The following is a 1,073,327-nucleotide window of genomic DNA, read 5'->3' as shown; positions in this document are numbered from 1 at the left end:
ATTATTATTGGTCTAATACTAAAAAACGTATCTGTAAATTGTAAGCTTGTAAAGAAAAAAAAGGTTTTCCTTATTTTTTACTATCACTATGATCACTACGAATGCTGCATTCGTATCCCACATGTAGCATCGTAGGTAGAGAAAAACAAAAGGGTAAAAACACTCCTTACAATATTTAAGAAAATGAAAGAATCTTTGTGGAACTTTCGATCGATTTTTTTTTCGATATAGGTATATCTCTATAATTGAGCTTAATTCCCTGTGAGATATTTTATCAGATTGGAACTGGGTTTTTCTCTTCTTTTTGTAGTAGAGTAGGCAGAGGGAAACGTTAGCGTTAAGACACACAATTTTCAAGACTTTCTGAATTGAGTAGCGGAACTAAACGCCACTGGAAACCTGGTTAAGTGGGAACTGGATTAGTAAGAAACCTTTGTTGTTGAGGATTCCAGAGTTATTGGTCATCAAATTACCTCTGATAATGGAATTTTCGAACTTACGTTCATTTTATTTTTTATCTCTATGATTGAGACTTCTCTTCCTCTTCTCTCCTTAATTCCTTATAGGTATATTTGAGACATTTTATCAGGTTGGAACAGATCTCAATACGTCTGTTTATAAACAATTGAATATGTAAGTGGGGGAATCTGTGAATGAGACAACTATAATTTTGAAAGTGGCTAATTGGAAAGCTGGTTAAATGAAAACCTCTTTAAATATTACAAAATTTTTGATCCCTATTAACCAAGTTTGACTGTTAATTGGGAGTAGTTCATCAATTCACTGAGTTAGAAATCGAACTTAAAATCACTACTTTAGAGTCAGACGCTATGACACTGTGCCACAACGACCTCTATAAAAATACATTAAAAAATTTAAAAAATGGGAACCTTCTTATCTATATATATATAAAATCGAAAGGTCACTCACTCATCACGAAATCTCAGTAACTACATGTGCTAGGAATCTCAAATTTTGCATAGGAGTTACTTATAGGATGTAGGTGCTCGCTAAGACGGGAATTTGCAATATTCGACTCTTAAGGGGTGGTTTTGTGGTTGAAAGTTTGTATGAAACTTCGTTACTACAAATGCTAGGAGTCTCAAATATTGCATGGACGTCACTTATAGGACGTAGGTACTCATGGAGAAATTAATAATAACGTAGTTCACGCAGGCGAAGCCGCGGGTGGGCCGCTAGTAATATAATATAACATACACCTAAATTTTAAGAAGACAATGAATACCTATTTGTACTTTGCCTATAGGTCTAGGGTAAAACTAGGATAGTTGCCATAGTGGGATAATTGCCATGATTTTGATTATACTGTATTAGGGACTTACACACGCATTTTGTATGAAATTAACTCCAAATATAAATCTATAACGATTTTTCCTATGGAATTCCTATGAAATCATACTCTTATTTATAACTACAGGTATCTAAAACTGTACATTATTTTCATACAAAATGCAATAAAATCGACAGGGCGAGGAGAACATAAACGCCTGTATCTTTTGATTGCATCTACTTGGAAGCTTATTTTTTCTGTTCTCCAAGGACCGTAGACCTAAATATTTGTTATTAATTTCAACTTGACACCTTTACGCCCTCTCAAGATAAGAGATGGACAATAAAGTAATTCTATAAGGGTTCCCTTTTCTTACTTTTGAGGTACGGAACCCTAAAAATAAGGTCTTCACATTAACAAATCGATAAAAACCTAAAAAAATATATTTTTGTAAAATGTACAAAGTAAAACGAGAAAATATGATAAATATGTAACATTTAAAAAAGCAATGCCTGCAGAATTCGTAAGAAAGTGGGGAACGGAGTGTTTTAACACTAGGTTCCCTCTACCTACCCCGCTGTGTGCGGGATACAGCGTGAAGCTGATTTAATTTATTTTTTTATTTAACAAAATATCTATATGTAATTTTAAATATACTTTTAGTAATTTAATTTTCTCTCCGCTATATTTAAATCTAAACATAGATAGATAGGTAGGCAGTGTGCGCTGTCGTTCTAAAGGCCGCAGGTGTTTCGGGCGTAACAACGATTGGTCGCTATGAACAAAATGAAACTTAATTTCTATTGAATAGTTTGTTTATGCACTTACTATATAAACTGAAAATTGTTTTTTTATTAATATATCGTGTTAATATGATGTAACCTGAAAACCTGTTTTTTTTTTAATGGAATTATTAGTTAAATAATATAGATTTTTCTTTAATTTGAATTTTGGATAATTATAGTATAATACAACAATTTTTTAAATTAATCTACACAAAAAAAACCTTTTTTTTATATAAATCTTTAAAATCACAAAAAGTGATTTTGTAGCAGGTGCTACTAGATTTTTCTACTATTTTTTTCTTCCACTCTTTCTTGTAGACTTAATAACAATATAAAAACTAGAAAAAACATTTCAATCACCATGAGTAAAGATCAAATGAAAAAGTTTTAAATAATTTGTATATTTTGCTATAATAAAAAATATCATTAGGTAGTGGAGCACCGTTTGATATAAACTGGGGGCATGATTTTACCTACATAAATTATTTTCATTTTTGGCTCTGATAAGTACGGTGTTTAATTCCGCCATACAATACGCAATATACCTTTTGAGAAGGAAATAATGTGAACCTGGTAAAATCACTCAAGTAGATCAGGTTACAATATTGATTTATGTTAAAGTTAAACTTATGATACGAAGCAGAATTAACATAAATTGTTAGCTATGAAAAAAAAACATAAATATAGCCATAATGACAGTTCAACACAACAGTGGGGAACGGAGTGTCTTAACGCTAGGCTCCCTCTGCCTACCCATGAAGCAACATGCGAGATAAACTGTAAAGCTGAAAAAATATAGGTAGATATATTTAAAAACTTTAAAGTAACTTTTACGATTAAATTCAAATAATATCTAAGTAATATAAATTATTTTGATTCATAATACTAGGTTTTGCTACAAAAAAGTACTCTTTTATCCCCCTAATTTTCGAGATATTGCATGTTGAGTAGCGGAACTCAAGTCCGCGTCTTGTCTTGTAACCGACACGACAGCGACAAGTGAAAAATTATTCTCTCGCGTGAGAATTGAACCTATAACCGTCGCTTTTACAGTCTCACCATACTTTTCTATAATATAATACTTAAGTAAAATTATAAAAATAATCATAAGATTAAATAATTAGTATTGAATTCGTATTCGTTACACAAAAGCTAAAGCTAAAAATTAGCACCAAAACCTATATGTACCTATATTCTATAGTAGTTTTTAGACGCACCCTTGCTCGCCCACTGCATTCCGACGGACGCTTCACTGACAGCCGCTATCGATTTTAACGCGAAAACATTGGAGTCTAAATACGAATATAACTGCCTTTTTTTAATATTTTTATTATAAAAATAATTCTTAATTTAATTTTATGTAGGTATATAGATAAATAACATGTTCATAGATTATTTCCTTCAATATTAAATTTTATTCGTAATTTATATTTCCTCTAGATGAGAACATAGTTTCAGAAGTCCTCGTAAGTAGAGTCTGAGCGTAACTCAACGCCGGGCTAACAATTTTTATTTAAATTATACAATAAACTAAATGTCTTATGAAATTTTAACTTTTTAATATAAATACATTAAAATTAACAAAAGAAAAAGGGCACCCACTACCGCATTTAACTAAAACTGCTTACAATTTTACTGAAGAAAGATCATAGTAAAAAAATGTAAGAATTACAAAAAAAAGTATAGAAAACTCGTATCACCTATAGTTGTCATTCATAGTTCCTTGTCTGTCTCCCGTCATCTGTCATCCAATATTATTCATCCGTCGTTATTAGTTAACGGAGGACGGACGACTGGATGTTCGTTAGGTATAGGTACCTGAAGTTCGTGATATTCTAGATTTCACATTTTATAAGTTATTTCTTTTTTAACCAATTAATAAATATCCTTTCGGTGGTCTCCATACTACAACTAAGTATAAAAGTAAACTATTTCACGCCGTTCTAGAAATTGTAAAAATCCCTCTTACACTACATTCTGATACAAAAAAGGCAAAAATTCACTATTTTTATTTTACTTTGTAAATTTACTTTAATGTGTCAAAATTATTTACTCTATGAATATTTCTTTTTAATAAGTAGCAACATTCTTATTTTTTAAGCTTCAATGTTGAGGGGCGGAACTAAACACCGGGCTTTTCCCTTAGTACCTACGAGTGAAGAAATGAAAATATTCATAAAAAATAATTCATTCTCCAATTGAAATTCGAACCCACGGCCATCGACTTGCAATCACACGCTGCCTCTACACCGCGACGAGCTCAATAAATACATTCATTTATTATCAACTTAATTATTTCTCAAAAACAAATATTTCCTTACTATTTTAGAACACAAAATTATTTGCCCATCACGTGGCATCAGCCACCACAATATCCTGTAAAGACGAGTGCCCATAAACTTCCCCCTGTAATTTTAACTCAAAGTGCCCCATAAACTTATTGGCAATTCTTCCTAACTCTTACAGATTGGTTTCGTGATGAAGATGGGACAAGTTACGACGTTCCTGGGTACTTACTTTGTATGAAAATTGAGATTGCAGCGAATTTTAATGGTGTTGTATATGGAAAATGTCTTGTAATTTTTATTTTTTGAGTAGAAATAGTTAGAAATTAGAATAATCTTAAATTAGAGTAAAAATGCAAAATAAATTGTTTGTTCATCTTATCATACAGATATCATAGGAACTAAATATTAAAAGGGGGTATTAACATATTAAAAGGGGGTATTAACGGGGGTATTAGGTATTAACAAAATATATAATCCATAATTAATAATTTAAACAATAAAATTATTTTTAAGGAACATTTTTAAATTAAAATATAACTAACTAAAAACGCTTTAAAGTTTCTTCTTTTGTTTAAAAATTATTTAACTCTTAATATTTTTACGATTTCTTTTTCAACATACCTATAGTTTAGAAAACGTCAACTCCGTTTTTTTAGCTTTACCCAGTATCCTGCACATAGCAGAGTAGGCAGAGGGAACCTGCTAACCTAGTGCTAAGATACTCTGTTGCCACTAACACTTCCATTCTCAATTTTTCGCCGATTCTGAAGGCATCACCTGTAGAGTTACGTAACTCAACGCCGCGCTTTACCTCGTTACCAGATCGAGGAAATGAAAATACTAAATTTCCTCCTATACATTGTATTATGAAAGTTAACTCAATTTAAACTAAACAAGCACTTAAAAGAATATTGCAACAGTACAGAGTTATTTCACAATACACAAACAAACACACACCTATAAAAAAACATTAAAAAAAACCAAGCACCACCTTCGGAGCCATATCCTCACCTTGTAACGACATAACGTAAGGAGCTAACTTCATTTTTATAGGCACACCTTTAAACAACTTTGAATATGGGTCTTTTTATTAGGCGATTTGATTGAAACAATCCAATTTCAACCTTATTATATATGAAATAAGATCTAATATTAACGTAACTGTAATAACATTTGAATGTCACCGATAGATAAAAACTTTAGACGTTTTCAATGAAAAAATGATGTAACTCAAAACAATGGAAATTGTAATTTAAACTTATAAAATATGAACAAAAGGTTTATTTTGCATTGTATTAGATATTGCACTAACCATTTACTTACTTGCCCAAGTTGAAAGTCTGGCGTATTCTGTTTTAGAATCACGGTATGTCCTTTTGATGTGTTGGGCTAAAGTATTCTCCTCTTATTTATAATGTCGGGATAAACCTATAGTCCGTTTATGGGGCCAGTGTTAGCGCGAAAACGAATTGGAATTTTTTTTATCTGTTGTTTTATTTTAAAAGCCAAGTTGTAAAATAGTCGTATTGTAAGATGCATTAACGACGATAATTTTGGTTTATATTGGAGATTTGCATTGGGATAAGCGAATATGAGGTTAAAATGTAGGAAGCCTTCGTGGTATAGTGGTACATGCGCGTGACTGTAATCAGGATGATTGTGGATTCGATTCCTACCCGGAGAATGAATTATAATTTATTAATAGATATTGTTATTTCCTATAGTAGAGAACGGACTGTCTTAAAACTAGGTTCCCTCTGCCAGCCCTGCTGTAGACTTTAGGCTTTAGCGAGGGCTTAGACTAGCTGTGAACAAATATGTTTGTGTAAAATTATTTATCAAGGTCAATTATTTCTTAGTAAAATTTCTGGAGCCCACCCCAGACTATACGGGATGCATAGATGACCTGGCTCTCCCCTAATCCTACGCACATGAGTAAACGCAATCTAAGTTTGTAAATATTTTTTTCGCATACATTGATGTTTGACTTTCCATTTCTAACTTTTAAGGTACGGAACCCTAGAGGGTTGTAAATGTCATGAGAATTAGCTAAAAAATTCATAATGAATCATTTAAAAGAATCTTAAAACTAAACGAAAAGCAAAGACAAAGGAAGTAAAAAGGGGGGTAATAATCCTCAAAATAAGTATAAGTGTACTTTGTAACGAAATAAGTTTCAAAAGAACCAGAGGCTTGCGGTTTTTTCCTTTCAACCTTACTGCTCACAAATCGCTTTGTTGGAAGTTTGTTCAAAACATAAATATGCATTTATTAAAAGTCTTTTAAGTTCGCTCTCTTATAGACTAGTGGACCCGTACGCGGCTACGCCCGCTTGAACTATACGAATATTTATTAAATATATTTATGAAATTATTTTTCAGTTTTCAATAGAGAGATGCGTTAAGCAAGCTCATTTTGGGCGACGTTTTCTAACAACAAACTTTGCAAATCGTTGCTTAGCAACGGTCGCTAAGCGACGGTTGTTATTAACATGGCGGAATAAATTGCATGTCAAATTAATAATTATTTTAATATATTGGTATATATCGAAAATATTACAAATATGAGAAAAAAAATATCCTATGTTCATCCCTAGACCCTCAAGTATCTCTATATGAGTACTATGAGTTTATCACAATTAAATTAGCGGTTTGGTCCTGATTGCGTAAATGACAGACAGACAGACAGAGTTACTTTCGAATGTATAACATAGGTATGGATAGTCGAAATTAATTATAAGTACATATAGGAATTCAAATTGAAATATACAGGTATAATTGGATTTAAATCATATACCAACAATATTTAACAGCGACCAAATGAAAATAAATTCCATTCATTCTATCTATCTACTTGGTGATGGAACCCATAACTATTGCGTTTAAAATCGAACGCTCTTCCACTGCGCCCCTACGGCACCACCAGTATTATTAAATGTATGTATGAAAGAGGCCGTCATGGCACAGGGGCAGAAGCGTGCGACGGTTATGGGTTCATTAAGAATTGAAAGTGGAGAACAGAGTGCCTCCACAATAGGTTCCTAGGTTAACTTTGACTACCCTGCTTTGTGCGGGATACAGAGTAAAACTGAAAAAAAAATGTATTTTATTTAATCAAGACATCTTTGTGGCATTTGAATTCGTAACCAATGATTTTTACAATGTGGTTCATTAATTGTATGTAAGAAGTTATACGTACACTTGTACAAATATTTGGATTTCTTTTATAATGGATTCGTTGTTGATAATTTTAAAGTCATAATGAAAAATTCTAAATCATTAAGAAGTACTTACGTCATTTTATACGTCGTTTCAGTTCAAATTCAATTCAATATTGTTTATTTTTAATGTACCTATATTTATTTTTTTAACTTAACTGAACAAAAATATAAAAAGATTCAAATAGGACTATTTTATAGATTTTAACGTGATACTTTTGTAATCTACTATTTAAGAAAATGTACAAAAAATTTAACGCAGCGGGATTTGAACCAGCGCCTCTTGGACACCTTCCAAATTTTTATATGTTTTCTTAATAAATATTTTTTTTCCTGCGTGTGGAATAACACTTTAAAAATATTTAAAAAAAATAATAATCTATTTTCAATAGTTTTGGAGACACACATGGTAAACAGCATAACTCAACGCCGAACTATACCAAATAAGACTAAGTCAAAAATAAATATCTGAAATACATTATAAATAAGCATTTCCTTTGAGTAAGAATCAAACCTACATACATTTCTAAAAAAAAATATTTCAAATTTGTTTCTTTAGCAAATGTACTAACAGATTTGAACCTAATTGTACTTAGGTACAAGTAACTCAATCATGAGTGCGGTGAAGTTCACCATACGAGTATCTGTGCAACGTCGGCTCGCTCCAGTCGAGGTTTATGTCAGTTGGTGACTAATTCATAATGCTTGCAGATATGCTGTCACTTATATTAAAAAAAGTGATTAAAAAAAATATTTGCGACGTGACATTAGCGTGTTATATATAATATAAAAATGAAGCCACCGTGACACAGAGCGTGCTCGTAAATGAGACGACCGTAGGTTCGATTTCCCCTCGGGAGGATAATTTTATTTCATCTTCTCAGGTAACAAGGCAAGACGCAATATTTGGAAATTTGGCGCTAACTGTGAAAGCAACTGGTTGTCGGTTCGATCCCCACTCGAGGAAATGAAATATTTATTTAATTTATATTTTCTTCGCTCTGGTGTCGAGGCAAAGCGCGGCGTTACGTTCTCCCTCTCAACACTCAATACCTCCAGAATTCGAAGGTAAATGGGGAACGGAATGTCTTAACACTCTCTAGGTTCCCTCTACCTACCCTGCTATGTGCGGGATACAGCGTGAAGCTGATAAAAAAAAACAAAACTAAACACAGCTTAGCTAACCTAAGTTTGTTAGCTACTCGCATACAACGACCCCAACTCCGCACCAACGAATCAACGAAACAAAAAGCCCATCCTCCACATCATTATTCATAAATACAAATTAAAAAAAAAAATCACCCATTAATCGACACGTTCCGACCTTGACACTGGCACCATAAAGTTATTACGTCCATTAACCCCGGCCGAATCAATAACTCATTACTCTTTTATTTCGGTTGCCGTTTAAAAATAACGTTTTTTTTTTTCCGCGTCCGCCGGCCCCAATTATTGGGTGAAGGTTGGATGCCAATTATGACGTCACAGCGCCACGTAATACGCCTGTTAATGTATTTTTATTTATCGAGAGTGTGTGATTATTGATTGGTTGGTACGTTTATAGTGGTGGTTAATGAATTGGGGGGGCGTTGATACGTTGAGACAATTGAGGATTGTACATGTTGACAGGAACGGCTCGCGGGTTGTCGCTGTCAACGGGCGGTGCGTACGGTTGGTATTGGGTCCATCAAGTTCTATGCTGCTTAGTTTGTGAATACAACTCGGTTTTAATATATTTTGCTTTAAAACTAAAGTTATGTGTGTTTTTGGGTAAAGACTTTAAATCAGCTTCGAAGCCTCGATGGCCTCATAGATTGTATTTATAGCATAATGTCAAAAGAGTCTCCCAAAGGGTCTGGTCAAGAAATTATTATTTCAATTATTAAAGGAAAATAATTAAAGAAATCAATTGTTATCGCATTACTTGTTCAATTTATATTTCCAGTCTAATTTTTATTCGTTGCATATCTTACTGGTACGATGGAGTCTTGGCCAACTTTGTAGGCATTTGTCCACGTTGATATCCTGCATATGCAGGATAGACAGAGGGAACCTGGGAACCTACTTCTAAGTCACTAACGGTCCTCAATTTCCGATGATATCTGGAGGCATTGCGTGTTGGGTGGCGGAATTCAAAGGCGCATTTATAAATATAAATGCGCCTTTGAATTCAATTGCAATTGCAGATGCACCAGAGCGAAAAAATGAAAATATTAAATATTACACTTCCATGAGCGGGAGTTGTACCCACACCTGTCGCGCTTGCAGTCACACGCTTGTGCTCCTCATAAAATCGACTGGTTGCGGGATCGATTTCCATTCCATTAGATTTCGATTAAATTCTCTCTCTCTGATGTCAAGGCGAAAGTCGCAGCAGCTCAACACACAGTGCCTCCAAAATTCGGCGGAAAGTGGAGAACGGATTGTCTCTTAACACTAGGTTCCCTCTGCCAGTCTGCCTACCCTGCTGTGTGCGGGATAAAGCGTGAAGCTGATAAAAACAAAGTTATACATCAAAATGACACATACGCTACAATTTACAACCACAGCGTATTATAAATATTTTGTATAATTTGACTATAATATAACAATAAGATTTAGCGGGCGAAGCCGCCCATAGGCCCCTAGTAAAATAATTATAATTACTGAAGCAAAGCTCGAACGACATGACGAAATATTTCATCACTACGTTTTCGCTTTTTTTTTTAAATAGCAACATAAACAGATTATTATACCTAAGTAGATCTAATATTTAGTCTAATTTAAAAACATACCTTACTTTAAAATCCTTTAGTCAGTCCTAAATTCAGCATCCGTGTGAAGACATCCTGCTTTAATTCACTATTTCAGCCTGTCAAATACAAATATGAGAAAAAATTGGTTAGTTAGTTACTTAGTAGAGTGGGCAGTGTTTGGTTGTAGACAAGATGATAGTAGATTCGATCCCCATTTGGGGCAACGAATTGTTCCATTTTCCCGCTCTAGTAAGCCGTTTTACACGCAATATAGGAGACATTTGGACGGAAAGTGTAGAGCAGAGTATGACGTATGTATGGGATATACCAAAAAACTAGAAAATAAAGGATTTGAAGCCAGTCCTTCCTATGAACAATTTAAACCGGTTGAGTTCTCAATTTAGAAAGATCTTGATATATATAATTTGTTATTCGATTATAGTCCCTATCGGTTTAATATAAGATATACATTTGCTTGAAAAAATAAGTGTTATTTAGTTATTATAACTAGCATATAGCTTTTGTTAATCTAATTAGATTTATATAATATATTTATTTTGACATATTTCTGAAATTTTACGAAGCAGCTTGAAAGAAAACTTTACCTAATGTAGATGAATCTCTTAACGTTTCTCCGTTCTCCACTTTTAATGACAATACAACCAAATTTACTACTGGTTTGTTTATCTCCAGGGTAGAAAGCACCTTTATCATAAATATGTATTTTTATATGCATATTACGCAATCTTAAAATAAGATACAAAAAATCATATTAGTTATTAGTAAATCACTAATAATAAGAATTCTCCTGACATAATAACCTAATTTAAAACGTCAAAAATAAGAAACGAAACTGTCAGCTGTCAAAACTTATTAAAAAAAAAGTTATACTTACACCAACAAAAAAAAACACTTAAACACTAAAGCACCAAATCACTTGCACCATAACACTATTGCACTAAAATATTATTTAAAAAAATATATATTTAATCCTACTTATACTAAATTATTCCAAAAAATGGTAATTTTTATTTTCTTTTAAACTTTTTGAACTAAAATTTTGACGTAGCGAGCTCGGCCCGCTCCCTCGACGTTCGGCAAGGAACTCGTCTTAAGGGCGAAAAGACGTTACGTTGGACCCTTCGATCCCCTTCGTTGAATTTGTATTGTGATAAACGAATGTTGTCTAATGGCAGTTGGATTTAAAAAAAAAAAATGTATGGAGTTTTATATTAAGCTATACTTGATATTAGAAAATATAAAGGAAAGTATTGCCTTTATACATGTCTGTGGTATAAGATTTGCTCTTTTCTAATAAAAGGTAATATATTATTTCCTTTTTTTTAAATTATATTATAGAATTTTGACATACCTATTTAAGGTACTCATTTTAAACAAACAAATTATATGTGTTAACACAAATTATATAATAATTTTATATATAATATTTAAAATAATCAACATTTTAAAAATAAACATAAAAAGTTACATTTAATATTAAAAAAAAATAAGTGATAGAGGCGACGGCGAGAATTTTAAAATGCGTGTATGGTATTTAGATGAGCAATGTTAATCAAAAATAGTTTTTATTTCTATTGAAATGAAGTTAAAATTCCAAAAACTAATAAAATCCAGGTGAAATTATAAAAAATGTTTATTTTGAAGGGCTAAGCTTTCTTCGCGAACACTACTGTTGTTTGAATATAATACGACAATTGGTACAGGGAAGTACTCACAAAGTCATTAAACTATTTTTTCGAATTTCGAATCACTTGTGGCTTCTTAGTGTGAACGTTGACGCATATTTCCATCTCCTCGTTCAACAACTCATTGGTAACGAGACAAAGTACGGCGTTGAGTTCTATCACTTAACACGCCATGTCAAGGAACAGTTTGTCTTTAAACTAGGTACCCTCCGCCTATCTTATTGTATGCCAGTACAAATAGAGTAAAATACAGCGTGAAGCAAAAAAATAAATTTGCTAAGTGATAAAGAGAAGAAAAGAAATAAAAAAAAGAATATTGTTGTTCAGTCTGGCTATCTTGTTTATATCGTAGGCTGTCAATCAGTATTACATAGATTTGGTTTAATGAAGATATTTGAATGTTGACCATATCTGTTTTATTTTTTCCCATCCTTTGCATTTATTATTGTAGATTGTGAAAATATAGTGTTAAAAGAATATCAAAATTGTTTACTCTAGTGAGACTGTATTCTAGTGAGGGTGGACTTAAATCCAAACACACATGTCTTCGAATGACGATCATAAATATTTATTATTTATCATATATCTAAGTAATCAATAAATAATTTATGCACTTGTTTTACCTACTTCTTACTTCTAATATAATATAACCTTTAACGAGGCTTAAACGAATATAATTTCTCATTTTCCATAATTCATTTTCAATAACTCTGTAAACTTAAGTACATCCCTGCGCTAGGAAGTAATGCACGGTGGCTTATTTTTAACGGTCATATCGACGCACGCGCCGTTAAGTATTTAAAAAAATATTCTGGTTAATCTTATTAAACGTCTTTCCCAAATTATGCAATATTAAAAGTATTTTTTTTTATAATAACATTTAAATTCAAGTAAATACAATTAAGCTTAATCTTGTAAATGTTGTGTCATTATCGCAAATTTAAAGGTGCGGCGTTGTGTTCCGCCATTCAAAACGCAATGAATAAAGAATTGGTCGGAGAATAGGGGCTTTAAGTGTCTTAATAGGAACGAAATGTCTTAACACTAGGTTGCTAAGTTCCCTCTGCCTACCATAAATTTATAAATGTTTGAAATAAAAATATTAAATTATAAATTAATAAAGAAATCATTTACTTTTGTATATCCATGATTGATTAAATCTTCTGGTACGCCGTATTTTGTGATAATGTGGCAGTTGGTTCAAATTCAACCAAAACTTGTACCTACTTCAAATATAATAATTTTCTTTGCACCTTAGATAATAAAAATGAACCTATAAATACAAAAAAAAATCAATAACTTATATTTTTTAAAAAATCTATATATTACATTTCGTATGAACTAAATTTTCAATTAAAATTTGAAAAAAAAAAACAAGATTTCTCTAATTATTATTACTTATAATTAATTTGTACGTTAAACAATTTGAAAATTTGAAATAACGGTCATCGAAACAGATGCGCACGCGCATAACGCACGTCTAAGACGTGTGCTGGACACACGAACGGAAGTTACTTATTTCCATAAATGTATTAACGGGTTGCCATATAATTAACTTTTGTATTGCAAATTAAATCTAAAATACTTAGCTTTAAGGTCGCAAATATTTTATTGTATAGAATTTATTTTTTTAATTACACAAAACTTCAATTGTCAACTTTATAATTGTAGTAATAAGGTACATTTTAACATTTTGAAATACATTTTGAAACGTGTCCTGCGCACGCGCCGTCTTGGGCTATGATCACAAGAAAGTAACAGGATGCTTCTTAACGCAAGGGTGACAACCCTAAGACGCTTAAAATAATAGATATGAAAATAAGCAGACTTTACCTTTTGCGTTTTTGTATACTTACTTAAAATTATTGTTGTTACAATTTAAATACTTAGCAAGCCTTAAAAAATAATATTTGAGTATTATAATTCTCTTAAAATGCTTAAAATATTAAAATACATGATAAATTTAAAGTTATTCTTTATTAAAATAAATACTTTTTACCTTTAGAAAAAAAATTACTTGAAATCTAGATATAATACCTGTGTTTACCTACTATTAAATTATAATTTCTTAGTACAAATTCTATATATTACTAGCACACTCATTGACATGCACAATACAAAATTACCTTTGCAAAGTGCATTTCAATTTTCATAAGTCTATATTGCCTATATTGTCAAATATTTATTTTTTATTTTATTAGCATTACTCCGTTTTCCACATATATCAGGGTACACAGATGAAACATAGGCCTAAGACACTCCGTTCCCTATTTTTCGCTGAATTCATTGCATGTTGACTGGCTGATCTCAACACCGTCTCAATTACTCTCCGAACCAAAGATTTCCTCGAGTGGCAATCGAACCCATAACCTGTAGCATTTATAGTTACACGCTTTGCCATCCTTGCCTCAAGACGGGCTTCTTTGATGAATTTGAGAAATAAAATTTATTATATATATATATTTATATATATTTCGCTGACTAAGTTAGCAAATGGAAGTACAACTTCAATTAATTGCTTTGTCAAACTAAGGCGTCCAAATGTTACATCGACAGTATCTTAGCGCGCACTGGTGACTTTTGTCACGGTGACAATAAACTTTTTGTCACTGACATGTCACCATACTTTTCGCCACTGCGCGCACTTGCGATGACAGTGACGAAATTTTTTACATTTGATAAAATGGATCTCGAAGAGATGGTTGTCTGTGCACTTATATTAAGAAATAGAAAAAAAAGCAAGTGTACAAAATATTGGCTTTCAACTTTTCATTTGTCATAGAGCAATGGCCTCAACTCAATTTCGTCAATCAGTATTGTCATTGTCTATTTCATCTTCATGAAAACACACGTTTTGCCTTGGTGATGAACTTGACGCAATTATTGACATAAAAATTCTGTGCTGCAATGCAACACGCTGCTGTTTCATGTTTATGCGGAAGACGACTAGTATGGAAACCGCAAGGGGGAGGTGACATTTAGTTGCTAATGCGCGCACGGGCATACAAATCTATGGACGCGGTGACAGTTGCGTCACCGGCGTGTTGCCGGCCTCCGCGGACTAAAAGTCACCCAATTGTCACGTATCCAAATGCGCGCACCTTCATTTAGTGTAATGTACACGGTGACAGTCGCGCAACAGTCACGGTGACAAAAATCACTAGTGCGCGCTATACCTATAACGATTTGCCAACTAAACGCTGTCTTGTTAAGTTAAGACTGTTAGAAACTTTGCAAAGTGTCGGTTAAAATTAATTGAATTAAGATCTAGTTTTACTTGTTTCATAACTTTTTTTAGGGTTAAAGAAAACAAAAGTACTTATATATATTCATATATTTTAATGGATTATTATATATTTAAATGAATAAAAAACAAATTACAATCTAAACTCAAAGAGTTACAGCCAGCTGAAAAATATATAATTTTTATGTTTGCTAGCTTAAACCTTTATCTTGATTCTATTACATTTGGTGCAACAATGACCCATTTTTCACTTAAAAATTTACTTGTATATTAAGTATTACTTGTAAATTTCAGAGTAAAGCCATAAAATACATACAATATATCAATAATACTATACATTATTAGTTTACATTAAATAAAATAAAATAGTATGAATGTTGAGTAAAAAAATTCATCCAGTGCATCCTATCGCTATTTAGGTCATACAAAGACTTTTGTTTTAGCTTTACATAAAAAATAGGTATTTTTTTGTATATGAAACAATTGTTTTTAAATGTCAATAAATTTAATAGTCAATATTCATTCGTATTTAATGTAAACTACAAGTTAAATGATTTCTCTAGGGATGTTAGATAGGACTAATTTTGTTAGAAAATAATTAAATTCATGAACTAATCCGATACCTTTATAATAATATATCTAGTATACTTAACAAATGACTAAATACTAAAAAAATCAGCTTCACGCTGTAGCACGCTGTGGCAGCAGGATAGGCAGAGGGAACCTAGTGTTAAGACACTCCGTTCCCCATTTTCCGTCGAATTCTGGATGCATTGCGTGTTGAGTGGCGGAATTCAACGCTGGGTTTTATAGAAAGTAGAAATATAAATTTAAATAATTGACCTCGATTGAGAATCGAACCCATAACCTGTCGTGTTTACCTTCTCAATTTGTTCTCCTGCGCCAAGACAAATAAGAACATTATTAAGTTTTTGACCTCTTTTTTTCTAAAAACTGTTGAAGTGACTCATAAAGCTGACAATTCATTAGCACCGCCTGTCATTAGACCTGCTGTCACTTGTAAACCTTTCCAATTCTTTTAATAGTTTTACGAAATATCATCATAGTAAACTATTATCAACATTATTTTCATATAATTTAAGTTCATTTTTAAGTACATAATATATTATTTTTGAAAACGTTAAACAAACATCTGTGAGCCTCATCTAAGGTTAATTGATAATAAAGCGAGCTCTTTCGAAAGTGATAAACCTGTCATGGAAACTATTATTTTTTTTAAATTTAATCCTTAATTTTTTTTTTTTTTTTTTTTTTTGATTTATTGAGGTAAACTAACAATATCACAATAAGATAATTTATATATAATATAATTTATACATATAATAATTGTGAAATCAACATCGTTTACCCTAGATATAATAAATAAGTTTTAAAAGTTGAGAGTCGATTGTACATTATAATTCTGTAGTTTATTAAGTGTCATCATACAGTTCCTCAAATAGCAGTCTTTTGTAAACGCTTACAGTATTTGCAAAGATGTCGATATGGCTAAAGTTGCTGTTGTAGGAATTTAATGTGTGCTGAATGGGTGCACGTAGGCCTGCATTAGTACGAGTCGTTCGTGTGGCAAAAACATGATGGGTGGAACGACAGGCCCGCCTATATGATCTAGTAGGCACTCCATAGCTTATACTATTCACAATATCAGAGCAATCGTATCTGTTATGGCAAATGTCATATAAAAACATAGCTTGCATTTGTATTCTCCTAGACTTTAACTCTAAAAGATTATATTTCTGCAGTAATTGATAGTATGGTTTATAATTACGACAGGATTTATAGTGCATGCAACGCAAGAACTTCTTTTGCACTCTCTCCAGGCGGTCTGAGTATTTGTTATATAACGGATCCCAAATACACACACCATGCTCCAATTGTGAACGGATCAAGGTTTTATAGAGATGTAGGTATGTGCTTGGACGGACGAAGTCATTACTAGCTCTCATAACAAACCCATACATCTTGTAGGCCTTACTACATATGTTATCAACATGTGCATCCAGTGTCAGAATTTAAAAAAATATATTGAAAAAAATAAAGATTATTATTCTATTGACGCTTCAAGTTTGTATTTCCTTGCTCTTGTAATACGGCAAGGCACGACGTTGAGTATCTTCACTTAACACGCAGAATTTGTCTGTAGAATTCGGCTGAAAGTGGGAAACGGAAGATTCTTCTTTAAGAATTCCCTTTGGAACGGAATATCTTAACACTAGGTTCCCACGTTTCTTTTTGTCTACCCTGCTATGTACGGGATACGGCGTGAAACAAAAAAACATCACTCTCGTGTTAGTAGTGTGTGACGTCACTTTACCCAACTTCTCTGCTCAGTAATTATTATACTAAAAGTAGCTGTAAGTTCATTATTGCATGTCTTTTATCATCTTTCATAGACAATAGGGGACACTGAAATTGAAACTAAAATAAATACAATAAATAAATAAATAAACAAACAGACAAACCCACAAGTGGACAATATTTTTTTTAATAATTATTTTGAGTCCTATTATAATGATAAATACCTTCTATACCTACTAAATTTTCTCATATGTCTTGAATGTACAGACAGCGATCTGTTACAATTTTATTATCTATATATATAAAATCGAATCGGTCACTCACTCATCACGAAATCTCAGAAACTACATGTGCTAGGAATCTCAAATTTTGCATAGGAGTTATTTATAGGACGTAGGTGCTCGCTAAGACGGGAATTTGTAATATCGCGATTTCTAAGGGGTTGTTTTTGGGGTTGAAAGTTTGTATGAAACTTCGTTACTACAAATGCTAGGAGTCTCAAATTTTGCATGGTCGTCACTTGTAGGACGTAGGTACTCATGGAGACAGAAATTAATAACAACGTAGTTCACGCAGGCGAAGATGCGGGCGGGCCCCTAGTATGTAAATAGGAATAAACATTAAATACTTTTTTTATATATATAAAAATCCGTCAAATGAAAGGCTCTCGTGTTTAGCAAAATAAAATATTATTATGAAAGTACGCAGAAACATTTTATTTCCAATATTTTGTTAATATCTGTTAGCGTTAACGAATGTTGAAATCTATTTAATCAATTTTAGTATTCGCTTTTGCTTTGCTCCTATACCTACATTTTATAATGATATTTTTAATTCATTTTATTTACAGAAATTTAAATAAAAATGAAAATTAAAAAACTAAACTAAAAACTTTAAAACATAGTGCTTAATGTCCTAAGACATTCCATTCCATATTTTTCGCCGAATTCTGGAGGCATTTCGCTTTGATTAACGCCGTTCTTTAACTCGACACGAGAGCAAAGAAATGAAAATATTAAATATTTAATTTCTTTGAGTAATAACTGGTAATCGAACCCGTAATGTGTTGCTTTTGTGCTCCCGCAGGACTGGACTTTTAGGAAATAAGTTGTTATTATTATTTAATAAACATTTTATTATTAGATTTTTTTAATCTTCGTTAACTATAAATCAGAGAACGCTTAATTAAGGTAAGCTAAGATACACTGAGGGTAACTTTATGAGGGAAGAACGGCGTTACAATATTTACTGACCTTTTCAAACATTGGAGGAATTGAGACAAATCTTTGCTTGGCCACGGAGAGTGTTTGAACACTGTTAAGTGTCTCAATAATGGTGATATTGAAGATTCTTTAGGAATTCCGGTGAAAAAAATTGTTGTCATAATTAACTACTTACTACTGCAATAGATATTGATGCTATATCAATCATTTTAAACTTCACCCTGTATTACACACACAGCAGAGTAGACAGAGGGAGCTAGTGTTGAAACTCTCCGTTCCCCTCTTTCCACCGATATTTGGAGGCATTGCGTGTTGAGATGCTTTACCTCGACACCAGAGCGAAGAAATGAAAAAAATAATTTCAATAAATATTTTATTTCCTCGAGTGGGGATCGAACCCACACCCAGTTGATTTTACAGTAACACTTTGTGCTCCTGCGCCATGACTGGCCTATATTATGGGGCTACGTGAAAAGATGCTACCTTCTATTCATGCATATAGCAATATGCGTGAAGAAAGGAGAAAGTATATCAGTAACTTATTAGGTTATTTTCTTTTTAATCTCGTAGATTACTTTGAATTTTATCTGAAGGAAAATAAAAGATGTAGTCATTAGATTTTAAAGATTGTTTATTAAAAATAAAAATATATTTTTAAAAGTAATACAGATCCTAAATAAGTATTTAAAGAAAATAAAGCTGAAAATTTTGTTCGACGTTTCCAAGCTGAACCTAGTTTGTCATAGCTGGCTATAGTACTTTACATGTTCCATCTCCTCTTTTCGTTTTTCAATTTCTTCTTTTTTCTTAGTGCTCACATTTGCACACCAAGGTAGGCGCAGGGAACCTAGTGCTAAGACACTACGTACCCCATTTTCCCCCGAATTCTTGAGACATTAAGTGTTGAGTAGAGGAATTAAGCGCGGCGTTTTACCTCGACAATGGCGTCGACGAAAAAATGAAAATATTAAATATTTCATTCTCTCAAGAGGGAATCAAACCCATAACCTATCGTGTCTACAGTAACATACTCGTGTCCCTATGCCACGACTGGCCTCAAATAATATATTATAATAAAAAATATATTCATTATCATTTTTCGTGGTTCATTGTTAAATAATGTTAACGAAGAAAAAAATAAAACGGGAAAGAAAAAAGTAAATAGAAAGAGAATTCGTCAATTTTACTTTTTTTTTTTCATAAAAAAGTCATCAAAATTGTCATTATTTAACAACGAACCACCTGACTTCTTGTTTTGTATTGAAACGTCTTAATCAAACATCTGTTTCTATAGGTTGCTCTAATAACCCTATTTTTTCCTTTATTTTGTTCATTTGTTTAAAGAAGACATTAAAGCGTTGTAATGGATTAATTTGAATTTGAAGAGACCATCATGGCCCAGGGGCACAAGGGAACCCACCACCGCGACGGTGGTGGGTTCTATCCCCACTCGGGGAAATGAGATATTTATTTAAATGTATATTTACATTTCTTCGCTCTGGTGGCGAGACAAAGTGCGGCGTTAAGTTCCGCTGCTCTACACGGAATGTCTCCAGAATTCGGCAGAAAATGGGGAACACAAGTATTTTAATACTAAGTTCGAAGGTTCCCTCTACCTATCCTGCTATGTGAGGGATAAAAAACGCGACTTTAGTATGCGATATTACTAAAGTTGCATTTAAGTAGGTTATCTCCCTCTATGCTTCAACAGATGTTTAAAACTAAAAAAAGTATAATATAAGACTTACCTACTTAATTGACATACCCTATGACTATATCCTGAAAAGTGTGGATTCGATTTCCATTCAAAGGAATTGATTAATTTTATTTCGCCGAAGACAAAACGCGATGTTGATTGCGGTACTAAACGTCGCGCTTTACCACGATACCAAAATCGAATCCACAACCTGTCGAGCTTACAGTCACACATTTGAGCCCATGAGCCATGAGCCCATGACTGGATTAAAATTGTAAGACCGATCAATATTATAACGCAATAAACATACAAGTTGATATTGCTCTTAAATAACACCAGGCGCATTATATACAAAAGCAGTTAACAAATTGTAATTTTTTTTAAATACTTAACAACTTTTAATATTTTTATTTTTATTTTTCCACTCGTTTCTATATTTTTTTACTAAATTCACCTAGCTGGGTCACTTAAATATTTCACAAATTTTATTTCTTTATCAAATAAGTAAGAAGATGCTAAAAATGAATACAATGAATAGTGTTTGATGGGAATGAAGAGAATGCTCTGAAATAATATCAGGCGCATTATATATAGCAATTTAAAGATATTTTGAAGATATATTTTTTTACTGTAGGCTATAAACTCATCTAAAGTTTATTAAAAAAATCTATAAAAATAATTTAAAAAACCTATATTTAAAAAGTTAATTGTACGTAAGTATATAAATTGTATATTTTACCTATCTACCTATTAAATAACAATTACTTAGGTATACCTAATAAATAATTATTATAATAAATGACACAACATCTACTTACATAAGAGTTATTTTTAGTCAATATTTTGATATTTATTAGTTTTTTTGTTCATTTCACTATAGCATCGGAGTTTTAGTTTTTTTTTATTTGTATGAGATTAAAAGAAAAAAAAACTAAAAAGAAAAATATATTAAGTTTTTAATATACTAGTAATTACATTTAAGATTGGTTTACTGTCACTGTCACTTTTTATTTATTTTTGTAACGATATTCTGGCAGAAGTACTTTGTTAAAAAGAAATAAATTGTACACAACTACGCATGTAGCGGTGTATCCATATAGGCCACCATTATACATGTTTTAACTATTTGTATTCTACTATATTATTATTTATATAAAAAAAACCCAATTTTTTATCGATAAAAAGTTGGGTTTTTAAAAGTTTGGTTTAAATATATAGTGCGTGTAAATTAAAGATTTACACGCACTATATATTATACGTATGTTTCTACCTATATAAAAAACAAAATTAAATCAGCTTCACGCTGTATCCATCTGTCCCCCCATCCATTCCCCATTTCTATCGAATTCTGAAGGGATTGCGTGTTAAGTGGCGGAACTCAACGCTGCGCTTTGCCTTGACAAAAGAGCAAAGAAATGAACATGTGGATTTAAATTAATTAGGTTAAAAATTAAATTTTATTATTATAGACGCGATAACTATTGAATCAGTTTTTACATTCGTCGGCTTCGATCAATTATTGAACTTCGTCAGTCAAAAAAAAAACCGAATGGGTAGGTATATCTATATATATAAAATCGAAAGGTCACTCACTCATCACGATATCTCAGAAACTACATGTGCTAGGAATCTCAAATTTTGCATAGGAGTTATTTATAGGACGTAGGTGTTCGCTAAGACGGGAATTTGCAATATTCGATTTCTAAGGGGTTGTTTTTGGGGTCGAAAGTTTGTATGAAACTTCGTTACTACAAATGCTAGGAGTCTCAAATTTTGCATAGACGTCACTAGGACGTAGTCATAGAGACAGAAATTAATAATAACATAGTTGACGCGGGTGAAACCGCGAGCGGGCCGCTAGTAATCTATATAAATAAGTATTTCTCTTAATCTTTTAAAAGTCCGTGCAAAAAGTCAAAGTAAAAAAACTGTCGTATTTACAGTCACACGTTTGTGAAAAAGAATAAGATAGATAAAGAAAAAGATAGATAAAGAAAAAGATAGATTTTACAATGTCTATGTTTATATTACCTGTATTGTAGGTATAGATGTGATATACTACTTACAAAGAAAAACGATGCCAAAAAAAACAAATAGGACCAAATGACTTCGAATTTCGACGAAAATCGTTGTTTTCAAAATCAATTGCTTATATACTGAATGAATATAATATAATAAAAGAAAACTGTTTAAACATACATCGATAATCATACAAAATAAATAAATAGAAAACAATACATAATTATAATAATTGTAATAAAATTAAGCTTTTGTTATAATAACAAATGGTGATATCTCAATAAAATTAATGACATATACATTCAGATGTTGCTTTTATATTTATTTTTTTGTATTATTAAAAGAAAATGATTACTTTGCCAATGAAGAACAGCCTGTTATCGGAGTTGTTAATACTTGAACTATTATGTAGGTGGTCGTGAGTTTATTTATCACTACATTATGGGGAACGGAGTGTTTTAACACTAAGTTCCCACTGCCTAACCTGATGTATGCGGGTGTTGATTGTTACCTACATTATGCAATAGAATCACTCACACCAATATAGTAAATTAACAGTAGGGAAGTCAGAGGGAACCTAGTTTTAAGAAACGCCGAAAATTTTCCGCCGATTGATGAAGCAATTATTACAAGTGGATAAAATTCAGTTTCTTAGATTTTATTGCTTAGTTACAGTTTCAACTCGTATTAGTATAGGTTGAGGTAAAATAGGCAGAAGAGACATAGCAATAAGTCGTCTTATTTATATTTTTTAAAAATTTTATGATAAATGTCGTAAAATCTGTTTCCCAAGTTAGAAGAACTTGTAGTTATAAACCGCTGTTTACATTTTTTTTCAGCATCACGCTGTATTCCGCATATATAGCAGAGTAATTAGAGGGAACGTAGCTCCGGCTCCTAATTCATTCCGTTCTTCACTTTCCGCCTAATTTTTGAGGCATTGCCTTGTTACTAGAATGAATTAACGATTCATTCCCCAGAGTGGGTATCACATCCAGAACCCTTGCCTTTTGGATACATAATAGAAAACGTTAAAATTAAATACAAACATTGAACCTTAAGAAAATCCTAATTCTATCTCTAATCCTGTTCCTTTTATTATACCATAGGAATAAATATTTCTCTCCCGTATGACGGAGTCCAGCGGAACATTCTATCTATATACGTAGGTTAGGTAGGCTACCAATGTCATAGTACCGTTGCTAAATTTTTCCTAGAATTTCCTTTTTTAATTTAATCGGCTATACATATTTCAAGATATATACCAAAAATGTACATAACATATCCCGATAGAGATATAGCGTGAAGCAAGGTTAAAAACTTATTACTTAACACTTACTATTTACTTTAAAATAATAAGGATTATCACAACATTTAATTGACTAAAATATTTTGTATAAGGGAGGTTTGGAAATTATAATAAGCAAGACGAAAGAAAGAAAAAAATTTAACGTTTTTCGTATTTTTTCTTTCAATTTGAGTTTGTGAAAATTTTTCAAATAATAGATAAGCTATATTTTTTATGTTCCATAAACTAAGAATTGGACAGAACTGAAAAGATCTATCATCCATTCTTATAGCATTATAACACTGAGTTGTTCTGATAATTTAGCTGTAATTATCATAATTTATATTAAAAAAATATATTTTAATCATGATATTCGTCGATCGTTTCATTAAATATCAAAATGAAATTATTGTATGGTACGGTAGACATGTATATTCTAAAAAAAGTTGTACACATTGTGTTGAAACTCTTACATAAATATTATTTCATAATAAGAGACATGGAGAAAAAGAGAAAATTTAAAAAAATCTCAGTTACTATCTTATTTCAATCTATTTAGATAGAAAAAGATAGAAACATAATTTAAGGGATATTTTTGTCAAATATAACGATTAAATATACTGTAAAACAAATAATATGTGCAAAACCACAATGTCTTAATCAATATACAATTACATAGTATTGTTTTGAACCGCCAGGTAAACTAGGTATTGTTATAATTAAAACACCTTATTTACTTTATATAAATGTAAATATTATACTAAGCAAAGAAAATAGGTTTTCATAGTTTCGTACGTCAAAGCTTAAGAGATAATTTGAGTATAAATGCAGCCAAAAAATTGATTTCAGTATCAGTTCGGGTCCTACTCTCAAAGCAACATGAGAGTCGCAACCTTCGTGATCTTGTGCTGTGCACTGCAGGTAAGTCCTCCTTTTCTCCTTCCTTCTCTCTTTCAAGAGTATGAAAAAGTTTAATTTTAAGTTGTAGTACAAACTATATAATTTTGTTACAGTATGTATCTGCATCTGCATCTTCTCTAGATAATGATTTGATGAATATGCTAATGGATGCAAATGCATTTCAAACCAGAAATGTAAGTACAAGCGACGAATTTGATGTAGACCCAACTGGAAATTTAATCGAAAGATCAACAACACGAAAAGAATTGTCAAGGAGTGGCGAAAAATTCAGCAGCGACGCCAACGATGACGTCGAAGTCCGAACAATTGTCATTAAAAAAGACAAATTCGGAAACGAAAGAATATATGAAGAAGATGTTGTTATAAAGAAGGTTCCTGGAGGTTCTGCTGCATCATCCAGTTCAAGTTCAAGTGCTTCAAGTGCTGCAAGCTCTGCAGGCGCAGGATACCGAGGATCTGCTGGGTATGGACAATCTGGATTCAACGGAGTTGGTCGTGGTGTTGGCCAAAGGGACGTTGTTGTTGTCAATGAAAGAGGACTAGGATCAGGTTCTTCGAGCGCCGCTAGCTCATCAAGCGCTAGCTCAGCTGGAGCAAACAATGGATTTGGTTACGGCGCCGGATCTGGATTAAGTGGTGCACGAGCTAATGCAGGTGGAGCTGGTGGATACGGACCATCTGGACTCTACGGACCGTACGGAAACCAGGGACCAAACGTTGTCGTTCTTAACGAAGGTGGATCATTGTCAGGTTCATCGGCGTCTGCTGCGGCCTCATCTGCTAGTGGTGCTGGATCATCTGGCGCCCAAGGACTCGGATATGGACCATCTGGACTCTACGGACCATACGGAAACCAAGGACCAGACGTCGTCATTCTTAACGAAGGTGGATCATCGTCAGGTTCATCTGCATCTGCTTCGGCTTCATCTGCCAGTGGTGCTGGATCATCTGGCAACCAAGGACTCGGCTATGGTTCTGGCCTCGGTGGTGCAGGACTTGGAGGTGCATCTGGACTCCTCGGACAATACGGATCGCTAGGAGGACTCAGTTCTGGTGCTGCCGAAGCTGAAGCTGCTGCCGCAGCCGCTGCAGGTGCCGCTGGAGCAGGAGGATTATACGGCCCAGGATCACTCGGAGGCTATGGAGTCAGACGTGGTCCCAATGGACGTCTCGTCGTTGTCAACGAAGAAGGATCTGGATCAAGCTCTTCGAGCGCCGCCAGTTCCTCAAGCGCAAGCTCAGCCGGAGGCAACAATGGATATAATTATGGTGCCGGATCTCTACTTGGAGGACTAGGCGGTGCCGAAGCAGGAGCTGCAGGTGCTAGTGCTGCTGGAGCTGGTGGATACGGACCATCTGGCCTCTACGGACCATACGGAAACCAAGGACCAAACGTTGTCGTTCTTAACGAAGGTGGATCATCGTCAGGTTCATCGGCGTCTGCTTCGTCCTCATCTGCTAGTGGTGCTGGATCATCTGGCGCCCAAGGACTCGGATACGGACCATCTGGACTCTACGGACCTTACGGAAACCAAGGACCAGACGTTGTCGTTCTTAACGAAGGTGGATCATCGTCAGGTTCATCGGCGTCTGCTGCGGCTTCATCTGCCAGTGGTGCTGGATCATCTGGCAACCAAGGACTCGGCTATGGTTCTGGCCTCGGTGGTGCAGGACTTGGAGGTGCATCTGGACTCCTCGGACAATACGGCTCGCTAGGAGGACTCAGTTCTGGTGCTGCCGAAGCTGAAGCTGCTGCCGCAGCCGCTGCAGGTGCCGCTGGAGCAGGAGGACTATACGGCCCAGGATCACTCGGAGGCTATGGAGTCAGACGTGGTCCCAATGGACGTCTCGTCGTTGTCAACGAAGAAGGATCTGGATCAAGCTCTTCGAGCGCCGCCAGTTCCTCAAGCGCAAGCTCAGCCGGAGGCAACAATGGATATAATTATGGTGCCGGATCTCTACTTGGAGGACTAGGCGGTGCCGAAGCAGGAGCCGCAGGTGCTAGTGCTGCTGGAGCTGGTGGATACGGACCATCTGGCCTCTACGGACCATACGGAAACCAAGGACCAGACGTTGTCATTCTTAACGAAGGTGGATCATCGTCAAGTTCATCGGCGTCTGCTTCGTCCTCATCTGCTAGTGGTGCTGGATCATCTGGCGCCCAAGGACTCGGATACGGACCATCTGGACTCTACGGACCTTACGGAAACCAAGGACCAGACGTTGTCGTTCTTAACGAAGGTGGATCATCGTCAGGTTCATCGGCGTCTGCTGCGGCTTCATCTGCCAGTGGTGCTGGATCATCTGGCAACCAAGGACTCGGCTATGGTTCTGGCCTCGGTGGTGCAGGACTTGGAGGTGCATCTGGACTCCTTGGACAATACGGCTCGCTAGGAGGACTCAGTTCTGGTGCTGCCGAAGCTGAAGCTGCTGCCGCAGCCGCTGCAGGTGCCGCTGGAGCAGGAGGACTATACGGCCCAGGATCACTCGGAGGCTATGGAGTCAGACGTGGTCCCAATGGACGTCTCGTCGTTGTCAACGAAGAAGGATCTGGATCAAGCTCTTCGAGCGCCGCCAGTTCCTCAAGCGCAAGCTCAGCCGGAGGCAACAATGGATATAATTATGGTGCCGGATCTCTACTTGGAGGACTAGGCGGTGCCGAAGCAGGAGCCGCAGGTGCTAGTGCTGCTGGAGCTGGTGGATACGGACCATCTGGCCTCTACGGACCATACGGAAACCAAGGACCAAACGTTGTCGTTCTTAACGAAGGTGGATCATCGTCAGGTTCATCGGCGTCTGCTTCGTCCTCATCTGCTAGTGGTGCTGGATCATCTGGCGCCCAAGGACTCGGATACGGACCATCTGGACTCTACGGACCTTACGGAAACCAAGGACCAGACGTTGTCGTTCTTAACGAAGGTGGATCATCGTCAGGTTCATCGGCGTCTGCTGCGGCTTCATCTGCCAGTGGTGCTGGATCATCTGGCAACCAAGGACTCGGCTATGGTTCTGGCCTCGGTGGTGCAGGACTTGGAGGTGCATCTGGACTCCTCGGACAATACGGATCGCTAGGAGGACTCAGTTCTGGTGCTGCCGAAGCTGAAGCTGCTGCCGCAGCCGCTGCAGGTGCCGCTGGAGCAGGAGGATTATACGGCCCAGGATCACTCGGAGGCTATGGAGTCAGACGTGGTCCCAATGGACGTCTCGTCGTTGTCAACGAAGAAGGATCTGGATCAAGCTCTTCGAGCGCCGCCAGTTCCTCAAGCGCAAGCTCAGCCGGAGGCAACAATGGATATAATTATGGTGCCGGATCTCTACTTGGAGGACTAGGCGGTGCCGAAGCAGGAGCTGCAGGTGCTAGTGCTGCTGGAGCTGGTGGATACGGACCATCTGGCCTCTACGGACCATACGGAAACCAAGGACCAAACGTTGTCGTTCTTAACGAAGGTGGATCATCGTCAGGTTCATCGGCGTCTGCTTCGTCCTCATCTGCTAGTGGTGCTGGATCATCTGGCGCCCAAGGACTCGGATACGGACCATCTGGACTCTACGGACCTTACGGAAACCAAGGACCAGACGTTGTCGTTCTTAACGAAGGTGGATCATCGTCAGGTTCATCGGCGTCTGCTGCGGCTTCATCTGCCAGTGGTGCTGGATCATCTGGCAACCAAGGACTCGGCTATGGTTCTGGCCTCGGTGGTGCAGGACTTGGAGGTGCATCTGGACTCCTCGGACAATACGGCTCGCTAGGAGGACTCAGTTCTGGTGCTGCCGAAGCTGAAGCTGCTGCCGCAGCCGCTGCAGGTGCCGCTGGAGCAGGAGGACTATACGGCCCAGGATCACTCGGAGGCTATGGAGTCAGACGTGGTCCCAATGGACGTCTCGTCGTTGTCAACGAAGAAGGATCTGGATCAAGCTCTTCGAGCGCCGCCAGTTCCTCAAGCGCAAGCTCAGCCGGAGGCAACAATGGATATAATTATGGTGCCGGATCTCTACTTGGAGGACTAGGCGGTGCCGAAGCAGGAGCCGCAGGTGCTAGTGCTGCTGGAGCTGGTGGATACGGACCATCTGGCCTCTACGGACCATACGGAAACCAAGGACCAGACGTTGTCATTCTTAACGAAGGTGGATCATCGTCAAGTTCATCGGCGTCTGCTTCGTCCTCATCTGCTAGTGGTGCTGGATCATCTGGCGCCCAAGGACTCGGATACGGACCATCTGGACTCTACGGACCTTACGGAAACCAAGGACCAGACGTTGTCGTTCTTAACGAAGGTGGATCATCGTCAGGTTCTTCGGCGTCTGCTGCGGCTTCATCTGCCAGTGGTGCTGGATCATCTGGCAACCAAGGACTCGGCTATGGTTCTGGCCTCGGTGGTGCAGGACTTGGAGGTGCATCTGGACTCCTTGGACAATACGGATCGCTAGGAGGACTCAGTTCTGGTGCTGCCGAAGCTGAAGCTGCTGCCGCAGCCGCTGCAGGTGCCGCTGGAGCAGGAGGACTATACGGCCCAGGATCACTCGGAGGCTATGGAATCAGACGTGGTCCCAATGGACGTCTCGTCGTTGTCAACGAAGAAGGATCTGGATCAAGCTCTTCGAGCGCCGCCAGTTCCTCAAGCGCAAGTTCAGCCGGAGGCAACAATGGATATAATTATGGTGCCGGATCTCTACTTGGAGGACTAGGCGGTGCCGAAGCAGGAGCCGCAGGTGCTAGTGCTGCTGGAGCTGGTGGATACGGACCATCTGGCCTCTACGGACCATACGGAAACCAAGGACCAAACGTTGTCGTTCTTAACGAAGGTGGATCATCGTCAGGTTCATCGGCGTCTGCTTCGTCCTCATCTGCTAGTGGTGCTGGATCATCTGGCGCCCAAGGACTCGGATACGGACCATCTGGACTCTACGGACCTTACGGAAACCAAGGACCAGACGTTGTCGTTCTTAACGAAGGTGGATCATCGTCAGGTTCATCGGCGTCTGCTGCGGCTTCATCTGCCAGTGGTGCTGGATCATCTGGCAACCAAGGACTCGGCTATGGTTCTGGCCTCGGTGGTGCAGGACTTGGAGGTGCATCTGGACTCCTCGGACAATACGGATCGCTAGGAGGACTCAGTTCTGGTGCTGCCGAAGCTGAAGCTGCTGCCGCAGCCGCTGCAGGTGCCGCTGGAGCAGGAGGATTATACGGCCCAGGATCACTCGGAGGCTATGGAGTCAGACGTGGTCCCAATGGACGTCTCGTCGTTGTCAACGAAGAAGGATCTGGATCAAGCTCTTCGAGCGCCGCCAGTTCCTCAAGCGCAAGCTCAGCCGGAGGCAACAATGGATATAATTATGGTGCCGGATCTCTACTTAGAGGACTAGGCGGTGCCGAAGCAGGAGCCGCAGGTGCTAGTGCTGCTGAAGCTGGTGGATACGGACCATCTGGCCTCTACGGACCATACGGAAACCAAGGACCAAACGTTGTCGTTCTTAACGAAGGTGGATCATCGTCAGGTTCATCGGCGTCTGCTTCGTCCTCATCTGCTAGTGGTGCTGGATCATCTGGCGCCCAAGGACTCGGATACGGACCATCTGGACTCTACGGACCTTACGGAAACCAAGGACCAGACGTTGTCGTTCTTAACGAAGGTGGATCATCGTCAAGTTCATCGGCGTCTGCTTCGTCCTCATCTGCTAGTGGTGCTGGATCATCTGGCGCCCAAGGACTCGGCTATGGTTCTGGCCTCGGTGGTGCAGGACTTGGAGGTGCATCTGGACTCCTCGGACAATACGGCTCGCTAGGAGGACTCAGTTCTGGTGCTGCCGAAGCTGAAGCTGCTGCCGCAGCCGCTGCAGGTGCCGCTGGAGCAGGAGGACTATACGGCCCAGGATCACTCGGAGGCTATGGAGTCAGACGTGGTCCCAATGGACGTCTCGTCGTTGTCAACGAAGAAGGATCTGGATCAAGCTCTTCGAGCGCCGCCAGTTCCTCAAGCGCAAGCTCAGCCGGAGGCAACAATGGATATAATTATGGTGCCGGATCTCTACTTGGAGGACTAGGCGGTGCCGAAGCAGGAGCCGCAGGTGCTAGTGCTGCTGGAGCTGGTGGATACGGACCATCTGGCCTCTACGGACCATACGGAAACCAAGGACCAAACGTTGTCGTTCTTAACGAAGGTGGATCATCGTCAGGTTCATCTGCGTCTGCTTCGTCCTCATCTGCTAGTGGTGCTGGATCATCTGGCGCCCAAGGACTCGGATACGGACCATCTGGACTCTACGGACCTTACGGAAACCAAGGACCAGACGTTGTCGTTCTTAACGAAGGTGGATCATCGTCAGGTTCATCGGCGTCTGCTGCGGCTTCATCTGCCAGTGGTGCTGGATCATCTGGCAACCAAGGACTCGGCTATGGTTCTGGTCTCGGTGGTGCAGGACTTGGAGGTGCATCTGGACTCCTCGGACAATACGGCTCGCTAGGAGGACTCAGTTCTGGTGCTGCCGAAGCTGAAGCTGCTGCCGCAGCCGCTGCAGGTGCCGCTGGAGCAGGAGGACTATACGGCCCAGGATCACTCGGAGGCTATGGAGTCAGACGTGGTCCCAATGGACGTCTCGTCGTTGTCAACGAAGAAGGATCTGGATCAAGCTCTTCAAGCGCCGCCAGTTCCTCAAGCGCAAGCTCAGCCGGAGGCAACAATGGATATAATTATGGTGCCGGATCTCTACTTGGAGGACTAGGCGGTGCCGAAGCAGGAGCCGCAGGTGCTAGTGCTGCTGGAGCTGGTGGATACGGACCATCTGGCCTCTACGGACCATACGGAAACCAAGGACCAAACGTTGTCGTTCTTAACGAAGGTGGATCATCATCAGGTTCATCGGCGTCTGCTTCGTCCTCATCTGCTAGTGGTGCTGGATCATCTGGCGCCCAAGGACTCGGATACGGACCATCTGGACTCTACGGACCTTACGGAAACCAAGGACCAGACGTTGTCGTTCTTAACCAAGGTGGATCATCGTCAGGTTCATCGGCGTCTGCTGCGGCTTCATCTGCCAGTGGTGCTGGATCATCTGGCAACCAAGGACTCGGCTATGGTTCTGGCCTCGGTGGTGCAGGATTTGGAGGTGCATCTGGACTCCTCGGACAATACGGCTCGCTAGGAGGACTCAGTTCTGGTGCTGCCGAAGCTGAAGCTGCTGCCGCAGCCGCTGCAGGTGCCGCTGGAGCAGGAGGACTATACGGCCCAGGATCACTCGGAGGCTATGGAGTCAGACGTGGTCCCAATGGACGTCTCGTCGTTGTCAACGAAGAAGGATCTGGATCAAGCTCTTCGAGCGCCGCCAGTTCCTCAAGCGCAAGCTCAGCCGGAGGCAACAATGGATATAATTATGGTGCCGGATCTCTACTTGGAGGACTAGACGGTGCCGAAGCAGGAGCCGCAGGTGCTAGTGCTGCTGGAGCTGGTGGATACGGACCATCTGGCCTCTACGGACCATACGGAAACCAAGGACCAAACGTTGTCGTTCTTAACGAAGGTGGATCATCGTCAGGTTCATCTGCGTCTGCTTCGTCCTCATCTGCTAGTGGTGCTGGATCATCTGGCGCCCAAGGACTCGGATACGGACCATCTGGACTCTACGGACCTTACGGAAACCAAGGACCAGACGTTGTCGTTCTTAACGAAGGTGGATCATCGTCAGGTTCATCGGCGTCTGCTGCGGCTTCATCTGCCAGTGGTGCTGGATCATCTGGCAACCAAGGACTCGGCTATGGTTCTGGTCTCGGTGGTGCAGGACTTGGAGGTGCATCTGGACTCCTCGGACAATACGGCTCGCTAGGAGGACTCAGTTCTGGTGCTGCCGAAGCTGAAGCTGCTGCCGCAGCCGCTGCAGGTGCCGCTGGAGCAGGAGGACTATACGGCCCAGGATCACTCGGAGGCTATGGAGTCAGACGTGGTCCCAATGGACGTCTCGTCGTTGTCAACGAAGAAGGATCTGGATCAAGCTCTTCGAGCGCCGCCAGTTCCTCAAGCGCAAGCTCAGCCGGAGGCAACAATGGATATAATTATGGTGCCGGATCTCTACTTGGAGGACTAGGCGGTGCCGAAGCAGGAGCCGCAGGTGCTAGTGCTGCTGGAGCTGGTGGATACGGACCATCTGGCCTCTATGGACCATACGGAAACCAAGGACCAAACGTTGTCGTTCTTAACGAAGGTGGATCATCATCAGGTTCATCGGCGTCTGCTTCGTCCTCATCTGCTAGTGGTGCTGGATCATCTGGCGCCCAAGGACTCGGATACGGACCATCTGGACTCTACGGACCTTACGGAAACCAAGGACCAGACGTTGTAGTTCTTAACGAAGGTGGATCATCGTCAGGTTCATCGGCGTCTGCTGCGGCTTCATCTGCCAGTGGTGCTGGATCATCTGGCAACCAAGGACTCGGCTATGGTTATGGTCTCGGTGGTGCAGGACTTGGAGGTGCATCTGGACTCCTCGGACAATACGGCTCGCTAGGAGGACTCAGTTCTGGTGCTGCCGAAGCTGAAGCTGCTGCCGCAGCCGCTGCAGGTGCCGCTGGAGCAGGAGGACTATACGGCCCAGGATCACTCGGAGGCTATGGAGTCAGACGTGGTCCCAATGGACGTCTCGTCGTTGTCAACGAAGAAGGATCTGGATCAAGCTCTTCGAGCGCCGCCAGTTCCTCAAGCGTAAGCTCAGCCGGAGGCAACAATGGATATAATTATGGTGCCGGATCTCTACTTGGAGGACTAGGCGGTGCCGAAGCTGGAGCCGCAGGTGCTAGTGCTGCTGGAGCTGGTGGATACGGACCATCTGGCCTCTACGGACCATACGGAAACCAAGGACCAAACGTTGTCGTTCTTAACGAAGGTGGATCATCGTCAGGTTCGTCGGCGTCTGCTTCGTCCTCATCTGCTAGTGGTGCTGGATCATCTGGCGCCCAAGGACTCGGATACGGACCATCTGGACTCTACGGACCATACGGAAACCAAGGACCAAACGTTGTCGTTCTTAACGAAGGTGGATCATCGTCAGGTTCATCGGCGTCTGCTTCGTCCTCATCTGCTAGTGGTGCTGGATCATCTGGCGCCCAAGGACTCGGATACGGACCATCTGGACTCTACGGACCTTACGGAAACCAAGGACCAGACGTTGTCGTTCTTAACGAAGGTGGATCATCGTCAGGTTCATCGGCGTCTGCTGCGGCTTCATCTGCCAGTGGTGCTGGATCATCTGGCAACCAAGGACTCGGCTATGGTTCTGGTCTCGGTGGTGCAGGACTTGGAGGTGCATCTGGACTCCTCGGACAATACGGCTCGCTAGGAGGACTCAGTTCTGGTGCTGCCGAAGCTGAAGCTGCTGCCGCAGCCGCTGCAGGTGCCGCTGGAGTAGGAGGACTATACGGCCCAGGATCACTCGGAGGCTATGGAGTCAGACGTGGTCCCAATGGACGTCTCTTCGTTGTCAACGAAGAAGGATCTGGATCAAGCTCTTCGAGCGCCGCCAGTTCCTCAAGCGCAAGCTCAGCCGGAGGCAACAATGGATATAATTATGGTGCCGGATCTCTACTTGGAGAACTAGGCGGTGCCGAAGCTGGAGCCGCAGGTGCTAGTGCTGCTGGAGCTGGTGGATACGGACCATCTGGCCTCTACGGACCATACGGAAACCAAGGACCAAACGTTGTCGTTCTTAACGAAGGTGGATCATCGTCAGGTTCATCGGCGTCTGCTTCGTCCTCATCTGCTAGTGGTGCTGGATCATCTGGCGCCCAAGGACTCGGATACGGACCATCTGGACTCTACGGACCTTACGGAAACCAAGGACCAGACGTTGTCATTCTTAACGAAGGTGGATCATCGTCAAGTTCATCGGCGTCTGCTGCGGCTTCATCTGCCAGTGGTGCTGGATCATCTGGCAACCAAGGACTCGGCTATGGTTCTGGCCTCGGTGGTGCAGGACTTGGAGGTGCATCTGGACTCCTCGGACAATACGGATCGCTAGGAGGACTCAGTTCTGGTGCTGCTGAAGCTGAAGCTGCTGCCGAAGCCGCTGCAGGTGCCGCTGGAGCAGGAGGATTATACGGCCCAGGATCACTCGGAGGCTATGGAGTCAGACGTGGTCCCAATGGACGTCTCGTCGTTGTCAACGAAGAAGGATCTGGATCAAGCTCTTCGAGCGCCGCCAGTTCCTCAAGCGCAAGCTCAGCCGGAGGCAACAATGGATATAATTATGGTGCTGGATCTCTACTTGGAGGACTAGGCGGTGCCGAAGCAGGAGCCGCAGGTGCTAGTGCTGCTGGAGCTGGTGGATACGGACCATCTGGCCTCTACGGACCATACGGAAACCAAGGACCAAACGTTGTCGTTCTTAACGAAGGTGGATCATCGTCAGGTTCATCGGCGTCGGCTTCGTCCTCATCTGCTAGTGGTGCTGGATCATCTGGCGCCCAAGGACTCGGATACGGACCATCTGGACTCTATGGACCTTACGGAAACCAAGGACCAGACGTTGTCGTTCTTAACGAAGGTGGATCATCGTCAGGTTCATCGGCGTCTGCTGCGGCTTCATCTGCCAGTGGTGCTGGATCATCTGGCAACCAAGGACTCGGCTATGGTTCTGGCCTCGGTGGTGCAGGACTTGGAGGTGCATCTGGACTCCTCGGACAATACGGATCGCTAGGAGGACTCAGTTCTGGTGCTGCCGAAGCTGAAGCTGCTGCCGCAGCCGCTGCAGGTGCCGCTGGAGCAGGAGGATTATACGGCCCAGGATCACTCGGAGGCTATGGAGTCAGACGTGGTCCCAATGGACGTCTCGTCGTTGTCAACGAAGAAGGATCTGGATCAAGCTCTTCGAGCGCCGCCAGTTCCTCAAGCGCAAGCTCAGCCGGAGGCAACAATGGATATAATTATGGTGCCGGATCTCTACTTGGAGGACTAGGCGGTGCCGAAGCAGGAGCCGCAGGTGCTAGTGCTGCTGGAGCTGGTGGATACGGACCATCTGGCCTCTACGGACCATACGGAAACCAAGGACCAAACGTTGTCGTTCTTAACGAAGGTGGATCATCGTCAGGTTCATCGGCGTCTGCTTCGTCCTCATCTGCTAGTGGTGCTGGATCATCTGGCGCCCAAGGACTCGGATACGGACCATCTGGACTCTACGGACCTTACGGAAACCAAGGACCAGACGTTGTCGTTCTTAACGAAGGTGGATCATCGTCAGGTTCATCGGCGTCTGCTGCGGCTTCATCTGCCAGTGATGCTGGATCATCTGGCAACCAAGGACTCGGCTATGGTTCTGGCCTCGGTGGTGCAGGACTTGGAGGTGCATCTGGACTCCTCGGACAATACGGCTCGCTAGGAGGACTCAGTTCTGGTGCTGCCGAAGCTGAAGCTGCTGCCGCAGCCGCTGCAGGTGCCGCTGGAGCAGGAGGATTATACGGCCCAGGATCACTCGGAGGCTATGGAGTCAGACGTGGTCCCAATGGACGTCTCGTCGATATCAACGAAGGAGGATCTGGATCAAGCGCTTCGAGCGCCGCCAGTTCCTCAAGCGCAAGCTCAGCCGGAGGCAACAATGGATATAATTATGGTGCCGGATCTCTACTTGGAGGACTAGGCGGTGCCGAAGCAGGAGCCGCAGGTGCTAGTGCTGCTGGAGCTGGTGGATACGGACCATCTGGCCGCTACGGACCATACGGAAACCAAGGACCAAACGTTGTCGTTCTTAACGAAGGTGGATCATCGTCAGGTTCATCGGCGTCTGCTTCGTCCCAATCTGCTAGTGGTGCTGGATCATCTGGCGCCCAAGGACTCGGATACGGACCATCTGGACTCTACGGACCTTACGGAAACCAAGAACCAGACGTTGTCATTCTTAACGAAGGTGGATCATCGTCAGGTTCGTCGGCGTCTGCTGCGGCTTCATCTGCCAGTGGTGCTGGATCATCTGGCGCCCAAGGATTTGGATACGGACCATCTGGACTTTACGGACCTTACGGAAATCAAGGACCAAGTGTCGTTGTTATCAATGAAGATGATTCTGGATCCTCAGCTTCAGCTTCTTCAAGTGTCTCAGCACCTGCAAATAATGCAGTATCCCTTTACGAATATGGCCCACAACTTCTTGCGCCTCCAGTTAACCAAGGGCCTTCAGTGGTTATAATTAACGAAGGTAGTTCAAATTCTGGTGCTGCTTCTTCCAGTGCAGCCGCTGTTTCAGCCGCATCTTATGGTCAAGGAAGAGGTCGTGTACGTCAAGCTTGTCAACTAAGACGTAGCCAATACTCTGTGAGAATTGGTAGAAAAGGTCAACTTTGCTCTTCATGTTAAATAAATAAATGTTTAAATTTCTACTTTTACAAGGATGAACCTTGTACTTTACGAAAATAAATTCTTGCATCATATTTTATATTTTTATTTGTTTACTTTACCTCATTAATTAAATTGCATAGAATAAAAAATTATTTATAAATGTTTTATTATACATATTCATTCTATTATACTCTCAGTTTAAAATATATACAAATATATACTTACTAGCGGACGTGCGCAGCTTCGCTTGCATAATTAGGGGTGAATTCTAGAAAACCATGAAACACATGTTCAATTAAATATTTTTAAGAGTCTGAATTTCAAATTTTATAAAATGTGCCGATTTTTAAAAAAATCTATACAAACTATCAACCCCAAATTTGCACCCTTAGGGGGAGAATTCTAGAAAACGATGAAACACGTGTTTTTATACTTTTAAAAATCTAAATTTCAAATTTTATAAAAATCGGTGCCGATTAATAAATATTCCCTCGAGTGGGGATCGACCCCACAACCGTCGTGGTACAGTCACATTCTTGTGTCACTGCACCACGACGGCCCCACTAACTCCTCACAATATTCTAAACTAATGTAGAAATCTAAATAAAGTTGATCGTTGTTAAACTAGTTTGCTTGACCCTTGAACACCTGAACTGACCCCAAATTATTCAAGTTACAACAAAAGTAAATGTAAATTAACACAAATTTATGTGAGAAATATAAGATAACTGTTGACCCTTAAGATGTTTTTGAAATGCATTTAGAGCCAGACTCTGTAACGATGGACATCTAAGCAACTGTGATGTAATTTTTTTTTGAGACAAGAAATAAAAGTGTTCTGGATAAACAAAAATCGTAAAGTGTCATTACAGTGGATGTTTTAACTAAATGGTGAGTCAATTTTTTTTATGTTTTTATTACTGTCGGTTAATTGTTATTCAGTGGTTAAGTATAATTATAAGTAATTAATTAAAAAAAAAAACTAATAAAAGAAGATAAATATATATTTGCCATAAGAAACTATATATAATATTTTCTAAAACTTGCGCTGTAATTGTAAACCGTTTTATTTTTTTCTTTTAATTTTTTCATCAATGTATTAGTCTTAACTATTCTCGTAGTACCATTACTACAGGACGTAACAAGTTACTTCGACAGAAAGCATTAACCGAGGTTAACCATTAAAAATTAATGTAAAACTATCTTTTAGGTTAATTATAATTATTTTAATACATTTTCTCCAATATGCCCTTCACTTTAGTTTCGACCTCGGCCACTGTCCACAGATTTCCAAATCCTACCTCTCTATCCGGACATGTATAAGGAATTAGCCATTAGGGTGGGTCGCAAAAATCATCACGAAAAAACTAAAATGGCCGCGCACTGATCGTCATGGTGGGCATTTTATATGTTCGTTCTCTAACACAGGCGCAATAGTCAGCGATGACGCGATGGGGTGTACCCCTTCACTATCGCTTAACTACACCCACACTAGCCCCGTGTCCAGTGTAAGCTGGCCCCACTCTGCCCCCTGTGTCCTTTAAGCCCCGTATCGAACCCGTAGAAGCGTCCCACAGCGACGTCCCCAGTTAAATTGGCCGCGTTGAACTATCCGCACACATTTGAAGCGAGGGGAGTACGTGGTAGGCATAAAATTCGGAAATATAGGTACATAGGCGTTGTACTCCTCCTCTGAGAACCGCAAATGAGATCGTACTCGAAGTGGAACGAATGCACGATTTTGCCGCATTTATTTTGCCTGTTTCCGCGTTTATTCGCACAATCGATTATTTGACAACGGCTATTGCATCACCGCGTTAACGCTAAAAAGCTTTGGGGCATTCGCTTTGTGCTAGACATGCGTGAAGAGTTGCTGTTGATTATCATATTCATTATGGATAGTTTGTTTTTGTAATAAAAGAAACATGCTATATTGACCACTTGGAGTCAAGATATCGTGGTTATTTTCCTTTTACAATATTTCGTACACAATTGCGAAAGAAGGGCTGTTATTGTTTGTCAAACAACTGAATACTACTTGGGTATATTAGGTTATTTGGATTCAAACAATTATAAAAGAGAGTATTTAAAATATTAAATCTGTCTGGATTTGCTGTAATAATATAAAGAACAGATAAGACATTACACATTTATTTTCCTTTAAGCTAAAACCACAGCAGCAACCGTAAAACAAAACGCGAAATGTTACGTTACATAAACTAGTAGCGATTTTTGGCGCAGTTCTCAATATATCACGTCGGTTGCAGAACGTCACGCGTAACGCACACACCCGCGCGCACACACACACGCGCCGCGTCATCGTCAAGCAGTATGATGTATGGTTGAAAAAACAACAAAAAAACTAAAAAAAAAAAAACATTTTTGAAGGTTCCCTGTGTTTTTTATCAAAGATTTATCACTCAAAGGTCAAAATATATTGAAGTAAACAAAACTATTGTGCGTGACGAGTGTGCGTTAGTTCTATAACTTATTTGGTTTATTGGGGTATAAAGGTAAATTAGAATATATTTTCGCACAAAAACATGGTTATTTATCATATTCAGGAGAAGCAGGTTGAAATCTATGAAAGATCTGTTCAGTTGCTATATTATCGTTTTTAAATTTATATTGTACATACGTACTGAACAAAATTGGGTTTTGCAATTCTGTCGTTCAATATATGTATCTGAGAATGTCATAATGCCAAATTAATAAGTAGAATTTAATAACTATTTAGTGTAAAAACTCTGCTAAAAAACCAGAGATTTTAGAAATATATTTGGATTTTTTATTATGAAATAGCATAATATAGATTTTAGAGAAAATATTATTTATAACTACGTGCAGAATAAATGAAATGGCGTAAGACTCCCACAAGTTACATTAAAAAGAAAAAAAATATTCATAATAATAAGCAACAGATATCAAACAAATCTCTAACACCATAAGAGCATAACCTTCATTTACACTCTTTACAGTACCAAATTGAGCAAACATCGAAACAATTGGCGGTATTGGTTAGAAGTTTTTTTTTGTCGACAGTACCCCCCGACGGGTATTTCCCGAAGTGTGAGCGCGCCGCGTTATTAGTTCGCCGGGCACCGACTGGATAGGTTTTCACAATTTTGAGTCGACTCGCACAATGCTATGTCATTTTCTATGATTAATAGCGTCGCGTCAGTACGTTTATGGATATAGTTCAATGTAGATTAAGTTCGGATGAATTTTATCTGTGCTTAACGTTGTGTTATTGCTTGGATTAATTTAATGGGAATATATTATATTTTAATATAAATTATAATTATTATATAATAAGGTGTCTAGGTTTTTTGGTATATTGTAATTATTATTTATAATGTTATTATGAAGGAATAAAGGTGGAAATGTACTATTAAGTTTCACATATGTGTGTTATTTTATTATGGATCAAACACACATAGATATTTAAATGAATAGGGACGAGTTTTAAAGCTATAACCTCCGAAGTAATTGTATGAAAATATTTTATTTTATAGTAATGTTTTTCCTATTTAACTCCACACAAACATTCAACACCATTTATAATTAAAAAACTAAACTTTTAATTAAAATATACAAAATGAACGCGATCTATAATGCGCTAACTCATGTGCAGTTAATATATAAACATCAAATTTCCACAAAGCGTACGTGGATGCCATGCTAAAAAGCTTGATAGGCCTAAAAACGTGAATTTCGGCCATCATTCCACACCCCCCTTTTTGTGGGAGGGGGGTGTATGCACTATGCCCCAGCGGCACTTGACGACCACGATGCTAGAATATTAATGTTCGCACCTAATTGAATATTTCTGACTTATCGATTTTTTTACAAAGGTATCTATCTATCTATCTATCTATCCATCTATCCTCGCGAAGTCTATATCGAGAAGTTATTTAAAAAATCATATTTGGAATAAAAGATCTTTTGTCGGTCTGTGCCAGTTAATTATGCAGAAGGTTCTATTTTACGTAGCTTGTGACTGTCACACGAATAATTGACGCGCCTTGGCTTATTGAATTATTATAATAAATGAAATTATTATTATAATAAATGAGGATGAAATATTATTATAGAAAGAATTTACTTTTTCGTTTGTTAGCTGATATACATTAATTTACAGATATTTTTTATATTTTCTTGATTTACAACATTTTACCTAATAATATATTTAGTAGCTTAGAGTTTAGTTGTAGTTTAATTATAATATTTATCTTAAATTGCATTTATATTAGGAATAGAAAAATCAACTTATTTTTTTTTAACTAAATTTTATTTTACTTTAGATTCTTTAATTTTAAATTATTAATTTAATTTTAGTATATTCAACAATAGCCTCAACTATTTAGACATCTTCCTAAAACTTACCATCTAGATATCTAATTCCATTTAAACAACCAATATCCAAACTCTAATTAGTGTCCTTTAAATTAATTCCCCAATCGTAAATAACCGGACCCCAGCAATGTTATCTTAACAAATTGACGCCACCCGGTTAGAGGGAGACAAAAACGGTTCAAATTTTACAATTTTGCGCGAGTGTTTAGTACTGTTTATAGAGCGTGGGGGTTTCATAGTGCGGGGGAAAAGGATAAGGAGAAACCCCTTAGATATCTATATCTATCTATCTATATATATAGGGGTGTCGACCCTCAAGATACGGATCGGTGGCTGTGTGCGAACCCCCTGTGACGATGTTTAGAAAGCTTTTGTGATATAATGGCGTAGATGCTCAGCTACAATACATCCTTTGCATATTTTGTCGTTGAATCTAAAATAAATCCTTTGTGATTTTGGAAGTTTGGTAATCTTATATATGTAGATTGTAGATGTTGAAATAAAAATAGTGGCGTTTTTAGTTCATTATTTATCTATATATATAAAATCGAAAGGTCACTCGCTCATCACGAAATCTACTCGAAACTACAAGTGCTAGGAATCTCAAATTTTGCATAGGAGTTACTTATAGGACGTAAGTGCTCGCTAAGACGGGAATTTGCAATATTCGACTTCTAAGGGGTTGTTTTTGGGATCGAAAGTCTGTAGGAAACTTCGTTACTACAAATGCTAGGAGTCTCAAATTTTGCATAGACGTCACTAGAACGTAGTCATGGAAACAGAAATTGATAATAACATAGTTCACGCGGGTGAAACCGCGAGCGGGCCGCTAGTTTATTATAAACTTGCATTGTAATTAGTGAACTTAAATAATCAAAGATAACTGTAAATTGCGTTTTTCAAGTAAGACAAAGCATGGCCTTGAGTTCTGCTACTCAACACGTCTCTAAAAAAATTCGCCAGGAAAATGGGCAACGGAGATATTTAACGATAACTCTAGGTTCCCTCTGCCTACCCTGCCATATGTGTTTGAAGTTAAGAAAAATGACTTCAAAATTGTATTTGAATTCATACTCCTTACCCAGCAAACATTCCACTGCACCCCAATAGACTAGGAGAGAAATATTAAAGACATTTCTTTGTCCCGTCAAATCGAATGTGTTTATCTCTGTGATCCCGCCGTTAGTACGGTCCGGCCGCTCGGCGACAGCCCGATTTCATATTCCATTTTACTTCAATGATAAGATTAAAGTATGTAATTTCTTGTCGGAATGAGGGCGGAGAGTTTTGTTTACGCACTAGATGGTGGATAGGGCTGGTGAGTTGAGGAGTTATGTGGAAATTAAGTTATATTAGACGTATGATTCGTATTGAGTAAATATTCTTTTTTTTCTGTTTCACGTCGTATTTCGTAGTTGGGTAGGCAGAGCAAGCTTGGTGTTTAGACACTCCGCTCTCCACTTTCCGGCAAATTCTGGAGGCATAGCGTGGCCACTATCTTTACAGATTACAAGCCAATATGACCAAAAGAAAAGGCCATTATTCTAGTGCATTATAAATTCTTGAAATTTCTTTAAAATTACAATTAAAATAATAAAAATTACAATTAAAACAATAAAAATTATAATATACTGACAATAATAAATAATATTGCTTTTCTTTAAAAGCCGTTTCGTGTGAGGATGGATGTTTGTTTAATTTGAATTATACGGAAAAAACTACTAAACAGATTTAGATTAAACTTTACAGAAATATACGAGTTCATACATCAGAATAACACAATTTCAAAATGTATTTTAAGATTTTGTATAGTTTGACTATAAAATAACAATAAGCTTAAGCGGGCGAAGCCACATAACTCGATAGTTAATGAAAATAATTGCTATTCATCTATCATCTGTCTAAAATTATATTTATTCCGAGATCCTACCTGCATCTACTAAATAATATTCTAAAACATACGAGAAATACAAAATGGCAACCCTTTCGTCAATCGTAATAAGAAGCGCCCCCGACTCGCCGCAGACCGCGCGTCCTATAATAAAACCCACCCCACCCCTAAGATGACGCCCAGTATATTGGACAATTTTCATTCGGACGAAATTCGTGACTCGCTTAGCAATTCACTTCCAATATGTTTTCTGTCTGTGATATATAATTAGTGATTTGGAAAATTAGATTAACTTTACCTATATAGACCGGTTTCTTTCAATTTGCGTAATCTTTAAATTTATCCTACAGATTTTACCAACATACAGACAGAATAGATATATGTATCTACAATCCAAATACCTGTTGCCAGCCTGCTCTAGGCAGAAGGAATTTAGTGTTAAGGCACTCCGTTCTCCACTTTCCGCCGTTTTTTTCGAGACATTGCGTGTTATTTACTGTAGATGGCCATTTAAGTGATTAACTATGTGTACATATTCCTTAATGCCATTATTGCTAGTAATTTGTGAAAGTTAAATAAAATTCAGCAACTACCTCTACATACCTACTCTTAGTTACCTAATATAATATTCTGCTTGGACTTACAAAGATTACAAGTAAAATACTAAAATTGATTATGTCATGTTTAAATTACCAACTCTTCCAGTTTCCAATAGTCTTGTTTGAGAGTCCAGAAAAAAGTGTGAATTAATTTTAGTTTGACACAAATCTACATAATTTTGAACTAATTAGACATTAGTATCATAGATACTAGTCCGACGGGATATATCTTTTTATGTACTTTATTTATTTTCGGGGAAACTGCTGACAAAAAAAAATATTTAAAAAATCCAATATAATTTATGTGGGTACCTACAATAACATACAATAAGCGATCAAATTATCTTAATTAAAAATCAACATTTCCAAACATTTTAATATTTAGATAATAAGACAGAAAAAAAATCTTTACTTATTTTGTTTTTTGATTCACAAATAAAGCTTAACTTAAGCTATAAAGCTTAAGATTCCATCTTTCATACACAATTCGAAATATTTAATAACCTTTCATTTTCTAAATTCATGAATCAGCAAACCCTCGCTAATTATGGCCGTAACGGCATGACAAACGAAAACTAACCCCACATAATCTTTCCAAGGGTCCCTCACGCACACAGCTTCGCGATTTTCTTTCCACCCCCCCCCTTTTTGCCCCCCGTAAGTCACCCTTAAGATCAATGGTGGGGTAACTTTGCGATAACGTAGGCCCTGTCCAAAATAAAGGGTGCTTTGTGCGTCTCAGATGGGTTGAACTTTGGGTCTTGTTTTGACGGGTTTTATAATTAATTTGCTAGTTTCAGACCTCACTTTAACAAGGGAGGGAAATTTATTCTAATGAATTTCTCGTGTGCGAATTTCTGATGAGATGTATTTTATATGTATAACGTTTCTAGTTATTTAATGGAAGATTTCACTCAAACAAATATTTTTATGGCTATGTAATTTAATAGCTATTTACTGAAAGTCATATTTACCATTTACATGCTTGCCGATGGGATGACTATGGTTTTTCGCTTATAGCATTTGTTCCAATGTAATTTTCTATGTTTCCGTTTGCGTAGTTCGATTAGTTTAACAAATTAAGCAGACTTTTAATCAAAATCTACAAAGGACGTAGAAATAAAAATTATTTTTCAAATTTGACACAGAAAGAAGTTAGTAGTGTATCACTGTCTTTTTTCTTTATTTTTCCTTTTGGATGTAGCACGGAATGTAGGCGACGATATCTAATATTCAATCTATCAATTGAATAATTTGAAATGCGTTTGATATTGATTAACCATTGAATAATTTAAATATATACTATATATTAGTGTTCTACATAATTTTCGAAATGAAAAACCTCGAATGGAGATCGAATCCACTACCGCGGCGTTACAGTCTCACCTTTGCGCCCCTGCGTCACGACGGCGTGTAGAAATAACGTTGAAATTACATAATTATCAAAGTAAATATCAGTGAGAAAAACTCTTAGTTAATACTGGTCTCTTTTGCTAAAATAAATAAATAGCGTACTGTTTCTAATATCACTGTGTAAATATTCTGAAATTAAACACTAGCCAATCTAAACAATCGTTAGTAAGTTTAAACGATGTATGTTACTTCATGGGTTAAAGTAAATACTAGGTTTTATGTTTAATCTTAATTTTCATAGATGCGACTCATTTTTAGTGAAATATTAGTTAAATATTTTGTATTTTTTTTAAGTTGTTTATATAAAAGAAATTATAAGAGACTAGCGGCCCACTCGCGGTTTCACCCGCGTGAACTATGTTATTATTAATTTCTGTCTCCATGGCTACGTCCTAGTGACGTCTATGCAAAATTTGAAACTCCTAGCATTTGTAGTAACGAAGTTTCATACAAACTTTCTACCCCAAAAGCAACCCCTTAGAAGTCGAATATTGCAAATTCCCGTCTTAGCGAGCACCTACGTCCTATAAGTAACTCCTATGCAAAATTTGAGATTCCTAGCACTTGTAGTTTCTGAGGTTTCGTGATGAGTGAGTGACCTTTCGATTTTATATATATAGATTTGGAGCTGTATAATACAGCCATTATCAAATAAATAGTAATTCGTAATATAAAAACTCATAGATTTTCATAGTGTAAATAATATTACCTTTTTTTTATTAGCTATACACTGTATGTGTGTGGATATAGGGTAGGCATAGGGAACCTAATGTTAAAACATTTCGTTCCCCATTTTACGTCGAATTTTTCGAGGGAAAAAGTGGGGAACGGAGTCGCTTAACGCTAGATTTCCTCTGCCTATCCTGCTACATGGGGGATACAGCGTGAAGCTGAAAAGAAAAGCTTATTAGATGCATAAATTCAATTAGCTATAGATATTATTGCATATAAAAGAATTTAGCTCTATTAGACGTCATAGACGGACTGTAGGCAAGAAAACGAAGACCTATAGAATACTACGGCTTTGTCTCAACAGCCAATGGTGATTGTCTTAGGTGGTTCATTACTAGCACCACTCCCACTTCAATTCTCTTTCAATATTATACTTGTATGTGTTGAAAGAGATACGTTTATTGTTGGAATGAAATCATTGATTTCTATTAATGATTGCTTTGAAAGCTATAACTTTAGTATTGTATTTGTTCTAAAGGTTTTAAGAAATAAGTAACTTGATATTTATAAAAATATAATAAGTTAGAATAGTATAAAATATTACCTATATGAAAATTTGAAATATTTGAAACATATATATATTTTTTTTTATTTTGAACTTTGATAATATCAATTAGTATATTATCTTACAGTGCTTTTGGGACAGTTGTTTAAGTTAACAATTACAACGGTTTCATTCATTTCAAGAGCCTATCGTTCCAACATTGGCTTAAACAGTGGTTTATAGCGATCCATCAGCTTTACGCTGTATTCCGCACACAGAAGGGTAGGCAGAGGGAACCTAGTGTTACTCCGTTCCCCACTTTGCGCCGAGTTCTTGAGGCATTGCGTGTTGATTGGCGGAACTTAACGCCGCGCTTTGCGTAGACACCAGAGCAAAGAAATGAAAATACAAATTTAAAAAAAATCTTTCATTTTCTCGATTGGGATCGAACTCACAACCAGTCGATCTTACTGCGCTATGACTAGCCTTAATTCTTCAGTTTTTTTATACAAAATATATAACATAAAATTATAATAATTATATAAATAACAAAACAACTAGTATATACTTTGACACAAGTAACCTTTATCAGTGCTTATTCGCCAGAGGAACTTTTCCAATTACGGACTCCGTCAAGTGACCTCCCCAACCCTCTGGACCGCACAAAGAAGTTTTAATTGCTAGCCTTCGTTTTAGCAACTCAGTGCGAACACTATTTAGAGCCTTGTGTTACAATGTGCTTAAATTTTAGAGATTTATTCATATAATATAGTTATTATATGTTATATGTAAAATTGGAATTACTTTTGGGGAATATAATTATATATTATAATAGGAATTTTATTATGTTTGTTACAAAGAATATGAAATTGTTTTTTTCTTATAATCAAATTTAGATATTTTAACTAAAAGCATTAATATATGCGTACATTTAATAATTTAGTAGTAAAACATAGATGTTAAATATCCATATTATATTAGTTCTACCGTTACATTATGTAAATAATATAAAAAAATCAGCTTCACGCTGTATCACGCACACAGCAGGGTATGTAGAGAGAACCTAGTGTTAAGGCACTCCGTTCTCCACTTTCCGTTAAATTAAAACATGTAAATTAAATCAATTCGGCAACTAAAAGTAAAACGTACACCCGCGCCTTATATACATAAGGCGTGGGTATGTCTAATTTCATTCTGAGAAGGGTCGTGAAAACTAATTTTAGTTAGGAAACCAAATAACGTGATAGTAAGGGAGGGTTTTGTTTCCCTCGCAAACAACAACTAGCTATGAAAAGGTATGTACAGTTTAAAATTTAATTATCATTGGACTGGTGCCGTCTGTATGTGGAAATGAATTTAGCTTATTTTCTATAACTATTACGAATTAGGATATATTATAATTTGGGGATCTTAGTGCAGTGGTATAGCAGTCACCATTGAATATATATATGATGGTTTTGGGTTCTATACTCGCTTAGAAAACTTTAAAACGGAATGTTTTACTTACAATATTTTTTTCTCTATTCTTGTTGCACCGTATGGAATTTTAATTTCACTTATCGTTATGTCTTATTGTAAGAAATCACTATTTTCCAAAAATGTCTACTTCAATATCCATGTTGGCAATGTCACTGGCCGCCGGTTTAATAGCAACGCAACCAATTTTTTTTATTGTTGATAAAAACACTTTAATTATAAGATATTAATATAAGTCTGTCTACTTATAAGAATTAATATAAAATAAATAAAAAAAGAAACCAATTTATTAACGTTTATTAACATACTGAAATGAAATTAATGAAACAAATACTAACACATAAAATAAACAAAGAAATAAGAAAGGCAAAAGAAATAGGGCTCATCGAATAGGAGACCTGTCCGACCACATCGCCGGTTTTTCAGCCTCATCCTTCAATATTCATTCTCACATGCATGCTTACTCGTACAAGCCTTTCTAAATCTCATTCAAATGTCGAAATATCTTTCTTATTGGAATTTGTTATTGACTAGTCACTATTAGAATCAATATATAAATATTAAAAATCTAAAATATCCTGAGAAATCACATCTGGTTCACCAATTGTACCAAAATGTATACCAAATAGTAAATACGTTACCAAAATTACCATTACAGACAGTGCCATTCTTTACGAAGGGTCCAGATGGAGGGTCATCTTAATTTTACTGTATTAGCAAGTCTTGCGTCCCTAGGCCATTAATCGCGAGGGTCCCTGGGTCAGCGACCCCGAATTAAGATGAGGAGATAGGGTGAAGGCGATCGTTACTTCCCCATCTCGACCTAAGCCATTGCATTAGATTTAATAGAAATAGAAATTTTACTTAAGTAGGTATTTGCTTATAAATTACTGTTTTCATGGAATCAATTTTGTTCTATAATTGTTTTGATGTGACTGTTTAGACTGATTATAATGAGAATTTGGAAATTTTATAATTTTATACATTATAGCGGTAGTAGATTGATATTTTCAAAAAACTAAATACGCATTGCCTCCAGAATTCGTCGAAAAATGGGGAACAGAGTGTCTTAACGCTAGGTTCCCTCTACCTCTCCTGCTGTTAATAGTCGATTAACATTTATCAGACGAATATACATACCTAATTTCATGTTTATTTAGATATACTAAATATTTTTAAGCTATAAAATATAATATTTAATATATGTTTAATATAAAAAGTCTTTATCATCACAAGTTGGAAACAGAATCACGTCCAGAATAAATGGAGCTCGAAAGGTACATAATGCGGGCAAGGTAAATAACGTGAGACCATCGCTATCCAACTTTATAAATTACTTTCTCAGATAGCGTGCTCCTTAGAATAGGGTGTTTTGGAAGGGATAATCGAATATAGTGTTTTTTTTTTGTTTTCACGCTGTATCCCGCATATATAGAGGCAGAGGGAACCTGGTGTTAAGATTTTGATCTCTAATTTCCTTTCGACTTTGATCCCCACTGGGCTAAGACGATTATATATCATTATTAGTCGTTATCTTTATATTAGGTAAAAATAAAAATCAAATAAATCAGCCACTAAAAACGAGCCAATAGAGTTAACGAGTTTGTTTGGTTGAGCGCTCTAATCTCAGGAACTACTACTTCTAGGTTGAAAGAAAAAAAACATTTCTGTTTAGTGAAGAAGCCTTATTAGGTTGATTTGATTGATTTGATCGCATACAACGTAGAGCTGTTCGAATCAGTAAGGACCCAGTAAGCTGTGAAAGGCTTGACACTTTGGCTCTGCGTAGAGACGTCTCCTCGCTGTGCGTTCTCTATCGCATTTATCATGGTGAGTGTTCTGAAGAACTGTTTGACCTGTTACCTGCCGCCGAATTCTCTAACCGCACAGCACGTCACAAACTTAAATATCATCCACACCATCTGGATACGTGGCACTCCACTACTGTGCGGTTTCGTAGAAATTTCCTTCCACGCGCCACCGAACTGTGGAACGGTCTACCCGCGGCAGTGTTTCCAGGTTGGTACGATATGGGTACCTTTAAAAAGCGCGTCTATCTCCACTTCAAAGGCCGGCAACGCACCTGTAGCTCCTCTGGTGCTGCACGGGGTCGTGGGCGGCGGTGATCACCATCAGGTGACCTTAACGCTCGTTTGCCTTGCCCTTTTACCATAAAAAAAAAAGGTCGAAATGAAAAAATATTTTTATCTATTTCGTATCTATGTAAAATGTGTGCGAAGCCGTAGGCAATAGCTAGAGATTTACATAATAAAGATAAAAAATTAAATTTGATGCCATCTTTAGTTTATTTTTCTTTATAGAAACGTTGCCGCACTGGACGGAGCATGTTTAAATGAATAGTTGAACATTTGTACTGAAAGGTGCAATATTCTCAGGCATGCCATATTTATATATTATTATAGAGATATTATTATTTTAATATTATGAAATTATTATTACGAATATTTTTTTTTGTTGGCGTCTCATAATAAACGGAGAGTGAAGAATATCTAATGATAATTAGTTATTTACGGATATGTGAAGATGAGGAACTTATAGTAGGTAGTTAATTTTAACGTAAGGAGCTTTATATTTTTTCCAGAAGAGTTAAGTATAGAAAAAAAATAATTTTACACTATAATATTAAATTTCTGAAAATCACAAAATTCAAGCCAGATCTGTAATATTCCTTTGAAAGTTATGGTAATAATGTAAATTAAAATATTTAATGGCACCTAGAAATATATAGCAATTTTATCAAAAAAAAAATGTGAGAAACTCATTCCTTTAACAGTAACCTTAGGTTCCTTCTGTGTACCCTGATATATGCAGGGCACAGTATGAAGGTATAGAATTAAAAGTTGTAATTTAATTATGTTTTTTATAAATAATTTATTTTAATAATAGCATTTCAATTATTAATTTTGATAAAATACCATCATGTAACACCAGTAGGTAATACTGTGGTGGGCGGTGCAAAGCTATTCGAGTTCCATCCGCCCAGCATCCACATAGAAACCTTTGTATATTTCAGCAGTTTGCTAAAATATATTTTACTTATATTTAATCCTTATATTTTTTATGTAAAAATTGTCACGTTATTAAATAATTAGCTTTATTATTTGTATACACTTAAAAATAAAATAGAATAGCCTTTTTCATTAAACTGGTACACGATTTTTTTTTCTCATATGAATAGACGCAAAATAAAAACATTATATATGAATAATCTACAGCCATACCTTAAATTAGATACCTGGATAATTACCAGAATTTGGAGTAGGAAAGGAATGACCCATAAAAAAAATAATTTCTATAAAAACCCAGCGAACACCAACACTACCCAAATATATATATAGAGACGAACTCTACATTAGTTCGAAAACTAAATATAATATGCTATGCATAATGGAGAACTCCACCGCGGCAGTCAGCGCTAGTTTCTTACTTCGTCGGACTTTTCCAACTCATTTGCATTCAAAAGCAGATAACGCTGATGCGCTGATACGAGCCGGCATACCTTTGTGGTTTCTATATAGTCTAGAAAGTTGTAGCTCCAGTTCCGCTAGAGTGCCAGCAGTTGCCAACTTTTACTTGAAGTTGGCGTAATGCTGCGGCAAAAAGCGCTCACGCTAGGTTTAACAATTACCTAAGCAGCCCCGTAAAGTTTTGTGAGTTTGTTTATTCCGTTTTTGAGCTCATAGTACGTGGGTAGATACGTACATTGTTCAAAACTAATGTATGTGTTACTAGTGTAAAATATGTTTTGTACGATTTCAAAGAACTATTTATATAATAGGTACCACATAAAACAGGGAAGGCAGAGGGAACCTATCGTTAGGTTACATTACACTCCGTTCCCCATTTTCCGCCGAATTCTGGAAGTGCCTATAAAATTCGGCAGAAAACGGGTGTTGAGTGGTGAACGGAACGCCACGCTTGCCTAGACCCTAGAGCGAAGAAATGGAAATATAAATTATAATTTTTAATAAATATTTCATTTCCTCGAGTGAGCATCGAATTCACAACCAGACGCGATTACAGTGACACACTTGAGCTCCTGCGCCATAACTAGCCTCTTCTTTATACAGGATGTCCCAGGAGTCTGTCACGATTGGTCTATCACCTGGTTTCGTTTTATCGTTGACTCCTGGGACACCCTGTATATATTTAATTATATTGTTTTATACAATACAAATACAAAATTAGCTTGATAATCAATACACGAACTCGTGATGCCTATGTACGTATATTGTATGTAAAATCTAAGTTACTAAGAACATAGTACTAACAGTGCTGCGAGTATGTGAGCATAATATGCAAATAAATCGGTTGTCGGCGTTGCATTAGGTAAGGACGATTAAAACTGCCGGAACACACTATGTTTTCAATTACGAAAGGCTCGCGAGATATTCGTTTGGAATAGGGTTGCCTCTTCCTAGTTCATCTTAAATCTTATTTTCTAAGAAAATGTTATTTTTGTAGGACGTGAGTGTAAATATCTTATGATATCTTCAGAGCAGCAATTACAACTTAATAATAATTATATAAAATTTTTGTAATATTAAAATGTTGAAGTCTTTGTTATATTTGTCTGGTGAAAAGTATATTATCATTATAACATCTGTTCAGCTTCATGCTGTACCCCGCATATAACACAGTACACAGAGGGAACCTTGTATTAAGGCACCCCATTTCCCATTTTCCGCCGAAGTTTTCCGCTTTTTGATCCTCATCATCAAAATCATCAATCTCTTAAAATCAATTTCACGTTATATACTGCACACGGCAGGATAGGCAGTAGTGAACTTTGTGCTAAAATACTCCGTTACCAAAAAGCATTGCGTGTTGAGGGGCGAAACTTAACGCCGCGTTTTGCCTCGACACCAAAGCAAATAAATGTAAATATACATTTAAAACCAATTTAGGGAAATCTAAAACTAATTTTTAAACAATATAAATTCTTATAAATCTCCACCAGCCCTGCGTACCACGCGGCACATGACTCGCGTGCCTTCGCCTCCATTCCATAGCGCCTCGCGCCATTCAACACCATTTCGCACCTTTCCCCAAACATTTGCTCGTCTAAGGCGGACCTGGTGGCTTTAAATCATCATATTCTAGTCGTGTACGGAGAATTCGTTTAGAATTTCTATTGAAAATCTGATTGTTTGAATTTTTTTTTAGAATTTAAAATGTAAATCACATAAAAGTAGGTATTTTATAAGATATATAAGTTATTGTGGATTTTTAATAAGTTTTATTATCTACGTATTTATGTAGATATTTCATTGGAAATTAATTATTTGTTCTAAAAAATTGTTTAGCCATATTTATTTTAGTATCTAGCTTCCATTATAACTATCATGTAGAGAGTAATGGATATGTAATATCGTCAATTTTTTGATAAAATTATTAATTCCTTTTCTTTCTTTCTGTTAATAGTTTCTTCATATTTTTCTTTCGGTTAGTAAGACGAATAAACATATATCGTTTTTTTTTTCATTTATTTATATACCACACAAGAAAAAATATAGAATACTTATATAATATTAACAGAAACATTTATACGAAGGATAATAACTTGTTATTTGTTATTTTTACATAACTATTGTAAACGTGACTGGTTGTGGCTTCGATTTCCAAGCGCGGCGTTGAGTTTCACCATTTGACATGCAATACCTGCCGTATTTAGTGAGAAATAGGGAACGGAAGTGTCTTAATGGGAACAATGTGTCTAAACACTAAGTTCTGAGGTTCCCTCTGTCTATAAAAATATAACAAAGTAAGCTTTGGAACTTATCGAGGAGTTTTATATTAATCTTACGCACACAGAGAGAGGATCTAAAGATAAGAGTGAAGGGTTGGGTAAGGATATGGCAATAATGAATCCGGGACTCACAATTAAATGGGGGAAGTTCGTACGGATGATCTTAGAGGAGTAATCTAAGGGTTGAAGGGCTGGGGGTGGGTTGAGTACATAGTACAGTACCTATTTAAATATATTCGGTCTTTTTTCTTTTTCTATAGAACTAAATGAATGTGTAATTGATTAATTTTGTAAGCGAATAAATTCATGTTTTAAGCTACACGCTGTATCCCGCGCATATCAGGATAGACAGAGGGAACCTGGGAACCTGGGACCCTCAGGACTTTCCGCTGCCCATTTTCTGCCGAATTCTTATGAAATTCAATGCCGAGCCTTTTGGCCTTTTTATAAAAGCGAAGAAATAAAAATACAAATTATTTCGTTTCTCCGAGAGGGATCGAACCCACTACGGTTACAGTATCATGCTTGTGCCATAACGACCTATTGCCAATATAAAACTTAAAATAATATTTTTTGTATACAAATAAACGTAATATTCCTTTAAAACCGAGGTATCTTTATATGTAAGGTACTAGGGGGTGGACGAGGGTATGTCAAATAAGGGTGGTTGAACATATTATCTCTCTCTATATAAAACGAGGTTATTTGCGCCGTCGACAATTTCTTGTGTTGTCTAGGGAATACTAAGGGTACATAGAAATTTGGTTGCTTATTAAATTCTGCCTATTTTCTTATAGCTCTAATAATTTTCTCGTTTATATGTTTTTCTAGGCATCGCCCGCTTTAAAATCTGAAATGGAAAACTGTTTTTCCGTTTTCGCAGGTATTTTTTGCAAACTGCGAACGGAGTGTCTTAACACTTATTTCTCTATCTCTGTCAACCCTATCATATACAAATAATATAAATAATGATTAAGAAGATGATATTATAAGAAACTTAGAAACAGTTTAGGGACTTGGTTCAATAGAATAGCGAGATTTTGGCTTACTTTTGAGTGTACAGTCGACGATACAAGATAAAAGCTAAAACGTTAAAAGCATGAGGCCCCCTCGAAGGGTACGTTCAATGTGATTGATGAATAGATAGAATGAAAAGAGAATACCGTCAATTTGCCTAGAGTTTGTGCCTTAATGTTCTGCGCCTATTTCGTCAAAAATAATAAATGGATTATTCGGATGGAGATATAGACAGATTGTGGGTTCAATTTCCACTCGAGAAAATGATCTCACTTAATATTTTCTTTTGCTCGCTAAAAAAAATAAAATTAAAAATAAACATTTAATTATTTACTTTTCATTGTTACTTTATTTTATTGTTACATATTACGAGTTACGAGCTTTAAATGCTCGAAAAATTAATACTAATTTATTACCTAAAATAATAATGTAACATGCGGTATACATAGGAAAATATATTGAGGTCTACCACCAGACCTATACTATATATGAAACTATACTTAACTAAAACAAAACAAACTTAAACAAAAACAAACAAAATTCCCAATAACCATAACAATACCACCAATATGGAATACCAGTACAAGCATACACACACACGAAGGCTACACCAGTACTATCCTAGACACTCGCTTCATTGGAAGTTCACTGATCCACTGAGTCGACCGTTCTGAGATCAAAAGATGCGCCATGTACCAGTGATGCTGCCCACGGCTGCACTGGTTACTTTGTATTGCATTGTATTGAATTTATGTCTGGGTACAGATATGCAATTCTAGTTTTGTGTGTAAATTTCATATGTTTTTGTAGTAGAGAAGTGTTTGGGTTCGATTTTTCGAGTGATAAATAAGATTGAATGCTTTTAAGATAACGCAGAGTTGGGTTCCGCTGCTAAACACTCATATAACAATCAGAAACTAGTCTTAACACTCGGTTCTACTTGGTCCGCCATTCTGGTGAGACGTGTGCTTATTTTTTATCTGGCTAAGGCTAACATAGCAAGATGGTAACAATGTATGGTTAATGATATTCCAATAATATCTTAATAGATTCAATTCGTTTATTTGATAATTGTAAAACATCCCGCTTATATTGATATTTCTTAAAACTGTTCTCATTATAGCATCTAAATATGTATAAACTACATATATAAGTTTATAATCATAAACACTTATAATATTGTAGCCACACGCTTTATCCCGCAAATAGCATAGTAGGCAGAAATAATATCACGACATTTCATTCCGCTTTCACGCTAATTCGAGAATGCGTGTTTAAATCAACATTACGTCTTACCAAAGCGGGTAAATAAAAATAATTTATCCATCCATCCATTTTCATCCCCTAATATTAAAAAGACGCTATTCCGTTGTGCTCCTATGTAATATTATCATCTTTTTTTTTCATAATTAATGAATATTAAAAAAAGAAAAATCATATTCAAATTAATAGACAGCAGCGAGGTGACAGAGGCTTCCGCTTCAATGGCGCCGCAAACACCAATGAACCGAGTTCAACGAGATCAAAGACAAGGTGTTCAACGATACGGAGACTTTTATTGTTATTTCTTTCGTAACCTACCTACTTTATCGACTTGTAAATATTAGATAACTGATTTTAATATTTAAAAAAAAAACACATTAAAACAATTTTGATAAAAATCAATTATCATTATCTAAAAGAAAACAATTGAATTTTTTTAAAAAAATATATCTATATATACAAAACATAAGCAATATTTACTGGTATTAATTAAAAGTGGCAACATGGAGATGGGAATCCATTCCACTTGACGCTGTCCTTTTGCATCATTTCCTCTCCACTGAGATCCAATCAATTTTAACCGTCGACAAGACGTCATTTGCTCGTGTCGTCCACAAGTTACTCAGTTGCCTTCATATTTATTTTCGTATGTCATGTTTCGTTTGTAAAAGCCATTTTTTTTCTGTAATTTATTAGGCAGGTATTAGGTATCCTCATGTCCTTATAATTCGTTAAGGTATCCTAATGTTTTTGGTTCAGACGCATGTTAATATGTATGAAAACTCTACCTATAGATGAAAAGAGGTAGGGGTAAGTACTAATTAATGATGGAAATATATTGGAAAACATTTTAACATAATGACGCTTATTCAATTTAGTTAGAATTCACCGCTTCGCGTCTAATATCTATTCTGTACCTGTAAGTCAATAAATATCTGTATTTATTGGCTTATAAGTACAGAACAGATATTAAATGATTTGTCACTATCATACTTTACAAGATTCAAGTGATGTAAAGAATTGAAATATTACGAAAAAGACCTAAAATAAATAAAGTACTATTACTACTAAAAACCTTCAATCTAAATCCACATAAAATTGAGTAAAAAAAAACAAAAAAATATCCAAGATGGCGCTATGATGGATAACGCTAAGCCATGATTACTAGCTAAAACCATCCGGATCAATACACGGCGCAAAACTTAAATTCGTCCCCCCAAGAAGAAGGCAGGCCAAATTCGTATGTTAATACACCCCCACCCCTTATACTTGCACCCTCCGCCCCGCCCGAGGGAACGGACCGAACTATTATAAAGGGTAGCACGAAAGTTAGATTAATGATGTTAGGAGCTGACCAACGTACACCCTGTAGAACGTTAGAAGTTGGGTTTTATGTTCCTAATGATCTAATAATAGATTTTTGGTTTTACTAAAATATGTTTCTGTTAATATGTTTATGTTTATATGATAGTTAGAATAATAAACGAAAGTAATATTTGTTTTGAGATTTTTGTTAAATAATGAATATGTAACTATTCTTAGTCAATTAATAATACATACATTCCATTTTTAGTATGTTTCCCAATACTAGAATAGAGAGCTCTCTCTTTGTCTCTAATCTGTGCGTTTAAAAGATAAAAATTGAAATACCAATCAAAATACAGCCAAAAACCAACTGTTGCTTTCATAACACTTAAGCCAATTAATAAAATCTCATATTTCTTACTCTTAAATAAAAAAAATTAAAATATCCATCTAATCTCATCCCAGTACCCTGCGTCTGTACAGTTTCTATCGAGGCTCGGCGGTAAAGTGTGGACGATCTAACTTTGCCTTACATACACACACAGACGTGCACACGTACGTATATACTATAGTATAGTATAGTACGTGACGACGCCGCGGGCCATAATGTTTAGTTCACATAGGATTAGATGCTTAGTCCTCACACAAAGGCAGATTTGTGAAAGAAGTCAGTATTAGAATTATTATTTATCTGTGCTATTTTTTTTTTAATTGGAACTGTCATTTTGTATTGACAGTTTCTACAGATTAGAAAGTTATGTCAGATTTATTAATGTGTCAAATTATATTTTTTTTAATAATAATTTAAGCACAAATATGTGTTGGTTGTGTGTTTTTGTGTAGTATAATATATCATATATAATGTATTTAAAATATAAAAGAGAATAATTAATTTTAAGGTTTTACTTTGTACTTTATGAATACAAAATTATAACCATAATTAACGAACTTCACGATTAATACTAAATTGGCTATTAAATTATTGATACCAAATTACTTTATGAACTTACAATGAAACATTTAATATATTTCTTGTATAGCAAATAAATATATTTACGAATTACGAATAAAATGTATATGTGTGCAAAGCTCACACATGTGAAGCATCTCAAGTGAGCTGCCTTCACTACTACCAACATATGAATTCAAGCAGTCCGTTACAGAGTACGCTCAAAATTTAGATGAATCATTTTATTTAATCTGTGCTAATATTAAACAATAAATGATATTTTTTTTACATATTTATTTCCTTTACAAGAATACAACTTAAATGAAATGAAATATGTTTTTTATAATTTTTTTTATATTAAATATTTCTAATACAATTGATTCTATTTTCAAAATATTTAAAGGATCTCCTAACATTATTATAATAATAACAACCAGTTAAACGTTAAAGATCAACGGTCAAGTCAAAGGGCCAGAGCAGTGGCAAGGTCAGCGCATGCGTGATTGTGGGAACGACGACACATTATAATTTGAATCGAACTCTGACCGATCTCACGGCAACCGGTTGATCTACCAAAGGATTCTTCATCTCCCCAAATAAATTAATTCACTTTATTGTATTTTTGTAAATTTATGAAAATTTTATACTTGACTGTCTTAGAAAAGTTTCGATTCTTGTCAGCTTTTGTAAAGTTTCTCACGATTTATACGGATGTGATTGAAATATTTAAATTTTATAGAATATTAATTTTATATGAAACAGTTGCTTTTTTTGGACTTCTTAAAATAAATTAAACCATTATTTCATAAAATTTCGATTACTTCTATCTAAATTATATTTTATATTTTTTTACTTATTTATTATTTTATTTAAAAAATTAATTCCAAAAATAAATACAACCATTACCGCGTACACCGTTAAATAGAAGTATTATGAATATGATAGATGGATAAAATTCGTACCAATGCAATAATTATCTGCAATCTGCAATTTTGCACATGCACTATGAAAGACCGCGTCCGCCCACATTACGCGGGTCCCAAAACTACACTCACACATATACCAACAAATTTATACCAACTTTGTCGGGTTCCCCTGTGTGTCCCCCACTCCCCCCACATGTTCATCACGATGTATACGAATTTTGAATATTATGCGCACGAAATTCTAATCGCATTTACGTCTTGGACGAGACGTTGACAGCGATTTCGGCGTAGTTAATAATACATATTTTATATTATATAGGGAGGGCCCTAAATTCTTCGTTTTAGCTAACGGATAATCGAATCGAAAGAGGGCGACGTAAATCGGTTTATTGCGGATTTCGTCAGTTAACGCCAATTATTTGGTGAGGTTTTAGGGAAACGATTTTTTAAATCAATTACAAGAAGATGAAATATGCTTATAAGGTAATGGTAAAAAAGTAGGAGTTAAATTAACAAATTAAATTAATATATTTATTAAATTTTCATATACCTAGTATAGCTATGCCTTTTGTTTGCATTAACATTTCGCGTTTGTTCGGCGCTAAACTATTTATTTAACGTCAAACTAGAATTAGAATCTTTGAATTACATGTAAATGCTTCTACTTAATTAAAAATATCAGCATTTCTAACGGTTTCTACCCCTATTGAATTCGTCAAAACCGACATTTTAATTTAAGAACCTAATATATATTTCTATAGCACATTTTTTTTAATTTTTACCTATATATTTTGTTTTTAATAATACACAGATTAAATATGTAATTTTATTTTTATATTAATATCAGCTGGCAACTCCATACGTAGGATACTAGCTGCGGTGAAATCTATCTGTCTGATAGTTTATCACACGGCTTAAAAGCAGTTGCATCAAGATTGCATTCGATATTCAAAAAACGTATACCTATTTACGTTAATATATTAATAATATGAGTAATAATACCTACGTGTTTTTATTTACTTATTTTTATTGTCACTTAAATGAATTTGGTATACGAAAGGTTAAATTAAGGCAAACCTATAACATTTTAGGTACATCACTATGTTCTTTATTTAAAAAATTTAAGATATACTTTGAACGTGTAATGTCAGAAATAATATCGATTAGAATAGATTAGAAATAGCGAGAAAAAATCGATTTTGAATATTATAAACAAGTGGGAACCTACTGGATTTCATCTAATTTCAAATTTTATGTCTGTTTGTAACTCGTTACATGCAGAACACATGAACTTTTAGTTCCAACTAAAATACTGCACTAAACGTGATTAAAAAGTTAAACAATTATCCTAGCATAGTCTAGACGTTTTAATATAAGAATAAATCATTGCTTGGAACTATCTTCGTCATCTAATTAACTTTATTGTTTAGAAAATTCCATTATACAAATATATTTATATCTCAAGAGTATTCTAACGTGTCGTTTATAAAAAAAAACATAAATTCCCGTCGGCGACTTATTCTGTGAATAATACTCGTATCTATTATATATATTTTTTTATTTTTTTTATATGAATAGATATAATTACTTCAGCATTTAGTTTTCTGGGATAGATCAAAAATTAAAATTCATTGGAATCAATTCCATCGTTGGTTATTTTTGATTGATTTTAATGCTGTGTCTAAATCTTAAAAAAATTATAATATTTTTATTTGCGTTTCAGAGATAGCCGCGTTACAAGGACGACTATTGCAGGAAAATGTGGTTCCTAAATAGAAAATAAACGTAAAGTAAGTTATATTAACAATTTGAACTACCTAGCTATTGATAAATTATTATATTTGAAAGAAATCTTTTCTTATGTTATAGTGAAGGAGTAAAAGGCTAGTTATTCCGTCACAATGAAGTGAAACGGTATTAAACTTAAGCGCGATGATATATATACATTGAATTATTTTAATTTTCCCGTTCTGGTAAGCACAGTACGAGTGGCGTTGAGTTGCGCTGTATCTTGAATTCGGGTGGAAAGCCCAAAGTAAGGTCGTCGTTTCGCAGGAGCACTAGGGTGCGACTGTTAACGTAGTTTTGGTTTCGATTCCCCCTGGAGCCCACACGAAATGCTTTAAGAATTAAAAGGAAATTGGGGAAAGAATGTATCTTAATGTAGAACAGAGTTTCTTAATACTGGGTTCCCTCTGCCTATCCTGCTAATTGCGGGATATAACAAGAAGTTAAAGAAAATAATTAAGCCAAAACATTATATCCGCTTTACCTACTTACAATAAGCGGAATAAAACTTGAAGCTAAAAAAAATAAAAAAATACATATGTTACTTATCTGTCATTCATATATTCAGGGGACCTTGTATAAACAAGATTTGTTTAACCGTTACTTCTTTTACTCGCTTAGGGCTTCAATATCTCAATGGGATGAATTTTTATTTGGTTACAAATATTTTTCCAGTCCAGTTAAATAAAGTTCGTCGTGAGACTAAAAGCGGTTAAAAGATATTTTCATTTTTTTAGCTTTACGCTGTATCCGTATATAGTAAGGGAAAATAGGGGAAAACTAGTGTTAAGAGACTCTTTTCCTACTATTTCCCCAAATTTCCGAAACGTTCGCGTTCGCGAATAGTATGTACCTAGTAGTGGGGAAGTTAATTATTTGGGGAAGCTAATTATTTTTATTTCTTCGATCTGACACCAAAATGAATCGTGGGGTTCAGTTCCGTTGCTCAATATAAAATGTCTTGAACGGAACGTGTAGAACGGAGTGTTTTAACACTAGTGGTAATTTTCGTACCTTCCTCCTATATAAGGATTTCTGTGTGGTGCTAAAGAAACAAAAACATATAATTACATTATTGTTCTAAGTTAATTTACTTGTGATTACAGATATAACGAGCCTCAAGTCCTACGTCGACGTCATCCGTTAAATCCTGTTGTCTTGCACTCTAAACATGTTTTCAAAGTAAGTCCTATAAAGCTTAAATGAATTTTAATAATTTATTAATTGAATTTATTTTCATTATATTCTACACAAAGAAATGGTTCATGAAAAATTATTTGGAAAATGCTTTACTAATGTTTTTTTATTAAAATGTTGGCTTCACTCTTTTATTTTTTCGTTGTCCCCGTCTCTGATATTTGTGTATTAATAAAGATATAATTATAATATGATATGATATATTTTATTAATTCTTTTGAAAGGTACCTATAGCAGAAATCTTTATAATTCTATTAATTATTATGTATTATAAAGTATATTAACAAATACCTTTAATAATGTTGCACTGGGGCACAAGCGAGCTACTGTTAACACGATAGGTTGTGAGTTCGATTCCCAACTCGAGAAAATGAAACATCCTCCAGAATTTGGCGGAAAGTGAGGAGCTGAGGAAAAAGACACCGTTAATAATATCTATATTTAATTTAACGTTTCAGATGCTGTCCTCATCAAAGAAAGTTAGCGTGAACTCTACAAAACTGTAAGCATTCCCGTACCTCTTGGCTTCCATCGCCATGTGCATACGCTTAAGCTTTCTGCCTATGCGCTTTCTACGTATTTACTTGGAATAAACACTGTTTTTTTTATAACAAATAGTACAAAAAATGTAATTTAATTTTTGAATCTTAAAATATACTAGAAAACTTAAATTGTTTAAATATAATAAATTGTCGTTATTTCTTATTGTGTATTAGTATTAAAAATAAAAAAATAGGAACTTATTTTCTGATCAAATAAATCATTATTATAGAAACGGTACAGCTACCTTTTCATATTGAAATAAAAATATAAAAATTATCAAAAAAATAATAACATGACGAAAAGATATATTATTTAAATGTGTAATATAAAGTTTTATTTACTAATCTGTGGAAAACGGAGATTAGAATGATTTAACACTATATTCCACAGACTATATTGAGACGTTATATAATAATTATTATATTCTAATACAATTAGTAATATGTAATTTAATAGTGGTAGGTAATTTTCAATCTATCACCAATCATTGAGGTCACTCGTGGCGTTGGGACAGAAGCGTGGGTCTGTAAACGCAAGATTATGGGTTCGATTCCCACTCGAGGTAATGAAATATTTACCTACTATTTTCGTTTTCCTTGCTCTGGTACCGGGGAAAAGGGCAGCGTTGAGTTCTACCAATCAACACGAAATGCCTCCAGAATTTGGCGGAAAATGGAAAATGTCTGCCTTAGGAATCTTTTAATAATCTACGACAAATATTAAAAAACTTCTTAATTTAAAGTTTAGTATAACAAATTATAACATAATATAATAAAAATTTTATTAAATTAAAAAGTTGTTTTATTTGCGACCGCCGCTACAAGCGCACTTGCAGGGCTTGCTTACCGCTTGTTTCCTTAAAAGCTAAGGCTGCGAAGTGAGGTTTTTAACTCTTCTTATTAAGTCACCTTTCACCTTTCATAAACACCTATTTGTTTTAAAGAAATATATATTTTTGAACTATGCATAGAATAAAGTAGAGGTAAGATTTAAATAAGATTAACATTAACTCTACAAAAAATTTGTAATAACTGCGAGAAGCTAAATAATAAAAAAAAAAACTATAATCTACAATATATTCTATAATTTGCTTTAGATTTTTTTTTAAGTAAGCATTAAGTAAAATATTTAAAATATTGACGGTATAGGTATTACCTCTTAGATGAATAGTTACTAAAGTTTGTATTATATTCCGAATTGAGCCATATTAAGAAAAAAATATTTTATTATAGTTACTAATTGATTGTTATAAATAAAATATGCAAAATCTATTTGGTTTTGTTGGGCGTTCGTTTTACTGTTTTTCGTCATTTGTTTAATGGCATAATTAATCTAAATTATTTCCAGTAATGACGCTAGGCTCATTAGTGCGTTAAACAAAGCTAGCCGACCGAGGCGCCACCACGCCATTGGTGCGCCATTTAATAACTAAAAAGTTTGGGAAAAAAATGCGCTAACAACGGCATCTCTTAGCGGCGGCGGGAGTTTTTTCCGCGTCGGTCATAACACCCGGCCACGTGCATTTGTTTTGGTTGAGTTTTTTTGCTGAAAAAAAGATAGCATACATAAAGCTCACCTCGTCGTAGGTGCGCCAAGCAAAATGGTCGTTTTTTTCTTCTCTTTTCAGCCATCTGTCCGTCCTTTTCGGTCAAAAATGCGATCGTTATTTTCTGTTCCGGTGCGAGTGTGTGCGTTGGTGGTGGTCGCTGAAGATATACGCCATGGGAATCCAATGCAATATCAACTCTATATCAACGAATGATGATAACATTTAGTGTGGCACCCGAATTGTCTTACGTCTAATGGTCGGCGGAGAAAAAATAGAAATATAGGAGGCACGGCGTGCACGATAAAGAGAGCGGGAGTCGTTAACGATTCTGCGCCGGAAAGTTGCGCAGATTGCGTTTTTGGTGCTTTTTTTGGGGGCACCACCTCACACCAACGGGTGTTTTTTGCGCCTGTCTTTTTCTCTCACGCAGTCTCATTGCCTGAACTGGTGTGCGGCCGTGGTGGCGGTGTGCGTGTGTGCCGGGGGCAAGCACCTAGTACTAGATTTTTGCGTGCAAACGTCCTAGATAGCTGATCGCGTATATAGCCACGGTATATAATGAGATGTCACCGCTATGGACCGAGTAAATAAAGCTATGCAATAAACCGGGCAGGTTGCTATTCACATTGATTAATCACAGGCTTACATAATTGTTCTATATAAAAATATATTCAACCAAATAGAGAGTGCATTTTGGTAAAATAAAACCGAATGAAGCTGAACTATTAAAAGCATTTAGATAATTTTTGTTTGGTACAACTGCCGGCTTAATGAAATAGCGATTTGTTTAATCAAACGGATGGACGTATTCGTACTCAGACATTAATTATCATTAAACTTTTATAAAGCGATTGGTGTTTATTTGCTACTATTAGATGGGCTCTGCCGCATGCTTTTTTCCTTTTTTGTTTTTTTTTTTTATTGTTGATAGGCAAGCATTTGTCCGCAATCTCACCTGGTGGTAAGTGACGATGCGGACGATGGTGGAGCATGCTTGCCTAGGTAGTACCTATTCACTCGTTCCTTAAATAGGGCCAGGTTATACTTAACGGGGAACAGTTCAGCAGTTCTCGTTCGTAAAGGTTTGCAATGAAATATTTAAGTGACTGTACCTGTATTAAATGGCTTTTGTATTTTATATGTAAATGATTTGATATAATAGCATTTTTTTTGGGCTTTATGCTATTGTATGGGGAAGTAGATATTAATTATTAGACAAGTATTTACAAAGTAAAGATATTAGGGCAGTTGTTCAAAAGGCATTAAGCAGCGCTATCTGTGTCTTAAGAATTTTCTATAAAGTTATAAATTCTTGGGGGGAAATTTGACAATCTACGACGTTAGGTTCTTATAGCTAACTAATTACTTATAAATTTTTTTATGTACATACATATAGAATAAAATTTACTGTCTCGACGTCTGACTGTAAGCAAGACGTTCATGGGTGCGATCAACATTCACGGAATTTTATTTTCTTTATTTTCTCGCTCTCGACAGACAAAGTATGGCGTTAAGCTTTACCACGATAAGTAATATCTCAATATTCAGTGGGAAAGTGGACGGCAAAATATCTTGATACTAGTTCACCGTTTATTAAAGATAATGCTTAGAAATATTTTTTATTTGAAAAAAATGTATAAATAATGTTTTATATCTGTAATATATGTGAGATAATTTTTTTTATGAAACTTTATATCTTCTCTTTAAAATAGTGATAGCTAGTAATAGCTTATTCTATGATTATGCATTCGATAGTTACTTAAAATGATTAATAAAATACAATTGCAAATATTTTATAAAATCGAGATTTCTTGAAAATTTTTTTATTCGCTCTTGTTTCACACATTATATTTGATACTATTTATATACAGTTACAATATTTCAATGCTAAACTTTCCTCAATTACTGTCTCCTATCGGATATATCGGCGTGCTGTGTTTTTACGGTTATTTTTAAATAGAACCGGAAAAGATCTGAGCGTCTACCACAATCGTCAATTGGAAACAAAGTCAAATGACATTCCCTTAAGTACAGTGACATCTATGAATGTAAAATGTATATTTCGAAAAAAATTTTGTAACATAAATACGTAAGTTTTATTGTATATTATTGTAATAAAATTATATATTTGTTATTTAATTTCTTTTACTGCTTGAGCTACTATACTATAAATATTTCTCAGTTTCCTTAAAGTTGTACGTTTGCAAGCTTGTCTCGCTTAGCCATATTCAGGCTTGTTTCTTCAAAAATATGGGCTTAAAATAAATTCTCTTCATCTTTAAATTTGGGTTCAGCAATATCTAAAAAAATATTTGTTTATAAATTCTTACTAGCTATTTTGTTATTCACAGTAACCAATAAAAAAGAAATGGAGTCTTTCTCTTAAATTCTGTACACCATATAATAATTATGAAAGTATTAAAAAATTACATAGACATAAAAATCAGGTCAATCAGGCTTTTGTTTAATAAAATTCTGAAAACAAAATACTTTTTATTCGCAAAATATTTATAGCGCCGTAGCGCCATCTATGATGAATAAAGAGAGCCAACACTACTAACTATATACTATGAGAAAAAATATATTATACAAAATATTTTATTTCATATTTTTTTATACTCTAATGACAAAAACATGTTTTAAATACGAAAATAAATGTATTTAGGCGAATATCGACTCGCAAGTGGTGACATCTGTGAGTGAGTAGCGTAAACCATACGTAGCCATTTCTAAATTCATCTCTAACTGTTTAGAAAATCGAAATTGTCGCTTACAAAAGAACATATTATTGTCTTAGTATTCTTTTTAAACATACTTATTATATAATGAATATATGTTAAAAATTAGTAAATCCTACTGTAATATTATTATTATTGTGAAAGTTGAGTTTGGAGGTTTGTTTCACTTTCACGCAAAAATTACTGAACAGATTTAGGTGAAACTTTATAGTAATATAATTTAAACATCAGAATAACATATAATAAGCTATAATTTATGTAATTTTTTTTTATTATTTGGCTATATTAAAACAATAAGTATAGCAGGCGAAGCCGTGTTCGTGTGAAAAAATAAACTTAAATATATTTTGTCCAATTGGGATTAAAAATGATTTAAAAATCTAAATCAAATCAGCTTCACGCTGTATCCCGCACGTAGCATAGGCAGCGGGAACCTCGTTCTAAAACACTCAGCGTGATACTAAAAAAATATTTGAAATATTTGATACACTTTAGTATTAAAATTATAGTTAACTGCAATTTTTCTTAATAAAGTGATAATACGGATATTTTTTAAAATTGTATTTTTGGTTTTTTTTCAACATATTTAGTAATTATCTTCAAGTGTATTTTTTTATTGGCTAGCACTCATTTCAAAGTAACGGATTTTAAATAGTGAGTGATTTTTTTTTTCTATATTTCTTTATTTATTTTCTAACTAAGTATATTTATTATTTATTTTTAGTTTTAATTTAAAATTATTGTTGGTTGATTAAGTGTCCACTGCTGAATGCCTGTCTTCGAAATACTTTTACAATTTTAACAATTTCGCCTTTCTATCTTTTCTGTTAGAATTTTGAGAAATCCTCTCTTAATGCTCCTCTACACTTCCTAACATAGCTATATGCCACATTTCAAGTTTCTAAGTCCTGTAGTTTCGTCTGTGCGTTGTCTGTCAGTCATTCAAAAACGAAAGATTTTCATATTAGGTATATGTAGTTTAAGAATAAATTATAAGATACGAAATTATTTAGGAATTTAGTAAATAATTATATATACGTACAATACGAAGAAACTTTATCTTATTGTTCAACAGTCAAACTTTTCATCAGTATTACATAGATGTAATTATAATTTTATATTTTTATAGTTTTTAATAAGTGTAAAACAAAAAATAAACGTTATTACCAATATTTATAGGATTTAAATTCTGTATAAAATTTTAAAACGTATCGAAAATTCAATGTTTTTAATCCTTAGTAAGTGAATACCTGAAATCTACTTCAATAACTCATAAAACAAAAAACAAATATATTTAATATTTAAAAATTAATAATATTTTTTTCTTATGTATTTCCCACACCACTAAAATATGATCAGAATATGGCGGGATAAAGTTTCTGATAGCCTTACGTACTAGAAAATCTCAGCTTTTAGGCTGAGGGGTCTTTAGCAGTGCTGCAGCATCACTAACTATGGGTCAGTCTATCAACTTCCATAATCTTCTCTTCCTGAAGCAGTATGAAGACGAAGAAGTGTAGTCTAAATATATCAGGTGAATGAAGTAGCTAATATGGACGTTATCTAAGTGTCTTAAGTGACGAATTGAAAATAATTTCAATTTTAATAGCATTATTACATTGATTTCAACGAATATCTCGCACTTGTTACTCGAATTCGTAGAAATGGAGAAATAAGTCCAAAGCCTAATTATTTTGTATTATTTTATTAAAATAAAGAAATAATTAAAACTTGGAGTTGTTTTTATAATAATTTTGTTTTCATATACTAACTAAGTAGCTGCTTGTAGCCTCAAGCTTTTTCGAAGCTTTTTCGGGAACCCAATTTTCGAAAGGAGAAATGAAAGTAATCTGAATTTTATCATTCCCTCTGCTCCAAAGCGGTTTTTTGGGCTAAATCAGTAAAAAATATGGAAAAAATTTTAGCCATAACACCTTAGAATTGGGCAATAAACAGTAAATAAACAAATTAACTTTATGAAATTAGTCGATCATTAAATTTATGATGGACATGCGACGCATTAGTACGCCGGAGGCGAGGAGTCCACGCCCACCCGGCCATTAGGGGCCAGTCTTGTTTTTGTAAATACTATATTTATACTATATTTTGGTATATTTGCTAATTACGGACTAAAAATATTTTTTGTTTTATTTTTTTGCATTTTGTGGAAGATGAAGGGAACGTAGTGCTGTGCCATGCCATTCTTTCGTTTCCAATCGTTTTAAAGATGGTCCTAGTTCTTTACCAAATAAAAATCGGAATAACTCGAGTCAAAGAATTTAAAATAATGCTATGAATATATTTATTAACGTTTTTTTTTAATTTAATGTGGAAAATAAATAAAAAACAATGTACCAATGAATTGATTTTTATTTTATCAACTTCACGCTGTATCTCGCACACAGCAGGGTAGGGAGAAAGAACGTAGTGTTAAGACACTCACTTTCTGCCGATTATGATATAAAAAAATAAAGTAACACACTCAAAATCGACGAAATAATGTATACAAATATATTATTCAAAATTTAAATTAAAAGTGGTAGTTAAAAAAATAAAATTTAAATTGTTTTACATCAACAAACTGTTTTGAGAAATATATTAATTATATTAAAAAGTTACTTTTATTTGGATATTGTAGGAGAGACCTTTAGTCTAAACCTACCTAGTTAGTCTCTACCCTAGGTAAGGTAGTGATCGATCTCTACCTGAGTTCCTTTGACCTAAGCACTTGAGCATTTGCAAACTCTGTGATCTTTCACCAACAAGATATATAATTATCTTTTACATACGTATTTTGAAAATTTAATTTCAAATACCAATGCTTTATAGTAAAGGTACTTTTATAATAAAAATAAGAATTAATATATATTTTTTTAACTTTCTCATAGTAAGCCATCTCCATAGCAATTATTAATCTAATATAAACAAAATAAACTCAGAAAATGTTTTAAAAATAAACATTTTTTAGAAGGAGAATAGATATTTAAACACTATTTAGTGATAATTATTTCTCTTTATTTATGACATTTCAAGTAAAATAATTTTAAGAAAATTTAATTGGAGCCTATAATTATCGCATACTTCAGATCAGTCGGATATCTTCCTCAGAATTTTAACCAAATTTTTTTTTGTTTGAAATAAAATAAAAACTTACCTAAGAAAAAATCGTAGCTAAAGTTAAGAAAGTTTGACAATTTTTTACTAAACTGCATTTTTGTATTTTTTTTACACTTATAATATGTAAGTCACTGATCTTCAACTCCCAGCTGAAAAATGTTTCTAGATACACTCTTATTCATATGTAAATAAGGTAATTAGGTATGAGAAAAATAAAGTAAGCACTCAAGTACATAATCCGAATTTAGATTCCAACCCAGTACCCTAGGCCATAATAATACATCATCGCACCCATGCATATTTTATTTATTTAAAATATAATATAGATGAACAATAAAATATACCTACACATTTTCATTTGCATATTTAAATTATTCATCAACTAATATCAATCTACCAATCGCATTCTAGATATGGAATTGAATAAGTATATAATAGCGTTCTATAAAAGAATGGCACCCCTATATAAATAGTCAACCCCTATCTAGGCGCCTAGACAAGGGACTGTTTGTTTGAGTTTGGATTTTGAGCTGTATTGTCTAGTCCAAAGAGTACAATTTACAGTAGGTACATTTTCTTTATATAGATTTTTCTATTGTATGTATTTTAACTCTCTTATATAATGTACAAGACACTTTTAGAGTGCACTTGTACGTTTAAAACAGTTAACATCGGACTTTTCTTTTCCATTTATTTAAATACATTTAAAAATATTTTTTTGTATGTAAATATATGTTGAATTTATTGTCAAACAAGTAAACATGTGTTTTTTTTTTAAATATCGTCTCTACGCCTGTCTCTACTTGTGCAAAATAAACCTGAAGTGTACTATTTCAGAAACTGATTTTGTATATTCTAGTCAAACTCTTGACTCAACTTCATGTAATATGAATTTACATAAAAAAAATACAGTCGAATTGATAACCTCTTTTTCTTACAAAAGTCGGATAAAAATAGGTAGAGTCTATTGTGGCTTACGTAGAAAGGTCAGATATTGAAATACTTATAATGTAATAATTCTGACGTTATTATTAATTAACAATCATTTTTAATACTTTTTTTTAATTAATTATAAAACAAAAATGAAGACAAAAAATGTATTTTTATTGCATTTGTAAAAGAAGTGTCTGCTTAATCTACATACGTATCTAAAATAAATGAAACTAATCTTATTTATTGAAATTTATTTATTGTCATATAATACCATGAAATAGTTATACATAGGTACATTAGTTACGAATAAAAATTCAAAGTATGTCTTTGCAAAGATTACGATAAGATTACAAAAATCAAGTAGATTTTCCAATTTTCCAATGCATCTAGATAACATAAAAAACTGAATTTACAATATTAATTTTAATTTTAAACAGGTGTATTAAAAAAATTTAGTTTATTTTCCATATATAATAGATACATAAATATAGGTATGAATTCTTGAAATATAGATATTTAATGAATTAATTACTGGATGATTCCTAGTTTTAATGTAGGTACGAACAGGAAAAGGTTTTCCAGTGACATTTAAAAAAGGCAATTACATAAAAGAGTTCAATAAAGCTTTAGAAATTTTAGTTTTTTTTATATACCTAAACAATTTTTTTTCTTATAATATGTAGTTATATAAAAATTTAACACCATTTCTATCTTGTACACAATGAAATTCTCATCATTTTTTTTTCTCATTTTAGGTAAAGCACAGCGAGTTTAATTATCTTGAATGTGAATGTAACCATAGAATGCATAAGTTAAAAACATTAAAAGTAAAATATTTAAAACGTTGAATACGTTAGCATAACACAAGGCTGTGAAAATGTTTATCATTCGCGCGCAAAACTAAATTCCTCTAGGATTTGGAGACATTTTAATATTTCACTATTTAGTTTAGATTATCTTAGGTGTTATTTAAACAATGCTGGGAAAATAGTTTTCATTTAGATTTTTAAAATTCTTATTCATTTGCATAGTTTTACGGATTTAGTTGAAAAACTGTTTGTATTTCTAAAACCTAAAGACACCTAAATTTCAGCTTTATATGAAATATTACAATAAATTAAAAAATCGACTTTGTATGCACATTAACATTGACGGCGATCCCATACGGGGGGAAAAAGGAAAATTTTTAATCTATGCTATTTGCGACATCGGGGCCAGCGATAAAGCACCGTTCCATTTCTATTACACAGTTTTACCCCACAGATATTAATAATATATCACCATATAAGAAATCTCTTCCCTACGAGGGTGGGACCGCTAAATGTGCCGCGCCGATCCCTGTGCGCCAAAATAGAAAAAACAACGAATTTACACCCCAAACAAAAAAGAACTTTGTTTTCTCTGACTAAAGTATATTTTCCCCTAAATTTAAATCTCTACTTAATCACCGCTGTCTCCCACATAATACGTATGTATTATACTCGGACTTAGGCATTTTTTTTAGCAAAAAGGTCGCTTGTGACGCCTCGCGGATTCAAGATGGCGGCGTTTCGCAGCACGCTTTTTTGTTATAATTACTAACCTTTCGCAAAAAATGTCGTTTGAATTTTAAAAATTCTGTTTTCCACGTTACGCTGTTTTATGTTTTATAATTTTCAAGAAGAAACTTTATATGGAATTAGGCCAAATAACATTCACAGATAAAAAAATGGCTGCGCAGAAAAGAAAATTACTTTTAAGTATTTCGGACAATTGTAATCTAGTAAGTATATTGCGAATAGTAATCTATTTTAGTTTGTATTGTAAAAGTTGATATTTTGTAAGTGTGAACAATAAAAGTGTAAGTTGATATTAAAGAAATAAACATTTTAAGTCATATCTAAAATCAATATTTAGCAGCTGTTTTGAAAATGTATTTTTAATTCCCATTTAGTCCCATAGACATCCGATACATTATCGATTTTGGGAAAATCAAATAAACTTGTTTACTGATTGAACATAGGTTTGTGATACTTCCGGGTATCGGTAATAGGATGTATCGGCGGCAATATTGGTTTAAGAATCCGAGTATAGTTTTTTTTTTTTTAATTTAAACATAGAACAGAGTCTTTTAAGGACGTTTTCATAATATTGACAAAATTACTGCTTTCATTTGTTAATAAATTTGTAAAGACTGAAAAAAAGCCTTTGAATGTGTTTATTTTAGAAATTGTGCATGATTCTTAATAAATATGAAAATTATGATTTAGATTTTGGTATTTGAAGTTGTAATTGAAAAGTATACTATAAATTTTAGAATTTTAGAGATCTAAGCTCATTAAGTACTGATTTTACATAGTTATATAAATATTTTATTATAAAATCGAAAAACATATTCATTCATTATTTAGTAGTAAACGACAAATCGATTCAAAACTAAGAGTAAACACAAAAGTCATACGTCATAGGTCCGCTCTCATACCGCACTCGGCCGAAGTGGCTGAATCAATGCACAGCAAGGACTTGGACGCGATCGGTCTACTATAACTTGGAAATGGAAAGAGAGGACTATTAAAAAAAATGGAAACTGACTCAATTAAAAAATAACAGGAATCATCTGGAAATTTAATAATTATTTGTACTGACTGAATTGTTTTGAAATTGTGATTAATATTAATTGCCCCGTCAATTATTTATGACAACTATTGATTTTTTTAATATTTAGTTAGCAAAAATGGTGTTGCCATGTTACAAAATCACACGTCTAATAAAAATAATATCTTAAAATTAATTTACTTGTAGATCATTTTCCAGTTATCCCTTTCTTTCTTGCTCACGATAGTATTCCCGCGTATCCCGTTTCCCGTTCCGTACGTCGTCGCCGAATTACCGCATCGATGTTCGGGCGTCGAGCAGCAAATATTGAGTTGTCTTTTTACAAAGCGCCCGTGGCCGAGTTAGAGGTTATTGTTCCGTTTTCGAAACCCGCCATTTTTTTTCCTTTGCCCAATGGATGCCAGTCAATGAATCGGTTTCGCGCCATTTCTGAAACAAAAGAGGTTGTATTTGAAACTTGAAAGTTTGATGGATTGTTTATCGATTCTTCCGTGACTTTGGAAATTGATTTATTCGATTCTTTTATGGTTTAACATTTTAGTTTTAAGTGAGTTACTTTTGATAAGGTAATTTAGCATAATATCTAATTGTTAATTGAGCTTTAAGTCGGTTTTTAAGTTCCATAACAGTAATGTTGATTTTTTTATTTGTCGTTTAATAAATCTAGAGACTTAAGTTTTTCAGGGAATTATATTTAAGTATTTTCTTTTTAGACTACTGACTTGCTAAGAGACAATTGTCGATTCTAACGCGGAACAAATATTAGTAAGTTTAAAATATCATAATTTAGAATCTGTGTAGTCATTTTACCTCTTGATATACAACATTACGAGAAACATGCATAGTAAATTCTAAATGAGTCAAAATTACATTAATTTCTCACAACCAAACCCCAATTTAGAGACAACACAAAAATTCTATTCACAAGATTATAGGAATGAACATCAAACCAGACGAAAAAAAAGCAACAACAAAAAACGAAAACACTGTCTACAGCCTACGTATAAATAAATGAAGACCAATCCAGGACGGGGCCCAGTACAGTATGTACTATACTAGTGTAGTCAAGTCTAAAAAGTACGAAGTTCCGAACAACAATTGTCTCGTACGGATTGTTGTTATTTTGCGTATCCGTTGGCCATATGGCGTGCGCGCCTCGAATATAAATAAACAATTTAGCAGTGGTTTCCTTCCTTCTCATCGAACTTTTAAAAACAAATGTTAACTATTTTTGCGAATATAATATACTAGCGGCCCGCTCGCGGTTTTACCCGCGTGAACTATGTTATTATTAATTTCTGTCTCCATGAGTACCTATAAGTGATGTCCATGTAAAATTTGAGACTCCTAGCATTTGTAGTAACGTAGTTTCATACAAACTTTCGACCCGAAAAACAACCCCTTAGAAGTCGAATATTACAAATTCCCGTCTTAGCGAGCACCTACGTCCTATAAGTAACTACTATGCAAAATTTGAGATTCCTAGCACATATAGTTTCTGAGATTTCGTGATGAGTGAGTGACCTTTCGATTTTATATATATAGATATATAATATATATAGAGTTGCTAATTCCTATTTGATTAAACTTTGTTGCTTTGCTCTTAGTAGGTATATGAAGACAGATAGATGGTAGGTATAATTATTATTTAGGTATATTAAATGTTACTGTAAACTCGATTGGTTGTAGGTTCGATTCCCACTCGATGAAATAAAATATTTAATACTTTAATTTTTTCACTCTGGTGTCACTTATCACGGAATGCCTTCAGATTTCGTCTTAACACTATACTCTCTACTACTACCTCTGCCTACCCTGGTGTATGCGGGATACGGAGTTATTATTTACTTTCTATATTATTATTAACCGTAGGTATCTAAGTTTATTACAATGACAGACAAAAAAAATAATTTAAAGCAAAATTTAATTTAAATTATATTGATAATATTTAAATTATTTTCATTTTCCAGTTCAGTTTAGACAGAAAAATTGAGTAGAAAGTGGGGAAAGGAATGTTTTAACACTTTTCACTTTACAGGTTACCTTTGCCTACACTGATATGCAAGAAAAACGCGTGAAACGAAAAAAAATAGGTACTTACCAGTAGGTGTGTTTTAGACAGCACGAAAACTCACTTAGTTAATTTAAACAGAAATTATGAAATGAAATACAACCATAACTGATATTAAAATATTTTTAAAAATTTAACATTTATTTGTTTTATAAGTACTATTAGCAGAAACTAAAACGAATTGGTCAAAGAAACGTTTACAACTACATGGTTGCGAAGATATCGACCGAATGGAATAGCTTACTATCGACCGCGAATTTAAATCATCCCCACTAATATCTGGTGATCCAGCTCTTAATCAACATAATGATATGAAAATAAACTGTATATAGTATAAAATAAGAGTTAAAAAGTTTTATCAATTATTGTTAAGCAGTTAAACAGGTTTAGAGATTTGCATCGTACGTACATAATGTAGGTAAATAGCTTGCAGCATCCTCGTTGCATGATCGAGCTCGGACGAACCCCTCTTTTTGCTTCGTTTTAATTTTTTAATAAGCCATGTACTTATAAGTTAAATGGTATGTATGGTATTATGGTTTTTGTTATTTTAAGAGTTTTTTTTATTAACAGTTATTGTATATAATTGAATAGGAATCGTGAGATTTATTTTTTCTTAAATCATGTTTTTAATAGATGAAAAAAAAGAGAGAGATCGCTAAGTGTAATAATAATTGTAGCAAATGCTTGCTTATATTTAATAGTCGTATATAATAAAATTTATTGCAAAAAATAAAATATACTTACCAGAAATTTATTTTATAATTTCATTGAAATATCTAATAACTAGATCTTTATTATAGTAATAATTAAAAAGATATAAGTAGGTATATAATACGATTTCTTTTAATAAAAATATAGATTCTAAAATGTCTCTGTCACTAAGAAAACCATATCAATAACTAAATATATACAAACAAAGAAAATTATTTACCGAATCGAGTTAGATAAAATGCTGAGTTGCCTTTACAAAAAAATATAGGTAATGCCGTAATAAGCATAATATCAGCAGTGATTCATCACTAAGTACTCTACAAAATGTGACTTTAAGATATATTTTTAGAAAATGTAGGTATACTCCTTTTTGACGTAGCGGGACTCGAATCCGCTTCTCTTTTAAAGCGTTTGAGTCCAACCGTGGACTTGAACTAAGCGAGGGATTGTAAATGCGACCTGTTGCGGATTCGAATCCTAATTAAGGAAATCAAATATTTAATATTTTCATTTCTTTGCTCTGGTAACGATGCAGGGCGCGCTCAACTGGTGTGTTGACTCCAGAATTTGGCGGAAAGTTATTAACGGAAATATCTTAATGAGAACGGAGTGCCTTAACACTATTATCTCAAGGTAGGTATTATTATCTCATATTCCCTCTGCCTGCCCTGCTAAGTGCGATATAGACCTTTTATCAATTTAAATAATTATTTCGAAGCTTTTATTTTTTACGATAGTCATTTAATTCTCAATTTATTTGATTCTCATAAACACAGTTTGTTTTTGAATATTGTTAATGAAAAATAACTTAAATTATATATTCGATGAATAACTATCTAATATATCCATACCTATATTATAAATTCGAAAGTAACTCTGTCTGTCTGTCTGTCTTTTACGCAACCAGGGCCAAACCGCTAATTTAATTGTGACAAAATACTCTCATATAGAGATACTTGAGGGTCTCGGGATGAACATAGTATACTTTTTTTTCTCATATTTGTAATATTATCGATATATACCAATATACTAAAATACTTATTAATTTGATATGTTATTTATTCCGCTATGTTAATAACAACCGTCGCTATGCGACCGTTGCTAAGCAACGATTTGCAAAGTTTGTTTTTAGAAAACGTCAACCAAAATGAGCTTGCTTAACGCATCTCTCTATTGAAAACTGAAAATAATTTCATAAATATATTTAATAAATATTCGTATAGTTCAAGCGGGCGTAGCCGCTTTCGGGTCCACTAGTTGACAAAATAAAAACCAGTTAAAATTACAATAACACATTCCTAACAACCATATTGCAAAACGAAGCTGCAACACTTTGCACCTCATTCACAATACAAAACCCGTTCCTATCCATATCAATATAATAATATCGGTTAAATGAAACAGGTTTTTTATTATGCAACGATGAATTAAATTTTGCAAGCGCAGGTATACGGAATGCTAACTTCGAGCTGCTAACGGGTTGGATCGCGACTCGATAAACAACTTCTTTGTTACTCTACCGGATTGTATTGATGACAATGAGGGTTTTGTATTGCAATTTTACTTGGCAGCTGCATTTTTGTATGTTTATTACTTTAAGTAATGCTATACATTTCTGTCTTTTTTTTGTCATTTGAAATTATCGTAGATTTTAATTATTAGTCAACCATTACGAAAAGTCTAAAATAAATTAAATATAAGAAGATTTTAACTAATTTTAACGTTCAAAACAAACTGCTAAAACCTTCTAGAAAAACATACAAGATATAAAATAATCCCAAAGATACCAAATGGGGAAAACATACAAAAACCCATATAATAGAAGCGTATAGACAAATAAAAGAAAAACGCCAGGATGAACTGCACGAATAACAGTATGACTTCGTAGTCTACTAAGATAACGCTCGCCGGGCGAAATATAAAAGACTTATCAAAACAATCTACAGCGCACTAAATCACTGTATATAAGGGGAAAAGGACCCATGTACTCGCAAACGGACAAAATAAATGTTTTTATTATATAACTCGCTTTTTCTCGGAGGCTTGTTCAGCACTAGATAATATCAAATAGACTTTACATCTACAAAAATAAGTTAGCAAATTCAACGTTGAAATTTCTCCCGTTCTTTAAAATAAGATGATTTTTTAAAATGAAGTGTATTTTTATAGGAGTAGGGGTTATTTTTCATATCCAGGGGGTAACCAGTTAGCGAGGTTTTGTGTACAGATATTATAAGGGCTGGTGCAAAATTTTAAGTAGAGATTTTGAGCCCGGCAGTTGGTAGATTCCAACGCCTCGTAATTAGAGGTGCGCGTTAGTTTTCTATGCGTTTTTTTTTTAAGTTTCCCCCTTTTCCGTGTTGCCTTTGTGGAAGGTAAAAATAGCTCATTTATATTTTGAATGAATCGAGTGCAAATAGAGTAAATGGAGCTAACGTTTTCATTTACTTTGTTCTTCTTAATATTTATGTAAATAATATGTATGTTTATACAGATTAAGGGGTTTGTTTGTCACTGATTTTTTTTATTATCATATTGTTTTAAAGCTTAATATATATAATTAATATACCTATACGTTTGTACGTATATTACTATATTAAATTAAATGTGTAATGAGTATATAATGTCTAAAAAAAGAAAAATCCGAACATATGTATTGTATCATCATGTCACGATTTTACACAAATTTGAAACGGTCCAAAAGTATAGCATATTTTTTTTATGGTGCTACTATATTTTTTTGGTCTGTCTTCTTTTTTTTTCTATCTATATAATAATCAGGCATTTTTTTTAAAGAAATTACCTCAAAAACGACGAAACAGATTTGGTAAGGCTCACCAATGCAAAACTACACTATGGGCGAGTAGGTAATTTATGCATTAATTATACAAATATCGATAATTTTATACGATGTATAGAAAACGGCTAGGTATGCTTAATTTGCGTGCGCTGCTGTAGCTTTTAATAGTATAAAAAAATATAATAGTTAGTATATACTCAACTAACGATCAAAATGCGGATTCGCCCGCTTAAAGTTATTGATAAAAATTATAGCCAAAATCGATACAAAAATTCAAACTCATGTTTTCTCATACATACGCTAAAGCTATGTAAGGTTCCAGCTAAATCTGTTTAATAGATTTTGCGTGAAAATTTGATAAAAAAACAACTTTTGTCAGGCAGAGGGAATCTTGGAACCTAGTGTTGAGACACTCCGTTCCAATTAAGACTATTCCGTTCTTCGCTTACCGCCGAATTCTGGAGGCATTGCGTGTTGAGTGGCGGAACTGAACGCCACGTTTTACTCGTTATCAGAGCGAGGAAATGAAAATTTTTGATATTTCATTACCTCGCATGGGAGTGAGTATCGAACCCACAACCTGTCTCAATTAGGCACGTTTGTGCCTCAGCTCTACGACCCCAAAATTAATATAAATTTATTAAAGTACAAAAATTCCATATTCCATAGGTATAAGATTTCCATATTTCTTTTAGATTACACCTTCAAAACTAAAAAGTAAAAACACTAACTACGTAAAACGTATTAGAATAAATTACAAAATACCTACATATAAAGTATAATTTTAATTAAAACCAGTATATACAAACATATATAAATGTATGTAATAATTGCGGCCATTACCATTCACTCTAATGCGACCTTAAGCTCAGCCGTTGAATTGTAATTGGAAGACTCGTAAAGGGGTCGGAGGGTCCGGAAAAGGGGGCGAAACGGGTAAAAAAGGGGGGGGACGTTGAAAATGTATGGAAATGACGCACCGCCATTTCCCTGTTTTTGTATTTGATTATCCTTTCAAGACAATATTTCGCGGGTCCGGAAATTAATGAAGGCAATTTATGCGACACAGAGAGCGGCCGGTCGGTTTTATTTAAATAACTTTTGTTTTTTTTTTTTTTACTTTTTTCCATTTTTTTTCTCACCCCCGGGCTTGGGAACCTTTTGTAATTGGGGCGGGGGTGTTGCGTGGATTATATTCTGAGGTTAGAATTAATGAATTTATACTTTTTGTTGATAAGTACGGTTTAGGTGGTTATGTGCTGACTGCCTCTGCTTATACGATGGTCGATAAACCAGCTGTTGTCGATAATTATATTTATTTTACAAACAAATAAATATATATGGAGAAAGGAGTGGAGAAGGAGGAGCACTAGCTTCCCTCTTCCTACCCCGCTTTGTGCGGTATACAGTGTAAAGCTGATTTTAAATACTTTTTTTAATATCATTTTTAATGTATGTTTCATACATTTAAAAAGATGAAGATTACTTATATTTAACTGTTTTAATTTGCAATAGTCGATCTAAAAAGACATTTAGATAAAATTTTGCTATGTGCATTTCTTTTTGGATATTCAAAGAATCGTACCAAAAAAATTCATAAGCTAACGTCGGTAGGTTGCCATAACATAATTTGTTTAAACTTATTTTTTTATTTTCAGCTTGTGGCCATGTCTTGTATGTTTCGCCATGGTGTGGACACCAGAGCGAAGAAATAAAAATATTAAATATTTATATTTTATTTAGAAAAAAAAAACAAAATTAATTTAATTCTAAAATAGCAAAATTTAATATAGGTACACTATGAATAGTAAAAATCTCAATAATTTCCAAATTAGTTACCATATAAAAAAACTTACAAATTCAGAATATTTTTCCAAAAAATAATATTTTCCTTATACAGCAAGGAGGGGAGAGTGGGAGAGTTGTACCTACGACAGTAATACGACTGTATTCGTATGCCGAAATCGTTTCAGCTCCTAAACAAACAGAACGCTCATTGGCCAGTGTTTGTCCCCCACTTAATTAATTTTCTCATTTTCTACAACCGCTGTTTATATTAGGCATCCTTTGTTACGTTCATTTTGTATTTCTTGTATTTGTGTTTTTGGGAAAACTGACGTAAAAAAAAAATATTTCTAAGACTAATTATTTAAATTTATTTTTTCTTACTGTCTACTATGTTTCTTACTAATTATCTAAATTTTAAATTTAGTTAATGGAAGGAAATTAGCTAAAAAGTATGAGAAACGCAGTAGTTTCATATCAAAATTCGGTATAAAAAAATCAAATCAGATGTTTCCCGCATTCAGCAAGTTAGGCAGAGGGAACCTATTATAAAGAAACTCCGTTCCCCACTTTTCGCCGAATTTTGGAGCTGCTTATTGAGCAGTGTGAAACACCGCGCTTTGCCTCGACGAAGAACGACCAGAGCGAAGACATGAAAATTTTAAATATTTCATTTCCTCGAGTGGGGATCGAATCCTTAACCAGTTGCATTTACAGTCACACTTAGTGCCCCTGCGCCGTGAGTGGCCTCAAAAATTGTATACGATTCATTTAAATGGTTCTCTGTGGCATACATTATGAAAACTAATTTCCTGCTACACTTAACAAAAGTAAAATTTTAATTGAAATTATCACAATTTTTTATTTTATTTTATAAAATACACTATAATTAGGACCCTTACAACCCACGACACCTATCACAAATTAGGCACACGCACTTTCATAGCAATTTGTCACAAAAAGTTGGCAACCCCCTAACGCTGGCGTCATTTATTATCCAACCCCTACCTCCCCCTACCTCCCCCTACCGGCCCTCAAGGGCCAGTAATTTTACCTTCAAAGCCTTTGCGGGCATGCGTAATGACTAACGACGTGACGTAAATCGTAGGGATTTACCCCTTATCCCGCCGAGTATACTTGTATTATCTCCCGCGTATACTGCTAGCAATTGATATCTAGATATAAGTCACTCAGCAAATGGAAATGGAAAGGAATGTCATTTTAGTAAAGCCTTGGATAATGGTTAACTGTAAATTGGTTTCAAGAAAATGGATGGAATTTTATAGAAGCCAGTTGTGCCGTAGGGGTATAAGCGTGTGACAGTAAACGTGACAGGGTGTGGGTTCGATTCTCATTAGAGGAAATTAAATATTTATATATATTTTAATTTTTGTACTCTGGTCTCGAGGCAAAGAGCATTGTATTCCGCCACTCAACACGCAATGCCTCCAAAATTCGGCGGAATGTGAGGAACGGAGTGCCTTAACTAATAGGTTCCCTCTGCCTACCCTGCTGTGTGCGGGATACAGCGTGAAGCTGATTTTTTTTTAATGTAAAATAACAACAAAAATATATTTTACAACAGTAATTATACCTTATTAAAAAAAAACCTATCTAAATATCTGAAACGCCCGCAAATCACCTAACTTACGCAAAACCGTGCATTTACATAATGACTTCATATCACACGAGGGAGTCGCCGCCCGAATTTTAATGTTGCAATTTTTACACGCAACGCCCTGTTTATACTATCTTTGTAAGTAAATATAGCTCGCGGCGTTCGTGTTTTAGAACCTATATGGGAAATTTCCCATTTTACAGTCGATAATTTTGATTTGACTATAAATTTTATGTTCAAAAGCATTTTGTTTTGCTTTTCGTATCTACATTTTTGATACCTATTACTTAGCTATTATAAAATAAAAGCTTTTAAATTATTTAGAAAATATTTGTCTAATGTTGTCAAATGTAAGCACTTACACAGAAGTCGACGGCGTATATAATCGTTCTAGTATGTATATTATTGAAATTCTATTTTTTTTTAATTTGGCAAATATCTAGTAGAATCAATTCAGAAAATTGCCTTCGAAATTCGGCGGAAAGTGGGGACTGGTTATGAGAACTAACGTGTTCATGGGAACGGAGTGTCTTAACGCTAGGTTCCCAAGTTCTCTGTACTAAAAACATGTAGGTAATTACATAATATTTGTATATCTTGCTTAAGATGAGTTTAAGGTTGCATTAAAATAAATCTAAAAAACATTACCTAATCCCGTTAAAACAAATGATTCCATATAACACACCGTAAAAAATACAATAATAAAAACTAAGCAATACAAATGAAAGATTGGAATAAATTCCAATAGAAGCCGTTAACGTGGCACAGCGGAATGACTCTATTAAGTAGTCTGAAAGAAAACCGCTAATAAATTGCACCTTTTGTCTCCCATGTAGATACACGTTCCTACATGTTCCCCCATAGACCGATGCTTACGGTTGCGCTTCTCATGCATTTAAAATGTATGCAGCTTTATAGCTAAATGATTGTTTGAATGAAATAAGTAGGTATTGAAATTATGTACATTTGTATATATATATAGATATATTTATTTGAAAATAATTTATTGAAATTGATACCAGAGCAAAGAAATGAAAATATAAATGTAAATAAATTATATAATTTACTCGAGTAGGGATCGAACCCTACGATGATGATGTAACTTTAAAAACTCAAATTGGAATGATAAAAAAAAATAAAAAAATAAGCGTCGTTGAGTTCTGCCACTCAACACACAATGCCTCCAGAATTCGGCAGAAAGTGGGGAACGGAAGTGTCTTAACACTAGGTTCCTTCTGCCTACCTTGTTGTGTGCGGGATACAGCGTGAAGCAGGAATGTTCTTTAATATTAATAATATTTGAAAAAGTAGGTACTATATTGATTGCCATGCTGTAAGTTAAGTAACGAAACAGTTTGGTGAAATAGAGGCCAGTCATGGCGCAGGGAGCACATAAGCGATCGACTGTGGGTTCGATTTCCACTTGAGGAATGATTCATTTAATGATTTCATTTCAACGCTCTAGCAACGAGGCGACGCATAGAGTACTCGAACTTAAAACGTAGAGCCTCCAAAATTCGGCGGGAGATGAAAGTGTCTTAATGGGAATGAAGTTTCTTAACACTAGGTTCCCAGGTTCCCCTCTGCTCACCCTACTACGTGCGAGATGAAGCGTGAAGCACAAAAAATCTATTCAAATAAAATAAAAGCCACATGACGCAGCTAGAATGTATCTGACTAAACGTGATATGCGTGCGTCAAATTCCACTAGTGACAATTTGGTTTTTTTTCTCCTTTGACGTTGTATCTCGTACAAACTAGGGTAGGCAGAGAGATTCATTCGCAGACGAATCTCCGTTTTCCGCCTGAATTCGAGATATTGCGTGTTAATGAGGGCTAAACTTAACGCTGCGCTGTCCTTCTATAGAGTGGAAATAAAAGTTTAGGATCCCCCCAGTTAGGATCGTATTTATACCACCATGGATAATTTATCTAAATTTTAGGTATAAACTTTTATTTTGTAATTTAGTTAAACATTGTTTCTTATATGTTATAAGTAGATGACAACTCTATAGGCCGAAAGCCCTTATTCTCTCTACAAGTCTCTCAAATATATATAAATAAATAGAAAAAAAGTTCAAAATACACCAGCAAGCCTAATTTCTTTAAAAACCATATCTACATAAAATGCGTGGCCAAAACATATGTACATGCTTAGTCCGTCGGTTTCACGTAAATGGAATATTCATAAAGTACCCTATTTACAGCCTCGTGAAGGGCCACATAAAAATTTAGAGGCAAAAAGCGTACCCTTCAGGCGTGCTCCTGGGATGGGCCTGAAGTTTGTAATTGAATTTTTGCCTGGAGCCGCAGAGGGTGTCCCTGCTTAATTTGCCGTGCTCGGGAAAAGGGTTGCTTCGTTTGGTATAAGTGAAAACGTTTTAAAATATAATATATATATATTTTTCCATATTTTAAAGTCCTTATTGGAATTTTAAAAGTCAAATCTTTATATATTTTTTTTAGGTTCACGTTATATAGGTATCCTGTAGGGTAGGGTAATCCTGCATCCTACATAGCAGGGTAGGCATAGGGAGTATGGAGCTAGCATTAAGAACCCTATTTAAATTACATTTTTTATCTTCACATTTAATGACAAGAGGCTCGATTGAAAAATCACCTCTAATAAAGAAGATATAAATGAACTACCTACTTACGCTACGCTTTTACCGTCTACAATGTTTATCCTGTTGTATGAAACTATTATTATTAATAAATAATATAGAAATGTATAGAAATATTTAATTTCTTGTAACATGGACCAAACGGAAAGGCGCAGTTTGTATTGTTGTAATCAAAAAGAAATATTCCCTTTTTTCCCGAATAAGGGTTATGGGGGGGTCTAATTTTTTTCGTTACCTACGTGGTAAAATTTTATTTAGAATTTCCGAATTACATAAAAGGTCGACAAATGGGATTTGCAGAGAAGAACCCTATTGGTTTTTATATGCCTATAGATATATTTTTCGTTTTTTTAATTGTGAAATAAGGTGAGATCATAATATTAAAAATTACACAAACAACTTATGGCTGTTTGTTATATTTAGTAATTTTCCTGAAAACAATATTTTTTTAAATAAATATTCGCATATAAAGTATCCGTAATAAAACAAGTGATCTAATATTAATTTATAGTATTACTAGTGGGCCCGGACGCGGCTACGCCCGCGATTATATAAGCCTAAATAATTAAAATAAGTAAAAAAATAATAATAAGTGGAGATTTATTATTAGAAAAAATATCTGAGACATCTCCTTAATTATGTATTAGAATGTTGTACAGTAAACTACAATTTCCATCTAGATAAAATGCTAAAAGTGACTATTATATTTATTTTCATTAGGATTAATATCAAATTATAGAACACATATAATTTTTGTTAATGTATACAAATCTATATCGGCGCGCGCCATGTATGCATTAAGCAAACTCACTTTGGGTGACGTTTTCTTAAAACAACAAACTTTGCAAGCCATTGCTTAGCAACGCGTAGCGACGATTGTTATCAACATGGCGGAATAAATTGCATGACAAATTAATTATTTTAATATACTGGTATATATCGAAAATTACAAATATGAGAAAAAAATTATCCTATGTTCATCCCGAGACCCTCAAGTATCTCTCTATGAGTATTTTATCACAATTAAATTAGCGGTTTGGGCCTGATTGCGTAAAAGACAGACAGACAGACAGACAGACAGACAGAGTTACTTTCGATTTTATAATATAGGTATGGATATACACCCTTTACAATCCTATTTATATTTTTAAAACGAAAATTGAAATCTTTATTCATATTGTAATTGTGACGCGACGGTTGTGGGTTCGATCCCCACTCGAAGAAGTGAAATATTTATTAACGTTTACATTTCCATTTTCTTCGCTCTGGTGTCGAGGCAAAGCGCGGCGTTGAGTTCTGCCACTCAACACGCAATGCCTCCAGAAATCGGCAGAAAGTGGGGAACAACTTAAAATAAAAATTTCATAACTAAAACAAAACTATCTAAAATATATGCTATTTCATAGAATTTATTTACTATTAAAAAGAAAATCTTATAAACTAACCATTCTTTTACTATTTCACAGTAAATTGGATTAAAGTTGCGAACAAAACTAACAATACTCGCTTAACCTAATAGGCTTCTTTATTGACTTAAGGCGGGTACAGACTAACAATAGTTGTGTGAAGAGTCCATTAGTCTTCGAACAACGTTTATATTAGAAGTGGTATCGTACTTAAAATACAATATTACCCTATATTTAGTCCAAAATGTGTATAAAAAGTATATTTTTTCGTTAATGGTGGAAAAAAATCTTGAAAATGTTAATAATGTTATATATTTTATATAATTACTAGCGGCCCGCTCGCGGCTTCGCCTGCGTGAACTATGTTATTATTAATTTCTGTCTCCATGAGTACCTAAGTCCTATAAGTGACGTCCATGGAAAATTTGAGACTCCTAGCATTTGTAGTAACGAAGTTTCATACAAACTTTCAACCCCAAAAACAACCCCTTAGAAGTCGAATATTGCAAATTCCCGTCTTAGCGAGCACCTACGTCCTATAAGTAACTCCTATGCAAAATTAGAGATTCCTAGCACTTGTAGTTTCTGAGATTTTGTGATGAGTGAGTGACCTTTCGATTTTATATATAGACTAGCGGCCCGCTCGCGGTTTCACCCGCGTGAACTATGTTCTTTATTAATTTCTGTCTCCATGGCTACGTCCTAGTGACGTCTATGCAAAATTTGAGACTCCTAGCATTTAGTAACGAATGACAAAGACAAATGTCATTAGTAACGAAGTTTCATACAAACTTTCAACCCCAAAAACAACCCCTTAGAAGTTGAATATTACAAATTCCCGTCTTAGCGAGCACCTACGTCCTATAAGTAACTCCTATGCAAAATTTGAGATTTCTAGCATGTAGTTTCTGAGATTTCGTGATGAGTGAGTGACCTTTCGATTTTATATATATAGATAGATTATCTTTCAATATGATGTATTTTGTTTTTCTTTTAATATACCTATAGTTACGTTTGCCTTAATGGATCGTAGGAGGAGTGTCTTAGCACTAGGTTTCCTCTTACCGTGCTATATACGGGCTACAAGATAAAATAAAACTCATTATCAGATTTAATTTCATAATAATATTATTACAAAAACTGATTGCCAAAAAAGATAGCACTTGTTAAATAATAATTTTATTAGAAAAACTTAAAAATACCACTTAATAAAATATATTTGTTAAAAAACCTCACCTTTTTAAGTCCTTCCATAATATTTGTTCTCAGGCATATGAGTCTATTTACCGTGAGTTACGTTTGCTCAAGGCTTTCACCGTGGCTAATTAAATAGAAACTTCTCGTGCCCTTTTAGTAATGGGTTTGTATAAAAATATAGTAAAATATAGAAAAATGCTGTATTTTTCAAGTCTTTTTAAGATGTCTTTCACACTGTAGCCGTCATGGCGCAGCAGCTTAAGGGTGTGTTACTGTAACCATCGTTTGTGGGTTCGATCCCCACATCAACTTTTAGCACGTTCTTCTCATCTTCCTAAACAAAAGTAAACAAAGGAGTGACGTACTATCTGTTTGCTTTGTACCTATTGATATTAATAATTCTTTTTACATATTATATTCTTATTTTTTATATTACAAAAAACCGTCGTGGCGTAGCAGCACAAGAGTGTGACTGTAACGCGACGGTTGAGGGTTCGACTCCCACTCGAGGAAGTGAAATACTTATTTACGTTTATATTTCCATTTATTCGTTCTGGTGTTGAGGCAAAGCGTGGCGTTTAGTTCTGCCACTCAACACGTAGTGCCTTCAGAATTCGGCAGAAAGTGGGGAACGGAGTGTCTTAACAGTAGGTTCCCTCTGCTTGCCTGCTGTGTGCGGGATACAGCGTGAAGCAGATTCTTGATTAAAAAATATAATACATAAAAGTCTATAACCCCCAAAAAAACAAGCTTAAAAGACATCTTTTAATTTTTGAAGGTTCAAAACCAACGCCAAAAAAACGTGACAAGCATAATTATTTCTATATCACCAAAAAAAAACCGTCACTCAAACAATCTTACAGTACGCACAAACCGACCCAACTCACAATATGTCGTTGCCCTTTGCTTCAACACCAACCATTTTACGAAGACCCTGGCTGCCATAGCCAAGTGCAGGGAATCCCATAAAAAAATAGGCAGGAAAAAGAGCGGAGAGATCAGGAGAGAATGGTCGCTTTTCCCGCTCAGCGAGCGTCATATGACAGATGATTATCTACGGCCAACGTCAAAGTGAATAATTGGGCTTTAGAGCGCCAGGCTATATTTTAGTATGGATATTTTTTTTTCTATAATTTTATGCAGTAGGTACTTTGTTATCGTTTGAATAAATTATTCTGTTGTTTTATAGCTTTTGTTTTAGTTTTAAATAATTTTTTAGTTTAGATTAAAAAACACTTTCGTAGAGACTCTTTGTGTTTGTAACATGCGTAAAATATTTTAAAATATGTTTAATATTATAAATTATTTTATTAAATTTGTTGATAAGTTTTTATTTGGATTTAATGTTATTTTATTTCGTCAAATACTAATTAATATTTTGAATTGATTATTTCAATATAATTGTTATGCTAGCTGAAACAAACATACCGTAAAAACGTAGATATGAACATAATTATTTTTTTTTGTCTTTTGTACATTGTTAGGCGGGTGTCCCTCAAAACACGTAAGTATTTTTTTTTCTAACTTCATGCAGGATAAGCAGGGGGGGGCTTAGTATTAAGACCTCCTCCTCACTTTCTGCCGAATTCTTGAGGCATTACATAATGAATGGCAAAACTCTACGCTGCGCTCTACCCCAACACCAGAACAAATAAATGAAAATATTAAATATTTCATTTCCACAATTGGAGATAGAGCCCACGACCTGTCGCTTCTACGGGCACAAGCTTGCCTTCGCCACGACTGGCCTCTATCATTCTAGTAATTAGACATTCAAATAAATCTTTCTTTGATGTTAGAAAATATCTACCTCCATTCCACACAGCACGCGATTCATTAAGAATTCGTTTGTTTTCAAAGCTAACCCTAAACATAAAACGAAATCCAAAAATCCCATGTTTTATAACGAACTGCTAATACGAAACAACATAAGCGGAGAGAAAAATTAAAAACGCCCCGTAATTAATTCTACAAACACAAAGGGCCCCACGTACCCAGTACTCGTTCGGGTATATACAGCCTTAGGGTGGAATCATAAACCACATCGAATTACTGGTATATCAAAGAGGGATGCTCAAGAAAGATGGACGGAACCGTGCCTACAAAAACCTCCCCCTCCCCTTATTTCCCCAAGTGGCGTCACCCGCGGCTCGCGTAGGGCGGCCGCACGCACATGCGTATTTGAATCTCGCCCCAGTAATACCTAAGCCTTCCATTTTGTTTTTGCGCAGTCATTTCGATTTTTTTTTCTTTTTTTTTCGTCTATTTTTTAGTTCTCTCCAGACAACTGTTTTAATAGGCTCCTGGAATTGAAAACTTAATTACTAACTTTTTATCTGAAAGTTTTCCTACCTTTGCGCAGGCTTGAATAAATTAGAAAATCTAATTTTCCTTTGTTTACCTTCGAGTTTATATTGTATTTATTTAAAAGTAGGATAATTGAATTTCTTTGCAAATGTACTGTAATCATGTGTTTTACGATTGTAAAAACAATTGTTTTAATTTAATATTAAGTAATTACTTTTCAATAACTTCTGCAATTATTAATTACCTTTTAATATTTCGACAGTAAAAAATTGGTATACGTTTTACTGTTTTAATTAATTTCTTTCCTGGCAATTTTTCAAACCCTAATATTATATAGCTATAGGTATAGCTTTACAAAAAAAAATATGATTTATGTACATATTGACTCATATCTACAACATTCACAAGAACTGACTGGCTCTCTTATACTAAAAAAAATTATAAAGTAAAAACGAATTTATAACTTCAAAAACTCCGTCATTGACCTAATCTGTAAAGCAAAAAACATATTTTATATATTAAAAAATATTTAATATTTGTTTAAGTAAAAATATTTTTATATTTTATTATTTTATTTAAGTAAAAATATGATGTAAGTATTTTTTTTATTTACATTAATTTACTTCATTATATATTTCAGGTTTCAACATGTCGCTGTCGCTATTAGAAGAAATATCCTAAAGTCTACGTGAAGTTTAACAAGGTAAAGGAATAAAATATTTTCTTAAAAGGAATAATTTTGATACTCTTAATAAAATAAATATATGGGAGTAAAATATATTTTACCATTTATATATTTAAATATACTAACTTCAAAGTTATTTAACTAAAAATAGTTTTCCAGTTTTAAAATGAATAATTAATTCCTCCATATTAATATTTAAATTGAATATCGAAAAGGAATAGGAGGTCGTGATGTGAAACGTTTGATTGTAAGCGAGGCAGTTATAAATTCGATTCCCACTCAGGAGAATGAGTAATTTTCATTTCCACGTTCTGGTAGCAAGAAAGAACCAGCCTTCAGATCCTTCACTCGAGATCTCTTCACGCAGTTTCTTGAAAATAAGACGGAATCCCTCTACCAAACCTGCTATATGCGGGATACAGCAACACGCACGCTGGAAAAAAGATTTTACTTTACATTAAAAATAATACTACTACTTTACTTCCTTCCATAAACAGCAAAATACATATAATATAATCTGTATACCCAATTACCCTGCACAAATAGATCCATCCTTTACCCAAAAAAAAAAACAATAAGCCCCATCCTATTTACTTACTACAGATGGCGTAGCCTTGCAGAAGCAGAGCCATTTTATTGCAAATTTTTAACACAGGTTCACCCAAAAGGGAACCTTATTTCTATATTAATAAGGAATACCAAGATATTGGTTAAACGACTAAATTATAGCAGTCTTTGTCAGCCTGAAGCTGTAATCCATCATAGTGACATTTCTATTTATCTTGATGAGGCCCACACTTCCGATACTGATGACCCTTTGTTTTTACTGGGGACAGGTACGAGGTAATACCTTCCGATTTTTTGGGCTCCCGCGAGTTAAATGGCGATACCTGTTTTTTATATATATATATATGTAGATACGCGTACATGTGCGTAGATACGCATATTGTAACGTTAAAATCAGTGCAGGCTTTAGATAAAGGCTTTACAAAATAAATGAACATTTTTTAGAGTTTTATTAAGTATTTGGATATCTAAATAATCATGGGAATAACTATTACGTATTTAGTACAAAATGAACGCTAAAACCAAACAATTTTAGCTTCTGGTATTAATTACTTAAAGTCTATAAAATTTATAAGATTCTATAATGATTGTCGAAAAACTACAAATTTAATAAACATATATAAAATATACTATTTTGTTTGGTCGCTTTTTTTCTAACTATTTGATAAAACAGTTAGGTACATGAATAGCAAAATGCTCTATTTTGGAACGAAGTTCCTTACGGCAGGCTTGGAAGGGATAGGGATTTCGCTGCGTGAACGAACTGAAAAAATGTGATAGTAAAACCGTAAGAAAAATGCGTGGAATAAAACCGTTAAATGAGACGTGCGCAGGCGCGACAGTCGCATACACAGGACATATTTTGTTATTTTAGTTGATAATTTGAATAACGATGTTTTTTTATTTTAAGTAATTTATTATTTCCTAAAATACTGAATTTCCTAAATACTTTCTTATACTTAAATAAAAACTAATCAGCAAAATTTACACTTTCATTTACACATTACATCTTACACATTTCACATTAATATTTTATTTTTATTAATATTGATTAAACTTGAGGGTAGATTAATGTTACGCTATGCAGAACACTAGACATGGCTCAAAGAAACCTTATATTTTTAGTCCTTCGTATGCGGTCCCACAGTCATCACATTTATATTAATGTTATAATAGTTCTCCTTTTTCCATATTTAGTGTTAACATAATGATCATATACCTTAATATACCAGACCATATTATATTTAGTTAATTTCATCTTAGACCTGGAATGTTCACATTCAAATCCAAATATAATTAAATAAAAGCTTTGAAAAAGGTTTGCCAATTTTGTATTATATAACATGAACGATATATTAAATCCCATTAAAATATTTCATTTATTTTTATTAATTAAGAATTATATCGATATAATGCTATGAAAATTAAAGTCCCTTAATTTTTTAATTACAGGAAAAGCAACTTTCTGACGCCTTGCCGTTTAAAACAAAGGAAGCCGCAAAAAATAAACAAATGGTGATGGTTTCTAAGTCATAATAGACCTGCTGAAGAAATCGATGAGGATGGTGAGCATATAAGAAGTTTTTTTTTCAAGCTTTATCCCGTACATAGCAGGGTAGAAAGAGACAACCAGGAAACGTAGTGTTAAGGATATTCCATTTCCATTAAGACAATTCCGTTCACAATTTTCTGCTTAATCCTAAAAGCATTGAGTGTTGAGTAGCGGAACCTAACACTGCGCTTTGCCTCGTTACAGAGCGAGGAATTGAAAATATTAAATATTTAATTTCTTCTACTGGGAATCGAACCCACAAAAAAATCTATATATTATTTATTCTGTTTCTGTTAATATAATTCATATAAAACGAAATATTGTCGATACATCGATGATTTACAATTTAACCGGCTCGTAAAATTCAAAATGTATGAATGAAAAACAAATTGACAAAACTAATAAATCTATTTCGATTCGTTCAAAAAAGGTTCAAAGAAAGTCACAAATTGACGTTGCGCGAGTAAATATGGGGGTTGCCGGATGGAAACGGAAATACGGCTGTATCGAAACATCGTATTACAGAACAAACAGAAGTGTCAATCTATGGTGAAAGTTTGCTCTGGCTGCTTTTACTGACTTCGCTTAAGTGGTTTAGAGGCATATGTGTGCTCTATGAAAGGCTAACTGTGCGTGAGATTAAAAATCTAATAAAATTAGTTATTTCATTTTACATTTTTAAGTATAAATGTAGAACAAAATATTGAAAAGATCCCTTTGGTGGACAAGGATTTAGATATTCAGTGGCTAGGGCTACTGAGTGAGGAGCCTCCTTAAAATTCGCGCTGTCTTAAGCGATACTGCCTGCTGCATCCGGATTTGATCCATCATTCAATGTTAGTAGTAGTTAGTGGTTTTTCACTATTAAGCATAAATATATGTCACTTAAAAGTTAACGCAAAAAAATGCAATGCTGCAATGTTGAATGCAATTCTGCTTTTTGTTTTGTTTCTTAATTTGTGTAAAAACCTTAAGTTATATAGGAACATTATATGAAAATAAACTTATTGGCGGGCAGGCAAACGATAGATACCGAAGGAATATTATAATTTCAATATCTGACTGTTAAGTACACGTAATACAAATAATAGATAATAATTAACGTTTAGATATTTGGTTAAAGTCCATACTTATTTTCACCTTCTTTAATAAAGTAAATTCAATTTTTGCTTGTCTGATATGTTAATGTAGAATAAACCTCATAGTAATATTATAAATGTGAGTATACGTTTGTTTGTTACGCTTTCAGGCCAAAATTACTTAGCCGGTTATCATGAAACTTTGTATACATATTCTTATAGGCATAAAAGAGGACATAGAGATATTTTTTATTAACACACGATATATCGCAATTGCAATTTTCCTCATACATTTATTGACCGAGGCACGCAGATATGAGTGTTGCGGGAACATAACGTCAGATGCAAACTTTATAATTCCAGTCTTAATCAAAGCCTTTCTATCTGGTGGTCTTTGTTTGAAGCCAGGCCTCGTGTTCCATTCAAAAGCACCATAGGTCGCCAGAACAATGGATTTTATTACCGCACTATCAAGACAAATGAGAAATAGACTATATCCCTATTTACCTCTGTCTGACCCTCTGCCCTCCCGCAAAAGTGGCGCCTTCTTTCATCCAATCTGTTGCGTTTAAACGAATATAACTCATAATATCAAAGTGTTAAAAGTAAAAATTGCTAACGCAAATCGTTCAGTTCAAAACTCCGAGCCGTTTCTTTTACAATGTGAATGTCAACACATAGGATTATGTATTTTATTTTCATTGCAAAAAAGAGATATTTCGCGTGGCGGTACGTTTCGCAGTGACGCCATTTTGAATTGATACTGGCGGTCAAAATTTATTGCGCATAAATGTACCTCTGGCTAACCCGGGAGTTAGAGGGGGTGGGAGTAGGCTTAAAAATCAGGGTGGGGGACGAGGGGAACGTTTTTAGCGTTCGCAGCGTCGGCCTATTCGGGTGTTGATGGGTGGCAGGGACGAAATTAAAAAAAAAACTTTTTTTTTTTTTTTTTCTTTTAATACGTTAATGATAACCAAACAAATATTTAACCTGGTGGTTAACAGAAAGTTGTGTTTTCAGCTTTCAGCATTTTGCTGAGAGATCTGACTTCACTATTTATGAGCTCACCTGTTGATCTATAGATTTAGACAGATTTATTACTACGTCTATGGCTCAAAATATATTATCCTATTATGTATTAACCCAAGCTTATAGACTTCTTAGATACTGAAAGAAATAAGCTTATTAAAAGGTTGAATACTTACATAAAGTATCTTAATTATTAATAAATTTTTGTTATTATGTATACATTGTCATTGGACATTTAATTGCGATAGTTACAAATTGGATTTCTTTTTAAAATTATTTGCATTTCTCCGCCCTAGTAAATAAACAAAAAAACAAAAAGTGACGTTGAGTGTCCCCATTCAATACACAATATTTTGAATTTGGGTGGAAATAAGCAAAAATATACTTATATTTAGGCTACAAACATAAGTATAATATCAACACTACCTTCTAGGTATAAAGGTAATATTGATAGGAAATTGAGTAAGTACGAAACTTATACCCAACGTCACATTTTCTATAAAAAATTGTTATAATAATATAAAAAGCCATATTGTGCTGTCAATACATCTAAATAATCTAATAACTACTTCAAAAAGTATCGAAAATATACATTACAATCACAATTAATAAAACAATACAAAAATAAAATAAGCCAATCAATTTAAACACCAACATGGTCAAACTTTAGACAACAGAAAAAAAAATAGAAAAAAAAACCCGTCTAATATTTTTAAAAACATAATCCGTCCCTGCGGCGCGTTTAACCCGCACCCTCTCGACCTCTACGCACGTCTCACTCGCACAAACTCCAAAAAGAACTTTCCATCGCGTTCCACCCTTTGCTTAAATTATTTTGCCCCCCCACCTAGGAGGATTGGGCATATCTCTACTAAATTCTATTATATAAAAACAATACGTATTACCGTTGTATTATGGCTGCGTTTAGCTCCGCCGCAGATAGATGAGCGCAAATTTCTCTAAAGTACCAGGTTCTTATCTGTTCGCCCATTAGATAAGGAATTAACTTTTATTTAGTAAAAAAATGGTAGAACCCCTAATGTGATGGGGTAAGATTGTTTTTTGAGTGGAATCCAAAACGAAGGTTGGCCTTTTTCAAGTTGAATTGCCAGACGAGAAGTGAGTGTAAAGGCGGTGAACATTAAAATGGCTCATGGTTTGAGTTAGGGTGGAAGGTGGAGTAGGGGGTGGAGTAAGGAAGGGATGAGTGTAGTCTGCTTACATTGATGTCGAAGACGCATAACTCGAACTGCTCTCGTTGGAGAAAGTCCTTGTAAAGGATACTATGCCGAAATATGTAATGAAACAAATATTTAGAAGAATTTTACAAATTGTAAAGCAATTGTAGAAATCATTTGAGGACGTCTTAGTGTAGCTGATGGTTGTGGGTTCGATTCCCACTCGGGGCAATGAACTTTTGTTACTTTCAATTCCTCGCTCTGATAACAACGGAAAGCGGAGAACAGAGTGCTTAACAGGTTAGGTTCCCTTTGTATATCCTGCTTTTTGTAAAAAATAGCGGGATACAAAAAAATATTTAATCTATATTTTTATACTAATGTATTATTGTATTCTAACAATAATATACCTATATACATACATACAAACAAACAACTAATTCCAACAAATTAATTTATTTGCAAACCCACTCTACCGTTAAATTAGGCATATTTTTAGACATTTCCTATAAACTCTCGATTCGCGTTAAATGTCACGGCAATAAATAGACAATTGATTATGGTTTGAAAATGGCGTGTTTTATGTGAATTTTGTGCAATTATAAAATTTGCTATAAATTAGAGGCAGCTGTTCACGGTAACTAAATTGCGCGGTCGGCATCCAAAAACCCACTCATACAATGCGTAATTAAGTTGAGTTTTCGACTATTTATAAAAAAGATACTAAAAATTTTGAAAAAAAATCTGGTCTGAAATTAATACTTTAATATAATAAATAAAATAAAAAGTAACGCAAGATATAACATTCCAAATATACTTGACAACAAATAAAAGAAATTGCCAATAAAAGTGTTTCCTTGAAATTAAGAAAATTATTGATTCTAAACACAGAATATCTATAATACATACCTATTATAGATTTTATGTGTTGACAATCGGTAATTAATCTGACAGTCAATGCAAGGGTTGTGGGTTCGATGCCTAGTCGAGGGAATGAATTAATTTCATCCTTGCTCTGGTAACAAGATATAGCGCGACGTTCAGTGTCGCCACTCAACACAGTATATCTCTGCTATGATATACTGGAAAAAGTGTAAAATTGCTTTTTTTGAGTAGATAATTTTAATATCTTGATATGAAAAATAAAAAAATACATTACAATTATATCCAAAATTAAAAGTAACTATATATTAAAAAATTCTAAATTCGTTCACGTCCCCAATCAATTATATACATATCAAATAATAAAATCTACAAATTTACCAATATACACTCATTTGATTACGGCAGCACCCTGCAGGCGTATTTTAAAATAAAACTAACAATTTCAATAGAAAAACGTTAAAATCAATCACTTTAACATCCTGACTGAGTCCATTACTTAAAACCGGTAAAAAAACGTCGGTGTGAATCGGCCTCGCCAATTGCTAAAAATGAATGTATCACAGCCCTACATAATACCTGTGCTGTAGGTACCCGGTAGGTGTATAATTAATTTATTTACCTATACTAATGCAACTACTGACTGCCCCTGCCTCTAATCAGGGGAATGGTTCTACCTGGTATACATGTGTGGCGTTTAGTTCCGTCACTCAACACGTAATGTCTTGAAAATTGGGCGGAAAATGGGGAACGGAATGTCTTAACATTTATTTTCATTATAACTAATCCTCTACTATATGATAGAATGGATGGGATTTGCCTTTTGTATTAATTCGTCTATAAAACTAGTTGTAATATATTTATTTGTATAGATTTATAACTGACTCTACTCTATAGCACAATTGAGCTATTCTTAATTAAGTCCTAAATCCTAACTTCTTAATTCTTGTTAGATAAATTGTGGCGATTAGTTACGCCACTTATAACAGAATTTCTATTGAGGCAGTCTATTTCATACTGGCAAAGTACAGTATGGGTTCACGATTATGAAGAAAAAATATTTTCTTCATAACGACCAAAAATAGTGATGAATTATGAATATGTGAAATAAAATAAAGGAGAGTTTTGTTATAAACTCAAATCTGTCGAAAAATTGTACAAACTCTCCATTCATGTTATGTTTCACAAATATATTTACCGATTAATTAATCAATGTAATACAACTCACAGAACAGCCACTCGATTCTATAATCAGCATAAAAACTCCTTTTAAATCGATTAAAGAGCAAAGAAATTCCGCATCGAGACAATTAAGTTGGCGCATCAGATTACAAAATACCGGGTATTATCATATTACATTATACCAGGTATTATAAAATTACATTATACCGGGTATTTATAATGGAGGTAGAACAAAATGGAACAAACCTCTAACGGTATCAGATGGGTGTAATTTTTCATTACATTACCATTGGATAGTCATGCGCGAGTGAAGATAAGCGGAGTCGGACCGTCCCCCCGTACCACGTGACTGTGAAGCTGGGTAGCTGTCGTTTGAAACATGTTTTGAGACCTGGATTTCCTTGTAATTTTTTTTTATTAATGTCGTCTTATTTCTTTTTAATATTCTCTAGAGTTATTGTAGATAGCGCCTAGGGTTAAGATAGATAATAGATTTGTTTTTTTTTTAGTTTATTGATATTATTATGTATTAATATCTCCTCCTTTTTCTCTTTTCTTTTTTTCATAGAGAACATAATAAAGATCATATTTTATAAAAAAGTGTTTTTATAAGTATTGTTTATTTAATTGTTTTTCTAGAATACAATGTTTAACGTGACGTACTCTTTACTCGTATAAAATAATTTCAAGTCTAAATTAAATATATGTCCATGACTCTGTTCTATAACATACAAGTACGCTTAAAGAATATTTACTTAAACTTTTATTATATATTAAACGTATAATAAAAATATATTAAACGTATAATAAAAAAGTATAAAAAAAAACAAATAAAAATAATTCTTTTGTTTAGCCAATTCGTAACTTGGTAGAGAGGATTGCGGGTGTAGAGTTCCCTTAGGAAATTAATAGTCGAGTTTCTGGATGGTTTCTGGGACCCTTCCGATGAGGACGGACGGGTTCACGCCTCTTCCGTTAGGTGGCGCTGTCAACCATTTTTTTAAGACAAAAAATGCTATAATTTTTAACAGAATTTATAATATTAAGTTGTTTAATTAGAAACTTTTTCTTGATTTATTTAAATAATCGTATCGCTGAGCTTAATAATTATTATAATTATTATTATTTATTATATTATAAACTGCGATATTTCATATTTTCATTTACTCGCTCTAACAACACGGTAAAGCGCGGCGATTGCCACGCGAAACCCAATGACTCCAGAATTTGGCGAAAAGTGGGGAACAGAAGTGTCTTAAGATTAGGTTCCCAAGTTCCCTCTACTTACCCTGATAAGTGCGAGATACAGCGTGAAGCTAAAAAAAAATATTAATTACTTTGTAGCACATTTTACTTAATTAGTTAGTCTTCTAAAGTCTTAACTAAATAAATAAAAATATTAATATAATTTCTCAACGTTTCTAATATTAACAATTCAGTAACTAGCATATCTAAATACTAAACGCTTTATTACAAAAGTAAAATTCGCTTTGGAGATTGCTATAATTGAAGCTGGCAACATTCTAACAGCGGACTAACTGCAAAAGTTAAATATTAACGTCAAACAGCAAAATAACTACAGAATTAATATTTAGAAATATACAAAATTTTGGAATATTACTTCCAACTCGAATATGAAATTTGCGCTTCTAGTTTATACCTAGAAATGATTTTGATGCCTTTTAGAGGTTACATCGAATTTGTACTGAAAATATTAATTGCGTGCACTCAATCGAGCAATACATGTGTAGCTTTTAAAATGATTTTGACTAAAATTTGTAACGACTATGTGCAATTACTATACAATTCTATTTACATTAAGTGAAAATTTGACTACCGAAATATTCGGTTTTGGTAACATTTTTCATATTTTTTATATGAATAATTACTATAGATGGAAAACTATCGATATTTTTTATATTAACAAAATATTATTTCGTTATTTTCAAATATCATCGCAACATAAAAAAATAGTGACCAGACATTATACATCGAAACCAAAAACTTATTAACACCCTTTTAAAGTTACGCCCTTGCTCCACAAAGTAATTAAGATTATTAAGTTAAAAAAGCTCAATCATAAAAAAGATAATTTAATCTATGTTCCTAGATTTATTAATTCTAAATTCTATATTGAAAAATAACTCTATAAACTCTCTGTTCTACCAAAATAGCTGCCTCTACATACCTTTTAAAACATAAAACAACCTTAAAGCTTCTACTACTAGAGTTCTAAACTATTAAAATATATAGTTATTCATATAGGCTAGACGCACTCAATTAGAAAGTTGCGTCTAAAGTTAAAACCACCCATATATATCCATTAGGCGCAAAATATGAGGAAAGTGCAAAGTTAGACAGCGCTATCCTTTGGTGGCTATAATTTATATGGAAGCAACTTCTGCGGTGTACTGTCCACAGAAAAGCTCAAGAGGACTGTTTAGTTGGTCATGTTAATATGGCGGTGTGAAATTAGATATATCCTTTTGTACGTGCTCTATTTTGTAAATATGCTTTTTTCAGCTTAACATAGCAGGGTAGGCATAGGGAACCTCGGAACCTAGTGTTAAGATATTTCTATTCCTCATTTTTCACCGAATTCTGGTAGCATTGCATTTTAAGTGGCGTAACTCAACAATGCTTTAAGTAGTTTGTTTGTTGTGCACTCACTAACGACAGCTAAACCTTAAAAAAGGAATTTCAAGTAGGTAAGGAATTAATTTAATTATAAATTTATGAAATTAAAGTTGTCGGATACTTACTACTAGAAATGTTTTTAAAGATGAATCCAATTATAAAATTATAAGAAAACTTGTTGTAAATGACATGTTATAAGTATAAATATATGGTTCTAGAGCTTTGTGGTGCTGTGGGCAAGTGTCTAAAGGAGAGAACGTAGTATTTCGACACTAGATCTCTTTACCTACCCTGCTAAATGTAAATTAAAGCGTGAAAAATACAGATAAGCAAATATATTAATTCCTATAATTATTTTATATTTTTAAAAGTGTCTTATAAGATTCCAATACCAATAAGATTTTATTTGCTATCGCTACACAACCATTGCTTGAGTGTACGGCAAGCGGTAATTTTACAAAAGTTTAAATTCTCAGTTATATTAAATTGGTTTTCTCTATTTTATATAGTAATGTAATTATATATTTCCCTATATTTTATTAATTAATTTAAAATATTATGCTATATGTGGATATTATCTAAGTAAGTTCTAAAGAGAGCAGCTATCTACTAATTAAAACTTTTCTTAATAATTCTTTAAGAATATGCTAACACATATTATTTTAGTGTTTCCCCTTAAAAATGTATATTTTAATATAATTGTCACAGTTTGTCTCATGTTCAGTAAAATCGAGTACCTTCCTAGTTACCTAAACTGTAGATGTGAGTTTCACTACATAGATTTTGCCTTGAACTTTAATTTATTTATGTTAAAAATTTTACTAAATGATTTATTTATTTTAAAATATAATAAAAACTTCAAAAAACCCTGATCTTCCATTATTTTTTATAAAAAATACACAAATTGAAACTCCCTTAATTGTGTTAATATTTATTAAAATTTGAATTTTATGTATAATGAAGGCAAGTATAATAAACCCAAAGGACCTCGCCCGTAGTCCGTAGTCCTTGAAATAACAAAAACAATTCCTTTCTAAAAACATGTAAAAACCCAAAGGCTAAAAAGTTGTCCTTATTTGAATTTTCATTAAAACTTTCTCCCGTCAGGAACAAAGAACATTTATATTAAAAAAGTCGGACCGCGGCCAGATAAATATCAGTAGTCTCGAGAGCGAACCCAAAATTTAACTTCGCACAATGAGCTTATATATAACAGAAGTGACACATAGGTAGAGGAAATTAAATTAATTTTGCCAGAGTAATTCTTAAAATAAAATAGTAATTTTCATTCGGTGCCTTGGATTAAGTAAATAAACAGAAAGTACCCAATTACCATCTTTACCTCCAGACACGCTTCACAGGTTCCTTTTTTTTTTTTGCAAAAAAAAACATTTGTCCGCTATCTCACCTCGTGAGAAGTGACGATGCGAACGAAGGTGGAGCATGCTGTGCTGCTGGTTCTTCAGGACTTACTAATTCTATTAAGTTTTATATAACTCAAGGTGTAAAATTCCATCCATTTATTATAAGCAACAAGGCAATTGTGTTCCGCCATTCAACAGGCAATGCCTCAGTAATGCTATATGCGTTATACTGCGGAAAGAAAAAAAAATATAATAATTAAATAAAATGTCGTTATATTCTTCTATTATCTTCTATATCTATCAGTAAAAATCCATATTAGTTGATCAAACGTCGAAGTAAACCCTATAACATTCATATTATAACTCTTAAAATGCTTATTAATAAACATTAACCAGAATTTAAACGTCATTTTCTCCTTATTTAAAAGTGCAGGTTAATACAAACTGGCCAGTCTACATTGTATATAGTCTCTCCAGCTCCCAACTCATTACGAGCGGAACCACAAGACCGTTCCAACTTCCATCGCTTCCACTCCTAGTGCCACCAATCACACCTAAGAGCAGAGTACAAAATGTTACAGTTACAACTTTATTATAATTTTTTCATCCTTAATTGGGGGTACCGTAACCCAGTGGGGGCGTTTAACTGTAAACGAGATGGTTGTAGGTTCGACTCCAGCTCAGAAGAACGATTTTTTTAGTTTCTCTATCTGCCAAGACAAAAAGCGGCGTTAAATTCCACTATTTAACATTCAATGTCTGGAATTTGAGTTGAAAGTGGTGATACAGTACCATGTTAATAGTATCTCTCCGTTTACCCTGCTATTTGCGGGATAAAAAGTGAAAGTGAAGCTGATTTTTCTGAATTTGTATGTATATCTCATTTAAATTTAATTTATTTCATACGTTTTCTGAGGTAGACAAATGGAAATAGGTGACTTATGAGTCGGTTTGCTATTTCTCGTAGTTAAAAATATCATTCAACTAAATTTTATTTCCAATTTTGTACAACCGGATTAGGAAAATGCCCATATTAATATTTAACGACTCTACAACAAATTAAGTACAGAAATATACAACCAATATACTATATCTAAATCTGCATACAAAAGTACCTACCTATAGATCATCATCATCATCATCATCATCATCATCATCATCAGCCTATCCTCGTCCACTGCTGTAGGCCTCTCCAATACCTATAGATAGGTATACTATATGTATTTGCATTACATACAAATATATATGAAATGTCTTTAGTAGTGCCATTCGAATCCAATCTCCATACATTGGGGTGTTGATTGACGATCACAATCTGCTAATTAAATTGCTCACCCCTTGTAATTCCTCAGATTTAAGATGACGTTCCATGTTTCCGGTGGAATTGGTATTAGAATTACCTTCGTCTGTTTTGATATTGTAAATGAAAGATGTTTTAATGTATTTACATTTATAGTATTCTCACGTAGAACCTTTTAGAGGGTATGTTTCTAGCTATAAGTAGTGTCGACTCACTCCGTTCTATTTAAACTATTCTATAAAAAAAAGGCAGGGGGAACCTAGTGTTAAGGCTTTTGCCTTGGTGCCAGGACAAACACATGAAAATATTAATAAATAATAATTCATTCCCCCGAGTGGAGATCGAACTGACAATCGTCACGTTACATTCACACCATTGAGCCTATATACAATTAATATAATAGTAGTATTACATAACCTACCTACTTCAAAATCTAATATAAAAACCGTAGGTATCTACATAAAAGTTCGAAGGACCACAAAAGAGAACATAATTTAGTTAATTAATCAGGAGTACTACAGGCCCACTTCATTAAAATGTGTTGACGTAGACCAAATAAAGAGGGTAGTATTTGCTGAGGCTCCTCAGGCATGAGTAAATACGAGGAATACATAATGATCCCATTTTGTATGCTTACTTTCATGCTTTTGAATTGGGTCTGAGAGGTCCTTGAAGGGATGGGTTTTCTATAGTTATTTTCTATAGTCTTTTTTATCAGTAACAGAAGAATCTTTTTAGGTTTTTGTATTTTGCTAGGAGAAGAGAAGTTATTGGTAAAATATGTCATGATAAATTGGAGAATTTAATATTAAATATTTTATTTCCTCGAGTGAGACTCGAACACCCGTGCACCACGACTGGACTGAAATAATATTTCACTAAATGTGTGTGTTGTGTGTTCATCTCAATATTATGGGGTACTAATGTCAACAGACGAGAGGTCTGACCAAATATGAAGATGTCAAATATTTGGTAACAGCTTTCTCTTTATAAATGAAACACAAATGTTCTTTATTAAATTATATATTAGAAATATGATATGTACATACGTACAATATGTGTTTTTGTATGTGTTAGCTATTTACTATACCAGAGTAGGTATTTTTTTAAAAGTTAAATATTAAGTAAAAGCTAAAACAAAAACATGATTATCAAATAAAATTAAAAATAAATTACATTTAAGCACACACTCACTAAACAAATGTGATATCGGTTGGAATTTGGGAAAATTCATAAAATTAAGTACCCCTTGAACCTTTTCGCTCGCAAAATTAAAATTCTCAAACCATTCGCTCTTGGAAAAAGATATATTAGGGTGTTCTTTCATCTTCCCTCCGGGCTAGCCTTAGTCGTTTGTGGGGTAAGGTGGGCAACAGCCATGTGTTCCATAAGACGTATGACATAAAGGCGAAAATGGTTTAATTTGTATGTTTTTGCGTTGCCCACCGTACGCGGGGTAATACGAAACTGCGGCAGTTATTTATGGTCCTCACGGGTACGCTCAAGTACCCGGTGATCGAACTTTTATATAAGAAGAATGTGAAATGGACTTTTTTAGTATTGAGTTAAATAGTGCTTATGTATGTAAAGTATAATATATAAAGTTTTATATTATATGCTTTTCGATATGTCTTTTATACTGGTTCTTTGGTATCATCATCATCATCATCAACAGCCATCTTTTGTCCACTGTTGGACATAGGCCTTTCCCAATTCTCGCCACCACACTCGAACCTCAGCTTTTCGGACCCATCCGCTTCCTGTCTTTGGTATGGTGATGTGGAATGGTCATAGGTTCAAATTCATATTAGATCCATTTCCATAAGTCAAATGAAAACAACTTAAATATAATCAATAATCATTCCTCCTAATAGAAATAGAGTCCACAACAGAAACGGAGAGGTCAATTATTAGCAGAATGCTGGGTAATATTAATAAATATACAAAATATATACCTATTATTATTTTTCTCTCTTAACACTAATCACACAATTATACAAAAATAGACGAGTAGGCAGAGAACAGAGAACAGAGAACAGAGACCTAGTGTTAAGATATTCCGTTTTCCACTTTTCGCCGAAACTCGAGTGTTGTGTGTCGAGTGGAAAATGGAAATAAATATTTGCCCCAGGTACAGTACAGTATCGAATTATAATTTTATAATTGTATTGGAATTTGGGAAAATATACGTGTTAAAGATACTGTGAAAAGTAAATAATTTAATTAATAACAAATTATTACTATTTGAGATAATTTATTTACTAAAGTAAAAGCCATAGGCGAACCATTTACAATCAATAAACCCGTTCAGAATACTAAACATTTTCACGCTTGTAATATAATCTAAACCTAATTTGTATTTAACTAAGCTCGTTTAAATTGTTCTATATTATACATTGATATTTATTTTTCAACATCATGGAGTCGGGTAAGCAGATGAGCACAGTGATAAGACACTCCGCCACCCATTTTTTTTATTTTAAACCTTCACGCTGTTTCCCGCACACAGTGCCTACCCTAGGCAGAAGGTACCTAGGGTACCTAGTGTCTTAACAGCATTTGGGGAACGTGCATTATATAATTAAAAGATATTATTTTGCTATATTAAAGAAATAATAAAATTAAATTATTATTAAAAAAGCAGACAAAGTGAAACACTTGCGTGTTTGTAGGTCCAACAAAATGTGTCGCTAAATTAACGTAGGTACCTACTGGTCTTTGTGAAAAAGTTCATATGCGACCTCGACGTTTTGACGAGCTCGACTTTAAAAATGGCACTAATTCTGTACATTTTATAGGTTACTCGCGGAACTATATATTTTAATATTAAATATTAATCTGTATTTAATGATTGTTTTGTTTATTATTATATAATGAGTAATTAAAATATAATTTTATAAAAAAAAATATGAGCACTTGTAGTGCCTAACGGAGTGTCTCAACACTAGGTTCCCTCTGCTCACAACGATGATATCCATTAAAATAACAAATCGAGGTGGGGAGGCACAAGTGTGTGACTATAACGACGACGGTTGTAGGTTGTATTCCTACTCGAGGGAATAAATTAATATTTTTTAATATTTTTATTTCTTCGCTCTGGTACTAAAGCATAAGCGTGAGTTTCGCAACTCAACACACAATAGGTACCTCAAATTCGACGAAAAGTAGAAAACTGAGTGTCTTAACACTAAGTTCTCTCTGCCCTCCTATATACGGGATAACGCGTGAAGCTAAAAAAAAATTGACAAACCGTTATCGCCGTTGCTTTGCACCTTAAAAAAGTAGCCATGAGGTGGCACATAATACCTCAATAACGTTGTGATTGTGACAACGAATGCGAGGCTTTTTTCATACTACCCACATAACTTGCACGATCAGCTGAAATATAGCTGGTTTTATAAGATTATACTTTATGAGGTTTTACTTAATTATGTATTTGTTTATTTTGTTTTTTAGTACTACCGTAGTCGTACCTTGTATTTTCGAGGTGTTGTTTTTGTATTAGTTGATTGTAAGTAGTCGTAAGTCAACCCTAGTCTAGTACTAGCTAGTCTATAAAATGTTTAAGATCGTTAGAAAAATATAAATATTACATACTTCACTAAGGGGAATGAAATATTTCACATTTTCATTTACTACGTAACCAGGCAAAGCCTGGCGTTGAGTTCTGCCGATCAACATGCGATGCCTCAAGAATTCGGCGGAAAGTGAGTTTCCTCTGTTTACCCTGCTGTGTGCGGAATACAGTGTGAAGCTGAAAGCTTGGAATACCAAGAGATAATTGAAAATTATTTCCATAATGCTCCATCTGCAAACATGACCATATATAAATAGCTATTTCATAATTTTGATCCCAACTTTATTCAAATCCAAATATATTTCACGAACATGTCTGACATGAATTGTGGCAACGAGGGATAATTGATAATTTCCGTTACGAAAGGCTTTTTCGTAGACAAAAGGAATGCCAAACAAACAAAGGGATCCGCACGACGACAGGTTCCGTCAGGGTACCTCTCGTAATATGCTAATTATAACTCCGAATAAACCATCTTCTACTAAATTTAGTAAAGGGTTTATCCCTTATAATACATACATACATCATTATATTATAATTAGGTTTTTACGTAGATTCAACACCGCGCTTTGACTCGTTACTAGAACGAAGATATTAAAAACATAAATATTTAATTTCCTCGAGTAGGAATCGAACCCATGACCTGTTCCCCAAGGCAATGGGGAACGGAAGTGTGTTAAAAGGAACGGAATGTCTTAAGACTAGGTTCTCAGGTTCCCTATGCCTGTGAGGGATACAGCAAAAAGCTAAAAAAAAAGTCCCCTAAATCACCACAAACAAACACTATTCAACTAACAACTATTTTAACACCACTTTACATATATATAAAATATACTAAAATGTAGGTAGTTATATAAAACAAGAGGGTAGAAACGATTTATTTTCAATCTGTCTCGCATGTTCCGCGGCTCCTAATGAGGCCAGAGGACAGTTTCAATTACGCAGCTGCTTTTTGTCCAGATGGACTTGTCAGGCGGGATTGCTTAGTTCACCCGCTTCAGCCTGCCGCTTGTCTGGGTTTAAACGTGTTTATATACAAACATTCTTAGCTATAGCTATTTAAAATACCTATTTCTATGAAAGATTTTCAGTTCACGTTATATCTCACATATAATAAACAATAAGAACATAGAGTTGAGACACTCCGTTCATTAATTTCTGTCCGAATTCCACACATTTATGTTGGAAAGAAGAGAGCAACTCAACGTTGCTCTTTGATAAAAAGAAAGAGTCTCTTTAATCTAAGTCTTCGAAAAGATAACTTAACTTAACTGTATAGAATTTAATCTTTGTCTATTAGGTACATTAAAATTTATTGTCGATATATAAATAAATATTATATTTTTTATTAATAAAATAAATTAACATTAATATCTTATTGGAAACTATACGTAATTATTTTTCCTATTAGAATACCGTCATAGTAGTATAAAAGTGTCTTATTGTGAATTTATCTTTAAGCAAAAGGCAAATCAATAAAAACAAAGAAAATTCTTCCACCAGGAAAGGGGAAATGGAAATTAAGCTATATATAATCTTTTCCCCGAATAAAAATTGAACTCGTAACCACCGTGTTCACAGTCAAATGCTGTTCCACTCCACCACGACCACCTCTTTTTTCATTGCAAATATAAAACCCAAATACCTATAAACTTTTAGAAACCCTCAATTTGCTTGGCCAAGCAAAACCCTGAAAGGTTTAAGATGAATAAATACCCTTTATTTGTACTACGCTGCGTCCAATTAAATCTATTCTCGTATAATCTAGACCATCTGAGCCCGGGGCGGTAAACCTAAATTATGTAGGAGGGTTCCTATGAGACGAGGTGACTTTTTGCCATATAAAATTCTTAAATGTCGGGATTCTTTTCTTTGAACATTAAAATTAATAGAATATTTCAATTCTTTTTAATAGCGGTGAGTTCTGCATATTGCTTTCAAAATTAGGAGAAACGTGGAGAACGGAGTGTCTAAACACTAGCTTCCCAGGTTTCTTCTACCTACCGTGCTTTGTGTGGGATATAACTTGAAGATAAAAAAATGTAAAAAAATTGTAAAAGACTATTGTTAAATAAAACGTCAATATATAAGGTCGTCGTGATACAGTAGCACAAACGTCATTGTAAATGGTTGTCGTTTCTATTCCCACTAGGGAGAATTAAATATATTTTTTTTATTTATTTTAACTAAACACTACAGACACGTGGCCCGTTCGTTTTTTACTATTTTCATATCATCGCTCTGTCAACAACGCAAAGCTCGGTGCTGAGTTACGCAACACAACAAGTTTCCGGAATTTGTCGAAGCTGGAAAGCGGAATGTTTTAACACTAACTCTTATCTGGCTACCCTGTTATATACAAGATACTGCGTGAAACTGAATAAATAATAATTTAAATTTAAAAAAATATTTTTAAGCCAACTTTCAGGCAAAACCTCTCATGCAATTAATATATCTTTCCTCTGATGCTGCAAGAACGTTAAGTCTCCGTTAAGACGTGAATAAATACACTCTATTTATCCTGTGGACCATCCAATTTAATCTGTTCGTGTAATCTAGAAGCATCTGAGCTCCGGCTGTGTGCTCGTAGTAAATTATTTATGGTGAAGCTTTGTTACGTTTTCCTTTTTTTAATAATTTAAGAATAAATTTATTGTTTACGTGTTTAAATTAAAATTAATTAAACAAAATTATTTTCTGTACAATATTTAAGAAAAACTCATTTTAGACGCTGTTCTCAAATTATTACAGAAAACGAAAATATTTCTTTCCCGCGAGAAAAATCGAATGCGAGAGACTGCTATTTAATTAATTACAGTATGTGCAAGTACTATTCAAAATAAAAAATTAAGATTATCATAAATTAATCGATTTTTAATATACTTATAAATAAACTAAATTGTTACAAATATTAATTTTAACTTCCTACCAATTAACTGTTAATATACGACCTGTAAAAGCATAATAATTGATATTAAAATATTTCAATACACTAGTAATTATTAAACATAATTCTATTCAATTGCTTTAATATATTAAAATTATGATAAGGACCAAATCCGAATTAGAATATCAATATACGTCAGCCGTCAGTTCGTCTGTCCGTAAATATTTAAGGTGCCTCTCTGAGACACATTTGTATGTATATTTAGTTCCGCACGTCGACCTAACTAATATTTTATTCACTTCTTTAATATAGGTATACTAGTACAATTATATTAGTAACTTTCTTCTTTGAGTTTTACTCTATTCTTAGTTTATTATATCAGTAATAGCAATAATTATTTAAAATCATAAATACGACATAACACGTGGCTTCACGCTGTTTCCCTTATTTAGCATGGTAGGCAGAGAAAAAATGCTAAAACACTCCGTACCCCATTTCTGCCGCTTGGAGCATTGCGTGTTAAGTGGCGGATTTCGCTGCGATCCCAGGTTAATTTTATTTATATTTAAAAATATTTTGATTCATCCACACTGAATAGATAAAATGCCAGCCCAAATTCGCCATCTAATGTCATAAAATGCGCGAAAATATTAAATTTTGTCCTATGTCTATAAATAATAATATTCTAAGAATTAAAATAACGAATGCACGCAATATGCGTATTTTAAAAAGATTATAAACAGAAAAATATTCTGTCTTTTGTTACCTGTTCTATACTGCAGTCTGTCGCAGTAGTAGCATAAAAATTTAAATCTGCCTTAAGTTTAAACCGTGCTTTATTCCAAGCTTATCCTTAGATATTGTAAAATGTTATAAATACTGGACATATTTCATTTCAGAAGACGGAGCTTACCATAATAGATTAGGGCGCAACTGCAGAAAAAATATACCTACATCAAGAACAACTTCAATAATTCAGCGGAAAATAGGGAACGGAGTGTTTTAGCACTAGGTTCCCTCTGCCTATTCCTGTGTACGGAATATAGCTTGAAGATGATTATAAGAGTTTATTACATAGTAAATAATAAAAAAAATAAGCACACTTATATTTTTTTATTGTATACGAGAACTTCACATTAGTTAAACATTCCACTCGATGCATAAATTGATAAATATCTACAGGCACAAAAAATGACATAGCTATCATGCGAAATAATCCTTTAATACAAAAAGTTCTAATAAATAAAAACTATATGTAATAAAGTAATACGGTTATTTTTTCCAAATATAAAATCTAGTAAAAAGACGAAGGATACTCTGTTTCACACTTCCTGTCTAATTTTTTGAGAAATTATTTGTCTATATATTACACGAAACCGGAGAGACTACCCTCTATTTTTTTGCATTATATTGAAAATGAAAGAAAACCATTTTAAAAGCCAACTCTCATACTATAGGATATTCTTATGAAAGCAGAATATATTCGCAACGTTAATCCTTCTGTACGCTTCGTTATAATACTTACCTTACTTTACATTGTTGTTAAACGGAAAATATAACTAAAACGATGCTTGCGTTTAAAGATAAACGTATTACTTATCTTATTAGATTCTTTTTCTTATACGAATAATTAAAATGTAAAATGAGTTTATAAATATTATATATGAGTTAGGTATAGACTCATAGGACTATATGCTAAATACATATTAATATTTATAGGCATACTAGTGGACCCGAACGCGGCTACGCCCGCTTGAACTAGGTATACGAATATTTATTAAATATATTTATGAAATTATTTTTAGTTTTTAATAGAGAGATGCGTTAAGCAAGATCATTTGAGGTGACGTTTTCTAACAACAAACTTTGCAAATCGTTGCTTAGCAACGACAGTTGTTATTAACATGGCGTGCATGTTAAATTTATAAGTATTTTAATATATTGGTACATATCGAAAATATTACAAATATGAGAAAAAAAAGTATCCTATGTTCATCCCGAAACCCTCAAGTATCTCTATATGAGTATTTTATCACAATTAAATTAGCGGTTTGGCCCTGATTGCGTAAAAGACAGACAGACAGTTACTTTCGAATTAAATAAAATATATAGTTTAATTCACTAAGTTTTAGATAACTGAAACGTATATTCTAGTATCTATTTACGTGATTCCTCCTAGCGCACTGAGATGCAGTTTATTTAGAATTTGACAGATCGCGGCCCGCCCCCTACGCTGTGACGATTCCACACAGCATAGACTTTCAAGTAAATAAAATAAACAAAAGAAAATTATAATTTATTCTTTTCTCTACTATAAATTGTATGTTTACTTCAGTATTGAATGGGGAACGACTTAACACTAGGTTCCCTCTGCCTACCCTCCTGTGTGCGGGATACAGCGTGAATTTGATTTTATTTTACTTCAATATATCTTATGTTATTTATATTTTATATAAAAAGCACCTATATGAGTAAAAAAAAGAAAAAAAAACTTATTATAACTTTATAGGTACCCTATAGGTATCTTACAGGCACTTCAATCACCTTTCACTAACTAAATACATTCACAAAATAAAACCAACAAAATTAGATAAGCCGTCGTAGCGCATTAGTTCAGATTCCTTAAAAAAATACTTTAGTTATAGGTTGTATCCCACTTGGAGAAATGCATTATTTTCATTCCCATCATAAAAATCAACACAGAGTGTCTCAACACTATATTCTTCTATCCACCATCTAACACAACACAAAAAAAAACACCAAAACTATCAACATGCCGTATCTATTACAACTAGAAGCCCCCCGCCTAAGCTTTTAGACTTGCACCGCTGGCTTCTAAACTTTAACCCTTAATCAAATATTGGGAAATTATTTCCCACATGCCACTACTGTAATTTTTTTGTTTTATTTCGTTTTTGGCAACTCTAATCAGTACCAACCTTAGGGAAAAATAATCGTACAGAATTTTTTAATTTTATTAATTTGCAACATTTTGTCTTAAGGCGCGAACTGTCATTGTATGTCAATGTCAAAAACACAGTTTGAAATATTTTGTGAAAAAACCGGTTCAAACGGAAGATTTAAAAGTTTTTGAAGAAAAAAAATCTGGTAAGTGCATAAACACAATAATATTGTAAACTAGATTTGTTTTCTGAATGTTTCTTACGGTTTTTGGGCTCGCAGCATTGATATTTGTTGTATTTTCTTAGGTTTAATTATGTGGGAAATTATTTCCCATTGTTTGTTCCTGCATTTGAAAAATACCAATTTCTATATATACAATAAATAATTTGTCTGTTGCACTATATAAGTACCTAAACAGGTATAGTTACTTATAATTTTATCTAACTTACACAACATTGTCAGCGAGTAACTCATATATGGAGCTTTCTCGAGAGTTATGACTGCGATTGAGTGATTTCTCACTTGATTTTTATAACTATTATATTTTAGAACTATTTGTACTGCTCAGACTACCAAGTTAGTTTAGACTTCCTTTTATTTGTTTTAGATATTTAAATATGGACGCTAAAAAGTTACAAAAAGATCTAACAAAGAAAAAATTGGAAGAGGTGGTGCAAAATTTAGACAACTTGTCTGATTTATCAGCCTCAGATTCTGAAGATGACTCATGCTATGTCAATAGCATTCATTCTCCATCCGATACTTACCTCAATCAGCTTGACGATAACCTAATTGAACAACGTCTTGAATATATCTTCGGCTTCGAATCGAATGAAGATAAACAAGAAACGCCTACTATACAAGCCCAACAGATTTCAACGGATGCCTTACTGACAGCCTTAGGAGAAACATCTCATATCACAAACTCACCAACAACAGACAGTCCTTTGCTAACTTACTTAGATACAGAAAATGACGAATGTAATATACAACTTCAAGACATTCACGCATTTGAAGTTCAGCAAGACTTAATAAATGTCATTGACGTTCCCATGGAAGAGTTTTTGGCAGATGATGAACAGACTGAAACTAACAACGAAATACGCAGAGATCGTTCTAAGCCAAGAGTATGGGAGACAAAATCCGAAACCCATGATATTCCCGTTTTTGAAAAACGTTTTAAACCCAAGGCGAATGACACGCACAAAACTTCACCACTAAGTATTTTTGAACGGCTTTTTCCTGATGAACTGATTGTTATAATTGTGGAACAAACAAATAGATACGCATATCAGAAAAATAGCAACAATTGGCAACCAGTAACTCAACAAGATATTAAGGCGTATCTAGGAGTTTTAATCCTCATGGGCTTAAATCCTCTGCCGGACATGGAACTGTACTGGTCTTCAGATCCTTTTTGTTACAACAAGGAAATTGCCCAGGTTTTCCCAATCACAAGATTTAAAAAAATTACGGAAAATCTCCACTTAAATGATAATGAAATGGAACCACCAAGAGGCTCTTCTGAATACGACAAATTATATAAACTGAGACCCCTCCTCACAGAACTGAACAAGGTTTATCAGAGAGAAGCATTTAATTCTGAAGTACAATCAATTGATGAATGTATGGTGAAGTTTAAAGGTCGAAGTTCGTTAAAGCAATATATGCCGAAAAAGCCCATCAAGAGAGGATTTAAAGTCTGGGCAAGGTGCGATGCAAAAACCGGGTACTTCTACCAATTTGAAGTTTATACTGGAAAAGGCGACAGCACGGAAAATGAAGGATTAGGATACAATGTTGTCATGAAACTCTGCAGTAGTGTACCAAAAAATACTTTAGTCGCATTTGATAACTTTTTTACAAGTTGTAATCTTATGGAAGATCTTTATGATAAAAAGATTTATGCAGTAGGGACAGTCAGATGCAATAGAAAAGATCTACCTGATATAATAAAGAAAAAGCAACCAAAACCATTGCGATTGGAAAAACATCAGTTTGCAGCTGTTACTGCAGAGCCAATCACAGCCATTAAATGGCTTGATACGAAAGAAGTCGCTATACTTACGACAGCCCATCAGCCACTAGATACAATGCTTGTAAAGAGGACCCAAAAGGATGGTTCTAGAGCAGACATTCTTTGCCCGAAAGCAATTGCTTCGTATACACTTAGCATGGGTGGAGTTGATCTATTCGATCATTTTAGATCATCGTATCCAATAAGCCGTAAATCACGAAAATACTGGATGAGACTTTTCTTTTTTTTGTTCGATGCATCCATAATAAATGCATATATTACCTACAACTATACACATGTTGCGACCCTTCACGGACACCGAGAATTTAGGTTACGCTTAGCACGTGCCCTAATAGATAATCACACAACACGGAAAGGTAAAGCACAAACAGGTGTACTTTTTAAAAAAGATAAGAAAGGGGGTAGGTTTGGCGTGCCAGACGAAATTCGTTTATTGAATGTGGGCATACACTTGCCAGAAGAGACTAATACTTACAAAAGGTGTCGCTTTTGCAGTACCAAACAGAAAGAACAGAGAACAAAAATACAATGTTCCGCCTGTGGAGTAGCTTTGTGTGCTAAAAATTGCTTCAAAACCTTTCACACTGTTCCACCTCAATAATATTATTTTTCTTAGTAATTAAGTTTCAGTTTATATTAAAACTATATATCATTCCTAACGTTGTTGTTTCATTTTATAACTTTATTCACTCATATTACAGTATTTTTTTCAATTTTATTATATAAGACAAAAAAGAAACAAGTAAAGTAGGAGCAACTTACATGTATAGAACTTGTAGTAAAAATATATCAAAAGTTGAGAGCTATTCCGGATAATGGGAAATAATTTCCCACTTAATTATATTTTGCTTTGAAATACCGGATACTGGGAAATAATTTCCCACTGCAAAACCCCCATTTCCCCCCTTTTTATAAAAAAAAGGAGTTGTTTTTCGAAATCTACGGCACCCACTTACCTAAAAGCCGTGACCAGATTTCAAATTACTCGAAAAATAAAGTTTGTTTGATTAAGGGTTAAGCCCGCCTCATATATAATTCCGGGGCAAGCTTTTGTTCCGGTGGGAAATAGCCGAGAGTTTCATATTAAATAATTTACCGATTTACCGAACCAACCGACGGTCTTAAATCCGTTAGTTAGATTCAACTATTAGATACATATTATTATAATTAAATTAGTTTTGATTTAGATCCTAGTTAACTGATTACCGATGAAGTGGTTAAATTGGGTGTTAAAGCTAATTTGCATGATTTAGGTGGTAAATGTCATTTGATTTGATGTTTGTGGTTGGGGTTTCTAATATAGTTTTAGAAACTTTTTATTTAGAAGTCATTTTTTTACTTTTTAGTGAGTTTATTTCTTTTATGTTTATTTTTGTGAGAATTATTGATGTAGGTACATGTATTAATCTGAAAGAAAAAAGTTTAAACCTGATATAAATAATATTTTTCTTTCTTTTTCACTCTCGTATTTGAAATTAATACGAAAATTGCTATTAAGTTTAAGTTAAGTAAATTAGTCAATGTAACAAGATAAAGCGTTAATATATCGAAATGTAGAAACGGAGTGTCTTAACTCTTAACACAAGGTTCCTTCTGCTGTAAGAAACAAACTTACCCATACTTTTTTCAATTTGATTTCATATCGTTTTTTATTAAGCAGTTTTAGCATTCTAATCTAAAAAAAAATATTATTCGGCTGTAACTAAATTTAGATTCTAATAAGAATATTTGAACCAACATTCTATTCTATATAAAGTGCATATTTGCATAATTACTCTAAGTAAATTAATTTGGGCAGTAGTTTGTGAGCCTTACATAGTAGATATGCAATCGACAACTAAGCAGTTTTCAAAATATATTTTCAGATATCATCTTCTATTATAAAGATTTAGATAGTTTACATAAAAGTTTTTTTAAGGAAAATATTTTAATTAGGTATATTTATGTTTACGTAGACATTGCTTATTGTACGGCATTCTTACTACAACAAGCAAATGAAAACAATTTATTTCCACAAAAGGGAATCGAACTCACAACCGTTCCCTTTACAATAAAAAGGTATACCACGCCTCATACTAATTGTTAAATTCGAAAGAAAATACATTAAAATCATCGTAGCAAGCTGGCAAGACTAAGTGCGGCGTTGATCTCACATGAACGCGGTTTAGGGGAAAATGAAGTGTCGTAACCTTATATTCTCTTTACTGTGTGAAACTGCAATAAAATAGAAATAAATTAAATCAGCTTCACGCGGTATCCCGCACACAGCAGGGTAGGTAGAGGGAACCTATTGTTAAGATGTCTCCGTTCCCCACTTTCTGCCGAATTACGTGTAGAGTGGCAGAACTTAACGCTGCACTTTGCAAAAGCACCAGAGCGAAGAAATGAAAATATAAATTTAAACAAATATTCCATCTCCTCGAGTGGGAATCGAACCCAATCAGTTTTACAGTAACACTCTGTGCCCCTACTACGCCACGACTGGCCTCATAATAAAATATTATTATTTTAGATATAAGCAGTTTTAATTCTAAATCATATATACATTCTAAAATTAGACGAAATCCAGAAAACATTTAGGTACAGTTCAGTCAGCAATTAATTCGTTATACAAACAGTATCTAGTCGGCCCAATTATTCCTAACTCGAACTTAGCCAAAAATGTAAACCGGTGCTTCAGCCTCGATTGAATCAATTTAAACTTCCCAAATTTCATCTGAGGGCCGCTGGTTCCTCCCTAATTATACCTACGGAAGGACCGACCGTAAAGAGACAAATTTAAATTTGCTACGAAAATTTTAAATCGCAAAACAATTTTGAAGCTTAACTTTATAAATATAAGGTATGTTTTAGTGAATTTTATATAATTTTATAAGTACTTTTAAATTTGTCGAGGCACAATCATCTGGGGTGGGGTATAAGGGTATCCAAAATGGCGTCGGTAAGATTTCCGTTCGGTTATATTAATTAAATCTTCGTAATTTATGAGTGGATTGTGCCATGTGTTTTTGATGAGATTTATGGTTTTTGTAATATCAATTTTATATTAGACGGCTTAGATTATATAGGTAAGTATGTATATTTATTTTAAGGCATTCTGAAATATTATGATTAAATTATCTGTAAAACACAGCGTTTAGTTCCACCACTCACCACGTGAAGCCTCCAGAATTCAGCATAAAGGGGGAAACGGATTGTCTTAACACAAGGTTCCCTCTGCCTACCTTGCTGTGTGCGGGATACAGCGTAAAGCTGAAAAAAACTGTTTTCTTAACGAAACATTCATTAATAAAAAGATAAAATTAAAAGTGTTTATTTCTACAAATACGAATCAGTACTACTTAATTAGGTATGTACGGGAATATTCCTTCTGTTTATTTCTTGTATTTATTTTTTATTCATATAAATTAAATTAAAAAACCTAACATAATCATTATTTTAAAAAAAACATTCTACTTACTGCGATGCCTAGTAACATTTTATACGTTTACCCTTATAATGTGCTTACCTAACCCAACCTCTTCGGCCCGGCCGGTATAAAAAATTAGGGCAACCCTCCACCCCGTGATAATTCACCGCGCACGTGCGACCCTTGAGAAAAATAGCTGGTAAAAGAGACAAGATTTAAATCGCCCCAGTTTTAGGGTTGTGTTGGGACGAACGATATAAAAAAAGTACTATGTAAAAATATATGTTGATTAGATACCATCTGTATTCCTTTTTTGCTTAAAAAATAAGTTTTATAAATAAAGCAACCGAAAAAATTTCAAATTGGTAAAAATCACTGAAAATAGTGTATTTTTTGGCAATTTTTAACATACAGACATACGGTATGTCTTACGAGAAAAAAATCTCGCAAAGCTGAGAACATTATCTGAGGGAGTCTCGTCTTAAGATATTGAGATCACCCATTTCTGCCCAATTTTCTAGATTTTACAATAGATTATCGTCATTCAACACTACAATTTTTTAACCCAAACGAAAAAACTTACAAAAAAACAAAAAAAAAAATAATTTGCCCTAATATAGCAGAAAGTAACCGCCCTTATGGCGTTGTTAATCTAGCCAAATGTACCGAACCCAGGACCGTTTGATGTTTTATCTCGCAGGGTTCACAAAAACTTTGTTTATTTAATCCCAACGCGTGGATAGGCATTGGGCTTTTGAACTGTTATGCGAAGCTTTTCTATAACGTTAAAGGTAAATCGTTTTGAAATTTTAAATGATTGAACTGATTTTTTTCATGGATTGAGATAGCCTTGTCGTGTGGTCTGGTCAGGTTTATAGTATTTGATAAACTTTCAATATAAAAAGTTAAAACATACTATAAACTTAAAAGAAAATGTTAACAAGTAAGAAAGTTGCCGTACATAGCAGAGTTAGGCAGAGAGAACCTGGGAGCCAGTGTTAAGACACTTCCTCCGCTCTCCTTCCGTTCCCCACTTTCAGGTGAATTGACTCAATACCACGCTTTGCCTCGTCACCAAAGAGAAAAAATAAAAATATTAAATATTCCATATTCCCGAAAGGGAATCAAACTCACAAGAGTCACTTTTACATTCGCATCCTTCTCTCTCTCTCTCTCGCCTCTATACCACGACGGCCTCTGGCTTTACGAAAGAAAATATCAATATTTTATTATTATCTATAATTTAGATATTTATTCAATTTTACATGTCTTACAAGAAATTATTATAATAGCCTACAAGTACATTAAGTGGGTACCTACTAAATCAAATTTGATCGCGTACCCCAACTCCAAGGTAAGAGGCATCGAAGATGTCAGGTGTCTGATACACGAGCAGTTGAAGTGATCCAATCTGCCCCCTTATTATCATTTGCTGTAATTGGTGTGTATGTATGTACGTTCACACATATCTATTAAATGTGACAAAATGGAAGCAAAACATATGTACCAACTTAAGCAGACACTAAAAAGTCGAAAATAATATTTTCTTTATGATGCTTAAACTAATTAACTTTTTAAATTATTGTCTTTTTTATTCGTATATCTATACCGATTTATATTTATTCACACGTGAAACGTCAACTTTGCACCAATTTACGAAAATTGTGCGGAAAGAATAGAATTAAATTTGGCACAGTTATAGATTGTTAAAGAGAAAGAGTGTCTACACTCTTTCTGACCATATATTTTTTAAATATATGTAGAAATAAATTTTATAAATTAATAAAATAATAAAAACAACACACAGTGCTTAGTCTTTACGGTCCCGTACCCCCCCATATACTATATATACCTACTGAAATAACAAAAACTTGTAAATGTAACATATATACGACAACAATAGTATCGTAAACAAATAAATAAAAGCGCAAATGGATTTAAAGTGCATAGTCCACGGAAGATGCTCCTCTGCTGCCATTTTGTGCCATAACACTCAGCCGTTTGATTGTCAATTCGTCGGGCTGTTTCGTCGTTTTTTGAACATAACTCCTAACCTTTGGAATTTTTTTATTCTTATTATTTCAATCTCATAGACTATAATATATCTTATATTCTATATTCTACTCTAATCAAATAAATAAAAAAAAAACATTTTTTTAACAGCTTCACGCAGAGGGAGCCATGTTAAGTTAACACTCTGCTCCCCACTTTTCGCCTAATTTCAACTAAAAGAGTTGAGGTCCACCACTCAACACGCACTTAGAATTCAGGGAAGTAAGGTTCAGAAATGTCGTAATGGTAATTGAGTTTCTTAACATTTCATTCCCAAGTTCCCTCCGCCTACCTTACTATATGCGGGATACTAAATAGAAAACAGAATAAAAAAATTAAAAACATAGATAAAATTTATATTATATATATTTATATTATATATAATATATATACCTACCTACTAATACGAATACTATATAACAACAATCTTTTTTATCATCGCAATCTCGACGTCGTCGTAATACAATTGTATTACGTACCATATTTGTTATACCTTTCTATTATATTGCAAATTATACCTTTTTTCCTTTTTTTCCTTTTATTTTCCTTTTATATCTACAAACGTTGATTATCACGGCGTGCAATTCCCAAAACGGAAGCCCTTTTGTTATTGTCAAATTAGCCAATCCTCAAGATAACAAAAACATCCCTTTATTTCAAGGGACAAAGCCCTTTATTGACGAGCGAAATTTATACAGGGTGTTTAGGCTGGGTTTTACTATCTTCCCCCTTATATAATCCAGGGTGGGGGGGCGTTTGTACGACGGTAATTGTGGTCTTCACCCTTTACAGAATTTAGAGGTTCATACGAAAGATAGCTGTTGTGCAAATTAACTTTTTTTTGTGTTAGAATTTTATGTTTTTTTTACGTTTTTAGAATATTAATGTTTTGTAATATTAAACATATAAGCGTTCATATAAGCGAAATTTATTACTTAAGTAGATTTAATATCTATATTATTTCTTATTAGAAAATCCAAGCAATGTTCTCATGTCGGTTAGGAGGGTTATGTGCGTGCATTGCAATGAAACCAGGATGAATATAGAAATCAAAGTGTCTTGACACTATTTTTTCTTTGCATACCACACAGGAATCCGTGAAGCTGTTACAATCATTTTATATGACAAACTCCACATATATTCGAAAATCTAAATTCCTTATACTGTAAAAGTGTTTATTTAAATTTATATTTTCATTTCTCTTCTCTGGTGTCGAGGTAAAGCACGTTTAACACGCTATGTCTCCAGCATTCAGTAAAAATGGGGAACGGAGTCTCTTAACACTAGGTTCCCTCTGCCGTGTGCGGGATACAGCGTAAAGCTGATATATAGTTATACTGTAAAAGTAAGCAGATATAATACACCATCCTTAAAAAGTAAACAAAATATAACTGTACTAAGCATAAAAATACAAAAACAGAGGTTTTTATGGAAGACATAAAACACACTTCCAACGTGGCAAGGGTAAGGGGTAGGTTTTACTATCTGTATGTAATGAGGGTGGGATTAGAAGGGTTCGTCTTGCAAACGGCTTTGCGTGCCAGCCCGCGGGCGGCGGCGATTTGTCCCTAGCTGCCCCCGCAGTACCCGAGGTGGTTGTCAAACTTTTTCTTTAGGGAGAATGAAAGTTAATATTTTTTAGTAAAAAAAAATAAAATTCATTTACTAATTTTAGAATTTTGTAAGTTTTATACCAGATAGAGATAGAGAAAAAAAGATTTTTTTCAGCTTCATATTATAACCTATTATAACACTATTACCATAATCCGAACCCCGCCATATGCCAAATTTTCGAAATAATGCATATCGAATGCGGAATTGAACGCTGCAAAATATTTTTTATAATCAAATTTATCAATATTAAACAATAAAAAAAACACCACAACTTTGAGAAGCCCAATAAAAACGCGTGTTTACGTCGTAAAAGGTGGTTGAGGGAGGACGGCCCTTGTGACGCGCGATACATACATACATACCCCGTATAGCGTATAGCAATCTGAATAGAAATTTCCATTTTATATTCATATACCTATGTTCTCTTAGCAAAAATGTATGTTATAATATAAAGAAAATATTGAATACAATTATTGTTTGAATACAAATATATGTTTTACTTTGAGACTATCGTGATACAGTATCTGACTATAAAGACGATGGTAGTGGGTTCGATTCACACTCAGAGAGATGAATTACTCGTATTTTCATTTCTTACAATATGAAAATTCAATTATTTGTTAATTATCTAATTAAATAATTAGTCAAGTAACTTACATATTCTATTATACAGTCTACAATATATCACAATGCTAGCTAAAAGACCGCTACGAATAAATTAAAGTAAGCCACAGGCGGGCAGTATTTCTTCTCGGGAAAATAAGGAAAAATCTGTCTGTATAAACTACTTGCGTCCAACAATCCCCTAGAGTTTTTCCCTATACTATCTCCATATAGGTACTTGGTAGGGGATGGAATTAACAAGAAAAGAATTGTATAATAAATGTATAAAACTTTTCGAGGTTAATTTATTAAAAATCAGCTTCACGCTGTATCACGCTCACAGCGGAGTAACCTGAGGGAACCTTATGTTAAGACACTCCGTTCTCCATTTTTTTTACATTTATTACCTAAGTGTAGTTGTAATTTTATTTTTTTGAAATGACTAGCTTCTTCCGTAATCTTTCCGTTAGATCTAATCTCTCTATATATCACTGCAACCACTGTATCATAGTACAGTAAACAGTGTTTGTAGATTCATTCGTGTAAAAGGTAATTTTACACACAATTACATATTGGTAATTATATAGAAATAAATCTAATATATATAAAATATAGGATGACAGACGTAAATTTTATGGAACACTAATAGTACCTTATTTTATAATAAAAAATTCGCAATTTTTTTTATATAAATTGGCAAAAAAACTATATAAATATTTAAAGGAATATTCTACGACAAAGACTTTAATTCGTTCCGTACGTACAGATGTCCCTCGAGCTTGGTATCTAAATATAAAATGAAATTACAACTGTCCTCAACAAATAAAGTATTTGTTGTAAACGTATTCATTCTTCAAGATTTTTTTAATAAATTAATAAAGTAATAATAGGGCGTTCTGGCACAGGGGCACAAGCGTGCGACTATGGCGAGACAAATTATGAGTTTGATTCCCAGCCGAGGAAAGGAAATATTTAATGTTGTCATTTCCAAGCTCTTGTTTTATTTCAGCTTCATTATTTCATACCCTCGAGTGGGAATCGAACCCACAAACTGTCGTATTAACAGTCGCTCGCTACGCCCTAACTGGCCTTCTTCACTTTAGAATATATATTTAAATATCTTTTTGTTATATGTAAGTCAAAATATAACGCGTGCCTGACAAAGGTCACAAGCTATAAAAAAGCAGGTCAAACTCGTCCCTATTATCTAACCCTTATACCAATTTAAACTATAGTTATTATGAATGAAGAACTAGTCTTAACAAAAAAAAGCCAAACCAACCAAAACTCTCCAAGACCATTACACAAAACATACCATTCGCAGCCAAGTCAACTATTTTAAAATCTCTCTCTCCCATTTAAAAATCACCACAAAAAACAACCGATAAACGGTTCCCAACGAAAAAAAGGCTGTTTAAATCGACAATTTTATATGCGAACATATTTAAAATCATGAGTTCTCATTGTGAAAGTGATAATGACATTGGGAATTAAATCGCGATGCATCCGTCCCATTGACGGCGAGCGCTCGGAGCGAAAAAAAAAAAAACCCAACAACACGCTGTCCCAATAAAAACGTAAAATTGCCGACACTGACATTATCCTATTACGTCATCATTCCATTCCATTCATGAAAACGATTCGCGAAAAAACAATCGCATCGGAACACGTGTTAAACGGCGCCATTAAACTGCGGCGGGAAAAATATTAATTATTAATTAACACGGCGGTTCCGAATTAAAATATTTTTATTGACGCCGAAAACGCGGGAAGCTGCGAGTTAATTCGTGGCCGCGGTGGCATTGTTTGCGGGCTGCGTGCATGGGAAACAAGTGGAAATAAAAAAATACAGACAAACGGGTGGGGAAATAAAAAAAATGGCGGATCGCGTGAAGCACGCCGTGATTTAAAAATAAAAAATGTCGGTCCGTAATGAAATCGAAAGGCGGTTCGTCGATAGCCATTGGGAAAAAGGTAAAAGAAGTGCGACACTTTCACGCGTGAGGATTTTGGCTTTTTTGGCATCGGGCGTGGGCAGGACGCGCCCGCAAAGGGGTTTGTGTTTTATAAGGTTAATAAGAAACACGGACGACCCAGTGTTACAGTAAAAATCCATGGGAAAACATAGAACAACAAAAAAGATCCAACCATACCCCAACTTTAGTGATTTGTCTATGAAGTATGAACACCTCACGTTTTACATACAATACATTTAGCGTTTTCTATAATTTGTATCCCGCATATTGCAGGGTAGACAGAGGGAACCTAGTGCTCTGACTCTCCGTTGTCCATTTCCACACTGAATCCTAGAAGCATTGTGTGTTGAATGGCGGAACTGAACGGTGCTTTACTATACCAGAGTAAAAAAAACGAAAATATTAAGTATATCATTTCTTCGAGCGGGAATCGAAGTCACAACCTGTCGCATTTACAATCACACTTAGTGCCGCTACGCCACTTTAGGCTTCAGCAGGGAAGCTCAATCATACATATAATTCATTTTACATTACAAAAACCTCCAAAACTCCATTAGGATTTCTCCTTTAAAACTCACCAAGTAATCGGCAATTAATTTTTATTAAAATACTAATTAACAGTGGGCGACGGGACGCTCTAAATTACCCGCTTTACTCAGTTTAAAGGCTTAGGCTGCTCGCCAAAAAATATTCTTCCAAAACACTCCATTAATAATCATTTCTCCCTCTTCTCTCCTAATTCTTTGTAAAGCGTGAAATTTCAGTTGATTATGTAAACGAGTAATCCGACAGCCTTTGTTTAATGCTGACATTTGTTACCAAGTAGGTATTTTTATCGTTATTATCAGGTTCGTGCTGTACATATCCCGCATGTAGGTGGGTAGGCAGAGGGCACCTAGTGGTACTTCAAATTCCCGCGATTTTTTGAGGCATTGCGTATTTACTTGCCTTGTTATCAGAGCAAAGAAATGAAAATAATAATAAAATAAATTCCCCCGAGTAGGAATCGAAACCACAACCATTGCGCCACAGCTTAAGTCTTTTTGTGTTAAAAATAACGATAGTGCAATATACATAAATGTATAAAACAATTAAAACAATAAAAGAAACGCTACGCTAGTATAATACTAATTTGTTAAATAATTAAAAATTGACCTCTTGGGACTCACACAAGACAAGAGCCAACACATAAAGGGTACCTTTGATGAATTTGTTATTCCTGAACCTCAAGTAAGACTCGCTCGCAATCACAGTTATATATAAAAATGTATAGATATTATTACAAGCCCAATTTTGTCACCCCCAAAAAGTACAAAAAAAAAACAATATTAGCCTTATTAACATAAAAAATAAGTAAAAACTGCATCGGTCCAATGCTTCCTCGTGTTTAACGAACGAACAAACAAAGATCGCTTCATAATTATAAAGTAATAGGATTTAGAAGCATATACCTACGACTAAATATACGTAGGTACAACTCACACAGTAAAAGCCCGTCCGAAATTTCAGCTATTATGGCCTAATGAAAATACGAATTTAAAGGAAAAATTTGAAAAGGGACTCATTATATTTCAGCACCCTCAACCTAATATAATAACCCACCCACGCCTGCCGGAGTCATAAAGGGGGTCCCTTCAAAATATTCTTTCAACAAATTCACCTTCGTCCCTTTGGAACAAAAAAGAAAACGCTGCATCACGATCGTTTTTAATTTCAACCCCTAACGACGCCATTGGGGTATTTTACGTCGGCCATTAGGCTTCCACTATCTGGGGCGTGCATCTTGCGTTAAATGAGCGGGAAAGTACCTTAAATGTTTCTACTTGAAGCTTTTTTAGATTTCCATATAGGATCGTTTTATTTGAAAGGAAATTTATTTGCAGATTTTGGTGTGGTGGTTTATCTTACTAATATTATTAATGTGATTTTTTGTGGGGATGGGTGGATGTTTGTACCACTTTAACCCAAGAAATATATTTAGATAACATATATTTATATGTAAATAACGCATAGGCAACTATTTATGGGGCAACTTGGGGCACTTTGTCAAAAATTATATATATTCAATATTTTTTAAAACAATATTTCTGTCGGCAAAGCATTCGCTTCATTCCATAACATTATATTTTTTTATGTCAAATTTATTCACAAGCATGGCAACATTTTCTCACGAAAGCTACATTAGGCAGTTTATTCGTCGGCATCTACATATTAATATTAATACCACGATTTGCATGCCCCTTCATTTTCTCCCCTTTGAATATATACAGACGTACGGAAAAACCTTCGAAATGACGGACACGCGGGTAATGGCGCGGGAAAAATTACGACTGAACTCTCCGCCCGTGAAAATTAAGCGGAATGACTTGCCGAAAATGGCGAAAATACCAAGTTCTTGCTTAATTAGTGTAAGTTGGAAAAAAATGGCCGACGAAACGTTCGCTCCGTTGCGAGTCCACATTAAAATTCCTTTTCATGTTATTTTAGATTTTAAAATTAAGTTGTTTTAGATGAATTTCACAGTATATTTCAATTTAAAAAATATATATAAATTTAGGCTCAAAATTATATTATTAGCCCCGTCGTGAAGGGCACAAGCGTGTATGCGTTACGACTCTAAACGTGACAGGTCGTAGGTTCAAAGTCTGGTTCTAATCTAATATCGAGGCTATGAATTCCGCCACTCAACACGCAATGCCTCCAATAACAAATCGCTGAATTCAGCGGAAAGCGGAGAGCGGAGTGTCTTAACACTAGGTTCCATAACGTATATGTTCAACTAAGTTATATATGTACAAAGTAATTAATTTGTTTTATTTGTAATATAAAGTTATATAAAGTAGTATAATAAAGTTGAAAGGCTGATGGATGGATGGATGGATGGATTTGTAAAATGTTTGTTGAGTATAATGTTAAAGCAGATATTTTAGATATTGTATTGGAAGAGCGGGGTCTTCAAATACAGGCATTACTTGCTTAAAGGGATATCTCTGTAACAATTATTTCTATGTAAAGTCTGTTGAACAAATAAAGTAATTTTTTTTATATATATCTACTTAAAAATATACTATTAAATAACATAATTTACGAGTAAATTCTATTTAAAATCTTCCTATCAAAATATTCCACATTTCCACCTAACGGGCTTCCCCAAAACAAACATCCATAATAAATTACAAGCGATCTTTTGCTTAATGACTAGTAAACAAGCCGGATCGACTCAGATAGGCAAATGAGCCTTCGATTATTTGCCCCTAACTCCGCTATTTACAGATTCCGCCTACACTAATTGATATAAACGCTATTTTATATATTTTTGATAAATGAGATTCAATGTATTAAATAGACATTTTATCAAGGAAAATTTTAAGCTTCTGCAATCGTTTTAAAAAAGCTCAAATAATAAGCGCTTACAGCGTTGAGCTACACCACTAAACTAGAATTCGGCGGAAGGTGGTAAGGGAAAGTCTTGTAATGATTACAGAGTGTGTTGACACTAAGTTAACTCTGATTACCTTGCTATGTGCGGGATACAGCGGGAACCTAAAAAAAAGACAAGTACTAGGAGGTATTATAATTTTTAATTACCTATATAATGTACACGAAAGCTACCTTTTTCAAGGTAAATCTCATAGCAAAAAAATATCCAATAATTTCCAAAGATACGCCTAACGGTTGTATGTCGTTCCGTATAATTTGGGCGTAAAATTTACATGTGTCGACTTAACTCGTCCCTGGAGTGATTGATGACGATCGGGAAATTATATTAGCGGGGCCGGTGGAAAACCGACCGTTTTCACACCCATCCCCATATATTGGGTGGAACACCCCATATATATATATATTCAGTTAGATTACGTAAGGTATATAACCATAGGTAGTAAGTAGTAGGTAGAAAGATAAAAAAAAAGAAAATGAAATTATTTTCACGCTGTATCCCGCACATTGCAGAGTACGAAAAGGGAACCTAATGTTAAGACACTCCGTTTCCCACTTTCCACAGAATTCTCAATATAGAATAGAGCGAAGAATTAGAAATATAGATTTAAATAAATATTTCAGGAAAAGATTCGTACTATTTTTCAATTCAATGATTCTAAAATTCGGCGGAAAGTTGGGGACCCATGTGTCTTAATAGAAAACGCAGTGTGTTAACACTAGGTTCCCACATCCCTGCTACCTATCCTGCTATATACGGGATACAGCGTGAAACAAAAACAAACAAGTGTTTTAAACACGGATATTTAAGTTTAGATTTCGCTATTTGTTGTTACAAATTTCATACAAATTCAAGCATTATTCCACACCGGATCTTATAATTAATAACTTTCGAAGCGTAATATGACAGCAATTAGCTCCAGGAAATTGGTCAATGAAGCTCCCCGTTATATTGTGACCTTATATTACCATCACACCGCTTAGACACGATAAATACTTAATGTTTAAATTACATTGCTGGTTTCGTTCAGTTAATTTTGTCTATTATAATAAATAAACTGCAATGTACTTCGAACTGAACTATACAGTGTTGTTTAGAAATGAACCTATTCCACGATTTAGGTGATTATTAATACGTATTGGTCGGGCCTAGAATTCCTATTTTGTAGGGATAGCATGAAAACTTGTAAATTAATGATTTAATTTTAATAACGCGATATTTTGCTAAATAATTCAGTGCAATAAATAAAAAATTAATAGTAGCTAAAGCTATCGTATTTTTTTTTCAAATATAATAATAAATACTTATAAAAGTTTGTGAGGATAGACGTTTGTTTCATTTTCACGCAAAAACTACTGCACAGATTTAGATGGAACTTTTTGAAGTAAACTGTAACGTTTTATAATTTTAAGAGATTGGATAGCTACATTTTGCATGGTAAAAATATAAAGACATATCAATTATTTCTTTAAAAACTCACTTAAGTATGTTGTAACGGACTTAAAAATATTTGACAATTAATATTAAATTACACTAAAAGCTTGGACCGATATCTTCGTGATGCAGCCGGATTATAATTAATTGTAGGTTCAATTCCCACTCGGGAGAATGAATATTTTCATTTTCTCTGTCTGGTACACTAGAGTTTCGGCTGAACAAAGTTCTGCTGAATTCAGCCACTCAAAACGCATTGCCTCAAAAATTAAACGGAAATCGGGAACGGAACATTATCTCTGCCTATCCTGCTTAGTGCAGATTAGCGTGAAACTAAAGAAAAACTAGAATATAGGTACATTAAAAAAAACAATATTAATTAATCACATAGGAAATACACTTACAAGTTATATCAACAAACAATTTAATGCCCAAAAAAATTTTTTTGCGCCCAGTACATACTGTCAAATTGCTAATTCCCTCGACTTCGACATACTGTCACACACAAAGGTCACTTTCACTAGACGCTACATCGCTTACAATGCACGTTGCAAATTATATTGTTTGCGGTAACGCATACATTATTCCAACTAAACAAGAACATGGACACTTAGCACTGGATGAAGATGAAGAGGTATTCTATTAAAGGAAATTGGATTTCTGGTGTTTAGTGTTGGATTATAGTTGGAATATGGGAGATAGGAATACTTATTTGATTTCTGAGTTAAGTTCATCAATATTGTTTGGACGTCGTCGTTATTTAGTAGGGCTTGGATATGAGTTCGATTCCCTTGTTGAGCTTCGCCACTTTATACGCAATGAGAACTGAGTGTTTTCACATTAGGTTCTCATTGCTAATTCTCTATTCTCTTCTATTCTCTCTCAAACTGTGTAACTGAAAAAAAAATGTAAGAGAATTTAAAAAATAAACTCATTTACAACACTAAAATAGACAAAAAAAGCCAGCTAGTTGGCACACATACCTAATATAAAATTTTAAAAAAAAATACATTCGAATTGATAACCTCCTTTTCCTACAGAAGTCGGTTAAAAATTAAAATCGTACTTACTGTTCTAATTCTTCTTTTAAAAAAAAATATGAGAGAGCGATTTTTTTAAGCATCCATTTTCATATCCTACTTAGAATATTCTTTCTAAATTTCCATATATTCCACAAAATATTCCAATACCATTAAAAGACATTCCATTTCGACCCAGATACGAGTATGTAGAGCAACAATTTCTTAGGCACACCACCTGTTGCGTCCTCGTAGTAGCTTATATAGTAGCCTAGGCTATGTGCTAAATGCATTCACTCAACCGACACGATACTCTCTGACCTAGACTTGCCTGTGCCTTCGACCGCGAAACAATGGCCTAGGGTTTGTTATATGTATAGTATCAACTAATCTTATGAGCTAGTCTTTATTTATTTATTTAATATATAAAAGTTATATTTAATATCTTTTATCTTATCATTTATTCTGAATTGATTCGGAATATTCGTAATATTCCGCACAGCTGAGTGGGTTTATATTTCGATGTTGTTATATTTTTATGTATAATAAATTGTTATGTGTTATTTACATTATTAACTAAGCTAAGTAACGTTTTTTGTTAAAACGAGCTGAAAGTTATTTTAAATATAAAATAGGTTTAAAAATGCATTAACAATAACTACTAAATAGGCTTTTAACTTATATTTTATGCATTGACCCTCAGTTTTAGTAGAGGTTTTAAATTTTAATGTTAATTTTAGAAAATTGTGTGGCGCGATAAAATGAAAATATATTCTTTTAACACGCTGTATCCCGCACATAGCAGGGTAGAGAAATGCTAGGAAATGCTGTGCCAATGGGGAACGAAAGTATTTGATTAGTATTTTAGCTAATCCTGATTTAAGCAGGAAAAACAGCGTTTATAGTGCCTAATTTCTAACTAGATAAATATGAAATAACTACCCAGATAAATTTTATTCCACCAAGATTAAATAATATAAATTGATTTCTGAAATATTTTAATTAACGATAGTAATAAGTAATTTTTTCCTAAATAGTAAATAGTATTTACTATATATGTAGTAAATATATTTTTAAATGTATTTACTAAATACATTTAAAAATATATATATTACAATCGAAAGAAATTTCTATCCCCAACTTTAAAGTCCCCTAATCAAAATCACAGACAAACTACTACCAAACTGACGTCCATCAACCGATTGTACCATAACAATAACCCAAATATCAGTAAACCATTATTTGATAGAATATTCCAAATATTACCGGTAAAATGGCCTACATTAGGTACTAAATACCTAAACACTATGCATTGCGGTACCGTCTAAGCCTCAACATACACATAATATTATATAGCGCCATCAGGTCAAACACCACTCTCGCTATCGGCCTAGGTATTTGTATTAGCTAGGTCAAGGACACGCTTTCCCTGTCTTTGATTAATGCATTTACTATGGTATAGTGGTCTTGTATCTACTATAGTAGGCCAGTTGTGGCGTAGGGGTCTCTATTCGAGGAAATGATATTTTTTAATAATTTCTTTATTTCTTAGCTCTGGTTTTTCTGGCTCTTGGCTTCACAATGTCTCCAGAATTCGGAGGAAACTAAATGGAGTGTCTTAACACTAAGTTCCACTTTCAAGTTCCTACTCTCTACCCTGTTGTGTGCGGATACTACCTGATACGGATGCTAGTCTGTTGGCATTTGATTACTGGTTCTTTATGTGTTCCAAAAAAACATTTGTTGTTGGCATTAGTCCCGGCTTTTATTAGCAGCCTTTTTGTCACTGCCTTCCAATGCAACCTACTCCACTTCTTTAAGAAGGCACTTTCTTTCGACATAGTTCCTAGGCTGGCATGCTACTAAACTATATGATCTCAGGCGATGCTCCTGGAGCTTATTCGCTTCTTACTAGCTTATATAAGAAACCCAAGACGCCCTTCTCACTCTTTATGTTGCACATCCACCTCAAGATTTTCATTTCCTTGACGTGACGCTCCTGAGAGTGCCTAGATAGTGCTGACCAGCACTCGCAGCCGTATAAAAGAACTGTTCGTAGGATACTCTTGACTATTAGCCCCCTGAGCTTGGGCGGCATCCAGCGAGAGCAGATCACGTCATTTGACTCAAGTAGCGTTTATGGCTGGAGGTACTTATAAAACTTAAACTAGAAAGATTAAATAAAATATAGTTTTCTAATGGTAACCTGTAATTTATTCTTTAAATATATATTTTTTTTATTAAATATAAATACTTGATCTTATTTAACATTATATCTAAAAACAACCACCTACATTAGACACCCACATCAAAAATCCATAATCCCATTAAGCCAGCACTAAATCCAACAAATACCTACAAAAGGGCGACCATTAAAGAAAATGATACATATATCGCAGCATTATCGAGCGTACCAAAGTTTCGGTAGCCTAGCAACGGCTAACCCTTCAGAAGCCGCGAGCTTACTTTGCGGGGGAGAGGGCCCTGTTTTTCGGCATTGATCCGGGGCCCCCACCGCGCTTGCGTAAACGAAAAACGTAGCGAGGAAAAGCAAGGTCACGTCACTACAAGTCCTTTTTTCAAATGCGAATATTGAATGGAGAATCATAGCGTTCGGAAGCTGTTGCTTCATTTTCTGTCTGACTCTGGGCCTGAGTTCAGTGGGACAGTGCTTGGTGGTGGAGGTCGATTATATTGGATGTATATAGAATTTATTGGTTATATTTATATATGTTTATCTTTATATAGGTCTTTACGCATGTCTTGAAATGAAATGAAAAATCAAAGGAATTCTAAGCTACTAGAAGATCTTCTTTTAATATAGTACAGAAGTTATAGGAAACATAATATTTAGACATTCCGCCACTTCTAGGGCCCTCCACAGATTCCCTAATTTCATGGATTTTGCGTGTTGAGTAACAAAACTCAAGTCTACTTTCTCTTGTTACTAGAAGCAGAAAAAAATGAAAATACCTCATTGCTCCTAGTAGGAACATCCATTGTGTTCAATGTAAGACGCTGTCACACTTCCACGACGGCAAATTGTAATAGCAATAGTTCTAATAAATCATTTCAAATAAACTTATTTAAAACCTACAATATATATAAATAGTAAGACGATAACAAAACATAAGTAAAGATAAGTTGGTACATATTACAGTAGCCTACCTATGTTTGAAAATTTTTAGTTATGAACAAATTGAAGACAAAAAAAATACATAAAAATAACATACCTATCGTTATTTCCTGTTAATTTTAAATATGTAAATAACAAAAAAAATAATGATGTGTTAATGTTCCAACATTGAAAAATGAACACCATTCAATATTCGCAATTTTTGCATATTATTCGTGTATAATAAAAAATTATATAATAAAAATAATTCTGGAGCGAAATTGCGTGTGGCAGAACTCAAAGCCGCGCTTAGCCTCTACACCAGAGCGAAGTATTTAATCTCTTCGAGTGGGGATCGAACCCACAATCAGTCGGTTTTACTACGACTGGCTTCTTACCTATGTAGGTAGGGAGTAAATATAATAAATATATAATAAATTGTATTTAAAACAATTGAATAATATAATTCAGCAGAACATAATCAATTTTAACAATGCGATGTCGATAGTCCGCTCAAACCAATTCAAAAACAAATTATCTAATAAATTAACTTACGTCAGTGTGAAACAAGTGGAAAGGAATCGCAAACTAATCGCTTTACCGATTCAATTTGTTAGCGGTAACTATCGGTTTTCCCTCATTTTGCGGGAATAAAATCATTTCTTTCACGTTAATTAAGTATATTATGGATATCTTAAGAAAAATTACCAAATAGGTACGCCAATACTTTAAAATTCTAATGATGAGATGAGTCTAAAAAAACGAAGATGAATATTTACGTGGTTTTTTATGTTAAATATGAAACATACGTTACCAAAAATTTCATTTCAATAAAATCTTTTTTTAAAACCTATATCCCTTATATTTTTCACCTACCAATATCAAATACATATTTTCTTATTTTATCTTTATATTCATTAAAAATAGTCTTGAAAACGAATAAAATTTGTAAACGCCAACAAATACCTATATGATTGTATTACTGAAAAATATGTTTTAAATATTAATCTAACTAACCCGCGAATAGCGTTTAACCCTCAGACCGTTAACCTTTACATGCGATGATAAAGAGCATAATTTTACAAAGAGATCAAAAGCATCTTCAACAACAATAACTCTTTTTTTCTCCCTTCTCTCTCTTTTTTCTCATCGCTTGCAACCGCCAAAAAAATCACGTTACAAGTTTCGCAGACGAAAATCCAAAACAAATATATATTTCAGGGTGATTCTACTTTGTGATGCAAATAAAATAATTTAAAAGTAAACTGGACCTTCTTTAATATGGTAATTTAATAATTAAATATGCTAAGAACAGGTGAGGTCAAAAGGGTTAAGAAAGTCGCGCTAGTTATAATTGCTAATGTGTTCTTCATTCTCACGGATTTTTGATGAATATGCAAGACAAGACTTGGCTGGGGGGTGTCAGCGATTCTCATTTTATGCTGCGAATACAGAATTTCTTAGAAATTCAATTGGAAACTCTTTATTTTTATGATAATTATTGAATTTCTTTTAATTTATAATATGTTATAAGCGTTTTAAATGTAATATAAGTAGATGTCTTCCTTCAGATTTCGCTCGGAAGAATTTTTACTTAAATAATAAATATATGAATCGCTATATTGTAATTGGTTGTAATATGTTACATGCAAATAAATGTCTACATGTAGAAACATGTACATAATTAGGTATATATTCTTGTAAAATATATAATTCTTGCTTCCTTTGTTTGCATCAGTACCTACCTACTTTGAATTTATTACCTTTCCATATCGACTTCTATGAATTTCGAGAAATAATTATAGTCCATTTGTCTTTGAGTTTGTACTAAAATATATTTTTTTTATAATATTAATTTTGTGTAATTTACGTACATTTGCCTATAATTTTGTACTTTTATAAGAAGATACATTCCAACATAAATCTAATAAGAACACCCTTCACTAGCTCTAAATTTGCTTATTTATGCAAACTTATTCAAAAAATCTTTTCTCATGTAACATAGAGGTCAAAAATCTTCCCCTTATCTTGTAGGGGTCACTAAATATGAATATTCGTTGAACAGGTATCGCTGACCCTTGACCCCCCATTCTCACGGTTGACCCTCACAAGTTAAAGCTCATCTTGCTTTTCTTTGTCAGAAATTAAAAGATCCCTTCTTTAATTTGTCTCGAAGATTTTAAATGTAACAAGGGATGATGAATTTAGCATTCCTCGTTTGGACTTTTTTGAATTTGTAATCGGAATAGTAATTTGAAAAATGTTTTAATAATTGTGTTTCTTGTTCCTGTAATAGTGTTTTTTTTTATATAAATATTACAAAAATATTTTGGTATGCCCATATAGAAAAGCTATATCAAAACTTCTAACGAATCAAATCGAATATGTAATAGGTGTAAAAATATAACAAAAACAATTATTAAAGTAATTTCAATTATTTATTTAGTCTTATTAAGTTATAACTTTTCTTTAACTTCGTTCTAACTTTTTCAGGTTTACGCTTTATCCCGAATATTGCAGAATAAGCATGCAGGTACTTATTTCCTATGAAGCCAGTCGTGGTGCAGGGGCGCAAGGAAGGAAGTGTCTTAATGGGAACGTGACGTTCACTCTATCTACCCTGTTCTCTGCGGGTTACAGCGTGAAGCTATAAAAAAAATCGCATGTATAGGTACTAGTGTATGCATCTAGTTTTAAAACTCTCCTTTCACTTTTCGCGACACTGTATTAAACGGCAGATCTCAACGCCGTTGATACTTCGTCTACCAGAACGTACGGTACAAAATAAGAAAGTATTTTTTATGAAATTTCGAGATCTAACCGCGTAGATTTATTCTGCGTTCAAATATCGCTCGGAAAAAAGAAGGAATCGGGTTTGCTTGACCGTGTTAGAAAAAAAGTGCAAGGATTGCGTTGCCGAATTTTACTCTCGATTTTGATGAAAAAATTGCTTTTATTATGTTGAAGTTATTTTCTAGGTTTTTAATGTCAATGAATTTCTGTTTCTTATAATAATGTGCTTATAATCTGAATCGTTTAGACATTAGGCCTACCTAAGCTACCTACCATTAGTACCGGTAATTTTATAATTTTTATTAGTATGTGTTACTTTTTATTATTTTCGATATACCTACTTGTTACCTATGTAGGTAAATATTTACATTAATATAATATTTGAATAATGCTCTCGGAAGAATAAGTAGATAGATAGGTATCTACGTTGTTTTTTTTATAATATAAAAATAATTTAAATCTATAGAGACTTTTAAATCTGAAGAGTTGAACTTAATATATCTTTTAATACTTTAATATTCAAAACTTCTATTTTTTTAAACGTATACTCTAATTCTAATTAAAATTTCATTTTATCGCATCGAATAATAATTTTATTAATAAAAACTTAATTCAGTTCCACTCTTTAAATAAAATTTAGAAGCATTAAATTAAGTTTTCTTATTTAAAACGTATAAAAAAAGGTTATTCGATGTTTTTATATACCTACATTAAGTAGAGACGTTAAAACACCAACCCTCTCTAAATGTAACAAGATTGAAGAAAGCAAAAGAAAACATGCAATAGCGGACGGAAAAGAAAATGAAAACGAAAAAAACACAAACATACCTGTCGCTGAAAAAAGCTGCACAAAAATTAAATGAACAAGATGTGATTATGTTACGATAAAAGTAAAAAAAAAGATAAAAACTACCAGACTGTATGGGGAAGTACCTATAGACGAAGTAACTTTACGCCTTTCCCCACTTAGCAGAGAAAGGAGAAGCAACTAGTGTCGAGACACTCTTTTTTACGCATTTCGACAAAATCTGAGCCGATTAATTTCGAGTGGCGGAACCCAACGCTGTGTTTTTTTATTATCTTACGTGATCCGGTGGTAAAATAATTTATTATTTGACGTTTAAAAATGAAGCTACATGCCTACATAATTTCTTATTTTGAAAAAGAAATACTTTGACTGAGAACAGCGTTGCCTCCTCGTATTTATACTGACTCTCCTAATAAGAAGAACACACAAAGAGCTATACTTACCAATACATTCTCTCTGCATTCTCCACAAAATATAGAAAGTAAAAAAACTTAAATGTTTTTTGTTCATAAGTGTAGGTATCAGTATATTTTTCTATAACTTTTAAAAAACGAATTGATAGAATAGCTACTGCGTAAAATATTTCCTAAAGAGGGTTCCTATTTTTCTTAGTTTGTAGTAAAATTTTTGCCTGATATTGTTGTCTTATAAAAATGTCTAATGGTACCTAACACAGAAAAAAAGGATTTTAAAATTTCATTAAATCTAATCAAATCAACTTCACGTTATCGGTAGGATAGGCAGCAGGGTAGTGATAAGACACTCCGTCCTCCACTTTCCGCCGAAATTTTCGAGGTGTTGCGTGATGAAAAGTTTTTTACTTAGATAGAACATATTTATTTTTTTGTCGTTGAATATATCCTTGTACCTAAATTGTAGTAAGCGGCTAAGTAAAAGAGGATTTTTTTTTTTAATTTTAATTCCTTTTTACAATGATAATCAAAATTCGTGGTAGACTTGACGAATTTATAAAATACACCTTCAAATCGATTTTGTGAGTTTACAATTGAACTTATATTTATCCTACGAAATAACGAAAAATTCAATAAAAAAATTAAACTTAAATACTTTTCCAACAACATAACATACGATCCTATAATGATTAATACCTTTATTAACCGCCATTACGATTACTTAATGCGCCATTATTTAAATCATATTACAAAACGTATAAAATGGACAAACATAAAAGTAAATCAAGTTTATATTATACGAGTATTCCTATTCAAAACACCGAATTATAATTAACTTAGCATATTTTTAGTTGTTGTTGCGGTCCACAACACAATTTAAAATGCAGCGAAAATTTTCAATTAATACCAAACTCATTATAATCATTAGCAAAGCTATCGGGTTTTCATTAAAAATTTCAATTCATAATTTTCAACGACAAAATTGTGAAATAATTTTTGGCCATAATTATCTCATATATCGTTGGGGCTAAGTACTCCAAAAACCGTGATTAAACATTCTACACCACTATTCATTATATATACTATACTATACTATACTGTGCTATACTATGCTGTAGCTAGATATAGATATATCTATACGAATGGGGTATAATAACACCCCCTAAACGTTACACGCACGGCCGTCGCCTCCCCAAACGCAAAATTTTTCTCCCCCACAAGATAAAGACCAAATAAAAAAAGAAAACGCGAAAAATATTGCCGTCCTTTTTGCGTTTGAACGAAACGCGTACGTGGGAACGGTGCGACGTCTAACCCACGAACGACTCACGACTACTTGGGCCCCGCCCGAGACGGTGGCCTCTATCCGTCTCTTTCGCTTTTTCACACTTTTCATGTGAATCGTACAAGTGTGAAATGTCGTACGTCCACTCAAAATTGCAAATCAATTTCAACTTTATTTTTATTTTGATAAGGTTAATAGTTAATTGTTTGGGTGTATCGTCAGAAAATATTTTAGAACGAAAGCATTCCAGAATGGAAGTCCCTCTCGCTCGCAAAAAAGCAAGCTGTATAGGCGCGGGGGGAGGGCGAGGGGGCGATAGTGGCGGCCATGTTGCCTCCGACGGCGGGCGAAGACTGGTATTAATTTCGGCTTAATTCACTCGTCAATTTTAAACAATTTTTTTTTGTATAGTTGTTGATTTGAAATTAGAGATATTTAATGATTTTTTTATATATATTTTTTGTATGAGCTATTTCCTGTAGTTGATTTTTTTTAGATGATTTATACGTTGCTTGCACAATGTTGCTTGTCATGCACAAATTACGACTATTTAAGTTGTACTAACTGTTATTATCTTTAAAATTTTCAATTGTGATACAGTTAACTAAAATCATAGATAAGATTGATTTAATAAATATATGTAGATCTGGTTTCGTCGACATACTATAATAGATATAAATATTTTATAGGTATATGACAAAAATGAAATAAATGAAAAATTATATTTGGACTTGTACTTATTAGTTAAATTTAGATTTGATAATATTTTATGTCTGTGCCCACCCCATAAATCTTGCTAACAAAAAATTTGCCCCGGAAAATTAAAAAAAGATCTACATTAAAATTATTTCAACATATCTCAATTTAAAAATTGCTTACAAGCAAGCAAATGATTTTGTTGTTTTTTTGTACTTGCTTGTAAAAATATAGATAAATTAATAGATACCTTTCAAATAAACGATAAGCTATGTGGACAATGAACATATAGAAAGAATTAAGCTATTTATATACTAAAGTTTTTTTTCAGGGTCCATGCATTACGTAGAGTAGGAACTAAAAATGGAATTCATAATCTTTATTTTAGATTAAACTCCTAAGGACGTTGCTTACTAGCATATATTATCAAACAATAAAGAACTCGGTTAAAAATCTTAGAAACAACAATATTTTAGATATTTAGGTAAGTATTTTTTTTTCTAGTGTCAATCGATCTTACAACTATCATTATAGAACTATAGTCAGACTTTACAAAAGTAAAGGCGTAACTTTTTTCATTCATCTAAATGATATAAGCTTTGCCTTTGTAAAATATACCTAAATTAAATGCTCCTAGTCCTATCGAAGATAATGAAAAAATAAAGATCATAAAAAGTCCTATCAAAGATGAAATGTAAGTTTTTGGCTTCTGAGTAGGAATACGAGGAGACATGTGGTCCGTGCCCACCCCAGAATAGTATTGTGCCCACCCCACAAATTTTACTAACGAAAAGTTTCGCTGAAAAATTTTAAAACAATCTGATCAAAGCTGAAGTCCAACCCCTCTAGATAATATCTTTAAATAGGTCCTTGGTTCTGGGTCAAATGTACATATAAAAATATAAATATGTTGAAATGTATTCAAATATGAAGCAAGTTTTTCATCTATATATGTAAAAGTACATAAGTTAGAATCAATTAAAAACATAAAAAAAATGTAGTAATTTAAATATTGTAATGTTTTTTTTTTAATGAAATAAGTAAAACAATTTTTAGGCAACACATAAGTAGTTATTTTCTTTTTAGACCCTTTTTATTTAAAAGCAGAAATAGTAAAATTTAACAAAATATATAAATAATATATCTAGCTATATAATATAATTATAACATTAATAATGTGCCTATAAAAAATATAGTTTTGAGATATTTGGTAACGTACGAATTTCTTTGAACTAGCGTATAAGCGCCATCTATTATCGAGTAGATACAACAAAAGTTTTAATTTATTCAAATAGTAGTTTTAAATGTAGTTTAATTTGAATTATTGCATTAAATAAAATATTGTTAAAAAATTTAAGAAACAATAAACTCGGTATTTTTCATTTTAACTTTTGAAGTATAAATGTAAAATGAAAATATTATACTTGTATAATAACTTTAAAAACATCTATTCTATACCAATTATTTGATTATATAGTTAAATATTGAAAATATTTGCAAATACTAATTATAATAATTTATAAAACAATGTAAATATAATACTTTTTTTACTACTCCCCGATAGATGGAGTAAGCTAATGAGCAATCTAATACGATAAAATATCTTATAAGAAATAAATACATTCAACGAAAGTGACAAGTGAAAGTAGTAAATTGCTAAAATTTATAAATATAAAAAATAACAATAATTATAAGTACTTTATTACATTATTTTATACATTTCTAGATAAATAATAACCTAAGCAATAAGAACATATATACATATATACTTAAAAATCTGTCTTTTTCCAGATTAATTATTAAAATATTTTTTATTAATACACAAAATAAAATAGCTTTTGACCTAAGTATCTTATGAAATATAAGCATACACGTTAAACCTTTGTATATAGGTACTTAGGTATTATTACACCGATATATTTAATATAATTCTATTCATAATCTTTCTGAGTAGCAAATTGACTCTACTCGATTACACTATTCGCTTAAACCATAATATCTCAAAAAACTTAAATACAACCATATTTCTTGAAACATAGAGCCCAAAATTAATTAATCAAGATTTAGACTACTTTGCATATGGCGAACGAAATTCACATTAAAACGAACAAAACGGGTAATTCGGACCCAATCGAATTATTTTCAACGAATGTCACCGGAGTGGTATGAAGACGCTCTTGAAGCAATTAGAGGGGGTTGCCGCCCCCAACCCCTTATTATTTGACTGAATCATCTTCACCCTCTCCTGATGAAGATATGCAAATGAGGTCCCCAAAGCTCGATGTGTACTGTTGCAAAATTTTTGTTAAATAAGAAATGTGTTTTGTAAATATCTTTACACCTAATAGGGTATGTAAAAAAATTTTTAAATATACCTATTTTCTTGTCATCGATTTTTAATAAACATATAAATAACTAAATACACATACCTATAAACATTTATAAAAAGGATAAATAGGTGTCATTTTTAATTTCTATTTACATATAAGTAGGTTAGGTATTCTGAAAAAAATATATAATATTGAGTTTTGACCAATAGGATACAGAATAATGCTTAATTCTTTTTCATCTACTTTCAACAAATTAAAAATTAAATACCAAGAGCAAGCTGTCTTGAGGCAGTGCCACAGGGTCCGACTGCAAATACGAAAGTTACGTGTTCGATTCCCACTAGAGGGAAAGGGTATTTCTTTGATCTGGTAACTCAACACGTTATCTTCATCAATCAACATGTTTCTAATATTATGCGCTGACTCCTCACTTTCCGCCGAATTCTGGATATTTCATTTCCTTCACTAGAAAACGAAAACGCAACCAGTCGTGCTTACAAGATTGACTGACCTTAGTCTTATATATTAACCTTAATTTCCAATTTCTTAATTAAATAAATTCTTATCATAAAATATAGGTATATAAAATACTTACAAAAACACAACTACCCTACATCTTCCCATCACTATACAACTACCTACATACAACACTACATACCATCAGTATCGGCAAAGCAACCCCATCACAAAGTATTAGATAATCGCTCAATTAATCACGTACAGGCGACTACCCACCGCCCCCTCTGGCCTCTATAGCCTCTGTAGCCTCTATAGCCTCTATAGCCTGGAAAGTTACAGCGAAAAAAATTACACGTCGATAGGCCTAGACACTATGAACGGTATACCTATAGACATATAAAAGTAGGTACTGGTTTTACGAGACAGTCTCGTAGGGTAAAAAATTAATATAATAGTATATAGTATAGAAGTGTAACTGTAAACGTGAGTTGTGGAGTTCGATCCCAGTCGAAACGAAATATTTATTTAAATTTATATTTTCATTTTTTTTGCAATGATATCGAGCCAAAGATTTAGATGTGTTCCGCCCCTTAACATGTAATACCTCCAGAATTCGGTAGAATATGGAGAACGGAGTGTCATAACACTAGGTTTCTACCCTACCCTGTTAGGTGCGGGATACGGCGTGTTTATTAAAAAAAATAGGTAGAGTTCAGATCAGAAAATAACTTTTTTATTTTCCCGCTTTTCTATTATAATAATAAATTATGAATGCTTTGATGTCTATTTATTATATATTAAATAATTAATATGCTTGGTGGTTTAAGTGTAACACACCCTATATTATTAGAAACTAGTCCAACCTTTTCCAACGTCGGTTCTCGTTAGAAAACAGAAAGAATAGTATTATAAATAAAAAAATAGTTTTTCATATAGTAAGGTAGAGAGAACCTGCTATTAAGACACTGTTCCAATTCTCCGTATAGTTATTGAGACACTGCGTGTTGAATAGCGTAACTCAACGCCACGTTTTATCTTGTTATTAGAGCGAGGAAAAGGGAATATCTCATTCGCCCGAGTGGGAATTGAACCCACGACTGTCTTATTTGCCGTTACGCCATATATTTCTTTATATAATGAATATATAAATTTGCTATCGTTATTTATTTGAATCTAAGACCGCCACGTGCGATATTCAAAAACTTAATTCAACAAACTCAATATTGAGAACCTCACTGGGGAGTGGGGATGACAGAGATAGTACTGAAACTTATTTGTATCGTTACTGAATTACATCCTAAAGGCAGCGGAAGCATTAATATAGAACTCTAGGTGGTTATCGATTCGATTTTTATTCAGCTTCACGCTTGTAGCAGGCTAGTGTAAAAACACTCCGCTCTCCACTTTTCTCTGAATTCTGAAGGCATTACGTGTTGAAGCTGCGCACTGCCTCCACACCGAAGAAACGAAAATATTAAATATTTCACTTCCTCGTATATTAATCGAACCCACTACCTGTCGTTTTATAGCCACACGCTTGTGCTCCTGCATATAAGTTCAAATAGCTGAAAACATCAAGGGTTATGTAAATATCTACAAATACTATAGAAAATCATGTTAGTCGACTTTCTGGCAAGGTTTCGTCCCGACCGCCAGGCTTTTGGGCATTTTATCCAAGGCAGTATGTAACACTTAAGCCGGGAACCCGCCCATCTATCCACCCCCGGGCACCCACGTAGCGAAGATCATTATCTAGTAGGAGAAAGTTAGGAGGAATCCAGTTACCCTCCTCCTCCCCCGGGCCTTAACTTGTTATAACCAGTTTAGACCAGTTCGGCTTAATTGCGCACCTGCGATACAAGACAAACTCCTGGTTGGACTTACACTGTGGTACGTTGTTTATGTTATATTTCATAATTTTCTCGATACAGTCTAATGAGTTATTATTTGGTAAATATATTGCTTCTTTATACTGAAAACGTAACATTGGGACTGAAAGAAACTATTTAATTCAAAGAAGCCTGTCTAGGCGCACTGTCACAAGTGTTTGACTGTATATCCGACTAGGTGTGGGTTCGATAACCACTCAAGGAAAAGAAATAGCGGATGGACGACTGTCCGAAATCAGGATGATTGACCTCTATGAGAGAGGACGTTCAGCAGTGTATGGCGATAGACTGAGACGAAAAGAAAGAAATTAGTACATATTTGTATAAATATATTTATGAATATACCTATTAAGTTAATATCGTTAATACACTACAGACTTTTTACATTTTTTTGATAAAGTTTAGTGGTTATAACAGAATTTTTTCTATAAGAAAATTCATATAATTACAAAACTTTTATTCTGAGATAGTGTTCGGTCATAACGGTATTATGGGCCTCTGGTGCTAGCAGAGTTCATAATATTTTTGTTTCAGCTTCAGGCTGTATCCCGCATGTAGCAAAATGGACAGAGGGTCAGAGAGGCCCAGTGTTAAGACACTCCGTTCCCAACTTTCCACCGAATTCTGGAGGCATTGCATGTTAAATAGCGAACTCGACGCAGCGCTTAGCCTCGAGACCTGACTAAAAAAAAAATTAAATACATTTCCCCGATTGGGAATCGAACCCGCAACCTATCGCGTTTAAAATCACATGCTTCTTAAAACAATAATTATATATAACACCATAAGGTTACACAGCTTGACAGAATGGCAAGTAAGGTGTAAGATAAAAATGTGTCGTTAGGCAGAAATAGCTAAGACCCCTCTCACGCATAAGCTGGCAACGAGGTCGCCCACGCACCGGTCCACGCAACACGCACCCCGTGTCATTCAACTTAATACCAAGATGCCTACGCTTTATCTAAACTTATATGGTGTGACGATGTTTTATTTAAGGGTATGCGCGGCGTTAAGTTCCGCCTTGTACTTTTCAAATGCAATGTCTCGGATTTGGGAAGAATTAGAGGATTGGGTTTTAGACAGGATAGGCTCAGGTATATATATATTCAATTGATGACATATAAGACCTAGTGAGAAAACACTCTGTTCTTCACATTCCTTCAGTGCGTGGGGTGAAAAAGGGGAAATTGCTTTTTATATCTGTGAAGACACCAAAAATAAACGCAATACTTGTGACTTCAAAATGTACTTCCTTGAAATGTATTTATAGAATTGTCTCATTAGAAGTGAAAAGTAGAAATTTTCCACGTGTATTAAAAAGGAGAAAAGGAGAGGACAAGGAGAAGGCATCTACTTAAAAAGGAGAAGACAATAAAAATAAAAAAGTTCATATTTTACGCCCTTTAATACAAAATAAGTACTAGTCAAACCGTAGTCGCTCATTAATTTAGGTATATTTTGTAGAAGCTACAGAAACTAGCCTTTATAGATCCCATACGTGGAGGAAGTCTGACATGGCCATGTTATTAATCACCAAGTAATCGACCCTACGCCCGAACTACGCATAAAACGCGAGCGCGCCCATATAGTGTTTATTTGAATATGCCTTAGGCACGGGACAAGTAGGGGGTGGTCTAAGCGGTTTTGAAACCGCTTTTAAGTCAGATTAAGATTAAAATAAAGAAAGATGTCGCGTTTTTTATGCCATTGTATACTCTCTGACTGTCCTATGAAATTAAAATGCTTAAATATAACGAAAAGCTGTGTAACCAGGTTTAAAATTGGTCTTGTAACAAACTAAACCTATTATAATTCGTATAAGTATTTTCATGAGGCCAGTAATAGCGCAGGTAGTGGGTTCAATTCCCATTGGAAGAAATTCAATATTTAATATTTTCATTCCTCGTTCAGGTTAGGAGACAAAGCACATCGTTGAGTACTTACCGTCACTGAACTCACAATGCCTCCAGAATGTGGCGGAAAATGAGGAACAGCGTGGTTTAATAATAGGTTCCCTTAGTCCACCCTGCTATGGGACACAGCGAGCGAAAAACGCAATCAGTCTATAAATTGTAAATCAAGGAGTAATTTGTACGGTATGATAGTAAAGTACCGTTATGGTAATTACATCGTAGGTTTAATTGCCTAGCTAAGGCAGATTTCAGTTAGGCCCAAGGCGTTTCATATTTAACCCTTAGAGTCTGCTATCTAAAATGCATTCAAATATTAATATTTAGGATTTTGTAAACAGTTTGTTGTTATTTGATATTTTTTTAGATATCCATAATAATAAGGATAGATATTGCATTATTTATTATTGTTTTTTTTTATAATTGGTAGGTTAATGGTGGCTGGCTGGTTACAAGTTATTCGAATATTTAAAATACGAACGCCAGTCGTAACGACTGACCTAAAATTAATTACTGGACTAATTATATTAAATACTGTCTTATTTTTATTGGCTTGCCTTTTTTCCCTTTTTCAGCATTCTTTTACCATATCCCGTACACAGTAGGACAGACAGACAGAGCCTTTGTCTTGTTTCCAGGGGAATCGAACATTGGCATTGGGAATCGAACGTACACCCTTAATTTTTATATCTACGATATAGGGTAAAACCCGGATAGTTGCCACACTTTTTGAAAAAGCTCTTTTGTTAGAAATGTATACCACTACATTACCTATTCAATATGTGTTCTTAAACATAGTATATTAATCTTCTAACTTAGCCAATTTTTTCAAATATAAATATTATTAATTTTGAGTACAGCCCGTTTTACGTGGCCTCTAAAAAGGGGGATAGTTGCCTACTATGGCGGATACTAGCCTAACGTTAAAAATGGTTCGGGGGATACTTGCCTGTCTATTTTTTTTTCAAATAAAAACGAACTTATATTAATTTAAGTAAGCATTTTTTGTTATTGAACCACAATCTTTCATTAAGGATTAATCAAAGTCAATATAATTATAAAATTACAACAAAATAGACTCCAAAATAATAATTAAATATTACTATTTATTTTAAAGGTAGAACAACAATAAAAATAAGAATTAACTTTGGCATAGCATCTATTAAATAAGTATTCAGTTCTAATTACTTACTGAGATCCTTTATAGTTATTACCTAAACAACACTTAAAAGTACTAAGGTTTTAAAATTTTAAATTTGACCATGTAATTTTTTAATTTAAAAAAATAATTAAATATTAGTATTTATCTTAAATATTAAAAATAATTATGGGAATAACTTTGGCATTAGTATTGATTATTACCAGAAGCCAAGGTTTTCAATTTTCCACATCTCATGCAATGGTTTTTGAATGTTGTACAAGTTTCATGCAACCAAATTCGACACATCTCACATTGTATCCAATCTGATTTTGATTTAGTTAAATTATAATTTTCAAAACATTCTACACAATAATTATCAATTTTAACTTCTTTGTTGGTATTTCATTTCTTTGAATTTGCTAATTGATATTGTTATTTTGAATTTCTTAAGGTTCGAGAGGATATGCCATAAATCCGGGATATTTCGTTGATACTTTTTTGTTTTTTATTTAGATCTTCGAATGCAAGTGCTAAGCTATCTTCTGTCCAGCTGATGTGGCGCGGCACCACGCTTGGCTTTCGTTTATACTTGCGAGGCATTTTGCTGTTGAGAATTTATTTTATTTAAGATAAACTATAGTAAAGCCCAATAAAAATATCACCAAGAAAAAAAGCTAAAACCAAATGAAAAAAATAACTAAGAAAAAAATCTGTTTGCTCGTTAAAATGTGTAGTTACGGATAGTTGCCCCAGGGCAACAATCCGCAAAAGACAGTAAGGCAACTATCCTTTTTGATACGGATACTTGCCCTTTTTATTTACAAAATAAATAAAACATATTTAACAACAAAACGTTTATTACAGTGCAATTTAAACTCTAATGCAATCAAAGAAATAATTATTTTACTGAAACCGCAATTAGTTATAATTATATTTAACGGAGATTACTTGCCAATATAATTCTGACGCTCGTCAAAGTATCGTCGCGGAAGATTTTTACTCACACGGACAAAACTCGTGCACCTACTTCGACAGCTGATGCGGCACCGAGTCCTACGCGGGGGACGCTTCTTATTATGATCAAAAAGAAACACTGTAAACACGTCTAACATAGAGCATTTGAAACTGAGGCAAGTATCCGTCCGAGGCAACTATCCGGGTTTTACCCTATATATATATATATATATATATATATATATATATATATATATATATATATACGTACGTACGTCTGTTACAATATATAAATATATGAATACGAGTATGTGCAGTAAAGATGCAATATAAGACCGTCACGGAAGACGATTTGCAAGCGGAAATGAAGTGAACAGTATAGGGAGTGACACGAGGTTGTTTCCTTTCCATTCGTCTGTAACATGTATAATTTCTATATACGAGTATATATATATAAAATTTTAACATTTCTATTCTTAGTATAATAGATATAAAATTATAATGTTTTTTTTTCAAATATATAGTTTTGTAAGCATTTACATTTTATAAGGTAGGTACATTTACATTTTATAAGGTAGGTACATTTACATTTTATAAGGTAGGTACATTTACATTTTATAAGGTAGGTACATTTTTTTGGCTCTACGGACGTTTTTGGTCCGTTCTTTTATCTGTTCTTTTATTGACATTTTCGCAAATCCTTTTTATTTTTAAATCATAATAAAATATTTAAGGAGGGATGGGTGAGCCTCCCTGCTTTTTTTCACTTTTTAGTTTTTGTTTGGAAAGCTGAGGTCCTTGCAGAGGTTATGTCCAATGTTCGTTCCTTCTTATTTTTCTCGTAAGTTTGTTGTGTCCAGTTTTGTTGCGAGCACGTTATCGCCTCTTTGTCTCGGACTTATGAGAGATAGCCCGTTTTACCTAGGTTATAAGTTCGCGTATTGGTTTCTTAAGATTAAAAATAAAAAAATAAGCTAATATTATAGGTATATAAACAACAAAATAATTGTAAATTTTAAAGATTATTTTTACTTTAAATAGAGGCAAAAAGCTCAGTAATCATTTTCAATTACTATTTTTAGACAATACTGTTTATGAATGATATAAAAATAAATAAGAACTAAACATATAAAAATATAAAGATGGTATTATACATCTGCGACTTTTTACAACCTCGTGAAACATTATAATACTCCAATTTACACAGAAACATTCATCTCATTCTTGACTTAAACCCGCAGTCATTGCGTTTATTTTGTCAATTTCAGCTTGTACCAATACAGCTTACCAATAAAATCTAAAACACCGAATAAATTACAAAAATTAACACTAAATATCTAATTATCAAAATGCTCAAATATATTTAACCCTTAAATTCCGTTACGTTCTCACAGAACCTCATCTCAATGTCAATCCCACGACACGAGTTCAATGTTAAAGTGACCAGGTCAACCAAGAGTTCATGTTAAGAGAACAGGGGATGCTGCAGCATCAAATTTTGTATGCACACCTTTTAACAAACAAGTTACTTAAGCTAAAGTTGAAAAATTAATTTAATTCAATTTCGACTTTAATACAACGACATAGAGACTACTAAGATTTTCCAAAGAGTCATTTCAACTTTACTCGCCCCTAATTTAAGGTAAAAACCGGTACTTACAATAAAAATTAACATTAGCATAGCTCCTTGACCGGAATAAAACTGGACACTTATCAATATTTATGAAATCTTTATTGGTAATTTGTTGGAAATGTAGTTAGTTAGTTAGTTTATACAGAAATGTGGTGGTGACGACACGGGTCTAAAAGACCCATCAGTGTTTCTATATTCTGCAATGATGTGAAGGTTAGTGATTTTATTTTATATAATTGTAAACACTCTGTACAAAATGTTAATACTAAGTAAGAACTATAATATTACTTTCTTATTGAACCCGCGTTTCTTGGAAAGCATCCACTTACTGGAGTACTGACCAACTGAGCCATGTGGGCTTATCGAGCTACGTCTAAATTCTTATCCTCTTATTTTAACCGATTTTTGTTTTTAGCATGTGAGTAGGGAAATTTTTATCAATTTTTGGAACAAAAAGGTTTTTCCTAAGAATGATCCTTACGTATAGTTACGTTTAAATAATGATTTTTATGTTCTAAAACATATTTTTTCCTAGTGTGTAAATAAATAATAACACTTAAAAATCTTTAAAAAAAAGATATTACAATGTTTGGTAGATAATTATGTATATCTATATAATTGACTGATATCAGTAAAAATTCTATTCTGGCGCTAATTTTGTACTAAATTAACATTTTAGTAGGTACATTTATTAAATAATGAAAAAATGTTAGGTATATTTTTACCTAATAGAACTAATTTTTAAATTTACCTAGACGGACTAAGTAAATCTATCCTAAATATACATATATGTACATTCTTTACATTAGTATACAAACTGTGCAGTCGTAAACTTAACCTTTTCTAACCTAACCTACAAAACTCAAATTCAAAATACTAGAACAATGACTACATTCTTTGAAAAATACACCCAAAAAAACCACAAAATATTACTCTAACTCAATAAAAAAGGACTAAAAAAAGAACATGTCAGCCAGCATCATAAATAAACATGACTCCAGCAAGGAGTATATAGTAGTTCCGAACTCATCAAACCCTAGATGAAGGGTTGAACTAAAACTATCAATAAATCGATAAGCGTCGCGCGGGCCAGCCGGCTCATCACTAATTTACAATTTTATGGCTTGTGGGAACGGCACCACTCCATTAGACCCGCCCGACCCGGGGGAGGATAGGGAAAAAAGTTAAAGAAACTTTCTTTTCTGTATTTATTTGTGTATTTTATTAAGCTTATTAAACTAGATGCAGAAAAGTCTTTGATTAAGGTAGCGTTTACTTTCTTATATGTTTTCTATAAAATCAGCTATACTTATGGTTCTAAAGTGGTGTAAAAGTCATCTTTATTCCAATACCCAGATCGATGGAAATTTAAATGTAATAATAAATAATTGTAATAAAATGCTAATAAATGTAGGTAAATGTAGTAAATAAATGTTACGCACTATTTTAGTTTCAAATATTACTTAGTCACTTATAATTTTTTAACATTATTTTTATATGTTAGTTACAAGGCGGAGCACAAAATCATCAATTACTTTATTCCCTTATGTAGATGCGTCTTAAAACTATAAATTAAATTCCACATTGTAAGCTATTATTCTTGCATTAGCTCTAACCAAAAACTGGATTAAATTAAAAATATATATTTAAAATATTATTACAATATTTAATAATTATTTTATTTGCAAACCGTACTCGTCCACGCCTCCCTACAAGAAACGCGTGCAAAGGAGAAAGGCGAAAACTGAGACAGGGAGGGAGGGGGCGATCTTTAAGATACGTCGCCATGGCAACCCTTACTTTCATCCCACACATATATATTACTCAGTTAGGACTACATGATGCTGATTTTTGTTATTTAATGTTAATTTTAAGAAATTAAAAAATATTTCTAAGTTTTAAACATCGGTAGAGCGTAAAGCGTAATATTAACATAGTTGTTTTTTTGCTGGGAACAAAAAGATTGATAAATTAATTGTGTGTTAAGACACTGTTTCTTATTATCTGCCGGATTCTAGGGGAAATGCGTGTTGAGAGGCGAACAAGCAACTTTTCTGATTTAAAAAAAAAAATCTGCGGAATATGGACGGAAGTGTCATAGCACTGGATTTTCAGATTTCCTTAGCCTATCCTACCATGACCGGGATACACCGTACAACTTAAAAGCAAAAAAAAAACCAATTATTATAAACGATTATTAAAAAGTTCTGACCTTGCCTCTAATATAATTACTATAGAATAATTAACCCATGTAGCCCCACCCTAATACCGGCATCACACACACAGCAACACCGTGTACCAACACGCGGTATTAGGAGAATTCAACCCAACCCCGAAGTTTCTGTTATTAAGCAAATGCTTTGTAAACATTTTGGGTACACCTTTAGTTTGAATGGCCGGGTGATAAGTTTTAAGCTTAGATTTGGGCGTTTACTCTACACATTTTGCTAAGGGAACCATGTAAATATATATATATATATAAAGTCTTATATACACTTTGGAACTATTATCGTTGCGTAGCTATGACGTGACGTACTGTTAGTTCTAAATTTCAGTTTAAGTTATACATTTATAGTGGTTATGTTCATATTTTTAAATTGTCAAAAGGAAAACTCGGAAGCCTTATAAGATCAATTTGATATCCAGTAGTCCGTTTGTTTAAAACAAACATTTTTGGGAGTTCTCAATCAAAATGTAACAATTTCATCACTAGAATTTAAAAGATTTATATTAAGAACTTTAAACCTCCATTCGCTTAAAATTAATTTCAAGTACATAGGTGATATAACATGGTTTTCTTGGTTTTGGAAGGTTTTACTAAAATGTCACTAGAAATCATATTTTTCTACTTACAGTTTTATTATACAAAAGAATTTTACATTTTTAAATATTATATAATTAATAAAAAAAAATAGTCTTCCGAGGGTGGCTAGGGCTCCAGAGAGAGGAACCTCACTACTCCTCCGTCGAAATAATATTTTTCTCTTTATTATGTTACAAAAGATAAGTGAATTGGCTAAGTATGTATGTAGAAATAACTTAATAAAGACATTCCGCTTCTTTTGTCCTATCGTTATTAAGAATATCGCATTTTGGAACTTTAATCCTTCATTGCTACGTAAATAGATATAACACCACAAGGTTTTTTATAGGTATATATATATTTTAATAATTATTATTATCATTATTTTATTTTTATTCGAGTTCGTCGTGGCACAGAGGTTTGTGGGTTTGAATTATTATTTATTTATATTTTCAATCCGTCGCTTGAGTTCCGCCACTGAACTCCTCCTCCGCCTCAAAAAAATCAGCGAAAAGTGAGGAACGGAGTATCTTAAGACTAGGTTCCCTGCCTTCCCTTCCCTTGCCTGTTATATACGTGATACGGCGTGAACCTGGTAAAAAAAAAAAGATTAAAAAAACAACAATTTAAGTATTCCACAAGTAATGAAGTGAACCAGAGCTGCATTCGAGAGAAGCGTGCGTGCTATGCGGCTTGCCGGGCAGAAGTTCGCGACAAATTGCTCGACCGCTAACGACTTCTACTAACTACCATAGCTGATAATGTAGCCGGCTATTTATAAACTTGCCTTTGACTGCCAAATTTATATAATTTAATACTAGTAACAAACACCTTAATGTGATTGAAATTAATTAATCGATTTTTATTAAACAAAGTTGGTAATACAAGTTTGAGGCCAGTCGTGGGGCATCGAACGATCGGATCGATTCCCAGGCGAGAAAAAGAAATATTTTTTATTTTCATTTAATTGCGTGGGAATGCCTCCAGAAATTGGCGCTATGCCTCCAGTTTTCGGTGGAAAGTGAGGAGCGTCTTAACATGCGGGATGTAACCTAAAGATGGATAATAAAATACAAGTTACAATATACCTAGATGATTTTTATTATGATGCAATTGAAAAAAGCTTTTTGTTAGAACACTTTGTTCTACACTTAACATTAATTTTAGAAACATTGGAGTGACGTGTTGGGTGTTGAAACTAAATGCCGCCGATATATTTTGTTCATATTCTTTAAGCAATAACTATTACATAATAAAAATACATTAAATCATAATTTCTCACAATATTTTAATATTAACTAATGTTAATATTCCAGATAATACATCAAATTTAACCAAAATGACTATGTACATTAATTCCACTATCCACCCCTTTATAATAAGTTTCTCATCGACCTACACCCGAGCTTAAAGGCTCCTTATTTCACCCCCCACCCCCCTTGGCCCCCCGAAGACATATTTCATCAGCAAACTCCTCCTTAACTACAGTCCGCCCAACTTCGAGTAATATTTCACATGTAAATAATATACAAGATACGTGACCGTAACTACTGTTTTGCCTCAGGATGCCCAGCAATTTGCGAATATTTGCCAATAATTTTGCCAGTTTTATGGAGTTTGCCAAATTGATCGCTTAATTGTAGCTAGTAAGATTGATGGTGACACCGAAAAGTAGAACTAAATTTGTGATTGTTCTATTTTATTATATGAATTTAGGTTGATATTAGTTTATATTGTAGCATAGTTTTTTTAAGGTTGGATTCTCGTAAAAAATGAATGTGTTAATATTAGTAATCGTCTCTTATTTATAAATATAATAAATCATAAAACCAGTATAGATAAGTATAATGTAAATGTGATATTGCATTAATTAAAATTAATGTCGCTTTTAGACAAGCATGCATAGTATTAACGAAGATGGTGCAGCTATGTAAAAATTAATTTACTCGGCCTAAATAAACGTCGGTTCTTAAATTAGCCAAATTTTAAAAAGATTAAGTATTAAGTATTTATTACAGACAAAAAACAATGTATTTAAACTTTACAGTTTCCTCATTTTTCGCCGAACGTAGGCTCTCTTTGTGTCATTTCCAGAGTCAAAATCGACTTCGAACTTGACATTGGAATCAAACTCACAACTTCTGTCACTGTGCTATGACCAGCCTGATCTCCACAAAAAAATCTATATAGAACATAAATCAAGAATAATTAATTGTACGTGTAATTTATTCTTACCATTATATGAAATTTTTATACCTTTTAAAATCAAACCATAGATAGGTAGGCATATAGTAATTAGATATAACATTAAAATATTTCATTATACCCCATTTCTACGATCATAAAATCTAATTTAAGTTTACAAAATAGATATAACACAAATGAAGCCAGGTTAGATTGACGTAGGAGCTAATAAGCGGGGGGCGGGTTAGAAGGCGGTCGAAAAGACCCCCAGTTTTGAGAAGCGGGCAGGGGTGAACTGATAAGAGGGCGAGGGGGTAAGACCTATATTGTTTAACAAGTAATATTCAGATTGTTTGAATTTGTATAAACTAAATATTCTATGTAATATTCTGGAGTTATTGATTTTTGGAGCTAGCGTTATTAATATTCAGTTTCTATATTAATATATTATTTATATGTTTTAGAATAAATTTTAGTTTTGTTTAATATAAATTATGTAATCATAGGTACTTTATAAAAAATAGCCTTAGATATTCTAAGGCTTTTTTAGACGTTTTTTCACATACGGTAGTATGTACTAAAAGTATTTTCAATTATATTTATGCATCGTTCAATAAGGCAGCCAAATTCCAGCTACAACACTGAGGCACCATCATGACAAAAAATGCTTACTATATACTATGATATATGATGACTTTAATTATTATAATATTGAAGATTTGATCGTCTCTTATATTATTACATATTTTTTTGGAAATACTTATATAAAAGTACAAAAAACTCAGTAAACCGTTTTCCGAACGATGAAAATAACCTAAAAATATAACATCCACGGTTGATTAACTAGTAGTCCTAAAACAAACTTTAGCCCTAAAGAACTGGTAGTAGAAAAATCAATACCCTGAAAGCTCATCTTGTTCAAGTAGGAACTAAAGGGACAAATGACCTAATTTCAAGGAGTACCTATAGCGGCCCTCCAACAACCTTCGCTCGCGTGAGTGGCAACTGCCCTAGCGCGTTAACAGATGAAACTATAATTTAATTCTTTATTCTTCACTAGAGACCCGCTCGCGGCTTCGCCCGCTTGAACGATTTGGCTATTAATTTAATTTTCTTATATTAATGTCATGTCAAAAACAATATCTAAGTATACCTATATTATTTAAAAGTAAATTTTCAGTTCAATAAAACAGTTATTTATAGCAATTTTGCCGAATAACATGTTTAATACGAACATAGAATTATAAGCGGAGCTTGGCAAAATACAATACTGAACTGCAATTAAATCGGTTAAGCTATTTCTGAGATATATGTGAACAAATGCACAGACAAACAGGCAAAATATTTGAAAATCATCATTTTTCATTTCATAACGGTATTAAATGCCACCAATAATATCCCACAGATATATAGAATATACTCGTAATATTTTCAGACCTTATATTTCAAATTCTTCACGAAACTATTCCTTTAGAATATACGACTACATTTCCCTTCCCAGTGAAACCCTAAAGAATGACAGCAATCTTGCTGTAATCGTGTCCAGACGTCCCAAAGCATCGCCTCATTTACCACTTTATTACATTAGTACATAGACATACATACGTAGGTAACAGCTTCACGCTTTTTCCTGCATAGCAAAATAAATAGAAAAAGTAGTGCTAAGACACTCCTTTTCAATCGAATTCAAGACATTGCGGTTTGAGTGTTTCTTTGTTTTGTCCCAGCGGGAATATGAATTTATTTATTAAATCTATAACCCTGTATAACCAGTCGTGGCGCAAGTGCACAAAGTGTGCCTATAAACGCGACAGGTCGTGAGTTCAGTTCAAAAGTGAAATATCTAAGTTTCACATTTCTACGCTCGGATGTCAAGGCAAGCGCGGCGTTAAGCTACGCCACTCAACACGCAATGCCTCCAAAATTCTGCATGTGGAATACAATGTGACGCTAAAAAATCTATAACCCTCGAACTTACTAACAGACGCTGTTCCACTGCGAGACGAGTGTCTATAGCTATTATATATACATATATATAAGTGTATATTGTAAGTCCGTCGGGTGTTTTCATTAAAACTTGCATACGATACGCCATGTAGCGCGGTTATCGGCGCATCCGTATAGTTTCGGCTTGTTTTGTTTTGTTGGTAATGTACTATTGCGTGTTTAAATAGAAATATTTAAGCTGTGGCAATAAAATCGATGTTGGCGCGCCTGTATTGTCTATGTCTAACTATATTTTCTAGTATGTTGGTACTATTGTTCAATTAAATCCTATTATGGTAGTGAAATAACTTTAATTATTTCAAATATTGAATATCGATGATCGGTTTAGCCTTTTATTTTTAAAAATATATAAAAAAAACTATTTTCTATTATATATGCTTTTACACCTGCCTTGCAAACAATAATTCAATATTATTGCTTATAAATAATAATTTAACACAAGAAAATATATTTTATCTTAGCAAGATTAGAAAAAATACTTATATATAATTCCATTACAATTGGGCGATGGTCTGGTATGTGGTACTGGCTTTCCTCTGCCTAATATACTGCATGAATTAAAATAGTCTAATTTAATATTAATCTGTATTTACTTCTAAATAAATACTATAAATAAAGTTTCCATTTTTTCATCTTTCAATCAATTTCCATCTCCATAACTACTCCATCACTGAAAGAAAAATTATATTCTACGAGAAAACAGACCATTCCCACACAAATACATAACAAACCTCCAAGCAAAAGACCAGTTCCAAGATAGGAGACAACTAAGATATATGCAGCATATGCTAGGTATTATTTCTATTTGTAAAGCGGTTTCTAACAAGAGTAATGTTCTCAACTTGCAACTTGCATGCCATTATGGCTCTCGCGGTTGATGTATCGCGAACTATTACTTTGAAACTTTGTGAAAAGCTCATCTCACAGCTGCCTCTAGTTACTGGTTAAGTATGTGGAGGGTGGAGGTATAATTATTAAGTTATTTATTATAATAACTTAAAGCCTGGAAAATATATTTTTAATCTATTATAAATTAACAGCTTCACGCTATATCCCACATACACCAGGGTAGGCAGAGGGAACCTAGTGTTAAGACATTCCGTTCCCCACTTTCTGCCTTATTCTGGAGGTATTGCGTGTTAAAATAAATATTTCATCTCCTCCAGTGGGGATCGAACCCACAACCAGTCGGTTTTACAGCCACACTCTGTTCCCCTGCGCCACGACTGGCCTTATTAAATTAGATTTTAGTAATAGAAGTTTTCTTCTATGAATACCGTGGGGGAACCTAGTGCTAATACACTCCGTTCCCCACTTTCCGCCCAATTTCGGAAGCATTGCATGTTGATTGGCAGAATTCAACGCCGCGCTTTACCTTTGCTTTGAGAAATATTTATTATCTATATGTTTTAATATAATAGATATATAAAAAAATTAAAATGTTACTGAAAACTATTTCAGGGAAATCATAACCTTGGTTGGCGATCCCCCTAGTTTATGAGATATGGCGCTCTCGACTGAAGGCACGCTGTAATAAAATCTTACCGTCAACGCTTTATGAATATTGTTTTGGCGCTATGAACGATAAGATGCACTAAAATACTCACTTTATGTATGTATATTGCTTAAGTCTAGTACTTTAGTGCTTTTGGCGTAAGCGTTTAGGTTATAACTTGTTTTAATCGTAAATGTAAGAAATTTAATTCGTGGCGTCCGTCATGACGTAGCGGGACAAAGGTGTGACTGTAATACGACGGTTGTGGGTTCGATTCGACGGATGTATGGTATAGTTAAACCAAAAAAGGTTTTTTAAAAAATGATAAAAAACAAAAAAAAACCCAACAAATCTTCTTCTTCTTCCTGGCATTAATCCCGGCTATTACCAGGGTCTGCCTTCCTACTCAACCTACTCCACTTTGCACGGTCTTTTGCTTCCTCAGTGGTTAGACCATTGGCTCTCATGTCCTGCATCACGACATCTAACCGGCGCTTCCTTGGGCGACCGGGAGGTCGCGCCCCAGGAACTGGTATAGCAAGGCACTTGCGTCCGACATAGTTCTTAGGCCGGCGCGTAACGTGGCCAACCAACTCAGGCGAAGCTCTTGGAGCTTATCCGCTACGTCACGGACCCCAAGACTACCTCGAATGAATGTGTTGCGTATGCATAAAAAACCCAACAAATATACCCTGTAATCTATACATAGCTACATACATACATATCTATACTAAATATTTTATACCTACATCGTTAATTACAAATAACCTAAAACTGTTTACGTAAGTAACAGAAATTAAAGTGGATCAAAACCTTTTACATAAGGGCCTTCGGAAAAGCAGATTTATATTACGACCCAACTAAGATCATAAAACTATACTGTAGGTACCACCGACCCGAGTATTAATAACAACATTTATCATAACCCAGCCCCACCCCCCAACCCCCCATCTTTGTAAGAACCCGCTGCGTTCGCCCAAACAACTTCTGACAACGAAAACTATTCAAACACTCGTGGCTAACATCGCAACTTGTACGGCGTCGTTCTTAACTCGCTCGCTCCGACGATGGCTCTAGAAAATTGGAAAATTTCACTTTTCTAACCTATTCTGTGCTTTGTGCTGCTTTAAATATGGCTTATATTTGGGTAGCACTTTTCTATGATTACGTTATTATAGTTCAATCTGAAAAGAGCTCTATTTTTATTGTAATAGAGTTAATAGTGTCTCATCACTAGATAGAGCAATTCGCCGGAAGGGTTGAGTCGTAAGGAAGTTCGACGATTATGTTTAGTCAGCGCTGCCAGTGTAATGGAAAGGAAGTAGGTTCGGGGCCTGTAAGATGCGGTCGCAAGGCGGGCCCGTTAGTCTCTGTGGGGGGTTATTTGTTCGCTTCGCTTCTAAGGTCGAAACTGCGGGTTAGATTTAAATTTCGCACCGGTGTTTGTCCTAAATGTCCTCAGTAGCTTGATGAGGTGCCTCTTTACTCTAAATTGAAGTGGTCGGTAAATTGTTTTCAATTTAACGTGAACCAAGTCTAAAAGAGGGTGACAAAGAAATACCTCAAAATTTCGTCTCATTACAAAAGGGGCTTCGTTTCAGATATTTGAGATGTTATGCTTATGTTTGAGAATCCTTAAAGGTTTAGGGAGAATATTATTAATTATTGTTTATTTTATTATTATTGTTTTATATTGTTTGTTTGCATGTAATACTTAGATAAATGTATGGTATTAATTTATTCTGAATATGAATATTTTTAATATAGTTGCTCGTTAGATTTTATATATAGAATCACAATCAGCTTCACGCTATATCCCGAATAAAATAGGGTAGCTACCTAGGGGCAGAGGGAACCTAGTGTTAAAACACTCTTTTACTCGAAAAAAGCGGGAAAGCGTGAGGCTAAAAAAACATAAGTATAATAAAAGCATGTAGTACTACCTATAAGTATATTTATGAAATTTACGCTACGTGTTATGTTCTTATTGTAAATTAATAAGAAATTATTTATCGAATTTTCCGGTCATTTACATAAGAGTACCTAATATATGAATACAATTTGAATTTTAAACCAAAAAGTAAGCGTTATAAAATGATCAACTAAGATGTACTTAGTTACAAGCAAAACAGCTCCTTATATGGTGTTATTTTACATTATTCTAACAAAAGCCTATATATATATATATATATAGGCTTTTGTTAGAATCTTAAATATATAAAGCCTATATATATATAGGCTTTTGTTGTTTTGTTTTCTTTTGTTATATATATGAAATAAATTATTTCATAACTAAATAATCTATATCGATCGCGTCCCAACCCGAAGAAACCTCGTGGACGACGATTAAGCTAAATTGCTGCAAAATTTATCCCACACTAGGTTAGCTCTAAATTTCTTATTTACTGTGGTCACTGCCGTCTGAGCTAACAAACCGTCCAACTTCTGTCTTTGAACGCAGCGATCGTTACAAGCACTCAAGGCACAAGATCCGGTCTCATTAGTAGCTTAAGAAATATATATTTCATATAGGGAATATGTATACTATAAAAAATATTAAAGTAGTCATTTAGCACAGGGGTACAATGGTGTGACTGCTAGACGGCGGTTGTAAGTTCGATGTCCACTCGAGGGAATGAATTACTATTTATTAATATATTCATTTCTTCGCTCTTGTCCCAGCCCGGTGTTGAGTTCCGCCACTCAACACTCAATGCCTCGAAAAATTAGGCGGAAAATGGGAAACCGTTAAGCTGAAGTAAGTAACGTAAAACAAACGTAATATCACTATTACAAAAAAATATAGATAAAAAAAGAAAAAGAAAAACTAAAGTACATTTTTTCATAGATACATTATATTGATAGCTACATTAGAAAATTGAAACGAAGTAAGATTCCTGTAACCCTTTTCTCGTCTAACCAGGTACACGCGACCCTGCGGTCACCTACCTACTGACCCTGTGACCTATACGGTCATTCGTTTTTATTGTGAAGTGTCAGTTCTCATGATCTCTAAATATATATTTTTTTATACGAGCATTAATGTTAAAATTCCAAAAACTCCTATTACTTCTTACTAGTAGTCAAAATTTTTTTTGATTCTATATTCCGCATATAGCAGGGTAGGCAGAGGAAATATATAAACCTAGTATTAAAACTCTTCGTTCCAATTAAGACACTTCCGATCTCCACTTTTCGCCACACTCTAAAGGCATTGCTTGTTAAATGGCGGAACTCAGCTTGACACCAGAGCGAAGATGTGAAAATATTGAATATTTAATTTCTTCAAGTAGAAATCGAACCCATAAAAAATCTAAGCTATATATGTATAAAATTTCATAAAAAATATAATATGTTTAGTATAAAAATATGACAATAATAAAAAAATAACATTAATATTTTATTTTACGAAACATTTCTTTAGACGTTCTTTGTCCAACACAAAATCTCATCTCTAACGGTCCGATGACCTAAGGTCATAGGAACCATTCACTCCTCGCGCTCTCACGGACCATCTCAGCATCTTTTAGGGTTAAATCTATGAAATCCTGTTTCTACACAAAAGGATGAGACGCTGTATTACTAGTTAGATTATTATTTAAGTAGTTTAAGCTTTCATCTTACTTTTATAATATGTTTACTTAGATTATTAGAAAAAATCAAATTTCAAATCATTATAATAAGTATAATCTATCTATATATATAAAATCGAAAGGTCACTCACTCATCACGAAATCTCAGAAACTAAAAGTGCTAGGAATCTCAAATTTTGCATAGGAGTTATTTATAGGACGTAGGTGCTCGCTAAGACGGGAATTTGCAATATTCGACTTCTAAGGGGTTGTTTTTGGGGTCGAAAGTTTGTATGAAACTTCGTTACTACAAATGCTAGGAGTCTCAAATTTTGCATAGACGTCACTAGGACGTAGTCATGGAGACAGAAATTAATAATAACATAGTTCACGCGGGTGAAACCGCGAGCGGGCCGCTAGTATTTTATAAATGCTATAAAAGTTGTTCTTTTGTAACGTTTCTCATAGAATATTAAAACTACTTAGGATATTAAAAGTTATATGCATATAAGAAGCTCTATTATCCTCAACATATATATGTATATAGTTCTTAATGAAATTATACAGTACATAGCCGATAAGACACGGCCGAGGGGGGAACGAATGTCCGCGCGTGTGGGTTGAGGCGTACGTGAAGACGGCGGACGAAGACGTGCTTATATCGGACGAAGTTGTTTTTACCAACTTTATTATATGTGGAATAGAAATTTATAGGGTTATTTTTGTTTTTGTTTTGTAAGGAAATAATTGCATGACTAAAGTGATCTGTTATGTATGTAACGGATGTAATGTCCTACATCGTATAATAGTATTTTATATACAGTGCTAGAGCTAGGGTTAATCTGTTAACACGAACTTCCAACTGAAATTTTTGTGCTATGTTTAAATTACCTCTGTTCTTCATGAAAAGTCCTTGAGATAAAAAAAAAACTAATTTAAAATTATATTTTGTTGCAGATTATCAATGGAAATAGTTATGGAGCTACCAGTCGCCAACACCATTGTGGTGTTAACGGTATACCGCATTCAAAATTCACAAGAAGTTTAATTTTACATAATATGATATCGATTCACAATTGCAAGACTTCTACTTCAAGGCAAATATTTCTTCAATTCAACAGTTAAATTCAAATTAGAAATAACTATTCCGTATAAAGTTTCAGTACTGAAGCAAAGAAGATTACACAAAAAGTTATATTTAACGAGCAAATCTTATAAAGTCTAAAATATAATAATAATGAAACCCAAATAATATAAACAGTAATATCAGCTAACACTACATACATCTGAGTCCATTTGGGTAGAGTGCGGGCGACTTTCGTGAGGGTGAAAGCAGTTTGAAAGTCGGGTCGGTATTGATCGAGTGTCTTGCCCCCGCCCCCGCCCCGCCGCCGCCCAAACCTAAGGATACTTATCTTATAACCGATTTACAGCTCCATGTTATATATGTTATGTTAGATAGACATATTTAGTGTTGGGACTTTTAGAATTTAATCTTTTTTTTTTATTATAGTTTTCCTATTAGTAATGCTTTTGGAGTATCTTTTTTATATCTTATGTAACATTTTTTTTTTTTTTTGCGTTATTGATTTATTGTATTTTTTAATATTCTAAAATATTTATGATTATAGAAATAATATGTATGAAGGTAAACGGCTTTATCAAATCTTTAAACTTGAAAATATTATACGAATTTGGAAGACATAGTTCGGACAATGTTATTAAATAATTAGACATTTCAATAAATGATAAACTAGGATAACTTTAAAACCGATATTTCATAGAACTAATTTAATAAACAAAAACGTAAACAAAAGTTATAAAAAAGTCTACAAAAAAGTTATGAATTACAATATCTAAAAAAAATACCTTATAAAACATACAATATATAATATATAGGAATATCGGGGTCATTACCTCAATAAATAGTGATGAAACTAACGCGAAACCAGCCCTATCGCCGAAGAGCTGACACCTGAGGCCAGCCCTACTAAAATTGAGTGCCTCGCACTGCCTTATTCTGATTATACCTAAATCACACGTGTATGGTATAATCCTAATGAATAATAAATAGAATTGAACAGCTCAAGCTTTTAAATTATCTGGTTATAGCTTACGTAATATTATTAAAACTAATGTAGGACTATTGGACTATTGAACTAATGTACCTATTTACTAAATTATAACATTTTCTTTAAATTTTCGATTTCTCCATGTATTCACAAAATAAATAATGGAGAAAAATCACAAATTGCTATATATTTCTTTACATAATATCATTAAATTCTTGAACTTACAAATGAAAAAGAAACAAATCTACGCTTTACACTTTTTTTTAACTTAATCTGCGGACAAACATATTAACACACAAACACACACATTAAAATTAAAATTTCTGTTTCTTTTATTATCTAAATAAATAAATAAATATAAAAAGTAAAAAAAAAACCGTGATATCTATGTTTTTCTTGTCCAAATAAAAAAAGAAAGTACAGTCAGAATAGGCGTACGTAACGCGACACTGTCGTGCGCGCTCGTCTTACTTCCACTTGATTAATGTGTGTACTGTACACGCTAATTACCACTAGAGGAGACATAGATAGCCATTATTGTTATTTAATACGAAACGATTACTTAAAATTTAAAATATTTAATATTTTCTATACTAATATTAACAAAGAAATGAGATATATTCAAAGGATAATTATTGATAGTAATATAACTAACTTAACGATTATTTTTGCTTCTCATAATTGTAGGTATATGGTATATTTAAATATATCATTAAGGAACCAGCTGATATATAAAATTAACTCTATATGATAGATAGATACTTAAAAAAAATCAGCATCACGTTGTATTCCGCATAGAGCATGATAGGACTTAGGATCTAGTGTTAAAACACTCCGTTCTCCACTTTCCCCCGAATTTTTCTTCATAGATACTTTTTCACCTAAAAAAGCCTCAGCTAAAAACTAAAACGAATAGAATAAAAAAAATACATAATAAACTTTAAAATCCAATCGCTCAATTGCAATACAACAAACTAATTTCCTTAAAACGCTTTCGAATTTCCCAGCGTCCAATCGTCGAAAGGTTCCATTTCACGCCGTCCGGCATAATTAATGGACATCCTACAAAGTGGGTATTAAGAAGTGGAAGGGAGTAGATCGATACGGTCTCCACACTTTAGGTTCCTTGCGGGGGCGTACTGTCCGGTTTTCGTTGCGGTTCCCACAGGGGTGTTTCTTCTTTCGTTCCTTGGCGGCCTCCACCCCCCACCTCCTGACCACGGCCAGTTATTAAAGAACTTCCAGAGCACATTGCGTGATGTAGCCAACCCCTATTTATTATAAGGGGCGCGGAACGTGGGGGATCAGTTAACGCTGGCACAGTTTATATCTTCTTCCATTCCTTAGGGGGTGGGGGTTGGGGTGTGTTGTATATGTGTGAGTGGGGCTCCTCAACTTTAAGATTGTTAGAGGGGTCGCAATCAGAACTAGCTAGTGCTTTTCATTAGAAGAGATGGTTATCGCTGTTGTACGTGTTTTGTTTGACGAAAACGTTCGTTTGTTTGTTTTGTTCTCTTTGTTTAAGAGTTTCCTCGAGCGTGACTTTAATAATAAGTTGCAACTACCGCCTTCAATGTATCTATCTATAGGCGATTCCGTTTATATAATGATTTAATTCTACAAGTTACATATCAAATTATACGTATGAAATAAATATAATAATTTTTGTAATTTTCTATTCCAATTTTTATAACGAAATCCCGAAATACCTTTCTTATTGTCGCACATTTCTCAAAAATAGTAAGTCAGCTTTTTTGAAAGATATCCATATTTTATTGTAAACGCAACAGGTTGTGGGTTCGATTTCCATCCGATATAATTAAATATTTATTATTTTCATTTTTCTCTCCGGTGTATAAGAAAAGCGCAGCGTTAAGTTTTGCCACTCAACACTCAATTCCATTAGAATTCGGTGGATAGTGGGAAGTTAAAGACAAGGTTCCCTCCACCTACCCTGTTATATGCGTGATACAGCGTGCACCTGACAGAAAATCAATATTTTAGATGTAATACATAATAGGAACATCATTCTAGCTGTAATAAAACCCAATGATAAAAACAACCAAATTCCCATATGACCAATACAATTTTAATATTAATAGATAATAATAACACTTGTGGCCGTTGTGTTTCAGTGGCACAAGGTGTAACTGTAACGCTACGGTTGTGGATTCGATCCCCACTCGAGGAAGTGAACAACTCAACAAGCAATTCCTCTAGAATTCGGCGAAAAGTGGGGAAAAGAATGTCTTAACATTAGGTTGCCTCTGCATACCCGTGTGTGCGGGATACAGCGTGAAGCGTGATAAAATACTATTAATAATATTAATAACACTTATAAACGTGCCCGTAATATCTTACCCCAGACTGCACAATATAAATCCCTAAGCCTCTAGGAACTCTCACTTAGTATGCAGCATCACACAGACTTACTTCTTTAATCTCGAGCTGCCGGGAACGACGCAACACACGTGATGAGAGAACCAATTATGAAGAATATTCTAGAATATTATTCAATAAACACCGTCTAGACAGGTCTTTGGATAAATAATAACATTAGAAGATAAGTTAAGTTTGCTTGTTTAAACAAATTCTCTTAGTTTCACACGGTCGCAATTCGAAATAATAATATTTTAGTTGGTAAAGATTTGTTTTCTTTTGCTTAATTTCTCACACACAATAGGTAAGACAGAGGGAACCTAGTGTTAAAACACTGTGTTCCAATATATGGCCGTAAATTACTACAATCTAATTAATAATCACTTTCTTGTTGTTTATTTAAACTTGGACAAAAAAATAAAAAAACAATAATAAATAAAACCCTAAAAATTACTTCAAAACTTTTATTTTTTTATTTATTTCACGTATGGTCTTATATACCTAATTTTATCCATTATCGTTTTTTATATAATTTCAATAACAAAGTGACGCAACTCAATGCATTTTATTAACTAGCTAAATTTTTTATATATTTATTAGTTATTATAATTTTTTATAATATAATTTTTTTAAAATAATAAGCATTCTCTGGATAGGAAATCGAACTCAAAATCATAGTTTGTACACTTACACGTGTAATCACAAACGACTAATGTAAATAGTATTAGTGCCTAATAAAAATATAAAATCTAAATATATAATCTAATTTCTAAAAAATTCAAATCTAATAAAAATATATTCGCCGTTGCATTTAAAATGAATATACGTAACTTATTTTAAAAATGGAAGCCATTAAGCATACTACGTAAGTTAACGCGATTTTAATAATTTAAATGAATAAAGAAATCTTCCATTCCTAAAGTTTCCAGCTTCATTTCCTAAAGAAAAGAAAAATCCACGCTCGTAAGTAAAACTGTAGGGGAAAATAATTTTAACACATCCGACTTAAGTAGGGCTGTCGCTGCGTCGTTCTTAAAATAACAATCATATGAATATACTTAAACAATGGCTTATATTTAATTTTTGTGTATTAAAATTTATCGAAAAAGATCAAAATAATTTTTTATCTTCATTTTTATATTCATATGGCTAATTAATATAATAAAATTTTAAGTAATCTTATTATCATTGTCATTACAACCTCTTCTAAGTCCAGCTTTGGATATGAACCTTTTGGTCGAAATCGAATCTTGTCCTTTTTCACGTTGTCGTCTTTCCATCTCATAGGTCTTTCTCGCGGACTAGTCGAGGTCTCTTATTTATTCGTTTAGGTCCACTTATTTAATCATTATTTTTAATTATCTTACATTTTTTTCAAAAATTAGGCTGTTATAACCCTACGGTCATTTTGTTGGTCGAATGCTAAAGCGGCGGAAAGAGATTTGCATTAAATTGTCTTCTTGTAAGGCTCCGTTCTGCGTCTAACTTTTTTTTTTACGTTCGCCACTTTTCACGCTCGCGGAAAAATTATGTAAATTATTATTCAATTTCATTTTATATACCTACTTTTATCTTATTATTTTATTAAAAATGTGCTTCTTTTACTAAAACTGTAAATATTTTTATTAAAATATTATCAATATGTGTATTTTTTATATACCAACAGAAGGAATATTGGAAACAAAACAAATCTTTTATAGATAGATAATAAATTCAACGATACGAAAATACTCATCCAAAAGGAATAAAATGCGATCTCAGGCGAGCGATCTCAACTAAATACTCTCACGTAAATCGAATAGCCCGAAGTCCAACAATAAAGCCGTCCTCTAATAAAGAAATTCCGGTTCGTCACAAACATTACTACGTAACGCCACGGCCATGGAAATCTACAAGTATCCCGCGCGAAATCGTAAACGACCGAGCGGGTTGAATACAAAACAGCCACCCAACCCCTAACCCCTACCCGTCTTCGAACCCTTCTTCCTTAATGGGTAACAAAGACACCCCTCTTACGGTCGAATGTGTTTGTGTTTTAACTGTGTGTGCGTTTAGTTTCGTTATCGCTGTGTGAGTTGAAATATCTGATATTAAATTTCGGGCCTATATCAATATTCGCTGGCTGTTTATAATGAATCGTTAGTTTCGTGAATCATCACTTTTTAAGTCGGTTCTTGGAAATTAGCGCAATTTCATATATATTACATTATATGCCAGATTTCTATACAAAATTGTTAAAGCGTAAAGTCGCTGTCTTACTTTATGATGGTTAAAACAGTTACGACGGAACTCCATTTTGAAGGCTTCAAGCTACAATGTGAATATAATTTAAATGTATAAAGGAACTGATTTTCTTTTAGAAAAAGTTATCTTAAAAAGCTGAAAATATCATTAACCACTAACTTCTTATTATATAAAGCGAATAAAGGATTAGATCAAATATTAATTAAATAAAAAAATAAATAGAAACTGCAACTATACTTAACTTTTTTTCATAAATTTTTTATACAAAAAAAAATACTCATAGGTATATTTAACACGTAAAAATTCTATTACACTTCGGATATGAAAATATTGTACAAAACGAATAAATTAGAACAATACATTTTTAAAATAGTTTTATTATTTTATTTTTTTGATGATGCCAATACCATTTAGGATACAAAATACAATATAAATTCGGATATATAACATTTTTTTTTACTGTTTCAGTTATATTTTTTTCATGGAGCTATTTTCCTCATAGATATTTAACGCTACTTCGGAGTTTGTAGATTCGATATCTACTGAATGTGCTATTTCGAATTCTACTAAGTCTTACATAACTAATGTAAACGCGACTTCGCCCGCTTAAATTCATCCATTTATATTATATTTTATTTTATATATCTCTTTTCGGTTTTTTCGTGACAAAGAAGAACAAAGAATTAGAACAATCACAAACTTTCAGATTTATAATACCTATTAATAATATAGGATTGGACATCATAATATATTCAAATCCAAAAATATATAAATAAAAATTTCATTAATATAATTCAAAAACTAAAACTAAATTTATCCCAAAAGTATTTTATAATATGTTTTCTTCAGCTTTCATCAAGCACTAATTACGATAAACGGTAAAATAACAAATTCCGAACGCTTAACGGCGGCAAGAAAAACCAGCAATGGCGTCGCGACGCCACTTTGCGGTGTGCGCGAGAAAGTGTGAAAAGTTGCTTTTTTTGCTTTTTTTTATTATTATATGTTTCATCTTTAGTAGAGGAAAAGTAAATAAAATGTTTTTACGTTACTGACATTGATAATTTTCTTTTATAGATAGATCATTGTGCTCAATTTTCGTACTAATTTACACTGTTACATTAGATCCATTATAATGGAAAAAATATTAAAGGACGTACGTACCTACATAAGAGATATTAATAGTAAAATACCAAACCAAAAAATACAGAAAATATATTATATAATATAAATTATTAAATATTTTTTAATACCTTGTATTATCGTGCATATCTACGTGTTCCATTAAATAGCATTGGAGTCAAATGTTCATTTATACTTAATTAACGTTAATTTAATATACATCTAACCTGATTCGGATATTTGCCCCTAAATACTACAGTTCCAAATTCAAATAAACTTTTGACATATTATGTATTTTACTCAATTTTGGCTGTATATTATTTTCCATAGGGAACTTATATATACGATTTTTAACAGATTTTAAATATTACATTATATAAAAAAAATGCTAAAATTATTTGAAATTTTAACACGCACCAATATATCGTATGAATGAAAAATTAACCTAACCCTTTTAACGCCGCCATATTAGCATAATGATGCCGGACGTCGGAAGAGACGGACATAAATCAGATGCCCCGCGAATTCGCAAAACCTTATAATATAAGGACAGACAATGCAATTTTTTATTAATGCTAATTTATTGGTGGGTGGGTACCTACAACAAAATAATTGTTTAATTGAAACCTCTCGTGTTTAGTGATAAAGGTCCAAAACATACTCATGGATATGTAACACATACGACTTTTATATTTCAAATTATTTGTTTACCGTCACGGCGTATCCGGCACGCACGCGGTAGGCAAAGGGAACCTAGTGTTTAGGCACTACGTTTCCCATTAAATTCTGTAGGCATTGCGTCTTAAGTGATAGAACCAATCGCGCTTTCCCTCGACATCAGAGCAAAGAAATGAAATTATGAAATATGTAATTTCCTCGGGTGTAATGGTGTATAAGTGGTAATCGAACCCAGAACCTGACGCGTCTACAGTTACATGCTTGCGCCACAACTAATTACCTATAATGAAATAAGGATAATTTTAATTACGCGTTCATGAATACTTAGTTAACAAGAAAAATCCAAGCTTTACCAAACTAAAGGTTCACTAAGCGAATATTAACCTTAATAGGGATCGGTAACCGCATTAGTGTTTAGCAGGTCATGGCTGCACAGATAATGCCTAACATTCTACAAAAATAAAACACTACTACAAAATAATATGTAACACTAAACTCAACCTTATTACAAGTAAATAAATGCTACAGATAAAAAATAAATATAGATCTATTTAGGACAGGTCCGTTCAGTAATTTTCTTTCGAACGCTTCATTGGCGCGAAAAATTGCGTTTTTCAAAGGAGTGTTGCCTAGTCTGTGGAAGATTGACCGCCATTTTGAACAATTGACACAATTAGAAGCGGGAAGCTAGAACTAATAATAATAATATATAAATATTTTTTAATACGTTATCCTTCATTTTTTTCTAATATAATGACTGTAATAAAAGATGCATCAGAAATACAGAAGTTTAAATATTAACAAAATATATTTGTCGAGAAATGTAAATGAAAATGGATACAAGAATATAAAAATAATTAACAATATAAGATACGAAAATTAATGTTTTAGGCTATCTGTATATATAATTTTTTAAATAAATAGAATTTAAAAATTAATTATTCCAATAATGAAAGGCTTTTTTAACAAGAAAATAGTGTATTTTTTTCAAATATAATTAATTGCGTTTTATCCTCCTTTATTTCTGTAGTTTCTATTTTTATTTTTGTATAAAGTACAATCTTATATTTGAAAATGTAAAAGTAATTAATAAATAATAAAATAATTAGGTAATGTTTAAACCTAGTGAAAGGCCTCAGTAGCACCATCTTTGATTGAATAGCTTAATAAAAAGCTTACAGCCACTAGATGATAGAGGTCAGTATCAAAAAAATTTAACAATACCGCTTTTCGACGCAACGTCTCTGCTGTTGCATTTAGTAGCGCCCTCTAGTGTGGAGTAGAATATCTAAAATAAAACTAATATCTAACAAATTAAAAAAAAATGTTTTAGTTGAAATATTTACAGGTATACATATAAAGGTACAACTTACTGATATAGAATTTGGCATTAAATAAACAAAAAAACATATATTTTATTTTTAAAAAAATGGCTTCACGTTGTATCCCGCACATAGCAGAGTAAAAAAACATTCCAATCAAATATTTTATTTAAGTAAACAATAATACTAGCCTATAAGACGAGTAACTAAAATTTGACTATTAAATAATATTAGAATAATTATTACGAAGAAACACAATCAAATAAATCATAATAAATATATTTTAGCTAATATTAGTATTAGCTTTATGTTTGTATAATACCTAATTTCAATATCATTTAGCACAAATTACGAGTAGGTACGATTATACGAACATTTTGAAAACTATTTAGTTTGTTAATTGTGAATACTATCGGAAAAAAATAAAATCTAAAAGTTAAGCAAACTTAAGTCATTAGTAACTATAACACTTATAATAATTTTTAAAAATCCTTGTCCTTATAATCTACTTTATCTTATTAGCTTATTAAAAAAAACATTTTGGGACCAATTGCTGTCATACTCAACTGCACGTCAAACCTTCAAATTAAAGAGGTACTAGGTAGATTCAATTATCAAACATAAAATAAAAATTGTATATTCTATTAAAAATTGAGTATAACTTAAAAATGTGGAAATAAATCTCATATCTCATTAGAATGACAAACAAACATACAGCTGCTGGACCGGTCCTCACCCTTATGGATGGTCCACGTATTCTGTTTCAAACCTATAATAATTGTATCCTCTGATATGCTTATTTAAATTTTTACGTTTTTATATTGAAATTCAAATAAGTATATTTTTTAAAAAAAAAATCAGTTACGTAAATTTTTTTGAGAGAAGGTTACGCGGTAAATGCTCAATTAAATTAAAATAATTTTTAATTCAGATAAAACCATTTTTTTTGTTTGAAAAATATAATTATTTAACATTTAGTTCTTATTTAGTTTAATTAGTATTAATTGACGTAATTATAAATAAATTAAGGTTTGTTTCATTTCATTTTGGGAAAAGAACATTAAATGATTAAGTTTGTTTATTCATTGGTTTTTCTAAAAAAAAGGGAACAAATTTAATCGCTAGTTCTAAATTTAAGTAAGTATAAATATCTATATGTATGTTTAATTACTGAAAATGTATAAAATAAGAAAAAAGTAATTAAGCATTGCACGTGCAAATTCTTCATTCAGAAATATATTCATTTAGCGGTTTAACACAAAACAAACATCGAAAGTGACACTCGAAAATAAAAAGATCGCAGAGTACTGTCGGCAAAAACTTACGGTATAGCAGCTATAATGTTAAATACCAAATTTGTGTCTTAAATGTATTTATAATATAAATAACTAGTAATTAAGTATGTGAATTGTGATTTAAATAAATATTCAATATGTATAAAAGTTTTTTATTTACTAATAACATAAACCTACGTTTTCTGTGTTTGGATTCAATATTATATAGTTATAAGTCTCACATAAAACTTTTTTCCCGTAATCCCGTATATCCCGTATATACCAGAGGGAGCATATAGCAGAGGGATCTAGTGTTTAGACACTCTGTTCCTCATTTTCCTCCGAGTTCTAGAGACATTGCATGTTGAGTAGCGGAAATCAAAACTACGCTCTTGCCGTGCGATACTAGAGCGTAGAAATGAAAATGTTACCTAATAAATAATAATTCATTCCCTCGAGTGGGAATCAAACTCACAACCATCGCGCTTATCTATCTATCTATGCGCCACAACGGCTCCAAAAAAGGTAAATACATATTCAAATAAAACGACTGAAATATAAATAGAAATTTTAAAACATTTTTGTTTCTTTTATAGTTCACTTCAAAAACAAAAAATAATTTTCAACCTCAAAAAATGGAAGTTCACTTTTCATACCAACGGTACCTGTTGAGCGCGCCTCTTCGTTTTTGTGAGCTCGCTCGTACTAAAAATCAAATAAATCAAAACATAACCGATCACAAAGGTATAAACCAGTTCGGCACCAGGACACAGCATCCGCGGCATCTGGACTCGCCTCACAAAGCTTTGAAAAGACAAAGTCTAGTTTAGGCAACCGGTTCTTTTGATATCCAGCTATTTGGGTCATCAACGGTCAGATCTTTCATGGAGAGTACGGCTTTGGTTAGTATCGTGCAGTTTTTATTGGGAGATGTTCGTTTAATTATTCGTATTTGGTGGTTTTTGTTTTTTCAGTGTAAAATTTTAGTGTTTGAAAATCATATAATTTTCTCTTCATGAAGAAGATAATGGAGATACTTAACTGTCGCTATGTCGTTCTCTTGGTATTGGAAGAAAAGGCTTAAGAAATTGTAATAATATTATGTTAATATAGGCTTCATTTAGATATGTAAAGGTAAGATTTTATATTTTAACTGTATGCATTATTTAACTTTTGAGGTAAGTCGTAGCGCAGAGGCACTAATATGCGACTTTTGATGCAGCTGTTTATGGGTTCGATTCCCACTCGAGGAAATGAAAGGTATATTTTTATTTATTCGGTCTGGTGTCAAGGTAAAGCGCGCTCCGCCGCTCAACACGTGAGAAACGGAGAATCTCAACAGTAACGTCTCTACGCCTACCCTGCGTTTTGCGGGATCCAGCGTGAAGTTGAAGAAATATAATTTTTGCTATAAAAGTATCTATTTTGAATGTAGCAAAAAAATATATTTAATTCATGTAACATACTAATAAAATGAAAGGTACGCGACCTAAAATTATTATTGCAAACCGAAGCCCATTCGTGAACCCTGAACACTCACTCATATACAACATTAAGCCCAAAAAAAAAACGCAAACTTTACCAATCGTACCTAAGCACAGCAATTCGAGTATCGATTTTGGGATCCCCTTTCTCCTATTATTATTTTTTTACATAAAGAAAATATAAGGAGGAGTTTTGCAAGGGCGTAGGGCCCCTCAGGAGTCGCGCCGGCGGTGTGCGTGAGCTGAGAGTAGTGCGGTGCGGGAGTGTGCGGGTTTGAGACGATCGACGGAGTCCGCGCGGAATAGGGGGTGATTTGTAGGTGGATAACCTGGTCTTAGTAGTTTTTGGGTTATGCGAATTAGTATATCTTTTCATTTGAATTAAGACATTTAACACGATTAACTAGTAACTGTAGGATAGATAGGTTGTGTTCAATCCCCATTTGAGGAAATTAAAATATTTAATATTTTTATTTGGTGTCGGCGTTAAGTTCCGCCACCCAACACGCAATGCCTCCAGGATTCGGCGGAAAATGAAGAACAGTGTGAGGATAAGTTAAGTTAAGGTGACACTAGGTTCCCTTTAGGGAAAAACGCAGTGATCTCGTTCTGCAAGAATGGAGAGTTTAACAGGAGCTATTTTTGATATGCATTCTCTCATTATGTGACATTATTTAGTCTTTTTTTCTTGACGGATCAACTAATTAGTGGAAATTGATGGTGTCATTTTAATCGAATCCTGTGACCATCGGCTTGTGGTAGAGTTTTTGGTGTAATTGGACTCTATCGCAACCATTTACACTATTATCATCGAATTTAACTAGTTAATTTATTTATTTAAGCTTAATGGTGTATCCCATTGTAGCAGAGTAGATAAAGGAACCCTAGTGTTGAGGCACTCCGCTTCACAATTCTGGAGGTCGAATTGCGGCGGAGTACAACTCAAGTGGGAATCGAACTCACACGATTGTGCTCCTGCACCACGACTAGCCTGACTAATCCAACCAGCTTGCTATAAAATTTAAACCATCAAAGACCTTCAGTCACTGTATAAGAAACGAGGGGCCGAAGAAAGCATCTCTTAGCGTCTCCCCTTCTTGCACGCACACGCACACTACTATTTCTGTTTAAAAAAATACTATACACACATACACAGACGCAGCTATCAATAGATTCATTAGACGCATTTCTTTGATACGGCCGTGCTTTTAGCGAGGTCCCAACAAGGTTTCGAATAGGTTCCCTTAAAATATGTACAGGCGACTGTGGACCCTATTTCTATATTATAATATGGGACGATGTTATTTAAATGAAAGTAAAATTGTTTTGGTTGAGACGTAATTGCGTCTTTTTCTGGATATTTTTTTTCTTTACCCTCTCGCAAGGGCTCGAAATGGAAACCCTGTCGAGATCCGTTTGATGTGCGTCTTATAAGAATAAACGATGGGGGTTCGGTTTTTTTGGAATATTAATATACTTGTTGGTATATAGATTATATAATACATTTTTTTCTTGTTTTTATAATTTAGATGGTAAGTGCTAAGGCGTATGAAAGCTTAAAATGACTTTCATGACAGCACTCAAGACTGGCGATTTAATGGTAGCAACAAAATTAGACATGTCTAGCCATGAAACATATATAATGTGTACATTTTCAATGAGTGAGTGTTCAGACACTCCGCTCCCCGCTCTTCGCTGAATGGAGGCAATGCGTTCAATCAACTCAGCGCTTTGCCTTGACACCAAAACAAAGAAATGACAATATTAAATATCTCATTTCCTCGCATGGGAATCGAACCCATAACCGTCGCGACTACCCTCTATATATTATAAAGTAAAAATTGAGTAAATACATCATTAATTCATTATTACCTATTTACTACCCACTAACCAACTGCAAAAGAAAGGGCCACAATAGTACGTGCTAACCGCATAGATAAGAAGCTTAAATCCTCCCTTAATGTTTAGCTTTATGAGACTATATAGAATCTCTAATGATGTAGAGCATTTTATTATCTTTAAAAAATATTTTCTTTTATTATAAAATATAAAAAAGATAGATAAGTAAACACCTAAGGTTTTTATGTAATTATAATATCTATCTTTACATATATTTATGTAAAATGTCACGAAATTATGTAACGTGTATGTAAAATGAAAACGAACGATTATAATAAGTAATTAACAAATTTGTATAATAATTTGAAATTATATGATTCAACGAAGGCATATAAATCATATAATTAAGTATAGACGTAAAATAAGATCTGGTAATATTAAATATTACATTGTCACGAGTGGGATTCGAACTTACATCCTGTCACGTTTACCAGTCACACGCTTGAGCCCTTGCGTCACGTCTAGCTTATTTTATATAATACAGAATAAAGCTTATACTTTTAATTTAACGACTACATATAAATTAATAATATTAAAGCTTATATTTATTTCAAGGCTTAATAGTAGAGAACTTATAAGCAAACGACTAAGATAGTGTCCGATAATTGTTAGTTAACGTTCCAAACGTTTATAAAATAAGATTTTATATTACGAAAAAGAAGCATTTTAACCTTTTAAGAAAATCAAAGGCATTTTATACGGGATGCATCGTATACTGTAGATATAGTTGATCGATTTCAAAATTAGAATTTGATAAACCACTGCTCGCCGGGAATCCGGGGGAGAAACCACCAGTAGGCATAGGTACATAAATATTAATCATCGTTATTTATGAGAAACTAGAATATTTTGTTTATGATAATATCGCCCCCATTATGTTATTCTTGTCTATGCTTGAAAAAGAGCATAATTTATTTGCTTCACATACTTATCTGTAAAATTTTACAGTAAGCTATTTCTATGAAGAAAATTAATAATGTAATAAATTGTTATTGTTTGCGTATATAAAAGCCCCAAAGCTAACAATTGACGCAATTGAAGAATGTTAAGTAAATTTTTATTTTCCTGTATTGATTTAACAGCGCTTTAATTCTCCAATTATTTTATAGAATTTAGAAGGTGCGTAAATATTTTAAAAACAAAAAAAAGCCAGTGATGGCACAGACAAACACGACGATTGTGTGTTTGTCCGATTCTCACGCAGAGAAATGAAATATTTAATATTTAACGTGGCAAAGCGCGGCGTTGAAATCCACCACTCAACAGGCAATGCCTCGAGAATGCGACGAAAAGCGGGGAACGGAAGGTTCCCAGGTTTCCCTGCTATGTCCGGAAAACAGCGAAAAGCTAAAAAAACCATTAAAAATTTCATAATTATAATTTCTACATAATTTATTAATATCATATCATAAGTAGGTAGTTATCGTCTATACAGATTATGCTTCAATTTAATTATCTGTCCCCTCATCACGGTGTACTGGATACATCGGAGCCAGTCTCCACTGGACCGGCGGCGACCTGCTGAGACGACTTACTTACTTGGACGTTTGTGTGTGGGACAAACAGACAAAACGATTAATAGAAAATTTAAATAATGTTATTTATTTTAATATTTTTTAGGATATTTAAACGTTTTTGGCGGTTTCTTTCTTTTGATACGTAATGAAAATACATTTTTACCGGTCAATTTCCTTCTTGTGTTTTCCATACAACGTGACATTGGAGAAATGAATTGTGCTCAACTGGCACCGTTGAAACGCCATACCTATATCAAACTAATTAACGCTTCCAATATTATATTTAATTATTTATCCAATTACCCAATATATACCTACTTAGTCACACTACTTACTTCGCTGAGTCAACACATTCCGCTCTCTCGAAAATTTTGGCAGAAAGTAGGGACAGTCCCTAGTTTTCCCTACTGGTACCTACGTACCAGACAATTTAAAATAAATTATGTGACTGTAAGCTAAAAATTACCTCTAAAGTTATACTGAGAACCCAAATAATATATATTTCATATTAATATTTTTGTTTATTTCATTTTGCATTTCACAATAGCAAACCCCTTATAACTTAAAACTATAAAATTATTTATGTCACTGAAACAGTAAAATATATGCACTATTACAGCTACGTCAGTTTATGTACAGAATGTCAGGTATAGATTTATAATATACACGTATTATTTTGAATCGAATATTATATCCACTTGGGTTATAGACTTACATCGTAGACTACCACAAATAAAAAAGGGTCCTTTAAAGGAACTGATTTTAGGCGGCTTTACCTAGACAGCGTCGTCCAGTGCTTATCTAGAATTTAAAGTTTTTCATGCAATTCTTCAATAGCAATTTCAATATTTCTTTATTATCCTATTTAAATTTAAATTACGTGAAAAAAATCTACGGCGATAGTTATTAAGGGTTGGCGGAGTGACCACGTTCACAGACCATAATCAACGTCCAAGACTCGCGCCCCTGAGATTCTAAAACACGAAATTTTTTCCTCTTTCCACCATCAAATTCAGCAATGGCATAGTATTCACAGCATTACATACTCTACTTTTATCATACTTCAAATTTATTTATTTCCCTATTTAAATATTTATAGATATAAATAACTAAAGTAAATAATTTTTGAGACCGTCGTGGCCCAGAGGCACACGGGTGTTACAGTAACGCGACGGTTGTGGGTTCTATCCCTATTCTAGGGAATGAATTTTTATTTATTAATATTTTATAGCACCAAGCATTCTATAGCACCAAGACAAAAACGCGGCGTAACTCAACGCCGCTAAAGACAAACTTTAATTAATTGATACATAATTTAAATTAACATATAGAGATCCTTGTAAGTAATCAATCTCGACAAATTTCCGTCGTCTTGATGGTGGTGGATGTGATTAGGGGCGCAATCACAGCACGGTGAAGTGTTTCCGGCGGAAGCGCCGCCCCCCGCCCCTTGGTCGCGGGCCCGACTACCCCGGCAGTACTGATAACTGATTACTTATATGTTATGGAATTTAATATATTTATTTAGTACAAAAATCTATGATTTATGTTGTTTTTGTTTGTTTCATTATTTGTTTAAAGAATTAAAAAAAAAATCATTATATTTTTATGTTTATGTTATATACTTAATTTTATGTTTATATTTTTTTCTGTTCTCATTCTTTATTTATTATAAAATGTTTATGCTAATTAGTTGTGATTAAAAATATACTTTATATGAGTTTCTAAACAAAAAAAAGGCTCTCTCATTTAAAAAATAAAAAAAAGCTAATTCGCCCAACGTGGGGCTCGAACCCACGACCCTGAGATTAAGAGTCTCATGCTCTACCGACTGAGCTAGCCGGGCTGGTATATAATTTAGTTAATGCACCAACTGTTTACAAGTTCATTATTATTAAATTCACTTGAAATTACATAAAGGAGTCTAATATACTTAATTAACTATTTTGAAATTATAAAATTATTACTAAATTATAAAACTTTGATCTTTTTTAAGAAATTGAAAAAAAAAAATAACTGTCAAGGGTTACTTGCAGTCATTTGTGAATATTATGTTCTATATTATGTTCTAAATATCATAAATTATTCATTATTTGAGAAATATAGAGCTAAAAATATTTAAATAAATATTATATAAAGAAATAATATTATAACAGAATAAATATTAAAATAAATTTCAATACTTAACGACGAAATATAAAACTTGTTGTAGAAATAAATGTTAATTGATGGTGGAGAGAATTGAGATTAAGATTTTAATTAGAAATTGTTTAAAATATTGCAAATTTTACTGAACAAATCCATGCTTTAAACAAAATTTTACCTATCAATGAAATTTTAAGAGTTTCATATCTACTATTTTTCAAAATTAACTCTTCTTTTAGGGACCTCCATTGCTATCATTGCAGTCCACATCGTTCTAAGTACTTAAACGTCCACCCAGAGCTCGTAAAACAAATTAGTTCGTCTGCTACGACTACGAGACAAGACGTTCAACATATATATATATCTATATATTCGTATACAACTGTACCATCACGCTGTTATGAATAGAGGGGTCCTCTCTCCGAATTGAGGGTTCACTTGCAAGAAGCTTTCGTGGTATATATCCCTGTACTTATTACGAACGTATAAAACAAAGTCTTTAATGGTTCTTTAAAGTAGATTATTATTTTCTAATTTTATTTTCTAACAATAAAAATGGAGACAACCGAGGATCCTACTTTTAGAGTTGACAACATTTACAAAATTTAAGCTGCCTACTAAGGTAGGTAGTTATTTAAAATGGGTATAATAACTCAAAATAATTAGAATTTATTTTTAAACTGCCTCTGTTTAACTATACAAATTAATAATACATTAAAAAGATGATAGTGCTTCTCAATTGGTCAACTTTTTGAATAACTGGAACATTGTAAAATAAATAGAATCAATAATATAATAACTAACTTTAAAAAAATTAACAAAAGTTAACAATGAATTTTTTAAAGTTTAAATTACTAAATATATCTAGTATTTTATAAGAACTTCCCTTTAGGGTGACCCATATCGTCCCATGCTAAGTAAATGGACATCCTTTCATCAAGAGCTTGTAAGACAAATTAGTTTGTGTTCGATAGACGTATGACATCTTAGTTGAGGGTTGAGGATTGAGGGTTCCTCATATATTTACCTAAAGTAATATTATGCTAACTGTAATGCCATATGTTTTTTTTAAAGTAAGCTAAGATTTTCGTAAAACTTAAAATTATTATTTTAACTAATTAAGTTTTTTTGGAGGAAGGTACTCCGAGTCAGATTGTATGGTGAATGTAGGAAAATGAGTTTTGCTGTCGTATTTTTATTTTATTTATATGTCCCGTAAAATGTTGCATGTACCTAATAGGGAACTAAAAAATTAAAATATAAACATTATTTTGAGTAAGAACAATTTTAACCATTATGTTCCTTTTTGAACTTCACGTGTATCCCACACATAGCAGGGTAAGGCAGAACCTGGTAAGCCGGTGAGCGTCGAATTCTGAAGGCATTGCGTGTTGAGTGGCGGAACTTAACGCCGCACTTTGCTTTTTTACCAGAGCGATCAAATTAAAATACAAAATATATTATTTTCTCGAGTAAGAATCGAACCTGTCGCGTTTACACGCTTACACCTCAAACATTATGTAGGTATTTACTAATATTATATAATTTATTATTTTACAGAAAAACTAAATAAAATCCAACCAAATCGTCTAATTTAATATTGATTATATAAAACACGAGGTACCTATCTATCCCTTGTCGATGTCCAAGCTAATTCTCATCAGCGACGCTCGGGCGGTGACCACGTGACCGGCCTTGTAAAATTAATTTCATTATTTATAGAGAACTGTCAGATACCAGTTACCAGCTATACTTGCGTCTGTTTTGTTCTTATAAAATTAAAAAATAATCCATTGATATTCGAGTTATTTAATTTATATTTTCTTGAAAAATTACTTATATGTCGTCGTTGTGCAAGGGTACAAACGTGTGACTGTAACGCGAAGGTTATAGGTTCGATTCCCACTCGGAAAATGAATTATTATTTATTAATTTTCATTTCTTTGCTCTGGTATCAAGGCAAAAGAGCGTTGAGTTTCGACACTCAGCACGCATTGCCTTGAAAATTCGACGAAAAGTGCAGAACGTAGAGTCCTTACACAAAGTTCCCTCTGCCTACCGTAATGTGGATACTCCGTTACGGTAAAAAAAGATACGATAAGCACACAGAAATATAACTTATCTCTACTCTAATTCCCACAAATATTTATGTGACTTTTTAAACGTAATTGCACCCACAATCGATAATTACTTAAGCAAGTTCGTTGTGAACTAAATAATTAATTAAAATACGAAATTCTTCGTAAAATTTCAAAATAATTTTATGTAAAATAACTGTAAGTAGATATTATTTGAGGTATCTTCAATCGGTTAGTTTAGCACATACCTATACATTTGCAAAATTGTAGATTTGCAAATTAAGCACATTATTAAGAGCGAGGAAACTTAACAACTAAGTAATACATTCTATTCTCAAGTGTACGCAGGAAACGGATCCTGGAGCCATTGTAGTGGCGGAAGTAGCGAAGACATCCTCTGTGCTATAAATTAGTCGTTTTGGCATTGCATCGCTTATTTTTTATCTTATAAGTTGTAGAAGAAAAAAATATTCATATTGATTTTAATACTTATTTTCTTACTTAATTTCTTTTTGTCTTTCATGTTAAGTATAGCATAATAATTCAGTATTTGATGAAATGAGAAAAATAGATATATGTAGATTAAAGGTGTAACTTACTAAATATATAATATTGTAAGAAACTATTGTAAATATTAAATAAAGTGGGAAAGGTAATGAATTAAAACAAGGTTTCAAAGGTTTTCAAAGGGAATTATCTAGCAGTCTAATAACAATATGCGGTTTCAAAGAATTCATCGGACAGAGTGACGTTCGCAATCCTTTTCTATCGGTCGCCGTTGACAGCCCATAAAGGTGCCAGCCAGTAATTAGAGTCGTCCTTATATATCCTCTATGGTCATTATTTCTAACAATATAGATAATCGTTATAAAAAAAATAAATATCTTCAAAAAAATCCACAGAAACAATTTCATACAAATCCTAATAAAATTTGGTAATTTCTTTCAATTCAATAAACAAACAATTGAAAAGAACGCTCGAGGCTGTTTGGCGCCGACGAACGGCTGGAAAGTTCTTAACTTCATCGAATTTCTAATAATTCACCATCATTTACATAAGGAAAAGATAAAGACAAGACGCGGTCGCCATTTTATATTTTTGCTTTAGAATTTCGAGGGGTGATGGCAGGGGAACCCGGGGTCCCCAGATTATAGGCGGACCGTGTCGGTACGAATTTATAGCCCGTTCAACTTTCAAATCATTGAACGAATTTCGTATTAGGGTTTTTTCTTCCCCTTTATAGAAAATATAACAATGGAATAGTGTTGTTACGTTTAGTTATATTTGTTATAGTGGCTTGATAGTTTTCTATTTTAAAATCTTGTTATTTAAATATGAATTAAATATAATAATTCTTTTTTATTTTTATTTTTAGCAAAGTGAAGTTTCATATTAACAACAACAATTAGTAGAATTTGGATTTCTTACTTCTTAAATAAGGCGGTCAATTAAGCTTGTAGTTTGAGCCAATTAAGTTATAGGTTTTATATTATCCCACTACGAAGAAATTTTTACGATTGGTGCAACTTTTATTGTGTCTTGTACGATCGATTTAATGCACCGATTGTGACCGTAAACGCGAGAGTCTGTGGGTTCGATTTCCACGCGAGAAAATGTAATATTATGTTATCATTTTTTTCGGTGGTGGTGTCGAGACATAACCCGACGTTGGGTTCGGCCACTCAACACACAGAAACGACCACTCAACAAAAGAACACGGCAGAAAGTGGAGTGTTTTAACACTATGCTTCCTCTGCCTACCCTAATACATGCTGGAAAAAAATATACCTACATTGAAAATATAACCACACAGTCCACACCACAATTCATAATAAATTTAATTCACTAGAGAAGACTAATTCCTTAACTTGTCAACGATTATACCGATAAAGTTATCGATATAAACTAAGTTTGGAATATTGCTTAGAGCATACAATTGAAGACAAACTATAAATCTCCCGCAAATTGTGCAAACTATTTGTCCAATAAATCGACAAGTTGCCAACTTGCCAAGACCGGACTTACGTTCCAAGAAAGTATTTAACTTGTACGGACGCTTATTGACCGTCTAGTGATGGGACGATATCGTAAGAACTAACGATATTTATATTTGATCGATTAAAATAAAAAAAATATGGTGATATTTATTGAATAATTAATAGTTATAAATATATAATTTATTATTATTTTTATAGTATTAACTTTTATTACTATCATACCTATTTAATATATCCGGAAGTATTAGAAAACCGAAACGTCAACAAAGATATTTTCGATTTATGTTAACATCACTTAATTATGAAAATTATGTTTCAGGTGGCATCCCAACACTAGCATAATAGAGGCTGTTGTTCAAGTTAAAGCGTTTAAGCTGAAACAGTGGACTTACTACCTGAGACGGCAAAACTTGCCCCGCCGTATCGGATACAACTATATACACTATGTTATAACTAGAATTAAAATAATTATATTATAAATAAAATTAATTTATAGACTTTTAATTTATTATGAGGCCAGCAGATGAGGGCCTATCGTGTAACTAAGCGTTGTGGATTCGATTCCCACTCGAGGAAGCGAAATATTTTCATTTCTTCACTCTGGTGTCGAGGTAAAGCACGGGTAGAGCTCCGCTACTCTACACTCAATGCTTTCAGAATTCGTCGGACAATAGAAAGCGGAGTGTCTTAACACACTACTCTACTACGTGCGTGATACAGCGTGAAGCTGACTATTAACTTTTTTAATTTCTATCTCTGCTGTAAGTAATCACTACATACCTAAGTGATAAGGTAGATTTTGTATACAGTATTATTTATAAAAATATAATATGTTTAATTTTTCTTTTATTTGTAATTTTTATGTTTTGTATTTAATAAAGATTTTTATCTATCTCCCTATGTTTTATTAACCAAGATAATTTTATTGTATAAAATAAAATATACAGACTTTGATATGACAAATGGTATGAATATTTCTAGTTTTTAAAACAGCAATAGTTTAATGTTAAATTTCAATTTTCTAAGACCAGTACCATACATTTTTTTATCACATATAAACTAATTCACATATAATAGGAAGTACCTACCCAGTACCTACTCACATATAAAAAATCTTATATATTAAAAAGTAAAAAATAACTTATTTTAAATATACCAACAATTTCTCGTAGTATAAAACTTTGCGGAACAATTAAGCTGGGCTTGCACGACGCCGATGTGAACAACATGTCCAAGTATTAATAACTTAAGACTTCCCAACTCTTAACAATTCTGGTACAGCCCTGTATACTGGTACCTACGTAATAGCTACCTGCATAAACTACGCTACGGTGCTGGTGTCTCGTATCGTGGAAATACATATATTCATATGGATATTTTTTAGTTTTATATTTTATGTTGAGCCCAGTCATAGTGTATGTGTGTAACTGTAATGCGGGTTCGATTCCCACTCGAGGAAATGAAATATTTAATATTTGTGACACTGGGGCATTAACGTTTAACTTTAAACACGACAGGTTTTGACTTATATTCCCTCTCGATTAAATGAAATATTTTCATTTCTTCAACGGCGCGGCGTTTAGTCCCGCCACTCAACACTCAATGTCTCCAGAATTCAGAGGAAAATGGGGAGTGGAGTGTCTTAACACAAAACTCCCTTTGCCTATCCTCATCAAGCAGAAGAAGGAGAAAGCTGAGAATCCTCATCCTCAGAAGCTCATCAACATGAATCTGAATAAAAATAATATTTATGTTTATTATTTCGCTTTTTTAATTAAATAAGAATTATTAAGATAATATTTTCTATAATAACAATTTTTTTAGATATTATTAAAATTGGGAACGTAGTATCTTAACATTAGGTTCCCAGGTTCCTTCTGCCTACCGTGCTATGTGCGGGATACAGAGTAAAGCTTTAAAATGTATATATAATATATTATTAGCGATGCATTTAAGATTGTGGATTCGAATTCCACATATTTAGCATAGAAAAAGCGAAGGAAGTAAGGAATATTACTATATTTTATCTATCTATATAGGAAATGTGATAAAAAATAATATTTAATATTTTTATTATGTGGCTGAAACATTATAATACGCGGCGTTTGGCGTTCCATTCTCTATGAATACCTCGCTAGGCGTGAAGCGTGAAGCTAAAAAAGAATTATTTTTTAAAAAAAAATTGAGTTTATACTTAAAATGGTTAAGTTTTAAAAATAAATATGAGGGAAAAATGGTTAAATCTGTTTTTGAACTCTGACTATTTTTTATTGAGATTTACGCAACGGATTCGTTTGTACATCTAAGTACTAGCTTTAACATGCGGCTTCGTCCGCGATCCAATATGGTTCCGCGCTAAATAGACATTACTAAGGTAATTCTTAACAAAAAAATATTTTTCAATTCGAACCAGTAGTTCCGGAGATTATCGTGTTCTACCAAACAAACCCTTCACCTTTATAATAATTGTATAGATAAGTTAATAGAAACTTACAATTTTACTACTGTATGTGTATTTTCATGTCTTCGCTCTGGTGATGAGATCAAGCGCGGCGTTGAGTTTCGCCACTCAACACGCAAACACTTTGCGTTAACACTTAACGCTAGGTTCCCTCTGCCTACCCTACTGTGTGCGGGATATAGCGTGAAGCTAGGCCATTCAGTTTCTTTAGACCGAACAGAGGAAGTTAAAAAAATGATTCTACGTTTAGAGTGAAGTGATATAGGTATCATTTATACATATAAATGTATCACATTTATTGATATAAACATTTTCATAATTTTTCAATTAATTATTTGAACTATAAGTACCTAGAATACCTACAACTTAGATCTGTTATGCTTATTAATAACAATTTCAAAATCGTTCAAGTACGTAAATGCGCAACGCGGCCCATCCGATATAGATTCCTAATCAAAGATGCGGGTTGCAGGAATCTTAGCAAATTAGAAGGGGAGCCGTTACTTAGGGCTGACTCTGTGGAATTTGTTCACATATAACAATATTTATATGACTAGAATTTATTAAAGCTATATTCATATATCGTCATCGATATGCCATATAAATATTGTGAAATGAAAAGTTTTATATACTACAAGCGGCTAGGTATTAATAATAACGTTATAGTTAATTCATAATTTAAAAAAAGCTTAATTTTTAATTTCAAATGTATTTTTATGGTGTTCTTTCTTCATCTTCACCTAGTTAAATCGTCCCAGGAGCCATGTTAAGTTCTGAAGGGTTCTGGCTAACCATCAGGACCCATACATTTTGCAAAAAATGATTTGTTTACATACTCATATATGGATTGAAAAACTATTTCAATTGTTAAATTGTTTAGTATTAGTTTTGACAAAATTCCCAAAATTGTTGGGTGTGTATTTTATTTATTTTTAGTTTTTCTTCAGTTATTTTTATTAATTTTTGTTATTCGTGTTATGATAACCCTTACTGGAGGAGAATAACAAGGTCACATAGGGACGTCTTAAGTGGACACCGCTAATGTCCCGCACAAAGAGCCTTTGCCTCGTGTGTCTACGTAAGTTATATCGACGACTATGCTACGATAAATTTGTAATAAATTTACATGGATTATATGGTATTTCCTTATATATATTTTTTGTATATTTAATTTAATTATGTAGTATGTATAGTACTTATGAAAAATACAGCTTATAGTTTTAAATTAAAAGTGCTTACTTAAAAATATATATTTATTCAATATTTACCTTTTTTATTCGCAAAGATCTGTTAAAAAGGTTTTTGGCGTTGTGATTACTTTTAAAACATTTAGAAGTAATTATTTTTAATGTAAATGGTCCTAAATCCTAAAGTACAGCGACTCGACAACGACGAAATTAAAATTAACGGCCTTAAAATGTAATACAATAAATACAATAAATATTTTAGAATATTAAAAATAATTACAATTTTAGCAAAAAAACAATGCAATAAGTCTGATCCCAAAATTATAAAATAAATAACTTATTTAAAAAAAGATATCTAAACATGATTCAAAGTGACATCTAGCGTGCGATAGAAACATTAATGAAATTATAAGCGCCATCTATTCGCGAATAGTAAAATATATATAGTAGTGCCATCTCGTAGTGAGAAGATATACTAAATTATTTAAAAATAAAATGTTTAATAAATATTTGTCATTGAAGTATGCGAAACAAAGCAATTTTTAATAATATTAAATATAAAAACACATACTTTGAAATAAACGCTACAGCATATAAAAAAAAGAAGTAATTCCTCTTTTGATAAAAGAAGAGAATTTTCTTTGTCAGATTTTGACATTTCTTCTTAAATGTCGTACCTATATTTAATTAAGAAGTTGTCGAATTAAGCATTTTGTATATAATATGTTTAGATGGAGATTTATTCGATTTGTAAGTTTACCGTTTTAAATACACTAGGTTCCCAATTATTATTATTATATTCCCAAAATATATATATTTATACATACTCCTATTTTATGATTGACATATAGATTTCAGAATATAAACTGCTAAGGAAATATTCAAACTATAGAAGTACATTGCAAAGCAGTCAACGTTGGCCCCAGCAGTTAAAAACTAGGTAGGTAGTAGGTTCTCAATATTTTAAATAATACATTTTTTATATGGATATAAGAAAAAATGTTAATAGAGTTCAGATATAGAGAATAGCTACTAATAGTAATTTGCTAGTTTAGCATGGTGGGTTTAAGTTCAACATGAAGAAACGCTTAGATAATCAAGAATTTGCATACATTTAATAAATTATAGTAGGTATAGTTTTTAAACGACCAAATTAGAATAAGTGAGAAGCCAATATCCGTCGCCCTCAGAGTTTTATTTTAATAAAAATAAATACATTTACTAATATTCTTTAATTATCTGCTAAATTAAAAAATATTAACAATTTAGTGATAAATTTGTAATAAAAATACGTATTTATTTCAACAGATATAACCGCAACAATCATCTTTTAGTTTTAAGACGTGACATGGTTGTGTACTTAAGACGACAAAATATAAGTACAAATGCTATTAACTTCGCCGTTGAAGAAGTGAAAGCCCCCACATTTCCCGATTCCATTAGCAGTGGTGACATTAAGTAAGTTATTTTTTTTTTCTATTTTTTTAAATAAATATTTAAGCTGTTCTGTTCTGTTCTTTCTAATATGGCGTTCCGAGCGTGCCAGTTGAGCACAAAATCACTTCGCCAGTGTCACGTTGAATGGAGAACTCACGAAAGAGGTTGTACGGTAAAAAAAGAGAAATAATATTACACAACAGAAAAATGCATGTTTTTAAGAGTGGTCCAGTTAAAATACTGCCTTCACCTATAACAGTACAAAAAAATATATATATATACAATATATAAACAAGAGGGTTAGTAATCTAAATCTAAACTAAAATCTATACTATTATTTTACAAAAATGTTAGTTTACAGTTTAATTTTGTTATTCTTAATATATTTACATAAAAATTTACATAACGGACTAAACACAAACATTAACAAACACTGAACATTAAGGAGGCGGGGAACTTTATAAGGAAGGATGTCATTTAAGCTGTTTTCTACGACTGTCAAGCTGTCATCTTCTATGCATGCAAAATTTTGCATCTTCTATTTATAAACGCAATCGAATTTGCTACCACCAACGTAAGACGTTATCACATTATTCTTTCGGTTTACAGTTATGTACGAGTATGTTTATTATTTTGCCATAGGTACCTATACCATTTTATTTATTTGCTATAACATAAAGTATTTTACTTACTTTTAGATTAATAAAAAAAGAAGGTGACGCTGTCGCAACAGATGAAGTGGTGTTAGAGATAGAAACGGACAAGACAGCCTTGCCAGTCATGTCGCCGGGCGACGGCAAAATTGTCAAATTATTTGTAAAGGATGGACAAGCTGTCAAATCTCAACAAGTTCTCTTTCAGGTTATTTAGCAAATATTTATAAGTATTTATTATTTTTTACTTGAGGCCAGTCTTTTGTTTATTATATATTAATATTTTCATTTCTTTACTCGCACCAAGGAAGGCAAAAGCGGACGTTAAGGTACCCAATACAGCAGAAAGCTAACTTTTTTTAAGCCCCGCTGTCCCAGTGGGTTAGCTAGAGAGAGAGAGAGAGATGAGCACCAAACGCTACGGTAGTATGGAGGACGTAGCTTTCATTTTTATATACGGAATCGCAATAAGATTTTATTAAAATAATTGTCACCTAATTATTATATCGCTTAGATTAAAGTTTAATATGTACGAATCAATTAACAAAAAAAACATTAGGTCGACGTAACGGGAGTGGCTCCTGCCAAAGCTGCAGCACCCGCACCAGCAGCTCCTGCGCCGCCCGCCCCTGCCCCCGCACCCGCCCCCGTCCCCGCCGCGGCGCCAGCGACACCCGCCGTAGCTAAAGCTGCACCTGCTAAAGCTACAGCTGTACAGACCGTCGCCAAGAAACCAACTCCTGCCGCTGCTTTAGTAAGGAAATAACGTCTATTTCAAGTGAATTGTTGTAGAAATATTAAAAATTGCTATATTTGTTGTGTTTTCTCATGGTATTTTTTAAGCTATATAGAAATATGTTCTGTTTACATTTTTTATTTTATTATTATTTTAGGCATATTTATATACCTATCATTGCATACTTTGATAAGAAATTTCAAAACTGGTGTATGCGGGTAGCAAGGTAGGCTGGGGGAACCTAGTGTTGAGACATTCCGTTTCCCACTATATTTATGGTTGATTAAATATTTATTTGTAAACCACCACCAGGCTACACAAAGAATTGGCGATCCAACAAAAACAATAGGCGGCACGCGCACAGAATTAGCAGTTCCCATGAATAGAATGCGGAAACGCATCGCCGAAAGACTGAAAGAAGCGCAAAACACAACTGCCATGTTGACAACGTTTAACGAATGTGATATGAGGTTTAAGGCATTTATTTTTATTTTCACCAAAGCCCTTCTCCTGCTTTGAAGCCAGTCCTCAACACTCCATTGCCCATTTTCTGCCGAATTTTGGAGGCTTCGCGTTTTAAGTGGAGAGCCAGAGCGAAGAAAACGGGAATATTAAATATTTCATTTCTTCGAATGGAAATCGAATCCACAACCTGCCGCGTTTACAATCACTAAAATCCTTGCGCCACGACTGGCCTCAAATTTATATACATATATATGTCCCATTTCACCTACAATCTCAATATACAAAGCAGTTTTTAAAATGAAAGTATAAAAATAATCAATCTCTTGCAGCAAGTTGATGGCTTTCCGAAAAGCGAACTTAGATACATTCACCAAGAAATACGGCGTGAAACTGTCGTTTATGTCGCCATTTTTAAAAGCGTCCGCTAACGCACTTACAGACCAGCCGGTCGTCAACGGTGTTATAGTCGATGGAAATATTATTTACAGGTAATCACATTTTAATATAAATGAGCTTTTTCGCATCGAAGCCATAATAGCGCAGCGTCAACGTTTGAGTTTAAATACGATGCTTGTAGGTTCGATTTCCACTAAGGGCATTAGAATATGTCCATTTTTCGACTCTGTAAGACACACTCAACACCCAGTATCTCGAAATCGGACGGAGAGTATAGGATAGAGTGGCTTGACACTACGTTACACCGCCTGCCCTGCAGGATATAGCATGAAGCTATCATAAGCACGACCACTCCCTTAAATCATAACATATAGCTTGTCGATAATAGAGTCAGAGTATCAAACACCAACAAATTAGTCTAAAATAACTTGACGCTATTTGAACCAGACAATACGTTTTGGTAAACGGAGTGTCCTAAAACTAGCTTCTCTCTGCCTATCCCGCAGTATTCGGGATAGCGTGAAGTTGATGTTTTTTTTAATACGTTTCAAAGTTATCTTTCACATCTCAGTTTTTATATCGCCCGGCCAATGCTCTCACGGATCAGGCGATCAACAGCGTTATAGCGTACCATTGTTTACAGGTAATGGGCGCGTGATGCCATTACTTCTAGGACATAGATTTTACACGGCGACTTGTCTCACCCCACCCGGACTACCCCATGCCACCCCCCACCCCCACTTTATGGCGTTCACTCGTTTTGTGTCAAGAAAAATAAAAAATGTTTTTATTGCCATTTACTATTTTATTAAGTTCGCGAATATAGAGCGTCTTTTAAAAGAATTAATGAAACCTTACTGACGTATCTCTCTGTTTTTACTTATGATTCTCTAGACAACACAATGACAGTAAACAACCTAAAATTCATTTCTCTAATAAGTTCTTAATAATAAAATAGTTATTAAATAGATATATGTGATTCCATCCATCCATCCATCCATCCATCAGCCTTTCAACGTCCATACAACGCTGAACATACATCCTCCCCTAATTCTCGCCACTCCTTCCTTCCTTTATATGTGATTAAATGTTATTTATTAAGTGTAATCACACCAACAGAGACTACGTAGACATTGCCGTGGCGGTGGCCACTCCCAAGGGCTTGGTGACTCCCATAGTGCGCAACGTCCACGCCATGGATTTCCCGCAAATTGAGCTATCGATATCATCACTAGCGGACAAAGCGAGGAAAGGTAATTTTGCACTTCTTAATATTGTGTTTTTCCATGTAGCCGCATTTACAGAGAAGAAAGAGGAGATGTATGACTCTCCATTTTTAATTATCCCCCCAGCATTGTGACATTACGTGGTTAGTAGCAAAACTCAACGCCGCGCTTTGTCTCGACACCAGAGCGAAGAAATGAAAATGTTAAATATTTTTTATCCTGGAGCAAAAATCTAATCCACATACCAATCCCACCCACATCTTTTTCCGTCGAATTCGAATCCCCACCCACCATAAAAGTTTTCCAGGCAGACTAACACCGGGGGACATGCAAGGCGGCACTTTCACCATCAGCAACGGCGGCGTGTTCGGCTCGCTGCTCTCTATGCCGATCATCAACATGCCGCAGTCCGCGATACTGGGCATGCACGCGATTGTGCAGCGACCCGTCGCCGTTCAGGGGAAGGTGGGTTTGTGTGGATGTTGATGTGGTGTGTATGATTGAACGCTTTTGTGTGTAGTGTGTGTGTGTGTTTTTTTTCTTCTTTAATATATCTGTCATGGGTAGATCTTGATTTGGATGACGTTTGATTCTGTTCTCTATTTAAAATATTGACAGTTGTATAAGTTATACCTTTTTTTTTAGATTCTCAATAAATACACATGGCAAGGATAGGTAACCTGTGAATATAGTGTTAAGACACTTCGTTTTCCCGCATTCACTTTCCGCTGAACTCTTGAGGCATTGGGTGTTGAGTGGCGGAACCGACGCGTTTTACCTTGCTACCAGAACGAAGAAATGAAAATATTTAATATTTCATTCCCCCTAATGGGAATCGAACTCTCAACCATCACAACAGTCACACGCTTGTGCACACCACTACGAGCTAGTATTATTTTTAATCTTCTTAAACTTTTTCTTAAAATCGCAACCAAAGCGATAAAATGATACTGAACATCACACACGCACCCCACGTAAGCGTTTAAGTAGGTATATAGACATTTTACAATGAAAAGCGACTTTCTTTAAATAAACATTACGACGAGGGTTGGTTCCTTCCATGCTCATTTAATACGCACAAATGCACTTAGCACGCCCTCGCGATAGTTCTCTAACCTATCCGTTGAATCCCATTTGATTTCCGAGTTCACCTCGCCGCACCCGCCCCTTGCATTTATATGCTAGCTGCGCTCTGTGGTGCTGTTTTTTTATTAAACATATTATTTCTATAAAACGTTAGTAATATATAGATATTTTTCTTTTTTTAATTAGGTATGCACTATTTACTCTGTTTTCATGGAATTGTCTGTAAATTTGGCTGAAAGAGGAGTTACAGTGTCAAAACAACTTTTTTTCCCCTGCTATATGCAGAAAAACATATATAGATTAAAGAGAACCTAGTGGTGTACGTTACTGACTTTTTGACTATAGCTGCTAGATCTGTAAGGCTCCATTAAATCTATAAATCTAACTCTACCTCCTTTAAATCAAGGAGACACCAAGGTTTCTTATAAAAATATGTAGTCCAAATATTTTCTCAAGTTCATAACCATCATAATTAACAAGTCATTTGAACTATACCTAAATGGGTAATAAATAAATAAAATATTTTAAATATTAACATTTGCAATAAATAATAATTTTCAGTAGGTATTTAAAATATTATACAGATAGGTAGGCGTATGGTCCATTTTATTCTTCTTTTGCTACTTAATTTAATATCTTAATATAAATTTTAAATGTGTCCTTTTTTAAATGCAGGTTGAAATACGGCCAATGATGTATTTAGCCCTATCATACGACCACAGACTTATCGATGGTCGTGAAGCTGTTCTATTTCTGAGGAAAGTAAAATCAGGAGTTGAAGACCCAACATCTATTCTTGCTGGAATCTAAATGATATATCTAATATGTAATTTTATTTAAATAAATAATGCTTTTTTTATTATAATTATTTTTTGGTTATTTCGTTATGCGAATTGGATGCCTTTCTGAAATTATTATAATAAAATAATATTAAGGTATTTTTTCATTAAAAGACGGCAAGAAACGTACATCAACTTCTTTTGATTTTACTTGGCAACTATTTCTTATTAATTTATAGTGAACATATTAGAAATTTGACCTTATAGTAGGACTCTTGTCCCCACAAGACGCACGCACGGGTGTACGCACTCGAGCCTACAAAAATAAAATTGTTTTTAGATTGAAACGAAATCATGTTATTTGGAAAAACTGCTTAATTCTAAAAAATATTGATATAAAAGCTCAAGCACTGGTAATTATTATTTATCAACATAATTATGTATTAGTTGCCAGATTTTCTTTTTCGGTTAAAAGCGCGATTTTTTCGCCAAAAACAGGACATAAAAATAAAATAATTAGGATTTAATTTATGGTTTATTCATTTTTTAGCGATTTTGGATATTTCTATAAAATAATTATAATAATTTATAATACATTTGTTTATATAAATGTAAATAAATTTCTTGTAAGACTTAAATGAAAATTGTTATTTACACATAGATTTAAGCAGAACACGTGTTCGTTTTTAAACATTTCATAGGATACCCTAAAACTTGCTAATTAACTTTTTTGATTAATTTCTATTAATTATAAAATAAAAATTAATATTAAGAATGATATTTTTATTATCCTAAAGTGATGTTTTTACAAATAATAACATAGGTAATAATACCGTTCAGTTCAAATTTCCCGGGATAATCGACTTTATGAAACAGATAAAAAAATGTGATTTATGGTTGATCATTTCCATATAACATAATAATCATTTATAATATAATTATATGTATATAAATGTTAACATAAATTGAAGAATGCTAAAAATATTTATAACTATTATAAATAATTTCTATAATAAACAAATAAAATGGTTACTTTTGACATTAGTTCATTCTGCCTATTCTATCTGTTTGTTTTTAAACATTCAGAATACAGGACTGAATTGATCCAATTTGTTTGTTTTGTTGTGATAAAATTTGATGTTATTGCTAAAAACATTATAAAAATATTTAATAAGTGCGAATACATTTATGTAAATCTCATATATGTGTTATAATATGAAGTGAACTTGACAAGATGCGGCGAGGTCATGCAGGAATTGATGGATGGCGCAATGAAAATCCAAGACATTTCAAGTCTTGGAGTAGCAAAAGTTCCCACTTTAGAAGCTCCAGAAACTATAGGTTATTAGATTCGCCTGGGTAAGTGGCAATTATTAATGTAAATTAACTTGAAAATCGAGCATCACTGATTAATTTATGTCAAAATGAAAAAGTGCTTACCCACACATTTTGTTATTTTGTCAATTACATGCAATGATTAGCTATTAGAAGTATATTATTTGCAAAGTTTTGCATTATTTCCAATTACATTTGGCTTGTTTAATATACAGAACCGATATTATATTATTTTCAGATTCCCGCCACCAATTTCAAGGTCATTACGACCACCGTACCATCCTCATTCCGAAAATCAAGATCAAAATATATCTGAAAATATAGAAAGAAATAGACATAGAATTAACAAACTCAATAGATATAATGATCATCATGAACCATATCAAAAACCTCACCAACAAGGTGAAAGACAGATGTTACCGATGATACAACAATCCAGGTTTAGTAATGACCACAGAAACAATTTTCAAGATACCACAATCAATCATCAATTTTATGATGATAGCTGTATACATATTAATAGCATGGGTGATGTAGACCATCGGCATTTTAATAGTCATCAAAGGGAAAGTTACAGACATCCTCCTTTCTCAAATCCCTGGGCTCCAGAAACTAACATACAACAGCCTATTGAGAGACCTCACAATAAACCTCATAATTTAGATAAAGAGACTTATACAGGACATAGACCACCAGCTTCTGATCACTATGGATGCAATCCAACTCATTCATTTTCTACAATTGATAACTCTCGTACATTTAGTCGGTCAGTAGATGACACTGTTGATATAGTAAGAAAAAGATTACTAAACCGCAATGAACCTCAGAACACAAAAAAATATAATGATAGTCAAAACAGTAGTAATGTGGATAATCAAGGGTTATCTGAGAGAGGTGATTGCTTACCAAATAGTCAACAAGAGCCTGCCAAAAAAAGATATCAAAAACAAAAGCACACTGCCAAAACTAATTGTGCTAAAATCAAAAACAAAATTGTGCACCAACTCTTTAAAATGGATAAGGAGAAGATTCACAAGCTCATGGATAATCCAAATTCTTCACATAAATTTGAATATGCTATTAGTAGTCTGATAACTGAGTCTCAGAATAGCTTTAATAGACACCTAAGGTCAACAGCTGAAAAATCTCTTTGCAGTACAAAGGCAGAGTTTATAGAAAATGATAATAACACTATATACGAGGATACTTTTTTGAAACAAATGCAATGTATACTTGATCCCCAAGATACAGTATTTCTGGAAGACATAAAACCAATTGTAATGGCAGAGTTAACTAAGGTTTTGCAAATTGATGAATTTGAACAAAAGCTTAGTATAAGCGAAGATGACTCTTCATATCCAAATCAAGAAGAACTTCATAACTACAACCAATATGTAAAACAACAAACAATATGTAAACAATATTTAGATAAAGAAGCTAGCTATGAAGAATATTCCCAAAGCTCCTTTTCACAAAGTTTGTCACACACACAAAGACGCAAGAGTTCAGATGGTGTTTCCGGCAATTATGTTTCATACGAACGTAATGAACAGACTTATGATGTATCTGATAAACCATATTTTCATAGAAGGGCAAGAAGTAAAAGTTATAATTATAGTGCCGAAGTGAGTACTTCCTCTGAACACGATTTTTACAGTACTGTTGAGAATGAAGATACTGAAAATGTCAATAAAACCTCCTTACAACCACAATATTTCAACAATGTCGAAGAACAAATATCTGAAGAGGATGATCCATTTGCAGAATTAGATCAGCAATATCATGTGGCCGTTGATCATGACTTTATAGAAAATGATGACATTTCTATTCCTAATCAAAGTATTATAAGTAATGTTACCTCAAATATTACCAACAAAAATTTAAAGTTAGAACCACAGTCACCTGATAAAAATTCTAGAATCATGGTTGATATTATAGACAGTCAACTACAAGACACAGCTAAGTCACCTGTAAAATCATATATTACAGTAAGTACCACAAGTCCCCCGGAAAAGACAAAAGATAACAGTAGTTTACAGAATACACAAGTACTCTCAAATCTTAATTCCACTATGCTAGTACAAGATAAAGATATTAATAGTGTACACGAAGACACAAGTGAAAAAAAGAATACTGAGCCTAAACATATAACTAAAAATAACGAAAATACAGACAATCTAACAAATACACTAAAATCTTTAACAACTACTAACTCGCGTAAGAGATCTATTGAACAGAGACCATCTCATCGAAAGGAGAAAAGAAAGAAATTAGAATCATGTCAATCTGATTCAAACAAGCAAGATTACGCTTCTAAAACCTCGGAAAAATGTGAAACGTCAAAGTCCATACTTCATCCATGTTTTCCTAAGGAAGAGAATAAAAATTCATATAAAGATAATAAAAAAGTCACCACTATTGATAAGCATTATACAGAAAAACATGTTAAGAGAAAAGAAACCCCTAAAAAGGCAACTGATACTAATAAACGAAAAGATTCCACATCCAGTCAAACCACTAGTCCTATTGACAATAATTCTAATATTAGTAATCAAACTCCTTCAAAGTCAGAAATTAAAACTAAACTTAAAACAATTGATATGTTTACTGAACAACCACGAAAAATAAGTATACATCATGCTCATAGAAATACCGCACCAACGCCAACTACCACTATAACACCGAAAGCTCCTCTTGACAAAGCAAATAAGGAGAAAAAACCATCCTCAAAGCAAATCGTGAAAAGACATGTCGCTGTACAAGTTTTAAGAAAATGTCCCACAAAAGAGACACAAACTGAAGAGAAGAAAATTTTTCACAAAGCAATACAAACAGATTTAATCATTCCTGATAAACCAGATAGGAAGTCAAATGACGCATTTGAAAGAATGAAAGAAATCGATTTGGAAATACAAGTTTTATTGCAAGAGAAATTTAAATTATACAATTCAATAGAAAGTAAGGAGACTAGTGTCAATTCAATGCAAACATTAGGAATGACAGTATTAAATGTAGATCCATTTGATGAAGAAAATGAAATTGTATCAGATGTGTTAACTGAGGATACTATTGTTGATGATTTGACGAGTTTGCCTGAAGAAGAACTTGAGAAAATAGCACTAGAAAGTGTTAGTGAAGACCAAATCAGAGAATCCCCAACGATACAAAAAAGAAGTCGTCGTAAAATTTCGAGAAATGAGTCTGTTAAATCAGGAAGTCCTGCGTCCATTGGGAGAAGGAAAATCAAAAAACATAAGTCCCCAAATATATCTTTGATAGAACAAATAATTACTGATGATAGGCCCCTAGAAGATATTATATCTCTAGATGACTTAGAAGTACCTCAACCAAAAATAAAAACTAAAATCCAAAAGAAACAAGTTAGAAAGAAAAAAGATTCCCATAGTGTTGAAAAATGTACTAATAACACTAACATTCAATTGAAAGATTGTTCTGTCGTTTTATTAAGGCTCGGTCGTAGAGATTTTTTGAAATATTTACGTTCTAATAAACTCGAGAACAATACAAATGAAATAAATATAGAACCGAAAGTTGATGAAAGCATCGTAAACATGTTGGAAATTTCTGACCAATTGCCAATTAAACATGATGTTGCTTTCGTAGATGAAATTGTAAATGATTTGCATCTTGATATGCTCGATGTATCAGAGGACATAGTAGTGGGAGATAACTGCGAAGTCAAATGTGTGGAAGATAAGGAAGTCATTGAGTCTGTACCTGTTTCAATAAGCGAAGAAATAATATTAGATAACAGTCAGTCGTCAATGGAAGAGGTCATGGCGATTGCGAGTCAGTGTGAAGAATGCAAAGTATATGATTACTCTGCAGATGAAAACTTGCGTCGTGATTCTCTTGTGGTGTCAGGTAATGCTGATGCAGTTCTCGCTATAGAGGTTAGTACAAGCTTGGGATATAATTGAAGTATAACTTGTAAAGAACCATTTAAAAATATATAAAGATTTTTTTAGCTGACACTATATCCTCGTTGTGACAGGTTGGGCAAAGGCAACCTAGTGTTAAAATATTCCTTCCTCACTTACCGCTAAACATTGCTGAATGGCGAAACTCAACGCCACACTGTCAAGAAATAAAAATTATGTATTCCGCCTCTTGGAAACTACCTCAAATAAAATATATTTTACTGTATGTATTTTTGTCTATAAAATGTAAAATACAAAATTTCATTTATTTCAGTGCGTGGAAACCAACTTCCTAGCTGCCTGTGTAGACGGCAACGTCTATTACTTTAATAGTGAAGGCCAACTCATAACAACGTTGCGAGGTTCTAATCTCGCTGTCACATGTTTGACCATTGTCAAGGAAAAACATGGAACCACTGTGTACACTGGGTCTCTGGATTCTCGAATACGATATTATGATTTAGAGGTGAAACTTTTATATTATTTTATACTTCAAATATATGAATATAAAATTTTTGATATTTTTCCTAAAGATGTTAATGCTGTAAATAAAAAATATTTATTTCTTTTCAGATATGAAAGCTAACATTACATTAAAATAAAATATTAAATTTACAACAAATTGTTATTTTAATAAAATATCAACATTTAACAAATTTGCCTCTGTTTTTCAGACTGGCTTAGAAAAGGGACCCGAGTGCAATGTTTTAAGTCCAATACAAACAATGGATAGGGCATGGGATACGGTGTTTGTTGGTACAAGGACAGGATTTGTACTACAATTTGAATGCAAGGTATGATCATTTCAAGTATTTGGTTTATGCTTTATAATATATTCTTATTGGCTAATCATTTTATAACTAAAACAAAAAGAATTTTTAAAGGTATTGAATATTTTAATATTTTATATGAAGAGAAGGATATAACAAAACTAAGTTATGTTATATGTTTTTGAAAAACCAACTATGATTACTTCTCATTGCTAAGCTATAATCTATAATCTGCATCGAAATTCTTAAAATTTATTAGTACAAGTCAAGCTACCTTAGAATATTCATATATTTTTTATCCTTGCTATGTAATAAAACTTCATTAATGTTAAAATACCTCCACATTATTTTTTAATTTAAATCTAATAATGATTTGTTAGAATAAAACAGATTTAGTTATTCACAATACCATTTTAACATTTTTTTTTTGTTTTTTTATTCTTACAGAACAACATGTTAATACCAGTTAGTTCAGTAAAATTCTCAGACCAGAACATTTTAGCTCTAAGAGCCATGAAGGAAGGGCCCCGTAAAGTACTCTTAGTGGCAGCCAGATCGGAAAATGTCACAATAAAAGATGCACAAACTGGTCTCCTACTGAGGACATTGGCCGGACCTAAAATGACAGTATATACACTGCTATATGAAGACGGCAAAGTGTATTGTGGGACAAGCAGCAGTCAAATACATGTTTTTGATTATACTGTGAGTATACTAAAATATAGTAATATTTTTGTTGTTTTAGTAAGTAGTAGTAGATGTAGTGTAATTTCCGCTTAATTAATAAGCATAATTACATCGCATATAATATGCATATGTATATTTTAACTACTACATAATTATTCACAACATAAATTCCAAAATATGAGTATGTAAACTTTCAAAACACTGCTTTACTAAAATTATATAATGTTATACCTGAGAAAAACCATAATAAGACAAAGAAATGTTTTCACATATCCTTCTCAGTTTCATGCTTATATCCTGCATATAACATTGAAGGCAGAGATAGCCTATTGTTGAAATGTTCCATTCACCATTTTCTAATTTAGGATTGTACATAGAGAGAACCTAGTGTCAAGTCAAATCTCTCTACAGAGGAAGAATTGTTTTCAAATATATTTTAGTTTTTTGTCAATTATAATATTTATATTGTTATTTTAATCTCAAGAGTGGCTCCCACGTTGGTACACACGAGGGTGGTAAAGGCGCAGTGTGCCTGCGCGCTAGTGGTGGGCTGCTATTCGCAGGATGCTACGATGGCTGCGTCTATGTCTACAAAGAGGGTGAGGGCCAGCCCTTCGCTCAGATACGAGGGCCCAGCCTTATGTTGCTCTCGTTGGCTATTGTTGGCAGTAAGGTATGTAATAAATCTTTTATCTTTGTATATGTGTATTTGTTATTTATGTATTTAATACTGTTCATATTATATCCATTATATCCCTATCCATTATTTATTATACAGAGTTTTTACTATTATTATATATTCAATATTTAATTGGGCCATATAGTTTTAAATATTTAAATATAATTTTTGTGTGCTTACAATCAGTTGTACATAAGTGAAAAAAAGTATAATATTCTACTATCTCAATAAACATGTTACATAGAGTTTATTTATTATTATCTTACTTACTGCATAGTTCATGTTAAATATACCAGCGAGGAGTATATATATATATATATATATATATATATTAGTATTTCTTGTTACAGATTATTGCTGGCTACAAAGACAGAAGTTTATATATGTGGAAGATACCTCTATGTATTTTACAAGAGATGATACTATAAGTTCTACAAAAACGTGTAGTTTACGCACCATGAGTTGTTTTGATTATATTTTATCACTAAGTGTTTAGATTTTTCCTACATCATGTATATATTACTAAGAAATAAATAATATAAATGGGTTATCTATTTGTTTTGTTCGAAATAAATTTACCTCTATTGTTTATAATTAAATTATATTTAGACATAATTCGTCTTTTTGAAATAATATAGGTAAGATAATAAGTACCACCTACCACCTACCAGAGATTCATTACTATATTGTATACATCAGTGTATGTACATCTTCATTCAATAATTGGATAAATTATTTACATATGGAAATCCATAGTCTTTGAAATATTATTATACAACAAATAAACTACAATAAAATATATAATGATCAAATATTATAATCATTTTAATCTAGTTCAATATATTTGTGTAACTTAGGAATTAACTATACTGAAGAGATAAACTTCAAGATAACATACAATTATGAACGAATATAGTGTTTTACATAAATATATAAATATAAATATACTTATAATAAATATACTTATAATAAATATACTAGTAGTTTATTTATTATAAGTAAATATATGTCTAATATTTCCATTTTCAATGGTTTGATATTTTAAATATCAAGTTCTCTCTATATCACTAAATAATTAATTATAATAAATCATGTTTTAAATATATATATTTTTTTAGTATCTCGAAAATAATCTTTTATTGACTCTACACTCTCTACTACTTTAAAAAATTTAAACATATATTTTTTTGTTCGTTTACATATTTGAATAAATATTGATGATAATTTATTTTAAAACATTGCCATTTCAGAACGTAATTCATTTTTGCCAAGTGGCACTCCTGCCATATAGTGAATTTCTGACTTACGTCAGTGTGGGTGTCTTAGTGTCGGCGGCCATTATTCTACGTATAATATTATAATTTTTTTGTGTTTTGCGCTGTACTATATTCGAAACAAAGAACTTTACTAAATTCTACAAACTTTTGTTCATCATCATTGTGATTATAACACTATTATAGTACATAATGAATCCCGAATAGTAAGTATTTTTATATATTGTTATATGTGAAACAAGGATGGGCAGAATTTCTTTTCAATTTTTGCATGTTAATTTACTGATAGAGTATCTTGATAACTTTTAGTAATAATAGAAACAAGATACTTTAGACTCATTTAAATATATTGAAAATTACGTTACTATAAAATCGAACGGTGACTCATTACAATCTTAGTACCAACAGAATCGAAACGTAATCATGAAAATCTGTGTGAAGGGTGTTCTTACGATCTTGCTTTTCACTTCCGCCAATGTAAAAAAACAAATACCACGCATTATGTATAACTTTATGTTTATTTTATTCTATATTTTGTCTTCTTTGTTTAGTAAGACAAAGATACGCCTCCAACGAGGTCGAAGATTTACGCGTGTTTATCGTTTTGTACTTTATTGACGTTAATTGTGCACTAGCATCAGATGAGATTTACAGTAATTAATGTCATTGTTTTTAGCGATTACCTCTTTAAGCTGCTGTTGATTGGTGACTCTGGTGTAGGAAAATCATGCCTTCTACTCAGATTTGCTGATGATACATATACAGAGAGTTATATCAGCACCATCGGAGTCGATTTTAAAATTAGGACTTTAGATTTAGATGGCAAAACAATAAAATTACAAATATGGGACACAGCAGGACAAGAGAGATTTAGAACGATAACATCATCTTACTATAGAGGCGCACATGGAATCATTATTGTTTATGATTGCACAGACCAGGTAATGTTTACATATTTATCTAGATCATAGTATGCTTGTATGGCTAAATTGTTTTATTTTATTATTGGTTTTACATCTTGTAAAACATAGTTTGTAGTAGTGATTACAGTATCTTTACTGTAATTACTTCTACAATGTTGAATACCATTTTTAAGCTTCTTTCAGTTTTACAAACAATAAAACATAACATAATTAATAATATGAAAATAATATAACATTTTTTTTTTAATTGTACATTTTGTGTAGTGCTGTCAATTGAAACTCATCTATATTATGAAGTGGCTATCATTGTTTTTGTTTATACCTTAACAGTAATTGGGATTTCTTTAGCTTCATGCCATATATACTAAGATAGGCAGGGGTATACTGGGAACCTAGTAGACACCTCATTTCTCAGTTCCGGCATTCCATGTTAAGTAGTGGAACTCAAAACCACCGTAATAAAGATACTCTATAGTCTGTCTATATTATAGGTTTTTTAAAACAATATCATTAGAAATAAAACTAGTTAACATTCATCTCACATAATGTTAATGAACTGACAAATAAGTTGCAATCAATGTCAAGGTGATTAAAGCACTCTATTGAGTATGTACTTATTCTATAAAAAGAAAATGATAGAACTAAACAACAAATGTTTGACTGTAAATTTATTGGCTGTGTGTTTAATTCTCCTTAAAACTTAGAAAATGAAATAATTTTCATTTCCTTTAGTAAAGCAAAGTAAAGTGCACACAATACACCTCCTGCCTCAAATGAAACAAGAAGCAGCAGCATTTTTTTTCCATAAAAATGTCAAATATTTTAATTGCTTGCTTGTCTAAATTAATTAAAAATGTAAAATATTTTAAACTTGTTTTTTTTATGTTTTACAATTTATTCAGATTTAACCACATATGCAACTTAAAGAGCTTATATTCATCACACACACACTAACATCTGAATTATGAATCTTTTGTTATTATTAGCATGAATTATTTTTAAATATTTTATAGTCATAGTTAATAATATAATATTGAATACACAAAGAACTAAACAAAAATTTACTCGCACTACATTCAATGTGTCTCCCTATTTATAAAGCTTAATAAAATAAAATCTAGGTAAATGAAATTACTCATAAAATAATAGATTAATAAATTGCTATTTAACTCTTTGTTATTATATCATAAAGGAAACAAACAAATAAAATGTATATATAATATAAAAAAATAATGAAAAAACATGTTCTTTTATTTCCACAGGATTCATTCAGTAATGTCAAACAGTGGCTGGAGGAGATAGATCGTTATGCGTGTGACAATGTGAACAAGCTGCTAGTAGGCAACAAGAGTGATCTTACCACAAAGAAAGTTGTTGACTACTCTACTGCTAAGGTAAGAGAAGAAACTAAACTTTATGAATTTCCATAGGTACAATCGGATACATGCAAGAATAGGTTTTGGATACCTACATTGTTGTGGGTCCCACTTAAGGGAATGAAATATTTAATATTTACAACTTTTTTTGTCATGGTGTCGAAACAAAGCGCCTGAGTTCCGCCACTCATAACGCCATGCTTCCAGAATTTGAAGGAAAGTGGGAAACTGAGTGTCTTTATACTGGACTCTCTCTGCCTACACCGCTGTATGTGGAATACAGCTGAAGTAGAAAAATGAGAACACCACCGCTCAGCACCTCGCCATTCTGCTTCAAACAAAATCACAACACTAAAGTAACATTTAGCACGTTATTTACCCCCACATACTATATATATGATATAAAGTGACGCCGAATATGATATAAAGATGCACGCCTGCAACGCGCGAATTTTGACTCGTATGTTCACAATCTTCATAAACTATTTTTTAGATTAATTTAGTATTCTATGGATTTGCTGTGCAGGTGTATGAAGGCGTTGTTGCAGGCTATCCACATTTGTCTCTCTAAACCAATTATTTTTTGCATTATACATTGTTAATCACTATAATTTCTAAAAATATTGATTATAATTTTTTTTATTCTTCTATCAGAGCTTCCCCCCTTCAATGTTTGGTTTAATTAATTTCTTAGATAAGAAAGTGCAGTGCTCTGCATCTTTGTTTACTATGTGTTATCAAAGTTTATAACAAAAAATCGGTTGTGAACATAAATTCTTGCAATAGGTTAGCTTTTCTTAATTCAACTTGGATCAATGCCAAGATCACTAAATATTTCAAGTATGATGGTAGTATTTAGAAGCTGTATAAATGATGTTTGTTTTATTGTGAGATTTTCATATTGTGGCGCAGTTAGACGCCGCCGGTACATTTTGTGCATCAGCACAATGTTTATTGATTCAAATCCCACTTGGGGGATTATTTATTATAATGTTTTCTCACTCTTAAACTTACCACCCACATTTAAAATTATGAATATTAATATCTCCATTGACATGTATAAAGTATATAATGCTTTGGCATACATTATAATTTTGAACATTTTAGGCACCTTAAATATTATAAACATTATTTTCAATATTGCTAAATAAGGCTACTCTTGTCATGAATTATTGACTCATCAAGTTATACACACACAGATCTAATGTATTTTTTTCTTTACATTCTTATGGTTAGTATTAAAATATCTGTTGCAATGTGGGCGTCAGTACGATACACTTTTATATTAATAGATATGTTTATTTTATGACATATAAAAAAATAGGTTCAGTCACAAATTATCTCCTATTTGCACATAGTGTTTATAGATTCGATTGTTATTTCGTAGAAAGTAATAAGTATACATTTAAAAACATATATATTTTTTATTGATATTATGTATACTATATATTACATTTTTTTTGTCCCCCAACAGCAATATGCAGAACAGCTGGCCATACCGTTCTTGGAGACATCAGCCAAGAACTCCACCAACGTGGAACAAGCGTTCATGACGATGGCGGCGGAGATCAAGGCGAGGGTGGGGCCGCCGTCCGCGGGTGCAGCGCCCGCCGGCGCCGCCGTCAAGATAGACCAGGGCCGCCCCATCGACACCGGCAAGTCGTCGTGCTGCTGAATGTGTTATACGGTGGGTGGGTCTTAGTGCCTTAGCTTGTGTGTTGATTGTATTATTTGTGATGTTTGTGGTGACAACCCTGTATTACGTCATGCGTTAGGTTGGATGAAGGGATTGGAGGGGTGACGTGGTATGACAATCCAAAATATTCTTTATTCAAATAGGCAATTATTATAAGCAGTTTTGAATCGTCGAATGAACATATGAACAAAAAGCTACCACCTCCTCCTCCTCCAGAACTCCTCGATCCCAGAGTGAGGAAATGATTTGAATGATTATTTAATTTCCTCGTGTAGGGATCGAGCACACAACCAGTCATGGTCATAGTCACACACTTATGCCCATGCGCCACTACGGCCTCTGTAATATTTTAATTCGTTATTACAGGCGTGAAGAAAACAATTTTATGAATTGTTTGTTTAATTAAGGTTTTTTGCTACACTCATATCTGTAATCATTGATGAGAATTATATAGCATCATCATATATATATCTATATAGTCATTCATTACTTCGCTCTGGTAACAAAGGAAAAGCGCGGCGTTGAATTCCACCACCTAATATATAATGCCTAGAAAATCGACGGAAAGAGAGGAATGAAGTGTCTTCACAATAGGTTCCCTCTACCTACCCAACTGCATGCTTGAGTTTGAAAAAAACGCAGTAATCATGGTAATTAGCAAATATATATATTTAATTTCCAGGGTGGCGGCGTGCAGCAGTCGTGGCGGGAACCCGCACCCAGCTGTTAAAATGCAATTACCACAAATTCATGATCGCATCCTTATTATATTATAAACAAATAAATAAATAAATGATATATAGTGCCGAGTGGCGAATGTTAAGCTAACTCCCTTAAGTTGCTATCGTCGAGGTGAAATGGATGGATGTATGTTTATACGTGTTTATATATATATAATGGATAATATTGAATATTGTAGATTTAATTTTGTGCTGTACTCCAAAATAACATCTAAGTTTGGATATGAGTTTTATATGGTATGATATAAAGTAAAATGGCGGCCCGTGTCGGATTAATAATTTAGTTAATTTCTATTTATTTTATCATTATTTATTGATGTCTATTTTTAAACTTTATTTTCCTGAATGTTTTTACAATTCTGTTAATTACGTTATGTTTTTTTCATTTTCATATGAAGTCGTGAGACATTATTTAATTGTTATCTTAAACAGCATGCACATTTACAATATAAAAAACTCGGGCTGCCATTTTTAATACGGATTGCTAACTCATAATTTCAGTCCATTTCAAGTAGGCTAATTTCTCTATTAGTTTGCTTTTAGCGTTATACTTTCAAACGTCACCGAGGTACTAATTCGTTTTAATATTCGTCTGCACTGGGTGTTATTCCATATTATATTGATATATTATTATTATTTTTTTAATTTTAACGCGTACTGGGGTTGTGCTGTTCGAAATTTTGTGTTGAAACTTCTCATTGATTGTATCTCGTAGTTTTTTAACACAAAATTGTAGATATAGCAACTTGGCCTTAGTGTTTAGACAGATGTATAGAGTAATGTAGTCGGTTCAGATCAAGCGGGAACATAGAGTATTAAAATATTTGTGTTGTTTGACATCGGATTGTCACTGTCACTTTGACATGAGCACAAGATAAATAAATAAATAAGATATAGGCATATTACCATAATTTCTTTCAAAATTTACTGCATCATATCATTCTTGTGTTTTCTACTATACGTGACACTGGCAGATTACTTTGCGCCAGTCATCGCAAAATCAGGCCATTAAAAAAAAAACAAACAGACAAACTTCTTATAGATGTTGAGAGATGTATATTAGCTAGATCTCCTTTTAACATGCATTCTCTTATTGTGTAATATTATCTCTTTTTTACCTTACAATGTATAATGTGATTTGTGTTAAATTGGCATGCTCAAATTGCTATAACAGGGGAAGTTATTTGGGCTGAAACTATTAATATTTTTAGCCTATATAATAGTGACATTTAATTTATTTTGTTTGAAACTTTTTCCCGTAACGTTTCGTTTTCCTTCCAAATATCATTTCACGCAATCCGATGTCAAATAATATTTTCAATAGTTCAGTGTTTTAAGTATCACTCACATCTCTAGCTCGTAGCTAACATGCAAAAACACAATGTTAGTAATATTTAAATTAATATTATGGTTCATACTAAATCTTATTAATGTTGACCATTTTAAATATATTTTCTATATATACTATAGTGATTAAAATTAAGCAATAATAAAACTAATACAATTATAGGAGCTCAAGTTTTAAATAAAAGACATGTGTGTTTCAAATCTTTATATTGGGTGAGTTAATTTCGAGTTGGTATTTAAAACATTGGACCTTTTGATTTTATTGTTTCTATAATATGAAACTTACTCAAGTATGTCGTTATTTTTATACTATTACTGAAGTTAAGTTTACTTAATCGATCCGCTAACCCACTGTAATTCTGTATTGAGGGTTTCTTAGAAATTAAAACAGTATGCTATTTAATGATGTTTCATTTTATATCCTTCTTTAGTTCTCTTTTATTGTAGGAAAAAGGTGGATATGGAAGTGTCTTAACACTAGGTTCCCGGGTTCCTTCTACCTACCCTGGTACTGATGCTAGGCGTGTTACAAACGTGAAAAAAACTATATGATATGATTACTATTAGTATTCTTTTTTTTCGTAGTATTCGTCAACAGCAGCATCTCATCATGTATTCATAGTCATGGCAAAGGCCGTGCAAGTTGAGCGGACATTGAAGGAACTCTGGACACTGTACCGGCAGGTTATCTGAAAGTTGACATTTTAAGTTACAATTTACAAAAATATTTTTTATTTTGTTAAAATTTAATATCGACTATTCTGCTGAAAATAAGGAATGGGGTGTTGAAACATTAACATCCCTCTACCTTCCTGGCTAAATGCAGGATGTAAGTTAACAATTTTTTTTTTTTATACATTGTGATAGATGTGTTTTCATTTTCTAGATAATTTAACTATTTATTAATAATTGCTCCGATCATGTATATTCTTATATTTAGTTTTAAATTTAAGTTTCACCACAAAAAATATATTTAAAGGTTCAATAAAATTAATCGAAACGACTTATAACTGTTTCTTACGTCATGCATCAATTAGAATTTGCATAGCGTTACTTTGACGTAAATTGTTTGCACATTTATTTTCCATATTAAGTGGGACAAATAAAGAGAACATATTGTTGAGAGTTTCGATAAGACTCCGAATCCACTTCAAAACTACGACATACATTCATTCCGCTTCACTGAATTTTACACAGTACTTTGATCAACCAGACCGGAGAATAAAAGATTTAAAGAAAAAAACGTCCCCCCGACTCGGAATCAAACTCGCAACCACTGCATAGGTACAGATAAACTTGTTTCCACTGAGCCACACGTGTTAAGATATTATAATAATGCTACCAAGTCAAAAAAAATAAATTGATTCACTAATTTAATAAAAGTATATCATGTTAGTTCTACCAAGCCCATAAGCGCAGCCACAGCAATAACCGTGTATGATGGCCTCGTCGTCGTCACAGCCCAGCGGCGGACAGCCGTTGCACCATTGACCTATTCCTATCCATGGCATGTTCCCTAAAATAAAATAGAAAAAATCTCATAAAAGATAATTTAAAAAATTGAGGCTTGATATGTATCTATATATAATTACTTACATCTTGGGGCCTTTTTAACTCCATTTGCACCTGCATCGGACGACGGAAAAAACAAACTATACGACATGTTTATAAAAGTTATAATAAAGAAACAAATAAATAATATTCTTTTCAGAGAAAGCATTTTAACAAATGTGTTAAAGTTTGTGTCCTGCCTGTTTTATACGTATAGATTGGCTGGTACGGTAAAAATGGCCTAACTTATATTTTTTAATATTTTTTTGTATTTCATAGCATAATTTCATGGAGTAAGTTCGTACCTGCAACAATAATTTAGATTTTCTCTTTTCTTAATTTTTATGCAAAAAGTCAAAACTTATTTTATAACTGATATTATACATATAATGAAAAACTAATAAAATATTTTGGGTTATACATTATTTTTTATGGTAGGTTAGTAAAGTAAATCTAAATAGTACAACTAATTAGTCGTAGGTCATTGCCATAAGATAATTATTGAATATTTCTGTTATGACATAATTTACTGCAACTCCGTGGTAGTCTCAAAAGAAAAGTTATTATAGTGCAGGATTCAAAATTGAAAATAATTATTTTATTAAAATTTTATGTGTGAGAGTTTGAGATTAATTTGAGACATTGACTGCTACATCTAATTTAATCACGCTGTATTCCGCACACAGCAGGGTAGTCAGAGGGAACTTAGTGTTAAGACACTCCGATCTCCACTTTCCGCCGAACTCTAGAGGTGGAGTAGCGGAACTGTACGCCGCGCTTTTTCCTCAATACCAGAGCAAAGAAATGAAAATATAAATTTTAAATAAATATTTCGTTTCCTCGAGTGGGGATCGAAGCCACAACCAGTCGGTTTACAGTCGCACTTTGTGCCGCTGCGCCATAACTGGCCTCTAAATTAGTACATTGACTGCTACATCAAAGGTAGTAAATTTGATCGTCGTCTAAAACGACTGAAATTGATATATTGTTATTGTATAGAAAAAAAATAAAATTATATATTAATTTAAAATCAACATCTTAAAAAGCATATCAAGTAGACTAATAACAGTAGTATCTAATTGTGATAGCAGACAATTTTCAATTTAATAAAAAAAACACATAAATTGATAAAACATTTACTCCCAAAGGAATTTTGGCAACAAACTTATAAATAATATATAAATTATAGAGCATATAATTGCAAAAAGTTAGTAAACAAAAAATCAATAGATGGCGTTTGAGCTGTCAATATAAATAAATGAGATCAAAAATAATATCACAGATATAAATGCAAGTGCATCACTACCCTTATTATATTAATAATAATAATTCTTGTGCTTTTATAACTTACTACAATACTATTTTAAATTATTAATAAACACATTATTAGTAATGACTAGAGTTGTTATACATAAATTGTATCCTTATAATGAACATGGCCTAACTCAAAATTTCTATAACTTTAGATATTTAGAATATTTTTAGGTAAGTCTTGTTCATTGTATGAGTATTATTTTATCTTTTATATTAATTTGGCAAATAAGCTATTATGCTTTGAAATTTTATCTAAATATTAAAAATGTATAAAAGTTTTGGCAAAACTGTTCATGACTACTTAAAATCTAGTATCAGTAACATTTTGCTACATAACTAATTTCTGTTAATTTGGCATATTTCATTTGTAATAAAATTTAGTTTTTACTAAATATATTTATTACATACGTTAGTGGGTTCAATTCACTGAGGGAAAGAAAACAAAGCGTGGTTGTAAGATCCGCTACTCAACAGGTAATATTTGTAGAAAAGTAGGGAACAGGATATCTTATTGTGCATGACACCGTGTGAAGCTAAAAAAAGATCTGATATGTACTAGATTATTTTAAATAGCAAATTTAAATGGAGGCTGGGGGGACGAGTGTCATTTGGTCACTGAGCACTGAACATAGTTCCCCATTTAGACACAGCGTATTGAGTGGCTAAACTCAACTTCGCCTTAGTCTTGTTACCAGAACGAGGTAATAAAATGTTACCTCGAGTAAGAATCGAACGCACAATACTCGCGTTTACTCACATTGTGCCTGCGATACCATTAAACGATATAAAAATATTTAAGTTAAATGAATACTCATAATCCAAGCCAAATAACGACTCAATAAATTTTACACCTATACTTCTTTGTACAAAAACAATTTGTTTTTAGATTTTTTTTTTACTTTAAATTATTTTCTTCGTAAGTAAACAATGCGCAAAAGTTAGACGTGTCTATTAATGTAAGTATCTGCATGGCTGTCTGTGCCATCGTAGATTTAATTTTTTTTGTTTGAAAAATGATTTAATAGTGTTCTGAGCCATGATTCAATAGAATATAATTGTTTGTTTTCAGCTCTTTTTTTAGTTCTTTGTTTACTTTTTAGAGTTCATGTCGGGGTTTATTTATAATTATGGATTATTTGGAACAATATCAAATGCTAACGTTAGAATAGAAGAGGTAGAGTATAAACATCAGCTCATAGACAATACTTTGGCACTTCTTTCGGATATCTAGCTTAATATAATAATATATTTTCATTTAAATGTGACTTAAAAATCATGTTCCATGCTTTTTTATTTTTGGAACTTAAAATAAAATAGAAAATATATATATCGTTTTTTTTCTATCTAAACGACTTATTTTGGTACTAAGATCAAACTTCGAAATTTAGAATTTTGATAAATAATATTTAAAAAAAATCATTTTCATGAATGATACAAAAAATATTAAAATATGCTTTTAAGTCGAGTGCTAATTGCCAACCTATAAGTAATATTCAGTCATAAAAATATGTTTGATCATATATTGTAAAGTAAATAGGTTATGTAACCAATATAGTATGTATAAAATAACATTAAAAAAAAGATAAATTTGAGCGAAAACAGTAACTTATAACTAACTTATAATTATAATGAGATTTTTTTCAGAACATACTTGTTTAAAAAAAATGTCTTGACTAGTAACCAGTTTTAACAAAGAATAACAAACCAGTCAACACTTCTTTCTTTTCTATTAAAAAAAGAATATTAAACCGATGCCCTCTCAGCCAGTTCAGTGGTAAGAGATACACGATTGTTGATAGCGCGTAGAGGCCTCGTCGGTGCTGGGAGCAGTGCGCCCTCACATTGCTTGTTGCCGAGGCAATTACACGAACAGACCTATTATATAAGGAATTAATAAAATATTTTTGCAATTTTATGTTGCGGTTATATGATTTTTTTATTTAAAATTGTAATTATATTATGAGCATATTATGTATGTATGAGGCTTTCATATGATATAATAATTGCAGTACTATCAGTATCATTATACAGTTTGTATACTGTATAAGGCTAATTACATATTTTAAACTTAAATAATAAATAAATCAGCTTAATGCCGTATCCCGCACAAAGCAGGAATTCCCACTTGAGGAAATACAATATTTGTATACATTTATATTTTCATTTCATCGCGCAGGTGTCGACGCAAAGCGTGGCTCTGAGTTCCGCGACTATACACGAAATGCCTCCAGAATTTAGTGGAAAGTGGGAACGGAGTGTCTCAACCCTAGGTTCCCTGTGCCTACCCTACTGTGTGTAGGATACAGCGTGAAGCTGGTTTAATTTTTTTTTTAATTCATACATACAGACGCTTGGTCGTCGTGCGAGCGCTGTCGGCCGGCTAACGGATGTCCGTCGATAGCTAGATTTGTTCTAGAACCATCTTTATCTTCATCTCGAGCGTTTTCTTCAGCTTGCCTGTTAATTTATTATTACAATATTATGACAGTATTTTAATAAATATTCTCACGTAAGTTGATCATTTATTACTTTATAATATAAGAGTACATGCCAACATTCAAATTTATTTTAATTATTTTAAGTATAGACCGTCTACTCTAATATCGAACTTACAAACAAGTATGCAAATAATGTAATCACAATTGTACCAAAACCATAATTCTTTAAAAATAATATTTGAGTAATTAATATGACTATTAACAAACGGAAAATTGTAAAAATCTCCCTACTGACATGCTAACATTAAAACTAATTTGCAGCAAGCATATAATACTGATGTAGCTCGATTAGAATAAAACTCTAAAACTGCTAGAACTCCTTGAACTATTTCCAAGCGCAAGTTCGAGTTGCCATACCATTAAATCTGTATATACTAAATTCTAAATATATTTAAATTCTTAATATACACCTTCAAAGATTGTTACCATACAAACAATGGTACTTTTTTCCCTTATATAATAAATTCTTAATTCTCTTAGAATATAATATACTTACATAGTCATAAATCTTAAAACTAGCAAATTGATACTAGCAGCGACTACCGCGAGGCCAAATAGAATGAACACAAGACTCAATGCAACATAGCCAGGTTTACTTGTTAATGCTTGATCATTCTGGAAGAAAAAACTACACATAGTAACTTAACTTAACTTCACGCAGAATCCCTAGCGGGGTAGTCAGAGAGAACGGAGCGCCAAACGCTACGGTCTCTACATACCTTTTTCGCCACGTCCACTGTCATCAACCTCTTCATACATGCCTTACTTTGATACTGTGTTCTCGAAGGTCAACCGAGGTCTCCCCCTACCTCTCTTACCACTCACTTTTCCATCATAAATCTTTACACTTAGTATATTCTCTCACACATAGTATATTAATTATTATCATTAAATTCAATTATTAAAATAAAACAAATCAAAATTAAGGTTAGTTAGTAGTGGCTCTGGTGCACAAGCATGCGATTGTGAGTTCGATTTCCAGTTGAGGCAATAGAATATTGAATATTTTCATCTCTTCACTCTCGTAATGAGGCAAAGGGCGGTAGAGTTCGGCCACCCAACACACAAGGCCTCCAAAAATTGACGGAAAATGGGGAACGGAATTGTCTTAATGAGAACCCTGTGTCTTAACACTAGTTTCCCAGATTCCCTCTACCTACGTCACTATGTGCGAGATACATGTGGGCTAGAGAAAACCATACCTCTTCTTATTTTATTTTTAACACTAGATATCTCCGCCTATCAAAAATTTAACCATAAAAATAAATTACCTGCAACGCTACATAGTCTCCAAAGCCGATAGTTGTAAGTGTCACAAAGCAGTAGTAGAAACTATCAAAGTAGCTCCAACCTTCATAGCGAGAAAATACTGCAGCACCTTCAAAATTTTATGTTTTAATAACTATTTAAGTATACTTTACTTTTTTTATACTATACTTAACTTAAATGCATAGTCAATTTTGTTATGACACAATAATATTAAGACATTTATGGCGCAGCAACACAGCATCTGACTGTAAACACAAAGATTGTGGGCTGTGTTGTGGTTTTTTTCTCTCTGGCAATAAAGCAAAGTGCAGCATTGAGTTCCGCCACTCAAAACATATTTTCTCGCGAATTGTGTAGAAAGGGGAAAATGAAATATAAGGTGTGTGTGTATATTTAAAAAAAGCTTAGAATATTTACACACCTACCAGTTGTAATTATAATGGATGACAACATTCCCGTTGCAAACATAAGATTCATTTCCGTAGCCTCTGTTTCATCACAGCGGAGGTAGCATTTAGCCCGCCTTATAACAACTGAAGCAAACTTGTTCAGTCTCTCACCAATACTTTGAAACATGACTAGGCCAAGAGGAATGCCTACCTGGAAGCCAGTGATGAATATACATATGTGACATATATTTTAATAAATATTAGTTATAACATTTAAATTCAAAGTTTTCTAGGAATATTTGGAAATAATGGTCAACATAAGCTTCCTTCCAGCTTCTCCCCCCCTCACAGAATATGTAGCGACAAGCTTATTAATAAAAAAATTTAAAGACTCAGGAAATAAAATTAATATATCTAACAAACTTACCATAGCATATGCCATACAAAATGCTTTACCACCAACTGTGACTGGTGTAGAATGACCATATCCTATCATAGCCAAAACAACAGTAGCGAAGTAAAATGCACCAGCAAATTTCCACTGAGGGCCAGCTTTATGGGGCTTATTCTCAATTATAACTATTTCAATCATATGATAATCTTCTGGTGATATATTATATTTACGAACTAGACCATTTTTCATATCTGAAAAGTTATAAGTTATACAAGAAGTTTAAATATTTAATGGTAATATAAGAGACTAATATATTGAATGTTCTCTAAGACTGATGTATTTAATAAAACCTCTATTTAAAAATATTAATTATGAAAAATGTAAATTATTTTGGGCAATATTGTAGAGAGAATATTACTGCGTCTAATTTATAGTATAATAAAACAAATTGTTTAGTCAATTGACGAAATAATGTAACATGGTGAATTAAAAATCGCATAAAACAAATATTTTTCATTTCTTTTATAGAATGAGGACTCTTACCTGACAAAACTTCCCATCTTTTACTTTCAGTGTCTGATTCCAATGCATCAAATACTGCAGCTCCAATCAACAAATATGTAAAAGTACAAACAACAAGTGATAAAGTACGAACATTTTGTCTTTTCATTATAAAGTTTAAAATTTTCCTTAATAAATTTGTATTTATGAACAAGTATAAATGTATATTTTATTTATCGCACCGCTTTTTGATATTAATAATTTAGTTTTATTTTATAATACTGTTTAAGATGTGAAAAGTTAACAATTTTTATCTAACTTAAGTAATACAACGACAATTCTTGTATATTTGTATAATTTTAAATTATCGATTTACTTTTCTAATTTGGCACAGCAATTAAAATATAATAACATAATAATTTAGCTAAATAAACAGCCGAATATTAATAGTATGACAGTTCCTCTATTGTCTATTGGTCTATCACATAGATGTCTATGGCCACAGAACACATTTACTTGTCTATGGCTTTCTTCATATATTTTTATACAGTATAGTCTATACTATAGTGTCTATAGTCTAGAACTCTAGTGTAGAGTGCTTGGCACAGAACACCTATACCATTATATAAAGATACAAAGGCACAGAGCCACAGGGCACAGTTTTTACATCCTTATAATTAGAGGAGCTTAAACAATCAATTCAGTTCTTTAATTACTCGTACCGTACGATATGGACAGACACAGTATGGCGAGGCATTCTGAGAAAGTTAAAAACAAAGTTCTTCCGGACGTGGTGGCAACACTGCATATAATTTCAAATGGCAAATGTCATTTCATTATTGACAGTTGACGCTGACAGTTCTCTTCACCGTGTTCCGTGTTCGATTTCCGGCGAGCAATAAAACTGCTCTAAGAATACTCTAATAATTTATAAAATATCTAAATTCCTATTACACCATGAAAATAGTTTGTAGTAAAACAAACCCGCCACTTGGTAAAATAAGTTTCTCTTTTAAATTATTCTATGTATAGTTACGAAATGAAAAATCTTAATATAGCATTTTCCAATATATTTCAGGCGGATTATTTGCTTCTGAACTCTACAGAGCAGAGGCTAAAAATATAGAAATTATATGGGGCGGAGAATCTTCAATAACTCTTCCAAACTCTAAAAAATCTGTGCCATATGGAACTAGTAATGATTTGATAAGAATTGTGGAAAATTGTTTTAATAAATCTGTCAGTCCTCTTCAAAGAGTTACAATGAACCACTGGCTGTCTTTTAGTCTGATTTTTGATGAAGAAATTCCTAAGTCCCTTGAATATCTGGACAAAATATTAGGACCATTAACCTATTTAGTTGGTGAATCATTATCTGCGTCTGATTTAGCAGTTTTTAGCATTCTCCATGGTAAATACAACAAGTGTTATTGTGATATTATTGTGCCACAGTCAGTAATTTTTTTACACAATAATCAGAACATTAACATCATATTTATTTTTTTATATTCACATTTTGTTTCAGCATCCAACAAATTTAAAGAGATTTCTAAAACAAAATCCTTTAAAAATATCTCTCGGTGGATGAAGCTTGTGCAAGCACAGGAACCAGTTGCCAAATTACTAAGGGCATTGCCTGCTGACATAGTTGAAAATATATCCATAGCTTCATCAAGGTAATTAATAATGTGTTAATAATATTTTTTAAAATGTAAGATGATACAATTTAATTTGAGGCTGCTGTGAAAGCATAGGGTACCATTTGACCATGGCATAGCTGTGACTTACAATGGTTGAGGGTTTGATTCCCATTCAGGTGAATGAATTATTTTCATTTTATTCTTCTGGCAACAAGACAATGTGTGCTATTGAGTCAAACTCTCATCTCTCTCAAAGAAGAAAAAGAATGATAGCAGATAGACAGATTAAGCTAAGAATAATATGTTTAATTAAAAAGTAAGTGTGTATTATAAATTCTTATTATTTAATTATACACCTTTTATATGCTTTAGGAGATCACCACCAGCAACTAAAGAAGCAGGGTCCCGCCTTCAAGAGGGAAAGTTTGTTGAATTACCTCATGCTGAACATGGCAAAGTGGTTGTTCGCTTTCCACCTGAAGCATCAGGGTATTTAGCAATTTAAATACTATATAAAATAAAAAAACATCAATATTTATATCTAACATTCAATAATAAATATAAATAAATAACTGTTATATATATTTTTAATTTATATAGATTTCTTCATATTGGTCATGCTAAAGCAGCTCTTCTAAATCAATATTATCAACAAGCTTTTGAGGGAAAATTAATCATGAGGTTTGATGATACCAACCCCGCCAAGGAGAATGCTGAGTTTGAAAAGGTATGAAACAAAAAAACTACATAATACTTTCAGTTATTACAATATTTTGTTAACAATTAATAAAATAAGCATGTTTTTCAAATAACAAGGCAAAGTGACTCTAGTGTCCAGAGATTCTATTACCTAGTTTCTAGCTAATTTTGAGAATTGTGTGTTGATGAGGTGCAGAATTTAAAGGAACTCTGAAATGTTAAAGTGAACCCACAACCATCAAATTTGCAGTTAGAAACCCACATTTTCCTATTAAATCTTAATCTATAAAATATTATATTATATTTCATTGTGATGTTCCCAGCATGCCAGTAAATAATTCTCTTACTTTTACATCTGTAAAATAATTATATTTATTTCATAATAGGTGATTCTAGAAGATGTTAAGATGTTAGAAATCAAGCCGGACTTGTTTACTCATACATCTCAATATTTTGACCTGATGCTTGAACTTTGTGAGAAACTCATTAAGGAGGGCAAAGCATTTGTTGATGATACTCCCGCTGAGCAGATGAAGGCTGAAAGAGAGCAAAAAGAAGAAAGCAAGAATAGAAATAACTGTATGTCCATATTGTTATTCTTTTTTTATTTTTATTTTGTTTTTATAGTTGCGGAATTCCACGCCGCCTATTTATAAATATAAAATTTGAACAATGTTTATGGTTATAAGTGAGAATGAACTACGTCGTAAGTTGGGGGCCAACAACCTCTGTTTGACGAATTTTCAATATTTATGTAAAACAAGTAAACAAAAAAATTATAATAATATTTTTACCTTTAAACACTATTTAATATTTTTACATATGGCAGCTGTTGAAAAGAATCTTCAGTTGTGGGAAGAGATGAAGAAGGGCAGTGATGTTGGTATTCAAAATTGTGTCAGAGCTAAAATTGATATGCAATCACCCAATGGATGCTTGAGAGATCCCACAATATACAGGTGCAAGCCTGAGTCTCATCCGAGGACTGGGAATAAATATAAGTAAGTATTACATTTAAATCCTCTTTTTTTATTTAAATATTTTTTCAAGAAAAAGATTGAACGTAAAGGTTCTTGCATTCAACATGCAATGGATTGAATCCTTTTCCCTCTTTACCACGAGCTAACACTAACTTTGCGAACTTTGCTAACATATTTTCAACTCACATATAATATTTACTTTCAGAGTATATCCAACATATGATTTTGCTTGTCCCATAGTTGATTCTATTGAAGGTGTTACCCATGTTTTGAGAACCATGGAATATCATGACAGGGACCCTCAGTTCTACTGGTTTATAGATGCTTTGGGATTGCGGAAACCATACATTTGGGAGTATAGCAGGTTATTACACTTTTAATATAATATTATTTATTTTTAAGATTATTTATAGACTGAGATCTGACCGTTGATTCCTGCATATATGAGTTTTCTTAATTAAACCTATATTAATGAGTAATACATGATTAGTAGAACAGATTACACCTGGGTTGCCTGGAAGAATCCTGCCGCAATCACCTTTAATTATATTTTTTCCTAACTCGTTTTTGGAGAAAATTGCACCCATACGTTTTTTATATGAATCGCACATCATTTGAAAGATAATCGCATAAGGAATTGGAAAATTAAGGGTTGCCAGCTCTCAGTCTGCCGCAAGTCTAGGGTTGCCTGGTTTAAACATGTCACTGAATGTTAATAATTTGCACTCATGTGTTTTTTTAATGAATTATATATCAAATTAAAGCTCATTTTTTTCTGAACACTATAAAACAGGGTTGCCTGGAAAATTCTTGCCGCAAACAGGGGTTGCCAGCGTTTGAAATATTTTATTCCGGTTCCGTTTGACTATGAGAATAGACGATGAAATGCGCGGTCTGCCTTATGTTTCAATGTAAAATATTATATAATAGAAGGTCAATCTTAAAATCAATGTTTATTCTAATTGTTCACCTATTAAATGATGATTTTAATCATATTAAGTACACGCAGAAAACTATTTAAAGATGAAATCATTCTTATTTTTCAAGTAAAATAATAATCCATAATTTTGAGTCTTAGCAAAATATATTTTATAAATAATAATATTTAGTTAAATAACCCTTTTAAAACAACTAAATTATCTAATTAAGTAAATGTTTACAAATGTCGATCTACTATAAGGTATTAATTACAACATGTTTCCTTAATACAATGAGAGGTGACAATTTTTGCGTATATTATTATTATTATTTAAGAAAATATGGAAAATTACATTTCAATAAACAATCTCTCTCTCTCTTCGCCCTCTGCTTGTTTGATTTGACAACGCCGTCCGTATCCGTAGAAAGAACTATGGCGCCCATATTTTTGGTTCGAATATTTACGTTTTTGCAAAGTTAATGAAAACTATTCAACTAATAAAAATTATTAAAAAATATAGATAAAAAATTGTCGCTAGCAAGAACTTGTCCGTCTATGCTGATAGTTTTTAAGGCATTTAGGTCTGAAAGAATTTTTCTTATAATTATAATAAAGCGTAATCACTCACTCACGTCCCTAACTTAGTGTAATCAAAACTGAGGCAACTCCCACGGCCACAATTGTCTACTATTTATTATATATTGTCTATTTTATTAAACTATATAATATTAAACATTAAAGTAAGTAAGTTTAACAGTAACGTTTTGCATTAGAAAATAATTAAAAAATACTTCTTTATATTTTTGTTTTAAAACAATGAACTTTTTGTAACACTATCAATGATAACCGTGCATTGTGTCACTATTTAAAAAAATGTCACTGTATTTAAAATTCATTTTTTGGCGAAACAATAACATAATTTTACACTTTTGGAGAGATTCCTCGTTAAATTCTACCACATTTTCACTCCTGCCGCACAAAAAACACATCTTCATTTTTGTCAAGTAAAAACGCCTTTACTCCAAAACGAAAGGTAAGTAACTAAGTAATATGCTCAAAAACAACTCATTTGGCCATCTGCACTTTTATTGCATTTAGAAACAATACATCTTCGAAAATAATTTTATTGCATTTGGTTTGCTTTGTTTCGCGCCGCAAAATGTTTATCTATAGTAAAAAATAGCCAACTAATTGATATTTGCCGACTCTTGGTCATAAACCGTAAATAGCGTTTATTAGTCGGCATTACTGTCGGATTTTCTTCGAATTTATTTTGCTAACTTAGTTTTGTTTATTATAATTCTATTATATATATTTCTTTCCTATGCAAATTATTAAAAATTACGTGAGAAAAAAAATTGCGGCAAGCGTTGTCAAATCAAACAAGTAGAGGACGAAGAGAGAGAGAGAGAGAGAGAGAGAGAGTTCATTGAAATGTATTTTTCAATATAATTAATAAAATAATATCCGCAATAATGGTCACCCTTCATTATATAAAGGGAACATGATGTATATGTATGTATATTAATAGTTTATAGTAGATCGATATTTGTAAACATTTATTTAATTAGATAATTTAATTGTTTCAAAATGGTAGTCTAAATTAATAAATAAATATTAGTATTTAGAAAATAGATCTTGCAAAGACTCAATATTATAGATTCATTATTTTACTTGAAAAATAAAGATAATTTCTTCTGCCCCATGACCTTTAAATAGTTTTCTGCGTGTACTTAATATGATTAAAATCATCATTTAACAGGTGAACAATTAGAATAAACATTGATTTTAAGATTGACCTTCTATTATATAATATTTTACTTTAAAACATAAGGCAGACCGCGCATTTCATCGTCTATTCTCATAGTCAAACGGAACCAGAATAAAATATTTCAAACGCTGGCAACCTCTGTTTGCGGCAGGAATTTTCCAGGCAACCCTGTTTTATAGTGTTCAGAAAAAAATAAGCTTTAATTTGATATATAATTCATTAAAAAAACACATGAGTGCAAATTATTAACATTTAGTGATATGTTTAAACCAGGCAACTCTAGACTTGCGGCAGACTGAGAGCTGGCAACCCTTAATTTTCCAATTCCTTATGTGATTATTTTTCAAATGATGTGCGATTCATATAAAAAACGTATGGGTGCAATTTTCTCCAAAAACGAGTTACGAAAAAATGTAATTAAAGGTGATTGCGGCAGGATTCTTCCAGGCAACCCTGGTGTAATCTGTTCTACTAATCATGTATTATCTATATATATAAAAGGACTTGTCCTCACTGACTGAGGTAAGACGCACGCACAGCCGTAACCGCTGTGCGTAGATATGTGAAATTTGGACAAAAGTTTACTTTCGTAATCTGGACATCCACTAAGAAGGGATTTTGAAAAATTTTAACCCTAAAGGGGTGAAATAGGGGTTCATGGTTTTCTAGAATTCACCCCCTAAGGGTGCAAATAAGGGGTTGAAAGTTTGTATGGGAAAATTCTTAAATCGCCACCGATTTTTATAAAATTTGATATTTAGACTCTTAAAAATATTTAATTGAACATATGTTTTATGGTTTTCTACAATTCACCCCCTAAGGGTGCAAATAAGGGGTTGAAAGTTTGTATGGAAAAATCTTTAAATCGCCACCGATTTTTATAAAATTTGAAATTTAGACTCTTAAAAAAAAATTAATTGAACACATGTTTCATGGGTTATTAGAATTCACCCTTAAATACGCAAGCGAAGCTGCGCGCGTCCGCTAGTTCATTAATATAGGTTTAATTAAGAAAACTCGTATATGCAGGATTCAACGGCCGGATCTCAGGGTATTATGATTATAATTATATGTGTGTCATAAGATAAAATAGTATATTTTTTTGTATATTTGGAGAATAAATTGAAAAAATTATTAAATTTTATTCCTAATAAATAATCTATAATATGGGTTACTTTATATTTAAACGGAATTGAAATAAATTTACTGTTTACTTTATTTATAGACTGAGTATGACTAACACAGTGCTGTCAAAGAGGAAGCTAACTTGGTTTGTGGAGCAAGGTCATGTTGATGGATGGTAAGTAAGATTTTTAACACTAGATTCCTTCCTTTAACACTAGATTACCACTCCCTACCCTGAGTATACGAGTTACAGCGTGAGGGTAAAAAAAATAATATAAAACAAATGGTTTAATCTTTCAGGGATGACCCCCGCATGCCCACAGTTCGCGGTGTTCTACGCCGCGGCATGACGGTAGAGGGGCTCCGCCAGTTCATACAGGCGCAGGGCTCCAGTCGCTCCGTCGTGTTCATGGAGTGGGACAAGATATGGGCTATTAATAAGAAGGTATCAATCTTTAAGAATATTAAGCTAGTTACGTAAAAGTATTGTTCATTTAAATGTCCACGTGGAGTTAATAAGATTAAGAAAGATAATTATTATTACAACATATAAGAAGAAAAGCCATATTGGCAACCTTTTTAATGTCAAAATATTCTTTATGCCACTCACACGCAATGCTTCTAGAACTCGGCAGAAAGTGGGGAATGGAGTGTCTTACCTTTTTTTTTAAATATTTCAGGTTATCGACCCTATAGCTCCTAGATACACAGCTTTGGAATCAAACCCAGTACCAGTCAATCTAAAAGGCGCTATGCCTGTTAGCTCTTTCCAAGTAGCTTTGCATCCAAAGAATGCAGATGTGGGACAAAAAACTGTGTGGGTCTCTAAGAAATTACTCATAGATCAAAATGATGCGAAAATTTTGAAGGAAGGAGAGAATGCCACGTTCATTAACTATGGGAATATTTTGATTGATAAAATTCACAAGTATGTATCTATTAATTTTGTTTTATATGTTGTGGTAAGTATTTTTTTAAATTTTAAATTAAAAAGAAACTGTGTGCTAAATCCTTAAAATACCTATAAAGGTATAAATGTGTCAATCTTTTTTTGTCAGCTTCACGCTTTGTTTTAATTAAAGCAGCATAGGCAGAGAAAATCGACCTCGAATTGAGTCAAGACAGTAAGTTTTATATTTTACTCCCACTAACCCCCTCAGCTCTGCCCAACTGCCTCATTTTTATTAATAGATTTTGTTTTGTTTAAGGAATTATTTTAGTCAGTGGTGAAGCGAGTGATTCTAAACGCGTTTGTTATGGGTTCGATTTCCACTTGAGAGAATTAATAATTTTCAGTTTCACCTAATGTCTCGGAAATATGTCAGAAAGTGTAGTCAGTGTGTTTTACTAGGTTCTATACTCTGCTATATGATGTATATACCTGAAAAAGGAACCCAAATTATTATAATATTTTGTTATAGGGCTCCAGATGGCACAGTGACAAGTGTAGATGCATCGTCCAATCTAGACAATAAAGACTACAAAAAGACATTAAAACTAACATGGCTCGCCGATTCTCCTCAATCACCCATGGTGGAGACATATTGCGTTTACTTTGATCATATAATTTCCAAACCACTGCTTGGAAAGGATGAAGACTTCAAGAAGTATATCGGACACAAAACTAGAGTGAGTTATGGCATTTTAAAGTATATATAATGCTACGAAATATAATACATAGACAAATTATAATCAATCTCAAAAATAAAAAAATATTATCTTTTTGACACTTTCGAAACGCCATAAATAAGAAACTGAACTTATTAGTTTTATATGTAATATACATACACATGTACCACCTCTAAAAAGTATGATTACTATAATTACATTACATACATTTACAGTGGGAAATCCCCATGTTGGGTGAACCGGAGTTGAACAACGTGAAAGTGGGTGATATAGTACAGTTGCAGCGTAGAGGTTTTTTCAGGGTGGATGTAGCACCTGCACCACCATCCCTTCATACATCTAAATCAACCCCACTCATACTATTCCATGTACCTGATGGTCATACAAAGGAAATGCCTGGACAGGTTAGTGGAATTTATATCCTTTTTTTGGCTCATGCTGTATTACGACCGTAGTCGCGTAGGCAGAGGGAACCTGGAGTGTTAAGACACTTCCGTTCTTCCGTTCTGTCTTTCCGTTCTTGAGGTATTGCTTGTTGAGTGACTGAATTAAGGAACTGAAGGATTACCCACAATTAAGTAGGAATCAAACAAATAACCGTCGCGCTTAAAGTGGCATGCTTGCGCCCCTCGGCCAATCGCCCTCGGAAAGAATTCTTTTCTTTATTTTCATATGTATTTCATAGGTAAACAGAATCTAGTGCCTAGACACCAATTTCAGCCAGGATCCCAAATATTGTGTTAAGCACACAACACATTGTGGAACTAAGAATAGTAAATAAGTATAGTTTATTCGCTTTAAGTCTACATCGAACTCAGAACCATAGCATTTACCTACCCACTGTGTTACACTCCACAATGATGTCAAGTGACATTTTAATATATGGCGGAACGTAACCACGCCATCAAATCCAAATGATCCAAGAAGAACCTAGTTAGATATTCCATTATCAATTTACTGCTTAATATAGAGATATTTTATACTAGATATTTTAGACTAACGCCGCACTTTGTCTTGAGTGTGGAAATAAAATATTTTATTTTTAAACATTATTTGGAGAGCCCGTCATGTGTATAGTAAGATCACCGAGTCGCTGCCGCCGTGGATTAGAAGTAGATGATAATTAAATAGCAGTTGATTATTAGAATAATTCGTTTATATTTTTAAAATTTAGTTGGTTGCATAATTTGATTTAATTTTTTTTTGTTTTTGATGGCCACAACTCGTCGACCGTACTTTATATTGTTACTCGGATATTTTCGGCCTGTGACTCAATGGTGACGGAAAATAAAAAAATATTTGTTACAATTATACCTTTACATGTTCAAAAGAAAATAGTCACTTATGCAAAATGATCTAAGTATTAAATTATTTGAATTGGTTCAATCATCTATTGAGTAAATTTCAGAAAAATGTGTCTGTGAGAAATTGAATCCATAGCAGTGTGCAAATAATTGCCAACTTTCCTTTTTTTTGAAAATTTCTTTTATTAGAATAATTCTTTTATTAAGGATATATAAAACTGATATTAAAAAATAAATAAAACACTTATGAACAAAAATAAATGTTTTTATTACAAATTCTTATTTCCTATTAACAACTAATAACTATATTATAAACTATTATAACATTAAATAGTTTATTGTAATTTTTACAACTACAGTTGTTATAAGCACAATAAACTATGTAATAGTACATATATTTTTTGATTATTAACTACTACCGTACATATACTTTTTTAAACGAGATCTAATAACTAACTAGGGGGAGAAAAAATCTCTACTACCCAACAAAAAAAATCCTGTTAGTCGTACATGTTATAAATAAAAGGGTTAGCGAATACAAATTCGATAGTTAGCCTTCTCTTCGGATGAAGCACAATAATTTTTTGTAATAAATTTACAAATGAATATATTTTTTGTGTGTCATATTTTCTTTGATTTTTCGTTTTTAATGGTGCCCAGTGTTCAAAATAAGCATCACTAACGGTTCTATATAATTTGTCGGTTTTGTTAAAATTACGTATCATTCCTTGTGCTCCCTGGAATAAAATGTTAAATTATTAATAACCCAATATTTTATAATCTAATTTATTATACAGATGGAAGTGTCAGCGAACCATTTACGTAAACAGCATATAGGGTAAAATAGTTCAAACCCATACCTAAAGAAATTAATCAAGATGCCTCTGTTTGGAACTTGTTGTAGGACTTTTTTTCACGATTCACGATTTTGTGGGACGCATTACGCGAAGATACCAATAACGTAAACACTTACTACTACAAAAACACTACCAAAAGTAAACAACTTTGAACTTTATCGCCAATACCTACGCCTCGATTTCGGAATGAGGCGTGTGCAGCAGCGTCCCTTTGATAGGTTGATAGGTTGCTGAACTTTAGTGCATTATATGCTTGGAACAAAAATAATAAAAAATCCGAGACGTCACGACTCAGCGGACGCACTGTAGATGTCATAAAATAATTATAAATGGTAGAATCACCTTTTTACGAAAACCAAATGTTTGGGTAATTCGGTCTCCAATAAAGTATTGGGCGCCAAAACGTGATACGGTTATCATATCAGGCGGCATATTTCCCAAAGTTGACATTTGCTGATATAATATATGCGCATTGTTATATCCAGAAAATAATGTTCTCCCTGTAACCATTTCATGTAGAACCAAGCCAGTTGACCATACGTCAATACTAAAATCCGCTGAATATCCCAAAATGACTTCCGGAGCCCGATACTCCAATGTACCAATATTTTGTGTTATACAAGCTTGTCCATTATAATATGCCTGGTCAAAACCACACAATTTTAATTTATCATTTGAGCAGTTTAACAATATATGACTTGGTTTTATATCTGAAATAATTTTATAAAATTATATTAAAATAATTTAGTAGTTTGAAAAACTAAAGATTTTATTTAGACTTAGGTTATGCATAAAAGGTAAATTTTTTACTTCTATGATATCAACTCATCATCTGACTAATCACTACAGTTGTGGGCTCGATGCCAACTCAAGGAATGAATTATGATAATGGTATGATAACTCAATGAATTATTTCATAAATTCCACCTCTACCAGTTGTCTCGAAATTTGTGGGGGTTCTTCAACCTATCCTGCGAGAAGGTATAAACATTGATAATAATACATTTTATAGTACCTGAGTGAACTATATTATTATTTCTTAACAGCATAAGAGCTGATATTAGTTGTCTAGCAAGGTCTTGGACAATGTTTAAATTAAGAGGTTTACTGGACTCGTAAATGACTTTTTTTAAATTGTTTGGGTAAAATTCCATTACAAGACAATCATGTTTTTCCATTGTAAAAAAGCCATGAAGAAATATACAGAACAAATTCTCTTTAGGAATGTCAGATTGAATTTGTTTTAGCATCATTCTCTTTTCAATTCCCCTTTTATAGTTTTTATGTGTTGTTAAACTAAAAACAATATATTTTTATTATGTATTATTCAATTAGTAAAGGTTTATAAAAAATGTTAAACTAATATAAATAATAGTAAATATAAATATTGTATTGTAGCGCCTTTAAACACAACGACTGTTGATGATTCTATTCCAACTTGAGGGAATGAATTATTTAAATTAAATATTTATTAAATTAATTATTTTTTTCCATTACGTTAAAAAGACTGCGGACGTCCAGTTACGCCGCTCAACACGCTCTGTCTTGAAAATATGCCGACCTCTGGTTACTCTACTATAAGCAGAGGTGAAGTTAAAATAGAACATAAAAAAAATATTTTAAAATAATTTACTTTAACATTTTAATTGCATATTCTTCTCCTGCTAAATTTTCACACTTGAAGATCTTTGAATATTGACCATAATGGATGATTGAAAGAACAGAACATTTCATATGTAAAATTTTCAATATAGATTTTTCTAAAGTAGCTAGCAATATATCATCTCTATTTCGTATAATGATTTGAGCAGAAAGTTTCTTGCTTTCATCAATACTTTTGAGCTCAGTCTTAAAATTGTCTCCTGTATGTAATTCACAAAGTTTATTATTTAAGGCAGATATATTATTTTTGGAACTATGCATGTCTTTATTTTCTGCTTCAACGCTTGTTAAATTATTGTTTATTTTAGCTTTGACACATGTCGTTTTTAATTTATTATTGGGCACCAAGGTAACATTTACTTTAATTCTAATACAGTTCTCTAAGTCATTATTTAAATCATAGTTAGAACTTTTTATATTAGCTGCTGGATATTCTGTAAACTTAAATGAAAGTGTTGAATTTACATCTTTGTTTAGTGTCAACACTTTTGTTTCAATATTATTCATTAATTTTTCGACAGGAGTACTAACTTTATTTTTATCTTTCTTTTGATTATCTTTCATCAATTTTGAAAAACCTAATTCATTACCTTCTGTATTTGTATGATTATTAGCAGTATGATTTATTGTAGTACATTTTTGTTCAAACATTTTAATATTTGATATATTATCTAATTTTACATCCCTTTTAGTGATACTTGTTCCTTTTACTTTGTTATGATTTTCTGAATTATTGTGCATGCCGTCAGATTTTGGCAAACATGATACAATTTCATCAATATTGAAATCATCAAGAAAACTTATATCAACATATTTCGGTGGTTGTTTTATCTGCCAAAAGCATATAAAGATTATATATATATCTCATGACATTAAGAAACCCATTTCGTTCTTATTGCTAACACAAAGACATATATGAAGTGGTGGAATGCAAAGTGCTATGTTGCACTAAAGATAGGATTTTTTTTTAAAACGTGAATCCATATAAGAAAATAATCTATAAAAATAAAAAAATAAATTTATGCACAAAATAAATAAATAAAAACCTTATACCACATCCTCTCACTCTCACTCAGGCACAATCTCATAATAACAAAGAGAGATCATGTCACACTAGAGCCTAATTGTTGCATAATTATTTCCTTCAACAGTCTAATTATAAAATTTTTCTTGCGGGGATTGATTGTTTGTATTATAAAAAATATATACTATAAATAAATATATACACTGCACTATCTGGTCTTTCCCGCTACTTTGCACTTATCCACTTCCACGGGTTGCCTGGACATCTCTTCCAGAGATAATTCTACCATTGTGTATGTCTTTTCACAATGTATGTTTTATTATGTGCTAATTTGGTGCAATAAAGAATCTTATATTTCTATTTCTTTACTTTGGTGTTGAGGCAAAGCGTCTTGAGTTCTGCCACTAAACATGAAATGCCTCCAAATTTCGGTAGAAAATGGGGAACGGAGTGTCTTAACACTAGGTTCCCTGTGCCTACTCTACTGTGTGCGGGATACAGCATGAAGTTGATTTATTTTTATTTATGTTAAGCACTATACATATAGTTTACATCATGTTTTTTTTTTCACTATACATGTGATCACAGATACTAAGGGTATTTACAACTTATACACAATTCTTGTGTTCATTTTATATACCCAGTGAAGCCGGCTTTAGAAGGTAAAAGCAAATAGTTTCACAAAAAATAAACTTTTTCACGCTAAAAATATTTGATTGAGCTACTTACCGGTGAACCATCAATTTTAGCTCTTTTAGATGGTGGTGTAGGTATAATAACAGTTGGTTGTATTTGTATATTAGGACTTTTATAATGAGAAATATAATCCTGAAATAACAACATGGATGACAATTCGTAAATTTATAATTATATTATGTTGTCATGTTTCACATGTTTTTAATTGCATGAACCTGATTAGAGATGAATTACAAAAATTAAATTAAAATAAATTTAACATTATTTTTCCACTTGTTTGTATAAATTTTTAAATCAAAAGCCAAAGCTAATTATTAAATGATGCTAAAATGGCTTGTTTTGAAAAGTATTAAGATAGGTAATACTTCAATGCAAAATTTTTGAAAAACCTTGTTTTAAAGAATGTAAATATCGCTCTAAATAATGAAACGTTAATATTTAGTGCTTACCTTCGGCATTTTTGCTATGCGTCGATGTTAGTCCGATAAAATATTTTTAAAGTTCTGCTTATAATTAATTAAGTATATGTGTAGATGTGCCGTAAATGTTATAGCTTAATTTTAAATAGCATCTTATATTAAACACTATATGTGGAAAGCTATATTGCATTACTTTTGATATATTTTAAAGTTTTTGTTTAACGATCTATTTGAATTGACTTGACAATCTTGACACTTGTATTTGACGTTTTAGTATTTATGTATTACTATTTTTTTTAAACAAAAAGTAAGCGTTTAGATTTTGAGGCAATTTAGAGAAAAAAAAATATTTAAGTTATTTTAGTATTGTGCATAAAATATTAATTAATATAAATAAAAGATAAAAATTATTTCTTTCTTGATATGTAAGATTGTTTTTACTACAAATAATATATGTACGAGATATACATACCTCGTATGTTATAGAACAATCAGACCAAATTTAAGTTTAGAAATTAGATCTTATATACGTGATAGGTGAGACATTAAGAAACAGTGTAATATTATTTATGTAATTTAGCAACGTCTTATCGTAAAACGTTAGGTTTAGTCTACGTATTCATTCTTTGAAATGTGATATATGAGACTTTTGAATTGTGCTTATCTCTGTTGCCAAATGGATATAGTAGGTATCCTACTTGAAACTTTTAATCAATTCTATTAATTTAATATAATATTTGCTTTACCAGAGCGAGGAAATGAAAATAATATACTGAAAAATAATTCATTGCGTTTATCCCCTGATCTTGGATTGAACTTACGGCCTTCATTATTCCTTGCTTTGATTCGGTCTATTATGGTTCTACACCAGAAATTCCTCTGAAAACTAATTTATATATCGACTGAAAATGTCATATATCATTTTCATATTACACATCACATATGCGTATATCTTATAGTTCCTTTATAATCTAGAATCATTATCAAAAGAATATTAAATTGAAGCTAAAATCGGTTCATAGCCATCGTGGCACAGGGGCACAAGCATACGACTGTAAACACGACAGGTTATCGATTTCCAAGTGAGGAAATTAAATATTTCGTGTTTCCATTGCATCAATCTGGTAACAAAGCACAAGCGCGGCGTTGAGTTCCACCACACAATGTCTACCGAATTCGGCGGAAAGTGGGGGACGGTGTATAAATGGAAACGGAGTGTCTCAATACAAGATTCCCAAGTTTGCACTGCCAACCCTGCTCTGGATACAGTGTGAAGCTAAAAAAAGTTATATCTAGGTATATAAAATATTTTGTTCGACAAACATGTTACAAAATAATTATTAAATCGGAAAACTTTAGTTTTCCATGTATACATATTTTCTTTTAACTGATAATGCTATTAGAACAAGGAAGAAATTCAAATTAGTAAACAAATAATTGTAGAGTTCAAGCGGGCGAAGTTATAAGAAAATTTTAATGAAATAATAAAATTTAAAGTAGTAAAATAGTTTCTTGATTAAAACTAAAAAGAGGTTTTACTTAGCATCAATAAATAAATAAATAAATTTCATGATATAAAAAGATTGAGGCAGATTCGGTGATACAGTATGTTATGGTATAAAGTGAAAGTAATACAAAGTAACACGTAGCGAATCACGCCACCTCACATCTAAAATCAGTCCACTCGTTATTGTTTTGGTTAATAGGTGTGTTTCCTAGTTTTTTTTTTATAAAATTAAATAAAAAAATATTGTGAACATTTTTTTAAATTACTGTAATTGTAATACAGATATGGGTGATAATGAGTCTAAATACTACGAACATTTAATTTATATAATTCTGACAACTTAATTCTTGAGAAGGTAAAACGTGACATATGTTATATTATTATTATATTACAACGTATTATAGTAAAAAAGTAAAGTAAATATTTATAGCTTTCCTTATATGGAATCTATTTGACACCATTGTGGCTCAGTGTCAAATATCTGAGTGTATCTTCATAATGCTCAGTCGTTTGGTTCAAATCCTGCTGCGTGATAATTTTATAATTACTTATTTAATATTATTCTTTTATTTCGAAGACGTAGATTCTTTACACAATGCCTCTAAATATCCTACATATATGATATTTCTGTTTCCGAATATTTTTTGCTACAATTAAGTTATCTATTATTTATTTTATGTACCTAACATTTTTATAATTTTTATAATTTAGAAAAATTAAGTGTGTGTATAAAAATTATAATATAATATCGTTAAAAAATAAGATATATCCCTAAAATCTAAAGTATAGATACATAGGGAAATTTATAAATTTTAATCATTTCATAAATTTAATCATATTATTTGTTATAGCATAAACTTATCTATACATATATTTTGATTTAAGCCAAAATCAGTGCAAGCACAAGTCTCGCAAGACAAACCTACCGCAGTTCCTGCAGCAGGAAAGGACGTCACCAAGGTGATAGAAGCCATCACCAACCAAGGTGATATAGTACGCTCATTAAAATCTGCGAAGGCCGATAACAATATCATAGAGGACGCTGTTAAAGTGCTGTTGGCTCTCAAAGCTGAATATAAGGCGATTGCTGGCAAAGTAAGTAAAAATGTTTTACTTAAAAAAGAACAAAAATTAAATCGGCCTTATTTTCCGCCACACTTTTCGAGTTGAGTTCACATTGCGGGTTGAGTGACGGAGCTCAACGCCGGGTATTTCCCTTGGTACATGAGCGAAGAAATCAAAATATTAATAAACTAGCGGACGCGCGCAGCTTCGCTTGCTTAATTAGGGGTGAATTCTAGAAAACCATGAAAAATGTGTTTAATTAAATACTTTTAAGAGTCTTAATTTCAAATTTTTACAAAGATCGGTGGCGATTTAAAGATTTTTCCATACAAATTTTCAACCTCTTATTTGCACCCTTAGGGGGAAAATTCTAGAAAACGATGAAACACGCATTCAATTAAATACTTTTAAAAATCTAAATTTCAAATTTTATAATAATCGGTGCCGATTTCAATTTTTTTCCATACAAACTTACAACCCTTATTTAACCCCTTTAGGGTTAAAATTTTTCAAAATCCCTTCTTAGTGGATGTCCAGATTACGAAAGTAAACATCTGTCCAAATTTCATGTTTCTACGCACAGCGGTTACGGCTGTGTAACTCGAGTGGGTATTAAACCCACAACCGTCACGTTATAGTCACATACTTGTGCTCCTAGTCCACGACGACCTCATGTTTATATTTATGTTTTACTTAGATTTCTCTATAAATGTCATGGTTTCTCTATGTGTTTAGATTGGAAATTTTTAGGGATATGTTTCCCCGGTCTGCTTAAGCGGATAAAAATAACTATCTTAAATTTTAACTTATAACCATTCTATATAGTTCTTGATTGAATTACTTTTGCAACAAATACAGTTCTTCAAATCTATTATTTAACAAAAATAATTATAGCCTTGGGCTCCACCTCGATTGCCATCACCGGAGAAATCTCCCACACTGTACAAACTTATAAGTGACCAAGGAGACGTAGTTCGTGAACTTAAAGCGACCAAAGCCGAAATATCTAAAATCGACGAAGCAGTCAAAATCTTACTTGATTTGAAGACTAAATATAATATTATCACGGGAAAGGTATTAGATAGTATTAGAAGAAGCTTGCTCTTCTCGATTTAGTAAATAAATAGAAGTAAAATGTAGTTTTATTTTAGCATTTTCGGTAAACACTGTAGATATTGGGCATGTTAAATAGGTGATTTTAAGTGAGTTTGCGTAAGATATGCGCTTAAGTATAGATTTTTTTTACAACTGTTTTTTTAGGTGCACAAGTAGTATTTTTATATATATTTTTTGTAACGAAACCTTTTATGATTTTATTGCCTTTTTCTGAATTATGAAATTTATCAATCAGAAAAGACGTATGAGTTTTGAATATTTTTAAGTACTTACCCCACAATTAGATTAGCAAAATCTTAAATTCCTACAAAATATTTTTAAAAAATGGACATGTCTTTTGGAAATCATCCAAAAGATGTCGGTATCTGACGAAATTATATACGAATTTAAGGGCATTCATTCATTATATTATACCACCATTCATTATACCACCCAAAGCCACTAATTTCCACTTATAAAAATATTGGACTGGAAACCGCCTGCTGCAGCCCCGAAACCATCAAAGTCAGATATTTCAAAATTGAATGGGGAAATCATTAAACAAGACGACGAGCTCAAATCTCTTAAAGCTGCCAATGCTGGTAAAGACAAGATTGACTCCGCGATCAAAATATTGTCCAATTTGAAAGCTCAATATAAGAACGCTACGGGAAAGGTATTTTTTAAACTCTAACTACATAAAATAAGACTGTAATATGGTTTTTGTATTTAAGTATATGCGGAAATCTAATCGTTTTAGTTGCTATTTTGACATGATATTATTTTTTTTTAAATTTAATTTACGATGGTAAAATATATAGGTGTTGCCCACTCAAATGTTTTAAAACAGTAAAATATGTAATAAAAATTTTATAAATTTAATGTCAAGTAAGTACATTTTTAATACAATTGTAATTATATTTATTATTATTATATTAATTGTAATTATAATTAATTACTTGCAATCGTATCGACAATATTCGCTATTGCTAATTACTGTTTAATTTTTGTAAATGTTGCTAGTCACATTTAATTCTACTATAAATAAAAATAAATCACGTAACCGTCTAGTGAATTATAAGCGGACATAAACTTTGTCTAAAATCGCACAATTAGTCGTTGGACAATCACACAAGTTTTATTATATTATTCTATATTAGATACTTTCTTTTCTATCATCATACATCGAAATTGTTGGACGGATTGAAAATGAAATAAGCTTTAAGTAAATATATTATATTGTTTTACTATGTAATAATAAAATATGAGGTAAAGTAAACATTTCGTCAAAATTATATGGGCAGCTGTGTAAATATGATAATCGATCGGCAATTGTCTCATTTGTAATTGTTCGTTCTTCTGTAAAGCTATCTAATAATACTAAGTTTTCATATATTTTTTTATAAGTGCTAATCTTATGAATAATATTTTATATTTATTATATTTAGTACCAGGTAAGAGAAGAAAAGAAATATTCTTTTATTCGTGATTGGGGCGGAGCTTAACTCGCGGCAAAATACTTTTCCAGCGCCCCTCAGGCAAACACGAATATTTGGCGCCCCTTTATGAGCGGCTCCCGGGGCATGATACACCCCCCATCCCCCCCCCCAATACGCCACTGACTAAGATTGCTCTTATTGTTTCTTATATAAGAAAATATAAACAGACTGATATCGGTTATATCGATATATATATAAATATATAGAATTAACCGAGACTGGTATTATAGTGTGAAACGATCTTGCCCCGTCATGTATCCTAACTTACCCTAACGTACCATAATTAAATAATAAATATATTCGATTTAATAGTTTGCTTTCTTTAACAAAGGTACTCGATAATGAAAATGAATATCTTTCAACTAGCTTCATACTATACCCTTAGAACAGATAATATTTTTTACTATACGCTATTATTTATGCTGTTATTTTAAATGTTTTAATATTTTTATTATTTTTTCATTAGGATTGGAAGTCACAGGCCCAGTCCCAATCATCCCAGCTACCACCATCAAGTTCTACACAAACGAGTGATGATGCTAAAATAGCTGAGCTCCTTAACCAAATCGCCGCTCAAGGGGACAAAGTGAGGCAGATAAAGGCAGCTAAGGTGGACAAGAGTGTTGTTGATGTTGAGGTTAGTTTATGTTTTATTGTTTATATAAAAAAATTAAATTAAATTAGCTTCAGCAGGAAAACTATTAGACAAGGATATATAAATTTAAGATTATTGTAATATAAATAAAATCATCAAAATTAAGTGCCAAGAAAATAGTTAATTTTACTTTTATCAATTAGATTTTTTTTTTATTTTATATAGTAAAGAAATGTATTACCACTATAAATGTGTTATAATATTTTAGGTGAAAAACTTATTGAATCTGAAAGCTCAATATAAATCTATCGCTGGAACGGACTGGTCTCCAAAAGTTGCTCCCCCAAAAGCACCTGCACCAACTAAAGAGGTAATTTAAATAAACAATTAAAAATACTATGTTCTATTTGACATATAAAAAACAGTTCTTTAAATTTTCAACTATTACATTTTTTTATATTTTGTTAGTGGTAGATAATGCAGGGAGCATTATGTGATCAATTTTAACTTATATATAATTTTATATTGACCTTATTAGTGAAATCATTTTAAAGAAATATTAAGTGTTCCAAATAAAGAATTAAAAAAAGTTAAATTACTTTTTTTTGCAATAAATTTATTTAGATTTTACTTAGAAATTTATGTGTTCTCTAGGTACAGCCAGCAATGAGTGGGAAGGGTGATGCCATCGCGGCCGAGGTCGCTAAGCAAGGGGAAGTCGTAAGGGACCTTAAATCTAAAAAAGCAGATAAGGTGCGTTTTTATACATTAGTTGTATTATAGGCCAGTCTCAGTCAGAAAGCGTCTAAGATCTGGAAATTATATAAACTGTCCTGGATATATTTTGTTATATTAAATCTTTTATTTATGTATGGTTATATAATATATTTCAAATAATATTCATATTATTTATATTGGGTGTATAAATTGTTTTAAAAAATATATATTTATTAATTTATAAAAACAACATATTCAAGGCGGCAATCGACGTCGAAGTAAAGAAACTTCTAGAATTAAAAGCTAAATATCAAGCCGAGACTGGAACTCCTTATGCAGCACCAACTCAGCCAAGAGAGAGTAAACCCAAGGAGAAGCCCAAGGAGAAGCCCAAGGAGAAGAAAGAGAAACCAAAGGAAGTTAAAAAGGAAAGCAAGCCTAAAGAGCAGGTAGAAACATATTTATATTTAATACTTTCTTATTAAAAAGAATACATTGAGGCCGTCGTGGCGCAGGCTGTGGGTTCGATCCCCACTCGAGGAAACCGAATATTTACCTAAATGAATATTTCCGTTTTTTCGCTCTGATATCGAGGCAAAAGCGCACCGTTGAGTTCCGCCACTCAACACGCAATGCGTCCAGAATTCGGATTCGGAAAGTGGAGAACGGAGTGTCTTAACACCGTGTTCCCTCCGTCTACCCTGTTGTGTGCGCGATACAGCGTGAAGCTAAATAAAAATTAACATTCCAGTCACCAAAGCCAGCTAAAGAAGATTCGTCGTCGGGCGTAAAGAAAGTAACACGATTAGGACTGGAAGCATGCAAGGAAACTGATTTACCGGAATGGTACTCACAAGTTATTACTAAATGTAAGTCAAATTTAACTATATTTCTAAACGTAAGTCATATTTAATTATATTTTTAGTTTATATACAAGGCCGTCGCCATTGTATCGCAGTGAAACAGTGTCCCTTTCAAAGCTCTAGTAGAGAAAGAGCGGCGTTGAGTCACTCTACAAAAAATATCGAGACAAAAAATGTGGTCTTCAATATGGAGTTTTTCTTAATTTCAAAGCTCTAGTAGAGAAAGAGCGGCGTTGAGTCACTCTACAAGAAATGTCTCGACATTTGGGTAAAGCGGGAAACATAGCTTGCTGTGCGGGAAAAAGCGTGAAGCTATTTTTTTATGGTCCAACATTTTTCAAATTATATTCACACATTAAGAAATATAACATACACAAACATAAAAAAAATATTCAAGTTGAAATTTGTTGTATTTTTTTTATATATTCACTATTACTTCTGATTATATTTTATCTGTTAGTATGACAAAACGCGGCGTTGAATTCCGCTAATGTTAGTTTTATATATTAATTATCTTACAATCAAATAAAAAGTTAACTATATATTTTTGATCATAATAACATGTATGATTTTCACGATTATTACACATTTTTACTGGAATCCGGATAGATCGCGTAAATTTTAGCACTTTACAATAGTCTGTGGTAAAAAGTTCTATTTTAAAAAACAAACACTAATTATATCAAAATACTTTCATATTACAGCTGAAATGATAGACTACTACGACATCTCCGGATGTTACATCCTACGCCCCTGGTCGTATAGCATCTGGGACGTTATTAGGAAGTTCCTTAGTAAAAACTTCAGGAAATTGGGAGTCAAAGATGGATACTTCCCTATATTTGTGTCAAAGGTATGGTTTTTTTTCTTTGTATTTTTGAATTAAATTAAGTACAGGCTTTCGTGGCGCAGCAGCGTCCGACTATAAACGTAAACGCTACTTTATTGTTTTACACTCATTGTTTCGAAAGTTGGGCTAACAGGTTAACATTAAGTTCCCTCTACATACATGCAGGATACAGCGTGAACCATAATTTTAATATAATTAAAACTTCACAGGCAGCACTAGAACGTGAAAAGACCCACATAGCCGACTTCGCACCAGAAGTAGCCTGGGTGACCCACTCTGGTTCCTCAGAATTGGCGGAGCACATCGCCATCAGACCCACCTCTGAGACCGTCATGTATCCAGCGTACGCCAAGTGGATACAGAGCCACAGGGACCTCCCGTATAAGCTTAACCAGTGGAACAATGTTGTGGTTAGTTTAGTTTATTAGTAACCGAAATGCGGCTTCGCCCGCTTAAACTTATACAGTCAAATTATATATTTTTTTAATGTAAATTGCTACTTTTGTGTTATTCTGATGTATAGTAGTATTGGTACTATAAAGTTTAAAATAAATCGGTCTAGTAGTTTTCTTGTGATTTATAATATTAGTACGATTTGTATGTATAATAGCTGTGATGCATTTGGGCGGCTGAGTGTAAACGCAAGGAATTTAATATACTAAGTATATTTAAATAATATAGTAAATATTAAGACCGTTATGGTGCAGTGACATCGCGTGTATGATTGTTAGTTCGATATCCACTCGGGAGAATGAACTTTTACTCGTATTTATATGTTAAGAAAAAATGTTTAGTGGTGCAACTTGCAATGAAATTTTCAAATTAAAATAAACGTCATATGGTTTCGATTTCTTCTTGCAATTTTTTAAAGCTTATATTTTCCGTTATTAATTTAGAGGTGGGAGTTTAAGCAGCCGCAGCCGTTCTTGCGGACTCGCGAGTTCCTCTGGCAGGAAGGACACACAGCCTTCCGTACTAAAGAGGAAGCGGATGAGGAAGTCCTGCAGATATTAGGTACGTCAAAATATGTTCAGGTTTTTTATTATAATTTTTATTTTGTTTATTTGAATGCTATTATCGGACTTCTTATTTTGTCTGTATTTCTCAATAATCAAACCGAGATTGTTTCTTAATATCTTCAAGACTTTGTTGTCTCTCTAATGTAAACTGCTCTCTGATGACATTGAAGTCGACGAAATATTGTTGTGATTCTGATAGCATTCAACCTCTTGATTTTACGACAATCTTCTAGAATTAATAACAAAATTTTATACACAACCATTCTTTTTTGCTTTGCTTGCTGGAAAAAGCATTTCCCAATATTCTAGCAAGATCAGTAATATTTTTTTTGTTCATTGCAATTACTAATTTGAAATATTTTCACAGAGCTATACGCCCGAGTGTACGAGGAGCTGCTGGCGGTGCCCGTAATCAAGGGGCGCAAGACGGAGAAGGAGAAGTTCGCAGGCGGAGATTACACCACTACCGTAGAGGCCTACATACCCGCTAGTGGGAGGGGCATACAGGTAGTTTGACGTTATGATACTTCGAAATATATAGTGTTGATTGAATAAACAGTCTATTAATTAAGTTATTTTTGGGATAAATAATTAGCGCAAATCACCTAATTTCGTCGTCAATCGTCTTTAATTTTTTTCACCTTCACGCTGTATACCGCATATAGCTGGGTAAGCAGAAGGAACCTGATTTTCAGACTCAAGTTCCTCATTTTCCGCCAAATTTTCACGACGTTGCATACTTAGTGACGGACTCAATGCTGCCTTATGTCTTCTTACCAGTATGAAGAAGAAATGAAAATATAATAAACATCGTATAGTTGAAAGTAGTCGGAGTTAATACCGCGTGTCTTAAAAACCAAACATCTTCGGTCGTTTTCTAGAATACCTAACAACAGAGTGTCTTCACACTAAGTTATCTTTGCCTTCTTACTATTATTAAAAAATAATTTTATTTGTTTGCAAATTTAAATATTTTAAAATCTAATATAACCAAAAACCGTAATCCTTTAAATTCGCTTATAATTTAAAAAAGTTTCTTTTTTAATCAGTTGAAATATTTTTTATAACATTCAGGGCGCGACCAGTCATCACCTCGGCATGAACTTCTCTAAAATGTTTGAAATAGTATACGACGATCCCGACACGCAGGAGAAGAAGTACGTCTTCCAGAATTCATGGGGTTTAACCACTAGAACTATAGGTATGCACTTTGTTTTTTAAAATATCTCTGACTTGACTTTATTGTTTTAAATCTGAGGATGACTCAAGGATTTTATTAGTTTTTTCACATGCAGGTTTTCTGGTCTTTCACTTCTTTCTTTTTAAAAATACCATTCTACATAATATTAAGTATATTATGTAGAATGATATCTAACAAAATATTTATAATAATTGTAATAAAAATATATTTAAAAAAAATTATGGCACATTTTGGAATGTGCACGTTTGGATATGTGTGCCATCACGTCCACTACATCGCAGCGGACGAGCTTTTTTTAAATTGGGTCCTAGTATAGCAATATAGACTATATTTTATTCTAAGACATATGTATATAACATAAAAAAATAATATATCCTATACTTTATTAATAACCAGGTGTGATGGTCCTCGTCCACGGTGACAACCGCGGTCTCGTCCTTCCTCCAAGAGTCGCAGACATCCAAACCATAGTGGTCCCTTGCGGTATAACAGCTTCCAGCAGTGCGGACGAACGTAAAAGCCTAATAGACTCCTGTAAGCAGCTGGTAGAAGAGTTGGAAGCAGGTGGCATAAGGGCTGACGGTGATTATAGGGATAATTACTCGCCGGGATGGAAGTTCAACCATTGGGAACTTAAGGTGAGGTTTATTTCTTAAAGGATAGGCAGAAAAAATATTGCCTTGGCAGTAATTTAGTTTGTTCATGGCGGAAATTGTAGTAGCGAAATTCAAGTGATTACGTTACGTTTCCACCTATTTAGAAAAACGTAAGTCTTATAGACTTTTGTTAATTGTTAGTGTAAAATATGGAGGCAGCTGAAATAATGGCGATAAGAGATTGTAAAGACAATTACTTGGAAGTAATTGTCGGGTTGGAAGTTCCACCATTTGAAGCTTTTGGTTAATTTTTATATCTGAGTTTTGTTACAGTGAACATAGTTTTATGTATTACAGCTTTTTTTTATGTTGAACTTTGTTTTAATCGCTACATTTTTACAGTACAATACAATATTACATACAAAATTAATTTGTATATAAAGGAGTGACAATAAACTTTGATACACAGGGTGTGCCAATCCGCGTAGAACTAGGCCCCAAAGATATGGCGAAGGGCGAAGTAGTCGCAGTGAGACGTCTCACCGGAGAGAAGATTACTCTAAAACGAGGAGTTGCACCTGCACAGCTCCTGGATTTGCTTGAGAAGACACACCAGGATATGTTGGATAAGTGTGTATTTGTTTTCCTCTTTTTACTCGATTGCGCAACGCAAAGTGGCGTATTGTGTTTATCAACTTATGGCCGCCCTGAAGTTAACTATAGCTGTGCAGACTTGATTTTAGGATTTTTTCTTACAATTGAATATTTTTTTTCCGAGCGCACAATGCATAAAAGCTTAAAAAACATAGATTTACGACGGCCACAACTCGTCGACCGTACTCTATGTATTTCTTTGTTTGTTTCTTTTCTTCCTATTAATATTATTGAGCGAAGCGAGCGGAACGCTCTACTGGAGACTTTTTACACTCTTTGTCACCAATAGGCTCCCAAACGGTTTAACCGATTGAGATGAAAATTTTCAAATATATAGATATGACCACGATGACACCACACATGTAGATGGTTTTAGGCGAATAAAAATCTAAAAATTAAAAAAATCATTTCTCGCTTCGTTCAACATGTGATCACTACCGGGATTTAGCGAGCGCAGCGGGTCAAAATTGAGGTCCGGTTCGCGTCCCTAATTTAAAATGACTCCAGAATTCGGCATGAAATGGAGATCGGAGTGTTTTAATACTAGGTTCCCTCTGCCTACCCTGCTATGTGCGGGATACAGCGAAATTTAAAAAAAAAGAATTAACATGACTTTGTTTTGTCCTTAGAGCAAGTAAAGAAAGGGATGAACGATTATCACTTGTGACTAAGTGGGAGGACTTTATAGATGCATTGGAAAGGAAGCATATTCTTCTAGCGCCATTCTGTGGAGAAATACCTTGCGAGGACAGCATTAAGAATGACAGTGCAAGGTAGTTATTATCTATACATTATTATTTCATATTGCTGTCCTTTAATGAAGAAACAATTATTATTTCCTATTTTTATAAATCAAGTTATTTATTATTTATTTATAATATTTTCATTAAAAATATAATAATAATTATAGGTTATACATGTTATTTAAATAAAATATGGATTAATAAACAAAACTTATGTAAGTACATGTACTCTCGCGCTTTATTAAAAATAATATATTTCTTATCGGTAAATATTTATTATAGAACTGAAGATGATCCATCAACTGAAGTTAAAGGGCCAGCTATGGGTGCGAAGTCACTGTGTATTCCTTTCGAGCCCCCTCGGCAATTGAATGCTGAAGACAAGTGTATCCACCCAGCATGCAGCAAAAAACCTAAATATATCACATTATTTGGCAGAAGTTATTAAACTTCCGTGTTACTTACTTAAATGTTAAAACTTTTATAAACTTTCAATTTTTTCACAAAATAAATTATTGAATACTGTATAAATAGTTTTGTTTTTATTTTATTTAATCCTGACAAGTGTAGCCAGATTGTAAACATTGAAGTTGGATAGTAACTATAACATATCTCTTATTTACTGTATACACCTCCTTCTTGTGTACTCTATACAATGTAACATTGGCAAAGTGATATGTGCTCAACTGGCATGATTGGAACGCCATAATCAAAAAACAAGCCCTAATTTACTACCTATATTAGATAGAAGCTATTAAATTTCTTAATTAAATACTTAAATTTTTTTTTTTTTTTAATTAAGTTTAGGTTATTGCATGGTAGGCAAAGAGAACCAAGTGTTATATTTTATTCCCAGCTTTTTGCTTGAATTTTATACTCTGCAGATAGAGCAGAGAAATGAAAATAATTCAGCCTCTCAAAAGTCCCACTACTTCTTAAACCTTCTTCTTCTTCTTACTTCTCAATTACCTTAATATTATTTTTCATAATTGATGTCAGAATAATAAAACCTGATTTATTATATTTTATATAGAATATTTTTATTAAAATATTATTTACACAATAAAATATAAATATATCTTTTCCTAATAATAATTAATCATCATCAAAGTCGCTGTCAGGATATCTGCTTTGTCCTCTTTGTTCAATGTTATTTAATTCATCTTCAAGTAATTTTATTCTTTTTTTCTTTGAATTTAAAACTTGAACAAATTTTCCATACAAATTATCTTCTATTGTGTTCTTTATATCTATAAGGTTTTCAAATTGTCTTTTATATTGTAGCAGCTGATTATTTACTGAATCAATTTCTTTATTACAAATTTCTATAGAAGATTGAAGTGTTTCGTTTTCATTCAATAAATAGTCTATCAAGGTATCTTTGGTCACTGTACCTACATCCTTTCGTAACATTACATACCCATGTATTAAAAAACCTTTAGAAAGTTTCCTTTTCCAAATAAATTTTGATACATTCGTATTATTTTTATCGAGTGTAAAATCAACTATATAAGTTTGTTCTTTCCTTTTTAAAGCAGCTATTACGTTAGCGAAATATTCTTCTTCATTTTCATCTAAACTTTCACCAAATGTTTTTGCCGCGTCGCGTGTAAAATTTCCGGACCAACTTTGGTTTTGGCTTAAAATTTCTATACTAAATAATTCAGTTTTATTTTGTGTACAATTAATCTTAGCATAGTATAATTCATCATTAATATTGAATTTAGTTACAAATATGTGTTCATTATTGATATTCATACTTAATGTAAAACATTAATTAATTCAACCTCTTGGTTTTCGTTTTACAAAATTAGTGTAAGTCAAATATAAAACAAATCAAACAGAACATTTGAACTTTGATTTTTTTTAGGTTTTCAAAAAAAATTAACATTTGTTTATCTCTAATTCTCTACATCTACAAGTCTACACGTAATTCCAATTTGTCAACATTACTCATTGACATAATGTACCACAGAGCACAGACATAGTATAACATGAACATTCTTTGCGTATATATCTTCTGTGGGCATAAGTGATGAGAAAATATATAAAAGGTAATTAAAATATTAAAAACCCTTCTAAGTCATTATATAATTCATACTGATAATTAAGCAATCTTAAATTTAAATTACTATAAAATTTATAACTATTTTTACCACCGTCTATATTTTCTTAGATACTAAGTACGATACTATTTAAAAAATAAATCATGGCATTGCCGTCTTTGTGACATTTGAGTTTGACATTTAATTGACATTCACACATTTATTTATTTATGTTGTGTGCTGAATTAAAACTTGAATTTTGAGGTTATAAATTTATAAGGACAGAAATAATTAAGTGCAAGTATATTTATTTTTCCGAAAATGGATAGTAGTGATGAAAGTTCTAAAACAGATACCGAGATAAATGAAGATGCAGAACGAGTAAGTGATATAAATTATAATATACAAAATTAGTAAATGAAAATATTCATATGTTTTAGTGTTATTATGTATATAATTAAAAGTACTACGTTTTTGTTATTATAGATAGAAATTAAACAGGAATTATCAAGCTTGTCGTTTGAGGATCTGCAGAAGTTAAAAGAAAAAATTGGTGCTAAAGTGTACAAGGAAGTTATATTTGGTAAAAGTGAGAAAGTACAAAATGAGAAAAAAGTTTTCAGAAGAGAAAACAAGAACAGACCAAGAGAGATGAGTTCCAAGAAACCTGTATCTATGTTGCAAGATATTGTTCCTGTTAAAAAGAAAGAGACCCGTGATCCTAGGTATTTATACTTTAGTATGAATCATGTTACAATGGGATTGCATCTTACTGCAATTCATAATTTCTGAAATAGTTATGTACCTAGATTCTCTTTTTAATACTTTTAGTTAAAAAAAATATATAAAAGTTTTTTTGAAAATGATGATGTTAAATATTTAATTTCCTGGAATGGGAAAAGCACTAGGTGTCACATTTACAGTTGCTTTTTGTGCCCATGTGTCACAACAGCCTGTACATAAATACAATATATTGAGTACCTGTTATACATCTTATATTGAAAGTTTTGTTACATATATACATACTGATCTCTGAATAAATTATTTTAATGAATACTTTCAGATTTGACCCATTATGTGGTACATTTGATAAGAAAGAATTTTCTGAAAATTATGGTTTCTTATCTAATATACGAACAAATGACATAAAAGCAATTCGGGCAGAATTGAAAGAAACAAATGATCCAGAAAAAGAAATAAAATTACGAAGATTATTGCAGAGATTAAATGACAAAGAAAAAGCTAACAAGAAAAAGAAATTAGAAAGAGAGAAACAAGCAAAAATGAAACTAGAGGTGGAGGATGAATTTAGACATGGCAGACAACCATACTTTAAAAATAAATGTAAGTATAGAATATAATTTTAAATATTTAACAAATTTAACTTTATGATGAAAAAGTTTGTACTCGACTCACAAATATGGCACTAAAAATTCAGGTGAGTGTTGCACTCGACGCTTAACAAATATAGTGTATATACATGGGTATTGTTTCACTAGATTCAACTATGTTATAATATAATAATAATACTTTCAGAATAATATGATTTCTATGTATAAGTTAATCATAATTTATCAGAAAAGGTATTTCTAATAGCAATGAGATTATGATTACAGATTAATTAATGATCATTAATAAGTAATTATTATTAAATATAATTACTTTCATGATTGAAAACTACACAATTTAATCATAATCCTTGGTCATTAATATAATTACATTTTACTCAATTCTGGTCTAGATTATATAATATTTGTTATAGTTATGAAAAAAACATATTTTGTACTAAAATATTTATTGTTTTACTACAGCTGAATCACGAGTTGAGTCTCTTGTGAAACAATATGAAGAATTAAAGAAGGAAGGTACAGGTCGTATTCAGAGACATCTTAAACGCAGACAGCAAAAAATCAAAAAGAAATCTTTCAAGACTCCTTTAAGTGTTGATTAAAATAAGTTATTATAATATAGAGTTTTTGTTTTTATCAATTACTATCGTCTTATAGATTATATATTGTTAACAGTACCACTTATTTGCACATTATAAAAAAATATAAAATAATAAGGGCAGAAAAGATCTTGAAAAGGACACGAAATTACGAGCATGCATGTTGCAGAGATTCAATGATTAGGAAAAATTTACATAAGTTTTCATACCAAAGAGTAATGGATCATAATAATTTTGCTTTTAATTTTTTTCCTGCTGCATCTTTCTCTTGCAGTAATAAAAACAATGTATTTGAAGGACTAAGCTGCATTTTTTTATAATACAAACTAATACTTGCAATTGCTCACAAGTTGCAACTTTGCTTTCTTATATACAATATTCTGAATTGAATGCAAAAATGCAATAATTCTTTAGCATAATGGATATGAAAATAATTCTTACTTTACACACAGGCATAATAATAAAAAAAAAAATTTATAGTCTCAAAAATTTATATTATATCTAATGTTTTTAACAGATGTAGATAAATATCTATAGGTATTAATGACTATTTTGTAAAATATCACTTCAACGTTGTATTGAATAAGTTCAACAAGCAGCCGAGTCCCCAAGGTCTGTCGATGTAGTAAATGTGGATGGTCACAAGACCGGGTTTGTCGGCCAATTTATACAGGCACTGGGGTCCATGAGGTACGATAGCCTAAAAGAAAAAAAAAATATTTTCATTTAAATATAAATACGCATAGGCTTTATTTAGTTAGTTTGATTTGTTGTATAAGGTATTTTCATAAGTTAACATTAAGATATAAAAATACTTAGGCAACGAGCGCTGTAAATTATCCTCAATATTAAGCATAATATGTTTACCTGGACTGCTAGCCTGGGTGGTCTCTCAAACCAGTTGCGTACGCCGGACTTAATGGGAAGCACTCCGTAGATGATAAGTCCAGTTCCGATCATCTCCTGGGTGTGCACTAACGGGAACCATGGGTACAGGGTGTTCGCCGCGCATGGGAGCTCAGCCGTCATGTTGTAGTAGTAGTGACGACCTACATATTGAAAAAATTATATTAAAAGCCGTCGTGGCGCAGCGCACAAGGGTGTGACTGTTATATTTCCATTTCTTCGCTCTGGTGTCGAGGTAAATCGTGGCGTTGAGTTGAAAGTGGAGAACGGAGTGTCTAAACACGCCTACCTTCTGCCTACCCTGTTGTGTGCGGAATACAGCGTGAAGCTGATTTATTGTTTTATTTTTTAGTTAATCCAAATAGCACTCGATTAAATTATAATAATAAATATTTTTTAGATTCAATTTTAAATCACACGTGTGACCGAGTCATTAATTAAGAAACGAGAATAATTAATAATAAGATTTAGAATAGGAGAAACGCATAGGGAATGAGAAAATGATAATAATTGATATAAAATGTTTACCCATCCATGGAATGCAGGCTTGCTTGGTGTAGATGGTCTTTTCGATTTCGCTCTGTTTGTCGTTTATGCGGTCGAGTTTTCCATTGAAACCATTGACCCAGACAGCGTGCTCTTGTAACAGCTTATTTTCGTTATAGCTAGCGCGACGTTGCTCGGCGCTCAACTGGAGGTACTCTAAATAAAGGATAAATAAAGAATAGTTCTTTGATATTCTGTTTTAAGTTGTGAGGCCAATCGTGGCGCCAAAAAATGAGTGACAAAAAACGCAACTGGTTGAGGGTTCTATCCCACTCGAGGAAATGAAATATTGATTTACCTAAGCTTATATTTTCATTTCTTCGCTCTGGTGTTAGGTTAGGTGCTCAACACGCAATACCACCACATTTTGGCGGAAAGTGCGAAAGTCTTAAAACTTCGTTCCCTCTATCTATACTGCTGTGTGCGGGATACAGTGAAAAGTTGATTTAATTTTTTTTTTTAAGTTATTGTAGTTCTATGTACTTGTCTTTACTTATTAATTATAATTAAACTAACCCTCAGAGACATAGAATTGATGAATAGCCCAGTATTTGATAACGGCACCGCTGCGGGGTGCGGGTACCCATTCGTAGAATCCTTGTACATTCCAGTCGTAGACAGCATCGGTGAACTCGTCTTGACGGACCTGAACAATTAAAATATAAATATATAACACATCCCATTTTCCCAACCGTAAAATATATTCAAAATGTTTGAAAAATGCTGAATTATATCTAGTCGGATTAACATGGGAAGGTTGCATTGGATTATAATTAATTGTTTGGTACTATAATTGCATTGTATTTTTCTGAAATAGCGAAACTCCAATATTTTTGCTTCTAACCCTTACAGAAAGAGAGTTACGGAGTAACAGCTCTTAACGTTAAAGTTTCTATTTTATGTAGCTGTTGAAGATATCGTTATGAAATTTAAAGTGCTTTGAAATAAAAATAAGCTTATACCTATAAGCCATTTCGAAATATTAATGACAAAAAAAATCGGCGGTGGAAAGTGGGGAACAGAGTGTGAGTGAATTAAACTCCCTTTGCCTGAGCATATTGTACTTACAGCGATTTGTAACCCAGCGGGAAAACCGTTGTCATCGTAGTATCCACAGACGGCGCGGTCAGGTGGACAGAGTAGGACGAGGGAAGCGCGAGGTCCAGGAATTCGTTCTGTAAGAGTCCATCTCTCTTGGACAGCGTCCCTCATGTTAAAGGGGATTTCATAGAAGAAGTTGGAACCCACTCCGAGCCCAACATCGAACCGGACTGTAAAATAATTGAATATATTAATTTCGTTCCTTTTTATCTGATAACTATTATTTTACTATAATTTATAAAATAAAAATTAAAAGTAACAAAGAAACAGAACAGCGTACCTCGTATTGCCGGCTTGTGAGCAGAGACTGTAACAAATAAAATAAAAATAATTTAAAAATAATATTGTAATAAAATAAATAATAATGTTATTTTCAATTGCGTTATTTTCAATAATACAATACAATGCCAAGGATAGATGAAGATTATTACAATTAAATTGATACAATCTTACCGCATGCTAGAGCAAGCCCGAGGAAGACCAGTAACCCCTTCATGGTTGGATTGTCGTGACTGTGTAGGTAATTACCTCAAAATACCTATTTATATTATTTTCCATTCGTAACTCTTATCGTTAAAAGATATTTCATAGGAATCTGCTTAATCCGAAGATAGCAATTGATTATAATAATAATTAATAAGTATTTATGATTTAATATCCGTTGAACCGTAAAAATGTTGAGAAGCTTCAACATTTTCTCATGTGTATTTGTTTGTGTGTATGTGTGTGTGTATTATGCAATAATTATATAATATTTTTTTTCACAAAATTTAATGGCGTCGAAAAGCCGCCATGTCTGATTTTTTTACCTTTTTTTTACTCTTCGCACATCTTAAGATACTTACTTACATAAAGTAAAGTATTTAAAATAAAAAGAAATTTGTAAATTACGAAGTTATTTATTTAATACTATTTATGTCTCCTTTTTATTTAAAAGGTATTTTAAAAAGCCTAAAATGTAATGTAATTTTACAAAAACGATTTAATTTTTAGACTTCTAGCCTGAGCTATTAAGGATCTTTTTCGTATAATCCCATAAGGTGGACGAGTAGCGTTCTCCATTTAATATAAGCCTGCTAAGGACTCCGGCAGGTTTGGCTGAGTCTCCATCCCTAGAAATTACAATCATATAATATTGATTTTATTACATATTTTTCATAAGTTCATATTACATTCAGAGAATCCTTATTTTAAAATAAATAAAGGTTTTTGGATGAGTTGGATTTTGGATTTGAAATAAAGGTTTTTGGATTACGGGGAATACGTAAAAAACATTCTTCACCTTCAAAGTAAATAAATAATTACCGGCATTTGATATCCCAGGGGTTGTCGATATAATAGATATGAAGGCTGAGGACCGGGTGATTTTCAGCCAGCTTGTAAAGACACTCTGGTGCAAAGGGCACTGTCATCTAAATATAAAAAAATGATTATATTTATTATCACAATTTTAAATATTTATTATGACTTAGCGGGCCCCGCGCGGCATCGCCCGCTTCTTATTTGTTTAATATAATTAATATTATTTAAGTTATTGATTATTATGTACGGGCAATCTGTTAGTTATTGTATTCTTTTGAGATTTCATTTCATTTTGCTCGCAACTGTTGTCATATTAAATAGAAAAATGTTTAATTATTTCATATCTATCTAGGTATGCGAGCAAGACAATCGCGGTTTGAAGTTCCAGAAGTTCCAGATTTTCATTTTTTATATATCAATAGATGATATTTATCATGCTCAACAACTATTTTGAGTAATATAAAATAATCTGGTGCCCACCATAGATATATACCCAGTGCCGGTTTTAGCACTACCGGCGCCCCCTAACTACATTTCAATAATATACAAAAAAAGGGAATGGGTACAACGAAATAACCATCTATTTAAAAAAAAAAAATAACTTCTAGCCTTTCTATCTGCGAACTCTTTTATTAGGCATTCAAAGTCTATGTTTTCTGTAATTTTATTTTCAAAGTTGTTAAGATCACTTTGTCTTTTTTTAGATATCAAAGACGACGATGACTTCGTTTTTTTTTTTTAGATCTTAGACCATTTTAAAGGGCATCAAGTCCCCTAAGCCGCACCGGGCAGCAAATACCCTAGCTACGCCACTGCAGCGAGGAGACATCTTTGCGCAAAGCGCCCTAAACGGGCGTCTACGGCGCCCTTTTTATCCGGCGCCCCTGTGCGGTCGCCCAGCCTCGCCCTACCCCAACGCCGCTAGTGTATATACCTACTAACAAAAAATCTGCCAAAAAACATAATTTGTGCATATTATATTTGAAACTACATACCCCCAATGGCTATTATATATACTAGGTCACATACTTATCAACATCAATTATATATATTTCTAGTTGTTGGTTTCCATTCGACCGCAGCTATCAGATAGGGCATTATTTTTGTATTTAATCAATTGCCACAAGGAATTATGTAATGTATCTTCGTAATGAAATATGTATAATTTTTGTGCATCATTTGATCGATTGTAAATCGTACATAACAACAAAACTTTTTTAGTATCTTTTTTCATGTTTTTTTAAAAATAATATTGTTGTTTTATATTATAATTTTAGATAAGGTTATCTAGATGTAGGACGTTGTGTGGTCGTACACACTATGGTTTTGGTTCGATTCCTCCTCTTTATATTTAGGTATATATTAATATACGATTATTTATGAATATAGAAAATATCTACTCATTGCTGCAAATCAATTTTTGGAAAATATCTTGTAATCGCTCCAAGATAAAGATTTGATTGCCGAAAACGATTCAGATAAAATATCTTAGCATTTTTCCATTACATCAGGTTTCTTGGTGGAAGAAGGGCTTATTTTAGTATGCAAATTGCCACACAAGTAGATTATCTTTATTGTTGTTTTTAAATTTCCGTACCTCTGCAATTGTCCGCCCGTTGTAAACCTCGAACCAGTCTCTGCCTTTAGGAGGTTTTGTTAGCTTGCCAAAGATTTGGAAGCCGACGCCGACGAGATATCTATATATAAAAATGAAATCTATCACTTTATTCATTTTCTTTATATTTTAAAGAAAATAAATAAAGTGATAGTTTCAGTGGTGTAGTAAAAGTAAAAGTAAAGCAAAATTAGTTAATATTAATATTACATGTCACTACAATGAAACATTAGTAATGTTAATATTTCATATTTTATTTTCATTTAATATTTTCCTTTTTTTTCTATGATGTCGAGGGAAAGCGCAACTTAACACATGAGGCTTCCAGAATCCGGCGGAAAATTGGGAACTGTGTGTCTTACGCACGTATACGGATATAAAGAATCTGAAGGAGCAAATACACGTAAGCATCAAGTTATAAGATTCTTTATTGCACTAAATAACACACATAATAAAACATACATTAAGAAAAGACATACACAACGGTGGACTTATCTCTAGAAGAGATCTCTTCCAGTCAACCCGTGGAAGTGGATAAGTGCAAAGTAACGGGAAAGACAAGATAGTGCAGGGAAATTGAGAAAGACAAAAACAAAAAAAATCATAAAATAAAACTAATAGTAATAATAAATATAAGAAAATAAATAATTAGGCATGACATACACATAAATAAACATAAATATAGTTATACAAAATAAATAATAACATCTAAATATAAATACATATATACTATATAATAAATACATATTCTTAGTAGTAGTTACCCTTTCGTGGTGACCGCAAACCATGGGAGTAGGGTGTCACAAGATTTTTCGCGAGTCATATTGTAGTGATAGTGAATACCTGAAAATAACAAAATTATTTGTGTAGGTCAGATATACGAAGACTAAAAGATAATCGTTTACCATATATAATATTGTTAGCATATTCGTGTCAATGTGGGTAGTTTTAGTTAAAAAAGACAATAAAAGCAGTGGAATTGTGTCAAATGGGCACAGTTGCTTGTAGAAAGCCCTGATTGGAAAGTATCTAGTGTGTAGTGTTGTTCATGAGTGATGCATGTCACTTATTGTAATTACGTGGAACCTCTGTCCGAGTACGTTGGAAACATATAGACGGTATGTGTTTTTAACAATATAATAATTTTATTTATGAGATAGCAGAATGGAGGTTTCTTCTTTTTCCAATTGCCGCTCATTTTAGAAACTGTGGTAAATGGTAGAATCTAACGGCACATTTTCTTTTGAAGAAATGAAAATTATTTATTTTTTGAGACCAGTCGTGGCGCAGAGGCAAAAAGTGGGATCGTAAAACTGGTTGTGGGTATCGATTTCCACTCCAGGACATGAAATATTTATTTAAATTTGTATTTCTATTTCTTCGCTCCAATATCGAGGCAAAGCGCGGCCTTGATTCCGCCATTCAACCTACAATGCCTCCAGAATTATGCGGAAAGTGGGGAACGGAGTATCTTAGCACTAGGTTCCCTGTGCCTACCCTGTAGTGTGTACCCTACCCGGGATACAGCGTAAAGCTGATTTGGTAGTTAGGGAAGTGGTATTTTTCAACAACATTTAAACATTTATTTATATTTGATTTTTAAATCATATTTATGTATGTACGAAAGAAAATAATAAAACATGGCTCTAAATTTAATTACATTTTGGACATTGATAACATTGAACGTTTAGGTGGTTATCAATTGACATAATTAATAATATTGATTTCATACAAAACATGTTTATATTATAGTTATTATCAACTAACTATATACACAGATATGCTGGTTCACATGTTTTTATATGATGATTATGATACGTGGTATTGTATTAGATCTTTATCTATGAACAATTTCCTTTGATTATCATATTTGCTAGTCTGTTGTTTTTTTATGCCAACGTATTTATCTTCCTTAATTTTATTGATGAGGCCAGTCGTGGTGCAGGGACAAAATGTTTGACTGTAAACGCGACTGGTTGTAGGTTCGATTCCCATTCAAGGAAATGTTAAATTTATATTTTAATTTCTTCGCTCTGGTATCGAGAGAAAACACGGCGTTGAGTTATGCTACTCAATCGCCTCCAAAACATGCCTCCAGAATTCGGCGGTAAATGGGGAACAGAGTACCTAACAGCGTGTGCGGTAGTGCGACCGGGATACATCGTGAAGATGTTTTAATTATTTTATTTTAACTTTACTAAAGATATTTTATGGCTAATAAGAACGTAGTTCATACCCATGTTAGGAACGCAATTCTGTTTCTTGAACAGAGTTGTGTTCAGCTCAGCTTCAGTGCTTGGAATACGCATAAGCTGGCCATCGAGATCATTAACCCAAACACCACCATCTTGTAAAGTAGCGCCGTTCTCGACTTGGGGACCAGCACCCGCTTTTAGAGACTCTGGAATAAATTTATTAAATGCTTAATATCTATATATTTAAAATCGAAAGGTCACTCACTCATCACGAAATCTCAGTAATTACAAGTGCTAGGAATCTCAAATTTTGCATAGGAGTTACTTATAGGACGTAGGTGCTCGCTAAGACGGGAATTTGCAATATTCGATTTCTAAGGTGTTGTTTTTGGGATCGAAAGTAAGTAGGAAACTTCGTTACTACAAATGCTAGAAGTCTCAAATATTGCATAGACGTCACTAGGACGTAGTCATGGAGACAGAAATTAATAATAACGTAGTTCACGCGGGCGAAGTCGCGAGCGCGCCGCTAGCCTAAGTATAAATATATATTTAATAACGTTTAATCTTATATTTAAGACACAGATTACCTTCAGATACAAAATATTGTGTGATCGACCAATAATCTCGTCCGGGTTCTCCGTCTGTGGATGGTACACTCCATTTGACGAATCTCTGTTCAGGCTTGAACGATGGGCTTATTAGCTCGTCAACAGGAAACTAAAAAATATTTTATTTTATCAGTACTGTACTGTAAAGTAAATTGTTTTGAAATGTATTATCATTGCAAAAATGATTAACCTAAACTGTGGATTAATCCTAACTCTACATTGAAACATGGACTTAGATCCTGAGAGAGCCTGCTGAACTGTTCCCCGACAAGTATAACCTGGCCCTTTTTAAAGAACGAGTGAATAGGTACTACCTAGGCAAGCATGCTCCACCTTCGTTCGCATCGTCACTTACCACCAGGTGGGATAGCGGACAAATGCTTGCCTATCAACAATAAAAAAAAAAGATCATAATATATTTTTTAAGTAAAAAGTAAAATCTATTATTGAATAACAAAAGACATATTCCACTCAACACGCAATGCCTTAAGAATTCGCCGGAAAGAGGAGAACGGAGTGTCTACCCTGCTGTGTGCGGGATACAGCGTGAAGCTGATTTAAAAGAAATACTTTACAGAGATCTTTCTCTATAGCATACATTTGTAGAACTAAAATACTGTGATTTTTGTTCGGCCTTCGACCCTATCATCTCGTTAATTTAAATAAATTAGATAAACGACTGCATTGTGAGCTTGTGGTCGTTGACGAAAGTATTAAATTGCTGTTTCGTGTGCTATGTACATATGACGCTTGTAATAATGTCAATCTGAGACCAAATCTTCCAGTTAACTAGAAGAACTATGAACTGGAACAATGGAAGATGATTATACGTTTTCCGAACAAGTATTTTCCTTATCTAAGTTACTTAACATTTTTAAAAAGTAATGAAAGATTTTTTTATTATTTCCTTCAAAAATACGTTAAACATTTTATTACTATCTTTAAGTATATTTATTTTATTTTTTTAATCGACCTTTATACGATTATCGCGTGATTTTTTGAATGAAATCGCATTAATTTAATTGTAATATGACAAATCTAAAATTAAATACGGAGGTATCTACTGATTAATTATTTGTTTTTAAATAATTAATATACGAATATACTTCAGTTCTATAAACAAATAATGAGGTTTATTTCTAAATCTGCAAAGCTTCGATAAATTAATTATATTTTCAATAGTCCTATATAAGTTGACATAAAACATATGACCTAATTCATTTCACGAACTTGCCCTGCCTTTGAAAACTATTTACAATTTATCTTTTAAAAACTATTCATGCTTTTATAATTACTATTCTATTCAATTAATTTCATATAATTTTAATCAATAGGTACATACTGATGTCAAGTCTGCACACTTTTCTAATCTTTAATTGTTTACGCGAACTACTTCTAAGCAGACCTAAATATTTAATATCAAAGTTCACATAGTTGTTATCGGTGTATTAGTCTTAACACGCATTCCACATTTCATAAATAAAACTTATCTATAATAAAACCACAAAGACATGTAATTTTTTTTTTTTTTTTTAGCATTTAATATCGTAAAAGGTGAACATAGTCAAAGCTCACTTATTTTTTCAATAGAGTAGTAGAAACTGTAGTAACTTCTCAACTCTTTTATAATAACTGGTTATCTAATTTTTTCCTTATTTTTTCTCTACAAAGTACAAACTTTAATAAAAAAATATTTTAAGAAACAAAAACCCCGACTGCATAAAACTAAAAGTAAAAGAGCAAATATCTATATTTCAACTTTCTCATTGTATTATTCTTATTTTTATACGGTAATGATAATTATGATAAATTTTTTTTAAATCCTCGTATTGACCTCTTGAATTTGATACCCATATTATTAGAAAACAAAAAAAAAATCACTAAGTCCAATAGTTTCTCACAGCCGCTATTATTTTTTTTAACGTCACCTATCTGAGAACACTTGAGCTGCTAAAACGAATATAACGATAGCTTAATTATGTAAATCCGTTCAGAGGTTCTGGAGATATGAGGTAATAGAGAATATTACATACATACATACAAGATACTCGCAAAAAACATAACCCTTCCTTAGCAGTCGGGAAAAAGCTTAAGTGCATAAGACAAGATACGAGTATATTTTATTTTTAGTATGTACGTCAATTGAATGATAATATAATTATAATTAATTATTCACTTGTTGTCTTTAAAGATTATCTTATATCTTCTGCCCTGATAAAAATAACGAAGTATAAATCCATCCATACCTATATTATAAATTCGAAAGTAACTTTGTCTGTCTGTCTGTCTTTTACGCAATCAGGGGCAAACCGCTAATTTAATTGTGATAAAATACTCATATAGCGATACTTGAGGGTCTCGGGATGAACATAGGATACTTTTTTTCTCATATTTGTAATATTTTCGATATATATCAATATATTAAAATACTTATTTATTTGTCATGCAATTTATTCGGCCATGTTAATAACAACCGCCGTTGCTAAGCAACGATTTGGAAAGTTTGTTGTTAGAAAACGTCACCCAAAATGAGCTTGCTCAACGCATCTGAACACTGAAAAAAATTTCATAAATATATTTAATAAATATTCATATAGTTCAAGCGGGCGTAGCCGCGTTCGGGTCCACTAGTAAATATTTATTTTTTTGTCCGTTTCACGCTGCATCACGCGTGAAGCGGGGTAAGTGGAGTGTCTCCTACTTTCAGCCGAATTCTAGAGGTATTGCATGTTTTGTGGCGGAACTCAACGCCGCGTTTTGCCTGGACACCAGAAATTCGCAAGCTGTTGCGTTTACAGCTTGTGAACGCGACAGCTCTGCGCCACGACTGGTCTCAATTTTATTTGGTATATATTTTAAATAGTGTAATTGTTAGCTTCACGCTGTATCCCGCACATAGCTGGCATCATAAAATTAAATACATACAGCGAGTTGTAGACCAGCAACGAAGCCGGAAGGATCATACAGAGGGCACACTGCTCTTCCAAGAGGACAGTACAGCCTAAGTTCTTCGAGAGGTCCCGGAGGTCGCTCCGTTCTTCTCCACCCTTCACTTTCAGCAGCGGCAATCGTCCGAGGAATTTTAAAGAAATATTCCTTGTCAGCCAAAGCGTCTGTCCATCCGAATTTCACTGTTGGTATTTAATTATTATTAAGCAATACATTAATGTAGATATATGTATTATTAATGTAAAGATATGAACTTAAAGGAAGAAAAGAATTCAACCTTTTTTGAACGGTCAAATTAAGTATTCATGCGTTATAAAATATATGTCCAAGATTTCTTTTTATCTTGCTGGCTTTTGTATATTAATTGCGTAGTTTTACCATTCAAGAAACGTATTTTTAGGGTTCCATGCCTCAAAAGATGAAACCGGAACTCAATAAATATAAGATCACTTCGTCATCAGTCTGTCTGTCTGTAAAATATTAATAAATACAGGTATATGATTTCCTGGAGCATAGACAAAAATGAACTTCTAAGTCATCGCAGTATAAAGATACTAGAATTGATTTCTTGATTTTTTAAAATTTTAAGTATTATCTTATAGTGTACTTTCCTCGGACTTAGAATTATGAAATTTGGCAAAAAGTAGCAACTTAGAGTAGAAATTAAGGAAAAAAACCGGATAAGCGGGAGTCAGGTTCGCCCACCGAGGGTTCCGTACAAAAATGGGATGTCCCGAGCTTTTTCTGAAATTTAAGCTTAGCTTAGACAAGGCTCTGGGCCTTGTCATCTGATACCTCACTTGAACTAGCGGTTTTAATACGAAATTTTCCTACCCTTTTAATGTTATTATGTTTTAGAATTTAACTACTAATATTAATATTCATAATATTTTTTCCTGAACTATTACTATATACTATACTTATTGATGCTAGTTGCCAAATTTCATAATTACAATTTAGAACTTACTAAGAACCCCCCGATGAGCGAATTCGACTCGTACTAGATTGCATTTTAAAATTTTTATAATGTCAAAAGTTAATGGAATAAAAATATTAAAGGATTTTACGAGTTGCTTTAAAAATTATTTGTTGTTATTTATTTGTCTTTTATAGTTTCTTTTAACTGGGAATTAAATTTTACGTTATAAATTATAGTGCATATATATTAATTTTATATTATAATAAAATTAATTTTAATTATGTTTTTCAGACATAATTAAATTATTCATACATGAATATATTCAAATAATAATTAACCCGCAAAACAAACAATGTGAAAGTTCATTCCTATGGAGATTTATAGTTACCTTGGTAAAGTTTTGTAGTTTTTAATATTTAAATGTTCGAGAACAGACAAGCTTAGTAAAATTTATGTATGAAATATATTATGGACATTTTGGGCTTTTTATATAAGCTTTATTTCTTCTCTTTGTATGAAAAGTAAAAAATGAACTATTATTATAAACTATTATTATTAATAAACTTAAACAATTTATTGCGTCAGTTAGTAGTGAAAAGGGACCTATAATGTATTAAATTAATCTGTCGCAAGGTTATTGTACATTAAAAATCAAAATATAAGAATTACTTTAATTGCTTACTTAACAAACAAGGAAGGTTTTTAAAAAAAATAAAAGCATTTAGTGTGGTGTTTCAAATCATTTTGATATTTTTTAATAAGTGTTACGTTTCATTTAAAAAAACAGTTATATTTAATAGTCTGTGTCCGTTATAATATTAATTAATTATTAAACTATATTTTAGTAGATGCTTACAATAAAAAAAAACATTTTGTTAAGTATCTACTTTACCTCTCAGTCCACTGTACTGGATACCTGAAATAAAAAAAAATCGTTTATTTAAATAATATTATGAAAATATAATTTTAATATCATTTACAATACTTTTATTAAATTAGCGAATTATTTTTACATTTTTAAATATAAATTATTATAAAAAAAAAAGATACATTTAAAAATATAAAAAAACCACTCTTCCGAGGGCGGGACAAGGGTCCAAGCCATCGGTGGCTAGGGCTCCAGAGAGAGGAACCTCCGCACAATACGTGCCGTCTCAAGTAATACTGCCTTCTGTATCCGGTTCTTGATCCAACAGCTAAGCGATAGCCTCTTAATATTATTATTATTTATTATATATACCTATTAATGGTTGAAAATTTTAATTATTTTTAAAATAAGTATGTAACAACATTGAATATGCACTATTTTTCTTCATATTATGGAAGTCCATTTACAAAAATGATGCTTCACGCTGTTTCCCACATCAAGCTGGCAGGTAACACTTCGATCTTCACTTTCTGTCTAATATTCAAGATATTGTGTGACATCATTGACAGAACACGACGCTGCGAGAATCGAACCACAACCATCGTGTTTATAGTCAGGCACTGTGCCGCTGCGCCAAAACGACCTCAAGTAATTTTAAGATATCTCATAATAGAAGAAATTCCAGTTTATTATTTATCAATGTGGCGTCATGTAAAACGATTTATTAAGATATAATAGATTGGCTTTTTGATCAACATATTATATATATTACTAGTGGACCCGAACGCGGCTACGCCCGCTTGAACTATACGAATATTTATTAAATATATTTATGAAATTATTTTCAGTATTCAATAGAGAGATGCGTTATGCAAGCTCATTTTGGGTGACGTTTTCTAACAATAAACTTTGCAAATCGTTGCTTAGCAACATCGCATAGCGATGGTTGTTATTGACATGGCAGAATAATTTGCATGTCAAATTAATAAGTATTTTAATATATTGGTATATATCGAAAATATTACAAATATGAGAAAAAAAGTATCCTATGTTCATCCCGAGACCCTCAAGTATCTCTATGAGTATTTTATTACAATTAAATTAGCGGTTTGGCCCTGATTGCGTAAGAGACAGACAGACAGACAGACAGAGTTACTTTCGAATTTATAATATAGGTATGGATAGTTGCCATCTATAACACCATTTTCATTAACATCTTTGACACTTATGACCCCTGCTACGTTACTTCCATTTACCGGTTTTTTTTAAATGATGCTAGCGAAGTAATTTTATAAAATCATCGGGACGTATTCTAAGCTTTTTTTTTTAAATATCTATCACTTAAGGCCAATCATGGCGTGGGGCCACCAATGTGTTCCTGTAAACGCGACTGGTTGTAGGTTCGATCCCCACTCGAGGATATGAAATATTTATTTAAATTTATATTTTCATTTCTTTTTTTCTGGTGTTGAGGCAAAGTGCGGCGTTGAGTTAAGCCACTTAACACGCATTGCCTCCAGAATTCGGTGAAAAATGAGCACTAGGTTCCGATGACACTCGCATTAATATAAAATCATTTTATTAAAAAAATCAACCAGTTTATTAATATAAAATCTGGTTATTATTATTATAGGTCACAAGTTAAGTAGGAATTCTGATAAGCACTCATGATTTTTGTATATGAATGTTTGTTTATGTATCTAATAGACATGATAAGACATTGGTGAATAATAAAAAGTCTCCTCACGACTACTTCAAAGTACATAGGTATATAGTTTGAATAGAAATAGTAAAACACGACACCGCTCATACAAAAGTCTACCACAAACATATATATATATATAAAAGAAAGCACGAATATTATTATATTATTATTATTATTAATAACAATAATATTAACAAATGACTGAGAAAACAATGAAACGTATATAAAGCACATCGAGTGGCAAACGTCGACTGTTACTTGATATATACTTAAATAAATTAAAATATTGAAATATATAAATGACATATATTAACTTAACTATAAATATAAATAATAGTTCTCTACAGACATATATGTACTATTTAATATTGATGTCACCACGCAGGTAGGGAGACCCTCTGAATGTAAACGCACTGGTTGTGGGTTCGATTCCACTCGAGCATGAATTATTTTTAACTCTACGCTTTGATAAGCATGGCGTAGAGCTCTGCCACTTAATACACAATGTCTCGAATTTGCTAGCAAAGTGGAGAGCGGAGTGCCTTAGTACCAAATTCTCAATTTTCAATATATAAACATAATAAATAAATAGAATAATAAATAAATCAGTAATATTGCTTTAAACATTTTTGTTATTTATTTACATTCAGTTAAAACTTACAAGCTTAAAACGTCTTATCTTGTTCACCTTATTTTCTTATTTATCTAAAAATTTTAATGGACCGATTGTATGTGGAGAGTTAAGACAATTTGTATTTAAGTCTTTACTATGATAAAGTAAACTATTTTAGTCGTTATCTGTCTTTTTATTATGTTTAAGCTAAAATTATGTTCTTTTATTTTTTCACTTGTATTTTTATACCTTTTCTCAACCGGTTTCTTAAAATATTGAAGGTAGGATTGTGATTGACATTGAACTCACAAATTACACTAAGGTTAAGTATTCAATAATACTGGATTTCTTTTTTTTATATGTATTCTATAATTGTGTATATTTATCTTTCTTATTACCGGTCAATTTCCTTCGTGTGTTTTCCATACAACGTGACATTGGCGAAATGAATTGTGCTCAACTGGCACGCTCGAAACGCCATATATCAAGAATTCAATTCAATTCAGTATTCAATAATAATCAATTATTCAACGTTAGATTTCATTTTATAAAAAAATATATTTTACTTACAAATAAATGTTATTTCACTGAATTTGCTCCACAAAATTAGTTTCTATTCTCCTAATAGAGACGCGTCGTACATAAAATAAAATTAAATACAAATAAAAAAATACATACCACATGCCGTTGAAACGACCACCAAAAACGATAAAAGTTCTTTCATTTTTAAATATTATTAATTTTGTTGAACGTAAGCTTCCTTTAAAGACTGAAAGGAAACCGGCCAGATTCGAGACGGACAGACAACTGCGGTACGTTCTCAATAGAAGTAATTTAAAAGGCGATTGTAAGTCTCGGCCTCGCGACTATTTTGTGTTTGAGTTACTTAAAAAACCATTAGTGGTCAAAGTATGTAGATATATAAAAATTGAAGTTCTGGAACACCTGATGAACAACAGCTGGCGGTAGATCTAAATAATAAGAAATAATGAAATCCCACTTTAACAAATATTGTTAAGCGTGGTCAGCATTTTCATTTGATATTTAAAATTGAAGATCTGGAACATCTGATGAACAACCATAACAGCTTAGCTAAACTACAAGAGATAATAAAATGCCGCCTTAACAAATTTTGTTAAGCGTAATGAGAGTTTTGCATGTACATATTATATAAATAAAATTGAAATGTCCGTTCGTAATTTCCAAATAACTGTGTTTTTTAGGGTTTCTTTTCTCCTTTTTTCCTTAAAAGGCACGTTTTTAAGGAAAAAAGAAGTATAATAAGTATAAAGAGATATCGTGTTGAAATTCAAACAAAAAACCTAAATCTACGACTTTATCTAAGTTCTGGTTTTTTTTTCAGGCTAAATATTATAGACTTACATATATTCAGCTGAAAAATTAAGAGTTCTCGCTTCTCAGCATGATATTAACATTTTTTAAATTTATTTTCTTGTCTCAACAAATTAAATTGATATTCTTCAACAAAATTGAATTTTCAACTCTCCTTTGCTGGCATTTTTATACGAGTTCTGGTTTTGTAATAAGTTCTTTATAATAGAACTGTTCATATTTTGTAAGAAAACGAAGAGTTCCTGCGTCGTAGCATAGTTTTATATATTTTTATTTACGATTCGAACAAAGAAGTTCCCTTATGCAAAAAATATATTAATATATTAAGAAGTACAATCTTTCTATTATCAATTTATTAAAACTTAAGCTAACTTAACTTAGCTTAAAACAAGTGCGCCTTATAAAATCAATTAGCAAATTGAATATTTATCTGCAGTATTATTTGCTGCTATTATTTATAGTATTCCGAAAGCAAACATTATGACTAGAGCCAAACCAGTCCAAACCTTCGTTGTTTTATAAAGCTTAAAAGTTTCTGCGCGCATATTGTTCATTGTTATATGAACACCGGCAAGTACTATTAGGGAATGCGGATTTTCGATGGTGGCTACTTTGGCTGTTATTAGGTAACTAAGATGCAAAAAATTGTACCTAACTTTCGTTAAATTATAAAGCTCAATTTTTTATATTTTCTTGGGAATAAAGACAAAGATCCAAAACATTGTTTTAATCCCCTGCCAGACACCTCTAAACTGTAATAAATTAATATTTAATAGTTGAATAAAAAACAAGAACAATTTATTAATAATTTTAATTAACTAATATGTAAAAAGTAGTTCCCTCAGCCTACTCTCGTTAATTTAAATTTATAGGCTTTTTCCTTGAATTATAGAAAAGTTATATTTAGGATTGCGTTTTTTAGAGGACGCAATTTAATTAATATTGTTCATGTGGGTTGGTCAGTAACAAAATTAAAAAAAATAAAATGGTATATACATATGTATATTTACAGTGTTATCTATATCTTTGTATTTTTTGTCATAATTTCCGTATATAAGCAGACAGATAGTGTAATCATTTAAATCTTCGTAATTTTTATTAGTCATCGATCTACTGAAAATTATTGATAAAAAAAGAGTTACAGTTGTTTTAGTATTTTTTTAACATGTTTATTAGTTATTTTTTTCAAATATATTAGTTCGAAAATATTCTATAATATATTTATTGAAATAGACAGTTGAGTGCCCAAGGTCTGCTGATGTAGTAGATGTGGAGAGTGATAAGTCCAGGGTTGTCAGCCAGTTCATACAGACATTGTGGTCCATGAGGTACGATTGCCTAAACATAAACAAAATATTTATTTATTGTACTATAAATATGAAAATATACACGAATATTAATATATGTTGTATAACAAAAAAGGTCATTTGGTATACTTTTTAGACTTCTAATAAAATAAAGGCCTCAGTAAATCGCTCACTGAGGGTACCAATTTCATAATTGGAAGTATAACTTATAAAAGTTCACTAATTTAATTTTGTATGAAATAAGCTACGAATATAAGCTGTGATATTTTTTTTCTATGAAATACCTATAAATGTACACCTTTCGGATTTTTCCATTTTTTGTATTGTAAATTCTTTCTCACTTTGTGTCAAAGTACTCCACAGATTTTGCTTACGCGGCGAATTTCATACAAAAATTAGCAAAACAATGCAATGAAATGCTCTTTCCTGAATATTTGATATTATTTTAAGCTTGATACCTCAACGCGACCTCAAGTTAAACAGTCTTGACAGACGAATAGACGGACTTTAAAGGGATCCTATAAAGTGCCATTCTTTTGTTAGAAGTACGAAAACTTAAAAAATAACAAATTATCCCTTAAATAAATATAACCAGTACAAGATTTCTCTACTAGGTAAGTACTCTCATATTTAAATAAATATAGGTTTACCTGAACTGCTACCTTGGACGGTCTCTCGAACCAGTTACGTTGACCTTCCTTGATTGGGAGCTTTCCGTAGATGATGAGTCCAGTTCCAATCATTTCTCGGTTGTGCACTAACGGGAACCACGGGTATAGGGTATCAGCTGCACACGGCAGTTGTGCGGTCATGTTATAGTAGTAGTGGCGACCTATGCACATAAACATTCAAAGTTATATTTAAAATCTTTAGGATGGCTTGAGAAAAAAATTAAAAAAGAAATATACATTGACAATTGTTATAAAAATGAGATATATTATATTAAGTTTCATAAATTGACACTAAAAGAGAGAAAAATACTCTTATTTTATATACTCTAGTTTCTAAAAAACCATATAAATATTCTTACCCATCCAAAGAATACAAGATTGTTCCGTGTAGATGCTCTCGGCGATTTCGCTTCGTTTGTCGTTGATGCGGTCGAGTTGTCCATTGAAACCATTAACCCAAACAGAGTGCTCTTGTAACAGTTTCTTGTCATTGTAGCTATTGCGACGTTGCTCAGCAGTCATCTGTAGGTAAGCTAATGAAAAAAATTAGTTTATCTATACTAATATAATAAAGCGGAAGAGTTTGTTTGTTTGTTTGAACGCTAAGATCTCTGGATCTACTGGTCCGATTTAATGTGTTTTTGTTTTGTATGAAAGCTGCATTCTTCAGAAGTGCTATAGGCTATATAATATTACATTACACATATAAACTAATAAATTAAAATATTTTCTAATTTGACATGCAATTTATTCTGCCATGTTAATAACAACCGTCGTTGCTAAGCAACGGTTTGCAAAGTTTCTTTGTTGTTTTAAGAAAACGTCACCCAAAATGAAATTATATTTTGATATTCATTCTTATAAAAATAAATATATTATATAATATTTAATAAATATTCTTATAGTTCAAGCAGGCGTAGCCGCGTCCGGGTCAACTAGTACTAATATAATAAAGCGGAAGAGTTTGTTTGAACGCTAAGATCTCTGGAACTACTGGTCCGATTTACTATGTTTTTGTTTTGTATGAAAGCTGCATTCTTCAGAAGTGCTATAGGCTATATATCATTACATTATACATATAAACTAATATATTTTAAAGTAATTTCTAATTTGACATGCAATTTATTCTGCCATGTTAATAACAACCGTCGCAACCGTTACCGCGACATTTTGATATTCATCCTTATGAAAATAAATATTATAGTCTACTTTTAGCATTTTATCTAGATTGAAATTATAGTTTACTGTAAAACATTCTAACAAATAATTGAGGAGATGTCACTGATTCGAAATATCCTAGCTTACGGGCGGCACAGTATGACCGACGCGAAAATATTCTTAAAGTTCAAGCAGGCGTAGCCGCGTCCGGGTCCACTAGTTTCTTTATACAATTGATAAAAATATATTTACTTTTAATATAACGTAATTATTAATCACAACCAGTTTTAATTTAACCAGTACTAATTTCTAATCTCATTATATATTGTAGATACTTTAAGGTATTCTGGTGCTCTTCTATCTATATGTGCCTAATAATTAAACATACCCTCAGAGACGAAGAACTGCTGAATGGCCCAGTATTTGACATATGGACCGCTTCTTGGTTTGGGTTCCCATTCGTAGAATCCTTGTACTGACCAGTCGTAGATGGCGTCGGTGAACTCGTCTTGACGCACCTAAATATTTTCAAATGACTCAATTTAATAATTATAAATGATATATGAAAAGAAAGAAAGACATAAAAGGTAAGTAATTAGCAATTAGTAGATTTATTTTTCTTGCTAATTTTGTCAATATATCCATTAATACTACAATGATGTTAATGCATGAAATATGCTAATAAATGCATGTAAAGTTATTGGAAAATAATAATTAAAAAGAGCTGATAGTGTTACAGGTAAAGTACTGAGAGATTCGAAATAAGCAGATTGACCTTAAAAAAATTACTTACTGCAACTTGTAAGCCAGCTACGTAGCCGTTGTCGTCGTAGTATGCACAGACGGCGCGGTCAGCTGGACAGAATAGGATGAGAGGTGCGCGAGCTCCAGGAACACGTTCAGTAAGAGTCCATCTCTGTTGGACCGCGGCCCTCATATTATAGGGAATTTCAAAGAAGAAGCTGGAGCCTACCCCAAGTCCAATATCAAACCGCACTGGAATAAATATTTTTAACTATCAAAGACCTTTTAATTTAAAGAATCATTAAGCATGTTTTTTTATAACTGATTTTTAAAAAAAACACTTCAAAGAAAAATGGAAAGTAAGAGACATAACTGCCTAGTGCGTACATACCTCGTAGTCCAGGGTCGTGGGCAGTGGCTGAAAAAAAAAAAAAAATATTTAAAAAATATTATTTATTAAATTATATTTAAAAATATAAAAATATTATTTTTGATCATTGTTTTATGTTTTTCATGTATCTATTTGTACTAAAATTACAAATAAAAACATACATTTTGTACATACCATTCTAATCTGTTGTGTTATTTTATTTATTTTACACAAAAAATAAAAAACTAAGTAATGTAAAATATCAATTAAAATTTGTTTTTATAAGAATATAGTTCGATATTTTAATTAAGTTTATGAAAATAATGTAAGTAATTAATAAAGTAAATTAATTAATTTCATATATATATATATATATATATATATATATATATATATGTGTATACATGTATTAATTATTTTATTATTAGTATAAAAATAATTGGTATTAAATAAATAATAATTAACAATCTCACCGCAAGCCAAGACAACCCCGAGGAAGACCAGTAAATCTCTCATGTTTGGTTGGTACTGTGATTATGTTGAAATTAATTTTGCTATTTATCGTACTTTATATATCCGTCTTATCATATTTTCCTGTAGGATTTTAGGTAAGCTGAAGATTGTAGATTTGATAAAAACTAATAACTTTTAGTCGCTGATATATATAGAAGGAAAACAAGAAACGTAATCTATACCTAACAGTGTGTGTTATTGTGTGCTAATTAAAAATGTACCTAATATGGTTTTTCCAAATCTTTAGAATACGATAATATATTCTAGATACGTAGGTATATACTTTTCAAATTAAATTGTTAGTGAGAGTTTTTACGGTTCCGTAACTTTTAAGGAAAAAAGGAGCCCTTATAAGATCATTTTGTTTTTGCGTCCGTCTGTCTGCCTATCTATAATACATACATACAAGCATACCTAAGATAAAGAGCCTTTATCTTAGGTATGCTTGGAGATATTCAAACCAAATACATAGATCTACGGCCCTATAATTTCCTGAAAAAAAAATATTTCTACATTTGCTTAAATATAGCGAAAACCTCGAATTTCGACACTATAAAAGGAATTACATTAATAGACCTAGAATTATGAAATTTTGCAGCAGCAGCAGCATTATTAGTGGTAGGTAAATCTCTGTTTTTAACCTTTGAACCGTTAATTGAAGCTTTATTGTTTAAGATATGTTTGTTATCATTAGGTGCAAAGGGGGAACCAATATGATAAGTAATATCTGTAGATATCTCATATAAGAGGATTATAATTAATTCTGTAATCTAAGATATTTCGAAGATGACTAATCAGAAAGTTATACATTATATTATAAGTATCAAGTACCCATTCAATAAATTATTATAACTTTCAATTATTATATTTATTAATTTGAATTTTATTTTTTAATTGAATCATTATCTCAACATTAAAGAAAAATTGTCGATAGCAACGATAATTAATAACGTGATCAATAGGTTAGGCCGCCGTGGCTCAGCGGCACAAGGGTGTGACTGTAATTTTATTTTAATTTTAAATTCTTTTTACTATAATTAAATTGTATTTATTTATTTATTTTAATTTTAAATCCTGTGCAATAAGCACGAAATATATAAAAAATGAAAGAAAATGAAATTGTACTTCCCGTTGATATATCATCGTGACATTAGTACGGAACCCTCGCCTCGGTCTGCGGATCCGACTCACATTTGACCAGTTTTTTTAATATAAATTCTGATTATTATTATTATAGATGACAAGTTAATAATAAAAAGTCTACTCACGACCACTTTAAAGTACATATATAGTTTGAATAGGAACAGTAAATCACGACACAGCTTATACAAACATATATATAAAAGAGAACACGACAAATACAACAGTATTAAGAAATGACTGAGAAAACAATGGAATAAAGCATAAAATATGCCGTCGACAATGTCAAGGTCGAATCACCCCACGTATCCAACTCTACGCTTTGATAAGCATGGCGTTGAGCTCTGCCACTTAATATGCTATGTCTCGAATTTGCTAGCAAAGTGAACAGCGGAGTGTTTTAGTACTAAATTCTTAATGCCTACTCAATGTATAAATAATATAAAAAATAAACACATGCATTGCTTAAAACATTTTTGTTATTTATTTACCTTATTGTATCTTATCTTATTTTCTCATGTACTTCAAAAAATTAAATAAACTGATTGTATGTGGATAGTCAAGGCAATTTTTATTTAATCCTTTACTACGATTAAGTAAACAATTTTAGTTGTTATATAATATTAAAGGAATATTGAAGGGACTTTTAGGATTGTGGTAGACAAAATGCACAAAAGTTAAATATTAAAACAATAATCAACTTTTCAACGTTAGATTTCATTTTATAAAAAAAAATATATTTTATTTACAAATAAGTGTTATGTCACTGAATTTCCTCCAAAAAATGAGTGTCTATTCTCCTAATAGAGACGCGTCGTACATAAAATAAAATTAAATACAAAATAAAAAAATACATACCACATGCCGTTGAAACGACCACCAAAAACAATAAAAGTTCTTTCATTTTTAAATATTATTAATTTTGTTGAACGTAAGCTTCCTTTAAAGGCTGAAAGGAAACCGGCCAGATTCGAGACGGACAGACAACTGCGGTACGTTCTCAATAGAAATAATTTACAAGGCGGTGTTTAAATTACTGAAAGAACCATTGCATAGTGGTCAAAGTATGTAGATATATAAAGATCTAAATTATAAGAAAAAAATCCACTTTAACAAATATTGTTAAATTGTAAATTAATATTTAATATAATTTAATATTTCATTAATAAAAATTAAATAATATTTAAAAATTGAAGATCTGGAACATCTGATGAACAACCATAACAGCTTAGCTAAACTATAAGAGATAATAAAATGTCGCCTTAACAAATTTTGTTAAGCGTAATGAGAATTTTGCATCTACATATATAAATAAAATCGTAATTTCCAAATAACTGTGTTTTTTTGGGTTCCGTGCCTTTTAAGGAAAAAAAGGAACCCTTATAAGATTACTTTGTTGTCCGTCTGTCTGTATATCTGTTAAGACCCTTTATGTCAGGGACGCTTGGAGATATCGAGTTTAAATTCAAACCAAAAGCCTAGATCTACGATTTTATCGGAGTTCTGGTCTTTTTTCAGGTTACATATCATAGACCTACATAATTTATATTCTGCTGAAAAATTATAAGCATCAGCTTCTCAGCATGATATTAACATTTTTAAAAATTTATTCTTTGGTCTCAACAAATTAAATTGATATTCTTTAACAAATCGAATTTTCAATTATGGTTTGCTGGCATTTTTATATGGTTAAATTTTCTTATCGGCCAGTAGATGTAGAAGTACTCAACAATAAATGCTAAAATATAAACAAAATCTATATATATAAAATCGAAAAGTCACTCACTCATCACGAAATCTCAGAAACTACATGTGCTAGGAATCTGAAATTTTGCATAGGAGTCACTTATAGGACGTAGGTGCTCGCTAAGAAGGGAATTTGCAATATTCGACTTCTAAGGGGTTGTTTTTGGGGTTGAAAGTTTGTATGAAACTTCGTTACTACAAATGCTAGGAGTGTCAAATTTTCAGATCACTTATAGGAAGTAGGTATTCATGGAAACAGATATTAATAATAACGTAGTTCACGCAGGCGAAGCCGCGGTCGGACCGCTAGTATTCGTATATTTATAATAGAATATGTAAAATTGACGAGACGAAATCAATGTTCCACAGTGAAAGGCGCCGAACAGGCGTTCTTATAACGACTTGGCTGCAAACCTATTGGTAAGTGATGGGATTTATATTTGCTGTGATATAAAATATACCAGCGAAATTTAAATGGAAACGAGAGATTGGAAGACTCCATCCATCCTCCATTACACGATTATGAGTGAAACTACTATTATTTTTCCAATCTCTAAAGTCATTCATTCACTCACACTCAAAGTCAAATCATTGTAATTAAACGCCACGAATTATTCGTGGCGTTTAATTACAATGATTTAAGAAAAAAACGGAGTAACCTACCAGCCAGGCTCTGTCTACTTAGCTGAGCTATAAGCAACACATAGCTTTCTAGCTCCACATACTGTCGAGCTAAAAGTATTTTAAGAACTGATGAAATTTAATATTAGGTTTACTTTCAGTAAAGCAAATAGTAGAAAATGTTATAGATGCTTTCAAAATACAACGATAAAACCTTATGTATTATTTTTCGCGAAATACCCTCAATGTGCTCTTCTAATTTGTGTGGTAGAGAAAAAAAGCAAGTAACAAAAGTTCATTTCCACGAGGAATCGAACCCATATACAATGCAGTTTGATGAAGACATGATACCACTAAGCCTTGATGGCGCAGGCATGGCAGTGGTACAGCGTCAGCCATGAATTTATTCCCAAAGTTTTGTTTATTTAGAGATATCTGATTTGCGAAAGGGAGAAAAAGATTACAGGCGTTTTCTTGTCAAATATAAATTGAATTACGCTGAATTATGTCGCCCATAGGAAGGTTATCAGAGGGAATCTAGTATTAAGCATTGCATGTTGAGTGGCGAAACTGAACGCCGCGCTTTGCCTCTTTGTCACAGCGACGTTATGACATTATACAGACAAATATTTATTACATTTTTCTCGAGTGGGAATCGAACCAACTACTTGTCGTAGCTAGAACAAACAAACCACTAATAATCCATAGGTAATAATCCGTCGGCATTATGGCACTGAATTAGAAGCGATATTAATTTCCGTAGCTTACCCGGAATGCCACAACCTTTCACAACATTAGCGTTATAGTTGACTCAGCCTAATGAGGTGTGTTCATACTGTTGGTACATGTTATATGAAATTTATTTCGTATTATAAAAAAATATATTATTTTAAATTTATTTAAATTTGTTTCTTTTCATTTTTTTCAATATGTTAAAAAAAATTGTGTCAGTTGTGACGAAGGGGGCACAAGCGTGTGAGTGTAAGAAACAGGTTGTGGTTTGGAAATAAAATGTTTAATATTTTTCATTTCGCTCTGGTATTGAGGCAAATAGCAGCGTTGAGTTTCGCGAATTAATACGCAATGCCATCAGATTTCGGCGGAAAGTGAGGAGGATACGAGATAGATACCTACAGCATGAAGTAGAAAAAAAATGGGACCATTCGGGAAGCACTACCTTTCAATTAAAAAAAAATTATCAAAATCGGTTCACCCATTCAAAAATTATAAGGTAACAAACATAAAAAAAAATACAGTTGAATCGATAACCTCCTTTTCTTACAGAAGTCGGTTAAAAACAGATTGGCACAGCGGAGCAGTGTCTGGCCGTAAAACGTGATTTTGTAGTCTGGACTCGTTGTTGAGGAAATCTTCACTTCATCTCTGCAAGTCATCCCGCGGCGTTGAAATCCACCACACGACACTACACAAAGTAGAGAATGGCTAATTTTCATAATAGATTATCCTGCTGCATGTAGAATAAAGAGTGAAACTGTAAATAATTTTAAACCAATATTTTAATATGTTGACTCTACGTCTGCGTCTTTAGTATATGCAAAATTATAAATAGTTCAAGCGAAAGCCAATTAAGCTATACGTTCACATTCCACTATGAAATTTCATACATATACTTGGTTGTTATAAATTTTGTTACTTATACTCAAATAATATTTGTTTATAAGCAATAAAGATGTATTGGTATATGTAATATAAATATATCAACCAGGCAAAGTATAGAAAGACATTACAATTAGAATAACACGTTATACATAATTATAATAAATTATATAAATCAAACATTATCTATTTACTTTGGTAGCGAAACTCAACACACAGTGCCTCTAAATATGGCGGAAATGTGGAACGGAGTATTTTAAACTTTTAACAATAGGTTCCCTGTGCCTAACATAACCGAAGGCTTTCCAGACATTTCCAAGTATGTAATAAAAATTATAATAACAAATAAATAGTGCCTCTTGTTTTATCATCTTGCAAATTCCTTATAAAACGAGGCTAATGTTAGGGATAGCTTATTTTTTTATGTTTGCGAACCGGTGGTAGCTTTTTGTTCATATGTTCATTCGACGATTCAAAATTGCTTATTATAAGTTTATTTGAATAAAGAATATTTTGAATTTTGATTTTTTTTTTATTTATGAGGGTTTGAGGTCCATGATCGCGGCACGCATAATATTAGACTTACAACATACGGATGATGGAACAGGATTTTGGATGACAATGACATTATCATTGTCATCGAAAGTCCTGTTCCATCTGAAGGTTCTTAAGATTTCTACTTTAAACTCAAGCAACTGTTATGTCGAAACTTTTCGTATAGGTGCGCTAATTGGATATGACAAAAAAGCTAACACAATGTTTTTATGCGCAATCAAATGAAATACATATACGAAAATAATAATACATTTTCAATAAATATACTTGTATATGATATTATTTAAGATTATTTAAATATTAAATAAATATTCGTTCAGTTGAAGCGGGCGAAGTCGCGACGGGGTCGCTAGTTTTTTTTGAAATTAGATAATTAAACAAATAACTTTTTCCTGTTAATATCTGACTACTTTTCTACAATTGTTAAATATCTTGTATAATTAAAAAAAAACTCCAAAAAAAAAGAAATTGTATTGCAGAATACTAATATACTAATAATATCCTGTTAATAGTATTCAAGTATTACTCAATTTGCCCATGCAGCCAGGGAACACCCATTGCCCAATGTCGTTCATTCATTGTTCGCTACGTTCCATCTCACAAGGTCTGTATCGCAATCGTAGTCGTGACACTATTACTAAGTCCGGTGTGTTTCCCCGTTAAAATTTTTGTTATTTTTTATAAATATTTTTATTATTATATGTTTTTGTCTTTTAGGGTTCCGTACCTCTTAAAGAAAAAAGCAACCCTTATAAGATCAGTTTATTGTTTGTCAGTCAAGGTAATGGTAACGAAGTTCCTCACTCTGGTAACGAAACAAAACGCGGCGTTGAGTTCCCCCACTCAACACGCAATGACTCCAGAATTCATCAGACAGTGCAGAACGGAAGTGTCTTAACGAGAATGAAGTGCCTTAACACTAGGTTCCCTCTTGCAATCTAGCTTTGTGCGGGATACAGCGTGAAGCTAAAACAATACAGGGAACCCACTGCAGGGTAGACACAGTTTACCTCATATTTAATTATAATCTAGGTACTGTAAATTTCCTTCGCTTTTACACAAAAGGGTTCGTGCAAATACATTTTGTTTGTAATTTGTATATAGAGCAAAAAATGGTTTGCTTTTTAATTAAAAGGACCTTATTTCTCAGGTAAAGACAATCCTAATTTCGCTAATTTTATTACGTGACTCAACGTACTAGCTATCTTATTTAAGGAAAAAAAACCGTAAAAGCATTTTTTTTTATTTAATATTTTTTTATTTTAACCTTATTATTTTTAAATTATCTAAATTCAAGCTTTTTTTAAAATTGTAATATTTTTTCTTATTTAGCTATAATGTTGCTATTATTAATTTTTTTCTTAATAGCATGACGTGGAATTCCAACCAGTCTCCCTGATTGATAGGTGTTAGTGGTGAGGAAATTACAACGCCCTAAATAGAGGACGCGTCATAGAACAGAAGATTTGCAAAGAGAAAGCAAAGTTACGTGTAAAACACAAAAGAACCTTTAAAACAAATGTACATTTTTAGCTTTAGCTCCATCCTGTATCCCGCATATAGTAGGGTATGTGTTAAGACACTCCGCTCCCCACTTTTCGTTGAATTCTGGAGGCATTGTGTTGAATGGCGGATTTCAACGCCGCGCCTTGCGCAACAAAATGAAAATATCAAATAATTCATTTCTCCGCGTGGGCATCAATCCTACAATGTCATACGTTCGACGCTGGCACAACTTGGCAACGACGTGTGACTTTAACGCAGCGGTTGTGGATTCGGTTTTACTCAGGGAAATAAATTATTACTTATTAATATTCTTCGTTCTAGCACCAAGGCAAAAAGCCAGGCACCGAGTTCAGCTACTCAACACGCAGTGCCCTGCCGAAAAATTTGGCAAAAACTGGGGAACAGAGTGTCTTAACCACTAGGTTCTCTTCGTCTACCGTGCTATGTGCGGGAAAGAGCGTGAAGCTGATAAAAAATATTTAAATACTTAGCAGTACGATGTTATATAAGAATAATTAAGGAAAAGTTTAAAATTCAATAATTAAAAATCTTACATTTTTACTAACTATAAAAGAAATTTAGATTTTTTATACAATGATGCTATTTCCAATGAATTTAGCATTGCAGATGAGTCAGCTTGTAGGGCTACCCGCAAGCTATCAGGGTCAAACCGCGGCTAAGCGTTTAAGCATAGATTATAGACTATCTGGTTTATATACCTAGAGGTTATTGGCCGGCTAGACCTACCGGATTAGTGGCTCTGACCATTTAGCCTGTGGTCGTGAGTTCAGTACCCCAGCACCTGATATAGGTGTTATCCTCGCGTTACAAATTAAGTTATTTATGTCCATGCCGCGGAAGTATTGTAAATTAACATTTACTAAAGCAAATTATTTATATATAATATTGTTTTTCTTTAGTTTCACGCAGTATCCCTCACATAACAGAAGGAACCTGGGAATCTAGTGTTAAGACATTTCGCTTCCCATTGGGGCACTTCCGTTCCCCACTTTACGCATAATTCTTGAGGCAATGCATGTTGAGTAGCAGAACTCAACGCCGCGCGTTGTTTCGTTATCAGAGCGAAAATATAAAATAGGTATTGAATTTACAATTAAATTAAATTTAAAATAGGTATTAGTTTTAAAAGTGAAACATATAGAAATGTAGTGCGGGTTTAAAAAAATATATATACTATATTCAGTGGCGAAACTGAAAGATGCATCTTGCCACGACCCCAGAGAGAAGAAATGAAAAAAGTAAATAAGTAATTTCCTCGAATGGGAATCGAACCTGCAACCTGTCGCCTTACACACGCTAGTGGCCCTGCGCCGACTGGCCTCAACCAAACATGTAATTACATACTGATTTGAAATATTTTGTAACTCTTTGCAAAACACATTCTTCCTGATTTACATAATTTTTTTACATAAGCAATGTTTATATTACGGAATACTTTAATAATTATTCTGAAGGGTAGAAAGTAGATATTTACATAATGTTTTTGCCTTGTCTTGTATTTGTATGTATACTTAGTTGTATCTTAGGTAACTTATGTTTAATTTTTTCTTTAATTTAAAATTTTTATATATATTTTTTATTTTTAATTGCGTTTGTTAAATAATAAAAGAGTTAGCTTTAAAGTGAGATTTTGTTCTGATTGCGGCTACGTTTGTATAAATTTGGAAAGTTAATATATTTAAAGTTTAAATAAAGGATACATTATTAAGGCTATGTAATAAACCAGTATAAAATTTAGCGGTTAAATTAATTCATTTTTAGACTTATATTAAGTCTAAAAATGCCTCTTTCAACCAATTTTCGAAATATTACATATTGACAGAATTTGTACCATATTTTTGTCTTCTCACTACAGAGAGGAAATAATAATAAAGTCGACGATTTCTAATTGCGTCTAGTATTTTTAAACTGAAAATATTGGAAGTAATGTTTTATTTATTGTTATTAGTTTTTTAGCTTTACCTGCGGGATGCGTATAGTGAGGTAGGCGAAGGGAACCTAGTTTTAAGATACCCCATGCCGCCGATTTTTCGAGAGGTTGTGTGTCGAGTGGCAGAACTCAACGCCGCGCTGCGTCTTGTTACCAGAGCGAAAAATATAAAAAAATATATATAATTATAAGTAATTTCCCCGAATGGGAATCGAACCCACAATCGTCGCGTTTACAGTCACACGCTTATACAACTGCACCACGAGGGCTTCAAAATTAGTTATACACTCAAAAAATGTACTGAAAAAAAAATCACCAATATATTTTTTAATCATAAAGTTTTATATAAACAACTCTTGTTAAAAGGTTCGTTTTAGTATAATAGATAATAGTGAAACAGGAAAAGTTTTTCTGCCGGTGCATGCTTGGACGAAGTTCTGTGAAGTTGAGCGTAATCACTATTCACGAATATTAAAATACATGTAACATGTAGATATACGTGTAACATGTAGATCTACGTGTGTAAGGAAATCAAACACCTCGAGGCTTTTACAGAACTTATATTTCTTCCAGGGCTAAATAACATTAGGCTTGTACAATTTATATCACAGGACTTTTACAGAACTTATACTTCTTCCAGGGCTAGATACCATTAGGCTTGTACAATGTATATCTTGAATTATAATACAATATTTTATTCTAGAGGACCACTTTCCTCTTCAGCTCCAAATCTAATAATGCGCATCAGAATTTTCAACACATCAAGCGTCGCATTAGTTCTATGTATAAATTTTCAAATATATCTTTTTATTAAACAAAGAGGTTGATTTACATTTTTCTATAACAAATTATCGTAAATATAAAAACTATTTATATAAAATCATTACATTCGGCCATCCGACTTCGTGCAATCTCCCGATGCACGACTACTCACAAAAACAGTACAAATCAACAATGTATTATTATAAACTCATTACATTCGGTCGATTACAAATAATATATGTATTGATATTGCCGTAGCCTACTTGACATCACTAGTTTCAACAAATATACAACTAAGTAATTAAATCATTGCGTCTTATGGAGCTAGTACAATCATATTATAACAAAATGCGCAATAGATACTAGACTTAACATATAATTTACAAAAAATAATTACTTTTGAGACCAGAAGACTTTTGGAGTTCTCTCAGAAGTTTAACCATATGTACATATAACGAAATTGTAACTTATCGCTGCGTGGAAGAAATACGAGAAAATCTATCAATAAATAAAACATGTTTTGTTAAAATGTTGTCTGTCGGTTTTGTCGGTTTATGTGTCCCTGCGTTTGTCTTTACGCATATCCTGAGATTATGAACACTTTAAACATTTTTAGTAATAAAAGTTGAGCAAGTAAAGAAATATGTAGTATAAAGTTTAGTTTCAACTTAAAGTAACATCAATAATCATACACACAAATATAAATATTATGTTCTAATGTCCACTGGCTACATGTTTGTTTATCTCTACGTATATTGCACTCTTTACGTACATACTATTTAAAGTTTATTTCTTGCTGTTACCTATTATTATCTGTCAGTTCCGTTATTGAACTTTAATTTCACTCTTAAATATATAAAATAACTAGCGGACGCGCGCAGATTCGCTTGCGTATTTAGGGGGTGAATTCCAATAACCCATGAAACATGTGTTCAATGAAATATTTTTAAGAGTCTAAATTTAAAATTTTATAAAAATCAGTGGCGATTTAAAGATTTTTCCATACAAACTTTCAACCCCTTATATGCACCCTTAGGGGGAGAATTCTAGAAAACCATGAAATACGTGTTTAATTAAATACTTTTAAAAATCTAAATTTCAAATTTTATTAAAATCGGTGCCGATTTAATTTTTTTTCCATACAAATTTTGAACCCCTATTTCACCCCTATAGGATTAAAATTTTTCAAAATCCCTTCTTAGTGGATGTCCAGATTACGAAAGTAAACATCTGTCCAAATTTCACTTTTCTACCATCAGCGGGTACGGCTGTGCGTGCGTCTTACCTCAGTCAGTGAGGACAAGTCCTTTTATATATATAGATAAGGATAGCGTATTTATATCTGAAACTCCGCTAAAATTACAAATATCCTACGAAATACTTTATTGTCCATCATCAAATAAAGTGTAGTAAAAGAAAATGCTTCACATAAGAAAATGCACAGCAGGCGGCCTTATCGCTCTAAGCGATCTCTGCCAGGCTACCTTAAGGTGCACTCGGAAGTGTATGTCAATCGGTAGCCTACCGCTGCTTTATATCCTTATACACATACGTAATATATCCTATTATATTGTATAGAATTATTAATTATAATAAAATATAATTTCTAATGTCAACAAATATATATAAATACGGTCACGTTAATTTGTAAAGAAAAGGATACAAAAACTTAAATATGTCTAGGTCTAGGTCTTGGTATAAGGATACCTAGGAAATATTATTAAGCAATTTTAATTAACACAATAGATGTATGTTGATAAGTATGTAAAAACAATCCATAACAGTACGTTCAGAAAAGTAAAAGGATCAACGATATTACAGAGCCAAGTAGTGTGCATCTAGCTGGGCTTATAATGTTTGGATTGAGAACGTTACATTCGATAGGAATACAGCGTCGAGCTATTGGCATCATCAAAAATAAATATATATAATAACAATTTTGCAGTTGAGTTATAACAATTACTTCACATACATACTCATAATAAAATCGTAAGAGGTTCGGTCTTTACTTGAAAAATATTAAAAAAAAAAAAAAAAAAATGTTATTAACCTAATAGAACCCAAAACAATTATTTTTGAATTTTTGTTTATTTGTCCGTTTGTCTGTGCGTTTGTTATCTCAGAATCGACTTAACCGATTTAAATGCGGTTTTCACTATTGGGTTCTGGCAAGCTCCCGAAAACATATAGGGTTTATTTTATTACAATCGGTTCATAAACAAAAAAAATAAAAGTTATGCCAATTTAAAGTATTTAGTTCGACAAATTTGCTAATTGCCGTAACAGTTATTTTATACAAGTGTTTTACTGAACTGACTGAATCTTTAGTTTTCAATTCCTTTATTAATATTTCTATTTCAGGCGGGCGTAGCCCCGGACGGGCCCACTAGTAGTAAATAAATTCTTATGTAATGTAAAGAATAACCTCATGAGAAACACTATAACGATTTTACAAAGTTATTTTTTTATTTTAAAATCATCCAATATGAGAATTCCAATTTTAATTAAGTAGAACAACATGTTCCCTGAACTATTCAAGACCGACCTAAACACAACAATCCCTAACCATGCCACGGAACGACATGCAAGGAGAGTTGGCTGTGGCTGAAATATTCGAAACGATCATCTGTTGAACTATATTTACATAAAATTCATTTAAACCATCAAATATTCTTTGCGTTGTAAAATTTACTCGTTAAAGAACCGATTCCGAAAATTCCTCAAATTTTTGCAATTGAAATTTACTGAATTTAGGTAAAAAAATACATATATATATATCAAGGACGAGTAATTTCGACGGCTAAATCAAATTTTAAAAACTATGATTTATATAAATAAAAAATATTTTTCCGTATTATTTCTTAACGTATACACAATGCTACAAAAACTATTTTTTTAGTCCTATGTAACTTCCCTAGTAATTCCCTAAAAAATATTTCTTTTGAGATACTTTAATTTTTATAAATAAATTTAGAAATCTTTATTGCCCATTTACGCTTAATGACTAGAATTGGTTTATGAATAAAAACGTTATGTTAATATGAAGCACGTTTGTAAGACAAAATTGCTGCAAAATAACTTATTGAATCGGCTAAAAATGTAATTTTCAACGTATAAACATTGTTTCTAAGTCTACGTTGACGATGCGGTCCCAGAACGAAAATACACTAAATTGTGACCACCATGTTGTCATAAGGGGAACAAAATCGCGTTTAAATAACTACGTACGTAGCAGTTATTATTATTTACAGTTACCAGCAAACAAATTGCGATCTTTTACGAGCTACCAATTGTTAAAGTTTCGTAAGAGAGTAAACATCTATCTTCGTGACAAATTTGACTAAGACAAGGTAAGCAACAAACGCGGAACGGCATATTTTAATGCAGTAAAATCTCATCTACAACTAGAGCACTAACGCCTGGATAGTCATCAGATGAATTTTCAAAAGGTAAGTAAACCCCTGGACAGAGGTCCAAGAGAGGTGAAGAGAAACTAACAAGTTTACTAGTCTTAGTTTACATGTCTATTAAATTTATGAGCTTAAGAAATGCAGATATTGACACTTGCTCTATGTGCGTTTCAATTCGCTACCATAAAGAAAATGGCAGAATACATAAATATACATTTTGTACTAAATAATATGTTTTGGAACTGGAGAAAAATATATATAAAGACAATATACTACCTTTTTAAACAGCGTTTAAATAGTGCGATAAAATAGTGAATACGTGTGAATACAAAACCAACGTAAGAAGATAATAATTGCTATAAGGGTCATAATCAGAAAAGTGGACATTTTCGAATTCGTAACGTAACTGATAAGTAACAACACTGATAATGTTTGTTACGAAACTGATGATATAAGGCATTATACACAACAAAGTAAGGATATTATACGAATAAAACTACTGTTGTTTTTATTTAATGAGACACAAATTAAAATTTTAAAGATTCAATCGTTGAATTAACAGATTATAAATGTAAGAAAACATAACAAAGTGACAATATTAACAATATAATAATGCTAGTTCGTAACGTAATAAACTTCTATTTCTAGTTAGAGATCACAAAGTTAATGATAAAATTAAATCCACTTTAAAATATATCAAAATTTGAGTCGTTATCACGGGAATTAAGTTTAATTCTTTGTAAGTGTTTATTCCGCATATCTTCATATTTAATAGTATTGGTTTTTTTAAGACGTTCTCTATATCATTTATGTGTTTCAGCATTTGACATAGGAGCCATGACGCTTACTGAAAATAAAAAAATATTTATCAATAGATATTTAATAATATTTGTTTATTGTTTAGATCTTTAACAACGCTAGTGCAGAACGTATTTGTTTTTAAATAAAAGCTTCACCCACTTGAACTACATATTTATTAATTCACTATCTCCAGAGAAAAAAATAGTAATTACAAAATCACAACTAATTTCAGGAAGAATAAAAAAATATTTTTAACTAAATCGGTTAAGCCGTTTCTGAGATAAGCGTGCACAAACACATTAGACAAACAAGCAAACAGGCAAAAAACTTAAAAATCATTATTTTTGGTTACTTTACGTTATCAAAAGTCACCAATTATTTTTTTCATTTGCCAGCAATTTTTTTTTATATACATATCTTCCGATGGTAACGTAATTATGAACTAGGCTTCATATTTTCTCAGTTTCGTTACGTAACGAAATATAACGCAATTGAGAATAAAGTCTGAGAAATTCTAACCTTTTTAAATATTTGCTCATAAGCCACGTGTTGCATGTGTAAGCACTGAAGTTCTTTTTTGAGATTTTGTGAAAAGAAGCAAATAACATAAACAAGAAAACGAAATTATAGAATACTTACCAAAATAAAAGCCGTTTATAACCCTGAGATGTAATTTTACATATTCCCTCTAAACCATTTGAACCCCTCAACTGCTGCGAGAACACTACTTGTTGTAGCTACGACAGCACTGACTTTTAGAATTATGGTGCCACAATAAAAACTAATATTAAACACCATCCAAAATAATTGCATTCATAATTTAATTGTACGTTACTAGCCCTGAGTAACAAAAAAGATAATATTTTGGGACAAATTTACTTAATTCATATATATTATTTATTAAATAATATATCAATAAAAGTACTTTTGTTTAATATTTTGCATAAAGTAAAGTAATATAAACATATCTGAAATCAAATAAAACCATAAACATTCGTAACAAATCAATTTTTAAAAAGTAAAGTAGTGAATGGGACACGAAAAATTGTATGGAAGCATTTTGAAAAGTTTTTTGCAACTAACAAAAAATACTATTAATAGCTATAATACATTTAAAATATTACAAAAATCTTTAAGTTAATAAGTAAATTTATCGTAAATGGCAAAATATTTAAATTATCTTTAAAATTGTATTTTTAAAACGCATTCCAAGAAGCGGGACAAGAAAAGACACAAAATGTACACTTTTTCTGATTATGACCCATAAATCAAAGCAGACTGGATAACGCTAAAAGACAACAAAGTGAGATGATTCATTAATTGTGACTGTCGTTTCTCTAATTTACACATAATTTGCAACGTCTGTACATATTGTAATTATGCTAATAATAAAATTGTAACGTGTGTATGCTAATAAACTCTTATGTACATAGAAACAAATTTAATTAATTTATTCCAATCACCCCAACCCGATATATAACTATATACTGGAAATAAAAAATGTCGAAACTTGTAGGTGGTACTACACTGGTGGCAGAACCTAATGCTGTGACTTTGTTATCGTGTTTCTATTTATCTTGTTTAATATATTTGTTGCCACAATAATTGATACATAAAAAATATATATCTTTCAATATATAAAATTTTGAACTAGCAGACCAAACTAACACTGTTATGACCTATGATATTTATGACACTGACGGTACCTGATCCTGATCCTGATCCTAATCCTGACCCGATGCCCGAGTGAGACTAATTTTCTACTTTTAATGCATGATATCTGAGATAAATCAATAAATCTTCTGGTTTTTTTACATTTCTAATAGGTTTATCGAGTATCCTAATACAGAAAATAGCTTTTTTCTTTCGTTTTAACCAGATCTAAAAGTAAAGCTAAGGGTAATTTATTACAGAAATATTGATGTATATTTTTTTATTGTCTAGTATTAGCTTTCATTTCTTTGAGAAACTGATCATAATTTCGCTCAAAGCACTTTATTAAACTTTTTGTAGATACGAATTATTTCCTCACAAGACCCATTATAAACAAACGAGCAAAATTTATACACTCATTTACTTATGTAAGCCAATTTTCTATATGTCACACAAACTGCGGAATTACATTTAAATGTGATCTATTAACTTTTATAATACCAGTAACTAAAGTTTAACTTTAATTCTTATCTATTATACAGAAAATTATAAATCTAAACATTGCTTTTGTATACCAGTAAAAAGTTCCTTTGCTTGTCTTTATGTCACCGAAGCGCTTTATCACATCAGATGAACCGCTCATCAGAAGATGTAAATCACTCCTACGGCCGCGAAGATCTCGAAGTTTTGCATTTTCGATAAATTCCTTTTTTTTTTGTTTGTCATTGCCATCATTCCACTGGGTGGTTCCTCTAGGGTGCGTCTCAGCATCCGACTCCATTTCCCTCAAATTAATGCAACAAATGTCATTAAAAACTAATAATTTTAATAAATTAATTGGTGTATTTATAAATTATCAATTCAAAAGCATTCTCTTTTAAATGTCATTCAAAAAATATTTAAAATGGATCGTCAAAATGTCAATAAATAAATCAGAATCAATCAAAAGAAAAAAAAATACTAAAATAATCAATATTAATAAACAAACATAATAATTTAAGCATACATTACTTACAAAGACTACTACACACTATGCCTGACTGCCGCAATCATCAGTCACGAGCAGGCGCTTACTTAATGTTTTACTTTACTACTACGCCCGACATACCGAGGCCACCACCAGCCTCGAGCAAGCAGGCTCTTACTCTAAATACATAATATCAATCATCAATCTTCGGCACGCTGACCGATAATTCATCTACGGTACGCTGACCGTTAATTCATCTATGGTATTCTAACCATTCTTCTGTGGCACGCTGACCACTAATTCATCTATGGTATTCTAACCATTCTTCTGTGGCACGCTGACCACTAATTCATCTATGGTATTCTAACCATTCTTCTGTGGCACGCTGACCACTAATTCATCTATGGTATTCTAACCATTCTTCTGTGGCACGCTGACCACTAATTCATCTATGGTATTCTAACCATTCTTCTGTGGCACGCTGACCACTAATTCATCTATGGTATTCTAACCATTCTTCTGTGGCACGCTGACCACTAATTCATCTATGGTATTCTAACCATTCTTCTGTGGCACGCTGACCACTAATTCATCTATGGTATTCTAACCATTCTTCTGTGGCACGCTGACCACTAATTCATCTATGGTATTCTAACCATTCTTCTGTGGCACGCTGACCACTAATTCATCTATGGTATTCTAACCATTCTTCTGTGGCACGCTGACCACTAATTCATCTACGGCATCCTTAGCCGTGTATCAATCTTTATACTATTCTATAAAATATACTTAATCTTCATACTATTCTAATAAAATATATTTCATCATCACACTATTCTACAAAATATACTTCATCATCACACTATTCTATAAAATATACTTTATCTTCATACTATTCTAATAAAATGCATAATAACTCTTAAAGTGACTAAATTTTCAATCAAAAGCTCTCCGATCAATAATATCTACAAAAGCTAGCAGTGGAAAACTTGATTTCCATGTTTTTGTTGTACGTACCTCACTTTGGGGCTGAATCTGATCCCGCTTCTGAATTGTAAGGAAATCAAACACCTCGAGGCTTTTACAGAACTTATATTTCTTCCAGGGCTAAATAACATTAGGCTTGTACAATTTATATCACAGGACTTTTACAGAACTTATACTTCTTCCAGGGCTAGATACCATTAGGCTTGTACAATGTATATCTTGAATTATAATACAATATTTTATTCTAGAGGACCACTTTCCTCTTCAGCTCCAAATCTAATAATGCGTATCAGAATTTTCAACACATCAAGCGTCGCATTAGTTCTATGTATAAATTTTCAAATATATCTTTTTATTAAACAAAGAGGTTGATTTACATTTTTCTATAACAAATTATCGTAAATATAAAAACTATTTATATAAAATCATTACACGTGTAACATGTACATTTCCTTAATTCTCATACAACGTAGAAACTATTTTATTTGTTTTTTTTCAGTTTCACCCGGTGTCCCTCACAGTGTAGGCTGAGGACGTCTAGTGTTGAGACACTCTCTTCCCACTTTCCGCTGAATACTGGAGGCAGTGCATAGACGTAGAAATAAGGGTCCAGGTAGGCCGTGCCCACCCCAGAATATTCAGATGCCCAACTTAGAAATTTAAAAAAAAATCAAATGTTTGCAGTATCAGTGCTCTATAATATATACGTATTAAATTATGTTTTTTTAACCTTTTATCTCACGGTTGCCTGAATAGAGCATAATTTATTTTAATTTACAATATAAATTATAACTACCCGAAATATAAACACAAAGTTGTTGAAAATAATTCAAGTCAACACATTACTTTAATCTACATTTACTAGGTTTTTTTAGGTTAACAATAAAATTGGCAAAATCTATCGTGGTACTCGAGTAGCTCGTGAAAGAATGTCATTGATAAATTATCTACGGCGGTAAGATCACTAGGGCTTCATCAATTCATGTCGCGGTCAAGCCTATATGGGTAGACAGAATAGAATTGAATTTTGTCGAAGCAATTAATTGAATAAGAAATTGCAATTATTTATATTAAATTCATTAAAAAAAAACTATTGTAGTATAATCTGGGTTTGCTATTTCGTGTAGATGATAGTTGGTTTCAATCTCTATTTCGTTTTTTTTTATGTGGCTAGATAAAATGCAAAGTAAAGATATAATGAAAAATTTTGAAAGAATAAGCGAAATAATTTAACCGTAGTGACATTTTCCTAGGTACTCCCCTCTGATATAGCACAGGTGGCAGAGTTCCCTTGGGAATCTAGTGTTAAGATACTATTTCCCCATTAAAACTCTCCCGGTCCCCACTTTCTGTCGAATTCTGGAGACATAGGATATTGAGTGGCCGAACTCGATGCTGCGCTTTACCTGGTTACTATAGCAAAAAAACGAAAATATTAAACAATTCATTTCTTCGAGTGAGAATCGAACCCCCAAAGTGTCGCTTATCACGCACGCTTGTCCTTAATCTGACCTCAGAAATAGTTGGTAGAGGGACAATATCCAATGGAACCTCTCGGTAGTATTGACCGTATTTCACTTGTCCCATTTGATAATAGCGTGGCGCGTCGGTAAGTACCGCCTTCTAAAAGGTATTGTGTATTTGTTATTGGAACGGATAGAGTACCTATAGCAATTAGTCTTTAGACCACCCTTGTTTATATGTAATCTGACAAACGATAATTGTAGGTTCTATTCCTATTTAAGGATATGTTTATATTTAAAACTAGCGGCCCGCTCGCGGTTTCACCCGCGTGAACTATGTTATTATTAATTTCTGTCTCCATGACTACGTCCTAGTGACGTCTATGCAAAATTTGAGGCTCCTAGCATTTGTAGTAACGAAGTTTCATACAAAATTACAACCCCAAAAACAACCTCTTGGAAGTCGAATATTGCAAATTCCCGTCTTAGCGAGCACCTACGACCTATAAATGACTACTATGCAAAATTTGAGATTCCTAGCACTTGTAGTTTCTGAGATTTCGTGATGAGTGAGTGACCTTTCGATTTTATATATATAGATATAGATGCTTTATTATGAATGTAGGTTAGTTTTAATAATGTTCTTTATTTCCGCAACATGAGAAGCCTATTCAATTTTTAAGTAGGCCTTGTCTTTTTATATGTTAGGTATTTGATTGTATGCATAAATAAATAAATATTAAATATCTAATTTAGTAAAAAAATTAAATATAATAATGAATATCTTTTTCATCAGAGCAGGGGCACAAAAGCGTGACTGTGAACGGAACAGGTTTTGGGTTCGATTCCGCTTGGGGAAATTAAATATTAACTATTATCATTTTTTCGCTCTGATGTCGAGGCAAAGCACGGTGTTGAGTTCCACTCATAAGAAATATACGTTGTCTTAATGTTCCCAGGTTCCCTCTGCTTACATGGGGATATGAGAAATTAAAAATAAAAATAAAAAAAGTCTTATATATACAAATAGAACAAAGATAGATATATCCAAATACAAAACCAAATTATAGTCATACAAATATTACAATCAAGTAAATTTGACTAAATATATCTAAAACGTATATCAGTGACAATGACCCATTCACCATATAATACCGCAAACCGGATCCAGGACATGGAGGTGAGCGGCTCTTGCAATTTCTCCACGTACCGCTTAGCTTCTCGATTTCCTTGGAAAATGTTGCGTTATTCTTCGTCATGTCTAACGTCATTCGTTGATTAATTTTTGTTTTGTATTTAATAAAATTTATTTATATTTTAAAATAAAAAAAAATAAGAATATAAAGATATACAAATAACAATATATAGAGATAAAAATTTAAAAATTACTTATTGCTTGCAAAAAAATGTATGCGGGTAATTATAATTTTATAAGCCTTGAAATAATTTTCATAGAAAAAAAACATACATTTTTCACATAGTTTATAAGTATAACAAATAAAAGAAAATGTGTACTAATTTTACTATCGCAAAGGTAATTTAGGCCAGTCGTGGCGCAAAGGCTCAAGCATGTGACTGTCAATGCGACAGGTTGTGAGTTCGATTCCCACTCAATGAATGATATATTTAATATTTTCATTTCTTCTCTCTGACGAAACAAAACGAAGCGTTAAGTTCCGCCACTCAATACGCAATGCCTCCAGAATTCGTTGGAAAGTGGGGAGCGGAGAGTCTTAACACTAGGTTCCCTTTGGTTCCTTACAAACAATAAAACATTTGAATACTTAAATATTTATTACTTTGCAAGGGTAATTAACCGCCATTCAGTTCTTTGAAGTAAGTATATTTAATATTGTATAATAGTTTTATTGTGTAACATTAACGAGGGCAAGGATAAAATTACCGCAATTATAATGCGTGTAAAATTATTATAAAAGGATGGCAAATTTGCAATGTAATTATTGGTTTTATATTATATGTAGGCCGTTGTGCCTGCAAATATTATGATGGTTCTAGGTTCGATGCCCATTCGGGGGATTGACTTATTTTCATTCTCTAACTCTGGTGCGCGGCATGTTCAAAAATTGAGCGGCATGTGGAGAGCGAACGGAGTGTCTTATCACTAGGTTCCCTCTACCCAGCCATTGTATGCAGGATACAGCGTAAAGTACGTACTACACTATATACCTACACTTCTTAGAAATGCATACATAAACGAAAATTTAAGAGAATTCATACACAAAACATAGCTTTTATTATGCATAATTTCTTTACATAAAATTTAATATTCCATATCTCACTTTTAAACGGAATTTCATAAATCCTTTGTTGTCATACTTCTCGGTCATAGCCATTTACAATCCAAATTTCCGCCCGTCCAGTGGTCTGTACTGCACCTGACAGGCAGATCAGCGACCTGTGGCACTACATACCTTTGAGAGTACTAAAACCGGAATATTACAACTCTATTTTACTGAAAAATAAACTTACATATAGTTTTCTGGTCGCGCCGCATAGACATAAGCGTGTGACTCTAAACGGGAAAGATTGTGGGTTCGATTCCCACTTTAGGAATATTAATATTTTCATTTCTTCGCTCTGGTGTAGAGGCAAAACGTGGCGTTCGCGGTTCTGCCACTATAAACGCAGTGCTTCCAGAATTCACCGAAAAGTGGAGAGCGGAGTGTCTTAACAATAATTTTACTCTGCCAGCTGTATGGGGGATATGAAAAAAAATAATTATATTACAAAACATAGGAAAATCTAAAAATATAACGACAAAAATAAATCCTTACAGTATAATATATTTCAGGTATATTTTATCGAAATCTCCAAGGAACAGGGATTCGCGTGGGTTTGCGATTTTCTCAACGAAATAATTTTTCAAGATAAAAACGTGGCAAAAGGTTTAGCCGTAAAATTGTTCATCTTGTGAAGCATAACGCTAAATTAACTCTTTTGATATTAAATACATTACTTGTTATTAATTTTGTAAGCTTTGTAAAAGCTTTTATATAAGAGATTTAATTTCAGTTCAAAAAATAAGCGATTATTTTTGCTAGACACATAAATAGAATTCGTAAATTAACTAATGTAGGCCGTCATGGCGCAGCTGCTAAGTACTATAAGTCCGATTGTAGGTTCGATCCCCATTCCTTTTCTTCCTACTAGTAACAAAATAATTATTATAATGCTAATTTATAATTAGCGGAGAGTAGGGAACGGAGTGTCTTAACGCTAACTTCTAGATATATGCGGAGTACATTGTGAAGCTAAAAAGTTTAAAATAAAGCACAGCTTTTAAAATCTATATATATATACACTTCAATATATTACACTTCAAAACAACAACCCAAAACACTAGAAAAGCTATATTTTTTAATCTTATTTCCAAACAACCGGTCCGGTCACTTTCCATGTCACCTAACATCACTGAATGAGTCACTTGTGAATTTTTTTTTATAATTCGGGTGCTTTCTCCCACACCTGCCGATCACGGATACCACTTTCCACTGGAAATGGGAGCAACGTTTCGCATGGCCTTGTTCCACCGCGAGCTCTGGCCAGTCTTCGTCAGCCTGTTGGACGGATATACCGTGTTGGCAGAGCTCGTGGTCGGCGCGAAAATAAACGCGAGTGTTGTGCTGTGCTGTGAAAATTGTTTTGGATATCAACAAATCTGGAGCCTAACGTCTTTTTCCTAAGGTTTGTGCTTAAAATGTTATTTATTTTATTCTATATTCATATGAATATTGTAGGAGATTTCGCTGTAAGTAAAAAAATGTGAAAGTCCAACGAGATATGTTAGTTTTTTTTCGCAATGGTCACGCCAGCTGCCTTGATTGTGTAGTATGATTTATGGCGTTACTTTATAACGTGTATTTTATTAATGTACGGCTGAGGCGACGTTTTCGATACTTTCTTATTAGAAAACTTTCTCATATTTGCCTGTGATGATATTACAGGTCCATTTATCGTTTAGTTTCTAAAAATCTCTATATGGAAGTAAAAGCAAGGTAACATATTCGAATTTAGTAAGAGGATTTTTGTTTAAACGTACACAATATTTTTTTTTATTTTGGAAATATAGCGACTAATAATGTCATTAATTTAAATCCCTGTAGCTCTATCTTGGAATAAAAAAATAATTAAACGTATATTTAGATAAATATTTTCCCTTCAAGTTTCAAACAAAGGTATATGCTTTTAACTGAGCCCTTTATTCAATACTTGGAGCCTGACAAAGGATAAATAATTTCTGCTTACCCTTTTATATTGTTTTTTCATATACTCTACATATTTCCCCCCTTTTTTTAATGGATACTAATACTGGAGACTTCAGTCAATCAGGATAAAAATAAGGATATAGACGAGTTGAATATCAACATTACTTGAAAGTATGCAATTTACTATTGAAAGTCAAGTACATAAAGTAAATAAATATAAGTACTGTTTAAGCAGGTTTTAGTTTGCCCTATAATTACTTGGTGGCGTGTCCACAACGAAGGTCAAGAAATATAAGCATTGTAATATTATAGTATATAATATTCACAATTGAAATATTTTTTTATAATTTATATTTGCAAGCAACGATCAAATAGCTAAAATCGTTATTGGGAAAAAAAACAAATGTTTTATTTCTTTTTATAAATAATAAAAGATCAACCACAAAATATTCTGTTTTCATTTATAATATTCATTTTTCAAAATCAGCTTCACGCTGTATCCCGCATTCAGCAGGTTAGGCAGAGGGAACCTAGTGTTAAGACACTCTGTCCCCCACTTTCTGCCTAATTCTGGAGGCATTGCGTGTTGAGTGGCAGAACTCAACGCCGCGTTTTGCCTCGACACCAGAGCGAAGAAATGGAAATATAAACGTAAATAAATATTTCAATTCCTCGAGTGGGATCGAACCCACAACCGTCGCGTTGCAGTCATACCCTTGTACCGCTGCGCCACGACGACCTCAATATTTATTTTTTCATATTAATTTTTCTTTAATATTGTCTTCTATCATTCTAAATATGCTTAACCTTCCTTACAGCCAAAAAGTTACGACGACAAAATTAAACGATAAAATGACATTACAAACTAACTGACATTAAACCAATGACTAATGCGACTTAAGATAGGCGGATAGCTTTAATCGAGAGAAGATCTACAGTAAATCAAACTAAGTAATCTTCCAATTAGGTTGTTAATCCTGATATTACTTAACTTAGCTTTGACGTAACTTAATGCTTTTCTAATTTATGTTTAATTATACAATATTTATTAATAGTTGTATAACTTGTATATCACGTAATTAAGGGGATTTGGGATAAAACGAAGATTGTAGATTCAAATTCCAAGTATGGGGGATGTATATTATAAAATATAAATGATATAAATCATAGAAGATATATATATATATATAATTCATTAATAAAATATGAAAAGACAAGGCTCACTAATTTTAGTTTTGTATAGGTAAAATACATTGAAGGAACATTTTGACTAAATATTGAATACAAGTTAAATTTACCAGTTGAGTAACTGGGTAACTGAAATGCAAATCCGTAGCTACAATAAAGCTCGGATGGTTCTAGCTTCTAAATATCAGATAAACCCCACTACCACATATCTCCAATCCAAAATTTACAAGCATCTGTTTTGTATTGATCGTACTACACAGATGCTAATGGACCATAGAATATGTTAATGTATTAATATTTTAGTATTGATATATGTAAATAAATTTCCTTATATAGTTCCTATAATATTTATGTATATTTATGTTTATTTCATAGTTATTTAAATAAAAATGTGCGTTTCCACATTATTGTCTTAATGGGAACGCAGTGTCCTAACACTAGGTTCTCCTCCTTCTCCTTTGCCGCACGGTAGGCAAATGTGTTCAAGATATAGCGTAAAGCTAAAAATAATAATATATATATTACATTAAAAAATATCTGAATAAAAAAACTTTGGTAATTATTTATATAATTTACTTTTTATAAAAAAATAATTATAAACTATATAGTTTTTTTTTTCGTTTATTACTTATTTTTCATATTTGCTTATTTATTTTTTGTATAAATATATATTGTATAATTAAACAATTAAATTATTTTTTTAACTTGCCAAATATAAAATACCTAGCAAATTATACATAACAACCTTATTTCGATCACAATATTATACAGAAATCCATTGAGTAATTTCTTTAGAAGATAATCCAAAAGCATTGCGAAAGGATCTACAGAAAGGACAAAGGATCGTTCCAAAGAATTTATCCCTTAGGAAATTGCTAATTACATTGAATTCGGGACACGTCATACCTTTGTAAACAACTTTTCGTAATAAGTTTTTCTTAATTAATGGCCGACATTTTATTATTTATGGCTGGAAGAAAGTTATTTTATGCGGAGCATTCGTTATTTTTACTTAAAATTGAAAAGGCTCATATTTTTTTGTTAATATTGATATATTAGGTTAACATCTTTGTTGCGTGAGATGAGGAAAATTTTAATGTTTTGAGGTATAATGAAATATTGAAATTTAACTGTCCAAGGCTGTTATAGAAATTGTAATTGATATATCATTCTCCCCAGTTTACAAATTGACTATGCTTAATTAATTCACCTTCATTTATCATGATTATTATTTTATCTCCTCACAGGCAACCACTTAGTGCTTGCCTTTCTTCAGGGACAGAGTACCCTCTTCCCTACCCAACTGGTGTCGCTGTTAAATAAGGGCTAACAGCATTAACCTCATGTTCTAATTAATAAAAGAACCTTTTATGCTGCATTTTTTGATTAATCTAGACTTTAGCATATCTTTCATACAATACTTTTCTATTTCCTCGTCTAAAAAAAGAATTATGAGTTCATTCTCAACAAATATTTAATCAGAAAATCTTTATAAAATTTTTATTTAGTCTTGCTATTAGACGTCTAGATAATTCTATATTTAGATGACCTGGATCATTCGATAATTTAAATTTATAAAAATGAAATCAGGAATGAGATGAGAAATTGTGCCTTTGTAAGATAGAACGACGTAATAAGTCATATTCTGGCAACATTGTTATCTCTTTATATACAGAATAAATCTCTAAAGAATACTTCTATTGCGATACGCTTGCAGAGATTTATTATATATTTATTAAAGCGAATAAGCCCAATATGCTTACATTCGATATTGGTTCTTTTTAAAAGCTTTTATTTTTTTCCTTTCACGATATAAAACGATATTCTGTTTAGTTATTATATTCTTTCGAGATAATCCAAATAATGAGAATTCGAGGCCTTCGTGGTTGTGGGTTCGATCCTCACTCGAGGAGAGGCCTTCAAAAATTTGATAGAAAGTGGGGAACGCAGTGTCTTAACTCTAGATTCATCCTGCCTACCATGCTGCAAGCAGGGTACAACGTAAAGCTGATTTAATTATTTTCTTTCTTTACTTACATATCTCTAGTATTATTTAGCATTAAACTTGACTTCTTAGTGATTTTGAATACATTTATTCCAGAAATATACATATAACAATATCAATAAAAATATACTCATTAAAATTAAAATATACTTTTCTAGACGAAATAAATATATGTATTTTTATATCAAACTAAGAATATTTCACTTGTCTGAATAAAATGACTGATAATAAATGGTTCCATATTTCCTTTTTGGTAGACAAAGATAGATTGAGGGTACTAGAGTCAGCTCTCGGCACTCATTACCAGTTCCAGTAAGTAAATGTTCTCCAAGAAAAATTACGGAACGAAAACAAAAACCACTCAGAGCAACCAAAGGCTGTTGACTTTGTCGATCAACTCAAACTGTTTTACTTTCAATTGAATTTGAATTCACTTAATCGCGTTTATATTTTTTTATTTTCGTTAAGTGGAAAATATCGAATTGTATTCAGAATATTTTTTTTAGAAATGTATTAAAAATTGAACATAGCTGGATTTGAACCCGCTTCTCTTGGAATCCGTCTAAGCGCTCTGAGCACTAAGTCGTACGCTCTCATCTCCCTCCCTACAAACACAAACAACATAAATAAATTGCAACAAGTGAATAAGAATTTCTACGCAGTTTAACAAGAACGTATGACTTAGTGGTCGAAGTGCTTGGACGGCTTCCAAGAGGCGCGGATTCTAAAAAACCAAATTAAATACTATCTTTAAATTTAAAGATAGTATTTAATTTGGTTTCATTAAAATCATTACTAAAATTATCAATCCACCTATCAAGAACATATGTAAGTAGAAAGTATGTTAAATAAAAAAAAACAAACGTTTTACCGTTTTTAACCGACTTCTGTAAGAAAAGGAGGTTATCAATTCGACTGTATTTTTTTATTAATAACGAACGACATTTTTATTAATAATCCTAACTAAGATTGAGCTTAAATAAAAATAGTCGAATTTTTGCGCTTGATCTTTTGCCTCTACACGAATTTTCAATTCAGCTTTTTAAATTTCAAAAGTAGACTATTTAAATAGTGAAAAGTGAATAACAGAAAGCTAAGTATACAGAAGTTTCCTTATTGCGCTATTTCATGGCAGAGATTTGAAATTGTTTCATATTTTTCTGTTTGAAGAATATTTATGGCTTTTTTAAAAAGGAATTTTATATTAAATTTATCTGTTTTTATATTAAATTATTCTGTTAGTGGTGGGACAATGGGAGATGTGTGTACGATTCTCACTCGGGAAAATGAATTATTACTTATTAATATTTCCATTTCTTCGTTCTGGTAAGACAAAGCGCGGGAACGATTTTCGCCACCCACACGTAGTCTCGAGAATTCGATGGATAATGGAGAACGGAGTGTCTTACCACTAGGTTCTCTCTCACCTATATGCGGTATACAGCGTGAAGTTCATAAAAAATAATAAAAATTACAGTTAACTAAATTATAAGTGCTTCTACACGTGTTGATAGTTTTACTTTATTTATTATTTTCGTTCGACGCGTGTACGTAATTCAAGTTCGTATGCATTTACAGTGAAGCCCTCTTTTTGCTCTCTATTGATAAATACTCCAATAGCCAATGCGAGAGCTAGCTCAAAGCTTTTACGAGGGTTTTTTCGTTGAATTTTTAAAACTGGATTGAGTGTATGGGTAAACTGAAAACACGAGTAAATAATCTAACAAAACTCACTCAAACTGAATATGTTGAACTGTGTAAGAAAAAAATATTAAAAACTTAAGTAAAATAAATTTTAAGTTGTTCTACATGTTTCATTTAAATATATTCAGTTATTGTATTCGCTTTTCTTTAAATGACATGAATTAAAAATCCTTCCAACTGCTTGGCAGGGGAAGGTCTCCTGCCAAGTAAATATTTTTCTTTTAATTATTCTTCTTATTCAATATAATAGATAAATTAATTTTCTATCGAATTATTAAACAAATAGCTTTAAAAATATTAAAGTCGCGCGACTTTACGTACAATTCTCATTTATTTCGACAAAGTTTTATCAAATCAATTTTTCATTCCAAAGACTACGTTCGGGGAAAGTTTGCGGTAACTTGCAGGCGTTCAATTAAGTGCTTGTTCTAGTTTGAAAATAAATTAGCAAATTGAATTGAAAATCTTTTTTCTTATTTCTAATCAGTGTAATGCAGTTTATAAGCAATTACTTTGATTAAAAGTTTTTTTTTATAGTGGCAAACTTAATCAGCTGCCAAGTTACTATTTAAAAGATTTATTTAGTAGAAAATTAGATTTTTTTTGTCATGCTGCACCTCTATTGGTTATGTTAACTATCATTTGACACGTTTAGTCAAAAGAATGTCAGAACTGTACCATATAGGCGTCAATTTAGTCTTGAAATTAATATAGTAAAAATATAATTTATTATTTAATAAAATATAATATTAGAATGAAGAATGTCAGCTCTACGCTGTATCCCGCATACAGCAGGATAGGCAAAGGGAACCTAGTGGTAAGATACTCCGTTCCCCACTTTCTGCCGGATTCTGGAGGCATTGCGTATTGAGTTGCAGAACTTAAGAAGAAGAGCGAATTAATGGAAATATATACGTAAATAAATATTTCAATGAAATGAAGAAAGCAAATTCATATACTCTTTTGAAACAATTGTTTTAATTTTAAAATACCTCTAAACTTGCATTGGACGTTCAACATACGTAATAGCGTGGTGTAAGAAGACCTGACTCAGACTGGGTTGTGTTGTTAGTGACACACTAAAGTATTGCAAATTGAAAGTATTTAGTAGATACGTGGTATTGCGTAATATTTAATCTTGAAATTCATCTTTACAACCAGCCATTTCTTTATTTTGGAATTGCTTGCCTTGGCTTATTCATAATTTATTGTTCTTTTAAATTCAATCGTAGAAATCAAGTAAAACCATATTGAAAAATATTTGTTATGTAAATCACTATGGCTATGGCGGCTGCAATAGCATGCAAATACCTATTTTTTTATTTACTGCTGCTATTTTCTTTTTGTACAGAAAATAATATTGAAAATGCCTTATAATAAGGAAAATTCAATTAGCATAGGTTTGAGGAATATTCTTCAGAATCAAAATCAATTTACATGTTAACTTGACTTCACGAAACACTACAATTATCATCTTCTAAAGTAGTTTTCAATGTATTTGAGCTTTGCAAAGTTTTCAAATACTAAGAAATAATAAATGAACAGTACACAAGGCACACGTTTCGTCGAAGTCTAAACAATCTATATCACAATGCACTGCCTATTCGATTTAGTGGCATGTAGCTGATAGAGTTCGTGTATTGTTTTAAACGTTTCTTAAGTTTATAATAAGTAAGATTTTTAATCTTAAGAGATTTTTTTTAACTTATTCGGACAATGTTTTACGGTGATATAATTAATTTAGTGTTTTTATAAAAAGTTAAGAAAAACATTACATTTTTCAAAAAAATATAATATATTATATATTAAAACCAGATTTAAATATCGAAATATTAAATATATCTGTAATAAGGATGACGGTTCCAAGACAAATCCTCGCCAGATTAATAATGGTAAGCTCATTTGATCACCAAATGCTGTATAGATACAGATCTCACCATCTATATACCCTAATACTATAGCAATAAAGACCATATTGCAATAAAAATACATAAAATGGCCACTCGTGATAGCATAATATCACGTTGATAAATGGAATTGTGGCTTCGAACGACGTGCGATTTACTCTGGAATTTCTGGAAATGAAGTAATTAAACATTTAGAAGGAATCCAGATACTAATGGCACTCATTTAACGTATATTCTATTCGTATCCACTTGGGTATCATGGCACTGTCATTAAACGCAGTAATGATTATAGGAAAATATGCACATTTATTTTTTCTTTTCGTTTCTCGAACTGGCATTAATGAAAATTTGTTTTTCTTTTTTAATTTTAATTAATGCTGTCAATTATAAGTATAAGTTTTAATAATATGTTTTTTTTATAAATCTAACTAAGAAGATAAATATAGTTTATGATTATTTATTTGTAAATATATCTTTTTAAAATGGAAGGCATAAAACAAATGTAACTTGTCTAAAATAAAAAAAAATAGAATTTGTAATTTTTTTTGGTGTTCCAAATATAAAACCATTCATAGTAAAATCGTTACTTCTGCCAATATGTTTGACGTTTATATGTATGTGGATTCTTTTATTATCCATTGATATTCCATTGAATTGTATAAAATAAGAATAAATAAAAAATAGTAAGTCGTTTCACTATTACCACTGCTATAGAATATTACATTTTCTTTGTTACAGCTTTCACAGAGAGTACCTCTTGTCCCAGAAACGGTTACAATGCACAATTGCACATTTATATACAAATATATATTTTATTTTTTTTATTTTATTTAGAACAACCTAGTGTTAATTCCGTTTCCAGTAGGCCACTTCCATTCCAAACTTTCCACCGAATTTTTAAATGAAAAAATAAAACCTTTCCTCGAGTGGGAATCGAACCCATGTCGCATTTAGTCATACGCTTGTTCCTAGCACCACAACTGGTTTCATATAGATATATCTATATAAATACATGTATATATAAATACACATATATCAATTATAATGAAGCCAATTACTCTATACGGATTAAACTAAACTCGTATTAAATAATTGCGGTGCAATAAGTAAATTGAACATAAAGTATATGACATCAAATCTGTTAATTAATTAAATAAATGCAACTGCAGCTTCACGCTGTATCCCGCACTCATAAGTTTTCGCGTGTTTAGTAGCGGAACTTAACGCCGCGCTTTTCCCCTTTTTTGTGCCCCTGTGTTACGACTGGTATCATTAATTCACTTTTATAATATTAATATATTTTATATATATATATATATATATGTATAAATTAACTTAGTATAGAATATCATAGAGACATTATCAACGACCTGAATATAAAGAGACACGTGGCGTGGGAATCGGTATATAAGACTTGCATTGTTCGTGTTGTCTTGTACCAGCATTGTTATCTTTGATACGCCCACGATTTGTCACATCCGTTATAGATAAATGGGATTTGAGTTATTTTATTTTTAGATTTAGTTCAATTTTCAATTCTATGCTATTATTTATTCTATATTTTAGGCTATACGTGGGTATAGGATAGGGCCACGTAAAAACTAAAGAGAAACTAAAAAACTAAAAAGATAATATTACTATTTTTTTCTTTTTTTACTCGATTGTATAACTAATGTTCTTATAATTAAAACAAAAAGCATTTTCAAGTTTGGCTAATGCTTAACGAGGCCTATCTGTTTATTTAACTAAGCTTTTGAGATCTTGTCCGGTGAGAAAGGGTCTCACGAAACGGCCCTACTTAATATTCCTTTGTTCTAAGTTTATATACTTTGCACAATATTGGGACGTGAGAGAAATAATTAATTAGGTTGTATAATTATTAAAAGTTTTTATAACGTGTATAGTATATTGATATAAAATGAATATATATTAGAGCTATATAGACATATCTCACAGTTGCAGCCATACATATGTATATCAATTACTTATTTACCTGATATTAAACCGATACAAATAAATAAATTATACAATTTAATTGCAATTATACACTAATTGACATATCTGAGTGCGACTGCTAAATCAACACCAATGTATTGATAAGAAATAACAAGATCTTCGACCTCGTCAGAGTGCAATTGGAGCTTTCGTTAGTACCTTCATTGCTGCTAACAAGAACAAGAGTTTTCGTAGTATTTCCTTATACAGGTATTTTAATACCAGCTTCATGCTATATCCCAGCAGGGTAGGCAGAGGGAACCTAGTGTTAAGACACTCCGTTCCTGACTTTTCACCAATTTTTCGAGGCATTATTCAGTGGCGGAACTTAACGCCAGGCTTTTGCCTTGTTGCCAGAGCAAAAATATGAAAAAAATATTAAATAATAATTAATTCCCTCGTGTAAGGATCGAACCCACATCCATTGCGTTACAGTCAAACTCTTGTGCCCCTGGGCCACGGTGCCTTTAGGTATTTTACCAGAATATATATTTATATAAAGTAAAGCAAAATAAGGAACTATCTAATGGAATTAGTACAAAACTGAATCGCGTGTTTCTAGTCTATTGAAACCTGATGAAATCGGTCAAGGTAGAGATATCTATTATAGGTTTTTTTTTTTTGAAAAAAGAAATATTGTTTTAAACAGATTTTATTATTAATATTTCATAGGTTAAAGTACTATTTTGTACGGTGGAAAATGGGGAACGGAAGTGTCTCAACGGGAACTGAGTGTCTTAGCACAAGTTTAGCAAGTACTTTTAATCATGAAAAACAAGTAAGAGCTTATCCTAACACACTGTGAATTCTTTTTAGTTAAATTAGATTAAATTAAATTTAGTTATACAGTTAGTTATACGATATTGAGTTCTCGAATCATATCCAAAATCGGATTAAAAATAAAAGACAGCGTGTATTGACAGCGTGATAGCCTAGTGTGTGCGGGATAAAACGTGAAGCTTAATTTAGAACATCTGCTTACATTTCATCCTAGTCCTACTGGGCTATGACAATATGTATAATTGTATAAGTTGTCATAATAAGAGCTTTTTCTCTACTTTTAAGCTCCCTGAAAAAATAAAAAATATAATAAATATAGAAAACAACAGAAACCCAATGGACTGTTTTTATATCAGCCATTAATTTTGTACGCTCCAGCGAGTAATTAATTGACGAAAACATTTCAATGGCCGTTATTGAACAAAGTTTATTATGTAAATTATATTAAAGTTTAAATTTTGTACGACGCGACGCGGCGATGGTGTGTTCAATATATTACTTATATTGTAATTTTTCATAAGCCAGGCCAGTAATGGCGCAACGGCACAAATGTGTGACTGTAAACACGGCTGATTGTGGGTTCGATTCCCACTCGAGGAAATTAAACATTTATTTAAATGTATATTTTCATTTCTTTGTTCTGGTGTCGAAGCTAAGCGTGAAATTGAACCAATTAACAGGCAATGACTCCAAAATTCGGTGCAAAACGGGAAATACGGGAAAACTGGGAGTGTCTGCACACTAGATTCCCTCCACCAGGTGTATGCGGGATACAGAGAATTTTTTTACAAGGTAAAATTGTTTAAGTAAAATCAATTTACATGTTAACTTGACTTCACGAAACACTACAATTATCATCTTCTAAAGTAGTTTTCAATGTATTTGAGCTTTGCAAAGTTTTCAAATACTAAGAAATAATAAATGAACAGTACACAAGGCACACGTTTCGTCGAAGTCTAAACAATCTATATCACAATGCACTGCCTATTCGATTTAGTGGCATGTAGCTGATAGAGTTCGTGTATTGTTTTAAACGTTTCTTAAGTTTATAATAAGTAAGATTTTTAATCTTAAGAGATTTTTTTTAACTTATTCGGACAATGTTTTACGGTGATATAATTAATTTAGTGTTTTTATAAAAAGTTAAGAAAAACATTACATTTTTCAAAAAAATATAATATATTATATATTAAAACCAGATTTAAATATCGAAATATTAAATATATCTGTAATAAGGATGACGGTTCCAAGACAAATCCTCGCCAGATTAATAATGGTAAGCTCATTTGATCACCAAATGCTGTATAGATACAGATCTCACCATCTATATACCCTAATACTATAGCAATAAAGACCATATTGCAATAAAAATACATAAAATGGCCACTCGTGATAGCATAATATCACGTTGATAAATGGAATTGTGGCTTCGAACGACGTGCGATTTACTCTGGAATTTCTGGAAATGAAGTAATTAAACATTTAGAAGGAATCCAGATACTAATGGCACTCATTTAACGTATATTCTATTCGTATCCACTTGGGTATCATGGCACTGTCATTAAACGCAGTAATGATTATAGGAAAATATGCACATTTATTTTTTCTTTTCGTTTCTCGAACTGGCATTAATGAAAATTTGTTTTTCTTTTTTAATTTTAATTAATGCTGTCAATTATAAGTATAAGTTTTAATAATATGTTTTTTTTATAAATCTAACTAAGAAGATAAATATAGTTTATGATTATTTATTTGTAAATATATCTTTTTAAAATGGAAGGCATAAAACAAATGTAACTTGTCTAAAATAAAAAAAAATAGAATTTGTAATTTTTTTTGGTGTTCCAAATATAAAACCATTCATAGTAAAATCGTTACTTCTGCCAATATGTTTGACGTTTATATGTATGTGGATTCTTTTATTATCCATTGATATTCCATTGAATTGTATAAAATAAGAATAAATAAAAAATAGTAAGTCGTTTCACTATTACCACTGCTATAGAATATTACATTTTCTTTGTTACAGCTTTCACAGAGAGTACCTCTTGTCCCAGAAACGGTTACAATGCACAATTGCACATTTATATACAAATATATATTTTATTTTTTTTATTTTATTTAGAACAACCTAGTGTTAATTCCGTTTCCAGTAGGCCACTTCCATTCCAAACTTTCCACCGAATTTTTAAATGAAAAAATAAAACCTTTCCTCGAGTGGGAATCGAACCCATGTCGCATTTAGTCATACGCTTGTTCCTAGCACCACAACTGGTTTCATATAGATATATCTATATAAATACATGTATATATAAATACACATATATCAATTATAATGAAGCCAATTACTCTATACGGATTAAACTAAACTCGTATTAAATAATTGCGGTGCAATAAGTAAATTGAACATAAAGTATATGACATCAAATCTGTTAATTAATTAAATAAATGCAACTGCAGCTTCACGCTGTATCCCGCACTCATAAGTTTTCGCGTGTTTAGTAGCGGAACTTAACGCCGCGCTTTTCCCCTTTTTTGTGCCCCTGTGTTACGACTGGTATCATTAATTCACTTTTATAATATTAATATATTTTATATATATATATATATGTATAAATTAACTTAGTATAGAATATCATAGAGACATTATCAACGACCTGAATATAAAGAGACACGTGGCGTGGGAATCGGTATATAAGACTTGCATTGTTCGTGTTGTCTTGTACCAGCATTGTTATCTTTGATACGCCCACGATTTGTCACATCCGTTATAGATAAATGGGATTTGAGTTATTTTATTTTTAGATTTAGTTCAATTTTCAATTCTATGCTATTATTTATTCTATATTTTAGGCTATACGTGGGTATAGGATAGGGCCACGTAAAAACTAAAGAGAAACTAAAAAACTAAAAAGATAATATTACTATTTTTTTCTTTTTTTACTCGATTGTATAACTAATGTTCTTATAATTAAAACAAAAAGCATTTTCAAGTTTGGCTAATGCTTAACGAGGCCTATCTGTTTATTTAACTAAGCTTTTGAGATCTTGTCCGGTGAGAAAGGGTCTCACGAAACGGCCCTACTTAATATTCCTTTGTTCTAAGTTTATATACTTTGCACAATATTGGGACGTGAGAGAAATAATTAATTAGGTTGTATAATTATTAAAAGTTTTTATAACGTGTATAGTATATTGATATAAAATGAATATATATTAGAGCTATATAGACATATCTCACAGTTGCAGCCATACATATGTATATCAATTACTTATTTACCTGATATTAAACCGATACAAATAAATAAATTATACAATTTAATTGCAATTATACACTAATTGACATATCTGAGTGCGACTGCTAAATCAACACCAATGTATTGATAAGAAATAACAAGATCTTCGACCTCGTCAGAGTGCAATTGGAGCTTTCGTTAGTACCTTCATTGCTGCTAACAAGAACAAGAGTTTTCGTAGTATTTCCTTATACAGGTATTTTAATACCAGCTTCATGCTATATCCCAGCAGGGTAGGCAGAGGGAACCTAGTGTTAAGACACTCCGTTCCTGACTTTTCACCAATTTTTCGAGGCATTATTCAGTGGCGGAACTTAACGCCAGGCTTTTGCCTTGTTGCCAGAGCAAAAATATGAAAAAAATATTAAATAATAATTAATTCCCTCGTGTAAGGATCGAACCCACATCCATTGCGTTACAGTCAAACTCTTGTGCCCCTGGGCCACGGTGCCTTTAGGTATTTTACCAGAATATATATTTATATAAAGTAAAGCAAAATAAGGAACTATCTAATGGAATTAGTACAAAACTGAATCGCGTGTTTCTAGTCTATTGAAACCTGATGAAATCGGTCAAGGTAGAGATATCTATTATAGGTTTTTTTTTTTTGAAAAAAGAAATATTGTTTTAAACAGATTTTATTATTAATATTTCATAGGTTAAAGTACTATTTTGTACGGTGGAAAATGGGGAACGGAAGTGTCTCAACGGGAACTGAGTGTCTTAGCACAAGTTTAGCAAGTACTTTTAATCATGAAAAACAAGTAAGAGCTTATCCTAACACACTGTGAATTCTTTTTAGTTAAATTAGATTAAATTAAATTTAGTTATACAGTTAGTTATACGATATTGAGTTCTCGAATCATATCCAAAATCGGATTAAAAATAAAAGACAGCGTGTATTGACAGCGTGATAGCCTAGTGTGTGCGGGATAAAACGTGAAGCTTAATTTAGAACATCTGCTTACATTTCATCCTAGTCCTACTGGGCTATGACAATATGTATAATTGTATAAGTTGTCATAATAAGAGCTTTTTCTCTACTTTTAAGCTCCCTGAAAAAATAAAAAATATAATAAATATAGAAAACAACAGAAACCCAATGGACTGTTTTTATATCAGCCATTAATTTTGTACGCTCCAGCGAGTAATTAATTGACGAAAACATTTCAATGGCCGTTATTGAACAAAGTTTATTATGTAAATTATATTAAAGTTTAAATTTTGTACGACGCGACGCGGCGATGGTGTGTTCAATATATTACTTATATTGTAATTTTTCATAAGCCAGGCCAGTAATGGCGCAACGGCACAAATGTGTGACTGTAAACACGGCTGATTGTGGGTTCGATTCCCACTCGAGGAAATTAAACATTTATTTAAATGTATATTTTCATTTCTTTGTTCTGGTGTCGAAGCTAAGCGTGAAATTGAACCAATTAACAGGCAATGACTCCAAAATTCGGTGCAAAACGGGAAATACGGGAAAACTGGGAGTGTCTGCACACTAGATTCCCTCCACCAGGTGTATGCGGGATACAGAGAATTTTTTTACAAGGTAAAATTGTTTAAGTAAACATAATATTTTTAATCTTTATTTTTACCAAATGTACAAAATATTATCATAAAATTTTTAAAATAAATTGAAATATGAGGAAAAAATGTAAATTTGACGTAAAAAGGCTTACTTTCGTGGTGAACAGCGCGAGCGTCGTGTTGCCGTTGCGTGGTCGCGTAAAACATAACTCACATTTCTGTCGCGAAACAGGTTTTAGCGAACTAATGGGCTTATGTTTTTATTTCTTTTGAAGAAAACCTCCAAATGTCTGTTAAACTTTTATGAAAAAATATGAACGTATATACGAACATATACCTAAATATATGTATATAAATATATACCAAAAATAATAGCCCAAATTATAATAAGAATATTTGTAAATAGCTTCGCTGTGTGGCGATGTTTTTTTTTAATTCGATGAAAAATGGAGAAGGGAGTGTCTTAACACTAGATTCCCAGGTTACCCACGCGTGTAAAATTGTACTTAAGGTACAAAAGCTTATCAGCTTATTATTACTTACTAAGTTATACATATAAACAATAAATCTGTCCTGACCTTTGGTTGTCGTAAATTTACTTTAGACATTAACTCCTAAACTATCGCGTGAGACAGCGACATGAATCCATGGCGTTTGTTCAATGTAGGGTTCACATAATTTAACTCTAACTCTAGGTATGGGAAATGGTTATAATTATTTACAACTATTTTATTATTATTATTTTATAGAATAATTTTGTTTTATTTATTCTACAGATTTATAACACTAAGCTTATTAATAACTAGCGACCCGCTCGCGGTTTCACCCGCATGAACTATGTTGTTATTAATTTCTCTTTTCTTCTCTTATTTATTGTTTCTGTCTCCATGACTACGTCCTAGTGACGTTATGCAAAATTTGAGACTCCTAGCATTTGTAGTAACGAAGTTTCATACAAACTTTCGACCCCAAAAACAACCCCTTAGAAGTCGAATATTGCAAATTCCGGTCTTAACGGGCAAAAGTCTTAGCGGGCACCTACGTCCTATAAGTAACTCCTATGCAAAATTTCAGATTCCTAGCACATGTAGTTTCTGAGATTTCGTGATGAGTGAGTGACCTTTCGATTTTATATATAGATATGGAATAATGAAACACGCTCATTTCACTTGTAAGGAAAAAAGTAGGTTATCATTTTCGATAATAATTTTAGAACATTTCGGAAATATCTGAAGTAAACGCAACAAGCGTGAAAACGCAACAGGTTGTATGGTAGTGTCTTAATGGGAACGGAGTGTCTTTATAGTAGTTCCCAGGTACCCTCTACCTATTCTGCTATCTGCGTCGTACTGCGTGAAAAGAAGTGAATAAGATTAAAAATATGCATTACATATTAAATTAATCTAGCAAATGTAAGAAATATTGTGGTAACCCTATCTGTAATCAAAGGAAAAGTAGCAAGAAGTCAGCTACGAACTTTGGTGCCCGCTACCCGACGGGACTCCGTTATTTCTTGCTGCTATAATTTACTGAAACTTGTAACAGCTAAATGATTAAAACCATAACATATATATCAACTTTTTAGTTAGAAAACCTATTTGGTGTTTGGAATTAGTTGACTATTAAATATAGATTTCACAATAGCTAAGAGCTAGAATGCACCCCTATATAATACAATACATTAAACCCCTAAAAATTCTGTTCCAATGCAAGGTTTGTAATTCATACTGGATGATTTAGGAACTAAAGCTGAATTAAAGCGCTTTCCGGAGCAGATATCCTTTATTTATCTAAAATCAGCTTCACGCAGTATCCCGCACACAGCAGGATAAGCAGAGGAAACCTAGTGTAAAGACTCACCGTTCCTCATTTTCCAAAATTCTGAAGGGATTGCGTGTTGAGTGGCGGAATTTAATGCAACGTTTTATTTCGACACCAGAGCGAAGAAATGAAAATATAAATTTAAATAAATATATCATTCCCTCGAGTGGGGATCGAACCCCCAACCAGTCGCGTTAACAGTCATTCCCTTACACCCCTAAGCCATGAATGGCCTGCACTTACCTATCTTCTTTTCAAATTAGTCAAGATTTACGTTGTTCATTCAACTTTGTCGCTCTCTCTGTCGTATGGAGATGAGAACGCCAGTAATGCACATTTCAATGCACATAAAATTATGATGAGTTCTTATAATTGTATAAATTATTTTTAATGCCTCTACATACTATGGTTGTCATGGCAAAGTGGTATGAGGTCTGAAATTAAATACAATGGTTATAGGTTCGATCTCCATTCAAGAGAATGATTAAATTTATTATTACTTCCCCGTTGTGATGTAAGAACATAAATTTTAACAAAAAAAAATACTGAGACTAAAATGTTTGGGAAAAGAAACAAATGAGACTTTAAATACAAAATTATGTTAAGGACGTTAGAAAATAGGTTTCTAAGTAACCTAATCTACCATAAATGATCTAGATTCGTAGGTAATGCTAATTGATACATTAAAAGCAGGTCACATTTTCACACCAGCTCATATGACTGTATTCGATCCATACAGGAATGTAATTAGAAACATTCATCGTACGTTCCTGCTGCACCAATTTGTCCTTAATTAAGAAAGAAAGAAGAGAAGCTAAATCGCACTTTTTTCTATGACAGACAGAGAGAACAAGAAATCACCAAGTGGTCTCAGGTTTTCATTTTCCGCCCGAAATTACAGTATTGCGTGTTGAGTGGCGGTACTCAACGCTGTACTATGTTTAATCCAGAGCTGGGAGATGAAAGTAATTGACTCTCACACTCTCTCTATAATTCGAATTATGTCACGATAGTCACTTTAAATATATTTTTAAAATATTAAGCATGACTTGAAAATGTATTTGTATGAGGAAATTGATATAAAATTTTAGTTGTATTTTAGTTGTAATGTACAATTCTAAGGATTTGGACTAAATGGATACAAGGCTGTTGAGGATTCAATCTAAGAATTGAATTCACAGTAGCATTTATATGAATTCAGAAATATTTATCTTAATTTATATTTTATTCAGTTCGTTAGTTCAAAGTACTCGTATAGATACTTAAGTGGGTATGCATGTTCCATATACGAGTGGAGTGCAGTAGTAGGGTGATAGTAAAACGTGCTTGTTAGAGAACTTTACGACAGTTCAACTATAATAACAAAAACAGTTCATATATAATAGCTACCTACCATTTTGAATTCCTAATTAATTAGTTTTATTAAAGATAAAATAATAGTATAGATTAATAGAATAGAATATACTTTATTGCACACATAAAAGAAATATATAGAAAGAACAGCATAAATAAAAATAAAAGAAAAACACGTATACAAAGGCTATTTTATTATATGCCTATACTTATTAAATTTTATTTATACTTTTTTAGTTTATACATAAAATTTAAAATTTAATTTGACGTTTCTCACTTCATGGATAATATTACAGGTCTAAGGAGTAATTTATTATTTCATATCATTATGAGTAGGTATTTGTCAATGCCATTAAAAAAAATCAGCTTCACGCTGTATCCCGCACACAGCAGGGTAGGCTGAGGGAACCTAGTGTTAAGACACTCCGTTGCCCACTTTCTAACTTTTCTTTCCTTCGAATTCTGGAGGCATATATAATGTAATGTATAGTATTTTTAAATAAAATCAGTAAATGACTTCACATATCTGTTAATTAAGCTACCAGGCTATTAATAATAAAAAAAGTATTTAATAATAAATATTGAAACTTCTACTTTGACATTTATTTGAATGGAAACTCACTATCACGCTTTCACTATACCAAATGAAATGCAACTTGCGTCTGCAACTGCCTTGTGTACAGTGCGAATATGCCAGAAATGTTTGCCTTTAATACAGCTAAAACGTATTGCAAGAGAAGAATTAACGAAAACCTTTGAAAGGTCTTCACGGTGGATCCATGTGGTCTGGTTCCACATACATCATGTTTCAAAAATCTATATATATAAAAGGACTTGTCCTCACTGACTGAGGTAAGACGCACGCACAGCCGTAACCGCTGTGCGTAGAAACGTGAAACTTGGACAGATGTTTACTTTCATAATCTGGACATCCACTAAGAAGGGATTTTGAAAAATTTTAACCCTAAAGGGGTGAAATAGGGGTTGAAAGTTTGTATGGAGTTCTTTTTTAAATCAGCACCGATTTTTATAAAATTTTAAATTCAGACTCTTAAAATATTTTATTGAACATGTGTTTCATGGTTTATTAGAATTCACCCTTAAGGGTGCAAATTAGCAGGTGAAGCTGCGCGCGTCCACTAGTTGTAATATAAATACATATGTAATTGTAGCGATTTCATTTTAGAAATCCAATGCTGTTGTCACGATCTTTACTCCTGTAAATAAATTATTTTCATTTACCAGTACTCAGTATACAAGAACCGACACTAGGTTCCCTCTGTCTACCCTGCTATTGTATTACAAATTTAAAAGATTTATTTATTGTGAAAATAATAGTATGAAACTATAATAAATAAGCAAAGCTGAAATATGGAGCTAATCCATCATATTATCAGTTTTGTTATTATATACAAATTCTAAAACATAGTATATCATCTATTTTGAAAGATTTTGGTGAAAGGCGAATCTAGGAGATTTCTTATACTTATAAGTAATTTTAGAAACTACTCTGGCTTCTAAAACATTATAAGTTAGTGTTTTCAGACTGGTTTCCCTCGTATCCGTGTGGCCTACTGACCTGGAGAAACAAGCTTGCATATCAGATTACAGCTATCCGGTTTCTATACGTTATTGGTGGAAAATGTAATAAATAGGGCCTTTAATTTAAACTATTTATAAGTTAAATACACAATGTATTTACTATTTCCATTTTCCTTTTCTTGTAGAGTGTTGGGTGGCGGAATTTAAAGATTCATTTTTTTCTTTTTGGACTTGTAGAGCGGAAATTTATCAACATTCATTATATTTATTTCTTACTTGATATCTTACGAAGGAGGCCTATAAATAAAATAAACTGTAAAGCAAAAAAAAAATGTCTCTAGATTTACTCTATCTATATATAGAAACGGATGGGTCCAAAGAACTGAGGATCGAGTGTGGTGGCGAGAATTGGGGAAGGCCTATGTCCAGCAGTGAACAAAAGATGGCTGTTGATGATGATGATGATGATGATATATAGAAAGCCAGACTTTTAAAATTCGTTGAATTTGAAGTATTTTTATGTAATTTAATTTTTTAACCACTACCTACGCTCATTATTGGAAATATATTTTTATATTAGACTAGCGGACGCGCGCAGCTTCGCCTGCTTATTGCTTAGGGGTAAATTCTAATAAACCATGAAACACGTGTTCAATGAAACATTTTTAAGAGCCTCAATTTCAAATTTTATAAAAATCGGTGTCGATTTAAATTTTTCCATACAAACTTTCAACCCCTATTTCACCCCTTTAGAGTTCAAATTTTTCAAAATCCCTTCTTAGCGAATGTCCAGATTACGAAAGTAAACATCTGTCCAAATTTCACGTTTCTACCATCAGCAGTTACGGCTGTGCGTGCGTCTTACCTCAGTCAGTGAGGACAAGTCCTTTTATATATTATATAGATACTGGCTACTGCATTCGCTTCATAAACTTGAACTAAAACAGTTTCAACTTTCAAACAGTATCAAATAACTCTCTAAAAGCTATTGGGTATTTTGAAATTTTTCAGTTCTTTGTTAGGATAAAAGCTCAATATCATGAAATATATACTGTATGGGTATTTACATAAATATTTTAACAGCTTGTTACGTCTAATGTATTCACTGGCCGCCGTCCAAGGACTCCTTTGTCCACTTTTTGGCGTTTGTTGTATGGTAAACGGATATGGAAAAGAAAACTATAAAGATATACAAGAAAAGTTTTAAAATATATTGCTTATGCTTGCAGAATTAATATATGGATATTGTTTTTTTTTTTCTTTTGACAAAATTTAAATAATTTTTGTGCCATTCCGTAAATTGTAACTCGAAATTATTAAGTATGATTATTTGGAGCAGAATCGTTAATTTTGTCAAAATGGCGGACACACATAAAAATTAAAAGACATTTTACTTATTATCTTATTTATTAAGTTAAGTCATTTAGAGGTCAGTCATGGCGCAGGGGCCCAAAATGTGCCTGTAAACGTGACAAGTTGTTAATTTGATTCCCACTCGAAGAAACGAAATATTTAATATTTTAATTTCTTTGTTCTGATGTCAAGGCAAACCGCGGCTTTGAGTTACGCCTCCAGAACTTGTGGAAAGTGGAGAGTGGAGTGTCTCAACTATAGAATACCGCGTGAAGCTGAAAAAAAATATTTCCGCTTGTTGCGGAAAAACTAGTTATAAAGTAACGGGTGACAGTTTTTCCCCTCATATGTCACAACCAGATAAAAATCTTTAACAAAAGGGTCTTTGCCCGTGCCCGTGTCAGCGTCAAAATCACAACAATCTTGACAATAGAAGAGTTCTTTATAATATGTACGCCACATCTGAGGCAAGATTTATATTATTTTATATATATACATTTTTCATTTAAGATGCTGATGCTTAGGCATGTATATAAATTATTTTATTGAGGTTTTACTGTATTTATTTCAAACAGGTTTGAAATAATTCATTCATTTTTAAAGAAAAAATTAAGCCGAATTAGAATATTGCACCACTACGCTAAAAACCTTAGCAACCTTTATTTTTAATAATTATTATAATTTTTTTAAGAAAATTTAACAAAAAAAAAATATAAAATATTTTTAGTGACAACCAAGAACCATCTTTGTGCTTTTCACATTCATTTCAAAGGAATACAAATTAGAAATACCAAATAGAACTAAAAAAAGGAAAAGAATAAAGTACAGAGAAATGAAAAGTGTACGTTGGGGATGACATCCACGTATTATAAAAATTTATAACCGACCCAATTCCGAGTCGCGTGTCGTGTGCTGTTCGCCATTATGCAAGATAATGTGTTTTTTCCAAATTTGCGGTTCAGTTATAATTTGTAGAGCTGCATGGACACAGGAGGGGGAGGGGGTCAGTGCCCACCCCAGAAATTTTGGTAACAAAAAATTTGCCCCAAAAATAAAAAAAAACATATCTGGGCATAAATAAAATAAAATGATAATAATATGTATTTACTTCTAAAATAAAATAGAATATCATATTAAAAAACCTTTTTTTAAGGAAAGCAACCATTTAGCAATGCTGAATCTCTAGTCTTACTCAAGTTGTGCTTAATTACAGTGCGGTGTGCGCTTTGCATAGCAGCCATTGCTTAAATTAATAAATTTACCCAACTAACACTATCTAGCTTCTAGATTCGAGAGGATTTATTTTGCTTTGAATAAACCAAATATCAGCTTCACGCTGTACATAGAGATGTCAGAGAGAACGTAGTGTTAAAATACTCCGTTGCCCATTTTCCGTCGAATTCTGGAGGCATTGTGTGTGTTAAGTGGTGGAATTCTACGGCAAGCTTTGCCTCGACAGTAAAACGAAGAAATCAAAATATTCATAAAAACAATTCCCCCGAGTGGGAATCGAACCCACAATCGCCCTAGTGGAAATCGAACCCATAGTCGCTTGGCACTGAGCCACAACGGCCTCACGCATACTTACTGACTGACTTGCATTTGTCAAGCTTGAAAAAGATAATAATGAAAACACGAAAAGAAAACAATCACTTTTTAAAAAATACACCTTATCACTTAGGTCCCCTCTGTTTATCCTGCTATTAACGGGTTAGAGTGTGATAAAAACACTGTAATAGACTGAAGAAAATCCAAAATGAGATATTGGTCCTACGAATTGTTTTAATATTTCATCGATATCTATTTTCATTTTATAAAAAAAACCTTTTATTGTTATTGGACGCCGTTGGGAAAAGTATATTTATCAAATAGTGTGGGACGGAAATTTGATTCCAGCGAACGTTATATGTTTATACTTATATTACAAATGGAGATATGCAGTGGAACAACTCACTGTTTTAGGCTTGATCCCCACTTGGTTGATCCCCACTTGATACGATTATATTGTCTTAGCGCGGCGTTAAGCTCCGCTAATTAATACGTAATATTTCCAATATTGGGCGGTACAAGGGGTTTTCAATGTCTTAAGCTCACCCTATATGCAGGTTACAATGTTAAACTAAAAAATATTGCGATTTACGATTAAAAAGTTTGTTTGTTTTTACCTATTCTCCAATATATTATGAAACTACGTTTTAAATTGGTTATTAACTTCTAGGTAAAATATTACGGAACTGCTCTACATCGCTATTAGTAAATGGCTTTAACTAAATTGCTTGCTCATACATTTATATATTATAACTTAAAGGCTGTCCTGGTGCGTAGACGCTACGTTTGTGGGTTTGATTCTCATTCAGGGGGATCAATTAATGTAACTTTGTCGCTCGTGTAAGTCCCAAAATTGGACGATGTATGGGAAACGGTATGTCTTAAAACTAGGTTCCCTAAATCTACTCTGCTATATGGGGATATAAAAAAATATTTAAATGAAAATAAAAAATAATATTATATTTTTTTCGATTTAAAGACCCTACTTAAGTCATGCAACACTATATTCGTAGAGCTTCTTTCTCCTTTAAGATTCGAACTCGCAACTATCGCATGCAGTTAGTTAGAACTGCACCACGATAGAGTCAATAGAGAGAAAAGTAATTTGTACACCAAATTGCGATATAAGCTATTGTATTTGGCTTTTCAATTAACCACTAAAAGTGCAATTAAATTTCGTTATTTAACTATATAATAGATTATTGTTTTATTTAGTTATTATTATATTTTATTTACACTAGAAGCCTCGCAATTACACTAATTGAGAAAGTATTTAGTGATATATTTCTCTATTTCTAAGCCTTTTTTCTTAGATACAAACATTGTTCGGTACAATGAACATGTTTTAAATATTTCTTCATTATATTTTTTAAATTGTGGCTGTGAACGCGACCAGTGGTGGGTTCGATTCTCACTCGAGGAAATCAAATATTTATTTTTTTTTGCTTTTAAGTCGAGGCAAAGCGCAATGAGCCACTCAACATGCAATGCATCCAGAAATCGGTGGAATTTGAGTAGCGGAGTGCCTTAACACTAGGATCCCTCTGCCTTCCGTGGGATACAGTGTGAAGCTAATTATTATAAAAAAGCAATAAAAGCATCGTAAATCATACATAATATAAAATCGTAATTCCTAATAACGTAATATTATATTCCTAGAACAGTTATAACCTATACATTTGATATAGCGATGGACCGCACGACCAGACCACAGTACCGTGGTAACGGTCTGGTCTACTGGTCCAGTCTGTCTTGAAACCAGTGCAAGACGCTAAGGAGAGCGTATCCAACTAACCATATATTTTACTGATAAACATTTTTATTTTATTTATAAGTAAACATGTATTAATAATAGGATTTATGAGCATAAGGTTATGAAGTAACTTTTTTGTGAGGTTGTTTAAAAATGTTTTTTTGAACGTAGCGGGATTTGAAGTTTTTGGAAACCGTCCAAAAGACACTGGGAAAAGAGAGAAGGTTCTCAAGAGGCGCGCACACAAATATAAATTACTAGGTTCAAAATTTTTATAAATAAAAAAAAAGGATTTTTCTACTACCACTCAACTCGCAATGCATTACGAATTCGGCGGAAAGTGGAGAACGAAGTATCTTACTGCGTTACGGATGTATCTTGACACCAGTATCTCATGTCCCCTGCCCCTATATACCCTGCTAGATGCGATATACAATTGAAGCTAAAAAAATAAATATAAAAATTAGTTTTTACAAGATACAAGATATCTATATAAGATATAAAAGATAAGATATCTCACTTAATTTGAATCTAGTTTCTCTAATATAGAGCAATGTACCCACATTGTACCGCTGACAGCACATCTCAGGCCCAATATAACCGCACAACACTAACCGTATTGCAAGCGAAGGTTGACCGACCCCTATTATTTTTATAGCTACATAAAAAAAACGAATTGGCTTCACGCTGCATTCCCTTCAAAACAGAGCAAGGCAGAGGGAACCTAGTGTTAAGACACTACGTTCCTCACTTTCCCCGAATTCTGGAGACAATGATACGGAACTCTAGCCACGCTTTGCCTCGACATCAGAACGAACAAATGAAAATATAAATTGAATTTATTTATTTTTTTGAGTGGAGATAGAACCCCCAACTAGTCTCGTTAACAGTCACACTTTGTGCCCCTAACGCCACGATTGGTCTCGACGGGACTTTATAGCTACATTTGCTTAATAAAACGAGGGTAAAGTGTTTGCGGGTTGGATGCCATTCTGAAGAGATAAATTTTTAAGTATTCGCACTTAAATTTTCTCGCAACTACCGCTGTTCTGCTGTGCTATAAAATTATTATAATTTGAATCTACAGTTACGTACTTAAATAGACAGATGAATTAGTTATAAAGCTTGATCATTAAATAGTTTTGTATTTTAGAGGCCATAATCAAATAATTAAACTAAAGAATTTTATTATAAAAATATTTAGACAGGATTTTTTTTTCTTTGCAGGTAAATGTTGCTTCTGGAACAAAAATACTACGTATATCAAAAAGTAGAACGATATTAAAACACCAAAGAGCTCTTATCCCAAACAAGTAAGTGCCTTAAATAATTTGCAGCAATATTTAAATTATAATTATAGTAAATATGCAAACGGAATATAAATGTGTCAATGATCCATGTAGATCGCTGTGGTAGTAAACGAGCTTTATAATTACAATGGAAATTAACAATTTATCTTATACTTATACTGCGTTATAAAAATATATCGATATGTATGTATGTATGTATGTTTCCTTTTTTTAGTTTCACCCAGGCACGTAGCGGAGTAGGCAGTGGGAACCTGGGTTAGTGTTAAGGCACTCTGTTCCCAATAATACACTTCCATTCCCCGAATTCTCGTGTTATTGAGTGTTGAGAGGCGGCACTCATAGCCTTGATTTTTCTTACTTTTCTAAACAGAACATGTATCTATTTTAAAAAAGCTTTTCAAGTAAATTGACAAACTTAAGTTTCCGGCCTTTTGCCCTTATTTTGTAAAAAAATAAACTCAACTGAGCCTGAGCTTATACAAAATTGAAATGTTCATTAGAAACTGTCCAATATCACATCTAAGGTGAAATAAGAAAAAAATAAATATTATTTGTAAATTAAATAGACACCAAATTTTATAGAACGTAAAGTATATTAACTAAGAAATACATATTTAATAATAAAAGATAGAAAGAAAAAGGAAAATTTACAACTTTACTATTTACTCAGTACAACAGTTATAACGAGTAATTTTCCCAGCGCATCAATGGACAGGTCGTCGACCCCGTAACGGATGCGCACAACAAATGAAATCATAGTTGCGCGTGCGCCTAATTTGTACGTAATTCCCCAGTAGGTACATATATATAATAGTTTTGGTTCAATAATTTCATTATTATTGTTGTTTTATAGTATAATATATGCAATTAATATTATAATTTCTTTTTTTTTCGTTTATTTGTTCGACGTCACATTTTTTATGTTTTTGTGGGGCTTAAATAACGTAGTTGCCTAAATATTTTTTATTAATGAAAATACATCTTTTTATTCTAAGTTTTTTTAATTAAATAAAGCACGACTATATATAGTAAAACATATTTTTCTGCGCGATTAAAAGATTTCTAAATAAAAAGGCATAAATAATGAAATTTGTTAAAACTAGAAGAAAAATACTTTAAACTCTAATAGCATGAAGTTGTCCATTACGTAATCGACTCACGGTCAAACCACTTTCACTGGAGACACATTTTAGAAGGAACAATGTGATAGAATAGATATAAAAATAGAAGTTAGAAAAGAGGTTAAAACCTTTGCTTGGTGCAAGACTACGGAACCGGGTCAAGCACTGCAACTGAAGACGTTGATTGTTACCGTCGAGACTCTTCATATGAGAAGGTGCATATCGCCCGAGGAGCCCTTCAATTTTAATGTGTTGGCTACCTACTTTGGAAAACTGTCAACTTATATGAAATACTAAATAGATTTCAAAAGTTATAGTTACTGACATCAACTGAATCATCAATTTAATTAACTATTAATGTCTTTAAGCTCTGGTATTATTTGGGCTCTTCTAAAGGCCTTTGTGTTGCGGTATTAGCGGTTAACTGTGGTTAACCTAACTGTAGATTGTCAAGTTTGGTTTAAGCTATCCTACTATCATTACATAAATTATCAGCGTAATTTAAAAGGAAAAATATAAAACATATTTCAAGGTTCCGTATACATTTGGGATTAAGTCCTAAAAAATAAAAGCCTTAAGGTATCAGTGAGTCATGTGAAAGTGCTCTGACTAAGATAAGCTTGAATTTCGGAAACTGCTTGAGCAGCTTGAGCTCGGACATCCAATTTTTGTACGGAACCGTCGGTGGGCGAGCTCGATTCGAGCTTGTCCGGTTTTTTTATGTCGGATTCGAGATGTAATATTACATTTACGGCAATGTTATTTATATTAAAAAAAGTTTTCACAATCACAATTTCTTTTCGTATGCTGCTTTTATTAAATATACTTAAATCTATCTATTAGTTTTAACTATAAATAAAAAAATGAAGTTAAAATAAGTTATGAAATATGCGGATATTTTAGTTAGAAATGGACGAAATATTGCCCAAGACAAAAATTGTGTTATATCGAGAAAAGTCTCGAAGAAGCCTCTCAAGACAAAATGTATGCAGGACAAAGGATTCCAACAACAAGGAATTTCTATTCGCAAACCCTCAGGGACCGAACCCTTTGTTAGCAAACAAACACAAACTCGGTACTAAATGGTCGACATATTGTATTATAGGACGCAAGAAGGAAATTGATATTTGGTTTGAAGGCTATATTGCCAAATATAAATGACAAAGAAATGTGTAATAATTTTTAAATTTTGTTTTTCTCATGGCAAGTTTAAATTTAAATTTTAATCACTATTCTATATTTAATATGATCTTGGATTAAAGAAATGTAATGTAAAATTATTTTCTTAATTAAAATTATGTAGGTTCACTACTATCTTCACGCTGTGTCACTGAAGTAATATAGCCAGAGGGAATTTGGTTCTAATACACTCCGTTCCCATAAAAACACTTCCGGTCTCCACTTTCCGCCTATTTCTGGAGGCATTACTTATTGGCGGAACTCAATTTCGTGCTGCCTCGTTACCAAAGCAAGTAAATTAAAATATAAAATATTTATTTATTTTTTAGCATTAAGCTAAGTTAAATATTTCATTTCCTCGACTGGGAATCGAACCCACAACCCGTCGCGCTTACAGTCGCACGCTTGTGCTCCTGGCCCCTATTAAGTGGAGACAAAATCTTTTTTGCTTTCAAAATATGTTAAATAATTATTTATACTTATAAAATGTAATCTGGTTTACCCGAAACGTCCCATAAATATTAAATGGGTGAACGCACCCACTCACACCTCGAGAGCTAATTTAAAATAAAATGTACTGGTAGGTATTGCCTGCTTGCAACTTCTATTTATATTTGTGCAACAGACTAAAGGTGAATAGTTCAATTGCAGTGCAGAAAATATAAAAAAATACCCGATTGCATAAAAAATAGAACAGTAAAAATAAATATTTTATAATTTTGTCAAGAGTAATTCTCAACAGATCAAAATTTATAGATTTTTATAAAATTGGGAGAGAAAAGAGAGCTCTTTTATAAGATTAATTATTTAGAGAATTGATTCCGATCCAAAACAAGGAATATCGTAAGATATTAGTTATTTATAATATGTATATATTTTATAAAAAAAATGTCCTCCATTTAATACATTTTCATTTATAAAGGGTTTAAAATGAGAAAAAACCAACATTTCTTATCTCTTTCGCTACATTAATATCAAAAATCGTCACTATAATCGCCCTCTCTAAACTTGCGTTTTCACTCGCCTGTATGCGTCAAGTGAAAGTATTTTGTCTGTGAACGTTGATTATTATTTATATTATAATAACTTATTATAATATATCATTAAATTAAATTGCCTAGACAATTTCAGGCAAAATTTTGTAAGACGGCGTCGTTATGGCGAAGGGGCACACGCTTGCGACTGATTGTGGGTTCCCTTAAATATTTTATTTTAAATTACTCAACACTGAATGCCTCCAGAATTCGGCAGTCAAAAAGAAATATCTTAACATCAGGTTCTCTCTGCGTACCCTGCTGTGTACGGAATATAGCGCGAAGCCAATAAAATAAATATAAATTAATATAATATTTTTTATACTTTAACAATATCTGAGTTAAAAGTCAGTAAAGACATCACTCAAAAGGTTGGGTGGGAAGGGGGTGGGTCCGAAGAGCTGAGGATCGAGTGTGGTAACGGGAATTGGGGCAGGCCTATGTCCAGCAGTGGACAATCGATGGCTGTCGATGATGATGATGATGATGACGAAAGACATCACTAGCTTATTGTTAGTTCTAGAGTCTTCGTTGCTCTTCTTTTGTTTTAAAATTAGTCTGTTGTTTTCTTTGTTTAGTTGAAGTATAATATATTGTGAAAGAAATTAGTTGAGGAGCAATAACCTCAACGTTTTAAGAAAATTATTCGCAAAAATATATTTGTATTATACAAATGTATAAGTTTCATACAGAAAAAAAATTGTGACCAATTATTCTGATTTTCCACTTTTATGTAATATACTATGATAACACTTTTTTTTAGTTCCACACCGTATCTCGCATATAGCAGGGTAGGCAGTGGGAACCTGGTACCCTAATATTAAGACATTTTCGTTCCCCACTTTTGCACATTGCGTGTTAAATGGCAAAACTCAACGGCACGCCTTCTTCACTGAAAAAAAATGAAATATTTCATTTTCTCGAGTGGGAATCGAACCCACGCCCTGTCTTATTTACAGTCACACGCTCATTCCCCTGCACCACCAGTGGCTCCATCTATTTTTATGATGTATGCAAATACATATATTATTTACACAAGAGATTCCCTGAATAGAATATATATAGTGTTATTTTACATTTAGCGCTTATAGCGGTTTGGCACGCAAGGTAAGCTTTGATCCAGAGGTCGAGGAATTTAAGACGTGCCTTTCCCTGGCAAAGGCTTACACCAATAAAGGACATTTACAACTCTAATAAAATTTAGAGTCGAGCTCTACGCGTTCTGAATGTTTCTCCTGAGGCTGTAGATCGAATGTCCTTTTCGAAACGAGAGGAATGAGTAAATTGGTATATTATGTTTCTTACTACAGTATTTACATTTGTTTATTTATGAGTATTTCGATTCTAAATTGGATAAATACAGATTCATATCACTGCTTCTCCTTTTTCTTTGTCACTCTTCTCTTAATGGTGAAATGATAAAAATAGTTAAAATACAAATAGCTTTATATAGCTTTGTAAGCGTTATTCCATGTTTAGGAAAAAACTAATTTTTAGAACTTTTTACAAACATTTAACCGTAGCGGAACTTGAACCCGCGCCTCGCGAACGTATCTTGCCAGAACATTTCCTTTTTTTAATATTCATTCTGTGTAAAACCATGGCAAAATGATAATTGTAAAAATAGCATAAATATCTATTAAATACACTAAAATATTTTAAAGTTTAATCCACCTATAAATCTCTAAGTAGTAGGTAACTACCGCTATGAATTTTAATATCAAAACTGTCAACTCGCATAGTTGGTAAAATATTGACACAATAACACCCTTCGTGCCTAGAACTCCGTAGAGTGTATTATCGAGCTTGTATATTTTATATTCGATAAATACCAAATATTTTGTATTAAATTTAATATTAAGCTTGCTTACATTAAATATTTAACTCGCAATGCTATCTTTATATCATGTGTTAAGGTATTTATTTGATAAAAATCGTTTTTTATAGCGTCCTATTACATAGCAGGGTAGATAAGGGGAACCTGGGAACCTAGTGTTAAGACATTCGGTAAATGTTGATGTATATTGAGTGATGGAACTCAACGTCACGCTTTGCCTTGTTACCAAAACGGAGAAATTCAAATAAATAAATATATTTTTTTCCTTAAGTGGGAATCGAGCCCACAAACCGTCGCGTTACAGCCGCACGCTTGTGTCCCTGCACCACAACTGGCCTCTAGCGTACCTTTTAAAAAGTGAAAATAAGTGAGCGATTTAATTTCCTGTATTTTTTTAAAAATTGACAATGACAATACGTGTGCACCATATAACGACATAATGTAATAACTAACTAAGTAACTCACCCAGCCGGAAAACAAAAAAACTTTTAACATGATTTTGTTAAAAGATGTTTTTAGAACTAAATAAAATTAAACGAGTCCATCGTGGAACGCAACAGGTTGTAGGTTCGATTTTCACTCGAGGAAATGAAATGATTCTTGGCTCTGGTACGAAGGTTTTGCCTTGGTTAAATGAGCATGAATATAGCAAAAGAAAGTTAATTACTAATGATTCCCCACCCATTTTTAACTAGACTCGCATTAATACATGTAATATGAAAATTATATATAAAACATATGTGAATGAGGGGTAATGAGAACAGAGACAAAGTGCTCTTTTATAGTAGAAGTACTCTTTTATTTATTCATATAGGCACTTATATAGTATACCTATACACTGATTCAGAAGCGCACTAATTACTAAGTAGGTAAAATTGCTTTAATTATTTATTATATTTGCTTTAGTATTTTTTTACATGAAATATATATTTAATTTTTATTTTGTTATTAGCTTTACGCAATTATAGCAGGGTACGTGTCGAATCGCGGAACTCATCGCCGCCTTTCGCCTTCCTCAAAGCGCAGAAAGAAACTATTAAATATTTAATTTCTTCGAATGGGAATCGAACCCACAATTTTACAGGCCTCAAAGTATTAGCTAAAGAACTAGGGAAAAGATAATATTTAAAAAAAAATATATAATAAGCATTCCTCTTTTTAACATTCCTCATATAATCGACGATAGTCGAACAACCAAAGTCTGAGACAGTGAAAAGTCGTATATTTTATTTCTTTCTCTGAATACCGAATGCGAATCTTTACGCTTAATCAATTATGACATGGTTCTACACTTTTCTTTTATTATCTTTTGCTTGAGTGTCGTAATATAATAATAACTTTAATTATTTATTTTTATATTCTTTTCCATTCTCCGAATACAATCGGTAAGATTTTTTATTGTTGCGAAAAGTTAATAGCCCACAATTAAATGTAAAATAAATTAACCGCCGGGTGAAAATATCAATATAATAATATTATTTAAATAAATAGGTATGTGTGGGAAAGAAAGAAAGAAAGAAGAAAGTAGAAGTAAAATATAAAGCTCTCCTTCATTTGACATCCCACAATAGTTTATAGAGAGATAGAAAGGAGAGAGATAGAAGTTTAAATATTTAGGATCATATATATCCTTCCACGCTTCTCCTAAGCGTTTTTTTTTTTTAAATTTAGTACTGTATCCCTCAAGTAGCAGGGAACCTGGTACGTACCTGCCGCGGAACCTGAGAACTTGGAGTTAAAATACACTCTGGTCATCACGTAATGTTGACTGAGTCGGCGTTGAGAGGCGTAACTCAACGCTATACCAACTTATTCTTATTTTGGCGTTAAAATAGATGCCCACACTTCCATTCATTAATACAATAATGAATAGGATAGCTTCAGCTTGTTTGTAAATATTTGTATGATGATGCATCAGGTATTCGATGTGGTCATGCTTAAGAATAGCAAATGTTTAGAATTTTGTGTAAGGTATTTTGTTATCTTGAAGGTCTAATTGGATTTATTTTGTTTATTTGTAGGTACTAAGAACACGCTTCGGTCGAATGCCTTTTTATTTATATTATTATAACTATATATGTTAGGCCGTCGTGACGCAGTGGCGCAAGCGTGTGACAAATGCGACTGTTAAGGATTCGATTCCCATTTCCCATCAACTCGTAATTATGCTTTAAGAATTTCAACGGTCGGTCACATAATATTTGTCTATATTAGTAAAAATACGAAGTAAAGACCCTTAGATTTAATTTGGCTTTGTCTATATTTTCATTACTTTTTATAGAGAAACAAACAGCTTCGAGATTTGACTGATGTTTGCAGGGTATTCATTTTATAATTATACTTATATCATTTTCTATATTTAAATAATATATGTAGTTTAATGTGTATCATTATGTATATATTATATAGTAAACGAAACGCTCTGGTTCGAGACCAGTCGTAGAGGGTTTAATTCAAATGAGATTGAAATGCCTAATGAATATTTGATTCCCTTGCTCTTCCTCGCTTTGCCTTGCTACCAGAAGCAAGACAAAGCGCGGCGTTGAGTTCCGCAATTCAACACGCCACGCCTCGGAAGTTTGGAGGAAAATAGAAGCCAGAGTGTCTTAACACTAAATTCCTTCTGCCAATGCAGCAAGCATACTTTTGCAAAAAAAAAAACCATTTCTTTACTGTCTTTTTTGTCTTAATTTAAATTTGGCTAAAAAATGTAAAAGTTTCAAATATGAGTATGTATTTAAGTAATACAGCTGTTAGATGCGGATTGCGCCAGAGAAATCGTGAAAGCGCTCGGTCAGTCCCAATGACCCCCCGCTTGTGTTTTGTTTGTCACGAACCACTTTCCCTTATCAATTATAGTCTTCGTTGCTTTTATTATTTAATATTTTCACTAAAATACAATTCAGTGCGCCATTCGTGGCGTATAGTGTTAAGACACTCCATTCCACACCTTCCGCCGAATTTTTAAGGCATTACATGTTTAGCGTGTTGGCGGGATCGAACCCATAACCGTCGCGTTACAGTAACACGTTTGTATCCCTGTGCCATGATAGTCTCAAATTATAATATTTACCTTGTAAATAAACATTTTGTCAACTATTATCATAATTGAAATCTTCAAACAATTCTATTAAGAATTTAAACTAGTATTGTATGCTGCTCTCTAAACTATAAACTCTAAGAAGTAAGTAGCTGTAGGTACCTCGTCACTTAACAAACAAATGGGATTTCACCAAAGGTCATATATTGGCTCATCGCCCATTATATGTAGAAATGAAAGCCAAAACTAACCAGTCAAACGTGAGTCGATCGTTCGTTTGCCTTTAGTATATGTATGTAGTCATTTATCAAAAGAATATTTTTAGGCATACGAAAATAAACTCGTATAATTTTAAATGATCTTAATGGTAATTACATATATGTATAAGCAATGTCAATTTATTCAAATTGTAATATGAATTAAAAATGATAAAATACACAGTGTTTTAAATTAGAAAGAAGTGGAGAACGGAGTGTCTTAAAAGAGGGTTCACTCTGCATTCCTTATTATTTGCACAATGAAGCGTGAAATTGAAAGTAAATACTAAAAAATAACTCTAAAAAAATTAAAAAATAATAAATATTTTCTTGGCGTTTTTTAGAACCTTTAATAAATATTATAACTTTTATAAAATGTCATTCCATTCTTTTAATAAAATATTTCATATAGCTATGTTATATAATATCTGTGCAAATATATTTAGAAGGCTTGTTTTCGTCCGAAGCAAACAAAAGATCCTAAATGAACTCCACTAACCCTTGGAAATTTATGATTTCTTTTTACTACGAGTAAATGACAAGACCATTCTGGCAGAGTAAAAAACTCATTTTCAGTTTATTGTTGCTGTTGTTTCGTTTTCATTTATAATCTGTAATTCCTCCAAGATAATTAGAAAAAACCTTTTAAAAAAAATTAAAAAAATCATTTACTATATGGAGGCCAGTCGTGGTGGACTACAAAGTGTAAACGCGACAGTGTGGATTCCATTCCCGATTTGAGAAAATTAAATATTTAATATTTTCAATTTCTCCGCTCTCATGTAGGTAGAGCGAGGTAGAGCGCAGCGTTGAGTTACGCCGCTCGACATACAGTGTCTACAGAATTCGGCGAAAAAATTGAGAAGGGTGTGCCTTAAAACTTAAAACACTAAATTACCTCTGCAGTGCTGTGTAGATTAGACAAACTGTTTATAATATAATAGTTTTGTCACGAAATTCAATAACAATAAAAATTTACATACAATACTGTACAATATAGAATCAACTCCTATAAAGTAAATAAAGTAGCTATAGTAGATACGAACATTGACAATATTGTTATTGAATCCAGATTGGTTTTCTCGAGGAAAATATTATATAAATAATCTTATTTTCTCCTCCTCATCAATCTAAGTTCAGAGCTTATCTTGAATGGGAAAAGCTTATATATAATGTTATATATAATAAGCTTATATATAATTTGCTTAGAAATATTGTTTATACGAGCGCTTACTGGAAATAAATGAAATCAAAATGGAACGCTGTCGATATTTTGTGCTTACTTGTTTGCCATATGTTTTTTGGTATATATAATAACTAGCGGCCCGCCCGCGGCTTCGCCTGCGTGAATTACGTTATTATTAATTTCTGTCTCCATGAGTACTTACGTCCTATAAGTGACGTCCTTGCAAAATTTGAGACTCCTAGCATTTATAGTAACGAAGTTTCATACAAACTTTCAACCCCAAAAACAACCCCTTAGAAGTCGAATATTGCAAATTCCCGTCTTAGCGAGCACCTACGTCCTATAAATAACTCCTATGCAAAATTTCAGATTCCTAGCACTTGTAGTTTCTGAGATTTCGTGATGAGTGAGTGACTTTTCGATTTTATATATGTATATAGATATAGATAAGAATATCTAAATTTTTAATTTTTAAATACAATGGAGAAAAGAAAATTTTAATAACATAATTTTATAAGTCATTGGACCTAAGTTTTTTTACCGGGAAACCAGTGAAATCAACTACCACAACTGACTGCTCATTTATAGTGTTAGTGTCTATTTGTTCGTAGTTTTGTATTCTATAGAAGCATTCACTTTCTAAATGAGACTGTTGACACTTGCCAATGTAGGTCAACGAAGTGAGCTTTTTAGATTCTATATAAGATTTTACTTATTTTTCTTAAGTGAATTTATCTTATTTATATGATATATATGAATATAATTTGATTTTTCTTATTCATTGGATGAATGGATTAAACATAGACACCGGAAAGCGAAAAATGGAGTGTAATGATAGTAGGTTAAAACATTCAGTTCTTCACGTTTTACCCGAATTTGGGATATAGCATTATTTACCAAGTTCACGCTGTATCCCGCAGCAGGGTAGGCAGAGGAAACCTAGTGTTAAGACCTTCGCTCCCCACTTTCTGCCGAATTCTGGAGGCATTGCGTATTGAGTGGCAAAACTCAAAATATAGTGTGTTAAGTGGCGTGAAAGAGGGGAAATGAAAATAATTCAATTCAAACCTTCGAGTGGACCATCTCCACTCGAAGGGAATGAATTATTTTTGAAATATTTTTTTATTTTTTGAAATATTTAGCCCACGACTAACAGTCTGACTCTGGATATTCACGAAGAAAAAAATACAAATTTACAATTTTTTTATAGATTAAGTTGACTGTAACCTTAAATTGAATATTGAATACTAAATAATTAATGACTTAAAATATGAATTATAAACTAAATTTTTCAACATAGAATTCACAAGTCCATTTACAATTTTATACATATTTAAGAATATAATATTCTTCTATATATTAATATAATATTGTAGATTTCAAGATAACAAAGAAGATAAATGGCTTTTAAGTTACTCTTATAGCTCTAGCAAAGTTTAGAACTACAGAAGCCATTATCTAAAGTAACATATTACCCACATTAAACATTGTTTCGAAATAATTAAATTACATACTACGTTATGTACGTTGTAGAAAATATCTAATAAACATATAATACATTTTTATTATTATAATTAATTCCTATAAATATATTAGAATAATTAAATTGTTATAATTAAGTCGTCGCAGTCGTGGATCACAGACAGGTTGTGGGTAGGATTTCCACTCGAGGAAATTAAATATTTAATATTTTTTCGCTCTGGTGTGGTGGCAAAGCACAGCGTTAAGTTCCGCCACGCAACAAGCAATGCCTCCAGAATTCGGCGGAAAATGGGGAACGAAATCTCTTAACACTAAGTCCCCCTTTTTTTTTTGTGACGCTGGGAAATGCTTTTAAGCAGACCATCCGTCCGCAGGACAAATGTGTTCTACGGACAGATGGTATTGTGGGACTCATCGTGAGCAATACGATACTACCCACTAAAACCCAGCGGAAACCTCACCACTTAAATTGGGACGCCGCAGGATCACTCGTGTATGCTACTACGACGCCTCAGCAGTAGGCCCGCCTACCACCTTGGGGTGCCTGAGGGTTCCTTCTGAAGCACCCGCAACCTCGATGATCGAGTGTACAAAGCCGTGGTGCTGTGGATCCCATGCGGAACGCTCGACCAAAGTATGATGCGCTGAGTCCACGGGTGCATTACACTCATGGCATTTCGGCGACATCTCCCGACGTGCAATCTGGAACACTTAGCCCCTCTGCCAACCCTATTGTGTGCGGGATACAGCGTGAAGCTGATTATAATTATAATGATGAAATAGAACATAATACAAGACTTAAAAATATTACTATATGTAATGCATAATTAATTCGTGAATATAATGAAAACTTAAATAATAATATTTTAAAATCACACACACGTCGTTACATACATACATACACGTATCCGCGTACATACTCGTACCTACATGTATTTAGAAAGAAATGCAACTTTCTTTAGAAGCCGACGCATCGCCTTTCACTCGACACACTCAGCCTTACGTCACTCGCTTCGTCACTACGCTAGAGTTCACTCACTTTGGAACTTAAAATTATAATAAGGTTTAACACCCACCTGGATAAGCGAGATGGGAGGGCTTTTTTTATTTATTAATAGACATACTACTTGAGTTTGCTGAGTTGATTCGTACTACAGTAAGTTAATATTTTATTATTAATATGTCAAAAAGTTAAGAACAAGGAAAGAAATAATATAATTAGAAATAAACCATCTTTTAACTGTGTACCATATCAATCGTTTTGCATAATATACTTTAAATAAATGCATGCTCTTATAATTTATATGTTATATAAATACTAATACATGTATATGTATTATCAACTAAATAGGAAAGAACTTTAACTTATACTCCATACATTACAAAGAGACAGAATTTTCATATGGAGTTTAACTTTACGTATCAGCTTCACGCTGTATCCCACACAGCAGGGTAGGCAGAGCGAAACCTAGTGTTAATACACTCCGTTCCCCACTTTCTCCTGAATTCTGGAGGCATTGCGTGTTGAGTAGCAGAACTCAACGCCCCGCTTTGCCTCGACACCAGAGCGAAGAAATGGAAATATAAATGTTAATAAATATTTACTTATAATGCTGTGAATTCATCTGTGCCTTTTTTCTCTTATATCTAACTACCTATAAGTAAATATTCATAAACTAAATTGAATTAAAAAATACATATTTTCACATCTTCCATTGAATAAATACTTAAAAAGCCTCAAGCTGTTTACATTTGACCACGCAGCCTCTTACGTCACGCTGTCTTTAAGAACCCTGCTGCGTTCAGTCACTCGAAATTCCAACCGAGACCGAGATCTCGAAAATTATTGGAGATATTTCAACAACTTTTAATGTCTTTATGTCATAAATGAGATATTTTAACAACTTTTAATGTCTTTATATCGTAGTGTGGGGTATGTTATTGTATCTAATAACAGTTTTAGACTCTCCTGATAACGAAGACCATTGTTAACGAATATCTCAATTTTGTTTTACTTGTATGTTATTTTTTAAAGTGCAATAAAATATATATATATCTACCTACTGATAAGAAAATTTATTTTCTTTTATTCTATTTAGTTTGCTTTAAGCGTGATAGCCACCGCTACGTAAGAGTATTGCACCATTATGTGTTAGGTAACGTACATTTATTATTAGATGAGACTGCCTATGTACTTTAGTAATACTTAAATATATAGAATATGCTTAAATAGATTATTTTCAAACGCAATATATGCATAAAACACCTTTTATAATTTTTGTATTAAACGAGTTTGCACATCTTTGTTTACATGAACTTCAAAACGTGAAATCCCTTTTTTTACAATTCCCGTAGGAATTTCAAGAAATGTTCTCTTAGTGCTCTTCTATATTCTTCTAGAAACCTACATATGAAATTTTAGAACAAAGCAATGTCCAGATTGAGATATATTACTCCAAGAAAACATTCCCAAAGAATTGTACAATTAATTAATGTTACTTTCATAACATTCATATATTTTTCATATTGTTTTTCAAAAATCAGAATTAGTTCGTTAAATAAAACAAAGGAATAGGCACTATTTAATATTAAACAGAATATCTTATTTAAATAAGAAATAACAATTTCTCTAAACATAAACTCTCAAAGGCATTACAAATTAAATTAAAACACGTGTATATATATATATATGACAATTAAAAACATGAGATAATGTAATTCATGTATCGGGTTCAGGGACCTATAGCATATAATTACATATATAGTACATAATGAAGGAGAAAGCGGAATTAGCATGACAATGTGCCGCTAACGTTGCGTAATAGCTCTTCGTTGAAATGATAAGAAAACAATAACGTCATTTTGTATGGAATGCTTATACGGAGGCGGAGGCGGAAGGAGATGTCGTTTTTTTTTAATTATTGTGTTTATATTACATTGTTTATATCAAATCAGCCTGCTTGGGTCCACTGCTGGACATAGGCCTCCCCCAGGGTGCGCCAGAGCTCCCGATCCTCCGCCTTCTGCATCCAGTCGAAGTCTTCTTCTGGTCGTCATTACATTATTTAATATATGTTAATTAAAGTTTCGACAGTTTCCTGGAATAATGCAAAGGAAGGTTGGGGACACCCGCTCTGGTAAGGTAAGGCGTTGAGTTCCTCCATTCAAAATGGAATGCCTCCTGAAATCGGCGAAAAGAGGAGAACGGACTGTCTCTAGGTTCCCTCTACCTTCCGTATTACATCCGGAATACAAAAATACATTTTAATGCAACTACCATATTAACTAACTTAACCAGAAACTTCAAGGAAATGAATACTGTAATAGTATTGCTAATCATCGTGTTTCGTTGTGTAATTTAAAAAAAAATGTAATTATTACTCAACCAAAGCCGATGTAAGTACCTCCTACTATATACATACTTCTACAAGGCTAGTGTCTACTTGCATTTGGATGTGGGGCTCCGACAGTCATAATAATGATTCACGTTCACTCGAGGTGAATTTAAAATATAAAATAGAGGCCACGACTGGCCTCACTGGCCAGGGGCATAAAATGTGATTGCAAATGATAGGTTGTGGGTTCGATATCCAGTTGAGGAAATAAAATAATTAATATTTTCATTTTCTTCGCTTTGGTGTCGAGGCAAAGCGCGGTGTTGAATTTCGCCACTCAATAGACAATAAATCCAGAATTTAGCCGTGAATGGGGAACGTAGTGTCTTAACACTAGGTTCCCTCAGTCTACACTGTTGTATGCGGGATAGGTACAGCGTGATTCTATAGTATAATTATTGTTTATATGAAATACAATATCAATAATTAACTGATAATTGCTATCAGATATGCTGGTAAACTTTATAACAAGAATTAATTCAACAAGTAATTTAGCTTTCTACAAAAGTATTTGTATTTGCCGACTTGCGACGGTTGGCGAAAGTTTTTAAACATATATGAGATAAACTTATTTTTTTGTTTGATTTCAAAATATTATATTTAAAGTTTATTCGCTAAGGAGAGATCTATATTTTGTATGAATAAAAAAATTTTTCATGAAATAGTGAAACATATCCTACTAAACGTCAAGGGTGTAGGAATGGTTGGGGCCGGGTTGCCCGTGCCCACCCCAGAAATTTTACTATAAATTTGCCCTGAAAATTAAAAAAAAAACATTTACCCAAAAGTGCAAGTACCCCAGAAAATGTTTCTAGATACGCCCTTGCATAACATCAACACAAATAAATATTTTTAATGTTATAAATTGTTATCTTCTTATTTAGATAAATTTAAACATTTACATGTAGATAACTTTATCTTTATATATTATTATAATATTATAAAAAGTTGTAACTTTAATTTTTTTTCTTTATTTACAGAACTCCAAAGTGTAATGCAACGATGGCGACGAGTGCGGTGAGGGTGGCGCTGCTCTGCGCGTGCCTGTTATTCATACAAGGTAATATTTTTTTTATTTTTATCGTAACACGCCGTGTTTGCTGAACAAACACGGCGTGCCTGCCAAAAGTGTATACGAATATTGAAAATATTGTCTTTTTTTTTATTTACGCTTCCAGTATTACTAGACAACACTAGATATCATGTAACAACTTTTAAAAATGCGGTCAATATGAAAAAACTTAATTGGTATATTCAAAAAAAAAAAGATCTAATAAACAAATTATAAAGGTGGCGTTAGCTATAAAATTATAATAAACATTTAATTAATACCTTTGATAACAAAAGTTACATATTACCTACCTACTGACAGACGTCCTGATCTTGGGGGGACGTCTCGATTTTTAGCCATATTTTAAATATTTAGAGCGGGACAGACGTCTCTTTTCGTGAATTATTGCAAGCACTTTGAAAATTCTTTTTTTTTATAACTTTATTTTTTTATAAATTACTAAAAATTCCAAAAATTCCAAGTCTACATTTATTCTTTAATTTGCAGCAAGCGCTGAGCTGAGAGGGAGGTGTCCGGCCGAAGACGCGGCTTGCCCGCCTCGATCCAGACCCTGCAACGACGATGATGACTGTGGAGAACAAATATGTTGCAATACTTCTTGTGGTCGAACCTGTGTAGAGCCACTATATACAGGTATGATTATTATTTAGTTCCATATACCGTATATAGCAGGGTATGGAGAGAGATTCTCCACTTTTCGCTTAATATTCAAGGCATCCTGTGTTGAGTGACGGTACTCAACACCGCGCTTTACCTTGTTACTAGAGCGAAGAAATGAAAATATTAATAAATAACAATTCATTCCCTCGAATGGGAATCAAACCTTCAACCATCACGTTTACAAGCCATTAAATTTCCAAACACCTGTAGCTCTATTCTAGAAACCACAAATACGGCCAGATTATATTAAAATACATATATAAATATAAATTATAATAACACCTCTTTCTCATTCCACGTATTCCACATAAGATCTTACGCAAATTTATTCCAAGCACTGTTCGGTCATGGCTGCTTCGTGTAAGATTCCCTCGCGTACCACGTAGGTACCGTTGGCTTCGTACTGATAGTCTAAATCTAAATAAGTATTGTAGAATAAAAAGATTTCGCTAAGCTTAGATATAATTTATAATCTGTTTCTTTAGAGGCTAGCGGCAAAGGTGTGACAGTAAACGCAGGTTGCAGGTCCGATGCCCACTCTAGTAAATTAAATATTAAATATTTCAATTTGTTCGCTCTGGTGATGTGCAAAGCGCAGTTAAGTTTCTCCATTCAACACTCAGTGGCTCCATAATTCAGCGAATAAGCAAGGAAGGCAAAGAATTGTGAAATTTACTTTTTATTTTAATAATTAATTCAACCATAGATACCTCAAAATTAAAATGTATGTTACATTGAATATTGGAACCTATTAATTTATATTATCTTTTTCTCCATTACTATTATATAAAGAAAAAAATAATAAAAATATACACATTTTACTAAGTTAGTATATTAGTTGAATAAATTATTTTTTTTTTAGGTTGCGAAAATATAAAGCTATCGTCAGAACGAATATCTCGAGCGTTGGCAGCTGAGAACACCAGGAGTGGGCGTGGTGTTCGATCCCTTAGATCACCAAGATGTAGAACCACTGACGGCGAATTTGAAGAAGTCCAATGTGACAACGAGATAGTGAGCTCGTGCTGGTGTGTTGATCCTACAGGGTTTGAGGTAATTTAAGTAATTAATATTCGTTTGTTACTTAGTTCTACTTTGATACAATTGTATTTGACAGTATTTGACTATATTAGAAATAAGTGCAAATTCGATTCCCGCCGAGGGAATTGCCATACTTAAAACAATTTAGTATTGCCTGTCAGGTAATATAAATTAAGGTATTGCATAACGCCAGCGTTAACTGGCCGCGAGTAAAGACAACTCACAGTACAATGTTTTAAAAGCATTGAATATAAAAAAATTACAATACTGATCAAGTCACTTTTTTTCTTCCATAATTATAATAACATTAAAAAATCATAGGTTCCCGGCACTCGAGCACCAGCGGCAGGTCTCGTGAACTGCACTAGAATCGCTGCCTGTGCAGCCCACACATGCCGAATGCTCTGCCCCCTGGGCTTTGAGCTGGACGGCCGTGGCTGTCCTGTGTGCAAGTGCAGAGATCCTTGCTCTGGAGTTACTTGTCCTGGACATCTGTCTTGTCAGCTGGAAGAAACACCTTGTTTAAGACCACCTTGTCCACCTGTACCAACTTGTAAGTATATTTTTAGGAAATCAAAATCTTACAGTCAAAATTGTTAATTTTGGATTATATGTTATTATCTATACATATAAACATTAAGACAACATATTGAAAATCCCCCTCAATAATTATTTTGTAAATATATTCATGCGCCATTTTTATTGTTTCATTATTATGTATGGATTATAAATTGAAGTTCACGTTAAATTATTCACGATTCCCAAAATAGAATGTCAAATTTACTGAATATAAACCAGGCACTAACACTATGCATACTTCATTTACTAACGAGTAATCAATCATTCAGATAACAACGTTAATATTATCAAACTTAACCAAAAATTAGGGAACGGAGTGTCTTAGCACTAGGTTCCCTCTGCCGACCCTGCTGTACGGGAAACATCGTGAAGCTGATTAATTTTTTTATGAAAAATTTGGAATAGAATCTAAATCTTCTAAATTCTAAAAAATCTAAATCTAAATTTTAAATCTAAATCTAAATCTTCTAAATTTTTTCTACAAAAAAATAATAATTTCTAGGTAAACGAGGACGAAGTCTTCAAAATATATGTCCAGTAGGAGAACCTCTACTAATATCGGAGACCAGCCGTCCGTTCCTTTGCGGAACTGACCCTGGGAAACCAAACTGCCCTCCTCTGTATAGGTGTCTGGTCGAATCAGGTATGAATTAATGTTATTATTAGTAAGAATTATTGTTTCATAGCCCATTGTTTATTGAACTACTTGACTTGCAAAACGTATCGTGAAGACACAATGACATATTAATATGAATATAAACAATACAGTATATAACAATAGCATTGGAATGTTTTTTTATATAAATAATTTCAATTTTATATTTTCATTTTTAATATTTTCATTTCTTCGCTCTGGTATCGAGTTCACACCCTAATATACTGCTAATATATATATAGGAAATTATACTTTTTAAGATCCTTTTATAAAAAGAAATAATAACTAAGTTTTTATTACAGGAAACGACTACGGTGTCTGCTGTCCTGCGTCACTAGAACTTCAAAAGGCTGGTACTTGTCCAGCTCCTTCCACATCAGATCTTGACTGCGGAACACCCTGCGCTCATGACCTGGAATGTCCTTCAATGTTGAAATGCTGTGACGGTGGCGAGTGTGGAAGACACTGCTCTCTACCACATAACGTTACAATGTGCACGCAACAGAAGATGCTGGCTGAACTCCTCGTGATCAGCGAAAAAGAAGGCAGAGGATACATACCACAATGCACTAACGACGGTGCCTTCGAATATAAACAGTGTTCGAGAAACGGATTAGTTTGTTGGTATGTATACTTCGCGGGTAGTGTTTAGTTTGATAATTTTGGTATGAAGTTAATATAGATATTTTACCTATTTTACCAGAGCAATATTATACATTCTAGTATTTTCTTTTGTTCATAATATTTGTATAGGTATACGTATTATTTGCTATATTTGAAAAATGTTTACACATTAGATGTCAATCCCGGAAGTGACGGACATAAAAAATTAAGCGCCATTTTGATAAATGGGGATTTCCTTATCACAGTCAGACGAAATATGTTGGGTAGTGTCATTAATGCCTGGAAAAACAAAGTGGACATTTTGAAAACTTATAAAATATATTTATTATTTAATAATTAAAAAATGAGATAATAGTTTTAAATTTATGTAAAATAAAAATAAGTGTAACGTTGCGTGACAAAGTAAATTACCTCACCGCAATGAACCGCAACTCGATTTCCTCAATGAAATAGTGTACGATATAACGATAACTTTATCATTATCTTATTTAAAAAAAAAACACTTTAAAAATATAGTAAAATCAGATATTTTATAATAAAAAACTCATATGTCTTATCATTTTTTAAATGTAATAAATTACATATTTTACCTTACTTTAGAATATCATTCGATTATTTACATATCATTCGATTATTCGATTATTCGAGAATATATGATTGAGAATCGAGTCATTAGTAACTTTCATTTCAACCGACCGAGCGCAACGAGATCCGGTTGAGTAAGCACTTACAAACAGTGTAAAGAGGGTATCAATGTAAATTAAAAAATCTGCACTTACGTACTGGCTTATTGTTGTTGTTGTGTCAATAAATGATAAATGTATTTTAAGGAAAATAATTAGACTTTCTCCTTTTCTGGAATAAAAACAAATGCTTTTTAGCTTTACTTTGTAGCAGGTCGCATACCGCGGATAAGTGTTAAGGCCCTACTTTCCACAGAATTCTGGAAGTATTTTGTGTTGAGTGGCGCATCTCAACACTGTGGTTTGCCCCGACGCCAGAGCGAAAAAATGAAAATATTAAATATTTCATTTTCTCGAATAGGAATCGAACCTGTCGAGTTTGTGACTGCACAACGCTACAACTGGCCTGCATAATGTTTCTAAGGACTTTGACTAGCTGACGTGTTCCCGCTGAAAACCAAATGTCCTTTCCTTATTTGTAAGCTTATTTAAACCAGTATTAAAAATACCAACAGGTGCGTAGATACAGATGGAAACAAACTCCGTGGATCAATGGGGCCCGCGGCATCAGTCCAGTGCACCTTAGCACGACCAACCAGATCTGGAGCCAGGAGTCTGTCTTCGTGTGCTACAGCATTATGTGCTGGTGTCTGCGAATATGGTTATAGGATAGGAGGTGATGGATGTCCCACGTGTGAGTGCGATGACCCTTGCGCCGGCTTCCCTTGCAAGGATGGAGAGGAGTGTATAAGAGTTAAAGACGCAGAATGTTCTGGAGAACTGTGTACAGGATATCCTGTGTGTAAGTATTTATTACGTGTTTTTTTTTTTTTTTGCAGCCTCTCGTCTTTTTTTACAAAACAAATTTGTATCTAGACCGTCTGTAGTTTTTGCCTAAATTCAAAATAGACATATTTTATTATTATTTTTTAATCTTACACAGAAATCGGTAATACATTGCAAATGTCAATATTTTACTATAATGATAGATTATACGTAACCAAAAAGTCGAAAGATTATTAGTGTTACAACTCTCTTCTTACTTACGCCTAAACTATTTACATCATTATGATCATATTTGTAAAACAAACACTATTATAATACTCTGAAACGTGGAACATGTTTAAACCAACTGACCTGATTACTCCATACCGGTATTAGTTATACTGTATGGGGGAAACTCTTAAGGCTTTGTGTAACAAGGTATATTAAAGTTAGGAGTTACTTGTTTAACGGTAACTTGTTGTTTGTGCCAAATTTATGTACGTAAATACTGAAATATTATATATGTTAAATTAGCTTCAATTTTTTTTTGTACTCTACACAAAATAGGGTAGGCAGAGGTAAGCTAGTGTTCAGACACTCCGTTCCCCATTTTCCGCAGAATTCGCGAAGCATTGCGTGTTGGGTGGCGGACCTCTACGCCGCGGTTTGTCTCGATACCACAGTGAAGAAATTAAATATTTCATTTATCTAATAGGAATCGAGCACATAACTAGTTGCGTTCACAATAACGTCCTCAAATCATGTATAAATAATTTTATATAATAATTCTAGCATGGCGGCGCACCCTGTAAGTACCCGCATGCACGCAATTACGGATTTTATCTCTAGTCGTAGGAATTTTATATATAATCACAAAAATGTGTTTCCTCCATAACGTTATGCAAAGCAGATCGACGCGATTCTACAAAAATGCGCGTAATATGTAAAGATAAAAAAATATTATATTGCATATCCCTTTTCGAGGCCGTCATGACGCAGTGGCATAGTGTGACTAATAGGGACGATTGTAGATCGATTGCTAATCGGAGGAATTAATTATTATTTATTAATATTTTTATGATACATACAAACGACATGGCTCCAGAATTCGGCGGAAAATGGGGAATGGAGTGTCTTAACACTAGGTTCTCTCTGCTTAAACTGCCATAACCGCGATACAGGATGAAGATGAAATAAATCCCTCTTTAAAAAACGTGCCCAACAAAAATATAAATATATTTATGAATGCATGTAATAAACATACATTATATTTTCAGAAGTAATTTATTTATTATAAATAAATTTAATTATTAGTATAAAGTCAGTATTAACTAAAACATTATAATTTCAGGTCGGCCTAAAATTTCCTACGATAATCCGTGCGAAGAAGGCGTTCCAGCGACAGACGATGATGGTTCAGTACTAACTTGCGACTCCACACAAGACTGTCCAAACGCCCACATTTGTGCGAGGTCGCGGCGCAGCAACGCCGTGTGTTGTCCTGATCCAGGCTATGGAGATAATTCTACTGAAGCTGATATTATGGAGGTTTGAAAGAAATTATTTTTTTCGCTTTACGCTATATCCCGCGTGTAGCAGGGTAGGCAGGGGGAGCCTTGTGTTAAGACACTCCGCTTCCCCCTTTCAACCGAAGTCTGGAAGCATCAGAGTGTGACGCCACACTTTGCCTCGACACCAGAGCGAAGAAATGAAAATATTAAATATTTTATTTCCTCAAATATCAATGGAACCCATATACGAAATTTCAGCTCAATCGGTTAAAGATATTTATTTCAAAATTGAGCTCAAAGATTCCACCCGAACTAACATACATACATTGCAAGTTAAATAAAAGCTTTTATAAAACAATATCAATTGAATAGATTTTCTTATAAACTAAAAGCAACACCTCTACCTACTTCACCCGCAAAATGTAGAAATTGAATTGTAAAGAAAATACTAAAGATTTTCTAATTTATTACAGATAAACTTTGAATCGTGTGAAACGGAAGTGGAAGCAGTATGCAATGTGAACACGACTGCTTCCTGCCCCGAGGGTGTTTGTGAGGAAGGATTGGTGTGCTGTTCCACATCAGGCTGCGGCCCCGTCTGCGTGGACGCTGCTAAAATACGTCTACAAACTGACAGAGTTGATGACACACCAACGAGTAAATATATTTTCAATACCAAGCTTATTTGGATATTTTATATTTATTTTTTAAATTTGAAAAAATTGTCAGATTAGACATATGTGACATGATTGTGACACATTGCGTATTGTTTTTATTATTATCATATTACATTTATCCATTAGTGTGCGAATACCTCCGAGATTTCGATGAGAAGATGGAAGGCACTGTCGATGGTATGAAGCTTGCGCTACCAGCACCGTCCTGTAACCCCGACGGCGCCTTCATGACACAGCAGTGCGCCAACGGGCGATGCTGGTGTGTCGACTCCTTTGGCACTGAAATACCTGATACAAGCACTAATAATGTGTCTAGCATAGATTGTGATAAGTAAGTGTTATTTGAAACTTCATTTAATAAATTATAAGGAAGCAATGTATTTAGAATAGACTTTGATTCCAAGAAACAATTAAACGTGGCATTGCCACTACTGCCAAATAAAATATCCACTCCATGTGGTACTGTCCATTTTTTGGGACAGATTCCGGACATCAGCATATACTCAGTAAATTTATGAATAAGAACTCAATATTTGGTCTTTAAATTTTCCAGACTCCGTTCACAACTATCTTGTCTAGAACTAACATGTCGTATGGGCTGCGACTACGGTTTCGAACTGGGTACCAACCGCTGCCCGACCTGCAAGTGCCGCGACCCCTGCGCCGGCGTCACGTGCCCCACTGGGCGGGCGTGCGCACTTGTAGATGTTGCGTGCGATGCTGATTACTGTCCTCCTGTGCCTGCTTGTAAGTTGATATTATTTTTCCAGGGTAGACAGGTAGCCTAATGTTGCCCGCTTTCATTATTTACGCTAAATTCTGGAGGCATTGTGTGTTGAATGGCGGAACTCTACGTAGCGCTATACTTCGACACCAGAGCGAAGAAATGAAAACATAAATTATTTCTTTTCTTGTCTAACAAAAACGTGCTAAAGATCACAACAATCATTTTTATATTTCGTAAATATAATAAATCAATAATATAACATTTCAGGTCTGCCACAAAAAACTGGACAATGTCCATATCTGGTGCCATGGACGGGTGCGTGCGAATGGGCGTGTCGTAGTGACGCGGAGTGCGGCGCTGCAAGAAGATGCTGCGCCACTGGGTGCGGTACCGCTTGTACTGATGTTGTCCACCAGACAGCTTGTCAGCAACGCAGGTGAGTTAGATATAGCTAGCTGATGATTTTAGGAGTTAAAGTGGAAATTAAATCATATAGTCAAGAATACATGCGTGACTAAGGACAGTAGCTACAAAGAAGATCAAGTTTAATTAGTCTAAACATAAACAGTAATACTCGATATTATCAATATTAGCTACGAATTTACAAGAATAAGCAATTACTAAATACTTCCATAAAAAGTCATAATACATATAGACTAAAATCAAATATACATTAATGTGTTTTTCCAGAGCCCTAGCTTTACACACGGCAGCAGAGAGTGGAAGCCCACCATCTTGGAGTTGGGTACCAAGCTGCAAGGAGGACGGCACTTACGAAAACATACAATGTCAAGGAAACAAAAAGTGCTGGTGTGTTGACTCTGCTGGCAATGAAGTAAGTTAAATTTGTTATTGTTATAAATTATTGAAATTATAGATCTTATTAATTACATCCTTCATTAAAAGTTCATCTATATCTTATTATGTTTATTTTCTTTAGATTCCGGGAACAAGAACAAACACTACTCAACCAACGTGCGATGCTCCGTCTCCATGTCCAGATCCTGACTGTGACGAAGAGATTTGTCCCCATGGCCCTAAATTGGACGAAAAAGGTTGCCCTACATGCAACTGTAAGGATCCTTGTGCAGATGCAAAATGTAGAGACGATGAAACTTGTGAACTGGTTCCTTTGGATTGTGAGGTTAGTATTTATGCTTAAAGCATTAGTATCTGTTTATATTGAAGATTTGAGGCGTATACTTCATAGAATTACTTTTTCAGAACAATGTCTCTATTGATACGCGTAGATTATTGAAATATTATTTTGACTTCAATAACATAAAAACATATTTAATATGTGATAATCGAGTATTTTGAAATTACTGTAATCAATAGACATTATATTTTTCATTCCAGGGAGAATTCTGCCCTCCACTGGCCCGGTGCTCTCCGTCCCCACAATGTCCCGATGGGGAGCCTTTACAAGCCCCAGACGGCTCCGGTGCGTTGCTGTGCGGGCCGAGCGCCGCCGCCTGCCCATCTACGCACGCGTGCCGCTTCGCACCACATGACTCTAAGCCGTCTGTGTGCTGCCCTAAGCCTAGTTAGTGACAAAACTTATATTCACGTAATTTTATTTATATTTTGAATTCTTCGCTCTGGCGTCGAAGCAAAGCGCGGCGTTTAGTTCCGCCACTCATGCAATACCTCCAAAATTCCGAGTATCGAGTACCGAGTATCTTAACAGACTACCTACTAAGTGCGCAAAGCTACCGCTAACGCTACTACTACCTAATTCTGCCTATCCTGCTATGTGCAGGAGGAAGAAGCTGATTTGATATTTTACGTTATTATTTAGGACTAAAAACTTAACATACTTCTAATATTTTGTAATATTTAATATAAAACAAATCCCACAGGAACAGTCTGTTTAGAGAGTAAAGACGAGGGCGAGTGCCCGAACAGCGAAGGTCTGAACGCGACGCGGTGGCACTTCAACCACGAGCGCAACCGGTGCGAGCGCTTCCGCTACCACGCCTGCTCCGGCAACCACAACAACTTCCGCACTAAGGAGGAATGCAACACTGTGTGTCCAGGTAAGAAATGTTATAATAATATTGTTTTATAACTAGCTTTCGTCAAATGGCGATAACTAAAAGTTGTATTAACTAAATAAATAATAACTTAAAAAGGGGCAGTCGTGCCGCAGTGGCACAAGCGCGTGACCGTAAACGTGACGGTTGTAGTTTCGATTCTTATTCGGGAGAATGAATTATTATTTATTAATATTTGTATTTCCTTGCTTTGGTAACAAGACAAAGCGTGGCGTTGTGTTCCGCCGTTCACCACGCAATACCTCGAAATTCAGCAGAAAGTGAGTAATAGGGTGTCTAGTATTCAGACAGTTCCCTCTGCTTACCCTGCTATATGCGGTATACACCGAACCTGCTATATGCGGGAAGCTGAAGAAGAACAACAATAAAAACTATAGGCATACATAAAGAATTTCTTCTATATAAATGCGTATAAATTTCTGATCCTTTGTAAGGCATAATATTATATTTCTTCCAAGGTATACTGTTAAAGCTTTATAAAATTGTAGTTAGCCCAATATTAATGAGAAATGACTTAATTATTTAAAGAAAATATTCATTAAGTAAATAGAAATCATCACAATATTAAAAAAATAATATTCGACACACTAACTCTAAATATATTACGAATATTTTACAATTATATTTTTAACAGTTAAAAACGAATTGGACTACAAGGAGAAACAGAAGACCCAAAAGAGATTGAAAATATCTGAAGGCATGACTTTTCTAATGTTTCCACCATATCATGTGGCTAATATATTGAATTTATACAGGATGTTTGATATGCATCATTTTGTTCTAACTTATATGATTTCATTAATATAATGCACGCTGTATCATATTCACATATGTCATTGTGCACAATTGTTATATATTCATTATATTACTTTAAAGTCATAAATAAATATGTGCCTCCATATTGTATAATACAGATAATAAAAGCATGCATTAAGATTGTCATAGATACTATAAAAACATTTTTAGGCTAACTGTACCATTTTGACAGATATTTTTTAAAATATAAAACTTGTGTAATATTTAATTTTATGGAAGCATACCTATAATTTGGAAATTAATAAATGTCATTGACTTCTTATTTTCTCTAGTTCTAAGTCCATGCGAAAGACTTCGCGAGAAGAACGAGGCGGCGGCGCTGAAATACGGGAAAGGCACATTCATTCCAAAATGCGACGCGAGTGGCGCCTGGGAGCCAGTACAATGCATGTCTCATATAGGTATAGTATGCAGTATATTCATTTATATAATATATCAGCGTAGACAAAGAGGACACTAGGAGGGCTCATGATACTCAATAGAGTAGAAATGCGGAGAATACTCCGCTGTTCTTCAGATTCTTTTGGGACTCGCCGCAGTTTTTCCTACCAGAGTATACGATAAAAATAATTTATTCCTCCGAGTGGTAATTAAATCTACAACCATCTCGTGTACAGTTAGATGATGAACCACTATACCACTTTGGCCTCTTATCTATATTATCAATGATATAATAATAATAATAATACTTTATTGCACATGAAAATAAAAAAAAAGAAATACATATGAAATTTACACAAAAAAAAGAAAAGAAAAAGAAGGATACATAGAAACTTATTTAGGTACTTAAATTAACATGTGCAATGGCGGCCTTATCACTGCAAGTGATCTCTTACAGGCAACCATTAAAAGTGCAGGACTTATGCAAGAAATTATAGTAAGGCGCAAAAAGTATTACTTAAGAGAGTAAAAAATAAATAAATAATTAAATAAAATAAATAATATATATATATATATATACAGGGTGGAAGAGGCAGCGCTCCTTTTACTGAAACTGCATATAGGGTAAAATATTTCAAACCCAAAATAAAAAAAATTATCAAGGTACCTCAACGGTTTGGACGTAGGATTTTTTTTTCATTTCACGATTTTTATCCATACCTGTATTTCGTGTCACGCACACATACGTATGCGACGTTCCTGCTGTGACAGGTAAGTGTGTGCGTGCCTATGTTATACTTTACAAATGGCGTTTTATTTTAAAACGATAATTTTATTATTTATTTTGTTTGAAAAAAAAACTTTTTCATTTTTGAGAATTATTTTTTTTCCGAATTATATTAGGCTTTTATAGAGTAGTTAAAACTGTGGTTTCATTTAAAGTGGCGCTGACAATTCCACCCTGTATATATATATATTTATTTAATAAACATACATACAAATATAAAAACATATACACACAAATACATACATACAGATAAATACATACCATACATACATACACACAAACATACATACATATTAAAATAATATCTTAATTAGTACCTGGTTTTATGACAGAGAGTTACTTAGAACCATTAATAATAATTCTTAAAAGGCGTCAGTAACGCTACTTGTCGAATATTATTATTTTCTTAGATACATTTCTTTGATAAGATAATATTTATTTATCTTTGTTTTATAAAACAGATGTCTGTTGGTGTGTGAGTGCCCGCGGAGAACCGCAGAAGGGTTCGCTGGTGCGCGGCGCCAAGCCCACCTGCAACTTTAGACAGGCCAGGAAGTGGGTGCGACGCGACCCCCTCGACGAAAAGGCGAGAGCTGATGAAGGTATGGAATACTAACTGTATAGAACATATTTTGAAATCTTTAGTTGTAATTTAGAATAACAGCTATGTTGCTGGATTTCGCTAAGGAGAACATTTAGGCATCACTTAGCCTCGGTTTAAGAGCATATACATAATATGTTCAAATTTTAAAACTGGCTGTAGAATCTTATCGTCTTTAAATAAACAAAAATCTTGAGCTTGCTAGGTATATGCACTCATATATTTACTTAGTTGTACGATATGTATATGCATGAGAATAATACTATTTAATTGTAACTTAATATGTGGGCCATGTTATTTATTTTTCAGTTTTACTTGTATTATAACATCTTATATTATAATTTCTTTTTAAAGTACTTGAAGAGCTCATCAGGCAAATGACAGCGTATAGAATAGATGATTTCGAAGAAGAAGATGACTTTGACAGTATCGAAGTAGAGGATGAACATCGCGCTGGTGAGCCAGTCTCCACCGAGATGTCCTCCAGTGAAGATAGTTCAGTACTCGCTGAAGTGGTAGAGCCGAGGCTAGTCGAAACTACGAGAAGAAAAACAATCCCAATTGAAATTATAGAAAGAAGAAATTATAAAACCAAATGCCAGTTGTTGCAAGAAGAAACGGATAACGGTAATATATTATGATCGGTACCTGTTTTATATTAATAACGATGCATCTAGTGCTTTGAGAAGTATTTGATTTGAAGGAAAATTGTGTTAATATTTAATTATATTTTTTAATGTTCCCGCTATGATTAGTTAAAGGCCGTGGCGCAACTATGGAACTACCCAAAATACCTCTTCCTTAAAATGGTTGAATATTTTTTCCAACTCCCATAAAAGATACAGTATACATTAGATACTTCTTTCAGTCACAAAGTATTACATAACATTATATTTCCAGGCGGCGAGGGGTACAGGCCGCGTTGCTTGCCAGACGGGTCGTTCTCCCCGCGGCAGTGCGGGCGCGCACGCTGCTGGTGCGTGGACGCGGCGGGGCAGGCACGGCCCGCCTCCACCATGCACGGGGACTGTGGTATGTATAAGAGATTTAATAAAAGGGAAAGGTTGTGGGTTGGATTCCCATTTGATGAAAAGAAATCTTAAATATTTTCATTTCTTCGCTCTAGCAAAAAGGCAAAGGCTGATGTTGAGTTCGCAATGCTTCCAGAATTCGACGAAAATTGAGAAATGGAAGTGTATTTATAAGAACAGAGTGTCTTAACACTTTGTTCCTAGATTCCCTCAGCCTAACCTAACCTGCTATATACGGGGCTACAGCGTGAAGGTTTTTACTCACGATAATATCAAACAATACTCTGACTCACAGAGGTGACCCACGTCGAATCCGCACTCCTCGAGCTAGAACTGATCGGTGTCGACCAAACCATCGGAGACAAAGCCCAAGCCTTGCTGACTTCACGTCTCCACGCTCTCGGTGCCAATGTACCTGTCACTGTCAGCAAGGACAAGGAAGTGGTTAAGCTACGGGCTGTGCTGTCTGGTCCGAGGTCGGCTGATTTGGTGTATCAGCTTGAAACTCAGGTATTTATATACTTCGATTTAATATGTAATTGCCCAATAATTTTTACTATATAGGTGCAATTGATTGTAAATATTTTTTCCTTATTGAATTAAAATATAATGATTAAAGAGCTTTATCTTTATATTATTGTATACTTTTCCTCTCTGTCTATCCTACTATGTGCGGGATACAACAAATATTTCCAGTATATTTATCATTTAAAGTTTTTTTTAATTAGTTTGTCTAAATGTACCAGTTAGTCTAAAATCAGATGCAAGGAACTTAGTCATCTATATTAATTATTTATTAGAAAATAACATATTATTTTTAAATGTGATTATTTTAGATCGATATATCATTATAACTTAAATGTAATTTAAAATGAAGGTCAAAAAAGAAAAGCTATCCGGCGCAACCAGATCCGAGGAGGGTGTGCTCGGCGCTGACGTCATCCGAAGCGAGTACCGCCTCGTGGCGCCCGCGCCCGCCGTGCAGAGGGAGATTGTTAGTGAATCTACAGTAAGTTATTACTTATAAGTTATAGTTAAGTTATATAAAATTTTTTAAATGTGTTACTGGCGGCTTCGCCTGCTTGAACTACAAAAAATAATTTAAGTTGCTAATCTGCGTTACTTTCGTTTTCTAATAATTATAAAATTTTAATTTTTTTTTATAATAATTTATATTTAAAAATGTAAAATTGATTCACTATTATATATTATTTATATAAATAATTTAATAAAAGTATATTCTGTATAAAATTTTAAAAGCAATATCTATACCTGTATTGAAATGTAAAGTTGAATTTAATTTAATGTAACAGTTATTTATAGCAACTTATAATTAACAAAACGATATTCTTTAAAATAATAAAATTGTTATTTTTTTATAAACCGATTGTAATAAATTGGTTAAACCGTTTCTGAGATTAGCGTAAACCAACACACAGAGAAACGGATAAACAATAATATTGAAGTAAAATATTAATGGTATTAATGGTAAACCTGGTCACTAACAGAAGTACAGCTAAGTTTTAGTACTTAATAGGTTCCCATTTTACTCCTTGGGTACGGAGACCTAAATAACATAATCTTTATATAAATTACAATAAATTTCAATTTTGTCTACAGGTGTCTGCAGCCACGTCTTATCACACCGCTTTAATAGTCCTCGCGGCCACATCAGCCTTCATTATCAGCGTGCTCTGCGTATTAGTTATGTTGTACCGAGCACGGCTTCAAAGAGAACCTCATAAGGCTGAAAGGTTCCTGCCTGCTGCTCCACCAGTCTACGTGTTATCCGCTGATGAGAAGGCGGAATTGGCCAGGGTCCTACATGCTCCTCCTCCACCCGTGCCGCCGAATGATGATCATACGAGAGTGTAAAGAACTTAGAAATTAGAAGAGAAGAGCATCTAATGAGAAATTATAAAGCAGGAATATTAAAGAAAGTAATTAAACGAATTTTAACATAACTAACTCCAAGAATTTCCCAAGAATCGAAACAATTTTTCTAAAATACGTTAATAAAATAATAATATTACAACATTATTAAAATTGTACTTGCTAGTTAACAGTACCATGAAATTGTAAATTAGTAGATTTACCTATACATACAATTCTATATCTTTAATATTGTTAAAAATGTGATGTTTTCAGAGAGGTCTTACAATAATATTTTATTTATGTAAATGTTAGCGTGAGTTGACGGAATAATATTTTATAAGAGTAACTTAAAAATTATCTTCCAATAATAAAGCTAGTTGAAGAGTTTTATAAAATATCAATATAAGCATGTTTGGATTAAGGATACATCAAAATTTTCAATTATTACACTCTTTTAATAACAATTCATAATAACTGAAACCTTAACCAAACTGGTGACACCAACTTCAGTAGGGTTGACGATCTAAGATCGATTAATCGAAGAATCGGTTTTACAGGTCAAAAATGTCCATCTTTTAAATCGATATGTAATACTGAATCGATATCACATTCTTGAATATCTGACCTTATTCGGAAAGCACCATCCCTACATCACGGTGTCCAAAAAGATATGATAGCAAATTTGAAACGATCGGATACGTGTTCATGAAAATTTTAAAAAGAAGCCTAATATTTTAGCTATTATAATAGGGTCCAAATGGCTAGAATCTCGTGATGTTTTTTAAAAGATAAATTAATCGACTATCCTATATATATGAAACTTAGACTTGACTATGTAATCAACTTTGCCTTAATGAATTTAACTAAAATTTCATAATTATATATGTTTTAAATATTCCATTGTCCTAATGAACACATTATCCAACTGCACAATCGATTATACATACTCGTAGGAATTTTACACGATTAGAATGTATTGTTACATGTTATTATTTTGTAATATACATTAATATTGAAATAAATGTTTTCTGAAAAGAATAACAATTTCTATTTATCTTGGTAGTAAGTAATCTTAGTTTTAAAAAAGCGCAGTGGCGTGCGTCGGTTTAAGCGACGAACGCCTATACGCACTTTTAGTTCCTTTCATCGAGTTGCGCTCTTCAAAACTAACAGTACTGAATATTATGTATAGTTTATATGTCTAAACATTTGAAAGAGTGTAACTCGATATAGAACTAATCTAGTCTCTTATACATTCAATATATCCTTCAGATTGTCATACATTCCCTTTTTCTATTGTATATACACATTCCATTAAATTTCACTTATATTGTACTTATACTTTCATAGAAATAATGTAATTAATGGCACCTACATCAAGAGTTTAACTGCTTATGTTTTATACTTATCAGTATGAGTACATTTTTAATTAGTTTTTTTGTTCGTGTTATATTTATAGAAATAAAAATTTAATTACATACATGTAAAAATAAATATGTCATTTTATATATCTTTGTTTCAATGGTTTATATTTAAATAAAAAAAAGAAAACTATTCTTTATTAACACTTTTATATCTTCATTAATCATATTTTTTATTCTATTATCCTTGATTTTACGTTGGTCCACACAAAATGCAGGTAATACAAATTTAAGATTAATACATTTTTCAGGGTAAAGTTAAAAATTAATGTAATTACTTAATTTATAACATTCATCATTATCATTTTTAAACATTATAACATTCAGAAGCACAGACAAAGAATAGATTTTTATAAATCATTTCCAAATCTAATACTGTAGATTCAAATTTTAACACATCCCAAGAATCTTGTATGCAAAATTTTAGTTTTATAAGCCGATCATTTTTAGTTGTACGTCGTCTGACAGTTACTCAGCGAGCTACCGTCGTGGTGTAAAGGAAAAGTGTGTGAATATGAAAGCAATGGTTGTGGGCACGATACGATCATTATATTCAACCTTAGTTTTTTGTCTAATTTTTATTTTATAATAAGATTTTCACTAGAAGAAATGAAATATTGAATATTTTCATTTCTTTGTTCTGGTGTCGAGGCGCAGTGCAACGTTGAGTCCGCCACTCAACACGCAATGCTTCCAGGGTTTAGGGGAAAATGGTAACGGCGTGTCTTATCACTGGATTCCTTCCACCTTTCACCTCTATGCGGGATATAGTGTGAAGCAAAAAAATTTAATTAAGTATAAGCTATATATAATCAACACTTATTGATCTAAATCATTAATAAAATACAAGAAATTAGTAATAGTAGTCTAGTCCGGCACAATTAGTATAAAAAATTTTTTTTTTTTTTAGTGTATTAGGCACTTTCGTTGACAGCACGTTAATTTAATTTTATAATACTGGATACTTTTATACAATTATTTAATACAAGTATCCGATTGTAGGCAAAAATTATAGAATCTATGTCACGTAGTTAACTGACAAATAAAAAACCAAACGTGACGTTAGAGTTGACAGTCGCAAGGGCCGGCCCAGATAGGAATTATTTCAGAATCAGAATGAATCAAGAAGGCGTACTTGCTTGTTGCGCCGTTTGCAATCAGCAAACACATCGAAGATGCGGTCGGTGTCTTAACGTTTATTATTGTAATACAGAACACCAACGACAAGACTGGAAAAGACATAAAAGTGAATGTGCACCAAAGTTACAAAAACAGAGTTCGCGAAAAGATAAAGTTGTTGAACAGTCCTCTATAGAAGAAAAAGAATTAAAGATAAGAAACGAAGAAGATATTAAAATATCACTTAATAGCAAAGAAGATATATTGCAAGCAGGAAGTGAATTAAGACGATTAAAAAAATCTAAAAAGAAAATTACGAATAAGGAGGGTAGTGATATTGTTAATGATAATAAAAATACCTCGCAATCTGTAGATAGCGTTGCTCAAATTGTTAATGCTTCTGGTGCTAAGGGTAATTTAAAAGACAAAAGTGTATTTTCAAGTGTTGTATATAGTAATAAAGACATTGCAAAAATAAGTGCCATAACCCATGAGGGATCTTCAGAACAGCAAATTTTAAGTGAAAAAGCGCAGCAACTTAATTCAGTTGACTTTGAAGCTGCAAGTACGTCTAATTTACTGAAAGAAGTAAACAGAACAGATGTAAAAATGCCTGCAATACCTAGTGAACAACCTACTAGAATGAAAGAATATCCAGAGGCAATTCTTAAAGGAAGTGGAGCACCTTATAATAATTATTTTATGGACACAAGTGATCCTAATTATAATATTTGTCAAAGAGTGATCAGAGACATGACACAATATGGTGTTTGTGTATTGAACAATTTTTTGGGTAAAGAGCGAGGACTCTTAGTGTTAAAAGAAGTTCTAGATATGTATCGATCAGGCATATTCAAAGTAAGTAATTTCTTATTAAAAATGCTCAGGCAAAGAAATAACCTACTTAATATTTAGATAAGGTATTACTTTTTTAATCTATTAGCCATCTTTGTAGGTTACTTAATAATAGTAAATAATATTTACATATATGTATAAAAAAATATAGGTCAATTACAATACTGATCTTACATATTAGAATAATATGTAACATATTTATACTGACAAAAATTTATAAGTCTATATAAAAGTATTTTTTTATTAAGTATCTAAGATAACATTCTTACTTTATAATTATTTAAATAAATAGCATAAGATGTTTACTAATAATAAAATTTCATAATGTAAACATCTAAAAAAATTATAACAGACACTAAAAACAAATTACTATAGAGTAGTTAGTTTATAATAGCACAGCAAAAATAATTGTTAATAATTTAATATGCATAATAGTTGTGAGTTTAAAGAGTTATTTTCTTCCATAACTTTTGCAAAAGCGGCAAGTGTTGAGTTCTGTCACTCAACAGCCCATACTTTGAATTTGGTCCCAAAGTGTTCTGTGCTTTTTTTTACACCAGATCAAGTATAAAGCTGAATATTTAATATGTTGATATTATAAATTGGGTCTAAAGAAATATATACTAAACTTACAATAAATATAAATAAACTTTGAAAATATGGTGCTAAACTACTTTTACTCATATTTACTATATTCTTAAACTTAAATATAACAAGTAATATCAATTCTTTATTTGAATTGGTCAAAATTATCTCTGTTCACCATAACTAAATAGTAAGGAAGCAAACCTAAATATTAGGCAATTGCACTTGCAATGCTTACCTCACAGCTGTTACTTAACATTTTGCTGGTTTGCTTGTAGTTGGTACTTGTTTAAACCACTTTTAGTTTACAACTTAAATATCATTATTTTTTTGTATAGATTTACTCTGTATCCCCGTATTAAGATTAGGATCCTGGTAAGGAATATATTGTGAAGAAATTCTGTATCCCCCTGTCCACCCAATTTTTGTGTTTCATGAGACTGTGTGTTAAATAGGGGAACTCAGCTTGGTCTTATTACCATGACAAGGAAAAAATATTCATTCCCCTATATGAGAATCTATCCCACAACACACCTTATGCTTCTTAGCTAAAAATATTTCAACTTTTCTTTAATTTATCCATATTTAGTAAATAAAGATAACCAAAAATTATTAATTCTGATTGAAGTTATGGAAGTCAAACTTAAAATCATAAGTAATTTTAATTTTTTTCTTTTAAAATTATGCTATTTATTAATATTAATGAAGCTTCTCCATTAATATTCATTTATAAAAATATGAACACCATAAATCTATTTGTTTAACACTTGGATATGAATTATCTCTATTAATCTGCATATTAAATCAAAACATATGTATTAAATTCCAAAATATAAGCTTTCAAATTAATAATTTAATCTTGGATGTTAATATTATTTTCTTCATTGCCAAATATTTTATTACATTAGAATTTTTGTTTATTGAAGCACAGAGGATTTGTATTAAATCATTAATTTTTACAATTTCTGCCTGTTACAGTAGAATTCACCTCCATGTTTTAGCTAATTAAAGTGGGAAAATAAAAATATTTCAAAATATAACCATATATTCCAGCTGTGATTAAACTATTAGAAGTATGTACATTGTGGGACACTTCCCACTGCACCCCCATGTCTATCCACTCTAACAACAAGACTTTAAGGATGGTCTCCAAAGAGAAGCAGGTTCAAATCCCGCTACATCATATTTTTATATATTTTCTTAAGTAATGTTACTTTATTTACATTAATAAGTATTAAATTACACTTCATATATACAATTTGTTATGTTATTGAGGTGAAACACTCAATGTGCTTACAACATTCTTCAGGCAGGTCAACTAGTATCAAATCCGGGCAGTACGGAAGCTCAGACGATACGCAGCGACCGCATCACCTGGATCGACGGGAAAGAACAACAGTGTTACCATATAGGGCAACTTATTAGTCAGGTATGTACCTACCATCGTATTAGAAAAATTGATAAATATTTTGATTTCTTCGCTGTGGCACCAAGGTCACCAAGGCGTTGAGTTCCGCGAAAATGGAAAACGGAGTTTCTTAACACTAGGTTCCCTCTGCCTTGACTGACGGATATGGCGTGACGCTAATATAAAAAAAATTAAAAAATTTCTCAAAATTCGGAAAAGGCATAAATAATTTAATAAATATAAATAAAATTAGTTTTATCTCCGATGGATTACAAAAAATATGATTTTTAAAATTACTTATGTATTTTTCGAGTATTTTTTCATTGTGTTCAGTATCAGTATTCATTATATTAATTAATTTTCGATTTTGTATATAGATTTATCAAAATTATAAGATTATCAAAAACTACGAGAACGTTTCGATTACAAACAAACGGATTCTACAAATCAATGAAATTCTTGATTACCTACTTAATTATTAATGGCATAATGTTTATTCTAGTTGTATTATTAAAAATATTTACCAGTTGCAATTTTAATAATATATGTAATTCACGTTAATTCATGAATTCACTCTATTAAATTATTTACATTTTGTTAAATAACCGTAGTAGTTATGTACCAACCTTTAAAGAGAAACCATACCTAGGGCAAATAACAGGACCTATTCAATTTCTATTTGTAACTGTAAATCATTGGAGGTGCCGATCTCATTAATTCGGCGAGCCTCTCGCGAATCCGGCGTAACGTTTTCTAATGCTACTTGGAGTACGGTCAGCAAAACATGATCGCTGGGAAGTTAGCTGTAGATGGCTGCGTAGATTTAGGTTTTTAGGATTTTTCCCTACTTTTGATTATTTTCTTTCCGAGTGTACTATGCGTAAAAGTTTAGAAAGTGTAATTTCAGGGTGGCTACACTTTTTACACAGACCTCCTATTTAAAGCTAACCTAAAAAAATAATATATATTTATATAAAAGAATTAATTTTTTAACCAAACTTCATTACATCACATGAAACGTTCATTTATTTATTCTTGTATGTTAACACTATAAAAAAACCTTTTTTTGTCAGTACTACACCGTTATTTTTAATTTTTTGTTTGAAAACTGCAAAAAATATCTAAAAGAAAAGGTTTCATTGTTTTTAAAAACATTATTCAAATGTAGATATTGGCATTTGGCACTAAATTAAAATACCAATAATGTGATATACACATACCAGACTTAAGATAACAGTATCGTAAAAGATGATTACAATAAATAGCTCTATATCGATACAGCGACGCCGGAAAGGATTGGTTTGTAATTGACCGTGTAGAAATATTTATCCTCGGACGTCATACTATCTAAATTCATTTTTATTATATATTTCATCTTTATTTCACTTCTTCTTCTTTGTCGTTTCACTCTTGACAGAGCGGTCGTGGTCGGACTGAGTGGCGCACCATCAACCTTTAAAAAGGACGACCGCGACCTTCCTTCCTTAAAAATAAATGAAATGAATATCTATAAATTTCTTATAAAATTCAATTTTCATTTCAAGTGAAATTATTTTTTCAAACAGTTAAAAGAACACAAAAAGGCATGGACGATCAATCTACGTAATGTTTTAGTTAATAATAATAAAAAAAACCTAACTAACTAAAAGACTTGCTAAGTAAGTTAGATTTTTCTATCTTCGTACGACTAAATTTACCTATATCTGTATAACAAAAGATGTAAAATACACTATAAATTTTCAAGATAGCCAATAGACAATTAATTACAGTAGCAAGGGAAACCCAATCATATAAATAATCATATAAGAATCGATAACACGAAAGCTACCATTATAATATCTATGTCAGTTATATTTGGTATATTTTCGCATTAGATTATACAATTCTAACGCACGGCCCTCTGCCCTTTCACGAGAGGCAGACGTGACCGACATCACACCATCGGTTCTAACTAAACCGAACGTAGGGCTTTGTATAAGGGACATCAAAAAATTAACCGCAGGTATAGTACGCTCGACAAGTCGTGGCCGCTTAGAACTTACAAATAAATAAATCAGCTTCACGCTGAATCCAGTACACAGCAGGGTAGGCAGAGGGAACCTTGTGTTAAGACACTCCTCAAACCAGACCTCACTTTCCACCGAATTTTGGAGGCATTGCGTGTTGAGTGGCGGAATATAAATTTAAAATAAATATTTCATTTCCTTGAGTGGGGATCGAACCCACAACCAGTCGGTTTATAGTCACACTTTGTGCCCCTGCTCCACAAATGTAGACAGATATAGGCTTCGCAATTTGATTGTAGATTTTTTCTTACTTTTGCATATTTTTTTATAAGAGTAAATATTGCGCTTAAGATTAAAATAGAAAAACCTTTCAGTTCAGGGTGGCCACAACTTGTTGACCGTACTGTAACCTATGTATAGTTGTACCATTTATGACAGTATTGTAATATATGTGTAATGTGGGAAACGATATGGTCACGTACACACTACGTACCATTAAAGGAAATAGTAAAATATATTTTTTTATGGAAACTAACAATTGACCAAGAAGTTTTTATTTTAAAAGGAAAACCATCGATTGCAAACATGTCTTCGTTGTAATTTAATTATATAGCTGAATTACTTATGTTGGAAAATTGAGCCAAAACTGACTGACCTAAATCCCTCAATATCCTTATCTTTGCCCTATTTACGAGCCCTTGGTATACCGTAGCATCTTTTGCTGGTTTTGTGAAAATTCTAATAATATTTACTTCACTTCTTCTCTTAAATAATGAATAATAAGTAATCATTTATTTATCTGAGCACGAAATTTCTCGTTTATAATGTATTTAAATCATATACGAAATTAATTTAAAGTTATTTTCACTTCGCACTTTTTAGAAAAAGAAGATATTAGATTAAAAAAAAAACGATATTTTAATCTTTACATAATTCATATATTATTAATTCAATAATAATTTTCAGGTTGACAGTATAATCTTAACAGCGAACAAGATGGCCAATAACGGCAAGATGGGCAACTACATCATCAATGGAAGAACGAAGGTACGCTTTTTGTATTTAATTTGTTGGAAATGTATGAAGTTATTAGCTGTGTTATTAGCTGTGTTAGCTGTGTTAGCGTATAAATTTGGAAGTAGAACATATATGAAAAAAGTTGAAAATCTTTAGCAGAATAATATTGTAAATAATTGTTTTCGCATGTATTCTAAGAAAAGTTACTTTATTTCTGGAGGCCACAAGCCTGTGACTGTAAGCGCGGCAGATTAGATCAGAGAAACATCTAATGTATTCATTTCGATCTGGTGTCGAGACAAAGCGCGGCGTTAAATCTCGACCAATGCCTCCAGAATCCACGGAAAATGGGGATTTAATATTTTATTTTTTCCAACACAAAATAATAAGCAAAATCTACGAAACAAGAAACAGGAAGCGTCAGCATGAATTTTTTGATTGTATTGAAACTTATCTATTGCGATTTAACATATGGACCGAATTCGGCGAAAAGTGTGGTGCGAGAGTGTTTTACCCAGTCTCCCTCTACCCTACCCTACTATATGTAGCATACAATGTAAATATGAAAAAATATATTAAAAATTCACTATTGTGGAACGATGTAGTCTGACATCAGGCGCTAGTGTAGCGATACTAAAGACATTAAAGCGATTTTACCGTTAAACCATAAAAGCGCAAGTTTTTTTTAAATCAAATTTATTCAAAACAAAAATCTATTATAGACTTACTACTAGAACATTATCACTTTTGTGTAATAAAAAAAATATATGCATAAAGTTGTAAGACAAATCTTATATATATTGTAGAATCTGAGGAAACGGAAATGTTAATCTTAGAGAATGCCACGGCTGTCATCTGCTTTTGTAACTGTATGTGGGTAATAGGGACGGCGGCGTGTGGCAACTCGCAACACATACGTTAAATGTGACGTGAAGGGCGAAGGCCTATTATTCGATTGTTGTGAGCGGACAAAGCTAAGCTTAAGTCATTTACTTAGGAGATATAATTATACTGATTGTGTTCGAATATTTTTTCATTGATTTTGCTTAAAAATTGTATTAGAAAGATTTATTTTCCGATGTTTTAAATGTCTTCGTTAAATTTAGAAAATAAAAATATGGATAAAAATATATGAGGCCGTCGCTCGTGGCACTGGGGCACAAGGGTGACTGTAACGCGACGGTTGTGGGTTCGATTCGATCCCCACTTGATGGAATAAATGATCATTTCTTAATATATTCATTTCTACGCTTTGACACCAAGGCAAAAATTCGGCGTTGAGTTCTCCCACTCGAAAAAATTCGGCGGAAAGTGGGGAACGGAATGTGTTAACACAAGGTTATCTGTATGCGGGATACAGCGGGAAGCCGATTTAATTTAAAAAAAAAATAGTGTCATAATATAAAACCCCCATGTGTCTGTTTCCTAAAGGATCAATACATAAGTAAATAAAAAGGTTATCGTACCAACGGTGCCCGGAGTCCGAAATGAATGAAATGTCTCCTAGAACTCTACTACTCGCGTTAGATATAAACATCGATTAATTTTATATATATAGATGTGACTCACTCTATGAATGATGTTTCTGTTTACACATACATATGTATGTTGATGTGTTTAAAAATACATTTCTTAGGTTTTTTATAACACATTCAATAACTAAAAGAGAATAATTATTTATTATTACGTATTTTATTAAGATGAAGTGTACTGGGTGAATACAAAAGCATTATAAATTATTGTTTTTTTATGTACCTACTCATTACCTTTTCTATCTACGTTGGCTATAAAATGTCGTCATTGACTAAAAAAATATATTTTTAATCGATGACGAGATTATTAAAAGCAGTTTTTTTTAACAAAATATAAACTTTTCTAGAGTAAATTATATTTTAAATTTAATTATTCATTTTAAATTTAATTTTGATGTCATCATTGCACTTTGTTTATTCTAATTTAGTTATCTCTATATATGTATTTATTTTATGTATTTTGTCTGAACTGGGGAAATACTACCTTAATAAGCTTAATAGTCGAGCGATGACAAAAATAGGTTTGTATGTGAAAAAAGTGCTGGAGAAAAAACCTTATATTTTGTTGAAAAAATATGTTGCCACTGATGTCATTGACTAAAAATAATTAAGAGAGGAAGAAATGAGGAGATCCGGAATAATAATAAAAAAATCTTTTATTTTAAAATAATTAATTGATGTAAACACTTAGTGGTTAATTGATCTCGCAAGTCTATTGTCACTTCAAACACGCGCGGTTAACGAGCCGTATAGCGTGTTACATTAATGGACTTGGCGATTTGAATATGAAAATTAATCCATATTTAACCTCAAGTTCGTTGTTGTATGACCACACGTATAAAATATAATGTTTTTATATTAATAAGTTTTTTTTTACTAAAATTATTATTTTGGTGATTAAAATGTTTAAGATATTGCATACACTCACAATTCGGCGTATGACGACCCTACGAGGTAACTTTCAAGGGCGCTACGGTTTCGTCTTATATTCATTTAATTAAAAAAAAAATAACAAATGCCTACTAGTGTATTATATTTTCACATATTTTATATTATATGTATTACAAAATTAAACCATAAACTTGATATGGAGTACTATTTCAATCATAATAATCGACTAATATTTCTCGTATTTAACATTTACATCGAATATATCATCCGGATCGTGTACTAGATAACAGTTGCGAGTTCAAACCCACGCCCCGTCGGCAATCCTACAGTCTATACATAGAATGGCGCCGGGCGCCTCTACAAAGGCGAATTCGCGATCGTTGCCAACGTTTCTATTACGTTCGTTATCAGTGGCGAATATCGCTGATAAGGGCGTACGGTGCGCATGCGCAGCTCGCTCGACGGCGTACGTGATCGGCGGCAGGCGCGCTGCGGGCGGCGCGGGGCCGGGGAGGAGGGCCGCGGGGGAACGGAGCGCGGGGCGGGTGTGGTGGTAAACACTGGCGTCGCAACGCGCCCCGTGTTTACAAACGCTACGAAGTACGAAGTACGAAGCGTCACTATACAGCAGGATGTTTGTAGAGACTATTTTGAAAATATTTGTTTTTTTTTCTTCTTTTGTAATGTTTGATTGTATATATTTCTTCGTGTACTTATTTTAAGTTTTGAAAAACATTTTTAAGTTGACTTTTACTCGTACACAAGGTAAACTAGTTTCTTTTTGAAAAGAACAAAGTACTCTCGTATCAGTACATTGCCATGTAAAGTATGCAGGAAATCCCCTTTCTATTTTAATTTGACTTTGACTTTAACGTAAAACCGTCATTATACAAACATGATCTCTGCGTACATTAACCGAATTTTGTTTTTGTTGAACGCTTGCCAATAAACAAAGCTTTAATAAACAATACTAAAAAACATAGTTGTAATTTTAAGCAATGTATCTACTACTGTTTGAGACTTATCATAAATTCTAAAACATTTATATTATTTAAAACATTTACGACAACGGTAAACAATGGTAATACTTACTTGTGAAGAAAAATATAATATATTAAAATTCTTAAAAAAACGTTTACCAGGTAAAAAGTGCGCTTAAAGAGGTTCCCTCGAAGACACGGTTTAAAATTTTGTTATTGACTAATATTCTAAAATTGCTCAGCTTTATCCTACCTAACAAAATAAATATAACATTCATTCGATAACTTTAACTATTAGAACAATCGTTGGAGATATCTACAAGCTATTACCTAATATTTTGATGTATTATTAGGAACGATGACTGTCGGCCATGACACATTTCTAAGGCAATGCAGGTGGCATATCTACAGAACGCCCTCAATATTTTGATAACCGTAACCGTTTGTGTTGTTCATTCATATATTCGAACCAGGTTACACACATCTGTGTTCTAATTTCATAAAGTTCTTGGAAGGGACTTCTGTTTCTTTTATTTTTCTGTTAGAAAATGGATTTCAGATGTTTTTGCTGGTATTCATAATGCTTTCTGTCTGTTGCAACTATTTGTTACAGACCTTTTACTTTACGCTTTACAATGACTTTATATTGTACAATGAAGTTATTGCAGCTGCAAGGGAAATTTAAATTAAAAAATACAAGGCAAAAGACCAATTTCAATAAAGTTAAAAAATAATGGTAAAAAAAATATACTCTACATCTTCTACTTGTGTCAATTAATATGGGAATATATTAGTAAATTAAGGATTCATGTATTAATTTTAAATTATACTCATATGGACATCTATGTTATAAATAAATTGTAGTTTAATTTTATTATGTGCAAAGTTAGTTATTTTTTATTCAATACATTATAATAGAAAACAGATTTTTTCATTATAAAAAATATATTATTAGTTCCAAATGATCTAGTGTTATTATGCGCCAAGAGTCGTAACAGCAGCGTGTCCTCACATTAGGTTCCCCAGGTCCAGGCCCAGGTTCCCTCTAAAAAAATTCTATTAAATTAAAATATCTTCAAATTTTATTAGCTAAAGACCTCCTACAGTTTCAAAACAAAGCGCTAAATGCACGCACGTGCCACTAAATGCGGAAACGCATATCGCACTGACCAAGTGCATCTCACACAAGCCTGTCACATGACCGTGAAGGACGTAGAAAATACTATTACATGTTAAATTAACCTTATGTTTTACTCTATAAGGTTGACTTTTCAATAAAGTTATATCAGGTTGACTTTAGTATTTGGAACACGCTGTATATAGACCTTATGGTTATGAAAATAAAGTTCCATTTCCACTAAATACTATATTTTGCGGTTACCAATAACGTCACTCCTAGATGCAGATTTGAACCGTGTTTGTTTATTTATACAAACAATAAATAATAATAAACGGTTAATATTGTCTATAAAGTTTATATTATTTTAAGAAAATATAGCAATCTATTTTTATTTTTATATCTTGCGATTTTAAGAATAAATTTGAGGCCCTTATGGTGCAGTGAGGGACAGGGTCTGACTGCATATGCGATGGTTGTGGGTTCGCTGCCCACTCGATGGAATTGATTACTTTCAAAGTGAAAGTGGGAAATCAGTGTCTTGGCACTCCTTTTACATTATATTTTTTTCTGATTTTATCAACATATTACGTAATTTTGAAAATATTTATGATAGATTGCAAGCAAAATATATGCACTATTGATAAACAAATTTAATTTAATTTAATTGGTGGCTAGAAGATAACCTATAATATTTTTTAAGATAATATTTTAAAATGACCAATCGATTGCTTTAGAACTATACCTTTAGTACCTAATGAAGTGGTGCCATTATTTACAACTATTTAAAAACAAAAAGAGAATTCAGTTTTGGTTATGAAGAAAACTTATTCTAATATTTATGACTCCACACCTTATACAGGTCTTATGTAAACGAGATGATAAACATCACACCTGCACGGAACACGTCATGTTCCTTCGTAACTACTTGCTGGGTTTTATTAGAATTAGGTAAAGCATTTACTGCGCTGCTCTTAGCAGTCTAAGATAATATTTAAATTTCCAATAACCTTAAAAATAGCAATTAGTCCTTGAAATAGAAAAATAATTATAGTAAATTATTGCGTAACGTTTTTTTATTATTTGTTACTCGTGGAACGTACTTTTAGGTATGTTATAAATTTCTTTTTAATTATTAAAATACATAAAAAGAATGCTCTAGGCTATGAACCAGATTTATGTGTCTATATAGATTTATTTCTTTTGTTTATGTATATCATCATGGGCATAAAATAGGGAGAGGATCGGGCGTTCATGCGCACGCCAAAATTGTTACTATATTGGAAAAAAAAAAGACCAGGCTCTCCTGGAAAATATTTATAGATACGCCCATGTATGAATAACATTAAAATAGTCCAATTATTCCAGGAATGTGCCTACTTGACTTTATTTTAAAATATACTAAATATATATGCTCATTCCAGTATTGCCATCAAATATATTAGACAAAATGTGTACTTATTTAATTTGTATTTATACTTTGAAATACCCTACCCAAATAAATACTAGTCTTATTTTACAAAGAGTTCCTCCACATGCCAAAAACAAAAAGAATATATAAGTAAATATTTGAAATGCATAAATGTAAACAAATAAATAAGGAAAATTGCACCTAAAACCCTCGAAGTAAAGTAATAGAATTACTAAATATGTGCCAATCAATTACTTCCATAGGTGCATTCGAGTATGTCACATTAGAGCTCGTTGCACTCAGGGGATTTCCCTAGTGTAAAAGGCAAAGAGCAGGAAAACTATTTTAACATAAGAATGTTGTTCAATGTGAAATCTTTTTAGTTTTTATGAAAATTAACATATCATCGGCTTAGAGTGTACCTGCTAAATCCGGTTCTTTTTTCGTTAGGTACGCATATATTTTTATTATATTCAAAAGTGTGAAAATAATACACAATCGACCTTTATTGTATTTCCCGTAATGGAGGAAATTGTAAGCACCAAAGTAGTTTTTTAAGAATATATTTTCATTGTCCTGATAGTTTACTTAATAGGCTCTTTGCAGGTTTACACTCTTAAGGGTTGGATTATGTATTACCCTCTGATAGGTTTATGTGTGTGTGCGTGCCTTACAAATGGCGTTTTATTTTACAGCGATAATGTTATTATTTATTTTGTTTCAAAAAAAAAAGTTTCATTTTTGGAAGATTTTTTTCTTAAATTGTTTTTTTTTATTTAGTTTTATAGAGTACTTAAAACTGTGGTTTCATTTAATGTGTTGCTCACACTTCCACTCCGTATACTATACAAAATATTGATAATTCAGTGATAATAATTCAATTCATGAAAATATGTAATTTTTCATCAATAATTTCTTATGACGTTATCACGTAAAACTATCACCCGTAAACCGACTTTATAGACATATAGTTATAACACCTTATTGTTCTATAAAAGTTTAAAGTTTGCGACATGATACGAAACCTATATAGTACGCAGAGGGAACCTAGTGTTCCGCCGGATTATTCCAGGTGTCGAGTGGCGGTACTCAACGCCGGGCTTTCGCCCTGGTGCCAGAGCGAAGAAATGGAAATATTAATAAATAATAATTTACTGCCTCGAGTGTCCTTGTGAGAAAAATATAGAAATTATTTATCTACGATTTTGTTTAAACACTCATAGATAGATATTTGCGACGTTTGGCGAAGGAGGCCCGTAATCTTTTACGTGCTCGATTCATTAACATTCCAACGACAAGAGTTCTAGTTTATGAAGTAAATATTGAATCACGTATATTTCTATTTCGTTATCTACATTACTGATTACTTGCATATTTGGTTAAATCGATAGATTAGCTTTTATATTATTTTCTTTTGCTTTTTTCTCTGCTTCACTGTGTATTCCGTAGCAGGGTAGGCAAAAATAGCCTAGTGTTCAGACACTCAGCTCTTCACTTTCCGCCGATTTCTGGAAGGATTGCTCGATTATCTTTTATATTTATTGATAAGTAAGCATTTAGAAAACATGTTTGGATTTTCAATTACTGAAATAATGCGTAGAAATTTTGCTAATAATCGTAATAATTTAAGCTGTACGGTATTCAAATGTTTAATTTTCTATATATTACTTTACGTTAAACAAAAAAAAATAGACTCAGTGCAAATCTGCAAATTAAAAAATATCTTCATAATTAACTGTATCCTGCCTTTGTTTTGCAACATATATAATTACATAATAGCTTTACATGTATAGTGCGTGTTTAGTTTATAAGTTTTTTCCAAAGGAAGGGCATTTATTGTAATTTCTTGGTTGCTTTAGTATTTAGCTCATTATTTTTCTGGAATATGAACGCACAATATATTAATATATACGTATATCTATCACATTTTCTCCAGTAGACAGAGAAAACTTTATACTCTCACTTCGTCACTACATCCCCAACAACGACGTGACATGTTAAATTACGGATTTCAACGCCGCACCTTACATACTTTTATGATTTTCTAGTACTAGTTTATTTAATAATTAATAATTATAATGATTGTTCCAGGCCATGGTAGCGTGTTACCCGGGCTCGGGCAGTCACTACGTGAAGCACGTCGACAACCCCAACAAAGACGGACGCTGTATCACCGCTATATATTATTTGAATCTCAACTGGGACGTCAAGAGGTGCGGCGGTCTGCTCAGGTATAAATTTGTATAATTTTTTATGTTTTAGAAATTCTAGTAGTAAATGTGAGTTCGTATTAGTTTCTTCCATATATTTATACATTTAAATACACTAAATTAAGAATTAACTGAAGTCAATACAAAATTGTGTCGATTGTTTAGAAAATACTATATTTAAGACTATTTAAAATTAAAAATTAATAAAGAATCTTAAAAAAATAATAATCATTGAATTTCCAGGGTGTTCCCAGAAGGCACAAATCAAGTGGCCGACATAGCGCCCATTTTCGACAGGATGCTCTTCTTCTGGTCAGACAGAAGAAATCCTCACGAGGTACAACCGGCATACGAGACTAGGTAAATGTGAATTTTATTAATAGAAGTCATAACCTCAACATAAAAATTATATTCATTATTCAGCTTCACACTGTATCCCGTACACAGAAGGGTATACAGAGACAACCTATTATTAAGGCATCCCGTTCCCTACTTTATGCCTAATTCTGAAGGAGTTGAGTGTTGAGTGGCCGCCGCTATTGACTCGACACCAGAGTAAAGAAATGAAAATAGTGTTTTAACACTAGGTTCCCTCTGCCTACCTTGCTATATATGAGATACAGTGTGAAGCTGAAAAAAATAATATCCATTTATGATGTTGACACTACAAACGTTGTTTATGTTTAAGTACAGTTGTTTTTAAATATTTCACCAATATGTTCCTTTTTGAAAAATTGGATAATTATTTGTAATTCATATTAAATAAGTATTATAATTCGTGTCATTACAGATACGCTATCACGTTGTGGTATTTTGATGCGCAAGAAAGAGAAGAGGCTGTTAGAAAATTCAGTAAGTATTTTGTTAATTATTGTATTTATTATAGCGCATTTTCCCATTTTGGAACAGGCGGCGAATTTTTATCAACTTATATAATCTGTTATCCTATATTTTTGAAGATAACCTAGACGGAATGGCTTATACAAACTTATACAATCGAATAGGCCAGTTTTCTAAATAATATATTAAAAGTTATTACACTCCAATGCTCAACAAACAAATACGATATAATGAAATGAATAACTGAAACTTCAAACTCATTTTACAGTAAGTTTTTCTTGTATTATATTTAATCAATACAAGAAAAGAAGTCAGTCAGTTGTGGATTCGATCCCCACCGAGAAAAAGAAATATTTATTAAAATTTATATTTCCATTTCTTCGCTCTGGTGCCAAGGCAAAGTTCGGCGTTGAAATCCAATTCCTCAAAAATACTTAACCCAAGGTTCCTTCTGCCTACCCTGCTGCGTGCGGGATACAGCGTGAAGCTGATAATAAATTTACTAACTCTATAATCTCGCCAACAGAACGTGGCCAGCCTTCATCGAGCAAGTGATGCGAGCATCAATCGCTAGAATCTAGCGATCCTATTAGTTATTATATAAGATAATAAATAATTAGTTCTTACATATACTTTTGATAACAGAAAAACAAAGTTAATTATTTCAAAAACTTTTATTAAAAAAAAATTAATTAAAAAAGACGATTATTAAAAGAAGATTATTAATTAAAAAAAAAAAAAGACATTTTATATTTCCGTTGTTCATTATTTAGCGTTATCAAAGCATATGTAAGAACTATATGTATAATTTTAAGTATATTAAATACAAAAACGGTTTTTAAAATAATAAAAATAATATATTTCGACGATTTCTGATTCTGAATTCTAATTAAAAGTTTAAAAATTTAATCTAGGCCGGTTGTGTGCGACCATTTTAGTTTAAATTTAGTATAAATGACTTTTCATATAAAAATATATATATTTGTATATCAATGTCCTCGCGACAAAGAGTCATAGCGTAAGAATATATTTTTTTTTATTGTAATTTTTTTTGTGCTATTTTTTAAGTATTATGTTTGTTACTTTCACCCTATGATTCTAAGTTAAGTCACTTTGCTGGGTTTTTTTTTACTTTATTGTTATTAATCTGTTTCCATAATATTTCTTTTAACATAATGCTCAAGCAATTCTTTTTTTTTTCAATTAAAAAATATATAAATAATTTCTTTAAAATTGTTAAATTTTATTTACTCTGTCAATTTAGTTTTCTGTTACAATCAATTTCACATCAGCAGGTGGCTTTAAAACTTAAGACTGAAACTATCAATTCAAATATCTAGATTTTCAATGTATAGATATATTTATTGTTATATTTATTTATTTTTTCCTTGTAAATAACCGAAATATAGTTTACTCAATATTTTTATCCGCTAAGGCTCAAAGCCAGTATTCTCTTAGAATAAATACATAATATGAAATTTAGTTGTTATATATTTTTAATTACGCGAGTATACTTTTATTACGTAAAGCAACTCGATTTTTTTAGAAATAATAGTAAAATATCTTGAATATCTCTAATTATGTTCCAACATAGAATTAATTTTGAGGAATTAATATTTAATTCCATTGAATTAGTGTCACAAATTGACGATATCAGCCATTCTGCTAATGTTTTAGTGCGATTTGTATAATATTTATAATATTATTATATTCAAAAGCCATCAACATAATTATGTTAGTTATTTCTTTATGAATGCTAACGATTATAAGGACGTTCGTGAAATTAAAGATGAGATGCTGAAAACGGTACAATATTACAGTGTAAGGGCGAAAAACACAAGTATCTTAATTTTAAAATATTGTTTAATATTTTTCCGTTTCTTTCTAACTAACACTGAATATCTTGAATATCTCAATAAATTGTAAATAATAACAAAATGATAGTAAAAAATCTATATGGCTTAATTTACTATTAAAAGCAAATAGTTTTCATATTATTTTAATATGAACGAGCTTTGAACTGTTTTTTGTATATTAAACCATTTAAAAATAATTATATTTACCTGTCGTGTGTGAAAATATTGTATTGAATTTTATACATAGTAATAGTTATGTTAAGATACTATATTCCTAATTTAGTTTTTTTTTTATTCGTAAGTTGGCTTTATCGTAAAGCGTCTTTATTTTGTGATTCTATAGCTTGTTATGAACATTGTGAAATATAGTGTTGTCCCACGATTATGTTTATTTATTAGCTTAAAACGAATATAACGTTGTTCAAGTCATATAATAAGTTGTGGACAAACCTGGTATTAAATTTTACTTTTCATATGTGTGCTTTTATTTATTTTCTTTGTATTACAGCCATATTTTTGAATTTTTATTAAATCTAGATGGAGGCTATCGTGGCGCAGGGGCACTAGCGTGTGACTATAACGTGATGGTTCAGGAGTGAGGGTTCGATTCTCACTTGAAGGAATGATTTATTATTTAATAATTTTATAATATGTTCAATTCTTCGCTCTGGTACCAGGGCAAATAAAATGCCTCGAAAATTCGGTGGAAAGTGGGGAAACAGAGTGTCTTAACACTAGGTTCCCTCTACGTGCCCTCCTTTATGCAGGAAATAGCTTGAAGCTGATAAAAATCTAGGTTATCTAATAACATATGGTCTATTTAATATTCAAATTGAACAACATATATTATTCAATCAGTTATATTTTTATTTTTTGAATGCCTCCTCCTCCTCGAACTTCTTTGATTCATGAAAATAAGGGAGGACTACTATGTAATAGAAGCCAGGTAATAAAGGGAATGACTTTCTAGATGCTTCCTTTACCTACCTTGTGATAAAAAAAACATTAAATACAGTACAGTAAAATGATAATCAAGTAGTATTAATAATGTATGTGAAATAGCATACCGGCCAACCGATACATATTAAAAAAATAAACAGTCAACAAGACTTGCATATGTCACTTATATAATTTGATAGCATATTTTTTTACATTTTTATATCCTTTTATTTTTGATATAAATATATTTTATAAATGAGTTTTTGTTACAAGAAGTTCGGCAGTGGGGATGAAAGTTGGGGTCATGTGAGCGACATCAACCGTTTACTGGAGAGGACTAGTTACGATGTACTATTTATTCTATCTTTAACTTCTATTTAGAATTCTAAACTAACTGTTTTAAATCGATAAAGAGTGGAGAACTAAGTAATCTGTAAGTGGGATCCTTCCTTTGTTGGTTGGTTGGTTCTTTGGATGAACAGAATGAACCCAAGAATCTCGACGAGTGTTCCTAGATGACTGACTGTCACTTTTAGTATAAAATAATTATTTTTGATAATGGTATATCAATCGAGTAAATATGTTTAAAAATGTTGATATGAATTATTTTAGTAAAATTTATTTATCTTTTTCCTTTCAGTGTTTAATTTCACAGAATAAGGCACGATTTCTTGGCTGAAATTTCTAATGATATATGATTTTGTTTAATTTTAATTTATTTCGCTAACGTAACATATTATGTACATTCTTATTTCTTACATTTACTTAACTGTAGAGTAAATATCCTAGATTCTATAAAAATTTTAACTCTTGGAAAGCGTTCAAGATTGTTGGATAAATATGCTTATTTAAAAATTTTATACTTTTTTAACACCAGTATTTTTTTTATTTCAGAAGATAAATAACCTAATAATAATAATTAATTCATTAATAATTTCTAAATCTTTCTAGAGTGAATTCGATGAGGGCCCAAACAGGTAGGTATTTAAATCATACATAAATACGTTTTCTTTTTATATTTAGTCGGAGGTTTATTTTCCTGTTTATTGACAGCCTGCCGTATTTCAAAGCGTGTCTGTTCGCTGCCATACTGGAGGATACCTTGACACAACTGAAAATACTAGGTAATTTTTAAGTTAATTATCTAACGTCGGTAAGAAGTTTATTGCTAATTATAAATTGTAGGTGAGCCGTTTTATTTATGACTTCATAATCTCTTCGTTGGCAATGCCTTTATTCTATGAAAAATAAATCGAATTAAGAGAAAAAAACTCTATAATTGAGATTGCAAACGCGACAGATTGTGCCGCAGTGCCTCCAAAATTTGGCGGAAAATGGGGAAGTGTATTAATGGGAATGGAGTATCTTAAGATTAGGTTCCTCCAGGGTAGGCAAAGGGGACCTCTATTTGCCTTCTATGTGGTGCAACATGCAGGATACAGACCAAACCTAAAAAAATGGGAACCCATTGCATTTACAATTACACTTCATTTGGGCCATGATGGCATTAATAATTAATTATTAAGAAAGTAAGTAGTCCACAGACGGAAAAAAGGAATCTGTGTAACTAACACGACAGCTGATTGCACATACATACCTTGTTTACATTCCTTGGAAATATTAATCTATCACGGTAATCAATTAGCTCTGCTATAAATCACATATTAATCGCTGCATACTGTTATTTATTAAAGAAAATTAGTTAAAACGACAAGAAACAACTTTAAATAATTAAATTATGGCGATATCAATATTTGTCATATATATTGTTTTTCTTTTACTTAAGTTATTGCCGAACGCTACGTATCTACTTATTTTCCATCCCATATTTTACATTCCACCTCCACTTCCCTCCGTCTGGCGTGTTGGGTGGCGGTCCCCAACGCCGCATTCGTCGCCACTTGACACCAGCTCTGACGTAATGCTGCGCGTCGCCTTGGGGGGACATCCTATCAGTATGCTCTCTCGAGGTGCACGTGGCGAATGGAACTTTCCAGCCCTCATAAAAGCTGGCAGGGTCGCTGCGGGCAAGCTTTTTATCGCGGACCCCCCTTTTTTATTTACTAAAATACATTTGCAAGTTCAATTTCAGTCGAATGTAATCCGGAATTGAGCAAATGCAGAGCGATGTCAGACATGACATCATTGCTCGCAAACAAGTATGGAGTTGAAGAAGAAGCTGAGAAAGACGAGCTGGAGGGTATAGATCCTAAAAATTTGGACTGCATGGAATATTCACTTCGAAAAATGCAGCGGGACAGGTAAAAACATTACCCATAGGTTTTATTAATTTTTTTGAGGAACCCTTATAAGATCAATTTATTTCTTCTAATCTTCTAATTCAACACAATTAAAAGATACAATCGTTTATGCATGGTTTTTGCTGTATTTTGTATGAAATTGGCCGCGCAATCAAAACCTTTTCTATTGTAGGAATTTGGTGCGGCAAGCGTTAAACGAAACGTATTCAAATCTTTCAATGGGCCGAAAATTCGAACCTTTGACTCAACTTGTCGATGATATCGAGAGTAAATACAAGCGCCTAAACGATCTCAGGGAAGAAGAATCTAAATATAAAATGTAAGATCATTATGATGTTTACAAAATAGGTAATATTTTTTTACCAATTATATATTTTGTTCATTTATATACTTCTAAATAACTACTTATCTGTCTGTAAATCTGATCCGCTTGAGTTTTGTTTTTTATCATTTTTGTGCCAGTGCGTTCCTATTAAGACACTTCGGTTCCCCAATTTCCGCCAAATTCTGGAGGCATTGCGTGTTGCTTGGCGGAAAACATTAAATATTTTATTTTCTCAAGTGGAAATCGAAGCCACGCTTGTACCCTTGCACCACGACTGGCCTCTTGAATCTGTATTTATTTAAAATAAAATATCTTTATTTATACAATTTAAAATGTACGATCCGCTCAGATCCAGCCGTGAAGCGTACCGCCATCTTCGCCAACATCGAAGTCATATTAAAACCGTCACCTACGACACTACTGCTGAAATTGAACGTCTAAAGTCATATCTCGAAGTGAGTAATTTGCAATATTAGGTATATGGGCAACGTCAAAAGTAACAAAAATGATTTTGCTACCAGAATATTTGGCATTTTTTACGATGTTATTCTTTTTGGTTAACATTCTTTTAGCTTCACAGCAGCAGGTTAGGCAGAGAGAACCTGGGAACCCATTGTTAAGATGCTCCGTCCCTTTTAAAACAATTCCGTTTCCCACTTATCCGCAGAACTTTGGAGGCATTAGGGGTAGACTGAGGTGGCATTCGCCATCGACTTAATTGCTCGAACTATCCGGTTAAATAAGAATTAAATCTTATATCCTTAATGTTTCTATTTTAAGGACGCCGAGCTGATTTGCGAGAGTCGAAGCCGCTACGTCGGCAACTGGCAGCGGTCTCGTGCAGAACAACAGTTGCAATTCATATCCAATAAAGAGACGACACCCATTGAAAATATTGAACATTTCAAAATTAAATTCGACCAAGAACAACGTGTTCACACTGAAATTGAAATTTTGATTAACATTAAGATTAATGTTAGTGATTTAATTAAACTACTAGTAAGGTAATCTGTAATTAATATTTTAATTAATTCGCTCTGGTGTAGAGGTAAAGCGCGGCGTTGAGTTCTGCGACTCAACAAGCAATACTAGGTACTAGAATTCGGCGGGAAGTGGGTAGCAGAGTGTCTTAACACTAGGCTCCCTCTGCCTACCCTTCTACATACGAGACACAGCGTCAATCTGAAGAAAAAATTATAGCGAACACGAAAATTGTTTGAGTATTATTTTTTATACATTAACTTTTAATAATAGGAAACTCTTGAAGAAATACAAGAATGGATGAAAAAATATGATACAGATATGGAGGGTCTGGATTTGAAGATACAACTCAAGAAGAGTGAGTATCATGACATGTATGACAAACGCGTGGAATTGGAAGAAACCGTAAGACTTTTGTTCGAACTTTATTTACTTATTTATGCTTTCAGGATATGTGATATGTGCGGGCACAAAGCATAGTAGGCAGAGGGTACCTGGAAAACTAGTGTTAAGACACTCTGCTGTCATTAACACTTCCGTTTCCTTCTTTCAGCCGGATTCTGGAGGCAGAAGCGTGGCGTTAAGGCCCTTTTGATTTGGACACCAGAAGTGAGAATTTCCTCGATTGGGAATAGAACCCGATGACACGTTTCCAGCATTTGCATCACGACTGGCCTCGACGTAGCCACATAATTTAATTTAATTTAAAATATTTTTAGTAAACTCCACTAATATTATTATAATTTCTCAGATTAAGAAGCATGCAGATTTGATAGTGAATTGGAAAACATTTAAAGAAAAGCGGGAAGCAATGCGACTTTATAGAGTAAAAATGAATAACGCAGCCATAATTGTCCAAGCTTGGTGGCGTGGTCTACTCGTGAGGAGGCAACTAGGACCCTATAAAGTGGGTAAAAAGAAGGGGAAAAAGCGCTAGAGAGAAGAAAATGAAATAGACTTTTACAATTTTTGACAAATTTTATTTTTTGTAATAAATTTTAAAAATATATAAAATTTAATTTTTTTTTTATTTGTTTGTTGTACAGTAATCTATAGGTGCTATAATAAAACGGTAAAAAAATATGTCTGTACATTAAATGTATATAATTATTTGCGAAAAAACGAAGAATATAGATTTTTTGAATTAATTGTCTGTCTGTTTGTACATATGTATTCTCTTAATTTTTTGTCGGGTACTTGTTCAACTAAAAAAACCGTCATTCAAATCGATCCAGTGTTTAGTGCAGAATTGAAGAAGCGCGTGTGGGTGAAAGAATTCAAGTGTATTTGATTTTGAAGACTTCATGTATCTAGTAGAACCGTAGTGATGCAGCTAAACTATAAGAAATAAGCTATAAGCTAAACTATAAGAAATAAGCAATAATAAGGTCTAAGACCCGTATTTATAAACAGCTCTCCACTCGGAGATCTATTTTGAGATGCCGTTTTCTTTCATAAATTGAATAAAAAATAAATTTTAAATTTGAACCTACACCTATAATATTTGTGCACCAGAAAACAACACAGAGATAACATTCTAAAAATGTAAAATAATTCTTTGAATTGAAAAATGTGTCAGAAAATTTCGTACTGGCAGTATTGGAGTAAAAATAATATGTTAGTGACAAGTACATATAAATCAATCATTGCCTACATATAATATGTCACGCGTGGACGCTGTTGAGGAGGTAAAGTTTTCTGGAAATATATTTGTTTTATTTTTTTATACAATATAACACATTAAACCTAAACCTAAAATATACTAGGATCCCCCACATCGTGTGCATGGCGGGTGGAGCTGAGCGAAGCTATGTTGCGCAAAATTTTACGAAATTTTGCCAAATTTTCTGTTTAGTCCGCAAGCGCTGGGTTAGGCTAGTCAATTCAATCGGAGCTGGTGAATTTCAAAACGTTCCACAGCTTAACTCTATGGGACACATTTTGACCATTTACTAAAAAACTACAATTACAATTATCACCAAATTACTTCGCTGGGATCAGCGTCTCGTCCACAACGTTGCTGCAAAATCTCCAAACTGTAGGTTTAACGGTCTAGGAGGAGTAGCATTACAACGAAACACACTTGACCAATAAAAAATTAGATAGATTCTCATGATATTATATAATAACATCTACCGTTACATACTGTATCGATTACTAGAAACAGTTTAATAAAATAGTGAAAACTTGCATGGAGTCTGAGCTAACGGTAGTAGTTTGAAACGTCGACATAAATAAATTCCCTCTAAAATGACATTTTGTCCTCTCAATATTAATAATTGTAGAACTAGTGATGTACGAATTATTTGTCGATTACTTAATATAATTTTAGAATTCATTTAAATTTACTCCTCAGCAAGTCTCTTGTGAAAATGAATATGAAGATGCACAAGATATATGGTATATTATTTTAATTATTCTAATTGTTTTAATTTATGATTAATTATTAATCATGACCATTTTTTAGTTTACCGTTTTTGCAATCTTCATTATTTGCTACTATTTTGGAAGATACTATAATTGAAATGCGGATACTGGGTAAATTATAAATTTAAACGTATATCTTATTAAATTATGAATTTCACATCATAGTCTTTTCTATTTGATTTCAATTCTATTTTAGTTGAATGTAATAACGAAATGCGTATCACTAAGATTATGTCAGATATGGCTTTACTTTTATCCCTGAAGTATAGTATCGCCCAGCCTAGTGTAAAAGATGAATTGGACGATATAGACCCCCACAAACTGGGTTGCAATGAATACAAACTAAACAAACTTGATAAAGATAGGTCAAATTTATATTCATTAATAAACAATTTTGAACATGTTTCATTATGGATATTTTTAAATTTATTTTTACTTCTAATACTTTTTCAGGATATTAGTTCTTTCAACGTTTGTATCTGCCTATAAAGATATGATTAAATATCGTAAATACAGACAATTACAGGCGACTGTAGATAATTTTGTCAACATCAATAGGTATAAAATTGAAATTTTTGAAGAAGAAGCAAAAAATAGAACGTAAGAGAAGAAAATATATCAAAGTACATTATTATTACAAGTTATATAAACTAACATAACATTTTAATATAAATTTTTAACTATAAATTAATATATCGCCATTACTCTCTACTCCTAAATTTTTATTATTGTTAATGAAAGTGCGTTTAATATTTTGAATATTTAAGCATATTATTACCTGCATTACCTGCAAATTTTTTACACTTATAGCGTACGCCGAGAACTTAACAAGCAACTAAGACAGCAACGTAATCATGTTAAGTCAGTGATTTATGATACTGATGCTACAATAGAAGAACTCCGAAGCAAAGCAGAAGTTTGTATAAACAAGCTAAAGCATATCTACATAAAAACGTACAAAACATTATGAAATTTATTCTCTGATTTAAGGATGCTACGTTGAACGCAGAAATCCGTAGTCGCTACGTTGGCCAATGGCAAATATCTCGTTCTGAACAACTTTATCAAACTATACTAGATAAAGAATCTATCCCGTCCGGTATTATCGAATACTTTAAACAAAGGGCCGATAGTGAACAAAGAGTACATTCGGAGATAGAAGTCTTAATAAATATTGCTATCAATGTTTAGTACTTTATTTTCCGCATTTCATTTTTATAATGAATTTATGTAATGCAATTCAATTATTATTTTTTTTTCAATTTTATTATTGCATTGACAGGAAACTCTAGACAAAGTAGATAAATGGATGACTAAATATGATAAAGATATGGAAGGTATTGATTTAAAAATACAAATAAAAAAGAATGAATATCAAAATACTCTTGATAAAAGAATTGGTTTAGAAAATACGGTAAGATAATATGTTATACGTAGATTAAATCGTTATAGATTAATAAACTAATAATTATTTTGCCGTTTTCAGAAAGAAAATCACGATAGATTAATAAAAGAGTGGATACAATTCAAAGAAGAACGTGAAAAGTTACGCCAATATAAAGAAAAAATGACGAAATCTGCTGTAGTAGTCCAAGCATGGTGGCGTGGAATATTAGTACGACGTCAATTAGGTCCTTATAAAGTAGCAAAAAAGAAGCCTGCTAAGAAAAAATAGTAAAAGTGCGTTTAATCTTATGTTGAATAAAATAAATTATTCTCTTCAGTCAGAATTTTAATTATACTTAAGATACATATTTTAACTTTAATAATACAACTTATTAATTTTGTTAATAGTTTTTCTACTAATATCTCAGGAAAAAATTGCATCAGTACAAAAATATATAACTATAATATATAAATAATACAATTTTAAATCATCTTCGAAAAGAGTACTAGTGTGCATCAAATCAACGTCATCAAAGTCAAAAATATTGGGTTTTTTGTTTACACATTTTAATAGACAAAAGTGGGAGGTGTTCATTTTAAAATCAACCTCTAAAATCCTCCAATGAAGAAATTTTTACATACAATATAATGGACAGACAGATCTCTTTACCTCTATCTATTTATTTATTATTTGTTACATATTTTTTGCTGTTGCTAATTTATGTTACTGTGATTATTTACTTGTATGTTTCTAAGTTCAATTTTAAAGTATCAATACAGTTGTGTCAATCTAATAGTAAAATAAAAGGAAACCAAAAATTAACCAACATTAACGTAAAGGCACAACACTATGCGTCTAAACGAAACGTCAGTTAACTCTAAGCTGTCACGTGACCTTCCTAACCAATCGCAGTGCCTCTTGAAATACACAAAACCGATTTGGTGATAAAACTGTAAATTAAACTCAGATTATTTTATAAAATATTATACTAATAAAAATAAAGAGAGCAAAATTATTAAATATAGATTTAAATACAACAGCGTGAGTGAGTTCGGTAGTGATTTACAAAAAAACGGTACTTTAGTTTTGCGGCGTTTGCCGATGTCCGATACGCTTCACTCGCGAGTAGTAAGCTATGCCATGCCATGTCAATTCGTTTATGGTATGCGGTTCTGCATAATTTGAGTGTGTAAAGTCGTTGTTTAATTGTGAACTCTAATAAATATAGGTGTTGTGAGAGTTTTAGTGACGGAAATTATTCAGAGAGAGGAGACAATGAAGACTAAAAGTGATAAAAATAAGAACGGCGATAGTGATCCTGAGGTAAGTTTTGTAATTTGCCATATTATCTTACTAACTTCTTATAATAGTAGTAGCTTAAGATTTTTTATGTTAGGTAAACTTTTCTGAAATGAAATTAGTTCTTATAATATTGTGTTACTTATTAAGTAAGATTTAATTTTTCACTTGATATTAGATATTGTTTTGACAGTTGGCCTACAATATATTTTTTCGATTTATCGAGGTCGTTATACGATAAAATAATGATAATCCATTTATTTTATATATTATGTTGACAAATCATATGATTTGGCAAACTTTCGTTTATCCACATAAATATTATTGCCACAATTAGTACTTTTTAATATGTGCCTACCATTATAAACAATGTTTATCTTAAATTACAATATAATGTGGAACAGTTTGTGACATGTGTTTTAAGATTAAATTATTAAAAAGATTTGTAACCTTCTTGGTATTCACCTAAAGAAAACCTGCTATAAAGAGTGGGGATGTATATTGTTACATCACAATGTTGATAAGCAAAAACATTTTTAATGATAATAAGACCCCTATAGTGAATACAAAAAGTAATTTTATTTATTACTTATCATTGTAATGCTAAGATTAAATGTAAATATAAAGCTGAAAACAGTTTCTCAAGCAAAGATGAAGATGAGAGCTTGTCTTATATAAAACATGTAATTTAAACACTAAAACTATTACATTGTATTTGTAATATTCTCTAGGACCACAGTAACTAAAATATAAATACAACACATAATATATGTATATTTGGTAAAATTTATTTTTTAACCTTTTGTACAAAATTGCATATATTGAATTACATTTTCCTATGCCGGTCTTGTAAAATGTTGTTTGTAGTCATTACCAAATGTTATATTTCTTGAAAAATAATAAACAATTATTATTTTACTGAATTCGAGGTTAATATTGTTTTTATTGCAGTAACCCAATTAACTGGGCTAGTTATTGTTGATTTTGAATAATTAAATAGCATAATCAAATAAGTGAAAAAAAAGAATTTGGTTTATTACAAATTTATGTAGAAGAGAAAAAACACCATAGTATTAATGGTTTCACCACACAGATGCCCAACATGTTGCAAGGAGGAGCTTGGAGCAGTGCCTTGGACTTGCAACCCAATAGTAGGCTTAAAGAGTCCCTTTTTCAAATACATACTAATGTTGATATCAAGACTAGCTTGGTACTCTTGTATGATTTCCAAGCTCCTCTTGATATTTCAAATTTTAAAATGATAAGTGACTCCACAATCTTGCATATTGCAGTGCAAAAGGAATCTTTTGTTTGGCACACACTCCACGCCTCAAATCTTTCACACATGTACTTCTGGTAAGAGGATAGAGGATATAAAAATAATTCAGTCCCCTGAATGAAATTTGAACTGAAAGCAACTCAATCAACTCTCACTGTCAAGTCCACCACACAGCGCTAATACGGCCTCAACTTTTCATATGATCTTACTAATGCCGTCTCAGAAATTATTTCTACAAAATAATTTATGTAATAAATAATTTATTTAAAATTATTTATGATTCGTCTAGACAGGCCGAGAACATGCTACAGAAACCTAAATCTATTTATTTATGTTCATGTTTATCTATTGTTACAAGATTTTTTATAACGCATCACACTGTGTGTATCCCGTACACGGCAGGGTAGGGAGAATGAACCTAGTGACTCAAGACACTGTTATCCCGGAGACATTGCCTATTGAGTGGCAGAACTGAACCCTGAAATTTGCCTCAAGACCATGAGGGAAAAAAAAAGAAATATGAATCATTTCTTTTCCTCAAGTGGCAATGAAACCAACAATTTTTCATGTTTACACTTACATTTTGCATCCTTGTGCTATGGCTGACCTCAAATTCTATAAGTTTACCTATTTATGTCATCTACTATAATATTGTATATATTAAGTGCCCTTAGTTGTCCAGATAATTGTGTCTCCACTGTTTTACATTTATTAATCATAATTTGAATTTTCTATTTTATACAAAAGTATAAATTTATTAAATATGATTATTAACAAAGTCTCACTCCAAGTTTAAATAATGCCAGCAGCATCTGATCATCAGATCTGACTGACAATTTTTAATTTTTATTAATAAGTGAATATCAATATAATATTATTCTTATTTTAATCAAAAAATATTTTTAAAAAATGCATTAAAAGCAATGTGAATACCTTAAAAAAATTGTAAATTGTACTGTGGTTTAGACATATCATATTTACAAGGTAATTTATCAATGCACTACTAGATAGAGGGATACTCATATTATCATTTTCATAATATTTTCATTTAAAAAATTGCACTAGGAATGTTACATTACATTAAATTGCTTTTATTAATTTCTTCACCAATATCTATCTATTAACGTAAGAAAATTGAATAACATTTGTTTCACCTATTTTTAGCTGTATAATAAACTTGAAAAATTGCACAGACCTAATGAAAAGAAATATTTTATTTAATCGTGTTTCTTTCAGTTTATTTTCTAAATTAATGTACTATTTGTAATAGTATTTGTTATTGCAATTATTATTATTTAAAGTACAAATTGTAATATAAAGATTTTTCTCATTTTTTATCAAATCAGAAATTCAGCATTAAATTAAATGTGTTACCTGAGTTATTGAAGAATTTTTTTATATAATAAACCTTATGTCTCGGAAATAGAGTTGGGCATTAATGCTAATGTCAATATTGTAATTAAGCTTACGATTGCGAGTGCCGCACTAGCATCTAATTGAACAAATTACATCAAGCCATTACATCTCCTTTCCAAAAAACAATAAAGTCTAATTTGGCGTGATGCAATTTGATGTGTTGTTATAAATGTTGTTATTTGTATGGATTTGGCACCGCTCTCTATTCCGATACACACAGTTTGTATACGCGCGCTACGAACACCGGGCGGTGTTTGAACTGTGTTACGTAGTTTTTTTTTTTTTTTTTCAAGTTTATACGCAATTTCCGTTCGAAACCCGGTTTTTTTTTTTTAGTTTTGACAGGTGATTTCACCTTTTGTGTAATGTTCGCGAAGGTTTTTGTTTGTTTGTTTTTTTTTTGTAATTTTTGGCAAACGTCTGGAATTTGTTTTTTTTTAAATGTGGTAAACAGAAAATTATAAATAACTCTTTGGAAATCTTGGCCCAACCCTTTGAAACAAGGTCATGTTCTCAATAGGTACCTAAAGTTAAAAAAATAAACATTGTTTTTGTTTTCTATAAGGAAATAGGTAATTAAGTAAAAGATTGTTTACTTATTTTTTTGCGAAAGCCCATGTTTGATGTTTTGTGCGATAAATGCGTCGCAAATATTTTAACGTTGATAGAACTAAGTTTTTGTTATCAAGGCTTTATTTATTGAACAAATAAACTGAATTTCTTTTCTTTGTTATCACGCATCTTCACGTTTTCTTTTGGGTAGGCATAGAAGATCTAGTGTTGATACTCTATTTTCCGGTATTTATGTATTGCATATTAGGTAGTGCCACCATGCCACCAACTTAATATTGGATAAACAACTTGAATATTTTAAAATATAAACATTTTCTGAAGTAGATTTCGAACTTGTGATAATATTGCATACAATTAGACTGGATACACTACAATGGCGTCAACTGACCTTCTAAATTTAAAGACATCTTTGTCCACGTAAAATTAACATATTATAATTATGATAAATATTTAATAATATAAAGTTACAAAAGTGTTAAGTATGCTTAAATTTATTTGTAAAACCTTGTAAATATAACAAGTAAAGTAAATCGCTCATTTTCTTTCTTTTTCTAATATTTTATGGATGGATTAAAATATATCTTGAGGTTATCTTGGCGCAGGAGCACCAACGTGTGCCTGCGGCAAGATAAGTGGGGAGCGGAGTGTATTAACACTACCACGGTTCATGCGGGAAAATATAAATATTATATACCTTATATCTTTTAACATCGCCCAAAATTAAATGAAAAGGCAAAGCTAACACGTTTCTGCCGTATAACACACACGTCTTACAGCTGTCAATTTAACAAATTACGTGAAAACCTGTATGAAAGTAGTGAATTATCACTTGATAATTTTAATATGAAGTAAAAGGTGTTATGAAACCGTTACAATTTGCGGTCATATATTTTTTGCGGTTTTTTTTACGTTACTAAGTATAATTTGAACATATATATTAATTGCCTATAATTAGAGTTATTTTTCAGATTCTTAAATTATAATTTCCTGTATAAGATATGAAAAATATTTGAGTAATATATACAGTGGCTGTATAAAAGCAAATATTTCCTACTTTTATGTGTATGTATGCCAATACATTTCAATAAACTAAACAGATTGTTTTTATGCGGTTTACTACGGTGACTTTATTTTCCTGTCTACATTTTATCCTTAGTCTTCGTTACAGGCTATGTTAATAAAACTCGTATTTTTAGAAAAAATATTTCCTATATCAAATATTTGTTACATATTTTTCCCTTATTATGTCGATATCGCACTAATCGGTCGTGTATCCTGCACACAACACAGGGGCAGGGAACAGAGGGAACCTAGTGTTAAGACACTCCGTCCCCCATTTTCTGCCGATTAATTAAAGCTTGTCTTCGTTTTGTTTTGGGCGTCGTACATTAATTATATAGAAATGATAATTACTTATTTTTACTTTTTTTTAAAGTGCATAACACTGTATTCATGTTATAGACGCTGTTGTAATATTCGTGGGGAATATAGAAATGCTTATTTCAATGCTACAGTTCTAAATCTGTTTATTATATATCCTGTAACACTTGTACGGAAGCGTAGAGATGTTCACATATTACCTGTATAATAGAAAAGAGAATAATAGTTTTATAATTTCTTAAAAAGTAATGGATTTTATTTTTCTATTTTTCATTCTACCCTCAACACGCTATGCCTCCAGAATGCGGCAGAAAGTGGGGAACGGAGTGTCTTAACACTAGGTTCCCTCTGCCTACCCTGCTGTGTGCGGGATACAGCGTGAAGCTGATTTATTTTATTCTACCAATCAGTCGGATCAAATACCCTGAGATCCGGCCGTTGAATCCTGCATATACGAGTTTTCTTAATTAAAGCTATATTAATGAATAATACATGATTAGTAGAACAGATTACACCTGGGTTGCCTGGAAGAATCCTGCCGCAATCACCTTTAATTACATTTTTTCGTAACTCGTTTTTGGAGAAAATTGCACCAATACGTTTTTTATATGAATCGCACATCATTTGAAAGATAATCCTATAAGGAATTGGAAAATTAAGGGTTGCCAGCTCTCAGTCTGCCGCAAGTCTAGGGTTGCCTGGTTTAAACATGTCACTAAATGTTAATAATTTGCACTCATGTGTTTTTTTAATGAATTATATATCAAATTAAAGCTTATTTTTTTCTGAACACTATAAAACAGGGTTGCCTGGAAAATTCCTGCCGCAAACAGGGGTTGCCAGCGTTTCAAATATTTTATTCCGGTTCCGTTTGACTATGACAATAGACGATGAAATGCGCGGTCTGCCTTATGTTTTAAAGTAAAATATTATATAATAGAAGGTCAGTCTTAAAATCAATGTTTATTCTAATTGTTCACCTGTTAAATGATGATTTTAATCACATTAAGTACACGCAGAAAACTATTTAAAGATCATAGGGCAGAAGAAATCATCCTTATTTTTCAAGTAAAATAATGAATCTATAATATTGAGTCTTTGCAAAATCTATTTTCTAAATACTAATATTTATTTATTAATTTAAATTACCATTTTGAAACAATTAAATTATCTAATTAAATAAATGTTTACAAATATCGATCCTCTATAAACTATTAATATACATACATATACATTATTATAATGAAGGGTGACCATTATTGCGGATATTTTTTTAATTAATTATATTGAAAAATACATTTCAATGAACTCTCTCTCTCTCTATCTTCGTCCTCTACTTGTTTGATTTGATTTGATTTGATTTTTTCTCACGCAATTTTTAATAATTTGCATAGGAAAGAAATATATATAATAGAATTATAATAAACAAAACTAAGTTAGCAAAATAAATTCGAAGAAAATCCGACAGTAATGCCGACTAATAAACGCTATTTACGGTTTATGACCAAGAGTCGGCAAATATCAATTAGTTGGCTATTTTTTACTATAGATAAACATTTTGTGGCGCGATACAAAGCAAACCAAATGCAATAAAATTATTTTCGAAGATGTATTGTTTCTAAATGCAATGAAAGTGCAGATGGCCAAATGAGTTGGTTTTGAGCATATTACTTAGTTACTTACCTTTCGTTTTGGAGTAAAGACGTTTTTACTTGATAAAAATGATGGATGTGTTTTTTGTGCGGCAGGAGTGAAAATGTAATAGAATTTAACAAGGAATCTCTCCAAAAGTGTAAAATTATGTTATTGTTTCGCCAAAAAATGAATTTTAAATACAGTGACATTTTTTTAAATAGTGACACAATGCATAGTTATCATTTACAGTATTACAAAAAGTTCCTTGTTTTAAAACCAAAATATAAAGAAGTATTTTTTAATTATTTTCTAATGCAAAACGTAAGTATACTTTAATATTTAATATTATATAGTTTAATAAAATGTAGACAATTGTGGCCGTGGGAGTTGCCTCAGTTTTGATTATACTAAGTTAGGGACGTTAGTGAGTGATTACGCTTTATTATAATTATAAGAACAATTCTTTCAGACCTAAATACCTTAAAAACTATCAGCATAGACGGAGAAGTTCTTGCTAGCGACATTTTTTTATCTATATTTTTTAATAGTTTTTATTACTTGAATAGTTTTCATTTACTTTGCAAAAACGTAAATATTTGTACCAAAAAGATAGGCGCCATAGTTCTTTCTAGGGATACGGACGGCGTTGTCAAATCAAACAAGCAGAGGGCGAAAAGAGAGAGAGATTGCTTATTGAAATGTAATTTTCCACATTTTCTTAATTAATAAAAAAAATATCCGCGATAATTGTCACCTCTCATTATATTAAGGAAACATGTTGTAATTAATACCTTATAGTAGATCGATATTTGTAAACATTTACTTAATTAGATAATTTAGTTGTTTTAAAAGGGTTATTTAACTAAATATTATTATTTATAAAATAAATTTTGCGAAGACTCAATATTATGGATTATTATTTTACTTGAAAAATAGGAATGATTTCATCTTTAAATAGTTTTCTGCGTGTACTTAATGTGATTAAAATCATCATTTAACAGGTGAACAATTAGAATAAACATTGATTTTAAGACTGACCTTCTATTATATAATATTTTACTTTAAAACATAAGGCAGACCGCGCATTTCATCGTCTATTGTCATAGTCAAACGGAACCGGAATAAAATATTTGAAACGCTGGCAACCCCTGTTTGCGGCAGGAATTTTCCAGGCAACCCTGTTTTATAGTGTTCAGAAAAAAATAAGCTTTAATTTGATATATAATTCATTAAAAAAACACATGAGTGCAAATTTTTAACATTTAGTGACATGTTTAAACCAGGCAACCCTAGACTTGCGGCAGACTGAGAGCTGGCAACCCTTAATTTTCCAATTCCTTATGGGATTATCTTTCAAATGATGTGCGATTCATATAAAAAACGTATTGGTGCAATTTTCTCCAAAAACGAGTTACGAAAAAATGTAATTAAAGGTGATTGCGGCAGGATTCTTCCAGGCAACCCAGGTGTAATCTGTTCTACTAATCATGTATTATTCATTAATATAGGTTTAATTAAGAAAGCTCGTATATGCAGGATTCAACGACCGGATCCCAGTCTAAAACGAGATTGTCGTAAACAAAAAACGCCTCTGTTGTTCTTGTTAGTCTTGTTTGTAAATCAATACCGAATAAAGGGCGAGATACCAGAGTTTTCTGTGTAGGTAATTCTATTTTAGACCTAGGAAATGTAATATGTTGTAAACATATAGAAAAGTAAGCATATATCTGTAAATAGTTGTCGAGGCAAAGCGCGGCGTTGAGTGCCGTCATTCTACACGCAATATACGTTTAGGGAAAAATGAATAATGTAGTGTCTTAACACTAGCTTAGCTAGCTTAACATCTGCCTACCCTGCTGTGTGCGAGATACAGCGTGAACTTATTTTTTTTTTATATTTGGCGCAGTTTGAGGTAAATTAAATTAATTAAATTAACCAAAGCAAAGTTTGTACAAATATAGGATATTCGCCGTCTAGGGTGTAATGTTAAAACCATTGCATAACGCAGTATCTACTCATATTATAGGCGGTGTTGTAATATTCGTGAAAAAAAAATAGTATTGCTCATTACACTGCCCCATCTGTGTTACATCCTGTAACACTTGTACGGAAACGTAGTGATGTTCCTATATTACATATTTGTTTAATAGAAACAAAAGTAATTTGAAAAAAAAAGTGTCCGTCGTGGCGCGGCGGCACAAAAGTGTGATTGAACGCTACGGTTGTGAGTTCGATCCCCACTCGTGGAAGTGAAATATTTATTTACGTTTATATTTCCATTTTTTCGCTCTGTTATCGAGGCAAAGCGCGGCGTTGAGTTCTGCCACTCAACACACAATGCCTCCAGATTTCGGCAGAAAGTGGGGAACGGAGTGTCTTAACACTAGGTTCCCTCTGCCTACAGCAGGGTAGGCGGGTGAGCGGGATACAGCATGAAGCTGATTGACACCTTGACACCTTTTTAGGTGTCAAAATCATAATTCTTTATCTAAAACTAAATCAGCTTATTTTATATATTATTTTAGCGATGAAAGCCTTCGCCTCAATTTACATAATATCGTGTATCTATAAAAACTTACAGCTTTCACTTGTTTAACTTGAAAAGTGACGTGTTGAATAATGTAACGATCTTCCATATATAGAAAAAGAAATGTTCTCCGTCTAAAAAAATATAGTTGGCAGTGGTGGCGCATCATTACATGCTTTCACTGTAACGTGGGCGGGGGTTTCAATGGCGTTGCTGCGTATGCGCAGTTCAGGTCATCTGCTCTATTTTGAGCTTACGTTTTTAGATATTGCATTATTGTCTTAACTAGCGACCCGTTCGCGGCTTCGCCCGCTTGAACTAGGTAATTATTAGTTTACTAATCTGCGTTACTTTCCTTTTTTTTTTAAATATTGATTTAAAAACATTATCTAGTTAAACTTATATTGATAAGTGAGGTTTCAGCTAATTTAATAAAACAGTTGTTTATTATGTTCTAAAAACTACATTAAATCAGTTAAGTCGTTTCTGAGATTAGCATGAACCAACGCACAGACAAAAAAATTAAAAATATTTGTGTATTCTTATAGGTATATCTTAAATGTACAGACACCGATCCATTACAATTTTGTTATAAGTATAATTATGTTGATTAAAATATCTACTTTATGTAAAGATTTCTGGAGATATGCTTGCTTACAATACAAAAAAAAATACTATTTTTAATTTTTTCGTATTACAAATTTACTATTAAAAATCCAAGGTCTTACTCTAAAATAGAGGCATATAAATATAATTTCTTGCTTATCACAAGAGTGCAACTATGTGCTCGCATAGTATAGTAGTCGCAAGTTAAATACTATTAAATGTATTTAAATAGGTGTTATCGTACAGTACCTAAAATACCTAAATAGAAGACTGCGTTCCCTTGAATAAACACAAAAGCGGAGAAATGAAAAAATAAATAAATTAGTTTCACGCTGTATCCCGAATACAGCAGAGGGTAGGCAGAAGGAACTTAGTGTTAAAACACTCCGTTTCAAATTTTCCCAATTTTTTTGAGGCAGTACGTGTTGAGTGGCGAAACTCAACGCCGGGCTTTTCCCTTGGTACGCGAAGAAATGTAAGCATTAAATGTTTCATTTGAACACATTTCAACCTCGAATGGCAATCGAACCCCCAACAGTCATACGCTAGTATACCTGCGCCACCACTAGCTTCAAGCAGTTTGATATTAAAGATAAATTGAGCAAATACTCAATTTCTTTGGCCGCACATATTCCATAGGAAATATCAGGTCGTTCGAAGTCTCCGACTTGATGGTTTATAATTTTAGCAAATTTTTACGGCAATGATGTCAGTCCTAGTTTTTACGTTGTAAATAACCGAGATAATCTTGGTTTGTTAAATCAAACCGCCAACAAGTTAAGCTTCCTATCTAATATTAGTTGATTTTACGACAGGTAACTGGTAGGTAACAGATATTATAATTATAATATTTTTCTTGTTTTTATAATTTATTCCTTTCTATTTAAGGAGTTTTGTATTTTATATATGAAATATTATTATATAATCAGTTCTTGAGAGATAAATGTTCGGTTTAGTTAATTTAGGAATTTAACAAATATTAATAATGACTGTATCAAATAAATAGAATGAAGTACTCTCTAACTCGTTTTATTAATACTTGTCCTTATAATAAAAAAATAGTATGTCCCATATACTATAGTGAACTCTTGGTTTTCTTGTGATTCTGTTGTTATGGTTGTTCTTTCTCACGTCTCTTAATAATTTTGTAAAATGAAGAAACGAACATCACTAAGATATTGAATGATTTAGTAAAAATAAAATAAGTAAAAAGAGTATATGTAAAAATTACATTTTTCGTTCAAAGTTGAAGCAGACGCCTGCATTCTCGAGTAAATAAACTGGGGTGACGTTTCTAACCATCCCACAATCTAATTTTATATGATACTATCGCAATTTTTAGTATCTACCGAAATATCCTGTAGACTGTGCGTCTATACAGCTTTTATTCAAACATAATTGCAGAAAAGAGCTGGAGCGACGCGAACCAGTGAATCTTATTGTGTTATCTGTGATGATAGAATTTGCAAAATTATGACTGTTTTTAAGGATTCTGTGTGTTAGTGCTAATAAGTGATAGTGATAAAGTGAAGGATTTTCAAATAAAAGTGGGTCTTGCAGAGCTAAGCTAAGATGCTAGCCTCTGCCGCTTCAGCTAGTCTCACTCGCCATTCCTTGTCCACGATGTTCCAGAAACGGCGTTCTGTGGACAGACCGCTTATTATGGTGAGTTGAGTGTGTGTGGATTCAATTTTAAAAATAAATCAGGTTCACCCTAGATTCCGCCCACAGCAGGGTAAGCAGAGAAAACCTAGTGTTAAAACCCTCCGTTTTCCACTTTCCGCTGAATTCTGGAGACATTGCGTTAGATAAATTATTAAATTTTAAAATAAAATTCAATATATGCATACGTTTTATTTAATTTTATTTGTTGCTACTATAAAGATAACATTTCAAGATAATATCATTAAGTTAGTTAGCAATCTCGTTAACTAAATAGCGACATAAAACTAATAATAATTTAGAACAGGTACAGGCTATCAACTTCTATTGTATTTGTAATTATTAAAAGATGTTGAAATTGTTTGACTAAATTGTTAGTTTTCTTTTCAAAGGTCAAAGGAGATTCGATTATGCGGCCCTCATTTTTACGCATTACGGATTATTCGGATTACTTAATCCTGTGTATATTCATTAAAAAACTAATTTAAGAAACATTTATATACCAACGTTTGTATATAATTATGTATATATTATTTTAAACGTCTTCGTGTACAAACATTCGATTATCCGGATATATTATAGGTACGAATTATACGAATACGAATTACTTAATATGGTCAATTGAGTTTCTACTTTAGATATAAATAAAAGTTATAGGTATATACATTGAATGTATATTTTTTAACAAGTTATGACATCACACACTCTTCACTTTATAATTTTTTCTCATCTAAATCAAATGAAAATAGTTCCGACACTCAACACGCAATGCCTCAAAAATTCGGCGGGTGAGGAGAGATGAGTGGGGAACGGAAGTGTCTTAAGATTCCCAGATTCCCTTTTTCTATCCTGCTACGTGCGGGATACAGCGTGAAGCTAGAAAAAATAGTAACATAATACGAGTTTCAATATGCACGGCTTACTTATATTAATTTCGTATTGTATTGAAAACAAGCGTAATATCGACTTACGTACACCGCAAACGTCCTTCACACATTAGTAACAGCCATTATAGTTGTTTCTTAGCATCCTCAAATATAATTTACATATACGAGTGACTATTATTATTTCTGCCTTATCTATCATTAAAATACAGAAGTTGTTAAAAGTCAGTTTATGTATGTAAACTGGAATAAACGTTGTATACAAGTATACTGAAATTAAATTAATTAATTTGTTTATTTAATACTTTATTACATAAACATGATTTAACACAAAGTAAAAAAAACGTTTACTTATTAAACGTTTATTTTTTTATGTTTATATTTCCATTTTGTTCGCTATGGTGTCGAGGCAGAGCGCGGTTCCCTCTGCCTATCCTGCTGTGTGCGGGTTACAGCGTGAAGCTGATTTAATTTTAATTTAAAAACAAAAACCGGAAACAAAAGGTTATCGGTGTAAAGGCGGCCTTATCACCACTCTGATCTCTTCTAGCCAACTTAATTTAGTATAACTTATTATTATTGTTAATATTTTCTTTGTCTTAAGTTGATAGAGATAATAGACGTAGAGATTCTATATTATACTTTAATTTCCTTTAACAAAATTAACTCCCCTTAACGCGAAATGGAATTTGAATCTCTGGTTTAAATTAAGTGTTTTTTTAATTGGGGTAAATACATATCATTGGTTACCCTGGGAACCTCGAGTTGAGACGCTCCATTCCCATTTAAAATACTTTTGTTCCGTAAATGACTCCTAAAAGGTCCCACCCCTATTCATATCTATATATAATAAAAGAATATTGATATTTTTGTTTATTTTACATTTACTTGATAGATTTAAAGTAAATCTTGTTTAAAACCGTTTAAAATGTGACCTACTCGTGACTATAATGTGAATCCTAGAAACGGGAAACGTAACTGTCCATTGGCTAGAAGCTAGAACGTATAATTATGCGCGAGCAACTTTACGAGTTAATGGTATTTAATAAAATTTAATTTATATATTCTATTTCCTTATTTTGTGAGGCAAGTCAAGTGGCGCAAGGACCCAAGTGAGTAACTCGTAGTGGGTTCGACCCCCGAACCCCGATCGATCGAAATGGAAATATTAATTTAAGCAAATGTTTACATCTCTTTGAGTGGGGATCGAACCCACAACCAGTCGATTTTACAGTCACACCTTGTGCATCTGCGCCACGATTGGCTTCAACTTGCTACTCTTAATAATAATATTTAAAAAAAGAAATCTCACAAAAAGACTTGACTTTTTTTCTGCTTCATGCTATATCCCGCATATAGCAGGTTGGGCAGAGGTGAGCTAGTTTAAACTTTACCTTTTTACCAAAGCAAAGATATGGAAATATTGATAAATGATAATTCATTCCCTCGGGCGGGAATCGAACCACTGCTGGCGACGGACTTAAAAACTTAAATGTAATTTTTAAATTTTGTATTTTGTTTGGCACTTGGAACGTACAGTTTTGGTTTTTCCTAATTTAGGTGTGTTATCTATATATGTATATTTCATATTTGTATTGTATATATATATACATAAAAATACTAAGAATACGCTGTGGCTTTTGTAAGGAATCACATGGTAACCTTGTCTCACTTAGAAGTCGTGTAAGAAACGACGCTAATTGATTTGTCAACATTATAAAGATGTAGTGCTCGGAGAGCATGAAATTGTTATAGTATCTTAAATAGATTTAAAGATTTGCTTATTTTATTATGTTAATTTTGGTCCATTTCCACTCCATTTTGGGTTTTTCTTAACACTTTAAAGATGATAATTTGTACTAACAAATGATCGTTTCTATCAAACTTAGGCCATTATAAATTTATCCATGAATGAAAACGGCATCTCAAGATCGATCTCAGACTTGAGAGCGATTTGATGACCAGACGTGGCGCAGCGTGCAACTGTAACGAGAAAGGTTTAGGGTTCGATTCCCACTCGAAGAAATGAAATATTTAGTAGTTTTATTTCCTCGCTCTGGTTACGAGCGCCACTGAACACGCAATGCCTTCAGAATTTGGCGAAAAGTTGCTTTGTGAGCGAAGCTAAAAAAAAACATGAATATTAATTACTAATACTTTCAACTAAAACTACAGAAGGTAGAAGTATTCTAACACGTCCTAATATTTTTACTTTATACAAACATGTCTAACAGCTGTTTGGTTATTCAAGGTTAACTTCGAGCCATTATCATTAAATGTAACACAACATTTAGTTTTATACGATTAAACTTTTCACTCAGTAATTAAAAGAATATTTGGTCATTGTTTCTGTTAATAGCACCACATAAACCTTGACTTGGCCTTCCTATGTATGAAGAACTGGAGTTTTATATCTAATGTCATCTATTTTTCATACAAAATTTGTTTGTATTTTTGAATTATTTTATATTACCGATATAATAGACTGCATCTTTAGAAAGTCACGTATAAATGTTGAATTACGTTGCCTAACACCTGCCGGAAAAAAATACCTTGGCTCTACTAGTCCCAGTCTGTGGCGGTTGAGGTCGAGCATCATGAGGTTTTAGTGGGTGGTGTGGAAGGCCTAAATCCAAGAGTCCCACATAACCAGCTCGAGTCCCTGGGTGGACTCAGGTGGCATAACCGTAAAAGGGTTTCCTCAGGATAAAAAAAGGTTGCTCAACACGCGTAAATCTTTAAAATATACCTGTTATCTTAAAATATATTATTTTAAATCGTCCAACAAAATATATGTTAATATTCTATATAGAACAATATATCTGTATTTCTGCCTGTCCTCCCATAAGAATAATACTATAACTACGTTTCATACATACAAATGTATGACAGATTGCAACCAGAGTTCCGTGATGAGGCCACCGATGGCGTGTCTAAAAATAGCTGACCGTTAATGTCGTACCAATGGTTCCCGCTACTCTGTTCTATTGACATTGAATAGGTTTTGATCCGCCCGCTTTCAACGTGACGTCACCTGACCTACTTGACTCGCTTCTGGCGTCCACTTCACTTCCTGAGAGAATAGGAGGAGTTGTGAGGACTCTTCTATACGTGTGGTCGCACCTGTATATTATAGTAGTTTACTTATGTTTCAGGCAACCTAGTTTTAAGACACTTCATTCCCCATTTTCCACCGAATTCTGGAGGCGTATTGAGGGCGGAACTCAATCTCGTTTAGTCTCGACACAAGAGCGAAGAAATGATAATATAAAATAAAATTATTATTTTATTTCCTTTAGTGGAGATTGAACTCACAACCGATCTCGTTTACAATGACATTTGTGCCCCTCCGTCACGGTATATAGCAGTTATTCACATTAAATTGAAATCCAAGTTATTTTTTTTTCTCTTATTTGTTTCAGAGTCGCTCAGAAAAACCTTCATTGGGCACGAGACCACCACCACCAGCAGCTATAGTCCCAAAATCGGCTGACGGTCCTCGTCCTCCCGGGTGGAACGGTCAGCCGCGACGGCACGGTTCTAGCCGCTTCAATGTTCACCACCATAACCAAGAGCTTGTTAAACTACCGCCAATTAAAGGTGAGTTAAAAAAAATATATTTAAAAAAACAAGAACCCCTACTGCATAAAACTAAAAAGAAAATAAACAAGCCCAATAGTTTATTAACAGTCGAGACCTATAAATAATTCTTCAATCAATAAGATAAAAATAATATTAAAAACATCACTAGAGAATTTTTATCCAATCAATGTGACAGTAGGAGCTCATAATGAGACCTCTTCAACAGAGTAGTAGGGGCTCGTTCATGTGATTAACCTGCTTATTCACGCTGCATACCGCACATAGCAGGCTAGGCGGAGGGAACTTGGGAACATAGTGCGAAGGCACTCCGTTCTCATAAACACACATTTATACGATATTTTAACTATCCTATATCCTATCCTATCCTATCCTATCCTATATCTTATAAAACAAAGTCGCTTTTCGTGTCTGTCTGTTGTTTCTAACTCTTCTTCTTCTAAACCACCCAACGGATTTTATTGCGGTTTTCACCATTAGGTCGAGTATTTTTCGTAGAAGGTTTATATATAGTTTATTATTTGTACATTCTTATGTAAATTAACATAAATACGAAAAATATGAATAAAGTCCTACCCGCTGAGACACTTTCGCGCATGCGCTGCTTTAATGGTAAGTACTACATGAAAAAAATGTACTGGAGTATTGTTCCTCTCAATGAGATCTACAAAAAAGTCCGCGAGAGCATATTTTTATCTTTTAAGGATAACGTGTAGTGATCATATTTCTGTCTAAAAATAATAATTTCAATATATTTTTTATTGTGAGGGATATTTTTCCATAATGGTATTAATCCTTATCCTTTAAAATACTTTATTAATTTTCTACGTTAAACGAAGATAAAATTTGCGTTTTACACAATTTCGAAATTGCGAATAGTTTAAGAGAAAAACGCATTTAATTGTTGACACTTCAGCAGTATCGACTCAAGTTTTACTTATCCCTTACTCTCAGCATATAAATAAGTATATTAGTTACGTTGGCCATTTAATGTAGATCAAAACTGTCTTTACTGTTTTTCATTTTAATAAGTACTTTAGAAGTTGTTACAATATCAAAAAATCCTTGCTGCGAAACGGCTCGCCACTCGCCATGCGTCCGCCGCGCCGGCCTGCCTTACACGCATCAGTGGTTCAGTGGTAGAATGCTCGCCTGCCACGCGGGCGGCCCGTGTTTGATTCCCGGCCGATGCATTCTATTTAATTTTCCTCACAGGCAGCCACGTAGTGCTTGCTTTTCATCAGGGACAGAATACCCTCTTCAGCATTAACCACAAGTTTGCACGTATTGGATAATTAGAGTTGAATGTATTATTTTAGCGCGATATATTTTTTGTAGTAGTTATTAGTAGGTAGGCTTTTGTTTATAATTTCTTCCGTTTAAAAATAGTCATTTAACTATCTAAAAATAGTCATTTAAATATATTTTAATAAGTACTTGAAAAGATTAGTAGCACAGATTTAATTAATTTTCACATTATATTAAGTGCTTTGCAAACATACATTATATGAATAATCCAGTAGTAAAAGCGGGCGAAGCCGCAAGGGGGTCGCTAGTTAGTAGATATGTTAAAAACATTTGAAACAAAATTTTCAAAGTCCCAACAGCAACGAGCAATGAACTGTAATATTTTATCTTGCTAAGCAATAAATATCTTCGCTTTTAATCTAAGTTCCTGTGCCAACATTAATCTTAAACTGCTTTTATTTATAAAAACCAGTAGTTATTTTAACAAAGCATTTTACACGAAGCTTTTAACCGCTTTTTAAACTATTGAGACGATTGAGACGCCGTAAACGAGATGGTAGTCGGTTCAATCCCCACTTGGGGAAATTATTATATTTCAATTATTTTAATATCCATTATTTTTTGAGTATTAGACGTAAAGTTTGGGTGCTTAGTGTCTTAACACTATGTTCGTCCTGCCTACCCACAATGCTATACGTTTGTCAAGATTGACAGGGATTTTGTAGTTGGTAGCAACGGTTCTCTTATATGCTAAATATGTTTTGTCAAGCTGCGAGTTCGCTTTGGTTATAGGAATATTATTATTTAAATTCTAATATTACTACAACCAAAGTAAAACATAGAATTTAATTAGTCTTCTTATCTGCGCTGTGGAGTGACTCTACCCGCCGTTTATCTTCAAATGTCCAAACAAAGCTTTATAAACTTTGTGTTGTGCTTCTTAATTTTCTGTTTTTAAAAGCTTCATAAAAATAATATTACTTTTCTATTTTTCTAATTACCTTTCTAAGGTGTAAATTCCGGAAATGGAGGCTTTAAAGTGCAAGTTCATTTGATTTGATATTTTGTGTCCACCTGTCTTATATTTCTTATATTAGCAACACAGTATAGCGGAACTTAACGCCGTACTTTGCCTCGACACCAAAGCCAAGAAATGAAAATATAAATTTAAATAAATATTTCATTCCACTACGGCTCTTCTGGCCTCAAGAAAAAATTTTTTTCAATATTTTTCATTTTAAGATAGATACCTTTAAAAACGTATTACGTACTTTACACAAGATAGATAAGAGCTGGTCATGCAAAAATATTCAAAGTAACCTTTCAGAGTGTTTGAAAGAAACTTAGAATTTTATTTTTCCTTTTCAGTTTTCACGCGGCCTAGATACAGATACTTGTAAAACATAATGTTGACATTCACTTTTTCTCATCGTCCCATATACCTCAATTTCTTTCCTTAGAAAGAATTGATTAAAAAATTCTCAAATATACTGGCAAGACTACATTAGTCAATTGAAAAGACAGTTTTAATGAAGATTTAAGTCTTGTCGCTTTAATACTTTCATACAACTCAAAATTTTAAATATTAGGCTTTACTAATATGGTTAATTTAACTTTCTAAATCTTTGAACAACGTATGTCACCCTATAATAATAAATGATTATATATGTTTTTTTTCTTTACGCTCATGTATCTCCCAAATAATAGTTACAGTAGGTATACGAAAATTGCGTGAAAAGTAAGCGGAGAGCACCTAAGTTTGGACATTCCGTTCTCCACTTTCCATCTGATTGTCATTCAAAACCAATCATTGCGTATACGGTTAGATGGTTTTCCTTCGCGCCACTATGACGTCATAGGTTATTTACTTCTATAATTTTGTTTTGGATTCTACAGGTTTCTTTTATTTATTTATTATGACAAGCGGTTTGCTGCCTTTATAACTGAAGATGTGGTCAATTACAATTGTAGACTATTAACATACAGACTATTGACATAAAGCTTTAGAATCTTATTATATTCCTACGTTACGTTTATTATCCTTTGACTGGTTTAACATAAAACTATCTTAGATACCCTTACGTAAGGGGTTTGTTTACTGAAAATCCTTTTATGCATGACTCAGGATATTTCAAGCCCATAGACGATCGATTGTCTAATCAAGGGGGAAGTGAATACCGTCTGCCGCGGGAACGTTCCCCTTGTCTGCGGGCTCACGCCATGAAAATCGTCCAGACAATTTTTTTGACTTCCCCGAAAATGTTTCTATTGTAGGGTTGAAGTTGTTTTTGGTTACGGTTACTACGGCTATTATACTTTAGTGTTATTATTTGCTATTGATACATTTTTTTGTTTCTTTTTATGAGTTGATAGTTCTTAGCGACAAACAGGAAACGATGTTTGGTGTTAAAACGTATAAATTATATTTACTCGTATTTATTTCTATTATCGCTTATCCTTTAAATTATTTCTTTATGCACAATGCGTTTCTATATTGACATAAACATGCAAATCCTTAAAAGCGATAGTTTTTGTGTTATAATTGACCAAATCGAAACTTCCGCAAGCCTAGTCGTGAGTGATGTACGGTCGGGGCGGGCGGGCGGTCCTTGCGCGCGCAGGCGGGCGAGGGTGCGCGGGGCGGGCGCGGGCCGCGGCACGGGGCACGGCAGTCCGGCCGCCCCCGCAACTCGCCCCGGTCCCGGCGCCGCCGGCTCCCGCTCGGATGCCGCTGCCGGCCGCCGCCTGCGATGGTCCACGCCGGGCCGGCCGCGCGCGCTATGTTCGCCGCCGCTGAGGCCAAGCCGCGCCGCGCCGTCTCGCCACTCGGGATCCCCAAGTCGCCCTCGTTCCATTCCGGCTTGGACCTCGTCGCCAACCAGTGTGCCAAGCGATCAGAGAGTGTATCCGACGTAGCACGCGCCTTCCGCGTTGCCCTCTTCGGCATGGAGGCCCCGGGGCCCCAGAAGGCGCCCTCGCCGCCGGACGCGCGCTCGCCGCCACCCGCCGCGCCCGTCGCCACTGTCGCCGTGTCCCCCGAGCGCCCGCCGGCCCCCAATGCCGATAAAGAGAGTCTAATGGTGCAGTTGCCGCTGCTCAAAGGTTCGACTACTGATGTAAAAAACATATTGTGGCTTCAGTACCAGTGTATGAATGAACCCATACAGTAAAGTTAAGGAACGATATAGCGTTCACGATTTTATCGACCACGTAGACTTTAAGATGTTTTTTCATTATAAATTTTATATTAACCCAACAAATTCATTTCCACATTTATCGGTATAGAAATATTTAGTTGACGAGATGAACAATGCTGAACGGCACAAGTGCCGCAGAAATATATCGACCGTAGTGGCCGTCGCTGGTGACCGACTCCATTAATAAGTATATAGCATGGGAAATGAAATGTGACGTGCTTCACCCTATAACATATTTATATATATTTATTATTCGTGCAGTACTATTTCTGTACCGAATTTGCAAATAAATTAGTATATAATTCTTATCTGATGCGTAGAGAACCTGTGTGTGATCACCTGAATTGAGATCACCTGCCTCTTATAGCGAGAGTTGTTTAAGTTCAGATTATGTTTGTTTGTCTGTCTAGATCGGGATTACATCTTTACCATATCAACGACTAAGAAAATAAATTTGGATTTTACGTTATTATGTTTGCTTGTTGAAGAGTTAAATGTAATAATGCTAACTAACAAACTAACTACGAATATTCTCATAGGTTTTTTTAGTATGCTAAAAAAGTTATATTATAGTCTAAGATTACCCGATTTACGATACAATATTATATATTTTTGTCTAATTAAAGTATGCTAAGAAAATAGAGTTCGTCTGATGATTCGTCTCACTGCACGAAGATCAGCTTCACGCTCTACCTCGCACATAGCAGGGTAGGTAGAGGGAACCTAGTGTTAACACACTCCGTTCTCTATTTTCTGGCCAATTCTGGAGGCATTGCCTGTCGAGTAAAAGAACTCAACGCAGCGCTTTGTCTCGACACCAGAACGAAGAAATGGAAATATAAATTTATAATAAATATTTCGATTCCTCGAGTGGGGATCGAACCCACAACCTGTCGGTTTACAGGCACACTTTGTGTCCCTGCGCCACGGCTGGCCTACCTACAGATAAATTTATATAGGCATATAACTTTTGTACATTTTGTAGAGTTTCGAATAGAAGTTACACTGCAACAAGTAGGTATCTAGTTAAGGTACCAGATTGGCTAAGTGAGTAAAGAATAATTTCAACTTCGACCGGATATACAATGCTTGGTACAATATTATAACAATGATTTTATATTGCACATAATAATAATCTATTTTTATTGTTAGCTAAAACATTTATATTGTGAATTATTTGCACGAGATTTTCATATTTATTATTATTATCATACCTCGTAAAGTTAACTCGCCTGAAGTTATAGTAGAAACAAATCGTCGTGATTACATTTCCCGTTATTTTAATATTGAATATAAAAATAACGCACAGCCCTTGCCCGTATCCTAGCAGGGTAGGCAGATGGAACTTTGAAATCTATTTCCATTAAGACACTTCCGTTCCTCACTTTCCGCCGAATTCTGGAGGCATTGCTTGTTTATTGGTGTTACCAGACCGACACCGAACCCTCTACCGTTTACCGTATAAACACGACAGGTTGTGGGGCTGATTCCTACTGGAGGAAATGGAATATTTAATAATTTCATTTCTTCATTCTGGTGTTGAGTACCACCCCTCGACACACAGTATCTCCAGAAATCGACGGAAAATGTAAAGCGGAGTGTCTTGACACTAGGGGGTCCCTCTGCCCTGAAAAAAAATTTAAAACACCTATTTAATTACAGTATTCGTTTCTTACCAGATGCACCGGCGGCAGAGCGAGAGCAGCTGTTCGTGCGGAAGCTGCAACAATGTTGTTTACTCTTCGACTTTGCGGACGAACCGCTGTCGGACCTCAAATGGAAGGAGGTGAAGCGCGCCGCGCTGCTGGAGATGGTCGAGTATGTGACCGCTCAGCGCGGCGTCATCACGGAGGCTATATATCCGGAGGCTGTCAGTATGGTATGTTCCAGAGGATCTCAAAAACTAAATGTCTTTACTTTATTGGAAAAATATAGTGTACTGTGATTTATAAAATAGTAATCTATATATATAAAAGGACTTGTCCTCACTGACTGAGGTAAGACGCACGCACAGCCGTAACCGCTGATGGTAGAAACGTTAAATTTGGACAAAAGTTTACTTTCGTAATCTGGACATCCACTAAGAAGGGATTTTGAAAAATTTTAACCCTAAAGGGGTGAAATAGGGGTTCAAAGTTTGTATGGAAAAAAATTTTAATCGGCACCGATTTTTATAAAATTTGAAATTTAGATTTTTAAAAGTATTTAATTGAACACGTGTTTCATCGTTTTCTAGAATTCTCCCCCTAAGGGTGCAAATAAGGGGTTGAAAGTTTGTATGGGAAAATTCTTAAATCGCCACCGATTTTTATAAAATTTGATATTTAGACTCTTAAAAATTGAACAAATGTTTTATGGGTTATTAGAATTCACCCTTAAATACGCATGCGAAGCTGCGCGCGTCCGCTAGTTAATATATATATATGCTCTATGTAAAATATGTTATAGGTATATAATTCAACTAAAAAATTATGTTACCTATCGAGGGGAGGTTATTGAGAATATTCTAATAGTAAATCGACATTAATAAATATTAGGGAATATTCAAATGTTCAAAGATGCGCCCATGACGTCGTAGTTGAAAAAGGGTAATTATTTTATGCTCTTTGAATATGTATGCCTGCATAATCTTTTTCCTGCAGCATTTCATCAACGTAAAGTGTTTAAATTTAAATACCTCGTCGGGGCTCTCGAGAGCGCCGTAAATGTAAGAGATTTTAATTTCTACCTTTATAACATACCTACATACTATCTATGTCCTATTGAGTTTTACTTTTTGGGGTAATACTTCACATTTCGCCGGTCCTTAGGTATAGTATCGAAAGTAAAAATTGTAAATTTCCTTTATTGATCTTTGGAAATACGTATAAAGGGTATTTTAATTTGGGAAAATGTCATAAAAACTTCTCAATGTCAGAAATGTCATTAATAGTTCAAAAGAGCAGTAAAAATAATTGCGACTTTTCACTTTTGATTCTTTACGTAGGTAGGGAGAGGGGCCATCCATTTGTTCAACACATATAAAGCCAAGTTAATATTTGTTCACGTGACTGAAGCAGCTACAATGTGGCCTAATTCACTTTACGCATTTATAAATGCGTATACATATATACGGAGATTATTGGAAAAGCTTGCGTCGACAGCGTGCACTCACAGCCGGCATTGGCTTTGACCCACTTACGTGCCTGCAAAGTGTTTGCCTAACATTGAGACAAAAATAAGAATACCACTCATTCGATATGCTTAATATTATATTTTGAAATTTAATTCTGTAAGCTAAGTAAGTACAAATAACGCGCGGCGTTTAGTGCCGCCGTTCAACACACAATGTCTCCAGAATTCGGAGGAAAATGGGGATTGGAATGTTTTAACATTAGGTTCCCTCTGTCCTGCTATGACCTGCTATGTGGCAAACAGCGTGATGCTAAAAAAATGTGCAAATAAAAAATAGCAACGCAAATATTCATTCTTGCGATACAATTTAGAAGATGTTCGACTTCTAACTACCATAACTGGTCTTGCTTTCCTTTTCCTTAGTAATACGTACTAAAAAGTTGTAACATTTGTACGCTTTCATCCACAGTTTGCCATAAATTTATTCCGGACATTACCGCCATCATCAAATCCAAACGGTGCCGAGTTCGACCCTGAAGAGGATGAACCTACACTGGAAGCTGCGTGGCCCCATCTCCAGCTCGTCTACGAACTGTTCCTCAGGCTACTCGAGTCTCCCGACTTTCAGCCCAATATTGCAAAGAAATATATCGACCAAAAATTCGTTTTGCAGGTATTCTCTTTTTTATCTTTTTAAGTATATTTAAATATGTATATGCTATCGCGAGTATTATACTATATGTAAACACGTTAGTTAACTTACACACGCTAATGGCCGTCTATTGACAAATTATTTTCAACGGCTTTGTATGTATAAGATATCTTTGCATTATACTCTATCATCGTGATAATAAACAAGCGTTTATACCAGAAGTTTCGTTTTTGATGAGTGAAAGTTTCACTGAAGCCCGTCGGTTTGGTAAATAATACTTGAAAATAAATTGAGTCTGCAGCCATCTTTTATAGCAATTAAAAAGTTTACTTAATTCGTTTAATTTGAAAGAGGTTAAATTAATACTAAAATCAATAACATCTGAAATTGATATATATCAAATCCTAGATCTGTATTTATAAATCCTATTCATAGATATGTAATTTATGAATTAAAACGGCATCTCAAGATCCCTCTCAGACTTGAAAGCGATTTTTAAATAAATTAAAAAAAGTTTGTGTCACAAAATTAAGCCTTTATTCGCAACCTTTAATACTTTGCCGTTTGCTGATAGAGGTAAAGCCTGGATATTACCATAAATTAAAACTCTATACTAACTGATATCTATTTCCAATAACAAGAAATAGTTCAAATTTAATACAACTTTCATCACCCCACTCGAATCGAGCTACACACCTAACGTAATACAATGGCGCTGACACTTCGCGAGTCGTTCGGCAAATATCGATTATATTCGATATTAATAAAATCGATTTGTACTTGTATGTATGTACTTTAACGGGTTAGGAGGTGTGTGCTGTTGTCACGTTGGTACTCGGTTGACCTTGACCCTACTGAATGATTTAAGGCACACTCGCTTCTTTATGTCTTTTTAATACCTTCGCTACTGCCCCCTATACTTTATGGATACTAAAATGTTTACTTTTTCGCGATCTTCGTTCGGAAATATCTGTTTGTCACCTTGTCTCGGTCATTTTTAGTTATATTTTAATGTTGATTAACGAATAAATTGCTTGATAGAAATCCATTTTTGTATATATTATTTTACTAGTGGACGCGCGCAGCTTCGCCCGCTTATTACCCTTGGGTGAATTCTAATAAACCGTGAAACACGTGTTTGATGAAATATTTTTAAGAGTCTGAGTTTTAATTATATTATATTATTATAATAATCTAATAATTATAACTTATTTAAATTATTTGACAGTGTGTGTCTCGAATAGTGTGAAATAACCAGATAAAAAGCCTCTCCTCGAATCACTCTATCCTCCATTACAAATGTAACAAGTTGTAACAAACAGACGAACCCCAATAAGCTAATGGGGATTCGTTTGACACGCCCGCCGTGCGTCATTCATTAACAAAGTCTGTCCGTCCTTCATTACGTAAACAAACTGTAGAGTCGAGTAGAGTAGCATTAGGGGGAACCCAATTCCCCCTAATGCAATTATACTTCCTAATTCGTCCAAATAATGTTTTGAAAGATTAATTAGTAGCGAACATTTGTTTATTATTTTCCATTGAATTAAATTAAAACTAGATCTGTTTTTGAAGCTAGTCAACCAGCCAGAAGTCAGTCGACAGGTTGTGGGTTCGATTTCCACTCGAGAAATGAAGTATTTAATATTTTCATTTTCTTCGCTCTGGTGACGAAGCAAACCGCGGTGTTGAATTCCGCCATTCAACGCGCCAGAATTCGGCGGAAATCTATAATCATTTAGAATTAAATTTTTATTTGAATGAAAGGATGATATATAAGTAAATACTTTAAAGATATATCTAGGTCTTTTAAGCCTCACCATGAATTATGGCTTCCTATACTCTTGTAGTGTTGTTTTATACAGGCGTGATAGTTACTATCGCGCGAACGTGTGATTGCTGTATTAAATAAAATTTTTGATTGTTTTCGTCCCTTTTATTTCTATATTTTTATCATCTCTTTAATCGCGATGTATTTCTTATTATCTCGCATCTTATATTTGATTTCAGTGTTAAATTGAAATAGGCTGTTATAAAATGAAATAAAAATCCCACAATGGTAGACCTAGTATTAAAAAGAAGAAGAGGTCAGTCGTGTTGCAGGGACGCAAGCGTGTGACTTTAAATGCGACAGATTATGGATTCGATTCCCGCTTGATAATACATTTAATGATACATTTTAAATTATATCAAAATGAAAATTAAATCTATACACGTTTAAAAGAATTGCCTTTAGCACCGTTGTTTTCTTAACTATTTTGTATATTTAATTTATAGGCTTTGATAGCAAAAACAAACAAAATATTGATAAAGACGTCAGTGTGAACGAACTTTGAGACATGCGCATTGTGTATTAAATATTATTTAATTATAACATGGAACCTCTTGTTTCTAAGCTCTGTAACTATTTTCTCTGTTGTATCGTTTTGTATTGGATACTTCTATGCGTATTTATTTATTTTTTTATCCGCGAATTCGGCGGAAAATTGGGAGTTGAAATTCTTTAAACTAAACTGAAAAAAAAATAACTTGTTCCCATAACATAAAACCGTTCCTCGGACGAATGAAACATATTATTTTGGCAGTATTTATGGGATGAATAATTAATTATAGACTAAAAGCAATATTATATTTTGAGAATATTTAATTTTTTTTGTGAAATCAATTAGTGAAATCTCTAGTATATTTTAGTTTATTTAAATAATCTGTCTTAATTTGCTCGCGAAACAAAAGGAAATTATGATAAAATTTATGCATATGGGACCCTTTATTATTATCCCTTACTTGACCTTTAAAGGGACACGTTAATAACATTATGTAACCTACACTTATAAAATTCATAAAATCAATAGTTATAGGAGTACTTTATGTTTAAAAGAAAAGTTAGGCCCGTATATTTATAAATCGCTCTCAAATCTCAGATTTATCCTATCAGAGTTTATTCTACTGTATTATATGAAATAATGCTAATATAATATTGTTTCCTTACAGTTATTAGAATTATTTGACACAGAAGACCCGCGAGAACGTGACTTTCTGAAGACGACTCTGCACAGGATATACGGGAAGTTCTTAGTTCTGCGCGCCTACATACGGAAACAGATTAATAACGTGTTTTATAGGTAAGTGTGTGAGCGGATACAGGGTGAGAGACCGTTGTGACGCAGCGGCACAAGGGTGTGACTGTAACGCGACGATTGTGGGTTCGATCCTCAGTCGAGGAAGTGAAAATTTCAGTTCACAAAAAGAAACAAAAGAAAAAATAAGTCGGGTTTGCCCATCGGGGGTTCCGTACAAAAATTGAATGTCTCGAGCTTTTTCTGAAATCTTGCTCAGTGAAAAATGCTGAAATCAAGCTTAGCTTAGCCAGAGCTTCTTTCATCTGATACTTAACTTGAACTAGCGGCTTTCCTACCAATTTTTTTTTTTTAAATACGGAACCCTAAAAACAGCACATTAATAGTTGTTAGAACGACATAGGTAGGTACTAGAACGTTAGCATATCCATATGCGTGACTCGCTAACGATTCTACATTAACCAACCGTTTTGACCGAGACCTTGATATTTTTCCGTCTCCTAATGTCATATAATTAAGTAAATCGTTCACATTATATACGTAAGCCTTTATATTTCGTAAAACAAATGGTGGTATATGTCGTGACCGCTAATTATAATACCACAATCATTAAGATTGATATGTGAAGAATATTCTTAATAGTAACTTCTTGAATATAACCTATATTCAGTTTAGTTATGTAAATTAAAATGTTATTTAGAAAATTTATCTTTATAATTTAGTGAAAATAATCCTTTGTGGTTTTGTTTTTCTCGTATGTCTCTTACATTTCGCATTGTTAAAAAAAGACATGAGAAAACACAAATTTTGATTTTTTGTCTTCAATCCAGAATGAAAGGACAACTATGTCAAGATTAAATATAAATAACTACATAGAAAATTAAGGGAATTACATTATTAATTTATTACCCATAAAAAAATATTAATAATGCTCGTATAATACACTAAACTACTAACTCGTTCCCCCCACTGGTCCAGAAGGAGACTGAACTCAAACACAATTACTTTAGAATGGCATTTAATAAACCTCACGAAGGTACCCCATTGTCAGTATTTAAACAGTTCTATCTTGAGTAGGTATTGATTGAATTTCCACAAGCGCACTCGGAAAAGTTGAGTGTACTTGAAAATTTTCCAGTTGCGTACAACATTTTACGTAATAATAGAAATGTTTCAAAACGAATGCTCGTTTTGTGTTCGAATTTTCTAGTACCTGTGTAATTGTGTTAGGATTTCAAATTCTACATATTTAGGAAATATTGTGGAAAGTGTTGTAATTATCTATTAAGGTCGCTTAAAATTGATAGTTTTATTTAGATAGAATATATCTATAAGTGCGGTGTTGAGTTTCGCCACTCAACAAGCAATCCCTGGAAAAAATTGGCAGAAATTTGATTTTGACTTTGTGCCAGAGAAAAGAAATTAAAATATTAATAAAAAAATAATTTATTCCCCCGAGTTTGGAGTGAACCCATAAACGTCGCGAGTCACACCCTTCTGCCCCTAAAATATTTTTATTTTGAAAATGATATAATCTAAAACTTGTATTAATCTTGTCATAGGTTCATATATGAGACAGAACATCACAACGGTATAGCGGAACTGCTGGAGATCCTTGGTTCCATCATTAATGGCTTTGCGTTGCCACTGAAAGAAGAACACAAATTATTCTTATTAAAGGTATATATAATTTTCTGATACATATTTTAATAAACTAACATGTACAGATAATGGTTTTGAATATTTTTTTTTCAAAAATGAAATATTTTCTGAAAAGAATTTTTTATATAGGTGCTGCTACCACTGCATAAAGTGAAGTCACTCTCTGTATATCATCCACAATTAGCATATTGTGTGGTACAGTTCTTAGAAAAGGACCCCTCACTTACACAACCCGTGATCAGGTTAGAATTGAGATATATTACTCTATAGATACTTAATTTATATTTTATATTAAAAAAATTGAAGCCAGTCGCGGCGCAGGTGCACAAGGGTGTGAGGTAAACGCGACAGCTTGTGGAGTTCGATCCCCACCCGAAAAAATATATATTTAATGTTTTCATTGCTTCGGTGTTGATTTCCTTCACTCGACACCTCTAGAATTCGGAGAGCGGAATGTCTTAAAACTACCTCTGCCTACTCTGCTACATGCGAAATATAGCGTGAAGAATAAAATCAAATTTTAAATTTGTTTTTAATTTTAATAATTACCCAAAAAGCTTGAACTTTGAACTTTTTTTACCAACAATATAATATTGACAAAAAAGATACTTAAATATTGCAACGCTTAAAACTAATCATTCATACATTATATGTATCTTTATTCAACGTTATTTTACAGAGCATTATTAAAATATTGGCCCAAAACGCACTCGCCCAAGGAGGTAATGTTCCTCAACGAGATGGAGGAAATCCTCGACGTGATCGAGCCAGCGGAGTTCCAGAAGATCATGGACCCACTGTTCAGACAATTAGCCAAATGTGTATCTAGTCCACATTTTCAGGTGAAAAATTATATCTTTATAATTTATATTTAATATCTTTTATAGTGTTTCAAAACAAATAAGTTAGAGGTTTCTTCCAATCACCCTATTAAAGCAGGTGAAAGCGAAAATTGATATAATTAGGTTCACCCACTACTTTAAATAATAATAATGTGCTTTTTTTAAATTGTTTTAAGTATTCGGCACAATAACATCATCTAAATACATATACATATATAGAACTGACTTATGAAGTGCCAGCAGTCATCATTAAAATCTCATTTAGGCTCAATTTAATCTAACTCAACTTTTATTACTAAAGAATGTTCTATTACAACAAAAAACATGAACACCTTATTTTCGAAGTCAGTCGTGCCGCCACTTAACATGTATATCTTGGAAAATTCACGCAAAGTGGGGAAAGGAATGTCCGAACACTAAGTTCTAGGATACACCGTGAAGCTGAAAAAAAATGTCTTTTATATAAATATTAATTGCTCATATATGTTCCAATCCAACAGGTGGCAGAACGTGCGTTATACTACTGGAATAACGAGTATATAATGTCACTTATATCTGACAACGCGACCCACATCCTGCCAATCATGTTCCCGTCCCTATACCGGAACACGAAGAGTCATTGGAATAAAACCATACACGGCCTGGTCTACAACGCACTCAAGCTGTTCATGGAGATGAATCAGAAGCTGTTCGATGAGTGCACGCAGCAGTACAAGCAGGAGAAGCAAAAGTGAGTGCTTTTGTGTTTGAAACTTTTTTTGTATGTATTTTATTTTCTATGATGTAGCTTTGTCCTGGTGGTATGACTTATGGTAGCGCTGTAATTTCCCGAGGTATATTAGACACTGATCGCGGGTTACATCGACACGTTTAATGTGAAAATGTTAGGTTTAAAGAAGTTTCTTTTCGTTACTTAAAATTTATAAATCAATGATATTTCTTACTCTTTTACACAGTTACGTTACAAACTCATATTTAAAAACTAACATCATTACCGAATCAACAGAGAACGCGAAAGGTTAATGCAGCGCGAGGAGCTGTGGCAGCAGCTGGAGGCACGCGCAGCCGCCAACCCCGCGCACCGCGCCCTTCCGCGCGCGCCCCCTCACGCTGCGCCCCCCGCCGCCCCAAATGCGCCCGCGCCCGACATGGCGCTGCCCCGCCTAGACGCGGAAACCATGGAGGTAGGCCCGCCAGCACGTTTTAAAAGCAGAATGTTAAAAGAATATGAAAAGCAAAACTAACGACGTCACAACATCTCCTTCCTTATATGGCATTGCTGAGACCATTCTAATGTGCCTGCACGTCTTGAATATGGAGTATTAATAGAGAAAGAGGTCAGTCGTAGAGCAGTGTTAAATATACGTCGTATTTACATTTCAAAGAGTGTCTGCCCATCATCAGTTTTTTTTTATTATTATAATCTTGATGTGGTTTGGCATTTGGCATCAATTCCTCCGACCATACTTCTAATTCAGGAAACCTTAAATTATACATTACTGGTGAAACATCGATAAAAGTAAAAATATGGCTTTTTTTTTATTTATCATATTTAAACTCACAATCATGATATATTTGTAATTTTGAGAAGAGAACACATCAATTTCCATTGGTTTAATTTTTTTTTAAGAAGTTTTATGTGGACAACAAATATTATTACTTTCACTTATAAACTAATAGTATAAATTTATACTTAAACTAAACTAAATTTAATATTTAACTTTATAACAAATATGACTCCATAATATTACAGGCGAGGAAACAAAACTACAACGCGAGCAAACCCCTACTAAGGAAGAAATCAGAGTTGCCCGCAGACTCGTCGACAGTTAAAGCTCTTATAGAACACAAGCGAGCTGACCCCTACCTTCCCACGCCGCCCGACGCCGACCAGTGCTAGCACCACTAACTCCTACCTCCCCCCTTTTACCCCACTCCCCTTTCTGTCATCTCTACTACTCCCACTCTATATCTCTTTTATCCTCTATCTCCCCTCTGACTCGTGTGATCGTGCGTAGCTAAACAAGTGATATATAACCTTGTATTTTATACGGGAAATAGTTAGTTATTAATGTGTTTCAATACATTTTAAATAATATATTATATATATGTACTTATATAAACTAAATTAAGCGTCTATCTATATTTAAATGTACAAAATGGCTATATCGATTTTGATGTTGAATATAATAGAGGTGGATTTACATATATATGGTAACTCTGTTAAATGATTGTCGTACTCGACCATACGTTGTTGTTCAAAGTAATTAATTATTATTGAAAATGTTCAAGTTTTAATATAAATAATGACAAAGTCCATCCGTGTTGAGCTAAAACTGTGTATGTCAATCGTTTATTAGACTGTATATTACTTGCCTTAAACTATATTTCTTTAATATTATTTATTTTTTACAATATGTGCAATTTTCAACCATTATGCTAAAATAATTTTAAATAGAAAACAGCGCCTATTCTTTCTATCGTACTGGTTATGAGATTTTTTATTTATAATGTGAACACAAATTAGCTGATTTCCCGTTATATTTGATAAATGTTAAACAAAATGGCGTCCGCCAAAACAAAGACTTTACCCGGACTTGACTATTTGATGTAAATGAGACGATAAATCAAGCTTATTTATTGTAGTTTAATAGATTTTGATACACTTGTGACACTTAGTTGAAATATTCATATAAATTTTCAAATGAAATTAATGTCATCACAACAATAAGTAAGTTTGATTTAAACAAATGTATTATTAGTAATTATTAATTACTATCTTTAGTTGTATACAGAAATTAAAGAAAAATTAAATATCCTGTTAGATTGTGTTTCTGATTTTTTTTTAGTATTACTATATAACAGTATTCCTTCATTTACATATTATAATCAATAATCAACAGTTAATATAAAACGCACATTCACGTACAATTCATTTTTAATCCACCATTTTAGTTTAATTTCCTCTTTTTTTCTACATTTTCTTTAATTTTTACTGAATCTTTTAAAGTTTCATCAGTATTCAAAAACGTAATCTAACAGAATAATATTATTATCTGTCGCCCTCGATGTATGTTAATGTTAAGTAGTCGAAGCACTGCTTTAGAAATAAATTAATGTGTTTAACCTCACCATGTAAAAAATTACATATTCTAATAATATAGTGTATCACAGAATCACCCACTATTTCAAATTTAGTTAGCAGGGGTGTTATGAGGTAACGGTAACGGATACTATCGAATATCCAACATAAAAATAAAAGTTTCGATACTTTAACGAGTTTATAACTAACAGGTTTTTTTTTGTTTTGTCTGCACTAGCGCTTAGTACCGCCAAAAAATTTACAACAAATTATTAATAACAGATTCTTTAAATAATAGATTGTCCAAAAATCTAATATTCTTAAACGAAATTATCACATACAATTTTATATCTGTAAGCAAAATCAAAACCGTATATATATGTATTTTTATTATGTCCAGAATGTTGGTGGTTCTTAAGTATCCAGATCCGAAATGTTACGTCCATAACATTCCTGCTTTGTAGTTTGTGCTTTATTTTGGCGCTAATGGTTTTAACTATTCGTAATTGATGATTGACGAAATTCAATTTTTTGAATTATGTAACTTTGTGAAGAAATGCGTTTATATTTATATAGCTTTATAGGAAAATGTAAAACATTATAGAAATGTTGATTGTAATCCTAGACTCATGTCTATATTCCTTTAGAAGTAATTAAAATGTAAATACTATAATGAAAAATGTAAAACCTGCTTAATAGAAGAAAAAATACTAAGTTTCTCTTAAACCTTACGTCTCTTGACGCTGATTACTTTTCTCTAGTAGTTTATTTCTTTAAATATTTTTTTTATATAATATTTGAAACAATTATACATCTTAACATTTCTATTTGAAAGATAAAGCTACTTTAAACCATTTTTGTAATATAGCTGGTCTATTTATAAAAATGAAATGGTCGAATGTACATGTATTTCTTTACTAAGTAACAAAAAAAAATTATATCAAATAAAAACATCTACAGCGAAATGGACGCTAAAGTGAAGTGAAGTGCATTGTGTATGTAATATAATTTAGATGATATTTAAAGTAACGCTCGACGTACGGACATGTCGAAATTATTTACTATAGTTATGTTACTCAATGTCTAATTATGTAATTTATTACTTGTACTGTACACGTTTCTATGGCGGGATCACTTTAGTTATTTAATGTCTGTCCTCTGTTTAATGTTTTTTTTTTGCTTAGTTTTAAAAATGGAACATTTAAACGTAGTCAAATTTAATCTATATTATATTTTTATAATACAATTAGTCAAGAGTGTTTGTAAAATTTTAAATTATAATTTTGAATTATGAATGCATTTTTGTGTTTATTTTGTTGTTATATGATTAAAACTTTTAAATATATGATGATTCCAATAAATAATCATGTTTTTTATATTTTTTTCTCATTATATTTTTTTACAGCAGTTTTTTTCTATATCTTTTACACAAAATTTAAATGGGACAGACTTGATATAAATCGTAGGAAATTAACATCGTTAAGTTACTATATCTATAATGTAAACAAGTATTTTATAATTACTTAAAGGTGGGGCACGGTTTTTGCATTTGTGTTGTATTTTTAATGTTATTTGTTTTGTTGTATGTGTAGTGCCAAAGGTGTTTATTTTGTAGCCATGTTGCAAGCCATCAGCTGTTAATTTTTCAAAGCACCAACCAATTATTATATATTATATGAAATTATGTAAAATTATAATGTAAATGTATGAATAACGACCGGGTGAGTGCTTGGAAACACTTATTAATAATAAAATATTTATATGTATGTATCATTTGCACGTGTAGTTTAGATTTCGACGAATGTTTACATGAAATATGGACTGAAAATTGGATAAATATATATATCATTGGTTTAAAGTAATATGATTGTCACACATATTTCAAATGACATTAAATTGAAGTAAAGCTGAACGTGTGACCACCGCCACCATCGACCATCGATTATATAAATTTATTGTATAAGTTATATAACTAAGTATATATATATATATAAATATGGATTAGTGAATTTTGCTTCTGGAAGGCGAATGTGCAATTTTATAAGAAAAATCGTTGTGAGCGAGGGTGGCTGTCGTCCGACGTCCGACTGACTGCGACTGACATGTTAGCGATCATTTGCGATGCTGTTCAACAAATTGATAAATTTTGTATAAATATTTATAACGATAATGTAACTGTTGAAAGAAATATTGTAACAGATTGTAAGGTGCTTATGATTATCGTTATAATACAAAGTTGTGCATATAGCTCAGTTGTTTTATTCACCTTTAAACAACACCGAAAACGTAATAAAATATGTGTCCTAAAAACAAAAGCAGCAATATCCATTTTTTTTTAAATTTATTATAAATGTAATCTGTTAGTGTAGCCGCTACACTACATACTACAGTTATAGTTACCTTTAAAAAAAAATGCAATCAGGGAGACTTGGATCCGTTGGAGACGCCACATACATTGGTCGTCCCAGACCAAGTCGTTAGAATGTCGATTCTAAGTCGTGGACAAGAATTTCAACAAGCTCTTTTCAGCTTATACTCCAGAATATCTTAACGCATTTGCACTACATCTTGTAGTTTTGTAACTTAGATCATATATTAAACAGTCAATCGTTTTTTTTTCTATTTACATCATATTGTTAACTTAGCTTCACGCTTTATGCCTAACGGGTTAGTCAGAGAGAAATACGGTAAATAAAACGGTCAATAGGGTCATACAAAATTTTCTAAAAATTGTGTATAGATATAAAATATATAAAATCACTTATTTTTCAATTAAGTCAGCAAATAATTAGTGAAGTTGCGTTAATTCACACCTTACAGTCGATTTCGATAATTCAAATTGATTTGACTGCTTAACATAATTATGCATTTGACACACCGACTTAATTTTTCCACAATTTTTAAAGTTCATTACCATTATATTGTATTTTACATTGAACGAGTGACTTATTCAAATCTTAATATTTTGTGACACTTGTTCTTACCTCGCAATAGGTTTGTCGACTGCATAATTTTAATTTTTATTCTTATACGCACACTACACTTACACTGCTGCAACTGCTATAGCCTCGATCCTCATCAGACATCATCAGACATCGATGCTTTGCTGAATTGACGTCTCGTCGCACGTCGACCATAAATACAGAATAACATACGTATCAGTAAAATATTGATTGCATAATTTTTAAATACCGCCATGATAATATCTACTATCAAATTCGTAAATTGATATAAATTTTAATTGAGGGTATATTAGAATAGATTTATTCAAATTATTTAGTAAACTTACAAAAATAACACGATATTTACAAAATAATCTCTGCCTAGCCTGCGTTCCACGGTCAGAGAGTAGCCCTAACCACGCGTCTCACAGGCTAAGTTACTTTCTCTATCTATCTTTACGGGTGCCGTTTGCCCGATGTGTTATTCCCCACAAATGACAATTTCTATGTACTATGTACTTAATGTATGTAAAATAACTAACTATGTATGTAAAATAACAATCAAAAGATTAAAAACTGATTTCTGTTCAATTCAAATTGGCTAAGAGATACGCTGAGAGTATATTAAAAAAAAATCTTAATTCTAATAAAAAATAAAACAAAACAATTAGTAATAAACAAAATAAAACAACTAATTGATAATTAAAACTATTTATTATTATTTATAAATACACATTGTATACCAGACTCATGTTATATATAACTACAAGAATTAATTTATAATTTCTTAATCATCTGTTAACATCCACTTGAATGAAATTATCAGAATACACTATTAAATTGAACCTAAACTTTATTTAATGTACACATTTATTTACTTAATATTTAAATAATAATTCATATCAATATTTTATTCGTTTTTTATTTTTATTTTATCTGACATTTCACTCAGTGTGGATTTAAAAGACGTTATAATAGCATTTATATAAATATAGTTATATATACACTTATACTTCATTAAAAAGAAAAGTAATTCTCAATCTCTTACAACACTTAGAATCATTGTTTCTTATGAAACTTGTTGTTTAAGACTTGACGTAAGCCACAGGCCTACAGCACCATATAAATACTTTATATATAAAATATACAAGAAAAAAAAAGAAAAGGTCGTATATAAACTATAAATACGTATTTTTTCTTTTCAGCTTCACGATGTATCCCGCACATAGTAGAGTAGGCAGGGGGAACCTAGTGCTAAAACACTTGCCCACAAATGGACAAGATAAAATGGGCACTCAACACGTAATGCCTCGACACGACACGACTTACGTGTTGAGTGGTGGAACTCAACTCCTTTTTGCCTTGGTACCAGAGCGAAGAAATGAAAATATGATTAAATAATAATTCATTCTGTCGAGTGGGAATCGAACCCACAACCGTCACGATACGGTCACACGCCTTTATTAAAACATTTTAATGAAATTTCTGAATTAAAATATTAAGATTGCAGGGTTCTAGTAATCAGTCCAAGCGCTCTTACCATTAAAAATATGCCCTCAAATATTACCTAAAAAAATTCATACTATTTTTTATACATTACAATAAGTTCACTTAATAGAAAAAACAGTCTGTTTAATTTTAAATTAAAATAATATTATATTAACCGTAGTTTTTATGATGAAGTCGACTGAAAGTAGCAAAGTTTGCGACCAATTATAGAACATGAAACATTTAACAATACTTTCACTTAACACGACATTAAAATTTAAATATAATTAATTAAATGTAAGATAAACAATATCTCAATTATATTGTTATCAATTGAATAAAAGAGAAATATTTGTAAGAAACTTGAAACGATCACAAAGTGCGAAATATGTCTATAAGACGTACTCCATTCTTATACAAAACGTATAAGAATGGAGCATGTAGGTACTAAAATACTAAATTTTAAGCACTACTATAATATATTGCATTTTTAACTTACTTCTAGAAAAAAAATGATCACTAGCCAATCAATACAAAATGATACGTTTACATTAGGCCTTGATAAATAATAGGAATGCAAATAATATTACAAAACACGTAAATTACTTTAAACAATACCTAACCTTCAGATATACCAAAGTGGAGCAAGGCTTTATATAATGACTACTGTTGATTTTGAGTTAACAATCAAATTAATGTTTAACAAATTAAGAATAAATAAGAAAATTTGGATTTTATATATTTTTATATTTAATTATAAATTACAATACATCTTCACATTGTATCACAGATACATGTAGTAAGGGAGAAGAGGGAACCTAGTGTTACGACAGTCCGTTGTTGCTCGACCAAAGCAAAAATGAAAATCATTCATTACCCCAAGTGGGAATCGAACCCACCACCTCTGCAATTACAGTCAGATGCTACATCAAGTAAATTTATGTTTTAAAAATTAAGAACAAGTACAAATATAAGACATTTCATATTTTTTTAATAATAAATGTCAGCATTTCTTTACAATTCCAAATATATAAATGTGTGTTTTCTATTAAATAGCAAATTAAATTATTTTAGAGCAGGCTGGTAATTAAAAAGAAAAAAGAAGTATAATTTAATGCCATAATTGATAAGCACTATTTTCATCACGTTATCGACTACAGAAATAACAATAACAATTTAAAAAATATATAATAACTAAAAAAAAGATTTTTTAGTAATAATACTAGAAGTGAAGCGAAACGTCGATTAATTTCAATACCATATTACATAGCTTCATTTATTTTACAACATTAACTAGCTAACTAGCCATATTATAAAGTACAAAATTTTTTATACTTTTCTAATTTATAAAATAATATATTTATATCACTTTACACAATTATGAACATTCGTTTGCAATAATTTCTTATATGTTTATGTCAATACATACCTACTTAACTCTTACGAATGAAATTTAGTAGCATATGAACTTTTTAGTTAAATAAAATAAGTAAGTAATAAGTAATTCAAACTAAGTCACGTATTTATATACCGCTCTCAATTCTGAGAGTGATCTTGAGATGCCGTCATTTATAAATGAAATCGGCATCTCAAGGTACAAGTGAAGCGACGCGACGGGCAATGATTAAACAAAGCGTGCTTGAATTTAATTTGAAGTAAATGAAAAATACTACTATTTTTTATTTTGCATTAATATGCAAAATAAAAAAAATATAATATAATTATTTTGAAAATAATTATATTAATAGAAAATATAATTATTTTCAAACTATAAACTTATTTAGCAGTTTTAGATAAGTTTATAAAACAGTTTATGTTGTATGAGTATATAGATGTATTAAAAAAAATTAAGTGAAGTGAAAAACTTACTTTTAAACATTTTTTATGGATAAAACCAAGAAAATAAGTAATTATTCCAGACAATACAATTTTCTAGGATAGAAATTACATATTCTCTTTACTTTGCTGAACTAATCGTTTATCTAGTAGAAGCATTTATTTAATCTAATACAGTGGCGTAGCTAGGGGGGTGCGAGCGGTGCGGACGCACCGGGCATCAAAAGGAAAAGGGGCATCAAAGTCGACGATCACTTTGTTTTTTTCTTTGTTTTTAGACCTTAGACCATTTTAAAGGGCATCAAGTCCTCTAAGCCGCACCGGGCATCAAAAGGAAAGGGGCATCAACGTCGACGATCACTTTGTTTTTTTTCCGACCTTAGACCATTTTAAAGGGCATCAGTCTACTAAGCCGCACCGGGCAGCAAATACCCTAGCTACGCCACTGATCTAATATGGATTTTGATTTGGGTATAAAATGCATTTTTATGTCAAATATGAGTGAAAGTCTTAAAAATTTGAGGTATTCTTTATAACTTTAATGCCTATATCTAGTAGATAAGTAGTTTTATTTATTGCTTTTAAGTCCTATAACAGTGTACAATATTATAAGTTTCATGTCACTTTGCGTTTTATATTATGTTATTCTTATATCATGTAAAAAACATGTTTTGGGCACAAACATTGATTTAATTTAGCGTTTGTAAGTCGAGGTATTTTATGTATTTTTGTTTCATTAATTCCACGCTCTGATCTGGCATTTGTATGGTAAGTTTAAGTTCATATTCAGATTTCATCTTAGACACGGAAACGAAACGACATTCCATAGTTAGCTGTAAAGAAAATTAAAGCACATATTGTATATTTTTTCCAGGGCAATATGTCTCTATGTAAATATATAAGTTAGCATTTCATTTTGTGCCTATCGCGTTGCAGGGTAAGGAGCTGGGATAGGGTCCTTATGACATAAGTATAGTTTTGAAGTGGCCCAATTTAAATGCGCAATAACGCTTAACGATTATCTTTCCAAGTGGACAATGCGCAAAACCTCAAGTAACTTCAGAGCGACTACGACTTGTCGTCCCTACTGCACTCGTACACGGTAGGTATACATACAGGGGGCTACTTCCCGCGGTCGCGCTGCAGCAGCTGCAGGCGGTCGTGTTGGCGCGCGATGTGCTCATTCAGCGCCGCCACGTGCTCCGTCAGCACGCCCAGCTGCTGCTCGTAGTTGCGCGACGTCGACTGCAGCTCCTCTTCCTGCACGCACCAATTAAATATACTAATTATATATGTACAAGGTTGACATATATGGATTTAGGTAACAAAGCTAATACATCAGACTTACATATAAGACTACAATTTCTGTAAAGATTTTGTATGATTTGACCAACTATGTTTAATACAGTGTTAATTATCCGAACGTCGATTAGCTCAAATGCCTGAGTTAAAAATAACCATAGTAGGAGGGTAACATATTTTCACACACACACACATATGTGAAACCACACTCACACATGTTAACATACACACATGCAGATAACATCAATATATTATGTAAGTTAGTAAATATAAATCAACTGATTTTTTTTTTTTTAAATAGGAACCCCTATTAATTTTAAAAATAGAAAAATAATACACAGGGACTGATTCTACAAGGGGGTAGCAAGAATTGTCAAGTCCACGAAAAATATTTGTGGACATCTGTTAATTTACTTTATAATAATATTATCACTAATAATTCTAGAATACTTAAGAGATATGCTCACCAGCCTGCTGATTATGTCGTGTTTACTCTGAATAGTTTGTTCGTCGGCTTCCTTCTCGCGCTCCATTTCCTCGAAACGTTGTCCAAGCATCTCACACTGGAAGCAAAATTGGGATGACCAGGTTTTTATCAGAAATAAAAGAAAGACAATTTTGATTCACTGACTTTTAAACAGTTTCACGCTGTATCACTTAAAGGGTAAGCAGAGAGAGTCAGTCTATTCCCTACTTTCTGCTAAATTTTATAAGTAGATATATATATTTAGATAAGTTATAGTTATGTTATATATATATAGTTTGCTAAGTGGTGGAATACAATGCCACAATATCTTGTTAACATCGCATGGAAATGAAAACAACATTTATTCCTCTGAATGGGAATCAAACTCTCAACCCTCGCCGGCCTCAATGGCATTTTTAATAATATTATTATTTATGTCATAAATATACATTATAAAAAACAAACCTCTTTAAGATAATGTTCAGTCTTGCTCTTCATAGCGTCTCTTTGGCCACTTAGCTCCGTGACCTTGGCTCGATAGTAGGCGTGGAGGCGATCCTCGCGCTCCTCCAACTCCTTGCTGAGGAGGAACGGCACTTCCAGACTGCCGAGCAACCCTGTAATACGGCCTTCTGCATCTAGGCAAAAAAATATATTATAATTTATTATTTGTTTCAATGTGTCTTTTTTAGCTTCACACTGTACCTCTAGTGGGGTAGGACAGATAAACAGATGAGATGAGATGCGTTTAGCTCTTTTTTATTTTCTATAATTCAAGAATATGTTCTTAAAATTATTTATATGGGTATGATGATATATTTTTCAACCTAGAATTTAGTATTTAAATAATCTGCACTTTACTGTAATCTCAATGTCGGTGTTATTATTAATTATTTTAAATAAAAATAGTTTTTTTTAATGGTATAATGATACATGAATGAAAGGAATGTTTCAAATTAAAGATAACTGTATCTGCGCCACTATAGTTACTTTTCTACCGCGAGCGGAGAGATATCATTAAGGACTACGTTGAAGTTGCAACGTGCGTTGAACTTTCCACCAGTAAATAGTTTTAGAGAACGCGAAGAAATTACAAAATACAAAACTTGTTGTTGGTGGATATGTAAACGACAAAATAACTATAAAATTGAAACAACTACTTCAAAACATTCTTCCGCTTTATAATATTAATATACATTTTACATAAAAATATGATCTCATACATGTTTACCTTTAGTTTAGGCGGAATGTCTAGTGTTAAAACATTCCGTTCTCCATTTTCCACCGAATTTTGGAGGCATAGCGTGTTGAACGGTGGAACTGAACATAATAATATTTCAAAAAAATAACTAATTTTGAAACATACCAATAGAAGTTTCACTGAAGCAGTTAAAGTCACCAGAGTCGTGAGTGTCTCCCCTTTTCTTTTGAGCTGCCGCTACATATTTACTTAGTTCTAACTTAAGACTTTCGTTTTCCATTCCTAATAGTTCATACTCCATCCTCAGTTTTTGGTTTTCCTATGAAGAGAATAAGATACAAAACTATAATGTTAGCAGTCATGTTTGTTTAGGCCAGTCATGGCGCAGTCGTATAAGCAAGCGACTGTAAACGCGTCATATTGTGGGTTCGAATCTCATTGCAGGAATTGAAATATTTAATATCTTCATGTTCTTACACAATATTTTGCCATTACTATTATCAGTATGTATTATCAATAAATGCTATTATTAGTTATCTACTAAAAGTCATTAGTGTTTTAATATATTAATAAAAGCAACAAAATAACTAATTTAATTTAAATTTACTTATTAACATCATAAAAGTATTGAGTGATGAAAATCAATGCCTTTGTGTTGATACCACAGTGAGTAAAAAATTTTTTTTTTTTTTTTTTTTTTTCTGTGCTGAATTTACAATCAGTTCTTTACTTTTAGCAAATGTGTTGTATGCTGTTGGCTTTTAAAGGCGTGACTCCAATAAGCCATCTACCTTATAGTATTATCTTTTTTTTTTTTTTACTTGTTTTTTTTTTTTTTTTTTTGTTAAAGTATATCACTTCTTTTTAATCTTTTAGCATAACTTCGCGTTATAAGGGCAGATGCAAGGTCATTAGGATGCCTTCCCAATCGGTCTCGATATTTACTGTTGTGTTTTATTATTTCATACGCGACAGTATCCATCTTGAGGTTTTCATGGATTTCCTTGTTGGTAACAAACCACGGTACATGGCTGATTGTTCGCAGTATGAAGTTTTGTACCCTCTGAATTATCGTGATATTGGATTTACAAGCACTTCCCCAGAGTTGTATCCCATAGAGCCAAATAGGCTTCAGTACAACATTGTATATAAGAAGCTTATTGTCCAGGCTCAGTTTGCTGTTACGCCCTAGTATCCAATGGAGGTTTTTATATCGGATATTAAGTTCACACCTCTTTGTTTCAACGTGATTCCTCCATGTCAGGCGACGATCGAGATGAAGACCCAAATACCTGACGCTGTCGTGATGCGAGAGTGTAGTATTTTCCAATTTTACTGGTGGACAGTTTCCTTTTTTTAGGGCGAAAGTGACCTGGACAGATTTGCTAGCACTTGCTTTTATCTTCCAGTTATTCAGCCATGTTGAGATTTTATCCAGGCTTCCCTGTAGAATCTTTGATGCAATAACTGGATCTTTGTGACTGACTAGTACTGCAGTATCGTCAGCAAATGTCGCCGTTGTGACTCCTTCAGCCTGCGGAAGGTCTGAGGTATACAGTATGTATAGTAGCGGTCCCAAAACTGACCCCTGGGGTACACCAGCTTTTATTTGGAAAAAGGATGATTTTGCATCCGCTTCTTTCACTTGGAACATCCTGTCTTCAAGGTAAGATTTCAATATGGTATAGTACTGATGTGGCAAGTTACTCTTCAGTTTAAGCAGAAGACCCCTATGCCAAACCTTGTCAAAGGCTTGTTGAATATCGAGGAACACAGAGGAACAGTATTGTTTTTCCTCGAGGCTTTTACGGATTTTGTCATATACTCTGTGCACTTGTTCGATGGTGGAGTGCTTTAGTCTGAAGCCAAATTGGTGGTCGGGTATTACATTTTCATTGTTTAGAATGGGCAGTATTCTATGCATCAGTAACTTTTCCAGAACCTTAGAGAGTATGGGGAGCAGACTTATAGGCCTATAAGATGATACTTCATAAGGATCTTTTCCAGTCTTATAAATCATAATGATTTGAGAGATTTTCCAGGCCAGAGGAAAATACTGGACCCGCAGTACAGCATTAAACAAAGACGTCATAAATACAACAGCTTTTCGTGGTAGTTGCTTTAGTATTTCCTTTGTAATAAGATCATATCCAGGTGCTTTCTTGTCTTTAAGTGTGGTAATTACTCTCCATACTTCACGCACTTTAACGGGACGAGGTGGTGGTGTCATTTGGAAGTCTTGTAGGAGCACTTCGTCTATATGTCGCTCATTCTCAGAGCTTCCTCCCGGATTCGGAGAAAATACTTGTTCCAAGTGTTTAGCATAAGCATCTACCTTTTCCTGGGATGTACGTGCCCATCCCGAGCAAGTTTTTAGCGGGAATTTGGTACTTTGTGGCTTGCTATAGTTTTTTGTGAACTTCCACAAGGAGTATTTGTTTGACGCAGAGGGCGATAACGATTCCAGTTGGTATTCCAGCGTATCATCGTGCCACCTCTGCAACATCTCTTTCAGGTGTAACGCAGCTGTATTGAATATGGTTTTGTCTGCCTCCGCTCCACTCTGGTGCCAAATCCTCCTTAACCTACGTTTATTTAGTAATGCATGTTTAATGGCCAGTGGGTAATTTGAATGCCTGTTGTCCGGTTTGGGTTCAGGAGTATTGATCCAGCAAGCTGTTTGAATAAGTTCTGTAATATACCTAGCTGCATCTTCTATGTTATCTGGAGTTTTCATGGGCACATTCAACTGAATGTTGCTCTCTATATAATCCCTAAAGGATTCCCAGTCAGTCTGTCGGTTGGTTAACTTTTCTGTTTCTTCAAGTTCTATAAGGAATGAGCTCATTGTTAGAAGAACAGGAGTGTGGTCAGACGAACTATCATAGCATGATTCCGGTTTCAGGTAGTGTTTGGATAGACCTTTTGCAACGAAGAAGTCAAGAAGGTCAGGTTTTCTTTTGGGGTCTGTGGGCCAGTATGTGGGCTCGCAAGCAGACAATACTAGTAAATTATTATTGTCTGTGCTTAATTTAAGTTGTCGTCCTCTAGTCGTGGTAAGTCTGGAACCCCAGTCAATGTGTTTTGCGTTCCAGTCTCCACCTGTCACAAAACGATTTCCAAGATGTTTGAAGTAGTCTGTCCACATGTCCTCCTTTATGTTATGTCTCGGGGGACAATATGCTGCTGAGAAGTTAATGTGACCCTTGCCATCTTCCACAGAAATAGTTGCGGCTTGTATATGGGCTGTCTTGTATTCTGGGATGAGGTGATGTTTAACATTCTTTTTCACAATTACTGCTGCTCCACCATGTGCTAGATCATCAGGATGATTAGTCATATAGCATTCGCAGTCCTTAAATTTTAAGTTTGTATTACTTTTGGCATGTGTTTCGGATACGAGAAGTATATCAATTTTGTGTTCAACCATAAGTAATTCAACTTCTAGTTTGTGAGCTGTTAAGCCATTCACGTTCCAGGTAGCTACTCTGTAGGTGTTCATTTTGTTAGCCGGTCAACGAGCCTGACTATGAGTTCCATTAGGGTGCTCATTTGTTGTAGGATTTGCTCAAACTTATCGTTTTGTCTTCTGAGAATTTCTTCGATATTAGGAATCATCTGTTGTTGTGTGTTTTCATAGGTACTATCCGTTTGTGTCTTATTAATTTTACAGATGTTTGCATATGTCTCTGATATAGATTTTGTTTTTATGGTGTTATCAATAGGTGTCACTTTATCGGTTATAGGCTTCTCAGTTCTTAACGGCTCTTTTGGTGGTTGTTTCTGATGTTTAAATCTTTTATTAAGAATTTCTCTGTAAACATCACAACCCTTATAATTCGCAGGATGGGGTCCATTACAGAGGGCGCACGTCGCAGGTGTGTTTCGGTCCTTTTTGGGACATTGAGAAGTCTTGTGTGACTGTCCACATTTTACGCATCTGTAAGGACGCATACAATAGTTCTTGAGTGCCCGTATTGTTGACAGCGCTGGCATTGTACAACTGTGGTTTTCTTCCTGGGGTCTTCTATCACAACAGCCTGGTGATGAATGTATTTTAGTTCCTTTATTGCCTTATTTTTGGGTCCAGGTAAAAGGTTGACAAAGAATGTAGAAGTGGGCTTTTTGTCAGGACCAAATTTGACATTTATAATTTCACCAGACACTACGTTGCCAGTGTTTTTTTCGATATCAAGCTTTATTTCTTCAAGTGGCGTTGAGTGATGAAGATTTCGTATGACCACTCTGTAGCACCTTTGATCTTTTCGGTTAAATGTGTGTCCTATTAAACCATTGTCTCTGATTGTTGATAATATTTCCTTATAGATGTTAATATCAGTGCAGTGTATTCTCAGTTGATTTTTATTTACGATCTTATAAGTATATTCCTCTTCTTTTGCAACTACACTGAGCAATTCAGTCAGTTTGTTAATATCATCAACACCATATAGGATGATTGGTGGTGGTTTAGATGGCCGTTTTACTTTCGGTCCTGCATTCTCCACTTGGTCTACGGGTAGTGTGTTGAATCTATTGCTTGTATGTAGCTTATCAGGAGAAGGTGTTGGGGAACTTTTTTTTCGTTTTTTATTTCGGTTTACAGGTACTCTTTGCCATGCTGGCGGTTGAGTTTCTGGCTGTAAAGTTGTTGCACTAGTATCAAGTGTACTATGGTTGAGGGTGAGATCTTCATCTAGATGACTACCTAGCGAGTGACTTCTAGGTCTTGTAAACAGGGACGGGTGGAAAGCCTGTTGGACCATCTTCCGTTTAATAAAAAAATAATAATCAATTCCCCATAGTGGCAATCGTTTTCACGATCGCCGACCACGTTTTATTTATATGTTTCACTTTTTGAAACTTTAAAAGCTTTATACAATAATAATTACATTAAAAAATATTAACAAAAATAAAAAAATACCTTTTCTAAAGTGTGTGCCTTAGTGCTAAGTTGCTCATTTATATGCAAATCATCTACAGAACTAAGCGCATCTTCACTACCCACCTAAAAAATAAGAAAATAATGTATTTATTAAAGGCATCAGCTCCAGTGCCAAAGATAATACAGAATAACTAACTGAACATAACACCGTGGTTTGTCTCCTAGACTGGGGAAATGATAGTTATTTGTTCTCTTGAGTGGGGATTGAACCCACTACCATTGCATTTACGATCAGATGCTGTCTGACTGCACCACAATATTTTATAACTTTTATTAACAGTATTATTATAACATATCAACAGTTATCCACTGTGAAAGTCATTAGTGTGAAAAAAACCACAAAAAATTATATATATAAAATATTTATAGTTCTGTCTTCTAAAATACTTATATCATTATAATATGAATTTAAAAAGTTACCAGACTGCCTGCTTCTGAAAAGAAATCTCCATTGCAGCTAGCAGCTTGACTGCTAGTGTGAGGCTTCGGAGCACCTATTTTTTGAGTCTCCTCTAAAGAAAATTGAAGTTCTTGATTTTTATTTTTTAATTTTGCAATTTCACATTTGTATTTGCTTTCACTTTCACTTATATGTTTTTTGTAATCTTCTATAGATGCTTGTAATTGTGACACTTCAAATGTTTTATCTGAAAGCTAATATAAGATATTAAATTATATTCAGCATTGCCAAAAATATAAGTAATCCTCTGATAACACTTTTTCATATTACGTTATTTCACCTGCTAGTATAATATGGGTTTTATATGATGAGGGGACTCCCCACATTATATTTCTGTACTGTAAGATTTATAATGAAACAGTTTTTAGAATTATTTCATAATTTAAAATTTTACTGTATAAGCTAAAAACTGTATTTCAGTTACATATGCATACAATTTTATTTAAAATGTTCTTACTTTGACTTTAATAAAACACACACATTTTGTTCATAACAAAGATTTCTCTTAACATTAGATTCGTACCATAATGACAAAAATTAAATGTGAATCATTCATACAAATGCATTATATGTATATAGTATCACATAGTATTCTTGCTTATAACGCAGGACCAATCTGTTGTGTTGTACAGAAATAGCATATTTAGTATTTGTTACTCCTTACTTGTGATGCATACTGAGCATTTTCAATAATTTTCTTTTGTAATTCCTCCTGCAAAAGACCTGAATCTAATGAAGGTATACTGCTGGCTGCTGCTTGTTTGTCTTCACTTTTACTTTTCGATTTTTTTGTCATTTTAGTCTGTAAACATAAAGGACATTATTTTAGTTGAAAATAAATCTAATTAGATTTAGACTTTAAAATGTAATGGAAGACCTAGTAATATTAAGCATATCATAGTTTTGTTAAACTTACTTGGAAAGCATCAAGTTCATCTTGAAGGACGGAAACGCGTCGCGTCAACTGCTGATTTCTGAAGGTTAAAGAATCTATCTCTAATTCTCCTTTCCGTAAAGTTTTTTCTTTATCTTTCAACAGTTCCCGCAACTCATTCGATTTAGCTTGTTCGTCTAAAACTCCCTTTTTTAATACCTTTACGTGAACCCTCAACTGTAAACGGAAACAATAAATTTGCTGCAATTGCCGATACGACAACTTAATTTAAAAATAAACATACTACCTTAGAATACTCAGATGCTAATTTCTGATATTTGGCCTGTATGTCTCCAGAAGGTAGACCTTCCATGACTAGATTTCAAGAGTTCATAACTCTTTCTTTGTAACAAAATTGTTTATTTATCGAATTTAGTACCGTAATGAACACCCACTTTACAGTAAAAATGACAAATAATTTTGACGTCTAACAACTGTTTGACAATAAAAAAAAATACACGTTAAGATACTTGTACAAGCATATTAGCCATTATAAGTTATATTTTAATTGACTACGTACGGTAATATTAAAATTAATTCAATTAATTTTAAATACTAACGAAAAAAAAGTAAGCGTAACTTAAAAATAATTAAAAGATATTCAGCAAAGGACGGAAGCAGATAAATTATCTACTTTTCCAAATTAATTTACTTTTGTCTTTTCATTATATTGTGCATCAAAATTATTATTATTATAAATAATTATTGGAGAAATTGCCGTTAATAGCAAAATATTTACTAATAACCACAAGTATGCTTTATCTAAATATAACTGTATAAAAGTTAATTAAATGTTCAATATTAAAAAAACGATTTAGCATCATATATCATATGGAAGCCATAGAAGCAAACATTCAACTAATTGCAATTTAGATACTAAAAATGGTACTGTACCGTACTTTATAATTGGTATATTTTTAGAAAATTATGGTAATTATTAATTAGCAGAAATGGTATCCCCCCGATATTTAAATTACTCTGGCAACTCTGCCTCTGTTGATGTGTCGTGATTATCTGAACTAAAATATCAATATTTTGGAATTTATGAAAGAAAAACTATAATAACGAACTTATATTCCGTACTTATATACAAAATAACTTATTTTATAAATCTATGTTCAAGACATGGACGACAGGTAAGGTTCTGAGTCACAATTTAACAATGTATCGCAACAGGTAAAGACTAAGTCAGAACAAAGTAAATTATGATGAAACTATATAAATAATCCACAGGAACATGGACTCGGGCAGCTCCACATATACAGACGCCTCAAGCGACCATTCCAAGAGTATTGTACACATAGACGTTGATTGTTTTTACGCTCAGGTAGAGATGGTACGGAAACCTGAACTGCGATCCCTTCCACTTGGAATCCAACAGAAAAACATTGTTGTGACCAGTAATTACGAAGCTAGAAAGTACGGCGTGCGAAAGTGCATGCTCATTTCCGACGCGTTAAAAATTTGTCCAAACTTGAAACTAGTTAATGGAGAGGATTTACACGATTACAGAGCGGCGTCAAACAAAATATTTGCTCTACTTCAAACTTGGAAATGTCCAGTTGAAAAGTTAGGTATGGATGAAAACTTTATAGATGTCACAAATTTAGTACAAGAAAAGTTTAAAAGTATGAAAGGTACAAGCATCACACTTACTGGTAATGTGTATTGTGAACCAAATGTGGAGTGTCATTGTGGGTGTCATACGAAATTAAAAATAGCATCACAAATAGCTAGTGAAATGAGGAACAAAATATATGATGAATTAGGTTTTACAACATGTGCTGGAGTGGCACATAATAAACTATTAGCTAAACTTATCTGTCCTTTAAATAAGCCCAATGATCAAACAACTATTTATCCTGAGCATGGTGCCAATTTTATGGCTACTTTACAAAGTGTTCGGTCAATACCCAGTATTGGGTCAAAGACTACAGAGGCATTAATTTCACAGAATATAATTACAGTAAGTAACTTACAAGAAGTGTCTGTAGATGTTTTAAAGAAACATTTCAGTGGTGATATGGCTGTTAGATTAAAAACTTTAAGTGTAGGGGAAGATAACACTCCAGTAAAGCAAACAGGTCGGCCCCAGAGCATAGGGTTAGAAGATAGCTTTAAGACAGTCAGTGTGAAAAGTGAAGTTGAAGAAAAGTTTACAGCACTTTTACAAAGACTGCTAATACTAGTTAAGGAAGATGGACGCATTCCAGTTTCACTTAGAGTTACATTAAGGAAAAAAGATGTGAAGAGATTGAGCAGTCATAGAGAATCTAGACAATGTCAAGTATCACCGTCTATTTTTACAATAAATAATGGTACACTGACAGTTACAGAAGCAGGGCAGCAAAAACTCATGAGTATAATAATGAGGTTGTTTAACAAACTAATTGACTTGTCAAAACCATTCCATTTAACTTTAGTAGGTTTGGCATTCACTAAGTTTCAAGAGCGCATGTCAGGCAGAAGTTCTATAGTAAACTATTTAATGAATGATATTTCTGTTCAGTCAGTTCTTAACATACAAAATGATTGTGATACATCAGCCTCTTCCATGGACTATTCAGCTGCTTCTCCAAGTAGTAGTACGACCACAGATCTTTCTGATGGTGAAGTGGAGCCATCACCTAAAAAGCCTAAAAAAGTTAATTGGATAGCTAAAAGAAGGTGTTTGTCTAAAGAAGAGGTTGCTTCACCTAGTAAGCTTAAAGTAGGAGAACTCAGACTTAATTCAAAAGAGTTAGAAAAAGTATCTGAATTAAGACTGAGTTCGAGAGATAGATCTCTTACTCCAAGAGCCAGTCCTGCAAAAGATACTCTGTCAGACACCTCTGACACTATGAAGGATAGTGCAGAGGCTGGCAACTGTGACGGCTGTCCAAGTTATGTGGACAAGGAAGTTTTTAAAGCCCTTCCAAATGAGATGCAACAGGAACTCAAAGCCATGTGGAAGAATCCCTCCAGTTCAGAGGTCACCAGAAGTAGCCCTCGAAACTTGAACAAAGCAAAATCAAACTCAATTTTGAAATATTTTGTTCCACACAAATAGTATTAGTAAGATTTTATCTTGTTAAATAATTTAAGTGATAAGTGAATGGTTTCTATTTTTTCAAATCATACAATTTTTATTCTGCTGATCAAATACATGTTTATGTTATAAATATACACCTTTCATTTGTACCTTGGAGGGAAATTAGACATAAGTGAGGCTATACAACTGGGCATATCATTTAATAATTATATTTTTTACAGCATTTGTAACCATAGTAGATAAATCTGATAGCTTGTGCACATTATTAACATTCACCAATAGACTCTGTGCTAATCTAGCGTAGGAAACAACATCTACATTTAGTTGTAATCTGATTTTGTCCCCGTCAGTGATTCCAGTACTCTCGCTACTCTGCTGGGAAGACAAATCGCGAATTTGTTTTAATCTCCTCAAAGACTCCTCTGTTTTCTGTACTGACACTAATACATCTTCAACATACTTATAATATCTAAAAAAAAGATTGCATTTCATAAAATTAACTTATAATACTATTAACATAATTAAATAAAATTAACTTATGATACTATTAACATAATGCAGTATACAATTATATATACTTACGAAACCGTCATAACATTGAATAAAGACTCATAAATTTCAATCAAAAATGAATTATCTAGTCTTTGAGCTGCATTCTCATTAAATTCTGTAATAGTTCTTGTAATCACTTCTATGTAAGTACATGGCTTAGAGGGTATACTACGATTTGTTTTTCTATAAAGCCTTGGTATATCACTAACTTGTTTTAGTTGTACATTTATAAATTCAAACAATTCATTAACTATACTTTCACATATTTTGATTTTTGTCTCTTGTAATAGATTTTCTGTAGGTTTTAAACTCTCTTTCAGAATCCCTCTACTTTTATTATGAAGCACCTTACTTTCAATATGTTCTAAAAGTTTTGGCAATCGTTGGATTAGAATTGAACTATCCACATATAAATTTATACTATTATCAATTAAATTTTTATTGACACCAGTCAATTCCAATTTTGATGTAGAAGTCTGTTGAAAAATAAGAAATTAGTTAACAAAATAATCTTTTAAAAAAACTTTCATACTTTTATTTTATAGTTTTATCCCACTTAAAAGACGGGCTTACCCTTATACTGATGCTTGTGATCCAAGTTGCATATCTCGACAGTAACTGAAGTGACAACTTCCAGAACTTGTGAGTCAAAGCTTCAATATAAATACCATCTAACCAACAATCCTGGAGAGCTTTCCAACATTTGAATGTTTCCAATAAAATAAAGCCATCATTACTTTGCACTGTAGGATTTTTTTTGAGGGAAGCTTCAAAACCACCTGAGAATAACAATTTTGTAGTTTGAATAAACTTTTTGAGATTGGGACTTTTACATAATATAATTAAAACTCTCTACATAACCATAAGTACTTTATTGATAGCACTTCACTTTTGTTATATTAGGTATATTTGATAACTTACTTCTAGCTTAAGAACTCAATTAAACAATTACTTAAATAATTTATGAATATGACATACCAGCAATTTCCTGAAATCTTATCTGGAAATATACAGGCAAGTTCCATCTTCTGAGAAAACTCTTATATTCTGGTGTGGCATGTAAAAGTTTAATGGTCTCCTCTCCAGAGCAATAACTTTCTAAATTCTTGATAAATTGCATACTCTCACTATACCTTGTAAAAAATAACTGTGGATTTCCAGGTGCAAAAATGGAAGCTAAGTTGACCTCTAAACGATTTTCTACTTCACTCCAAAAACAGTTCACCAAAAATCTATATTGTTTTGCAAGAAATGTCAATTTGGAATGTTGAGTTGCATTTAAGAGCAATTTTAGTTTATAATTTAGTAGAGATAGTACATTGTTGTATATACCTTCTAGGCCATCTTTACTTCTCTGCAAGGCAGGTTCATTAATAATATCTTGGAGCAGAGGTGCCACTGCCTGTTTCTTTATCAGCATTTCAGTTTGAGCTACTCTACCTAATGTGTTTAAAGCTATCAATGCCTTTATGAGATATTCTTCATTGTTATCATTCCAAAATTGAAAGAGCAATTCATTAAGTGTTTGAACCAATTTACCACCTATATCATTGTATTTTTTCTTTTGTTCTTCCTTAACAAGACTGTCACACTTTGATATAGAAAATTTTAACTGATTATATTGTGTTGCTGCCCTGTCAGCAATAATAATTTGCTCTTGCCTACTCTTATCAGAAATATCATTTAAAACATTTTCTAGGGTTGTCAAGCAGTTGAGTGTTTGGCTGTAATACTTTAATATTTTCTTCTTTTTTATGAGGGAATGTCGCTGGCTGAGCCATAAAGATAATTCTTTCATAGCATCTTCTAAGCACTGTTTTACACCCTAAAAAATGCATATATTTACTAACATATTTCTAAAATTACTTGAGACCAGTGTGACAGTATCTGACTATATATGCAATGTTTGTGGTTTCATTTCTCACTCAGAGAATTCATTATATTAAATAATAAATTATAAGAAATATATATTTTAATTTTCTGCTCTGAAATAGTGCAAAGTTTAGTTCTGCCATTTTGTCTTGAATTCAGCAGAAAGCAGCAAACAAAGTGTCTTGACATTAGGTTCTTGACCCAGCCTACTCTGTTATGAGTTAAAGGGTAAAACTAAAGAAAAATTTAAAAACTTACTAAAACTTCCTCATTTAATTGACCCAATGGCACCTGAATGTTTACAATGGCCTTATCAAATCCAATAAGTGTAGCGCATAAGTTCACAAAATTGGCATAATCCTTGTTTATTAATTCAATCATAGCTAATCTAAGGACTTTTAAATATATTCCTAAGTCATCTCGCATTGTTTCCAGAGACGCTACATTTTGATGATCGACCAAAAAACTATCCACCGAAAAGTTTGTCTGTAATTTTAAATATAAGTAGTAGGTCATATAATTAAGCAATAAATAATAATTTTAGATGTGATAAATGCTGAAAAAAGAGACAATTACCTTTACGAAGTCATTGCGGTCAAAACACAAGCCCTTGGGCGCTGGAGGCAATGTGAAGTCAACTGTTTCGTTACTCATGATAACAAATATTACTTTTAAGGCACCATAATTAACAAAAACAGTTAAAAAATATATTTATCTATTGAAATCGGCCCTAAACTCTGCATTCATTTTGACATTTACTGACGTCATTCTGACACATTACACGTCAGATGCAGTTCGGATATCGTACTAATGGATAATGGATGTAATTTTTTTTAAAAACCTAAAACTAAGTAATGACACCATTTTTAAATGACCGTGATGCAAGAATATTATAATTTCTATCATATTAAATTGTAAATATAATCTAGGTATGGTATAGTAAAAAATAATATAGAAAAACTATCTATTTTACTAACTAGTATCGAAAATATATTTGATTTATTTGATGTTTTCGTTCGTTAATCTTTTTATAACAAAAAATCTTTTTATAAAAAATATAGTCTTTTTATTTTTTAACAGAATAACAAAGCTACTTAAATACATAATCATATTTACGTAAACAACTCTAATCAACCACTTAAAAAGGGTTACAGTAAATTATCTTTCAATAACATATAAACGCCATCAATTAGGGTATTATTTAAATTGTGCTAATTATGTGACTGTAAAACAATAAATACAGTTTTGTTAACAATTCTCTCATGATTAAAGTTTCCCCGTCCAAACAAGTACTAGCTCATTTTTATAATAAAAATGAAAGTTTTAAAATCAGAAGACTTATATTTAAATAGGGCAAAATTTGTTATGAAATATTTAGGTGTTTGGGTACCAGCAAAAAATGAAACTGTAGCATCTAAATGTTATAGATTATTCATGATGTCTTTACAATATTTATTTTTACTTTTTCAAATAATTTACATTATTTTAGTTTGGGGAGATTTAGAAGCAGTTTCGCAAGCTTCTTATTTATTGTTTACACAAGCCTGCTTATGTTTCAAAATTACAGTTCTACAGATAAATATGGATATGCTTAAAGACTTGCTGAGAAGAATGAATGACAAAATATTTTTTCCGGACTCAAAAGAACATGAAAGGTCTTATTATATGTACCTACCGAAATTTACGTGTAGACAGTTAGGCACTACAATACTGTCACCAGCTCAACACTGATCTTGTGACGAAGTGGCCGAGCCTGCAGGGGACGCCATTACCGGCCTCTGCTTCCTCTCAAGCATTTTATTCAGGCACAGAGTAGCCCTCTTTCCAACCCACCATGTGACGACGTAAAAACCAGTAGAGCTAACAGCATTAACTTCAAGTTCAAAAATAAAAATTACTAATGATTTGAGGTCACCGCTATAAAATGTAGCACACACTACACTCCTTTCATAATTATTCCTATCCTCCTTATAAAATTTGATATTCCAGGATTTTAAAATTGCAAGCAAAACGTATAAAAAGGTTGCTATTGGCATTCATGATAAGCTCTCAAACGACTTGTGGGTTATGGGCACTGAAACCGTTGTTTGATGACGCTGGTAATCGCAAATTTCCTTTCGATATGTGGTAAGTGGAATGGATAATTTACATTTGTACATAAATTTTAGGTATTTTCATAATGTTTATTTATAGAGCTTATGGGCGTACGAATAATGGGGGCCGAGTGGCCCGTGCCCCCGCTGCTCACACCCGGAAATTTTACTAACAACCAATTCGCCCCAAACAAAAAAAAAAAACAACAACAACGAACATAAGTATCTGTTGAAAACTAAATTCCAGACCACCAACCCCCCAGAAAATATCTCTAGATACGCCAATGCAAAAAAATTAGCCGTTTTAAGCATCTTTTCATTTCAGGATGCCTGTGAGCCCTGAGTTTTCGCCACAGTACGAGTTGGGTTACGTTTTCCAATTACTCACTATTTGTATGAGCGCATATATGTATTTTGGGGTGGACAGTGTCGTATTGTCCATGGTGATTTTTGGTTGCGCACAACTTGATATCATAAAGGATAAAGTTTTAAATGTAATAATAACATTTTGGTTGTTAATTAACACAGGTAAATATCTGGACTAAATATTAATAAATAATTACGTTTTAGATCGGTTTCGTTGATGTGAAAGGCCGAGATAGCATGGAAAAGAAAACAATCATAGCAGAAAATAATACAAAATTGATAAACTGCATTAGACAACATCAAGCCGTCGTGTTGTAAGTTTCGTACCAACCTATGGTTATGCTAATAATATTCATAGTATTGTGAGGAGGTTCCTCTCTCTGGAGCCCTAGCCACCGACGGCATGGACCCTTGTCCCGCCCTCAGAAGAGTATTTTTTTATATTTTTAAATGTATTTTTATAACATTTTATATTTAAAAATGTAAAATTCTATTCTCTTGTTTAATAAAAGTTTATGAAGGTTCAGCTACCCTACATGCCTGAGGTAATTTATTGTGTAAAAAATGAATGTGTATGAATCTGAATGAATGCATTGCCAGACGTCCCGATGGAAGGTCCATTTGTCTGTTTAAACTTAAGTAAAGCATTAGCAAATTGAGTTCTTAAATCCCCCAAATTTAGGCGAAAAGTTTGCCATTTGAGGGACATAACAGGAAATTAAAAAAATGTCATAATATAAATAACAAAATGAACAAATAACATACAAATTTCATACACACTAGATCTTTAAAGTATTTATTAATTTTGTTAGATTTACAGAGCTCATAGAAAACGCCTACCATACATTTTTATTATTTCAACTTGTTGGAAGCGTTGGACTCATTTGTATGTCTGCATTGCGCATATTAGTGGTAAGTGTATTAGTAAACTGTTATATTACCTGCTTACTCGTTTTTTGGAAAAGAGATTGAGAGTGACTGGGTTCGATCCCCCTCGAGGAGATGAAATATTTATTTCAATTTATATTTCCATTTCTTCTCTATGGTGTCGAGGTAAAAGCGCGGCGTTGAGTTCCGCCGCAACACGGAATGCCCCTAGAATGGAGAACTGAGTGTCTTAGCTCTAGGTTCCCTCTGCCTACCCTGCTGTGTGCGGGATACAGTGTGAAGCTGATTTTTTTATCAGGTGGACTGGCGCAGTATGCAGTTCTTCTCTATTCTTACATATTTATCGGTTATGATAAGCCAACTGTTTGTTTGCTGCTGGTGTGGTCACGAGCTCACTGCTACGGTATTTATATACATACTATTTTATTTTTTCACATCCATTGTCCAAAAAGCTTTGTGTTCATTTTCTTGAAAACCTACAAGGAACTTAAAAGAAGGCCTCATGGAACATTTAAATATATATTTTTTTTAATTTTTAGAGTGAAGAACTACATACAGTGTTGTACAAATGCGCATGGCATGACCAGGATCTGAAGTTTAAGCGCACTTTACTGTTCGCCATGCTGCGCATGAATCGTCCGTTGGTCTTGCGCGCAGGACATTACATTTCCTTGTCCAGGCAGACGTTTGTGTCGGTTAGTTCTGTTTTATAATATTTAAAAAATATCCTTGTACCCATAGTCGTTTAACTACGGCCGGAATAGCGGAAAAATAACATCTCAAGAGGCTATCCTTTTCAAATTCAGAAACTCTATCGACGGGAGCTGGACCTATTTCCTAAAAAAAATTGAGTCCAAAAAAACCCAACAGTTACAATTAGTTTCCAAAAAATCATAATGTCTTAAATATCTATTGAACATGTTGAAATCGTTGATCATACATTTATACGTATGGGGCCTGGGGGTCAAAAGTATGAAGATCACCCACCACCCGTGGGCTGACACGTAGATTACATCCCACATACACATCTAGGTATTAAATATAATGAGGCAGATTACAAATTGCACTTATTATATTTAAACTTTGACCATATATTCCTTTGACCAAATATTTCTTTTGTTTCAGATACTTAGAATGTCATATTCATACTTCGCAGTTCTAAATCAGACAAAATAAAAAACGCATTAAATTAGTATTTAATGCGTTAAAAATGTACATAAATATATAGAAAATAACACTACGAATATAGTAATGTATAGATTTAAACACTAATAGTACAATTGAAGCTTACAATTAAATATCAATTTTCACTCGCGATAATTTGCACCTTACCCTAAGTTGGTAAACAAAATGAATTAAGGTTTTCACTTCTGCTAATTGTTAGAAGTTGACAATATATTAAGATACATGGTGTTCTAAATATATCTTACTTAAACATAGCAAAAATTTTATATAAAATATATATGGGTCATAATCAGAAAAAGTGCACATTTTGTGTCTTTTCTTGTCCCGCTACTTTGAATGCGTTTTAAAAATACAATTTTAAAGATAATTTAAATATTTTGCCATTTAAGATAAATTTACTTATTAACTTAAAGATTTTTGTAATATCTTAAATGTATTAAGGCTAATAATAGTATTTTTGTTAGTTGCAAAAAACTTTTCAAAATGCTTCCATACAATTTTTCGTGTCCCATTCACCACTTTACTTTTTAAAAATTGGTTTGTTACGAATATTTATGGTTTTATTTGATTTCAGATATGTTTATATTACTTTACTTTATGCATAATATTAAATAGAACTACTTTTATTGATACATTATTTAATAAATAATATATATTAATTAACTAAATTTGTCCCAAAATATTGTCTTTTCGTTACTCAGGGCTAGTAACGTACAATTAAATTATGAACGCAATTATTTTGAATGGTGTTTAATATTATTCTTTATTGTGGCACCATTATTCTAAAAGTCAATGCTGTCGTAGCTACAACCAGTAGTGTTCTCGCAGCAGTTGAGGGGTTCAAATGTTTTAAAGGGAATGCGTAAAATTACATCTCAGGGTTATAAACGGCTTTTATTTTGGTAAGTATTCTATAATTTGGTTTTCTTGTTTATGTTATTTGCTTCTTTTTACAAAATCTCAAAAAAGAACGTCAGTGCTTGCACATGCAACACGTGGCTTATGAGCAAATATTTAAAAAGGTTAGAATTTCTCAGACTTCATTCTCAATTTCGTTATATTTCGTTACGTAACGAAACTGAGAAAATATGAAGCCTAGTTCACAATTACGGTACCAATGTTTTCTTATATATGTTTATAATAAAATTTTATCGAACCGGTGCTTGTATATGGAAGATATGTATATAAGAAAAAAAAATTGCTGGCATATGAAAAAAAATATTAGTGACTTTTCATAACGTAAAGTAACCAAAAATAATGATTTTTAAGTTTTTTTGCTTGTTTGCTTGTTTGTCTATGTGTTTGTGCACGCTAATCTCAGAAACAGCTGAACCGATTTAGTTAAAATTTATTTTTATTCTTTCTGAAATTAGTTGTGATTTTGTGATTATTATTTTTTGATATATATTTTTGTATTTTCAGTAAGCGTAAGCTCCTATGTCAAATGCTGAAACAAATGCTTTTTTTTTTAGATATAGAGAACGTCTTAAAAAGACCAATCCTATTAAATATGAAGATATGCGGAATAAACACTTACAAAGCATTAAACTTAATTCCAATGATAACGACTCAAATTTTGATATATTTTAAAGTGAATTTAATTTTATCATTAACTTTGTGATCTCTAACTAGAAATATAAGTTTATTACGTTACGAACTAGCATTATTATATTGTTAATATTCTCACTTTGTTATGTTTTCTTCTTACATTTATAATCTGTTAATTCAACGATTGAACCTTTAAAATTTTGATCTGTGTCTCATTAAATAAAAAAAACAATAGTTTTATTCATATAATATCGTTATTTTGTTGTGTATAATGCCTTATGTCATCAGTTTCGTAACAAACATTATCAGTGTTGTTACTTATCAGTTACGTTACGAATTCGAAAATGTCCACTTTTTTGATTATGACCCATATGTACCTACATTAAGTAGTACCTAAGCTAATTCTGTAGTTGAATACGGGCTATTCTGAAGTGGACTCGGACAATCAACCTATGCCTCTTCACCATTCTACGCAATTGGATAGAGCAATTTAAAACCATATCTTCTTCTTCTTCTTCCTGGCATTAATCCCGGCTATTACCAGGGTCTGCCTTCCTACTTACCCTACTCCACTTTGCACGATCTTTTGCGTCCTCGGTGGTTAGACCATTGGCTCTCATGTCCTGCATCACGACATCCAACCAGCGCTTCCTTGGGCGTCCGGGAGGTCACACCCCAGGAACTAGTATAGCAAGGCACTTGCGTCCGACATAGTTCTTAGGCCGGCGCGTAACGTGGCCAAACCATCTCAAGCGACGCTCTTGGAGCTTATCCGCTACGTCACGGACCCCAAGACTACCTCGAATGAATGTGTTGCGTATGCGGTCAGACCGCGTTACGCCGCACATCCACCTCAGCATCTTCATTTCCGTGACGTGAAGCTCCAGAGTGTGCCGAGATAGTGCTGGCCAACATTCGCTGCCGTATAAAAGAACCGGTCGGACGATGCTCTTGTATATCAGCCCCTTGAGCTTGGGCGGTATTCTACGGTCGCAGACCACACCAGTGACCTCCCGCCATTTGGCCCAGGCAGTGCTTATCCGGCCATGGACATCGTGGTCGATGCCTCCAGACTCGTGCATAACGGATCCAAGGTACCTGAACTTCTCCGACTTAACGGCTGGCTCAGGACCTATAAGGATGGTGCTCGAGTCCCGGCTCCCGCAGGCCATGTACTCTGTCTTCGACACATTTAGTTTAAGACCGCCGTTCTCAAGCGTACCCTTCCAGAGGTTCACTTTACGCTCCAGCGTCAGTCGGTTCTCAGCAATGAGTGCTATGTCGTCGGCATACATCATCAGCCATGGAGGCTGGTCTTGGATGTGAGCCGAGATGATGAGATGTATCAAGCACTACATTGAACAAGAACGGACTAAGAGCCGAGCCCTGGTGAACCCCCACTGTAATCGGGAAGGGTCTAGTGTCGCCAACAGCAGTCCTAACCATAGAAGCGGAATCGTGGTACATGCCTCTGATAATCTCAATATAGGCCTCAGGGATCCCTTTGGATCGCAATGCCCACCAGATACACTGACGAGGCACACAGTCAAAGGCCTTCTGCAGATCTAAAAAGGCCACGTGCAGAGCTCTCCTTTTTTCCCTGTATGCTTCCATCAAAGTTCTGAGGGCGAAAATGGCGTCCATGGTGCCCGATCCTGGCTGAAATCCATATTGAGACTCAGAGACAGTACACTCTCGGCGGAGCCTGAGGTCGATCATGCGCTCGAAGAGCTTCATGGTATGACTCATAAGCTTAATGCCCCTATAACTACCACAATCTTGAACACTGCCCCTTCCCTTGTAAATAGGGGTAATAAAGCTAAGCCGCCACTGATGCGGCATCTTACCAGTGTTCAAGATATGGTTAAAAAGGTCAGTAAGCATGAGCACACCAAGAGAGCTCAACGATTTCCACGCTTCGATCGGAATGTCGTCAGGTCCCACCGCTTTTCCGTTCTTCATGCGTCGAAGGCAATTACGTGTTTCGTCAAGGGTTATTGGGGCAATAAGTCCGAGGTTAGGCGGTGGGTCGTGATGAAGACTGCATGGGTGCTGAGTATTCAGCAACTCCTGGAAGTAGCTTCTCCACCTCTCCTTCACAGAGTCATGATTACAGAGCAGCGTACCCTGGGAATCTCTGACGCAAAGACATTTTGCGATATCCTGCGTCACTTTATCCCGGGAACGTGCCAGTTTGTAAATGAGCTTCTGCCCCTCCACAGTTTCAAGTTTATCATACAATGGTGACAAACTCTCACTGCGGGCTCTGGCTACAGCTCTTTTACTGGCACGTTTAGCTACTGTGTACTCCAGTCTGTCTTCAGGAGAGTTGGATTCCTGCCACTTCTTAAAGGCAGCCTTCTTTTCACGAGTCACCTCCTGGACCTCGTCATTCCACCACCATGTCTCCTTGTCGATGACACGTCCTCCCCTAGAAACACCAAGAACTCGCCTGCCTGCCGCAATGATTGCCGACTGAGCCCGATCCCAAGCATCCTGAGCAGTCTCGGTGTTAGTCGAAAGATTATGACTTTTCACCTCTGCCAGGAAGTCGGTCTGCATCGGTCCATTCAGCAACCACCACTTGATCCGAGGCCTACGTTTCTCGGCTACTTTCTTCTTCGGAGTGACGTTAAAGTCCATGACAAGAAGACGATGTTGGGCCGTTAGGCTTTCGCCTGGAATGACCTTACAGTTAGTTACCCTGCCCATATGACACCGTCTGGTCAATAAGTAGTCTATTTGAGTTGAGTGGGACCCGCACTTATACGTGATAAGGTGCTGAGAACTCTTTTGGAAGAACGTATTCACGACGGCCAGATCAGACGCAATACAGGTTCTTAGAATGTTTTCTCCCTCTGCATTGCGAAGAACATGCCCAAAACCACCGTGAACACGCTCATACGGCTCAGCAGCCCTACCGACGTGCCCGTTCAAGTCCCCCCCAACTAAGACCACTTCGGTACACGGCACAGCAAGTAGCACCCCTTCATACTGCTCCCAGAATGTCTCCTTTTCGGCCGCGCTACATCCCGCCTGGGGAGCATAGGCACTGATTAAATTTGTGATGACGCCCTCAATCAGTACCCTCACTCGCATCAAGCGGTCGGAGCGACGGTCAACTTCAAGGAGCCCATTCTGAAGCTCTTCAGAAAGCACTACCGCTACACCGTTTCTACCCGAAGGTGACCCAGTGTATATAAGCCGGTAACCCTGTCCGATGTTACGGGACTTATTGCCCTTCCAGCGTGTTTCCTGGAGGAAGGCACACTGGACCCGACGTCTCATGAGTACATCTGCGAGTTCCCTGCATCGTCCGGTCAGAGAGCCAATATTCCACGTTGCAAAGCGGAATTTCCTTCTGGGTACTAGCGTCTTTAGCCGTACCCGTACATGACACGGTAGCCCTTGCCCAATTGTCGCAGGTGTAGGGCGATGTGCCTGCGCGTCGTTTTGCGGCGACGCCCTAACCGTACCCAGTCTGTTGTTTTGTCGGTCCATATAAGTGGCGGTTGGCGGTTTTAAATGGAGCGACTGCCGTCTGACCTCCAAAACCCCTTTGTGGGGAAAAACCGAGGAAGGGAGAGGAAAATAGAAGGGGTAGGATAGGTAGAAGGAGGGAGCTAAGGGAAGGAGGGGGGGAGTTAGGACACCATTCTTACGGACTGGATGAGGATGTAAGAGTGGCGGCTCGAGGATCCGGGGTCGCGTACCCGTATGCCCACAAACAAATATCGGACAGATATTAGTCAGGACATCCTCTGGAGAAACAATTTAAAACCATATCACAGTAATATAATTAATTTAAATGGGCGAGGTCGTCGTGGTGCAACGTGGTGTGGTGGTCGGTTGTGCTGTGGTTGAGGAAAACGCAATACTTACATCAACAATTCGATAGAAAGTGGGAAACGGATGGTCTTAACACTCGGTTCCCAGGTACAGGTAGCTTCTGCCTATCGTTATATGCAGGATACAGAATGTACCAAAATATTTACTAATAATATAAATATAATACATGTAAATAATTGAACTACGCTATTACAATACAAATAACATTATTTTTCAAACCAAACATCCTGTACATTACAGTAGAACTTAAGTCTTAACTAACATAAAATAATGATGAATAAACATAGCTTAAATAGCCAATACTTGGTCAATAATCGTCGTTTCAAAATGAAAGGCAACATTGAAATATTTCTCAGCACCCCAAAGAGAATTTTGATTTGGCTATCAATATGGTTGCGAATTGGAGACCATGTTATTCTCCATCAACTAAAGCAAGCTATAGTTTTATTCACGCAATATTCCTTTTTGCTATTTGAATTGATCTACATAATAGTGGTGTGGGGAGATCTCGATGAAGTCTCGGAGGCGTCTTACTTATTCTTCACGCAGGCTTCAGTATGTTATAAAGTTGCAGTTTTTGTTATAAATAAAAATAAGTTAAAAAAGCTACTTGAATTTATGGTGGTTGACATTTTTGCATCGCAATCCACAGTTCATGATGGGTACGTGAAAAACAAATAATTCACATATTACCAATACTTTTAATCTTGTAATATACAAGATTCAACATTCTGAACACACATGCACTGATGCTATTGATGATGCTGTTATAACGCACTGTTCGCGAGTTCAAATCTTTGTCTCAGTATATTATATGATTTTTTAGACATTTGTAATGTGGGCTAAACTATAAAGTTTATATTATTATATTAATATCTATATATAAATAAAATCGAAAGGTCACTCACTCATCACGAAATCTCAGAAACTACAAGTGCTAGGAATCTCAAATTTTGCATAGGAGTTACTTATAGGACGTAGGTGCTCGCTAAGACGGGAATTGGCAATATTCGACTTCTAAGGGGTTGTTTTTGGGGTCGAAAGCTTGTATGAAACTTCGTTACTACAAATGCTAGGAGTCTCAAATTTGGCATAGACGTCACTAAGACGTACTCATGAAGACAGAAATTAATAATAACATAGTTCACGCGGGTGAAACCGCGAGCGGGCCGCTAGTATAAAATAAAATAATCATTTAATTATTTTTTACTAAATTATTTACTAGGAAGGTAGGTACATATAACAAATTATATTCAAAAGAAATGGAGCTTTCATTTTGTAATTCATTTTTTATTTTTAAATCACTTTTAAAAACTCATTAAAAATTCTCAGGATATTGTTAGCAAATGCTCGAAGAGTGAAAAGGCTATGCGGACTTTTCTTGCTAAGTGCATGCATGACGTGTACTTTATGGGCTATAATGCCGTGGTTTGATGAAGCAGACACCAGGTCATTTCCTTTTAAAATATGGTAAGCATTTTAACTTTTCATCTAGTAGTAGAAATTCGACAATATATTGTGTATTAATCAATCAAATTTCAGTATATTAGTAATTTAAAAAAAACGATGTCGTATTTAATATTTTCATTTCTTCATTCTGACAAAGGCACGCACGCACGTTTCGCCACTCATCACGGTATGCATCCAGAATTTGGCATAAAATGAAGAACGGAGTATCCTAACACTAGGTTCCCTCACTCATTCACATTGTTTTTTCAGGATGCCTGTGTCCCAACATATATTTACTCAATATATGATAGGATATTTGTACCAGATAATAAGTGTGTATATAAGCGCTTTGCTGTTCTTCGCGGTAGACAGCACGACGCTATCAATGATTATATTTGGATGCGCCCAAATAGAAATCATTATTGATAAGATAAAAAAGGTAATATATAATATTCTTATCTTATTCTTCTTTCTAAATATAATATTCTTTATTGTATTTACAATAAAATAATGTTATGTTTGGGCCAGCCGTGGCGCAGCGGCAGAAGTGTGTGACTGGTTGTCGGTTCGATCCCCACTCAAGAAAATTAAATATTTATTTAATTTTATATAAGTATTACAGTTTTTACTTTGGTAGAGTACAATTTTTAGTTAAATATTTACATATTTTTATTTGTCAATTAATTCAATTTTATGGCAATTTTTATGTTTGTTGTAACAATATTACTTCATAATAAAAAAGCTTGCTTTTTATTTTAATGGTAGGTACATAAATAATATCTACTCATTGATTTTGAAATATAGATATGTAGATAACCTAGTTAAAAATTAATTAACTATACCTAAGTAGAATTATATATTATTAAATTAATTACTTAGATAATAAACACACAGTACTTGCCCAAATTATGTAGCTTATGACTTTTACAGCTAAAAAGCGTTCCAAAGTCAGCAAAATTAAATCACAATTTACAGAAGAAAATGATTAACGACAACGATAAATTATTTAAGGAATGTATCTATCAGCATCAACAAGTCATCAGGTATTTTGTATCATTGACTTAAGTATAATATCTCTATATCAATACCTATTCAAATCTCTTTTAAAAAGAAATACCTTTACTTATTTTATAAGTAACTGTATTGCATATATGCAAAATCTCAAAAGCCAAAATCGACATACCTTACCAATTTTCATAAAACATAACTGAGAACTACCGATATAAACGAGGCTTTCGATTAAAAAAACCGCATTCAAATCGGTTCATTCATTCAGTAGCTATGGGTCCACGACAGACACACAGACAGGTCAAACATATCAGCAAATGTTTCAGGTTTATAGAGCTGCTTGAGAACACATACCACGCGAACATATTTTTCCAGTTGAGCGGAACTGTCGCCATCATCTGCATCATTGGACTGCGCATTTCAATAGTAATTAATTAGATACATTTGTAAATAAATTATAACAGAGTGACGTGAAAATGTAAACGCGACGGTCGTGGATTTGTGTCCCACTTGGTGAAATAAAATATTTAATATGAAAATATTCTCGCGGAAATTTCTCCGCCATGGCGTGGCGTTGAGTTCCGCCACCAAGCACGCAATACCTCTAGAATTCGGCGGAAAATGGAGAACAGTCTTAACACTAGGTTCCGTTTAGGATATAATGTGAATCTAAGTTTTAATAAATCTTTACATAAGTATAAAGGAAAATAAAATTATATATAACGCAAATCTTTCCATTTAACAGACCGAGCCTGACAGCGTACAGTTTTATTCAATGGTAAATTACATGGTGACGATGATGTCTCAGCTGCTCCTGTACTGTTGGTGTGGCAATGAACTCACCACTAAAGTAAATTTATTATTATTTATATTTAAATAGCTCCTATAGAGATAAAAGTAAACTTTTATTTATTAAGACCAAAATAAAACGAATTAGATTCTACTATCAAGTTATGTTTAGGAGATAACAGTACACTACAAATAGGAAACTTACCAACAGCTTGAACTGAACTATTTGAATGAAAAATATAAAATAATAAGGTACCTAAATTTAATTGACGCCAGTCGTGGTGCAGGGGCACAAAGTGTGAATGTAAATGCAACAGGTTGTGGGTTCGATTTCCACTCGAGGAAATAAAATATTTAATATTTTCATTTCTTTGCTCTGGTATTGAGGTCACACGCTTATGACTCTACAATTCGGCGGAAAGGGGGGGAGCGGAGTGTCTTAACATTAGGTTTCCTCTCTGCCTACTTCGCTGTGTGAGGCGAATACAGCGTGAAGCTGAAAAAAACTTTAAAAAGATTTTAATATTTTAATGTTTTTTTAAAGAAAAACATAAAACTATTGAAAGTATATATGTATTTCAGAGCGAAGATTTACGGGAGTGGATTTATCAATGCCCGTGGTACGAACAAGACTCCAAATTCAGAAGTTCCATCGTTATCGCGATGGATTGTATGAAAAGACCCATTATTTTTAGAGCCGGCCATTACATTCCACTCTCGCGGCCTACTTTTGTGTCGGTGAGTGCTTTACTCTTCACAGATCTTTCTTTTCACTTTAAACATAAACGTTTGTATGTAGCTTTTATTAACTTTATATATGAATTAAACTAAAAGATTTGGAGACATTCAGACTCCTTTTCCATAGAAGGAACATTTTAATAAAAGTAGCATTTTGTATGTAATGCATTTTCTATTATAATTCTCGTTTTGACACCTGTATTTTTATGTTTATGCCAGCCATCAACCCCATAGGGATGACCACAGAACACATTTACTGGGGATGACTGTTAACAGCCATATAATGAAAGTGTTGCCAGCAAAATTAATAACTCCTGATTGAATTATTGAGAAGGTATCACTTTTTCGTTTTAATATTGTTTTTTATTTTCAGGTACTGCGCATGTCGTATTCATATTTTGCAGTGCTTAATCAAGCTAACAAATAGCCTCTTTTTTCTATTTTCAAATCCCTTTTATAATTTATTAAATTATTAGAAAGTCTTATAAAATGTACATAATAGTTTTAGAAAGAATTTAATAATGTCTAGCATATAGCTACAAGTAAAACCATATGATTTATACAATTTTTGTATCTTAAATACCCACAAGTCGTATATTAGGTATATTGTACGTGGGTAGATAGATACAACACTATTATCTACTTCATTATTTGCACCAACTGACTAATAACACGGATTATTTGTTTTTGTTGATAAATATGTTGATTGCTTTTGAATATTATATACTTTTTTTTTAAATAGTTTTCCCGTTCCCGGCTTTTCTTTCGCTTTCTTTTTTCTCTGGTGTCGAGGCCAAGGTGCGGCGTTGAGTTTTCCCACTCAGTACGAAATAGCTCCAGAATTAGACAGAAAGTGGGGGACGGAGTGTCTTAACACTAAGTTCCCTCTGCCTGCTGTGTTCGGGATACAGCGTGAATCTAGTTTAATAACAAGCGACATACCATTGAATGCCATATCCTTTTTTCTTTTAATAGGATTTTTAATAATATTTAATTTTATATAGTTAATAAAATAATATTATTGTTCTATAGGATTATAAATAAAACATCCCAAATCACAAATTAATGGTTTTATTCATAGGTAAACCGTGTATCACATATGCGTTGTGTAGTACATTCACGACATTTTAGGCAAAAGTGTTTAGTTTATGAAAAATTATGAAAAAATACACATTTTGTAACACTCAACGACGCTTAACTAATAATAGATTTAGTCAAGTCAGTAAATTCGTGCGCTTAAATTAAATAAAGACGAGCGTGAAGAAACAACCATGTTTTAGAATCTCCTATCACATCCCACACCACCTGGCACCAGGTTTATGCTACAATTAATATTTTTAATTAAGTTTTGACAGACAAAAACGAAAAAGGCACAAAGCGATTCTGAGAACAAAGCGGAAGCGATCCATTTAAATGTGTTATCTCACAGCCAGATATTATACACTCACAGCCACACTTGATGTACATACGTTTTACATCATCAGTTAATTGTAGCATAAACAGATCTCGTGCCAAGCAAAAATAATCTAAGTAAACAATCATACCACTCGCGTTGTTTCTATCAAAATTTTACAACCACTTTTCAACCCAAACAACGTCCCCATCTCTTGGAAAACAACGCACACGCGTGTGAAGTTTCCCAAAAAGAATTTACTACCCTTTAGAATAAAACCTTAACAAATACCCTCAATACTTAATATTAAAGAAAGAATAGACTCGACACATACGGGTATTATTTTATTAAAATATGGTAACAATCAGTCGCATATCGTTACTTATTTAGAAGCTCAGAGTAAATGATATCGGCCGTCCATAAACCAAACAAATATCACCAACAAAATCTTAGAGATTATTAAAAGGTTCTAAATAAAAATGTAAGCGGCGTGATGGTATGTGGGCGGCCATTTTGAAATTTGATCGATTGTTATAATTATTTTGTAAAAATGCGTAAAGCAAATTAAGGCATGGTGTTATTATCATCTATATCACAGCGGTGCATAATTTCGAGATATAGATTTCGAAACAATTACAAATGAATAAAATTATAATTAAAAATTCAACACTTTGCAGAAGTGTTTATTATGATTGATGCCATAATAAAATTAGAATTAGTTTAAATTCCATAATAATTATTAATAACAAAAAAAACAATAACATAGATATAGCGAGAAAATTTATACATATAAATGTATTTTGCTAAAATATAATACTAAAGAAAAAATACTTTTGCACAATTAATACAACGAAGCGATTACACGGTATTTACGTACATCATATACATAAACCTATATATTATTAAAAATCTGCGTATTTGCGTTTAAGATAGATTAAGAATATTAAAATGCAGTAACAAATTCTTATGCGTAATTCTATATAAAAATTCATAATTACTTAGAAAAGCTTTAAAAAATTCAAGCACAACCGAATGCTTACATAAAATAATTCCATCACAACACTGAAAATTTTAAAATACATAATTTATACACAATATTTTTGCACGAGTACCCATAAGCCTTTAAAAAGTTTAATTAAACAATTGTTTTAATAAATCAATTTCGAATTTCATGTACCCATATTTTCTTAAGAGACTTAACAATAAGAAATTGTAAACGCTGTAGCATCGTTAGAAAAATACACGATTAGAATTTAAAATTAATTTATACGATATATATAATACAAATATAAAAGTTATAGAAAAACGTGTCAGACAGATTCCTTTGTTAGAAAGAAAAAAAAAATCAAGGTAAAATTGATACAAGAAAAACTTTTTAAGCATAAAGTAATATATAATTAATGTCTACAGATAATTAATTCATACATTTTCTTAATATAGATAGCTAAGAAACAAAGTTAATATTCGTTTGTATATAGTAAAATAGAATAAAGCATAACATATTCTGCATCTACATACAACTGCACTACAGAAGTCGCTGTCATTCTTACTATAGAATAATCTAAGTATTACTAGAGAAAATTAACTACATTAGCTAGCGTATGGGATATTTTAAGAGTAAATAGTATCTAATTGCTATAAAAATGCTAATCAGATAAACTAAATGCTGATAATAAATAATTTAGTGTAAAACGGTACTTTGTTAATATTCCAAAAAGGTTACTTAACGAGCGAGTAAATACTATTTAATCTTAATTTCAATCGGGCCTTGGATTTTGTGTAATAAAATAAATAGGATATTGGTATAATTATTATTATACAAAATTAATTGTAAGCAGTACAATTAACTACTTGAAATAAAATTATTTAAAAAATTAAAACAAACAATAAATTAGAACTGTGACCTTATGATATATAGAATTTTATTCCATGGCCCGAATATATGGACCACAGGCTAAACATAAGAACTTCCTAAAAGTAAAAAATACAATTTTATGCGAATAAAAAATTTATTCCATTTATCTACAAGTTCATATTGTATCTTTAACCTGTAGTGGGAAATCATCCCGCCTGATTAATGGCACTATGTCGAAACTACGAATAATTGTATGGTCCAGTATTCGATATTAGCCCAATAATATTTTTAGAGCAAAGATATATAATATATAATTATAAATATAATTACAACAAGAAACTATGAAAATATATATTTTATTTGACCACAGAACCCAAATTGCAAATAGATAACACAATTTTGAGCAAATAATTATTCCATTTTCAGCTAAGTCAATGTAAACTAGCTACCCGTTTATGTCTTTTAATAACCATCGTTTATAATAATAATAACCATCTATTCATAAGATTCGCAGCAAATTTGATATAATTTTATAAAAAATGTCAACACAATGGCAAGAATTCTATAATAAAAATAATAAAAAGAAATAATAATCAATAATCAACAGAATTAGAATAATTGCAACAACAACAAAATTAAAATGGATCGTTTTCTATAATAATGATGTAAGGCGCACGATTGACTTGATAAATTATTTAAGCTGATTATAGTATTTTTTAATTCATATTCGTTGCCACAGAGCACTTTTGACATTAATTAATTGATATTAATATATTTACATATTTTTTTTAGAAATTTCGAGACAATCGCACGACCCCACATAAGTATATATTCTACGAAAATATCATGAATCTACTCTAGGGATATTAATTTATCTACATCCAACACACTAACTATTCGACGATCCAAGACTTTTAGAGAAAAGATTAAATTTCATTTTGATTGATTCTCAATAATTAATTGCATATTTAATATAATAAATATAATTAAAAAAAATATTAAACAGAAAAGAATTTATTCATATTCAATGGATCATCGATATGTACTAAAATAAATATTATTAAAAATATTGTAAATTTCAATAAGCGACGTCCACTGCAACACAAGTTCATACACGTACGTTGAGGTACTAATTGTTAAACGGTAAACACATATTTGTACAACATTTCCAGTTTTCCACTACGATACGTAGAACAAAGTCGTGTGTGAAAATAACAATGTCTGAAAGTTTATATAAAAAGTTATTTTAAAATACTTAAATCTAGAAGAAATGAGCTGTTCTGTGTTTTGTCATTTTAAACCCGACTCTGTTCTAGCTAGGGTACGTTTGTTCAGTAGTTTGATCTCTTTTTTAAAATAAAAGTTTATTCATATCCAATTTTTTATAATAAATACATTATAACAATTTTATTCTTATTTAAATCAAAAAACAATAAGCCTCCATTGGCCTGGTTTGCAAGATGTCTTTAAAAATTCCGGTTTAAAACAATATTCTAGGTATTTTATAACATACCTCTTAAGCTTTCGGGAAAATCAGTTCAAAGACGCCAGAAGCACAAGCGTAACATCATGAGGACGTAAATTTACAACGACTCATTCCTAGGTTCCTTTCAAATGGACGGGTTTAAAACTTAAATGTTACCCGATTCAATGAGGAAGTGTGAAGTGCGTAAGCGTTCTCCTTACATCTAAAACATTGAAAGCAACTTCTAAATTGATTCGGGTCACATTCGCCACTGTGTGGGGCGTTAAGAGATCAAATATTATTAATACATATTTAAGAATATTATAATACGGCCACACTGCTATACTTGGCAACTACCGTCAAAACCTGATTGTTTGACTAGATGGGTTAGAAATACATTCTTACGACACATTACAACAAAATACATAAAATAGATAACATCAAAACACTCCACCTTGTCAGTGTTTACATAATACATTGGAATTTCAATGGGAAAGTATGGAGATTTGAGCGATATATAAAATTTCTGGAATAATTTCATTACAATGAAAATTAAATCGATCCTTTTAATTTTCATATTAATACATTACGTGTTCCTTATTAATATTGACTCACCACAATTATTGTTATCCAGTCACCTGGAAAGAAATGTGCCAAATTAGGAACAATATGTAAGTATAAAATACATGCTCACGGAAAAGGCGAGACTTACTCAACCAATGAAACTAAATAATATGATGTTACCCCGGCGAGAAACAGTATCTGGAAACTGAAACTGTCAGAGTGTCTGGAAATGCCTTTAGACAAGAAGGTCACATGGAGAGAACACAAAAAGGCTGAAGGAGAACTGGAATTTCGGAAACTTGGAGTATGTATTGTAATGGCTTACCTGTATATAAAGTTCAAACGCCGAGCTCGCCGTACTGCACGGACCACTTCTCGTAGGCGACGAGGCTGTGTGGAGAGACGGAGGGCCGGATGCGCTTCAGCGCGTCCATGAAGTCCTGGTACGTGATGCTGCGCACCAGGGACAGGTCTAAACACTTCACCTCCTCTGGATCCAGCTCTGTTAGAGAGTTATATATTATATATACATGTATGAATAAATTAATCTAGAATATTATAATATTAGAGTACAAATAGTTAATATGATAAATTCTATTATGAAATATAAGAAAGGTCATAGTTTTTGTAATTTCATTGCCATACGATTGTATTACTTTATAATAGCTTAATATAATTAAAAGAAAAAAAATACAAATATTAAAAAGTGACTTTTATAGACAAAAATAGAACGAGATATATCCCTTTCTCGTTCTGGGAAGGTCTGGGGATGTTTTTTGAGAATGAACTTGCAGATCGACAACGTTTAACAGTATTTTTTTAGGTACGTTATTGGTATTTACTAGTAACTGCGTCACATGTGATACAGTACGGATAAAAATCGTGAAATGAAAAAAAATCCTATGTCTAAACCGTATGATTAGGCAGCAGGGTAAAATATTTTACCCTACATGCTGCTCTCTTAAAGGAGTGCAGACCGGTGTAGTTGTGTTATTGAGCGTATATTTCATATTATATGTGAATGGTTCACCTCGTATAGGGCCGAGCGCGGCGTCACGGCACAGTGCGGTGAGGTCGCTGCCGGAGTAACCGTCAGTGAGCGCTGCCAGCCGCGCCAGCTCCCCATCCCGCAGCTCGGAGGCAGCCGCCCCTCGTGCCAGCACGCGACGGAGCAGAGCGCCGCGCGTGGCCGCGTCCGGTAGCGACACGTAAACGCGCTTGGGGAAGCGGCGCAGCGCCGCCTCGTCCAGCTCCTGGGGCCGGTTGGTGGCCGCCATGACGATGAGGCGGTCGGCCCCGGCGGCCGGCAGACCGTCGAACTCCACCAGGAACTCAGTCTTGAGGCGGCGCGACGCCTCGTGCTCGCTCGAGGAGCGCTCGCACAATAACGAGTCTACTTCGTCCACGAATATTATTGAGGGCTGGAGGAGAGTTGTCGTATTTTAATTGGTGTGAGCGTTGGAATTGTAAATGTGCTGTATTTCAACACGGACCGGACTTTGATTCACCATTAGCGAGTAAATGAAACTAGTTCGCTCTTTCGAGTCCACTCTGAACCGTCCATATTCGTCCGGAACGAATCCATCGACCTCCAGGTCAAACCCATAATTTTTAAAAACAACTATCTATATATTAATAGCTATATGCACAAACTTAAACACCAAACAGGCAGATTATTAAAGAATGTTTCGTTCTTTTGATTATTTATATGCCTAGTGTACAATACGAAAAAGTTCAATAAACTTCACTTTAGACCGGCCACAACTCATCGACAGTACTGTAACTATATAAAATGAAATATTCACCTGCAATTCCCTCGCCACTTGAAACAGTGCTCGTACCATCTTCTCGCCGTCGCCCACATACTTGCTGGTCAACGTTGCCGCTGATATAGAGAAAAATGTCGCAGAACACTCCGCGGCCACGCATCGTGCTAATAAAGTTTTACCTGTAAAATGTTCATTAAATTTATTAATATTGTATACATTACTATGATTCAAATTGAAGAATATTTTTTAAATGCAGCTAGTCTTTTCTCATTTCTATAGAATAACATAAATTTCACAACAGTTTTATTTATGTACGACAACGTCAAATATATTTTCTTATTTTATATTTTTTATGTTATAGAGTAGAATCAATTAATCTTCATTTTAGCTCGAGTTAAGTTAAGTTACTTAGATTCAACTCGTGCATAAAACATTTTAAGAGGAAAATAAAATGTTTGGTACATTTTAAGCATTCTTCTTTAATAAAAAAAACATATTTATTTAATTTACATAAACATTTATATTTATAAAGTTGATATAAAATTAAAGTTACCATTTCCAGGTGGTCCAAATAGCAGCAGTCCTTTAGCTGGCGATCTGAGTCCGGTGAACAGTTCAGGCCGCAGAGATGGCAGTACGACCATCTCTTGTAGCGCTTGTTTGGCGGCCTAAAATTATAAGAATATAAAGTTCATTAATACTGAATCTATAATGAGAATAACATTTCTAGATTTCTCATTTACAGATTGTGGGAAGAGAAAAAATTGAGTTCTCTTTAAATTATAAGTGAAAATTATAAAGTAACTATACATTAAAACACTATAATATAAATAATTGTATCTAATACTTATAGTGAAAAAATAATGATAAAATAATTATTAATATCTAAAAAACACCATAGAAGTAATAAGGTGACTTACATCTTGACCTGCAATATCATCCCAATGAACCTTCGGCCCTCCCTCTATAATCTCGTCCAGAATAAGCTGAACTAGTTTCGGATCAACGCCGCGCACTGCCAGCGCCGGCTGCGGCGTTCTACTACGCGTGGGCGTTCCTCTCTGAGAGCCTCCCGACACCGCTCGCCGCACCGGCGATCCGTTCACTGGTACCTGATACGCGCTCTATACGTGAGAAGAGTGTGTTAATGTATGGGCAATGGTTAGTGAAGCTGATGTTGACGGTATTAAAAAATATATTATTTGTTTATGTTAGAGACATTTTTTTTTATTTTGCGTATTTTTATAAGCTTTAATAAATAAATGGGGAACGGAGTGTCTTAGCACTAGGTTCCTTTTGCCTACTCTGTGCGTGGAATACAGCGTAAAGTTGATTTGATTTTTTTCATTTTTTTTTAATAAATTATTTAAACCACTTGGAACATTATATTAAGCATTATTTATTTTCATTTTTTATATGTTTAACGACTGTAATTATAACAGTGTTTAGTAATTCAGGTCCTTACAATACATACTTGTTAATTTTTATGAATACACTTCATATTTATTAAATTAGTTTACATTTAACAATGAGAGGTGAGTGACATGCCAATCGGTTAGTGAATGATTTTTATTCATTATTCTTAAAATAAAAATGTTAATATTACATAGTTGGAAAAAATGCTATAGTACATATTTTTTAAATGTCAATAAAAGACCAAGGCCCTTTATAAAAAATACATATCTATGAACGAAAACAACATCTTAAGATCGATCTCTGGCTAGAGTGATTTATAAGATAAACAAATTTAAAGCAACAAAGAAAATACTTAAAAAACATATTTATCTAATTTTATAATAGCGACTGACTTGAGACAAACACCCTGAGTCTAATGCTAAATTCGTAGTATGTGAATCGTGACTCATACTACGTAATAAGTACTAAATTTGGATTCCTACTATACACATTAAACACTGCGTAAGGGATAAAGGGTTGGAACGCACCCACTTTCAAGAAAAAAATATAATTTAACATTTCTATGTCAGTCTCCATTAGTCATTTTAGGTTTCTTTACAGGCAATTAATTTAGGCAAACGTTTTTTTACGATCAGCCAAAAATATATGCATAGTATGAATTTCCGAGATTAGCGTGCACAGATAAACAAACATTTAAAAAAACATTATTTTTGCTTTTATTACCTGAAATGCCGCCAATAAATGAGAATATGTGTACATAAATATATTTTCATTTAATATAATATAGAAGAATTTAGTTTTATATAAATCAGTTCATAAAACGATTCTAACCCACGCCTTGCGAAAATCTAAAAATGTATTAAAAGCTTTAATATCATCCACATCAAAGCTCTTATGTTGGCGATAAGTCGTAAATACCTCCTTTATTGGAAAGATGGAGGAACGACCCCACACAAAGACCCCCACACACTTAACTTTGACCCCCAACTGGCGTTGAATAAACAAGAACTCTACTTTTAACGAGAACTATTTAATTAGTTTGACACAGCACTAGAGGTATCGTGCCAAATGAGTTCGAAAAGCTTTCTGAATTTACACTTTAATGTCATGGATACAGTACGATATTTTATCGTTAAATTAAATTATCTAAGTTTTATATTTCAGAATTTATAACTTAATTTTAAGCATTTAAATGCAAAAATGTAATAAGTTTAAATTTATGTTTTTACTCTTTTTGAGGCCGTCGTGGCGCAGTGCATGCATGTGCCTGTAAGTGCGACGATTGTGGGTTCGATTCCCACTCAAGGTAATGAATTATTTAATATGAGAATACTAAAAAATTCATTCTCTTTTCTCGTTTTTGTATAGTGCGGCGTTGAGTTCCGCCACTCAATGCCTCGAGCGGCGGAAAGAAAGAAACGGAGAGTCTTAACACTAGGTTCCCACTGCCCACTCTGCTATATACAACATGAAGCTAAAAAATCTATATATCTATAATAAATTTTTTTTAATCATATGCAATACCTTTAAATCGCCGATATATTACAAAGCCAAAAGACTTTTTTGAACGAAAGTAACTCTGAACTTTCACTTTAATCGACACGAATAGATAGTGGAGGACTTGCACAACATTTTTAATAATAATATTATGGCGCAAGATATATATTTATTAAGAAAGGACCTATAGAGAAAAAAGAAAACGTAACTAAAATTTTACCATTATGTTAAAATTACCTAAAACAATTCAATACTTTAAATGCATTTACTATATTTTACTTTTAAATGTCAATATATTATACTAGTAACTTACAGATAGCTGACGTTTCACTGCAGGCGGTGTAGACGCAGGTTTCATGGGATATCGACTGTAGCCACCGTTAGTACTGTTCGGTTGGGAGGACGATCTTCCCATGGACCTTGGCAGCGTCTGAGACTTCATCAAGGGTCCTCCACCACTGGGAACCCTCCGACCGGCTGTCGTTAACTTGCGTCCTGCCACTGTAGAAAAGTTTACGTTAAATATAAAAGTTAACTATTGCTATTTCAGTATAGTTAACGTCGTGTAGTATTTGAGACGTCTCATTACACATGCAATCGAGCATGCTTAGTAATTTTAACTGGCGACACCTTTTGTATTATTAATATAATAATTTAGATTTTTGTTATTTTCAAAAGCTAAAATTTTCCTGTTGATAAAATAATCTATGGTGACATTAATATGAAAGTATATAAAAAATCTTTTTATATTATTATAAATACACCCATAAAGGTAAATCCACACTCTGATATTTACAATTCGATAAACCTTGAAAACAATTAAGTGGAGTATGACCTCAATTTGTCTCAAAATTTTATATTGCAGCAACACTATAAGGCTGAATTGATTAAAAATTAATAAAAGTCAATCAAAGATAAAAATAATTAATTAAAACAATTTGCGAGACCAGCGGAGCCAAGATCACTCTTTCTATTTCCGACGTCGACATTTGCATTGGCCGCTGCAACTGGCAGGCCTACAATACTTTAAATACTTTATATAATACGAATATAAAATTATGATAAAATTTGAAGCGAAATTTTAATAAATGAAGCGCAGGATTTTTACTGTTATCAATTGAGTACAGGCCCACGCTATGGAGATGAATCATTAAAAAAATCCAATAAATGATATCGTATTTCTCTTTTCATTGACATGAATTTTAATTAAAAACAACGACATCGCAATCACAATTGGGAAGTATTTTAATTGAAACGGTCAGTGGTTGCGGGTTCATTTACTATATGGGATAATAGAATTTGCAACTGGTTCGTGATTTTCTAAAAAAAAGAGATTTAAAAAAAAAGAAAGAGAAATCTCTTGGTTTCTCCGCCTACACCATTAAAACATATATATAAAGAGATAAAAAATTAAATCCTATAGCTATACTATAAAATCAATACAAAAAGCAAGTAGGAACGAGGCGTTCGTTTGAATTTCTCATTTTATATTAAACAGTTGTTAATAATTGATTAGCTGTGGCGCGGTGCAGTCTCGACTGATGAAGATTTGCATTTCGGTCAAACAAAGAGGGCGAGCCGAATTGATTTTACTATAATAACTATTCTATTAGACTAAATGCCAGAAGGCAGAATTAGAGAAACTATTTATATAAATCAGTAGATATAAAATATGAATATAAATAAAAATATCAAATCAGGTTCACGCTGTATCCCGCATATAAAAGGGTAGGCAGAGGGAACCTAGTGTTAAGCCACTCCTTTCTCCACTTTTCGCGGAATTTTTCGAAGCATTGCGTGTTGGGGCGGATTGGATTGGGGCGGTTTTTTGGCCATGATGCCAGAACGAAGAAATTAAAATATTAATAATAATAATTCATTCTCCCGAGTGGGCATCGAACCCACAACCGTCGCGTTACAGTTACACCCTTGTGCCTCTGCGTAACGACGACCTCAATATGTTAACTCTCTGAACAATATGTTAATATTTTAATATTCATATATTCAAGGTTAGGTAAGAATATTAGTTTTAAATTGTTTCAATCTTTTGTAATCTCAATAATAGATAAAATATTCGTGCATTGATATACAAAATAAAATTGTTTAATAGATAGATTAAAAAAGGACATTTTTTTTTATTTGCATTAATAATCAACTTTTTTGTATAATCAATTATGTAAAAATAAAACAAACATAGGAAAAGAAAATAATTACAATATTAATTATATTTATACCTAAACAATTATTATTATAACTCAAATTTGAGTAATATTTGCCTTTAAAAATGGAAAAACCTTCTAATTTAATTAAAAAAGAAAAAAGTTGATCAATTACTAAAAGTTAAAAACTTTTTATACGGCCATTCTGCATCGATTGAACGGTTGAACGAATAAATATATTGACAACGACAGTAGCAACAGAAAATATAGACTACTTGACTTATATATTATGTATAGCGTGTCGAAGAGACCTTGCGGTTCTCCCACGCCTAGGTATCTACTAGGTACCTACTTGTAACTTTGAAATGGCTGACGGGTACCTCAATCGAGAGCAGGCAAGTTTTAATCTGCACTCCGAGATGCATAACAGTGCCTAGAAGCCCTATTGACATTTTTTGCACGACTTTCAGAAAAGCTATACAAATCTATACAAAGCTATAGTCTATAGTGTTAGATGAGTATTATAAAGCACTTTTGAGACTTTGAAATCACGATTTAGACGAAATTTCGTGATTGCTTTCGCTGGTAAATGTATGGCGTGAATTAGAAGGTAAAATGGTGATGTTTATTTTTAATTCCATTTAAGTCTTAATGTATCAGAGCTCTTTCAAATCTTTTTTTGTCATTAAAATGGATTGGATAGATAATTTTTAGATTTTAAGCAATAATTTATTGACTTAACATTAACGACGTTAAATCGATAAATTATTTAAATTTATAATCGGAATTGAAATTGGAACATCAGAAAAAGAAAACGAGAGCGTTGTGACGCAGGCACATAAAGTGTGACTGTAAACGCGACCGGCTGTGGGTTCGATTCACCCAAAATGAAATATTTAAATTATATTTTTATATTTCCATTTTTTCGTTGAGTTCCGCCATTGTCTCCAGAATTCAGAGGAAAATAGGGAACGCAGTCTTAACACTAGGTTCCCTCTGCCTTCCCTGCTGTCTGCGTGATAAACAGCGTGACATATAAAAAAGAAAAGAAAACATCCTTAAACTGCATACATACATGGTTATATCACAAGTTTTACCTTTAAATATGTCGCCTTGTAAACGTTATCTGTAACGCGATCAAATAATGTAAAAAAACGTTACGAAATTGGGACGCAAATTGTCAGGCACACCTTCGTGCAAAATAAAAAGATTAAATAACATATCGCCCGAGACCTAAATTTCTCCGTTCTTAATAAAATCCACCCACGATGGTTTATGTTGTAATAAAAGATGGCGGGATTTTCGGTGTTCAACTATGCGATGCAAAACCGCAATCTTAAAAGCAGAATTGTTATCGATTATCGATTATTTTAATAGATTATATTTTTATTTTATTATAGTTTAAAGTTGTATTTTTAGGTTAGGTTTAAGGCTAATCCTATGCATTAATTCAAAATAAATAAGTAATTCAATATTACTTTTGCTCGTTTAATATGTAACTCACTAGCAAATAGCTTACATCAAAGAAACAATATATTAGTATTCAACATCGATTTATCTACTGCTAAGCTCACGCATATCATAAATACGATTTTCTTATGTAAAAATGTTTATTATCCTTTATATTCACCTTTTTTTAGCTTTTATATGGAAAAGTTGCCCAAAGATTGTGAAAAGTCATATAGCATACTGAAAGTTTAAATTCAAGCCATCTTTTTGAAAGTTATAATTTATCGTACCAAATACTGTAATTTTTTTTAATAAAACCACGCAAGTTCAAGTTGGGGTAGCGCACGAAAGGTTCCGTAACATTATTTTTTAAAAATCATCGTCAATCAAAGGCAAACAATCACCTTTATTGTTTGGGAGCTCCACTTAAATATTTGTTTTATTTTAATAATTTATTTTTAAAGTGAATTTATAACTAGTTAACTAACGGAGGCGGTTAACGTTCTTAAAAACAAGATAAAAACACATATCGTCTATATGTTTCTAAATTATTCAGCTAGAGACTCTACATAATGTATCACGTAAAACGAGCAAATACCACCATATTTACAAACAACAAACTTAGTTATTGAGAATTTCAACTGTCTAACTATCACGATTCGTGAGATACAAACTCGTGTCAGACGGAAGGACCAACAAACCGACGAACGGACAGCAGTTTTAGAAATGGAGTCCCGTAACTCTTTTGGTACGGAACCCTAAAAATTTTATTACTTTTAGAAAGCTACAAGAAAATCATAAAAGATAAATACTTATAAGGAAATATAACATTACAATACTAAACGATTCGTAAATGTTACAAGTTTCTGTTGATCATTCAACTCTTAATAAGTAAGTGTTATTTAAAAATGAAAATTACTAAAATACACAGTAATTTGAGTTTTTGGCACTATATAAGTAAGATTATTTGATTCATCCCAGAATCTTAAATCTACGCATTAAAAATATAATAACATTAAATATATTTCCCTTTAGAAGATGAGTTCTAATGTCTTTACTAGATCCTGTTTAGCTTCTATAATTTTTGATCTTATATAATAATAAGAGCAGACGTGTAGTTCGTATAGGTATATACATATCTATAACATGCGATGTGTATTACGTATTAGAGCTTTACTATGTATCCCACACATAGCAGGGTAGATATAGAAAACCTAGTATTTAGACACTCCGTTCTCCATTTTGTAGAGTGGAATAACTCACCGCCGCGCCTTTGTCTCTCTACACCACAGTGAAGAAATGGAACTACGAGTATTTAATATTCTCGAGTGGGAATCGAACCAATAACCTGTCACGTTTACAGTCACACGCTTGTGCTAACGCCTGGCCTCTACCTACAACGATTCATGAAAAATTTGTACCTAATAGAATAATGTTAAACATATTATAACTTAACTGAACGGTTAGACAAAACAAGGACAAAAGACTTATGTAAAAGAAAAACAGCTTTTTACGTAAAATTATATGTAAATACAATAATAATATAAAATATTATTTATATTAGAACATCGTGAGGAAATAAGGGATTTATCTTGTTTCATTTATAGAATTCAGTCAACAGCGACAAGCAAATACTCTTACATATTTGTTTATTTAAATCCTTCGCAAACATTAATGAACATATTTGTTGAAGCGAAAATAAAATAACGAGGTTGTTGAGCTCGAATATTATATTAATTTGGAATAAAAATCTAAAAGTCTGCTTTTCATATCCAAAAAGCGCTTGAAAGGTCTTCAAACCTTTCCCTTTGTGCGAGTCTGTCAGACGGCGCTGTTTTTCTTTTACGTCTCTTTTTTCGTACAATACCCTTTTTAATGAAAAATAATGAAAACACTGAAAGTTTTCTCGGATAATTTCAGTATGAGCTGTCTTCTATTAAGCTTCTTTAGGATTTCGTGCTTCTAAAGGTAAAAACGGAACTCTTACAGGATCATATAATTATTTCACTGAGGCCACAAATAATCGATATGGGTGGCACAAAATTATTAATCGAATATTATTCGTACGCGTACCGCACTAAGCCACTACTGAACAGATTTGGATAAAACATTAAAATAATACAGCTTATAAATCAGAATAACAGATAGGCTTAAGTTAATAATTTATTGAATTCGGCTATAACGTAACAATAAGTTTAAGCGGGCGAAGCCGCGTCTGGGGCGATAGTTTTATATAAAACGTCAAACTGGCTGAAACAAAAATTATTGTGCAAGTATCATCTCAATTGCAATTTTAAAAATTATGGACTTTACGCTTAATTATAGGGCAGGTGATGTGTATAAGGCGAGTATGTAATCACCTGTATGACATTTATGTCTTTTCCATATAATCAATCATTCGTTTGCGTGCGTCTCCAATAAAGATGTATAAGTAGTCGTGTGAAATAATTAAGATAATGTATGTCAGATAAAATCTTATTTTTCCCTAAAGGTTACACTTGCTATGTAATCTTTAGGTAGGGCTGGGTTCGATTATTTTCGGAAATATTTCGTAGGATATAAATTTTACTTAACAAAAAAAGTTTGTAACTTTCGAGACAGTTTTTAGTTAGTTTAAAAGTCGTTACAGGTATAGCCCCAAGGTTTTCTCTAAAAAAAAACATTTTGTACTTATAAGCAAGTTCAAATACGGTATCTAATCAAACTTTTAAGTAGTATGCAAAAAACCTATTGCACGTTTCAACGAAAAAAGAAATAATACTGCCTACTATAGTATTTATAGTATAGTCCGAACTAAGAGATTCTCTACTTTTTATTTGATCAACACACAGTTGAAGTTAAATATAAACTAAATCATAATATATATTTGTTAAAGTTTCCGAAAAACCTAGTTCTATTTTCGAGTTACTTCTGTTAAATTATAATATGTGCACTAAATACGAATAGAAATGTAAGTATATTGAATGTATGTAGGTCCCATTCGTATAGCCAGGTGAACCAGCTGGGTGGCGCCTGGCCATCCGTAACGTGAGCCCATTGTGGGAATACAAGTCAAACGGAAACGGATCGCTCGTTGAGTATCCGCTTCATCGCTTTCTCCGTACTTTAGTTAGAATTTAATTCTCATACAAAAATAAAAAACAATCATCTTCACACTTTGCCCCGCACACAGTAGGGTAAGCAGAGGGAACCTAGTGTTAAGACATTCCGCTCTCCACTTTCCATCCAATTTACCGAGGCATTGCGCATTGATTAGCGGAACTCAACGCCGGGCTTTTGCGTCGGTGCCAGATCGAAGAAATTAAAATATTAATAAATAATAATTCATTCTCCCGTGCCGATCGATCCCACAACCGTCGCGTTAGTCACACCACTGGACCACAATGGCCTCGCAAATAAAATACCTAGCAGGAAAACGTGGAATTGTAAAAATAACCATCGATTAATTTCACCCGTAACTTCAAACTTTAAAGGGTTCAAGTACGATTTCAAAAGATTGTTTAAAAAGAAATAAAATAATTTAAACCTGACCTCGTACAAAGAAGCAAGCTCTTTGAAAATTTAATATAAGAACGTAAAAAACGTAAAACGTCACCGTAATTGAATCTTGAAGTGTAAAATGTATGTGTAGAGAGTTTCTACGTTTTTTTTCCTTATAAATGAAGATTTTTTCTTTAAGCCAAACCCTGGCGTAAAGCGTAATGAATCATGTAGAAAACGTCCTTTCATTTCTAGAAGGTTTTTTTGCTTCAAAAGCTAAATAAATGCTTATGCTGAAGCTATACTTAGAATATGAGTCGTAAAGTTATACGAATGACTGAAACTTGAGTAAGCTAGGCCGTTACAAACATGGCTATTTTGAGCAACAATCGAACGATATATGGGTTAGTTTGTATCAATTTATGTTATTTGAGGGTTGTCGTGGCGCAGGGGCACAATGTCTACCAGTAAACGTGACTGGATGTGGGTTCGATCCCCACTCGGAGTATCTTAACACTAGATTCCTTCTGCCTACCTCTTGTGTGCGGGATACAGCGTGAAGTTGATTTATATTTATATATATTTTCATTATTTTTAATGTGGCTTTGCAACATATTCAAGAAAACAATGTCTTTCTCCAGTTGACATTTTGAATTTTTAAAATTAATTAAAAGCAAGGCAAACTGCTAATTTTAGGCTTTGAAGTTTATCTGCCCTTGGTTTTGCCGTGATATTTCCAAGTAATTTAATTTTGGGAACCTCCATTAATTGCGGAAGCATATTAAAATTTTAACACCAGCTTCGGCATTTTAATATATATTTTTTTACCTTTACGCTAAATCTCACGTATAGCATTGTGGCCAGAGGAAACCTATGTGAACTTAGCGTTTAGACACTTTCGTTCTATACTTTATTTGGATTTAATTTCTTAGAAGACAAGCAAACAATTTTATGTATATGTATTAAGATTATTTAAGTTAAAGCGTCATTGACATTACGAATGACTACATTTGTTTAGAAAATTTCTTTTTGTATACATATATATTTTATTTGTACAAATATAAAACGTGAAATATCGGCAAAACATGATACGCACTATTCGATGTAATTCTGACCGTGTATTCGGAAATGACGTATTTCTACATCGGCTCGTATGACAAACGTACAAAGGTACGCTATTAGGGACGAGGGTGTGTTCAATGATATTTTAACTATAATAAGCCTTCGACTTTGCTTTTAATTACATTGTTTGAAGTAAAAAAAATCCGTTATTTAACTTATTGGAATTACGAAAATTATTAAAGAGACGTAAATTTAAAAACTATTAAAAACTAATCTAAAAAATGTCAATCATGGAACGCAATATAATGAAAGCATTTTTAAACGAAAATTATTTGAAAAAAATATAAAACCAACTAGTTCCAAGAATACCTCATCAAGAATAGTTGAAAATAAAATACAAAATGTCAGTATTCCTCATCTTGCTTCTAATGTATAATACCTATATTCACAGCATTCAGTAAACAAGGTTGCATACAACTGGCTCTGCATGCTAAACCGACTATAAAATGACGCATCTGCAATTTCAATGAGTACTATCTTTTGTTTGAAAACAAAAGCCGCTACAAGTTCGTATTTAGTGCTCTTTTTAAAATCCTTCCTGCTGAGGTTTTTAATTAATCTCTCCTTGGAAATATATTTTCAACTAGTACTTTCAACCTTGTTTTATATCTACTATGAATTATTTAATGAATAGAAAATATGTTCTAATTTAAATATATGACTTTTGATCACACACATTGTGATTTTGGTTTTTGATGTAATATATTAAGTTAGTAATGTTAAATCTATTAATATTTGTGAATGAATTTTCAATGCAATGTTGTATGAAGTATTTACTTTGTACAAAGTAAACATGCACATATTAATTATAATGGACTGGTTATGGAATCATATTTTAAATTCCTTTTTTTATATTCATCCATTGCACATGCCCATATATGTAAACCTTATTACTTACTACTTTAATAACATTAACAAACATAAATGGTTCCAATTAACTAGTTTTAAAGATTAATTAATATGTTTAAGATATATGTAAATTAAACACTTATCTCTATACAAAACTAGAAATAATGATTGTGTCACACAGAAAGCAAAAAAACAAATTTTGCAAGCACAGTGAACCCACATGCAAACATTGCTATAAAACATTCCAATTGTCAACCTGATGTTTTTCTGTTAATAAATTTGGGGTTAAGTGAAATTCATGAGATTTTCCAAAAACTTTGCAGTAGGTTATGTCAAACGAAGCAAAGCAATTGTGGTATTCTACCTTCGTTTGGTGGCTTCGTTTGACCACTGTTACTTTCTGTATGTGCTAGTAGCGTTGTCTTGGACTTCTCTAAGGGCCTTCGTGTCTTAAGAGGAGATTCCGTAGGTTTTTTGTCATTTCGTTCAGGCTCACTCTCTACGCCCAACTTACTGAGGGCGACTAGGTTGGCTACATTGAGGGACAACATTTACTTTATTAAACCTTAAAATTATAAGAGTACTGTGTGTTTTATGATAAGTATTTATCATGAGAAGGAAACAGGGAAGCTCATCATGCCATAAACAGCCAAATTCAGTTGTACAATCAAAATCACAATATAAACTAAGAAGGCTGAAAATAAAATGTAGCAGTGTAAACAATGAACGCATACTAACTAAATAAATATATAGATAAAATTTTACCAAGAAAATGCAATCGGTCCTTAGCCATGCCTAGGTTGGTTTTCATTTTATCGTGAAGTCTTTGCGCCCGTTGCCAGGCATCTCCACGTCCCCCCCAGCAGTCAACAGCAATACCACGTTCCAGTTCATAAATACCTTTCTTGTACAGTTCTATTGCTAGTTCTTTTTGTCCTGTATTAATAAATATACCTACTTACTGATCTAATGTAAAAAGGCTAATCTAAGCCTATTATTATACATAAAACTAAAAAAAGCTAACAACTATTATTTTTGCTATTATAAAAATACAACACAGTTAATTATAACAAAAAGAACAGAGATCTCTACATAGCAAGTCTTACCTTCATTTTCTTCATCGATCTTCAGCGCCTTTGAAATATATTCGAAAGCTTTTCTGTGATGATGTTTCTGTTTAGCCAAGAGTGGATCTCCTGGACCCACATTGTTTACATATGACATCTCCTCACTGTTTGCGATCTCCGTAGACACAACACCGTCCTTTACAACCACTTCTAAGTTACATTCACCGTTTTTACGAGGCCTATGAATAAAACGATGGGACGCCGAATACAAATATTTGAAAATAATAAATAACTGGTATAAAATAGACCTCAGTAAATTAAAAAGAATAATAATGGGAAACGAAACCACATAAAGATTTCTTTTATGAACAGAAGGTTGCGAATCATTTCGCAACGCTGAACCCTTCGCTATGTCTGCATCAGTCTTCTTGGATTTTCGGTTCGGGGACCTAGTAGTTTTTCGCGGTAAACGACCACCATTGAAATCGTCACCGGAAACCATCAAGAACACTTAAGTCCCACCTGGTTCAAAACCAAAAAGCCATATACTTTACAACAAAGACACGCGCGGTTATTATTCTACTTATTAATCTAAAAACAGCAAGAGTACATGGTGATGACTGAAGAGTTATTGACATTTTTGACAACTGCATTAGCCAGTGGTAAGCAGTAAAAATAAAAGTGTTGTTGTTTTATAATCATACCACAGAAACCTAAGAAGGTTTATTAAAAAAATACGAAATTTTTATTTTATTTACGTAACAAATTCTTAAAATAGATATAATCATAAGATAAAATACAGTTTCATAAATATTTAATATAATTGGTATTTAAGTATTGTGTCTGTTTTCAGTTCCCTAGTGATGTATCAAAATCAAAAAAAAGACGAAATCATTGTTAAATCGATAAAAACTTTTTATAAATGGCAGACATTGTGGAATTTACAAAGTGGGGAAGTTAATCTATTAGAATTCATAGTCAGATTTTTAAAGATAAAGTCAACATTGACTAAAATTATAATGGTTGGCTACAGATACATAATTAAATTTAATAAAGCTCTGAACGTATTTATAAAATTGATCGATTTCTTTGACAACTCGATTTGATCGGACCAAGAAGAGCATACCTAGTTGCCACTTGGTACTACGAGTTTTTTGACATTTATGATGTGACAAAGGCAAAGTATTACAGCATTTTGACAATTTTTGCCGAATAACCTCGTTTAAAGTATTTTTTGGGAAAGAATTGCCTCAATAAACAATTATAAAATAAATAATTTAAAGTGTAAGACTATATAGGTAACCATTATTTATTACTACTTACAGACTATATTCACAATACTTTATTCAAATAAATTACTTGCCTAAATATCAATTTTTGTTTATGTATTTAATCTATAATATTTTGTGTGCTTTGCAGCATAAACCATGACAGAAGAACAAGTAGAAAACCTGACTATTAATGAAGAAGATGATGTGGTTGATCCATGGAATGTAGCTGGAAAGTCACAAACTGGAATTGATTATGATAAATTAATAAGTAAGTATTTTAATAAGTACAGATAGCAATAAACACATATAATTATAGTATTATAATTCCTACAATAATATTTTAATATACTATTTACAGAAAGGTTTGGAAGTCAGAAAATTGATGATGAAGTTATTGCAAAATTTGAAAGAGTTACAGGGAAAAAAGGTTTGTTGTTGCATTAAGGAAAAAAATACTAATATATACTAATTATAAATATCTCCATTCTAATTGCTAATACATGGTAACTTCCAGCTCACCATTTCCTCAGACGCGGCATATTCTTCTCTCATAGAGACATTCACAGCATTTTAAATCTGGTAGAATCAGGTAAAAAATTCTACTTATATACTGGAAGAGGACCATCATCTGACAGTATGCACATTGGTCATATGATACCTTTCATGTTTACAAAGTGAGTTTACTATATAAACATATTTTTTATTAAATTTGGACTTGCAATAACTATTATTTAATATAAAGGCTACTCAGGTAATTTTATCTCATTTGATTGAATATTGAATTTACATACTATTTGAAATATACTCAATACTTATGTAACAGAAATGATAGAAATTATTGATTCATTTTGTAATAATATTTTTAATTTTCTTAGAATCATTTTCAATGTCATTTGTACCTACATAAACATTGGTATTGATGAATGATTTCTCTTATGTTTATTTTTATTATTCATGTAATTAAAATTTAGAAAGGGAAGGTCAGCTATTTAATCAGAAAGCTGACCAAAGAATTTGTGTTTGGTGTATGACTGTGTTGTTACAAGCCTAAATTAAATGTGTTAATGTTTACATATGTAATTAAATTTCAGATGGCTACAGGAAGTTTTCAATGTTCCATTAATCATTCAGCTTACTGATGATGAGAAAGTTATGTGGCGTGACATTAAAATAGAAGATGCCAGGCAGATGGCTTATAATAATGCTAAAGATATAATTGCTGTTGGATTTGACCCCTCAAACACATTCATTTTTAATGATCTAGATTTTATTGGGTAAGTGTGTTGAATGTTAGTAATAGACAAGTAATATTTTTAAAGTTTAAAACCATATTTTAAACAATAAAAATTTGCTTTAATAGTAAAAATATAAAGGTTTACTCATACCTTGAGGCTTAGTGAGACAGTGTCTGACTGTGGGTTCTATTCTACTCTGAGGGTAGATAAATATAATCTTAACATGAAAATTGGGCAGAGAATGCCCAAATTCTTAACACTAGGTTCCCCCTGCCTACCCTGTTATATAAAAAGTGTGGAGGTACTCTTTTATTTTTAATTAATTTATTTATTTCTAGCCAGTGTCCAGCATTCTACCAAAATATGTTGCGGATACAGAGATGTGTAACCTTTAACCAAGTGAAAGGGATTTTTGGATTTGGTGACTCTGATGTGATTGGTAAAATAACCTTCCCCTCCATTGAAGCTGCACCTGCCTTCTCTACAACATTTCCATTCATATTTGAAAATAAAATTGTAAGTACTGTGATTATATTTCCAATTATATTTTACTTAAGTTTGTTAATCAGTTTGGAAAGGTGACTTAATGAAGAGTGTTCTTAGCCATCATTCATCAGATCTCTCTAGTTGTTTGTTTACATTTTAGTGTCAGGAGTTTTACATTATATATTATTATTAATATGCGCGACGGTTGTAGATTCCACTTGGATCGGGGATTTCCATTTGAGAGAATAGTCATTATTTCCATTTTCTTTTCCCCTCTCCTCTCTGCAACACGACAAGCGCTGCGCTGGCTACCGCCTCTCAATATGCCATGTCTCGAAACAAGCGGACAGTTGGGAACTGAGTGTCGAATAATAGGTTTCATCTATCCCCCGCTATATGCGTGATCCACTCCGAGAGAATAAAAATATTATACCATACAACAATATTTACCACTTGTTTTTTTTTCAGGTTCCCTGCTTAGTACCATGCGCTATAGACCAAGACCCATACTTCCGTATGACTAGAGACGTCGCGGCGCGTCTCAAGTTGCCCAAGCCAGCATTGTTACATGCTACCTTCCTACCAGCGTTACAAGGGGCTCAGAACAAAATGTCAGCTAGTGATCCTAATGCGTCTATATTTTTGAATGATACTCCTAAGCAGATTAAGAATAAGGTCAGTAAGTTAAATTAAAGTAACTATAAATGATTTTCTTCTTTTTTTTTTCCATACATACCAGGGTAGGCAGAGGAAACCTAGTCTCAGGACACTCCGTTTCCTTCTTTCAGCTGATTTTTCGAGACATTGTGTGTCAAGGGCAGAACTCAATGCTTTGCTTTGCCTTGTTACCAGAGTGAAGAAATGAGAATATTAATAAATAATAATTCATGGTCCCGAATGGGAATCCACCACGGAATGTAAACATTCATACGTTTTTACTACTGCGCCACGACGGCCTTTAAAAAAACAAAGATTTAAAATTATATGTATATCTTAAATAGATAAACAAGTACGCGTTTTCGGGCGGACAAGCTACTGTTGAAGAGCACAGGGAAAAGGGAGGCAACTCTGATGTTGATATCTCGTTCAAGTACTTAACGTTCTTCTTAGAAGATGATGACCGTTTGGCAGAGGTAAAATTATACTTTGATTATTTAAAATTATTTCTTATTTTGTATAAAAATAAAAATATCTATATTTTCATCTCAATATTTAGTAAGTATCTCAATATTGATATGGAAAGTTACGTTTTTTTTCAAGCATTACAAGTTGAATTGAAGTAAAAAATCTATGAATGAATGAAAGATTTAAACAATTCGCAAAATTTAGATTTGCAGGAACATAAAATATTATACGCTGCCGTCTCAACGCCGCGCTTTGTCTTGTTACCGGAATTAGTAAATGAAAATAATTCATCTACTTGGGTTGGAATCGAACCTATATCATTTCATTTATGCGGAGTCGCGACGCTGTGTCGCTGCACCAAGAGGGACCACAGAAATATATTTAATAGTGTCAATCTAAACCTGCAAACAGGCATTGTACATTTTCTATTGCAATTAGAAGAATTGAGGTTTCTAACAAAAGCTTTATTTGCTTAAAAAAGATCTCTGTCTGTCTGTTTTAGTAATAAAGTATTTTTATTTTAAGCAATATTCTGTACTAAATATTCTCATTCCTTAAACATTGATTACCTTTTTGTTACAGATAAAGAAATTATACGAATCTGGTGGAATGTTATCAGGGGAGATGAAGAAAATCGCTATAGATACTATCACACCAATTATCCAAGATTATCAGGCTCGAAGGGCCAAAGTCACCGATGACGTCATGAAACAGTTCTTCGCGATACGGAAACTTGATTTTTAATTTCTATTTATTTTATTTATATTAAGTTTAAATGACAAACTGATTATAGGAATCGAAGGTTTCAAGAAGGAATTAAAGTTATCACAAATATATTTTTTTATTCTGCTTTGTATACATCAACTGCTAAATTAGTAACAACGTATTTATGCAATAAATACTCTTTTTCAACCCAACATAAATATAGTTTTGGTCAAAGAGTACACATATTGAGGTACATTAGCACGATGGTATTGGGTTCGATCCCATTCGTGGGAATAAGAGATTAAGCGCGTCGTTGTCTCCCAAAACCGAAAATACAATGTCTGAAATTCAGACAGAAGAGAGTGCCAGGCACTAGGTTCCCTCTGCCTACCTTGCTGTATAAGGGATACTTTTCTGTTTTTTCAGCTTTCTACCTTTTAAAAAGTCACTTAAAATTACTAACAATGTACATGGAATATTAATTTATTCATAAATAAAAAAAAAGTTTTGTTTTATAACACACACAAGTCTAAAAATAAATAAACATGACTAAGTCAAGAAAAAGTACAAAAAATATTTTCGAAGATGTTTTTATTTTAAATAAAATAATGTCATCAACTTTAATATTATATATAATGTTCCAACTGTTAAGACGATTTTGGAGCTCATTTAATTTTTGCAATACTACATCTAATTGTAAAATCTTTCCTTAATAAAATGATATATAATACTTGTATATAATACTTCCTTCCTACTAATATTATGTTAATGGATGCTTGTTCCACTATCATAAAAACTACTGAACGGATTTAGATATAACTTGACAGTAATATATAGCTTATCAGTATAACATATATACTACAATTTATAATTTGGCTATAATATAACAAATATTTTAAGCGGGCGAAGCCGCGTTGTGGTCGCTAGCTAAATATGTCTAAAAAATCTATTATTTAACAATAATCTATATTATATCGGAAGGTAAACATTCTAAACTGTGACTCCATACAGTTTTTTATTATGAAAAAAGAATAAATAAGAACATGAAAAATTAAATGAATAGTAACTGTAATCATAATGTAAGAGTTAATAAACATGTGCATTTCTAAGTATTATAAGTGTTATTGTCGCTTTGTTTATATAATTATTATTTTTTTTTAAATAAAAAAGACAACTTTTAAATTATTTTAAGCATTATCTGAGTAAGCATTTAATTACATAGTGACCTCATCTTTACAAGTGTTTCTTTTGTATTTTTTTTTAACTTAATATAACTGTCAATTCATATGTAAAGTATTAAAATTGTATTTTAAAGATCTCAACTTACAGCATTCAGATATTTCAATAGATTTTATTTTAAAGTTGAATTATTATTCTGAGATATGAAAATTATTATTTTATTTCTTTGCACCAAAAGATGATTGTCTTTAAAGCTTTTTTTTAACATATAGTTATTTATAAAGTATATAATTGTCATACAATATGCAATTGTTTTATTGTCCTTTGTACATACAAGAGATTTCTGTAAGGCCTTATTTGTACGGCTGTGCTTAAAGCGTAAAGTATTTATTTTTGGCGAATAAATTGCAATTAAACTGTGAAAGTAATACGTTTTTTCATTTCTTATCTCCGATTTCCTTCTACCATCTTTTCCATTAACTATTAAAATACTTTTTTATTTAATTCCACACCATATTATAAAATAATCACCAAAGCAGTTATACGATAATAAAAAGAATTCTGTTTGTTTATTGAAAAGAAAAAAAAAACAAGTTTATTCAAATTTTATATTAAGCCGAATACGAAACAAATAGATCGTAACAATACAAAAAAGACAACTTTTCGAACACTAAGAAATACACTTGTGTACACAATACCGACTTTGATCGTATATACATGACAATAGAGCACCAGAGTGGATGACACAGTTACACCTCACAACAGGTAGCTGTTGCACGAAATAAGTGATATTTTGGATATTATATTAATATTTCATAGGAAAATTGTGATTTTAAAGACATTTGTTAAAAGATTTAATCAATATCTTCACCAGTTCAAGCAAAACTAAGCTTATGCATTGTTAAGTTCAATAAAGGGCTTCAATAAAGATGTACAGTCAAGCATATGAAGACGACACTCCATTACCATTGATAACCAGCTACACAATCATCAAAGAGACAGAAATAGAAGATAAGAGGGATTCAGAAGATCGTGTGATATTAGAAATAGGGCGGCAAGATGAGAAGCCGCGGGAGGAACATACCTTTTCCCATAAAAAGTACGATAAGACGATATCACACCATAGATCGTACGTTCTGGAGGATTATTCGGAACCACGTAGACTTACGTATTTTAGACCTCAGGAACTTCAATCGTCACATGAAGGTTAGTAACTTTAGAAACTGTAGGTACTTACTTATTGTATTTGTTCTAACAGGAAGCTTATAAGAATTTACAGAGCGGCGTGGTCGTTGTACCGAAAAACCTTAGAACTTCTAAAAAATAAATAGAAAAGAAAAGCTTATAAGAATTGTTATTTTAAAAAATGATAGTTAAATCTACGGAGTTACAGTACGTACAACAAGACTAAAACTATATGAAATATTGATATATTAAGATATTTTGGTGCACGCACCATACTACATTTTTGTAAAACTTTTCTCTAAATAAAAATAAAACAAATGTATATTTTTCAATATAGGGGTGAGGTATATGGATAGATTAGAAGATTACAGAGAAATAAATGTGTTGGACGCGGTGTCGAGGTCCCCTTTAGAGTATTCCCAGGAGTCTCAGGACACTGCCAAGTTTTCTGACGACCCAGAAGACGGTTCGTTGAATTGGAAAGAAAGAGCGTTGCAATTGGAAAAAGGTAGGAGTTATATTAAAAATTTTTCATGTATGAAGAACTTTGATATAAAATTGGTTGAAAAAGAATAAAATTTACAGATTAAAAAAATTTAAGTTTATAAAACTCTATATTTCGCATTTAACATGGCAGGTAGTATTTTAAACTTCGTTTACCACTTTACGCCGAATTCTGGAGGACTTAACACCGCGCTTTACCTAGACACGAGAGCGAAAAAGTGAAAATATTACATATTCCATTTCCTCGAGAGGAAATTGAACCGACAACCCGTCACAGGCTTGTGCGCCTGCGCTACAAATGGCCTCATTGCATTCAATATTATTTATTATTTTTCTCAGAATATAAAAAGACAGCCTGTGACAGAGAGAGGACACGTATGAGAGATATGAATCGCGCCTTCGACTTACTTCGCTCTAAGCTACCAGTTACGAAACCCTCTAAGAAGAAATATTCTAAAATTGAATGTCTTCGGTATGAACTTTTAAATCTACCTAAGTTAAATATTTGGTCGAAAGTTATAAAATAGATACTAAACTAAAGATCTTATAATCTTAATCTATATATATAAAATCGAAAGGTCACTCACTCATCACGAAATCTCAGAAACAACAAGTGCTAGGAATCTAAAATTTTGCATAGGAGTTACTTATAGGATGTAGGTGCTCGCTAAGACGGGAATTTGCAATATTCGACTTCTAAGGGGTTGTTTTTGGGGTCGAAAGTTAGTGTGAAACTTCGTTACTACAAATGCTAGGAGTCTCAAATTTTGCATAGACGTCACTAGGACGTAGTCATGGAGATAGAAATTAATAATAACATAGTTCACGCGGGTGAAACCGCGAGGGCCGCTAGTATATTATATTTGTCTCACGGACAGCCTCCGTTAAGAGAGAATCTAAGTAAAATTTTTAATTGTTTATTAATTGTTTCATATTTTTGACACATTTAGAGACATTGCGACGTCTGTGACAAAATATATTGCAGCGATTCCTTTAGAGATTCCGAAAGCATTGCAAATTGAAAGGCAGAACTCAACGCCGCGCTTTACCTCGTTGCCAGAGTGAAGAAATGAAAATAATAAATAGTTCATTTATTCGAGTGGAAATCGAAACCACAACTTGCCGCGTTTACAGTCACACGCTTGCCCCTCCACCTCGACTGGCGTCGACAAAATTAGATAGTTTATTTTTTTATGATTTTCAATATTATTATATTATATTTAAAAATTGACTCATCTTTATAATATAAAAAAATAACTTTCATTTCAGGATAGCAATTTGTTACATACGTCATCTAGAGTATATGCTAGCGGAAGGCTCGAACGACGACAGCACTGGTTTCTTTGATCCTCAAGTTACAGAACTACGCCGAAGACAAAAATATTGATATATTTAATAAATACATTTGCAGATAAAAGAAAGATAATTTAAATTTATTTTCATATACAATTAAATAAAATATTTAATATCACGCATACCGCAGGGAGGGCAGAGGGGACCTACCCCGAACCCACCACGAACGGTGAGTTACGAGACGCCGTTTGAGGAGAATTTTCAACACATTGTATGTTGCTTGGTTGAAGTCAATGCCGCGCTTTGACTCTTTCTCTGTTACCAGAGCGGAGAAATGAAAATAATAAATATTTCATTCCCCCGAGTAGGAATCGAAGCCACACCCATAGCGTTAAGAATGACACGCTTGCAACACTGCGCCACCTAATTACCTACTAAAATATAATAACTGAAATACTGAATCTGCTTTTTATAAAATATTTTTAATATTTTTTTTACAAAATGTATATAAAACTTAACAAAACATTATATATTTAGTATATACAGTGGACAAGCCTGTATACTTTTTGAATCGATATTTTTATGCTTTAACCGGATTTTTTCCTAATTTTCCTCTCCTTGTCAAGTTCAGCTTGTCGTCTCTCGAGAGCTTTTAGATAATCGATATATGCGCACTTCACTATTAGCGGGATTTTCACGACACCTAAAAAAAACCTTTTTCTAGATTCATTTATTTTGTTAAACTATTATTTTTATACTTTTATAATAAAGTACTGCATAAATACAATTACAGTTAAAGTCCGTATTTAACTGTAAGCTCGATGGCGCTATCAAGTTCGCGATGGTCGCGAGTTCGATCCCTATTCAGAGCAAATAATTATTTTTAAGCTGCACGAGAAAGCACGACGTCGATGTCATCCTTTTGAAAATAAATGCTTCGATTTCGTGTGAAAAGTGGAGAACAGAGGGTCTTGGCATTAGATTTTCACCTACCTAAACTGAAAAGAGTAATTGAACGAATTATAATAATTCTTCCATTTGCTACTATTTTAATTGGTAAATAATTAAATTATACCTGAAAATGATGTAGTTACGAAGCTTTTATACATCGAATAAAGTGGTGCAACGAGACTCTCACTTGACTCTTTTCTCTGCAATATAACATTTTGTTGTATTAGTTAGCAAGAAGCATATTATATTTCATTTTTCAATTTTTTAAGTAAATTACTTATCGAGAGGCAAACTAAATGCCATTTTAAATGTAATTCATATAAGCACATAAATAAATAAAAAATAATAAAAAAAAATCTTACTGATAACATATATAAAATCAAAACAAAAACTAAATTTACAGAGCTCAGAAAATTTTAACAAAATCTAAAGGCTTTTTGCCTATTGTGCTCTAAAAGCTCACAACTTTTAAGCTTTTTAGAGCAGAGTAGGCAAAAAGAACTTGAGAACTTAGTGATAAGACACTTCGATCTCATTAGGACACTTCCATTCCTCAATTTCCGCCGAATTTTTGAGGCCTTGCGTTGCGGAACTCAACGCTGCGTTTTACCTAGTTATCAGAGCCAGAAAAAGGAAATAATATTAAATATTTCATTCCCTCAAATGATAATCAAACCTACTACCTCTCGTTTTATAGTAGCACGCCCTTGCCCCACGACGGCCTACTTATTTACAAATTAACAAGAAAATACTAAAAAAATTCTTTTACTAAAATAAAATCCACAATAAAAAAAAAATCGCACACCCACAGATAAAAAACAGCGCTAATAATAAAATTAACACAGATAATAAAATAAAATTACGCGCCATCACGCTGCCTTATCACCGAGATTGACACTGTCAATGATATGACCCAATTATACTAGGGAGTTATCAACGTCAAGGAGGGCACTTCCTGCGTTCAAGGGTTTCGTTCGCGCCAAAACGTGACCATGTCATGGCATGTCTATTTTGTACTGTACGTGGGAGGAGGGAGGGTCAAGGCGAATTAACGGAAAATAGAAAAATGTTCGTTTATTTTTAGAGAGATAATAAATATAATTTAAATGTAATTAATTATATATATGTATATATTGATGAGACGATGAGGCGCAAGGGTACAAACGTGTGACTGTAAACGCGACAGGTTGTGGGTTTGATCCCCATTTGTAGAAATGAAACATTTTCTTTTCTTTGTAGAGGCAAAGCGCGGCGTAGTGTCCCGCCACTGAACATGGCTCCAGAATTGCTCCAGCAAAGTGGTGAGCGGAGTGCCTTAGAGTGTACTAGACTAGTGTCTTAGACTCTCTCTGTCTACCCTCCTACAATGTGAAGCTAAAAAAATATCTCAAGCGTATATAGTTAATAGAGCCAAATTTCGTTCGCTAACTATAGATAATTCCTATAGAATAAATAAATAGAGTACAAAATTTATATGAAATATTATTTTTTTTGACAAAAAAACTCATTATTAAAATGCCTAAACATTGGTTTATAAAACAATCTCACCTACTTCTTAAGCCAAAGTACATCTCCATACGGAATACTGCAGAAGGAATGCAACAAATATGGAATGAATGAATACAATGTGCTGGTATGACGTCCCTCGTATGCAGCCTACGTGAAGTTACTAGGGCGGCATGAGTTGTGCAGGTGTATAATAAATAGGGTTGATACGTCTTATCTATAGTATACATTTACTATTGAATTTATTTTTTATTATGTATCATGGGTAAGCAAAAATCTCACTAGTGATGTGTGATTGGGATTCTAGTACTAAATGTAAGAGAGAGCTCTTATTTTCAACGTTTGATTACGAAACGAAATTGAATATATTAAAACTAAAAATTATAATTAATAAAAATAAATATTATTTTTATATTTATTTAATTACTCTCTCTACTTAATTTACAATATAATTTTTGACCCTACATTTTAATTGTAAACGAAATTAAATAAATATCTCCAATGAATACTGTGGCAATCCTAACAGCGAATACGGGGTAACCTCTACAACCAGTGTGGTTGGTGGAGGTAGCGTACAACTAGCGTAGCAACTAGGCCCACAGAAGCACGCAATACAAAATAAAGTATAGTACGTTCAACAAGTCGTGGCGTCATCCTGAAGCTAGCTGTAAGTGACTGCCCTAATTAGATTTTATGAATTTATTTAATTTTGTGATATTTTCTTTCCGAGTGACCAATACGCAAAAATTTATTAAAATCTAAACCTAACTACAAAGCGGCCACAATTTATTGATCGTACTACACAATAACAATATCAAATTCATGCCTGAGTTACTCCTCAAGTCCTCAAATAGCTAAAATAACTAATAAGTAAAACCAGTTTGCAAAATGCCTTTGCTAGGGGAGGACGTAACCGGAGCGTGCCCGAGCGCACGACGAACACTAACATTGGACATAGTCAGCTACAATGTACCAGGATATCAGACGGCGGTAGGAGATCTTTCGCGACACTCGTGCCCACGCATTCGGCCTTTGGCCCGCACTCGAGGGAGGACGTTTCGCGTTGGCCGTTGTGGACAACGACGAGCGTTCGGCATTGGACAGTTAGGGACCATAAGTACCAGGATAATATCGACGCGTAGGAGTTTCCAAGGCTCTCTTGAATCTTTACAACGTTTCGATACATGGAAGCAATCAATTGTTTCAGCAATAACACAAATGTACACATTTTTTTTGGCAAAAAAAAAATTAAATTATGACATATTTTTAATAAATTTTGTTTACTAAGTATTATTTAATCATAATCATTTTACACTATTTCCATATGAATATTAGTATACATCTAGTAACATACATATATGAAAAAGAAATTTATAAAAACAATTATATATGCGGAATGTGTCAATTCATATCGTCGGCGTTAGTACCCTGTGATTGCAATTATTGTAAAAAATTGCCGTAAAAATTATAGTTCCCCTAGTATAGAGGGATTCTATTTAGTGATAAAACAGTATTATATAGTACTTTTTCCAAGTATTGACATCACTTTTTACTGTCTACTGTAAAAACGTCTTCACACACAAATGTAGCAATGCCCGACATAAAAATTTTATCAATTAAAATGGCGCAATCGCCCAGTGATAACGTTTATGCTATTCATTTTATTCATGTGTTCAATTTGCGCTCTTTAAAACAGAGCTTAAACAATATGAATGAAAATTTTATATGCTTTGTAATGTTTCAAAATTGAAGTTAGTGGTACTAGTACTTTAGTTTTTTATTTAATATTAATAAGATATAATAATAATATTATAATATAATTTAATATATAGCACTTGATAAACGTTTTTTGTAATAATTATTTTTAAACTTATATAATTAATAGATTTTATTAATATTAATTCATGAATAAGTTAAAACAATAAAACTAATTTAACTATGGATAGCACACAACTATAATATGAAATACTCAAGAAATAATTTCATAATACTAAAAATAAAAAACCCCATGAAATTTTAAACCTCCCATAGAGAATCTCCATACAAATAGTTCAGAATCCAGACAAATAAAAAAAAATGTTCTTTCAATGGAGCCAAGTTCGACAGGGTTGCTATGGTAACGAACTGAGCCGGTTATTCAACAGAACAACTGGTGACGTAACTATGAATACTAGGACAGCATGAGGCTGCAGCAGATGTGTTTACCAAAGTGGGGTTGTAAATTGCAATAAACGTACAAAGAATAACGAACTCTATCCAAAGTATATAAGATATAATTTCATTTGGCTGAAAGTGTACTTACTATGACGTTACCACACTGATCGAAGGTAGGCGGCCGTCTAGTGTTGATACTGCGAATGTACTCCTGCCACCGGTGGATACACTCAGTGACGTCGCGCTGGTCGCCCCACACTCCTTGCGTGTACGTGAAGTACACTGCGCCTACCAGGATACCAGCCTGGGGAAGGAGATTCGCTTATTACTCGACTAGTTACTAATAGCGATGAAATGCTAAGGAGGTTTTAGTTAATGTTGTAATAAACAGTTTCCAATGTACATACTAAAAATTAAATCAGCTTCACGCTGCATATACATAGGGAACATAGTGTTATGACACTCTGTTAGGTTGTGTTAAGGGACGAAACTCAACTCAACTGCCGGACTTCTCCCTAGGTGCCAGAGCGAAGAAATGACAATGACAGACAGGAGCACAAGTGTGTTACTCTAAACGCGACTTGTTGTGGGTTTGATTCCCACTTGAGGAAATGAAATATTTATTTACGTTTATATTTCCATTTCTTCGCTGTGGTGTCGAGGCAAAGTTCGTTCTTCGTTGAGTTCTGCCACTCAACACGCAATGCCTCCAGACATTGGCGGAAAATGGGGAACGGAATCTTATAACACTAAGCTCCCTCTACCTACCCTGCTGTATACGGAATACAACGTAAAGCTGATATTTAATAATTCCCTCAAGTGGGGATCGAACCCACCACCTGCCCCACTACGGCCCCTAATTCTAATCTACTAACTAATGCCACTCACTTTAACAGCGTACATCAACTTGCCGTGGGCATAGTGCGGCACTTTTGTCGCCCATTGCGCTGTCTTGCCGCTCTTTCTTAGTTTATACTCTTCTTTGTCGCATACTTTTATACAAGTTGGATGCACAGGCAGTTCTGGGAGAAAATAAAAATAATTTTAAATTAGTTTTATGGTTTTTGTTAATGCTGTTAGACCTATTGGCTTTTACAGCGTCACCAGGGGTGGAGGGAGGAAATGCAACCACTATGTGGCTGCCTGTGAGGAAGTCGACGACTGTAAGGGCGCCTGCGAGACTCGAACCTCGAACCTTGAACTCGAACCTTGCGGCCGTCGAGAGGACTGGTTGTTTTATGGTAATAAATAATCTGTATCACTCAGTCATAAATATTCTAAGTCCAAGTGGGCTAAATCTATAATAAAATGTAAATGATCGCTGTCTGTAGGTACACGAGAGATACATGAGAAGTTCTGTTTATGAGGACATCTACCAATGTAGTGGAAATAGAAGTAGAGAAGAGTTTTATCTGTTAGTTTGTGCTATTGTGCACGCCAGTCTGAATTGGCTAAAACTTTAGTTTTCAATTTATAGATATAGTCTTTAAACTAATAATGTTATTAGAATACGAAAGCAATCCAGATTAATAAATAATTAAAAAGCAGTAAAACAAATATAAAACTCCATTTGGTTGGGTTTTTAGAGTAAATTGAACCCACTGCACAAAAAGCTCGTTTCGTTAACCACTATCAAATTACCACGAAGTAACTACGATAATGTAATCAATATAGTCAAACAATAATAGTCCTTATTTCGCACTCCATAAAGACACTTACAAGCAATTGTGAATCTAAACCACGTAGCCTCCATACTAAATGTAGTAAGTACCAAAAGTCAACGAACGAGAAAGAGAGCGAAATTTGGGGGAACACGGATCGTTACATAATTTGTAATAGTCACCAGGACGACATAGCTGTTGAGGAGGTTTGTAAGTGCTGTACTCCTGTAACACGTTTGTACGTGTAAGCTGGAGGGAAAGAGATGACCATCTCTTGTAACTTTAACAATGTGGCATTATTAGGTTGACGTGGTCTTTCTTATTAAACTTCGTGTTTTGCTTTGTTTACAAACAAACTTACAATTTATCTTTTTATGTAAATATATGGTATTTAGATTAACTAGCGACCCAAAAGCGGCTTCGCCCGCTAAGTCTTATTTAAACTATATTACTTTTGATGTATAAGCTTCATTACTGTAAAGTTTAATTTAATGTTGTTCAGTAGTTTTTATTTGTTCCTCAAATACACATATATTTTCACAAATTTTCACAATTACAATATTAGTAAAAACTAAGATATGCGTTGTATCTCAATAAGAACGTGTATGCACGCGAAGTACATGGGTTCGAACTTGTGAAGGCTTGGAGTTTGGAAGAATGTTTTAAGCTTTTCGGACGTGCCAGTTGAGCTCATTTTCAAGAAGGAGTTTTCCTCTTTTCTTTGATTACGACGTTCCGATTATGCCAGTTGAGCATAATCCCCTCGCTAATGACACGAAGCGTCACGTTTTATGCAAAATATATGAAGGAGAATGAAAAGAATCAAAATTAGATTGTGAAGTCATAATTTACAAGGCTTTTTTCTGTTAAGCACCCTGCTTAAAGATAACAACAATGTAAATAATAAATGTTATTACAATTGAGACTTTATTATTTTATTTTAGAGGATTATAAGTATAAAGAGAAAAATAACTTAAAAAAGCAACTTGCTTTATAAATAGTTACAAAGTATGTATCGTGTAAGTGGGGAACGGAGTGTCTTAACACTAGGTTCCCTCTGCCTACTCTGCTGTGTGCGGGATACAGCGTGAAGCTGACTTTGAGTGTCCAATAAATATTATCATAATTATGTAAATGGAAGAACTAGAAGCGTTCTATAGTAAAAATTAACCTGGTACACGAGGACAGTAAACTTTATGAGCTGGGCTGCATTTATCATACATTTGCATGTCTGGTTTTGGATGGCTGACGTGTTTCGCCAGGTTGATGGTGCGGCACGCATCGCACCTTACGCGATCAGGATTTAGATTTTCACACATTTTTCACAACTAATTTCTGTATAAGCTCTAAAAAATATTGCTATTTTATCCTATAACATTTTTAACATCAATTTTGACATTTAATATTAATTTTTCTTTCATGTATTTCTTTTAATGACAGAAGATTTTTTTTTTGTGTAAAATAACTTATAACTACCTCCTTTTTATAGTCCATACAATTTCGTGTCGTTTAAAATCATTTATACGCGAACAGGACAGGTAAGAATGTAATTTACATATTTTAACATCGATTGAGATAAATGAATAAATTTTTAAGTGCATTCTTCTTTGTGTGTTTTCTATTGGACCTTGGCGAAGTGCTGAACTAGCACGTTGTTTTTTTTATAAGTGTTGTATAAAGCAAAGCATAAAAAATTGTATCGATTTTATAATTTTATTTGAAAAAAACAATTTAAAATAGCTTTACTTACGTAAAGGCATAAATGCCAATTCAAGTCAACAATTATATCTACAAATGTGAATTCCATTCAGTATTGTTGAATGTTAGCAAATGATACTAGGACCGGACGATGCTCATAGTATGAGCCATTAACATTCATACATTATAATCATTTAACTGTTATACTATAATTGCAATTAATAAAACTTTTTTTTAATCAACTTCACACTGTATCCTGCGCACAGCAGGCAAAGGGAACCTAGTGTTAACCACTCCCTCCACCATTTTCCGCAGATTTTTTCGTAACATGACGATTTGAGTGAATATTAAAACTCACAGTTAATAATAATATATTTTTTTTACAATTTTATTAATAAAAAAACGACATAGTAGTCTAAGCACACAGTACAGTAGTATTACAACGGATGTCAGCGATATGCCCACGCAGCGAAGCATCCGTTCGTTGCGCAAACCAGTGCTTCCGCGCTTCGCTATCCTAGTAACGTTGTAATTGCGAAATTTTGCCAAAATTTTTGGGTACCTTTTAGCTAGGATTGAATTGAGTAATTATTATGAAATAAGCGGATAACTGATTGGGTATAATGGGTATAATTTATATTGAAGATATATGAATATCAGGAGAAAAAAATAAGAGGTTCTTTTAGAATGATGTTCTCATTTATTCCAACGTGTTTTTCTATGTATTGTAATATTTGATTTCTATGATTCAGTTTAGAAGCCAAAAATATATTTATAAGAAAATATCTTAGTCGCTGCGAGCAGGCAGACGTTCAGTTTTGCATATGTCCGTATAACTTCAAAGTCGTAGAATATAATATTGTTATACTATTCCTTATCATTTAACTTGTAATTGATGGATGTTTTGAGTTTGACTGACACCTTATCTGTGCATCCCTTGACGTAATATGTACAATATATTTATTATGTACCTATGCCTATATTATTAATATTTTAATAATATAAATATTTTTTAGTAACTTCAGTCACCAAATGTAGAGCAACTTGTAATATTAAAAAAATATAATAATACTAAAATAATAATTATTTATTGTATGAATATTATAAAAATCTAATAATAATTAAAATCTATACGTGTTTCCTTTCATAATTAATAATCAGGTTAAGCAAAACGTCCCAATTTTTATATAACAAATTATTTTTGCTTATCACAAGGAAGTGGGCTCTAATTAAAATGAATAATAATAATTATTTAAAAATTTAAAATATCGTCATTATATGATTTATGACCAGCTAATTATTAAAGCGTACCACCAACCTTTAAAAAGGACGACCACGACCGAGGGGGTTGACAGAGGTGTCAAGAGCGAAACGACAAAGAAGAAGAAGAAGAAGAATTATTAAAGCTTATTATATTTCCTCATAAAAATCTTTAAATCACAGTCATATTGTTATGCCACTCACCAATTAATAAGTGCAGTAATTACATAGTATTTCGAATAACATATATAACGTATATGTTATAAAATATTAAAAAATACTACAAACTACATATATAAATATAAAAAAATATTAATTAATACTATGAAGTATAACCAGGACCACTCGTGGCGCAAGGGCAAAAGCGCGTGACTGCAAAAGCGACAGGTGGGATTGATTTCGACTCGAGGAAATTAAATATTTATTTTCATTTCTTCGCTCTGATATCGAGGCAAAGCGCAGCAGCGCTATACTACCAGAAATCGGCACAAAATGGGTAATGGATACAGCATGAAGTGAAAAACTAAGATAAATAAAAAAAAATCTAAGCAAAAGACAAAATCGCAATACCTAACATACCTATGAGACAAATAAAAAGCTCGACAAAGCTCATCAGCTCGACAGACCCATTGAAGATTCGCTTTTCATGAATGGCGTGGTGGGGGTTAAGCTACGATGCGCGCGCGCCGGAGGCTATCCTTCAGTTCAGTAGAAACCGCCGCGTGTGAGCTCTACGCTCTCTCTCACGCTGGAGTGCGGGAAATTCAAAATATTAAAATATATATTGATTTTTTTTTTAATGTATTTTTGATCTTATTGGACATTGCCCTAGACAGTGCTTGCAACTAGTGTTGTGTTGTATGTGAGATTATTTACGTGTTCTACGGGTATGTTGTAAGATGGGGATTTCGAGCTTAAGGTAAGGTTTTATAGTTCTAAATGATCATTCTAATTATATATATTAATTAATATATTAAGTATTTGGTAGAATATTTTTTAGGTTACTTTTTTATATTTTGCGTTGATTTACTCTTTTATTAAATAAATTTAAATATTCTTATAAGAATTTTATAAGGTAGGTAATAAATATCTATGATATTATATGGTGTTCGGTATTTTACGAAAACGAAGGTTCACTATTTGAAAAAAATACAATTGTTTAAAAAAGCTATGCCATAGTTGTATTCGGAAAAAAATATAATTAAAAATAAATTTCACGATAATTTTAAAAGTATACCTACTCAGTTTCCCCGAATAATTTTATATGTCTTTATTTCAAACTAGGTTTAAAATGTAAAAATTGTTTTCTATCAATTGAAAGGATTTGCCAGCAAATGTCTAAAGGCGTTTTTTCCTTTTATTTCTTTTAATATTCATTTTATTTGTATCATTTTTAAAACATTTTTTTAAATTTAAAGCTTCTTTTATTTTATTTTTTTTTTCATTTATTTTAGTACTTTAAGAATAACATTTTAATATTATGCATAATATATTACAAAGAAAAGTTATAAAATAGGTATATAGAATTTTTATATAAGTAAATACCATTGATGATGGGATGCAAACCTGGACAACTTAACTTATCTTGATATGATATACATTTGCATTAAAATTAAAGGTCGTAGGACTTTATATCTCTAGACGTAAGAAAAGTATAAAGATAGCGCTTTATCGCTAATGGAAAAATAATTAAGCTTCATTAAAACTTGAAATGAGACACTATTTTTAGCAGTATTTGTTCTGGAGTTTAGCTTTGAACAGATATGTTCCTGTAAACGTTTTTTTTCATCTCTGCCCCCCCTATTTCTAAGCCTTATACTTGTGCCGTATAATGGAATTATTTTAAATCCTAATATAACATATTTTGCAAAAGTAAGTAGTTGCAACGTTATAAGCCATTTGTATTTAATAGTCTATAATCTATATATTATTGTCCTAAAATATGTATTTAAATAAAACGTCAACGAACTTTTAGCGCCATTTAATAATGGACCAAAGGAGGCAATCCCGGTCAATTGCCATGCTTACGTGTACGAATAGAATATATTTTATTTATTATTTACAAATAATCAACATTTTCTCCATAATTTTAAAACAGCAAAATGTCATATATGTACTGTAAAATTTTTGAAAAATATATATATATACAGAAATATATTAGCACACGTCTGCTTGTCTTTTGTTTCAAAATTCCCAACTTTTTGCTAACGATCAACAAGACGACGAAAGCTCGAAAGCTTCGCAAATTGGAGCGACTGTCATGTCAATCCTGATCGCGGTGCGGTGTCGGTGAAAGAGGGGGAAGGAGCCCTCCCCCCCTCCAAACTGGATCGGCCCTTAAAAAAGACCAGGTTTAAAACTAAGCCTATTGTTCCTTTTATCCGTCATCCGACAGTGAAATTCTCTGCCTTCATGCATAAATTCAATACAATCTTTCGCTACTGCCTCGTATAATTAAACGGTTAGCAGATTTAGATAAGGGATGAAAGATTTAAGGTAATATCACAGCTATTCCTTCAGAATTAGGGGTTTTAGTTGAATGGTTACAAATGTCAAATGAAGTTCTTGCGAACTAGCTTTAGGATTTTGTGCACGCGATTTCTTTGAAAACTCTCTTACAACTTGTCTATGGTTTTTTTTATTTGTCCCGGACTGTAATTTAGAATGTAAGTTTGTGGAGCGTATTAAGTGTTACATTATATCGTTCTTGTAATTTTTATGCTTAAATAACTATAATTAGATTTTTTTGTTGTATTTAGGCTTTAATAAGTTATTTTAAAAAATTGTTATGCTTATACAATAGAGGGGAATGGAGTGTCTTAACACTAGGTTCCCTCTGCCTACCCTGCTATGTGCGGGATGTCTACTGGTAAAAGAATTATCCTATTTTGTTTATCGAATAAATAATAACGATAAGACATAACATTTAAAATAATATACACCTGCATTAAAAATTGATATAACCTGGCTCTATATACCAAGTTCTTTCCATTTCCTGGTTAGTCATTAACTAACTTCAAAAAAGCAACAAGCCCTCAATTCGATTGTATTTTATCTCAACGTTTTTTCGCGGTATTTTATTTCAACAGATATTGTATAATATATATAAAAAAAACTAAACTGTACCTCTTAAATAAAAAATAATATGGCAATATTAAAAAAAACCATGCATAGATAATCTATAATTTAACATTATTGAATATTTTTTATTGAATAGCCTTGAATATATAAGTATAATAAAATTCTATACGAAACACTAAATATTATTTAAAATTAATTTATAGACATTTGTTTTTAATAAAACAATTTTTTATAGCTTAATTCAAAATTACAACTGGCAATAAACCCCTATTCTCTATATTTTAAGCATTTGCGAAGTCATTAGAACGAATTAGGTCATTCTTCGCAACGTCAAATAACGATTTAACCGTGGTTTACTGCCATTGTGTCACATCGACCAAATTGTATTGTATTTTAAACTAAAATAGACATTTAACTAAATAAGTTCAAAGTTTAGATAGTAATTGGTTAGTTAAATAAATTTAAAGCCAGAAGTGGCGCAGAGGCATAAAGTGTGCCTGCATTCGCGACTGGTTGTGGGTTCGATCCCCACTCGAGGAAATGAATAATTATTAGAATTTATATTTCCATTTCATCGCTCTGGTGTCGAGGCAAAGCGCGGCGTTGAGTTTCGCCACTCAATACGAAAAATGCCTTGAAAAATTCAGGGGAAAGTGAGGAACAGAGTGTATTAACACTAGGTTCCCTCTGCCTACCCTGCTGTATGTGGTATACAGCGCGAAGCTAATTTAATTTAATTTAAATTTAAATAAACACCGTGGGATCTCAAAGTAATTGGCCAACAAGTGTTTTAAGAAGTTCTCGTTAAACAAACGAGACCTAGACTCAATGTAATCGTGCGTCTGAAAGCGAGTCTAGTGCTTACGAGGCTCTTAGCGTTTATGTGCTCCTGGTACTTGTAGGTATAAAATAAGACCTAGGTCTAGACTTAGACGCGGCGCTCTAGACGTTTTTAAGACTTATTTTGTATGTCTTTATAAATTTATTAGTTCTTTTTTTAGCTTTATATATATTTTTTAATTTGGAATAAAAATATATTTTATCTATATTACCCTTTATAAGCTTGCCATTTTATTGATAAGATAATTAGTAAACGATTTTAAAATGTTAATTCTAATTTATTCTTATTAGAATTAAAAGTTGAGATAATTATTGTTTTAAATGATTAAATTTAAACGAAAAATAATATTTAACCAATAAAATGAATAGCAAAAATTTTAATAAAGGATTTAAGAAAAAAAAAATTAAAGAAGACCCTTTATTTATCTGTGCACAAAATATTTTATTTTAAAATTTTTTAAAGTTATAATCCCGGATATACTTTGTCGAGCTTCTTGTAATGGGAATATATCATCGAGATTTTCCGCATCAGTTCCCGGTACCGTTCAACCATAACCGAATTAGTTTTAAAAAGAATTTTACGAACATGGCTTCAATATGGCATGGACTTGGATAAACATAGCAACGAGATACGAAAACAGATTTTTGCTGGAGGATGTAAAGTTTATTTTCTTTATGATTTTAATATTAACGTTTGCACAGATTTTGAGTTTTTATGTTGACGTCATTCTTTGCTCAAAGTATATACTTTTTTTTAGGTTCACGCGGTAACCCGTATATAGTATGAGGGAGCCGAATGTTAAGACACTTCGTTTCCCATTATCCGCCGAATTCTGGAGCCATTCAAATGAAAATATTAAATATTTTATTAATGAAATTAATGTATTAAATATTTTATTTTCTTGAGTGGGAATCGAATATACGACCTGTCGCATTTGCTGTTACACGCTTGTGCCTCTACGCCACGGCTAACCTTACTCTATAGCTATAATATTTGTTTTGTTTATTATAGTTTTTTTCTTATAATATTTTATTTACAAACTCAAATAATTTTCAAGCTTATTAAGTTAATACAGAAAATTACGTAACGAGGAAAAGTCGTTAGTACATAATATATTACGCTGTAGCTTACAGCCGATCATTAAAATATTATCGTCGGCAAATTTTACATACTAGCTAGCGACCCACTCGCGGTTTCGCCCGCTTGAACTGCAAAATATTTTTTTACGAATCTTAAATATTTTTTTTTGAGGCAAGCCGTTTATCGTAGTCGTTCATTTATTTAAATTTATATTTCTATTTCTTCGTTCTGGTGTCGAGGCAAAGCGCGTCGTTGAGTTCCGCTACTCATTACGTAATGCCTTAACATTGTATCCCGCACATAGCAGAATAGGCAGAGGGAATCTAGTGTTAAGGCCCTCCGTCCTCCACTTTCGTATTTTAAATATATATTCTATAGTTGTATATTACCTATAATAAGATATTTGTATGTTTATAATAAACTGGATATAGATGCATCAATTACCAGGTAGATTGACCGCCTACGTTCAATAGAATCTAAATCGGTCAAGGTTGTATCCAACGTGTAAGCGCTCAGGTAAGACCTGTTTGTTATTGGGGAGAAATTGCCCAATACCAATAAGGAATAATCGCCTCAAATTATAATATTTTCATATATTACTCAATCTACGTTGCCGTACTGCGTTGATAAATAATATAAATGAACTAGTAGTGTTTAGTAGTGATAGAGATTTAAATAGTGATATTTTCCATCTTTTATGTAAGAATGTCTGTATATCTGTATTTATTTTAATAAATTGTGAATCCATACATGTAGGTAGGAATAAGGGTCGTGGACGTTAGCTTTAAAACAATTTTTTAATAGTAAAGTTTCGGGGTGGACATATAATTATTCTGGAGTAGGCTTAGATCACTCGGCCCCATCTATTCCTACACCCATGCTAGCATTTTCATCTTTCCTCCAAGAAATCTCTCTCTCCATAGTTTTCCAATATCTGGAATATGTATTTTAAAGACTTCTCATAACTTCCTATTTACATTACAATTTTTATTTATTTTGTTATATAAATATTAAATTATTTTAACAGAAATAGTTGTAATACTCCAAGGTAAGCTTCACGGTACGTCTTCTAATGTAATGTTTGTCGAAGAAAGTTATTACATACGGAAAGCAATTGTGAGCGTGAAAGCGTTAACATCGATGGCCAGTCTTCATAGGTGTTACTATACTCGTATACTCGTCTCGTATATGTATGTATGTTTGTGTATTCGTTGTTAGCTTTGCAACAGGACATTTTAGTGTTTTACCATATTTGCGCGAAATTTGTTGACTAGGGTCAAATGTTAACATTTTATTATAGTTTTTAATTATCTTTTTTACATAATAATAATTATAATATTAAGTATATAATAAATTACAATATAATATTATTTATTCTACACGGATTATTGGTTAAGGTATAGTTATTGTTTTTAATTTGTTTAGCGTTACCCTGTATCCTGCATACTTAGTACCAGAGCGAAGAAATGAAAATATTAATAAATAATAATTTATTCCCTCGAGTCAGAATCGAACCCACAACCTGTCGCGTTAACAGTCACGTGCCTCCCTGCACCATGACGGCCTCGATATTGCTATTTGCTGTTTAAAATGTAGAATTATTTATGAAATTTAAATAATCATGAAATAAAATAGCTATAAGTTATTCTAAACATAATATTTGAAAATGCAATAACTTTAAATAGTGTATATTAAAATGATGTCTCTGCGCGTCACTTATGTCAATTAAAAGTTAATTACGGTTGAAGTGTTCTGCCGAAGCTTTGACATGAGAAAGTCTCTTGGTCGTCGCAGCCGGGCGCCACGTGTGTCATCCTCTCAGGGGGTGCATCATATTTACAGATGCATAGCTTGGCCATGGAGCTACCCTGTACGACATTTTAAGATTTACGTAATAATAAAAAAATTGAAACTTTTTTAATTAATCATTAAATGATTATAATCCAGTAACTGTAACGCGAATGGTTGTGTTCGACCCCTACTCAGTTCTTCGCGCTGGCATTTCAAGGCCTGGCGTTGGGTTCCGCCCTTCAACAATGCTTTGAAAATTCGGCGGAAAGTGGAGAACGAAGTGTCTTAACATTAACTTACCTCTGCCTACCGTACTTGTGCTGTCTGCTATGTGAAGCTGCAAAAAAGATTTAATAAAAATAATTACTTATTTTTATTTAAACTACTTTGGAACTTTGTCTGATTTGGAAAGTTGGAATTTGGAGCCAATGACTTTCATAGCCAGCCCAATATTTATTGGAAAAGCTTAACTTTGTTTAAAACTAGTCAAGAGAGTTAAATATCAAAAATAAATTTTATTTTAAAATATCAAAATTTTTTGCTCGAATATTAACCATATGAGACATACACATCTTAACTCTCCGAGAACAGCAACATAAATTACTTATAATAAAAAATATACAATAAGTACATTAAAACGAGATTAAGATGAAATAATAAAAATAAGATAAATAAAGTGAGTCAACCACCAAACCAGTCGTGGTGCAGGGGCACAAAGAGTGACTGTAATCGAGACTGGTTGTAGATTCGATCCCCAGTCGAGAAAATGAAATATTTATTTAAATACATATTTCCATTTCTTCGCTCTAGTGTAAAGGTAAACGCGGCGTTGAGGTCCGCCACTCAACATGCAATGTCTCTAGAGTTTGGATGAAAGTGGGGCATTTCCCTCTGCCTACCCTGCTGCGTGCGGGATACTGCGTGAAGCTAATTTAATATATTTTTTTAAATAAATAAAATAAAAACTATAACATTTCCAACCCTAAGCCCTCTTATCGACAATGCGCGCTAAATCACCCGCAGAGCGCATCGGAGGGCGTGCGCGTTCAACTCACTACACTTAATACGGTACGACCATTCATGTCTTCCTGGTTCCAAATCTTGTTGTTAGGCCGCTACTGTGTTTATTTTTATAAGCTGACTCTAACATTTTTATGATCGCCTGGTGATTTTGTTATAAAAATATTATATATTTTTTTTGTTAATAAATTTGTATTCGATGTTTTTTTTTTGTTTCTGTCGTGTCGCAATGGGTGGGTTAGATTTTCACTTAAGGAAATTAATTATTTTTTTTGTACATTTCCTCGCTCTGGTAACAAGGTAAAGCGCGGCGTTGAATTCCGCCTTCCGAATTCGACGGGAAGTCTTCGTGGTGGTTCCAGGTTCCCTAAAAAAACCTACGTTCTTCCCAATGAAATTTGAACCCATCGCGTATTGTCAATTAATTTCATAGATTATAAATATAGTTAAGTTTACTATGAAAACTATTTTTCTCCATAAATCACAGACGCAACATGATTTTAAGAACGAACGCGCCATTATCCTGTTTCTATTCGCACACCCTTAATGATACCCTACTATACAAAGAAATATTACTAAACTTGGAGCACGACCTAAGAAATATATTGATAAAAAGAGAAATTTAACTAGATTGCATGTCGAAACAATATATTCTTATTGTTTTAATGAAACATAATAGTAAAAGTTTATTTCTTACAAAATTAAAATATTTATTTTCTGTATTACACACTTTTATTTTAACTGCCATTACATGTTTGTAAAACATAAAATGTTCGGGTAAAATATATTTTTTTTTTACTTTTATGTCAACAGTAAGGCAAAGCATCATAATTATAAAACAAAAATATATAGAGGTCAGTCATGGCGCGGAGGAAGCGTGTGTCTGTAAACGCGACAGGTTGTAGGTTCGATTCCTATTAGAGGAAATGAAATATTTAATATTTTCAATTTTTCACTCTGGTGTCGAAGCCAAGCGCAGCGTTGAGTTCCGCCACTTAACACACAATGTATCCAGAATGCGACGGAAATGGGGAACGGAGTGTCTTAACACTAGATTTTCTATGCTTATCCTGTTGTATGCGGGTTACTACGTTAAGCTAAAAATATATGTATTTTTCTCCAAATATATGATATAGAATAATAATGTCTTAAGAAATAAAACCTTTATAGCAAATATAATTTATAACCAAAATTATTTTTTTACACTCAATAAAAATATATGTAAAGCTGTAGGATAAGAAAATAATAATAAATAAGGAATGCGAAAACCACTCACGAGAAGGTCATGTAAAGAATGGCCAATTATTTTAACGCGCGCCCTTAAATACGAGTACGTTGACTTTTCGTGAGCACTCCACCACTGTTATGATGTCCTGGTAACATTTACAAGATCTATTACAAGGATTTTCGTTTTCTAGTCCCTCCCCTCCTCCCAATTTACGTAGAGAGATGATAAATAATAATAACCTTAGTCTTTGTTTTGTGTGTTGGGACTTCAAGTCCTTGTAACTTTTTGCAACTTTGTAAGAAGGTAAACAAACCTTGATCGAGTTGATTACAAAGTTTATAATTTATAGTTTAATCTAATAAAAAAATAACAATATAATAAGTTAATTAAAAAAGTGAGTAAATGGACAACAGACAACGAAATAAATGTATAAGGGTTCCATTTTTAAATTTCGACGTATACAACCGTAAAACCTAGAAATAAAAATAATTCAAATCTCATATATGCATATTTATTTATTTATTAAGTGCATTTTCATCTGAAAACAAAGCTTATATGACTCTTCAGTTATATATTTTATATTATTCAAACCTTCTAAAGTAGAGTTAACGTCGATTCTTCAAACTGTCAACGCTACATGATAATACGTGCACAGCCGTCTTTCGAAGAAAATAATAAATTGAACCGACTACTTTTAGAGATTTATTCTTGTACGTATGATATTCTTAAGTTTAAAATCAAATAAGTTAATTTAAAAGGAATATACACTTCTGTATATCGATCAGTATACGAGGCCAGTCGTGGCGCATTGGCACAGTGTGTGAATGTAAAATAGACTAGTTGCGGGTTCGATCCTCACTAAAAGAAGTTAAATATTTATTTATATTTAAATTAAATTTCCAATGAAGTGCAGGATATTATATAGTATTTTTACATCAAATATAAAAAAAAGTATCTTAAAAAATACACGTCTAAAAGTTAACTCCTCTGTGTGAAAGCTCACCGGCCTTCACTGTCTGCGAACTTTTTCACCCACTACCTAACTTTTCCACCCGGTCCCACACATAGATATAATTTATACCAACTATACCCTTCTCTTTCGCACTTCAGCGATTCAATTGAATCGATGATCTCGTTGCGCACGTGAATCGTTCTCCCACCTCCACCATGGTTCTGCTCGCCTGGTAATTGCCGGGCGTTCTAGCACCGCACGCCCGCACCGCGCTCACATGCGCAATGCATGCATGCTATGCGTACACCACTTTATATTGTAGTATTTATTGTACACACATTCATGTCTGTGTACGCATAGCTTTATATTTCTACGATATCAAAATTGTGTGTGTGTTTGTTATACGTCACACATTTACACATATTATAATATGGTGTTGGAATGATCGTGTTTTTTTTTATTTGTTTGCAAATTACTTGTTGATATCGATCGATAAACATACAGCCTTTAAAACATATTGACAGAATATTTTTTTTATTACATTTAATGACATTTTTTTTTACATTTTTTTATTAAATTTAAATTATTAAATAACATTTAATTATTAAATCGATTTACTTTGTAGCTTCGGATTTTTAATAACTATACAAAGCCAAAGATTAACATATCCACAAAAAAAAAAACCTAGCGTCATAAACATAATGTCATAATGACATTTCTTCAGGCACTGTTTTTACATACTGTCTAACCGCACAGACGATTTTATTTTTAATACAAAAGACTGCTCCTAAGAAAAAAAGCTGTTAGGAGCGATCCCGTTTTTGTGGTTGCCTTACATACCATTATCAACCACTAGTGACTAATTATGCCAGCCAACAGTATCTAAAACCACAGGATCAAACGGGATAGGAATGTTAGTTAACCTGATTCCCTCAAGGAAGTTACGTAAGTACGTCAAAACGCATTAGGTTCCGAACTTTGCGTTAGATAACGGTGCTCTCGTGTTGTTGGACGAATGTGTGTGTTCTTTTTCAAGGGGCCGGTTTACCTTATAGTGACATTTTGTAAGTTGTACTTCGTTTAGGTTATGCTCTCCTAGTGATCCGGTTGACATTTTTTGTCAGAATATACGGATTTCGTGGATACCATCTTAATTGCTTAGGTTATTTATAGGAAGATTTGGGTGTTCTCTTAATATTTCACAAATATTTTTGCTTTACCTTACTTCTACTAAATGTTGGTTAAAGTTAACCTTTGGTTTTAGAGTCGGCTTATGGTTAGTAATTAATTACATTTTTATACTAAACCTCAAAGCACCTGAGTTTGTTTTACTTCGTATGTTATTTAGACATTTAAATTAAATGAACAAAGCTGTATAATTTAGTATATTTGCAGGACCTTCTGATATTGCAAAATCAATATCAAATATATGCAAATTTATATAACAGTATATATAGTCACGTTTGAGTCACATCCTGGGAAACAGACGGACGGACAGCACAACAGACAACGGCCGACTATTATGTATAAACTTTGTGACAAATGATTAACCAAAACAAGACACCATTGTTCTAGCCTTGTATGGATTTCCTGTGTTCAATAAAAATTATACTGGCAACTGTTTATTTTTATCTAAAAATATTATGTTTCACTCAATAACGAAATCCCCTATCCTAGTATAAAATATGTAAGTAATTGTTTTCATGTTTATAGTTGAGGCCATTCGTGGCGCAGAGACACAAAGTGTGACTATAAACCCATTGGTAGTGGGTTCGATCCCCACTCGAAAAAATCAAATATTTGTTTATATGTATATTTAATTTTTTTCGCTCTGGCTCGAAGCGTTGACTTCTGCCTTTTGAATATGTAATGCCTCCAGAATTAGACGGAAAGTGGTGAACGGAGTGCTTTAACACTAGGTTCCCTGTGCATACCCTGCTGTGCCATCAAGCTGAATTAATAGTCAGAAGTATTCAAAGACTGAATAACTCTGCAGAATACCCAAAAAGTAAACAAATGTATGTTAGTATTACACAACTCGACCCCAATTTTCGCGTTCACCATCCAACGTCCGTCTAAAAGAGGTAATCGTTAATTTTTTTGGATGTTTCCTTTATTTTTATAGTTAGCCATAATTCAAACATGACCGAATATTTCAACTTTTATGTTTCATCTGTCAAAACAGTGCAGCCGTCGTGGAGGAGTTGCGTAAACTGGCATGTACTGTACTAGTTCACCTACATTCGTGTTCATAGTGATCTAAAAGGTGTAATTGTTTCTAAAAACACTACAGTGCGTCGGCGCATGCGCATCTACATGCATGTTTTTATTTTAATTAGATCTGTTAGACTGTTTAGCTGAAACATTGAAAATATATATTTTTTTGTTTTATGCTATATCAGTATAAAGTAGGGTAGGTAGAGGAAACCTAGTGTTAAGACACTCCGTTGTCCATTTTCCGCCGAATTTTAGAGGTATTGTGTGTTGAGGTGCGGAATTCAGTAATGCTCTTTGCCTTGTTACTATAACAAAGAAATGAAAATATTCATAAATAATAATTCATTTTAGCGCGTGGGAATCAAACTCACAACCGTTGTGTTTACAGTCACCCGCTTCTACCACTGCGCTACGACGGTTTCAAAATAACTTTTTGTAAGTCTTGTAGCACCTGGCAAAAGTGCGTACTGAGGTCAATATACGGCGTGGGATAGGTTTTCGTTGATCATAATTTCTTTGTAGTACGATATCGGTGTGCTGGAGTGATTACTATAAAAATGCAACTTTATTACTTCTGAACAGTTCACAGCATGGTGTCTGAGTGATTTGATTTTATTTTCTCTGTTATTAATAATAAGAAAATGCTTGAAGTGTTTATTATTATTATTATTATTAGGCCACACTGATTGATTGTTAATATATCTACTATACGATTTCACATAATATATCACTGGTTTTTTAAACTTGGCACAGGAGTGCAAGCGTGTGACTATAGACGCAAAGGGTTGTCGGTTCGATTCCTACTCGAGGAAATGAAATATTTAATATTTTTATTTCCTCGCTCTGGGAAGACAAAGCGCGGCGTTGAGTTTCACTACTCAACACGCAATGCCTCCAGAATTCGGCAGAAAGTGGGGAACGACAACGGAGTGTCCTAACACTAAGTTCCCAGGTTCCCCATGCCTACCCTCCTAAGTGCGGGATACAGCATGAAGTTGAAAAATTTATTGAAGTTCTATTGTCTTACTAAAAAATACATACATATGTCGTATTTAATACTACGTAAAATATAGTCGTATAATTCTTCAATGTCTTGTTTGCTTCTTCCTTTTATCGTCCGGGAACGTTTCACTTCCTTAAAAGCGCAGGAAGCATTAGCAATGAACGCGGAACACTGTGCGCGTATCCTATTTCGGGTGTAATTAAATGTCTTAAATATAATCTGACAATATATTTTAAGACATTTAGGGTACTTTTAAGTAATAAATATACTTCAAACTTTTAATTGTGCTTCAAACTTTAGTGTGTTTATATTAGTTGTAAGTGTTAATATTTATTTGATGGTAGCAGAGGGTACCTAGTAGTAATCTAGTGCGTTTCCATTAACACACTTCCCTTCGTAACTTTCCGCCCAATTTTGAATAGGTGTTAGTGACTTTCGTTTCTTTATTTTCTTTTACTATTGTATTAAAAGTGGTATATTATATTTTTTGCATTGATTATATTAACTCTTTATTTATTGAATTTGCCAAATCAGAAGGAGAAAAATAATTTTACATTATAAATCGTTTTAAGCAAGAGGTCATAGGTCCTATCCTTACAAAGAAAAGACATTTGTGTGATAACCATGAGTATCTGTTCCGAGACTGAACGATTTAATTTATCTTTTTATGTGTATGTTTACAAGTACGTAAGTTTATCAGTTATTTGGTCACTTTTATATTCGTCGTTTTTATATTCTTCTTTTTCTTCTTAATGTATAATTGTGCACAATAAAGTGTAAATAAATAAATAAATAAAGGACAGACACTGGCAGGCTTGGGATAAATGGTCATGTAATATTATATGGTTATGAAATTCAATTTGTTGAAAATATTCCCTTTTTATAGTTTCTATTTTAATAATAATGTGCCTGACTAAACGTGATGAGTCATTTTTTTTCAGTCTGAATAAAATATGGAACATTGCTCCAAAAAGTCTCTAAATTAATGGAAAAGTTCAATCATTTCTATCTCTTCCTATCCTATACAATCCAAAAGATAAGTGAAAATAGTTAGCTAATTTTTGCTGTAATTTAGAGACATTGTAGAGCATAAAATATTGACCTTTGCTATAAAAAGTCTTTAAATTAAATTAGATATTGTGAAAAGTTCAATCATTTTTATCTCTGCCTATCCTAGAAACGCCAAAAAATGACTGGAAATAGTTATCTAACAAGATGTCTTTTTACTATATTAGTTAATCTATCTTACACAAGTAAGGTAACGCCCAACAAACTCTTTTCACTGACAGAACATAAATATGCCCTTTGAAAGTTAATTAACAGCTACTAGAAATAACCCAAATTGTGAAGAGATTTATGTTCTAATACGGATAAACATTAAGTCAATTTCTTCTATAGATATTCTTGAAAACGTACTCGAATGGTACTGTCACCTCCAATGGAATACAGATGTTAGATATTTAAAGGTGATTTACTCATTTAATATGCTTTACTATATTTATACAATTTTAATATTTTCATTTAGAGGAATGTGACTATTAGGTAGGTATATTGCGGTGGGGTGTATAGAATTTTTGTTTATTCTTGTACAATAGAGAATAATCATACTTTTTTTGAAGTAAAAACGCACGCTATATTTTGGAGTAGCCAGAGGGAACTTGTGAACCTGGGTTCCCATTCCATTCGCCGAATTCTGAAGGCATTGCGTGTTGGTCGGATTTCAACGCCGCGTTTCAACGTCGTTATTAGAGCGAGGCAATGAAAATATTAAATATTTAATTTCTTTCAATGAAAATCAAATCTACAACCTGTTGCGATTGCACCACTGGTTTTAAGTAGATTTTACTTTTGAAATTAAACTAAAATGTTCTTGTACTATTTGAATTTGAATAAAAACAATCATAGAAACTATAAGTAATGGTAGAGTATTGTAAGCTGGTAATATATTAGATTTATTAAACATCTATATCTTCATGTAAGATTAACGAGGCGGTCAGTAAAGAACCTGAAGGTACGTATGCTTTCTCTGGCGTTCGATATATTATTATTATATTAAAATGTTTCTATGATGTAAGACGTGAGGCGTGACCTTAGCTAATTACTTTGAACAAGAATATATGAGCTTTTCAAAAAAAACTCTAAGCAATTAAATCGATATAAGCGATAACTTAAGAAAAAAAGCTCTTCAATACATTAAAATAAAATAAATCAGCTTCACGCTGTATCCCGCACACAGCAGGATAGGCAGAAGGAACATAGTGTTAACACACTCCGTTCCCCACTTTCCGCCGAATTATGGAGGCATTGCGTGTTGAGTGTTGGAACTGAACGCCGCGGTTTGCCTAAACACCAGATCGAAGAAATGAAAATATAAAATATTTCATTTTCTCGAGAGGGAATTGAACCCACACATCCTTGGGCCCTTGCGTCACAACGGCCTCAGAAAAAAACACGATTTGTATAATTTTCATACAACGCCCGACGTCTTGTACTTTTAATATCTATACTTACCGTAATAGTGCTATTATCGATGATCACTTACATGTGACTTTAATAACCTAATTATTACTGTTTTTCATTATAAACGATATTATTTTTAAAGGTGGTTCTATTTAAAAAAAAATTCTGAAACATAGTGACGGGTCACTATTGTTTTTTGCTTTGTAATAGATAATGTCAACTTTATTTGTTTTTATATTTTTGTCAATGCCTTAAATAATGAATTTCTATTTTTTTTTCTATTTTGGTAACGACATCCTGGTGGTGTTTTCGCACGAAAAATATATCGATTATAAAAATATTTTTTAATAGTATGTTTTAGTTGTTAATAATTTTAACAAGCTAATTGTAATATGTAGCATATGTGAACTTGCAACGACCTTCGAGTCTAGTCTAGACTCTAGACAACGGATATTATTATGATTACGTTATTAATATAATAATATATTATTAATTTGGTAAGCAGTCTTCTTCCACACTACCCATTGCTTATGTTACAGTTCGAATTAATATATTTTTATAATAATTATTATTCGTATTATACTTACCCATAATATTGAAATATAACACAATAATTAAATAGCATCGATGAAATTTAATGAGTTCCTCCACTCAACACACAATGCCTCCAGAAATCGGCGGAAAGTGTAGAGCGGAGTGTCTTAACACTCTCTTCTTACCCTGCTACATGTGGAATAAAGTGTGAAGCTGAAAAAAAAACTAAATTTTAAAACTTAAAGCTTTTGTCGTCGCTTATACAAAGAAGGCATGCATGCATATGTTAAGATCATGAACGTGACGGAATTGTTTATTTTCTTATAGCATTATAAAAATGGGTTGCCCATTTGCGTACCAACGAAACTAAGTCGAAATAGAAATAACTGACTGCAACCAATTTTATCGTTTTTAGGTAGGCGCCATTTTTACGATCCCATGGTATTTGGTGCTATGAAAACACCATTTGTGAATCGCCTATTCTATACTGATTTATTATGAGATGGTATTTAAGGTGATTTGTCATATAAAAATTTCGTAATGTTATATTTGAGGCAGATTATAGTTTTTCGAAATCTATTTTATAGATTAGTTCGGAAATTCCGTGACTTATATAGGTAATAAATCTTTACGCTAATATAATGTAGAGTATTAAAATGTCACGCATATTTTAATTGGCGCATGGCTATCATTGCCGCTTTTTTTTTCGAACATGAAGTTAATGCTGTTAGCCATTTTGGCTTTTACAGCGACACCGGTTGGGTAGGGAAGAGGGTACTCTTTCCCTGAAGATGTCTTTAATGGCGCTTGTCTTTAATCTCAACATTACAATATGTTGGCAACAGGCAATGCGAGATATATAGGAAAGTGGGGAACGCTACAGTCTCAGACTGTGTAACTGTAGATCCTTAGGTTCCCGTGAAAGAAAACTAATATTAATAAAAAGGAAACTTCCATTACAACTGAAGGTTTATACAAATGACAATCTAATAATACCAGTAAATAATGCCCGCCTTACCTGTCACCGTAAAGACGTTATTTGTGGGGGGTTATGAAAATCTCTCTACTTTCCATTTCAAGACATTGAATGCAATGTCTTGAAATTGTAAGTACCTAATAGAGAAATCAAGAAAAAATTACAACTTTTGCTTATCTCGCAAATTGTATGAAAACTTTAAAATGATAATCAACGAAAATAATATGGCGTGATCTAGATTAATTAGGTCTCTTCCTCAAGCTCTACGGGAGGCATGTGCATGTTGAAGTAATAACATTTATTACTAATTATGAATATAGCATTACGACCGGAAGTCAATTATTAAATGCATTATTTAACATGTGCTTAGCAAATTTACAAGTTAGTTGTTATAAGTTAATTACAGGCATATAAGAGAAATACGTTATTTTAAAATAATTTAAAAATATCTATTATTGAGGCCCGCCGTGGCGCAGGGGTGACACGCGACGTTGAGATCCTCCACTCAACACGCCTTCAGAATCCAGCGTAAAGTGGCGGAGCGGAGAGCGTAGTGTTTTAATACTACGCTCCCTTTGCCTACTCTGCTATATACGGGATACTGCGTGAAATTAAAAAAAACGTATTATATTATAAGTAGAAATATTATTCTACTCTGTTATTCCATTAAAATAGTTAATATTCCCTACTCTATTCCTCATTTACATGTAAACACGATAGTACTCAAATTTTTTATCGAGGCAGCATCGTGTTTCAAGATACTTCCGTTTATTTTATGCATATGCTTTGTTTCACGAAGACGTAATGAACTGAATGTGTATTATTAATACAAATAAATTCTGTATGAGCCCAGTCGTGGTGCAAGGGCGCAAGTGTGACGTTTAAAGTGTTAACGCGAGTGGTTGTGGGTTCGATCCCAATTCGAAGATATGAAATATTTATTTAATATTTTTCATTTCTTCGCTCTGGTATCAAGGTAAAGCGCGGCGTTGAGTGCCGCCACGTAATCCGCAATGCCTCCAGAATTCGGCGGAAAGTGGAGAAGGGAGTGTCTTAATAGTAGGTTCCCTCTGCCTTCCCTGCTTCGTGCGGGATATAGCGTTAGGTAAAATAAAATAAAAAACTAAATAAAAACAAACAATAAAATTTATCAGAACCCAATCCGCACAATCGCGATCGATATCTACAAATGAAGCGAATAAACGTCAAAGAGACCGCAGTCGAAGCGATCACTGGCGCGCGTTACGAAACACCCCAAAGGTTCCCGCTACCAAAAAATATTTTTTATTTTTTTATTTTTTTGCTGTCTCTCCTATATTAATGATCTGTGACGCCACGTCCCGACTGACGCCTCGTTTGATGTACTTTTAAATGTACCGCCATTGCATAGAACCATAACTGTCGATAAAATATCATAATATTTAATATACATTGGTTCTTCATAAAGAACTAATGGCGTGCTATCTCATTATGGGTAATCCATGGAAATTAAAGTTTGAAAGTTATCCATTACAGCTGCAGCTCTCACGGTGTTGTTTAGACGAATACTAGTTTTATAGAAGTAGGAAATAAATTATCAATAGCAATAGTTATTAATTGAAATCATCTGGAAGTTAATGTATTATGTGATATTAATTATGGGAATGCTGGGAGCAATGGTCGAGCATTACTCTTTGAAAGCCATGGCTAAGTTATGGTTGCATCAATCATAAGTTTTCTATAATAGAGACCTCTCGTAATGTGGTGTTTACCGTTTTATAATGTCTTAATTTTCTATTGATGGAATTCAACGTTTTTATACACAGGATTTCAAAGAAAAAGGAATTCAAAGTTTGTATATAGGTAAAGTTATCATTAAATTGCAGTTTTTTACCATGCTGCTGTCTTAGGGTAAACAGAGGGAACCTGGGAAACTAGTGTTATGATATTCCGTTTCTATTAAAGGAATATATACAATTTTATAGGAAATGCGTGTTGAAAGCGGGACTTAACGCCGCGCTTTGCCTCTACACCAGAGCAATGTAATGAAAATATTAAATATTTAATTTCCTCGAATGGGGATCGAATCAACAATCAGTTACATTTGCAGTCACCAACTTGAAAATAACATAATGATGTTTATAAAATTATTAAATTCTTAACATTATATTTAATAACATTATTAATATATAATTTTATAAATTCGCCATCCTTATATACCATTAATAAGTAATCGTTCCACTTTAAAAGTAATTTTATACTAAAAAAGATATAAAACGAGAGCCAATTAAAGCAAGTCTGCCTATAACTTGAAGTTGGAGGAACATGGAGGCTTACAAAGGCGTTTAGGGCCGACCCAATCAGCTTTACGGCCTAGGCCTTGGAGAGCCATTATGATTTCTCTCATAAAATTTATTACGACGTGTCGCTATGTTAAGGTTTTAGCGCCTAAACTTTGATAATACTTTATTATACACTACTTAGAACCTTAATTTACGATCTTATATAACTTTCACAAGTGTTTTATTTGTAAGAGACGCCTACTGCTCATATAATATAATTTTAATAGTATAGAAGTAGCTATCAACACAATCATTAAAACAGGTTAAATATTTTAAGCCCTTTGATGGATTGAGGCCTTCAAATGTGTTGTTCCTTTTTATCAGATCTCAAATCCCCAGTTTCTCCGAATCTAAGGTTATAATTAATTTTAATAAAAATATAGTTAATTGACGCTTTCAGTTAAGATAATCTAGCAAATAGTTATTAAGGTGCCAGTCATTTTTACTTAAGATTGAGATAGATTTTATCAAATAAAACATACGATTAATGCAACAGATATAGAAATTATAATTAAATCTATAAAAAAAATCTTATACATACGCAAATTACATAAAATTGTTTCGTAGAATGCCTAAATGGGATTTTAATATTTCACAAATAAGAAAACGTCCTAATATACATATTGCATAAAAAACTTACACCTTAATTTATAGTAGATTAGCGACCAACTCGCGGCTTCGCCCGCTTGAACTATATTATAATTATTTGGTACTTTTTCTAATAATAATATAATTTTAACACAACATCTACACCTATATTGAAAATTAAAGTATCAGCCAATTCAATGAAAGATTTATTTATAACAATTTTGTCTAACAACATTCATAAGAATGGTATAACTTTTTTTTCAGCTTTAAACTGTATCCCGCATATAGCAGGAAAGGCAGAGGGAACCTATTGTTAAGACACCCCGTACTCTACTTTCCGCCGAATATTCGAGGCATTGCGTGTGGAATGGCGGAATTCAACGCCGCCATTTTTCAAACATTATTGTTACATACCTATCTTCCATGGACAGACACGTTTTATTTTAAATATATTCTATTATATTTTATATTTTATTATATTTTATATTTTATTTTAAGTATATATATTTTATTATTTATACAAAGATTTGTGGTACAAAGTTATATTAGAAATGAAACAGCATTAAATTTTTATCGACATAGGCTCGTTAATCTGCCAACTGTGTGTTTCGATGTGTAATGGACTATAATCGTTACTCACAGCATTATCGATAAAAATAGAAATGGAATTATTGCGCAACACTACGAGTTTAACATATTATACGTGATGGGGTCAAACTTGCTGCAGTTACTGTTATTTCGACATGTGCTTTTTTGAAACGTACATGCATTTGGAATAATAGATTTTATATTTAACGTAGGTACGTATTCAAATTATGAGAGAACTAAATATTTCAAGAGGCCATTAGTAGTTCAGTGGCGTAAATGGGTCACTGTAAATGCGATAGGTTGTGGGTTTGATTTCCACTGGAGGAAATTAAATATTTAATATTTTCCTTGCTCTTGTAACAAAGTAAAAGCGCGGCGTGAGCTCCACCACTCATCATGCAAATCCTTATTAACAGTAGGTTCCCAAGTTCCCTAGGCCTGCTATGTGCATGAAGACAAAATAAAAATTTATTCTACCTAATAAGAGTTAAGAGTGAGGGTAACCAGCACAGTCTAAAGACTTAAAGAGACCACATAACAGCAATAAAGTGAGTTATTTATTCATTCTGTGAACAAAAGACTACGAGTACACATTCACGTTGAAAACACACAGAACTGAATGAAATTTCCAAAGCTTTTCTCCAATATAAACAAACATATCTGTTTTACGTAAACGCGCATAGTTCGTATGTAGGTCGTAAGGGTGGCTCTGGTTTACTTCATGTTTGTAATGTTGAAATACTAACTGGATTATTAGAATTATTTATAAATCCTATAATTATTGTAATGTAATGTGGGTGGAAAGTGGAGAGAAGAGTGTCTTAACACTAGGCTCCCTCTGCGTACCCTGGTAGATGCCTAAAGCTGAAAAAATTTGATTTAATATTATGCTTAATAGATTTTAAACACATTATTTTTATATATTCTTAATCTCAAAAGGTTATTATAGGCCAGGTTCTATATCACTTCCATCTTTTATCTTTTTAAATTGATTTCTATGCCATAATTCGTGAATTTTTCATGCACTGAATAAATTATTTTTTGCCATATATGCCTAATTAAACTAACAATGCCCAATTAAATTTAATACTTTTCTTTATTATAAGAAACACAGTCAAACTCAAACCTACAATTTTCTAATAATAACAAAACTATGAATAAGCTTTAAGCTTTTTAAAGAAAGCACTCTTATTTTTTATGGTCCACTATTTGCAGTGTTTAAAGCACCCGCCCACTGTCCAATAAATCTTTTCCACTTAAGAGCTGCTTACACAGACTAGGTTTGCAAGAAATAGATAATTGGATCGGAAGTCGTTCTTTTTACGTTTGTTTTTTTTTCTTGTTAACCGTGTTTTGGGGCATAGGTAATATATGTGACAGATAATTTAGATCAATTATTTTATTTTATAAATGGTTATTTTATCTGTATTTATATATAATTGTATTTAGTGTGAATTTTAAAAGTATTATTATTTTTTATTTTATGATATTATAATTTTAATAAATGCATAAAAAAATGTACTATTTTTTAAATAAAATACAACTAATTTAAAACAACTTCACAGAAATAATCAATAATTTATTTTTGTTTGGTTTTAATTGGCATAAAATATCGTATAAAAAAAACAAAATTCTACATGACGCTCTTTATTTATAAAAAAAAATGAATGACGTATGACGTAATCACTTTTACCCAAGATACTAGGAACACATAAGCTCTGAGGTGGTTCTAAGAACATCCGGCCCGCCAGCTTAAAAGAACGCATAGGAATCTTCATTTTCCAGTAGACTATAGAGCATTTGTTTAATTATAAAATATCTTTATTTTTAAAGGTTAATTACGCTACACATTGAGATACAATATGTTAATAAGTTTCTTATAAAAAACAAGCCATTAATCAAAGTTAACGAGTTGGGACAGGTCGCAACGTGTTAGAACGGGATACTTAGAGGAGGATAGCAGTACATTCCTCCGGGACTCGTCCGAAAGCATTCCAACGAAAGGGAAACTTTTAACCCTCTTATTAAAAACCTGTGAATAGTATTAATTATAATAAGATTTTTCGGTCGTGATATATTGATATCTAAAGTGGGTGTACAGGTGAGACAAGTTTTGTGTTGTTGTTTTTTTTTTTTTTGTTTATTTTAATCTCACTCTCTAACAAAAGTTATTCAGATAAAAGTTTTTGATAACTGGTTTTTCTTTATATATAAAACCTACGTTTGTTGTAATAATACCTTAATACTTAGCTTCTTCTTTATGCGTCAGTAGATTTTTTATAAATAATAGTTATATAAAATAATTAAATAGTAGTTGAGGTCAATAGTAGAGCACGTGTGACTATTAACGCGACAGGTTGTGGGTTCGATTCCCATAGGAGGATATTAAATATTAAAATATTTTCTTTTCTTCCCTTTGGTAACGAGGTGAAACGCGGCGTTGAGTATTGCCACCCAACACACAATACCTCCAGAATTTCAAATGTGAAAGTGGAAAAAGAAGTGACTTAATGGGAACGGAGTGTCACTAGGTTCCCAGGTTCCCTCTGCCTACGGAATCGCGAAGTTTAAAAAAATATTGTAGATACTACCTCTGCAATTATTTGGTACGTTACTGCAGTTACGTCAATATTATGTCAAGTCATCAAGACAAACAGTTAAGTAAGCAGGTCGCTTTTGAGTTCATTTAAGGTAAAGCTTAGACTACACTACACTAAACGTAGTAGGTACATATTTTTTAATTTTCAGTTTCACGCTATATCCCGCACATAGCAGGGTAGAGGAAACCTAGTGAACCGGAGAAGACACTCCGTTCTCTACTTTCCGCTAAGTTTTCGAGGCATTGAGTATTGAGTGGTGGAACTCAACGCTAAGCTCTTTGCCTTGGTGCCATGGGCCCCAGCGCCAGGACGGCCTAAGTACCTATTATTTTTTATTTTAATAATTTCATTTTTGAATATGTAGTCAACGTTACATACATATACATATATTTAAGGTATCTGAGATCCAAATATATTAGAAGTCTTAATCTAAGACTTCTAATTTTTTTTTAGACATTTTGATTAATCTGTGCCAATTTGATACCAAGTTCTAGATGATTAATGATTCTAAACCAATTTCGTACACAGTTTCTATATAGTAACGGAGAAAAAATCTAATTTAAATTATCAAAGCCATGGAATATAAAAATACATGTATATATAAAAATATAAAAAAATAGTGTATACTCACTTATTCGTCTACATACGGCCTAAAGCGGCGGCTTTATCAACAAATAATAACAGTGCGTGAAACTGTAAAGCACACAAAAGTAAAGCTCTACGGAAGTTAGAGAAAGAAGTGCTAATTTTGCATTTCATCGGCCATTTAGAAGGGCGCTATGGAATCCATGGTATCATTTAATTTTATTACAGGAAGCATGTACCGTAGTTTCTTCATTTTAAAGAAGTTCCCTTGCGCTCTCGATTTATATATTTTTAATTAAAACGTAATGTAAAAGTAATAAACAAAGAACTGTAAGCACTGCAAGCGCGACAGGTTGTGGTTTCGAGACCCGTTCGAGGAAATTTGCTATTTAATGTTATCGTTTTCCATTCAATGCCTCCAGAAATCGGCGGCAAATGGGGAACGAAAATTACTTAAAAGGGAACGGAGTGTCTAAACACAAGGAAAAACAGAATGAATGAATACAAAGACATCAACAACGCTAGCAACGAAAACAATTATTGACATTTATAAAAATCCAGTTTATATTTATTTTATCAACAGTTTAAAATGTAAATTTACCACCTTGTTTAGATTCTTCACAATACCCAAAGGTCACTGCCATTAACATAATGTAACGCGTGCAATCATATATGTAAAATTTTATGTCAAACACGACATTTCAATCAGCATACAGAAGGCATATAAATAAAGTCATCGGTACTAATGTGCTTAGGATTGTCCCCATAATGACAGTATTTCGCGGTCGGTTGGTCGTCCCCATTTCCAACAATGGTGGCCGATGAACCGTGTGCCCGATCTAGCTTTTGTCTAACATGAATCATACGTAACGAATAAGATGTCCAAGTTAGAAGATAACGGTGGATAAGGTTTGAGAATATGGAGAAGGAACAATCAATCTCTGTGTGTCGGTTTAATCTTTGATTAGATGGTTTGTTCTTTAATGTCTTAATTGACTTATACGGGTTTAATGTTTAACGAAGCCCAATTGTAATTTGGAAATGATGTATTTATAAAAAAAAAATACAGTCGAATTGATAACCTCCTTTTCTTACAGAAGTCGGTTAAAAATATATGATGGATGAAAAGATAGTTTTTTTAGCTTCACGCTCTATCCCGCACACAGCAGGGAATCTAGTGTTGAGACACTCCATGACCCATTTTTCATCATATTCTGGGGGCATTTTATTTTGAGTGGCGGAACTAAACGCCGCGCTTTGCCTCGACACCAGGGTGAAGAAAATAAAAACATTCACATTCCTTGAGTAGGAATCGAACCCACAACCTGCCGCGTTTACAATCACATGCTTGTGCCCCTGCGCCACTACTGGCTTTTTTCAAAGACTTCTTACTTATAAATAAAATAATAAATAACCTAAAAAAGTTGAACTTGAAGGTTTACATTTACATAGGCCTTCACGCACACACGCACGAAAGAAGGCACACGCACTCATCCAACCTGGAACCCTACGCACCCTTCAAAGACAGCTTTTATCGTATAAGCTCCCTCGACGCACGCCCTTTTTTATCAACTTTTGTCCTAAAATGGAAAACAACTACCAGGCACCCAGAACTTGCGAACAGTAAACGGGCGCTACCCTTAGATGGTCAAGATGCGCAGGCCCGGAGTCTTAACCACCGCAAGTTGAGTGACATATCTAACTCGCTCTAACGCCTGTTTAGCGACATCGCGCCGTCTCGCTCCCGCCTGCTTAGATCCAACGGGGTTGATGTCACATGTGTGTGCGTGTGTGCGTGTAGATTAGGGGACGTTCTACCCCTAGGATGCGCTGTGACGTCACGCGTGTGTGGCGTCCCACACGAAGGCATACGTGGTATTACTTCTATTGCGTTATGCTGTCCTGGTTCACGAGTATGTGTAGAGATTAGAATTTGCTAAGCAAACGCTACTTTTTTCTAACACTCCCCCATATGAGGCTAACGTAGGTTTCTAATATTTGTTTGTTTCGCAATAATTCTAAATATCCATATATGGAGTGTTTAGGTGCGAGCGAGACAGCAATACTGGACACTCGTCGCCTCCCTCACGCATGCTCCACTCCAGGGACGAGAACACACAAGTGGAATGTTACGTCCCTAATCGGAAATTATACTATGACTTTTGATAGTAAATTAAATTACCATAAAATTGGTTCCCAAATTTCTCTATGTAAACATTAGTTTTACTTATTTAATTATTTTTAATGTTTTGGGGGTTTTAAAGTAGAGGCAACATTTGTTGGTATAAATAAATTGATAATAATAAAATGACGTGGATATATTTTTGTATAAATTATTATTGTAAAATTTTATCATTAATAAATTTCTACTGCAAAGCGACATTTTCAATTTTTTTAGGGTACGGGGCCCGTCCCTACTAGGAGACATAACATTGCTCTTTTAAGATTAAACGCGGCGTTGAGTACCTACGATTACTTAATATACAGTGTCTCAACACTAGTGTTTCTAGGCGGACCTATATCTGAAACGTTTAAGAATGTTCTATTACGCTTGTCATTAAAACAATCCGACTGTTAGATCGCAAAAATAAAAAGTCATTCCTAATGGCTATAATTACTATAGCATATTTGGACGTTTTTATGAAGTCCATCTTGTTATTGTTTAAATATGACTTCATAAATAACATGTCTTTATACAAAAAAAAAGTAGCTAATAACATATTTGCATAGTTTTTTAAACAATATCAATTTTGCCGGTTTTACGGGATGCTTTCATAGTGTTTAGACACTACGTTCCCCATTTTTCCCCGAATGGGAATCGAATGCGCAACCTGTCGCGCTTAGAATCACGCTAGTGTCCTGCGCCACGACCAGCCTCTTTATCTCCTATGTAAACATAATTCCATAGAACTCAAAGAGTTGGTCCAACAGCAAAGGTTTTCCATAAACACATGCTTTTATAGCTCATCAAACAACTTTTTCAATATAAAAACCTATTTAAATAATGTTTTAATTAAGTTTATGATATTTAAGTTAGATTACAAACACAAAATAGAGTTTTTGTTTAATCATCAAACACTTTAATCTCATAGCATAATATTTTCGTCTTAATAACTTTAGTATATCATATTCTTTTCCAGGTAATCAGTAAGGAACAAAAGGAACCTAAAATTAGGACCAGTTCCCGGATTAAATGTAAATCATATATAAATCCCGGGCGTCCTGTGTGGCCCTTGGTCGGTAGGCGGGGAATTTTTATTACGCTATTATGTTGTTCACGACAGTTTAATATATAAAATTCAGAATCTAGAAGCCTGCGGCTTTAGGGATTAGATTAGGGATTTCAAAATTATGTTGTTGTCTAAAACATAATTAATAAAATTGTGTTGTTTTTAATTTATTTTGTTTTTTTTTTGCATTTATGTACTAAATAAAACACATAAAAATAAAATATATTAAACTAATACTCTACTTTATAGTGAACTAAGTGTTTTGACTCTATTTAAGTTTTTTGACAAAGTACTTAAGTTATTTTTATCGCATATCATAAAATCTTCTGAGACACAGAAATCTGATGGGTAGGTAGGTTCGATTCTTACTCGAGAGAATGATTTTTTTACATTGCTCCGCTCTGATAACGAGACAAAGCGACATTGAATTCTGCCACTCAACACAAATTCCTTAAAATTGGATAGAAAGTAGGGAACTACTTAACGGTGGGAAAGGGGAAGTCCCTTCCTATCCTGCTATATATTGGAAACAGCTTTTAAAAATACCCTCAAGATCTTCGTCATGAATCGAATAACAATTTAGAAGTAATAAAAAACTCAATAAACCTAATAACAGTAGAAACATAAAAAGCTCTAGATATTTTATGAATGGCCCCTCAATCTTTCAAACTAATTTAGTATTTTTTAATAACATTTTTTTTTTTTTTTTTAATATTTTTTATAATACCAACCTTCTAAACCAGGTAAAAAAGTAATATAGAAATTTTAGCATGCGCCAAAAAATGTACCAGAAAGACATAACACCAAAGGAGTAATCGAACAATGATGCACACGATATAGAGCGGACGACAGATAGCCCTTCCGCCGCCCACGGTGTCCGCAGAGTCAGGGTCTCACTTTACTATTACTTTTATCGAATGACACATATTATTTTATTATTTTAATTGTAAACGTATTTGCTATTTTATTGCGCAAAGTATATAATTTTGTCCCTTTTATATATATCATACTAGCAGCCCGCCCGCGGCTTCGCCTGCGTGAACTACGTTATTATTAATTTCTGTCTTCATGAGTACCTACGTCCTATAAGTGACGTCCATGCATAATTTGAAACTCCTAGCATTTGTAGTAACGAAGTTTCATACAAACTTTCAACCCCAATAACAACCCCTTAGAAGTCGAATATTGCAAATTCCCGTCTTAGCAAGCACCTACGTCCTATAAGTAACTCCTATGGACAATTTTAGATTCCTAGCACTTGTAGTTTCTGACATTTCGTGATGAGTGAGTGACCTTTTGATTTTATATATATATATATATATATCCATTTTTCTATATATACAACCATCTTTTATTTTTTGAGGTTAAAAAAATAATAAGAATAAGCAGGTAATTTTAATTGAGGTAGTAATAGTGAAGGGGCATCGTGTGAATGGAATATTTAATATTTTCGTTTTCTCGCTCTACTAATGAGGCGTATACTAGGTGAAGCATGGCGAAGAGTTCCGTCACTCGGCGATTTTGTTGGAAAGTGGGGAACGGAGTATTGTAACACTAACTTCGTAGGATGTTAATTTTAATTAATATTCAATTCGCTTTGTAGAGTACCATTTTATTGATTGATTATCTGTATTTTTGACCCAATAAAAAAACTACGTTCTATCATAGGTGGTATAGACCACCGAATCATTTTATCAAAAAGAAAAAAAAAGTTAAGCCTCAGCAGATGTCATTCTATCCCGGAGCTATTAAAAAATATTTGAACTCTTCCGATGTAGAAGGGCTTCCAAGAGGAAGTGCTCTACCACGACGTTTTTATACGTAAACTATAATATGTCATGCTTATAAACTTGACTCTATTTTTTAAGCTTCTTAGGATATTTTTTTTCAAATGTGACCAATTATATATATATTTCACCTTTATTTGCACAATAGGGGCAAACAAGGTTTGTCTATAACGCGGACGGTTGGGAGTTGGATATCCACTCATTAATTCGATACCCACTTATTAATATTTAATTTTTTTCGCTCTGTCACCAAGGCAAAAGACCAGCGTTAAGTTCCACAACATGTAATACCTCGAAAATTTCGACGGAAAGTGGGGAACAGGGTGTGAAAACACTAGGTTCCCTCTGCCGAATTTAATCTTTATTTGCTAGTCAGACATTACGTTAAAAAAACCCCAAGATTTACCTATTTTCACATTGAAATTCTTACAAAGAAATGTAAGTTCTTAAGTTTCAACAATCAATCACGTCAAGATACCTTCTTCTCAAATACTTCAAAAGATCTAAACGTGAAACACCGACCGCCAGTAAATATTAGTTAACAAGTAATACACACCGCGACTAATTGCTTTGCGCTGTTTTAGGTCAATCACCGAATAATTGCCAAAATAGACGAGACTTGGTTACATTTCCTTTGTCCTCAAAGAACTGGCTGGAGCGTAGTGTTAAGACACTCCGCTCCCCATTTTCCGATGATTTCTAGAAGCATTGCGTATAGAGTGGTGGAACTTAGTATCTCGTAAAAATGAAAATATATAATTTCCTCGAGTGGAAATCGAACCCACAACCAGTCGCGTTTACAGTCACACCTTGGTGTCCCTGCGCCACGACTGGCTAAATAATTTTTATTTTAATTACGAATATTTCTTATTGCACAAATAAAATTCTTATTATTAGCTACGAGTATGTTAAAAACATACAATTAGTTGAGACTTGACGTTTTTAATCAAATAAGCAATTATTTAGTCATCCAGAAGACTCCACTGACATAATCAACTAGCAATCATAACAACTGGAAGGTAGTGAATTGATATCCTCTCGGTTTTGCTGAAATTCGATATGTGAATGAAATTTAATACTTTTCAATTAACTATATGCCAAATTCATTATAATCTATAGCATCAGTGTAGTATATAACAAAAGTTACCATTGAAAAATATAGAATTGGAGCCAGTCGTGCCGCAGTGGCAAAAGTATGTGATTGTAAATGCGAGAGGTTATGGATTCGATTCCCACTCAGAGAAGTCTTAAATATTTCATATTTTCATTTCTTCGCTCTACTGTCGAGGGGAAAAGCGCGGCGTTTAGTCCCGCCACTCATTACGCATTGCCTCTAGAATTTGGCGAAAAGGGAATCGTGGAGTGTCTTAACACTAGGGTCCCTCTGCCCACCCTGCTACATACGACATACAGCGTCAAGTTGAAAAAATAAACCATAGAATTAAAATCTATCAAATTATACAACCGTCCCGTCACGTGCCAATCATAAAATGCAATAAATTGAATTATCAACAGGTGTAACAAAGCGCATGCGTGGGGGACACCCACCCATGCCAGCCTCCCGTGACCTTCCCAACTTCCCTCGACTTACCGCTATACAACCTCTAACGGGCGCGCTAATACATTCAAAAGGTGTCATCCAATATTGGCTGCAAGGTACAGGTAGAACAGGTAGAACGCATGCGCCAGGTGGAAAAGAACCTCCTAATAGATCCTGGTAGCCTAGTACTAGGCTGGCATCTTGCCACAGGTATGCTTCCCAATTACAGGTGAATAGGACTCTCACGTCGGCCTTAGTGACCCCAACCTTGACACGTTAGCAGGTAAACAGGATTCCAACCTCAATATTGTATTATGCTTACGACAAACAATTTTAAGTCTTATTTTTAAAGGACTACAGTTCTTTATTGAAATATTATGACAAATATAATTTTTATGTAATAGTATAAATTAGTGTATTAAATATGTCTAAGGACCAACTAAAAAAATAGGGAAGACTAGTCGTGGCGCAGAGATACGAGCATGCGACTGTAAATGCGACAGGTTCGAGTTCGAATTCAACTCGAGAAAATGAAATATTTAATGTTTTCATTTACCTTGTTCCGGTGACGAGGCAAAAACGCGGCGTTGAATTCCGCTACTCAACACGCAATGCCTCTAAAATAAAGCGGAAAGTGGGGAACAGAAGTGTCTCAATGGAAACGAAATGTATTAACACTAGGTTCCCAGGTTCCCTCTGCCTATCCTGCTATGTGCGTGAACCTAGAAAAAATGAAAAACTAATAAAACACATTTTCTCCGTCTGCTTAAGAAAATTTAAAAAATGCGCAAATACATATCATTAATCATCTTTATCAGAGCCAGTGATTCGCTCCGGCTGACACATCTTAATTGCAGAATAAACCAACAGTAAAATGTGTATCGATATTAAATTGACAGCGAATATCGATTTTTCACGTTGATAATAATAAAATTTATATTGTTATTTAAATATATTACAATTTATTATTGTATTATACAAAACATATTTATTATCTATAACCAAATTCTTATTGGTTTAATTAAGATATATTGCATTTTAGACCTAATTCGGAATTTATATTAAATTAATTAATTTATACAATTTATAATTCTTTATTTATGTTTGTGTTGCTACAGTTGTGGGTTCGATGCCCACTCGAGGTCGGGGAATGAATTATTATTTATTAATATTTTCATTTCTCCGATCTGGCACCAATTGCTACGCCCACATACAATGCCGACAAACTTCGGCGCTAAAGTGGAGAACGGAGTGTCTCAACACTAATTTCTCTCTCCTCACCCTGCTATTTGCAGGATAAAGCGTGAAACTGATTTTATAATTAATTTATTATGCCTTGTTCCCACGGACATCTAGTTTCAACTGGATTCAAAATGTCAACGAACTATTATTTTTCAAGTCATTAAATAATGTCATTAATTCTCAGTGCGATGTCCGAACTCCGAATCAGTCAACTGTAACCGTGCGTCGCTAATTGATTACGGAGATTAACTCCGTCTAGACCCGTGGCCTATCTAGACCGCTTCAATTAGACTATTAGGTTTTTTTTTATAGGACAATATATTATACATTTGTGACAATTGTTTTGAATTCTTTTTATAAGCAAACATAAATTAGACTATAATTTTAATTTATTTCTGTATAAATATATATATATATATATATATATTTGTTTATTAAAAGATGTAGTCGAAAAACAATTCAATTTCTTTAGAGTTTTAAATTGTACATATTTATTAAATTATAACCATTTTTTTATATTTTATCATACGCGTGTGGCTGTAGACGCGACAGGTTGTGGGTTCGATTCCCAAACGAGGAAATGAAACATTTAACATTTTCATTTCTTCGCTCTGGTGCCTTGGCCTCCAGAATTAAACGGATAGTGGGGAGCAGAGGGTAACTGCTAAAAAATGTATAATCCATTATGTTCTTTTATTGAAAATTTCATTTATCTAAGAGAATAGCGGCAGATGCATAATTTCCGTTCGATATCAGTTACTGACATAAATAGCATAAACTATACGGGCTGGCAAAATGGAGATAGGGTGTAAAACTTAAGCATTATTTAAGCTTTATTATATGTAAGAAGACCCCTAATATAAAATTGTAAACTATTAAAAACATCACTTGTAGTACAAATAAACATAGAGGTTAGTTGGTGTGGTTTGACTAATAGCGACGTTGGGTTCCAATCCAGCACATAAAATATATACAAATGTAGAAATTTATCATTAATTAATTTATTTATTTATTCTTAATTCTTAAGACAAAAAATAAATAAAAACATTCCGCTCTCTCATTTCGGTAGCGGCAATAAAAATAAAATATTAAGTATAATTTTTTATATGTAAACCAATTGTCTTATAGAATTAGTATAAAATTAAAACAAAGCCGGCAATCAACGGTTGAACAATACTTCTAAATTAACAAGCGTGTTACAAGTTAGTTAAATCGTGCTACTTTTGTATATGATTATAAAAACGTTTTAAATCAAAAAAAAAATAAATCAGCTTCACGCTCTAACCTGCACACATCTGGGTAGGCAGAGGGAACCTAGTGTTAAGATACTCCGTTCCCCACTTTCTGCCGAATTCTGGAGGCGTTGCGTGTTAAATGGCAGAACTCAACGCCGATAAAAAACTAAAATAAATAAAAACACTTTAGTCCCATCTATTTCTTTAGTTTACACGCATTATCTAAAGCATATGTGAAGTTACTGGTACAACCAGTAGCTTTACACTATCTTAGCCATATTTGGTGTCTAGATGTGGTTAGGGCATTAGCGTTGTCTATGGATTTCCATTCCAGGAAATAAAATCTGGTAACAAGGGAAAGCGCGGTGTTAAGTTCCAACACTCAACACGCAACCTCCAGAGTTCTACGGTAAATGGGATTTCGGTGGGTAATGGAAACAGAATGTCCTAACACTAGGTTCCTAGGTTCCCCCTGCCTACCTTATTATCTGCAGCGTACAGCGTAAAGTGAAAAAAAATTAAGCAAATTTATTTCTCATGGAGAACGAAGTATTACAAATGCTAAGTATTTAAACAAGACTAATATATGTCTCACCCAAATAGCTAAAACGGTTTGAGTCATAGAGATGCTAAATTTTATAGGCCTAACTAATCTAGAAATTGTCTAATTGGCTCAGCTGGACGATTTAGAGCATCTCCTTTTATTACAACTTAGAGTAGGTGATGATGTGTTTTAATTTTAAGTTTTGCTCCTTAATTCAATCAAATGTTAAATCATTTTTATATAAATTCATTTCTTTCAGCGCTAATCGAACCCATAGCCAGTTCAAATTCAAATTCAAAATATTCTTTATTCAAATAGGCAATTATTATAAGCACTTTTGAATCGTCGAATGAACATATGAACAAAAAGCTACCACCGGTTCGGAAGGCAGTTCTGCTGAGAAGAGCCGGCAAGAAACTCAACAGTTGCTCTTTTCAAAATCAATGGTACAATCTATTACATTAGTTGGCAGCTATCCTGCATTACATTCAAGAGACATTAATTCCATACATGCTTATCCTCTAAATATTCTTGAACAGTGTAATAAGCTTTACTTGTTAGAATTTTTTTTACAGATATTTTAAATTTTTGTAGTGGCAAACTAAGAATACACTGCGGAATTTTATTATATACACGTATACTCAGACCCATAAAAGATTTATTATCTTTTTGGAGGCGAAAACTTGGCGTAAAACTGCCCCTATAAAATCATATATTACATATAATTAATACTTTTAATAAAGAAGCACATCATCATCACAGCATGTCCACAGTTCGACGCTCCCGACTTACGCGGCGTACGTCAAACGTCAGCAGCCAGAGTTTATTATCGTACCGGATAAACGGACATACAAACACGCGGGCAACTTTATTGTTGCTAAAAGTGTTTATGCGAGTAAAGATCCCGCGAAGTGATCGCGGCGGGTCTCCTTTGAACGGTTTCCGCGAACTTTTAAAAAAGTAGTTTACGTTATAGTAATATAAACTTGTTAATAAATCAGAACATGTGTTAGTTAATAGTCGTTTTAAAGCGCTAATAGTGTTTTGTCTCAAAACATTATTTTTTTGTTCTCGCTGAATCTCGTCACGGCGAGTAGGCAGAGATAACCTAGGAACTTAGTGTTAAGACAATTCCGTTCCTCACTTTTCGCCGAATTCTGGACGCATTGTGTGTTAAGCGTCTTTAACATTTAAACAATTATACAATTCGTTATTTTTTGGAAGTTATTGTCAAAATGCCGTAAATAAATTGTTATACGTAATACATATAAATCTAGATCTAGTGACTAATATTTTCTATTTCTATAGTATATAATGTAAATCATAATTGTAGACGCCTCCGTCGTAGCGCAGCGGTAAATGCGTGCGACTGTAAACGTGACGGTTGTGGGTTCAATTCCCACTCTTGGAAATGTAATATTTAATATAATAATTTCCCCGCTCTGGAAACGAGGCAAGACGTAGCTTTAAGTTTCGGCACTCAGCACAAAATGAACCGAATTCACCGGCAAGTGGGGAACGGAATGTCCTAACATTAGGTTCCCAGGTTCCCTCTGTCCACCTTGCTATGTGCGTGATATATCGTGAAGCTATAAAAAAATAGGTAACTCATAGAACGACTGTAAGCCATTAACCTCGGCAACAGCAGCAGTGGGCGAGTGCGTAGGAACGTTAAAAGTCTGGATACATCATTAATCTAAGCCTAAAAAAATTCGCACTGTATGTTTGTCGGTGAATCGATATTCGTAACGAGGAGAACATTGTTTGTATAAAGAAATATATATATATCTAGCTGTAAAAATACACGCGAGTGAATCATTCTCAAGTACTTCTTTTTATATATACTAAAAGCTATATTCGAAGACTGCTAAAGATATATACATTTTTTTGATATGAAAATATTAATACGTCTTTAAAAAAAAGTGTATGAGACCAGTCGTGGCGCATAGGCTATAGGTGTGACTGTAAAATCGATTGGTTGTGGGTTCGATCTCCACTCGCGGAAATGAAATATTTATTTAAATTTATATTCTTATAATTTCTTCGCTCTGGTATCACTAAACACGCAATGCCTCCAGAATTCGACGGAAAGTGGGGAACGGAGTGTCTTAACACTAAGTTCGCTCTGCCTACCCTGCTGTGAGCGGGATACAGCGTGAAGCTGATTTTTAAAAATGCATAAAATTCTACGTAATGGGATTTGAACCCGCACTTCCTGAAAACTGTTCAAGTTTTCCCATTAATCTACAATCCTGAAATTAGTATGGAACGCTCGATGGGCGAGACTAACTGCACTTGACTGGTTTTTTTACTATACTAAATCCTTTAAACCCCAAGAGGGTGTTAATTCTATCACCCAATTCGTCTCCAAAGGGTCTCGTTAATATTGCATGTAATAATAATTAGAATTTATTAATATATTTTTAAAAATTACAAGTATATTTAAAAATATATTAATAAATTCTAAGATATTCCTGGAAGAGAAGGCGACCCTCAATTGAGGTGCCATTAAAAATCTTCCGCAATCCTAACGACGTGTCCAGCGCGGAGATTAATGAACTATAATTCTCTAATTGAAGCTGAACAGATTGACATAACTATAATATTAGATTAATTATACTTATATACTACTTTAATTTTAAATATGTTTTTGTATATAAAAAAGCTTAGCTTCACGCTTGTATCCGAATAGCAAGTGTGGCAGAGGGAACCTGGGAAGGTAGGTCGGGTTAAGGCACAAAACGAGGACTATTCACATTAAAATATAAATTCTTTCTCTCGTTTGGGAATCGAAGCCGTAAGGAGAAGTTCACAGTCAGCGTATGCAACTGAGCCATGACAGCCTCTCAGAGCTTTTTTTATATTCAGGTAATACCCATACAAATCTGTCGAAATACACAGAAAAAGATATATGCTCTCAAACAAAATATGAACAGAAAAATTTCATATAAATTAAATTGTTTTTATATTTATAATGATGAGTTTGAACTGTAGACAACAGAACTTGCCACAGTGATGTCATTCCAGTGTCAATGTGCGCTAATCGCTTAAGAATCCTAAATTGGATGGCATGCCATTCTGTCACCAACTAATTTAGACAGCCTAATGTGGCGCCTTGTAGAGAAAGAAATATATAATCTATATTTTTTAAGGTAGCAGGATTTGAACCCACACCTCTTGGACGGTTTACAAAATTGTATTTTATCTTTTGAGTGATAAAAGTGATAACACTCAACGACACGCATTGTTTAATAAAACAGAGAAATCGAAAAAAAAATGATGCTATAAAATAATCATATGGGAATTATTCTGCTTAGTGAAAATCGAACCCATACCCATTGTGCTTAAGTCCAGACTCTGTCTCCTTGCGCTTTAAATTCTTCTTTAAATTATAGTACAATGGGCTACCTTAGTCATATATTTATTTTTGATTATGATCATGTGGTTGCTTTGGTTAACATAAACTGCTAAACCCGTGTGAAATAAAAATCGGGTACGTTTCCCATTATTATTCTTGTTTCTTCATCATTGCCATATTTCACAAAGCTATAAAAAAGCTTAGCTATAAAAAAATATATTAATTTCGCAATGTAATCTTTTTTGCTGTTTATGTATCTGTAATACGTTTATTTTAATTTGAAAATATAATAATTTATCGCCCTTTTTACGATTATTAAATAAGAAAATTTGTGCTTTATTCTAATTATGCATTTGGGCAATTATAAGTAAAACCATTTATCTATGTAAACTAAGTATATTTAAATAATATCGGAATAAATATAAAGTTTCTTCTTAGAACTTGTGTATTTGTTGTGCAATTATTATAACACGTTGTTTGAAAAATATTTTTCCTGTTTGCAATTCTTAAAGTAAATAATATTTAATTGTTATTTTGCGAAGACCCACGCTGTAAAGTTAATATTTAGTAAACAAATTTCAATATTAATATGAACTAATACTAAAAATAATATGACTGTGTTAATAGTTTTTATATGTGTAATGTATATTTTTAGTGCGCACGCGCAGACGTGGCGGCGTCATATAGGAAACGGCGCGCGCGCATTGCATCGCCATTACTATTTAGCATAATAAGACATATTTTTATTAACTTTATGATATAAAGTATTAAATAATAATAGCTGTTTATATTTACACGAACTACAGTATAAAATTTTTTATATATAGATTATAGAACATTGTACATTGTTAATATAGAACATATTTTCTTTTGAAACTCGACGATTTTCCTAGCCTAAAAACAATTGCTTAGGTACAAAAAAAAATAGCAAATAGCTTATAATGTATCGAGAACTGTGAGTTTAGTGATGTTAGCAGTAGACTAGGATCCCAGGGTCCCCATACCTACGTAATTTTAGTAAAACTGAAATTTTGAGAATTGATCATCCTCCCAGACATGATGAAACTATAGAAAGGTAGACAAAGACCAGGTTAGATAGATTCACTAAATAAAAAAGGTAAAACAGAATATTAATAAAATGTTGGAAATAATCCTAGAAAACTCGAGATATTTACGTATAGAGAAAAAAAGCAATCTATATAAAAAATCAGCATAATTCACATAATTATCAAACCTACACTTGTCAGTCCATAATAAGGTAAGATCACGAACTCCTCCCGCACCACTCGGTGCAAAATTATTGTAATTATCCGCTCGAAGGGCAGTTCTAAATTGCTGTTGTCTAAAAGCAATCTTTGTTGCCTTATTTCAATCTACTTTTGCTTTCTTTATGGACGCACACTTTATGTTATTAACGAGATAATGATTTAAGGCTTTAGTTCCAAATCAATTATATAAGTAAAAAGTATTTATCATAGTATATAATCATTTAGTAGTTCTAGCGGGCGAAACCGCGAGCCGGTCGCTAGTATAATAATATTCTTATTCTCTTATTATAGTCTTGTCAAAAATATATGCAAATTTTAGGAAATACCAATAACTGAAGTTATGGATGCTAGATTAAAGTTTTACTATTTTAATGCTCTGCTAGTATTCAACGGGCATGACGTGGATCGTTCGATGAAATTTATGATATTGTATTATTACGCCCACCATAGGAGTGACATAATAACTATCTTTGTTTTAAAGAGTGGCAACTTCTGTGTTTATATTAGTTTGTATATCTATTATTTTTTTAACTTCTTTTAAAATTTTGCCCACGGCTTTGAGTTCCGCCATTTAACACGCAATGCCTCAAAAATTCGACGAAAGGTCAGGAACAGAAGTGTCCTATTCGGAAACGGAATGTCTTAACACTAGGTTCCCTGGTACCCTCTGCCTACTCCTCTATGTCTGGGGTAGATTTATTGCGTATAATTTTCTTAGTTTAATATTAACGTATAATTAGTTATTTTATAATACTTATAACTATAACATATTTTAAACATTTAAAACGTTTAATCCAAAAAAAATATTAAATTTAATCTATTACAAGCAGTTCTGTCATGTTATATTATTCATATAAGAACTCATATGTTTGTTTTTATTTCTTTATTCATCCTATTTTTTCAATTGTGCTGTGCTACTCACCATCAAATGATTCTGCCTTAGACTAAGTCAGAAATATTATATATTGAAATGGCAGAACTTAACGCCGCAATTTTGTCTTAAGTAGTTACTTGTTCTTAGAAAAAATATTCATAAGTGAAAAATCGCACTTACAATCTAACACTTCTCCTCTACATTATGAAGCCTACATATATATGTATGTATATATGGATGTACAAGTGTTTTGATGATTCATTTTAATATATTATAGTTAAAATATATTAAAATGAATCATTAAAACACTTGTACATCATCATCATCTAAAAGAAATCTTAAAAAGGAAAAAAATATATATGTAAATCAGCCCTGGTACTAATTGACAGGCGTGTCGGATGTCGGTACCGTCACGTCGCGTGGCGGGCGGCGGCCGGTGTCGACCGTGTCGGGTTGCCATCCTGCGGAACTTCTATTTGTAATGTCAAGTTCATTAATATTACACATAATATTCATTTAATATCACTTTGTCAACAATTATACAAATATGCAAAAAAATACTTATTCTTGAAGAATAGGAACTACTATTTTGCTTTGGTTTTACTGACTGTAAGCCCAATAGATTTAGAGTTCGACGTAGATGATAAGCGTGGCGATGAGTTTACCCACTCAACACAAATACCTCCAAAATCCAGATGCGTGAAGCTGAAAAATATATATAACATTTTAATAATTATTTGACGTAAAGTTTTTAATTAAAAAAATCCTATATCTTTTTGTCCATAATTTCGGTATTAGGCCGCTTCAGTACTAGTCAATATCTAGTGTTAAAATTATGGATTAATATACATAATACAAAGGAATAGAAAAAAAGAGGCCGCCATGGCGCAGCGGCTCAAGGGTGGGATTGTAACCCGACGGTTGTGAGTTCAATCCCCACTCGAGAAAGTGAAATATTTATTTACGTTTATATTTCCATTTCTTCGCTCTGGTGTCGAAGCAAAGCGCGGCGTTGAGTTCTGCCATTCAAGTAACAGAGTCTTCAGAAATGGAATGACGTCAGCAACAAACACAACATCCTCAAAAATATTCGATCACAAACAATATTGGTGTTGAGCACACACTGTGGGTATTTGAAGAAACCTAATGACCGTTAAACCCACAGGTACGATGGTATTTTTAGCTATGTAAACATCTGTTAGCATTACTTCGTGTGTTTATTTGCAAAATCTACAGAACTATCTCGGGCTCCCTTTGAAAATTTATGTAGTCTTTGTTTTCCACACCTAATGTTTATTCAGTTTTTGCATAAAATTTTAAACAGCTCTAAAGAATGTAGGTTATTTTCTATTTCTAAATGAATACACTTTACCTTCATTACTTCTAGTTTATGTGCAAAGAGAAAAATACCAGAGAGTTGGCTTCAAGAAATACTTATACATTTATAAACATTTTTAGCCTAGTATCTGGTGTTGCAGAATTAATATTAGTCTTAGCTTTAAATTTTTGAACTTCACTATGTATACCGCTCATGGTAAAAAAGGTAGAAGGAACCTGGGAACTTATGCCTTGGAACTTATACTTGGGAACCTGGGAACTTGTACCTTGCATGTTGAGTGGCGTAACTCAATGCCGGCTTTGCCTCGTTACCAGAGCGGTCTAATGAAAATATTAAATATTTCATTCCCCTGAGTGGAATCGAACTCACAACCGCCAGTCATACAGGCGTATGACTGTAAACCCCCGCTCCAAGACGGCCTCACATTGTTAAAATTATAATTAGCAGATGTTTTTGAGGACAGCTATTTGTTTTGGCGCTAGCGATTTGACTTGCATTTTTAATATGTATTTAATTACGTCATTGCAACTAGATTAACATATTAAATTCAATGTAGCAATCATATTGTAATAATAAAACTTAAGATTCCTTCTTCATATTTTATTTTAACCTTTATTTAATTAATTTAAGTAGTGACCTTATTTAATTTTCTATATATTGCAATAATAGATGTAAAGGCTAATAATTCAATACGGATTCTGTATAATAAAGATGTAGAGGTACTTTTTCTATACTAAAATAAATTCAGAAATTAACTTATCATGGGCGATAATAAAGCTTTTCTTTCTTCTTATTAAATGAGGTCATCTAAAGTCTCGCAGGACGAATGGAATAATTGGGTTTAAGTAATAAACTGTTGACGATCTTTTATAATAATTAAAATTAATTTCGGTGCCACTATAGTGTTTTTTTTAAATTTATTTATTGATCCATATCCATATTTCAAAACAAAAAGATGAATATAGAAAAACATATAAACTTTCTAATAGTCCTTCAATTTACAAAATAGTTCCTCCAAATCATATAAAAACAAAAAATATAATAAAAGAAGTCATTAATCTACATAAAATGTGGCAATTAAACAAAATTCCCTTGATAAAAAAATTTACTAAAGTTTAGTACATTTAAATAAACTGAGCGGCCGTCACTTAACCCGCAGCCCCATAAAGATATTATCACAGTTAGTATATTACAGTTAGTATTTTGAATCCTTTATTACCAGATTTATCTCTGAAATAAGGCTTAACGAAGACGGTAAGTGATGATGAAGATGATAAGAATAAAAAAATTGTACAGTTATTATTTGTCTTGGATAATAAAAGTATTGTTTTTGTTAGCATATTCGTGTAAAAGTGATAGATTTAGGTGAAAAAGCTGCGCTGCGCTTTAGCTCATAACTCCAAGTGGAAATTAAAGCCAGCCCGGAAGACTGAACCGGTTAAGTGCGAGTCGGATTCGCCTACCAAGGTTTTCGCACCAATTTGTACTACAGTGAAAAGTACATGTTTTAAAAATTGAGAAACTTAGTTTACGGGCATATGCACTCATTTTGTACGAAATGAACTACAAATATTAACTAGTAATATTTTTTTTTCTATGAAATACCTATTTTTTTTAACTTTTCGCAATATTTCCTTTATCTGTGTATAAGACTTCGCTTCGTATCAAATTTCAAGATTCTGAGTTTACAGGAAGTATACTGTAGGTTTTGATTAACTTGTGGATTTCGAAAAATTGCGGCATAAACGGCTGTATTTTTTGATTACGTTGGTTTAGAATATTGATTTTTTTTCACAATTTAAAAGGACATTTATATATTATATAATAATTATATATAACTACGAGAACATTTCAAGTTAATATAATATTAACATTTAACACATATATATATGTTAAATATTAACATTTAACACTGCGAAATGTTCGTATGCGCTCAACCTTATTTGATAAGGACCGCCGAGATGTGTCGATTTAAAATGATATCCATTATTACAACGTGTAATTGGATTTCTATAGTGTTGTTAGATGGCGTGCGAGTGATAACATCTACATTTATCTAAGTTAACTTATCTCGAGTTCTCGTTTCACTTGAAATTTTGTATATTTGTATGTTTTTGTATTTTATAGAATATTATTTTAATATGGAATGTTAAATAATCGAAATAAAGGGTTTATTATTTTATTTGATTTAACTTTTAAATATAATAAATTATTAATCACTATTCTTCTCTAGATTCTCGTAGGAGAGAAATAATGATCTCCCTTCTACAAGTAGCAGGCATCTTAACTAGAATATATTTATTATAACTGAAACCCAAATTATAATTAGGAAATAATTGCCTAAGTCAAATTTGGATCTACAACCTTTATGTAGGTACAATCGGGTACTTCAGTCAATATATATATATATATATATATATATATATATATATATATATATATATATATATATATATACAATAAGAAAAGATAAGGAAATTAATAAGTATCTCATAAATTAGCAAAAAGCTCTTATAATATTTATAATCTGAATAATATATGAATAGTAAAATAACACTTATTGATTTAAATCTCACGCTATACCCCGTACATTGCGGGGCCATTGACAGAGAGATTTTAGTGTTAAGGCACTCCGTTCCCCATTACTTTGATTCAATGAAATTGTATTATGAAATTGTTGGTAAAATTATGTTTTCTTTTTCCAGATCGCTGCTCTTAGCAGCCATCTTTTTAAGTAACTATATCACATGGACCGCATCCAGGCACCACTACACTCATAATGTAAGTAATTTTTTTTTTAATACAAGTCTATAAAAATATTATAATTAAAAATATTATTAAAAATATTATTTTAGTATAATTTCGTACCTAGCTTTAACAAATAGTTCATATCATAATAAATTTGAGAATAAGCTACACGAGGCTAGTGTTAATAGACCTGACTTTATATAATAGATCTAATCTAAATTTAGACAATAATTTAACTGTCATAGAAAGTACATTGAACTACGAGCTATTTTAGCCTTGACTATGGTAGAAATAATAACAATAAATTATCTTGTATCACAGTCACAGTGTATCCCGCATACAGCAGGGCAGAGAGAACATAGTGTTAAGGCACTCCGTTCCCCACTTTCCGCCTAATTTCACAAGGCATTGCTTGTTGAGTGGCGAAACTCTACGTAGAGTTTGTGCCATGGTGCCAGAGCGAAGAAATAAAAAATATGAAGAAATAATAAATTTATTACCTCGATTTCCATCGGGGATCGAACCCACAACCGTCGCGTTACAGTCACACCCTCGTAACCCTACACCACGATAGCCTAGCAACAAAATTCCAAGTAGGCAATATATAAGACATTACTATTAGAACAATATATGGCGCCAATAAAATTCAGTTAGATCTTAGTAATTTTATTGATTTCAATTGCGTGTTTTGTCACTATTTAAATTGTTAATAATTATTGTACCTACGTTGTCTGAATGTTTGTCCTATGACGATTCTAAAGAAATAATTAAAGATTGGCAATGATTTAAATAATAAGAAAAGAAATAAATATCTATTGTATTTAAGTTCTGTACGACATGTTTATATGTCAATTAAATGAAGTTAGTTGTTCTAAGATTTTTTTTTAAATTGTGTATATGAATGAAAATGTAGTAAGTAATAAGAAATTTTGGCTACATGAAAAAAATGCTTTATAAAAAATATATCTCCAAAGTTTTTTTGGTGTGACATTAAATTACAATTAGAGTTAAAGATAAGTACACGTTTGCAACCATTTTTAAGTTTTTTCTATAGCTTTTAAGGAAAAAAGGAGCCCTTATAAGATCACTTTATTGGCCGTCTGTCTGTATGTCTGTCTGTTAAGAGCCTTTATCTCAGGAACCGTAAGGGATATCGAGTTGAAATATAAACCATCTTGCACACTTCCGTTTTCCACTTCCCTCTAAATTCTGAAGGTATTTGCGCGTATTTAGTGGCGAAAATCAACGTCGTGCTTTGCCTTAGAGGCAATGCCTACATAATTATATCGTAAATGTATAATACTATCTAAGAGAATATATAATGTATAATACTAAGAGAATCTACAGTATTTAAAAAATCATCATCCCATAAAATGAAATTGAAATAGAAAAAAGTAGATATTTCATAAATCCAAATAAACTTGGTTCTGGCTAAACAAACAAATCGTCGCCCTCGATGCGCGAGCGCAAACACTCGTGCTCAAGTGTCTCCGCAACATTCTCACATCCGTAGTCCGCACTGCACTCGTACTTAACGAGTTGTTTATCATCATAACATTTTATCAGCCAACAAATGGTTCCCGTGGTGATCTGCATTTAAAATATAAGGACCTGTTCGTACTTTAGAATTAACTGATATTTAACATTTTTTTTTACAGCTTATTACGGAATATATAGGGGGTAGGTAGAGGAAGCCTAGTGTTTAGACACTCTTCTCCCTATTTTTTCCAAATATTCGTCGAACCTTATGTTAAGGCACCCCGTTCATATTAAGACACTTCCGTTCTCCACTTTTCGCCGAATTATGAATTCATTGTATGTTGGGTGGCGGAATTCAACGACGCGTTTTGCCTCGACACAAAATATTTCATTTTCTCCTCCCTTTCCTCTTCCTTGAATCCACAACTTGCTGCGTTTGGTTTGGTTATGATATTGAAAGACTCCTTTATAAAATTATAAAATTTTACTGATTAATATATTTATAGGTAAATGGCCATCGAAGTAGGCACAGGCGGCAGGGTGCTGGACTGTTTCTACCAGCCTCGTATATAATACCTGGTGGTGAAGGGAGCGGGGCGTGGGGAGAATGGGGCACCGTGTCTGCGTGCTCCAGGACTTGTGGAGGAGGTGTGGCTAGTCAAAAGAGAATATGTCTGGAATTTGGGTACGTTTTCAAGACTGGTGAATTGAATTATAATAAAAAAAAGTTAATAAGAGTAATAAAATTAACAAAATAATAGAAGATTTATCAACATGGCATGGTTTTTTTAACATTCCTATTAAATATTAAATGACTAGGACACTTATTATATATGATATTCAAGAAATCATCAAATAAAATCGATTACAATTTTTTGATGGTATAAAAATAAAATTTTATTTATACAATTCAGTTCAGACGGACAACCCCTATGCACGGGAGGGGACATCAAATACTTTTCATGTCAAACGCAAGACTGCCCCGAAGGCGCGGGAGACTTCCGCTCCGAGCAGTGTGCCTCTTACGACAACAAAACTTTCAGAGATCAGAAATATAAGTAAGTTATGGCATTAATTAAATCAACACACAATTATATCTAACATAAGGAGCGTATACCTGTTCCTGTGTAATCCTTGCCTTCATCATCAGCCCATGTTTCATTAAAAAATAGCAATAAAACGTTTTTAATATTTTAGTTGGGTGCCATACACGAAAGCGCAGAACCCGTGCGAACTGAACTGCATGCCTCGCGGTGAGCGCTTCTACTACCGCCAGCAACCTAAGGTGGCAGACGGGACGCGCTGCAATGATGAATCCTTCGACGTATGTGTAGACGGCGTTTGCCAGGTAAGATGTCTTTTTATAGCTTCACGCTGTATCCCGCAAACAGCAGAATAGGCAGAGAGGACCTTTCCCCGTTTCCCACTGAATTTTGAGGGGATTGCGTGTTAAGTGGCGGAACTTAACGCCCCGCTTTGCCTCGACACCAGAGCGAATATTTTATTTCCTCGAGTCGGAATCAAACTCACGACGACTTTTATTATTATTTAGTAAATGATTATTATCGTATATGAAATATAATTGTATATTTACAGCCAGTAGGTTGTGACATGATGCTGGGTTCGAACTCGCGCGAGGACAAGTGCCGACGCTGCCGCGGTAACGGAACCGACTGTTATACGACCAAGGGAATTCTAGACTCGCAAGATTATAGAAAAGGTACTTGTATATTTAATATTTTCTACCTTAAAACTATATCCTGTTTCCAGAGTAGGCAAAGGGAGCCTGGGAACCTAGTGTAAAGACACTCCCATTAAGGCAGTTCCGTTCCTCATTTTCTGCTGAATTTTTGAGGCATTGCGTGTTGAGTGGCGGAACTGAAAGTTAAGCTTTCTTTCGATACCAGAGCGTGACTCCCCCGAGTGAAAATTGAACCCACAAACGTCACGTTTACAATCGCACGCTGCACAACGACAGCCCAACATTTATTTTCATATTAGATTTTATTATTTACATACAAATAAAAGTAAACAGTAAGCAAATAAAATCTTATTTCCTATATACTAAATTATTAGATAAATGGGTTGAAGATTTTCACATTTTCATATTATTATTTATTATTTCAGGGTACAACGACATACTTCTCATACCAGAAGGTGCTACGAATATATTCATAGAAGAAGTGAGAGACTCGAACAATTATCTAGGTATGTTAGTTATTTATTAAAATTGTAGAACTAAAAATCAACTTCACGTTTGATCCCGCTCAGTGTAGCGCACTCACCCGCGGTAGGCGGAGGGAACAGTGTTAAGTCACTCCGTTCCGCATTATCTGCCGAATTCTAGAAGCATTGCGTGTTGAGTGGCATAATTTAACGCCGCAATTGTAGAATTCAAAATTAAGTATTTAAACTTCTTTAAATTTATCACTCACAGCTCTACGCGCAAAGCAGGACAACGTGTACTACCTGAACGGTGACTACCACATCGACTTCCCGCGGCGACTGCGCATCGCCGGCGCTCTGTGGTTCTACGAGCGCAGCCAACAGGGTCTCGCTGCGCCTGACAAGCTTCGCTGCCTGGGACCCATCTCCGAGCCACTCTATCTCTCTGTATGTATTTTTTACGGATTTACTAATGTCTTGTAGCGAAAAGATTTCCCTATTTTGTGCCGAATTCTGGAGGTACTGTGTGTTTAGATGATAAATAAATATTTCAATTCCTCGAGTGGGGATCAAACCCACCACAAGTCGCTCTTGCAGCTCACATAGGTTAGGTATTGGTACTGGTCGCCCTGGGCCTCGACTGCCAATACACAATACAACGCAAAAAACAATTATCTATATATATAAAAGGACTTGTCCTCACTGACTGAGGTAAGACGCACGCACAGCCGTAACCGCTGTGCGTAGAAACGTTAAATTTGGGCAGATGTTTACTTTCGTAATCTGGATATTCACTAAGAAGGGGTTTTGAAAAATTTTAACCCTAAAGGGGCGAAATAGGGGTTGAAAATTAAATCGGCACCGATTTTTATAAAATTTGAAATTTAGATTTTTAAAAGTATTTAATTGAACACGTGTTTCACGGTTTTCTTGAATTCGTCCCCTAAGGGTGCAAATAAGGGGTTGAAAGTTTGTAGGGAAAAATCTTTAAATCGCCACCGATTTTTATAAAATTTGAAATTTAGACTCTTAAAAATATTTCATTGAACACATGTTTCGTGGTTTATTAGAATTCACCCCTAAATAAGCTAGCGAAGCTGCGCGCGTCCGCTAGTATTATATAATTTTAAAAAACTACCATAACGTCCACAACAGTTGCTCCTGCAAGACGACAACGTGGGCGTGCAGTACGAGTACAGCGTGCCGTCCGCGCTGGCGCCGCCGCCCAGCCAGCAGTACGTGTGGGTCCATGACGAGTTCTCACCCTGCAGCGCCACTTGTGGAGGAGGTACCTAAAAAATCAGCTTCACGCTGTATCCCGCACATCGGAGCGTAGGCAGAGAGAGCACAGTGTTATAACACTCCGTTTCCCACTTTCCGCAGAATTTATCATTAAAAGCATACTTAATAAATAAAATTCAAAGAAAAAGATTCTTTTAGAAAGAAAGAATTATTGATTGATGATGATTGATAAGAATCTTTCTTTTAGAAAGAAAGATTCTTTTAGAGACTTTCAATAGACATAACTATTTTTTTAGCATCACGCTATATCACGCACACAGCAAGGTAGGCTCCGTTTCCCCATTTTTCGCTGATTTCTAGACGCATTCCGTGTTGATCGGCGTAACTTTAGAGCTTACACATCGTTTACGCTTGAATTTAACAACAAATATCATTCCAGGTATCCAAACACGCACGGCAACATGTCGATCACGCGAGGAGTTGCAAGAGGTAGAAGAGGCGCTATGTGACGTAGCCCTGCGACCTCCTACCAACCAGAGTTGCAACACGGACGCGTGCGCCCCGCAGTGGGTGCGCGGCGAGTGGGGCCCGTGTTCGAAGCCGTGCGGCGCTGACGGTATACGCTCTAGACAGGTTTACTGCCAGAAGATTATTAGTAATGGGTTAGTGTTTTATAAGATTTACTAAAATTTTGAAAATTTACTAGTAGATGCCAGTAACAAGCGTGCGATTATAAACGCGATAGATATTAGGTTTGACCCCACTCGAGGAAAAGGTATTTCCCATCGCATTTGGTATGCCTTCTGAATTTGGCCGAAAGAGAGGAACGGAGTTCTGGAACAATATATAATATGTTATATTTAACTATTATTCCATTACATTAATTTAATATCATTACAATTTTAGAAGTAAAACAATTTAAAAACAAATATAAAAATATTATTCTAGAGTAACTTTCAGATATCCATCAGTAGTAGCGGATGAAGAGTGCTCCAGCCTTCTCGGCCTTAAACCTAAGCCATATGAGCAGTGCAACACCAACGCTACCTGCCCTACTTGGTTTACTGAACCTTGGAAACCGGTTAGTTTTTAAAACAAATTAATATTATAAGTTAAAATTTTAATAAGATATTTATATAAAAAAATTATCGTCTGAAATTGCTTTATAAAAGGACTTTATAATGTTTTTTATATTTGCATTCGGACTCATGTGTTTAGTCGTTTTTTTCGTCTAATTAATCTTCATCTAAATGCCTAAGCGACTGGGTACGGGCAAAAGATAGATTGCGATAACTGGCTTGCACTTCTAGGTCTTCCAGGTCTAGTACATATATGAGAATCCCGCTAAATCACGAATGCTTTCGCGATTTGGATCACAAGTATAAATATAATAATTATCAGAGAGTAGTCATCACTTAACAGGTTGTGGGTTCGATTCCCACTCGATGAATTGAAATATTTAATATTTTCATTTCCTCGCTCTGGCAACTAGGCAAAACACGGCGTTGAGTTTCGCCACTCAACACAATATTTCCAGAATTCAGCAGAAAATAGGGAACGAAGTGTCTTCCCCCTGCCTACTCTTAATCGTGCAAGTTAAGTGTTAAGTTAAAAAAAATGTAATTACAACATACACTTTATTATAACTAAATATTATGAACTTTTAAAATTTAGTGCGATAAGTTATGTGGAGAGGGCAAACAAAAGCGACTAGTAGTCTGCCACCAAAAAATCAATGGTCGTGTGGAGGTTTACGACGACAACACCTGTGCCGAGGAGAAGCCGGAGTCAGAGCGGAGCTGCAACCTGCACCCTTGCGGCGGTGTCGACTGGGTGCTTAGCGACTGGAGCGGGGTGAGACATTGAGACATTGACATCTTCAAGTTTAAATATAGGAGGAAATTAATAATAAGATATTAAAAGTGAATTTAAAATCTGAAATTTAGTTTATTTAGCTTTTACGAAGTGTATCAAAAAAGTATCTAATGATCGATTAACAACATGTATTTAATATAATATTTATTGAATGTTTAAATTAAATACAAAATTGAATACAGCCTTTAACATGTATTTAATATGACAGTGTGACACATGCCTTTCGACGAACCGCACGCGCACTGCGCACTGCGCGACCGTTGATGACAAGGTGGTAGAGTCAGAGCTGTGCGCGTACCACCGGCCGCCGGTCCTGATCGAGCCCTGCGACAGCGCCGCACTGCCGCCCTGCCAGTACCTCTGGTACGCCACGCAGTGGGACAAGGTACGCGTCCTTTTCTTCACCATTACCTTAACCCATAATTTAATTTGTTTTTGTACCTACTAGTAGATAAAACAAAAAAGAAAGTTAAAAAGAGAATAGATATTTAACAAGATGAAATATTATTGTTAAATGTACTAAAATGATTTGATTCTTATACTTACCTAATGTTTAAACTTAGTGTTCAGCGGAATGCGGCAACGGCACACAAACCCGGCGCGTGTTCTGCGGACGTTTCGACGGCGTGACGGTGGCGGCGGTGGAGGACGAGCGCTGCAACCCTGACGATAGATACAAAGACACAAAGGCTTGCTCCGTGCCCAAGGAGCTGTGTCCTGCTAGGTGGTTCACCGGACCGTGGCCTGAGGTACGGACTTATTTCGACAAAATCATTATATCAACATTTGCGCTTAAACAAAATGACAAAGTTTCAAGCCAATATATTTTTCAGTATTGAATCATACATTATGTACGTAGTATGAAAAGACATTATTCAATATAGTTAAGTAAAACAAAATCAGCTTATATTTGATATGACATTATATATCACATTACGGCAATGAAAGAATTGCGATAGTAAATTAAAAATATAAAATTGTTACAGTGTCCAAAAGAATGTGGTGGTGGCGAGCGAAAACGTAGCTTGATGTGCATCAGTGGTGGCCGCCAGGTGCTCGATTGTGATGAGCTCACTGTCCCCGATTCAGTACAATCATGTAACACTCAACCCTGCAATGGAGGTAAGTACGATGGAACTAATTGTCTGAAAATTTTCGTCGAGGCAGACATAGAGAGCCTGCTGTTACGATAAAAAGAATTAGTTTTAGTTAAATCATACTAAATTTAAAAAATACATGGATAAAAAGAATTTTGATCATGTGAAAGTGATGACTATTAGAAAAAAAACTTGATCTTATGACATTCCCTTCTCCACTTTTCTTGTGCTCCACTTATATTTTAATTGAATACATACTTTATCTTGTTCTTGTACTTTTTCGTTATTGTAGATGAAGTATTGCCGGTCGATTCAAAATCCGCGCCTATAGTAGACGACTACGACGAACAGGAGTGCGACCCTGAAGCAGAAGAGTATCCTGAAGAAAATATTGAAATAGATTCCTTTGTTGAAGATGAGATTGATGAGAGTGATTTCACATTGGTAAGTGATTCACATTTTTCATATTTAACAACTATTGCTAAGAAGAACAAAAAGTACCTATTTAAGCCATATATTAAAAATCTTGTATTTTTTATAAAAACTGTATAAAATATTTTTTAAAACTATATAAAATATATCTATTGATAATATTTTTAAATTTAGGTTCCTGATTTCATAACATCTCGTGCGACGGAAGGATCTGGATGGGAAACTACAACAGACATTTGTAAGCGTTAGTTTAATATAAACGCAAATATGCATTAAAATACACAATAATATTCGTATGTTTTATATTTTTTACTTTTCCATTTCAGTCGATTATACCGATGGTTCTGGATATAGTGACGAAACTGTATCAACCGACATAGATAGCTCTACTACTGAGTCATCAAGATCTACGGAGACTTTATCAGAGATTACAGGAAGTGATGCATCAGTTATAACAGAGTCTGGATCTACAGACACTTCGTCTACAGAAATTGTGAGTACTAACTCGACAGAAGTTACAGATTCAGAAACTACTAGTGTTGAACCGACTATAGTCACTGAAAAAAAATATTCAGATACGGAATCACCGGAAACGACGGAAACAGAAAATAGTGGCAGCACAGATGCCACAGATATAACTAATACAGATTTAAGTACCGAAACAGCTGCTTCTGTGATTTTGGATACGAGTTTACCTGATTCCACAGAAACCAAAGAAACTGAATCAACTATAAGTACAGAAGGTAGGTCTACGGATACCTCTTTAGTAACTGAATCAAGTACTTACATTGATTATGAAACGGATTCCGAATCTTCTACGAATACGGACTCATCAATTAGTACTGACTATGTAGAAACAACGAACAGTGAATCAACTGAATCGGAAACAAAGGAAAGTGATGTAACAGAAACAGGGTCTACTGAAAGTACTGTAACTGAAGTAACAGATAAAACATCAGAAAGTTCTTCGTCTGTCATTGAAGGTAAAATTTTTGACTCATTAGATTGATTATTTTATAATTTTATTTTTATATTTAACAAATATATTTTATATTCTTTTATAAGTGCTTATCTTATTTACGCACTCAGGTTAAAAAATCCGAAAATAATAAAAGATATAATAAATATTTTGATAATAAAAATGTATAATTTAATTATTTAGAACACCTGGTTGGTTTCCAGGAGAGAAAGAAATATTACACTTTGTCATTTTAAAGGTTAAATTTGCGATAATTAGTATAATTTCCTATTTAGGTTCTACTACTGAAGAGTCTACTGGATCGACAGAGGTAGTTATTACAGAAGAGTCTTCTACTACTGATGTGTCATCGAGCGGGTCAACAGAAACATCAGAAAGTAGTAGTACTAGTTTTACAGAAAGTGAAATTTCTACATTATCCACAGAAACTAGTGAATCAGAATCCACTTCATTTACCACAGAACTTAGCAAATCAGAAGTTAGTACATCAGAGAGTGACGTAACAGAGTCTAGTACAATGGAGTCTGGTTCAACGGAGTCAGGTACAACGGAGTCAGGTACAACAGAGTCAGGTACAACAGAGTCAGGTTCAACGGAGTCAGGTACAACAGAGTCAGATACAGCGGAATCAAGCACAACAGAGTCAAGTACAACGGAGTCAGGAACAACAGAGTCAGGTACAGGAGAGTCTGGTACAACTGAGGCTAGTACAATGGAATCTAGTTCATCTGGATACAGCTCAACTGAGTCAAGTACAACTGAATCGGGATCCACAGAAACTGATTTGATAGAATCTAGCACTACCGTAACAAGTGAATCTAATACCTCAGAATCTGAGACCACAATATCAGACAGAAGCGAAGCGTCTACAACAGAGTCATCTACTTCAGATTTCAGCAGTGAATCATCTACAACACTTGAGGTATCTGGATCTACTGAAGCGAGCCCTACTGAAATGAGCGCATCAAGTACGAACGAACCCACAGAATCTACAGTCTCTGGTGAAACTACTTCATCTGATATAACTGAAAGTAAGGAACAATAATTATGTAAATATCTATATAATTACAGAATGAATTACATTATATACTTATATAAATTGAAGATGTCATGACGTGCCCCTGACAAAAGTGTGACTGTAACGCGACGGTTCGACTTCGACCCCCACTCGGGGAATAAATTATTATTTATTAATATTTTTATTTCTTCACTCTGGCACCAAGGCATTGAGTTCCTCCAGTAACGAAAAAAAAACACCGGAACGTAGGGAACGGAGTGTCTTACAAAAGGTACCTCTGCCTACCCTGTTATATGAGGGGTACAGCATGAAGTTGATTTTAGTTTTTAATTTTTATTTATATAATATCAAATAAAATTTACAGGTACATACACAACAGAAAGTTCTACTCTAGAAAGTGGTTCAACAAATGAAATATCAACTATGGAAAGTGCTGAGAATACAAGTACTTATAGATTTGTTTTATTATATTTTTATGATAGATACGTATATTCAATATCTTGAAATTATTTTGCTATTTACAGCACCATGGGGATGGACAACGATTGTTGAACCGCATAAGAAGCCTCCTTGTAAGGCCAGAAAGATCAAATGTGCCAAAAGTAAATTCGGATGCTGTCCTGACAAAAGAACACCAGCTGCTGGACCATTCGATGAAGGTATAATATTTGTAATAGCAATTAAAAAATAAACTTAAATTCTTCTGCAGTAATTTTAGTACATTTATTAAAATAATCAATAATTAGTAATCGGTCTATTTACATCCACATAATGGCGTCTCCTACGCGTGTGATCTTTATTAGTTTAAAACACAAGGTAACCAAGTTACTATTATATTTTGAATTTCCCTTAAATGAAATAAAGAAAATAAATAAATAAATAAATCTCAGGTTGTCCGATTCCGGAGACGTGCGCAGAGTCGACGTACGGGTGCTGTCCGGATGGCGTGTCGGCGGCGGCAGGGCCGGCCGCGCGGGACTGCCCCGTCGTGCCATGCGCCGTCACGCTGTACGGCTGCTGCCGCTCCGACAACGTCACCGCGGCGGAGGGCAACGACCAGGAAGGCTGTCCTGAGCCGCCGCCGCCCTGCTTCTCCACCAAGTACAACCCTATACCTATTCTTATATGTATAGTTGAGGGCTCCATTCCCATTCGAGAAATGTGTTTAATTTTATTTTCCCTAGAGTTAGTAGTAGTACTTGACTTAATTACACGAAGCGGTGAAAAACGGGCAAAAAGTGGAGAAACGTTATGCTTAGTTCCGTTTATACGGAACTTAGTCGTAAAATGATCGTATGGCTATAGAGCCATACGTAGAATGTCAAAATTAGAATAAAATATAATTGTTTTTAACCTTCAAGCTGTATTATATGTAATACAGTTTGAAGATGGCAGGGTTAGCAGAGGGAACCTGGGAATCTATAGTTAAGACATAAGGTTCCCATTAAGATACTTCCGTTGCCCATTTTCTTAAGACATTGCGTGATGTGGCGGATTTTAACGCCGAGCTTTGTCTTCTTACCAGACGAAGTAATTAAAATATTAAATATTTCTTTCTTCCGATTGAAAATCAAAAAATTGGTGGATTGGTTAGACTAAAATTAGTTGTCTAATCTATGTCATGTTTTCGTGTATTTTAAAGTTAATACATTAGAATTTGTAGAATTTCTTTTATTCTCTATCTTTTTTGGCTCGAAATACTTCAACAAGCACATTATCATAAATATCATAAATACTATATTTGATATTAAAAGTTTTTTCTGTCAATCAGGTACGGCTGTTGTCAAGACAACGTTACCGAAGCTAAAGGACCTGAATTTGCAGGATGCCTACAAACGGGTAGGAACATAAATCAGTTAAGCAAAATATTATTTAAACTATACAAATGATTTTTTAACTTAAAATATAATATAGTTACAGAAACCGAAAGGCCTAGTACTACTGTGGAGGCAGGCTGCGAAATATCAGAATTTGGATGTTGTTATGATAATGAGACTGAAGCCTCTGGACCTGATAGCCAGGGATGCCCGTGTAGCATCACTGAATTTGGTTGTTGCCCTGACGGCGTATCAATATGTTAGTAAACTATTCTCAAAATTTTATCATATATGTACCTTAATTTATAAAGAAGTACCTATTTAAATTTACTCTTTTTACCTAGAAAATTAAATACCTGTTAGATTTATATTGCACAGCCATTTAAATTATCAAATCAGCATTATTCTGTAGCTACTCTGATGTTCCACGGGGTTGTGGGCGGCGGTGATCACTTACATCAGGTGGCCCGTACGCTCGTTTGCCTTGTCTTTTTCCATAAAAAAATTAAAAAAAAAGAAGAAATGGAAATATAATAAATAATTAAAATTTAGGCTTTGTAATATTTCTAATCGAATGAATGAAATACTGTTTCATCTCGAATAGTGGCCGACAAATTAAATTTATTTTCATATTGGACTCTATACAAATGTGATCCCTTCAAATATAGAATGGTCATAGTATTATGATTAAAGAAGTGTTGGTTTCGCAGCTCGCGGCCCCAACCTGGAGGGTTGCGTGATGACGTGTCACACGTCGGCGTACGGCTGCTGCCCCGACGGGGAGACGCCGGCGCACGGGCCCGACGGCGAGGGCTGCTGTCTGCAGGCGCCCTACGGGTGCTGCCCTGACAACTACAAGGCTGCTGAAGGACCTCATCTCGAGGGTAACTTATTACAAAATCTTCCTATATTATAACAATTTTGTGCTGTTATCTAATACTAAAAATGTAATTACTATTTATAGGCAGCTTTTCAATCATTGTACTAACCATATTGTGTAATATGGTACAATATACAGTGTTTTTTAAACCGAACGTGAGAAATAATTTTGTTGTTTAAGGATGCGGTTGTCAATACGCTCACTTCGGCTGCTGCCCCGACAACATTACAATTGCGCGGGGCCCCAACCGCGAGGGCTGCGGCTGCCAGGACTCACCGAATGGATGCTGCCCGGATAGGTGATCTTATACTTTGTATTATGACACTGAAATATTATAAATACATTATTATAAAAATAATTAATATCAATTTTAAATAATATACCTAGTAAGACTTCGACAAGGAATTGGTTTAACATAATAAATAACAATCTAAAGGCACACAGCAGCTGAGGGGCCAGGTTATAGAGGTTGTGCATGCAACACGTACCAATTCGGGTGCTGCTCCGACGGCGTCACGGTCGCGACCGGCCCCAACCAGCAGGGCTGTATCTGCCAGCACTCGGAGTTCGGGTGCTGCGGCGACGACATCACACATGCCACAGGCCCCAACATGCAGGGCTGCAACTGTGCCTCCAGCAAGTATGGCTGCTGTCCCGACGGCGTCAGCGAGGCTAAGGGCAAGAACTTCCTCAACTGCACGGATTTATTGGACAACAGACAAGGTTTTATTCTTTTAAAGTTGTAAATATCTTACTAAGAAGAATAATTCAATGTTTCATCCAAAATTTTGTTTTTATTTTTTGTTTTTATTGAATGTCAAATAAATGTAAATTAAAGTATGTTAATATTTCGGAAATAATAGTAAATTAATTAAATGAAACATTTGCAGCGGCGTGTGGACTGTCAAATGACCGTGGCTCCTGCCACAACTACACAGTGTATTGGTTCTATGACGTCACTTACGGAGGCTGTTCGAGATTCTGGTACAGCGGCTGTGAAGGCAATGGTAACAGATTCGTCAGTCAGGCCGAGTGCCAGGACGTCTGTGTGCATCCGCCGCCTAAAGGTGAGTTTACGATATTCGTATTAAAATTTACGATATATTTATTTGGGACCAGTTATGGCGCAGGGGCACAAGCCTCGAGTGGAAATTGAACCCACAGGTTCGATTTCCACTTAGCTTGAGTTTGAATTTAAACTCGATATCTCCAAACATTCTTGAGTAAGTGCTCTTGACAGACATACAGATAGACAGAGTGATCTTATAAGGGTTCCTTTTATCCTTAAAAGGTATGGAATTCTTAAATACTGTAGGTCCCAGTACCAGTAATCAAATTATGAATAATTTGGTAAGTAATTTAAAAGGATCAAACTATTTCCTTAATCTAAAAACATATATTTGTGCTTTCTAGATGTCTGTCGGTTACCTAAAGTGAAGGGCGCATGTACTGGCTACAACGTCCGTTGGTACTACGATGCCAGCCGCGAGCAGTGCTCGCAGTTCGTGTACGGCGGCTGTCTCGGCAATGACAACAACTTTGAAACGCAGGAACTTTGTCAAAAACGCTGCGAACCGGAGAAAACGGAAGGTAATGTATTAGACTCCAAATTCAACAATTATTTAGATATTGAAGAAAAAAAGTGTAGACCACGTCTCCGTAGTGAATGAAATAGAAAATGTGAAGAAAAATAATATAATGTATTTATCTAACTAAATTTGTCAGGTTTCATTTGGTTTATGTCTAGTTGTATGACAAAAATGACTACAAATACAAAAATATAAAGGTTGTGACTATTACTCCGCCCTGATCAGCTATCGCAGGGGACACCCTTGTGAACACTGACTTCCCCTCTCAAGGGGCCGTTGATGTTTACATTTCTTGAGGAGGCGAGCTACAGTCGTCTGTCCCTGTGACGCTGTAAAGACCATTCCTGGTAAATAGCAATATAAGACCATTAGAAAAGAAAAGTGTTGTCGTGTTGAGGTCTTGGCGCAGGAGCACAAGATCCCCTCTCGAGGACATGAAATATTTTTTTTCTTAGCTCTGCTGTCGAGACTAAAGCGTGATGTTGAGTTCAGCCAATCAACACGCATTGCCTGCAGAATTCTGCGGAACATGGAAATCGCAGTGTCTTAACGCTGGGTTCCTCTCTGCCTACCCTGCTGAGTGCGGGATATTAAGTGTTAAACTGAAAAAAAGAAAGAAAACATAAGTGTGTTGTATTGTAGACCAATGTAACCTGCCGGTGGAGGCGGGTCCGTGCGCGGGGCACTTCCCGCGCTGGGGTCACAGCGGCGGGCGCTGCGAGCAGTTCACTTGGGGCGGCTGCGGCGGTAACGCCAACCGCTTCGGCTCTGAGGCTGCCTGCCTGCTGCGGTGCGCGCCGCCCGGACAGCCCATACGTAAGATTATCCTATTACTTAGACAAACTCTTTCTTCTTCTTTTCATTAAAAAACAAAAAGTACTATTATAATGAAGACTAATTCACGCTTGGTATAGTAGTTGGGTTGGTATTTTAGTGATTTATTTTTATTTCAAATAAATCAGCGCTAACATTGTATGCACAACAGTAATGGTAGTTTACATTTGGTTGATAACATGGTTGATGACTTAGTTGATAAAATTAGGCCTTACGATATATATTATTTAGTTAACTAAATTATTAGACGGTGGTGGATTGCACAGTAGATTGATTTGTAGATAGTTTTAACCTTTATTTAATTTATCTTTTACTTTCAAAACTTGTATCAACATGCAAAGGTCTTTACAAGATTAATACAAATTGTAACAGAATTGATAATTACTTACAACCGAATAGTTCTTTATGGAACTATACAATTTAAGAAAGATCTGACCATGTTAATACGAGAACACTAACATTGCACGCCACAGAGGCATGCTCTCTGCCGCAAGAGGCCGGTAATTGCACGGAGAAGCACCCTGCCTGGGCCTTCAGCTACACCGAGAACAGATGCGTGCCCTTCTACTACACTGGTTGTGGAGGGAACGATAACCGCTTTGACAGCGAGCAAATGTGTAGCGGGGCCTGTCCCGCCGCCCACGGTGAGTACTACATCGACTTCGGAACCTTTCCTAAGCTGTTCTGTATGGACAAGACATTGTGTTTCCTATCTTTTTTTAATGTAGATAATATAACGATCGTCAAACTTAAAATTATAAATAACAGAGAAACCTATACATATAAGTTCTGGTCTTGTAAATGGCTGCATTTATGTTTTGGTTTTGTAAATTTCAAGAAGTCTTTAGTTTCAAAAGTATAACATAGAAATCAAAGTTTGCAGTTCCATATATTTTTCATATGGAACTACTGAAATTAAATATCAACTTTAAATATTATTTGAATTTTAAATGTAATATAATTTTTTTTTTATCCTATATATTGATATTAATAGCTAATATGAACTATTACTATTAGAAACTGTCGAAATGTGATAATGATACGTCTCCAGATTTTTTATCGCTTGTTGCTATATGTAGGTAATAAGTGCATGACAATTTATATAAAACAAATATTCTTTACGGGTATGGTACTAATATTAAGGATTATATATTTTTATACATTAAATATTATACTAATATTTAATTTAATGGCTACAGAACAGGAGAAATGCACATTACCAGCAGTGATTGGAGACTGTGCCGAGTATTCTTCGAGATGGTTCTTCGATACGTCAGTCCAGAGGTAAATTAATATAAAATGCTTACCATTTAAATATTTATTTATTAAAATAATGTTCCCAAAGTCAGATTGCAATGAAATATACATTTTTAGATGTCGCCAGTTCTATTATGGAGGTTGCGGAGGAAACGAAAATAACTTTGTATCGGAACGTGAATGTGAAAACGCATGTATGGAGTCAGAAGAGCCAATAACACTTCCTCCGACTGTACCCTCCACGCAACCCCCAACGCAGCCCCCGACGCAACCCCCGACGCAGCCCTCGACTCAACCACAAACACCGATACAGATACTGACCACAACCCCTGGAACATTGCCAGGTAAATTAATCTGTAAATTAATCTTTGACATATCTTTAGTACTTCACAAATATAATACCATTCTTATCTTTATTTGTTATCTTTTCTTCAGAGTTCTGCCTCTTGGACATCGACCAAGGTCCATGCACGGAAATGGCGACACGCTGGGCATATGACTTGTCACGTAAAGAATGTGTCACTTTCGAGTATGGTGGCTGCGGTGGAAACAGAAACAATTTCCCCAGTGAAGAATATTGTTCATATTATTGTCCGTCGCGTCTTGCGCCTGAGCCGGAACCCGAGCCCGCGCCTGTGCCTGATATCGAGTCACCATCAGGAACAGACTTAAGATTCGCAGGTACATACTTAGTATTTTTCATTTTAATTTGCAATTTTTGCATTTACTAAATCGATAATTGGGAAACCCAAAAATTTTAATTTATTTTTTTATGTACAAGTCGAATTGAAGCCAGTAGTGACGCAGGGGCACAAGCGTTCCACTGTAAATAGGTTATGGGTTCGATGCCCACTCGAGGAAATGAAATATATAATAATATTTTCAAGAATTGTGCACATAGTGGGCAATGGAAATGTCTTACTGGAATGTCTTACAAAATATCTTAACACTAGGTTCTCAGAATCATGATTTTTTTAAATGTGAAGGTACGTTAACGCGAGGGAACCTAATTGTCTCTTATTTTACCTTATAGGAGATATCTGCAATCTGCCGATGATTTCGGGTCCGTGTGACCAATCTGTGATGCAGTGGTTCTACGACGCGGCGCGCGGCGTCTGCAGCCAGTTCACATACAGCGGCTGCGAGGGCAACGACAACCGGTATTGTGTTATTGTGATATAAAGTTTATCTAACTAAAAAATTCAAAGGAAATTAAAATATAAAAATTAATTGTACGTATAAAAATTAGAACTGGCTCATGAGTCGGCAGACCATCTTGTCTTAATTAAACCAAGTCTTGGTTCTAGCCTGGGTCATTTGTTTAAATTCACTAAAAGTGCAAGAAATACTAAAATATTTATTAAACTCAAAAACTAATTATCTATCTTTAATCTCAGATACAAAATAGAGTAATTAAAACGATCTAAGATATAATTGCACTTCTTTTGTAGATTCGACTCGCAGGAGCAGTGTGAAAAGAAATGTAAATCGCCACCGGAAGTAAACGCCACTTCCACGACCACCGTCGTGCCGGTATGGATTTATTTTACACATTAACGATTGACGAGAGAAAAAAAACTATTCTATTCCTTATTAGTGCAAATTGCTTATCAAATAATATACAAAAAAATTAATGCAACTGATTAACATACAAATGTACCTATATTTAATATATCTACAGCATTAGTAGTATTAGATATATAGAAAATACATGAACTTTGAAAAATATTTGGGAATCGCTTCGGCAGATTAAGGTTTTTTTTAACCATTTTAGGAGCAAATACCAAACGAATGTCTAATATCGAATGAGTTAGAGGAGTGCACGGAAGAAGATGCTGTGTGGTTCTTCAACCCTCAGAAAGGAGAGTGTAGACTGTTTGAGAACAGAAATTCGGGCCGCGAATGTCGCCGCACCGGTACGTTCTCCTCTGAGGAGGAATGTGAACGTTCTTGTGGAGCCTTCAGAGGCCTAGGTAAGGATTCTATTAAATACCTAATTTTAGCTAGTCGTGGCGCAAGGGCCTGCGGCTGTAACGAGATAGGTTGTGGCCTCAATTCCTACTGAAGAAAATGAAATATTTGATATTTTCATTGTCCCGCTCTGGTAACAAAGCAAAGCGCACCGTTGTATTCCGCTACTCAACAGAAAGGGGGAAACGGAAGTGTCTTGATAGGAATGGGTGTCTGAATCTTCCCAGGTTGCATCTGCTATCCCTACTATGTACAGAATGTAGTGTGAAGCTAAAAAAACCTAAATCTATTTATTTTTCTTATTCAAAAACTACTTCACTAGAGATGAAGTCTTGTATTGAAATTGGAATACGATTTTGTGACGTAATTAGTTTTAAATAGTCTCTCTCTTAGAGAAGAACAAGAGAGATGTTATTGTTGAATGTTAGATAACGTAATTAGTATCTTATAAAATTTTTATACCTACCAAAATATGAAGAATAATATTTATCAAATACTAATTTTGGAAAATGGTACAGTGTTTGACTGTAAGCTTGACGGTTTTCATTTCTTCGCTCTGTTAACAAGAAACATCCGGACGTTGAAATCCTTCCGCTCGAAAATATGGCGGGAAGTGGAGAACAGAGTGTCTTACGTAACACTATGTTCCCACTCCCTACCCTGCTGTATTCAGAATACAGCGTGAAGCTGAAAAAACATGTACGAGTATGTTAACAACTAACTTTTCGATTGGCTTAGACGTGTGCCGGTACGAGATGGACGCTGGGCCGTGTCGCGCGGCTGTACCCAAGGTCTACTATAACTCGGTGTCGCGTCGCTGCGAGGACTTCCTCTACGGCGGCTGCCTCGGCTCACCTAACAGGTTCTCTACAATCGAAGAGTGCGAGCTGATCTGCCCACCTGACAACTGTATGTTCTTTTCTTATATCATTTGGACCTACTATTATCCTGATCGGGACTATTTTCACTGAGTGTATTGTATTGTAGTAATTGTATTACCTACCTACTTCTACTTAGATTAAATTTGTAGCGATATCCTTCTTGAGAAATACAACAAGTGCTTAAGAAGTAAATTTTTCCTCTTTTTATTCTTGCATACCACTTTCATTAAAGTATCAACTGTCATGGCGCAGCTTAGATATGTGGTATGACATATGTGGATATTACATATTGTGTATAAATAAAAATATTTTGCCGTTTACTTTAAAAGTGTATATAGTATGATGTTCAATTGTTTCTCTTCTCATTTATAATTATAATATTACAAAATATCTCAGTGAGCGTCGACCCGTGCGTGCTTCCACCAGAAACGGGCAACTGCTTAGCCAGAATCTCCACGTGGTACTACGACGCGTCGCGCGGCGAGTGTGACGTCTTCTTCTATGGCGGATGCAATGGCAACGACAATAGGTACTCGTTAAATATCATTAATATATACGAAAGAAATGTCATTTAAATATTATTATTATTAATTCCATATTCATATTTGTTTCGCTAACAGATTCACATCGAGAGAGATGTGTGAAAGCCGCTGTAAGAAGGCATCGACGACTACAGTCGCTTTCGTTCTTTCAACTATTACTACGACTACGACCAACGCACCGCTCATCACCACACACGAAACGGTTAGTGTTCATATACGATAATTCATTATCGGACCATAACTTAACTAAATAAAATTAAAAAAATGTCTGTATATATGTATTATAAATATAGAGTATAACTAGATGCTAGTATATTTTTTGGTAACTATCTGTTTCGGATGACCATTTTTTGGTAACTATCTGTTTCGGATGATCCGGCTCGAAGGACCAATGGACCCAACTCGAGGGAACGCGGTCTACTCTATATATGTACCTAGTTGAAATTAGCGAGTTTAAAAATAAAATTGTTTTGAGAACAATGCTAATGAATAATTAGTACTGTAATGGACGGTACGAGCTTTGAATATGCATTGCCTTACAATAATAGCGATGACATTGTAAAGACTACGTCGCGGTGTCCAGTTATAATGCTTGACCACAACACATACCTTGTTATTAATGGTTCGTTAGGTCGTTGAGGACGAGTGCTCGACCCCGGCGTCGCTGGCCCCGTGCGGTGACAACGTGACGGCGTTCTACTACGACTCTGAGGCGCGCGCCTGCGTGCGTAGCCTCACCGGCGGCTGCCGCCATCCCAACAATTACCGCAGCGAAGAGGAGTGCGAGCGTCGCTGCGGCGTCTTCCGGAATCTCGGTCAGTCCTCACTAGATATTCCACTTACTAAGCTACGTAAAACTGCCAAGATTCTTAAATTTTATTACATACCTCGACCTAATAAAAGCGAGTTAAGAAAAGAATAGCTAGTTGAGTATAAATAAAGGTTTGTGTGATGTACCTACATATTTTTAACGATTACAATGGAAAGCAGACGTGTGCGGGTCTCCCCTGGACGCGGGCCCGTGCCAAGCTGCGATCCCCAAGTACTACTGGGACGCACTAAGCGGGCGCTGCCTCTCGTTCGCGTACGGCGGCTGCGACGGCGGTCCCAACCGCTTCTCCAGCGTCGACGAGTGCGAGGACCACTGTGGACACACGGCACCAGGTACGTGCAGTAGAGGATATTCTCTACTTCTTTTACTAACATCTTCGTACTTCTACTTCGATTTCTTTCTTTTTTTAATAGAGAACACTTCTTTCGAATAATTAAAACCTATCTGCTATAGTACCTATTCATCCATGCTTTCGCATTATATATTTTGGTATTGTACTAATAAAGTTCGGTGTCAAATGTTAAAAAAAAAAACTTTTTAATTGGGTAGAATTATTATTTAAATATAAATTAAAATTCGAGATAGCATTCAGTAACGAAATAAGGATACAAAAACATTTGTATGTGATCGGCGTGAATGGTGATGTGTGAGTGGAGCGGGGCAGTAACGTGCGCACATGCAGCGCCGGCGTGCCTGCGCGCCGTGGCGACGGGCGACGCGCGCTGCAGGGCGCCTGCGCCGGCCCGCCGTTGGTACTACAGCGCGGGCCTCGGGGAGTGCCTGCCCTTCGTGTTCCGCGGCTGCGGCGGCAGCGACAACAGCTTCGCCTCCTACGCCGACTGCGCCGCACTCTGCATACCTTTCGGTACTCGCATCGAGCTTGCGCTCTCGAGACGCCCTTTGTTTTTTTTGCTCTATTCTACAACATACGTTTGTATGTGACGTGAGACGAATTATTCGATTATCACATTTCTCACATTACGCCGATTGCACGCTTTTCTTTTCACGCACTTTTCTATCATCACTACGCTATAATATTATTCTATAACTATTTCTAATTACACATCGTAAGCATAAATAAGAATGTAAAGTGTCGCAGTTTGAGATACAACGGTAACGGGTGGTTTCCGCAGTGGAGTCCAACGAGGTGGTGCCGGATTGCTCGTCGTACGCGGCGGAGTGCACGGCACTGCACTGCGAGTACGGCATGCAGCGCACGCGCACAGCGGCGGGCTGCGAGCGCTGCACGTGCGTGCCCGTGGACGTGGACTGCGCGCCGCTGCGTCGCGAGTGCGAGCGCCTGACCTGCCACTACGGCGTGCGGCGCAGCGCCGGCGCCGACGGCTGCGAGCGCTGCACGTGCCTGGAGCACCCTTGCGCGGGTACGCGATGCGAAGCCGGCCAGCGCTGCGTAGCCGCGCCTTACCGAGACGCGCTCACTGCCGACGTGCGCTACTCCACCGACTGCAGAACTGGTAATACTCACTGACCTCCTATGACTCTATATGAAACAATGAATAGTAGGTAATAAAATAATTGAAAGAGATAGACATCGCAAGAAATTAACAAAATATACTTATTTACTTAATGTTACAAATATAATAATACTAGCGGCCCGCTCGCGGTTTCGGTCGCGTGAACTATGTTATTATTAATTTCTGTCTCCATGACTACGTCCTAGTGACGTCTATGCAAAATTTGAAACTCCTAGCATTTGTAGTAACGAAGTTTCATACAAACTTTCGACCCCAAAAACAACCCCTTCGAATATTGCAAATTCCCGTCTTAGCGAACACCTACGTCCCATAAGTAACTCCTATGCCAAATTTGAGATTCCTAGCACTTGTAGTTTCTGAGATTTCGTGATGAGTATATAGATTCAGTTATAAAAAAATAATTAAAATCATTTTTAAGTAACCGTTTAAACTAAGTACGAATATGTCTATGCAGTTAATAAGACGGGCTTGTGCCCCGTTGTGGAGGAATCTGAGATCGCAGAGGGGCAGTGCCGGCGCGAGTGCAACGACGACGCGGACTGCATCGGCGTAGGCAAGTGCTGCGAGCGCGGCTGCAGCAGCCTGTGCCTGCAGCCCGCGCCGCCTGCCACGCCCGCGCCCGCCCCCGCGCCCTCGTCCTCGCCCGCCGCCACCTCCGACCCCAACGCCGTGCGAGCTCCCGGTACATATACCCAGGAATCATGTTATAATCGTGTTGTTACATATTTATACCAAAACTTGTTTTTCATTAGAAAAGGACTTAGTATTCCTAATATTAATCAATCAAAAAAATGTAAAAAGAAATCGGTCTCATTTAGTAAATTTCGTAAATTCCTTTAAATTTGTTAATTTGTTGTCAAACGATGTGGCTTTAAAAATGGTATTATAAATATAAAAAGTTGACTGTACCAAGTGTTCTTATAATTAAAAAAAACACGAGGACTCCACAGAGGGCACATGTCACATGACAGTTTAGAGATCGTTTAGCGCTCTGTTCTCTCTGATTACTTCGCTAGGGACACAGCGTAAAGCTATGAATGTATGGGTGAATGTAAAAGTTGAATTAGTTGATTTGTGCAATGAACCGCTCAGTTGTAATGTCTTTACTAATGTCCCGCAGAGCTGCCGCAGGCGCCGAGCGCGGTCGCGGCGCTCACGGAGCCGGAGGTGCGCGCGAGTGAGGGCGGCAAGGCCACGCTGCGCTGTCTGTTCCACGGCAACCCGCCGCCCACCATCACCTGGCGTTGGGGAGCCATTACGGTACTTCTGACACTCAAATACCTTATAGTATACCTACATATAATTAGAGAAATATTTCATATTATACATTCCATACGTAGCGAAGCTGATATTTTTTTTATAAAAAAGAACAAGAAAAACATATTAACAAAAAGATAAAGAGTTCATTCAAACAAAAAGAGAAACAAAAAGAAAAAGAGAAAGAGAAAGTCATTATACATTTATATTATACCCAATTAGTAGTGATGTGTGTCGTATATCTGTATCCGTATCCGCGGATATAGTTTGTTAACGATCCGTTACATCATTGCCATCATCTAATAAGTAATGTTTAGGTGTTAAAGCGGAGAACATAGTGTCTTTACACTAACCCCTCTCCGCATACCATTTACCTTTACCCTACACGTGTATACGTTGAGTTACCACTACCATCATTGTATTCCTATTTGTGGTACAGATCGAGAGCGACACGGGCCGTTACCGGCTGCTGACGGACGGCTCCTTGGAGATCGTATCTCTGTATCGCAACGACTCCGGCGTCTACATCTGCGTCGCCACCAACGAGCTCGGCCGCGCCACGCAGGAGATACGCCTCGAGGTCGACGGTGAGTGCAATAATAGCCAACCAAAAGTACGACAACAGATGATGATGGTGATGACGATGACACCACTAGAACTCCTCAAAAAAAAATTAATTTTAACATTAATTGTAGAGTTGTTAGAAGCAAAGTCCAGGTTTAATAGGTATAAGCTGAAGCTGCTGTGAACATGAACTTAATTTTATGACTTAAAGAAATTCAGTTAAAATAAACACTTTTCAGAAGAAAAGATTGACATGAAGAAGAGAAGAGAAAAAAGATTGATTGGCAATATTTAGTTCTATATGTGTTCATGTTCGCAGCTGTGGAGAAGGCACAGAGCATTTTGTTTGGTTTGCAATGAACGAATATTTTGCAATGCATTTTAATTACCCTTCTTCTTCTTCTTCTCATTTTTTATTCTTTTCACTTTCTATATTTAAATGCAATACCATTGTGTCTTGAAGTAGATTTTAGTGAATATGGTTTTAATTTAGTTTTCTTCATTTACTATTCTTTCTATATTTTTACTGTAACTTGAATAACTTTCTATTTTCCAATTCTATGCTTTAATTATATTTTTACAAAAGCAATCACTGAGAGCATTAACATTTTATCAATGTAACACGACGCTACGCAGAACAGTTGGTCCACATCTGGACCACATATGAGTATTTCGACATTTTTGTACCAATCACTTTTGCTGACATAATTATTATAACGCGATAATGGAGAAGCAACGGAAACGTGCACAAAATATATACGTAGTGTTTTAAAACAAATATAGTAAAGCCTCTACATAAGCACTAATGTGTACCAATTTTATAAATATAGATATTATTTTCCACTTTTTTTTATAATTTACAATTTATATTAAGTTGTAATTACACTAGAATTAGAAAGAAAAACTTTATCTTTCTTAGAGTTATCGTTTCCTGGATGATCTCATTATATGTTTTATTTACTCGAGCAAATTTAATGTCCGCTATTGCTAAGTAAACAATATCGATAACCTTAGAACTTGAGAAACTTTTATGATCAACAGATTTAAATACTAAGGATAATATTTTTACTATCTATCAGCTTCACGCTGCACAGCAGGGTAGGCAGAGACTTTCTGTCGAATTCTGGAGGCATTGCGTGTTGAGTGGCAAAACTCAAAGCCACGCTTTACTTTGACACAAGAGCGAAGAAATGAAAATACATATGCATTTAAATATTATGTAAAGTATAAGTAAAATATAAATTTATAAATTTAATTTTAATATTTCATCTCCTCCAGTGAGGATCGAACCCACAACCATTCGGTTTTACAGTCACATTTTGTGCCACTACGCCACGACTGGCCTCTATATTTTTATTAAATTTATAATATAAATTTATAACGTATTACTCGTTAGGAACGACAATTCGTGAAAAATAATTCGCGGAACTTATTCATTTGATAACTTTGTGATTACAAAATCGTTCATTTCGTTTGGCATAATTACTATATTTTATCATTTTGTCGGACGTCCGCAAAATTTGCAGTCAACAGTCTTTTATCTAAATATCATTAGAACGTCCCTTGGGACCTCTATCTTATCGGAGCGCTTGTTGCTTATAATATTTTAAAATTAAAGGAAATTGTTCAAATTATTATTAAATATTTAATATTCCTTAAAAACATTTTTACATTCGTGGGTCACTCCGGCATTCAGTGTTTGAGGTTCCCTGTTACGTCGTTGTGTTGATGTTGAGATACAGTAAAGTCAGTAGAGTCAGTAGAGTCAGTCAGTCGTCGGTCGGTGTTGGCGACAGTACCCGCGCATCATGTTACGGCTCTCAGTGATCGCGGCGTTCGCGCTGCTCTGCGCACGGGCACATTACACAGGTTTTGCGATCATTAACAGTAGTTACTTCCTTTTTTTTGGGTTCTTGGATTCTCTAAATAAAATATACCTAATATTTGTAATTTTTACAATTGTGTTAGTGTTATTTATGCGTTAGTGCTTTTTCCATTAATATTTATTAGTTAGAGCATCCAAGAACATTGTTTACGTTTATAATCATGGGTTTGGGTTGGCTTACTAGAAAATAATATATGTTTGTGAATGTTCCTTTTTCTTTGACTCATTTGAATTGGTTGTAAATATTGAAGTTTTCAGCTAAATAAAATTATAGTATTTATTATTATAACATTTTATTTTCAAAATACTAACTAAGTTTAAAAATAATTTTTTTATAAAAATTAGATATCCTTGCAAAGCTCAAATCATAGTATACCTTGGTATCGTCTTCATTATTTTCAACCAAAACATTTTTAATTCAAATGTACAAAAAATGAATATTCACAAGCCGTAGAGTGTAGTACTAACAAAGGGGACGGGGCTAGGTCCTGTGAATACAAAGGCGGGTATAGCGGGAGAGCCCAACGCGGTGGTGATAGGCGAGCTGGGGCGGCCTCTGAGCGTGCGCTGCCTCTCGTACGGGTTCCCGCCGCCCGCCATATACTGGTACCACGGCCGCGACGGGCCCATGGTGCCCTACAGCAGCCCGCTCTACGAGGCGCGCGACAACGTGCTGCAGATACGCCAGCTCACTGCCGACACTCTCGGCGAGTACATATGCCAGGCCTACAACGGCATAGAGTCGCCGGCCGAGTGGTCGGTCACCATACAAGCATTAAGTACAGACACCGAGGAGGACCACCCGTCCTTGTTGCCGAGGTATGGGGAGGGGCCGACGACCACCGCCGAGCCCACCACTGAGGCCTCCACCACGCCGGAGCCAAGGATTATTGAGAGGCCAGTCTTCACCGGTAAGACTGTACCTTGATACATGTTTTCATTTTATTTTTTAATATGAAAGCTTAATTTATCTTTATTGCATGATGGGTTTGGTGCATGATCCCTCTTTGCATGGTAATGTAAGCTACATCTTATGACTTCACGATATCGTTAGATCTAAAAAAATATAGTTGAGTTGTGCTATTTCAGCAGTACTATTCAATTATGATATGGTGACTATTACAAAAAAATCATCGAAGTAAAATAGGTACAATGTATATTATTATTATTATAGAATAAATATTTATAAAAATAAATCTAATAATGGATATTTATGACTTTTATATATAAGTATATATATATTATTATTATTTTTGTGATATTGATTGTTGTTTTGTAATTATTATTTTCGTTAAAGAACCCACTGGTTGTTGGTGTTTATTTTTGTACATATACGTGTTGTGTGTGCACAGTGCCGGTCAGCACGCGCATCGTGAGCTCGCGCACGCGCGTGGCGGCGGGCTCGGAGATCAACTTGCCGTGCGAGGTGGACGGCTACCCGCTGCCCGCCGTGCACTGGACGCGCGACGGCGTGCCGCTGCGGGACGACGACCGCATCTCCGTCACCGGTTAGTTTAACTAGATATACCTTTTATTTTGTTTATTTATTATTTACTTAATAAATAAAACATAATATACATCAGTCAATTTGGGTACTACACACACACAGATTATTGTTATTAATCTAGGTAACATTAGTCCATATGGATGTAACTGATGTAATAACACAATCATTCCGCAGTTTTGGCTTATATTACAAAAAATGAAGGATCAGTTGTTTGGTATTTGTATATTATACCTACCTATATTTTCAATTAGCATCAAAAAATATTTAAAAACTCATTTAATAGAAAACTTTTTAAAACAAACAAAAAATTGTAAGAACTTGTGTGTTAATTGTCTATTAAATGAACGTATCATAATTACTCAGATTGGCTATATCTATTACTCTGCCTATATACGATAGTGGGTACGTGAACCTGTTTAATAATTCTATCTCTATAACTGCGGTCAAACGATACAAAAATAGATAATAATACAGAAATAGGATTAGATTGCTTTACATTCTATGAGTACGTTTTAAGTAGAGACCACTCGTGGCGCAAGGACACAAGCGAGCGACTGTAAACGCAACAGGTCGTGGGTTCGATTCCTACTCGTGATAATGAGACATTTAATATTTTCATTTAATTACTTTGATATAGAGAAAATCGTGGCGCAGCGGCACAAGGGTGTGACTGTAACGTGACGGTTGTGGATTCGATCCCCTCACGAAGTGAAATATTTCTATTTCTTCGCTCTGGTATCGAGGCAAAGCGTGGCTTTGAGTTCTGCCACTCAACACGCAATGCCTCCACAATTCGGCAGAAAGTAGGGAACGGAGTGTCTTAACACTAGGTTCCCTCTGCCTACCCTGCTGTGTGCGGGATACAGCGGGAAGCTGTTTTTTAATTATTTTTTTACCTTGGTAATGAGGCAATTCGCGGCATTGGGTTCCACTCAATAAGCAATGCAACCAAAATGTGGTGGAAAGGGGAAACGGTACTTCCATATTAATGGTTTCGCAGAACTAGGTTCTCAGGTTCCCTCTACGTACTCAGCTGTGTGTCGGATAAATCGAAAAAGAAAAAAACTTTCAATCAGATAAATAATTTGAAAAAACTTTAAGACACAATTTAACTGCATTCTCCTTTTTTACCGAACTAAGTGATATCGTGGCGTTTTTATTCTTGCGTATATTATTTAATGTATTTTTTTTATATAATTCTATTTTAAAATTTATAGAGTTGACAATATATAATTATAATCGTACTTAATTATTGTAAAACGTATGGTGCACAGAGGCTCGCCTGACGATACTGCGGGCGCAGTCCAACGACAGCGGCGTGTACGGCTGCCACGCCGCAAACGCGTACTCCTCGCACTACTCCACCATCGCCATCAATGTAGAAGGTAAACTTTACATCTTTTTCTATTATCCTATTACCATTAGCCAGATTCAACCCCATTGGTCGTGTCGCCAGTCTACTAAAACACTTCCTTCATGTCCGCGCCCAGTATCAGCTCAAAGGGCCTTAGAGTTTCAAGTGATTGCCAGTATCGTGATCATCTGGAAAACAAAACCAAGTTGGCCTCAAAGAAACTGGAGGTCATCAGCAGAGCGAGACAGAAATTCACGCCAAAACATCGATTGGCTCTGTATAGGGCCCAAATTTCCATAAAAAATAAGGCCAGCACATGTCTTGACTGTGGATTTTATAAATGAGATATTAAAAACATAAAAATATTGACATATAAAATTCTTCACAGGACTGTACATACCGTCGAACTGCAAGGACAACCCGTACTTCGCGACCTGCCACCTAATTGTCAAGAGCAAGTTCTGCCACCACAAATACTATTCGGGGTAAATAAAACTATTTAAACTTCATCATTAATATATTTTTAGCAGCTACCCACTGCATCCCATAAATAGCAAGCAGGGTAGGCAAAGGGAAAATGCGATTCTTGTGTTAAAACACTCCGTTCTCATTAACACTTTCATTCCCCTCTTTACTCCGAATTCTGGAGGAAGTTTTAAACGTTTACTATATTGAAAGTTATCTTGTAGACAGATTTTTGTAAAATATGTAGTTGATAGGCTAAATTTACCATAAAAATATACTCATATTATATTATAACGAAAATGCATATATCATTATTATAATACACAGATTCTGCTGCAAATCGTGTGTGGAAGCGGGACAGCTGGACCCCAACGAGCTCACCATGCAAGCCGACATGTGGACTTGGAAGAAGTAGACCACCACCAGACCACACACCAACAACAAATACAATTAATATAACTAAATATTATTTATAATTCACTTTAGTTATTACAATAAATTAATAATACAAATCTAGTAACGCTTCAGTTGTCTATAAAGACAAGTTTTTTTTTAAATTTAGTAACGATACTCACTAGGGCTTATACGTTCACTTTTTAGTGCCATATTTTTTTTTACATTATTATTTTATTTGCATTACAAACAATACCAATAGATTAAACCACCATAGTTCTGTAGATATATAGATATTATAAAGAATGTGTGTAAATAAATATTGTATGTCACAATTTATTTAGTTAGTTCCATCTGTGATGGAAATTCAATTAAGATATTAAGTTAAGAGCCATTAACAGAGGCTTTATTTGGTATATTCCCTAAAAATAACGCAAAAAAAAAGTTGAGCAACATTAATAAAAATTGGCGGCAGTGTTAGGATTTTAATATAACGTAACTTGTCATGTTTTAGACGAGTTTATTAATTATGTGCAATAAATATTAACACAAATAAGAATAAATAATAAACAAAATCAAGTCTCAGGTGAATAAATAATTATTTATTTCAGATATTAAAACGTCGTTAATATTAAAGTTAATTACGATTAAATGTCATTATATTTTGTATGTGAATTTTTTATATGAACAATGTGTAAATATATTTACAATAAAAGATATACGAACGAATTGCACACTTATTTGTTCCTTATTTTCTTGTAGTTTTTCTAAAATAAAAATTTACAGTCTTTTAAACTCTATTTAACTTCATGGCTGCTCCTAATGTGATATTCATAATTATCATACAAGCAAGTTATACTTTACATGAGTAATTTTTAACACAAAACAATTATATTTCCAATATCTAAACGTATACATACAATTGAGATGTAGTTTTATGTCTTTATAATATATTCGTATATTCAACAAACTCAATTATTTAAGAATATTGCATGAAAACATGAAACAACTACATAAAAAATGTACGTTATCAATTATTCAAAAGGGGACAGACATTGTAAACAAAGAAAAACGAAAATAAAAAACATACCGAAAAAAAAAGAAAACAAAAATTGCAATAACATAATTTTTTATTTACATTCGAATTTGTCAGACAAATATATATAACAAGTAAACGACCTACTAAAACTTACCTGACAATTGAAAATACAATGAGACACTAATGAGCCGTTATATAATATTATGTACAATGGCGTCCCCCCTTCGGCGACCCGAGCGAGTGTCACACCACCTCGTCCAGTCAGCTCAACCCGACCACGTCCGTGGCCTTCATACGCCTTAATTACACAACAATAAAACACAATCATTTATATACATCAAATTATAATGTAATATACATCATACAGACCCGGCCACCCCGTAGTAACGGTTTACACTAAAAGGGGAACATGTGTGCAGGCAGAGTCATCTATCCACAAGGCCATACGGGGATGGAACTTTTCGCGTCCGGACGTCATATATTTATAAGTGCAGTCACAACAAGCATCGTTCAGTGCCGGGAGGGTTTCTACCAAACTATTTTCGCCCTCAAAACCACGACGATGCGCCAACACACACCGTGCACGGTCGCGGGCCCTTCGTAGTATCACAATACAATAAACTAGAGGCTTCACTAAAACTATACATCTAATAAAAATATTTATAAAACAGTAAAACGTCAGGAGCGACGGCACCGCGACCCGCGACGAAGCGAGTCGAACTAAACACAGCCATAATGAGAAACGAGCGCGGCCGGCTCTCGCAGCTGGTTTCAATCGATGACCTGCAGCACGATCTTCTCCATGTCGTGGTCGATCTCGTCGGGTTCGGGGACGGGCGCGGGCGCGGGCGGCGAGCCGGGGGAAGGCGCGGGCGCGGCGGGCAACTGGAACGGCTCGTCCAGGTCCTCGAGGCCGGGCGGGACCGGTAACTTTGCCAGTTCTTCTTGGAGCTTAACGTAGTGCCTCTGTAATTTAACAAGTTTATTTATTTAATTAATGTTACATTTAGAATTACCATTATTATTGTCTGGAAATACATATTGAAAAATATGAATAACCTTACAAAAGTTTTATTACATTTGTTTGCATTCAATTTTTTTCGGTAATATTTTTATAGTTCTAACACTTATTTACTTTATAGAAAGAAAACTTAAAAACAAACAAAATAAAAATTAAAAACAAAGAAAAACCTTGAGCGCCATAAGGTTGTGCTGTATACTACGCTGCGTGCGCTCGTCCCCGGTCTGTCCCTCCAGCTCCGTGATCCAGTTCGCCACCGTCTGCATTATCTCGTTACGTTTCATCCAAAAGTGGGTTTGAATCACCTTATTGAATAAAATATATTATGTATATTTCCGAATGACAATTAAAATTACTAACAATTTATAAGATAAAATATAGGTAAATTCGAAGTTCAATAAAATTCAGTTATGTTTTGTATTGAAATTTTAAAGAATTAAGCTCCGTAACATTTACGTAATATTCATTACGTTTAATATTTATATTATAAAACGGAAAAATACAATAGAGATCATGGGTATGTAATTAGAAAAATAAATATATATTACAAGTCTCCCTTGGTCCTATGCATCCTGAAAAAAATATTTGATGTATTTCACGTAAACAGATTTCAGCTACCAAAATTGAGCTTTATAAAGTTTATTTTGATCGGAGTAAGAATTACCTCTTTGAAGCACGGCTCGGGCGAGCGGAGGTGGTCGAGCATGGCCCAGCGCACGCACGCCTGGTAGATGTTGGAGTTGTACTCGAGGCTGGCGCTGTTGCCGACGCGCGTGCCTCGGCTGCGCTCGTAGCCCGGCTCGTTGAAGTACGGCTCCGGCACCAGGATCAGGGACTGGATTGATACTAGGACCTGTGACAGTATTAATGTATTACTCCCAGTCATTTCCTGATCTCGACCAACCATCTAGGTTTCTCAATTATAAGACAAATATTTATCTATCTTTCAGAGTTCTTCGCTTTAAATAATGAAATAACTCATGAGAATAATAATAAGGAAGAATAAAATAATACCAGGACATGGGAAGCCCGTATATAACTCATTATTAAAACATTTAAAATTATATTGCATATTGCGTGCATAGGAACACGTAAAATAACAAAAAAATTATGTCAAAATCAGACAAAGATCAGTGAGTGAACAATCAATCACCTTCTGATTTCTTAATTCTTATGATTGGTATTTATTTTCAACATTTGGACCGTTTATTTTGAGAGTGGTGTAAGTCCATTTTCTTTTGTTTCGAGAAAATTAAAGATTAGTATGTCGATGATTATGCAATTTCATTTACCGAACGATTTTAAGTTGTTCAAAACATGGTATTTTTTTGAGAAATTAAACACGGACTAGTTATATATAAAAAAATTACATTAAATTAAGCATGAATTACGTGATAGCTCATTTTTCTCAAAAATGGACTTACACCACTTTCAAAATAAACGATCCATTTAAAAAAGGGATTATCAAAATGGAACTACTCGTGTTTAAACATAAAAAATATACAGATACCACCAAAACCTCTGGATAATACCAATATTAATATATAGATATATTCCTATGATAGAAAGTATTTCTTGTTCTCTTCCTCCATCTTAGCAATTTTTTATGACCACGTTGGCAAAGCCCTGTGCTAATGTAAAAATTAGTAATATTAAAACATGATTACCTGAAGGAAACTAGAAGTATGTGCATTCCACTTTTCTTCAGGACGCCCATGCCACGTGTTCAACACTGAGAGGCATACTTTGCCGTCATTGTACAAATTAGGGTTGAACCGAACGGAATGGCGTCCCGTTGTTTCCAGATTGATGAGCATGGGCACTGCTGGATACTCCGCCGGGAAGTACACGTCCAGGATGAAGCAGCCGTTGGCGTACGGCGTGTCAGATGGACCCGTTATTAACACCTGTATATATAACAGACATTACATACAAAACAAATATTTCTATATTACGAAGTCGTGTCAATATTTAATACGCGTTTTGTGTACCAGGGCGAGGAAATAAAAATGATTTTATAATTATAATTTGTTCGAGTGTGGATCGAATTTATTAACCTAGTGTTTATAGTCAGAAGTTAGTTGACCTTCATAACGTCCAGGCGGTCAGTATCAGTGCGCACGAACACAGATGACGAGTAGGAGAGAGGTAGCGAGGTGGCCAGCGTGGCGGCCTCTTGCGCAAGGCGCTTCATGCGTGCAGGGTGCGCGCGCTCGCCTGCTGCGCGCACCGTGCCCTCGAAGTGGTACGGCACCGTAAAGCGGAACCCGCCGCCGCCGCCGGCGCCCTCCGCACTCTCCGCCATCATCTCGAATGTTTCTGGACAAAACATTTACACATTTATTTATTCATTAGCAACCCGGTCATGACTTCGTCTTACAAACAACGTCTAAATAGTCGTTAAAATGTTTTCGAATTACATTATTGTTCATTTACTTATAAATCTTATAATACTTACAACGAAATGTTGAGATGCTTTCTAAAATACAACAGTAATAACTACAATTAAATTGGTTAAGCCGTTTCTGCGATTAGCGTGAACAAACACAAAAACCTTAAAAATCATTGTATGTGGTTCTATAAGGTGATTAAAAACCACCAATTTTTTTTTAATATATCTTCCATGTACAGACACCGATCGTTACGATTTTATTGTAAGTATAGATACAGATGCCCCAATGAATGTAAGCACTGAATTCAAAGAAGTGTCTGCATCAAATTAGCATTATGCTATTAATATTGTTGTATCTATTGACCAGCAACAAGCGGAGTGGCCTACCAAACTGCATGGTGCGCATGAGGTCGATGTAGCGCGCCTCGCGCGTGGCGCCACGCAGTGGCCGCGCGCCGCCCGCGCTCTCCGCGTCACCCTCTGAGCGGCACATCAGCGCGGAGGTTGCCTGCAATATATACAACATACTGTTACTTGCATTTACATTGAATATCCATGATTCAAAATAAAATTTCAATCAAAGCAGTTTACACTAGTTTTTTTCTCAAGCATAGTTTTTTTTTATCAAAGGAGACCCTAGTTTTAAAATATTCCGTTCCCCCCCACACACCATCCATTTCGAAAGTTACGGTAATTTAACGTCGCATTTTGTCAAGCAAAGAAATAAAAAAAATTAAGTATAATAATTTCAGCAAATGAGAACCCAGACAGTGTTTAGAGTCTCAGACACTGTTCCGCTTAGCGACGACCTCTTATATTATAATATTTATTTTAAATTTATTAAAATTAATATCAGTAAATTATAATGACCCGAGATACCTGAATATCAGCAATAAGCAGAGCGAGGCCTTCATCTTCTTCGGACAGTTCTGAATTACTTGATGAACTAAATCTTTGGCTGTAAGTCATTTTTCCAAATATATTTTTCTTGCTCATTCTGCAATAAGAAGGAAATATTTTATTAATATCTCATGTTATTGAGTAGGGCTTGTAGAAGGGATCTCCACTGCTGACTATCTATTCTATATATTAAACAAGTCTCTATTATTACTGAATGACTGACAGCTAATGTTTAGACGAAACTCTTGGCATTAGAAAAGTTAATTACAGACGCCCCTACACTCACTCGTAGGAAAGAATTAAAAGAGAATGTGTGTAAGTTCCTACGAGAACGGAAAATATCGTAATTTTTAATCTTACATTTCAAAGTCATAGCAAACTAAGAGTCGGGGAGCATGGAGAGGGTAGTTGTATATATACCTGAGCTTGGTGGCATACGAGTTGGTGGTGCGGCTCATGCTGGCCAGCAGACGCGGCAGCGCGCGAAGGGCGGGCGCGAGGCGGCGGCAGCGGAGCGCCCGCAGCGCGCGCACCGCCCGCAGCACGCACACGTACAGCGGGATGTGGCGGGACATGTCCAGCACTGTGTAACACAAAACAAACAACTGACAATTTATGTCATCAACTTATATTAATAAATTTAATAATCATTCATTTAAAGACATGTATAGATAAATGTTTCATCTAGAAAATATTTTTTAGCTACTTAAATAAATATTACTAAATATAACTTATTGCAATAAATATATACCAAATATTCTTTTACTTAATAGCTAAAACATAGCACAATTTATAATAATTATGCAATCTCTTAAGTCCTCAAAAGCATAAAACTTATCGAAACCAATAACTATCATACCTGAATCGTTCCTCAAGTAGGAGCAAATGGCAGGCACAAGGGAGCTGCCGGCGACGAGGTCTATGAACTCGGGCGGTAAGTCATGTGCGTCTCCTTCCTCAGTCTCCTCGGGCTCGTCCTCCTCCTGCGAGCCCTCTTCTGGTGGCCATTTTTCACCCGGATTCATGTATGACACGAGAACCTATGATAGAAAAAATGAGTAAGTAAGCTATTCCAAATTATTGAAATTGGCCGGAGAACACAAAAATTTGGTATATTATCTCGAGATCGGACTGGGAATAAAAATTAATTCAACAACTTATATTTTATAAAAATGGAGGACTGGATTTTAATTCGTGTATATACAACAATATACAAATACAACAAAATGTGTAAAAAAATACAGTGGAACGGTCTGGTTATAAAATGATTAAGAATCCAATTCAAACTTGAGGAAATTAATAGATTCATATTAAACTAGCGGACGCGCGCAGCTTCGCTTACGTATTTAGGGGTGAATTCCAAAAAAACCACGAAACATGTGTTCAATGAAATATTTTTAAGAGTCTAAATTTAAAATTTTATAAAAATCGGTGGCGATTTAATGATTTTTCCATACAAACTTTCAACCCCTTATTTGCACCCTGAGGAGGTGAATTCTAGAAAACCATGAAACACATGTTCAAATTAATATTTTTAAGAGTAAATTTAAATTTTTATAATAATCGGTGGCGTTTTAAAGATTTTTCTATACAAACTTTCAACCCTTTATTTGCACCCTTAGGGGAAGAATTCAAGAAAACATGAAACATGTGTTCAATTAAATAATTTTAAGAGTCTGAATTCCAAATTTTATAAAAATTGGTGCCGATTTAAAAAAAAATCTATACAAACTTTCAACCCCTTATTTGTACCCTTAGGGGGAGAATTCTAGAAAACGATGAAACACGTGTTCAATTAAATACTTTTAAAAATATAAATTTCAAATTTTATAAAAATCGGTGCCGATTTAATTTTTTTTCCATACAAACTTTCAACCCTTATTTCGCCCCTTTAGGGTTCAAATTTTTCAAAATCCCTTCTTAGTGGATGTCCAGATTACGAAAGTAAACATCTGTCCAAATTCCACGTTTCTACGCACAGCGGTTACGGCTGTGCCTGCGTCTTACCTCAGTCATTGAGGACAAGTCCTTTTATATATATAGATTTTAAAATTAAAGCGTGCTTTATTAACCTGCAAGAGCACGGTGACGTGTTCCTCTTCGATACGCTGCCGCACCAGCGCCTGCTCCACGTTCCACGACTGCTGCGTGGAGCCGGTGCCGAAGCCAGTACCTTTCGCCCAGTACAACTGCGACTTCTCCTCCTTGCCCGACCCGTTTGAATTTTGACTATTCTGCTGATTCATTTTTTAATATTCCCAATTAACATACATAATTTCAACGGTCCCTAGGTAAAGTTTCAAAAGTGAAAAACTGCATGTATGTATTTTTATTGCTGTTTTGAACTATTAACGACGGTCGTTTTCGATTACATACAGGCTTAAAAAGGTATCAATAAACTTTTTTTTAGATTAAAAAAAAAAGTCAATAATTTTAATAATTTAAAAGAGTGTTAGAAACATTCGCCATTATTCGCTTTTGATTCTTTACCTAGGAGGTCCGTCGATTTATAAGCAATATTCTTATTTTATTAAGATACAAAATAAAAATCTTAACGCTAAGTTCCCTCCAATAAAAAAATTTAAGTATAAATAAACCACCTGCGCACTAGCCGGTTTGTGGTGCGTGAACACAGCCAGGCACGCAAGGACTAGCCGCACTGCGCCCAGCTGTAGCAGCGCCAGACGGAGCGCGCGGCCCGCAGGAGACGCGCGCGGTGCCGCCTCCAGCAGCGCACCCACCACGCGGAACGGTAGCGTGCCTAGCGACGCGGTGCCCTTGGTGGCCGACCCGGAGTTGCTGTAAGTGCTGCTTACTACTATGTTACCTGATGTTGGAGGGTAGTTGTTAATTACAAAGGTGTTTGTTCCTAGTAGTTAGCTACTAAGGAGTAGTAATAGCTGTTTGTGTGTTTAAATGAATACGTAAAGATTCTTTTTCTTCCTTTTCTATTTGTTTACGAAAATTACGCCAACGGAGGAGTATGTATGTATGTTGCTAGAGAACCCGTTGACGCGTATTCTATACACTTTCTATATATAAACTACTAGCGGACCCGGACGCGGCTACGCCTGCTTGAAATATAGGAATATAATTTCTATAGAAATATAATTTCAATCTAGATGAAATGCTAAAAGTGACTATTATATTTATTTTCATAAGGATGAATATCAAAATGACGCGGTAACGAACGCGGTCGCGTAGCGACGACGGTTGTTATTAACATGGCAGAATAAATTGCATGTCAAATTAGAAAGTATTTTAATTTATTAGTTTATACGTGTAATGTAATGTTATATAGCCTATAGCACTTCTGAAGAATGCAGCTTTCATACAAAACAAAAACAAAGTAAATCGATCCAGTAGATCCAGATATCTTAGCGTTCAAACAAACAAACAAACAAACAAACAAACAAACAAACTCTTCCGCTTTATTATATTAGTATAGATAACTGTGCCAAATGTCCTATTCCTTCATCCGCATAATTTACATAAAAAAAGGGTACAAAGTATTTAGATCATCTAATGAATATTTAAAAAAAAAAAAATGATAATAAACAAAAGTCACTAACGTCCCTCCTCGTCGTGCGCCACGCCCAGTAGCAGTCGCAGCAGGTGCACAGCACGCGCGCCCTCGTCCAGTAGCGCGGCCGCGTAGCCTGGCAGCTTGAGCAGCAGCGCCAGCGCCACCAGCGCGTGCGCCGGCACGCCCGCCACACCCGCCTCCTCCGCGCCCCCACTCCCGCTGCCGCCCGCGCCCCCGCCGCCCGTCGACGCGTTGCCAGCGGACGTGACACCCAGCTCTACCATCTCCTGTTTATCACAATAGAAACGATACATATTTTGTTTGAAGGTACATTTTATTTTTTTTACATACAAACATTTTTTTTCTATCCTCATCATATTATACTCTGTGGTACCCATAATAAACTTATTGCGTGTTGGCGGAACCAGAATTACTTGTAAAAACTGAGGAAATTATTTATAACAAGAGCAGATTCCATATTCTATAATTATGATAAAATAAAATAGTTATAAAAACCACAATAATCATGTCTTTATATAGTATAAAAAAACACATATTTATTATAATAGTGTACTAACGACACACGACGACATTATAAGTGTGTATATATGACACATGCCTCTTGTATAGTAGTATTCTAGCCAGTAGCTCACCTCGTAGGCGTCGTCCAGCTTGACCCAGTCAAGATCGTGATGGGGCGGCGCGGGCGGCGGCGCGGGAGCAGCGTGCGGGCGCGGTAGGCGCGCCGCCACTAGTGCCAGACCGCCGCACGCTCCGAACTCGCGCAGCACCACGTTGCCCGTACAGCTGCCCCCGTCTGTGCCTTTCACGCCTTTCCACAGGGGACCCTTCCAAGCTTCTATTGTCAGAACACATCAAAACTTGTACTTGTATGTACTTTATGTCTGACACGACATAAAATACTTTTTGTTTCTTTTTCATTACGTTTTTGTTATTATAAAAAAATAATATTATTTGACAAATCAAAAAATCAAAAATCTAAATCAAATCAGCTTCACACTGTATTCCGCACACATCTGTCTAGGCAGAAGGAACCCAGTGTTAAGATACTCTGTTTCTCACTTTCTGCCGAATTCTGGAGGCATTGGCGTATTGAGACAACGCCGCGCTTTTCCTCGAAACCAGAGTGAAGAAATGGAAATATATACGTAAATAAATATTTCACTTCCTCGAATGGGGATCGAACTCACAACCGTCGCGATACAGTCACACCATTGTGCCGCTGCGCCACGACGGCCTCAATATTTTTGTCATACCTTTCAATATGGAATAACACTTAAAAAATTATAAAAATATATTTTTACAATTTGTCAACAAAAAAAAAGCCTAAAAAAATCAGTATGTACTATAAGTCCATTGCCGGTTTCAATTTAATTAATAAGAAATACGAAGTAACAAAATATAATCAGTATTCGTTATGTAATTATTTGTTCAGCTCTTACGGAAAAATGTAATATTGATTCATCTTCTCCTCACACGGCCTTATTGTCGAGACATTGCTTGTTTAATAGTCAAACTCGACACTGCACGTTATATTTTAGTCAGAGCAAGCGAGTCATTCTCTCGTAGTGCGTAATTAATTATTTATTTTTGATGAGAAATATTAACGAAACACACTTACCTCCATGAGTATTTATGTACAGATTGAGCGTAAGATGAGGTCCAAAAACATGGGGTACTGCTGCATTGAGCTGCGCCAGCGTCGTCGACGGTGGAATGTAACCTTCGATACCATCAACTTTCACACGTATTGTAGTTTCAATTACTTCTGCGAAAATATCATAAAAATATTATATTAACAAAATAATTTTTTAAATAATGAAAATATTCTTTATATAAAAAAAAACAACAAAGTGAGATTGTGGAGGAAAAAACATATAATAAGTCTTACCATCGTTCCCGGAAGTGGTAGGACTGTCACTGTTTGTTTTCGACTGCCTTTTCTTGATACCTTGCTGTTTAAGTGAGGTATTCTTAACATCTTTGACTCGTTTGTCCTTAGAGGCACTAGCAGCGGCGAGAGACAGCTCCCAGGCCTCGGCCACCGACAGTATGGCGGTGTCAGAGGCACTGCGTAACACCGCGCCAGACCCGTTACCAGAGCCCGAACTGGAACTGCCGCTCGATAGACGATTCGCTTCATCTATTAATGGTGCTATATAAAATGGGAAATATATTATATTAAGGAAATAGGACTAATTCCTACAAAATAAATAGTATATCTATCATGAATGAAAGTAAGTTCTAATAAATATTGAAAATTGTTTTCATTTTCCAATCTGATAATAAAAAGAATTTAATATAAGAATGCAGAATACCAAACATTTGTAAATATTAAAAAAGTGTAATAAATTAAAAGAGAACGACATATAAGTCAGAAACACTTGCAACTCGCAAAAAAAAACTCTTGCGAATAGTAATGAGTCTGTCTGTACTGCTAGTATATTTTTCAAGTAGTTCTACTTAATATTAAAACAACAACTTTTCAATTGAGAAGCTAAGAGAGATTATTAAAGCTCAAAGTATAAAAGGAGTGATTACCGGGCGGGCGGTGGTCGGTGAGCAACGTGCGCACGGTGGTGTGCAACGGCAGGCTGAGCGTGGCGTGCGCGACGGCGCCGGGGTGCGGCGGCGCGGCCAGCAGCGGCGGTGCGCACGCGCTCGCTCCGCTCGTTGCCCAGCGCAGCGATACCGACGCGCGCTCGCCCGACAGCACCAGACGTAGGATAAGCGCGCGCGTGAAGCCCGACAGCCCCTCCGGACCTGTTGTCATAGTGTACTATATTACTTCACACTTCTAAACTGTTTAGAAACATTCTAAATATCTAAATAAAATCTATTGATACAGTAACAAATATATCGCTATAATGACACTGTCCAAGTGTCCGATTCCATGGTTTGTTCTCCCGAAAATTTAATTCATCACATTGACACAAACCATAACGCTTTAACAGTTATGCATACAAATATTCGTAGCGTAAGTTGTAATTTTGATGCCCTGACTGTATTACTTGAGAGACTACGCATTCAATGTGACATCCTGATCCTTACAGAATGCTGGCTTTCCTCGACTACTGTTGTACCCAGCATTCATAGTTACACCTCATACACTTCAGATTACCACAATCAAAACGATGGTGTAGTCATTTATGTCAAATCAGACATAAAGCACTCAACTACCAATGTTTCCTTATCTGGCGCTAGCTGTCTTGTTCTAAGACACAATGATGAGTACGCGGTAGTTGCAGTTTATCGGTCACCATCGAACAGTAATATAGACAATTTTTGTGACAGTCTCGATTCATGTCTCCTCGACCTTAAGCTAGTTGACTCCGTAGTCGTGATTGGTGACATAAACATAAATATTACATCAACCAATTCTGACTCTAACAGTGGCAAATACTTGGACCTGTTAGCTTTCCATGGATTTTCTAGTGCCCACTCCTTTCCAACACGCAATGAGAGCTGTCTTGATCATGTGATGCTGAGATCGAATAAATCTGCTGCTACTTATATCCTAGATTCCTATATAACCGACCATGCGCCTTTAGTCTTTTGTTTACAATGCAATATAAAAAAGTTTTCTTCCATAAAAACCTTTACCAAAATTGATTATGTGTCTTTACTACAAACAATTTCGAACTTTGACTTCACCTGTATCTTTAACTCTTCTGATGCAAACGCCGCAGCCACCCTGCTGACTAATATGATCTATGATGCTATTTCAATGCACTCTAAGCAAATAAAAATTTCCCATCGGAAACGTACACTAAAACCATGGCTGACTCCGGGACTGGTACGGTGCATTAGACACCGTGACAAACTACATAAAAAGGTCAAAACTGATCCAACTAATGCAATCCTACGTATAACTTACACAAGATATCGGAATTTTTGTAATAATTTGTTAAAAAAATTAAAGACAGCATATGAAAAAAACGAATTTCTAAAATACAAAAATAATCCAAAAGGTACCTGGAACACTGTCAATAAAATTGTTTGCTACAAAAAGCCCTCACCTACTTCCACACCTTTACTTGACCTGCACAGTGATCCTTGCGTATCCGTAAATGTCGTAAACAATTATTTTGCTGGCATCGGTGCCTCATATGCCAATGCTATATTAAACAAACAACTTGACATACATAGCTTGCCAAATACACTTAACTCTCAGTCTTCCGCTTCAAATGACTCCATGGCGCTGTATGATACAGACATTAATGAAATTCAGGCTATTATTGCAAACTTAAAAGATGACTCTGCTGCTGGAACAGACGGCATTCCTACTTCTATTGTCAAAAAGGCTAGTACTTATATAGCTCCCGTTCTTATGCATATTTTCAATTTATGTTTATCAACTGGCGTTTTTCCGGATATCTTTAAGCGAGCTCAGGTTCATCCTATCTATAAGTCCGGCGACAGAGACACTGTGGTCAATTACAGGCCAATATCAATACTCTCGGTTCTATCAAAAATTTTAGAAAAGCTTTTGAATAAGAGACTTGTAAATTATCTGCAACACTGTAACGTCATTGCTGATAATCAATTCGGTTTTATCAAGGGTAAATCGACGGAAGATGCTGCACTACTGCTTACTGAAACAATAGTTAAGAAAATGGACAGTGCATCAAAAGTGATCGGCGTATTCCTCGATCTATCCAAGGCCTTTGATACCGTTTCTGTGCCACTATTAATAAACAAAATGGAAACTATCGGAATACGTGGCAGCGCTCTTGAAATCTTTCGCTCATATTTATCAAATCGCACGCAATGCACGAAAATCAACCAGTACGTTAGTGACAATACTGCAATCTGTTTTGGGGTACCACAGGGTAGTGTCCTTGGACCTACCTTGTTTATTTTATATATTAATAGCTTATGTGCCACATCATTACCAAATTGTAACATCATTGCGTATGCAGATGATACTGCGCTTGTGGTTCATGGAAAAGATTGGAATGAGGCCAAACACTACGCTGAACATGCGGTCAGATGGATAACAGGCTGGTACAATGCTAATCTTTTAACTCTAAATATAGACAAAACCAAATACATCGCGTTCTCTCATCGCTCCCATTCCCAGCCGCCACCTGAGTTGTCGATTAGAGTACACACATATACTTGCACTCTTCTGGATAACTGTAATTGTCCTAGCTTACCTCGCACTTCTAATATCAAATATCTTGGCCTTACAGTTGATTGCTACCTGAACTGGAAACTTCATATCAATCACATAACCGGCCGTATAAGAAAACTGATTCCTATTTTCAGGAAACTTAGAAGTTCAGCTAATTTTGAAACCTTACTTCTTGTTTATCATGCCCTTATTCAAAGTCTCATCAGCTACTGCATCTGTGTATGGGGGGGTACAAGTAAAAAGTCGTTACTTCCCTTAGAACGTGCCCAAAGAGCCATACTAAAAGTCATGCTTGGAAAGCCCAGACGTTACAGTACCGACCTAGTTTATAGCAATAGCTCAGTCTTAACAGTTAGACAACTTTTCATAAAATCAGTTGTACTGCGGAAGCATAGGAGCACTCCTTTCAAGACCATCTGTAAGCGCAATAAGCCAAAGGTTTGTGATATCGAACGTTGCAAAACCAAGCTAGCTCGTTCTCACTTCTACGTCCTAAGCAGTTGCTTATACAATGATGTTAATAAAATTATCAACATTTACCCTTTGTCTTCGTCAAAATGTAAAGCAGTTATGAATACCTGGCTGCAGAGGTTGTCCTACTTAGATACGGAGAATCTTCTTCGTACCTAACTTACACTCATGACTCGTACATACATATACGCACATAAACACACACACGCACACACACAAACACACACACACACACACATTTGACACGTGGTAATAATATAGAATCTAATTGTTTTTCTTTTCTTCTTTTTCAATAATTAATTTAAAACTTTTGTTATATCGCTTTATTTTTGCTTATGTCGACATAATAATATGTACCTAATTGATGAGTATTCTCACTTTTGTCATCGAAATAGTGTCTTAGGGGCAAAGATGCTGGCAGCTGTGACACAGTTTACACTAGTACGGCTGCCATCGCTCACCTCTACTAAATTGTTGTCTTGTTTTTTCCATATTCTAACGAAATTAGAGTGTATATGTAACATTTAATTACTGAATAAAGCATTTATTATTAAGCATTTATTATAATGTAACCAAGCATATATCACAAGTGAAAATATATGGATGAACTTATGCAAACTAAATTAATAAATAAAATATGAAATATCGAATGATTTACAAAATGCTTTTCACCATTGCATTGTACAACTCACCTGTAAACGGCATTGACTCCAGAATACTGTGAAGTGTAGATGCGAAAAGTTTCTGATTGACATTATGACACGCAGTTAACTCAGAGAAGAGCCTTATTGTATTTTCTTCTAACAATGCGAATTGAGCATTTTCTTGCCAAGTACTAAAAATAAAATAAAATAATAAATTTGTTTTACAAATTACTTAGATAGTATTTAGTCAAACATAAATATTTAGCAAACCTGCAGTTTTGTCGAGGGTGGCATAGGAGCCGCAACAATGGTCTCCAAAAGATATTACCGGCGGCACCTAACCACTCCTTAACGCGACGCTCGGCGCACACCAGACGCGCCCACTCTACCATTTCGCAAATACTTTGCATTGAGGGTAAATCTGAAATGTACGAGACGTCTTTAATATCGCTAATATATTTTAGAAAATTTATAAAAAATTGAAGAGTACGTACGTACCGTACAAGAGTTCTGACTGGAACGTCATTAAAACACGAAGTTGGGAGCAAGACTGTTTATTGATGCATACCCACTACACAATAAATACAATATATAATATACCTACCCTACATCTTTCCCCCTCTAATTTTAACACTAACTTATAACAAATACAAATAATATAATAATACTTTAAACTAATACGTAGTAATATTTTATAAATAGCCTACAGAACACAAGCTATAATTATTACTTATCAATAAATTAATTTAAATTTTTATTTCTATTATACGCTCGCAGAGCTCGCGCGGAAGCGTCCGGTGGTGGAGGACTCGGGGAGCGGGTTCTATTACGAATCGTGTCTTTTTCCCCATCTGAACCCGATTCCTCTCCCACGGCATCTTCAAATGTAGCTTCCTCATCATTGTTTGTCTCTTTTTTTTCCGCGTTTAAATTGGGTTTAAATAAAGACAACCTATGTTTTTTTTTAGTGGAATAATCTGATCTTGGTGTCTCCGCCATTGTGAATCGTTACTCACTCTTACTTTATATGATACCGGACCTGTTTTATGCGGAATATTTCCCTCTACCCATTTAGGTGTCTTATCAGAATATCCACGAACGAGTACTGGCTCGCCTACCTCCATGTCACGGTCCGAGCCACCCTTGTTCCGCACCTGTCGGCGCTGAGCGGCGCGCACTACACTCGCTACGTCGGGCCTAATGGCGTCCAGGCGCCCGCGCAATCGACGTCCTAACAACGCAACCGCGGGAGCGACACCCGTCGTCGCGTGCTCCACGTTACGATATTGAAACAAGAAAGTCGATAACGCTTTCGATATATTTTTGCCTTCGTGAATCGCCCTCTTTATTACTTTTTTTATTATTTTAACCGCGTTCTCCGCTGCTCCATTACCTTGTGGTCTGTACGGTGCTGAAGTTATATGTCGAATACAATTTTGTTCACAATATCTTTTAAATTCAATAGACAAAAAAGGTGGACCGTTATCCGTTACAAGCTCAGTAGGTAACCCAAAACGTGAAAATGTGGATCTTAACACTTCTATCGTAGATTCCGCGTCCGTCCTGCTCATTGTCATTGCTTCAATCCATTTCGAATGTGCATCCACGAGGATCATATATTTTTTTCCGCCATGTTCGGCAAAATCCGCATGAATACGCTGCCAGGGTTTCAAAGGGAACTCCCACGGATGCATAACCGCACGGGGAGGTGCGTCACGCACCACCCCGCATGCCTCACAAGATCGACTTAAGTTCTCAATTTCCCGGTCGAGGTCTGGCCAATACACATAATTTCGAGCCAAATTTTTCATTTTATTCATGCCTAAATGACCTTCATGAATTTCCTTTAAAACCCGAGCTCGTAAAGATGGAGGTACTACTAGTCTATATTTATACAATAAACACCCTAATTCAAGTACTATTTCATGCTTACGCGAAAAATACGGCTTCTCCTCCTCACAACTCGCCGTCGAGGGCCATCCGAACAAAATATAACCTTTTACTTTACTTAATAATTTATCTTTTTCAGTTTCAGCCCTAATTTCAGTAAAATTAACCGGCATAGTGTCTCTCACTAGGTCTACGTACTGGACGGTCTCCGTGTGACGTCGCTCGCTCGGTAATGGTAGACGGGACAATGCGTCCGCGGGAGCGTTCGCGGTCGATCGAACAAACTGTACTGAAAAATTATAACCCGATAATCGAGCAGCCCACCGTTGTAACCGGCTAGCTGCCGTTTGTGGAATTCCGCCCTTCTTACCAAATATAAAACTTAAAGGTTGATGATCCGTACGTAATATAAATGACCGCCCAAACAAATATTGATGGTGTTTAGTAACACCATAAAATATAGCGAGTGCTTCTTTGTCCAATTGACTATAGTTTCTCTCCGCCGAGTTAAGTGTCCTCGACACACAGCTGACTGGTCGCTCGCTACCGTCCGAGTATACGTGGGCGAGCACCGCTCCTAGCCCGTACGCGCTGCTGTCGACCGAGAGGACCAATGGCCGCCCTTCCTCGTAATGAGCTAACACTTTATTACTTGTGAGTATATTTTTTGCTGCCGAGAACGCCTCTTGACACAATACACTCCAATGCCACGCCGATTCTTTCTTTAATAATTCGTGCAATGGTTGCAATAGAATACTTAAATTAGGTATAAATTTCCCGTAATAGTTTAACATGCCTAAAAAACTTTTTAATTGAGTAATATTGATAGGCTTTGGAACGTCGCGAATAGCCTGGAGCTTCTTAGGATCCGGCCGTAAACCGGTTTTATCAATAATGAACCCTACATATTTAACACTAGATTGTAAAAAACTACACTTCTCAAGTTTAACCGTAAAACCCATACTACGCAATCGTTCGAGTACTGCCCGCAAATTATTTAAGTGATCGCCTCGGTTGCTTCCAGTTACGCACACGTCATCTAAAAAAACCACCGTCTTAGGTATACCGCGAAGAGTCTCTTCCATTATTTTCTGAAATTTTTCGGGTATACACGACAAACCAAATGGAGTGCGACGATATACAAACGTACCTAAATATGTCGTAATGGCCGTATACGGTTGGGAGTCTTTTGATAAAAGCATTTGTTGGTAACTATTTTTTAAATCAATTTTCGAGTACTCCTCTCCCCCACTGAGCGTAGCGAACAATTCCTCAATACGGGGAAGCGGATACGGATCGCGTTTTAGTTTAGGGTTAATTGTTATTTTATAATCTCCGCATATCCGTATATCGCCATTCTCTTTAATTACGGGAACAATTGGCGTGCCGTAATCAGACGTCTCAACCCTATAAATTGTACCTTCTCGCTCTAAACGCCCCAGCTCACACTCAACGCGCGCCTTCAACGCTAACGGAACCGGTCGCGCGCGCACGTACACCGGCGTATTGTCGCACACATGCAAACTTATTGTTTTCTTACAAGTTCCGAGCTTATCAGTAAACATTTCTGGGAATTCGATCATTAACTGGCTTACAAATGGATCATTACTTAAGTTCGATATAATTTCTTTATTTTTAATTCTAATATTATATATTCCAAGAACGCGGATCCATTATCTGCCTAATAATGGTCGACCTCCCTTTTTAATGACATACAATTTGCACGATGAGACAGACACACCATTGAGCTTAAGATTTACCAACATAAAACCCATTGACTCGATCTTTGAACCTACGTAACTACGTATATTTAGCCGATCGGCGGTAAGATTATTTCCCTTAAAGTACTGTCTGTAACAATCTTCGCTTATTGTAGATATTCTACTACCTGTATCAACTTCAAAGTCCATAGGTTTGCCATTAACCTCCACTGTTATTATATAGGGTACATCACCTGATCCGTCCACCTGCACATTGTAAAAGACTTAAGATCGACTCATCTCGTCGATTCGAGCGCACCTCTTTGCACATAACTTTCAAGTGGCCCCGCACACCACATGCGTCACAATTATAGTTCGCAAACCTGCACCGATCCGCCCGATGGAGCTTCCCGCAGCGCCAGCAACGCTGCCCGCCGTCAGCCACGGCGGCGCCGCGCCCGCCGTGGCCGCCGCCCGCGCCTCCCCTCGGTCTCGCGCCCCGCACTTTTGCCTGATGCAGGCCTTCGCCCGCCGCGCCGCTGCCGCCCGCAACCAGCTCGCTCGAAGCCGCGCCGACCGCCCTGGCCGCGCTCACCTCCGCGTGTCGCTCGGCTGCCTCCAGCGCCAGAGCCAGCTCCACCGCCTCTTTGTATTTAATGTTTCTTTCGGCAAAAATCCGCGACCTCATCGCTTCGTTCGCTAACCCTGATACGAACTGATCGCGTAAATTTTCTTCTAAATTCACTCCGAAATTACACGTTGCAGCAAGATGTTTTAAACTTTGCAAATACTCGGTGAGTGGTTCGCCGCCATTTTGTCTACGCAGACGAAACACGTGTCGCTCCGCGATCTCTGAGCGTTGCGGTTCTAAATGTTCGGACACTAGCTTATTCAATTCCTCGAACGTTTTTGACTCCGGGTGTGATGGTGAACACAAGTCGCACATAAGAGCATACGTCGCTTCGCCAACCACCGTAATGAGCAATGGCACGCACAGTTTCTTTTTAATTTCGTTTAATAAAATATACTGTTTAACACGTCTAATGTATGCTGGCCACTGTTTGGAACTAATGTCAAATGGTTCTAACTTTCCGATTGGCATATTTAAACACTTTTAGTACTATTTAACTCAAATAAATACGCGTAAATTCGAATCTCGTCGCCAGTGGAACGTCATTAAAACACGAAGTTGGGAGCAAGACTGTTTATTGATGCATACCCACTACACAATAAATACAATATATAATATACCTACCCTACACTGACGACTATGTCATATATTCTTATAAAGTAGCGTCGACATTCATATACGTCTATTACAACTTATTTATTTTCTAAGCATATCTGTAGCGAGATTTTTACAGTTTCCGCTATCTAACAATTATTCACAATAGGGATTGAAATAAGGACTCAGTATGGGTTCATCAGGGCTCGGCTCTTAGTCAGTTTTTATTCAATGTAGTGCTCGATACTGTCTCGTCTCACATCCAAGACCAGCCTCAATAGTTGACGATGTATAAAAGTGACATAGCACTCATTGACGAGAATCAACTGATGCTAAAGACCGCGAAATGAAAACCTGGAAGATTTTCACTTGACGGTGCCGGCGGTATTAAACTAAATATTTTGAAGACCAAGTACATGCCCGCGGGAGTCCGGATACGAGCATTATTTATATAGATCATGCCATCCGTTAAGTTGGAAAAGTTCAGATACCTTGGATCCGTTGTACACGAGTTTGCAGGCATCGGCTGCATAAGCGCTGTTTGGGTAAATGGCGGGAGGTCACTGGTGTGGTCTGTGACCGCAGAATGCCACCCAAGCTCAAGGGGCTGATATATAAGAGCATCATTCGACCGGTTCTTTTATATGGCAGCGAATGCTAACCAGCACTATCTCGGCACACTAAGGAACTTCACGACACGGAATTGAAGACGCTGAGGTGGACGTGCGGCGTAACGCGGTCTGACCGCATACGCAACCCATTCGAGGTATTCCGTGACGTAGCAGATACCCTCCAAGAGCGTCGCCTGAGATAGTTTGGCCACGTTGTGCGCTGGCCTAGAAACTATCTCGAATGGAAGTGCCTGAATGTCTGTCCCTGTAGTGAGATCTCCCGGACGCCCAAGGAAACACTGGTTGGATGTAGTGATCGTCCATTGACCCTGATGTGCAGGACATCAGGGTCAATGGACTAACCACCAGTAGGAAGGCAGACCCTGACAAACGCCGTTATTTCAATAATCACGGCGTTTATGAAGGAGGAAGGATTCCACGATAAGAATAGAAAAATATTTTAGAAGACGTAGAATTTTTTTTTATGAAATTCGAATTCACAGAACGTTTGTAAGCTATCGAAATACGTTATCATATCATATACAAACCTTTAAGACGACCATCTCTGCTCTGTGAATCAGTCATGTGAACATCTTCTTCGGAGTCAGTTTGTTCTATTATAGTTTCCAGCTTGGCTTCACTAAAATCTTTAACAACAAAAAAAAGTACAAGTTGAGTTGTTGAGTTGAGTTTTTGACTGTTAACATGATGATTGTGGGTTCCATTCTCACTAGAATAAATTACTATATGATATAAATGATTTTGTATTTCTTTAGTACACAAAGAGCTCCGCATTAAGCTCCGCCACTAAACACGCAAAGTCTCGAAAAATCAAACGGAAAGTAGGGAACGCAATATCGTTAAACTAGTTTTCCCTCAGTCTACCCTTGCTATGCGAGAAAAGAACGTTTAGCTGCTTATAACGTATAAATTATTATTTAGTTTGTGTGGACTATAAAACATAGATTGTGGTGAGTCGCCGGTCGTAAGCCATCAGGGCTAACAGCATTAACTTCAAGTTAAAAAATAAAAAAGTCACCAGAGAGCGCACGCACGAGCGCGGCGGGCAGTGGGCACGCCAGCAGCGCGTGCGTGGCGGCGGGCGAAAGCGCGGCGGCGGCCACGGTGCGCAGCTGCCAGCCGCGTAGACCCGCCACCACGGCGCCGCCCTCCCAAGCGCGCCCCTCCGCGCCCGCCGCGCCCCCGCATGCCGGCCGGCACACCTTCGTGTCGTCCGTCACGCTCTCCATGCTGCAACAGATTAATAACAACTTATTTTTAATTACAGTATACAATATTTAAATATTTTCACCGACCTAGATTTACATGGTGTTCTTTTTGGATAAAGCTTGTTTAGAAGACATCTTCCTTGTCCTACTACCAAAATTGAAGGCCTTTTATTGTAAGTTAACTTAATCTTATATTGATGTAATAAAATGTTCAATAAATATAACAATAGCAGATGTGGCACAGATATTATAACCGATAACTCGTTCCGAAATAACCACGCCTCGGCAAGCTTAGTGCAGGACGTCATCTAGGTAGGTTAACCAATGGAAACAATTCAACTACTTCACATGCCACTGGAGAGGTCTATCTCAAAAAATGTAGTGGAAAACAAACTAATGATGATAATTATCAAACAAAATTGCCATCACCATTGGCAATCACTATTTTTTAAATAAATAATTTCCTTTAATTATAAGGTTCAATAGACTAACACTTTCTTACCTTACATCGGAATCCATAGGTATTTCCATTTGCTCTAATAAAAATCTAAACAATTCTGGTCGTATGTAGCACATTGAACATAACACTGAAACAAGTTATTAAAATTAGACTATTAAAATTTATTTTATTTAATATGTTTCATTAGCGTGTCATGTTATTATTTTTTACCTGCATCTAAAGACTTCTTAAGCAAACTGCTCTCTGGTACATCTTTCACCCATGTGTATATTAGTTCAAATAAATCATCCGTTATAAGTTCTTCCAAATCTTCTAAAATATTATCTTGTTTCAAAATCCAAAGTATCTAAAAATGGTCATAATAAAATGTATTAATAAATGTTGATGGTTATTATAAACTTTTGACATTGTTAGCAATTGTATAGGGAGATTATAAAATCAAATCAGTTTCACGCTGAATCCCGCACATTGCATAGTTTAACAAATATCAATCTTCTTCTTTTCATCTTTAACGTCGAATAAATAAGACTAAAAATGTTATAACATTAATAATATAAATATACAAGAATATACAAACCGTAGCCAATGTGTGTACGAGTGCCGCGGAAGGCTCGTGAGCGTCGCGTAGGGCGCGCTCCGCAGCGGCCGCCAGCCACGCCACGTACGCCTGCGCGCAGCCCTGCGAGCACCAGCGGCACAGCGCCATCGCCAGTGAGCACAGCCCGCTCAGGCTGCCGCTGCTCACCGCCACCGAGCCGCGCGAGTGTTGGAACGCTGTGGGATGTGTTACATCTTGTTATATTACTGTTGTAATATAAACACAGTTCTTACGTTTCTACAATTGGGATGATAAAAACAATATTCTACAAATACAAGAAAAAATTGAGCCCAGTCGTGGCGCAGGGGCACATTGTGTGAGTGTAACGCGTCTGTTTGTGGGTTGGATCTCCATTCAAGGAAAAGAAATATTTATTTAAATGTATATTTTTATTTCTTCGCTCAGGTGTCAGAACGCAATGCCTTTATGATTTCGGCGGAAAGAGGGCAACGGAGTATCTTAACACTAGGGTCCCTCTGACTACTCCGTTGTTCATGGGATGCAGCGTGGAGCTTATTACAAGAAAAAATGAAATATAACATAATATATAACGACCATGCGTATGCGCGTGAGCGTCCATCTGCAGCAGAGCGGTGAGTAGAGGCGCGCGCAGCGGCGGCGAGGAGCGCGCCGTCACGAGCAGCACGTGGTGCGCGTGCTGCGCCTGGGCGCCTCCTGCAAGCACGCACGCGCACAGCGCGCTTAGCGCACCCGCGCCGCCCAGCTGGGCCCAGTGCGCCTCCTCCAAGCGCGCGCGCGTGCACGATCGCAGCACGCGGGCCCAACGATTTCTATAACAAAATATAAAAATATTAGTTAAAAATTAAAAATTTCTTTAATACCGCATATTTTTATTCCAGTGTTTTGACAATCGAATACCACTTATATAATTTAAGTCAATCACTTAAAACACAACTCACTCGTGATTCTCCTGCGCCGCGAGATGAGTGTCGGTGGGCGAGGAGAATGCGGGCGCGGCGAGCAGGCGCAGCTGCAGCAGGCCCATGTTGGAGCTGTCGCGCGGCTTGTAGAGACGTAGTGTGACCGTGGTGACCACCAGCGGCCGCGCCAGCGCCAGCCGGATGAACGTCATGCCGGCCGTGCTCTGCGGTGCGCCCAGCGGCACCACCGTGCCCCCGCACCCCGCCTCCACGCCCACTGCGCCCGGGCACGCTGCAACACACACACTCATTTACTTATGAACAAAATGAAGCTTTGCTTGCTTCACATTCTGTTATTTCCCATTTAGTTATCAACCTCACAAAAAAATATATTTTTTACAACAATATTCTACATTCATCATCATCATTGATTTTAATTATCAGAAAACTTCACAGCGTGATTATCAGAAAATGTTTATTGTTATAATTAATACAAACTGGCAAGGCTGGTGAGGTGCGGCTGCAGGTGCACCTCATGCAGCGTGGCGGCGTAGGGCAGCGTGAGCGTGAGCGCGAGCGAGGCGTCGTCGGCGCTGAAGAAGTGGTAGGACCAGGCCGCCGCCCGTACTCGCCGCGCCGCGCATGCGCCTCCGCTGCCGCCGCCGCCCAACAGCACGTCCGCCGTCTGCGCCGTCGGGTTGCCGCACGACACTGTGCCTATAAAACATATTATTATCATTATTATTCATTATTTCTTATAATGTGTAGATATTTTTAACTTAACTTCCCGCATATAGTTAATTTGATAGGCGGGAAGAACCTAAAGACTTTCTATTTTTCACTTACCACCCAATTTATCAAGATATTGCATGTTTATTGGCGAAATTTAACGCCGCACTTTGAGCTTTGTTGTAAAGTTACCACAGCAAAGAAATTAAAATAATTTATCCCCCGAGTGAGAATAGAGCAGTCGCGTTTACAGTCGATGCTGTGCCGCTGCTCCACAACACAATTGGTTTTTTTTATATTAAACTTTATTCTTGATTACACTTACAAAGTGGTGCAATATTTATTAAACCATTAGTAGTTTCTAAGTTTGGTAGTTGAGTCTTTTTATTGCCACTACTCGCAGGCGTGGACAGGTTGATGAGCTGCGGCGGAAGCTTCAAGTGATTCATGAGGGATGACACCAGGCCATGGTTGCTACTTGGTCCAGCCTAAAAATTGTAATATGTAACATTAATTCACTAAAAATACTTATACTAGTTAAAATGAACACAAAAAAGACGAAAAAAAAAATATAATATATTTTTAAAATCTATATTACCTGATGGCAAGCAGTGAGCTTCTCGAGAACCAGTTCAAGTCCGCCAGATTGTATGAATGCGGTGAGAATCTCTTGTTTTTCCAGTACACGCACAACTAAGTATTGCATACCTTGTGATAATTTAACCATATCGTCTCTACCTGTAATCATTTATAATATTAATAAAACACTACTAAACAAAAAAAATATTTATTATCAATAAATAGATATCAAACTTACTAAGATAAGTTATAAGACTGGTTAACATTTCTGCTGGATTGGATGCCAGTGTAGGCAACTGAGCTACAAGCCAAAATACTTCTTCTTTGAGGGACCACTGTTCTGTTGTGCACTCGCCCGATACACCTAAATGTGTAAAAATAAATAAAGTCAAAAATCAAATTATATTGTTCATATATGAAGTTAAATGTATAATTTATCTTATATTAAAAATTTTACTTCAAGTTCACTAATGGTAATAAATATCACAGACTTAAGCACCGGCGCAACAAAGACCAGAACATTTGCTCTCTTAATCTATATTTTACAGATTCACACTTATTAAAAAGACTGAAGAATATTAACAAGTATAATATAAAGAAGGTTATTTTTGAGTGCCAATTGTTATTAAAGCTTGTTTAGATTTTAGGTTATACCTGTATTTAGCACAAGAGTGTTCATTCCATTACACATCGATAGTGTTTCATAAAACTTCAACATGATGGCACCTTCCTCAAGAACTGAAAAAAAAAAAACAATATATATTAGTTTATTAATAATATGGGTAAGGTGGCTTTTCTTACTTAATATTATAAATTATATAATATAGTATAGTAGAATTTGTGGATAATACATATTTCTAAGTGATAATAATATACGCTATCACTATATTAATTGTGGAAACTAGTAATTATTTATTATTGAGTATACGCCTCTAATCATTAGTGTTTACAGGCATATACTGAATTGACTTTCGTTAGCGATAGTTTGAGTGAATTAATTAAATATATTTTATAACTATGAAATCGATGACCGCATGAAATGTAGGGGGCTCAAGCTCGTACTATTTATTAGGCTTATAAATAATCTAATATACTAAGTAACAGAAAACTTTACCTGCATCTGCAAGACAATATGCTTTTGTGGCTTGTTGTTTCTTTTCATCATCAAGGTTAGTGCCTTCTTGTGCAGCATTGTTTTGAGCTTTGCTTTCGTCCGTTTGAGATATATCGCCCGAGCCAGGACTTGGAGGCTGCTTACAAAATATATACAAATGTGCTTTAGATTTAAAATATTAATTTCTTATATTTTTTTTTCTCTAATCCATTAGGATTAGAGTTTTGAGACATTTTGTTCTCCATTTTTCGCTCAATTTTCAAAGAATGTATTGGGTGGCGGAACTCAACGTTGACTTTTTACTACCGGTGATCGAAACAAAAACCATCCACGTATTTTTTAATGAGCAATACCACAGGCTACGCTCGTCTGTTTCTTTTTTAATGTTTTTTTATTTATCTCTTTATTGTGAAAATGAAGATTTATCTGTGTTAGTATTTAAATATGATTGAATATAAAGAAGGCTCACCGTCTGGTTGGCGGCGGCGCCCCCCGGGCACAACGGCAGCGCGAGCAGCTTGCGCGCGTAGTGCAGCAGGTGTTGCAGCAGCGCGCGGCGCATGGGGGCGCGGCGCGCGCTTCCCGCCAGCACGTCTGCCAGCAGCCCCGAAAGGCGGGCCTCGCCACCCCCGCTGCCCCCACCGCCGCCCCCGCCACTCTCCGCGCGCCACCCGCTATTCTCGCGCACCCAGCAGCCGCTCTGCTCGGCTACGCAATGGACATATTACACAACTTGTAGGTCAATTAAGCTTTTTGTGTATAAAGATAGAGTACAAATAAGACATGTCAATATAGACAAAAAACAAAAACAAAAAACACATTGTATTATTATGTCCTTACATAAATGAAATTGGCGTTTGGTATGGGAAAAACAAAAAGTCGAATATTTTTTTATATTGTTAGCGATATTTCTATAAGCGAGCGGTGTAGGGGACGTGGCCTACACTATTTAGCTGGAGATTAGCGGCTCGATAATAAAAAAGTAATATTTTAAATAAAAGTTGCTTTATTGCTTGCTATATGATAATACGCTAATGAATGCTACCGGTCCGCGGTCCGAGTATGCACTGCCTTATATCAGTAGCGCCGGGAACGTGCTGAAAGGCTATGCCGCGGTGTTCGGTTACAACATTTGGACCGAACAAGCGGTATTTGGACCGACTGTTAGTTGGTGTCTTAATAAAATCAGCGTCAACCCTTCTAATAAGGAATAAATAAATGTGACAAGTCGTATTGGCCTTGTGGTATGTAAAGAATAAATATTTTTGTATTATTTTTGTCGCAGCTTCAGCCTTTTTTCACATAGTAGGGCTTATGGAAAAAACATTAAGTTCCTTACATTTACATAATGACTCTGACTTACCGATGGACCTGATGAGCGGCAACGCGTGCAAGACGTGCTTGGGCGTGAGCGAGGGCAGCAGAGAGTGCGCGGCGCGCAGGAGCGCGGCGTGCAGGTCGAGCGCGGAGTGCGCGCCGGGCGCCCGCCACAGCGCCGCCAGCGCATCCAGCGCCGCCGCCGCTCCCGCCGCGCTTCGCGACTTTAACACGCGCGACAGCACCGCCTGCAGCGCCGCCGCCGCGCCCGCGCCCGCACCCGTCGTCACTCCACCCTGGGAGGTAATCATTCGTATAGTCTAACCTTTTAATATACAAAAGCTTTATCGTACTGTATTGACAATTCACAAGCATAGCAGGACCCCTCAGGCTATAGACACATTTAGACACATTAGAAAAATGTTAAGGTGAATGTTTTAATAAAAGTATGTTCACATTTTGTAAGACAAAATGTGAACATGCTCGAGTCCCGCAGGATCGCATACAGCTGCGTAGTGTCCATGATTGTATAGGTAGGATGCGGGCGAAGCCGCGAGTGGGCCGCTAGTCTTTTAATAAAGCATAAGACTTGTAAAAAAGTGTCAATTGTAGCTACTGATCTTCTCTATTGAATAATATATTTGTTATGTACACATAACATTATTGTTTCCAATACCTGAAACAACATACTTACACTACAACATAGTTAAACTAATGTTGAAACAGGACAACGACAATTTAATTTAAAAAGAAATGTTTTAATAGCTTACCAAATAAGGTTCTGAGGAGATGACGGCCCCGTCAGCAGTGACATCGATAGAAATGAACTTGACCAGAGCGGGCACAAAATACTCACACTCGAGGATGACGCGACCCATAGTATGCGGACTGCCTTCCAACTAAAAGTGTAAATAATTCGAGTATAATATTCCTATCAGATTAAAAATTTGTTAATAATTTGAAAATTATAAATAAAATATATACAATATATATTTTTTTAAAATACAACCGATATAAGAGATTTTTTTATATATTTCGAGCTTTACGAATCTTAACAAAGTAAAATCTTACATGTAGAGGTAAATTCGCCATCCACGCTAGAGCTTGCATTGACAAGACCCAACACCTCAATGATATATTTTCCAATCTGAAAATAATAATAAAAACAATGAACCCGCAGGGCAGCTTGTGGCGAGCTGTTGGGGAGTGGCGACCCCACGGACCTGAGACCTCCGGAGGGGAATTGTAATCTATCCCCCACCTCTGGCTTGCCTTTATTGGCCGGCAGAGTGGAGCGCAAGAGCTATATGCTCGAAAGGGTGGAAGTGTTCAATCTGCGTAATAGCGGGGAACCCGCTCACGAGTTCCTCGTGATGGTGAAACCGGTGCACACCTCTCTACACCCTTAGCCGACCACGCCGATGTTGCGCCCAAAGCACTACACCGCTTTGTGGGGCCCCATCTAGTGGGAGGCGAGTCACCGTTCGCCAACCATTCAATTTGAGACTATTGTTAAGGCGGACGTCCGTTAGTCTCATTCAATAGCCCAGTAGCCAGTCCATCTAAATTCCATTCCATAGTCCTAGTTTAGATTTCCACATTTTCCATAGTTCCTACGCATTAACCGGTGACCGGTTCTCTGGGCCTGTGGTTACTCAGAGATGGCTCCCGGCTGATGCGTCACAGTAAAACATTTGAATATTCTCTAAGGGGCCTCTACGTGTTGGACCTGTGTCCCCACGCAAGCCTTCCAAAGGACCGAGTTCTTTTGAACCCGTGAATCTTTAAAGTAAAGCAATGATAAAGAAACAAAAAGTCGTTGCAATTAAATGGTAACGTGAAGTGTAATTTATATATTACTATCCATAACACAATATTCAGTGATAAGCGGTTTTATACGTTATAAGCTAATAATAATCTTTGTGATGTGTACATATTTAAATAAAAAACTCTTTTTTCGCGCGTATCATGGTACACGTGGCCACTTACTGGGCGAGTGCGCGCAACAGGGAGGTGACGGTATCGGGGGCGATGCGTAGGCGTGGTGCGTCGGCAGGCAACGTGAGCGCGCCCACTGACCACGCGCCGCCCCATGCTGATCCGTTCAGCGTCAGCCATAGGGACACCACGTTCTCCATCATTGTGCCGTCCACCTGCGAGTTATGTTTTGATTACAGTATGCATTTGGATTTATTATTTAAACTCAGCGACGGGTCAAAGGAAAATATCAATTTAAAACATTGTATAAGTTATCCTAAGAAATATATATAATAAACATATTTCCATGATTAGAAAACATACTCTTATACAATGTTGTCATAGCATTAGCATCTGATGTTTGCCAGAATGACTAGGATAACAAATTAATATATATTTAAAGAGTGTCTTAACACTGGGTTCTCTACCATGCTGTGTGCGGGATACAACGTTAAGTTTATTTAATGTTCTTTTTAAATAAAACAAACGTGTGCCGTTCAATTATTAAGTTATTTTTTTAATTACGTATTTGTTTACCTGTTGATGAAATTCCCACGCGAGCTGTCTGAATACGTCGTACAGCATGCGTGTTAGCGGTGGGTGTCGGCGCGCGTCGTCCTGCGCAGGCGGCGAGGAAGGCACGGGCGCGGGAGAGGAGGCGGGCGCGGAGGGCGAGGCGGGCGCGGGGGCGGAGGAGTCAGGCGGCGCGGGAGGTGAAGCGGGATCACCAGGGGAGGGGCCGGGTGGCGGGCGGTGCGGGGGCGCACGCACCGCTAGTGGCAACGTGGCGGCCGTGGCAGCCAGTACGCGTTGTGCGAACGCTTCCCCGGCGCCCGCCGCGCCGCTCTCTAACCGCGCATCCACACATGTTGATAAGCTGCAAAATAATACACCCAAAACAAAGTTATACAACAATTTTATAATATTGTTACTTAATCTCAAATGCATCCGACAAAAAAAAATTGAATCTATAAACATTCCATACCAGTTACTTCCATCTCCGACAGGCTTGCCTCTAGTTTCTTTTTCGACAGCTTCAAAGAAGTACTGTGCCAACTTTTCCTCTGATTCTGAGTCGTCAGATTCTGCCACTTGCGTCAATTGACATTCCATATCTTCAAAAAAGCCTATTTACATGTAATAATGATTATTAATATTATCTTCTTTTTTCAATTAAATTAACAAGCGAGAATCACACACATCAGCTTCACACTGTATCCCACCCACAGAGGGAACTAGTGATGAGACACTCCGTTCCCCATTTTCCGCCGAATTCTAGAGGCATTGCGCGCTGAGTGGCGAAATCTAACGCCGCGACAAGTGAAAATAAATTATTTTATTAATACTTAAAAGTTACATGGACCAACATGCAATCATATCTATCTACCAGTGAAAGCAGCGCGTTATTCTCAAGCGTGCTCGCTAAAGCAGTTTAATATTTTGTAGCCATTTTTTGCATGCTAAGAGTGAGTGCTTACTTGCGGACACGAGAGCAGGCGGTGTATTTATTTTAGGCTTGGTGAAGTTAGCACTCTTTGCCAGCCCGAAACTGTCCGCTAAAACATCTGGAACGACAATGGAAATAAAGAAATTTTGATTTTTTGTGTAGGTTTTCACTGATAGGTAGAAATAATAAAAAATAAAGATATAATAAATAATTAATGGGTATATGCTTTTATAACAAACGAAATACCATACCAAAAAATAATTGCAATGTTTGAACCTGCTCATGAATGATAAAATCAAATCCGCTTCGCGCTGTATCCCACACACAGCACGGTAGGTAGAGGGAACCTAGTGTTAAGACACTAAGTTCTCCATTTTCTGCCGAATTCTGAAGACATTGTGTGTTAAGTGGTAGAACTCAATGCCGCGCTTTGACTCGACACCAAAGCGAAGAAATGGAAACTTGAAAAATATTTCACTTCCTCGAGAGATCGAACTCACAACCGTCAAGTTACAGTCACACCCTTATGCCGCTGCGCCACGACGGCCTCAATCAAGATAATATGATGTGGTGCGATAAGGAATAGTAAAAGAGTGCAGAGTATGCGTGTATCATAATGATAATCAATTGACTAAAACTCGACGCCAAGTGGTAAAATTTTCTATGCCAAAATGAGCACACCTTCTAATATTATGGTTTAAAGAGTTCCTTAAATCTATTATGTTGCTTTCGCCTATTATCACAAATTATTAGAAGCAATCAACATTTTAAAGTATTTTAAAGCAGAAGAATTTGTTTTACCTCTTATGAATACGAAATAGGCGTTTAGTATTTAATAAGAAATAATTGTTGTATTTCAATCGATCTTTAATTCAATAATTATTTTCCATTAAATTATCTATACATACAAAAGATATTATATCTAATATTTTTAATTTGAATTTTTCTTATATGTATAATTATGCAATTAAATTGCATAATTATACGCTTGGACTCTTGTGAGGCGGGCGTTAATAACTGCGACACAGTATCATTCCACTGTAGTTATTACCGTCGTAAACTGTCTTTGTTATGGACTACAAATTTTTTTGAAATAAATAAATATTATTAAAAAATATATATTCCTATTTTGAAGAGATATGTGTAAGGCATAATATAAATTTCGCACTCAAAAAATAATTTTAAATATTTTAAAAATCAATTATCAAAACTTATTAAAATAACAAGCACATATTATATTGGAGGCACTCATGAGGTAGCGATATAACATCAGACTTTAAACACGACAGTTGTGGGTTCGAACTTGTGGGAATTAATTATTTTCATTTCTCCGCTCTGTTTGGTTGAATTTCGCCGTTCTACATTCAATTTTATTAAAATTGGGAGGTGTGTGTAACGGTGTATCCTATCACTAGGTTCCCCTTGCCCGCTAATTGCAGTTAAGTAGTATTAAGTAGTGTTAAGTATAAGATCTAAATTTTTATTCCATTATAAGTTACCTGCAACAGTGCTAAGTCGCTTAGGCGGTGTTTTGCAGTAGCTGGGCTCGTCGTGCCCCACGTGTATGGTGCGGGAGGTGCTCGCCCCCCACTCCTCGTTGGGCGTTGGCGGCAGTTCTCCACACTCGTGTTCCACTAGATCCTATGTCATAGTATACAAGTTTTATTAGCAATGCTTGTGTGCTATTTACAATTACTAATTATATTTATTTATTCCATAAACCAACTAAATATAATTAGCGGACCCCGCCGCTGTTGAACTATCCAAAGCAGTGACATATTATTACTTATTATTATACTGATTGCAGTTTTATTTTCAATTTAAACGTTTAGAAGGAATAGGGTGACAAATACGCCTACAATATATAAATAGAATGTTGACTACCTGCAACAGCGTGGTGACAGCGTGCCGGGGCCACGGTGGTAGTGTGACGGCGAGGCGCGCCAGCCCCATGATGCACGAGGGCTCGAGCAGCGCCGCTCCGCCACACAACGCACACAGGCGTCCCACTACCTGTAGTTTGTGATGTGATTATTTATTTAACAAATAACAAAGAACATTGCACATTTGTACAATTAAATATTTTGTAAATTATTTAATATTTCATACAATATTCAATATTTCAATTTGTAAATGTATCATTATTACTTGGCTTCTCGATCGATCGATTATAAATACCTTAGCGCAAAGCAACAGATGATCCGACAGCAGTGTAGAATCCATAGCTAACATGTGCGTAACCAGCGCGTGGGTTAACGCCGCGCCCAGCGTCGGGCTAAGTAACCGCGCGCCCTCCTTCGCGCGGAGGGAGGGGGACACTCCGGGACGCGAGGTGGAGCTGGTACTGGAACTGCCGCTGCCTCGCTTGGACATCATCGCCATACGAGCTTTGAGGCTCAGACGAGCGCGCTGTAATATTTAATTTAAATGCACTGATAATGTTATCTAGCTTTGTTGTGTTACAGCTGTATATAATTAATTAATCATAGAGATTCTTATTATCCTATCATGGTAGGATAATACAAGATGGAGGAGATATAAAATATATCTCCTGTCTAGGAACAGTGGGAACAGGCATTGTATCATGGTACATTTCAGAAGATTTCATTACATACCTTATGATTTATGGGTCATTAAACCCTTAAAATTTCAAAATATATTTAGTTTCCTGACCTTAGTTAAACAAAATACAATATGTTCTAGTGGAATATGGATGTTTTAAATCTACATATTATCTTTTTAAAAAACCAAAAGGGATTTGAATATTTACAAATTGAGGGAAGCCTATGCCCAGCAGTGAGCAAATGGCTGACAATGTTAATTAAATAACATAAATAAAATAACCTGTTGCTCCTCCAATGCGACCTGTATACCGCGGCGCGCTGCCTCCAGCTCGTGCATTTGATGCAGCAACTTCTTGTGCAGCTTGCGGCGGTGCAGCTTGCACTCCATAGCGCGCGGTGTCGATGTCGCGCAGTCTGTTGGGCTTGCCTTCGCGCGTCCGCCCGTCACCCAGTCCCATCTGATTATGTCGTTATATTACATATTATGATTGTATTTTATTTTTATTAGCAAACTGCTAACAACCGTTAGCAAACTCGTGTAATAGGGTAGATATACGTGAAAAAAGCTATAAAAGCAATGGAATTATGACAAACGAGGCAGTTGTTCGTAGGCAACGGCCCTTATTGGAAGAAAACTCGTGTGAAGTATTGTTATTGAGTGATACATATCACTTATTGCAATTACTTAAAATCTGTTTCCGAATAATTTGGAAACATATAGACCATATGTGGTTTTTATCTTATTTTTACAAAACGTTAACCGCTTTCGATTTCTAACAATATCAGGGTAGAAGATGTATCTAGACGTACATTACCAAAACAAAAATTTCAGATAATAGTTCAATGGTTCGTATTTCATATTCATTCAATGAATATACAATATTATTAAATGAAGCCACGTATTCAATAATAAAATTATATGATGTCTGCTTATAATTAGTATCATAAGACTATAATTATAATTAAAATCCAGTGCAGCCCCATTTGTTCCGAATAAAAAAGCGCGTAATGAAAATCAAATAAAAAATATAATATTCAAATAATTTTGACATGCCTATTGTTAGTCTTCTGCGAGGAGGCGGGCGCGGTGGCGGCGGCATCCAGCACCGACGCGAGCGTGGTGAGCAGCGCCGCCAGCAGCGCTGTCTGTGGGCGCGCGCCGCGCAGCAGCTCCAACGTGCGCGCGCACAGCGCCTGCACCACGCCACCCTCGCCTGCCCCATGCGCGTACATACTCTTGCGGCCCATGTACATCACTGCTACCAGACATCTAAGGGTACGAAAATTTTATTGAGTGAAATAGATTTTTAAATGTTCATTGTAAGCTGCAATGGACGATATACAAAAGATCGTATCTAGGAAAAGGCCTGTCTGCTACGCTTAAATTTTAATAAGTGTAAATACCTATCCAGCGGATGCGGAGGCGCGTCGCGCTGCGCGAAGGCGGCGGCAAGCGCGTCGACTAGCAGCGCGCCCCACCAGCGCTCGGCGCCGCACACGCGCGCCAGCAGCGCGCCCGCGCCCGCCGCGCCTGTGCCGCCGCCCCACGACAGCGGCAGCACCGAGCGGCACCACTCCGCGCCCACTGACATGTATTGCTGCAACACGACGTCGTCTACACTTACTAAATACATAACTATTATATGTTTTACATGATCAATAAAAAGTTTGTTTGATACATAGAGACATCTATACAAACTAAAACAGATATTCCCATAACTGCTGGAATAAGATTTTGTTTTGTGCAGTTAACTTTGAAGAAGGAAAATAGTTCATTTAAAATTAAGTATCACTTACCACGTCACCCATTTGGAAGAGGAAATACAACAGCAAGTCGACTATATAATTCGTAATGACCCGTAACTTGTCCGTGGAGGCTCTTTCTAGTAGTGCACTGGACGTGACTGTGCCTTTCTCTATAGCATCTAACATTCTATCATTAGTATCGGGGGCATTTTGCAACCTTTTCAATATGTTGCTGCAATTGTGTAGTTGCTGCTGCAGCTCTGTGCACTCCTGGTAAGCACCGATTATTTTAGGATCGGAGTCAACAGTTTGACTGAGATACGCCATCATATGCGCAGCGTTCCCGTTGTATAGATCCAGGAATGGATTTAATAAATCTATAAGCTTGCCAGTTGCCAATCTAAAAAAAGTTTTAGTAGATAAATAACAACAACAAATTAATAGCAATCGTGTGTATTAATAATGGCCCCTATATAAAAACGGACATTTTAAAAGGGAAGGTTTACGACAAAACAGAATAAAGATTTATATTTGTCTTAAAAAGTTTAAATAAAATTATAAACTTTAATGTATATACTATACCTAGTATTAGCATATACTATATATATATTTATTATTATATTTGTAAGATAGAGATCGACCTTTACTCCTTTCTCTCATAAAACTTCTCTTTCGAGTAGTCCTTTTATATGTAGGGACTGGCAGTATACTTTTCAAACATTGAAAGAATAAACCCACACAAAATACTATAGCCAAAATATAAAAAGCCAAATTAACTATCTCATTAGTTTTATCAATTAATTTCCGTATTTTTATTTACATGTAATATATTATTACTACCAAAAAAAAAAAAAACAGTATGCCACATACTGTTTTCTACACTAACTGCAAAGATATAAAAATATTGAATAATAGAAATTTATAGGTAAATTTGTCACCTAAATCTGCAGGACAGATCTTCATAAAGGGCTTTCAGCGCGTTGATCGAAGCTTGAACATTTGCAATTTCTGCTATTTCACCATAGAACCAACCTAGTGGTATTTTACATTTCATTGCTGACATCCCATAACGACCAATTGTTGTTATCTATTGAAAAAATATATTATCACGAATAAATAATATAAGCCACATTATACTTTATAAGTATATATTTTTTATCTTCTGGCATTCCTACTTTCTCATGTTCATACTAATTACGCTTCACTTAGATCATTTTGTATAACACAGGTGTTTAAACTTATTTGAATTCCAAAGGCAGTTACCAAAACACGTAGGGTTCTGTTACGTACTAATTTTCAAAACACCTGTTACCCTACCCTACCTACCCTTCAAATTACCTTTCATAAAATAAACATGTGATATCAAACTCACCTTCATGTACCGGCACAGCGGCGGCGGCTGTATGTCAGTGAGCACGAGGTGCTTAGTGGCGATGTCGGTGGCGAAGACGAGCTTCACGCAGTCCGTTTCCTCGCCGGCCGTCCAAATATCGATGCAGAGTGTCACCAAGTCTGAGCATGATGGGATTACCTGGATAAAAATTATATTATTATATTTCATGTTTTCCAGTTGATGCTTTATCCTGCCATAGTTCCGCCTGCCTGCTATAGTTCCACCTGTATTCGAGACATTGCGTGTTGATTGACTGGACTCAGTGTATGTCAAGTAAATGAAAATAATTTAGTGCCTTCAAGAAATACTATATAATAGCCTAAGCGTTTTACTTCATGTAATAAATAGATTTTTAATAAATATAAAACTAAAGACCTTATGAAGAAATATAAAGCAATTCCGTCGATCAAATAAAAATATTAATCGTACAAAATGACTGCTTTTGTAGAAGAGAAGTTGTAATATTTGTATCATAACAAGAATAAATAGCTTAAACACACTTGGCCAGATTAAATGGTGTGTAAATATCCTACTAACTTTTAATATAATGAATTGTCGTCAAATATTTGTTACAAATAAAACATATTAGGAAAATATTATTAATATCCTAAAAACTAACATAAAGAGTGATCAATTTAAAAATAGCATATAAAGATTTTCCTTTAATAAACATGTACGAGTACATACCAAATCAGTGAGTCGCACAAGGTGTCCAAAGTCGAGCACTATGTAGCGCCGCGCGCCCGAGTGCATGCGCTCCACAACCAGCGTGTGCTGCGGCGGCCGCGTCACCAGCGTCGCCCACGGGATGCCGCACTGCTCGCCCTCCTGTATCACAAGAAGTACCCATTGAAATGTACACTTTTTAAACTTTTATTTATATTGAGATTATAATTAGTTTTTATCTGCGGCCTGGCCCCGTTGTCAAATTAAAACAATTAAGAGTTGCCCGAGGTAACTTATCGCAAATGCAGTGAGTTACATCAAAACTATTTACGTAATTAATATGATAACTATTCTCATTCATTCACCTATCTCATTTTATTATTTCCTTATTCTATCTTAACTTGTTCTTTCTAACCAAACAAACGCTTTACAGAATAATTGGGCTTATTATTATATTTTAGATATTTAGGTTTTGTTATTATATTACGTCTAAACGTGTAGAAAACTACACGACCATTTGTCATCGGTATACAAAAATTTTATTGTTAATTATATTTTTATCAAAGTGAAAGGAAGATTGAAATATTGACATCTCAATACATTTTTGAAAATGTTATGTTCGTTAAAAAAATATTAATGATTTTACCAAAATTGTGATGCACATAAAAACAATACTAGAAATCGAAGTAAACCTGTAACTCGATTACATCGAGTTCGTAATTCTTTTATGGGACAATGTGTACACTTTTACAATAGGATCCCAGAAAACCTCCGAGAATGTTAAAAAAAATAAAAAGATGTCCAAGAAAACGAAAGATGTTTGTATGTTAAAGGTTGTTACCAAATTAATGATTACATAAATGATAACATGCCTTGAGAATGAAGTGCTCGCTCCAGTCTGTTTCAAAGTATTTTTGTCAGAAACGTTAAAATGTGTTTTTGTATAATTGATTTTTTTTAAAAAGTCCCGCTAAGTTTCTTGCGCCGGTTGTTCTTAAGTCTGAGGCATTAACTTTAGTGAACTGGTTGTAGATTATTTGACGTTCAAAAAATTAAGCATGTAACTTTTTATTTTGAATAAAATTATTTGACTTTGATTTATATAATACCTTAAAGAATTTCTCATCCGTATATTCTTGTTTGTCCTGTGGATCACACTCCATCAACGAATTCTCTATGTCATCCAAAGAGTCCGGATCGTGTGATGATTGTTTCATATGCCCCTCCTTTACTACCGTCCACAGCTTTCATGAAAAATATTTTATGTTACTTTATAGATTATATGTTTGAATAACTAGATATACTTTAAATAATAATACGAACACAATGTGTGACGAAATACTGTGCAATATAAAATAAAATATGAAATATCCCATGCTAATAAAAAACTATCATATCAATAAATTTCAAATAAATTTCCAATTATAATATAAAGTGATAAAGCCCTAGATGTAGTGCGGATAAGTTATTTCTAGCTATAAAATATATTTAATTATTTAGCTCAACAGAGAGACTAACAGACTTCTAACAGAGTAAGAAAATAAAAAGTAATGAAAAGTTTAAAAAGCCAAACTTACGAGCCACGACTCGACAAACGTACTATTTACTTTACATTTATCAGAGAATTTTACGAACCTGGTGTGGATCAGCGGAGTGCGCGCTGACGACGGTGGGCGGGTGTCGAGCGGCGGCCGTCTCCAGCTTGGTGCCGTCGGACGCCAGGTGGCACGTCACGTGCAGCGGCGTCGCCTCGCCCAGCCCCGCCGCCACCGCAGAGATGCCGCTCATGGCCCACCACGCGTTGCCACCGCCGCCCGCCTTGCCCGCCTCTGCTGACAACGTGCCCACTTTACTATGCCATAATATTATACAGAAGGGAGGGTTCCGTACCACAGTGCGTTAACAAAGCTCGACTACTAGAAACGTTTTGACGGGACACGTGACCCCCTCGGTAGTGGCGGTATACCTTTGGCAGTGGTGGTGTTGAACAAGTCGCTCAATTGGAAGGGACGGCCGGGCTCCAGGCGCCACGCCTCCGGCAGCGGCGGGGTCATACTCCCGCTCATACTCGCCGCCGGGGACTTCGGCCGCACGTTCGCTGCCATCAATATCGTTGCGTGAAAGACTGTCCGACCGATCCCGGCTAAGTCCCTAACCCTAAGAGAACGAGTCGCCTATACCTGGCCATTTTAATATTACTCCTCTCGATGGAACGTTGCGTGGTCTTACCGACGGCGTTGCTACCTATTATTGTTAGTTATCAATACGTTTCTACTGTTAGTCGCCAAGCAAGCAATTAAATTCAAAGTTATTTGGCAGAATAAAATGTCAATTGAAAACAGTGCCTCTTCTGTGCAAATAGAGCATTAGCATGTCTATAATACCTGTTAGAAAAGGTCCAACGCGAAACGTATCAATGCGGTGAGGCAGGCATAGAGCAGAGTAGTACATACCTGGTGCCTCAGTGGGCGGCATGTTGAGGAGGTCTTTGAGCTGGAAGTGCTGCAAGTGTGGCGGCAGCGTGGGCGCGGGCGGCACTTGGTCGGGCGTAGACCACACGGCGGGGTGCGTGGCCAGCGCAGGCCCACGGAACATCTCCGGCATCTCAGCGCCGAAACGGTTGCGCTCGAGCGGCAGCCCGTATAGACCGAACCTATAGACACCATTATACGTATAAACTTTTCACGTTGTTACAACAAATTGTTACTTTTGATGATGTTATACATCAAAAATAACAATATATAGTAAAACTTTATTAAACATGTTATTATACATGAGATTGTCAATACTTCATTTCATAATTAAATCCAAAAGAACCAACCTCGCCCGCAATAAGTCATGATATGGGTCAGCCCGCTCGCGAAGGCAGCGCGCCGCACGCTCCAACAGCGCCAGGCCCTTCTCCACGAGGCCGGGGGCGAAGGCGCGAGTGGTGCAGTGCTGCGCCAGCGCCATCAGCCACTCGAGCGCGCCGGGAGACTCGCTCGCGCCCACTAGCGGTATGCACGATATTACACTGTTTGTCAATGTTTGCTCAAACGTCGTCTTCCACGGCTTTGGTAACTCCTTCACTCCTCTAAAAGTAAATAAAAATGTATTTAATAATAAGAATTGTAGTAAGGAAGTGGATAATTTTCTTTATTGTAGATTCATTAACTCACTCGCTCGTGATTAACATGATCTTGACACATTTCTTTGCAATGCTTCTATTTGCACATAATATGCAATTCTTGATCAGTGAGTCTGTGTATTTTTCTATGACTGATACGCACTCTAATTGTTGCGTTTCAACTGGACTTTGAGCATCTTTATCCTTATTTTTGTCGGCCTTCGTAAATCGCATGCGTTGTAGCCGAACAGATATAACCCAATTTAGAAGATCTAATGCCAGTTTTCGCTTTTCAGAATCTCCCTTATCAATAGCAATTTCACAAAGTGAGTTTAAGAATCCGTTCGATTCTAGCATAGCTATTCTTTGGTGCCTCTCCAGTGGCACTTCTGTGTGAGGACAAGAACGAACTGTAATTGATATTTGATGTAGCCAATCGCAACCGATAAAACTAGATTTTTTTCCAGAACTTTCACCAGATTTTATGGGTCCTTTGGCCATGTCCTTAGCAGGATCAAACAATGTCTTTATGTGAATTAAGAAAGTTCTACCTCGAGCGCGATAAAGCCGAGGGCTTGTCAATATTAAAGTACCAGACTGCTGTGTGGCGTCCAAACCGGAAGATAGGAACAGGGGGCCCGCTAATATCTCAGCATTATGCGCCTGTAGGTACTCTTCACTATTTACAGGATTCTCTAAATTGGACATATCAGCGTCTACCGCTGGAAACCATACTGGCGAGTCAGGTCTTTGACCAAAGGACGCATCTTTTTTATATCCAATGCCGTGTAAATTTTGTTTCAACAAAGTAACTTGAATTATGGGCAAATTTACGGAGCTTGCGGAATGCAACGTAAAACCAAATTCTATATGTGCCAAAGGAAAACTATATGGCAATGTAAGTTCTAGCACATGTTCGTCCCACGTTGATGAAGTATTCTGAAGCCGCCATGATCTATTATTTTGATGGTCAGACCTTGACCTTTGGGCTGGGGATAGCTCACACCAAAATCCAGGTACTACAGCGCTGTAGGGCACAGTAGTGTTCATACCATAGAAGCCAATTAGAGTCATAAGTGATTCTAAGTCATTTTGATCCAGTTCTGGTTTATTGGCTATTATGACAGGCGGGCAAGCCGGCCCACACACTTCGTCTCGTGGTGCTTTTTGCAACATATCAAAATCTAAATTAGCTAACTCATCTTCATTGGCATCGCTTCCAGAGTCTTTCTCTCCATTATTAAGCGCATAAAAGTAAATTACCCCGTGTCTTGTCGACAGACTTAACCGCTCAACTGACGCACAATACACCACTGATGTGAATTCGCCTTTCGGTACTCTCTTTTCTGTCAGCACTTTAAAGTCAGGCAAAGAATATAATCTGAGGCCACCGTCATACCCAACAGACGCGAAACAATACTGATCGTGTTTATCCGCAGGTAAGAGACACAAATCTACGGGACTTTCACTAAACGGTAGTTCTTTAAATGATACAGGATTATCATCTAGAGTAAATATAGAAGTCTTATTGTTGATTTTGTAAAGAAGAAAATAAGCTTTTGGATCTGAATCATCATCAGTCTTTACTGTTTGGTCGGGGACCTCGTCGACGTCCATCTGAGAGTCAGAATCCCATTGTCTGTCTGTTCCTTCATTTTTGACCTTTTCAGGCTCGATACTAGATATAACGACCAACAAGTGTTCCTTATCATCAGTGGGCAATAGATGCGTGACCTTGGAGTCCTCTCGCTGGTTCAATTTAGCCGGGAGGCTCAAGCACTGCACGGCGACGCCCTGCGTGGCGGCCTCGTCGGGCGGCGGGTCGCTGTCGAAGCCGTCGTTGTTAGTGGCGCCAGCGCTTTGCCCGTCAACCTTGATGCCCCCGAACGTCGTCACTTTTACCTTCTCTGTGCCGTCGCCGCCTTCGTACCATTTCAGGTCGGATATTTCCAAGGGCCCGTTTCCAGTCATATTCAAATATTGAGTGATTGTGTCGCCGTGCACGGCGTCGGTTTGGTCGACTATCTTGGTGCCTACAGATTCTAGATGCTCACTTTTCCAGCTTTTGAGTTGTGAAATTTTACCTACAAAGTCTAGAACGCTGCCCTGACCCGACTCTGGTATTTCAGGGAGCAGCGCAGTCGGCGGCGGTGGCGGTAACACTTTATAATGTTTATTGAATAGAATTTTTTTGGGTTCCCAAACCTTACAATCTTCTTTACTCGAGGAAGCATTTAAATTAATAATGTTACTAATTTGTTCATCTATACATTTTAAGCTATTGGTGAACTGTGATGGAAGCTCAGTGTCCTCGTCCGAATACTGTAGATATAAGTCGTCGTAGGCGGGCCTGGTGACCACACAAACCTTCTTACTGCCACCAGGCTTGGAGTTCCCGCTGCTGTCTGACGTGTGGACTACTGTAGTAATAGAACCAGCTAGGGAGCTATGAATATCATAAGTTAATAAAAATAACATTTTATTTGAAGATGCGAGATTATTTTTCGCTTCGTTCTGATCATTCATAGCTTGTATACTTTCTTTACAACTATCTAGATCACCAGAATCAAATAGGGCTTTACTTGAGTCTTCTTTGATTGGCTCATTGGTTGGGGCAATATTGGTACGCATGATAGTGACTGCACAGATGAGGGAAGGTTTTGATTTATTAACATTTTGCTCTTTTTCTGTACTATCTGAACTTTGTGGTTGGGGGAAGACCTCTTGTTGTGATGTCATGCCGACAAATGCCATGGCTGTCAATTCAATACTGTAGGTTGCTAAAACGAAACATAAAATATTATCAATATGAGTTAAGAGAATAACATTTATTGAAGATTTCTGTTTTATTGTAGCATAGATAATAATTAATAACTATTATATTAATGTCTCGTTACAATTTTACTTACAAGTATCCTTTTCTAGACTTGTAGACCAAACTTTGTTACAATCTGTTATCAAAATGCCACTAAATATGGAGTCATATGGCGAAAGATGTATGAATTTGACCAATTTTAGTCCACAGTCAAATTTCCAGATGTTAATTTTTCCTTCCACTGTACCAGTGGCTATTAAGTCTCCAGTGTTACCTTTTGATACTATTTTGACATTTGGAGATGAAACGGCACAGGCTGTTGCATTTGTGACCTAAAAAAGAAAAATTATTTAAAGTTCAATAAAAGTAATGTACTAAATATAAATGTCGTATACTACAATATACGACAATTACAGATCAACCAAGCAAAATATTGATATTGTGATAATATACAAATAAAATAATATGATGAACTTATTACTCTCTCAATATGTTACATTGAGTTGAATTGAATGTGTACTATATCTATCGTCTTAGATATCTATTGTCTTATTAATTTTTCAAATATAAGATGATAGATATAGAAGATATTTGTTAATTTAGGAATTAACAAATATCTTCTATATCTATCATCTTATATTTGAAAAATTTCAGGTTAGGACCTGAATCAAAAAATTATATCTGTGAAATAAAGTATGAATAACAAACAAGAGCACAAGATAATAAATCTTAAATAAAACAATAAAACAATAACAAATATTATAAGAAATATTGAAACACAATCTATAATAATAATAGAATCTCACCGATATAGGCACATTGTGTGTGTACTCTCCTCTTACAAATGGACAGTTGGGTGAATGCCGTTCATGCTCAACCCAAGGTTCGTCAGACTTCTCCCAGCAAACTAGACATACCATGCATGTGAAGCACATAGCACGGTCATCTCCACTAGGTGACGGCTGGTGGTAGAAACCAGCTTGTGCCATACGAGCAGGTAATGCCCATCTGTAAATGTTACTTTTTATTATAACTTTCTAAAATTGAGTGTAATCTTACTTATAAATGATATAACTGAATTATAGCACTTAGGCACATGTGAGATAAAAAAAATTACAGGAGGACTACACTTTAGACATTATACCTTAATTAATTAACTATGCAATTATTTTATAACAAAATAAGTTATGTTATTATATAGCTATATTGTCTCTATATTATATAACAATTACATTCATAAAATACATAGAATTTCTGCTTATGACAGATATATCCTGTTTAGATAAGTTTATAAATAATAGTAATATATAAATTTTAAAAAATGACTTCTTTATCACAACTTGTACCATAAAAATTTTAATTAAAAAAAAATTAAATAAATATCTCTAAATTTATATCAATTTAATAAAAAAAATTATGTCATTACAACATAACCAAAATTTTTGAAGAAAAAAATATACTAACTTGTAGTCCATATGTGGCCATCTCTTGAAGGTTTCCTTTCTTTCTGCTTCAGAATACATAAGCGCTCTGGACTCATCATCTTTAGTACAGGTACTGAGTTCATTAGCTCTTTGTCCAACAGCAGACGCTATGGCCAGGGCTGGAACTCTTCTGTTCTGACCTTTCAGTTCTTGTACCACACCATTCATAACCATACGCAAAGTAGTTTGGGATATTGCTATTGTGACTGTACTCCACTATAACAAAATTAAGAACTATAATTAATAAAATTATAAATTTATATTTGTATAAGATTGACTTTAAAAAAAGTCCCACTGAGTTTCTTGTGTTGGTTCTTCTCAGATTTGAGGCTTTAACTTTAGTGAACTGATGGTAAATTGTAAGTCATTCTAAAAATAAAACATGTAATTTCTTATTTTGAATAAAGTTATTTGACTTTGATCATATGCAGTGAACATTTTATATACCATATTTTATGGTGTAAAAGAGAGTGGTTGTAAAAGAGAAAGAAACATATTATACCTATTAATTTACTATTGTCAATAATATCAATAAAGCATAAATTATATAAATAACAAACATAAATGTATAAATAAAATAATTAACTAGTATATAGTCTATGGTTTTATATTAGGAAATTTTATGGTTTTTGGGCTTAAAATATGACATATATAAGTAAATAAACAACAGATTACATTAAAAGTAATGCATATATGTAAACTAAAGGACTGTTTCTTCATATTTTCAGTACATCTTATGCAGACAATTAAGGTAACTACAAACTAGAAATCAAAATCATTATTAGAGACAAATAGAAAAGAATTACAAAGCTTTCGGCAATTCGCCTTTAAATAAAGTGATTTTACATGGAGTTTACATTGCATTTATAATTATTATAGTCCAGATAACAAAGTAAGTTGTTTTAACAATATTGTAAAATATATAGACTTCAAGATATATTACATACTTTTTGAGCTTTTACACCTTTTCTGACTGGTTCTGAATCTATTGCATTTTTAAGTTCATTGATGAAATCCAACAGCCCATCAATTGAATGTGCGTCTAAGCTCTGCAGGCACTGGTAGAGAAGCACAGCCTAAAAATAATAAAACAATGTTCAATATAAAAATAATAAAATAATCACTTTTTAAAAAAGGCTGAACTATTTGACACTTTGAGAATCAAAGAAAAGAAGAATATAATTGACATATTTAATTTAATTAATATGTTTACTATTCCCACAAAATTTTATTATGTATGTATGTATATATTTGCCTATTTATATATTTTTATATACTCAGATTTATGTAGTACACCCCTCCTAATTTAATTTATTCTCTCCTCTATCCAAAGTTTGCCTGGAAGAGGTTGCTGGCTTAGCAATAAGGCCGCCTATTGTGATATTTTATGTATTAACAGTTTTGTAATTAATTATTTGGTGTACAATAAAGAATATTTTACTTTACTTATGTTCAAGCCAAATACTACATAAAGGCTAAGAGAATGTCAATACTAAAAAGTTGAAAGCATTTAATATTTTTTGTGTATATGTGAGTATATAATTATAAATTATAATAAAATATCACAAAAAACACATTTAAAAACAAAATGTTATTTTCTTATATTTCTAAGGATGTGTATATGGTATATATGTATATTTGTTATGTATTATTTTACAAAACGACAAAACAACTGGTGGGACGACCCCCTGCCAGATGGGCCGACGACATAAAGAGGTTGGCGGGAAGCGGATGGGTCCGAAAAGCCGAGGATCAAGTGTGGTGGCGAGAATTGGGGAAGGCCTATGTCCAACAGTGGACAAAAGATGGCTGTTGATGATGATGATGATGATTATTATTTTATTATACAAGAGAGTAAATTTTACATTTTTAAATATAAATTGTTATAAAAAATACATTTAATAGTATAAAAATATAAAATTAGGTATCTGATTATTATATTTTTATTTTTACTTGTTATTGCTATTCACAACATATCATTTAATTATATTCAGTATACTTTTCATTTTTATTTATAGCTTACAAATATTCCTTCATACACAAAATCTTAAGACATTTAGCATGTGACGAGAGAAAGGAAATGACAATATTAAGTATTTCATTTCCTCAAATGTCTTCATCAACAACCTGCCACATTCACAGTTTCACACTTATGTCCCTGTGACATGACTAGTCTCAATAAAAATATAGTTGTTAAATTAATATAAACAGTAAATTATAGTTGATGTAGTAATACTTATTAGAATAACTTGAATACTTGACATGAATCATGTTTATTGTGTACCTTTTGAGTTTACATAAATTTAAATATAAATAATTATTTTTAGTTAGGTTATTTATCTCCTAGCTTAAGAAAAAATATATATATATATAGATTTGCAATTTATAAGGCTTTCATTAGTTAGTTTATCTATATCACAATAAGTAATGATGTAATGTATTATTATATTTATAAATAAATGCTTTTCTGCTTATTTATTATTAAAATTTAGTATGTACTAAAATCTATTGAGCTATAATACATTATTTTTTATAGTATGTGTGTATTATTTTATAGTATGTGAGAAAATTTCAACATATTTTATGCAGAATATTCACATAAAAGAATTATTTTTATTTAATTTCATAAAATTTCAAGTGCTTACCTACTTTTTCATAAAATTTCAAGTGCTTACCTCAGATAAGACAAGTTCTACTCTAACTAGACTATCAGGTTCTGATGAATATATGGGTCGTTGTAAGGCAGTGTGAAGGAGAATCACTCCGTTATAGTCAGTACGTGCGCCGATTCCACTATTATCCCAAAAGAAAACTCTGTCGGCGCCGGGTGCATATTCAACACCTAAAGTGCCTCCGTTGTCTAAAAACAAATGGAAATACAATTAAGTAAAGCCTGCCGGTCTTTTGTGATAAGCAACAATCCAATATAATCGGAATTGTTTACTGAGAGCTGTCAAAGTGAGACAATGTAGGGCATCAAAAATTACTATACTTGGTTATAGTGCTCTATAATTGTATATCTAGATATTCAATACTGTATTGTAAAAATTATGATTGATTTATAGGTATAACAATATTGGAAAAATATTCTTAACTTACCCGCTGATAGACAGGAGGTCTGTAGAATCACACCAGAGTTAACATCCAAAACGTGTACACGGCCTTCATCAGTCTTCACTAATATTATATTTAAATTACTGTGATAAGTCAGTGAAGTAACAGGAAAGATCATACGTATATAACCATCTTCTCGTAATATCAAAGAATCATCGCCCATCGTGGCCGTGAACACATCTGTCTATTCTACGTAAACGCCATTTGTAATTATATTTTTTTATGTCAAATATTTTTACTCAAAGTGGCCAGACTTAAAATTATCTTGAATTTATTTACTCTATGCACACCATAAACAATTTATAATCTATTTTAAGTGTGCTAATATTAATAAAATTATATTGTATTTTTTTGCGTTTAATTACAGAATTAAAATATTTATATATTATATTAGATAAAAACATACCATACCACATAGATAACACCGATTAATTTACTACACAGTCTATACAATTTGTGTAAATAGTTTTACAGACAATAAAGTCCTGGATATATAAATTTAAAAAATATATTGTTAGGAAAACGCTGTGTTTAAAGATTTATTCTATTTTTATATTGTGAATTATACAAAATAGTTTTATATATATATATATATATACATATTACTGTGTATATGCTAAATGTGTGAGACTGTATACGCGACAGCTTGTTGGTTCGATTCTCACCCGACAAAATTAAATATTAATAGTTAAATTTATTCGTTCTGGTAACTCAACACCAGCCAGCACCAGTTATGCCTCCAGCTTCGGCGCAAAGTAGGGAACAGAAGAGTTTTAATGGGAACGGAGTGGTTTAACACTAAGTTCTCAGTGCCTACCCTGCCATGTGCGTGATTCAGGTGAAACTATAAAAAATGAATAAATTAACAAACCCATTTCCATTTTTTAGTTTTATTATACATCATTAATTTCATTAAGTTTGAATTATTTACATATTTATTAATAGCTCTCGTTTGTACCTAGATACTTACATTTTGTATTGAATATTCAGTTTACGACTTTTCGACAAATACATTGATTATAAATATTTTCAAGCAAAGAAACAAGGATTTCATTCTTTTTTTATTATGAAAAAGACAAACAACCAATCGTGCGGGTCACCTAATGATAAGTGATCACCTAAAGCCAGATGAATTACAGGTGCTATGGTGGACTTTAAGGTTCTTTTTGAAAGTAACTAAGTATATGCCACAGGTATTTTTTGAAATTTCACAATTTTATTCTATAGTGGTTTTTATTATCGCTGTAAATTGATTTATATTTTTATTTATTATATTAGTAGTAAGTACAATCTACTCAAAATACATTAGGTACACAAAGTAAATAAAATAAATTTGTTCCAGAGTTTATTTCCAATATTGAATTCAACTTAGACGTTTTAAAAAAGATTTCAAGAAATTCATGATGTGTTGAGGCCAGTCGTGACTCGTGCCGCCAGGGTTATAGTGTGTGGCTGGTTGTGGGTTCGATCCCTGGTCGAGAAAATGAATGATAATATTTTTAAATGTATACCTTTATTTCTTCGGTCTGGTGTCGAGGGAAACATTGGGATCGGAGTGTATTAACACTAAGTTCCTTCTGCATACACTGCTGTGTGCAAAACAGAGCGAAAAGTTGTTTTTTTTTAAATGTTTTAAATATTTTCACAAATAGGTAACCTACCCGAATGCTTCAATGTGTTTTTTTAAATTTAATTAAGAAACGTAAAAATATGTCTAAATACGCCTACGTATACATAATTATATGTATACGTAGGCGTATATATATATATATATATATATATATATATATCATTATTTTTTATTTTTTACTTCGAGTATTAGTATAATACAGCATTTATGTACATTTCAGCTTCATACCTCCACGCGTTCCTAAAAACAAAGGGTCTTAACAGATGGACGGACGGACAACAAAATATATATAGGGGTTCTGTTTTACTTTCGAGGTAGGTACGGAACCCTAAAATTGTACGGGGATGCATAGAACAACGCGTCTGAATCGTCTACAGTCAGAGATGCGTCTGCGTGACGATGGCGTCAATGTGTAATTTAATGCCGTAATTTTATTACGTTAATTTTGTTCCACTATATAGAATTTTATATTGGACAAGAAAATATAGATTAGAATTTTATATATGTATATACCTCGTATACAATTTAGGTTCGAAATTAACTAATGTCTGTAACGTGCAGTTTGTGGAGAAAATCAGCGATGTTAATTTATTTGGCGACTTTTTTTTGTTGTGTTTTGGTAAGTATGTATGAGGTTCCGTTTATCAGCTTCACACTGTATCGCGTACACATCAGGGTAGGCAGAGGGAACCCAGTGTTAAAGACTCTCCGTTCCCCATTTTCCACCGAATTCTAGAGGTATAGCGTGTAAGTGGAATCTACGCCATCCTTTGCCTCGACACTAAAGGGAAGTAATTAAAATAATAAATATTTCATTTAATCGAGTGGGAATCGAAACCATCGCGTTCACAGTCACACATAAGTGACCCTGCGCTACGACTGACCGCTATCTTTAAAATATTCTATGTATATCTTTAAATTCTTAGTAGGTAATCAAGCATTGTACAAACTTGTTTACAGATAAGCACGGAAGTTCCGGATTTCACTACACCAGAGAATAGGCAACTAGCTAGAACTAGCTTAAATGAATATCTTAAAGAAATAAACGATTTTCGTTACTATATAATTTCGAAAATTAATAACGTAACGAAACAAGACACGGTATATAATACAATCGACTTCGAAGTAATCCCTACAGATTGTGAATTAAACGACGACATGGAGGCAAAGTCTGATCTGTGTCCTATTATCGATATTACGGATATTTTAAAATGTCACTCGGAAATTATTGAATCGAATAACAATATAAAAATAACCTGCACACGTGATAATTAATAAGTCATAATATAATGTGGTAGTAAAATAATAAAACGCTGATAATTATTAAAAATAATAATTTATTAAAATTAAAACCTTTAGGTATATATTATTGTCATAATTCTAAATTACGTACTCTAATTAAACAATTAAAATGGACGGAATTTATTTTCATATTAAAATATTTCATTCTATAATAAAGTTTAAGTACACCATTTTTGTGCCAAAATCCAACTTACCTACACTAATTACTGACATTATAGAATATTGTTTCAATATTAAGTCAAGTAAAAATAAAAAACGCGTGTAGTTTATTTCTTCTTATGTGCAATAAAGAATTACACGCATTTAAATTAAGTTATATTAATTATATTTCATTTAAAAAAATCTCTTTCCCACTTCTCGCCCAATTGTCGAGACATTGAATTATTTTCACCTTAAATTAATGCGTTCTCTGGAATAAAAATCGAACCCATCATCGCCGCATACACAGATATCATCATATAAAATTTCTTATAATATAAGAATAACGAACTACACAAGTTTCTTGTTATAATAAATCCATAATTTTTATTTAGAACTCCCAAGAATCAAGCCATTTCAGTCCTGTCATAGTAGAATTCGGTTCACTCGCTAACGGCCCGGTCATGCCGTACGCTAATGGTGAAAACAGATAAAAACTATAGACAGTCGTGGAAATAATCAAACCCATTATACATTGGTACACTGTGTTTCCTAATTCATCGCTGAGATAAGTCTTGATGCTTCTCAGTAAGTACACTGTTAATATACCTGAAATTATAATTAAATAAAGTTTTACACTAAAAGTTTTATGTGTGGGTAAATTCTTTTGACAATATTATATTATATTTATTAATACTATATTTTGTAAAAGTAATCCTACAGTCCGGCGACACTAAGTGTAGACCAATAATTTCGACCACCGGAAAACCTCTCTTATGGTGGCTCTGATCTTGTGTCACTAGATTCTTTTTACCAACTCTATATTAAGATACTAAAAGATAGATAATTTATGCCAATTTTATAACAAAAAATACAATAGATAGACACTCCCTCCTCAGGTCGAACTTCATACTTCGCTTATCTCTCTCTTATCTATGCGCCATATTAAAGAAATGAAGAAAAAAAAAACAGCAACTAACCAGTCAACATGGAACTAAACACGAGTGCGGGGAAGTAATGATGGAAGTATAGGACTCTGCCCATCGCCCAGAAGGGCACATAGTGGAGCGCCCATCCCATACAGCTCCAGCCGGCTGCGTTTAGCAAACGACGACTTTCAGACGACACTGGGGGATAGGTGAAGATATATGATATAGGGGAAGATGTTGTGTTGAATATCCATTATAACCATTTATTTATTATAATAAAGGAAATAATAATAACATTGGTATCAATTAGTGGTAGGTAGGTCGCTAGTAAAACAGTATTTTTTTATAAATATTCAGCAGTATCAGAATTTGTCTCCGACTCCAAATGAGCAGATTATGTACAGCAGAATGACATCTTTAGATAAGCCACTCTGCAATATCTTGGGTGAATATAAGATCTAAACAAATTGAGTAATTTAACGAGGTGTCTACACTTATTATAAGTAGATTCACAAAATATATTTTTTATTTTTCATCATAAATATATGAATAAATAAATTTCTATACATTTTTACCTTCAACGGGTCTTCCAAACGCTTCAGCGCGTTTATCTCTAATAGAATTCACAATGAACACTATGATGAATATAGCGAGGAAGGCGAGGTTTGCCCACCACACTATAGGATTGCCGAGCAAGTAAATCCTGTGCGCGCTGCCAGAGAAGAACTGACCCTAAAGTAAATTAAATAATAGATAATTAATTAAATTTTAGCAGCATTATTAGCGGGGACGTCTAATATAGTAGAAAAATAATAAAAAATATAAACTAATGAGTTACTGTCACTACTTGTGACTTTGTTAATTAGCTTATATATGTTTAGACTAAAATAATTTTATTAAGTCTAGTTAGTAGTAATGAAATAATTAATTTCTTGATTCACTTTCAAAATAACAGTTTTGTAACTTTAAACTTAACCTTTAAGTATGGACGTCGGGTCTGACAGACCAGACAGTTCTACGAATTCTACAAATCGGCCACTTCTCGGTGACCTCCGCCACTGAGTCTCTCAGTACCTTTCGTATTAGTGACAAAATGAATATAGATAGCAGTGGTTGTGTCTCTGGGTTCAAAACACGTGAGTATTTAACTTTCTAAACGGGGTCTGGGTCTGTCAGACCCGACGTCCATGTTTCCCATACATGAATGATTTCAAAACGCCATATATTTTTATAATATTACAAAATATACTTTAATATTTTAATTGTATTATTTGTATTCAAATGTGTTTATTGTTATATATCATATATTATTTTGCATTGTTTGTTATATATTTTAGTAATATAAATATTATTTACCTAAAAAAGATTCAATTTTTTTAGTTTTTATGACAAAATGGAAAAAAATGATCGACCTAGCACGTCAGGGACAAAAATATCGGTACTTTATAATCAACATCAAACAAAAGAATTGGACGACGACATTTTATAAAGAAAATAGCACTTTATCAAATAAAAAGACGCGTTTCGTGTACTAAACTACTCTAAGAATTGAGAATGACTTTGACTCGCGTTTCGCGATCTGATCTATCATTTATTGAACATGAAGCTAAAAAAATAGTTTTGGGTTCTTGAAAAACATATATACTTTGCCCCCAAAAGATATATAGAAACACAACACATACTTATGTTGACTGCAATCGTCCTGTTTGCCTACAATGTTGAAAGCCATTGTGTATCGATGTTCAATTGTACCTTATCTTGAGGTGTTGTCAAAATTTTTATTTTATAACATAAGATTAGATAAGATTTCTTTATTTTTTTTTATTTCCTAGACTTTATATTTTGTTAAAAAAATATTTATTTTATTATCTGTCTCTTTATTATAGTATTATTTTCTTAAGAGTCATCCCATGTGGCCAAAGACTGAAATTGTGACTTTAAGTTACTTAAATCGTTGTGATGCGTAAAGTTTAATAAAAAGCGATTTTATTTATATTGATTTTGTTTGATTTGAGGCTATTCATGTAAACTAAAACATAAAATTGTCTTCTTCCTTTAAAAAACAGCCGGAATATGACCAATAAATACACTGGTCTGACAGACCCGACGTCCATATGTATGTTATAAAAAAATCACGTCCATAGTTAAAGGTTAAATAGAATAGAAATACCTAAAATAATAATCATACAATTTAATTGACAGTACCATCGCTAGCTTACAAAGTCTCGTGAAACATATCTGCTCATATATCAGTATTGTCTTATGCGACGGATGTGGATTCGGAGGAATGCTTATTTTAAAAATATCTACATTTCCTTTGTAAAATAGATCTAATACTGCACATCAGGTCCCTGAACTAAACACAACTATCTCTCAGCCTATCCATCTAAAGGCTAAGAAGAAACGTATGCTAAAAAGATATATAAACAGGAGGCAAAAACAATCTAGTGTCAATTTCTCCATTCTTTGCATATAGTGATATAGTATAATATATAACTTACCCTATAATTAATAGGCCACTGCCACGGCTGGGACGTGACTTCTCCCTCTTTGGGCTTAAGCCCCGCGTTGCCTTGTAACATAACCGCGTGGGACTCGAACAGACGCTCTACAAAACCTGACGCATACGCCTCGAAACTTACCTTTGGCACTGGAATAAGATATTAAAACTTGAAAGAGAAAAAGAAAAGAAGAAGAGAAAGAGAATAGTTTTGGGTTTTAAACATTCTTTATGTGTTATCCCACATTTATTAAAGAAAAATACTATTTTAGATGACTTAAAAAAATTTAAACGGACGAAACGTACTCAAGAACGCAACCAGTAAGATTATCATAACATTGGATATAGTCTCAACAAAGAAAGTCTCGAGTCGAGTCGTTGTCGAATGATATATGAAGCTGGTGGCTATCAAATTTTAATGGCCCTACATACATTAAATCATAAGATTAAACTTAGATTATTTTAAAATTACTCTTACATTGGTCAAAAACGTTGTCCTCCACGTTCCAAAGTGCATTTTTATCCCTCAAATTAGGATTGCACGCGATTTCCTGTTGTTCAAAGCCCCATTTAGGTAATTGTTTACCTGTCGTTGTGAGAGCACACGCCTGGAAAAGAATAAATATATTTTTCGTCAATTAATTTGTAAAAATGTACAATATGTTATTTAGTAAGCTTATTTCAGTTCTTTTTTTAACTTCACACTATATAGCAGGATAGGCAGAGGGAACTTGGAAACCTAGTGTTAAGACACTCAGTTCCCATTAAGACACTTCTGTTTCCCTCTATATTCCCGCTGAATTCTAGAGTTATTGCTTGTGGAATGGCGGAACTCAACGCCACGCTTTGCCTCGTATCAGTGAAAATACCTCGTATTAATGAAAATATTAAATATTTCATTTCCTCGAGTGAGAATCGAACTCACAATCTGTAACCCTAGGCCACGACTGGCCTCATATTTATTGTTTGTCATTTTTAGATCTTTTTAAAATCAAATACAGCAGAAAAAGTTATGAAAAGTGTAAATGACTAACTACAGATCAGTAACGTTTAGTATTTTTTTAAATAATAACTTATTCAAAATAAATATCTACCTGTAAATAATGAACGAACATCAGTTTACTGCGTACTGTCTGTATCTCATCGCCGTCCTTACCACCCGATACAATTATCTTCCAGACGTCATTGGCATCGCCAACGCCGTCCTAAAAATTAAGAATATTTTTATATATTCATAGTTTATGTACCTTTACCCATATTGCTATATAGTAAGCACGCACTACGATTTATTTTGCGACATAAATTTTATTTCTGGCATTCGGTTCATAATAAAATGTATAAATATTGATGAAAAATAAGTCTTAGTGATGCCTTAATGATTATTTTCCTACAATTGAATATCTTTAAATCAAATTAATTACATTTGTTAACCTTAGTTTATATAGGTATTTATAAATAAATTAAAATTGAATCAGCTTCACGCTGCATCCCACATACAGCAGGGTGGATAGACGGAACTTTGTGTTAAGACTGGCCTGATAAATAAATGAAAATAGCATAATTTATAGTCACTATTACCTCTCCGTACCCCGTGACCTGCATGAACTTAGTAGTAAGTGGCGCGCGCTCGCGATGCGCGTGCAAGTTGCGCGCCGTGGCCACGTGCGTGAGGCGCACCAGCTCCCCGCTGCGGACCGGCACCGCGCCCTCCACTCGCTCACGGTTGTAGGGCTTTATTATCCAACGGTTGTTGTCGTCCTTGTGAGTGTATGTTGTTATCTAAAGGGGTTACAAAATAATATTAGTAAAAAATCAATAAGGGAAAATGGGGAGCGGAAGCGTCGTAATGGGTATAGAGTATCCTACAATACAAAGTGAAGCTAAAAAATATAAGTAAGACATGCAAACCTAAGATTGCACCTTCCAGTTTCGTCACAGGATTTACCTTTGGGTATATCATTTCCGATAACAGTCGCGTGCTTGTGCATTAGCGCAACGGTATTAATAAATTAGCTATGAATAAAAATATAAAATGTATATACCTGTTGTTGCCTCGCTCCCACGCCTGCTGGGTACAAATGGTGGTGCGAGTGCAGATAACCACCACCGGTACGGTGGTTTTTCAATGTAATTATGGCGCCATACGCTAAAACTTTAGGGGCGCTTGCATTATGCAAGCTGTTGCCTTCGAGTCGCGCTTGGAAACCGGATGAGTAAAAACCATCGCCATTGCCACTGTATAAGCAATTATATATTAATGCTAATTATAGTGTAGTCGACGAGTCATGACCGCCCTGAAGTAAGCTGTAGATAGCTGGTTTACTTAAGGATTTTTCTTGCTTTTGATTATTTTCTCCCCAAAATACAATGCGCATTTAAAAACATTTAAAATGTTATACCACTGAATTAAGAATGTTATATTTATTCTATTCTAGATATTTTAAAATTCAATTAAAATTTTGAAATATATAATAGTACAAGTTTTACATAACAATAAAACTTGTATTATTGTGGAGAGACGATGCACAGCATCTGTGAGAGGGCGCTGTATACTTCCCTTTGATTATCCAATGATGTTCACTTCCGGTGGTGGTTTTCGACCAATCAGCGATTTGGAAGTCACGTGGTCCCAGGTGGTAGGGCGCTGGTTTGAATAAAAGCTGCGCCGCTACGCTTCTAACCTCATAGCAGATTCTCACCAGGAGCCTTAAAATGATGCTGTGCATCGTCTCTCCACAATAATACAAGTTTTATTGTTATGTAAAACTTGTACTATTATTTGGGATGTGACGATGCACAGCATCTGTGAGAGACGTGTTTATAACTCCTGGTGACCACGCACGACGCTATGTGATTAAACTTACAACAGAGTTAGTAAGATGGCAGAATGATCATAAAATGATAACATTGTATATGAGTAAAATTGATTTATTACCTAATAATTACAAAGAATTAACCAAAGTAAATCACCCTTATTTCCTTAAATTCATTATTGTACTGGATCAAAATTATTTGCAAGATTATTCACACCTTGTGTATTAGGTCTACTTATCATTTGTTTGCAGTAAAATTTTGCAAAGGTATTTGAACTTTGCCAATTACCACGATTGAGAATTTCTTCTAAGGGGAAATTTTCATACCAATTTAATGAAGCTACGGCTGAGCGAAAGCTCCCTGAGGGTGCCGAGATGCCGGCCTCTTTTAATAAGCTTTTCACCCAGTTTCCAATAACGGTACGTGACGCACTCTGGGTAGGTCCTCGAGTTGACACAAATAAGGCGTCCTTACACTCAGCCGTTCTCCTTTGATTGCCCAATTGAATTACCTTCCTAATCCAGTATACTGGGCACACGTTCTGATTGGGATGACAAGATAGCTTCCACCCAGATTGCCTGTATGTAGCTGTGTCTGTTTTTGAACCGAAAATTGGATATAGAATTACGTGGTCCTTGATGTCAATAAAATTGCCCTTCGAAATTCTGAGAAGGGTAAGATCGTGAACACGTCTACCAGATGCTAATAATAAAAGACAAGCACATCTTCGAGAGGCTTCATATAAATTATTATTGTTAACCGGAGGACACCGTTGCAGCCAAGCCAGTAGATCGCTTGGGTCCCATGTAGGACATTTTTGTGGTTTAGGACTCTGAAGAGAGATAGCCTTTAGAATGTGTCGTACCAGAAAGTGTGAATTTAAATTATCATTACTATTTAACTGGCCGAAAGTTAGAACCACTGATTTATGTAAGAGTATTGTTTGATAGGCTAACCTCTCTTTTAAATGAAGAAAAGCTAAGAACCTTGATAGACTAATACCATTAGGGACCTTGGCATTGAATTTATTTATATAACAAAACTTTAACCAACGAGACCACGCCGGCCCATAAGTTTTAAGGGTTGATTCCCTCCATCCTGATTTTAAGAGTAATTTTTCAGCTATTGACCAATTTTCTATGATATTACCCCAGCTGCTATCTTCCAGGCGAAGAATTCCATTTCGTGAACGAGAGGAGGAGGGAGACCGGTGCTCTGATCTATCAACACTTGATCTAAGTTCTCGATTTTCATGGGCCTGCTCACTGCTCGCCGTCGTAGGTCGGGTAGCCAATACGCTCTCCGCCACATTGGTGCTATTATTAAATATATCCCTTGGGCCGAGTTCAGGTGGTGAAGAACCCGTGGTATTAGACTTGGCGGCGGAAAAATCCACGCTAGATTGTATTGCCATGGACGACTGAAGGCATTGCAGAAGTCTGCTGATCGATCCCGATGATCTTTGGTAACGTACCTTTTCACCACTCTCGTCTCCTTGCTCGCAAAAAGATCTATCTGCGGCGTCCCAAATTTTTGAAACACCCTCCTCTGAGCGGGTCGCAAAAGGTGCCACTCTGATATAATCTTTCCACGGGACAACCTGTCTGCAACACTGTTGAACCTTCCCGGTATGTGTTCTGCCGTCATGATTATGCTTTCTTTGTCCAACAACTTCATTAACTGATAAGTCATGTGCAGGAGTGCTGTCGATCGTGTTCCTCCTTCCTTTTGCACGTAGGCTACTACCGTTCGATTGTCTGATTGAAGGTGTAAGTGAGAACCCTTGAGTTGTAACCTGAAGTACTTGACTGCTGCTATTATTGCAAACATTTCCTTTCGGTTGGAATGCCAATTCTTCTGATTGCATTCCCATTTTCCTGATATCATCTGATCGTCTAAGTGTGCCCCCCACCCGAAATCTGCTGCATCTGTAGTCAGGAAATGCTGTATCAACTGATTGTGTAACCTGCTCCGGGCCAAAGGGCTTTTCAGTGTTGTATTCCACCATAGTAAATCCTCTATCACTGGTGATGTTACTTCCACCTTCCCTCCGGCTGGTTGATCCACATGCTGCCGTATCAGCAGTTGCAGCTGACGGCAGTGAAGACGTCCCCTTGGTACTACGAAGGACGCGAAGTTCAACATCCCTAGAACTATCTGTGCTTCCTTTATAGACATCTTCTGTATTCGGAGCACTCTCTCTGTCCTTAATAATATTTTGCAGATTTTTTGCGTTGGTAAGCCTTTGTAATTCACCAGAGTGTTCCATATCACGCCTAAAAATTCGATCTTCTGAGTTGGTTCGATTACAGATTTCTTGTAATTTATAGTCAAACCTAAAGACTCCATGCATTTGATCACTATTTGCACGTGAGTGCGAAGAGTAGTCCTCGATTGATTTACTACGAGAAAATCGTCCAGATACACTATCACTCGCATACCCTTGGATCGAAGGTACTGCGCTATCCAGTTTGTGAGCGACGAAAATACCTTGGGGGCACACGACAGCCCGAAAGGGAGGCACGTCATCTCCATGATCACCTTGTTGTAAATCAGCCGCAGAAACCTTCGATGCCTCTTTATGACGCTCACATGAAAATAAGCCGAGGTCAGGTCCATTTTTACCATCCAATCCCCCTCTTGTAAGAACTGAGGAACTTGGAATTGAGAGATTAGTTTGAAAGTTTTCGGAACTATATACTGGTTGAGACGTCTTAGATTGAATACCGGCCTCTTTGATCCGTTGCTTTTCTTTGTTACAAACATTGTCGAAAAGAAACTTGGACCCGCCTCTTTCGGATTTACAATCTCCAGTACGCCTTTTTCCAATAGTTCCTTTATCTGAGTTGACATATCCTGTGATCGTGCAGTCTCGCACCGCCTGACAACTCTTTCTGATGGCAGAATCATCGGCGGTTTGGAGGTAAATGGCAGACGCATTCCCGTGACTAAACCGAGAAGGGCCTTCGGAGCCCCAAGCATCTGCCACTGCCTCCGATACGCTCGGAGGCAGCCCCCATAAAATTGTGCCCGTTGAGAATCAACTAACATGTTTATCTTTTCTATTGAACTTGGGATTACTCTTCCTGTGTTTAAAGCTCTGTTTAGATGAATCCGCTGTAACTTGATTTCTTCGCCTATTTGATGTTTGGCGAAAGGGCTGGTTCCGATGACCTCTAGCGCTCCGCACCCCAACCAAAGCGCTTTCAGGTGCCTTGCTTACTTTGACCGTTTGACCTTTCGCAGAGTCAAACCACGGACGAACCCACTTGTCTAGTCCACCCGTGTTGCGAATATAGACCTGCAATTGTTCTTGGTCGAACAAGTGTGTAGTACTGGGAGGAATCTTTCGCAGACCCTCACGTAGGTTCCTGTTCGACAGTTCACCTAGGATACGCTCCCGACGAACTTCGATGAATTCCGCTCGCTTTCCACAAACAAGCTGCATTATCTCCTCACTTATTTTATGAAATTTCGATGAGGGACGGAAGAACTCCAATAGCTTGTCATATAGACTTGATGGAGATAATGTAATATTAGGTGACGCTGACCAATTGATAAACTCTTGTAAACTATGGTTTAATAAATCTCTCTGAGAAATTAAAGCATTACATAAAGCAGCCAATATTCTCTCTGAACTTACTACATAATCTTTGTTCTTTGCAAATTGTCTTAGCTCATCGTTAATTTCTAAGTCAGTAAAACCTGGCGTGGCGCTATGAATTTTTAATGCATCTACATATCGCACATCTTTCCATGCTCTCTGACCAAACTTTTGCAGACCTTGAAGCCTTCTCAAATTTTCCGGCTTAGCTTCCGGTACTTTAGGATCTTTAGCTGCCGTTTTTACCTCACTTAATCTCAAGCACGGAACAAGACTATTATCAGGGTTAATAGGTTGTATTAACTGAACCTCCAGCGCTGTACTAGGTCCTGGTGTGGGTTCTGTTGCATGCGGGCTTGGCAGGACATTAGTGCTCGGCGTCGATGATTTATTACAACCGATATTTTGTAATAAAATGTTATTTAATAGAGATATTTGGTCAACAAGATTCTTAATATCAAGAGATGACTCACCTGTTCTCCTCCTTTTTACCTCTGATGACGAACCACATGTCGACGAACTTGAACTTGCTGATGAAGAACGACGCCTGCGATTTGATGCCGATCCTGCCAAGCCCGCTTCCGAGTCCTCGACCGCACTACTGTGACCCGGAACCGCGTTGTTGCACTGATTATGCTCCTCCATTTCTTCGTTATAACACTTCACTTGCAGCAATTTTACTCCGATTGGGAAATAACGACGCTATGAGGTTAGAAGCGTAGCGGCGCAGCTTTTATTCAAACCAGCGCCCTACCACCTGGGACCACGTGACTTCCAAATCGCTGATTGGTCGAAAACCACCACCGGAAGTGAACATCATTGGATAATCAAAGGGAAGTATACAGCGCCCTCTCACAGATGCTGTGCATCGTCACATCCCAAATAATATAAAATTGTATATTTACTTTGATTTTTAGCGTATAATAAAATTACTTTGTTTATTGTTAGTAATAAGTTTTCTTTGTTATTAAAACTAGTAAAGTAGGTCAACCAGAATTTTCTGCTTAAGTATATTTTAGTCAATGTAACGTTAAGCCGCTTATGTCAGCCAAAGCCATGCCAGCCAGCCAGTCATGCCTGCCATAGAGCCGAGCCAGCCTATGCCGACATTGACAGTTGACGTTTTCATTGTCCGGAAGGTGGGGAAAAGTGTTTAAATTAGACGTGCAACGCATTTGAAGTTGAGGATTCGCACGTCCGTCGAAGAGTGAACACCTTAGAAGACCTCCCACTACATCGGCCCGAGTTCAACAATCAACATTCAAGATAACTTGTGATTATTTCTGGTGAAATAAATCTACAAGTTTCGCCTGCGCTCCCCAGCGTGGAGACGCCTCCGGCATCGGAGACGCCCGTAAACCATCGAGTGTAACCATCGCTCGTAAACCATCGGGTGTAACCATCTCCCCCCCGACCTCACGGTCAGCCGCACGACGATGACCGAGGACTGCCGAAACGGACGACAAGCCTGACTGCACCCGCATCAGTATGAGCGGCCGTCAAGGAAGAAGATCGCGCTCGCGTTCCCCCGCACGCGCCCGGGCGCTTTCGAGTGCAAGGGATGAAGGGGCGAGGGGTCACCATCTCCCTCGCACCTCAGCTCCCAGTGTAACCACCCCGCCTCCAGCGCGCGCCGCCGCTGCGCCCGCCGCGTCTGCCGCTGGCTTTGCTGCCGCCGCCCCCGCGCACGCCGCCGCTGCGCCCGCCGCGTCTGCCGCTGGCTCCGCTGCCGCCGCCCCCGCGCGCGCCGCCGCCGCGCCCGCCGCGTCTGCCGCTGGCTCCGCTGCCGCCGACCCCGCGCGTACCTCCGCTGCCGCCGCCCAAGTGCGCGCCGCTGGCCCCGCCGCCGCCCCCGGCCCCGCCGCCGCCGCGCCCTCCGCGTCGGTCGCCGAATCCGAATATGAAGTGACTCTGCAACGGTGCAGACCTGTTGCCAGGGATGCCCCCCGACCTCGCCGCTCTCCTTCCGCACCCCCGCGCATGGATTTGGAGCTATCGCCGCGCTCCACTCTGCAATCGGACATGATTGCCATAGCCGAGTTGCAGAAGCGTGGGGTTCTCTCCCATTCGTTGATGGCACATATTGCCATGTACCTCAACGATAAGGGTAGGGAGCTAGACCGCGCTAGCGCCGGCATTGGCCCAACCTCAGCTACGGGGCCAGGAGGGGCCCGCGACGCGATTGACATCGCTCCACTAAGCCAGACTCCCGCAAGGCGCCCACGCACTTCCGATGACGCCTCCGAACCCGTATGGACGACGCCGAAGAGGCTGTGCGCTCAACCACCCCCCCCTCGCGACCACTCGCGACTCGCGAACACCCACGATCCGCGCCTCCGCCTCCCGGCTTCTCAAAGAGGACAACCGTTTGCCTTCACCGCTGGCACTTCGGCCGCCGTCACCGGCCTTCCCAGCACAGACACCACAGCCTCAACTTATTCGATTGACGGCACGAGCACGGGAACCTTTGCCGACGCGCTCCGGGCAGCCGGTTCGAGCCTCCCAGCGCAGCTTCCTGCCGCTCCCCCTTCTTCTACCGCACCTACTGCGCCGAAGAAACCCAGACTTCCGCCTCTGATTGTGGAAAATCTACCCAACTGGGCGTCGCACTTCAAGACGCTCAGGGACAGGATTGGCCAGGCACCCAGCGCACGACCATTCGGACGAGGCGTCAGATTTTCACCTAGCTCGGAGGAAGAGTACCGCGTAATACAGCGGTACCTCTCCGAGCTTGAGAAGAGCGAGGCCTTATCTTGGTTCTCCTACGCCCTCCCGGCGGACAAAAGCAAGAAGGTAGCCATCAGGGGGCTACCTGTCTCTACTACCCCGGAGGAAATTACTGATGCCCTGGCGGGCCTCGGCTTCACCGCCGAGTATGTCCGCCCTATCAAAGCAAGGAAGGGGAGGCCGGGGTGCATCTTCTTCGCCATTCTGTCTAACACCCCGGACCTGATACCTGGCATCTACAACGTGACGGAGTTGCTATTCATGCCAGGTATCAAAATAGAAGCTTGGAGGAGCAAGAGGGGCCCGGCGCAGTGTCACCGCTGCCAGGCATTCCGGCACTCCAGCCACGGGTGCCACCGGCGGCTGGCATGCGTGAGGTGCGGCGAAGAGCACCTCGCGCGCGACTGCCCGAGGCCCCTAGACGTCGCCGCCACCTGCGCCAATTGTAAAGGTGCACACCCGGCAAACTACACCGCTTGCCCACAATTTAAGCGCGAGTTAAGAAACAAGAGGGCCGGCACAGTGGCTCTCTCTCGTGTAGACTCCTCCAAACCAAGAACCGCCGCCCCCCGAGTCACCATCAATACGATTGAAGCCGAGGGCACCGCCTCCAATCTGATGGCCTCCGCAAACCTCCCGACGGAGAATGCAGGCAGGAGATACAGGAAAAGAGGCGGCAAAAGGACAAGGAGGCAGAAGGCAAACGAGGCAGTCCCGCCCGCCGACATCGCTGCCGCTGCCACGGCCCCCACTACTACTCAGCAAGCCTCTCGGAGAACCTCTTCCGTGGCCCCTGATGCCACTCGCGCAACTCGCCCGGCTACAACCCATCAGCCGACACACACTACTATCGACAGGGCCATCGACACCCTGAAGGAGGTCCTCCTTGCCTTGAAGGAGGGCCGTGACCCTGTCCAGTGTGTTATAAATGGGATGACCAATCTTCTTCTCAATGGCTGAAGCACTTCGCCTGGTATACTGGAACGCCGCAGGCCTGCGACGTCGCCTGCCCTTCCTCCGCTTTATCCTTCGTGAACATCGAGTCGACGTGGCACTCGTCAATGAAACGCATCTCCACTCGTCGCTCTCCGCCCATCTGCCGGGCTACCATGTCCTGCGGCTGGATGCCACTCCAGAGAAGCCCATGCGCGGGCTTCTAATTGCCGTGCGCCGTAGCCTGGTGTTTGACCAGCTTCCAGACCTCGATGCCCAGTCGTTCCAATCTCTGGGTATCGAAGTACAGCTAGGCTCCAGTGCCATTAGACTCTACGCCGTCTACCGCCCATGCCCTCTTGTCTTGCGCACCAGTGAAGTTCAACGCTTGCTTGGCAGTTCCACCCCCACCCTCGCCGCTGGGGACTGGAACGCCAAGCACCCCGCCTGGAGGTGCCCGACGGCCTGTACCACTGGTCGCCGCCTATACAACGACTCCATACGGCATGGCTACGAGGTGGTGGGTCCCGACGAGCCAACCCACTACTCGAACACCGCCTCCCATTTGCCTTCCACCATTGATCTGGTGGTTCACAGGGGGATCGCAGCTTTGGACCTAGAGACCCTCTCAGACGCCTTCGGCTCCGACCACCTACCCGTCCTCGTTCTACTCTCGGGCAGAATGACGTTGGCCGGTGGCCCACCTTCCTCCAGAAGAATCTGCTGGGAGAAATTCGAGGCCCTCCTCAATCAGAAGCCTCCAAGCGTAGAGCCTCTCAACAGCGTCGAGAGCATAGACCGCCTGGAACACGAGCTGACGTCCTCAATCCAGACTGCAATGCGCGACGCCACTCTTCCCGTCACTTCTCATGCACGTCCGCCAATCCCACGGCGGGTACAGGTGCTAGTCGAGCGCAAAAGGAGGATTCGCGCCGACTGGCAGGTGTCCAGGGACCCTAGCCTCAAACGAAAGCTCAATAAGCTCATTGAAGACATAAGGGCCGCCCTTGAAGACACGGCGAGCGACGCGTGGGACCGGCGAATTGCGGAGGCGCACGACGACCAGCCCTCGCTCAACAAACTATGCCGCCAGATAACAAAGAAGAAACCTCCGGTGAGACCTCTTCTCCACCCGGACGGGACCCTCCGCTACTCGGCGAGCGACAGAGCGGAGATCATGGCGGACTACCTGTCAACGCAGTTCAGACCCAACCCCAGCGAGCGTCCGGAGCGCCATGCGGCTATAGAAGCCGAGGTCGAAAATCGCCTGCGCTCTCCTCTTCTACCATTGCCGCCACCACCCTTCTTCTCACCTTCATCTGTAAAGAAGGAGATCCTACGCTTGAAACCGAAGAAAGCCCCTGGCAAGGACGGGGTTACCAACGGGGCTCTCCGACACCTCCCGCCAAAGTACATCGCCAGCCTCACCAGACTCTTTAGCGCCATTCCGCGCCTGGGCTACTTCCCTCAGGCGTGGAAAGAGGGTCTGGTGATCACGATTCCTAAGCCCGGGAAGAACACGCGACACCCAAAGAGCTACCGCCCTATCACCTTATTGAGTTCTACAGCCAAACTGTTCGAGAAGCTTACCCTCCCGCTTCTCATGCCGCACCTACAGCCGCGGCCCGAGCAGTTTGGCTTCCGCAGTGGACACTCAACCACGCTACAAGTGGCAAGAGTCCTCCACTTCGCCGCCGCTACCTTCAACCGGAAGGAGAGCCCAGCAGCAGCATTCCTGGATGTGGCCAGCGCCTTCGACCGCGTTTGGCACCCTGGACTGCTCCTCAAGATCCTCAATGCCGGCATGCCTCACCACCTCGCTCTCGTCCTAGCCGCCTTCCTCCGTGGCAGGACCTTTCGTGTGAGAGTTGAAGGAAGCATCTCCAGGAGTCACCCAGCCACAGCAGGCGTGCCGCAGGGCAGCACCTGGTCCCCGGCGCTTTACTCCAGCTACACCGATGACGTTCCGACAATTAAGGACACCACGCTGGCTTTGTATGCGGACGACATCGCCCTCCTCACGAAATCACTCAACCCCTCCCACGCCGCCGTCAAGCTCCAACGGGCCCTCAACCTGCTGCCTAACTGGCTAGCGGAGTGGAGGCTCACCATCAACGTCAGCAAGACTCAGATCGTCTCCTTCGGATCGCATCTCAAGTTGCCTCCTCCGCTCAGCCTACAGGGCCAGCAGATCCCTTGGAGCCCCCACGCCACCTACCTGGGAGTGGTGATAGATAGGAGGTTGACCATGACGGGGCACATCCGCAAAGCTGCCAGCTCCGCCAAGACAGCGTTGTTCCTGCTGCGTCCTCTTCTTCGTTCGCACCTGCCGCTGCGAACAAAACTGGCGCTCTATAAGACATATGTGAGGACTCGCCTCACATACGCGTCACCGGGGTGGTACTCCCTTGCCAGCCCTCGCCAACGAAACATCCTGCAAGTGGTCCAAAACTCTGCCCTAAGGCGAGTCACCCAGGCCCCATTCTTCGTCCGCAACCGAACGCTCCACCGCGATCTCAAGATGGAAAGCCTGGAGGAGCACATCGGCCGGCTCGCGTCCAACGCGTTCCGCCGTGCCGATGTATCAGACCACTTGCACCTTAAGGATATCGCCCCGTGGCACTCAAGACCACCAGATGCGCGCCGTCTCCCCAGGGATCTCCTCTCCCCCCCAACATCCGATTCCTGAGCTGTCGCCTCGGTCGCTGGTCGCCTAAGCTGGGCCTCTCTCGGGTAGCCGAGGGTCTCACCCGGCTGGGCTGACCGCCCAGGCGACTCTAGCTCATCCTCCCCCTCCTAGCCTCCATCTATCCTAAAATTACTCCCCTCTCGGTCAAGTAGCGCCTCTACAGCCACAACCCGAAGACGCACCCATTTTAATAGGTGCAGAGTGATACCCGGCAATAGGGACTCTCCCTGATGCCGCTCCCCTCGCTCCCGCAGTGTGAGCAAGAAGGAAGATAACACGATCGCTTGAAGTTGATTTTAGTATCGTGTACGCTTGTAAGCCGAACCTCTGTTAAAGCTTATAACGAAATATATAGTGTTGATTCATTGCTGTGTATTTATTTCCCTTCTGTTTCATCAATGAATTTTAAGTATTTGGTCAAAAGTTATTTCAAAAAAGCATATTGTATCATAAGAAATCTTAAAAAGAATAAAATTTAAGGTGAAAGAAAGTAATCAGTTATCTTTTTAAATACGATATTACCTTTTGCTAAGTACTGTAAGATGAACCCAGAAGAAAAACACATATAATATAATAGGCCACAGTATTAAAGTTAAACTTCTTCCCACTAGATGTTTTATTGTGAAGCTCTGCAAAGAAAAAGATCACATTTAAAGTAAAATAACAAATAATTAGAAGCCAGTCATGAAAAAGAGGCGATAGTGTCCGACTATAAAATCCACTGGTTGTGAGTTATATTCCCACTCAAGAAAGTCTTGAAGAAGTGTCATTAAGTCAATATGGGTCATGCCAAGGCTGGCAGTTGTAAATTATCATAGAATAACTTACCACAGGCTTACTTAAATCTCCTAGAATATTCCATAAATCCGCTATGGTCCTGAAGCCCACAAACAATACAACAAAAAGGCCAACAAATTTAACTGACATTGTACAAGAGAGAGATGCGCCAAGGAAAGTTTGCCAAACAAGCATCTTTAAAGAGAATGGTGGCAAACCATCATCTGTCAATGATCGAACCTGAAAAGATTATTGATATCAAACAAACAAAGCTGAACAGTTTGTATGGATGAATGCTATAATCTGAAGAAACAAAAATTGTGTTCAATAGTATATTTACCAAGAAACGTTAGACGCTATATTACTTCATATTAATGGTTTCAATACAATGAAAGAACTTAGCAAATTTAATAAATAATTGATGCTATCAGAAAATGTGTTACAAATATGACTAAAAGTAACAATGATAGCAACTATTTTCGAGGAACAAGCTTGCGATTGCAATTGCGACAGTTGTAAGTACAATTCCCACTAAGGGGAATAAAATATTTAATATTTTAATTTCCTTGGGTCTGGTAATGAGGCAAAATGCGGCGTTGAGTTCTGTCATGTGTACTCACAATGTAAGAAATCGGCAGAAATTGGGAAACAGAAGTATCTTAACTTGAGGGTATAGAGTGTCTTAACACCTCCCTTTCTCTAAAAAAAAGATCTATTTGAACCTGCTATTCTCAGTAAGGAAAGGAAATTATATAATTATATTTTCTTTTTTATCTCCCATAGAGTGTGCATAGACTATTATTATATAATTATATATCATGTATATTTACTTACTTTGAAAGCCCCATAGATAGAACAGCTCATAAAAAATAACAATATAGGATCCAATAAGATATATCTATTAAGAGTTAAAAAGCCCACATCTGAAAAAACAATAGAAGTCACTAAAACAAATACATACTTATCCTGAACACATTTAATATTGCATTAGAACTTACTGTAAATACAATAATAGGTGGTTCAGTCTCTACTTGTGAGGAAATATTATATTTATTGCCGGGCTTTGGTAAAAAAAGTGATGTGTTCCTCCAATATATTCAATACTGTGTGTTCAACTGTCTACTGAGGTATCCTCTTACCACTCACTTTTCAATCATAAATCTTTTTTGGCATCCTTTCATCATTCATTCGTTCGACATGCCCAAATCAGCTGAGCATGTTCTTCATTCTTACCGTGACCTGCCATTCTGTGTATCTCAACACTAGGTTTTCCTTGCTTATTTAACTATATACAGGATACAGTGTAAAGCTCAAAAATATATAAATAAATAATATTCTCCTTTGATAATTATAATTAGTTTATTTAATTTTTTAATATAAGATATTATCATACCACAAAGCAAGAGTAATGTTCCAATGCAAGTTGAATCTACAGATTTGGTCATCTCCCACAATGTTAAAAATGTCAATGGAATTATTAGTGCTCCTAATGTAGTACAAAACTGAAAGTTAAAATTACATTTATTATCTCTTACTTTAATTAAAACAGATATAAAAAAATATTCCAAAAATTACATACCACTCTCATTCCCTCATATCTGGCTCCATCATATTTGTCACCTGGTTTTTCAAAGGGGAAAGTACCATCATATCCTGTTAATTTTCCTGACAGAGCTATAAGCATCTTTCCAAGTGGAGGATGAACATCAAAAAAGAATGTTCTATTAATATACCAGCTTGCCATTTTTCCAAAATGTGTTTCATCCCAACTGCAAACATTATGTATTTTAAATGTTATACAGTTTTTATTTAAGTACCATTCAAATTTTGAAATCTTTTGTCATTAAATACTTTACCATACATGATCCGGTTCCAAAACTTTATAAAAGCGAGTTACAAATGTAGCACCACATATAATTCCGAAAGTTATCCACCATCTAATAATAAATTTATTAGATTAAATTTGTACACAATAAAGCTATATTAAATATATTAATTTAATTGTAATCTAAAAATTAAATATATATTCTAAAATATATTTACAATTTCGTATTTGAGGCGGTAGAACCACATAGTTTGGTTTTAATCGTCATCGTTTAATTTATTTTATTTCTATTGATTGAAATATTTATTATCATAAAATTTTCATTAATAAAATCTAATATAAAAATGAATCTAAATGAAAGTAACGGTATATAAACATTAGACGTAAAACGTATGAGTATGTCATATGATTGTCAATGTCATAGTATACATAGAATATATTTACTTAAGGCTGATAGTGTAACTTGTCATTTATATTAATCATGGGTATATAGAAAAAGGATATTTCGAAATTGTGTAATTTTAAATCAATGATACTAGTATAAGATGACCTAATAGAAAAAGAATTCTTGTTTCTTTAACATAATTTTAACTTAAAGCTAGTGTGTAGTTGTTTTTCATTTTATTGTTTAGATTTTTTTCACAAACAATCGTTGCCTGGTAGCCTAGCATATAAGGTGATTATAAATATCTTTATTCAGTTTCACAGTATATTCTGCTTATAGCGTACTTTGCTATAGGCATAGGGAACCTAGTATTAAAACTTTCCATTATCACTTAGACACTTCTTTTCTCTACTTATCCCCTGAATTCTTGATGCATTGCGTATTAAAGTGGTGGGTCAAAGTCAATGCCACGCTTGGCTCATTACCAGACTGAAAATATTTGATTCCCCGAGTGGAAATCGAAGTCACAACGTGTGACGTTCTTGCGTGCAATAATATACAATTCAATTTTGAGTACCTTACGATAGAAAAAAACAAGTACATATTTATTTCAAGAACTGAATCATTTATATAATACAAGTGTTTACAAAAAATCATGTATAAAGTCAATGGCGTATATGGGTCATACTCATATGAGTGTTATATTACAATAGCTATAACAAATAAAAGAAAATAGAATGATTTTTATTCTAAATTTAACTATGCCTACCCCCTTATGATATGTGGATAATCTACACATCAAAATTAAAAAAAAAATGTAAAGAAAAAAATTAAAATTCCAATCTGTGGAATGTTCAGATTCGTAGTTCATAGTTTCAAAAATTTGTAATTTAAGTTATTACGCCCGTGTCATCGAAATCACACATATTTTCAGCGTAGAATATACTTGAGTTGATTTTTTAATGATAATTTCCAAAATGTGCTTCAGCCTTTTTACTATAATTTCTAATAAACTAGCTGTTACACGTATCTGACTCTTTTCCGTGGTCAAAAAAAATCTGCATTTAAAAAAATTCTACTAAAGTTACTTTAAATGTAATATCTTTTAATTTGGTAATATTAGACAGCTATAATTTGCTTACACCCATTACGCAAGACGGATGTGTATTTTTATATTCCAATAAAAAGAATCGTGTATTTTATTCATTTTGTAAAAGGTCAATGCATCTTTCCTATTTTTAGTGTATTTTGGTAAGTATGTGCTACTTATATTTGTAATTATATAGGCACAATGGATTTAAAGGAGTATTTTTGAAATCTTACTTGTCATTTCTCTATCCCTGAAAACTAAAGACCATTGCTGATTTTCGATTGGGAAATCTTTTCTGTTGACATATTTTCTGTTACCTTAAATAACGAAATCTTAGCTTGGCTACCTTTTTTACATTGTTCAAGCCACATTGCCCTATTCAAATAGATCTGGGGTGCTCTAAAGCACTGAAGAGAAAAAAAAACGAAGACGTGAGGCAAGCAGAGCTAAACAAAACATTGATCGACATTGATCATCATCACCAGCAGATGATTTACATATTAGCTTCACCGGCTGCGAGGCGGAAGCTAATAACTGCGACACAGTTAATATTTCTGCAGTTATTACCGATTAAAGTTGTTATTGTTATGTATAAAATATTAAAAATCAAATCAAAAAAATTATGCGTCGAATATCTTTTTCGAAAACCAATAATGATCTGGTCTCATATTTTTCCTGTATTAGGTTAATCTATAAGAATTAAATGAGAGTGATTTTGAACAAATATTTCACTTTTTTTTTCGTACACATCGCGATTTCGCGCGGTCGCGATTTGTGTATGACCCATATATTTTTATTTCGTTTGTTCTGCAATATTATCGTAACGTACGGTACGAAATTTATTTGTCTATTTTATTTTTTCATTTTTAACCTGTGTATCGTCACCATCAGTCAAATGTCAATTTCCGAGTTATTATTTGCATTTTCTAGTTAATGTTATGACAATACATTGTTTATTAAATCATTCCTATATGTTACAATAGTCAGTGACGCAGATTTTCTTCATTCCAGTGTCGTGTGATCAGCGATGATCTCGTCTTGATATTGTCATCATGCGTTTTAATCGTGCGCTCTTATTTACACAGTGTTTTCTATTTACCTTCTGTTTCGCGGATATAGATAGTGGGCAAAAAGAGAAATTTCTTAATGGATTCCTTGGATTTTTGAATAATTTACCTAATCATCAACTTAATTATGAAGGTTTTTCAATTAATGCGCAGAAGATTGTAAGTATGATAAATCATATTTTTCTTGCACTTCGTTAGTAAGGTTATCGTTTAAATGAGTACTTGAGTACAAAACATTGACCTTTTATTATTATATTTTATGAATTCGTTGATTAGATATACATATTAATTTATTTAGAATATATTCCTAATTTTAAATTTCTTTGTATATTTTTTCTTTTATTTATTAAATATTTCCTTGTAGAATGATGCCAGCAACTGCTATTTTATTGAAGCCAATCTAAAAGCTATTGATGTTGCTAATGTTGAAACCTATAAGTATGTTAAATGTTCTGCCACAATACAAGATGTTGGAGAAGGTGTAAATGTTCAAAATAATGAATACATCTGTATAGATAATTATGATGTGCAACAAAATGATAGAAACTTTGAGGAAGTTGTGGATGACCAAACTACTATATCCCCAATAGCTATTGCACATGAACCAGTCCACTTACACAATGAAGTGCAACCCAATCCTGATGTAAGTTAAGTATGGTTTTTAATGTGTAAAAGAGGGTAGATGTAGGGGAAAAAGTCAATAAAATTAGTGGAATTGTGTCAATAAAATCAGTGAATTATTAGAAACATACAGATGATATGTGTTTATATCATGTTTTTTAAAAAACATTAACTGCTTCTGATTTCTAACAATATAATTTCAACTATGGTTATTCCTTGAAATAAATAACAAACACAAATAAAATAGGTAAACAATCTGTTATAAATAAGTTGTAATACAAGACAACAATACAATTTATAAGATTTTTTATTCAGCTTGATAAAAACATATGGTTTAGTAGTTATGTTAAAATTTATATATATTTTATATAAAAATTTTTTTTAATAAAAGAAACTAAATTGAAGAATTTTCTTATTACAAAGGTCACATCTGGTGAGCAGTTCATTGCTGTTCCAAGAAAACAGACTGGGGGAGCATGTGTTGGGTGCTCTAGTCATGTAAATCCAGAAGCTCCAGGAGTCAATGACTTAGCTGCTTTAGCTATTAGGCATTTAGATAGACATGAACCAAATGTGAAACATTCTGTAGAAAGTGTACTGGATGTTGAAAGACAAGTTCAAGTAAGTTAGTGAAGATTTACTAATATTGCATTTATATTATATCATTATATATTTTTACTTTTGTTTTTGTACCTTATTATAGATAATGATATTTCATTAACAAGCTATGCCTCCAGAATTCGGCAGAAAGTGGGACATGGTCTTAACACGAGGTTCCCTCTGCCTATCCTGCTGTTTGCAGGATACAGTGTGAAGCTGATTTATTTTCTTATTAATAATGTACACAGTGAATATAACAAAAGAAACTAATATAAATTATTCTATTTTAGGTTGTGAATGGTGTTCGTTACATTTTAACACTGCAAGTTAAATTTAATAAGTGTTCAAGTGAAGATAGTACTTGTATTGAATGCAAAACTTGTAAAATATCAATATTAGAAAAAAGCTGGATCAAATTGCCTGATGGTTCTAAATATAGAGCAATTTTGTCAAACAATTGTACTGAGGAATGGCAATTTGGTGATGAAGGTGAATTCATACCCAGTAATGATGCAAATAACGAAAACAATGATGTTAATCTTCCTTCGGGTGACAATGATAATGTGAATGTTTTACCACAACCTACACCAGACTATGACAAAATTGCAAACACCGGTTCAGCTGATGAAATTCTTAAGGCCATACATAATATAAATGTTCAGGCCATACCACAACAAGAAAAAACGATAACCGAAGAAGATATTAAAAATATAGAGGAACAAATAATTCCTCATGATAAGCATTATGAGACAGATTCTGAAGCTCAATCACCTCTTGAAGAAAATGTAATGGATGTATATCCCTTAAATATAAAAGTACAACAAATTTCAGAATCAGAGGCAATGAGACATAATAGTGACAGTCTAATTCAGCATAAGCCAGTTCAATATGAGGGCAAATCAAGTTACATAAGTGAAGATAAAAGAAAAGCTATAGATGATTTAATAAATTTTTTCAACTCTGCTGGTTTTGATACTAATCACTCTTTTAGAAGAACAAGACGAAGTTATGAAAATGACTTGCATATAATGTCTTTAGCTGAAAAAGTTCATAAAATCAAAAAGAATATACAAAATGCACAGCATTTATATATTTTAGGACAAAAGTTAGTGGACTACTTAAATGAAAACAATATAGATGCCAGAAACAGAGTGCTTCAGGATGTTATTGCTGCAGAGGAGGAATTTGAAAACTTAAAACGCTTCTTCTATATCCAAATTCGAGTAGTTATTCCCTGTGATAATGGTAAATGTTTGGATAAAGATGTATTAACTAATATATGTAATGGCATTATTGAAGCTAACAATGAAGAAAAACCACAAGTTTTAAGCGCTTTTTGCTACGATGAAAAGAAAAAGAATACTCAAATAAGTAAAGTTGAAAATATTCCCACAAATGATCCTGTTTTATTAAAATTATCTAAAGAAGCATTAACAAAAATTGAATCAGAATTATCAAATACAAATGCAATGAAAATTGACCAAATTTTGCAAGCAAACACCAGAGTAGCTTCTGGTAGACTCACAAATATTTCTTTAAGACTTGTTTATGTCAATTGTAATAAAACAGTTCCTTATATAAAAAGAATTAACTGCACTGTGTTACAAAATATGGATGCTAATGTTTGTGAGGTGATTGTACATGAAAGACATTGGCTCAAAGAGAAAACCATCTCCTATAAATGTACACCATATCTTACAGGTGACAAGTTTGTCAAGACTTTAGAATTACATAACTCACAACTATCAGTGAAAGATCCTCGAATTTTAGAAATGATTGACGAAGCTTTACAGCATTTAGACTTTAAATCTAATAGAAACAACAGGCAAAAGTTAAATAAAATAAATTCGATAAAAACTCAGCTTGTCGGTGGATTACTTACTCAGATAAATTTCGAAGTAGCCTATACTAAGTGCTCATATGAAGACAATAGTGATTTAAGTACTTGTGAACTCTTGGAGAATGAACCTATGCGTAATTGTAAAGCCGATATATGGGATCGCCCGTGGCTGGTAGATGGAAGGCGAATTAAAGTATCTTGCGATATAATTAAAGAAAAGGTTCAACAAACTAAAAGAGAAAAAAGATCATCAAATTATTTTGTTGGCGGACAAACTACAAAAGATCCTAATGATCCAGAATACCTTTCATTGGCTAGAGGGTCGCTACACGATTTTGTGAAAAAAAATTATCTTAGTGAAGAATATGAAGTTATAAATGTGGAAAAGGTTACTGTACAAATTGTAGCCGGTACACTTACACGAATTACATACAAAATTCGTTCTAAGAACGGTAACGCTGTTGAAATCTTGTGTCATTCAACCATTTGGCAAAGACCATGGTTACACAGTATTGAGTACAACACAACGTGTGATGATAATTTAAAATCTGTACAGAAACGTGCAGTTCCGGGTGGTGTTTCTGAGCAGGATCCGAATAAACCACAATTTAAAGAATTAGCAAATAAATCTTTGCAGAAATATCTAGAGTCTGCTGGAGTAAAACGACGTCATAAGTTAATTGAAATTCTGTCAGCAACTGTACAAGTTGTAGCTGGTCAGCTGATAGAACTAAAATTCAAAGTTTCACCCACAAATTGCGACTTAAATGGAACTTTAACAAACTGTGACATAATTGATACTTCAGATGTGCTATTGTGTAATTCCAAAATACATAAACAACCATGGCTCCAAAAAGAGGACATACAGGTTACATGTGAAAAAGAAAATACGAATTCGAGAGTAAAGAGACATATGCCTGGTGGTTTTGTAGATCATAATCCGAATGAACCTAAATATCAGCTTATGGCACAAACATCATTAAAAAAATATTTGCAAAGCAAAAAATCTACAAGACATCATGAACTACTTCAGATACAAAGCGTGTCAACACAGGTTGTGGCTGGATTGAATACTCTATTAAGATTTATCATTACACCAACAACTTGTTTACTGGACAGTAATATGGAACCGACATCAACAGACTGTGTAATATTAGATAACAATAATTTGGTCTACTGTTATGCACAAATTTGGACACAGACTTGGTTTAAGAAAGAAGAAAGTACGGTTAAATGTAACCACAATGGTTTAAATTCTACTGCCTTTAAAGATTTTCAAGAGGATTATAACCCAGAAGAAGCAGAGTATACCATAATGAAACCAGATGATTCTCCTGATAAAATGCAGAGACATTATAGACAACGAAGGTCATTGAAGGGTTCTCCAAAAAAAGAAAATCCAAATAATGTAGAATTTAAAAATTGGGCTGAAAAATCGTTCCGGAAATATTTAAAACGTGAGAATTTAAAATTTAGCCATTCCATTAAAGTCCATCGGGTAACGAGCCAACTCGTTTCAGGGAAAATTTATAAAATAGACTATGTAGCAATTCCAAAATCGTGTTCCTCGAAAACTTCACCTGATTGTAATGAAAGTCTAAAACATTATTGTCATGCAGAAGTATTGAATCGCCCATGGCGAGAGGGTCACAAAATAGACGTGCATTGTAACCGAGCTATCAACAGTGACGAAGCAAATATTAATGATAGAAGAAAACGTCATATCCGCGTAGGAGCACCAGCAGTCAAAAATGTAAATGATGAATATAAAATGCTAGCCGAGGAATCTTTAACCAAATATCAACAAATATCAAATGCCAAAAACATTCATAGAATAATAAATATACATAATATCACTAAACAAGTTGTTGCAGGAACACTCATTAATTTAGAATTTTCCGCATCTCCCACAAAATGTTTAATTGGGGACAATTCGATACCCAAGGAGGATTGTACTCTTCTAGAGCCTGAAAATAGATTGCATTGCAAGGCAGAAATATGGGATAGACCTTGGTTAAAATCTAAAGAAATAAATGTCAATTGTAAGAAGGAGAATAATAAAAAAGAAAAAGAAAATGAAGGTGTAGTAAGAGTAAAGAGATATGTGGTACAATCTGAAGATGATTACATTGATGAAGATACGAAATACTATTATGCCGACCGTGCTGTACAATATATCAACGACAAATCTGATACCAACAATTTGCAAAAGCTTATAACCATTCATGCATTTCAGAATAACATAAACATGGGTGTAAATATGGTGAAAATGTATATCGAAACAGCTTATACTTACTGTTTGCGACACCAAGATGAGGCAGATATAGCAAATTGTGATGAGTTATCGGGAATGTACCATAGACTCTGTTATGTAAGATTATGGCCATCTCCTGACGATGATTTGGTCGTAGATAGTCTGGTTATCGTATGCGATGATGAAAAAGACTTTAAGAGTATAACTGGATTATCAATGAAAGAATTATTAAAAAAATCCATTGATGAATTAGAAGCATCGCCAAAACTAAAGAATAAACTTATCGCTTTAGGGGAAAAATCTATGATTCCTAGTTTTGATTCTAAGACGCCGATTAAATTGAACTTTATAGTTAGCTCGACAAATTGTTCCAAGCAGATAGAACTACACCAATCTCCGTACTTGTGTTTCGTTGATACTGCTAAACTTTCAAAGTCATGTACATCGTACATTTGGATGACAAAAAATAACAAGAAAATTAAGAAGGTAAGTGTTACTTGTGGTCAGCCGCAGCAGTTTCGAAGTAAACGATCAATATCTATACTGCCAAATATGACCGATGCTACGTCTGAGGAGAAAAAAAATATACAGGAGTTAGTAAAAGAATCATTACAAAAGTTAGAGATGGCATCACATCATAATTATAAACAAAGAGTGCTACAAATTAATAGTTACAATAGTAAAATAACTTCGAGAAAAATAATTGTAATTGATTTCGACGTTGGTTATACAAACTGTCTAAAATATGAGTGGGTTGATATTACAAAATGCGAATTTATTAAACATTTACCAAAAAGGCATTGTACTTCTCATATTACGGAACGCCTATGGTCTACTGATGGAAGAAAAATAGAAGTTGATTGTCACGATATAGAAACTCCATTAGAAGCCCATATCGAATTTGACAATCCAGAAAAAGCTCTGTACTTAGCAAATGAAGCTCTAAAGCATATAGAAGCGAAGTACATACATCCTTTCAAGCAAAAAATAGTAAGAGTACTATCTATTGAAAAACAGGAAATAGCCGGATTGCATTATAGAATGAAAGTTGAAGTCGGTATTACAGATTGTTATGCGCTAACTGCAAGGGACGACTGCAAAGTTAGCAAAAATAATGAAAATAAATTGTGTACTGTAAATATTTGGCTACGAACGTGGACAGATCTCCCACCCTTATACCGTGTGTCGTGCGACCATCAGGAAACCGCTACTGAACATCATCGTGATCTACAAGCTGGATACTTATTTGCTGATTTCTTGGCTACGTATAAACCAGACTACTTAGATGACCACGAAAAAATGCGGAATAGATACAATATATTTAAGGAGAATTTAAAGAAAATTCACGAACTAAACACTCACGAAAGAGGAACTGCTACCTATGCAGTCACCAGATTTTCTGATTTGACTTACGAAGAATTTGGTCAAAAGTATTTAGGATTGAAACCTAGTTTGCGCAATGATAATGATATCCCGATGACTAAAGCTCCGATTCCTCAAGTCGAGCTTCCTGACACCTTTGATTGGAGACATTATAACGCTGTTACAGAAGTTAAAGATCAAGGGTCGTGCGGCAGTTGCTGGGCTTTTAGTGTTACTGGTGAGTTGATGAACAAATTGATAAAATGGAACTATTGTATTTTGTAAACTTACTTAAAAATCTTTTAAAGTTTTCAATTTTTTTAATTTTATAATAAATAATTATAATTAATAATAAATAATTTGAATATTATAAGTTCCCATGGCCACAAAAGATGTGAAGTTGATTCCAATCCAACAAATAAATTATAAAGTCTATAAAATAGGCTGAAAAATGAGCGGTTCCCAGGTAGAATGCAGAATATGATAATTAAAAAAAATAAAAATTTAATCAGCTTCATGCTATATGTCGCACATAGCAAGGTAAGCACAGGGAACCCAGTGTTAAGACGCTCAGTTCCCCACTATGTGATAATATTTTTTAAATCTCAACTTATTAGTATTTAATTTACTTTTTTCATTTCATTATATGCAAGTAAACTGTCTCAGGGAATATATTCTCAAGAAGAAAATTTTTTCTCAACACAAATTTATATAAACTTTTATAGACACTTTTTATAACTAAAACTTTTTATAACACATACAAATATATTTATTTTACAGGTAACGTAGAAGGTCAGTGGAAGATTAAGACTGACAACTTAGTATCGCTTTCAGAGCAAGAGTTGGTGGACTGCGACAAGCTAGATGATGGATGCAATGGCGGTTTGCCAGATAATGCTTACAGGTACCTAAATTAGATGTATTCTAAATATTCTTATTATTTTTAATAATTTTGAATTTCTTAGGTCGTAACGCAGTGATAAATTATCTTTATTTCCCCATTCTGACAAATCATTGTTTGCCAGTCAGTTACTTATCATGCAATGTCTTAAATTTGGGCAGAAAGCGCAGAACGGAGTGTTTCGACACTAAGTTCTCTCTACCTACAGATATGATTAGATAAACTTGAATTGAAATACATAAAATTATCACTACTGTCAGTGCTACGAAAAGCAACAACCGCAAAAGTTCGGAAGGCCTTTCTATTGGGATTACAAATAAAATTAAAATCTTAAAATTTAAGAGATTTTTGACTATTGTATTTTTATTGTAATTGTGCTACAATTTCCTTTGAGTGCAAAAATAATGCAAACCCATATGATGCTTATTTTATTTAATGCTAATAATATATAAATATAGACATTTTATTGAGATAATTTAAGATTTTTCGTATAAAGTAACATCCGTTGGTACCTTATCGTTTGCAATGAATATTTTCCTGTTATTCTCTGTGGACTAATGCGATATAACCTTGTTCTGTTTTGGGATCAGGGATTACCTCAAATTTGTAAACATTTTCAGCATTGACCGCAGTGTGAGTCATTTGTTTACGTTTAATATTATAAAGTGACATAATAGCGATCTATTTATTAATATGTCTCATTCAATTGAGGCTAGTGTGGGGCAGCTCATGTCAGAGGGGCTCAGAAAGGAAATTAAAATATTTATATATTATGAAAAGTTTTCTTCTGTCTACTATGTAATGCAGGAAAAACCAAAATTTGGAAATGCAAAAATTCAATTTGAATGAGATAGTTTAAGGACTTAGTATGTTTTTTAAAGCGGAGGTTTTTTAAAGTTAATTGAAAGAACGATACTGAGAAAATAAAATGTGACAATTAATATTTGTATATTTTTACTTTTTAAACTACTCTCTTACTATATCTGCAGGTGTTTTCAATAGTATGTAATTTTACATTGAATATAATTTCCTTAAAAGAGCAATACAAATAAAGAATATTGTTATAAAATATAAATACTGTTATCGAATGGAATTATAACAATAAAGTAAATCAATAAATTAATTTAGGTAAATAATAGTTATTTGTTTCGTTATATACATTCGTTATTGATATAAGAACACATGTTCGACGACTGTGTGGATCGTAATTGTTTTTTTCCTATGTAGGAGTTTCTTGAATATGGCGCGTCGCGCGTGGAAATAATCTTCCATAATTTCTTCTTTACAACTCTGTCAAAAGCCTTTTCCAAGTCCATAAAAGCACAAAACTTTTTGGTTCATTGCCAAGAATTTTTCCTAAATCATGCGGAGGGAAAATTTCTGATCGATACATCCTCTTCCAAGTCTAAAATCTCCCTGGTCCTCCCACAACAGCCTTTCGCCTTTCACAACAATCTCTCTTGCATTCTTCTCGCTAATATTTTAGCATTAACTTTACTACCCAAGTTAATCAAACTGACAGCCCTATGGTTTCCTCAGTCTTTCTGTGAACCTTTGCCTTTATACAAAGGCAGGACGACAGCACCTTGCCAATCGTCTCGGACCTCCTCTCATTACCAGCATAAATAACAGAAAAACCAGAACAATACGCGTGATCCACCATATTTGATCATCTCGGCAGTAACTCCACCTGCTATCGCTAATAGTTTTATAATTTTTAAATTTCCTGTTATACTGCATGGTGCAGAATAATTATTAAAAAACTGGCCAAGTGCGAGTCGGTTTCGCCCACCGAGAATTTCGTATCAATTTCGGGATAGTAGGTTAACGGGAAGTTAAATATTTAAAAGTTAACAACTTTGCGCTCGTATGCACTCATTTTGTACAAAATAAAATACAAATATAAACATACTTTTTTTGAAATAAATAAATAATCAAACGCAAATAGTAATCAATTTACATATTAATCAATCTTCAAAACCATAAGCTTTATTGCGAATAAATGCATTTATTTTTTATTGGGGCGGATGATATTGAATTCTTTGAATGAATCATACAAATCGGCCGACATACACTTGTTATGCAAACAAAAATTAATTACGCAATCCACTCGGTGGCGCGCGTACCTCATTGTTTAATAAAATGGCGGAAATTCACGACATTATAATTGCATTATAATTGAATTTATAAACAACGGAATATACCTACATGAAATTTGAAGCGTAAACATAAATAAATGTCATTTTAGGAGCTCAAAAAATATTTATTAACTTTAAAGTTTAAAAAACTTAAAAGTTTTTCTTTTGTTATTTAAATTTGTAAATTTATTTTTAATGTTTTTTTTAATTTATTTTCAAAAGAAAGTCGAAAGCAGTATTAATAAATGAGATAAAAATCTAATTACATAAATTTGTAGTTCGAGGGTGTTTAGAAAACATGTCTGAATGTCATGTCATCACACGGAATTTTAGATCTCATAAGTGTAGGGGATTTTTATATATAAACATTTACAATTGATTTATTATTGTTAGGTTTAGCTCACAATACAAGGAAAATGTAAGATATTAAAAAAGTCCCTAATTATTGATTATACTTTTTTTAATATTCTCGACCTGGGAAGCAAAAGCGCGGCGTTAGGTTTCAACATTCAGCATTTAACTTCTTTAAAAACAAGAGAAAAATAGAAGTTTTAATTCTAGGTTCTTGCCGTGTACTTTGCATGCAAAGAAATAAATAATAAATCACTTATCACTTCAAATTGTGTTACTCTTATCTATTAACTAGACTAATGTAATAGAAAAACATTATTATAATTGATCCTGTGACCTTCGCCAGTTTATTTAGATTTGGATAGATAGCCAGTCGTTAAATGTGTACTTTTTTTTTAATAAGCTATAACGTGTATCTACGCGTGCGACTGTAAACGCGACGGTTGTGAGTTCGATTCCCACTCGGGGATTGAAATATTTAATATTTTCATTTCTTCGCTCTGGTGTCAAGGCAAATAGCGGCGTTGAGTTCCGTCATTCAACACGCAATGCCCCCAGAATGTGGTGAAAAATGGGGAACGGAGTGTCTTAACACTAGGTTCCCTCTATCAGTGTGCAAGATACAGCTGACGCTAAAAAAAAATTATAAAAATTACCGTTACGAATGAGACGAAATTGATAGTACAGTTGAAGATAACACATAATAAGAAAATAGTCATTATTGGTTAGGTTACGGTTATTTCTTATCTATTGTTTGCGATTTATTTTTATATATAAGTATTTTATTTTAATGAAAGTGGGTCATTTCGAATTATCAAGTGGGCCATTCGATGACCTGTTCCTGCGAATCATAGATTTCTGGCCCCGGGTACCGTAGTATTGCTTTGTTTGATCTTCCACTGTCTGTCTTATGAACAGAATGTCTAAAAATAATATAGTTGTATATTCTATGGCATTAAAACTATAAAATTATGTTGTAAGAGAAAAAGATGGAATTCTCTAAATATTTTTATAGAACAAAATTAAATCCCATTTGGGATACACCATGATGCTAAAAAAAATAATTTAAATATTAATTTAACTAAGCATTTATTTAATTTATTTTATAGGGCAATAGAACAACTTGGTGGTTTAGAAACAGAAACTGACTATCCATACGAAGGCGAAGACGACAAGTGCTCGTTCAACAAAACGCTATCCAAGGTTCAGATAACCGGCGCCGTGAACATCACTACAAATGAGACCGATATGGCCAAGTGGCTCGTGAAGAATGGACCGATTTCAATAGGTATGTAGGATCGTTGATGAATTACAACATAATACGTATATGCAAATGTAGTAAGTTCGATTTCGGACTAATATATATTAGGAATATTTATGTTTTAGAAGAAAATTTTGTTTTATATGTAATTTTGAAGGTGGTTTGAAAGTAGGCCGTCCGTTAATCACGTGATGTCTTTTTTTATTTAAAATATTAAATAAATAGGTAAAACATTTGTAGTACAAACATTATTTAATGAACATATGTTTATGGTCCTCGGATCACGGATTTGCAAGCAAGGTGCTTGCTAAATAAATACACGTGATATCTCCTACACTCCTTTGTTGTGTTTGCCGATGACTGAGTGATGGTGGGGGGATCACCTCTTTCGAGCCTCACGTGATTTTTGGACGACCTCTTATTCTGTCATCAATATATTATTTTAAGTTTATCCAAATATTTCATAATAAATGTAATACTAAAATAATGTTTTATTTTACGTTATATTTTTCGGCTATTATTAAAATATTATATTTATATGTATACTAGTGGACCCGACCGCGGCTACGCCCGCTTGAACTATATGAATATTTATTAAATATATTTATGAAATTATTTTCAGTTTTCAATAGAGAGATGCGTTAAGTAAGCGCATTTTGAGTGACGTTATCTTTGCAAATCGTTGCTTAGCAACGGTCGCATAGCGACGATGTTATTAACATGGCGGAATAAATTGCATGTCAATTTTTTAAGTATTTTAATATATTGGTATATATCGAAAATATTACAAATATGAGTAAAAAAGTATCCTATGTTCATCCCGAGAGAGAGAGAATTTTATCACAATTGAATTAGCAGTTTGGCCCTGATTGCGTAAAAGACAGACAGATAGACAGAGTTACTTTCGAATTTACAATATAGGTATGGATAATATAATATTATCTATACTAATATAATAAAGCGGAAGAGTTTGTTTGTTTGTTTGTTTGTTTGTTTGTTTGAACGCTAAGATCTCTGGATCTACTGGATCGATTTACTTTGTTTTTGTTTTGTATGAAAGCTGCATTCTTCAGAAGTGCTATAGGCTATATAATATTACATTAAACATATGTACTAATAAATTAAAATACTTTCTAATTTGACATGCAATTTATTCTGCCATTTTAATAACAACCGTCGTCGCTACGCGACCGCGTTCGTTACCGCGTCATTTTGATATTCATCCTTATGAAAATAAATATAATAGTCACTTTTAGCATTTCATCTAGATTGAAATTATATTTCTATAGAAATTATATTCTTATATTTCAAGCAGGCGTAGCCGCGTCCGGGTCCGCTAGTATTATATAGAATAGACCCACAAGTTCATCTTTATGCTAATTATGTTAAAAAATATTGTAAAATATATTTTTTATAGGTATTAATGCTAACGCTATGCAGTTCTACGTTGGAGGAGTTTCTCATCCTTGGAAGGTTCTATGCAGTCCTAAGAATTTGGACCACGGTGTTCTTATAGTTGGATATGGAATGAAAGGTACATTTTTAAATAATATTCTGTTTTGTACTATTAAAAAATAAAAATAATTTCCTCACTGTTTTTTTAATTTTGTAGATTTGGTAAGATTAAACGCGGCTTTGAGTACCGCCATTCGACATACGTCTTAAAACAAGCGCTTAGGCAATAGAACCCACCATCATCAAGTATACTCGTACATTTATAATCTTCCTAGCCATCTTAAGATGTTTTAAATAAAAAAGCGAAAAAATGACACTACCATTACCAGAGCGAGAAAATTACAATAAATGATGTCCTAAGTGGGAGTCGAACCCACAACTGTCGCGTCCTGCGCCACTATGGCTTCTATTTATTTAATTGTATAAAATTTCCCTTCGTTTTTCCCTCCAGATTACCCACTGTTCCACAAGCATCTACCATACTGGATAGTAAAGAACTCATGGGGCAAGTCGTGGGGAGAACAGGGCTACTACCGCGTGTACCGCGGCGACGGCACTTGTGGTGTGAACCAGATGGCGAGCAGCTCTGTTGTTTAATATTTTATAAAAATTATATAATATAAAAATATAAATAATGTAGGTTCCATGACGATATGACGTGTAAATCTAAATACAAATCGATTTTTCATAAGCTTGAAATTGAAATCTGATAAGAAATTACAATGGCGTTAGATGGCACAGAGACAGATTTTTTGTAATTCTTTTAATCTCTCTTTCTGTTAATCCAAATTTAGAATTAATATAAATAATTAAAATATGTATATTTTTATATTTTCATTGGTCTGTGATTGCGACCAAATATCGTCGCTTTGTGTGGTAAAGGAAGATTTACATATACATTTTATTTGTTAATTCAAGTTTATTGTTATTTCTTAAAAATAAAATTAAGATAATATAACATACAATATTTAAAATATTAAACAATTGTAATTTTATTATTCTATTGCAATAAGGATATTTTTAGAATGTGTAATTTATATAAAAAAAAACGTTATAAGAGCCCAAAAATCTTATCTAATTATATATTTTTTTTATTATAATCGCAATAAAAATGTACCTAAAAAGAATCTCGGCATTTGAGGCTTATACTATTGGGCTGTGAAAGTGAAAAATAAAAAAATATTTAGCTACATATTTCAAATACTTGTTATTGATATATTGAGTTTTTACATATATTGGAAAATTGTCTATTAATTTGAAATTCATAAATCTTGTTATAATCAAAATTTTCTTATTTTTTCATACTTCAATCTAAATCTACTTCTAATTTTGTTAGTATAAGTTTGACTTATATTTTCTTATAGTATACCTTATATTTTCGTGCCATGTCTTGAAAATTATATAATAATAATGTCATAATATACCAATAACGTAATACTAATAACCCATACTATGAAACAACGAGGAGTTAATACTCAGAAATTTTGATTTTTTATATATAACTGTACGCAATCTATTGTCACAGGCTTCAAAATGTCTACTAGATTAAATATATTATTAAACAAAAGAAACGGCATTTTTAGTTTTGGATTCTAATGCAACGGCTTCACATTGTAAATTCAAATTCGGGCAAAGGTGCTTTCCAGACATTCATCCATCAGCCTTTCAACGTCCACTGCTGGACATAGGCCTCCCCTAATTCTCGCCACTCCGTCCGGTCCTGCGCCCTTTGAAAGGTGCTTAACTAATACTTAATACATTCTAAGCTGTGGTAACAAGGCAAATCGCAGAGTTCCGCCACGTAATGCCTCGAAAATTCGGCGGGAAAGTGCGAAATAGAGTGTCTTAACTTTAGATTCTCTAATAAATTTAAAATATATATATATATATATATGAATCTGATAATTGTAACTTAGCTTTAATAATTCACTCAATAATATCTACTAATTTAAACTAAGCTTAAGGATAATGTTTATGTATACTTTTGATGATTTTTTAATAAATGTTTTTGCAAAGAAAATTGTGTTTTTTTTATTATTCTATTAATTAAACGAACTGAACTTGCTATAGTAACATTATTGAGCTTTGGATTTTTTTGTAATCAATTGAATTGTGAAATGTTTCGAAAATAAGTATATTATTGATATTTATAAATGTTAATATGAAGATCAATTTACTGGTTGACTCCCTGTTTTCTCTGGCTATCTGCTAGAGACGTAGCGTGAAATTTGATTCCCTTGATAGTGTCGAAATACGCATTTTTTGCTATATAAACGGCCTTATTCAAGTAAATCTAGAAATATATATTTTTATTAGGAAATCATGGGGCCGTAGATGTGAATATATTATTTTAATTTCAATTCAATACCTCTAAGCGTTCCTGAGATAAAGGGTCTCGACAGACAGACAAACAAAAGAGTAATCTTATAGGGATTCCTTTTTTTCCTTAAAAAGTACAGAACCCAAAAAGATTTATTTAATTAAAATTAAAGTATATCTTTAATTTTAATTAAATGTCTTATCTTAATTAATTAAAAATTAAAATTGCTTACTTTGTAACTAAGATAATAAGATACTAACTGTAGGGAACCATATAATATGTTATTGATATATCACTATATTCTAATTAATTAATCATGTGATATTTTCATAAATATCTTCTATATATATATAAAATCGAAAGGTCACTCACTCATCACGAAATCTCAGAAACTACAAGTGCTAGGAATCTCAAATTTTGCATAGGAGTTACTTATAGGACGTAGGTGCTCGCTAAGACGGGAATTTGCAATATTCGATTTCTAAGGGGTTGTTTTTGGGGTCGATAGTTTGTATGAAACTTCGTTACTACAAATGCTAGGAGTCTCAAATTTTGCATAGACGTCACTAGGATGTAGCCATGGAGACAGAAGTTAATAATAACATAGTTCACGCGGGTGACACCGCGAGCGGGCCGCTAGTCTATATATATAAAATCGAAAGGTCACTCACTCATCACGAAATTTCAGAAACTACAAGTGCTTGGAATCTCAAATTTTGCATAGGAGTTACTTATAGGACGTAGGTGCTCGCTAAGACGGGAATTTACAATATTCGATTTCTAAGGGGTTGTTTTTGGGGTCGAAAGTTTATATGAAACTTCGTTACTACAAATAATAAGAGTCTCAAATTTTACTTAGACGTCACTAGGACGTAGCAACGGAGATAGAAATTAATAATAACATAGTTCACGCGGGTGAAACCGCGAGGCCGCTAGTATATATATATATAGGTATAGATACGATATGTTTACGTTAAATAGTCAAGGTGAGGCAGTTTTTTCTTCATTTCAGTGTATTCGTCTCGTCTTGATATTGTCTATTGTCTTGCAGTTCAATCGTGCGCTCTTAGTTGTAGTGTTTTCTATTTACCTCCTGTTTCGCAGATGTAGGTTTTAAACAAAAAGAGAAATTTCTTACCGGATTTCTTGATTTTTTGAATAATTTACCCAATCATCAATATAATTATGAAGGTTTTTCAATTAATGCCCAGAAGATTGTACGAGTAAGTATAATAAATCATATCATATTATTCTATTTAGAATATTTTCCTAATAATCTTAAATAAAAATATGTAAATAATAAGAGGAAGCTTTTAGTAATATTAGTATTCAGTAGCAGTTCTTTCTTTATAATTTTTTGAATTGAAGCCAGTCGTGGTGCAGGGGCAAAAAGTGTGCCTGTAAAAGCCAATGGTTTTGGGTTCGATCCCCACTCAAAGAAATGAAATATTTACTTAAATTTATATTTTCATTTATTCGCTCTGGTGTCGAGGCAAAGCGCTGCGTTCCGCCATTCAACACGCAATGACTGCAGAATTTGGTGAACAGTGAGGAACGGAGTGTTTTAACACTAGGTTTCCTTTGCCTACCCCGCTGTGTGCGGGATACAGCGTGAAGCTAATAAAATATTTTTTTTTATAGAATGATGCTAACAACTGCTACATTATTGAAGCTATTCTTAAAGCTATTGATGTTGCTAATGTTGAAGCCGATAAGTATGTTAAATGTTCTGCCACAATACAAGATGTTGGAGAAGGTGTAAGTGTTCAAAATCATGAATATAAGTGTACAGACAAGCATTATGAAACAGTTCCTAAAGCTCAATCATCTATGGAAAAAAAAGAAATGGATGTATATGCATTAAATACAAATCTAATTTCGAAATCAGACGCAAAATCTGTACAAAAACGTTCAATTCTGGGAGGTGTTTCTGAACAGGATCCGAATGAACCACAATTTAAAGAATTAGCAAATAAATCTTTGCAGAAATATCTAGAGTCTGCTGGCGTAAAACGACATCATAAGTTAATTGAAATTCTGTCAGCAACTGTACAAGTTGTAGCTGGTCAGCTGATAGAACTAAACTTCAGAGTTTCACCCACAAATTGCGACTTAGATGGCACTTTATCTAACTGTGACATAATTGATACTTCGGATGTGTTATTGTGTAATTCCAAAATACATAAACAACCATGGCTCCAAATAGAGAACATTCAGGTCACATGTGAAAAAGAAAATGCGGATTCGAGAGTAAAGAGACATATCCCTGGTGGTTCTGTAGATCATAATCCAAATGAAACCAAATATCAGCTTAAACTAAAAACACATTATTTATCTCTTTAAATTATTCCTTTAATCTTACTTATTTATATTTTTATTTATGTACGTATTTACTTATATATATTTTATATATTCGTGTGTAGAATAAGGTCCCTAAATATGGACCACAGTATCGTTTTCTTTTAATAAAATACAAATATATGAAGATAAATTAAATTGTTTTTTTTATATAAATAAAAAAAGGTAAACTATTCAAGAATAACAATTTTACATCAAAAAGTAATAAAGGTACAAATGTTCTAACAATCTTACTAATTAATAATCAATATGCGAATTAGAAACTTTTGCAACAAAGTTCGAAGTGTGTGCATCATTATGACTAAATAAATAACAACAGCATTATAATATTCTTAGATAATTTACCAAAAATCTTCATTAAATTTGAAACAAATCAAGAAATGGCTGCCTGACTGAAACTGACGGGGTGGTATGGGATTCAGAGGCGAGGCAGAATCACCTGATATAACTAAATTAACTTCGCTAGCAACTATACATATCGAAAATCAACGGTGATCCATATTGTAAGATTAGGGAACTTACTCTATGTATACATACACACATATTTCTGTATATTTGTAAGTATATATTGTAGATGTATGTATATATTCACCTATAGACTTATCTATGTATATATACTTAAATAACTCAAGTCCATTCACCTGCTCACATGACGATCTGATGGAGGCAACAGATGCCGCAGTCAACGTGGCTAAATACTGGCAAAATATGACATGAATTCTCCAATCATTGACACGAAGAAGAAGAAGACTCAAGTACACCGCCTACCGTTCAAAAGTATTTAGGATTGAAACCTAGTTTGCGCAATGATAATGATATCCCGATGACTAAAGCTTCGATTCCTCAAGTCGAGCTTCCTGACACCTTTGATTGGAGACATTATAACGCTGTTACAGAAGTTAAAGATCAAGGGTCGTGCGGCAGTTGCTGGGCTTTGTGTTACTGGTGAGTTGATGAACAAATTGATCTAAAAACATGCCGTTGTGAAATAATATAAGATCTTTCGTTTAAAGAAACATTCGGTTAGTAACTTATCGTTTGCAATGAATATTTTCCTGTTATTCTATATAGATTTAACCTTGTCTTGTTCTGGGATCAGAGATTACCTCAAATTTGTAAACATTTTAAGCATTCACCGTAGTGTGTGTAAATGGTTGCATTTAATATTATCTATATATATAAAATCGAAAGGTCACTCACTCATCACGAAATCTCAGAAACTACAAGTGCTAGGAATCTCAAATTTTACATAGGAGTTATTTATAGAACGTAGGTGCTCGCTAAGACGGGAATTTGCAATATTCTACTTTTAAGGGGTGGTTTTTGGGGTTGATATGAAACTTCGTTACTACAAATGCTAGAAGTTTCAAATTTTGCATCGACGTCACTTATAGGACGTAGGTACTCATGGAGATAGAAATTAATAATAACGTAGTTCACGCAGGCGAAGCCGCGGGCGGGCCGCTAGTAAGCTATATATATAAAATCGAAAGGTCACTCACTCATCACGAAATCTCAGAAACTACATGTGCTAGGAATCTCAAATTTTGCATAGGAGTTACTTACAGGATGTAGGTGCTCGCTAAGACGGGAATTTGCAATATTCGACTTCTAAGGGGTTGTGTTTGGGGTCGAAAGTTTGTATGAAACTTCGTTACTACAAATGCTAGGAGTCTCAAATTTTGCATAGACGTCACTAGGACGTAGTCATGGAGACAGAAATTAATATAATAGCGATCTATTTATTAATATCCAGAACTGTAGTAGCGCAGGGATACAAAGTGTGACTGTAAACGTCACTGGTTTTAGGTTTGATGCTCAGTTGAGGTAATGAAACATTTACTTAAATTTATATTTCCATTTATTCGCTCTGGTGTCGAGGCAAAGCGCGGTGTTGAGTTCCGCCACTCAACAGGCAATGTCTCCAGATTTCGCGAGATGTGGTGAACGGAATGTCTTAACACTAAGTTTCCTTAGTACTATGCTGTGTTATTTATTTGACTTATTCAGCTTCACGTGCTGTATCCCGCACACAGCAGAGTAGGCAGAGGGAACCTAGTGTTAAGACTTAATGACTTATTTTTCTTAATATTTCTCATTTGAGGCTCACATTGAGTCATTTGAGGCTGTCGTGGCTCAGTGGAACAGTGTACGACGTGGCAGTAAAGGCAGTGGTTATGCGTTCAATCAGAGGGGAAATAAAATTAATTTATGTATAATGAAAAGTTTTCCTCTGCCTACCCATCTACATAAAAAGCGCAAATTCGTTTTTTTCAATGTAATGGAATGGTAACTAAGTATTTTTTTTAAAGCGATGTGTGCTTTAAAATAATAATCAAATATTAATAACTAGCGGCCCGCTCGCGGTTACACCCGCGTGAACTATGTTATTATTAATTTCTGTCTCCATGGCCACGTCCTAGTGACGTCTATGCAAAATTGAGACTCCTAGCATTTGTAGTAATGAAGTTTCATACAAACTTTCGACCCCAAAAACAACCCCTTAGAAGTCGAATATTGCAAATTCCCGTCTTAGCGAGCACCTATGTCCTATAAATAACTCCTATGCAAAATTTGAGATTCCTAGCACATGTAGTTTCTGAAATTTCGTGATGAGTGAGTGACCTTTCGATTTTATATATATAGATAAAAAATAAATAATTAAATATTAATTAAATGATACTCGGAAAAAAGTGGTATGAAAATTTATATTTGCATAAATAAAAATATTGTTGTTAAATATAATTGTTATAATAGACTAAATCAACAGGTGAATTTATGTTAATAATTATCACATATTCGTTCTTGATATAAGATTGTTTGTTCGATAATTGTTTTTTTTCCTGTCTAAGAATTCCCCGAATTTAGCAAGTCACGTTGTCACGTGAAATTAATGGTGACGAAATTCAATTTTGGTTATGTAAATATCGAGTTTTTTCATATGCATGCTTTATGGTAACTATCAAATGATATAAAATTCAATAAATATATTATAATTTTTAAATTTCCTTTTATACTGCTTCGTGCAGAATAATGAAAAAAAAGGTTAAGTGCGGGTCAGTCTCTCTATTAAATTCTCTAAATCATTTTTTTTAAAAAAGTTTTGAAGCCAGCCGTATAGATGTAGGTTTAATTCCCACTCGAGGTAATGAAATATTTAATTTTTTTATTTCTCCGCTCTGGTGTCGAGGCAAAGCGCGACGTTGATTTTAATTTTATTAAAATATTCCAATTGTGCTTTTAAATTAGAAATACTTTTGTAATATTCATAATTTTGTTATGTTTGTATTAAATTAATTTTTTGTAGGTATTAATAATGTTAACGCTATGCAGTTCTACGTTGGAGGAGTTTCTCATCCTTGAAAGGTTCTATGCAGTCCTAAGAACTTGGATCACGGTGTTCATATAGCCAGATGGAGGTAAAGGTACTTTTATAAATAATGTTCAGTTCTGTACTATTATATAAAAATAACAATAACTAGGCGTTACAGCTGAAAAACATCTGTAAGCCATTTTCTCACAGTTTTCACAGTCTTTTCGATTTCGTCGATCTGGTAAGACAAAGCGAGGCGTTGGGTTCCGCCATTCAACTTACAACGTCTAAAAACAAGCGGTTAGTTAGTCGAACCAACACAACTGTCGTGTTTACAGTTAGATGCTGTACGCAGCCGACACTATTTCTAAGGTTTTATTTTTATAAAATTTCACTCTCTTTTTCTCTTCAGATTACCCGCTCTTCCACAAGTATCTTTCTGTTAATCCAAATTTAGCATTAATATAAGGACTTACTCGTAAATTAGGTTGTCCTGTCATTGTGACAAAATATCGTCGCTTTGTGTGATAAAGATAGATTTACATTTATATTCTATTTGTGAAGTTATTGTTATTTCTTAAAAATAAAATAATAATAATACAATAATTAAAATTGTAATTTTTAAAGCACCAATTGTAATTTTTGATTTCCGTTGCAATAAGGATATTTTTTGAATGTGTAATTCATATAATTTAATCTTGATGTATGCATTAAGATTAAATCTTAAAAGTTAAAGTTTACCATTAAAAAAAATTGTGCTAATTTTATAAATATCTTACACTAATATAAGAAGAGACCAAAAATGTAATCTAAATATATATATTTTTTATTATAATCTCAATAAATATGTACCTAAAAAGAATCTCGACATACTATTGGGCTGTGAAAGTAAAAAAATATTTAAAATATTAATTATTGATATATTAAGTTTTTATCTATATTGGAAAAATTCTATAAATATCATTTTTTTTCTGTTCTATAAATATTTAATTCAAAAATTCATATTTTTTCATACTTTAATTTAAATCTGCTTTTAATTTTGTTATTCAAAGTTTTAATACCTTATATGAATTTTTTTATTAAGAATATAATTAAGAAAAGTATATAATAATAATAGCATAATATTCTAATAAAGTAATCAATAGTAATATAAAAAATATCCATACTATAAAACAACGTAGAGTTAATTAAGAAAGAAAATTAAGAAATTGTTTTTTGATTTCTATTACTATATTGAACCTACTATCACGGATTTCAAAATATGTACTTGAAATAAATATATTGTTAAACAAAAGAAACGGCCTTTTTATTTTGCATAAGACGCCGTCGTGGCGCAGTGGCACAAGTTATGGATTCGATTCTCATTCGGGGAAATAAATTACAGTTTTTTAATAATTTCATTTCTTCGCTCTGGTAACAAGGCAAAGCGTGCCATTGAGTTCCGCTACTCGTCACGTCGTGCCTCGAAAATTTGGTGGGAAGTGGGGAACGGAGACTTCAAGAGACCGTACACATGAATATTTGATACAAATTTCAGATAAACGCTCTTGATAGACGGACAGACGGACAACAAAGTGATGGGTTCCCTTTTTTCCTTTTCAGTTACGGAACACTAAAAAACTTTTTTTTTTCAGTCAACTTAAAACCTGCTTTGACACGAAAATATAATGTGTAGCGGAATGTTACGGCTTAAAAGAAATTAAATAAAAATATTCTTCAATAACATCAAGAATATCTTAAATAATTGTAAGTAGCAATCCAAATGAATATTATATATTACACGGTATGCAATGCACGTATAATCATAAATGCCATTCACAAGTGCGACTGTAATAGAAACAGAAAGTAGGTTCGATTCTCATTCAATCAATGAAATATTCCAGGTTCCCAGGTTCCCTCTGCCTATCCTGCTTTGTTGTTAAGTCGGGGATACAGCGTGAAGCTAATGAAATAAAATAATTAGAGTAGTAATACGAGTAGTCTACGCCGTAGAAACGATCTACTACGACGTAAATTGGAACTATTTTCACAGGAATACTACAGATATAAAGCTCAAAAGTATAAATATTTTAAAAAGTTATAGATAAATAAGCATTAACTTCTTCCAGTTCAAATACACTATTCTACAATATAAGGTCACATTAAGCATCCAAACAATACAAAAATTTACATTAAGCAAACCAGTTGGTAGTAGAGAAAAAATTTAAATAAAAGATGAATATAAAAATAATATCAACATTTCAAACTACCCGACAGACATATTTATTATATTTTCATTGGTGCGATGAGGGAACCTATTCATTGTATGGGAGAATGCAGAAAATAGTACTCGAGGCAGAAGTTTTTTAGCTGAAGAAGCTCTATGAACTTTTATGTTCCGGTTGTTAGACTACAATGCCAGTTGTGAAGCTCGCAGGTATTTTAGTTATATACCTACTATTTTATATCAATAAAGTCTATGAGACTATATAATGAGAGAATAGAGAGATAGAAGAGAATTTAAGAGAGATATAAACGTCTGTCTGTAAACGCGAGAGCTTGTGGGATCGACTCGTTCTCGGCAATGCGTGGCGTTGAGTTTCGCTACTCAACACGTAATGCCTCCAGAATTTGGCAGAAAGTGAGGAGCGGAGTGTCTCAACACTAGAGTCCTTCTGGAATAGAGATACTTACTTTATACTAAAGAAGTAACTTTATGGATTGAATTTTAAAGTCCACGCAAATAAAGTGTTAAGCGACCATTTTTTAAACTATATAAAACTTTACAGGTATGAAATACATGTTAGTAAGCCCGTCATATAGTTTTTTTCCTTTTTTCTACCACTAGCATCTTCATTTAGGCTTTCAGTTTATAGCTTTTAAGAGTGCAAGTTAAGGACCTTCCGCGACACTCTTTCCAAGCTTAGTTTGTAAGACTTTTGACATATAAAAAATAAGAAAACACATGAGTCACTCTAGGATTTCTTTACCAAAAAGATAATCTTCCTTTTATAACTATGTAATAATCTATAAGTTATAGATATCTTATTTGTAAGACTTGAAGTGGAAAACAAGATCGTTAGAAATCGATCGACTTTATTAACTTAGCATCTCTGACGTAATTGAATAATAGCCCGTGTAGTTTTAATTCAATAAAACGCCTAGACGAAATATATAGACCATAATATAGACCGTCATGTCTAGTAAGATGTACCGCAATAGGATAGCGATGGTTGCGGGTTCGATTCACACTCGGGGCAATGATTATATTTAAATTATTGATTTCCACTTCATTCGCAATTGAGATTAAGGTGGAGAAAGGAGTATATAGACACTACGATCCTGATATTCGGGATAAAGCATAAAACTGCAAATAGTAGAGTGTGATAGTATAGCAACTATACATAGGTACGGAGTACAGATGTCTCGGCATTGTGCAGGCGAGGTCGCGAAAGTGGGACGTCGAATGTACTCTTGAAATGGGGTTAGCTGCATAATATATCGCAAGTTTTAACAGTATTCCGGATCGACGCTAGTTTTATCATATTTGTTTTGTTTTATTTTGTTTTAGATCCCTCGATATTGGATTTATATTAAAATTCGGTGTCGTCGGAGCATTTGGGTCGTGTCAAATTTCATTCGGTGTTTGTCAGTTCAAAGTAATAACTTTGAACTGACAAATACCTCTTACAAAGGAGCTCAACTCCTTATAAAGGAGTTCGCGAGGTCTAAGCTGAACTTTGTATTTTTTTTTTTATGGAAAAAGGACAAGGCGAACGAGCGTTAGGGTCATCTGGTGGTGATCACCGCCGCCCACGACCCCGTGCAGCACCAGAGGAGCTACAGGTGCGTTGCCGGCCTTTGAGGTGGAGATAGACGCGCTTCTTGAAGGTACCCATATCGTACCGACCTGGAAACACTGCCGCGGGTAGGCCATTCCACAGTTCGGTGACGCGTGGAAGGAAATTGTAAATAAATTAAATTAAATAATTATTGTAATTAATTTAATTAATTATTTTAATTAATATATATAGAGTAAGTGTAATGTCAGCTAGCCTGCCATACTACTCGTAACTGGTTCGTTATTGTCTATTTTTTATTATGGCATCACAGACAAGGGTAAAATTTATGGTACAATTTTTAATAATCCATATATTTTTATATGCTAGAATATTTTATTGATTTCTAATAAAAACTTTATTTCTTAAGTTTTTTTTGGCATTACTTTAAATTCGCACACAAATACAAAGCTAGCCTCGTCAACTGTATATCCACCTATGTTTCCCCTCGTTTCCAAGAGTCCCCTCTATAAATCTCTCTAAAAATCTAGATTATTTATATATTACATGCACCAGCATGTGTGAATAACGAGTTTAATAATGAATTCGCCCCATCGGTTCTAGCTTATACTTGGCTTAGACGAAGTTATTAGTGATCGAAAGCAGCGCAGTGCTGGCTGCTTATTAATATGTAATGAACTTTATATTGGATTTCTCATTCGATTTTGATTTATTTAACTCAAATGAATAGTTCATATTGCACAGAATATTTAATTAAATTAAGAGTTTAATATTTTACAGGCTACTCGTGTGAATGGTAGTTATATATGTATATACCTACAGAACCTTACTTACTTTAAACTTACCCTTTATTCTTAATCTATTTCAATCTTGTTAATAATCCCATTTTTTTAGCTTTACTATATGTTTCGATTTGTGATTATCATTGTTTTTTGGGCAGATGAATCTTAATCAATATGACGCTAAAACTATAGAGCACAAACTAACACAAAGGAGGGTAGTTCATGTGGTTTTCCGTGCTGGGGACGTATTCGTATGTGCTGGGGACCCGTGGCGGCTTGGAATTTTACGGAAAGATCTTTCATAAAAACATCAAGATACGCGCCAGCGTACAACAACATAGGAATATAAGTAGATTTTATAAATAACAAAATTTTAATAATTAATCATAATAAAATATTATATCTCATAAAATATAAACTAAAATGTAAAACGAACAGATCGGAGCAGATATGGGTGCCAAGTTCTGCGTTCACTCAGGGTAAAATTCAAGCTCTATATTTTTACTAACTTGGCTATTTTTTACAGGAGTAGATTCTAATTAAATTCGTATCCCAATATGAAAACGTCATGGACATATCAATATAAACGTCATTTGAGCGCAACTCGGTACATGTACGTCTATTGAATACTAATAGCATATTGTGCAATCAAGTTCGACTAATTTACACACAAAATCGATTAATTATCTGTAACTGGTGCAAATGTATCTAGTGTTGGATTTTAATTGTTATTAGATTTGAAAAGTTTGGCTAAAAGTTAAGTTGGTAACCAAAAGGAACCTGAAAATCAAAAGGAACCTTAAAATAGTCCTATAAAAAGAGCGAGTAAATGAAAATAAATTTCTTCAGTAGGAATTCAACACAACATCATCGCGTTGACAGCCAGACACTATCGTTGCGCCACTACGGTGTTATCAATTTAATTTAAAATGTAAATGGGTAATTATCACTAAAGGATGTATAATTTAATATTTAAGGAACTCAACGACGCTCTTAGCCTCGACACTAGAGAGAAGAAATGAAAATATTATATAGTTCATTTCCTTGAATGGGAATCGAATACAGCCTGTCGCGCTTACAGTCTCATGTTTGTACCTCTGCGCAACGACTTGAACTTCAATTTTTATGATCGAAGAAAGGCTTTTTTCTGTTTTTAAAAGTTTTTTCATTCATTTGCCATTTAGATTATTTACATATAATAACGTAATTATTTACATATAACGACTATGCATAACATATTAATATTTTTTTACTTTGCAAAACAAATAAACATAGTGGCAATTAGTTAAATATATTTGATCACCCATCTATCCACGAGCAATCGTTTCAATTTCTGTTTACATAAATTCTCGAAACGTTTACCGACCGATGTTTGTGCCGGCTCTATTCAAATTTCCACAATTTCCAATGCTTTGGTCCAGGTTTAAAAGGATTACCGTGTAGGTATCGGGCAGGTACCGGGTAGGTCCATTTGATGGAAAAGTTTCATTATATAATTTGTTTCTATTAGTTATTTATTGCCGATTTTCCGTTCGATGCGTACTTTAAATCTATTTTCTATAGGATATAAATAAATTGCATGGCTATGAATATTTAAGTTTAGTCTGTTTTCTACATAAATACTTATGTATATGGTAATAAAATTGGCTTTTATTTTGTAGAATACTCTGGCAACGTAATTGTGAAACTAGAATTTTGTTTTATTCTGTAAACAGTGTAGTAAAATATAACATATTTACTATGTATTTGAGTAACACATTTATCTAGTGCAAGTTCAATTATATAAAATTTATAATAAAAGCAAAAAGTGAAATATCAAAGATAATAGAATGTAGAACTCTTTACCCACTGTATATTGCTGCACGAAAATGCTAAAGATAATTAAAATAACGTTGATAATTATTAACACAGAAATAACGTTTTTGTACACCCTGACAATTATTAATTATAATAACAAATATTTATGAGATTATTATGCCTCATTCATTATCATTTTGATTTTAGAAATGGGGAACGGAAATCTATTAATAGATACAGAGTGTCTTAATACTAGGTTCCCAGGGTTCCACTGTTTACCCTGCTGTGCCCGGGATACAGCGTGAAGCTATGAATGATGATAACAATGAATTTTGATATACCTATTCGATATTTCTCTGGTGCTGCACGGGGTCGTGGGCGGCGGTGATCATCACCAGGTGACCCGAACGCTCGTTTGCCTTGTCCTTCTTCCATAAAAAAAAACCTATTTGGAACTCTGCTAACATTTTTTTAGAACAAAATAAAACCACAGATAAAATACATAGTACTAAAACTAGAGATAAAATATTTTAATATTAAAAATACTTGTATTTATATAATACGTATGTATGTATAACCACGATGTTCCTCAGTGCATTGTTCGTTAGCAGGCAGCAATACCGCGCTTCGCTGGTCTCATCTGGCCGGCAGAGCTGTGCTCGTTCTAGCGATAGTTCTTCAATATTTTACGTTTCATATACTCTTTAGTGCCCATTTAAAATGTATAATATTTTTTATTGCATAATTTACAGATTAATAGTTATTTGATAATTTTTAATAATAACTTGAATTAAAAATTTAAAAATAGGCCCGATATAAAATATTTCTACCTCATCTTGGCAAATTGCTTACAGCTCTTTAAATACTAACGCGAATTTCATAAAAGATAACCTAAGAACTTGCTAAGAAATGAAAGAAAATAATTTAGGAGCTACGGTGCTACAGACATACAGACAGACAAATCCATCTTATAAAATTCTTCTTTTTGCGTCGGAGGCTTAAAAATATATATAAATAACTTCTTTATATTCATACTCTTTATTGGATATATTTATCTATAACTGTCATTAATGTCGTATGTGTATTTACGCGTATATTTGGATAAATTACAAAGTAAAAGACAGTGTATCATATTTCCTTGCTTTATTATTTAAATATTATTGTATAAATGAGTGATTTTTATTTTATTTTAATCTTTAATAAGTGATTTAACTATTAATTTTGTTATAAATTTATAAAAATTTACCCAATATAATGTCGGAAATAAACAGCTTTAAAACAAACATATCACAGGGTGTATGCCGTCCAGCATCAGAAATCAAAGAGAGTGATCATTTGAATACGACTAATCTACAAAATTCTGAACCATTTGGAATTCACGTAACAACAATTGAAGAAAATAATATAGAAATAAAAAATAGCACTAAAGAAGATAACTTTCTTGATACGGAGAAACTCTATAACTGTATAAATAGTTTAACAAACGAAGTTAACGAGACCAAAATGAACTTGGAGGAGACAAAGAACAATTTCAAGTTAATCATGTTAGAAATGGAAAGACAATTAGAAGTGGCAAATCAGCGGGAATCTAAAACACACACCAAATATTTACTTTTACAAATAGAAAAAGAAAAATTAATGACCCTTCTGGAGTCAAAGTCAAATTTGATACTGAAACTGAAGAAAGAATTAATGAATGCGAGAAGAATTATTAAGTTTGTAAATAAAAGACTTCGGTGTTTTTTTCAATTGCCTAAAAATGTTGCTGATTTAGAATATTCTGAATTTGAGAGTGGTTTAAAAAATGAATCATCTAATCAGTTGATAACTAAAGATACTATTGATTTTGTTAATGACACGACCTTGTCCAGCAATATCTAGGTTATTTCTACTATTATTTTCCTCCCGACAGAAAAATGTGTTAATATCCTGAAAACTCAACTTAAGGGCGTCTAAGACTCTTCGACTGTAGTGAAATACAGTATAAAAATTTAAAGTAATAGAGACTACAAAATAAAACTAATATTAAGTCGAATATGGATATTTTTAATTTCTACTTTCCTAACATCTACGTTAGTGAGTTAGACTACCATTTATTATAATGAGATACTTCGGTAAAGAAATTATAATCATTAAAATTAACATATAAAAATAAATAATTGTGAATTATTCATATAAATTTTAATTACAGTTTCAAATTATACTTTATAATATTTTTATTTCGACGAATCAATATATTTAATTACTTCTGACCTTTAACTAGTGTTTATATTTATTTATATTTTAATTTAAATTTATTTATATTTCGCTTCGCTCTGGTGTTCGCTTCGAGGCAAAGCGCGGCGTTGAGTCCCGCCAATCAACACGCAATGCTTCCAAAATTCAGCAGCAATTGAGAGGGATACAGCGTGAACCAAAAAAATAAAGGTTCCTTTTAATATTTTCGTAATATTATATTATATATATCGTAGCTTAAAATTACAATACAAAAAAAATTCTTCACAGAAATGCAATCCTTTACCAACCATAACAGCTGATCATACAACGCGGAATCAATGGGCAGAGTGCAGACGAGGGCGGGCGGCGCCCCCCGGGTGCTCCGGGTGACCGGGCCGCGGGGTGACCGCGTGACCCGGTTACGGGAGACGCCGGGAGACGCCCGGATATAGGGAGGATAACAAGTGTATTTTTTTGGTTATTTCATTTTGTTTCATATTGTGGAGTAAAATAATTTAGAAAATAAACTGTTTTGATTTTTTTTATTTGGCTGTTTATATTAAAGAAATATTTGAATGATATAGATAAAACATAAGGGTATGTATGCAAAGGTTGATGAGGTTGATGAGAGTGTTTAGCGTTCCGCTGTCTCTGTCTTTCCCGCTAGGGATACAACGTAAAGCTAATAGTATAAGTAGTAGATAAAATGACATGAAATAATTACATATAGAGGCACAAAATAAAAAAATATGATAATATAAATATTTTTGTCAATATCGAGAATCGAACTTCCAGTTAAATAATTATAAAATAGCTCTACTAACAATCCCTTAGATATTATGATATCACATTCGATATCATTAATTAAATGTCAACTTTCCACAATGATATGAGCGAGTGGATAACAATCGGTAGGAGGCCTCATTTCGAACAAATGTACAATAATATAATTAGTTGGCGGTTTCGACGGCTGCACAATTGTTTTTTGTTTATGTTTATGTTATTTTATGTCATGGCGTATTAAGATTTTAACATAAATAAGTGTTGTGTTTTCAGGTTAATTATATAAAGCTGTTGACATAGTAGATATAATATTTTAATATTTTTTAACTTTTAATTTTCTATTTCTTTTCAGCTTCACGCTGTATTCCGCACACAGCAGGGTAGGCAGAGGCAACCTAGTGTTGAGTGGAAGAACATTTTTTAAAATTAATATTATTCTTTTCTATTCTATTCTTTTATTTATATAAACATATCTTCAGAATAAATGCCTAAATTAATGCAATCGGAATGAAAAATACATGTTTAGCAAAATATTCGAGTCGTGTTCTGCAAATAAATTAAATGTTCTACTGTTTAAAATTGCTTTTAAATTCTAAGAATGAAAATAACACTTCACATTTCTATAAAAGAAACGTGAGCTTTCTATTTATTATTTACCTAACTCTACAGAGAAATTAATTAACAAAAAAGTTAATTAAAATGAAGTTTCAAGAGCGCAACTAACGCTATGGAATTTGATTTACCGATAATTAATTGTAGGTAAGGTTTCCTAAGAAAGGAAAGGAAAATCGACTGGTTGTCGGTTCTATCCCCACTCGAGAAAATTAAATATTTATTTAAATTTATATTTTCATATCTTCGCTCTGGTGTTCCACCTTTCTACACGCAATTCAGCAGAAAGTGGGGAACGGAATGTCTTATCACTACCTAGTGTTCCCTCCCCTCTGTATACCCTGCTGTGTGCGGAGAACAGCGTGAAGCTGATAAAAAAAATATATTAATACGAATGTAACTTCAAATATAATTGAATATAACTAAAACATACTAATATAATTTTAATTAATTAAAATTATCTAATCCCATAATTTTATTAGAAATTCATCACAAACAGAACTTCAATAAATACTAAAAAAAAAAATACACTAGCGACCCACACGCGGCTTCGCCCGCTCATATCATACCTCATTCGATTCATCCACTTCCACATGAGAAGACTAGAATATTGCATTTTTCATTGTAAACGATTCGAACCACATTACCGTGACACTTCTAAGCCTGATGTCGATCTGATCGACCTCTATCGAGCTGGAGGGAACTACGCCAGTCGCCACAAACCCTCCGCGTGCCGTACTCGTCTTCGCCTCTGCCACTCAGAAACATATGAAAAACTTTTATTTCTACTGTGTATACGATATTTAAATTAATTGTTATTAATTTTATGTGTTCATAATGGAGTTTGGTCAGGCGAGATCGCATTTGTAGGTTAAAAGGTAAGTTTCATATAAAATATTTGATGGTGGGTCTAGATTTGGTAAGTTTCTATCTATTAAAATCTATTTCTAACCATTGTTGGTTTGGAATTTTCGTATTTTTTCTTTTATTATACTTGTTTTTCTTATTTTTTTTCCCGGTATGCTATGAGATATATCGTAGATGTACAAAAATACATCTTAGGTTTCGATTAATTATTATATTCTTCGCTATTACTTACTTGCATTTTTACAATTTTTAATATAGATTAATAAATATTTTCTAAATAAAAAGAAAAAGTCAATTATTAGGTGGAAAAAAATATTGAATCGTAACAGATACTTTTTATTCCAGCCTGAGCTATTATAAAATAAATAAATAAAACTTATTTCAATAAAAATATTATTTATAATTATATAATTGAGATTTATATTTAATATTTGATCTAAGCTAGGCATTGAAAAGCTCAGCCTGTGACCTAATTTAGTAATTGCGGATTACTTCAGGTTTTTACACAGAGTGATTACTGTTTGACCTCCGTTACATGTTGGGGATAGCAAGTATACATCGAATTCCATTATATTAATGAAATAATTATTTAGAAATATATTATAATAATTTAATTTATGATATATTTAACATAATTATTTGAATAATAATAATAATAATAAAAAAAACTAATTAACAATATATTTAATCCCTTTTTTTAGCGACATGCTGTACATCCCGCTTATAGCAAGGTAGGCAGAATTAACCTAGTGTTAAGATACTACCGGTCCACTCTTTTCGTTGAATTTTCGAGGTCGAGGAAACTCAAAGTTGCGCTTTGCCTCTACCTCTACCTCTACCAGAGTGAGAAAATGAAAATATTAAATATTTTATTTCCTCGAATGGGAATCGAACCCAAAGCCTATCGCATTTTTGGCCGCACGCTTGTGCATCTGCGTCAGGACTGGCTTCGAACAACAACTTTTAATCTTATATTTAAACTAGCGACCCCCTTGCGGCTTCGCCCGCTTTAACTACTGGATTATTCATATAATGTATGTTTGCACTTAAGATAATGTGAAAATTAATTAAACCTTAATGCAACCCGCATTTTCGTAGTGTCAATAAGGATTTTCCAATTGTTTTACACAGCAAGGATTTTTTAGTAGATACCGTAATTTTAAATCTGTGCTACTAATCTTTTCAAGTAGTTATTAAAATATATTTAAATGACTATTTTTAAACGGAAGAAATTATAAACAAAAGCCTACCAACTAATAACTACTATAAAAAATATGAAACCAAATATATCGCGCTGAAATAATACATTCAACTCCAATTATCCAATACGTGCAAACGCATCTAAATCTTCGTTGCTATGCCTCTATAGCGGGCGGGTTTTTTTTTCGAGCTTGTGGTTAATACTGAAGAGGGTATTCTGTCCCTGATGAAAAGCAAGCACTACGTGGCTGCCTGTGAGGAAAATTAAATAGAATGCATCGGCCGGGAAGTGAACCCGGGCCGCCCGCGTGGCAGGCGAACATTCTATCACTGAACAACCGATGACTGCTCATGACGCGCTTGTATAAGCAAAACGTCGCGGGGCGCGTTTCGCAGCAAGGATGTTTTGATATTGTAACAACTTCTAAAGTACTTATTAAAATGAAAAAACAGTAAAAGACAGTTTTGATCTACATTAAATGGCCAACGTAACTAATATACTTATTTATATGCTGAGAGTAAGGGATAAGTAAAACTTGAGTCGGCACAGCTGATGAGTCAACGGCGTGATGTGTCAATAATTAAATGCGTTTTTCTCTAAAACTATTCGCAATTTCGAAATAGTGTAAACAGCAAATTTTATCTTCGTTTAACGTAGAAAATTAATAAAGTATTTTAAAGGATAAGGAATAATAGCATTATGGAAAAATATCCCTCACAATAAAAAATATATTGAAATTACTATTTTTAGACAGAAATATGATCACTACACGTTATTCTTAAAAGATATGAATATGCCTTCGCTGACTTTTTTGTAGATCTTATTAAGAGGAACAATACTCCAGTACATTATTTTCATGTAGTACTTACCATTAAAGCAGCGCATGCGCGAAAGTGTCTCAACGGGTAGGAGTTTAGACACATTTATCGTATTTATGTTAATTTACATAAGAATGTACAAATAATAAACTATATATAAACCTTCCCTGAGAAATACTCGACTTAATGGTGAAAACCGCATAAAAATCCGTTGGGTGGTTTAGAAGAAGAAGAGTTAGAAAGTTCAGACAGACACGAAAAGCGACTTTGTTTTATAAGATATAGGATGTATAAAATATTTTGAATATATTCTCAATCTTGCTTGAAAAATTACGAAATTTAAATCGCAATGTACTACATTTTTCAATGAAATGTGAGACTGTAAGAGCGTGCATGCTGCTGCATTTACTGCTCCATTAGAAGGATAATCCTGAGAACAAATCCTCATGTTTCAAGTTTTTTGTGTCAAGAGGAAAATTCTCGGAGAAAATATTTATTTAAGCATATTTTTATCTTTATACGTTTTTTTTTTCAGCTTATCGCTGAATCCCGCATGTAGTAGTAGGGTAGCTAGAGAGAGCGTAGTGTTAAAACATTTCGCTCCCCACTTTTCGATGAATTCTGAAATATTAAATATTTCATTTTCTCAAGTAGGAATCGAACCTACAACCCACATGCCTGTGCCCTGCGCCACAACTGGCCTTATTCTTTATAGTTGATATTTATATATGTAATTTATGTACACAATTGAATAACGAAAATTAAAGTTAACATAGAAGCTTTATATGGAGCTTTCAAGTCTATTTAAATCAAACATAGGTCCTTTAAAAGTAATAATCATATTTCTATAGTATGTGAATACTAAAATATAAGGAATATAAATATTTTTTATATAAATTTAAAATAAAAATTATTATGATAGTATTTGTATGTTGAATAATAAAGAAATTAAAAAACTGGTTGATACGATTAGTTCTATAATTTTAAAGACTGAAGATGTCAAGCAGAAGTCATTAAAAAGTTGAGAAGTTTAAAATAAAATAAATAGAAAAATGTATGAAATATTATATAAACTCCTTGCCCCAGTTTATAAGATTTTTACGATACACAGTTATTATATTTTTATTAAGTTTTTCACTTCCCGATAAATTCTTAGATATTGGGAAGTCAAAAACTTTATAGGATGACGAGATAACTTTTAAAGAGAATTGTTATATAATATTTACGTAATCGTTGCGCAGTGGCACAGTGTTTAACCGCAATCGCGACGGTTGTGGTTTCGATCCCCATTCGGGTATTAATATATTTAGATTATTAGCGACCGCTAGTGGCTGTCCGGCTTGTCCGATTGAAATATTTATATAAATATTTATTACTAACCTGGATTATTTTCGTGTTCTAATAACTTTATTAAAGTGTAGAACGGCAATTTCATTTATTAAAGTGGGGGACGGAGTGTTTTAACACTAGGTGCCTTCTGCTGTGTGCGGGATAATGCGTGAAGCAAAAAAAATGTCTCTTAATATTTGTAAATTCTTTTATTAATTTCAAAGCTTTTAAATTATAAAGACGATTTTAAAGGCTCTCATTACCCGTATTGAAATTTGAATCATTGGAAATATTCTAAAGATTCGATCCAAAGATTAAAATTTCAATACGGCTTTTCAAATGCAGATTGTTGATATGATTTATCTCTTTCTACGAGTATATTATGTCACTAGTTTGTAATGAAATAAAAAGGAAAAAAAAAACATACTTTCCACATTGCTTGAATTTGAGGCCAATAGTGGCGTTGAGTTCCGCAGCTCAACTGTCTGTCTGTCTGTCTGTTTTCGGAAATTTCGGAATTCGGCAGAAAGGTTCGCTCTGCCTACCCTACTGTGTGCTGGTAACGGAAGCCTTAAGTTGATTAGGTTTTTTTTTTCTTTTATTTTTTAAAATTTACTAAGCATATTTTTTTACCTTTCAGGCACACGCACACCGGTCACATATAAATCCAATAATGTTTTCTTTATGCCGACGCTACAAAGATGAACACGGTGAGTTGTTCAAGTATATTATTTATAGTATATTTATTCAAGTATATTTATTTATTTCAATAAATACTTTTTTTTGGCCTCAGAGTAGGCGAAGTTACTTAATCGTCACATTTCCCACAAAATATTCCAGACATTGAGTGTTGAGTGGGGAAACTGAACGCATTTGTCTTGTTAGCACAGCGAGGAAATGACAATAATTAATTCTCCTCAAGTATGAATCGAACCCACTACGGTCTCGTTTACAGAGGGACGATGTGCTGCTGCACCACGGACGGTCTCCAAAACAAAGGACGTTATAGCAATTTATATTATTTAACTTCATACATTTTTTAACTCTTGTGGCTACTTGAGAGAGATTACTGAGAGCCGCCAGGTATATAAATGAGTAAGAATAATGGAAAATATATAACGTACCTAAATATTTCCAAACCTCTAAACAAAATACAAAACTAAAATATAAATTTCATAAGATTGAAAATATAATCGATAGAAAACGGTCCAGAACGTACCAACAAATATTTTTTTAAACATTCTCCTTTCGTTGAGTCATGCAAAAATTTAATATTTTATTTTGGTTTTAATTATATACAGCATAGTCAGGTCTCTGGGGGAGCGGGAAAATTCCGACATAATACTAGTTCAAGTGCCCAGAGCTCGCGGGGACTTCATTAACATTATAGAAATTCTCCATAGCAGTACTTTTTATTTTAAATAGATTCTCACACACTCAAATAAAATTAGTCATCCAGTTTCAAGCTGTATCCTGCACATAGCAGGGTAGCCAGAGGAAACACAGTGTTAAGTCACTTCATTCCCCATTTTCTGTCGAATTTTTCGAGGCATTGCGTGTTGAGTGGCAGAACTCATCACCGCGCTTGAAAAAATGAAATGAGAAATGAACTCGTACCAACGGCCTCATATGACTTTAAATTCAAATATCAAACCGTTTTTGTATTTACTAAAATTATTATTTACTATTTACTACACATGCCTCACAAACGGTCGATATTTATCGTCTGCCTGCCGCGGTACTATTCAATTAAAAATATGGACCCGATACGGCCGCGTCGGTAAGAGAGCCCTGTTTTATGGAGCTACGGTCTGAGAGTAATGAAAAACCGTTATATCTAATGGAATATTAATTGATATCTTTTTTTGTAATATAATATTTCATAATTTTCTTGTTTACCATATTACTAATTAGGTTGCATTGTCGGTCTCAATAACTTATCTACTTTTAACAAGCTGGTAAATGATGTATATACAGATATAAGACAGATTTACCAGATTGTTAAATATATAAGTTATTAAGACTGGCCATAAGTGAACTTTCATAATAAATTCGAGCTTGTCGATATTCGATCACCCCTTTTTACTTTAGGGCTATTGGCTTTTGGGTAGCAAAAATCGATACTGTATTTTGTTAGACCATCTGGGGTTTGAGTATTTAGCCCAAGTTTGTAGTGATCACAGACACGACATATGTATTTACGTTCGTTTGATTCAAAATTGCTGATGCAAAAATCTTTTTTGATCTAGAATATTTAGAATTTCAATTTAGTAACGCTTTCAACCCTATTAAATCGTTAATGATATGATAGGACACTAGTCGCCCGCAATTTTTATTGCGTGAACGTAAAAAAATGGAAAACGAAAAATTCCGCTCCGTTGTTTTTCCGATTCCGTAAGAATTTCCAGAATTACATATGACTATAACATTTATGCGTTTTCGTTTGTGCATTGTCTCTTGTCTGTCAGTGACTCTTTATGAGAAGAGTCCTATTTCATTCCCTTCTCTATGTGAGAAAGGGATAGGGCTCTCCTGTAAAATACTAGTATAGTACAGCTTTTACTAGTATAAATACAGATTATGAACTCCATACTAAAATTTTTAAAAACCTCTTGTTTCTTATAATTAAACACTATTCTCTAACACCACATGTGAGTTGTCCCAATTCGTCTAGTTCGTTGGAGCAGAACTATAAACTCAATTTGCAAGTTTGTAGCGTGGAAAGCATTTATGTGTACGTATTAGTAAGTACTGACTTCTGTACTTAGCTCGGGAATCCTTTAAAACGTATTAACTTAACTTTGAAGTTTTAGAGCTTTTTTGTGTAGTTTTGTAGATATATGATATTAAAGTAAGTAAAATGTTCTCTGTTGCCTTTTACTCCCATTTCATTGGAATTGCTTGTGTAGTAGTTAATGTCACATTTTCGACAGTTCCTAGGGAAAGTATCAGTGGCGCAAGATCGTGGATGTAGACGCGACAGGTTGTGTGTTCACATGAGGCAAAGCGTGGCGGAGAGTTCCGTCACTAAACACAGAAGAAGCTTCATCTTATATATCTTTAGCTTCTATAGCGGGATATACTCGTATGTACATAAGGATAGAGCGTGTAGCTTAGAAAAAAATTAGATTCTCTGTAAGTTGTTTTTATTATACTCAATACATATTATTACAACTCGAAAATAATAATTTGCATAGTATTACATTTTTATTATAAAAATTTGAATTCTCATGCATCATAATAATTTTCATCCACAAGATGGTCGCAGTAATTACAAGGGAAACTGTTCGTACTACAGCTGACGACGATTCAAAGCGTCATTAAATTAACATTTTGATGAGATATTCTTTATAGACTCAAAATTAAATGTAAAAGAATATAAAGTACGAAAATAATTTGTTCCTCGAGGCTTAGAGGCTCTGATTAATGGGTTGTTAGAAAAGATCAAGGTTTGATTTCGATGAGGTTAGCTATTAGTTGTATACCGATCATAGCAGGGTGGGCAAAGGGAAACCTAGTGTTAAAACACTCCGTTTCTATTAAGACACTTTCGTTCCCCAATTCTCACTGACTTTTGCAACAATTAAAATAAGTTATTTAAAATAATAACTAAGAGCATGTCGTAGATTATACAATACAAAAGGAAATAAAACACCTAAATCTATATAAATAAAGAAATATAAGGTAACTAAAGTCTAATACTTATTAAATATTACTTTTGAAAAGTACTTGTAAGTGAAAGAAAACAGTATACATTTACACAAAAATTGTATTCTATAAAAAAGACAGACTAAAGTAAATAGGTAGGTTAAGAGCTCGGCTAAGTTATCATGTGACGCGGGTCTACACAAGTATATATTATTCAACAGAAAAGGTTCGTAGGGTCTATTGATAAAAGTAAAACTATGCATTATCTTAATGTCTTATTTGGTACTAACTTTGTGATATTTTTGATAATATAACTTATTAATACTCGCTATTTTTAACCGACTTCTGTAAGAAAAGGAGGTTATCAATTCGACTGTTTTTTTTTTTTTTTATGTTTGTTACCTCATAACTTTTGACTGGGTGAACCGATTTTGAAGATTTTTTTTTGTTTGAAAGGTGAAGCTTCCCGAATGGTCCCATTTTTTTTGGTCCATGTCTGACAATGATATCTATGAGAAAATCACATAAGTCTTAAATTTGCATTAGGTATGTGCGCGACAAATAGACGAATAACTCAATGTTGCGCCAACCGATTTTAATGATTCTTTTTTTATTTGAAAGGATATACTTCAAGGATAATTTGGTGAAAGTTTGGTTACGTTCCGATTATGGGATCCGGTGAAAATTGAGAAAGTTTGTTTTTTTTTTGGTAAAAAATTGATTATACTGTAATAGTTACAAAAACTTTTTAAATTGATGTCAGAAGTGAGATTCCTGATCGTTGCCTTTCTTTTCAACCAACCTCAAAAAAGAGGATGTTCTCATTTTCAACCAACTTCAAAAAAGGGAGATTCTCAATTCGTCCGAATACTTTTTATGTATGTTCTTGTCAATATATCAAAGTGTAACTTTGCACAAAAATAATACCTAATTAAATAAAGTTTTACATAGGACAACCACAACCACTCGTTGACAACCACTACCACCACCATCACCACTCGTTTAAGAAGCATCATTTTAAGATCTACCCATCACTTAAAATCGTAAAAAAAATTAATTTTTAACAAAAAGAAAACCGACTTCTAACAACGAACTAAAAAGTGAAAAATAATTATACAAAGATTTTATAATTTTGAAGTCGGTGTCGAGCTAATGCTACAACACCTTTACTACAATATCAAATTACTAAGCCTGTTTGTTTTACTTGGCACCGACTTCAAAATTATAAAATCTTTGTATAATTATTTTTCACTTTTTAGTTCGTTGTTAGAAGTCGGTTTTCTTTTTAAACGGTTTTATTTAGCTCACCCCGTTTGTTTATTTGTTTGTTTGGGTCAAATTTAGTAATTGAAATTTAACCCTCTTCCCGTTAACCGATTGATCTGAAATTTGGTATACGCCTTTGATTCTGGTGACAATACAATTATCCATATTCAATATTATTAGTATTAGTACATTCAAGATGGCCGCCGCTACAAGATGGCGGACAACTTAGTTTTTTTCAATCCCATCAATATGGGTATCAAATGAAAGGGCTTGTCAATTAGAATTCAGTGGACTATACAAAATCAAAATCCAAGATGGCCAACACTACAAGATGGCGGACAAGTTAGTTTTTTTCAATCCTATCAATACGGGTATCAAATGAAAGGGCTTGTCAAGTAGAATTCAGTGGACTACACAAAATCAAAATCCAAGATGGCCGCCGCTACAAGATGGCGGACAAGTTAGTTTTTTTCGATCCCATCAATATGGGTATCAAATGAAAGGGCTTGTCAAGTAGAATTCAGGGCACTATACAAAATCAAAATCAAAGATGGCCACTGCTACAAAATGGCGGATAATGTAGTTCTCAATCCCATCAATATGGGTACCAAAATAAAGGGCTTGGTAAGTATAATACAGTATACTATACAAAATTACAATATGAATCTCCCACCTAAGTCAAGATCTGGTATACTGGCGAGGACTGTGTGGCTATAGGGTGGCTAAAAATGAGACGTCGCTAGGGGTACACCACCCAAGTTAAGGTAAAAGGTAAAAGCGCGCCGAGAACTGTATGGCATTAGGGTGGATAAAAATGATATGTCGGTAGCGTTTTCCCCTCAAGATTCAGGCACATCTTGTTGTACATAGCCTTGCCCCTCTATTGGACCTCTGGGGGGTCGATCGTAACATTCTCCATTAACCTTGCAATAATGAGGCACTCAACGAATTGAATAGCATGAGAAATAAAAACTAAAAACTTAAAAATAAAAAAGTAAAAAAAAATTTTAAGTTAAACGGTTTTATATTGCAGATAAATGTACTAAAAGCTAAAAAATAATTTCATGGAAATTACGATTACTAAAATAAAATCGTGGGGTAAATACGTCCCATATCTACATGAAAGACATGGCATGACTTCACCCACCTAGTGGTAAGTAGCAAGTGTCCCCACGATTTTATTTTAGTAATCGTAATTTCCATGAAATTATTTTTTAGCTTTTAGTACATTTATCTGCAATATAAAATCGTTTAACTTAAAATTTTTTTTTACTTTTTTTTGTTAAAAATTAATTTATTTATTGTTAGGACATAATAATTCTTCCTTTAAAAGTTATATGAATTCAAACAAAATATTGAAAATTCTTCCTTTAAAAGTTACATAAGGTCAATGGAAAGTACCACTTATAAAAGTTGACACAATTAAGTGAAAATTTAATGAACTATAATTAAAATTTTACAAAAGTTTTTATCTGTAAAATAAACATGAATTTCAAACAAATCAATTCAATTACCCAAAAATATTTACACAATTCTGTTTAAAACTCCCAACCGATTTCAATACCGAAATCAGGTTAAAGAGAAAATCGGTCCCACAGAGACCGCGACAAAGTGCACCTTTTGCGGTACAGTGGATAAAGGCAAAATCGCTGCCACAATCCGTCCACGAGCCCTCCAACGACAAAATGGATTAGTTCTTAGATCCGTTCACAATGAATCCCGTTGTTGAGGCATGAGTCCCGTTGTTGAGGCTTCGAGTCCCGTTGTTAAGGCTTTGTCGTTCAAGTGGCCAACAAATCCAAAGTGAAAATGTCAAACCGCAGTAAGCTTTTTCAGCGGTTTTCAACTATTGTTGCAGATATGTATTCTGAGTACTCGGTATAGTTGGGATGATTTTACCGATCTATGTTTTTTTGAGTATTGCTTGTTGAATCCAATTCTGTTTTTTTTTTGGGTTCATATTTGTTTTTCTCTCTCGCTCTCGCGGCCGATTGCCCACAAAATGGACAGACATAATACTCCTGCACTGGCTGCTCTATTGGGGAATGCACACGCATTGCTGAGAATAGAAATAGATGGAGATATTTCCCAATCTCGCTTTTAATTGGAAAAGACAGCTCATGACCACGACCACTCCGACAGGAGTTTTTGTCTTTTTTTATTCACGCTATATCCCGCACACAGCAGAGGGGACCTACAAGTTAAGACATATTCCGTCAAATTCTGGAAACATTGCGTGTTGAGTGGCGAAACTCAACGGCGTAATATGTTTACATCTTTGCTACGACCACCAATTATAATTGTATAGATTTAAATAGTACGCATAATATAAAAATGAATGCATGAAAAGTATTTTGTGATGATAACCCACTCAGTATGTGAAAATGAAGAGATATTTCATTAAATCCACTTTTCCATTCCACCAACTACGGCACATACGAGTACGTTTTACGATTTCAGTTTAAATAAAGTTATATATATATAACTTTATTTAAACTGAAAATAATATATATATATATATATATATATATATATATATATATATATATATATATATAGGTGTAAGTGATGTTGTTAGGAGTTGTAGACGGTGTACCGCGTTAGCGCAGCCGCCGTGAAATCAATATTTGCATTTGTGAGTTCAACTTCCTTATATGGTAAATACTAATGTTATATGATTTTGAATGCAATAAATATGGTAATTTTAAGTTAATTCAAATGTTGTAATTTATTTAAATCACTCCGTTCAAATTTTCCGCAGTAAATAAGTAGTTTTTCATTACAAAAGACGAAAAAAGATAAGAAGAGAGAGAAAGATATTGTTTGAGATAATAAAAGTTACTGGAGGAAGGTCACGTAAAAAGCATGAGGACCCCCGGCATGGCGTGAAGCTAAGTAAGTAATTAAGTAAAATAATAAGTAAGAAGACCTAGGAACTGAAAAAAACAGTTCGGTACCAAATAAAAAAAATCCAATTAAAACATTGATTATTAAAATCATGACCTTTTCAACTATAGTTCTCAGTAAATAAAAAGTAAATTATGTAATATAATACTAAATCTGAAAATAACTCTATAATAGTTTGTGGTATCAATGGTTTTAGGTATGAAAGCAGCTTAGGACATTAGATATATGTATGTATGTATGACGTAATTCTTGTTATTGATGTACAGCATCCAGGGAATGTAACGTAGGGTTTGATTTGATTAGAATTGAATGTAGCTATTATATGTAAACTTTGCAACCTACTTTGGTTTTTTTAGAAATTGAATTTGATATCAAAAGAATAAAGAAAAGTAAGTGTTATTATTTAGTATCTTATAAAGATAGTAGTGATATATTGTTTAAGTAACATAAAAAATAATTACGAGTAACATAAAAAATAAATAGTAATTTAAAGCTGTTTATACTTTCAGCCGATTCTTAGATTAACTTGGATCATTTTTAAGGGATGTAAGTGTTTTTTGCTAATAATATCCATATCTATACATACAGAACTCCTCAGCTAAGGAATTTTACCTTTTAAATGTCCTGATAAATATGAAAATAGTAGCTAAAAGTTAAAGTATTATATATAAATGAAGTTGCGAGTGCAATCTTAACCACGTCTGAAATCTCCTATTAGAAACAGATAAGCGGCTAAATCTTATGGATCCAGAAAGGTAGCGTATTATATAAATCATCTATGAAATTGGCAAAACATTGTCGCATTAATATCTCTATAGATAACAAAACTCGGATCCAAACATTTTGCGGTCAAATAGTCTATTGGGATACTAAATTAAACTTCATGTTAGCGGTGAATGAAGTTATACAAAATTCACGCAATCAAGTCTTGCGGGTTGAGGAGGAGGGTCTCCCGCCGTCACGTCAGCCAGGACCCAGCTCAGTCTGGTAAAGTTGTGTTTATATTATAAGTCTAGTATTGTTATTGATGACGATGTTATTTTACGAAAATTTATGAATAAGGCTATCCTTAGAGGAAGAACTAATAAAAATAATATTAAAAAGCGTATGTTCCTAGTACAGGATAGAAATAATGTTTTTATGTTTCGACAGGGTTTTTTTTTTGTAAATAGCTTATCGATAATTTAAATATAGTAATAATCTTTTGAATATTCTTTTCTCCTTCATGATGTATCCCCATGTAGGGTGTGCAGAGGAAGTCTAATATAAGACACTCGGCTCTCCATTTTTCGCTGAATTCTAGAGGCATTGTGTGTTGAGTGACAGAACTCATTCACCAGAACGAAGAAATGAAATTACAAAATATTTAATGTCCTCAAGTGGAAATCGAACCCACAACCAATAGGATTTACAGATAGCTACGACTAGCTTCAAATATCCTTACAAAATTACGTCCCCAAATAAAATAAACGTGTAAATTATAACTAGTTCGTTAAACCGAGCTGGCGTCGCGTCGTAAGTTGCTTAGTTCTCTCCACTTATTCGTGTTTTCGCTGTAGTCATAAAATACCTGTAGGTATTTTACATAGGGACTAGGGTAGGGAGTCTTGTCACAAGGTAGCATCTCAGCATCATTCAATCTGTTCTGCGAGGTGGAACGGGTCAGGTACCCTCGCCGTCGAGTACACTTCATACAATAATTTTTGGCCCAGAAACATCTTGCGGACGAAGGTCGAGAGATATAAAAACGTGACTAAACTTTAAAGAATTTTGTGCATAAAGAAATTTAACTCTTGTTGTGTTATTATATTTTTTCATGTTTATCTATATACTTGTTTTGGTATGGATTTTAGTTGAAATTTGGGAAAATTAATATTGAAATTTTTCAATTTTTTTGTTGAATAGCACAATCTATAACTACCATTATGTATTTCATAATATTATACTATGAAGGAGTTTTCAATTTTCTCCACTTCACGTTAAGGCAAATGGAACGTAATGTTAAAACTAGTTAATTAACAAGTACTAGTAAATTAGTTGTCCACTGCTCAAATATCGAAATAACTCACGTAAGAGGGGGGCGGTGTCTCTGTTGCCTAAATGCGGGATACAGCGTGAAGCTGTTTTAATATAATATAATTGAAATATATATAAAAATCAACAAACGTTCTTAATTACAAAACACTTAAAACAAACAATATTCTCAAAACCGCTGTAAATGATAAAAATATAATATAATTTAAGGAAAAAAAACGAAATTTTCACCTTAAATTTGGCGATTAAGTGGCCAATATAAAATGTACGTGGATTTTACGAGGCAATCATCCAAAGTAGCTGAATAGGTTCCCTGACGGGGTGTTGGGGGGTGCGGGGAGGGCCATTCATAACTAAGCCCGATCGATACGGGCGTCTCCAATTCACTTTCGACCCTAAACCACTCTTTTCACCAACTAAATACATTACTCGTTTGACTCTAACTTTATAGAGGGAAAACCAACTAAAACATCAATGTATATCGTGAAAATAATGTTTTCCAACGTTTCTATAGAATATTTGCTAGGATTTTTCCTTCTGACGTCAGTTTAGGACAGACAAGTAAAGGTAATGTAAGAAAAATTCAAATATTTGAGTTAGGTGGACTCCTTTTATAAGCATGTAATTTAGGTCGTAAGTATAATAGAGGGTTTTAAGCTATATTGTAGGGATATTGAATAGGAGAAAATTGTTTCGATATTAGAAATGTTTTTAGTTGATATTAAAATTACTATGTAAATACATAGGGTATATAAATTGTTTTTAGATTTAGCACAGCTACACAGAAACATAAAATTTCAATTATATTTTCATTAGAAAAAAATCCATTAAAAACAATATAAGGCCAGTACGGGCTTAAGGGGAGGATCGATTACTACTCCAGAAAATGAAATATTCCACGTTCATTTCCATGTTCTGGTGACAAGGCAAAACACGGCGTTGAGTCCCTCCACTCAACACGCCAATGTCTCCTGAATTTGGCATAAAGTGGGGAAAGGAAATGTCTTAATGGGAACCGAGTGCTTTAATACTAGGTTCCAAGGTTCCATCTACCTATTGCTAGCTATACTAGCGTATGTCTATATTGTTATACTAGCGGACGCGCGCAGCTTCGCTTGCGTATTTAGGGGTGAATTCTAATAACCCATGAAACATGTATTCGATGAAATATTTTTAAGAGTCTAAATTTCAAATTTTATAAAAATCGGTGGCGATTTAAAGATTTTTCCATACAAACTTTCAACCCCTTATTTGCACAATTAGGGGGTGAATTCTAGAAAACCATGAAACACATGTTCAATTAAATATTTTTAAGAGTCTAAATATCAAATTTTATAAAAATCGGTGGCGATTTAAGAATGTTTCCATACAAACTTTCAACCCCTTATTTGTACCCTTAGGGGGTAAATTCTAGAAAACCATGAAACACATGTTCTATTAAATATTTTTAAGAGTCTAAATATCAATTTTTTTAAAAATCGGTGGCGATTTAAGAATTTGTCCATACAAACTTTCAACCCCTTATTTGCACCCTTAGGGGAAGAATTCTAGAAAACTATGAAACACGTATTCAATTAAATACTTTTAAAAATCTAAATTTCAAATTTTATAAAAATCGGTGCCGATTTAAATTTTTTTCCATACGAACTTTCAACCCCTATTTCGCCCCTTTAGGGTTAAAATTTTTCAAAATCCCTTCTTAGTGGATGTCCAGATTACAAAAGTAAACATTTGTCCAAATTTCACGTTTCTACGCACAGCGGTTACGGCTGTGCGTGCGTCTTACCTCAGTCAGTGAGGACAAGTCCTTTTATATATATAGATTATAAATATGAAGATCTTTTAGGGTAGGATTATACCCAACAACTATCCTATCATAACAAGAATAATAATAATCCATACCTATATTATAAATTCGAAAGTAACTCTGTCTGTCTGTCTTTTACGCAATCAGGGCCAAACCAGTAATTCAATTGTGATAAAATACTCATATAGAGATACTTGGGGGTCTCGGGATGAACATAGGATACTTTTTTTTCTCATATTTGTAATATATTCGACATATACAAATATATTAAAAGTTTGTTTTTAGAAAACGTCATCCAAAATGAGCTTGTTTCACGCATCTCTCTTTTGAAAACTGTAAATAATGTCATAAATATATTTAGTAAATATTCCTATCGTTTAAGCGGGCGTAGCCGCGTTCGGGTCCACTAGTTATGTTATAAATGTAAAAGTTTGTCAGTATGGATGCTCCTTCCACTTTCACATAAAAAAAGTAGATATTATTTGGCTATAATACAAAAATAAGTAAAATATCAAGCACATCTGACCTATACATACAACGGCGAGATAGAAAATTACATTTATATGATATTTCGCAAAATATCTAGAGATAACACCTACTCATGGGGGTTGAGTAAACAAAAGTTCGAAACTGGATTTGAACTCACTCCTGTGTTGCTTAGATAACATAACTTTGTCTGTGTAAAGTAAACATCGCGCGGTGTTAAAGTCAACAAATGTATAAAAGCCATTTAGACCTGTGGAATGTTTAATTTAATATGCCATCGCTTTATTAATACTTTTTTTAACCAATTCGTGTATATGTACGTCTGCAAATTTCTCAGTAACTAAAACTAGATCTAGATGATCCCTTTTGATTTCAATCACGTACATTATCTTTTCGTTTTATCTGGATATTTGTGGATAAACAAAATTAACCTGAAAGAAGAACATAATCGGTTCTGGGGTTCCTTTCCCTCAATTTTTATTTATTACATGTCATATTTCACAGCCTGGTCTAGAGCACCAACGTAAAATAATTCCCCTGGTTAGATTTAGAATATACATAATTCGTTGGGGTATTTCTTTTGGGGTTAGTGGTAGTAGGCACCTTGACTGCTTCTTTCTTAAATAATATTAAAGATTTTAAATATGCATTTGTTCATTGACAATTGGAGTGTAACTGAAATATATTCAAATTACATTATTAATACACGTCTTTACGTCACTTCAAATATTCCTTTTAATATAAATTTTCAGCTTCACGCTTGATCCCGTTATAAAGCAGGGTAGGTAGAGGAAGCTTAGAGTCCAGATACTCCGCTCCCCAGTTTTTGCCGGATTCTGGAGGCATTGCAAAATGAAAATATTAAATATGCCATAACCTCGAATGGGAATCACAACTTGTCACATTTACAGAGTATGACACGCTTGTGCCCCTGAGCCACGAATAGTCTCAAGTTAATATGTATAATTCGATTTTTTTCCAATTCTAGAATAATCCATAAATCCATATGAATGACAATTGAATTTAAAATTTTACAAAAATAATTACGAATATACTGTGTACTCAAAGAGCAACCCAAGGTACAATTTCTAGTTCGCCCTCGAGACTCGTTGTTTGTACATTCGAGCTTACTTCATAACTTTTTAATGATTATTTATTTGTTTTTCCATTTTCTACTGCAAAACTTTTGTTGTAACTAACTACAGGTGTTAAATAAAAATCCACACATTTTTTTTATTATATACATATTATACCTTATTACAGCATTATGCAGCTACTAGTATTTTTTGATAGTTTTCAAAATAAAGAAATTTATTGTACCTATATATATATATATATATATATATATAGGTACAATAAATTATATATTATATATTAGGTATAATATATATATATATATATATATATATATATATATATATATATACTAGCGACCCTCTTGCGGCTTCGCCCGCTTTAACTACTGGATTATTCATATATTGTATGTTTGCAAAGCACTTAAAATAATGTGAAAATTAATTAAACCCTAATGCAACACGCATTTTCGTAGTTTCAATAAGGATTTTCCAATTGTTTTACACAGCAAGGATTTTTTAGTAGGTACCGTAATTTTAAATCTGTGCTACTATCTTTTCAAGTACTTATTAAAATATATTTAAATGACTATTTTTAAACGGAAGAAATTATAAACAAAAACCTACCTACTAATAACTACTACAAAACATATGAAACCAAATATATCGCGCTGAAATAATACATTCAACTGAAATTATCCAATACGTGAAACGCATCTAAATCATCGTTGCTATAAAGGCAGGCGAGTTTTTTTTTTCGAGCTTGTGGTTAATGCTGAAGAGGGTACTCTGTCCCTGATGAAAAGCAAGCACTACGTGGCTGCCTGTGAGGAAAATTAAATAGAATACATCGGCCAGGAATCGAACCCGGGCCGCCCGCGTTGCAGGCGGGCATTCTACCACTGAACCACCGATGCGTATTAGGCAGGCGGGCGCGGCGGACGCGCTTGTATAAGCAAAACGTCGCGGGTTTCGCGCGGTATTTTTTGATATTGTAACAACTTCTAAAGTACTAATTAAGATGAAAAACAGTAAAAGACAGTTTTGATCTACATTAAATGGCCAACATAACTAATATACTTATTTATATGCTGAGAGTAAGGGATAAGTGAAACTTGAGTAACATACAGCTGATGTGTCAACGGCGGGATGTGTCAACAATTAAATGCGTTTTTCTGTAAAACTATTCGCAATTTCGAAATAGCGTAAAAAGCAAATTTTATCTTCGTTTAACGTAGCAAATTAATAAAGTATTTTAAAGGATAAGGATTAATACTATTATGGAAAAATTTCCCTCACAATAAAAAATATATTGAAATTAGAATTTTTAGACAGTAATATGATCACTACACGTTATCCTTAAAAGATATGAATATGCCGTCGCAGACTTTTTTGTAGATCTTATTAAGAGGAACAATACTCCAGTACATTATTTTCATGTAGTACTTACCATTAGAGCAGGGGTAGGACTTTATACACATTTATCGTATTTATGTTAATTTACATAAGAATGTACAAATAATAAACTATATATAAACCTTCTATGAGAAATACTCGACCTAATGGTAAAAATCGCATCAAAATCCGTTGGGTGGTTTAGAAGAAGAAGAGTTAGAAACAACAGACAGACACGAAAAGCGACTTTGTTTTATAAGATATAGGATAGGATATATTAGAAAAGATTTACCCCGACCACGATTTGAACCCATCATTTTTATCGACCGGGGGGGGGGTATTATTACATATTACTAGATATAAAATTGAAATAGAATTACATATGTTATTTTAAACGAGATGCCGCTTCCTACTTTGTTTAGGGGAAGTTTTACCGATACTTTTTGAGTTTTTTTTCTTTTACGTAGCAATTTTAGATAATGCTTCCCAAGGATATTTCCCGTATACTTCACAAGGAACCTACATCTTAAATATCATGTCTACGCTAGTTTTGATTGCGTGTTGTTTATTTAAACGCTAGTAGTGTAATCTTGTTTTTTACAGTTTTTCGATGAATTTTATAATTTGACTTGTATATTGTGTAATAATTAAATATTTTTTTAAATAATTTACACAATAAAGCGTGAAAAAGTAATGCCACATTAGTACAACGTATAAAAGTTGACTAACTTAAGTTTGCAAGCATATTATGCACTTCTTTTGTACGAAAATATTTTAGTAATATTTTTTTCATTTTTCAGTGTTTTTTTCTTTATTTATATTGTAAGTTCTCATTTAATGCTGAAATTCATTACTGTGGAAGTCCACTGGAAGCACTCTATACATATTAATTACGCAGCGAATTTCAAACAAGATGCAGCAAAAACGACACGTAAATGTCACAGTGGTATACCATTTTATGACAAATAAATTTTCTCGACTCGCTTTTTTTAAATTCTAAGTTATGAGTTATTGAAGAATTGAAGATATGAAAGAAATAGTACAATGATTTTCTTCTAAAGAAGTCTATTCAGGTATTGAATTTTATAAGCGGAAAAGCGCCTGCCTTTTGTTGATGATCTCGTACCTAAGTATGCAATGTGAATTTTCTTTAGGTATGAAAATGCTTATATTATATAGGCACTTACGAGCCAACAAAAAGAGATTTACCTGTTGAATTAAAAATATACATTACATTGCAAAATAGTTGACGTTTCAATTATAATTTTTTTCAGTTCCACGCTTACGTGTTGAGTGGTGGAAATTAATCCGTGCTTTGTCTCGACAGCAGAGCGAAGAAATGAAAATTGTAAATATATAATTTCATCGAGTGGGAATCGAATCCACAACCTGTAGCAATTACAGTCACACGCTTATGCCCCTGCGCCAAGACTGGCCTGATCTGGCCTGATTTTTGTTCATTGTTATTCACTTTTATAGGATATGTCCTGATAGGTCAACCAGTTATTTTTATGTCCATTTCATGCATTTTTTTAATACGTCTTGGACGGCAAGACCGTATGTCTTATTTTAATAACAAATAAAGAATATATAAGCAACATATTTTTTTTAAATAAATTTCCGGGGGTGAATTTGAACTCACTCATTTCATTCAATTAAAAGTGTACCAAAAGCAAATTTATATTATAGCGTAGTAATTATACAATAGGGTTAACTATAATTAAAGTTTTAGTTAAGGTTAGTCGACCACCGCAATTTTGTTTGCGTAGACGATGAAAAATGGAAAATATTATATAACTACTATTTTTTTATAATCTAAACTTATTTTTTTTCTAGCAATATTATTATTTAAATTTTTTACACTTTTCTATTTGGAACTCGATTTAAATAAAACAAACACTAAACTGCACTTAAACCGATTAAGTCGTTTCTGAGATTAGCAACAAAACACAGACAAACGAAAGAAAATAAAAATTACCGTTTTGGATTTTATTCTCATTGATAAATACCCCCAATAATAGATTTTTTATATATATTATTCATGTACAGACAGTCCAAAGTTACAATTTCAGGATATGCTTCACGCGCTTCTAAAAAGTTGGAGAAGTGGTTAGAATAGGATCATTATAGTATTCTTTTACAAAGTAAAATCTTAATTGTTATATAAATGTGAGGTCAGGCTTGATTAGGATGTATTGGCATGTTTCTAATTAACACTATTTACTGTATTTCATTTGTCATGGATTCGAATCACAGACGGAGGATTGTTTGTATTTAAATTATACGTTGCCACGGTCTGATTAGACGAGTGCGGCGTTGGAAGCTGATGAAAGCTCAACTGGTAAAATACATATGTGCGAGTGGGGAACCAGAGCTTTTGCTAAATTTACTCTATTTATATAGTAAAATTGAGGCCGTCATAGAGCATTACTAGGGTAAAACTGTACGACGGTTGTATGTTCGATCTTCTCGGGGGAATAAATTATTGTTCATTAATAATTTGATTTCGTCGTTTTAGCACCAAGGCAAAAACCCGATGTTGAGTTTCGCCACTCAACATGCAATGCCCCGAAGATAGGCGAAAAGAGTGAAAAGTGGGGAATGGGGTGTCTGAAATAGCTGAGATATAGCTTCATTCCTTCTCCCACCCTAGCTTCACGCTGTGTCCTGCACAATGCACATAGCAACGTAGACAGAGGGAACCCGGGAACCTTTATTAAGACACTCCATTCCCATTAGGACACTTCAGTTTCCCACAACCGCTGTATTCTAGAGACTGGCGCAGCGAGATATAACGTTTTACTAAAAATATTTAAGGATCAAATCCCTACCTAAAATATAATAATCTAACTGGAAAAAGATTGTACGTAGCTTTAGTTCAGTTCTTTGTACTAGAGCCATTGTACAGACTCCCTATTGACGCGGTCCTATTGTGTCTCACATATATATATGTATGTTATACAGGTGAAGCCCATATAGCTATGTTATTACATTTTACTTCCTTTTACTTCCTAAGCTTTTCGTTGCTATTTTTGCTATTTCGTTTTAAATCATTATATATTTTGAGCCCAGTCGTGGTGTTAGTTCGACTCCGATTTGAATAAATAATAACGAGGCAAAATCCAGGGATTTTGTTTAAATTTTCACTAAATAATACTACACTAATCACTTTTAAAAAAAATACTTTATTTACATATGAAAGAGATATATCTCTCTCTTTATAAAGAGAAAGAAGAAAGAGAGTAAATCACTCAAGGACATGATATATTTAATATTTTCATTTTTCGCTCTGGGGTCGAGGTAAAGCGCAGCGTTAAGCTTCGCCACTCAACACACATTGTCTACAGTGTGAATTTAAAAAAAATGTACAGAAACAGGTGAAACCAACAATAAATAATCATAATTTCGACTAAAACCTGACACTAAGCTGATAATATATAATAGTATAATATAGTAGAGTTTTCCAACTTAACTACTAACAACGTTGTTTGTGGTTGAAAGAACAACGAATAGATTTGCTGGAATTTCGCTAAGCTTTTATGTCGATAAAGCAAAATTACAAATACTGGTTGAGATTTTATTGATCTTCCATAGGCAGACGGCGGTATTTTCATACATAATACGAACAGGTATTGCAGGTAGGTAGGTATTTGGTATGTTATTCTAAAGTACTGCACTTAAATATGAAATGGAAATTCCTTTATTCTCTTGTTTCATACAAAATTACAAGTAATCTACATATTACAAAGAATTATATTTTTTTTAAATAAAAAAGAAAAATACTTTTATAGATACTTTACATATTAGTGCGTTCAAAAATGTACTTTAATTATAAAACAGTGAGAAATAATCCGTTCGTTTGTTGAACAAAGACGTAGCTATCATTCATATACGAGTAAGTCTCTCGTTATGCATTAAGATTTTATTCTTAGAGCCTAAAACAATATATTTTATAACAATATACTTTCATTCTATTAAAAAAAATTGAAATAGAATTCAGCGGAAAATGGGGAAGTGTCTTAACACTACGTTTCCTATACCAGGTCGGTACGATATGGGTACCTTCAAATCTCCACCTCAAAGGCCGGTAGCGCACCTGTAGCTCCTCTGGTGTTGCACGGGGTCGTGGGCGGCGGTGTTCACCATCAGGTGACCTGAACGCTCGTTTGCCTTGTCCTTTTTCCATAAAAAAAACTTACCATATTGGTAGGTGTTAGTACCATGGTAGTACATGGTACTACCACCTTACCACCACCACCACCTTATACAGCGTGAAGCTAAAAAATTAATATTAAAATCAATTTACCGCATAAATACCCTTAATGGCTAGTGAAAAATCGTTTCTTTTTTATCTAAAAAAGATATCTTGATTCTTCACAAAATCCATTTTGAACGAGCCTTTGAAAGCAGGAAGGAGAATAATAAAGCGTCCATCTGGCTTTATCAATGAAAAACCCTGACGGATCAGCCTCATAAAAGTGGGCTCGCTAGTGTGAGCGGAAAAATCTGATATTATATTGACCATATTGAATTACCGACAGCATATCATTATATTTTTATTGTGAATTGAAAATATATGTAATTTTTTATATGAATAAAATTTAAGTGTCTGTTTTTGTCTTTCTGTTTGTCCGGGCTAATCTTTGGAACTGCTGAATCAATTTTTATGGGACTTTAAAAGATAGAAACGGTTGTGAGGGTAACATAAAAGATATTTTTAACTTAACTTAAGAGGGCTGTATTTATTTTGTGTTTCTGCTGACTTTAGGATACTGATCTTACCAGATGGACTGGCGATGTGGTCAAGGTACTAGCAGCCGTTGAATGCGTCCACCGATCGTTGAGGGGATCTTTTGGGGGAGCCCCATGATGATAATGAAGTTGATGATACTAACTTTCATATTTATATTTTAAGTAATCTATATTGTGGTGTCTATATTTATAAGTATCTACATTTAGTGATCATATTTAAAAATATAAATTAATTGTAATGAAAGTAGTTTAATATTGGTAGCGATATGTTCTATTGTATACTTATAAATAAAATAAAATATAAAAAATATATTATTAAAATAGAAGATAAAATTTCAAACTATCGTTATGTGACTTGGTCAAGAATTTGTTGAAAACTTCGTAATAATAAATAGTTTGTTATTTTATTACTATAATATTTAATACCCAAGATATAATATTTAAACCTATCCCGCCCGAAGTGAGGACGACGCTCGAGTCAATAGAAATTAGCATAAAACCAATATCGCGCCAGCTGCCTCGCTGACACCTGTGCTGGGAGAGCTGTAGCCTAGATACCTATTTCATTTGTAATGAATATCATTTTATATGTATTATAACTTTCTTTTACTCTTCAACATAAGTTGAGTGAGAGAGTGTGACTGTAACACGACGGTTGTGGATTCGATTCCCACTCGAATAAATTATTCGAGAATAAATAATTGCTTATTAATATTCTAATTTTTCTTCGCCCTGGGACCAAGGCATGGCGTTGAGTTAAGCCACTCAACACACAATTACTCGAAAACAATCGGCTTGAGGCATCCTACTTTGAGGCATGTTTAATATTATTCAGTAGTTTGCTGTCAAAATTTCGTTAATTTTTCAGAAAATAAAACATCTTCCAAGTAAAGCAGCCTAATCCAAGTTACATATATGGTTATTGAAAGAATATTTTATACATAATATAATTCCAAAGCCATGCTTATTTCTGGTAAATGAGGGCTCGACATCAGTGGAAACGACGCCAAATGTAACGAACGACCTTGACCCTTCAGCCTATGACCTTGCAGTTGCAGCAGTCGTAACGATGATGTATCACTTCGCTCTGAATATATCATATTTCAGCAGCTGTAGAAGTATTGCGACGTGGGTTTAGCCCATCAGGAATGTACGATTATCTGGTAGAGGGGATCGGTGCAGGTTTAAATTTCATATTTATGTATTTATAATTCATAATATAAGTATAATTCAGTTCATTTAATCGAATATTGTTTGGTTTTATAACAATAAAATATTTTTGTATAAATAAGGAGTATATATATAAAGAAAGAGTGATTTAACACTGACTTCTTTCGGCAAATCCCCTAAAACAGTGCGTTTTTTAACGAAAATAACAGTTACGATAGTTAAAAATTATTTATACGAGTATATAAATTTACCGTAAAATGCAAGCGAACAGCAAAAACATAAATATTATAACTAATAAAAGATACACAAATCCTTGGTTTTATCTACTTATTTATTTGTTTAGCTAGTTTGCAGAGTCCCGATTTGTTATCTCGTTATATAAGACTTGTTTTTCCTTTATCCATTGTTTCTAGGATTTATTAAGGAAGAATTATTTATACTATAAGAATATTTTTTTAAAGAATTGATTTGAAAGAGTCTCGTTTGAGAAAGAAAAAATGGTAGTTATTCATTGTCTTCATATCTTTTAGGGAGATATTTACAAAATTTCTTATATTAATTGTAATATTTTTTATTTTAATATAAACTACTATGAACCTACACCTACTATGCACCTACTATGAAGGGATTTACTCGTATATACATTGTACTGCAATTCGGATTTATTTTTTGGTGTGGTTCTATTCAATTTAAACTAAAAGTTACGGTATGGAAACTGACATATTTCTCGTTGGGTGTTGATGGTGATGTGGGTTTTAGAACAATATACTTACTTCACTAGCGGATGCGCGCAGCTTCGCTTGAGCCAATCAGTGGTGATTTAAAGATTTTTTCATACAAAGCTGCGTTAGGGGGAGAATTCTAGAAAACGATGAAACACGTGTTAAATTAAATACTTTTAAAAATCTAAATTTCAAATTTTATAAAGATTGGTGCCGATTTACATTTTTTTCAATACAAACTTTGAACCCCTATTTCACCCCTTTAGGGTTAAAATTTTTCAAAATCCCTTCTTAGTAGATGTCCAGATAACGAAAGTAAATATCTGTCCAAATTTCACGTTTCTACGCACAGCGGTTACGGCTGTGCGTGCGTCTTACCTCAGTCAGTGAGGACAAGTCCTTTTATATATACTTCATAATGGAATATACTTTCATTATTTTATTTTAAACTAACAGTTGCTCCCTACTGTGCCTGCCTTATAGATGCAGAATACCGTTTTGAAACCAAGGCCTGTGTTCTAAGTGATTCTATTGATAAATATAATAACTCAAATTTCTGAGGTGCAGCGGTACAGCGTGCGAGTGTAAACTCCGGGGAATGAATATTAATATTCACATTTCCTCGCTCTGGTATTAAACAAAGTGAAATGTCTCGAAAAATCATATTATATCGAAGTAGCGTATGACTCGGTACTCTCTGCTTGAATAGGATAGAACGTGAAACAAAAAAAAAAGAAAAATTATTATAATAAAAAAATAATAGTATGTAGTTTAAACTTTATTAAAGAAAACACAGTACACACCAGCGTACGTAAATAACGACCGCGTTATACAAGAACTGTACCAGTGCTCGTACAGTACTGTGCGCTTCATTATAAATGTAGATTACAGCGTTTCTATTCATTTTTTCTCGTTATGTCGTAGGATTATGTTACAGTAAGTTCTTATTCGAATATTCTTCAAGATATCTAAGGTCCATTTTGAAAAGCGGAATTTAAATTTGAAAAGGGAAATTTATACTTTTTACCTTTTTACAGACTGTAGTGTAGAAACTGATTTTCAACGCCATTTCCTTTCAACAAACAGATGTACAGTTTCCCAGGATTATTTTAGTTTAATTACGATATTAAAAATGTAGAAAAAATATATTTTGGCAACATATTTTAAAACCAAAAAATCTGATTGCATAAAAAATAAACAATAAAACAACAAGGACAATAGAATAGATTTTTTCCGGCTTGTTTTTATTGTATAAAAAAACATAAAAAAATAACTATAGTCTATTAGTCCGACGCGTCTGTAACTACATTTTGAATAGTCTTACAAATATACGTATATATTGATACACATAGATTGATAAACTCATTATCGTCCTTTACGAGCAGCCGGTTAAACAATGTAGCATATCGTTAAAGTTCATGCATTACTTTTTCAAACAAACAAACATATTTGAAAAGAAACCTTCCATATTTACTTTGAAAAGAAACCAATTCATCTTGCTATATAAAGAAAAAGTAACATTTTTGCTTTTTAAGCCTGAAATAGTGTTCTCATAGTACAATTAAGGAAGCTATTACGTAGATTATCTTCTGTTACACAGCTAGAACATAGTGATGAATCACTCTACTCTTTTTATCTATTTGAAATATTGCTTTTACTGAAGCGAGCATTCTTCGCATAGTTAGCATCGTAGCGAGCATAGTTCGCATTTTCTATGGTCAACGAGCTGGTGTGATGTTGGAATCAAAACCTGAATATTGGAACTCTTCTAGAATTTATTAGTTTCATTCTGTTCTTCTAGAATTTATTTGTAGCCATTCGAGTTTCGACTATTACAATTTATAGGTAGGTGTTCTTTAAGTAAAAAACGATATTTTTTTCATTTACATATAATACGAGTCTATATAAAAAAGAATCCAAATTGCCCCCCGGGGTAGAAGTGACAAGCGTCACCCTTGTTCTCGTGACTGACAGCGTGACACTCGGGAAACGCTACAATTACACAAACTGCATTCCATTGTTCTCGAGATATTGCGAGTCGGTCGGTATTGTCGCTATAATGGGTTGAGTCGACGTTATCGCCTTTTTAAATGAAGTGAATTTTTTTTTTATTTTAATTTTTTGGATATTTTGTGATTTATTACTTTTTTTTTATTCAATTGGGACTTGTTAAATGTGAAGTTTAACACGTCCGAGGCTTTACGCTGTATCCCACATATAGCAGTGAAGTTCCATAAGAATTCAGTGAATTTCCGTTACCCATTTTTCGCCGAATTCTAGCTTCCCTTTCTCCCTTTGCCTCCTCTACTACATGCGGGATAGCGGGAAGTTAATCTCTTATAATACAGAACATGCGTTAAAAGACAACGTATTCATAATTTCTTATTTCTTATATTATTTTATTTTTGTACGAAGAAAAATATGTGGGAAAATATTATGAAGATCTAAATATAAGGTATTTTTAACTAATTATAATAAATCACTACTTGTCGAATAAGTAAGTACAAGTATAAGTAAACTAGCCGAGACAAGACCTTCGATTTGTAATACGAGACTTCTATGTAACTTATCAACTATAATGGATGTTTACTTAACGAAGTGTGTAGAAAAATTCAGGCTCACGATTTAGGAGTAATATAAACAAAATATTATGATTTGTTTGCGACGTTTATATTATTTATACCTGGAATAAGTTGATGATAAGTTTATTTTTTATATTTTTTTCTCACTGTGTTAAAGAGGTATAGCGCGGCGTTAAGTTCCATCATTTAACACGGAATCAATCCAGAATTTGGTGGAAAGTGGGGAATGGAACTATCCTAACACTAGGTCCAAGTTCCCCTGCCTACCCTGTTATTTTAGGGATAAACGGGAATTTAAATACAATGCCTCCAGGATTGGAAATGCCTAGGTGGAAAGTGGGGAGTAGAGTATGAGTGTTTTAACACTAGGCTTCCTGCCTACCGCACTAGTACGGGATACAGTGTGAAGCGGAAACGAAAAGATTGCGTGTATCAATCAATCACAAATATGTCATAACATATTTTCAAAATCAATATACATGTAGATATCTCTAACCATCTCATATGAACCATTTAGAGATATTCTATATCTATATTGATCGTCATTCAGACGGAATCCCAGTCCGTTCGACGACCGCAGGCCGAGGTACGAGCCCCGCAGGGATCGCCCTTACAGTCGTCGACTTCCTCACAGGCCACAGCCACATAGCCATTTACTCAGGGACAGAGTACCCTCTTCTCTACCCAACCGCTGTTGCTGTAAAAGCCAAAAGGGATAACAGCATCAACCTCAAGTTCGAAAGAAAAATTCAGACGGAATTCCTCATTGATTTTACGTATACAAATACTACCTCTAATTGGTATTGAAATTGACAACATCACAATTTCACTAAACAGTATATAGCAATGGAGGTTCTTTTCTTAACTAATTATATTATTCAATATACCAATTTCCCTATTTCTCCTAACTTATACAGGGTATTTATGATATCAGAGCAAACGTTAAAGCAGTTAAGCACCCACCAATTGATCATTCAGCTCACGTACGACAGAGAAACCACTATTTCGACGTATTCGTATTCATGTATAATAAATTGTGGAATGTTTTTCGCAACCCTTGTTTTTTATTATTAAACGGTTTTATTTAGCTCACCCCGTTTGTTTGTTTGGGTCAAATTTAGTAATTGAAATTTAACCCTCTTCCCGTTAACCGATTGATCTGAAATTTGGTATACGCCTTTGATTCTGGTGACAATACAATTATCCATATTCAATATTATTGTGAATCCAAGATGGCCGCCGCTACAAGATGGCGGACAACTTAGTTTTTTTCAATCCCATCAATATGGATATCAAATGAAAGGGCTTGTCAAGTAGAATTCAGTGGACTATACAAAATCAAAATCCAAGATGGCCGCCACTATAAGATGGCGGACAAGTTAGTTTTTTTCAATCCTATCAATACGGGTATCAAATGAAAGGGCTTGTCAAGCAGAATTCAGTGGACTATACAAAATCAAAATCCAAGATGGCCGCCGCTACAAGATGGCGGACAAGTTAGTTTTTTCGATCCCATCAATATGGGTATCAAATGAAAGGGCTTGTCAAGTAGAATTCAGTGCACTATACAAAATCAAAATCAAAGATGGCCACTGCTACAAAATGGCGGATAATGTAGTTTTCAATCCCATCAATATGGGTATCAAAATAAAGGGCTTGGTAAGTATAATACAGTATACTATACACAATTACAATATGAATCTCCCACCTAAGTCAAGATCTGGTATCCTGTCGAGGACTGTGTGGCTATAGGGTGCCTAAAAATGATACGTCGCTAGGGGTACCACCCAAGGTAAAAGGTAAAAGCGCGCCGAGAACTGTATGGCACTAGGTGGATAAAAATGATATGTCGTTAGCGTTTTCCCCTCAAGATTCAGGCACATCTTGTTGTACATAGCCTTGTCCCTCTATTGGACCTCTGGGGGGGTCGTTCGTAACATTCTCCATTAACCTTGCAATAATGAGACATCGAGCCTCATTTCAACGAATTGAATAGCATGAGAAATAAAAACTAAAAACTTAAAAATAAAAAAGTAAAAAAAAAATTTTAAGTTAAACGGTTTTATATTGCAGATAAATGTACTAAAAGCTAAAAAATAATTTCATAGAAATTATGATTACTAAAATAAAATCGTGGGGACACTTGCTACTTACCACTAGGTGGGTGAAGTCTCACGCTATGTCTTTCAATTGTAGATATTGGACGTGCCCCACGATTAAATTTTAGTAATCATAATTTCTATGAAATTATTTTTTAGCTTTTAGTACATTTATCTGCAATATAAAACCGTTTAACTTAAAATTTTTTTTTTACTTTTTTATTGTTCATTAGCAATAAATATAAAAATAAATAACTGTAGAGTATCTGTAGATCCAAATAGTCCTATAGCCTATTATGACGGGGTTCTTGGATTCTTTTTTTTTAGCTTCACTATCCCACAAATAATAGGATAAGCAGAGGGAATTTAAGATCTAAGTCTTAAGATATTATTATTATTCAGTCCTCAATAAGACACTTCCGTTCTCCTCTTTCTGGTGAATTCTGAATGCATTGAGTGTTGAGTGACTAAACTCAACGCTGCGCCTAGTCTCGTTACTAAAGCTGAAAATTTCAAATATGTAATTTCTTCAAGTGGGAATCGAACCCACAACCTGTCGCGCTTGCAGTCGCACGCTTGTGCCTCTGCGCCACGACTGGCCTTACTTCCAGGCCGGCCGGTCACTGGCCTTTACAATCAAGCATTGTCTCCATACTGTTAAAGGCGACAAGTTGGAAGTTCGATCCCCATTCGAAGAAATGAAATATTTAATATTTTTATTCCTTCGCAGTGTCGTAACTCTAGCTTTCCTCTGCCTACTGCAAGCTGAAAAAAAAAAGAATTATAGTCGAGTTCTATTTGAATATTCGCAAAATTTTAAATAACATTGTTAAAAACAATAATTCTATTCATACTACATTTGGAATTGTTTAAGAACGTTTCTATTTTTGTGCAAAATAATAAAACTTTTATAAAAATACAAAATAATACTTGTTTGTTCAATAGCAGATTTTTATATGTCGAGACAAAGAAAACTGCTAAGTACTGCAGTTTGTTGTTTTTACTCATTTTATATGAAAACGTATATATTTTGTTGCTACGAGTATATTTTAAAAGTGTGGACGCAGACATCTAGTTAAGACTTAAAGTTTAGATAATAAAATGGCGTCGCACAGCAGTTTACGGTTGAACTTTAAGAGAAATGTATAGTATAGTACACTTAGTAGATGAAGATAAATTATAGCTAGCTCTTTGTTTTAAGGGGATAGTTTTGGTTTTAAAATAATATAATAAAATATTTAATATTTTCATTCCTTGACTGTAATGTCAAATTGCAGCGTAGAGTTCCTCCACTCAACACCCAATACCTCCAGTATTTCGCAGAAAGTGGGGAGCGATGATTGTATTAAAATTACTTTTATTTACTTATCTCAATCACGAAATAAAAGATCCGTATCTGCTTTAAGATTCGAGTAGTTAAATCAAAATAATACTAGTTCCTCTCTACACTGAATGTATTAAGAATTCAGCGGGAAGTCCGGAATGAAAGTGTCTGAATGGGAACAGAGTGTCTTCCACGTTCTCTGTGTCATGTCACCCACGTTCTCTGTGTCATGTTATGTAAAATGAGTGATATTTATAAGGTATCGTTAGATTTTTGTTATAGGGTACAATGTTATATAAATATTTCATTTTGATTCTCTTTGTTCCAGAACATGGAGGTACACAGATCAAAGGCGGCTATATGCTACGATACAAACGTAAGTTAAAAATGCACGTTTTTAAAATTTTCTACTTCAACTCTACTATTATATGATGTAAGAAAAGATTGACGAAATAGACTATAAAAACAATATAGCTAGGAGTCAGAAAATTTTCAGTTACGTATTAGAAATATTTGAGAATTTTCTTTATTGATTTTTTTAATATAAATTATATAATACGATGACTAAATAATAATCTATCTAAGAATAGAAATTTTATGTTTACTAACTTTAAATTATAGTGCTAGGAACTATTGCCATTTAAAAAGTTAATTAGGATATAGATTTTAGATAAATTATTATAATATACAAACAGAAGTTCATATAAAACTTTCGGGCTTACATTGTATCTAGATTTCAGAATAATAAAAGATTTACTAACACTAACAAATAAAAAACCCTATTTCTTTCCATATAAAAGTTTCGTCACTTATTAACACCAGTCACAAAAGGGTAATGTTTACGACGAGCTTTGATTGTATATCATAAAATAAGTTCCATCCGAACCGGACTGTTCGGGATTATTTTCATATTTTCTATTATTTCTAAGAAAAATCATGTCTATAAATAATATAATTTTCTTTATTTAGATTTCTTGTCTCTTGATATAGTGTTTTATGTTTACGTTTAGTATGTATGCTAATAATATTGTAAGAAAAACCGGATACAGAAGGCAGTATTACTTGAGACGGCACGTATTGTGCGGCGGTTCCTCTCTCTGGAGCCCTAGCCACCGATGGCTTGGACCCTTGTCCCGCCCTCGGAAGAGTGGTTTTTTATATTTTTAAATGTATCTTTTTTATAATAATTTATATTTAAAAATGTAAAATTGATTCACTAATTTAATAAAAGTATATTCTTGTAATAAATTAAAATCTCTGTCTTCATCATCTCTCGTCCAATCCAGCTCGGGTGGGCAGCGTTCTGGAGGATCTTCGTATCCAAAATACCTCAGTGTCTCAGTCAGTTCAGTCTTCGACCAGTGCGTTTTGCCAGTGATGACATACTGGAGCCAGACGTGGCTGCTAACGTGGTTTAATCGTTGTTTCTTCAGAAGGCTCAGTGTCACACTACGGCAATGGAAAGAGTAACTAACTCTCGGTATTTCTCTGCGTAATGGAATAAGAAATGATTACATCAGTAGGATAACAAGGCTGAAGCGGCAGTGGGCAGGACATAGCAAGAAAAATCTATGGCCATTGGAATGGAAAGATTTTCGAGTGGCTTCGAAATAGACGACGCTTGGTCGGTAGAGAAGCCGCTGGATGCAGGCAACGCAAGACCGATCGGCGTGAAAATTCTTGGCGTAGGCCTATGTTCAACAGTGGCCGTCGAAAAGCTGATATGATGATGATGATGAAATTAAATAAAAGATAAAAATGTAATCAAACTTGTACTTCGTGCGTTGGGGTTGGCGTCCCCTTATACAATGCGCAGTGTTGAGTTACGCCACGTAACACGCAATATCCTGTAAATTGCTCAGATAGTGAATGCACTCTCCTTTACCACTACAATTCTTAAAAGGAAAATTTTAAAAAAGGAAATTATAACCCGGAATACCACTATAAGCCCTGGAAAAGTATTTTTCAAAATAAATATACATATAACAAGAATACTCCATGTTTTTTTTTTCCAGTAAATAAAGTGAACACGTGCCGCTTGCTTTAGGGACGGGCACATCGTTTGCAATAAAAGACATTGGAGTAGAAACAATGAATTACTTTTTATTTGTTCGAACACTTGTTCAGTACGTACTTGTTTGTTAAGTATTTTTTTACATTTTTCCCTTATATTTTTGTTGAGGATACAAAATCTTGTAAGAAATCTTATCCACTTAGCACGCCTCACGTTGTATGCCGTAGTTAGGAGGGTAGGTAGTAGAGCGAACCTGAGGATCTAGCGACACTTCGTTTCCATTAAGACATTGCCTGTAGAGTGGCAGAGCTTAACTACACTTTACCTAGTCACCAAAGCGAGAAAATATTAAATGTCTAGTAAAATATTTGTAAAAAGCTTGTAGATATAAAATTTAAAATCTCTTAATTTTTGTTACTTAATTAGTGCTCTTCAATTAAGGGCTGAGCGCAGAGGCGTGTTGATTGATGACATTATTTATTTATTTATTAAAACACATTTAACTTACTTATAGAGGCCAGTCGTGGCGCTGGGACACAAGCGTGTGATTGTGAATGTGACAGGTTGTGGGTTCGATTACCACTCTAGGAAATTAAACATTTAATATTCTCATTTTTTATAGCTTCGTTGGTGTTCGGTCCCGCTCAATACGCAATAAAGCGGGGAACAGAGTGTTTTAACATAAGGTTCCCTCTGCCTACCCTGCTATACGAAGAACAGAGCGGAAAATTATAATTATAATAAATTTGTATGTTTTTATAGTTTCCTTTCCAAAAAAGTTATCTAAATCCAATTCAAATACGACCACTAAAAAAACAGTACCAAATACCATACCACACCACACTACGCCACACCAAACCACACCACGCCACTCCACGCCATACCATACAATACCACACCACACCCCACCATACCACACCACACGGTACACCGGAGGCGTACCTGCAATCTAATTTGCCCCGCACAGCAAACGCGAGCTGATGCAATCTTCGCAATAACCTGAGTGCGATGCGGTTTGTTGATACCGCTTTGTGATGTTTCAATTCGTGTTCATTTCACATATCACTAAATCTAATATCCTGTTAACTATGTCGAAAATTAGATATTAAATGTTTGGTGTAGGTTTGTTTGTTTATTTACCTTATGTCTTGAACTATAATGATGACGATAGCCAGTAGTGGTGCAGGAGCATAAGCGTATCCACCAATTAACACGCATCGCTTCCAGAATTAGACTGAAAGTGGGGGTTTCTTAAAGGAAATGATGTATCTTAACACTAGGTTTCTGGGTTCCTTCTGCTTGCTTTGTGCGGAATACAGGGGGTGAAGCTTTATGTGAAGATATTATATCAATATGTATACACTGTGTACCCCAATGTACCAGGGGTACTATACGGGGGGGTTTACAGTAAATAGTAGATGTCACTCATATACTTCTGTACCCCCTTTAATCTACATCAATGTGGAAGTAACTGTATTACTGATGGTACTACACTATAATAAATGAGGAGTGTAAAGTTATAATATAAGATACCCTTACGAGAGTGCCTTTAGTGAAATAAGTGTTTAATTATTATAGTAAATTCTACCCGTACATGATATTAATTTTAAAAGGTCAACTTTAACAACCAATATGTTAGACTTTGGGTAGGCAGTTTCGTTTAAGTTGAAGTGTCTTCAATTGACAATAGTATTTCGTATTATTTGTAAGTCGGGAACGGCAGAATCTTAATTATAACGGAGTGGTTAATATTAGGTTCCCAGGTTCCCTCTGCTTACCCTCCAATGTGGAAAAAAAATGTGGATAATCAATGGATACTTATTGTTTCAGGGAAGTACTTGTGGAGCACATGGTCGGAAGAGTGGGTGGTGCTATATGATGACTCTACAATGGCTTGGTTCAAGGTTAGCATTTTAGTATAAGCAACGGTTAGTATAGACAGTAAAAATTAAAAAAAAAATTAACGTTTTCTCGACCTTAATTACGATGAATTACATACAAAATACAGCAAAAACAAAATTTAAATGCTTGTGGGTCATAATCAGAAAAGTGGACATTTTCGAATTCGTAACGTAACTGATAGGTAACAACACTGATAATGTTTGTTACGAAACTGATGTCATAAGGCATTATACACAACAAAATAAGGATATTATATGAATAAAACTATTGTTTTTTTTATTTAATGAGACACAGATTAAAATTTTAAAGATTCAATCGTTGAATTAACAGATTATAAATGTAAGAAGAAAACATAACAAAGTGACAATATTAACAGTATAATAATAGTAGTTCGTAATGTAATAAACTTATATTTCTAGTTAGAGATCACAAAGTTAATTATAAAATTAAATCCACTTTAAAATATATCAAAATTTGAGTCGTTATCACTGGAATTAAGTTTAATTCTATGTAAGTGTTTATTCCGCATATCTCCATATTTAATAGGATTGGTCTTTTTAAGACGTTCTCTATATCTTCTATGTGTTTCAGCATTTGACATAGGAGCCATGACGCTTACTGAAAATACAAAAATATTTATCAAAAAATAATAATCACAAAATAACAACTAATTTTAGGAAGAATAAAAAAATATTTTTAACTAAATCGGTTCAGCTCTTTCTGAGATTTGCGTGCACAAACACATAGACAAACAAACAAACAAGCAAAAAACTTAAAAATCATTATTTTTGGTTACTTTACGTTATGAAAAGTCACTAATAGTTTTTTTCATATGCCAGCAATTTTTTTTTCTTATATACATATCTTCTATATACACGCACCGGTTCGATACAATTTTATTATAAACATATATAAGAAAACATTGGTACCGTAATTGTGAACTAGGCTTCATATTTTCTCAATTTCGTTACGTAACGAAATATAACGAAAGTGAGAATGAAATCTGAGAAATTCTAACCCTTTTAAATATTTGCTCATAAGCCATGTGTTGCATCTGCAAGCACTGAAGTTCTTTTTTGAGATTTTGTAAAAAGAAGCAAATAACATAAACAAGAAAACGAAATTATAGAATACTTACCAAAATAAAAGCCGTTTATAACCCTGAGATATAATTTCACGCATTCTCTCTAAAACATTTGAACCCCTCAACTGCTGCGAGAACACTACTGGTTGTAGCTACGACAGCATTGACTTTTAGAATTATGGTGCCACAACAAAAAATAATATTAAACACCATCCAAAATAATTGCATTCATAATTTAATTGTACGTTATTAACCCTGAGTAACAAAAAGACAATATTTTGGGACAAATTTATTTAACTAATATATAATAAAAAATAAAATAAAATAGCCTTTATTGCTGTTCTTTACAATTAATATATAACTTGCCTTTTCTACAAACTAAATTGATTTTTAATAATTAATATCAATATTTTTTCAATAATAATAATCTAATTAATTTTATTTGTTTGTTTTTTTTTTTTTTTTTTGTTTATTCATCGGCAACTAGATATTTGTGTGAAACAGCTTGTCTGTCGACAAAGGCCTCCTCTAAAGAGTTCCATATTTTCCTGTCTTTTGCTAGACGGGTCCATACTGGACCAGCTATTTTTTTGATGTCATCTTCCCATCTCTTTGGTTGTCTGCCTTTATTTCTTTTGCTGTTTCTTGGGTACCATTCGGTTACTAACTTAGTCCATTTTTCTTTACTTTCCCTTAACATATGTCCCGTCCAACGCCATTTAAGCTGTCTGTAAGTTGTGTGTACATTTTTAAAATTTGTTTTCTTTTTAATTTCTCGTAAGTTTACTCTGTCTTTCCTTTTTATACCTAAAACACTCCGTTCCATTGCATTTTGGCAGACTTTTAATTTGCTTTCTTGTGCTTCTGTCAACGCCCATGTCTGGCAACCGTATAGTAAGCATGGCATAATGCATATTTCAAATATTTTCTTTTTTCCTTTCATTGGCATATCTTTATCTTTCATTATTTCCCTCAGAGACCAAAATCGTTTCCAAGAATTCGTTATTCTTCGTTCTAATTCCTTTTTCATGCAATTATCTGTAGATATCAGTTGGCCCAAGTATATATATTCTTTTACATATTCTATACTTTCGTTATTTACTATTATTTTTTCATTAGTTACTGTTTGTTGGGCGTTCGTCATAATTTTGGTTTTAATTAGATTCATTGTCAGTCCTGCCTTAGCACTTTCATCAGATAGTTGCTGAAGCATTAACCCCAGAGTTCCAGCGTCCTCTGAGAACAAAATCAAATCATCTGCAAAACGTAAATTGTTTAGATTTTCGCCATTTATATTTAGGCCTCTTTTGGTCCAGTTTAGGTTTCTGAAGATCATCTCCAGCACTGCTGAAAATAATTTGGGAGATATAGGGTCTCCTTGGCGTACACCCCTTCTTATAGGAAATTCTTTGCCCATAGATTCAAGTTGGACTTGTGCAGTGCTCGCTGTATAGACGTTTTTAATTATTCGTATGTATTTTTCTTGCACTCCTTGCTTTTTCAAAGCATCCCAAATATACTCGTGCTTCAATGTATCGAATGCTTTGTTAAAATCAACAAACCCTATGTAATACGTTTTATTATATTCTCTGTATTTCTGTAGTATTTGTCTTAGAGTGTGAATGTGATCTATAGTTGAGAATTTACTACGGAAACCAGCTTGTTCTTTAGGTTGATTTAAATCTAATGTGTTAGTAATTCTTTTAAGTATTATTTTTGAGAATATTTTATAAATATTGGACATTAGACTGATCGGCCTGTAGTTTCCTATATCGTCCTTGTCACCTTTCTTATGAAGCAGTATGATTGTGGATTTAGTCCAATCTTCCGGGATGGTTTCCGTTTGGAGAATCTCGTTGAACAGTTCTGTAAGTCTTGATGCTAACACTGGTAGTGCAGTTTTTAGTAGTTCATTTGTGATTAAATCTGATCCTGGTGCCTTATCTAATTTTTGTGTTTGAATAGATTTTATTGTTTCTTCCTTTAAAATTGGTGTAATCTCCTCTTCATTTAATGACGTATCTTCCTTTATTACGTGTTCTCCATTATGGCTTTGATATAAATTTTGGTAGTATTCTGTAGCAATTTGTAGTATTTCTGGTCTATTGTTTGTTGTTTTACTATTTTTATTTTTCATATGTAGAATCCAGTCCTTTTTGTAATTCATTTCTTTTAGCGCCTTCTTTATTCCTCCTGTTTTTTCTATATGTCTCTTTAATGTCGCTAATCTTTTTGTTTTTCGTTCTTTTCTAAGTTGTTCGTTTATCTTTTTGCTTAATTCTGCTATCTTGTGGCGATTATAATAATTTTTATTTTTCCCTTGTAATAGTTCCTTCCGTTCTTGTAATAATTGCTTACTTATATCTTATCTATCTTATAACTAATATATATTATTTATTAAATAATGTATCAATAAAAGTAGTTCTATTTAATATTATGCATAAAGTAAAGTAATATAAAAATATCTGAAATCAAATAAAACCATAAACATTCGTAACTAATCAATTCTTAAAAAGTAAAGTGGTGAATGGGACACGAAAAATTGTATGGAAGCATTTTGAAAGGTTTTTTGCAACTAACAACAAATACTATTATTTGCCATAATACATTTAAAATATTACAAAAATCTTTAAATTAATAAATAAATTTATCGTAAATGGCAAAATATTTAAATTATCTTTAAAATTGTATTTTTAAAACACATTCAAAGTAGCGGGACAAGAAAAGACACAAAAAGGACACTTTTTCTGATTATGACCCTTGTATCTTTCGATTGCGTTAACTTAGAAGCCTAATTTTTTCAGTACTTCAATAGATCATAGATCTAAATACTTGATTTTAATTTCAACTTGATACCTTCACGCAATTTAGAGATAAAAAGTCTTGACAAACGGACGAGAAACACTGAAATGTTCCTATAAGGTTCAGAAATATCTTTTAACATACGGAACCCAAAAAATACTGAAAATAGAAAATTTATCATTAATCATGATATTTGTTTTCACTTTGTAAACATACTCGTATATAACGATATAACTATTTGTATTGTATGGACGTTTTTAGTTTACAAAAAAAAATTCAATGACTTTTCTGTACGAACACTAATTCCATTATAATTAGGGCCATTCAATAGAAAGGCACTTAAAACTTTTGCTATTCAACCACCAGCCTCTCGTTGATAAAGGTGACCCCTCACCGAGCGTTGCATAGCGATAAAACAAAGATTAATTATTATTTTTTACTCTATAGTAGGCTTTTGTGGTGGAAAACAAACGTTAGTAGTTTTCAGTTACTGTGTTCTAGTAGTTTTTTTCAATCATAGTGTATGTTTTTTTCTGTTTTATACTGTTTTAAGTGTGCAGCAGGGTGCAGAGGGAGCCTAGTATTAAAACAATCCGCTTCCCACTTTCCGCCGAATTCTAGAGGCATGAGTGGCGGAACACAACGCCGCCGAGAAAATTAAAATATTAAATAATTTATTTCCTCGAGTGCCCACAATCTGAGGCGATATAGGCACACGCTTGTATTCATGCGCCATGACTGACTTGATTTAAGTAAATCTAAACGTATAAAGTTATTTTTAACCATATTTTAAATAATATAACATTTCTTCGTCTTTATATCTACTAAAGTTAGATACTGTCGCCCACACTGAGTCGTGGTTGCAGATTATAAGGAACGACGCCCATTGATATACGTACTAGAATCTACATGTGTAATTACGCTATCATAGCCAGAGCTAACCCAGTCTCAAGAGGTTATATCAAATATAGCATTCTGGCTTAATAACTTTTGATTGCTTCCAGAAATTAAACGTTTATTTCATGTAAAATTATCATTTAACAGCTATTAGCTTCAATGAAATAAAATATTTATTAAAAAAAAACCTTTTTAAAGCAAGCTTGTTATTAAAAAAACTTTTTCAATTATTATTTTAATTTTTAATTTAATTGATTTCGTAGTGCATTTTGCAAACATTTTCAAAACACGGCAAGTTAAATAAAAGCTTCTAAAGTAATAGATATAAATATATTCGATTGTATCGTATGTGAAAGATATTCTCGTATTCGTAGAAACGAAATATTTTTTTTTTTATTAAAAACATTTCAGGTAACTATAATAAAAATCTCTAAATAATATCCAACGCCATCGTAGCGCAGTGACAGACTGACCACGAAATATGTTTAAGTTCGATTCATAATCGAGGGAATCACTATATTTAATATTTCATTTCGTTTTCTAAAGAAGCATGTAGCTAAAAAAGGAGACATGTATACCCAACTAAAGACGGAGGCTTCGGAACCAGCGTCGTCGATCACGTTGACAGGTGTCCCAACTGGACAAAAAAGCTAATCGACTCTATAATTGAATTCACAGAAATTCATTTATCACGTCTCCTAGAGAGGTCTTGAGTCTTGACGTTTTAATTTTAACCAGAGCCACCAGTGCTAATGTTCAAAGGATTTGGGGTATTTAAACCATTATGGAAGTGTAAACGCAGTGGTTGCTGGTTCGAGCGTCTCCGGGGGAATCAATTATTATAATACCCATTTGATCGCATACAACGTAGAGCTGTTCGAATCATTAAGGACCCAGTAAGCTGTGAAAGGCTTGACACTTTGGCTCTGCGTAGAAACGTCTCCTCGCTGTGCGTTCTCTATCGTATTTTTCATGGTGAGTGTTCTGAAGAACTGTTCGACTTGTTACCTGCCGCCGGATTTTCCAACCGCACAGTACGTCACAAACTTAAATACCATCCACACCACCTGGATACGTGGCACTCCACTACTGTGCGGTTTCGTAGACATTTCCTTCCACGCGCCACCGAACTGTGGAATGGCCTACCCGCGGCAGTGTTTCCAGGTCGGTACGATATGGGTACCTTCAAAAAGCGCGTCTATCTCCACCTTAAAGGCCGGCAACGCACCTGTAGCTCCTCCGGTGCTGCACGGGGTCGTGGGCGGCGGTGATCATCATCAGGTGACCCGAACGCTCGTTTGCCTTGTCCTTCTTCCATAAAAAAAAAAAAAAAAAATTACTTAGTTTAGGTGCATAATCGACACCCAACACGCAACCTCTCGTATTTGGGATGGTAGGTGGACTCATTGCCTGGTGGTGGTTATTTCGAATATAGCTTCTCTAACTTAGCCGAATTGATATGTGTTTCGTGTTAAGACATTCAACTTATATATATATTGCATTCTATTTTCAACTTAAATTATATAAGAGGAAATTAAACGAGTTGAAATAAATGGAAATCGAATGCACAATAGACATGCTTGCAGACAGATACTTTTCCACTGAGTTACGAAGGCTAAATGTATAAAATACCGTGTAAATATATATTTTTTACTATATACTATATCTACTTTGAAAATAAGCTTTTTAAGTACACATTTATAAAATCTAAATATATTTTTAATTTAGCACCATTTTACATAATTTATACGGAAGAATGTATATATAAATGTTAGAAAAATCCACTAATATTTTTAACATTTTCATATAAATGTGTATTATACAAGTAAGGTTTATTGCACTACCGCAGTAGAATATACATATTAAAATGGGTTACATAATATGAAGAGAAGAAAATATTTAGCAAGACGGCCTTATCGCTTAAACGGTTTCTTCAGGAAAATATTCGATGGCATTCGTATGGAAAAAAGTTATTGTTATGTTTTGTACTTTTATAATGTATGTAATATATTATGGGTTGGTTGGTAAATCGGCTGGTTGTTAGGAAAGGAAATATTTATTTAAATATTTCCAGGCACATTTTGAGGCAAAAGTGCGGTGTTTAGTTCCGCCACTCACACACAACACAACACGTAATGCCTCACGCCGTAGCGTGAAGCTGATTTATTTAATTTATTTATATTATGGGGACGGAAACAAGACTGGAGTGTTTACTTATAAATATTTAATTTATAAAAAAGTGCTTAGAATTGGAACATACGGGGTATAAACCTACATTTCTTGGCTTCTATAAAAAAAACAATGTAATTTTCAGCTCTCTCTGACCAATTTTAAGACCTTGTCTTATTACTAGAGCGATGAAATATAAATGAGTCATGCCTACAAATGGAAATCGAACTCACTACCGTCGCGTTTACGGTCGTTATACAGCTACGCTACGACGACGGCCTCGTAGCGCATTTATACTGAAAAATATTTTTTTCCTACTTGGCAACGGAATTTACTAAAGAGCTTCCACTCTCATAACGTGATATTAATCTTTACAATGTTGTAGAATTTTCCTTTTCCTATATTGCAGTTACTTTGTCATTTTTATGTTTCTTTATATAAGGAAAGGAAAAATATAAATAGTATATGAGGCCATCGTGGAGCAATGGGAAGTGACTAACTCATCATCACAATAAAGAAAATTGAACGGTGCGAGGAGAACAGAGTGTTTTAACACTAAGTTCCCACTACCAACCCTGCTATATAGGAAAAAATCTATTTGAAATATAAATTTGAAAATACATTCATACATATAAATACGAATATACAAGTATATATTACCTACAATATAAGATTTACGCTCGAACAATCAACCAATTTGGGATGATCAACGGAATCATACGCACAATGAATCGTTGTATACAGTCTCTCTAAGATTAGTAAACTTTGGGCTCGAGTCCTCTCGGGTACTTAAGATATTGAACTAGGGTGTCCCAATTCTAAATAATAATTATTATAGTAGAACGTCATTAAAGATAGTATGGCTGTATATGGAATTTAAATGTACTCATATGTATATTATTTATTTGAAAGTCATCGATAAGAGTAGAGAGAGGAAAATTCTGCCGAATTCTGGAGGCACTGTGTGTTGAATGGCAGAACTCAACCCCGCCCTTTAACTCGACACCAGAGCGAAGAAATGGAAATATAAATGTAAAAAAGTGAAATATTTATTATATTTCACTTCCTCGAGTGGGAATCGATCCCACGATCCTCGACAGTCACACCTTTGTGCCGCTGCGCCACAACGGCCTTACGACGGATTAACATGAATTATATAGAAATTATTCTTATTACGCTTAATTTATTGCATTTTATATGTTAATATTTTATTTTAAACTTTAATAGTGTAGTAGGACTTGAAGAAAGTCACTTAGCGTGAGTATTACCTTGTTAAATGGATGGAAACTCGCTACGGCGTAGCACTTTGCTACGGATACTCACATTAGAGAATTACACTGTGTTTTATACTTAAATAAATTGTGTAAAATTTATGAAAAAAAATATAATGTTTTTGGTAGTTCAATAATATTTATTAACACATTCAAATCTTCTAAATCTAATGTATAACGTGTAACGTGTGTCTAATGTATGTACAAAAAATAATTACTTTGTTTTGATTTTAACTTGTTTTTAAATATTTTTTAGTTTTAAACTCGCATATATCAAGACAAACAGAAATAATATACTACCAAGTCATAGTGGCTAAGCAAGAATAATTAATTCCCTCGAGCTATAATCAAACCTACACTAATAAACAAGTAACACTTAAATAAATTGCTCTACACACCTATACTACTTGAGAACGAAGCGAAGCGATGTGAGAACAGAAAATATCAATTTTATCACCATTTTATTCTACGCGTGTCGTAAAAGTCAGCAAAGGAAAAAACACCTCTCGTCTCCACACATACTCTTTAGGTTTTATTTTATTTTATTGGTTCATTTGCTATGAAAGCGCGAGTGGAATGGCTACATGTTCCAATAAACTACGCAAGAATAAAGACATATTGATTTTAAGCTTTTAGATTGATGGGGGCTGTAGTGACACAGCGGTACAGCTTTTCATATTCTAGCTCTGATAATGATGATGGTGAAGCGCGGCGTTCAGCTCCACCACTTAATGCGTAATGTCTCATAAATTGGGCGGAATGTGGGGCTCAAAATGTCTTTCCTTTAGGACTCTCTGCCTTCCTTGATATATGTGGAATACAGGGAATGATGCTGGGTTTTATTTTATATTCACCTAACCAAGTGTTAAGACATTCCATTTCCACTAAGACATTTCTCTTCCCCATTTTCTGAACCACCTTCACCGAATTCTGGAGACATTGCGTGTTGATGGACAGAACCCTGCGCTTTTCCTCGTTACTAGACCATTTAAAGAAATGAAAATGAGTAGGAATCTGGTTAGATTCCAGGTTGCAGGTATACAGGTTGTAGGTTTACAATCTGTCAATTTTCAGACAAGTCACGTCTGTGCACCTGCCCCCTGACTGGCCTCAAAATATAATATGAGCAATAAATTTATTTTGGATTTCCTTTGTGCTACCGATCTTCTCCCCATGTCTACCTTGTTCCTGGTGGAGTACAGAGTGAAGCTGATAATTTAAAAAAATGTATTCTTTTTTAATATATAAAACACAAAATCAGTTAACTGTCCCGTTAGAACGAGCAAAGCACACATTGTACGCGCATGGCTTCGCAGGAAACTCATGATTTTTTATATGACGTGGTGCTCGATGAAGCGGAAACGTGTCGCGTATTTTGCTAAAGATTATACTAGAGATTTGTGTCAAGGCTACGTTTAATGATATTTATTTTTATTTCTTTATATAAATATATTATGGCCGTTGTGGTCGGACCAGAGGAGGCTGTAAAGAGAAATGGTTGTGGCTTCAATTCTAGCTAAGGAGACAGATTTTTTTATTTTCTTGTTTTGGTTAGACGGAATGTCGAATAAGAAGTTCTAATAATTTAATGTAGATAATAGTTTCCTAGGCTTAGGTCAATTACAAAGTTACGGCCACCATCAATCATCACCCATATAATAAGACTTTTCTTTAACATTTACTAATGATAGTTGGTAGCTCAGTAAGTCTTTAAAAGTCGTTGCTTATCCTAATATACCTAAAAGTAAAAAGAAGAGCTCATAAAAACCAAATAATATAAGAATGGACAAGGAAATATAAAATAGTTGGGAGTGTAGATGACAGGAATATGTAATGAGAGAGAGAGATTTCTGATGGATATAAATGGGTAGAGTCATCAGAGGAAAAACCCGATGATGTTGACATAAGGGATGATGGATAGCCGCGACCAGCACTTGTTATGTTTAGATATTAGCAAAATTTGTAACGTTTTTGCAAATGACTGGCTCATCGCCAATTTTTGTTTTGTATTTCTTTCTTGGTTCTACAAGAGAAAGGAGATAGTGAAAAAATAATCTGTTCTTTAAACCATCAAAAATATGTTATTTCTTGATAATGAACGGGCCAACGTACATATTTTACTTATACGTTTTCATTGAACTGTTTGAAATTTTACTTTTCAATATAGTTATGGATATTGTTTCGAAAATGAGATTATTTTTAGGGAATGAAAGTGATACAGATTAATAAATTAAAAATCATATTGTTCAAGCCACTAGTCTGCATTATAAATATAAATATCCATTTTGAGGATTTTTCTTTTATTTCTATGTAAGTTCTCACTTTTTGTGAAATTTGAATACTGTAGGTATACGGGAAATACCCAAGGGTGACCCCCTGTGATTACGCGGCGAAATAAGTTGATAAGTCAACGGGAAGTATAGTGAGTAAAAGTTTTGATTACACGGAAAATTTCATACAAAATGCGGAAACGATGCATAAATGCTTGTATCTTTTAGAACGTCGACTTAGCTAGCTAGTGTAAGCTTGAGTTACCATCTTCCATGGGGCCCTAGCAAGAAGCAAAGCAGCAAGCAGTTTAAAGAAGGAAATCCTGAAAACATTGATTAAGTTGGTCTTCAAAACAGAAAGGAAAAAACCACTCAGCAGAGTTTTTTACAGTCTGTAAATTAGTTTGTTCATCAATTATACAAAATTTTCTGAACTGGAATGAATGAATTTTGTTAAGCTAATAGCTCTGAATCTAGAGTTAATTTTTTTTTATTTTTATCCTGGTGTTACAAAAAAAAAACAATAAGTGCTTAATACTTAATAATACAAGAAATTTTCTTAACAAATAGCTGAATTAAATTGCAATTTCATCTTTCTTATAGAAATCTGCCTATACTTCTTCAATATCAGCAAAAAATCTCCGGCCATTCAATAGTCAGCCGCGGGCATTCTCTGAGAGCGACTTTAGTGAGATTATTGCGACAAAAGTTATAATAACTTCCTTAAACTTAGTGATTTAAGTGACAAGAGGTAACGGTAGGGACAAAATTATTATTTTTGATATTTTCTCAACTTTTCTGATATTTTAAAGGTAATTCTGATAACGAGGCGAACGTAACACGCAACGCCTCCATAAATTGGTAGAAAGTGGCGAACGGACGGAATAAACTAGGTTCCCAGGTTCCTTCTGCCTACCCTGCGATGTCCCGTATTACAGCATGAACTATATATAACAAGAAAAATAATAAAATATCTATCTATAAAACGCTTCAATCTTATTCCAAGATAAAGCCTCGAGGCAAAATCAGTTTATACGGAACGTTTATCCCAGTTATCACTTTCGTTGTAGATTTTTATGAAGAGTTCCGTCGAGTGAGATTAAATTATGATGCAATTTGTGAGCTAAAGAGAGTGAGAGAGAGAGAGTAGTTCACGATGTAATTTAAATAGGAAAAATGTTCATAATGTTATAAAGATATATTGATAAACGTTGAGGCCACCGTGGCGCAGTGGCGTTGCGGAAAGTTGACGGTTGTGGGTTTGGATCTGGGGGAACATAGTGGGGGGTTTGCAGTTCTTCGCTCTGGCAATAAAAAAAAGATTCCGACGAATTGCGAACCTCCTCTTTTGAAAGTCGGTTAATAAAATGGCATTCACACCACATTTTGTTACTATATCGGACAAAATAAAGGCCGTCGTGACGGAATATAAAAAAGACGTGATTCTAAAATATAATCGAAGAAGAAATAAAATGAAAAAAAAGTTTTACCTTCAAAGGGCTAAGCGAAGATAAATAAAAATACTCATAAATATTTTTATTAGCAATAACAATCAAATTTTACCCAAAAAAATTAACTTAAAAGTATAAATTTCTTACAATGTTCTTCGGAATTATGTCATTTGTAATAAATGGTTCCAACTTCCAGGTGAGTGCAATAACGGCTTGGAGTTTTCTAATTAAAACCTCTTGCAGGAAAAGTGGTGTTTCTTATAATTTCTTATGAAACAATATAAAAATTGAAAACGAGTAATTGTACAATATTTAATTGACATTTATGTAGAAGAATCTCCTTTTCCTTTATTTCTTTCTATTGGTTTTAGAAAAACCAAGTTCTGCAACTTAGTTCTTCTTCTACAAAAAACTCTGAAAGCTCGACTTGGCGGAAGCACTGCCTGTATATAGCCAGATTCTTTTTGGGTGTCATTTAATAAGTTTATTCATATATATATACAGTATAACTTAAGTGCTTGGTGGAATACTATATGTATAATTGGATATCTTAAAGACATACTAGCTTTGTGATATCCAAAGCATTTCCTGGGTTATTTACATTTTAAATAATGCTGCATTTGAGCTTGTAAATAACTTTTTCTTTAAACGTTATTATTAAGAAATTGTTATTCCCATGTCAATAATGTACCATGAATTAATTTTAAAATTTAGAGTCAAGAACTAAAGTTGTATAAAACTATAACAGCCATATTTTATATAATAACACAACTCTTCTGTTTTGGCTCGGCATATCAGAATACAGTATTAACGAACAATTTTTTTTGCATTTTACATTTCCAATTCTCTTCTGCAATTTCATTAAAAATTCAATTTTAACGAGTTTAAGTTATAACAAGTTGGCAAGAATGACGAAATTTAGAACAGATGATTCCAAGACATTCCAGTGTCGCGAGGAATTCTGAAGTTTTCTAATTAAAATGTCTTAAAGGTGCGCTGATAATGACGCCCACTCGCAACGAGTGCTCGGGGCCATGAAATATTTTATAGCTCGTGAGCAACATAAAGAACTGGGGCTTTATAAAAATGCTGTATAATGAAAATGTATCTCTAAACCTTCAATTGGGAATACAGAAATAAACCATTACAATTTTTCTTGTTACGCGACGGGTTGAGGGTTCGATTTCGATTAAGGGGAATGAAATCCGCCACGCAATACCTCCAGAGTTCGGAAGAAAGTGGAGAGTAGTGTCTTAACACTAAGCTCCGTCTGCTACCCTGCTACATTCAGGATACAAGAAAAAAAATAGATTAACTACTATTGAATTTTGGACCAAAATTAATTCACAATTTCTTCCACAGGATGCATCAGGAAAATGTATGGCGACACAAAAGCACCTGGTAAAAGAATGTCCGGAAATGTTGGCCATATCCAGCTGGACTGGACAGGTGCCTCGACGACCACCCCTGCCGCTTGGAGCTCGGCTCTCTCAACTGATGGCCCTTGGATCACGGAGGAACCCTGGACATGTGGTGTGGATGTTGGCCAAGTCTGATTCAGAAATGAAGTGAGTATATTGCTAAGTTTTTTAAATTGAATTGATAATAAAACAAATTAAAACTACTAAATTGCATTTTTGGATGGTACCATTTCAATAAAAGCTGATTATCATGGGACCTCGAATTGTTTAATTATATAAAGAGAAAAAAATTAACTGCAATATTAGTTGAAATTCTGTAACAAAAATGCTATAGATCGATGCGACACTGAGAAACTGGACACTGGCAAGTGGGAAAAATTGAGCATTATAAAAGATTTTATAGATAAGAAAATTTCATGAAGTGACACAACACTTAAAAGAACTTAACTATAACAACTATAGGAGGAACAGACTTTTACTCCAAAAGAGAAGAAAATACTTAGCATAGCATTTTATGTTTAATTTAGAATTTCCATATTTATTAATTAAAAATAATTAAAAATTGTTCTTTTAACGCAACATTTTTTGTTATCCATTAAAAATGACGATTAAAATGAAGAAATAACAGAAACATACCATTTCGTAATATCATGGCTGAATGAAATTTTATAAAGAATATTTGTACCGGCTCTTAGTCGCTTATTGAAAATGATATTAAGGCGTTATGTCAGTTTCGGGAATTCTACGTATAACTTTTATTTCCAGGAGTTACTTCTCCAAACAAATTAAGCTAAAAATTTTTTTTTTAAAAATCTATTTTATACATTTTTTTATATTATATCAGCTTCACGCTGTATCCCGCATGAAATATGGGTAGGTATGCACAGGGAACCTAATGTTAAGTCACTGTTCTACACTATCCGTCGAATTTCCAAGGTTTTGATCTCACCGGGCTTTTGCCTTGGTGCCAGAGCTAAGAAATTAAAATGTTAATAAGCAATAATACATTCCTCCGATTGGGGATCGAACCTACAACCCTTGTGCCACTGCGCTAAAAATATACTTAGAAATCTCCAAATATCTTCATTTTTTTAAACAGGTGGTAAATGGAAGTAACGTGGAAATGGTCATTAAGGTCATACATCACGTAAACGAAGTTCCGGGTGGCATCTAGGTCATATAATTAATAGCACTTTGCAGTGAAGTCTTAGATAACCCTAATATTACTTATCTAAACTATATTGAATTAATTATTGAATACCAGATTATCAGATTAGCCAAAAATATTAAAATTGTTAATACATATTGGCATTTTAAAACATATTCTTTGATTTGGTTAAACAAAGAGTAATGTCTCTTAATGGCAAGTGTGTTAAGACATTTCATCATTTGCGCGTTAGTGGGGCAACTCAACACTTTGCACTTCTAGAGCGGAGAAATGAATATAGTTTGAATATAATCATTTCCCAGACACACCATTATATTATAGCACATAGGTTTTATAATAAGTAAAATATTTTTTGCCTTGCACCAAAGCCTGGTATTGAATTTTTTTTCGGAAAGTTTGGAACGGAACACTAGGTTAACACTAGGTTTACTCTCCCTGCCCTTCTATATGCGGGATGCAGCGAGAAGTTGATTTTTTTATAACTTTTAATATATTTATTAGAATGCTCGATGTAAAAGCTCTACTGCCAACGAAGTTGAAATTCAGATCTAAAATAATGTTTGACTTCACAAAATTAAACTGTAGAATCCTCCATATTATTCAATCGCCCTAATTGCTCGGCGAAATCGAATTGAATTCATCTTGATACGTTACATGATTTTTAGTTCCAATATTTGTGATTTCACTTAAAAATTTTCGTCTTAATTCAGTTTTTTTCTGAAAAATGTTATTATAAAAAGGTTTGACTGTAACGCGACAGGTGTGGGTTCAATCCCCTCTCGGAGAAATGTATTATTACTTATTAATATCTTCATTACTTCCCTTATTAATTGCAATTAATTATTAGCAAAGTACCTGTTAAATTTATTATCGTGAAACTTCTTATATTTTTGTTCACATAAAAAACAGCCATCACATGTGATTGATCTACACTGAGATGACATTAATCTATCTTATTCTTATGTCACTCAATCTCTCGAAAAAGGGGACGATTTTCTACGTTTCCTTATCGTGCAAATAAGCGTATGAATATATAATAAAACCGGTCAAGTGCGAGTCGGATGAGCCGACCGAGGTTTCCTATGAAAAATGTATATATTTTCATTTTTTTTTTTTTTATTTGTTTTGTAAGTTCTAACTTCGTGCCAAATTTTATAATTGTAGGTCCACGGGAACCCTATAGGATATGTTTACGCTTTTAATTTCATACAAAATGGAGCAAAATCTCTTTATCTGTGCTTTAAAGAACCACAGATCTAAATATTTAATATGAATTTTAGCTTGATAAATGCACGCGATCTCGAGATAAACATTTCTCGAGAGAGATCTCTTGAAAGACAGACAACAAAGTGTTCCGTTTTTACCTTTTGAGGTACGGAACCCTAAAAAGGCGTTTACCTCAATATCAATGGTAGATAGTTGTTCATTTATGTAGGTGTATATACGAGTAGTTTGTTCGTGTTTTGCTTTTGTAAAACTTCTACATACAGTATTGATTGTTTCATTGGAATGCGCCATGTCTATAGTTGTTTGTAATAAAACTATATATATCGTTTTATATTTAATAGTATATTAAAGCTCACTCGTGGTGCAGGTACACAACGAGTGACTGTTAAGGCGATTATTTGTGGATTCGATTCCCACTCGATGAAATTAAATATTTACTTTTATTTCCTTGGTGTCGAGGCAAAACCGACGTTGAGTTTCGTCAACACGGAATATCTCCAGAGTGCGACAAGAAGTGGCGTGCAGAGTGTCTTAACAACAGGCTTCCTTTGTGATACCTGATACGTGCGGGATATAGCACAGATAAACTGTTTCACTAAGCAAAACGTTAATTAAATATGCACTTTAAGTCTATTAAGGAAATCTTTATTAGGATAATATCTGTACAAAATATAGCCTCTGTCACCAAGATCAGAGGACCGCCATCAAAATGTGTTTTTATCATTTATTTTCTTGCGTATGAACTGTCCACCGAAAATGGGTATTAACCAAAAATCCTTTTATGGGGGTATTACACGATGTAGAAATGTCAACGAAAAGTTAATAATACGACCGCATGGTAATTTTATACAAATAGATATATAAGAAGGTATGAAATACAGTCTTTTCTAATACTAAGTAATTCGTTATTAATAAATATTTTTTACAAATACAATAAAGATAAATCTGAGATAAGGTGCAGTCGTGGCCAAGGAGCACAAGGGTGCGATTGTGGATTCGATTACCACTCTAGGAAATTAAAAATTTAATAATTTCATTTCCTCGCTCTGATCACGGACGGGGGAAACGGAAGTGTCTTAATGGGAACAGAGTGTTTTAACACTAAGTTCTCAGGTTCCCTACTACGGTACTCTGTGCGGCTCTCTGTAAAATAAAACAAATAAAGATTTTTCTTTTTATTTTTAACATTTTAGTCATAAAGTTGTAAGCTCCTCTATTCTTGCTACTATCATCGATGAGTGGATGAACAAAGGGTTTTCAAGAACATATGTAAAAGTTGAGAAGTTCTTTGTAAAAGATCAAGAGGTATACCAAACTATACTATATGAATAATATATAATTATTTATGACAAATTTATAGAGTTATTCCACAATTAGAAAAGAAAAATACTTATTTAGGAAACGTATAAAAATTTCATCGTAGCGGGACTCGAACCCGCGTCTCTTGGAAATCTTGTACGGTTAATAATTAATTAATAACTTAATAAGTAAGATATACAGAAATCTTTCGTATGTAAATTATATAGTTCACATACGACAAGTTACTTAAATCAATTATAAGCCCTTTAAAGTTTATCAAGATGAATGAACGTGAAATCTACATTGTCTTAGAGCGTGAGTGGTTGGTTTTAGTCTACTAAATATATAATTAAATTAATAATAGTTACGCCAGTCATGGCGCAGGGGCGTGTCACTGAAAACACAAAGGCTATGGATTCGATTCCCACCCGTGGGAATGAATTAATTTTTTAATATTTTTATTTCTAATCTCCAATGAGGGCAAGTGCAGCGTTAAGTTCCTGGGTGTTAAGCCCTACCTTTCTCTACTTCCCCATTGCGTCTTGAGTAATGTACACGTCGTCACGCTTTTCTTCTTTTTTTCGCGCGTGACCTTTGATTCCAATCGAGCTCCCATAACGAGCTGATAGTGGCAGCAAATGACATCTCTCATTACGGTGTCTACACCTCGTGGAGTCCACTTTATTGTATTGAATGAAATTTTACACTATTTTACTTTAAAATGTCCAGTTCTGTTATATTGAAATATATCTATATAAATGTATCTAATTATTAGTTTATTTATTTATATGAATAATTATATTTTCTTGTATGAATATCTTATTTCCCCAAATAGAAACAGACTCCATAACCACCGCATCTATAGACGCTATATAAGGCGGCCAATGTCTATAATTTATGAGTACGAGTATTCTTAATTGATTGTCTTTTTTTAGCTTTACGCTTTATCCCGCACATAACAGTCAGTTGTAGTCAATGGGAATCTAGTGTTATGACTCTCCATTCCCCATTTTCCTCTGAATTCTAGATGCTGCGCTTTGCCTCGTCCTTGAAGCCAATAAATGAAAATATTAAACATTACATTTTCTCAAATGAAAATCGAACCCACACCTGTCACGTTTACAAACCCACGCTTGTACCCCTGATTGTTGATAATTTATGATTATTTATGATATCCATCGGAGAAGAAGCGAAGGCATATTCTCCATTGGTAATGCGATCTTACCTCATTATTTATAATAATTGGGTAGAAGTGCGCACGTGTAATACGAGTCGATTGTTTTCGAGGCTGTAATTCATCACCACCCGGAGCCAGAGCTTTATTGCTTAATCTGTTATGTTTATAAAATTTACTGGATAATTTAGATTTTATAAGGTAACATCTTTTTCTTTTTCTTTTCTATATTAAAAAGAAATTGTTCTTTTTAGGTTCCATATCTCTTAGGGTAAAAAGGAAGGTATAATAAGGTCATTTTGTTGTCCGTCCGTCCGTCTGTCTGTCAAGAGTCTTTAGTTCAGAACTCTTGGCGATATGAAATTGAAATTCAAACCATATAGATACTCGTATCTACGGTCCCTTTATTTACCGATAAAGTCGTATTTCTATATTTACTAAAAAAATATATGGCCGCTTATATACTATAAAAGGAATCGACTTGTTATATTTCTAAATACTACTTTTAATTGTAATTATATATTAAGAGCGCACTGTTAGTTTTACATATTTAAAAACACAGAACTGATTTTAAACGTGTTACGAACGCAAAATTTTCAAAATTCAAGTTTTTATTTGTAAGTAGATGGTACCTGGGAACCTACTATTAAAACACTCCCAGTAAATCATTTCTGTTTAAATCCTCAAATATTTTTCAGCATATTAGCCAAAAACCTCAACAGATTTAATAAAACAACTAACACATTAAACTTACTCATATTGTCGACATAATTAAAAATTCAACGTTTAATAGCAGGGGAATTTGCGTACCAGAAATGAAAAATTCAAGGTTTATTTGCATTTCCATAGACGTTTGAACTGAGCCAAGTACAGGAATAATGAAGTAGGCGCTCGACGGTTCTGTATAATTTTCCACATATAGGATGTATAAGCGATGTGTTAATGTGTAATGTTTAATTAATTTAAACTTTAATGTTGAAAATGTATGTAGCGTTTGTAATACGTTAAAAATTGTTCAGCTTCTTTAATAACTAATAACTCAGAATTCAGTGGAACTCGGAGTGTCGTAACACTAGGCTCCCTGGTACATACTCGATACAGCGTGAAGATAAAGATACATAGATAGATACATCCTAATATAAAATTTCTTTTTTTATTAATTTTGTTAACTCTTAATATAAATTGATATAAGATACACAAGCTATATTTTTATTATATAAAACTACTGCACCCTTACTGAATCAGCGTCTTATTTCTAGATCTAAGCATTAAATTTTAAATGCATTTTTACATAACAAATTACAATCATAAATTTAAATAAAAAATATATTTGGTTTTATATTCATTCTAATATATTTAAAATATTACATGTATAGCTCTTCTTCCTTCTTCTTCCTCCTGGCATTAATCCCGGCTATTGCCAGGGTCTGCCCTCCTACTCAATCTACTCCACTTTGCACGGTCTTTTGCGTCCTCGGTGGTTAGACCATTGGCTCTCATGTCCTGCATCACGACATCCAGCCAGCGCTTCCTTGGGCGTCCAGGAGGTCTCACTTCAGGAACTGATATAGCAAGGCACTTGCATCCGACATAGTTCTTAGGCCGGCGCGTAACGTGGCCAAACCATCTCAGGCGGCGCTCTTGGAGCTTATCCGCTACGTCACGGACCCCAAGACTACCTCGAATGAATGTGTTGCGTATGCGGTCAGACCGCGTTACGCCGCACATCCACCTCAGCATCTTCATTTCCGTGACGTGAAGCTCCTGAGTGTGCTGAGATAGTGCCGGCCAACATTCGCTGCCGTATAAAAGAACCGGTCGGATGATGCTCTTGTATATCAGCCCCTTGAGCTTGGGCGGTATTCTGCGGTCGCAGACCACACCAGTGACCTCCCGCCATTTGGCCCAGGCAGCGCTTATCCGCCCTTGGACATCGTGATCGATGCCTCCAGACTCGTGCATAACGGATCCAAGGAACCTGAACTTCTCCGACTTAACGGCTGGCTCAGGACCTATAAGGATGGTGCTCGAGTCCCGGCTCCCGCAGGCCATGTACTCTGTCTTCGACACATTTAGTTTAAGACCGCCGTTCTCAAGCGTACCCTTCCAGAGGTTCACTTTACGCTCCAGCGTCAGTCGGTTCTGGCAATGAGTGCTATGTCGTCGGCATACATCATCAGCCATGGAGGCTGGTCCTGGATGTGAGCCGAGACAGTATCGAGCACTACATTGAATAAGAACGGACTAAGAGCCGAGCCCTGGTGAACCCCCACTGTAATCGGGAAGGGTCTAGTGTCGCCAACAGCAGTCCTAACCATAGAAGCGGAATCGTGGTACATGTCTCTGATAATCTCAATATAGGCCTCAGGGATCCCTTTGGATCGCAATGCCCACCAGATACACTGACGAGGCACACAGTCAAAGGCCTTCTGCAGATCTAAAAAGGCCACATGCAGAGCTCTCCTTTTTTCCCTGTATGCCTCCATCAAAGTTCTGAGGGCGAAAATGGCGTCCATGGTGCCCGATCCTGGCTGAAATCCATATTGAGACTCAGAGATAGTACACTCTCGGCGGAGCCTGAGGTCGATCATGCGCTCGAAGAGCTTCATGGTATGACTCATAAGCTTAATGCCCCTATAACTACCACAATCTTGAACACTGCCCCTTCCTTTGTAAATAGGGGTAATGAAGCTAAGCCGCCACTGATGCGGCATCTTACCAGTGTTCAAGATATGGTTAAAAAGGTCAGTAAGCATGAGCACACCAAGAGAGCCCAACGATTTCCACGCTTCGATCGGAATGTCGTCAGGTCCCACCGCTTTTCCGTTCTTCATGCGTCGAAGGCAATTACGTGTTTCGTCAAGGGTTATTGGGGCAATAAGTCCAAGGTTAGGCGGTGGGTCGTGATGAAGACTGCATGGGTGCTGAGTATTCAGCAACTCCTGGAAGTAGCTTCTCCACCTCTCCTTCACAGAGGCATGACTACAGAGCAGCGTGCCCTGGGAATCTTTGACGCAAAGACATTTTGCGATATCTTGCGTCACTTTGTCCCGGGAACGTGCCAGTTTATAAATGAGCTTCTGCCCCTCCACAGTTTCAAGTTTATCATACAATGGTGACAAACTTTCACTGAGGGCTCTGGCTACAGCTCTTTTACAGGCACGTTTAGCTACTGTGTACTCCAGTCTGTCTTCAGGGGAGTTGGATTCCTGCCACTTCTTAAAGGCAGCCTTCTTTTCACGAGTCACCTCCTGCACCTCGTCATTCCACCACCATGTCTCCTTGTCGATGACACGTCCTCCCCTAGAAAGGCCAAGAACTCGCCTGCCCGCCGCAATGATTGCCGACTGAGCCCGATCCCAAGCATCCTGAGCAGTCTCGGTGTTAGTCGAAATATCGTGACTTTTCACCTCTGCCAGGAAGTCGGTCTGCATCGGTCCATTCAGCAACCACCACTTGATCCGAGGCCTACGTTTCTCGGCTACTTTCTTCTTCGGAGTGACGTTAAAGTCCATGACAAGAAGACGATGTTGGGCCGTTAGGCTTTCGCCTGGAATGACCTTACAGTTAGTTACCCTGCCCATATGACACCGTCTGGTCAATAAGTAGTCTATTTGAGTTGAGTGGGACCCGCTCTTATACGTGATAAGGTGCTGAGAATTCTTTTGGAAGAACGTATTCACGACGGCCAGATCAGACGCAATACAGGTTCTCAGAATGTTTTCTCCCTCTGCATTGCGAAGACCGTGCCCAAAACCCCCGTGAACACGTTCATACGGCTCAGCAGCCTTACCGACGTGCCCGTTCAAATCCCCCCCAACTAAGACCACTTCGGTAGACGGCACAGCAAGTAGCACCCCTTCATACTGCTCCCAGAATGTCTCCTTTTCGGCCGCGCTACATCCCGCCTGGGGAGCATAGGCACTGATTAAGTTTGTGATAACGCCCTCAATCAGTACCCTCACTCGCATCAAGCGGTCGGAGCGACGGTCAACTTCAAGGAGCCCATTCTGAAGCTCTTCAGAAAGCACTACCGCTACACCGTTTCTACCCGAAGGTGACCCAGTGTATATAAGCCGGTAACCCTGTCCGATGTTACGGGACTTATTGCCCTTCCAGCGAGTTTCCTGGAGGAAAGCACACTGGACCCGACGTCTCATGAGTACATCTGCGAGTTCCCTGCATCGTCCGGTTAGAGAGCCAATATTCCACGTTGCAAAGCGGAGTTTTCGTCTGGGTACTTGCGTCTTTAACCGTGCCCGTACTTGACACGGTAGCCCTTGCCCACTTGTCGCAGGTGTAGGGCGATGTGCCTGCGCGTCGTTATGCGGCGACGCCCTAGCCGTACCCAGTCTGTTGTTGGTCCGTTCCATATTGTGGCTGTTTGTGGTTTTCCTGGAGCGACTGCCGTCTGACCTCCAAAACCCCCTTTGTGGGGAAAAACCGAAGGGAGAGGAAAATAGAGGGGGGTAGGATAGGTAAAGGAGGGAGCTGGAGAAAGGAGGAGGAGACGGGGGGAGGACACCATTCTTACGGACTGGATGAGGATATAAGAGTGGCGGCTCGAGGATCCGGGGTCGCGTACCCGTATGCCCACAAACCAATATCGGACAGGTATTAGTCTGGACACCCTCTGGGTTAGTGCTAAACATGTATAGCTAAACTAATTTAAATAAATTGATATCCCATTTAACAAATTCGCCAAATAACAAGTCCAATACTAAAAACTTCATAACTCTAATATACGATCATCTTCCAAACTTTATGAGATCTTCATACACGACATACAAACAAAATAATAAACAGTCGTAAAAAAAGAACTTCGCCAATGTCATACAAATACTCGTAAATAAGGGAGGGCACGTAGGACGCGTAAAGAATATTTTTCAAGCAGTATATTACCAGGCTTTACCTCTGTCAGACGCTGCTCGGCCGTTACGACGCCTCGCCAGAATAAAATTAAGGGCCCTGACAAATTGAGCGGTTTCAACGCTCGACATAAGCGATAAATAACTAAGCGAGTTTGCTACGTGATGCTGTTGAGGAGTTTGGGTATATCTGACTGAATGTAGTCATTGTGGGTTTGAATACCATTTTTTTTCAGCTTCACACACTGTATCCCTCATATATCGGGGTAGGCAGAAGAAAAAAGTGTGTTAATACTCTCGATTTCCAATTTTCCGTCTAATTTTCGAAGTCGTGTGTGTTGAGTGGCGGAACTTAACGCTACGCTTTACTTTGTTTAGACCAGACTTATTTTGAGATTCTTAACACTAGGTTCCCATGTTCACTTGGAGTACCCTGCTATATGCAGAATGAAGCTATAAAAAAGACGAAATGCGCTGACTTCTATTAAAGAATACGTAGTGTATCGATTTCAGGGAGTGTCTTAACCCTTATGTTCTCTTTATTATATATTTTGCAATATGTAGGATAAAGCTTTAGAAAGTGTTTTTTATTATATTTATTTACACAAATATAGGCTTACGCCACATTGATAGTAATTTATCACTATATTTTCTCAGATATTTCCTTATAAATGTGGAAAATGACTACTTTATTATTATAAAGTAACTTAAGATTCTCGAGTACCGAGTTCAGTACAAATAATATTACAGAGTAATAGATTAGTGACCTAGTTTGTGGGCGCTTTTCAGTGAGCGTGTAAATGTCGCGATGTTGTAAATTTAATTCTTGAACGTTTAAGTGTTTTAAAATATAGTTAAACTTAGTCTAATAATACGTTTTTAAGTCAAAACAGCTTTTTTCTTTATTAATAATAATATAAACTTCACACTGTATGCGGGATACAGCAGGGTAGATAGAGGGAACCTAATATTAAACACTCCATTCCCCACTTTGCACCGGAGATATTGAGAGGCGGAACTCAACGCCACGCTTTGCCTCGACACCAGAGCAAAGAAATGAAAATATAAAAAATAATATAATAATATTCGTTTAAAAATAATTTCTTGATAGATACTTAATATAATAGGCTAGTATGTATGTATGGCTATGGTGGCCCAGTTAGAGCAGCGTCTTAAAACGATGATTTTGGGTTCGATTCTCTCGTATAATACTCATAACCACCACGTTTACTGTTAGCCTTAAATATTAATTATTAAACTATACAACTGGGGTCTTCCCACCAAACAATATTCATCAACATTTTCTTCAATTAACAATTTAAAAGAAAGTAAAAGATGAATTTCTCGCTGCTAGAGAAATAAAATGCCATTTACATTTTAAAGAACTCCAAGAACTTCCTTTTGCATACAAACGAAGGACCTCTGATAAGCAGATAAACCTCCTGGTATCTTTAAACGTCCGACGGCTGAAGAGATGCGGAAAAATACGTTTTATTAAACAATGTTTTAATGAACGACTGGGGACTTTAATTACATTCATTGTTTTAAATTTCATTATTTTTTGTGACATTTTAAATGTTTTTCATTATTTCTGAATTATTATATATTAATATTTTCATTTATTCGCTCTGGCGTTGAGTTACGCAACTCAACACGCAATGCTTCGAAAATGTGTCTTAACCCTAGGTTCCCTTTGCCTACCCTGCTGTGTGCGGGATACAGCGTGAAGTTGATTTGATTTTTATTTACTTATTCTATTTTAAATAATACCAATATAAACCTATATAATATTAATACAAACCTTACAATATGCTTTTTATTTTTAATCTATGTATATATGTACCTAAATCATGTTTATTTTTTAAAATTTCACGCTATCATAGGGAATGGATGGCAGCTATCACAAAAACTGTAAGTAGCTATTTATTCTAAGGTGGAAATCAGGCTTTATTTATTAGCTTCGTTTTGGGGAGGGGGGGACAAAATTGAAAATAATTTAAATAATAATTACTTCAAATGAGAATCAAACCCGTAAATATCACGATTACAGTCCAATTGCGCTACGACGCGAGAGCCACCTAAAACTAGTTTTAAAAGAACCTTTACAAAATTAAGCTTACAGACTTCGAAAAGAAAGATGTCTGAAACTATATACCTCCTTGAATTTGTTTCATCTATATATATAAAAGGACTTGTCCTCACTGACTGAGGTAAGACGCACGCACAGCCGTAACCGCTCATGGTAGAAACGTGAAATTTGGACAGATGTTTACTTTTGTAATCTGGACATCCACTAAGAAGGGATTTTGAAAAATTTTTACTCTAAAGGGGTGAAATAGGGGTTCAAAGTTTGTATGGAAAAAAAATTAAATCGGCACCGATTTTCATAAAATTTGAAATTTAGATTTTTAAAAGTATTTAATTGAACACGTGTTTCATCGTTTTCTAGAATTCTCCCCCTAAGGGTGCAAATAAGGAGTTGAAAGTTTGTATAGATTTTTTTTTAAATCGGCACCGATTCTTATAAAATTTGAAATTCAGACTCTTAAAAGTATTTAATTGAACACGTATTTCATGGTTTTCTAGAATTCTTTTAATAAGGGTGCAAATAAGGGGTTGAAAGTTTGTATGGAAAAATTCTTAAATCGCCATCGATTTTTATAAAATTTGAAATTTAGACTCTTAAAAATATTTCATTGAACACATGTTTCATGGTTTATTAGAATTCACCCCTAAATACGTAAGCGAAGCTGCGCGCGTCCGCTAGTTATAAAATAAAACCGTTTAAAAATATAGAGAGGCCGTCGAGGCATTGAAAAGGTGCGGCGTTCAGTTCCGCCACAGAAAATGACTGCTTTATTAGTAAAAATGATATTGTTACTACATTGATACTCTGTCAATATATTTCAAGATTTTCAAGTAAATCGTTATTTTAATAATTTTCAGCTTCCACCACCGCCGCATATCGAGCTTGTAATGTCAATGCCGTATCTAAGAACTGCCTTTAAGAGACCAACCGTGCGAGTGCGACGTAAGTTTTAACGTTTTTTATATTTCTTTAAAAGGTATTTTTTCTTTTTTTCTTTCAGCATCAAGTTGTATACCTGTAAGTATATTCGTAAGTAAGTTCGCCATTTTCCATAAAAATCTGGAGCCATTGTGTCTCATTGCCTTGAGTGGGAATCGAATCCATAACCCACACAGATTTTTTTTAAAGAACAAAACTAAATTAAAAAACTTAAATGAACACCCGTTACTTACATACAAACATTCGAACAGCAAAAATCTAGCATTTATAAAATTACTGACTCGGAACTCCGATAATCGAGTTTACGCTTCAAACAACGGCGAATCGATTTTGGGTGTCGCATTAATCAACGTTCAAGTTATATCACTTACAAAAATATGCTGAATAAAAGTAGACCTTGTGAAGAAAGAATAGAGTTTGTTATCGATGTAGAGAATCGAATAACAGGTATAAAAAGGCATATTCGTAAATTTGGACTCGATCTAATATTTGTCGTATGGAATTTCTGCTGTCATCTGTCCCGATTCATTCATTCGGAATTTGAGCTTCCTTGCGAACTAGTCGTCGTTGGTAACTTTGGTTGCGTGGATTTTTTGTTGTAAATTGTAAAATTCCAATTTTTCCTACAGTCTCCAAGATACCTATATACCGACCAATTTTCAACTCCTAAATGGACTATGTAAGCTCGCAAGAGTAACCTGCATACATGTAATTTCCACCCATAAACAGTCGAGCGGAAAGATCGAGCGAGCAGAAAGAGTTGAAATGAGCTCGCTCAGTTGTAGGGAGCGGAGCGAAGTAATTACAAAACACAAAACTCTTTTATTTAATAGGAATCCGCTCCACATAAGCATTACCAGCTCATTTCTCTTCCGCGGTGGCGACCAGGCTTTAGTACAGCGGAAAGTGACGAATGGACAGATTGCCTTAACACTAGGTATCCAGGTTCCATTTGCCTATCCTTCTCTGTACAGGAACGACGATGAACCTACAAAAACAATAGAAAATGTTGTTAAACTAAACGAAATCATCAAAATTCTAAAACATTAAAATATAGACACTAAGACATTATCCATAACTCAAGCCTATAGCCGAGCGTTAAAGAGCCATACCCCTCATTACGTTAAGCCTGGCTGGTATTACGTGAATTATAATGGAGGATATTTCAACTAAATACGGTCTTATTTAGTCATCTACAACTGCAATTAAGATTAAGCTGTAACGACGGGCTGTACAGGCACGGCGCCCACAGAACTAGCCAGCCGTGCCTGGTATTAGATGGAGACTATTTTCCGTAATAGCCTTTGGTGACCTTTCCTGGCAACGTACGCGTGTGATGTAAATCTTTTGTGTGAAATGAGAAATTATCTGATGAATTTTCTAGATAAAGATGGGGGCTAATTTTCGAGGCATTATGTGTTGAGTGGCGAACTCAACGTCGCGCTTTGCCTTGTTACCAGAGCGAGAATAGAAAATATTAATATAAATATTATATCCTCAAGCGAGAATCGAACCCTTTCATCGTGTTTATAGTATACGTTTGTGCTATTTCTACTATATAATAGGCGCTTATAGTTCAATCTGAATATTTGCAAGGAGATTTAGTAAAGTTTATGCTAAGCTTCAAAGGAAATGGAATAATCAAAGATCTGCAAACAAACGGATCATAATGGAACGCCTTGGTATATTGGAAGACGATATTGCAAATTGACGAAGGTCACAAATACACATATTAATGCTATCTGTATTGAAATCACATACTTACTACTTACTTATTTTTTTATATAAACAGAATATTTCTTACTAAGGTTGTTTGGTCATAATTTGGTCAAAATTTCGATTTTTCTTTAGGTTTAATTAGAAAATCTAAATACAAAAATTGAACAGTTTTTTAAAAGATAAATGTATTAAATTCAGAATAAACACATAAAATAAAACCTTAAAAATATCACAAAAAATAACATTTTTCCATCTTTAATAACACATAAGACTTTATCAACGATATGTCACGCTAATCTCCCAAGTCACCACATGGCGGTCGTCGCCAAGAAAACTGCCAGATGTCTCCATTTATTATCAGTTAGTATGTAGGATTTTCCGCCTGTACTGGAGGAAAGTAATTCGAAGATAATGCCCCAGCTGTTTCTTTATTCTGCCAACGCTACCGTCGTTTATTACTGCTAGATGTCTTTTATCTTATGTTAGGTATATAAGCACTTCGTATGGCAAAAACAATTCTTTAATTTTGGTTTCATTTTGAAATTACCATTTTTTTTTATAATTATTGCAGGAATTCAGGAAGCAGTAGCACTAGAATGTGATTGTAAACGTGACAGTTGCGGGTTCGACCCCACTCGTGAAAATTAATTATTAAAAAGAAAATTCGGCGAAAAGTGAATAACGGAGTGTCTGAACACTATGTTAACTACAACGCCTACTTTTTAATTTTCTTTTTATTTGAAATTTGTAGTGAATATCAAAACTAGGACACGTGGGAGGATGCTCAGTGACCATAACAAATAGCCTTCCAACTTAACTACCCTTCAAAAGAGCAAATTACATATCTTCCCTCTAGAGAGCACTTCCTTGAAATAGAAGATGTTAAGTCAAATACATACTAACTGTGATCCTTGGAAGTAGAATATTAATGCTTGCAGTGGGATTCTTGGTAATACGGTACGACACATGTATCTTGAAGAGGAAAATTCAATATCGATTTTAGTTTTGTTTACAAATATCTAAGATTGATTTACTCGTATGCTATCTAACGATTTTCATATAAACAAAATCAAATAGAACGGAGAACTGCGTGTATTAACTCTGGATTCTCTCTGCCTCTGATTTCCGGAGAAATATAAAAAACCTGTTCGGGCAGTAGTGGCGCAGCAGCACAAGCGTGTCACTGTAAACACGACGGTCATGAGTTCGATTCCCACTCTCGGGGTAATGTTCCGCCACTTGACTAAATATTAAGTTCCTTCTGCAAATTGCGGGATACATCGTGAAGGTGAAAAAAATTGTAAATTTCTTACTCTCTAGTAAGAAAACAAAAATGAAATATAACTTTTTTATAGTAATAATTTGTCTTTTCAATAGCATCCACATCATCCGAAATGTACGCGCGTTCCCGCAACTCTGTCGGTGCTCTCGACGGTCGTGGGCTGGTGGCTGTGATCAAGCGCCAAGTACCTTTGGCCGGACAATTAGACCACGAGCTCGCGTGGGGCCAGGGCTGGGGTTGGGTTACTTTGCCCAATGGAGTTTGGAGTGGACGTATGTTTCTTTCTTCTTCTTCTTCTTCTTGTCTTATATTGAACTAATTATTTTGATTTAATTATTGACATATATCACGTGCACCTGAACTATATACCTATATTATATACTAGCGGCCCGTCCGCGGCTTCGCCTGCGTGAACTACGTTATTATTAATTTCTGTCTCCATGAGTACGTACGTCCTATAAGTGACGTCCGTGCAAAATTTGAGACTCTTAGCACTTGTAGTAATGAAGTTTCATACAAACTTTCAACCCCAAAAACAACCCCTTAGAAGTCGAATATTGCAAATTCCCGTCTTAGCGAGCACCTACGTCCTATAAATAACTCCTATGCAAAATATTGGGATTCCTAGCACTTGTTCCTAGCAGTTTCTGGGATTTTGTGATGAGTGAGTGACCTTTCGATTTTATATATATAGACATAAGTTTCATAACATACAATATATAATATATTATGATAATTCACAACATGCTGTTGCTATTGCAAATTTATATAAATTAAAAAGATTTACATTTATATATTTTACTTATAATCTTTACAGGCCTCACCTGGTCCCAAGAAGGTGATGATTTCGCCCTCCACGCAATGCCAATCATGCACCACACCAACGTTTCCCAAGCCTGTTCCATGCTCGACGGCGTCACTGCTTACGAGGCTTCCGCCTACGAACAGGCTCTCGCGGAATATGACGACACTGCCGCTACATCTGACGACTGGGACTTTGGAGTTGATTGTGGAGATTTTATGATGTAAACATACATACATCAATACGAATTGGAAATTAATAATCTTTTCAATTATTAACAGAGAAAAAAACCAGAATTAATTTTTTTTTCCAATCCAGACGACACGACAGGTCAATATTTATTCTGTCACAATAATCGAACCGAATATTTACGCCACATTATTCATTGCTCAATATTAGATAAAGACAGTTCATGTGCTGGTCACGAAGGAGTTTGTATGATGTGCCAATTATAATATACCCAAAGTACTGCGAAGTATCTTATGAATTTTATATTTACTTCAGATTGTGAAACAGAAAAGAGAGAGAGAAAGAGAGAGAGAGAGAGTAAAAAGAGTATTCTATCGAATCGTACCAGTAATAGTTGCATGCTCTTTAGACGTATACGTGTTTGTCATAGCAAAGATGTGTGTAGCCATAAATACCTTAGTATCTTGTCTTTACTCTATGGCCTATAACACTTAGAACATGTTCAATTTTAGACATAGACTTCTTAAGCACGTTGATAATTCACAAATTGGATAATTATGATCCTTCCCCCCAAATCCTGACCCTCCCCACTGCTATTTCGTTCGTATTATATATATTTATATATATAATATATTGTGAAAATATTTTTACAGATTTATAAAATTTTTATCCGAAAACGTATTACTTTTTAGCCCTTTAAAGTTATTCGAAATTTTTTGAAAATTTTACGTGTACGAATGCAGGGTAATGTTTCGTATTCTACACAATATAACATAGTGATGTAACACTAACACTATGGAACCGCACAAAGTAAAATGAGTAACCGTTTTTACGTTTAAATAAATTATATATAGTGATAAGTAAAATTCGCTTCGACCCCATGACACCAAATGCCATTGAGAAATAATAATTATCCGTATAATATTATTAGAATATTCTAAATGTAAGTAAATTGACTTGGTGTTAGTATGTAGACTTTGGTCGGTAGAATATAATAATTACTCACTAATAATGGAGCCTATTGAAAGAGAAAAGAACGAATTTGTGGTTTAAATAACTAAAACTCAACATTTAAAACCGAATTTTACACAAAAATGGCCTTAAACAGTTAAATAAATTGATCAGCATCACCAATGTTGGCACTATTCGAGATAGGCTCCAGAGCAGAACGCTGACATGCGTCTGCCCAATTAGTTACGGTATTAGTAAAATTATTATGGAAATTAAAATTATATCTAGACGCTATAAAATCTTCCGACCTACCCAAAGACTGCCTAACTTTATTTACTTGATACCTGTGGTGTGTAAAATCTTAGGCACGGTCCGCAATCGTAACCCTGGTCCTGCGGCTCGTTGCATTACAAGATATCGGAATTATAAAATTATACATATATGTAGGTGCCGGTTCATATCCTGATACGTTTTCTAACAACTATTAAATACATTTATTAACTAAAAACTATTAAATATCTTTGTCATTACCCAAATCACCAAATAAAGCACAATATTTGAACAAATTTTAAGGATGCGCTATTATAATAATGATGCTAACCTCAGCTGACACAAATGAGACAGATTATTAATTGTTTTACAAAAGATAAAAAACCGGTGACCATAAAAGAGAACTATAAAGAAAAATATAAGGAAATCTTGTAATGCAACTATAGATTTAGTAGCAATTGATATAATTACGAGTATGTCTGTAGGTATATTACATGTTTTTAAATTAGTGATGTGAAACCGTAAATTTTTCCAGCATGTGTTCCTTAAAAGAAACCAAAGTTAATGTGTTTTAACCGAAGCGTCGTGTTTTTGAATCGTTCACAGTTAACACAAGTACGATTTTTACAAATCAACATTATATATGTAATATAGTATATTAATATTATTTAATTGAATTATTGTATATTAATAGTAATATTTCTTCGTTTTTATAAATTTTTTACCTTTAATGTGTAATTAGGCAGCAATAAATTGTGACGCTGGTTTCGTCGAAATAGATATTTTTGTAATCTGCACTTATCGAATTGTCTTGCAAACTGTTTTTGAGAGTTATTTGGTTTTTTTATATGTATTACTTTAAAATTTGATTTGTATAGCTTTATTCAAATTTTTTTGGTGTATTCCGCACATAGCAGATTAGGCAGAGGGAACCTGGGAACCTAGTGTTAAGACACTCTATTCCCATTGAGATACTTCCCTACTGTCCGCCGAATTCTGAATTGTGAGTTAGTAGCGGAACTCTACGACGTGCTTTACCTGGTTTCCACAGTGAGGAAATGATTTTTTATTTTTTTATTTCTTCGAGTGGGAATTGAACCCACAACCCGTCGCTGCATTTACAATTTTATTGTCAATTGCAATTAAATAAAAATAATCAATGGTTTATTTTACTAGTACATATATGTGTAAAATTAGTTTTCAGTTGTTTTGTTGCAAATACATATGTATTAAAAGCCAATTAAATTCTTAACTCTTTATTGTGTAGATGTAAGAAGAGTGTTGCCAGTGATTCAAACATCGATGCATTTAGCAAATATCCAATAGACCTATGCGTATACGCTGCGATTTCTTTAACAATATAACTCAAAATTATTATTAATATTAATAATTCTTAATAATATTTTTTTATAATCGATAATAATAATGTTTTATTTTTTTTTACATTTGCAAAAAAAAGCAATGATTTTGTAATTATATTTTAAAACTTGAGTTACCAGTTGAATTTCAGTATAAAATTTCCTCTCTGAATTTCAAAATTTTTTGTATTTTCATAAATCAATAATGTCGGCCTAAGGAATTAAAAATCGCAGCGGATGCAAATTAAGAAAATAATGACAAATAAGAATGTAGACGTGGTAGGAGGTGTTCGACACAATAGATAAACGTTCACAATAAACTGAATGTTTGTATGTAATTTTTGTAAAATAAACGCCGTTAAGGTAAAAATATGTGTTTTTTTTCTCTCTTTTTATTTAATTTTTATTGACTATAATAAAAACTGTTGAATTAAATTTAAAGTTGTCTTAAAGTGAAATATATTAAAATTATATGCTATATAGATAAACAACAAAAAAATATTTAAAAACAAAAACCCCGACTGCATAAAACTAATAAACAAACCAAAGCCAATAGTTTATTAGGATTAACAGTTTCTGGTAAAGGTTTTATTAATTGAAGAAAACGACTGCATTTTTGCAGTCGTTTTCGAAAAAATCTGGGAGAAGATCTGTCATAGATTTGATTTGTTTTTATTAATATACGATTATGTTTGTATCTGTAAAATATAAATTATTAATGCTTTTCATATTTTTAAATAGTTTAAAATAAAACAGTCTATAATTTACCTATGGGATCATAGGTACCTACTGCCCTCACTGACTCTAAGACTAATTTAAGCTATGTGAAATTCCGTGATATACTACAAGAAATAAGCTTCTACGAGTACATACATAAAAATAAGTTTCTCAAACACATACAAAGACAGAATCATGGAATTGAACAAATTTTAAACAAAAGTATTCCTTTAAATGGGAATTGAACTCATATCACCAGCATTTCATCTACAGTCAAACACTTTATAAAATATAATTCAGTTATTCTTTTTATCATCACGCATATAGAGAAATAGACGGAGAAAATTTTTCGCGCATTCAAAGCGCAATATATCAAACATTGTATCTTATTAACAGAGCGAGGAAATAAAAAAAATATTGATTCTCCTGGGATGGATACGACCCACCACAATCAGCAGCGCCGCTTCGCCACAAATTCAATTAAATATATTATATATTCTACTTAGATTCTACAATTTGTCAAAACTTATCAAATTTAACCTCGAAATATAAAAGTACCACCATGTCTACATTTGACAGACGATCTTTATAGATAGGAGTACAAATGTATAAAACATTGCAGCATCCGCGATGCAGACGCCACTGCAGATGTTTTACATTATGCACTTGAATGCTATACCTATTGCGACGCAGTATTGATCTTCGTGATCTCCTGTGGATCTTTATACTATTAAGTTATAGTTATTTTAACGCTAAATCAAAGTATAATATCTTATATTAGGTATCAATACAAAAACATATTTAAATTATGAAGCATATTTAATTTAGTATAAATTTGGGAAATTTATCCTTTCCATATAATATGAATGGGGCGTTGCAATTTGCAAAAGGATTACTCACGGCGCAGCCATGCACTGTCGACCGCCATCTGGCGGACACACAGTCAAACCACAGTCGCTTGGCGACCGAGGCTTGTTTAATCGGTGGGCCGAACTCATTCATACCGGCTGTATAACTTTAAACATTAGCCAATAAAAATTTCGCGATATTTTATCACGTTCTGTTTTCGAAAAGCGCGGTAAAATCAATTGCATTGTCAAATCCATGTGTCAAATTTTGTGAAATATAGTTATGTGTAAATCGCGTGTATTTATATATTATTTTATTTGATTGTTTATATTTATGTATATATATATAATCGTGTCTTCCATTAAGTGATAATATAGACTAATTGAGTAATATTTTGTACACAATGGAAAAGGGTGGTGGCTCTAGACTTCTTCAAATGCAGGTGAGAAACAAGTAAAATAAACTTGAAACTAAAATATAAACATATTTTATGTTTACTAATGAACAAGATTTTTTTTGATAATAATGAAATCAAAATTTTATAATTTATTTGTTTGTACAGTGAATTTAGTTTGGTATATTGGATTACACATGTATTATTTCATTAATATAATATCAACACTTTTTTTCATTTTAATAAGAAAGAAAATATTAAACCCTTCTCTTATTATTCTGTAAAATAGGTAAATATTCAACATAGATGTGGGATAGTATATTCTCTAAGTTAATATACATTATACATTATATTTCATATACAGCAAGTACCTGCATTAACCTGTTATCTAAACATAACTTGGCAAACATATCGGTCAGCTTCTAAGCCGGTTCTGCGATAAATTATAACCATTTCCTTTCGTACTTCCAAATCTAGGCGAACTATTTGTACCTACATTGTACAATAGGAAACTATGTATACCAATTTCTAATAGGAATCTAAGTAATCGATTTCTAATACATTTAAAAAACAATTAACATCATTCTTATATGCTTTTCTTTGTTAAAAGTATTGATAATAATGAGGTCAGTCGTGGCGTAGCACAGATGTGCGACTGTAAAGACAGGTTGTGGATTCGATTTCCACTGCATGAAATGAATTATTTTAATATCCTCGTTCTGGCAAGGAGGCAAAGCGAGACGTTGTGTTCCGACATTCAACACGCAATGCCTCCAGGATTCGCTAAAATGTGGGGCACTAAACTTAACGGGAACAGAGTGTTTTAATACTAGGTTCCCAAGTTTTTACTCTGGTAACAGGATAAAAAATATAAAAAAAACATTATACAATTTACCTCATTGCAATAATAATATAACGTTTAAAAATAAATAATAATTTTATAATTCAAATTTGCTACAATCTTTTTAAACATTGCTACTCACTATGGTTTTAAACATTTAATTATTTATAAGTACACAATATAAACCCATAAGTTGGCTAACCGGATGAGCTCTTTCCTCAAAACGTATTTATTATTACAACATAAGTATCTGATATACTTGTCCCCTCTGTTAAACATATTGTGAATAATTGTAATAATAATTGTAGTAAACAAGTCCTTTCTCATAATTAAAAATAATCCTTATTACAATTATTTTAAGAAATATATTTGAATGCTTAAAACATCCTTATTTCGTTTTGCCTTATTCTGTGAATCATCAACGGACGTTTTTTTAAACGTTCCGACTGTTTCCATCTTAATATTATTTAACTTATCTCGCTTTTACTTCATGATTTATTCATAAGTATAAGAGAGATGCTATTATCGTCTCGTCTTTCGCTGGATGTGAACCTTGACCTCTACAATTTAAACTATTATTACATTCAGTCAACGGAACGGCGACGGTTAAGTTGTTGACGTCAATTATATTTGTTATATAACCATTTATATATAGAGACGACTCTAAAAATAGATAAAGATGCTAATGTATTGGACATGTTAGGAATTAAATATTGACATTAGTTTTATCAGTTCTATACTCGTACATATAAGAAATATTAGTCATATAGTGAGGTATTAGCGTCAGGAAGGTAACGTGGGTAGTACGGTTCTAGAAGAGGAAAGGTATTGTTTTTTTTTACCATGGGTTTTTCTTCAATTATACAGTTGTAGAGGGAACCTTGTTATGAGACACTGCGTTCCCCATTTTCCGACCAAATTTGGACAATGCGTCTTGTTTTGTTAAGCTTATATGTTTTTTAATCGAATTATATTTTCATTTAATTTTCAAATAAAAAATTACATTGTTAATTTGATATATTAGTTTGCTAATTATAAGTACTAAATATTTTTTAACATAAATGAAGCTTATTAAAAGTAGAGGCCACTCCTGGCCACTGACCACTCCTATAGAATTCGGGGGAAAGTCGGAAACACAAGTGTCGTGATGGGCTCGGAGTGACACACCTAGTATTATCCCAGATTCCCTCTGCCTAAAAAAAGTAAGTATTAAAAATAAAAAATAGAGATATTTAAAAAATAATTTAAACAAACATTTTTTCACGTAACCATAAAATAAACTTAAAAAATAAGGTTAAAATGAATTTTAATTAACTAATTGAGTTAGCGTCCATTACATAACAACATAATGCGGATTGCTTTGGTGATAATCTAAAAGATATGTGTCATCACACCTCGTCCTACTTCGGTACGATCGATGCTTTGACAAATACCCTAATAGTGAATGTAATTTAGGTCGCATTGATGTATTAACAGTATGGTATCGTGGCTTAGCTGCGTCTAGAATTTATATAATACTGAATTGTTATTTTATGGCCGATTTGGATTTATTTTTATTTTTATATAAACTGACAAAGGCCTGTAACTGTAAAACCGACTGGTTGTGGGTACGATCCCCTCTCGAGGAGATGAAATATTTATTTAAATTTATATTAGTATTTTCATTTCTTCGCTCTGGTGTCGAGGCAAAGTCACTCAACATGCAATGCCTCCAGAATTCGGCAGAAAGTGGGAGACGGAGTGTTTTAACATAAGGTTCCCTCTGCATACCCTGTTGTGTGCGGGATACAGCGTAACGCTGATGACAAAAGAAACAAAAAGAATATATATCACTCCGTTCTATAATATATAATTTAAGATCGTTGTGGCGTTGAAGTACGCTTTGGTAGCAAGACGATATCGCGGCGTTGAGTTCTGCAACTCGACTGCAAAGTCTTCTACTTCAAGTCTAATCCCGAATATTAACCTTTTTCACTTACCACTAGAAATCTCTAAGTCCAAATAAGTTTAAGTAAATATTCGCCTTTGCATGACGTGTTAAAATGACGACTTAATAAATAAGTTATATTTATTATAAAAATCTTAAATAATTTAATGAACTTAAGTAATTTCATGTTTCGCATACGACGGCGACGTACGAATGTGACAACATATTCAACCTTTAAGGGTGAAGTAACATAACCTGTTGATATTAAATTACGACCCGGGCTTGTGGCCTCATTATCAAACCTTTCATACTGTGGCTCGATAACTGAAATGTAAGAAAATACATTTTTTTTTTTATTTGAATTTTGGATAAAAGTTTTGTAGAAGTTCTGGTTTCATAGTGCCTATAGACGATTACACGTAATAAACATAATACTCACTTCGCGTTACTAAAAGAGGAGGAAGAGGAAATAAAAATATTAGATATTTTATTTTCTTGAGTGGGAATCGAACCCACAACCTGTCACGTTTATATTTGACGTATTGTATAATGAAATATAATCGATATAGGTACTGTTTCTGATCATATGCAATGTTTGTGGATTGAAATTTCACTCGAGCAAGTAGTTATATCTACATATATCATGACTCTTGTCGGTCTGGATAAGCGAAATATTTGTCTATTTGGGAATCTGTAAACTTAGTGTTAAGGCACTCCATTCTCATCAAAACACTTCCTTTTTGCACTTACCGCCGAATTCTGGAATTGTGTGTTGAGTGGCGGACATCACGCACTTTGCTCCGATAACACAGCGAAGAAATGATAATATTATTTCATTTCCTTGAGTGAGAATCGACTCCACAACCTGTCATTTTTACAGCTAACACTTATTATAGTAGCAAAATATTAATATATCAAAAAGACACCATTGTTATATAGCCAATTAACCCATGGAGATATCCAACGCCAATATTACTATCGATTTGTAGTGTGTGCTGTTTATATTATATGGCGAACAATACTCACGCTATCTGCATAACATTATCACGATATACTAAGTAAATATAGGTTTTAAAAATCATAAATAATTATTATATATAATTATATTTATTTGTTATTTACCTGCTTTGTTCATTTTTATCTTATCTATTTTTGTATATTTTTAGCAAAGTAGGCAGAGGGAACCTAGTATTAGGACACTCAGTTCCCCATCGAAAATGACGAACGGAAGCTTCTTAATGAGAATGGTGTGTGAATGAATGAATGAGTATTAACACTAGGTTCCCAGGTTCCCCCGGACTATCTTGCTATTTGCTGGATACAATGAAGCTAAAAAAAATAATGTGTGAGGATAAAAAATATATATTCATTGTACAGAATTAATACATTTTACATATTATTATTTTGATCCAGATAATAAGATAACGATGATACTTCTAGATAAAATAATTTTAAGTATGCAATTTTATTCGGCCAGATTATTTAGATATATTTTCTATTGTTAACTTAATAACTATTCAATGACTGAAAATGATAACAACTTTCATGAAATTCCGGAAGTGCCGTACGTTATTGTTATTTAATTTTTTACTTATAAGTATATAACATATATTTTTGTATATGACATAATAAATACTTCCTAATATTATTAAGGTTGCACACGTGGGCTGTATTGCAATTCTGAAAATGGTTATCGCAGAGCCGATCTCATCCTCCCACCGTGGTTTGACATATTCAGTATTAAGGCCGACGCGACGCCAGTAAAGCTTTTTATTATCGTCCCAAAAAAGGTTATCGAATTCGTTAAAACAAAGCTCTGTGATTTATGAGTACGTGACTCTTTTAATGATAATTATTTTGAAATAATTATCATTAAAATAGTAAGAGATTTCAGCTTCACGCTTCATCCCGCATATAGCAGGTTAGGCAGAGGTAGGGAACCTAATGTTAAGTCACTCCGTTCCTTATTTTCCGCCTCGACACCGTGCGAGGAAATGAATATATAAAATATATCAATTTCTCGAATGCGAATCGAACCCACATCCAGTTACGTTTCACATTCACACACTTGTGCCAAGATAAATATATGGCCTCTGATAAATATATGTAATAATTATAATCTCATATATTTCCCTTGGCGGCACTGTTTTGATTATATTAAGTGCACTCAACCACTAAAGCTTATAAGCTTGCGGCATAAGAGCATATAACGAGATAGGTATCAGTCTGGCAATAGCTTTACTTGCTATACTTTTTATAGCTTCAAGCATATAGCAGGGTAGGCAGAGAGAGCTTAATATTGAAAACACTCCGCTCTCCACATTCCACCGAATTGGAACTGACCACTGCGTTTTGCTTCGTTACCAGAGCGAAGAAAGGGATCGAATAGGGATCGAATCCACAGCCAGTCACGTTTATACTTCTGTCCTTGCTTAACGACTGGCTTCATAGTAAATATATGTAAGATAATATTCACATAAATTTTCCTTTTCCAGCACTGTTTCGATTATATTAATTCTTCTCAACCACTGAAGCTCTTAAGCTTTTCGAAGAACATATAAACGAGCTATTAGTGTGGCACCAGCTTTACTTGCTATTCTCATTACGGTTAATTGAGGAATGCATTGCACTTGGGTCAACAGACTCGGGATCCGTTTACTTTAGTATAGTATATATGTAGTCGGCTTTTGTAGTATTGTTTTATATTGAAACATGTAGTACTGGTTATATTTTGAAAGCAGATTTTTTAAAGTTTTATGAGCTTTTTGTGCTTAAAACTTTAGTTCTAAAAATCGAAATTTATTTCGTTATAATTCAAACAAATTTTGCCAATAACTTGAATAATCTATAATGTTGCCATAAGTAGTAGTACTAGAAAAAATATAACGAAATTAAAATGAAAGTTATTACAATAAAAATTCAAATTTTAACAAGAATAAAATTTTCAAATACTTCACATTCATTAAAAATAACTATCTTCCAACGTCCAAACACAATCGGTGCTGTCATCAGATCGTACCTGCAATTACAATTTGTCTGTCCGCGCACCGTGTCCATGGCGGCCATAATAAATTAATATTATATTACATGGTTATACCATAGAATTTACGAAAGGTCGTTGGCATGCAGTACGTATCTTGGCTTATGTTCCCTACCGTGTTACCGTGCCTGTTGAGGATAATTAAGCTTAGGATACTTCTGTGTAAATAATGATTGGTTTAATGTCTTAATTTGTATAGTGTTATTTAGAAATGAAAATCTATTAAAAGTGGAGCAGAGACACAAGCATGTGATTGCGAAAATTGTGGGTTCCATTCCCAGTTAGGGGAAAAATTTATTATTTATTAATACTTGAGGCCGTCGTAGCGCAACGGCACAAGGTGTAACTGTAACGCGACGGTTGTGGATTCGATCCACACTCGGGGAATAGAAATATTTATTTACGTTTATATTTTCACTTGTGTTGAGTGTTGAGTGACAGAACTCAACGCCACGCTTTACCTCAACACCAGAACGAAATGGGGGATAGAACCCACTACTAGTCGCGTTTACAGTCACACGCTTGTGTCCCTGTGCCTCAACCGGCCTATAAAAAAAAATATCATCAGTTCTAATATTTCATATTTAATTTTATCATTTCTTCGCTCTGGTCGGTGCAAGGCGTGGTGTTGAGTTTCACCACTGGAAACTAAAAAAATATTGTAGCCGCTAACAATGTGTAATGTTAAGTTTTGAAATGTTTTCCTTATACGGTGTGTTAGCACCGACCACATGAATTATTCATTAAGCAAGTATTTACGTATATTTCAACTTCTATGAACATATGAGATGTGCAAATATTAATATTATGTTAGTATAGATTATAGTTTGTTTAATTTAATGTCATTTCTCCATTCTAATAGACAAAGTGCTGTGTTGAGTTACGCCACTCAACAAAGCGGAGTGTCGTTGCACTAGATTCTCTTTGTCTGTCCTGCATATTATATTTTATTTTTTTTCCTATAAACCTTTTTCTTTTATCCTATAATAAGAATCTGGATATAATAACACATTTAACTTTGTTTATATTATTGAAAATTGTATTTGTATTTATTATATAAAAACATGGTACATTAGGTAATGACTGGTGCAGAATTGTATAACAGCGTGGGCAGACGCTAGGACACGCGTGGGCGAACAAGGAGCTTAATAACTGGCTTTAGAGCTACATTTTAATATTCTAGACAAGTTAATATAATATTTATCAAGGATTTTCTCCAAAATCAAATTATATTGAGGGTAATAATCGCACTTAATAATTATGTTTATTTTTTAGCTTCACGCTTCATCCCGCATAAAGGCCGCCGTTCTCCACCTTCTGTGCACTTTTTTAGAGAGAAAAATAATTCATTTCTCGAGAGGGAATCAAACCTACAACCTGTCGTGCTTTATGCGATCTACGCCACGACTGGCCCTTAATAAACAAATTTAAATTCTATAGGGAATGATCATATTTAATATCTACTTCTACAAAAGCAAGTCTTCTAGAAAAGTTAAAGAATATTTGGACGTACAACCAAGGTTTTGAAGACAAATTAAATTTAGATGAAAAAAATGTTTATTATTGATGATATTAATTCATTAATATAAGAAATCGCTAAGTTAAAAATGCGAAAAAATTCCACCATTTATCACTGCACTGCCAAATATGGCACAAGCAACCTTACGGGACGTTCAATGAAATCAAATTAGAAACGAAAGTGTATCGTCATAGCGTCGCCATACAAGGGGAGTATATGAGTAAGCTCGGCCCTTATTTGAAATCTTATGTAGGTAGATTAAACTTAAATAAAATTGTAGTCTATTTCTATAAAATTTTACATTTATTATGGGTTGTTTATAACATTTTTGTCATATATTGAAAGTAGCGACCCTCTTGCGGCTTCGCCCGCTTTAACTACTGGATTATTCATGTAATGTATGTTTGCAAAGCACTTAAGATAATGTGAAAATTAATTAAACCCTAATGCAACCCGCATTTTCGTAGTTTCAATAAGGATTTTCCAATTGTTTTACACAGCAAGGATTTTTTAGTAGGTACCGTAATTTTAAATCTGTGCTACTAATCTTTTCAAGTACTTATTAAAATATATTTAAATGACTATTTTTAGATAGTTAAATGACTATTTTTAAACGGAAGAAATTATAAACAAAAACCTACCTACTAATAACTACTACAAAAAATGTGAAACCAAATATGTCGCGCTTAAATAATACATTCAACTCCAATTATCCAATACGTGCAAACGCTTCTAACTAAATCTTCGTTGCTATAGAGGCAGCCGGGTTTTTTTTTTTCGAGCTTGTGGTTAATGCTGAAGGGGGTATTCTGTCCCTGATGAAAGGCAAGCACGACGTGGCTGCCTGTGAGGAAAATTAAATAGAATGCATGGGCCGGGAATCGAACCCGGGCCGCCCGCGTGGTAGGCGAGCATTCTACCACTGAACCACCGATGCGTGTAAGGCAAGCGGGCACGGCGGATGCATGGCGAGTGGCGAGCCGTTTCGCAGCAAGGATTTTTTTGATATTGTAACAACTTCTAAAGTACTTATTAAAATGAAAAACAGTAAGACAGTTTTGATCTACATTAAATGGCCAACGTAACTAATGTACTTATTTATATGCTGAGAGTAAGGGATAAGTAAAACTTGAGTAACATACAGCTGATGTGTCAACGGCGGGATGTGTCAACAATTAAATGCGTTTTTCTGTAAAACTATTCGCAATATTCCAAATATTGTAAAAAGCAAATTTTATCTTCGTTTAACGTAGAAAATTAATAAAGTATTTTAAAGGATAAGGATTAATACCATTATGGAAAAATATCCCTCACAATAAAAAATATATTGAAATTATTATTTTTAGACAGAAAAATTATCACTACACGTTATTCTTAAAAGATACGAATATGCTCTCGCGAACTTTTTTGTAGATCTTATTAAGAGGAACAATACTCCAGTACATTTTTGTCATGTAGTACTTACCATTAGAGCAGCGCATGCGCGAAAGTGTCTCAACGGGTAGGACTTTATACACATTTATCGTATTTATGTTAATTTACATAAGAATGTACAAATAATAAACTATATATAAACCTTCTACGAAAAACACTCGACTTAATGGTGAAGACCGCATCAAAATCCGTTGGGTGGTTTAGAAGAAGAAGAGTTAGAAACAACAGACAGACACGAAAAGCGACTTTGTTTTATAAGATGTAGGATATTGAATTTAGCGTCAAGGACCTTAATTTGCTAAATGGTCTAAATTTCTCAAATGATCGAGCTTTTCTGAGTCTTCTATTACTTAAGCCCGTTCCCAAACTGCCCTCAACTCTGAGATCGATCTTGAGATATCTTTTTCTGTATTGAGTAATGGAACTCAACGTTTTACCAGTTATAATTTTTTTCAATGTAGCAAGTTGTTCAACGAATTTAGTGAATGTTGAAACACTTGAGAGATATTGGTGTTTGCGTTCATCCTGTCATAATGTTGTTTAAATATGCGAGTGAAAGGCTTGTCAGAGAAAGTGTTGAACCAGTCAGTTTTAATAAATATTTGTATTTCTAGTGCATCAAATATAATTTTCGGTTTTTTTGTATAAATTATACTGAGTATTTTATATTACTATGAATATTATAGGGTCATAATCAGAAAAAGTGTACATTTTGTGTCTTTTCTTGTCCCGCTACTTTGAATGCGTTTTAAAAATACAATTTTAAAGATAATTTAAATATTTTGCCATTTACGATAAATTTACTTATTAACTTAAAGATTTTTGTAATATTTTAAATGTATTATGGCTATTAATAGTATTTTTTGTTAGTTGCAAAAAACGTTTCAAAATGCTTCCATACAATTTTTCGTGTCCCATTCACTACTTTACTTTTTAAAAATTGATTTGTTACGAATGTTTATGGTTTTATTTGATTTCAGATATGTTTATATTACTATACTTTATGCAAAATATTAAACAAAAGTACTTTTATTGATATATTATTTAATAAATAATATATATGAATTAAGTAAATTTGTCCCAAAATATTGTCTTTTTTGTTACTCAGGGCTAGTAACGTACAATTAAATTATGAATGCAATTATTTTGGATGGTGTTTAATATTAGTTTTTATTGTGGCACCAAAATTCTAAAAGTCAATGCTGTCGTAGCTACAACAAGTAGTGTTCTCGCAGCAGTTGAGGGGTTCAAATGTTTTAGAGGGAATATGTAAAATTACATCTCAGGGTTATAAACGGCTTTTATTTTGGTAAGTATTCTATAATTTCGTTTTCTTGTTTATGTTATTTGCTTCTTTTTACAAAATCTCAAAAAAGAACTTCAGTGCTTACACATGCAACACGTGGCTTATGAGCAAATATTTAAAAAGGTTAGAATTTCTCAGACTTTATTCTCAATTGCGTTATATTTCGTTACGTAACGAAACTGAGAAAATATGAAGCCTAGTTCATAATTACGTTACCATCGGAAGATATGTATATAAAAAAAAATTGCTGGCATATGAAAAAAATAATTGGTGACTTTTGATAACGTAAAGTAACCAAAAATAATGATTTTTAAGTTTTTTGCCTGTTTGCTTGTTTGTCTAATGTGTTTGTGCACGCTTATATCAGAAACGGCTTAACCGATTTAGTTAAAAACATTTTTTTATTCTTCCTGAAATTAGTTGTGATTTTGTAATTACTATTTTTTTCTCTGGAGATAGTGAATTAATAAATATGTAGTTCAAGTGGGTGAAGCTTTTATTTAAAAACAAATACGTTCTGTACTAGCGTTGTTAAAGATCTAAACAATAAACATAAAATATTATTAAATATCTATTGATAAATATTTTTTTATTTTCAGTAAGCGTCATGGCTCCTATGTCAAATGCTGAAACACATAAAAGATATAGAGAACGTCTTAAAAAGACCAATCCTATTAAATATGAAGATATGCGGAATAAACACTTACAAAGAATTAAACTTAATTCCCGTGATAACGACTCAAATTTTGATATATTTTAAAGTGGATTTAATTTTATCATTAACTTTGTGATCTCTAACTAGAAATAGAAGTTTATTACGTTACGAACTAGCATTATTATATTGTTAATATTGTCACTTTGTTATGTTTTCTTACATTTATAATCTGTTAATTCAACGATTGAATCTTTAAAATTTTAATTTGTGTCTCATAAAAACAACAGTAGTTTTATTCGTATAATATCCTTACTTTGTTGTGTATAATGCCTTATATCATCAGTTTCGTAACAAACATTATCAGTGTTGTTACTTATCAGTTACGTTACGAATTCGAAAATGTCCACTTTTCTGATTATGACCCTATAACGTTCTTTAAAAATTTATAAAAATTTAAAGTTTATAAATATAACGACAATATTTCCTTTAGATATCCTATTTGAATTTATTACGCCAGTATTTTTGAATTTGTCAAGTAAAACATGAAATATAGAACGCTCCAAATCGAAATTGAACTCACAGCTACCACGTTCACAGTTGCACACTTTTCCACTGCGCCATGATGATGTCAATGTATAATATTATATTATTAAAATTACAAGAACTATACAATCACAATAATAAACTAAACCAGAAAACCACAAGCAATAACATCTAATTATATTATTTATAGTATAACTTCTTCAGCCTTATTCCCACAAGCCAAAGAATTCTTTGCGTTCACTCGTTTCCAATAAATCCATAATTTCCGCAACTATCTCGACGAACAATACAATAATAAGGTAGAAATAGCTAAGAAGTTCAAGTTAACGGTAATTTACGGTCATAAGTTATTAACGCCGTGACATTGGCACCTGTACCGTTGCCGAGATACGAGACCTGTAAACAAACAAACACTCGTATCAGATTTGAAATTTCATTTAAATTTTAAGATTTCATAGCCGCTGACGTGTTCTAATTTCTGTTCTGTTTACTTAAAAATACTCAAAAATAGAAATTATATGATTTTTTGTACTTTTTAAATTTGAATTTGGATTGTGGATTTGACGAATATTTAAAAGTTATGGATACTGATAGCTTATCACGTTCTTTGGATAACGTGCACTGGTGGGAACCTGAACACTGGAAGACGCGTCCTAAATGCGTCTCTTCTGCAACCCTAAGGAATGCTGATCCTTTAGAGATAAGGAACGGTTGGCTTACTCTTAATAATACAAAGGTAATCGTGATTTTGATGAAGAGAGTGAGAAACTTTTGTTAAAACTTTGGTCAAAGTGAGTGAGAAGTATATGCTTCAGTTCTGGCTTGACTCTCTTCTCCTTTAAAATCGACGTATATTTATTTAATGATCACTTTATTAACTTTATTTATTTATATTTAAAGTTCATTTAGGTACTTCTTACTTGTTTGCAATTGAGTTGCCATCGTAGCACACTAACACACCACGTTACAGTTACGGGTTCGATTCCCATTCGTGAATTGTTTAATATTTTCATATGCTCGCTCTCGTAACAAGACAGAACGCGGTGATGAGTTACCCCAAGGAAAGTGTGAAACGGAGTGTCTCTAGGTTCCTAGTGTTACTAGGTTCTCTCTGCCTACCAAGCTATATGCTGAATACATCGTGAAGCTAGAAAAAGAAAAAATATATTCATTATAGGTACAAGATATTGTATTTTCTTTTCATATTCGTAGGTATAATATTGATTTCTACTGAAGGCTATACACGTTTTGGCTTCTTTCACCCCGGCGACCTATCCTTAGATTAATATTTTATTTACTATCTACGTCAATGTCGGGATTTGTAAGGAATCTTATATGTAACATTTGGCTTCTATTTTGTTTATTTAAGCCAAAATTTCATTAAAATCTTTCGCTTTTTACAAGCTTTTGTTTTACAAGGTAGTAAGTCCTAACGGGAAGAACGTAATTTGTATAAGCACTGGCACTTTTGTGGGGTTAAATTTATGAACATTTAGATATTTGTACCGTGTACGTGGACTTATTTGATTGGGGTTCCATTTATACTTTAACAACTTTAACAAACTTCCGTTCCCCATTTTTCGCCGAACTCGGGAGGCATTAGATTTTTAGGAATTAAATATCTACCGATAATTATGCCTACTTCTCTAAGCTTAGTTTAAGTAGCGAAAAAACAAGAAAAAATTGTTATACCTGAAATTTTTGAGAAAATTCTAGGTGTACGAGTCTGTAAGATGTAAATTCCAATAAATAAACAAAAAAATATTAACTAAGTTCTCAGGTTCCCTCTGCCTATCCTGGTAAGTGCGGGATAAAGCGTGAAACTAAAAAATAAACAACTGGTTTAACAAATACCAAACAGTCGTAAGTTTACACTAAGTTATGTAGTTAGTCATCATGGGTGTTACATCACGTCCACGCGGCCTCGACTCGTGATTCAGAGACGTATATGGAGAATACCAAACGAAATGGCAAACAACCTTTTGTTTATATATTTGTTCTTATTATAGACTATCAGGTTACTTTGAAAGGATTTTTAAAGATATTTGATATTTTGAAGTTTGTGTTGTGGAACTGATGTATTAGTTGCAAGGTTATATTTGGTTATGCTAAAGGGTTAAATTTACATTTCCTGTTTGAATGTTTATAGTTTTTTTTATTTTCAAGTAATGTAACAGGGTAACCCTGGGGAGCCTACTATTACGACAATCCGCTTCTTACTTTCCAACAAGTTTTGGAGGCATTGCGTGTTGATTCGCGTAACTCAACGCCGTGTTTTGCCTCGACAAACGAAATGAAAATATTAAATATTTCCTCGAATTGAACTCTATTAAAAAAATTAATAATGGATATATTTAAAATATTGATATCAGTCTATTATAAAAATACTTGCATCCTCGGCGTTAATCGAAAATTTAGAAACTTCACCTTGACTTTGAAGTCTCAGAGTTAAATTAAAATTAAAAATATATAAATATTCGGCTAATTTAATTACCATCTTTGAAGCTTCAGTAAGCTAAGCTTTTTGATCAAAATGGTGTGGACCAGGAACTCCTGTTTCCGTTCAAGTTTCGATAACAGATCGTTACTTTAAGCAAGTTCAATGAGCTCCTTCTAATCGGTTTGCTAACGAACGTTAGATAAGGGCCATAAAGTATATAGGTAGTAAGTACATAAGTAGTAAGTATAGCTTGTTTTTTTTCCTTTTATCTCATGTTATATTTAGTAGTACATCAGTCGTGACGTACAAGGTACAAGCGTACGACTGTTAACGTGACAGGTTATGGGTTCGATTTCCAGTCGAGGAAATGAAATATTGAATATTTTCATTTTCTCCCCAGATCCCCTACTATGTTTTGTACGGGATACAGCGTGAAGCTAAAGAATGATTATGATGCGATAAAAAGTAGAAAAATTGCATAAATTTATGAAATAATGATTTTTTTATTTTGAATAAAATTAATTTTGATTAATAAATAAGTCATAAATATATCAAATATAATCTAAACCGTACCTATCAGCAGAGAAAGGGTTCCCACATCCCCGTTCTTTTAAAAGTCGTCACATACTCGTATATATTATTTCGGGATTTTTATTACTTAGGTAGGTATAGTGAATTCGCAAATGACTGCCTTCCGTCAGATTCACAACACTGACTTTTTTGCATATTAATGAATGTTAATGGTGTGACTTTGGAAATATCTAAATGAATAAATATCTTTAATATATTTTAAAGATTTAAATATCTATATTTGATTATATAATTTAGCTGTGCAATAATAACTAGTGAAGTTTTTTTTGTTAGTTTCATGCTTATATGAAGACTAGCGGACGCGCGCAGCTTCGCTTGCGTATTTAGGGGTGAATTCCGAAAAAACCACGAAACATGTGTTCAATGAAATATTTTTAAGAGTCTAAATTTAAAATTTTATAAAAATCGGTGGCGATTTAATTATTTTTCCATACAAACTTTCAACCCCTTATTTGCACCCTGAGGGGGTGAATTCTAGAAAACCATGAAACACATGTTTATATTAATATTTTTAAGAGTCTAAATTTAAATTTTTATAATAATCGGTGGCGTTTTAAAGATTTTTCTCTACAAACTTTGAACCCTTTATTTGCACCCTTAGGGGAAGAATTCAAGAAAACATGAAACATGTGTTCATTTAATTCTTTTAAGAGTCTGAACTCCAAATTTTATAAAAATTGGTGCCGATTAAAAAAAAATCTATACAAACTTTCAACCCCTTATTTGTACCCTTAGGGGAAAAATTCTTGAAAACGTTGAAATAAGTAACGTAAATATTCAATTCAAGTTAAATACTTTTAAAAATCTAAATTTCAAATTTTATAAGAATCGGTGCCGATTTAATTTTTTTTCCATACAAACTTTCAACCCCTATATCACCCCTTTAGGGTTAAAATTTTTCAAAATCCCTTCTTAGTGGATGTCCAGATTACGAAAGTAAATATCTGCCCAAATTTCATGTTTCTACCATCAGCGGTTACGGCTGTGCGTGCGTCTTACCTCAGTCAGTCCAGGACAAGTCCTTTTATATATATAGATAAAACTTAGTTCTTCCTTACCCTCTATTTTCGAGACATGTGTTTAGTGGCTTAACTCAACGCCACGTCCTGTATTCGTACACTATACTGTTATGCAACGATGTCTCAAATTAAACTATTTATGTTTATATCTATGGTTATAAAATTTAGGTTAAAAGTATACGGAATAATTACTAAAAAAGGTTCAATCTAAAACTATCAATAATTAAAGCTAATCTATCACTTTAAAGCTAAGGTCGATGACTGTCGGTGACTCACGCGTGCGTGTGCGCCGTTTACGGGCATTGTTCGAGACCGGCTTTCGCGATTAGAGGTTTGCCTTGAGGATGATGTTGATTATGATTGAATTAGCCTTATTTATATGGACTATATTTAATTTTTACAGATATCTAAGTTAGAAAATGTTATTTTAAATAGTTTTTTTTGAAAAATGTATAACACTTTGAACCTGCGCCTCTTGGAAGGTGTCCAACGGTTTTGACCACGAAGCTATTACTTCTTATCAAGCTACATTAAAATTCTCATCTACTCGATAAAACTCTGTAGAGATTTCTTTACAATTCTCCAATACTTATAAGCCCAAACTTATCGTTTGGCAAGGGAGAATGCTGTTCTTTATATTTTGAATATTTTTAAACTATTATTCCACAGACGGTAAAATATGTTATTGAGAAAACATATAAAACTTTGAGCTTAGCAAGACCTATTAAGAACTCCGCCATGTTATAAAAGCAGTAAGCAACTTAATTACGATAATGTCTCTCCAATCAGTAACTCCATATTAATAAATGCAAACCAGGATCTAACTGGTTGCAATGTCACCGAACGAGCAGAAACGAGGACGCTGCCTTTACTTGACTTGTTAATTGAGGCAATTGAATAATACATGCCTTGGAAAACTTGCGTGCATATCGCGTTTGTAAAGTGGTTAGAGGGCTTAGTGGTGATTTAAGATGTTAGACTTTTATCTAAGAATTTCTTGCCAATTTAAGACTTTTTTTAGTTATTACGCTTCACGCTGTATCCCGTATATAGCAGGATAGACAGTGAGTTTTCCCCGTTTTCTGAACCGAGAGGCACGCTCTTGGAAACCCCCCAAGAGATACGGGTTCAAAAAACGAGATTAGAAAGAAAAGACGATATTTTTACAGATTTCCGACACCCCAAGAAAATTAAAATGATTTACCTTAAAATTATCGTTTAGTAGATGTTTAAAGATTATTGTAAATTAAATATTTTTCATATCTTTAAGTGGTATACCACACTTAGGAAAGAAAAATGCTTTTATAGAAAACATATAAAAAAATTACGATAAATGAAACTCTTGGAAAACGTCCAACTTGGTCGCACAGCTAACTTAGCTAACTTACACACAAGACATGAATAGTCTTAATTTTTAATGAATAAGTATAAAAATGATTAGCCCAAATTAGATATGTCGAACTGAACGAAAGAGGCGAACATATAAATTCGAAGAGGCACGGATTCGAGTCCTGCTGCGTTCTAAAGCTTTTATACGATTTCTATAAATATTTTTTATTCATATTTTATAATAACACATTAAAAATGTAAAAATAAACGGATTTTCTCGATTTCTTCCAATAAAAGGGAATGACTAATATTTCGTAGTACACATCGAACGCCAGCAACAGAACAACAAGCATACACAAGTAGAGACAATAATTAATTTGAATTACGATCGTTTAATGATACATACATACACACTAATTCAAATTGATGTGCAGAACGATCTACTTTGGCGAGTCAACAAGTTGCATATCGATTTTGATATGTTTATCTTAATACTAGAATTTCAAGTATTATTGATACATACTCGTATAGATAATAAGAGTATTTCTGTCTTGAAAGTTACTTAATAAATAAAACAGTTCAAATCTAAGCATCACAGATATAGATTAAGTAAGTGGGAAGATTTAAAAATCACCAAATTATACACAATTTTTTAAACAGATATCGGGAATCGAACCAGATCGAATCCAAACACAACTTTCGCGCCACGACTGGCCCCTATATTATAATTATTTAATTAAGTATAATTTCTACATTATACCTGTAGTTTAAATAAATATAAATAGTATGCGTTAAATTTTAGTTAGTTGTTCTAAGCTCAAATGCCGAAAGCTCATCAGTTTAATATTTACACATTATAAAAAAGCACTTACATACATATATTTATATTCCTTTAAAATAAAATTTATTTAATTATCCAATTTTAAAAATTTATGTAATACCTACATCAACTTAGAACTAAAACTATTAACCATTAAACTCATTTCTAGTATTTAATTTAAGGAAAAAGGTGACCTTTAAAAACAAGGCAGGCGGAAACGGTTGATTGTCAACAGAACAATGACAGGTTGTCGTGAGCGTTGATGCGTGGGCGCAGACCTCCCGCCTTCTTATTTATTACTTCTACTTTCTGAAATAGATCGATTTTGTATAATTTATTTATTATATAATTTATTTCTTGTGTCTATAATTTATTATTTTGATTAACTGTAGCAAGGTTAATGTAACAAGTAATATTTTATATGATTTATATGTTTTTTTTGGTTTGTATAGTCTTTATTAGTCGACATAGCTTACGTCAATTATCTAAATATATGTCAGACCGTTATGGCGCAGGGCAACAGAATCTGCACATAGCACTTTGGGTATTGGTTCTATTCTAGGTAGAATAATTATATTTAAGCTATTTTCATTTCCCGGCTCTGGTAGATATTTTGCTTCTTAACACGATTTTTTTTTTAATTTGTTGTAAAATGGAGTACAAAGTGTTTTAACACTAGTCTTCCTCTGGATACATTGCAAAATGCGACAGTGGAAAAAAACCTCATATGTTTATCTCAATTTAAATCTTAAACTTTTAATAATATGGCTAATAACATAAAACATATTCGCAGGCTCGTTTCCAGCAAAAACAGCTCCAGGAGCGTGAACTTAAAATAGCATCTCTCTACGAGGCGCAACAGGCGCGCGCGCTCGACCGCGTTAGGCACTCGCCCAGCAATGGTGTGTCGGGCACTCCGACACAGCCGGCCGTCACGCACCAGCCGGGAAAGGTTATAAATTACACTTATATTATGGGATTAATTTACCAGGCCAGGTGTGGCGCAGGGGCACAGGTGTGTGACTGTAAACGTTGTGGGTTCGATTCCCACTCGAGGAGATGGAATGTTTAATAATTGCATTTCCTCGCTCTGGTTACGAGGCTAAGCGTGGCGTTGGGTATCGCTACTCAACATTAAATCTCTCGAAAGTGGGAGGGAAAAACTATTAAGTAATTTGCTAAACACTGATGCTGCTACTGTTGAAATTTGGCATGTAGTTAGGTTAAGGAGTGTGAGATTAAGGGACCACTAAGAGATTATATCTCGAAATTCGTACAGAAACTGGACAAAACAGGACTTTTTATCAGGTCTATGAGAGAAGCGTAGAATCGAAATAATTTAAATACAATCATTCGACTGAGTTTTATACGCTATTTTTATAGGCTGATACTTATTTCAGTTCAGTTCTTCTCTAATTCTAATTCTCTATAAATTATTTACAGGTACGACAAATGTTCGAAGAGCGAAGAACTAAAGCCGGCATAGACAAAAGTTATCCATTACAGCCCATACAGAATACGGAACGCGTGCCACCAAAGAAAATTCTACCGAATGGGTATACGAAAATGTCAAATAATCGCACTCTCGAGAAGAAAGTTTCTACTATCAAATCTCACACTAGTATCAGCTCGCATAGTATTAAAAAACAAAGTGTTATACAGGTTGGTAGCAATCGAAATGTTTATTTCAAACACATGAAAAATTCGATTTAAATTTTTCATAAAAACTTAACGTTTTTTTAAGTAATTTTATGAAAAATTGAAAAAAAGACATTTATTAAGCTGAATCTTATTTATTAAAATAACAAAATATAAGTTTATAATATCGACATTATTATGTATTTATGGATTATTATCTTATAACTAATAAGAAAATCATTGTAATTTATAAATTCTTTCATTTTTTAAATTTTTAAAGGTACTTAAAATGGATAATATAATGAATGGCTCAGGAGATCTCAATCACAATCACGAAGTAGACTTGAATAGTAAACCAGTGGTAAGTCCAGTAACGTTTTTATAGATAATAAATATAAAAAAAAACATCAGTATTATTTATTTCCATTATGTCCTCTATAAATAAATAAAAAGGTTTAATTAAAAAAATATTGCATAAAATGGTGTTTTTGCTTATGCTTATGCCCTTGTTTTTTGTTAAATTGCATAAAATACGCTACAATTGCAATTTATTTACATTATTAATACCGAAAGACGTCGATCTCTACGTAAAAATTACTAAAATACCTAAGAATTATTTCCATTACCTTTTCTATAATAAAGTTAAAACAATAATGCATATTTGGTCCATTTTTCTGTCCTTGTATCCTGTTTAATTACATAAGATATACTACTATCTTAATTTTCTTTATACTACAATCCAAAAAGACCGCCATTACTACGTAATATAATTATTACGTAACAACGTAATATTTAATTATTCTCTAAAAAAATTTCAATATATATCTACGAGTAATATATAATTAAAAATAATCCAGTACTAATTTGAATTATTAAACATAAAGCTAATGATGATCCGAAATTTCATCACGATGAAATATTAAACTAAGGCCAAAAACCGACTGGTTGGGGGTTCGATCCCCACTCGAGGTGATGAAATATTTATTTCAATTTATAATTCCGTTTCTCGACACCAGAGCGAAGGCTCTGGAGTCGAGGCAAAGCTAGGCGTTGAGTTCTGCCACTCTGTTTTAACACCAGGTTCCCTCTGCCTACCCCACTGTGCGTTAATTTTTGAAATATTAAATATATATTAAACCCAACAACTTTCAGACGCAAGTAAACGGTGACACGACAGCAGATGAAATAGATCATACAAATAACACAAACGGAAGCGACAAGGAGCCGTACCTCATAGAGAATGAAACGTTCCCGGAAGCCCTGGCTCCCGTACCCACGCCGAGATCACCTGAACCTATTGTAGAAGCTAAGAAGACTATACGAAGGTGAAATTTATATATTATTTGTTTAGTGTTTTCTTATAAAATTATTTTGTTTTTTGCGATCATACCGTACAATTTAATACCGCATATTGGACACCGTTCCCTATTATTTTTGATACATTGGAATAAGAAATGAAAATAATTCGTTCCAAAAGTTTGGAATGGAACCCACTACCGTCGCTTTTCAGTCTAAGTCAGATACTGTTTCTGGGCTACGATAGCACCATCATTGTTTAAAATGAAAACATAAATAACCACCATTACCACTCGATTTGCAGTCTTTTTTATTTTATTTCGTATAGAAAACGGTAAATGGAATGTCGTGACCGACTAATGTCTCCATTATACAAACTATAATAATATTTAGTATTTATTAGTACAAAAGTGGAAGTATGATGCCAGTCGTTTACTTTTCTCTATCGACAAATAAATTTGAAGCCACGAATTGTGACAGGTTGTGGATTCGATTCCCTCTTGACGAAATAAAATATATAATATTTTTATTTCTTCGCTCTGGTGTCGAGGCTAAAGCGCTGGGTTGAGTTCTTTAATAATTTCGCCTTTAATATAAAAGGAAAAATTGTTTATTTCTTCCTATTTCTTAGAAGTCCAGCAACGAGGCCTAAAAGTCCTGTAAAAAGTAAACCTCTACAAACATCGGCTCCACCACGTAGAGTTGTCAGCGAGACTAAGGTAATTTTATATTTTATTATTAAAACATAATTTGAAAACAATATTTATTAATAATAAAAATATTTTTAGATGATTTGATTTAGACTTTATATTTAAAAATAAATGTTAAATTAAACCTTTTCTTCAGTTGAATGTCAAAATTACATAAATGTCCAAATAGTGGGCCAAGAAAAAGAAAAAATTCAAACAAACTGTCATTATAAAGTCATCGTGTTCAATAATTGACATGTAATAAAATTCATAGTGATGATTTAAATTATATATATTTGTAGGTATCCGACAGGGAGAATAACAAACCAAGAGCGGTCATGCAAAAAACAAGTAATTCTGTAAGTTAAATTTATATTTTATTTAATTTTCTAAGTACTTTCTAGTAGGTATATAAGTTTTGGGTTCCTAGTTTATCGTTTTATACGTCAAACTCTATTTATTTTAATAACTTTGTGATGCGTTTGAATAAAAGTTTTTAAATGTCTATTTTATTAATATACAATCCTCTAAAATGCTATTCTCTACAATTCTCTATTCTCTAGATATTCCAAGTAAAGTAAAATTGCCTTAAAATATAAGCAAGCTGGCTATTTAGGGGAGAACGACTTTAAAAGAAATGTCCTGCACGCAGCAGGGTATAGCAGAGGGAACTTAGTGTTAAAACACTCCATACCCCACTTCACGATGAATTGTAGAAATTATTGCAAATATAAAACATTGTACAACTTTTTGTAAATTTAAGTTTATGGCAGTCTGAATAGAAATAAGCAATGATTCTTAAGTTTGCTATTTGTTATCGTTGTCCATGTTTGTGTATTGTACGTAGTGTGTCATGAAACACCTGGTCTCCATTTGCATATTGTGGTCTTGTTCTCAGTAGTGACTAGTGACTGATGTACCGACAGTTTAGATAATAGTTTTGTATATATCTGTCTGAGTTTAAAACGTAAATGTTACTTATCGAATAGCGGAATTCAACGCTTCTCTTGCTTGTGCAAGTGCGAAAAAATGAAAATATTAAAAATACTTAATTTCCTCGAATAAGACTCGAACCCAAAACCTTTTGTCTCTGCAGTTAACATTTTAAGTATACTATTCATTAATATTACTACTATAGAATTGTAGATAAATTGAAATAAAACTTTCAATTACAGTACGGCCAACAAGTCGTGGCCGTTCTAAAGTTAGGTTTTCTGGACGTTGTTTTCTTATGCGCATTGTTCGCTGGTTTGCTTGTTTGCTTGTTCGCATTGTTGTTATGAAACGTAAATGGGTAATATTAATTAACTTCTTACTATTTATAAATATTTAGTGTTAAGATGACCTTATGCATACAATTTAATAAAAAATTCAAGTAACAGTGTTGCAATTAGGCCTTATTTTTCTTTTTTTTATTTTTTTATGTTATTTCATTTTTGTTATTTATTTCAGGTACTAAGAAAAACTAATCTCTCGGTAACTATTGTTTTGGTTTTTTTTTATTTACTTATTTTTTTTTCTGTTTGAGTTCTAACATCTAATTAATGAAATTTTCTATCTAAATTAAAATTTAAATTGTGAAAGAAATTAAGAAATATAATTTTCCTGCTTTAATTTACATAAACATATAATACGACGTATACTAAGTATTGTAGTATTTTAACTTACCTTGCGAATTAAAAATTACCCCTGTCAGAAGTCGTCCACAGCAAATACAAAGGAGACGATAGTGGGTTGACGATAATGAATTATTTTATATTTTTATTTTTTCGCTCTAGTAACAAGAAGAAACGTGGCGTTGAGCTCCTCCGCTCAACACGCAATGTCTCAATAAGTCGCCGGAATTTCGGGAACCGAGTGCCTTGTGTAACCCGAGGTTCCCTCTGTCTATCCTATTATACTAAATTATGAAAAAAATAACCCACAGAGTCCACAATCAAACGCATCAAGCAAAGTAAGAACGGTGGACAACAATGAGGGCGCGTGCCCCACCTGCGGCCGTCACTTCGCGCCCGACCGTCTCCTCAAGCACCAGGACATATGCAAGAAGGCGCACGCCAAGAAGCGGAAGCCGTTTGATGTGCTGAAGCATAGGTTGGCGGTGAGTTTGGGGGTTTATATTTTAGTAAATTTTAGTTGGGGTTCGCCCCTGTGGTTAAACTAAAACAACTAAGAATGGCACCTGAAGTAGCTTTAACTGTGTAAAATCTGGGTAAGTATGTATTATCATATATTACTTAATTGTATTAATAGGTAAAGATAAAAATATCGACCCCTTTTTTCCCTTTAAAAAGTGTTGACAAAATTTATGAAATTTTGCACCAACTTATACAAGCAACGTCAAAGAGTGCCATATTTTGGATTTGACTGTTTTCAAGAGATAAGGGTTGGAGTCCCGCTACGTTCAAGTTTTAATGTGTTTTCCAAAAAAAAGTATGATTTGAATTATATTTTTAGCAACATTTAACTACTATTGCTATTGTGCGATAGCGATTCTCAAACTTCTCTTTAAAATAATTTATCTTAATGCCGCATTGTAAACAAAGGGCACCGACGCGGAGAACTATAAGGCAAGAACATTGCATGTACATGTGTCATACATATTGCATGATTTCTATAAACATTACAAATGTGACTTTTGTCATTTTATGAAACATGTCACGTTCTCATCTATTTCTGTACACGAGCATCGACACTTCATGAAATGTTGAATGACTTTTAAGTATTTTATTATTTATATTATATTTTTGTTATTTTTTGTGGATTCTACCCTAAAAATTCCCTACCCTAAATCCTAAATTCTATTTAACCAAAATGAGCACATTTTTTCTAAAGTTGAATGCACGATGATAAAGAATTTGGTCACTATGTTAAGTTCGATTTAAATATATAGTAATCTCTTCTTTAAATTTATTATAATCCAAAGTTAAGCAAAATTGAAACATTTTCACTCAATCAATATGTATAATTATTTCAAACTTTATGTTAAAAAAAAATTTACAAAATTTTCTAATACGAAAAATCATTTACAGGGAACAGAAGCTGAATCTTTCATAACAAAAATCCGTAAGAACACGACAGCGCCGTCGACTACTAAACCCCAAAAGCCAGCCAACAGCAGCTGGCGGCAGAAACACGAGGAGTTCATACAGGCGATACGCGCGGCCAAACAAGTGCAGGCGCATCTTAACGCGGGAGGTTTGTATATTTCGTATTTGAGTCAATGTCAGGGTAAATCACGGCGTTGAGGTCCGCCACTTAACACGCGATGTCCTCAGAATTCGATAAAAATGGGGAACGGACTTAGCCCTAAGTTCCTTCTATCTACCCTTCGGTGTGCGGGATACAGCGTGAAGCTGATAAAGTGTCTGATTGTGATTGTGCAGTCAATGTTAAGTAAGAAAAGTGATAGTGTTGCATTCTACCACACAATTTCCCGATTTGCACACTTAGAATCATAATTGCATTTTTTATTTATGAATATTTCATGCTAGATAGAGTAAAACATCTAATCTCAACGAAATGATGTTTTTTTTACCCATACAAAATATGATAATAATAATTTTAGGTAAACTCAGCGACTTGCCGCCTCCTCCGCCGTCGGAGAACCCCGACTACGTACAGTGTCCGCACTGCAAAAGGCGCTTCAACCAGGCGGCGGCGCAGCGGCACATACCCAAGTGCGCCAGCTACCAGTTCAACAAGCCCAAACAACCGCCCAAGAGGCGATAAATTTGTTATAATAGATGAATAAACTATTAAAAAACAAATATTTTGCAAGTGGATAGAGTCAGATGTAAAATTACTTTTGAATAGAGCTAAATTTTATTAAAAATTACGAGAAATTTGTTTATGCAAATTTACATGATTGTTTTGATTACTTGAAATGTATGAAATTACTTTGAATATGTTATGTTTTGAATGTTATTTTTCCATAATTTTAGTGACTCTCCTCTCTTACACTATATGGATGGTGGTCACTTTTATACACAATCGCGTTTTCATTCCTTTTATTTTGATCGAAGTCGAAGAAAATTTTGACGAATTTCTACCACCACCTCTGGAAAATGAAAGATTTTAACTTTTTTAATAATAGACTAAAAGTCAATTGTATTAACTTTCTTATTTTATAGAAAAACGAAGTAATTAACGTAAGTGATCTGTCCTGGATTTTTCTGCCTAATTAATGCCTAATTGTGAATAACCTACATTCTAGCCTCTTTAAATAACGATAAGAAATTTTGTAATAAAAAATCGTATTTTTTTCCATAAGAATGTATAAATAATATTTCAGTTTATTTCAGTACAATTACTTTTTTCTTTTTAGAATATATTTGTTCAAGTATTGACATTTTAATTATTTTGATTTCTTTTTACATTAAAACACATATTTACTAAGTATTTATTTTGCTAGTATTTTTTTGTATTCTTTTCTTATATTTCAAATGTATCTTTTTAATGAATTATGTTTTTTTATAATGTATAAGAACATTCCTAAAATATTGTTATAGTGTACTGTAGACTCATATTTGTCCCATTTTAATAATGTTTGAACTAAATGCTGCGATATTTTTTCTCATCTGTGTATAAATATTTGTACAAACACGCATTTTATATCTTAACAGTGAATAACGTTATTGGACTTTTTAAAATATACTGATTATATACTTATTATGGTTTTTTATTTAATTATTTTAAGGTCATCGGAGTTCGTGGGTTGGAATCCTAATTTCCTCGATTTTAATCGAATCTACAACCTTAAAGATAAAACAATTCTTAACTAAATTAGTTATTATCGAACTTTAACTTCATGCATCTTCCTTTATATTATAAGGTTTCAGAAATAAAATTCCCAAACATACTTGCAAGCCAATATATTTCAAACGAACAAAGTAAATGCAAAGCAAAGTGCCAATATATGGCGAAGCTTATAGCTCAAGAGTTGTGCTATTTTCTGTCAAATAACTATGTTGTTTGAGTCTCATTCCTCCTTCGCGGCGCTCTTGGGCACGTACGAGAGTATAATGGAGGACTTGGGAGGTACGAGCACGTCGTTGGAGTCTACCGCCAAGTTGGTTGTGTAGCTGGAAATAAATAGGTTAGTTGAAATTTTAATTTATTATTATAAATATAATATATATATATATATATTTTGTTAATTGTCAAAATATTTTGTAAAATAGCAAGAGCAACTTTCGTTAGAACTTATAAATGAAAAAATAGGTTATCAATAAGACTGTTTTTTCTCTTTTCAATTTGATAATGTTTTAATTTCTTTCAAGAATACTTTTTCTCTAACGTGTAATTTATATAAACTAAATCTTAGTTGTCTAGTAGTTTACACTCACTTAGTATACAGATGCACGTGTCGCGACACGCGGTGCACGGAGAGCGCGGCGGGGAGCCACGCGAGGCGCGAGAGGTCCGCGCGCGCCTCCTCCGCACCGGCGTTGTACACCGCCACATAACCAGTGTGACCGCGCTTTAGCCTGGCGAAGAAACAATTAATTTTGGTTATATTTTTAAGTGTATTAAACAAAATGTACTTTCTTGAATATGTGTGTGTAAACATAAAATTACAATATGAATGAAAAATCGGAAGTTTGTCCCCATACATATTTAATTTATTATATCTCATCTTATCAACAATAAAATACTTTAAACCAGATAAAAATAATATAGAAATTACAAAACACTAAATAATATAATATCCTACATCTTGTTTTCTACTCATTAATAGTTTTTTTAACCAAAACAATAATAAGCTTCATATAAAAACAAAAACTCACCTAGCGCAGGCCAGTACTAAATCTGAAGAGTTCCGCACGGGCACAGCCGCGAAGGCGTACTGTCCGTGCTGGATGCTGGCGTCCTCGCGGAGTGCCACCGCGTGCGAGAGGGATTCACTCTGGAAAATTTATTATTTTTTTCAGTTTTTAAAATATTATTTTTTAGGCACGAAAAATACTTTTTTAGGAAACATTAAAATTTTATCCTTGCATGATTTGAACCTGCGCCTCTTGAAAACTACCAAGTACTTCTTTTTCAGCTTCACGCTGTATCCCGCACACAGCGGGATGCGACCTAGTGTTAAGACACTGTGTTTCCGCCGAATTTTGGAGCCTTTGCGTGGCGGAACTCTATGCCGCGCTTTGCCTCGACACCAGAGCAAAATATAAATTAAATAAATATTTCATTTCCTCGAGTGAGGATCGAACCTACAACCTTCACGTTACAGTCACGTTATATAATAATACAGAAAGTGTTAAGATTAAGAGGTTTATTTTACATAATAAATAAATATTTTTCTTTATTTCATTTTTAAGTTCAGAAAACACAGACTTTAAATATTTGTTTACTCACCACAGTAGTTTCATTGTCCTGTTTGACAATCTGTCTGACGTCGAGTACGGGCGCGGCCGGTAGCAGCATGGAGAAGGCCGCTAGTTCGCCTTCCTCGTCACCCTCGTCTAATAACTGAAAATTAAATAAAATATATTTTATTTATTAATATATATATTGAAAATGGGAATCGACTCTAAACTCACCCAGACGGCCTCAAAAAAGTATATCTTTTAAAATATTTTCATTTTCTTGCTGTTGTCAGTCATACGTACGGCATCAAACCCACCACTCCAACGAATTTTCATCTCTCTGCCTTCCCACTTATATTTCAGAAATAAACGAATGTTTTGCTTACAGTACGATCGTGGCCGCCCAGTAATTAGGCTTTCTAAAATCTCTGTTATATAATTTCGGTAGAAAATAATCAAAAATAAAAAATGAAATCTGCACAACCATCTTCAGCTAACTTCAGGGCGGCCACAACTCGTCGACCGTACTGTACTTAATCTATCTATCTAGTACACTATACCTGTAAAGCAGGCCACTTATCAATCATAGCCTGTATCTTCCCTACGATGGTAGGGAGTTCAACGCCGTGTAAGGACAAGGGCGCGGCTGACGCGGGGCGCAACGAGGTTAAATTACGCTGTAGCAGGAACAGTTCAGGCCGACCGCCGGCTTCTGATATCGTGAATACTGTTTGTTCTGTAAGTAATTTTTTTAAGATGTTAATAATAGTTTTGTTTACGCGAATTTTAAGTCATTTAACAATTATTTACAATATTACAAGATAAAGATTAGTTCAATAAAATGGACGTGTTTTTCTCAAAATGGAAATGTTTAAAACTTTAAAAAATTGCAATAACTAGTTAAGATATAATAGTATTTTATCATAAAAGAAATGTATCTAAATTAGAAAATCATTATACTTTCATTGACTCTTTCCAGTTAGTCATTCATTCAAGAAACAAACAAAACATTGTAAACAACATTACTAAAGGACCCATCCCCATCAAAGAATAATAGACGTGCTATTTGTTGTAGCTCTCATCAGTAAGCTTACTGGCGTGTTAACTCTTAAGACTAGCATCTCTTACCAGCAGGCTTAGCAGTTGCAACCAAATGCGACCAGTGAGCCAACAGTTGGTCTAGCTGGGGCTGGTCGCTGGTGTACTGGCGCTTCCAGTAGGCTCGCTGCGTGTGGTCGGCCCCGGGGTCACTGCCCGCGCCCACGTGGGGGGTCTCGTTGGGCAGGGACGAGTTCACTAGTAAGTCGCGTGCGTTTTGCAACCTGGGTTTGGGGAAAATATTTTAATTTTTAATGAGAAAGATGATAAAAAAATATATTTTTTATTAAGAGAAACAATGATATTAATAAATAAATGGTTATACAAATTATATTTCATTTGTTAATCAAATATAATTCTTGGCCAAAGGGCATCATGGCTCAGTAAAACAGCATCACAATGCATACTCGATGGTCACGCGTCCCCATTCAGTGATTAATTATGTTCATTTCTCCATTCTTCTTCTTCTTTCTTCCATCTGATCTTTCAACACCAAAAAACCGAAACCTTGACACTAGCTATATGTCCAACTTGCTATATGCGGGATACAGCGTGATACTGTAAAAAAATGCAATCAAAAATTAATCTCACCTAATCCCATCAGCTCCAGCGTCCATCCACACCTTGAGAACAGCGTCAAATTGTTTAACAACCTCAGGGTTGTGGAAGTTCAGGTCAGGTTGGTCTTCCTTGAAGTGGTGAAGGTAGAACTCCTTGCGCTTGTCGCTGTAGCTCCACATTGGTGTGTTTAGGTTCGATACCTGGAGTATTTTAGGCTATTCAATATTATTTTTTTTCATATTTTTTTCTTCATTAACGTAAAAGTTAACTTAAAAAAAATTTAAAAAATATTAAATGAATGTTTAACAAAAATATAAGAAATTTCCTAATTATATTATTGCTATTATATATGTCTATACAGACTACTTAACTGGCTATCTCAAGTAGTAACTAAATTTGTATACTCATCCAAATTTGACTTGAGCAACCACTCTATAAAGGGTAACCCTACCCAAGTAACCCCATTAAGGTTTTAAGTCCGAAAATTTATCTCAATAATGATACAAAAACATAATTATTCTATAATTTTGTAAACATATCACAAATCTTTGATACCTCAAAGTATTTTTTTATAATCTTACCCAATTATTAGGTGGTTTTGGCACAGATTTTTCGGGATCGAAGTCCTGACCCTTCGCCCAGATGAAGTAGTCATTGTATACCGATGATCTATTCTCACTGAGTTCAAACCACTTGTGAGTTTTGGATACGAAGTTTGCCGTGAGGTCTACGATCACTCTGGAAAAAAATAATAATATTAGCTTAGGTATTGCCAGTTTAGTATTTTTGATGGTAGAAATTCAAAATAAGTAAAAAAATGTATTAGTCTATTGGATGAAATACTCAAAATACTGCCACATGCTGTCTTATCATAGAAATGAAAATCAGTTATGACAAATGACAATCAGATACTATTCTATTTCTATTATATCACAATGGCCACAACAAAACTCAGATATTAAAAAAAAACAAAAATATGGTATGATGATAAAAACAAAATTTTCTTATGTAGAAGACATATTTCACGCATTAAATATTAATATTACACATAAAGGGAGATATAGATTATAAAATTGTCTAAAAAAATCTATTAAAATATCACTATACTCACTTGATACCCGCTTCCTTGGCCTTAGCAACGAGCTGCTTAAATTGATCGACGCATGAGGGGTCTTCCAACACTTCGTAAGTCTCCTTACAGGCGAAGGCAAACATGCCAGCCACTTGAGAACTCGCTAAATTATCCAATTCTGAAGACACCTCGGTGTAATCCTCTACAGATACCATATCTACTAGTGGGCCCTTTTCATACCTGTTTAAGTTACATTTTTTTATTATTTATAATATGTAAACCGAGTATTGGCATACATGGCAGGTGTAGAGAGCATAATGTTAACATTTTTCGTTGTCTCGTTTTTATCTAAGTATTTCAGTTATTTAGCATAAGAAGAGATATTTAGTGACAAAACTCTCTGTCTTTCAGGTCGTTCACCTTTCCTTTGGTTAAAAATTGAAAACATCGTCGCTCAAATCCCCACTTTATCCACTCTTCATTATTTATTTATTTGAAACGTTCAATTCCGCCATTCAACACGAAATGCCTCCAGAACTCGGCATAAAGTGGGAATCTCAAGAATCTTAATCGGAACGGAATACTTTAGCATTGGGTTTAAAGATTTCTTCTGTCCACCCTGCTATATACAGCGTAAAGACGAGTAATAGTCATTATTAAAAAATATATATTATCAATAATAAGGCAAAAATATATTTATATTTATCAATTAAATGATGATTGTACGGATAGAGTCGATGAAGTCAAAACACAGATAACCTTTAAGCGTGCGCATGCGCATGGGTATTTAATATGACTTTATTAAGTAGCGCGGAAAAGATACCATTTGAATTTATAATAACAAAAACAAAATGGTTTATATATTTTTTCCCGCCATTCTGTACAGTAACAAAAACAACTTTGTTTGATGTTCTGTGCAAACCAAGTATTATGTTCATTAGTAGGCCTAGCTGAACATTATCTAGTCAATTTTAGGGGAACACCTATAGCAATTTGAAATACAAACAATATTCGAAGTAAGTGTCCATTCCCACCCTCGCCGAATTCTGACATTGCGTGTTAAATGGCGGAATTCAACGCCGCGCATTGATAACCGAGACCAAAAGCCACTCGTTAGTGTCCTGCGCCAGGATTGGGATCCTTTTTCTTTGTTTTGCTTTACTTAAGGAAAGTGTTAAAAAACTTTGCGTTTCTTTATAACACCTAAAAAACAGTCTTCTTCAATACTTCACTTCCTCTACACTTTCATTTACATACAATTCCTTAAAAACTAACCAGAAACTAAACATTAACTCACCAAGTCCGCGGCGGTGGCGGCGAGCATTTCGGGGCCCGAATAATGATTGCGATAGCACCAGCCAACATACAGAACCAGAGAGCCCAGAACAAGATGAACATGAACCACCTGAGCCGCACCCAGAACGGATCCTCTGCGTACTTCATCAGTTCCTCCTTTGTGAGGCCCGTGAATTGCTATAAATATATATTTATTAATTAATTTTATTTTAAAATACGAATAAATTTCAAAGTAAATTGTTTTTCATTCTTTCACGCTATATTCCGGATATCCAGGATAGGCAAACGGAAACTAGTGTTAAGATTCTCCATTTCCGAGAACTCGCCTAATTTTCGAGACACTGCTTGGTGAGTCGCGGAACTCAACGCCGCTCTTTGTCTTATAACCAGAGCACAGGAATGAAAATAATTTATTAAATAGAGTGGGAATCGAATTATTTGAATTGTCTCCTAAATGTTTTACAGACAGTATAAGATAGTGTTATCAACAAATTTAGGTCATTATTTATTATTTTTACCCGTAATTACTTATGTTTTACCCTTAATATTAATATCTTCAACTGATATAAATATTTGTTCCCATTTACGATAACAACATTGAAAGCAAAATATATTTTTTATTTAACGAAGAAATGTAACGGGATTCGAACTCCCACCTCATGGAAACCGACCGAAACCAATTGAGTTCTAATCAAGCTATTTCAAAACTCTTATACCTTTGTTACAACTTATTTTACGTCCTATGTTTCTTTTCCTAGTAAACAAAACTTAAAAAAAAATCTCGAATGAAATCTAAATCCACATCCTATATTTTAAGAGCATCTTAACCACTAAGCCACTAGGGTGTCATCGCATCTCACAATCTCTATGAATAATCGAATGAAACACACATCATCCAATAAACATTAGTGGTTATTGGTATTAGCAAAAGTTAACAGCGCGACTCGATGGCAAATCAAATTATGAGATACCATTAGAATGCACGCGTTACGTGATTAGAAAAAAAAACTAGCGGGTTTCACTGTAATTTTGTCTAGAGTGTATACTATTACTTTACCCATTACAGCCCGCGGCTACACGCGTTTTCACTTTCTTTTTTTTTTAATGTCCTACCCCATTTTTAACCATAAACTGTTACGACAATAAACTGCAGTATAGAATTATAAAATAGGTTTTTTTTTTGCAAGAAATACAGGTAATTGAAGCCATTATCGTAATTCTTCTAGTTGAGGATTTTTATATTTTACTTAAATTGTGTCCTTTAGAAAAAGATACAATGTGACAGAAATGTAATAATCTCTGTCAATAAGAAAAAAATAGAAAATTCCGTCCATCCGACACCACCCTATTCACAAAAAAAACTATATATATTTTTCTATATAAAATAACAAATCCTTAAATATTTTTTTTATATAAAACAATAAATCCTTACCCGTTTATTAGCATCTAGCTCGATCTTAGCGTCCCCATTCCTGTGGTCACCGACCACGTATTTAGCGTCTGCCATGTCCACGCGAGTCGTGATCTTCGCCTCGTCTTCCTTCTGAAGCAGCTTTTCTTCAGCGCCGTCAGATGATACCTTCTCCTTGGACTTGTGTAGACTAGCCTTGGAGGTCCGGAGTTCTGAAATATACCCAATATTAGATTTGGAGGTTTATGTTGAAATAAAATTGAAAAAAGCAGCTTCACTCTTTTTATCGTGTATCTTGGGAACCTAGTGTAAAGACACTCCGCACATTATCCGCTGTAATGATTAGAGGTTCTCGAAACATCTTTATTTAAAAGATATTTTCCGATCAGAATAGCATTTTTGCGGAAAGTGGGGACCGGTACGGTGTACAAAAAAAATATATTTATTATTATATTTATTACTACTAGTACCAATGAAGGATTATTTAAATTGTGTAATATGTCGTGATTTATTGATTGTCACGTTCGATCCCCAATTGACTGAGTAAAATCTATATATATATATATATATAAAATCGAAAGGTCACTCACTCATCACGAAATCTCAGAAACTACATTTGCTATTAATCTCAAATTTTGCATAGGAGTTATTTATAGGACGTAGGTCCTCTAAGACGGGAATTTACAATATTCGACTTCTAAGGGGTGGTTTTTGGGGTCGAAAGTTTGTATGAAACTTCGTTACTACAAATGCTAGGAGTCTCAAATCTTGCATAGACGTCACTAGGACGTAGTCATGGAGACAGAAATTAATAATAACATAGTTCACGCGGGAGAAACCGCGAGCGGGCCGCTAGTATTTAATATTTTCATTTCCACGCTAAACAAAAAAAATACATAAAATTTTTACATAATATAATTTGTCACTGTGAAACTATTGCTATTGTTGCTATCAGACAAAAGGAACTAGTAAAGCAAAAAATGTGAGCTGTGTCCATTTTCAATAGTCAGTATATTTTCAGACATTTTTAATGACGCTAATTAGAAGTAATATTGCAAAATAGTACTAAATACCGAATATTACAAATAAATGATAAATAAAATTGTAAACATGGACAGGTTGTCGGTTTGATTCCCACTCGAGGTAATGAAATATTTAATATTCTTTTCCTCGCTCTCTACTCTCGACCGGAGTGAAAAGCGAGGAAAAGAATAATCTCTCTGGACCGGAGTGTCTGGGCACTATGCTCCCAGGTGAACCTAAAAAATATTACAATTAAATACTATTTACTTACTATACCACTACTTATTAATAAAAAAAAACATAGCACCTTGGTTTCTGGCTTAATGATATTAGGTTAAATTTTATTATTTTCTATTAAACTGCCAAATCAACTATAACATAGCAACTAAACTAAATGATATAAACCATACAATATAAAAAATAGCATTTAATATACTTTAGCAGAAACGTCCTCCTACGTCCCCAACAAAAAGACACTCAATTAGGATATAAAGTTACACCATCAATTACAGTGTTAGTTCAATCAGTCTTAATGGAATAAAAACATGGGGTATAGAATAAAAAAATATATCTAATAACACTAATATCTCAAACATTCATATTATAAATAAAATTTCGTAGATAAAAATAAATTTCTTTTATTTTTTTCCGTCTTCTCGCTGCATCCCGCATGTAGCTGGGTAAGCAAAAGGAATTCTCCATTTACAGACTTTCCACCGAATTCTGAAGACACTGTCGCGTTTTGCCTATGCCACTAGAGCGGAGAAATTAAAATATAAAATATTCCATTCCCTCGAGTGGGAATTTAAACAACAACTTGTCCCGTTTAGTCTAGACTAGTCTACATATTATTTTTTAAACATAATTAGCATAATTTTAATCTAAAACTAGCTTTACTACGAAAGGCACTCACTAAGACGACTTCACACGACACCGTCACTGGCAATACTGATTTAACTTACTTATACATTATACTTCCAACTCTGGTGAGCAAAAAGAGATAAATAACTCTACATGTATGCAAGAAGTAAGAATGGAGAAGCATCAATTTGTCCTCTTATTTTTTAGTATCCGTATTTGTAGTACCTATATCAAAATTTTTATTGTAAAAACTTATAAGACAAATACATATTAGGCTAGGTGACATTTTTTAAAATTATTTAAATATAGACGTGAAGAAAGTTTCCCCATAATTTTACCTAATGATTTTAAACGTATGAAATCTAAGGAACGCTAGATTGAGGATGGCGATTGTAAGCGCGACGTTTGTGGGTTCAGTTCCCACTCGGAGAAATTAAATATTTAATATTGTCATTTCCTTCCGCGGCAAAGCGCGGCGATGAGTTACGCCAATCCGGAATTCTCTACAGAATTCGGAGATAAGTAGGAAATGAAGTGCCTTAACATTGGGTTTGAAGGTTTCCTCTAGTTACCTTAAAAGTCTATAACATAATGAAATTAGTAATAAGAAATAAAAATATTATTAAAAAAAAAAAATAATTCGCCTCTCTTGTACCACCCGGTAACCCGTAGAGCCACATTATACGGCATATCTCGTATGACAGGCATCACCAAAATTACAGTACCTCAAAAAACAAGTCTTGTTACTTTTTTGAAGTTTAAATTAAACCTTCCTGGAAGACGCCGAAGACGGACAGCACGCATTCCAACGGACAAAGCAAAAAAAGTAGTAGCTTAGCTCATTGCGAGGTCCCATTAAGATAAAGAAAAAGAGGAATGCTCGATGCAAGTAATTAGAGGGAATTATAGAACAAAAAAATACAAATGGCAGTTATTATTATTTGAAAAAAATTAAAGAAAAATTATGTTTATAAATTATTGTATTTTTTAAATCGTAATGGAAATTAGTATAGCTAATGAATAAAACAGAAATATGCCTTTTTTTTGTTAAGCATAGATAGCAATTTTGAGCTTAATTAAGTTAATACTGTAAATGTAACATCCTGCACATACTTTCAAGTATTTCATCATCATCATTCTACAACGAAAAAAATCTACTTCAGCTAAAAAACTAGGGCATCTTAACTTTAAAATAGTTATAATTAAAAGTTTCTCTAGCGATGTATAATTTCAAATCAATCAAAAATATAAATGAGAAGAACAGAGATAGTGAACCGTTAACCGTCTACCTACTTTAAAATTAAAAGAAAAAAACACATAACTTACAGAAAGTCCGTCCTCTCACTGCACTGATCTCGGGAATACTAACAGTTGATTGAAGAGTTACAGTAAGAAAGTAAACTTTTTTTTCTCATATCATTAAGTTTAAAGCTGGGAAATTTCAATGGGTCCCGTATCGCCATTACGTTACTAATTACTAATAAGGATAAAAACATATTTCAACAATATTTTCTTAAGGCACTAACATTCTCTACTTTCTGCCGATTTCTTGAGATATTGCGTGTTAAGTAGCGGACTCGACGTCGCTCCTCAACACCAGAGCCAAAGAAACGAAAATAAAATCTCATATATACAAATATCTCATTTCCACGACTGAGAATCGAACTCACAGTCTAATTTATATGTAAAATCACATCAAAATTAAGTAAGTCGTTTTATAAATTTGAAATAAATAAGCTTTTGAAAATAAACCACATTATAAATGCTTTCTTTGAAATCGACTTTGCAACCATCTTAAGCTTTCAGCACTGATCTCTAAAAACACGTTCGTTCAGTTCTTTCAAAGCTTCAACAGGAATGACGCAATAGTAGGGCAGATGTCGGTATACCGTGAACCAAAGGGGTTAAGTTTTAGTGAAAGGGGATGAATCTACAAAAGACCAAAGAAAAAAAGGAGAATTATAAATAATATGTAAGTAGAGTAAAATATTTTTATCATAGTGTTGTGCTTTTTTTATTTCTTTTTTTAACAGAGACAATGAATGTCTCTGGAAAAGAAGCTTTTTAAATCTTTTTTTAATAAATAAATCTAGTAATTAAAATTGAGTCCGTCGTGGTGCTGCGGCACAATGGTGTGACTATAGCGCGACGGTTGTGGGTTCGATCCCCACTCGAGGAAGTGAAATATTTATTTACGTTTATATCCATTTCTTCGCTCTGATATCGAGGCAAAGCGCGGCGTTGAGTTCTGCCACTCAACACGCAATGTCTCCGGAATTCGGCAGAAAGTGGGGAATGGAGTGTCTTAACACTAGGTGCCCTCTGCCTGTACCCTGTGCACACCGTGCTGTGTGCGTGATACAGCGTGAAGCTGATTTTTTTTGTTACGATAAGCTCCATATGTGATAAAAAAAGTACATAAATTTAATTTGTTATATTCACAAAAGAACATCTCATAAATTAATGTAACCATTAATAATATTGAAAAAAATATTTTTGTTGAGGATAGTCTACGTATCAAGGAAAGGTATAAAACCTTCCTTTATGGCTGGACCCACTGTACCTCTCTTCAGTTACCTTGGGCAATCAGCATTCTAATTTTTCATACGTATATAACCTTTAGTTATTTTCATTTGACAAAGTTGTTGACCACAAGGACAATGTTGTAGGTAATAAAATATTAGAAAGTGTTATTAGTTTATAGACTATAATTTTTAGAAGGTCATATAAACAAACATCTATCTATCTAATAATCTTTTGTAAATATGATATTAACATACATAGTACATATAAAAAAAACAAAAATTTATTTGATAATGAATAATTTTAATTGTAATATTATGTTACGTTAACAAATATATTTAATGGTAAATGTTTACTTGTCCCACCAGTCTATATAATAAAATAACTCAAATCACACTTTAATATGACTCTTGTTATCCTTCTTTTAGCAATACTCTTGTTGTCTAGATATAAAGTAGTAGCTAGCGAGAATCAAGTGTTAAGACACTCCACTTCTGACATTCTATCCAATTTTCAAGACATTGAACTTGAGAGCTTGAACCATTGCATCAACAGTCAGAGCTGCACCACTGCATCATGACAGCATCAAATGATGTCAGTAACTAGTCACTTTGGTTTGAATTTTCAAGGAATTGTTGAAATAATCTATTCCTTTCCCTTTGTATGGAGTTAGATTCTTCCACAATTTTAATTAACCTATCTAGTTTTTGTTCAATAACTTTTTGCCTGTCTCGCATTTCTGTAGTCACTTTTTTGAACTCTGCACTCCTTTTCCTAATAACTTTTCTTCTTTCTTCCTCATTTTTGTAATGAGATGACGATCCGTTTGCATGACTTTCTAAAAGTTTGGACGAAGATGACATTTCCACTTCCTTAGCAATCATCTCACTTATTTCATCATTTTTAACTTTACGCTCAATATCCACATGTAGTTGCCCATCAGGATTGTAAATTGACTCAAACAAATCAAAAAATGGCCACTTAAATACTGTCACACCAATTCTTTTCCTTCTCCGCAATAATCTTAGATAGGTCTGTTTTAAATTTCTAAATTTCTTATCACAGCTCTCCGCAGTTTTGTTGCCGATTGTATTCGCGATCTCTATCCAAACATCCTTCTTCCGTATGTGAGGGTTTCTGAATTTTTGAACATTTTCTAAATAAAGTGAAAGCATAGTGGCAGTGCTGTCATGGTCCCAGTGGTCCTCTGAGTCATCTGATATTTCACAGGTATTCTCCAGCTCCATGTAGTCTGAATTAACTACTATAAATTCGGTTTATATCGCTGAAAATAAAATCTTCCTTCAAGATCTTCTATTGAGGGTTATCATATAATTGATAACTTCCGTAATTTATATTCAACCAAAGAAGAAATTATGGAGCGATTGTGTTCTCCTTAGCCCCAATTGTCGTTTATAAGAACTTCCTGAGTTTAGTTATCGCCGTCTCACCGAGACGTCTCTTATCAAACAAATCTTTATGTTATCAAACGAAATATAAAATTATGTACAACTTAAATCCAAAATAAAGAATCGTCACAACTAAATGGCTTTTATATATTAATTTATTCAAATTGCTGTGAAAAAACGCAAATAATCTATTTTATTGCATCAGTCAGCCCGACTACAAAATGGCGCTGCTACTATTTCGGAACCGTCCAATGAAAGCGCTTTACAAGACGACCAAATTAAGTTGGCCGACAACCACTCTTACAAATTGAAATACACCATAATCGATGGTTTTTAATAAAAAACGCGAAAGGATAATTACTATTAATAAATTTAAATATTCTGAGGATAAGATATAGGGCTAATGGACAGGTAAATCATATAATTTACAGAAGTGTAATAGTCATAAATCTAGATGACATTTTAAATCGTCAGGGTTATAGATTTAATTTGACATTACGCTAAGCGCCTTTTTCCTTAATGTCAAGGTATCAGCTGATACTGCTGTTCTCATTTAAATATAAATGAACAAAGAACATTTATTATGCGTAATTTTCTGTAAGATAAAATGTTAAAACGTTTTTTTGATACATACGTTTATTCATGTTGTTGAATGAAAATGGATTTTATTTCATATTTTGCGTTCTATTTCATACTTATATGATATATTTGAGTGTAAAATAAACAGTATTGTTAGTCAAATTTCCATGTTTAATTAATTAATTTACCTGAATCTGATTCCGGGATAGGCCTGTAAGAGGCAAGGTTACTGTTGTCTGCATGTTGAGCCCCATCTATAATAAGATGGTTTTTCCGCGAGTCTGCCATCGTGAATTACTTTTAAACTAAACCAGTTTTCAATGAAAAGTACTTTCACTTAGTTTCAACAAGTTAAATTACAACAAAATTACTATAATTATCTTTCTCAGCAGATCGCCGTCTGCCAGCTGAATTAAGTGAATGTGAATGAAATGTTGACTTTAAATGAATGAACAAAACTTTACCACACCCAAGAAATCAATGCATAAGATGCGTTCAAAATATGTAAATATTATTTAAAAAAAAATGTAATACTAATAGGTATACTAAAATGTGAGGTACAATACTTATACAACAAATATATTTTAAAAAATACGAATACAAAATTACGAAGGTAAGTCTAATAAAAAAAAAGAAAAAACTTCTTTATCAGACTAAACTGAATGATACGATCGTAATCAGCTGCTTGTCAAAAAGAATGAATGACTGTTTTTATTTTATCAAAGTCCAGAAAAGATATCACAGCACAATGTACAAAAATAGAAGTATAGGACAACTTTTTGTTTTATAATTAATAATTATGTGTACTATACCGCCCGCACCGCCGCCGCCGCCACCTTCCATCCCTGCAAACTCTCCAGCCAAGTCTTGTGATAGTTCACGTAGTTTCAGCTACTCTGATGTCTGCGAGTGGGCTGCCCACGAGCCTCAGTTATGGGAAGCTTCTGCTAAAAATAATATCTGCTTACATGAACCTCCTTATCGTTATAACTATAAACATTTTGAATCAATACTGCAAATAGGGCCCACTTGTGGACTAGTGGCTTTATCAATGCTCTTAAATGGAGAAGTAGCTCCAGAAGAACTCATGAGTATCACTAAATTAGAAGGTTACAGCAACAATGGTGAAATGTTCAGCTGTAAAAACATGGTTAAGCTAGCTGAGAAAGCTATGAGTTTAGCAGATATAGATAATATCAATTATAGTATAAGAACAGGTGGTTTATTTTCTGAGGAAATTATAATGGAACTTTTAAATGGTGCTGTGTTATTAGTCCCGTATCCTTTTAATTTGAAAAGGTGTGTTTATCACAATTAACACAGAATATCCATTATACATTTTAACATTTATATATTAATTTTATTTAGGAGGATTTCAGCAAACTAATCCTATTGCAAATGATTTCTTCATGTTCCTTTTTAAACTTTTATTTCACAACATAGGAGATACATAATATCAGTACTGTGTAAAAACCACTGTCAAGTAACTCCATTCTCTCAAAACTTAACACAACTTATTTTATTTTACCAAAGCAGAGAAATAAAATATGTAATTCTAAATCAAGATTGGGCATTAAACCTATAACCACCGCATTTACAATTAGACACAATGGATTCTTTTATTTTATTTCATTTTTGCTTCATGCTGTATCCCACACACAGCAGGGTGTTAGCACTCTGTTCCTATTAAGATACTTTCATTATTCTTACATTTGTTTGCATTATTATTTTTTTACTTATTTATTGTTCTCTATTTTCTTAATGGCTTATCAGATATGATGCAGATTTCAATCACTCTCCGTGTTTAAGACATGGTCACACTGCTCACTGGGCCCTTGTGTGTGGCATCATTATTATTTCCGATCCTGGAGATAATTTCAAAAATGACCCCAAAAATGTATATGTATTATGTAGGCATGGAAAGTCTAGATTTATTGCCATTTGGACTCTAGAGGAATTAGCCAAAAGTAATAAAAACTTAAGGGAATTCTCACCAAAGAAGCAGGAGGATGGATTGTTGTATGTCCTACCTGAAGGCGGAGTCGGCGGAGAAAATGGCCTAAGAAATCAATTTTTGCTATTCAGTGGTTTATAACATGTAAGTGATATTATAATATATAGATATATATTTTGTATACATACTTGCATTTTCATTCAAAATCTCCAACATTTTAAATAAGACCAACTATTTTAATGCAAAATTTTATTTGTACAATAAATACAAATCATACTGCAAAATGTGATAAAATAATAAATCTCATGACTTTGCTTAAACATATTGATGTTAAACAACTTGTTAGACCAGAATCTGTCTGTAAATTAATAGTTTCCATATATTTATTGCACCTTCGCTACTTTGAAATGTATAAAATTGTTTTATAAATAACATAAAATTAACATAAACTAATATACCTTTGTACTAATTAATTCAACTTAACATAACTGTCTAAACTAAACATATGAACTATAGTTAGCCATTTTTAATTGGTAGAAAATTATTTGTGATGAATAACTAATTATTGATATATGATTACAAGTTGCATTGAATACCTTCTTATAATACATTAATTAAATCATTCTAAGCATACAGCCAAATAATTTAAAAAATTTAATCGCCAAGTCAGTCAGCAGATATGAGATCAAAATTATATTAAACAATATATTTATTTTCGAGCATTAATAGTCTGATTAAAATATTATAGAGAAAAGCTAATTTAAAAATTAAGAATAATGCATAACATAATTAAAAATATTTACTTCTAACTAAAGAAACTTGAAAAATATTTGAAAGCCTCAAAAATAGTGACATGAAACAAAATCATAACAAAAACATAAGAAAATTAAACTTAATATTTTAAGAAAACTATTAATACTCGACACACAATATTTTATATTAGCTTATTATAAAAGTACTATTTCTATTATAATGATTATAATGTAATACACGGCTATGATGGGTCGGCTAGGCCTCTATACCGAGAACTTGAGCTTTTTTGTATTATATGCCATTTACTATGAAATTAATGGCACTTTAAAGACTGCTATACACTGCAGATATTCAAAAGTATATGTTTTGTTTAAAATGAAGCTTTAAACTTTTTGAATGGTAATCTTTATCTAGATTAATAGTACATACAAATTAAAGTTGGCCTATAAATTTATTATTATGGGCATTGTTATAATATAAAATAGTAAAAGATCACATTTTCGAAATTTAAAGAAAAATGTATACATAATTACAAATTTACATAATTTTTTGAGAAATAAATAAACAAAATTTCATTTGAAAGCCGATGAATATGATTAACATTAAATAAAATAACAATTATAATCAATTATCCGTGTTGACATAATAATATATTTTTTATTAATATACTGAAACACACATACATTATACTTTTTAACAATAAAAAGACAAAGTTATATACAGTGGCATTATATATAAAAGTCACTTTAATTTGTGCCTGCAAATTGTTTTATAAAAAACATAATATTTACTATGGGAAAATTACAATAGCTGTCAACACAAAACTATTTTCAGCACACTTCACAAACGACTAGACAAGCCTTCTCACATGGTACATAAAATTGTATTATTATACTATATAAAGATAGTAAGAAACTTCAATGTACTATAATAATAAAAAAGGAATTTTAAAATTACTACATGTATAAATTTTAAATAAATAAAAAGATTTATTTTTTTAAGGTGTTAATGGTACACTGAGGAAAGAAGATATTTAGAATCATAAAAATGTTAACATAACGAGAATCAAACTCACGAAGAAACTGTCCAAATGTAATAAACAATTATGTTATATGTCATTCCGTTATGTTTAAATTTTTATGGATATCCTAATATAAATGAAAAGAACTTATAACTTTTTCATTGTTATATAGTATATAAAATAACAGAACAATTAAATTTTTACATGTCAACACCACATTGAATTTAGAAACATCATAAAAACAAATTACATATTATTTATTAAGAAAAATTAAATTACATAATATTTTTTTGTGCTATATTATTAGGAATAATTTAAAAGAACTTTATATCATTCATCCTTGAAATTACCATAGTAAATGAATGAAAGAGAGAGAGCGAAAATCTCTTACTGTTAACTGTAATACATTATTTTTCGCTTTATGCTGTATCCCGCACATAGAAGGGTATCCACTCCATTTCTCACTTTACACCAAATCCTCGAAACATTATATGTTCATTATGAAGCACATCCCTCTCCCTCACGAAATACAATAACATTAAAATATTGTTCACATTAGATAAAAAATGGGTTTTGCAGATATGACATGAAATAGAATCTCTTTTAAAATGTCTCAAAGTTTCCCTTAAAAAGCCTTTTACATTAGACGACAATATTATTTCTTTCATAAAAAAATGTTTTTAGTTTTAAGTGAACATGACATCACACTTAAATAAAATCACACTTTAGGATAAATAAGAAACGGTCATTATTTTTTGAACATAATATTCATTCTAAAATGATTCGACTAAAATGATGTCAGATTATTAAAAAAATCATTTACATAGAACTTGACAACTCAACTCATAAAATATACATTCAGATACAATCAGATACAATGATGGCCACGACTCGTCAACCGTAATGTATAGCAATAATGATTTTAAAACAAACATAGCTAGTACATAGGAAGTTAACTGGCAAATGATTAAAATTTGGCACTTAGCGTGTGAAAAGTAACCTTGGAAGAGCACCTTGAGCTCCACAAAAGCCTATGATGACTAAATCGTGGTCATTAAATTTGTTACAGAAAAGTCAATTATTTCTTTATTTTTTAGATATCATTTATTAATACCTATTAATAAAGTTTCAGACAAACATCATTATAATTAAGGCTCCTAATTTTATTTTACTTGTTTATTACCTACTTCAAAGATATGAATCATTTGTAGTTTCAGTATTAACTTTAGTTTATACTTCTTATACGAACATCGAATTTTCAATAAACGAGTCATACTCTGTTTTAGCCCTAATTTCGTTGCCGTGTACAAATTACCCTAAAACCACAGATGTACATAAAATTTATTTTCTAAACACCGACAGAGTAAGAATCTATGATATTTTTGAAAAAAGTAATTGAAACCAAGCCTCTTGTAAACCACTATATTTATCAATTACAATGATTACATTTAATTTTGAAGTACTCTACGTACTGTACGACATGAGACGACACGATTGAATTTCTTTTGAACTTTTTTAATCGTATCATTCTAAAATCGTATTTGAATTCGAATATAATAATACTTCACAAGTTATTGGCAAATTTTAATTAGCGTATATTATTTCAAACGGGATTATTACTTTTAATATATAAAAAACGCTATCGTATCAAAGCTATTGCTTCTAAAAAAATACAAAAAAAATAGCGACCATCGACAAATCGCGTTAAAAAAAATCATTCTTGAATCACAGACAAAATAAAATCGCACTCCCCACTTGATATGTGCCGAAAACACCATAAGTTCACCACAAAACTAACCTATGGAAATGTCACGAACCATTTTACTCCGATACGAATTGAGTACACTTTAACATTAATTATTTATTACCATTAAAATATCTAATATATTATTAAATACTACTATGAAATGACTATAATGCGTTTTTTTGAGCCTTTATTATGCAACTTTATCTAGCAATGTACGTAAAATCGTTTCTAATACACATAGAATACGATTCAAAGTTCCATAATAAAAGCCATGCTAATGGCAGCTCGACTATTAAGTAACGCTACAATAATATTGAATTTAATATATGGACATATGCGCAAAAATGACCTAAAACATCGACTAAGTTACATCTAAATCTGTTTAGTTACTAACATAAATAAGCTTGCAATATATTGCATTAAAACGGGTTAAGCCATTTAAATTCTACGTTTTACTTAGTGAATGGGCACTCTTAATTAAAATGAATGATAAATTCATTCATTCATTTATTTCCATTCACTAAAGTCACATTTGCGCAAATGGCCTGAAAGCCTCTTCCATACATCAAGACCGCGGGATTTGAACTTGAACTATGTTCAGATAAAATTCAATCCTAAATAATTTTACCGACTAACAACCTATTCATTGGTGTCCTTAAATATTGATACACGTAATAATTTATGATATAACCACCACAAAACATTTTTTTCGCTTCTAATCTTTCCACACATATTTAGCCCAATATATTATAAAAAGCGACATTAACGCTTAAAAAGACCAACAATTCGATTAAGCAGAAGTCGGTATTTGTTTCATAAGAGTTACTTGCGAGAAGTCATTAATTGGTACCCATCAAGAGGGCATTCAAGAATCCCTTGCAAGAGATCACTCAAAGTGTACCTAAATAGGAATAATTCAAAATCTCTACCAAGTCATTTGAGATGTCCCTTGAGAGGTCTAAAACAAGTCACAAGAAGTGACTCAAGGGACCCTTGCAAGAGAACATTTAAAAGGTCCCTAGATAGGGCTATCCAAAAATGTGCCAGATCACTCGAAACGTCCTTATGGTGTCATTCAAGGAGTTTCAAAGAATTTAGGTCTCGGGAGGTGCGAGGGGAGCCCCGCAAGTTGCTACAGGGAAGGTCTTGACGTGCGTCTGCCATTGCGTGGATAGTTGGAAGAATTTAACTCCGTTCCATTCAGTGCCGTCAATGTATACTGGAAATAAATTATTGATTTATTGTTTTTGCTTGCTATTTTTATTATTATTAAGATACTATTGGCATTTCAGCTTTAATTTAAACGAAGGAAAGTCTCGTACTTAAAATATAAGCGGAGCCTTGATGCTCAGATAAAGAGCAGAGATTAACTTCATGTTCAATAACAAAAATTAGGTAGCTTCACATGCTTTTTCACGCATTTAACAGAATGAATAGAGAAAACCAAGCATTAAAACACTCTGTTCCCCACTTGTCTACCAGCATGTCCTCGTATTGCCCTTACATACAAAATAAAAATATTTATAGCATAAATTAAACATATAAATACCTTTTAGAGGTGCATTATGCGAGCCCTTAGCTGAGCAGATGAGTCTAGCGACTCCCTCCACTGTCTGAGCACGTCCTGTCTCTGCCTCTCCACTCTTTTCTTTTTTCTTACCCAGTCTCATTACTACGAAAAGAATATTAATTAAGATAATTAAGCAATAGATTCTAAATTGTGTGTTGAAATGTCAAATAATTGTATACAGTTAAGCTATGGAAGAAAGTTACATTGGGACACTATGTAACAAGTTTAATTTATAGATATTTTAATATATATTCGATTTAATTTAAATTAAGCCAATTAAGTGCGTCTTAATTTACTCAGCGACGTATGAAAAGTATTTTATTTAATTTAGCTAAAGAGCCATGGTATTGTGGCAAAATTAAACATATTATGTTAAGCTAAACTCAATATCTGTAAAATCAAATACCCACACTATCAGAATAATAATATATAAACGAAGAACATTCTCAATTGCACTAAATTCATACATAATAGAAAATACACAAATTAAAATTTGATTTACAATTGTGGACTTTATAAGAAGTCTCTTGCAATTGATGTAGCGATGGTCAAAAAAAATTGAAACATCTATATTTATAAAATATCACTTCAAATAAATACAACTCACTTTTCTGCTTCTTCTCCTTAGTGAGATAAGTGATACACAGATGGTGGTTGTGTCGCGTCACCAACAACGCTCTGAACGAGCCCTTCAGAGTGATCTTCCCTCCGCCCTCCGCTCCTCCCCCGCCACCCTCCGCGCATCTTGCACCTACCTGTAGTTGTAATGAGAAATTTAAAAAAAATACTTTAATAATAGGTAAAATAAGAATGTAAAAATGCATATGGCGTAATTAGCATGGCTTAAGAGACTCGCGGATTGGAATCCTGCTGCGTTTGCCAATACCAAAATGTAAACATAATATCTTCCTCTTTACAGACGCAAGAAAATGTTTTTTTTTTCTGATGGATTGATATTTTTTCTCATGGCGCAGGAGTACATGCGACCGCAAACGCGATTCGGTTGTGGGCATGATTCCAGCTCGAGGAAATGAATTGAATTTTAAATATTATACTTTCATTTCAGCCTTTCATTTCAAGGCAGAGTTCCACTAATCAACATGCAATGCCTCTAGAGTTCGGCGGAAAGTGGGGAAAAGCGAAGTGTCTCAATGTAAACGGAATGTCTCCTAGGTTCCCAGATCCCAGGACTGGTGGAGCAACACTCACCAGCCAGTAGTCCAGCTGCAGCTCCAGGGGCTCGGTGCGCGCGAGGGCGAGAGGCGGCGCGAGGTCGGGGGGCGCAGGCGTAGCCGGCGGGGAGGGTCGCGCGGGGGGAGACCCACCCTCGTCCAGCTCCAGGGACGAGGGCCCGCCCTCGCCGCAACCTACACGGACCTCCTGGAAAAAAATCACAAAGATGTCATGTGTGATAAATTCTATTATCCCACTAATATTCTTAACTAGCGATTCAAACGCGACTTCGTCCGCTTAATAACTGAACTATATTTACTTTATTTGCATAAATTATAGCTATGACACTGTAAAGTTTCATCAAATTTATTCAGTATATTTTGTGTGAAAGTGTTACAGACATCAATCCACACTTTCACGAAAATAATCAAAATCAACTCAAACGTGAGCGCGCGCAGCGTGAAGCTAGGAAAAATCTAATATCAACTCAAACAACCTTTTCATCAAAAATTAACTTTAAGTACTAACTTACCGCAACAAAAGGTACAAAAGTTTGGCTGGAGTCCTCGTCGCCGGAGCGCTCCCTGTACGCGACCATCGCCTCGCCTATCGGTATGTTGTTGATTGGACCGATACTGTTTAAATATCTGGAAATTTAATATACATATTATATTTATGAGATAGTTTTAATTATAATTAACTAAACATGGTTTGGTAATGTACTTAAAGAAATATCTATATAGTTTAAAAAAATAACTTGCAAGTTAGCTAGAGTAGTTGTAGTTCAAATTAAGTTGATAACTTATACTATTATTAATACAACATTAATTATTAACAATATTAGATTTTTCTTGGCTTTTGCATCCCGCACATATACATATGTAGTGAAAATACATATGTAATACATATGTAGTGAAAGTGAAACAAGGACATAGGTAGACATTCCATTTTCCATACACCGGCCGATTATCGAGACATTGAGAAAGGCGCAGTGACAGTATAATAGCTATTAATAAATTTTAGCTGCATATAATTAATGTATCTAAAAGCCATTTGTAACGTACATACTTTGCCAATTTAAGAGTTATGTGATTTTTTTTCATTGTTAGAAATGGATGAAATTCTCAGGTAACAAACACAAAAAAAACAATGGAGTAAAACTCGGTTGCTTCCTGACCTCCTTCTTTTAGTTAAAAAGAAATATCAATAAGAGATAAAAAGATAAAAAATAAAATAAATACCTAGCTATCCTAGACGACATCTCAGCTATATCGGGCATGGCGGCGTCGCTGGCGCGCTCGCACAGCGCCGCCCACGCCTCGCTGCAGAAGAGGGCCGCGTACGCGCTGTCCGACGCCGCTAACCACCGGGATATTGTGTTTGGACCTTTAGGGATGGAATATGTTTAGTAATATTCAATAACCATTCATAAATAAAGGGGTTAAATGTAAAGAAATAATCATTTTAGGAAATAATATTGATTCGTTTATAGCAGGGGAAGTAGAGATAATATGTTTCCCACTTTTCTCTCAATTCTAGACATTGCGTGTTGAGTAACGAACTCAACGTCGTACTTTGTCTTGTCGTTTCGCCCGTCAACATAACAATTCCACAATAGTTAGGAGTGGGGACCGGTGTGTTTCAACACTAAATTCTCACTGTTTACCCTGCTATGCGGGTAAAAACATGAAAGTATTTTATATAAAAGCAACACTCACCAACAGGCACAACATAAAACCGTAGCTGCGGCGAGTCATGGCGGCGCGCGAGCTCTGCGTGCGCCCGCAGTGCCGCCGCGCACGCCGCCTCGCCGCCGCACACGCATATGCGAATTGTACGTCTGTTGCTTCTGTATAAAGAAATTATTTTTAGATATTAGATGGTTTATTATTATTTATATTAAAATTAAGAATACATGTTCACCAGTCGTGGCGTAGGGGCACAAAGCGTGCAAAAATTTCAATCAATTTTCAGCAAATTTCTTCGCTCTGGTGTAGAGACAAAGCGACGCGTTGAGTTCCGCCACTCAACACGCAATGCTTCCAGAATTCGATGGAAAGTGGGAAACGGAGTGTCTTAATACTAACTTACCTCTGCCTCCCTTGCTATGTATGGGATACAGCGTGAAGCTGATTTGATTTGAATTGATTTTTAATAAATGTTATATTTATTGGAAAACTTAGCAGCCTAAAATGGCACAATTATAAAAAAAAACAAAACAAACACTTCCACTAAATACTCACTGTTTAGCCCTACTAAGCAGAGCGTGCAGCAGAGCACGCGCATCTGGCGCAGTACCGGGCGCGACCAGCACGGCGGGCACGGCCAGAGCCTGGAATGCGCGCGCGAGGGCGGGCGGTGCCAACGCCACGCACTCCGGCACAGGGGCGTCCTCGCCCAGTACGCGGTTCACCTGCTCGAGGATTGTGCGGCGCGGCTGGGGGGTGGGAGTATTAGAGTAAGTGTCATAGTTGGGACGACGTGTCGTGACCGCTTGGAATTTATACTTTCGGATTTTTTGCGAATTATTGACTGGGATAGAAACTAAAGAGAAGTAAGAAGAAATCCTAAAATTTAATTTGCTCGATAACCGCAGGACGGCCACGACTGGTCGACCATAGTGTATATGAGTATATTATTTTGTACATGAACAAAATTATACTTGATTAAATAAAATTCCCTCTTTGTGGATAAAAAGTGTGAGAGTTAAATAAATTAATATTTTATTGTCAGCAAAATTATTACTAAGTAATTAAAAGTAAATCTGAATATCTGTTCTATTCTATAATAAAACAACCCATCTATAAAGTTACCTCAATCGCGGTAGGACTCTGAGCGGGCAGATCGTGCGCAGACAGCGGTCGTTCAGTTCCTATGACGAGTGAGTTCTTCTTGCGCGCCGCAGCCGCCGGCGTTAAGTTACCACCGCTCGTCGCGCTACGGAATAACCTGGATCTTTTATCCTCCTGTAATTAGTTACATTTTTTTTTAAATATAACAACAACGATGTGAACGGTGTTTAAATATCATTCATTTTCATTATCATGTTTAAAATACTAAGTTAATATAAATAGTGTATGTATGGTGTAATGTACGAGAGTTTAATATAAATTCTATTAATTAATAATTTATCAAAATATTAGTGCATTAGTTACAACCGATATGTACATTATTATATGTATAATAATTGGTCCTTCGAGCCGGAATTTAACCAGCGATCTATAAATAGAATCACAAATAAAAATATTTTCGAAAGATTGTTTTAATATTTGAAATATTTTACACTTTAGTGTAACACCACACTTCGAAAAGAAAATGTTGTCCGAGAAGCAGGTTCAAATCCCGCTACGTAAAAAAACATGCTTTCTAATAAACATTTCCACATTACCTTAGTCTCATTGGGCGGTGAGCTCGACACGGACGCACCGGACACGGGTGCGTCCAGCGTCGCGTCGCCGTCGCTGTTGCCCTCGCTGCCGCGCTCATCGCCCGCTGAGCTACGGACCGCTTCTGATTCTAAATTGTCAAAATGTTTATTAAATATTTGTGTTTTAATGTAGTGTGCATTCGGATGATACCAAGAATCGAGTATTTCTGATAATTTCCTTTATGGACCAAACGAAGCAGTAACTGATTGGTGTTTTGGCAATATTCACCTAGTACTGGTTTGCAACCTGGTGTTAAGACATTACATTCTCTACCTTCCGGCGAATTTTCAATTCAAGATTTTGTGTGTCATGTGGCGGAACTCAAGTGCCGCGAAAGTGACGAGAGGGAGGAAGTTAAAATATTAAATAATTAATTCCCCTGAGTGGAAATCGAACTCACAACAGTCGTGTTTATAGTGACACTCAGTACCACGACGACCGCAAGGTGAATGAGAGTTGACAAAGGACGAATTAATGCTGCGTTTGATACGTAAAGATAAGAATAGAAATATTCGATTTCAGAGTAACCTGAATGCATTTTATAGAAATAACTTCTAGAAGAATCCTCAGCAGAAGTCAACATAGAAGGGTAACGATGTAAGAATGGAAAATAGTCAAAGTATGAAAAGACGCCAAATAGTCAAGTAATGTTATATCCACTTTTAATTTTAATTGCAAAGCTGAAATATACATTTCTAAATAAAAAAAGAAGCTAAGAATAAAAAAAAGAAAGGAAAAACAGACAGACAGAAGCTTGCTGATAGTACTAAAATCAAAATAAAAAATTGTTTCTAATTTTAACCTTATGCAACAGTGAAAATATTTAAGGAAAAACACATATCATAAATGAATGTATTAATAAATTTAAATTTGTATGTTATATTCAAATATTTCTACCTTTAACAGTGTACTCGGCGCAATTCAATACCGTGTTTTGCCTTGTTTACAGAATGAAGAAATGAAAATATGAAATATTAGAGGGTAGATTAATAATGGAGCAAATACCTTGAAATTCAAAATTAAATGAAAAACTTAGAATATGATTTTACTATTTTCTTTACTTTTGTAAATCTCATAATTATAGATTGATATAATTATGGTTTAAATTAAATTCAATTTGTTGCATAAGTTCGAATGTGTAAAATATTCAGTAAGACGTGTAGGTAGTATAATTGAATAAATAGATGTAGTTCTATTGTACTCAAAGCTATTATAAATTAATATTATCAATTTTATGTGTAAAATGTGTTTGTAGGCAATGTACAGTACGGTCTACAGTTGTGGCCGCCCTGAAGTTAGCTATAGGTGGCTGCGCACATTTGATCTTGATTTTTTTAAATATTTATATACTTTCTTCTCGAGTGATCCCTCACAACGGCCACAACTCGTCAACCGTACTATAGGCGTAATGCGTGTACCTGTGAGAGGCACGGACGGGTGGAGGTCGCGCGGGCGCAGCTCGGCGGCGGACGCGAGGCTGGCGTGTCGCGTCACTGCGCATGCACGTTACATTGGTCCGGGACAGGCGGTTTTTGTTATTATTACATTTATTGTTTTATCCAATTTAGAGAAAAAAATGTTTTTGAAAAATATTATATTAAGTAGAAAAAGGGGAAGTCGGGGCAGATAGTATATAAAATAGCTAACTTGAATTTTAACTTGAGTAAGTAGCAATTATTTATTTAATATTTGTGAAGAAAAAGTTTTGTTTTTGTTTATTACAAATAACAATAACAGGCATCATGTTTGTTCAATTTAGTAAAATATTATTTTTATTAAAAGTTAGTTAAAAAACTTTTTATGTCAATCATGAATTTCCACAAACTAGATTGAGTGTAAATATTGCTTTAAAAATATTGGTTTATAAATTTAAATAATTTCCACCTGTCCCGCGCATGCACTACCACTATGCACACAGCGTTACAAAACAAACACAAATATACATAAATATATGAACAATGTCCATCGATCAAAATGTAAAACATAAGATATAGAGTCATGGCGCTAAAATGCGTTTAAGATTCATTCATGACTCACGCCTATTGTACAGAATTTATTTGTATAACATATTTTATTTTTAAGTTAACGATTTAAGTGTTTTAACGTCTTAAAATAAATGCAGTAATTATAATTTAAAATTGTAAAATACAAAATACAAAATATATAGAAAATGACAAAGAAATGTACTTTTATTAATTATTTACTCCTATTAATCTAAATTCTTGCACTAGGTATATATACCAAAAATGACTCAACACCTTATGCATCACGTTACTTGATCGATGACAACATATTTCCTATAATCTGGTCTATTTCCTCACTAAGCAAAACAAAACAAGCCAAACAATGCACTGTCTCTCGGGCATTGCTCATTGAGCTTGACGCTCATTCTATATTACGCATCGCGTTTTACACTCTGCTATTTTTACATATAAATATATTGGCACCTTTCAAATATAAACTAAGTTTTTTAAGTCTTATAATAGAACTATAAAACTTAAAAATATATATTTACTAACGTAAAGCTAGTCACGGGTCCTAATCCTACATAGATTGATAACTCTTGGTTTATATTAGTTACACGCAGCTGAAATTATCAAGCATTTTAAAATTATTCATACATTAAAAAAAAACAAATATCAACCAAAATCACACGTTTGGAATTGGCCTAACTAATAATTGACAACTTACCGTTAGAATGCCGATGGTGTTCCTGATTAGCAAGACTCCTGGAACTGCTAAAGAACGGTCTCAATGAGGGTTTGGGGGTCGACCCAATGCTTATAGTGTCCATTTGATCCGGACCTGAATCCTCTCCTTCGCCACAGGATAATGACTCCAACTCCTGAATTATAGCAATTACAGAAAATATTGAAAATATAAATTTTTAACGTATTTCTTCATCTTTTAGGAAGTTACTAGTAAAACACAAATAGATATTCCTTAGATATTTTTCTTGTTGTAATTAAAATTCCAGTACCTGGAATAACTCATCGATGTCGCGTTGAGCGTTGTGCGTGTCCCTCGCCGCCCCCCTCTCCCCCATGTCCTCGGGCACTCGAAACCGCCGGAGGAGGGCCGCAAACTTCTGCTTCAAATTGCGTTGCTGTAGATCAAACAATATAATTTTATTAGAAAAACACATGAATAACAATTTTTTGAAATATAATTTGCAACAGAAAACTTTTATAATGAGACATGAATGTCAAAATATTGTTGAAAAATACCGAGTTTATAACAGAAAATATTATTTTCTTTTACCGTACAAAACATTTTTCTAAATATTTTTTTATGTTTTTCATTGCGCAAGAAGAGAGTATTTTCAAATTATCTATTTATTGTAATTACATTTAAAAAAATACACAATACCGTCCGTAATCTACAAAATATAATGACAAATCCAACTCATCCATCATACTAGCTTATTTAGTGTCGAGATAAAGTAAACAAAATTAAATAAAAAGAAATCATTAAACCTTCTTTAAATATTCCATAAGAAATGTAAATAGATTTTTTATTATTTTTTATTTTTTATTATATTTTATAACAAAATAATTATATTAATGTGCAAGAAAAAACATATATGTACTCATTTTGAATGTAATTATTTAACCGAATTACTCGCGTATATTTAGTATTACATATTTGTGGAAACTCAACGTTTCGAACACTATACAATTGTCCGTCGTCACGGGAAGAATGTATATAAATAAACGGGCTTAATCCGGTTTTAGTTAAAATATGCATTTTCATTGAAAATCAAAGATCTTATTAAAAATATACACTTTCCAGCACCAAGTCTACACATAAAAAAAAAGTTACCATTAACTTATAAGGCCCATTATATTTCACATTTAGTTTTTAAAAACATTGTATAGGATGGCGGAACCTGAATTTGAATCCTGCACTTTTCTAGACAACAATCATAAAAACGAAACTATTTTAATATCCTCATTCTTACGACTAGAAATCGAACCCACATCCACCTTGTACAATCATGCACACGTCAAATTTTCCAATATCGTTAATAATAATAATATGAAAATATTGATAAAAATCACAATTTCACCAAAAAAACAATCACCTCCATTATAAAGATAAGCACGAACGCTACGTCTCACCCACCGCTACGTACGAGATAAACTAATCCGCGAAATGGGAAGCACTGTTATCGTCAATGTACATAAATAGACATTGTTAAATGCAAAATTAGTATACTCTGGTACATTTTGATAGAGTCCAATTTCGTACAATCTAAGATAATTTGCCGAAAAATCCTGCTTTACCAAATTGCTACTATTTTTAGAGCAGTACAAATATTATTTATATAGATATTTGATGACTTTGAATTATATTATAATTATAATAAAAAATTAAACACCTCTCTATACATAGCAACTCACATGCATCCATGCAAGTACAAAATATTTGTCCTTATTACATACAAGTACAACAAGTAAAACATGCTTAAAATTACATTAAAAAAAAACAATGTCAACATTAAAAAAAACAATAAATAATATTATTAATGACATTCTAAGACATTTCCGGAAAATTGTTTTCGCATTTTCCGTATTTAGTTTCTTCGGTGGTGTGTGTAAAACAGTTCGGGGCCTCCGGGCATACGAGGTTTTAGTCCAGAAAGCGTTTAACCATTAACAAATCATAATACACGTAAAATTATAGTCGTTTCTATTTTACAGGAGTCCCTTTTGGCCCTTCGTCCTATTCAGCATTAGGGATTCCTCTGAAGGGGTTCAGAATGTCCTAATGACCAGAGTATGTTTAGCATATAAAATGAAATAAAATAATAGGGACAAATCACTCCGTTCTGTACAATAATACGGACATTTGGAAATATTGCGTGGCGAAATACAACATTCTCTAAAGGGGAAACATTTTATATAAATTTTCCAAATTTTTTTAAAAGAGTGTATTGAAATAACGGAGATCCTGTTCAGACAAATATCCCAATAACTCCACGACGACCTCAAGGCTAATGAGTTCAAAAATATAAATAAAAAAGATAAACAGACAGTTAATAAGTCAACAATATAAGGCTTTAGATTCTAGACTATCCGAAGGCTATTTAACTCAACTGTATATACAAAGATAAGTTAGACATCAAATTTAGTTTACGTAAACGTTAACAAACTTTAAACTATTAGCTTATGACCACAAAGGCAAAATATTATTTCATGGTAATAGATACAAGACTCAAGACAAGATGTAATTAATACTTATTTGTTAGTATATAATATATAAGCTACAAATGTTAAGATCAGAAACAGTATAAAACTTAGAAATTATTTTTTAATATAGTGTTTCATTAATTAATTGTAGTAAAATTATGCGAATTACCAAGTAAACAATTTTAATAAAAAAAAACAAACTTAAAGTTACAAAAAATTACCATTTACCATTATAAACATTTACGACTAAATAACCATACTGGCTATAAACAATTTCGAAATTCACATGACAGCTGTCAAAAGGGTTTGACATATTAACGAAACGTCACAAATGAAACCACCAACCATGCAGAACAATCTACACAGTAAGTACCAACTTTCAAAAAAAAGAACAATCACACAACCACTAAACATAAAACTCGCATTTATCCATATACAGTTCGATCAACAAGTCGTGGCCAATATGCAGTTTTAAAAATAAAAATTCTAAAATCTTTGTAGTTAATCGTAATCGTTAATCTGCTTAGACATCTACAGCTAATTTCAGGGCGGCCACAACTCGCTGACCACACTATACATAGAGTTCAACATCAATTCACCGCAAGCTTGCCACGGCTGCCCTTGCGCTTGGCGGCGTGCTCCAGCTCGCTGTCGCTGTCCTGCGCCTTGGACCGTATGTAACTTTGTATCTTTCTCTGCCTCTCCATGAAGCTTAGCTCGCGTGAGCGTGACAGCTACAATAGTGTGTACTAAGCTTTATATTTTGTGTAAATATATATATTGTATATACTTAAAATATATAATTACAATGTAGGGCAGTGATTCTCAAACTTATGTCTGTCGTGGTATATAAGCTTTATAAGGAAGTATACGAGTCAAATCCTTACAATTTGTTTATTTTTGTCATAAATTGAACTCAAGTCCTGTTTGAAATTTATACTTCGATAGGTTACTTTATATTATACACATTTTTAGTACTTAAAATTTGATAGAACGATTGAGAATCACTGTTTTAAAACAAGTATAAATAAAATTAAATATGGTATCGTATAAAAAATAACTTTAAATTAAATCACAAGTTAGAACCTTATTAGAAAAGCGTTTTATGAGTATTATTAAAAAATATAACAAATAAATGTACAAATAAATAAATATAAAGTTATTTATATAGGTATAATAGCAACACATGGTAATATTAATTTTGATATACAAATTAATAAATTGTTATTATTATTAAGAAATATCAGTAATATAAATTATTTCTTATTATATTCGATATTGTATTAAGGACATAATATAAATATAGTAAAAATTTGGTACATAGGATTCTTGGGGAGGGTGTAGAGAAGCACTAAAAGGAAATTACCCGTTGTTTTTACGGGAACGTGAAAAACTCAGGTTTAATTTAAATAATGTGTATTTTAAGTGTTGGTAGCAGTAAGCCTAAAGCCTGTACGCTAAAAGCTATAGGCTAATTTGAAGCGTTTAGTTAACACCATGCGTGAAGCATCTTAACCGTGTATACAAATAAATATTATTAAATAATTTATAACTACAGCATATAGCTTTAATACAAAACTGTATAATGAGAAAAAATTAAGAAAAAAACTACGACTGACAAAATTGATTTCAAATATCAATTATTACTAATAGTGTTTTAGTAATTTAGTTAAAGACGTATTGCGTAGGCGAGGTCCCCCCCCCCCACCCCCTCGGGTATAGAGTTCTAGTGCTCGCCTATATCAATATAAGATTTACATTCAAAAACTTCCATGAAATTAGGACCTGCTTTTGTTTAACGATTACTTAATCTGTTCACTATATAATAATTATTCTCCATAGCAAATGATCCTAAAACATAATAATAAAAATCAAAGCTTATACTAAAACTTCTAGAAACTATGCTAATATGAGAAAAAATACTAAAAATACCCTGTAATTATATATTTAACCGATTTACCTTGGTATACGACAAATCTCCTTTATTAAAAGCGAGCTGTCGTGTGCGTCGGCGCGCGGCCGCCCCGTACGTCATCTCGTCAGCTTCTTCCACGGAACTGAACTCTCCCTCCTCTTCCTCGTCTGAGTAGCCGCGCTCTGGAATATGTGAAATGGAGGTGAAATTAAGGTTTTTTTAAAAATTTAATAATCCATAAATTGCTCGCAAATTAGTATAAGAAAAAAAAAACTAAAGAAATAAAAATAAAGAAATAAACCTTTAAAAAAAATAAAAAAACACGCACGACAAAATCTACGATGAAGTTTAATACTCGAACCTACCTACCTACTTTATGTAAGTATATCATTTTACATTAAATATCAAAATATAAAAAAGATACATAAAATATATGAGCCAATCTACTAAACGCTACCGGTTTTGGGTTCGCTTCCCACTAGAGGAAATAAATCATTTAATATTTACATACACTCGCTCTAGTAACGAGGCGAGGCGCGGCAAAGAGTTCAGCCATGCCTCCAGAAGAATAGAATAAAATATTCCAACACTCCATACCAGTAATTAATAAAGTATTGTTATTCTTCGTGTCATGATCGACTGGCGTGGACGCCAGCCCTGTGATGGTGAGCCTGGCGACGGGCTGACCGGCGCCGGCGCCGACCTTCCCACCCACGCTTGTTAGTTCCAGCTCCATGTCCATGGAGCGCTGTAGGACCTGAGAAAATACAAAAAACATATATTAGGGATTTCAAACTCACATTATAGCCACCGTGAGGCAATATGACAGAGTTTGACTGTAAATCAAAAAGATGAGGGGCATGATTAAATTAAAAAAGACGAATAGCGGCGTTAAGTTTCGCCATTTAACAAACGAATTCAGAAAAATAAAGTTAAAATAATGGATAGTGGAGTGACTGGCTCTCTATATTAGTTAGTGTCAGTGTACAATCGTAAATAAGTATGTAAATTTTAATAGAAATCTTAATTAATTTCAATTTAGCTCTAAAAGGAGAATTGGCAGAACAAAACGGAGATGGCGGGACGAGCTGGACCATTATAGGCCTGACTGGTGCTCAATAGCGCGAAATAGACCGGAATGGAAGAAGTGGAGAGACGCCTTTGCCCAACAATGGGATGGCGTAGGCTAGGGAAAAAAAAATACGATTCGAGACGATATTATTTAGTAAATATACTAACTTTATTCAAATAGCACTCAGGGCAAATTAAAAGGTCCAAAGTAAATAATTCCAACGAATAAACCACCACCAATACTGTCGGCGATTGAATTCCTAGATAAATGAAAACGACCACTCTGAATACTAAACGCGTAAAGATTCTAAGTAAAGTGTTTACTGTTGTTATACAAATGTAACCTTTAACGTTATTTAAAGATAATATAAATTTATGGGAATTATTACTTTAGATTTTTTCTCAATTTCACGCTGTATCCCTCATGTAGCAGGGTAAGCAGAGGGAACCTTAAGGGAAATGTTAAGATACGCTGTTCCCATCAGTCTTGATGGGTGGTCTTGAGTTCCGTTCCCTACTAAGAATCTTTTTGCTGGAAAGGACAAGCGTCACCTGGTGGTACGTGAATTCTGCCGGCCACGACCCCCTGTAACATCCAGATGAGGATGATATTTAACTTTGTGACGTAACACGGACAGACGACTTACGGTCAATAACCAGGTCAAACAGTTCCTCAGAACACTCTCCATGCTAAATGAGGTAGAGAACGCACAGCGAGGAGACATCTCTATGTAAAGCCAATGATCCAAGCCTTTTCAGATAATTGAATCGCCAATGATTCGAAAGGTTCTACATCGTATGCGATACTGGGGAATTGAAGTATTATAGTGTTATTATATTATAATAATATTATAATAACAAAAATCGTTGTTTTGTTTTTAAATTTATGAAATATAACTTTTCTCATGAATTGGGGTTCTTCATTAGCTTAAAACTTATTTCAAAATGATATTCTGTATAAGACGGCTTAGCAAACTTTTCGCTTTGTTGTTCTCATTAAAAATAATGAATGAGTTTTAGAGTTGTTTTTCTATTTCACTACTGAAAAAAATATTGTCTTAATATATTGCACCACGACTGGCGTTTAACTTCAAATTTATGTTATTTATTTTTTATATGTTATCATTTATGGTTTCTAAGCAATACTTGTGTGCGCCCCAATATTATTTCCATTCAATTACTATATAGTGACCATTAATACATATTTATTGGTTCATAAATACATACATAAGTTACGGATTAACATACATAAAAATATATACATATTTCAATGCGACGTAAATAATTATAAATGTTAAATTGAACTACCGGCGTCCTCCATTGCGTGATTCACCAATTGCTATGAATTTGACTGCACATAATATACTAGCTTTTATCCACGGTTCTGCCACTGCCATCAGATGAAAATAGAAATAGAGTTTGTGTAAGACATATTTTAAAAGCTAGAGATAACTCTCACTGCTGGTATAGTGCCTACAGTAAGATTACGTCGAAACTACAGACGTTATGTAATATAGCCTTCGATGATAAATGGACCATCCTATATATACTAGTACTAAAAAAGAAACTCTCGTCCCAAAAAATCACTACTTCATTTTAGCAAAGTGCTTTAAACTGATAATTAAACTGCTAATCACATTTTCATAAAACATAGCTAAGAACCACCGCGATGAACAAGGCTTTCGATCAAAATAAACCGCACTCAAATCGGTTCATTCATTCATGTGGTATGTTGCTACAGACAGGTACACAGACAGACAGACAGAACAAACTTAATAGTAATAAAACCCCCCCTTTTTTGCGTTCATTCAATTCAAACCAGTAATTCCTGAGATTAGAGCGTCCAAACAAACAAACTCTTCAATTCTAAATATTAATACAGAAGTACCTACCGACGAGCTGGTATAATTAAACGATATAATTGTACAATATAAATATTTAAAGTTCCATCATATCAATTAAGGAATGCTAAACAAACTAACGAGATACATAATTATATGTTAATAATGAAAGTAACATAATATTATGCGGTATTTTTTTAATCCAATTAAGAAACAGCTGTCGCCTTTTATAATGGTCACTGCTGGTGATAACTGGGTCACTGAGTTTTTTTTATTTTTTTTTAAAGTGGCAAAAGCATTGAATAGAGATGTAAGTTGAAAATCTAAAGTTGCTTTTAGTTAACCATTTTCCAAGGGTAAGTATAAAAATGTTAGTTTTTAAATGAAATACTTTCTTTTCATTGTAGAATTCTTGCATCTTTAGAATAGATTAAAAAAATATAAATAAAAACATGTTGCTATATGATGGAAAACTAAATAAAACGAAGAATAAAATAGAAGTATAATGAAAATATAAATGTAAGTAAATATTCCATTTCCTCAAGTGGGGATCTGTCACGTTTATAGTCACGCGTTTGTACCTACAGACGCCACAACTGGCCCCTAAACGATTTTAGTCTAGAATAGTAATGTTAGGAAAATATAATTTAATAATAAACTTCCCTATAGACTAACAAAATCGAAAATCTCATAAATCGATCACAAAAAGGTATATAGACCCTAAATCCATTACCATAAACGTGTTACCAAAAGGACTTATCGTACATACATACATCGTTTAGCGACCTCGCTCCAGGCAACAGCTGTTAGGCAACAAAATTGCCAATTTACTGGCGAGATGTGTGGGACGTAAAAAGTATTTTACTACGGTAATCTTCCACTTTGTTATAACAATTTAGAACTTATATTAGCTGCCTACTTCAGTATTTTAAGCTTAGATAAAAATGTTAGGTACGGTTAGATAAAAGGTTAGTGCTTGTACAAAAAATTATGGAGAATAGTGACTTTTAAGTTAGTCTCTCCTTCTCTTTTTTTCTTTTTAGCTTCACGCTGTATCCAGCATGTAGCAGGGAATGGTAGGCAGAGGGAACTCTGTTTTCATTACGAAGAAGACATATCAAAGAAAAAAGAAAAAGAGTACAAAATAATAATATACAAAATTCCTTCGTCGCCAATTTTACATAGAATTAATTATAAAACAATAAAATTATTTAATCACCTGGTCCATTCGAATAACTCCTTCCGCTAAGGTTTTGTATCCAAGAATAGTGCGATTTTTGTATTTCTTGCGTCTCTGCAGCATAATCTGTAACCTGTAAAAGAATAATGACATGAAATAAACCTTATATAACATATATATGTAATTTCAATCACTCCACAAAGGACTTCATTTTCTGCAAATAATTAAAAAAGTACTTACGAAAAACAATATTACTAAAATTTACTATAAACCTATTTAGTACTTCTAGCATTATAGTTATTTTGAAATTCAAAATATTCATGGCAGCAGGATATAAATGTAGACCATAGACGGAAGAACCTATATTATAAACCTATTTCCTATTTGAATCATATATACCACAATAAGACAACGATAAAATTTAACTGGGACTCGAAAATATGAAGGAAATTCATTCACACGTCAATGTATGACCGACATGTTATAAACTATTTTAGTTAAAGCTTCATGTGTCATTACACGAACATTATACATTTTATAAGATAACTAGCGGACGCGCGCAGCTTCGCTTGCTTATTGCTTAGGGGTGAATTCTAATAAACTTTGAAACACGTGTTCAATAAAATATTTTTAAGAGTCTCAATTTCAAATTTTATAAAAATCAGTGGCGATTTAAAGATTTTTCTATATAAACTTTCAACCCCTTATTTACACCCCTAGGGGATGAATTAAAATAAACCACGAAACTTATGTTCAATGAAATATTTTTAAGAGTCTAAATTTCAAATTTTATAAAAATCGGTAGCGATTTAAAGATTTTTCTATATAAACTTTCAACCCCTTATTTACACCCCTAGGGGATGAATTAAAATAAACCACGAAACTTATGTTCAATGAAATATTTTTAAGAGTCTAAATTTCAAATTTTTTAAAAATCGGTGGCGATTTAAAGATTTTTCCATACAAACTTTCAACCCCTTATTAGCACCCTTAGGGGGTGAATTCTAGAAAACCATGAAACACATGTTCAATTAAATATTTTTAAGAGTCTAAATTAAAAATTTTATAATAATCGGTGGGGTTTTAAAGATTTTTCCATACAAACTTTCAACCCCTTATTTGCACCCTTAGGGGAAGAATTCTAGAAAACCATGAAACATGTATTCAATTAAATACTTTTAAGAGTCTGAATTTCAAATTTTATAAAAATTGGTGCCGATTTTAAAAAAATTCTATACAAACTTTCAACCCCTTATTTGCACCCTTAGGGGGAGAATTCTAGAAAACGATGAAACACGTATTCAATTAAATACTTTTAAAAATCTAAATTTCAAATTTTATAAAAATCGGTGCCGATTTTTTTTTTTTTCCATACAAACTTTGAACCCCTATTTCACCCCTTTAGGGTAAAAATTTTTCAAAATCCCTTCTTAGTGGATGTCCAGATTACGAAAGTAAATATCTGTCCAAATTTCATGTTTCTACGCACAGCGGTTACGGCTGTGCGTGCGTCTTACCTCAGTCAGTGAGGACAAGTCCTTTTATATATATAGATTAAACGACGGAAAACATCACAGAAATCGCTGTTCCGGGTTCAAATCCGGATGTCTGTTTCGTTATGATAGCTCCGTTCCCCATTTTACATTTAATTGTGGAGACATTGAGTGGCGGGACTGAACGCCGCGCTTTTACCTCGACACCGGAGCGAAGAAATAAAAATATTAACAATTTCATGTCCTCGGGTGGGAATCGAACCTTCAACCTATCGTCTTTTAAACTGGCCTAATTAATGTTTTTTTTTTTATTTGAAGTAAGTGAATTTTAATTTCATAATTTGAAGTACTAATAATGTTATTACACTTTTAAAATGAAAATATAAAAGACATTAACGCCAGATAAATTTTATTTAAATATAAGGCTCAACTTTGCGCCGTCTAAATCCTATTCTACGCTGGAGCTTTAAGCCTCTTACCAGTCAACTTCGTCTAAGGATTACAGAAAATATTTTCCCCGAAAATTTGATTCTTCTTTATATAATACCTATTTATATACCTACTTTTTTTTATCTTAGACATATTCAATTCCTATCTATATTCTATGACATAAATGTAAAATATTTTTTAAAAAGCTGTATTTTATTTTAAAAAGTAGTTATAAATAATATATAAGGCCAGTCGTGGCGCAGAGGCACAAAAGTATGTGACTGTAAAAAGTTCCGCCACTCAACACGCACAACTTGCAAAATTCGGTGAACAATGGTGAACGGAGTGTTAACTTAACATTAGGTTCCCTCTGCCTACCTTGCTGTATGCAAGATATGCTGATTTTATTTTATGGAAACCTCTACATAAACCATCCATCCCCCAAATTCCTTTCTCTTGTTTCTTTACTACCGTAGCTTCATTTTAGAAATCTCTATTTATAAACGAACTGCAATAAAAATCGGCCATAACGTATTCTACAGATAAGTGAAAAAATAAAAATAAAATTTAGATTGGTGTACCTATATTTTTTATGATCGAAAACCCCATTAGTCCCGACCTCGACCTTAAAATATCATTGCGCTGTTAACATTTGAACCAGAACCATTCTCTGGTACATTCGGTCGTAAAACTAAGCAAATTGCCGCAATGAATAAGAAACAACTGTATTTTATACACCGTGTCGTATGCCAAATTATCAGTAAGCTTTTAGCTTTAACTTTTTTTTTGCTTCACGCTATATCCCTCACATTGCAGGATAGGCAGAACAAAAAAAAATGGCTAGTGATGAGTCCGTTCCCATTAAGACACTTCCGTTCCACACTGACCGTGGAATTATAGAGGCATTGCGTGTTGAGTGGCGTGTAGAACTTGACACCACGCTTCACGTCGTTACCAGAGCAAGGAAATGAAAATATAAAAAAAATCCTTAAGTTGAAATCGAACCCACAACTAATCGCATTTATAGTCGCACGAATATACCCCTACGCCAATGGCCACCGTCTGGCCTCACAGCTTAAAGTTAAAGCTTCATTTTGTTTTTGACTTTAAAATTTCGTTAGCTCTTCGTTAACTCCGTTATAAACTTTTAAATTAAATAAGTTATGAAATTTCTATCCAAGTTATTCTCATTATAGCAGATATCTCTTATTTTTTTATTTTTAGCTTCACGCTGTATCCCGTGCACAGCAGGGGAGAGGCATTCTGCAGGGTAGGTTTCAGTTCCTCGTCTGGGAATCGAATCTACAACAGTGTCTCTACGCCACGAATAGCTTCTAAAATATCTCTCAACATATATTAAGCATTTTACTAAAATATTCAGAAACTCATCGTACCTGTTACCATCGCGCTTCACAAAATGAGGATACTGCAAGGAGAAGCAGAGGTCCAGCTCCACATCCATAGGTGGTACCGTTATATCGTTCGACCGTAGCGTACGCTTGCTGCTGTGCATGCGGGCGGCCAGCGTGACGGCGCCTGCGCCCGCGCCTCCCGCCGCGCCGCCGCCCGCCTCGCTCAGCGCCCCGCATACGCGGAGCCGAGTTACGCGAAGTGTGCATAGCCTGGGAAGGAGAGAATAAATTGGTTAGTTATAATAAATAAAATCAACCTCACGCTATAACCCGCACACAGGTAAGGTAAGATAGACGAACCTAGTGTTAAGACACTGCGTAATCAATTTTCTGTCAAATTCAGAAGACATTGGGTGTTAAGTGGCGCAACTCAACGCCGCGCGTTGCCTCGACACCAGAGCGATGAAATGAAAATATGAATTGGTTAGTGTAATAAAAACAATGAGAAAATTAAAGTAGGAAAAACAGTGTCTATACCACGGTTCTTCCCAAATCTTTTCTTTACCTACTCTGACATATTTAGTCGTCGTTATATACAAATAATAAAGTTATACTGTGAAACAATTTGCGTTTAATATATTTTCCTCATTTAATGGAATTTAATTGCGAAAAGAGTGAGTGTAAAATACCTACAAATATGTCAATTTTAAATTAAGTCTCTAAAAAATTTTAGTTTTAGGTTGAACACCTTATATATTTATTAAATTAATATAATATATTATTGTCGAAATCTAGTTCAAACGATATTTATGAACTATTATTTTTACAACTTATGGACTTAGGCTAGAAAGAATCAATCAGAATATTACAAACATAAATCAGTCTCGAGACGTGATATCGAAAGAATCGCAAATAGATATATATAATGACTAGCGGACGCGCGCAGCTTCGCTTGCGTAATTAGGGGTGAATTCTAATAAACCACGAAACATGTGTTCAATGAAATATTTTTAAGAGTCTAAATTTCAAATTTTATAAAAATCGGTGGCGATTTAAAGATTTTTCAATACAAACTTTCAACCCCTTATTTGCACCCTTAGGGGGAGAATTCTAGAAAACCATGAAATACGTGTTCAATTAAATACTTTTAAAAATCTAAATTTCAAATTTTATAAAAATCGGTGCCGATTTAATTTTTTTTCCATACAAACTTTGAACCCCTATTTCACCCCTTTAGGGTTGAAATTTTTTAAAATCCCTTCTTAGTGGATGTCCAGATTACAAAAGTAAACATCTGTCCAAATCTCACGTTTCTACGCACAGCGGTTACGGCTGTGCGTGCGTCTTACCTCAGTCAGTGAGGACAAGTCCTTTTATATATATAGATAAATGGCGATATCATAAGCCTCGGGGTTTTACTTAATTCACTTCGGACCGAAATGGATTATCGAATGTATAAGTTATTTACGATTTAGTTGAAATATAATAATATAAGTAAAAAAATGTTTTAATTTAAACAGTTTTATTATAATAAAGTAAATAATAATATGATAAATGTACTAAAAGCTAAGTAATCATAATTTACGCTCTACCTCTACCAGCTTCCATTTGATACCAATGACAAGGATGCTTAAAAATAACTGAATCTCAAATTTTTATTTATTCTATTACGTGATGGATTAAGAAACGGTATTATATCGATAGATATTTATAAATTGGCTGGCTTTGACTGCCAAAGCTAAGAAATAATAAACTTAAACAGAATAATTTCACAACCCGAGAACCTCAACAAGTGACCAATGAACATGCATAATAAAATATGAATATCTACAATTTCTTCAAGTTTAAAAAAAAAAAAAAAATTCAATAAACATGTAATATTGGCACCTTTTTACATATATAAAATAGAATTAGAAGATCAAAAGATTTCGAAGATCACGTAAAGAATCCTTGTCGTACGTCTCGTACGTGAAGGAGGAGAGGAAAGTTCTATTCACAGATGAAATGAAAAATTTTTATATAGAGAAAAATGTAATCTTATTGAAATTCTGCTGGTACGTACACAATTGTTAAGGTACACTTCGTAAAGTCACAAATTCAGTTGTAGGTTTCTTCATAATTTTTTACAATAATATGTTATTTAATATTTTTACTTTATAATAAAATCATAAGATTATTATATATTTTTATCTAAATTAATATCTAAAAATGCTAACACGCAGTCCCTCCAGATTTCGATGGTAAGTGGGGAACCGAAGTGGTTTAATGGGAGCTGAGTGTCTTAACACTAGTTCCTCTGTCTCCTGCTAGTGCGGGATACAGGGTGAAGCTAATAATAATTAAAATAAAAAAATCTAAAGATATATATGATGATTTTAAAATATAAAATAATACATTGCTAAAGCATTGTGATATTTGAAAACTTACTATGCTTTAATAACTTAATTAAAATTTTAGCACGAATTCCAAAGATGTATTTCAACGCCGAGTTTCATCATATAAAAGTGATAAAATGAAAATGAGTCATTCTCCGAGTAAAGATTGAACCCATGTCGCCTCAGCCGCTGTCTCTCTAGGCCACAATAGTCACACTACATGGCTTATAGTTCTTTCATAAACCTTTCACAATCAAATCAAAGTAGAAAAATAAACAAAAAATTCTAACAGTTTACTAGTTATTTTCAAAGGCACATACAAACATACATATAAAACGTAATCCTCCAAAACCTCATATCTAATGAAAGTCTACACACGCGTAATAACCACCAGGTGCTATACAAATACATACATCAAGAATTTTTCTTTACAGCGTATGAGTACAATTGAGGGTAGATCTGACGTTAATTTCATCATTTCGAGAGGACGGAGGGGGAGGGGGGGGGAAGTTCACTATGTGGATTTATTAAAAGCTCAACGAAGCGCTGAAATATTTTTTCTTGTAAATGTAACGACGAACTTGCCCGAGTTCGCAACAGCTGTTTTCGATTATTTACGTTACCACGGTATTTACTTCTTAGTGGGAAAACTAAAACTTTTTTATATATATAAAAATAAATTTAGTTTGTGTTAAAAAGGATTTTTAAGTTATTTTTGTGATATGTTCATATGTCACAAAGCACATATCAGTTTTTCTCTACATACAAAATATATTACAAACTTAAAACAGCCTATACATATAGGCTAGTCGTGGCATAGGGGTAGAGTGCGACTATAAATGCGACAGGTCGTGGGTTCGATTTCCACTCGAGGAAATAAAATATTTAACGTTTTCTTTTCCTCGCTCTAATAACGCAAAAGCAAACCGCAACATTAATTTTCCACTTTCCAATAAAATGCAACAAGTGATAGATTTCTATACAAATGCTATGTTAAAAAGTAGATTACATATCAAAAACTCCCAAAAATATATAAACAATTTTAAAACAAATGACATAAAACAAAAACAAAAACCACCGACATGAATCACCAAGCCCGATTCAAACACAACCGGTTCTCGGAAGGTAATTGCAAGCGAGCTGTCATTAAATGGGGAAGTATTATCGACGCGCACTTCCCGCCGCCACACGTGCGTCGTGCGCCTGAATACACTTTACGATATAAAATAACACAACTTAATAAGTAACTACCTTCTAATTATTATACCGTGATAGATTGAATGTCGTTGAACTTTGGAAAACTGTGTAAGTCAGTGCAATGCCTTCATAATTCGGAAGAGAGTGGGGAACGGAAGTGTTTTAATGGGAACGGAGTGTTTTAACAGTCAGGTTTTCAGGTACCCTGTTCGGGATATGTATAGCGTGAAACTAAAAAAAGTCAATTGAGAATATATTTTTGTGTTGTTCTATCGAGTAAGGCTATGTATAAGGCTGTAATACGTCAAATAAGTCGATTTAATGTCGCCGACTGTACTTCCGGTCACAGTTAACTCAGGTTCACAGAAGGAGAGAGAGAGGGCTTATATTGGTCCAATTACCACTTAAGATACGTAAGCATTGGCCACAAGTAGGATACGCATTTGGTCTTTTGCTGTCAACGTTTTGTTATTTATATTTTCATATAAATCAATTTATTTATGTAGTTAACCTCTTTTCAGTTTCAGTTGTCTGATCACGAAGCTCTAAACTAAAATAACATAGCAGTGTGTGAATTTTCCGTTTTTTCACTATTTTCACTAAATAAGAATAATAGAGAAAATAAACAAAACAAAAATAAAAAAAACTTTTAAAAAAACCTAGATACTAAACAACAATGTAATTCAAAAGAAAACTCCAACAAAACATTCTTAACACGTACACGTTAGTCTACGTCGCAGTTATAATGAATGAGGGTAGATAAAGCGCTACCAGTAGGACATTCTGGCACGAGATATTTTAAATTGGTGTAGGTGGGTACAAGTTCAAAACCATATTTTCCTCTAACATAATTTTGCTTATTAAATTTTATATGAAAATTACAAATTTAAAAATAAGTTTATTTGTTACTTTTTGATTTCGAGACAAAAGGCTTTATATAAATGATCTAAATTCGCTTCACGCTGTATCCCGCAAAGAGCAGGGAAGCAAACAGAGGCAGAGGGAACCTTGTGTTAAAACGAGACATTATTTTAAATTGCTATAGATAGGTTTCCTGCAACATAATTGTGTCACGTCGACTATCATCTACTGCAGCCCGGTTTTAATGAGGCTGGCGTCAAAGAGAAACCTAGTTGTTTAGTTAAAGGAGCTGTGGTAACGCGATGCTTATTAAGTTTTATATGAAAATGAATTTAGGTTACAAATTTCTTAATTTGTATTTATTTGTTACTTTTTTGCGCATTATTCAAAGTTCGATTATACAAGGATTTTATATAATTTATCAACGAAAATAACATACTTTAAGTTGTTTATAAAACAAAAACTGTTAGTGCTTAAAACACTAAATTCTCTCTGCTTTTCCTTTTATATAGATTTAATTTATGAAGTATAAAAATATACAATTAATAATAATAAACAATTTACATACTTATATTTAAATTATCAGCTATAATCGATATGAAATCCACAATTCTACATCGAAAGGATTCACGTGAGCATATAGCTAGCCTTAATAAACCGACCATCCTACACAAGAGTTATTTACTCTTCAATTTGAACCAGCAGTTCCTGAGATTAGCGCGCTAAACAAAACAAACTTTAAATTTTAAAATATTACTATAGAAATATATGCAGATTCAAAAATCTCCTATCTACTAGATATTTCATAAGCAACCAATTTCATCCAAACTCAATAGGCACCTAGCACACAAACTTTGTTGAACACCCCTGTATAACTCAATTTATTAAACACAATTTAGCAGTAACAGGGCAGCTCTCGCAGCATCCAGCGAACGAGATTATGCCACGATACAGGCTATAATTTGCCTTCGCGCCTCAGCTATCCTTTGAGAGCGTCTTAGAAGTAATTACGAAGCGAGATAGGAAAATAATACTAAACATCAGCATCAGAGGCCGTGGTGGCGCAGGGGCACAAGGATAAAAATTTTAATTTTTCGTTTCTTATTATTATCTTAATTCTGGCATCAAGGAAATTCGGAATCGGAGTGTCTTAACATTAGGTTCCCTTTGACTACTCTGCTATATGTGAGATAATTTTTATTTATCAGCATAAATATATAGAATAATATATGAGACCCATGATAGCCATGTCGAAACTGGAGGTAGATGTAGAATTTGATAATTTAAGATGCTTAGTATAAGATCTTCAAATATACCAGTTTGATTAACCCATAAAGTTTTAATGTTTAATCGGAAGGATACAGAATCTAAATATACATACATATTTTATTTAGTAATCTACAAAGTAGAGCAGTGGAAAACGAAATTATATATAACAAAACTTTCTCTTTTCTAAAGAAAATAGCAATAACAAGTTTAAGATGCATTTTCATCTAAAAAACTGGATCGAGTAAGAAACAATTTTTATTAAAAAACTTGACCTGAGTAGCAAGCAGGCTGATTATCTCATAGTTTCCGTACCCTCGATCAATCAATGTAGGTCATCCGTTGGTTCCATCCCCTTCTCGGTCACTTGGTAAATTAAGTAGAACAGTATAAAAAAAATCGGATAAGTAATCATAGTAAATTATACTAAAACTAATTACAAATTCTTTTCTTATATATATATAAAATCGAAAGGTCACTCACTCATCACGAAATCTCAGAAACTACATGTGCTAGGAATCTCAAATTTTGCATAGGAGTTATTTATAGGACGTAGGTGCTCGCTAAGACGGGAATTTGCAATATTCGACTTCTAAGGGGTTGTTTTGGGGTCGAAAGTTTGTATGCAACTTCGTTACTACAAATGCTAGGACTCTCAAATTTTGCATAGACGTCACTAGGACGTAGTCATGGAGACAGAAATGAATAATAACATAGTTCACGCGGGTGAAACCGCGAGCGGGCCGCTAGTTTATATATAAATGACAATGAATATGAACACTACAAATACATTTTCTCAGCTCTACATTGTATCCCTCACATTGCTGGATAGGCAGAGGGAGCCTGGGAACCTAGTGTTTATACACTCCGTTCCCATTAAGATGCTTCCTTCCCCATGGATCCTTTTCATATTTTATCTGATACTATGTACTATGGCACAACCCTTGTTCAAAGTCCCCTGATAAACTAAAAACAAGTTAGGAAATTCCGATCTGTTGCAGAATAATAAGAGGCACCCGGGACGAGAGCTGCATGAGAAATTTACGTAAAAATGTCTCATCAAAAAAATTAAAACAATGTGAACAAATTTAATTTAAAGGACTGGTTTTAGTTGGACTGACATGATAACAGATTGTTTTCTTTTTTAAACTTCACCCTCTATCCCAAATAGGGTAGAAGAAGTGTTTTGACACTCCGCTCACCACAACATATCATCTATAACATATTTAAAAATCCATATATAAAACACAAAAAAATATTAGAAAAATTTCATACAGTGCAAAAAATAAAGCACAAAAAAAATCTATAAAACCTTATTTGAAAATCGTGGCGAAACGTAAAAGTATATAAAGACATCAAATACATATGACAAATGTGAATACGTAAGCTTTGCAAAAGTCATTCACGAGATTTCTTTGGTTTGACAGTTTTCCTTTGATATCGTCACCAAGAAAATATAGAGAAATATGTTATTTAAAAATGTGTATTGTAAAAGTAAAATCATGAAAAGGTTCGTGCGGTAAAAAGAATATGTTTAATAATTTGTGAACAAAATTCGTATAATTTGTATAGATTAACGAAGTTTATTTTAAGGCCAGTCGATCGAGATTATGGGTTCGATTACCACTCAAGGACCCTTCTGAAATTCGTCAGAAAGTGGGGAACATAAGTGTTTTAACACTAGGTCCCCACTTCCCAAGTTTCCTCTGCTTATCCTGCTATGTACATAATTAATATATTTTATATAGATCATTAAGCTTTTATAATTTTCTGTTACAGTTTTCAGTTTCAACTGTACAAAAGATATTTTACATCTATAAATAATAAAGAAAAAACATTAGACAGTCTTAACAAATCCTGTCTTCCTAGCCTCATACACGAGGTTAACCAAAGAAAATGTTGCACCGAACCAAAAAAGCAGCACCCTCCGGTGAACCTGCACGGATCCAAATCATATAAAGTTGGTGAAAAGAGACGTTACTCACCATTCCACTATTCCGGTCAGGTACTGTTTACCTTGGTTTATGGCTTTTATAAATAAATTAGCTTTAAAAGTTTTAATATAAACTTATAAGTAATTTTTAAATAAAAACAGCTTAACGATTTTTAAAACATAATAAATCATGTTTTAAAAGCGGTCGTAGTAACTCGGTCACGAGCTTACAGGCAAGAAAGAAGCTATTTTACACAGGTTTTTACAAAAATGTTTTTATTTGGGAGGTTTACATAATCTTTGTAGCAAAATAATATGCAGCAAAAGCGGATAGTTTATTTAAGAGATAAAAGGAAAAACGAAACGCACGAACCGAAATTAAAACGAGACTATAGTTTCAGAAAAATGGCCGATTTTCAAGTTTTACCAGTTAAATTTTCATTCCGCGTATGTAGATGAATTGTTCGAATATAAAACGCTTTGGCAGAGATTGGAAAAAGACTCAACGAGTTTCTTTGTCTAGAATTTTGAATTTCGATTTATAAAGCCGCTCCGAAATAGTAGAATTCACATAACTTTAGAATTTTCGTATTCTTGGTATATTTTTATGTCTTACCTGACTAAATGGCACAATAATATAATGATGAAATTTATTTTTAATTAGCAAAACATAATCACCCACAGATAGACAAAGTTTATATAGCAACATATGGCTTATATAAAAATATACTTTAGTTTTTTTTTGAGTTTGAGGGAACCTGAGAACTTAGTGTTTAGACACACACCTATTGCGACAATTCCGTTCCCAACTTTCCGCCGAATTCTGAAGACATTGCGTGTTGAGTACTATAAGGAAACACCGCGTTTTCCCTCGTTACCAGAGCAAAAAACTGAGAATATTAAATATAATAATTTCCTCAAGTCACAATCGAACTGAAACCTACCGCCTTTACATGTATATCTACTTTAGTTTCATTACAATATCGGCCATAAAAACAATAATTGGACAGCCGGCTGGGTAATACCGACAACTGGGAGTAATCTCGGCCCAGCGAGGCGGAAGCGAGGATAATTAAGCCGCGTTCGGATCTAGAACACCCATCTGAAACAGAGAGGCCTTCTGCCAGCTACAGTTAGATTGAAAATTTGCAGTTCGCTGATTGAAAACGTTTCTGTCTTTTTTTGTGTCATTTCATTTTTCATTGAAACAGGAAATTGGGGCACGTTCTTTCCCATAGGCACGTTTATTCTATTAAAAACAGATATTGCAAATAATATCGTTAATGTCTTTCCCAGAAATATGGCTATTGAACAATTTATAACAAACTAGCTACAATGCGACTTTGCCCATTTAAACTTATGGTTATTACGTCAAATAATACAAAACCTTTTCATAAATTGTAGCCCATGTACCATAGCTACCTTTACTGTACAGTTTCAATTAATTTCAGTTTAGTAGTTTTTGCTTGAAAGTGGAACAAACCATCCTCACAAACTTTTACATTTATAATATCAGTTAGGTGAAATTAATGCAATAAATATACTTTTTTACTAAAATGAGCATAAAATTTTTCTAACCCGCTACCACTAAATAAATGAAAAGACAAGACAAGATACTACGAAATCTAAATGTAGCCTGAACCGTTTAAAACTCTAGTGAAGTTGTTACAGCAAAGTTGGTAACAATCTCTCGTTTCTTAGAAAAGGTGAACCAAGTTCTTTGTAAAATACATAAAAGTACGTACAACTACACTTGGACACAATAGACATGAAAAAGAATGAAAGTTTAAGGAAAAATATAGTGGAATAGAATTTTCTCGTTTAAGTAATATTCGTATATAATATTTATATCGGTATAGGTATTTGCAGTAGAAGAAAAACAAAATCACTTTCCATCAATCCGCAACCAACGAACTTCATGTGGTTTTCACTAACAGACAAAGTTATTGCAAATTACGAATTATATATATTTAATAAGAATTAGATATTGTTGTGTGCAGTCCGAGCGGGCGAAGCCGCGAACAGAACACTAGTAAGATATAAATTGTACAGTAAATATGTTTATAATCTAACTGTGTATGCAAAACATAGATAGAATTCACATTACCTCCGTCGATATGTACTGCAATCTCATTAAATTTATATTATATATAGAAATTCTAGATAGAAATATAAGTCTAGAAATCAACTTGGATATAACGATATCTTAGCTCCGTTAACAGTTACAAATGATGGCACAAAAAAATGTATTGACTGACTCAAACGTGAGAATGCGCCATGAGTCGTTATAAGATGACTAGAATTTCCGTTATGGCTAAAGTTAAGCAAAAAACATTGAAGTTTAATGCGAGACACATTTTCGTTGTGAGTGTACTTTAGTTAAAAAAAAAACAAAAATCAGCTTCATGCAGCATCGCACACAGCATAAGAACAGAGGGAACCTAGTGTTAAGACAGTCCGTTCCCCTAACTACTGACCTCCAGTAGTTAGGTGTATTTAAAGATGTCACCTTGAACTAACATTGCCCGGTCCTGCAGCAATCCAATTACGTAAGGAATTGGACTCAACCCGCCCATCCCGCTAATGGAAGGCGGGACGGCGCAGATTGGGAACGCTATCACCGAACTACTCTGTAGACAAGATCTATACATTAGTATTTGTAGAAACTAAAAAAGACACGTAAAGTTTTGTAGAGAACTGTAGATTAACAAAATAAACTAAGAATAGAATAGAATTTACTAATTCTACCTAATTAGAGGTCAGTCGTGGTGCAGAGCCACAAGCGTCTATACTCGTACACGTGACTAGTTATAGGTTCGCTTCCCACTCGTGGAATGAAATATTTAATATTTTCATTTCTTCGTTACCAGAAATTGTTCTGGTTAGCAAAGGCGCGGCGTTGAGTTCCGCCATTCAAAACGAAGTGCCTTCAGAATTCGGCGGAATAGTGCGGAACGGAAGTGTCTTAATGAGAACGGAGTGTTACACACTAGATTCTCAAGTTCCCTGTATATAAAAAAAAAACATTCTATATGCTATTTTTTTTACATTATACATACACTTCTCAGGTCCGTTATTATGTAATCATAGGTTTAATTATTTTCAAAGAAAACAAAAGAAAATGCATTATTTTCTTAAACGCCTCTATTGTTAACAATTGTATGGCTAACGGCAAGAAAACTAGAACTACAGTAAACTTTGCAAATATTCGTGTCCAGTATAAAACTTAAAAAGAAATAAAGTTCTTTTTCCGTGTCAGTAGGATGGTGAGGAAAGTTTCCTTCGTCTCAAGTACGTGACTTGAGTTTTCTTTACACATTGGACCGACGAAAAGTTATTTATTTTTTAGTAAGCTGCTGAAAGGAAAACAAACTCGATACGCTATCAGCTAAAGTAAACCGTTGCCTCTTTGTATCGAATTATTGTTCACAAGTTACTTTTTGTGACAAATTTTAATTCGATCTTATGTAGAGATCTTTTATAATTTGGCTATAACATAAGAAAAAGTTTAAGCGGGCGAAGTCGCACGTAAGTAGCTTTAAAATGTATAATAAAAAGCTAGATAAACAAAAACAAACAGTCTACTAGAATAAAAGTAAAATGGAAATTTATAAAATCCCTCCAACAAAATGACTACACTGCACTATCGAAATCCGATAGGGACATTTCAGTTCAGGCGTTTGCATCTGAAGCCAGGATTAAGCCCCTTTAGAATAGACTCAGGAAATCGTTAATCGTATTGCTTTCAACTCGTTGTGTTTGTATGAAATTGCATGGATATATTTAATTATTTGCTAACTTGAATTATATTATACGACGTTGTATATGGAGTTTTTTTTAGATTCACTTTGTATCCCGCAAATATATATTGCAGGGTAGGCAGAGGGAATCTAGTTTTAAGAGACTCCATTTCTCACTTTCTGCCGAATCTTTGAGGCATTGCGTGTTGAGTAGAGGATCTCAACGCCGCGATCTTTCCCTTGTTACCAGAACGACGGAGTAAAAATATTAACAATTCATAATTCATTCCCCCTAGTGGGAGTCGAATCAACACCCGTCGCGTTCACAGTCACACATTTGAGTCACTGCAAAGTACAAATAATATATTTCATTAATAAATTCGAGTCAATGTAATAATAAAATGTGATTCAAATCCGAGCAAGAATATAAGCGAACTTATTTTCCACGAAAAGTTTTCTGCAATCGTAATATTTCTCCACCTCGCGAAATCTTTCTTGTAACTTGCAAATTTATCTTAATAAATGGCAATTTGTTTGCGCCAGGTCACGTTAGAACATTTCATTGAACTTTCAACGTATAATTTACGTCCTATACATGTGTGTAGTGCGCTATACACTTAAATTAATTGTATAAGAATTACTTTAAGTAAGACTACGCCAGTTGTGGCACCGGGGCAGGCGTGTAATTGTTAATGCGACAAGATTGTAGATTCGATTCCGACTCGAGGAAATGAAATATTAAATATTTTCATTTCTTCGCTATCGTAAAAAGCCCTAGCGCGGCGTTGATATTTACATAATATCATCTTTGCGTCTTAACACTACGCTCCCTATGTTATAGTGAAGATTAAAAAATGGGTATAAAACACAAACGTTGTAAATGTCACACACTTGCTTACTTGTTTGTTATTTCAGCCGACTGTAGAATGGGTGGTGGCAAGAGTGGATGACATTTTGAACTGGGGCAGGAAGGGCTCCCTTTGGCCCCTCACCTTCGGTCTCGCTTGCTGCGCCCTGGAGATGATGCATTACGCCGGACCGAGGTGATTTCATTATAATTATGCCTACTTATTTTTATGATAATAATAAACAGATTGTAGTTTATTTTTGTCTTTATATGTAACAAACACTAAATGAAGGAGAAGCTTGCTTAAATATATAATAGTGAAAACATCAATTATATAGGTTCGATCGTTTATGAGAGATACAAGAACAACGCACAGACAAACACAAAAATTTTTGTCAAACAAATTCATTGTCTATGTACAGAAACAGTTCCATTACAATTTTATTATAACTATAGATATAGATATTTTAAAAGATGTCATCTAGTTAAGGTTTACAAGGCAACTAATTTACTTAGGTATATCCGGTAAGTTAATTTAATAGAAATACTCATGCCGTAATTCTATTAACGAAACCTATTTAGCAGAAACTATTTTCCATCTAGTATCTATGGTAAATAACTATTACAAACCGCGTAATTGATATCAGATTGTTAGCGGAAACCGAAGCTGGTCTTTCGACACGCCTCGTCACTTTTCTATGTTCGCTTAAGATTGATTATCTTCTATATATATGAAATATATAAAATTACAATGACATAATATGACTATTTTTATTCATATAGAATATTCTTATTATTAACCGATGGCCTCAATTCTGTTACGGCTTAAAATTTTATTTTGCTGTCTCTTTTGATAATTATGCAACTTCTGTCGCTCTTCAGAAATGGAAAAATGAAGACAGTGGCGTTTGTTAATTACCAAATTAGACAAACGAAAAAGTTAAAATATAAACTATTTCCCGGATTGATAATCGAACCAACGACTACCCTATGTGCAATACGACAATTCCAAACAGTTGGTGTTAAGATAAAGATATCAATCGTAAAATCAATTCTGATTATAAAGCGAAAGGCCACTCTATGATATTTGACTGGAGTGCCTCAACAAAGAGGGTTAGGTCAAGTATTTCCAGCTTAATTACCCCCTTTAGCTTGGCAAGCTTTCAAATTAACACGTTTAAGTCACGATCTAGGCACGACTGTACTTCTGTGCTATAAATCTTTACTATCGTTTTGTGAAATAACAATTAAATGGAAGAAATGAGACGAATGCGCGTTGTTTAGTAGTTTTATAAATGTCAAGTTAAAGTTTTTAATATTAAATATGTTACCTTCTTAAAAGGGCGCTGTGGTGCAAAAGGACAGTGTCTAATTAAAAACAAGAATATACAGCGGCGTTGAGTTCCACTACTCATGTGTCGGATATACGGCTGAAAATAAGAAACTGAGTGGATCTAGTGTTAAGAACACTAGGTTCCCTCTGCTTATCCTGCTATTTCGGAAAGAGCCTGAATATAAAAAATTGAATAATATTCAAACTACCAAGAAAAAACACCATTAATCATTCACAGATACGACATGGACAGATTCGGTATGGTGTTCCGAGGTACACCGCGTCAAACCGACGTCATCATAGTCGCCGGCACCGTCACCAACAAGATGGCACCGATACTGCGCAAGACCTACGACCTGATGCCGGAGCCCCGCTTCGTGGTGTCCATGGGAAGCTGCGCCAACGGCGGCGGGTACTATCATTACACGTACTCCACTGTGCGCGGCGCTGATAGAATTATACCGGTTAGATTGATTTGGAAATAAATTAGACAATATGAACTTGGCTTACAACCCTACCGCGCGTCTACATCCTACTGAATAGCGATAAGTTTCTTTCTAGACATTTGCAAAAATAATTTTCTTATAATTGATATATTGGTAATGATTTTTTAATGAGAATAATCAAAAGAAATTATTTTTGATATTTTTTTTAACAAATAAGTTTAAAAATTTTAGGTGGACATCTACGTGCCAGGTTGTCCTCCAACAGCGGAAGCTTTGTTATACGGAATGCTGCAACTTCAGAAGAAGGTGAAGCGCATGCGCATATGTCAGACGTGGTATCGACATTAATACTAATAAATGGCATTACTTAATTTGACTAAAAAAAAATTAAAATTATGATATTCTTGTATTATTTTATACGCTACTCTTTTTAAATTTTATAATAAATATATACCTTGATATATAATTAGAGAGGAAGGTACGTTTCAAAAGATCTCTCTGTCCATTTATGGATAAATTTGATGATCTGTAAGTCCATACTAAATTTAAATTGTTAAGTTTTTATTAAAAGATTTCTTAAATAAAATCTAAAGTGAACCGTTTAATAATTTATACATTTTTATCGAAAGAGCATCACTATAAACACATAAAAAGTTGAAACCTTTCAATTTTATATTAACTTTACATAGAATCTGTTGTGACGTGTAGAAATGAAAGGAAATGTAACATTTATATACGAGTGTATTAGATTAGAGCACTACTACCTAACTTCGAAATAGCTGACGTTTTGTGTCGAACTAAAGTAATGTTAAAAAAGTTCTTATAAAACTCTATACTGTACTATACAGAATTTGAGTTTTATATGAAATGGATATCACTAAAATTATTTATATTTTTTTTACTTTTCACATACTAATACTACATTTGTAGAAAGTACGCAGAAGGAACCTAGTGTTAAAATTGTTTAATTTTAGAGGCATCCCGTTGTTGACGATTATTTGGTTTACAGGCTTACTACTAGGCCACAATTGATAGCTTAAACAAAAACAATAAAATCTATAGAGAATAAAAGCTTTGAATCTTATAGTGTGAACACACCATTAGGTATGAGAAACTCGTGGGCGTTTCATTACGCGGAGGCACGTACGACTAACGTTTGAAATTGATCTAGTTTCAAACAATAAAGCACTTCATATTTCAGATTTCACACGAATGATTTTATTATTATATATCCTTATCTTAAAGAAAATGCACATTTTATATTCTTTATAGAAGAGGGAAAGGCTGTCACTGCACTGTCTACATTGCTATGTTCGGGATAAAGCGTTCACGCTTCACGCACGTTCACGCACGTCAATAGAAAAAATATTCTAATAAATACGTAAAAATAGTTTACGTACGTTTTATAACAAGATGTAGTTATACTTATCTTAATTGGTTAAGAGACAGACGCTTTTAGTCTAATCATAGTTCTAATAAGAAACGATAGGTCATCATAGAGCAGCCAGTATGTAAAGCACAAAAAAAATTATAATATTAGTACATAATAATTAAATCCCCAGAGCGGAGAGCGGAGAGCGGGAATCGAATCCACAACTGTCGAGTCTACAGTCCCACGCTTGCGTCACTGCACCATGAATTCTTAGGATTGACTTTCTATTTAAATTATCATAAGTAAAACGAAAAGGCTGTGCCCTCCAAACTTTAAAGCTAACATCTCCTATTTGAGTACTCGAAAACATCACACAACCCGTCATTTTCCCCCCCCCCTTGGGAGAATTTCATATGTTTTTGTTCGACTCAGCCATTGCGAGGGTTGACGGTTATTAAATGTCACGGAAGTATAATTATACAAATTGCTAGTTGATTGACACATGTATACATTTGAGTTGAATAAATGTCAGGTCTAATTTTTTTGTTATAATGGCAACGAACCACGACGATTCGTACTTTTGTTTTATTATTATTTTAATTTATTTTTATTATAATAGAATTAATTTTGCTATTCATAGGGGAGAGCAGTGGTAGGAAAAGAAATCCTAGTGTCTTACACTATATTCTTAACTTACCGCCTGAATTCGATATATTGCATTTTAAGCGACAAAATAACGCCGAGTTTTCTGTTGCCAGACCAGGGAAATAAAAGTAATTCATTCCCTAAATAGGGATCGAACCCATAACCATTAGATTTCAGTCAGACGGCATCAGGACCTTCATATTGCAATTTTTGAATAAAAGAATTGTTGTGAGAATGATTACTTGAAGCTCTGTCTAGATTAATCATAAAATGACTTGTAAGCATGCTAGGTCGACAAAACAGTACAATTTTAGTATCTTTTTAAAGTATTCGCTTCGTTTTTACGAGAGTTTTCACTGTTTACTGTAAAAAAATTATTTTCGCATTTAGAAGATGCTGCACTGACGGCGACGAAAATCATAGCCACGTATATTATAGTAAATGTAAATTAGTATACTTTTTTCTTTTTCAGCTCAAGACTCACTTTCCGCCGAATTCTAGAAGCATTTGCGTGTAGAGTTCCCCCCGCCCTAATCATATTTTTATAATTTTTGCGGAAAATTACAGCGGCCTACACTGCTAATGTAAAGAACATTTATACATTGTTTTGCACGCCTTGCCTATAGTCTCTCTTGTTAAAACTATCAGTCATCAATAAGTATACATAAATAAATAAAAGCATAAATACAGAAGAGAAGAGTAAAAAATTTACAGGAGAAAAATTTACTATATCATGAAACATGAGAATCAACTGCTCTTAAACCAAGCACAATATCGCGGAGTGGATACGTTGCATTCGCTTATTCAATTAATTATTGAATAAAAAATGGCAACATAAAATAATACACGAGTTCACTCTTGTTAAACAATTGTGAATTTACTTATATAAAATTGTAATTATCGTTTGAATCGCTTATTCGATTATTCCTATATAAATTTAATTTTACCTAATAAATTTTATAGTGAAACCAAATACATATTTACATTAGCATAACCAAAATGTTTGTTCAATGTTTTCATTTGGAATGTGGTGTTTGATTTGTTTGTTTGACGTAGAGTTCCTTCACTCACTCAACATGCAGTGACTCAAAATTTCAGCTGTGCGTGGAGAACTGAGTGTCTAAACACTAATGAACCCTATATTTAAAGTCCTTAAGCAAAACTCGAAAGTTTTTCAAATAACTAGGAATATCGTCTATGCTAATTTTTTCGTGAAAAAGATTACCAATTTTATAATAACTATAATAAAAATACTTCCGATAGCCCTACATAAAAAAACATTAACGTTTTACCAAAGAGGCGAGAGGTCTGTTCGTACATTACGAGTGGAGCTTCGCCCCAGTTCGGGAAGTAGGGCAAAAAGAATGGATATTAAAGCCGCTTTCCAACCTGGAACTACGAGTCGCGAATATGACTTATAATATAGATATTATATGTAGGTACCGGTAGAGGAGAGGAGGTAAGGTGGAGGAGGAGGAGGAGAGGTATCTATATATATATTGTTTTATTATAGCTACGATATGAAAAAACTGGATATTTGAAGTAGTAAATGTTTTTTATTGCTTCTTTTATATCGAAATTGAAATTAGGTATTGATATTTACGAATTATAACATACTGTAGTTGTAATTTCATTTCAGTGTAATTTGTAACAACGTTACTTTTACGACGGCGCTGAGTTCCGCGTAATTGTATTACTAATATTTTATAAAAAAAATAGATTATTTATCTTTATCTTTATTGATTTATCTTAACATAATACTATCACATAACTTCTAATATTATGCTATAGAGAATAAAGAAAAACAGAATCAAAATTAACTTCCCTCTCCAAACCAACCAACAAAAGAGACAGGTATTACCAGCACAAGGAACAATGGGATCGTAACTTTTTATGGGGTTCTGCTCCGTCTGAAAGGCACGGGCACAGCCGCACGCCGCTATAAAATACAGCTGTTAATTTATACTTGCGGGACGTTGAGTTGCTACTGACATTGGTGTAAACACGTTGTAATTGGCTTGTGTCTTTGTTAATTGTAAATAGGACAGGTAGTGGGTTCAATATCCACTCAAGAAAATGAAATACTTTATTTTTCAATTTCCTTACTCTGGTATCTAGCTCTGGAGATCGAGATCTGGTGTCTAGTGTTGCGCAATGTCTCCAGAATTCGGCGGAAAGTCAGCAACGGAAGCATCTTAACATAATGTTTCCAAATTCCCTCTGCCTTCCCCGTTTTAAGGTATCGTAAGTAGTATAGTTTAGTGGGTACCTATACTATATCTACCTACTTACTATCAAATTAAAATAGACTTGAAGTTCAGAAGAAACAATACTGCAAGAGTAGCACGTGGAAGCCATCGTGAAGCAGCGGCACAGCGTTTGACTAAAACCGTCAACGACGATGGTTGTGGGCTCGATTCCCACTCGGGTGAATTATTTTTTTTTATTTGTAAATTACTCTAAAAAAAAATACTTTTCATATGACATATAAAAACATACCAAACATTTAAGATTTCCCGCGGCATTACGTTGTTAATTCAATATGAAATTTACCTGTAAACAAGAAAAAGAAATATTATTAGACATTAGAACGTATGGCATACTTGGCAAGAGCATTGGTTTTAACAAGCGCGGGTTCGAATCCCGTTACGTTAACATTTTCAATATTCAACCTCAAATAATATTAGATAATTTTATTATTAGAAATATAAACAATAAGCGAAATGTGCGTGACAAACACTACATCTGTTACACCATATCTCCACAAACGGTGTGACAAAATTCCGATTGGCTGTCTGTCGGTCGCGTGCCCCAATTATCCAGCCGTAACAATTAACTGATAGAACAGAATATAGCTTCGCGACACGCGATTCTCTTATCTTGATGTTCAGAAAATCCTGTTATATATATATATATATGAAATTATTTATTATTTTCATTGATTATATAAATGTAGGTTAGATTTGCCTTTTTATCTTATACGTGGCAAGGGTAGGCAAACGGAATCTAGTGTTAAGACACTCCGTTCTCCACTTTCCGCCGAAATTTCGAGTATTTGAGTTGACTTGTTAACTGAGCGAAGAAATAAAAATATTAATAAATAATACTTAATTAATTTCCCTTGGGGCAAAAGCGTGTGGCTCTCAATGCGACAGGTTGGAGGTTCGATTCCCACTCCGCCAATTAAAACACAATGCCTTAACACTAATCTTTCTCTGCTTACCCTGCTGCATGCGGGATAAAGCGTGAAACAAAAATAAAGCTAACGTACAAATGAAAAGTTTCAAAAACGTATAGCAACGAAACTAAAGAAATTATAACTCACAATCTATATATAAAAATATAAACATACATATAAACAATTCTCAATCACACCACAAGACAATGAACCTACTATAATTACACGTAATAGTCGATTGTTACGTGTTACGGTTGTCGTTAGGCACTTACGAGCTATTTGTAACGTAAACTTTACCTCGGTGATATAATAGTGTCGGCTTGAATTGGTCGTTGTAGCTATGTGTATTTGAATAAGATTTGAATTGAATATAAACAAACCGATATTGAAGAAATATCTTTAATCTATGTATAATACATATAACGATTGAACAAAGTTTATTAAGTTATAACAATAATTGCAGTTAGAAGGTTAGATAAAATGCGATGTTAAGTTCCGCCATTCAAGCAATAGTTTGGGCGGAGAGTAGGGAAATGAGCGTATTAGCACTAGGACTAGGTTACCCCGCCTACGGTTAAATAATATTAACTCTACAGATTACCGTTTTTAATTATGGTCTCTAAACATTTCATAATTAAATATATTTCTATGTAGAAAGTCGTTTGCAATAGTTTAACCTGTAGGTAGGTATTTACATATTAACGATATCTAAACAAACAGTAAAACCAAAATACGTAAACCGCTCCACGAGCTATGTACAAACGTACAAACATACATTTCAATCGTTTCACAATCTAACAAATCGACAGGTGCCTTCTTATTACCTACTTCTAATTTACAGAGGCGAGGCGAGGTCACGTGCAGGTGAGAGTCAGACGGCTGCGAGACGGAGCGGCGTCACGCGATGACTCACGCGGACGAGCCGCTGCGGTGGTGATACCATGATATAATGATACTTAATTGGGATAAGACTTGGAAAATATGTTAAATGTTATTTTTCAAGTGGAAGTACCTACAGTATAGGAAGGCAAAAAACGTAATACCTCGGAATACCTCGAAAAATTCAGAGGAAAGTGGATAAAAAAAGTATAGTAGTCTGATGTAAAGAATTTATTAAGACAATATCTATAATATAGCGCATATCAATAAATATTTTTCTGGCAAACATTTGAAACAGGAAAGATGGAGAATTAGTATTTAAACTCACGACCCATGGTGTACTTTCGACAACCAATAAGAACTCAATTGAATCCAATATATATAAAACCAAGTAAGTAATTGTTAAATACTCATTAAGAAAACATATAAAAAAAATAGAACGTAGCCTAAGTGTGGAATAACACTTTAAAAAATGTGGAATAACATGTTAAAACATATTATTATATAAGTGATGTATATGTCAAGTGATGCTGAGGATAACAAGACGACTCACGTGGTTTACTACGTCGTACGTACTATCTTCTACGTAGTCTAACCATTGATGTAACAGTTATTATATCGTAGAACACATAAAGTTAATATTTTCCTACCACAATTGTTTATACCACCTACCACTATTCATTACTATAATAAATTATAATATATTTACATATGTAATGCTTATATAGTTTGTATTGAATTTAATTATTCAATTTCAATAAAACATTTTACTCATAGTTGTCATATATACTGTTTACAAACATTGTATTGGCCTATAAATAAGACAATATTACGACTAGCATTCCTACAAATCAACAACAGACATAGGCAGAGAGAACCTAGCGTTAAACATTCCGTTCCCCACTTTCTACGTTTATCGGCTTTCTCAAGATATTGCGTGTTGAATGGCGAAACTAAACGCCGCGTTTTGGCTCGACTACAGAGCAAAGAAAATATAATAATACTTTACATCACAGTGCATTAAGCCCGAACAACAAAAAAATAATAAAAATAATAAAAATCAAACAAAAAATTCTCAAATCTTCAAAAAAAGCAGTCACTTTACACTGGACGCACCTTTGAAAAGCACACATTAGTGGCGGATCTTAATTATAATATATTTATATAATAAATCTATTTTCGTTATAGTTTACTCTTTGATACCAGCCTGGCATTACTCTGGTAGATATTTATACTAAAATGTAAACACAAAGTTACGCGTACACCAGATGCTGTTGGATTCCACAGCGTCAGTCTTCACATTGCGTCTGCTATATCTCGTATGTATGTATAGGAAATACCAGAGCACGGCGCGCCGTATACAGCAGAATTCCTTGAAGCGTATAGTAGAATATTAAATTATTGCAATATATATATATTTTTTAGATTCACGTCATATCTTGCACATAGCAGGGTAGGCGGGAGGGACCTGGGAACCTGTTTATTACCGTTACTCTGTTTCCGCCGTATTCTCGAGGCATTACGTGTAGAATAGCAGAACTCAACGCCGCGAACAGTCACAATCTTGTGCTCCTGCATCACGACGGTCTCAAAATTTAATAAACTATCTTATATCAACTTAAAATAGAATTTGAAGATCAAAAGATTTCAATATCACGTACAAAATACTTGTCGTACGTCTTGGACGAAGAAAGTTCTATTCATAATAATGCAAGAAAATGAAAATAAATGAAATGAAATGTCATTCCTCTGAATGGAAATCAAACCTACGGCAATGTAATTGTCTTTAGACGGATTGTATTTGAAATTTAAATATATATCAGGTATAAATAAAATTAAGAATTTCTATTCAACATTAGGATAGCGTTATTTTTCTCCTACTTTAGAGAAAATAAAATCCATATTTCTGTGAAAGTAAAACAATTTAGCCCGACAGGCATTTACATTCACATTATTCAGCGGGAACCGTGAAAGCGGCAATGTAACTCAATTCGTTGGAAAATAATTTCCGCCATACGAAATTTAATTACGAGACTTTCCGGACGCCGGATGTAATTCCCTTAATATCCGGATTCCAGAATATACGCTTTGGGTCTACGTTTTTGTTTGAACAGCATCAAAAATGTTATAAGCCATATGCCAGATCTTAATTGTTAATATATTTAAGCTATTGTGAATGAAGACAGAGTTTAAAATTGAGCTTAGTTTAGCCAAAGCCAGACCCAGGGCTTTTCATCTGATACCTCACTTAAACACGCAAATTAATAGCAAAGTTTCCCCTCCTTTTAAAGCTATTATTTTCTAGGATTTAACAACAAATGTATAGGTTTCATTACATTAGATTTGATTTTTTCCTGGACTAGCACTACCTGTAGATGCTAGCTGCCAAGTTTCATAATTCTAGGTCAACCGGAAGTACCCTATTAATTTTAAGTTTAAGCAAATTTAGAAATACGATTTTGTCAGGGATAGTAGATCTGAGTATGTTTTGAATTTGAAGTCGATATCTCTAAGCTTTCCCGAGATAAAGGCTATTGACAGACAAACAGTCAGACCGACGGACAGCAAAGTGATCTATAAGATCTTTCTCCTCAAAAGGGCTCTTTTTTCCTTAAAAAGTACGGAACCCTAAAAACTAGATATATTAATGAAACGTCAAAAAAGAAAGGATAAATCACGATTCAAAGAAATAATAAAAAAATATCCCACAATTTTCTTTCATCCATAATGAAAACAACATAATGCGGTGAACAAATAACAGTCTCGATGTTTACAATTTCTTATATAAAAGGCAAGTCTAACAGAATAAAAAGGCTTTGCGTATTATATTGAAATAAATAAAAGGAAAATATGTACGATAGATTACAAGAGTAAGTATAGCATTAAGTATTGTATTATAATAGTTAATTTTATTAGAGGAGGTTACAAGGGTTCGATTACCACTCGAAGTAATTGAATATTTAATATATTAATTTCTTCGCTCTGGTATCAAGACAACCCGCGGCGTTGAGTTACGCCATTTAACAAGCAATGCCTCAAAAATTGCGTGGAAAGTGAGAAATGGAGTCCCTTTATATACCCTGGTATGTGAGGGAAGTTGAAAAAAATATATTATACAAAAAAAAGATAGTGTGTAACGGAAAATATGCACGATACATTTCAAGAGTCAGCATAACGCTATGTGTTATGTTATACTTGTAGTACTTAATCGTCTTTCATAGTTATATATGCATACGAGTATTATGTATGTATGCACTTATGCATAAAAAGAAATTAATTTCGATTAATATTTATTTAGTAATTTCATTCTGATTATAAGACATAAGACAGTAAAAGCTAACCAGCTCACTTTCGTTCTCGGCTTTCCGTTTAAAACCTATATATTGCCTGTAAGATGGCGAAACTTAACTCCGCTGTGATACCATACTAACAACTACCTACATTTCAATACAATATAAACATTTCACTAAGCCAGAACAGAACCCACACTCGTAATACAATGATACATATTTAATTTTCCATATAAAAGTAGAGGAGATATATTTCACAAAGACGAACAAACAGTCCATCAAAACGTAACCAGTTAGAGCTATTAAATCATATAAATTGCGTACTTAACGTAATTTAACCACGAAATTTATTTTTACAATGAAGTTTGTGGGAAAATAGAATGTAAATTTGATTCAAACAACATCTTAATAAACCTTAAACACATATACCTACTGTATTATTAACTTTTCGTTTTAGTATGCAATACTAAGCTATAAAAGTATAGTTAAGCTTTTAATAAATATATTCCTTGTAAAATTGTTTGATCTATTGAGACAGTTGTCGTAGAAAGATGGTCGTGGATTCGATGCCGTTTTGGGGAATAATATATATTTTTATATTTTGGTTTTCCATTTCTATTAAAGAAATGGTTCGTTTAATTCCACAATTACACATGCAAATAAAAATTGGCTGGGAGGCTTAGCCTTGTAATCTACTTTGCTAGACAAACAATCTATAATATAAATGCCTCCTAGTGAAATTTGATTCTATAATCATTGGATTTCATTAAAGTTTGCACCAAGGCATAAACATCTATTTAAATTATGTAGATTATGAAAAATATAATATATGAGAGAGAGAGAGAGAGAAACGTTGAGCCGTAAGCAGCTTCACGCTGTATCCCGCAAATAGCAGGGTAGGCAGAGGGAGCCTGGGAATCTCGTGTTAAGACACTCCGTTGCTATTAAGATACTTCTGTTTTTCTGTTTCCAACCGAATTCTCGAGACATTGTGTGTTGAGTGGCGAAACTCAACACCGCGGTTTGCCTCGTTGCCGCAGAGAGAGCCCCTGCGAAACAACGGCCTCTGGCTATAGATAGCAATCATAATAAAACATTAATTAATATTAATGGCGTCATAATGAAGGGCTTGAACGTTATCACATCTCTCAAAGCGTGTAAATTCAATTTTCTCTCTTGTACAAATTGGCTTGATTTTGAACTGCCTACGTTTGTACTACGTAATTAAATAATTATATACATACATACAAGGAATATTTCAAAGTCAAATAGTTAAGACTTGTTATGTGTAATACTAGCAGCAAACACACGGCTTCGCCCGCTTAAACTTATTGTTATATTATACTATTGTTGTTATATTATATTTAATTAAAACTAATATAAAATCAAACGTAGGCACTATTTACAACAATAAACAGAAATAACCGCCATACTATGTTAGCTAGATTTGGCACCAATAAAATATTTTATATCACTACGTGCCAACTATTCATTTTCTTCTGCTTTGTACAATTCTAATAGCGGATCTTTTGCGAGGAGCTAAAGCTTCATTTGGAAGCTTTCCTACTTTATATGCATATTATATAGATTAAGTAAATAGTGCCAAATATGTCGGAGACATTACACCTGTTGTTTCTATCGCACTTGTAAGTTGGCTACACTGTCGTAAACAAACATTATTTACATAATAGTGCCAACATGTAGATTATAATAATCATATGTAATTTTAATTAATTATTCATAAACAAATTTATATAAAATTAAAGTGTCTGTTATTTCGAAGTGTTTTTATTCATTACCTTGGATAATCGATCGAATAATAAAATCGAAGTGTAAAAAAGAGTGAATATATCCACAAAATTTCAAAGTGTTCTATAATTCATTTCTAAAATGCTTAAATAACTAGGAAATTTAAAATTTTTAAAAACGTCCAATTTTTCCCCCTGTTCTAAAATGTGTCAAACTGCTTGTAGCTCCTTAACTATCAATACTATTTTCATAAAACATAGCTAAGAACCACCGCGATAAACAGGGCTTTCGATTTAAAAAAACCGCACTCAAATCAGTTTAATAATTCAGGAGCTACGGTGCCACAGACAGACTCAGACAGACAGACACGCTAAACTTTTAATACCCTCCTTTTGCGTCGGTGATTAAATATACAATCTCTCTACCACTTTAATTTATAAACAATCATAAAAGCTTTTAATATTCATATCATAGTAAATAACTCTTGTACGTCAAAAGCAGTAATAGCCTAAACATAGCGTTGCAGGCAATTGTATAATTCGTCTGGTGAGTCAGGGGCAGATCTGCAATGACGTCAGTACCAGACTACCAGCAGTCATCTCTGGCACTCTAGCGTTAATTTAGTTTGGAAATTTAAATTTTAAAACAATAAACTATAACTAACGTCGTGAATACTAAATATTTTTTTACAATTGGAATGAAATATTTAATATTTTCATTACCTCGCTCTGGTAACGAGGCAAAGCGCGGCGTTGAGTTTCGCCACTTAAAAGGCATAGTGGAAAACGAAGTATCTTAAAAGGAGGCATGTGTTTTTTTTAGATCAGTGTATATATCTCGCATATAACCAGGAAGACAGATAATCGGACATTTAAAAAAAATACAATTTGACTATAATATAAAAAATTAGCAGGCGAAGCCGCGCGTGGGTCACTAGTATAATATAATAATTAATTTAATTATCCGAATGCATGTGTTGATTTGCAGATAATCACCAAGTGGACCATAACCCGTTAATGATGTCAATAAATATATGTAGATAGATTATATGAAGGTAATTGTGATATTGTTCATAATATAATTATGCAGTAACTACTGTAACTCGTATTATGTGTGTATTAGTTTGTATGGAAATTACGTGATTACTGTATCTCATTAAGTGTTTAATAGAATAATTACGAAAATAAGGAGTTCTGCCACTCAACACGCAATGCCTCCAGAATCCTGCAAGTGAGTGAGGAACGGAGTGTCTTAACACTAGGTACCCTCTGCCTACCCTGCTGTGTGAGGGATACATACAGGGATACATTTTTAAATTTAAGAGATCAGTAACTTTCAATGACTTTATGTATAGATACTCCAAAAGTTCCTACGATATAGCAAAACAAACAAACATTCATAAAAAAACTAAGTGGAAAAGATAAAGATAGAAAAAAATGGTAGTCACGGTAAATAATGGCGTTAAGATCAGCATAATAGATAGCATGACAAGTGATCATTAATCAACTATTGAATAGAATCAAACCATACAAGCCAACCTACGTATAATAATAATAATATTGCATATTGGAGAAAGCGAAAGCGTTTATTGATTTACCACATACCAAATAATAATTTTTATAATATAAATATATTAATATATACTTACTTATATATCATATAGGAAATTTAGTGTTGAAACACTCAGTTTCCCAGTTTCCGTCAAAATTTAGAGGTGTTGCGTGTTGGGTGGCGAGGCTCAACGCCGCGCATTGCCTTATTTATATAATTATATTTCTTTTAATTAGATTCAATACAATTTTTTATACATCTATCTATATATATAAAATCGAAAGGTCACTCACTCATCACGAAATCTCTAAAACTACATGTGCTAGGAATCTCAAATTTTGCATGGGAGTTACTTATAGGACGTAGGTGCTCGCTAAGACGGGAATTTGCAATATTTGACTTCTAAGGGGTTGTTTTTGGGGTCGAAAGTTTGTATGAAACTTCGTTACTACAAATGCTAGGAGTCTCAAATTTTGCATAGACGTCACTAGGACGTAGTCATGGAGACAGAAATTAATAATAACATAGTTCACGCGGGTGAAACCGCGAGGGGGTCGCTAGTTTCATATATATGTAATTCTGTTTATAATAATTCGGATTTGTATATAAAACAGTTAATCTGTAGTAAGTACAAGTACCTATAGTATGATGTGAAACAAAAATATTTTTCAATTCAACCCACTAGGTTCTGAGAATAGCGCGCTCAACCAAACAAACTCATCAACCCAAACGGACAACCCAAAACCACCTAATTAACTTGTTCATTAAAAATAACGAGGAGAAACAGAGTTAACCATTTTACCTACGTTATAACAAAAGTCATTTCAGATTTCCATATGTAAATACCCTCAAATGATGCCATTGTAGCTGTGAACTGGCCTGGCTGTGAACATCAGAGGAATGGAAACAATTGTTTCGTAAACAAAATATATCAATTTCCGCCGGCGCTTGTTGCTTTGTCTATTTTGGAAAGGCAAACAACGCGTCCCAGCTGTGGTACTGGGTGGTTCACTTTGCTATTAATTTCATAGACAGTTAGGGAAAATATGGGTGCATGAGTTGACACGCGCATAAGTTAAGGTTAGAGTAAGGTTTATTATGTTACTAATAATGTTTAACTTTTTAATTTATTTTATTTATTTTGCATGTAGCAGAATGGGCAGAGGGGACCTGGGAACCTAGTTTAAACACGCCGTTCATATTAGAATACTTCCAATTAAATTCGAAATTCTGAAGGTATTTATTTTTTTTATTTTGTAAAATCGTATGCATTCATTTTTTAGTAAAGAAAGGTTTCTCTCTATTATCTTAATAAGCAAAATAGATAAAAATAAGCTCTAAATATATTTTCACGTAAAAAAAAAATATACATATTGTACGAGTATAATTACATAATTTTCACAACACAAAAGCCGAACCATATAAAAAAAACAAGCTAATAGAAAACAAGCTTCGAATTCATTATCAACAACGAGGCACAACGACAGAATAATTAATGGACTTTTGATTAAAATTTCCCCCGAAATCCGTAACTTTGGAACACGTGATATGTCACAAAACAATATTAGAGCACTCCAAGACATTACGCGCGCCAGCAAATGTCAAGATATAAATAAGCACTCTATAGGAACTTGGTTGCGTAATTAATTACCAAACTTGGATGATTCTGAAATCACGTGGAAGATATTATAAAGGTCATATAGCAATATCTATTCGAAAGTTATTCGTGATAAGCCGGATTGTTCGAGTTTTGTTTAACAATAGATACAAATTATAATCTAAGCTTTGGTTATTGGTAAAGCAAAATTCTTACTCATGTGTGTCGTTGTATCTCGCACATAGGAAAGTAGCCTAGTGACTCTCCGTTCTAATTAAAATTCCGTTCTCCGCTTTTCGCCGAATTCTGGAGGCATTGCGTATTGTCTTTTGCCGCCACGCTTTGCCTCGACATCAAAGCGAAGATATGATAATATAAATTTTTAAATAAATATTTCATTTCCTCGAGTGGGGATCGAACCCACAACTAGTCGATTTTGCAGCACACTTGTTAGCCCTGGACTGGTTATTTTATACTTCAGGAATAAATTAAGAAAGAAAAATACATTTTTTCTTCATCAATATTTAGGGTTATTAGTTTAGTTTGGACAGTGCAGGTGAGCGTTAATGTAGACGTAAAGGAGATGCTCTGAGCTTCTCACCTTGCAACGCGATGAGTCCAGAACCAGTATGGTTAATTTCTTTATTTCTTACATTGTTAAGTAGTTTCTTCTCTATTATCTAATAGGAATTATAGTCGAAATAATTGAACTGAAGATATACAACTATAATAATATTTAAAAAAATAGTTGTTGACATATTTTTTGTTCATAACTTAAATGAATAATAATCAGGCCATTAAAAAAAAAATAAATAAATGAATAATAATCAATCAAATTGCCGCAACGATTCAATCAATTAAGACAACCATTTAAAAAATATATATATTAATTTATATGAGTAATAAAAACACAAAAACAATGACTAACCATAGTGTTTAATCAAAAGGAAACACTCATAGCATGTTTAGAGTTGTGCGGCGTCGGCGCGTGCGCAGATATCCTTGATCCGCCGTAGTGCGCAGGATACCCAATATGGCCTCGATCGAGCTGAGGTCGGAACAACTGCGTTGTTTTATAAACATCACAATTGGTTTAATTAATTAATTAATCTAAGTGTTAATAACTATAGCTAATTAACAGAAAACTAATATTAAAAATTATTTTTGTTTGTACAATAACAGCATTAGTTATACTGTATACGTTCTAATTTAATGAATAATATAAAAATTAATATAAAATTTATTTTAACCATAAAAATCTGAAAGTTCAATCTAGCGTGACATATTTCAAACATGCACCGGTCATGAAAGCAAAGATAATCGTATATTTTTACAAGTTTTTATTTAACGTGCCGTGTTAGTGTATGTGAAATTTTGCCAACTCAATTATACCCGCTTCCCAGGGTCCTGAAATGAAATTTGGATTACAACTTCAGTTTTGATAACAGTAAAAATACATGTTATCAATATTGTAGTTAAACCAAAATGGCTGTTAAAATGGGGAATATAAGGGCTTAATTTGTAAAAAAAATTTCCCTATGTAAGTAAAAATGCTTGTTAATAAAAAAAATAATTTATATTTTATTAACATTCATAAGCACACGCTGAAAGAACCAGTCAAACCTAAGACTAGAAAGACTTATTACAAAAACCAACTTATTGTAAATTCAAAACCAACCAATCCAGACTAGATACGATATCTAAAATAACATTTATCGTTTTTATTTAATGTTTATAAATTGAAAGAAATAACCAATCGCCGTACACACAGATAGCACAAAGAGACGTGATCGTAAAAGCTGAAAGACCAATCGTATAAAAAGCTTTGTAACGTAAACATCAATAAACGAAATTGATTGCTTTTCAATGCTACCAACAATATTAGCATAGAGTGTGGTTACACGGCGAGTTAGCGATCGTGTGTTTACGATTTTTCAAAGTAATCCAATACAAACTAAAGGGTTTTACTAAATTTGAGACTTGCGTTCAATGTTTAGTTAACAATAAATTGGACATATATTACATAAGTATTATAGATTACTTGTATTTGGTTAAAAACGCCATTAGTTTAGTCATTATAAGCATAATGAATAATTCAGCAGAAAATGGGGAACGCTAGGTTCCCTCTGCCTACCCTGCTGTGTGCGGGATACAGCGTGAAGCTGATTAATAATCTCCCTGGAGAAATTTTTAATCCGCAACTATTACCTATAACAATTTGTACATGTAGCATCTCCAGTCTCCACAAATAGAGAAAATCTGCATATCTAAAATTAATTGCAAATAGATAAATATTATATATAATGTAAGTAACCAAAATTCTATAATAATTTTCATACTGTCGCCATATACCCTATTGATTTCACATAAATTCGAGTGTAAATCGAGACATCTCGTTAGCGGTGGCAGCGTGTAGCCCACACGGGCACGAGGCGCGCTTCAATTGAAATTTATAAAGCCTGAAATTCAGGTTTCTATTTAAAACTTTCCGAACGCAGTGCACTGAGTGCAGAGAGTGCACCGCAGCTGTTTGATCCTGGATTTGGAGTTTCCATTGCGAAAATTGCGAACGGTGGTTTTTTGTACATTTCATGTGGAACCACAGATAGCTTTGTATAAATATAGGTACGTATATATTACTAGTGGACCCGAACGCGGCTACGCCCGCTTGAACTATAAGAATATTAATTAAATATATTTATGAAATTATTTTCAGTTTTCAATAAAGAGATGCGTTAAGCAAGTTCATTTTGGGTGACGTTTTCTAACAACAAACTTTGCAAATCGTTGCTTAGCAACGGTCGGTTGTTATTAACATGGCCGAATAAATTGCATGTCAAATTAATAAGTATTTTAATATATTGGTATATATCGAAAATATTACAAATATGAGAGAAAAAAAAATCCTATGTTCATCCCGAGACCTTCAAGTATCTCTATATGAGTATTTTATCACAATTAAATTAGCGGTTTGGCCCTGATTTCGTAAAAGACAGACAGACAGACAGACAGAGTTACTTTCGAATTTATAATATAGGTATGGATATATCTGAAATGATCATCTGATGAGAGTTTTCGTATATATGGTCTTTCAATAAAAATATGGTAAGTTTTGAGAAATAATACAAAATCCATTAATAAACAAGTTATATAAAACACACCGGCTATATTCAAAAAGGTCTGATGAGTCGCTGCGTAGCTTCCCTGATGAATGGCGAGAAATCCTGTTCTGTTTATTAATCAGCAAATGCAGGGCTCTTAATTAACCATCCACGTCGACGGGTCTATTGTACTACGTTCAATATTAGCAGAGAGTTGATTGTGTAGAGTCATTTGTACGAGAATTATTATAACGTTGTGTTTACTCATGTTTTGTTTAAACAATCTTTTTGTTATATGGCATTAATGGAAATTTAGTATGAGATTGAATTTAGCTTGTCCAGGTGGACAAGCTAAATTCAAGAGGATCGAGGATCTAGTTAAGGTTGCGGGAAACCGCCGGATGCAGGCCGATCGTCGTAGAGATCCTTGGGTTAGGCTTATGGCCAGTGGGTGCCAAAAAGCTGATATGATGATGATATACTTAGTTAGAAAACAAAACAGCTAGCGTCTGGAGTTAAGTACAAGCTTAGGGAAAAATCTGAAAACATCATTTGTGGTTAAATCATAAGAAATAGCAGCCTTAAAAGGGAGACAAAATTTGGTATTAAAGTCGCTAGTTCAAGGCTCTAGCCTTTTCATCTGCTATCTCACTAGCTAAGCCTGAATTTCAGAAGAAGCTCGAGACTACCCCCGAGATAACCCCCGGTAGGCGAGCCTGACTCGCGCTTTATGTATCTATTCCGATATATTGCAACTAAACTACAGGCTCTACAGGCAAAAAAAGGCAAATGAATCAATATTGCATTATAATTTTTGAACTAAGTATACAAACATAATATAAAAACACTAAACTTATCTTAAGTATCAAAACAAGCTAGGAATGTTGCTATAGGAGTGACCACGTACCAATATAACAGTGGGGTACGACGCCCGACCAGGAACTGGCAGACTGCCGAGAGAAACGCTAAACACTATTAGAAGATAGTTTGGCATTGATAGACTATTCGGCAATGATCTTGGTTGCTTTTAATGACTGTTTATTTTTAGCGATCGGGCCGCTAGTTAATATTATAATAATAAACGAATTAAACAAAATTAGAGATGTCAAAAATTTAAGACCGTTGTGGTGCGAAGGCGTAACGCCTGAAACGCGAGAGGCTGTAGGTCGATTCCCATTCGAGGATATAAAATATGGTCTGCCTTGTGCGTGACTCCGAGACGCTAAAAAAAAGAAAAGTAATTAGATCTTTTTTTGAAGGAAAAGACAAGGAAAACGAGCGTATGGGTCTTTACGTCGTCCGCAGCTATAAATGTAAGTCGAATCGATTTTTATTACCTGCCAACTGCTTTAATGAACGTTTTAATTAATAAATGGAGAGTATTTCAATTAAACGACCTCCCAAGTGTTTGGCGACGCGAGTAAGTGTGTGATTGTGTGAGTTGGATCCCCACTCGAGAAAAATTAAATATTTAATATTTTCTTCAGTTAGTTGTCGAGTGCGCGTGGTTGAGTTCCGCCACCACGCAAGTGAAAAATTAAATATTTTATAATTTATACTCTGTTTTCCTTTTTAGTATTTTTAAGTTTCAGAAAGACATACATATATGAACTGGTTAAGCATATTAAAGACTCTACAGAGTGTTTCACTCCTCTCAGATAACATAAGATGGACGCACATTCCAGACGATGAGTTATTTGGGTTATCACCTACAAACTATTTGAATAGGGACGTTTGCTATCGAAAGATAAATATTCCTTATGGATATTATTTTTTATTCACTTTTCCCGTAAAAAATCATTTTTATAATAAGACAGATATCTAAAAGCGAAAAACATAGTGTAATATTTGGCCGTACTGTTTATTAACTCTTATAGAATTTCTATTAATATTTATGGCTTTGTAAAGCTAAATGAAACTAACCCATAAAGTTAAGTTAAATAACCGTAAAGTTTACAATCATAAATTGTTTACCTACTGTTTATATTGCCAGAGCCATATGGCTTTTCAGTGTTTATCTCTTCCTTGAGATGCTGGTTAGAAAGAGCATACTAATATTAATTAAGATTAAATTAATTAGCATATTTAACTATGAACCAATATTTATACAAAAAAAACTTTACCTTTCTATAATCTTAATGTAATAACCTCACTAAAGTGTTATCTGAAATTATACTGAAGTGTTATTAGTAATTAATATATTTGTGTTTATTAATAAAAAAAATCCTTTCTAATAAAGTCAATCATTATCTGTTTAAGACATACTTTGCTAAATAAATATGTTTAAAATAATATTATATTTTAAGATATACAGATTACATTTTAATAGCTATCTATGAAGGGAGAACCTAAAAATTATTCCTTTCTCCATTCTCCGCTTCAAACTACGAATATACCTACTACTAATATACATATACTAACATAATTAATTCATTGATATAACATACATTGTGCATCATAATAAAATATTGAATCATATATTCTCCACATACGACTCATTTCCCAGGAAATGCAACAGGAAAATCTGAACTCCAAGTGTAAAGTGTAAAACATTCTACGCGAATGGATTAGCGTTTATTCGATATCTGGCTTCTACATTCAATAAATAGGATTTACTCTGTCTGGAGTGTTGATATTTAAGCTTTTTAAATCCGATTTAACGAACATACTTATACATAGATTTGTATTATAAAACAAGAAAGAGACTAGAGGCGTATAACTGTAAACGCGACAGATTGGGTGTGGGTTCGATTATCAGTCATTTAATATTTTCATTCAATTCAATGAGTTATAATTACACACTACACCCAATGCCCGTAAAATTCGACAGATAATGGGGTTCGGAGTGTCTCAACACTAGGTTCCCTCTGCCTACTCTGCTATAAAAAAATTCTAAAAAAAACAACATTACACTGATAACACACAACGTCAATTATAAATTAATAGATCACTCACGCAGCTACCCATATATACCCATATAGACACTCAAGTCAACAGTACCTACTATCGTTTGTTCTGTCGAGAGCAAACAAAGCCGAGGGCGAAACACGTTATTGATATGTTATACGCACGAGATACCCTTCCCAAGGTCCCGCTGCCGTGCCGCGTGCGTGACAGAATTGAAAAGTGTATCTACGTAGAACGTATCGAAGGAAACCTATACATATTAGATATTACACCTTTTATTCAGTGAGCGAAAAATTGCTTATCGTGAATACTCGTATATTATGGAGGTGCTGATGTCAGTTTCGGGATGGAATATTTAATAATTTTGCTCTTTTTCTTATTCGTTTTGTATATGTAAGTATCGGGGCTTAGTTGGTCAGTGAGTTGCTGTAAAAACGGTGTTTGTGGATTTTGTCTTAGGAGAATATTATAATGAGTTGCACCATTAAATATCTCGAATTCGAACTGAAAGCGGAGAACTGTGCGTCTTGACACTTTATGATTTGAACCCGCGCCTCTTGGAAACCGCCCAAGCACTCTGACCACTAAGCCATACATTTTCATCGAGCTACGTCGAAATTCTTAATACGCTTGTTACAACTTATTTATGTTGTTGGCATCTCTGTAGGGAGATTTTTACAAATTTCCTTTATCCAAAGATAATTACTTAGAATAATTATCATTTGGCTAGAGAGAATCGTAATTATTAAATATTTAAATGTAAACATTTTTAAAGTGTTATTGCACACTTAGGCAAGAAAAATAATACTAAAAATAATTAAAGTTAAATCATTAAAATAATAAAACCAAAAGGTTAAATAAACCAAAACAATTTATTATTTAAACATTTACAATAAGCAAACAATATTGAACGTGGGCCGGGCGGCATCCTTGGAATGCCAATAACAAATTAGCATAACCACTGAAATCGTACTCTCGCCACGTTTATAAAATAACACCTTTTATATTGAATAACTACAAATATTAAATGAGATGCTGAGATACTGGAGGAAGGTCACGCAAAAAGCATGAGGACCCCCCAGAGGGCATGTATGAAGAGGTTGATGACAGTGGACGAGGCGAAAGAGGTAGAAGAGGAATAAAGCGTGAACTTAAGTTAAGTTATAAAATCAGTTTAGTACGTTATATATTTTACATGGACGTGTGCCAAATTAACAATAAAATTATATTTTTTTACATTAACCATTATATAAATTAAGATATAATTAAAATTTTCTGCAATATCTATGAAGGTTTTCTATTATTTCTATTTATAAGTAGGTAATATAAATAAATAAAAAACAATAACATCTATATAATTTTTTACCTGAAGTTTCACAAACATTTTCTTAATTATAAATTAATCGTAAATATTTTACGTATTTTATTTCCTTATGCGTACTATTCTAATTCTAAAATATCATAGATAACGAATAACACCAGCAGTAGCAAACAGGATATAGACAGATACCTACCTACCTACAAAAAGAAAGCCAGACACATTTATTCTCAAAGTTAAAAAGAAAAACTACCCCCCATAATGATCGGGTAGCACGCGCCTGCCCGCCCATGGGGTTAAATCTACCGCAAAATACGGTGGAACGTACCTCCACTTGATATACGAACGCCACGAGCCTAACGTTCGTGTCGGGGAGTTATTGCTGTGAACTCTGATAAGGGACTCGGTTGAGTTATAATTTGTTAATTTTCACTGGCATTTAGGGTTTGATATAGATAGTGAAGCTTGTTTTCTATTTAAAATATCATTATTGCTTATAGGTAGTAAAATGAAACTTAGGCCGGTATTTATAAATCGGTCTCAAGTACTGAAATCTATCTTGAGATGCCGTTTTCATTGATAGATTTATTATAATTTATGATAACGACATCGGAAGACATCGATCTCAGACTTGAGACTAATTTATAAAAACTCGAACTCTAGTGTCAAAATACTTTTCTCAATTCGAGACGTTGCGTGTCCAATGACAGTACTTAACGCCGCACTATGACAAGAACCAGACTCAAAGGCAAATCAATAAAAATTGTTAATTGACCCAAACAGAAAACCCAGAACCATCGATACATACTCGTATATCTCGATAATTTCATTTTAAAATGGTTATTGAAAAAAGCACTTTAGTATCGTTTGAGTGACGCACATACAATACATCCAACGATGCAAGGCATAATCTTAATAATGAAAATTTTATAGCTTACTTCCATTATAATGTGTTCGAGTATTTGTATGCTTTATGCGTACCTGAAAATATACAAAAAGTTGTAGGGAACATTACTTATTCTAAATTAATATTATTACATTTACTAAAATCATCCGCACGCAGCGCATTGGAACAATTCAAACCTGTTCCGAGTTTTTTTGCTATGCGTGTCGTAGGCTGCTAGCTAGCATCGCCACGTTTAAAGAGTCGGCTAGAATCGCTTGCGACATTCACTTGTGTATCCATTGCTCTCTTAGCTTGCATTCAATTCTCAACCTTAACTTCTTGCTATTACGTGCTAGTTTAGCTTGTATTTTCTATTGGTATTTATTTAAATTTCTTTATTTCCTTCTGTGATCATTTTCTCTTCACGTATCTGTGAGTTAAATAAATTTGGACAATTTCTCCACAAAATTTGGATTTTTAATTTTACTCATTTAGTGTAAAATAAATAAGATCATATTAAATAGTGGTATCACATCTCAACCCCTATATTGGTGACCCCTAAATTGGTGAGCACTACAATAAATACCTACGTTTACTGCTGGCAAGAAGATTTAAAACGGCAAGAGGCCATTTTAACGACCTTGGCAAGTGACCTCTGATACAAGATGGAGGACGCGACTACATCCAACGTGTGCAGAATTGGCATGCGTATTCCACCATTCTGGCCGGAAGAACCAGCCCTTTGGTTTTCACAAATTGAAGGTCAGTTTGCTTTATCTAATATAACAAGTGATACTACAAAATTTTATTACGTTGCCGCTCAGTTAGATAATCAATTTGCTGTCGAGGTGAAGGATATTATCATTTCTCCTCCCGAGACGGATAAATACATCACTCTTAAAACGCAACTGATTAAAAGATTGTCTGCGTCTCAAGAAAAGAAAGGGATGCAGTTGCTGAGGCACGAGCAGCTAGGTGATCGCAAGCCATCACAGTTTCTGCGATACATGCAAGATCTTGCGGGTTCATCTGTCCCCAAGGATTTTTTAAAAACATTATGGTCGAGTAGGTTACCACAAAACATTCAAACGGTTATAGCTTCACAGCCTGATCTGCCTATCGAAAAATTAGCTGACCTGGCAGACAAGGTGCATGAGATAGCACCCTCATCACCACAGGTCGCAAGCACATCTGCGATGGCCACACCCCCTGCATCCTCCATGTTGGAAGAAATGGCCAAGCAGATCCAACTCCTGACCAAGCAGGTATCGGAACTCTCGACCCAGGTACGTCACAACTCGGTTTCATCAAAATTTAAAGAGCGTTCCCGGAGCCATTCCAGACATCGCAGGAAGTCGACTACCCGGCAAAAGTGTTGGTACCATTTTAAATTTGGTTCAAATGCTAAAAAATGTGTGCAGCCATGTAATTACGGAGAGTCGGAAAACTCTCTGGGCAGCCGGAAGTAGCGGCCAACGTCTGCCCTTTACCTACAAGCCGTCTTTTCATTACCGACCGTATTTCAAAAATGCTTTTCCTCATTGATACTGGCTCGGATCTCTGCGTTTTTCCACGGTTGGCTACCAAGGCGCCCTGTACCAAGACAAAGTATGAACTCATGGCGGCGAACGGTACAGTCATTCATACTTACGGTCCTACATTGTTACACTTAGATCTAGGACTAAAGCGTACTTTCACCTGGAAATTTACCATCGCTGATGTTTCAAAGCCCATTATCGGCGTAGATTTTTTGATATTTTATAATCTTCTTGTAGATTGCAGATGTCAGCGACTCGTCGATGGAAATACCACTCTGTCAGTGCAAGCAATAAAAGAAAATATCTCCGATGACCTTGCGTCAGTCAAAGCCATTTCGGGAGAATCAAAATACCATCAGCTGCTTCATGAGTTTCCAGAGGTAACGAGACCATCAGGTACGTCTTCCTTACCTAAGCATAATACCGTGCATTACATCAAAACCATTCCTGGACCACCGGTTACCAGTAGACCTCGTCGTTTAGACCCAGTTAGACTGAAAGCAGCCAAAAAAGAATTTGACGATATGCTGTCACAGGGAACTGCCCGCTCCTCTAACAGTTCGTGGTCGTCCGCTCTGCACTTAGTTAAGAAGAAGGACGACGGATGGAGACCATGTGGTGATTATAGAGCACTCAATGCTCGCACAGTACCTGACAGGTATCCGATACGCCATATCCAGGATTTTTCCTACCAACTCTCTGGTTGTACAGTATTTTCAACTATCGATCTAGTCAAGGCGTACAATCAAATACCAGTACACGTCAATGATATCCACAAAACAGCCATTACAACTCCTTTTGGACTTTTCGAGTTCCCGTACATGACCTTCGGACTGCGCAATGCAGCACAAACCTTTCAGAGGTTCATGGACGAAGTGCTACGTGATTTTGATAACTTTTGTTTTGGTTACTTAGACGACATTTTGGTATTTTCCAGTTCTGAAGAACAACATCAGCGCCACATCAGACTACTCTTCACCAGGCTCAAAGAGTATGGTGTTTTGATAAACACATCCAAGTGTGTCTTCGGGCAGCGACAGGTAAAATTTCTTGGTTACCTAGTGTCAGATTCTGGGACTCAACCTTTAGAGACGAACGTAAAGAGCATACAGGAGTGCAATGTGCCGAAAACTGCTAAGGAATTACGACGTTTCCTCGGTATGTTCAATTTTTATCGGCGTTTTATTCCCGATGCCGCAAATATCCAAGCACCATTAGATGCTGCGCTTCTAGGACCTAAGATGAAAGGAGCTAAGCCGATCACTATGACACCGGAGATGATGGAAGCCTTTCAAAAATGTAAGACTTGTTTATCTCAAGCCACATTACTGGCTCACCCAGATCCTTCTGCAGAGCTAGCTATTGCCACTGATGCTTCTGATGTCGGAGTTGGAGCAGTTCTTCAACAACGTGTTAATAACGTATGGCAACCTCTTGGTTTCTTTTCTAAAAAATTAACATCTGCGCAGAAGAAGTATAGTCCTTACGACAGAGAGCTGTTAGCCATTTATGAAGCCATTAAATATTTTCGACACATGGTTGAGGCTCGAAACTTCGTGATTCATACGGATCATAAACCTCTCACATATGCATTCAACATTAACAGGGAGAAATGCTCACCGCGCCAATATCGGTACTTTGATTATATTTCTCAGTTCACAACTATTATTCAATACTTACCAGGACGTTTGAACGTAGTGGCTGATACTCTGTCACGACTGGAAGAGGTGAGTCGATCTATCGATTACCAGGCTCTAGCACTTGCTCAAGATACTGATCCTGAACTGCTAGGTCTGCTTCAAAAAGGCTCATCGTTAAAACTGGTTAAGGTAGATTTGCCACACTGTAACCAGAAGTTATACTGTGACGTATCAATGTCTTCTCCGCGCCCGTTCATTACTGAGAAGTTTCGCCGACAAGTTTTTGAAACTTTACACAGCTTGAGCCATCCTGGTAGGACAGCTACAGTGCGGCTGGTTACACAGAGATTCGTATGGCCAGGGATTCGCAAAGACTGTAGAGAGTGGACACGAGAGTGTGTACTTTGTCAAAAGAGCAAAGTTCACCGTCATACCCTTGCTCCCTTATCCTCAATTCCAACTCCTACATCGAGGTTTGAACACATCCACCTCGACATCGTCGGACCTTTAACTGTTTCGTCTGATTTCAGATATTGCCTTACTGTCATCGACCGTTTCACACGATGGCCTGAGGCATTCCCACTTAAGGACATCACAGCTGATTCCTGTGCTGCCGCTCTTCTCTCTGGTTGGATAGCAAGATTTGGCTGCCCTCTTCGAATTACAACCGACAGGGGTCGTCAATTCGAGTCGCATCTCTTCAAGGCACTATCAGCCATGGTTGGTGCACATCACTTTACGACTACTTCGTATCATCCAGCTTCCAACGGCTTGATCGAGAGACTCCATCGGCAGCTGAAGGCAGCTATCATGTGCCATCCCTCTTCGACCTGGACGGAAGCACTTCCCTTAGTGCTGCTGGGCATCCGTAGCGCTTGGAAGGATGACATTCAGGCTTCAGCGGCTGAGCTGGTCTACGGGGAGCCCCTTCGACTTCCAGGGCAATTTCTAGCACCCTCGGAAGATTATAGGACAGCAGATAGCACAAATCTGGTCGCTCGTCTTCGTGCTGGTATGGCACGACTCTCACCGAAGCCCACGTCATGGCACAGGACAGGTCCTTTTTATATGCCAGCTGACCTTGCAGAGACAACACATGTTTTTTTACGGCAGGACCACGTCCGCAAACCACTGGAACCACCTTATGCAGGCCCATACAAGGTTCTCAAGAGGACTCCTAAATATTTCAAAATAGACATATGTGGTAAGCCTAATAACGTTAGTGTGGACAGGATCAAGCCCGCATATGTTACGCGAGAGGCCGTTCCTGCATCAAAGAGGATAATAACAGCACCAAAGGCTATCTCTCAATCTGACGTGGACCAGACACTTGAGAAGCGGACAAGAAGCGGAAGAAGAGTCAAGTTTCCAGACTACTATCGCCCTTAACCAGGTCTCTGGGGGGGAGTACTGTAGGGAACATTACTTATTCTAAATTAATATTATTACATTTACTAAAATCATCCGCACGCAGCGCATTGGAACAATTCAAACCTGTTCCGAGTTTTTTTGCTATGCGTGTCGTAGGCTGCTAGCTAGCATCGCCACGTTTAAAGAGTCGGCTAGAATCGCTTGCGACATTCACTTGTGTATCCATTGCTCTCTTAGCTTGCATTCAATTCTCAACCTTAACTTCTTGCTATTACGTGCTAGTTTAGCTTGTATTTTCTATTGGTATTTATTTAAATTTCTTTATTTCCTTCTGTGATCATTTTCTCTTCACGTATCTGTGAGTTAAATAAATTTGGACAATTTCTCCACAAAATTTGGATTTTTAATTTTACTCATTTAGTGTAAAATAAATAAGATCATATTAAATAGTGGTATCACATCTCAACCGCTATAAAGTCTATAAAAAAAGTCTAAATTAATATAAAAATATAAATATTGTAAAAATATATTTTTTCTGTTAATATTAAGAATTAGTTGCCCATTTATAGAATATTTGCGCAGCCACAACTGTTATAACTGTAAATGTTGATAGGTTGTCGGTTCGATTTCCACTGGAGGAAAGCGCAGCGTTGAGTTCCGCCACTTGGCACGGCAACTTATGAATTCGACAGAAAGTGGGGAGTGGATTGTCTACCTGCTAGTGCTGCTGTGAAGCAAAGAGCTGAAAAATGGATAATTCTAATCTCTTAACCCACTGCCAACCTTGCTATGTGAAAGAAAATATAAAACTGTATAATAAATTTTACACCTTTACACTTGCTTAGATAAGTTATAGGATAGGAAGGCAGCTTTTAGAAGACAAAATTCAAAACAAAAACAAAACTCGGTTACCAACTGGGAAGGTCGTGTCAATCATATATTCTATTCGAATCTCTATCTATTTTCGTATTCTGAATCAAAAGTAATCAAAACTTCGATGGGATGACTTCTAAGCAGTTCCCAATCTAACCCTTCTCATCTAACCATCTAGCTAATATATCATTGCTCTAAAGAAACCATAGCGGTTTCAAAGGTATTTTCATTTCAATATTTTAATTATTTTAATATATTTCTTTGAATGAAAAATAAAATGCAAGCTTAGTAGGAAGATTGGATATCTTGGTAAATATTTAACTATACTTCAGCACGAATCAAAGTAACCGTAAATTAATTCCTTAATATAAAAACTTAACTTAACGCTGTATCCCTATCAGGGTAATGAGAGAAAACGGAGCGTGAAAGTGAAAAAAATTGTTTATCTGTAACTCGTTATTGTCCAGAAAAAAGATTATACAAGACATCGGAACCCTAAACGATAAAATAAAACTTCGAGACAAGATTTCATTACATTTGAAATTCTAATTGCCGACGACAATTGAATTCAACTCGCTTCCAGTTCTCATAGCATATTCTGTTTAAATTGTGGACACACGTATTATTAAATCCAATGTAACTGTAAAGACGAAAACCTTTATGAGAAATAAAAATTCTAGGATAAATGGGAGGAAGAATTTATGGGAGGGAAAAAGAACCTAGTTTTAAGACACTCCCTTTCCCATTTCCTACTCAATCTTTTAAACATTACGCGTTGTGTTGCGTAACTCAACGCCACACTCTTTCTTCTTACCAGTCCAAGCAAGTAAGTCTTATTCTATCACCTATCTACTAAACAACCTGAAACACATCAATCGTCCACGCTTGGTTCCGCACAGTTAACAAGGGAATAGCGTGAGAAAAGACGAACTTGACCTCGCTCGCTGCATTTCCCTCGTAACACCAATTTATATACTTTGTAATAATGCATTTTGTGAATAATTCATATGTGAAAATTGAAAATGTGAATAATTAACATAAATATGTCAAGTAGTGCAACCTTGAGCAACCTTGGAACGATTTTTTTGCAATAAATAATAATATAGCTATAATTAATGTAAGTATATCTGTTTACTATACTATACATTATTTTAGAAGTTAAAAAAAATGTTTTGTCTGACTTCAACAACTTAGATCAACCTATTCTACCAGTTAGTTCCCCTCTCATTTAGGAAAAACAAATCTGGTAACATAGTCCAACGCCACCGGTTTGTCCAAAATAAGTACTTAAATATTTACTAAACATCCCATAATATTCCTCAGAGTGAAAAATAAAAAAAACATATTAGGATGCTATGATTGTGATCAAAAGTTATTCGTGTTACCACCACCATAGAATTTCAAAACCAGCAAATATTTCAATCTCCTCTCTCCTTACTCCGGTTATCTGGTATATGAGGAAACATGACAGTAATGCAATTAGTGGCTCAGCATCAGATTACCAGTCACTGTGACATCGCCGCATGTAAGAATGTGAAACATTGTTGACATTTTGTCATTATAGGCTCATCGTTCAAGCCTTTAAGACTTCTACAAGATATTATTATCTTTACTTTACTTTTGTTATAGTATTATTGAAGAGGGCAGTTGGGCACCCACTCGAGGAAATTTAATATTTAATATTTTTTAATGTTTTGCTCAGGTGTCGACGCAAGACGTTCCGAGTTCCACCACTCAACAGGCAATACCTTCAGAATTCAGCGAAAAGTGGGCAACGGAAGTATCTTGTAAAGGAATGGAGGGCCTTTACACTAGGTTCTCAGGTTCCTTCTGTCTACCCTGCTATGCCCGAGAAACAGAGTGAACTGATACTGATTATTAAAGAACATAATACACAAATACTTACAAAAGGAACATTAAAACAGAAGTCAACGTTAAATTTTATTGATCGTAAATTGCAATTAATATTTGGCAGCGATTCACATTTCCGTATAAAAGACCAAAAGACATGTTACGGCACACGGTTCCTTAAATTAATTTTGCTGCCAAACGATCAATAAATTTTATTTATTATTAATGTATAATAATAATTTACCTTTTTATAGATAATAAATCTAAATGATATTACGAGTAAATATACAGAATGAAAGGACCTATTATACCCACGTATACTTTTTAATACATATGTATGATGCCTACAAAAATCGCGAATGTCTTCGTTTCAATCTCAAAAATTCTTGAACTGCTTTTGATGCAATTTAGACATTTCCCTCAGTACGAATAATATAATATTTAAGGCAAAATAGATCATATCAATATAACTTTTAGTTTCCTAGTAATTTGTGAACAATTATAGAAACAAACATACACTTTCGAAATCAGAAGCATAAATCCTCATAGATTGATATACTCAAATAATATTAAACTAGACCTACATTGAAACAAACTCAAACAAAAGACAATATCTTTAAAGTCTCCACTCTTCCCAATTTCTTCTCTCCCTCCCCCCAGTACTTAGATCACGTTTTCGAATCATCGATCGTCAACATCCACTCGTGCCGACCACTCGAGCGTCTTGGGTCTCTCACTCCATACGTCTGAGTGCGTCATTGTTATACATGTTTAACAATCCCACTTTCCTCAACAGCTCCACGTCTACCCCTTCTCGTTAGACGTTATTACTTAATTGCAACACTATATTTTTAGTTTTTTTATTTAATATTTCAAAAGTCGAAACACTCCGTTCCCCATTTTCCGCCCAAATTACGAGACCTTTGTGTTTTGAATGGCGGAAGCAAAAGCCCTGGTTTGTCTTGTCCCCATAGCGAGAAAATGATAATAATTACCCAGGGCGGAAATCGCACCCCTTATAGACGTCACATCACACGCTGTACTACTGTGCAAAAATCTTCATTTACTTTATGAAAGGATTTAAACTTAATGAAACACTCAGCCTGTAATCAGACGCAGGAAACTATAAAAACTGTAATGTTTAGGATAAAATATCTTTATAGGGTTTCGTATTAAAGGGTGGCAAAGCATACTCGAGTGTCATCATGTTTATCCATTTATTTGTCATTTAAGTAATGTATTAAAACGTTGAGGCGCAGCGGCACAAGCGTGTAAACGTGACAGGTAGTGGATTCGATACCTATTCGAGGAAATAAAATATTTATTTATTTTCATTTCTTCGCTCTAGTATTAAAGGCAAATCGCGTTGTAAATTTCGCAATTCAACACACAATGCCTCTAGTTTTTCTTTAATTTGTTTTGTTTCAAGCAAAACATGCATATGTTTAAATAAATTATAAGAATAGACGATAAGAATAAAATGTTAAATTAATTGCATTTTAAATCACAAAATATAAAAATACCTAGGTGTTTTGAGAAAAATAAACTTTGGTTTAACATTTAAGAAATTTAAATAAAAAATACATTAAAAGAATAAATCAAATCAACTTCACGCTGTATCCCGCACACAGTTTGGTTTGCACGCCGCGCTTTGCCTTTTTTCCGTTTCTTCGCTGAACAGTACTGACATTAAAAGAAATTATTTAAAAAACACAATTTAAACTGTTGAAATATCAAGGAAAACAAAAATCACTAACAATAAATGTCTTTAGATACGCCGACGAAGCTTAATCAATTTAGAAACAGAAATAAATCAAAGTTACGCGATAAATCAAAGGTGACATGGGGGTGACCCCGCTTTCTCTATCGGAGCGTGAAACACAATTGGGTATTCTAGTTAATCTATACCTATGTATATATACATATAATATTTTTGTTACTCATAGTTGTCTGTACATTGAAGATGTATAAGAAAAAAGAAAGATCACTGAGAGCTGGACTTAAACTATCCACACATATAGTTGTGTAAATATTTTTTTTAATTCTTTTGGGGTGGGCACCAGACTATTCCGGGATAGCTCACGCGGGCGAAGCCGCGAACGGATCGCTGGATTCTACAATATAACAGATGCGAAGAATATTAGTATATTAAAGACTTCGATCATTATCAATCGGTATAGGAATGTAAGGGCGTTGGTTGTGGATTCGATTCTTACTGGGAAGAACTAGTTCTAGCGAGAGGAAGAATAGCATTGTGTAACTACGAAGAAAAAATAATCAAAACTAATAAAGAATTTGCATGCAACAGAATTCAATTAGATGTAAAGTTTAAAATTTAAGCGCGATGCATAATGTGTGTTTTTCAATGGAAATGCAAATATTTGCAAGGCTGCTTGAAGGACACAGAAGTGATCGTTATATGAATTCCTTAAACCAGTCAAGGTGTTTTATTTAAATAATCACGACATTTCTATACATTTTCGAAGATTCCTTTTCACTATTCCACAAGACAAATAGTCTCTGCAAAAATTACTCTTTTTTTCGCTTCACACTGTATCCCTATAGCAATACTATGCACTTACGAATAAAAACATACAAAATAACAATTTTTGACTAGTATGATTCACAGCGAATTTTCCCAACAATTATTATCGGATTTGTTTACCGCGATTAAAAAGTCTAATATAGATAACGGGTATTTTACTATCTTAATATGCATTACTATATTGAAGCCAGTCGTGGCGCAGAGGCCTTGCGTGTGACTGTAAACGCGAAACGCGTGGTTTCTGGCTCGATTCCCACTCGAGGAAATAAAATATGAAATATTTCCGTTTTCTCGCTCTGGTAACGAGGCAAAGTCGGGCGTTGAGTCCGGTCACTCAACACGCAATGCTTCCAGAATTCGCTGGAAAGTGAGAAAAGGAAGTTTCTAAATGGGAACGGAGTTTCTTACCATTAGACCCCAAGGTTCTGCCTACTCTGCTATGGGTGGGATATAACGTGAAGCATATATAATTCATTTATCGCCATTTTCCTGGCCCATTAAGTATCAAACCAGGAAAACGGCACATGTCTTCAATGTGATCTTAATATTTCACAGCCCATACATTCCTCTGACTTCCTCTTCCTCTTAAGACATTACCCTTAACATCCTATTACAGTACGTGATAAGCATAATAAATTCCATAAGACGCAGCGCTGATTTCTCCAACTCATCGTGCACCGACTCGAATGCCAAAAGGCCGAAAATGGAGAACGGAGTGTCTTGACACTAGGCTCCCACTGCTATATATGGTAAAAAGCTTAAATAAAAAAATTATCGATAAGCACATACTTCAGTGTACATTTATAAATGCAGGTTTTCTCTCTGAAAATATTTGCACGGCTTGATTAAAACGCGATACTAACGAAGACAATGGTTGAACGTAAAAAAAAATAATATTTATTCTCCTTTATGTTTCGTTGTACGGTTACAGTTTAGAACAATGGCCCGCCTACACTTCGAATACTTTTATTTTCGCTTGGTTAATCTTTATATTTGTTTGATAAGTTTTCCATTGTGGCCGTCGTAGTGCAGTGGCAGAAACGTGCTGCTATAATCCCAGCGGTCGTGGGTTCCATTCATACTCTATCAAATATTTAATATTTCCATTTCTTCGCTCTGGTAACAAGGCGCATAACACACAATTCCTTGAAAATTCGGCCGAAAAGTGGGGAACGGAAGTCTCTTAATAGGAATGGAGTGTTTTAACACTAGGTTCCAACTCTACCATAAACTTCATATTATACCCATCAAATTAAAAACACCATAGAAAACTAAGTCAAAGTAATAAATAACGATAATGAACCAAAAATAACACTATGGCCTATAAATCGAATCAAATGTCAACGAACTACTGAACCGGTGGACTACGCGGGCATGAATCATACACTCCCATGACAGGTTGTCTCATATCCATAATTGGTACGTAATTTAATATTTACAAATCTATTAATTATTATTATGTATGTTGTTTTTATTAGGGATAGACAGAGGGAACCTGGGAACATCGTGTTAAGACATTTCGTTTTCAATAAGACATTTCCGTTCCCAATTTTCCGCGGAATTCTGGAGGCATGCTTGCGTGTTGAGTGGTGAAACGTGGAACGCCGTGATTTGCCTCATCACCAGAGCGAGTTTCACGCTGTATCCCGCGGATAGCAGGATAGGAAGAGGGAATCTAGTGTTAAGACAATATTTTCCCTACTTTCAACCAAATTCTGAAGTTATTGCGTATTGCTCTGCCTTTTGCACCAGAACGAGCCAATGAAAATATTAAATATATAAAATCCTCGAGTGGGAATCGAACCCACAACCTGCCGCGTTTACAGTCGCACGTCTGTACCCCTGGGCCACGACTGAACTCACTTAACATACTTAACAGCAATTAAAATAATAATTTAGATACATAAGATAAAAAAAGAAGTCCTACCAGTATATAGATTAAACATATGAATGCATGAGTATATCTACATATATACATATATATGTAGATGTATGACAGTTTACTCACGAAATACCTCGCACATGATTCACGAGCGCCGGTCGCAACTCCAATTGAGCTATTTTAGTACCACACTACGGTGGTACGGTTAAACGCCTCGTACTTGTAGGGGCTATGGGGGGATATCCTTTGCGGGTATTAACGTTTTATATGTATTATTTGTATATATATAATTTAACATTAGTACAATCTAATATTTGACTTTACTCATATTGATTATTTTATTTATTAAATATAGCTTTATATATAAAGGAATTTAATATATTTCTATTATATTTAAAAGAGATGTTGTTGTTTATTTGTTTGTTTAGCTTCAAGCGGTGTCCCGCACATACCATTGTAGACAGAAGGTGCGGAATGCGGCGACGAGTTCCGCCACTCAACATGCAAGGAGAAGAACTTCCGTTCCCCACCTACCCATAAAATATTTAAAAAAAAAACAAAAAAAAATATAATTTCCAAAAATATTCATTTAAATTGCATTTACAGGCCGAATTCCATCATAAAAATCGATCGATTATTATAATTCAATGCCAAACACTAAAAGGTTATAAATTTAAAAAACTAAATATTTATTAATAAACCTACGTATCTTATCCTTATCGTCTATCCGTTGGTAATCACCGTTTTATGTTTTGATATGCGCTTGTTAAATAGCTTCATTGCACGCAATGACCTCATTGGCGTAGAGTAGCTTTGTTTGTTTTTTTTACGGCTTCACGCTGTATCCCGCATGTAGGAGGGTAGGCAGAGGAAGCCTTATAGTTAAGACACTCCGCTGTCCACTTGTGGGCATCAACGCCGCGCTTTGCCACCAGGGCGAAGAAATAAAAATATTAAATACTTTATTTCCTCAAATGGAAATCGAACCTATAACATGTTCCCCCCTGTGCCTATGTGCCGCAATTTTCTTTTGAAGCTTTGTTAGTATTAAAATGCAAATTACATTTCATTAACATAAAACAGTTTTGATATATGTAAAGTTTTGCTTCGCTTTTACTTTGCATTGTAAATACAGTATTCTCGCGACATTATCAGTATTAAATTCCTTTTTAGAACCTAGAAAGCCTAGTATCTAGTACACACCGTTCTTTGTTTCCGACCTGCATAATAATTACCTATGTAAATAATGTCTCCCGTAAATTGGCGAAACTTAACGCCGCCAACCAAAATCATGGTGGCAAAGGTAAAAAAAATGAAAATCGCTGACGTGGGTATGAAAGCCGCTATGCTGAAATGGGACTGAGCCGGGCACGTCTGCCGCATGCCTGAAGAGTCTTGGGCGAAATCTTCTACCAGGTGGATTCCAAGCTCTAAAAGGAGAATTGGCAGACCAAAACGGAGATGGCGAGACGAGCTGGACTATTATAAACCTGCCTGATGCTCAATAGCGCGAAATAGACCAGAATGGAAGAAGTGGAGAGAGGCCTTTGCCCAACAATGGGATGGTGCAGGCTAGGGAAAAAAAAGGTAAATAAAAACAATTAAATCCCCACATTGTATCACTGCGTCCCGAAGGTCGCAACCGTGTTGATACTATACGACCATGTGGTCCATACAACCAAACTCACTGGGGCGTTCAGTTAATTAGGTGTAAAATTCCACTATCGAGTTTCTGATTCTCCATTAACATAATATAAGGCCAGGGTCCATGTATGTATGTATTAGTGCATAACGCTCCAGCGGCGTATATAATAACAACATTGAAGGACACACGGGGTTCTCGTTAACATATTGATAGTCTTGTTATTTAAGCTATATCTGGCAGATATAGTTTAAATAACTAAATAACTAGAGCGGAGGCCTGTCGTGGTGCAGAGGCACGAGCAGCATCATGATGGGTGATAGATTATGAGTTCGATTCCCACTCGAGGAAATTAAATATTAAACATTTTAATTCGGTCGCTTTACTCTGGGGTCTTAAGTTAGTTGTGAAAGGTAAAAAAATAAGTGTAATTTCAAAATATATCCATATACCTCATCCATGTAAGCTGCTAAAGCGCTTTTGAACAAAATAACAAACATATTTAATACTAAGACCAAAACTTGTAACAAAACTAACAGTATTATACTATTACATAAAGCGATTGTGACGGCTGACAATTAGATTTGAGCTTTCACCTTGGTAAATAAATGTTCGCAATTGTATAGTATTTATTAGATTAATTTAGGCGGTTGGGGTTAAAATTAACTTTGGAACCATTGAATACTTTATAACGATAAAAATTATACGTAAATTAGAAAAAATATTAGTTTCTATAAAATGAATACATGGTTCCATCGTGGTTCAGTGGCAAAAGTGTGTGACTACAAACACAGCGGTTATGGGTTTGATTCCCACCCAAGGAATTGAATTATTATATGTTATTATTTTCACGTCTTCGCTGTGATAATAAGGCATTGAGTTCATCCGCAATGCCTCGAAACTTCGGCGAAAAGTGGCTAACGGAGTGTCCTAACACTAGGTTCCCTATATCTACCCTGGTAAATGCGTGATACAGAGTAAAGCTGAGAAAGAAATATATATATATATATACGCAATAAATAAGGTTATTTTTACACTTTTAATTTTTAATAACTCTTAGATTCGACTTGGACATTCAGTTCAATGAAGTTCAAGGATCAAACGATGATGATGTTCAGTAATAACAACAATGAACCGAAACTGTGACGAGCGGTAAACGACCGCCGTAACTGTTGTTAATGTACTAAGTTATTATTTATATGAGATAAGTTCTTTGTTTTAGTTCTTTTCTATGTTAATTTGATTGTCTATATTCACGCACATTCCACATTTTTGCGATCGAGACCAACTGCCAAGACACTGAGTTTTAAATTTTTACTATGCGTTCTGGACGTGCTCCCGCGTCCAGAACGCCAAAGAAATTGATCCCAAAAATATTTATCCGGAATCGAACTACCACTTACAATCAGTCATGCAACTCCGTTGCAATGACCTCTGCAATTGAAGTTATAACAACATGTATATCTTACAGTTCAATATCAAAAATTAAAGAAATGAATCAAGTGGGAATCGAACCCATAACCAGTCGCCGTTTATCACACACTTGTTGTTATTCAAGTACACAAATCGTGTAATAAATATACGAATCCAATTATAGAAATCCAAGCGAAGCAGGTAAAAGCCACATTCCTTTGCCGAGTATACCAAATAAGATTTAATTAATACGAACCAAATCTAAATAGAGTCGTTTCACGCGAACGCCCGTTGCTTTCGTACGACCTCCAAAAAGGACCCAACCTTTGACTTTTGGGCTAAAAACAAATAAAGTGAGATCTCTCCAGATAACAGATTGTATTTTTAAAAAGGCTATAATTAATATTCGTTATTTTTTTATAAGGACGAAAGAAATATAGCTAAAATTAAAACAAACTCTTGTTTACGCCTGTTGCCAAAATAAATAATTATAAAAATTGTATTTTGTAGAAAACTTGGAAAAAGTGAAGTGACGTTAATCTATATATATAAAAGGACTTGTCCTCACTGACTGAGGTAAGACGCACGCACAGCCGTAACCTCTGGTGGTAGAAACGTTAAGTTTGGACAAAAGTTTACTTTCGTAATCTGGACATCCACTAAGAAGGGATTTTGAAAAATTTTAACCCTAAAGGGGTGAAATAGGGGTTCAAAGTTTGTATGGAACAAAATTTAAATCGGCACCGATTTTTATAAAATTAGAAATTTAGATTTTTAAAAGTATTTAATTGAACACGTATTTCATCGTTTTCTAGAACTATCCTCCTAAGGGTGCAAATAAGGGGTTTGAAAGTGTGTATGGACAAATTCTTAAATCGCCACCGATTTTTATGAAATTAGAAATTTAGACTCTTAAAAATACTTAATTGAACATGTGTTTCATGATTTTCTAGAATTCACCCCCTAAGGGTGTAAATAAGGGGTTGAAAGTTTGTATGGAAAATTTTTAAAATCGCTACCGATTTTTATAAAATTTGAAATTTTGACTCTTAAAAATATTTCATTGAACACATGTTTCATGGGTTATTACTCCCCTAAATACGCAAGCGAAGCTGCGCGCGTCCGCTAGTTCATATATAAAAAGTAAAAAAAAAAAATAAAAAAAGTAGTGTTAAGACACTCTTTTCCCATTTTCGCCCATTTGTACTGTTATTAAAGCGAGGAAAAGAAAATCATTAATTAATATAATGAACGATTTTCCTTAGATAACAATCACACCTTGTGCCACTACGAACCCAATTTAATATTGTTTTACGCAGACTTTGAACCTGCTATAATAATATGATAAAAACATAATTAAAAGTACTATACTACAACGACAGTGCCTATAGTACAAAATACAGGTTGCCAGAATAATATTTGGCATCACAAATAGAAAGCATCAGGCGCGATCCATGTCAACAAAGTTAAGCTATTTGATTAATTGTCGGTAGCGGTGCGCTCGTTTATCACGCTGCCAGTACAGAGTGTTTCATTTCAATCGCCGAATTCGCAATTTAACACACATTTATGTATGTTAAATTCAAATTTCAAATGTAATAAAACAATTAATTTGTATATTGACATATAATTTGAATATAATTAATATGTTCATTATCTTACACAACATATATTTTATTTTCGTTCGTTCTCTATTTTCCATCCATTTACCCAGCGTAACATAACGCCTAAAATACAAAGACATAACTCGGCGTTGGTTACCGCTCAATCAGCTCAAATTATTCCATTATCTGTGTGTGGTAAATATGCGTGATGAAGATTAATATCCTGATAAATTTAAAATGATAAAAGAATTTTAAATATAATTGAAACCATAGTGTACAAATAATAAAACAAAATATTAGAATGTGTACCTAACATAATATGTAATTTTACTTAAATACCAAAAAAATATAGTAATTAGGTATATACATTAAAATCTTATTTAGCATTACAATTAACTTAAAAAAAAATTTAATAAGATTTTAAATTAACAACGATTCACGCCAGCCGGACCGACAGGTAGCTTAAACGATGTCTACGAGCGAATAGAATTACCTACCGACGGTACGGACGCTAATAAATAACTGCTGTCAATCTTTATTTAGGGGAGCGGGTTTGAATACCCGATACGTATAGTCTATGTATATCTGTGTCTAGACTATTTTATATGTATGTATGCGTGCGGGATACTGCGTGAAGCTGATTGAAGTGTTTAAGGGTTAACAAGAAAATGCGTAGCTAACCAATTTTTAGGGGTCCGTCCTTCAAAAGGAAGAAACGGAACCCTCATAGCATCACATTGTTATCCGTCAGTCACGACCATTTATTTCGAGATCGCGTGAAAGAATTAAATTGAAATTAATAATAAATATTTTGGTCCCTTAGAAGCTTCTAAGCGAATGCAATTAAAAGATATGAGCATTTATGCATCGTTTTTGCTGCATTTCGTATGAAATTCGCAGCGTAATTAAATCTCATAGGGTACTTAAGTGGGAACTAGCAGTTTAAATAAGGGAAAAATCCGAAAAATTGAAATTATACGGATTTTTCACAAAAAATAAGCTATAAGTACTTCCTCTGTTTACCTACAATCATGAAATTGGCATTCAATTCAGTCGACGAGTCCGACTCACATTAAACCGGACTTTTCCCCAAGCGAAGATCGAACCGACAACCTGTCGCGTTTAATGTCACACGCTTGTTGCACTGCGCCACGAAGATCTCACACGCACACGAACTACATTCACATTAAAACTTTAATCATACTGGCGTACAGTAGAGGATTTTCATTTAAATTAAACAATGACTAATCACTTGAGCGGCTTCTAATCTGTAAGGCCCCAAAGACAAGTCGGCTTTAAGCGTTTGTTTGTCGAAGATTACTTTTTCTACCATACCATACCATATAAGTATACAAAGTTAACATAAATAGAGGAACGAAAGCGCATGTAAACGCGACAGGTTGTGGATTCAATTCTAACTCAGGGACAATAATTATTATTGAATATTGTCATTTCATCGCTCTGGTATTGAGACAAAGCGCGGTGTTTAACTTCGCCACTCAACACACAATGACTGACATGACACACTGACTCCAGAATTCCGCGGAAAATGGAGAACGGAATGTCTTAACACTATCTTCCTTCCTATCTTCTTTCCTTGCCTACCATACCCTTCAGCCTTAACATATAACGGAAGCGATATAGTGTTATAAAAAAATATATTTTTATATCTTTATTGAACGAGTAGTTAATGTTTACGTTTGTGGAATAATTAACACTATAAAGATAAGAAGATTTATTCAAAAATATATTCGAAGATTAAGCTACATAAATATTACGTACAATTGTTGTACGTACTATAAACATAAAGAATGAGATTAATAGATACTAACAAGATATTCTAACATTCTCTTTATACATTAAAAATATTGAACAAAAGGTTAGTCAAATTAAATTGGCAGAGGGAACTTGGGCACCTAGTGTTTAGACACTCTACTCCTATTAAGGCACTTCGTTCCACAAATATATTTACATTATTCTTAGACAAAATAAACTTTATACAATACAAGTTATTATCCTTTGACGTTAATGAAATATTTATTTCAATTTAAAAAAAAACAAAAACCATGCACCACCTGTCCAAAAATACTATAGTATTCTCAAATGTATCTCAACGGAATCTACCAGCCACCGAAACGGCAGCTGAGATCGTCCCGTCCGGCCATTAACGTTAAAAGCTTTATTGATTCCGCAAACGCACCACGGAGGGGGACTAAAGTGACCACGAGGGGAAGGAACCATTGTGTTGTGGCCATCGACTGGGCCACGTGAAACAATCTTGAGGATAAGTAGGTCAATGCTGTTAAATATTATTACAATAGCAGAGGAATCAATTCACCTGCTCCACTCCACTCTGGGAATTTCTCCGCTCCGGTAACAATACAATATACCTATGGCGTTGAGTTCCGCCACTCAACACGTAATACTTCGGAAAAAGGAGAAAAGGTGTCCTAACACTAAGCTCCCTCTGTCTGTCGTACTGCGTGCGGGATATATACATAATAGCAAACTAATCTCGTTGAAGAATATAAGAATTAATGTTACAATCGTAATTTTCTTATTATTTAAAATGTTCTTGAGATAAAAAAAACGTGATAGAAACAATTATTAATAGCAAAAGCAGTAGCCCGCGTTAAAGTTCAAGAAGCACAATTAGATAGATAAAACTATATTTATTCAGTAATTATAGTATCTCTATGTTAATTCCTTACTTGGCAATAGTGTGTAATTAGCCTAATAATTGGCAACCTACATAAATTTGATAATAATAAAATTTAGTTCGGATGTTACAAATCTATATATATAAAAGGACTTGTCCTCACTGACTGAGGTAAGACGCACGCACAGCCGTAACCGCTGTGCGTAGAAACGTTAAATTTGGACAGATGTTTACTTTTGTAATCTGGACATCCACTAAGAAGGGATTTTGAAAAATTTTAACCCTAAAGGGGTGAAATAGAGGTTCAAAGTTTGTATGGAAAAAAATTTAAATCGGCATCGATTTTTATAAAAGTTGAAATTTAGATTTTTAAAAGTGTTTCATTGAACACGTGTTTCATTGTTTTCTAGAATTCTCCCCCTAAGTGTGCAAATATGGGGTTGAAAGTTTGTATGGAAAAATTCTTAAATCGCCACCGATTTTTATAAAATTTGAAAATTAGACTCTTAAAAATATTTCATCGAACACATGTTTCATGGGTTTTTAGAATTCACCCCTAAATACGCAAGCGAAGCTGCGCGCGTCCGCTAGTATAATATAATAATATAAATATATAAATTATATTGAAATCCAACATAATTATAGAATGATAATTAAATTCAATTATTAATAATATATAATAATTCAATTATTATATTTCCAAAAATTAAAAATAATTATTAATTGTAGAAAAATGGCAAAAATAAAAAATCTCAACCAACTTGTTACTCTACTCGACCGTATCTCCTTACTCGATTACACAAATCAGCCAGCCACAGCCTTTCAGCTCACAGTGGCTGAAGCGAGGGCGCCCTCAAAAACTGCTCATGCTGAATTTGAGCTTTGCCAGTCTTGAAATAGGATCATTTATGGGTTATTACACTGTGTGGTAGACGGATAAATGGAGGAACACAGTGACCCAATAGATATTATCAAAGTAAAATTAGTAACTAGATGTGCGAAATTAATATCTATGGGTTTATTATTATGCATAATATGTATATTATTATGTTCTCTATTTAAATTTTTTTATTTCATCGCACTGGTGTGGAGGCAAAGCGCGGTGTTGAGTTCCGCCAATCAACCTCCCTCTAGAATTCGGCGAAAAGTGGGGAACGGAAATTTTAATGGGAATGGAGTTTCTTAACACTAGGTTCCCTTTGCCTATTCTGGTATGTGCGGGATGCACAATGAAGATATGAAAAAAATTGTAAGGATAGGTAAAAATTAAAAAAGTTATAAAACTCGGCAATGACAATGCTTACAACGAGTCCTGGATTTAATTCTAAAATATATATTGAGCTATTAAATGCGCGATTTTAAAAGCAAGAAAAAATATTATGAAAACTGGAAACGAGAGCCATAAATAAAAAAAAATCACCATATAATAATTCTTAAAATAACCCGTGCCTTTTGAAAGTGAGTACGTATTATAATTTGAATGGAAAAGCTACGATTCAGACTTTGAAGGGCAAAGAAGTGATGTTTGTCAAAATTAGATTAGGCCGGTCCCTTTTAAATGGCTCCGGGGTGTGAACACTTCAGGCTGCCGTCAGGCAAAGGAGTAAGGGTTAAGTAATTTCGACTTCCGATAAATATTTAATTTGGTAGGAAGTGCTCTGGCTTTGTGACAAATAAAAAATTAAACGAAGAAGCCTTATTATAATAAAATTATATGCTGAGTGCATAGTGCGTGCGCTGCGAGTGCGTGTGCCAGTAAGCGGGACAGGTTGCGGGTTCGATTCCCATTGGAGGAAATTAAATATTTTATATTTGCATTCCGAAAAGCAAGGAGCGGAGTATCTTAACAATAGGCTCTCTCTGCTTGCATGCGGGATAAAGCGAGAAGCTTGCAAAAAAAATAGGAAAAAAAGAGTAGCAATAAATTCTCTCAATATTTAAAGTAACACGAAATGTTTCAGGCTGCAGTTTAAAATTTAATAAAAGAAAAATAATTTATTTTTATATTTGAAAATGAAACTTTCAAGTACCTACACTTGAATAGAATTAATTACTGTTTGGTCAACTTCCACCAGCTCAAAGAGCACTCGCGACTTTATGCGGAATATTAAATGTTGAAATGGAATCGGTATAATTAAAGTTACTAAGTTTAATTATATATAGACGAAGTTTCGATTTATTTTCTAACAATTTTAACACTAAATTGTAATAAGATATTTGTGTTTTTTTTTTAAGAAATTTCAAAATCAAATCCATATTTACCAATTTTATAGTGGTTACATACTTATTAAAACTAAAATAAAATAATAAGATACATTACGCTAAAACCCAATAGCACCAAATGACTGAACCTCCAAATCCTCGTACGTACCTGGAACAAACATTAATTTAAACATTAGTATTCATTGTATTAGGTGCGACTATTCATATAGGAACAATATTATGTTATTGAAACACATCCCCACTCGACGAAATAGGCTAATATCTATTAATATTTTCAACCCAAACGTGATACCTTGAAAAATTTGGCGGAAAGTGGGGATACATGCGGGATACAGCGTGAAGCGATTATTTATCAATCCACATACCACATATTTCGAGTGAAAAGCAAAAGTGAAATTATACATTCTATATTAATAATTGTTTTTTGATGAGAGTTCGTTGCACTGCCCCGCTGTTTAGTATTCGAAGTAAGCGACGACATAGTCATAGTCGAATACAAAAGGTTTTCTTATCGGGTGCCGATCGGCTATTTAAAATTTACTAGGTTTTGCGCGTACATTCATACATGTTTAAGAACTTAACAAGGTTAAGCGTGGCGTTAAGCTCCGCCACGTAACACGCCATGCCTTCAGAATTCAACGGAAAGTAGAGGGACGAAAGAGTTTTAATATGGACGATGTCTCTTGACACAAAGTCCCCAGGTTCCTTTTAGGGTGACACTAAAACTATAATATTTCTAAACATCTAAAAATACAAATATAGTAATAGTAATTAAACATAATTAAAACAAAATACAGCGTGGCTATCACATAAATAAACATACGACACAAAAACTGGGTCGCAAAACATCGACCACATGCTATCAATAACTTAAATAAATGCTAAAAACAAACGTACGCGATAATAATTATTATAATATTTATTAACATAACGGATGTTATGAAACATTTTATTTTTTATTAATGAAATTATGTTTATTTTTATATAATTGCCAATTTGAATATGTTTACTTTTATGAAGTGTTTCTAGTTTTATAATAACAAATAAACCGACCAAGTGCGAGTCGGACTCGCACACGATTGGTTCCGTAGGTTGTTATCAGCTACAAAAAAATATCATCTTAGAAAAAGAGTCTTAGAAATGTCGTGTCGCCCCGTTTTACCCTTTTGGGTACGGAACCATAATAATTTATATTAAACTTTTTACTGTAATTATACTTTGGCCCAAAAAAATTTTAAGCATAAAATTTAGTAAACTATAATATCTTCACAATACAACCTATAAAATAAAAATGAATATAGCAGTCGAGGGTAGCTTACCGGACGAGTGTCAAAAACAATCAGGGAGGGTATCGTTACCCCCCCGGTAATACTTTAATTACTTTAATTTTGTTATTAGTTAGAAATGTTGCTAATGTAATTATTTCTGTATCGATATCGACTTAATATACTAATGGCTGTTTGTGTGTATTGATATTTGTTAAAACTGCTAAACTGATGACATTAGTAAATATAATAATATGTATATCGTTTGGTAATATCTTACTTAATCATTTTTCTATCTTATTACTGGATTCAAATTCCAATTTCAGTAAAATTTACATTTCGTACCACTTTACTTCCTAATTATCTAAAATGTTCCTAATTTCTATTTTTTCCATTCCCAATAGACACTTAAATGAGTGTGAACACTTAAGAACTAATAAAAACAAGGAACATTTCACAGCTTTATCACGCAGCGTGTTTAAACAGCTTGAGAAATGATAATTCCATCGAAACATAAGCGTGTTTGTTTAAATAACAAAGTGGCATTAATAAATTATGAGCCCCATGTGGCAGACTCTTTAAACACGTTTAAATATTAATTATATTGAAATATTGCCACTTGACTGTTTTTAAGCTGTTTTTAGTTTCATGAGATATCCTAGAGGAGAGTTAACCCACTAAAATTTATAGACATTGCTTGTTGAACGACGGAGTTCAACGCCGAATTTTGTCTTCTTACCAGAGAAAGGAAATGAAAATAATTAAATCCCTGAATGGAACCCACAATCAGACGCTGTGCCAATTATTTAGAAACAGTATCGACATAAAGGAGACAAATTGTTTGATAGACATTTTAAACATATTATATATAAAATATTTCCCTAAACACGATCTGAACCTACCATCCACAGGAGACAAAAATATTAAAAAAAAAACTTTATTTTACACTCTATAAGTTAATCTATTAATTAAAAGACATCGATTAAAATACCATACTAATATAAAAAAAAACGTATTTGTAATCAATTAACAGTTATCCTTACAGGATGTTGCTATCAGTCAGCGACGGCACGACCTTAGATAACACTAAATACTAATACATAGTAGGTGGTAATATAAATAATTCAAATTATTTTTTTAGCTTCATGCTGTATCCCGCACATAGCAAGGTAGGCAGAGGGTACTTGGGAACCTAGTGTGACCCTCTTTCCACCGAATTCTGGAGACCGGTGCCAGTGCCTGGAAACGAAAATATTCATCATTTCATTTCCCATGAGAATCGAACCCAGAACCTGTCGCTCTTACAAACGCACGCTTATACCCTACGCCACGACTGTCCTGACTACTAAAAGTGAGTTTTATTTATCTAGTTTATACTAAAACAAACCCAAATCCACAAATCTAAATTCGTTTCAGACAATGAGGTTGCATTAGAATCAAATCCAGTTAATGGGATCCACCCACCACGCGACACACTAACTACGTATGTATATATATGTATATGTATTTGCCTACGCGTGGACACTAATTGAATAAACCCACCAGCCCACTTGCCCCGGTCACTTTGACACGGGCGACCGAAAAGTTCATTCATTATGAGGGCTATTTTCGTTGCTGTGATATATTAGACGTCCGTATATTTTTTGTAATTACTAAATGGGAGTAATTTGAAGGAAATAGCCACTACTAATTAATTTAATAAACAGTTCTTATAAAATCTAAAAACCAGCTTCACATTTCTTTTACTCTGTTCCCCAACACAAAATAAAAAATTAGAGATACGAGTACGATGAGGTTTTAAAACTATTTCTTATATCATTTAGACTGCCCGTATTATTATATAAACAGCTCTCAAGTCTAAGATCGATTTCATTCATAAAATACATATTCTATGAATGAAAACGGCAACTCTATATCAGCCTTAGACTTGAGAGCGTTTTATATATACGAGTCATTCATTCTATAAAATATAGATGGAATGTTCATATAGAATTTTCTTTCGTAACGTAACGGATTCGATTTTCCATACAAACTAAAAACAAAAGAGCAGATGTTGAAATATTATTAAAACATGTGTTTCACAATTGTTTCGAATAACAACGAAATAGCGGCTACTTACGTCATAATAGCAACGTGCATGCCAAATATCCACTCGAGGCATCCTATTATTCAGAATGTATGCTGATGACCTTATCCTTTTGTATATCATCATACTAATGCTATACCTAAATGTGAATATAAGTTTGTTTGTTACGCTTTCACGCAAAAACTACTCGACCGATTTTCATGAAACTTTGTATACACTATCTTAGACGTAAGAAAGGATATAAGGTAGGATACTTTTTTATATAAAAATATATTATCCTTTGGTTACAATATAAAAAGAAGCGGGCGAAGCCGCATTTGAGTCTTTGAGATATAAAAAAGATGATAAATAAAGATAAAACCTAATATTTAATCCAAACTATGACCAGTAAATGCTCTTACGCGGTTGAACATAATCAAAGAAGCCCATTATACGTGTTCTTGGAAGACGTAACGAGAGATAGTGCATTACCGCGAATCTAGTTGACGACTGGTACTTACTGAACGCTGTTTCTCACGACTCCATAAGCGTATGTATTAGAAATATATTTGAATTATTAAATATTTTCTTATACAAAATAATTAATTTGCAAGCAAGATATATGTATATTTCATAGATAGTTTAGAAAATCACACAATTGACATAATCAAAAATTATCACGATTTAAAAATCGCTAAACTAAAATGGCGTACGTGGAAACGTGAAAGAGATATCGGTTTGCGTGACCTGCTGGTGCATTATCTGATGCGATCACAGTGGCAATGAACCGTTAGTACCGAGTAAATACGCTAAATAAATTAATTGTTGGTTTATATCTGGAATCTTTTAACGTATCTGTGGCAACATTTTATAAAAAAATAAAAATAAAACAATTGATAAAAACAAATCGGTTCAAAGCTAAAGTCCAGGCCCCCTCAGGGTCGTGCTCATAGTCTGTATATCACGCCCATGAACACGACGCTAACTCTCCATCTTCCGTGGTCTCTACTACTTGATGGAAAATGGAGAACTAACGCTGTGAAAACAACAATTTCCACAATACAGAAAATCACTTTCATTCAAAGTCAAACACGTCAAATTTACGGTTCACGCAACTCGAGTCGAGAGTATGTAGTAGTACCTGTTCAGCGCAACTAATCGGTAATGATGCCGAGACAATACATCATCTGATGGCCACCTGCTCTAGTAAACTTGATGGCTCTATGATTGTTCACGGTTACCGAGGTAGTGGCGTTTAGTTATGAAATAGTAATATTTGAATATAAATGTAGGAAGGAAAGTACAGCTTTACCTTTAATTTTGTAAGGATTTGACCGGGTTAGGGTTAGGTTAGGTTAGGGGGGGAACCTAATCCCCACTGGGGGAAACCACAGTACCGCTCATCCGTAAGGCACGCCTTCCGTATGGGCGGTCTGCGAAATGCATTTCCCAGCGACAAAAAAAAAGGGGGGGGGGGGGGGGGGGGACCTAGTTGTAAGATCCTCTGATTCCCATTTTTCGCCCATTTTTTTATAAATTGCGAGTGGCGGCATTCAACGCCGCTCTGTTACTAGCAAAGATATGAAGATATTGAATATTTTTTTCCCCTGAGAGGCAATCTAACTACTAAGTAGGTACTAATAATTTATATCATATTTTCTTCTTAACTACTCACTTAACTAACTTAACCTAAACCTCAAATTTAAGAACAGCCTACGTATATTTAAAAGAGAATGTTTTGTGAGAATGTTTTGTGGTGAATCGGTATAGGTCGGTCGGGAGAAAGTGTTGGCTAGAGAAACGTACACCGCAGGATACAGTTCGACGTCTGTAACGAATTTAAAGCGACGCCGCGCCGGCGCTATTTCTTCCGAGGTTGTATAAGAGAACATTCGGAAGTTGATTTATTACCATTGGAGTAAACTTAAAATTTGATAATAAATGTGTTCTTATTAAATATGGAGATTTTTAAGTATATACGAATTGTATTAAAATATAAATTTAAAAAACCAACTTTTAAAAAGCTTTTTAGATTTTTTATGCTGTTGGATTTTTCAAATTAGGCCCTTTCCTTTATATTTTACTAGCGGACGCGCGCAGCTTCGCTTGCGTATTAAGGGGTGAATTCTAATAACCCATGAGACATGTATTCGATGAAATATTTTGAAGAGTCTAAATTTCAAATTTTATAAAAATCGGTGGCGATTTAAAGATTTTTCCATACAAACTTTCAACCCCTTATTTGCACCCTTAGGGGGTGAATTCTAGAAAACCATGAAACACTTGTTCAATTAAATATTTTTAAGAGTCTAACTATCAAATTTTATAAAAATCGGTGGCGATTTAAGAATTTTTCCATAAAACTTTCAACCCCTTATTTGCACCCTTAGGGGGTGAATTCTAGAAAACCATGAAACACATGTTCAATTAAATACTTTTAAGAGTCTGAATTTCAAATTTTATAAAAATAGGTGCCGATTAAAAAAAAATCTATACAAACTTTCAACCCCTTATTTGCACCCTTAGCGGGAGAATTCTAGAAAACTATGAAACACGTGTTCAATTAAATATTTTTAAGAGTCTGAATTTACAATTTTATAAAAATCGGTGCAGATTTAAATTTTTTCCCATACAAACTTTCAACCCCTATTTCGCCCCTTTAGGCTTAAAATTTTTCAAAATCCCTTCTTAGTGGATGTCCAGATTACGAAAGTAAACATCTGTCTAAATTTAACGTTTGTACCATCAGCGGTTAACGCTGTGCGTGCGTCTTACCTCAGTCAGTGAGGACAAGTCCTTTTATATATATAGATTTGATAACCATATTAGGTGCGTTCTGAAAAAAATTATAATCCACCATTTTGTTGTGGCGGCCATTATGGATTAACAACAATATTGATTACATGTATGTCATTTAATTGGCATCAGAACTGAAATCGTAAGCTCAATTGGAAAGAAAATCGAATCGAAGCTTGTAAAAAATTTAAAATTGAAATTGAAAATTGATTTTTCTTTATTTTTTTACATTTTCCTATCATATAATAGCAATACATTTGAAGTTTATTCCAGACATGAAATTACTTTATTTCTTAGTTACATATACAGAATGCAACTTGATCGACAAATCAACGACAGTCTATGGGTAGAGGACCTCAGTATCATATACTGTGTAAGTGTTGCCTCCAATAAAAATTAACTATAACTTATTAGTTATTGTTAAATAACTATATAGTTAAATATACAAGTCAATTATTACTACAATTATCGACGAAATCATAGAATTGGCGGAAACAGCTTTATCGAGTAGGTTATATGTATTATTAATATTATGTGAAATTATGTAAATATGTTCTTACACATAGAACCCTTTCTTAAAAATAATCTCTCCGCATATTCTCGCTATATTATTAGAACAACTAAGGGGAATTGTGTCCACTTCATTAAATCTTCCTAGAATATACACATAAACATAACCATAAATAGAAGAAAATAGCCTTGCAAAATCTAAATGTATATAGCAATAGCAACTTTCTCTCGTAATCTTTTATTGTAATTTTATTTGCAAAAAGCAAATATACAATTGGGGATGTCGTGATGCAGAGGCACAAATGGCGGCTGTAAACGCGACGGTTGTGGGTTCGATTCCTATTCAGGGGAATGATATATCTATTTAATATTTTTATTTCCTCACTCTCAAAACTCAACTCTCTCAACTCAAAACGAGTTCCACTACTCAACATGCTTTACCTCAAGAGTTCAGTGCATTCTTAATGGAAAACAGAGTGTCTTAACACTAGGTTACATGGTTCACTCTATAAACAGGATATATAAGTAAAAAAAGATTAAAAAAAAAACAACAGCAGTACTCTAAATACAAAATATATAACCAGTTACCTATATATATTTGAGGTTTAAACCGTATTCGAGTTGCGGTCGAGCTGAATTGAGAGCAATCTATTGTGGTAGAGAAAGTGTCGCTTGCAGGATGCCCGTTCAGTGCGATACGAATGTAAAGTGCCTGACTGCCTGGTGGCGCGGGCGGCCGGAGGAAATTGAACTGAACGTAACCAACAGATGCTTGTGCAGTGCTTGGAATATCTAATTACTTTGGATTATAAAGTTAACATTAAAATATATGAAATATTATAACTAACGAGTTAACCCTGTTCATTTTAATTTTTAATTTCTTCGCTGTGGTAACTAGGTTAATCGCGGCGTTAAGTTCCTCCACTCCACGCAAAGCCTCCTCTGGATGATACGTATGTATCAAGGGGACTTTTGGAGAACATGTACATTTGTACATACTATAAAGTATTTAATGACAATGAAAACAACAAAAACCATCACTATGGTGTTTAGCACCATCTGTCCTTTCCCTGTCCCAACAATAATAATTCACGGAGATAAAAATCACTACTAAAGTAAAAACTAAATACTTTTTCTTCACATGATCATCAAGAGATTACGAACACTTACCCTGATATCTCAATGACCCAATCTTGACGAAAAAAAAAACTGATAAATATGAAGTGGGTTTATATAGGTTACAATATAAAAATATTTCAACAGCGACAATATAAGTGCTACAAATATAAAATGATAATACCTACACATTCGTACACCAAATAAAAACGATAAAATACAAGCCATTTTAACAATATGTTTGTCTTTTTTAACGATTGATGAACTAAAAAACATGTCAAAAATAAATTGGTTTTCATTTTATATTATTGAAAACACACAAATGGTCGTAGTAGGTTCTGAGTTCGCTTCCCACACGGAGAAATAAATAGTTTTCATTGCCTTTTTACCGAAATGGTATAATGCGACGTTGTATTCCGCAACGCTATACGCAATTCCATGAAAATGGGACGGAAAGTGATGGAAGTGTCTCAACACTACGTTCTTAACAAAGTAAAACAAAAAATATATTACCTACTAATTTTAAAGCCTCGAAACATAATTTCCATTCATATAGAGAGTATGAAACGGATCACTCTTAGCTTAATTTATTTTTATATCAGAACGTCGCCCGCCGTCCACTCTCGGGAGATTACGCGGAGCTTGACTGAAGGGATTAGGGAGCTGCTGGAGTGGGGATTATCGGGAAAAATGGCCTCTTATATTAATATTGTAAAAGGAAAAAACGTGGTTTAGCCATGTCCGATCAGAGTTAATAAAATATTCATGCCTATTTTATGAGCCCTTCTAAATTCTATTTTATTTTTTTATTTTATGTTATAAGATGAATTTTATGAAGCCAAAATGTATTTTTTTAAAGAAAACATCTAAATTGTTTGCTGTAAAGTTCTTATTATAACAAGTTTTAAAGTTTTTAGCAGCTCTCCCGCTTAGTAGGGCAGGTGGGCAGAATAAATCTAGAGTCAAAACACTTCGCATAACCGCTTTCCAGCCAAATTTGAGACATTACATGTTGCGTGGCGGAGTTCAAGTACTTTGCTTTGTCAGGGCAAGAATCAAAACCACAATCATCTTATATTTTTACTATGAAGATTAATTATTATCAGAGTGTATATACTCTATCTACTATTACTCTATCATCATTAATTAAAAAATATTTGAAAAAATAAAACATATTTTAGATATTTATCTATAGAATTATTAATTCCTATTAAGTGACAATAACTTTTATTTATACTACGCAATATCAGTATTTGTATTCAAACTGTACACTCGTTTATTTAATCACTGGCCCTTCAAAGTACAGGTGCTTTGCATACAATTTTGATTTAGATAACATGTATGGAACAAACAACAATGAAGACTGTAAATAGCATATAATAATGAAAATGTATGTTTGTATGTTTGCAGTAACATCGTTAACACTCTGTTTAAAGTTAAACAAGACACTATATTTGCAATATTATTTCTAGATAATAGTTATAAAATATTATAAATAATGAAAAGCAAAGAAAAATATAATCTATTATTATTTTTCTTTGCTTTCCATTATTATATGTAGAGCGGTAGGACAGCTTAAGTGTAGTGTTTGTAGGCACGATTCCTAATAGAGTTAGAAAAAACACGGCGTTCAGTTCCGCCATTCAATTTCTTTTGAACAGTCACCTATTTGGCAACACTGGTGATATAAACCCGACGACAATTCAAACACTAGAGTGGCTTGCGGTTACGAGTAAACCACGAACTACTCTAAAAGTACTTGTCATTATTTAAAAAAAAATATTTTTTTATAGTTTTATTTAACACAATGAAAGTTTAACTGTATTTCCCGTATAACAATAAATTAGTGTTAAGGCACTCCGCTTCCCACTTTCCTCCGAATTTTCAAATACTGGTCATTACCTCAAACGTAAAGATACATAGATTGTACTTCAGGAGAAAAAAATTACACTTACACCAATTTAATTTTATCCACATCCAAGCCACCTATATAAGACTACATCCAAGAATATGAAAAATAATAACAAATCTATTTTCTATCATCAATATAAATCTAAAAAGATCTTAAGAGTGAATGAATATAAACATGGTGTCCACTGGCTCGCGGAGATGAAACCCATATGTTAACCGTTGTTTATAAACCAACAAGCACGGGGTAACCTGAATAGATTACACGAGTCATCCACCATATATTTGAACTAATAATCCTGGTTTGGACGATATTTATATATTTTTACTATATCTATTTTTAAGCTGCACGATCTCGTCATATAAGCAGAAAGGAGCCTAGTGTTAAATCACTCCGTTCCCTATTTACCGCTGAGTTTTCGAGGCTCGAGGTTTCATTTTCTCAAGTGAGTATTGAACTTGTCGCGTTTATGGCCACGACTGGCCTCAAGCTATTGATTTTCATTAATTTTGACAATGTTAACAATATTTTTTTTCACATTGAACTATTAATTTTGAAATATCGCATTTAGAAATAAAATAAATACAATATTATATAACTACAAAGCTTAGCAACAAACACAATAACATACGAAACTAACAGCTATAACAACCAAAAAATCTTAAACCATTGGTTATAACCGATAACTATTAAAAAAAAAACCTAACCTTTCATCGGTTATTACATCACTATTACAAAAACTTTCGCTTCTCCAAATGTTGCTTGTTATCCGATCCCACAACCACTATAATCGATCGATAAAATATTTATTTTACGACTGTCAACCGTAACAAAAAAAAGTATTTTTACGTTTCCAGTGAAAGTTACGATGCCTGCCGCGTAAACGTCATCTACGGAGTACTTAAATTCTTACATAATGTCAGTGGTTAGAATGACAATGTAGAAAATATTAATATAGCGGAATGTTAAGCAATTTGACAGCTGTCAAATGAGAATAATATATTAAAAGAAGCTTTAATAAAGCTTACTTTCGAAGATTTTTGTGTTTTTAATAAATCTTCACACTGTGTGTGAAGATTTATTAAAAACACAAAAATGTGTGTGTAGGCAAAGGGAACCTGAGAGACATAGTGTTAATACACTCCATTTCCATTAAAAAAAAATACCACTTTCCGTCGAATACAGAAGCTATTGCGTGTTGAATGGCGGACCTCAACGCCGAGCTTTTGCCTCCTTATCAGGGCAAAAAAATAAAAATATTAACCTCTATTTATATTTTTGCGTTTTTAATAATGCTTAATATTATAGATTTCGGTGTTTCATGTGAGAAAAAAATATTATAAAGTTCAACAAATTCGTTCAGCATTCAACAAATTCCTTAGATGTTACCAAAATTGGGACCTTTGCTGAAGCTGTCGTTAGTTTTTAAACAAATAATCAAAAATTCAATACAAAAAACCTAGAAAATTTAAAATCATCAATACTTATAAAGAAAACCATATACCTAAACAAATCTAGAATACAAAACTCCCAGCAATAATAAAGCGCATAATAAAATAGCGAATGGCGCTGTCAACATGCAACTGTGTGACATTTGAGCTGAAACAAATTATACCGCATACGAATACGATCCCATTTGAATAATACATGCAATTTTCACATTTAAATTGTACCGCATAAGTGGTAGAGTTGGATATAGAAATAGTTACATGGACGCCGCAGTACCAGTTGCTTAGTGGACTAGTTTAATTAAAACTACAAAATGATTCTATAAGTAGACTAAATAACATAAATATTAATATATATTACAGAAATCAAAAAGCATAGCCATTAGCGTATCTAGAGATATTTTCTAGTGGGGCCTGGACTTTAGCTTTAAACAGATGTTGGTGCAAATGTTGTTTTTTTTTTATTTCTGGGGTGGGCACCAGACTAATCTGGGGTGGGCACGGCCCACCTTGCACCGTCCCTTCTTACGCCTATGTTTGCCGCCAGTTTTACGACATGATGCTTTGGCTGACAGAACGGAACAGTCATAATGTAAGAGAACAATTCATATATTTCTCAACCTAATTTATCGTTTCAAATAATTTTGAACGTTTACGCACGATAAATGTAACATTTAACATTCACCGCATTTTGTCATAGAATTACCAAATAAATATTCAAAGATCCAAAGAATCCATAGTGACCCTACTATAAAAATAAGACATTATCATCATATAATATTTCCCAGTCCGATAGAAGGCCGCAGGCCTAGGTTCGAGTCCCGCAGTGAACGCCGTTGCCGTCGACAACATCCTATCCTAGCAGCCACGTAGTATTTGAAATTTCTCAGGGATAAAATATCCTCCTTCCTCCTACCCTATGTAAAAGCCGATAGAACTGACAGCATTAAGCTCGCGTCTGTAAAACAAAAAATCTTGGAATATTTAATTTTTTGAATATATGGCTTCGATTGGAATTCGAACTCACAACCATCGTATAATTTCACACACATTACAAACACTTAAGAAATAATAATGTCATAATAATCTATCACAATACTCTCAGTTCCTAACAAAAAAAAAACCATACAAAGGAATTCAAACAAGATGTTTTACAGGTAAAAACAATAGGCAGTTCAAAAGTAAACATCCCACGTAGATGAGTCAAGCACGTTCATCTCGCGGAAATCGAACGTGAATCACCACTTCCTCGGTGAAACTTAATTACGCAGTACTGTAGCGTTCGGAGTCACCGCCGATCTGAACACTTTATATTAACCTGATTGTATTACTTTGAAAGGAACTACTATATCAATAATGGTTGATTGATGAATTATGCGATGTTTGTAGATTCAATTCCCACTCGGAGAAAAGTGTGTTTAATATTTTCATTTTCTCGCTCCGGACAACGGAACTTCAACGAAAAATTGGGAACGGAAGTGTTATCATGGGAACGAAGGAACAAAGCAACCGACATATACATTACAATAATACATACGTGCTAGAAACACAACCCTACTTCCACGCAGTCGGGTAACAGATTAAGGCTACTTTCTTCTACCCTCAGTCTGGAATAACCTTTGAAAGTCTTTTTTAAAAAGAACCTAAGACTCCTTACTTATGTAGAACAGAGCATATTACATGAACACATTTCAGCCCAATAGTACTACCGTATAAATGTTTCCTAGAAAGTGACTTTAATAGTACGTAATTAGAAAGTGCTGGTGACAATTTAGGCCAGGGCTGTCAGTGTGCGATAACTAAATAATTATAATTATAATAATAAAAAGAAATAAAACGTGTTTCACGTCTTCTATATAAATTACTAGCTTTTACTTTCGGCTTTGTCCGCGTGCTCAAATAGAAATAACAGAAAGTTTTGTAAGACACATATGATAAATTCTAATTTCCCGGTGTAGCTCTGACCGCAGATACTGTGGGTTACTTCGAAATTGTTAACCTGATGTTATGTAGCTTCCCCCAATAAATGGAAACAAAAATATGTTTTCAGTTCGAACCAGTAGTTCCTGAGTTTAGCGCGTAAAACTAAACTAAACCCAACTAAGTTTAGTTAGTAAAAAAAATGTAAAAACAAATGTTTTAAATAACTATAATACCCAAGAGGTAATAACTGAAAATAATAGTAGTACCTAATAATTAATTAATAATATATCCGATAATAACATGTAAATGAAGCGTCTGAATAATTAACTATCAAATATATATTTACTAGCAGCCCGCTCGCGGTTACACCCGCGTGAACTATGTTATTATTAATTTCTGTCTCCATGACTACGCGTCCTAGTGACGTTATGCAAAATTTGAGACTCCTAGCATTTGTAGTAACGAAGCTTCATACAAACTTTCGACCCCAAAAACAACCCCTTAGAAGTGGAATATTACAAATTCCCGTCTTAGCGAGCACCCACGTCCTATAAGTAACTCCTATGCAAAATTTGAGATTCCTAGCACATGTAGTTTCTGAGGTTTCGTGACGAGTGAGTGACCTTTCGGTTTTATATATATAGATGGATGTACATACATTACACACTATTTTTACATACGTAGACATAAAAATAATTATCATCATCTTTAATTTATTAAATATGCTAATATACCTATTCTAATAATGTAATAATTATTGACTGTCACTAACGCACATGGAGGTCACCAGTTCATATCTCCATTGCAAGAATTGAAGAGTCGACCCACTAACAACAAAGCTGTGACATACAATACAACGTCTAACAATACACAGAAGTAGCAAAACATAGTGATTTATCACTAGTTTCTCTCACTTTATCTCGAGATGACCTGACAGCTTGACCGTATGTCACGTAGTCATCTCGATTGTACTGGATTAGTTCCAGCCTCTTAAAATTCGAACAAAATTTATTTAGAGGTCAGTGCGCAACAAGTTGTGAGTTCGATTCCCACTCGAGGAAATGAAATATTTAATATTTCCATTTTTTCTCGCTCTGGTGCGCGGTGTTTAATTGAGTTAGTTATACTACTCAACACGCAATGCTTCCTCCAACATCAACAGCAGAAAATGAGAAACACAGTGTCTTAACACTACGTTCCCTCTGCCTACCTCACGGGATACAGCGTGACAGCAAAAAACACAACACTTGAAAATAATTGATCCTCAACACCGAAGCGTGAAACGTGTTAACAGAAAAATAATTAAACCCGATCAAAGTATAATAATATAACAAACAGCAAAACAAAAGACAAAACGACCTTTATTCCGTAAGACATAAGAACGTATAGACTGGCTATTGTAAATGTAGATCAGTGAAATTACTCAGTTTCGCGGCCCCTTATCTCGGTACCGTTAGCAATAAACGAACTCGGATCGAAGTTTCTTGTCTGGTCAATGAACTGCTGTAATATTGTTTTTTTTTGTCTACAGTGAAGGGACAACGAAGGTTTTTGGTACTTTTGGGTGCTTTCGAGGTAGATACTAAAATTCTACATTGAATTTAGGTTATTGAATAAAATATTTTTTAATATTTATAACATTAATGTAATTTTATTAGAACTGATAATAAAAACACCTGCATTATTAGATAAACTAATTATTAATTATATAGCTAATTTAAATATATAATTAATTATAAGCAAAGTATGTTAGGAGATTTGCGTCTTCTACAAACGTAAAAAAAAAATATATTAGCTACATATAACTCTGCAGCCCTAGCCACAGATGGCTGGGAAGTGGGAACCTTGTTCCGCTATGGGAAGTCCACAACAAAGATGATGAGATATGACAAGTTTTTACAAACAGGAAGTAGGTTTACCAACAAATTTGAACTCAAATCCATAGTTTAAGGCGCGAGTGAAATGCTCTACAATAGCGTATAAGTGAATCAATTATTTATTTATTTTAATTATATTGAAATTCTTAATTACAATATGTATTGGTATGTAAATATCGAACTAATTAAGAGATTATCAATGTAAAACGTGAACTAACATATTTTTTTATTTTATTTTTGATAGCTCGTGAACGAATTCTAGTTAAACAAAGATAATGAAACATGTATTATAAAGAAGAATAAATGAATGAAAATCGAACAACAGAGATAAAAAATATATTTTTAGAAAATATATAAAAAAGTTTGAACGTAGCGGGACTCGAAATTGAACTTGAAAACTGTCCAAGCACTATGACCACTAAACTATTACCTTCTTATCAAGCTAGGTCGACATTTTTATATACCAGTAGGTTATGTATGCCCGCACCATTTCAGTTGAAACAAGCGTCTAAGAATTTGATCAATCAGTTATATACTGTATCCGGAATATGGCAGAACAAGCAGAGGGAACCTAGTGTTAAGACACTCCGTTCCTTACTCTCCACCGATTTATTCGAGGCACCGATTGGCGGAACTCAACGACAAGATTATGCCTTGTTGCCGAAATAAAAAAATGAAAATATTGATAAATATTTGGGAATGAATTATCATTCTCCCGATTAGGGAACGAACCTACGCCCATCGCGTTACAATCACACGCTTATCCCACTCCACTATGAGGGCCTCAATATTTAAAAAAAAATAAAAATAACAGATAAAAAAGGCCTTTCTGCCTACTTCCACTTGATTGAGATATGCAAAGAAAATGACGAGTGCTCGACTGATCTCCAACAGTTTCTCACGCAGATACAACGCTAATTAAACATCGCAATGTTAATTGTCCACTTTATTGTGGCTGACCGACTTATAAGCGTATAATTAATCCAGTTAGCAAAATCGATGTTCAATGTTGAAAAAAAAGAATATCGATTTAAAGAATTTATTGGTCTGTTGTTTTTTGCAATTTTAGTAAAATCGATTTTCAACATTTAAAAACGGAATATCGATTAAAGAATTTATTGGTCTGTTTGTTCGCAGTTTTAGTATAAGACTATGTTACTAGATATACGTACATTTATTGAATGAATTTTTAGTTAATATTTTTAAAGTACGAAAAAAAAATTCAAAGTTCCTTCGTTATTTTCTCAAATTATTTAAATTCAATGAATGTTGTAAATTGAGCATATTAATGAAACATTTAAAGCTTTCACTCTCAATTTTTATTCGCAAATAATAAGTTTGTACAATCAGAAAAATGTACCTACGTTTCTTTTTTATAAATGATATTTATAATTGGTTTAATTGTTTACGCATAAAAATAGAAAATATAAGTGAGAAAAATAGAAATACATACAGCCATATGTAAGTGTAGGTATTGATTATATAAATTGTACATACTTCATAAATTTTCAATTTTTTCGCTCTGGTAACGAGGCAAACCGCGGGGTTAAATCGGGATTTAACCCCGCGTGGCGGGCCACTCAACAATATTTCCTAAATTCGGCGGAAAGTTGGTAACAGAAGTGCCTGAATAAAAACGCAGTGCCTCAACACTAGATTCCTCAGGTCCATCTGCTTAAAAAATCAATATCCACAGATAGAAAAGTGAACAGATAAAGTTTGGTACGCGAATCCGAACAATGGCGTACGATAAACACCGCCGGGCGCTCATTACTGCAAAACATCCGGCCCTCTGCGCTGGAATGTCTATTGTATCAGTACGACGCGCGTCACATATGCATGTCGTGTAAAATGCAAGAATTTTATAAAAGTTGTAATAAATTTAATATAAGTATTGTTAGAAACTATTGAAAATATTAATAAAGTGGGAAAGGTAATGAATTAAAACAAGGCTTCAAATAATTATTAAACAACCAAAGGGAATTATCTAGCAGTCTAATAACAATATCTGGTTCTAAAGAATCCATCGGGCAGAGTGACGTTAGCGATCCTTTTCTTTCAGTCGCTGTTGACAGCCCATAAAAGTGCCAGCCAGTAATTAGAGCCGTTCTTATATAACCTCTATGGTCATTATTTGATTATTTCTAACAGTATATATATTTAGCTTTAGAGGGAGCCTAGTGTTAAAGCACTACGCCTCGCGTTTCCCCCAAAATTCTGGAGGCATTGCGTATTTAGTTGCTAAACTCAATGTAGCGCTTTCCCTCGACACCAGAGCGAACAAATGAAAATATGAAAAATTTCATTTACTTGAGTGAGAATTGAACCCACACCTAGTCGCGCGTACAGTCACACGCTTGTGCCCCTGCGCCTGCGACTGGACTCTACTATATTACATTTAATTATACAAAATACATCATATAAATACATTTAGTGTTATTATAAAAAAATACTAAAATATTGTAAATTATGAAAAAAAATATTTAAAAGACTTTTTTTTTTATCAGATGACATTATTTTATTTGTGACACGTCACAAAACTTACTTCACCGCGGAGACACGCCAAATCCGATAAAACATCTAATACGTGACTAAAGAAGGCCACCGAGAGATGTTCGAACAGATCGAAGAAGCATATTCTACATGGACAAGAGAAACATAAAAAAATAAAATGAGAAAATAAATCTTTTTTTAATTATATTTCAAAAATATTACAAGTAAAGAAGAAATGTGTTAGTATTCGTTGTAAGATCTACTCAAGATTTAGTCGAAAATAATAACTTAAAAAAAACTAGGCCAAATGCGAGAAGGGTTCCGTACCATTATCTATAAAAACGGCAAAATATCACTGTAGTATATATCGCTATAGCGGCAACAGAAAAACATCACGTATGAAAATCTGAACTACCTAACTGTCACGGTTCCTGATATATACAACCTGGTGACAGATATCCAAATCTTAGTAATAGGGCCCCGTTTTACCGTTTGGGTACGGAACGGAAACCTAAAAACTAATTATTACCTCAAAAAAAACTGAAAAAGTATAACACTTCATTCTTTACAAAGTTAAAGGGAATCCAGGCACTAAAAAAATGTGCAAAACAGTAAAAGAAAGTAATAAAAAATTGAAAAATAAAATATTTTAAATAGCTGCTGCTTGTGTTTACAAAGTAAAAAAATATATATAGTAATATTTATGTAAACGAATAAATAGGACTGGCACGTCCTCGCTAACGAGATAATTGCTATCGAAACTAAAGTGCTGATAACTTTAATGGTACGCATGCCCGATCCGATACACTGTACCTAAAATGTAACGGCGGCAGCAAGTATTATACTGGTAGTTACTTATTATAAATAATAGTTGTATCTACATTTGGTTGGTTGAACGCGCTAACCTCAGGAACTAACGGTTCGATTTGAAAAAATCTTTTTGTATTAATAATTACATGAAGAAATTAGGATGTCTACATACAAATACAAATTTATACTAATAAAGCTAAAATGTTTATTGACTGAACCCTAACCTCAGCAATTGCTTCGAATTTAGAAAAAAAAATTGTTTGTTTTGGACAATCTATTTATCTCATATTATGGTTTTCAATCTATTTGTATCTAATAAAATTCCGTAGACCGTTTAAACATGACGACGATAAAGAAAACGATAAATTAGAGAAAAAAAAAGTCTTAACCGACTTGCATGATACCGTAATTAAACTCCTGTTTGGCTAACGAGGCAATGCACTGCCATCAAAACACGCTCGACCTTGCAATACGAACAATATTTTATTTATCCGTTCATAAAACTTAGCCGTGACCTAGATGCGCTTTGTAAATTCTAAACTACTTAGTTAATTTAAACAAATAATTCTAAGAATCATAAAAAAGCAGCTTCATCTTCATCTTTACTTTTCCCACATACCATAAGTTGAGGAAACTTAGTGTTAAGACCTCCGTTCACCATTATTTACATTAATATTTTCATTACTTCGCTCTGGTGTCGTGGCAAAGAGCGGCGTTGAGTTCCGCCACTCAACACACAATGCCTCCAGAATTCAGCAGAAAGTGGGGAACGGAGTGTCTTAACACTAGGTTCACTCTGGCTACCCTGCTTTGGCGGGATACAGCGTGAAGCTGATTTTTTTTAACACTTTGCCCACCAGAGCGGGAAAATGAAAGTAATTTAAACATAATCATTCGAGTAATTAAGGATAGAACCCACGACCGTCGTAATACAATCAGAACACCACACAACGGCACCAAATAAAGGCATATGACACCACCATATCTCTTTGTTTACGTTAAAAGCACGTAATATCTGAGTCAGCGATGCCGTTCATATCTTACTAATGATCAAATTAAGTAAGTTATGCCCATTTAAAATACAGAATGAGGTTTCGCTATATATAACATATAAAAATTATCTTTGTCTGTCCGCACATACTATATGAGTCAATGCTTGTGTGTCATCAAGACAAAGCTGACCTTGCGGTCACCATATTGAAGGATGTGGATCTGTATTATTCATTGGAAACCGATAGTGTTTTTAGAATTCTTCGACTTTTTAATTTCTTTTAATAATGCCCAACCATTATTAAGACTAAATAGGCATCTATGGTCTTTTTAATTTTCTCGAAAAGAACTTAATTATAAGTGGTAACCCTTTACCTTAATTAAGGAACTATAGCATTTATAAATATACAACCCCAGGGGTAGGTTCGAGCACTTACAACGATTTATACGTATTATACGCATTTTTTCGTATTTTTGTATTATATACTTAGAAAAACATTTGTAAACAAAGTTGATCTTACTCTAAGCCCGGAACTCACAAGAGCATCAATTTCCTGCTCTGCACTTAATTGCTCCTTTATATTACACTTAACTATCTAAGCAGTGGTTTCCTAATGGGTGAACAGATGAAAGATAGATATTTTGTATATAAACATAAAAGTTAATATCCCGTTATGTCACGTTTAAGCATATTTTCTTTTTTTATCTTTTATATCTTTACTTTTCGCCCATTTTCGCCATTCATTTCATTCCCAGTTCGCGTACTTGGAATGAAAATTAACGCTGGCTATCTATCCAAAAGCCAGATATCCAAATAAGTATATTTAATATAAACCCTCCTCTGGATTGGACTCAAAATTAGTCATCGCGTATACTGCCAGATATTTTTATAACTACGCCATCATGGTGTCGAATCAAAATGCACTTAATAAATGTAACAACAATATATATATAACTAGAGGACCCGGACGCGGCTACGCCTGCTTGAAATATAAGAATATAATTTCTATAGAAATATAATTTCAATCTAGATGAAATGCTAAGTGACTATTATATTTATTTTCATAAGGATGAATATCAAAATGACGCGGTAACGAACGCGGTCGCGTAGCGACGACGGTTGTTATTAACATGGCAGAATAAATTGCATTATAGCCTATAGCACTTCTGAAGAATGCAGCTTTCATACAAAACAAAAACATAGTAAATCGATCCAGAAGATCCAGAGATCTTAGCGTTCAAACAAACAAACAAACAAACAAACAAACAAACAAACTCTTCCGCTTTATTATATTAGTATAGATTAGTTTAAAGTGAAAGTAGAGTGTTTGATAAAGGCCATCAACATTTGATAATTTAATTATAAACTTCCGTTCGATTCATTACTATCGTTCATTGCTAATCCTATACATTCACCGTTATACCTGCGGCTTCGCCCGCACCTCGTACAGAAATAACAAAGAGAGTAACTCTGTACATAGGTAACAAAAAACTATTAAAGTTATGTAATATAATCTATAGTATTTCATGAAAAATAGATAAAAGTATAACTAGCAACAAGAAAAAACAATAAGATACAGTAATTCCGGAGATAAGCGCGTTTAACCAAATAAACTCATCAATTTTATATATAACAAAGTTAGTAGCAGCTATAGAATAACCAGTTTTACAATCTTCTACATTTACAACGTTAATCAATATAAAAAATCTGCATAGGAAATTGAAAACAGGGGAACGGGGAACGGAGTGTCTTATCACTAGGTTCTCTCTGATTATCCCGCTGTGTGCGGGATACAGCGTGAAGCTGATTAAATTTTTTATTTAATGTATATTTTTAGCTATAAGATTACACCCGTGCTATCACTACATTTGCATAACCGGCGTCCGTCTGTGTGTGAGTCATACACATACGAGCCAGCCGCTTTCCTTTACAGATAGATAGATAATTTTAGTTTTATCGCTACGATTCGGTTCATTAACTATACTAGCAACCACAAACCACTTGAACTAATTTGTTAATGGTCCTGCAAGAAACACGACATTATAATTATATACCTAGTAAATGTAGATGGAAATAATAATAATATGTAAGCTGAATTTTAATTTTTTCATATTGGGTATTGTGACCATGATATTTAAAAAAAACCAAATAAAGTTAATTATTTTTTTTATCGTAAGAAATATTTTTTTTTATATATAATGAGCCCCACAATGTGTTTCCTCTGCCTACCCTGCCATTTACGGGATACAGCGTAAATCTAAAAAAAAATTAATTAAAAACAAATAAACTAATTAAAAACTAATTTATCAGTAATTTCAAGAAAAAGTTTAATTTATTTTAAAGCGTTAACAATATTTGAACAATAAGTAAGCAAGAATAATAAAACTAAAGCGATAAATCAGATTAACGCTATATTTTACGTAGCTTTAATAAAATACCTATGTAGATAATAAAAATCATATTATGTACATAGTAATGAGATTATTATAATAAACGAGAAATGTTATAATTATAAATAACATAAAAGATGACTTATTTATTTTTTAATTAAAAAATAAATAAGTCATCTTTTAGCTGTATCCCGCACACAGCGGGGTAGGCAGGGTAACCTATTGTTAAGACACTCGGATCTCCATTTTCCGCCGAATCAGGGAGGCGTTGTATGTTGAGTGGCGGAACTCACCGCCACGCTTTGTCTCAACACCAGAGCGAAGAAACGAAAATATGAATTTAAATAAATTAATAATTCATTACCTCGAGTGGGGATCGAACCCGTTTACAGTCACTTACTTTTGCTCCAGCGCCACGAATGGCCTCAGTATATTATGTTAATTATAATTAATATTAATCTCAAAGAGAATCGAAGCGTGAACTTACAATATTTTACAGAACTATAAATGTTTTACCTAGGGGATTACATGACTGCATTAATAAATACGTTGTAATACAAAACAATATTTATGTAACTGTACACTCAACACGCAATGCCTCCATAATTCGACGGAAAGTGGAGAACGAATTGTCTTAACACTATTTTTCCTCTAACTACCCTACTGGGTGCGGGAAACTGCGTGAAATTGATTTTTTTTATTAATATATTGCAAGTTATTAAATTGTCTAACATTCATCAAAATCGGTTTACTTACCTAATAGTTTTTAAGAAATGACATTTCTAGACACTGACTGACTCTTTTTAAATGGTTTATATGTATGTAAAAAAATTTCAGAAAGGAAAATTTACTTGAAGTCGGATATTTTTTTATCTGTTTTTTTTTTTATACTCAAGACATTAGATGAATCACTAAATGACTAGCATTTAAGTTTAAAAAGTCTCTAGTCACCGAATGACAATGTAAAGCAATTTTTAGACATTTAAATAGCAATTTTGACACTTATTTACGATTTGCTATCTTATCTTAAAATATATATTGTTAAAAATAAAAAATAATTATTTTTTTCCGTAATATTAGCAAAATTTAAGTAGCGTGACGCAGTGGTATGAGCGTGCGATTGTAAGCGCGACAGGTTTTGGGTTCCAATCCCAATGTAATATTTAATTTTTTCATTCCCTCGCTCTGGTAAGGAGACAAACCGCAGTGTGGAATTCCCCTAGACTCCCTCGGTTCATTCTGTTACATGCGGGATACAGCGTGAAGTCACAATTTTATCTTATTATCTATAGATAAACGACGCATAAAATAGAATTAAAAAAAAAAACTATATCCATAAACCAATTGTATCATCACTTTTGTCCAATATGAAAGGTATTCCAAGTCCAACAAACAAACACGCGCGGCCTACGTACGTACGGTATGTAAATCACGTCGTGAGTCGTACATCACCGTAAGCGTAATTACTGTAGGAAACAAAAAAATGAAAACAATGGAATACATGCTGCCATTTGTGGAATTCTAAATCTTAGTGCTAATGTATTAATGAATAATATATTTATTGTTTTTCCTTTTTATTTTCATTTGTAAATTAATTTTGTGCGCACGTCACATCTTACTAGTTTAGCAGAGTGAATAGAGAATGTAATTTTAAAACACTGTGTTGTCCACGTACGTGAATCTTAGATACTAAATCTTAATTGAAATCATCGCGATACAATTTCATGTCTTAATGGGAAAGGAGTGTCTTAACACTAAGTTTCCAGGTTATAATAACAATCTTCGGATCTTCGTGACTCCGCTCGCGTGGACTATAGCTAATTTTTTGTTTCTTGTTTTGTTAGTAAGCATACAAGAATTGTAAGCGGACGAACGATGGGCACAGATATCGTTTTATACGATGTTAAGCTATGTTATTTCTTTTATAAGATATTTTTTTATAATTAATTGTATTTATAAGTTTTCATTGGATTGAGTCAAACTGGTTATAAAAGAATATAATTAGAACTGAATAAATATTTGTTTCCAGATATCGAAAGCGGCAGCGGCAGCGATTTTGAAAAAAGGTTTCACGGAAAGGCTAAAAAATTTACTTCAAATTGACGCACATCAATATTTTTAAAAAATAAAATGCAACTCAAATGTCCGTCGCCGCAAACGTCGATGCCGCCGGCAGAACAGGAAGAGTAAAGCCATACACACGAGAGTCAAGGCAATTTTTTATAGCATAAAATATCATATAATAGACAATAACAAAATCATTTAATTTTGTTCTCACATGCCTATATTAATAAAAATAATTTATTTGTACAGTTATGTTCACGCTTTTTCGCATAGCATGGTAGGCAGAAAGAAATACACTAGGTATGTAAAGTTGGAACACTCTATTCCCTATTTTTCACAAAATGTATCTACTAAAGTAGGAAAAGAAATAAATTTTTAATTTATTAATTTTCCCAGGCAAGGCTCAAACAATCATTAAATTTACAGTCAGACACTGTTTACTGCATCACAATGTCCTTTTTTTTCCAGTAATAACACTGCTTTGCCAAAGAAGCTAAAATAATGTGCAAAATTTGTTATAATTAGGGGAATATATGTGTGTAGTGGAACAAGGAGACTATCTGTCTGAAAATAAGGTTTCCAGTTTGATTGCTACCCCTGGCAATGAAGTATTTTCACTTTTACATTCTAATAAGAAGATAAATACAGTGTTGAGTTTGACCACTCAACATGTTTTTTTTTTTTTTACTTTGGACAAACATTCGGACTGGAGTATCTTAACACTAGGTTGCCATTGCCTACCCTGCTGCATATACTAATGCAGGATACAACAATAAAAACTATATGACACTAAAGAACTATAATTATATCTTATAGTTATTATTTTAATATAAACATCCATTTTCCATTTAAGTAAAAGACTTATCACAGATGCCATAAAGTTAAACAAATATAATTTAAAGTTAACAAATAATATTTTAATGGCATACAGATAACAATGTAAATATATAAACAGTAAATACTAAATTAACTATGCAAGTGTCAACAAAACCTAATAAGAAAAACTTAGTAGCAGTTATTTAATTAGAAGTAGAGTAGAGTGTAATGATATTGCTTTAACAAATAATTATCATTAAGTGGTTTATAAGTAAGTAAATCATTTAAGGTTATCAATAAACAAACATTTGATTACAATCATCTGTGTTGGTATTCAAATTAACTTTTTTCAACATATTCAATTTGAATTATTTGACTAAAATATTTTTTTACTATATAATTTCTGTTCATCTATAATGAAATAGTTTAAAAACACTATTTTGCTTCACTTTTCCTCTATTTGTATTTATTGTAGTTTTCCATCAGATTTATGTTGCTATGATGAATTATTAGTATAGTTGTTGAAAGACAATATAATCAAATATTTTTGCCTATACAATTTTTAGACAGACATTTTTATTTTAAGCCCATATAATTAATTAAATATCCCGCCGCCAGAATCACGATGACCACGATCCCTGCTTATCATGTATTTTGATTACGCGTAAGGAATTGTTTATGAATCGGTTTGGAATAGGTATACATAATATCGTCCACTCAATGAATACAACTAGCGATAATGTGCAATCAGTACCGTCAGTGCAAGGCAGGAATGTCACAACGAAATTATGACTTAAACATAACAAAAAATAATATAACAATTATTCCTACAACAATATCCTACCTTGGGATGCAATTAGAAGGAGTCCTATCCACTTCCCAGGCGGCAAAAAGTTTCATAGGAACAGGTTTCGACGCATTAGTCATCTTTTCCGATTTGTTTTTCTCGGTCATTTTAAATCAGCACCGATGCACAACTGGGTACAACTTTCACAGCACTGCACTGAATGTTGATATCAACTTACATTGTTATTTTATCACTAAACATAACACTATATTCATTTTTATTTCAATACCGAAGCGGACAGGGTACCGACCCCGACATAAATACAATTCTCAGTACACTTTCATACTGCGCTAGTATAATCGGCTAGTCGGCAGCGAACGAAAGCGGCGTTCGATATGTTTGACAGATGCCATGACAGTGCTGCCATAGCAGTGAGAATTTTTACCGTGGTGTGAATATTTCCAATTTTTGGTAAATTTGTTGTAAAAGTTAAACATTTTTTAAATAAATTTATTGTATTATTTAGAAGCGGCTTTCTTAAAGTTTTTTGTTAAATAGTTTATATATGTATATTAATAATAATATATGAATGATATTGCAGTCTTGGCACAAGCGCGCGACTGTTTGGTGCAACACAACGATTCTGGGTTTGATTCCCACTAAATTTTAATATTTTCATTGAATTTGCCGACGCAAAGTGCGGCGTTGAGTTTCACTATTCAATACGCAATTCCTGGAGAATTCGGCGATCAATGAGGTTCGGAAGTGTCTTTAACAATAGCCTCCCAGGTCCCTCTATCTTCCATGCTATGTGCGGGATATAGCGTGAACAGTACAGTAGTGACGCCGATTACTTGAACACACAAATCTTAAAATTGTCATTATGTTCTTAATTTTAGAAAAGGAAATTTGTAGACAAATAATATATTTATATTCATTTAGAAGTGACTAGTGTTACTCAATAAATAATAGAACCAAAATAACAATTTTAAGAATATTTATATAAGAAAAAACTACAAACAGATGAGTAAACATTATAAAAATTATAATATAAAGTGAAAATATAATACTATTAGTGGTTATTAACCTTCTATATTTTATGTAATTTAAAGTAAGTACTATATATTACAATATTATGGAAAATAGCATTGTACATGGTAATATTTTCTATGAAATGTCACTGTTATCAAAACTTTATTCATCGTCTTGGTACGGTGTTGTCGTTATAAAAAATGTAGTATAGTTAGCTGCAAAAAATCTTATAAAATAGTTTCATAAAAAGTGCATTAATATTAACAATATGCAAATAAAATAAAACATTAGCATTATTATACGGTCACAGCTTTTTATAAAGTTATTCCTATAGGCCGTCGTGGCGCAGTCGCACTAGGGTGTGATTATAACGCGACGGTTGTACGTTTGATTCTCACGAGGGAATTAATTATTATTTATTAACTTTATTTCATTGCATAGGCACCAAGGCAAAAGCCCGGCGGTGCACTCCGCCACTCAACATGCAATGCTTCGAAAAATTAACGGCGTAAAGTGGGAAAGAGTGTTTTAACACTAGGTTCCCTCTGCCTACCCTGCTATGTGCGAGATACATTACCCATAACTCTTAAAATAAGATGTCAAATAAACACATACAATAATGTTTATATAATTCAGACCAATGTTTAATTATAAATGAATATAAACATCCTGACACTATTGAAAGGTTTATATAAAAACAACAACAAAAAAGCTCATATGTTTTAATATATTAAAACAATACAAATATACAAACAATAAAATCAAATAAAAAAATGAGACATTTCAAATTTTTCCTATAAATAAGTAATAAGTCATTTTCCATAAACACACAGACAATCTTTATTTTTTTTTAATAATAACAATTATTTCATTACAAAAAATAAAAAAATGTAACCAAATAAAAAAAAACGTTATAAAAATCGTATCTAAAGTTATAAACTTTATTTTATTTAATTATTATATGCATTACTTTATTTTCAAATTTCAATTGGTAACCATGGCACATATGTATGTAGTATCTATAAGGGATGTTATGGACCCTACAGCAGCTTTGGATACGGAACTAAGGCTTGTTGGTTATATTTTTTAGGCAATTTATGGATAGTTCATACTAAACACTAGTGTAGGCAAAATAAAAAAACCGTTATAATAAGTCTTATTTAAACTCCGCCCATATACGGAACTATCCGCAACCTTTTATTCGGTTTTTACGGTTTTGTAACGAAGCTCCGTAACATCCCTGGCTTTCTATAATTACTATGAAATGTATTAAGACTACTTTAGAACACAAATAGCGTTCATATTTAAACACTACCACTACATATTAATATTTATACAGCAATAAGATTCGAAAACCTTGTAAAACCCTTTTATTTACTAATTTAAAATTAGATATCTTAATATTAACATAATATTCTATTAATTTAACGAAATGGAAAGTTGATTTGCAAAAAATCCTTTAAAAAAAGGTTATTATAAAATATAATTTTAAAAAAGTATAAAATCATAATGAAAAAAATATATATAAAATCACTAGATCTCATCTCACTCCTTAATGCACTAATTAACTACTTTATAATAAAACGGCTTACAATGTATGTAAATAATAAAAAATATAAAAAAAAACAGTAAAAAAATATTATAACAATTTCTTAGTATGCAAATATACACTTTATAAAATGTATTAAAATATATTTTAACTTAATATTAAAAATGGAATGTGCCATTTATTGATAGATAATTTATTATAATGAGATAAATATTAAAAGAATATTAGATTGTGATTTTAGAATTTAGCAAAGGAAATAAAAATATGATATTCCTTATAAAATCTTATGAAGTCTTAGGACTTAAACTGGTATGATAGTTTATGTTTATAATATTCTATTTAGTATGGCTACTAAAAAATGTAAGACCAATAATATCTTTAAGTAAATTTTATAGCATTCAGCACAAAAAAATCAAAGTGGTGCTGTAATTTACTACTATCCAAACTGTAGTAAACTACTATCCAAAAAAACTAAGAAAAAATCAAAATATACAAAAAAATAAAACAAAAACCAATAAAGAAAAGCTTGTAAAAACCTAATACATATTCATCCACAGCAGTGGTAGTGGGTTCACTTCGCGACTTCGGGCGGGCAGTCGGGTTGCGCAGACGGATGTGCGGCGCGGAACGCCGGGTGGTTCTCTAGTTCACGGTCTATACGTAATATTATTGGAAATGGACGCAGGTCTACGTGGAATCTGGAATTGAATTTAGATTGTTAGTAATTTTTATAAATGATATTTTCTTCTTAATTATGTAGATTTTTTTTAATCTCAAATGTTTTAAAGAAAACATAAGAATGCTCGTGGCCCAGTGGCACAGTCTGACTGTACTATGTGTTGTGTTCGCCATCCATCACACTAATACAAGTAATAAAAGCACATTAAAAAAACATTCCACCAACCTTCTAGCATTAAAAACCTGCGGCACCAAACAACAGTCAGCCAAAGTAATTTCATCGCCCACACAGTATTTGCCTGCACAAGTCGACAATAGTTTCTCGACAGCTCTGAAACCTCTCATGATCCAGTGTTGGGCCCATTCCTTTTTTTTATCTTCTCCCACATATATTAGTACTATAAGATTTTGTAAGGGCTGTATTCCAGAGGAAATTATCTGGAAATTTGTTTAATAGTATGTTTAATTTTTTTGCACACTTAATAGACGAGACATACATATGTACGACAAGTATGTCTAGGGGCAACCTGACCAAAAAACCTACCTGCCAAAGATTATTATTCACTTTTTAGTTTTTTTTACTTTGTTTTGTTCTTTTAAGTAGATAATATTTTAAAACTTTAAACTTCCCCTATGACCACTGATTAAAAGCTTTATTTATTTCCTAATGGAAACCTCAGGTATTTATTAACAAAAATATATTGTTTAATTGAATATATTTATATACACTTTATGTGATTTACACTTATGAGACTTAGTTCACTGTTTACCATTAACATATTGCATATTGAATGACCGAAATTTCATTTTACATATTAAAAATGCTTTCATAGTAAGAATTAACAATAAATTCTAGAAAGATACATACCTCACAGATCTCCCTCACTTTGGCTCTTTTAAAGCAATCTTGAGGCATCAATGGTCGCTGTGGTCTTGTCTCCTCTAAATAATGCATTATGCTAAGAGATTCTACAAATGTATGGCCATCTAGAAACAAATGTATTACTTATTAAAATAAGTTAAATATTTATTATAATAGAGATAGAACTCAACACCATAATAATTATTAAATGTATACATCTGTCTGGTTCCTTAAAACTATTAAGACTACTATTGAGACAATCTCAACTTTTTGTTAAGTGAAAGAACTCAGTACCATCTTCTATGTAATTCAGAGATTTTATTGTCAACTCTTAGGCAACATTATGAAGCAGGGCAAGCCTGAATATCACAGTATTCAGATCATTCTTTAACTATTTCCAGCCCTATTTTGAGATAATGCATGTTGAGCGGCCGAACTTACCGTCTGGTTTTGTCTACCAAAGCTGAGAAATGATAATTCTTCAGGTGGAAATTGATATTGATAGAAGAACAATTTATAAAATGAAAATATGTAAATAATATATTTTTTTACCAATCATCAATGATGGAACTTGTTCCATTGGATTAACTTCTCTATATTCATTACAGTGTTGTTCTCCACCACCTTTGATAAGACTAACAGCCTTTATATCATATGGTATCTCCTTCAGATTTAGAGCTATCCTCACCCTCCAGGAGCATGAGCTTCGCCAGTATGAATATAATACTGGCTGGAAAATTAATTAAAAAATAAATGAATACAAAAAAGTACAGGAATAAGAATTTTACACCAGTAAATAAAAAATATTAAAAAAATTGTGACCATTTGAACAATATAAATGTTAAGATCTAAACTATTATGTTTAATGTACTTTTAACTTACTTTTTCTTCAATTATTTCACCCATTTTAATGGAACTATTGAGATATTTCAATACGCTATTCAATATTGTTAAAGAAACGAAATAAAATGTGCAGAGACCGGTAGAGGTTTTCTTGTATATACCAGAAAAACCAGTATTGAGGTACGATAATTTAATATGCACATAATTTACATTGAAATATATATTATTTTGTTTACGTCTTACGTACCTTAGCCATGCCGGAGATATTTCCGTTGTATTTCGAGTAGTAATTAATTTTGGCGGCGTTTTATTTACTGGAGCGAAAAAATCTATTATGCTTAAAATACTTAAGTGCTAAGCAAATTATCTCGCTTAATTTACTAACTGTGTGATTTACGAAGTTGTTAATATTTACATTAAAAGTCTTTATTACACATTAATATTTAGAACCAAAAAGTAAATATTGTATTTTTTTAAATTAAAAATATTGGTTTATTAATTCTGCCCAATCCAATATTTGACAATTTAAATTTACAATAGGCAACACATTTTCAATTTTGAATTAGTAAAAAAAAGACATTTTATTACGACAGTTTTTATTCCATTTCTTACACTACTTTTTCTAACAAAAAATTTATAGAATTTATAATATTTTAAAATATATATTTTCCACACAAATTAATGTGACAAATTAACAAAAAAGTTTTCTTTTCTTTGAAGTTTCCGTGTTCTTAAAGTTAGATCTGTAAATGTTTACTTACGAATGTATTTATAAATATTCAAAAATCTTTTTTCAAGTACCTATCGTACTTGTGATATAAACAACATTAATTTTACTATATAATTTTATTGATTATATTTTAGAAAATATGTTGTGTAAATTACAAAAACAAAGAATAACCGTTTTCTTGAAATCTGATTTAATTATTTATATTACTTCTCACCGTCCTAGAATAATAATTTAAGATAAAGCTGTATGATAAAATATAGTTGTCCGTTTTTTCCTATTTCAGAATAAATAAAGGAACACATTTCAACTGTCAAAAGCACATGTTTGTCGCTAATGTCATTTAGATATATTTTGATCATGTTTCGCACTTTTCCAATTTAGTTTGAAAAAATCTGTTTAAACTACTGATAACCATTGCTATTTTCATAATCATGGGTAAAGATAAGAAAAAAGGTGTTAATGGAAATGTTTTTAAAGTAGCAGGAGCTAAAAGCTTGAAGAAAACCAAGGCGAAAGCTGTTAATTTAGGATTGAAAAATGTGAGTCCAAATAATTTACCTGTTTTTTATATTTGATATATGACAAAGTAGTTATTTAAAATAATCTGAACATTGATTTTGCAGATAAAACAAAAGATAGTGGACATAGATAAGCAATTTTTAGATATAAAGAAAAGCCCAAAACCTAAAGAAGATTCCAAACCAATAATAAAGCCCTCCCATAAAAAATGTGAAAATAAAGTATCGAAGGAGGAAGTAGCGTCAACTGTTGATAAAATAGTAAAGATGGATTTATAGTAATAACTACAGTGATTTTTATATTAATATTATAAGGTATTTAATAAATATATTTTTATATATTGAGATGGAATAATAATTTATTTGAATATCTTTTTCCTCAATAGAACTAATAGAACTTGGCGACACATATTTAAATATAATCATTATTATTGTACAAAAAACTATTTATTCCCAGAAATATGCTACATACAATGTATACTGAACAATCTGTACAAATATTATCAGGTTTACTAAATTATGAAATGCTCATCTCAGGAACTACTGCTTTTAATTGAAAATTTCTTACTTTTTAGAATAATTTATGAAACAAGTAACCACTACCAGCTGCATAATGGTAATTGTTATAATGTAGCACAGTGTTACCTTGAACACTTAGAATATGTCATTTATCATATGGACTGTTTATTTTGAGAGTGGTGTAAGTCCATTTTCTTTTGTTTTGAGAAAATTAAAGGTTAGTATGTCGATGATTATGCAATTTCATTTACTGACCGATTTTAAGTTGTTCAAAACATGGTTTTTTTTTGAGAAATTAAACACGGACTAGTTATATATAAAAACATTACATTAAATTAAGCATGAATTACGTGATATCTCATTTTTCTCAAAAATGGACTTACACCACTTTCAAAATAAACGGTCCATATACAACTCTTAGTTATTACCATATGTAATTATTAAAGACATTAATCAAAGGAAGTGATATATAGAGTTTTCGGATTTTTATATTAATAAGCATGAGTAAAGATTTTAAGAACATTGATGCATAGTGTAACTGTAAATGTGAATGCGATGGTCAACCCTACTTAGAGATTGCCTTATTTTCATTTCCCAACTTTGGCAAGTGATGCCATAGATTTCCACCACTCAACATGCCATATCTCATGAATTTTGATGAAAACTAGAATGTAGTATTTTAACGCAGGTTTTCTCTACACATTGCTAGGCACTGTGGTTTTAAGAGCATAAATCTGATGCCCAGGGCTAGGGCTAGGGCCAGAGTAAAAAGAAATGAGAAAACAAATAATTTAAGTAGTAGGACAAAATAAAAGAAATAAATTTGTTAATTTGTCTTTTATTGTTAAATTTAACAAAATATAACATCATATAAAACTTCTTAGCTTAGAACAGTTAAAACATAACAAAGTTCACAATAACATAACATAACTTTCATTTAACCACGTAATGACTTTACGCAACAGAAAGTAGGGGATAATATGAAATTATTATTTTACTGCCATTTTCTATTCCACTATTCATATATTCTAGATATTACATGAATAGTGAATAGTATAGAAGTAAATGAAAATGCATGACTAGAATAAGTCTAGATCTTAATGATTTCAATTATTTTATCATTACATTGAATGGTCCGTTATTATGTTTTATTAAAAATGATTTGTTAGAGAGAGAGAGAGAGAATGAATAACGTTGAATTTATTCTTCGTCAGTAACATCGGGCTCAGCTTTTTCGTCTTCACTGACTTCGGCAGCGTCTTGTGATTCAACAGGTGCTTCGGGAACTTCTTCGGGGATGATTTCAGGGCTTTCAGGTTCTTCAACAATGGGTTGTGCCTCCTCTGCCGGCGTTTCACTATTTAGAAAAAAAATTGTGGTTAAAAATAATTGCTATTTTTTATTACAGCCAGGTCACAGGTCAATTTCTCTTAGTATGCGGAGTACGTAGTATGTCAAACTAGTATGCTTATGCAAGGGTGCTATATTGTCTATAGAAGTTATTTACGCCTTCAGACATGGAGAGTGTATACTCCTGAATGAAAATGGAATGGAATGGAACTTATTTATGAATTGGAATGGAATTTATTTTTAATTCTTACTATTAACACAAAATGGAATGGGTTTCTGGTTTGATCTGTGCTATTGAACTCTTACTCTCTGCATTTCGATAAATATTCGAAATTAAATATGTAAATAAAAATATATATCGTACCTGGATTCAGCATCGACATTATCGCCAGCAGAACTACTGTGTTGCAATTCTTCTAGGCGAGCCGCAGCCAGTTCAGATTCTTGTCTCGCAATTTCAGCTAATTCAGCAGCCTGTGGATTTTTTATTAAATTAATGTATTTTTGATTATACTCCTGGCTTCTTATTTTTGTATGTTTAATAAAATAGATGTTTTATCCGTGACTTCCCTATCTACTGTAAAATCATATTAAAATAAAATGTAAAATCAAATTTCCAAACATAGAAAAACTTCGTCCAGCGTAATATGGTTTACAAGTAGTAATATTTTAAGTAAGTTTAGTAATAGTCTCAGACAAACAAATAAACAAAAATATAATAAATAAAAGTAAATAATATAAGCAATTATATCTTTTATCTTATATTATCTTAATTACTTGAGGCATTAAAATACCTGTCTTGCAAGATCGGCTTCACGGTCTTCTTGAGCCTGACGTTCCAGTTCCTCTAATTTAGCCAGTTCTTCTTGTCTTCTTTGTTCAGCCAATCTTTCTTCTTCTAATCGGGCTTCTTCAGCTAGCTTGGCCTCTTCGGCAAGCCTGGCTTCTTCGGCTAGCCTGGCTTCTTCTGCTAAGCGGGCTTCTTCGGCTAACTTGGCCTCTTCAGCTAAACGTGCTTCCTCAGCTAACCTAGCCTCTTCGGCTAATCTGGCCTCTTCTGCCAAACGAGCCTCTTCGGCCAATCTAGCTTCTTCTGCTAGCCTAGCCTCCTCTGCTTTACGTGCTTCCTCGGCTTGTCTAGCAGCCTCTTCAGCAGCTTTTTTGGCTTCCTCTTCTTTTCTCTTGGCTTCTTCTTCAGCTTTCTTAGCTTCTTCTTCTGCTTTACGTTTAGCTTCTTCAGCTTTACGGGCTTCCTCTTCAGCTTTTCGTTTTTCTGCTGCTTCACGTTCAGCCTTAATTATACAATTATAATTCATGTATTATTTTTAAGCTTAACATGTCTTACATAGTTTAAGAGTAGGTATTTTAATAAATAATATTTTACCTGTGCCTTACGTTCAGCCTCACGTTTTGCTTCTTCTTTCAAAGCTCTGAAAGTTATTATTTATATATTAGGAAAAATATATAATTCAACAATTAAGTATTTTATTTAATAATTCATACTTTTCTTCAGCGGCACGAGCCTCTTCTTGCCTTTTCCGTTTTATTTCAGCCAGATCAGCTGCTGGTGCTAGGACAGGTTCCGCAGTGGTAGCCCTAAATCTTTCTGCACGCTCCGCTTTCGCCGCCTTCAGCTCCAGAGCAGGGTCTTCCATTATCTGCGGCGCCTGAAACTTGCGGCTAGGTCTCCATGGAAGGAGTTTCACTAAGCCGCAGTAAACGATAGCGTGGTACCATGACCATTCGGGAAATGAATTGCTTAAGCAGCTGACTGCAGAAGCATGTCATTTTGCAAGGATGGTCACGGATGTAAGGTAAGCGCAGCAGCACAGCTCGTAACGCCCTCAACATGAGTGCTTTGCCATATCGGCCTAAGGCTTAATGAAGGTATCGATGCTCATTCTTTGACTTTTTACATGAGGTGAGCCGTGAAAGCTGATTCGGGCATGTGCAAATTAACGATTACAATGTGCATGTGGTGTGCGTTCTGCGAAATTATTTACAAAATTATGTACCTACAATCCTTTAAATATGGGAATTTAATTTATATATTTACATTATGGATATTTCTGGGCACATGGACGTTTGAATACAATTATTACCTGTAGAATATTAGGAAAAATGTGTTTCGCAAATTCGTTAGTAAAAAAGCGAAGCGTTAAGCTAAAGCTCGGGTGTCACAAGCATGAACGTTAAAATATCTATTATGCGAACTAATTAAAACAACTAATAGTGGTAAAATTATTTATTGTTAAACAAAATCAGTTCTGTTAAGTGAACACGAGACGTCTCGAGCACGTGTCGCGGACTGCGTTACCACGACTAAAAGTGTAGATAGTTATATTGTATATTAATAACAAAATATATTATGTGTAATATAATTATGTGTGTATAAAATACGAAAATATATATTTATATATGCATTCGATTAGTCGGATTGTTATTGAGGGTGGCGAACCTTTTATATCTGTGGGGTAGTGACAAGTTCAATATTACACGTAGGTATATACAAATATGTAAATAAGGAATTATTTAAAAATCCAAACATACTAAAGAAAGCTAAAACGCTGCAATATTTTCTCAAACAATCTCAAACGAAATCGAAATCAATAAATTTAACTTAAATTTCCAAGCTTTTATAAGAATGTACGTAATTTTAAACCAAAGTATACAGGGTTTACGCCTGGTGATTTAAATAAACACGTCTACAACACTTATTACTATTATAAATGGAGAGAATTACATTTAAATTTCATATATAAAACATGTGCCAACGGTTCGCCACCCCTGTTATACCGAGATCAAGGACAGGAGGGTTGGAGCTACGCGCACTGCGCCGCTGTCGCCTTCTGCGCATCATCCGCTGCAAGAGACACCACACCCAGTGTTAGACACTGATTTTATATTTCTTTTTTATTTGCTCGGTTTATACTACACGAAGCTGGAAGCGGTATTTAAAAGACGCTATAATGAGGCCTCGTAACCCTACAGAAAAGTTTTTATTATTTTAGAAAATCTTTAACAACTGAATAGTTCCGTTATATCAAGTTAAATGTGTCATTTTTAAATGACTTCGAAATAATACACTCAATTATGTAAACAATTATGTAAAACTATCTCTATAGCTTATTTGGTTTCTATAAAAAGGTCACAATAAAAGGGTATTTGCAAAAAGGAATCTACAACAGATAATACATAAAAGACATAGGTAATATGTAAATGCTCCTTGTTTGATTTGATGCTAAATATAAATGCAAAATTATTGTATAATACACGATTTTAGTATGTACAATTATATACAATGAGTTACGAGGTTGCTCACTGCGCTTTATTTAGCCATTTTCCTTTTAATTTTGCGGAGGAGAAGCGAGCGCTAGCTGGCGTTGTCGACGTATAGTGTTACCAGATTCAGAGTTTCAACAGCCCCCCCCAATTTTTTAATTATCTTATTCTTATATCCTTACAGGTAACAGTACACGAACCGCCAAAAGCTTACAATCGTTTTTTTTAAACATTCGTTACCAAGAATCAAAAGAGAAAGAATCCATGTTGCCAATAAATATGTAAAGTCACAGAAAAGATCCAAACAAAAAATATATTAAGTTAATAGAAGTTATAAAGAAAAAAAAATCGATTTTATAATTTTTCCCAATTTCATTCTTTCCCTGGACTGGCAACGTTTAATTTTTAATACCTGTGGCCTGTTCGTCGGCCAGACCCGCGGCGGCTAGTCTGTTTTTCGCGTAAAACGAAAGGAGGTTCACGTCGTCCCTGATGCTAAGTTCCTTGTAGAGGGGGTACAGAGGTCTGCGGTTGGGGAAGGCCTTTTTGCCGGAATAGTGTACGCACGCGAGGTGTCCGCGTCCTGGCGATCAACACCTCGGGTTATAAGGATAACACTTGGGATATTACTGTTAGATATGGTGGTCAACTCCCGTGGAATTATTGTTACTTTGCAAAAATTTCATTGAAATTTAGTGAAATATGCTTGAAATATGCAATTTAAGAGGGTAATAGTAACCAAATATTCCTGGAGCGTTGACGATTCTTTAAAAAATACACACGAACATGGACGTAAGACAAAATCCACATATAATAAAGTTAATATTTTTAATTACTTTGAAGGAATAATTATAATGTTGTAAATTATAGAATAACTGGCCATTAAGTCAAATTTAATATCAATATCACTGTAGTACTTAAATAAACTTATCGCTAGTTTAAAATTTAATCATACCTGTGAATTTCTTAGCGGGTTCCGAATAGAAAGAGATGTGCTGGATGTTGTCAGAGACGCTGCGCAGAGGCAATAAGAGCTTGGCGACGTAGGCGTCATTGCTGAAACGGTATGGTACCGGCTCTCCGTAAGAATAGCTGTAAAACAATGCTTGATTAAGAATTAAGAAGCATTAGGTACATTAATAAGTCTTATTTTTATAGATATCCTAGAAGGTAGGTGCTTCCAAAGTGGACCAGAAAAAATATCTGTTCTTGTGATGTAAACTAAAAATTATATTTTCTATACAATTAACTTAATATCAAAACAAAAAAAAACCATATTCACATAGAAAGCGGCGAGGCTGGTATTTAAGCGTGCTAAAATTAAACCACCGTCTGCTACCACCCACGTCACACGCGTACTCTTGGCTGGGAAACAAACACCCACACTGGAATCATCTATCGGTTTCCAAAAATCCTTTTATAAGTCAACGTGAGGTTATGAGGCGTTTTGTTTACAATACAGTGGTGCATTGCCAAAATCATTTTCTACGCGTGTGCCGTCTGCAATGTCAGTGTCGATACACTCATCAATGGGTGGACTATTTTTAGATCGTTACATCCCATTTGAGCCAAAAAAAACATGACTTGTAATTATTACGTCAGGTTTCGATTTCGTTTTGCTAAGATTTATGGTCTATTATTGGCATTTCGCACAACATCTGCCGCCATTTATTTAGAATCTATCGAGATGATTCAATTAGATAGCATAAACAATATTCGATTTTGTAGTGATATTCACAAATGTGTTGCATTTTGAGAATGACCGTCCTGGAAAACATCTCTAGAAATCTCCATGGAAATGAGAAGTACCTAATTCATCAAAAATCCATCTCTTCTTACTGTAACGTTATTTTTAGACGCATGGCCACACTAATGGTGGAATTTTACAATGTTTAGCCTTACATTAGCGCCGAGAAATCAGAAAGGTGTATAAAAGCTATTCATTATTGCAATTTTAAGGTTCTAATATTCTCCATTTTATATATTTTTTTGGTAAATAAAAGTGTAAGGGTAAGTTGAGATCTTACGAGTAAATAGTATCGAGTGGCGCGACTGATTTGGCGCGAGGCACCACCGAGCGAGCTCGTTGAAGGAGAGACGCCGTGTCTGCGCGGATGCGGCGGGTCTCGTCTTCGAATATCTGAAATTTTATAAAGGAAAATACATAAAATACATTTTTTATTAAAATGCTGACTTTGTAAAGTTTTTATTCTTCTTGTATTGAAAGTTTGAATATTTTTATGTAGGTATAATGTCAAAAAAACTATAACTGTTATGATAAAACTACATCAGTACAATTTAAGAATAAGAAAATCGGTTTTTTTTAAATTCCGAATGAACCGTATTTCAATAGTAATGTTTTAGCCTTGCCTTATTAGGGCAATGTAAGCTGAGAAAGTGTAAATAATTAATTATTTATTCTCAAACTTCAATTAGGTTTACATTTAAAGGATTTTGTAGAGCTCTCTTAAGACTGTCAATGTATCCATTACACAAAGTACTTGTAACATTGAATCCTAGTCTATTTCTACGTAACTAAAACTAATGAATGTTCGTACAACTACAAACGGGTCAAGAACGTCCAAGATTATTTTAGTTTTCTGTAGACAAGTAATGTAAGCTGTACGCTGTGGGTATTACAGCTGCTAAATGCAGGTATACGAGCACACTGTTGATCTTTTAGAAGTTTGAGATCACGTACTCTTTGATATCTGATATTTCGATACATCATTATTTCAAATAAGAAATGTACATTGAGAGCGGTAAAATGTTATTTTTGACGTCAATCGAAGGCTGTGTTAACAGCTTCACAGAGTATTACGCACATAGCAGGATTGATAAAAGGAAGTAAGTGAAAAGACATTTCCCCTCCACGCTTTCCTTCGAATTCTGGAGGCATTGCGTGTTGGGACGTTACCAGAAAGAAGAAGTTGAACTATTAAATGTTTTATTTATCGAGGATGTAATAAGCAGTAATAGTTTTTTTACTAAAAATAAAAAAGTTATAAAACTAAGAATTTTACTAAACATTATATAGTGTTTTGTTCGACATTTCGTTTTTGTGCCAAGCACGTTTTATTACATGTTTAGAGGTTCGTGTTTGGCTCGAAGCAATCTGAATTTACTATATACCTATTACCTACCCACGTTTTTTAAATAAATATTAAATGAATAAATATTGCCTTTGCAATTCTTTTTTTTCTACATTTTATATTTTATTGCACATATTCACATATTCCATTCGGGACAAAGGGGCACAACCCTATGATTGTACACGCTACAGGTTATCAGTTCAATTCCCACTCAACGAAAGTGGCAAATTTAATATTTTTATTTCTCCGCTCTGATACCAAGGCAAAAGCCCGGCGTGTAGTTGCGCCACTTAACACCTAATGCCACGAAAAAATCGGCGAAAAATGGGGCACGGAGTGTCTTAACACTGGGTCCCCTCTGCCTATGTTCCCAAGCAGACACCTGCTGTCTGCGGGATACAGCTTCAAGCTTATATTTTTTATTATCTATAATTCATATTATACTCTAATCTATCTTACCCTATTAGATTCAGATCTGTAAAAATCATCGACAGCAGAAACAGCAGTAGCTGGACGGCGCTTGTACTGGATCCTGTCGAGTTCCCGCAAAATGACGGACGGACGGACGCGCACGCGCACGATGTGGTGGGGCGGCTCCGGGTACGTGACGAGTCGGGTCACGGTGCGAGTGGTCGGCCGGTAGATGAGTTCAGCCTGGAAAATTGATTTTAGTATGAGAATTAAGGTTTTTAATGCTAGGTATATGCGGGAAAAAAGCTAAATTATTTACAGCTTTTTTAAGTTTTAAAGTAATTAACTAAATGATTCTATGTTATGTTTTTTAATTACGCTTGCTTATATACCAAAGGCTAGTCAACTTTAATTAGCATAGATTGTAAATGAATATTTACAAAGTAGAAAATATCAATCAAATAGCAATGTAATTTGTACAAGAAATCAAAATCTTATTTTTCTATATGGATGTTTACGTAGATTCAAAATTCATATTGGTGTCGCATTTTGACAATCTAACTATTAATATATTTAATAATAGGAGCAGGACATTTCAAAAATTTAGAAAGTAATAAATTTACAATACGGTCTATAAACGATGGCCGCCCGGTAGTTAGTAGGCCCTAAGTTAGCTGGAGGTAGACGGTTCCCCAGATTTGATTTTAGGTTTTTTTTTACTTTGGATTATTTTCTTTCCAGGGCGACCACGACTTGTTGACCGTACTCTTCGCCACTATGCGAACGAAAAAATGCGAAATAGGGAGTTAAAAATCCTATAAGTATTTTCTTATGTCATAGCCGGATTATCAAAGAGTTTTATATGTACCTAGATAATATCTAAAGTTTAGTAAATAACGCTTGTTTTTTAAAGCTGTTAGATTGGATTAAAATTAATATTTTGCAAGAATCAAACATGAAATGCTTAAAAAAGTCATACAATTATTTATACTTACCTGAATGTTGTTAAAATGTTTACCTACAGGTAGCTTCGCTTTGTGAAAAATGTGCAGATAAATTACAGTTAAATGAGATATAAATGTTCCTAGATTTCTTTTATTGTAATTTCTAGATAATATATATTTTCTAGAACCTACGAAGTATAATAGATACTATCATCAATAGTTACGACAACAATCAATAGTTTTTATTATTTTCTTAAAAAAATACAAGCATCCTCCTGCATTAATCAATCTAAAATGGAGTAAGTATATTTGTCTTTAATATTGGAATGGGTGTGAATTTGAAGTTAATTAATTTTTGGAGAAGAGAGAAGAGAAAAAAGAAGAATAAAGAATATAAATTCTCAATTTCTTTTTAAATAAGCTGTTTTGAAGAAACAGACTGTCGAAAAAATTAAAAATAATAGTAATTTTTTCACAGTACATAAACATTTCAAAATGCATTATAAAAATAACATACGATAAATAATCACCACCGAGCTGTTTATTTGGTGTTACAAAAGTTTATGAGAAATTCTTCGTGTATCAATAGACGTGACTCAGAGTTAGTGATTCAATCTTCAAGACGGGACAGAATTAGATTAAAACGCAGCGTGTCTTCTAATAGGTGCCCCGTGCCTTACTGCCTGTAGCGTGACAATAGTTTGTTTTATCAATATGTTTATTTATACTAACATAAATATATAACATAGTGTTGATTATCCAATTGATTCTCATAAATTTTTGTATAATATTTCAGTAGAAGATTAATCTATCACGTAAAGGGTAGGCCGTTACAAAAATTTAACGGGTTTTAGGGAGTTCTACGTATCATTCCATTATTTATCAATTTTTTATTAAAGGAAACCAACGTCATCATCGTCACTATATCTAAAACCCATTCAGCGTGAATGGTGTCAAATTACCAGCCATATAGCATTAATATATTTACTATACGAGATAAAGCGCAACGTTGATTATCCCACTGCTTGCCACTGGTGCCACTCAACACGCAATGCCCTCAGAATTCGGTGAAGAGTAGGGGGAATATTGCTCTTTCTTGCATCTTATGGGGTAAGGAGCCAAGAGGCCCTTATTTTTTTTGTAGATTTACAGTAAATAAGTACTATTTTTAGTTAGAAATCGGATATACATAGGCTGCTCGTATATAAAGTTTTATTTTTTTTAATTGATTATGGTATTAAAACTCAAACGTGGGCACAGAGTGTGACAGTAAGCATGACAAGTGTTGGTTCGGTTCCCAATTGAGGAAATGAAATGAATATATTTAATATTTTCATTTTTACGCTGTATCGCGATATCTAGGTAAAAAACAACGTAGAGTTCCGTCTAGAGAATTCGGCGGAAAATAGGGGACCGAGTGTCTTACAAGAACTCCTACTCTACCTGCTCCTCTGCCTACCCTGCCATGTGTGGAATACAGCGTAAAGCTGCAAAAAAGAACTTAATTCTTATAAACTAAACCTCTTAAAATAATTTCCAAGCATAAACAAATAATTATATGCATCAAAATGTTACATAAAATTCTTACTCTTATTACATAGGTATTTCATTTTCGTAATGCGCAGAAGTTTTCACTTGGTTTTTGGTGATTTGCCAACATTCGTTCCCTTGATCAATTCCCAGCTTCATTGTTTTTCCTCAGGGATACGAGACATCCGGTCCGTCTCATATAAAAAGAATAAAGAATAATGTTTGGCAGACCACTGTTTATGTTGCCTTCAAGGTTTATGGGCTTCAATTACAATGTCAGTGTCCTCTATTTCCATTTTTTCTTGGATTTCCATAAAATACACCTATATATATTTAATATCAACTAATATTACATATCATTTTAATAGATTTTCACAGGTTTATGTCACTGGACGAGGCGAAAGAGGTATGTAGAGACCGTGGCGTTTGGCGCTTCTTTCTCTCTGACTATCCCGCTAGGGATAAAGCGTGATCCTTATTATTGTAATACCTATCACACTTAAACATGCCTTTTAAGGTTTTTTTTTAAGCGTCACGTTGTCTCCGGCACACGGCAGAGTAGGTAGAGATATACTAGTGTTAAGGCACTCTGTTTTTTATTTTCCAAATTCTGAAAGCATTGCGTATTAAACAGTAAAACTTAACACGCTTTTCCTTAACACCATGAAATGAAAGTAATAAATATTTCATTAATATTTAATAAATTATACCTGTAAGATTTGAAGATATTGAACATTTCATTTAGCCAATAGTAATAGAAAAATAATCCAAGCAAACTGAAATAACCCGTTCACATTAATCATATTTACTTTAACGTAAATCCGTTTCCTTTATTATTCACATACCTACGTAAAAACATAAAAGTTTATATTACAAATTATACAATAATTAAGAGCAGGATATATTAAGAAGTTTCGTTATTTAGCTTGGCGAGCTGCCACCGCCGCCGCGTCGGTGTGGAGTGTTTCTCGCCTTTGCTATTTCTATATTATACACCACCAATTCGATTGTATTGTCCAGTGGGTGCTAGAGTATTAAATGTATTTAGTTGAGATTAAAGTATTAAAAGTACTTTTAAAATTAAATAAATTTTATTGTAAGTATGTGTGATTCAAAAAATTAAAAAAATGTCTGTATTTAAAGTTCTATCTGAATATTGTTAATGGCGTCCCTTTGGAGTTTAGATGGCCTTCCTAGTTGTAAAAGATATTTAGATTATTCCCTTTCAATACTTTACTTAGGGATGTCGTTTTATTTGATTATAGTCTATCCTTTTTGTACCCTAATATATCTTATAAGAAATGTAAGAGCAGGTTCCAAACTCATTGGCTAATATCCACACAATATGTCAAATATCTAACCGGTAGTGAAGACTAATCAACGCTCGCGCCAAATAATTCGGAACTGCTGTGACGATTGATTTGCTCGTTCTTCGTCACCGCATTGAGAATGTCACGGAAAATAATAATAAGTACAGCCATATTTAAAAGTAAACTATATTTGTGAAGAAAATCTTGTAAAAATTTAATACTGTATGAAAAATTTAAAAATAAATATTTTATACCGTAAATAAAAACATTAAATATAATGTTTAAGATATTGTGTATGCTTTAATCATCTTAATATTTATAGAGTGGAAATCATAACTCATATGAAAAATATTGAATAGCAGTAGTCTTAGGTACCTATATTCTGTTTTGTTTTTTTTAATTATATAGTAAGTAAATAATTGATGATATTTTTCTTCAAGCATTAGCAGGGTAGGCAGAGTGTTAAGACACCCGCTTTGCGTATTAATAAAACGCTATTCAATTTACTGACACTAAGCTTTTTAAAGTTTTAATTAAGTAAATACTTTTTAGAAATTTTGCAATGTTAAGTGAATATCTCCTAGTGTTTATTGTTTAACTTATGCGTCAAAAATATATTATTAAAAATATTCATTTATAAATTATGTTGTATAATTTAAATTTTAAGCACTTAAAACATTAAAGGCTGTCATGACGTAATTCTCGTAAACTGAATATAAACGTCACTCATGGACTAATATGCGATAAATTCAAAAAATTTTAGGACCCCTATGTTTACATATGTTTGTATTGTTTTTATTATTTTTGTACATTACATCATAATAATAGGATATATACAATTTTTATCGAGTTTATTTGATTTAAAAAATATATAAAGATATAATAACATCTTGTTGTCAAAAGCTTGTTTACATGACGCATGACGTCAAGGCACAGATAAACTAGAACTAAAATATAACTTCGATTTTGCAGCTAAATTTGAAGATACAGAAATTATGGGGTAAAAAATGAGGCAATAATCTAAGGTAATTACTAAATAGAATATAATACTTAAGTATAGTATCTAACACTTTATAGTTACCATCTAATGAATAATGAACATTTTAAGCTGACAATTAAAATGCGTGTTTCATATCAATGGTGGAAGCTGTGCATCAATGGTATATGTACACTCGTTGAATCATGATGCAGCTCTCACTCCACTCACCTGAGACAGCTTAGGTATGTACGTGACGTACGGGACATGGTAATACGGTAGTAGGGATGAGAGGTAGTACACTGACGTCAGCGGCTGCCGGCGGCGTCGTAATGAAAACGGAATATTTCCTCTTAATATTTGTTGTATTTAAATTTAATTGGGTTCTGTGTGTGTAGGGCTAAGTTGATTGGTGTGTTTCTTAAATTATTATTTTTGAGCTTGTTATATTAGAATTATTTATCCAAGTACACCTTTAGTAATTTCGTTCAACACCTGTAGGTACCTATTATATTAATTAAAAGGTTTAAATTAAAATTTCAAAACAATATATTTTGTAACTGGATTTGAACCAGATTTCATAGATTTATACTTATTCCTAACTAGATAGTTCAATATTAGAATTGATCGTATTGTTGTTCTCATTTTAATGTAAAATTTATAATCTAACAGGGAGAGAACAGATCTCAAAAGTTCACTTTTCAATATGATTAACATAAAAGTAAACAACAATCAAACTGTTAGTAAACAAAAATATCGAGCCCATCATCGATATTTCACAGATTTGCGAAATAAAAGGAAAGTAGATTTATTAAAAATGCAAGCGTTTATTAAAAAAAATCAGTCTAGATCACATGTTTATTTAGATAAAAAATTTATACTAACACATAAAAAGCTAAGATCCACGACCACTTGTCTATAAGTAAAGTAGTGCGATCACATTACGTTAGCGAATACTGATTAAATAGGGGAGGCGGGGTTAGGTTAGGTTGATAGAGGATGATAGAGGACGAGGGGACGAGAGAGGGGGTCGGGAGCCGGGGCGCTACACGCGGTAAGAGTAGTGGCGGTAGGTGGTGCCGTAGGGCAGGCGGCCGCTGCTGGTGGACGAGTAGGAGTACCCGCCGGGCCCGCCCAGGCTGCTGGAGCGCTCGCTGGAGTACGAGTACCCGCCCGGCCCGCTGCCCGTGCGACGCTCCACCGTGCTGCTGTACGAGCTGCGCTGCGGCAGGCTGCTGCCCGCGCCGGAGCCACCCGCGCGCTCCGATGTGCTCGAGTACGAGTACGAGTACTGCTCTTCCGCGCGCCGCGGCGCCAGCTCCCGGTCCACCACCACGTAGTGGCGCGGCGTCTGCAACAACCGCGCACTTAGCACCGGACCACCACCCCGCCCCGACCCGCCCAGTCTCGCCGCCGACAGACCCGACAGACCCTACTAGCGAAAGCGACACACGACACGAGGCGACTCCTGCTGCATCAGTAGGAGGCGTAGTTGCTGTAGTAGACATGGCGGTGCGGGACGCGCTGTGGGCGGCCGTGCGCCGCCGCCAGCGCCACGTCCATGTGGTCGCGCGGTGTGCCCAGCGGCGCCGCCTCGAAGGCGCGCTCGCGCTGCCCCACGGCCGCAAGGACGCGCGCGCGCGTCTGCTCGCGCGGCGACACGTAGGGCGCGAGCGGCGCCAGCTTGGCCTCGGGCTTGGGTGCGATGTTCTGCTGCACGACGGGGTCGAGCACGGAGGCACGCGTGCCGGGCCGCGCGCGGCGCCCAAAGGCCGTAACGGGGTCGGGCACGAGGCTGGGGCGCGGCACGAAGGGCACCATCTCCCAGTCGCCGGCCCGCTGCAAGCGGAGAAGTCCCCGTTAGTCGCGCGCCGCCTCCAGCCGCGGCTATATTTGGCGCGCCCGGTAGCTCCGCTACTGTCTATCGCACTCTACGCTACGAGGGACGCGGCGCGGCTGGACATACTTACAAAGCAATATAATCACAAGCGACAACCAAACAACCTATCGAACACTAAATGAGGGATCGATGAGACTCTGGCGCTGCGCGACCGCTGGACGAGGGCGCTAAGCTAGGGGGCGAGAGTGAGGGTCTGCCGGTCGTGGGGGCGGCGGGCGTCCGGCTCCCGGGGGTGGAGGAGCGAGGAGCTCGTGTGTTAGCAGGCGACACTCACCGACACGCTGTAGCTGGAGGGCCGGTAGGGGCGGCGCGTCGTGTAGAAGTCGCTCTCGTACACCATGGCTGCTGCTGTGTCTCGTATCGTTCGTGTGCGACTCGCGACGGTCAGACCTCGACTGTGGCCCGCCGGCCGCACAGCGCGCCGCACGCTACGACGCCGACGCTCTTATTTTTAGATCACTGTCATTGCAATTTTCACGTCATTCTTCCAAACTTATTCAGAATTATTAAATACATTGTCGTGTCACAAATGGGTTAAGGACAATCATACCTTCTGGAGAATGTGATAAGACCATGGACTACCAAAATAGAGTATCTTCTGTTTAGATAGTGGGTATGTACCGTGATTCATAAACAAAACTCGCTTTTGTGACGCGCAGTTTGAAAATAACTAAGCGAAAGAGTAAGTGTTTGTTTTGTAATCTTAAATTACGGCTGTATCGTTTGTTTATGACTAGCTTTTACCTCCGGCTTCGGCTCCGTGGTCAAATAGAAATAATTAACAGTTATGTATTAAGGTAACTCCTCCAATAATGTTATTTAATATTGCTTAAAGCCTCTTCGATAAATACACTATGCAACGCAAGAATTTCTTTTCGGAATTTTCCACTTCAAACTACTAGTTCCTAAGATTAGCATTCCTGATTCAACTAATCTTAGGAATAATGCATTAGCATTATTCCTAAGATTAGTTGAATCAGGGAAAAATTTTATAAAATTATTATATATAGAAAGAAATATAGATCATAGTAGTAATATATATCAATAGTGATAATAGTCAAGGCAATATACCTTGCTAAATATGTATTTCGAAAATGACGTTGATACAACTATTTCTTGTCGTCTCCTCTCAGCAGATCTGCCATTTCTGGATAGAGCAGCTTCCCGTAGAAATTACAATAGTACTGACGTTTTTATGTCAATTGATAATTAAAGTGTTTTTTGGTTCAGATGCAGGGGCACAGCAGCTCACCGTAAACGCGACGGTGATGAGTTCGATTTTCATTAGGGAAATGAATTGTTCTCATTTCTTCGCTCTGGTATCAACACAAGGATATCGCTTTGTGTTTTGCTATTCGAGGAACGGAGTGATTTAGATTTCTTCCTTCCGAATAGTGTGCAAAGAAAAACATATTGTTGGATGTTGGAGTTTATTAAATAGTATGTGAAAATTCTTCGAGGTTCTCCTAAAAAGTTCTTATTATATACATGGCGCATCAGTAAATATATTGCTAGTTGAGATTCGAACTCACCATTACTGTCACTGTTTACACACTAAAACTCTTGCATGTTCACTTTGCTACAAAAGTAGTTCAAAAATTGCTTTTTTGGAGATTTACATAAATTTTTGAGTATAATATTGATTCATTTTAAAAGTTGATTATTAAGATGTTGCTTTGTCATTTTTTTTATTAAACTAAATTAAGCCCAACAAATTGAGTCCAAAGAAAGAAATCTAATAAAACTCATAATTACTAAAAAATCAGAAACTATAATTTGGAATTATCAATCAGTCATAGTTGGCATATAAAAAAATCTATCAATGATAATATATTTATGCGGCAAATTTATCATCATTTCGTGTTTATATCCGAGCGGGCGATTACGTCAGGGTTGCCATCATCAAGCAATCAATCAAACAACAACAAGAAAAGAAAAAAAATAACACAACAACAATCGAAATTATTATTAAACTTAAACTATTTATTCTTTCCTTTTACAAAAATGATGTTTAAGAATTTACAATAGGTATTTTTAATTAACCGCCGAGCGCCACAGGGAGTCCGAACAGATGTGCCGACACAACATTTTTGGACCCAGAAATAAACACGTAAATAATATGAATCATATAGAAGCAAATAAAACTATATATATCCATTCAAAAAGTTGAATAGAAAATAGGCTTGCGTTATTTTCGTGAAACTTTAGAACAACTGTGGCCGAAATATTATGATACAGTGTTTAACATTAGAAAATAAAAACATAAAAGAATTACACATAAAGAGAATAATAATAATAACAATAATACATAAAGATATTGCAGTTTACTTTGGAAAAAAAAATGAATATCGCTGTATTTGCTTAAACATGATTCGAGTAATAAAAATCGGCAAATCAAACACGGGCGTCCCAGAGCCACCGCTTTATTGAACTTCCATACAAATAAATCATAACAATTCAGTTTCCAAACAAAACAACGCGACGGTCCACGGTCACGCCCCACTGCCCGGTCAGCAATAAATATCAACGTATATAATATGTACAGTATGGTCGACGAGTCTATGGCAATGATTGCGACGAAGTAGTCGAAAGTAAGAAAAAAATCTAATAATCAAATCTGCGCCGCCGTCTCCAACTAGCTTCATTTCAGCAGACTCGTTGACCGCACTGTACAGGAGACACTCACGACGCTAACTCCCGCCCCTCTCATCTACATAATTAAGGACCGCCCATAAATTACGTCACACGTTAGGAGCAGTCGACGAAGTGTGACATTGTGGCTACAGGGGGTTTAAAATTTCGTGACATCGCATTCCAAAATATTACATTCAAGTATTTAAACACGAAATCAGTCTGACAATAAAATGATTTCCAAAATATATGACGTCACACTAGATAGGATGACCAACTGTCACAAGGACTGGGAAGGAGGGCAAGACACAAAAAAAAATTCACAAAAACAGTGTGACGTAATTTACGGACATGCCCATATAACATTTTTTTTAAATTTACAATTTATTTCGTATGTTCCTATCTATGTGGATCGATCGAATGACCGGCGACAACCGTCCTGGTTGATGTTCTCGGATGTGTACCCATGATATCGAAGGCAGTCTAAGGCTTTAGCACACAAGCAAATACACCGTATGTAAACTTTGTGCTGTAATTATTATATTGATACCTTAATCGGCAAACCAGCTAACTCGAACTGAATGAATTTTACAAGGGACTCTGTAAACTTTAAGTAGTTTCTTGCAAAGCAATTTAAAAAAAATCATGGTTGTCTGTAATATACAGTGAAATATATTATCTATTTGTTTTTTTTAATATGATCTGCGAAAAATAACATAACGTTATCGGCGTATCTTGAAAAATTCACTTCGTGAAGTTAGCTGGTTGGTGAATTAAGGGTATCAATATAGGGAGACAAGTATGAAAGTCTGATACCGGCAAGAACCTTGACTATATATGACGTCACCAAGAAAAAAAAAGAAAACATTAAATAAATAAAGAAAAAAGCGCATCTCTACAGCGCTGTCTTTAAATTTGGTCAGATCCAACAAAGTCCAAGGTTCCCGCCGTAGGACGTTTAATATTTTGACACAGCACCATTAATATGAAATAAAAAAAAAACATAAAATTTAAATGAGCACAGACAAAATTGGGAAATAATATAAAAGGATCACATATTTTTTTGTGTTTGCAATTACTTGGACAGAAAAAAAATTGTAAAACAATATATTATTAGTATGGTAGTAAATAGTCAAATATAAACTCCATTTACTAAATGTTAGAAATATAGTTCAAATAATTCACATTCTATTTAGTCCGGATCCAATAGCCAGTTGGCACAGTAGATATATGGATGTAAGAGACAATTAGCGACATAAAAAATATATTATTTTTAAAAAGATATAAAGATTTTTCGTAAAGATATTTCAGACCAGTAATACTGTCACAAAATATATCGTGGAAGTAATAAACTAAAAATTTTAATTTTTAAATAAGTAAGGTTTAGCTAACCATTACTTACAAATTCTACCAAAATGAAGTTGCAACAATTTAAAGTATTATTTCTTTTTGTAAATAAAATAACAAGAACATATGCCCAATTGTCTCTAATGTTTACAATATAAATAAGTATAAAATATATATATTATCTATTACCTAGGAATTATAGTGAAGCGACATATCTCATTTGGCTGAGTTGACTTTTTACAATTATTCGTAAAACAAAGGATGAAATATTATTATAATTTAGAGGCAGAAAATGTATTAATTAGAAACAAAAATCATACATATCTACCAAGAGATGTAGTAGTACCATTAGAGGTGTAACATTTGACAAAAACAGCAGGATTTTTTTTATCTAGTGTTCTTACCCACGCCGCGTATATTTTTGTTACCAGAGCAAGAAAATTACTATAATTTATACACTCCAGTGAGAACCGAACCTATAACCGTCGGATATACACACCGTCATAGTCACATTTTGAACCGCTACACCACAATTGCCTCAAAAACTAAATCATAGAAAGTCAATAATTAGCTAATTATTCAGAAATCTACCAGCTCATATAAAAAGTTATCTCAACCATAACTCTAGTAATTGTTTCCGCCATCTTAATTATTTTCACTTCAACAAATCTGGCTTTATTGGTTTTTTTAAATTTAAATATATTCTGGCTTATGTTACATATACCTTATAAATAAATATGCTAACTAAACAATATAATTAAGCCTATACAAAATTTTCTTATTAATAAAACAATGTCTAGGCGGATAATAATTTAACTAGCATATTTAATTAAAAATAATATATTGGTATAACAAACAAGTTGACATTAATTGGATCCATTCCATTGTGGATAAACAGTCACATCTACAGACGTTTAGTCTATAGAACAGGAAAAAAAAAGGTAATCTCTATGGATAATATAATATTAATAATCTGTGCTAAACAGAGTACAAATGAACAAAAACTAAATGGACGTCCAGTGTATATTATTTATGGAGTTGTAGCTTCAAAACTGTAAGTTGACAGTTGCAGTCTCAAATATATTTTTTTTGACAATATCCTAAAAAATATATATATAATCAGCGAATAGTAAACTTAAGACTGAAATTTGAAATTAAAATAAAAGGTAAACTTCTTTTCCGTACCAGGCGTGAAGAAGTCAATAAAACGACTTGTGCACATATTTTTTAAATCATACTAGCATTAGGATTGCTTTATTTGTAGCGTGAATAAATCATTTAATCATTTCTAATTGAACACACAAATCGAATCAAATAACTAATGAACCAATTTAATAATACAAAATGTACACGCAAATCGACTTATCAACTTAGGGGTCATCCATAAATTACGTCACCAATCGCCCCTCCCCCTATCTCCTTCTCGCTCCTTGTCACAGCTGGTTACAAATGTCACACATCATATGTTTTGTATGTTATGTATGTGCTCAATTGGCACGCTCGAAGCGCCATAAATAAAGAACTGAACCGAACTGAAAAAAATTTAGAACCCAACCCGTTGGCACACTAAGTCGACCCCACACACCCCTCAACTAATAACACAATTTATAGATCTCCCTATTATTCACACTTGGCACAGATTAATCAAACAACCGGTCAAACTGTCAACCTGACAGATGTCAACTGTCAAACAACTGCCAACTCACAGCGCCAAAGGGGCACGACGGTCACGCGGGCGGTGTGGTTGTCAGGTGTGGCGCGCGCGGCGGGCGCTACTGCGAGGGGTACTGCGCGGAGGGCATCGCGGACGCGTACATGACGGGCTGCGGGCCACCGCTCCACGAGCCGCCAGAGGCGCCGCCCGGCATTCTCATGCGGTAACCGGCTGGAATTAAAATTTAATATTAGTATTATATATATTCTTCTAGATTCACGTTATGTCCCACATATAGCAGACTTAGAGAAAGTAATGTCAATACAATTCGTTCTCCACTGTTTACCAAAAATCAGGATATTACATCCAGAGTTATCAAGAGGTCCTCCCATTTGCAAGATACAATGTGAAGGCCAAATATTGGTTATTAACAGGTTTTTTTAAGAAAATTTAATATTAGCTAGAAAAACATATTTTAACAGTAAGGCATTTATTTTTATATTGTGTTAGTTTTTTCATAATAAATCAAATTAATAAACAATAATTTAGTAACAAAGAACTATTCTACATTTTAAAAACCAGAAAACAAAAAACATTTTTAAGCTATATAATTATCCACAATCAAGTCTCTAATTGGTGGTCAATTTGTTCTATCCTAAACACATTACTTTCAGGCCTTGACCCACTCTTCATATCAGATTTCACTTCATGTATTATTATATACATTTAAGTGAGAATAAAATACATAATATTTAGAAACAAAAAAATGTTTTAAAATGTTCTCAGCTTGTGAACAAGGACAACATACAAATACACATTAAAAACAATAATGCTATTTAGAGTCGTTTGAAGTAACGTGCGTATATAACATCATAAAATTATTATCCATTTGAAAATGAATACATCCTATGTGAGTCAACAGAGTCCTTTCCTTTTTTATATCTATAGATTAAACGTAATGTTTTGCCTCGTTACCAGAGCGAGGATATGAAAATATTAAATATTTCATTTCATCGAGCGGGAATCGAACTTTATGCCCCTGCGTTACGACTGGCTTCCAACAAGTAATAAATAATATATAAGCTCAACTATATAAATGTTACAGAGGTCATTGTGGTGTAGCGGCGAGACAGCGTCTAACTGGCAGCGCGTTGTGGATTCGATACCCACTCGGAGGAACGATTACATTAATTGTATACTTTTCCCCATTCTTATCAGAATGAAAGTATATAATTAATATAATAATAAAAATGATGGCTCTTGTAAGATAAAGTCACCATTATAGCATGGTAGGCAGAGGGAACCAATATTTAGGTAATATCTGAAAAATGGGTTCCCTCTGCCTAAAACGCTATAAACGTTAAGCAAATATCAACAAATCAAAGTAAAGTTGAACAAAAACTGCAAAATTCTATGAAATCCAAGTAACGTTGTTAATGATATTGCTCATGCTTTGATAAGAGCTTAGAACGAGATAACAAATGATAAAACTGGCGATTGTAATAGTCATAAAAAGGATGTTACGGTCCACACTGTATAATTACGTATTTGAAAAATCACTGTTGCTACTGACTCGTTCGTTAAAAAAAAGAGTTTAAGAGAAAAGAAGAAAAGAAGAAGGGGGAGGATGTAATTAAAATAAATACTGTAAGCAATATCAAAGAAAAAGACAGGAATTGCTATTATTTTGTTTCTAATTGAACTTTTTTTTTCTTGTTTATAATTGAAATAAAAACTGATATTATACAAAGTCATTTAAAATCCACCACCACTCAACGTTGTTCAACGTTCAACGTAGATATAGTGGCCATTCTTTATATAATATGAAAATCCGTAAGATCGAACGAATCGAATGGAATCAATTTTTCTTTATTCTATAACTGTATGAGAACATAAACTATATTTATTGCATTTTCAAAATTTATATACTAACTAAAGTCGTGTATTGAGTTCACGATAATTATATTTATTGTTGAGTATATTTCTAGAAATAATTATTCAAAGTTAATAAAATCACATCAATGATTGATATTTAGACATTATATCAGTATTTGTGTTATTTAAAAATTATTTTGGGGTAAAAATCTGTAATTTTACATATATGTTAAATAATAGTTAATGATTTCATCGAAAACAGAATGTCAAATGAGAGCCAAGTTAAATGTTAAATATGATAATCATTATTTTTTATAAAGAAATTATTATTAATAAATCATTAATGACTTAATTGAGGCCAGTCGCCGGGACACAACATGTGACTTTATTTTACTAATATACTTTTTATATATTTTTTTAAATAATTTCAGATCTTTTATCCTGTATATTTTTTAATATATTAATAACCATTGGAGTTTAATTGTTGAAATGTTATATACAATATAAGATAAGAGTTATATTAGATGTGCTAAATGACAGACTATTGGTTATTACTATTATTACTGAGAGTTATGATAGGCTAGAAATAGTTCAATCATTTCCAGCTTTTTAACTTGGCTGGATCCATTGGAGCGTGTTTTGATCTTCGACTTATTTACAAAATAAAAAGTATTTATAAAATATAGTCTATAACTTAAAAAGAAATATACACTGCTTCAATATCTTCGTGGAAAAAAAACACCTCGCATACAAAATACCAAAATATACATACATACTGTTTAATATAAGTAATAATTTTCCATAATAATTACAAAACCTCGCCTACAGTAATTATATCAATACTATACTTTAGAATATAAGCTTCTGCAACAATGTAATTTACATTTGTATATACAATGTATTTTTGAACAATTAATATGAAACTGTTTCTATAGGAATTCATATATCATTAATATATTAACCTTTTATTTATAAGTTACAGACGTCCTATATTTATATAATAATTGTATATTTCAATTATTTTATATATTATTATTTAACTCCAAAATAGGTGGAAAAGGAAGAAAGGACTGTTTTAACATTAAGATCTCAATACCTGCGTAGGCACCACGATCAATCATATTTAGGATTTACTTATTATGAGTAAATGATTATTGAAAGATTATGAGTAAATGATTATTATATAAAGAGAAGTTATCATTGTAGTAGGCAGATAGAACCTATGAATCTAGTGTTAAGACACTCTGCTCTCCACTTTCCGTCGAATTCACTAGGCTTTGCGTGTTTAGTAAAAAAAAATGAAGTAATATTACCACCTGCCGCAGCTTGAGGGGAGCTATAGGTGGCCGCGTATTGTTGATAATAACCCGGCGCCATGTACCCTTGTAATGCGGGGTAACCCTGGAAACAAATATTTAATCATTAAATACAATTATAATAACACAAACTTTGTTAAGTTGTCATTACGATACTGGTTACGATACTGGAATAAATTAAATTTAAATTTATTTAATAAAGTAGAATGTTAGTTAATGTATAATTTATATTGATAGAAGAAATCTCTGGTACTATAATATACATATTTTAAAATAATTTTAATATAATGTGTACTAAATATCCAGCCATGACAAAGCAAACGATAAATAATAAATTCGATGAGAAAAAAACCATCCTCAATATTTAAAAAAAAAATTACAATTACATCGAAAAATATTTCTCATTTTCTCTACAATATTTTTGCTGTAAATTAAAAAACGAAGCGGTAATATTTGTACACTTTCAGCTTTCTTTTTCGAGATCAATTTCGACTGTAAAGAAAATTATGCAAATTTCCACCAAAGTGGTCCTAATTTGAATACTGGGGGGCCATTTGCATAATTTATTTCACTTGACAGTTTGCATAATAACATTTTACTACACTGTGTCCCAATTGATGGGAACATCCGTGAATGACAAGAGAAGTTCAGGGAAATCCCCGGTACATAGATCTATAGACTTGCAAGTCCAATCACTGCATAGCAATATATGTATAGCATAAGTACTAACTAGAACGATTCTAGGACTTAAAGTCCAGTGATTGTATGTATATGTAATAGGTAGAACGATATCAATCAACTACATATACGGTCACGTACCACACTACAAAGTATGCGTCCCTTACTAAGGATTTTTGACGGCAGTCACCATTAGTCTTCTATGAAATAATTTGCTACCTTTACAATTAATTCCGAGAAATAAATTCTTTAATTATTTATAATAATAATTAGTTTTATGATAATAAATAAAAATGAGATAATTAATGCCGTCATGGCAAGAAAGGCAGGGAAATATTCAACAGCACTCGGCGATTATGAGTACGATTTCCACTCTAAGGTCCGTATTTATAAATCGCTCTCAACTCAGAGATGAATCTTGAGATGCCGTTTCAAAAACGAAAACGACCTATCAATATCGCTCTCAAGATCGATCTTACAGAAGATAGCTGTTTATTAATACGGACCTAAGAAATATTTATTAGATATATTTAAAATAACTTACAAACTTTTCATATTATTACAATAAACTTACTAATGTATTGCAAACCTAATAAATACAACTTAGTAGAACAACACTTCCATTTAACAAATAGCAATGAGTGGCAAATTCTAATACAAGTGTGATATCACTATCAAAAAAAGCGAACACTAGCATATAATTTGGCGTCGCGAGCCGACCATGATCCTAAAACTTGCGTCAGCCAGTGCAGACTCAGCACAATGGGAACTGTGTGTTTACTAATAGTCGGCACAGTAATGTCTAAACTTCTTTTCGTCCATGTTAGTATGTTGAGGATGCAGAAGACAGAACTGATAGTGGGTAAAACAGTTAACTATATTATACGACTAGCGATCCGCTCGCGGCTTCGCCCGCTTGTACTGCATAATTAATAATGATTTATTTTCTTATCTGAACTATTTTCGTGATCTAATAATATTATCATTTTAAAGCCAATATCCATACATATTGATAGCTAAAGTTTCAGAGAATTCAATCTATATTTATTTTCTAGCAATATTATCGCATTCAACTCTTTATACTGACATAACTTATTTATTTATGAACCGATTGAAATAAAACAAACACTAAATATTAAGGGAAGTTTGCCAAAATACAACAATAAAAAATGCATCTAAATCGGTTAAGCAGTTCCTGAGATTAGTGTGAACAATCGGAAAAATCTTTAAAAATCATTGGTTTAGGGTTCCATTACATTATTAAATACCCACAATAATAGATTTCTACGTTTAGACGGCTATTTTCTATGTTTATTTTTGTATGTTTAAAAACAAAAAGAAACACTAGAAACTGTTGCCATGACAACAACGATAAAAAGACAATAAAATTATAATCGTAATAAATAATTAATAAAGCAATTATATTATTCAAATTCCATACAATATAATTATTTAAAATTATCTTACTTTATATTATAGAAACGTGACCGACGTTAATAGTAATGTCGATTATTTATATATCGATTATGGTTCGACTCCCATCTGAGGCAGTGAATTACTCCATTTCATCCTCACTGGTACCAAAGTGTTTCGAATTCGGGCGAAATGTTGGGAATAGTGTCTAAACACTATTTTACAACACATCCAATACATTCAGAATAAAAAGTCAAAAATATATAGTTGACTAATAAGCTATTAGTAGACTTAATTAAGAAAAATATCCAGCACTTCCTTACAAAATCGTAATATTGGCATTCTTTCTTGTGCATCTTTCTATACTTAAATAGAAATGTGAATAGAACTCGCTTTCAAAGTGCCAAGTCAGGCACTCACCACTACCCAGCACGCTAGACAAAACAACGTATATATAAAATTAAAATAAATATCATTAGTTAATCTTATTTCTTGTTTAATATTATAAATGTAAAAATTGGAGATGTTTCTTCTTTCAATTTAGACGAAACTTTACAATAATATAACACATATGTAAGTATAACACATAGGCTACAATTTAAGTAAAAAAATTGTATAATTTGGCTATAATATAATAACAAATTCAAGCGGACGAAGCCACGGGCGAGTCGTTAGTGCAGTCAGTTATACGAAAATTACAAAGTGAAATTGAATTATTATTAACATTTCATATAAAAAGTACTTGTATAAAAATTTATGAAATACTAACGATAATGATGTACCTATAATGAAACAGGTCTTGGAAAACTGCATTAACTGTAACAGCCGTATTTTAAATTCATATAGTGGGAAGTCATTTTGAGCCACTTATTATACACAACTTTTGCAAATCTGAAGCGGATGTAATAACATTTTATTACATATATTTTCTGACCTGAACAATGAACATACTTGAAGAAACCTAAATGAAAAAAAAATGTTATTTATTCTTTTAGCATTATGGCTATTAACTTGCGTCACTTGGACGTCACAAAGAAAGAAATTGTTTAGAATGAAGTTGAAACGGCGTGACAGACGTCCAATGGACACATTAACTTTTAATATCGACAAGTATAAACATCACACAAGGACAAACTGTTAAAGTACGTTGAAAATGTAATAAAACACTAAATTGGTTTTTGTCCCAGGACAAAAAGAAAAGACAGGTTGGAACATAATATTTTATACAAGTTATCTTTTGAAGATTTTGTTATCAAAATGCCACATGCGTTTCCACGAAGGTAAATTATCTCAAGTGTACGAAGAAAACATTCATTATACATTCGTTCATACATTTTTCATAATATTCGTTTAGTAATAATAGTATTGCAAATTTGATTATCCAATATGATAAATATCTATATGGTAATAAAAAAAACCTTTGTGGCCATCGTAGCGCAACAGCAGAGCGTCTGACTGTAAACCTGGACGACGGTTGTGGTTTCGATTCCTACACTGAGGAAAGAATAATTATCATTCAAGACAAAGAGTGACATTGAGTTCCGGCACTTAAAAACACAATGTCTCGAAATTTTGGGAGACGGAGTGTCTCAACACTATCATTCTTCAGACAATGTCTTAAAATTTATATAACAAAATTCTTTATAATCTATATATAGGTAAACAAGACTTATTTCCACATGGTCGTGTTATTTTTTGCACAAGTCATTCCAACCTCCTCAAAGAGTCTTTGTGATTCTAACTGAACTGGTGCAATGAACTGACCGACGTGTGACCTTGTGTGACTGACCCAATTATTGTGATAAAGAGCCGAGTAAGGCAGACTTGCTAAAACAAGTCATTAGCTGCTTGATATCCTGCTATTGGTGATATTTGATTTGGAAAATTGTATATTTCCAAAAACATGTATATAATGTACACAAGCAACGAGTGAGGCACAAACAAACGATATTGAAATTTTTGTTTGAAATTTTTACGGGAATTCTCGTAGGATCGGTATTTACGCGGAAAAACCGCGCGCCCGAGTAACTAACGACCAGATAGATATTTAATAACCAAATATCTCTCAACTAAATACCACACATTTTGCGAGCAAAAGCAATAACGATATCAAAAAAAATAAATTTATTTAATATATAATAGTACAGATAACTTATACTAATTCTCCAAATTTCCCTTAAATACACTTAAATAAATAATCGTATAGAGTTCAAGCGAAACCGCTTGTTTTGCACAAGTCGTTGTATGAACCTGTGACCACATGCATCGAGAACACCAATACACATTGACCTCTATTTAATTTAGTATATTCGAGAACATGTTAGAAGGCCAATTTAACTTAAGAAAACTATTCCATTACGAAACGAAACAATTACAAAAATTTAAACAAGTGTTTTCATGGAAATAAAATGTAAGCCAATTCTGTTTTTGTTGGTAAAGTGCTAAGTTAAATAGTAAGGTAAATTAGTTCACAATAAAAATCTATAAAAAATATTTGAAACATAGTGGATTTAGAAATATTTCTAAATCAACACAAAACTATCATTCCCCCGAATGGGAATTGAACCCACAACCGTCACGTTTACAGTCACACTAAAAGGATAATAGGCTATTTATTTATAAATGACTTTCTACTAGTATCCTTTTTGCTAATGTAATTTTCTATGATATACAAAATTCAAATCCTAGGCCAAAAGAAATATATTTTTGTAGTGATCAATACAAGTATTAATTGCCTTATTTAGCCTAATTTAAGTCAATTATATAGTAAGTAGGTGATTATTTATAAATAGAGACAAAACATATTTATCTAAAATATTTTAAAATATTTTAAATTTTTAAAATATTTTAAATATTAAAAAAAATTTAAAAAGAATTACCATCAGTTAATATTAATAAAAAAACGAATAAAAGGAAGAAAATATGTTCACTTTGATTACCCAAATTTGATAAATATTTATTACCATTACCATATCAATGTTTGCAACAGTATTCAGCTTTATATTTTATCCTACAAAGGAAGTAGGCAGAAAGAATCTAACGTCTTGTAATTAATTAACTATGGTAAAAGTATTTAGTAATATTGAACAATATTAGCCAAGGATGTCTTAATATGTTCCATTGAATATTGAAGAAACAAGCTAAACCCCTGTAAATATACACATTTCCAAACTAACATTAAAAAATTGAAGAATTAATATTTATAATAATTATTTGTGTTGAACAGTCAATTTACCGAGAGAGGCCATATTAAATGAAGATGTTTCTTAGTTATTCTATGCAGATGAAGCTGCAAATCACAAGTAACCTTAGCTAATTTACCTGAATTAGTATATTAGTTAGCGTATTAAAAAAAAAACTATGTTTAAAATTTAAAATTATCAAAAAGACATGACCAACAAACAATAAAAAGCTAATAAAAATTTAACTACTACTTCATTTATTATCAATCATGAATACATGATATTTGAAGGTTGAGGAAAAAATATACATTTAAAATGTGTACAAGGAAAAGGTTTGCTAATAAATTTGCTATATGTAGGTATATCTGAATACTGTAGTCTTTTGCAGAAATTTAGATTTTTAGCAGAAATCCATAAGGTTGGACATCTTATCACATTTGGGTTTTTTTTAATGAATGTTTAAATTTTTTTGATAAATATTTATTACAAAATAAAACCGGGGAACCTAATGTTAAGACACTACGTTCCCATTACGGCATTTCCGTTCCGCGTACTTAACGCCGCATTTTGCTTCGTTACCAGAGCGAAGAAATTAATATATTAAATATTAATTTTCACGGATGGGAATCGAACCCAAAACCTGCATCCCAATATCTTTATGTAAAAAGTTACGCGTATATATTAAAATCGAAATATCAACAAAATTCAAATATAAAATTTAAAAAATATATATATTATAGTTTCAGAAATCTTTCCATCGCCAACCCTAATTGCAATTGAAAAGAACATAACATTGAAAGCTGCTGGTGCAATTTCACGCGTTACGCAAAAACAACGTGACGTGTTTATACATTTTCAATGCATCCTAGATAAAATATCAACAGCAAAAACCAATTCATGTAAGGAATTTAAATAAGAGGAAATTCTCCAAATGACAAAAGAATTATAAATTCCAAAAATAATTATTATATTTTAAAAATATTTATCTTTCTTTAAACTAAAGACAATATCAAAATTATATTAACTTTTGTTGTCATTTACGAAAGTACTGATAAAAACAGTAGAGCAACATAGTAATGACTCTAATAATAATTAATAAATGCAAACGATATTTTTAACTTCAGATATTTTCTTTAATTAAGCTAACAAAATATAGAATACACCGAAAGCAGAGTAAAATAGAACACTAAGTTTCTATCATATGTCCATTGACAAAATAAATGTATATGTGGGCCTATACAATTTGGGTTAAACCACTTTCACATATTACATTGAAAGTGCCATGCCTAGTTCTTTCATAGATAAGCTTCAATAAATATATCCTTATCTAAATTAATGTAGTAGACTAAAAACGATACAGAGAAGAAACTATTAAAAAACAAGGAAAGCCCAAAGAGATAATTACTGTCATTAAAATTTCTCATTTCATCATTCTTATTAATGACAATATTTTTAAATTATATGGTTTTATTGAAGGAGAGTTAAGATAAAACCATTTGACAATGATTTCTACTTTTTTAAGCATGGAGGGATTGGAAAATATGGAACCTACTCCTTATTTGTAGTAGTTGGTTAAAAATGAAACAAAAGCAGCTACCTATCAGCTTCACACTTCACAAAGAGAACTAAGTGTTTATGTACTCCATTGCTTATCACCCAAATTTGTATTTGCACATGCAACAAAAAAAGACACTTCAGCTTTATAATAGTAGTTAGAAATTGATACTTTAATTTGCAAATCAGGTAACTTTATCTAAATGAACTTTAGAGGAGATAAATAAATTATGTTAGTAAACAGTATTTATATTTTTAGCTACATGCTGTTTCCTGCACACAGCATATGATAGGCAGGGGGAACCTGGGAACCTAATGTTAAGGCACTACCTCATTACCAGAGCAAGGACATGAAAATATTAAGTATTCCACTTCTTTCAGTGGGAGTCCACAACCTGTTCGTTTTAGAGTTTTTTCCATGTGTCACAACTAGCTTTATATTCAATTTTAAAATACACCATTTTTTTAATAAGTGGTCTGTATAAAATAAAAAAAATGATCAAAGCATTTCTTCTAAAGTTCACACAGATGAAGTTGGCTGTTTTACAATTATAGTATCTACATAAACTATTTATATTTATGTCATTAAAAATTTCCTAATTATGCTTCTATTATAAAATACTACATACTCTGTTGAATAAAAATATCAATATCACTAATCTTCATTGTTGGTCTATTTATTAAAATAATCCAAATGTTAAACAAAAAAATGTTACTTTCAATGTTCTGTAATTAATTTTTTTTATATAAAGTTAATAACAATCAAGAACATTGTTTGTATTAAATACTTATAAAACTAAAATATTAGTTTAGTTAAATAAAATAAGTTATGTGTACACATTCTAAAATTTCTTTTACTATTAACACTATCTATAAATGTATGTATACTATTTGTAAAAATTTGTTTGGTTGATCATCATAATCTGAAGAACTACAGGTCCAAATTGAAAGAAATGTTTTACGTTAGATTCTTCATCCAGGAATAACTTCTGAGAGCATGAAGCATAATTAATATTTATTTTTGAGTAAGTGGGTAAAGGCCGCAGATAAACCTAGTATTGTATGCAGGGTTAAGGTCATCAATCCAAGATTCCCCACATTTGAAATTTGACAGTGAAATTCAGACATTTAATTAATGAAAATCAAAAATTTCCAGCCAGCTAATATCATAATTTCTTGATATAATCTATGTTGTTTGTAAATATATAAAGTTTTTTTTATTATTAACACAACCAAATAAATTATTGTTCTGTCTAAAAACTAAAGTAATTTTAATTATTTTTATTGCCAAATAAAAAAATAAAGTTTTTGTTAGACACTAGTAATTTATCTAATGGCAGCCCTACACACAATATAATTGCCTAATTTGGATATGCAATTACTGTCTTAATTATTGATTGATAACTTTGAAATATATATTGAAACAACATTAACATTAATTTATCTGTCAGTTGTATATTATCTTTGGTATTTTAAGTCATGACAACTTAGCTTTCAGTATTTTTTCATTTTTATTATTGAATATTCATAAAATTATTTGTTTATTGAAAATAGAATAGTTATGTTCTATTAAAATTTTTGAGGAAGATCTCAATAGTTCAGGTTGACTAAAACATAACCTAGCAACCAATAATAAAATTACCATGAAGGATACTATCTAGTACTTGAAGTTTAAACTATTAACAACATAAGAAAGTAATATAAAAATCACTTCAATTATGTTAAATTAGGCAAAAAATTTGCTTTAAAAAAAAACTTCTAAAATGTTTTTTTTTCCTTTCAAAATATTAGTCATAAAATAACCTAAAAAATATAAACATTATCTCAATCATATTAGCTAGTTTTAAAAAAAAATCCTAAAAAATTAAATTTTCCATACATAAGATATTTGTCATGATAACCTATAAAAGAAAAAAAATACTTCTAAGAAACAAATAGAAAATAGGATATCCATTAGATTTAGCTAACTTAGCAATACAAAAAAAATATAGTTTTAAAGTCTTATTTAAAAAACAATAAAAAACATATAATATAATACTCACAAACCTGAGCTAGCAATCTCTGAGTTCTTATCAATTACAGTTTATGAATAACCACATTTTCCATTTGTTTCCACGTTTCGATATTTACCTGTGCGTACCAATAGCCCATTCCCTGTTGATACGCATAGGGGTACTGGGTTTGTGCTCCCATGGGCGCTGGTGCGGCCGGAGGGTTGTTCGTACTCTGTAATAAATAAACTAAAATTAGTTTATATCATAAATATTATTTAAAATAATATAGTTCATGATTTAGTATTTCTTTAGGGTTCATGTTATATCCTCCATATAGCAGGATAGGCTGACAGAAGCTAGTGATAAGGTTGTCCATTTCCCACACTAGCCAATTTTCAAGATATTTAGCTTAAGTGTGGGATACTTACTGCAGCACTTTGTCTAGATACCAGAATGGAAAAAAGAAAACAAGTAGAAAACGAGTAAATACTCCGAGTGGCAATCAAATCTGTACATGTAAACAGAAAGTCTCACAGTCTTGCTATGTGATCATAAAAAATATTTATTTAATAATTTCTTAATAATGACCTGGTTTTCACTTCCACCATTTTCTTTACCCCAGAAACATTTGACTGTGTGCCCACTAATTTCAGTATTATGTGTGGCTTCTATAGCGTGTGCTGCTGCTTCCTTTGTTGTGAACCTAATAAAAGCATATCCTTTGTCCCTGAACACTCTTATGTCCTGTATTTGACCAAATTGTGAAAATGTGTTCTGCATTAAGTCCTCAGTTATAATATTGCTAGTAAAACCTCCACAATATACAGTTGTATTTGTCGGTGAGCTTTGATTGTACACCTCGTCAAAAGTCGGCTGTTTGGCTCTCTTGCTACTTGGTGCTCCTTCGTTAGGTCCTTTAGTCGGCGGTTTGCGTGTAGACCAATTAGTACGTATAGACCGTGATCCCAACCACTGGCCGTTCATAGCCTGGATTGCCGATTCGGCATCTGCTTTTTTTACAAACGAAACGAAGGCGTATCCTTTAGATTTAAGTGTTTGTGGGTCACGTACTATTCGACAGTTTGATATCTCACCAAACGGTGCGAAGGCCTCGCGGAGTATGTGAGTCTCTATTTCTGGTGACAGATCTCCAACAAATATATGGTGGTGATTGCTCGTGTCCGTCTTCGGTTGATTGCCTGGACTCGTAGCCCAGTTAACCTTCATTTCCTTCTCGAGGAACACTCGCTTGTTCATGGCGGCCAGGGCCGTAGCCGCCGCCGAGTGACTTGTGAATTCAAGGAAAGCATAAGGATCGTTACCTGGCTCACGAATAATTTTACAGCCTTTTACTTCCCCTATCTGTCCGAACAACGCGCATAGGAAATCTTCTGTCACACTCGCGTCTAAATTACCGACGTAGAGAGTTTTCGGGTGGCTTTCGTCGCCCATATTAGCTTATATCGTAATCTAGCGGTTACTCTATTACGACTATGAACACTAATATTGAAAATACGCACTAATCAACGTGTTATTTCATCACATTAAACATTGGATGACGGATAAAAGAAAGAAAAATGTCGCAAACAGCGCCTAGAACTTCTCGAAAGACGTTGCTGTTGACTCGTGAAACGTTCACTTTTCGGAAACAAACGCATCTATAGACGAATTTCCGGTGGAATCATTTTGAAAATATGGAGGGAAAAAATAAGTGCTGCCAAATAAATTATTATAAATATCAAACCTACTAATCGCTTATTTAGAAAATTAAATATTCTAAAATTACTAAAATATACTTTGTAAATAATGCAGAAATTAATTTAGAGTAAATTTTTATTTTATACCATAAGCAATATAAATGAACACATATAGACAAAAAAGTTATCTTTTCCGGAAATGAGTGTCTTTTTGAAAGTTTATGAATCATCACAAACATTTTTCGTTTACAAATTCTTTTACCAAATACGATGATGCGATTGGTTAAATTAAAATTGCAAAATAAATTGACTAATCACTTACTGTTTAGTGTGTGACAAAAGATTTTTTTTTACATTCTAAGCTATATTGGTTTTATTGTGTTTTTATTATGCTGTGCATGTTTTTAATTTGCCTTACATAATTATATACGTTTATAAAATTTAAATAAAACATAAACTTAGGATAACTATTAAAAATTTTATTGAAAAGTATTATACTAACTATCAAAAATCTTATTGAAAAGTAAAAATTCCAATCGTAGTAGCTTATTATATAGACATACCATATTTATTAAAATATTGTATTTCACATACAAAGACACCTATAAGATTTTACACTCGCACCTAAATAATAAAGTTATACTGTACTTACCGCAAATATAAAAAAATGTGTATTATGAATTCTTAAGGGAAATATAATTATGTTTTTATTTTTTTTATTCTTGGAACAAGCTAATAATGTTAATTATATTTTAAGATCCAAAACGTTCTTTTTTACATAATATATAAGATACTTTTGTTACCTGTTCAATGAAAGAAACTGAACATGTCATTGACAGTTTTTTGACAGATTTCTGATTGACGACAGCAAATAATGATAGGTCGTCGTACGAATTAAATGTTTTCAATATCTTTACAAACATCACTTAAAAATGTATACATTCTACAAATTATGCGAATTACTCTAAGAGTTCTTGCTCTCTTCTGATATCTTTATATACTTTTCATTAATACTTACTGTGTAAGGTTACATACCGCTAGTGAAGTACACGTATGCAGTGAATCTGGTGTATAAACGTGTTTTTTTTGTATTTTTTCGGCTGAAATGACGTGAGATCAGTATTAAACTATTAAGTAAAATTTTGTTACAATGCTGCCACTTACACAAAAAGATACGCGAATGTCAAGGGGCCTAATTACTGGTATCCCAGAAAAATTTCAAAATTGGCTTAGGTTAATTTTTTCCGATAAGGATTCCAAAAATCTATTCCTTTTCCTTCTTCTTAATTTATCCTTCGCATTTGTGGAGTTATTTTACGGTGTTTGGACGAACAGCTTAGGTAATACTTCATTCATTCATAATTTTATACAGATTTTAGCTATTGTATAATTAATTGTTTTACTATTTATTTATTAATTATTGTAGGTCTTATTTCTGATGCATTCCATATGTTCTTTGATTGCACGGGATTGGTAGCTGGACTGGCTGCATCATTGGTTGCTAAATGGAGAGCAAATGAACGTTACTCTTATGGATATGCAAGAGCTGAAGTGTTAGCTGGCTTTGTGAATGGACTTTTCTTACTATTTATATCATTTTTTATATTAAAAGAAGCAGTGGAAAGAGCCATAGAACCACCAGAAGTAAGTAATTTTGTTTTATTATTACATACTCTTGTAGTAAAAGAAGTTTTTATATATTAAACAAAATGAATGACTGACTGATAGATAATGTACATCCTAAGCCATGTAGATTCCTTGAATATTATTGGGATATTGGGAGTAAGTACTAAAAAAGGAATTCTAAAAAATAATTTTGGAAAGGGAAAACAGTGTTTTAATTTTTTTGACTCTGTAAAAAACAGGTTGCGGGCTATATCTCTTATGTTATATTTTTAATTATATTATATGAATCTTTATCATTCTTTAAAAGGGCTTACAAAAATAATGAAGGCCTTATTACCAGATTATAAACAACTACTTATATCTAGTTTATTATGTTTTAAAGCTGCTTATATATTTATAAAATATCTTATCTAAGCTTCTGTGTCTCTAGATTAATTTTTGTAAATTTTGTTAATTGTACAACTAAAGGGGAGCAAAGTGTCCCCGCTATTTGTTTTATATAATAATAAATAGCATGCGGCACAGCGGCATATGCATTTGACTGTAAAGTTGACAGATGGGTTCAATTCTCACTTGAGGAAATGAAATATTTAATATTTTTTGTTTTTCTTGCTCTGGTGTTGAGGGAAAGCGTGGCCTTGAATTCTGCCAATCAACACATAATGTCTCCAGAAGTCTTAATACTAGGCTCCCTTTGCTAATCCAGTTAAAAGAATGACATGGTCGAACAGCCTGCTATGTACCCTAGCTTCTTTCAATGCTTGTCTTCCACTCATCTATTTAGTGATGGTGCTTTTAGATTTTTTTTGGCCCCTAGTGTCATGAGTCTTTGGTAAAGTCATCAACCTAAGTTTAGGTCTTCCAATGCTTTGCTTACTATGTTTTTTATCATATAGGATATAGTCTGCTTATTTTTATAACTTACATGATGCAAGGTAACAAAAAATATGCTTACTTGGATAATTATATAAGGGTATCATACCTCTAACTCAAGTGAGACTCAAACCCATACACTAGGTACGAGTTTGAGGCTCACTATTCGTTTTATATGTTTCTAAATATTCTAGGATATACTTAAATTAATAATATAATAAGATGTAAGCCCACAGTCTGTCTTCATTACAAGTATATAGTGTGTGATGATGTAACTAAAATAGTATGAACTGTGATATAAGATGATCAAAGGATTTAAATTTCGTTTTATATCGAAATTTATGCATAACCTTTATATTATAAGAATAAACAATCCTAAACGTGTGTAATAATACCTTAAAAATTATATTACAACAGCCATGTAAATATAGCTGTAATATTTGCTTATTTTATTGCCTTCAATCGAAACCTCATTTTGTCACGTAATTATTAACTACACTATCTTATTAAAATGATAATATTTAAAGGAACTTTCTACTCGTAGCGTATTGTCGCAACTGTGTCTCGATTGTTACGGTCGACAGTCGAGCACGTAGGTTGGTAGGTATTGTTCGATCGCTTTGTTGTTAATATTAACATTTTCTCAGTCTCTCCTGGTGTAATGCAATAACTGGGGGAAACCGTAAAAAAATTGTGTATTTTAATATATATGAAATTTTAAGAACATTAGAGATTTAAGTACCTCCAAAATCTCGTGTAAAGTACCATACACCCAGTTGCGAAACTTTAACGCCGCGCTTCGTCTTACATAAGCAGGCAAATGTAAATAATTTAAATCAAATCAATCCCCCGAACGGGAATTGAACCCACAACCATTGCAATGGTATTAGACTCAATACTACAGCTCGAGGATGGTCACTAAATAAATTATAATTTCAATTAATTTCAGGTAAAACACGAACGTTTGCTCGTCGTGTCGATCCTCGGACTCCTAGTCAATCTAATAGGTATATACGCGTTCCACCACGGACATGGGCACGGGCACGGCGGACACGGACACTCGCACGGCCACGGCCACTCCCACAACCACGGGCACTCCCACGACGAAATAGAAGCTCCTACTGGAGCTGGGTCGGCCATCATGCGTGGAGTGTTCCTCCACGTCCTCGCAGATACTCTGGGATCAGTAGGGGTGATCATTTCTGCTATCCTGATGCAAATGTTCGGCTGGATGCGAGCAGATCCAATTTGTTCGATGGCTATAGCGCTACTTATAGGTGGAAGTGTGTTCCCATTAATCATGGACTCGAGTGGTGTTCTCATGCAACGGACTCCAACATCTATAGAACGGGCCCTTCCTAACTTATACACGAGGGTCATGGGCCTGGCTGGTGTCCACGCGGTCCAGGAGCCACATTTCTGGACGCTATGCAGCGATGTTAACGTCGGTGCGATTAAAATAGAAGTTGCCAGGGAAGTCGACCCAAGGTATGTCACGGAACAAGCGGCCAGGATATTCAGGGAAGCGGGCGTTAAACATTTAACTGTCCAACTCGACTATTCTCCGCTTTAACCCACAAAGTGGACTTTTATTGTATATAAGGTGAGTTATTTTAATTTCGTGCGCAAACTATCGTTCGTTGCTAATATGATGTGTTTGTCTGGATTGAAATGTAAAAACTCTATAGGAAAATATAGGATTATCTGTAATTTGATGATTTTGTCTCATTATTCTGTTGTTTTACAGATATATTATAAGGTAAAGTTTTAAAAAAAATGTTTTTGGACTTCATATTGGCAAATGATAATTTAAAATATACATTAATGTAATTATTAATGAAAATATTCAAAAGTAAATAAATTGTCATTTCAATGTAAAAATTGAATACATGAAGAAATCTATTGAATTTTATGTGATTCTTCACCTTCCTTCCTTTTTATCTTTATACAAATTGGAATATAAGTAGTATTAGTTGTATTTTGAATTTATTTTATAATTTTTTTATTGATATTTTTTATGATTTGCTATTATTTTTATAATTTAATACAATTGTATTAAACTGGAAATTCTAATGACATTCCTATAAACATTAATATAGCATTATATATTTTATATACTCATTTTTTATATATATTTAAAAAAAACATTTCTACATAAGATATATAAAATGTTACCAGATTGTATCACCGTAACAATACATAATTATTGTTTTACCATCTTCAAATATCTCAATAATATAAACCATTTTTAAAAAGATATAATTTAAAATTATAATTTTCTTATCAAAAAGTGAGGCAACTTGCAGTTCTCTTATGTATTTTTTATTTATGTATGTGATAACAAAATTATTTAAGTAACTATAAATTTATGAAAATCAGCAATACAGGCCCCCACCTACAAACATCATATGTTGTATTCAAAGGGTTAGTGAAATTATATGAGAATAAAAAAAAAAATTAAATTGAGCTTTTTTATTAATTCTCTTTGTATTGGTTTTTCAAATAAATTAAATATATAATTTATTACATATAGAATGTGGTTAAATGAATTCATTCTAAAACCATATATATGGTAGGGAATTTTTACTTCTATAAATGATTTAATCTATATTAACTACCATATGCAGAATTAAAAAAAATAGATAAAGCTATGGTTCTTTAAATGTTATCAAAAAAATTATGTTTAAAAATAATTATATTTTATAATTGAAGGTGCCTCAATAAAATGATTTGCTGCATTTATTTAAGTAATAGTACAGCATATATTACTGTAAAAACCTCTTCGTTCTTTGCAGGACTGCCAATTAAATTCCTCATACTATACCTTTTAATTCCTTAAATTCTTTGTAGTTAGGCCCTCACAACAGTTTTGAAATGGCAAGTTATAGGATGAAATATTCAAAAGAAAGATACTAAAATCAAATCAGGTGGCCACGACATGCTGGCCTATATACTATCAGTGATGTCAACCCTGCAGAATCACACTATTGGCAGTTCTACTGAGAACTGGCTACAAAGTTGCTCTTTTAAATAATTTTTCAATTTAAATTCATATGATAGGAGTAACATAGAAGAACTGTCTCTAACAGAAATAGTTAAGAAAAAAATAGTTATTTGTTGTAATATCTAGATTGTCATTGGCAAGGTTTGATAAACTAATAAAACCGCCCAAAATATTTTTTAAATATAAATGTCACATTATTATTTACCAATTCATTTGATAGATCCTAATATATTGATTAATCGTAAATTAATCAATATATATGGGCGTTTATAGTAACATATTGTAGATATATTTCTTATTTATATTAGACAAAACAAGGCTCATATAATACAATAAAAATAAAACAAAAGATGACTGTTTTTTAATAAATCGTTTCTTTACACCCTTAGCTACGAAACACATTCATATACATACAAACATTTATTTAAATAATAAATTTGTTAAGTAAACGAAAAATTGTATTTATTTATTTTTTATAATACGTGCCCTGTGCACGAGATCTGAACTGATTTAATCACACTGGATTATTGTGATGAAAATTAAACAAGCTATCAAGGAACTTGAGGCTATAAAAATATTTTTGACAACAAAATATTATTTTTCTTTTAATCGTATCCAACACTTAATACATCATAAATTGATTTACTAAACGCATTTATTATACAATAATTCTAATGAAAAACCAAAAATAAAAAAAAAAAAACTTAAGCATTTGTGCTACTAAAAATTTTAAAAAATCCAGTGTGACTAGATCTGTGTGTTAAATATATAAAAAAATGAAATGTTATTCAATAAGTTTTTTGGCTTTGAAGTATCTGCGTAGGTATAACACCTGCCACGTGGCCAGCCCTAGTAGGCAGACCATAGAGAATACACTGAAAAACAACACTCTGTTGTTTGTAGATTCTGAAAAAAGAAGAAAAAATATTATTTTAAGCTTTATCTTTTTAGCTTCACGCATATAAGAAGGGTAGGCGCTAGGAAGATGGTATCTAGTGTTACGACACTGTTCCCCATTTTCTGCCGAATTTACAAGCACGTTACTATTACTAAGAACAGGGAAATTAAAAATAAATAAAAATGTGTTGCCTGAGTGGCTTGGGCAACACATTGTGTCACTGCGTTTTGTAGCCTCAAGTTGGGCTTAATTTTTTTTCGAATTCTTCAGTAAATTGAAGTAACTTTGTTATTATACTAGGTGAAGATCATTAACATAGGTGACCAACTAAAAATTTTAAAATTCATATAAAAATCTTTAAATCCAAAAGGTTTCACTGCAAATGAAGCTATACTAAAATTATTGTGAGAACATAAATAAGTATATTTGAAAGTGACTCTAATGCCTTAGTAGATGTCTAACCGTAAAGGCGGTAGTAATGGAATCTGTACCCACTCAGAACGATGAATTATTTTAAACAAAGCATAAAAGAAAACACAACATCTCGGATATGTACGGAAATGTAGAATGGCCATAACATGCGGGATAAATCATAACGGTAATAAAAAAAAAATAACCATTAGTATCTCTCATTTCTTCTTCCCTCTTTCTCATTAGAGTAAAGTCTTGAACAATTGCTTCAGATAAATCTTCTAACCGTTTCAATTCAAGTTCCATGGGCTTCAGTTTTGCTGCTTCACCAATCTAAAAAATAATAATTATTATACAATATAATAATAATTTTAAAGGCCATCGTGGAGCAGGGACACAAACGTGCGACTGTAACAGCGACGGTTGGCGGTTTGATTCCCCCCTCGGGAGAATAAAATAGTGTATTGAGTTACAGAACTCAACGCCGCACTAGTGTTTTCGTGTTTTCACCAGACAGAAGAAATGAAAATAATTAGTATAAACAGTATACTTCATCACACTTCACATTAAAGTCTTTACAATTGAAATAAATAATCACTATCAGCAGTAATACATCAAATGTGGTAAAGATTTATGATGAAATGGTCTATTTTTAAGTTACTATCACGTCAATATCCATAGAAATGCATGAAAAACACATGCAAATGAAGTAAATTTAAAACATAATACACAAGCTTATTTTAATGGCGTGGTTAATACTATGGTATTCATGTATTAGTACAGTATGGTTAACAAGTCGTGACTGTACTGAAGTTAGCTGTAGATGATTGCAGAAATTGGATTTTAGGATTTTTTCTTATTTTTGATTATTTTCTTCCCAATTAAAGAAAAGAAAACTTAACTCCAGGGAAGCCACGACGCTTTGTTGAATGTACTGTAATTGTTACTTAAATAATTTTTGTAGTTTAAAATAATATATTTTTTTTAGTAGATAAAAATTGTGAACAATAGAAAATTTGTAGTAACCAGAGTATAAGAATTTTGATGTACCTAGACAAGACTAAATGGCTCTGTTGGCGATAAGCATTTGGATAGTCTAAAGATGGGCGGTTTTGCGTCCGCTATATTTAAATTTTTATACATTTCTAACTACAGTTGGCTTCAGTGCATTAGACAGTGTACAAGGAGGGCTTTAAAAGTTAAGTGGAAACTTGAAAATAGCACTAGATTGAATTGTTTAGCATTGTTGTAAAAAAACTGCAATGTAGAATGTCCTCAAGTGGCACCGACATTAAATTTTTTACCTAGTGTGTATCAACACTTAAATAAATAGATCAAAATGATATCTAACTCATTTAACATTGTTTTATATGTAAGAATTTGCTCAAAAAAAATCTATGCTATATTTGAAAGTTGCAAGCAGAGGTGTAGGATGCATTACTAACAAAACAAAACTTTAAAAAACAAACTTTCACACAAAAAAAAGTAGTTCAAAACTAAAATTAAGGAAACCTTTTATACAATATTTAATATCTGAATGTATTCACTAAACACTACATAAAAGATGTGAAGAATAATAATTTAAGCATTTCTTAATGTACTGGCATTGCATGCCAAATGATGTATATTTTTTTTGCTTTTTGCTATAGTTTTTTTTAATAAACAGTAAAGACACCTACATTTTTCAACTCTTTCTAAATTTAGGATATTTTTTTCTAATTTGTTATTTAAACATTCAAGCTCATATGGTTAGTGACTGTATTCAAACACACACTATTACCCAAGAATTCTGGTTGTCGATTGACATAGATGAACCACCGAAAAACAAAAATAAAGAATATATAAATAAAATATTAAAGCATATGAATATATAAATGAAATAAAGTGAAAATAAACTAAAAACTGTATATTTTAAGTATATAAATATAAAATATACTAATTACTTACATATAATATTTATTACTTATATTTAATAAAATTTATAATGTATAGTAATATTCATAAGTTATATATCCATACAGTGTGTGAATCAGTTGATAAGTTGCCTTGCATGTACAATATTCATATTTATTTAATCATAATTTCACCCTCTTTAGTATTACTAGTAGTATAATAAGACTTACTTACTTACACTTAGTATAATAAGAGAATTATTATAAAATTGACAAGTTTTGTTCTTGTTATAGACATATGGATCAAGTAATTTATTTAAACTATAAATATAATTTAAAAAAATCACCTATACATGTCAACTTATCAACATATTGGTAACTGGTATAGATTTAAACTTACCCCTTCGTAATTCTTAGCTTCAATGCCAACTTTAATGTCTAGTGTCACATCTTGTGCTACACCACGGCGCTCTGAAATATTTAAAATGTATGTAAAATATGGTGATTTGACTTTTTTTTAGTTTTTCTCTGTATACCCAATGCAGCATATAGCAGGGTAGGCGGAGGGATCTCTTGAATTTTTGAGACAGGAAGTCAATGCTGTTCTTTGTCTTGCTACTAGAGTGAGGAAATGAAAACATTAAATAATGAAGCCTCCCATATAGTATGCATGAGAATGTGAAGTTGGAAAAGAAGAAATAACAAATAGACCTTTAAATAAATATTAGGTTCAATTCAGTTCTCAGTTTATGGGGTTTTGAGGGTGTCATTTGAGCACTAATGACTTCACCAATGTTACATTGCGTGGAGAAATCATGAAGGACACAATATTATACAATAGGAGAATGAATATCAAAAAATAAATATTCTTCAGGTCTTTTTTTTATATTGAATAGGCTTGCGTTTGACCGCATCTGTGAGTCAGTGCAGTCTGGTGAGCGTTGATGCGATCTACGGTGTGGCCACGCTTGTCTAGCAGATACCTATTCACTCTGGTTTTGAAGACCCTCTTTTTATTCTTTATCAAATGCATATTGAAATCTTTAGATTTAGGTTAATTGATTTTTAACTTTTTATTCTCTTGAAAAACTAACATCAGAGTATTTTTGTTGCACCTTAACTGGACCCTTTTGTAAAGTTGAAAATGTGCCATGTTTTTTAAATGATTAATCTTCTTCATTATGCAGTTACTCCTAACATAACAGTAGGTTCCTTTTATATAATGTTCCTTCATTATTTTTACCACTTTCAGTTAATTTTTAAAGATATTGTGCGGTAGAATTTGAAACCTTTACTTGTTGATTATCTAATACATAGAGGAACAGCATATAAGTTTAAATTTAATAGTTCACACTAGGTTCCTTCTTTCTACAACTAAATATACCAACCAAGCCTATAATTAAACCAGTCAGAATATGTTCTCTTTTAATTAGATAGTAAAAGTTTTTAATATTCATAGATAAAAAAAGGTTATATAAAATAAGTTTTTGTATTTACATACTAAATATATTTGAGTTGATCAATATTAAGAAAAGATTGAAAGAACTGATTATGCTAGGAATATAATCAACAGAATTAAAGAAGTACAAACCTTGAGGCACTTTTGATATGAAACAAACTTCAAATGTGTCGTATGTTTCTGTTACAAATGTAAACTTTCCTTTGGTGATACCATCTTTTTGGGCTAGAATGTGTCCCTTTGAATCACGTACCTGCATTAAATAATTTCTGACTATTAATATAATAATTTAAAGGAAAATTATTGTAATCTTATCAGTGGTAGTTTTTTGTCTTAAAAAATAAAAGGTTTGATTCTTATTGCTTTAGTCTTATAAGAGAAAGAGGAAATATTGATGTATAAATCAATAATTTATATAATAACATTAGAAAGTAGCACGCATAAGGTTATGTGAAATTCAAATTAACTTACAATATAGTCAATTCTCTGGCCATCTGCTTCTGTTATTTCATATTCACCGGCAACGAGCACATTCGCGTGTAGTTCTTCTTTCAAGCATTTTTGCGTGTTAGGAGCCAAACTCCACATAATAGCGTCGGCTCCATGCCAGATAATACTCAAAAATAAGACGAGATATTGAACCTCCATGTTTTTATTATTATCTATTTTATATTATCCAACAATAAATAAGTTACAATTCATAACTCTTTGAAAATAAACATATTATCCTATGTCAAATAGACCGATGAGTTGGCCCGAAAAATGGGAAACGTCGGCGATCATGAAATTGGTCCGAAATATGTTGCCATGTTAAATAATTGTATGCAGTAATGTCAAAATAATGAAATTAGAAAAGTAAAATGGAGTCGCTAGGCACATTTTTAGAATTTAAGTTATGATTTTAGAACGTTACCAAACTTAAATTTTATAAACAATTTAAATTTAAGTATGATTAATATTAGGTCATTCGTGGCTACAGCATAGGACTGTACACGCGACAGGTTTTAGGTTCGAATTCAACTCGAGGTATTGAAAGGTGTATATTTTTAATTCCTCGCCCTGATAATGAGGCAAAGAGCTGCATTAAGTTTCGCCACGCAGCACGCAAGCCCTCCAGAATTCGGCGGAAAACGGAGATCGGGAATGTTTTAATGGGAACCAAGTGTGTTAACACTAGTTAGCCAGGTTCCCTCTGCCTAACCTGCTATGCGGTATAGCGTAAAGCTGAAAATAATTATAATAAAATGATTTACTAAGAATCTAAAAAATATTTGATTTAATAAAAATATAAAAATCGCTTAAACTTATTTTGTCTATTTTCTTTTACAATACTTAAGATATAATAGTAATTATATTTATTTTTCTATTGCCTCGTCCGAATATAATATAGTTTTTTTTAAAATCATTACTAAATTATTCCGTCGGAATCCTTTTTTATTTTAAATTTATGTCATTTCAGGATGCAAAATCTGGTTGCATTGGAATGGCCTTGGTGTTGCATTTGCAATATTATGAAACGTCAATTTTCTAACCTTGTTTGGTAAATTTAGAAAATTTGTTTTTAATCTCCAAAATATAATATACTAAGATAATACTTATATTACCAATACTTTTCTGTATATTTTAAATAATAGAATATTCTTATAGTGTATAGTAGGATACATATTTTAATGACATAATTGAGTTCTGGAATGTTTTTACAAGTGAATTTGACATATTATTCGATATTCCTATTTCGTGAATAAGTAAAGACATAGAAGAGAAATTTTATTTTAGAAGAGTTATTTTATTTATAATTGAATACGTTCTTAGTTTTTTCTATAAGTGAGTATTAATATTATCTATCAATAGATACTAGAGTTTACATAATATTTGTGTAATATTGTTGTCACTAATATTCAATTAATGTATGGTTAGAAAGAATTGTATTGAGGATGTTTTAATATTGGTATTACTTAGATTAGGACAAATTTTTTAAGAGTATAAAAAATCTTTATAAATAATATTATGAAAGTTTTCACATAATAACAATGCTAGTAGTGCTTATAATATTATTATTTTTTTATTTTAGATATTTTGTCATAGTCAATACAATAAAACATGACGTTGTCATAGATTTATTTTTAATTGTAGTTTTAATAATAATTTCTGTTATATTTCAGATATAATTTTATACTAGAAAAATACCACACTACTCCACAGTAAAATTATATAATACAATGAATAAGAGGATTCCATAGAAGAAAAACATGAGAAAATGTATAAATCAAATTGTCATAGTCATTTGTGTAGCTCTGAAATAAGGTAAGACTAGAAATAACAACTAAAAACATTAAAATAAGTATTTAAGTTATATTTAAAGTAAAGGTATACATTTTTATTATATGTATTTATATTCTCTTTATTTTTTTTGATCATTTTTAAATGTCATGAACTTCACATTTTATTTGTAGCCAGAGGGAATGGAATATCAAATACTATGGTCTCTGTATACCTCTTTCACCATTCTCATCAATTTCTTCATACAATTCTGTGAGCTCCTTATGGTTTTAACGTAGCCTTCCTTTGGTATCATTGAAGTTTAAAAAGTTGCTGCCTCTGGTAAACTTTGTTGACCTACACCAATATCCTGTCTCAATGTCTTGGATATTGTGAGAAAAATAGAATGTATAGCAAATAGGCCACTTAATATACAAGACTAGTGCTAAGCCCAAAAAAGGTTAGTATATTTAAGTATTGCATTTAAAACTGAAAATTGAAAAATTTACATTTTTTACAATATATAATTTTGTCTTTGTTATAAATTTTGACTTTTATTTTTAGTTTGGACATTTTTACTTAAATTACCAACACAACATTATGAAATCCTATTAATGTTGTTAATCCGAATTCATCCTGTTAATCTTAATTTATTTATTAAATTTTAAAGTTTTACTTGCTTTGCTATTTACCCCATTGCTCACTAGATGGCATATCTATAAGTTCCTATTAGAGATGTTTTATGAGAAATAGTTATACTATAGGCTGTCAGGTCATGTCAAGTCATTGTGGTGATGTGACAGGATGTCTGATGAAAATGAATAGTTTTTAGGCCCTCACTGTTAACATAGCAAAGCAAGCTTGCAGATGTGCTGATGTTTCACCGTCTTATCAATGCAGCTAAGGCACCATTAAATTTGTTACCGACAGCAATATGCCATCCGTCATCATTTCGTATCTTCCTTCTCTACTAAACATATACCACTGCTTTAAAAAAATCAAGAATTTTTCTTATTCAATACTAGGTCACTTGTAGTGCAGTGCCACAAGTGTATGACAGTAAACGCGACTAGAACTAGGTTTGATCTCCACTCAAAGAAATGAAACATTTATTTAAATTTATATTTTATTTCTTTGCTCTGGTGTAGAGGCAAAACGCGGCGTTAAAGTGCGGCACTAAATTCTAGAGTCATTGCATAATGAGTAGCGGAACTCAACTCCGAGCTTTACCTCGTTACCATGGGAGGAAAATGAAAATAATAAATATTTCATATCCATGAGTGGGAATCGAACCCACAACTGTCGCGTTACAATCGCAAACTTGTATCCCAGCTTCACGACAGGTCTCATAACGTTAATAGGGTAATTAAACTCGATAGAGGCCGGAATATGCTTATGTTATAAGGATAATATTAATTATTTTTATGTCTTCGACCTGGCAAGACAAGACATAGAGCGGCGTTAAGTTCCGTATTAAAATTAACCTACCTACCCTGCTATGTGGGAAACAATATAAGATATTTACATGTTTTTAGTATTTAGTTTTGTATTTTATTAGAAGATATAGAGTTAACTTGGTTTTATGTGAGTCGTAGTTACATCGTACACTGTCTTTAAATTTAACTCGTATTACTTCCTGCCGTATTAAATTTATCATCAACTGATAACAGTGTCTGAAAATACGTAGGTATTTGTACGGTAGGTACAGTGTTTTTAACTTCCAACAATAGCTCGTTGAAATGATAGAGGAATAAATAATAATGTTAATTTTTTAACAGATTTTATTTTTTATTGGCTAACGACGACTATGGGTTCGATTTCTACTAAAGGGATATTATAATGATTTTTTTTGTTTGTTTTGGTAACAAGACAAAGCGCGGCATTGAGTTTCTCCACTCTACACACAAGAGTCTCGAAACCTGCACTGTTTCCTCCTGGAAATGGGGGGAAGGGAGGGATAGTGCGTCTTAACAGTACGTTTCTTGTGCTTATGGCTATATCTCTAAGTGCCTAATACATTGTGAAGTTAAAAAAAATATGTCATCGGGAAAAACGTCAAAAACAGTTGCAAGATTTTTTACGTTGGTTGATAAATGGACATATAATTAGTAATTTGAATTATGCTCTTAAAGACTACATTGAAAACTAAAATTTCAGCCAATTCAATAATAGATACAATTATTTTTATAGCTTCATTGTTGAAGAAAATAGTTTAAATTAATGTAACTTTTATATTTATGAACCTAATCGAAAAGACAAACCGACAAACAGACAAATATTCTACAAATCATACTTTTGGGTTCTATTACATTGTCAAATGCTTTAAATAATCAGTTTAATAATCGATCAGTTCCAATCCATCCATACCTATATTATAAATTCGAAAGTAACTGTCTGTCTGTCTGTCTGTCTTTTACGCAATCAGGGCCAAACCGCTAATTTAATTGTGATAAAATACTCGTACAGAGATACTTGAGGGTCTCGGGATGAACATAGGATATTTTTTTTCTCATATTCGTAATATTTTCGATATATACCAATATATTATAATATTTATTAATTTGACATGCAATTTATTCCGCCACATTAATTACAACCGTCGCTATACGGCCGTTGCTAAGCAACGATTTGCAAAGTTTGTTGTTAGAAAACGTCACCCAAAATGAGCTTGCTTAACGCATCTCTCTATTGGAAACTGAAAATAATTTCATAAATATATTTAATAAATATTCGTATAGTTCAAGCGGGCGTAGCCGCGTTCGAGTCCACTAGTTATATTATAATTGTAGAGATAAAAAAATGTTACATATTATCCCAAATATCGAATTTATTTTATTATTCGATTTCGAATCCGTTCAACAAAATCAACTCTATATATTACAGTATTTACCTTCCCTTCATTTCTTTCGAACTAATATGTATGTATGTATATACGTTTGTTACAGTATAACAGCGTAAACCATACGTGCAGCTATGCTCACGTGCCGCCGCCGGCCCACTAACGCAGAACACCGTTAACTCGGTTTTTTTTTTTTTTTTTTTTTTTTTATGGAAAAAGGACAAGGCAAACGAGCGTTCGGGTCACCTGATGATGATCACCGCCGCCCACGACCCCGTGCAGCACCAGAGGAGCTACAGGTGCGTTGCCGGCCTTTGAGGTGGAGATAGACGCGCTTTTTGAAGGTACCCATATCGTACCGACCTGGAAACACTGCCGCGGGTAGGCCGTTCCACAGTTCGGTGGCGCGTGGAAGGAAATTCCTACGAAACCGCACAGTAGTGGAGTGCCACGCATCCAGATGGTGTGGATGATATTTGAGTTTGTGACGTGCTGTGCGGTTAGAAAATTCGGCGGCAGGTAACAGGTCAAACAGTTCTTCAGAACACTCACCATGATAAATGCGATAGAGAACGCACAGCGAGGAGACGTCTCTACGCAGAGCCAAAGTGTCAAGCCTTTCACAGCTTACTGGGTCCTTAATGATTCGGACAGCTCTACGTTGTATGCGATCAAATGGGTCAAGCTGATACTGGGGTGCACCAGCCCAGAGATGAGAACAGTACTCCATGTGTGGCCGAACCTGGGCCCTATATAGAGCCAATCGGTGTTTTGGCGTGAAGTACCGTCTCGCTCTATTGATGACCCCCAGTTTCTTCGAGGCCAACTTGGCCTTGCTTTCCAGATGATCGCGATACTGGCAGTCACTCGAAACATTAAGGCCCAATATGCTGATACTCGGCGCGGCTGAAAGGGGAGTGTTCTGAAAGACTGGCGATACGATAAATGGGGTTACCGTCATTATCACGTTTTTTTACCTGCATTTTATATGTGTACTTAATCCTTCTTTTTTTTTTTATTTTCACGCTGTATCCCGCACATAGTAGGGTAGGTAGAGGGAACCTGGTGACCTAGGGTTAAGACACGTCCGTTCCCAATTTTCTGCTGAATTCTGGAGATTTTGCGTGTTGAGTGGCGGAGCTCAACACCGCGTTTTGCCTCGTTACTGGAGTGAGGAAAAGAAAAGAAAGAAAAACAATTAAATACTTCCTAGTCACAATCTGTTGCGCTTATAGTCCCACGCTTGTGCTCCTGCGCAATGACTGACCTCTTTTACTGTTGGATAGTCCATTAATCAAGGAAGGCTATAGGCTATAGGCTGTATTGCATCGCGTTCGATGTAGCTGTTATTAATCTAACCTGTATTTTTCGTAGACACCTCCCGTACATAGGATATGTCATATAAGATATATAAGTAGGTACACAACTCTTCCTTGTTTTTCAATTTGACCATGTGAAGCTTCAGGTAGAACTCTAGTTTATTATATTTTGAGACATTTGTGCGACTTATTAGTTTCATATTTATATTATTATTTGGTAAATGTATAGGGTTTTCTTCTTTAAGATAGTAAAAGCAATTAAATTTTCTCCTTGACCCCTGTCCCCTTTTTGGCATATCACCTTTTAAGGTTTCCGTCTTGTTGTCGTGGACAGTTGTTAGGTTGCCTATTTTATATATGAAGTATGAACTCATTTGTGGAGTGTAACCAATTTATGGCAATGTTTTAGTATTGTTTGAACTGGCTATTGCAAGTTGGTTGATTAGAGATTAAAATAGTTGATGATTTTCGTACTTCCCTTTTTAGAAATTGGTTAATTTCGTGATAGATCAGTTTTAGTGATCAGTGTTCTTTTGATCGTAATGATAAATCTGGTTGTGGGTTAGATTTCCACTCGAGGAAAGGAAATATTTATTTAAATGTATATTTTCGTTTCTTCTCTCTGGTGTCCACGCAAAGTGCGGCGTTGAGTTCGGCCACTCATCTCGCAATGCCTTCAGAATTCGGCGGAAAGTGGGGAACGGAGAGTTTCCCGAGAGTTTAACACGAGGTTCTCTCTGCATACCCTGCTGTGTGCGGGATACAGCGTGAAGCTGATTTTATTTATAAAATTTTAAATGCTAGTTCCAAACAATAGATAATATTATTATTGTTTATAAAATATTTAGTTTATATAATAAGAATTACCTCGAGAGGTTAACCTCTTAAATACGATAATATGAATAAAGAAACAACAAACAATATTTTTTTCTTTAATTTGTTTTTTAAAGATTTGTGAATTGTTCTTATGATTTTGTGTATATACGAAATAACAAAAAAACGTATATTTTCAATTGAAATGTTGTGAATTATAAATGCCTATAGAAGTAAAAAGTAGGTATATGTGGAATAATGTAGTTTATGCGGAAATGTAGAGTCGCAAACCTTACGACGTGCATATCTAATCGATTACTTTATTATATAATATACTAAATATTTATTAATTTATAGATAACAGCTTATTCTAATGAGCTAGAAAGATATGGGTTTTTTTATTTAAGATTTTTCAAATTTTTCGTGTGTGTGTGACTCTTATGTCGGTTATTTTGTGTATTTCGAAGAGAATTTGGCATTGGACTCGATCGAGACCCATGTCGTTGATATCGGGCACGAGCCTAAACCGTTTTAAGGTAGCGCCGGCGCTCGGAATGTTAATCGGCCGAAGTAAATACGCGAGCAAGTGCGTGATGTAACATTATACAATGAAAACGAGAGTTGCACTCGCGCGGCGCGAAAATATTCTTTATGTTTGCACCCAATCCCATTCAGTTGACGGTGACGCGGTTGACGTGACGGCGTGCGGGTGTGCGGGGCGGAGGGGCGGGGGCGGGCGGCGCGAGGGGGGCGGGGCCGCGAAACTGGGTCGGCGGCGATGTGTTGTCAAGTTCAAGGCCACGCTCGAGGCCCCCCTATCGTTCCCTAGATGGCGTTGTGCGATTCAAAAAAATTTGCGAGAGGTGTCCGGGCCGGGGGGGGCACCCGGGGAAGGCGCGGGGGTCGGGGGCGGGACGGGGGGCGCGGGAACGAATTTTCGGTGCAACACACGACACGACGCTGCACTCGTGTGTCGAACGTCGCGACGCGCAGTAGTCTGACGTGACAGTACACCCGAATATCCTAACGAGCTGACCGCCACCGGCACCGGCAACTTAAACCCCTACCGCCATGGACTGGATGGAGATGGACGATGTGGTGCGTACTTTCTAATCTAACATATTTACATGTCTACACTACAGTTCTATCTGCGCTGTGCTCTACGACGTTTTGTCGCTTTTTTATTTAATACATAATTCACCATGACCTATCCTAACATTTTATCAACTCGCATTGAACGCTTGTTATATTTATCAAAAATATTATTAAACTAACCGCTGTCCATCATGAAAATAATAATAATCCTACATACTATATTATTTAATTAAATTGGCCATAAAATTAATATGTGTGGCATAAATAAATAAAATGTGTCATAACATATTGCATGTTCCCCTTATCTAAAGTTGCGTAGTCCACTGAATGAGCTTAACAAGTGGTTAACAATCGCCCGATTCATTTGTCCAAAAATTACACTTAGATCCTGATCGCCATTCTGGCCGGCAACCGCGGCGCGGAAGTGCTTTGAAGTCATCTATTCAGTGGGTATTCTTTTAAAATGCACACGTTACCTTAACTTTGTTAAAATATTTTAAATTTTAATAGAGTTTTAGGTAAGGGAGAGTTTAGAGTCCAGTCTCTACCGCAAATTTTCCAAGTGCCGGTGCTGCACGTGCGAAACGTAAGACCCGACCTGCCCCAACGCGTTGTTCGATCGACCGCCGTCTTGCGTCTATCGTTCAGCCTGTAACGGCTTTTTTTTTTGCCGCTCCTATTTCACGCGATCCAATACCTAATGTTTAGACTTCCCAAGGATTTCACGTCCTCGTTTCTTATTACTTACCTTTTTTTTTTCACGTTTTTGATTTATTCTCTGTGCCTCCAGACGGCCAACCTGTTTAGGCGTTACGATGGTGAATATGCATGTACTCAAGGTCGCACGTTGAAAGTCTATTTCGGCTTTTTTTTTGACGAATATATGAGGATTGTATGGGAGTTTATTATATTATGAGGAGGATGTTTGGTTTTCGATTGTGATAAGATCTATATAATAGATAAATAATTGTGTGCTTTCTTTTAGTTCTTCATATAATATGCAACTATTTAAAGATTATTTTAATTATTAAAAGTATTCTAATTTAAATAATTTCGCGTACATGACCTGCGTTAATATATTACAAGTTTTTTTTTTATCTTGGTAATCTGTGAAACAGAAAATTTGATAATGACTCGGCCTTGACTACCATTTTATCTTGTGTTCGGAAATATCGTGATGTATGTGCTAAGCATATTAATGTCTCATGTATAGGCACAGTGACGTAACTGGGACTGGGTAGTAGATAATGCACAATGATTGTGAGTTCGAATCCTATTCATGAGAATATTTAATATTTTTCCAGGAAATGGAGAGATTTTTGTACATTTCTCCTTGTCTAATTTGGGAAAAAAAATAAATGTAGAGTTTTTATTTATAAAAAATATTTTGTTGTTTTGCTAATGCATCATAATATTTTTAAGGTGTAGCACTGTAAGGTTCATAGCTTAAACTATTTCTTTAAGGCACGTTTCCCACAGGTGTTTAAACGTTCTAATTTTCTTTTTATGGTTAAACATAAAATTGTTTAAGGCCGTTATTTATTACTGCGCAACGCGTTTACTTTGTCACGATGTATATTTTAAATAAAATTATTAGTAACCCACATATATATATACTATGAGGCTTTCGTAGCGCAGGGGCACAAGGGTGTGACTGTAACGCGATGTTTGTGGGTTCAATCCCGACTCGAGGAAACGAAATATTTACTTAAATTTATATTTCCATTTCTTCGCCTCCAGAATTCGGCTAGAAGTGGGGAACGGAGTGTGTTAACTCTATGTTCTCCTGCCTACCCTACTGTGTGCGGGTTACAGCGTGAAGCTGATTTTACATACTATGATAACATTCGGTAGTGTTTACAATAACGTAGAGTAGATTAATTTATGCCAAATTCGTGTGCGGTTTTTTTTGAAATTGCAAGTTTGCTTGTTAAATTTGTATAACTAATAAAGAAAATAAAATCGGTATAATTATTTTTATCAATTAGAAAAATAAATCACATATGTCACTCAGGCAATAAGATTGCGTCTCCTACAATGTTTCAAAAAATGCAGGTAGGTAGGTACGTCATTAAATGAACGATACGACAAAATGTCAAGTGTCATGAACTCTACTTATTTTTATCTTTACGTATTTTGTAACGCATTAAAAAAGAAAGTTATAATCAATTTTGACCTTGGATTTCCTCCAATTTGGAGATTATTGGTGACGTACTTGGATGGTGAAACACGTAGCACTCTTTCTACGTGGACTAGGAAAGCATTTACCTACCTATTATAGCCAAAAAAATATACCTATAAATTTTTTCAAACATTTCATTAATAGAAGAATTTGTGCTAAAATAATAATAAATGTAGTACAATTTCTTTTTATTAAAATAGTTCACACATTAAGTTAACATTGTCGTAGCACAAACCAGTTACTATTGTATAAACGTAAACCGTAGGTGTCTACGAGTCTACGGCTCGGCTTTCACTTCTTATCTTAATTGAATACTTTAAGTTTGTCGTCATTATTAAGGAATCATTTTGATTAATCTATACTATAAATATGTTAAGGCTCTATAAATTGTGTTTTTTGAAATAAAAAAATATTTATATTGAAACCATTTTTGTTTTAAATAAATTATTAAGAAGATAAATGGATGTGTGACGGCGTAGCCCTGGTACTTTTGGGGAAAACGCTATCTAAATAAGTGAATCATTCTGTTTGTTTATTGATTTTTTAACTACCTAGCTACATCTTTTATTGGTTGGAAAAAATGTGCTCAAACTCTCCTTTCTCCATCTTTAGTCTTACGTGACTCATTGGCGTCCTATTGGAAATCGCAATGAAAGCTGTTCCTTGTTTGTTCTAATTTTATTTACTATTCTTGTATTGAATTCTTTTAATGTTTTTATGCAAATATATAAATTATTATAAACGTAAATAACTGGCGATAAAAGATTTCTTTAGCAAATATAGAAAATATTGATCTTAGTGGGTCTCTTCACACCGTCTAACGTACCCACATTATTCCCATTATTTTTCACTCGGTAGTTATTCCATATTTAAACATAAAAAAATAATTAAAATTAATGATTTTTTGTACTGTTTCCGCTTTTCTATATTATTTATATTTATAAACATATTATGCAGAAATCCTTATGTATGACTCATTTCCTTTTTATCTATAATATGAATTTCAAGTACAAACAAACATCTTATAATTAACGTATTATATTATACACTATACATAGTATAAATGTCATATCGTGGCACTAACATGATTTGAAATCAAACCAAGAGATACTTCTATCAACTGGGTCACAAGTTCAGGAAACTATGGCCATGGGCAATGTCGATATCAGTAAATAATAATTAGTTATTAGTTTAAATGTATGCAAAATAGTACTTCCTCATCTATATATATAAAAGGAGATGTTCCCACTGATTAAGACGCACGCACAGCCGTAATCACTGATGTTGGAATCGTGAAATTTGGGTGGATATTTATTTTCATAATGTGGACACCCACTAAGAAGGGATTTTGAAAAAAAATTAACATAGGGGCGAAATAGGGGTTGAAAGTGTGTATGGAAGAACCTTTAAATCGGCACCGATTTTTATATAATAAAAAATATTTAATTTAATATGTACTTAATGGTTTTTTAGAATTCACTCTAAATGATTTGATAAACATATTTAATAAATATTTGTATAATTCAAGCGGGTGAAGCCGACCAGGTCGGTTAGTCTAATATATAAATAATAAAGTTAAATTTTAGTTGCACTTGACCTTTTATCTGTGTGGAAATGTACGCGATCTAACATTGTTGTTTTTGTTGTGGCGTTTAATTTTATCAATGTATTTACAATACGGTTGACTAGTTGTGGTCCCTGAAGTTGACGTTTTAGACTTTTGCGTATTGTTCATTCGGGAAGAAAACGATAAAAAATTATAAAAAGATTTAAAAACACACGTGCGCAGCCATTTACAGCTAAATTCAGGGCGGCCACGAATTGTTGACCGTAGTATACATTTTATGTTCTTAGTGTTACAAGCGTTTTAATTTTAAATCATGTTTTATCATGTACCGAATTTTTGATAAGCAACTGGTTTTATTATACAAAAAATACTTTTTATATTTGTTTGTTTTGTAAATCACAAAATTATTATATACAGAGTTAAGAGGTTAATCGTGGTGTAGGTTCTGAGTTCGATTACCACTCGAAGAAATGAAATGTTTATATTTCCATTTTCTTCGCTCTGGGGTCGAGGCGTTATTTTTCTGTAGACTTTTTAAGAACTCTATAAGAAAATCTCTATGAAAATATTACAATAGAAAATATAAGAAACACTATGGAGTTATAGAGCCTATAAGCAACTAAAAATGAGAAACAATTTGTTAGAGTCCATTGCGCGCCAGACACCGACAGTCCTTCAAATTGGGGTAGGCTAGGCTTCAGCGAATATATAGTAGGCAACTCTCCGGCTTCGTTAGAATCGTATAATTGAGGGAGTAGGGGGAGGGGGCAGCGTGAGGGGGGGGGGGGCGTAGAGGGGAGCGAGCGGGAGATTTGGCATTTGGCCTTGACAATGAACTGGCGGCGCACACAGACAGACTATGTGTATTATACAACGCACACATATTAGATAGAGCTATTCCACGAACTGCCTCTCCCACACAATTATTTTGGTAGGGTTGGTTGGTTGGGTTTATTTTTAATTTTTGTCTTTGTTCACGTCTAATTGCTTGGATATATCGTTTAAATGTTGAATTTATAATGTTTGATGTTTTTGTTTAGTTCGGGCGTCATCGCTATTATTATTTATTTAAAAATTGGTAATATAAGTTTAAATTAAATATTATATATTTCTATAGGATTTTTTAAATGTTACATAATTTCAATAATGTTACTTAAATTATCTTAACTGTAATTAGCTGCCGATACCGTTAATAAAGGTTACCAAAAACAAATGCAAATTAATTATATTTCGCATAGTAGAGTCAGCCCTATAGCCAAAAAAGCCGTAGCTCGTCTGGCGGGGCGACGCGCCGACGCCGCGTGCCTGCCCTAACTCAACGTATACATCAGTGGTTCTTAAACTCCTATTGATCAGGAACACCGAAAAACTAGGGACCATCTCGTTACCAGGCGTCCCCACCACTTCACCTTGGACTCACAAAGCCTTGGAAATGCTTATAGCCTACCTATATCCATATATATCTATCTTTATTAGAAAGTCTGGTTCGAGTTTAGTATTTAATTATATGGATTATGAAAGATGTCTCGCGATTTGAGCTTTTAGGTTTACTTTTGCTTGTGAAGTAAATTAAAATTTATTTTTGTATTATAATATTTTGTTTAAGTATTAATTTTTTATTATAAATATTACAGAAATTGCTAAAATATCTAAGTAGATTTGGAGATTTTGTGGACTGGTCTCGTGGCCTTGGTCCGCGTTATCAGTGCTCCATTATATTGGACCTTGAGCCTTTTGCAAATAATAAATGTGAAACTTTTTTTGACATGTTTCCATATGTCTCTACATACATATTTTATTTATTTCTGTTTTGGTGTCGAGGCAAAGTGCGGCGTTGAGTTTTGCCACTAAACACGTAAATACAGAATTTGGGGAGCGGAGTGTTTTAACACTAAGTTTCCTTTGTTTACCCTGCTGCGGTATACAGCGTAAAGCAAACACATACTACTGCGTTGCGTGACTTTCGTTAATTGGACGTGTGGATGACTTAGACGAAGTTTATTTGGCTCTACGTATTTTTGGCCTAATTCGGTTATTAACAGTAATAAATCTAATAGGTATTTAGGTTTTTATGTTGTTTATATATCTTGTTTTTGTATTCTTATATATCTTGGTATGACTCATACTGATTTATTGATATATTATATTACATATTTATAAGGGTATTTTAGAATAAAGTGTAATTTGTTTAGTGATGGTTAACTAATTTGTATATAAGTGCCAAATAAAGGTTTGTTTTTTTAAATATGCCATCAATTCAATTGCTACACATTACTACAAATTCTAGAATCCACGGCTTTTGCAGTCATTTCTTTAATACTTAAGGATTACTGCGCTATGATAAATGGTTTGATTTATCTTGTATAACCAAAAAAATCATTGTAGATTTTTTTTTGAGTAGGCAGAGGGAACTTGGGAACCTAGTGTTCAGACACTCTTCTTTCCACAGATTTCTGGAAGCATTATGTGTTGAGTGGCAGAATTGGACCCCGCGTTTTGCCTCCTTACCAGAGAGAGGAAATTAAAAAATCAATTGTTTAATTTCCTCAAGTGGGAATTGAACTCACAACATCGCCGTGACTTGCGCTACGACTGGCCTCAACGTTGATATAGATAAATATAGATAGATATCTATATAGATATAAAATGGCATTTAAAACTCCAACATCCGCGCTACGACGAGTGGAGAATACCACAGACGGATATCTACTTCGATATATATGTATATATATATACTGTCTGTCTATCAATACTGACCGCCTCAGTTTTTGTATGTCTGGCTTTTGTCTAAGAATTCAGACTATCGAGTTGCTATTTGGGACTTACTATTCGTTTTAGTTCCTTATGGTTATATATTTTTATTAAATTTGATTTTAGCGTTTTTTTTCTTTAATGTCTTATAATAATTGAAATTGATAAAGTTTTTTTTTATTCTGCAATAGTTATTGAAGTTTTTCTAATTCTAATTAATAGTACACGATCGTAATTAACAATGATGAATTTGCAGTATTTTAGTCCGTTATTTAACAAAACTGAAACACAATACTGGGTACAAAGTGTGCCTCTAAATGCGAGGTTGTGGATTCGATTCCCATTCGTGGAAATTAAATATTTAATATTTCCATTTTATTCGCTCTGGTGGCGAGGCGTTGAGTTCCGCCACTCAACACGCGATGCCTTCAGAATCCGGTTGAAAATGGGAACGGAGTGTCTTAACACTTGGTTTCGTCTGCCTACCATGCTGTGTGCGAGGTATAGCGTGGCGCTTAAAAAAAACAAACAATTCACGTCAATTCTTGTATAATTTTCGTTTTACCTTTTCTCTTTTGAGATATGGTAATTAATCGATATTATTATTTATTTCTTTCAAGAAATGTACGTTTAAACTTATTATATGGAAATTCATATAATGTAGAACTGCCTTGCGAGCCGGTGGTTCTGTAAGACTGACGCTACTGACATTTCTATGAAACTTGACGATTCAAAAGTGATTGTATTATAGTCTAATTGAATAAAGAATATTTAGATTTTAACTCATTGATTATGGCTTTTGCTAAGAGAGCGAAAAAACCATTGGGTTCCTATAAATTAACACGTCGTAAAGAATAAAAGTTGTAAGTCAACACATTTAGGTCAGCCATAGGTATTTCGTAATTATTAACGCAAGGAGCTTTCGCAGTTACGAAAGCTTGTCTGGTGCAGCTTTCATAAACTGAGTGTCCAGTTTCACTGGTGACCAGTGACCAGTGGCCAGTGTGCCCACCGTGCACGTAACGTAGACTGTGAAATCACAGTCTAGGAGACATGGAATCCATTATACATACATTATCCCCTTATTACTATGCAGAACTGTCGTGATGTCGTAAATGCAGTTCGTTGTTTGGCCTTCGCCATGCTTTTTTTGGGCGATTTTTATCGGTTTAGGTTTGCGGAGGCGTGTGGACTTGCCAAATATTTATGTTTCGTTCAATTAACATTTTTGTGTAATTAATTTAGTTTTGCATATATATATATTTTATTGCTATTATTATTAACTAGCGGACGTGCGCAACTTCGCTTGCGTATTTAAGGGTGAATTCTAATAACCCCTGAAACATGTGTCCAATGAAATATTTTTAAGAGTCTAAATTTCAAATTTTGTAAAAATCGGTGGCGATTTAAAGATTTTTCCATACAAACTTTCAACCCCTTATTTGCACCCTTAGGGGGTGAATTCTAGAAAACCATAAAACATATGTTGAATAAAATATTTTTAAGAGTCTACATATCAAATTTTATAAAAATCGGTGGCGATTTAAGAATTTTCCCATACAAACTTTCAGCCCCTTATTTGCACCCTTAGGGGGTGAAATCTAGAAAACAATGAAACATGTGTTTAATTATATACGTTTAAGAGTCTGAATTTAAAATTTTATAAAAATTGGTGACGATTTAAAACATACCTATACAAACTTTCAACCCTTTATTTGCACCCTTAGGGGGAGAATTCTAGAAAACGATGAAACACGTGTTCAATTAAATACTTTTAAACATCTAAATTTCAAATTTTATAAAAATCGGTGTCGATTTAATTTTTTTTCCATACAAACTTTGAACCCCTATATCACCCCTTTAGGGTTAAAATTTTTTAAAATCCCTTCTTAGTGGATGTCCAGATTACGAAAGTAAACTTTTTTCCAAATTTCATGTTTCTACGCACAGCGGTTACGGCTGTGCGTGCGTCTTACCTCAGTCAGTGAGGACAAGTCCTTTTATATATACCTATAGATATGCTTAGTGTGTGTTTTGGGATGAGTAATACAAGCTTTAATTTTGAATATAGCTAGGTCAAATATATGTAAAGTCTAGGTCTATTTGATTTTTTTCTTCTTTACATCATTAACATAGTAGCGACCCACACGCGGTTTCGCCAGTTCGTCGTTATTGTTATATTATAATTTATACAGAATTTACATAATGACATAAGCTGTTGTCTATGCGTTCTTTTGATGCTTAAGCTACATTACTAGAAAGTTTCATCGCAATTCGTTCAGTAGTTTTTCAGTGAAAGTGGAACAAACATGCATCCATCCTCATAAACTTTGAAATTTATAATATTAGTAAGAATGTCACTTTTGAATTATTTACAATTGAAGTATATTTAACCAAATACTTTATAAATCTTTTTTTATTACAATTTATAAAACAAAAGCCCTTAAACTTCCTACCAATAAACAAACCCAATACTCTCAAATTGAACCAATCTGAAAAGCCGCGTGTATTTTAAACCAATCGCATTTCATTATAGTTGGCGTGGCTTCAGGAAAATTTATTGTTGAACGCTTATTCGCCGCCGCACGAAGGTACGGTGTAGGGCGTTCACTGGCAATGTTCATTCGCCACGAAGGGACCAATGTGAGAGATGGCTGGTACCCCGAGTGGGGGAACCTGCGTAGTGTTGTGCGTACGCGCAGTGCGTAACTGTCACTGGGCACACGCTCCGTGGCGCCCCTTGCGCGTGATACCGTCGATTGTCACCAGTTGTGACCTCGTGCCAAGTTCAAGTTTTAATATGATAACCCCTTTTTTTTTGTGATGTATGGAATTTTTCAATGTTAGTTTAGTTTTAGCAGTACTATTTTAGTTGTTACTTGTGATTTTAGTTAATTTGTGTTTTTTTTTTTTTACTTAAAAATTAGAATTTTTGTAGTTTTAGTGGGTTAAAATGTGCGCATTAGCCAAGTGGATGTTTCCTAAGGATTACCACAAACTGGATTTAACAAAGTGCTATGTGAGTTGACGATGCAAATTAATATCAATAGAACTCCACGTGCAGATAAGACGTGTTTACATATTACCCTTAATAGTGTATAGTATTCGTCGTAGTAGTAAATATATGCATATAGAATGCAGTCTCGAGTGCATCTTGAGTTCGCGCTGATCTATTTTTATACTGTTTTTGCAATAACATTTCCTTAGGTTTTGTTAAGTAACGTGAGGTATTTTAAACAAATAAACAGTTGTAGTTTGCTAAAATATTGCTATATTATTATTTATTTATTAAAGAAATTTAATATTTCTCCCATATCTGGGGATCCTCTTCCTAATGCGGACTTTTGTCAAACATTAGGAAATTGCGTATTATGATGTAAGTAATTATTGGTATGATAAAAATTTTCTAACAATCCGGCACGTGTTCAGAGTTAGGTACTGCTTTTTGTAATTGAATGTAAAGTAGGGGATGAAGGTTAATTTGCTTATTTATATTATTATTACATTTTAGAAAACCCGACGCTACGTTTCGAATACGTTGCAGTAGTCCTTTGCTGAAAGAAGAAATTTCTCAATATCTCCATATTAATTTTTAGTACTGTTAAGCTGAAATAAGTAATTAGTAGGCAAAATGATACAAAATCCATTTTATATCTAAATAATTGATCAAAACAAACACAAGCGAACGTCGCCGTCCTAAATCGTCATAGCCATATATATACTTGGCTATTTAAACATCGTAAAAATCATGCTCATTCGCTATAAATCCACACATTTGCCGTTTCACATTTGCAAAAATTAAAAACTTGATTTTTAAATAAAATATTTATTAATGTAAAAAGTAAAAAACTAAAATTAATCGGTGGCAACGAACTGCGTTTGGGTGTTATTTTTTTTTTGTTATAACAATTTGCAAATATGTATGATTCTATCTGTTTCTTTTGTGTTATTATAACACTAATTGGTTATGTTTTGTGCTAAAAGATCTTCATGGATTGTAGGTGTTAGGTACTTGTTGGTACCTTAATTATTACATGTTTGTAGGTTGTTTGGTACTGCAGTTTGATATTTGCTGTGGTTTAAATTTACTATAAAAAAATATTTAAAATTTGGTGAAAATAAATTAGTTGTTTAAGGTATTTGACCAATTGAGGCCAGTCCAGTCGTGGCGCACAGGGGCAAACGTGTGCGATTGTAAACACGACAGGTTGTAGATTTGATTGCCGTTCGAGGAAATGAAATATTTAATATTTTTATTTTATTGATCTGAGTTCCGATATTCATCATGCAATGCGTCCAAAATTCGGCGGAAAGTGGAGAATGGAAGTGTCTTAATGGGAACGGAGTGGCTTTACACTAGGTACCCAAATTCCCTCAGTCTACCCTGCTATGTGCGATATACAGCGTGTATCTAGGAACTTGCTATATTGAAGACTTAAAATTTCATTTAATAATTCACTAGGTCCTCATTCGCGATACCTCCAGATTGAAAGAAAAAAAAAAAACACTTACGTAAAGCTTTCTTTCCAAATAAAAAGATATAAATTTCCAATATCTATATAAGAATATAAGTATAAAAACGTTTCTGAGACGGATATTACCTCACGTGAAATAATAATAGCATCATATCGTAAGCTCTTAGGCATTGTTGAGAGTGGTTTTGTAATCTTATTAAGGATTAGTGTTGCATCACTTCACAGACGAAGTTAACATATCGACGGTGCCTAGGTAAAGTGGCGAAAGTGAAAAGTAGCTTATTTCTTTTATCGATAAATTTCGATGGTTATTTTTTATTTTTGAAAAATTCATTGAAAACTAACCTTCTTAGTACTTAGTTCAAACTAGCAATACGCATAATATAAACATTTGTGATTTTTCACTTTCGATACTTTACCTAAAGACCATCCATACTCGTATGTAAAATAATTGAATTTAGTATGAACAGTCTACCATATTATACTTAATCTGTAAGAAAATTGAATTTCTAATTAGCCTTTTTTAACATCATGCTGTACCTATCCCGCACATAGCAGGATAGGCAGAGGAAAGTTACTGCTAAAACACTGCGTTTTGCGAAGAATTGAAGTAATTCATTCCCACGAGTGGAAATTGAACTAAGGACCAAAACCGCTACACCATCATGGGCTCTTTTTTAAAACTTATTATAGACTAGTTATTATTTTAAATATCACAGTAGTTTATCGCTTTGATAAGGTCAGTAATAAAAATAATATGGTGTCAGCTATCGATCTTAGGTTTTGCGTTACCCAACGTTATTATAATATATTGTAAATAAAAGGAGCAGGGATTTAGAAAGTACAGAAATAACAGTATTTATATATTTCTCGTACTTTGGTACTATAGGTATTCCTGTGACAATGGCTTTTACGTTATTAATTTAGACGTCTAAAATACTAAATATTAAAATTATCATATATATCTAGATACGATTCATAATTTTATATAGGTACGTACACCTACAATATACAATTTGGCTGTCCAAAAAACTAAATACCTAATTAAATTGTAGATATTTACATTTATAGCATTCATTCATCTTACACCTCTAGGTACTTCAGTAGTTAAGCTTATATGAAATACAGATCATCCATCCATCCATCCATCCATCCATCCATCCATCCATCCATCCATCCATCCATCTTTTCACTGCTGGACATAGGCCTCCCTTAATTCTCGCCACTCCGTCCGGTCCTGCGCCCTTTGAATCCAGCGGATTCCCGCTGTCTTCTTCTACAGATATAATGTATTACATTTTTTTTGTAGATGATACTAATAATATGTAATTCTTAACAAACATAATGAAAATAATAAGCTACAATTATATTATTAATAAAAAAAAACCACTTATCAGGCACCAATAACCGATAAGAATGTATTCGAAAATCTATATAAGTAATCGTAGAGTGACGCGTAGTTTTCCGCGAAGCGCGTGTCGCCCGGCCGTGGCGTAGGTCGCGGTGTCGACGCCCGCGCAATGTCACCCCGTGAACGGTCCCTCCCCCCTCCCCGCTCCCCCTCCAGGCGTCACCCGCCCGCCGTGGGGAGGGCTAGGTGCGTGAACCAGCTGCCCTGATATCATTTCCCGACTAGCAATTTTTGGGGTATATTTGATTTTAAATTGTAAATGTTAGCTTAAAAGGACGATTATTTTCTAGCTTCCCGCTAACCTAGTGTTGAGACACTCTGTTTATCTATCCACTGAAATTTTTGAGCGGTTTGTTTTTTACAAGAGAATTCTTACTGATTGAGAATAGAACTGCTGGCCGTCGCGATTACAGTCACATGCTGAACCACGAGGACCACGAATTGGATTCAACTGATTGAAATTCGGGATGTTATGTCGAAAGTATGTTTTAGAAATTTACAATTTTAATAAGACGTTTTTTAGTGATATGTGGGATGTGGGTCAGTACACGAATAAGGATCGCAAGCGTGCTTGTTATGTAACCGTGTTACCTAATATCGAAATATTGTACGTATTAGAAAGTGAAATTTGAAATGCAATTATTTTTGTTTTTTTTTTATCTCATTCGCCTCGTATATATACGTAGTTTTACGTAACAGCGAGACCCTAACCTATGACAACTGACCTAGACTAATCCATTATTGTAGAGTCGGGTGTGTATACTAATTTTCTATGATTTTCTTAACATTAGGTTACCTCTGCTTACCCTCCTTTATGCGGGATACAGCGTAGAGCTGAAATATATATACTTTTTATTTTTCTCATTCGCCTCCAAATATCTACGTTGTTTACGTAATAGTGAGACCCTAACCTATGACAACTGACCTAGACCAAACATCAGTTGTCTAGTCACGTCGGTACACTAGTTTTCGATGAGTGTCTTACTAGGCTATCTCTGTTTACCCTCCCTAATTCTATCTACCCTTCTAAATGCGGAACATAGTGTGAGGCTAAAAAAAAATTTTTTCATATGCCTCAAATATCTGGGTAGTTTGCGTAACAACGAGGCCCTAACCTATGACAACTGACCTAGACTAACTAACTCGTCTAATCGTGTCTGTACACTAGTCGGCAATGCTAGATGGGACCCGCCCAGGATGCTGTACTCCAGGCGCGAGGGTTGCCCAGGTCGCGGTTACGTAACGCGTCACGCCACACCGTCACCGTCAGGTGGTTCGTCCGCGTGCTGATATTGCTCGCTGTCGGTCGTTCACCCTCAGCTATCTGCATTATTTAGCTTCGCTCAATGTCGGCGCAATGTCGAATTGCTAGAGTTCACAGACCGAGCGCGGCGCCCGCCTCGCGCCTTACCGGCCCGCCTTGCTCCTAGCACAGTTTTATCGGCCGTGTATTTTATTTTGTGATATATTTTTGTTAGGCGTTTTGTGTTGTTTGTTTTTTTATTTAGTATGTCGTTTTTTTTTGATAAAATATTAAAAATAAACAGCTTCACGCATATAGATGGGTAGGATAGGAAAACTAGTGTTAAGATACTCTGTTGAACACTTTTCGTTGATTTTTTCGGGGCTTTGGGTATTGGGTGGCGGAATTCAGGCATTTCTTTTGGCTCGGTTCCAAAGCGAATTTGATTAATAGTTATGTAGTTTATGATTTAAGACATGTTATATATGAAACTTAAGTATTTATTGTTCATATTATTTATGATATTTTATATTATAATAAAAAACTTAATCGATAACTGTAGCGCTCATTTTATTATAATTATTTCTAATATCTAAACATTTACCATGACGTAGCAAGCAAGCTGTACCGTTCAACCGAGCCACCTCAGTCGGTCTGTGGGGCGAGTCGACCTCGATCGCGCGGAAACAGGCGCGGTCAAGGCCGCAGTCTAGACGCAACCCTCCCCCTGCCCTCCCTCTGCCCTCCCCTGCCCTCCCCATCTAAACCCGACACCCAGGGGGGGTTGCTATTTATTGTTACCTCAGCCAAATTTGCCTGGGTTGAAGCTCGAACCTGACCTACCCTTATGTGTTATTATGTATATTAGATATCGTTACTTACGTATGTTTATGGAAGTAGTCATTCGGGCGGCTTCGTCCGTTTAAATTTATTGTTATTTTATAGCCAAATTATAAAAATTCTTGCATAAATTGTAGCCTATGGGTTATTCTCATGTGTAAGCTATATTACTGCAAAGTTTCATCTAAATTCAGTTAGTAGTTTTTGCGTGAAACTGGAACAAACATGCTCATAAACTTAAAGTAGGATAGGATGAGATATAGCAGAGTAGGTGAGGTTTTTTTTTAATATTTATTGTAGACGTGGTCCGTAGATAAATACTTATTTTCAACTTTTTCAAAATTATAAGCTATAGGTATTTTCTATCTCCAAGTATTTAATTCCTAAGTTTTTCGCTTTTCACCTATTACGAAACATATACACAATTAATATTAATATGAAATAAGTTTTTTTAGAAAACGATTTAGAAAGTAACCAAAAATTTAGATTTCGAAATAATATTATTATAAGAATTAGGTACCTAAATACATTTTTGTAGGTATCTTAGACAAGGCTACAATTACATTGGATGATGTTTCTGACAGCCTCACCCGCGGCTAGACATTGATTAACTGTTGCTAACAGTTCATTTTTAAATAATGGGATAAAAATTATAGCTTTAAAACGCATGTGAACTTTCATAATTTTTATTTCGAAACCTTTTATATTTAAATTGTTAAGGCCCAAGTGTGTAACTGTGAACGTGACGATTGTGGGTTCGATCCCCACTCGGAGAAATGAATTATTTGAGAAATGAGAATTTAATATTTTCATTTCTTCGCTCTGGTGTCGAGGCAAATAGCGTTGGATTTCGTCACTTAACACGCAACGCAGTTTCAATACTAGGTTCCCTCTATCCCCCCTATCCTGCTATGTGCGGGATACAGCGTGAAGCTGATTTTTTAAAAATTTAAGTTTAGAGTTGAGACGACTTGACTCAATAGTAGGTAATCAATTTGCTACTAATGTTCGTGTTTTTTGTTTTATCTCGCTTGTCTTTATTTTATGTGAGAAAAATTCATTTTGTCTTATTTTTGATTGTTAAATTATGTTTTTCTAGATATAAAATAATCTATTAAGTTGTCGTTGTTGATACATCGTTTATTTCTTGAAGTTATTTATGGATTGTGACGGCGTTGAAATTGTCTGTAGCTTTTTTTGTATATTTCTAATTATATATCTTACCTAATATACCTAAATGTAATTTTAGAGTTGCGAAATTCCATCGACCGACCTTGAACGTTTTTTAAAAAATACTATTCCGCTTATTCGCGCACATACTAGAGTAGGCAAACTGGGAACCTGGGAACCTATTGTTAAGACACTTGTGTTCCCCAGTTTTTCACCGAATTCTGGAGGTAATCCTTATTAATTAGGCATAATTTTCGTATTATATATGTAACTTTTAACTAAACAACGCTAGTCTATTGTTCGACAGTAAGACATAGCGCTTTGATAAAAATGTGGGCAGTGAAGTCATCGGCGACCGGCGGCGAATAGCTAATGTGCCGGCCTTGGGCGGCAGACCACACGCAAACACTGTACATTATATATAACTATCTAATTTTTATCTTTGCTCTCGATAGATAAAACAAAAGATTAGAGTTTCAGGTTTTTCTTATCCCTTTGTCCCTCTATCCCGCAAATGCGGGGTGGGTTAGGTTCATCGATCAATTGGTAGAGGTTTATTACCACGGCAAGTTGCCCTGAGTGGGCATTGAACCTATAATCAATGACATTTACAGACCCCATAGATGCGGATGCTCGAAGTAATAACTCCTGACAACTCTTAAATAATGGACAATGGAAACCCAGATCGCTGTCGAGGTTCGTGTTAAACAAACGCATTCTACTATAATTGGGGTTTCGTGAAATATAAATCAACTTGTCCAAATTGCATCGTCGATTTGAAATTGATAAAAAATCCGCGTAAAAACTTGTGGTCGAGGTGATTTTTTTTGTGAGTCTGCTTAGTATATAGTACTTATATGCGATGCAATTTCTGAATTCTCAGTATTCAGAAGAGTAATGTCGAAATCTTAGCGTGTTACTAAGATATTAAAATTTTAGCAGTCGTCGTGGTGCAATGGGTCTGACTGTAAATACGACAGTTGGTGGTTCGATTCCCACTCACGGCAATGATTATATTTAATTTGTTTTTATTTATCCGCTTTGCTCTTATTTTTATTTGCCTTTTATATTTACAAGTCAGCAACGCAATGTCTCAAATATTTCAGGAAGTCAGGAAAGGAGTGTCTTAACACTAGGTTCTCTTTGTTTGTGGGAAGGTGATTTTTTTTTCGTAATTTTATTTTTGATATATCATATGACGTAAGTTTCAAATCGTTAAAGTATGTGTAATATTGATTCAACGCGTTATCCAACTGTACAAATGAGTGTACATCTGTACTGTATAACAATAAAAACCACGCATTCTGGATGGCGTGGCAACACACGGACAGTATTACAAACATACAAAAATACTAGTATACATATCGTTATAATGCTTTTCATTGTTTTGCAAATTATGATAAGATAACGCATGGAAAAATACAGTAGAGTTCTAATAAACGTCGCGTTGAGGTAGGTCCGGTTTTCATATATTATATATAGGCAACGAGACCGCCGCGACGCTGAAATTTGTATACATTTACTTAGGTGCGAAATTGGAAGTTCTCGCGTTGTCGATAACGTCTCGGTATTTAGTGCTATATGTATGTATGTGTGTTACACAATATATGATGACCTTGGAGCTTTTGTTTGTATGTACATAAACCGTAGGTTAGGAGAGTTTTATATTTTTCAATATAATATCTATTGTTCTGAGAAATGGATGATATGTAAAAAAATGTTATTTTTAAAAATACATTTGAAAAATTAATTTTTATGTTTGCTTGTTTGATTATATATTTAATTTTAGCAATAATTAAGTGAATCAGAACTTCAGGCTAAATACAGTATTATAATAAAAAGAAACATGATTTTAAAACATTGTATCAGTTCAAGGTCTCTCTTGATTTCAATAACAAAAGGTAAAATACGAAGTTTTCTAATTATAGAATTATTTGATCGACGAAGTGTATATAATTTTAAACAATTCAATATGAATTTACACATATAATACCAATTTATTATTTTTATTTTAACTTTGCTATATAAAAAACTATATACCGAATTAAGTAGCGTTCGATACGTTGAAAAATATTACACGTCCCAACCCGTATCGAATTGAGGTAGTCTTATTTTTGTTGGGCAGTTTTTGTTTCTTCCTTTCAAGTTTTGGACTCGTAATTAATTCGATATTATACTATGCACATGTTATGTATGTAATTTATAGACTAATTTATTAAATATTTGCTCTAAAACTAGTTATAGTTAGTTATGATTTATTGCCAATATGTTGTAATTAGTTTTGAGTCCAGTCTTGGCTCAATGGTGCAATTGTGTGATTGTAAACGCGAAAGCTTGTTTGTGGGTTCAATTCCTATTAGAGAAAATTAAAATTTTCATTTCGTCGCTCTGGTGTCGAGGAAAAGCGCGGCGTTGAGTTCCGCCACTCTACACGTAATGCCCCGAAAAGTCGGCGGATTGTGGGGAACGGAGTGTCTCAACAATAGGCTTCTGAAGCTGGATAAATAAGAAAAAAAAGTGATTATGTAAGATTTAAAACGTTATTAAAAACTCAATTCAATTCAAGTGTGCCCAAATTATAAGTTACATTGACAAAAAAGCTTTCGGAGCAAACTTTTAAAGTTTTTAAATAGCCGTTTCCGTTACTGAAAATTTCATAAGCTACGCTACTTTTACTTTCGTATGTACCGAAGCGTCCCACTAGAAATTTTTTATTTGGCATGGCAGCAAAAAGTGGCAGAGCCGGGAGACCTTGGAATCGATATAAATCGCGTAAGAACGTGAATTTCGGCGTGCTTTGGTGCAAAATAGATATTCATAATAACAAGCCGTTCGGTTCATCGACCGTGCGCCCGTGGAGTCACCTTGGCGTAGTAGATAATGTAGCGTTTGTATAGCGTGGTCTGGTTGGGCGCTGCGTCAACTGTTCTACTGTTGGGATAGGCTCTACGGTTTCTGTTGTTGTTGGCTTTTTGCCTATTTTTTTTGTGTTGGTTTGGGCTTTTTTTTTTGATTGGTTGTGTGTTGTTGTTGGAGAAGGTTTTGTGGGTTTTTGTTTTTTTTTATCGTTTTAAAAGGAAAAATCCTTTAAAATACTTTTTCTTGTATCCATTGCTGCACACAGCAGAGTAGGCAGTTGGAACACTCCGTCCCCGCCTCTTTCCGCCGAATTTTTCGTGTTTCGGAACTAAACGCCGAGCTTTTTGTTATTTTTTTAATATTCTTGGTGCTGTTATATAATTAGTTGAAGGTATTATTTTAATTCTTATATTTTTTGCTTATTACATTTATTATTATTAAGTATATTTTATTATTTAATATTATAAGAAATTGGACCTTGGTTTTATAAAATGCTATGATGAATTCGGAGTTAGGCATGTATGATGTAATTCGTCTAGAATTCTAGATGCACATTTTCAATTTGCTTATTATTATATATTTTAGCGTTGTAAATTAAATTAAGATGGCGTTTATTAAATTGTATTTATATACTGATTTGGTTAATGTTATGAAACACGCTTATCACTCGCGTTATATAGGTCTTGCGTGATTAAGTAGTGTGTGTTTAAAAAGTGCCGGTTGCGTCACGTCGTGTTTTTTTTTATCGGAAACCCGACAATGTCAATAGTGCATTGAACTTGCATCGTGTCCTTGGAGCTTGAATTGTCGTAAATAGATAATTTTTATTTTCGCTATCCGAGTAGGTATGTATTATCTCGCCACTCCTATCGCTCTTTTTTTTATCTGCGCAACCCACAGTGCTGGAAATTTGGCCAATTTTATGCATTTTATTATTGTTTGATTATTATTATGGTTTTGAGGAAAAAATGGAAGATGTGATTTGTTGTTTTTGTTTGTTTATGCTGATTGCTGTTATATAATTGTTTCTGTTGATAATTCAGGCCTGTCGTGGCGCAGGTGCACTCAAGTGTAGTAATAAGCGCGACGGATCGTTGGTTCGGTTCTCACTTGAGGAAATTAAATATTTTATATTTTCATTTCTTTACTCTGGTGAAGAATAAAGCTCGATGTAGAGTTCCACCAATCAACACGCCATGTCTCTAGAAATCTGCGGAAAATGGGGATTGATGATGAAATTTTTTATCTTCACACTGCAGCAGGCTAGGCAGAAAGGGCCTGGTGATATTCTGCTCTCTACTTACCCCTCGATTCTGGAGGCATTGCGTGTTGAGCGTGTTCGAACGTGTCACTTAATTTTAACAAAAAAATAAGTCGATATTTAAAACTTATTCGGATAATTTAAAATTTATTTTATATAGTTCATAAGCTTTATATTACTTTTTGGACTACTTTTAAAAATATAAGTCATTGTGTTAATTGACGTCTCATTTGTGTTATCAAATGTGACTTATCACATGATTAATTCAGCGGTTCTGTATTTATTTATTCATTCATTCAACTTATTGAGGTAGTTACATGTACAAAATGTAATGAAAAGTATTAAATTAAGAAAATTTAAAACTTAAATAGAAAACACAAATTAGTATAGCTTAAGTTGATTCAATTTTTGAGAGCAATTTAATTCTTTTATCATGATTTTAATCGATTTTGCATGAGACAATGCCTGTAGAGTGCCGGAATTTAACGCCGCACTTGCATAACCTATCGCGTGCCACGACTGGTCCAATTTATATTTTAACAATTTATTATTTCTATTGTCCATCGTAAAATCGAAACGAACGACATCATTGGCGAAGATTAGCAACTAATATAATACCTGTTTCCCTTATAATTTCAGGTACAGATGATGTCTGCAGTCAGTGGTGAGCAGTTATTGCGTAGAGTAAAGCAGGAAGTCGAGCCGCCGCCGCAGTACTCGCCCGAGCAGCACCGCCCCATGCAGATATTGGAACCTTGCAATGTATGAGTTGTGTTTTTTTTTATTTAGCTTTAATCTATATACCACACATATTAGGATAGGCAGAGGGAACCTAGTGTTAAGATTTTCCAGAGTTCTCTAGATTCTGTCCAATGTGCGTATTGAGTTTAAAAAAAAAAAATCGTTTCCCCAAATGGGAATAGAACCCACGAACGTCGTGTTTCATTTTTTAAGTGGCAGTGACGTGACGCCCTACTTTCGTAATATTTAGTTTATGACTTCGATGGCGCAATCCAAAGCCATATCAGATCAGGAAGGAGTGTTATCAGAGCAGGAAAAAAATGTATGTTTTATATGAATATAATTTGATTTTTATAAAAAAATTTAGAATTATTTAGTCATATTACAATTCCTTCTCCTGAGAGGTATTAAGATACCCATGTGTTGCCCCTGAGAACGGGAAGGGAACTAGAGGGAAAAAAATATATTTAAATTTGAATTTTTGCTAACTTAGCTATTTCATTCCAGCTTGAACTAGAACCTAAGGAGGAAGTCAGATTCTGCGTGTCCCCTGAAACCGGAGGTATTGTAGGTAACGCCAGTCCTGAACAACAACACTGTTCGTCCACTACAGCTGCTGCAGCAAGTGCTAAAGATGATGACGCGCCTAGGAGACTATGTCTTGTATGTGGGGACGTAGCTTCAGGGTTCCACTACGGTGTGGCCAGCTGTGAGGCCTGCAAGGCGTTTTTTAAGAGGACTATACAGGTTTGTATTGAAATTGTATTATGGGCTAGTCTTAGATGCTTAGAAGTTATTATTAGTATTGTTGTTAGAAATCAAATAAATTAGGTAATTATTGAAATCCTCTATATAAAGGTATAAATTTACTACATAAAGAAAGATTTTCTATGTTTGACGAAAATATTTTTTTGAAAGAGCGTACTTCCCAGTTGCTTCAATAGGTAACAATTCAGGATCTGATGATTAAACTATTGAAATCAAAGGAAATTCCTAAATTTTATAATAACATCTTCCAGGGAAACATAGAATACACATGTCCCGCCTCAAACGAGTGTGAAATAAACAAGCGCAGGCGGAAAGCGTGCCAGGCGTGCCGGTTCCGCAAGTGCCTGCGCACGGGCATGCTGCGCGAGGGGGTGCGCCTTGATCGCGTGAGGGGCGGGCGCCAAAAGTACAGGCGAGGACCAGACCAGCCCGCGCCCAACACGCCCAGGCCTCAGCTGGATGATATAAAGGTGGGTGGTTGTTTTTATGATTTTTTGTTTTAGGTTCATGGTGATGGTTACGGTAACGTACACTTTTGTTCTGCCAAATTCTGCAGGTATTGTCTGTTGATTGGTAAAACTCAACGCCGATCTTTACCTCGACAAAACTATATACTATTAATATATTAATTATTTCGGGATCATTGACGCACATAATTTTGCTATGATTGCTTGTACCGTACAGTACAACTGTAAGTTTGCTGTAGCTGCAAAGATTTGATTTTAAAGTTTATTTTACTTATGTTTTTTTTTCATCCCGAATGTACAATGAGGAAAACTTTAGAAAGCCCAACTAGCTTTTCTAGTTGGGCTTTCTAAAGTTGTAGTTACATGACGCGTCGTCTGTACTATTACATGGTAAATTAGAGTAAAACGTCCCGAATTTTAACACAAATGCGTAATAAAACAAACGTTAAATAGAATATAACTCAATTTGTTAATATTTTAGATGGGCACTGATGGTGTAAATAAGTAAAGACCCAATTGTGATGAATTATGAGTCATTCTTTTTTAAACTTTTCATCATATTACAGACTTGTTTCAACACACTTTTATGTCGTATTGAATTTCAGTCTTCACTGGAGGTATATGACTTCAATTTAATTCATCAAATTGAATATAGGAAGTGAACCGTGGAGTTTCGCCATTATAAAATTAGAACAGTCTAGTCTAGGACATACGATACATTGATTTTAGACTTGAACGCCTTCAATTTTAATTATAATGTCTAAATTATTAATGTTATGCATTTTATGTGAGTTGATTAGCTTTAGAATTATAAGTAAAAATATGTTTTTGTTTTTTAGTTATAATTTTTTAATAGGCAAAGGAAACTCTAGAATATGTTAAGAACTTAAGACACTCTGTTCCCATTAAGACATTTTCGCTTCCAACTTTCCACGAAATTCTGGAGGCATTACGAGTCGAAAAATATTAAATATTTCACTTCCTCGAGTGGGAATCGGAACCACAAGCTGTCGTTTACAAACACACTCCTGTGCCGCTACGGGTCGAATGGTTTCAAAAATATCGAATAAACCACTACCAGTATAATTAATTTGTTAATTTTAACTAAATTTTTTAAGAAAAAAATATTTCAAGAATTTGAATACGCTACCTCTGCAATAGACTATTTCATACATTTACTGCATTTCCATTGCAGACGTAAATCCTCATTGAAAAAAAAAATTGAATAAATCTTATTTAATTTACATTTACAAAACATAAAAACTCAATGCTATACAGTTTTCAAGGCCAATATTAGTGTTCGATTGTGCTAGGTTAGGGATAGCGCTTAAATTGTAAAGCGGAAATAGTCGCAAGGTCGATTTAGATTGGTTGAATAACATATTATTATAGTGTATATGTTTGTGTGTGTCAGTGTGCATGTGTTTGTGTTTGTGTTTGTGTGTGTGTGTGTGTGTGTTTATGTGTGTGTGTGTATGTTAATTTATTAAGTCCGTGTTTGTTTTGAGTAAGAAATTTACTTTTATGTTTTGTTGGACTTAGATCATTTCTTTGTTTTTTAGCTTCACTCTGTATTTCGCACAGAGCGGGGTAGACAGAGGGAACTTAGTGTTGAGACGTTCACTTTTTGCCGAATTCTGGCATTGCGTGTTGAGTGGCGAAACTCCACGCCGCGCTTTGCATCGACAGCAGAGCGATGAAAAAATTAAAGAATTCATTTCCTCGTGTGGGGATCGAACCCGTAGTCTGTCGCGTTTACATTCTTGTTTGACCTCCTGCACCACGAGTGGTCTTATCATTTCGACCCTGATAAAGGGATCCTTTTTAAATATATAAAGGTATAGTATTTCTTGATTTTAATTTTTAAAAAAATATATCGAATAAGTTTATAAATTACATTTTTTATTAATTTCAAATAAATTTAAATTAGTATGAATAGTGTCAACACAAAGTAGTCATAGGTCTGGGTGAAAAATGTTGTCAAAGGTCTTTGACGTAACATATTTTTATCTATTTTTTTAATGTCATATAAAATTTTATCAAAACATAATTTAACTGCGTTTTATTAAAAACGGTGCAAGTAAATGTTTTTATTTATTCTTTAGTTATTTTTTGTTATACCTGTTGTTAAGTATAGCTAAACTAATTTCCATTAAGTGTTTTTTAGAGCTTTATGCTGGATACTGAACATAGCAAGGCCAGAGTGAACCTAATGTGCACACAGTTCATCCCCATTAAGACATTTCCGTTTCCCATATTTCCCTAATTCTGTAGGCTTTGTTGATACTCAATCACAACGTCGCGCCTTACCTCGTTGCTAGAGCGAGGACATGAAAATATTAAATATGTCAATTCCTCGAATGGGAATCGAACTCACGACTTGTCTCCTGTACATAATACGACGGTCTCTACTTTAGAGTTTTAAAGACTTGAAATACTTTCATTAACGAATTATAAAATCAGTTTTAACTTTTTTATGCACTTCTGTTTAATCACAGTCTACGGTAGATAGTTACAAACGCCTACTTCATTATTTGGGGAAGGCCGCGTGAAATCTATGTTTTTTCGGTAACGAAGCCGAAAATAGTTCGTGATTCTGACTCATTGGTTTTATTAATCATTTTTTATATATTTCATCTATTATACTATCTATAATAGTAAAAAGTCTGGACAAACCTTTGCGACTCAACACGTAAGGCACCCAGAATTCGGCGGAAAGTAGCAACGGCAATGTTTTAATGGGAAAGGAGTGTCTTAATATTGTTTACCAAGTTCCCTCCGCCTGTCCTGCTGGTGCGTGATACAGCGTGAAGCGACAAAAAATTTCGAATTTATTTAACGTTGTTGGACTAGAAGCACAGCCTCTTGGAAAGCATGTAAGCGTGCCAGTTATTATACTTTCTTCTCGAGCCACTACAAAATTCTTATATTAGAAACTTAGTTTAGTTAATTAAATTTTAGTACGTTTATGAAGAAATTAAAAATGTTTGAAATTTTTAAATAATGTGAAGAATAACATTACTGTGTTTTAGAACTTTCGTAATAAATTAGATTCAAAGTGGCCCTGACATTTTCACTTTAAGTATTCATGGTTGAACCGTTAGTCGCTAAATAATAAAAAAGATATATTATAACTTGTTTGCTTAGACTATAATAATTATATTAATTATGTTTTTATAGTTTTAGTTATAGTATTTCGATGAAATACCGATATTGTATTACAAATTGTATTTAGATACTAAAAGTTTGCTAAAATAGTTTGTTTTTATTTAAATTTTATTATATTTTTTCGTGGTTAGTTAGGCAACGTGTCGCCTTAGGTTTCACTGCTTGACTACGAATATATATAGATAAGTAGTGAACAATAAAAATCGATATTTCTAAGAAATTTAAATACATAAATAATTATAATTCGTTTATTTCATATTTAATTTTGACACTATAACTTTTTATTTGGACAAAATATGAATTATTAATGCTTAAAATCAAACTGCATTCCACCAACTTATGCAATAACAAACTCGTTTATATGTCAAAAGGCTTTGGAGCCAACAGTTTTAATTGAAACGAGCGTGTTTTTGCTATAATATTACTTCGAAGTTCACTCTTTATTGATTGTCACACAATTTTTTTCAGCTTAACGCCGTATTCCTCATATAGTAGGGTTGGCATAGGGAACCTAGTGTTAAAATACTCCGTTTCATCACACACTTTCCGCAATTTTCAAGGTATTGCGTATTAAGTGGCGGAGTTCAAAGCTTTTTTGTTTTGGTACCAGAGGAAAGGAACGAAAATATTAATAAATAATAATTTATTATCCCGAGTGGGAATCGAACCCATAACCGTCGCTTTAGTCATACGCTTGTGCCTTGGCATCTAATCTCCTTTGTATGTAGTAATTAAAGGTAAATTATTATTGATCTTTTTATTAAAATTTTTATCAAATCAATCACAGTATAATTAATTAAGAATTATTTAAGTGGAAGTTTTATATGTTTATGGACATATTCATATTCTTATTATTCGAAAGACTATATTTGCATACATATATAATATATGGTGAACGATTATTTTCGATAGTTTTTTTTCCTCGTAAAATATACTACACCATTAAAATTTAATTTTACAAACAATTTAAGATTATAAAAATCACATTATAATATTATATAGGGACATGTTCATGTCATAGTTGTTATTGTCATAAATGGACGCAATGGGTGTAGGTTCATATTACTGCACAAATATGAGTGCTTTTTCGGTATGTTTCGGTATGCAAAAGCCGCGTTAGGTTCCGCCACGTATAGAATTAAATTAATTATCTCACGATCTCATGCAATGTTAAACCTTTTTTGGAGAACGTTTAAAACATTTAACGTAGTTTACCAGTTATAAGCGTATTAACAATTTTAAACCTTATTCCAGGTGCTAGAAGCTCTAACTTCATATGAACCGGAACTCATCACTTGCGGCCCCCCACCGCCCGGCGTCAGTGACACTCCGGCGCGGACACTATCACTGCTCGCTGATATATATGATAGAGAACTAGTTGGTGTCATAGGCTGGGCCAAACAGATACCTGGATTCACGGATTTGGCACTTAATGATCAGGTCAGTGTGATAGGTATTAGATCTTTTTTATGGATTAGGAATGTCGCAGTATATTTGTTTATATGGTAGAGTTGTTAGTGGATACTTTACTTGGGTTAAAGTTTGTTTTATCTCTTTATTGTAATCTGTAAAAAATGAAATAGAAAAATAATTCTATTATTTATTAATTCTCCCTTTTCTCTTCTCCCGGAAATGTAAATCGATATTGTAATTAAGGAGATGTAACTATTGATGTTTTACTCCGGTCGGTACATGTTCCTGGAACGTAATATGTTAGACGACGGCTCCAGAACAGAAACGAGTTATTAATAGTTTCGAAACAATTCTGTTTCGACTGTTCATGATCCGTTTAATTGATTCTAACATTTAAAATGTAAAGTCTTAAACTGTTCAGTATCGACCACTTGTTTAATTTCAACGACGTTAACCAACCAAAATATTAATCCGTGTCCCAGTGTTCTATAAAATGTCATAAATTAACCGTTAATTATTTTTACCCCTAGATGCGTCTATTACAAAGCACGTGGGCGGAAATGCTAAGTCTTATGGTCGCGTACCGCTCGATGTCCAACGGCGGGCCGCTAAGACTTAGGTTCGCGACTGATGTAGTATTGGATGAGCAGCAGGCGAGGGAAGTTGGTGCTCACGATTTGTATTTACAGGTTAGTGTCGGTTTGTTTTGTGGGAGAATTGTGGAAATTTGTTGAGGTTTTAAGAAGTATTTTTAAGGGGATAATGTTGTTTTCATAAAAAGGAGTTAAATCGGTTCTCTAATTGTAATTAACGTGGATATAGAAAAAAAGAAATGTATTGATTTATATTAAATTAGTTAAGAAATAAAATTTATTCGATCTTTTTTATTTCACCGGTCGATTGGAAGAAAAAAACGATGTTTGAAAATGTAATTGCAACTAGAATCTATTTATATTATCTATTTCAAATCACTGCTTAAAACAATAATCATTAAATTTTAATAGATTTCCAATAGAACAATATATTATATATATTTTCCCATAACTTTTCAGATCTCGGCCGTGTCCCGACGCCTGGAACGTGCGTGCGCGCAACGTGAGGAGTGTTATTTATTAAAAGCACTCGCCCTCGCCAATTCCGAGGCTCGCATCGACGAGGTGTGTTCCTTGAAACGGTTCAGGGACTCCATATTGGCCGCTTTGAATGACGCTGTGACAGCTTTGAGGTGAGTTTTATATTTATTAATATTATTTTGTTAGCGTCATGCTCTATCCCGCACATAGCAGGGGAGGCAGAGGGAACATGGGAACCTAGTATTAAGACATCTCGTTTCCATTATGAGACTTTCGTTCCCCACTTCCTCGAATTCTTTGGCATTGCGTGTTAACTCAACGACGCGTTTTGCTACGTTACCAGAACGAGAAATTGAAAATAGTAAATATTTTATTTTATTCTAGCTTGTGCCCCTGCGCCACGACTGGCCTCCATTTCTGTTAGGCTATAATACAACAATAATTTTAAGCGGGCGAAGCCGTGGTTTGGTCTTCTATAATAGTTTTTATTATTCCAGGCCATACAATAATGCAAATACATCAATGCAACAGCTACTCCTAGTGTTGCCAGCGCTACGCCTAGCTGACGTCGCTGTCAGGAGGTTTTGGGCCGGCGTTCATCGCGATAGACGAGTGCCGATGAATAAACTATTCATAGAAATGCTTGAAGCCTGTTTGCGATAGACATCAAGGACCCATAATGCCCCTTGAGGGCCCATAAGACGTCCTGAGGTTATATAAAGCCTCGTCAAGTCGAGTGATACGGACTGTAATAAAGGAAATGCTATAAGTTTAATTGAACAAGCTAAAATGTAATTCTACCAGCTATCAGTTTTTTATTACATCTATTGTGATAGACAGATGTCTATGAATAAATTGTTTGTATAAATGCTTGAAGTCTGTTAACGTTAGATAAGGCCTCATAAGGTCTTACACGTAAGTAAGATGTCTGGAGGTGAGTGAAGAGGACTTTTAATAATAAAATGAAATGCAAATCTTATCGTGAAGTTTAAAACAAAACTATTTTTAATGTAACAGTTATCCTTAGTGTTGATATAACGATCGGTTGGTCTTGAACCGCTATTCATCGCGTAAGACGATGATTTGATTTGAAGCATCAGGAATCAATGACATAAAAGGCCCTGTGAGGACCCATCAGGACTCGTAAGGGGGCATATCGGGCCTCGTGAGAACCCTTACTAGGCCCGATACATTCTTACGAGCTTTAAGAACTATTAATAAGGAAATTTGTAAATTTTATCTCAAAATTTCATCCTTATTGCGTTGTAGATTCTGTCTTTGATAAGTAATCACTTTATTGAGAGTTCGAAGAATTGTTTTGGATGGAATTTTCCTTGTGATGTTTTAAATTGTTAGTACAGTGATTGGTACATTTGAATCCTTTGATAGTTTCATGCTAAAAAAATGTTTTCATTTATTCGTATTTTGTACTAGTTTTGGTCGCGGGCCGTATGAGTTGAGAATGTTAATTGTTTCATTAAAAATAAATAATACTTTTTAAAAAAGCACAGTTTATATTAAACACTTTACATTGTCAATTTCTACTGGTTTATTGGCTTAATTATGAAATATGCAATTTTCTAAAACATTATCTGCATATAAATTAAAAAAATACTGATTTATTAGTAATGAACAACTATAAAAATACCGGGCCGCAACCGATCTCATTACAACATATCAATTAGAGCGAGATAGCAAATCGACTGGTTATTTAACTGTCGTAATACAAAAAATACTAGATGGAGTATATCACAGATAAAATATAAATTAAAACAATATTAATTAGTCATGTATTTTTATATTAGAGTACCTAGTGATTTTACATTGCCGGGAAAACAGAGGGAACCTAGATTTAGGTAGACTCGGTTCTCGAAACATTTTCGAAACATTGTTTCAATGTTACTAGTTAGCGAGGACAAAAGTAATTAAATCCTCTGAATACGAATCGAGCCCACAAGCGTCGCGTTTACAATCAGAAGCTGTGCCACCTAATATTAAATTAAATATCCTCGTCCCTTTCATTCCTTAATGTTGAAAATATCTTGCGTCTTTTTCTCACACTATACTCCATCTAGTCCATTCTAAGTAACTATACGACATAAAAATGTACATATTATTTATGTTTCGACGTAACTCGTCTGTTATGATGGCTGTGAAGGGAATCTTGGTAATGGGGTACATGATGAGACAGATATATGTGCTATACATGTGTTAGAGCGTGATAGATATATGTCATATATATAGTGGCAGTATTAGAAGTAAAGTAAGCTGGGGTAAGATGCCATACCATATATGGTATTTATCGCTAAGTTGGCATTTAACCTTGATCCATTAGCCATCTTACCCCAGCTTACCTTAAATGGCTTGCTTATGTTAGAGCGAGACGGCAATAGGGTGTAGTAACGTCACTTGTTAGTTTTTTTTTTCTATGCATTCATGCACCCCATTCTGACAGTTGAGTGTAAGGCCGTGTCTTATGTACAAAACGATGGACGGATTTAGTACAAAATTTGTTACTATTTTTGTATATTATAATAATATATTGTATGTATATATGTAGGTTCTACGGTACGGTGAGGTTTCGTGATTATTATGTAGTGGGGGGGAATGATGTTGTGGATTTTTTAACAGTAAAAAAACTGTTGTAGGGGTGGTTGATGATTTACTTCAAAAAATATATATTTTTATTAAATGGACAAATTATTTCTAAAAATTTTTGACAATCTGTTATCTAAAATCGGTTCATGAATAAAATAATCATATCAATATATGTTGTTCGACAAAATTGATGCAAAATAATTGTGTTAATGAATTGGCTGAAACTTTTGTTTCCAACCTTCCAATATGTCTTTCAAATGATAATGTTATTAAAATACTAAAATAATTTATATTAATAAACGAATAATTGTATATTTCAAGCGGGCGAAGCCGCAAGCGGGTCGCTAGTATGTAAATATTATTTTTAAATAATTAGTGTTGTATATATAAATCACATATTGTTGCCCCCACTATATATATTTTGTCAAGCGTCGTATTCGGCATCCTATTTGTTTTAACTTTTATTTCGTACAAAGTACGTCTTACAATTTATTCACTGTTATAGGTGTTGGAATTTCCATTTCTAATGTAATTTGTAGATTAAATCCACCAAGAAATCACTTTGCGAGGTTCTGGGTTCGATTCCCAGTGTTAAATTTAGGCAATAAAATTATTTCTGGTAGTGTTTGAATGACAATAGTAGAGTGATTGAGATGTAAAAAAAATGTAAATATAGTTTTAACTTTTAGAGCTTTTCAATGGTTTATTAATTCATAAAATGATATAGCAATTATTTTAAAGTTAGGATGTAATAATGCAGTTTTGCTTTTTTATATAAATTGTGTTTCTATGAAAGGTAAAAAAAACTATGTATTTATAATGCTTTTATCAAGCAATTTAGATTTTTTGGTGGATTCCCAGTACATTATAGTATAAAAATGTCCACAAACATACATACACATACAAACGTACATATATTTATGTATACTGAAACAATATAAATACATATTTTTATAGCTGTTCCACTTATATATTTTTCTTAACAACAAAACCCTGTAGACTATATTTTGGAATGTTGTATCTTAATATAAATAAAATTATATGTGTATTGTCTATATCATAAATTATATATGTATGTAATTATATGGTCTTGTTATAAAAAATATCGATCCATTATTATATGTAAAGAAAAACTATATGTAAAATATGAAAATTAATGATTGAAGGTAATATGTTGTAAAATTTGGTTTTCGTGGTAATCAAATTAAAAGTTTGGTAATCTTTTAAAAAAAGATAATTGAAAAAAGAAAACTAAAAACTAAAAATTTTAGAATTGCAACATTTACCTTCATTCATTAATATCTTTGCAAGAAAAAAATAACTAAATTTACGAAATTATAGGCCCAGGAAATTATATTTGTATAATGTATATATTAACATAAGAGAAAGCATGTGGAACAGTATTATTGACATGAAATACCTCAGCTCGTTACCATACAGTTTGTAATTTGTACAAATATATTATGATAAGTCGTTTTTATTGCGATCGGTAAAACTTCTTAATGTATCTGGATTTTAATTTCAATTTATTTTAATTATTTCAATTTTAAATTTATTTCAATATTTAATTTTTATTTGGTCATGTTTTCGTAATTTTGAAGAAATAAATGTACATATACATATATATATTGACTTTTTATATGGAGGAAATTTATTAATTTGTGTAACTTTTGTGAGTTTATGAAGTTTTGATTGACAATTATTGATTTTACTGATCGTTTTAAAAAGTATTTTTATATTGTAGAATTTGTCAAAATGTTTTTTTTTTTATTACTGTTGTCTATTTATGTAAATCTTTTTTATATTTAAATGTATTCGTTCAAGTTTAAATTATAAAAATGAAATGGTTTTTCCTAATAAAAAATGTAACCGATTATATATAAATTGTTATGCATACAAATAGTTTATATTTGAGAAAATTAAAAAAAAAACAAAAAAATAGACATTTTGACAGATTTGACAATAAAATATAATAATATAACAAAATATTATCGCGAAACATTCTAAATGTTAACGCGACGTTGTAAACGAAAATGAAATGGTTTTTATTATCTCCAGTGAATTTTTTTACGCGTCTCATTTTAATTATTCTTATGTTAAGAATATTCGAGTTGTTTAGTTGTAACGGCCGCCGGCGTCGAGTGATAGATGTACAAAGGTGAGATAGTGATGTGCCACATTAGGTGTTAAGTTTCTCTTTCATTTTTTATTATTTCTGATGCTGTTACTATCAAAATTGTATTAGATTATTAATAATGTTGCTTTTTTTTCATATATAATGCGTTTGTCGGTATTTTCACCGATTAAGTATATGGTTGTGTATGTTTACGTTAGTGTGTATCGGTTTCAGTTTGAGCGCCATTTTGGTTTTATGTTAACAAAATGGCGTCGCTACGTTTTGATAGTAATAGCACTTGTAGACTACAGCTGTCTCATTTGTAATGAACGATTGGTGTGTTTATTTGTTTATAACGTTATTATTATATGAACTGGTCTCGGAGATATGTGAAATAAAAGTATAAAATCTATATAATTGTTTTATTTATTTAATGTTTATGATTTTAATAAGTTAGATATGAGAATTACATTTATAGACGTTATATTTTTTGGATAAATAAAAGAAATAAATTTATTTAAATTATATTTTAATCAGCCTTATAATAATAATTATACATATATTATACAATAGCAAACTGGTCGTACAATAGTTCTCGCACTTTGAAATATTCTTCTGAGAGCACTCCTTCTAAAGCGACTCGCCCATTCTCCAACTAAAACAACAAATATGCTTACTTTATTTTTATGCTTTCATCTCAACGGAACTTAACATCACGCTTAGCTTTGTTATTAGAGCGAGGAAATGAGAACATTAAATGTTTCATTGCTCCGGGAATCGAACCCACTGCCGTCGTACATTGTCAACTACTTCTTAACCTTACTTCACATACAAAATAATACTTAAAGCCCTACATTATGTCCTTTCAAAAACCAACCGCTAAAATTCACAACTAAACTCACCCGTCGTATAGCAATAGTGCCATTACAACATTCCAAAGCACCAGACGAGAATTCCGAATTGACCCCCAGCTTCGCCAGCGCCGCCCTCAGCTCCGACAGCCGCACCGAGTTGATGAAAGAGGCGGAGTGTGGGGCCACTGCGTTTGACCCACCGGATGTCACAGCTTCTAGGGACATCATCTCATCGTCTGGTGCTTCTTCTGTGTGGAATTAAATTTAATTTTATAATTCAAATTTGTGTCGTTATGTTAGATACATTTACAATAAAAAAATCATAATATACAAGACTATAATAACCACTAATTCACTCTAAGACCCGCACTTGCCCAGTGAAGCCATTAATTACTAAGGTATTGTTTGTCATTTAAAACTTACTTTAAACTGGCACTAACACTATTATGAAATGTCAAGCAGTTCCTTCTCATTTTAATCATAAGTCCACACTCACATTGTTTTCTGTGTTGCGGTAGTTTTCTTCTTGTTGTCTTGCAGTAAGAAATTCCATCTTATTTTATCTATATAGAGATCACTCTCACCCAGTTCCATTTGTTGCGGTGGTTCCCTCGCCCTAGGCGCGGTGACGACGGCGCACAACCACGCGAGCTCCGCGTCGCCCGCACTGCGCCACGACATGTTCGACATTAGCCCGTCTGTTAGTTTTACCTGGAAAAGAAAATAATATATCAATTAAGGAATCAGTATAAAACATAAAATTTGTTCAAAAGATGAGAGTAATGTCTCTGGCATAAATGAAATATGGCATGTCTTAACTTCAGTATTATGGTCAACAAGTCGTGACCGCCCTGAAGTTAGCTGTAGATGGCTGCGCAATTTAATCTTGAGATTAAAAAAAAATCTTGCGGGAAGGAAGTGTCTTAATGGGAACGGACTGACTTAACGCTAAATTTCGTCGTTCCCACTGCCTACCCTACCCCTAAAAAAACTGAACGCTAATGGATAATTTACTAAAAATATTTTTATTTTTAAGACAAAACAACATTTAGGAGTTAATTTTAATCACATACGTTCATATAAAAATGATACATACTTGGTAAATATGCGACTCCGTAGTAGCATCTACTGTGTCACCTCGCTTCGGCAAGAAGATCTTCTCGATACCTTCACTCTCACAGTGTTTACTGAAACAGTTAAATTAAAAATTACAGGTTTTGTTAATAAAATTACACCATTCCACTAATAGGAATAGGTAGATTCCATCCATCAAGTAAATGAATGATGTTAAAAAAAAAAAAAAAATAAAAAAAAAAAAAATATTTATTTCAGTTCCACATATTATATAGCTACATAGAAAGTAATGAGACCAGCCTAGTAAGTAACTAGTACAATACTAGTACTTGTAACAGGAGGCCCCGCTCTTCCATAACACTTCATACATTCATTATGGAAACAAAAACAAAAATAAATGGGATATAATTATAGCTACTTTACAATACAAAATATATAGAAAACAAACAATAATAATAAATAACTAAATTTATGTATATAGATCAATTTAAGCTAAAATGTGTGCATGTGTTTGTCTGTTCGTGGGTGGTGTGTGTGTGTGTGTGTGTGTGCGTTTATGTGTGCCTGTTGAATGTTTCGGTTTGCAAATTGATGGTTACCAAATTTAGTTTTCATAAGAGGAGTATAAGCTGGGACATACCTCCTTTTGTTAGGTTGTTCCAGGTTGTTTGAAAAAACTACAGCTCTGTGAACCTTCAAAGCACAATTTAATATATATAGCTTTCGTACAGACAATAAGTCGCAGCTAGAGTATATACACTCTGTTGAAAATCTAAAAGGTTTAAAAAACATAACTTTCAGCAAGGATCTTTGTGCTCTTTCTATCTGAAGGAACTTTATTTTAGATGCTCCACCCCATACAGAGATACAATATCCCAATACTGACTGAGCTAAAGCTACGTAGATTTGGATTAGTATTGTTTTATTTGTTACATGTCTCAGATTTTTAAAAACCCATATATAAGTTATATATAAGTTTTCGAATTCTCGTACTTGTATAGTCTATGTGTGTATGCCATGATAAACGCTGATCAAGCATTACACCAAGGTATTTGGTAGTAGAAACTCTACTCAAGATCGAAGGGGCACAATCACATGCAGAAGTATTACTATACGGGCAGTTATGCAATTCTAGTATAAAATTAGTTCCGGGTTGAGTTCTATTGTTGATAGTGAAGCAAATGTAGTTGGTTTTGTCTATATTAAGTGTGAGAACATTAGATTTAAGCCATAGAGACACTTTTGCTAGTCCCATTTCCGCGGTTTGCTTTACCTCGTTCCAAGAAGGACCCGAAAAGACAATTGCAGTGTCGTCTGCGTAAGCAAAAGTTTGACCATTCTTAATATTCATAGTTAGCAAGTCATTCACATAAATTAAAAATAGAGATGGCCCCAACACGCTTCCTTGGGGAATACCGAAGCTTACGGGACAGTCGCTACTTGTATATTCACCAATTTTTACTCGCTGTTTCCTGTTACTTAGGTAGTCTTGAAATAATAACAGGGGAGTACCTCTTATACCGACACTTTCAAGTTTTTGCAGCAGAATAGGAGCGGAGACTGTGTCAAAGGCTTTTTTTAGGTCTAGAAAGACGGTTAAGCACTTCTTGCCTTTATCAATACTATCGGAAATATGAGAAGTTAGTGTCACAATGGCATCTTCAGTACTTTTTTTGCGTCGAAAGCCATACTGTGAATTAGAGATAATATTAAATTTTTCCATATAATTAAGTAGTCTTGAGTTTAGTAGCTTTTCTATAACTTTGGCAATAGATGGTAAAACTGAAATAGGTCTGTAGTTATTAATATTACATTTATCCCCTCCCTTGTGAACTGGTGTTATAATTGATTGTTTTAATAGAGTAGGGAAGGTTCCTAGTTTGAAACATAGGTTCGCTAGATGACAGATTATAGGGCTAAGGATATGTCTGGCTAATTTTAAAAATGTCGTTGGAATGTTATCCCAACCAGGGGCACTATCAGATTTCAAATTCATAATAATGGAATCTATTTCTTTAATGTCCGAATCAAGCAGTACGAAAGAAAATGACGTAGATTTTATAAGAGGTTGAATGTTATTTTCTTTAGTTAATTTTAAAAGTATATTATCTGCAAGCTGTTTTCCGATATTCGCAAAGTAATCGTTAATATAATTCACGGAATCTGTTGGAGTTGGTTTTATAGTTAGGGAGGCGAAGCAGCAAACTGTGGAGTCACTCGAGCGTCATGGAGACCTATTGGGTTGCGAAGCTTAGATGATAACAAGAAAAAAATGTCATATAAAAAATTTCGTTTCACCGGTGGGTTGAGGGGTTATAGATTTTCAAAAATGTAAAAAAAAACTGTTCCATGGACATACTCGAGCGCGTCAGATATTGATATCATCAATTGCCTACGTCTTCTTAAGCATGAAAATATGTTAATCTGACAGTTTCCGTGGTGGAGGTGGTCGTACGTAAGAGTTAAAAATGGCAAAAAAAAAAATATTATCGAGCGCGTCAGATTTTCTAAGGGGGTGTTAAGTGAACCTAAAAAAAAGCTCTTATGTAATAATCTGACGATTTGGATGTGACGCAAGCTCGTAATCGTTGTTTGAAAATGCAAAAAAAAATCGTCATCTTGAAATACTCGAGCGCGTCAGATTAAGATGTATATGGTTCATCTTCATGCCCTAGACGTGATATCTCAAAATCAGACGATTATCTGAAGGGACTTGCTTAATCTGACAATTATTAATATTTTTTTAAACCAATACAAGAAACAAGTCAGCTTTACGTTGTATCCCGCACACAGCAGGGTAGGCAGAGGGAACCTAAGGTTAAGACACTCTGTTCCCCACTTTCTGCCAAATTTTGAAGGCATTGAGTGTTGAGTAGCAGCACTTAACGTCACTGTTTTGCCTCGACACCAGAGCGAAGAAATGGAAATATAAATTTCAATAAATATTTCATCTCCTGGAATGGAGATTGAACCCACAACCAGTCTGTTTTACTGTCACACTTTGTGCCACTGCGCCACGACTGGCCTCAATTTTTTTATTCATTGAACGCAATCAATAGAAAAGCTCAAGAAATAGAATGTAACTAAAAGAATGTATATTTGAAATAGAATACTTGTATTTATAAAAAAAAAGTACAAAAAAAAATTTTTTTTCAAGTATTTTTTTTTATTTATCATCTTCATTGATGAGTTAGGGACCAATAAATAAAAAAAGAGTGTGATAAGAATAGAAATACGGTGAGAGGAATATATGCAATTCTTAGGTATATTAAACTTTATCAATCAATTTCTATTACTTCGGTTTGGGGAATTTGTCAGATTATTGGTTTTTTGTAATCCTTGAATGATTCCCTTCAAAATAAAAAAAAAATTAGCCGCGCTCGAGAATGTCCAGATAACGTTTTTTTTTTACAAAATTCAAATTGTCAGATTAGTGGAATATACACGATTTAGCATGTAACTAACTTACCCTATCTTAATCTGACGCGCTCGAGAATGTCCGATGATCAATTTTTTTTTACTAATCTGATCCTTTATCCTAGAGGCGCGGCCATACATAGGAAGCTCATATTTGGTGAAAGTACGTAACCGAGTACAAGGAATCCCCAGTATCTTAATCTGATGCGCTCGAATGACTCCACAAAGTCCCCTCTTCGCCGCCCCTACTATTACATTCAAAAGCCTATCGCAATTTGACATAGAGGGCTTTAAAGGAGTTATGGCTCTAATTTTGTCCCAGAGTTTTTTTAGATTTTTAGTACATGACATTAATTGTTCACTATCATATTTTCTTTTAGCCTTTTTTATTAAATTGTTGCAATGAGTACGGTATCTTTTAAAAGCGATTGTCATTATTTCACAATCTGGGTTATTTTTTAGCTTTTTTTTCATCTGGTTTCTGTTCCGGATACATCGCAGAATGCCAGGTGTAATCCACGGTTTAATAGAACGATTTTTCTTTGGGATATGTTTTACATAAGAACTTTCGTTCAATGACTCTGTCACTTTAGAAATAAGCAATTCAGTAACAAGATTAGGATCTTCACAACATAACAAAGCTGTTAAATTTTTTTCAGCTAACATCGAAAGAGCCTTGCTGAAATCAGTGAACTTTTTTGTCTTAGGGCATCGATTAACACTACATAGCAGAGAAAGTTTTAATAGAATTGTAGAATGGTCAGTTGTAGACGTATTAATGACTGCTATATATGATGAATATCTATTTTTATAAAGTTTTAACATGAAGTGATCTAAGCAGTTAACACCTCGAGTTGGACGTGAATGCCCAGGGACAAGCCCATGCGTAGATAACATTAAAAGGTAATTGTGTCTATTATTATAGTCGTTCGAGTTCTCATTAGGCTTAGATATAATATTTATGTTTAAATCTCCCGTAATAATAATATTTTTGTATGACTTAATAGTTTCTAAGTGATTACTCAAGGAACTTATAAAGTTCGTTGCGTTAGGATTTGAAGGCGATCTATAAATCCCTAGGATCATTGTGTCGTCAGTGTTTAATTGTAAACATGTAGCTTGCGTAAGTCTTATTTGCTGGGTATTGGCATTAAGAGTGTTTTTGACGTAGAAAACTACACCGTCGTTTTGGTTAATATGCTGAGATGTTGTAAATACGTTATAATTAGGGAGACGCGGCACTTCTTTAGATGAGTTTAATCTGCATTCTGTTAAAACTAAAATATCTACGCAAAAATTTAATTGTGACAAAGTTATTTGAATGAATATGTTAACATTGACACTATCATGCAATGAAAAGAAAGAAAGTATTCTATGAGAAATTTGGTAAATATTTAGATTTTTTTGTAATTAACTGCGATTGCAATGGATATCTCACTCCCAGCCCTAAGCTTTAACTACATTTTTTGTATACTGCCATAGACAATATCCAATATTCTTAACTTATCTCACCTTAATGTATTTAGGGCTCCACTCCCCGCCCTAAGCCCTACTATGGCTCTAGGTTTGGCGTGGGCAACCACTCGCAACAAGGACTCGCCGTCACAGCGCCCCTCCAACTCTATATACTGAATGTTTGCACGTATTTGTATTTGGCGCATGGAAGATATGCATTTACTTGGTATTTCTGTTATTTCCTCTGTAATATATATAAAAAAGGTATTAGATTTAATAAAAGATAATTTCTTTATTTTTCATGAATATAAAACATTGAGTAAAACTATGAGGCCGTCATATTGATCATTGTGAAATTATTTTAATCTCTTGTTTTGCTAGAAAATCATAAAGAAAAAAAAATAGGCCACCTTCAGGTTCAATTTTCTGTGGTGGTGCTGGCGGCACATCGCGGACCTCCCCGTCCGCGTCCGTGACCTCAGCTAATCTATAATCTTCTGGCTGAAAAATAAATATTATAATATTATAAAAATATTTAAATAAATATTAAATAATATTTATGAGGCCATTGTTACGCAGTGGCATAGTTTTTGAATGTGAGCGCGACGGTTCAGGGTTCGATTACCATTTGGGAGAATTAATTATTTAATGCTTTCATTTACTCTCATTCTGACGAAGCGCTGTATTGAGTTCCGCTAACCGGAAAGTAGAGACTGGACTAGTGTCTTAACACTAAGTTGCCTGGTCTTAACACTCTGCCTAGCTATATGCGAGATACAACGTAATCACATCTGTGGATGCATTATTATATATGTGGATGTGTGTTCACAGCTTACTCGTATAATTTCCCCATAGTCATCCGCCCTGGCTCGTTCCTCGTGGCAGGGGTACATGGCGTGGTGTCGTTTGTTCGTCTTGAAGCAGCCGGAGGGTCGCGAGTCACTGCGCACCGGGATGTCGTGGCGGCCGGTCACCACCCACATCTCTAGTTCACCGTCTGATTCTGAGTCGGAGGATATGCCGCCGGCTTCTTCTCTGATAATATGAGAGGTATAATTTTTAAATAATTAAAATACAATATAAACATAAAATAAATAAAAAAATAATTAATATCCTGTAATTTCTGGAGAAACAATACTTACTTAACAGAATTATTGAGTTTTGATCTTTGCTGTTGCATAAACTCTTCCAACTCAGCACCTTCCAGTCTTACTCGTTTCTGCACTAAGAGTTCTATTGTTCTGTCTCCACCTTTATCTATTAGATCTCTTGCTAGTGTTCCTGGAGATGTCCTTTAAATAGTTTTTTCTATTATTTTAAGATATTTTTGTGTTTTAGGTAAAAGGTTCTTGAATTTAAAGGTTCATGAATTACGACAAAATTAGATACTTTTCTTAATTCCTTGTTTTAGATTTTCTTATTTCAATCACTGCACAGAGCATAGAGCAGCTACATGGTATGGGACCATATAATAAACTATTATTATATTCTTTAACATTTTATTTTATTTAAATATTATGTACATTTATAATGCTTACCTAGCAGTCAAAACAATAGAATTCTGAGCATGAGGAGCCCATTGTAGGAACAAATCTCTTGCAAACCCTGTTTCTAGGTCTGGGAAGGAAGCTAACACTACTTTAGGTCCAGGAGTCCGTGTTACTTCTACTACTGAGTGGCATAGATGCAAATGTCTTAATGCAAACGGGTTACTTCTGGCACCTTCAAATGCTCGTGTTAGTTTGTCACTCATCCATTCTATCTAAAATTAATGGTTGTTGAATTAAGTTTGTAAAAAAAGCTGTAAGCTTATATTCACTAAATTTTTATATTTTAATAGAAAATGAAAAATATTTTTTTGTACTTGCTTGAAAATATCAGAGTACTTTCCATGATATAAAATGAAGTTGCTGCCAACTGATATCTTCAGAAACAACATTCATAAGTTGTAACAAGCATATATGAATGTTTGGCATAGTGGTCAGAGTGCTTGGACAATTTCCAAGTATGAGTTCAAATCCCGCTATGTTAAAATTTTTACATGTTTTCTAAAAAGTATTTTTCTTTTCTAAGTGTGGAATAATACTTTAGAAATAATAAACATGAATCAGTATTTGAATAACAAACACAAAAAACCCAGCAAATCACCTGCGACTTAGCAAACTCCACAACATTATAACTGACGTTGGACAGTAGCAAAAGTGAATAAGCCACAAGTCCTGAATCCTTATTCCTCCATAGCTGATCCAACATATGCGCTAGTTCTAGCACACGACCCGCTGTATCTGTACATACAAGTACTGAACCACCGCCTCGGAGCGTTGTTAGTATGGTTGCTGAAAGGAGAAAATGGAGTGGTTTTCATCTTATTAGAATGGAGTGTGTGTCTAAGCAATAGGTTCAGATTCCCCTCTGCTTATCCTTCTATATATGGGATATGGCACAAAGTAAAAATAAGAGAGAGAGCTTAAGAGATAATCTAGCCTTAATTGTGTTATAAATCAAACAATCTTTCATTTCTCAATTTACATTTAATTTCGAGATAAGTACTGCACACATTACTTAAGGTTACACTGAAACTTAATGAGGATTCGAAAATAATCACAGAAGTATAAAAAAATATTATTATTATATAAAAATCTGTTTCAATATACTCACTCATTAACTTCTCATCTCTTAACCTCCTCCTTTGCTGTACATAATCTGCATTCATAGCTCCCAAAAGTAACAAAGAAGGCCGCATTATTCTTTCAATTTCACATCCATTGAGATGTCTCTCTTTCTTATGATTGAAGTCAGGAGCGTAAACTATGTCTTCTTCCCCTGGTGCCGCTATTCTCCATACTGTGCCTCCGAGTAAGTGACCAGCGGGTAATGGTGTAATGCGAAGTCCTAGGCCTTTACCTGTAAGAAGATATTTAAGTTTTTTATAATATTATAATACAGAAATTGTGGTATATTGTGAATATTGTGGTATAGTGGCAAAGCAGTTGAGCATTTGTAAGCACAATGGTTGCGGGTTCAACTTCTAATTAGGGTAATGAACTATTTTCATTTTGTTGCTCTGGTAACAAGAAGTGTTAAGTCCCACAACTCATCATGAGATGTTAGGGGAGATCCCTTAGCTTTCAGACATTTCATAATGAGTGGTGGGGAATATAGTGTTTTAACATTGGGTTCCTAGTTAAATTTATAATTTCCATAGCATTTTTGAGACTTACCTTTCATATCAACACTTTGATTATATTTCAACTGTGTTATCCTATCAAATGCTGTGTCTACATCATCCAAGCTGAATAGTTCGAATTCGGAGACATTTTTGTGTGATTGGTATAAGTCATACATGAACATTTGTCCCATTTTGTAAACAGGCAGTGTTGCATATATAGGACAATTGAGACCAAGCTGTCCTACAGCATATGGTAATGCTCCAAGGTGTAAAGGATCTGCATGTGATAGAAGTACCGCATCAATACTATTTACATGCCTGGAAACAATATATTCTTTATAATTTAAATATATATTTTTTATCTACTATCTTTAACAGAATCTATTATGTGTGGTATATTCTAAAAATTATAAGATTTTTCAAATATTTATTGAGGCTTATTAATGTTGTAATTTTTTTCTTTGTAGCATAACCTCAAAGGTACTGTAGTACCTTTTCAATTCTTTTATAAAGTCCATATCGAATTTTTCATCCCATCCACAATCTAATAAAAACTTGAATTCGTCTACTTGTAATACATAGCACGGCGGGGATTCGTCTCTTACGCCAGAAAGGCAGTGTAATTTTATAATAGAAGTCATTTTGTTTATAGGATATGGTATCACAGTAAACTATGTCTTATATCATGTCCTTTACATTGAATAAACAATAATAAATGCAACTAATAAACTATACAATATTAAATATTAATTTAATAACAGATTTTGCACGACGCCGCTCAATTTACAATTGACAGCTAGCATTAGACATATGACATTTGACATATGTCTAGATTATTTTACTAACAAGAAAAATAGGCATAGGTTCTTTGATGTCGTTCCTATTCAAACCTAAGAAAATCCCACGCTAAGTAATTTTATTTTGAAAATAAATTTTCAAATTCATATTATAAGTAATTGAATTACAAAGGACAGTATTTAAAAAAAATACATTATTTAAAGAAGGACAATTATTTATTTTATGACACACTAAATTACATCATAGTGTTTGATGAAATTTTCAAATATTAATGTTTGGATCCAATTTTCCAAATCATTTTCTGTTATATTTTGGTTTATTTGTGTAATTGGCATTGATAAATTAAGATTCATTTCATCGCTTATAATAGAAATTATATTTTTCTTTCTAAAACCGTTTGCAGGTAAACTCTGGACACTTCCTGCGATAATACAAACTATTTAAGATATTCTTCCTAGTTTTGTTCATATGAATCTTTGTTAGAATTTCATGAAACCTTACTGTTAAGATTTTCTTTTTTATTCACAAATGTTATCCTCGTATATAATTTTGACTCGTCTTTAGGATTTAGAGGTTCCATTATTGAAGGTTCTTGTGCTTGAACGGAATGATGTGTTGAAATTTTCTGATAAAATTTTTGTTCTATTCGTCGTTCTGCAATAAACATTATATAAGTATAGTATGGATTGAAATTCGGATAAAACCGGGTGTTTTATTTAAATAAAAGAAAACACACAGTTACCATTAATAACTTTCACAAAATAATTTAGGAAGATGCATCCAATAAAAATTGCAATTACTATTACCAAATATTCCCACCAAAGTAGTCCCTAAGAAGGAAAATAAAAATAATTTTATGAAATGGTATTTAACATATAATTATCTACGCTAGTCTGGTAACGAGGCGAAAGCACAGAGTTCTGCCATTCGAGATGTAAAGAACTCTACTCTCTTTCTTTATCACGCGATAAAGTGGGGAAAGTAGAGAAAGGAAGCGTCTTAATGGAAACGGAATGTGTTAATAGGTAATAAATAATTTCTATAAAATTAAAAATAATAATTTCTATAGAAAATTTTTAGCTATTTCAATATAAAAACTAACCATTTCTGTGAACAAATAATTAACACGGAGTTCATTAACTTATCTAGTTTTATAATATTCAACTTGCTCAAAGAAAGAAAAAATATCTGACATTAAAACTTCTGTTTTCTATAAAAGTGAAATGAGATTACCAAAAAGTTTATAGTTACTTTCTTAGATCTGTTTTTCTATATCTTACGTTACTTTATTATTTTAGTCACTACTTATATTTTTCACATGGCAGGGTAGGCCGAGGGAACCTGGGAACCTAGTATTAAAGCACTTCATTCAAATATGACACTTCAGTTCGTCAATTTCCACTGAATTCTAGAGGCATTACGTGGTGAGTGACGTAACTAAACGCCGCACAACCTGTCTCGCTTGCAGCCACACGCTTTCATTTGTACAATACAGACAGATATACTTAATACAAGCACAATTAATCATGTTTCAACAAAATGTATGTATAATAAATAGTATAAACATGCTAAACCTGGAATTTGAATAGGCCACCTTTAAAATAAAACAATTTTACCACTGAACCATTTAGATCCAACCGAGGCCCTTTTATTAACCGCCATGTCCACGCCTACATTTCATGTAAAAACATTCAAATGGCTCTTTAACGAGCACATTAGACACCCCCATGCCATCCGCTTATTAAACAAACCAGTATCCTTGTAAATTGTTTTTAACAGATAGGAATATTTTTTTTATAATATCACACACACAAATGAATTTAATTATTAATTTAAAGTTTAATAACCTTTAAGCCTTGTGTACCAGAGCAAAGAGAGTAGAGATAAGAGATCTCCATTTATGACTGAATTCTCGAGATATTTTTTGAGTGGCGTAATTCAACGCTGCGAAATATTTTACGAAAAGCTATCAGGAAGCTGACAGCATATGGCTATGATATAGCGATCATCGAACTGCTTACTTGTTAAACTAATACGTAAATTCCATTATTATTAAATTCCATTTGGGGTTGTCACAGCACGCGACTGATTGGCTGTCTAATCTTGATTTAGCTTCTATTGGTGTCTAATATCAATATATACTATGGAATATATATTGGATTCAATATCGCAATACAAACTAATAACTAATTTGTATTATTACATTCTATCTCTAGGGGATTTTATGTAAACTAAACAGGCTTCAGGTGACATGTATTTGGTATATGTGAAGAGGCTAGTCGTGGTGCAAAGGCGTACCAGGTTGTGGGTTTCATTTTCATTAAAGGAAATGAAATATTTAATATTATCATTTCCTCCCTTTGGTAAAGAGGCAAAGCGCAGCGTTGAGTTCCGCCAATCAGCAGACAATGCCTCAGGAATTCGTCTGAAAGTGTTTTAATTGGTAACGGAGTGATTTTCAACTACGTCCCCTGGTCCACTCTGCCTACCCTTCTATTTCAAGAATATAGACTAAGCCAAAAAAAAAAGAAAGTGTTTTTATACATCGACTTTGAAATGACTTTTTATTTTCTATACATATTTAACAACAAAAAAAAGAGAAAATATTAACAAAACGTTATTATTCTCCCACATTTTACATAAACACGGGTAAATTACAAAAAAATGCTTACAAAACTGGCATAAACTCTAATTAGCTCTCAAACATTTCACGTCAGAACAAGCATTGACTTTTAATTTTCGTGTTTATGCATAATTGCCACGTAATTTGCGCAGATCGTAAATCTGTCTGATTCGTTATTTATCTGCCGCCCCCTGTACCAGTGTACCTATACGCCGTGCGCGCGGTTAAATACCGGCTGGAACGATTTTGGTGATGTTTACAGTATACGGTGCGATCTATGATATTGTTGATTTTATAATTTGTGTTTAAAATATAACTTTTGAAGTCAGATGTGGCGCAGGGGCCCTCAAAATATGTTATATTTCCATTTCTTCACTCTGGTAACGAGGCAGAGAGAAATAGGCAATGTCTCCAGAATTCGGCGGAAAGTGGGGAACGGAAATGTGATCAAGCGAACGGAACGGAGTGTCGTAAAAACAATTTTTTGTTGTAATTTTACGAGAGAATCTGTACTGTATAAGTTCTTTAGGTCTAACTATAATTACAAGAAGTAGAGGAACAAAAGAAATAATTATTTAAAAAAAATCGACAATTTAATATTGTTTTAAACAAGAAAAAAATCTATTAACATATTTAATATATTTTATCCATTGATAAAATACGTATAATATTAAAAATCTTAATATATCAAAAATCGTATCGTATACGTAACCAAAAACGTATTCATATATTAAAAATCGCATGTATCGTATCGTACCCAGACGCGTTAAATGGGCACCAACAAGTGACGAGCAAGCTGCGTCGCTCTAAAACATTTTTGTTGTACGTGACGGGTAATATTGAACAACAACCAACAGAATATTTAGGTTCTGTTATAATTACTAATAGTACTTTTAGCTTATGTATACAGAAATAAAAAATTTTATTCTCATGGTTTTCATAGATTAGGTGTAAATGTGCGTATTTTGTTTTAATAGTTGTTAGAAAATAACGAAATAATAATTATATATATCTATAGATACATTATTAGACCAAATAAATTAATATAATTTTAAAATATAAACTTATAAGGCCACTCGAGGAAATGAAATATTTAATATTTTCATTTTTCGCTGTGCTGTCGAGGCATGCGTCTGTTTGTAATACATACATAATGTCGAACTATTAAAGTAAGTACCTACAAGTACCTGTTAAATATAGCAGGGCACCTAGGAAGTGTTGAGACACTACGTTCTTCATTAAGGCACTTCTTGAGGTATTGGCGGAGCTCAACATAGTGTTTTCCCTTATAAACAGAGCGAGAAAATAGCGAGAAAATGAAAATATATTATTTTCCCAAATAAGAAGTAGACCGTCAACCGTTCAGACAATTTTCAGCAGTCTTTTCTCAGCAACCTTAATACCCGTCAGGCACAAAACAATCAAGGTAAATAGGTAGGTACACTTAATAGAGAAATCGATATATCTTGAGATCCTCCTCATCAAAGTCAAGCCCTTTCCCTTACCACCAGTGTTTGTGAAACTAAATGGAAGCTACTGGAGTGTTGTTGGAAAGATGAGGTCGAAAGTAAATTTTGTTGATTGTCCGTAATTTAATTTACAATTTGTGTATAGGCTTTGAGAATAGCAATTTCTGAAACTTTTAAAACAAATAGTAGGTAGGTAAAAGTATTGTAAAATCAAAGATGTTTTTAAATAAATTGTCCCATTTTTGTTGGGTAGGCTGGTATATAGATACATAGAATTACAATTGTGAAAAATGGTTTATTTTGTTCTACAATTTTTTTTGCTAGTTTTTTAGGAAACCCTTGCGGTGAATAGGCGCAGCGTGTGACTGTACTGACTGGTCTGGGTTCGATTCTCACTCGGGAAATGAGATATTTTCATTTTCTCTCTCTCCTCTGCTGACATGATAAGTGCGACATGCGAAATATGATTTAAGCGTAAAAAAATACAATATAGGTTCTCTACGTTAAAAACATGAAGTCTAAGTCGGGGGAATAAATTTTTTCAATTTCCTCACTGTTGATGTCTATATAATTTGACGAAAAATGTGGAACGGAACCTCATCACACCAGGCTTCCTCGACCTGCTGCTATATACAGCTGAAGTGTGAAGCTAAAAAAACAATATTTTTATTTTGACAGTATAAGAAAACGATAATTTCTAAGGAAACTAACACGTATCATCCCTTTGTCACTGTCCCCGTCAATATTGGGTAACTCGACAGCCTAATTCCGGTTGACCGCACAAATATTTATTCAGTGAAATATTTTAAAAAGCGATAAAAGGGTGGGTATCGCCATGAATACGCCCAGTGTCCGTGGACAGCGCGTGACTGGAATATGCTGCTTTGTTTTCGTATCATATGAGAATTATGGAGGTGAAATGGGGAATTTAGTTATTTTTTGTGTTTGCCTATATATGATACTAATATTATAAATGTTTATGAGGATGGATGTTTGTTCCATTTTCATGCTGAGGCTGGTTCAGTTAGTTATTAAGCTTATTCATCAATATACGAGTATATTATGATTTTGTACCTATAACTGAAAAATAGGTTTTAGCGGGCGAAGCCGTCTGTATGCTGCTAGTAAAATGTAATTCAAAAATAGTGAAAGTGAGACTTTGTTGCTTCACCCTGTATCCCGTACACCAAAACCTCCATTCCTCTACCCTGGAAACCTCTATTACTTCGAATGGGGATCGAACTCACAACTTGTCGTGTTTACAGTGATACAGTGCTCCTGCGCCAAGCCTGGCCTTTAAAAGCGTGGTAAAAGTATATAAAAAAAATTGTCTCGACAACCTAAAATAATTAGCTTTTATTTAGGTACCTGTCGAGATATTTATAATCAATAACAATCCCCACTAAACCACTAGCGGAGCACAAAATGGACTAAAGTAGTTGTTAGCGACATTAGCCGCGTGATTCAGTTACTTGATCCGCTTGAAAGCATCTATGGGTTATGGGAATAGGAGGGTAGATTTCGAAAGGCAATTTTTTATATCAGTATCAGTAAAGACATAGTCGTACTATTGAGAGAAGAAATTCAGGTTGATTTTTGTTTTTTTTATAAATATTTATTTAAAAAAACGTTATTGCAAGCATCTAACTTTCCTATTACAGTTAAGAACCAATTTAAAACTTAATAAGGTTCCCATACGACTTCTTACATTATTACATTCTTGAAATATTTCTAAAATTAATTTGTTTTTGTGTTATAATAATATTTTTTTGCTCTACAAATTCAATAAAAGTAATCGACATTTTTATTTGCTCATAGGCTTCAAATAATAATCAAAACTGTCTCACCTCTAAGAAAAGGTGACTTTGACCTCGTCCTTACCAACAACTAATATCTAAATAAAAAAAACTTATGATTATTTATTATTCTATACAGATAAAAATAAAATAAATCAACTTCACGCTGTTTCCCGCACACAGCAGGGTAGGCGGAGAAAACCTAGAGTTAAGGCACTCCGTTTCCCACTTTGGTGGCATTGCGTGGCAGAACCTAATTGCCATGACACCAGAGCTATAAATTGAAATAAATATTTCACTTCCTCAATTGGGGATCGTATCCACGACCAGTCGCGGTCGTAATCACACTTTGCGCTCCTGCACCACGACTGGCTTCCGTTTCTATAATCTATATAGATAGATAGATTATTGAAATAATAGAACAGACAAAAGAAATCTCAGTCCGCCATGATAAAGCCACGTAACACGGTTCGTACGAGTATAGTGTGTAATATTAATGAGATGTCGAGATGAGTGATGGGCTGTCGGCGTCCGTGATGTGCTCTGCATCAATCAGGCTAACATCCTTCGATGGGCTGTACTGGCTTCGTGACTATTGTCTTCTTTAGACTATATGTGGTATGTATAATTATATGTTTACATATATATATTATACTTATATAGTAAATATGAAGAATTTTTAAATGTATTTAAAGTATTATTCCACGCTTAGGAAAGAAAATGTAATTATTTAGATAATGTAGTGTAAATGTAATGTAAAATTATGAACGTAACGGGGATTTGAACTCGCATCTCTTGGAAAACAATCTGACCCTACACAGATGCTAACAACATAAATGAATGTATGGCTTAGAGGTCAGAGCGCTTGGACGCTTTCCAATAGGCGGGAGTTCAAATCCCGCTAGCTAACGACGGCCTCAGAAGTATCCAGTACCTCATAGAATTATTTATTTACAAATAAACATATGTACATAAAAAATATTATTATTTTAGTATTTCCACAATACAATGTAAAAATTTTTCTATGGAAAATCTTAAAAAAACATACCCAACAGACGTTCGCCATCCGTATAAAGGACTGATGTTATCATCGTATACGCAATTTTGTTCTCGGAAAGAGGGAGAATGACCGCCCTCCGAACACTCGTGGGTTCTGATAGCCTTCACTTCCTTATCAATATTACTCCACAAAAACCTCTCCTTATTGCCCTCCCGAAATATACTTGGAATGGTGTTTATTTTTAAGTGTGTTTATAATTTGTATGCAATATGATGTAAGTATGGTGGGTAGGTATTTTTAAATATGGAGAAATGTTTGGCGGAACCTAACATCGCGAATAAACGTCTCTTAATGGGAATGAAATGTCTTAATACTAGGTTCCCATAATTTTCTTCGTGCGAAATAAAAAAATCGTATCTTAAATGATAGGGAGACGAGACCAGTTATGGCACAGTGGCACAAGTGTGTGACGGTAAACGTCGCAAGTTGTAGGTTCGATTCTCACTCAAGGAAATGAAGAATTTAAAACATTTCGCTCTGGTGTCGAGGCAAAAGCGCATCAATGAGTTCCACTACTCAAAACAGCTTAAAACTTTAACAATGACTCACAAAGCATACCATTGCAGACTACCCCGAAACTATGCTACCCCCTACATAAGTACTAAAATAAAACCTACTTATTCATACTCAGAACGAGGTAGAGCTCACATACTGTACTCGTCAAATTGCATCGCTACGAGCGGTGCGAGGTGCTAAATTATATTTGCCTTTTGATTGCCTTTCGCTTTTCAAGTAATAACTCTGACTGTTACTTGGTGGAAGAATTTTTGCTATATTCGTTATTTATGGAAGAAATTTTAAGTTATAATAAGTTTTAAGTTAGAAGAATATTGAGATTATTTTACTGATGTTTTACGCATAGGTATTTTGAGGCTACTCGTGGCAAATGTTTCATATTTTCATATCTTCGCTCTGGCAACTCGCAATGCCCCCAAAATTGGAGAACGGAAATGTCTTAATGGTAAAGTGAAGTGTAAAGTGTTTTAATACTAGCTTCCCGGGCTATCACTGCCTGTCCTGCTATATGCGAAATACAAAGAAAAGCTGTAACCTAATAAAATCAATCTATAACACAATTCAAATTTCAAAACAAAGGGTACCCAAGTCAAGCATTCACTCGATGATATCCGACTGTCCCTTAACGTTTATTCATGTTAGATTTATGCGTGCCTCTTCGCCCTCTGACCGTATCTCCCGACCCTCAGTATTTCATCCTTGCATCCTATAGGATACTGTATGGTAGATTAATACGTTTACACCTTCAGATCTAAAAATGTATTAATAATGTTTGAAAGGGAATCATCAAAATCGGTGCAACCAGTTCTGAGATAACAAAAATAAATTCTCATTCAGTCGAATGGATCACCTCCTTTTATTGAAGTCGGTTAAAAAGTGACAAAATGAACAAAGCCTTTGTATATTAGTAGGCGCCAGTCCATGTCATATTCAACAGTAGTGAAGTGCAACATCACGTACAACGCTCTGTGAGTCTGTACCAAGCTCGTCATGATGAAAGATTAATTGGAAAATCTTCTATGCGGAGTGACTGCTTTGTCACTGAATTACTATTTTGTCAAACTGAATTTTTAAGTTCTTTCATGCTGTATGCCGTATATAGCCAGGGAGAACCTAGTGACAGGACACTGACTTCTCCATATTTCACCCAAATTCGACAACTTGCATGTTAAGTGGCGTAACTTCGCCGTTGCGACTTATTTCCCCAAATGGACATCGACCCCACAACCATTATTTTTGAGACATCTATTTTTGCGTTACGAAAAAAATGACTTTAATTTTTTACTCTGGGCTGATGCTAAGTGTGTTACAGGAAAAATAATAAAAAATGTAAATAAGAATAATGCACATATATGAACACACCAGATGCAAATATTTGGTACGATGATATAAATAAAAAATAAGGTAAAAGTAAAAATATTTTATTTCATAATTTAATATTTTGCTTAAAAACAAGTTTTTGTTCAATGTTTCCAGTTGTTTCGAAATTAAAATAATAATTTCATGCTGGGGCTCAGCTGAATGTTATGATTATATTATTGTATAATAATTTCATTTAAATTCTCTTTTTCCTCTTGTTTTATTTGCATTACATTTTTTTAAATAATTTCATTTAACAAAATATTACATTTTTTTTAATAATCAGTACAACACTTTTATCATATTGTTTTTAATTTCTTTATAGTTTTTAATAAAATATTGATATTGTCGGTGTGTAAAACTCAATGGGTCCAGGTTCAAATATCATTTGGAATATTGCTCTTCATCTTCATAATTGATCCTGCACATAGCAGGGCAGTTAAAGAGACTCTAGTGTCCAGACACTCCGTTCTTCGCTTTCGTCTCGTCTCTTCTCTTTAATCCGAGACATTGCGGGCTTAGGAGCGAGGAAATGAAAATAAATAAAAGCACCGAGTGGTGATCGAATCCACAACCTTTCGGTTATGGTCTGACGTTATCCCACTATGCCTTGATACCAGAGCGAGGAAATAAAATTATCAAATATTTAATATCCAGGAGAACCCACAACCTGTTTTATTTACAGACGCACCCTTGTTACCCTGCGCCATGACTGGCCTAACGTTTAATTGACTTAAAAAAAGGCAAACTGCACATGCAGATGCAAGGCATCCTCATCCACATCCACCCACACCGCACAAGGCTGAACGGCAAAACGACACGTAATCCCGTCCCGATACCTAACGAGATCGATTTTGGAGGGTATCGAGACATTTAAGCCGGCGCGTGACTCCATTACCGCGATACAAAGAAAAGTACAAACATCAAAGGCAGTTCTCGCGAGTGAGGAATTCCTTTTGTCGTAGCCATGTACGTTTGAGACGTTCTCGTTAAATGTCCTAAATTGTTTGCCGCCTTAACGAGTGACGGATTATGGTGGGTTCATATTTCTGGAAGATAGGAACTGGTGTCAGTTATCAGTTATTTTAAAGTTTTTTTTTGAGCTTCATACGTTATTCCTCGGCACTAGTGTTAAGAACTTAAGGCACTCCTTTCCCAACTTTTTGCCCAATTAACTCTATGTTTTTTCTTTTGTCTCGTTACTATTATTATTAGAGAAAAAAAAATAAGAAGAAATCATTATTCCGAGTGGATATCGAACCTACAATTTTAGCTTTTACAGTCAGACTTTGTGTCGCTGCGCCATTACAGCCTGGTGGAAGTAATTTAACGTTTTTTAGCATTTTCGCATCATAACAAGTCAAATTGAAGTCTGTTCGTGAATAGGCAGACGGAACCTGAGAACCTAGTGTTAGGATACTCTGTTTCCCTCCCGTTTCCCATTTTCCGCCGAACTCAATGCCGCGTTTCCTCGTTACCAGAGCAAAGAAAACAAAAATTAAATAAATCATTTTCTCGAGTAAGAATCGAACCCAGAACCTGTAGCATTTATGCTCCTACGCCACAATTGGCCTCAACTTTTAAATCATATTATTTAACTAGTGGGCCCGGACGCGGCTACACCTGCGAAAATATAAGCCTAAATAATTAAAATAAGTTAAAAAATAATAATAAGTGGAGATTTATTATTAGAAAAAATATCTGAGTAACCGAAATGAACAAACAAAAGAAGTAAAAGTAACTAAAGGAAATTCTTAATATTAGAAAAAGAACCTAAAGTTTGCCGTGCGCGCGTACTAAATATTTTTCTATATTAAATAATTATTAATTTTTGCGAACAGTATTAAATAAAATCCCAAATGATTAAAATTACGATATTTTAAGTGTATAACATCGGTATAGATAACCGAACTGAGATAAATTAATTATAAGCAGCAAATAATTACATAAAAAATAATAGTAATTCGAAAATATATAAAAACTAGCGACCCTATTGCGGCTTCGCCCGCTTTTTCTACTGGATTATTCATATAATGTATGATTGCAAAGCACATAAGATAATGTGAAAATTAATTAAACCCTAATGCAACCCGCATTTTCGTAGTTTCAATAAGGATTTTCCAATTGTTTTACACAGCAAGGATTTTTTAGTAGGTACCGTAATTTTAAATCTGTGCTACTAATCTTTTCAAGTACTTATTAAAATATATTTAAATTACTATTTTTAGATAGTTAAATGACATTAAATAATACATTCAACTCGAATTATCCAATACGTGCAAACGCATCTAAATCTTCGTTGCTATAAAGGCAGGCGGGTTTTTTTTTTTCGAGCTTGTGGTTAATGCTGAAGAGGGTATTCTGTCCCTGATGAAAAGCAAGCACTACGTGGCTGCCTGTGACGAAAATTAAATAGAATGCATTGGCCGGGAATTGAACCCGGGCTGCCCGCGTGGCAGGCGAGCATTCTACCACTGAACCACCGATGCGTGTAAGGCAGGCGGGCGCGGCGGACTCGCTTGTATAAGCATAACGTCGCGAGGCGCGTTTCGCAGCAAGGATTTTTTGATATTGTAACAACTTCTAAAGTACTTATTAAAATGAAAAACAGAAAAGACAGTTTTGATCTACATTAAATGGCCAACGTAACTAATATACTTATTTATATGCTGAGAGTAAGGGATAAGTGAAACTTGACTCGATACAGTTGATGTGTGAACGGCGTGATGTGTCAACAACTAAATGTGTTTTTCTGTAAAACTATTCGCAATTTCGAAATATTGTAAAAAGCAAATTTTATCTTCGTTTAACGTAGAAAATTAATAAAGTATTTTAAAGGATAAGGATTAATACCATTATGGAAAAATATCCCTCACAATAAAAAATATATTGAAATTATTATTTTTAGACAGAAAAATGATCACTACGCGTTATTCTTAAAGGATACGAATATGCTATCGCGGACTTTTTTGTAGATCTTATTAAGAGGAACAATACTCCAGTACATTTTTGTCATGTAGTACTTACCATTAAAGCAGCGCATGCGCCAAAGTGTCTCAGCGGTAAGGACTTTATACACATTTATTGTATTTATGTTAATTTACATAAGAATGTAAAAATAATAAACTATATATAAACCTTCCCTGAGAAATACTCGACCTAATGGTGAAAACCGCATCCAAATCCGTTGGGTGGTTTAGAAGAAGAAGAGTTAGAAAGTTCAGACAGACACAAAAAGCGACTTTGTTTTATAAGATATAGGATTTACAAAATCATCAAAGACATCTGCCCGTTCGCTTCGGTCATACTATACCACTCGTAGGCTAGGTCATTTGGAATCAGTGACATCTCCTTAATTATTTATTAGAATGTTATACAGTAAACTATAATTTCCATCTAGACGAAATGCTAAAAGTGACTATTATGTTTATTTTCATAAGGATGAATATCAAATTATAGAAATCATCTAATTTTTGTTAATGTATACAAATCTATATCGGCGCGCGCCATGTATGCATTAACCAAACTCACTTTGGGTGACGTTTTCTTAAAACAACAAACTTTGCAAGCCGTTGCTTGGCAACGCGTAACGACTATTGTTGTTAACATGGCGGAATAAATTGCTTGTCAAATTAATTATTTTAATATATTGGTATACAGGGTGGAAGAGGCAGCGCTTCTTTTATTGAAACTGCGTATAGGGAAATATATTTCAAACCCACACCTAAGAAATTAATCAAGGTACCTCAACAGTTTGGACGTAGGATTTTTTTTTCATTTCACGATTTTTATCCATACCTGTATTTCGTGTGACACACACATACGTGTGCGACGTTTCCGATTTGACAGATAAGTGTGTGCGTGCCTATGTTATACTTTACAAATGGCGTTTTATTTTGAAACGAAAATTTTATTATTTATTTTGTTTGAAAAATAACTTTTTTATTTTTGGGAATTATTTTTTTTCCTAATTATATTAGGCTTTTATAGAGTAGTTAAAACTGTGGTTTCATTTAAAGTGGTGCTGACAATTCCATCCTGTATATCGAAAATATTACAAATATGAGAAAAAAAAGTATCCTATGTTCATCCCGGGACCCTCAAGTATCTCTATATGAGTATTTTATCACAATTAAATTAGCGGTTTGGCCCTGATTTAAGACAGACAGACAGACAGACAGACAGACAGAGTTACTTTCGAATTTATAATATAGGTATGGATAAATACATTCTAAATAACAGACGAGGCAGTTTAAAAGCAGCAAGCACTAACGACTTTTTTTTACTTAGACACATTAACACTATTTACTTATATTACCTTGGCGTTAGTAAATGTCTGTACTTTTCCTTTCCCAAGCGGTGGATTTCTTTGTGCTTTCATGTATATATTATAAAAAATTTAAAGTCTCTAAATAAAATCGTCAAGAGCATTTTCTATAAAAACATGTAAAATATAGTGTTTCTCATATGGCTGCCCCCTTAAACGTTTATATTTGTTCATCTTTAGTTTCGTTTAAAAGGCAGAGGGAGCCTAGTGTTAAGACACTCCGTTCTCCACTTTCCGCAGAATTCTTTAGGCATTGCATCATAACGAAATTAAATATTTAATTTCCTCGAAATATTCAATCAGGAAACAAAAGGAACCTGGAAACCTAGTGTTGAATACGTTCCTTATTAACACTTACGTTCCACAATATTCCCTTAGTTCCCTTATATAAAATATACATGAGAATAAAACTACACAATCCATTTAAAACGATTCTGTTAATACATATATCCTAAGCGAAATAACATAAAGAAGTAACCCAAATAAAATAATAAGAGACTACCCCCAACGAACGTAGACAGTACAAAAAAAATACATAAAAAAAGCGATAACTTTCCAAGATTCCATTTCGGTGATCGAAAAAAGATAATGTCATCATAACATTAGCCCACTTCGAGACTCCGAAAGAATCCATACAATGGAAATAATATTTATTTACTTGTATAGACAGCATGAGATATTTAGGTATAATAAAAGATCAATCCAGATTATAAATTACTAGTATTTATTACAGGATCAACGTGAGATTGTAAGCGCGACGGTTGTGGATTCGATTCCCATTCGGGTGAAATAAAATATTTATATATTTAATATTCTCATGTTCTCGTTCTGGTAATTTGGCAACGTCGAGTTTCTCACTCCACTCAGAATTCGGCGGAAAGTGGGGAGCGGAAGTGTCATACTAGTAGTAGGTAATGTAGTGTTTTAACACTATGGTGCCAGGTTCCCTCTGCTTACCCTGCTATGTGCGGTATATAGCATGAAGCTGGTTAAAGAAAAATTGCTCGTGTGGTCAATGGAAAATGGAAATGGAAATAACTATGACCTGCATATGATATATGACACATTTCAATGTGACCGAGGCACCTTTGAGAGCAAGTACAGTTGCCTACATTCCACATTGAAACGGTTCTCGTGGTGTACTCCAGCCACAGATATCTTCGATAAATAGATTTTCCATCACAAACTAGAATTTTTCAATTCGATCCAGTAGTTTCATTAGGTAAATAAACCTTTCAGCTTTATAATAGAATAGAATATTATTGACGTAATAAAATAAAGATTTTCGAGATCGTAATGGCGTAGTAGCACAGCGTCTGACCGTAAATGCGATTGATGTGGATTCGATTCCCACTCGACGAAATTAATAATTTTCATTTATTCATTCTGGTAAGACAAAGCGTAGCACTAATTTCTATTTAACGTGCAATGTCTTCAAAATTGGGCAGAATGAGATGCGGAATGTCTTAACTCTAGGAGCCCTCTGCCATCCCTATATAAAGCTAAAAAAATCGTAGAAATATTAAGATCGAATCGAAAAACATTTTAGTTCTTCAAGTCGTTCTCGAGTAAAGTACCAATTGATCTTAGTCCCTTATGAAATACTCGTATGTAGATGGTAAGGCGTTTGTCACAAAGAGAAGTCAATGGTGGCAGATCTTAGGAGGATATGAGAGTGTATATATATATATATATTTAAAAAAATCTGTACGTTCGTTTCGAGTGGGAATCTTTTAGGAAAAGGCAAATGTATTGAATCACAGAACGATCGAGTTGAAGGCCGCCTCGAGTGGTGCTTTGTTTCCAAATGTTATATTCGAATATGATTTAGCCTTTGATAGTACATTTTAGATGGGAAGTGAAAATATTATATATATTGACGCCGTCGTGGCGCAGCGGCACAAGGGTGTGACTGTAACGCGATGGTTGTAGGTTCGATCCCCACTCGAGGAAGTGAAATATTTATTTACGTTTATATTTCCAGTTCTTCGCTCTGGAGTCGAGGTAAAGCGCAGCGCGTGTTGAGTGGCAGACGTCGTCGTCAGAAAGTGGGAAACGGAGTGTTTTAACACTAGATTCCCACTGCCTAGCCTGCTGTGTGCGGGATACAGCGTGAAGCTGATTTAATTTAATTAGATTTCATTTAGCTCGATCGTGGCGTAGGAGCACAAGCGTGTGGTTGTAACCTCTATAGGTTGTGGATTCGATTCTCTCTTGGAAATTAAATAATTAATATTTTCATTCCTCGCTCTGGTAATAAGGCAAAGCGTGGCGATGAGTTCCGCCACACGTAATGGCGGAAAGTGGGTAAGAAAAATGTCTTAATGGGAACGGAGTCTCTTAACACTACGTTTTTAGGTTCTTTTAAAGCAAACGAAAGTAGATGGTAAGAAATCGCCGCTATCCATGATCTCGTTCAACATCAGAGGGCATACCCTTATTTCTATATGAAACGATAACGTTATTACTTGGACCAAGAAACAAATGAAATTAATGATTAACACCAATTAAATGTCAATTAAATATTAATTGATGTTTCAGAGTCGCTATAAATACTCTACCACCAATTACAATAAAAGCTGAAGTTGTAAAAGTCGACACGCTAACTACAATAAAGTGAATTAACATAAATAACTTTCCCATGGAGTGAATGAAAATCGGAAGGATCCATTGACTTGCAAATCGAAAATCACTCTTTACTCAATTCCCACTAACTTTTGCGACGAAATTCAAATTTCTTCCCAATCACTATTATGTATCTTGATAAATTCGCTGGTAGCCCAAGGTTTAATAGAAACCCTCCGTTTTATCTGAATATTAAATGTCTCCTTGTTTTCGATTTGATAATCTTGGATTGTGAAGTCCAAACGGAAACGGAAGAAATAAAATTTATTCTTTATTTTTGAAGATTTGAAATAAGGTTTCCTTTAGGCAGTCAATTCGGTGAAAGATTATGCCTCGAGAATTCGACGGATGGTGTCGTGGGGAGTCGGGTGACGAAACGTAAGTGTCTTAATAGGGAATGGAGTGTCTTAACACTAGGTAAGTTCCTTCTGCCTACGGAAATTATGTACTACTTATTATTATTAATATTTATATCTTTAATAATGTACTACTTATTATTATTTATCTATATATATAAAATCGAAAGGTCACTCACTCATCACGAAATCTCAGAAACTACAAGTGCTAGGAATCTCAAATTTTGCATAGGAGTTACTTATAGGACGTAGGTGCTCGCTAAGACGGGAATTTGCAATATTCGACTTCTAAGGGGTTGTTTTTGGGGTCGAAAGTTTGTATGAAACTTCGTTACTACAAATGCTAGGAGTCTCAAATTTTGCATAGACGTCACTAGGACGTAGTCATGGAGACAGAAATTAATAATAACATAGTTCACGCGGGTGAAACCGCGAGCGGGCCGCTAGTATTTACATATAGACGTTCTATTATTTATATTTTTTATACAGAAATATAGAAATCCTTTATTTTTTTCTCCGAAGTAATAAGTATATATTTCTCATAATATTTCTTCTACAGAGACTATAACTAAGTAGACTTATATAAAAAATATAATTTAAATAATATGTATATTTTAAATTGATCCAAAAAGCAAAAGCTCAGTTATAACATCATAAATACTATATATAAAATTTATTTCCGTATATGCAAAGTTAAAAAATTATCTTCAAAACCTAACGATCGTTCGCCTTGCTCGTTCAACATCAAATTAGGTCGAGACGCTTCCAGCATATAGAGCGCCATTACCCAGCTCACCAGGTTACCTAGAATTCATTTTCTTTAAAATATTAAATTAAAATATAAAAAAGGCTGTCGAGGTGCAGTGGTTCAAGCGTGAAGCCTAAGAAGCTCCACGGTTGTGGGTTTGATTTCCATTCGGGGCAATGAATTATTTTCTTTCCTCTGGTAACGAGGTAAAGCGTGAATTCGAGTTCCACCACTCAAAAAATCTGTGGTAAATGGGGCTAGTGTTAAAACACTCCATTCCCTATTAAGACACTTCCGTTTCCCACCTTCCGTCGAATTCCCGAGGCATAATCTTTCACCAAATTGACTGCCTAAAGGAAACCTTATTTCAAATCTTCAAAAATAAATAATAAATTTTATTTCTTTCGTCTCCCTTTAGACTTCACAATCCAAGATTATCAAATCCAAAACAAGGAGACATTTAATATTCAGATAAAACGGAGGATCTTGAAAATAGGACACAAGTCTTTTTTGTCTATCCCGCTATATACGGGATACAGCGTGAAGCTATAAAGACAAAAATATATATTTAAAACCTTATTTTAAGCTCGCATTTTATTAGAAGATATAGTCTATTTGCTCCTTCCGCGCGCTCCTTTGTTAACTGATGGGTGACTATAGCGCTGCGATGCTAACGCTGTTTACTTATTAAATTTAGTATAGCTACTAAAATAAATTAAACATTTTCTATGCTAATTGAAAAATATGGTGATCGTTTATTGTAGAAAGAGCAGCGTTGAGTTACGGTATTCTACACAATGTCTTGAAGCTTGGCGGTGATTAGAGATTCAAGTTTTCAAGATTGCGTTTTTGGAGGGGAAGGTAGTGTTTTATCTATATCTTTTTTAGGGTTTCGTATCTGAAAAGGTAAAAATAGAACCGTTAAAGGATCAAATTGTTGTCTGTCTGTTAAGGCCATTTATCTGGAGATTGCGTGGAGGTATGAAGTCTGCGGTTCGATTCTCTGTCAACAAAATTAAATAATACGATTTATGGATGGTTTTTCCTACATATAGTTATGATATTGTGCATGCAGTGAGAATTACAATATAAATATAGGAAAGAAATCGAAAAGTGAAATTTTATAGGGAGGTAAGAAAATTTTATATATTTAATTTCCTCGAGTTAGAATCGAACCCACACCCTGTCGTTTACAGTCACACGCTTGTGCCCCTGATTGCGACTGTTTCAGCCTTTAAAATAATTGATAAGTTTTATTCCAGGTATACTCGTATGCGTATATGTTAATGTTTTTTCAAAAATAGTTTGTCATTTCTATACAACATATATTGCAATATAAAATTTACTATATTTAACATCTGCATTGCAGGTATGTACTCGGTGTAGGTTTTATTTTTATGAACCTTTAAAATTTTGTTCGTTCACAAATACCTTAAATAAAAAAAGTATATTTATTTAATTTCTAAAACAAAACATTTTCTTCTAATTGGATCCAAATCGGTAGTTTTTGAGTAGTCAGTTATAATATAAGTAAAATAAGTTTAAATACATTTTATTTTATTGGATTTTTCTGAGTTATTGCTTATTCTTTATTATTTTTCGCATATTGGAATATTGGCGGTATTCACTCCAGATAAAGAATTGTTTTCACGCTCCCGCTCCGGTTACAAAACAAAGTAGAGAAAATGGAGAATTGTACCTTAACATTCAGCTATTTCTATTTACTCTGTTATAGCGTGAAATAAAAGAAATTAAGTTCGAAAACTAAAACCTATCTACTAATAATCACGCTCTAAAAATATAATACAAAAAACTATACACTGGTCTCACATAACCCTCTTTTTTGCAACTCCATAGTCGGATAAAAAAAGTAAAGAAAATTGAAATGAATTCTAAAATTGTAATCGAAGGTTCAAAGCAAAACAGTATTTATTATACCATTATCGTACATACGTTTATTGCGTTCACGTATGTAGGTTCACATACGTAAATTCATCTGGAATTGGCAATATTAAGGCAGCACGTAACAGACTTCATTACAAAGAGAGTGCTGATGAAATTCGGTCGTTCTCTCCATGTTTCTTTGGAGGCCTCCACCTACCCTACTTGACGTTTATTTCTTTTTTATTATTTTTTCTTTCGCTATCATCGAATTTAGAATTTAATATTGCCAGATGTAAAAATGTGATGTCGCGTAAAAATGACGTTGTTTAATTTGACGTAGAAATGGAACGTTTATTTAAATTTTCGAATATCTAACGCTTTCGAAATATTCAAGGCGTAAACCACGTGTTGGTTTTTGAGAGAAATCAATTTCAACTGTATCACTACGAAATAGAGTTCTATTTGATTAAATCCAAGAGTTATTTAAACGTTGTAGAATACTTGGCGTCATCTGTCAACTCCACCGGCCAATTAAAAGTGACCTGCGCGTTCTTTCAATTACTTAACTGCCGGGTTAACCTTGTACAGTACGGTCAACGAGTCGTGGGCCTGAAGTTAGGTTTTCTCAGCTATTGCACACTCGATAGACAAGTAATCAAAATAAAATCTAAACTGCACAGTCATTTACAGCTTACCTCACAGCGGCCACGGCTCGTTGACCGTACTGTGCTGGTCGACGAAGCTATAATTTTAATACTATGAGTGCACTAAACCATATATTTGGCTCATTAGGTTTTGATCTCGGCTTAACGAGCCGCCCCTAATTGCGGGTGCCAGCAAAAAAGGAAAATGGCCAATTTTCTGTTAATGTTTCACACGCTTTTAATCTTTTTATGATTGATAGATCATCAGCCTCATAAAATTTATGGGTGCTGTGGTATTCTTTACGGGTATTGAACGAGTATTGTATATGGGTTTTAGGCGGTTGTCTAAATTTTTATTTTATTTTTATTCCATAAATAGCAGGGCAAAAAGTTCATGCACTGCCGAATTTAACTAAAAGAAATGTCTAAAAATCTAATTCGAAATTTCAATAAACAAACAACCTTCCATATTTACTTAGTTACTAAAATAGGTAGAAATGCAGAGAAAATAATGCTTAGAGAAAATAAAATAAGAAATTCTTCTTAGTTATATTCTATTTATATAGTTACTTGTTATGGCTGTTTTAGAAACAGTATGTCCCTTTTACACAGCTTACGTTTTTATATAAAATTTACAATATTTCACATCTGCATTGCAGGTGCTGAGTGTATTTTTTTTGTGTGAGTGCACATAGAGAAAACCTAGAGTTCTAGTGTTAAGACACTTCGTTTTTATTAAGGCACTTTCGTTCTCCACTTTCCGTTGAATACTTGAGATAAAGCGTCATGAGTGATGGAACACAACTCCGCGCTTTGCCTCGTTAACAGAGTAAGCTAATGAAAATATTAAATTTCGTTTCCTCAAATGAGAATCGAACCTACAACCTGGCCTCAAAATATACTTAAATAAAAAAAAATGTCACGAATAAACAGTCCTAATAAACACAACCTGCCCTTGTACAAAGAGTTAAAGAATACCGTAATTACTTAAACAACTGTCCAGGAAATTAATCACCGAAAAAAAAAGGAACTTTCCAAAAACACCTTCAAAACTGGTCTCGGTGCGATTCTTACTAATTTGAACTCCTCTCCCCTTTAATTTACAGAAAACAGTGGATTAATAGGTCTCCGTGGTGACCTTAATTAAAAAGCTCCGCGGTTATTGTTTTAGGGTTCCGTAGATCAAAAGAAAATAATTGGATCTTTATAGAATGACTTTTTTGTTCGTCCGTCTGTGTCTGTTAAGACCAAGAGTTCAAAAAAAAATAAGTTCTAAGTAAGTACAATTAAAAGATACAAGCTTTTATGTTTGCTGTAGACATACAATCATGATTTTGGTACAGAACTCTTTGGGGGTGAGACCGACTCACACTTGACTGTTTTTATATTTTATCTGGAAATGAAAATGGACCCGCCTAAACCAATGTTATATTATACGGGAATTAATCCTTTCAATATTTACTTAGATAATATTCAATGTTAGATAATAACACCCTTTTAACGTAAATGGATAAATGTTGTTATCTAATATTGTACCGTCGTGAAGTTGTTGTGAGTTCAATTCTCATTCGGGAAAATATTTGTTGTTTTCATTTCCTCGCTCGGGTAACGAGGCTAAGCCCAGCGTTTAGTTCCGTCTCTCAATACGCAATACCTCGAGAATTCAGCGGATAGTTGAGAACGGAAGTGTCTTAATGGGGAAGGTAGTGTCTTAACACTTGTTCTCAGGTTAACGCAATGAGCGTACAGTGGAAAAGGGTATGTCTAAAATGAAACCTGGGAACCTAGTGTTTTGAAACTCCGTTCCCATTAGAATATTTTCGTTCACATTTTACGCTGATTTCTGAAGGCATTGCGTGTTGAGTGGCGGTACTCAACACCGTTCTTTTTCGTTTTATCAGATGAAAACGTTAATTATTCCATAGTTTCCTCTAGTGGAAATTATCGTGCCTACAGCAGTTAGAGTCGCACTCTTGTGGGACACGCCTGGCCTCTCGTTATTAAGGAGGGGAGGATATGTGTTGATACTAAGAAAAAATATAATAAAATATTTTTCAATAATGAAGTGATTTTTCAATAGTGAAATGAACCAATTACGTATTTTTGTATATTTTTTCCATATAGTACAAAAAGCTATAACTCTTGTCAAAGTTAACCGACACATACATAGAGAACTCAAAAAAAATTTAATAAAACATCAAACTAGTCGACATTTAGCAATAAATTCAATATCCGTACCCAAAAACAGTTTGAAAGGAAAACCCCGATATCGATTCATAGAAATCAGAGCGCGGAAATAATTCGAAAACCACCGCTTCGAAAATATTAAAAGCGTACACCGAACAATTAAATGCGGTGAAAAATATAACTGTTACTGATTTTTGCAACTTGTCGTATGTTTACTTTTTTTATTTCCTAATTTGGGGTCTAGGATAATCCAAGGAGTGAAATTCCGACGATTATTTTCTAAATATATTTTTTATATAATCCTATGTCCATTCTAATACCTCCAAAAATATGTGTACAAAGTTTCATGATAATCGGTTAAGTAGTTTTGGCGTGATAGCGTGACAAACAAACTTACATTCACGTTTATAATATTAGTATGATAAATGGATATTACGAAAATATTTGAAACTCCCCCGATATTCAAACTTCTTGTATAAAACGAATTCTTGTCTTCTAACGGGAGAAGCAGACTGTCTCACTGCTAATGCGACAGCTTTTGATTCAATTCCTAATTGGGGGACTGAATTATTACCATTGAACCTTGCGAAGCTAGCAAAGCTAGCAAAGCATTCGCCCACCTAGCCTAAGTTAAGCCCAGCCTAAAAAAACTTATTTATTAAAATTATGTTTTTGTATATAACTATATTATTAATAAATTAATTATTTAAAATTTCAGATATATTTCAATTCAAAATAAACTTTCGGTCATTGAAATGGGCAAAAATAATGACAGTGTCGAAAGTAAATATATAAAACGGGAGCCGCGGACCGCATTGGGGTAAGTTCGAACCCGCTCATTAATAAACGCCTCGCCAAAGGAACGTCCACTTGTTACTTAACTAATTAAAATTATCACTTTGTTTTATTAGCTTGTTTTTTTTTATTAAATTAACACTTTACTGTCACGCTGTATCCCGCACATAGTGGGGTAGGCAGAGGGAGCTTGGACCCTTAAGTTAATATACTCTGTTCTCGTTAAAACGCTTCCGTCGCTCACTTTCTGCTGAAGCCTCGAGCGTTTTGCGAGGCGGAACCCAACGCCGCGCTATGCCTTTACCAGAGGTAGGAAATTAAAATATTAAGTGTCCTAAATTAGGGTGGTAAGGGGAGAACAGATTGTTTTAACCCATTTTTTATATGCCCTGCTATATCTGGGATAAACCTTGAAGTTAAAAAAAATAAAACAACAGCTACCTACAAATATTGGTTAGAATGGAAAAATAAGAAATATTTTCTATTCCCTATTCTAAATTTTAATGTTTTATTTTATTTTCTAAGTAGTAAATACAATAAACCATTTAAAATTCAGAACGAATTCTCTCATAGGTATTCATCAGCATCTACCTGACACACCAATATAAATGTTAAGTGGGTAGAAATCGAGAAATACCAATAAAAATTGAAAAATAACCCGAATGTGAATGCATTACTGTGAAATATTTATAAAACAATTGAACAATTGTGAATTTGTGTGTAAATCAAGTTGTCAGTAGAGTTATATACGAGCTTGTGTGATCTGGGTGCACCTGACGCCCTGCCCAGCCCAGCCCAGCTGCCGACTGGGGGGTGTATGCTTTGTAGATTAATTAAAATTCTGCATTTCTATAGATTATTTGTTATTTTAGAGCTTTGATGTTGATACCTAACTTTGTGCGATGTAAGTGTGTTTGATTCTCGGTTGGAGAAATAAGTTTACATTTCATTGTTTTAGTGATAAAGAGAGAGCAACTCGTAATATTTCGAAAATCCACGGGAAGTGTACCCACGGAGTGTCTTAATTCTCTTCTTCTTCAGCCTAAAAAAATTTTAGTTTGGGTACTTTAGAATTAATTTGAAGAATTTTCATCATTTCTATTTACTTTTATTATATGAATACGTAATGTCTCGTTTTGTGATGGAAAGTGGAGGCAGTATTTAGAGACATTAATAATTATGCTAGAAGCAAATTTAAAAAAGTGTATTCAAGATTATTAAAATATCTAACCGAATATTTTTTTGGTTAAAGTTATTCGTTACTTATATAATGCTTCGTAATATTACACTATTAGTGATTTTTTTATGAGCTTCTCGCTGTACCTCGCGCACAACGGAGAAGACAGATGGAACTTAGTGTTAAGACACTTCGTTTCTCATTTCCCGTCGAATTTCGAAAGCATTGAGTGTGGAAATGGAACTTAACGCCGCAATTAATAAACTTAAATTAAAAACTCAAACTATAAGCGGTTAATTCTCTATAATGGTTATATGTGGTCTTTATACATGAATTTTGTCAAAATGGTTACTCCATTATCTAGAAAATTAATTTTAACTTTAATATGGAGTCGATTTAAGCTAACGACACTTGACATTTAGTATGAGATAGGGCGGGACTATAAAATTAAATTTAAATTGTTTAGCACATTATTCTCGTAATATTACTGTAATAATTGAAATATCAACTAGGTTTAGTATTTTTTTTTCGCTTTACAGTGTATCCTGCATGTAGAAGGGAATATATTGTTGAGACACTCCGTTACCATTGAGACATTTATGAGCCCCACTTTCTGATAAATTCTGAAGGAATTGGAATTCGCGACAAATGGTGGGTTAGGGGATCTAACTTCGAGGAAATTAAATATTTATTTAAAATATATATTTCCATTTTCTTCGCTCTGGTATCAAGGCAAAGGGCGGCGGCAGAACTCAACGGAGTTCTGCCACTCAACACACAATCGCCAGAAGTCAGCGGAAAGTGGGGAACCAAGTGGGGAACCAACACTAGGTTCCCTCTGCCTAGCCTGCGGTGTGCGGGATTTTTATTTATATTTTTACTTTTCGCTTTAGCCGTATTAAATTACCGCCTACTTAACGACAGTTTTTAAAACACAAACCATTCTGTTTTAAAACAAGAAACAAGAACGTATTCAGTAGAATTGCGATGAATTTTATGTTCCAACTCGCTTCGAACTTTATAAAGACCATCTTTTACCAAACTTAACACTTAGCTTCTTAGTTTATTAGTTGGCTGACGAAACTAACGAAATGGTTGTCCTTTAATAAAGGAAAATGCATTTTTGTAATTATTTAGTAGATGTAACTTACTAATTTTTAGTGGAATTGTTGGGGCAAAAGATATTTTGTTTATACTTTGTTTTACTGGGCATAAAAAAACAAAGGTGGACAAAATTAATGAATAGATGCTAAAAACAAATTTTATTCGTATATTCGGGCAATGATAAAGATATATCGACGGATGACATATCAGTTCCTGGAGTGAGACCTCCCAGACGCCCAAGTAAGCGCTGGTTGGATGTCGTGATGCAGGACATGACAGCCAATGTTTTAACCACAGAGGACGCAAAAGACCGTGCAATGTGGAGTAGGTTGAGTAGGAAGGCAGACCCTGGCAATAGCCGGGATTAATGCCAGGAGGAAGAAAGATGACTTGACTATGAATGTACTATTATCTGAAACTTATATTGAAAAATAAAGTTTCCAAGCTGTCACGTTGAATGCTGATATTCAACACACAATGCCTCCAGAATTCAGTGGAAAGTGGGAAACCGAAGCGTCTTAACGGGAACAGAGTGTTTTAACACTAGGTTCCAAAGTTCTCTCTGCCTTTCTTTGAGGGGCTGTTCACACTGTATGTGTGAAGCTAAAAAATACTATAACCTTTATAACCTACAGCCAACTTACACAGTCAGTACTTTATAAATTTTTCATGAAACACTGTGAAAATAAAAAATCTTTCACATATTCAATTCATAGTGTGTGAAAATGGTAAAAATTGAATAGGAAAATTTCAAATAAACGTTTAAAAAAAGTGAAAAGCAATAATACACTTACATAGGTGTTCCGCAATAATTTCCATATTTATGAAACAGGAATCGGTACAAAGTGCGCGTACTAGTTCACCGTTCAGCAATTTCCGTTAAATTTCAATACAAATGTAAACAAAATAAAAATTTATATTTGTTAGGCGAGGGCTTGGCTGGGGAACGACTTTTATTCGCAGGTATTTTTTAAAGAGTATTGGAAGTGTTTTTTTGCGGTTTTTCGTATCTAATTTCCTGTTTTGAAGAATAAATGCTGAGGGATGATAAAATCTATTTTGTGTATTTGAGGTTAAGTTGTGAGAATATTTTTGTGTGGGTATTGGTACAGTATACGCGACGGGTGTGGGTTTAATTCTCACTCGGGGAAATCAAATAATATTTAATTAATATTATCATATCTTCGCTCTGGTAACGAAGAAACGCCACTCGTTCAGCTCCGCCATTTAACGCACAATATCTCGAGAATTTGGCGGAAATTCGTAAACGGAAGTGTCTTAACAATAGGTTCCCAGCTTCCCTGATATGTGCGGGATACAGCGTGGAGCTAAAAAAAAATCAACTTATCGAACCTAGTATGTGTTGCTTAACTAACACATATAGCACGATATGCAGAGGGAACAAAGTTAAGACACTCCTTTTCCCAATTTCCATCAAATTTTCAAGACATTGAATGGCAGAACTCAACGCTACGCTTACTCTTACAACCAACCAATCAACCAACCAATCAACAATATAAATAACTTGGATTTAGTTATTTCAAATTCTCACAGATACTACCTATATGCAATTTCAAAACTTATAACTGTAACCGCACATTGCATATAATATTAGATAAACAAATTTACTCCCGAACACGTCACGTTATAACTTATAGGCAACACACAGTGTTAAACTTCTAGTGTACGATCTAGTTTTGGACGTGCATCTACTATTATTCGTAGTTGCCTTTTTAATTTTAAATCTATGTCATATAAGAAAAGTTCTTCTTTGCGTGCGGCTGTAAACAATAGGTTGTGGGTTCGATTCTCACTCGAAGAAATATCCAATACCTTCAGAATTCGGCGGAAATTGGGGAAAAGAAGTATGTTAAGACTAAGTTCCCAGGTTCCCTCTGTCTACTTTTCTATGTGCGGGATACAGTATAAAGCTTAAAAAAATGTTTTGCTTATAAAACGAGTGGGTAATACTCTCCTAATACTCTCCGTATTATTGAATTACCAATAATATCTATTCAACTAGGTGGGGTGACGCAAAGCGGCTGGTAAAGGGTGGATGCGAAGCCGAAGCCGAGGTCAATAGCGTGCCATTGGAGAAGCTACGTCCAGAAGTAGACGAGGACAGGCTGATGATGATGATCATATTCGGAGAAACGGTGAATATTACTAAATTAAGAGGTAAATATTATTTTGTATTGCAATTTATTTTTATTGTGTTTTGTTCATTTTAGTACTTTACCACTTTACTTAATATACTTATTATTAATTTTAAAATAATGCTGAAACTAATTGACAAACTAACATTTATACCAGGAATCGATTTCTGCTGTGATATGATAATTAAAAACCTCAATAAAAATTAATATCTATATATATAAAAGGACTTGTCCTCACTGACTGAGGTAAGACGCACGCACAGCCGTAACCGCTGTGCGTAGAAACGTGAAATTTGGACAGATGTTTACTTTCGTAATCTGGACATCCACTAAGAAGGGATTTTGAAAAATTTTAACCCTAAAGGTGGAAATAAGGGGTTGAAAGTTTGTATGGAAAAATCTTTAAATCGCCACCGATTTTTATAAAATTAGAAATTTAGATTTTTAAAAGTATTTAATTGAATACATGTTTCATTGTTTTCTAGAATTCTCCCCCTAAAGGTGCAAATAAGGGGTTGAAAGTTTGTATGGAAAAATTCTTAAATCGCCACCGATTTCTATAAAATTTGATATTTAGAGTCTTAAAAATATTTAATTGAACATGTGTTTCATGGTTTTCTAGAATTCACCCCCTAAGGGTGCAAATAAGGGGTTGAAAGTTTGTATGGAAAAATCTTTAAATCGCCACCGATTTTTATAAAATTAGAAATTTAGACTCTTAAAATTATTTCATTGAACACATGTTTCATGGGATATTAGAATTCACTCCTAAATACACAAGCGAAGCTGCGCGCGTCCGCTAGTAATAAATAATACTAGAATCGTGCTTTTCGTGCATCAATGTAAGTAACTAGTACTAGTACTGTCTACGTCGTCAATATTGGTTAATTTGCTCCCAGTTTCTCGGTGCTAAGCAAGAAACTTGTCTTGTACCTACATACATCCCTTTGTTTGAATCGAATGTAGACTAAAATATATGTTTTAAATCTTTTGTTTTATCTGTTGAAGTGATTTGCGAATTATTATTGTAATAACGCTAATTATGTTTTTTTATCTGTGGTCCCTGGACCAATGGCGGGACCAATGGCGGGAAAATGAAAAGTGTTGTTTATTAATGAAATTGATTTTTTGATAATATATTTTTTATTGTTTTTGTGAATTTATTTAAATATTATGTTGGAAGTAAAACGTGTATATTTGGTGTCAGTGTCAGAATGTTAATTATAAAAAAAAAATCTTCTTCATGTGTTCGTGTCCATATTCGACATATTCGAAGTGATTTGTGTTCCACTGTCACGTTCGGAACACCAAAATCAATGAAAAAAAAACAGCAATAACACAACACAAAGAAGTAATAAATTGAATTAAATTAAATTATATGTAAATTATACATGAGGTTTTTATAAATACTTAAAAAGTTTCTAATATCTACATAAGATTTCTCATTGCAATTTGACCTAAAAGATGGTTTTAAATTTTGACATTTTATGATAAGTTAATCCATTTTGATAACGATTACGCTGCGTTTACATCTATAAAAATATTTTCCTCATAAGTATTCGAATCCACGACCACCCTATCACAACCCAGCACACAACCAATATAAAACTGCAGTAAATTAACATAAATTACAGTACAATTTCGAATATTAACTGAAATCCATCTCTATTTTAATATCAGTACAAACAATGAAATGAATGAATGCTATAGTTCCCGAGAAAAACGTAACATTTTTTTTCGACCCAACGTTTGACCCAATTAAAGCGTTGTTGATTATAGAGTTGACTATTGAAAACGGTTGTCGCAGCTTAGTCAATATTATTTCTCTGAAAAATTCAAAGGTCCATATGAAGGCTAATAGAATTAGGGTTGTGTCATATTGTTTTACTATAATATATAAATAAATATGGAGGCCGGAAGTACTGTATGATTGTAAACATGACGACAGTCGTAGATACGATTCTCAATCGAAGAAATCAAATATTTGCATCCAGAATTCGGTGGAAAGTGGGGAGGGAAGTGTCTTAAAACTAGGCTCCCTCTCCCTACCCTACTACTTACGAGATATAATGTAAAGCGTGAAAAGAAATGAAGGCCGTCATGGAACAGCTTCTCAGGGTGTGACTATAAACGCGACGTTCGTGGGTTCAGAGAATGTATTACATCTTGAAGTAAAAAACATATATTTGACTATAGAGCCACTGTGTGACATTTTTTAAACAATTTAGTGTTGAGTTACGCCAATCAACAGGTAATTTCACGAAAATTGGACGATGCGTGAGGAACACATTGTCTTAACATAAGGTTTTTTTGTCTTCTATGCGGGAAAAAACGAGAAGCTGTTTTTTTTAAATAACACAAACTCGCTAATCGCCTCGCTTATCACTATTAGCAACACAGCAGTGACAATGACGCCGACCGTGGTGGATCGAAAATGTCACAAACAGTTTCTATGGCGGGATTTTTCTAGATTTTGCAGTAAATTTTGCATGGCCCGTGTTTTAGGGTTCTATGTTGAAATTTGCATGTGGCCAATACCGATACATTCAAAATACACTATGTATTGACGTAGTAGTGGTGTTTTTGACAAGTGACTGTTAATAAAAGATAATGGTTTTTAGTTAGCTTCACGCTTAATAAATAAATAAGCGATGCCAGTCGTAGCGTGGGGGCACGACTGTAAACGCCAGAGGTTCTGGGTTCGATCCTACTCCAGATTTTTATTTTTTAATTTTTTTTTTATTGAAGATAGGTAAGCATTTGTCCGCTATCTCACCTGGTGGCAAGTGACGATGCGAACGATGATGGAGTATGCTTACCCAGATAATGCCTATTCACTCTTTCCTTAAAGACGGCCAGGTTGTATTTAACGGGAACAGTTGAGCAGGCAGGGAGTTCCACTCCATTTAATAGTTTCACTTTGGTAACGAGGCAAACAGTACAGTTGAGTTCTGCCACTCAACACACATTGCTAAGAGAATGCCGCGGAAAGTGGGAAACGGAAGTGTCTGTATGAGAAGAGAATGTCTTAACTTCAAGATCTCACATTCTCTACGCACCCTGCTACCTATTCGGGTTATAGCGTGAAGCGAAAAAAAGTCTAACGCTTTTACCCTAAAGTAGGCAGAGCTGTTTGCGTCGATATTGGAGCGATTAATTTTAAATATTAAATAATATATTCCCCCGAACGTGAATCGAACCCAAAACTATCACGTTTCCTACAGAAATACATATTAATAGCCAACTCTTCAAGCTATCATACCCAACAAAACCTAAACCAGTTTCAGCTAGATAAATCAAACAATATTTGCTTACGAACACGCCGCCTAATGACTTGTAAATAAGGAGTCGTCATTAATAACGGCTGTCTGATGCAGCTCCTTCGAGCAATTACTTTGGTACGTAACGTTGTTACGGGTAAGTAGGGAACGTAAAGGGTTGATATGTTCATCATTTGTTTGTGGTACGTATGAAATTGTTTGTTGTCTTCGTTTTTAGGGTTCCTTACCTTAAATGGAATAAATGAAAGGAACGAAAAGGGAAATTTACAAGTATATGTATAAGATACGATTGGAATCGGGAATTGATTTTTTGATTGCCTTGTCCACTTATATAAACTTTTCCATACACGCAGCCCGGGAGGTCCTGGATCCAGATGCTTTTTACGTAACCTTGTTCCAGTATCACCGAAACTATTCCCGAAGGTCAACTGAGGTCCCCTCCCTCTTTTACCTCTCACTCTTTCCATCATAATAATGTAATGAAAAAGATAATACTTGAAAAACTTTTCTCTAGAGTAGCCTTAAAGCAATAAAGTACCTGCAAGCTGTTGTACAAGCTCATAATGTTCATATAAATCTGTCACGAACAATATAAAGGCGACACCTGCTCATAGTGACGCCTGACTGAAAATTAATTTCTGGTGATACGAGGAATTTACGTCGAGAGAGAGTGTTAAGGTGTATCGAACGTGCAGAATGTTGGAGACGAGCTGATTCGCAATTTGTGTTTATATTGTCGCTTATTATTAACTCTTGACTCAAAATGGGAGGGTTAAAATTAATTGGGGGTAAAAATATAAATTTGACTTTTCTGTCTATTTCTTTGTCTGTGGCATCGTGGTGGCCATGAATTAACCGAATAAGGTGGGTTTTTTAGTCGAAAGTCTTCTTCGTTTTTAGATATGTTTACTAATGTTCGGGTTAGCAGTTTAAGAGCTACAAGCATATTGTAAAGACGAGGTAGTGAATTTTTAGGTCAGCCTTTTAATTTTTTTTAAGCATAGGTTCTGGCTGTGAACCGCTGCACCACATTGCATTCAAAATTCAAATCAAATTTGAAGTTAACCTGTATTTGGTGATGACAAATTTTGGATAAACCACGTTATTATATAAAATCAAATGCTGTATCCCGCACACAGCAGGGTAGGCAGAGGGAACCTAGTGTTAAGACACTCCGTTCCTCACTTTCTGCCGAATTCTGGAGGCATTCGGTGTTGAGTGGCAGAACTCAACGAAGAAACGGGAATATAAATTTAAATAAATATTTCATCTACTCGTGTGAGGATCGAAACTACAACCAGTCGGTTTTACAGTCACTCTTTGTGCCCCTGCGCCATGACTAGGCTACAAAAACGTAGTAGCAATTACAAAAATACTACCCCTAACCCGTACTAACATAGCGGTAAGTTAACAGGTGTTGAAATAATTTCCTACCCCCACCCCTACCCCGACGCTAGTGATATAGAAGTGTAGCCGAGTGCAGTTTGTGCAGCCGCAAATCATTAATCGTGGCGGCGCGAATGCCTTCACAGTTAAACACCGTATTTGTCTGGCTAATTGCTGGGGGTAGTTTAGCCGATTTGGTGGGAAAAGGGGTCGTTTTTTTAGTTCTACCGTCGGTGTAAAATTCAATTTGGATGTGATACGATGTCCAAAGGGAACGTGGGAACCTAGTGTTGAAACACTCTGTTCCTTGAGGTTCCTCACCAGATTGAGAAAATTGGAACAATTTAAGTATAAATCTTTCAGTGTTCAATTATTGTGATAGCAAAATATGACATAAATTATCTATTTTTTTAAATGGAATAGTTTTTAGATAATAAATAATTTTCAAATTACCCTTTTTTTCTCAGGCTACCCCGCTAGGAATAAAATGTGAAACTAAAACAAAAAATAAACTTTTATAAATAAAAAAAAACTATTTCTATTAGACACAAAACAAGTATTTCTTAGGTTCGAGCAAAAAACTTACAAGAACGGTCAAAGTTAAGATTAATAGTTTGTAAATAAGCTCCCACAAGACGACAATATGAAAGTTTTTGGCAAATTTACGTCCCAAATGAAGATATTTTCTTATGTATGGCGCTTGTAAAAGTAAATACAAATTAATAAGAGAAAAGTAAAGAAATATTTTATTACTAACATTATAACCAATAGAGGCGTTAACGCGACTGATTGTGGGTTCGATTGCATTCGAGGAAATGAAATCTATATATATAAAATCGAAATGTCACTCACTCATCACGAAATCTCAGAAACTACATGTGCTAAGAATCTGAAATTTTGCATAGGAGTTACTTATAGGATGTAGGTGCTCGCTAAGACGGGAATTTGCAATATTCGACTTCTAAGGGGTTGTTTTTGGGGTTGAAAGTTTGTATGAAACTTCGTTACTACAAATGCTAGGAGTCTCAAATTTTGCATGGACGTCACTTATAGGACGTGGGTACTCATGGAGAAAAAAAATTAATACTAACGTAGTTTACGCAGGCGAAGCCGCGGGCGGACTGCTAGTATTTAATATTGTCATTCTTTAGCTCTGGTGTCGAGACAAAGCATGGCACTTCCACCATTCAATACACAATGACTCCAAAATTCGGCGAAAAATGAGCAGAGTGACTTAACACTAGGCTCTCTCTGCCTACCCTGCTACATGAGGGATACAGCGTGAAGCTTGTTGAGTGACAAAACTCAATCCCGCGCTTTGTCCGTGAGAGTGCATAAATGTAAATAATTTAAATGTAACCACTCCCCTGAACGTGGAAAGAACCGATTACCATCCTATCTACCGTACTGTTACGGCCTCAAAAAAAGAAAAAAAAAACAATATTTTCTATATTCATCTCTCCACACAGAAGCTTCAGCGAAACCGAAACCACCATTCGATCCAACAACGGTCGTACATTCCGATAGAATTTATTTATAGCCGAGACAAAGATGGCGAGATAACAAAAGATTTTAATTAAAATGGCAATGAGCTCTCTGAGACCGGAGACGTGGCGGGAATAGGGTGTCCATGTGGATTTATTTTATCTGGATATTATGTCCCGGTAATGCTATTTTTTAATTAGCTTTCATTAATTTAGTTTTCATTTACTGTGTCGAGTGCAGTTTTAAATGAAGAGAAATATTGTTTTTCGGAATTGGGTTATGTGATTCTTGTATAGGATTTAAAATTGTTAATTTAGTGTGTTTGAGTTCTTCGTGTGTCACATATATGTATCTTTTTTTAGCTTCGCGCATCTAGCAGGGTAGGCAGAGGGCACTTGGGAACCTAGTGGTAACACACTCCCAATTAGATATTTAAGTTCCCCACTTTCCGCCGAATTCTCGAGACATTGTGAGATGAGTAGCGGAACTCAACAACGTGTGTGTAAAGAGTTTTTAAAAGACGTTTTATCATTGTAATATGCGTTTTTCTTCTTCCACATATAGAAAGACAGAATGACTTCCTCAGATACTTGAGATATTGCCCGAGTGCCAGAACCGAAAATGCTTTTGTAATTAAGATAAACGAAAGTAAAAGCATATTTTCTGCCTTACTTTATCTAAATCTATACATATAATAAAATCTTCTAAAATAGTAAAATTATATAATTTAATTTAATATTTTATCTAAATTATTATCTATGAAATGATAATGCCATTTGATCGCGAAAGTAAAATAAATACTTACTATTATTAATTAATAATACTATTACATTTTTTTTTACATGTTTTCTATAATTGTGTATATTTCTTATCTTTTTTAATACCGGTCAATTTCCTTCGTGTGTTTTCCATACAACGTGAATTGGCGAAATGAATTGTGCTCAACTGGCACGTTTGAAACGTCATATATCAAGAATCAAATCAATACTATTATTAAATATCATTGTATACCAGAGTTACACGAAATTATCTTATAAAGATCAAAATCTCTCATTAAATTTTATTTTAATGAACAAAAAACATAAATTTCCAGTGACAATAATTTGCGAAAGTTCGGTAGTTAAAGTTATCCAAAGCTTAATGAAGTTGGTGGAAGTTCCCTCTTTTCAGTTTCATGGTCACCACAGGACTTTACATTTAAATTAACCCTGGCTCTACCATTATTTAATTCTTCTTTAACATGTTCTGTATACAATGATGACATTTGTGCTAGAGTGGTTGAATGAGGTTTGGTTATCAGTGGAAATGTCAATCTGCGAATATGTAATAGATATTGTATGATAAAGTTATTTGATTTTTTTTTTATTTTTAGGGTTCCGTGCTTCATAAAGTAACTACGGAACACTTATAGAACCACTTTGTTGTCCGTCTGTCTGTCTGTCTGTCAAGAGCATTTATCTCGAGATGGCGTGGCGGTATTCCAATATTCTATTATATCGATTTTAGATGTGTATGATACATATTAAATATATATTACTCTTACTGAAAATTGACAAAATGATGTAATATAGCCTATAAAAAAATCAGCTTCACGCCTGGGTGGGAAGCTATAGGCTATATACCTTCCACAATAAATTATCTTGATATATATCGCGGCGTTAACTTCTGCTACTGAATACGCAATGCCTCCAGAATTTAGCAGAAAATGGAGAACGGAGTGTCTCAAGACAAGACAAGACTTCTTCTGCCTACCCTGCTATGTGCGGGATACAGCGTGAAGTTGATTTATTTTATTTTATATTACTATAACATACGCTACGTAATTTTAAAAAACTGGAAACAAAATCACGGAACTCATTTAGTAAAGTATAAACATTTTTGTAAAACTGCATTCGCTTGTAATTCATTTTAAACCTGAAATGGAGTTTGTTTTTCCACTTCACGCTCAGGATCACAGCCAAGATATGTATTTCGTGGGCATAAACGGGCGAATGTTTCTTATTTATGAATATAACTTCTTAAGAGGGTATAAAATATATAAATGTTATATTATTTTATGTAAAATTTGTATGTTCATAATTTATTAGTAATTACGTTGTTGTGGCCTAGGGATATTCAAATTCAAATTCAAGTTTAAATTCAATTAACCTATATTTTCATTCTTTTGCTAAGGTATACATCACAAAGTATATATTGAAGTAACCATACCATTGAGGCTGTAGAGGAGCAGCGCACAATGTCTGACTATAAGGTACTGGCAAACGAAACGCAGCGTTGAGCTCTGCCACTCAACACGTAATATCCCAAAATGAGGAAAAGGAAGGGGGGGAGATACATATATTAAAAAAATACACCTAAAGTGGACAAGACAGCATATAAAACGCGTTTATGAAAGCTTGTCACAGATCAGCCGTTCCAAAACAATGGAATGCCAAACGGGTGTTTATTGTTAAAAGGAAAGCAAAGGAGGTTTTTTAATGAACGGAAATACTCCTTTTCAAAGTTTCACCCTAATTCACGGTCTGCTGACTCCTTTATCCTGTAACAATGGCGGAAAAAATATTTGGATTTTGCGATGTTATGGAAATATATTACTGTGTAAGCTATGTTCCCTGCTGTACTCGTGTATGAGCGTATGTTTTAGAAACAATAGGATAATTTGTAATGTGTAACTGAGTGGTGGAACTCAACGCTGTGCTTTTTTTTCGTTTCCAGGGCGAGGGAAAAGAGAATATTTAATTCTTCCCAGTCTTACGCTGTATCCCTCATATAGCAGGGAGGTAGGTAGGTAGAGGGCACCTAGTGGAAGGCCGTTCCCTCATTCGTATCCATTTTTCGAGACATTCCGTGTTCCATTTCGAACCACAAAACCATGACTAAAATTAACTCCAAAAAAGTCAACAATATAACTAGTTAAGATAAAACGAGATAATTAAAGAAAGAAAATAAAAACGCCATGTAATTAACCTTAACAGTGAAAAAAAAGTGAGTTACTGGATACCATCCAATTTTTCTCATCAACAATTTTTAAGATGCCGTGAAATTAATTGGGATCTGAATGACTCGTTACCTTAATGGAAAGAAGCGGGCCTTCTTTAAAATAATTAAAATTTCTACCTACGACTTCTGTATAGAGAAGATGGGGACAGAGAATTATTGTGCAATATTTCGTATTTATAAGCATTTGTTGTATAATATTAGTTTTTTTAGTTTCATATTGTATCTTGTATATAGCAGAGTAGGGCGAGGAAACTTGGGAACCTAGTGTTAACACACTACGTTCCCCACTGCTGCCCGTTCTGCCGAATTTTGGAGGCATTATGTATTGAGTGGAGGAACTCAACGCCGTGAGAACTCCAGTGAGCTCATGCTTGAGAATCTGTACTTCCTGAGACAGCCGCGGTCAATTAAACAAAATCTTTAGAATCATCACAAAATCATCTTAATCTTCTTCTTTTTAATATTAGTACAGAAGTGTAGAAGTATTCACAAACGTGTAAGTGTAAATGCGACAGGCTGTGTATTTAATTTTCTCTAGAAGAAATGAAATGTTCAATCCACTCCACATCCAATGCCTCCAGAATTCAGCGGAACTTGGGAACCTAGTATTAAGATTACTAGGTTCCCAAGTTTTCCTCTGCCTACCCTCCTATGTGCGGGATGTTAAAAAAATATAACAAAATTTTTGATAACACTACATATAACAATAAGTAACTATAACTATAAAAAATACATGAAATACGTTACGAGATTCGAATTCCCAACCCAACATCAAACAAATGAATGAAACACGTTTTCAATTACTCCACTATTTTATTTAAAAAGAACAAATCTTTTCACTTTGAAAGGGATAGCTCTGCGCATCAGCTATTCTATTTTCTATTTCAAGTAACTGCTGCTACAACAAGAAATGAAGTGTTTCATTCAGAGAAGTATCTTTCGACATGAAATATTTACACAGTGTTTCGACACTAATATACAATCAATTAATAATTTCTAGTAAGTGCTATCTGGATGGAGTATTACTTTGAGAGGTTATTAAAATGAGATATTTGATTTAAAATGTAAATGTTTTAATATTATTTTTATTTTATGCAGTAGCTTAGGGCCTTCATGGCGAAGCGACACAGCGGCAGTGTAAACACGACGGCTGAGGCTTCGGGAGAATGCGGAAGGCATGTCAAAATGCGGTGTTAAGTACCGCCGCTCAACAAGCAATGCCCCGAAAAGTCCCGCGTGGTCCAATGGAAATAAGTACTTGTATTGTTTGACATATGACACATTCGAAGCTCGGGTTGTAGGCTGAAAGACTGGAACTGAGTATCTTATCACTAAAGTTCTTCGTCTATAGCTGCTATTCAGCCGTATAATATAATAAAAACTGGTTAAGTGCGAGTCGGACTCGCACACTGAGGTACGTAAACGGGAAATACATTGTAGAACTTATAAAAGTTCACAAACTTAAGTTAGCGGACATATGTAGGTATTTTGCATGAAATTAACTGCAAATATAAGTTTGAAATTATTTTTGTTTATTAAATACTATATTTATAGTTAAGTGTAAGTACTCTAAAAGTTTTGATTATATGGCGAATTACATACAATATGTAGTAAAAACGATCTGTAAATGTTCATATCTATTTATATTTCGGTATTATTCTAGTCCGACTCGCATTTCATCTGTTTTTATTATTTTATGTCTTACCTATTTAATAGACAGTGGCACAGGCAAGCAACGTGTGAGACAATGTACACAAGGAACAGAGTGTCTCAACACTAAATTCCCTTTGTCTACCTTACTATATGCGGGATAGAGCGTGTAATGAAGTGATATTTTCACCCATTTTCCTACATTAGATCCAACAACAGCTAATGTTTGTTCCCGCCGACGCGGGACTAAAGTTCTGACTTCTGAATGACACATGAATTATGGCCACAAACTTTTACATTTCCGAATGCTAAACTACATATTTTCGCTGGATTACTTTTACTTTATCCGTTTATATTCGTTTTTGTAACTCAATTTGAGTTTCTTTGTTTTAGCTGTTTATATAGATAGATAGGTATAGGTAGTCCAGTTGTGAATTCGATTCCTACTTGAGGATATTCTATCCATCCATCAGCCTTTCAAAGTCCCCTGCTGGACAAAGGCCTCCCCTTGCTGTCTTTCTTAGGTCGTCGTTCTACCTGGAGGGACGGTCTCTCGTTTAGATGAGACGTGGTCGCCATTGAGGAAATGAAATGGTTAATGTTTTCATATCTTCATTCTGGCATCGAAGCGCGGCGGGGTTGAGTTCCGCCACTCAACACGCAATGCCACCAGAATTCGGAAAGTACGGAAGAATATCTTTATGCCAGATCCCCAGGTTCCTTCTGTCTACCATGCTATGTGCGGTATGCAGCGTAAAAAAGATATTTTTAGTTTCATGCTTAATTCGGCAGGATAGTTATAGAAAATCTAATGCCAAACCACTCTGTTCTCCACTTTTCGTCCGAAATTGCTTTGCTCGTTACCAATATATATATATATATATATATATATATTGCTAAATTAATTATTAATAATTGTCAAGAAAATCATCATTAATTTTCAATAAAACCGCAAAGAGCTTTCTCAGCTTTCAAATAATAATAATGCTTTTAGTATTTAACGACTACACAATGCCACTTTCTGTAAGAATGTAAGAATGAAGCTATTTATACAGAATGTTTAAATATGAGTAAATTGTTAATAGGGCGGCAAGTCCAAGATTTCCGTTTCCCACTTTCCCCCGAATTACGGAGGCATTGCGTTTTAAGTGGCGTAACTCAACGCTGCGCAACGTTTTGTTGTTACCAGAATGAGAAAACAAAATATTTAATTTCCCCAAAAGGAAATCAAACCCACAATCAATAAAGATAAATAATTTATTATCTACATTTCTCTATAAATAGAATTACTTAAATCATTAATAGAAATGCCAATTGCATAACATTTTAGCCAAGTGCTCTTTCCCATGGTTAAGTGTACTTAGTACAATAACGGTATTAGAATAGTATAGCTGCTATAGCAAACTCTGTTATTATTGACGTTTCGTGAGAACTGTAGGGTTATTTTCAATGCAGTTGTAATACAAATGACGTTGATATATAGATATCTATACTTCTATTCTAATATTATAAAGTGGAAGAAGCACAGGAACTATTGGTTCAAATTGAAAATAAAAAAAATGTTCTGCATAGTCAGTTAACGAGAAAGGCTTTGTTACTATAAATGTGACTGGTGGTGGGTTCCATTCCCACTCGAGAAAATTAAATATTTACTATTTCAATTTCTTCGATCTTCTATAGAGGTAAAGATATCTGCCACTCAACAAACACTACTTCCAGAATTTGACGGAAACTGGGGAAGGGAGTGTCTTTACATTAGGCCCCCTCTACCTATCCTGCTATATGGGGATACAGCATAAAGCTGAAAAACAATGTCTCGATTTAATTTACTAAACCTATGGTCATCTCGGGCACGTATTTCTATTGGACTATTGGAACGAAGCCGGAGGCAAATGCTAGCGAATAGATATTTTGTAACATTTAATTAAATAAACCAAGAATGTAAAAGGAAGAATGAAATAAAGAAAAATCTCGAGTAACACGACCAAAAGCTTTAGCCAACTGAGCTTTATTCTTGCTAAGACTGCTACAATGTTTCTCTATTTATTTAATTTACAGATTTTCAACGTAAATCTATAGATGATTTACGCATTTCACTTCTATTTTAACATGTTTTTAGGCGGTCGTGGTACATGAAGATAGAGTGGGATTATAGAAGAGGTGATAGTGAATTCGATGCCTGATCGAAGGAATCTTCATATTTTAATTTCGTTGAATTTCGCTAATCAACGCGGAATAAATGGTTTAAATTAAGTTTATTTTAATTATAAAAAAATAAAAAAAAACGTATCATGTAAGTGTAAGAAGAAAGGACGTGTTAATTTAACTTGGCACACATTTCCATCTCACTTATTATGTCTCTGAAGTCAACAACCAAGGCATCTAACATAATATTGGACTTGGCTATCATTTCACATTTATGTTGGGATATGTAAGTATAGGGAAATAATTTTAGTTTTGATTTACCGCATCCAATATCCAATTAACACACTCCTTTGTTGAGCAGAAATGAAAAGAATCAAAAAATCAACACCGAGTTTTATCTACCAGAGCAAAAAAAAATTGAAATAATTGGCATGTATTTACATTACAAACAAAACCTTTGATTTTCTTGTTAGATTAACCCAAATCTGTGCAATATATATACATATATATATATCTGTGCAATTATACGACTTGCGCGTGAATAAATAAATAGTGTTTCGTTAGTGAGAGAGCTTAAGTGAATATTAAAGCTATATGGAAATTACATTTACTTTACGATCTCTGTTAATTATAGAACTCTCTGTTTGTATAAATTGATACTTATAATGTATAGAATATACTGTATTATAAATCATGGGCTTATCTATAAGAAAATAAGATGGCACTGCGGTGGAACTCAACGCCGTTCACACCAGAGCGAACAAATGGAAATATTCATAAATAGTAATTCATTCCCTTGAGCGATAATTGAACTCACAACCGTCGCGTTAAAGTAACACGTTTGTGCCCCTGTACCACGTTTTCTTTATTAATTTATTCACGAATTATTTCTAAATCAGCGGTGAAAAGAATGTCTCTACTCTACTATTACTGCCATTTCTTTCTTTAACCTTCACGTTATTTTAACAAAGCACATTAAGCTCCGTTTTCCATTTTATGTTGAGAAGTGGAATTCAACGCTGCGCTTCGTTACTAGAGCAAGGAAATGAAAATAATTCATTACCTGAAACGGGAATTGACCTCACAACCTTTACTTAGCTCCCTTCTAAAATGCATAATATAAAGAAAATATGGAGAGTTCGTTTGATATATTGTCATATTTCCTATGCAGCCGCCGTCAAGCTTCAACGGGTGAAGCGACAGGTGTTCTCAGTACGTCGACCAGTAAGGATGGACAGTGACGAGAATGTATGAGCGACATGCTTATTCTATAGGGGACGGGTACGTATTGCCAATTTTCGAAATGTATTGGACTGTCGACGGTCTGGAGAAACTGTGTGTGTGTTTGTTGTGTGAATAAATAGTTTGTGTGTTTGTTCTGTTTTGTTCTGTCTGTTTCTGTTTTTTTGTCTGTCTATCTGTCTATCAAGACCCTTTATCTCAGGAACAACGCTTGGGTCATATAACGGGTTGAAATTCAAATCATATACTGAGGTCCCATGATTTCCTGATTAAAAGCATATTTCTATGTTTATTTAGAAAAACGATATGGCTGTTTATATTGCAAAAAATGCGTATTTCGACAGTTTGAATGAAGAGAATCAAATTCATATTCAAATTACTTAAAAAATACTTATTACTTAGAAAATTGAGATATTTACATTTTCTAAAACAAAAAGCATATAATTAACTTAAACATTTTAAATATGAAAAGACTTTTTACAAATATGTATTACGTTTCATACCATAGATTAAAAAAATTGTAAATACCTCATTATCGTTCCAAACAGGCTGTAGAAATGTTAATTTCAGTTTTTACACACCCTGTAAAGTCTTATAAATAGTACATTCTAACTGCGATTACAGCGTATAGCAGCGAGTACTTACGTGTATATCTTTCTTAGTTTAAAATTCAGTGTACCCTCGAATACACGTAGAATATGCGCTCATAACTTAACGTTAAGTTAATTTCTTAATTCTTGTAATTTCTACAGGTTAAGGGGGTGGGTGTCTCCCCGTTCACCCCTTTCAAGCCAAGCCAGCGTGGCTTCCACGCTACAAATTCTTGTAGTAATATTCGCGGCACAGTATATAAAATACCAAAAGTTTGAATAAAATTAATACATTTTTAATTTCTAATATGATGTTTAAAATTTCGTTATATTAATTTTTGCAATATATTTCTTGAAATACTCACTCACTTACTCTGATAACGAGGCGCGGCGTTGAGCTCCGCTACACACAATGCCTCCAGAATTCGGAAAGTGGGAAACGGATGAAAAGAGTGTCTTAACACTAGGTTCCTAGGTTCCCTCTATCCTGCTGCGTGCGAGATACAGCGTGAAGCTAAAAAAATATTTAAATAAGTCGTCCCCCACAGCTTTGTTTGTGTGGGCTTTAAGACGTATCTATAATGAAAAATTTCATCTTCGTAGGGATTTCGTGAAATCCTTTCTTAGTTCTCCCCTATTCTACATACCAGATTTCGACTTCCTAAACCCAGTAGTTTCTATTACGTTACTCTGTTCTATATAAAAAGTATCAAATTATACCTAATTCATATATAAACTAAAATATATGTAAACTAGCGACCCTATTGCGGCTTCGCCCGCTTTTACTACTGGATTATTCATATAATGTATGTTTGCAAATCACTTAAGATAATGTGAAAATTAATTAAACCCTAATGCAACCCGCATTTTCGTAGTTTTAATAAGGATTTTCCAATTGTTTTACACAGCAAGGATTTTTTAGTAGGTACCGTAATTTTATATCTGTGATACTAATCTTTTCAAGTACTTATTAAAATATATTTAAATTACTATTTTTAGATAGTTAAATGACATTAAATAATACATTCAACTCGAATTATCCAATACGTGCAAACGCATCTAAATCTTCGTTGCTATAAAGGCAGGCGGGTTTTTTTTTTCGAGCTTGTGGTTAATGCTGAAGAGGGTATTCTGTCCCTGATGAAAAGCAAGCACTACGTGGCTGCCTGTGACGAAAATTAAATAGAATGCATCGGCCGGGAATTGAACCCGGCCGATGCATTCTACGGCCGCGTGGCAGGGGAGCATTCTACCACTGAACCACCGATGCGTGTAAGGCAGGCGGGCGCGGCGGACTCGCTTGTATAAGCATAACGTCGCGAGGCGCGTTTCGCAGCAAGGATTTTTTGATATTGTAACAACTTCTAAAGTACTTATTAAAATGAAAAACAGAAAAGACAGTTTTGATCTACATTAAATGGCCAACGTAACTAATATACATATTTATATGCTGAGAGTAAGGGATAAGTGAAACTTGAGTAACATACAGCTGATGTGTGAACGGCGGGATGTGTCAACAATTAAATGCGTTTTTCTCTAAAACTATTCGCAATTTCGAAATAGTTTAAAAAGCAAATTTTATCTTCGTTTAACGTAGAAATTTAATAAAGTATTTTAAAGGATAAGGATTAATACCATTATGGAGAAATATCCCTCACAATAAAAAATATATTGAAATTACTATTTTTAGACAGAAATATGATCACTACACGTTATTCTTAAAAGATACGAATATGCCATCGCGGACTTTTTTGTAGATCTTATTAAGAGGAACAATACTCCAGTACATTTTTTTCATGTAGTATTTACCATTAAAGCAGCGCATGCGCCAAAGGGTCTCAGCGGGTAGGACTTTATACACATTTATCGTATTTATGTTAATTTACATAAGTATGTACAAATAATAAACTATATATAAACTTTCCCTGAGAAATACTCGACCTAATGGTGAAAACCGCAGCCAAATCCGTTGGGTGGTTTAGAAGAAGAAGAGTTAGAAAGTTCAGACAGACACAAAAAGCGACTTTGTTTTATAAGATATAGGATAAATTAAACAACCTCAACAAGAAACCACATACATTATTAAGATTCCACGCCGCACAAACACTTAATGAAAAGATGATTTAATTCTGAATGCGCGCGTCGCATGCACAACAGAGACGCGATGCACTTTTGCATCTCACTAGCGTAATACAAAGATTTGTATGCTGGGGAGAAAATTTAGAAATTTCTTAAATTATATATGTAAATATTTTTTCATTAGGGTTGCAGGGTGTTATTGTGGTCGCGACGTTTGTTGATTCGATTCCTAGTGGAGGGAACGCATTAGTTATTTAAATTTTTGCTCTGGTAACACAAAAACTCTGAAAATTAACATCTGTTTACCATTTTCCGCCGAATTTGGGAGGCATTGTCAGCGGCGGAAGTCTCGTTACCAGAGCCAGTAAATCAAATATTAAATATCTCATTTCTTCGAGTGAGAATCGAATCCACACCCTCTACAGTCGCAATCTTGTGCCCCTGTGCCATGACTGATATCAAAATTTTACGTTTTATAGTGTATAAAAAAATATAAAAGTAAATTTTATTTATAAGTTTTATAGAACATTCATATTATAACATGTAGAACAACGTAAAAATAATTTCGCCAAAACAGCGCATCCAAAGTTTGCCGTAACCAAATAAAATATGTTCAGATTTGTTTTTATAAGTCTATATGGGAATCAAATCGACTTTCGACGTTGCACGATTTACTTTTGAAGATAACCCCTCGATTTGAATTTATTAGAATGCCGAACTTCGTTTTAAAACTGAATTATTATCTTTACGTTTCTTTGTATCTATATGGAATTCTTGGTGGAAGTTTGTTTATTAGACGTTGATTTAGGTTCACGCGGTATTTCGAGTAGGCATAGGGAACCTGGGCACCTAGTATTAAGAGACCCTGTTCTCATTAAGACTTTTGTTACCACCGAATTCTGGACGCATTGTGTCAACTCAACTTAACACCGCGCTTTGCGTCGCTACGAAAGCGATGAAATTAAAATAAATTATTAAATATTTAATTTCTTAGAGTGGGAATCTAACCTAGAACTGCTTGCGCCCCTAGACTACGATTGACCCTGCAATAGACTTTATAAAAACAATACAATCGCTTCGAATGTTGTTGATTATTTCGTTCGTTTACAGCGAGACGCTTTTACTATTTATTTTCTATTTTATAATGTACAAATCTATAGAACAACTTGCCAAAATATAAAATTAATATAATATAAATAAAGTTGGTATTATAAGTAAATGTTATTTGTTATTTTTCCGTTTCGCCGATACCGTCTAACATGAGAAAGTTATTACCAAATAAGGAACACAGCAATTTCCCAGCGATGCTATCTTAAAAGACAATGATCAAATGAATATTATTCACATGCTTGTATTTAGAACGTAATTTTCATCTAAATTTATTATTATTGAATTACTAGCATTATTTCTTCAATAAGGTTGCTGGCTTCGACTGGATGCGGTAGGCGGAGGATCGGGAGCTTTGGCGCACCCTGGGAGAGGCCTATGTCCAGCAGTGGACCCGAAGAGGCTGATTTGATTGATTGACTGAAGGTAATAAAAAATAAGATATATTTTAATAAAAAATCAGATATATTTTATTGAAAGTAAGGATAACTTGGCGTAGTGGTGTTTTATTAGATTTTTAAGGTTACTTAACTCAAGAGGACAAAATTGATCCCTTGTAAGACTTTGTCGACTTTGTCATTTTGTTGTTCGCCTGTCCGTCTGTCAAGACCATCTCGAGATCGTGGAGCTGTCAAACTTCCAGAAATAATATAAAATATGCAAGTCTAAGGTTTCTTAGAGCACAGAAAAATAAAGCTTCTAATTCAACGTAATCAAAAGATACGAGTATATAGGTATATATAATCGAAATATTTGGGGTACTTCCAGTGTACCTACAATACATTTTATACAAAAATTTATCTTCTAATCTATTAGCAACTTAGGTATAATTGTATTTCATTTCATACAAAATGAGTGCATACTCCCGCAAACTTAAGTTTTGTAAACGTTTATAAGTTGACTGTTAATCCTGAAATTGTTAATTCGAACCTTCGGTGAGCGACTCGTAAGTGACAAGTTTTTTTTTTATTTTTGATTTTTTTTATAATACGAAAGATATCGCCTAAGACTTTAATATGAAAAATATATTTATTTCAAATTAATAATCAAAAAATAAGCCGAGAATTAAAAGTAGCAGAGCGGACATAATATTAAATATCAGAAAGAATCAAGGCGTTATCTGTAATAGAAATCTTGTAGATTTATCGGGTTTTGCGGCGAGCGGTCTGGATGATATATAGGCGGAATGGCGTTCAGCCGTTGCTTTGCGACTGGCGTTTTTTTAAGAAACTACGTTGACATTATTTTTGGCGCGCTTTTAATGTGTCATTTACCTCATAAAAAAATCTTTATTCATATAAGTTAAGTCGCTGAAACTTTCCACTGTAATTTTTCAAAGATTCTTATGTTGGGTATGACTCGCTTCTCCGTATGGCACATTTCTGCCTCTCTTTCTGTTTTCTCTGCCTCCTATTCTGCTATTAGCTGATTTATTTGATAGAACATGGAAGTATTTCAAATTGGAAAATATAATTTAAGTTTTAACGCATTTTTTTAGGTATACAAGCCAGTTTCTAATACATCAAAGATAAACCGCAATTCAGATAAAATAATAATTTTACTTTTTATTGGAAAAGTACTTCAACAAGATTTTTCCATACGAAGAAACCAATTTATGTGATAACGTTCTGAGAAAATTGCTTTCTGGCCTTTTTCTTGCCTCAATTTATTGCTTGATTCAAATTTAACAATCAACATGCCGTTATAGCTTATTCACAATTTTTTAGTTTTACTTAGTTGCGAGGTCTGACTGTAAAATCGACTGGTTTGGCATGATGACCCCCTTGCCCCCCCCCCCCCCCTTCACTACGCCACTGAACTTGAATAAAAAAATGAAAAAAAAATGCATTTTTTTACCTAACACAAAAAGCCCTACACACCAAAAATACCAAACTAAAACAGAATAGCTTTGAAGAGTTAAAATATACTAACGCATTCCTGTCACACGATCTCATAAAGCTGGAACATGTTACAGGTGCGCTGAATAAACCGACGCGAGACTTACCACCGGACACACTGCCGGCAAGTGTGGGGGGGGATTGACAACTTATCCTGGTATTTCTATATAATGTGAAAATTAAATCGAATCAGTTTCACGCTGTATCCCGCACACAGCAGGGTAGGCAGAGGGAACACAGTGTTAAGGCACTCCGTTACCCACTTTCTGCCGAATTTTGGAGGCATTGCGGGATAAGTGGCAGAACTCAGCGCCGCACTTTGCCTCGACACCAGAGCGAAGAAATAAAAATATAAACGTAAATAAATATTTCACTTTTCAGCGTGAAGAGAGAGATTCTAGCGTTTGGTGCTTAGATCTAACTGACTGATATATACGTTAGAAAAAGATAAAGTTAAACCACTTGAATATAACGTCCCCCAATTGAGAACGAAACCAATACTCACGCTTTGCACCCCTTTTTTGCGTCTAAAAACGTTTGTAATTTTAAAAGATAAAGATTTTTACAATACAAATATTAGCAAAGACACAAACATATCGTATACTCATACGTATTCTATTGTAATTCCACAGAGAATACCTACAAAGACGATTCAGAGAATATCAACATTGAAAAATGAAATTCTCAAAGAACTTTATGAAATCCTGTGATGCTATAAAAACAGAAAATGTTTATCCAGAAATATGTAAAGCAGTCTAGAGTATTGCATCTTTCATTTTTGTAGAAAATCTGAATTCTGGTACATTTTTAGAAGATTTAACGTCAGTGAAGCTGTCGCTTGGAGATTGCTGTAAGTGGGTTTTAACTAGCTCGTTAATAACGATATTAATAAGTCATGTTTAAAAAGGTAGAAGCTGTCGTGAAATATTTAGTATTTTCATTTGCTCGCTGTAGTAACGAGGCAAAGCGTTGGCAGGCCTCAAGAGTTCGGAGGCATGGGAACAGAAGTGTCTTAATAAGGAACGTAGTGCCTTAACACTAGGTTCCCAGGTTCTGCTATGTGCAGAATATAGAGTGTATTTAAAAAAACAAAAAGGTATTAATAAATATACGTTTTATATTTAAAGGTTTAATTCCTTAGGTTGGAATCGAACCTAAAGCAAAAACCTGTCAAGTTTACAGTCAACTGGCCTTTTTAATTCTGTTTAATCTATATATATAAAATCGAAAGATCATTCACTCATCACGAAATCTCAGAAACTACATGTGCTAGGAATCTCAAATTTTGCATAGGTGTTATTTATAGGACGTAGGTGCTCGCTAAGACGGGAATTTACAATATTCGACTTCTAAGGGGTTGTTTTTGGGGTTGAAAGTTTGTATCAAACTTCGTTACTACAAATGACGTAGGAACTCATGGAGACAGAAATTAATAATAACGTAGTTCACGCAGGCGAAGCTGCGGGCGGGCCGCTAGTAATAACATAAAATTTAAAATAGCAAACTAAAAACCACAACCTCCCAACCAGACAGCCATCATTCCTATTATAATTTTCCACACTTTTGTCCATGTTTTATTCAATGCCACGTACTTGTATTCATCTACGAGTATCTCGTCTAGTGAAACGTAAAATGCAACGCCGCGAGAACCTGAGACATCTGGGTGCCGTCTGTTTATGCTTCGAGTGCACTTTGAATTTATATTAGCATCTGTGGAGGTTTTCATATCGTTGTAGATGGTTTTAATTTGTTTTAATTTTTCTTTTTAATTTTAATTAACTAGTTAGTTAGGTGGTGAATGGTTGCTCTTTGAAAGAAAAAGTAAATGAATTAATAACTTTAATTAAGAAATAGTAAAGGATTTCGGCGGAAAGTGGCGAAAGGAATGGAGTGCCTTAATATTAGGTTCTCAGGTTCCCTCTGCCTATCTAGCTATGTGCGGGATGCAGCGTGAAGTTTTAAAAAAATACATAGTTATTTAGGTATTAAATAGTAATGAATGTGTATTTAATTGTGTGAATAACATTTACTTGCCACCCAATTAGAGCCAAACAGCAATAAACACCATGTATAAATGTTATAACATTCAGAAACATCCTTTGCATTTGTTATCTATATATATAAAAGGACTTGTCCTCACTGACTGAGGTAAGACGCACGCACAGCCGTAACCGCTGTGTGTAGAAACGTGAAATTTGGACAGATGTTTACTTTTGTAATCTGGACATCCACTAAGAAGGGATTTTGAAACATTTTAACCTAATGGTGCAGATAAGCAGGCGAAGCTGCGCGAGTCCCCTAGTATAAGATAACCAGTATCAATATTACACAGGCTTTTGATAATCCATTATAATTGTATGTTAAATCGACGTTTGACTTCAACGAGCACAAAGAGCAGGTCGTCATTTGCATACCCATCAACTTCTGACTGGAGAACACCGTTTAACCCGAGCAATGTAATTATTATATTAATAATGAAGCCGTCATGGCCTGGGGGTGAGAGACAGTAACGTAACGGGACAGGTCGTGCATTCGTTTTCCACTTAAAGGAATAAAATATTTAATATTTTCATTTTCTCGTATTGGTAAAGAGAAAACCGTTGCGTTTCGCCAAGAACGGAATTGTCTTATTATTAGGTTCCTGATGCTCTCTGCCTACCCTGCCATGTACGGTATGTGTGTCAATAAAAAAAATAAAATAAAAAAGGATGAGGTACAGTTCTTTTAAAGTATTCGTAGGTATAATAGTTTCGTTATTAAATTATACAAATATTTTCATTTCTTCGCTTTCAATAGCAAGCGAGCGCTCAACATAATATAATGTCTTGAAAAATAGGCATAAGATGGGAAACGAAATATATCAACACAAGGTTCCCCCTACGTTACCTCAAGAGGGATTCAAACCCAAAACTACCATCACTAAAGACAAAGACGTTCTAATTACAATATACTATCTAAGTTAACAAATATGTCTGTTTTAATATTAATTATATCCAAAATATAACTTCTCATGAACTACTCCAAGCTAAATCTCCCTTTGTCTTATACTCGCTGAGACGTTACCTGGAATTACACGGCTCATTAAATTCTTGCCGCCTTGAAATCTATAAAAAAGGTAATTTAAATTTCCTCACAGCTTTTCTTTGTCTTGATTTTCTTAATATTTTCTATATATTGTTTCTTTTTTCCCTTCTATTAGATTAGTTGTTTCTTGTTGGAGGCCTTCGTGGCACAGTGGCACAAGCGTGTCACTGTATGCGCGACGGATGTGGTTACGAATCCCACATGAGAAAATTAATTATTGCTTATTAATATTTTCATTTCTTAAATGCAAGAGTTTCTCCAAGTCTGTGATCATGCCTTTTATTTTTATTTCGCCGATTTACCTGGTTCCGCGACTAGACATCTGGAATTTTTAAAATTAGAAAGGGGAAAACGGAGTGTCATAACACTAGGCCTTCTTTCCGCCTACCTTACAATTGAAAAAGAAAAAATATAATCAAATTAAATCTATAAATTTCTATACACAATGAATATTTACGAAACATTTTTTTAAATTATACCCACGCTGATTAAACTTACCTTTTGTGACAAATATAGGTAGGCTATACGGGCACTGGTTATGTAAAATGGTGTAATTTTAATATTTATGAATCCCATCACAAAGCCCACATTCCCCAGTCTTATGGGATTTTCTAGAAAATGAAATTGTAATAAATCCTTCATACGTTTCGCTGACGCTTGTAATTGCTTTCTACTAAAATGTCACTCATACAAGCGAATTCGTAATGAAGTCGTTTTATATGCTACCTTGTCGTGATTGGGAATTACGATACTGGACGATTGGTAGGTTCGATTTCCCGTCGGAGTCATTTTTTTTTAATTTCAGGTGATTGTGCTGCAGCGGCATCAGGTCTGGCTGTATAGGCAACGGTTGCTTATTTAGTTGTAATTTGGTGGAATAAACTAATTGCAACATCTCGTTCTGTAATAATATAATGCGCGGCGTTAAGAACCGCAATTCAATTAGCAATATCTCGAAAATTGGACTGTGCGTGGGGATTATTTTAACTTTTATTTACAAGGATTAAATTATTTAATAATTTAATTTCCTTCCTATGGTAACAAGACGGCGTTGAGTACGGCTCAATATATAATATCAAGAAAGTGGGGAACGCAGTGTCATAACACTAAGGTCTTTACTCTACTATATCCATTTCAGCGTAGAGCCATACAAAATTTAATATTTAATCAATGATTTATTACCATAAAAGACTTGAGTTGCAGTAATAAAAATGTATACAGAAAACTATATTTATTTGAAGTTTATAAATTTGCCAACTGTTACCGACTTCTGTGGTTTGAATGGTACAAGTAATGTTCTCGAAATTTCTAGTGCTTTTTGTTTGGCTCGTAACAAGAGCTATAGACGCAACTACTAATTGCAGGGTTTGTATACATCGCACTCTATTTTGTGTTTTTTTTAAAGTGTTTTTTTTTTGTTTTTTTTTTGTTTTGACGCACTTTCCGCACTTTTATTGAATGTATTGTTGTAAAAAAAATAATTGAGGTCATCCTGTTGCAATGTAATATTGTTAATTGGAAACGTAATGGTAATAGATTCAATAATTTTTATGGTATATAACTCATAGATTGTTTTACACATATGCAATCCCTATTCTAATATTGGGCGGAAAAGTAAAGAACGGAGTGTCGTGACACTAGAAATAACTATATTTTTAAAGTCTATAAAAAAACTTGATTTTTTTATTTTTTTGTGAATTATTCCATGTTATTCAGATGCTTTGACTTTGTATTTAAGCAAATATATATTCCCAATGAAAAGGTAAGCCAAATATTATATTATAATTTGGCTTTGAAACTTATTTGACGCAAATATTGATTCTAAAAACTCGATTTAAATATTATAAATATCAATGTACGACACTGATATTTAAACTAAAAAATATATTCCGTACCTTTTTCCCTCATGTTTCACATATTTTTAATATAAGTTTTTAAAAGTAAACATAGAAGAGACTGATCACTCGCCTGAAAGTGATATATAACAAATTTGTTTATAAATTAGGTTCCAGAAAATGTTGATTTCCTTTCTAACTTAATTTGTAATATATGCATTTTTAATCTCTAAACTTTGTAGGTTGGATTCCCATACGAGAGAATATAATAGTTAATATTTTCATTTCTTCGCTCTTGTAACAACCACTCAACACGCAATATCTCCAGAATTCGGCAGAAAGTCTTAATTGGGAACAGAGTGTCTCAACACTAGACTCAATTCAATCTGATATTTATAAAGGAAAGAAGTAACCACCTAAGACAAGATGGTGGGTTATGTTTTGAAATACCACCCTGGCAGCTACGGCCGGTGGAAGTGGAACACCATCTGAGCAGGATTAAAAATACTCTTGGCAATTCATCGGAGAGACGGCAAACTGCACAACATCGAGTATCATTGGTTAATCGGTAAGTTTTGAATCGAACTCACACCTGCCGCGTTTGTAGTCACACACTTGTGCCACTGCGATACGATGGCTTTTTGCCACGAAGAAGATTGTCACGAAGAAGAAGAATTGGTAGACTACTAATATAAAGTCTACGCAACCAACGTTACGGTCAGCAACTAGTATACTAAAAACTTGTTTATTTCAGTGAAATAAACAGATACGTAGATACCGTGATTGCGCCATTCCTGGACACATACCACAGGAACATCCAGAGCTCCTATCAGCAGCTCACAAACAAAATACTAAAGAGGATCAAGGATGAGATTACCGCTGCATTGAAAAGGAAGCAGAAAATCTATACCGACATTACCGAGTTGGCCGACTCTTTGAAAGTTCCAGGTGAATAGTGTGGTTTTAAATGGATTTTGGTGCTTATATAGTTTATGATTGAGTTTTTATATTATACATATATTTTTTTATCTTTATGCGCGCTTAAAAGGGTAGGCAGAGGGAATTTGGGAACCTAGTGTTAAGAAACTTTGATATTTCTTTCTTAATTGGTAAGACACTACCGTTCCCTTTTCAGGATCCCTATCCACCGAATTGTATGGTGAGTAGCGGAACTTAACGCCGCGCTTTGCCTCATTAAAAGAGCGAGTAAATTAAATATTTTATTTCTTTTTGGAAAGCTGAAAAAAAGCAATAATTTTAAGATTATTTCCACTATCGGGACGTTGTCCATTTAAAACTGTAATTTTTATCACAAATATTTATACCAGATAAACAAACTACTTAATTATGCTGAAGCGTAATCGCTCCGCTGAGAATAATTTATAAAGTGATTGATGAGTTTCCGGTAGAAATTTCATTTGCTGTTTTTCTCTTCTCTTCTTAGTATCACTGAAGTAGGCTTCTATGAAAATAAAAATTATGTTAAGTAAAATTATGTTTTACTTAAAATTTTAAACATATATATATTTTTTTATGTTTTCTAAAAAGATTTTTTCTTTCCTAAGTGTGAAAAAATATTATGTTTTACTTTTAGTTTCCTGTTTTAAGTCAATTATTTTTTTTTAATATACTTTTCATGATTTAAAGCCATGTGTGACGAAGAACGGAGAGCAGCTCGCACTCTCGCTAGCAAACACGTATCATTAATTTACAAATGTACGGAACAAGCAAGAACTTCTATCGCTAAAATGGGTAAATATGCAGAAGAAATGATTATTATAACTCGAAAACATATGGAGAACGCCCTGGTGGAGGTCGCCAATAAATTGGCCGATTCAGATTTGCATATGATACAAAAGTAAGTTGTAATTTAATCTATATATATAAAATCGAAAGGTCACTCACTCATCACGAAATCTCAGAAACTACATATGCTAGGAATCTCAAATTTTGCATAGGAGTTACTTATAGGACGTAGGTGCTCGCTAAGACGGGAATTTGTAATATTCGACTTCTAAGGGGTTGTTTTTGGGGTCGAAAGTTTGTATGAAACTTCGTTACTACAAATGCTAGGAGTCTCAAATTTTGCATAGACTTCACTAGGACGTAGTCATGGAGACAGAAATTAATAATAACATAGTTCACGCGAGTGAAGCCGCGAGCGGGCCGCTAGTACATAATTATTATATGTTGTAAGAATTATTAATGTTACCTTTTTTCTTGTACAGTTTAGTAGACAGATGGAACCTTAAGCGAGCGAGCTTAAGTAAATGTCACATTGACAGTTGCTCGCTTCTTAAGAACCGTCTCTTACATAATAGATAAAAAAGATCTAATTTCTATTCTTCTAACAATTTAAGGATTAACACGACATCCTGCCTGAAAGAGCTTTCAAAAGCCGCCGTCATATTAGGATATGAGCTGGACCTCAGCCTGTCGAACGCTCGTCGTCACAACGAGCAGTCCTGTGAAAAATTAACCAATTGCAGTTATAAAGCTAAGAAGACTACTGATGAAGAAGTTGCCACTTTACGGGAACATTTATATCAGTGTGTTTATGCTTGATAAGAAAAATTATAATTATGGCTGTTCAAATTCTTTCCTTTGGGCTTATATTTTTCCGCTTAGCAGGGTAGGCAGAGGGAACCGAGAGGCAGAGAGACTATTCGAGAGGTGTTAGGGGTAACTAGCTAACTCATACGGCTAAAACATGGACATCTTTTTAAAATGATTACAAAATCCATAAAAAAATTCTTACCAACCAAAATATTATACCAAAAAAAAGCTGAAAATCATCCAAAAAAGCAGCACCACGTATTCCTGCAGATTTGCAGGCGGCAAAAATTTAATTAACCATGTAATTAATTCAGGTAGCGTCTCAGAGAGGCTAAGTCTGAGACGGCACAAAAAGTACATTATGAGGGGTGGGGGTGGGGGGTGGTGCTGGGCAACTTAAGATAATATTGTCGATAGCAACGGCCTCTTAATTACGTTTGTTTTAGCGAACACCGTTATAATACGCTAGGGATTTCATACTTTTTTTTCTTTAATATCACTTTATTTTGTGTTAAATTTTAATTTTTATTGAGATTTGGGTAGAAAATATAGCAGGGTAGGCAGAGCAACTGGGTACTGGGAACCTAGTGTTAAGACACTCCGTTTCTAATAAGACATTTCCCTTCCCCAATTTCCGCCGAACAGAACGAATAATCGAAGTTAACCGGCTAAGCCGCTCAAGCCTGGTTTCCACCACGAAAGAGAAATCAGCGGGTAATTCTTAGGCGTAACGAGAAATATATTAAGCATTTCGATCCCCAGAGTGGGAATCGAACCCACAACTTTAGCGTTTTCAGTCAAACTATGTCACTACGCCACGACGGCCACATACATATATACAAATACTAGCGACCCTATTGCGGCTTCGCCCGCTTTTACTACTGGAATATTCATATAATGTATGTTTGCAAAGCACTTAAGATAATGTGAAAATTAACCCGCATTTTCGTAGTTTCAATAAGGATTTTCCAATTGTTTTACACAGCAAGGATTTTTTAGTAGGTACCGTAATTTTAAATCTGTGCTACTAATCTTTTCAAGTACTTATTAAAATATATTTAAATTACTATTTTTAGATAGTTAAATGACATTAAATAATACATTCAACTCGAATTATCCAATACGTGCAAACGCATCTAAATCTTCGTTGCTTTAGAGGCAGCCGGGTTTTTTCTTTCGAGCTTGTTGTTAATGCTGAAGAGGGTATTCTGTCCCTGATGAAAAGCAAGCACTACGTGGCTGCCTGTGACGAAAATTAAATAGAATGCATCGGCCGGGAATTGAACCCGGGCTGCCCGCGTGGCAGGCGAGTATTCTACCACTGAACCACCGATGCGTGTAAGGCAGGGGGGCGCGGCGGACTCGCTTGTATAAGCATAACGTCGCGAGGCTGCGTTTCGCAGCAAGGATTTTTTGATATTGTAACAACTTCTAAAGTACTTATTAAAATGAAAAACAGAAAAGACAGTTTTGATCTACATTAAATGGCCAACGTAATAATATACTTATTTATATGTTGAGAGTAAGGGATAAGTGAAACTTGAGTAACATACAGCTGATGCGTCAACGGCGGGATGTGTCAACAATTAAACTTAAACTATTCGCAATTTCGAAATAGTTTAAAAAGCAAATTTTATCTTCGTATAACGTAGAAATTTAATAAAGTATTTTAAAGGATAAGGATTAATAGCATTATGGAAAAATATCCCTCACAATAAAAAATATATTGAAATTACTATTTTTAGACAGAAATATGATCACTACACGTTATTCTTAAAAGATGCGAATATGCCATCGCGGACTTTTTTGTAGATCTTATTAAGAGGAACAATACTCCAGTACATTTTTTTCATGTAGTACTTACCATTAAAGCAGCGCATGCGCCAAAGTGTCTCAGCGGGTAGGACTTTATACACATTTATCATATTTATGTAAATTTACATAAGAATGTACAAATAATAAACTATATATAAACGTTCCCTGAGAAATACTCGATCTAATGGTGAAATCACATCCAAATCCGTTGGGTGGTTTAGAAGAAGAAGAGTTAGAAAGTTCAGATAGACACAAAAAGCGACTTTGTTTTATAAGATATAGGATAGGATAGGATAGGATAGGATAGGATAGGATAGGATAGGATAGGATACATAATAGCAAAGCAATTTATGTATATATACATAAATAAATACATATATAATATGTATGTATGTTTGTTTGTATATATCTAACCACGTCTACACCAGGTGTAACGCGGCGGGTGTATAACGCAGGCACTAATGTCTTACAAGTTTGACAGATGTGGGAACACCTGCGCCGAGGCGGTGATTAAAATTACTTCCTTCGTATAGTATATGTACATTGTATGTGATATATTGTATATTATTCGCTATATGTTTCTCATATAAGTCCTAAGCTATTTCCGTTGATGCATGGCAAAAACGGAATGATTTTTCTGTAAGCGTCACGGTTGTGAGTTCAATTTCCGTTCGGGGACTGAATTATTTCCTTTTTCTGGCTCTGGCAACGAGACAAAACGCGGCATTGTACTTTCGCCGCTCAAAACGCAATATCTTGACATTTAGGCGATGCGTGGAAAATAGTGTTAACACTATGTGCCTTCTGCCTACCCTGCTCTCGTCCTTTTTTCTCACTTCACTCTGTATCCCTCACATAGCTGGGTAGCAAAGGGAAAACCTTGGAGGCTAGAGTTCAGACACTCAATTCCTATTAAGGAGCTCCGTTACCATAAATAAACTTCAATTTCCCACTCACCGTCGAATTCTGAAGACATTATCTGTTGACAGGTGGAGTTCAACGCCAACGAGAATATTAAATATTCGAAATCGAAGGGAATCCAACCTGTCGTATTTCTAATCGCACATTTGTAACCCTGCACTACAACTGACCTCTCCACACGCTCATATAATATGAACACAAGTTTCGAATAAAAATAATAAATAATTACAATAAGAACTTGAAGATTAATTATTAAAATGTTAAATTGTTTCCCCTTTATCAACGCGGCGTTGTCGCTCGCTCTCGTTCGTAATTTTCGGCACCAGCGCCTGTCAGTTAATTACAGGCAACGATCTTGTAATCTTTGTGTTTGTTTGAACTGATGACTTTTCGAGGTTGTCTGATACCTGGATGTGGAAATTAATTTTGTAATGTCATTCAATAATTATTTTTTATTTAAAATTATGTTTGAATTCGGCGGAATATCATGAACGGAGTGCCTTAACACTAGGTTCCTGTTGGCTATATGTTGCCTATGTAAATATTTTGCTAGTTTCTCTGACTCCGAGATTTTATAAAATGGAAATAATTATATTTTCTATTCATTCTGCTACGCATTGTTTTTCTTTTCAAAACGTAAAACTTCAGGAGGTCGCCAGTGACAAAACATGATTTCAAATGAGGGGAATGAATTATTTACATTTCTACGTTTTATTAAAATTATAATGCGAATTTGTCATACAATATATCAAAAACTAAGAGGAAAGTGGGGAACGGAGTGCTTTGACACTAGGTTCCCTTTAAATAATTTCCTAAAGTGAATATCGAATCTATAACCACCGAGTTCACAACCAGACATGTGTCCACCGCTACCATAGCATCTGTTTGCATTCGTAAATGAATATGAGATATTGACATTTTAATAACGTATTACAGGTACAAGTGCGCTGTAGTGTAATTATAAGCGATGAAAATATTGAAAATTACTTTACTTATTGAAGCGTTAATTTTGTAGTACTATATTAACTTGTTCGAGGTCGTGGTTAATAAAATATTTTTATTTCTTCGCTTTGGTGCCTAGGTAAAGCGTGGTGTTGAGTTCCGCCACTCACCACGCAATGTCTCCAAAATTCAACAAGGGAACGGATCGTTTTAACACAAAATTCCCTCTTCCAATCCTGCTATACGAAGGATACAGCGCGAATTTGGAACTAAAAATTAAATTATAAATAATTCTTACAGAAGTTCCTTCCTCTTAGTTATTTCCTCAAATGACAATCGAATCTACAACCGCTACGTTTTCAGTCCTTATTTCCTTAAAAATTCTCCAGATTTCGTATTCCAATTTCTACCTCTTTATCTAAAAAAAAATATACATAAAATACACAGAAGCTAAACGACTTTAATAGGTGAAAAACCAAGTAATGTTCACCGCGGGCTCCGGACGACTATTTTGTATTCAAAAGCCGCGGAAAACTGGAAAAAGTCGTACAAAGTTTCAATATAATTAGACCTAGCTGAGCCACCTTTTCAATTGGACTAGCAACTTTTACGTTTCATGGAAAAAAAAACTTTAGAATATATACTAGTATAGAACTTCAGATTGTGAAAAACCGTTTTTCAGTAAGTAAAATCGTATTTTGTTGGTGGTGTAAGTTGTGGTTATAAACGCATTTGGTTGGGCGTTCAATTCCCACATGGTTGTTTATTTGATCCTCATGTACCCACTCTGCCTCCACTATATCTGGAATCTTTCTTCTTCTTCCTGGCATTAATCCCGGCTATTACCAGGGTCTGTCTTCCTACTCAGCCTACTCCACTTTAGACGGTCTTTTGCGTCCTCGGTGGTTAGACCATACCATACTATATGTGGAATATACGTCCTAATACGATATATTGCTAAGAGTCTCTCGAGTTAATGCGGAAAGGGGGAGACCGGAGTGTCCTGTCACTAGATTTTCCTTGCATACCCTGCTATGCTTGAAAATTGGTAAAGATCTACATTATATCTACATAAGTACTTAGTAAAAGCTCGAAGTTTATAATTTCGTTGTTAAAGCAGCTGCATTATTATGTCTCATCAAATTTCGACGTGAAAGATGTCGTTTAAGAGAACGGGTGAAGTTTCAAAACTGCACCCTGCTAACAAACTTGCCCTGGTCTTTTGTGAACTTCAAAATTAGCTTTATCGTATCTTTATTATAGTTACATTTTGGTTCTTTTACTTCTTTATACTTACTGTTGGGAGTTCCTTGAAGTTTAGTTTGTCTATAATGTTTGTAAATTTGTTTTCTAATAGATATCGGGAAGGAAGTAACAAGTTTTTTACTTGTCTACTTTCGATTTTCTTCTATCATGTTTAGGACAAGATAATATAGTAGTAACAGATATTTCTGTTTATCATATTATTTGATTTTATAATTATCATCTAGAATCACAGCCCATATATACCTAATATATGCGAGATGTGGTAATCGGCTGGTATGCGTAGAACGGGTAAGTTCTTGTTGCCTATCTTCTATACCAGATATTTGGTAAAATAATGACGTAGAAGTGTCTAAAGAGGAACGGAGTTGTGGAACACTATGTTCCCAGATTCCCTCTGCCTACCCTGCTATATATAGGATACAGGTGAACCTAAAAAATATATCCTTTATATATAGATAAAATATTAAAAGCACTAACCATCTAATAGCTGGTGCCAGTTTGTTTCTACGTTACTGTCACAGCGCGTCCGGTGAGCTTCCAATAATCCACCCAGATCCACGTATTGTTGGTGCTTACGCGACTTTATCGGGTATATCACACGGGACATTGAAAATGGTATAGTATTTTTAGATTGGGTTTTTTGAAGATAGTTTTTTTAGTCTTTTTTAGCTTTACGCTGTATCACGCGCATAGCAAATGGGCAGAGGGAACCTGGGAATCTAATGCTAAGAAAGTCTGTTTCCTACTTTTCGCCAAGTTCTATAAGCATTGCGTGTTGAGTGGGGAAAATCAACGCTGTGCTGCCTTGCCTTGTTACCAGAGCGACGGCCTCAGCCGTTTACGAATTGAACCCACAACTGTCCCATTAACAGTCACATGCTTGTGCCCCTGGGCTATGACGCCCCTAAAATAAATAGGATAAAACCTGGATAGATGCCCCAATGGGATAGGCGCCCAACTTTCTAAAAATCCTATTTACAAAAATAAAAATTAGAAATATTTTTTCACTACTGTTTTGAACCCACACCCCACTAAAACATCTTCCCTACTTTCCAAACTGTAGTACATAAAAATATAAAAAGGTTTTTATGAAGTTGCAATTCTAAAATATAAACCAGACTGATCCCACAATATTTGATTTCCATGCTTTTAGGATTCCATTTTGTTTGAAATAGAATGAAGCTTCGAAACGTAGGAAACATGAGGTGGGTATATTTTAGTTCGTAGTGCTGATATGATGATTCGATTCAAATAATTCTTTTCAATTTTCAATTCTATATTTGATTTTGCGTGTTTTGCAGTGAAAAATCGTAGTGGTGCAACGGCTTAGCATCTGGGTGCTGTTTGATGATTGTGAGTTGGAACCCGTTTCGGGGGAATGAGCTATTTCCATTTCCTTGATCTGGTAACAGGATAAATTCGGCGTAGAATTCCGCATCTCAACACGTGCAGTCATGGAAAAAGATCTTCTCTATCTTGCCAATTTTATGAGTACCGTGAATCAAACGTTTTAAAATGCTACAGGTAGATTATCAAAATAAGAGCAAAATACATAAATGTTTTTTCATTTTATGCTTTATGCAGTAAAGCAGCAGAAAATGTAGTCACATGATACTCTGCTTGAAATAGTATCTAAAGAAGAGTAAGCTGATGGAAGCTGTTGTGACCAGCTGGGAATGGGCGCGTTTATTGTCAAATGCTGTGCTACGAATCCTCGAAGTTGAATATTTAATAAAATTTACAAACCCCAAAAAACGTCACATTTCACTTTGTAACCGACTTCTGTAAGAAAAGGAGGTTATCAATTCGACTGTATTTTTGTTTCATCTGTTTTAAAAAAAGTGACAATCTTAATCTTATGTTTTTTTAACATTTCAAAAGAAAAAGATACAATGCCGTGATTTTTATATTCGCACCTGAACACTATATATAATTTAGTATTCTATTTGACACGGCGCGGGCGTCTGCGAGAAGGTGGAATAATTTATCTATAAGATTTCCCAGTGGCACCAGCATAGAGGATAAAACTTCATACACGAGGATTTGTTGTTTTCATTGTAATTTGATATTGTTTAATGTAGTAATATAATTAATTATTTATATTACGTTTAGATATTTTATTACTCACGCACGTTTTCACGCTCTTTCCCGTATATCCGTGTAGGCAGGAGGGATTCATGGAATACAGTTCATTATTTACATTTTTTTAAAAAATATGTCTTAACTTTTAAAAAACATCTATCAAGTGAGAGTCAAACTTTCTCATGGTGAGTTCCGTGCAAAATTCAGAATTGTAGGTCAACGGGAAGTGCAACTTATAAAAACTGACAAACACAACCTTTTGGGCGTATGCAATTTTGTATGAAATAGATTACAATTATAAGTTTATTGTAGTTTTTATCTGTAATATAAATATAAGTTTCCATTTGGAGATTATTTCAAATTAAAAAAATACTAAATGCCACAAGAACTACCTGAAAAATCGTTTAATACCTCGACTATCTCGAGATAAATGGTCTTGACAGACGAGTCAACGCTCTTTTTAACCGACTTCTGTAAGAAAAGGAGGTTATCAATTCGACTGTATTTTTTTTTATAGTTAAGAATTAATTTTAGTAAAAATTGTATTTTATTTTGAGATTTAATTTGAGATATTTTTACTGACGTATAGACGGACAATATATTTTCCTTTTGCGGTACGGAACCCTAAAAAAGCAAGACATAAAAGAGATAAGCTTTTATTTTTTGTTCTAGAATTCTCTTTATATGTACAACAAAGCCGGGTTATTAAGCTAAACGACTGTTATCTAAGTGAAGGTATGTAACTCATTAGTGTAATCCCCTCGTAGACTAACTTAAAATCTACCTAAATGGACCTAAAAATATGTATTTACTTTTAAAACGTACTAAGATTAGTTTTTTACTGCTACAATTTTTTGTTTACTGGCTTTTATACTTAAAATAGCTCAGAATGAGTTAAGCAACGCCCACTGTAGTTTAATGTGAGATTAACGAGCAGAGGTCAGTCAGTTTTTAAAGGGCAGACGGGTTGATTGCTTATTTTTTGACATGCTTTTATTAGTTTTTATTAGGTGTAATAAAGTAAAAATATCTAAGAATCTAAATTGGAACCACTTTTAATAATTATTCCTATAATTTGTTAGTTTACGTAACTTAGGTAAATATAAATGACGGCAATTCATGACGTATCCCGCACACACCAGGGTAGGCAATAAGTTAAGTCACTACGTTCCGTACTTTCTGACGAATTCTGGAGGCATTGCATGTTGAGAGATGGCACTCATCGAAGCGAAGAAATGAAAATAAAAAATTAAATAAATATTTTATTTCAAACTTTTACATGTTTTCTAAAGAGTAGTAACAAGAACCACAAAAAAAAATGGTTAATAAATAAAAAAAAATAGCTTCATGGTGTGTCCGAGAAGTGAAAATATAAATTTAAATAAATTTTTCATGTCGCGACGGGTGGTGGGTTCGATTCTCGAGTAAGGATAGTCGCTTTACAGTCCGCCACGATGGACCTCTAAGTAAATAAATAATTAAATAAATAAACATCGTTAGCTACTCGTAACTTATATAAATTTTAATATCAATTAGATAAACTTGTTAGGTTCGGGTCACAAAATACCTCACCCCTTAATAAGGTTCCGAGCTTTCCATTCGACCTTCCTGAATAATTATAAGATATGTATTAACCTTTAATTTTAGATTTTCATCTTAGTTCAAGTCCTATGACAAATAAGAAAATCCTTAATATTATTTTTATTAGAGAAAATTATTAGTGAAATTATTATTTGATATTATTAAGGAAAAAAACTTCTTATTACTTCTGTCTTAGAAAGTTTTTTAAAATATTTAAAATAATGGGCTTCCATATATGATTTTTGTTTCGTTAATAAGATATTTTCATTCCCCACTTTCAGCCAAATTCTTGAGTTATTGTTCAACAGCGGAACTCAACGCCGTGCTTTTAAATACAGAATATAATAAATTTGCAAGCAAACAAACACTTGAACTACCTAAATCTTTGACTTACATAGTTTAAACATGGTAAGTGGCTGTTAAATATAGAAGGTTCACCTTACGTCCTTTAGCCAGAATTCCTGTTAAATTCCTAACAATCTGCTCCCAGTTTGCCTCTAAAACTGATATTCTCTTAAAGTCCACGACTACTTGTCAGGGGATAGTAGACTAGCGTTTTGTTATTTTAAAAAATAATAATTTTAAAGTAAACATACACGTGCATATCGGTCGGCAGAGGGAACCTGAAAACCTAGTGTTAAGACACTCCTTTCCCATTAAGACACTTCCGTTTACAACTCGCCACCGATTTCTGGAGGACTTGCATGTTACCGCGATTTACCTCGTTATTAGAGCATGGAAAAAATAATATATTTCATTTGACAGACCAGTCCAGGAATAAAATAAAACAAAATGTTGTTAATTTTTTTTTTATTAAAATATTAATATAAGAATAAAAATTATTATTTATTCATTCGAAAACAATCTCGAAGAATCGCTACCGGAAGTCGAAAGTTTGTTCATATTCGAATAACGTCCGGTTAGCAACCGCAAAATGGCGACATACGATATGTCAACGTGGCCGCAACACTCTGCTAAAATTAAGGGAATTAATGTTACAATTTGCCGCTTTTAGAACATATTAGATATTATTTAAATGTGCTGTTTTTTGTACTTATGTTTTTTTTTCTATATTAGATTTGATATCCTTTTCTTGTGAAATAAAAAAGGTAACTTAGTGTTAAGATACTCCGTTAACCGTTTTTCATCAACTTTAATAGGTAAGTACCTATATTTATTGAATTATCATATATTTGCTTTTTGTGGCTGCCATCTGAGCTGATGATGATGATAACAGGAGACAAAACTCCTTAAAGAATGGGAGTTAGGATATAATCCATAGTTATGACATACAATGTACATATTGTTTAGGTATTTATTAAGTATATAACAGATTTTCTATTATTTAAAAAATAAAAAAATAAATCAGCTTCACGCTGTTATACGCACTCAGCAGGGTAGGCATAGGGGACCTAGTGTTAAAACACTCCGTTCCCCACTTTCCACAGAATTCAGGAGGCAGAGCGAAGAAATGAAAATATAAGTGTAAATAAATATTTCGCTTCTTCGAATGGGGATCGAAACCGCTGTCGATTTTACAGCCACACTTTGTGCACCTGAGCCACGAGTGGGCTCAATGGATGAAAATTTAAATCCATTAAAAAAATAATAACTCTAAATTATATTTTGTTTGTCAATTCTGGTGTATATTAGTAAAATTGTAGCTTCATTTGAACGGTACTGTTGACAAGCTATTCAAATGGTTTTGACGTGTTTGTTTAATATTATGATTTGTTAGGATTTTAAACGAATAGTATGGTCTACTGTTGAATAACTGATAGAGTTATGTGGGTAAAGTATTTTCGTTGCATTGAAATGCAAATTTAAATTTATTTAAACTATTAATTAATTAAAATTTAAATCTTTCTATTTAACATACAAAAGCCATACTTAACTGCGGCTTCGCCCGCGTCATCAAATGAATATAATTTAGACTATTGTATGACACCTGACATATTGTATGTGCTCAGCTGACTTACCGCCGGATTCTGAAGGCATTGCGTCTTGTTGCGGACCTCAACGCCGCGATTCGATATCATTTCCTCGAATGGGTATCGTGCCCACAACCTGTCGTGTTTATCATCTGTCACGTCTGGCCTCAGGTAAAATAAAAGTAATTTTTCGATTCGAACAAGTAGTACCTGAAGTTTGCACGTTTCAAAAAAAACTCTTCAGCTTTATAATAATAGTTTAAATAAGCGAATTGATGGCACCATTCTGATAGAACCCAGGACCATCTCTTCGACAAAGGCGCTGGCGCTACACCAGGACAGCCATTATAAAATTCATATACTGCATATACTCTTATCCTATTCCTAGTGTGTTCCTAGTAGATATCTGACGTAATACTTTTGCGAGTGAAAATATTTTCCTGCAACTGACTTGGTAAGCGGACGTTGGTATTCCATTTTATTGACATGACCAACTTTTATTCGAACAGAATTTAACATAACAGCCTCGCTTAGATACTCCGGATATGTGTAAACTAGTTTTGACTTGCTGCTTTGTCTGTCTTTTGCATTTAATAATTTCTTGAAGGTATCTGGACGCATAGTTTATATATTTTTATTTTTGTTGTTTCAATTTTTTTTCAAATTTAGGTCTTGTCGTAGCGCAGGCGCACAAAGTACAACTGTAAATGGGACAGATAGTAGGTTCCCTTCCAATTCAAGGAAATTAAATATTTAATATTTTTATTTCCTCGCTCTGATGATGAGGCAAAGCAGCTTTAAGCTCCTGCTGCAGCAGACAGCGTAACGTTGCGTTGAGTTGAACACTAAATATATATTTATATTGTCCCTAAAATTGGGGGTGGTGGGTGTGAAATACCGAATGTCTTAATGTTCCTTTTGCTCACCCAGCATTGTTCTTTAAGTATTAGTTAGTTATTCTTTATTGTAATGGAAAAAATTCTAACCTTATATTGATATTAAATTTAATTTAACAAGAAATATATTTCACCTGTAATGGAGGCTTAGGGTTTTCAATTTTTCTCTAAAATATGGTTGCTTAGTGGGTCAAGTATAACAAGCTTCGCAAATTGGACCAAACTGACGTAGCGATTTAGCTCACTCGAGGTAACGAGAGTTGCTCCAGCCCCTCACCCTTAACTCTAGGTGTGTTTATATGTATTTGATTTGGCGAAAGGATTTAGGTTTATAGCTGTACTGGATTTAAAATGTGGTAGATGTTATATTTTTATTTAATAGCTTCGTCCGCTTGAAAATTATAGGTATACTTTTTTATTAATGAATTGATTGAAGTAAAATAAATGCTTAATGTTAAATAAAGTTTTAATAGAATGGTGAAAATATGTGACATACACGTAAGACAAAAAATTTAAAAATCACTGTTTTGGGTTCTCTTATATTGATACACGCGCCTTGTAATAAATTTTCTCATATACAATGTACAGACAGCAAATAATTACAATTTTAATAAAATGTTTTATTATATATTATAAGCTTATATTTTTTTTAGCTTTGTACCTCACATTAAGCAGAGGGAACCCAGTGTTAAAACATTCCGTTTCATTTCCCCAATTTTCGAGACATTTTTATTTTCACTATGTTATATCTTGTTACTGGAGCTTGGCAATAATAATAAACTATTCCTTTATGTGGGAATCAAACCTACAACCATGGCGTTTTAGTCAGACGCTGAAACACCACGTGGCATAGCGGCGCAGTAATTAAGTCTTATAACCCAAAATAAACAGCGATTTCTAATTATTTAAAATACAGTTTTAATTCTCATATTGAAAATATTTTACGACACATTTTCAGAACATTTCACAAGTTATTATAGTTAAAGAAGAATTCTCAGCCAAGTCGAGCACTCAATGATACAGCGGCGAGTTAAACAGACGTCGGTTTATCCAGCTTGTCGAAACTTATACTGCGGGACGTTGGGGCGGAAAACTCTTGACTTCATAGAAATATGCTTGTTTATTTTTGTTTACAGTTTTTAAAATATATTATATTAGATACTGTTAATAATAATATAAGTTCCTTCTCAGTTCCATTCTTTAATTTAATATCAAAAACCTAATTTTTACTTTCCTTTTAAAATTGAAATAATACGTATTGAGTGGCATAAAATGACGCCGTCATGTCACAGGGGCACTAGCGTTCGACTGTAAACTCGAGGGTCGTGAACTTCGAGGTAATATACAAATAATAGTTAATATACAAATTGTAATAAACAAATTTCAAAATTTTGTATAGAAATATGAGAAAATAAATTGCCAAAAGCTTATAAGTACCCATATTTTTTACAAAACCAAATTTCTCGTAGCACCTCGTCTCTGAAATGATGACGGTGCTTGACATATTAATATCAAGATATAGTAAAAGTTTAAGTTGTTTCACGTAAATATTAGTAAATCAATTTTCAATATAAAATCTTCTAGACTATTTAATTTTGTCTAAAACCAACAAAATTTTGGATTAAATCTATGAAAGTTTGATCAAAGCTAAATAAATTTCTATTAGACTTTAATAGTTTGATTTTATAATATTTATGTATATTATATATTTTTTTTATTAATAACTTTTTATTTGAGTTCTAGTTCAGATTGATTTGATTTGTTTTTGCCGTGATTACTTTTATAAAAGCAAATTTAAATATTTGTTCTTAATTTTGTATTTCGAAAGTTCGTATAAAAAAGTAAGTATATATAAGGTTCGGGAGCTTCAGTTGCATAAAGTTATTTGTAGGGTTCCATACGTCAAAGGTAAAAACGGGACTCTTATAGAATCATTTTTTTCAGTGTCGATTTTAGCACTAATAGCGCCCGAGAGATTTTCTTTCAGCTTCATGTATTAGCCGACATACCTATAGCGGGACCCCAATGTTAACCTAGTGTGAACCTCTTTTATTTCGATACTTGAATTCAAAACACCACACCTTGCCTCGCCAGGGCGGAGCAACAATTCATTCCTTCGAGCGAGAATCGAAACTACACTGCAATTACTATTAAGAAATATTTACGTCTACCAAAAAAGCATGGGATTTTCGACAAAAAAATAGCTATAACATTTAACCCAACGTTCCCTGGTCTTATCTATAGCAGGTGAGTTATCCTATTAAGGTCGAAAGCTCAAGGGTCCGGGGCCCTTTATCATCACCCAACAATGAGCTTGTAAAATGAATTACACAATGTGAGATAACTCAGCCACTTTCATTTCCAGGGTACTGCCTCGAGGGTGGGTTGAAATTAATTCACATTTTCTGACAATATTGGCATGTTGGGTTACTTACTTTATTTATGGCTGTGTTTAATAATAGATAGATATTTTTAAAGGTATTAAGGCACAAAGGTGTGACTGTAATGCGATGGTTGTGGATTCAATCCTCACTCGAGGAAATGAAATATTATTTACGTTTTTTTCCTTTTCTTCGCTCTGGTGTCGAGGCAAAGTGCGGCGTTGAGTTCTGCCCCTCAACACGCAATGCCTCCAGAATTCGGCAGAAAGGGGGGAACGGAGTGTCTTAACACTAGGTTCCCTGTGCCTAGCGTGAAGCCGATTTTTTTTTTATTTTTTAAATTAAAGGTTTAGAGGCTAGCATAATTTTAAAAAATAGCCGATATCATTGAATAGTACTGACATTTATTAATTTAACGTAAATTGTGCTAAGATTAGTTATTCACCAGGATTAAGCAAGCCTCTAATTGTGCGAAACAATAGATGTTAATATTAGATTGACGATTAGGACCAACTGTGTAAATTACCGTTTGAACCATTTTAGCTCAAATTTTGAGGAATTGGAGGATCGGGAGCTTTGGAGGAGAGCACCCTGGGAGAGGCCTATGTCCAGCAGTGGACCCGAAAAAGCTGATTTGATTGGTTGATTGATTGAGTGTTGCTTACCATGTGGTAGATGTCTTGTGGTTCCATACATGAAAAGGAAAAAAAAATCTTTGTTAGCCATCTGTCCGTCTGCCAAGACCATTTACCTCGAGATTGCGGTAAGCAAATCATATGCAAAGAGAATGTAGTGTTGTGAAATATCTTTTCTTTATTATTAACATTTTTTTACTTTCACGCTCTATCCCGCTGTATATTTTTATATTTGAATTCAAAGCAATCTTTCGAGAGCATTCCAAGAAGAATCTCAATTAAATTTTATTTACATATTAACGTAAACGTAATAACCTTCCGGCGAATCTGTTCTGTTTTAATAGAGAAAACAAAATGAAGTCGAGTTGGCTTTTTTTGTGAAATAAATAATAAAATAACACACGTTTTTTCAGTACAAAAGGAAATTATATAAAACATATTTTTTTTAGATAGCTTAATTTTTTTTCTTAAGGTAAATTAAGAAAAATAATCGAAAAAACTTGACAATGCCTTTTGTTTTATTTCATAGATAATTAGGTATTAGGTATTATTATTTTTATAGGTATTCTTACAGCTGTAACTTTATATAAATCTGATAGTATCTATTGAAATATATACATACTGTTGTTTTTAGCTTCCTAGCACTAACCTAGTGTTAAAACACTCCTCTCCCCATTAAGACACTTCCGTTCCCCACTCTCCGCCGCATTCTAGAGGCATTGCGAGCTAAGTGGCGGAACTCAACGCCACGCTTTGCGAGTTACAAGAGCGAGGACATGAATTTTTCTTTTCTTTTTTCTTAATAATCATTTATTTATACATAAAATAATTATTAAAATATAAATATTTAATGAAAACAAACTAGCTGACGCTAATTACAATTTAGGACGTCTTGAAAATTGAAGTATTAATATTTAAAATCATTATTATTAGAAACCATTTAATGAAAAGTCTAAGGAAAACTTCAATTTCTAAAAGAAAATTTCTAGGCAATTATAAATATCTAAATTTCTCTTATGTACTTACGAAAATAATTAGAATGCCTGAAGCTTCAAAAATGATTACGCAGTGATCTTAAGATAATTCTTAAGGAAAAAAATGTATGTAATTTCTTAGAGTGTAAGACAATATTCTTACGGCATAGAATAGAAGTATATATGAATATAATATATCCAATGTATATACAAACGAAATTAAATATATCGTAGTCTTTGACGCTGCCCACATGGTAGGGTAGGCAAAAGGAACCTGGGAACCTAGCGTTAACTAACGACACTGTAAACTAGCTACACTATGACGCCGTTCCCCTGTTTCCACCAGTTTCTGGAGGTATTGTATGTGATTTGCGGAACTCAACGCTGCACTTACTCCCCACAAACCAATAGTAGGTAGGTATTTGGTTAGGTGGTGGTGGTAGGAGGTAGGCTACGACTCCTATGGAATAAGAAACCCGTGTATCATTAGTTACATATAGATTTACGCTTTATCAGCATACATTATGGGTGGCTAAGAAATCCTTATGTTAAAAGCCTCCGTTCTCCACTTCCCATACATTTTTTTTCGATTATATATTGACGAAGCTGATGAATGATTTAAAGTGAGAAAGAAAGCACATCTTCAAAGTAAAATTCTCACTCTCACTTTCACAAATACCCACCAAAGATGCACCAAGCGACGCTACATTTCTATTGAAACCGACGAAGTAATTTGATTTATCTAGTTTCTTCTAGAGGCAGGTATTGTTTGGAAAGGTTGTTCACCCCTTTTGCTCTGATTATTTTGGGATGGGTTGCCTCTTTGTATTATTCATTCATTCATTCATTCATGATAAAACCTCTTATGTATTTTAATGGCGTCTACGCGTATCTATTTTTGGATTTATTGATAATATACGAACGTTTGTTATAACGTCTTCCTAAGTGTATTGGAATTTTGTTTATAAGATACGTAGCGGGATTTGAACCTACACCTACGTTGGACTTTTAGTTTACTGTGTCACCATTGTAAAAATCGTTTTTTTTGTTGAATATTCTAACACTACATATAAATAAACAAAATTCTGTTCAAAATTTATATGTATTTCCGATACATATTATCATTACAAAAAATATTAATTAAATTATTACAAATAATTTATTGAATTTGATTAATATTTTGATTGTTGACATTTAAATATTTACCAGTTGTGGTTTTAATTATTGTTAACGATTCCACATTGCACTTGTAATTTGATTTTATTGCTTGAAATATTTATCATGCTCAATTTTAACAATGATTATCAATTATAGTTTTGTAATTGTTGCAGCGAGCAAAGTAGTCAAGGCGAAGTTAGTGTTAAGACATTCCTTTTATCACTTTATGCTCAATTTTCGAGATTATGGCTGTCGAGTGTAGGAATTCAAATTCGCGTTTTATCTTGATACCAGAGCGAGGAAATGAAAATAATTCACCTTACATTCATCTGTGTGGGAATCGAACCCATAACCGTTTCTTAAACAGTCAGATATCGGTCGGCTTCTTATATTTTATATTATAATATTTTAATTATAAATCACCTTTATTGTTTCATATTATATACCTAAAAAGATAAGCAATGCGTTCTTTAACCTCATTCAATCTCTATACTGAATAAGCTTTAGAGTTCTCAGAAAACCACAGATGAATACTGTCACAATGAGTTACAAAATAATTATTTTGTCCAAAAAAAAAAGAAATATACATATATATTAAAATAATATGCAGCTTATTTTATTTTTCTTTTGGTACAAAGATAAAGCATGGAACTTATTTTTGAGAACTTTCCAATAGCGCGGCTTAGGTCCTTTTCGGCCTCATACATTTCTATATTGGTATCATTATCCGCACCAGAGCAGCGTAAAGTCTATACGAGGCCGATTTCAACTTAAAACCTCAGTGAACGTGTTAACAACTTCCTTCTCTATATCTATCCGAAATGAAGCCAAAAAAAAACTCCTAAACTTTTTTTTCCTTATATATTATTTTATATAAAAGATATTATATTTATACATATTTACAACAGGGAATACAAAAGGCAGAGATATCAACGCGCAAAGCATTCTAAAGTCTAGATTGACTTAAGATTAGTCGTTGGAATCTTGCGGTTGTGAGCCTTTTAGTCGACGGCCTTTGAAACTCCAGCTAAGATTATATTAGTTTATCTAATTTCAGTAGTAAATAAATAAATGTATACAATGTTCCGTAGTTCCAATGGTTCCACAAAAGGGTTTGTTAGAGAATAGAGATATGAAAGTAGAGATAAATCACTATTAATATATTTTTCTACACACATCAGCACAGAATCTGATTGAAAACGCGATAGTTGAGAGTTCGATTCCTATTTGGAGAATGAATTATATTCATTTAATTGCTCAGGCAAAGCGTTGAGTTTCATCACTCAACCCGCATTGTCACGAAAATAACACACTGTCCGTGCTTGGGAAACGGAATGTTTAACACTAGGTTCCTTTTGTTTACCTTGCTATGCGGGTACCATACTAGGGACATTTTATATACAAAAATAACTGTAAGGCCCAAATAGAAATTGTACGTATAATCTGAATAAGCAAGAAAATTATGCAGATATTTATTATGAACTCAGTTTAATTAGAAGATGATTTGACTTTATAATTCAAATATTTATTATAACTTTTTTCAGTAATATGTTAACACTAGGTTCCCTCTGCTATATGCAGAATATAGAGGGAAGTTAAAAAAATAGTTTCACATTTATTTCCAAATTAAAACTTCAAATTCTCAATTTAATTAATATGCCGCATCTATATTTCCAATAGCCATGGTCACGAGACCCTTGTCACAGCACTGTCCCTTCTAATTATGGCCTCAGTCCACGGCTGGTACCCACGGTTGTATAGAACAAAGCGAAATCAAATTATTCAAATATTTAGACAAGCAGACCGCTAATGAATTTAGATTAGTTCGTCCGTATGAACGATAGAATTTTGATTAGACTATTTAATTTGTGTGCAAATTGTGTGGGTTTTGGTTGTGGGGTTGGTTGGTGAAAGTTTTTGGTCTTTTGAAAAAGTGGGGAAGTTATTTTTACGTAGACTTAAAAGAGAATAAGCTTTGTGTTTTAATATTAATGGCAAATTATATACTCTTACTTATATACTCTATAGAGTTATCTAATAAAATTTGCGCCCAGTCATGGCACAGGCCAGTTCTTATTTCCATGGCATAGTTGCCAGTTTCCGATTGAAATAAAATATTAACCTTAGTTCCGACGACAATTAAATTATATATAATCAATATTGTTAAATCGAAATGGCTGCCGCAACAAAATGGCGGATTATAAATTTTGATACACTAGTAAAATATCAAAGAAAGTTTACAGTTCGCGACTCTAGCAGCATCTTTATACACTACGTTCCTTACTTTCCGCACAATTTACGAGATATTGCCTAGTGACTTGCGGAGCTGAACGCCGGGCCTTAATTTGTAACCAGAGTGAGAAAATGGATATGACATAACCGTTGTGTCAACAGTCAGATGCTGCTTACTGTGCCACAACGGCTACGAAAAGTAAGTTCACCTTCACGCTGTATCCCGCATACAGCAGTGTAGGCATAGGGAATCTAGTGTTATGACACTCTGTTCCCCACTTTCCGTCGAATTTTTCGAGGTATTATGTGTTGAGTGGCAGAGCGAAGAAAAAAAATATTATAAAATAATAAATAATTCCCTCGAGTGGGAATCGAACTCACAAACGTCACATTACAGTCACACCCTTATGCCTCTGCGCCAGGAGTGGCCTCAAAAGTAACTTAGTTTATTATAATAACTTTGATACATAAGTAAAATGTCAAAGAAAGTTCACGCTACCCGACTCCAGCTAGCGTCTAACGTACACCATCTCTGTGGCGTGACGGAAGCCATAAAGCTAATATATGCGACTCGGTTTACAGCTGAGAGCGTGTTTGAGTCGGAGTTTTGAGATTAAACTTTATATTGTCGGGGATGATGGGTGGGTTAGACGAGGTGGATTAAAAATGTGGGGTAGTTAGTTATATTTGTGTGTGATTTGGTAGTTGTTTCACTAAAAAATTTTTAAATAATCACTATAAATATTTAAAATTTTAATTGTAATAAGTTTTTTTCATAAATAAATGTAAAAACGAATGGAAATTTTGAATGAGTTCGGAACGTAGTGTTAGGTGCAGCTTGTTTTATACGGGATGCAACGTAAAGCATCACGCTGCTACTTTTTAGAGTTCCGTAATTCAAACTAAGGAAACAGAATTCTTATAGAATCACTTTGACCTCCGTTTGTTCTTCTGTTAATGGCATTTATTTCAAGATCGCGTTGTTGCATTTTATATGAAATTCGCCGCGTAATCAAAATAGAGGGTATTTCTCGTGGATCGACAATTATGAAATTTAGCAAGAAGTGACAACTTGGAGTGCAATAAAAGAAAAAATCCAAAAAGTGAAAACTTATAGATATTTCACAGAAAATAAAATTATTAACTTATTTATAGTTAATTTTATTAGATGAGTGAAAACGTCTGTAAATATTAGTTATTGTGTATTCTGTTGACATAAAATCCTAAAATTGATACGGAACCTTTAGTATGTAAGTCAGACTCACATTTGATTAATTTTCTATTATTTACATATAACGCTATTTAAAATTATAAATTTAAATGTGTTCATTGAAATAGTATCTGTATCTAATTACAAGCGTACCTACTAAAATACTATGAATATATCAACAGGAGGAGCAAACTTTAAATTATAAATTTAGATTTTCATTCAACATTCGTGACAAATCTAAGATCGAATGCGACAGACTGGCTTGTACTAATTTACCTAAACACTGTATAACGCCTAGTGACTGTATGGTGTGCGAAGTCACATGCATATGTATGTATACGGTCCACCAAATGTGGTCCCGTAAATGGTAAATATGGATAGGTAAGCAAATAATTGCCAGAGTGCGGTAGTGATGGGGTCAATCTCCATTCGAGCTGCATTCCTTCGGGATAGATATCATCTCTTAAAAATGCCTCTTCATTTAAAAAATATATATTATCTATATCAGGGTAGGTTGAGGGAAGGATGATATAAAGATACTCTGTTTCTCACTTTCCACTGAGTTTCGAGTTTTACCTTATTACGGAGGGAGGAAATGAAGAGAATATTTAATTTTAATTATATTCCTGAGTCGAACCCAATACCGTCGCGGTTAGAGTCAGATTCCGTGCCACCGCGGCCTCTGTATACATATCTATATATATAAAATCAAAAGATCACTCACTCATCACGAAATCTCAGAAACTACATGTGCTAGGAATCTCAAATTTTGCATTGGAGACGTAGATATAGGACTTATGGGACGTAGGTGCTCGCTAAGACGGGAATTTGCAATATTCGATTTCTAAGGGGTTGTTTTTAGGGTCGAAAGTTTGTATGAAACTTCGTTACTACAAATGCTTAGGAGTCTCAAATTTTGCATAGACGTCACTAGGACGTAGTCATGGAGACAGAAATTAATAATAACATAGTTCACGCGAGTGAAACCGCGAGCGGGCCGCTAGTATATATATATAGTTATATTCGTGACAATTTAGCACGCGTCCAGTATAAAGCGTGGCGCTGCTAGGATAGCGCTGACGAGGCGGCAACTTTGCTCGTTTGTCGGTTTAATCGTTTGTTTATTTCAAGGCTTTGTGTTTGAATTTTCTTTTTCATTATTTTCATGTAAGTTTTTTTCTTTCTGTATGACGTTTTTGATAAAAGAAGAATATATGAGTGTAGAATGTGGAATTTCATTAAATTTGAATGAAATCTAGCAATTATTTTCAATCATTTTATTTAGTCAATTTTTAAGAGACCAGAGGCCAGTTGTGGTGCTGGGGCGTAAGCGCGACAGGTAGTGGGTTCGATTCCCACTCGTAGGAATGAAATATTTAATATTTTCTTTTCCTCGTCCTAGTAAAGCGCAACGTCTAAAGTTCCGTCACCTAACCCTCAATGTCTCCATAATTTAAGAAAATGGGAAAGAGTTTAGTAGTTCTTAATATCCCTAGGCAGAGAACGGAGTGCCAAACGCTGTGGTAATGTATGTAAAAGGAAAAATGTTATTGATAAAGTGGTATTTGTATTATATGATGTAATATAACATTATATTGGTTTTCTTGGATTTTATAAGAAAGAAAAGCTACGGATTTCATGAATTATTCACATTTTTCTTGCACATTCTGTTACATATTGTGACATGAATGGCATGTTGAAACAATAATATTAAAATGAAGTTACTATTTTATATCTTGTTCTATTATTTTTATATTCATATCTTTAATTCAAATTTTGTTTTTCTTTATAAATATTTTACAATATAACATAAATTTGATATGTAAAACGAATTTAAATTTTATATATATATAAATATATATTAATTAAAATTTTATGCGTAAAAGTATGAATTTGCACTACAATAATTTTGAAATTTGGTTTTTCAATTTTATTGTCTATTTATCGTTTTTTTTTCATCGCTTATCTCAGAAACAGCCTGACTGATTCAAATACAATTTTCACTATTTTATTTTGGCAAACTTCCCTTAACCTTTAGTTTAACTAACACTAAATTCCCTCTTTCTCTAAAATATACGAAAGTAACTGAGAATAATAAATGAGTAATAGTACAGTCCAAACGGGCGAAGCCGCGAGCAAGTCGCTAGTCTTAAATAAAAGTTCAATCACGAAAAAGCTTCAGAACAAATAAGCACTTCGCTTCGCCTATATTTTGCATACTCTTATACACATTCAAACATACATATTTTATTCACATTTGATACAGGGAGATTTACCAACGTCAGTTCCTCATATCAAAATACATGATGGCGTTGTCTCTTGGGACGCCTTAGATACATTTGTCATACGCTTCATTATTATTCTATAGGTGGAGTGGATTTCTACCAGATAGTTTGTTTACGCCAAGTGTGGGGGGTTTTGATGAATTAAAGTTCTTTAAATTTATAGTGAAAATAACTTATTTTGGATAGCAGAGGGAGTTTTATCCTCCACTGATCCACTTTCAGATCGATTTACGAGTTTTGAGGGTTATATGGCTGAATGAAATAATAGAAATATAAAAAAATATTTAAATATATCATTCAAGAGTGCATGTCGAACCCACCCATAATTGTCGTATTTTACAGTCAAACGAAAAAATATATATGAACAACCTATATAGACAACTGTCAAATGTGAGTTAGTTTTTCTCATCGACGGTTTCGTCCCAATATTGACTGCAGGTTAATGAGAAGGCGACTTAACTATGAATTTATGTCGTATGAAATGAACTACAAATATAACGTTGCAATGATTTTTATGATTTAGATATCCATTTTATTTGTTTTCCTTTATTTGTACTGTAAGTTCTCATAAACACTACAATCCTTTATCTTGATTGACTTAAGTTTTATTTTTGAATATTTCATATAAATTTTAGCTTGTTACGAGTATATTAGAGACGTTCAAAATAAGACGAACAGACAAACAGACAGGCAAATGGACATAAAAATAATAATTTAATTGAATTTTGTTTGTCTTTTGCGGCACGGAACCATAAAAACAAGGAATTTTCGATTAAAAATCTATAAAAGAAAGTGTGAAGATTCAATATCCTATATCTTATAAAACAAAGTCGCTTTTTGTGTCTGTCTGAACTTTCTAACTCTTCTTCTTCTAAACCACCCAACGGATTTTTATGCGGTTTTCACCATTAGATCGAGTATTTCTCAGGGAAGGTTTATACTCGTATATAGTTTATTATTTGTACATTCTTATGTAAATTAACATAAATACGATAAATGTGTATAAAGTCCTACCCGCTGAGACACTTTGGCGCATGCGCTGCTTTAATGGTAAATACTACATGAAAAAAATGTACTGGAGTATTGTTCCTTTTAATAAGATCTACAAAAAAGTCTGCGATGGCATATTCGTATCTTTTAAGAATAACGTGTAGTGATCATATTTCTGTCTAAAAATAGTAATTTCTATATATTTTTTATTGTGAGGGATATTTTTCCATAATGGTATTAATCCTTATCCTTAAAAATACTTTATTAAATTTCTACGTTAAACGAAGATAAAATTTGCTTTTTAAACTATTTCGAAATTGCGAATAGCTTTAGAGAAAAACGCATTTAATTATTGACACATCACGCCGTTCACACATCAACTGTATCGAGTCAAGTTTTACTTATCCCTTACTCTCAGCATATAAATAAGTATATTAGTTACGTTGGCCATTTAATGTAGATCAAAACTGTCTTTTCTGTTTTTCATTTTAATAAGTACTTTAGAAGTTGTTACAATATCAAAAAATCCTTGCTGCGAAACGCGCCTCACGACGTTATGCTTATACAAGCGAGTCCGCCGCGCCAGCCTGCCTTACACGCATCGGTGGTTCAGTGGTAGAATGCTCGCCTGCCACGCGGGCGGCCCGGGTTCAATTCCCGGCCGATGCAGTCTATTTAATTTTCGTCACAGGCAGCCACGTAGTGCTTGATTTTCATCAGGGACAGAATACCCTCTTCAGCATTAACCACAAGCTCGAAAAAAAAAAACCCGACTGCCTTTATAGCAACGAAGATTTAGATGCATTTGCACGTATTGGATAATTCGAGTTAAATAAAAATAAAATAAAAAAATAAAAATGTTTATTGTTCGGACAACACATGATCCATATATGTTAGTAATAATACAATAAAACTTAATATATAGTGTTAGTACTTAATAACTAATAGTGACATTGTAATGTCACACATGTGCCGGATCAGCGGACACTGTTGCGGCTGCCGCGCACTCGCCTTAAAAGAGAGCTAGCTTTCTAACGGAGAATGGCCGGGAAACAAAATCTATTATTTAATGTCATTCAACTATCTAAAAATAGTAATTTAAATATATTTTAATAAGTACTTGAAAAGATTAGTAGCACAGATTTAAAATTACGGTACCTACTAAAAAATCCTTGTTGTGTAAAACAATTGGAAAATACTTATTGAAACTACGAAAATGCGGGTTGCATTAGGGTTTAATTAATTTTCACATTACCTTAAGTGCTTTGCACATACATTAAATGAATAATCCAGTAGTTAAAGCGGGCGAAGCCGCAATAGGGTCGCTAGTTTCACTATAAAAATCAGTTAGATAAAATTGTACTATGACATACATATATAACATAACTATTTTATTAGGTGTATAAAATGATATTATAAGCTCGTGTTGGCTATCAGCGCCGCTCAGGTTTTCTTAATACTTTTATGTCTAAGGTCTGTCTCATATGAACTATATAAAAATAATAAAAAAATCTGGTTCACGCTGTATCCCGCACACAACAGGTTAGGCAGAGGGAACCTATGGTTAAGAAAATCAGTTCTCCATTTCCGGCCGAATTCTGGAAGCATTGCTTATTGAGTGGCGGTACTCAGAATTTAGAGGAAAATTCGGACATGAAAGTGTTTTAATACTAGGTTCTTAGGTTTCCTCTGCCTAACCTGCTATGAGCGGGATACAGCGTGAAGCTAAAATAATCGTAGCTGTAGTTACGTATCGGGATGAGTTCGTACTTTAAGCAGGCTCCTTGATCAAAGCCTCAGGCTCAAAGCTTCCCTCTTTGAAACGCGACCTGCACTCGCACAGTGAAACCGAGAAATGTTAAGAAGAACAATATTTCTTCTTTATATATATTTATTTTATATACCACCATAATTAAATAAAAAAAGTTTAAATAACCTATAAAACTAAATTTCTTTGTAAAGAAATATTATAATATTGTTGTAACCGACACGTCTGAAGACGCCTAACACTAGCGCCAGCACTTAATATAAAAGCTATCTTAGACTTGTTTAATTTTTTCAAGCTCGTTCCTGAAATTTATTATCCTTTAAGTTTTGTCGTTAAAGTAATGAGAATAGTCATAAAAGTGAATATAAATTAGAATTTTTACAGGGATTTTGATGTAGTTTACGCGGTTGATATGAAAAATAATATTAGACTTCCAAGCACGCGTGTAGATAGATATGTATTTGTCACACAAATTTCTCATAATCGATATTAGCGAGACAATCATTTTTTCTAAGTTATTAAGCATGTGTTCTTAAACACGACGGTTGTGGGTTTGATGCTGCGCAAAGTGGGGAATGGAAGTGCTTTAACACTCCGTTCTTAGGTTGCCTCTGCTCTCCCTGCTGTGTGCAGGATACAGCATGAAATGGAAGAAATGTATTCCAACTTAAGGTGCAGTCAGATAGTAATTTTGGGAGATGGGTATCCATGGATTGTATAATATCGGTATCGAGGTAATTGACAGATGATTTTTTGAAGTCATTCAAATTATATTAGACTTTAAGAACCTCAAAAATTTAAACAAAAAACTAATTTAAAAAATTTAAACATCGGCTGCATAGTTAAAAAAGAGCATCCACAAAGAGCAAAACGCCATACAGACTTTTCAAGTGGAATCGTTAAACGAATTAGTATGAAGATAACGTGAATTAGGGTAATCGTTATTGGGAAGTTGGCAGATATCGACGATCAGTTCACTTCGGTCGTAGGAAATTGGTTTTCTAGTAATTATGATTGCGAGATTACGTGTCATGGAATATTAGCGTAGTATGTAAATTATTGATTTTCCGTTTATTTTGTAGAAGCGCGGCGTTGGGTTACGTTACTTTATTGCGATTGAAAATAAACGAAAAGTGAATTAGGGAGTGTTACAACACTATCCTCAACGTATACTGATATACTGAGAGATTCTTGGAGATATTAAATTCTAGTACTGCTAATCAACACAGAATGTCTCAAAAATAGGGCGTTGCTTCAGAAACTGAGTATGTCTATACTAGGTTGCCCCTACATTATATACGGGATACAACGCAAAGGTAAAAGAAACCAAATTATATATATGTTTTTCCATGATTACTTATGACTATCAGAAATATATTCAAAACATTTTCAACAGCATAATCGAATACCTAACCGTTACGTTCACAAGGACAGATAATAATTACGCTACAATGGACTTCATTCAACCAATTGACAATTAAAGTACTTGGTCTTTGAAAAATCGCTACCATCGCTCCAGGATATAACAGAAATCTCCAGAGTTTGAGGAAAACGAGAGCAGCACTTCTCCCGGGACGAGACGGGACAAGTTAGATGCAGTTTCAAACTTCACCCGTTCACTTAAAGGAAGTCGTTTTTTCGTTAAACTTTAATGAGACGTAACTGAGTTGTCTACAGTATCAATTTCTTTGTTTATAATTAAAATGCAGGTTTACTGTAATTTTTTCGAACCCACAACCTTTCACATGTAAAGTCGCACGCTTGTACCCCTATGCTATGGCTGGCCTCATCGTCTGTTACAATTCTATAAAAATAAGAAAAGCTAATACAAACACCCAAATCATACTATTTTATCATACTGTTTAAATCTATATTTTTTATAGTAAAACCATAAACTTCCACCTGAAATAAATACAACTTTCACTAAAAATATCCGTAATTTGACGGGCAGTTCCCCTAACGCCATAACATTCCAACCCAATAGCTATACAGGGCGTTCAGAAACAGTATCCTATTTATACAGCGCTACTTGCCCGTTATTAATTCCGTCGTTCAATAGATGTTTAGAGAGTCAGCAATACTTTTACTATGAATTTCCTTTGTGATTTTTTTTTCTTTTTTTTCTCTTTTGTAACACCTTTTATAAGTATCTTTCTCAGCTTAGGTCTTGTCATTTGTTTTCTTCGATTTGTAGTGGTTCGATTTTTTATTATGGATTTGTATATTGCTCTTGTCATGATAATAGATTGGAGCTACTGAATAGATTTGGATTAAACTTTTAGTCACATAAGTCAAAATAACAACAACGTGTCTAAAGTACAACGTGTCTAAAATACAATAATAATTTTAAACAGGCGAAGCCGCATTATAGGCAGTTTTCTACAATATTTTTTTAAATATTTAAAAAAACCCATAAAAAAATATCGATGTTTTTTCTAACAAAGGAAATAATAAATTCTCAGCAATATTAGGCTCATAATTTCTTAACAACTAGTTAAGCAAACAACCTCCGAGCTTCAGCGAACTACGTTATTACTTGAAACTTACTTAGAAAAAAAGTTTCTTTTTATTAGACGGAGCTTTACAGGACTTAAATAAATTCTTTGTACTTTAAAAGATAATAGATTATTGAAGGTATATTACATTAAAATTTAATTTTGTTTCTTCAATTTCTTGTAATAATATGTTTCTAATATTATTATTAAGCTTTGCTCTGTATCCTGCACATAGCAGGGTAGGTAGAGGGAACCCGGGAACGTGCGTTTGGTTTCTAATTGGTAATTATTAAATATTTTCTTTCCTCAAGTGGGAATCGAAGTCAGACTTATAATTTATTGGCACAACTAGACTAAGAAAATTTATATTTTTTTAAAAATAAAATTTAAAGGTTCTGGAGTCTATTTATTTACTGTCTTTTTGTTTGCCTATGTGTGCGCTGTCCGTCTGTCAATTCTATTTTTCATAACCTATGGTGGCAATATATTAAAAGGTTATACTATATAGGTATTTCTGTTGACAAACATCCACATGTTTTTTACAATTAGCTTAACCGATTAGTTCCCTTGACTCTGGTTAGGTTCTGAACATTATATATCATTAACTTCACGTATCCTAGGCAGAGAAAACCTAGGAGCCCCTAAGGCACTCCGTTCCCATTATGACATTTGCGTTCCCTACTTTCCACCGAATTCTCCAGACATAGTTGAGTGGCGGAATTCAACTCTTCGCTTAGCTACCAGAGCGAATAAATGAAAATTGATATATATTGCAATCAGTTACTTTTTCTTTATTTAAAAAAAATATAAAAAGAAATAAAACTTAAAGTTAATTCAATATTAAAAGGAAAACATCAATTCGAAAATGGTTAACGACGGACGTTCACAAATAAGTTACTGGTACCTCAATAAGTCTTTTCCCGATCGAGTTCTCCAGTAAAGATTTTTCTCCTAGTTAGCTCTCTGTAAAAGTAAATTTCAATGACTAATTCGTGACCTGCCTTCGTGTTTTTTACAACATTTTTCTTTTGCTGATTTCTCCCAAGCCTATAGAAATAGAATCCAGCCAATTAGGGTCAGTAAGACATGGATGGCATAACCGCGTTTCTTAATTGAGTGACTTGGTGAAGTCAGATTTTTTGTTACTTGTCAACGATGTAAATGAAAATTATTCTAACTTTGTTTTTTACACTATATCATATGAAATTTGTTTTAGATTTTTTTATATAATTATATAGCTTTAATGACTTTTTTTTTCTCTATAAGAATGAGATATAATGACATTTTCTTTTATGTAACTGTAGAAAATTTTAGCATATAACATTATTATATTAGTCAATTCTTCATATTTTATTAGATTGCCTTCCCTATTAGAAATACCCTTTATTTTAGGCAAAAAGCGAAAATTTATCTAAAAGATAGACCCGATAAGCATGGGAAAGCTGCACTGGCTTCTAAAGAAATATTTTTAATATGAGGCCGTACTGGCACTGTCTTAGGGCCACATATAACCGCCGTTATTAGTCCGTTTAAGTAAGTCGTAGTCCGTTTAAAAAATATATTGAAAAATATTTATATACAAAGAAATAAACAAAAATTACATAAAAAATTAGCCAAAATAATAAAAGGTTAACAAACTATAATGTTACTATTCGGAATATTTAATTTGTCCATTCCGTGTGCGTGACGTACGAAATTGAGTCGAGAAACTAATTCCAGGCACCGTGTTTGGTCCGAAATATCACCGCCGAATACACCCTCGTTAAAACTTCCGCTGGATGCTGGCAGCTGGATGTGCTACTTAAAATATTATATTTTTTATCTCTAGTCGTAAATCTTCTTTTATTTAGCTACCTTATATAAAAAAAAATATTTTAATTATAAAATATGAACCTATAATCATAAAAGAATAATTTGACAGTTGCAATTTTTTTTCATGATCCACATTTTTTTAGATAGAAACAAATGGAATTTTACATTACTCAGTGAATAATTGAAAACTGAATTACTTTGAATATATTAATTTCCCTAAATAGAGGCCGACTTGGCGCAGAGTAGCATTTATATGGAATTAAATTGAAGAGTCTGTTTGTTTTTTCACTTGGAAACAAACAGACAGACAAAGAGTTATTTACTCGACCAAATCTTCTCCGGGCTAACTTCCGGACCAGCAGAACCGATTTTTATGAGACTAACTCTCTAATATACTAAGGGGTTATAGATCAACATAAAAGCTTAGTTCTATCCTCAAATTCTCGCAGAATTGACGCCTACCTATACATATAATAACTAAACATTTTTCTCAACACAAATTTTTGCAAGCAAAATCAAATAAATTCTCAAAAACATAAATTATGATTTATTATTGTGTTATTTATTATATTTAGTAATTTTTTCCTTAAATACATTTAAAATAAATATTTTTAAATAAAACAAGCGGGCGAAGCCGCGCGGGTGCAAGCTAACGATATAGACACTGTATATTTAAAAATATATCATTCCACCGTTTCCATGGAAACTTATTTCTTTGGTTATGTTAATAAGTCAACATGTACGCTTCTTGTCAAAAGACTATGAGAATATCTCGCGACACTCGGAGATTTTGTTTATCATACGGATCATGCCGTTGGGAATATATTCCGTAGTACTGGCGCGCTGGGTCGGGTAAAGTTGTACATGTGTTATGTATATATAATCATACATTCATGATTTCACGTCTAGATTTGATATGAGGATGAGGATATCAGTGGATGAACAGCCTAATTTGAATTTTGGAGCAATTATTAAGTTTCATATTATAAATTATACATATCGTGCTATAATTTTGTGATAAATATCTATTTCTATATATATTTTATATTTATTACTTCTAATTTGTTTTTGTATATATTAAAAACACCTTCAAACAACTTAAGAGTGTTAAGACACTCGGTTTCCCACCTCCTGAGTAATTTTAAAGCGTCGTGAATGGTAGAATTTGAGCCCGCGCTTTTATTGTCCGTAAACATGCATGTATATTTTTAAATACATTATTTTTTTTAGCTTAATTAAGGATAGTTACGGAAAACTTACCTAGAGTAAAAGATAGTTCCATTTCCCACTTCTAGATGCGTTGGTTGTTGAGTAGTGGAACTCAACTCTGCGCTTTGCCTCGTTACCAGAGCAAGGAAAAGAAAATATTACGACGATTTAGCAATCGAAGCGACAATTTTTTTTTATTTTTGTATTTTTTTTTCTATTTCTTACTCTTACATATAGATAAGAAAAGTTCATAGGAAGGTTTTATTATTTTCAACAAGATAAATAAACCAATCTATCAAGATGTCAGAAGCAACTTTAGTCACGTAATTTTCATTTCGCAATATAGAGTCATCGGTACGCGAAGTTTGTTTGTGCAAACTCTTGCAAACTCTTGCGAACTCTTGCGAGCTCTTGCAAATCTCCCGGGACGGGAATGTTTTCTTTCGACAACTTGTAACCCGAAAATTTCATCAAGTATAAATAGGGCGGGCGCTTGATGAACTAAAATCGAGTTCGTGTATTAACCATGAGGATATGTACGTAATAATATTTTGGGAAGTGAACTCTGATATATTATATATAGATAGTAATATTTCTCTTTCAGCTTCATGCTTCATATCCTGCACACATCAGGGTAGGCAGAGGGAGCTTAGTGTTAAGGCACTCCGTTCCCAATTTTCCGTTGAATTCAGAAAGCATTGCTTGTTCAGTGGCGGAATTCGCACTTTGTTAATCAGAGTGGAAAAATGAAAATAAATTCAATATTTGTTTCTCCCGGGAATCGAACCCACTAACGTTGCTTGTACTCTGGCGCCGTGACGCCAACCAATTGGTTAAAAAGTAATTTTATATATAAAGCACTTAAGATGATCTACGTTAGCCTCGTTCCAGACTGAATGCATTATCCTATCCTATATCTTATAAAACAAAGTCGCTTTTCGTGTCTGTCTGTTGTTTCTAACTCTTCTTCTTCTAAACCACCCAACGGATTTTTATGCGGTTTTCACCATTAGGTCGAGTATTTTTCGTAGAAGGTTTATATATAGTTTATTATTTATACATTCTTATGTAAATTAACATAAATACGATAAATGTGTATAAAGTCCTACCCGTTGAGACACTTTCGCGCATGCGCTGCTTTAATGGTAAGTGCTACATGAAAATAATGTACTGGAGTATTATGCGTCTTAATAAGATCTACAAAAAAGTCCGCGAGAGCATATTCGTATCTTTTAAGAATAACGTGTAGTGATCATATTTCTGTCTAAAAATAATAATTTATATATTTTTTTTATTGTGAGCGATATTTTTCCATAATGGTATTAATCCTTATCCTTTAAATTACTTTATTAAATTTCTACGTTAAACGAAGATAAAATTTGCTTTTTACATTATTTCGAAATTGCGAATAGTTTTACAGAAAAACGCATTTAATTGTTGACACATCCCGCCGTTGACACATCAGCTGTATGTTACTCAAGTTTCACTTATCCCTTACTCTCAGCATATAAATAAGTATATTAGTTACGTTGGTCATTTAATGTAGACCAAAACTGTCTTTTACTGTTTTTCATTTTAATAAGTACTTTAGAAGTTGTTACAATATCAAAAAATCCTTGCTGCGAAACGGCTCGCCACTCGCCATGTGTCCGCCGCGCCCGCCTGGCTTACAAGCATGGGTGGTTCAGTGGTAGAATGCTCGCCGGCCACGCGGGCGGCCCGGGTTCGATTCCCGGCCGATGAATTCTATTTAATTTTCCTCACAGGCAGCCTCGTAGTGTTCGCTTTTCATCAGGGACAGAATACCCTCTTCAGAATTAACCACAAGCTCGAAAAAAAAACCCGCCTGTCTCTATAGCAACGAAGATTTAGATGCGTTTGCACGTATTGGATAATTCGAGTTGAATGTATTATTTCAGCGTGATATATTTGATTTCATATTTTTTTTTGTACAAACATACATTATATGAATAATCCAGTAGTAAAAGCGGGCAAAGCCGCAAGAGGGTCGCTAGTATCTTATAAAACAAAGTCGCTTTTCGTGTCTGTCTGTTGTTTCTAACTCTTCATCTTCTAAACCACCCAACGGATTTTGTTGCGGTTTTCACCATTAGGTCGAGTATTTTTCGTAGAAGGTTTATATATAGTTTATTATTTGTACATTCTTTCTTATGTAAATTAACATAAATACGAAAAATATGAACAAAGTCCTACCCGCTGAGACACTTTCGCGCATGCGCTGCTTTAATGGTAAGTACTACATGAAAAAAATGTACTGGAGTATTGTTCCTCTCAATGAGATCTACAAAAAAGTCCGCGAGAGCATATTTTTATCTTTTAAGGATAACGTGTAGTGATCATATTTCTGTCTAAAAATAATAATTTCAATATATTTTTTATTGTGAGGGATATTTTTCCATAATGGTACTAATCCTTATCCTTTAAAATACTTTATTAATTTTCTACGTTAAACGAAGATAAAATTTGCTTTTCACACAATTTCGAAATTGCCAATAGTTTAAGAGAAAAACGCATTTAATTGTTGACACATCACGTCGTTGACACTTCAGCAGTATCGACTCAAGTTTTACTTATCCCTTACTCTCAGCATATAAATAAGTATATTAGTTACGTTGGCCGTTTAATGTAAATCAAAACTGTCTTTACTGTTTTTCATTTTAATAAGTACTTTAGAAGTTGTTACAATATCAAAAAATCCTTGCTGCGAAACGGCTCGCCACTCTCCATGCGTCCGCCGCGCCCGCCTGCCTTACACGCATCGGTGGTTCAGTGGTAGAATGCTCGCCTGCCACGCGGGCGGCCCGTGTTTGATACCCGGCCGATGCATTCTATTTAATTTTCCTCACAGGCAGCCACGTAGTGCTTGCTTTTCATCAGGGACAGAATACCCTCTTCAGCATTAACCACAAGCAAAAAAAAAACCCACCTGCCTTTATAGCAACGAAGATTTAGATGCGTTTGCACGTATTGGATAATTAGAGTTGAATGTATTATTTCAGCGCGATATATTTTTTGTAGTAGTTATTAGTAGGTAGGCTTTTGTTTATAATTTCTTCCGTTTAAAAATAATCATTTAACTATCTAAAAATAGTCATTTAAATATATTTTAATAAGTACTTGAAAAGATTAGTAGCACAGATTTAAAATTACGGTACCTACTAAAAAATCCTTGCTGTGTAAAACAATTGGAAAATCCTTATTGAAACTACGAAAATGCGGGTTGCATTGGGGTTTAATTAATTTTCACATTATATTAAGTGCTTTGCAAACATACATTATATGAATAATGCAGTAGTAAAAGCGGGCGAAGCCGCAAGGGGGTCGCTAGTTAATAATATTTACTGACTGTGAAATAAATGTTCTATTTGTTTTATATAGTTGCGTTTTCTTTTAAGATAGATAAATAGATTATTTATTTATTTTAAGTGTTATGTACACGCTGTATCCCGCACATAGCATTCCTGCTTAAACACTTCTATCACCTTTTGAGGCATTGCGTGTTGAGTGGCGGAAGTTAACGCCACGCTTTGCCACTAAAGAGAGGAAAAGAAAATATTAAATATTTCATTCCCCCAACGGAAGTCGAACCTACAAGCGTCGCTTTTACCGTTGCATGTTTGTGCTTCTGCACCACGATGGCCTCGATAGATACTTTCCTAATCTTTGTAATGTTTTATATTTTCTTTAAACTTTTGTTAGCTTCATGTTATTTTACTTAATTGAATAAAATGTAAATAAAGTAGATTTTATTTACATTTACTATTTGTTTTAATTATTTTTAATCATTTACTATTTATTTTAATTTTAATATTTATAATTACATTGTAATATGTTGAATGAGTGGAGGAATTTATCATAGCAAGCAAATGAAAGTAATTCATTCTCCCGAATGGGAATAGAACCCACATTAACAGTCTCGAATTACATAAAATAATAATAAGAAAATAAAAGGTGTAATTATATAAAATCAAAAAAGTAAGAAACAAGCCTAGTATTTAATTAGGATTAATAGTCGAGTTCCATTTAAATGTTACAGGTCACCTTGGGAGGACTTAATTAGTTGAAGAATTGAAGCGTATACGTTGTTATATCCAGTTCGTTCATAATATCAAGAAATTCCTTATATTTCATCTATAGGTTACATAACTTCATCGTGCTTAGGAAGCTTCCTATTAGTTCTATGGATAAGGGAGAGTGGAGGGCGGAGTGTCTTGACAATAAGTAAGCACCGTACCTGTAAGCACACATAAAGGTAAGAATAGCTTATCCAATGGTGTACATTTGTAATATATATACTGATGTTTTTGATTCCCACTGGAGGAATTAAATATTTTGTATTTTTATTTTCTCCCTCTGGTAATGAGGCAAGAGTGCAGCGTAAGTTCCGCCACTCAACACACAATGCCTTCAGAATTCGGCGGAAAGTGTAAAACGGGAGTGTCTTAATGGTAATGGAGTATATTAGGTTTCCATCCCAGTTTTCATCTGCCGATTATTATAATTAAATTATTATAATCTTTAAATACATATACACAATTTATCACATCAGCCATTTGATGCCCACTGTTGGCTGTTTGGCCCTCAAGGGTTGCATTAAAAATTCAAAAATCTATTAAATATTTACATCGGTCAGTCAATTCACAAATGTTTTAGTTACATCATAACAAACAAGAAATATGAATCGTCCATTTACAATGATATTTTACCGATTTTCATAAAAACCCCCGCAATTTTAGAGACTGTAAGTTGCCGCCGGATAGATGTCTAGTTTAAAAACTTACACTATCTCATAGAATAAGGATTTATTTCTGAAAAATAAACGCTCGGGCAGAGTTCGCAAAAGAAACTCGGTTTGATTTTTCTTTTTACATACTTTCATAGATATTACTACTTTCAATAATTACAAAGATGTTTTTTTTTCATTTCCTCAGACTTATAAAAAAATTGCGCAGAAATTTTAATTTAGTAAAAGTTTTCTAGTAAACTGTAGTAAAAATCTATGAGGAACTTCCGCATAATGGGGGGGTGGGAAGCTCACATTTTAAGATATTACCTATTGGTCAGAATAAAGTAATTTATCGCAGGAGCTCAAGGCGCAGGAGCTAAAGTGTGCGACTGTTAACGCTACGGTTGTGGGTTCGATTCCCACTCGGAGAATTAAATATTTAATATTTTCATTCGCGCGGCGTTGTGTTTCGCCACTCAACACTGCGCTGTCTCAAGAATTCGGCGGAAAGTGAGAAACATAAACGTAATAGGAAATTACTTTGTAGGTTTAATTTTAAGGCTACTAGGTTCCCTCTGCGTACCCTGATTTGTGTGGGGTACAGCGTGAAGCTAAAAAAACATATTTTCCTTTTAAGACATTGAAGTTTCCCCACTTTCCCTCCAATTCCGTAAATATTGCTTGACGGAAATTAATGCTGATAACATAAGCGAGGGATTTAAAATATTCAATATTTAATTTCCTCGAATGAAAGTCGAACCCCCAACCTGTCACGTTAACATTCACAAGCTTGTTCCACACCACGACTGGCCTCAAAAATATGCTTCTTTTAATTTATTTTGCTATAATTTAGTCCAATGATAACTTGATAATTCTGTTCTGCTTAAATAAATATTCTTTTGCTTGAGGGACTCTAATAATTATTATTCATCCATCAGGCTCCCGTTTGAAGCGATTTAAATGATAAAATAGCTCTATTCTAATATTAATATCCCAAACTCTGGTAGATTTATGAATTTTAATTTTGTTTCATCCACAGAAGAAGTATTATCTTGCCCGGCTTACATTATTTCCGAAGAATATTCGTAGGGAATTCGCGATAGAAGTGTCGATTTAGAAATATTTTTATATAAATGTTGTTTATTATTTGCAATCGTGTTTAAATTCAGACGTACTAGTGGAGTTTACAATTAAAATATTTTTTCTATTCCTTTAAGAAAGGTACAAAACATCTCAGTTGGTTACCTGGAGGCGTGGGTTTGGGGCTTACTATGTTCCAATTTTAACTTTCTTCTAAGTGTGTATAACGTTTTAAAAATATATTTTCTACTAAGTGGAATTAGAGTTCAGTCATTGCGTTGAGATATTTAAACTACAATTGAACTTTATAACTATTTTCTTTTTACCTGTGGCCGTCGTTATTCTTGGGCACAAGCATAGCCATTCGAAAGCCACTAGAAAGTGAGGAACGAAGTTTCTTAACACTAGTTTCCCTCTGCCTACGCTGCTTAAAAAAAACCTTTATCTATAATATATAGTGTGCTATCTATTCGTCATCTACTCTGTGGTCCAGGTGAGGGAACATCCTATTAAAAGGGCGAAGCTTAAGGGTCCGGTTCCTTTCTTTATCATCACCCAACAATGGGCTCGTGAAATGAATTACGCAATCTGAAATAACTCGGCTAGAATCGTTTTCTGAGGTTTTCGTGTTATGTCCATATAATAAATTTGTATTATTCATAAAAAATACAGTTTTTTGTTGTACCATTATAATGACATTTACATAGTTTACTACATATGTATGCTTTTTCAATTGCATAGGCAATTTCAATTTTGTCTCTTACGTTGTATACCACACATAACAGGTTAAGCGGAGGAAACTTTCAAATCACTTTAAGACACTCTGTTCCCATAGAGACATTTCCCCTGTTTTTGACAAATTTTGGATGCAATGCAAGGAAATTATTAATTATTTCATTTCCTCGAGTGGGATTAGGAGAGCACTCGACCTGCACCTATCGCTCTTTCAGTCACACGCATGGCCTGCGCCACGACTGTCTTCAAGTAATTTCACTGGGAGGAAAGAATATTAAAAACATTATTTCTTCGGTCACAGAACAGCCAGCTAATTTAATATTTTCTGCTTAAAAAGATTTAATTCCACAATCACACCTTCTGGTAAGCAATACTCATTAGTAATAAACAATATAATATTCACATTCACACCAGAAATTGGTACAATCTTAGAAAATACTGGTACTAATATTTCTAAATTATAAGGGGTTTAAAGGGAACCTCTGTCAATAACCATGTGATTAATTATACAAGGGATGTGTTCAGTCAGCGTGAAAGCAACCCTCGGAGCCAAAGGGTGTCGTGATACACTTACCTAATTGGGGAAACTAGAATTTTGATGTGATATTCAATTCTAAAATAGTTGGCTGCACGAAACTCATTCCGTGTCATTAGCGGTGGTGGGTGGACCGGGTTGACGTTTTGGATAATTTTAATATTATGTGGATTGTAGGTAGTTATGTTTGATCTTTCTTTATTTTAATAGTATAATTTTTGTTTGTTTTTGAAACTTTAAAAGAAATTTCATCGATGACAGAATTGGAGCTGGAGCCAGAGAATTATATAGTTAAATTGAAATCGAAATATTTTTTATGTAAACATTTGCAAACAGATAATGTAGCGTTCATTTAGATTCTAATCCTTGGACAATATCTAATAAGCACATATTCGAATCCATCTTCATATACATTTTCCACCTTTTTCCATACAATTTCCTTATAATAACATCAACAGCGATCGTCACTATAGTTTGTTTATAAATACATACAAATATTAAATTATATATACTAATTTTGTATATTCCACTGACATTAGAGTTAATCCGAGCGTAAGATTCTCTAGATCTCCGGAACTAACCCTCTTTGTTGTTCACTACTCTCGAGGGTGAGGGCCTTTCTAAGACGTGTATTCATATGAATAATTAATTTTATATGATACTAACAATTTGACGCGGCGTGTATTTACATATATATGTTGTATGTTTCACTTGTTTATTGATATAACTTTGCTTGAATTCCGTTCCTATTAAGATACTTCCATTTCCCAATTTCCAGCTAATTCTGAAGGCATGGCTTGTTAAATGGCGGAGCTCAACACCGTATTTATTATATTAATTGATAACTGACTGTCTTAACAATAAGAAACGTCCCAGGTTCCCTCTACCTACTCTACTATGTGCAGAATAAATTATAAGCCAAAAATATATTTACATCCTTTCAATACGAATCCGGAAGTTTATATCCTTTTAATAGTCCCCCAG

General features: G+C 33.8%; 47 protein-coding genes, 2 long non-coding RNA genes and 3 other non-coding genes across 92 annotated transcripts; 27 read left to right on the top strand and 25 right to left on the bottom strand.

Annotated features, from left to right (window-relative positions):
- The first annotated feature begins 24,690 nt into the window (after nt 1–24,690).
- Nucleotides 24,691–37,123, top strand: LOC146536676 (uncharacterized). The gene is made up of 3 exons (XM_085189367.1): nt 24,691–24,732; nt 24,825–25,308; nt 25,378–37,123. Exons 1-3 carry the CDS (start codon nt 24,691–24,693, stop codon nt 37,059–37,061), a joined length of 12,210 nt encoding a protein of 4,069 aa, XP_085045493.1. The 3' UTR covers nt 37,062–37,123.
- A 34,620-nt stretch (nt 37,124–71,743) lies between these two features.
- On the bottom strand, nt 71,744–75,951 carry LOC146536675 (uncharacterized). The gene is made up of 2 exons (XR_014878218.1): nt 75,786–75,951; nt 71,744–74,113 (listed from the first exon to the last, which is right to left on the bottom strand). It is a non-coding gene; the product is annotated as an uncharacterized LOC146536675 (long non-coding RNA).
- A 103,913-nt stretch (nt 75,952–179,864) lies between these two features.
- On the bottom strand, nt 179,865–179,937 carry TRNAK-CUU (transfer RNA lysine (anticodon CUU)). The gene has a single exon. It is a non-coding gene; the product is annotated as a tRNA-Lys (tRNA).
- Nucleotides 179,938–189,237: 9,300 nt separating this feature from the next.
- LOC146536673 (dihydrolipoyllysine-residue succinyltransferase component of 2-oxoglutarate dehydrogenase complex, mitochondrial-like) lies at nt 189,238–194,828 on the top strand. Its single transcript, XM_085189338.1, has 8 exons — nt 189,238–189,417; nt 190,095–190,257; nt 190,609–190,803; nt 191,098–191,255; nt 191,580–191,738; nt 192,766–192,899; nt 193,180–193,337; nt 194,634–194,828. The coding sequence occupies exons 1-8, from the start codon at nt 189,308–189,310 to the stop codon at nt 194,766–194,768; spliced, it is 1,212 nt and encodes a 403-aa protein (XP_085045464.1). The 5' UTR covers nt 189,238–189,307; the 3' UTR covers nt 194,769–194,828.
- Nucleotides 194,829–195,832: 1,004 nt separating this feature from the next.
- On the top strand, nt 195,833–202,699 carry LOC146536672 (uncharacterized). The gene is made up of 7 exons (XM_085189017.1): nt 195,833–196,096; nt 196,311–199,986; nt 200,288–200,479; nt 200,688–200,807; nt 201,231–201,488; nt 201,955–202,143; nt 202,500–202,699. Exons 1-7 carry the CDS (start codon nt 195,972–195,974, stop codon nt 202,575–202,577), a joined length of 4,638 nt encoding a protein of 1,545 aa, XP_085045143.1. The 5' UTR covers nt 195,833–195,971; the 3' UTR covers nt 202,578–202,699.
- A 703-nt stretch (nt 202,700–203,402) lies between these two features.
- Nucleotides 203,403–209,908, top strand: Rab1 (RAS oncogene family member Rab1). Its single transcript, XM_085189593.1, has 5 exons — nt 203,403–203,629; nt 204,100–204,364; nt 205,609–205,740; nt 207,197–207,409; nt 208,101–209,908. Exons 1-4 carry the CDS (start codon nt 203,616–203,618, stop codon nt 207,395–207,397), a joined length of 612 nt encoding a protein of 203 aa, XP_085045719.1. The 5' UTR covers nt 203,403–203,615; the 3' UTR covers nt 207,398–207,409; nt 208,101–209,908.
- A 39-nt stretch (nt 209,909–209,947) lies between these two features.
- LOC146536670 (uncharacterized) lies at nt 209,948–211,366 on the bottom strand. Its single transcript, XM_085189594.1, has 3 exons — nt 211,102–211,366; nt 210,908–211,021; nt 209,948–210,194 (listed from the first exon to the last, which is right to left on the bottom strand). The coding sequence occupies exons 1-3, from the start codon at nt 211,223–211,225 to the stop codon at nt 210,097–210,099; spliced, it is 336 nt and encodes a 111-aa protein (XP_085045720.1). The 5' UTR covers nt 211,226–211,366; the 3' UTR covers nt 209,948–210,096.
- Nucleotides 211,367–212,179: 813 nt separating this feature from the next.
- Nucleotides 212,180–217,893, bottom strand: LOC146536669 (potassium channel subfamily K member 9-like). The gene is made up of 7 exons (XM_085189592.1): nt 217,464–217,893; nt 216,954–217,171; nt 216,563–216,737; nt 216,140–216,246; nt 215,365–215,483; nt 214,716–214,827; nt 212,180–214,245 (listed from the first exon to the last, which is right to left on the bottom strand). The coding sequence occupies exons 1-7, from the start codon at nt 217,588–217,590 to the stop codon at nt 214,114–214,116; spliced, it is 990 nt and encodes a 329-aa protein (XP_085045718.1). The 5' UTR covers nt 217,591–217,893; the 3' UTR covers nt 212,180–214,113.
- A 362-nt stretch (nt 217,894–218,255) lies between these two features.
- Nucleotides 218,256–245,081, top strand: GluProRS (Glutamyl-prolyl-tRNA synthetase). Of its 4 annotated transcripts, XM_085189495.1 has the most exons (30): nt 218,256–218,415; nt 218,500–218,832; nt 218,947–219,097; nt 219,434–219,550; nt 219,662–219,788; nt 220,147–220,339; nt 220,590–220,761; nt 220,946–221,104; nt 224,656–224,730; nt 224,856–225,000; nt 225,236–225,483; nt 225,977–226,184; nt 226,400–226,588; nt 234,539–234,748; nt 235,613–235,791; nt 236,300–236,489; nt 237,779–237,949; nt 238,176–238,277; nt 238,562–238,660; nt 238,885–239,073; nt 239,376–239,493; nt 240,192–240,340; nt 240,547–240,747; nt 241,234–241,351; nt 241,724–241,863; nt 242,431–242,557; nt 242,954–243,195; nt 243,623–243,783; nt 244,437–244,580; nt 244,833–245,081. In XM_085189495.1, exons 1-30 carry the CDS (start codon nt 218,379–218,381, stop codon nt 244,996–244,998), a joined length of 4,860 nt encoding a protein of 1,619 aa, XP_085045621.1. In that variant the 5' UTR covers nt 218,256–218,378; the 3' UTR covers nt 244,999–245,081. The 4 variants fall into 4 exon arrangements, with proteins under 4 accessions (XP_085045621.1, XP_085045619.1, XP_085045617.1 ...); XM_085189493.1 differs by lacking the exon at nt 236,300–236,489 and having other exon boundaries at nt 235,613–235,792; XM_085189491.1 differs by lacking the exon at nt 235,613–235,791 and having other exon boundaries at nt 234,539–234,749; nt 236,302–236,489.
- Nucleotides 227,733–232,426, bottom strand: LOC146536668 (serine/threonine-protein kinase PRP4 homolog). Of its 2 annotated transcripts, XM_085189497.1 has the most exons (7): nt 232,177–232,425; nt 231,761–231,859; nt 230,598–230,838; nt 229,979–230,207; nt 229,361–229,641; nt 228,688–229,055; nt 227,733–228,225 (listed from the first exon to the last, which is right to left on the bottom strand). In XM_085189497.1, exons 1-7 carry the CDS (start codon nt 232,183–232,185, stop codon nt 227,989–227,991), a joined length of 1,464 nt encoding a protein of 487 aa, XP_085045623.1. In that variant the 5' UTR covers nt 232,186–232,425; the 3' UTR covers nt 227,733–227,988. The 2 variants fall into 2 exon arrangements, with proteins under 2 accessions (XP_085045623.1, XP_085045622.1); XM_085189496.1 differs by having other exon boundaries at nt 229,979–230,838; nt 232,177–232,426.
- Nucleotides 245,082–245,573: 492 nt separating the features above from the next.
- Nucleotides 245,574–246,617, bottom strand: LOC146536666 (uncharacterized). Its single transcript, XM_085189505.1, has one exon. It carries the CDS (start codon nt 246,306–246,308, stop codon nt 245,646–245,648), a length of 663 nt encoding a protein of 220 aa, XP_085045631.1. The 5' UTR covers nt 246,309–246,617; the 3' UTR covers nt 245,574–245,645.
- Nucleotides 246,618–246,701: 84 nt separating this feature from the next.
- LOC146536665 (ribosomal RNA processing protein 36 homolog) lies at nt 246,702–248,565 on the top strand. The gene is made up of 4 exons (XM_085189504.1): nt 246,702–246,976; nt 247,082–247,320; nt 247,659–247,939; nt 248,407–248,565. Exons 1-4 carry the CDS (start codon nt 246,917–246,919, stop codon nt 248,544–248,546), a joined length of 720 nt encoding a protein of 239 aa, XP_085045630.1. The 5' UTR covers nt 246,702–246,916; the 3' UTR covers nt 248,547–248,565.
- Nucleotides 248,566–249,100: 535 nt separating this feature from the next.
- Nucleotides 249,101–251,674, bottom strand: LOC146536664 (uncharacterized). Its single transcript, XM_085189503.1, has 7 exons — nt 251,550–251,674; nt 251,377–251,403; nt 251,064–251,266; nt 250,512–250,641; nt 249,978–250,151; nt 249,411–249,592; nt 249,101–249,243 (listed from the first exon to the last, which is right to left on the bottom strand). The coding sequence occupies exons 1-7, from the start codon at nt 251,590–251,592 to the stop codon at nt 249,106–249,108; spliced, it is 897 nt and encodes a 298-aa protein (XP_085045629.1). The 5' UTR covers nt 251,593–251,674; the 3' UTR covers nt 249,101–249,105.
- A 301-nt stretch (nt 251,675–251,975) lies between these two features.
- Nucleotides 251,976–272,141, bottom strand: LOC146536663 (uncharacterized). Of its 4 annotated transcripts, none has more exons than XM_085189499.1 (9): nt 271,988–272,123; nt 261,580–261,603; nt 259,745–259,950; nt 256,799–256,928; nt 256,250–256,414; nt 254,778–254,856; nt 253,996–254,095; nt 252,402–252,508; nt 251,976–252,208 (listed from the first exon to the last, which is right to left on the bottom strand). In XM_085189499.1, the coding sequence occupies exons 1-9, from the start codon at nt 272,031–272,033 to the stop codon at nt 252,094–252,096; spliced, it is 972 nt and encodes a 323-aa protein (XP_085045625.1). In that variant the 5' UTR covers nt 272,034–272,123; the 3' UTR covers nt 251,976–252,093. The 4 variants fall into 4 exon arrangements, with proteins under 4 accessions (XP_085045625.1, XP_085045624.1, XP_085045627.1 ...); XM_085189498.1 differs by lacking the exon at nt 271,988–272,123 and adding an exon at nt 264,552–264,705; XM_085189501.1 differs by lacking the exons at nt 251,976–252,208; nt 252,402–252,508; nt 253,996–254,095; ... (3 more) ...; nt 259,745–259,950; nt 261,580–261,603 and adding exons at nt 266,374–266,564; nt 267,184–267,365; nt 267,564–267,737; ... (2 more) ...; nt 269,498–269,524; nt 269,950–270,070 and having other exon boundaries at nt 271,988–272,135.
- A 20,592-nt stretch (nt 272,142–292,733) lies between these two features.
- Nucleotides 292,734–351,066, top strand: LOC146536662 (uncharacterized). Of its 2 annotated transcripts, XM_085189182.1 has the most exons (25): nt 292,734–292,873; nt 333,997–334,076; nt 334,575–334,721; nt 335,611–335,801; nt 336,111–336,342; nt 336,871–337,011; nt 337,326–337,647; nt 338,846–339,132; nt 340,447–340,643; nt 341,080–341,263; nt 341,410–341,614; nt 341,837–342,030; nt 342,278–342,446; nt 342,701–342,845; nt 342,951–343,154; nt 343,370–343,556; nt 343,873–344,049; nt 344,702–344,764; nt 345,156–345,284; nt 346,513–346,653; nt 347,007–347,279; nt 347,553–347,684; nt 347,979–348,193; nt 348,561–348,692; nt 349,304–351,066. In XM_085189182.1, the coding sequence occupies exons 2-25, from the start codon at nt 334,019–334,021 to the stop codon at nt 349,556–349,558; spliced, it is 4,380 nt and encodes a 1,459-aa protein (XP_085045308.1). In that variant the 5' UTR covers nt 292,734–292,873; nt 333,997–334,018; the 3' UTR covers nt 349,559–351,066. The 2 variants fall into 2 exon arrangements, with proteins under 2 accessions (XP_085045308.1, XP_085045309.1); XM_085189183.1 differs by lacking the exon at nt 344,702–344,764.
- Nucleotides 351,067–352,036: 970 nt separating this feature from the next.
- Nucleotides 352,037–369,281, top strand: Hph (HIF prolyl hydroxylase). Its single transcript, XM_085189180.1, has 7 exons — nt 352,037–352,956; nt 354,848–354,967; nt 357,919–357,999; nt 365,992–366,131; nt 366,354–366,470; nt 366,901–366,962; nt 367,477–369,281. Exons 1-7 carry the CDS (start codon nt 352,096–352,098, stop codon nt 367,503–367,505), a joined length of 1,410 nt encoding a protein of 469 aa, XP_085045306.1. The 5' UTR covers nt 352,037–352,095; the 3' UTR covers nt 367,506–369,281.
- A 2,401-nt stretch (nt 369,282–371,682) lies between these two features.
- Nucleotides 371,683–374,264, top strand: LOC146536660 (dynein regulatory complex protein 9-like). The gene is made up of 6 exons (XM_085189422.1): nt 371,683–372,006; nt 372,179–372,325; nt 372,681–372,786; nt 373,112–373,306; nt 373,586–373,717; nt 374,064–374,264. The coding sequence occupies exons 1-6, from the start codon at nt 371,873–371,875 to the stop codon at nt 374,247–374,249; spliced, it is 900 nt and encodes a 299-aa protein (XP_085045548.1). The 5' UTR covers nt 371,683–371,872; the 3' UTR covers nt 374,250–374,264.
- A 1,688-nt stretch (nt 374,265–375,952) lies between these two features.
- LOC146536659 (dynein regulatory complex protein 9-like) lies at nt 375,953–377,441 on the top strand. The gene is made up of 6 exons (XM_085189370.1): nt 375,953–376,104; nt 376,193–376,339; nt 376,550–376,655; nt 376,730–376,924; nt 377,022–377,153; nt 377,226–377,441. Exons 1-6 carry the CDS (start codon nt 375,953–375,955, stop codon nt 377,412–377,414), a joined length of 921 nt encoding a protein of 306 aa, XP_085045496.1. The 3' UTR covers nt 377,415–377,441.
- A 581-nt stretch (nt 377,442–378,022) lies between these two features.
- LOC146536658 (serine/threonine-protein phosphatase 2A 56 kDa regulatory subunit gamma isoform-like) lies at nt 378,023–413,108 on the top strand. 3 transcript variants are annotated; one of them, XM_085189179.1, is made up of 11 exons: nt 378,023–378,449; nt 393,810–393,987; nt 400,112–400,311; nt 402,016–402,219; nt 405,190–405,320; nt 406,838–406,955; nt 407,067–407,179; nt 407,617–407,779; nt 408,280–408,509; nt 408,786–408,963; nt 409,533–413,108. In XM_085189179.1, exons 1-11 carry the CDS (start codon nt 378,402–378,404, stop codon nt 409,677–409,679), a joined length of 1,710 nt encoding a protein of 569 aa, XP_085045305.1. In that variant the 5' UTR covers nt 378,023–378,401; the 3' UTR covers nt 409,680–413,108. The 3 variants fall into 3 exon arrangements, with proteins under 3 accessions (XP_085045305.1, XP_085045304.1, XP_085045303.1); XM_085189178.1 differs by lacking the exon at nt 378,023–378,449 and adding an exon at nt 389,228–389,506; XM_085189177.1 differs by lacking the exons at nt 378,023–378,449; nt 393,810–393,987 and adding an exon at nt 397,904–398,337.
- Nucleotides 413,109–417,852: 4,744 nt separating this feature from the next.
- On the bottom strand, nt 417,853–426,860 carry LOC146536657 (uncharacterized). The gene is made up of 10 exons (XM_085189176.1): nt 426,680–426,860; nt 426,415–426,609; nt 426,163–426,300; nt 425,459–425,692; nt 425,018–425,101; nt 420,262–420,415; nt 419,361–419,533; nt 418,897–418,992; nt 418,244–418,387; nt 417,853–417,960 (listed from the first exon to the last, which is right to left on the bottom strand). The coding sequence occupies exons 1-9, from the start codon at nt 426,743–426,745 to the stop codon at nt 418,250–418,252; spliced, it is 1,278 nt and encodes a 425-aa protein (XP_085045302.1). The 5' UTR covers nt 426,746–426,860; the 3' UTR covers nt 417,853–417,960; nt 418,244–418,249.
- A 563-nt stretch (nt 426,861–427,423) lies between these two features.
- Nucleotides 427,424–429,593, top strand: PolI (DNA polymerase iota). Its single transcript, XM_085189175.1, has 2 exons — nt 427,424–427,568; nt 427,666–429,593. The coding sequence occupies exons 1-2, from the start codon at nt 427,558–427,560 to the stop codon at nt 429,479–429,481; spliced, it is 1,827 nt and encodes a 608-aa protein (XP_085045301.1). The 5' UTR covers nt 427,424–427,557; the 3' UTR covers nt 429,482–429,593.
- A 43-nt stretch (nt 429,594–429,636) lies between these two features.
- On the bottom strand, nt 429,637–432,667 carry Cog2 (conserved oligomeric Golgi complex subunit 2). The gene is made up of 6 exons (XM_085189174.1): nt 432,464–432,667; nt 432,146–432,373; nt 430,994–431,840; nt 430,589–430,794; nt 430,046–430,491; nt 429,637–429,932 (listed from the first exon to the last, which is right to left on the bottom strand). Exons 1-6 carry the CDS (start codon nt 432,539–432,541, stop codon nt 429,659–429,661), a joined length of 2,079 nt encoding a protein of 692 aa, XP_085045300.1. The 5' UTR covers nt 432,542–432,667; the 3' UTR covers nt 429,637–429,658.
- Nucleotides 432,668–433,024: 357 nt separating this feature from the next.
- On the top strand, nt 433,025–436,431 carry LOC146536654 (odorant receptor 70a-like). Its single transcript, XM_085189172.1, has 8 exons — nt 433,025–433,542; nt 433,877–434,014; nt 434,306–434,474; nt 434,551–434,660; nt 435,159–435,258; nt 435,533–435,637; nt 435,774–435,929; nt 436,360–436,431. The coding sequence occupies exons 1-8, from the start codon at nt 433,202–433,204 to the stop codon at nt 436,408–436,410; spliced, it is 1,170 nt and encodes a 389-aa protein (XP_085045298.1). The 5' UTR covers nt 433,025–433,201; the 3' UTR covers nt 436,411–436,431.
- A 5,510-nt stretch (nt 436,432–441,941) lies between these two features.
- On the top strand, nt 441,942–448,370 carry LOC146536653 (odorant receptor 70a-like). Its single transcript, XM_085189171.1, has 8 exons — nt 441,942–442,478; nt 443,149–443,286; nt 443,536–443,704; nt 444,196–444,308; nt 444,600–444,699; nt 445,019–445,123; nt 445,645–445,800; nt 446,174–448,370. The coding sequence occupies exons 1-8, from the start codon at nt 442,087–442,089 to the stop codon at nt 446,225–446,227; spliced, it is 1,227 nt and encodes a 408-aa protein (XP_085045297.1). The 5' UTR covers nt 441,942–442,086; the 3' UTR covers nt 446,228–448,370.
- Nucleotides 446,856–466,538, bottom strand: spas (spastin). 4 transcript variants are annotated; one of them, XM_085189168.1, is made up of 10 exons: nt 465,925–466,538; nt 465,584–465,754; nt 465,183–465,350; nt 456,073–456,260; nt 453,767–453,958; nt 453,400–453,514; nt 452,883–453,025; nt 452,108–452,498; nt 451,403–451,579; nt 446,856–451,151 (listed from the first exon to the last, which is right to left on the bottom strand). In XM_085189168.1, exons 1-9 carry the CDS (start codon nt 466,385–466,387, stop codon nt 451,416–451,418), a joined length of 1,995 nt encoding a protein of 664 aa, XP_085045294.1. In that variant the 5' UTR covers nt 466,388–466,538; the 3' UTR covers nt 446,856–451,151; nt 451,403–451,415. The 4 variants fall into 4 exon arrangements, with proteins under 4 accessions (XP_085045294.1, XP_085045293.1, XP_085045295.1 ...); XM_085189167.1 differs by having other exon boundaries at nt 453,767–453,970; nt 465,925–466,537; XM_085189169.1 differs by lacking the exon at nt 465,183–465,350 and having other exon boundaries at nt 453,767–453,970; nt 465,925–466,537.
- A 497-nt stretch (nt 466,539–467,035) lies between these two features.
- TrpRS (Tryptophanyl-tRNA synthetase) lies at nt 467,036–472,314 on the top strand. Its single transcript, XM_085189101.1, has 9 exons — nt 467,036–467,183; nt 467,305–467,424; nt 467,515–467,583; nt 467,671–467,830; nt 468,248–468,430; nt 468,730–468,907; nt 469,346–469,552; nt 469,879–470,010; nt 470,585–472,314. Exons 2-9 carry the CDS (start codon nt 467,313–467,315, stop codon nt 470,744–470,746), a joined length of 1,203 nt encoding a protein of 400 aa, XP_085045227.1. The 5' UTR covers nt 467,036–467,183; nt 467,305–467,312; the 3' UTR covers nt 470,747–472,314.
- A 268-nt stretch (nt 472,315–472,582) lies between these two features.
- sage (salivary gland-expressed bHLH) lies at nt 472,583–474,979 on the top strand. The gene is made up of 4 exons (XM_085189479.1): nt 472,583–473,092; nt 473,409–473,579; nt 473,915–474,047; nt 474,845–474,979. Exons 1-4 carry the CDS (start codon nt 472,816–472,818, stop codon nt 474,960–474,962), a joined length of 699 nt encoding a protein of 232 aa, XP_085045605.1. The 5' UTR covers nt 472,583–472,815; the 3' UTR covers nt 474,963–474,979.
- Nucleotides 474,980–475,355: 376 nt separating this feature from the next.
- Nucleotides 475,356–482,470, bottom strand: LOC146536649 (uncharacterized). Its single transcript, XM_085189560.1, has 5 exons — nt 482,312–482,470; nt 480,368–480,501; nt 479,628–479,783; nt 475,944–476,019; nt 475,356–475,571 (listed from the first exon to the last, which is right to left on the bottom strand). Exons 1-5 carry the CDS (start codon nt 482,457–482,459, stop codon nt 475,456–475,458), a joined length of 630 nt encoding a protein of 209 aa, XP_085045686.1. The 5' UTR covers nt 482,460–482,470; the 3' UTR covers nt 475,356–475,455.
- Nucleotides 482,471–484,813: 2,343 nt separating this feature from the next.
- Nucleotides 484,814–557,669, top strand: Ppn (proteoglycan-like sulfated glycoprotein papilin). Of its 6 annotated transcripts, none has more exons than XM_085189159.1 (52): nt 484,814–485,017; nt 527,086–527,161; nt 529,114–529,292; nt 529,522–529,665; nt 529,805–529,955; nt 530,204–530,327; nt 530,735–530,815; nt 531,045–531,220; nt 531,929–532,061; nt 532,455–532,677; nt 532,976–533,096; nt 533,690–533,869; nt 534,099–534,275; nt 534,454–534,639; nt 534,877–535,012; nt 535,280–535,431; nt 535,594–535,657; nt 535,746–536,402; nt 536,674–537,429; nt 537,781–537,861; nt 537,941–538,075; nt 538,307–538,517; nt 539,188–539,255; nt 539,331–539,492; nt 539,944–540,117; nt 540,294–540,411; nt 540,550–540,836; nt 541,004–541,180; nt 541,527–541,703; nt 542,345–542,518; nt 543,010–543,180; nt 543,736–543,820; nt 543,911–544,137; nt 544,229–544,474; nt 544,827–544,953; nt 545,245–545,326; nt 545,568–545,766; nt 546,503–546,673; nt 547,042–547,174; nt 547,266–547,389; nt 547,819–548,002; nt 548,178–548,351; nt 548,702–548,884; nt 549,153–549,494; nt 549,970–550,197; nt 550,636–550,775; nt 551,212–551,359; nt 553,707–554,132; nt 554,574–554,729; nt 556,003–556,113; nt 556,471–556,567; nt 556,875–557,669. In XM_085189159.1, the coding sequence occupies exons 1-52, from the start codon at nt 484,998–485,000 to the stop codon at nt 556,960–556,962; spliced, it is 9,342 nt and encodes a 3,113-aa protein (XP_085045285.1). In that variant the 5' UTR covers nt 484,814–484,997; the 3' UTR covers nt 556,963–557,669. The 6 variants fall into 6 exon arrangements, with proteins under 6 accessions (XP_085045285.1, XP_085045284.1, XP_085045286.1 ...); XM_085189158.1 differs by having other exon boundaries at nt 532,964–533,096; XM_085189160.1 differs by lacking the exon at nt 543,010–543,180 and having other exon boundaries at nt 532,964–533,096.
- Nucleotides 557,519–604,937, bottom strand: Bruce (BIR repeat containing ubiquitin-conjugating enzyme). 5 transcript variants are annotated; one of them, XM_085189152.1, is made up of 61 exons: nt 604,725–604,937; nt 604,301–604,485; nt 602,573–602,701; nt 601,606–601,841; nt 600,948–601,149; nt 600,236–600,473; nt 597,379–600,106; nt 597,039–597,293; nt 596,671–596,870; nt 596,184–596,315; nt 595,853–596,046; nt 595,327–595,461; nt 594,239–594,379; nt 593,531–593,689; nt 593,097–593,245; nt 592,210–592,558; nt 591,817–592,010; nt 591,467–591,682; nt 590,693–590,870; nt 590,027–590,257; nt 589,733–589,861; nt 589,348–589,489; nt 587,880–587,966; nt 587,387–587,528; nt 586,939–587,278; nt 586,414–586,577; nt 585,496–585,571; nt 585,195–585,323; nt 584,471–584,720; nt 583,577–583,815; nt 583,108–583,243; nt 582,648–582,731; nt 582,232–582,357; nt 582,013–582,152; nt 581,740–581,902; nt 581,184–581,402; nt 580,725–580,977; nt 580,360–580,595; nt 579,784–579,980; nt 579,417–579,552; nt 579,249–579,333; nt 578,557–578,768; nt 578,066–578,164; nt 572,362–572,512; nt 572,140–572,282; nt 568,381–568,602; nt 567,731–567,994; nt 567,461–567,607; nt 566,472–566,677; nt 565,865–566,105; nt 564,893–565,119; nt 564,365–564,529; nt 563,152–563,332; nt 562,713–562,875; nt 562,272–562,389; nt 561,780–561,900; nt 561,087–561,319; nt 560,668–560,907; nt 559,665–559,853; nt 559,171–559,305; nt 557,519–558,945 (listed from the first exon to the last, which is right to left on the bottom strand). In XM_085189152.1, the coding sequence occupies exons 1-61, from the start codon at nt 604,900–604,902 to the stop codon at nt 558,751–558,753; spliced, it is 13,554 nt and encodes a 4,517-aa protein (XP_085045278.1). In that variant the 5' UTR covers nt 604,903–604,937; the 3' UTR covers nt 557,519–558,750. The 5 variants fall into 5 exon arrangements, with proteins under 5 accessions (XP_085045278.1, XP_085045279.1, XP_085045280.1 ...); XM_085189153.1 differs by having other exon boundaries at nt 564,365–564,526; XM_085189154.1 differs by lacking the exon at nt 587,880–587,966.
- LOC146536647 (uncharacterized) lies at nt 575,762–576,798 on the bottom strand. Its single transcript, XM_085189166.1, has one exon. The coding sequence runs from the start codon at nt 576,781–576,783 to the stop codon at nt 575,932–575,934; it is 852 nt and encodes a 283-aa protein (XP_085045292.1). The 5' UTR covers nt 576,784–576,798; the 3' UTR covers nt 575,762–575,931.
- A 280-nt stretch (nt 604,938–605,217) lies between the features above and the next one.
- LOC146536645 (uncharacterized) lies at nt 605,218–607,666 on the top strand. 3 transcript variants are annotated; one of them, XR_014878186.1, is made up of 4 exons: nt 605,218–605,577; nt 605,702–605,932; nt 606,590–606,683; nt 607,330–607,666. It is a non-coding gene; the product is annotated as an uncharacterized LOC146536645 (long non-coding RNA). The 3 variants fall into 3 exon arrangements; XR_014878185.1 differs by lacking the exon at nt 605,702–605,932 and having other exon boundaries at nt 605,229–605,577; XR_014878187.1 differs by lacking the exons at nt 605,702–605,932; nt 606,590–606,683.
- A 22-nt stretch (nt 607,667–607,688) lies between these two features.
- tw (Protein O-mannosyl-transferase 2) lies at nt 607,689–627,005 on the bottom strand. The gene is made up of 15 exons (XM_085189164.1): nt 626,826–627,005; nt 626,639–626,719; nt 626,362–626,551; nt 626,176–626,284; nt 625,617–625,705; nt 624,834–625,022; nt 624,528–624,634; nt 613,281–613,473; nt 612,817–613,017; nt 612,333–612,443; nt 611,717–611,846; nt 611,240–611,388; nt 609,314–609,470; nt 608,790–608,936; nt 607,689–608,418 (listed from the first exon to the last, which is right to left on the bottom strand). Exons 1-15 carry the CDS (start codon nt 626,873–626,875, stop codon nt 608,201–608,203), a joined length of 2,121 nt encoding a protein of 706 aa, XP_085045290.1. The 5' UTR covers nt 626,876–627,005; the 3' UTR covers nt 607,689–608,200.
- A 1,915-nt stretch (nt 627,006–628,920) lies between these two features.
- LOC146536643 (uncharacterized) lies at nt 628,921–643,952 on the top strand. Its single transcript, XM_085189137.1, has 8 exons — nt 628,921–629,308; nt 629,514–629,792; nt 630,194–630,391; nt 630,661–636,064; nt 636,607–636,730; nt 640,326–640,504; nt 641,895–642,011; nt 642,384–643,952. The coding sequence occupies exons 1-8, from the start codon at nt 629,135–629,137 to the stop codon at nt 642,527–642,529; spliced, it is 6,621 nt and encodes a 2,206-aa protein (XP_085045263.1). The 5' UTR covers nt 628,921–629,134; the 3' UTR covers nt 642,530–643,952.
- Nucleotides 643,953–645,337: 1,385 nt separating this feature from the next.
- LOC146536642 (cystatin-1-like) lies at nt 645,338–646,666 on the top strand. Its single transcript, XM_085189138.1, has 2 exons — nt 645,338–645,475; nt 645,894–646,666. The coding sequence occupies exon 2, from the start codon at nt 646,083–646,085 to the stop codon at nt 646,593–646,595; it is 513 nt and encodes a 170-aa protein (XP_085045264.1). The 5' UTR covers nt 645,338–645,475; nt 645,894–646,082; the 3' UTR covers nt 646,596–646,666.
- Nucleotides 646,667–660,630: 13,964 nt separating this feature from the next.
- LOC146536640 (uncharacterized) lies at nt 660,631–728,359 on the top strand. The gene is made up of 9 exons (XM_085189136.1): nt 660,631–660,771; nt 664,749–664,818; nt 691,702–691,749; nt 695,218–695,291; nt 708,596–708,801; nt 720,274–720,301; nt 721,337–721,421; nt 724,515–724,691; nt 725,237–728,359. The coding sequence occupies exons 2-9, from the start codon at nt 664,782–664,784 to the stop codon at nt 725,446–725,448; spliced, it is 867 nt and encodes a 288-aa protein (XP_085045262.1). The 5' UTR covers nt 660,631–660,771; nt 664,749–664,781; the 3' UTR covers nt 725,449–728,359.
- TRNAC-GCA (transfer RNA cysteine (anticodon GCA)) lies at nt 678,176–678,246 on the bottom strand. Its single transcript has one exon. It is a non-coding gene; the product is annotated as a tRNA-Cys (tRNA).
- A 1,300-nt stretch (nt 728,360–729,659) lies between the features above and the next one.
- On the top strand, nt 729,660–755,707 carry LOC146536638 (uncharacterized). 5 transcript variants are annotated; one of them, XM_085189132.1, is made up of 11 exons: nt 729,662–729,997; nt 748,207–748,365; nt 748,857–749,075; nt 749,332–749,412; nt 750,204–750,376; nt 750,982–751,066; nt 751,339–751,395; nt 752,489–752,512; nt 752,964–753,137; nt 754,069–754,234; nt 754,605–755,707. In XM_085189132.1, the coding sequence occupies exons 1-11, from the start codon at nt 729,959–729,961 to the stop codon at nt 754,766–754,768; spliced, it is 1,341 nt and encodes a 446-aa protein (XP_085045258.1). In that variant the 5' UTR covers nt 729,662–729,958; the 3' UTR covers nt 754,769–755,707. The 5 variants fall into 5 exon arrangements, with proteins under 5 accessions (XP_085045261.1, XP_085045258.1, XP_085045260.1 ...); XM_085189130.1 differs by having other exon boundaries at nt 729,664–729,997; nt 750,979–751,066; XM_085189135.1 differs by lacking the exon at nt 751,339–751,395 and having other exon boundaries at nt 729,660–729,997.
- TRNAG-ACC (transfer RNA glycine (anticodon ACC)) lies at nt 738,143–738,213 on the bottom strand. Its single transcript has one exon. It is a non-coding gene; the product is annotated as a tRNA-Gly (tRNA).
- A 188-nt stretch (nt 755,708–755,895) lies between the features above and the next one.
- CD98hc (CD98 heavy chain) lies at nt 755,896–769,513 on the bottom strand. Of its 3 annotated transcripts, XM_085189126.1 has the most exons (13): nt 769,372–769,494; nt 764,774–764,897; nt 762,810–763,000; nt 761,379–761,554; nt 760,121–760,321; nt 759,591–759,747; nt 759,040–759,209; nt 758,479–758,672; nt 757,911–758,086; nt 757,400–757,513; nt 756,826–756,944; nt 756,385–756,525; nt 755,896–756,120 (listed from the first exon to the last, which is right to left on the bottom strand). In XM_085189126.1, the coding sequence occupies exons 3-13, from the start codon at nt 762,882–762,884 to the stop codon at nt 756,018–756,020; spliced, it is 1,626 nt and encodes a 541-aa protein (XP_085045252.1). In that variant the 5' UTR covers nt 762,885–763,000; nt 764,774–764,897; nt 769,372–769,494; the 3' UTR covers nt 755,896–756,017. The 3 variants fall into 3 exon arrangements, with proteins under 3 accessions (XP_085045252.1, XP_085045250.1, XP_085045251.1); XM_085189124.1 differs by lacking the exon at nt 764,774–764,897 and having other exon boundaries at nt 769,372–769,513; XM_085189125.1 differs by lacking the exon at nt 769,372–769,494 and having other exon boundaries at nt 764,725–764,812.
- On the bottom strand, nt 767,478–769,510 carry LOC146536637 (uncharacterized). Its single transcript, XM_085189129.1, has 2 exons — nt 769,372–769,510; nt 767,478–768,480 (listed from the first exon to the last, which is right to left on the bottom strand). Exon 2 carries the CDS (start codon nt 768,440–768,442, stop codon nt 767,798–767,800), a length of 645 nt encoding a protein of 214 aa, XP_085045255.1. The 5' UTR covers nt 768,443–768,480; nt 769,372–769,510; the 3' UTR covers nt 767,478–767,797.
- Nucleotides 769,514–769,869: 356 nt separating the features above from the next.
- On the top strand, nt 769,870–779,674 carry LOC146536635 (actin maturation protease). Of its 3 annotated transcripts, XR_014878184.1 has the most exons (4): nt 769,870–770,461; nt 770,957–771,281; nt 779,126–779,235; nt 779,652–779,674. XR_014878184.1 is itself a non-coding variant. In XM_085189128.1 (3 exons), the coding sequence occupies exons 1-2, from the start codon at nt 769,983–769,985 to the stop codon at nt 771,276–771,278; spliced, it is 801 nt and encodes a 266-aa protein (XP_085045254.1). In that variant the 5' UTR covers nt 769,870–769,982; the 3' UTR covers nt 771,279–771,281; nt 779,126–779,624. The 3 variants fall into 3 exon arrangements, 2 of the variants coding, with proteins under 2 accessions (XP_085045254.1, XP_085045253.1); XM_085189128.1 differs by lacking the exon at nt 779,652–779,674 and having other exon boundaries at nt 779,126–779,624; XM_085189127.1 differs by lacking the exon at nt 779,652–779,674 and having other exon boundaries at nt 777,402–779,624.
- KrT95D (phosphofurin acidic cluster sorting protein KrT95D) lies at nt 771,372–878,679 on the bottom strand. Of its 3 annotated transcripts, XM_085189120.1 has the most exons (19): nt 878,332–878,679; nt 795,345–795,572; nt 792,068–792,161; nt 788,534–788,693; nt 787,982–788,118; nt 786,621–786,755; nt 783,810–783,935; nt 783,521–783,674; nt 782,248–782,322; nt 780,790–780,917; nt 780,215–780,367; nt 779,645–779,838; nt 779,120–779,250; nt 778,643–778,787; nt 777,934–778,048; nt 777,438–777,608; nt 776,836–776,983; nt 776,208–776,330; nt 771,372–775,877 (listed from the first exon to the last, which is right to left on the bottom strand). In XM_085189120.1, the coding sequence occupies exons 1-19, from the start codon at nt 878,439–878,441 to the stop codon at nt 775,753–775,755; spliced, it is 2,652 nt and encodes an 883-aa protein (XP_085045246.1). In that variant the 5' UTR covers nt 878,442–878,679; the 3' UTR covers nt 771,372–775,752. The 3 variants fall into 3 exon arrangements, with proteins under 3 accessions (XP_085045246.1, XP_085045247.1, XP_085045249.1); XM_085189121.1 differs by lacking the exon at nt 782,248–782,322; XM_085189123.1 differs by lacking the exon at nt 786,621–786,755.
- Nucleotides 878,680–880,012: 1,333 nt separating this feature from the next.
- LOC146536633 (putative maleylacetoacetate isomerase 2) lies at nt 880,013–883,774 on the bottom strand. 2 transcript variants are annotated; one of them, XM_085189118.1, is made up of 5 exons: nt 883,486–883,774; nt 882,948–883,125; nt 882,402–882,520; nt 881,760–881,971; nt 880,013–881,553 (listed from the first exon to the last, which is right to left on the bottom strand). In XM_085189118.1, exons 1-5 carry the CDS (start codon nt 883,492–883,494, stop codon nt 881,427–881,429), a joined length of 645 nt encoding a protein of 214 aa, XP_085045244.1. In that variant the 5' UTR covers nt 883,495–883,774; the 3' UTR covers nt 880,013–881,426. The 2 variants fall into 2 exon arrangements, with proteins under 2 accessions (XP_085045244.1, XP_085045243.1); XM_085189117.1 differs by lacking the exon at nt 883,486–883,774 and adding an exon at nt 883,278–883,415.
- Nucleotides 883,775–884,277: 503 nt separating this feature from the next.
- LOC146536632 (uncharacterized) lies at nt 884,278–885,835 on the top strand. Its single transcript, XM_085189119.1, has 3 exons — nt 884,278–884,507; nt 884,592–884,801; nt 885,062–885,835. The coding sequence occupies exons 1-2, from the start codon at nt 884,400–884,402 to the stop codon at nt 884,763–884,765; spliced, it is 282 nt and encodes a 93-aa protein (XP_085045245.1). The 5' UTR covers nt 884,278–884,399; the 3' UTR covers nt 884,766–884,801; nt 885,062–885,835.
- A 341-nt stretch (nt 885,836–886,176) lies between these two features.
- LOC146536631 (uncharacterized) lies at nt 886,177–900,496 on the bottom strand. Of its 3 annotated transcripts, XM_085189112.1 has the most exons (12): nt 900,351–900,496; nt 900,075–900,259; nt 898,132–898,215; nt 893,189–893,383; nt 891,665–891,777; nt 890,593–890,729; nt 890,050–890,220; nt 887,859–888,060; nt 887,740–887,785; nt 887,150–887,647; nt 886,720–886,829; nt 886,177–886,362 (listed from the first exon to the last, which is right to left on the bottom strand). In XM_085189112.1, exons 2-12 carry the CDS (start codon nt 900,138–900,140, stop codon nt 886,206–886,208), a joined length of 1,779 nt encoding a protein of 592 aa, XP_085045238.1. In that variant the 5' UTR covers nt 900,141–900,259; nt 900,351–900,496; the 3' UTR covers nt 886,177–886,205. The 3 variants fall into 3 exon arrangements, with proteins under 3 accessions (XP_085045238.1, XP_085045240.1, XP_085045239.1); XM_085189114.1 differs by lacking the exon at nt 890,050–890,220 and having other exon boundaries at nt 900,075–900,461; XM_085189113.1 differs by lacking the exon at nt 898,132–898,215 and having other exon boundaries at nt 900,075–900,448.
- A 1,711-nt stretch (nt 900,497–902,207) lies between these two features.
- Nucleotides 902,208–919,097, bottom strand: Rox8 (TIA1 cytotoxic granule associated RNA binding protein Rox8). Of its 2 annotated transcripts, none has more exons than XM_085189115.1 (4): nt 918,033–919,097; nt 917,581–917,676; nt 908,621–908,708; nt 902,208–905,663 (listed from the first exon to the last, which is right to left on the bottom strand). In XM_085189115.1, the coding sequence occupies exons 1-4, from the start codon at nt 918,894–918,896 to the stop codon at nt 905,551–905,553; spliced, it is 1,161 nt and encodes a 386-aa protein (XP_085045241.1). In that variant the 5' UTR covers nt 918,897–919,097; the 3' UTR covers nt 902,208–905,550. The 2 variants fall into 2 exon arrangements, with proteins under 2 accessions (XP_085045241.1, XP_085045242.1); XM_085189116.1 differs by having other exon boundaries at nt 908,624–908,708.
- Nucleotides 919,098–919,980: 883 nt separating this feature from the next.
- Nucleotides 919,981–924,998, top strand: ZnT86D (solute carrier family 30 member 7). The gene is made up of 3 exons (XM_085189110.1): nt 919,981–920,481; nt 920,568–920,785; nt 922,590–924,998. The coding sequence occupies exons 1-3, from the start codon at nt 920,292–920,294 to the stop codon at nt 923,211–923,213; spliced, it is 1,032 nt and encodes a 343-aa protein (XP_085045236.1). The 5' UTR covers nt 919,981–920,291; the 3' UTR covers nt 923,214–924,998.
- On the bottom strand, nt 924,991–930,097 carry bai (Transmembrane emp24 domain-containing protein bai). Its single transcript, XM_085189111.1, has 5 exons — nt 929,776–930,097; nt 929,437–929,557; nt 928,246–928,316; nt 926,160–926,286; nt 924,991–925,550 (listed from the first exon to the last, which is right to left on the bottom strand). Exons 1-5 carry the CDS (start codon nt 929,950–929,952, stop codon nt 925,429–925,431), a joined length of 618 nt encoding a protein of 205 aa, XP_085045237.1. The 5' UTR covers nt 929,953–930,097; the 3' UTR covers nt 924,991–925,428.
- Nucleotides 930,098–931,082: 985 nt separating this feature from the next.
- ERR (estrogen-related receptor) lies at nt 931,083–970,142 on the top strand. Of its 3 annotated transcripts, XM_085189085.1 has the most exons (9): nt 931,083–931,128; nt 931,467–931,608; nt 958,028–958,150; nt 958,637–958,876; nt 959,149–959,367; nt 963,787–963,972; nt 964,476–964,634; nt 964,998–965,170; nt 965,516–970,142. In XM_085189085.1, the coding sequence occupies exons 3-9, from the start codon at nt 958,034–958,036 to the stop codon at nt 965,679–965,681; spliced, it is 1,260 nt and encodes a 419-aa protein (XP_085045211.1). In that variant the 5' UTR covers nt 931,083–931,128; nt 931,467–931,608; nt 958,028–958,033; the 3' UTR covers nt 965,682–970,142. The 3 variants fall into 3 exon arrangements, with proteins under 3 accessions (XP_085045211.1, XP_085045209.1, XP_085045208.1); XM_085189083.1 differs by lacking the exons at nt 931,083–931,128; nt 931,467–931,608 and adding an exon at nt 937,485–937,632; XM_085189082.1 differs by lacking the exons at nt 931,083–931,128; nt 931,467–931,608 and adding an exon at nt 947,126–947,148.
- A 102-nt stretch (nt 970,143–970,244) lies between these two features.
- Cpsf100 (cleavage and polyadenylation specificity factor subunit 2) lies at nt 970,245–980,508 on the bottom strand. Its single transcript, XM_085189081.1, has 13 exons — nt 980,194–980,508; nt 979,754–980,019; nt 979,191–979,436; nt 978,681–978,868; nt 978,071–978,294; nt 977,675–977,824; nt 977,369–977,567; nt 976,943–977,033; nt 976,590–976,776; nt 971,683–971,773; nt 971,171–971,297; nt 970,635–970,834; nt 970,245–970,387 (listed from the first exon to the last, which is right to left on the bottom strand). Exons 1-13 carry the CDS (start codon nt 980,340–980,342, stop codon nt 970,295–970,297), a joined length of 2,211 nt encoding a protein of 736 aa, XP_085045207.1. The 5' UTR covers nt 980,343–980,508; the 3' UTR covers nt 970,245–970,294.
- A 22,340-nt stretch (nt 980,509–1,002,848) lies between these two features.
- On the top strand, nt 1,002,849–1,034,672 carry LOC146536625 (uncharacterized). Its single transcript, XM_085189620.1, has 6 exons — nt 1,002,849–1,002,913; nt 1,007,193–1,007,325; nt 1,032,509–1,032,675; nt 1,032,862–1,033,055; nt 1,033,755–1,033,965; nt 1,034,468–1,034,672. Exons 1-6 carry the CDS (start codon nt 1,002,849–1,002,851, stop codon nt 1,034,670–1,034,672), a joined length of 975 nt encoding a protein of 324 aa, XP_085045746.1.
- The last annotated feature ends 38,655 nt before the right edge of the window (nt 1,034,673–1,073,327 follow it).

This window comes from Heliconius melpomene, chromosome 8 (genome assembly GCF_056956725.1).
Source record: "Heliconius melpomene rosina isolate 202511_hmr_F chromosome 8, ASM5695672v1, whole genome shotgun sequence".
Lineage (NCBI taxonomy): Eukaryota > Metazoa > Arthropoda > Insecta > Lepidoptera > Nymphalidae > Heliconius > Heliconius melpomene.
This window is presented reverse-complemented; position numbering and strand designations above follow the sequence as displayed.

What these genes read in the sequence shown, in the direction of transcription:
- LOC146536676 (XM_085189367.1), top strand. Translation starts at nt 24,691, where the DNA reads ATGAGAGTCGCAACCTTCGTGATCTTGTGCTGTGCACTGCAG. An exon ending in TCTTGTGCTGTGCACTGCAG is followed by an intron (nt 24,733 to 24,824) that starts GTAAGTCCTCCT and finishes ATTTTGTTACAG; the next exon opens with TATGTATCTGCATCTGCATC. An exon ending in GAGCGCCGCTAGCTCATCAA is followed by an intron (nt 25,309 to 25,377) that starts GCGCTAGCTCAG and finishes GTGGTGCACGAG; the next exon opens with CTAATGCAGGTGGAGCTGGT.
- LOC146536673 (XM_085189338.1), top strand. Translation starts at nt 189,308, where the DNA reads ATGGTTGTGTACTTAAGACGACAAAATATAAGTACAAATGCTATTAAC. An exon ending in TTTAACGAATGTGATATGAG is followed by an intron (nt 191,256 to 191,579) that starts GTTTAAGGCATT and finishes AATCTCTTGCAG; the next exon opens with CAAGTTGATGGCTTTCCGAA. An exon ending in AGCGGACAAAGCGAGGAAAG is followed by an intron (nt 192,900 to 193,179) that starts GTAATTTTGCAC and finishes AAAGTTTTCCAG; the next exon opens with GCAGACTAACACCGGGGGAC.
- LOC146536672 (XM_085189017.1), top strand. Translation starts at nt 195,972, where the DNA reads ATGCGGCGAGGTCATGCAGGAATTGATGGATGGCGCAATGAAAATCCA. An exon ending in AGGTTATTAGATTCGCCTGG is followed by an intron (nt 196,097 to 196,310) that starts GTAAGTGGCAAT and finishes TATTATTTTCAG; the next exon opens with ATTCCCGCCACCAATTTCAA. An exon ending in TACGATATTATGATTTAGAG is followed by an intron (nt 200,480 to 200,687) that starts GTGAAACTTTTA and finishes TCTGTTTTTCAG; the next exon opens with ACTGGCTTAGAAAAGGGACC.
- Rab1 (XM_085189593.1), top strand. An exon ending in TTTATGATTGCACAGACCAG is followed by an intron (nt 204,365 to 205,608) that starts GTAATGTTTACA and finishes TTATTTCCACAG; the next exon opens with GATTCATTCAGTAATGTCAA. An exon ending in TTGACTACTCTACTGCTAAG is followed by an intron (nt 205,741 to 207,196) that starts GTAAGAGAAGAA and finishes GTCCCCCAACAG; the next exon opens with CAATATGCAGAACAGCTGGC.
- LOC146536670 (XM_085189594.1), bottom strand. Translation starts at nt 211,225, where the DNA reads ATGCTTTCTCTGAAAAGAATATTATTTATTTGTTTCTTTATTATAACT. An exon ending in AGTTAAAAAGGCCCCAAGAT is followed by an intron (nt 211,022 to 211,101) that starts GTAAGTAATTAT and finishes ATTTTATTTTAG; the next exon opens with GGAACATGCCATGGATAGGA. An exon ending in TGGCTGCGCTTATGGGCTTG is followed by an intron (nt 210,195 to 210,907) that starts GTAGAACTAACA and finishes GTCAACTTTCAG; the next exon opens with ATAACCTGCCGGTACAGTGT.
- LOC146536669 (XM_085189592.1), bottom strand. Translation starts at nt 217,590, where the DNA reads ATGAAAAGACAAAATGTTCGTACTTTATCACTTGTTGTTTGTACTTTT. An exon ending in ATCCATTATAATTACAACTG is followed by an intron (nt 216,247 to 216,562) that starts GTAGGTGTGTAA and finishes AAAATTTTGAAG; the next exon opens with GTGCTGCAGTATTTTCTCGC. An exon ending in GAGACTATGTAGCGTTGCAG is followed by an intron (nt 215,484 to 216,139) that starts GTAATTTATTTT and finishes TTTTTCTTCCAG; the next exon opens with AATGATCAAGCATTAACAAG.
- GluProRS (XM_085189495.1), top strand. Translation starts at nt 218,379, where the DNA reads ATGAAAATAGTTTGTAGTAAAACAAACCCGCCACTTG. An exon ending in TCCCTATATTTGTGTCAAAG is followed by an intron (nt 240,341 to 240,546) that starts GTATGGTTTTTT and finishes AAAACTTCACAG; the next exon opens with GCAGCACTAGAACGTGAAAA. An exon ending in ACCAGTGGAACAATGTTGTG is followed by an intron (nt 240,748 to 241,233) that starts GTTAGTTTAGTT and finishes TTATTAATTTAG; the next exon opens with AGGTGGGAGTTTAAGCAGCC.
- LOC146536668 (XM_085189496.1), bottom strand. An exon ending in CTAAAATTGATGGTTCACCG is followed by an intron (nt 230,839 to 231,760) that starts GTAAGTAGCTCA and finishes TGCTTTTGGCAG; the next exon opens with ATAAAACAACCACCGAAATA. An exon ending in CATTTGGTTTTCGTAAAAAG is followed by an intron (nt 228,226 to 228,687) that starts GTGATTCTACCA and finishes ATTTTATTCCAG; the next exon opens with GGAGCACAAGGAATGATACG.
- LOC146536666 (XM_085189505.1), bottom strand. Translation starts at nt 246,308, where the DNA reads ATGAATATCAATAATGAACACATATTTGTAACTAAATTCAATATTAAT.
- LOC146536665 (XM_085189504.1), top strand. Translation starts at nt 246,917, where the DNA reads ATGGATAGTAGTGATGAAAGTTCTAAAACAGATACCGAGATAAATGAA. An exon ending in AAAGAGACCCGTGATCCTAG is followed by an intron (nt 247,321 to 247,658) that starts GTATTTATACTT and finishes GAATACTTTCAG; the next exon opens with ATTTGACCCATTATGTGGTA. An exon ending in ACCATACTTTAAAAATAAAT is followed by an intron (nt 247,940 to 248,406) that starts GTAAGTATAGAA and finishes GTTTTACTACAG; the next exon opens with CTGAATCACGAGTTGAGTCT.
- LOC146536664 (XM_085189503.1), bottom strand. Translation starts at nt 251,592, where the DNA reads ATGAAGGGGTTACTGGTCTTCCTCGGGCTTGCTCTAGCATGCG. An exon ending in CCGCTGGGTTACAAATCGCT is followed by an intron (nt 250,642 to 251,063) that starts GTAAGTACAATA and finishes TTAATTGTTCAG; the next exon opens with GTCCGTCAAGACGAGTTCAC. An exon ending in TCAATTCTATGTCTCTGAGG is followed by an intron (nt 250,152 to 250,511) that starts GTTAGTTTAATT and finishes TCCTTTATTTAG; the next exon opens with AGTACCTCCAGTTGAGCGCC.
- LOC146536663 (XM_085189499.1), bottom strand. Translation starts at nt 272,033, where the DNA reads ATGAAAGAACTTTTATTGTTTTTGGTGGTCGTTTCAACGGCATGTG. An exon ending in GGTCGTTTCAACGGCATGTG is followed by an intron (nt 261,604 to 271,987) that starts GTATGTATTTTT and finishes TTTTTATTTCAG; the next exon opens with GTATCCAGTACAGTGGACTG. An exon ending in TTTGCGGTCACCACGAAAGG is followed by an intron (nt 254,096 to 254,777) that starts GTAACTACTACT and finishes TTTTATATATAG; the next exon opens with ATATCTCGTCGGCGTCGGCT.
- LOC146536662 (XM_085189182.1), top strand. Translation starts at nt 334,019, where the DNA reads ATGGCGACGAGTGCGGTGAGGGTGGCGCTGCTCTGCGCGTGCCTGTTA. An exon ending in GCAAGAAGAAACGGATAACG is followed by an intron (nt 347,280 to 347,552) that starts GTAATATATTAT and finishes TTATATTTCCAG; the next exon opens with GCGGCGAGGGGTACAGGCCG. An exon ending in TGTATCAGCTTGAAACTCAG is followed by an intron (nt 348,194 to 348,560) that starts GTATTTATATAC and finishes TTTAAAATGAAG; the next exon opens with GTCAAAAAAGAAAAGCTATC.
- Hph (XM_085189180.1), top strand. Translation starts at nt 352,096, where the DNA reads ATGAATCAAGAAGGCGTACTTGCTTGTTGCGCCGTTTGCAATCAGCAA. An exon ending in TAGGGCAACTTATTAGTCAG is followed by an intron (nt 354,968 to 357,918) that starts GTATGTACCTAC and finishes AATAATTTTCAG; the next exon opens with GTTGACAGTATAATCTTAAC. An exon ending in AGAGGCTGTTAGAAAATTCA is followed by an intron (nt 366,963 to 367,476) that starts GTAAGTATTTTG and finishes TCTCGCCAACAG; the next exon opens with AACGTGGCCAGCCTTCATCG.
- LOC146536660 (XM_085189422.1), top strand. Translation starts at nt 371,873, where the DNA reads ATGTCAGACATGACATCATTGCTCGCAAACAAGTATGGAGTTGAAGAA. An exon ending in CGAAAAATGCAGCGGGACAG is followed by an intron (nt 372,007 to 372,178) that starts GTAAAAACATTA and finishes TTTCTATTGTAG; the next exon opens with GAATTTGGTGCGGCAAGCGT. An exon ending in GCGTGGAATTGGAAGAAACC is followed by an intron (nt 373,718 to 374,063) that starts GTAAGACTTTTG and finishes ATAATTTCTCAG; the next exon opens with ATTAAGAAGCATGCAGATTT.
- LOC146536659 (XM_085189370.1), top strand. Translation starts at nt 375,953, where the DNA reads ATGCGTATCACTAAGATTATGTCAGATATGGCTTTACTTTTATCCCTG. An exon ending in GAAGAAGCAAAAAATAGAAC is followed by an intron (nt 376,340 to 376,549) that starts GTAAGAGAAGAA and finishes TTACACTTATAG; the next exon opens with CGTACGCCGAGAACTTAACA. An exon ending in TAATAAATATTGCTATCAAT is followed by an intron (nt 376,925 to 377,021) that starts GTTTAGTACTTT and finishes TTGCATTGACAG; the next exon opens with GAAACTCTAGACAAAGTAGA.
- LOC146536658 (XM_085189177.1), top strand. Translation starts at nt 397,986, where the DNA reads ATGGTCCACGCCGGGCCGGCCGCGCGCGCTATGTTCGCCGCCGCTGAG. An exon ending in ACCAAAAATTCGTTTTGCAG is followed by an intron (nt 402,220 to 405,189) that starts GTATTCTCTTTT and finishes GTTTCCTTACAG; the next exon opens with TTATTAGAATTATTTGACAC. An exon ending in TAGACGCGGAAACCATGGAG is followed by an intron (nt 408,964 to 409,532) that starts GTAGGCCCGCCA and finishes ATAATATTACAG; the next exon opens with GCGAGGAAACAAAACTACAA.
- LOC146536657 (XM_085189176.1), bottom strand. Translation starts at nt 426,745, where the DNA reads ATGGAAGGTCTACCTTCTGGAGACATACAGGCCAAATATCAGAAATTA. An exon ending in TTTCAGAAGCAGGCAGTCTG is followed by an intron (nt 425,102 to 425,458) that starts GTAACTTTTTAA and finishes CTTATTTTTTAG; the next exon opens with GTGGGTAGTGAAGATGCGCT. An exon ending in ACGACATAATCAGCAGGCTG is followed by an intron (nt 418,388 to 418,896) that starts GTGAGCATATCT and finishes TGGTGCGTGCAG; the next exon opens with GAAGAGGAGCTGCAGTCGAC.
- Cog2 (XM_085189174.1), bottom strand. Translation starts at nt 432,541, where the DNA reads ATGAGTAACGAAACAGTTGACTTCACATTGCCTCCAGCGCCCAAGGGC. An exon ending in AATTAAATGAGGAAGTTTTA is followed by an intron (nt 431,841 to 432,145) that starts GTAAGTTTTTAA and finishes TGCATTTTTTAG; the next exon opens with GGTGTAAAACAGTGCTTAGA. An exon ending in TCACAAGCATCAGTATAAGG is followed by an intron (nt 430,492 to 430,588) that starts GTAAGCCCGTCT and finishes ATTTTTCAACAG; the next exon opens with ACTTCTACATCAAAATTGGA.
- LOC146536654 (XM_085189172.1), top strand. Translation starts at nt 433,202, where the DNA reads ATGAAAGTTTTAAAATCAGAAGACTTATATTTAAATAGGGCAAAATTT. An exon ending in AAATTTCCTTTCGATATGTG is followed by an intron (nt 434,015 to 434,305) that starts GTAAGTGGAATG and finishes TTTTCATTTCAG; the next exon opens with GATGCCTGTGAGCCCTGAGT. An exon ending in CCAGGCAGACGTTTGTGTCG is followed by an intron (nt 435,930 to 436,359) that starts GTTAGTTCTGTT and finishes CTTTTGTTTCAG; the next exon opens with ATACTTAGAATGTCATATTC.
- LOC146536653 (XM_085189171.1), top strand. Translation starts at nt 442,087, where the DNA reads ATGATGAATAAACATAGCTTAAATAGCCAATACTTGGTCAATAATCGT. An exon ending in TCATTTCCTTTTAAAATATG is followed by an intron (nt 443,287 to 443,535) that starts GTAAGCATTTTA and finishes TTGTTTTTTCAG; the next exon opens with GATGCCTGTGTCCCAACATA. An exon ending in CAGCATCAACAAGTCATCAG is followed by an intron (nt 444,309 to 444,599) that starts GTATTTTGTATC and finishes CAAATGTTTCAG; the next exon opens with GTTTATAGAGCTGCTTGAGA.
- spas (XM_085189167.1), bottom strand. Translation starts at nt 466,387, where the DNA reads ATGGTTTCCGGTGACGATTTCAATGGTGGTCGTTTACCGCGAAAAACT. An exon ending in ATGATATTGCAGGTCAAGAT is followed by an intron (nt 453,515 to 453,766) that starts GTAAGTCACCTT and finishes TTATAATTTTAG; the next exon opens with GCCGCCAAACAAGCGCTACA. An exon ending in CGCGCTCGGCCCTATACGAG is followed by an intron (nt 451,580 to 452,107) that starts GTGAACCATTCA and finishes ACTCTCTAACAG; the next exon opens with AGCTGGATCCAGAGGAGGTG.
- TrpRS (XM_085189101.1), top strand. Translation starts at nt 467,313, where the DNA reads ATGACAGAAGAACAAGTAGAAAACCTGACTATTAATGAAGAAGATGAT. An exon ending in TCATATTTGAAAATAAAATT is followed by an intron (nt 468,908 to 469,345) that starts GTAAGTACTGTG and finishes TTTTTTTTTCAG; the next exon opens with GTTCCCTGCTTAGTACCATG. An exon ending in CTAAGCAGATTAAGAATAAG is followed by an intron (nt 469,553 to 469,878) that starts GTCAGTAAGTTA and finishes TATCTTAAATAG; the next exon opens with ATAAACAAGTACGCGTTTTC.
- sage (XM_085189479.1), top strand. Translation starts at nt 472,816, where the DNA reads ATGTACAGTCAAGCATATGAAGACGACACTCCATTACCATTGATAACC. An exon ending in ACTTCAATCGTCACATGAAG is followed by an intron (nt 473,093 to 473,408) that starts GTTAGTAACTTT and finishes TTTTCAATATAG; the next exon opens with GGGTGAGGTATATGGATAGA. An exon ending in AGCGTTGCAATTGGAAAAAG is followed by an intron (nt 473,580 to 473,914) that starts GTAGGAGTTATA and finishes TATTTTTCTCAG; the next exon opens with AATATAAAAAGACAGCCTGT.
- LOC146536649 (XM_085189560.1), bottom strand. Translation starts at nt 482,459, where the DNA reads ATGTGTGAAAATCTAAATCCTGATCGCGTAAGGTGCGATGCGTGCCGC. An exon ending in AGTTGATGTACGCTGTTAAA is followed by an intron (nt 479,784 to 480,367) that starts GTGAGTGGCATT and finishes CTCCTTCCCCAG; the next exon opens with GCTGGTATCCTGGTAGGCGC. An exon ending in CGTAACTACATCATTTTCAG is followed by an intron (nt 475,572 to 475,943) that starts GTATAATTTAAT and finishes GGTTTTTTTTAG; the next exon opens with GTGTCGTGAAAATCCCGCTA.
- Ppn (XM_085189158.1), top strand. Translation starts at nt 484,998, where the DNA reads ATGGGGATTTCGAGCTTAAG. An exon ending in TTCTTCGTCTGTCATTGAAG is followed by an intron (nt 536,403 to 536,673) that starts GTAAAATTTTTG and finishes TTTCCTATTTAG; the next exon opens with GTTCTACTACTGAAGAGTCT. An exon ending in AACAGACTTAAGATTCGCAG is followed by an intron (nt 544,475 to 544,826) that starts GTACATACTTAG and finishes TTTACCTTATAG; the next exon opens with GAGATATCTGCAATCTGCCG.
- LOC146536647 (XM_085189166.1), bottom strand. Translation starts at nt 576,783, where the DNA reads ATGCCAATCGGAAAGTTAGAACCATTTGACATTAGTTCCAAACAGTGG.
- Bruce (XM_085189152.1), bottom strand. Translation starts at nt 604,902, where the DNA reads ATGGGCGATGATTCTTTGATATTACGAGAAGATGGTTATATACGTATG. An exon ending in ATCATGTTAATCACGAGCGA is followed by an intron (nt 597,294 to 597,378) that starts GTGAGTTAATGA and finishes ATTTACTTTTAG; the next exon opens with AGGAGTGAAGGAGTTACCAA. An exon ending in CTGTTGCGCGCACTCGCCCA is followed by an intron (nt 585,572 to 586,413) that starts GTAAGTGGCCAC and finishes TATTATTTTCAG; the next exon opens with ATTGGAAAATATATCATTGA.
- tw (XM_085189164.1), bottom strand. Translation starts at nt 626,875, where the DNA reads ATGACGATTAAAACCAAACTATGTGGTTCTACCGCCTCAAATACGAAA. An exon ending in TTGGAACCGGATCATGTATG is followed by an intron (nt 626,552 to 626,638) that starts GTAAAGTATTTA and finishes TAATGTTTGCAG; the next exon opens with TTGGGATGAAACACATTTTG. An exon ending in GAGATTTAAGTAAGCCTGTG is followed by an intron (nt 624,635 to 624,833) that starts GTAAGTTATTCT and finishes TTTTCTTTGCAG; the next exon opens with AGCTTCACAATAAAACATCT.
- LOC146536643 (XM_085189137.1), top strand. Translation starts at nt 629,135, where the DNA reads ATGCGTTTTAATCGTGCGCTCTTATTTACACAGTGTTTTCTATTTACC. An exon ending in CAATTAATGCGCAGAAGATT is followed by an intron (nt 629,309 to 629,513) that starts GTAAGTATGATA and finishes ATTTCCTTGTAG; the next exon opens with AATGATGCCAGCAACTGCTA. An exon ending in ATGTTGAAAGACAAGTTCAA is followed by an intron (nt 630,392 to 630,660) that starts GTAAGTTAGTGA and finishes ATTCTATTTTAG; the next exon opens with GTTGTGAATGGTGTTCGTTA.
- LOC146536642 (XM_085189138.1), top strand. Translation starts at nt 646,083, where the DNA reads ATGGAAAAAAAAGAAATGGATGTATATGCATTAAATACAAATCTAATT.
- LOC146536640 (XM_085189136.1), top strand. Translation starts at nt 664,782, where the DNA reads ATGTTTTCTTTATGCCGACGCTACAAAGATGAACACG. An exon ending in ACGCTACAAAGATGAACACG is followed by an intron (nt 664,819 to 691,701) that starts GTGAGTTGTTCA and finishes TCTTTGTTCCAG; the next exon opens with AACATGGAGGTACACAGATC. An exon ending in ACCAACCGTGCGAGTGCGAC is followed by an intron (nt 721,422 to 724,514) that starts GTAAGTTTTAAC and finishes TCTTTTCAATAG; the next exon opens with CATCCACATCATCCGAAATG.
- LOC146536638 (XM_085189130.1), top strand. Translation starts at nt 729,959, where the DNA reads ATGGAAAAGGGTGGTGGCTCTAGACTTCTTCAAATGCAG. An exon ending in GCTAAGAAGACTATACGAAG is followed by an intron (nt 750,377 to 750,978) that starts GTGAAATTTATA and finishes CCTATTTCTTAG; the next exon opens with AAGTCCAGCAACGAGGCCTA. An exon ending in GAGTTGTCAGCGAGACTAAG is followed by an intron (nt 751,067 to 751,338) that starts GTAATTTTATAT and finishes ATATATTTGTAG; the next exon opens with GTATCCGACAGGGAGAATAA.
- LOC146536637 (XM_085189129.1), bottom strand. Translation starts at nt 768,442, where the DNA reads ATGGAGCTGGAGAATACCTGTGAAATATCAGATGACTCAGAGGACCAC.
- CD98hc (XM_085189124.1), bottom strand. Translation starts at nt 769,471, where the DNA reads ATGGCAGACTCGCGGAAAAACCATCTTATTATAGATGGGGCTCAACAT. An exon ending in TATCCCGGAATCAGATTCAG is followed by an intron (nt 763,001 to 769,371) that starts GTAAATTAATTA and finishes GGTATATTTCAG; the next exon opens with AACTCCGGACCTCCAAGGCT. An exon ending in CCGCCACCGCCGCGGACTTG is followed by an intron (nt 760,322 to 761,378) that starts GTGAGTTAATGT and finishes TAACTTAAACAG; the next exon opens with GTATGAAAAGGGCCCACTAG.
- LOC146536635 (XM_085189128.1), top strand. Translation starts at nt 769,983, where the DNA reads ATGTGTACTATACCGCCCGCACCGCCGCCGCCGCCACCTTCCATCCCT. An exon ending in GGTGCTGTGTTATTAGTCCC is followed by an intron (nt 770,462 to 770,956) that starts GTATCCTTTTAA and finishes ATGGCTTATCAG; the next exon opens with ATATGATGCAGATTTCAATC.
- KrT95D (XM_085189120.1), bottom strand. Translation starts at nt 878,441, where the DNA reads ATGACCGAGAAAAACAAATCGGAAAAGATGACTAATGCGTCGAAACCT. An exon ending in GAGATTTGTCGTATACCAAG is followed by an intron (nt 786,756 to 787,981) that starts GTAAATCGGTTA and finishes ACACTATTGTAG; the next exon opens with CTGTCACGCTCACGCGAGCT. An exon ending in TAAGGAGAAGAAGCAGAAAA is followed by an intron (nt 776,331 to 776,835) that starts GTGAGTTGTATT and finishes TTCTTTTCGTAG; the next exon opens with TAATGAGACTGGGTAAGAAA.
- LOC146536633 (XM_085189117.1), bottom strand. Translation starts at nt 883,301, where the DNA reads ATGGGTGAAATAATTGAAGAAAAA. An exon ending in AGTTCCATCATTGATGATTG is followed by an intron (nt 882,521 to 882,947) that starts GTAAAAAAATAT and finishes ATTTGTTTCTAG; the next exon opens with ATGGCCATACATTTGTAGAA. An exon ending in AAGTGAGGGAGATCTGTGAG is followed by an intron (nt 881,972 to 882,401) that starts GTATGTATCTTT and finishes ACAAATTTCCAG; the next exon opens with ATAATTTCCTCTGGAATACA.
- LOC146536632 (XM_085189119.1), top strand. Translation starts at nt 884,400, where the DNA reads ATGGGTAAAGATAAGAAAAAAGGTGTTAATGGAAATGTTTTTAAAGTA. An exon ending in TTAATTTAGGATTGAAAAAT is followed by an intron (nt 884,508 to 884,591) that starts GTGAGTCCAAAT and finishes TTGATTTTGCAG; the next exon opens with ATAAAACAAAAGATAGTGGA.
- LOC146536631 (XM_085189112.1), bottom strand. Translation starts at nt 900,140, where the DNA reads ATGGTGTACGAGAGCGACTTCTACACGACGCGCCGCCCCTACCGGCCC. An exon ending in ACAGATCTGAATCTAATAGG is followed by an intron (nt 891,778 to 893,188) that starts GTAAGATAGATT and finishes ATAAAATTTCAG; the next exon opens with ATATTCGAAGACGAGACCCG. An exon ending in AATGTCGATGCTGAATCCAG is followed by an intron (nt 886,363 to 886,719) that starts GTACGATATATA and finishes TTTTCTAAATAG; the next exon opens with TGAAACGCCGGCAGAGGAGG.
- Rox8 (XM_085189115.1), bottom strand. Translation starts at nt 918,896, where the DNA reads ATGGGCGACGAAAGCCACCCGAAAACTCTCTACGTCGGTAATTTAGAC. An exon ending in ATGGTGGAAGTGAAAACCAG is followed by an intron (nt 917,677 to 918,032) that starts GTCATTATTAAG and finishes TATTTATTACAG; the next exon opens with AGTACGAACAACCCTCCGGC. An exon ending in TGGGCTATTGGTACGCACAG is followed by an intron (nt 908,709 to 917,580) that starts GTAAATATCGAA and finishes ATTTGTTTCCAG; the next exon opens with GGTTACCCCGCATTACAAGG.
- ZnT86D (XM_085189110.1), top strand. Translation starts at nt 920,292, where the DNA reads ATGCTGCCACTTACACAAAAAGATACGCGAATGTCAAGGGGCCTAATT. An exon ending in TGTTTGGACGAACAGCTTAG is followed by an intron (nt 920,482 to 920,567) that starts GTAATACTTCAT and finishes TAATTATTGTAG; the next exon opens with GTCTTATTTCTGATGCATTC. An exon ending in GAGCCATAGAACCACCAGAA is followed by an intron (nt 920,786 to 922,589) that starts GTAAGTAATTTT and finishes AATTAATTTCAG; the next exon opens with GTAAAACACGAACGTTTGCT.
- bai (XM_085189111.1), bottom strand. Translation starts at nt 929,952, where the DNA reads ATGGAGGTTCAATATCTCGTCTTATTTTTGAGTATTATCTGGCATGGA. An exon ending in CATATCAAAAGTGCCTCAAG is followed by an intron (nt 928,317 to 929,436) that starts GTTTGTACTTCT and finishes TAAATATTTCAG; the next exon opens with AGCGCCGTGGTGTAGCACAA. An exon ending in AGAAATGAGAGATACTAATG is followed by an intron (nt 925,551 to 926,159) that starts GTTATTTTTTTT and finishes TTCTTTTTTCAG; the next exon opens with AATCTACAAACAACAGAGTG.
- ERR (XM_085189083.1), top strand. Translation starts at nt 937,606, where the DNA reads ATGGACTGGATGGAGATGGACGATGTG. An exon ending in TTTTTAAGAGGACTATACAG is followed by an intron (nt 958,877 to 959,148) that starts GTTTGTATTGAA and finishes AACATCTTCCAG; the next exon opens with GGAAACATAGAATACACATG. An exon ending in GACGCTGTGACAGCTTTGAG is followed by an intron (nt 965,171 to 965,515) that starts GTGAGTTTTATA and finishes TTATTATTCCAG; the next exon opens with GCCATACAATAATGCAAATA.
- Cpsf100 (XM_085189081.1), bottom strand. Translation starts at nt 980,342, where the DNA reads ATGACTTCTATTATAAAATTACACTGCCTTTCTGGCGTAAGAGACGAA. An exon ending in GGAGCCCTAAATACATTAAG is followed by an intron (nt 971,774 to 976,589) that starts GTGAGATAAGTT and finishes TAACTGTTTCAG; the next exon opens with TAAACACTGTGAGAGTGAAG. An exon ending in ACCGCAACAAATGGAACTGG is followed by an intron (nt 970,835 to 971,170) that starts GTGAGAGTGATC and finishes AATTCCACACAG; the next exon opens with AAGAAGCACCAGACGATGAG.
- LOC146536625 (XM_085189620.1), top strand. Translation starts at nt 1,002,849, where the DNA reads ATGGGCAAAAATAATGACAGTGTCGAAAGTAAATATATAAAACGGGAG. An exon ending in GAGCCGCGGACCGCATTGGG is followed by an intron (nt 1,002,914 to 1,007,192) that starts GTAAGTTCGAAC and finishes CTATTCAACTAG; the next exon opens with GTGGGGTGACGCAAAGCGGC. An exon ending in TGATCATATTCGGAGAAACG is followed by an intron (nt 1,007,326 to 1,032,508) that starts GTGAATATTACT and finishes ATATTTATAAAG; the next exon opens with GAAAGAAGTAACCACCTAAG.